The sequence below is a fragment of the Mus caroli genome, unplaced genomic scaffold (genome assembly GCF_978045245.1).
Source record: "Mus caroli unplaced genomic scaffold, Mus_caroli_1 scaffold_7, whole genome shotgun sequence".
In the NCBI taxonomy this organism is placed as follows: Eukaryota; Metazoa; Chordata; class Mammalia; order Rodentia; family Muridae; genus Mus; species Mus caroli.
The window spans coordinates 115,454,280-116,550,769 of NW_028227262.1; the positions used below are offsets into that span (position 1 = coordinate 115,454,280).

General features: G+C 40.9%; 2 protein-coding genes, 2 non-coding genes and 1 pseudogene across 5 annotated transcripts; 3 read left to right on the plus strand and 2 right to left on the minus strand.

The window, feature by feature from the left end:
- Nucleotides 1-597: 597 nt before the first annotated feature.
- On the minus strand, nucleotides 598-104,949 carry Lrguk (leucine rich repeats and guanylate kinase domain containing). Of its 2 annotated transcripts, XM_021165014.2 has the most exons (20): nucleotides 104,652-104,949; nucleotides 97,549-97,656; nucleotides 94,838-94,919; nucleotides 90,683-90,783; nucleotides 85,388-85,469; nucleotides 78,200-78,324; nucleotides 73,074-73,217; nucleotides 64,822-64,902; nucleotides 63,508-63,594; nucleotides 62,139-62,245; nucleotides 56,638-56,757; nucleotides 49,008-49,104; nucleotides 45,219-45,332; nucleotides 44,130-44,331; nucleotides 41,514-41,609; nucleotides 20,521-20,654; nucleotides 7,443-7,531; nucleotides 5,498-5,623; nucleotides 2,705-2,850; nucleotides 598-1,383 (listed from the first exon to the last, which is right to left on the minus strand). In XM_021165014.2, the coding sequence occupies exons 1-20, from the start codon at nucleotides 104,946-104,948 to the stop codon at nucleotides 1,256-1,258; spliced, it is 2,466 nt and encodes an 821-aa protein (XP_021020673.1). In that variant the 5' UTR covers nucleotide 104,949; the 3' UTR covers nucleotides 598-1,255. The 2 variants fall into 2 exon arrangements, with proteins under 2 accessions (XP_021020673.1, XP_085696876.1); XM_085840750.1 differs by lacking the exons at nucleotides 598-1,383; nucleotides 2,705-2,850; nucleotides 5,498-5,623; nucleotides 7,443-7,531; nucleotides 20,521-20,654 and adding an exon at nucleotides 31,692-35,334.
- Nucleotides 104,950-162,155: 57,206 nt separating this feature from the next.
- On the minus strand, nucleotides 162,156-897,334 carry Exoc4 (exocyst complex component 4). Its single transcript, XM_021164590.3, has 18 exons — nucleotides 897,173-897,334; nucleotides 879,588-879,777; nucleotides 868,969-869,163; nucleotides 850,561-850,745; nucleotides 842,117-842,226; nucleotides 802,541-802,784; nucleotides 787,482-787,656; nucleotides 704,831-704,976; nucleotides 701,623-701,711; nucleotides 570,839-570,935; nucleotides 386,916-387,135; nucleotides 331,644-331,780; nucleotides 302,432-302,587; nucleotides 276,710-276,888; nucleotides 227,001-227,142; nucleotides 219,430-219,608; nucleotides 214,956-215,115; nucleotides 162,156-163,812 (listed from the first exon to the last, which is right to left on the minus strand). Exons 1-18 carry the CDS (start codon nucleotides 897,256-897,258, stop codon nucleotides 163,575-163,577), a joined length of 2,928 nt encoding a protein of 975 aa, XP_021020249.1. The 5' UTR covers nucleotides 897,259-897,334; the 3' UTR covers nucleotides 162,156-163,574.
- Nucleotides 660,128-660,258, plus strand: LOC115031379 (small nucleolar RNA SNORA18). The gene has a single exon (XR_003837020.1). It is a non-coding gene; the product is annotated as a small nucleolar RNA SNORA18 (small nucleolar RNA).
- A 1,593-nt stretch (nucleotides 897,335-898,927) lies between the features above and the next one.
- On the plus strand, nucleotides 898,928-900,633 carry LOC110296539 (zinc finger protein 212 pseudogene; annotated as a pseudogene).
- A 170,402-nt stretch (nucleotides 900,634-1,071,035) lies between these two features.
- LOC115031350 (U6 spliceosomal RNA) lies at nucleotides 1,071,036-1,071,139 on the plus strand. The gene has a single exon (XR_003836991.1). It is a non-coding gene; the product is annotated as a U6 spliceosomal RNA (small nuclear RNA).
- The last annotated feature ends 25,351 nt before the right edge of the window (nucleotides 1,071,140-1,096,490 follow it).

The window sequence follows — 1,096,490 nt, forward strand, 5'->3', positions numbered from 1 at the left end:
CCCAGTAAAAAGGATTAGGTCCTCAGAAGAATACTCTTGAAGACTCTTATCTTGTTCCTGGGCCTTTCTTTCTTCTCTTTGCTTGCTGGTGGCCTTGAGGTGAACAGTGCCCCCTGTCCTTTGCCTCAAGCTCCTGCAGCCTTGAGATTCTGTCTTGCCCCAGGCTCCAAATAGTGGAGCCAGATAACCATGGTATGAAATGGAAACCAAAATGAACCCTTCCTCCTCTAGACTGTTTATCTCATATTTTGTCCAAGTGGGAGACAGATGACTAACACAGATTTTAATCTGCTCCAGTTTGGGAGCAAGGCAAGGAAAGGCACAATAGTTAAATAGTTATGGGTCATGTTAAAGCTGAGGCTCTGTTATGGAGAAGGTTATTGGCAGGGCTAATGTGTTAAGATGGGGTTGACATTAGATAATAAAAAATAGTCAACAAGAACAGTAGTATTATGCAGAGGGTCCCACTGGTCATCGATGCAAGGAGAAGAGGCTACTTACCAACCCAGAAGGATGGGTTTCAACCTTTTCGAAGTGAGGATAGCCTTATGGGCACATAGTAAATGGATCTCAGCCTTAAGTACACAGTAGTATTTCCTGTAAACACCATGGGGTAAGATCACAAGGATAATGAAAGCTGTTGCAAAATATTTCTAATAATAGGTATATAATTAGTCTGGAAAGGGCGAAAAGGAAATATATTTTTTTTATTCCTTAACGGTACTAAAGAGCTCCCCCAAATTATATTAATTCTCTTTGAGAGATGCAGTAGATATGATGTTGGTCACAAGTTAAATGGTGCTCTATCATGTTTTCATAATTAGAACAAAAACATTAATATTTTGGGTGAATCATCATAGTCCTGGAACTCTGAGCCATACAATCGTAGTTAGATAAAGCCAAAGGACCCATTGTACATAAAATGAAAAAATGTAGGGAGATTTTTGGTATCTGAGATCTCAGAACAGGAATCTCTGGGAAAATCAGTTGTGGGAAGAGAAAAACTCAAATAACATTTTTCAAAGCTAAGAATAACTAACATGCAAAACAAAAATCAATAAAAGATGCTCTTCAGAGAATCACAGTGTAAATTGATCAAGAGATTTAGAATCTTTCTTTGGTCATGAGTCGTGTGAATGAGAAACAGCTGAGACCCGTGGCCAGGCCAGGCGGAAGGACTGAACTCCTTCTGCGTGTTTAGATGAGATGGCAACAGCGCTGGTCTGTTCGCCAGATCCAAGATCCCAGTGCTGGTCTATCTGCGGCCGTGTGGGATCGGAGGAAGGGTGGGTTTGGTGTTGGAACCCGGGTCCATTATTGTAATCGCAGACAGTCTTTTGTGCTGGGCCACTTTTTCCTGCATAGATGATGCTACACGAAGAGCTATAAAACATCGAGAGAAAAGAAAGACGGTACATGCAGTTAGTCCCTTGGTACACAGGAATATAAGTTTAGAATTCCTGCAGCACAAAGCATCAGCGATCCTCAGATGAGGTGGAGGGCCAGCATCACATGCTCATGGTTGCACGGGATAGGCTTGTGCACACTTCCCCGGCGATCGTAAGTCTTTTGAGCAGGAGAAGGCAATACTGGGGGTGAAGTTAGGGCATCATGTATGTGAGGCAAGGGATCTACCATGGCTGGTTTTTAAAAAATTATTTACAATTTATCTTGAACTATTTCCTACTGACAAAACCAGGGAAAGGGGAGAGCCGTTCTGGACCCTCTGGTATCCCCACCAGACTCCAAGTGATCATTCCTGTGATTACACACATGGCTCTGGTTAAACTAAATGTATCACAAAACAAAACCAAAGTCATGGATTTGGGGAAGGGATAGGTAGGGAGATAGAAGTGAGAGGGAGATGAGAGATCAGTCAGCCTGTCTTTGCTTCCTGTAGGTACCACCACACAGTGCCCTCATGGCCAAGGCAAACTACGACCTCTAGCTTCTTTTGAGATGCTCTGGTCACTCTCACGAGCAGGGGTTCAGTCAGGGCCTTCTCTCTCTGCTCCCAGGCAGAACATTTCCTGGGCCTGCAAATGTTCCCTTTCTTCCCATCTTCCAAGTTCTGGAGAAGTCTGCCAACTTAAGCATCCTAAATCAATGACTCAGAAAGTGCCCCTATTCATCCTGATTTTGGGGCCTTCCCAGTTTTCCCTACAGCCCTTCAGTCTCCCCACAGTGCTCAAGGGTTTCACGCAGTGTTGCTCATGAACTTAGCCACACAGCGCTGGGGGAAAAGTGCACTGGTCATTCTGTCTTTACATGGGCATGCGCATTCACTCGGATGTAAAGGAGCAAAAAAAGAGAGTGAACGGGGAGACATCGCGCCAGCTCCTTCAACACAAAAACCTCATCAGAATTCCACCAACTGCAGGAAGAGACTGGGCAGCGATCTGAATCCCTCTGCTGCCCTTCCCTTTCACTGAGGGAGTCGGCACAGAGTTGTCCAGAGAACATGTGCCCCAGCCCAGACTCAGGTAACCAGAATTGTGGCTTCAATTCTAAGTTGCTAAGTGACCAAGGGTGATCTTCCAACCATTCTACACTTTTGTTTCTCACCTTTAACAGCGGGGCACAAAAGTTCACAGGGATCCTCTGCTTTGAAACAGTCGTTTACTTTCCAATCATTGTGAAGGATCACAACAGTTGGAAGAAAACTATGATAGTATGCAGAGCCCTAACATAGAACAGTACATACCTTTCAATGCCCCGTCGACTTCATCACTCCCTGCTGATCCTGGGCGCGATGAGACCCCACCCTCTGGAAGCTGAAAGGGAAGTTCTTTGGACCATGGACAAGTATGAAAGTATGTAGAATATCTCTTAGAAATATTGGAATCCTTGCTGTGGAAAAAAAATGAAGATGATTTTGAGGTTCAAAACTCCTACTGGCCATAAACTTTACCCCCAATGACTTTACAGGTTACCTTTATAGAGTAAAGTCAGTAGCTTGCTAACAAACCTCCACCTACCTGGCTCTAAACAGTATCTGCAGCACGTGACCCAGCTTAATGTGTGCTAAGGACTGTACATAACAGCAAAAACTTCTTATCTGTTGTACAAACATGACATAAGTGCAGATACATAAAACAAGGTGAGGAAGCACAGATCCTGTGTACAGGAGCTTAGAAATAAGCGTGTGTGTATGTGTGTGTGCATGTATGTGCAAGCACATGTGTGTGTATGCATGTTCATATAGGTATGGGGTTTAAAAATAAATTTTTTTCTTTATATAATATCTGATGTTGTCAGAGCAGCTTCAATAAACATTATCAATTCTGTAAATTATCTCCATTTCACAGTGAGGTAAGTGGCCCCATAGTAAGTACAGCTTTTCGGATTCTGATATAAGTATCTGTGCTGGTTATTTTGTTACAAGCTGGAGTTCCCCTGGGAGAAGGAGCCTCAGCGGCGGAATCGTCTCCATCAGATTGGCCTGGAGCACGTCTATGGGAGCATTTTCTTGATTAATGATTTATGTGGGAAGGCCCTGAGGGCAGCGCCATCCCTGGGCAGGTGGTCCTGGGCAGCCTGAGAAAGCCATGGGGAGCAAGCCATGGCCTCTGCATCAGCTCCTGGGTCCAGGTTCCTGCCCTGACTTCCTTCAGCCATTGACTGTTATCTGGATCTGTAGGCTGCAACAAGCCCTTTCCTTCCCAAGTGGCTTTTTGTCAGTGTGTTACCACAGTGACACAAAGGCAAACCAGGAGGTTCAAGCTGATTTCCAAACGTTGTGCATTTCCCCCCCAATAAAATCTAGGCCCTCTCATAGTCCACCCCTCTCCCTCCCCCCTCTCTCTCTCCTTTAAAATAATTAATATGAGGCTTTGCTAATTCACCAATACCTAAAACTGGTTTCCAATTACAAGCTAGGTCGAACACTGTTTCTCTTATGTATCCAATAGTCCTAAGCCTCTCCCCCCTACCCTTGTAAACAATGTATAACTTTTGCTCATGTATTCATTAAGGGCTTTAGTATTTTTCAAGATACTCTGTGTGAATTCTTTATTAACAGTAAATGTTCAGAAGTAATCAAAACATTTTTGCCTTTTCCTTTATATTTTTCAATGTCTTCAACAACATATTAGGAATATTCAAATTCATTTTTTTTCGTTGTATGTGAGGGAGAGCACGTGAGCAGGCACTCATGAGCCCTGGAGCATGCGTGGAAGCCAGCAGACAACTTGAAGGAGTCGTGCTTCACGTTCCACCTTTCTGTGAGTTCTGGGATCAAACTCAGGTCATCAGCCTAGCACAGCAAGTGGCTTGCCTCCCAGCCAACTTGCCAGCCCTAAGTGACATTTATATTTAAAAAAAAAAACCCTGTGATTATGTTTTTGTGTGTGCACGTGTGTGATATAGTGTACATGCATGTATGTGTATGTGCATGTGGAGGTCAGAGGTTGAGACGAACACTGCATGTCTTCTTCAAATTTAAATTCATTTATTTATTTACTTATCTACTTATTGATTTATTCAATTCTTATTTTTTGAGACAAGGTCTCTCACCAGACTTACTTATCAAGATGGCTTGGCCAGCAAGCCCCAGGGATCCTCTTGCCTGTGTCTTCTCAGTTGTAGGATTAAAGGTGTGTACTGCTGTGCCCAATTTTGGGTGCTGGGGATCCTAATTCCGGTCCCCAGGCTTGTGTGGCAAGCACTTTACCTTCTAAGCCACCTTCCCAGCTCACTCTAAATAAAATTTTAAGCAACCGGTTGTATGCAGCTTTTGTACTGCCTTTTGACATATTAGAACATTGAGACCTTGAAATGGCCTTTTAAATGCCAGCCATCAGTCAATAATCAGAGACGTTAGTTGCAAATTACAGGTACCAATCTGGCTCACGTCGATATTAAGGAAGATGATGTTGAAAAGCTACTGGATGCCTTCAGAATCAGTGGAAACCAAGAGAACTTCGTTAAATACTGGACCAGGAGTGGGGGTCGGGGGAGCTGGGGAGATGGCTCAGTGGTTAAGACCACTGACTGCTTGTCCAGAGGTTCTGAGTTCAATTCCCAGCAACCACAAGGTGGCTCACACCCATCTGAAATGGGATCTGATGCCCTTTTCTGGTGTGTCTGAAGAGATCGACAGTATATTCACATAAAATAAATAAATAAATCTTTAAACAACAACAACAAAAACCACCTGAAGGGGGACAAAGGCCAGGAGTCAAGGTCACAGCTGAGTCACAGCACAGGGAGACTGGAGGCCTATCACCCTCTGCTCTACCAGGAAGGATGCCTGCAGTACTGTCGAGTTCTTGTTTTATCTGCTGCTAGATGGAATACTGCCCCCTGCTCTGCTTTAGTGTGTCTGTCCCTCCCCCAGAATACAGAGAAGGTGTCACATGCTCTCTACAAAGCCTGCTCCTCACAGATCTTAGTGACAGGCGGGCCTCCTGCACAGTTTCAGAATTTCTCCAAAGCTTACAAGTGGAAACCATGATTTTAACAAACCTGTAGAAAATAACTGTTCAATCCAACTAACCTTGTTTCAGGGTATGGTCCAGAGGGGATTTTAAAGTGATCGTCAGAGAGCTCAAACGTTTTCTGTAGTTCATCTATTGTTGCAAAATACTGTTGGCCACTGACAGTAGGTATCGGTACTGGACCCCTGAAAACAGAAAGGATCCTATAGTGCGATCACATATACATACAGGCAAAATCTTAATACTGAGCACCGTTTCTACAGAACTACACAAGCTGAGAGAAATTACTCACTTCAGGACTTGCCTTGCATGGCGGCATTATTGCAACCTAACATTAAGAAGACACACACATGTACTGGAAACAGTCCTCCTCCACCTAGTCACTGATACTGAGAATCATGTATGTACTCCACTATAACCCTCATCCATTTAGATCTAACTATATAGCATTATGCTAATTGCTAGAAAAACTAAAAGGGGTATTTCCCTTTCTTGTTTCCAATCTAATTCTTTGAAATGGTCCATAAGTAAAACAGTTCTAAAAACTCTAATATTATCCTCTGAATTAAATACTAGCTATGGAACACTACTTCTCCTCTATTCAGATGTGTAGGATTTCTATGCCTGCTGCCTCAGATCACAGTGACCTGGGCACTCACTGCAGCCTTGCTAGTGATGCTGTGTGCACAGCAACCAACTCCACAGAAGTGCACAGAGGTCCACAGCATCCATCTGCCCCTGGCAGTCCATTTGGACCTCATACTTTCAACCCTCTGATCATGGGTTTGAAGAGGCAGGATATCTGTTGCTCAGCGCTCATACAGGACTTAGCTTCAGATGTAGTGGTGAACACCATCTTCTAGCTACCACCTGCCCCCCCCCCCCGCAGAACTTTGCATATACCATACAACCTCACATTTTGAATCAGACCACCTAAAGATAATGTCATGTGGAAAAAAGTAATTACACTTTCTTGGATGTGAGAGCAAATAGACAAAAATTTAATATCATTTATACTGACTAAAGATTCCCAACACATATCACAGACAGGAGAGGCAACACTGATGCAAAAAAACCAAAAAACCAAAAAACAAAAAACCTTCAAATGGCTTTTAAGATTCAGCTACCTAGGTATTTGCATTCATAACATTACTAAAAAGAATTTTTGAATGCTGTACTTGAGATTTGGTTATTGATCTTAGCAACTTTCTAAAACCTGGGACTTTCTCCATTACTCAAACATTCCATACTTGATTTCAGCCAAAAGGCCAGGACACGGTCATTACTCAAATATTCTAAAAGGTCACATAGAAAGGATGATTCAGAACACTGAAACCCATGACATTAATGAGAAAATAACAAGAAATATATAACCATCTCATGATCTGGTTATTTTGAGTTAAACTTAAAAAGGCTCAGTTGTGCCTTTTCATACATGGTAATTAATAAAACAGTAATTAATAAGAGCTGTTACAGCCAGTAATACCTATGATGCTCTCACTATGTGGTGGGCACTAAGTAAAACATTTTATACCCAGGACCAAAAGTTCATGGATTGATAGGGATGCCCTGGTCCTCATGCTTCTGGGACTTATAGCCTGGTGTGGAAGGGAAACACTGACCAAATGACTCCACAAATAATTCCCATTGTTTGGGCAGTGGTGACAGACAAGTACAGGGAACTCAACAGGCTGTGATTAACCTTCAGGCCAAGAACAGCCGTGGTCCAGGCCGATACTGATACTCAAACACCTACTAGAAAGGTCGTTTTCATTTCAGTCAGCAAACCCACCAATTTCTAGTAGCTGTAGGCCTGCGGTGCCTCTTGAAACAATATATAAATGAAGAGCTACAACTTCTAGACAGAGTTTGCTACTGGACCACAAGCATCCATTTGGGTGCAGAGATCTCTGCTTATATTGTTGATTATTTGGTCTATGCAGACCCCGGAACATCAATTCAAGATCTCCCAGGCAGGCATCAACCAGTGTAGTAAATCACTACCTTTGAAACAGGAGCGTGTGATCCCGGGGCGTCTTCCCCATGAGTGCCTGCCGGGCTGCCTCATGCTGTCTGTGGAGAGACTCTCTTTCCTAGGCAAGACACATGATCAGAAAATCAATGTGAAAAAGATGTCAGGTGATCAAAATAGCTATAATCATTTTCTCCTTACCTGAGGTTTCCAAGTACATGATGCGGAAAAGGGGGCAGGGCAGACAAACATAGAAAACAATTAGCAATTATTTAGTAGGAAGATTAAAAACAAATTTTACAAATAAGCCAAATACTTTGCAGACACTAAAATTTAATTCGGAATTTTTTACTTGACAAATAATAATGTCAAGATCTTTACTTTGTAATTTTACTTCTTATTTATTTATTCAGAGACAGGATTGATATCACGGATCAGCCTGATCTCAAACAACTCACTACATAGTCAAAGATGACCTTGAACTTCTGATCCTCCTGCCTTCTCTCAGTGCTGGGATTATAGCCATCATGCCCTGGTCCTGCAGTGCTAAGGATCAAAGCCAGGCTCTCTCTGCATGCTAGGCATTCTCTCTGCAACTGAGCCCCACCCAAGCCCAGAATATGATAGTTTTCAATAGTATTTCACGGTCGCATGTTTTATGCTGGTGTGAGACAAGGTCTCGCTATCTGGTCCTGGCTGGCCTGGAGCTCACTCTGTGGACCAGGTTTGCAGTGACCTCTGCTGCCTTTGCCTCCTAAGTACTATGAAAACAGACATATGCTATCATGCCAGGCCTTGGGTTTTATTTTAAATCATTCTTACGAGATTATAGACTTCTGAAGGGCACAGGGTAGAGTTGACTTTCATCTTCTCACATGAAGTAAATGATTGAACAAATATATTTAACCATAATTAAGTATGACCTGGAAACAGTGAAAATGAGAGGTTTTTTTCTTCTGCATTTCATCATCATTATCATTATAAATCCTTAAAAAACACTGGGTGGCAATATAGGAATATAAAAGACATTTTTTTTCCAAATAAAAGGGTTCATGATTTTGGCAAAAAGGGACATGGAAAAACATAGGGCTAAAAGGGAGGGGGTGGAGGAAAAAAGTGTACACACCATTTTACAAGTGCCACGGGTGTTTCTACTCAGACCTTCCAGTGGACTGCCGACCCGTTTAACAACTATACAGACACTGGGTCACCCCACTTTTAAGCTCCAGACATAAAATTCTTACTTACTAAAGAAGATTTAGCAAGTGCGCATTTGTTTTGCATAAAAGACTGTTATTTAAGAAGAGGCATATTCTAGCATGTACTTTAACGGCGAGTGCGTTTGAAGTACCCTAATCACCGTGTGCAGTAACTTCATCGTAAATAAGCCTAGGTGCTTTGATTTTCCGTTTCATGACCAGACTCCACTGTAGGTTATTTTCATGGAAAGCTGAAGAAGGAATGGTGGCAAATGGGCATGCCAGGGTACCGGCCACAGTCAGTTACAGTAAACCTTGGGAACTGGCCTGGTGTCGAGAGTTTTAACGTCAAGCATGCCAGGATACCAGCCAGTTAAAGTTACAGTAAGCCTTGGGAAGTGGCCTGGTGTCGAGTGTTTTAACGTCTTTGGGGAAACTTTTTTTTTAAGATTAAATGTTTTGAGACTGGCACTGATGTGCGTCTCATTGTGTTTATTACAAGCATGTGCCTGCAGGAGTGGCTCTGCTCTGTCCTAGTACTGTCATAACTGGCACACTCAGCATCTCAGACACCAGATATCTCGTGGGTCACTACATCACTACTGCATGCCTTGCACACAGCACAAGGCTGAACTCAATAATTATCTTTACTGTATAGCGGTGTGGATGATGCTTCCCTTTCTAAAATTATCTGGGGTGCAATTAACTGTCAACTGCTCCTATATTGAAAAAAAATTGAGGTTAAGTGTTTGAATTTAAAATTAATTTTAGCGCCCGATTCACGGGAGCTCTCATGAGCTCACTGGCCACAGGCTCTCGATGGACACTCTGTCTATCAAGATCATTTCCTCCTTCCTCTTTCTCTGGCCATGCGCTCTGGTCTCTTAGAGAGGCCAGGGGAGAAGAAGAAGATGTGTGTTGAGATCTGGAAGGAGCCTGTGATAAGATGAGAAAGGAAGACGTGCTATTCAAGCCTCACAGAGGAAAAGCTGTAAGTAACGCCACAGACGCATCTAATGGGTTCGAGTTGAAATAGAATACCAACACACTAGCCAACTCTGGGAATATTTTTTTAAAGAATTATTTATGTACTCTTTCTTTTAAAATTAATACTGTTATATATGTATATGTCAATGGAGGGGGCAGGGTGTGTTTCAGTGCATGTGTGCAGGTTGTAAGGCTTCGTGCATTGTTGCTTTTTCCATATTTTTCATTTAAAAGGGTTTTTTAAAAATATGATATATTTTGATCATATTCTTTTCCTTCCTTCAACTCCAAGTTCCTCCCACCTCCTTACCCACCTGACTTTATGGTTTTTATCTTTTCGTTCTCAAAATATCTCAAAAAATGAAATAAAAACAATAAGACAGAAAAATACAAAAGCTCAAAAGGAAACACATACAAAACATGGCATTCATGTTATGTTGGCCAATTACTCGTGGGCATGGGGCCTGCCCTGGAGTGTGCTTGATAGACCCAGCAATACTCTATTGGAGAAAATGTATTCTCAATCCCCCTTCCCAACAGCTGTCAGTTTCAAACAGCGGCTTGGTTAGAGGCGGGCCTATCTCTGCACTGTCTGTCTGTTTGAACCTGTGTGGGTCTTGTGTGCGCTATCACAGCGTCTGTGGGTTTGTATGTGCACCAGTCCTGTTGTGTCTGGAAGAAGCTGTTTCTTTTGGTCATCAACCACCCCTGGTTCACAATTGTCCAGCCTTTCTTCCGCACAGATCCCTGAGCCTTGAGGAGAAGAGCTGATGAAGACATCCCACTCAGGACCCAGTGCTCCAAAGTCTCTCGCTCTCTGCATGCTGTCAGTTGTGGGTCTCTGTGTTCCCAGATACTGCAAGAAGTTTCGCTGTCGAGAGCTGAGCAATGCACTGATCTGAGTCCCGGCCAAATGTCTGTCCTTCCATATTGCCAAGGGTTCCAGAGACTGAACGTAGGTCACTAGGCTTGTGTAGCAAATGCCTTTACCCACTGACCATCTTGCTGGATCCTTTTTGGTTATTATTCAATGCCATATGAATTCATTATGCTTTTGCCCTGAATCACACCATGCTCAAACATTTACTGCTGCAATTCCTCTTATATTCTTTTTATTATGATGATAACTTGATGCTTGATCTAAACTATGTCATAGCTGGGGAAGATAACTCCTCCTAATGGTGTATCGACAGGGCTGCATTTTTGTTTTCATTTTGAGGTGCTGGGGGTAGAATCTTGGGTGCACATGCTAGGCAGTGCTCAATCTCTGGGCTAACTGCTCCCCACTCCAAGGCTCAAAATAACTTTTGGATCTCCCACGGCCTGCACATAAAAACACATAGCAACCATAACTTCCTCCCTGCATGCATACAGGCAACTCTACACTCAGTGGGCCACACACACGGAGTACACGTGGAAGGAAGGGATGGGCTTGTTAGGAAAATGGAAGGCTTCAGTGGGAAGGGGAAAGGGATGAGAGGGGAGACATGGGGGATGGTGGAAACTGTTAAAATTCATATTCATGCATATATGAAACTGTCAAAGAATAAAAAACTAGGAGCTAAATAGCAAAATCAAAATCTCTACAAGAAAACCAGTAGCCAAAATACCCCCTCAAGCCCACGGCTGAAACCAAGATGGGCATCCTCAACCCTACCAGTGGGTGAGGATGGACCTCGGCCATAGCTGGAGGAACTGAAGGAACTAAACATTTGAAGCTGCCTCACTGGGGCTATTTGCTGAGGCCAGCTCCCACAGTTACTTATTCTTCTGTTGCTGTAATAGAACACCATTGCCAATGGAAGGGTTCATTCGGGCTTGTGGTTCCAGGGGCTCCATGAGGAGAACGGGGTGGGGGGAAGGAGAGAGGGAGGGAGGAAGGGAGGGAGGGAGGGAGGAAGGGAGGGAGGGAAAGGGAGAGAGGGAGAGGGAGAGAGGGGGAGGGGGAGGGGGAGAGGGGGAGGGAGGGAGAGAGAGAGAGAGAGAGAGAGAGAGAGAGAGAGAGAGAGACCCACAGAGGGATCCAATTGAGGCTCAAGCATTCAGATGCCAGCGGATACAGGGGACATCTCATGCCAACCACCACATGCACCAAGAGCAGCTAAGGAGAATGAAAGACAAATGTAATTGGGCAAACCCACAGAATGGTGTAAACTGAGGAGGAGCTCAGGTAGTGGCGACAGAAAGTACCCAGTTAAATTTCATATGCGGGTATCCTGAGAGGAAAAATAAAGGTGAGCCCCAGACCTCCAGACAAAGCTTTCATATAGAACAGATTAAAATCTGTAACCTGCTGTTTCAAAGTAAACACAAAGACGTAAGTAAAAGACACAAGGCATTAAAAAAAACAAATAAAATTATAATCAGATTGCCTACAAATGGAGTGGCAGAACTCAAAAATGAACTAGAGATATAAGGGGAAATATTACTACAGAAACAACTAAATCAGAAGAAATATAAGGATGAGAGAAAGAGAGGGAGAGAGAGAGAGAGAGAGAGAGAGAGAGAGAGAGAGAGAGGATATGAATTAAGATCTGGGAGAAAAGGACAGGTATTTCAGGAGTGGAGACTCCACATACAAATGCTAAGCACCCGTGACAGGGATAAGGAACAGTACACTCTGAAGACAGTGCCTACACGTGGAACAGACAGGCATTAGCTTATAAGAACTCAGAAAATATTTTTCAATAGCTTTTTCTGTACACAGAATACACTCATACAACAACTGGATGCTAAGCCATAGTCTAATGAATCTTAAGTATATATATATATTTTTAGAATTAATATAAAATACAGACCAACTATGTGTAGCTGTCACACAGCCTTAAACAACATGGTGGAACATGAGAATGAACGCCCCACCCCTAGATGAGAGGATACTGGCCACTGACAGCTGCTGGAGAGGAAGAGTCCGGTGGGTGGACCACACATCCACTGAAGACCACACATGCAAGAATTCATGGGCAACACAAACTGTACTTAATGGGGTTTGAAAAAAAATCAGCAGAGGACTCAGAATCAGTTAGGGAGGGAAGGGGGGATGCAGCAGGGAGGAGTCGTGGAGGGTGAATATGAACAAAATGGTTTCTATGACATTCTCAAAAAAAAAAAACAATTTAAAAAATGAGAGAAGAAAAGAAGACATTTAAAAAAAGCAAATTTCAGTTTTCAGAACGGGTTGATTGTATTAGTATTGTTATTCAGAGGCTGTTCTCATGATGTGGGATAGAGCAGAAGAGTAATTTAATGGGCTATCATAATCCTATCATCACCTAGGTCTCTGAGAAGCCTTTGGGAAGGATTCTCAGTGTGCAAGAAAGATAAAGGTGTAATAGAAAAAGCAAAACTCACGAGGCTCTGAATTTTAATTAGAAATATCAGGTTGAACTCATGGAATATTTTATCTAGCCAGGGAAAAGGACCAGAGGGCAGAGACTATAGATCAGTGGTAGAAACTTACCTAGCATGAGCACGGCCCTGGGTGTGGTCCCTAGTGTCTTTTCCTCTAAAGAGTCCCAGAAGTAATGGCCACCCCAATAGCGATGGGTGTCCCCGATGGCCACAATGTGTCATTGAACCTCTCACTTAAGGAAACCAAGCCTGCTTACTGTAAAAACAGCTCTAAGTTGTCTTTGCTACGTTTCTGTTACTGTGACAGAATTCCCAGACAAAAGCAAGTTAGGGAAGGAGAGGGTTTATTTGGGCTTGTGTGTCCAGAAGGACATAGTTCATCATAGCAGGGGAAGATAGGGCTTGAGGCAGAGAAGGCCTGGTGGCAGGAGTAGGGGCTGGCTGGTCACACCACATCCACACTCAGGAAGCAGAGAATGAAAGAAAGGGGGGCCAGGCTACATACCCCAAGGCCCACACCAGCAACCCACTGCCTTCAACAAGGCTTTACCTCCTAAAAGTTCCCCAGCTTTCCCAACAGTGTCAGTAGTTGGGGACCACGTGTTCACATAGCCCATGGGGGTCATTTGACATTCAACAACAGGTCTGTGCCAGGGAACATACAAGAGCACCAACCAGCTTGCTATGCCAAATGGCAAAGGCTCCATTTCAGGGAGGTCAACTAGAAAAGGTCACCACCGACCAAAGGCGAGATTATTTGGATGCTGTTAAAAGTGCAGAAAGTCAGTGCCTTTCAAATATGCTTAAATCAAAGTATGCTCTTTTACATTACTGTACACAGTTCACTATATATTTGACACTTTCCACATCTGGATTACCAGCTTAGGGCAGCTGTGAGTGACACTACTGTAAATACTCCGTACTCCTGGTGTGTACGCCTCTCCTTCCTATCGAGCGTATGTCAGGAATGTCTTAACTGAGGCATAGCGCACATGCATGTTCAATGTCAGTATGTCCACCTGCTGTCTACATACACTGTTTAACCTCCCATCCGTTGTCATATAAGAGTTTTCTCTGTCATGTGTTATAAGTCTGTTTTATAATTTAACACTTTTAGTTTATTCTTATAAGCATCTCAATATGGTTATAACCTGCATTGTCTTGTGGTTATATACACCTGTCATATAACATCACTGGTCACCTAGGTATTGTGTGTGTGTGTGTGTGTGTGTTTCCTATGGATTGTATGCTTTGCCCTTAGTAACCAGTAAGGGTTCTTTATGTATTGTGAATATAAATATTCTGTCACTTGTGCACCGTGAGTATCTTGGTGTGGTTTGTCTTTTTAAAGTTTAATGGCACTTTTATTAACAGAAGTTCTTAATTTAAATTTTATTACACTTGTTTATTTATTTAGTATGTATGCATACATGCCTCAGGGTATGTGCGGCACTCAGAGAAGAACTTTCAGGGGTCAGTTCTCTCCTTCTGCCATAGGGGTTCCAGGAATTGAACTCTGGTCCTCATGGTCAGAGCACAGCCATCTATCTCCCCTGCCCACAAGTTCTTAATTTTAGTGTAATTCGGTGTTTCCATATTTTTTTTGAGTTATCATTGTTTGTGTTTATAGTTAAGAAATTATTCATGGTGTCATGGTCATAAGAATCTCTCTTACATTATCTTTTAGAAGTATTGTTTTGCTTTTCACAGTTATATAGAGTGCGTAGGTTACATAGATTGCAAACCTCTGAGGTTTTGTGTGTGGTGTAGGACTGGTGGAAAATGTAATCCCTCATTTGTAAGCAGCTAATTCTATCAAAGCTCTCATCTTCTTCCTGCCACGCTCGTCACAGGTCAGTCCCATGCATGTACAGGTTTGTCTCTGAGATAGTGCTAGCATTTCCATACAAATATTAAAATCAATTTCACAAAGAGCTCTGGGTATTTTTGACTGGCTTGCATATCTGTAGATTTGAAGAGAGCTGACATGAGCATAGTGGTAATTCTTGTAATTCATAAATGCACTTAGTTTTTTTTTCTAAATAATATTTTTATATTTTCCTATGTAGAGACATTATACATCTTTTTATCAGATGTATTATTAACCTTTTTACTTTAAGACCCTCGTCAAAACATCTTAGGGAGCTATGAAGACGGCCCAGGGTGGGGTGGTTAGGAACAGTTGCTGCTGTCGTAGAAGCCCCAGGTTTGGTTCCCAGCCCCCACATGGCAGATCACTACCATCTGTAACCCAGCCCTCTTTTGGGCTTCACAGGCATTGCATACATGTGATGCACATGCACACATACAGGCATTGCATACATGTGACACACAGGCACACATGCAGGCAAATCACCTAAATACAAACTGGCTTTCTCTGAGTGGCCCTGGCTGTCCTGGAACTCACTCTGTAAACTAGGCTGGCCTCGAACTCAGAGATCCACCTGCCTCTGCCTCCTGAGTGCTGGGATTAAAGGCAGATGGTATTATACCATCTAAGAAATGTCTTTTTAAAGGATACTTAAAACTATTGCTATAATACTGAAGTTCCTTGTACTAAAAACCATACTTATTGAATGTCTGATGGCTTTGATGGCTGAACTCCACACTGTTTATTCTGGGGTTATTTGTTGCACTGGTTAGCAATGCCAATACAATGTTACACTATTTGTTGGTTAGATTATAACCTATGCTTCTCTTAATTCTCTTTTAGTAACTTTCCAGAGGCTGAACTATGTGTGCTTAAGCCACCACAGTCTGATGGGCTGGTGTTAGTCATTACATTCGCATTCTACCAGCCCTAAGACATCTTGTCTCCATTTAGACCCTTCTCCTGAATTATAGGTGGTCATGAGCCAGCATGTGGGCAATGGAATTGCTTGCTCTCTGTCAGAGCAGCAAGTGCTCTTACCCACTGAGCCATCTCTCCAGCCTCTTCCTGTAGAGCCTTCATGTCTTTCTTATTAGAACTGAGGTACAACACATAAAAAGTTTACTTAGATTTTTTATATTAAACATCTTAATTGTATGTGCATTTAAAGAAAGATTATTATTTCATAATATCAACATCTTTGGGTGGTTTTTTTTTGACATTTATTAGTTTGTGTGTATGTGTGGACCATGGCATACATGTAAAACGAAAACTGGCTCAAGTCAGTTCCTTCCAGCCTGTGGGCTCAACTCAGATGGCCAGGAGGTGACAAGTGCCTCTACTCAATGAGCCAATCTTTTTATATTCTTTTCTTTTTTTCTTCTTCTTCTTTCTCTTCTCTTCTCTTCTCTTCTCTTCTCTTCTCTTCTCTTCTCTTCTCTTCTCTTCTCTTCTCTTCTCTTTGAGACATGGTCTCTTTACATAGCCCTGGCTATCCTAAAACTTGATAAATAGACCAGGCTAGCCTCTAACTCACAAAAAATCCATCTGACTCTGTACCCCAAGTGCTAGGCTTAAAAGTATACCACTATGTCTAGCTTATTTTTATATTTTCTTTCTTCTCTTTTGAAACTAAGATAGTTTTGGTTAGAATGCAAAGAAATGGGTTTGGTGAGGACACATTCATATAACTGGCTCTTATTCTTCCCTTATAGCCCTCTCAGCTCTCTTTCCTTCTTTCCCCTTTTCTTTCCAAGACAGAAGGTCCACTACCTCTCCTGATCCTCCTTACTTTACTAGGCCTCCTCCTGCTCTCCTAGTCTCTCTGCTTTCATGCTACACACACACACACACACACACACACACACACACACACACACACACAGAGAGAGAGAGAGAGAGAGAGAGAGAGAGGCAGAGACAGAGAAAGACACCACAACTCAATAGATTCCACATATGAAATATTTAGTATTTGACTAAGTCTTGAGTCTTGATAGTTTTGTTCAACACAGTGATCTCCATTTCCATCTGTTTCCTATGAATGACATTATCTCATTCTTCTCTAGAGATGAATAAAATTTCATTGTGTACATGTACCGCATATTCTTTATCCATTCACTCATCTTTTGATAGACATCTAGCAAGGGTCCATGTTTTGGCTATTTTGAATTATGTGGCAATGAACACAGATGTGTAAAATAGCTCTGTGGTATGCTGCCTCAGAATCCATCAGGCACACAGCCAGGGGTGGAACAGTCGGGTCATATTGTAGTTCTATTTGGAGTTATGTTGCAAACATCCATATTGATTTCAACAGTGGCTCTCTTGGTTTACATTGTCATTAGCATATATCAGACCTGCCTGCCCCCTTCCTTGATAGAATTTATTATCACTTGTGTTCTTGATACTAGCCATTCTGATTTGGACAAGCGAGAATCTCAGAGTAGTTTTGATCTGCACTTCCTTAAACTGAGGATATAGAACACTTATTTTTTCTCTTCTTTTCTTTCTTTCTTTCTTTCTTTCTTTCTTTCTTTCTTTCTTTCCTTTCTTTCTTTCTTTCTTTCTTTCTTTCTTTCTTTCTTTTTTTTTGAGACAGGGTTTCTCTGACTAGCTTTGGCTATCCTGGAACTCACTCTGTAGACCAGGCTGGCCTCAAACTCAGAAATCCACCTTCCTCTGCTTCCTAAGTGCTGGGATTAAAGGCGTGTGCCACCACTGCCCAGCTTATTTTTTTTTTAAAAAAAACAACCCAGTCTCAAAAAACCAAAAAGGAGAGAAAGAAAGAATCAAAAGCCCATCTAGATTGCAAATGCTGTGTGAAGGTAGCATGGGGTTGCTGCCAGCTCTTGAGGGGATGCATGGTCAGTTCTTAGAAGACATCACTTGCTTTCTATGAAAAGTCCTTGTTATTAGGGACCTCCTCCTGGGTATAGGGAGGCAAAGGGGCTTTGCACACCATCGCCATAACTGATTGGTAAATGCCAACTCTAACATATGATACAATGAGCACTCCCCCCCCCATTACACACTGTGCTTAAGGGGGTGCCTTGAGGAGGCACAGGCAACTGGACCACAATACTCTTCTACAGCAGGTGACCATGGCAACTGCCCCTTCCCTCATCTGTCGCCACCAGGATCACCCCTTCTACTTACACATCACCTTTACTGTACCTTCCCTTTCTGGGATGACAATGGTTAATGGGGATGACTCACATTTGAGAGCTCTGAGTGGGGTTTTTATCTGTTTTTGTCACCGGTTCCTGGTACCTTGGTGGCCATGACCCGAGAAAAGCCATCTTAAAAGGCACGAAAGGCTTCTAACAGATGCTGTCTGACCCTACTTAAATAAACCTTGACTATGCAAACCATGAATGCCCACTCAAAGGCCAAGCATGTGCATCAGTGGTGTGTATTCTCAACTGTTTGAGTCAGGCTGTACTGCGGCACAGCCTCATGATGAAGTGGGGCAGAACTGTCTGTCAGGGCACATGTCAGCATGAATGAGTGAGGGTGTCCATGATGCTGGGGTGTGGAGCTTTCAACCCTGGATGCTGATGCTGCAGAGAGAGATTTGAGAGCTTATGTCTGAGCACCTCAGCTCTTAGAAACAACACAGCATACCTTTCAAGAAAGCCAGGGTGTCAAGGGCACACGAAGAAACTATGTACCGACAGGAAGGGCCCTGAATGTCCCAGAACCAGAATGACAGAGAGCAGTGGCTACTCCAGGTTAAGGCAGCCTTACCTGATCATTTCTCCCGGATGTTCCAGGGGATGGAGAGATCACAGGGCTACCTAAGACAGCCAGGAAAAAAAGAAGAGCAACCTGCCAGCCGGAAAGAATGTGGGGAAAGCCAGAACCAGCAGCTTGAAAAGAAATCCAGGAACTTACAAGAACATTTCCAAAGTTACCACGTGATCTGAAGACTGCAGGTCCTCCTGAAATCTCCCAGAATAGCCAGAAGCCTTTGGATTCTTAACTTAATCCAAAGATGGAGAGTGGCCTCCATTGCTAATGACTGATTTTTCATTTCTCGTAAGTCCTGGTGAGCAGGCATAATTCTAGACTTGACTGAGCCTGGCTAAGGTGTCAGTCAGGTTCACTATACTCTTGTCTTCAGCAGTGTGAACTGAAGAACTGGAGGGAAGTTTGTGGGAATGTGGGGGACTGCTTCTACGTGAGTGGGTGAGAGAGGCAGGCCTACCCTCAGAGTCAGTGCAAGAGGCCACACAGAGAAGCGAAGCAGAAACACTTGTTTCATTCACTCAGAACTCCCAGCAGCTGTCATGTCTTACAGGAGAAGGCTCTGGCACGCCCCTTTCCACCAGCACAAGGCCTGATCCACCGATACTTTTGACCACTGGCCTTAGTTCTGACTTTGGAAGGTGGTGTGGTAACTTGCTTTGAAAATAGCTTTACGTTTACAACCATCTTAGATTTTTCTATCACTGTGAAGAGACACTATGACCCCAGCAACTATTTTTATTTATTTATTTATTTATTTATTTATTTGCATGGTTTGTTTGTTTATGTGCACTGTCGTGTTTTGCTTGAATTACAGACAGTTGTGAGCTGCCATGTGCATGCTGGGAATTGAATCCAGGTCCTCTGGAAGAATAGCCAGTGCTCTTTACCACAGAGCCATCTCTCCAGCCCCGACCATAGCAACTCTTATTAAAGGAAAACATTTCATTGGGGCTGGCTTACAGTTTCAAAGGGTTAGCCCATTATAGTCAGGGTGAGAAGCATGACGTGTCCAGGCAGACGTGGTGCTGGAGAAGGAGCTGAGAGTTCTACATCTTGACCCACAGACAGCCAAGTAGTGACTGTGTGCCCCACTAGGCCTAGCTTGAGCATATGAGACCTCAAAGCCTACCTCCTCAGTGACACACTTCCTCCAATGAGGCCACACCTATTTCAACAAGGCCACACCTCCTTATAGTGCCACTCCCTATGGGCCAACCATTCCCACATATGAGTCTATGGGAGGCAGTCCTATTCAAACCACCACAGGTATATTCTGCAACTGTAATTTTTTTTTAAGTCTCTGCATTCCCAGATCATTACATAAAAAATTATTACTCATGAAAATGAGCACAACCTACTCTGAACACGGGCCCTATTGTGAATTAGACACTCCTACATGGGCCAATTTCCAGATGTTCCCAGAGCGCTGAGTTAGGACAACGTTACAGGCCTGCTTTATATAGCGCTGTCATAAAACACACTTCTGGAGTGGACTTGATTTTCCCCCAGATACTCATAGTCACCTCCCGCTCAGAGCCGCTCGCCCCTTGAAATATACATTTTACTGTGTTTGTTTTATTGTGGTGTTTTCTACTGCAAAACAGAAGAGCTGGACGCCAGCGTTTTTACTGGGAGCCTGAGAAAACGTTACTAGAAAACTTACATTGAAAATTCAATTTTAAACACAGGAACTATTCCTAGGGATGCGGTTGCAGCGGGAGAAAGAATCCTGTTTTCAGCTCACATAAGTAAGAGAATAATTTAGGAAAACGCAATAATCTCCGAATCCCCTCACCCCCATTTTTAAGACAGGGTCTCGCTATGTAATCCCGGCTGGTCTCAAACTCACAGCGTCCCACTTGTCTCTGCCTCCCGAGTGCTGGGATTAAAGGCGTGACCCTGAACCCCTTTACGGTTCTATAATCACATTTACCCCACCTGCCCTGCCCTTACCACTGGTGACTTTTTGGATGAAAGTTTGGCCCATAATTTGGTAAAGTAGTTTCTGTCTGTTGAATCCAAGAATTCAACCGTACTGGACTTCCTAGAATAGTCTTCGCATTTCAGGTAAGACGACGTCTTAGTATCTGGTGAGGAAAACATAAATTTGTGAACGAAACATCTGACAGAGTAAATTTCTTGATGTGACATGACAGCGATGTTTTATATTTTATTTCTTCAAACACAAGAAATTGTGTACTTAAAGTTTGTGCATTTCAACTTGGAAATAAATAAGATACATTTTACAGTAACGATAAAATTAATGCTGGCCTATAGCATCCAGAAGGCACAACCACTTGGAAGGTAACCAGTGCTCAGTCAGCACAGGTTTGAACCTTTCCTTTAGAAAACCCAGAGATGGTGGCGCAGTGGTGGCGCACGCCTTTAATCCCAGCACTTGGGAGGCAGAGACAGGACGATTTCTGAGTTCAAGTCCAGCCTGGTCTACAGAGTAAGTTCCAGGACAGTTCTACACAGAGAAACCCTGTCTCAAAAAAACAAAAACAAAAACAAAAACAACCCCCAAAAAACAGAGATATAGAATACACATTTCTAGTCACACTCATAAAGACAGGTGCTGAGTTTCAGTCCTTTGAGATGTATGGAAGCATCAAGCATTTTAGGAGCATTGCTTACAAAATGCTAAAATAAAGAACTCTGACATGTATCATTAGCTAATATGCTTAACTAAGAGATGTGGGAAACTCGCTGTACTAGCTGGTTTTGTGTGTCAACTTGACACAGCTGGAGTTATCACGGAGAAAGGAGCTTCAGTTGAGGAAATGCCTCCATGAGATCCAACTGTAAGGCATTTTCTCAATTAGTAATCAAGGGGGAAAGGCCCGTTGTGGGTGGGACCATCTCTGGGCTGGTAGTCTTGGTTCTATAAGAGAGCAGGCTGAGCAAGCCAGAGGAGGCAAGCCAGTAAAGAACATCCCTCCATGGTCTCTGCATCAGCTCCTGCTTTCTGACCTGCTTGAGTTCCAGTCCTGACTTCCTTTGGTGAGGAACAGCAGTATGGAAGTGTAAGCCGAATAAACCCTTTCCTCCCCAACTTGCTTCCCAACTTGCTTCTTGGTCATGATGTTTGTGCAGGAACAGAAACCCTGACTAAGACACTCGCCCTCACCCAAAGCCCACAGGAAACATCTGTGCTCAGCAGAAGCATGGTCTCTATCAGGGGAGAAACAGTTCTAGGTGAGGGTGAGAAGTCGGGGATGGGCAAATGGGCATAGATGCCAAGAAGTCAGAGGTACCGAGGGCTAAAGCTCACACCCCTGACCTAAGATGGAAGGCAGGTTCTCTGAACTGGGCAGACAAGGCCTGGGCTCTTTGGCATGGCGAGAAGCTGCAAAGAAGGTATCTGGAACTCAGCCCACAGATGGAGGAACTGTACACACAGAGATGCGACAGAGATGCGCCTGGCCAGAGGATAGAAATACCTGTAAAAACATGAGACCTCGAGGTTGGTTTTTAGAGTGATGGCTTACCACACACAGAGCCTTCGGGGTGACCCGCAGCTCTGAGCAGCTGGGCATGGTGGCATCCATCTACTTGTAAGGCCAGCTCTTGAGGCGAAGAGATAGGAGGGTCAAAGTTCAAGGTTATCCTTAGCAAAAAAGAGCACTTGAGGCCAGGCCAAACTATGTGAGATGCAGTCTCAAGGAAATTACTAGAGAAGGGGGGATGGGGCTGAGGTGGGAGAAGGGCAGGGAACTATCCTTTGTATGGCTGTGCTGTGTGCTGGGACTGAACACGAACTTGAACCCAATTGTGATCGCCTGAAACTAATAAAAGAAAGCGAATGCTACTTCTAAGTAATCCCGGCAGGAGTCTAGAATTCCGCATCCCAACACCTGTGAGAGCGGAGAGTGATTCTCTGGTGCAGTAGATGGTCCGGGCACAAAGCCCAGGAAATCTAGGGAAGGAGGAAACTCAAGAGGTACATTAAGGAAACCATACTTATCACAACAAAACGGATCAAAAGGAACGGCATGGGGAACAGTCTTCCCCGGGTCTTCTGGATAACAGTCACTCGATCCGTATCCCTGGGGCACTTACCGCGTGGTGTATGATGGAGACAGGAATAAATAGAAACTCCTTAACCTGTGGGGACTTTACTAAAGCTGCAGGCAGACAAATAACACAGTTTTAAAGGTTAGAGGATAAACACAATGAAGTCAGCTAAAGGGATAGAGACAGCATGGTGGTCAGAAGAAGTCCTCTGAGGAGGGTGGGGTGAGAAGGGAAGACTTATCCATTCTCTGTATGGAAGAGAGACTTCAGAAGTTTAAAGATCTAAAGGAAGAAAACATTCAAACACCTTGAGGGGTGCCTAATGAACACGAGGCAGTTTTATACAAAGAGCCAGAAGTAGGCTTGATAGATGCCCCAGTGTAGGGGAATCGAGGGCGGGGAGGTGGGAGTGGGTGGGTGGAGGAGCACCCTCATAGAAGCAGGGGAAGGGAGGATGTGATAGGGAGGAAAACCGGGAAAGGGGATAACATTTGAAATGTAAATAAAGAAAATATCCAATTAGGAAAAAAAATTAAATTGTAAAAAAAAAAAAAAGTATGGAGGTATCAGTGTTAAGAATTCTCTGCTTGGGTAACTGGATTTCTATGTGTGGAAGTGTGGGTTATTTCTGCAGCTGTATGTTTCTTGTGCTTTCTCTTTGTTTTCTGTTTGTTTTGTCTTATTCTGACTTGTTTTAATTTTATCTTATTTTATTTTTATTATTTTTTAGGTGCCCAATTGTTTTCTAATAAAAGAAAGAAAGGAAAGAAAGAAAGAAAGAAGAGAAAGAGAAAGAAAGAGAAAGCTAGAAGAAGGAAGAAAGAAAGAAAGAAAGGAAAGAAAGAAAGAGAGAAAGAAAGAAGAGAAAGAGAAAGAAAGAGAAAGCTAGAGGAAGAAACAAAGGAAGAAAGGGTACAGATTTGGGATTTGGGTGGGTGGGGAGGTGGGGAGGATCTGCAGAGGAAACATAATCAGACTATATTTTATGGAAAAAATCATTTCCAAGTAAAAATCAACCAGACTTCAGCACTAAGGTTGGAGAGATGCCTTAGTGTCTGCCACAGTGTATAAAACCTGAGCTTGGTTCCTTAGCGTCCACACAAGTCTGCTGTGCAGTGCATGTCTGTTACCTCAATGCTGGGTGTGTGGGCACATAGGCAGGAGGGTCCTTGGTGCTTGCTGGTCATCAGTCAACTCTGGGTTCTGTACTTAGGCGTATACACACACACACACACACACACACTCACATATATACTTCCCAGCTGCACTCTCCTCCTAAAATTCACTGTAGCTAAAAAAGATGGATAATGGAGGAGGTATGCCCATGTTTGTTTGCTTTCTCTCTCCTCTCCTCTTCTCTCTCTCTCTCTCTCTCTCTCTCTCTCTCTCTCCCCCCACTTGTCCTCTTGATTGGAATATGATGGGAAAGACCAGAAGATTCTAGCCAAATTGAGTAAAACTTGTGTAACTGCTCCATATTTTCATTATCTTTTCATTTGCTGACTAATAATAAGCTCATTGCCAGGAAGAGGTTACCTCTCCTGGAGCTGTTACCAGTAGGGTCCCATAGACCACCAAACCTTACAGGCTGCTCTTTCTCTTGGTTACTCCCTACACTTTAGCAGTAAGACCCTACTGTTGACCACCACAAGCTTAAGTCATAGAACATGAAGAAATGGAGCTGGTGGTGCTAACCTAGAAACTTCATTGCTCCTGGCTAGTTTTCACAGTGTTGGAACGTACTCTGCATACTACCAAAGGAGAAGCAGTCACCATTCGTACCCAGCTGTGAACCCTGAGAGGTTCGAGGATGAATGTTCTGGCAAGAGATGCCCCTGACACAATAGCGGCAGAAGCACCATGGAATAACCAACCACTCTCTGGTTGGATTTAAGGCCTGCTCCTTAACTTGGAACTCATACCTGGCACTGTCATCAGGAACTGTGGCTAGTCAGATTACAGGTCAGGGCAGAACCTACTACAGCAGTAAAGCTGAATCCAGGTGCTTTATCGTAGATCAGAACATCCCTCAAATCTCAGCAGAGAAGCTGCTTTTTGCAGTAGAAGGTGATTAACACAGAGACCCACCAACAGTCAAGATGCAGAGAATAAGCGACTGTGGAATCCTTTGTCCTCACTAGGGCATCTATGTCACACTCACTGTCCGCAAGGCTCAGGGATCATTGTGGAAGAGGGAAGTGTAAAGATCATAAGAGCAGTGGATGCCTAACACAAAAACAGTGTTTTCCAGACACACAAGGCAGCTGCACATATGAACTCACAGGATCTATGACGCAGTGCATAGCTCAAGGAATCCAGGAAGGATGGAGGTGGCCATGAGGTCCCACTATTGCCATGGGAGGATGCTGGGGCTGGGGAGGTTTGTTCTCTCCTAGGCGGTGTCCCCCAGGTTGCTTGATCAGCGGATGGCCACATGCATACAGGCAGCACAAATAGGACGTCGTGTGTTTAAAAACTGACCAGGACACAAGAGTTGGGTGGACATGGAAGAGGGTGTGGACTTGGGAGGAGTTAGGGGAAGGAGGGTGAATATCATCAAAGTTCAGTGTATGAGATTTTCAAAGATTTAATAAAAATATTTTTAAAAGATAAAAACTAAAGACCAATTTCATTGAAATAACTGCCATGGAGAAGATCATAAATCACATATATGGTGTACACTCCTCATTTCCTATCTACTGGATCTTTCTCACGGGACTGTATTATATATAAGCTAATTCAAAATTGTGTTTTCATGTGGGCTTCTTTTCCTCACTTTCTAAGACACGAGCCATCTGTCCCATCGTGTGACACAGCCACATTCACTCTGACTGTAGTGCAGCTGTCATTCTAACCACTTAATGTCTTACTAGCTGGCAACACAACATCTGAGGCACAGACAATGTGTTTATATTACTTAAACCACATTATAATGCCACAATTTTAGTGACTTGAACTCCAGTAAAGAAGAGTTTCATATCATTTAAAATATATTTTCTTAATACATCAGAAGACAAAAGATCTCCCTTCTTAGTAAAAAAAAAAAAAAAAAAAAAAAAAAAAAAAAAAAAAAAACGAGAGAATTACCCATGGTACAATGCCCTGCCTCAAACTTCCTGAGTGTCATCTTAAGTCAAAGTATCTAAATTTAGGTGTACCTTGAGGCAATGCTTAAAAAGCATGTAAACTACTTTATAGTCCACAAAAGACACAAGCCCTTCATTTATATAGGCCAGTTAAATTTATTTAATTGCCTACGGTGAAGCGTAAATGCGTTTAATGGAGCGTGGTGGATTTTAAAGTTGCTTTATGGATAGGATCATTACCAGATGCAGGGCAATGCAGAAAGATATGGAAATAACTGGAATGTAGTTCCACATTATCTAAAATGACTTACACCTTGTATTTAGACACATTCCTTTGAAGTTAAATGACTTAAATACTATTTGCACAATGCATCTTAAAGGAATAGGCACAGAATCCAATCTGATCATCACATACAGTAGAGACAAACTATCTAGGAACAAGTCATGTGCGTGCATGCTTACCAGTGCACCACACAGGCTACCTAGGGTAGTTCACACACAGGGCAGGAGAAACCAGCCTATGTTAAGGATGGGGTAGCACAGGCAATCACGCAGGTCAGTAAGGACAATTCAATTGCCTCGTGGCAACCAGACTGTGAATAATATGACCAGTGAACGCTGCAGCTTATTAACCAGTGTTTCTCTGGTAGTCAGACGACTTACACGAGGCTCATCATTCTTCCAAAGGAGACTCTGTGAATAGCTAAACAAAAGTCTGAAAAGGAATTGTACTTTAACTAGTTCTCTCTTCGAAAGGAACAGTTTCTGGAAATGGATGACTTGGGAAATAGGCTCCAGTTTTCAGAAAGAAAAAAAAAAAATTGCAGTACCCAACGACTTCAAAAGTATTCATTTTCTTCCTCCCACGCAAAGAAGGCTCTAAAAACATGCAGTTTTATTTTAACTAAGAGTAATTTACCCCTGCCACGATTAATACATACACACAAGTAAACTCCCACAACCCTTTACAAGAAATATGCATAGAAATATACATCATGAATATACAAGCATGAAAATGACTCACAACAAATTAAAACATAATAATGCGCTATAGAATGTAAAGTATTTATTTCTAATAGAACTGCTACACAATTTGTGTTGGGAAATGAAAAACATTGGGTTCATTAGGGAGTATTTCCACAAAACTGAAGGTACCAAAAGAAGCTATTTTTCCAAGGCAGAATTGCATCTCAAAAAACATCATGTCTATTTGTGTACTAAGAAAGGAATAATAAGAAGTAGAAAAATCATTTCATATAATGCCCATGATAATTTTCCATAGCAAAATAAGATTCTATGTACAAAGAAAGCAATCTCATAAATCCAAGGAAATAGAGTAATAATGTTCATGTTCCAATGGCAAAATGAATACATTTGCTAAAATATGCGAACAGTGAGGTGCTCTATTCTTCGGTGTCCAATCAAAGGGATAGCTAGCTATTTAAACAGAAACAGACTCCACACCAGGAAAAAGACGCATGAGAAAATATATTCATATACAGAGAAAATGAAGTTCAAAACCTTTTCTTTCTTCCAGACTTTATATTTTGTAATGTCTTCAATGGCGCTCAACCAACAAGCCAGCATTCAGATACTGCATTCAGAATGTTCCAATTAAAATGTACGATAATGACAGAACGTTTTACAAAATGAGTAAGTTTATCATAAAGTTGTTAGTGGATGCTTTGAAGGAAATAAACTATGGGGCGGCAGGGCAAATGTCAAGAGGGGAAGGTTGGTTTATACAATCTGTAGTATATGGGAAACTGGAGTCAGGGGGAGCTAGCAGTGACAGGCAGGAGGGGACAGAAATCCACAGGGAGCATTAATGCAGGCCTAAAGTTTCCTTTCCTTTGACCAATATATCTGAGTAAATATTTCTGATGCCCCACACTGCTGCATCTGAAAGTGAGTGCCTTGCTGCTAACCTCCCTTGACTTAAGGGACCCTCTTTCCTCAGCCTCTTAAGTAGCTGGGAGCCAGGGTCATACTGCTGCACCTGGCCCAACTCAGCCTTAGGAACAATTTTCTCTTAGGCACTATTTTATCGCTTGCTTTCCCCAGCAAAGGCTTTTCTGCCTTTCTCCACTTGGATGTTTAGCTTTGTTCTTGGAAACTGAGGGTTCGTAGATCCAGGAGTAAAAGCCACCACAAAGAGAAAACAAAACAGCTATTACCCAGACACGTAATGGTGATGAGGCAAGCATTTGCTCTCTATACAGTAAAATATATTTGATATCATCAACAAGGTAACAATAAAAAGAACAGATAGCATTTATTGAGCGTGTACTATAGGCCAGCTGTTATCCTAAGAGTTTGATGTGTATGCCACAAGGAGATTCACCATTGGCTCCAATTTGATGCCCCCACCCCTGTCTTCTGCAGTGGCAGGTTGCCTGTGAATGCCTACTGAGGAAGCCCTCTATCTTAGGAATATTATACTGAAGTATCATTTTTCTAATATCATTCTAGTTTTGTCTAAGCTCTTTAATTTAGACAAGGCTGAAGTCATGAAGGGATTTTCAGAGAAGATTGTTTCACTTAACAAACACTTCCACTTAAACAGGATACATTGTCCTGTTCTAATTCATGATCGAATGTAATATTCTTTTGCTGTTTATGTGTTAGTGCTAACGAACGCTCATCTCGGTACTAACCATGTAGCAGATGTTGTTCTGGGCACTTTCAGTACACTCCCTCCCTCACTCCTGACTGTATTGTATGTAGTGTGCCTCAAGTTTCCAGGGATGGTTTTGACATTCAGTGTCCTTTGTAATTGAGAGTTTCTAAGGTTACAATCATTAGCATCATTTTGATGCTCATGACCGATATCGCGTGTTGTCACCACAGTAGGCCTTAAGCCTAGCGGTCTGCATTAGCTATCAGCTAACATTAGCTACCAGCACACAGAAAGAGGGGCAGGCATTTGCTCTCTTCTCTGGATACTTAGTCAACACAAAACCATTATTTCAAACCCTACCACACACGTAGATTCATTTATGGATAAATTGTGCTGGATACCGTATCAACAGCTCAGTGACCTGAAGAGGAACTCAGAGGCTCCTTTACTGTAACAGTGTTGTTTATAGGGTTGTCATGGCGCTGAGGGCATGGGGACTGACTATTTAGTGGTAGCATTACCATTGATAACGAATGTTTTGAAGTGTTTTGTAAGCTTTATATAAGAGCTTATAGCTATGTATAGGAAGCTTGGATATATTCAGGCTGATGCCAACAATAACAAAAGGCGTAACTGCCAGAATGCCAGCTCCTGTTCCCCGAGAACTCAGTCTGAGGTGAGGTTAGACTATCCAGCCAACCTGAAGGGAGACAGAGAAAGCAGGAGACCTGGCAAGCAGGCCCTAGGAACTGGACTACAATGTGCAGACTACAATGTGAAATTGATTTAGTAGGCCACAACCTACTGCATTTAAAAATTTAAACTCAACACCATAGAAAATACAAGTCCATCGCCTATGAAGGGTGTCTTAGAATATTTTATTTCCTTTATGTAGTTGTGTTTACTGGGTTGTGATACTGTGAAATATACTTCTATCTATGGAACTTGCTCCAAAAACATTCTTTAGGCCAGGGAGCTAGTGGATACTAACAGCATTTCATTTTCTACTACAAAAACACTCTACTTAATGAAAAAGGCATCCTGATTTTTCATAACCAACAAGTAGACCAGTTGTTCTAAGTGGATCATAGATCATAAAGAAAAACAGGCTCCATCCATACTATAAAATCACCCAAGATAGAAGCTTTTTCGTAAGGTGATACATCTGACGCCCGGAGGAGGCCATTCTGTTTCTCTGCAGATCACCTTGGACTCTTAGAAAGTTCTTTATTATGTCAAATTGAAATAGACTAAATAGACATGGCAGAAAATTTAGAAAGTACCAAAAACATAAATGAGAGAAAAAAAATTGCCACAACTTAGTATTCTGGAACTAACACAAGCGCCAAGTTGACCGTACCTTCTTAACCCTCTTTCTCCCTCATATGTAATGAACACTGTTTTTCAAAAAAAAATATTTTACATGGTTATAATGGCAACATAAGGCAGATGTCTATGTTGTAAATGTATTTCAAAAATTCTATTACATAGAGTATTTCTAACCTTCATTGTAAAATTTGATATGAACATTCTCGTGTACTTTCCTTCATGGTAACCCTTGGATCTAAATGGTCAGACTAAAAGTGTGCAAACTGTAACTCTTTGACAGAGGGTGGAAAACTGTTCTTCAGAAAAGTATGCTCATCAACTTCCTCACCCGGACAGGCCTTAACCTGTTTTATATGTCCCAGCCTGCTATCTATCAAAAAAGTCTGTTCTGTTTTAACTTACAATGAGGCTACATTGTTACTGACATACTTATGGGACAACCTTTACTTCCTTCTTTTGTGAGCTATGATTGTGCCTTCTCTGTCTTGTGGGAGCTCAGCTCTTTCCATGTGTGCAGAAGGCTCTTATACCTGGTGGGAATGCCCTCATCCTTTGAGCACTAAATGCCAGACTTCCCTAAGAAGGTGTCATTATGAGTACAGTGACTTTTAAAGCCAACCCTGGCTTTTCTTTTCCTCTCTAAAGATCATTTTGTGACAAACCCAGGTGGAGGCGATGTGAACTTTGCAGGTTGGTGCAGATGGAGAAACGATCATTTTAAATATTTATTCTCTGCATTGAAAATTACATTTTTTCCTTGTAGCAAGGTAATCAATACTAGCCGCAAAAATCCCCGCAGTCTTTCCCACTCCTCTGAAAATGTCCAACAGCAGTGAGTCTGAGGCATACAACTTCAAACCACAGAAATAAAAGAAGCACAAAGAAAAAAAACAAACCCTTTCTTATTATTATGAATTCCAGGCCTAGAGCCCCCTTACAGCAGAGAGACACTTGCTTAGTGTGTCCACTCCAACATGAATGAAAAAGGCAGCCACAAGGGCCTCCAAACAGCAGCCAAAGAGGACACCTGATGTGATTCTGAAGCCTGCTAACCAGGTGAGGCTCTGGTTCCTTACAGCACCCCGAATGCCATATCCAGAAAATGAGTGGCGACCTGGGCATCGGGGCCCACCCCTTTAATCCCAACACTCAGGAAGCAGACACAGGTGGACCTCTCTGAGTTCAAAGTCCACCTGGTCTATATAGCAAGCTCTAGTCCAGGAAGGGCTACACTGTGACACCCTCTCAAAAACAAAAAAAGAAAGAAGGAAGGAAGGAAGGGAGAAAGAAAAGGAAGGAAGGAAGGAAGGAAGGAAGGAAGGAAGGAAGGAGGGAGGGAGGGAGGGAGGGAGGGAGGGAGGGAGGGAGGGAGGGAGGGAGGAAGAGAAATGGAGGCAACCCTTTGCTTGCTGTCTTTTATAATCCACCCCCTCTACAGCTAAGCTAAATGAGCATTTGGCCTTCCCTGACACCAGTGCCATCTTTCAGGCCCTTGCCTCGCCCTGTCCTGACTCCCACCATGATGTGCCAGTCATTCTGCCGCCAGGATTGTTTTTCTTAACTTTATCTCTGAAGTACAGATTGAAGCACCCAGCCCTCCCTTTGCTGCTACAAGATGTGGCTTCCCAAGCTCCTTCTCACAGCACGGGTTGGATAGGCCTACAGGTCACCTGGCGGCTGGGCCCTTAGGAGACACTAGCTGCCCCTGCCTGTGTATTTAGGCAACAGGAAGCATCCTCTACCCCATCTATGCGCAACCAATTCTACAGCCCTGCAGGTTTGGCTGAGGCATTGGCTTTTCCCTGGAGTGTTTCCTGGGACAGCTCTAGTAGGCTGCACTCCGTGGCCTTCTCAGAGAGCACTCTTACTACAATCTAGAAAAGCAGACCAACAGGTTTTCTTATCTGTGGGGTGCCACATAAATCTCAGCATGCTTTGGGGCTCCCAGGTACCCTAATTACATGAACCTAATTGAATGGACCTTTGTCAGACCCGTCAGCATCGTCTTACTCCACACCTAGCCACCATCACTATGTCTGGCTCAGAGAAAGTGCTCCACAAAGGCTTACTTGAGAATGACTTTACTTAATAAACATAAATTACTCTCAAAAATCATTCTATAGCTTTTTATGTTGGAGAAGGGAGATAAATCAGAAGATAACGTCTAATATTGTAGTTACAAGAACAGCCTTGTTCGCTGAGAGGCTCCGTTACATCCCTGATTTAAAAAATATCAATGTCCTCTATTGCACTTGACATAACATTTGCTAGTCATACAGGCTTGTGGACACATAGCTTTTATATTAAGACAAGACACAGGCTCTAGTCATTCTCTACATGATCAAATACGGGACAGCAAACATAGCTTCAGAACATTCCTGTATACATGGTTATCATTCAATGATTATCTTCTAACATTTTTTTTTAAAGAGTGGAATTGAGGGCTGATGTCTATCGGCAATTATCCTTCCTTCTGGAAATGTAAGTGTCCATCTAGAGCGGTGGACCCAGTGGGCTGTGGGTGGTGGTGGCCATGCCCAGGCCAGAGTTGTTGGTTGGAAATGAATGTTTGATCAAAGAGGCAATCGGTCTTTCCTTGGATTTTCTTTTAAATTTTAGGATTAAGGATGATTTAGATTAACGTCTTTATAACAAAGGTAAGAGATGCCACCGGATGTAATTGGAGAGTTGTTCGTGTTCATGTCCCTGCTATGTAGAGAGAATGGCTTTAAACCATCTGTAGTTTAAAGAACGAAGCCAACATGGAGAACAACAGAAATGAGAATTGATGTGGGTCCTAGGCTCTTGCTTGGTCCAGAAGATAACGAGACCCCTGGTGATGTTCAATAGCTGACCCCTTGTTTCTCTGAGAGCCCTGACCTACCTGTGTCCTTCTGGTAGTTTGGTTATATGAGATGTACACATACTTCCTGCTAATAGCTTTCCACAGGCTAGCCCTGGCTGCACCTTAGTCATTGACAGGAATATAAGAGAATAATATGGAGAGATAAATGAAAACTGATTCCCCTGAATTTTCTCCCCACAAATTTCTTGGGATTCAATCAGATGCTGTGGCATGAGGAAGGCATGAACCATGAGATTCCTATTTGAAGATAGAAGGAAGGTATTCATTTGGAAAAATGTAGAAACAAAAGGAAGTTTCATAACATAGACCAATGCTCAAACCTTCGGCTCGGCCAGTGTCTGGCTTGTAGAGATGCACTCTCACAAGTGAACTGCAGGTTGGCAATCCTTAAAAACAGCAAGGTTTCTTTTTGCAGAGTTCCTTTTGCTGCAGTCCCCCCCCCCCCCAATAATGTAAAAAGCACGAGGAAAATTTCTAATCTAGAAGTGAATTTTCCTAAGGAAGACGGCAATCTGCCCGGGTTCAGCCATGAAATCCCATTGACATTTGTAGTCGAACGCGAGGACCTCTTGATGACACCAGTCATCAAGTGTTCTAGACTAAATTGCTGGCAGCAACCAGCCAGCAGTCTTCCCCCAAGGCTGTCCCATGAGAAGCAGAATTACAACGACTTCTGGGACCCCGCCAAGCAAGGTGCTGACCAGTGGCTGCAGATGGAAGCCGTTGGACTTGCATCCACTGACAACACAGCTTCTCCGGAGCCAAGGCTCACACTTTGATACTCTGACTGCCCCTGGCTCGCAGTCTTCCTGTCCGGCTACCCTGATCCTCCTCTGACACCTGATTCTGGGGAGCAGTAGGACTTCTGTCCTGTGCTACACCTCCATTTTTTCGGGTTCGTTTTTCTTTGGATTGCTGCTTCGATACAAGTATGCTGTGCCTCTGGGCATAGCTCTGTCTGTTCTCCCTGGTGTCCCTATGGGCTTGTGTCTCTTTGACCCGCAGCTGGCTAGGGACCGCAATCTCCTCGCCTACGGGCTTCCCCGCAACCTCTCTCTTCTGAGACTTTTCCCCTTTTTGAGCCTGTTCCCTTTCCCCGGGATGCAGCACGGGAGCAGAACCCTCCTGCGCAGACTTGGCAGGGTCCTGCGGCGGCTGACCCTCTCCTGTTGGCTGATCCTCACCGAGGGCAGTTTCATTTCCTTCAGACATTTCTCCGCTAGGGGATGTGCGTGTGGACTGAGCCACGTCCTTAGGGGTGGGATTGGTCTGGGCCTTCTTTCTTGGCTTGCGTGCTTTGTGGTTTTTCTCCTGGTTCTGGGGGTCTGCTGGCACTGGTTCAGTGTGGCTCGGAGAAGACCTGAAGTCAAGAGGGTCTGATTCATTTCTTGGAGTTGGCTTGCCGTGGGATTCTAGCTGCGGGGCTGTCTGAGAGTTCCCATCTGGCATCTTTCTCTGCTGTGGCGACTCTTTAGCTGTCTCTCTTTGCATGAGGCTTTTTTTCCTCGTTCCTTTCTGCTTAGTGAGCCCCTGGCTGTGAGGTGTGGCCTGCAGATCTAGAACCTTCTTACTGGAGGCACGGCCTACTTTCGGAGTTTTCTTTTCCCTTGCGGGCTTCGAAGCAGGCCTTGGCTCGGTGTTCTGAGGAAGCTGGGGTTCCGTGGAGGGAGCAGGAATAGTTGGGAGCCGGACTGTGGGTGCCTCCTCTTCCTGGGATGGGTTGGGGGTGTGCTGCTGGGCTTGTTCCTGGACTGGGGGGCTAATAAGTGGGAGCTTCGCCTCACTGGCTTTTCCTACCTGGGCTTGCTGTGGGCTGTGGACTGTATGGGGGCTCGAGTTTCGGGGTGGTTTGGATTGGGGCGGGCTGATGGGAGGAAGCTTACTGGGGTCTCCATCCTGAGCTGGAAGAGATCTGGGAGAGGGATTCGGGGTCTGATCTGAGCTTGTCCCCAAAGCCTCTTCCCTGCTGGGAGAGAGAAGCTTGGGTGTGGGTCTCCGGCTCTGGAGAGGAGCCAAGGTCTGGGGCTGTGGCAATCTGGTAGGAGCCAGCCTGCTTTTCGGAAGCAAGGCTACTGGCTGTTCCCTGACTTTTGTGGTTGAGTCTTGGGGAGGTGGAATTTCTGGGTAAGGAGTACCGGCCCGCATAACTTCTGCTTTGGGGGTTCCCTCCTTCAGAGGTTGTTGAGATCCCCCAGTAGGCTTCTCTACTTCAGCATGGGAAGGATCTTCTGGAACACTGTGCGTGGAGCTCCTGGGTGCAGGGTTGGCTGACTCGGTTTCTTCATCCTGCACTCTCTGAGGACTGAGGGAAGCTGGGTCAGCTCGCTGTGCAGGTTCAGATAGGGCTGGGTTGCTAGGGGCTACTTTGGTCTCTCCGGATTCCTTATCCTGGTCTGGCTGAGGGCTGAGTGTGGGAGCAGGAGCAGGCTGCTGAGGCGGCTCTTGAGACACAACAGCGGAAGACTGGTCTGCTTTTAGCACGGGTGGCCCAGGCTCATCTTCGGGGCCATCCATCTCGGTGGTTATTTTTGGAGGAAGGTTGGCTGGCTGGCCATCCTCTCCCTTCACCTTTGGTGGTAAGTCCTGGGCCTGCTGAGGAATACCAAGTGTTGAAGAACTGACCTGCTGAGGTAGATTGGTCTCCTCCTCAGGGGGTTCGCCCTCCTCAGTTAACTCCTGGCTCTGTGGGAGAGTGGGGTCCTGATTTTCAGGGACCACTGCGTGAGTCTGCACTTCCAGGAAAGCCTCTGTTTTCTGGCCATCGGCTTGTAGTCTTGCCAAGCGCCTGGGGGAGGGGACCAGGTGTGCGGGGACCCCAGAGGCGGTCTTCTTGCTAGAGGGAGCTCCTGCTTTAATATAAAGAGAAGTTAGCTACAAAGGCTCTTTCCTGCTAGAAACTAACATCAAAAACCCTGTTTTCCTGTGGTGATGCACAGGGACCCTTAAAACAAGAAAACCACTCGTAGACCTTCCCCTTCTCCTTGGGGGAGACTAAGTAGCTACAACTTTCTAGGTCGATAGAAGTTAGGACAAATCTAGTGAATTGAGAAGAAATTTAAATGAATAAGCATCCAGATATTTGCTCAAAACCAATTGGATCTGTGGATGATAAAGAAAGTTTCTAAACAAATGAGATTGGTTTTGCTGTTCAATGGTTAAGACATAGTCCGAATGCTGCAAGGAGCCTTGCCTGTTTACTAATAATACCCTTGAGGCTCAGAGTTCAGCAGGAACTCAGTGAGGAAGGAGAGGAAGAAGGAAGACATGGGTTCGAGGGCATCCTAAGACACCAGGGTCTGCTCCTGGAGATGAAGGCTCCAACCCCACCCCCAGCCACAGATTTCCCTGGCTACAGAAACAGCTCCCAGAGGCCCTGGCAATGCTGATGCTGCAGAGAGGGACTGCTTCCTCCAATTCCACCTTCTCAGAGTGGCTCTGGTCTCCTGGATACAGTCATCTCATCATACATGACAGAAGCCTTGACGTATTCCTGGTGACCTAAATACCATCTAAACCCAGCCCAGACAGCATAGCTCTGAAGTGTGCATTAGTCAGAGCTAACACATCAGCCTGGAATAACCTTGAAGAATCACCTGGGCTCCATTTGGGAGAGACCTTGGTGACCCCAGAGTGGTCCGTCTCCAGCAGCCAATGTATCCCTGACCGTTGTCTCTCCTCCACTGAGGAAGGATGGGTTTGTGCCACTTTGGGTTCACAATGAGCCTTCCAGTCTGGTCCTCTTTTGTAACAAGTCAAGCTAGAAGCCCCCTCCCCCCAAGAATGGAAAGGGCAAGCGGGCAGACCGAAAAGCCTCCCTCCTGGTAGGACTCCTGATGATGCCCTCGGCTCATCATTTTCACCACTGAATTTATCACAGATATAAACTAAAACACAACTTTAGTGAAGAAACAAGGTTAGATTAAAAGATGAGGCTAACTCCAGTAGGTAAACTGGCAGAGAACAGGAAGTGGATCAGAGGTTACCGGGGCAAGGGGATTACTGCTGAATGAATATAGGGATGATGTTTCAGACAATGAAAAACTCTGAAAACAGGTGGCAGTGATGGCTACACAGCACTGGGGATGCAGTCGCTGGCACCGAATTCCACACCTAACATGATTGAAATGGAAAACGAGGGTTCGCACGATTGCTCGATCAGTGGTTAGAGCTCTTGCTGCTGAGTGAGTCCGAGCTCTGGAACCCACATGGGGGAAGGGACAATCAGTTCCCACAAGTTGTTGACTGATCGTCACAAGTGCATGTGTGTAAGTAAATGTAAAATTTGCTAAAAAAAAAAATGGCGAGTTATAGATGCTTACAGGATGCATGCAACACATGTATACAACTTTAAAAGAAAAGCATAAGAAGAATGGGACTCAGGGCTGAGGGAGCTCTCCTTTTAATCTTACAGTCGGGCAGACAGGGTTTTCTTTATCTACTTTGATGATTTAACAACTCATGAAATTTGGCTAAATGACCCCATGCCCTTTACTAGAAGATAACAGCACCACTTTATGGGCTGGCAAATTGGTCCATTTTCCCTTTATCATTAATCAGAATTAGGAAAACTATAATTTCATTCCATAACCTTGATGGCAAGACCACAGGCTGCTCATTAGTTCCACTTCCTCAAGGTCTCCCCGGAAGCAGTGACAAACTAAGACCCAGGCGCTGTACCAGTGGTTCTCAGCCTGTGGGTCACGACCCCTGTCAAATGACCCTTGTGCTGGAGACAACTAAGACCATCAGAAAGGACAGATATTTATGAATCATAACAGTAGCAAAATTACAGTTATGGGGAATCAATGAAACTAATTTTATGGTTGGGGTGACAACACGAGGATCTGTATTAAAGGGTCGCAGCATTAAAAGGGAGAGACAAGTTGCCAATCAATTGAGTTTATTCTTGTTTCATAGAAGCTATATTGTTAACTGCACGCTTTAAAAACAAGCATTTCCTACATTTCTATGGGAAAAGTAGGACCGTGTCATACTTAATTGGTATGCACTTAAAATTAACGGCACATCTAAGGAGCTTATCATCACGGTATAGCTACAGCTCTTTATGCATGCATAATTCACCTAGCCCATCTTGGCGAGGGTTCAGGTGTCCAGGGCTGGGTTGGTGGATGCTGACCTCAGGACACAGCTCCTAGCCTTCCCTTTCTCATTCTGTTTCAACCTTACTGTTACGTGGACATTATCATCGTGTTCCCAGTGACAAGCAGGCAACTTCTGATTACTAGGGATGAAGCTGTGTATCATTACTTCACATATTTGAGAACTGTCTTTAGGCTGCACTGACACAGGATTATCCTTTTTGGAAAGATGATGTTACTGAACATAAGATTTCTGTTTGTACTGGGGCTCAGCACATGGATTGTCTTAATCTAGCTGTGAAAAGACTTAGCTTTCCAAGCCAGACTTCAATAATGTGCCACAATGTTACATACGGTTTTCTTTTCCTTTCTTCCTTTTTTAAGAAAAAGATGATTTTACAAATTTATCTCTATTTGAAATAATGATTACTAGTTAAATTTAAGACAGAAAAGTGAGGCCTCAGATACCCAATCCAGATATATAATCCTTCAGACTAACCTCTCACAAAATTGTAAATACGTATTTTACTTTCTTTCCCTTAAAATCTTAATTATTTTTTAAATTTTCCTATACTAAGATGTTTAATTTCTAGATTATATATTATATATAAAGTATATTTACATCACAATATATATGCATATATCATATTCTATGATATATCATATATCTTCATATATATATATATATATATATATACAAATACATACATACACACACACACATATATATACACACACATATATATGTATATGTATATGTATATGTATATGTATATGTATATGTATATGTATGTATTAGAAATTAGGAACAAAATAACTCAGTTCTGAGCAGAGGGAAAGAGGCAAGGCTCCAGCTAGGCCCAGGATGCTACACCTGCTTGGGGCTGGCTCCTTCTCATGGGATCTACAGTTTCATGGGAAGGCAAATATGTCTGTGGCCTATGATGTTTACTTTGGCCAATTAGACCCAAAACCTAGACTTTCCTGGGAAGAGAGTTGTGATGGTTTGTATATGCTTGGCCTACGGAGTGGCACTATTAGAGGGTGTGGCCCTGTTGGAGTAGGTGTGTCACTGTGGGTGTGAGCTTGAAGACCCTCATCCTAGCTGCCTGGAAGTCAGTATTCTGCTAGCAGCCTTCAGATGAAGATGTAGAACTCTCAGCTCCTCCTGCACCATGCCTGCCTGGATGCTGCCATGCTAATGATAATGGGCTGAACCTCTGAACCTGTAAGCCAGCCCCAAGTAAATGTCCTTGTAAGAGTTGCCTTGGTCATGGTATCTGTTTATAGCAGTAGAACCTTAACTAAGATAAGGGTCTCAGTGAAAAATTGTATACATTGGTTTGACCTGAAGGCATGTCAGAGGGGAACTTTATGTTAATTATGTGAAAAACTCAGCTCAATGTGCGTGCATGGCCCGCCCCATTCCATAGGCAGGGGGTTCTGAGCTACACGAGAACAGAGAATTCAAGCTAAGCACTCACAAGCAAGCAAGCGTACATGCACTCATTTTTCTTGATTCCGAATGTGATGTGACCTGACTTTCGCACAGTGATGAGCTGTCACCTGAAAGCCTTTTTCTCCAAATTGCTTTTTGTCAGGGAATTTGACTACAGAAGCAGCAATGAAACAGACCAGGCCCCATTCACTTGCACTAACCCTACGACCAAGTGACCCTCACTCTTGGCAAGGATTTTACAGTCCTGCAATTCACAGATGCCACTGGCTTGACTCCTGGGGCCACCAGAGATGCCCTAAAAGCTTATTAATAAGGACTATATTCATTAGAATTTCAAATATACTCACTTGAATGTTGTCTGATCTCTACAATGCCACTCAAGTGGAAGTTTATCTTTAATTATCAACTGAAAAAAAAAAAAACTCCCTGTGCAAATTAACTGTAAACATGAGATAAGGTTTTGCCTTAAGAAAACACAGTCTTTTTCAGAATATTAAACCTTTTAGAAAAGTAAGGTTCTGTTGATGATATAGATCTGATGACTGACTGTATTCCATCCTGTCTATTTTCAAGCTAAAATTTCATTAGTCAATAACAAGATGCCACGGTTTCGATTAGTAAATGTTTCTGAGAAGTTATAACACTTTTATAAATTCTATAACTTATACCTTCATTAAATCAGATAGGCGTAACCTAATTATTCCAAATAAGTAAGATTTTGCTATACACTTTAAAGTGGCAGTCTACTTTCCTGTGCACACATTATTTTGCCTGTTAATTTGCTAGGTAGTCACTGCACGCTATAGTCGGGGTCCTGATCTCTGTAGGAATAGGAAGAGGAACAGAATACAGTGACGGAGCCTGCAGGCCACTGTGCCAAGTCTTGCTCATTGCTCCTCAGTTCAGCAGCACCACACAGAAACACACATCTCTCTGCTACCCAGGGGACTAATCACTGTTTATCCAAATCCACAAGAGACTGATGTAAAAGCCAGCACACCAATTTATTAATTTACAATGGGAGATGGGGCAGGTTCAGGGAGCAGGGCAGCGTGTTCTCACGTAAGATATAGCCCGCACAGGGGCCAGTTCCACCCAGGGGACCAAATTAAAGATTACAAGGTTGCTTGGATAGCAAGGAATTAAAGCACAGGGAGCCATATTTCCTCAAGAGAGAGCTCCATGGAGGTCACTAGCCTATTTGGACAGACCAAGCTTTCATCAAGTATCTTCTAGTTGGCATGTCCTAACCTCCATTCCTTTAACATATGAGATACATTTCTGCGTGGCAGAAATGGCATTCCTATCTGTGAGTAACTGGTACTGCACGGACCTCTGTCCAAAATATAAGGAGTACTTGACTTAGGAAGAGAGTACACAACTGCAAAGGGCCCAGTGGGCTTTAGTGCTTGAATTCTGTCAAGGTCATCGCCTGGCCTCCCTTTTCAGCCTGTACGAAAGCCATCAGGCAAGCAGAATCCTATTTGGACCACCAAGCTACAAGGCTTCTACAAAGCAGCAACCATCTTAGGTTAACATTTTGCAAATAATGTTAACAGTAGCGCTCCATTCCCCACAGCCTCTTGTCATTAGGCGTCTGTTTCCTGTCTGTTCCCTTGACTGCTCTAAATACCTCAAAGAGATGCATTTGTACAGGATCTAGTCTGCTCTGACCAGCTGGCTTTACTCACCACACTGTCTTCAAGGTTCATGTCCCACTGTGTGCCAAGACTTCCTTCCCTCTTAAGATGAGATAACATAAAAGAGTATACGTCCATCACTGGACCGCCATGGTGGCTTCAACTTTTGGCTAATGTGAATGGAACTGCTATGAACAGGGTGTCTTATTTCCTCGGGATCTCACTTTCAGTGGCTTAGGGTATTTATCCAGAAGTGAAACAGCTGGATCACACAAAAGTTGTCTTTTTTTTTTGAGGACTTTACATACCATTAATTTTTTGTAGCAGCCACATACCTTTTACATACCATTAAGCACAAGGTTCTAATTTCTCCAGATACTTTTTTAGTAAGTCGCCATCCAAGTAGGTGTGAGGCAAACTTGAGGGACAAGCAGCTCAAACACATCTCAAAATAGTCATGTCTTGAAATTTCTAGGCTTTGAATTCCTAGACTTCAAGTCAATGCCCTTGCACGTCCCTCAACATTTGCTGCTCAGGACTCATGAGGCAGGAGGGAAGTGTGGTATCTATTCTTCAGGACAAGAAACCGGAGCCCAAAACAGCCAAGCAGCTCGGCCAGTGAGTGGCAGGGCTAGCCCCTCCCCTGCCCCACCCCGATCAAGCATCATTAACAGACCCACAGGGGCTGATTCATATATCCCAAGAAAAAAAAAATGTAGGAATTAAACATTGTGAGCCAGCATTAGCCCAGCTAATGAGTAACCAAGAGGAACAAGGCTGCCTTATTTTCCATGGAAAATCAACTTGGTACAAAGGAGAGAGGTCAATACCTGCAGTTGGAGCCAAGGTCTTAGCAGCTGTCTCAGTCAACCCCAGGTATTCTCTAATGAGCTCGCTGAGCTTTTGGTAGGCAATGTCCAGGTCATCTACAGCAAACAACACAACATTTTAATGTGCTACAATCATGTCCAAACACTCAGTGTTCAATGGTGAGGGAACTGACTGGATCACTACATTTCATCCTATTGCTGTTGTGTTAGATAAAATTCTAAGATGACTCTCACATTTCCCTCTCCTATAACACCCCTCACCCCCTCAAGTGTGGGCAGAACCTATGGAGGTGAAGAGAAGTCATGCCCACGAATATTTTACATTATACACAGAAGGGATGAACGGTACAGTTAAGGTCACCAACAGCACAAGTGACTGTAAAGGGAGATTTCCCAGGTGGTTCACTCAGATCATAGCCAGGGAAGGATAGATTTGTCTAGTTGGTGACAGAATAAAAGTCAGACATTCAACCTGCTCTCTGCTGTCTAGAAGATGGCCAGCACCATATAGACAAGACTAAAGAATAACCTCAAGGAGTTATGCACAGCCTTCTAGAGGCAGCCAGCCAAGAAGTAGGAGCTCAGGCCCATACCTCAAGGAACTGCAGTCTGCCAACGAGAAGGTAATTGGGAGCTAAGTTTTTCCCCAGAGCCTTCAGATGAGATCTCAGCTCATCCAACACCTTAATCTTAGCACTTAACTGAGTCCTGTTATGCTGACCTAACAGGCTAAGCAGGCTCTGGGTTAGGCATTAACTGTGAGCATTTGTATGCAGCAGTATAAAACCAATATAGATAAGCAATACGTTAACACAATTTAGAGGCTTGAGAAAACGATTAAATGAACCATGTAAAATTGTCATTTGCATAATAGTGGGATACTAGCAATATCATATGGCTCAACGTAATGTCTCCCTTTCTACCCAGCATCTCACCAAAAGGCTATTAAGAGTTTATTTAATTTACTCATTTAAAATTCACTTATTTATTTTGAAAAAGAGTGTCACTGTGTAACTCTGGCTAGCCTTGAACTCTCTATATGTAGACCAGGTTTGGCCCAAAACTCAGAGATCTGCTTGTGGATGCCTCTAGGTAGAGGCAGCTGGATCTCTGAGTTTGAGGCCAGCCTGGTCTACAGAATGGGTTCCAGGATAGCCAGGGCTACCCAGAGAAACCGTATCTCAAAAAGCAGAAAAACAAAACAAAACAAAACAAAAGCCAGTCAGTTCTCTTCTTCCACCGTGCAACATGAGTCCGAGAGATTGAATCCAGGTCATCAGGCTTGGAAGTAAAGGCATCTTTACCCGCTGAGCCATCTTACCGCTCCAAGGTATCATCTCCTTATTATACAGAGTGCTTCCCGCTCTTTCATGGATATATGAAGTACTATAATTAAAAGCATACAGAAAGTTCCATTTTTTCAACAATTTCCCTATCTTTCTCTCTGGCTTCTGCTTCAAATTAGTAGCCATTTTTATCTTTAATTTTTTATTTGATATAATTTTAATTGACATAATTATTCCATATTTATTGAACACATTATGGTTTCAACACATAAATACAATGTATTTATGATCAAATTTGGATAACTACCACATCCTTCACGTCAAACATCTATTATTTCTTTGTGGTGATAAAATTTGAAAATATCTGGGTTAAAAAAAAAAAGACGTGCTTTATTCTAAGTTAGTTTTTAAAGGTGTTTTACCCAGATATTTTAAATTTTTCAATATTTTCAGTAGTCATGATTCTTTGTAAAGATAGGTTATGATAAAAATACCCGAGCTTCATGTGCCTTTAAAAGCTTAAATATGTTTTTCAAATGAGATATCTTTGTTATCACAATGTCCCCAGGGGAAGAAATCTGTGTCCCCATTTTATACAACTGAATTAGTCTCAACCTTATGGACTGATGAAGCTTAACTTCTGATGGGAAGAGTGGGAGCCTGGCTCTCACAGGTGCTTACCCACTTCTGCAGCTTTTTGCAGCTTGTAATTACAACAGGCTGTCAACCTGAGTACGTGTGGAATGGACTACAGACTAGAAATGGAGGGCACATCTGTGATCCAGACCTTGAAGCATAGTGGCCATGAAAAGCTTAGACCCAGACAAGGTAGTACACACCTTTAATCCCAAGAGACTGAGGTAAACAGATATCTGAGTTCAAGGCCAGCCTGGGACAAAGCAATTTCCAAATCCAGGGGTGGAGGTGCACACCTTTAATCTGGGCTACACCTTCTACTGGAGGCCTACATAAGGACCATGGAAGAAGGAAGGCTCTCTCTTCTGCACCTGCTTGCACTTACTTGCCAGCACATCTGTTGGAACCTACCTCCTGTGGATTCCAGCTTATACAGAAGAGCAGGGGAAACACCCAGCCTCGTGGGACTGAGCAACTACTAGATTCTTGGACTTCCCATTCACAGCTGCCCATTGTTGGGCTAATTGGAGTGCAGACTGTAAGTCATCACAATAAATTCCCTTAATATATAGAGACATTCCATAAGTTCTGTGACTCTAGAGAACCCTGACTAATATAGCACTGATTGTATACTTAAATAAATAAATAAATAAATAAATAAATAAAAACCAATAAAACTCCGGGCATTACTGACCTGCATTGATTACTGCATCAAAATATCCTGGATATTTCTGGTTAACTTTAACATAAAGGTCCACCCTGGAGACGGCAATTTCGATTTCTGCGCGACTGAACAATCCCTTTCTCCGCAAGTATCCCTCATATTTTTCCTTGTCCATAGGCACCACCAAGATATATCGAGGCTCAAAATAGGAATATTTCAAACTTCTTACACCCTGGGTGGTTAAAGGAGGTAAGTCAGAAACAGCTTACACTGTGGACATCACTGTGGGAACATGTGACAACTCAGGGCCACCACACAGCATCACACTCAAGAGCACATTTCTTCTGTACAATCAGGTGCTAGTTCCCTATAAATAGTCCAAGGCTGGCCTACTTTTCCCTCTTCGTTGAATATTAAATTGTCGTAGGAACTATTACAATTAATTCCACCTGGTTGTCCTCAAATGAATCCTTCTAATGAATATGGCTGTTAAAAAAAAAAAAAAGAAAGGAAAAAGAAAATTGCTGGGCATAAAATAGGGCAGCATTGCCATTTTATTATTGAGCAGTAATTTGATTCCATATTTCAACGGGCATCCTTGAAGCACTAGAAGACAGAGCTCTTCCCAGGGAAAAAGGGTTCCCATGGTGCTTTTCTTCCATTCATCACCTTGGTACCACAGGATAGATAGGTAGAGGTAGAGATATATAAAACTTAGCACCATGGTCAGAGTACTACAGTCACAGAGACAGTCCTTGAACTTAGCGGGGTTGGGGAAGGGGCTGCCAAATATGAGTGAGTGTTGTCTAAAACATGTCTTCTTTATGGAGGCTAGACCCTGCTACCACTGTGATTGGCTAAGTTCACGCATCTATGCCACCTGTCACTTCTCTGAGGAAATAAGAGGCAATACATCTTGAATGGGGCTGTGATCTAAATCTTGTCACTTACTTTTACGGGTCTTACCCCACAGTGACAATCAGCTTACCACTTGACATTTCTACAGCATTTCTCTTGTGCCCAGCAGTATGTTAGCCCGATATTGTAGCCCCAACTTCAGACATTCAACATACACACATACACACCACACATACTCACAGTTGAATGAAAAATACTTACTTCCAATTCCATATGTATGCAGCTTGCTAATCCATCTCTTGCAATACCTTCTATCGTGTCCCTATTTAATCCATAATTGTGATTGCCATAATTAAATGTTAAAATAAATTTCCCCTGGAATTAGAAAAAATACAAAAGTTTGCACATAACAGTTGCTGTAATGTAATGACTAAATGACTTAATGTCTTACTCTCATGTAAGTCTATAGAACTGAAAAGTTGTTAGGAAGTGCAGAAGAGCAACAGGGACATGGGGCAGTGGAACAGCTAAGCTCTGGCGGGTTCTTCAGGAGTCTACCTATGACAAGGTTTACTGAGACAGGCTACTGACAGGATGTGTGAGAGGGTTATGGGTGGAAGCTTCTGATAGATCAGACCATGGTGCTTGCTTACCTATTTCCTGACAAATTCCTACCACAAACCTTCTTCATGGAGGGAGTAAAACTAATGGCTCGCCCTCTCCCTTGTAGCTATGCCAGCATCCCAGGCCTCCAGACAAGGACCCCAATCCTCAATTCCTTGCATTTAAAGATAAGCCATGAGCAATGGGTAACCCTGAAGGCTGTTTAGATATCCTAAAAAGCTTGGCAAGAAGAAAAATAAGCCCAGCCTGGTTTTCCTTGTAAAGATGGCTTTTTATTGAAAGTACCCTAAATGTTAGTCAACAAAATTGTTGCCTGCACTATAGTCATTTAAATAGAAATACCACCCTCTCTGTATATCCTGGAGGCCCATTTCCTGTGTCAGCTGTATTCCTTACAAAAAGAAAAGAAAATGTAGGTTAAAAAACCACACCCTTCAAATGGTAACTTTTTCTTTGATGATATATTTATTAATCCATTAGGCCTACCCTAAACTTCGAAGCTGATAACAGTAGAAGTAATAAAAAACCTCGTTGACCTTGGTAAAATGCCTTCTGAAATGCATGACTTTAAAATAAATAATGTTCAGGGGTGCACCCAACCCCATCAAATGGTGGAAGCATCATTAAAAATAGCGAGCAGTTGGGGAGTCTAATGCTGCCATCATTAACAGCAGCAGCAGCCCCAGAGTCTCTTGCTACCCTCCTGGCTCCAGATGTTCTGCAGATATGTATAGATGACAGACTGGCTATCTGCCAGAGGAGAGAGTTTTGGCAGGAGACACAGAGTGCCTTTTGAGGTTGGGTGGGTTTCAGGGGACGATGTGTACTGGGGTTGGTGAGGAAAATCATTACAATCAAAGTTAAAAACCCACCAACGCATGTCCTTCATTTTTTATTCTTTCAACCTCATGATTTCCTTGTTCTTTGAAAAAAAAAAGTTGTGATTCTTTTCCATATGTATGTATGTATGCATTTAAATATGTACATCTATGAATGTAGCTATGGCTCACCTTTCATGCTTCGGTGTGTTTACCATGTGTGATGGTTAATTAAGTTCATGGGTCAACTTGGAGAGTGACTGGGGGTGAGGTTAACATTGAAACTGGTGAACTTGGAACAAGCAGACTGGTCTGGAGTGTGGGTGGGCTGCATCCAATCCCTTTAAGACTTGTATGGAACAGAAAGGTGAGCCTTGGACCTCACCTGTACTGCGGCATCTCCTAAGTCTCCAGCTTGCCCACCCACACAGAAGGTTCCGGCTTGCCAATCTCCACACGTGTGTGATACTCTAATAAGCCAATCTCTCTCTACATATATGTATATGTATAAATATGTGTCTTTGTGTGTGTGTGCACGCACATGTGTGACTAGATATGCATATAAATGTGTGTGTGTGTGTGTATAAAAGAGAGATTATACAAATACACACACACACACCCTATTTACTGCGTCTGTTTCTCTGGAAAGCTAATACTCTATCATGTGCTCTGTCTCCAAAATGTACACATATCTGAATTATTTTTCAGATAGATATTTGTTTACTTCTCCTGTGTATCTCATAAACATTTTCTGGAAACAGGCATGGTTGGAAGAGACCTTGCATCGTACATATAACATAAAAGAGACCCCACTCAACTGACTTGTTAAGCCTTGAGATGATGCAACTCCCCAGCTCTGGCCAGGCACACAGTGCATGTGGATTTCCTAGTAAGTAGCAATGGTCACACAATAGAAGCCTCCAGTGGTTGCATTTCCACCAGAGAAGGGGCGCCTTGACTAAGTGCAGCGCGTGTAGAAAGGGCTGATGTACTTCTGTGGACTGTGGACTGTGAACTGTGGACTGTGGGCTGTGGGCTGTGAACTGTGGGCTAAGGAATGAGGAATGATTTGCTGGTTATAGGAAAGTGTTGGTTGAAAAGACACATGACCATGGGAGAGCGTGGGGGTCCATATGCTTTCTCTGTCACAGTGGCTAGGTAGGCTTGCTCACAGTAGGCATCTGGGGGTGGACAGGCCACAGTGTCTGTTGAGAGAGTCAGGCTGTGTGGGCAGGTGGTGCGTGGAGGGGTGTTCTACGTGCACAAGGCTGACAGTGTGGGCATGGTTGGGGGGCTGACAGCGTATCATGGATTTATGACTCTCTTGGTTTAGCTCTCTCTACGAAACAGTGTCACACGCTAAAGAAAAGGAGATCAGGGTGAAACTCTGATGAGAATTACATTGGAGTAACATGTGTTGGCAGAGACAGGAAAAATGAGTGCTTCTCAAATACATGGGGATTTCTGTGGGGCATTAAACCGTAAAGCTAAATATAGCCTAGCAGTGCATCGATGTCCTAGACTGGGGACTGAAACAGACTAACTTGATTATAGACCTGATAAGCTATGGACATCGGGGAGCAGGTGGTGCGGGTGGAGAACAGAATAAACCAAACTCCCAGAGAGGGTGTCCCACTCTCACAGCAGAATTTAACTCCCATGGTGGGATCGAAGGAGATTTCATCCTAGGATTCTGAGGAAAAAAAAATGCTTCTTAGTACAGTGAAGACACGCCTCAAATCTCCTTTAAAGGCTGGTAGAAATACGAACTTCTAGAAGACTCTTAATAACTCAAGCAGACCTGTCAAACTACAGCCCCAAGAGAAGAGGCTTATGATGTCCAAGACATTCTTTTGACAAGGTTATGGGGAAAGCTGATGGGTGAATGGGACTTGCTCACGTGCTTTCTCTGTGAGTACACAATGAGCCCTAAGAACACATACCACAGTAGTCAGCTGGGCAAAACCAAGCTAATGTAATTGCATGGCCCAAGCTTAGTTAGCCATGACTGTGCACAATGGAGGTTTATGGCAGGCCCATTGTTTGGGGGTGAAGACAGAGAAAGAAGGGAAGGAGAAAAGAGAAAGAAGAGATACAGTACTCCTGGCTGAATGCTGACTGCTCACGGCACAAAGGAAGGACTGGTCCTTCACTGGTCCTCGGTGCTGCATTCGATGACAGGAAGGATTGTGGTGTAGGCAAAACTACGAGGTGTGGTGTAAGAGAAGCGCGAGAGATATGGTGATTGGAGATGCTCTTTCTGGGTAACAAAGTTGGGAGTGAGTATGCACTGCGTTAGCGTGTACTCACAACTGGGAAAACACATCCAAGTTGTGAGGAGTCCCTTCCAGGTGAAGGCAGAGAAGAAACAAGTGTTTAAGAAAATGTATTTGAAGCCAAAGGACTGTGTACCGCCTTCAGCAATGAGCACATCTCACACAGAACCAGATTTAGCAAGTGCAAAACATTTCATCTTTATCTTTACCATTTCAGAAACCACTGTTTCCTTAGACTCCTGGTAAAGAGCATCTATTTCTTACCTGATAAAAACGAACCAAAACCAAGACAAACAACAAAACAAAAACAGAAAAGCAGGGACCTGCCTTACCATGCTCAGCATTTCGTCAAAAACTTCTTGGGAAATGAAATGATAATCAACTCGATCCCCTTCACCAAAGTAAGGCGGTCTTGTGGTGTGACAGGCCCTGAAGTCATAGAAACAGAGAGCTCATGTGACAGGCCCCAAAGTCAGAAACAGAGAGCTCAGTCTATTTTCATGAACTTGAAAGTCACAATGGAAATGCTTTCATTGTGAAGAATGTTTTACAAATGAAATCGACCCCACCAATCATAAATCATAAAGTAATGCAATTGTGAAAACAGTGTGCCTTAGAAGTGTTAGACTATAGTTAATCACTATAATCTATGAGGATTATACAAATTTGGGTTCATCGATATCCAATTTTTACTTACATTATTTATTGCTTTCTGAATCGCCCCCCTTGCCACCACATAATGACAGTTGAAGAAGTATAGCATCGATTGCTTTCACATTCTCTCTGATCTATGAGCATTTTCTGTAGGCTCCTCTCCCCTCTCTCCACACACATGGCTGCTTCTTTGTCAGGACTGTGCTTAAGCGTCACCTTCCGAATGCTTCTCCTAACCTCCTCTGGTACAGTATACAGGTCTTTATGCTCCCACAATCGCAGCCTGCACCATCTGCATTCCCAACTGCTTGTGCAGGGCCCATCTCTTCCTCCACTTGAGGGCAGAGACACCTCATTCTTCCTGGATTGTGATTTTAGACTAGAATTATGCACAAGCCTCTGTGGGAACACACAGTTCTAGTGTTGAATGAATTCTTAACTACAGAAACCTTAGCTATCTACTGTCTTGAGACAGCATTGGCAACCACACATGTGCACGTGCGCAGGCACACACACACACAGACACACAGACAGATGCACACATACACACAGAGACAGACACACACACACACACAGAGACAGACACACAAAGAGACAGACACACATAGAGACAGACACACAGAGACAGACAGACAGACAGACAGACAGACAGACAGACAGACAGATACACACACACACACCCTTACTCTGAAATCTCCTTTGATAACTTTCCTGTCGTCCCAGCACACTATCTAGCTGGAAGACCTTTGCCCTCTAGTTTGTCCTTGCATTCCCAACACCTGGCACATTGTAGGCATTCACTATAATTACTGTAACATCAAGAGAAAATGAAAGGTGTGAGGTGCACAGCTGCGAAGCTCACCATTATAAAGGTGACTACAAAGGTGACCTGTCCAAGGTCACCCTGCAGGCTGGTGATGGCCCCAGAACCAGAACACAGAGTTCGCAACTCCCCAAGACTCTAGATCTCCTAGCCTTCTGCCTTCGAAGTAGTAAGTTCTGGGAATAAGACTGAAGTTTAGAGTATCTAACAGCTCTGAAATAGGAGAGGAGAATCAGTAGATGCTTGACATGCTGATTCATTTACAAAAGAGAAAGAAGAGACCACAGAGCAGGTATGGTTTCTTATTTTGCACAGCATTTAAAAGCAGAGTTAAACAGTCATACCAGGATGGCTCCAGTCAACTTCTGTGACAACACATTAATTAGGAAATACAAAACTGAGCCTCAAAAGCCTCCATGTTACAAGTCAGAACCAGAGATGGTTAAAATTCATATGGCTGCTCTCTTTCTATTATGATCAAGAATTAAACATACCAGGAAAATTTCAGGTCTCAATGTTACATTTACATGGTAGATGCCAAAAGAGAACATGTTAAAAACACAGTGACATTTGTTTTGTTGTTGGAATGCACTGGCATTTCTCTCTGTGCCTGGGCAGAGACCTGGGCCTCTCTCTCTATTGCTGTCCCTGACAGTCGGGAAGGATAAGTCTGTGGCCTGGCATCCCAGGCTGTGCACCCTCAGCAAAGTCTTTACAAGCTATGTTGAATTTACATTTCCCAACAAAGGGACTGAGTGGCAGGGAGCTGTGAAGGGTTTCTAAACAGAGACTACACAAAGAAGCAATTTCAAGCAAGTGGGCAGGTAAACAAAGGAATGGCTTCAGTGATGTGGAGACCAGGATGACAGAGGCTGAGGGACCTTCTATTAAGAAAGACCTGCGATGACCTGTGGGCTTTTCCATCTGTCATCCCGATTTTTACATACAGACACCTGCACTGTGTGTGTGTGTGTGTGTGCTGCCTGAATATGAACACCCTGAAAAGGAAAGACATCCCGATGTTTCACCAAGCTCACTTAGGAGCAGCAGCACCAACTTTAACCTAAGTGGATTTCTTTGGGCCACCCCGTCAGCATCTGTCCCCTCCTCCAAACATGTATTTCTATGACTTTATTATTTGCTAATTAGTTTACTAGTAATATCCTGGTTAAGTCATGGCTTCAGATGGGAGCCACACTCCCTGGTGGTTGCACTTTGCCACCAAAGGACTAGGCTGGAGACTAAGCACGGGCTGCATCTCCAGTTATAAAGGACGGAGGGGAACTTTGGCATTTTAGAGAGGGCTGTCATTGAAACAGCTAACAAGCCATGCCCATAGAAAGGACACTGTGGGAAGGAAGGACATCTGGATGGCTGTCCCTAATAACATTCTAAAGTAGCTAGGATAAGGCTAGGTAGGAAGAAAAGCTATCTAAGAAGAAAGAGTGAGCCACTGGTTGGGGAAGTAGACCGTCTCAGTGAGACTCGAAGCACAGATTTAAAACCTTGGTTCTGGAGACTTGAGTGCCTCAGGAAACAGTGACAGGACAGCAAGCCCCGTGCTAATTCAGGGAGCTTGGCTGTGAACGCATGACTCAGTACATGGTGATATGCTAGATTGTGATTTCTCTCAACATGTAGACACGAAAGCCCAGGCATTCCCACGCCTCTGAGTAGGCTAACGATGTGGTCTGCACACCCAGGGCAAATACACATCAGGAGATCAGCGGACACAGCGAAGGGATCATGAGCACAAGGGATTCCATGAAGCCACTACTGTGCTCACCTTCTGGTGAGTATACCCTACCTGGCTCGGGCCAGCATCACCTGCCTACTTTATCGAAACTGGTCTTCTTGTCTCCAATTTTCTTTTTCTTTTTTCTTTTTTTATTAAATATTTTCTTCATTTACATTTCAAATGCTATCCTGAAAGTCCCCTATACCCTCCCCCAACCCTGTTCCCCAACCCACCCACTCCTGCTTCTTGGCCCTGGCATTCCCCTGTACTGGGACATATAATCTTCACAAGACCAAGGACCTCTCCTCCCATTGATGGCCGATTAGGCCATCCTCTGCTATATATGCAACTAGAGACATGAGCTCTGGGGGTACTGGTTAGTTCATATTGTTGTTCCACCTATAGGGTTGCAGACCCCTTCAGCTCCTTGGCTACTTTCTCTAGCTCCTCCAATGGGGGCCCTGTGTTCCATCCAATACATGACTGTCAGCATTCACCTCTTTGTTTGCCAGGCCCCAGCATAGCCTCATGAGAGACAGCTATATCAGGGTCCTTTCAGCAAAATCTTGCTGGCATATGCAACATCCTGCTCCTGCTGAGACACTTGTAGTCATCTGCCTAGCCTTGCCTTTTGTCTGCATGCCTTCCCACTTTCAAGCTTAGCCTTCAGACTTGTTCTATGGTGTGTCCTCTCTCTTAGCAAAGTGTGTCTGTGCCTAAATAGGAGAGTGTTTCCATCAGGCCCTACAGCCCACTATGCTGTCGTGGGCTCTTACAGAACTCAGCCAAGTCTCTTGTTAGACAATATTTCCTACGTAAATCCCATCCAACACTTACTGTTTTATGAAGCCAGAAGGATGGGGCCCATATTTCCTCGTTTCAGTTTTATCATCGGTGCATGGACCGTTACGTATTACTGAATAAGTCAAGCAGACATGCTACAAGGCTATTACATTTGTAGAAAGGGACACATCAGAGAAAAATGACCTTAAGCTATCTCATGCAGCTAAACAGCATGTGGTCTTTTTACTTTAATGCTAAAAATAAAAGCACATTTAATAGTCAATATCACAGAAAACTAAGGAAGATAGAGATAATTATAAAACAGAGATGCAGGGAAGAACAGTTTTTCTTTCAGGATGCTTCAGATCACATGACTGGCCTTAAGACTGGACGATGGTCTTGGTGGGGCCTTCTTCATCCAACACATTTCTAGGTCATGGCTTGTATGGTAATAGCAGTACCTTTATATCTCTAGGCCACCAGTAACTAATACTGGTAAAGAAATGGCATCTGGCCTAGTTCTAAACCAAGAACAAACAGTAAAACCAAAGCCTAATACCACGGAAGAAAACCCCTGCCCTCCACTGTTGGTTATACAACAGAATCATGCTCTTTCTTCATGTATCTGTACATGCAAGTTGGCATGTGAGAATTTCCCTGATTGTCTTGATCATGGTGCATGTAATTTTAAGAAGAAAACCACCAAAGTAAAGAAAATAAATAAGAGAGAAGAAGAGACGAGTAAATAGCCGGGGAAATGTTGCAATAAGATTGTATTTGTGCCTGCTTTCATTTAATTAAAAATCTACAATCTACGTTGGATAAGAAACATTAAAAAGAAACTGTAAGTGAAAGTAATGGCTTGTCTCTGAAGATGTGCTTTGGTTCAGCTTCAGTTTTAATCACAAAGTAGCTTTGTAGAATGGCAGGCCTATCTTGGCTTTCTCAAGGGATGAAATCATTAGCTACCTAGTGCCCTTCTTTGTGACCCAAGGACATGGACTTTGACCCAGACCTTGGTGGTATTCTTAGAATGATCTGCCATGGGACGAGCCTGGCTCTCTACCTCCATGAAGATGCTGAGACCAGTAGGTGGACCAATTTCTGACTCTCCGAGGTGGGGGATGGGGGGGTGTTGGAGCAGTTGGTAGTACTGTGAGCAAAGTCAGCGGCAGCTCCAGCAGAACAGCCATGAAGCTCTTTCTGAGGGCTTTGCCACCTCACACCTGCACAAATGCTGCACAGTCCATGAGTTAAGGCGGCAGCTCGTTACCAGGTTATACACTGCACAAAGGAAATGACCTCAGGCGTCTGTTTCTCACTGTATCATCAGGGACCAGATCATGGGAGCAACTCAGTAAAGATTCACTGCATGAATGTATGTATGTATATATGTATGTATGTATGTATGTATGGATGGATGGATGAATCTATCCATCTGTCCATTTCTCCACAGAGCCATCGGGAAAGCCATCAATACTTCCAGTTGCTGTCATTTCAGCTAAATTTGCATACATAGCCATTAACCTAGCTGTCCATTTATTCAATTAGTTATTCACTTAATAAATATTTATTATATGTATATTAAGTACCTGGTCATATGTTAGACAGTTAGAACTCACTGGTAAACAAGGTTGAGGTGGCCACTCATCTACCTGGGCTTAGACACTAAGGAAAAAGACACTAAGTAAACCAATAGAGTCAGGATGGGTAAGCATTTGAATAAGGGACACATGGGATTGGGTGGAAATGAGTAATTGAGCCAGATAAGAACATCAGAGCAGACTGCATTAGAAATCTTGAGGGTAAATCAATAAACATTTCCAAAAACATATCAGACCAAACATGCTCTGGCAAGAGCAGTAATAAATAAAAAGGACCAGGCCACCAACTATTGCCAGATGCTGCCACAGACGTGACAGGGACAAGAGAAAGCCCTGGTTCCCTAGGTGGCTTTGGTTTGCTAAAAGGTTCCAAATGTATACCCTGGCACAATGGTCAGTGTGTACCCTTGACCTCTAGTTTGACCTTTCATTCACTGTGCTCAGCTTATCTTTGGAAGCAGGCTGGGTGTCCCCACTGAACATAATGGCCGCTAGCTAAGCTTTTAAGGCAAGTGCTAACTTTTAGCTTATTTTTGTAACGTTGTGGTATTTCTATTCTATAGCATTTATGTCTAGAAATGTCCAAATGTGTGCTGTAATTTTAAGTATCTCAGTAAATGGGCCTTTTAAGGATGGTATTTGCACTGCTTGAGCATGTACAGCTTCAGGAAGGGGCTGTTTCTGTAACGGCATTAGAGACTCACGTTTCTTACTAGCCTACATAGCTTTATAGTAACATCTTCAACTCACTGGCATTCACCATTAATTACAAGGTAAATCCTTTGCCACATATAAAGGCTAAAGAGGAAACAGGTCAGAAGATCACAGTTCAATTCTAAATATGATTTCCAGAAACTTCTAAAACTCTTGTAAGTCTAGTAGGCTGGTTTTTTTTCAGATGTCTCCTTTGGTTTTGTTTTGTTTTGTACCCCCACCACGTCCCCCACCGACCCCCACTCCCACCGACCCCCACCCCATCTTCTCCATTTGCTACAGGAAACCCTGAGCTTGTTGAGCCACCTGAGGGAAGGGACAGGAAGAGACAGGAAACACTTAGGTTGTCCCCTCTCTGCTGCTATGCACCTCTGGGGAGGAGGCAAGGAACTCCAGAGTGGCCAGCCTGTGTTCCAGGCCCAGCTGGGGGAAGGCTGTCCCTGGAAGACAGACCACCACGGAAGTGTGACCCACACTGTGACCTTGCAAGTACTGTATGTCAATTCCCTCCTAACTGAAACACTCCATTCCCAAGGGAAGCTCATTAAGACTCAGGGAGTCCTGACGGGGAGGTGCCTTCCGACTCAGGAAAAAAGTTCCAGAAAGTTCCAGACACAAGATTCATGAGCAGAGCTCCCATCAGCACGCCACCACCCCACCCACCCCTGCTCCCTGAGGCCTCTATTTCCCTGAGATTATATATGTAGTAAGAAATGCTGAGGGCCTGCAAGCGGAACTGTGGAACCGTGGAACCGTGGAACCGTGGAACCAGGATCGGGGAAGGTCCCAGCTTTTGTGAGTCATCTCCTTGCTGAGATGGGTTTTGGTGAGGCAACTGCCTTTGAGTTGTATAAGTAACCCCAATAAACTTACTGGTTCAATAAGTTGGTCTCTGGTGGAATTACCATTTTGGTCTGTCATAGATTCTCTACCTGGAAGGAGTGGACATTGGTCACCTCTCCCCAGAGAACAGTGGCGCACAACAGCAGGTCCATAGGATACCGCCTTCAAACCCCATTATGCTCAATCAGGAAGACCAGTACTTTCAGATCTTGGAGAATGATTTGAGTTGGCACTGCATTAGCTTAAGCATCTGAAGAACTCAAATAAAGCCCAGGGTAGATTACAGTAGAGTAAGTGGCAAAGAAGCTAACAGACCTTGTGTGGGAAAGGTATGCAAAGCAATGGGTGTGCCCTGCTTGCTTACTTGTTTGGCTGGTGGCTGGTCACCAACATATTTACTACTTATCTCATCGAAGACAAATCTTTTGTCTCGTTTGGCTAATTGCTAAGTTCTTCTGTAAATGGAATAAACTTCAATAAACATCTTTACTACATCAGTGAGGACAGCAGGAGAAGAAAGATTCCATAAGACCACGAAATCATCCCAATCCAACTGTAGAGATAAATGACCTTCAAGGGTACACGGTAGTTGGGACTTGTGAGAACTTGTCATCTACCTAACTTTCACTTTCTTTACTACTCCTAGTTTTTAAATATAACTTACAGAAATTGCTGCATCTATGTAAGAATTTGCTCAAAACAGAGAGATTTTGCAACATCTGAGAACTTGGTGGAAGGAAACGTTGATGTTCCCAACAAGGTGGACTATTCTCCCAGACTTACATGCCAACAGGCAAACTTACCCATATCTGAAGTAAGTACTAAACTGTCTGCAGAGGCGGTGGGCGAGCTCTCGTTTCCCGCAAGCTGCAGGCCCAGTTAGTATGAGCATGGGATAAGGGGCATCCAGACTCGGCAGGGTGCTGCAATGAGATCCAGCAGAGATGCCCTGTGTTAGCCATCTGCACGAGCTAAAGTTTCTGCATCACAGTCATAACTAATGAGCACTTGCTGAATGCTCATAATATACCCAAAATAATCTACCCGCAATAACATTTAGGGCTGGAGAGACAGACCAGTGGGTCATGTCATTTGCCGCTCTCTCGAGAAGACCCAGGCTTGGTTTCTAACAGCCATATCCAGCAGCTCACAGCCAACTATAACTCCAGTTCCACAAGAATCTGATGTCCTCTTCTGGCCTCCACAGGCACCTACGCACACTTGGTGCACACATATGTGCACTTGGGCACACACAGAGATATACAACATGAAATATAACCTTTGGGGGAAAAATAACACTCAAGGGATAGATACTAATGTAAAAATACAAATTTACCTCAATTTACCTTACCAAGCTTTTCTAGAGGAAAAACATGGAAGGACACATTAGGTCCTGATTGCTAATCGGTTCCTCCTGGAACTCATCAAGGAGCAAAGTGGGTGAATTCTGGGGGCAGTGTTTAGACTCCATGTCTGCTGCCCCGGAACACAGGCATGCCAAGCAGGCTTCAGAGTGAAGGATGTCACATGTGAGCAGTCACTGCACGCCAGGCCCTCCTCTCTGTGCTCTACACAGCCCTCATGGAATGACCACAAGAGCTAAGGAGGCTGTTTCTATCATTCCTCGTTTAACACCAGCTGGGGTAAAGAAAGGCAGGCTGACTTGCTCAAAGGAAAGGAAGGGCTGGAACATGACTCTAGACTGGAAAACTGAAGAAAGAATACAATTCTTCCAGGCCTAGTGGCACACTCCTTTAATCCAGCACAGATTCTGAGACAGAGAAAGGAAGATCTCTGTGCACTGAAGGCTAACTTGGTCTACATAGCAAAGTCCAGGCCAGTCAGAGTTGCATAAAGAGACCCCATGTTTAAAAAGAAAAATGATTTTTTTTTTTTTGAGATAGGGTTTCTCTGTATAGCCCTGGCTGTGCTGGAACTCACTCTGTAGACCAGGCTGGCCTCGAACTCAGAAATCCACCTGCCTCTGCCTCCCGAGTGCTGGGATTAAAGGTGTGCACCACCATGCCCGGCTATGAGCAGGGTTTCTAATCTCTATGGATATGGATAAAAATGGGGAAATCTTGGAGACAAATGCCCGTGGAAAACACACCTAACAGAAGTGTCTCTGGTACTGGAGCCTGTGCAGGACAAGGAAGCAGCCGGTGCCATCTAATGGATCTGAGGTCAGGAAAACCTCCAAACAGCCCTAAGTACTCACTGGAAACAACAGGCTCAAACTGACATGTGCAAACACCTGCTCATGGATATTCACAGTGTCATTATCCCAAACTGGAGTCAGCCCAAATAACCTTTCACATGTGAGTGGTTAAATTAATGCCCACAAACCTATGCCCTGGAATGCTACTTAGCAATGAAAAACGAATTCAACCACATGGACGAAATTCCAGGAAGGAATCCTGCATAGGGCGAGAGGGTGCCAGTTTGGGAAGGTTACTCTGTATGATCCACACACATCTTCTTGAAGTGACAATAAATACAATACAGTGAGAGTCGATCCCTAGATGGCAGAGATGAGAGATGAGGACAGGAGGGGAGGAAGTTCCAGCTATCTAAAGGCACCCAGGGGACACTTGTGACACTGCTAAGTCTTGAGAGTGGTGCTCAGGTGACTGACCTAATGAACCTGCATAGAACCAAGATGGAGCTGAACACACAGGAGCGCCTGAGGGGCTGCAGAAGCCTGAGGTCTCAGAGGCCCCCCTGTCAGTCTCCTAGTTTGGGCACCTGGCTAACACCTGTACAGGGAACCACCATTGCGGAATATGGGGGAAAGGCACAGAGTTCCCACAATTGCATGGGTATTACTGACTCCCTCAAAGTACATTTTCAAGAAAAAAAAAAAAAAGACAGTGACAAATATAGAAAATAGGCAAATGAACAAAACAACAACAAATCAACCACACAAAAACAATGTTAGACAAGTCAAAAAATAAATACAAATGAAAGCATACACTATATCCAAAGTAGCCCCCAAACAAAGCCAAAGCCTCTTTAAAAAAGGCCTAGTGCCAGAACATGCCAGGGACAAAGCATGCACAAGATGATTCTGGGAAGTTGGCCATACTACGGAGCAAGGAGCTGCCAGTGACTACCAGGCTGTTCACAGTTTGTCTTTATCTTAATCAGGCATCCTCACCCCAGTGACATCAGGTGAGGGGACACTGATTCTCTAACAATGCAGCATACAATTGACAGGGCCAGGTGCCAGCAGCGGCTGGTACCCTACTCCAGCTGCAGGGCCTGCTCTGTCCTGGCACAGTAGGAAAGGCAATGGTTGGGCTACACGGCAGCCATTGATGCAGAACTGTGAACGGTGCCCTATACTTCGCCATCCTGACCTGCATGGCCTCTGCCCTTGTTTGTCTGGCAGTCAGACATGACCATGAAATATAAGCTTCCCAAACACTGCTGTCTTATGTTCTTACATAAATACAACCTTAAACATCAAATAGCCACGTTACAAATCAGAGAGGAGACCTTCTTCCAAGTCCAATGCACTTTCCTGATGTACACAAAGGAAGAATAAGTCATCTCACCCAGAGGGCTCTCATAAACATGCAAACCTGTCAGTGTCGACATGATTACATTATATGTAATATCCATGTCCTGGATTGTGAAATAAAACATTCTACTCTCTGTGGGAAGCCGACCGTGAGGCACAGAAGCGAACACCACATGAAGAAGAAAAGTGCTTATATCCAAGAGTTTTACAAGTATTTTTAAAATGCCTCTGGGTATTGATAGAACGTCTATGTTATACTTATGGCATAAATGGCCATCTGCTCTGGCAGACTGTTCAAAAAGAAATGGAGAAACCGTGGTAAATCTGTCTTTGGATCTGGAGGTGAGAGACGGGAATCATGTGCACAGCCAGGCAAGGTGGCTCCTCCCTGCTGGGCTGACGGTGGCTCTGGAAGGGACCAGTCTGAGGTGAGCTGGGCTTCCTTCTAGGGACTCCCTAGAAGTCTGAATTCACAGGATGCTCTCTGGCAGGGGTATATAACATCTGCTCACCGTTAAGGAAGGGTTTACAATTGATGGTGTGATGGTTAGCTATGATGCTCAGCCTGTTTGGATTGAGAAAGCAAGCCTAGAATATCAGTGAAGCACACCTTTGGGTGCATCTTTGAGGATTTGTCCAGAGAAGATTAACTGAGGGAAATATGACCCATGCGCAACGTGAACGTGTATGGTACTGTATTAGTGACTTCTGAGGCTGTGATAAAATATCATGGCCAAAAGCAGCTAATAGAAGAATTTACAAGTTTGGAGCTGTGACGAAAGGATGGAGCATCTAAAGACTGCCATATCCAGGGATCCATCCCATAATCAGCTTCCAAATGCTGACACCATTGCATACACTAGCAAGATTTTGCTGAAAGGACCCAGATATAGCTGTCTCTTGTGAGACTATGCCGGGGCCTAGCAAACACAGAAGTGGATGCTCACAGTCAGCTATTGGATGGATCACAGGGCCCCCAATGGGGGAGCTAGAGAAAGTACCCAAGGAGCTAAAGGGATCTGCAACCCTATAGGTGGAACAATATTATGAACTAACCAGTACCCCGGAGCTCTTGACTCTAGCTGCATATGTATCAAAAGATGGCCTAGTCGGCCATCGCTGGAAAGAGAGGCCCATTGGACTTGCAAACTTTATATGCCCCAGTACAGGGGAACCCCAGGGCCAAAAAAGTGGGAGTGGGTGGGTAGGGGAGTGGGGGGGGTGTATTGGGGACTGTTTGGATAGCATTGGAAATGTAAATGAGGAAAATTCGTAATAAAAAAATTAAAAAAAGAAGAATTTACTTTAGTTTCAAGTTCTTCATCAAATACAAGAAAGGTAACAAATGTGTTTATAAATGATGAGAGGCTCTGCCAGTGCCTGACAATACAGAAGTGGATGCTCATAGCCATCCATTGGACTGAGCACAGGGTCCCCAATGGAGGAGCTATAAAGGACCTAAGGAGCTGAAGGGGTCTGCAGCCCCATAGGAGGAACAACAATATGAACTAACCAGTACCTCCAGAGCTTCCAGGGACTAAACCACCAACCAAAAAGTGCACAAGGAGGGACTCAAGGCTCCAACCACGTATGTAGCAGAGGATGGCTTTGTGGGACATCAATGAGAAGAGAAGCCCTTGGTCTTGTGAAGGCTCAATGCCCCCGTGTAGGGGAATGCCAGGACAGGGGAGCAGGAGTGGGTGGGTTAGTGAGCAGGGGGAGCGGGGATGGGATGGGGGGGGGTTCAGAGGGGAAATGAGGAAAGGGGATAACATTTGAAATATAAATAAAGAAAATATATAATAATAATAATTAATTCTGTTAATGAGATAAAGGCCTATGTTTCTATTCTATGGCAGAAAAATTAACACTTTTATTTTAGAATTCAAATTCACTGACATTTGGCTCAGGCTAGCTAGACACAAGGTGCCCATGATAGAGAAAAGAATCAGATCACCATTAGGTCACCAAAGGGAGAATGAACAGCACATTCAAGTACACGATAACAGGCCATGATTGATCACTTGGTCCCTTACCTCTGAGAGGACAATAAAGGGCTTTGGAAAAAAAATTGTGCTGGAGAGATGGCTCAGCGGTTAAGAGCACTGGCTGCTCTACCAGAGGTCCTGAGTTGATTCCCAGCAACCACAAGGTGGCTCACAACCATCTGTAATGGAATCCAATGTCCATTCTGGTGTGTCTAAAGACAGCTACAGTGTACTCATATAAATAAAAATAAATAAATCTTTAAAAATGGGCTGGAGAGATGGCTCAGCAGTTAAAAGCACTGACTACTCTTCCAGAGGTACTGAGTTCAAGTCCCAGCAACCACATAGTGGCTCACAACCATCTGTAATGGGATCTGATGCCCTCTTCTGGTATGCATGAAGACAGCTACAGTGTACTCATAAAATAAATAAACAATTTTTTTTAAAAGAATTGTATTATTTAATGTGCTCTGCCTGCATGTCATCTGGGTACTATGTGTGCACCTGGTGTTCATGGAGAACAGAAGAGAGAATGTCAGATTGCCTGGGACTGGAGTTGCAGTTATGAACTGACATGTAGGTGCTGGGATTGAACCCAGGTCCCATGGAAGAACACCCAGTGCTCTAAAATGCTGAGCTATCTCTCCAGCCCTGAGAAAGCAGCTGCCATGGGGACCAAGTGAGTCACAGAAGAGAGGATTAGAGAAAATGACAATACTGTCTTTTACTTACCTGCTCTCCCCCCCACCACCTCCCAACCCCCCAGTTCTATCTGTGCGGCCCTAATAAATACCTGTCCCAGATCCTCTGTGGCTGCGACATGCTGTTGACAACATGGGTCATGTGATCTTGGACAGCAACCACCTCAGGGGGAGGGTCATACTTATTCACTGCAAAAACCTTTTCCAGAATTAGAAAAGTAAAGAGAGACATGTTTGTTTCTCAAAAGAACAAGGATTGACTGCCCTTAGTGTAATTCCTAGATACACAATCAAACTGACAAGGTAAGTCACGTGGTCCCCAGCCTTGCACGCAGTCTCTTTGGTCAACTCTAACTTTCCTAAAATCCCAATAACGAAAGTTACTGTAAAAAGTTAAGGAGTCCCTTTTATCCTTTTTCTTTATATTCTTTGGTTTGGGATGAGCTAAAGAAAAAAGTCAAAACAAAATTTCTGAAGTGCTGGATTAATTTTAATATAATAAACAATCCAACTTGTAGTTCAAGAAGAAGGAAAACCAAGTTGCTGTGTAAGATTCTGGGTAGTTGACACCAGAGAGCCATTTCCTGATGTCCCCTTGTCCAGAACTGTTCCCACCCCTTCACATTCTCCCAGACTTGCACCCCCTTACCTTGGCTTTCTCTAGCCATGGATACAGGCCCTTTCCTTGGTGTAGAGGCCTCTCTGTCTTTACTACCCTCCTAAATACATTATCCCTTTACTTAATAGTGACCTTCATTCTGATTCTATTTACAAAATGTTAAAAGAGGCATGTACCCATGGCCCAGGGCGTGGAGACAAGGATGAGGAAGCATTGGGGACTATTTCTAGACTGGGCTGCAGAAACATTTATGGGATGGAATATGTGCCCACTGATATACATTCCTTTATTCCCGTCTCAAATTGGATCTGGTTTAGGAAACCCCTCCTAGGTATTGATTCCTGCCACAGCTGTGGGAGGGAGGGAAGGAGGGACTCAGGTGCTGGCCAGCATGCCATGGCTCATTCCTCTGGAGCTATGTGGATCTGATGGGTCCTCAGAAAGAGCAGCATTAAGGAAATCGCAATATTAGAAAAGTGATTTAAGCACCGTAGTGTGGCGCAATGTATTTCACTGTTAATTTCCAATCTGACATAGGTAGAATCTCAGACTCTGTGGTTATGTAGGGAAGCTATACATATTGCAAACCAGCCATGAGCAGCAGGAGGGGTACCTGGACTCCTCGATGCCAGACTTCCCGTTGTACCCATGGAACACCTGTAATTGCTCAGCTTAACAGAGGGTTCAGCTGGCAAATCCTAGGACAAGGAAGTTGATTCTAAATGAAGAATTAATTTGCATACTGCTCTGCTTCTCACTGATTGGTTACATGTCCTGCTGTAAGCACGTGACACTTTTGAATGTATCAACCAGAAAACACGTGAGGCAACATGGTTACCTACCTTTTCTTCTACCTTAATCTTCTGCTGGTCTAACTCTGTCAGTCGCAGCAGCATATATATCACGAAGGACCAGTACTCGGGCTTGATCTGTTTAAAACAAGAGGACTATTGAAGGGCCTTCCTCTTTCCCAGGTCAGCAAGTGCCAATCTTCTATTCTCGGGGGCCTCTCTCAACACTTGCTACCATGACCCTGCCTTCCAGACCCCAACACAGGGCTCAGCATTCTCACGTCCGTCAGGCCCCCTTCAATTAACAACCAAGCTACAGAATGTGTCCTGTAATTTATAAAGCTCTTCAAATGTGCGGATCTCACTAATCTCTGTGAGATACGCGGGGAAGGCAGGATTATCCTCTGGTGTCGAGGCTGAGCCCACAGACACAGGCAGCTCATCTAAGACGCCAAACCCTTCTCTACTAAAGCCAAGGAGTTTCATTACTGAAAATAATGACATTTGACGATTTCTTATGATTTCATTATGGGTTGATTATTTATTGTGTTCTTTTGTATTAGTTGGGATCACTCTGAACTTGTCTTACAGTAATAAAATGTCAATTGCTTAGGAACAGGTTCCTCCTTATTCCCTGACTGCTCTTAGGATGGCCTGACTTTAAAGCGGTAACTGAGGGGTTTATTTTGAATAAGATGCTTCTCTCCCTGAATAGCAAGCCTTGGGTGTAAGATGCCTTTCACAGACGGGAATGCATGAGAAGTAAATGTGTAACAGCATCTTCGATTAGGGTCCCAACACAGAGACACAGGACTAGATCACTCCGTGTTGTATGTGTGAGTGGACCGCCACACTGCACCCCAGAAACCTGTATGATTATTAAACACCAGTTGGAGCATTTTAAAGCTTCTCTTGCATACATCAAAGCGTGTTGTGAGAGTGTTTGTTTATAAATGAATTCATCTGCTTTCCCTGTTATAAAATAGGAACCACATTCTGTCTGGACCTCTGGGCTCTTTATTCTCCGATATAAAAGAATGCTGCTTTACAATTTTAATTACAATTCTCTGTTGTAATGTTTAGCTCCACCCACCATCTGTCTTAAAGGACCATGAACTAAGTGACTTTCAAATGTGGGCTTTAGGGGAACTGGGGCAGTTGACAGTTTATTGGCCATGAGAGACAATCTCACTTTTCCAAAACAAGTTGTTTGAAGTGGTAGCTGTCGTAATTGTTTTCGGAGGGGTGGGAAGTTGGGGGCTGTATTCACCTTCCTGATGCTCCCAATCAATGCTGAATCAAAATTCCAAGACTTGGCCCCTGTTCCTCTCCCCTCCCCTACCCCTGAGGGAAACAAACTCTCACCTGAATTGGATTCCTTAGCAGATTGAGAACTCGAAGGATAGGAAGATTTTCAATGTATTCTATTTCACTCAGCTCCTTAATCTATTTGATCAAAATAAATAAATAAATAAATAAATCCACTGTCAACAGCCAGTGAGCAGAAGACAATAGGCAACACAATATAAAAAGAGCCAATAAAATCAGCTCCTTTAAATGTAATTTATTTTAAACATGTCCTGTTGAATATCCAGCTTTTCAATGAGAATACCACAAGGCCATTGCAGAACACAGGAAAGCGCACATTAACTTCGGTAAGATAGTGTGTAAAGGAAGAGAAACAGCCAGACCCCCCTGTCCTAGCCCTCCAGGCTCTGGCTTCACTCCTCAGGGCCTCTCCTCCCCTGCTGTGTCTGTGGCTGGTTAGGCCTTCTGACAGCTAGGAGACATGCAACTCTATGCTCTCCCCATAAGAACTACTTTACAGTGGAAACTGTATGATTTGTTTGTTTGTTTGTTTGTTTGTTTGGAGGTCCCTATGCAACCCTAGCTGGCCTAGCTGGCCTTGAATTCACAAAGATACTCCTGGCTCTGCATCCCAAGTGCTGTAACTAAAGGTGTGTCCCATTGCCCGGGTTGTATGTTAAGAACTTCCAGGTTGAAAAAAAATGGAAATGATTCTACAGATGGACGTGTGCCTTGGTTTTGCCAGGGGGACAGCCTGGGTTACAGTGGTCCTGCACCCTCAACCATACTAAAGACACAAATAGGCTTACTTAAATTTTCTACAATAAACAATTACAATCTAATTTCAGATACAGAGAGTGAGTTTTGTGATAAATTAGTGTTTCTCACAGCATTCTGCATGCCTCATAAAAGTATTTTACCAATGGGTTCACAGATAATTTCTGAGTTGTCCAAATTCAAGTGACATCAAAATGCAAATTATCCCAAAACTAAGTCAGGGGTGGACACACACATGCCACTTTCAAAGGATGACATTTCCAATAACGTAATCAGAAAGGCAAACTCCAAAATTCCAGTGTCCCCCATCCCTAAATCAATCTAGCTAGAGTAGTGGCAAGCTGTCACACACATTTTGATGTATTAGGATGTAAAGGACTATCCTTTAGACCACCATTTCAGTTATAATACAAACTAAATTATAGATTAAGGATTCAAGATAGCTGTGTGCGGTGTCACATGACCTGCATCCCAGCCCTCAGAAGGCAGAGGTGGACAGATCTCTGTGGTTTCATGGCCAGCTTGGACTACACAGTGAGTGTCAGGCCAGAGTGCTGTAACTAACAAACAAAAGAACAGAAACAACCATGGAGGGAGGGGTCAGAGAGATGGGAGGGGGGATTAAGAACACTGGCTGCTCCTCCAGAAAACCAGGACTCTGTTCCCAGCACCCACATGACAGTCCCAGGAGACCTGGGACTCTTCTGGTCTCAGTGACACTGCCTGCATATAGTGCACATCCATTCATGTTTATCCACATGCTAAACAAATAAGTAAATACAAAAAAGAGGAGAGTGAGATATGAAAGTCTCCTACTCTTTTTGTTTGTTTGTTTGTTTTCGAGACAGGGTTTCTCTGTATGGCCCTGGCTGTCCTGGAACTCACTCTGTAGACCAGGCTGGCCTCGAACTCAGAAATCCGCCTGCCTCTGCCTCCCAAGTGCTGGGATTAAAGGCGTGCGCCACCATGCCTGGCTGATAATTTTTAAAAAGAAATAAAATTTTAAAAAATGTTTAACCTCATTGATAATCAAAGACATGTATATAAAACAGTATATAAGGCACCAGGTTTCACCACCAGATAGACAATTTTTAAATGATCCTGTTGACAAACGAACAGCCAGATATGCCTACAGTAAGTTATCCTAACTTCATAACTGCAGTGGGAAGAGAAAGCATGAACGTTCAAAACAGAAATCAACAAGCTTTATGACAGCCATTCCCAGAAATGGCATTTCCAGAAATCCATCATAAGGAAATAATAAAAAATGCATGTAACGATGGATTTATGTGTGAGCATATATACTTCAACATTATTTTAACAGCAAGTTGTAAACACAACAAATTTCAATAAGTAAATAATTCAATAAATCCTGACAGATCCATTAATAGATTATCTTATGCTATTAAATCAGCTTTTTGAAATGTTGGGACAATTTGTTTTCTATATGGGAATTCAATGTCTATTGCACACTGCACACACACACACACACACACACACATACACACACACACACCCTACTTACAAACTACATAATGAAAAAGAAAAATTCCAAAACTTGAAATTACAAGAAAACCCAAAAATGTAAGAATATTTTTAAAATTAAAATAAGGAAGATTTATTAAAACACAAAATTCAGAAAAGATAATAGATCACAGTTAAATATAACTCCCAAACTCCCCTCCATTCCCCAGACATAGCACCACACATACATGAGCCTTGGAAGGTCCATAACAACCCCAAAACTTATAGGCCAAGATAACAGGAGCCAATCCTTCTGGCTCTGAAGATGAGCCTACAATCTGGGGCTGGCTGGAGAGCCTGAGGTTCCTTCGAGGGCTCTAGAGGAGAACCCTTCCTTGTCTTTCCCAGCTTCTGGTAATGTCAGACAGCACTGACTTAGAGCAACAAAAGCCAGCCCGTGTCTGCTTTCTCCCCTCTGTCTCTTGTAAGAACACCCAGGCCTGAGAGATGGGTCATCAGTTAGGAGGAGCTAAGTTCCATTCCCAGCTTCCTACGTGGAAACTTGAAACCATCACAACTCCTACATGTACACAGACATACATGTACCCACAGACATAAAATAAACTGATAACTGAAAAACAAACAAACAAAAAACCACTGTCTTTCAGGCCTCCCTAACTCCTGATTCCAGGGTGACAATCTCATCTTGAAATCACTAACCACATCTGTAGAAACTCCTTTTCTAATCAAGGCCGAGGGGCTTGGCACATCCTTGGTGGGGGATGTCACAGTTTAACCCATTCTACCTTGAAGCATTAGCTTCCAGGGGAAGTTGTTCCACAACCACGTTTACCTGAGAGAGAGGGTGTCGTGCAGCTCCCTACACAGCAGCTACCCTGGAGTGGGATCCTGCATCTAAAACATTTAGGGACATCCTGCCCCACCTCCATGCTGATTATCACCCAGTCACCTGTCACCTGACAAAGACTTCAATCATTTGCAACATCTTGTCCTCATCCACTACCTCTATTCTGCCTCACTATTTCCTTCTCAGATGGCTCTCTGGAATCTTCCTTCTTCTTCACTGCCTCTGCCGTACAGAAGACCCTCACGGTCTCCATTAAAACAAGTATACTGATCTCCATGCCCCTTTTCCCTTTCTTCGCCCAGTAGGGAAACTTCTAAGCCTCCTTCTTATACATGGTCTTCCTAGAATTTTACCACACCTTAAACATCACCCATACCCTTCAGAGGTGAGGGGCTGAGGGCTCCTGAGAGTCATATTTTCATCCAACAACCTTCTTAAGTACCAACTACAAACCAGATATTGCAAAATTTGAACAAAATAAACTCCCCAAGGTCAACTATCACGCTAGCGCAGTGGTTCTCATGCTCCTGAACACTGCTACCCTTTACTGCAGTTCCTCATGTTGGGTGGACCCCAACCATAACATTACTTTCGTTGCTACTCTAGAATGGTAACTTTGCTACTGTTATAAATAGTAATGTAAATATATGTTTTCTGATGGCCCGAGGCCACCCCTGTGAGGGTCATTTGACCCCCAAAGAGGTTGCGATCCACAAGTTGAGAAACACTATTCTAGAGGGAAGGAAAATAACTCGTCACGATATAAAGTATAAAACATGACATGATGTAATCTTCAGCAATAATAACAATGAAAAGCCCTGTGGAGGTCCGGGAACACAGGAGGAGGTGCTGGAGAGGCTAGACATGGAGCCCATGAGGCAGACAGGAGGAAAATGACGGCACTTCTGCCCTCTAATCCCTAACCAGAAAGCATGTGGCCCATGCTTAGCCCGAAGTGAACTGGTCCCATCCCTAAGTAGTGTAGACCTGATGACCCTAACACATCTTCTGTCCTACACCGATGGGCTAATGATCTTAGTCAAGTCCTTGACTTCTCTAGCGGGCTCACTCCAACCCCATGAACTGGTTTAAGTGCAGGCAGGCCAAGTTTGCTGCTATGGAGTCCACATTAAGTAAGACTCATGACTAAAGGAAAAGTCACATTGGTCTTGACCTGAAATCTCAGAAAGTGCTGACGAGCCAACGAAGCAGCTTAGGAACAGGGCTGCAAGTGAACATCCATCGGCACTCAGCAGAGAACCCGGGATACTGCCACTATTTCTAGGACTGGATAGCAGCTCAGGCTACCTAGCCTGGGCTAACCTCCCCCTCGCTCATCCCCAATGGCAGGAGTAGAAGAGAGACTGACTGTAACAGTGATGTGACCATGACAGCATCTCTAATAGCCCAACCTTGGGCTGCCTCTGCTTCAGGGTTAGCCTCTGCATAACCCAGGACCCCACCCCCACCCCCAAGATCATGTACCCAGCCATTCCTCAAGCCTAATAAATGTAAATTCAGAGAGAGGGAGGTCAAGTTCACTCAGCACTCAGCTCCCCACGAATTCTTTTTGCTTATACACATGAACAAAAGTATGAAGCCAGGCTCCAGGGGAAGATCCTTTCACTGCTTGCCTGAGCCATTGAAAAGAGCATATCGCTCAACAGTGGCAAGCATGAAATCCTTCGTATCCGACCACACCCCATCTAAAGCGCTACAGAAGCAACACTTAGCTGTTGCCACCTCCGTCCGTATCACGGGAGAGTGTCCAGGGCTTACTTAGGACTGAAATTCTTTCTTTGCACCTGTCGTTTTACAAGCATTATATTGCTACTCCTTACAATCACTGGCAAGAAGTACTGATAATACATTCTGAGGTATGAGCCAGACAGAGTGGTGCACGCCTTTAATCCCAGAGGCAGGCAGATCTATGAATCTGAGGCCAGCTTGGTCTACAAAGTAAATTCCAGAATAGTCAGGGCTACACAGACAAACCCTGTCTCCAAAAAAACAACAGCACCTACCCCTAGCCCCACCACCAAGCACCAAGATTCAGAGTCACCTCTGACAAGAATAGCGCTTCTGGGAGGAAGTAGGGAGGTTGGAGAACTGAGAGTCTGGGTCAGTTTTTAAGTGCTAGCCACGGTTTGGGATGTCACAGGGACCACAGAGAGGAAGCTGGCAGAGGCCTCTCTAATCAGCAGACAGTAGACGCTGGTAAGGGCAGTCAGGCACATGCATACGCACAGGTGTACCACGGATGAAACTGCTACCAAGAACACAGTATTTCTAACATCAAATTTAATCATGGAGGAAGCAGCATACCTATGTTGTGTTCCCTGTACAAATACATTTTCCATCCCTCAATCAAAGAATTATCAGCTATCCCGGAGAAACCCCTTAGGGCTCTTCAGATGGTCCAAATGACATTTCAAAGGACTGTAGTACTCCCTAGCATGCTGGTGGGGGACCAGGGAATTATGTTACCATCAATGACTGATTTGCCAGAGGAGTCCTCTGTAAGGCATGTGGCCACTTTTTACAAAATAGAGTCGCTAACATTTGTGAACTCCTTCATTTGAACATATCTCCCCCTCCCCAACTTTTCCCTGTGTTCTGGCTAAATGAAGGGAGATGCACTCCCAACTATAACATGTTTGACTCATGTCAAAAGGCCAGTACAAAACAATGGGAGACAAGATAACTCTAATAATTTCATTTATAGCTTGTGTGCTAAAGTTAAATTTCAGATATTGTGATGGTTTGTATATGCTTGGCCCAGGGAGTGGCACTGTTGGGAGGTGTGACCTTGTTGTGAGTAAGTGTGCCACTCTGGGTGTGGGCTTTAATACCCTTATTTTAGCTGCCTGGAAATCAGTATTCTGCTAGCAGCCTTCAGATGAAGATGTAGAACTCTCAGCTCCTCCTGCACCATGTCTGCCTGGATGCAGCCATGCTCCTACCTTGATGATAATGGGCTGAACCTCTGAACCTGCAATCCAGCCCCAATTAAATATTGTCCTTTATAAGACTTGCCTTGGTCATGGTGTCTGCTCACAGCAGTACAACCTTAAGATAGTTATACCTAGTTTAATAATGTGTACTACTAAAGTTAGCATTTCCTGTTTCTTTTTTCTATTATTAACTCGAGACACTTTACTTTACGCCCATGGCTCACATCCAGGCCTCATGTTCTCAAGTATTACCCCACACCCATTTCGGAGGGAAGGGCCCTTGATTCTCATCTACTGTAACTGTTTTATACACCTTGCTGTTTCTTCTCTTGAATTCTGAGATGTACTGAGTTAGTATTTAATGAGCATATTCTACCTTCTCAGCATCCCCCATATAAATATGAAAACCATTTTAAGCACAAAATGTTTCCCTAGTCAATCTTCAAAGGCAACTTCAGAAAAAGAACAATAAAGGCCATTTGGAACAGAAATTATACTGACTTCCTACCACACAGATGCAAGGACCAAGGTCATTAATAGAATTAATTACCTTGTAAGAAGTCACTAGATCTACTCAGTAAACAGAGCAAGTGAGATGAAGATCAATATTAAAACTGTTTATTCTCGGACCTTAATAACTGACTTGTGTTGGGTTGTTTACAGCCTAAGGAATGATGTGAGCTTGCTGGGGGAAAGGTTAAGTTGCTGGGAACACAACTCAGTCATGGGCTCGTGGGCACCTGTGCGAGGCCCAGCACTGTGCAAGGAAAGAAGAATGGAAAGAAAGAGGGAAGAAAGAAGAACAGGAGGGAGGAAGGGAGGGAGGAAGAATTAGGTAAATTAATCTGAGATACAGCTCAGTGGTAGAGAAATCAAAGAGTTCTGGGTTCAGTCCCCAGTACCACCAAAACAGAGAGAGGGGATGAAGAAGGGAGGGGGGAAGGGAGGGGGAAGGGAGGGGGAAGGGAGGGGGGAAGGGAAGAATATGAATATATTTTGAATAGAAAAGGGTACATTAAGCCAGATATGCAAACAAGTTTATTCGCCAACCCATCAAAGAGACACTATTGCTACCAGCAGTTTATAAGGAATCACTTCTATGTCTCTTCTTTTTCTGGCTTAATTTTTATGGTTAAGCCTTTCCTGTGGTGTTTACATTTATTAAATTACAGATACGACTGTATATATTTAACAGATACAGCATGATACTTTCAAATATATGCACATTTTGTAAGGGCTAAAAATGTACTATTTTCTAAAGTGTATCATCTTTGTGGTAAGAACATTAAAAACCCATTCCCAGCACTTCTCAAGACCACTACTGCGAACTAGTGCTAGTGGCTCTTGTCTATAAATTCTAGCACCTTGGAGGTGGAGGCAGAAGGATCAATGGTTCAAAGCTGACTTTGGCTATATAGCAAGTTTGAGGCTGGCTTAAACTACCTCAGACCTTGTCTCAACATCCACAACTCTACAACCACCACCACCATCACCAAAAGAAAACCCAGTTAACCCCATTTAGTGGTATTAATAGATCTTTGACTGCATCCCTTTGCCTTGCCGCTAACTGAAGCTTTGTATTCTTTTTAGTGGTACCCCTCCCCCCACAAGCCTTCTCCACCAACAGTCATTTTCCTCTGAGTGTAGACAAGAGGAGACATTAGCCTGTGGATATTCTCTTTGCCTCTTCTTGCTTGGACATTTCAAATGTTCCTGATGCTCTTTTTCTACAGAGAATGTTGCACGATCATAACAACTTCAGAAAACTACACGTGCCCGATGACAGTTTGAACCTTTAAAACAATGTAAGTAAGAATCGTCAAGGGTTTAAAAATGGCTGAGTTTTTCAAAAAGTCATACTCTAAGAACTGTCCTCTGGAAACTTGCTAGAGCAGCATTCCTAAGAGGCCATTTCATGTAATGTCCTTGAAAAGCCAATGTGAATGGCTGGAGAGATGGCTCAGTGGTTAAGAGCACTGACTGCTCTTCCAGAGATCTTGAGTTCAATTCTCAGCAACCACATGGTGGCTGACAACCATTTGTAATGGGATCCGATGCCCTCTTCTGGTGTGGCTGACAACTACAGTGTACTCATATCTAAAATAGATAAATCTTAAAAAAAAAAAAAGCCAATGTGAAGACATTGGGCCAACTCTTTAATGTGCCAACTTCCTGAAGCCTCTGAAGCCACGCCCTGCCCTGCAGCCTTTAGCCGGCTTCCTGAAGCCACACCCTACATTACCAACCTTGTTATCCTCCAGGTTAATCACTTCCAGGAGGTCATGGTTCTCCAAGCCCTGGAGGCTGCTGATCTGATTGTGGGACAGGTCCAGGTTCTGCAAGGCTTTCAGCTCCTCCAAACCTGTGATGGTCTCAATCATGTTGTTACTCTAGAATGGATAAAATACAGTTTTTCATTGAAAGCAATGGCTAAGAAAACTTGTAGTGGCAAATGTTCACATTTGGACATGGTCCCCAATTCACTAAAAGTAAAGCCAAACCAACAAGCTGTTCTTGCCTCACCCCCATTTCCATCATTCACCTATCTAAATGTCTACATAGCTACCCAAGAAGAAAATCCTAGATTTTCTATCTAAAAGGCCAAGAGGTAGTCTTTTCATTTAGTATTTTAATATTTTCATCATCAGCATAAACTTTCAAGTCAGTAGGAAAGCCAGGCAATTAAGTGATACAAGCTTTAAAAATGCATGATATAACGACATTAGTGCTTTGACTTTTCAAATTACTTCATTTATTTTTAAGATTATCATTTATATCATTTCCCTTTCCTTTCTTTCCCCCAAACCTTCCCATATGCTCCTCTTTGCTCCTTTTTCAAGTCCATAGACTCCTTTTTTCCATTAATATTTACTACAAACATATTGCTTGGGAAGGGGATCTCAAGAAAAGATTGGTGAGATGGGTTGCCTGTGGGCATGGCTGAGATGGATTATATAGATTATGTTGATTGAAGTGGAAGCCGCATCCACTGTGGGCACCAGCATTCCCTAGGCAGAGGATCTTAGAGAGGGAGCTAAGTACTCACATACAGGCACCAATTCATTGCTCTCTGCTTCTGTGAATTCTGTGAATCCCACTAGACATGCTTCCTCAATCCCTGCTATGGTGGACTGTGACCCAGAACTGTGAGCTGAGGAAGCACTCTTAAGTTGCTTTGTCGAAGCTGTTTATCAGTGTTTATCACTAGGAAAGAGACTCAGACACACACCTGAAACCCGAACATCAGTTCAGCTTGACTGTGGTCTCTAAAGACAGGACACGGATCTGCTCACTCTTTTAGCACCATCACAGTAAGCCAATACTGTAACTCCACAGACACCTTGTCCACTGACACAGTCTAAAGTGACATCATCTCAAAGTCGGTGGTGATGGCTGTCTCGGTAGAGTCTGGCTATTTCTGCTCTTGCACAGTACCTCCTCTTTAACCTGCACTAGCCTACTATGGCCTCCCTTAACCAAAGGTGTAGGACAGAACTGTGTAGTCCTAATTCTAAGATATAACCAAGTCACTTCTGCTTTCAGGTCTGAGCAGCTTAGACACCATGTAAGAATGCCAGGATGGGAAAATACAGAGACTAAATTGTGAGAATCTAGTCATCATAGCAGATTCAATAATTCACATAAGAGCATTTCTCCGACAATGAGAATAGGAGGGTGTTTCCCATACTCAAATGGCTGTCCACTTCCTCAGTCTCCACACACCCAGAGCAATAGCAGTAATAAGAATAGTTTCCATTTTTGAATATTTTCAACATACTCATTATTTGGCTCCTTTGTTTTAAGGAACAGGAAAATGTCATAGTAAAATTTAACCTCTGGTTTGAGTCCAAAGTTGTCATAAAGAATAATTTCAAATTTTTGGTTAGTATTATGTTTTACCCACCCTTAAGACATTCAAAACCTTCAGGCCTGGTGTGGTGATGCAGAGGCAGGTGGATCTCTTAAGTTCATAAGGTCAATTTTTCAGCTAACATTATGTCTTACCTAGCCTTAAAACATTCTAAACTTTCTAGCTGAGTGAGGTGACACAGAGGCATGGGGATCTCTTTAAGTTCAAGGCCAGCCTGGTCTCCATAGCGAGTTCCAGAATATCCAGGACTACATAGAGAGACCGTGCCTCAAAAAACAAAAACAAAAACAGAATGAAACAAACAAAAACCATTCAATACTTTCAAGATTGACCTAAGAACTGAAAAATTAAATTAATGTATTCCCTTTAATCTGAATATTTTCACTGGTAAATGTTCCATGGCACATTGAATAGCAAGAGCTCATTTTCAGCCCATTCTTCATAAAATTTCATTTTAATAATGAGCCAGATTTGTGCTCACTGGTAACTTTATAGCCCTTAAAATATCATAATAGAATGTTAATAATCTTTAAAGGTAGGTTATAGCCTATGAGGGTTTATAATACTATTCTTTTTACCTCTATATGCTTGAAAAATGTAATAAAAAGAAAAAAAAAACCCATAACCTTATTTGCCAAAGTGAAATCAAATTTTCCTGTTTAAAGTTCAAAAAAGTTATAAAAAGTGAAAAGAGGAGAGAGACCACGCTGAGCTCACCATCATCGATTTAATGTATTGAAATGAGGGTTCAGCCTCCCATTCAAATACTGCCTGCATATCCAATCTATATACAATACACTTTCCCCCAAAGGACTCTGAAGCATTTTCTATGTGCAAGACAGATGTAATATTCTTCAGTGTCTCTGATGGCTTTCAAAGTGGTAGATGGTCTGAGCAGAGCGAGGCACAGAAAAGTTTAATTAGATAGCCTGTGGTCATAAAAGGGAAGAGACTGAGACAAGTTGAGAAGCACAGAATTGCTGGTTGAAAACCAGCTAGGAAGTGCCTTTGTCTAGCACTGAGAACCCAAAGGCTCACTCCTGGGTGTGGACATGAAGTTTCTGCGCAGTTCTTCCAGCCTCATAAGTGAATAGCAGAAAAAAAGAAAAGAAAAAAGAAAGAAAGAAAGAAACCCACCATTGTTAGAGAGAAGCTGTTTTGTTTGAAGTAAATTAAATTAGAAAATATTCCTCACTTACCAGTGTGTCAGGAAGACCCAACTGGCTTTTACTTTGACAAAGCGAAGTTTGCAGTACAGTGTCACTGTGTTCTGTGTTCTAATAAGGATGTAGTGGCCACTGGCACACTGTGCGGTTCCCCTGCCAGCTTTTACGGGTCCCAGAGAGGTAGAAGGGCAAATGTTTGTAGGTGAACTGCTCTTCTTGCTATGCTGCAAACTAAATTCCTGCCAATTGCTAAAGCACATTATGTTGTGATTCCATGAGTTAAAAATAAAGTCAAGAAAATCTCCTGAAGCAAATGTATATCATTTTAGGTTATACATTTTATTCAAATTTGGGAAAAAACAATTTTTCAATTCTCAGAATCTCAGTGAAAATAAGTAAGAGCATTTTCAGTGTTTTCTAGTCTATCCTGGGTGCTGGGTGCTGGGTGCAGGGACTAGAACAATCTATCTCACTTGTTGGCAGAAAACAAAAATGGTAAAAAGTGATAGTGTCAGTGAGAGGCCTGTGGTTATTGAAGAGCAGGAAAAAAAGGAATGCACTGTTTTAATAATAACTGTCCCCCACCCCCGTAAGCACTCATGTCTTTCCACTCTACTGCAGGTCGATGGGACTGTCAGTACAGACAAGACATGGAAAAGTCTGCAGTGGAGGCTCACAGCTGCAATCAAGTGCAATCAGGTGGCAGAGGCAAAAAGATCATCACAAGTTCAAGGCCAGCCTGGTCCTCATAGCAAGTTCCAACCAAAATGGTAAAATATAACACATATGTGCACACAAACACACACACACACACACACAGAGAGAGAGAGAGAGAGAGAGAGAGAGAGAGAGAGAGAGAGAGAGAGAGATGAGGAGGAGGAAGAGAAGATAAATTTCTGAGAAATTTCAAAATGGTGAGCAAAATAGCAATATACTAACAACTGCTCTTTGGATAGTTGAAATTTTCCAATGTGATTGACTTTATTTTATAACTGGAAGTTTTATATCTAATTTATTAGATTCTCCTTCACTGACATTTTGCTAGCATGCCTTAGCAGGCAGAAAACATAAAATCTCAGGTGAGCTATGAAACCTCTGTATACATGGTAGGAGAATGCCTGCCCTCTGCCCTCACTAAATTGTATGGCGGGCTAGAGGAGTCTTTACATAGCATTTTGAGCTTTAAGAGGAGCCAAGCATCAGTGATCTATGGTTAAGTAAAGAATTTCTATGTGTATGTAACCAATGTGCGCAAGAGGCTGGAGAGATGGCTCAGCAGTTAAGAGCACTAGCCACTTTTCCAGGTTCAATTCCCACTACCTGGTAGCTACACGGTAGCTCACAATTGTCTGTAACTCCAGTTTCAGGGGATTCTACATACTCTTCTTGCTTCCATGGGCACTAGGCATGAAAGCGGTACACAGATATTCACGCAGGCAAAACACTCATACACACAAAATAAAAAATAATTTTAAATTTAAAAAAATGTCCACATAACCCAATACATGAGTTCATGTTAAACACCCTCCTGTGAGAGAGACATGACATTACTAAGATGCAAGCCGTGATGAAAGGCTCCCTGCCTACCCTCTGGTGGGTATAATAAAGGCCAAGAGAACCTAAGGCTAAGAGGGAGGAGAAAAGAAAGAAAGAAGAATCCTGTATATAAACAACATCAGTCCCCTCTCTCAGATACTAGTAACCCATATCGTTAATTTATAACTATCATATGTATCTTTGAATCTTATTGGTGAACAGTCTCCATTTGCATTTGAGTTTTGGTCTCGGGGCGTGCCATAGGGCTGAAAAAGACACTTTCTTTGGGAAACGGTAATCAGATGGAATCTTTCTGACAGGAACTACGTTTTTATTCTCAGCACGACTTACAACTCCTAGAGCAGGGGACTAGCACGCATTTCTGTATGATGGGCTGCCTGAGTTCAAGTGTCTAGGAAGCATTTTGTGGTCCATTTGCATCCAGTAAAGGGTGAGCAATGAAACATATATTAAAAACTACTTGTAAAAATATACCTTCTTTCACAGCATAGAAAATCAACTATTTTTTTTTTTACCCTGGATACCAAATATGGAACTGGCTTTACTTGAACATGGACTATTGATGACATACATATACAGAAACACACAGACAAACGAAGCAAGAGAAGGAGAAGGGGAGGGGGTAGGAGGAGGGAGGGAGAAAAAAAGGGAGAGGGGCAGACATGCATGCACACCAGACACCATAAGGAGTAAAGAAAAGTTCCAAGCAGTCACAATTCAAACACTTCTTAAACAATATCCACCACTTCTACAAAGAATGATATCATGTTGGACTCACCAAAGAAAGCACTTTGATGGGTAATGTCCCTAAGCCTTTGATGGTAGTGATCTTGTTGCCAGCCAGACTAAGGTGGGTCAGGCTGATGCAGTTCTCTAGCCCAGTGATTTCTTCTATCTCGTTGTCTGTACGTGATGACTACGTTTAAGGAAAATGTTATTCAAAGTTTTTGGAAAGATCACACACACACACAAACACACACACACACACACACACAGAGTTTGGGCCAGGAAGTTGGCTGAGCAGGTAAAAATATGAGTATCCGGAGTTCAATCCCTAGGTCCAATATGGTAAAAGGAGAGAACCAATTCCTAAAAATGGTCCTTTGACATTTACACAAGCACCTTGGAAAACACACACACACACACACACACACACACACACACACACACATACACACACTAAATCAGGGTTAAATAATCACTAGAAAAATCAGACAAGAGTTTAAATAAGGGAATGTTATGTACCCCACATAGGATAAGCCCCAAATCTTGATGTATTTTTCATATAGACAAAATACCAATTCTATAAAATGATAAAGGAATAGTGGTGTGTCTCTATGTAACTCATTTAAACTACGGGAGGAAACAGCAGCTCAGAGCTGCCACCTGGGCTATGCATGCTGCCATGGGGCTCCTCTCAGGCAGGGATTTGGAAGACACGCTCATCTTACTGAGGCAATGGGAATGGGGCTTTATCACCTTGTAGGTGTCCTCTGGAGCAAATAGGAAGGCCAGTCACCACCCTCTCACAGAAGGGAGCAGTCCTTCCAATTCGTATTGGCTTCTCTTCTCTCATTCAAATACAGAAAGCTGGAAGTCTAACATCATTTGTGGTTTCTGTTCTCGCCGATCACATTTTAAGTTTATCTTGTGTCCAAAGCTGAGTTATGTACTCACTGATGAGCCACCGGGCTCCAATGGATAGTTTTAAACCCATGACCACACAGACAGCCCTTGTTAAATTCAGTGAGTCACAAAACAGAATGAAAATACATGAGTGAAGGAAAGGAGCCTGGTAAGACAGGGGTGGGGTGGAGATGAGAGTGGGTGGGGATAGAAACAGCCAGGACCCACTGTATACATGCAGGCTGTCAAAGAACAATTTTAATTGTTTTTAAAAGGGTGTGAATGAGGTATTCTTCCATTTAGAAGGCACTCATATCATCACTAAATTACAATCACATGGGGCCGTCCTCTAACTCTTAGCATGGAAATGGATAACTCAAGGCTAGGATCTAATCCAAAAAAGACCTGTACTAGGGAAAGAAATAAACAAGAAAACTGGACAAAGACATGTTACCAAATGTAGCAGAAATTTTTAGGTCTCCCTTATTGGTTCCAGATCTCACCCATGGGCAGAAACAGTTTTTGCAGTGTCCAATATGCCATCTCAAATCTCCTATGAGCAAGGTCTCTGCCAAAACCACCATGCAAACAGACACTCACAAACACTGTCTTTCAGATCCCATTTTCTTTGGGCTGGCTAAACAATGATTTTTGGAAATAGAATAAAGGCCAGTTCTTTGTGAATATGGACTCTCATGAAAGATGGACATGAAATATAGGAAATAAGAGATTAAATTATCTCCCACAGCTGTTTATGAAATATCTTTGCAGCGAGCAATTGTTGGCAACAAAAATTAAGCCACGGAAACTTCAAATAGCCATCTGCTCAGCATCAGGGAGAATGGAGTGTCTAAGCCTGATTCAGAACACTCGTGTCCTGGAAGCTTTGTTCCCACTGAGAGGAGGATGCTCCAAAACCCAGCAGAGTAACTGGATGCAGTGGGCAGGCAAGGGCAGGGAGCTCAAAGACAGGAATCCTAGCAGTGACAGTGATGCCAGGGATTCGAAGCTTGTTTCTGAGACCCCAGATGCAGCCTCAGCTCCCCTGGGACCTCCAGAAAGGAGGTGAAATGAGGGTACCTTACTGCAACCACAGCCCAGGCTCCAGCAGATTCCACTCAATGCTCAAGGTGTTTTGCAGAGCAAGGGATCTAACAAGCACTCCTGTTGAGATCAGTGCTCATGTCCTACCATTGCCTCCCACCTCCCATGCTTCACTTCCCCTTGACACAGAAGGGTGTCCAGGCACCCTAGGTTAGGCTCGCAAGTAAAGGGTATGCTGGCCCTGCATCTGCATGGATGCCACAGCCTTTCATTCAATCTACCACATAATGGAAAACTTGATGTGAAAACCATACAACTGCATCAAAGCATGCAGACTCTCCCCTTGTCATCATTCCCTAGCAATACGGCATAATGACGTTTGAGACAGCGTCTAACTCATTATACACAAGGATTTGAGCATCTGTGCCTTGGGCATCTGAGGAGTCCTGGAACACGCTCCCCAGGAATGGCCACACAGTCACCTGCTTCTTCCCCCTACTTATTCCAACAGTCACATTAAGTGTCACTGCGTGTGGTGATTCCAATCAGAACACGTGACTGGGTTGTGATGAGCTCTGAGTTCCCCGCTAGCCACTCCTTCACATCGCCCATCTTCCTTTCTTGCCCTTCCTCCTAGCATTATCTTTCCTGTTCTTTCTGGGGTCTTGGGAGTTGCTGATAAGAAGAAGTACAATCTGATAAGTCACTAAACTATTCTGATGAATTAGCTTACTGGATCAATCCTCTTAGGTGCATTATAATATTAAAAGAGGGCTATCAGGAGAAACACTCCAAGAACTCAAACTCATCACAGTTGCTTTCCAGTTCTGAAGTTTTGCCATTCTTGTGAATAAATCATTTACAGTGGAATTTTAGATTGTTCTGGAAACCAAGTGAAGGAGCCCTGTGGCGCTTAAGCATAGCCACGGCTGAGGTCTAGGGAACCCAACAATATATTTTTACATTTCGGCAATGCTGCCAGTAGTTCATAAATGCTTGACATGAATTATTCACTAGCTCAGCATTTGCTCTTATTCATTTGTCTACAATCATAAAATATGGTTTGGGTGCACAGAAAACCGTTACTGAGAAAAAAATGCCGAAATCCATCACCATTCTCTTAGTGGAGAGACCCGTGGTGAAGGCTTTAATCACAACCAATCCTGAGAGATCTCTGTCACCTTACCAGTGAAAAATGATTCTTGCCACCAGAGTGAATCTCGAGGAGGAAGGACATGTGCACATCACTTAGATGGTAGCATTAGAAAAGTCGTAAGTGCTCAGCGCACTGCAAAGTGAGCAAACCAAGAGGCTTCCCTCAGACGCGTAAACTCTCTCATCAGCTGCTTACCAGGTAGCTCCAGAAAGGTGCTGCCCACCCTGGGTCTCTGGCTCCTTTTCCATAAAATACATAAAATAATGATTAGTCTGGGTGACCTCGAAAATCCTGTCTAGATTTTAAATTCTACAACTCCTGTTTTTAACTTTCAACAACCAGTCAAGGCTTGTAAGGTAAAGAATAAACTACATCTTTACTTGATAGTAAGTACATTTACCTTGACTTGGTTTCTTGTAATTTAGGATGCTTGTCAATTAATTATCAATTATCTATACGGGGAAGGACAAAGTAATCTAATAATGATAAGCTGAGAATTTGACACCTTGTAGTTAACAATGTAGTTCAAGATATTAACACAAACTACCATAATCACTTTACATTACAAGCATAATTGGTTTAAATTATTTTCAAATGACTCAATTAAGACTTTCCAGGGTTTGGGGCTGGAGAGGTGGCTCATGGTTATGGATATGTACTGTTCTTGCACAGGACCTGAGTTTGGTTCCCAGCACCCACATTAGGCAGCTTATAACTCCAGTTCCAGGGTATCCTCTTCTGACCTCTGTGGACACTGAACACATGTGATGCACAAACAGAAAAGCAGGCGTTCACACACATCCATGCTCACGCACACACAAATAAAAAGAAATCCAGATTTTAATTCTTAGATAAAATGGACTGTTAAGCTTATTTTTACTTTTAAAAATATAAGGGGGCTGGGATTTTGGCTCTGTTGTAGAACAGTAGCCTAGCATATACAAGATCCTGAACCTGTCCTAAAGCGTGCATGTGCACACATACACACACACACACACACACACACACACACACACACACACACACCACCCATACCACACATCTTTCCTGTTTGATCTATGTATATTCCTCTCAAAAATGCTTACTATAGGGGCTGGAGAGATGGCTCAGCAGTTAAGAGCATTGACTGCTCTTCCAGAGGTCCTGAGTTCAATTACCAACAACCACATGGTGGCTCACAACCATCTGTAATGGGATCTGACACCCTCTTCTGGAGTGCCTGAAGACAGCAACAGTGTACTCACATGAAATAAATAAATCTTAAAAAAAAAACCAAAAACCAAAAAAAAACCCCAAAAAACAAAACAACCACTTACTATACTGAGTTGTCTTTTTCCACTTTGTACCTAGATTGTATTTACTTTTATTAAAATTCATCTCTAGGATAGAGAACTTGTTGCTCTTGCAGAGGACCCAGGCACCACAAGAAGGCCAACAAACATCTGTTACTTTAGTTCCAGGGGACATGCCACCCTCTTCTGACCTCCATAGGCACCATACAGGCACACACGGTGCACCTACATACAGGCAGGCAGAATATTCACAAACATAAAAGTAAAGTAAGGTCAAAAAGAGCTTTTAAATAGCCCTCTCTGCTGCAGCCCGCTGGTGCCCCTGCTCCGTCGCCGCCACCGCTGTAACATTCGCTATTACCTGACAGTAGCATGATTGATGGACAGTGTCTCTTCCTGATGGGCACTCGGTGTGTCTGCATTCTTGCTATTACAGCCAACACCACAGCAAGCAAGCGCTCTTCCGCAAGCCTCCACCAGGCACACTCATGATCAACTTCACACTGTCAGCAGCGCCAGGTTCTAGTGACTGCAGACTCACCTTCATAAGAAAACTCACAGCTGTTTTCTCCAAGAGGATGAGCTAGTTTCAAGAAGCACAGACAAGTTACAAAGGGGTTCTCTTGATCTCTGTGCTTCCCAGCAGCTGCCATTTTTAGATGAGTGTGCTTCGACTACCTTTGCAGAGAGCGCACACACACAGAGCATGCACACAGAGAGAACCCCATATTTCTAGTTTCCTGGGTTGGACTGGGAAAAGGCACTAGATTTGGGAGCTGCAAAGATGCCTAAAGGCACCTGTCACCATGTTTGATGACTTGAGTTGAGTTCCTGAGACCCACATGGTGGAGAGAGAGAACTCCCAAAAGTTGTCCTCCGACCTCCAGACAGACATTGTGCTGTGTGCACTCACAAACATGCGTGTACACAAAATAAGTTACAGAATGTAATAAAAAAATTAAAAGAGTGATAGATTTCATTAAAATTTACTTGAGTTTCTTCACAGGAAAAGCAAAACAATATATTTATGGAATTTATAGAATTTTTAATATTAAATATTTGTGTAATGGCTCAAGAAGAATGGGTTTTTTTTGTTGTTGTTTTGGTTTGGGTTGGGTTTTTTTGGCTATTTGTCTCTAGTTTTTCATACATGGTTTGCAAACATGTTACACTCTATCTGCCTATGTTCTGATTTCCATTCGTCTTGACTTAACAATTACTTCTCTTTGTTTGTCAATGGTGAGAGCAGACTGCTATGCCGAATGTCAACACTTAAAAGGGAAAGCTGGCTTCTTTCTTTACGATGTCACTATATTACTTGACATGTACAAAGTGCTAATGTTTTACTTTTGCACATGGAAAGCTAAATTTATTTTAAAAATTAAAACCCTCGTGGTAGGAATGTTTTGTGTCTACAGTGTGAGGGTTATTTTCTTTGGCAGTTCTGGGCTGCACACTGAAGCTATGGTTCCAGAGCGACCATTGTCCATGCCTGACTCTACGCTGCTCTCTGGGTACCCTGAGGCCTGGACAGGGCCTCCGAGTGCTGAGCCTCTTCTGACAGGCAAGGCCCGAGGGTACAGTCAGCTTCTTAGCTTTCATGTGTACTCACACTGTCTAGACACTTGGTTCAGAGAGGCCTTGGGCAGGGCCCAAGGATCTGGATTTCTAGACAGTTCCAGGCTATGCTATGCTGGTCCCTGTGGGCAGCACTCTTCTGTGGGGCCAGAGTGAGTGGATTTCTGGGCCAGGTGGCTTCTGAGTTCCCCTTCTCTGAACACTCAGTACACATGATGGTCAAGCATGAAGTCAGGGTTCCACAGGAAGGTGTGTGTGTGTGTGTGTGTGTGTGTGTCTGATTTGCCATGGAAACATTTTGTTTAAATTCTTATCTGGGTGTCTCCATTGGGCTGATCATGAGCACCACCTAACTGCTCACTCCCTGATTATTGACATCTGTCTTACAGTTCAAAAGGGAGTGTGGCTGTGTTCTAGCTCTCCCCCTGGAAGAAAGCCTTTCTCTACAAAATACATCTCCAAACGCTCCACTTCTGAAGTCTCAGACTTAACACAAACAGGCTGCTGCCTCATCCCTGGAATGAGACACTCAGGGGTAATCAACTCAGCCTCCATTCTGCCCCACCCCCACCCCGACCGCCCACAATTCTCAAGTGGAGAGGACGATACTTGCTGAGCAACAGAAGGCATTGCTCTCTTATTACCCAGAGAGCATCAGTCCCTGGTGTAAAGGAGACTCAAGCTCATTAGAGTCACAGATCTTCAGTTAACTCTTTAGGCGACACAAGCTGAAGTTGGCATTCTGTCTGCATGGGAGCCTGACTCGTGCAATGCATGCATGCATGATCCTGAAGGAACCTGCACATCAAAAACTCGACTTTTGTTTTGAGTTAAACATGTTTTAAATATACTCAAAGGGATGGAGGTATAGGTCTGTAGTAGAGCACTTAACCAAGCATGTCCCCAGTAGGAAGGTAGACAGACAGACAGGTAAAATACTAAGACACCTTGCTTTATTTAAAAGCAGAAGTATGAATTCCTCTGTAGAATGACTACTCATTTTCCTGATGATAAATCTAAGTTTTCAGACTCTGAATTTGTATAAAATAAGACAAAGGCTTAAGTAAGGCTGAAGAAACACGTTCCTTAGACAGAACTTTGTTTTAGTTGAAGAATCAAGAGCAATCTTTGTTCTATGACTGCCTATTCTTAGTTACGTGAGCCGCACTCTTCCGGGAATCACTTCTCTGGTGCCTTTCCACGTCGTTTGTGGCAGCCTCTTCAGTGGGGCCACTCACCATCGTCTCCCCTTCCCACAGTCAAAGGATACTGTCCAAAATTAGTTGAGTGAGAGTATGGTACGCTGACAGGTCATACATCTCGGAAATCAGGTTGGAGGAAAAATCCACCTTCTAGTGACAAAAAAAAAAAAGAGAAAGGAAGAAGGTTACATGTTGTCTCCCTTCAGGCTCACTACGGTGTTTAACAGCAGAAGAGAAGACATGCTTCTGGGCACAGACTTAGAATCGACTCCTGCAGGTGCACTAGAGTCAAACCCAGCAACCCCCTCTCTGTCTTGTGTTGTTGGTTTGCTTGTTTTTTCCCTCTGTCTTTTCTAACCTGGACCCTAACTGTCACCATCTTGAGAAGGAACTGAGGAGGAAAGTCTTCTTCGTGGCCCGGAGGATTGATCCACAATCTGATCCTCCCTCTCCCTCCCTCCTGTGGCCTCCAGGGTCTCACCCACCAATAGACCAGGCTGGCCTTGAACTCAGAGATCTGCCTGCCTCTGCCTCCAGTGCTGGGATCAAAGGCGTGAGCCGCCGTGCCCCACTCACTCTTTCCTTCTCAGCTGTACTTCAAGCTTCCTTGGTCTTCCTCCAGGATTTAGTTCAGCTTCACCCATAGCACCATGTCCCCAGTTTTCTCTAATACCCAGCAGACCACATTCACTTCCCGTCTGTGCATGCACATCTTCTTCTTCTGTCTGCCAGACACTGTCCCATGCCACCCCTGACTGTCGGGGCAGCAGTCCTTACAAGCTCTCGGGCTTCTGCTTAATATCCTTTTTCAAAATGAGTCGTTTAGACAGGCATTTGTCAGCAACATCCCTTGACCCTAGTCTAGAGTGAGATTAAAAACAAACTAACCAATTAAATAAATAGCCTTGCCTAATTTCATTTACTAGAAAAAAAAAACTTTAAAAAATAGCAAGAAAACTCAAGAATTTTGAAACAGTATATTGAACACTCCACGAGGATGTTACAGTCTCCTTCTGGAAGGTCATCAGGCGGATACTGAATAAACACGGCCCCTCTTGTGCGCTTTAAGTCAGTGAGTGCACTTCCCCCAGACTAAGACTATGGTTTCGTGGACTAAATCCTAGAAAGCCCTGTGAGGCAAGAACAGACCACTGGCCGGGACAGTTACAGCTCGAACGGGAAGGGAGGACTATACCGTCAGTGAGCCAGTGCTGCACAGCACCGGGAGGAGGAGAGTGTGACATCAACAGTTTTGGCGCCATGAATCCAAATGGAAACTTTGGCCTGCACACATGAGGGGTATGGGAAAGGCATTACGGTATGACATCAGCCAAGGTGGCATGGCAGAAACAGAGTTCAACATTCACCCTTTTTGCTTTTACGTAATAGTGATAGACTGGAAGTAAGGCCTTATATACAACAGGGGTCTCCATTCTTATGCCATAACACAGCATGCACACATGCCTGAGCCAAGGCTGTACGTCAACACGATGTCTTCTATGTATCTGTGATGTTAGGTTTTTGAGCAATTTCAAAAGGTTATTTTTTTCCTATGATTCCCATTGAAACCTACAGTTCATACAAGACACCCACCAAATCAAATGAACAGTTTCACCTGCTAAGATCAAGTATATGAAAAGTTATTTATTTTAACCACTGTGCCAGCTCTTCGGCCCTGAGATCAAAATGTTTCAAGTAACACAAACATGTAAGTACAAAGTTCTGCCCCTTACAAAGGAAATGCATGCTTTCTCTTGTTGGTGGCACAAGCTTCACCAGTATGACAGAGGAAAGAAGCCTATCTTCTCAAGTGTGTGAGGGAGTTGTTCTATTTCAGCTTGTTTTATAGAAAACGGTGGACCCTGGACTCTTAGTGGTTCTTCCGTCTCCCTCCACAGCTTAAGTAAGACTCTTAACCATTTTGTGCTTTGGTGTTTTCATCCACAGATAGGCCAGTATCAGCTGGCTCACAGCTTTGTTGGATTAAATAAGACAATGTATTGATGTCAGCAGAAAGCCTTAGCATGGGACTGCGCAGGCGCCCTAGCATTGGACAGACCTCATTGGAGGCAGTCTGGTACACAGCACGCACTTCTCTGGGAGACTGGATATAAATTCTCCAAGAAGTTAGACCCCTGAAGGTGGAACATGTGGTTTGTTTGGTTGACTTGCAAGGTCTTCTGGAGAGGGGGTGGGGGTGAGAAGAAACTCCTAGAATAACATCTGAGGGGAGGGTCAGGCTTCTCCTGTGACCTACTTCCCTGGGATGCAAAGCAAAAAGGGCAGCCGAGGAGACTGAGCTGTTTAACTCTGCAAATGCAGCTCTTGATATGCTCAGAGCCCCTGCTGAGTACAGACAGGCTTCTGAGGCGGCCTCTCTGGACAAAGGAATATTGCCCAGGAGAGGTGGGTGGCGGGAAGAGAGGGAGACAGAGAGTCTGTGTGTCTCTGTGTGTGTCTGTGTGTATTTGTGTCTATGTGTGTGTCTGTCTCTGTATGTGTTTGTGTGTCTGTTTGTGTCTGCCTCTGTGTGTGTGTGTTTGTGTGTCTATCTGTCTCTGTGAGTGTGTCTGTCTGTCTGTCTGTTTGTCTGTGTGTACATGTGTGTGAGAGTGTGCATGTGTGTTGATCAAAGCAGAATGACAGAATGACTGGAAACTACAGAAAAGACCACAGTGTTTTGACGTCAGTATGAAGAATGCCAAATTCTTGATTCCATATAGACTTTCATTTTGGTCCAGGCCTAAGTTAGAAGACTTTGGATCTAAGTTAACTAGGTTTATAAACAAAATAAATCTAAAATAAAAGGTAAGAGTTGTCCGTTCATTCCTTAAAATAATGTTTTTGTTAAATATTTGAGACTAACAAAAGGAAGCTTAGCCCATGTTCTTGGACAATGGTTCTCCAATTGGTTAGAATATTGGGCTCATCTGGGGGCCATTTATCAAGTCCAAAACCCCAGGCCTTTCCTTGAGCCTCCTAAATCAGATATTCTGGCAATGGGATCTAAGTTCCCCCAAGTGATCCCGGTGGTGAAAGGCCTAGAAACCAGCACCCTGTGACCCATGCACACAGCACGGCCCATGCACGCTGCAGCCACCCTGACAGCCAACTGGACCAGAAAGCTTAATCTCAGACACAGCTCCCACCAAACTGCCCAGTTAGAACCACAGGTGACCTGGGCAAACGGCTCTCCACACATAGCTAACTCTTTCCCAAACCACTATCCATACATGATTCACTCCTGCCTTCAAAGACCAAGCTCAAAAACAAGTACAGGAGACAAACATGGAGGTGGTGAGGAGGAGGCCCCCACCTCTCTCTGGGGCACTGCTCAGGTGGTCAGCTCTGTTAAGCTCTATTTAAAATCACAGGTGTGTAGATCGTAAGTTCATAAAATTCTTCTTGTAAGCATTCCTTCTGGTGGATGTTTTTCTGTAAGCAAGGTAAGAGGTAGGGGATAGGACAATCTGGCCCCCTAACTGACAGCTGTCAGACTCTCTTGTGATGCCCGGCCACCTTGACAAAAGAAACGTTAGGCAGCCAGCCAGCCAGCCTATCCTTATGCCAGCACCAGTCATTTTGAGCAACCCTTAGAAGCCTTACAAAAGGCACAGCTTCAGCCAGGGCTGCTTCGCTTTTACACCAGACTTGTTTGTTTGTTTGTTTGTTTGTTTGTTTGTTTGTTTTTGTCATCACAACTCAGGATGGCCTTGCCATCATCTCCACCTAGGTTCGAGGAGGCTCACTTCCCTGACAGCCTAGCTGGGAGACTGTTCTAACTGGTGGGGAAGTAGGGAGGCTGTTCACTGGTGCAAACACAACCCTTCATTTGCATGCAAGGTGAGCTGTGATTGGTCCAACACTCCTTCTCTGGCTCTAAGAGCCGGCTGTTCAGGTTCCAGGAGCAAGCTGGCTGAGAGACCCACTCCTGTGCTGGCTCCACTGGTTACATACAGCGGCAGGCCCAACCAAGGCTTCGATGAGGGGTGAGCCAGGGACGTGAAGAAGGAGGCAACAGAGACAGGGAGCAGCAATATTAGAAGAAGCATCAAAGCAATGGCAGCAACCGCTGTACAGCTAATGAGCCAAGTGACAAAAGGCAGGGCATCAGGCTGCTTGATCGCTGAAGAAGAGGCAGCATGGCCGGCTGAGAGAATGGTCAGAGCAGGAATAGGGTGACCAAAGAAACTAGGGGAGACAGGGAGCAGAGGCTGAAGCCGACAGAGACTGGAAGGCTAGAAGAGCCAGAGAATGGAAACAGCTGGCCACTGTCACTGAAGAGTTCCAGAGCCCTGTCAAGTCTTTAGGGTCCAGAGTCAGCTACCACATGCCCTGGAATTCTATCTAGCACTAGTCACTGTCAAAGGCTGAGAGAAACCCTGCTAACCAGGCCTTACTAGAAGCTGCGGTGTCAACTGCTGCCAAAGGCTCTCTATGGAGGTCTGACCTCCCAGGCTACACGGGAGCCTACACAAGGCTTGCAGGGGCTCTAACAGCACAGGGTGCTGCATGCTGCTGCTCCCACGTATGCTGTGCTGCAGGCTGCTGTCAAACACTAGGGAACAAAAGCAGCCAGACGCCAGCACTGAGAGAGCCTGCATTGCTGAACGTGATGGCTATCTGGGCTGAGCCAGCCGACTCGTAATAAAAGCATCTTTTCACTAAAAAGCCAAAGTTGGATAGGCAAGAGGACAGAGTGTGCACCCAGGAAAACATTATCACTTTTTCAGATAGACTCATGCTGCTGTAAGAAAAGAAACACAACAGCCATGGCTACTTAGAGCAAAGGTGCTGTGTGTGGTGGCTCATGCCTGAGCTCCCAGCTTCCGGGAGCCTGCGGCAGGAAGGGAAGAAGTTCGAGGCCAACTGGAACTGCACAACAAGACCTACGTCTCCAAACCAAAGAAATAATAATCAATTAAAATCCTATTTTTAACCTAAGAAAATAAAATGGGTGGGCAGTGGTGGTGAACACCTTTAGTCTCAGGCACTTGGAGGGCAGAGGCAGGCAGAGTTCTACAAGTTTGAGGCCAGCCTGGTCAACAGAGTGAGTTCCAGGGCAACCAGAGCTACACAGAGAACCCCTGTCTCGAAAATCCAAAAAGAAGAGAAGAGAAAAGACAAGACAAGACATATGTCCAAGAAAACAGAAGGAAGCTGCTCTTTGAACATAAGTTCTCAAGGATAAGTTGTTGGAGCATCTTTTGGCAAGGCCAGCTGTACAGACACTTGTCTGTGTTCCAATGCAGACACCCATACTCCTAGTCTGCATCTGCCCAGCTCTCTGTTAGCTCTCTCCACATTGTTCAAGTGCGGTGGCAACCACTTACCGGATGTGATTAGTGTACTGATAAGTGTACCTTGAGATTTTGGGGTGGTTTGAAATTGAAGAAGGCAGTCAGCTTGTTCTGAGAAGCATTTAGTTCTAGAAGATACGGCATGCAGCTCACACAAGACAAATCTGGGGGGCAAAAACGGCAAACCAATAAGATACTGGGAAAAGCCATTAAGCACGTTATATCAGAACACATATATTTTTCCCCAGACAGGATCTCACTCTGTAGCCCTGGCTGTCCTGGAACTCCCTGGAGACCAGGCTAACCTAGAACTTAGAGGAATCTGCCTGCCTCTGACTTCCAAGTGCTGGGATCAAAGGACTGCACTACCACACCTGGCCCATGTCGGAATAATTTTTAATTATGATGGGTACAAGCACATCTCTAATATTTCAGCTTAGTCAAATTAGTAAAATCAGGAATATGTGAAGTACTTTTTTTCCAAAGATATATTTATTTATTTTATGTATCTGAGAACACTGTAGCTGTCTTCAGACACACCAGAAGAGGGCATGAGAGCCCATTACAGATGGTTGTGAGCCACCATGTGGTTGCTGGGAATTGAACTCAGGACCTCTGGCAGAGCAGTCAGTGCTCTTAAGCGCTGAGTCATCTCTCCATCCTGTGAAGTACTTTTTAAAGTGTAGGGCAGACAAAAGCAGGCATGTCTGGGGTCTAGGGGAAGGCAGAGGGTAAATAAGAGGGAGAGGAACCACAGGACACACTTTGTTATGATGTCCTAACAGTATCCAACACAGTCTGAGCTGACTTAGAGAATCAGTGATTTCTCTTTCTCCTCTAGGCCCTACCCACTCCCTCCATCTCCTGTATCTCTAGGATACCTGAGTAGCCAGTGGCTGCGGCCCCTTGCATGACCCCGCTTATTTTTCCCACAATCTGCTAACCCCTGAGGGCTTCAAATATTACCAACCTTACAGGAAGGGATGAGAGACTGTAAAGCCTTAGATAATCCTCTTGATAATTAGCTCCTAAATGACTGAATTAGGTCTTTTCAGAAGATTGGAAATACCACAATTAGGGAAGTCTCAGTTGCAAATTCAATTTTGTTGTAGTTGGACTTAATCCTAAATCTCATTAATTATTCGAGGTGATTTAGATCATTGCTTGTTATTGTGCCTTGGCTCTGGATTGGTTCAAACTCGCATCTGAGCTCGGCATTTTATCCCAAGCAGATAGCCCCAAAACGTGATGCTAAGGAGAACTCTGCCCTAACGGAGTTCACATGTAATGGAATTACAGGCGAGCTGGGGCTGGGAGCCAGCATTTGCCACTCTTTGTTGCAGCCCAGTCATCCTGGGCACCAGAATGAAAGAATCCACACAGTAGACGTTCTAGCCTTGTCTGTACAAGAGACTCATTCTCCACCAGAAAGAGGTGTGGTGATAGCACCCTCTTTCTCTCTCAGTCTCTAGGAAACGACAAACCAAGGACAGTTGTGCCAACTGCAGGCAAAGCCAGGCCAAGTGGCACAGACACACGCAGAGAGGCGGGCATACCAGCTGTCTTGGGCAGGGTTGGCAGGCAGTGAGAGATGGCTCTGCCATCCTACATTTTGTGATGGTTTGAGTGGGAAATATTCCCCCCCACCCAGTCTTGGGTGTCTGAATGCTTGTTCTCCAGCTGGCGGCTGTCTGGGTAGGTTTGGGAGGTGGGGCTGGCTGTAGGAAGTGTGTCACTGGGGGCAGGCTTGGAGGTTTTAAAAGCCACGCACCATCCCCAGTCAACTCTGCTTCCTGCCTGAGGTTCCAGATGTGAGCTCTCCACTCTCAGCTCCCACTGCGGTTGCCATGCCTGCTGTATGATGTCTCTGTCACTATGGGCTCTAAACCTCTGGAACCTTAACATAAACTCTTTCTTCTGTAAGTTGCTTTGGTCATAGAATTTATCACCAAAACAGAAAGCCAGTTAATATGCCTGATCAAGAGTCTGGGAAGCCAGAAAATCTTACCAACTTCTACTTCACTTCTCTGGATCAAACAATACTGCAGGTGTGAGCACCTCTCAAAGAGGTAGGTAATTCGCTGGGTATTAACACTTTGTTAGGAGTCAACAGGCCAATCAAAGAAGGTTGCCTGTGAGACAAACCCTATGGGGAAGTCAGACGCTTAACAGTTTATACCGATCAGCCCATAAACCTATCAGCCCATAACCTGCCCATTTTGCAGCCAACTGCATGTCTGTTAAGAGTTGTCTCAATTCTATTAGTTTCCACCGAGCCTGAACTCCTGCTGGGGTTCATCCTTAATGCCAGTCTGTTTTAGAGTAGAAGCATCAGCTAATATTTGGACAGATACAACGAGATGGTAAATATATCTCATACTCTGTATGAGACACTCACACAGTCCCTCACTGTCACACATACAGACACTCATACACTGTGACAGAAACAGTCCCTGGCTTGCTAACTTCTATGTCGTCCCTCCTTGGTGCAGTAACCTCTTTGTCCACCAGATGGCAGAAGCACCTTGAGTCTACACCAAGGGTTCTAAACCAGCAGTATTGGCCTCACCCTCCCTTACTGCAAATGCAAATTCTCAACCCTTCCCCCCAATTCCACTGAGTCAGAAACTCCGCAGGTGGGGCTCAGCAACCTGTGTGCTAACAGCTCCCACTCTAGCACAAGTGAGTCTATTGAAAGTCGAAATGTGGTCTACCTCAGGATACTTGTAAGACTGACGTCAGTACCCCCCCCACACACACACACACATACACACACTCACACACACATACACACACACACACACACAAAACCATTCTGCAATCCCGACCCGTGACAGACTCTCAGACTCCCGATGAATTAATACAGTGGGTCATGGAGAACCAGAGGAGTGATCTTCACAGAGAGACATGTGCCATGAGCGTCAGGGCATGGAGCTAAGTCTCTGGCATTGAGCACGGTCGGAGCCTCCCCCAAGGCTGCAATTTCTTCAGTAAAGGTGGAAAAGCAACCTTGGACATGTGGGGTAGCAGAGCATCATCAACCTGGGAGGTGTCGGGTGGGCAGGGCACTGCTGCCAGTAACAGTTAAAATGCCTTCCTAATGGGTGGATCGTCTCATAGTCTGGTGGGATCTGCTTTGAAGTAACACGGAGGAAGAGGGACAGGGAGGGTCGAGCTTGTTACTCTGGAGCCTCAGTACTCATCCCAGACATTTCTTGGCTCATGAATTTGTTTGCAGTTTCCTAAAGTGAGTTTATTAAAACTTGAAAAACAACAAACCAGGCTTTTGAGCAGGGCTACCTGAAAGGGCGCAGTGCTTCCCAGCTCTCAGTGCCTGCACTTTGGTTATCAGAGTCAGCTGAGGGGGGCTGGGAAGTGCAATGGAGAGACCATCGTCAGTGCGTTATGGGTTTCTGCTAAGGCAGGTAAAAGACAAGACGCAAGCAGAAAGATGCTCAGTGGAGAAAGCGGGTCAGAAGTAAGTATTCCCTTGTATCTCTAGGAATCTAACGGGAAAAAAATGGGCACGGTTCCATCAAAGATCAGAAAATCAGAAACAAGAACCGGCTATGAAGAAAATCTGATAGTTACTGGACTACATTCCTTAAGTGTGAAGAAGGAAAGTCTACCGATAAATACATGGACCTGCAGACAGTGTGGTCAGGAAAGCTGGTGGAGCACATGGGGACCGGGAAGAATGACTCTGGGAAGCCCTGGTGTTTAGATATTAAAAATAGGAGGAGCTAGCTAGGATGGAACCGCAAAAGCAAGCCAAAGGCGGGTGGGGAAGGCTGATCCATCTGAGCTGATACAGCTGAAGGGTGTTGTCCATACCAGGAGGGCCTGGGAGAGAGGGGAGGGGAGGAGACTGTGGAAAAGGAAGGTATGGTCCCGATATGATCTATGAGAGATGAACAAAAACAAATAAATAAAGGCAGCATCAAACAGTCTGCAAGGCTGTCAATGACGCTGTGAGGCTCCGTGGATGGCTGCCACTGTTCAAAACACTCTTCTCTCCATTGGGGGCGGGGGGCATTGCCCTCACTCATTCCCTTCCTCCCTGCCTCCCTCCCTGGACAACAATGAATCGATATGTAAATTGATCTACAAATCACTTACATCAAATTCAGTATTATTAAACTACATTAAGTTCCATACGCAGCCTGTAGATTTCTGTACTAGCTCAGCAATCAGTCTCCTCAAGCGACAGTCACGTACCTTCGATTCTATTTCCCGAAAGATTCAACTTCTGCAGGTGGACATAGCCGCACAGAATGCTGATGTCGACCAACTCACAGTGCTGAGGGGAAGAAGAGGGAGAGGGGCTTAAATATGGCCACTTCTGTTTGTGTGAGCCTTCCTGCAACATCTAGAAACAACACTGGTGAAAAGAAAATCAGAATTTCTTTCAAAACTATAGAAGAGCCGGGTGATGGTGGCGCACGCCTTTAATCCCAGCACTCGGGAGGCAGAGGCAGGCGGATTTCTGAGTTCGAGGCCAGCCTGGTCTACAAAGTGAGTACACAGAGAAACCCTGTCTCGAAAAAAAAAACCAAAACAACACAAAAAAAAGTATAGAAGAGAGAAATGAAACCTAAGACCCACTATTAATGGGACTCCACAGCAGACTACAGATCCCGCCAAAAGAAAGTGTTCTTTCAGAAGAAACACTAGTCTGTCGGTGTAGCGGTACAGGCTTTTAATCAAGGCAGAGGCAGGTGAATCTCTGTGAGTCTGAAGCCAGCCAAGACTACCCAATAAGACCCTGACTCAAAAAGAAGAAGAAAAAATAATTTATCAGCATAAGAAATTAGTGTTATCAGCAAGAGCAAATCTGGTGAAAAGATAAACAGTTTGTGAGAACTGTTAGGCGGGGTTTGAAAGAAAAGTTATAGCAATAAAGACCACATTTTCATCCAGCCAGAGAAAAGCAAACGCTGGGAGTTTAAATGAAGTCTTAAGGGACATCACACGATGCAGAGAGAAGCACAGAGAGGCATGTGGCTAAGCCTAGAGTGACACAGCACCCTGGGGAGCCGCAGCATCTGACTCTGCGGAGTCTCTGTCCAAAATTCATACCAGAAAACGGTACTCAAAGAAAGTTCAGGTGGACTTAGGAGGGGAATCTGATCCCTTGGCATAGAGACTTAGACTAGTGGTACATGTCACTCTGTCTCAAGCTGTAAAAAACAAAAAAACAAAACAAAAAACAAAACAAATAAAAAACAAAAAAAAAATGACTCTAATAGAGAGTCATTTGAAAGCAGGTTCTCATGTGAGGAGTGATGGCTGCTTCAAGTGGCAAACCAGCATTGAGTACCCACTGTGTACATCACCATGGTAATGAGAAAACAGGGAAGGGTGGAGCTTTGCCATGCCTTTAAGAATGTAGGACTGTGGCAGGAGAGAAGATATGTATGCAAGTAATTAGAGGAGTCAAATAAATAACAATGCATTGTTGTTGTTGTTGTTGTTGTATTACCATGTATAGCATGAGTAAGATACTGAGCCAGAAAATGTACTCATTGAGACAGGGTTTTGAGGCCAAGTAACTCAACATGTAGTCTCTCAACAGTAAGGAGGGCAGGGGCAAAGTGAGTTAAGCTCCCTCCCTCTGGCTGAAATAAGATTCAAAGGGTTGCTTTTGTTAGCAGACCAACCTAAGGCATAGCTCTACATACATAAGTAGACTGACTATTGGTGGAAATGGCCCTTCACGGGGCTGTACTGGCTGCCAGAACGACAGCATCTCAATGGCTCACACAGTGCTGTGTGTACAGGGCACTCCCCAGACGTCACACCTGAGTGCCTGGGACACCCACAGAAGGTTAGACATTGCTAGGGATGGAGACCATGGCTGTCATTAGCTGACGGACATACTATGAAGCCAGCACCAGGGACCACACTTCATTAGTCCTTGGGTGTTTTATTAGTTCAAATCCAAGGCAGGACACGCTTTCCGTTGGGAACGAAGCGAACCAGAAAGCTATAGTAAAAGTTCGATGTGCTTTTCTTTAAGTACACGTAGAGTGCACAGTTGTGCAGGTATGGGTGCACTTGTGTATAAGAGGGGTGTGTGTGTGAGCAGGTAGCGGCCCATGCTCGATATCAGCTGTCTTCCTCCCTGGCATTTACTTTGTATGCTGACGCTGCCTCTCTGGCTAAATCTGGAGCTCAGGATTTTACCTTGACCAGGCTGACACACCAGCATGACCAAGATCCCAACTCCAGCCTTCACACTTGCAGCTCAAGCACTTTACCCATGAGCCATTGCACCAACCCCTTGACTTTTTTTTTTTTTTTTTTTCTAATGGAAGCAAAAAGAACTAAACTATTTTTCCAGGACTACGGGCAACAGCAGAGAAGCTGCAGTGTTGGCGGTCAGCTCTTGCAGCCCCTCACAGTCAAAGTGGAGCCAAGACCCTGCGCTACTCGCTGACTAGGGTTGAAATCTTGAAAATTGATGGGTAACAATAGATTTTTTTTTTTGCTTTGATGATAGGCATCTTTATGAAAATAAAAGACAGCTCAGAGCTACTTACTTCTTGACATACTTCAGGGAGAAATCAATAGTACTCGGTTCCCTGGGATTCAGACAGAGTTTAGCTCAGCTTTGGCCGATCAGAGCAAAAATTCTTACAGAGTTTTTGATTGGTTTTACACATCCAGATTCAAGTTCCCGAAGAAAGCATTGATTGCTATAATATAGGCTACTTAGGATGAAAGAGGGTGCCGAGGAGGATAAAAACAGAAGAATTAGAGGAGCTGACAGTTGGACAGCAAGGCTCCCTGAAGTCTGCCATTCATGGGCCCATCTCTCATTTCTGGCAGACATGAGGCCCTGAGATCTGCCACCACCACATGAATGCCAAAGAAGATGAATGTCATCTGCCCATGTCGCCAGCCTAAAGTGATCCTGTCACACTCACCGATAGATTCAGGTTGAGGTAAACCTGCTCCGTGCCACGGCCTGACCACCCCAATCCAGTGAGTGCCTCAGCCACGGCCTCCTCTCTCAGGATCCCGTCATACTCGTCCTGCGGAAAGAGAATGGTGGGCAAAGAACTTGCATTAGAAAGGCAACTGTCAGCCGGGCGTGGTGGCACACGCCTTTAATCCCAGCACTCGGGAGGCAGAGGCAGGCAGATTTCTGAGTTCGAGGCCAGCCTGGTCTACAAAGTGAGCTCCAGGACAGCCAGGGCTATACAGAGAAACCCTGTCTCGAAAAACAAAAAAACAAAAAAAACAAAAAAAAAAGAAAGGCAACTGTCTACCTCGTTCTACCCAGCTTCTGTGGGGGCGCACTTCCGAAGTCAACTTTGGCTGATAGCTTGCTTGTGATTAATCATGAATGAGCATGCTGGCATCTGTCTTTGTTTTTAATTAAGATGCACGTTATACCTTGACAAGTTCCTCCCCTTACACATACATCCTCGAGAGACTGTCCCTTCCTGAAGGGAAAGGCCTTAGTCAAACATAGATACCGGGAACCATAAAGTCACTGCATAAGCATTTGTGGTCACTGTTTATCTTCCTGGAATTGGCCATGCTTTCTGTTGCTCACCTTTAAGAGACACTGAGAGAATACACTCATTGCTGGCATGGTATTGGCCAGCAGCTCTCCCATCTCTATCTCCTGCTTCTTCTTTCTGCCTTTCCTATGATCATCCTCACTCCCCCAGTCATGGTTCCCACTGACTGACTGCCAGGCTCCAACAAGCTTCCAGAGAAAAGGCCGTGTGTGTGTGTGTGTGTGTGTGTGTGTGTGTGTGTGTGTGTGTGGTACACGCGCGAGTGCCCAACATGTACATACTGTATACAATTAAGTAAACGCTCATCAAAGCCATGCCTTGCCACCACCCGCCACCGGTTTGTCAGGTGCCACTTCCCTGTGGTGTCCAAGGCTGGGAGAGCACAGGGGCCACAGGGACATGAATGTTGGTGGCCCTGTGCAAGAGCTCTGCTCTCAACCTGCTAATCCTGCTGACAGCCCTGGGGCAGCACTCTTATCTCCAATTTAAGTAACTAAGGCTTAGAGGTTACCCCTGCTCAAAATGACATGGCAGTAGGTAACAGAGCTGGAATGAAATGTCAGTCTGTCAGTCTGTCTGTGATTCTGCACTAGGCTGCTTACCTACCCCTCAAAAGACAGTTGTATCAAACAAAGGCAATCATGTCTTGAAATCTGGTATTCTTGCTGAACAAACCAAGTCCTCACTTCCTGGTTGCTGATTCTGTAAGATTCACCTAATTTACAAGATGATTTAGTGGGTCACTTCCATGAGGAAGCTTGCCCTTGGTCTACAGTCAGTGGATGGGCAAGGCAGTTCTCCAGTGATGGCAGACAGGAGAGACAACACGCCGATCTATGTCTCCTACCCTGAACTCTACAATGGCCAGCACGGACACTGACATCAGCAAGATGACAGAAAACGGTCACCATGGCAGCCACGCTGACATAAAGTACTTAACCATGAAGAGCAAGCATATGAACTGTGATGGAAAACATCTGCTTGTTAGTTCTTTATTAACCCGGGAGCCAAGAATGCTGTTTGCTGTTGGTCCTGAGGACCTAAGTATACAGAGTCATGTTGGTATAAAAAGAGGATGTCCCCAGGGAATATTGCCTGCATGGAGATAGTGCATGTTTTTTGGAGTCAGGTGGGCTCAGTTTGAACCCCACAACCTGTCATGTGACTTGGGGAAGGGCAAAGCTTTCTCTGAACCTCATTTCTCCACCTATAAATAGAAAGTGTGTTTTTCTTTAAAGTCGTTCTAGACACACCATCCCTCCAAAGTAGGCTGCGTTTGGTGTATTGATTGTTTGATGCTGAAGGCACTTGAAAAACCAGCGAACGCCCGCCAAGGAGAGACTTTCTCTGAACTGCTTTTATCTACAGAAAGGCAGATCCTTCAAAAGGAACTCGATTGTTATAAATCCCCTCCCCGGGAGTTTCATCAGCTGGAGGAGACTGACCCTTATCACAGGAGCAAAGAGAGGCTGACGACACCACAGTGAGGCAGGCTGTGTCACCAGCTCTCAAATCTCCCAACTGTCCTAAGAGAGCCCGTGTGTCTTTCTATAAAAGCATTTGCCCCCTCCCCATCTCTTTAAGCGGCCCACATCCCCTCTCCCCTTCCCTTGTTAGCATGGTGTGCAGACCCTCAAATCTCACATCAAAATTGTTTCCAGATCGGCAGGATGACTGACTCAGTAGGTGGAAGCCCTTGCCTCTAAGCTTGAGGACCGGAACCCCATGGCAGCAAGAGAGAACAAATGCCTACGAGTTGCTGTCTGACCTCCACATGTGTGTCGCACACCTGAATAAATAATTATAATAGATTTCTTTGACACTTGTTGATTTTATATGTAGGAGTGTTTTGCCTGCAGGCTCCATAGGCATTTAGTGCCTGAGGAGGACAGAGAGGGTGTTAGAGCCCCTGGAATTGGAGTTATGGATGGTGGTGAGTCACCAGTTGCATTCTGGGAACCAGAGCAGGATCCTCTGCAAGAGCAACACGTGCTCTGAACTGCTGAGACACCTCTCCAGACTCTTCCATACTTCGTTTGTAGGATTTGTTTGCTTGTTTAATTTTATCTGTATGGGGGTTCTTGTTTGCATTTAAGTCTGTGTACCACATAACTTATCTGGTGCCTTTGGAAGTCAGAAAAGGGCTTTGGAGCCCCCTGGAAATGGATTAAGAAGATAAGATTAGAAGCCACAGTGTAAGTGTTAGAAATCAAACCTGGGTCCTCTGGAAGAACAGCCAGTGCTCTTAACCACTGAGCCATCTCTCCAGCCTTTCCCCTGGACTGGTTCTGGACATCTAGCTAACTATTCAGTGCTTGTTAAACTATTCGTTGTTAAACGGTGGTTATTAGAGGAGAATCTACAACGGCTCATTTACTAACCCAGCATAATCCTTGACAACGATCTATAAACATCTGTCCTTGAACCCACAGAGAAATGGAGTCTTCAGCCCTCAGCAAGGAAAACTTTGGTTTGCAACTGATGAGGGCCATTACAAAAACAAACAAACAAACAAACAACTGTAAGAGGAGGTTTTAAAAAAGTCTTTTCCTATGCTACCCCGATGCATGTAATATTAAAAACCACCATGCTCACACCCTTAGTCTGCGTTAACCTGCTCGTCCTCACTTTACCTCATAGTGACCTCATGGGTCCGGCTAGGAGAGCTAGGAGATTAGGAAGACCATCACTTCTCTTCTATTCCTTATTTTTAATATTTTAAGGAGAATTAAAGAGACAATGTATAGAAAGCCCTTGGCATGGTGTCTGGGACACATCGAATGTGTCAATAAAAGTTCTGTGTGCAAAAGTCCCATGCCTGCCATGCTGCTCACAGGTAGGAAAGACATTCATGCCTGTGTATGGAGTGTCTTGTAAAACCTAGGAGGGAGTGAGGTGGAGGGATCCTGCCTTCCTCCCAAACTTCCCACCTAGTGCTCCAGAGGTCACCTCACCTCACAGGACACCATTTCCTTACTGATTCAGGAAGGCCTGTTGGTCACCACAGCTGTGGACATCGAGTGGGTAAAACTACCAGGGTTCGTTCTCTCAGATTCCGAAGCCAAGGCTCCACACTCGAGGTTCCTGGAAGACGTAGCAGACCTTTTTGCCAATGGGCAAACAGTCTCTTCCCGTCTGACCTATTGGCAGAATAACCCACTTCCTTGTTCTGGAGATGTCCTTGCCCTGGCTGAGCGTGATCATACAGCTAGCATGTAGCTCTTCTTCTCCTACACCTCTGGATTGGTCCCTTCTCACACTCGTCTTCACCTGCACATCAGCGAAGAATCTGTTTTCCTATACTGCTGTCTCCTTCCCACCTCCCCTCCTCTCCCTGGCTTTTCCTTTCTTCCTTCCTGGCCTATTTCACAGACCTAGAGCTATGAAATCCACAGCTTCTGCCTCTGTGACCCCTCTTCCCTGATTTTCAGTCATATGATTCTTAAACCCAATTCCTTAATATATAGTAATGTCTGTCTCTGATTCCCTTTGCCATGACCCAGTATCCCCCACTGTCCTATCTCACAGTGACATCCCAGGTCTCTGACACTCAATTAGTGATTGTTTCATCTTAAGTGTTTTATCTTTATCCTACTTTATGTTCCAAGCACTCCCTTGGCCCAGAATCTCCCCGCTCCCCTAGAGATACTGCTAGAATACATAACACCCTATCACCTAAATTTACCTGGTCATCAGAGAACTGCTTACAGTATCGAGTGTCTGTGCACAGCCCAGAGCCTAGCCCTACCCCAGCTTCAGCTGCTTGTTCCGCTCTTATGTGTAACTCCTGAGTGCGGCTGATCCTGTCTCTGTATATGAAACTCCAGGTGCTGCTTGCTGTGACATACTCCTATGTCACTCTGAGAACATGGACCATGTGTGTCTTCAGTCACATCTCAGTCACAGTGTCGTCTTCTATTTTAACTGCTATCACTTACTTATTCCATCTGTAACTTCTGAGAGCCTACTCTATCCAGCAGATATTATACTGAAAACTTTACAGCAGTCTCTTACTAAATCTAGAGTCTGTAGCTATCCCAGTGAATAGGCACTGTGGCTCATGCTGAGTGACTGGTACTGGCAATGGGAAGTTTTCATGCACCAAATGTTGGGTCAAGACACGGTCAAAGAGTGTTTCCTACTAAGCAATCATTCGGTAAATGTTCGTTCAATAAGGCTAAAACCACTTATTTTTAAAAGCTACAGGTAGCAATTAGAAATGTCTGAGTTACTGTTTTTAGTATCAGGACTCTATTATGCTAAGTGTTTGGGATTTTTACTACACTTTCTATTTGTATGTGTATTGTGTACATGTACACACACCACAGCACACATGTGGACGTCATAGGACCACGTTGGAGAGTCAAGTCTCTTCTTCCACTATGTGGGTCAAGGGGATTGAACTCAGGTTATCAAGCTTGGCAGCGAGTGTCTTTACATGAAAAGCCATCTCACTGGCCTGATGCTAAGCATTTTACATATAGGATAGCATTTAGTTATCCTACGAGACAGAGGGGACTCTCAAGCCCATTATAAGCTAAATAACTTATTCAGAATCTTGGTACTAACCAAAGGCTAGCCCACGTCCCAGCCACAAGCCTTTCATCCCAAAGGCTGTGCTCCAAACAGCTAGTCTCAGCTGCTTCCCTTAAAGTCATCAGGGCTTCTGGAGTCTGAAGCAGGCTGCACTGATGAATATGGCACCACGTGATTACTTGGAATCAGGGTGAGAAACGGGAAATCAACCACACAACATGAACGTATAGTTCTTTACAACTTTTCAGTTCATTCCACATTTTAAAATGTCATACCGTGAAAAGTCAGTATCAGTATTTAGAATCTAACCGGAGGAAATAATAAACTTTTTCTCAACATAGTCTCCAAACCCGAAAGGATGGATGGACCCCTTCTAACGGCATCCTGAAGACAGATTAATGATGACGCTAATGAACTCATATCCAAGGAGCCTGTGCTAATTAGAATCATAAGTAATGCTGGTGGTTCATTTGTGAATTCCTCTGGGGTGGAAGATGGTAGAAACCACACAAACATTTTGAAAGAGCACAAACACAGCTACGGTTTGTCGTAGTCTCAGCTGAAGGTGGAAAATTAACCAACAAAGGGAGAATAAAATAAATGATGGCCTTTTTGGTTGTTTGTTATCATTATCTTCATCATCATCACCAGTATTACCATCATCATCATCATCATCATTGTTGTTGTCGTGTTTTAAGGCAAGGTCTCACTGTGTGGTTCTATCAGTGTTTCTAGCTGATCAGGAACTGGGTGTGTAGACCAGGCTAACCTCTAACTCACGACAATCACCCTATTTCTGCCTCTCAGTGCAGGGAGAGAATGGCAAGAACGCCATTGCCAGCACACTGCTATAGCCAACTTCAAGCAACGTTAGCATGCAACTAGCCCAGGAAGAAAGATGTGGACTAGGAAAAACAAAAAGAGGGATGAGGGGGAAAATAGGCCAAATATTCCAAGTTCAGGAAAGGGCATTAGAGACAAGAGCCCAGGGAAAGGAGGGCAGAAGTGGAGTAACGGGAGGTCAGAGGCAGGAAGGACAAGAAAGAAGGCAGACCAGGAGCCATGTTTGACAAGGGGGAGAAGGGTGGCTTGTGAAGAAGCTGAGCGAAAAGAAGGGGGAGCAGCGAAAAAAGGCAAGACGTGAAATCAAGAAAGATGTTGGTTCTGAGTAGCTATGACAGAGAGAAAAGCCTAACTGGGTATGAGAGGGAAACAGATCAACCTACGAGTTTGAAAAAGCACAATAAATAGAAGCCAATACTAGGCATAAGGGAATGCAAGGTGGAAGGAAGCGAAGGGAGATGAGGAAGGACAGTCGGTGTGTGGGAATACAGTCAAGTGTGGAAGGGAAGTGGAATCAGAAGATTAGGAAAATAGTTAAGAGCGTTGGGAACACTCCCCATAAGCCAAACTCTAAAGACTGGGGGTGAGCTAGCTCTCTCTGATCATGCTGTGGCTCCCTTCTTAACCAGAAAGAGTGGAAGTGCTTAAATAGGCACATAAATACCCCTAGCAGAAGTAACATATAAAACTTATATGTTATTTCATCTTCAGCAAAGCATTGGGATTTTTTTTTTTTTTTTACCACCCTGGAGGAAGGAAGAAGATGGATGGTCCGCATAAGTTTGTCAATAAGTAATTTTAAAAGCATTAAACCCATACTGGTACACTGATTTTTTTCCTCCCCATTATATCAGTGTGTAATCTGACAGATAAGAAACTAGGAAAAGAAACTAAATATTTGGAGGGTTTCACCCCCTTGCTCCAAGACAGGAGGTGAAGCACATGAGAAATGGGGGAATAGAAATAAGCAGCAAAGAAAAGCCCTTGCCCTCTGGCCAGAGGGGAGTGGGCTGAGCCCAGGACGGGAGGAAGGCAGAAGCAAGCTGCCGCTGAGGCAGCCAGGCTGAGCGGCTGGAGGATGCCTGAGACTGGGGTGCGGGTTGGGGAGGGGGGAGGCACACCTCCAAATTCTGCATTTCGGACTCCTCTGACTCTTCAGATTCTCCTTCCTCCTGTTGCTGCTCTTCTTGCTCCGCTTCTGTCTCATGAGAGCGGTGGATGAGCTGGTGGAGGAGGTAAGAGGAGGCGCTTCTGAAAGTCCCTTTTGACTTCAGACCCATGGGGAAAGAAGGCCAACGTCTCTGACGTTGTTTTTCTGTGAGCGACAGTATCGCCTGGGCCGCAATGCGAGAGGCGCCCAAACCCTGCCGGAAACGGGTGCCTTTCCATCTCGAGGGGTTTCGCTCGAAGGACGCCATCTTGTTTATACGCGTTGCCTAGGTGACTGACGTCATGGCCCGCGGCGCTGCAAGGAACTCTGGGGGCTGTAGTCCAAGCTTCCGTACTTGCACAGTCTGTCAAGGTCTCCATTGGCGTTCACTTTTGCAGCGCTCTGCTGCTTCTTTTATTTTCCTCTTTACCTTCAGTCGCTAGTTTTGTTCCTTTTTACATGTACTTTTAATCCCTTTTCTCCACCCACTTTCTTTGTCTTCTTGCTGCCGGTCCTTCTTTGAGCTTGTTCATCTCACATTTGATAACATTCACACAAGCATCTCCAGTCTGGCTTCATTCACACCATCGAACTTTGGAAGCATTTGACATTCCTAATTCTGTCGGTCGGAAAGCTAGTAAAGATGAAATTTAACACTATGCACAGCGCCGTGGGAGGAGATGAGGCCGTGACATAGATGATTGAGAAGACCTGACTCCTCTCCTTTTCCTTTCATTGTAGATAATGAAGAGAAACTACCAAAGGATTTTAAGAGCTCATTTGCAGTTAATTTACATACCTGTCCAACTCTGGGTCTGGTCCTTGGGAAGGAAAAATCTAGCAGTAGGATAGGAGGGGCAGATTGGGAAAGGAAAGGAAGGGAAAGGGAGGAGAGAGAAGGAAAATGAATCAAACAAACTGTAGTGTATCTGAACCCCTCTGAAGAGCTGTTAGTATTCCATCAATAATTATTGCATCTGTAATTATTTTCATCGTGCTGAATAGTTTTATCAAATGTTCTTCTTGAAGGATTAGAAAAAGCATGGCTCTCTGCTAGTGTGATTTTATGAAACCCAAATCCTATAGCCTTAAGCTCCACAAAATAGACACGCCATAGAAAAACAGAACGAGAACTGTAGCAACTATTATTGCCATAGCAATGACAACGGAGATCCTGACAGGAAAGTTGTCTTCATCCTCTGGCCTTACTGGGCCATTTCTCCATGCTTCAGTGACAGCCATTACAAATACAAAATGATCCTATCAATGGCTGTCAGGGGAAAAGGAGAAAAAATTCTTATGGACACCACCCATTGACTATTATCTTTCTCAGTGCTTGAGGGACCATTAAAACTGACATAAAGCTTTCAGAATTACCTTCCTTCATTATCTTGCAGCTCGTAACAGGAAAGGGCGCAATGAAAGTATCTCCCTGCTAGGTTTGCCTTGCCTCTTATTTCTTTTCCTAGTGGGTACCGATTCTGACAAGGGATTTCTCTCCAACCTCATTGCCTTAGGGTCTGGCTCCACCTAACTAAGAAGACTAGAGTGTTCACTCTGCTCTTGCAGAAATTATAAAAATGCAAACCCTATGTGTGTCTTCAATAACTTAATCAGCATTTGTAGCAGAGGGAACTTTGCTAACGGCAATCTACTGAGAAAAATGTTTGATGGTAGAGTTAGGATCTGTCAAAGAATAATTTCAAAACGTGAAAAACATGTTTGCCCTACAAAGACTAGAATGAAACAGGCTGGGAAGAGATTATTTGTTGGAGTTGGTCTCGTGAACTGTGCATTCAGAGGCTTGTTCTGTGTCCCAAGGTCACATTTCAGTCTAGACATGGGCATTGTATTCACCAATGTGCTATAAAGAATTCTCCCCAATCTCTGCTTGGACAATAAAAGGCTAGAGCCCAAGACTGGGAAGGAGGTAGAGGAAGGCAGAACTTGAGATGGAGTAGGGGGTCTTACTTAGGGACTACGAGGAGAAAGGAAAAGGTAAAGGAAGAAGGAGGACTCTATGAGGCAGGATGGCCCATGATCACGTGGCCAAGAGAAGCTCACCCTGAGGCCACACATGAAACAGAACAAGACTCAGTTGGCAAGCAGTGGGTATATTCATCTGGTTATTAATAGCCTCATTGGGTTGTCATAGTGTCGGAACCTGCCCAGTTTAGGTTTGTAGCTTGTTAATGAATTCTGATGTTTTTGTGTTGTTTACTCAGGAGCTAAATGGGAAGGAGTGTAGCAGAAACAATAAATGACATCAATAATTATTCAAGTCAATCAGAGTTAAAGATGGCAACCATATTCAGAATCCACAAGATAAGGAATTGTGACATGGGCTTGCTAAGTTAGAGACTGTCAGAACTAGCTTTGAGGTCCCAAAGACAGAGCCCACCCCTCCAAGCGTCTCAACAAGGCAAAATGTCACTCTTTTTCAGGAGGATGATTTAGAGAGAATGAAGGCACAGAGACAGGAACTCCACTTGATGATGGCAACTGTATTTTTCCACTGGCTGGAGTCTGATTTCAGGCTCTCAAGATTGGATAGTTTTTTAAAATCAAAGCTAGAGATATGAAGGTGAAAGGAAGTCAATGACTTTACTCTGAGAATGTAGCAGGGGCTTCGTATGAACAAAGGAGTTACTGGGTTGGTGCTATTAAAACATTTACGTAAAAGTCTTACTGGGTGGGAGAGATAAAAGATCTGAATTCCTTGTCCTAAACACAGGTTTTATAGTTGTATGGGAGCTGATAGAGAAGACTGGTATTTAATATTCCTTTCAGAGACAAAACTGGCTAATTGACTACAACATATTAAGACCTAACGATGGGCATATGATACTGATGTGTATTTGGTCTTTTCATCTCCATACCTACCTTTACTTTCACTTGATGGATGGGTCCACTGAAGGTCCAGGGAGGTCAACAATTGGCCTAAGGCAGGATGGGGGTCGGGAGCAGTGTGAGACACCTAATGTAGACTGAGCAGCACTGCCAAAGTTACAACTTTTTCAGCAAGTAAGAAAGAGAGAGAGAGAGAGAGAGAGAGAGAGGACTGAAGAAAGAGAGAGAGAGAAAGAAAGAAAATAGGAAGGAAAGGAAGAAAGAGAGGGAAAGAAAGAGAGAAAGAAAAGAAAGAAAGAAAGAAAGAAAGAAAGAAAGAAAGAAAGAAAGGAAGGAAGGAAGGAAGGAAGGAAGGAAGGAAGGAAGGAAGGGGAGAGAAAGAGAGGAGAGAGAGAGAGAGAGAGAGAGAGAGAGAGAGAGAGAGAACAAGATAAAACTTCACCAAAAGACTCATCATAAAAATATACTAGTTGGAGCCGGAGAGATGTCTCAGCGGGTAAGAGCACTGACTGTTCTTCCAGAAGTCCCAAGTTTAATTCCCAGCAACCACATGGTGGTTCACAACCATTTAATGGGATCTGATGCAGTCTTCTGGTGTGTCAGAAGACAGCTACAGTATACTCACATACATAAAATAAATAAAGCTTTACACAAACAAACATGCCAGTCAAGGTTCTTCAGTATGAACAATGAATCCACTCAAGACACTAGACTCAAAAAGTCTATCTGAGAACCAACGTTTTACACAGCGAATCAATGACCCTCCAGGCACAGTGACGTTCCTCAGACTGCCTGAGTTTGGAGTACTCAGTACTCAGCTTTGGTCTTGTTTTATCACTACTGTGCCTGCCAAGTTGGAAATATACTATGGTACCTTATTTTAGAATTCTGCACATCAAAATAGAAGGTTTTGTCTTTATAAAGGAAGTTGTTTTACCTGGGCTAGTTTTTGTCAACTTGGCACAAGCCTAGCCATTTCTGGGAAGAGAGAATCTTAACTGAGAAAACACTTCTGTAAAATTGGGCCCCAGGAAATCTCTGGGGTATTGTCTTGATTAATAGTTGATGTGGGAAGGTCCATCCATGGGGGATGGTGCCACCCCTGGGCAAGTGGTCCTGAGCTGCTTATGCAAGCTGAGCTAGCCAGTAAGCTCTATGGCTTCTGCTGCAGGTCCTGTCTCTTGGTTCCTTGCCTTGGGTACCTGCCCTGACTTCCCTCATAGATAGAGTGTGGCCTGAAAGTTGTAAGCTGAAAGAAACCCTTTTCTTCCCAACTTGCTTTTGGTTATGTTTCACCACACCAATAGCAGCCCTAAGGTACCAGGTAAAGAGAACGCTAAACAGAGGGTAGAATTTGAGGAAAGGGTATGCTTTGTTTCCAGTTAGTATAAAACACCAACAATTGCATCCATCTATCCATAGCTTCCTGTAGACCAGGACGGTAAAAGACTAGCATGCATGCGTATGTGCATGCGTGCATTCGTAGATGCCCAGGCCAGGGAAGTGGAGTGGCCTAGGCTAAGGCAGTCGGTTATGGCCTGCTATTTGCTAGAAAACAGAACAGTGGCACCGTAAGTCTTGTAACTTCCTCAAGGAGGCACTAGGGAAGGAAGCTATCGGCAGAGGATACGGTTTCCCTATGTTGGAGAGAGTTTACTGATAGTGGCCTTGGCTGCTTGTGGCTTTTCCTCAGTGCTTTTAAGTCTTCCCTCACTTCCTAAGTGCAGCTGCTATCTTCCTCTGTCCGGAGCCAGCTCTCTCCTTAAGACCTTACTTTGTTGAGAGTGGAGAGAAGGCAAGGTGAGTCCTCTGCTGCCTAGATTTAACAAGAGAACAGCCCAGGACTGTGGGCCTTGAGCAAGGAAGAGATATGTATCAACACGCTCTGCTCCCCCGCCTCCAGTTTGTATTGGAAAAAAATAGTTCTTCTTGAGTATGTTGAGATTGGAACACTTAACATATTTGAAGATGGTGTTATTGTGGTTTTAAAATTTTTTAAACATTTTTGAAATTTTATTTTGAAATTTTATACTCAAGTACTATATTTACATTATTTCTACCCCCCTCCAGTTCCTCCCATGGCCTTCCCACTTCTTTTCAAATTCATGACCTCCTCTTCTCTAATTATTTTATTGTTTTACATATGTACCTCTCTCTAGAAATGTGACAAGCAATGTGGATGGGGAAATCTCACAAGACCCACTCCTAGAAGAAGAGCTATAGGAGGGACAATGGCTGGTAAAAGATGGAGAATCAGGGACGAGGTCCCGTGATGGTTTGAATGAGAATGGTCCCCATAGGCTCCGACATTTGAATACTTGGTCCCCAGTTGGTGGTCCTGTTTTGGTAGGTTTAGGACGTATGACCTTGCTGGGGGAATTGAATCATTCAACATGGACTTTGAGGTTTCCACTGTTGCCTTTCTCAGTTTGCTTTCTCTGATTCTTGACAGTGGTTCAAGATGTGAGCTCTCCACTGTTCAATCACTAAGCCTGGTGCTGGCTGCTGTGTTTCCTGCAGTGATGGTGTTGGACGCTGAGCTTGGTCCTGTCATCTACATTGGACAACAGAACAGTAGTGAATGTAGCACCAGCAGAGATTTGAACATTCTTGCCCATAAGGCTTTTTCATTGCTATTGGAGATTCTGTGACTATCATGTGAAAAAAACTTGGGATAGTTCCTGTATAGCAAGAAACACTGGGCCCAATAGCCCCTGTGGTCACAGCTACTGGCCTTCCATCAGTGGATACACCAATTTGGGCAGAGTAGACCATCTGGTACCAAAAGACTTGTCAGCTGATTCAGATTTATGGATCAAAATGACCCAAAAGAACTTTCCAGACAATTCAGAGAATTGTGGTGAAGTACAAGTGGTTGTAAGCCACTGCCCTCTGGGGTTTTGAAAGGTAGCAGATAGGAGAAAGTACCCTATACAAACAGGGCTTCTCTGTCCCTTCCAACAGATTGAGCTTAAAATCCCGAGTCTCACCAGTGACTAACGCCATAGTAGCCTTTGATATTGCTAGCAATCAGGCATTTCCACTGGCCTGCCCTCAGGGACCTAGCAGCAGCAGCTTAGGTCATCAACTGCCCCCAGGGGCACCAGGTGTGCCAAGTGCGGAGCATGCAAGGCCCCAGCCACTTTCTCTCTCTTTTCCTGTCTTTCTCATTTTCTCTGTCCCTCTCTCTTCTTCCCCTCTCCCCCCACTCCAAGATGACCTTTTGTTCTACCCCCACCTCCAATAAACCTCTTGCACTAGATCTGTTGCATGGTGTGATTTCTTGGTGGCACACCTTGACACTGGCCACCAAAGGTATCCCCACTCCACTGCTTTAGCTTAGCAGGTAGTCTCACCTATTAAAATTACCAGAGCATCTCGAAATCTTGCCAGTATTTCAGGACCAAGTCATTCAAAGCATGAGCCTTGAGGAGGGCATTTAATATTCCCACCATAAGAAAGATGCAGATAGAACTAACAGCATTTTAGTTAATTATAACTAACTATAGGCACTATCTTCCTTACTTAATCAATCTTTGCTGATAGAGATTCCAAAACTGAAGCTATAGATCTCCCCAAGTGAATGAATTGGTGGATGAGGTTCTTCAGAAAAACAGAATGGGTAATAAGTTTGTCTCACTCACACACATACACACAAGACATAAATGTGTAAGTACGTTAATAGGCAAAATAAGAACATAGCTCATGCAGCTATGAAGCCTGCTTTGTTCACAACATAAAGGCAACACGCCAAAGGCCCGGGGGGCAGGTGGAATACTTGGGAGTACCTGAAAACCTGGGGACCAGGATTGCTGTTCTGTAAATTCAAGGACAGGGACAAATCAAGGTCCCAGCTCCAAGGTCCCAGCTCCAGTAGGCAGTAGGAGAAAGTCCTTCCTACCCAGGCCTTCTGACCCATTCAGGGTTGAGTGAGCCCTCGGGTTGAAGGAGGCTGTTTGAATCGCACAGCCCACCAATCTGTAAGTTCATCTCAGCCTGCAACACCCTCACAGGTAAACACAGAAAGTATTTAACCAGATAGCTGTGCACCCCATGGTCAAAAAACAACTATTCTAACAAGTAAGACTTGGGGTGATTCTAAGTAAATGACTGAATCTATAAAGGGAAGGACCCTGACGTCATTACTGCTGCTCTAGAGGCCCCCTTGCCTAGCAGCTATGCTCACGGGAGGGATGTGGGGAGTATGCTAACATTTCATGCACCGTGGTCTACACAACACTCCTGCCTTTTTTTAGGTCTATGAAGATGCAAACTGTTACAAATATCAAAAAAGCCAAGGACTGTCTCAGTGACTGTTGTCATCATTATGACCAAAGTATGTGAGAGAAACAACTTAGAGGAAGAATACTTTGGTGTGGGACTGTGTAAGTGGCCTTGTTCCCAGTTGAGCTAAGGCTCAAAATCCTAGTGATCCTGAAAGGACAGTAAGCATTTTGCCTGATTCTGAGCATCAGGCCCCTGTCACTAGTCACAGCCCTCCATAGATTTGTGGCCATTAGTCACGTAAAGGGCAATGCCCCAAGCCCCTCCACAGTTAGAGGACATGACCTGTGGTAACATAGGCTCAAAACAGATCTCCATTTTAATAAGGTACCTAAAGGCCTGAAGGGCTTAGACAATAAGTTTTCCTTCCCAGACAGTCCTCCCTGCAAAAGGTATTTAATCTCAGGCCCACCCTGAGAAGTAGGGTATGTTTTTACTCATCCACATTCCACTATGACAATAAATGCCTTAAAACCATGGACTGCCTCTTTTCACTGTTGGGAGCCATGGAGAAGGCCTTCACCTATAGAGCTGCCCATCTAATCTACTGTAGAAGGCCTCTCTGCACTCCCAGCCCTAGCCATCACCAAGCCAAAGACTCTCCCCAGTGGGACCAGCCAGAGCTCTCCCCTTTCCTCTGCTGTCCCAGACTAGATCCAGCCCCTGGGCCCTCACTCCATTCTCAGCTCTTCCAGTGCTCCCAGCAGTGCCTGGGTGCCCAAGAGCCTGAGAACCAGATGGCCCTGGCCTCATTGCAGGCCCAGGGACCCCCAAGCCAGCTCTGGCTGTCCTGCACCTCAGACTGTGCTTCCCCACCCCCACCCCACACCCATCCCCCAGGTGTCCCAGGGCTGCCCTACTGCCCAACACCCACCCAGTGTGGGTTAAGCACAGTCAGACTTGCTGTGTCCTGCCTCCCTGAGCAGCCAAGCCCTGTGGCAGAGCAGCCTTGGGCCCCATAACCCTACACTTTGGTTCATGCTTACAAGGGATTGAGTCCCTGGTTGGTTGGCCCATGCACATGGCAGCAGGAATGTTATAGTGGCAAGAGTATGTGGTAAGAGAGCTTGTAAGTTCATGGCCGAAGGAGGATAAAGGGGACAGGGACAACAGACCCCCCCAAAAACAAACAAACAAACAAACCCGTATCCCTAGTGATTTACTTTGTTCTGCTAAGACTCACCTATTGAAATTACTAAAGCATCCTAACTTGCCAGCATTTCAGGACCAAGCATTTAAAACATATGCCTTGGGGAGAATATAAGAATACATACACATAGGACTAATAATGATTTAAAAACTTTCTTTGTTAGGGTTTTACTGCTGTGAACAGACACCATTACCAAGACAACTTTTATAAGGACAACATTTAATTTGGGGCTGGCTTATAGGTTCAGTGGTTCAGTCCATTATCATCAATTAGGGAACATGGCAGCACCAAGAGAAGCATGGTGCAGGAGGAGCTGAGAGTTCTATATCTTCTTCATCTGAAGGTGGCTAGGAGAAGACTGGCTTCCAGGCAGGTAGGATGAGGGTCTTAAGCCCACACCCACAGTGACATACCTACACCAACAAGGCCATACCCTCTAATTGTGCCACTCCCTGGGCCAAGCATATACAAACCATCACAAAAACCAAGCTTAGACTGGAGTGCCGTTTAAGAGCGCTTACGGCTCTACCTGAGGATGTAGGCTTGTTTCTTGGAACCCATGCTGGAGAACTCACAATGCCTTTTAACTCCAGATCCAGGGAATTCAATGTCCTCTTCTGGCTTCCATAAGCACCTTCATGGAAAACTCTCAAACAGACAGGGCACATAAATAAAAATAAATCTTAAAAGACCCATGCTTGTGTGAAACAGTACAACAGACTCCAGTCAGCCTGGAGTCAGCCCTCTTCAAATTATAACACATCAGAATTTCGAAGAGAAAATAGGTGATGTGTGGAGAAACTTGACTGTGAGCTGAGCCATAGGGTCTTTGAGTCATAAGACATTCCGTTGCCAGCATACATTTCTAGGGAACAAAACCCACAACCATCAGAACGGGAAAGAGGCCCTGGCCTTGGCCCGTCACTGCCCTTAGATACCCAAGTGGGAAAAATTGTGTTTGAATTATTTATCTGATTTATAAAGAGATTTGCAGACACAAAAAGCTCTGCGTATGCATAATATTTTCGTTATAAATAACTAGAGGCTTAGGGTATTTTTCAAAGTTCATTAATTATTGACACTGCCTCCAGCAGCTCTCCTTGGCATGGTTTGATTTTTTTTGTTCCTGACCAAATAAAGGTACTCAAGAGTCCACCGTGACTGAACTTATCCAGGAAGTAATTTATGGCCTCTTCAAAATTCTGAATAAGAATTTTTGGAGAGAAATTGGATTTTGCCACCTTCTATACTGAGTAGCTCTTCACAGCATGCTTTTTTAAAACTGTGGGGTCTATCATTTGGGCATCTGTAAGTGTGCACTTCAGAGGCATCCACGCATTTGCTCTGATGTGCAACCATCAGGAGCCCCCCATCTCTTGAATTCTCTCACCTTCCCAAGTCTCAGCTCTGGACCAATTAAGTGGCATATTGCCTTCATCCTGCTTTCTGTCTCCAGGAATGTAGGTAATTTGATGGTTAATGTGATCAACTTGACAGGATCTAGACTCACTAATAAGGCAGTCCTCTGGGTGTGTGTGTCTCTGAGTGCTTATCCACCTGAGGACAGCGGAGGGGGGAAGACCCACATGTGACCCTTCTGTGGCTTGGGGGCCTGGACTGATAAGAAGGAGAAAGAGAACTAAGCTCAACCTTCCATCTCTGTTTCCTGGCTGTGTGTGGATGCGATGCAGTGTGAGCGGCTGAGAGCAGGGAGCAGAGAGCTCCCACTCTCACCTATAAGCACACGGCAGAGTGTGAGCTGGAAGTGGTGGGAGGCTTTTAATCTCAGAGCCCACCCCTGGTGCTATACTTCCTCCAGGAAGGCAGGAGTACTCAGCCTTCCCCAAAGAGAATCACCAAGTGGGGACTGAGTGTCCCATCCATGAGCCTTAAGGAAACATTGCTCATTCAAACTACCAGAAACTACTTCTGCATGCTGGAAAAACAGTAGAATACTAGAAACGTAGTACTTTGAATGTGGGTTTTGCCAAGATCTCTTCAAGATCCTACTTCCAATGCTTTGAAGCATAAACTCAGAAGTGTAATTGCTAATTACATGTGTGTATATGTATGTATATACATGTTACTTGTATACATAACTGGTTGAGAGATGACCACAATATAAAATTTCCGTAGTAGCTGTACTATTCTGCATCCCCAATCAAACAGCACAAGATTTCCAATTTTTAAAACTTATTTATTTTATGCATAAGAATGCTTTGCTCACATGTGTGTCTGCACACCACACGTGTGCCTAGAGTTCAGAAGAGGGCACCAGATTTCCTGGAACTTGAGTTGTGGATGGTTGTGAGCCATGGTGTGGATGCTGGGAATTGAACTTGGGTTTTCTGCAAGATCAGCAAGTGCTCTTAGTCACTGATCCATCTCTCCAGCACCCAGTTTTTCATTTTTTAAAACATCATCTCCAATATTTATTATTTTCTATTTTCCTGTAGCAATCCTAATGAGCTTGAGGTTGTATCATACTGTGACTTTGATCTAATATCCTTAATGACCACTGATACACAATAATTTTATGTGTTTATGGGCCACTTATATCTTTTTTTTGGCAAAGTGTCCACTCAAATCCTTTCCAGTTTTAAATCTGGCTTTTCTTGCAGTTGTCGGAGCTCTTTATCTACGTTGTGTTCTCACCCTGACCAGGTCTATGATTAGCAAGCACTTTCTTCTAGTCCATGGGCTTTGCTTTTAACACATTAGTAACATCCTTTGAGGTGGTCTGGTGTTTGTGGGGATGGTGGTATTTCCCTAGTCTACTTTATCTACTTTTACTTTGTTATCTGTGCTTTTAATGTCATATTTAAAAAGTACTTGCCAAGGTCCATGACATAAAGCTTTGCTGTCTTTATTTAAAATGTGTAGTTTCATACTTACATAACTGACAATTATGTCTAGCTTAGCTACAGAATTTGATAGTCCGTGTGAATATGCTATGAAATGCTCACCACGGTCAAGCTTATCAGCAATCCACAACCCCAACACGTTCCTTTTCTTTTTCTTCTTCCCTTCATCCCTCCCCTCCTGTCTCTGTCCTTGTCATTCCGTGTGTGTGAGTGTGTGTGTGTGTCTGTGACAACTAAGCTCTACCCTCTTAAATTACACATTTAAATCTGCAATACAGTTTTGTTAGCTATGGTTGCCACAATGCGTGTCAGCATGCTACAACTCATTCATCTGGCCTGAAACTGTACGCTATGACCTACATCTCTCTCTCTTGGCCTCTCCCAAAAGCCCCTGAAAGATACCATTTGCTCTGTTAGTTGAATTTGATTTCTTGAAAGTTGACCTAGGAGATCGTGCATTGTCGGCTTTCACTAGTTGGCCCAGTTTCTCCTGTGGTGTTGCAAATGGCAGGTTTCTCTGAGCGTTGGAATGTGTGTCCACATCACATTGTCTTTATCACTCTGCTGCATATGTTATCTTTACCACTAGTTCTCACAAGAGGCCATTCTGCTTGGCACCAGGCTGTACCAGTCTGCATTTTTACTCAAGAGTGAGCAAGAGTTCCCCGTGCTCCATAAGTCTGCCAGTGCTTGTTTCCTTGTGGCAGGTAATGGTGGGCACCTTTCTCTATGTCTGTTGGTCCACAGTTGGTGGAACTGTTGGGAAATGTAGGGACGATTTAAGAGTATGGTGTTGCTGCAGGGAATGTGTCATGGGAGAATGGGGGGAGAGGTTATACTCTTCTTTTGTCCCACTTTCAGCTCTCTCCCTATTTTCCTGGTGTGCGGAGGAAATGTGATCACCCATCTTCCTGCTTTGGCCAACTGCTACCATTCCTTGTCTACCATTTTAGCCTCACCTTTGAAACCTGAAGTCCAAATAAACTCTTCTTCCTATGAGGTGACTTTGGTCGTGGTGTCTTATCACAGCAGCAGGAACATAGCTAACAGCTCCCGTTAGGAGACACGTGGCTTGTGCATAGTCTCTCCCACTCACTCTCTCATCTCCTCTGATGTGTGAAAGCCTTTAGTTTTATGGCGTGTAACTTGTCTCTCTTTGCTTTTGCTGTCTGTTTTTTTTGTGTGTGTGTGTCAATTTGAAAAATCGTTGTCAAGAGCAGCTTCAGGCATACTGTCGCCTGTGTTTTCTTCTAATAGTTTTGTTTGTTTGTTTGTTTGTTTGTTTCAGGTCATATGTTTAAGTCTTCATCCACTATGAACTGATTTTTATATTGGGTGTAAGGTAGGGGTCCACTTTCATTCTCATGTGTGTGGTCATTCCAAAGCTGCCAGCATCACTTATTAAAACGATACAGAAACTTTTAAAACAATGTTTGTCAGCAACCTTGACCATGGCCTTTCCTCCTTAGGAGTCAAATTCTCTACAGAATTCTGAGTGAGCCTAATGTTTCCTGCTGGGTCCAGGTAGGAATGGTATTTGAAAGGAGCCAGTGGAAATAATTGGTCCAAAGAGATAGTCACCTTGGTACTTGGCATCCTGTTTTGAAGTTGCAGGTTTAGTGACTGTGTCTGAGGCCAGCAGTCACTTCTCTTTTTCCTTTTTCCCCCTATTCCTCCTTTTCCTCTTATTCTTCTACATCTGTTTATTTATTTACCACTTATCTATGCAAGCATGTGTGTGTGTGCACACATGTGTGTATGTGCCTGTGTGTTCATACAAGTGTCTGTGCATGTGCATGGACATCTGTGTGTGTGCCTGTGCATGTGCATCTGTGTGTGTGTGTGTGTGTGTGTGTGTGTGTGTGTGTGTGTGTGTGTGTGACAGTGTGGAGGTCAGAGGACAATCTGTGTGAGTCTGCTCTCTTGTTCTACACATGGGTCCTGAGGATCAAACGCAGAGCCCCGGGTGTGGTTGGTGCCTTCACCTGCTGAGCCATCCCAGCATCCCATTTTTCTTTCTTTACCCTTTCTTTACTTGTTCTCTCTCTCTCTCTCTCTCTCTCTCTCTCTCTCTCTCTCTCTCACACACACACACACACACACACACACACACACACACACACACACACTTTCATTTCTCTGCATGGGGGAGGAAGTACCAATGGAGAAGTGAAGGAACGGGAAACGCCAGTGCTTTCTTTTTCTTATTGTACTTTGCTCCTTGAGGCCATTTCCATGCAAGTGAGTATCTAATGTTTTTCCTCGTAAAGGCTAAGATTTCAGAGGGAAAACATAAAATGAAAGAGCAAGAGCCCTGGTGAGCTCTGGTTAAGGGACTTATTAAAAGCTGACTAGTAAGAATGTATACTATCAGAGACCTAATACAGCTGAAAACGGCACACCAGCTCCCCGGGAGGGACGCATCAGGCTAGAGTGTAGCTGCCAAGTACAGCACTTACCCAGCATGCCCTCAGTCTGGTTCAGGTTTTAGTCAGTGTTTATATACCACGTAGGCACAGAAAGATGTCTACAACTGGGGCATAAGAGGCAAACCTATAGCTGGATTACATTTTATGTCATATCAAAATGTGGGTGTTTCTGTGACTGCCATGAAGAGTAATGATCTGAGAGAGGCAAGAAGGTAATTCAGTTCCACACAGCTAAGTAGCCAGTGTTGGTTCAAACTTTGGGGGGGTCTGACCCCAAGTAGCTTGTCTTAGGCATATTTTAAGCACAGCACAATTTGGTGAAAATTTTCTTGGTGATAATTAACTCAATTCGGTGTGTACGACAAAACTTGAGATGTGACTACGTCAAAACTCTTTCTAAAGTACATGTGACATCTTCCATAAAGATGGGTTCTGTAGATTGACAAGCTCACAACAAAGGTCTAGGGAAGCGTAGGGGAGTGTGTGGATAACAGGTTATCCATCTCTCTGCTTGAGTTTAGTGTTTAATGTTCCTGATTCTCCCAGGCTTATCTGTGAGTACAAGAACCCCTGTACCTCCCCCATGGGAAATCACAGGGAAAGATGGCCTCCGTCTGGGACTGCCTGACTGTTTCCTTTAGTCTTACTCCTTTAGTCTTCTTCTCAAAGGGATGGGTCATCTCCTGGTTCATGTCTCTCCTATGCATGTGATCTGACTAACTGGGCAAACCCCACTCACACCTGAGCCTGCCTCAGTTATTGATCGGTGTGACAAAGTTAGTCTAACAAAACTTGAATTACATTATTGTATAGGTCACATTCAGAACCTTGTATCATAGGGGTGACTTCTGGTAACACAATTGTAGATGGAGTTGTGGCACCTGACACGCCTCACAGCTCCCCTCTTTGCTGATGCAGGCATCTGATGTATGTGGCTTCACCCTCATAGATAACCTCGCCATGGCCCAGCAGCAGCTATCAAAATGTGCACGGCTGAGTTCAGACCTCTGACTGTGTGTCAGTTCCATTTCCTGCTGGAGTCATCAGATGCCTGACAACAGCAGCTTCAGAGGGGAGGGGTGTTTCTCAGCTCATTGTCTGAGGGTTTCAGGCCATCATGGTAGGAAAGAACGGCAGTAGAAGATTCCATAGTGTGGGGACATGCAAGTCAGGCCTTACCCCTTCAGTAAGTCTTCTCTGGAAACTCCCTCACAGACATACACAAAGCTGTAGCTCCCTTTCAAACAAACACACATACAAATTGACCTTTATACCTTTAAAATGGTTTTTTTTTATGCAGGTGTTCTGCCTGCGTGTGTGTGTGTGACTGTGCCCCACATGGGTGCAGTTCCTGTAGAGGCCAGAAGAGGGATCAGATCTCCTGGAACTAGAGTTACAGATGTTTGTGAGCTACCATGTGGGTGCTTGGAACTGAACCCAGATCCCTCGGAAGAGCGACCCATGCTCTTAACCACTCAGCCATCTCTCCAGCCCTAAGATGTCACTCCTCAATGCACTAGGCATTTCTAATCCAATCAAGCTGACAGCCAGCATTCCATAGGTGGAAATAATCCACTGTGTGTGGAATTATTTTATAAGCCTAACTCTTCCAAAGTTACATGAGTGATCCCTAATCCTCTGACCTTTCAAAAACTATTCACTCTTAAAAAAAATCTAATGCATATGATCACAGTTTAGAATATAGAGATTATGGGAAGGGGGTACTGGGGAAGAGGCCCCATCCAATCAGAGGAGGAGAAGTGGAAGGGGGATGGGAGGAAGGATTGTGGGAGGGGGTGACTGGGAGAGGACAGTGATGAGGAGGATGTAAAGTGAATAAGGAAAACAAAATAAAATATAGAGATCATATTCCTGACCAATTGGCTCCTCCTTATTCAAATAATGATTTAAAGGAAAAGAGACGACATCTGAATTTGATTCACAGCTACCCACCCAACCATCCCTCAAAGAAGCCGCCACACCGCCTCAGATAAATCCTAAACGATATTTTATATTTTCATTATGCTTGTTTTTAAAAATGAAAGTAAAAAAGCCCAAGTATTTTTCACCGTGGCAATAAAGCACACGGGCAGAGAATTAGATGTCAAAGGCTGCAGGAGCAGCCACGTTATTTAGCTGATGAATTAATGGAGCCTCCTGGAGAAGAGGTAGGGTTTTAAGTTAAAGCTGCATAACAATTAGGTTTTAGTGTCATTAAAATTCCACTTTCAGCTGCTACTAATTTTCTTTTGACCACAAAAGACATTCGTTTCTCTGAGTACAGAGGGAAAGAGACCTATATTGTTTCACAACTGTACCCGCCCCAAAGACTGCTGTTACAGTGAAGAGGTTGTCATCTGCCTAGACAGGAAAAGACGTGTAGAAAGAGAAGACGGGGAAAGACAAGAATGTACTGTGACATTTGGAGTTGTCATCTGGGCAGCGTGAGCTAACCCAGCAATGCTGTTTCCAGGGCTAAGACAACAGCTATGAGGCAGCCAGAAGGATGCAGATGGGGAGAGGGGGGAGGAGGAAGGAGGGTGAATGCCAAGAGAGCCAGGCAGAGGGAGGTGTGTAGAGGCAAGAGGACAGCAAGGCAAAGGCCAGTCTGGGCTGCCTAGGATGCTCTGCCCCCAAAAGCAAACACACAACAAAATCAAACCAAAAGCACCACCAAAGGCCAGAGTTTGGACCTATTTCTCTGCCACTACAGACAGAGTGCTCTGGCCCCAGTATGAGCAGGGAATAAGTCAGATGTCATCAAGAGAAGGAACCCAAACTTTGAAAAGGAAGATTATCGATGTCACGTGACGCTGAAGTCATGTCCACGTGGCTCTGTGTGCGTGTTGCCTTTAAGGCATTGCTGACACATCACTTTGCATTGGGAACTTACTTGGGGATGATAGGTGTTCTAGTTAGCTATTCTATTGCTGCAATAAGCACCATGACCAAAAGCAATTTGGAGAGGAAAGAGTTTGTCTTAGCTTTATAGGTTACAGCCCATTATTGGGAGAAACCATAATAAGAGCTTGACACAAAAACCAAAGGAATGCTACTTCCTGGCTTCCTTTTAAGTTTACATTCGGCTCCCTTTCTTCTATACCTCAAGTCCACCTGCCTAGGAATGGTACCACCCACAGTGGGCTGGGCCTCCTACATCAGTCAAGAAATTGCCCACAGGGCAGAATGATGGAGATGTTTCTCCAACTGGGGGTACTTTTTCTCGGTTATGTCAAGTTGACAACCATAGTAAGTTTCAGAAATTAATACTTCTAAATAGTCAGTGTGCCTTGTTATAGTGTATACTTTAAGCTGAAGACTTTTGAGCAAACCACAGAGCCAGATGGTTGTTATAACTGCTGGTCCTTACCCACAGGCTTATCCCCTGAAGCAGCTCTTAGGACTTCGGATACGCCTCTTTTGATCTTCTCCGAAGCAGGTCATGAGACCCTAATCAGAGAGGTTCAGTATATCTCTTCATACTAGGAGGAAGGAGCATCAAACAAGATGCCAAGAAGGACCTGAATAGAGCTTGCCACCTCTCCCTTAGTTTGTTAGCACTGGGCATTACTCTTCCCCACAGCTTCACAGTCTTTATCAGACACAGAATATACTGTACTTGGCGTATGAGTTTGCTCTCAGTGTAACAAAATACTGGAGGAAAAACATACTTGTCTCAGTTTCACAAGGTCTTTATAGTTCATGGTTAACTAGATCCACTTCATAAAACCCGAGGTAAGACAGAAACATGTGCAGACCAGTTGCTACTGGGTATCTTCTACTGTTGTTCCCAACTTGTCTTGTGAGACAGACAAGTCTCTTTCACTGGACCCTTATTCTCCAGCTGAATAGACTGGCTGGCCAATGAGACCTATCTTTGAGCCCCAACAGTAGGCTTAGAGATACTTCTGAATTAGTCAAGGTTCTCTAGAGTCACAGAAATTATACAATGTCTCTATATACTAAGGGAATTTATTGTAAAGACTTAACAGTCTGTAGTCCAACTAACCTAACAACGGGCAGCTGTGGATGGGAAATCCAAGAATCTAGTAGTTGCTCAGTCCCACGAGACTGTTTCAGCTGCTCTTCTGTATAAGCTGGAATCCCGAGGAGGTAGTTTCCAACAGATGTGCTGGCAAGAAAGCACAAACAGGTGAAGGAGAGAGCCTTCCTTCTTCTATGGTCCTTATGTAGGCCTCCAGTAGAAGGTGTGGCCCAGATTAAAGGTGTATGCCACCATACCTGGATTTGGAACTTGCTTTGTCCCAGGCTGACCTTGAACTCAGAAATCTGTTTGCCTCAGTCTCCTGGGATTAAAGGCGTGTACTACTTTGCCTGAGTCTGAGCTTTTCATGGCCACTATGTATCAAGATCTGGATCAAAAAGTGTGTGTCATCTCATGTCAAGATCTGGGTCAGGAGCCTGTGTCTTCCAGCCTCAAGGTCTGTATTATAGTATATAGTCAAGATGGCAACCAGAAATAACCATCATAACCCACTCCTTGTCAACTTGACATAAATCATATCTCAGATCCAAATAAAACAATAACCAGGTCACAGATACTCCTAAAATGATAAAACTATCTCTTGTACAATCACAAATACATTGTCGATTTGAAAGAGGTCAATGTCAACTAAACATTCTTTTAGTATCTCAGTTTAAATACCAGTTGATATTCTCTTAATTGATGTTAAAGAAATTGGGGGGAAAAAAAGCACAAATATCTATACAAATGTGTTCTTAACAAAAATAAAACAGAAGCATTCATATCACTTATAATCCTCATCTCTGCATCTGGTCATGTGGCCCGAGATGACATTTATAACTACATTCCTCTACCACCAATTCTGTATTCCTTTGTCCTCTGCAATCTGCAAGCATCTTGGCTCTTTTCCTGGAGGGTTGTCCCATACCTTTACTCTGATTGGTCTGTGCCCTTTGTCATTCTGCTTGGATTAGGCTGTTGTAGTTCCCCATTGGCTTTAATTACCAGGACATGGTAGTACCAAGGGACACCCTAAGAATCTCCTACACTCCAGACATAATTCTTCTTACTTCCATTGTGGAGAGGCAATCCAATTTCTCCATGGTAATCTGGATCTATCACCCCTCCTAACACTGTTACTCCTTTTTTAGCCTGTTGGTTTAAGGGCATTAGAAGCCCAAAATGACCAGGGGGATGTCTGAGCTTTCAGTTCAATGGAATGTTGGTTGTCACTCCTGGTACGAGCACTCCTCCCTCTGGAACCAAAACTTCTAGGCCAGCAGAACTTAGGGTTGTGGGGACAGGAAGCAAAAACTTTCCTGGTGGGTCTCTAGGAGTGAAAACAAGTGGAACTATTCCCTTTTCCACCCATTGATTCCTGGACCCATGGATCCTTGGCTATAGGAGAAACTGTACCATATATTGGCCACTTATTCAAAACATATACTGCCTTCTGAAGAACTCTGCCCCACCCCTCCATGATGCTGCCATCTAATTGGCACTGTAACTATGTCATCAAAAGGCCATTCCTTCTTTCTATCAGGCCAGCTGCTTCAGGGTGATGGGGAACCTGATAAGACCAATGGATTCCATGATCGTGGGCCCACTGTGGCATTTCTCTGGGTATGAAATGACTTCCTTGGTCAGAAGCAATACTGTGCTGAATACCATGGTGGTATTGGTATGATGGTGGATAAGGCATTCTATAAGTCCACAGATGGTGGTTTTAGCAGAAGCATTACATGCAGGAAGGACAGATTTATAACCAGAAGAAGTATCTACTCCAGTAAGAACAAAACACTGTCCTTTCCACATAGGAAGTGGTCCAGTGTAGTCAACCTGCCACCAGGTTGCTGGCTGGTCACCTGGAGGAATGGTGCCATATCTGGTCTCTGCTGTAGCTGTAGCCAGGTCAGCCTTGGTGAGTGGAAGTCCATGGTGCGGAACCCAAGCATAACCCCCATCTCGGCCACCATGGCCACTTTGTTCATGTGCCCAGTGGGCAATGACAGGAATGGCTGTGGAAAGAGGCTGACTGTCCACAAGACGGATCATCTTATCTACTTTATTATTGAACTACACCTCGGCTGAAGTTACCTTTTGATGAACATTTACATGGGTCACAAATATCTTCACATCCTTTGGAAAGATCAATCCACATACTTCATCTCCAGATGTCTTTCTCACCAATTTTCCAATCATGATCTTTCCAAGTCCCTGACCATCCAGCCAAAACTCCATTAACCACCTAGCCTCCAAAACCCCTATTTTAACTGGAAGGCCACACAGTTTCTTAGGATCTCCTGGAATCAGCGTCAATTCAGAATGAGCACCCAATAGACCCCGGAAAGTTCCTTTCCTCTAGTGTACAGTTACCCTTGTAAAACCTCACCTTCAGGCTTTTGTTTTGGGAATGGTTGAGCTCAGAACCGTAGTTAAGACAATCACAGTTCTGATTCTATTGTCTGTCACTCAATTAAGATGCTCATCAGCCTTGCCCTCATGAGTACAGCTTCCTCGAGTGTACAGTTACCCACAGGTCCCTCTGGGGAAGAACTGGAGAAAGGCTAACAGCAAAACTTTTAGGTATCTTATCAAGGTTCTTCCTCACGGGAACCTGGCCATCCCTCACTTGAGGGATTCTGGGTCTGCAAACTGTGTCAGGTCTGGAAATTGACCCACTAGCTGAGATTGCCTTTTGCCACAATCCAATGTAGCCTCTTTGATTTGTTTGAGAATTTCTCTTCTTATACAGATCAAACAGATATGCAGTAGTCTTCCTATCTATTTCATGCCTAGAAACACCATGATTAATTAGCCAGTACCAAAGGTCCATACACGTCATGTCATCATAAAATTCACCTCTCCTGTGCTGACTATTACATTATGAATGTTGTTTTGTCTACACTGCCCATTATAATAACTATGATCACCTTGCCTCTGGGGATTCAATGTTTATCTTTTATATGGGTCCAAGGGATTCTAACTCAGGTCTTTGCTTGCATAGAACTTGCTATGTGAGCCAGGCTAGCCTCAAACTCATGTAGATCCACCAGCCTTTGCCTTCCGGGTACTGGGGTTAAAGGCTTAGATCAACATGCCCAGTTCTAAAAAATGCCTTATCGTGTTACCGTGTTGGTGTGGAGGTCAGAGGACAACTTGCAGGAATAAGTTCTATCCTCTCAACTTGTGGGTTCCTGGGGTAGAACACACTCAAGTTGTCAGGCTTAGCAGCAGGTCGTCTTACCTGCTTAGTGATCTCACTGCCCAGGTCTCCACTCTTGATGAAGGCTCCCACATCACATAGAATTTGCTTTGATCTTGCCAGTCTGTTTGGACACCAGCCAATGAGCAAAGAGATGAGTGTAGGAAAAGACATGTCTCTTACAGGGCGCGGGGACTTGGGTGTGCAGTACAACCATGATGTGACATCTTACCCTCTCCCCTCCCCCAACCCCTTCTCCCAAACAAGTGCTGAAATACGATCAGTGTCACCAGGACTATCCACCCACTTACTGCCTAATTACAGATAATAAAGACAGGGGCTGAATACAGTGTGTTATTAAGCAGGCCCATTGATTTATTAATGGAGGGCAGAGCTCATGAGCATTTTAATTGAGTGACAGACAATAGAATCAGAACTGTGATTGTCTCAGCTATAGTTCCAAAACCCAACCATCTCAAAAACAAAAGCCCTGAAGGTGAGGAGATTTTTGTAACACAAGGGGTGTGTGGAAATAGGAAATCCAGGGCAGGGCCGCCACTGCTAAAACTCAACAGTTGTTAGGGAACCAGGCGAAGCTTATCTAAGGAAGATAGAGAATGGAAGCAAGCTGAGTCTACACATTTTTGAACTGCTGCCCTAGAATAGAAGACCAGAAGCCTCACCTCACAGGAGTTAAAGAGAGGACTGTCAGCAGAGGCAGGGGTGGGGGTGACTCAGTCAGAACACTGCAGCCCCTTAAAAATGAAATATGGGTCACAGCCCAGCCCTCTCTAGCCTTCCTCATGGCTTCTTGGGGCAGCTCTGCTAACTTTGCAGCCAACCCTAAAAGTAGGGAGAAAAATGGATACCTGGTGAGTCCATCACAGCACTGAAAAGGGTCACATTTAGTTGGGAAATGTGTACCACCTCGCTCTGTAACTTTTATACTGAAAGGAAGCTTCCAGATTTGTGAAATTTCCCCTGGGAAGACAAAATCAATAAGGAGAGGTGCTTTAGGATAACCTATGGTCTTGCAAGAGGGACTAGACTGAATCTAGATGCTCTGTAGAGGTCACAGGTGAGGCCAGGCAATGTGCTGGATGCTGGGGGAGGAGCTACAGAATGCAGAGGGGGCCATGTCTAGCTAGATGGTAGTTTTTTAACTCAACAGTTCTCATATCTTAGCCCAGTGGGAATTTAGGGAAGCCCTGGGGTGAGAAAGAATATACCAGTGTTTCCTTTTTGGAGACTCTCATTTGCTCATCTGATTCCTCAAGCCTCTCTCCTGCAGTAGTTGTGGAAAAATGGTTTTTAATATGAACACGTCCTCTAGAAGGTTCATCCATTGAAGGCTTGGTCAACAGATAGTGGTGCTGTTCTGGGAAGTTGAAGAATCTTTAGAAGCCTAGCTAGAGAAACTTTGTCACTGGGAACATATGCTTGCTTGGTGGCTGTATCTTGTCTATTACATTTTTTTGTCCATCATCTATCTATCTATCTATCTATCTATCTATCTATCTATCTATCTGAATATCTAGGGGCTGGAAAGATGGCTCAGTGGTTAAGAGTGCCAACTGCTCTTCCAGAAGATCTGGCTTTAATTCCTAGCACCCCATGGTGGCTTACAGTCATATGTAACTCCAGTCTCAGTGGAGTCAATATTATTTCCTGGCTTCTACAGGCACCATATGTACATGAGGTGCACAGTCATACATGTAAGCAAAAAGCCCATGCATATAAATAAATCTATAGATAAATAAGTAAATCTTGATTGTTGTAGTAACACATGCCTCTAGTCCAAGCACTCAGAAGACAGAGGCAGGTGGATCTCTATAACTTCAAGGCTAGTCTGTTCTACAGAGTGTTTTCCAGGTAACTCAAAGGTATATAGTGAGTGAGACTCTATCTCAACAACAACAACAACAACAACAAGAACAAAACAAACAAATATAAATAAAAACAAAATACAACAAAGGAACTATCTCTATTTTCTACTTACTAAATAATAATTAATAATAATCAATCTAAAAATAAAATACAATAATTAATCTAAGTCCCTCCCCGTCCACCGTAGGATAATTACCTCCTGCCACCATGACCTTCTGCTTCTCCATGGGTCTAGGAACCATGAACTGAATTCTCAAAATGCGAGCCCAGATAACAACCTTCCTCCTGTGAGTTATGTCAGGTGTTTGTCACTGCCATGAAAAGTTTGCCCCTTTATAGAACTGTAAGTTAATTAGTTAAGTTGAACACAAATACCAGTTTGCAGTGAAACACACTCCCTAAAACAATACATCCCAAAGGGTTAAAATTTCACCAGGAACCCCACACTAGGGGAGGCAAAGGCCTTGAGGCCAGATGCTGAAAGAGCCTCAAAGGCCAAGAGTTACCTCACTCACATTATCATGAGAGACATCGTTCATTTCACCTTCTTATGAAAGTGTAACATTAGGAAAGGCGGAGAGAAATTAGGAGTCTTTCTCTTGCTGGTTTGGCCAAACTATAAACAAAAGCATTTTCCTTTATCAGTTTCTGTTCCTTAATTTCCTTTTTTTTTTTTTTTTTTGGTTTTTCGAGACAGGGTTTCTCTGTGTAGCCCTGGCTGTCCTGGCACTCACTTTGTAGACCAGGCTGGCCTCGAACTCAGAAATCCGCCTGCCTCTGCCTCCTGAGTGCTGGGATTAAAGGCGTGCGCCACCACGCCCGGCTTCCTTAATTTCCTTTGAAGGCAGTAGGTTCATGCTAACTACAGGGTACAGCCCTGGCTTCAAACGGATGGACTAAGGAACCTCTCAGGAAAGGACATCTGAGTTCTTTACACACTCTGTCTCCCGATAGCCATTGGCAGGAATTACTGTCCTCTTTTCACAGGTGACACGGAGTCGAGGAAGGTTTGGTGACTTCTTCCCAGCACATATACTACTTGGTGGTACAGCAAAAATTATAAACCTAAGTCTTCCAGGATCAAGGCCCATTGTCTTTCTGTCTGTTCAGAGCCTGCAAAAGCAGCTGACATTTCTTTGAGTTAAAAAAAAAGGCAGAGAAATGGTTAGCTTAACAAACAGAATTACATACTAGCCATAAGAAACCCATGTGAATGGTATGCACTCACTGATAAGTGGATATAGCCCAAAAGCTCAGAATACCCAAGATGCAACTCACAGACCACATGAAGCTCAAGAAGAAGGAAGACGTGTGGATGCTTCATTCTTTCTTAGAAGAGGGAACAAAATACTCAAAGGAGAAAATATGGAGACAAAGTGTGGAGCAGAGACTGAAGGAAAGGCCATCCAGAGACTGCCCCACCTGGGGATCCATCCAATATATAGACACCAAACACTATTGCAGATGCCAAGAAGTGCTTGCTGACAGGAACCTGATATAGCTGTCTCCTGAGAGGCTCTGTCAGTGCCTGACAAATACAGAGGTGGATGCTTGTAGCCAACCATTGGACTGAGCGCAGGGTTCCAGATGGAGGAGTTGGAAAAGGGACTGAAGGAGCTGAGGGGGTTTGCAGCCCCGTGGGGAGAGCAACAGTGTCAACCATCCAGACGCCCCCTCCCTGGAGTTCCCAGGGACTGGACCACCAACTAAAGAGTACACATGGAGGGACCCATGGTTCCGGCCGCATATGTAGCAGAGGATGGTCTTGTTGGTCATCAGTGGGAGCAGCGGCCCTTGGTCCTGTAGGGGTTTGATGCCCCAGTATAAGGGAATGCCAGGGTGGGAAGGTGGGAGTGGGTGGGTGGGTGGGTAGAGGAGCACCATCATAGAGGCAGGGAGAGGGGAGATGAAATAGGGGGTTTCCAAAGGGAAGATATGGGAAGGGGAAAACATTTGAAATGTAAAAAAAAAAAAAAATATCCAATGAAAGAAAAAAAACCGAAAAGAAACCCACGTGGAAGCACACCCCCACATTTGGTGACCTCATTTCTGTGCCCCTTCCCTTTCCCTATTTCTTTCTTCCCTCAAAAGCTCAGCTCCCTTTAGTATCCGTATTTTCAGTGGCCCCAGTCAGCTTTTGTCCTTTGACTGCTGTCAGTCAATCCAAGGGTCCGATAACTTACCAAGAGTCCAATTCCTGCTGGTGATTGGGTTAAGATGCTCCTGGGGCAGCAGCAGGGTCATCACTTAGATGCTGTCAAGGATCTAGGAACCACTGCTCTATTCTTTTTAAAGAAAGGTTCACAGGGAGAGATGGCTGGTGGCTCTTGCACGACACCTCTGCCTAGGCCTCTTGAGAGGCTTGCTAGCCTTTTGAGGTCTGAGACAGGTTGACACACATGGATGGTGCAGTGAACAACCTATCTGGACCAAGGATATGCTGTTGAGCTCTGTCATTTACAACCCTGGGGCTAGGTATCACTACCCTTCCCGCTATGCACACATCCATCCCCAGCCCTCTCTATGGTGTGTGCTTGTCTGGGTTCATGAGCCTATGTCTACATGCAGAGGTCAGAGGAGGCCATCAGGTATCTTGCTATGACTCTCTACCTTCTACCTTTGAGACAGGATCTCTCGCTGAGCCTGGATCTAGGTTGGGGACCAGTAGAGCCACTTGATTGACCTCTCTCCAACTCCACAGCACTGGGGTTACAGGGGCTCCTGCTATCACGCTCCCTCTTGGTGTAGGTGTTGGGATTTGAACTCAGGTCCCTGTGCTTGTGCATCAAGAATCTTTACCCTGTGGGGTTTGGTGGCTCATGCCTTTAATCCCAGCACTTGGGAGGCAGAGGCAGGCGGATTTCTGAGTTCGAGGTCAGCTTGGTCTACAGAGTGAGTTCCAGGACAGCCAAAGCTACACAGAGAAACCCTGTCTCGGAAAAAAAAAATCTTTACCCATGGAGCAATCTCTCTCACCCTAATTTGTTCTTAAAGCCCTTGGACCCTAAACTCTCCCCCTTCATCTCCTGTGGCTCTTCATTTTGTTTTCTCTGAGGCAGGGGGATAATAACTTGACCTCCCTCCTCCTGTGTTTTGTGGTTTAGAGAGTTTTGAGTTTTGTCAAGGAAACTCAGTAGAAACTATACTACAATTTCAGGACTGAGAGTTTTCACTGGTGTGTGTGTGCGTGTGTGTGTGTGTGTGTGTGTGTGTATACCTCAAAGGCACATTTTCTCCCTCTGGCTTAGGAATATAGCTTCTAAACTCCTCAAAATCACAAGCCTTCTCAGCCATAGGATGGATTTAGGGTCCATGGGAGGCAGCGTGGGATTCTGAAAACCTTTGTTCAGGCCAAGGGCAGCTTGGGCCTTTCATCATTTCCCTCGGTGGTAACTGCCTCTGGATGTTTTTAGTAGTTAAATGGTTACTTAAGCTATTTTGCCTCTCTTTTTTCCTACTCTGAGACAGTTAATCACTTCCTATTCATCTCGTTTGTAATCTAGAGAGCTTTCTCTGTGAAATGCAGAGTGATTTCTGAGAGCCACAGGAAACATTTCTCTCCCTCTTTCTTTGTGAGATCAAATAGGTATCTGCCAACAAAGGGCAGATTCTCAACAAAGTCCTGTGCTCAAGACTCTCCAGTGCAGAAAATGAGATAATGCTGGTCTTAAACATCTAGGGGTGTCTTCATGGGTCTGTGAACTGCACCCCACCCACCCATCTCCTCCCAGTTCGACCCCTTTTGGTGTCCTCTCCAACTTCTCTCAAGTACCAACATATTTCTCCATGGTCTGTTTTCTTTGTGGCGTTTGATCAGTTTACAAGGTACCCCAGATTCTTGTCAGTCAACTCACCAAAAGTTGTCAGTGCCTGCAATACTCAAGGGTGTGCGGTGTGATAAGGACCACACAAAATAGGAATGTTAGCATAAGTCATGCATTGTAAGGTAGGCTAGAGTGTGAACTGCATCATCAACCAGCCAAGGTAAGACAGCTTGGAACAGAAGAATGCAGAGTAGCAGCTGTCTCTGCTTCCCAGCCTACAGATGATGGCCAGCTTTCACATCGGCTCTCACATCGCCAGTACCTCTCCCCTCCTAGCCTTTCCTCCAGTTTCATGCTTTACCATGCCACAGGTCAAACTGAAAACCCCACACTCTACATGTTCATGCTTTACAGAACAACATTATTTAGCAACCCAACTGTCTTAATTACTTTTATACTGCTATGATTAAAACCACGTTGGCCTAGGTACCTATAGGAAAGAGGGTTTATTTGGGATTACAGTTTCAGAGTTCATCGCCATCATGGTGTGGAGCACAGCGGCAGGAAGGCACAGAGGCAGGTACAGTGCTGGAGGAGTGGCTGAGAGCTCATCTCTTAATCCACAAGCAGGAGGCAGAGAGAGCATGCTCAGAATGCCATGAATCTTTTGAAACCTCAAAGCCATCCCCAGTGACACACCCCCTCCAATAAGGCCACACCTCCTAATTCTTCCTAAATATTTCCACCAATTGGGCACCAAGCATCAAAGATATGACCCTATGGGGCCACTCTTATTCAGAGCAACATAGTACTGAGCAACATAGTACTGAGCAGCATAGTACTGAGCAACATAGTACTGAGCAGCATAGTACTGAGCAGCATAGTACTGAGCAACATAGTACTGAGCAGCATAGTACTGAGCAACATAGTACTGAGCAGCATAGTACTGAGCAGCATAGTACTGAGCAACATAGTACTGAGCAGCATAGTACTGAGCAACATAGTACTGAGCAGCATAGTACTGACTCTGCTTTGACTCTCTTGTCCTCTATTTTTGCCCCCCCCCTTAAAATCTGAATCATTCTGTTTTGTTTTGTTTTGTTTTGTTTTGTTTTGTTTGCAGTGACCTTGGAGCCCACAAATGGCAGGATAGATCAATGAACACCTCTATGACAAGAACCATGAAGAAGTCATGTAACAGTGCCCCTCACCGAACAGATCATGATGAGATTCACCATCCCCCCCAAATGAGTCACTCATGATGACTGCACCCTGGAGGAGCACCCATCTCGTGGGTACCAGAGTGCCCCTTCAGTGATGGCAATGAAAACAACTCCCTTGAAAGCAAACAAAAGTCCAAGGGCAAAATGCCCCACTTTCTTATAACCAGACCCGAGTGCTTAGAACCTGACCCAGTGACTTGTGGTAAACAATTAGACAATTAGAGTCTAATTCGTAATGACCCCTGGGGCCTCACCCCAAATGACCAGTTTCAGAAGACAAATGATATCATAAAGTTTACTACCCAACAAGATACCGTGCACCTCTTATCTAGTCAAGTATGACCCCTCACAATTGGCCTAGATGTAAATTAGCTGACATAAAAAGAACCAGGCCCCACTCTGGGGTGTGATTCTCTCTGTGAATTTGCTTACTATGCTCCTGCCCAGTGTCTATTCTTTATTAAACATTCCCTATCAATTCTGGCCTGGTAAACACGTTTACCCCTGTGCCCCGGGGCTCATCACTCCCTGTGTGATGATGCTCACAGGAATCCCTTACAGAAGCAGGATCGAGATACCTGCTGCATCAGCCTGACCCTCACCACTGCTCTGTCAGCTCTGCGGACCCCAGCTTCTTCCTTTCTTTCCCTTTTACACAACAGCTCAAAGTCCCCACCATCTCCTGACCCTTTGTCTGCCCCTCCAGACCAGTCATGTTCCAGAAGCCTTTCTCTAACTCAGGGCTTGTTCTTTGTTCTGTTTAGTTTATTTTGTTGGGAGCTTTTATTAGAAGTACAGTATCACCCATTTGGAAGGTGGGGCTGAATCCCTTAACTAGAGAGCCGATAAATACTCGGTGTACTGGAAGTTTGGGGCATGCTGTCTGTGTAACTATGAAGGGAGAATCAAGGTCCCATCTTTAGGTTCTTAGTTTCCTTAATAAAATAATTTAATTTAAAAATAAATAAATAAATAAGCCGGGTGTGGTGGTGCACGCCTTTAATCCCAGCACTTGGGAGGCAGAGGCAGGCGAATTTCTGAGTTCAAGGCCAACCTGGTCTACAGAGTGAGTTCCAGGACAACCAGGACTACAGAGAAACCCTGTCTTGAAAAAAAAACCAAAAAATAAAACAAAACAAAAAAAAAAAATTAAGGATGACTCAAAAGGAAGCTCCAGGAAACACACTTTTTGTAGCATTAAAAACAAACAAACAAACAAACAAACAAAAAGAGCCAGGGCAAGCTGTGATCTCAGCAGCTTCGTGACAGCATGGCGGTCATTCACACCATGGGCCAGCAGGTGCACGGCAGGAGGGAGCTTGAGAGAAAGAGGAAGGAAGCCCAAAGTACCAGAAAAATCAGACTTAGGCTCTGGCCAGCATCCGAAAGAAAGAAAAAGACAAAAAAGAAAAAAAAAAAGAAAGAAAAAGTTAAGCAAACCCAACAAAACCTCAAGGCAGCTCCCAGGTACCAGCCTGGGAGCAGGGAATTCTGGGAAGGAAAAGCACTCACCCTCATTAGCATGGCGTAAGTTTGTCTGCCCTCCAGGAGGAGAGGTGGAGGCCATTATTTTACCTAGGAGACCCCGCTTTCCCTCGGGGCCTTCCATGCTACTTAGCACAGGGCTAAAGGGCCACGAGGTGTAGTAGCTGGCTACTGGCCACTCACAACCCAAAATATGGTTAATAGGACTGACATACATTTTGGGGGTAAAATGCACTCTGGGTTTTGAAGACAATAGAATGAATGAATGAATGAATGGCTTCAGTAATTTAAAGCTTTTTGTTGAGACAATAAGACTTTGTATATATTAAGCTAAATAAGATTATAGTTCAACATAATTTCCATTTCTTTTTACCTTTTGAATGGGGCTATTAGAATACTTCAAGTTAGGCCTGGCTCCCATTTCTTTCCATCAGGTTGGTTGCCCTGATGCCCTGAGTGAGTGAGAGGTTTTGATGGCAGGGTGATCTTGTGGTATTTATTCACAGTTGTTTGGATTAACAGGCTTGAGTGACAAGGGGTCACATGGGATTCATGCGTACCTGGCTTTAGGAACACTTAAGCAGGGAGCCAGCTGTGGTGGCGTCTGAGTTAGTGGCAGGCGAAGGGTCCCTTCTTGGCTTCACTTAGCCAAGGCTTTTCCTATACTGCTTTAAAGAAGGGACTTGTGGAGCTAAAAGCACTCGATGTCTGCAGGAGACCGCAGCAGCTTCGTCCTTCTCCGGATGCATCAATTAAGACAGCTTTGATGATCCAGTCTCCTCTCTGGCCCAGAGTGCCCACTCACCAGCTAATTAACTCTCCAAAGAAAGCCATGAGCTGCAACCCAAAGCTTTCCAGTTTTGCTTCCACTAGGGGGATGGTGGCTTGGTGGGTCACCTGCTGAAGATTCCGCTTTTATTTTTTTGGTTCAGACTTTGCAAGACAAACAGCACCTTTTTTTTTTTCTTCTTTTCATGATTTCTCCCTTTCAAAGAGTGGGACAGCTCGTTAGAAGCCAGAGTTCCCTTTTGCCAGTGACTAGGCCTTTTCTTTGCTAACACTGAAGAGAGGAAAACAGGGTATCTTTAAGAGAAATGGGGGATTTTCCCCCTCCTTCCAGTTCCTGCCGACCCCTTTATCACCACCACCCTCAAACCCTGCCTCCCCTCAGAGAAGATCAGGCCTCCCAGAGACATCAACCACACAGGGCATAATCGTTATGCAATATAATGCAGGTGGGGAGTACCTGGTGGGCCCAGGCTAAGGTGCCCCCCTGAAAAACCAACATGCAGCAGATCTGCTATCAAGAGGGTTTATTTGGAAGAAGAGAGGGAGCCAAGGCCCGAAGAAGGGGTAGAGGCAGATAGAACAGTGTCATGAGGGCAGAGAGGGAGGAGACAGAGAACAGAAAAGGAGAGAAAGAGAAAGGGGGAGGGGGAGCTGGGATCACCTGGGGCTAGAGGGAGCACGGGGTCCGGAGAAGTCCTTTTATATGCTATGTGTGGCAGGTAATGGCAGCAGATGATGATGGAAGCCATTCCTAGATCCCTGGGAGGAGCCTAGTGGAATCGCCTGTAAGCCAACAAAAACAAGCTACAATAAGACCGGGCACATAGTGTCACACCAAGGTTGGAGAAGACAGCCCAGCAGGAGGAAACGACCCCCCTCAAGCTCCTCTCCTCCACTTTTAGGATTTCCATAAGAACACCAAGCTACTCACCCATAACATACGCAGAGGACCTAGGTCAGACCCAGGCAGGCTCCCTGGTCTCTGCAAGTTCCCATGAGTCCCGGTCCATTGACTCAGTGTACCCTGCTCTCCTGGTACATCTCTGACCCCTCTGGTTCCTCCAATCCTTTCTCCAGCTCCTCCACACGACTTTCTTGAGCTCCACCTAATGTTTGCCTATGGACTCTGTGTCCGCTCCCATCCATTGCTGGATGAAACCTCTCTGGTATCTTTCCATGCCGATTCTGATTCTGCTAGGCTGTGGTCCCAGCACTCTCTGCAGAGCAGGGCAATCTGGAGGTCTGATGGTTTTGTGGCTGGGTTGGTGTTCCAATCCCTCCACTTGAGACCATTGCCTGGTTACAGGAGATGGCTGGTTCCGGCACCGAGTGGCCTCTGGGTTCCTGTCCTAGGACTCTGAAGAATGAAATTCGTAGACACTGAAAAGTGGGTTCAGAGAGAAGTCTTGATAGAGATCAGTAACAGAAGATTAAGAAGAGCAAGAAAGCATCGAGCTCCCGTGTAGTCCAAATGGGGCCCTAGAATGGGATGCCGCTGAACTGCTAGGCTTTCCGTAGGGTCTGCACAAACCAGAGCGGCTTAAGTATAGGGGAATGAGCTCATCGGCCCAGTTGACCCAGGAGGTGTAGGTGCCTCCTCCCAGTTTTGGTCACAACTTCACATACAGCTTCCAGGCAGCGGGAAGGAGCAGTAAAGCAGCAAGACCTGGAATCAGAGGGCCTCCGGTGTAGCTGGCTTCCTGCCACGGCAGAGCCAGAGACATTTGGGTTTAAACCTTTCTGGCATCTCTTGCCTTCAACAAAAGGGGGCGGGGGGGAACCCTGTTTGCTTTTAGGGTCCCCTATCCTAAATCTATCTGGCCAGTTTCTGTCTCCGGTTCTCCTCCGCCACAGTATTTGAACTAATTGACAGAGCACGCAACCGAGTATCCCCTGTCATGCAGGGCAGCAGCGCATCTCCTCCCCCTTTCACCTTATGTCCCCAAGAGTGGGAACTGCTGTTTTCCATCCAGTTGCAAAATTTGCTTCTCTCTGAGGCCAATGATGCTATATTCTTGTCCAAGTTCAGCTGCTCGCTGGACTCCTCTGCTGGAGGCCTAACAGACACCCCAAAGTCAGAATAAGCAGAAGACATCCCCAAACTCCCCCATGTGCCCTCCTTCTCATTAAAGCTGACCAGGCACACGTGCTCCCAGTCTCCAAAGCTCCGAACACTGCATTAGACTTGGCTTCCCCTCTCCCTTGCATCCGGCTTGCAAACTTTGGCTGAGTCACACCAAGAGAAAATCTTGGTTATCCCAGATTCCATAGTCCAACATGAAAGCAGTTTCATAGTTTTATAGAATAAAGAAAGTCATAAACCACGGGAAGTTTAAGTTATGTTGGTGAGTACATTGGAGAGGCAGATACAGGAAGATGGGCGAGGCTTTGCTATAAGCCTGAGATGCTATCTGATGGTGGTCTTAGCTTTTGGGGTGGAAGCTAGTGGTCTGCTAAATCAATAGATTTCAAAATGTTTTTATGTATTAGACACAGAGATGGGGAAGGGGTGTGTCTTAGTTAGGGTTTTACTGCTATAAACAGACACCATGACCAAGGCAACTCTTATAAAGACAACATTTAATTGGGGCTGGCTTACAGGTTCAGAGGTTCAGTCCATTATCATCAAGGCAGGAGCATGGCAGGCATGGTACAGGAGCCCCTGAGAGTTCTACATTTTCATCTGCAGGCTGCTAGCAGAATAGTAGCTTTCAGGTAACTAGGAAGTTACCTGAAGTCCACACCTACAGTGACAACCTACTCCAACAAGGCCACACCTCCAAATAGTGCCACTCCTTGGGCCAAGTATATACAAACCATCACAGGTGCCACCACGTGGTTAGGGTTTGGACAGAAAGCAAAAGCATAAGAAAACAGTGTATTGAGGCGTGCTTTGCTCCCTCCCATTGTCTCAGCTCCAAGTCTCTCCTGGAAGGTCACCTAGCAAGCTGAAGGCTTTTTTCCTAGGTGATCAGTTCTTCCTGCTGCTTGCAGGGATTCAGTCATATCCTTTCTCAGCAGGATTTTCTGGGAGGTGGGGTTCTATATTTCTTGGGGGTCCATTTTTTTCAAATATCTGATAGCCAAAGAACATAAGTGTTTTATTAGGATATATTCACCTCTTCCAGACAGGTCTGTGACAGATGAACACTGCAGCCTCTCTGCCTTCCTTGTCTATAAGGAGGGGACATGAGAGAGCATCTTCCTGTGGGCATTCTAGTCAATGCCCTGTGTCCCCTGTGACACAGCTCTTGCCTTAAAAGGAATAGGAACTAAATATGAGTGGCTGCGGCCCAGGAAGAGTTAGGTCTCCCTCTAATGTCATGGATCAACATGGCAACAGTTCCATGCAGTTTTCATAAGATAAAGGGAGGCCATAAATCCAGGCATTTTCCAGAGACATTGCTCCAACTATTAGGTAGGTGGGGTATAGCAAAGCAGGAAGTTGGCTGCTAGGTTACCTACCTCAAATGCTGTCTGGAGACAGTCTTAGCCTTTGGGTTGGTGGAAGCTGGGAAGGATAAAGAAATGGAGAATTATGGGACATGGGAAAAGAAAAGGCTCCTCTTGCTAGGTGAGAAGTGAGAATTTCAGTATAATTAATATTTCTTGTGAGGATCAATAGTATACAGATAATTTCTTTGCTATATAGATATTCAGTGTTAAAATAGCAGTGACTTGGGCATAGGACCCGTGGGCAAGGCCTCGTGCTTTGCACAGACATTTTCTGAGAATCTTAAGACTATAAAGTTTGCATACATGGCCTCCCCTCCAGCATCTTGTGATCGAGAGCTCTGCATTGTCAATTGTAACCCTGTCAGGTGTCCTCAGAATCTAGCCTGTGATGTCATTTAGGCATCCTGACTTATAGCCTCCTTTTCTCTTATGAAAAAACCTCCTGGGAACTGTAGCCATGCTGGTATGTGGTATTAGAGGGGGGCCTAACTCTTCCTGGGCTGCTCCATCCCAGCTGCGGCTGACAGAGCTAGTGGTCTGCTGGCTTCAACCTTGGTCTAGGGGTACCCAGGCCACACTGTCCTGCAGCAGCCTCTTATCTTCAAATCTGCTGTACAAGAAATGACAGGCTCTTACCGCCTGTGGCTCTACAATACCTCCTTTCCCAAAGGAAATTTACCACGCATCCTAAAGTATCAGGGACTACAAGGGCACATTTGCATAACATACACATATTAAGTAAAGATCAAAGGCCTTGCCCCTCCCCCTCACTGCCTAGGAATAACAGACAACCTGACCACCATGGCATACTATGGGCTACTCACCAGCCTGTGGCGTAGGATCTCCGTTCTTTCTCTGACACCTACAATAGGGACCTCTGCCCACTTAGTCTCATGGGCCTGAACTCTCCTCAGAGTCTCTGTCATGCTGTCTTTTCATGTGTCCCTTCTGAGTCCGTAGATTTCTTAAACCCTTCCCTAAGAGTCAGACAGTGGCTTACAACAGTCATGTGTCACCTTGCAAGTCTGCATCAGGATGTCACAGGGCCAGGCTCTCTCTGAGTGGGCTAGCCAGGGATGTGTTTCAGTATTCTCTCCTAGCCTCTGCTAGCTCAGTGGTCTGGAGCAACATATTTCTAACCTTCATGTAGCATCTGTGTATGTGTGTGTGTGCATCTGTCTGTCTGTCTTCACATTTTCTCTTGTTGAAGAGGAAACAGGACATCTTTACCTCACACATTGCTAGTTCATGGCTAAGATTCCCAGAGGAAAACCAGGTTAAAAGGAAAAAACATACAAATGTACCCAACATTCAAACTATATAACGATAGGACCCATGGCTGAGAGCTCCTAGGCCCTCAGGAGAACCTACCACCACAATTTTGTCAAATGAATGTAGTATTTAGCTGCCTCCAAAGACGTATCTTTACCCGTAGATTAATTAGCACAGTCTGAGCCCTCACCAGAGAAGGATTTTTGGACATGGTTGGTGGTTAATGAAGAAACTCATGACTGGCATGAGTGCAAAGAATAAGTCTCTGTGGGTGACAGCTATACTCAATTCATCTACATCATGGATCCTTCCTTGGAGAGAGAGAGAGAGCGAGAGAGCGAGAGAGCGAGAGAGCGAGAGAGCGAGAGAGAGAGAGAGAGAGAGAGAGAGAGATTTGAAGTTGAGAGGGCAGCATTGGCAAGCCCGGAGGTAAGATTAGGAGGAATGAGGAGTAATATGATCACAAGACACATAGGCATGTATGAAATTCTCAAATAACTAGAAAGTAGATATGCAACAGACTAACATCACTTATATTTATGTCAGGAGTGCCTTCATAACTGTATGGGGAAATGTATGTATGCATACATGTGTGCATGTATGTATGTATGTATGTGTAAATGTTTGGGGGCCGTTGAGCAGAGCTAGGACTTGGGGACAAGAATAGCTGAGGGTAATGAGCTGGAGTGTGAGAGCTCAGAAAGGCCTGCTGGTATAGATTCTTCTAAGCATTCATACATGTACAAAATATCTTCCCTCCAGCATTAGGCAGGACACTTGTCTCATTAAAGTCTTCAAAGGAGAAGGTTAGAGAGTGACCTCCGGGTGTATGGCTTGCTTCAGAGCAAAGGGGGAAGTGCCAGTAAGAGTGGCTTTCCAGCTTCTGCTTCTTCCTCAGATGGCAGGACGCCATAGTTAGAAGCACACCCTCATTCACACTACTGCAATGTCCGATCTCCAATACTCCAAGGTATTCCTTAGTTTTTCACTGCTGTCACAAAGGGCAAAAGCAAGGTAAAGAAGGCTCATTGTGAAGTTAAGATCCATTTACCGCTGGAAAGGCGTGGCAGCAGGAGCAGGGGCGTGGCGGGAGCAGGGGGGCGTGGCAGGAGGAGCAGGAGGAACCTGGTCTCGCTGTGTATACAGTCAAGAAGCAGAGGGTGATGGATACTGTTTTGATCAGCTCTCTTTCTCCTTTTGGTTCAGTCCCAGACAGCAGTCCTCCCGTGGAAGACTGTGGCTCACACGTAGCGTGGGTCTTCCCTTCTCAATTAACCCAATCTAGAAAATCCATCACAGACTGCCCAGAGGAGTGTTTCCATGGTGATTGTCAGTCCCATCAGATGACCTTCCTAAATGATGTCCTGAGTACCAAGGGGTTATCATTTCCGTATGCAAATGTTAGGAGGTGCAGTTAAACCCACAGCACCGTGCTTTCGGCTAAGCCCAAATGCTGTGCACTTGTGGAAAATATCCCTGACCCTTTCCACCCCAAGCTTGAACATAATCTCTATAGCTCTTCGCACACCTGTGACCTCATAATGCCTCCACGCTTCATAACAGAAAACACTGAAACCAACACTTGCAAGCAGCTGCTTTTGCTAAACAGCATTGTCGCGGGATCAAAGCCCAGCGTGACATCTTTGCTTGTATTTTATGGCCAAAGGAACAGATAAATTGTGCTCCTTTATCTTTCCTCTAAGTAACCTTGAATTCCAGGAAAACCTTCCAGATCAACTTCCCTCCAACTCCACATGAGGACAATTATTGGAGAAAGCTAGACTGTACCCTCAGCAGTTAATAGTGCAAAGATTTAGTGGGCCACAGTTGGGGTAGCCACGCACTGGACTGCCGGGCAGGACAGAGGGGACTTGAAACAATGTCGGGTCAACGATGGGCAGGACAATGCCTTGACCAGGACGACTTGGTTATGCATTCCTCTTCCCAGAAGACATGGAGGGGTCACTGGAGTGCTGTAATTGGTTCTTTCCTCAATGTGCCCATATTGCTTCTTGTCTTCGTTCATCTCTTCACCTGACATAGTGAGACAAATGGCTAAGCTGGCTTTTAGTGGTGCCTTGGCGGCTGGTTCGGATATTTGTGATGCTTACGCCGTTTTCTGAAAGGATTGCTGACCTTCCCCAGGACAGGGAGCATCACTGCTTCAACATGAATTCTCCTTGCTTAGTCCTAAAACCTGCTGTGTGTGCATGGCCATTCTCTGCCATGCCTCTTGTCCCAAGAGCTAGAACTACGTTCTAAAGACAGCATGGTGGACCTTTTGATCTTTGACCGCTGAAGGCAGCACCTCCCATTACTCTGAAGAAGGGCTGGGCTTGTTCTAGCCACGCCCACCCCTGTCATCCCCCTTCCCCAACTACAGCAGTTAATCTGGTATTTAAGATGCAGCTCCCGATTTCTTTTCACAGCCCGCTCAGCTGCTTTGTGGTTTTGATTAGGAGATGGTGCAACCGCGTGCAAGAACTAGGTCGGGTCACACCATTTAATAAAGCTATCATGGCCAACGCGAGCGCGACACACAAAAGGAAGCGGGGGTGCACAGCTGTACTCTCTGTGGCACAGGAACCAGGCAGTGTGCACTTGGATAGGGACCTTTTTGATGTCACAGGGTGAGGGATTAAGTCATAATTATGTAGATCTAAATTGCCTTCCAGCGAGCCCACTGGCAGTTCTTCATTAACATCACAGCAGGTCTAATTCTAGTGCAGACTGATCATCCTTCAGCTGCCTGACACCCAGCCTGCAGAATACATTCAGAATTAAGCAGAGACCTGGGCTGTAAAGAACATCAGGTGCTGTCTTTTCACGTTTGCCTCAGTCGAATGTTGATGAATGTGTATGGACTCTCTAGCACGCCATAGTGGCTGGCCCCACGCGTCTGATTCCAGTCGTCACGGCATTGGAATCGGAGAAGCCAGTAGTTATTGAAGTGTTGAAGAAAACCGATCAATTGAATTTCATCGGTAGTCCAGATTTTATTGCTTAGAAACATTTATGACTGAGACGGCCAATTCATATCATCACTAAGCTAGACCTCAAATAACTTCCAGTGCCCATGAAATCTGTTATGAAGTATAATGTGGGGAAAGGGTACCTGGTGGGCCCATGCCAAGGTGTCTCCCTGAGAAATCACGCCATGCAACAGATCTGGGGGGGGGGAGTGGTTTATTTGGGGGAGGGGAGTGAGGACCTGGAGAAGGGGTAGAGACAGACGAGTAGACATGTAGACTGGCAGACAGACTGGAGCAGAGTCATGGTGGGGGAGGTGGGGAGAGAGAGAGAGAGGGAGAGAGAGAGAGAGAGAACACTGAGGTGACAAGCCATCCTTTTCTTTTACACAGGGCCCCACAGGTGATGGCAGTAGATGATGATGTAAGCAATTGCTAGGACCCTGGGAGGAGCCTAGTAATCTAACATCTTAATAGATCTCCCCACTAAGGCAGGATTGAGTGTGAGTGGGTGGGGTCTTATGGATCAAAAATGCTGATCTGGTAGCTCGGGTATTTCTGCCCCATATAGGTGTGGAAGATTCCCCAGTTGATTTACAAGAAACCTGGGGATTTAGTTGACTCTCATTTTGGCCACTCAGATGTTTGTGCGACAAGAGAATCTATGAGCCAAAAGCAACTCCTCCATCTTCCACTGGAATGACCCCAGGAGACTGCTTTTCTCTGCAAGGTAGTCCCTAAGAACAGCAGTGAGACTTGAAGTTTTCCAAGGTGGGCCCCAAATGCCTCGCACCCTCCTTCTAGGATCACCTGCAGGTGGCTGATTTTCCACCCACATTAAGGGATCTTCAGCTGATGTTAAATTGAGCAGCATTTAGCTCCCAACGGAAAGACTTGGAAAGACGCACTGAGGTGACAGAGATGGGGGAATGGGCTAAGCCAGCAGGCTGCTAACCAACATGGCTGGGAGATTTGTGAAGACTGTTTCCTCAGGTTCTGCAGCAGAGCCAGTCCCACTTCTCGAGAGACAGGGGCTGTGGCTTTCTTTCTCTCCTTGCGGTTTCATGATACTGAGTTTTAATTTGCTATAACTCTCTTGCTTGTATGTCCTCATTGACTGCTGTCTACAACTTTTTTTTTTTTAGTTTGTTAGTTGTGTTAAAGATTTATCTATTTATTCTATGCATATGAGTACATGGTAGCTGTCTTCAGACACACCAGAAGAGGACATGGAGACCCAGTCCAGATGGTTGGGAGCAGCCATTTGGTTGCTGGGAATTGAACTCAGCACCTCTGAGTGCTCTGAACCTCTGAGCCACCTCTCCAGGCCCTTGATTTGATCATCTTGAGACAAGTCTTACTGTCTATCTGTACTCGATTGATGCCCTTACCTCTGCCTCCTGAGTGATGGGGTCACCGGCACATACCACTGTACCTGGCTTACTTTTAATTTTTTAATCTTTATGCATCTACTTCATAACCCAGACTACTCTAGATCCTTTCTGGAAAACAGATGGAGGAGGTGGTCTCAAACTGTGAGTAAGTTTCAAAGCAGAGGGCATCTCTGTGGAAAAGTCCCTCTAGGCATCTGAGAGAAACCACATTCATTGTCTCCAGTCAGCTGTCATCTATCTTGGTTGAAATCTGCATGTGACAAGTGCCAGAGTGCTTTAGAATGGTAGCTATTCCACTGTGCTCAGCTCAGAGGATGTGAAAGTCTTCCTTGCATTAAAACACAATTAGCAGCGTGGTAATGTTTTCCTATTTAATTCTGTCCTTTGATTGTCTAGAGGGTTTTTCCCTCTTAGCTTGTATTAGTTATGATCTCTGCATAACAAATCATTCCAGCAGCTCTAGCTGCTTCAGAACCAACAAACACAACTTCTGTGAGCTAAATAGCATCCGAGGGCCAGGAGCTAAGTAAGCATAGACTGAGTGTGGGGTTCTGGCTCAGTGGCTCTGCCGAGGCTCTCTGGTGGGCTTGGCTCAGGCTGTGGGAAGGGGTCTTCTGCTCAGTTCTTTGCTGGTCCCTGGCAGGCAGGAGGCCAGCCCCTCATCCCAGTCCCTTCTCCTTCAGGCTTACTTGAATCTTAGGACTTGTGCTAGCTCTCTGCTACATTGTCAGAAATGCTGCATTTCAGAACAGAGCTGAAGGCTACGAGCAATGAGAGCAGAAAGAGGTTTAAACCCCATTTTGCTTTGTTTTGTTTTAAAAGTTGTACCCCCCCCTTTTAAAAAATGTATCTATTTATTTTATGTATATGACCACACTGTCCTTGACACACCAGAAGAGGGCATTAGTTCCAATTACAGATGGTTGTGAGCTACCATGTGGTTGCTGGGAATTCAACTCATGACCTTCGGAAGAGCCGCCAGTGCTCTTAACCGCTGAGCCATCTCTCCAGCCTGCAGAACAAGTTGTATCTTGTTACTGATAATCTCTATGTCACTCTTGTGCTTTCTTTTAATTCTGTAGATGTGGTTTCCTTGAACATTTTACATTAGTTGATTACACCTTAAAATCTTACTTTTATTATTGCATATGTATATAGACGTATATGATACATGTATATGTGAGGGAGTACGCATGAAGCTTTGGGGAGTCCATTCTCTCTGTCCACTGTGGGTTCCTAGGATCAAACTCAGGGCTCCAGGCTTGTACAGCACTTGTACCCACTGAGCCATCTCCCGAGCCTACTCTCCACACTTTAAGAGCATCTGTGAGGTGATAGGGTTTAGTGTGCATGATTGTACATTACCATGCCCAACCCATGGATTATTTCACTGCCCTAAGAGAAACCCACGCCCAGCCACTGAAAAACTGGATGGGGAAAATGATGTACCAGGATGTCTCATTGATGTTATTACTGTTTGTCAAGGAGCTCTTCCAGATACGTTCTGTCAACTAAGTATTCCTTGCCCCGACTTAAGTCTCTCCTCAGTTAGCCAAGTGTAGGGTGATTTCCTCAGGTTACTGAACCAACCAGTCTGGTGTCTTTTCCGAAGGCTTGCAGATTGGGTTACATTTTGAAGACCCCAGAACCTTGTAACTTGCTGCTTGTGTTCCGGGTCCCTCAGAGGTGAGGAGTTACGGTCGGATCTCCCCAGCACACCCAGTTCTGTACGTGTGCATGGCCTTCTTGATGGCCAGCGATGTGTTGGAGCTTTCCAAAGCTCCCTGTGGACATTTTCTTCCCAAGATCTTCTTTTTTAATGTTTGATCATGCTCCTGTTGGGCCCAACTGCTACTGCAGTTTCAGTCTCTGTTAAAACATTCTATTCACTCACTGTTTTTGACCCCAAAAGTTGAATGAGGTTAAATAACATCTTGTGAGTGGGGCTTTTGCTGGGAGCTGTAAGACAGGTCACCACAGTGACAGTTCTATAAGATGTGCATTTTGGGGAGCTTTTGCTCTCTCTCTCTCTCTCTCTGTGTGTGTGTGTGTGTGTGTGTTTCATCTGTGGGTGTACATATGAAAGCTAGACATCAATGCCAAGTATCGCCCTCCATCATTCTCTATCTCTTTAAAAATATTTTTATTGTTATGTGTGTAAGTACCTACGAACACAGACAAATTCATTGACATCCTCCTATGGAGAGGTGAGGTGTATCATTATCATATTATTTTTTAACCTTTAGAGTATAGCCGAAGTGATGCTATGCTAATTTAAGGGCTAATCTTCATAAGGTTTTATAAGGACTTCCATTTTGGTTTGGGTTTCTTAAGCATCCTGAGGTATCACCTAAGAAGTCCAATTCCTCCCTGGAATATGGATCATGGGACATGAGATGACATGGGATAACATACACAAATGTGCACACACACAAGAGAGAGAGAGAGAGAGAGAGAGAGAGAGAGAGAGAGAGAGAGAGAGAGAGAGAGACGTTACCTTGAGATTGGTACCCACCAAGGTGTTTCTGAGAAAAACCATCCTGGGTCCTTTAGAGTCAGTAAGTGACTCCAGTGTCACATGGGTCAGAAGGATCATCTAGCTGTGTCTCATTAAATCTCTGACTGTCAGAATCATGGGACATAATTGTTTTATGTCTTTAAAACACAATGTCGTGGGGAAAAGCCTTGAAGATATGGGCACAGGGGAAAAATTCTTGAATAGAACAGTAATGGCTTGTGCTGTAAGATCGAGAATTGGCAAGTGGGACCTCATGAAACTGCAAAGCTTCTGCAAGGCTAAAGACACCATCAATAAGACAAAAAAAACCACCAATAGATTGGGAAAGGATCTTCACCTATCCTAAATCAGATAAGGGACTAATATCCAATATGTATAAAGAACTCAAGAAGGTGGACTCCAGAAAGTCAAATAACCCCATTAAAAAATGGGGCTCAGAACTGAACAAAGAATTCTCACCTGAGGAATACCGAATGGCAGAGAAGCACCTGAAAAAAATGTTCAACATCCTTAATCATCAGGGAAATGCAAATCAAAACAACCCTGAGATTCCACCTCACACCAGTCAGAATGGCTAAGATCAAAAATTCAGGTGACAGCAGATGCTGGCGAGGATGTGGAGAAAGAGGAACACTCCTCCATTGTTGGTGGGATTGCAAGCTTGTACAACCACTCTGGAAATCAGTCTGGCGGTTCCTCAGAAAATTGGACATAGTACTACCGGAGGATCCAGCAATACCTCTCCTGGGCATATATCCAGAAGATGTCCCAACCGGTAAAAAGGACACATGCTCCACTATGTTCATAGCAGCCCTATTTATAATAGCCAGAAGCTGGAAAGAACCCAGATGTCCCTCAACAGAGGAATGGATACAGAAATTATGATACATTTACACAATGGAGTACTACTCAGCTATTAAAAAGAATGAATTTATGAAATTCCTAGCCAAATGGATGGACCTGGAGGGCATCATCTTGAGTGAGGTAACACAATCACAAAAGAACTCACATAATATGTATTCACTGATAAGTGGATATTAGCCCAAAACTTAGGATACCCAAGATATAAGATACAATTTATTAAACGCATGAAACTCAAGAAGAATGAAGACCAAAGTGTGGACACTGTGCCCCTTCTTAGAATTGGGAACAAAACACCCAGGGAAGGAGTTACAGAGACAAAATTTGTAGCTTTGATGAAAGGATGGACCATTTAGAGACTGCCGTATCCAAGGATCCTTCCCATAAGCAGCTTCTAAACGCTGACACCATTGCATACACTAGCAAGATTTTGCTGAAAGGACCCAAATATAGCTGTCTCTTGTGAGACGATGCCGGGGCCTAGCAAACACAGGAGTGGATGTTCACAGTCAGCTATTGGATGTATCACAGGGCTCCCTATGGAGAAGCTAGAGAAAGTACCCAAGGAGCTAAAGGGATCTGCAACCCTATTGTCGGAACAACATGATGTACTAACCAGAACCCCGGAGCTCTTGTCTCTAGCTGCATATGTATCGAAAGATGGCCTAGTCGGCCATCATTGGAAAGAGAGGCCCATTGGACTTGCAAACTTTATATGCTCCAATATAGGGGAATGCCAGGGCCAAAAGAATGGGAATGGGTGGGTAGGGAAGTGGGGGGCGCTATGGGGGACTTTTGGGATAGCATTGGAAATGTAACTGAGGAAAATATGTAATAAAAATATTAAAAATAAAAAAAAACACAATGTCTTGTGTTTTAAAGTATCCACAGTATACAGAGATACTGAGTGGAACAGGAAGCCAGTGATCTGTGAGTGCGCCTTAATGATGAGAAGGGCTCAGAGGCAGACCCTTTTCTCTGCAGCTATATCTAGATGGAATCTCTTAGAGTCATATAACTATAGGTATATTCATGGCCCTCTGGAGGACTAGCCTTGTACATCATAAAACCTCGCTGGGTGTGCAAGCTGATCACACCCAAGCAGGAACCTTTCTTGTCCTCTTGGTGGACAGCAAATCTTGTGTGTATGACAAGTCGATATCTAGAAGGTGAATCGCTGAGACATAGATGGGTAATAGTCTAAGCTTCATAATTGCACACTACCAAATTAGATGCCAGAAAGGTGCTAGCTATTCCAAACTCCTCCCACAGTCCAGAAGCCTGCTTCTTTCCTGTTCCCTCTGTAGCACAGGCCATCATCAGCGCAGCAGTAACTGATTTTACAGATTATATCATCTCCGCATGATGTCAGATTACCTATCTTTATGTCCACTGTGCCTGGGACAGTGTCTGGACAGAATTAGCAGCACAATAAATATTATTTGAAAGAACAGAGCCCATGAAACCCCGCTAACTCTATTCCTCAGCCCAGAGCCTTCTCTGGGTTCTCTGCATCTTCTGTTAGCTGCACGGCAAGTGCCTTGGATTTGTTCTCCACCCATCCTCTCACCTCCCACACTGCCTCTCTCCCCTGACACAGCCTCTCTCCTTCTTCATGGCTTCCTGTCTCATGAATGGCACTTCACATAGTTACTCTATCTGGAAACAAGGTGTGGTGGTCTGGATGAGAAATGTCTTTTTTAAATTATTATTATTGGATATTTTATTTATTTACATTTCAAGTGTTAGCCCCTTTCCCAATTTCCCCCTCAGAATTCCCCTATCTCATCCCCCCTCCTCCTGCTTCTATGAAGGTGTACCCACACCCACCCACTCCCTCCTCCCACCCTCGCATTCCCCTACACTGGGGCATCGAGCCTTCATGGGACTAAGGGCCTCTTCTCCCATTGTTGTCCGACAAGGCCACCCTCTGCTACATATGCTACATAAGCATATACATATGCATATGGGCCCCTCCAAGTGTACTCCTTGGTTGGTGATTTAGACCCTGGCAGGTCTGGTTAGTTGATATTGTTGTTCTTCCTATGGAGTTGCAAACCCCTTCAGCTATTTCAGTACTTTCTCAAACTCCTCCATTGGGGACCCTGTGCTCAGTCCAATGGTTGGCTGAGAGCATCCACCTCTGTATATGTCAGGCTCTGGCAGAGCCTCTCAGGAGACAGCCACATCAGGTTCCTTTCAGCATAGGCTTGTGTATTTGAACACTTGGTGGTGCTGTTTGGGGAGGTTATAGAACTTTTAGGGCATGGAGCCTTGTAGGAGAAAATACATCACTGGGGGGGGGGGGGCAGGTAGGCTCTGAGAATGTATAGCCTCTCCTCACTTGTAGCTGGCTCTCTTTGCTTTCTGTGTGTGGTAGGAGATTGCTCAGCTTCTTGCTCTAGCCACATGCTGCCATGCTCTCTCTGCCATGATAGACTGTTCCTCTCGAACTATCAATTCTTCCCCTGAGTCTCTCTTAGTCATGATATTCTCTCACAGCAATGGAAAAGCAGGCTAACACACCCGGGCAGCCTCCTTTGCTCCTTAGAGACACTCTCCTACGCACCTTCTCTTATCCAATGAGTGATTACGTCCTGTCTATTTAATTTCCTGTCCACCCATGGATAATGCTCAACATAGTTATTGGTCATCTACCGTGTGCCAGTGATTGAACTAAGATCTGTGGAATCAGAGAAGAAAAGAAAAGGCCCTACCCCCACAGGTAAGTTTTGGAGTGTCAGAGGGTGTTGACTTTTTGGCCAACCTGTGAAGATCTTGTCTGTTGAACCTGGAATCTGGGGACCTGAACGAATGGGCAAACTACAATCTGATGCTGTAGACAGCCTTACTTCAGTTTCAGTGTACTTTATACACAAATGTAATAAGAAAGCAATCACCCAAGTAAGGGTGTTTGAGTTCAGAAAAACACAATCAGAAAAGCAGGTAAATAAACACTAGTAAGCACGTACTAAATATTAACAGGACAGCCCCTTCCCAGAACTAACTTTCTTTCTTTCTCTCTTTCTCTCTTTCTCTCTTTCTTTCTTTCTTTCTTTCTTTCTTTCTTTCTTTCTTTCTTTCTTATTTATTTATTTTATGTATGTGAGTACACTGTATCTCTACAGATGGTTGAATTTTAGGACCGCTCACTCTGGTCAACTCCACTCGCTCAGTCCCTGCTCGCTCTGGCCCAAAGATTTATTTTTATTATTGTATATTATTAATGTAATGTATAATATTATTATATTGTAGTTGACTTCAGACACACCAGAGGAGGGCATCAGATCTCATTATGGGTGGTTGTGAGCCACCATGTGGTTGCTGGGAATTGAACTCAGGACCTTTGGAAGAGCAGTCAATGCTTTTACCCGCTGAGCCATCTCACCAGCCCCTTCCCAGAATGTTCTTAGGACAGACCAATTTGAACACAATTGCCTGGCATGTGCTATAAATTAAATCTGGGAAAGCATGAAAGCAAGGCAGAAGGCCTTATCAAGATTCAGGGCACACTGACCAGATTGGGTTCCATAGCTCTGTTCTGACATCCACCAAGAATAAACATGTCTTACAAACCGAATGTAAATGTTTGTCAAAGGTTTTATAAAATCATGTCCAAGAACAATCCAGAGAATAAAATGCACCTGAGGTAAAGGCCCTCTGCCTCTCCCCGCAGAGCCTCTCTCAGAGTTCCCCAAGGCACTGTTCACCAGGGGTCATTCTTCTGACTGTGTTCCGACAGATGGCGATGAAGTTGTGAAGAAAAAGTAAGGAGGAGAAAGATTTAAATGGGGTTTAAATAGGTATCCAAATAAGGACTCCTTTAGAGGTGAAACCCAAGCAGAGAACAAAGACAGTGAAAGACTCATCGTGCTTTGGAATGTTTCGTAAATGTGTCCACTTCTCTTCTCTTCTATGCCCCACCTGCCTTAACCCTATCATCCCTCTCGTCTTTCTTGGTACCCACTTGCATCTCATTATGCAGTCTCCTACCCAGGCCATATTTCTAAGTCAGAATCACATACTCTGCTCTTGCTTACGGTCACTTAGTGACTGCCCCACATTCCCCAGAGGACATGATTCAAATTCATTAATAATGACACCTACAGGCCCTTGTGTCTGTCTCCAACTTTATATCTTCCAAGTATCCAAGTACCCCAGCTGAGAACGCAACAATGACAAACCCCCAAGTTCAGAGTCTGGTTTCTCTCATTCCCCAAAGAAAACAAAGTGCCAGTGTTTGGTTTTGTTTTAATTTTATTTTAAGCTGTACTTTAGAGAACCTGGTATCCTTTAAAAGAGCCGTTCATTCAGAAAGGGCATGTCTGTGACAGGTTAAAGCATTCTAATCAGGAAGCCAAGAGCTAATCAGGCAGATGAGCGACGTTTGTATCCTAACAAAGTGGGGATGGCCATGCATTATTAATAAGCCGAGGGCTGGTGGCATGGCGTGTCTATTAATAGCACATGTTAGATGGACCCCAGGCGTGTCTTGATGAATGCAAAGCTCAGCACCTTCGGAAAGGGAACCTGTGTGTGGGAGAGGGGCTTGCACTGAAGTTAGCTGAACTGGTTCACAAGATCTCTTGGTCAGACTTCCAGATTTGACAGGGTAGGGATGTGTGCGTGTGGGAGCACAGTGGGTTGGAAGAGCATCAGGCCACTGAGACCAAGTGCAGCCTTGTTTCTGGAGAAACCTGCCTTTGTCTTTGTGTTGTGAGGCAGGCTGGGACTGCAGCCTAGATCCTACTTTGCAAATCTGAGCAATGGTTTCCAAGGACACGTGGAGGGATCAGTGTAAATGTGTGCAGGCTCATACCCAGGAAGGTAACAATTAGGAGATGTCCCATTTGGGGAACTAGAGGAACTATGGGGTAGGATACTAATGAGGGGCCCATCAGCCCAAGATGGCAGCTCACTGGGAGAAGGCCAGACTCCAGAGGGACTTCCAGCACTCTCTACTGGAGTAGACATGGACGGTTTCTCCAGGATCAACATTAGAACAGTATCAAGGAATCTAAGATTATAGGTGAGTATGAAGTGTGTTTTAAGGTACAAGGTTTTCCGGGCTTTTCCTTTTCTTAGTTTAGGAATGAAGTTAAAATAAATGAATTCACTGCTTGAAAGTGATGGTGTTATCCTGCAGGACAATCAGTCTAGAGCCTGATCTGACAAGAAGGGGGGTCTGAGCCTGCTGACAGATTACCTTTTTATTTGCTTTGGAGTTCCAGTAGTGTGATGGTCACAGAGTTGGGACAGCCTGGAGACTTCCCAAGCTTGCAGAGCTTGTTGAAAGGTGACCCGTGTACTTGCCGGCTAACATGTTGTCTGTGGATTGCTTGCTTTGTAGCTTACTAGCTGCTGGCAAAGTTGCAGAGAGGGGAGGGGAGGGGAGGAGAGAGAAGAGGAGAGGAGAGGAGAGCAGGGGAGAGGGATTTTTTCCCACTTATTCTCCAGGCAGAAGATTGGTGCTGATGCTGAGCTGCCTGAGGATGCTGCAATTCTATAGGACAGTCCTTCCTGAAGGCTTGGCTATGGAACAAATCAGACGCACATGTCCCCTCTGAACTCTGAGTGGGGTCCCGGACAGTGAGTGGCCATCTTGAGTGTCTGCTGCATCCAGAAACTACGGAAGTGGAAAATACCAGACCATCTTGACAGTTCTACAAGTGCAATCCCTAACATTGTCTATCACGCCGGCGCAGACACGTGTCTATTGTAGAATCACAAAGAAGCCAGCCACAGCCCTTTCAGTTCCAAAAGGCTGACCACCCGGAGCTTTCTTATAGCTGGCCGAGCTAGCAGCCCTTTGGCTCACACCTTCTCACTTCTGAGTGGTGAGCTAAGATGTGTTTAAATTGCAGTAACAATTACTCCCACCAGAACAGCAGAGAAGGAAGTCGCACGCAGCTGTTGGGGAGGTGGGTCGAAAACAGGAAGATGGCGTTTTCTCCCAGTACTTTCCTGGTTGATGAATGGGATCTGGGTTTCAGAGGATAAAAATCTCAATTCTGAGGAATTGGTATTGCATGGTGAGTAATGGAGACATGTAATACAAAAAGGGGGCTGGTTCCTCCAGATTAGAGTGTAGGGCAGAGACGTATGGCCTCCTGTTGGGGCCTTCAGGCTTCAGCTGCAATTACTTATTATAGATAGCAAGTTTTAAAAATTATATATTGGATTTTTTTTCTAGGATATTTCTTATGAATAATTCAAATACTGACCCCAGACCTGTGTATATGGACGTACAAACACTAAGGGAGCTAAAAATAAAACAAAGAAGCAGAGAAAGAAAAGACGTGTTAACGAGGCGATCCAGCATCGGTGTTCGTGATGGTTAACTGAAGGGCCCGGGTAGCTGATTATTAACATGGTCTCTGGGTCCATCTGGAGATGAGCAGTGACCAAATCACAGCACAGAGAAGATCTACCTTCCGGAGGGCACCACCCAATCTGTTGAACGGGGCTGTGAGGGTAAATTCTCTGTCTAATCTTCTCCTGCTCTTAGGCAATGAGCTCCTGGTTGTTGTTGTTGTTATTTACTCCATGGTGTAAGTCAGAGCCCACTACCCTTGCCTGGGCAGAGCAGCATTGATCCCGTAGTTCTCAGGTATTCACATTTAAGCCTGTTCTCACAAGAAAATTCCCATCTCTCCCTTTTCTCATTAAAAAAAAAAAAAAAAAAAAAAAAAGCATGATTTTTTTCTTTAGTATAGGCTGCTCTGGAAGATGTTCTGTAGCCCAGGCTAGACTTGAATTTGTGATTCGCCTTCTATCTCAGCCTTCTGAGGGCCAGGATTACAAGCATGAGCCACGATGCTTGTTTTGTGCCTTTCTCTGTTCTCAACTATTTGCCTTTCTGCTTCCCACCAGGCAGCAATGGGACAAGGTGACCTTTGCCAGATGTCAGTGACTTGGTTTTGACCTTTTCTGCTGCCCAAATTGTGAGAAGCACATTATTTTAAAGAAAAAAAAAGATCTTTTTATCTATTTTTTAAATGAATTTCACATCATTCACCCCAATCCCACTGATCTCCTCCCTATATATCTGTCTGTGTGTGTACGGATGCGCTCCAGTGCTGTGGTAATTGTTTGCTGAAAATAACTGACAGATTGAAAATAAACTTAAGCAGAACAAACACCATAAATATTGGGAGCAACATGTGGATATAGGTTGGCTAACATCTGGATGGCGCTTTTGACTGCTATCTGGGTTAATAATGTCATTCTCCTCCTTATAAAACCCTGTTTAATATCTTTAAAGAATTTCTTATTCGTTTCCACCACTGTGTTTTCTGTGCTGTTGAGAAAACACACAGCAAAGCCCTCTGTTAGGGACAGACCGCAGACACACATAACAGCCACAGAGGGGAGAGAAGAAACAGGGAGAGAAGTGGAGAATCCCAATATGGGTTCCATCGTTGTCTAATCTACTTACAAGGAAGACTCTTTTTTTTTATTCCTCGGTGTGACACTGTCTTGGACTTAGAATCAAAGGCGTAGCCTGTTCTTCTGACACATCTGAAGATTGCTTGGGGGTTGCTCTGGAAGTCCAGGCGCCCCTCACTTCCTGTGGGAAGTTAGCAAACATCTCTTCTCATGCAGAAAAGGGGAGGAGCGAACAGGGGAAGAGAGGGAGGGGCGAGCAGGGGAAGAGAGGGCAGGGCGAGCAGAGAGGGAAGGGCGGAGAGAGCTTTCCTTAATTTGGAGAACTTCTCTCAGCTCTTTATTTTTATGAAGGGTTTGGGCCAAGAGGAAGCGCCCTTAACTTTCCAGCAGCAGAAAGGGAAAAGATATCATCCGTGAAGGAGAGAAGGCAGAGCTGACCAGTGAGATGTGTTGATTCCCGAGGCTGAGGAAGCCGTGGAAGCCATGTTTTTCTGTCTGGGCCTGGTTCACAGTAGAGTCCGTGGGGGCTGGATACTGGGACCTGGAGGTTGCTGATGACATTAGGACACTAGAGAGGACCTCCAGCATCACAGGACAGGGGACAGATGAGGAGGCATTGATGACCTTGCCTTCATCCTTCTTCATCCTCCATCCCTCTTCTGCAACACGAGGAAGGAGAGCAAGCCTCCCAGGCCGCGGAGGATCCACGGAGACTTCGCTTGGATTTCTGCTGACAATGCTAAGTAGGAGCACAGAGCGTGGAGATAGATCTGATTTAGGGAAATTAAAAAAACCAAAGAATGTGACATTTTCCCCATCCCAATTTCACAGAGCAGTCTGAGAACTTGTTAACTATCCCGATCAGACTTTCCTCAGCATAGATGGGACAAGCAACCCAACCTCCATGCACAGGCAGGAGGCCATTCAGCCTGCCAAGGCCTGGTCCCTCCAGGGCAGTGAAGCCCAGAGAGTTAGAGATGCGCAGAAATACAATGGCAGGCAATGCTGTGCCAACTCTCACTAACCAAGGAGGAACAAACAAGGAAGGAGTCCCCTAAAGCACTTGTCCTGTCTGGAGGAAGGGTGGGTTGAACCAATCACATAACAAAGATTAGGACATTCTGTGGGTCTTCCAGTTGTCTGGCAGCTTCAGGCTTGGAGACACAACAGGGGTTTGAGAGCCCTCTGCCTTTTTAACTGGAAGTAGCTGTATTCTTAGCCAACTCTTCTCAGTTGTGTCCAAGGCTTCTCAAAGAAAATAATATGGTAGTAACAATATTCTCTCTCTCTCTCTCTCTCTCTCTCTCTCTCTCTCTCTCTCACACACACACACACACACAATATGTATCAATTACATGTCTGGCAGTGAACACTTCATATGCTTTGTACAGCATTGTTGACAATGAATGTTCCATCCTATATGTACCAGCTACATTCCAAAATATCATCTACCAAAGTTCAAGTTTTGGAAATAGGTTATTGGCTCACTTATCGAGCATAGGTGAGGGCTTCCTAACAGGAGTGTGGGTGATGCAAAATCAGCTGCGCCAAAGTCTCAGCCTAGCGTGAACGATGACTTCTCCACAGCTGCACAGGGCAATGCCTGCCCCTTCAGTTAACGCCCGTACACTGGGTACTACCACCTCCAGAGACCACTAGGCCACATGCAATTAGGGTGGAATTACACACAGCCCACAGAGGTATAGGAAGGAGTGGCTGGGTTCTCCTGGGATGGTCCAATGACAGTCCACCTTTCCTTTATGAGGGAACCTCAACTCAACAGACTTGATCTCAAGAGCCTCTTGCAAGTAATTGCAGCCGTTCTGATAAAGATGTCCCTGCTAAGCCTGAGGCTAGCACACTACAGCAGCCCTATAAAAATGGACAGAGCAACCCCCAAACGGTTGTTCCCACCCTTTTCTAACAGAGGCCCTGATGCCTCATAAACCTTAAATACATTTGCATGTTTCCATGTGTCTTTAGATACCCATGCCACAGTCAAGGAGTCCTTCATGGGCGGAAGGGAGTTGTTTATCTCCCCTGTACTGGCTAAGGTGACATTCTGACCCGTGATACACCAGCTTCTAGGACCACGGTCTCCGTCTCTGCTGCTTTCGCGGGGGGTGGGGGGAGTGTGAGTCATTTTCAACAGCCATTTCAGCCTCTGGTCCTTTGGAGTTTTGCATTTCTTAGAGTTTTATTTATTTATTTATTTATTTATTTATTTATTTATTTTGGGAGATAGACTGGGCCCATGTTGTTCACAGACAGCTAGGCCCAGAGAGAGGCAGAGATGGGGAGAGGGCTTCTCAAAGTAAGCCCAATAGTGCCTTACTCTGGGGACTATAGAGGCGATGGAGAGGATATAGGAGCCAGATTGCCAGAGAACATCACTGGAGCTCAGAGTGCTGAAGCATTCCTTCTTTGTCACAGTAGACCGAGTATTGCTGAGAATAGTGAAGGTGAGAGGGACTCCTGGTTTGAACCTTAGGGCCATGCAGAGCAAGGCCTGTTGGGTCTGAGGCACAGTCCTTATTCTAAGAAGCCTCTGTGTTCTCAGTGAAGTGGGCGTAATAGGATCTCTTGCAGGGTTATTGAAGAGATTCAGTGATCTAACACATATCAGACACATTGCATGTTCAAGAAATGGTTTCTCCCATAATGCACTAGCAATCAATCACAAAATAAAGCACTAACCAGAAGCCATCTAGAAATGGTTTCCTGATCTTTCACAGTAAATAAATCCTTTGGATAAACGCTTGCTTTTCCTGTGTGGCATCCTGGAACATCTACGCTTAGTCAGCAGGAGTCTGAGGCCACCTTTCTCTAAGGGATCTCGGATAATGAGAACAAATGCCCGGCCTCACCTTTTTTTTTTTTCTTCCAGTTGTTTATGCATACACAAGAGGTATATACATTTACAAATTCATATGTGGTTTTTACAGGTCATTGAATTCTTGGGATCCCAGGGACTCCTGCTCCGGGTGTGTGAACGGCCTGGCAGTGTTTTCCACCATAGCTGTGTCTTTGGCCAGGTATATCCATCCCAACACCACCTCAGGTCACATGCATTCCTTCCCCCTCACGCCTCATTCTACTCACAGAAGTCCTTTCTGCTCTTTGCATCTTAGTTCATTTTCAGAGCGACTTCTAGCTGAGCTCCAGTGACTCTCGCATCTCATTACACTCTTGGTAATTAGCTCCATCTCATTACCCCAGCCCGGCTGGAATAGGATTACTTGTTTCCAGGTGTAAACCTGTGCGGTGCATCTTTCTACACCTCTTCAAAATTCCAGGCAGGCCTTCTGCCGCAGCCCAAGCAGGACAACTACTTCCAGCTGCGCACAGTTCATTACTACGTCCGTGTCAGGAAAAGAACTCCGTGGTATTCCACATCTGGTCACATGCTTATTAATTATGTACTTCTTATAACAACTGTGTCTAATTAGGACAGAGTTGAGACCTCTGCGGAGCCTAGCGGTTCTTTATGTTTTCCTGTTCCTGGTACCTCATTACCCTCCCTCCAAATTATACCCAATTTGTTTTACATCCATGCCACATTAAGACAATTGCTCTCAGGTGTGTATTACAACACACACTCTGCTTTTCAACCCAAACTTTCTTGACCAGAACACTCCTTGTTTCCACAGCCTGTGGGTGGCTGGCCATTTTTTCGGTCTCTGCTCACATCTGCCCTAGATGGAGGGAATCCAGCATGGACTTGCTGGGTCCTGGGGCTAGACTCTGCTCTGCTTCATTCTTTGTTAGTCTATATTTGTGCCCTGGTCCAGAGGAGGTGGCCATTGCCATGTCTCAGAGCAAGAATCTTGACTGTAATAGCCCTGGTCCATTCAGAGAGCCTGTGAGGCAGGAATTCATTTGTTCCATCAGGAGCTGGTGAGGCATGAGCTGCCAGGCTGTGCTGGCAAGTGAAGGCACACAGGCAGTGGTCATTCTGGGCTTCTAAAACATGGCACAGCTCACCAGTGAGCAGCAGCAGGTTGAAGATCTCAGTCCTTAACCCTATACAATGGCTTTCTGAATGAAAGGTTAGAGACTTGAGGGGGATTGTGGACTGTGGCAAATGTAAGATCCCATTGTGCGTTTTAAGAAGCCGGTGAAAGCAGCAGGCCACACTGCAGAGATCCCGTGTCACCTGAGCTCTAACAGACAATCCTATCTTTCTGCCTGCCTGCCTGCCTGATTGCCTCAGTGCTAAGAATCATGGATACAACTTGACAGTAAGAGACATCAGAGGTTGGTTGACAAGACTTCTCTGTGTGGAGGCTTTCTTTTGCAAGCCATTTGAATTATATGCTAATGACTCTACGGCTCAGAAAACTTTCAGGCAAGAGGGCAGTCCTGGGGAGGGCCTGGGACTTCAGTGAGTGAAGTACTCCAGGGAAGGTCCTACCACGGAGTCTGATGTGGAACACTCCTGGGTAAAATTGTCTTTGAGAACTTGGCAACAATCCAAGGGCAAGAGGCTGTGTAAAAGATCCTTGTCAATCCTCAGGATGTCATCAGCTACAAGCTGGGTGATGAAATTAAAACGCCCTGTTGTGAGGCAGGAGTCAAAAGACAGTTCTACAGTGTGCTGGATGCCTTGGAAGAATCTGAATCCAACAGGTTAAGGGCGTGCTTAGCAGGTGAAGGACGCAGGAGAAAGCACAGCCAGAAGTCCAGAGAACAGGGCTTGTCCATACACGTCAGGACCAGCCTGTTAAATTGGTTCTTTTTCAAGGAATTTATTCTAAGCATGACAAGGTAGGAAGGGAGTCTTCTTGTGGTTTCTACGTTGGGCATAGAAAGCAAAGATTACCTATGGTGTGGGTTTGTGGTGAGGATGAAATGGGAAGACATGTCAGGTGCTACAGAGCAGAATTTCAGCTCTCCTTCATGGTTATGTTTATTGTCTGTCTCAGGACCGTTCCTAATCCAGGGGCTGTGACCAGCTAGGCTGTCGACAGAAGACAGAGAACTTCTCATGCAGGGGGCTGGTTCCAGGATCCTGTGGACATCAAAGATGATGGATATATATTCTGCATTCACTTAAAAAATTTTTTTAAGGATGTTATTTTATGTGTGTGTGTGTGTGTGTGTGTGTGTGTGTGTGTGTGTATGAGCTTGCAGAGGCCAGACAGGGTGTTGAATGCCTGGAGCTGGAGTGACAAGCACTAGTGGTGAGCTGCTTGCCTGCCACTCCAAAGCAGCAAGTCCTCTTAACCATTGAGCTCCACGCTTTGCATTCAAAAAGAAACATTTTCCTGTTTTGTTAAGGTGTATTATTCTGTCTGTCACTAACATTTATTTCTAAATATTTGTTGCACATATTAATTGTACATGGAGACTTTTCCATATACATGTATGTACACTGAACATATTTCCCACAGAACCCTTTACCCTCTGGTTAGTATCCTTTGTTCCTTAGGACAATTTTGTTTCTTCTCCCATGTCATATATACATACATGACTTTATATAGCTATATAAGATCTAGGAAGTGGGAGTGGGTAGGTTGGGGAGCAGGGGGAGGAGGGAAGGTATAGGGGATTTTCAGAGAGGAAACTAGGAAAGGGGATACCATTTGAAATGTAAATGAAGAAAACATCTAATTAAAAAAAAAAAAACACTACAGGCATGAACTCTTAACAATATGGCTGCCTGCAGGAGACCTGCTTAATGGTCACAGCAGTTGACATGCCAACAAAGTTTTGTCTGAGGCTGGCTCAAGTGTCTCCAGTCGCACCTGCTTTCCTGCAGATGACAGCTTTGTTCTTTGTAGGGAGAGGACATCCTCTCTTGTATTGACAGCAGTTCCTTTCCCCATTCCTTTCTTGTTGGATACCTGGGCTGGTTCCATACTTAGCTGTTGTGAACAGTTCTGCAGTAAACATGGCTGTACCGAGGGGTGTTGTGTGCTCCAGCCCTTCAGGTAGACGTGTGGGAGCGGTGTGGCTGCCTCAGGTGGTATGTCCATTTTCATTTTGAATTTCTAACATTTGTAACTTTTTGAGAATTTCATAAAGGAGCACACTGTATTTATAGCATCTCCAACCTTCCTCCTTCTAACTCCTCCCCTTCTGGAACTCAGAACCTGTGATTGCTACTGTTACATATACACCCCAATGAGTCTGTTTAGTTCTGCCTGTGTGTACATGTCTTTAGGGCTGACCACTTGTGACCAAATAACCTACAAAGGGGCTTGTTCCTGGAGACTGATTCTCCCTCTCTTAGTGGCCACTGATTGTATTTCTCATCAGGGCTAAGGCCTGTGAGTTTCTCTCATGCACATTGGCATTTGAACGGCTGTTGTAATTATGTAGTCTTTGCAGGCAGCCATAGTTTGAGTTCTTGGGCTTAGCATCCCTCTTATGTCTAGAAGACACTACCTTGCAGCTCCACTCTGGTCCTCTTACAGATTTCCTGCTGCCTCTTCTGTGATGTTCCCTAAGACTTAGGTGTAAGGGTTGTGATGTACGTAACCCAATTGGGACTGGACACGTGGTCACATGATCTACATTTTGACTAGTTCTGCGTCTATGTAGCAGCCTCTGTCTGCTCCAGAAAAGAAGGCTCTCGATGAAGGATGAGAGCTACATTTGGGAAAGCCTGTGGATACAGATACTGGAAAGGAGGTATTGGGCAAGGGACCAGGGACAGATATTTTGAGGAGCCTCATACCAATCTCAAAGTGGATAGACAGTTTACATCCCTACCAGCAGTATAAGGGTTTCCTTCAGTCCACATCCTCATCAACATTTGTGGATATTTGCTTAAGAAACACTTCTGTGCAATGTTTAGTTGAGTCTGTAGAAGAGGAGCCAATGGCCGGCTATGTGGACTAGCCATGGGTCCATCTCATTTGCCCACATGTAAGAGAAGATGGTGAGCTTTGCTTCCAGTGCCCTCTTGCTGGGGCTTACTAGTATTTTTCTTTACTCACAGCAATACTTCTTAGGGGGAGGTTGTCATGGTAGAATACAGCTCTTGTGGCTGTATGTATGGCTGGGCTGGCTCTCTGTACTTACTCTAGTTCTTTCCAGTAATGATTGTGAATGACACTGAATCCTTCTCACAAAACCTTACCAAAGTAGGGCCCTACCCTGTCCAAACCTGCAATGTCCCGACTGGTGGCAGGTTCTGAGGTGGCTATGCCATCCCTCGTTCCCACTCAGCCAACTACTAAATGTGTCATTGGCTTTGACCATTGGGCGAGTAGATTCCAGTGAATCACCAAAGGCTTGTGCTTGAATGCCTGGACAAAGGACCTGTGACCCTTTTCTGTGTAGAACTGGCGTTTCTGGTCTGTCACTGTTGTGGCAAAGCAGAGATCCACTCTTACACATGCTTGGAACCACCCTGACTACTCGGAACCGGTGGGGAGGAGAGGGAAACACAGACAGTGGCTTCTGGGAGACCGCAGCCATTACAGAGAAATTTGTAAACCAAAGCGGTCCCTCTTGGAAGACACTGGAAGGCTGTCCTGCAGCTTTGGGATGGTTCCCTGCCTCGATGCCCGGCTCTGGCTTCCAGCTCAGCTTTGGCCATGAACTTGTTGGCTTTCAAGTCCAGTTCCTAAATGGTAGACAGAAGGGTGTCCTCTGTCTATATATCTTGCCCAAGCGTAGCAACACTTGGTATGCATTAGGCTCTAGGAAATGTTTGCGGAATAAAGAACATGAGAAAAACAACATAAGATATTTAAGCATCTCAAAACAGTTTTTAATTTTGGTTATTCCCATCCAGTCCAAAGTTGTTAGAAACAAGTGTGAAAATTCCCTCCCTCGGGGTCTGACAGTGATCTTGAATGGCCAGTCCTCTGCCTCTTCTTCCCATGTGTGTTCAAGATGAATCCTTGTTGATAAACTGTTGCTTCCCATGACCTATGAACCTTGAGTATCGAGAGGACTTGGGGGCCTGGAGCACTGCAGGCACCCATATCAGGAAAGGGTAAGTCAGCTGGGTGTGGTGGTGCAGACCTTTAATCCCAAGGGGATCTCTGAGTTCAAGGTCAGGCCAGCCTGGTCTGTAGAGTGAGTTCAGGACAGAAATACTGCCTCGAAAAACCAAAAACCAACAAACAGATAAAAGAGGCTTCAGAGGCAGCTGAGTGGGGAAATGTTTCAGCCAAGCAGACCTGAGCTGCATTGCTTTATAGAAAATATTTGTACTGCTTTAGACCTCCCTCAATTTTTTAGTAGTTTCAATGTTTATTATAATAATTGATTTACTTTTTCATTGTCAAAATTACAATTTACCCTGGATGGTGTGTGAGATGGAAGTTCTCCAATAGTGAGTCACCTTTCTCCCTCCCTACTATTTTTAGCAATAGTTTTATGATGATTTTTTTTTTTTTTTTACTTTGTGTGTATGAGTATTTTTGCCTGCATGTATGTCTGTGCACCACATGCATGCAGTACTATGAGGGCCTCAGGTCAGATGAAGCTGAAGTTACAGAGGGTTATAAGCCTCCTCCGTGTGCGGGTGTTGAGACTTGAACCCTGGTCCTCTGGAAGGACAGTCAGTGCTCTTAACTGGTTTTAATACAGAAGGAATAAAACAAGAAGCTTGTAAAACCAACCAGCAGCCTGTGAACAATCCTGCTAGAGCGTGCAGTCTGTCCCAGGGTTGGGATAAAGCACTGCTATCTCCCAGGCTCACAGAGATCTGTTTTGGGCTGAGAAGCACTTACTTGATTTTGGCAATGGAGACAAAGCAATGTGCATATACTTACTACACTAAACTATAAACTGACAAGGCTAAGACCAGAGAAAGCCCACTGCTTATGCCACAGGCCTAATTTCAGGATGGTCCTAAAACTTAGGTGGCAGTCGGCTTTCCTTCATTCCTTTCTCAGAGTCCAGCAACTTGACATGGCCTCCTTCCTGTCCCACCTTCATCCCTTGAGAATAGACTAACGTGGTTGTTAAGCAACATTGTGTACTGCAAACTTTCTTAGCGTTCATGTGGAAAAGCAAAACTAAAGAGAAAATAATCCACTGCCTACCCACTAAGCCTCAGTGTAGACGGAGCACAGCCAGCTCAGGCCATGCTGAGCAGCTAGAGCCTGCGGCCGTGCACACTGGGAACCCCACCCACACCCAGTGAGGTGCACCCCATCACACAGTGGTTATTTTCTTGTCCTTGGTGGCTTGCTTGATGGCAGCCTGCTCACAGATGATCTCCTTGAGTCTCTGCAGCCTGGTGTTCTGGGTGGTCTGGTCCCCCACACCAGTCTGGCTTCGGTGCAGCAGGGTCAGGGCATGGATGTACTCTAGCTCTGTGTACTTCACACCCTGGTCCACCACCAGGTTCAGGAGCTCGTCGGCTGTGTTGTACAGCATCTCGTAGTACTGCCTGGGGGAGCAAGTCAGAGCAAGTTCAGTGCTTCCGCCATCGGTACCTGCTTATTCTGTTACTGGCGTGTTAGTATAGCTTACTTGCTTACTGATTACTCGGAAGGCAGGCTCTGTCCCACTCCACTCCTCACTTACACACTACCTTATTGTGGACTCTGGGAAACATGGCTTTCTTCTGGTAATGGGATAATAATGCTGCCTCCTTCTTAAGGTTACTGTAAGTTTTAGTTGATCCACATAAAGCACTTAGAATGTAGTATTTCATAAACATGAACTCTGACAACAGTTATGGCAATAGTAACCCAATGACAGTAATAATGGTATTAGGGCAGCTTATTAGTGTGCCCAGGTGTTCATAAAGGGACAGAAAAGGCATCCTAGAAGTAGGTCATCACCTTCCTTCCAGCTAAAAGCAAGCAGGAGGTGTGGGCAGCAAAGCAACCCTCTACATTTCAGTGGCTCGCTCAGGGACCCCTATTCCTGCACATAGGGTCTTGAGTTTGTTTCTTCTTCATCAGAAATATCTTGGGGAAAACAAAAAACAAAACAAAACAAAAAAAACTCCTCAAAACCTCATATCTTATAGGAGAAGGAAGCCATCTTTGAGTATGGTAATATATTTATTTTCTCTCTCCTCCACTCCATTCATTCATTTGTTCGTTCGTTCATTCATTCATTTATTCATTCACTTTAATCTGTATCGAAGTTCCTCCCTTACATGTCCCATCCCCTATCCCCTTCACCTCTGAGAAGGAGGAGGTCCCCCCTGGGTACCAACCTACCCTGGCACCTCAAGTCACTGTAGGACAAGGCACATCATCTCCCACTGAGGCCAGACAAGGCGGGTAGTTAGGGGAACAAGATCTACAGGCAAGCAACAGAGTCAGGGAGATCCTTGACTCCAATTGTTGGGGCGGGGGGGCACATGAAGACCAGGCTGCACATCTGCTACATATATGTGGAGGTAGGGGCAGGCTAGGTCTAGCCCTTGTATGCTCTTTGGTTGGTGGTTTAGTCTCTGGGAGCCCCCAAGGGTCCAGGTTACTTGTCCATGTTGGTCTTCCTATGGGGTTCCCATCCCCTCTGGGCTCCTCAATCTTTCTCTCAACTCTTCTGCAAGACTTCCTCAACTCCTTCTAATGTTTGGCTGTGGGTCTCTGCATCTGTTTTGGTCAGCTACTGGATGGAGTCTCTCAAAGGACAGTTATGCTAGGCTCCTGTCTGCAAGCATAACAGAGTGGTTCGTGCAGAACTACCTAGGGGTCAGGAGGAACATGGAGTCTGGGAGTCTTACACCCTGGACTATAAATGTCAGAGGTTTCAAGCCAGGGTCTTTGGGAGGAGAGTGACTACTAAACCACTCCCACAGCTAGGATGTTCAGGACCTAGAAGCAGAAGCTACTACAGAGGTGGTAAATGGCTTATGATACTTTTTACTGAGATTAAGCAAAACGAATTGGAGTTCTTTGCATTGTGATATTGATATTTTCATCATTTATCTTAAAAAGCAACACTGAACCCATCAACCCAGATGAAAGTGGATTTCTTTTGAGAAGTCTGATGAATTGTTTCCAGGGAGACAGGTTGGTTTTTCTACAGAGACTGCCATTCCTTGCTGGGAGTAAACAAGACAAAGATGCCTGGAACTCCAGCCCTGGACCTTCTGTGGTGATGAGTGACAGAGGGTGCAGAATTTAAGTACTTAATGTTTCAATATCTTCTGTGCATTGACAGCCTGTATAAACCCTCAAATGACATTCTGAAGGCAACAGGGAGACTAAAGGAGTTCTCAGGAGCCTCAGATGACAGTGCACCAGAATTGCAAAGCCGAGTTATTAAACAAAATTGACAGGTAACTGATGGCATATTTTCTATAGTTAGGGGGCAATTCCCCTATAACCATGATGATACATTAGATCATAAAGAAACATAAATATTTAAAGACAGAATGAAATGCATTTATCTCTGAGAAAGCTACCTTACCCGGTAGCGAGGCCTAATAAATGTGTAGAATGACTGACGTGGGGTGGGAAGGTGCTACAGATGCCCTAAGGAGAAAGAGGGAAAATGCCCCAAACTACGAAAGGAAAATGAGCCTCCATGATAAACACTGACAGATTGAAGTAAAATCACGGAATTCAACAGGAATAAATAATTGATGGGTACACACTGAGACTTCAGGAAAATAAAAGCATGGTTTTTATCATCAAGCATTAAAACAGCGGCCATAGCTTCCAGGGTACCCCAGCTTACAGCAGATGGCATTGTACGTGGCTGCCTGTGTTGCATTAGTGAACACACATGTGCTTTAGATGTTTTCCAGCTTGGGCCTTGTAGAGCGAGTCTCTTTATAAGGACCCCCTAACATTTAAAGGCTGGCTGCTAGCTGTGGACTGAGTAGCCTGTACTGAGGACAAAGGAGTTTGGTTTCATTTTAGAATGTGCTCTATGACCAAGTGTGCGCCTGCCCAGGGTTCCCCTTGCCCTCTGCTGTGAGTCTTTTGGTTGCATTTCCCAAAGTATCATGAGCAGACAGAGTGTCTTAGTGACCATCCTCATTCTGTAATTAAACATTATGACCAAAAGTGACTTGTGGAGGAAGACTTGATTTTAGCATATGGTTCTGGCATGAAGCCACACTACATTTTCAGTGCAAGCAGTCCGGCACATGTGTATATACAAATTGCTTGAACCTTTTGCTTTTAGTGTTAGGATCTTCTGACTTCTCTTTGAAAGCTTTTTGTACATTTTGCACACAAGGGGCAGGAAGAGCTGTAGTTGATACCTACCCCCTCTCAATCTGGCATGCTCAGTTCATGTCTCCACTGTGCCTGAGGTTACTGCAAATGGTGTTAGGTTTCCTGTAGGACAATCGATGGAAGAATGCCCCCCTAAAGCCATCTCTTCCACCCACAGCAATTTTTTCCTGGGCCTACAGCCCCTCATAGCAGGTCTGTGTGCAGGTGACATACAAGAAGGCCCGCTGGGGGCTGGCCTGAATCCATGGGTTCCATGGGTATACCTTTACCATCTACCTTGTTTTACTAGGTGGACTTCAGAGTCCAAGGTTCTAAATGGTTTTTAAATAGGTACCCTGGGTATCTGGGGGCATTAGTGCCAGTACCCCCAGTCCAAAATCCTTATAACATAGTATTACATAAAACTTATATAGTTCTCCTTTACATTTTAATCTTTTATTTTTTGAGACAGGCCTTCACTATGTAGCTCTCTCTGGCAGGCCTGGAACTCACTCTGTAAACCAGACTGGCCTTGAATTTACAGAGATCTGCCAGCTTCTGCCTCCCAAGAGCTGGGAATAAGGGCGTGTGCCACCATGCCTGGCTCTTCCATATATTTGAAAATCCTGTCTAGATTATGTAAAATATTCAGCACCATTCGAACACACTGTGTTGTGGGAATAATGATAATAACAAAGTCTGCACATATTTTTTTTTCCTGAATTCTTTGGCTCTTTGGTTAGCTAACACCATAGAAGGCAGAATCTATGGTAAGAATCTGTGCCTAGATATGGCTAATGTACGAAGCTATGAGCTCCTGCTGTGTTTTGGGACTGTATTTGCTGTAGTAATATTTAACAATATTAACTTGTAGATTCATCTGTATATTCAACCGTCTGAGATAGGTATCAAAATTCACACTGTACACAGAAGCAGCTCAGCTGTAGAACATGAGTGACTTGCCTTGGTTCTCAAACTAAAGGATTTCAAGACCTAAATGTCTTCCAAAGTCCAGGTAATAGAGGATGAAAGTGTAAAAGGCAAAGGTACTAACTGCAAATACTGTCTGGGTCCATTTGGCTGTGCTTTAGTGTAACTGAACAGAATTCTCAGACTAACTCACCCCAGCTCCATCTTCTGCTAAAGTGACAGCCTGCCCTGTGGTAGTTCACACTTTGTTTAGACAAACCTCACAGTTATGGCTGAATAGCTCCCCGTGGACCTGAAATTTAGGGCTCCAAACTTAAAGTTCAGCGCCTAACTTTTCCATTTTGTTACCTACTTTACTTTTCCCTGTCTGTCTGTCCAAGGTGGTAACGGATGAGGTAAGCGTTCTTTTTGAAAGTTGGTTGCCTCTCTGATTTATTACTTCCTTGAGGAGGGGGATAATCATGTGTTCTCTGTGTGGTGCTTTAGGAAGGGGAATTCTCACACACTGTTGGTGGGAATGGGAATTAGTACAGCCATTATAGAAGACAGTAGATATAGAGTAGATGTAGAGAGTCGAGACACACAGAACTCTCATATGACACAGCAGTCCCACTCCGGACTTCATATCCAAAGGGAAAAAGGTCATTAGGTCAAATAGATACTTGCACTTTCTTCTTTATTGCAGGAGTGTTCACAATAGCCAAGATATGGAATTAATTACAGTGCTTATCGCTGAAGGTCTGAAGAAGGAAACTATGGTGTGTGTACCTAACAGGCTGTTACACAGGAAGAATGGGGTCCTGATATGGAAAACTGACCTGAATCTAACAGTATTTGAGATGGCTCACTAGGTAGAAAGGTGCTTGCTTCCAACCATAGGGACTAGAGTTGAATTCCTGGAACTTATGTGGTAGAAAGAAAGAACTGGCTTTGACCACCACATGCTCACTGTGGCTATGTGTGTGCCTGCAGGTTGGATACTGCTTTTCTAAATATTTAGAATCAGAAATGTTTTGCTTCAGTTGATTTCATTTTGGGACGATATACGCATATAGTGAGATAGCTTGGCAACTGGACTTACGTCTAAATTAATGTTTCCTACACACCTGCTATGTGTGGCTTGGCCTGAGGTCTCTCCAAAAGTCCTTTGGTAAGAAGGCTTTGTCCTCAAGATGGCAGCACTGGGAGTGGTGGGCTCTTGTGTCAGGTTCTTGGGTCCCTGGGGGTGCAGCCCTCTGAAAGGGACTGCTGTTCTAGAAAGAGAGGCTACCATCATGATCTGGGGTAGCCCTTACCATTGATGAAAGTATGCAGGCACAGTGTATTTGAACTTGTAAAATGAAGCTCTTGTCCTCAAGAGTAATGTGCCTCAAGTATTTCATTATGGTAACAAACAGCTGGCTCTTACAACCCCTTATGCGGAAGGAAAGTTTGTGCAGTTTGACTGCAAGTCCTTGTATGGAGTCAGAGGAGGCATTTTCCACTTGTGGCATCGGGCTAGCACACACAAGATTTGGGAGGTTAGAACATTTTAGGTTTCAGATTTCAGATTAGGGTGGTTTAACCTACACCTGGATACTTCAAGCACTTTAATGAAGACCCAGTAGAAAAGGGCAACTACATGATCAGGTGAAACACTCAATTCTTGTCTTCTCCACCTCCTTAATGGTACATACAATAATAAACATGGAAATGGGAAGAAAGAGGAGAAAGGAACTGATTACGCCATAAACCAGTTAACCATCCCGTATATACCTGAGTTAACCATCCATCCCGTATATACTTGAGGGGCACCTACAGAGGGGAGACTCAGCTAAGGAAGGAGACAGCTAAGTCAGGATTCTGCATGTCTTGCATGCCATCGTAACTGGCCTTGTGCCTTTTGACAAATGCTGTCATTTCCCTGGTTGCTGGCTTCCTGTGATGGCCAGAGGGGTTCTACTAGAGGTGCTCTTTAGGCGCGGGGGTAGCTTTGGAGTTTTACCCTGGTACCAAGTCCCCTGACTGGTCCTTTCACATCATGGAGCTGCCATCGGGCTCGCTGATGCTAACTGTTGCCAAGCAATGTCAGGCAAGCGCGTTAGCAATTGATCTGCAGACACTATGAACAAGTATAATCTTAGCCCAGATACTTTCCAGACTGATAATAAAGCAGACGATAATCCTGTGTATCAGAGAATAAATTGGTGTATTAAAATATAATAAAATTGTCCTTCTTTGTCTTCTCCTTCAAAGAGCTTAGAGTTTATTACAAACATGATTGAAAATTTTAATTTGAAATGCAGCAAAGTTCTTTGCCTTTCAGGAATGAGAAAAGGCAGGAGAGACGCTAGCTAAGTTCCAGGCAGCCGATGGCAGGTTCAGATGAGCATTTTACGTTGGGATGGGTTTTAATACTTTTAGCAGATTACACTGGTTTCTGTCCTGGGCAGGCTGCTGCAGAATGGATTTTAGAAAAGATTTTGCCCATATTCTCCCCACTGATGACACAGATAATCATTCCATAGGTAGGCATGGTGTGGAATTTTGTGTTTTCAAGGCTTGCTTTGTCTTTTTGGTGGCTCAGTTACTTACCTTTCTTTCTTTCTTTCTTTCTTTCTTTCTTTCTTTCTTTCTTTCTTTCTTTCTTTCTTTCTTTCTTTTTTTTCCACCACATTCATCAATGTTGAAATGACTGAGGATTTAGCTCAGGGGTAGAGCACTTCCTGAAATGTGAGGCCTGAAGCCAGATCCCAAGGCACCCCAAAGTTGGGGGAGGAGGGCAGACAAGCAGTTACTTATCATCCTTATTCTGGAATGAGCACACTTTCACAATTCTGGGGTGTCGCTCCTGGAGACTTCAAAAGCCAAGCCAGCTGTGCTCCCCCCCAACCCCAGGATTGTATCTCTCTCCACACTTCTGCTGGGCAGCTGTAGCCAGAGTCTGGCTTCATTTCCCTTCAGAAAGTGCAGTTGCTTAAAACAAAGGAATTCCACTGATGCCAGTCCATCAGTCCTAACAGGGATGATTCCATCCCTGTCGCTGCTGAGATAACGCAGCGTACCTGTTACGGTCACTGAGAGTGGAGAGAATATCTCCCCATGCTCTTGGTAACTCTGTCCTCATTCCACTTTTGGAATACATTCTAAATTTAAAAATATCTAAGGTTGAAATTCCCACTCCAACAATTAAGGATTTATATGTCACTCTCTACTATATCAGATAATTTTTAAAATTAAGGTTTCTACAAGAGGACTAGAGGCCAATTTGTATTTTACATTCAGTACAATTAAAACTGTGTCTCTTTGGTCTAGTCCTGCCTTTGGTCGGAGCCTGTTTATATGAATAATTATTTACTACATTACAAAGTCAGCTCAAGTCCTTCTCCCATTCTGAAGGTTTTAATAAATATTGATCAGGACCATTTTTTGTTTGCACTTGCCAAAGCAATTCTGATGGATTCATCATCTGATGTTATCAAATAATGAAATATGAAAGAGTGAATAGAATTACCCTCTTGTTCTGTGATTTTTTATTTAGGCCTTCATTTTACTTTCATAATTGTGTTTGTCTCACACTTCTGTAAATGTTCTTTTGATTACCAAAAGGTGAGTCTGGGTTAAGAAGAGCTATTCGGTGCTGAATAGCAGTTTAGAGTCTTTTCAATTAAAATAGTTTATTGGATAGCACTTTGGAGAGTTTTCAATTTTAAAAAATAATTTATCTGATATCACAGGGTGAAAAAAGGCACATCGTATATTGCCCTCCGGCAGTAACAAAGCCTCAGATTGTTTACTAATTAGTAAGAAAATCTTAAATTATATATTATCTATATTTCACAGACTAGAAATCTGGAGGCAAGTGCTGGTGTAAGCTGAAAAATAATTCAGGCCCTGTGGCCCTTTCATCTTTAAGTAAAGGAAACAATAACTTTTCAATAGATAATGCCAAGTGCTGCTTCAAAGGGAGACTTGACCTTGTTAACAATGCTGAGCCATCCAGGAATACCACCGGTGACAACTCTGTGTGGAAGGCATGCTCCTTAGCCTCAAGGGGTTCTCGTATTTGCTCTTTAGAAATAACATCTCGTCTAGGCCTAGGTCAAAGGTGTCCATGGCAGAAGTCAAATGTTTATTTATTTATTTATTTATTTTGTTTTTTGAGATAGGGTCAAATGTTTAAATTTAAAGCCAAGCCAAGCCAGGATTTCTGTCTCCCCATTGGTCCAGGCCATTCTTCGTGTATTGACACTTAGGGAATGATAGAAGAGTAAGGGGGCCATGAACATAAGACAAAAACCAGGGCTTGGTGCTAAGAATGGCTAGTGTTGAGGATGGGATGAAAGAGTGAATGGGTTAACAAGGCATGGGTTCTGCACCTACCCACCCATCTGTCCATCCACTGACTTCTCTACTGTGGTGCTGGGAACTGAACCTAGAGCCTCACATGCATTCTGGGCAAGGACTGCACTGCTGGGCCGTGGATACCAACCTTGGCTTTTGCATTAATAATGTGAAGATTCTGTCTACCTGGAAATGTTTCAGAACAAAGATCTGTGGAATTGCATGGAATCGCTTGGCTTTGCTCCGAAACCACTCATTAGGACTTTGTGCTGAAGAGACCGAGGTGATGGCTTGATTATAGCAGCTGACAGTTATGGCAATTCCATTCCTCTACACAACTGTGGAGGCAGTCCGGTGAGGGTGAGGAGGTGGTTTATGGAAACCCATTCTCTCTCTGCTCCCCAGGCAGCATTTGTTGGACTCTCACGTGACACTCGCTCAGCCTTTTCTTCCTATTTTGAGATCTCAACACTTGTCAATATTGTTAGGGGACTTCTCCACTTAGTACGAACAAAGACCATATATTTCATGATTAAAAAGTAAAAGGCTGGCAGCTGGGTCTGATGGCACACACCTGTAATCGCCTGCTTTCGAGGTAGAAGCAGGAAGATCAGTAGTTCTGACATTCATGAGTCTATCTAAAACACACATGCACACACACACACACACACACACACACAGAGAGAGAGAGAGAGAGAGAGAGAGAGAGAGAGAGAGAGATGCTAGAGGAGACCCAGCTCCCTCTGAAATCCAGGATTATTTGAGAAGTGTAAGCATATGCAAGTCACCAGGTCCCAATAGCAAACACTTGAGGGTGTATTAACTAAATGCTTAGGTTATTTATGAAGGAGAGAAAACCTAAATAAACCAAAGCTACAAAATGGGCCACCTGAGATTCAAGGACATGTGACTCAGGATGGATGTCAATTAGGAAAGTAATGGAGTAAAGAGAACGGAGCTAATGGAAGTGTGTACAGTATCCAGCAGGGCTTAATTAAAGACTCAGGACTCTGACATACGTGATGGATAGCTGTGGGAACTGTGAATTTGGTGGGTGAAAAGACCACTGTGACTGATACATATTTGGCTGTCAGCAAACTGTTTGATATACTAAGTCTAAAAGTTGTAGCTAGCAAAATGCATTTATTCTGAATGGCTCCCCCTGACAGGACACAGGCAGAAAGCCCAACAAAGGGTAATGCTAAATGCAAGACAACAACCTCAGAGAAGGAAGCATCTATCGAATACTAAGGACACTGGCTTTACAACTGATCTCACTTAATGCCTTAATTAGTGTGCAGCAAGATAAGGGAGCAGTGGAAAGGGCAAATGTTAGTAAATTGGGAAGGGCTGTGAACAGCAATAAAGAAGGAGAAATAACATAATGGTCTCTAGAGAATTTAGAACGAATCATTACAAAAGGAAGTCCATCTTAGAAAGGCCCACATGGCCATGGCAGGAGGACTTTTAACCTCCCGCGCTCAAAGGTTGGGAGGAAGTGAGAGCAGCCCTGGAAACCTGTCTGGCCATGGCTGGTGGGGAGGCAGGGCTATAAACACAAGGATTCATTTTAGGGCAAAGAAGCAATGGCAATCTTTCCTTTGATGCACTTCATAGCTCTATTTCATTTTGTACCACAGCCAAGTAAAAAAAGCTCAGAAAGGAACATCAAATGGGAGCAAAGGGACAAAGGGTTGGGGAATCAATTAAAAGAGATTTAGTTCAGTTTCTGTTCAAATGTCAGCCTATGACTAAGCTAGGTCTCCTCTCTCGGGCCTCGTTCTCACCAACAGATATGTCAGTACACATCTTCACATCTTTTGGTGTATACATACAGAGAACTAGTAGCCTGGGTTTGTCTGACGTTGGACAGATACTGTGGGAACAGTTGTTAGTCTTTCGGATACTACTATTCTTCTTCTCAGGAGAGAACTAGTAACATGGACTGAGATGGTTAAGATCCCAAGCTGCACCATCAGGTTGTACAAGCATTTATATAGAAATATGAATACAGGATCCTCCAGCATTCCCCACTGGAGTACAAAGGAGGTTATAGAGAGGGTAGGAGGGGAAAAGAAGCTAGCCAGGAAGCTGGTGCCAGATGTGAGAGACCTGAGGGGCGTATAAAGAACAGTCCTAGAGAGGGGGAAGGGATGTGAGGAGACACATTTAAAGACTGAGTATCTTTTAGCTTGTCTACATTATTAAAATAGTTATGATCTACTAGTATCAGAACTTAATAAAAGAAGAGATTTCAGCATTCCTAAACAGAAAAGAAAAAGAATATCTTGCCACAAAAGGCTAAATACTTCCCCTTATGAGAAACTCACAAATTCACTACTTATCATTAGTTTCCTGACTTCTGTGGACACTGTCTAACTTCAGGTTACAACGCCCAGGTGGTTTGAGGCCAAGCCTGTGTAGTGATGATGGAGAATCTCAAGACAGAAGATTTTAGAAAGAAGTCAACCTGTCTCAGAGGCCTCTTCGGCTACAGCAAGGGTGGGACTCCTAAGAGAAAGCCTCAGACAGTTGATGACAGTTTCTCTCTGTCAATCAGACCATATCAACCTTCTGGAAGCTTCCTCACAGCTTTAAGTCCTTAAACTTAGAGCTCAACAAAATCAATCTCCAAGAAAGAGAAGGGTACTGGTACCTCAGCAGAGACTACTGTCATTAATATCCTTCATTACTGGGAACAATACATGCTTGACATGTCAGGACACAGTAAGCTGGTAGTAAGAACACAGGAGACAGAAGACTATCTTTTCTCATAGGTCCCTTCTATCCACCATCTCAACTGATCTTGCTAAAATGTGTGTGAGGGACAGTTGTCATTCACAGAGCATAAATGAGGTATTCTCTCTGACAACCATGTAAGGAAGCTTTAACCTGTACTTGGTGGACGTGGTGACTAGAGTGAAAAATGTCCCTCAGAGGCTCATGTATTTAAATTTCTCGTTCCCGGCTGTCGGTTGCTGTTGGGGGAGGTTAAGGGACTTTTAGGAAGTAGGGTATAGCTGGAGGATGTTCAGTGCTTGGCATGGGCTCTGAGAGTTTGAAGCCTTGTCCCACTTCCACTTTACTCCCTCTGCTCCTGGTGTGCTGCTGAATGGGATCAGTCTGCCACACTGTCCCTGGCATTATGGATGCTAAGCCCCTGGAACTGAAAGCCAGAATAAACACTTTCTTCCCTAAGTTGCTCTTGGTCACGGTATTTTTTTTATCAGAGCAGCAAAAAGTAACTGATACAGTGAATAAGTAATGGGACAGAGGTTAAAGTTCCAGTTAGCCAGAATCCAAAGTCTCCTGCACTGGCTAGTTTTATGTCAACTTGACACAAGCTAGTCATCAGTGAGGAAGGAGCCTCAGTTGAGAAAATGCCTCCCTAAGATTCAAGGTGTTTTCCTAATTAGTCAACGTGGGTGGTGTCATCCCTTGGGCTGGTGGTCCTGGGTTCTATAAGAAAGCAGGCTGAGCAAGCCATGAGGAGCAAGCCAGCAAGCAGCACTGCTTCATGGCCTGCTTGAGTTCCTGTCCTGACTTCCTTTAACGATAAATAATGTGGAAACATAAGCCAAATAATCCCCTTTCTCTCTAAGTTTCTGTGCTCATGGTGTTTTATTACAGCAATAGGAACTCTAACTCAGACACCTCCAGAGTTTCTGCTGAAGCTCTGGAAACTGAGGAAGCATTTCACAGCAAAGGTGGATGCTGGAGTTTTGGTGTAGAATTGGGAAATTTGAACCTGGATACAGTGTCTGGAGGGAAACAAAATATAGCACATAAGATTAACTAAAGGAAAATACATTTTAGGAGTCCTGGGTGGGCTGGGCTGTAACTCTTTGAGGAGTAGAATGACGATTTTTTTTAAAAGGCCTTTTTTTTTTAACAAAAAGACTAATACCAGGATTTTTCATAGACTCTCTTAAGTCTATATATAAAAGGGCCTTTGAAGATAGAACGTCTATATAGCATTTGCCCTCCTTCTATAGAAAGAGGCCAAATGTGAGGAAGTGTGAACAATCTGTATGCCTCTGTTTACCTGGTTAATGCTAGCCCTAGGATATACCCAGTATTTTTTTTTTCAAAGACTAAAAATAATTTAAAAATTAAACCTTAGTTTAAGAAATGACTTACTACTAGTGAAGAGCAATCAAGGCATGGAGTTTCATACAAGAAATAACATTTTTATTGGAGTTAAAAACTTACATGGTAGCAAGAGGTGAGGAGGCTTTAGAGAGGCCAGCACAGGGTTACAATGCTGTCTGCCTAGGTTCCCCTCTAGTGCTGGCACACATGATCCAGGAGGGAAGTTGATGGTTATCCTGCCTACCACAATATGATGTGAAGGGATCTCTGGTGTCTGGAAGGAAAGTGGGGGGCAAAAGCAAGGAGGCAACACCAAGGCTGGGCAGCTGCTCAGAGAATCAGAAAGGATGTAAGCCTGTGTGTGGAGAGCTGGGTGCAGCTTTATCTCCCCTGGGCACCAATGGCAATGAAAGGAGGGAACCCAGGGGCAAGGCCAGGACGGGCTTGCTGTGGGGCAGGCAGCAGGGCTTGACTGCTATGCCCTGTATGTGGATGCACACAGAACAAACAAAAGAGCACTGAGCAAAACAGAAATGCCTGGTTTGGGATGCCTAGGAAGGGCCAAAAAGAAGGCTTCTTGGGGTGATTTGGTGTTCAGTACTTTTATCCTGATGATGCTCACCAGGAGACATTCACATCCCAAGATATAATCAAGCTGTGTACTTCAGATGTGTGGGTTCTACTCATGTATGTTATATTACCATAAAAACACAGTACCAGGGACCTGGCTTAGTGGCAGAGCACCTGCTTAACATACTGGAGGCCAAGGGTTCACTCTTTAGCACCAGACAGCAACAACCAACCAAACAGACAAACTCCTCAACAACAAAAAACACAATTCAAAGCGTGGTTGAACACGCCTCTAATCTTAGCACATGGAAGCATTAGGAGCTGAAGGTCATCCTTGGCTACATTGCAAGTTCAAGGCCAACCTGGGTTATATCAGAAGGGCTTGCCTCAACGCCCCCCTCCCCCAAAACCCCACAATCAACCAAACACAAACACAAAAACAAACACAGGGCTTGGGGCATCACTCAGGTTAGAGTGCTTGCCTAGCACACTCGGCAGCCATCTATCTCCAAGTCTGCAAAATCTAAAATAAGAACAAAACCCACATTAGTCTCTTACTCCCTATGCTCTACCCCCTCAAATAAACAACAACAGAAAACAGAAAGAAAAGAGAAAGGTCAGGGGTTGGGGTGGGTCCCTGGATACATATTTTAACTGTCAGTTTCATACTGTAACTTTAAGAAATGCTAATGTTTTGAACTTTGAAAGTGCAATGCTAATTGAAAGAAGCTAGCTGTAAAAGACTACTTATTGCATAATTCCATTTATATGATATGTCCAGAGGAGACAGAAAGTAATTAGTGGTTGCCAGGGGTAGGGCTTGCAGAGGAATGAGGAGTGATTGCTAATGGATACAAGGTTTCTTTGTGGGGCAATGAAAATATTCTAAAATTAGCCAGTGATGATGGTTGTACAACTCTAGCTACACTAAAAACCAGTGAATTGCACACTTTAAAAGGGTTAATATTTATGGCATGTAAATTATTACTCAATAAAGCTATTACAAAAATGCAAATTTTATGAACTACAACCCTGACTTAAGTACACAGAAGACATTAGTCCACAGCCAATACTGCTGCGAGCATTTACCCATTAATCAGGACATTGGCTGCAGTTCAGAGCTTCCCTTTGGTAATTGCAGCTAAGATCTCCCAAACTGACAGATGTGGAAACACTTTTACTAAGTGCCCCTGAAATGCACGAAAGCCATTTCTCAGGACATCACACGTCCATAGGTTAAGTAACTGGTACCCTTTTGCACTGTTCTCAAGAAATACTGTTCTCAAGAAAACTTTATCGTAACAAATAATGGCTCACCCTTATTAGAAAAATGGGTGTGAATTGTGACAGTTCTCCATGTATAATTACAGAGTAATAGAAACATAATTGAGCCAAAGATTCACTAATGATTGTGTTAATGTTCATTATTAAGAAGGACATTAATTAAGGGGAGCAATTAGCATCTGACAGTTACTCCTGAGGTACTCTTTGCAGGCACACCTGACTTAGCAAAAGCTCATGTGGGCCAGCTACCTGCCTAAGGTCACCTGGTAAAAATGAGCACCGAGACTGCATCTTCTCTTTCACGACTGAATTTTGATAACAAAACAACATGCTAGCCCGACTACATAGAACATTCTACCTAAACTATTTGAGCTGGCTTACGAGGAACGGAAATCAAAAGAAAGGAGACAAAATCCTCACTTATAGCCAGGACTAACCGAGTCTTTATAGTTGCTTTGAGGCTATAGTAGGAGGAAGATGGAGGACAGGGCTCCTGAGGTCTCAGAGGTTATAGATTTAAAAAGTTAAAATGGTGTGTGCCTACATCTTTGTCTGTATGTATGCACTATGGACATGCCAGTGCTTGCAGAGGCCAAAAGAGGGCCCAGAACTGCCTGGAACTGAAATTATAGGTGGTTGTGAGCAGCTTGATGTGACAGGAAACTGAACCCAGGCCCCTGCAAGAGCAGTATGTGCTCTTAACTGCGGTATCCTCTCCAGTACTAAGGATACGGATTTTTAAAGAAAATAACTGCTGATCCCTAAAAGGAAAAGAAGTCAGAACCAAAGGTCAGAGCTGGGACTGTTTGTCTAATTTCCTTTATGCTTGCAGCCTTTATAGCCACAGTCTCAATTTGTAATGCTTTAAGAAAATATACAGAATGTTATCAGACGCTGTCGCCATCCATTGTGTAGTAGACTACATGTCATAGTCAATGACAGGAAGTATGTCACCTCTTTGTTATCTCTCTGTCAAACACACGTTGCTCACATGACCTCTATGTCAGAGAGGAAAGTTACAAGGAAAGAAGGTGGAGAGGAGGTCTCCAGAGCAAACACTCTTTTTAGCCTCTTTTCCACCCTGCTCCATCCTGTGGCAGGATGGGTTATTTAAAGTTTATCCATGGGTCAGAAATAGGATTCGACCTACTCTGCCTAGACTTCAAGTTGCTGGTTCCATGATGAGACCAGGCGCCATCGTTAGATCAGTATTTCACATCATCACTACAGGAGTCACCGAGAGGAGTGTGGGAAGGACACAACAAAAAAAACCTCTGCCTGTCCCTTTCAGTGACACAGCTCTGGCCTGTTTCCCAAATGCAACGCTCCCACTTCCTTCTCAACAAAAATGAAATTCCTACCTGGAGGAGAAGACCACTCAAGACCACAGCACCACTCACTACAGCTTTTAAAAGTTTTAAGTCAAAGAACACCAAAATGGAAGGTGATGCTGGGTGACACCCTACATCTCTTATGGGTCAGCAGCAGACAATTACACCTTGGATGTTTTAAAGTAAGTGTGTGAACGTACCCTCACTTCACACTGACGCTTCTGTTAGAAGCCTGCTTTCCTGGTGCTCACTTGTAATGTTTTTCAGAGAGAAACATTTCAGATGTGATGAAACAAACATTAGTTTGTGACCCAAATGTTTCTACAGAGCACATCTCAGGCTGGGTGTGTGTGAATGTTTGTAAACCATTTGGGCAGAAAAACTGTGTGTGTGTGTGTGGGGGGGCATGTGTTCAGAAACAGTCACTTGAGGGGAAAAACTCTCAGCAAGTGTAGCCAGGATGTCCTTAAGATCATGTCTGTCTGTTCTTTCACATTCCGTGTGGCAGTACAGACACTGGGGCATTCCCATGGTGTCTCTTCCAGTCCTTGTTTTACTACTAATTGGGAATTGTGATCTCGCTGTTCAATCCCATCGTACCTCAGTTTCCATTTATGGAAAACTAACTGAATTAGGCTACAACTGATGGCATCTCAAAACTGCTGTAAGCCATAGGAGGGGAGGAGAAGGAAGAAGGGACAACATTATTAATAGTATTTCCATGTTCCAGGAAGTGCAATTTATGCAGAGGGAGCGGGAGAGATGAGGCCCTGGGTCACACAGCTCATCAGCATGAGGTTGGACTTTATTTAAATCTGCATCCTGAACCCGAAGCCTGTACCCTTCCATTACACCACACTGGTTCACAGCAATTTATCTGCTTCCCTGCATTCCTCAGGGCCTCTGTACTAAATGACAGTGTGCAGGTTGCAGGCAGCCCCCATTTGTTATTTATTCTTTTACTTTATTTTTCTAGGATGCATTGTGTCACTCAGTTGGTACAGGAACGTGCGTGTGTGTGTGTGTGTGTGTGTGTGCACGCACACAGCTTTGACAAGAATACAGAGCACAGAGTGTGCTGGGAAATGTGGGTGAGGCAGCTTTATTTCAGTGTCTATTCAATTGGATGTAATGGCAGCTTCATTGTAATAAAAAGCTTTATTATGCTTTGTAATGAAGACACAAAGCACTTAGTGGAAATCACAGTCTTTTAAACTAATCTGCTTTCGACTCTATTGCAGAGATGCAGATACAGGGGAATTCAAAAGTGGTTTCTACAACATGACTCACCCAGAATAGCAGAATCAATAAGTGGGCATGCAAGATTTGCCAGGGTTTCTCATCTCGTTTCCAGGATTGGGCTGGGTGCTTACCTATTCTCCTTCCCTAGCGTGTTTGAGGCAGGTGCACTCTGATCTTTCTGTTTTAGTCTCTTTGTGAGTACTTCTCAGTAAATACCACCATAGACTCTGTGATCACAATGTGTTGCCCTATTCTGTCTATTAGTATATGTATACACACTTGTGTGCGCATATGCACTCTCAAACACACATGCTCATGCATGCCCACAGATTGCTGCCTCAAGGCAGCAAGGGGGATGAGGATTTTTAAAGCCTTTAAATAAAGACTGTAGCTGTTGTTGGACTATACACAGATACAGAGTAATTAAAAAGCTCTTCAAAGAATAGAATAAGTCCATTAAATCCAGTTAAATAATTTTTCAGAAATACCACCAGAGATACTTCTTGCTGTTTCCTCCCCTCACAATGACTAGAGGAGGAATATCTCATTTTCCAAATGGAACTTTATGGAGTTTTCAATAAGTCCCCTCAGCACTTATCTAAATCTTTAATTAGTTCTATAATATACTGATGATATCAAGCCTAATTAAATTTATATAGATAAGGCGCAATGAAATTCTACCAAGTGAGCTGGAAAGCATATATTAAACAGTAAATTTAATGGTTCAAGCTGATAACTACAATTTTATATCAAAAAATTAAATTCAATTTACATGTTATATTCAAATTGATTTTGAGTGTGCAAATTATTGGAAAAAAATCTCTGAAATATATCAGTAAAATTGCTAATCTAGCCTACTTAAATATCAGTTATTAATGCCTGCATTTGCAAATAAGCCACACGCATTTGCATTTTTACTGAGTATAATAAAAAATTATCTAAACCTTATGCTATTTTGTTAAAAATATTCAGTAAATTTTTTTTCTTTTTGACTCATGCATAAATTAAAGAGTTGGAAAATGACCACTGGGTCTAAAGAAGAGTCAGCAATTCAACACACAGCAAATAAAGATGACATATATCTTTGCCAACTAAAGCAGTTTATATTGTCCTTCATGGACAATCACAATGGCAAAATTCTCTCTTAGGACCAACTAGAGTAAAACCATCCACAAACATCTGATGACATAATCACAGGCAGAGGTAGACATATGCAAAGTGGGTATCATTCACTGTCAGGATGGGGAGGGGAAAGAAAACAGGTGCGTCTGCTTTCACAGAGGGTAATGGTACACAGCTCATTCCGTTGCCTTTAACAGGTCAGCAAAGAGTAGGCCTCCTGCAGTCTATGGCAAATAACTGCTCATTTCAAGAGCCAACCATATGGACCATGTAATTTTATCAATAATGGTATGATGCTTAGTCAGTTCCATATTGAATTGGCTGCATCTTAAAAGTACTAGCCTTACACATGGCTCATATCTTTTTCTTGGTTGACATATACAAACATTGACAATAATATGATTATAAGTACATTTCATTGCACTCAGAATCACTACCCTTTAGTAATAATGTGTGCGCTGATGACTTTGCCTTTGTTATTAGAACTTTCCCCAAGACATATATTTGTCATTGTAGATTCTAACTTATCTTTCAAATGATGATTGCTTTATTAAATACCTACCATAGGCCATACGGAAGCATTATATGGGAGATGCAAGTAATATGTTAATGACCTCAGAGAACAGAAAAATGAACTGGTCAACCATTTCATGGGAGAGTAAGGACTTTCAGATGTATTGGAGGATAGAAATTTAAGAATAAGTCATTCAACCAGGTAGAACAAAGGATGGAGGATGGACCATAAGTCACAGGAACAGGAGAGTCCAGGGCAGATATGAGAGAAGCCATCTGGTTAAGTGCAAAAAATATGGGCTAGTTACAGTATAAACATGTTACTCTAAGAACTGAGCCAAAAAGTTAGTTGAAGAGATGTGGGTATAATTATCCCAACTCATTCATAGGATGGCTGAGGGGAAGAGAATGGAAGTGTGAACCTCAGCTGAAAGATGTTTTACTCTGGATATGACGGAGCAGTGGAGGCATGGACAGTAACAGGACAGACATGAGAACTGCTTAGAGGAAGAGGAAGTGTAAGTCAGAAGACAGTCCATGGAGGTGTTAGTGACTCGTGTCATGTCAGGTGAAATTGAAAGATCAGGTTGCCAGGCTCAGTTCTGGCAGATTTTGAAGCTGCTATTACAGAGATGCAAAATCAGAGTGAATAAACCTTCAGTCTCTTAGTAAGAGCTGAAAACCTGGGTGAGGAGCAGCAAGGACTAAGTAAGGATGATGGAGGAGCAGCAGGAACTGGCAAGACTCCTCTCCTCAAAGCAGGGTACTGGCAAAGTTAGATATGGGGACTTGTTTAAGGAGAGAAGACCTTGGACTCCTTTGTCCTAAACCCTCCAGGGAGTGAGAGCCCTGGGGTTCTGCAGCTCCAGCTCACCTACGCTCCTTCTCGTGGGACAGCCAAGCAAAATGGCATGAAAGGCTGGAGAGGTGAGGTCAGCCAAATGGGGGGCTCTGATGGGGGAGCCCCAAGGCACACTACCAGGCTGGGGAAGGCCGCATTACTTTATCACGCTTGTGGCTACATTCTCTGATCCTAGCTGTTTGATTTCAAAGGTAAGAATGAGAATGAGCAGAGATGGCTGAAGAGAAGGGATTTAGGATCCTAAAGCATCATTTGAAAAATTTCTAAAAGCACAAATATCTTGTCAGAGAAGAAAAAAAATTCACACGTATATAAAGAGACTTTGATCTGCTCACCAGGTGTTTTACAGGCTCCTGAGGGCCTTCCATGCTCTCTAAGGATTGCATGTTTATGTGCGCATGCCTTCACACACTCTTTTCTATACAATGTGCACCATAGTGCATATAAGCTTATAACCCATCTTCCTATCTAACCTTTCTGTGTCTCTGGTTGTGTGTACATTCCTGAGTGCAGGTATGTGTGCAGGGATATACCTGTTTCTGTCTTCTTGACTACAATTATAAGCATGCTCTAACATGGCAGCATTTCTACATAGGCTTTAGGATTGAATTCAGGTCCCTATGCTTGAAAGGTAAGTACTTTATAATCAACTAAATGATCTCCCCAGATCCATCTTCTTGTTCATTACTTAGGCCTTATATTGTATAGTCTAACTTCTATTTCTGATTATGTGGGGTTTTGTCTAGACTAGAAGAAAACATAAGGGTGTAAAAATATAAAGGTGGGCAGTTCTTGCCCAGGAACATAAGGGGCGAACATGAGATACTGGATTTATAGTATACTTGCATGGATCTTCATACATGCCCAATGCTTTGAGCATGCTGGCTGCAATCATCTTGCTTCTCAGTGCCCTCATATGCAGACCCTCTCAAGCCCTAGGAAGACTTTGTTCAGTGAACAATGCACAGGTCATGGAAGAGCTCCTAGTTATGGTGGAGAAGCAGGCACAGATGGGTACCTGAATGCTATGAGGGTCTGTGGGGCATGGAGTACAGCAGAGAAACACAGGGCAGGAAGCAGAGGAAGCCTAGCATAGAGGTGAGTGTGAGCTATGAGACCAGGACCTGGAAAGAGATGTCAGATGAGGAGCTCAGAGAGAATAAAGTTAATGTGCTATCAATGATTTCTCATAGCTATTAACTTATCCACATAACAGGGTGGTACTTTAAGGCAATTTAAAGGATATAAAGCAAACCAGAGAGGCCAATAGCCCACCAATACCTGACTACATACAGGGGTTCTCAGAGAGAAGGAATATAAACAGAGGTTCCCAGAGATTGGTATAGCAGTTGGGGAAATATTTCTATTCTGTAGTGCTTAGCACATCCCAGAACTATTACAAGATTAAAACTTTTATTGTTCTTACTAGCTTTTTCATGCAAGAAGTCCCAGGCTCCAGCCCATCGGACTGCACGTTAAAGTCCCAAGTCTGCCCTGTGGAGGTTCAGCAGTCTGCCTAGTCCACCAATGCAGACAGCCCTCCTGTTCCCGGTGAGCGAATGCCTCTCCCGTCAGCACTGTGACTCCTTAGCTGAGCCTTGGGAGATGGGACCACTGTGTGGTGACAGCAGGCAGGTTAAAGGAGAGCCAATTGCACTGAATCCCACTCCCACCTGGACCTTGTGAAGGCAGACAGAGACTCTTCAGCCCCTTCTTACTTGATGTTCTAGGCACTTTGAGAAGAATTCCCTTGATTCAAATCAGCAGGTGAGTCAGGACACCCTGTACTGTTCTGCTGTGGCACTGTTCAACAGACTGAAGCCAGAGCTTCTCATCTGAACACAGGCAGTGAAGAAACCAGGAAGCTGAGTCTGGGGACCAGGAAAGCTCTGGAGGAGGGATGGGGACAGTCCACTTCTGAATTGTGCCCAAGTGTTGGTGGCAACATTCATAAAGCTGCAGGTACCAGGGCTGCAGCGCTGCTGCTCAGTCTCAGTCTCGGTGGGGTGAGAAAAAGGGCAGAAACCAGCACTAGGCACTCCTCTCAACCAACAGATGTGCTAAATAACTAAGATGCTCTGTACCTCTCTGCCAGGAGAAAATGCTAGAAAAATCAATGATTATTGAGTTATAATCTTATAACATATTTTATCCACCATCTTGCATCTTTTGATCATCTGATTTCTTTTTATAATTCAAAGTGTTTCAGTGAAGACATAAAGCTGCCCTGATCTCCTTCTGGGAGGAAGCCATTCCACTGTAGCATCTTCAGAGGGGCTCTGCAGGGTCCAGCTCAGGGCACACAGTGAGAGCAGCCTGTCCTTTGACTGAGACACATACTCAAAAGCATGGGTATCTTCTCCCTTTGGTCTTTATCCTTGCTGCTTTCATCTCTCTTCTTGTTGCTACATTCATGTTTCAATGAGAGTTAAATTCCGCTGCCTAGCCCCTAATTTGACTTACTTTCTGATAATATCAGTCTTCTATAAAATTACAAAAACTAGGGAGCCAAGGGCTAGTACCCCCCGCACATTACAATAGGAAGGAGACTGGAAAGCGAATCGCCTCCTCCTTGTATATATACTATTTTTTTAAATTTTTCTTTAAAAAAAAAAAAGATTGTATTTTGAGTCTTCTGCCTGCATGTATGTCTATATAGCATGCTTGTGCAGTTCTCACAGTTGCCAGAAGAGGGTGTCATATCCTCTGAAACTGGAGGTACAACCGGGTTAGCCACCATGTGGGTGCTGAGAATTGGAATCTGGGTCCTCTGGAAGACTGCCTAGGTTCTTAAACACGGAGTCATCTCTCCAGCCCACTGTACTGTTTTCTACTGCAGTTTTAAAGCTCAGGATTTGCCTAGAGTATAAACAAAGCACCTCCAAGCCATAGAGAAGGAAAAGAAGTAATAGATGCTTAACAAACTTCTGTTGGTTATGCAGCTACTAGCACATGCAGGGGCCTGGGTTCAAACACCAGGACGGTGTAAACAGCACACAATCTATTCCTGCAGCATCTATATAATATGCAAAAAAATGACAGATTACAGAATAAGATCCTTTAGCATATATGAATTATATACAAATAATTGCTCAAAGGAAAACATCTTTTGGAAGCTCTGAGGATGCTGAGTTGACACATTAACTTGTATTCCAAGGGAGAATTTCTGAGCAGAGACGCTGGCCAGTGGCCTCTTTATTCTGCATTAGTTCTGTAATTGAGTACAAGGATAACACTGACAACATTTTTTTCCCCAATGGATCTGCTGGCTCAAACACTAATCAGCTATGAGAGTGCATGAGATTAATAGACAACATATACAGACCTTACAGTCATGCTGAGGTAGACATCGCTGTTCCCAGGGACCTCCCACCAAATGCAGTCTGCTTCAGACTGCCTTTGAGAAGGCATCTTCCATTTGTGTGAGCAGATGGATTGGGGTGTACATGTGATACAATTTTGACCAGTATGAGCCACAAGATGTCAGCTGAGGAACTGCTAAAAAATGTTTCCTTCTTGGCCAAAATAAAACAGAAAAGGAACCATTCCTCTTGCATGAGATGTGTTTTGGGACACTTGAGTACTCAGTAGCTAACCTCAGACTGAAGAAGGAGCTGCTGGGATGAAGGCAACGTGCCCAGAAGGTGGAAGAGCAGGGAGATGCGTGAGCTTGATTCTTTAATGACATCAGCAGGAGAGTGAATTACCAGACCTCAGGCCAGCCTATCTTGGGGCTGCGAACTGTAGGAGAGGAAATATCTATTTTTGAAATACACGTTTTAGTCAGGTCGGTGGTATATGACAGTACTCAGGCCCTCGAGACTGAGGTAGGCTGAAACATCATCTGGAGAGTGAGGACAACATGGGCAGCACACTGAGCCCAGTTTCAAGTCAGGGTCTCTGCTACATGCAGTGACAGCATCCATATAGGGGCTGGAGTGATGTGGATGATCTAGATTGGATCCCAGCACCTATATGTAGCTTGCCACCATTTGTAATTTCACTCCCAGAGGATCTGATACTTTCTTCTGGCCTCTATGATCTCTCCACACAGTGCACAGACATCCATGCAGGCACATCATGCTCACATACGAGAAAAATAAAGCAGGAGAACAATGAAAAGAAAGCATCCTAACAGAGGAGGAAGATTTGGGTTGGCCATGACATCGAGCTCTTTCCGTATGTCATGGGTTAGTGTGAAGATGCTATTCTTGGACATTTAAATCATTTCACATTTAACTGCCCAGATGTTTTACCAGTCTTACCTGTCCCTGTTTAAGGCGAGGCCACCACTGACACAACCTTCTCCCTTGTTCTCCTGCCCATCCTCTTAGCCTCCTATGATGTTCACTCTTCACTTTCCTCTATCCTTTTTGCTGTGTGAAGGTGAACATTCCACATTGTCGTGGGAGCACAGCAGAGTCTGCTATGCCTTGTGTGCCTGAGGATTCATGAGAAACCAACAGACTAATGTCACCATGTACACAATTACTGGTTAGTGCTGGGAAGGCACAGGGTAAGGCCTTATTTGTTCATGGACAGAAACAATCCCTAAGCCCCTCAAAGGCAATTATTCCAAAAATTTGTTTTACACGAATGATTCATTTTTCCTTTGAACATTTCCAATCCTGTGTTCTTTTTCTTACACTACTTATATTTATCAAATCTTGCTTCCTTTTAGCCCCTTAGTAGCAGTATCTATTTTTGGGTGTCCCCACTACCCCAGACTTTCCCAAGGGAGCTGCATCCTTCTTTCCCAGCTGCAACGGGTTCATCTCTGAGCTGCCTCATGATCAACTGAGTCTCACTGCTATTTTCTTTCTTTCTCTCTCTTTCTTTCTTTCTTTCTTTCTTTCTTTCTTTCTTTCTTTCTTTCTTTCTTTCTCTCTCTCTCTCTCTCTCTCTCTCTCTCTCTCTCTCTCTCTCTCTCTCTCTCTCTTTCTCTCTCTTTCTTTCTTTCTTTCTTTCTTTCTTTCTTTTGCTCGAACATGCCTTTGATTGTTAGTTCCCTAGGAGAACATGATCAGTGCTCCCGTGCCTGGGAGGGCAATGGGAGTGGCGTGAAAGGTGCCCGCAGGTGGAGTTCTCTGGGGGAAACAGCTGGGATTCCAACTGTCTGGCCGCTGTTTTCTTCAATCTTGCATTAGAAGGTTATGTATTCTGGAGTGCTGATGCTCTCTATGTATTTCCTAACATGGAACCTTCACAGTAAACGTTGTAATCCTTGTGAGGGGAGGGAAGCAGTATCACGGTCTTTGTTTCCACTCTCACTGCTTTCCTTTCTGTCTTGTGTTGGTAAGCTTTGCACGTGCTCACATCTCCTCCAGGGCTCCAGGGCTCTGGGTTTCAGGAATCTGTCTCTGTCTCTGGTTCAGTGGAAACCCACTTCCTATTTGTTTTCACTTGTGATTCATTCCTGTCTGGCTGTGCAGTCTACCACAGTGTACCTGACATTAATGTGGACCTTGTAGGCATTGTTAAAAGTGTCATGTGAGACACTGTCATATAACACACATACTCCCCCCTCCCAAGATGGTGTCTCACTGCATAGCTCTGGCTGTCCCAGAATGTACTATGTAGACCAGGCTGGCCTTGAACTCACAGAGATCCACCTACCTCTGCCTCTTGAGTGCTAGGAGTAAAGGCATGTGTCAACACACCTGTTGTCACAGAGTTCCAAATTGGCAGTAATTTCCCAAATAGTGCACAAGGAGGACATATACTACTTGCGTGTGGGACCTAAGTGGCCACACTGGGAGGAGGAAGAGGCTATTGAAGCTATACAGAACAGCTTTTCATTCCAGAAACTAAAGAGACTGTTGGGCCCACTGTGGTAGTCTATGGTAAACTCTTAAACATGCAGGATTCTCTAAGTCCCTAGGTGCTGTCTCATTGACAGCTACCAGCTTGCACAGGTAGCAAGGTGACTGCCATAGTCCCCCCACCAAAAGGCTGGTGAGCTCAGGCTAGGTTGGTCTTAGCTGGCATCCTATCCTTTCTGGGAAAGTGATAATGAATTCTGCAAGGAGAGGGTGTTAGATGGCTCTGAGCCTGGCAGGGTGACAACATCTGCACCTTGATGTGGCATGGAGAGGTGCCAGTCAGTCCCATTAGCAGCAGGAAGACGGTGGCAGGGGCAACAGCTTGTATGTGATGGTGATGACAGCCACAAACAGTGAGACTGGGCTGGGAGCCTCAGACACTGAGACAGTCACTGGGCAGTGACAGCAGCTGTAGCCACAGGAGAAAGTGCTGACAGACACAGGCCACACATGCCTAATGCCTTAATGTAATAGAGCAAAATTGCTTTCTATACATAAGATATTGCTTTCTAGGTGATGTGGTTATAAAGAAAGACTTCAGCAAGTTCAAAGATGCTCTGTCAAGGAGCCGTTTCCTGATTTCAAAGGCAAAAGACCTTAGAAAGCCTTTGTTTCTATCTCTGTATCGCCAGTTCCCAACCTTACCTTTTAGAGAGTTAACTTTTTTTCTAGGAAAGTCAGTGTCTGTAGAGGATATGTTCTTTGTTGTTGTCAGGTGGCGATAAAGAGTCCTAGACCATATTCCCAGAATGCTGTGGTCTCTAGGGGATCACACACAGAGCATTCTATGCCACGCCTATAAACTCACTTGTTAAAATGACCATAGCTGAGAGATTCAGCAACAGATGGAAACGTACAACACAAAGCACTGCAAACAGGAAACAAAGGAATTCCATCACACTTCCTCAGCACCTTGAACTTGATGGATCTATTCATACAGGGGAGAATTCCTTCATCTGCAAATAGGATTTCCCGTTCTAGTCTGAGACAGTTTTCCAGCTTTGAGGAGCTGCCCATCAGACTTTGAACTAGGGACAGCCGCCCCACTCTCCCAAGTACAAAGCACTCTTCCTTTAGCTGTAAGTTGCTCCGTCCTAATTAGCTCTACAACAATAGTACCCACCTTACCAGGATTCCTGAAAAGATTCCCTCATTTCCAGACTCTGTCTGCCTTGCCTCAACAATGCAGGTTTGTGCTCCCCTCCCCCACTGTGCAGGGTGGGGGAGGGGCAGAATAGTTGCTAATCACTCTCAATTTCTGTTCCTTTTGTTTTCCCCAGGTAATCAGCTTTATTGAGATAAACTTTTCCTAACACACCACTCCCCATCTCAGGTATTCAATACACCAGGAGTTTCCATATTTAAAGTATGTGGACTTATCACCACAGTGAATTTTACATTTTTATTTTCTTAAAAAGAAATCCTGTATTCTTCACCACCCTGCCCCCAGTTCCCAACCAGCCCTATGCAAGCACTAGTTTACTTTCCGTCTCTTACACGGTGTTTTCTATTCTGGCCTTTTTATAATTGGAGACATGTAGTCTCTTTAAAAACTCATTTAGAATAATATTTCATAAATCCTTCATGTGCATACAGAATCTATTAGTGATTCAGTCTTATCACACCACAAATTGTGATGTATGGCTATGTCATATATGAAAGTCTACTTTTACCACAGATGGGCATATGGCTGGTTTTCACATTTGGCTACTGTGACGAGTGCGGTTCTCAGTGTACAGATGTTTCTGGTTACAGTTCTCTTGGGTACATACCTGAGAGTGAATTGTCTGAGCTGTACTTAATCTACTTTATTCTTACAATTCTAACTGTTCACATTACTGCTCACTGTGTGCTCACATTACTGTGGACAAGCAGGGGCCATACATCCATCTTTCTAACTCCAGGAATTAAGTGACTTTTATATACCATCAATAGACAGTTTTATGAAGGGAATGACTAACCCCTAGCTGATATGTCCTACCCACCCCAAACAAGCGAGTTCTCCGGGAACTGCTTCAGATGCTGAAGTCATGGCCTAAGCTGGTTTTACTTAGCTCTGTCTATTAGATTTGTGTTCAGAAGCTCCTAATGATAGATGGCTCCCAAGATGTAAACCTAGAGAACAGGCTAATTCAACAGGCTCTACCAGTGAGGGAGAGCCTACTGCATAGCCAGTGCAGGGGTACAAAGAACACACTTTATTTAATGAGGTTACATTATCTCTTCAGAGAAAATGAATGCCTTGATCTAGGCACAATGTCTTCCCCTTAGTGTAGTAACAAAACTATCAAGAGTATCCTGTGGTCATGAGGTTAGCTTCCTTTTAGTCCCTTCTGTGTTATCCAGAAGACTGCTGAAGGGGCCTCAGGAGCCTCTTTATATCTACACATTAGATTGGCTAACCCAGAATAATCTTTTATGGCAGTCAAAGGTGTCTAGTTTAGACCTGAGAGAAAGTAAGAGCTTGCAGATAAACCCTAGGACTTCTTTGGACTGATAGGAGATGCATGGATCCTCTCTTATCCTGGCATTTAGAATCTACATTATGATCATGTACTTGGGAATGCAAGATTAGAACCTTCTCCCTTGGGGAGAAATGATAACTGGAGACAGGAGACTGGTACCAGGTTATCACCGGATGAGTTAGGTGACAACACTCATGTGCTCATGGGCAACAACTTCAGAATCAAGTCACTTTCTACCTCTGCGCAGGATTTCACATTATTTTCCTGAAAAGAATTCTTTCCTATAATCTCCTATCCTCATATAACCCCAGTTCTTGTATTTGTTTTGACTTGTAGTTTGGTAGAATTTAGATGTAATTAATTGTGCTACAGTTTCAATGTTAATTTCCTTAGGGGGAAAAAAGATTCAAATTGATGTAGGCAGAACAGATATTTATAGCCGGGAGAGAGAACAGGGTCATATCAATATCAACTGTTAGCTAATAAAACTAACACTCTGCCTACATTTACTTAGTAACAAGGACAGGGGTATGTGTAGAGAGCAAATAGAAGTCACAATTATCACCATGCAGGAGTTTCTGGTTGTATAAAAGAAACTAACTAGTCTTGTACTAGGGAAGGGTCACATGATAGTGGTTACCACGTCATTCTTAGGAACCTGTGGTGTTTAATCTTCATTATCAACTTGATTGGATTTACTGAGTCATTGAGGAGACATACCTTGGGGTACGCCTCTGAGGGTATTCCTCCGAGGAGGAAAACTGTCTGTGAAGGCTGGACTGACTGACTAAGGCTTTCTCTGTGGAACCTGAGGTATAGAGAAGGAACACAGTTCTATCTCTAAAACTAGGAGTCCCAGGAGTGTTTAGGTGCTCTGTCTAAGATGCTCTTGGGAAACCAAGTGTTCCCCTTATGTAAAGTTGTTTGATTAGCTTCTCACTAACTTAGTTCCATTGTATGATAGTTTCTGCAGGGTTTGTCTTATTTCTGCCTTAGAAATAGTATATAGATGCTGGATAGACATGAGAAAGGGGAGTGTTTATTCACTGATGTTGGGAGTGCATGCTCTTTTTCTTTCTTCTTCCTCCTCTTCTTCCTCCTTGTCATCTTCTTCCTTCTTCTCCTCCTCCCTCTCCTCCTCTTCTTCTTTGAGACAGGGTTACTTTATATAGCCCTGGTTGTCCCAGAATTCACTCTGTAGACCAAGCTGGTCTCAAACTCAGAGATGTGCCTGCTTCTGCCTCCCTACTGCTGGGATTAAAGGCATGTTGCTACCACCACCACTTGGCTACTGTACTTTTTAAATAAGCTTGCTTGGTATAAGATATAGCTTATGCCAGACCTCATAATCCCAAAGTTATTTATATTCTATCTTTCTGATCTCCTGGTTCTCTCTCAGGACCCTGTCATTAATGAATGATCTGCTAGTCCAAGGCACCATCCTGAATATTGGCAGTACCAACCTATGTGCCAAGATCCAGGCTGAATAAGAGGGGAAAATGAACTAGCATCTGCACCAGTCTGCACTTCCAACATCAGTGAGTATACACTCCCCTCTCCCACATCTAGCCAGCATCTACTGTCATCTGTTTCTTTGATCTTGGTCATCCTATCCAGGGGAAGATGAAATTTCAAAGTAGTTTTTTTTTTTTAATTGGATATTTTCTTTTTTTTTTTTTTTTTTGTTTTGTTTTTCGAGACAGGGTTTCTCTGTGTAGCCCTGGCTGTCCTGGCACTCACTTTGTAGACCAGGCTGGCCTCGAACTCAGAAATCCGCCTGCCTCTGCCTCCCAAGGATATTTTCTTTATTTACATTTCAAATGTGATCACCTTTCCTAGTTTCCTCTCCGGAAAAACATTCTCCCCCTGTCCCCTCCCCCTGCTCACCAACCCACCCACTCCCTCTCCCTGGTCCTGGCATTCTCCCACACTGGGTCACCTGGGGATCCATCCCATTTATAATCACCAAACCCAGACACTGTTGTGGATGCCAACAAGTGGTTGCTGACAGGAGCCTGATATAGCTGTCTCCTGAGAGGCTCTGCCAGTGCCTCAAAATATAGAGGTGGATGCTCACAGCCATCCATTGGACTGGACATAGGATCCTCAATGAAGGAGCTAGAGAAAGGACACAAGGAGCTGAAGGAGTTTGCAGCCCCATAGGAGGAACAACAATATGAAATAACCAGTACCCCCAGAGCTCCCAGGGACTAAACCATCAACCAAAGAGCACACATGGTGGGACTCATGGCTCCAGCTGCATATGCAGCAGAGAATGGCCTAATTGGACATCAAAGTATTTTTAATTTACACTTTCCTGATGGCTAAACATGTTGAATATCATTTTAAATCTCCCTCAACCATTTGTCTTCCTTCTTTTGAGAACTCTATGTTTAGGTCTATGCCTTATTTGTAAATTGGGACTTTTGCTTTTTTGGTGTTTAGTTTTTTGAGTTCTTTGTATACTGTCGATACTAATCCTCTGTCAGATGTATGGCTGGCAAAGATTGTAGTTTGCTTGTTTCTTTGAAATATAGTGTACTTGGCTGTACAGCAGATATTTATTTAGTTTCATGTGGTCCCATTTGTCATTTGTTGGTCTTAAATGCCTATGCTAGCAGGGTCCTAAAAATCTTCATCATGCTTGTATGTTGAAGCATAATGTACTGGCTAGTTTTGTGTCAACTTGACACAGGCTGGCGTTATCACAGAGAAAGGAGCTTCATTTGGGGAAGTGCCTCCATGAGATCCTGCTGTAAGGTATTGTCTCAATTAGTGATCAAGGGGGGAGGTCCCCTTGTGGGTGGTGCCATCTCTGGGCTGGTAGTCTTGGTTCTATAAGAGAGCAGACTGAGCAAGCCAGGGGAAGCGAGCCAGTAAAGAACATCCCTCCATGGCCTCTGTATCAGCTCCTGCTTCCTGACCTGCTTGAGTTCCAGTCCTGACATCCTTTGGTGATCAAGAGCAATGTGGAAAGTGTAAGCTGAATAAACCCTTCCCTCCCCAACTTGCTTCTTGGTTGTGATGTTTATGCAGGAATAGAAACCCTGACTAAGACACATACACAGTCCCCACTTTCTTTCTCCTCCATCAGATTCCGGGTATCAGGTCTTTGATCCATTTGGAAGTGAGGTTTGTGCAGGCTGAGAGATCAGGATCTAGTTTCATTCTTCTACATGTAGCTATACAGTTTGACTAGCATCATTTGTTGAAGATGCTGTCTTTTCTCCTGTGTGTAATTTTGACTTCTTTGTCAAAAACCAGGTGGCCACAGGTGGTGGACTCATAACTGGGTCCTCAGTTCCAGTGTATTGAGTAATATGTCTGTTCTTTTGCCATCATTACACTGCTTTTACATTTACAGCTCCGTAGTAGAACTAAAAACCCTGGATGATGCTATCTCCAGCAGTTCTTTTGTTGTTCAAGGTTGCTTGGCTATCCTGTTTTTTTGTTTGTTTGTTTTTTGTTTTTTTGTTTTTCTAAATGGAATTTAAGATTATTTTTTTCAACTTAATGGTGGCAGTAACTCACACTAGAGTTCCCCTGCCACAACAAGACAAAAAAAAAAAAAAAAAAATCCTCACTGAAAAGGAACAAATTGAGGGGCTGGAATGATGGCTCAGCAGTTAGGAACACTGGGTTTTCTTCTGGGAAACCTGTGTTCAATTCTCAGAACCCACACGGCTGTTTGTAACCATCTGTAACTCCAGTATTAGGGGATCTGGCATCCTCTTCTGGTCTTTGGTCTTTTAGTCACTAATGCATGTGGTACACAAACATATCATGTAGGTAAAACACCTACCTACCTACCCATAAACATATATATTTATTTATTTAAAAAGAGACAAACATTTTCTAAACCACAAAAGCAGATTGTATAGAAGAAAAAGATACCCTAGTAGAAAGAGAAACAAAAACTTCTTGTATTGAAAAAAAATCAGTATAAAATAAATGCAGCAATACTTGGAAAACAAGATCTTTTGATGGAGAGGGAGAAAGAAAGGGGGGGGGTGAGCAGTGTTTACCATTTTACTTTCTTACCTCAGGAGAGGTGTTAAATTAATTCACATTCGTGGTAGCCTTCAGCTTCTCAGGAGGGCTATAACACAGGAAACTATTATTTCTGGTAATTTAAGTATATGTTGTTAGCCAAAGTGTCAGAGGACAAAATGAATACACATCTGAAAAGGCTCTCCTTTGACAGCAATCACCACTTTACATTTGTATAGGCCTCTCAAACCCTCAAACACTCACTTGTCACATTCAGGGTTAATTTTATGTTTCTTGGAGTGGACTGAGCCTGAAACAATACCATATAACATGCCATAATCGACCAACTCTTGATTTTTCTTACAGGTCTAGTGTTGGGAAGGCAGATAAAGAAATCCCCAAATTACACTTAGTAAATTCATTTTAATAGCATAAGGAGAAAGCTTTCCTCAAAATGCATAATATGCCACGATGGGCTTGTGTTGTGTGTGCGTATGTAACAGTCAGGGTCCCAGTTGTAGAGAAGAATTATTACTGAAACTGGGAAACTCACACTTTCAGCCTCTCCTCTGTCTATTTTATTCTCCCTCTTTTTGAATGTTAACTTTCAAAGTGCAGCTCAAGACAGGCTTCTTCAACATGTCCCTGAATTATTTCAGTCTACCCTGAATAAGGTCCTCGGCATCCTCTCTCTTTCCATAAAAATGCCTCTCTGTAATGTGATTGTTTTGAAGTGTCTGTCTACACTTCAGTGTTATTTCCTGATTAAACTGTATCCATGCAGCAAACTGCTCCTGGGGTTGCTTCATTTCTGCTTCCTGTGTACCCAGCATTGTCCCTTCTTGATTGGGTAACTGATGGGTAACTGACCTTATCTTTGGAGCAAGTTCTCTGAGGTCCAGGCTAGACTCATCAGATCTCCACATCAGAGGTGGACAGGAACTTGGACAGCCCCATCATAGTGCATACCTCTCCTGACTCTAGCCACTTGTTCACACATGGACATAGAGAGGGACAAGTCTCTCTGAGATTTGCTCTATTCGTCTAGGAGAGAAAAGGTAACGATTTGAAGTTCCAGCTATGCATATTCAATGCATTTCAGCTACGATTTTGCTACTACTGGGAGACAGGCTATGTGGTACAGCTAAGTCAATTCAAATGAATGCATGAGCTGCAGGGAGAAAAGGAGTCTGGCTGATCCAGTTAGAATCCTGGGATTAAAGCAAGTCTAAAACCAACTATCTCATGTAAGTCTCAGTTTCATGATTCAGTACATTTTTTCCCCTTTTGGTTTAAGGAACTTTGAATTAGGTTTCTATTCCATGAAACTGATAGAGTCTTGACAAAGACATTGGATAGGTCTAACTATATCAGGCTGAGCTAAGTGTATTTAACCTGGAGCTCATCCAAAGATAAACCCTAACAAGCCATGCCTCCTACCATTATGCCTGCATTTAATCCTCTGCTATGTCAAACCTGGCAAGCTCTGTGACTTGGAATGTTAGAAGTGATTCTGTGCAGGTCCTGTGTCCAAGCCTGATAAAGGCCTGATAAAGTAGCTTCTGTGTCATGCTTTCAGAGTCTCATGTTGTCATGAGTGTGATGCCCTAAGAGTGACATGTGATGTAATTGAGGAAAAAACGTAATAAAAAAAATATTAAAAAAAAAAAAGAGTGACATGTGAAAGTTACATTGAGAAGGGGGCATTGTGAGACAATGTAAAGGGATCATAGACCTAAGGATCCTGCACCCCTGCTGAGCCTGGTACTCTAGCTAGCCCCAGCAAGTCAGCATGCCTGGGAGGTAAGCCACCCCAGACATTTTAGCCTGGCTGACATCGACTACAGACCACAGAGAGACCAAGACTGTCTACAGAAGAAGCTCATGGTTGAACCTCGGGTGGCTGCTATTTCAAGAGAACGAAGATCAGTGGCTGTTTTAGGGTCTGGGTAATGGGGTGGTTTCTTATACAGATATAGACAGCAGGAATAAATGTGTAGATTAAATAAGTGGGTTTTGGTTGGGACTGAATTATGAGTATAATTCAGTCAGGTCTGTTCTTTAAAAAAAGAAAATTCTTGATAGTTACGTATAAGGGTATTATATAGTTGACCAAGATGAAGAAAAGGGATAGGATCAGAGCTTTAATAGCAATCCATGATATGGGAAGCCTGGGCATGTATATATGTGTGCCCCTGTCAGGAGTCCTCAGTTACAGAGAAGGGATTGTTGAAAGGACATTGGGCAACTCATACTTCCAAGAGAATAGAACCTAGGAAGTGAGCAAGAGCAAGTCATCCAGGCAGCAGCTAGAATCATGACTCAGTCGCCTAAAAATTCTTCAAAGTTGGTTCCATGGAGGCAGCGCTGCTGCTGGAAACACAGAATGCTATGTCTTCAGCAGCCAGAACTGGGTGTTGGCATCCCACATCAGGTCTAGCCTGGCCTCCACAAAGGGATTGATTTCTAGACTTTTTATGATGGAAGGCAAACCCCTTCTGAACCCAAGCACTAAGGAACTCTCTAAATAGATTTAGAAACTAGGTAGTCAAAATGACATCTGTCAATCATATGTAGCATTTTTCTTTTAAAAAAGACTTAGTTTTCTATTGATATAACAAAAAGACACAGCTCCTTGTGAGCTAAACATACTAGAGTCTGTGAGAATCTCAGCTGTCACCATTACCACCATATGCTAGGAGTTTACTGATTCTTTGGGAATTGCTCTTGGGTGTAGCCTCACTTTCTTCAGACTGCCTGGCCCAGTTTTCTCCCAGACTTGGACGCTGTCTGATGCTGCTGCAGTGCCAGGCTTTTAAGGGTATTATATAGTTGACCAAGATGAAGAAAAGGGATAGGATCAGAGCTTTAATAGCAATCCATGATATGGGAAGCCTGGACATGTATCTATGTGTGCCCCTGTCAGGAGTCCTCAGTTACAGAGAAGGGATTGTTTCACCTCTCCCTGTCTCATTCGATCCATCAGTGATGGTGATGGCCTCAAGACTGGCCTGTCTCATAATCTTTTGGATGTCTTTTGTTTACCCGTGAATGAGATATTTTTTCTCATTGCAGGGACAGGTCCATGACAAAGCAACTTAAAGAGGGGTTTATTTTTGTTCACAGTTTGAGGGTACATCCCATCACACTGGGGAAGGGATGGCGACAGAAGTGGGGGGCGGCTGGTTATACTGCCTTCACAGTAAAGGGGAGAGAACGTAAGTGCTGATGCTTATGGCTCTCCTGCTGTCCAGTCTGTACAATGGCGTTGCCTCTATCCACAGTGGGTCTTCCCACCTCAGGCAAGCTGCTTTTGAGATGACCTCGCAGACACTTCCAAAGCTCAGTACCCTCTCACCCACTACTTCTTGCCAGTTTCTCTCAGGGATGAGAAAAGGCTGCTACACTCCTCCCTTAAGCTCTAGCAATACCCCGTCACGTTTTAATAGAGTCGGTAAAAGCATCATGGCTATGGTATATCTTTTTGAAATAATGCTGGATGTCACTATAAGCCATATAACATGACCAAGCTGCAGAGAGACTTGTCACTGAATCATGCTCCTGCCATCTACCACTAGTGTAGATCCAGTGCTATTCTTTCAGAGACTTGATTTTCCCATTTGCAGGAAGAAAATGCTATGCCTTAAGCACACTAGGTTAGTGTGGGCTTCACTGAGATAATACATGTAACCACATAAGTAGGGTGCCTTACACAAAGAATGTGCTTAATTACTAGCACTAATAGTAGTGAAGTAACAAAATCAAATCAAATACTTGTTTTCAGCAATTTGTTGTTCCTATCCAGGCTTACAGAAAACTTGGGATGCTTTGACAGAGGTAGAGGCACTCCATGATGTAGAATGAAGGATGATAGAGTATGAAGGAAGGATGTAAGCAGATGCTGGGGTGTCACGCTAACACACCACTGAGAGAATACAGAAAATACTATTCAATGAATCAACTACCTCCATGTAGTGTGCCCTTCCTTGATGACAGAGAGGGTCTTCTACACTTGAAGGAAAACAACATATACTCTAATTGTCACTGCAGGGAAAGGCATCATAGTTCCAGTCAGCATGATTCTGTTTTCATGTTTCTGAACATAAACAATGACCCAAAGAAAGAGATTAGCATTAGAAAGGGAAGAAGATAAGCTTAAGGGCTTCACAGGGAACGGGCATGGTCTAGGAGACAAGGCAAACCTCTGAAGTGCCAACAGCAGGACAGATCGGACTGAGCAGGAAAGCATACTATGAAGGTTCATTGAGAAGATGTGAATATTTAGTTCTTACTTTTAGGGGTTGGCCACTTTAGCACAAGCCGACGGACGCCACCATGTGCTGATGCATTATGTTGGTTAGTGTGAACTCCCCAAGATGCATCTGCCTTGGGAGGACTCCTATTGATGGTTGGCAGGCAAAAGAAATCTTTCTCCTTGCCCAGGCGAGCAAACAGAGGGCCAGTATTTTCCAGGCTGCTCTGTATGGTCTTGCTGGAATAAAGGTGCCTGAAGGAAGAAGCTGCAGGTACTGCTGGGAAATGTATTATTTCTCATTCAAAGGGGGTGGGGAGGCTCAGGCTGTGGCTTAGATCCCAGCATTTCAGCCTGTGCTGCTGGTGAGAAGGAGCCTTAAACTCCTGAGACCCAAAACACACCTCTGCACAGTACACAGTAAATACTGGAGGCTCATTAGGGGACCTGGCCAATAGCTGCTGGCCAGTAGGTAAAGCTTTTAACTAAGGCAATCAGCTCCCCAGTAGACATATGCTTATCTTGCTGAAATGCTACTTATGTGTCATTACTATTTCCATACTTATGTCCCCGGAGAACTAAGAAACCAAGAAGTGGAAAAAAAGTTCAAATTTCCGAAAAAAAATTTTTTTTCCTCTACCCCATAATTAAAGTTAACAAAAGAAAACAGACAGACTGCCACATACACGGAGCAGAGGGAAGCTGAGGCTTCAAATGACTGATTTACCACAGCAAGTAATTACTTTATGTTTCTCACAAACATTTGAAACCTATTATTACTTTCACAGCGGCACACATCAACAGAAGACTGTCACCTAAGGGAGAAATGGGGAACTGGGCTGTAATTAATTTCTGGTCGAATATATCATGAAGCCTTTAATGTTGTCAATAAAAGGCTCTAGCCACTAAAAATCCCCAGCTTCCCTCCTCCTCAATCCCAATACTTCCAAAATATTTAATCAGCTTCTCTGTGGAATAGACAGACAGCCTAGAGGAGAATGAGATGCAGTGCTCAGGCCTGCTGAAAGTGTCGGCCATTGATCCCTCCTCCCAACCTCCCAACCTGGAGTATCGAGAGAGAGAGAGAGAGAGAGAGAGAGAGAGAGAGAGAGAGAGAGAGAAGTCAATCAGGGCGGGCCTCTCCTACCCCCACTTGGGTTTTTCTCATTCCACTCCATTTGCAGTAGAGGAAAATAGAAGGCACAGCTCTTTGGAGGAATCTGAACATGCAGATGCCAGGCAACAGAAATCATTACAGCAGCAACCGAAGCCTGTGTCTTTAAAGGTTAGAACACAAAGATTAAGAATGCCCCCCGGGAAAAAGTGCAATGGCTGATCTGAATAAAGCCTTTCCATCAACTGGCAATGCACAGCACAGCAGATGAAGAGCTCCGGTGGAGGTGACATTTATGTTTTTGAGTATCCACATGTTTATTTTGTCAATTACTGTTTGGAGTCTACTAAGACCTTTATAGGGCATGCACAGGCAGGAGCTAGCTTCTATCATCTGTCTTGCTCTTCTGCTAGTATTGTGAGTAAGTGCTACAGGCATGATTTTGACTATGATTAGAAAGAGCCCTATACAACTTGTTTCCTCATTCATTCATTCATTCATTCACTCAAACATGCATTATCTGAAATTATCTCAGAAATTATCTTAGAAATCTTTGGTTTCCTTATGGAAACAGATTAGCATGGACTGTTTTCCTTTCTTTTTCTTTTGAGCACTGCAGATGGAAATAGAACACCAGTCCTTTGGGTCCCATTTCTGGCATGACAGCATGTGGCTACTGATCTTCTAGTCAACTTCAGCCAAACGAGTGGAGTTCACTCGCTCGCTCACGTTTATACGAATTTTTTTATTGCATATTTTCTTTATTTACATTTCAAATGCTTTCCCCTTTCCATATCTCCCCTTCAGAAACTCCCTATCCCATCCCCTCCCCTACCTCTATGAGGGTGCTCCCCTACCCATCCACCCACTCCTGTCTTCCTACCCTAGCATTCCCCTACACCGGGGCATCGAACACCCAAGGGCCTCTCCTCCCACTGATGCCAACAAGGTCTTATAATGATTAAGGGCTAAATTTGCTGGTCATCTACTACACAAATGAAATATACACATCTTTTCTTGTGACAGAGTTATGTCCCAAGTCCACTGTTAGTTGTAAATACTGTACAATGCACATGCATTTACTCTATCTAACCAATGGCTTGTCAGAGCTCACTTAGCTTAGCCAGCCTTTACTGTGCTCAAAACATTTACATTCACCTCTAGCTGGGAAGAATCATGATACAACTCCTCTGTTCTACAGTAGTGCTATGCATCTCAGGCACATTACTGAGTATGTTACTCAAAGTGAAAAACTGTTGAATGTGAGAAGCCTTGGGTGCAATCCTGAGCACCAATCCCTGTCCTCCTAAATACCAGAAAAACTGAAATGTTGGCTAGACATCCAGTTAGCATTTTAGTCGTTTCGACTTCCTTCTTTGGCTACAGTAGTTGGAGAGGGGAAGGAATGAAGAGGGAGGGAGGAAGGGAGAGAGAAAGGGAAGGATAGAAGGAGAGAGAGGGAGAGGGTAGAGGGAGAGGAAAGGGGAGAGGGAAGGGGAGAGGGAGAGGGGAGAGTGGAGAGGGGAGAGGGGAGAGGGGAGAGGGGAGAGAGAGAGAACATGAGCAAGCCTTAAACAAGAACAGAGGGTAGCTCTGATAATAGGATACTGTATGGGTTTCAAAAGATGTGAGGTAAGGTCAGTATGTCTCCTAGATTCTCCATGAGCTGCCCACATGGGGATCTCCAGGGTGTCTGTCAAGCTGCACATATATGCCTAGGCAAACATCTAAGAATCATCTAAGAAACATCCCAATCATCTAAGAATTTTTAGGGATAGAGCTAAAAGACTTCCCTTGTAAGACATCACCCCAGAATATGTATATTCTCTCGCCTTTGGGAACCACTTGTTATGCTGCTTGTTGTCTTAGCAATGCATGCATAAGAATTTGGGAGCAAATTTTGTCAGGAGACTGGATGATCAATCACTGGCTCTAATCTGTGCTATGGCTCTGAGGCATGGTCTAGGGCTGTAAGCAAGTGCTACTCTATGACAGGCATTTGAAAAGGCAATATAAGAAGGTTGAGCAAAGCTAACCCTGTGAGGCCAGGGTAGTAAAATATTTTTCGGTGGAACTCTCTTTAAACTGTAATGGAAAGTTATTTAAAATTACCAGTAGGATCTGTAACTTGATTCTAAAAACTTGTCCGTATACCAACAGATAAATGTAACTCTCTCATCCCTCATCAAAAAGTTTCTTTTTGCAGCAGATAGAGACCATTATAGCAAGTCATAATTGGTCAAACTGCAAAGAGCAAATGGCTGGGGGGTGCTCAGCCCTAGTTGACACATCTACACTACAAGCCCAATACCCAAGGCTCAGGGGACATCAAGGAAGAAGGGGCAGAAAGATGTAAGGGCCAGAGGACCAGGATGTCTGCTGGGAGGCTGTCTTCTGTATAGGACAGAAAAGCTGCACCCTTAATATATGAACAATATGGAGCCTAAATAAGACCTGAACACCAGTTGATATGTGATGCAGACTGGGGAGACATGACAAGGACTCCACCCCTAGATCTTCAGGCAATTAGTGACTGCTGGGATGGGGAGAGTTAGCCTTCCACAGGAACCAGCCCCATAATTGGTTCTTTAACACCAAGTAGTCAGCTTTAAAAATATATACACATGAGCAACATCGAATGGATTCAGACGGTTAATATATGCTTCGCCCAGGGAGTGGAACTATTAGGAGGTGGAGCCTTGTTGGAGTAGGTGTGCCACTGTGGGAGTGGGCTCTAATGTCCTTGTCCTAGCTGCCTGGAAGCCAGTCTTCTGCTAGTTGCCTTCAGAACAAGAGGTAGAACTCTCAGCTTCTCTAGCCTTATGTCTGCCTGGATGCTGCCATGCTCCTGCCTTGATGATAATGGACTGAACCTCTCTGAACTTGTAAGCCATCCCCAATTAAATGTCATCCTTGTAAGAGGTCATGGTTTCTGTTCACAGCAGTAAAACTCTAACTAAGACAGTTACATTTATACACTTATATGCATATATACATACTACAGGAATAATTAATGAAAAAAAATCTAGCCTGCAGAAATCTACAGAAATAAGTGGGACAAATAAAACTAGAAAAAATAAAGGAAAAGAATATATTCATGTTTTAAGAACTTAATTGAAAATGATGCTATATAAAAGAGAGACCCTATATTTACCAAATGATAGCTTTATCTTCACATGTTGAAGTCCAGTGATCTATATGTGATCCTATATCACTTTATGAACTGGGAATTTATTTAACCTCTTAAATATTCTCCATTTTATTCACAACATGTGACTGTAACATTTACACACAATTTCAAAGAACCAACGTGGAGAAAGCATTTGCTACAGTGCATATATCAAGCTCAGCTATAAGCATGCTCATTTTTACCATAGTAGTGCATTTTCATTAGCATACATGGAGAATTTACACCAAATCTATTTTGGAGCTACCCGTGTTTTAGAGAAAACAATTTATTCCCACAGGACTATAAGGCTAGGTATAAAAATTATTTCTTGGCAAACTATTTGTATTTATTGATAGATGTTCTCTGAAACACATGTAAATTCGTGTATACTAAACATACTTTCAAGCCTAGACCATGTTTATAAATACTTTCAATTTATATAAGCCTATTACAAAGAGAAAATAAACTACATAATAAACTATAGACACCCAGAAATGAAACTAAATACAATCCTGGTGACTAGTTATAAGACATTTATGATTATGTGGGGAGGGAGAATGTGCTAATAAAAAATGAGAGTAATAAAACATTAAAATATAGGAAAATGTGAAAATTAAGCACATAAAACATCAATTTCAGAATATTGAAAATTAGAAAACTCTCGCTTACAAAGACACATTAGGGAAGACTTGAGAGCAAAGCCATTTTGCTCACCATGCCATGTGGCTTCCTTTCAGCATCTGGGTTTGGTCTTTTCAGATTAGGAAAGGGGAAAGCAATGCAGAGGAATGCAGAAGGTACTGTGTGTGTATGTGTGTGTGTGTGTGTGTATGTATGTGTGGTCAGGCTTGGGAAAATTTGTCCTTTATGTTGAGGAAGTCAGTCACATGAACCTGAGATGAGATAAACTTAACCATGTGGCAGGCCTCAGACTAGTTTAAACAGAATAGCTGAGTTATCAGCTAGCAGAAACAAGTCAAAGGGTCTAGGCATTTATTCATATATAAGAAGTCTCAGAGTCTTTATTTTGGGGAACTAGGGTGTGGGTGGGCTTTAGTACCACCTTGGGCCTCAGTCCTCAGGTGTCTCTAACTTCCTTTTGGACAGATGGAGCTTATTAAGTGAGGGGGACTGGACTTAGCTTCAGGAATTTACCTATCTCCTCTTCCCCAGTGCTGGGATTACAAGTGTGGGCTACCACACTCAGCTATTTTTATATGGGTTCTGGGGACTGAGCTCAGGTACTCCTGCTTCAGCCACTTATTGGATGAGCTGTCTCATTGGTCTGTGTTTCTGAATTTTAAACATGTTAGTTTCAACACTAAACTTTTATTTATAAAACAAGAAGGGGGTCAGCTTCCAGCTTCCAATTTTTCAGTAAGAATTCTACTAAAATCAATAAGTGATATTTCTTGGAATTTTTACATAGAACAATGTAACCCAGTCCTTTCAGGCAGAAGAACAGCCTCACACGGAAGGCTAACTTAATTTCTTAAGCACGAGACCAAAGAGGCACCGAAGGATACATAAATAGCAATCTGATGGGAGATCTTGGACAAGTTATTTCTCATTTCTATTCCTTGGGATCTTCATTGCATAATAGCATCTGCCATCTATGGTATTCTCTGAGCAATGCCAGTGCCAGCAAATAAGCAACAATGAACAGATCCACTGTCTGCCAGGAATTGGGAGGAACCCCAAGTTAGAAACTGACTGTATGCTATCACGACAAGAAGGAAATCTTATTTAACCAAGGCCTTCACACGTGAGGCATGTCTCGGAGAACTCAGACGTTAATTAGAGGCAGGCGTTTTTCTGGGGAGATTATGAGTTCTCATTGTTTTCAGGCGCTCTGGAGGCTATGCAGGCTGGTGAGGCATGCTCACCTGCATCCAAAAAGCCCCAATTAAACCATTAATTAGAGACCAATTAGTTTCTGCAATGTATGAGATCTACTCTAAGTATAATAAACTTAAGAGAGGCAAGACCAGAAGAAAATGGTATAGGAAGAAATGGGTAGCAAAGTCAAAAGAAGGTTAAATTCAAGAAAAGTAACATTATTTAAATAATGTTATAGACAGTCCTTAAGAAAACACTCTTAGATATCAAATTATACTCAGTTTTGTTTTATTACTGACTTTTATTAACAGTTATCTTTTTTTTTTTATATCAGGCAGTAAAAGCTATAAAACCCATCACTTGCCTGTTTTTCCTGGCTGCCAGGGTCAGAGCTAGCTTCATTATCACCGCTGAATTAAAGCTCCTGCTCAGAACTTTTAGAGGTCATCATTATTAAAAGAATGTTTGTCAGAAGACTGGCCTCATGTGACCACAAAGCCAAACAGAAACTGGTCAGATGAAGCCCTTTAAAGCGAAGCTTGCAAAAAAGGTTGGGATTGGAAGGGCAGACATGACTGATGGCAGGATAAAGCTGGTTTCAAAATGACTGGGGAAACAGATGCAAGGAATATTTTGTTTCTGGCTGAGCAAAGGAGTGGGTCTGCAAGGGGAAGCAGTCAGTGTTCAGCCCAGGCACTGAAGTCTTCAGGAGCAGAGCCCTTCAGATCACAGGTCTGTCCTGACAGCTGTGGGTGCTTCCAGTAGGTGGCAGCACGGCATCGCTAATCCTATAGCAAGCTATGCCCTGGTCACTCCAGACAGGAAAACTTAACCTTCTTGCAAAAAACCAAAACAATGTCCCTCTGCAATAAGCCTGTAGAAGATAAGTATACACAACAGCCCCCAAGGGAGGAACTCACATTCTCAGTCATGCCCGAGGGCATTCCTAGACTTAGCAAAGTACAAAGGTCAGGATGAAGCAGGGGTCCCACTTAGCACGTTTAGTTTCTGGGCTGGGCTCCTGGTTCCTCGAGGAAGAATCTGGGTAGGTGAGCTCACATGGGATGTGGATGACTTAAAAAGAGACATGGCTTTCATTCATCCTGAAGGAGGCTGATCTGTGCACTGACAGGGAAAGAAGCATTTCTACTCAGGTAGCAGCATGGCTGTGTGCTCCGCTGGCTTTATGCATCACCATCTTACTGCCCTTGGCCTATGGACCCTTCCTTTCCGGGGTTGGATGGCTCCATGCTGACGCTTCCCCAGGTCTATTTGTTTACTCCCACCCTTTCTGTTAAGCTTCCTGTTGTGTCTTAGACACATCTGCTCTGAAGTCCCACAGGCATCTTACACATACCCTCACACTGTAGCCCAGTCCTCCCCCTGTGCCCTACCTTACTTGCTGATGCTGTGCTCCAGGGTCATCCTTAACTCCCGTTCCTCTGCCTCTGACATTCAACCATTACTTAAGTTGAGCTGGTTTTTAAACTCCGTCTTACTTCCCATATCTGTTTTTATTCCTGCTAGCTCTGAGCAGAATCATGACCACACCTTCAGCAATCACGTTACAACTGAGAACATTTACAGCTGAGGTCCTACTCAGTTGGGACTACTGCAGTGCTTTAAAAAGAGCCCTTGCCTATGGAGGTCCCATTCTATTGTGGGTAGACAAGGTGAACAATCAGATATAAAACAGGTTAGGTATATGATAACAGGAGATAAATGAGGGCAAGGAAAATGATGAAGGGGATGTTTCGAGTTATAGGCAAGAAAGTGGCACCCATAGCTTACCACAGGGGCTCTCACTTCCCCCAGACCTCATCTTTCAGAGTCCCCCCCCTTTCTGCTTGAATGGCTCTTACCCCAACTCTGGATAAATCCACTTAGTATTTAAATTATGCATCACTTCCTTACAAATTCTTCCTTGATTGTTCACCTCTCAGGATGATTAGGGAAATGTGAAAATGCGTAGGATATTTCCTTGACAAAGTTCTCTATTAATGTGGTATAAAACTTGAGCTACTCATTTTCTATGACAAATCATTTGGGACTTTTAAAGCTTTAAAGCTCAACTAAAAAAAAACTTACTGCAATATAATTCAGCTACCATACAATTTCCATATTTGAAGTATAGAGTTCAAGATCATTTAATATATCCAGAGTTGTACAGCCATCTGCAAAATCTATTTTAGAACATGTTACTCCTTCCCAAAAGAAATCCTGAGTCCACATCTTCATTTCCTCACAAGCTCCAAACAGTAAGTAACTGCTAGCTCTGAAGATTTGCCAATTTTTGATATTTCCCACAGAGTCACATACAATGTAGCCATTCATGGCCAGCTTCTTTAATTTAGCCTCATGTGTAAAAAGGTTCATCATATATTAAATTTCATATTATGGCCACATAATATCTATTGTATGTATTCACATTTCATTCACCCATCAGTTAACACTGTTATAAAATTTGGGTAAAATTTTTTTTGAGTGCATGTATTTTTGATTTCTCTTGGGTAGAATCTCTGAGTCATATGATAAGTCTATTTTTAACTTTTTGAAGAAGGGATAAACTGTTCTTCAAGGCCACTGTACCTTCCATTTTCCCACTAGCACTAGTTCCTCTATATTCTTGTCAACACATGAAATTATTTTTATGTATATGGGCATTTGCTGGCATGTATGCCTGCACCTTGAGTGTGCATTGTTCATAGAGGCTAGAAGAGGGCACTGAGTTTCTTGGAACTGGAATTACACATGGTTGTGAGCCACCATGTGGGTGCTGGGAACCGAACCTGAGTCTTCCGGAGGAGCAGTCAGTGCCCTGAGCCAAAGAGCCAACTCTTTCCCTTCTTTATTGACTGTGCAGGCAGGCTTATCTCAGTGTGGTGTTGATCTTCATTTCTCTAATAACAGATTATGGTGAGCATCTTTTCATGCTCACCATAAATCATCCACATGCAGATCTTCATGGCATAAATGTCTTTGATAACATCTTAACAGACTATTTTTTTTTTTTTTTTTTTTTGGTTTTTCGAGACAGGGTTTCTCTGTATAGCCTGGGCTGTCCTGGAACTCACTTTGTAGACCAGGCTGGCCTCGAACTCAGAAATCCGCCTGCCTCTGCCTCCCGAGTGCTGGGATTAAAGGCGTGCGCCACCACGCCCAGCTCAGACTATTTTTAAAAAGAGGTTTTAGTCACACAAAGTTGAAAAAAGTAAGTTAGTATAAAGTTCTCAAGGAACTTATATTCATTATTCCTACTAAGATCTTATATTAGTATGGCACATTTATCACAACTAATGAACCAACATTAATATACCATCATTATCTACAACCCAACTTTATCCAGACTTCCTTCATTTTTACTGCACGCTCTTTCTATTTTGGGACCCCATCCAGGATAGGAGAGACAATTAGGTGTCATGTCTCCTGGCTGAGATAGCTTCACCAACTATCGTGTTTGGTTTGTTTTTAATGGCTTTTATACTACCGAGGAGTGCTGGTCAGGTATTTTATAACTATCCCTGCATAAAAATCTCTGATGTCTTTCTTGGAGAAAGAGCTCAGAGATAAAGAGACAATTTCATCATGTGGTATCAAAGCTCCACATTGTGAACATGTTCATGAGTGCTGATGTTGATCAATGAGATGCTGCCATTATGGCCCTTCCATATCATAGCACAGACATTCCGTCGTATTTCTATTTGCTCTAGTCACTTCTAAACCTACTATAAACCAAGAGAAACATGTTTAACATGAGGCTGGCTCCTATTTTAGACAAATTACATAGGAAAGATGGGGTACTATAAATCAAGGTCTAGGCCTCTGATCAAGTCTACCAGCAGCCAGTTAGTTCTCTGTACTGAGCTAGTGTAACCCAGGGCTGCATTTGACGCACAGACATCTCCAGGATATCTCTTTCCCTGCGTTATTTACCTTCCTTAGGGATGTTTGCTCACTCTCTCTGTTGGCACCTTTTCAGTACCCACCCCAGCACACAAACAGTGGGCCAGTCGAGGCGCATTTCTCAGACAGCATCTCTTTTTTTCTCTGCTTGTTTTCCCAGCCAGAACTCACTTCTCATTCTTTCTTCTGGATTCAAACCCCGTGTGTAAGCTGATGGTTCCCAAGCTCTTTTCTCTAGGCCAAACTCTTATACTCTAGGTTTTTTCTCAAGACCCTCCTCCATTCATTCAAGACCCGTCTCCATTCATATCCGTAAGAGGCATAACAAATATTGTATCACACTCAAACTCTTGGTATCTCCCACCCCCAAACTCATTTAGCTTTAGCCACAGTCTGGTTCAGTACATTAAAAACTCTGCTTTGAATTGCTCAGAAGGAAATGGTCACTGGTTCTCCTCATCCTCTTGACTATTACAATCTAGCCTAAGCTTCTTCTCATTTTCTCCAGTGCTGATTGGTCACCATGGTTCACTTGAAGGATGACTGTGGGTCTTTTCTGATGGATCCTTCTGTTTATATGCTGGCCTCCTCCCCAGGCCTCTGATTCTTCAGCAGACAGGAGGGTTCAGATTGTGGTACACTTCTCCCTTCGTGTTAGTGTCTCCTACTTCCTCCTAATGAAAGCTGGTGTCACTACAATGACCTTTGAGCTCTTAGCTTCTTTGCATACATTCATGATCCCACCTCTTCTTCTTGCTCTATCCATACTCACCTTTCTGCTTTCATCACCAAACACACTCCTCTCTCTGGGTCTTCATCCTGTGGGTTCCTTTGGTCTTTCTGGTATGGTCTTTTCCTAGATATACTAAAGGCTTGTTCCCACTCTTCCTATAGATCCCACCCTCTAAATATGATCATTTCATTAAGGACTCTCATGAAAGCTGAAATTAAACCCTGTACTCTCAATTTTCCTTTTTAAGCTTAGGTTTTTTTTTAATCATAGCATGTCTGAAAAACTGACATATTTTGCATTTTACTTACTAGTTTGTATTTTGCCTCTCAATATGAAAGTTCATATTTGCAAGTTCATCAGAACTGACATTCTCGCATCATCTAACATAGTTTATCTATCATAGTTTTACCTATCTATTCATTTGTATTTTACCTTATAACAATGCAAGTTCCTCCAGGGTAGGACCAAGAGAGAGGACATACTTCCAGAAAATAAGTGTTCACTGAATAAAGGAATAATAATGTAAAGAAATGTTCTGTTCTCCATCTTAGAAATGGTCTCCTTACCACCTCTGGAACTTCAGCTTTCATTTCCTTATCTTTGAAAGGTTTAAATGAAGACATTTGTCTAAAGAAATACAAAATGTGTGTGTGTGTGTGTGTGTGTGAGGGGGAGGGTAATGAGTCATGACTGCTAGTGAGGAAAGCAGAATGCAAAGCAGTATGGGAAAGAGAACAAGAGGAAGAGTAGACAGGCTTAGCAGCTACACCTTTAAGACAGTCGGATTCCAATGAGTTCGAGGGCAGCCTACTTTACATTGAAAGCTCTAGGTCAGTCAGTGCTGTATAGTGAGACCCTATCTCAAACAACAACAACAACAACAACCACCACCACAACAACAAAAACCCAAAAAAGCCTCCAATCCCCCAGTTCCCTCCCCAAAACCAAACCAACCAGCCAACCAAACAGACAAAAATCAAGGACAACAACAACAACAACAAAAAAACCCAACACAACCTAAATCCAAATTCAAACAAATATTCTATCCCCTGCGAAAAGGAAGATATGAGAAAGAGAAGAGGAACTGGGGAAACCACTCAGGGATGTTCTTTTTGAATCTACAGAGATTGGCAGATAATCCTGTCACACAGCTCATTACCCTTCTGCTGAGCTCTGCCCTCCTTCTGCTGAGCTCTGTGCATGGCATCCACAGTGGCCTTGGTGACTTATTTCTGTAAATGAACATGGCAGCTCAAGTTTAGATGAGCGGTGATAGATAACTACAGCCATGCACACTTAGAGACCCAGAAACTTTCCAGCTAATCTGCTATGATTTTCTTGGGCAGTGAATCTTTTTTGATTCTGAAAATTAAATGGTGGGATGAAGAGTCAAAACGACAGCAACATTGAAGTGATCCTCACCATGGAGGACAGAGCTCTCAGTGATTCTGGTAATGCTCAGGCTGTCTTGATTCTCTGCTCACCTAACCTACCCCAGTAGAGATTAAAGTACAGCGTGTATAAAGAGACAGACAACCTCGACATGGGCAGGAAAATCAACAGAAGCAGAACCACTCCACATCCCCTAATTCCTTAGTACAGAAAGGTGCTATAGTTTTGACCGGCCAGGAATGCATGGCCGTGAAAAAACCTACAGGTGTTGTACAACTTCTCGTTAAGTCAGTTTTCTGACACATGGCGACTGGTGATTAATTACTTGTTAGAAGACAACATTTCTATAGAGATTCACTGGAAATACAGGTGCCGTTGTCCATGCTTGATTAGACACTGCTTGAGGAATGCTGAGGTGCACTGCTGCAGTCTGTTAGTTCTGGCTGTTTTTGGTATTTATTTTACACAGCTTCAAATTTGGTAGAATTGATGAAGACTATTTCAGAACATTACGTCCTACCTCAAAGAGAAGGGGAAGATAAAGCTGAGAAATACAGCCACATGAGAACAAGAGCAAATGAGGAGGAAAGAGACCATGGCCTGATGGCCTACATTACAACTTTTGGTATCTTCTGCTTTACAACATTGAGAGACACTCTTGCTTCCTAGGAGGGCATAGAAAATTTACTATATTTGTTGATTAAAACTTTCAGGGAAGATCACCTAACTGTTTATTTTGCAAACTCTTCATCAGCTTTGGTTTGGCATCTACTCATTTTCTCACCACATCTAGTGATCATGTACTCTGTTCTAAGCACCAAGGAAGCAGTGAGAAGCTTCCCATTTAAGTAAGGAGAGATGGTGTCTGCTGCAGGATCCAGAGCACAGAATTTGCCCACCCTACATGTGCACACCAGCCTGCATAATCCATTATAGAACAGGGCTAACATTAGACACACCCTCCCTGGTAGTCACATTCACCTTTTACCACTCCTTGGATATAATTCAGAAACCCAACTGTGAAAGGCATGAGTGAGTTGCCATTCAATTATGTCCTGCAGAAACCCTTCACTGGAACATTGCCCACTGATGCCAATCTCAGTGCTACCCTGTCAGGGCTTCATGATGCAGACGCTGTTTTCTCAGTATTTGTTTGGGCCCCATACTGTCTGCCAAGGACTGTGTTAATTTACTTATTTCAACTAAATAAAAAAAATCATTTAAAAAAGGATGATTGAATTTAGGAATTATAGTCCTCAGAGAATTAGTAATGGCTCTTTGTATCCCTCAGGCCTCCATGTTCTTAACTTCCCCTTGTCAATGTTATTATGGATAGACTAATTCAATAATGAGATCATTTCCCATAAGAGCGGCCAAATAAATGCAGCATTCAGTCACACCTGGTTTCCCTAATCTGAACAAGAAAGGCTTTGCATCAAATTTATCATAAAACATGGAATTTAATGAACACACACACACACACACACCAACACCACTTTTCTGCAAACAGTAAAAAATATAGGAGAAGAGAGAGTGGCAGAGAAGCAAGTGGGTATCAACCCACTAGATTAGAAAAGGTAAAAAGGAATACATGCAGGCCACTTTCCAAGCAAAGACCCCAGCACAAGTGTCTTTGCCATAGTCAGTTACATGTGTCATTTTCTTAAATATTCAAAAAACTATTTCAATTTTTCCTGAACTTCTAGAGGAACTAAACAAGAACATTCTGGACTAAAAACAAGTGTTTTTCTAGTTAAAAAGCATTTGGAATTGAAGTTCAAGGTCCAGTTCCTCTAACTGTAAGTAACAGAGCAGGGGGGAAGGGTGGGAGGAGTTGCTACGAACTGCAATCCACATTCTACAAAACCGTTTAATAAAGCACCAAGGGTTTGATTATTTATCGTACAATGTGGAAACCAAATGGTGTAAAATAAAATTAACCCTACCATTTGAAAAAGTGCCTTAGAAGGAGACATTAAGGAACATTAAGAATTGTGATGAGCAACCTTGAGGAGAAAAGGGCAACGACTCTGCTCTCAGTGGGAAGAAAATTGGACAGGTTTTAACTGGGTCAGCGCAGAAAAGGTGTCCAAACAGGCTCATGTAAAGGCAAGTTCAGTACTTGCTTACCACGAGAAAAACAAAATGCAAACCACTGACATCCAAAGCGATTAGAAATAAATTTCTGTTAATTTATACCACAAATTTATTCACTTATTGAAAGTGAAATTTTCTAGGAATATTAGTGAGTATTTGAAAAAAAAAACGTGTTTTCAAAGATTACTACTATATGACAACATGAAATGAATATATTTTAAGTTACATTAACATAGCTTCAATTTTGTAAGAGGGGAAATCATATGCATATGTATGCTTGAAAAATCAAATGCATGTTACACATGTACTGAAAACCTGCGGTAGAGCATGCGGCATTCACTGTCTTTTGGCTAACGCAGGGCCTACTCGCTCATGCATCTTGTGAACTGTTACGAACAGTTCTCCTTTACTCAGCGGACAGTCACTGATGGTTTATAGAGTGAGGAACTTAAGTTTGAGGCCAGTGAGACAGCTCAGCAGGTAAAGATACTTGCCACCAGGACCTACGTGGTGGAAGGAGAGAACCATAAATTGTCCTCAGATCTATCTCCACACACACTCTCCAGCACTCACTCCCTCACCTTGCTCCTTCCTACCCCTGCCACAAAATAAATAAACGTAAAACAGAACAAAACACAGCTTAGGCTACACAGTGGGAAAACTAACTTCCTAAGGATCTGAACCTTTGAAGAACGTTGTATAGAGTTGCTGGGTTTGTCACTTAAAAATACTGCCTCCCTTTTGTCTTTCTTCATGTATGTGTGTGTGACAGGAATGCATGTGAGTGTGCTCGTTTGCATGTGTGTGCTCACATGTGGAGGCCTGAGGTTGATGGCAACCCTCCACCATCTGTCTTCTACCTTACTCACAGAGGCAGGTCTCTTAGTAAAGCCCAGGCCTTGGTCTGGGGAGTCTTAGCCTCTTCCTCCCAAGGTTAGTATCACAGGGGAGTCACCAAACCCACTCACATGCTATCTACACGGTTCCTGAGGGTTTGAGCTCTGCTCCTCTTGCTTGTACCACAAGTACTTTAACTGAACTATTTCTCCAGACATCATTCTCTCTTATTTAAAGATATGTTTTCAGCCGGGCGTGGTGGCGCACGCCTTTAATCCCAGCACTCGGGAGGCAGAGGCAGGCGGATTTCTGAGTTCGAGGCCAGCCTGGTCTACAAAGTGAGTTCCAGGACAGCCCGGGCTACACAGAGAAACCCTGTCTCGAAAAACCAAAAAAAAAAAAAAAAAAAAAAAAGATATGTTTTCTTGTTTTGTGTTTTGTCTTGTTTTGTTTTGCAAAGATAAGCTCATTATAGGCAATGAGCTTTTGGATAAGAAATCTAGCTCAATATTCATTCATACCTTGCAAAGTCCAAGTCTGCCTCCCGTGACATGGTGATGTTGGTCAAATTCTGCTGAAGAACAAAAATGTTCCTACACATTTTCTTGATGCCAGACTCACTGATGCGCCGGAAGTATTGGGCTCCATTAATGAGGATACAGGAGATGAGGTGTCCTAGACCTGAGGGGTGAGCACAGAGTAGTGAGGAGGGAAGAAGAGATATATTAATGGCATCTGGCTTAAACTAATACAGAGGATAAATCTTTTTCATCTTCTACAGGTTTAAATAACTCAAGAAAACATGTAACCCGTTTGCAATAGCTAATATAGCAAAAGCTTTAGAATATTTCTACACAGATTTAGAAGTTGCAAATGGGAAATTTTAATATAGTCAGTCAAATTTGGTATATTCACAACCCAGCACTGCTCTATTCACCAAAATCCTCCATCCACAGGCCTTCAAGAATAAGCCAGGGTAATATAAGCGATAAGCATGCAAACCAAGTCTTACTGTAATGTACAGGTATTTGGAGAAAAGAAAAGAACACATGCAGACACAGTGATCTGCTCTCTTCTATACATGAAACACAGGAGGGTACACATTTTGCTTTGAACATGATTGGAAGCCTACATATGTAAAATAAAGTCAGTCCTAAGTGAGGCATTATGAACAATAATGCTAATATTTAGCTTCCCATGTATTAGCCATCTTCCAATAACTTGTCAAAATAGCAAACAGAAAGGGAAAGAGGAGAACACTTGTTATATGTGCTCCAGGCCTTTCAGGAAACATGGAGTTGTTCGTTTGGCCACACACATGCAGATATACAAGCAGGACGATGCTGTAGATATCAAGGGAATGGACACTGTAAAAGGAATGTTCCATAAGTGTTTCCATGGCAATGTCTACATGACTGCAATCTCCAAGTATGCCATGCGCATTACTGCAAACAAGGAGGTTAAGGGCAGGATTCATGCCAAGAGACTTAATGTGTGGATTGAGCCCATGAAAGCGCTCTAAGAGCAGACACAGCTTCCTGAAACAGGCTAGGAAAATGATCAGAAGAAAAAGGAAGGCAAAGAGAAGGGCACTTGGGCTCAACCAAAGCCCCAATCTGCTCCACCCAGAGAAGCACACTTAGTGGTGCTTAATGGAAAGGAGTCTGAGCTGATGTGGGCCATTCCATTCAAATGATGGCCTAATGTGCAGAAAGAGATGAAGGACCTAGACTGCAAAAAACAACCAAATCAACAACCAAAACAATAACGCTAGTAATTAAACTTCAACACTGCTAACTAAAAAAAAAAAAAAATTATAATAATTGATAAAGTATGGGCTCCTGGCAACAATGCTACTAGATCTCAGCATTGACAATCGGGTGAATGCATAACAGAAAGAAACAAAAGTATTTAGGAAAAATAGAGTGTGAATTCACTGTTGAATTCAGGAAATATCTATGGAGATCTATTTGTGGGTCCTATGAATGATTTGTTCTTACAGTTGAAGAATTATCCCATTATCTTTTTTTGCATGCATGTATACACACACACACACACACACAGACACACACAGAGTCTCATATATTCCAGGCTGGCTTCAAACTGTGATCCTCCTGCCTCCACCTCTCAAATGCAGGAATTACAGCTTGTGCTTTCATGCTGAGTTTGTTTAATCTGGCGGGGCCTGACCTATGCTAGGTCTTTGTGCACACTTGACCAAATGCTCTATCAACTGAGCCAAATTTCCAGCCCTTAAGGACGGCCTTATAGTCTATGAAATTTGGTAGAGGGTGACCCGAGAACATCAATAAATGAGAAGGATTCCTATTGTCTTTTTGGTTGTGAATCTAGCCTTTAACTGCTGAGCCATCTTTTTAGTACCATGACTCCTTTTGGATATTTCTATTTTGGCTGAGAAATGATGGTTCAATACAACATAGTTATAGGTAACTATCTTTAAAAGGTGGATATAATTTTAAATGTTTATTCAGAATGTCCCATTTTCGCACAGCTGGCCTCCAGCAGGTTATTTTCCTCAGAACTCAAGAACTACCACAGATTGTCCACTCCATTCTTATTGTTATCTTCCTTTCCTAGAGTCTGAGTCTCTTAATGGCAATCAGAATCAGATCAGCAAACACTCAGGTTCAATAGCTTCCTTCTGGCTTCACTATGAGTTTCTCCTTGGCCAAGACATTCTCTCTCTTGCCTTAGCTATTCTCAACCAACATCCCTTCAAGACCACAGGCTTATGTTGTGGATTGGTTCTAACACAATTTGTGTTAATTTGGGTCTCAGAATCACACAAGAATTTACACATCTGCATGTGAAACATGGATGGCCTCTGCCCTCAGCTGGTTCTAATTGGTAAATAAAGTTGTCAGTGGCCAATGGCTGGACAGGGAGACAGAAGTGGGACTTTAGAGTTCCAGAGCAAGGAACCATGGGGGGAAGAAGGTTTTAGAAGTACCATGATGGGGAAGCAGGACCAGCAAGCCCGAGAGCTGCAGGAGAGAAACCAGACAATATGTAAGAATTTATGTAGATGGCCCCAGGGGCCACTTTCTCAGTTGGGTCTGGGGTAGCAGAGATGGAATATAGATTTTAGAAAGTAATAATTCAGGAATATTGGAGGGGAGAGTGTGCTAGCTGCAGAGAGGTTTGAAAATGTCCAGCCATTGCGCTGTTTAAGGCATATTAAAAATAAGGTTTTGTGGGGGGGTGGGTATGGGGGACTTTTGGGATAGCATTGAAAATGTAAACGAGGAAAATACCTAATAAAAAAATAAATTAAAAAAAAAATAAGGTTTTGTGTGTGTGTGTGTTTTATTCGTGAATCCACAACATCTGGCAGGTGGAGAGAAATGCACACGAAGCCGGGGAGTTTAGAGTGGATTAACTTAGTACCGCTATGTGCTTATTTATGCTGTTTACAGTGAAGAAAGAGATTTGGGCTCAAAGAAAAAGAGACACAATATGGACGTAAAATTTAAGGTAGAAAAATCTTTCTAGGTTACGGCATATCCTGCCATGGTATAATATGGTATGATAAATGATAATATGGTATAGTGATGGGGGTGTCTCATTTTTAAGACATAAAATATTAATAAATTAAAATATCATTAAGTAAATTCAAGTACATGAATAGGACCATTGTGGAGGTGCAGGGCTTGGAAAAGCCACATCAAGAACAAAAGGAAAGCTCTGTGGGATAAGAGAACAGTGGCGGAGTCTCTGAGAGACACAGAGGCTGGAAGCTGCAGACACGTGTAAAGGCAGTCTCCAGTCAGTGTCTCAAGGCTAGCCAATGGCACATATCGTAATTACTTGCCCTTTTGGGTAGAATCTCCTTCATAAAACGTTCCATTCTCACAGCTCCGTTTTAAAACTTTCATCATAGAAGAGGTTTTCACCTCTTCGGGGGCAAAGGTTGCAAAGCTGCTGTTGTGTGTTCATAAAGCTAGTAGTGGCCATGTACCAACATCTTGTCATCTGCAGCTTGTCACGATCTTTAGATAATGTCCTACTCTATGTGAAGACACTGACAACTTGTAATATCCAGGTCCATGCTTTGAGAAACAATCAAAAGGGCATATGATATAATTTTACCAGAGGATCTTTGTTAAGGGCCTGGTTCTTGTGGACGTTACTGGGAGGAGTGAGACCTTTAGGATTGAGGCCTAGTGGGGAGCACGGTGAGATACTGGTCTCTTTATTCACACAATGACCACAAGGTCAGCGGCTCTGCCGTTAATTAGCTCCTGGTCTCTGCCGTCTGGACTCCTCACCTCTCCCACCTCACCTAAAAGCAGTGGAGACCCTTGATCAAAAACGGGAAAATAAGCCTTTCTCTTCATAGCTTGGTTATTTTAGGTACTGGATTATAGAGAAAAGGTTTGTGGTAGAATTCAACATGAAGAACTATTTGGCTGGCACCATATTTTTTAAAAGTCTGAAGGCAAATATCGCTAGGTAATACTGCCTCCCACAGCACTGCTGATGGAGGCTGCTGAGGGAGGGCACTGAAGCAGCTGCTCTAAGTATCGGCAGAGCAAGGAGTCTGATCACTTCAGCGAGCAATGCATTCTGTCTGAGAAACCTCCCTGCTAGGGACGAGGCAACCAGACAAAGGCTGTTCGAGGTTCCCTACTCCCTGTCTGTGTAAGTACGGAGCTTTTCTTTTTCTCTCCTTCTTTTCTTTCTTTAAACAAGCTCCTCTCGAGTTAATTTGTGGTCCTCTCTGCACATGTTCCCAAGTCTCGGTGGCAGGTAGACATCAGCATTAGCTAATAAAAATCTCCCTATCAGCCAGGAGCAAGTGGCAGTCAGCATCTGTCTACCCATACAGAAAGCTAGGTGCAGCAGTTCTAATCCAAACACACCAGCAAACCGCTTTTCCTGACAAGTATTATTAACCATTTCTAATACAGACATTCATGAACACCTTGACCCTTCCTCCCTCCCAGGCTTCTAGACACAGAGGTCAGCTCTGACCTTCAAAGATGTACTGGAACTTATGTTGCTGGAGGCTGGCACTCATGGCCTCTTCCATGGCACTGATGTCTTTGTTGAGCTTGACCACTAGAGGGTCGTAATCCATACTCTCCACATTGGCAACGATGGCATAGTTCCCCTCCTTTGCCAGAGGGATGAGATAGTGGAAACAATGAACTCTGAAAGAGAGAGAGGAATGGGCAGAGTAATTAATATAAAATTTCCCCATGAGGTCATGGATCGGCCTGGGAAAGAGCACCGAAATATTTGAAGCAGCCACGGTTTTTTTACCTATCCCTCCCTCACATTGGTCTTTTCTTAACCAAGATGCCATCACAGCTATACACAGCTGAGTGATCGGAAGCAAGCAGGTGTCTGTGAGGTTTGCTCATTTAATACATATACTCTTGGTAAGAAATAGACAACTTCTGAACTTCTTTTCAATGGCGAGATTGTATGCATAGTGAAGAGCATCTTTTGAGAGATGTTGTTATGAAGACACAGAGAGGCTGAATTTCCATCCTTGATGGGAGACCACTGGTCTTGTTACCCAGTTTTGGTTCTTACTAGCTGTTTGACCTTAGGCAAGATAGTGGAATCTTTCTGTCTCAGTTTCCCTTGAAATAGGCATAATAGTAACTTCTGCCTCAAGGGGGCCATGCTAAGCATATCATATGGAGTCTGATGTGAAGGAAGCACACAGTAAGAACTGACAACTGTCACGAGTTTTACATTAATCATTGCCAGCTTATTATGCAATTGAGTCACTTACTGAACATGTATACATTTTCTAGGAACTACTCTAGTACCTGGAACTCTAAGACAGTTTTCAGCACTAAAGATGCCACAGCTTAATGGGGCAGAATAATAAGAATGCCTAAAAGAATAGTCTGAAGAGAAAGCTCAGTGGCTCCCACAAGGACCTGGGCTCAGTTTCCAGCACCTACATGCTGGCTCACAGCCATCTATAACTACAGTTCTTCATCTTTAACATGTCTGGATTTAGAATCACCTAGGAGATAAACCGATAGGTACAACTTTGAGGGTATTTTCAGAGACATTTAGTGAGAAGGAAAGAATATGGGTGGTACCATTCGATGTACTGGTAATTCAGGCCGAATAAAAAGGGAAGAAGAAGGAAGCCACCAGGTCCCACTCATGGTGCCTCTCACTATGTTTCCTGGATGTAGATGCAGTGTGATTAGCCACCTATTGCTCTTGCCACCTCGCCTTCCTGTCCTGATGGGCTGTATCCCTTCAAACTGTGAGCTGAAAGAATTAAATTTCCCCTTTAAGTTCCTCCTAGCTTTATGTAAATATAAATTTTCATTGCTCTTGACTAATTACTTAGAAGTATGCTTTGCTGAGTCAGAGGCTAAGGGAAGCTCGAGTTTTGGAAGAAATGAACCATGTGTTAATGAGCTTTATTGTTTTGCTCTCCTCCTCACATCATTCTAGTTACTCTGTATCGTAGCCAGCACCGTGTGCCAGTTCAAAAGTATTTGTTTTTGGTCATGTAGGTGCATTGTAGTATATCATAGTGGTTCCCCACCACCACCACCATTTTTCTAAACAGTAACAATGTTAGGCTGTTTTCATGTTGTGAACTGGAAGCCGTCTTGGCTCCCCTGACCAGCCAGCAAGATTCAAGGATCAAACTAGCTTTACCTGTTTCCCCAATGCTGGGGTTAGGTACTCATAGCCACATCTGACATTTTATGTTCCATGGGTTCGAGGGATTCAAACTCAGGTTGTTATGCTTATACAAGTGGTCTTACCACAGAGCAATCTGTCCATTCTCAGGCAATATCCTTAGAAAGTTCCATATGAGGAAATACAAATATAAATGACTATAGTTAAATTTCATTGATTTCAGATTATCCTCACAGCTGTTAATTAATAAGTAATGTCACCAACAAAAAGCCCAATCTGACATTCTTGAGTTAATTGGCAAAAAGAATAGTTTTGATCAAGATGCAACTAAAGGCTCAGGTCATAGCCCCTTTACAATGTGATCTTCCTGATGTAATTAATGAAAAATGACCCACTAGGGAGTAGGAATCTTGATTAGTGCAATTAATCTCTACCTTGCAGAAATTAAAAGGAAGTAGCATTAGTTGAAATATAAGCATCTTCACTCAAGTATCTTTAAAGTAGGCTTAAAGTCTTAGCAGCATAGCCACACTCAATAGGAAGTGTGTGCTAAAAGGCATGAATTTGAACATGGGACATTGGCTCTGAGCAAAAGTGAGAGGTTCCTTTTTGTTCCATGCAGATCACATGAGAGAGGAGTGACATGAGGTTAGAGACATGGGCTGTAGAATGTCATCCTAAGCTGTAGAGACCATGTCGTGGGGATTTTATGCCAGAATGTTTAGGGATCCTTAAGAGAACTTTACAGATTAAATAAAAATTTAAAAAAATGATGTGTGCGTCTCCATATGCACATGAATGCTTGTGCCTGAAGCAGATATGAAGAATCTGTAGGTGCCTGTATAGGTGCTGGGAACTGAACCTGGGTCCTCTGTGCCGACTAGTGATCATTAAGCCATTTCTCCATCCTAGAGAACTTTAAGCAGTATAATGATAAGATCAAAGACCACCTTTGGCACAAAGAGGAAGTAGCCTGCTGGTAGAACTCAGAGGCAAATCAAAAAAGAGTTGGGCTAGAAGATTCTGACGCTGCAGGTGAAATCTTTATGATGGTATTCTACAGCTGACAGCAGGGAGGAGATATGGCTACTGCTTAAGGTGCTATCTTCTTTTCCCCAAATGATCAGAAAAAAATGTCACCAGTGAATATCAAATTCAAATAAAGTTTTATTTTTCTCTGGGTTCTGGTGTGCTGTTGCTGACCTTCACCTGACTTTGGCATTAAGGTTTTCTGCAAACACCGCTGATTGCACAGCAGGATGGTTGATTTTCAGAAAGTGAACACTTAGGATCCCAACAGTGACAGGCAGTTGCTGTTGAACCCACTTAGAGCCCTCCTGATGGTAAGGGAAATCAGCTGATAAAGGTGACATCCTTGGTACTGTAGACTCAAATGGCAACTTAATTTTCTTTTTCTAAAGTTCAAATATGAAAAAAAAAGCTCTCAACAACTTTTAATGGTTGCCTTTCATCTCTTGAGGGGTGTTGTCATCTGCCTTCTGCCTCAAACTGTGGAAAGACACAGCTTGGTGGTTAAACGTGATCTACAGTGACATGGGGAAAATGTCAGATGTTCTTTGGATGGGTTTTTCAACACAGAACCTGTAAGACTCAAGAACTTTTTCTTCTCTTTTGCTTTGAACTTAAACAGTATTAAAGACTTATATGGGCTATGGATATAAAGCTATTTTGGGGAATAAGATAAAGTTTGGCATTTGAAGTTGTTCTGGGCCTTTGCTGGCACAATCCATTAATATATTTCACATGGCTTTCATTTTTAATTTGGTTCTTACTGCCGTGTTTTTATGGCTGAAAGTGCTAGAGAGAGTATCACTTTTCATCATGCCAGTTCCTGTCAGGAACCTTTAAGGGGTGGAGGCCTGCTGGAGGAAGTCAGTTACTGGAGTGGGCCTTGAGAGTGTGTAACCTCTCCCCTAATTTCTTTTCTCCGTTTCCTGTGTGTTGATAAAATGTGGTCTCTCTGCTTCTTGCTCCTGCTGCCATGCCTTATCTGCCATGACTGACTAGAACTGTAAGCTAAACTGAACTTTCTTTCTTTCTTAAGTTGCTTTTGGTCACGACATTTTATCGCAGCAACAGAGAAGTGATTAATACACGCTCTGTACTTGCAGATGCATCTGGCTGACTTACAAGTGGGCTATCATGTAAAACTGCAGTTCATAAAACAACTCATTTCCTTTCAAGAATACAGTCTTGTTTAGGAAAATAGGAAGAGCTTATTTTTATGAAGAAGTCATACAGATATCCTGACTGGTTCAGTTACGGGGCCATTTATAACAATGAATGAGACACACCTGAGGCATGAGCAGTCTCTTCTCCAGCCCTGCACTCTTGGTTCACACAATGTGATGATTAGCACAATATCTGTTCTGTTTCCTTTTATCCTCACCAGGGCTCCCCTCCCAGCACTGACAATGTTATAGGATAGAGAGAGTGTTGGCATTTATTGCCTCAGCCATATGTGGAGAAGTCAGTTATTTCTGTGATCCACACACAGCAAGAATGAGGACAGAATGGAGAAAGATTCATAGAAAACAAACGGAATGTTGGAACTGGGTTAAAACAAGAAATAAAAAAAAATTATAAAAAGTATGTTTAGTATTCTCAGAGCAAAGGAAAAATAATTCTGCATCTAGAGCATTAAACTTGAGGCTGAAACTATCCTTTCCCATTTTTAAATTAACACTGAAGGAGGCATGGAATTGAATATTACAATTGTGCGATTGCTTATCGAGTTGATGAGACACATTTGGCATTGTAAGAACAGTACTGGTAAGAAGCACAAACAACAAAAGGGACAGGACAGAGGTTAAGGATTTCAAAGATCTTACTCAGACGTGCTGAGAGCATCCCGCCTGGAATTAGCTACACCCAAGTCGGTGATTCTGAATGTAGAACATGTCCTGAGACTGCACAATCAATAGCATAAAATCCCAGGAGCTGGAAGAGTAATTAATTTGCTGTTCTCTTGTTTTGCTTTGCAACCCAGGGTAACAGTCGCCTCAGAATATTACTGGGTGTTTTTCTTTTTTTTCTTTCTTCTCTGTCCACTGAATTTATCTATTCATAGAAAATGCCTGCTTCATTTCATTATCGGCTTGAAAATAAATAGAAAACAAATCTAAAAATTATCGTAAAACAAATCAGAAAATACATAGCGAGATGCTTTATTTCAAGACAAGTTAATATAAGGAATAAATTCAGGAATAATGCTGAGCACAACAGATTCTAAGCCTGCAGGCTACTTCTTTTGTTCCACTCTCAGGGTGCTAACAAGCGACAGATAAGTAGTTCATTGTGGGGAAGGCAAAGAATGCCAAAAGCAAGTGGCATATAAGGAAGTGATATTAACATGCCTCAAAGCCATCCAAGTTTTAACTGAGCCTAAATATATTCCTCTTAACTGTAAACCAAACTTGTGTTTTTACTTTTAAAACATAGATGATAGAGAAACTTCAAATTAGAGAAAATATTTAATCAACTTTAATACTGTTCCAAAACCCACAGAGGAAAATGTACTACCAGGTCACAGCAGGCTCTCTGGCCCTGGGGTCTCAGAGGTGTGTATCCAGTGATCCAGTGGCTGGCACTGCTGCCGAGGTGTCAGATAAGCTTCTTAGAGTGAACACCTTGAGTTCTCCTATTCTGAAACGTCTAATCTGTACCCCTGACCTTTCTACTCCTTCAGTCTGTCCTGCTTCAGTTGATGATATCAGGCACTCACAGGGTGATGTGGCCACAGAGGTACAGTCCAGGCTGCCCTCAAACATGTAATGTTCCTGTCTTACCCTCTTCATTATCTGCCTACTGGTGTTCATATCTTTTACATCCACAAATCGCTCTGAACTGGTTGGTTTCTGTGAGTCTTTTTTTTTTTTTTCTTCTCATTGCCACCCATTCCTGAACCCAAGCCAATCTGTCCATAAGTTCTGCGATTTCTACTTTTAGCATATGTTCCAAGTTCTACATCTTTCCTGTTTCTACCTTGTCACTTTGATGCTCCTAACAGGCCTCAACTGGTAACCCTATTTTTTCTGTAGTCCCATTTCCATACAACATCCAGAACAGTCCTTTAAAAATATTAATTACTAGCACCCCCACCTATATGGGAGAAGCCTCTCCAATGGCTTCCTAATAGACCCAGAACACACTTGGAACTGTTCGTTCTCTTGGTCTTGAAGATCTCCAGTGCATCGGATATACGACTGCTCACAATTAGGCTCCAGATTGTCCTTTACAGTATTCTCTCCTCCCTCCACCTGCCCCGCTCATCTGGTTGCAGATGCGTTAGGCTCTTCTCAGTGCCTCCAACTTGCCTGGACTGTGTCTTAGGAGCTTTCTGAGTGCGGCTCCTCCCTGAAACTTTGTCTAGGTATTTGTTTGGATGGCTACTGTCACTTTACCACATGTCCTGTCTAAACAACTCACTTCCTAGTTAACTTTTATGCACTGTATTTACCAGTGTGCCTTTGCCACATGTAGCTACTGAGCATGTGGAATGTCCTCACCATGATGCACTCTAAGTAGAAAATGTGAAGATGCCAAGTCTTACCACAGAAAATGAAAAGTAACTCACTGTTTATGTGTTAACCTTGTGTCAACACTATACATATATATGCACACACATATATATGTATACATATATATATATGCACATATATATGTATATATATATATATATGCACGTATGTATGGATAAACAAAATATGCTTCATTTTGCCTCCTTCCTTCTACATTTTCAAATGTAGCTACTGTTTGTAAGTCCCTTACTGAAAATACTAGGGATCAAACATTTTTGAATTTTAGGATATATACACAGATTTATTGGCTGGGCATATGAAATGCTTAAGTTCAGAGAACAGTTTCAGGTCTGAATTTTCAATTAAGGATGCTTACCCTGTACGAGCTAATTTACATGAGCTACATGGCTTGCATTTGCAGTCCATGCTATAAAATTATTTACTTATTTAATTGATTTGTGTGAGCACACCATGAGCTAACTAGGGTGGAGGCCAGAGGACAATTGAGAGCCAGTCCTTTCTTCTCATCATGTGGTCTGAGGGTTACACTCAGGTCAGCACACTTGGAGACAGGTGGCTTAACCCTTTGAGCCATCACTGGCCTCTCATTGTTATTTATTGCCCTAGCTATGACTATCTGAAAGTATCTTTGCTGCCTTATCTGTGAGTGGCTGGCTGCATCATTAGGGGCACAGGGACCTGCAGCATTTTGCTCATAGCTGTGTCAGAGTGTTTCGAGCACAGCCTGGTACAGAGAAGACACCTATTAAAATGCTTAGCAAATGAGTAGACAGCTGAAGATGTGCAACTGCGCGGAGTGTCCTCCTGCTGCAGCAGAAGGAATGAGGCGAACTTAAAGCCCTTCTGTAGGGTCATTCTTTGCCTTAATCTCCTCAATTGGGTTTTAAGTCTGTTGAAGAGGGGCTTTGTGGTTCTTAGATAGAACATCTTTCTAACTTTCAAACTTTTGACTTAATACATGGCAGAAGTGGTACAAATTATTCAAGCTTTCCTTCATAACATCTGAGGTAGGAACTCCTATTCTCATTTTAAGAGGAAACTGAAGCTTTGTAAAAATGACCTGGTCGCTAGCCCTCAGATCATCCACATGGTTGGTGTGCATGCGCAAATCCAGGTTGCATCACAGGCCACACACTCTTGAGTCATTGCACTCATAGTCCAGCATACACTCACATCCTTTAAGAACACTGAATACTGCTAAACATCACGCTCAGGATAAGAACAGGACAATATTAATAGCAAAAACTAAAATTATGCTGGCACTTGATTCCCCGCCCCCCCCAGCCCCCGAGACAACATGTGAATTACGTCACAGAGGGTCATGACACCATCATTTTCTGTGCTTAGTTGGCCTACCTCACTTCCAGATGTAAGACGAGCAAGCAGCGGTCAGCCATGTCCTGGAAGGACTTGGCAAGCTCACTCAGCGTCTGCATGATCTGTTCAGACACTGGGGGAAGGTCCATGTTCACGTGGCTCTCTTGAGCAGGGGAAAGCACTGGAAGAAGAGAAGGCAAAAAACCATCATTTCATCAGATACCTACAGGTTTCCTGGAGTGTGGAGTACCTAGCCATCTTGCTGTTTTCACTACTGGGGCAGCATTAGAAGTTTAAGGCACGCTAGACTCTTGTGTCTACTTCTTTTGTTTTACTACTTCTTATTCTTCTTAGTGTGTTGCTATGTGTGAATATGAATGCATGCATGTTTCTGTGTGCTACAGCGTGTGTGATGGTCAGAGATAAACTTGGAAGGGTTCATTCTCTCTCTCTCTAACAACTTTTTAATTTAATTTTATTTGTAATTCATTTTTTCATTTTTTACACTCCATATTCCATTTCTCACCCCTCCCCATGCACCCTCCGACTGCTCCACATCCCACACCTCATTTTCTCCTTTCATTATGAGTTTTGGGGATCAAACTGAGGTTGTCAGGCCTACACAGAAAGTGCCACTCCCCACTGAGGCAGCTCACCAGTCCTGTCCTGTTCTTCCTTAGTCAGTTCCTTGCTTTAATCAATTTCCTGAAACAGGAGCAGCTTCAGAGCCTGTGGCCTGAACACGTAACGTGTGTCTCCTGTATATGTTTTAAGTTTCTCTTCAGCTTCTGGCTATTGCTTACATCTTTTTGATTTGCTGGTCAATAGGATTTCATACACATTGCCAAGGCTATTGTCATTGATTACCCTCTAGAGCTTGATCATTAAGATCCTACTGCTGAAGATACTACATATCTGAATTATAGGACATGGGAAAAAAATCAAGCTAATAATGATCTGGGTCTTCCCTATAGGATTCATAGTGTTGCAAGGTTCTATGGATGCTATGAGACAAGAAATGTCATCAACAGTCTCACCCAATGACCCTTGTAAGCTATAATGATGACTGGTCTGGCAAAGATATATACAACAGTATAATAATGGTAGGAATACCAGGGGAGTAACCAATTACTTTCTGCTTAGACTTAAAGCCCATCCTATGAGATGGTCTTCATTTCTAGTACCATCAACTGGGCCAAAAATTTATGACTGGCCAAGTCATAAGCCTACTACTATTATTCTGCTAAATCAACATAGTAACAAATGACTTTACGTTTTAATCTTTATACCCACATACTGATTCCCTGATCAACCCAAAAGAGAGAAGCTTCCTTTTACAGTAGACGGCGATTAATACAAAGAACCACAACTGGCCAATGTGCTGAGTCTGTGGAGTGCTCAGTACTAAATATCAGTATGGTTTTGCTTCTCTGTCTGAAAACTCTTCTCTCTGCCAGGGGGCTTGGATCTTCTGGAAGAAGGGTTCCTGGACTTGGAGCCTACAGGATCTGCTGAGACACCACTAACTCTGGAAACATAAGGTCAAGAACTGCCCATGCTGTGTCTTAATGGGACATCTATATCATATCCTTTCCTATTAAGGTTTGAAGATCATTGAGAAGGAAGGAGGGTAAGGAGGATTTAAGAGTCAGAGGAATTGGCTGTCTGCTGGACAAGGGAACAGTGTTTGCTGGACAAGGCAGCATAGCTGCGCACATGAACTCACAGTGGCTAGAACTGTATGCACAAGACTTGTACAGGTTTAAATCAGCCAAACTCTAAAATCGATGGGGGAGGCACGCATGAAGCTCCACCTGTATCTAAAGAACTGCTGGTATCTGATGGCTATTTGGGGGAGGGAAAGTCAGTTTTCTTAAGGTGTGTGGGCTCTGAGTAGTTACTCATCCTTCAGCAGATGGTCCTACACCTAGCACATACAGGAAGTACTAAATAGACTAAGGGTATTGAAACACTTAAAAAGAAAGGAGAGTGTACATGAAGTTGTATGAGGGGTAATGGTGGTGGGGATATGAGAAGAGATGGAGAATGGATTTTATCCAAACAAGTTGTGTGTGTGTGTGTGTGTGTGTGTGTGTGTACATGGATAGTAAATGAAATATCACAACATTTAAATAGATTCCTTAGGAAAATACTGAAACAGCTGAATAGGAGTTTTGCTTATTTAAGCTTCTCATGGTTTCTTGGAGATCATCAACAATAATTTAGTCATACTAGTCAAGACTTCTTTTTTAGCTCTTAGGACTCTCAACTGCCATACTTGCATCCTGTCTCTAGCATGTTGCAAGAACAAATTTCTTCAAATATCACTGCCTTAGTATCTTGTGTAAAATAGGAACAATTGTGTCATACAATGGTACATGGGTTGACATAGGAAAACTAAAATATTAGCACGTAAAGCTTTCTCAGTATTCATATAAACCAGAAATGTAAACAGCCATTACTCTCCTTTAGGGTTTTATTTGTCCAAGTTATATCTTAATAATTGCAACCAGAAATAATCCCATCTATCTCAAAGTTCCGTTTCCAGTCATCTATGTTTTGCCTCTTTGGCAGAGAAGCCTTTTCTCGGCTGGAGTACGTGGGTCCTTTGCAGAAAGGGCTGTATGGGCTTGGAGCCCAGCATAGGACCCACTGAGACTTTACTAACTTACTATATAGGGTAGAAATCAACATGGCCCAAGTAGTATGTATTGTGATTATTCTTTTCCTAGATTACCAAGCCCAAGAGAGGGCCAGAAGTGTGATCCAGGCATGTAAGTAACCTTTAAGGCTAAAGTTCCTTTGAGAACCAGACTCTAAGATTAAAACACCGCAGCACAGGCACAAACAAGCGAACGTGACTCAAGGGAACTGACCTGGAAGGAGGAGTAGACTATAGTGCTGTAGATTTAAAATTCTAATAATCCTTGCACTATCCTCGCTGTTCACTAACTCGCTCTGCTGGAGAGTGGACATAAAACACTGCATTTCCTCTCAAATGATAATATTATTCATGTTGTTTTATGGCAAGGCAACATCATTGCCATCATAATGTTTCATGTGGCAGGCTAGATGAAAGCAACTTTAAGTAACATTATTATAATATTTCAAAGCACTTTAGGGCTTTTAAGGCTCTGAATTCCTTTCTTTTGTGACACAAAGTCTGATCCATAGAACTATCTGTATTCATCAATGGGAAGAGGCAGAGATTACTCTGACACTGCACTCATGGTCTTAAGATCCAAAATATTATAACTGACCTAATGCTATCAAAAATATTTTGGGTAGCATCCATTAAAAAGCTAGAAATTCTCCATTTTTATTATACAAATAAATAATTTTACTATGTGAAAATTGACCACACACAAAATATGAAAAACAAACAAAAAAATGAATGCAGCAAAACCAATCCCCAAAATTGACTAGGTAAATGGCAGGCTCAGCTGCCAAGTGGAGTTTGCCGTGGCCACGACAGGAGCAGTGTGGAGCAATGGAAAACTGTGCATTCTGTCTACTCTAAGTTATAGCAAATCTACGACGTGATATTAAAGTAACATGATAACTTATGCCTAGAGCTTCCCTGAAATGCTGGCTTGTACATTCCTGGAGGCTTCCTGAAGTTTCCGAAGCTTTCTTAAGTAAGAAGGCATATATTGATCAAAGAAATGCTGAGCGTGGCAAAGACAGCATAGAAGAATTAACTGGCTCTTAAATGTCAGGTGACAGTGTTGATAGATTCTGTTTATCAGCAGGAAATGAGGTTATTGGACACCCACACCTCACACCACACCCCATACCTATACATACCATATTTACTCACTCACCCATCTCACACCTACATAACACACACATACCCCTCCCCACCACCCACATCCACCCACTTCTGCACATACCCTTCGGGAGACTAAGTGATTATGTATCTGTCGCAGAGGCTGCTCTTCATTCTGCCACAGCCCCATGTGTACTGAACTTTGAAAATGTTAGTAATTGATCACCTCTTTAGGACATGCGCTCTGAGCAGCTGTTCTAACCGTGGGAAAGGTTGACATCTGATCATTCATAATGTGACCACTATAGATGTAAGTATGGATCTCTTAAGATTCCTAGCTTACTCTGATGCGGAGGTAACTGGAGCTCTCTATCAATTCCATTGGTCTAACAGGAGGAAGTTGAGCCTTGTGCTCTCAAAAAGAAATAGCTTTTCTTTTGCAGAGACAATGGACAGGGCAGTCTCATCTCCAATCTTCACTCTAGTGAACGTATGAAATGTTCACTATCTGCAGCCCTGGGCTTGCAGAAGAAGTGGCCTTGTGTCCCAGTCTGGTAAATCTTCAAGCAGCATCCTATGGAGCCTCTCAGAGACTGCTGATTTTTGTGGTAAAAGAAGCAGGCTGAGGCTGGTACCACTCCTTTCTCCCCCCACTCTTCCTTTTCCTGATACAGGAAGGAAAGGTCAAGAATCAGGTAGGTTGTGTAAGAATGTGTTGAGTGCACTGACCAACTTTGTAGTGGTGAGGCCAAGAACAGACGGGATGAAGAGGAAGGAAGGTGAGAACTTTGCTAATTTGGCCTTAGTTGGCATTAGGGATAGTAGTCAGGTAATGAAATCTAGACAATCAGCAAAAGTCCAGCCTGGCCACGTTCGGATAAACACAGACCAAGGTATTCAGCATTCTGGATGAGGAGAAATTACTTCTAGAAACCAAATTTCTTTTAAACCAACACATATCTGGAGAAACTGATATAGCTGTGCCTAGTAGTAATGTAGTTTTTCCTGTCTGAAAACGCACAACCCGAGAGAAAGGTGGGAGTAGTTCTTGGTATGCTCTAATACATGTGTCTAGTCCCTGAAGAATACAGGACCAGAAAGCCTGTTTCAAACGTTTAAAACAACTTTTGACATTATAATGGAATCATTTCAATCTAGTCCTCCCTACTGTTGAGTTCCAAACCCCGAGGAGATGCCTAATTGACAAACGAAACCGAATGGTTGCCAGGTGCTGCCAGCATCCCTACTCCCTACCTATTACAGGCTGTTTCTGGCATACCCTGCCTTCTATCCCAAGGGCTGGGCATCCCTTCTCCCAGCTGTCCTTCCACACATAATCCAGCCTTTTTGGTTACTTGGTCTTTCTTATTTCTCATTTACTCTCCTGGCCTCTTGATCTAGCTCTACCTGCTCCCTCTTTGATGTGGCTCAGGGTCATGTCCATTCAGGACTCTCCAAGATATCCCTCTGTCTGGCTATGCTCTCCCATTTACCTATAATAAATGTTCTACTCAAGAAAAAAAATTCAGGTAGGTGCTGGCCTTACTGTTTAACTATCAGCCAGCCCCAGCACTGCTGACTTCCTGCTTTATCAGGAAAACAAAGGCCCTCTCAAAGCCCCAGAATGGGGAAAGAGTGATAGCTCAGTGGTAAGTGAGGTTTGGAGTCACAGCAGTTACAAGCTTCAGTTCTTTGGCCATCTCCTATGCTTGCTGGTTTGCCATACACCTGACACTCAGCCTCAACTCTGAAAGTGCTTCACTTTCCCCTTTGAAGACCCTCAGCATGGACCACAGAGCTGAGGCCTTGAGTTACCCTTTCGCCACAAGGTGCAATTCTCTTGACTCCTCTCCTTTGTTCTAACTGCCTTAAAGCTCTCCTTAGCCCTGGGCTAGTTTTATAACTCACTGACAGGAAAACAGAAACTGAAGAGCACATCATTGCCAAAAGGAAGTTTTTGAGTCTAATCTCAAAAAAGTTTTCCACAAGCTGATGGTAAAAGGCATATTGAGAAGTGGAGTCACATAAATTAGAAGCTTCACCCCCTAAAGTCTAGCATTCATGGTGCCGGAAGGAACCCTGTGTGATACTGAAAGACGTAAATCATCAATATCACCCAGTCATAAACCTGCAACCCACACCAGTGACCTGGCTGCAAGATGGACTGGTACAATAGCAACATAGGCATATTGGCAGCAATCAACCACTTTTTGATTGGATTTAAGGCCCACTGCCTGGATAGCATCCATACCCAAAACTGCTAACATGGCCAAGACCCTGAGATGATAGGTCCTGGGCGCGGAGGAAAACCTAACACGATCATTCTGCAAGTATAAATAGATAGATAGATAGATAGATAGATAGATAGATAGATAGATAGGTAGGTAGGTAGGTAGATAAGTAAATAAATGCATGCATGACTTCTAGGGACACGTTGCTCTCCCTGTAGACCAGTGCCTCGCTCAGCCTTCGGTAGCGAAGCCTCTCTTTGCTGTAAACGGGGACTAAGACAGACATTCATCTGACAGTGCTTAGAAGAGTGAGCAACTTTGGAGCACTCCGAGAGAGGACAGAATGCTGGGTGGGTGGGACATGAGGACGATCTGGGAGGAGATGGAAGAGAGAGAAAAGATGATCAAAAATATAGTGTATATATTTTTTAATTAAAATGCTTCCACACCACTTCTCCGTTCTTTGCCAGCCAGCTACCCTCTCTTAGTAACCTCCACACTCAGGCTACCCTCCTCCTCTAGCCCTTATTACTTTCCCTCATAAGATCTCAGATTCGTGCTGAGTGTTTGAGAGAGCTCTCAGCAATTGCTTTCTCTACAGTCCTGAGTCCTACTAATGCCATACTGTACCACAATCAGATTTCTACTTTCACTACATTATTAAAAATTATTCTGATGTCTATCTATAAAATTTGAATTTCCAAACCCACAGGATAGTTTCTGATGCTAATGCCATGTAAGGTTTCTGTGACATAGAGCACCACTGGCCATTTCCATCTGCTTTGGCTGGTATCACTTTATCACCTGAACACTCTTCATCCTCTGAAATGCCCATCTCTGCATCCTCCTCCTCCAGCCTTCTTATAACCAGGGTTGCCTGGGACCACTCTGCTTGGCCAGTTTCCCTTAGTTCCATGGAGTGCAGATGAGCTCAGACATTTCTGACACCTCTTGTATTGTTTATGAATTCATAAATTCATGGCTTTAAAACTTCATTTCATTAACTCTTTATATATAACCTTCCTGTCCCTGTACATCCCACAGATATCTCAAGACTAAACACACTATTGTTCCTTGTAAAATTTGTTTAAATTACCTTCTTACCAGAGAGATCTAAACTATATTATCTTTGACTTTTTCTTTTTCATTAAGGCTAATTTTTGCTTATACTAGTGAATATTTATTTTTCTAATATTTATTTCCTCTTTTCTACACAAGTGCTACTTCTTTGGTTTAGACTTCTTCTCATCTGTGGATCCTGTGACTGATGTCTCTGCTTCTTGCTTGACCTTTCAAATCTAACAAAACACAAGTCAGATAGAGCTAATAACCTGAACCGTAAGTACGGATCATCACAACATTTTCATTACAGCTCTTTCCAGTGCTAGGGGGTCCAAGCATGGGCTTTGTAGCCAGGCTTTCCAAGCCTGCTGTCTTTTTGGGGTGTCACAGAGCTGCTCACACCAGTCACATGCTCCACACTAAGCAGTGCCACCAACCTCGATGATTTACCTCTGTGAAACATTCTGGTTCTTCTCAAATGTGCACCATTTTCTCTTCTGTAATTCATCCCTTCCCTAAATCGTACTTTTTGACCTCCACACTTTAAAGCAAATCTCTTAATTCTATCATGAGGTTCTATCACTCAATACTTGTAGTGGTTTTTATACTTTTTAAATAATTACTCATCCATCCTAGGGCAGAGCTAGTGATTTGTCTATATTTATTTCTCCATCTAACTCTAATAGAGTAGTTATCAAATCCCATTCATGTGACTGTTAATACACTGATTGTTTATTATTAGCTTGTCTCTCAATCAGATCACCAAGTCCTTTAGGGCAAGCATCATATATTTTCCATAATCGGTCAGGAGAATAACCGGAGGCATTATATAAGTCAATAATGCCCTTTTAGTTAAATTGAACTAGTGATTTTAATTGACTAGCACAACACAACAAATAATGCATATAATAATTAACTGTAAAGATTGGGAAAAGAAAGAACAACTCACCATTCACTACTCTCTCTCAATTTTCTGGGTACAATATGGGACGAGAGAGGGGATGAGGAAGTCGCTTGTTATAGGTGGTTTTCTGGGCTGTTCAGGAATCTTACAGATATAAAGCTTACTGCAGTTCTAGTTAATTCCTACAGCTCATGAACTTTCCTTGCAAGCAGTGTTGGTTCTTATAGCCTTTTTATTTTTAGAACTAGTCAGTCCACCTTGCTACAACAGAGATTTGGGTCCCCTTTTTTTGGTTGACATAAAATCCTTGGCATGTCAAATACTCTGCATCTCTCCAGGAAAGCCAACACACTAACTGTCATGGAGAAGCAATCAGTCGAAAGCATTAGGATGTCTCGAGTGGCTCCACAGCCCAACATTAAGCAGACTGAAATCTGTTTAGGTCTTAAAAATTAGTTGAAATTGGACTCATTCACACCCAGAAGAGCATCTGTTCTCAAGGATGCAGCTGCTACACTTTCAATGGCAACTTACAGTGACTTCTTTAATTGATTCATATGAGGATGTCCTTGTACATCTGCAATATTATCTAAAATTGTTACAATATTAGCTTAGGCTGCTATCAGCTGTCAAGAAAGTGATAAACTGAAAAAGGAGAGATAGTTATCATGGCAGGAAAAGAAAGGTTAACCCCGTAAATTCAAATATTATAGAGGCTAGAAAAAGACTGAAGAGTGGTCTCAGGAGACTTCTCATTGGGAACATTTTAGCAGATCGAATTTTGGTAGAGTAATTATTTCTGAATCCTATTCTTATGTGTACAGAGATGACAGCCGCTACATAATGATCTCTGCTCTCACCTGAGATCAAATTACTTAATTTCCAATCTTCAGTTTTCCTATTTAGAAAATTGTGGCAATTAGATCTTCCTAGTTCTGAGAGTAATATGTTATTAGGCCTTGTAAATAATTTTGAGATCCTTTGATAGTGTTATCAGGCTGAACAGTTTGGAAAAATAAAAATAGGAATGATGACAAGGTGTGTGAGCTTACAGAGTTAGTGGGAAAGGTGATGGCAGTCCCTCCATCTAACTTCCGACCTGTCTTCAAACGCCTATGTCACGTGCTACCACTGAGCCAAGCACTGACCATAGATTTTAAACTGTCAACCATTCACAGCTCCAAGTTAGACTCCAATGCAGCTAGCTCTACCCCTGCTTTTATAATCTCTGTATCACTATCCATACTTTTTATCCAGACCCTTGAAATACTCGCTTATCTTCCTCTACTCCCATGCTTTGGGCACTGAAGGGATTTTATAACTGTTAAGCGATCTGCTTATTTACAAAGCTTCTTAGACTCTGAAACATACCAGGGATCTTCACTGAATCAGGTATCTCTTATTCTATTACCTTCAACTTCATTTTTTTTTAAAAAAATTGATTCTAATTATTCTAAATGGAAATTTCTCAGCAATATTTTTTATGCATGCGTTTACATGTGTATGCAGGTATGGAAGTTGGAGGATGACCTTGGGTGTCTTCTTCAGGAACACTGACTACCACGGGGCCTCTCATTGGCTGGGAGCTCACTGATTAAGCTAGACTGCTTGGCCAGTGAGCCCCAGGGCTCCTTCTGGTTCCTTCCCTGCAGAACTGGGTTGCCCAACATTTTCATGTTGTTTCTGGGGACTGAATTCTGTCTTTCGTGCTTGTGAGGTAAGCATTTTACAGACTACCGGTTACTCTTTTATAATATACACAATTTCCACATCTAGCTATACTTAGGGGTACTTTACTCATAGACCTCAGGTTCTGCCACCATCACTAATTCATTTATCTGCAATAATATAATCATTTACTTCTTTCTTTCTGTTTTTAAAATAGCGTCTTGTTAAGTACCACTAGGTGGCTGGCGTTCACTGTGTAGACCAGGCTGAGCTCACTGGGCAGTAGTAATCTCCCTGCCCTGTCTCCTGAGTGCCTGGATTACCGGCATGCCCCACAGTTCCTCACTCATTTTGTTCATTTATTTAGCTGTTCTTTCCTAAACTTCCAAATCATTTTCTTCCTAATGTTTTCTAGAATACCTTTTCTTCAAGGGTGCTTTTTGAGGCAGGGTCAAAGTCTCATCTTTGAACTTGGTCCTTGGTATAGAGCTGAAGATGGCCTTGAACTGATCTCCCTGCTTCCACATACTAGGTTAATAGACGTGCACCACCACACTAGGCTCTAATAACCGAGTTTTGAGTTCCTCTGTTAGGATTCTAAATAAGGCAGAGAGCTAAGACATATGTTGGTCCTCTTCATTTTATTTTCTGTACAAAAGACAAGGCTCGTTTTCTGCAATTAATAACGAGCAACTAGGTTTAAACTAGCAAAGTCAATTGATTCTGAAACCCATGTGGGAGCTGACGTGTTGTGTTCTTTAACCAGCAAAATTCTGACTTCAAAAGGATAAGAACATATCCCTGCTGCTCAGATTATCTTGCACACATGGACAAGCTTATCAGTAAGTTCTAGAAATACACTTCTCCTTTGAGACTGTTAGTCAATACGCAGGCCAACTTCTAGCCTTTTCATTGCTTTGAATATCAAATGTCTCCTACAGACTTCTGTTTGGAATGCTTGGTCTCCAGACAGTGGTGCTGTGTGGGGACTGAGGATCCTCTGTAACTATGAGTCCAAATAGATCTTCCCCCCAATAAGCTGCTTCTCTCGGGTATTTTATTACATCAACACAAAGGTCACTGCAGATGTGTGTTCTCTTTGGTCCACACTCATGGGAGAACTAGGGCATTCTTAACTGGGAGAAGAGATTCTTAAAACAAAAAAAGAAACAAAAACAAAAACAGAAACAAAAAAAATAGATTAAGACTGAAAAGAGGATATTAGCCCAGAAACTTAGAATACCCAAGATACAAGATAAACTTTGCAAAACACATGAAACTCAAGAAGAACGAAGACAAAAGTGTGGACACTTTGCTCCTTCTTTGAATTGGGAACAAGACACCCATGGAAGGAGTTAACCCAAGATACAAGATACAATTTGCAAAACACATGAAACTCAAGAAGAATGAAGACGAAAGTGTAGACACTTTGCTCCTTCTTAGAATTGGGAACAATCACCCATGGAAGGAGTTACAGAGACAAAGATTGGAGCTGAGATGAAAGGATGGACCATCTAGAGACTGCCATACCTGGGGATCCATCCCATAATCAGCCTCCAAACGCTGACACCATTGCACACACTAGCAAGATTTTGCTGAAAGGACCCTGATATAGCTGTCTCTTGTGAGACTATGCTGGGGCCTAGGAAACACATAAGTGGATGCTCCCAGTCAGCTATTGGATGGATTACAGGGCCTCCAATGGAGGAGCTAGAGAAAGTACCCAAGGAGCTAAAGGGATCTGCAACCCTATAGGTGGAACAACAATATGAACTAACCAGTTCCCCCGGAGCTCATGTCTCTAGCTGCATATGTATCAGAAGATGGCCTAGTCGGCCATCACTGGAAAGAGAGGCCCCTTGGTCTTGCAAACTTTATATGCCCCACTACAGGGGAACGCCAGGGCCAAGAAGTGGGAGTGGGAGGGGGGGAGGGGAGTGGGGGGGTACTTTTGGGGTAGCATTGGAAATGTAAATGAAGAAAATATCTAATTAAAAAAATAATGAAAAAAAAGAAATGTAAATAAAGAAAATAGCAAATAAAAAAAAAAAGATTGAAGAAAAATAGAAGTTCATTCCCAGGAAGGAAAAAAGAAACAAGGATGTGGGAGCCTGGGGGAAGGTTCATTCTTTTTCTGTTTTCCTATAATGCAGTCGCTCAGTTGATGACAGACTTGTGTTATAGAGAGGGACTCTGACTCCGAGTGGGCATAGGAGGCAGAGATCTTCCTTTCCTATGTCCTATTTGCTGTTTAAATAAGCAAGCCTACCTCTATTCTTAGACCAGGGACATGGTAACTTCTAAGTGCTTCTCGGAATGTTTCTTTTGAGAAGCCATGTATTACTTTATAGAAATAACTGTTGGGTGAAGAACATAGGCCTGTCCTACTCCCTGCGTAAGCTTAACATTTCAGATGTCCAAAATGTTTATTTGAGGACCTATTATTATAAACCCCTCCTAATATCAAAGACCAAAACCTTCAAACTCCAAAAAAAACCTCACAGTTTTAAGGATATAGAGTATGGTTTTCATCTGATACCGTACTCTTTTGCTAAAGGAATATAACTTATTCTTTCAAGTTTTATTGCTTCTAGAACAAAATTTTTGAAGATTTATCTTGTTTTATGTGTGTGAATGTTTTGCCTCACTTATGTGTGTACCACTCTGTGCCTGCAGAGGTCAGAGGAGGGCATCGGATCCCTCAGAACTGGAGTGAAGAAGACTTGTTAACCATCATGTGAGGACTCTGGGCTTAACTCAGGTCCTCTGCAGTAAAAGCATGTGGTCTTAGCCACTGAGCCATCTCTCCCAGAACAAACTACTACTACTACTTCTTCTTCTTCTTCTTCTTCTTCTTCTTCTTCTTCTTCTTCTTCTTCTTCTTCTTCTTCTTCTTCTTCTTCTTCTTCTTCTTCTTCTTCCTCCTTCCTCCTTCCTCCTTCCTCCTTCCTCCTTCTCCTTCTCCTTCTTCTTCTTCCTCAAACTCAGAAATCTGCCTGCCTCTGCCTCCCGAGTGCTGGGATTAAAGGCGTGTGCCACCACACCCGGCTCAGAACAAACTTCTTAACAACTGCATCTTAGTTTCCTTTTCTCACTGTGATAAAATATCTTACGGAAAGCTACTCAGAGTAGACACAGGGGTTTGTTGGCTCACAATTCCAGCCTTTCACTGCAGGGCAGTCAAGGCAACAGGAACTTGAAGCACAGCACATCCACAGGCAAGTGCAATGGATTACGCACGCACGCTGGTGTTCAGCTCCCCTTTGCTACTCTTGTGCAGTCAGGAAGCCTGCCTAGGTAGGGTATGGTGCTACCCACAATGAGTAGGTCTCCACAGGACAATTAATGCAATCAAGAGAATCCTACAAAGACTCCTTTGATTTGAGGTTGTGACAAACTGACGAATTAATACTAATCGTCACAAATTCTAAGCTTTCTTTTCCTTACAGACAGGACCTTGGCGGTTGCTGTGTGGACCACAGGAAGGAAAGCAGCATCTAGAACTTACCAGGAAGCTAGAGGTGTGCACTGGAGATCTCCCCTGTGTCTCTCCAGTGCACTTGACCTAGTTCATTTAGTACTTTGACTACCTGCAATATCCCTCGGAAAGAATTAGATATGCGACAACGTATCTTCTTGGCACAATTCACAGGATATAGCTCCTGCTTACATCCAGCAGAGCACCAACAATACTTGCTGAATTTAACCTTCAAGTTAAGGACAAACCAAAGAGTTTTATATCTACTAAAAACCAAACCAAACCAATCAACCAACCACCACCATCAACAATACCCCAAACCAAAACAAAACACCCACTACCAACAAAACCAAACCAAAACCAAACCAAAAAACAAAAAACAAAAAATTAAACTATCTTTACAATGCTTTTAACCTTACATCTTCCTAACATTTCATTGGTTTGGCTCATCGTTCTGTTTCAGGGAAGAAAACTGAAGTCCAGGAGTATGAACATCTGAATGAAGAACGAGCTACACACAAAGAACAAAGGGGGCCCACATGTGGCCTTCAGAAGAGTAAAACAAAAATAAGAGCCAAGTTAAAATGGATCGTTGTTCCCCTAGGCTACCATGGGATGAGGTCCACTTTGTGCCCACATTACACACTGCACACAGCAGGGCTCTGTGGAGAGGTGGTTGTATTCAATACTCATAAAATACTGCTTGATGGTTACAAGTCTGAACAAGCTCTAGGTCCTGGAGCAGTTAGCTTGAGGGTTCTATCTGCATACAGTGTAAACCAGTGTGGACACATGACGTTTGTAGCATGTGATTGATGGTGCAGACCTCAGCCTCTTTCGCCCTTGGGTAAAACATTAAGATTGATTTTCCCCCTTTATTCTATAAAGGGGAATAATAATCTTCCTGAAGGCTTGGCTGGAAAAAAAAAAAAAAGAAAAAAGAAAGAAAGAAAGAAACCAAGGAAACCTCATCATCTACTAGGAAGGCATGCGGTGTGGCCAATTTTGTTCCTTCCAGATATGAAATTGAACGGGATGGGCAGCCATAGACCAGCTCTGGTCCTGCCGAATGCACAACCGCAGAGCTGAGTTAAGTCCATGACTGCATAAAACCCCAAATCACCGAGGCCTTAAAATGTTAGGAGAAAAGACAGAGGTTTAAGTTTTAAGATATTTTTTGAGGCAAAGATATTAAATAGCAGAGAGAAAGATTTTTTCTTTATTTAAGGAGGGTTCCATTTTTGGAGATGGGGGATGAAAGAGTTTATTTCAGTTTACAACTCTCAAGTCAAACACCATCACTGAGGGAAGTCAGGACAGGAACCTGAAGGCAGGAGCTGATGCAGAGGCCATGGAAGGGTGCTGCTTACTGGCTTGTTTCTCTTGGCTTGCTCAGGACTTAGAACCAGGATTACCAGCACAGGGCTGACACATCTGCCGTGGGCTGGGCCTTCACATATTAATCATTAAGTAAGAAAATGCCCCACAAGTTGCTATGCTATTATTACATAGACATTTCCTCTATATTGGAATTATTCTCCTTTTCTCCTTTTGTTGAAATCTTTCTCACATTAATATACCCTGATTATTGTCTCCCTCCCTCTATTCCTCCTGGTTCTTTCCAACCCCGCCCCTCTTACCCAGACCTACCTACTTTCTGTCTCTCATTAGAAAACAGGCTTCTAAGTGATACTAAAATATATGATAAAACAACAATAACAAATATACCAGAATAGGACAAGACAAACAAACACACACATATATACATACAGACAGACAAACAAATGTAAAAGAGCCCAGGAAAAGGTCCATGAAACAAATACAGATACAGAGACCAACTCATTCCCATACTCAGGTATCCCACAAAAACACTATGTTTAGAAGCATCATATATACACAAAAGACTTGCTGGGCAAAGGGGGAGGGAGGGAGAGGGAGGGGAGGAGACAGGAAGAGTGGGAGGGAGGGAGGAAAACAGAGATGGAGGGAGAATGTGTACGTAAATATATCTCATTCATATATATTCACAACAACAAAAGCCTGACCTAGCATGACACGATGAGAAGACAGGATCCTCCAGCGCTGCTGTTGCGCTTGTTTTCTGTTGGCCATCAACTGCTGGGCATGCAGACTGAACTTAAGAGTACTTTGTTTCCCTAGTGAGACATACTTGGAGAAAACGAAATTTTCATTTGCAAGTGGTTTTCAACTGGAGATGGCTTCTGGATTAGGGTTGTGGGCCTTGTGTCCACTTCTTTTAGCTCTAGGACCCCATGTGGTACAGACCCATGCGGGCCCTGTGCATGCTGCCTCAGCCTCTGTGGGTTCATGTGTGTGTCAGGCCTGCTGTTTGTAGAAGGCCTTGTTTCTTGGTGTCCTCCATCCCTTCAGCTCTTTTTACATTCTTTCTGTCTCCTCTTCTACAGAGTTCCCTGAGCCCTGAAGAGAAAAATTTGATCAAGACATCCCATTTTGGGCTGGTGTTCCAAGGTCTGTCTGTCTGTCTTTCTGTCTTTCTGAATAATGTCTACTTTTGGTTCTCTGTATTTGTTTCTCTCTGCTGCAGGCAGAAGTGTCTCTGATTATGGCTGAACAAGGCACTGATATATGAGCATAGCAGAACTTCATTAGAAGTCATTTTATTGCTACTCTAAAAAATGTATATTTCTTTTTAAGGACAGGTCCCTGGGCCATCTAGTCTCAGATTCTTGGTCAGCCGAGCAGTGGGTATGTGAGTGGGGCCTTAAGCACATCACACATTGGTTGGTCACTCCAACAAGCTTTGTGCCACCATTGCACTAGCATACTTGCAGGCAGGGCACCACTGTATACCAAACGATAAAACATATTTCTTAAAGCTTATCACCTACAAATATTCCTAAGAGCCTTAGGGCATGATTAATTCACTGTACAAATGAGAACATTAGGCTCATTTGCAAGTGGCGAAACAGAAAACAACAGTATGTTTCCCTAATACACAGCCCAGCTGACAAACACCACAAATGGGAACAGAATGAAGTGAGAGGTTTCATAGCCAATGGTGGATCCTCCTCCCTGAACGCTTTACAGTTTGCCTTGTCCGTGGGATTCCTTCCAGGAGGCTGCACCACTCATAAATTGGGCTTGAAATAGGAAATACTCATTATTTTCATGATTGGCAGTAGGGAAAATCTCATTTTTATCTTTTTGTCCTCAGTTAATAATGTGGTTCCTGGAACAATAAGCACATTGAATGCACAATGTCCTCAGAAAGACCTGAGTTCAAATTCTCACTGTCTCATATTGTATTTGATCATCTTTTTCATAGGAGATTCTTCATCTGTAAGAAAAGGATTATCATTATCCTCACAGGATTCTGATGGTTAAATAAAATTCATAAAAGACTGGAACTGTTTAATGTACAGCACTTAGTCATGACCATTAGTATTCCTGTCACTAATACTACAGTTTTCTTAGTGAAGGCATGTTGGACTGATAGGTACTCTCCAGAGTTATGCACACACTGGAAGGAACATCCGGCCAGCTTGGCACTTTATGCTAAAATTGGAGATTGACTATGACTGCAGGGAACAGCTAGCAGAAGCCTAGAAACTTGGTCCTCAGATGCCTTCCTACCATTAGGATAATGTGCAGATGCCTGCTTTACTGAAGATAGAGTTGTCCCTGCCATCAGACACATAGATGTCACTGTGGCTAGCTATATACATGCCAGAGGCTTCTCTGCTGCACCAGAGGTCAGGAATGCAGAGAAAATTAACCTGCTGATACAGAGCAGAGCTTGCAGGCCTTAATCTTGCTGTTATCTCTCTTTAGTGAGGACAAGTGTGGCTACAACTTTAGCAAAGATTACAGCTGCATCCTTCCCTTCAACCTCCCATGTGTCAGATGTGCTAGCCATGCACATATGAAATAATGGCTTCTAAAAGTTAATACTGTATGAACACACTTCTGTCTTCATACATTAGTAACACATGGATATTGTTCACCTATTCATTCTCCTATCATCCCTAGAGTAATGCAGTCCCTGTACGTTTCCACAATCAATATTATTACAAGGTATTCTCAAGGGGCCAGAGGAGAATCCACTTAGTGCTTAAGTGATTGTTCTCCAGAAGGACCCAGGTTTAATGTCCAGCATCTATATGGTTGCTCACAACCATGCTCAACTCCAGTTCTAGGGGATATGATGCCCTCCGCTGGCCTCCACAGGCACTAGGCGTACAAGTAGTGCAGAAATATACACACAGGCAAAACACTCAAACTTATAAATCTTTTTCATTTGTTTTTTGTTTTGTTTTATTTCTGTTTTTTGAGACAGAGTTTCTCTGTGTAATACGAGTTATCCTGGAACTCACTCTGTAGACCAGACTGGCCTAGAACTCAGAGATTTACCTGCCTCGGCTTCCCAAGTGCTGGGATTAAACATGTGTACCACCACTGTTTGGCAAAAAGAAGTAAGTATTAAAAAAAGATATTATCTCAAATCTAAGTAATTTTGTCAACCAATATGAGTGGTTTTCCTTTTCCTTTGTTTCTGCTTCCTCTTCCTCCTCCTCCCTTTCTCCCTTCCTCCCTCTCTCCCTTTCCTCCCCCCTCTCTTTCTTCAGACAGGTTGTCTCTATGTAGCAGCCCTAGCTGTCTAGAGCTCACTATCTTGGCCAGGCAGATCTTGAATCCACAAAGACACTCGTGATTCTGCCTCCCGAGTACTGGGATTAAAGGCATGTACCACTATACTTTGTATATGTGAATGTTCTTATATTCAGCTATAAACAAAGTTTTGGGGGGGCAGTATTTTCTGGAGTGTCCCAGAAAGCACTGGTTAAATTCTGCAATGATCTTGGACAAAACAGTTAAGGTTGTGAATGCTGGTAATGGGTTTTTTCAGTCATTATAAAGATTCAGTGAGATTTAAAAACACAGAAGTGGGCTGGAGAGATGGCTCAGTGGTTAAGCACACTGACTACTCTACCAGAGGTCCTGAGTTCAATTCCCAGCAACCACATGGTGGCTTACAACCATCTGTAATGAAATCCGATGCCCTCTTCTGGTGTGTTTGAAGGCAGTGACAGTGTACTCACATGTATAAAATATAAAATAAATAATTCTTTTTAAAAAAACACAGAAGCACTTAAAACAATGAAAAGTGCACTAGTAAATGCTCAGAAAATATAAGTTATTGCTGTTAAGTCTCCTTCTAGGTACCCCAAGAGACAGAAACTCCTCGACTCATCTCTATTAAAGCCTCCGAGGGCTGGGGGTTTAGTTGTTCATAAGGGGGGGTCAGATAAAGGTGGTACAGAGATATCGTAAGGCATTGGTACTGGATAAAACCACGACATTTTCAAGTTAATTACAAAACTATGAGAACAGTGTAGAATTCTAGATGTGTTCAAGTCAACAAAGACACAGAGGGAGAAGGGGACTGCCAGGGGCAGAGCTGAGTCGTCTTTCCATCTATAAGAAGGGAGGGCAACGTCCCTGGAACTGCCAAGTCAGCAGGAGAGAAGGGATTCGCAGTAAGTATCGGGCTCATGGGTTGAGGGCAGGCAAGGAATGGCACTTGATGGCATCCTAGGAGGAGACAGATTACCTGCTTCTCATTTCATTTTGAAGAATAACAACCCCGAGGAAAGTAGTTCCCTACATAAAAGACAGAATGTCTGCCTTACTCATCAGGAGCCAGCAGGAGGTCATGTGGATATTTATATTATGAACCAGTATTTATTTCATGACCATGGTTACTTCTCTTCTGCTAGAATGACACTGAGGAGATGGGGCAAAGCATGGATGGACTCTGTGGTACAGGTAAGGGGGCACCACACGTGAATCTGAATAGCCATCATTGACATCTGGTCAATGTTAACCTTGAAATGGCAGAAATTGTGTTAGTTTTCAACCAAAGGGAGAGAAATTGGGTTGTAAGTTATCTAATATGCACATAAAGACAATGATAAGTCATGTATTCTTTTAAGGTTTAGAAAGAGCTAAATGAAGCTAATGTGGAGAGGCTTTTTTGTATACTCAGTCACAGGAGTCTTGCTCTCTGTGTATGTGTGTGTGCACACACGTGTGTGTGCATGCACCTGGAGGTCAAAAGTCAATGTCAAATGTCTCTTCTGATCACTTCTCCCTTTAACTTTTGACAGTCTCTCACTGAACCTGACACTCACCATTTGGCTAGCCAAGTTGGCCAGAGAGCTCCAGAGACCCACTTGTCTCTGCTGTACCTCTCTCCTCATCACACACGTGTCCAGCATTATTTGTTTTTATGTGGGTGCTGGGGAACCTAAAATCAGGTCCCCATGCTTGTGTGACAAGTACTTTAAGGACTGAGTTATCTTTCCAGCTCCAAGTCCAGCTATGATTTTAATTGTTTTGTTGGAAGCATGCCTCCCACCACATTACCCTAGACTGGAAGTGAAGTGGGGGAATCCCCTCGCATATTTGTCTGCTGACAACCTCGCATGTTCCCCAGCTGCTCCTGTGGAAGCATGGGGGCATTTTTCAACCTCTTGCCAGTAGGGCTTGGGATTTGGGTTCTGCCACTGAAACTGCTACCCAAAGATGCGTAAGGCATAAAGGAAAGGAAAGCTTCGCTCTCTCCTTGCAGGGCTATCAGGAGGTGCTTTGGCAGCTGGCAGAGAAGAAGCCTGCAGCAGCTCCCACTGTACACAGCTGCTTCCTCCATCTAGGTAGGAGGAACCCTGGGTTGCATTTCCTGATTTCCTGAAAGATGACATCTACTATCCTGGCTTTTTGCTTCCTTCCAACTGTTTTCTAAGCTCTCTCAGCACTTTTTAAAACATCTAATTTTTTTCTGGCTTGAAATAGCTAAACTGCTTTCTGTGTTTTTCACTGTGCCTTGATGAATGAAGATAACCTTCTACTTGTGAGATATTTATGAATGGCAAAATTTGGAACAGGAAAGAGTGGGATGAAGGGTCACTAAGAACTTCTGGTTTGGCAATGATAGTCAAGTACTTGCTGAGCACATACAAAGTCATGGGTTTTGTGTGCAGTATCACATAAGGAAGGCATGGTGGCATACACCTATAATTCCAGCACTTGGGACACTGGAGCGGGAAGATCAAAAGTTAAGGTTATCTTTGGCTACATGGTAAGTTTAAGGCCAGCTTGGGATATATGAAAACAAAAAAGTATTTCTAAGCCATGGACCTTGAAAAAGATGACTCTGGTCATAAGCAAGCAGGTTTCTACTGCACTTTCTGTGTTGTTATCCAAAGTGAGGGCGAAAGACGATCATTTAAGTTAGGCACAAGTGTCACAGGCTGATGGGGAGAGGCAGAACATAAATATTGGTTGGATATAAGGGATCTGTTTTCTTCTTTTCCTTTATTGTTTTAATTACACCATCTTCTTTTTGTACATTGTTTCACCTACATGAACCTTACCTTTTTGGTATCTATTTAACACTCACAAATTATGAGTTGTTCTTATTATCAATAATACTTTGTAGCGTTTCTTTGGAAAAGAGATTCAGCCTTCTTTACAGAAAAGTAAACTTCTGTTTTCTAGTTTTATAGAAGACTGTGCCCAAAGTTTCTCTACTATTCCCAAATATACACCAGTTGCAGATATAGCTTTGACAGACAGCTAGGTTGATACCATATGGGGACTGTGAATACTGACATCAGCACGGACGTGGACAGGTGCAGCTTTAATATGCTGACTTCCTTGCTTCTGGATCTGTGCCCAGAAGTGAGGTGCTGCATCAAATAAGTGAGCTATCTAGTTTTTAGATTTCGGAGGAAGCATTATACTAGCTGAACTGATGAAGACATATCTCTGTCTCTCCCATTCTCCACCCACTCAGGGTTTATTCAGTTATAAGACAAGATGTCCTATCCTCTGAGGCAAAACAAATGGAACTGAAGGATGTTATGTTAAGTGAAATAAGCCAGACACAGAAAGGTTTTCTCTCATACATGGAAACTAAAAAGGCCAATGTGAACATCAAATAGTAATTAGAGGTGGGAAGGGGGCTGAAGGGCTAGCGGGAGGCTGGACTGAGGCATCAAGTGCTCATGTCACAGGGAAGTGACAATGGTTCACTACGGTCTATTTTGTGTTTTATGAAGACCTGGAAGAGGCCAAAGAGAAGCACCAAATAGAAATAAAGGAGGTGGAACATGACCGTTGCCCTGGCTGGACCTATGTGCTCGCAGATGCCTGTTACAGTGTCTCACAGTACCCTACACATGCCTATGAGTACTCTATGCCAATCCCCAAAGATGCAGACCTCAACTAAACATACTTCAGGAATACCTTCATGGAGCTGCTTGTAATGGATCTGTAAAGGTTTCCATGCAACATTGAATGTCCTTGAGGACACAAGGGATGCTGCAACTTCTGGTCCATGGCTTATAAACCAACCTTACATACCTACTGGGTTAAACACTTGGCATTAAGGATGAATCACAGAGGCAGACAAGCTTAGCTGTGTTTACTCATCAGAAAACTCACCTTTAAACAATGAATACTAGGTGAGGTTCCCTTCCAAGACACTTGGAACCAGAAATGTTTTTTTTTTTTTTTTAATTTCAGATTTTTAAGGATCCTTGAACATTTGTTTAGATTTTACTGACTTGACAGCCTTCTGAAAAATTTGAAATGCTCCAAAACTATAGGCCTGGATTCAGCTCCTGTTCCTTCCTTGTTGTCCTTATAAGTCCCTGGTAAGTTCCACCTGGGTCTTCAGTGTTGTGGGCAGCTGTGACACTGCTCTCTCTTTCTGAAGCATGCTGGCTCCGTTTACCATCACCAGCTCTTCTGCATTTAGCATACCGAGTGCAGGGGTCATGATCTAACTGTACTCAAGGGAGTTCATAGTTTTCAGAATCTTTTTGTCATTGTGCTGAGAACAAGAATATCTGCTATAAGCTAGTAATGTGATATCTTTTACAAAATCTACAATTTTCAACTTTACCAAATTTCCTTAATACTCTTAAATCCATTTGAGGTCACTTTTAAAGAAGTAAGGTGACATTGAATACATCCCTCAGAAATGTTTCTCCTTTTCTACAGACGACAGAACAAAAGAAAAGTGGTTTTCTGTCTATTAGTAGCACATGCTGTGGCCTCACCATCTCCTGCTCCATGTCTGAAGGCAGCCACACACTGCAGCTTCCTGTCCTCAGCAGACAAGATGGCTGTTGGTTATTCTGAGCTTTTGCTTCCCTGGCACTGCACCTCTGGTTCACACTGTGTGTGCATGCTCTGCACTCATCTATGGGAACACATCTTTTTCTGTCAGGCTTTAATCAAAATTTTCTATTTGTTCCCATGAGAGCTTTTTCCTAGGTAATACCTACATGGTGTGTTATTTAACATATGGACTGCGAGGAACAAGAAATAGGACCGAATTCTGCTAGTAGCTCTCAATATTTCAATGGCTGTGTGCCCCAGCTAAATGATCTCACTCCTCAGTGCCACAATCCTCTGTATTTAAAAACAATGATAATTGCAGAATCTGGGCAATGAGTTCTTATGGAGATAACACATACAGGGTACGTCCATGTGCACAGATGGATATATTAGAACACTTTCTGTTGCTAGGAATATTTTTTAAAAAAAGTATGGCTATCCCATGCTATACTCAGCTACTCTCTGCCCTGGTGGTCTCGCCACCTCTAGGCCAGCCCCTGGCAGTGGTCTTCCCAGATCTGGTTCGCCTGCCTCAGAACTACTTCTTCCTTCTCAGCCATCTACCCCCTGCAGCTAGTGGTCACAAATTCCCTTAATCCAGGAAATCAAAACTCTAGAAGCTTATAATTAATCAGTCAGATTTATATATCAATACATTCTCAAATCACAAGATGCCCACACAATAATTTCATTCAATTGATAATGATACAAGCTGCCCACCTAGATTAGACAAGTTATCCCAATTATTCTATCCTTTTATGATATTCATAGCTACCTGTGGCTATTTAAAGCCATGGGGAATCTGGATCTTCTTCCTCTCCCTCCTTTCTCCCCCCCCCCCCACCTCCTTGTCCTCTCCCTGTCTCTGTCTCTGAAACTCTTAGCTCCGCCTCCCCTCTCCCTGTCCAATCACAGGCTTCTTGTTATATTAATATTTAAATTAATTGGGGGAAGATTCTGCTACAATTTTCTATCATAATGTATTAGCTATTGCCATTTGATCATTCCTAACTTGAATGTTTGAAATCTGAATTGCTAGACAGTTCTATACCTTTCCTAAGGTAAGTACAGTAACAACTCAGGGTGCCCTGTAAGTCCTGTAAAACATTACCTTCAAGCTATGTGTATATGGTGTACAGAAAATAATAAAATCTGTGCGTAGATTTGGGCGTCATTGTCTGGGTACTGTATATGCAAATATTGCAATAGCTGAAAAAAATCTGAAGAAAGCCAAAATTCCAAAATGATTCTGCTTTCAAGCACGTGTCTTCTAAAATTTACTTAGCATCTTCCCATCCCTCTCATCCTCCCTCTCCCTTCTTTTCCTCTTTTATGTGTTTGGGAATGAACCAGGGCCTCAAGCATGCTAGGCAAGCACCCGTCACTGAACTGGTACCTTGTGTCCTGCCATTGCTCAGTCCTTTATGCTTCAGATTTGACGTGGACTCACTCACCTCTCATCATGAATTAGAATTATTCCACACGAGCTATCGGGATTCATTCTATAGATCTCTTCTACCAACACCAAAATCTGTGGCGTTCTGTCCGTTAAATAAATTGGTGTTCTGTTTGTGCTGGGCTCATCCTTCCATACAGTTCATATCATTTCTACATTATCTACGTTTCTTGATACAATGTAAGTCCTCTGCAAAATAGTTACTATGCCTTATTTTTAAGGAAATAATGGCAATGAGAACTGTCTATACGTGTTCAGTGCAGCTTTGTTTTTTAAATTTTTCATTGATTCTTTGAGAATTTCACATCATGCACCACAACCCCACCCATCTCCCTGTCCCTCTGTTTTTTTCTTGAATGCTTTTGGTCTGAGATGGTTTGATATGCAAGGAAACGAAAGGCTAATTGTTTTGTTTTAGTAGCACAAAGCAGTGACAGTTTTCACTATTTTCTCCATTGATGCATCAGTTCTGGCTCTTTGTTTATATGATGCATCTGCAGTTCATTGTGTAGCAGTCTTACCTTTCCTTATGTCTTAAGTCTTCCAGGAGCCCGAGCCTGACCTTTGCTCACCTCTTTAGCCTCATTGTTTGTAAGTCCCCTATGTGAATACATGGAATACTCTGAACACGCTTTCTTCATAGCCTTCTCTTAATTTTACTTGATTTCTGCATTTTAATATAACTTTCTATTACCTCTTAATATGGCTAATTGCTATTTATATGTCAAGATGTAAATCAGAGGCCATCTTTTTCAGAAAGGCTTGCCTGACATGTACATTCCTCTAAAGAGCCATACTTCATATATCTCCATCAACATGGTGAGCTCACTTCGTATTTGGCAAACATTATAACACAACTACATTCCTGTTGTCTTTCCATGATTTACTAGCCATATGAGCAAAGACTGGGTCTACATCCTAGCACATGGGTAGTATTGCTGCTATAATTCACTAACACATACATTTCTACAAAAAGAATTCTCTTCCCTGATGGCTCCATAAGATAGTGCCTCACCACTTCTCCTGGGTGAGTTCCAGGGAACACACAATTTATGAGTCCTTATCTATGCGTGTGACCCTTGTGATTGTCAAGCTGACTGACTACATGTCCATCTCTTTGCTCAGCTGTGATGCCTACTGGAGAGCTAGACATGGAAATAGCTAGCACAGCCAGAAGAGCACAACAGAGGAGACAGGAACAGCCAAAGGAGGAAAGCCAAATTCCTCCCTCCAAGTAACACCTTACACCACAGAGCTACAAAAAAAAAACCCCAGCTATACAGGGAACATCTTCAAGTTTTTGCACTTTTAGTGTTTATCTAAGAGGTGCTTATTTAAGTATAAAAGTGTAGGCAGCATCTCTCTAAAATACAGACTACCACATTACATTTCCAAATGTGCTTATCTCTGGGAAACAACGATATCACCTCAAAAATAGAAATCATAAACACAGTTGATAGACCAAATGTCTACAGTGAGGAGTGCACAGAGCTTCCCTGGAAAGCACAGAGCCAGAGAAGGGAGAACACCAAGCCAGACAAGCTCTCATTTCCAGCACTGTGGCCGTCAGATCACAGGCACCTTTCCTGCTTTCAGGTTTATCATCTGTAATATGGAATTAAAAGAACTAGTTTTAAATTAGCTCAGCAGCTCTAGGAATCAGCCTGTGTATGACTACTATAATGTGCAAATGTGCAGGGCTAGGGAGGTTTGGCTAGGATGCACCAGGAAGTCAAGGAGAAAGAGGAGAGAATTAGAAATAGGCCTGTTACTTCATGGCTTCCTTGGCACCCCTGCATTGTTGGTTTTGAGGAAGGAAGCAGGAATGCCCAGTGAAGCTCAGAAAGTGATGCAAACTCATTTGAGATGAGATGTGATAAGCAGGCCTGCGCACAGTCCCATCAGCTCGGTAAACACCAAGCATGGAGCTAGTACAGACCGCCACCAGTGATAAAGGGCCAGCTAAACACTCGATTAGTTTTTCATTTTGTGAATTAATGTCCTTCATGGAGTGTGTACACTAACTGGTAATGAATTGTCTTCTTCCAGCTGCCCAGGGTACTCTTCACTGACTCTGCTAGGAGGCATAAATTTCACTTGGAAATTAGCACTTTTAAGGAGGTAATCATTCCTTTAAAAGAGGGTCATTTTCTGTTAGTCTCTGCAAACATCTTGCTTTAAGAAAATCTACTGTTTTCTTATAAACTATCTGTCTAGTCTATTTTATGAAAAGAAAAGAAAAAAAAAAGAAGCAAAATAATCCTTCATAGGAATCCATCCATCCATCCATCCATCCATCCATCCATCCATCCATCCATCCATCCATTCAAAGGTCCTAGGTAAAATGGAAATAGGAAAATTCACCCTTTTCAGGTGGTGGTGGCACTTGTCTTTAATTCCAGAACTTGGGAGGCGGGGGAAGGTAGATTTCTTGAGTTCTAGGCCCAGAGTGGGTTCAGGACAGCCTAGGCTACACAGAGAAACATTGAATAACAACCACCCACCACCACCACCACCACCACCACCACCACCACCACCACCACCACCAAACCAAACCAAATGAAACAACCCCAAGAAAATCCATCCTTAACCCCTAAAAACCCCTAACAAGTCAACTGGGTGTGGCAGTAAAAGCCCGTAATCCCCACACTCTGAGAAGAGGGAGGAGAATCTTATACTTTGAAAGCCAGCTCCATCTACAAAAAGGTTCTCAGGCAGCCAAGGCTACACAGCCAGACCCTTTCTTACAAAAGCAAACCATCAAAACCAAACCAACCGAACACCTCTGAAGGCCTATTTGTTATTTCCCCATAACAATAAAGGAAAGGCAGTCTCTTCCTGACTAAATTTACATATTACCTGCCATGGGGAGGAGGTGTCTCCATCTGCTGAGAGCCTCTCATGCCTTCTCTACCCTGAGAATTAGATGGATAAGCCCACGTCTATGACATGACAGTGTTTCAGTTTCTGGGGTCTAGCGCTCTTCCTGTATCTTAGAACTGTGCAGTTATGTTTCAATGCTCTTTTCAAACTTTAGCCAGCTTCCATTGGGCCCTTTATCTGGAAGTCATGCCTTATGATGAAGAAGCCGTCTGCTAATCATTTCAAGGTCTGCAGGGAAGACGGTTAGGAAACCAGACTCTTCTGATGGTGACCCTTTACTAAACCACTGGTGATCTTAAACCATAGAAGCACAGACACAAGAAGCTAAACTTAAAGACCAGGAGGAAAAAGGTGGTAGGTTCTTCAACTTTATCTGGCTTTAAAAAAAAAAAAAAAAAAAAAGGTAGTTGTAAGTTTACCCTAAAGACAGGGAGGCTGCTGGTCTCAGTTCTGACTGGTTCCTTTGCTGACTTTTTAAAGAGGGCTTGCGATTCATTTTCTTCCCCAAAGATTTATATATACCTATTTTCTTAAGAACTTCAAGTTCTTTCTCATATATTACCTCTTATTAGCCTTGCAGATTTTAATTAAAAAGATTTCACAGGGGCATACATACATAATAAAAACATTCTCATAAAATATATAAGACAAGTTCCTGTTTCTATACTTAACATTCTTAATATTCCTTCCTTCCATGTGAACTACCCTTTTATTCTTCTCTAGAATAGTCAGTATTTCCTAAGTTAGCTACTGAAAATAAAGAAAAAACAAACAAACCAAAAGCCTCGGCACTGATTACCTCCCACATACGTAGATAACTGCTCAGCTAGGCGGTAGACCCTGGCGTTGACAGGACTCTATTTCTGTGCCCCCATGAGTCCTTACACTGCAGCATCTCCATGAATCGCCCATGCTGTGCACAACTCTGGGCACAGAGCCGGCAGAATGACAAAGCCAAGAGAAAAGGAAGGGGCGGTGTATTTCGTGTTAGTGCCGATTTTATCTTCACCTGTCCATCCACGGGAGCTCTCAGGTCTGTCCTTTTTCCCCTGACACCATGACGCCATGCATTTAAGTAGAGGATTGTTCTTCCCACTCTGTGCTCATCCCATGGGTGCTGGTCCTCACATCTACCACGCTGTCACTTTGCCTTCACCGCTGGCCTTGCTTGTCAAAAACATCCTGGTGACGACATTTCTTTTGCCCTTGGACTCTCGCCAGTTTATAGAGAAGTTCAGTTCCTAAGGGTTCAAAATTCTGCTTTCCCTTGTGACACACACATGGTTTTTCCTTCACTATGTTACCACAGCTCTTAAGTGAAGCTGATGGCTTTGCTGTAGGTTGGTTAGCATTTCTTAGACATTCAGAATGTGCTCTGGGATATACGAATAGCACTCATCCTTTTTTCCCTTAATTCCTCAAGAGTTTCAAGTTTTTCCCTGCAGTTGCTCTCCCCTAACCCCTCACAAAAGGAAGGGCTCCACAATGACTTCCTGCCCTTGGGGAGTAAGAGGAGCCACAGATGCAGTGAGGGGTTGGCAGGGGCCATCTTGTCAACTGGAAGAGCTTTGCAAGGCAGCCATGCCCCCACCCTGCTGTGCATGCTCTGTGGGATCGGCCCCCTGCCGTGGCAGTGACTGCCACCCCTGTGCTGCAAAGGCATCCCTGTAGGCACAGCGTGTGAAAACATATTGAAATCCTCTTCTTAGCACAATGCATCTGTTCTAAGAGGCTGAATGGGAGACGCCAGGGGAACATTAACTCAGAATTTCCTAACTTGAGTGCAATTAAAATCTCAACCACAGTACAGAATTAATGTAGCCCTTTGAATTTTAAATACATATTATAATTAAATGACACCCATCTGTAGAATATGAGAGTGCATTTTTATTGAGGATTTCAAATGATATAATCTGTTTCTATGAAGCATAAATGGCTTGGTTCATGTTTCCAGAAGCCTCAAGAGCATTATATAGATGTGGTGTAAACTCGTGTGGTGACACTCACTTTTGCTCAGATGTAAATGTCTGACTTGTCGGTTACAAACTGTTTGTGTGAGATCAAGGGTGCCAGAAAATAAGAGCATGGTTTTTCAAATGTTCAGGCTGGGGTCTCCACAGATACCACTGGAGGGCTAACGGGAACAGAGGGTCACAGCAGCACCTGTCTGCTATGACTAGTGCCAGATTGGGACTGCGGTCCTCTCTGAATGAATTTAACCCAATCTATGCTGAAGTTTGCTACTGAGCCCAACTAACAGTCATGGGCTGCAAAGTTTGTTTTGACAAGAAGGAAAGCTTTAGGTACCTGTAACATTTCTCAGGAAACAGAGCTGCACTACCGAGGACAGGGTAAATATATGGCTATGCATTTAGAGTGGCCATTTATTGGTTCCTTGCTGTGATATTTCCACAGTTTGAAGAACACACAGCCAGAGATACACAGGATGCCTCTGGTTCTACTCTTGGCTGTGGCACCACCTAGCAGGGTGTCTTCAGGACATACAGTGAGATGAGAGGAAGAGTACAGTGCACTGGGCTTACCTGCTGTTTAGATCCTGCCCGTACCACTCTTGGCCTCCATTTCCTCCATGAGAAATGAGGGCACCCATCCCATCCCATGCAGGCTGCTGGAAAGTCTGAGCCAAGATGACATGGCCTGTCTCCCACTTGCTGCTGTTCAGGAAATGCCAGTCACAATGTAGTCCAAACCCTAGGCTGGGAGCAGGCTGTCCTAGGTTCCAGCTCTGGCTCTAGAACCTACTATCTCATCTCTTAGGAAAGTTGTTTTATCTTTGAACTTTACTTTTGGTTTCTGGAAAAATGGAGGTGAGAATACTCATAGCTGTGCTTCCACCTGCTCCTGTGACAAGTGTTTATGCTCTTAGCGTCTTATCTCTATGCTGCACTGGAGATCTGAGGCATGCCAGGGTTGTTATTCTCTTGAGCAGGTGCCAGAGGCCCTAGAGCAAATACACATCACTGCCTTGCCCCATCACACACCCTATGGCCTCTCCCTTCATCTTCAAAGCCAGCAGTGCAACCTCTTTCACAGTGTAGCCCACAACCCTACTCTCATCTCTCTCTATTTGTGAGGACGCTGGGTTCATGTGCATGGACTGGGATAATCTCCCTGTTTTAAGGTGAGCTCGTGAGTAATGCTAATTCCTCTCTGCCTCCCAGATTCCTAGCTTTTGGGTATTTGGGTACAGGCATCTTTGATGAGGCAATTGTTCCTTACTGTTTGGTGTACTGAGGCGGGGGGTGGGGGTGGGGGTGGGGGGTGGGGTGCAGATATCCAACCTTAGGTTCTTCCCAGATAGAACAATTCTCCTTTCAATACATCCACACATGGGATTCTGGCAGAACACTCCCGAGATATGCTAGGCTCTTCCTGGGCTAGTGGGATTTAGGCTCACCTCTCATTCTGAGGAGCTTTCTCTGTGAGGATTCTAGAATCTCTCTTTCCTAAAGCGCAACCTTGGGTTTACATGGAGTACCCATTTTCTGCAATTCTACATGAACTTATCTGTTATCTTCTCACATGCTGAACTGGTATGATTGGATATATAATTCTATATTGAGAATAATTTTTCTTATGCTCCCTAAAGGTATTTTTCTTCTATCCTCTGGCTTTCTGTGCTAATTTTATTATTGATTTTCTGTTTTGGGGTCTTTTCAGAAGGACTTATCTTTTGACAGTGTAGTACTTTCTCTTTATTTGAGGATTCTGCAACCTTGTGATGAACATGTTGGTGAGAACGTAGGTTTGTTTTTAATCTATTTAGTAGTTTAATGTGAGTTTTGTATTTTCCATTTTTGGAAGTCTCCATACATTTTTGAATGGCCTTCCTTCCTTCCTTCCTTCCTTCCATCCATCCATCTATCCTTCCCTCTTCCTCTTCTCTGTGGTCCTGTCACTCACTTGTCAAAGACTGTGCTGTTCTTCACGGTCCTTTGTCTCCTTTTTTTTCCCTGTTCTATTTTCTTAGATGTTTTATTAAGTTTTACTTTTTTTTTTAATCTTTCTAAGATTTTAATTTCACTTTCATCAAAGCTATTTTAAGGTTTCTTATGTTCTGGGTGTTTGCTATCATACTGGATGCTGATCTTGTCTCACAGATGTGATATTTTACTTACAGGTAACTAAACTTTTCTAAGCTCCTCACCTCACTTTCTGGAGAATCCCTGTCTCCTCTAGGGGACTATTTCTACTTGTTTTGGACTCCTTGCTTTATATTACACAGTCTTCATAAATAGCTACCGTCCCTGGTTGTGTGCCCATATCTTAGAGGGGCTAAGTAAAGTTCTATGTCTAGGGAGATAGAGCTGGTGGACTACAGTCATCCTTGTTGATGACTTGGCAGGCCTCTTTTTATTGTTAAAATCACCTTTTCAGGGGTGGTGAGATTTTTCAAGTGGGCAAGGGTACTTGCCACTAAACCATAATGACCTAGGTCAGAACCCACGTGGTAGAAGGACCTCCACATATGTGCCATGATACATGTATAGATGTGCACATGCAGACAAAAAAAAATCATACAATGTAAAAATAGTTTTAAAAATTAGTGCACAAAGTAACGGCTCAGATGGCACTTTCATACATGTATTTGTTTTTGTAGGGCCTCATCCTTCTGCCCACTCCTGCTGGTCCCCATCCTCCACTTGCTGAAGCTCCTCCCCATGTCACATGCATTCTGTTGCATCTTTCCCTCCTCCCTCAAGGCCTCTTTCCCTGTTCTTATGGCAGGCCTCCTTCACTGGACAACTTCTAACATTAGTGTCTTTGGCTGCTCTGCCCCTTTTGGGGGATGTTTAGATTCTCTTAGTCTCTTTCCTGAGGTTATATACTCTGATGCTAGGCCACAGGGAACAAAAGGGAACAGTCATCAGTATAAACTTTGCCTAATTTAGCTATGATATTACATTTTAGCCAATGAGTTTTTGGCTCTATCAGGTTTAGAGACTAAATCTTGAGGGTGCGTGTAGAGGCACATGTGGGCATGTTGTAGGAAAGAGGATTTATTTAGCCTGGCTTACACAATATACACTGCTTAGTGCAATGATGGCCATCTAAATGCTGAAGATGCAGAGAACATGGCAGCTGCTCAGATCACGATGCTGGATGCGTCAGCAGTCCTAATGTGGTGCTGGAGGGCTGGGGGCTCCTGAAGAGCCACTAGCATTTAGGCCCATGTTGGAAGGCTGAAGAAGGTGGGTTCTGATGCCAGTGAAAGACGTCATCATCTTCAGCAACAGGGTAGATGGACTCACTTTCTCCTCTAGAGAGTAGACATGCAGGAGTCTGATATGCTTTGAGCCAGTGTCACTCATTGAACCTGGAGCTTGCTCACTGCAAACACTGGCCAGCCAGCAAGCCTAAGGGATCCTTCTGTTTCTGCCTATACAGCACTAGGATCACAGGCTTGTACCACCATGTCTGGTTTTTTCCTTGGTTACTGAGAATTGAACTCAGGCCCTCATGTTTGCATAGCATTTTACTAACTGAATCACCCTACTGTACCTCCTGCTATTATATACAAATAATGGTACAACTAGGTGAAATGGGGGAAAATCTGAGGTATACATCTCTTAAAGACTTGCTCAAACAAGTCTTCTTGCTTTTAGCCTCCTCTTTATTTCTTCTTTCAATGTAATGAGCTTTGCCAATAGCCTGGATTTTTTATTTCTAAAGAGTTTATGGACTATTACAGATGTAATGTTCATTGAGTACACATTTGTGCCAAAGTTGGTGCTGAAGAAAAAACTGTATAAGGAAAGAGAAACCCAAGTGGAAGGTAGGAGGGAACATTGTCAATAAATAAAATCCACAAAGAAAAATAAGAAATATAGTCAAATATATTGCATCAAATGATAAAGATAAATGACTGAAGCATGGTGGGGATTTAAAGGTAATCATACTATTTATGATTGCCTATGTGAAGAGAAACTCTCCACAGAGATAAATGGATCCCTAGGAAAGGACCTTCCTATGCTATCATCGTTACTGTTAGTCTTAGTATGGGAAAAGAACAAAGTAATTGTAGAGTTTGGAAAAACCAGGAAAAGGTTCATTTGGGAAAACTCTGCAAACAGAAGCAAGGGAATGCACAGCAGGCTCTCCCTGGCAGCACTGAGTTCCATCTAAGAGACATTTGCAGACTACTTCTATCTTTCGTTTACATCATGAGCTGTTTGCTGCAGTTGGCGACATGCATACTGACTTTGTTAACATCGAGATCAACATCAATGCTAGTAAGTCACACGCAGCAGACTGAGGTTGGCCCTGACTGCTACCTGATGCCATTGGTTTGCAATTTAAGTGGATGTGAAGTGCTGGCGAGAAAAAGGAACAGTAGCCACAACGATCTGGTAACAGTGGCCTTTTTAGCAAAGCTCACATGTCTACTCCTACTCAGAAAGCAGAAAACCGAGTGGATTGCAATATGTAATTGGCCCTTAGTTAATCCTAGCTAAGTATCTACCTTTCACTATTCAATGCTTTCCAACTACACGGAGTAGATGCGCTTTTCAACCCTTCAGCAGTCCTGCTGAAGCTAGCCGATAAGACTTCTGCTGTTCCATGATGTGTGTGAAGCCTTAGTAGAGGGTTAGCATATACAGGAAACCACGGGCTAATCCATCATCCACGTAGAGGACACAAAAACCAGCTCATTAACATTTAGGAATCTTGACTTCCTAATCTCAAATCCGGAATATCCTGAACTCTTGGGACCCATATAAGAAAAATGGTAATTTAGTTTATGTTTTTCTACCAGGAATTAATTAAAGACTAAATAATATAGTTATTTAAAATTAAGGACTTGAAAGTTATTGTAGGTGTTTAAGTTAATACATATTTATTTGAAAATGTTTAATATGAATAGTGTTATTGGCCTGTTAGTGTTCAGGCCATCTGCCTCAATTTGTTCAGGGTCACTCAGATGTTTAACGGTATATGAAATTATCCTGCCTTTTAAAGTAAAATTATTTAAAAGAGGGCTAACTGGGAAAAAAAACCCTATGAACAATCCTTACACTAAGACATGCTTCACATTAACATCTAGTGGAAGGATGCATAAAAAACTTTGGCTTTAGGGAAATAGTGGAATGTTTAAAACACTTAATGTTCAAGTATATGAACACCATTGAGCAAACCACAGAGAAATACTAAAAAGAGGAGTAATTTTAATTATGCGTTTTACTCTCTATAGTCTTTACACTAGGAGAAAAAAAACCAAGTGTACTTGTATTATCAGTTCAAAAATGGAGTTTTTCTTTTAAATAAGGAAATGGGCAGAAAACATTCTCCGTGAGTCAAACTGACTACTATAAATAAGAAACATAGCTTTCCTCATTATATATTGGTGGAGTAGAACACGCATAGACCCAATTCTCAGTTTTCCTTCTAGGAAACAGTCTTTTCCTGTCCCTTAATTCTCCAGTGGCTGATGGCTGACACTGACTGACAAGATATGGCTGAAGACAGGTTGGACAAATTCTATAACATGGGCTTTGGTATCTAAGCTTCTACCTTTGCCTTTGTGGAGTTTCCCTGAGTGTTTCCTACTTTGCAGCAGCCAAAGATGAAAGACCACAGGAGAGGAGGGATCTGCTTTCCTGAGTGAGGTAGCCCCTAGCTGAACCTAGCTCTTTGAGGAGCTTTGGAGATAGAGTGGCCAGGCAGCATACTGAACTCTGGTAAATATTTACTTACAGATAAACAACAGAAAATTCGAATTCCCACACACTCCAGTGTCATTTTTTGCATGTTTTTGGCTATGCTATGCTTCATTCTCCAATGACTAAAGTGGGCAGAGAGCTTCCACGCAGGAAGGATGCTCGCTACCCTCTGCTTTCCTGTGGAAACATCTTTTCCTACCTCATGGCCTTCTATCCTCTTCTACTCACTGCAAGTTATCTTCTAACTATGCCATATTTTCTGAGACAATTCACAGAGCCAATGTGATAAACCAATTATCACTGTGACTACCAAACAATAAGGCCATCAGAAGCAAACGCAGTGTTGGGCGTGATGAAGCACACCTTTAACAGCTTCAATTCCAGCATTCAGGAGGCTGAGGCAGGAGGATCTCTGACCTAGTTAGTGAGCTCCAGGACAGCCAGTAGTGCTGTTCCTAGAGTCCTTCATAGCTGAGGGCCTTTCACTATATATCCTAATAGAAGTGATTTTGGAATTCAAATTACTAGTATGTATATATTTAGTCATTTATAATTTATGCATATTTATAATATCATGAATATAACCATTAATATAACCTAAAAAGAAATCAGTCTTAGACAAGTTAAAGATGGGACAAATGAAGTTCAAAAATATCTTTCCAATCATGAGAGCTTTAAATCACACTAGACAATAGCTCAAGGCATAAAAAAGTTAGGACAAGCAAGATTCAAATTGAGGATTTTAGATAAAAATCCATATTTCAAGTAACTTCTTTGACTCATTTAAGTTCTTGGCCAAATTTTAGATATTTGATTTGGCTGCCATTTTAGGTCAGACACACAACAAACTCACAAAAATACTTACTAGGGGTCAGGGTTGACATTTTCTCATGTTTTTTTTTTTTTTTGTTTTGTTTTGTTTTTTGTTTTTTGCTTGCTTGGATTTTTAACCAATGGTTTCCCTTTAAATAATTTTCTTGTGAAAGTGAGTTTAGTGAAAACTAGAGATCTAACATCTGCCAACACTCCTAAGGAAACACACAGAAAGACTGCTAGAGCCAGATCAGGGAGTTTGCAATGAGACGGTGTCTCCTAGTAATCTCAGAAGCTATATAATGTCCCATAGACATGAGCACCCAAACACTGAGATGAACAAAGATGACACCAATGAACCTGCCAAAGTGGATACAGAAAAGCCCACAAGGCCCCAACTCCGCACTAAGAACTAATGGCAACCGAGAAACACTGGAAGCAGGGAGGTGGCCTTCCACACCAAATGGATGCTCAGGGCCAAACAGCCAGCTCTGAAAACACATACGAGTCATATTCTAAGAGTTCAATAGGTTATACATCGAAAGATATATGTATATAATAATGTATATGTATATACAACAACAATTGGTGGAGCAGAGGCCATGAACTTGAAGGAGAGTACGTAGGGTGCATATACAGGAAGGTTTGGAGGGAGGAAGAGAAGGGGAAATGATATCATTGTATTATACTTTCAGCCAGCCAGCCAACCAACCAACCAGCCAATTAACCAAACAACAAAATATCGAATAGAAAATTGGGAAATCTAGTTCAGTAGATAGTTTTCTAAAATGCTGAAAAGGAAAACAACAACTACAATAATAGGCAAAGGATGTCAGCCTACCTCTGTGGAATCCTTAATTTTTTTTTTCCTCTCAAGACACTTTACTAATAGGACTTGATATATTGCCTGAATGAAGACCCTATGCCATTTCTAATACTAAAACCAATAATGCAATTGTTTAGTTTTAAAAAGCATATCTAGTCCAATGTGTTGCTTCACATATTCTTAGGGGGTGCACAGTCCAGACTGATAGTAGAACAGGAAGTTTAAAGTTTAATTGTAAGTATTGAATTTCTTAGGATTAAAAAAATAAGGCATTATTCAGAAGTTTTTATTTTATTTTTCATTATAATTAGAGATAAGAAATGACTATTAATTTGAAAGGGACAGATGAAAAATAAAATAAACCAGCCACAAAAATAAAATTTATATAATTCCACCTGTAGAGAGTAGCAAAATAGCGCCATTTCTAGAGATAGAAAGTAGAATGCTCGTTGCTTGGGGCAGGGGAAAAAAAGAAATAATTTAATAGATACCCAGGCTTTCCATCTTCAAAGGAGAGGAGAGTTCTGCAGCTAGATGGTGGTGATGTTTGTACAGCACTGTGCACAATTCGGGAATGTACTTAAAGCCCTCCAACTGCCCATTACAATGGCTGAAACAGTAACCAAGAAGAGAAAGTGCCTTTCCTAGGCAATGATCCTAAAAGAGGAGCAGAATCTGAACTCTTGCAACAATTCAAGTGTTTTAGGACCCCACGGGCAGCCGAGCAGGGGTCGGCAGGGAGCTCTGTCTATCACCTGCCACTCTTGTGAGCCAGGCCCAGTTGAAGTATGGGCATGTTTTAAGGACAGTGGTTATGTAAGCAGTGCAGGTAGACCCCGTGATGTTAAGGGCTCAGGAAAGAGATGAACTATTGTTTTCTTGTTATAATAACACCACAGCTTCTTCAGGCCCTTCTGGCCTGATAGACTGAAGTTAAAGTTTACAGAGAAGTTACTCACAAGAACTTGGGGCTTCACATCAGGCCCCAATTATTATAGTTACGAATAAATACAACCTTCCATGTGCCTGAGTTCCCAGGCCACATGGAATTTGGAAAGCTGTTAAAATTAAGAGCTCAAAAATCTAATTTCAGATGCAAAACATCACAGATCCCTTGACAGTGAAGTCAAGTTAGCAAGCAGACTGGCTGGGCCATCAATGGGGAGAATAAGAGACACAGAAACAGGACCCAGACTGGGGCACTTCTCATCAAGAGAAGTGGGCAAACACTGCAGTGCGGTGAGAGTGGGAAGGAAAATGATCTCAGAAGGAAAGGACTTCGCAGGAGGCAGGAGAACACAGACATCAGCGCTCACTGGAACAGGTGTTGTGCATACATTAGCTGACTTGATCCTCTGAGCAATCCTACCGGGCTTTAAAATAGAAATGACATGTTAGCAATGTTAAGGACTTTGCCCAGTTCATCTCTTGGGCTATGCTGGGACTGAAGTGCAAGTCAGGCAAGGAGGTAAAATTAGGTGTTGAGTCGGCTTGGCTTCCGTGTTCCACGGGTAAGGCTGGGTCAGTGGAGAGAAAATCAGAGCATGGTGCTGAAGAAAATTTTGTGCAAATGAGAGGAGGTGGTTCTGGCCAATAGTGACACTTGTGGCAGCCATCTGTCTGTGGGTGACCTATGCTCTGCTTTCCAGGGAGGCTGGCGCAGTGACATATGCAGAACTCTTGTGGGAGTGTTTCTCCACCACACTTTCAAGATTTCCGTGAAAATAAAAGGCTGTTGGACTGAGTTAATGCGTTAATTGGGCTTGCGGTGCCTTTAACCAAATGACACACAATGGTTGAGTTTTAGATGTACTGCCTTCCAGAGATAGACTTGAAGGAAGCCCTAAGCATCCTCCTGCCTCTGAAAACTGAGCAAATATTTTTCTCATAAAGCCAGTCCCCCAAAAGTTCTTATTATCAGAATATCAGGGGAGACTACAAAGTCATTTTTATTTTGTTCATAAAATGTATAAAACTTGAAATTAAAATGTGGGTTTTCTTTTTCCCATTTTTGAGATGATTTCACTGTACAGATATACCTGCCATCAAATTCAATTCTATTATTTCTCTAAATACATCTTGTAATGCATATGTCTTTAGCAGGCCCAGGAAACAGCTACCACTGGAGGAAGATGTGTCCACTTTGTTCTGCTTCACTGTTCTAGCAGGTTCTCACTAAAAAAAGAAGGGATTTGGCCTCCAATTAGAAAGAGCACAGGACAAAAGTCTGAATAAAAGACAAACACCTAAAAGTATGTGTTCTAGGTCTGGCTCAGAGTCAGGTGAAGTCTATGCTTGCTTTAAAAACAACCCTTTCAGAACCATAGGTGGTATAACTTCTTAGAATGAGGACAGTTAACAGTCTCAGTAATGAGAGCCACATGTAGAGGAGATGGTGTTTGAGCTGGCATCTCCTCCCAGGTGTCAGGCTAATGACTTTATCATCTTCCTTTCAGGAACTTTCTCATTTGGAGACCGTCTGTGTTTACAGAGAGATCTACTTACCCTGCTTATCACCACCACGCTGAGGCTCTATAATACAGAAATTCTGATAGTACCTCCTTTGCCTTGTCTGCTATGCACATCACACTGCAATACCCTTGTCTTTACCTACCACTCACTGTACGTTTGGGCAGCAAGGGAGGGACGTGGAGTCCAGAGAAGCACAGACTACGCACATGCTGGAAAATAAACGATAAAGAGAAGAGGGGGAAACCCCAACTGCAATTAAAATGCCACAGTCCTTCACTGCGTCCCAACGCCGGGTAATACAGACACTTCCAATAACTTTAATCTCTAAGTGGTGAGTGTTGGAAAAAAAGAAATCAAGTTTGCGTTTTTTTTTTTTCCTTTTTTTTTAAAGACAAGAGGAAAGAAAATGACTTGTCATATCTGGCTGGTTTAGAAATATAAAATCCAATTCTGAAGAAGCAGAGATAAGGAAAGTGCAGCGGAAGAGCCATCAGCTTAGCAAACACTAAATAATGAACAATGCAGAGACTGTCCGGAGTGATAAAATGCTCTATTAGAGGGACCGTTTTTAAATGAGTGATAATTGTGGCACAGCCACAGTGAAAGGTTATTGAATTTTTATCTGCAGAAGAAGCTTTTGACAGACTTGCCAGAAAAGTCACCTACAAATAGCACCTTCTTTAGATGAGTTTGTCCAAAGGGGCTTTCCGGCGTGTAGCATCTTTCTGACATTTGCAGGGTTTTGCTTTTCTCAAGGATCAGATCAGATAGTCTGGGTTTCTATGAAGCACGTGGGTTTTTCATAAGCCTTATAGAAAAGTTCCCATTATTATTCCTTTCATAAAAATTGAATTAAGTTGTTAGGTAAAAACTCAGTCAAATCTACTCAGAATTCAACAACCGGAGTTTAAAGATGTTAGTGCCCAGAACTCCCACTATGAATAAGCAACACAATGCCTTGGAGACTCACACCTGACATATTCGTTTTCCTCACATGAAAATAGAGGTCTTCTACACTTTTCTGAGTAATTTGTAATATAAATCATATTCATAGATTTAAGATAATAAAAGAAACTTTCCTTGAACACATGACAAAGAGTTTTTCAAAACAGGTCCTCTGGGGGCCACAGTGGGAGGGTGGGGGGCAGGGACAGCCAGTGGGGGAGGGGCAGACAGGGCCAGTCACAGTGTGTGGGGGTGGGGAATGCCAAGATTGCTTCCTCCCACACTTCCTTTCAGTATACCTGATGCAATCTGGGCACCCAGGGACTCAGCATAGTTTTTACCTTGTTGCTGTAACTATGGGGTACAGCTGAAGAATGTACCTGTTTGTGGTTCAGCCTAAGAATGTCTCTGCTTGTTTATGTGGGACAGGCCTTGGGCTCTGAGGTACCCATACCACAAGTGACTGCTGGATATCCTGATACACTCAGAAAACAGACTTACTCATCATTTTTTGTTTTTTGACCTTGGGCAAATGGCCAAATTCCTGTGCTCCATGATCATACTTTGTTAAACTAAGAGAATAAAGGCTATAGCCTTCAGTAAAAGCTGTCAACTATAGCTTGAGGCAGGAATGTGCAGTTAAGAATTAATGTCTATAAAGGTCCTTGAAACCATGAAGTGTGCTCTTACTGTGGAATGCCATCAATGTCATTATGCTGTCTTTTGGGCTGCTACATGTATACACATTCACACACACGCACACACACACACACACACACGCACACCCCTTTGGTAGTCTAAGAAAGGTCTGTGTCTACTACTGATGAATACAAAAACATTCTGAAGTATATCCTATTTAAATTTAAGGTATTTTTCTACATTCAATCCTACCCAGTGATGTAAATTTCTAGATGTAAGCAGCCAGTCCTTCCTCCCCTCCACTTCTTGAATTCCTTGTCAAGATTCATCTCTTTTCACTCACTACATTTCCTAACACAGCTGAACTTTGTATCAAAGGTGAAAAAAAATTAAAAGGCATAGTTTTCTCAATTGAGTTCATTAAGTCATGAATTCACACTGGTTCTTGGGCTTACCTCAAGTTTAAAAGCATCTAAGTCATTGACAGGAGCCAAGATTTACCAGTACACTATGTGCCTTCAGGTCCTGTCTGTTACTGTTCCTCACTGTAACATTTGGACCATTTGGCAGCCAAATTGATCCCTTTAGATTTAGTGTTTAAGCTGTGTGTGACAGTTGCCATCCCTCCTTACTATTCTGAGGGTTCGACCTCAGCCCCAGGGAATTCACACCCTCTCCTTAGGCCGGCCCTGAAATTTTAGCATGCCACTTTAGAACTTCTTTATTTTCCAACTTCTGCCTCCCATCTTTGCCAGAGATTTTCATTTATATTTATTCTTCCTGTTTCCATTTTATAGTTTTGTTTTGCAGACACAATCATTCAGCCGAAAGTTCCCAGCAACCACACTTAAGCATCCATGATATTATCATATTTTAATAAAATATTCCCCTTATGGATACAAATGTTGGCACTTTCAAAGAAATAGCCACATAATTCTTTATGGGCAGATACTTAGAAGTTCGTAATTACATCGGAACGCCCACAGCACTAGCCTCCTCTAGCTCTGCAATTGATAACTGCCTCCTTACAGAGTGGGAGGAAGCTCTGCTCCCCAATCAGGACTTGGCACAAGACAAAGAGCTTTACAAAACACCAGCAGACTAATGGCAGCGAACTGGCTTAGGTGTTCAGAACAAAGAACAGGACACATTCTAGACATTACCTTAAAAGAAGCCATGAGGGGAGAGGCAAAAGTAACCATAGTTTGGGAGCCACTCCTAGTAGGAATGTCTCAAAAGGAGAGTAGCTCTTATGCATCAGTGTTCAAAACAAAAAGGAACAAGGGAAAGCTCTAAGGGCCCCCCTGAAGCTTGGCATTAATCCACAGTCATAGCGCATATCAATGAGAAGCAGAAGGAAGCCCAGGCAGTTGGTTTTCCTCGTGACACCCAGGGAAAGGATTATCTCCATTCCTAATGTCAGTAGTCAGTGTCTTCAGAACCAAACATTCTGACCACAGCAGCTTCTATACTGTTCTTTTCTTGTTATAATCGTCAATGAGTTTATAAAAACCAACACCATACAATTAATGAGAAAAAAAAAGAGGACAAATTATCAGTTGGCACTTTTGTCTAAACAAAACATGATTAGTTGTGAAGTTGGTATAACATGGCAGTGAACTTGGATATTATTTTAATGAAAGAAAGGCTTATACAGAAGTATACTCAATGTTGATTAGAGAAGCCCCAAACAGACTCAGAGATGGTCAGTGGGTGGGAAACTTATGATGGAAATGTCACCAATGGTAATTTAATTTTCTTAGTAAACATCATGGGCATGAAATTAAACAATGACTTTGTATCACCCATAAAGGAAGAATGGAGACATGCTATGAGTTCATTTTAGGAAATGACAGCTACTGACACCTGACAGTGATGATGAGACTAGAAAACCTATGTACAGAAAGATGATTAGAGAAGCTAAGCACACAAGGGCTGGCTCAGACAGACTGAGGTGGGATGTCTGATAACAGTGCACAAATATTTGAAACTTGTAAATACTGAAGCAGGAAAGGAATCACCACACAGAGAGTTCTAATTAAAAAGAATCAGATGCAATTAGGACAAGGGGAATGCTGGCTTAATGGTTTAACAAAAGCAAAGCTGAAATGGAGCTATATCCCATGAGACACTTTTATTCTCATTTGTGCCGCAGCAGACGAGCTAAGAGGTTTGCATCTCATTTTTGTTTACCATCAAGGCACAAAAAGACCAGATAGTGAGTTTTTCCATGGAAAGATGCAAATCAACTTTAGAAAGCACTGTAACATATAGTGGGTAACATATGGACATGCCGTGGTATGCCACATAGCCATGTGGACATGCAGGTGTGGTTGGCTACCCACATCATTCTCTCTACGTTTTCACTGCTATAACTGGCTGGTACCTGATTCTATATTCACTTAATGGTTTTGGCAACTAGAGCCTTTTGTGTTAAGAAAAACCTTCCTGTTTTCATTTAGTACTTTCAGAAGTATAAAAAGAATAATTTTCAACCATTTTGGGCAACCGTCAGGCTAATAACTCCTGAGTCAAAGTGAGTCACTGTGCCGACTCTTGTTACACATGCAAGTACCTCATCTCAGTGGCCGGTGCTCCTGCCTACAACATGGGATTATGTCAACAACATACTTCTAAGAATAGAACCAGCAAGTCTCCTGTAGAATATTTCTTATATACATGGAACGATAGCAATGGAGGAAGAAATGCTTAAGGGCGCTAGGTCAGTGGTTCTCAACCTTGACTTTTGCTATTAAAAAGCCAATGCAATTCTAATATGAGCTGAGGTTGTTAGCTCCCTATGGACAGCTGTAGTTCTTAGATTCATTGGACTGGCTTGGGGTGCGGCACAATGCTCACGCATACCCTGCCCCTCGCACTGATTACCTCTGGAGTAGGGCCTAGCTCTCCTACTGATTATAGCTTATATATTGTCAAGTTTGAGAAGTGCTACCCAAAATATTTGCTTGGAAAGTAGATTTTAATTCAATGCTACACATTAATATCAGATGACAATGCATTAAAAATGGCTATTTTAGTGAAGAGACCCCAACATGGTTTTGTTTGAAATAATACAGTTGTATGAGTCCGTTAAATGCTGTTAATACTCATGACAGCTAAGTGGTAGTGATGGCCCAATAAAATACCCCAAGCACAAGATCAGTCCTCCCTTCCCCCATACGGAGCCTTTCTGAGCTGCCGGTCACAATCTGTATCGATAACATCATTATTTGAACTGGATAGCCAGTTATGAAAGTATTGAACTTGGCTAAACATTTGGCTCATAATAGGTACATTCATTATATGTCTATTTTAAAGATCACTAGAAAGATTAAATGGGCAAAGCCACTTTGTGGTGGGAAAGTAGAGAGTTGATCTGGAACCCTGAAGGAATTATCTAGGAAAGATTAAATGAATTGGAGGCATGGAAATTAAATTGAAAATGGTATCAATGATAAGTTATGGTGATAACATGAATGGTTCCTGGGAAGAGAATAGTATTATATCAGGTACTATTCCTTTCTAAAATCCATATGCCCAGACTGATCAAGAAGATAACAGATAGACCCACAGTGAAAGACATTCTGTAAGTACCCAGCCAGTATTACTCTCTCAATGTAGCAAGATCATCAAGAGCTGGAAAGTATGTATTTTAAGGCCTCTGATGTGATTAAAAGATAACATATGGAAAACAAAACAAAACAGGAAACGGGGTGGGGGGTAAGAGGGAGGTGATTAAAACGTACTACATAAGTGTGACATACTCAAACAATAATTGAAAGCAATTAAAAATCACAAGGGAAGTCTAGGAAACCATTAGTCTTCATGATGCAAGGAAACAGGATGGTTATGTGTACTGTGATATCCTAGGGAGGCTCCTAAGACAGAAAATGTGCACTAGACCAAACCAAAGAAAACTGAAAGTATTAGTTCACTGCTATACATCAGTATTGGCTCATTAGTCAAGATAAATAGTCTATCTCAATGGAGGATATTAACAAAGAGGGCATATGGAGATTCTCTATACTGTCTTTGAAACTTGATGTCTAAAAATATGAAACCTTATTTTTTAACTTTAATAAAGATGGACTTAGGAGCCTCATGATGGATCTACTGGCCTGACATGGTGTATGACTGTCTGGCCCCTTGACAACGGTGAAATAAATGTGAAGAATACAAAAGAGTCAGTAGAGCAACTTGGGTCTTAAGATAACCAAGAGGAAATAAGGGCCATTCTATAATGTCTGTCACCAACATAAAAAACCAAAGCAAACCAAACAAACCAACTGAATAGTGAAATAATTAGATTACAAGATAAGTTACCTGGGGTTGTACAAAAGTAAGAAATTAAGTTCCTCCAACAGTGGTACATCTTTGCCTGGCAATATGGGAGAAACAGGTGCCGCTAAGTATACCAGCACTATAGCACTGAACTGTGAGGTCAAGAAGCTGGTTCAATGGGAGAAAGGCCCATAAGCATCTTTGCAAAGAGTGGGTGGATTCCCATGAGAAATATGTCTGAGAAACTCTACTGCTGTTCCATCTTAGTCAATACATTAAAAACCTTCGTAGACTTAGGGTAGAGAGGCATGCTCAGGGCTTTCACAATAATGTTTCCTAAGTTACATGATCATTTACCTCTTCCCTTTAGCATCTATTAACAGCAACAGAAAAAGCTGTTTAGAAAATGCAGGGCCCCAAACATACATCTCTGTTGGGGAGTGTTACCAAGTTTCCAGACAACCATTTAGACATTTTGAGTATGTGGCAAGGACGGAGTATATGGAGTGCTACTGTTAGAAACATTCATTCATCAGTGGGTGGGATGACGAGCCACAGCCATGCTCAATAGAATGACCCCACGATTAAGTCAAGTGGTAGAAAGAGGAAATGACATAGTAACTTAATTTAAATAGTCATACAGGTAGTGGCTAGTGTGGCACAGTGAAGTATCTAGATATATTACATTGCATAACAAGACAGAATTTCTCAATTAGAGAATGTTTGTAACAAAATCAAAGGGTGACATATTAATAGTGATTACAACTCAGATGAACTACAAATGAGATATATACAGTAATTCCATGCACCCAATGCACAGATATTTTGTTGAGGCATGAGAATAAAATGGTGATCAAATCTAATCAACTGAAGATGACCTTGATCTTGTTGACTCTTCTGCCTCTACGTCTGGAATTTTCAGATTACAGGCCAGTGTTCGGCATGCTAGGCAAATGCTCCACTGAATGAATTACATTTCCAGTCCTTTAGATGCATTTTAAAGAGAAAAGATTGAGTACTGAAGCTTTGAATAGAATACAGGAATAAGGGACTAAACATATAGCCTTAATAGAAATGTTAAGTAAGTAGTGATTTTGCTTATGTAACACAATGCAGTAAAGAACTGAGGAAGTTCTAGAGCCTTAGTCCTAGAGATCTGAACAAAAGCCAAGATAGAATACAGGTCCCTGTGAGAAAGTAGCCCAAGTAGAACAGGCTCTGGAGTCTTCTTCAGCTCTTTGTAGTCTACATTTTAAAACCATCATATCCATCTGGAGAGTCAAGAAATAAACTCATGCATAAACAATTATCTGATTTTCAACAACAATGGTAGGCACACTGTAGAAAAGACAGACTTTTCAACAAACAGTGTGGGGAAAATGGACAGCCACACATTGAAGGTTGACACCAAATACTTATCTCCCATCCGTCTCCAAAGCAAAGTCTAAATAAGACTAAAGACTTAACTGAAAGGACTATATCAAACTTTCAGAAGAAAACAGAAGAAATGCTTCTGCAAAGCAAATAATCAAGAGTAAGTAGACAACCTATGAGATGACAAACAGCACAGCTAATAAGGGGTTAATAGACAGGATGCATAGGAAATGTAAAAGGTCAACAGAAAACGTGTATAATATACCTAAGTAGATATATCTTAAAAGAAAGCATAGCACTTCAATATCACAGGTCAAATCAAAACCACAATGAGATACCTCCTCAGCCTCAGAAAGGTGTTATCAAAAGCATGAAAGATAATGCTGTTAAAGAAAAGGAAAAGGGGAAGGAAGCCTTGTAAACTGTTGATGGGGTTGTACATTAATAAAATTGTTTTGAAAAACAGGATGGAAGATCTTCACGAAATTAAAACCAGAAGTAGCACATAACTTGGCAATCGCTCTCCTGGGCACAGGCCCAGATACAATGAAGTTACTAAGTTAAAGAGACATCTTCATACCCACCTTCACAGATTCATCCACCATCGACTGATGAATGGACAAGAAAACATCTCTCTGTTTCTCTCTCCCTCAACACCCTCTCCCCCAGAGACCGGGGGGGGGGGGGGGGAGGGGAAGGGAGCAGGGGAGAGACTATTTAGACATTTAAAAGAAAGGAATGAATGAAAGCTGGTCATTTGCAACACACACACACACACACACACACACACACACACACACACACAGAGCCAGAGGAGAAGGTAGAATCCCCTGGAGCTGGAGTTACTGTGAGCTGCTTGTTTGGAACCAGACTCAAGTCCTCTGTCAGAGTAGCGAGCTAGCTCTCTGAACTAGTGAGTTATTTTTATTCTACAACTGTTTTATTCTACAACTTAAGGGGAGCGGGTGTAGCGAGGATTGAGGGAGAGAATATATCCATAGGAGATGGACCCTGCCTATCAGCCCCTTATCACATGTGTTGTTTGCCACATTTCATAGGCTTGTCTGCTCAGGAGATGGAACAGCAACTACCTATGGAACGTAGAAGTTCAAAAGTGAAAGCAATGTTTTCTGCAGTCAGCATTTAGAAAAGGGGAGAAGACCCTTTTGGATGTAACAGAGATGGAGTGACAGGAAATAGAAAAAAAAATTAGCCTTGGGAATGCCACTCACTCTGATCTCCTGGATCATGTGTGACCAACCATACTGTGCCACCAATAGGTGATACTCTCCTCAGGAGGCCATGACATGTTTCAGGTGGATGAGGATCCTGCTGTCCTTGAGTAAAGAGATGCTTACTATGACAATGACTTTCTGCCACCTGTCTCTAGTCCATTACAGTTGTAAGTTTAATACAACCTGACATTTACCATAGCAAATAGTTACCAGGGTGTAGAACAAGAAATAAGCCTGAATCCTGCCCCCACCCCCACCATCTTGCTAGGTATCATCTTCACAGTATCTCTTGGTCTGGAAGTACTCAAGATGTTGTAATCTTTTGGTTCGCTTTTCAAGACAAAAATAAAGAGCTGTCCTTTATAACTGTAGGAGAGTCACACTGACATGGAACAATCAAAGTAGGCCATTAGCAGAATCTCCTTTGTTCAGATGGCAGACGTCAATGGGCATGTCTCTTGGAAGTCACAGAGCTGGCAAGCGGGGATGAACCGGGCTGACTGCTAACAAGATACACCAGGTTTACACCAGAAGTAGTGATTATAGTTCACTTGGGTTTGAACTGAGTTTTAAAACCATGACAGTTAGTTAAATCACTCACTGGGTGGAATAATCACCCTGAAAGGAGCTGAGAAGGTGCAACCTGTGTTATAAAATGGAACTGAGTACACGAGACACAGCAGTAATGGCTGCAGAGAAGATATCTTTGTCAGAATAACAGAGATGATTAAAGATGTGAATTAGACATCATCTCCACTGGGTACTCTCAGTGACATGAACACAACAGCTAAATTGAGCAATTACAAAGTTAAGTGTAACTCAGAGAGCATCTTCCCTCCTTTAGAAAACAGTTAATGCCAAGTTAGCTTAGCCTGTCTGAATCATGCAGTGACTAGCTTTAGAGGTTACAAATTGTTTTGTCTCATGAAACCCGTTGAGAATGGATGGACTATAAGTCCAATATGCTGTGCCACTCGAAATTTAAAAATGTATATAAAATGTTAGATATTACATATATAATGTGTATGTGTGTGTGTGTATATATATATATATGTATATATATATATGTATATGTATATATTTATAGCTATAGCTCCAGCTATAGCTCTGCCACAAAACAAACAGATCCCTTCTAAACATCACTGAGAAATATACCTGTATTCACAGGAGCCAAAAGAAACCAGGAAAAGCTGCACCTGGTCCCTATTCAGAGCAGTTTGCAGTTATTAAAGAGAAAATTAGCTCTCAATTTTCAGAGAGAGGAAGGACAGAATAGGTCTAGGAGAGAAAAGGTTGACTTCAGTGGCTGCTTGAGACAGAACTGTGATTATGGAACTGTAGAGCTGCAGTAGCCTTTCATAGACAGCTCTTGATGCAGACTGCTCAAATGTACCATGCCCAAACTACCCTAAACCGGTACAGTTTCTATCTGTGCAGACTTCTGAGAATTAACATGTGTAATTTTATAATTGGATGAAAATATTTTCCTTAAAGTGTAAGTGACTCTTTGACAGAGTTGCTAACCACACTCTTTGTCCCCACCCTCTTCTGCTCTGCATCAGCTGTGGAGAGGGAAAGTGCCCAGCACCAGAGGGCACAAGCAATGAGCCTTCCCGGGATCTCACAGACTCTGCCTGTGGGCCTGTGTTTCAAGGAACAATTTAGTGATTTTATCCATTCCTTTTCCACTTCTAGGCTGCAATTGTGATTACTGTAAAACAATAACTGCTGCAATTGTGATTACCGTAAAGCAATAACTTCTCAAAGGACACTGATAGTACGTCACTACTCGCAGCTCAGTCATGCTAAACATGGCCGTCCCTCCTGATGACCCTCCGACTGCTGGCCCTGACAGGATGATCTCACTGCTCTTTCCCAAGTTTGCTTTTCCTTATTCAGATTCAATCCCTCCACTCACACATCTAAACTTGCTTTCTTCTTTGTCCATCCTAGTTTTCCTCGGTCTCTGTTTTACATCGTGCGTACTCTTGAGCCGCTGCTTTCTAAGAAGCATGTATTAGTAGTGGCCACAGTGATGTCCTAGCACTTGCCCTTCCAGAGAGCCTGGGTTCTGTTTCCAGCACCTACATGGTAGCTCATAGCCACCTATAACTCCACTTCCAGGGGACCTTGTAATTTCTTTGGTCTCCACAGGTACTAGGCATACATATGGTAAACATACAAATGCAGGAAACACACACACACATAAAATAAATCTTCATAAAAGCATTTATTCTATAGTAATTAAAGTTTATGTGCCTTAAAGTTTTCTAATTATTTTTCTTTGAAGCATTGATCCTTGATATAAAAAGGATTCTCATTTTCATTTCATACCCTAATTCTCAGTATCTTAAAAATCTGTAACTGGTATTTCTCAGCACGCACTCTTTTTTTTTCTCCTGAACGATTGTGGTCCTTATTACTTCTGTTTTCTATTTCAAGCCCTTCTACTATTCTCTTTTTAGATACATTTTTATCAGCTTTCCTCTTGTTAGAGAAGGAACGCAGCCATGCACCCAGGCTCTTGGAGAAGTTGCTGGAAGGAAGACAAAGGGATTGCTTTCTGCTCTTGAGACCCAGTGTTTCCATAGTCCAGGGTGTAGTGTTTCTAGGATTGAATAAGGAGCCCTGTGACATGAGCCTTTTCTGGCTCCTCCTACCCCACAGAGGGAAGCTGAGATGAGTTCTTCCCCAGAATCTCAAAGGAAGAGAAGACGCAGTATGAACAGAATTCAAACATGGCTCTGACAGTCTGGGTCATGCTTCATCAGATGACAGGCAACACACTCCTATTCCAAATAAAAGCACTTGGACCAGCTCTGCTATCATCCTGCAGCTCCCCCCGGCCCCCAAGGCACTTACTCTGGGATGTAGAAAGGTTGGAGAAAGCTGACTTTGTTCGACCTGCCAGCCATTCCAGGCTTTCGTGCATGTTGGCCAAGGCTTTGAGGTCACTAACGTCACGGAGAATGTCTTGTGGAGGAATGAGTTTGTCACCAAGGTTTCCAATCAGGACTTCAGACTCCTTGCCAAAGGCTGCCCTGAAAAACAAACAAACCATGCCTCACTTATTGCTTGGTAAAGGATGGAGACAGGTTTCATGCACTTAGGTTAAAAAGAGTCTGAAGCAAATAAAATATAAGCATCAATGTATGCTTGGAGGAACAAGCATAGGGTCATGCAAAAGCAAGGTGTGGCTCCTTTAACTCACGGGGTTTCCCAAATGCTCTGGGGGTGAGGAAGTTACATGGCGCAATAAAGGACAGGTCAGGAAGGGACTCTCGAGACCACCTGGCTCAGACACAGCAGGGATGAAAATTTCATGATTTTTTTAAGGGAGAAGAGGAGAAGAGAGGAAGAGGGAGAGAAAGAGAGAAGAGGGACAGGCTGCTAATATGAGGAGAGCTCACTTGGAGTTAAGTTACACATGTGGATAAGCAGAGCTAACAGCAGAGGAGGCTGAAAGAGGTGCCTTGAGCCTTTTCTAAGTCCTAAGGCTTTAAAAACTCAAAGCATCTTAGTGAACAGATGTGGGGGCGATATTTGAACAGAAAAACACAATTTAAGCTTTGAGTAAGTAGTGAGTAGTAATATGAAATACAATAAAACAAATTCTTTCTTTTTTACATTTCATATGTTATCCGGTTTCACAGGCACTTAAGATCTAGTACCAGAGACAAACAGAACTTAAAATCCAGCCCCAGATCTAGCACCGAGACAGAAACCCTGTGGTGACTGAAGTGCTGCTAACGGTGTCTGACATTACTACATCATTTCAGCAGAAAGGATGCTCTTGAGGTAAGGGGCTGATTTGGGTATGCTGTGGTGAAAGGGACAACAGAGCACACTAAACCGTGCAGGGGAAACTTGAGCATGTTGACAGACACTACCTGTGGTCTGAGGAAAGGCACTTGAGGGTGACTGACCCTCCAAATGCCACATCTCTAACTAGCTTCCAAGTGATGCTTGGGTAAAAATTAGTGCCCAGGTTTCTAAGTTGAGAAAACCAGGTATGAAGCCTTAGTCTGTTGCTTGCTGAATATGTGATGCTGAAATTCCCCATGTGATACTTCTGGTAGTGATGGCACCGACCTTTTCTGCAGTAAAGTGAGGACCAGGTAAGGTAGTTTTGAAAACTTTTCACTGGGAAGATATCAATAATCATAAAAACACAGTCTCTATATGCCCATCCACCAGTTTTACCACCAGCAACTCACACTGAAATGTGTTTCTTGTCTTCACCCCCTGCCAGGGATATTTAAGCATATAACACAATGCCTGAATTGCTTAACAGAAACCATTAAGTTTTTAAAAATGCTTTTTATTAGATGTTTTCTTTATTTACATTTCAAATGTTATCCCCTTTCCTCATTTCCCCTCCACACCCCCCATCCCTTCCCCCCTCCCCCTGCTCAATAACCCACCCACTCCTGCTTCCCTGTCCTGGAAGTCCCCTACACTGGGGCACTGAGCCTTCACAAGACCAAAGGCCTCTCCTCTCATTGATGTCCCACAAGGCCATCCTCTGCTACATATGCAGCTGGAGTCATGAGTCCTTCCATGTGTACTTTGGTTGGTGGTTTAGTCCCTGGGAGCTCTGGGAAGTACTGGTTGGTTCACATTGTTGTTCCTCCTATGGGTCTGCAAACCCCTTCAACTCTTTGGGTCCTTTCTCTAGCTCCTCCATTGGAGACCCTGTGCTCAGGCCACTAGGTGGCTGTGAGCATCCACTTCTGTATTTGTCAGGCACTGGCAGAGCCTCTCAGGAGACAGCTGGAAACTATCAAGTTTTAGTTATTATTTTTCTTAGGGCTATTGGGAAGGCTAGTTATTTATAAATGACTCAAGGTATGTGCTGATAAGTGCACTAGATAAGAGTGAGCAGTGGGAGGTAAGTCCCAGGGATAGTATTGCAGATGGAACCTTCCAGCAATACAGTTAACTATAGAGGTGAATTCCTATGACAGAAAACCCTGGTCTCCTACCTAGTGCTCCTTATTCCAATTCTGCCTAGTAAAAGGCCCTTCATATTGTTGTGGGTGAAAATGTGCCCAATGTCAAAATGATAGAACAAACAAACAATCTCACCAAATCTCCCCATCCCTCTTGGAGATGTAGTTCTGAGTGCTATGTGATAGGAAATCAGAGCTGTGTAGGAGACAACTCTCTGAAGTGATCATTGTGGACAAAGACCACTTTTCTCTATCCCCTGTCTGGCATGCAGCCATAGCAGCTGAGATACAGTGGCTCTTCTGAGACAGCAGGAGACTCTGCGAGAGGAAGTCATTGCTAAGAATAATGGAGCCTAAAGATAGATGGTGCAAGCATATTTGTGACATCACAGGTGCCACACTGCAGCCCCAGACAATACACTTCTGGGCTTTGTGTCAGAGAAGAGAAAATGAAAGCCTTATTGTTTGAGCTGCTGCTATTTCTACTTTGCTAGTCGTTGCTAAACGCAATTTCTGACTGACCAGATCATCTAATTAGCATAAGTGAGGTCATCCTGAGAAAACTTCCTCTGAATTTGGCTGTCCTTAAAATCTAGTTACTGGGAAAAGCAAAATGAAGTCTCCTTCATGATGTGAGAACAGCAAACATCTATAATATCTTCCCTTGGGCTAGGCTGCAAATATCTACTTTTCTTAAAATGTCCTTATAAATCAACTTTTCCAGCCCCTTAATCACCTTTGATAGATATAACACATAGTATGTCTCCGAGCTGGGAGGCTACAAAGCAACAGGGGAAGCAAAGAGCTTTGAAAGCCAGGCTTGGAGCCATTTTTATGCATGCAGGTCTAACCCTGGGTGGAATGTGACAATCAAGACAAGTGTATTTATGCAGAAGTCTAATCCATGTGTGCAGGTCTGTGGGCCCCAGGCACTGCATGCTGGTCCTCTTCCCTCCGGATCAGTGACATTTGCTTAACCTCCTCAGACAGGAGAGCAATAGACTTAGAAAAATACAAACTGCCTCATGTTGAATACATAGTAGACATCTCATTTGACAGGAATCCATAATCACCCCCTAACAACCTGGAAGACGCATAGAGACCATGACATGGAGAATAACTGATTGACAGCTATAACCATTTCACACACAAAGTCATTCCTTTGAGGATTTGTGTATGTGTGAAAGAGCCTGTGGAAGAGTCTTATGTGTTAAAGTAACCTTAGCGAGATGCCTGGCTGCAGATTTATTTTTAAACTCTCTGATTTACTAAATTGAACCACATCAACACTATAGAGCCATTAGAAATTATTCAATAGAGAACTCTTAATACCACAGAAACTGTTTGGTGTGAATATTTTTAGTGATGATATGTAGTTGGCTCAAATAAACTATTATTACACTGTGTGCACAGTATATGATAGAAAGAGAATAATGCCATATATGGATCTAAAGAATATTGGGTATTTATTTGCCAAAAACTGTCAACTAAGGGACTTGAACATTCTTTTAAGATCTTGTGTATCTTCCTAACTTTCTTCAGCAAACAGGAGGAGACATTTAAGCAGGCTTGCTAGGAACCCTAGGAAGGGAGACAGGAGGACACAGAAATTATAGACACCAGAATGATACTAGGAGGAGTCTGGCTGGCTTGTGGCTGGCCTTGAAATGTGGAAAGTGTGCTAAAGATGCAGCCAATGTTTCTGTAAATATCTCACCACCATAATGATGGCTACTGACAACTGGATGAGAATAATTGCTTGAGCCAGAGCCAGAGAGCCAGAGAGCCAGAGAGCCAGAGAGCCAGAGAGCCAGAGAGCCAGAGAGCCAGAGAGCCAGAGAGCCAGAGAGCCAGAGAGCCAGAGAGCCAGAGAGCCAGAGAGCCAGAGAGCCAGAGAGCCAGAGAGCCAGAGAGCCAGAGAGCCAGAGAGCCAGAGAGCCAGAGAGCCAGAGAGCCAGAGAGCCAGAGAGCCAGAGAGCCAGAGAGCCAGAGAGCCAGAGAGCCAGAGAGCCAGAGAGCCAGAGAGCCAGAGAGCCAGAGAGCCAGAGAGCCAGAGAGCCAGAGAGCCAGAGAGCCAGAGAGCCAGAGAGCCAGAGAGCCAGAGAGCCAGAGAGCCAGAGAGCCAGAGAGCCAGAGAGCCAGAGAGCCAGAGAGCCAGAGAGCCAGAGAGCCAGAGAGCCAGAGAGCCAGAGAGCCAGAGAGCCAGAGAGCCAGAGAGCCAGAGAGCCAGAGAGCCAGAGAGCCAGAGAGCCAGAGAGCCAGAGAGCCAGAGAGCCAGAGAGCCAGAGAGCCAGAGAGCCAGAGAGCCAGAGAGCCAGAGAGCCAGAGAGCCAGAGAGCCAGAGAGCCAGAGAGCCAGAGAGCCAGAGAGCCAGAGAGCCAGAGAGCCAGAGAGCCAGAGAGCCAGAGAGCCAGAGAGCCAGAGAGCCAGAGAGCCAGAGAGCCAGAGAGCCAGAGAGCCAGAGAGCCAGAGAGCCAGAGAGCCAGAGAGCCAGAGAGCCAGAGAGCCAGAGAGCCAGAGAGCCAGAGAGCCAGAGAGCCAGAGAGCCAGAGAGCCAGAGAGCCAGAGAGCCAGAGAGCCAGAGAGCCAGAGAGCCAGAGAGCCAGAGAGCCAGAGAGCCAGAGAGCCAGAGAGCCAGAGAGCCAGAGAGCCAGAGAGCCAGAGAGCCAGAGAGCCAGAGAGCCAGAGAGCCAGAGAGCCAGAGAGCCAGAGAGCCAGAGAGCCAGAGAGCCAGAGAGCCAGAGAGCCAGAGAGCCAGAGAGCCAGAGAGCCAGAGAGCCAGAGAGCCAGAGAGCCAGAGAGCCAGAGAGCCAGAGAGCCAGAGAGCCAGAGAGCCAGAGAGCCAGAGAGCCAGAGAGCCAGAGAGCCAGAGAGCCAGAGAGCCAGAGAGCCAGAGAGCCAGAGAGCCAGAGAGCCAGAGAGCCAGAGAGCCAGAGAGCCAGAGAGCCAGAGAGCCAGAGAGCCAGAGAGCCAGAGAGCCAGAGAGCCAGAGAGCCAGAGAGCCAGAGAGCCAGAGAGCCAGAGAGCCAGAGAGCCAGAGAGCCAGAGAGCCAGAGAGCCAGAGAGCCAGAGAGCCAGAGAGCCAGAGAGCCAGAGAGCCAGAGAGCCAGAGAGCCAGAGAGCCAGAGAGCCAGAGAGCCAGAGAGCCAGAGAGCCAGAGAGCCAGAGAGCCAGAGAGCCAGAGAGCCAGAGAGCCAGAGAGCCAGAGAGCCAGAGAGCCAGAGAGCCAGAGAGCCAGAGAGCCAGAGAGCCAGAGCCAGAGCCAGAGCCAGAAAACAATAGTCATAACTCCTAAAGTCCTATGTTTTAAACTGATCCTTTGGGAAGAGCCCCTTCATAGCCAGATGGCCAACAAGCACACACAGTCTATGAAACTGAAGAAGTATGTTAAGCCTCTTAAGCTTGAATTTTACCACACTTAAAAAAAAAATCTCTAAAAACCTTGATCTGACAAGGATTCATTTAAGAGAATTTTGCCAAGAGTGTTAAATCTGTTTAACTTAATTTTACCACACAATTATAATCTTTAAAGAAGTCTATCTGACAAGAATTCATTTCAAAGAATTTTGCAAAGGATGCACAAAATTGTCTCCATTTAGAACTTAAATAATTCTGTTATCTACTGAAAGGAAGAGGAAAAAAATCTGCATTTTCAGCAGGCTATATTGAATTATGAAAGAAACATCATAAGTGGTTTCAAAAGTGATTGATTTGAAGATTTGAGCTATGTCAGACATGACACATACCCATTTCTGTCTCTTCCCTTGTGCTTGTTCCCTGCATCTTTCCCCACCATTTCCTAGTGCTGAGCCCAGCTTGGAGGTAACAGCCCCCAGATCGTGGAGCATGGTGCCTGGAGGGCAAGGATCACTGTGTCAAAGTAAGAACAGGGAGGTGCAAAGACCCACGCCAATGGCTATGTAGATAGACAGACTTTTCCTTCCTGAGCCTGACAGTGCCAGGTTCACATGAAATGGGCACATGGGATATGGGATTGCCTTCCTTGTCTGAAAGTTTTCTACCAGTCCCTCTGTTAGGTCTATTCAGGGTCTTATTCACAGCCACAATATCTTGTCAACAACAATGTTGTTGACCAAGGATGAAAACAGTGCATACCTGGCCTTCCCTTCTCCAGCCATAATTCAGAAGGTGCTGGCAAGTTATAATAGTGGGATGGCCTGGGCAGAACCCAGTTCTTGCCAGTCAGGAAACTACTTATAATATCGCTGTGCCAGAATACTTGACCCAAAGACCAATCATATTGCACCCCTTAATAATAAGGAAAGATGAGTCTGGGAATTCAGGATTAAAGATAGAGTCTCTTCTTTCATCAGTAATACTACTCATGGAATTTGTTCTTTCCCTGTCAGATTTGGGCTAAGTCAGCCTTGGTGGTGCCCAGGAAGGAGTACTTCTGCTGGAAGATACAACAGTGGCTGCATTTAGTTGGAAGGAGAACTTGTCATTGGGATGTTTTGAACTTCTCACATGACTGAACCAATGGCAGAGAAAGATTACTTGGATGCCTAGGAGTCACCTAATTTTCCAGGGAGAAAGTAAGTTGCCTCATTGCAATAGGATTAGCAGGATCATGTATGCTTTTAGTAATTTCATGTTCATAGTAACCAGTATGCTAAAGTCATGGTACACAGACAGAGGTAGGCTCATTAGGAATTCAGGTCTTTAAGGAACAAAGGCTAGAGAGAGACAGGAGAGAGCATTGGACAGCTGAGGCACTGGCAACAGGCAAGGGCAATATGGGGCAGGTGGCTGCAGTGCGTGCTTCTCACTCCTGTTATGGGAGCAGACAGACAACAGTGGCAAACTGGCATGCCAAGACAGGCAGCAACCAATGCTGGTTTGTGCTTTTACTTTATCTGCTATTTTATTATATCAAATAGATGAACAAGGTTTCCTGTTTCCTTACATCCTTGCTAAATTTGCTACTTCATGATTGTTTTTATTTCTTGTCGTTAAATAAAACCATCCTCACGCATGTATCAGAGCATGTAGAGGTCCCACAGTAGAATGCAGTGATTCAGGAGACTCTGAGTCTCTCCTGCAGGGTGGAATAGTAGAGAATAGCTTTATGCGATGAGTAATTATCTATACTGAGGAAGAGCATGGCTTTCTAAGATAAGAATGGCGAAGAATGAGTAACAGAGGGTAGATCTTTCTAGGATCTGTAATTCATTCCTGCCCTTCTTGTGGTTCTGACATATATTGGAAGAATGTAGCACAACCCTTGCTCAGTGTAAGACATCCAAGCTCTGAAACCAGAAGCCTTGGTGGAAAACTGAAAAGCAAAGAAAAGGAGAAGCAGTGCATTTGCCCTGCAGCAGTCAGTCCTGTCCCTTGTAGTCATGGTTGCCTCTTTTGTGTGGTTCTCTATACCTTACTGTACCCTAGCGTCCATGGTCTCTACTAACATGTGGCCTTTCTGGCATTTCAGCTATCAGGTGGTGTGGAGGCCCTATCATTACTGTGGTTAACATTAGCATCGTCTGTGTGCTACTCGGATCCTCATTAACCCTGGGGACCAATTCCTACACTATGTTCACTCTGAGATCACTACATGAAGTGGCCCGCCCAAGTTGCACTTTGATGTATGTAAGATTCAATACTGATACCCATATTAATTCTAATGCGAATTAGATTCTTTGACAATTTGATTGGGTGGTTCTATTGTATAGGTAAACAAAGTGAAACATGTTACTATAAACTATTAAAAATCACTGAGGAATTATCTGGAAGAGATTAAACTGATGAAAGTTATAGCAGGCCAGGTCACCTGCCTGGATTCCTAAAAATACTGACTGGTTCTTATAAGATATGACAATGACACTCGCATTTTCACACTTCTGCTCTTTACAACTGCTAAACCTTCAGCCTTCTCAAACTTCTAATTTGTCCTTGTCAAAAATGATAGGGGTAGAATATCACTGATGGTTCTTTAATCAGGTTTTCAAAATTTGTTTTTCTGAAATCATCTCAGTACAATTAGGGAAGACACTTGACATCAACCCATGGCTTCCGCATGCATATTTACCTGGTCTCTCTCTCTCTCTCTCTGTCTCTGTCTTACAGACACGCATCCGCATGCACGTACACAAGCACGCACTACTTTTGAATGGCTAGATGAGGCTACAGTGTACAGAGACTGATCTGGGACAGGGTGTTAGGTCCTCGGTGTATTCTTTGGAATTAAGTCATAGGTGGGTAAACACCAACAGCTTCTCTTTTCTTGCATTTTGTTAGAGACTAAGAAATAAATATTCATTTTATTTTATTTTTTTTTCAGTTAAAGAAATAACAGGGTTTGTTGGATTCTACTCATTTAGGAATAATAGCCAGCAGTCAGTTCACCAAGGTACAGTGAAGCAGGGTGGACAGGGATGCCCACTTGTTCCTCTGTGCTTTAGCTCGGAATGCTTACTGGGCACAGAGCACCAGGCATAGTGACTTATGATGTTCTTTACGTTAAATCCACACTTGCCTCCCTTTAAGTAACTAAGAATGTAGTTTCTATCTCTATGGATTTTCTCATTTTGGACATTCATGTATAATTTCTACCCATATCCAGGCTTACTATTTTCTTTCATTTTGCATATTTTTAGGATTCATCCATTTTGAAGGATGTAGCAGTACTTTGATATTTTCATATTTGCAAATAAGAATATACTACCTGATATATCAATTCATCTAGTCAGCATGTGAGTTTACGTGGTTGGTTTCCCACTTTAAGTAGTTATGATGATGCTGCTAAAAACATTTGTGAACACAACTTTTTTTCTCTTTCTTGCCCCTCTCCTCTCTCTTCCCTCTCCCTCCCCTTCTCCTTCTGTCTCTTTGACAGACTCCTGTTATGTAGCTGAGGCTGGCCTGCAACTCACAGTTCTCTTGCATTTGCCTCCTGAGTGCTGAAATTGGAGATGTGTGTTCTGACCTTTCCTCCCTGCCTTAGCACAGCTGATTTACTCAGGCCTTTGTGTTGTTAGGCAAGCATTCATTCTGCAGCCCTAGTTTACTCTTAGTTGATCCAAGGGCGCAATAGGTTTCCCAAGGAACTAGCTTTAGGATTCTCCTGCCTCAGCCTCCAGAGTAGCCGGGATTATAGGCTTGTGTCTACATGTGCAGCTATGACATTATCTTGTATACATTTTGTGTAGATCTATCTTCACTTGTCTTGGTGCATATACCTAAAAGTGGACTCACTGGACTGCATGACAATACAATCTTTAACCTCTGAGGGACTGCTTAAGGGTTCAAAATCCCATGTCCTTGTCAATAATTGCTATTATCTGGACTTTAAAAATACAGTAATGGTGTTTTGGAGCAGAAGTCTTAATTTGCATTTTCTTGATAGCTAATGATCTTTCTGTGTGTTTGTTAACCATCTGGGTTACCTTCTTTAGAGAGATATCTATCCTGATTTGTTATTACAGAGTTTTTACTTTTTAGCAAAATTTTACAGCAAATTTTCCTTCATGCTAGCCCCATCCTATACTGTATCACAGGTTCAAAGCTACCTCAATAGCCATGAGCATAGTCAGGGCTCAGAGTCTGCTATCTATATGAAAAGCAATACTCTGCAGCAAAGAAATGGCAATTATTGGCAGAGATAGGCTTGGGATAATTTGTGATGATTAAAGATTAATGGGATCATGTCAGAAGAAAACAACATTCTTCTTGTCTTTATTTTAGATGATCTGATATCCCTCTCCTCCAAAGAGTAAAAGCAATAATGACTTTGCTTTAGCCATAAATAGGAAATGGTATTGAATTAGCTCCCCTGTCATGGTACAACTACAAATGGAAGAAATAATTAAATGGCTGATCAGATGCTGAACAAGAGGCAACACAAACTGTGATTCTTGAGAGAAGGCAAAGAAGGAAGTAGCCATCTCAGCTTATCCAACTGGTGACATTACCTAGATGAAAGTGCAAGCAAATACACACACACAGACACACAGACACACATTTCTACTATACGTATGTGAGTATCCATATGAACATCTCTTAATTAATAAGTATAGAATATATCATCAAAGTAGGGAGGCATATAGATACACCCACTACAATAATACCTTGAAGAGTGATGCAGACAGAGGACATTCAGGGCCATTATGACAAGTATAGTAAATTAAAAGAATTGGGTTCATTTCAGAGTGAATCATTTGACCATAAGAGAACCACATTATGAACCAATAACAAAATATATCTAGTCTATTTCTGCATATTTGAAATTTATGGACCATGCTTCTAAGTAGTCTCAGCTCACGAAGGAAATCATCAGGGAAAGAGAAAATACTTTGAAACAAATGATAAGGAAAATGCAGTATGTCAACATTTGTGGGGCACAGCTAAAGCAGAACTTACAGAGAGGAATCTAAAACTGTAAATGCTCACACCAGAAAAGGAAGGAGGAGGAGAACGACAGGGTCAGTGCTGCCAGCTTTTACCCTTAGGTGCTTACAGTGCCATCCATACAAAGAGCAACGTAACCCAAAGTTAGCTGAAAGCAACAGTTAGAGAATGAAAAATCTAATCGGTAAAGCTAATGAAACAACAAAAAGGTTCTTTGTAAAAATGGATAAAACAACAACGACAAAACCTCAGCGCTTCATAAATTGATAAAATGGAGCTTGGTGATTATTTTCCACAGTGCAATCACATCCACTGCCTATGTATTTAAATAAAGTATTACTGGAACACAGCTACTTTCCTCATCTGTGTGTTGTGCACTATGGTTGTATCCATACTACAACAGCAGAGTAAAGCAGATGAGAATGAAACTACATGGCTCACAAAGCCAAAAATGCTAAGTATCTATGCCATTCTAGGAAGAGATGGACAGCTTTCACCCTAAATAAACTGATGGATAAAAAAGTCAGGGGGCACATACTACTAATATCAGAAATTAAATGGGGGACATTACCACAGATCCTACAGACATTAGAGGGATACATGGGAATATTTAAATCTGTCCCAAGACTTTGACTACAGTATCTTAGATCAAAGAAATGAATAAATTCCTTGAAATGTTTAATTTACGAAAGGGATTCAGAAATAATAGGATCTATAAATATACACATATGCATGCATATTGAAGAGGCCAAAATAACAACTAAAGGTTCTCAAAAGGGAAAAAGAACAGATGGCTTCATTATAGAATCTTATCAAGCATTAAAAAAAAAATAATACTAGTTTTATGCAAACTCTTACAGCAAATAAAAACAGGCAAGATGTTGACAAGAAAGTGAAGTAATGAGGGCTCTGGGCAATTTCATATAATATTAAATATGTACTGATCCCATGATCCAGCCACTCTTCTCCCATGTGATTATCCAAAAGAATAAAGGCACATGAAGAGAAAAAGATTTTTATAAGAATTAATGAGCAACATAGCATCATTAACAGAAGTTTTAAGGGACTAAGACTGGATACAATCAAATACTTGGTAATAGAAGTCTGTGGGAAAAAAACCCTCTAGTCTACTAATACAACAGAATACAAGTCAACCATAAATATAAAGTACTAATGAGAAAGACTGTTACTAGTCTAGAGGCAGAGAAACCTGAGAGAATGAAGCAGAATGATAAATGAGGCAGACTAAAGTGACATGCAATCGCCAATTTTATTCATAGCCTCAGACAATTATACTCTGAGGGATAAGAAAGGTCACATGAGTCAAGTTCTTATGAGTTAAAGCAGTATACAGTCCCAAGGACAAACCACACATGGCGAAAACATGTTTCCCCCATAGCAGGCACAACTGATTAACAACAGCAAGCAAGCATTAATGAGTAATCTGAAGTAAACTCCTATCTGCTCTACCTGGGAGGAGCATAGAAACACTTTCCAAGAACAAGTCCATGTTTTTAAGAAACCAGAGCTCGTGTCTATAGCTGCATATGTAGCAGAAGGTGGCCTAGTGGGCCATCAGTGGAAAGAGAGGCTCATTGGTCGTGCAAACTTTATATGCCTCAGTACAGGGGAATGCCAGGGCCAAGAAGTGGGAGTGGGTGGGTGGGGGAGTAGGTGGGGGACTTTTGGGATAGCATTGGAAATGTAAATGAAATAAATACCCAATTTTTTTAAAAAAAGAAAAGAAACTGAGATCAAAACTGTCTGGTTTACTGGGAGTGCTCTTATAAGCCTTCAGAACTCTCATCATACAACTCCATAACCGGACTGTGTTCTGACAAACAACGCCATGGAAGAAGCTAGTAAGAGGAGTGAAACAGAAGACAAATGAGTGTGCTCACTATGAGTCTATTAACATGAAATTCTAGAAATGAATCTAATTAGGCAAAACTAATCTATGGTGAAAGTATCAGAACTGTGGATGCTTCCAATGCGGAAAGGGGCAAAGAACCTTTCTTGGAGTAATGAATGAGTTTACATACTCGTTGGAGTACAGGTCGTGTGTGTGTGTGTGTGTGTGTGTGTGTGTGTGTGTGTGTGTATGAGAGAGAGAGAGAGAAAAAAAATTTGTCAAAGCTCATCAAAGGAACACTAAGATTAGATGTATTTCACTGTACATATTTCAGTAAAAACATAAGTGAGAAGACAGTCCTGGTAATAACATAATGAACTGAAAAGAATGCATGCCTACAGTGCAGTGTGTGAGTGAGAGAGAAAGAGGATGGGGAAAGAAAGGAAGGGCAGAAGAGAACATGTTCTTCACAGAAGAATCTTAGTGAGGTTTCACACAGAAGTTATTGATGGCTGTAGAAACTATTGGTGAATGTTTGTTGGGAAAGAGGAAAACCTAGAGCCTTAGGGTCTCATATAATTCATATGATTAATAACCACTGGAAGTAAGAGCACCTTTCCAAAGGTAAGACCTGCTAGTCATCTCCTTAACCAAACACTGTCACACAGCACAGCTGGGCTTCAGGCGTGGCGACACAGTGGGAAGCCTAAATGATCGTCTGAATTGTTCAGCAAAGCAACTGTTAGAAAAATAGGCCCTCCGGCCTGGATTCTCATTCAAGGAATCCACTGAAAGTACAAAAGGAGCTGGTAAGACTGTGGCAGGTTAATGGAAACTAAATGGGTGATTCTTGACTGGATTATGGATTTAAAATAATAGAGGTGACAGTTTTTGGAGGGTGAGTAGGGAAGTATAACTACAGACTAATGGTTCTCAAACTGTGGGTTGTGGTCTCTGTGGGGGTTATATGACGCCAATTCACAGGGGTCGCCTAAGAGCATCAGAAAACTCAGATATTTACATTATGATTCATAACAGTAGAAAAATTACAGTTATGATGTAGCGACAAAAATAATTTTTTGGTTGACGGTCACTACCATGAAGAAGGGTATTAAAGGGCCTCTGTATTAGAAAGGTGGAGAACCACTGATATAGACTATATGTATGAATGAATAATGACCATTCAAATATGATCCTATCCTAAGCTCAGAGATTAGGACTATGCTACTTCCAATGGAAGGTTTTTTGTTTTTTGTAAACGTAACATAAAAAAGAGTCATCTGGAAAGAAGGGATATGCATTGGAAAAAATGCTCCTAAGAGACTATAAGTCTGCAGGGAGAATTCCTTGATGAATGATTGCTGTGGGTGGTCCAGCCCACTGCGGATAGTGCGCTCCTGGGCAGGTGGTCCTGGGAGGTGTAAGAAAGCCTGCTGATGGGGTTATTTTTCAGAACTGAACAAAGAATTCTCACCTGAGGAATACCGAATGGCAGAGAAGCACCTGAAAAAATGTTCAACATCCTTAATCATCAGGGAAATGCAAATCAAAACAACCCTGAGATTCCACCTCACACCAGTCAGAATGGCTAAGATCAAAAATTCAGGTGACAGCAGATGCTGGCGAGGATGTGGAGAAAGAGGAACACTCCTCCATTGTTGGTGGGATTGCAAGCTTGTACAACCACTCTGGAAATCAGTCTGGCGGTTCCTCAGAAAATTGGACATAGTACTACCGGAGGATCCAGCAATACCTCTCCTGGGCATATATCCAGAAGATGTCCCAACCGGTAAAAAGGACACATGCTCCACTATGTTCATAGCAGCCCTATTTATAATAGCCAGAAGCTGGAAAGAACCCAGATGTCCCTCAACAGAGGAATGGATACAGAAATTATGGTACATTTACACAATGGAGTACTACTCAGCTATTAAAAAGAATGAATTTATGAAATTCCTAGCCAAATGGATGGACCTGGAGGGCATCATCTTGAGTGAAGTAACACAATCACAAAAGAACTCACACAATATGTATTCATTGATAAGTGGATATTAAACTTAGGATACCCAAGATATAAGATACAATTTGATAAACGCATGAAACTCAAGAAGAATGAAGACCAAAGTGTGGACACTGTGCACCTTCTTAGAATTGGGAACAAAACACCCAGGGAAGGAGTTACAGAGACAAAGTTCGTAGCTGTGATGAAAGGATGGACCATTTAGAGACTGCTGTATGCAGGGATCCGTCCCATAATCAGCTTCTAAACGCTGACACCATTGCATACACTAGCAAGATTTTGCTGAAAGGACCCAAATATAGCTGTCTCTTGTGAGACGATGCCGGGGCCTAGCAAACACAGGAGTGGATGTTCACAGTCAGCTATTGGATGTATCACAGGGCTCCCAATGGAGAAGCTAGAGAAAGTACCCAAGGAGCTAAAGGGATCTGCAACCCTATTGTTGGAACAACATGATGTACTAACCAGAACCCTGGAGCTCTTGTCTCTAGCTGCATATGTATCGAAAGATGGCCTAGTTGGCCATCAATGGAAAGAGAGGCCCATTGGACTTGCAAACTTTATATGCCCCAATATAGGGGAATGCCAGGGCCAAAAGAATGGGAATGGGTGGGTAGGGAAGTGGGGGGCGCTATGGGGGACTTTTGGGATAGCATTGGAAATGTAATTGAGGAAAATATGTAATAAAAATATTAAAAAAAAAAAAAAAAAAAAAAAAAGAAAGCCTGCTGAGCAAGCCTGGCTGATTTCACTAGCAAGCAGTGTTCATCCATGGCTTCTGCTTTAGTTCCTGCCCTGACTTTCCTCAGTGATGGACTTAATCTCATGGTATAAGATAAAACAGAGTCTTTCATCCAAATTGCCTTTGGTCATGGTGTTAGCCAACAAACAAGCAAACAAAACCAAACCAAAAGAGCAAACCAGGACAAAGCCGTTTACAGAGGAGATTAAGAAGGCTGGAGAGGCCGGGCGTGGTGGCGCACGCCTTTAATCCCAGCACTCGGGGAGGCAGAGGCAGGCGGATTTCTGAGTTCGAGGCCAGCCTGGTCTACAAAGTGAGTGCCAGGACAGCCAGGGCTACACAGAGAAACCCTGTCTCGAAAAACTTTAAAAAAAAAAAAAGAAGGCTGGAGAGGAGGAGGTGATTGTGGATTACGTGATACACAAGTCTAACTGCATGGTCCTCAGAGGAGAAGGACCTTTCCTGGCTGTGCTCTGGGAGAGAGATGCGTTTCTATAAGGTTTTTCCATTGATCTTTGGTTTAGTTGTCAAAGAGCAACAACAACAACAACAAAGCTGAAGAGCAAGGGGAACTTAAGAGGTAGACACAGAAGGCCATTGCTGTGGCTTTCAAAAGTGTTTCTTCCACCTCGCCCTAAAGAGCTCCTGGGTGCAGCAGTCTCACACTCCCTGGAAGAATCCCTTGCAGAGATCTACATTTCTAGCCAGAGTGTCCAACTTTTGGGAATGAAGGTTTTATACCAAGTACAATCAGTATATATGATGAGAAGTTCATGTTACAAATCTCAATGATTACTAGCATAAACAGCATTCTCATACACAGTTTTTACCCTTCTCCTTTTAGATCAAGAGATAAAACAACTCCCCACCCCCATGATGCTGTCATGGTAATTGTGGGAAATGCTTTGACAGGTTCAATCCATGATGACACGCATGCATATTTTCTTCCCTCAGGTTTTCTTTTCGCCCTTGTACAAACATGCTAGGATGGTTTATGTGTTGTGTTCTTACTAGATGAGTACAGAGAAACTACTGTACACAGCTGAGATTTTTCCAGAGGAAAAAAGGCCCGGGTTACTAAGCTGTGGGGTAAAGGTCCAGATACTACTGTGCCAAGGGCAGCCTGGCCACCATGTGGTCTCACTATCCTGAGGACACCAGCATCTTTTATGGAATGAGCTGGCAGCAAAATACTAAGTTCAAAGAGTTGGTTTCTAATTAGAGGCTGAGATCTTAATCACAGGTCAAGGTAGGTAACTTTTTGATAAGTTCAAGTGTATTATTATAGAAGATACATTAGGTTAAAAAATACCTTATTCCTATTTGACTCAGCCTTGTAGAATTTCTGTGCAAGGACTTCTGTAAAAGTTCTCTGTAATTAGTTTTATTTTAAGCTGCTATTTTGGGTCCCCAGCAGTGCAGCTTTTGTTCTTTGGCCTATATTACTAACAATATATACAATAAAGAGTTACTTTTAAATTTTCTGGTTACTTTTCAATTTTTCTTTTTGTCACAGGGTCTCACTATGTAACCCTGGCTGGCCAGGAATAGGTTATGCAGATAATGCTGACCTTAAACCCATGGCAGCCCTCAACATCCAAGTGCTGGGACTACAAAGGTGGGCCACCTGGCCAAATTTCCCATTGAAAAATGTCCAAGTGCGGTAGAGATGGTTATGTCAGCAGCTCTCTGTACTGCATCCTGGACGATCCCTCCACTTCCCATTCTTCAGAGCAAGCAATGGATGAAGACAGAAATCTGGGTTTTCAATAAACCTTCCTCTCACAACTGTTGTGTAGCCAGTTTGATGTGTGTCACTCAGCCAACACTGCAAAAGCAATGATCACAATAAGGACTGAAACCTACTCCAGGTAGGCTCTGTTTTTTGTAAAAGTGTTGAACTGGTGATTTCAATGGAATATAGGAACCATCAAAGAACCAACCATTTTTAAAAAATGAGGTAACTTTATAAAGAAGACCCTCTGATGCATAAAATAAAGTGGTGAATCTTTACAAATAAGATGTGCTATGCATATAAACACATTGAAGCTAGAGCCCTAAGCAGTACCAAAGAGTAGTAAGTTGTGCTCAACATTTGACAAAACAGCCACAATACATGAGGTTACTTTCTTCTGTAAGGTGTACTCTATTATAAACTACACATGGAAAACATAAACAATACTGAATTAGACTTTCTATGGTCTTTTGTAAATTTTTGAAAAAAATTATTATATATTGAAGAGATTAAGCACATTTATTATCTCATAATTGAGAGATAATTAAGAGCTCTATAATCTACGCTTGTAGCAAAACTTCCCACAGCACAGCACAGCACAGCACAGCACAGCACAGCACAGCACAGCACAGCACAGCACAGCAGAGCAGAGTATTATCAAGAATAGCTCCATACTGCACATCAGCACCCTGTTGCCTTTATCTGAGTACCTGATACCTAGCACTTTTAAGTGTGTGCATTTATTTTTTTCTTCTTCTTTTAAGACAGAGGTTCATGTGTCTCTTGTTAACCTCAAACTTACTCTGCAGCCAACTTTCCTGCCTCTGCCTCCTGAGTGATGAAATCACAAGCGTGCACCACCAAGCTCAGTTGTTCTGTGCATGCTATCAACTGAGCTATACCCCAGGCCCTTTAACTGTCCTTCCTCATGCCCCCTGCTCCTCTCTGGTGTGCTAGTTTAAATGAATAAATACATATACTCATAACCACTGTGGAAAAACCCCAAACACCCAGGCTATATGTTGTCAGTACATATGTTGGCTGACTCATGAATGGAAGGATTTGAGGACAGGGAAGAGTAGAACAGGACCACAGGCTCAGCTCAGGCCTAACTCCATGTTGTCTATATTTGTTTTTGGTACCAAGTGGCAGGATACATGGTTCTATCCTTTGGTAGACTTATAACTTTCATGAAGATGGACTCATGTCCCAGTAAGCAAACATCTAACTGTGAACAGTATATTACTTTAATGCACTGGCTCAACTTACAACACAAATGTAATTAATACTAGTGCATTCATGAGGTCTGTCATCTCGGAACAAGAATGATTTTAAACACTCTTTTCTAAGCCAAGCACTCCAATTGAGCCTGGTCTCGGTGTTTCCCTCCTGGATGGGAACCACGACACACAAGCAGTGGACTCCATCTTGCTTCTTTAGTTACAGAGAGTCACATGTCACATGGGTTTTCTGCCAGGAGATATTGTATATCACTCACTCATACTGATAGTATCAGTCTCCAAACAACAACATGCTGTAAGCTCCAGAACTTTGTCAGAACAGAATTAAAATAATCAATAATCACTTACTGTGAGTTGAGCATAATGTGCCATGGCTTTCAACTAGAAGAAATGAGTACAGGTTTGCACACAGATGCTGATGCAGCAGGGCATACCCTCCTCTGAGGATTACACTGTATTGACAGTTGTGATTTTTCCCCTCTGGTTGTCATTGATTGAAGCAAGGATAACTAAGGGTCCAGTACTCTGAGCAGCATTCATAGTAAAGGGAGAGAAAGGATGAGAGAGGTGGAGAAAGACTGGCTGAGTGAGACCACAGAGACCACAGTGCTACCATAAAACTTGGAGGGAAGTGAAGATGAAGGAAGATGAGGATGCAAATGTCAGAGTGAGGGCATTTGTGGAGAATCAGTGAACTGGCAGAAAATAGTAGCAGGGATTAAGGGTGTATGGGGAAAATATTTAAGCAGGTGAAAATTTTAACATAAAGTTATAGTTACCATGGCTATCATAATGTACACTTGTCTCACTCCTCCTCAGCTTCAGTTCTGTGTTCCAGAAAAACTCACATACAATGGTTTCAACATTAATTTTCCAATTCTTCAGTGATTATATTTGTTACTAAACAATCTGTTCAAACTGCTAATGGTGTATTGACTTTAGACATTAGAAAAGTTGACCTGGTTGGGTCCCAGTTACATCTTCCTCCCTCCCTTCTGTCTTTGAGTTTTGTTTTTTTGTGGATTTACATCATTGTTCCTTTGACAACACCACTCGCCACACTAGAAAGAATCTGCACACTGCTCACACTGGTAATATCTGCTCACCTCTGTCACGCCCTGACTGTCTGCTTATTCCTGGGACGATTAGAGGCCATGCCAAGAGGAAAAGCTGGGAATGACCAACAAGGAGGGTGGAAGAATATGACAGGCTGACAGCCTAGGAACTAGTAGTGAAAGACAAGCAGGCTAGTGGTCCTTCATCACCTGGCAGGGAAATTCAGCTTGCTGCAGGCTCCCTGCTCAGCCCTCGCCTGGCTCCCTTGCTCAGCCTCCAGTGCAGGCATCCTCCCCCCAGCCATGACCAAGACAGACTATATCAGAAGGGCAGCTTTTAAAATCTGTTATAAGACTTCAAATGAGAGAAAAAGAAATAGTGTTAAATTCACACCTAATGGAAATTATTAAAGATTTTCACCTGAAATTAGATAAACATACATTATATAAAATAATTAGTGCTTTAAAAATGAGATTATGATTCTCAACAATAGTCTAGAAAAGCTAGCATTTTAGAACCTATATGGGAAATTTTATTTTATTTTTCACTTATTGCCAGTTTTTTGCTAACAGGAGTTTTGATATAAGGAAAAGAGCTCTGAGTTCATCAAACACTGATGTTTGTAGCTTAATTTCTGGCGAATAGCCTGTCTCTCGTTTAATTTAGAGACTTAAATCCGCTTCTCACCCTGACTTATTTGACTGTGTCCCTATCTATCCATGACCTTCATCTTGTTTAATTGAGGGATAAAAAAAAAAAAATAGCAAAGCATTTTCTACTCTTGCACTTAATATATTCATGAGTCTGATTCATCTTTCCTTTCCTAATTGCATTTTAAAAGTCATATTAAGCATCTAGAGATAGGGAGATAAGTGTCTGCATTCTACAGAACGTTTGTTAGAGCTAGCTGAAGTCTTTCCCCACTCCTTTGCTCCTTCAGATTTATTAGAGGTCTCCACAGCAGCTGCAGTTCAGGAGACCTTTCAAAAGCTGTTGCTTACATTATGTTGGGGCCCTTTTAAGTTTCAAGTGCACCTTCTTGGAAGCTTGCTAATGCTCTATTTGATTCCTATTGTCTCTCTATATGAATATACTTCTAGCTTTGCTTCTTTTGTCATTGTCTACCCTGAGCCTTGTGAAGAAACCTATTAGGGCTAAGAAAGAACTGAAGAAAAACCAAAACAAAAGGGAACAAAGCAGACTAGTTAATGGCAGCCAGGGCTGAGGCCTCGAACCCAGGCCTGTGAACTCCCAGAGGAAAAGCACTTTCCCAGCTGGTGGCATCCCCAGCGTATACTGTGAGCTACCTACTTGAAGATGAGCTGACTTTTCATTCATTAACAGTTATTAAGGCTATACTGTGTGCTTTGAGGATTCCACAGAAGGAAGACAAAAAGTGCCAACCAACTCTCTGCTTTTGTTCTGTCTCTTTAAATTAAACAACAGTACAGACTTCAACCTGAATAAAAACTTAGAAATCATTATAGTCAACCACTGAGCACTGAAATAATATTTTCCTGCTATTTAATCACTGTGCCTCCAAAATTCATAGCACAATTAAAGAAATAAAAGCTGACAGTGAATGACCCAGTTATCTGATCCTGCAGAAGACGTGGAAGGTTAACATGGAGACCACTAGGTCACTGAAAGGACAAAAGCGATGGCTCTCTTTAAGTCTCTCTTTCCTCCTCAGAACTACACTATCTTCTACCTCAAGTGTAAGCAATTAATTTTTCTTTTTTACATTTTATCTTCTTTGCATCTTCCTTCTCTTACCAACAATGGTCATTTCTATTTTCGTTGCTTTGAACAAATTATTAAGAGGAAAATATAAGACACAGCTTAAAAAATTGTACTGGATTTAACACACCATTCCTTGCAGACCTATCTGGGTACATACTGTTTAAAAACTTGCTATTGAAATAAAGAGAACCCACAAAATGTAATACGTTAAAGAAGACACAATAATAAAAAAATAGAGTCAAAATGGCATCATGATGCATATCTGTGATATTTGCAAAAAAAAAAAAAAGCTCTATCAGTTGAGATTATGATAATCAATGAAAATGAGAGAGTAAATAAAAAGTTTCAAAACGTACATTCTTGAACCAATTTTAGCCTGGATGAGCACAGTGTGGTGGCTCTGGGGGACAGTCTATCTAGCTAGTCTACCCAGCTCTGTCACTTAATGGCTGTGTTAGGAAGAAGGCTCTTTCTCAGTGTCCTCATTGGTTGAGTGGGAATGATAACACTTGGAGACTCATGATGTTGTCATACACTGCCAGGCACTGGCAATCCTTACTGTTTTCATTATATTATTGGTCTAGAGAAGGACTGTATATAATCTATCATCAGTCTGCTATAATTCAAGACTAATCTGTTTGACCTTTATCCCTTGAGGACTCAGAGCCTGGTCTGCCACCCTAAAGCGTTCACAGCTGGCTCTAGAGGGAATGACTCTTGTTCTGTAAAACACAAGGGCATAAACGAAAGGAGCAGCAGGTCTTGGGGCTCTGCTCTTGCTCACTGCTGATCTCCCCAACTCCTAGACCATCTCTTTTACTTCCTTCAACACTCTCCTCCTCCTGTTAATTACACCCATCCAAAAGCAGACTCTTAATCAGGGGATAGACAGCTATTATCTCAAAGGATGTGTATACACACACACACACACACACACACACACACACACACACACCATGACAGGTGCAAAGACAATGGGCTTGAGAGACTGCTTTTAGCTCTTTTAGCTTCTTCCCCTCTCTCTATTAAAGCCCTAGCTTGACCTAGTTTTTTTTTTTTTCTCCATCTATTCAATGCTGAACTAGGAAATAATACATCTTTTTTTTTTTTTTCAGTTAAAAAACAAAAAGAGAAAAAGGCCTTATTTAATAATGAAGAGAGCATAGCCTTTACTCAATGCAAAGGGCACTGGATTCTATATTCATCTGTTCACCAAACAGTCTTCTGAGCTTTAAAAACTAATTATAGGAGGAGAGTAACTTTGCAATCTTTTTGTCTCATGCAGTGCTATATGGTACTCAATGTGCTAAATCCGGCCCTCTGTCAACTCTGGTTTGCTGGGGTATCAGTGAAAGGTCTCTCTTCTGCTTACATGGTTTCAACATCTAGTCTAGAAAAAGAATGGGACAGGTTAAAAGGAAAGAACTAGTTACAGAGTGAGTTCCAGGACAGCCAGGGCTGCACAGAGAAACCCTGTCTCAAAAGACAAAACCAAAACCAAAAAAAAAAAAAAAAAAAAAAGAATAATAATAAAAAAAGAACTAGTTACATCTAAGTAAAACACAACACCTTAAAGTGATTTCTCTCATAATGGGGTTAATACAATTTGCTTGTCAAACTGCTCACATGCAAAACCATGGACAAGTCTTTCAGGCATAAAATCCAATAAAACAAAGCAGACACTATGACCAAATTTATGGAAAACTAAACTATGATGCAGAATGGGCTCCTTTTAATGGTAGATCTTTGGAGTATACTAGAGAATTTGATATTTGATCTAATTATATGGATGTATATATTTCACTAGGACAAAATTGAGGAAACATTTGTATAATTTGATTTTCCTTCAAGTTTAATATGAGGACTAGTCTGATTGAATGATCAAAACAAGAGGAAAGAAAGCTAGATCCCTAATTCTAGCTGTTCTAAATCCAAGGTAGTGCCAGAGAGAGGGGGTGGGGCTCCCTTCCTGGAGCAGCACTCTCTCTTCTGGAATAGAACAGTTTCCATTTACACTGAGCTCCAGCAGGGAGAAGGAATCCAGCTGATATATTACAATGAAGTTCTTATGTAAAAATAAGCTGAGAAACAATCAGAAGACAGTCACTCATTTGAAGTAACCTAAAATATCGGTGCAGAAGAAGTTATCATCTAGAAATTGTAGTAATTCAACTACTGAGGCTGATAACACAGCTGACTGATATGCGTAGGAAGGAGGAATGTGCTTACTCAGACCACTTGAGACTGTGATAAAATGATGATTTGACAGTAATTCTCTGAAAGAACGCCTTGGGGCTTGCTTTCTGTATTAAGGTCAGTTGAGTATATCTACTTAAGCTCTAATCAATCCTTCAATCATTCATCCTCTCTTGTGGTGGGAGATATGAGGATATTTTGCATTGCTAAAGTCATGAGAACATAATTTCAGTGGAGGAAGGTTTAGGTTATAGGAGAATAAAATTAAAAATTAATTTTTTTAAAGATGCTGAGGAACCACTACATCCAAGTTTCCAAGGAACATTCCTGTGTGACTTTTGTGACTTAAGAACATGTGACTTAAGCACATGTTCTTACACACATGCCCTACTCATAAAATAAACAATAAACTGTACTTATTATTATAGACAATCTCTTCCATGAGAGGCGGCACTGAATGAGTAAACGGGCAACCTGTCAAGTGGGAGAAGAACTGTTTATCTATGACAAAGGAGTGACAATCTGGTACACTCCTACAGATCACTAGGAAACCCACCCTGAGACACACACACACACAATTAAAATTTAGCAACAGATTTGAAAAAAAGCATAAAGACCAATAAATATATTAAAATGCACAAGAAATTGCTCAGCATCATCTGAGGGAAATGCATACTAAGTGCAATTTACCTCAGCACACATACAGGAACAGCTGATTGACAGATGGAAGATATTCAGCCTTCAGTGTCACACAGGCCAACAGGAACTCTGAGAGTCCACTGTGAGGATGGAACTTCAGGCTTACTTTCTTTTTATATTTTTTAAAAGATATTTTAAGTTATGTGTATGTGTGTATTCTGTGTGTGGCTATATGTGGATGTAGCCGCCTGCAGAAGCCAGAAGAAGATGTCAAACCCTCTGGAACTGGAGTTACAGGCAGTGGGTACTAGGAACAAAATTTAGGTACTCTGCAAGATCAGCTTCTGTTCTTAATTGCTGGGCCATTGTTCATAGCTCCTTAGGAATACTTTAGAAAACTGATAAAATGAACAACTGAAATTTGCACACACTATTACCCAGAAATTTAAGTCCTAACATATGCCAAATAGACATGTACAAATACCTCACCCAACACTTAGTGTCCTACAACTTTTTAATTATAACTATGTAAGAGCTAAGATCAAGAAAAATTTATCTACTTTCAGAGAAAATAAGTCATGTAGGATGTGAACACAGTCAACTTTATGAATAGTGAATACTTAATATGTGTATGAGTTACTTTCTGTGATTAAAAAAATACCATGATTAAAAGCTATCCATGGAAGGAACAGTTTATTTTGGCTATGGTGCTAGAGGGAGAATCTAGAGGGAAGGGCAGTAGGGAACCATATGAAGCAGAGAGAGGGACCTGAAAGTGGGGCAGGGCTGTGAGCTCTTAAAGCCTGCTCCCAGGCTGTAAACCTCCCCAAAACAAGGCCACCAACTGGGGACCACATATTCCAATAGCTGAGTACCTAGGGCACATTCTCATTCTAAGCACCACATTAGCTAGAGTTTCAATCTACATTCTGTCAGAGATGAGCCTATTGTTTGATCTTAAGTTGAAAGTGAAGACAATGGCCATTATCTTAAAAATTATTTATTCTTATTTTTGGTCTTTCTCTCTCTCTCTCTCTCTCTCTCTCTCTCTCTCTCTCTCTCTCTCTCTCTCTCTCTCTCTCTCTCTCTCCCCTCTCTCTCTCTCTCCTCTCTCTCTCTCCCTCCCTCCCTCCCTTCCTTTTTCTTTCTTTCTTCTTCCCCCCTTTCCTCCTCCTTCAATTCCTCCTCTCTCTTTTTCCTTTTTGACTCTGGGTCATACGGTTAGACAAGCATGGAACTCACTATGCACTAAAAGGTAAAGAATTCTTGACCTCTTCCTCTATCTGCTGAGTACTGGATTTCAGTCATGTTTCACTAACCCAGCTCTTGGTCTTTGCTTTTTAAAAGTGCTCTTATTTTATTGTACCATCTATTTCTTCACTTGAATGAACAAAAGATAGTAAGAATGAGCCTAATTTTAATGTGATAAAATAGATTTTTTTTACTGGTCTAAAGTAACACAAGTGAAAATAGTTTACTGTTACAAGCCAAATGTAAAAAAAAAAAAAAGGCACCTTTATCAGATTCCATGGCTTAAATAAATACGCTGTACAAAGCCAAATGCTGAGTGATAAAGTTAATGCACAGACCTTACTTTTTTCAAAACAAGCAGGAAACAGTGGGACAATAGAGTCTGTGTGAATGAACGTGGAAGTTATAGACCATGCTTGGAGTGCTGTGACACAGACATACTCTGAGCAGGCCTTTATCTTACTATAGGTTTGTCAAGAACGGGGTCAGTACAGCTTTGCTGAATGAATGAATGAATGAATGAACAAATGATTGTATTGTACTGGTATAATTTGAGTCATTCTACCCCAACTTGTCAATGCTTCAGATTGGATTCACAAGCCTTTCTTGTTTACTTTTGAGCCCAAGGCACACTTGGATGGGAAAGGAGGTGGGCGTGTGTGTGTTGGACTTTTCAAGTACAAATATTGTCCTTTGATCTTTATATTCAACATTGCATTTGAGAAAGGCTTTGTTGAATATATGGGGTTTCCTCCCTCTGTCTGACAGAGATTAGGAAGTAGCCATTTACCTTATGAAGTCTTCTTCCTCCTCCCTCTTAGGCCTTAGCTGTTTGGGCTGAGCCATGTTAGTCCAGTTTGGCAGCGATTTCAAGAGTCTGCTGATATCATCATCCTTTGCCCAAGATGCACTGATGACAAGTTTCTCTTCTGACTGGACAATGGCCCTGAAAACGACCACAAAGAAATGGACATGTTAGCATCTCATACAGTGAGTGGTTTCATCTTTTGCTGCATAAGAAGTTATTATGCCCATCTCTCGTAACACAGTGCACTACCTTCATCGGAGTCGCAATGTGTATTCATAGGTCACATGGCTGAAACGCTACCTCTGATTTTATTCTCAGTTCCAACTTGTTGAACACATAAGCTGATTAGGTTATCACAATATTATCATTATACCATAAACTTATAATATTGATTGTCCACCTTATAACTGTTAATAGCTTATAGTGAACACAAATGTGTAGAAGTTTGGATTGAGCTTTTCAAGAAATGTTCAAACAGCAAAAGTAGAACAATAATATTTTTAAAATACTATTTGAATGGCACAAGAGTGGTAGCTAAAAGGTACCATAAATGTTACTATAGACTGTCCTCTGACCTTTTTAGTTTGTGCTACCATTAGTTCTATTTGAAGATTGCTTTTGTATGATGGACACTCCTCTATTCAAAGCTAACCATGATCATAAAGAAAGCTTGTATCCCAAATGTCAGTCAGGGAAAACCTTTGATTACAGCAAACTCCTCTGGGCTTTGGCTAGTGACCTGGAGTTGGCAGGCTTCTAGTCCTTTAATAGGGCCCATGGATTCACTATTAATGCTGCCCTTACCAGGATGTACCTGAAAAGCCACCTTAAATGTTCAATTTCAGCTTAATTAAAAAGCCCATTTTTCTACTCAACATTTCTGCCACCATAGCTGATTTTAAGGGTCTAAAAATTCTCATCAGCAGTATTTCCTGACAGAAGTGACATTTACTTATGGAAGGTTAATGAACTGGACCTTCTTCTTCTGATGACCAAGTCTCCAGTCTCTGGAGGCTTCTCATATCAGACAAGGATATATTCATGTGCTAAGAATTACACCATACATTTTCAAATAAATATAAATGGTACTTATAAGAAAAGTGCCTTGACTCAACAGATAGTTCACTATGCATAGACAAGAAAAGATGAAGCCTACAAATCTTCACTCATTGTAGCCTGACCACAGGTACCATGGTTTCATATTGCAACAATACTGCCCTGGTTCTTTTTTAAAAAGCTAGAATAGGAGAACTATGGGTGAAAGAATTTTTCTAGCTTGCTTTAAGCAAATACTGTCTGAGAGAAACTGTTCTGAGATATAAACTGAGGGCAGCAGGGTCTTCTTCCCTCTTCTTTCACACGACTGTCATGTGTGACCTTATGCGTGATGCTTCTATATTCCTTGCATTTTTTTCTTCAATCTGACTTTTATAATCTTATACTTGCAAATCTTATAGTAATGATACCACCTCGGACTTATACCATTCCATCGTAGACAAGCCCTCAATATTCTCTGACAATCTGAAAATGAGTCTCTGTTCAGCTCCGTCTCCCGACTTACCTTAGTGGCCACTTAAAACATTTATCTTGTAGATCTTTGTTGCTTACCTCTACATATCTGACAGAGCACATAGGGCACATATTACACACTTAAAAAATGATCTCTTCAGCAGGTATATCCAAATGTATAACATATAATATATAATATTTGAATATTATTCAAATTCATCTCTATTTGTTTCTAGTCATCCCTCCACTTAGTCTCCTGAGAATCCTACATTACTCCTGCCTTTTCTTTTTGTATTTCACATCTTTCTCTCCACAGTACATTTGCCTAGTTTCTGTTAGTTTTCTAAATAATGCATAAACAATTTTCTTCCCTGACCCAGAATTACTATCTTCTAAAGCTCTACTATCTTCTTTAGAAACATTCCAGCAAATGATGGCCCTGAGAGTCCGAGTTTCCTGGTTGCAATCGTGAATGGAACCATCCCTTGTGTAACTTATGTACAGAAGACGCCTCCACCTTTTGTTGCAGAGGCTGGTGTCATCTCTTCCTTTTTTGCCTCTCCCTGTGTTCTGACACCTTCTGGGTCCTTTCAGTGTCAGTCTTTACTTGTTTTTGTGGTTTTAATTACTTCTTGTTTTTGTTTTTGTTTTTCAAGACAGGGTTTCTCTGTATAGCCCTGGCTGTCCTGGAACTCACTTTGTAGACCAGGCTGGCCTCGAACTCAGAAATCCGCCTGCCTCTGCCTCCCAAGGGCTGGGATTAAAGGTGTGCGCCATCACGCCTGGCTAATTACTTCTTCATTCAGGGAATATAGAGAATTATCTTCTTTTTGAGTTTGATTACCAATTAGAAATACTTTTAAAGCTAAAGAAAACTCACTCCCATTTTGTATATGTTAGGAGCAGGAAAATGGCTTCCTATATCTACTCAATGTATGTCTGACAGGTAGTTAACATTTAGTCAGTCCTAAGCCACCTGAAGTAATGGTCCTCAAGCCAGCGTTCCAGTGATGCTGACCTGCTCTATGGGCCTGTCTTCATCTTAAGGCTCTCTCACTGTTCTGAAGCTTGTAAGATTTAATTTCCCTTTTCTTTTCTACATCTGCTCTTTCTTTTTACATCATGTCCTCCTGGTTCTACTCTTGTCGCCCAAACCCAGTTGGGAGCCCACCTGGACGGCTCCTCTCCTGTGCCCACACCTTACAAGCTGAGGCCCATTTGCCTGTGCATTTCACACTTGGGTAATCCGGTCTTCTGGCCAGACTGATGACTCCTCCACTCACATCTCTAGGGGAGCATCAGTTCTCACTCTTGTTTTAATGTTTGAAAGAATAACTAGAGAGCTCTTAGTGGACACTTTCACCAGCATTTCAAAGTAAAATGAAGCAAAAGGAATTCAGTCATTTCCCTTTCTCTCTTTCCCATTAGCCACCTGGCATCCCTGATTCTAGCCATCCTATAATTCAATTGTGAATATGGTCTTCTTAATCACCAACAGTGACCACATCCTGTCAATCCTGTCTCTTTAAGATCTTCTGAATAGTCATTTCCTTTCCAGATTCACTGCCATTAATTGGCATTTAAGCTAATCATTTCTCGTGTGGACTTGGCAGTGACTTGGTACCTGGGCTTCTTGCCTGGAGTTCTGAGACCATCAGTTGGGCTTATAATGCCAGAAAAGTCATCTCTGTAAACTAGGATACAATGAGGAAAGAATCCTTTCCTCAGAACTCTTTAATGACTCCTGTGTTTACAGAACAGAACCAGAGAGCAGTATGGGAACACCTACTTGTTCAGCAATGGCTCTTTTGTCCCTATTTGGTCATGATTCCAGGTCATTTTCCTATGGACGTTAGCTGCATATTTTATCCAGAAGGACAGTTCTAACATTTTAAAGTGGATATTAGGCTTCAAACCTAATAAATGGCTGAGGTACACATTTACTACACCAAAGCAGACACTGGTTCCCAGGTTCTCCCTGCATCCCTCAGTCCTTGTTACAGGGTCCTCCTGGCTGGCACACCCCACCTCTACCCTAACCTTCTCTAGCCCAGCATTCTGTGCTGTTCTTCCTTCCCTACATAATCCAGTCCTTTCGGTTACTGGCTCTCTTTGTATCTTTGGGCCTCCTGGCTGCTTCACTTGGATTCCCTGCTCTTACCTTGTCTCCCTGATCTCTGCTCACAAGGCACAGCTCAGTCTGGTCATGTCCACTCTGGACTCTGCAGATGCCCCCATCACTGCTTCTGGCTATGCTCTCCCACGTATCTATAATAGACTTTCTCCTCCACTATACCTAGAAGCAGTCGTGCTCTTTCCTCCCTCTTTGTTTCTTTCTTTCCACTCAGTGGAATATGTTGTTTTTCGTCTTTTCTTGCTTCCACATCCTACCTGTATGTTTTTACTCATCAAAGGTTACTTTAGTTCCTTCCTTGCTATTTATGGTGTGTGTTTGTGTGTGTATGCCCAACTCTCCCTATGATAGAGATTTCCAGCTTTTACTAGACACTAGAATCATTTAGGGGATCTCTTAAACAAAACAAAACAAAACAAATAAAAAGCTGGATGCACAGGCCACACCTAAGACTACACAAATCAGAACCTGGGTCAAGGAGTAGCATGAAGTATGTAATATGTAAATTTCTCAGTTGATCTAAACTATATGCCAGGGAATAAAGATCTCTTCTCACTGCTGTTTTGTTTGTTTTACCTACCCTCCCTCTTTCCTTCCATATCTCCCTCCCTTTGTATCTCCCTCTCTTTGTCTTTCTCTCTCTCTCTCTCCCCCTTTCTCCCCTCTCTTTCTTCCTTCCTTTCTTTTTCTTTCCTTCCTCCCTCCCTTCATATCTCCCTCCCTTTGTCTGTCTGTTTTTTCTTTCTTTCTTTCTTTCTTTCTTTCTTTCTTTCTTTCTTTCTTTCTTTCTTTCTTTCTTTCTTTCTCTCTCTCTCTCTCCCTTTCTCCCCCCCTTTCTTCCTTCCTTTCTTCTTTTCTTTTTCTTTCCTTCCTTCCTCCCTCCCTTCATATCTCCCTCCCTTTGTCTGTCTTTCCTTCCTTTCTTTCTTTCTTTCTTTCTTTCTTTCTTTCTTTCTTTCTTTCTCTCTCTCCCTTTCTCCCCCTCTTTCTTCCTTCCTTTCTTTTTCTTTCTTTCTTTCTTTCTTTCTTTCTTTCTTTCTTTCTTTCTTTCTTTCTTTCCTTCCTTCCTTCCTTCCTTCTTCCTTCCTCTCTCCCTTCATATCTCCCTCCCTTTGTCTGTCTTTCTTTTCTTTTCTCTCTTTCTTTCTTCTTTCTTTCTTTCCTTCCTTCCTTCTTTCCTTTCTTTTTCTTTCCTCCCTTCTTTTCTTCCTTCCTTCCTCCCTCCCTCCTTCCTTCCTCCCTCGTTTTCTTTTTTCTTTTAAACAAACGAGGAGCACGAACTAGATAGGTGCTCTGAGCACAGTTAAACTTCTTATCAGTTTTTGTTCTTAGTACTTAGCGTGAAACCTCGTATCTGGAAGGTATGAAGAAACTGAACAGGAAGTAAACGTAAGCCTTCTCGCACTAATCTATATTACCCACTAATCTGAGGTCATTTCAGTGGGCATCCTTCCCCTGACTTAACAACTCAGACCAGTTTTTATTTGGCCAAACCACAGAATTACTCTATGCCTCTCTAAATTCGTTACAGATCACAATTCCTGAATAACAAACACTCTTGTTTCCCTCTAAAAACTCAACTGAGGAAAAGTCCTCATACAGATAACAAGTGAAGCAAGGAACAATTGTTGACAAGCCTGGCCCTGCACGGCTCCTAGGTGGTCTTTTGTGTGGAAAGTTTCCTCAAGATCTTGCTTTCCATGTGAGCAGTTTGTTGACTATGACAGCACACAGTGAAAAGTTACAAAGGAACAACCTTTGCTTATAAGGCTTGCCTAGCAGGTAGTTAGTTAGCATTTCATTCTCTACAATGAGGTTGGCAGAGTATGGCCTGTGGATCCCACCTGCTCACCAGTTTGTCTTTTTATGTCCTAGAAGCCATCTAAAGTTAGCTGCTTTTAAATGGTTTCTAAAAAATTAAAGAACAATATTTTGTAATGTGGGCAAATTATATAAAGTAAATGTCAATGTCATACACAGAAGGAACCTTGGCCGAAGGGGTTAGAGCCCCGTTACAGGTCAATGATGCTTTGCATAGTTAGAAAGGTAAAGAAAAAAAAAAAAAAAAAAGAAGAGAAAAAAGAAAAGAAAAAAAGAAAGCTCAAACCAAACTCATTTTTCTACTTCTTAAATCTCGAGTCAAAGCTAGCCTGTCCCAGGGTTCAGGAAAGTGACTGAATCCATACTTGTGAGATAGTATTATACATTTTGGAGGGGTATGACTACAATATTCTATTTTACTTCATGGAACAAAAGAAACCTTATCTAAGGTGTTCACTGTTAAAGGTACCCAGACTATTTACTTAGGTCCCTTAAAAACACTACTATGCTTAAAAAGTTCAATATAATATTATTACCTGATTTTATTTTATTAAGAAATGGAACTGGTAGTTAATCAAACTGTTAATATACACTGCTCTCAATAGATAGTATATTAATTTATAGTGAAATAAAGATAAAGACAAAAATCGATTCTCAATACACTAACCTGAAATACTGACTTCCTGTAGGAAATAATTACCCTAAAGGAAAATTTTCATTCAAAGGCAGTCTTTAATTTTTCATTTTGTAATGAAACAGATCAAGTAGGTTATACAATTCCAGGACATATCTAAATACCTCCAAAAAAAAGGACCCCAACATCCCCAATATTAATTCTGTAAGAGAATGGGGTTAATCATTCCAGCCAGAAACATAATCTACCAATTAATTCACAGCTCAATGGGCAACAGACAGAGCCATCTGTTTAACTATTTGTACCCTTCCCAGAGGGAAGAGGAAAATAGGCGTGCCTCTTAAAACAGGTGATGGGTTGCCACGAGAAGAGTCTGCCCTCAAGACATGGCTGAGTGGATTTCATTCAGAAAACATCTGCTGATGTCAACTGGCTTCCTCACTGGAACAGTTGGGAAGTGCACGTGTGTACAGTCCCTAGACACAGCTGGGTGCTGAGGCTTTCCTTAGGTAAACAACCAGGGGCAGGTGGGGCTAATTGGATTCAACCGTCCTGTGACAGCTAGGGCAGGGTGCTTACTTTCCAGACTGAATCTTTCAGATACTTCAAAAGCTGGAAGCCAAGTTAGACAAATGAACCAAGGACAAAGCTGGATCAGAGAGAGCCGCGTGAATCCAGTTTATAGGCTAGGAATGATTGAGTGTGCATCACACCAAACTAAAGCACAACACACAACAAACAAGTAATAATGAGAGTGAGGGAGGCAGAAGACAGCCAAGCAAAAACAGCTCTAAAATACTGGTGTTTGATAGGTTCTGGGAGAGCGGAAGTCACTATCGGCAGGTGAACACACACTGCAGAGCCCACCATGCTCCAGTGGATAGCTCCGAATCTATGGTAGCACAAGCCTGGTTAAACTTAGTGGGCCACCAAACAAAACCAACAGACATGGATGTGAGCAAGGGCTTTTGGGTCGTGAGTGTTGGGGAGTAGATAGGGATGGGAGAAGGTGGAGGTTGAGTGTACATTACATATCGAATATCAAAGAATAAATACAATTAAGTGAAAGCAAGGGAGGAAACTGAAGAAAAGTAGATGGAAAAGAGAAAGATGAAAAGAAGGAAGATAATAATAATAAGAAGAAGATGGACCACAATCCTTTGGAAAAGACAGAAATCCATGTGGGCCTTTATAGGAGAGTGTGTCTCAGTTAGGGTTACTATTGCTGTGATGGAACACCATGGCCAAAAGCAACTTGGAGAGAAAAGGGTTTATTTCACTTACAGTTTCATAGAATAGTCCATTATCCAAAGGAGTGAGGGCAGGAACCTGAGACAGGAGATGATGCAGAAGCCATGGAAGGGTGCTTCCTGGCTTGCTCCCCATGGCTTGCTTAGCCTGCTTTCTTATAGAACCCAGGGTCACTGTCTAAAGGATGGCCCCACCCACAATTTTCTGGACCCTCTCCCCATCACTCATGGATTAAGAAAATGCCTACAGGTTATCTTATGTGGAAGCATTTTCTCAATTGAGGCTCCCTCATCTCTGATAACTCTAGCTTATGTCAAGTTGACATAAAACTAGCCAACATAGGGTGGACACTTCTTCCCAGAAGACAGCATTGCATACAGGCCATGGAAACAGATCTGAGTGTCTGCAGAGGTAGTAACTCTTGGAGATAATTTAATAACAATCTTCAAATAGGCAAGATTGCATGATACTGTTCATAACTGACATTTTAAGAAAAAGAATTACATTGTATCATAGGCAGCAGGGCAAAAATTAATGTGAAATGTGCCCCAACTGTCAATGTTCAGATTTTTTCCTTTGGCAAACAAATTTAAGTACATTTTATGTTTGAATATCCTTAATATGTTTATAGAAAAACAGACTAGGTAGCCCTTTTTAGACTTTCCATGTCTTCTTATTGCACTTCGTAAAATCCAAACCTCTGGTTTAAGATCCTTTATCAATCCTGGTTATACATTAAAATACCTGGAAAACTTTTAAGGATATCTATTAGGCTCAGTCAGAAGCTGGGCCCAGAATAGGCTCTAAAGTACTTATAGCATTGTACTGTGCAGCCAGAGAAGCCTGTAGGAGGAACTGAGCCAAGCAGGCTCAGTTGCAATGCTGGCACATGTACCACTCATATTTCCTCCCCAGCCAACCGAGATTCTGCCGGGATGGCTAGAGACCACTGATGCTGGATCAGGTGATGCAGCGAGCCAATGAGAAAGAGACAGCACCACATCTGGCTACTTGAGATACCAATGAGATGCTGGAAGCAGGGTATAAAGGTTTGCCCAGTTTCTGTAATAAATGAGTCTGTTTTGCTGCTTGCCTGACTCTGTGTCATTGACTCTGTGCCTTTGTATCTCCGCCCCCAAGGGTCTTGGTCCAGGTCATAGCCAAAGAAGCTCAGAACCCCTGCTCCCCAAACTGTTTCTTTATACTGGCTCTGTCTCTGCCTGGCATGTTCTTTCCACATCTCCCTCCCATCCTTCTCAATTGAGTCCAAGCATCACATACCCACTGAGGTCTTCTTGCTCCTTACCCAGAAAACATGTTTTTCAAAATCAGATCCTCCTATTAACAAAATCCACTTTTCTACTTTGTTACATGATCATTATCTGTCTCCTGCTATTAGAATAAAAAGCCTTGATTGCCTAACAGATTAATTTCTTAAAGTTTAGCCCTCAGTAAACCCATATACAATTTTTATATTATTGATTGACAAACTATAATTGTAAACACTCATAGAGTACTAAGTGATACTATGATTCATGAATATAGCATGAAACAAACTAACATATCCACCATCAAGGGCACATCATTTTTCTGAGGAGAACATTTGAGACTTAGTCTTTATATTTACTAGATTCCCCACAATGTGCAATACATTGCAACAAGGGTGGGGAAGCCGTACGTTTCATCTAATGGAGGCTTTGTACCCTTTACCATTATTACTGTAACATCTCCACCAACCACCTGGTGACCACCATTCCCCTCTCTTCTTGTAAACGTGAGGAAATGTCTCTGCATCTGGCTTACTGTACTTAAGTATAGTATTTGTCTATTCCATCTATGTTGTCATAAGTGACACATTTCTGTTTAAAACGCTCAATAGAAACCCCTTATGGATATGCAGCACATTTTCTTTTCTATTCATCTGTTGATGGACACTTGGATTGAGTCCATGCTTGGATATGTAAACAGTGTTGTAGTGAACAAGGGACTGCAGACATCTTTTTGACATACTAACTTTAACTAGGAAGTAAACACCCAGAAGTGGGGTTGCTAGACACAATTTTATTTGTAGTTTTTGATTTGCCCCATTTTGATTTTTCCACAAGACAATACGAGTTATACTTTCAGCAACAGGATATAGGTGACCTCTCCTTTCTACACACAAACTAGCAGCTAATTTCTGTCTTTTTGCAAACAGCCTTAATAATCACTGTGTGGAGATGTTCCATTATTTTTAAATTTGCACTTATTAAATAATTAGTGATTCTAACAAGATCTGTTGGCTATTTATACATCTTTTGAAAAATTTTGATTCAGCCCTCTTAGTAGTTTTTATTTTGTTTTGTTTTGTTGTAAGTGGTATAGGATTTGAGTCTAGGGTCTTTAACAAGCTAAATATACACTCAAAGTATACCCTCACACTCTTTATCTACTGTTAATATGATCTGTTGTTTAGTTATTGTTTTTGATTTTTAACAAAACAAACTATGGAGTTAAGTTTCCTACACAGTTTCCTACCAGCTAGTAATAAAATGTATGACTTGGAGATATTTTCTCCCAAGTGTAGGTCGGCTCCTCTTTCCTTTATTTCAGTGTGCAGAGCTTTCTGTAAATGTGTTCCCATTTGTCTATTTTTTTTTTTTTTTTGCTTTCATTTCTCCTACTTTGGAGTAGGAAAATCTAAAATATAATCTAAAAAAACCTCTTTGTTATAGCTACACCATGAAATTGTAGCACGTACTCTTTGTAGTTGTGTCTCACGTGAAGGATTTAACCACCTGCACGTCACTCTTGTATATGGTGTGAGATACCGCGCCTTCTCTGCTATGTACACTTTCCCCTACACCACTGCTGAAGGTAGATGTATTCTCCCAATATGAATTCTTGGCACTTCTGTCAAAACTCAATGAACTGTGTATGCATGAGTGCATTTCTGGGCTCTCAATTCTATTCTTCTGGTCAATGAGTCTGTTTTTATGTCAGAACTGTGGTGTTTTAATTACTAGCACTTTGTAGCTTAGATTGAAATCAGGTAGAGCAATGTTTCCAGTTTTGTTCTTTTAGCTCATGACTGTCTTGGCTATTTTTGGTTTTACTTTTGTGATTCCACATGAATTTGAGGTTTAAAAAATATTTCTACAAAAATATATAGTAAGGACTGGGACATATATATATATATATACACACACACATACAAAGATACATAATAGTATTCACATACGGCTGTGTATACCTCTAAGCACCAAGATAGGGGGACTGAAATAGGTGGATTCCAGGAACTTTCTGGCTAGCCAGGCAAGCCAAAATAGTGAGCTTCAGGTTCAATGAGAGACCCTGTCTCCAGGCAATAGGTGGAGAATACAGATGAAGACAAGGACATCCTATTCCACATTTATGAGTATTGCTGCATGAATTAATACACTAATTTACATATAGCAAACAATACAACGGGCACACACGCACGCGAACACACACCAATACTTGGATTTTGAAAGGCACTGCACTAAGTCTGTACGTTCCTTTGGGTAGTATGGCCATCTTGTTGTTTTCACAAAATGAATCCTTTCTGCCAACATGGGTTATTACACCAGTCACTTGTGCCTTCTTCCGCTTCTCCCATTCACAGTATCACATTTGTTCTGTTGAGTTCGTAGGTTTTGCATCTCCTTGGTTACATTTATTCCTAAGTGTTCTTTGTAGTCTTTGTAAAAGGTCTGTCCTCCCGCTTACTTTCATTATGTTCATTCTGAGCATACGGAAGCGTGACTGACTTCTGTTCTCTGCAGTCTTACTGGATTCTCTTAGTGGGCCTAGTAGTTTGTATTGGTAGGCTCTTCGGGTTCTATTGTCTGTCAGTGTTACTGACCATGTCATTAGTAAAATGCAACAATTTTACTTATTCCTATTTTTTCATTTGCTTATTTGCCCAGCTTCTCCTCCTGCCCAGATCTTTGAGGAAAGGATTTTAATTTTCACCACTGTGTGTAGTGTTAACTGTGGATTTACTGTATGTGGCTTTAACTGCGTTAGGATGTATTCCCTCTGCAGCACTGTTGTTGTATTTTCAAAAAGAAAGGACCTGAATTTTGTCAAACATTTTCTTTGCATCTAATGAGATGGCCACATGGCTTTTGTCCCCCACTCTGTTAATGTGATGTATCACATTTGCTGATTTGTGGATGCTGACTGATACGGCTCTGCATCCCAGGAGTAAACCCCACTCGATCATGGGGAGTGGTCCTTTTAATGTGCTGCTGAATTTGATTTGCTAGTACTTTGCTGAGAAATCCTGTATCTGTTTTTTTAAAAAGGGTGGCCTGTAGTTTTCTTATCATATGATGTCCTTGCCTAGCTTTGGTACTAGGGCCTCAGTAACTGCTGAATAAATAAAGTAACTGATTTAATGATGGAATGATATATTTGTGGTATAAACACCAGAGATACAACAGAAAGCATAAAAATACCTTTCCTGTGACATCAGCAAATATCAACAAGGCTACTAATGAATGTAGCAATAAGCAAATGTGCTAACACAGTAGTTATCACAGTATAGGCACTGTTCTAAGTTCTCTACACACATGCAAAACCTTTTTTTTTCTTGTGTGTGTATGTAGGTATGTGTGTGAGTGTGGTATGATATGTGTATGTATGTACGTGTGTGAATATAGTATATGTGTATACATGTGTGAGTGTGAATGTGTGTATATGTATGATATATGTGTGTGATGTGTCTGTGGTGTGTATATATATATATATGTATATATATATGGTGTATATGCTTGTGTGTATGTACTATACACACATATATGTGTATTTTTGTATGCATGTGAATGCATGTCTGTGTGTGGTCTGTGTATGCATTTATGTGTTAGTGTAGTATATGTCTGTGGAATGCATGACTGCAGTATGCATGTGTGACTGTGATATGCTTGTATGTATACATATGGTATATGTATGTATGTATGTATGTATGTATGTATGTATGTATGTGTGAGTATGGTGTGTGTGTGTGTGTAGTGTTTAGTGTGATGTATGATTAGTTTTGCTTGTGAGGGTGCATGCCCATGTGTGCACTCATGGAGACCTGCTCTATCACTTTTTACCAAATTCCTTAGACAAGGTTTCTTATTGAACCTGGGCCTAGGCCATTAGCAAGACCTAGAGGTCTTCCTGTCTGTGCTCCTGTCTTCCCCAATACTGGGGTTGCAGATGTATGTGTGGTCATGTCTGACTTTTTACTTGGGTTTTAGGTCTTCATGAAAGTCTTTATTCTAGGACATCAAACATTTCTGCTCACCAAGTTATCTCTCCAGCCACATTCATTATTAACACAACAATTCTGCATGGTCGATGGATTTGGTAGATGGAACACCTAGGCATGGACATTAGAGAACCTGCCCTGGGTCAGCTGACTGTCGGGACAGATCTAAGCTAGGCCTGCTGATGGTCTTCTGGAGACTCCTTAGAACAGTGTAGTTCCTCTAAGCCACCTGAAGCATTTCTAGGCTTCCCATTACTTTTTAAATTCCATTGCTTCTTATTTGGACTTAAGAGTCAGTCAGAGTTAGCTTCTAATGCATGCACTACAACTTCTACATTCTGTGCCCTTCGCCATGTTATTAACCTTTCTGAACCTCTGTTTTTTCATGGGTAAGGTGAGGAGAATCCAATTTAATAGAATCGTTGTGAGTGACTAGATAAGCTAATGACTTATAAAGTGCTCTGCACTGTGACTATGCACTTTATTTATTTCTACTCAGTCCAGGTTCTTATTACTGTGTATCAAGGTTACTGCAATAGGCTCCTATCTGATCATAGTAGGCTGAGCTAGGCAAGAGAAATGAGGTTTGCTGCTTCCCACCAAATCTATAGGACAAACGGTTAGGGGTCAAAAGATGCAGGCTAAGAGAGCAGCTGGCACGGTAAGTAAAGTGAAGGGGCTCATCTGATCCATAACCATGAGTGCCCGGGCTATGGAATATGTTGTGCTAGCTCCTGGAGATAATTATGTGCAAAAAGTCACAGTAACTTCCGTCTAGAAGCTGACAGTTCAGACAGTGAGTTCTAACTAGTAACATACATGACAACCACTTTTAAAAGTACAGTTGCTTAGTCGACCTAATTTGGGAAACCTAATGCCTTAATATTTCTGCTAATAACTTCAATGTGAATGTACAGTTGAAGAAGGTTATGAAAAGAAAAACAAACACATATCACTAAATGATCAAATAATACACGCAGTAATGTAAGCCACCGATGGATAACTCCAGAAGCATATTAAAAAGTCCAAAAGACTCATCCTTTCTATGAAGCAGATACTACAAATTTTATAACTTTCATTTGTATATATATTATAGTTAATAAAACTGTGTGTCATGGTTTAAATGATAATGGTCCCTGTAGACTCCTGTGTTTGAATGCTTTGTCATCAATTGGTGGAAGTGTTTGAAAAGGATCAAGAGGTGTGGCCTTGTTGCAGAGCTATGTTACTGGCGGTAGTTTTAAGATTCATGCCATCCCTGGTGTGCCCTCTCTGTCTCCTGCTTGCTGATTGGGACGTGAGATGCCAGCTATCTACTATCATGGACTCTAATGCTCTGAAACTGTAAGCACAATTAAATGCTGTCTTTTATAAGCCCCTTCCCCTTTTTTTGTTTTTTTTTTTCTGTTTGTTTGTTTGTTTGTTTGTTTGTTTTTGAGACAGAGTTTCTCTGTGTAGCCCTGGCTGTCCTCGAACTCTGAAATCCGCCTCCTGCCTCTGCCTCCTGAGTGCTGGGATTAAGGTGTGCACCACCACTGCCTAGCTTTGTCATAGCAACAGAAAAGTAACCAAAACCCTGAGTGCTAGTGCTGCGTGAGCCAAGCAGGTGGGCGAGAGTCTTCACAGGCAAGGAGGGTTAGAGCTGGGTGGACCTTTGCTGTGCCTCTGGCTCATGACTTTGTTTTGTTTTTGTTGTTGGTTATTTTTCATTTACATTTCATTAGGTTGGAAATGTTCAAGGTAAACTCAACTCTGTTCTTAACCCTACAGACTATGCAGGGGCACTGAAGTACTTCCTGAGTCTGAAGGCATCCATGAATGTTTATTTCTGCTAGTTAACACAATGGGTGTTATAACTGCACTTGGACCATGCTGTCCACCTCACCCCATCGGAGTCATATAGTACTCTTTGCCACTAACTGGGAAAGTGCCAAACTTCCCTTCCTTACCTATGCCCACATTCTGTCCTTGTTACTATTTGCTCGCTTTCCCGCATGCATCCATTCACCCTTCTGCTTTACTGCAATTCTCCCCATTCAGTTTAGCAAAGGCTTCCTCATTCATTCACCAAACATGCCAAGGGGGGGGGGCAGCAAGATGTTACCCCTGAGTGAGTCTCTGTCTTTTGTGAGAAACTTCACAAAAACTGTGAATTCTAAGCCTTAAATGAATCTTTGGGGACAGATGGAACTGCTGGTTGAATCTCAGGGCAAAGAGGACAAACATGGGGAGAGAAGCATTTGGCTTAGAGGTAGCACAGGAACAGACAGACTGCCTGATTAGGAACATGGTACATTTCAGAACTCACAACTGGGTTTACTTGAAGCTCCAAGGGGTATGACTAATTAAGGAAAACACTTCTAGTTCTTACTTCCCTTGTAGGGAACATCTGTATCCCAATCACGCGCTATGACATCATTCCAGAGCGGCCTTTCTCTTGAGCACTGTGCTCTCACAGGAGAGATGTCCCTGACCTTTCCTCAGATCTTTAAACCCACAGCTCTGCTCAGGTTCTCCTGAGAGACTGATTCTCAGCAGAGGGCATTGTGAGCTCACAGATTTGACAGCTTCCATGCAAGATCTGCCGAGAATCACGAGGGAGAAGTCGGACCGCAATGTTTCCCTACTTCCTCCCTCCTTCCCTCCCTAGTGTTATATCATTTTGGATCATTTGAATTGTACATGGCTTTCTATTTAAGTCAGTCATTTGCTGGCAGAAAAACTAGAACATTTCCTGTTTTTCCTCTCACTGTAATCAGGATTTGGTTGTCCAAATTAGGACTGCCCTAATTACTCCTCAGCAGGTGCCAATCCGGGGGAGGGCAACAGACTGGAAGAGAGGAAGTAAGGACACTGCATCTTCAGAGTCACGCAAGAAGAAAACACACGGTCCCTAAACCTGAGAAACCTGATGAAGTCACAGAAACACGCTCCTTGGGGTTGTGTGTGGAGAATGTACACACATGTCCATGTAAACCAAGTATTAAGATGGTTTTCTCCTTAGTTGGCTTCAAAGGTTTACAGATTTGCTTTTCCCAATCACAGATGAGTTTACATTAGACCCATAATTCAGGAGCTGTGTACATCATCCCAGACCATCATGCTTATGGGATAATCTGGGGAAACAAGAAGTGGACATCTTTGCCTCTGCCTCTTTCTCTGTCTCTCTCTGTCCCTCACTCCCCACCCCCCGTGTGTGTTTGTGTGTGTGTGTGTTTGTTTCCACAGGGTTCAGTCTTAGACAAAAGAATCAAGATCATTTTTAGAGTGTCACAGATCAAGAACCTAAAGCAATGGCTGTGTTCCAAAAGAAACAGGACATAGGCTTAGTAGGTAAGTGCGGCCAAGCCTGATGATCTGATGTCTTTTAGTTAGGGCTCCTATTGCTGCTATGAAACACCACGACCAAAAAACAATTTGGGGAGGAAAGGGTTTATCTGGCTTACACTTCCACATCATAACTGAAGAAAGTCAGGATAGGAACTCAAAAAGGGCTGGAACCTGGAGGAGAAGCTGATGCAGAGGCCATGGAGGAGTGTTACTTACTGGGTTGTTTCCCTTGGCTTGCTCAGCCTCCTTTATTACAGAATGCAAGGCCACCAGCCAAGGAGAGGCACCATAGTGGGCACCATACCCTGCCAACTACTAACTTAAAGAAATGTGCTACAGGCTTGCCTACATCCCCTTCTGATGGAAGCATTTTATTAATTGAGGTTCCCTACCTCAGATGACTTTAGCTTGACATAAAACTAGCCAAATTGGGAGTCCACAGGGTAGAAGGAAAGAACTGATCCCACAAGTTGTTGTCTGGCAATGATATGGGTACCATAATATGTGCACATGTGCATACCATCCCACACAGTTAATACATATAATAAATAGTAGAAGGTAAACACAGGTGTCTTGCGAAATATAAATGCAGAGGAATAATTGAATTCCTAGTCATAAGCATTTACAATGAACAAACTATTCTCATTTCCCCCTAAAACCAACTACTCTACCTGTGTGTAAGATCCCATCCTTACCTACCTCCTCCCCAACACAACTTCAGAGTCTCCCTTTGTTTCATATACCAATACTGATGATGGCGGTGAGTCCCTTCTGGTCCACGACAGCCCTCATCTGTCAGCATCTCTCTCTACCATATGGTTTTCACATATAGATCTGTATGTATTCTTCTTTGGAAACAACACACCAAGTATAACAAACCTCCATGTAACGGCGGTTCTCTAGCAACTACCATGTTCCTGTTGCCATCTATAGTGGCACTATCTTCAAATTAATGCTTATATTTATAATTTCTCTATCTATATTTTCCTTTCTCATACACGCCATTCTGGTTTGTACCCCAATGCCCCATTGTCTAAAAGACACCACTTAGTCCATGCTTGGAGCAGACCCAGCAGACACCTTTCACCCAGTTCATCTCTTTGCATCCTTTGGCTTGGTTTCCACATTACATTTTTGTTTTTTAAATTTTCCTGTTGCTTCTCAGTCCCTTTGACACTTACTCCTCATTTTGCAAACTTCTTTGGTTCAGAGTTTTGTCATCTGTACCATGGCTATCTATACTTTTCTCAAGGAGGCTTCACCAAGTACTGCAGCTTCAAATACTACTCATAAGTCTATCTCTAGGCCTGAGCTCTCTCCTTTCTTTCTTTCTTTTTTTTAAATTTTTTTTTTTTAAATTTTCTAGACAGGGTTTCTCTGTATAGCCCTGGCTGTCCTGGATCTCACTTTGTAGACCAGGCTGGCCTTGAACTCAGAAATCCACCTGCCTCTGCCTCCCAAGTGTTGGGATTAAAGGCGTTCACCACCACACCCAGCTCTCTCCTTTCAAATACTACTCATACCTGTCTGTCTCTAGGCCTGAGCTCTCTCCTTTTGCTGAGAATAACCAACTGCCACCTTCCTGTGCCCATGTGAATGTCTACTAGACACTTCGAATTTACATCCTTGTCTACTTGCTCCTGGATCTACAAAACTCTTTTCTTCCGTGAGACTTTATTCAGACTTTAAAAGTGAAAGGTGAGAGGTCTGTGATGGCAAGCAGAATACTATCCACGTTGGCTATGCATACATGGTTTTGGAAGGTGTTGAAAGCATCAAGAGGCTTAAGCTTTGCAGTGCACAGTGACACAAGCCTTTAATCTAGTACTTTGAAGACTGAAGCAGGAGGATCTTCCTAGGCTACACAGTAAGTTCCACACCTGACTCTACAACTAAAACTGAAACAAAACAAAACAAAACAAAACAAAACAAAACAAAACAAAACAAAAACAAACCCTAAAAGTACAAGGTCAGGGTGAGAAACACCTGAAAGAAAAATGTTTTTGAAAAAGCAGATGCTGACAGATGAGGGCTGTCATTGGCCAGGAGGGACTCACCGCTATCATCAGTATTACAGCCCAGTAGCTAGGTTGCATTTCATTCCGTGAGAAACTGGTGTAGACCTTACACACCCTGCCTTTTGTTTTGTTTTGTTTTGTTTTGTTTTTGTTTTTGTTTTAGGAAAGGGAAGTTAGGGCAGAGAGGCTGTGTGCTATCTGAGGTCATGCAAAGAGGAGGTACAAAGCTGGCATTCACACTGGCTGGAGGGCCTGCTCCTGAGCCACAGGCAGGCCCCCAGCTAGGTACACTGCATAACACACACACTCACCTGGCAAGGTTGGCACAGAGGCAGCCCCTACGTTTTCAACTTAAGCTGTTCACTGAATGCTTTCCTATAAAGAAACCAAGCTCAAGAGGCATGAGACTCTGAGGATAGCTTAGAATTTCTGATGACAGAATGAGGATGCAAAAATATCTCAATAGGCCCAGATGAGGAGTTAAAAATAACATCACATTCAATGGGTGGGTGTGAGATCTTGAATCTATGTTTAGAAAGTTACCATAGTTGAAAAGAGAAATATGCTTTCACCCTTGTTTCTTCTAAACCCTTTCCTGGCCCCACCAGCCAGCAGTGCCCTGGCTGCACAGATCTTACCTTTCCATTTTCCCACCTCATCCCTAAGAAGCATTCCCCTATCTTCCCCCACCCCTTCTCTCTCTCCAGTCCACCTAAAAGGCAGAAGAGCCTCCACAGAGCACCTCCATGCACCTGCTACTTTCACCATCCTTACTGCCTAACTTTAAAACAGGAACTCCAGAGGCCTGTCTCACCCACACTTAGTCCAGGGTCCCCAGTCTCATCCACACTCAATCCAGGGTCCCCAGTTTCACTCACACTCGTTCCAGGGTCCCCAGTCTCACTCACACTCATTCCAGGGTCCCCAGTCTCACCCACACTCATTTACTCGTTCTTCCCTTTCTAATCTCCTAACCTCTTGGATGTTGCCACAGTTCCATCCTACCCTGCTTAAGCGTCTATGTTTCAGCCATGTTCATTACTCTCCAAAGCAATTCACATCCTTCTGGAATCCTTGGCTGCCTTGATGAGTAATGTAATCCTGTGGAGTGGCCCTTCCACGCTTTAGTGTTTCCTCTCACAGCTCGATGCTGTGGGTGTATAGTTTCATTTCGTTGACACACAACTCTTTCTCTCCTTTCTGTGACTGCTTAACTCCTTCTACATGCACACACATAGACACACACACACATACACGAGAGAGAGAGAGAGAGAGAGAGAGAGAGAGAGAGAGAGAGAGAGAGAGAGAGAGAGAGAGAGAGAGAGAGTGTCTTGGTGGAGGCTCAGTGAAGCTCCATCCAATGCAATGACAGGACACAGAAATAACTGAGTCTAGCCTTGGCCACAAGGAGGCACGTGGCAGTGCTGTTTTATCATGCAGAGCATACCTCAGTGCAGTCTAGGCTTGGGGAAGTCAAGACAATAAGATGGACAATATCAGGCTAATGACAATGGGGAATAATGACTGGGATGATTTAGATCCAAAGTATGCCAGATACAGGAAATGTTCCACAATGAACCATAATGAACTGGAAATGAACAATAACTATCTTCACAAATATGCAAGATTTTTTTTTATAAAATAACTTTTCATAAATATAAAAGATTTTCATATAATAATTATCCTCATAAACATGTGAGATTTTCATATGCAAGGAATAAAAATGATTTCACTCTAATAAAAAGAAGTGGAATTTGAGTATGTGTTTTCAAAAGGAATTGTGGCAGCCTGGTCTCATAATGTTTCTCTGTTTCTTGGTTCAAGATGCAAATTGCTGGCTTCACTGGGCACTTCTGCTTTGATATAAAAGCCTTTATCAGAGGCTCACAGCAATGAGTCCATGTGATCTTGGACTAGCATCCCAGAAGTGAGCTAAAATAAACCTTTTCACCATGCAGGTTAATATAGTAATGCAAACCTGACTAATACATGCTGGCTTCCAATCACTTCACATGTTGAGAGGAAGTAATGAAGAGGGTGGCAAACTCTAGGAAATTAAAACTTTCCTGTCAAAATAACTAAAGCCACAAGACTATAAAGTACCTATCAGTAGAATTTAGATTCTAGAACCAATTACTTTATTAGGTTATTTATTATAGTGGAACTGTAAGTAATATTCATCAGCATTATTACTGGTGAGAAATTACTTTGTGGCAATAATTAGACATATGTTGTGATGGTTTGTATATCCTTGGACCAGGGAGTGGCACCATCTGAAGGTGTGGCCTTGATGGAATAGGTGTGACCTGGTTGGAATGGGTGTGTCACTGTGGGTGTGGGTATAAGATCCTCACCCTAGTTGCCTGGAAGTCAGTCTTCCACTAGCAGCCTTTGGATGAAGACATAGAACTCTCAGCTACTCCTGCGCCATGCCTGTCTGGATACTGCCATGCTCCCACCTTGATGATAATGGACTGAACCTCTGAACCTGTAAGCCAGCCCCAATTAAATGTTCTTTTTTTTTTTTTTTTTTTTTTATAAGACTTGCCTTGGTCATAGTGTCTGTTCACAGCAGTAAAACCCTAACTAATACAGAAGTTGGTACTCGGAGTGGGGTATTGCTGTGATAGGCCTGACCATGCTTTTATTTGAAAGAATGTGGATTTTGGGACTTTGGATTTGGAAAGCAGTGGAATGCTTTAAATGGGGCTTAATGGGTCATCCTAGTAGGAATATGGAAGACTTTGTTGCTGGGAGTAATTTGAACTGTGTTGACCTGGCCCAAGAGATTTCAAAGGAGAAGAATTTCAGAATGTGGCATAAAGATTGGTTTTGTGGTATTTTGGTGAAGAATGTGGCTACTTTTTGCCCTTGTCTGAAAAGTTTGCCTGAGGCTAAGGTGAAGAGACTTGGATTAATTGCATTGACAAAAGAAGTTTCAAAAAAGCCCAGCAGAGACTTTGTTCTCTGGTTAAGTCTTATGAAGAGAAGTTTGAACAAGCATAGCAAGCTTAGAAAGGAAAAATATAAAATATATGGTTTGAGTATTAAAGGAGTACCAGGAAGTGAAATGGAACAAAATCTTGTGTTCTAGGAGATAAAGATTAAGGGAGTGGGACCTTGGGGCAAGATCCTACCCAGCTAAATTAGATCCAGACATGGTGGTACAGACCTTTAATCCCATGAGACAAGCATGCTGATCTCTACATTCAAGGTCAATCTACAGAGAAAGAACCAGGATAGCCAAGCTTAGGCAGTGAAGGATTTAGAAAACATAAAGCTAGTGATAATGTAATAATACAAGGGGATCATGTTCTAGTTCCTATAAGCAGCAGAACTCGGCAGCTTCAGCCATGTACCTCTGGCTCTAGAGTTAAGAATGGAAGGAACTATGGGCCTTGAATTCCTGATCTTTCCAAGACTTTTATCATGAATGGGTGTTGGATCTTGTCAAATGCTTTTTCCGCATCTAACGAGATGACCATGTGGTTTTTGTCTTTGAGTTTGTTTATATACTGGATTACGTTGATGGATTTCCGTATATTGAACCATCCCTGCATCCCTGGGATGAAACCTACTTGGTCAGGATGGATGATTGTTTTGATGTGTTCTTGGATTCGGTTAGCAAGAACTTTATTGAGGATTTTTGCATCAATATTCATAAGGGATATTGGTCTGAAGTTTTCTATCTTTGTTGGGTCTTTTTGTGGTTTAGGTATCAGAGTAATTGTGGCTTCATAGAATGAGTTGGGTAGAGTACCTTCTGTTTCTATTTTGTGGAATAGTTTGTGAAGAACTGGGATTAGATCTTCTTTGAAGGTCTGATAGAACTCTGCACTAAACCCATCTGGTCCTGGGCTTTTTTTAGTTGGGAGACTATTAATGACTGCTTCTATTTCTTTGGGGGATATAGGGCTGTTTAGATCATTAACCTGATCTTGATTCAACTTTGGTACCTGGTATCTGTCTAGGAACTTGTCCATTTCATCCAGGTTCTCCAGTTTTGTTGAGTATAGCCTTTGGTAGAAGGATCTGATGGTGTTTTGGATGTCTTCAGGATCTGTTGTTATGTCTCCTTTTTCATTTCTGATTTTGTTAATTAGGATGCTTTCCCTGTGCCCTCTAGTGAGTCTGGCTAAGGATTTATCTATCTTGTTGATTTTCTCAAAGAACCAGCTCCTTGATTGGTTGATTCTTTGAATAGTTTTTCTTGTTTCCACTTGGTTGATTTCGCCCCTGAGTTTGATTATTTCCTGCCGTCTACTCCTCTTGGGTGAATTTGCTTCCTTTTGTTCTAGTGCTTTTAGGTGTGTTGTCAAGCTGCTAATGTGTGCTCTCTCTAGTTTCCTTTTGGAGGCACTCAGAGCTATGAGTTTTCCTCTTAGAAATGCTTTCATTGCGTCCCATAAGTTTGGGTATGTTGTGGCTTCATTTTCATTGAACTCTAAAAAGTCCTTAATTTCTTTCTTTATTCCTTCCTTGACCAAGTTATCATTGAGAAGAGTGTTGTTCAGTTTCCACGTGAAGGTTGGCTTTCTATTATTTATTTTGTTATTGAAGATCAGCCTTAGTCCATGGTGATCTGATAGGATGCATGGGACAATTTCAATATTTTTGTATCTGTTGAGGCCTGTTTTGTGACCAATTATGTGGTCAATTTTGGAGAAGGTACCATGAGGTGCTGAGAAGAAGGTATATCCTTTTGTTTTAGGATAGAATGTTCTGTAGATATCTGCCAGATCCATTTGATTCATAATTTCTCTTAGTTTCTCTGTGTCCCTGTTTAGTTTCTGTTTCCATGATCTGTCCATTGGTGAAAGTGGTGTGTTGAAGTCTCCCACTATTATTGTATGAGGTGCAATGTGTGCTTTGAGATTTACTAAAGTTTCTTTAATGAATGTGGCTGCCTTTGTATTTGGAGCATAGATATTCAGGATTGATAGTTCCTCTTGGAGGATTTTACCTTTGATGAGTATGAAGTTTCCCTCCCTGTCTTTTTTAATGACTTTGGGTTGGAAGTCAATCTTATCAGATATTAGAATGGCTACTCCAGCTTGTTTCTTCATGCCATTTGCTTGGAAAATTGTTTTCCAGCCTTTCATTCTGAGGTAGTGTCTATCCTTTTCTCTGAGATGAGTTTCCTGTAAGCAGCAAAATGTTGGGTCTTGTTTGTGTAGCCAGTTTGTACAGCAAACCAGTAGCCAACATCAAAGTAAATGGTGAGAAGCTTGAAGCAATACCTCTAAAATCAGGGACTAGACAAGGCTGTCCACTTTCTCCATACCTATTCAACATTGTACTTGAAGTCCTAACCAGAGCAATTGGACAACAAAAGGAGATCAAAGGGATACAAATTGGAAAAGATGAAGTCAAAATATCACTTTTTGCAGATGATATGATAGTATATATAAGTGACCCTAAAAATTCCACCAGAGAACTCCTAAGCCTGATAAACAGCTTCGGTGAAGTAGCTGGATATAAAATTAACTCAAACAAATCAATGGCCTTTCTCTACACAAAGAATAAACAGGCTGAGAAAGAAATTAGGGAAACAACACCCTTCTCAATAGTCACAAATAATATTAAATATCTTGGCGTGACTCTAACTAAGGAAGTGAAAGATCTGTATAATAAAAACTTCAAGTCTCTGAAGAAAGAAATTCTAGAAGATCTCAGAAGATGGAAAGATCTCCCATGCTCATGGATTGGCAGGATCAACATTGTAAAAATGGCTATCTTGCCAAAAGCAATCTACAGATTCAATGCAATCCCCATCAAAATTCCAAATCAATTCTTCAACGAATTAGAAAGTGCAATCTGCAAATTCATCTGGAATAACAAAAAACCTAGGATAGCAAAAACTCTTCTCAAGGATAAAAGAACCTCTGGTGGAATCACCATGCCGGACCTAAAGCTCTACTACAGAGCAATTGTGATCAAAACTGCATGGTACTGGTATAGTGACAGACAAATAGACCAATGGAATAGAATTGAAGACCCAGAAATGAACCCACACACCTACGGTCACTTGATCTTTGACAAGGGAGCTAAAAACATCCAGTGGAAGAAAGACAGCATTTTCAACAAATGGTGCTGGCACAACTGGTTGTTAACATGTAGAAGAATGCGAATCGATCCATTCCTATCTCCTTGTACTAAGATCAAGTCTAAGTGGATCAAGGAACTTCACATAAAACCAGAGACACTGAAACTTATAGAGGAGAAAGTGGGGAAAAGCCTTGAAGATATGGGCACAGGGGAAAAATTCCTGAATAGAACAGTAATGGCTTGTGCTGTAAGATCGAGAATTGACAAGTGGGACCTCATGAAACTACAAAGCTTCTGCAAGGCTAAAGACACCATCAATAAGACAAAAAAACCACCAACAGATTGGGAAAGGATCTTCACCTATCCTAAATCAGATAAGGGACTAATATCCAATATATATAAAGAACTCAAGAAGGTGGACTCCAGAAAGTCAAATAACCCCATTAAAAAATGGGGCTCAGAACTGAACAAAGAATTCTCACCTGAGGAATACCGAATAGCAGAGAAACACCTGAAAAAATGTTCAACATCCTTAATCATCAGGGAAATGCAAATCAAAACAACCCTGAGATTCCACCTCACACCAGTCAGAATGGCTAAGATCAAAAATTCAGGTGACAGCAGATGCTGGCGAGGATGTGGAGAAAGAGGAACACTCCTCCATTGTTGGTGGGATTGCAAGCTTGTACAACCACTCTGGAAATCAGTCTGGCGGTTCCTCAGAAAATTGGACATAGTACTACCGGAGGATCCAGCAATACCTCTCCTGGGCATATATCCAGAAGATGTCCCAACCGGTAAAAAGGACACATGTTCCACTATGTTCATAGCAGCCCTATTTATAATAGCCAGAAGCTGGAAAGAACCCAGATGTCCCTCAACAGAGGAATGGATACAGAAATTATGGTACATTTACACAATGGAGTACTACTCAGCTATTAAAAAGAATGAATTTATGAAATTCCTAGCCAAATGGATGGACCTGGAGGGCATCATCTTGAGTGAAATAACACAATCACAAAAGAACTCACACAATATGTATTCACTGATAAGTGGTTATTAGCCCAAAACTTAGGATACCCAAGATATAAGATACAATTTGCTAAACGCATGAAACTCAAGAAGAATGAAGACCAAAGTGTGGACACTGTGCACCTTTTTAGAATTGGGAACAAAACACCCAGGGAAGGAGTTACAGAGACAAAGTTCGTAGCTGTGATGAAAGGATGGACCATTTAGAGACTGCCGTATCCAGGGATCCATCCCATAATCAGCTTCTAAACGCTGACACCATTGCATACACTAGCAAGATTTTGCTGAAAGGACCCAAATATAGCTGTCTCTTGTGAGACGATGCCGGGGCCTAGCAAACACAGGAGTGGATGTTCACAGTCAGCTATTGGATGTATCACAGGGCTCCCAATGGAGAAGCTAGAGAAAGTACCCAAGGAGCTAAAGGGATCTGCAACCCTATTGTTGGAACAACATGATGAACTAACTAGTACCCCGGAGCTCTTGTCTCTAGCTGCATATGTATCGAAAGATGGCTTAGTCGGCCATCAATGGAAAGAGAGGCCCATTGGACTTGCAAACTTTATATGCCCCAATATAGGGGAATGCCAGGGCCAAAAGAATGGGAATGGGTGGGTAGGGAAGTGGGGGGCACTATGGGGGACTTTTGGGATAGCATTGGAAATGTAATTGAGGAAAATATGTAATAAAAATATTAAAAATCAAAAAAAAAAAAAGAATGGAAGGAACTACTGGGAAAATTGATGCTGGTTAGCTGGAGCTAAGGAATTAGCGGTGATTAAGAAGAGACCATTATCGTTGAGGTGAAATCTTCTGGAAATTGTTTTCTGGGAGCACAAAGAAGCTGTGTTCCAGAGATACCCAAGGTTGTACCTCATGCTGCGGCTGGACTTGATAATGTGTAAGAGTCACTCCGGTGGTACTGCTTGTGAATGAATGAAGGGATCATGGAGAGAAGCTGAGGCTTAGCACTGTGAAAGGCCAGGGAAGCCCATTGGAGAAGGTGAAGCTTCAGCTGTAGTTGATGGCCCAGGATTGAAGGCGTCATGCAAAGGATTTGAGGCTTGGCACCCTGAAGAGAGCCTATGAGAGGCTATTGGTGAAGCCTAGTTGGAGTGGAACACCCCAGTGTATTGGAGATGTCAGTACCATGGGATGATCACCAAGAACAGCAGCCATAATGGAGTGGATCAACCTGAGCATAGAGTGCTACAGAGGACAGAGATGGAGAAGTGGTGCTAGCCCTTAGGAGGAGTCCAAAAGATCAAGTGGAATCCCAGACACTGAAAGAAGAAGCTGTAACATTGAAATTGCCTTGGAGACTCAAAGATGTTAAAGATGCCAGAGCCATGGGATACATGCTGAGGAAAGCTGCTAACAGGGAGTGGAACCAGCCCAGGAGGAAGCAGTTTGTTGCAGTCAAAAAAGATGAAAAAGGAGTGGAAATCTGAAGACCACTTTGACATCAGCCATGGAGATGCAGAGTTTGGAGTTTGCCCAGCTGGTTTCCTGCCTTGCTTTGGGGATTACAGTTAATTAAGTTGAATGAATTTCAGAAGAGACATTGAACTTTGGACTTTTAACATTGTTGCAACTGCTATAGACTATGAGGACTTTGAAAGTTGCACTAAATGCATTTTGCATTATGCTATGTTTAAGTATGGCCCCCATAGACTCATGTTTTTGAACAAGTCTATGGGGACCAGGGAGTGGAATGTGATGGTTTGTATATCCTTGGACCAGGGAGTGGCACCATCTGAAGGTGTGGCCTTGATGGAATAGGTGTGACCTGGTTGGAATGGGTGTGTCACTGTGGGTGTGGGTATAAGATCCTCACCCTAGTTGCCTGGAAGTCAGTCTTCCACTAGCAGCCTTTGGATGAAGACATAGAACTCTCAGCTACTCCTGCGCCATGCCTGTCTGGATACTGCCATGCTCCCACCTTGATAATGGACTGAACCTCTGAACCTGTAAGCCAGCCCCAATTAAATGTTGTTTTTTTTTTTTTTTATAAGACTTGCCTTGGTCATAGTGTCTGTTCACAGCAGTAAAACCCTAACTAATACATATGTATATTTTAAAAAAATCTTTAAGTTTAATGGTGGTTCTACACAAACATAAACCACAATGTTATTAAAACATTATTTTAAAACTACTTCATTGCTTAAAATTGAAGCTTCAATGTTTAAAATGTTTTAAAATTTTCATTTGATAGGTGACACATTGGTACAACCATTTTGGAATTTATTTCCCCAGAAATAGAACACCCTTGGAGTGAGCCAGAAATTCCAATTTCAAACAAATACGTTAGGTCAGTGGCTTCAGCAATTTGTGTACCCACTAAAATAATTTGTAAAACTACAGCCTCCTCTCCACATATTAAAGCTGACATATAGTTGTTTTGATATGAATGTAAATACTTGTAAACATCAGGTCTTTTGGCATATCATAAACACATTTGTAAAAATCACTATTTTAAATGTTTCCAAAGACTGGGAACAGAAATATCACGTATTCTCTTTTAGATGTAGAATCTTTACAATTCAAATCCTGAGATGTAGAGGGTAAAAAGGTGGTTACTTAAGCTGTGTGTGTGTGTGCATGTGTGTGTGCGTGTGTGTGTGTGGCGCAATGGGGTTGGCAGGGGGAAAGGGGTGTTTGCTCTAGGACATAATATCCATTAAATTCAACATATTTTTAAAAATTGGCTGGGTGTGGTGGTTCATGTCTTTAATCCCTGCATTCTGACACAGAAGCAGGTGGATCTTAGAGTTGATACCAACCTGGTCTACAGAGTTGAGTTCCAGGACAGCAAGGGACACAGAGGGACCCTGCCTTGAAAAATCAAACCAAAGCAAACAAAGCCAACACATCCCTCCCACAATCTGCTTAGTAAAATTTAAATGTTCACATCACATTATAAATTATATGAGGTGACAGATATATCAATTAGTTGATTTAATCATTGCATACTTAAACATCTCATTGTTTTCTGAGTAGCTTCAATTACTACTTTTCAAGTAAAAATTAAAAAAAAAAAAGTAAAAATCCCAGGGATTTGAAATCTTCCATCAGATATTTATAAAGATACTAAAAGCTCCATTTATGGACTTTTTCATTTTTCTATTTTGAATACCACTTGTATTTTATTTCTTCACTAAGTTTTATTGTATGGAATACATTTTTATGCTTGAAACATTTGCTTACTAGGTTGTAATTTTTGGCAAAGCAAATTTGTTTAAAAATTAAAACTTACATTTTCTGTTACCACAGAATATATTTTAATATTTTGAATTACCATGATGTTTATTTGGTCTGTAACTGTATATAAAAATATAGTATATGATTTTAATCTAACATATTGATATTTTGAGGAAAACAAAAAGTAAATATTGTTGGGAGCACAACTCAATGGGATAAGGGCTTTTTAAATTTAACTGAGGCATGAGACAATGGATAAATAATACTTCCTGCTGGAATGAGGGAGGCTTGCATCATGGGAATGACATCACTCTTTCAGATTACTGTTTTTCTTTACTCCTGTAGAACTCTTAGGACATCTACATGCCAAATCTTGTCTTCCTAGGTAACACTATCTCTCACTATGTCCTACTTAGGTAACTCTTACTGTCTCCTCCCAGTGCCAGGCCACTGTGTTAGTGTGCCCTTCCTTTATTGCAATGCATTAATTATTTTCTACACTTCCATGAACATCCTTTGTCCAGCACATATGCCACCTTCTACAAACTCATTCCTGTCTGTAATCACTTTTCTCTGGGATTTCTCACAGATTATAACTATACATTGTACTGTCCCTCCCATCCTTAATTATATATCACATATAATTTAGTACTTTATTCTAATTCTCTTTTGTCTGCAATTGTTCCAAGTCTTGCCAACCAGGCCGTGATGTTCCTATTATTGGGTTTCCATGTGAAGTGCTATGATCTTGCCATGAGCTCCAGATGATCTGTTGAACCCAGAAAAAAGAAATCTGAGGCCTAACAGGTTTCAAGTTCATACCAGAGTTTTTCTCCCTTCAACTGATGCTAAAAGGATAGGTGTAACTGTCCTTTTCTGACAGTAGGCAGGCTTCAGATCATATCAGTAGGAATGCGTTTGTAAACACCCAGTCAGCATCCCCACTAGTGCCCTACCTGTAGGCTGTGGAGCACGTGTCCTTGTACTCCTGGAGCTTCACACACACCATGTTGAGGAACTGATCTGAATATGCACTCAAGTCATGCATAAGGTTCATGAGGTCTTGTACTGTCTTCTCCACGATGATTGTGCTCTGGAAAGCAATACAAAGGAGAAGACACAGAAAACATGAGATGTTTATTTAGAAATAATGTACAAGGACAACTGAAAGGATGTGATAGCACTTGACTTTTCTGAGGGTTTGTGGCATCTAAAAATATGGATTAAAATCAACAACCAAATAAATATATTACACAGAGCTAGTCTTTCAAAGATCTGAAAGGCATTTTCACAGAAATGACACAGGATAGGAATTTTTCAAAAGATTTTGTGGACTTCACGGCATCTACAGATATTTCTGTATCTGATTATTTTTTTATTCTTTTTTTTTTTAATGGTGCTGTGGATGGAAACCAGGATTTTGCACTCTTTCCCTGAGCAACATCCCCATTCCTTGCTGTTTTTGAGACTGAGTTTTGCTATGTAGCTCAGGTAGGCATTGAACTCATGAGACAGCCCAGAATGGCTTAAATTAATGACCCTCCTGCCTTCATTTCCCAAGTTCTGGGATTATAGGCTCCTGTTACCACTATTGGAACTTCTTTTTGGTTTTAAGAAAGAGTGTTCATAGTGAATAGAAGCCTTATTTACCATCTTTGAGATTTATTACTACTTGAGTACAGATCTCCTAAAGGCAGGGAAAAGAAAAAGGCTTCCATGGTTTATTTTAAATTTCAAAACCACCACTGAATTAAGAACAACAAGTAACATTTGGGTCATCTCTTACAGCCTGCAGGGCGTCTGCAGCATGTGTTGTATCATTTGAAATCACACAATACTCATGGTTATCATGAGTTTATAGGGGTCTTACAAGTACAGGACACAACACTGAGCACGTCACTTGCTTCAACTTAGTTAACCCTTTCAGCACTCCTGCAATTATTGTCAGTGAAGAGAGGAGTAAACAGGCTGAGAAAGAAGAGACAGGAAAGCAAGGGCCCAGGCTCTGCTCATTTTACCTCCTACTCTGCTTTAGCACTGGCCCTGAGTTTTGACCACATCCCATTATTTTCTGTGAGTTCACTGTGCTTCTCACTTATATCTATTACCATAACAACAAAAGGAGATAGCCAACTCCCAGAGAAAGGCTACTTTTGCTCACTTTGGAGGTTTCCATTCACAACTTCCTGGCTGGGTTGTTTTTAGCCTGTGCTAAGGTTGCACACGATGGTGGAATCACATGGTGAAACTAAACTGCTCAAGGCATGGCTGGAGCCTAAGAAAAGAGATTGCTGCTGGGCTCTACAGTCTCCTGCAAGGACATGCCCCCAGTGGACAGAAGACAGCCCATTCTACCTGACTCTTAAAGCTTCAGCAGCCTTCAATAGCTCTTTTCAGAGGAAGGCTCTTGAGGGCCAAATGATGGCACAGTTGTCAGCATAGGTGAAGAAGGGCACACATAGACTATGACTTTATTGAAACAAAGAACTTCCAAACTTAAAAATAATAAAACCATCTCAAGACTAGAGCACTATGCAGCAAGTTAGTGTTGCTTCTGAAAAGAGGAACATTCAATAACTTCTAAATCTTTGAGAAAAGACTCAGTTTTTTTTTAAACCATTATTTCATGACTCTTGCAACAAGAGCAGAATTACACACTGAAGTAAATATTAATCGCATGCCTACCAGCCTAGAATCCTTTGGTCAATAAAGAGTTTGCTATTTATTAGAATAAAATCACACAGGCTAAAGCAGAGTTAGCCATAAAAGTAAATATTAAAAAATACCTTTTACAGTCTCACAGTGACCTAGGAAAGAATCAAAGAAGCATTTTATTATGCTTAAAGATACACCATGGAGACAGGATTTTAGACAATTTTTCCCTGAAAATAAAAAGATCAGATCAAAGTAAATACATGGAGGATTAGCTTGACTTATGAGCTACAGTTGTATGCTTATTTGAGATGATTTGGTGGTAGAGGCTTCTCCCTCCTATGCCTGCCCCTCCCTCCCCTTCCCATTCCTACTGAAATAATTAGAAGGAGAGAAGAAAGGAACATTATATTATGTAAGGCAAACCTCACAGGAAACCAAATTACAGTCTCTATAGAATCCTCACAAGTTCAACTTCCTTTTCTGTATTGATTTTGAGATTAAAGCACTGCAGCTTCACCCTGATCTATAATCCCATTCCTCTGTATTTGTGTGTGACTGACAGGAATTGATTCTGCCCGGCTACATGTCCCCACGTTAAGCATCTAAAATCCTCATCCCAATTCAGAACACAAGATATGCTACAAAATGTGGACAGCAATTAATAAAGCAGAGAGGAGCTCAGCCACCCTCACAAAGCCTGCTGCAATTCTAAAGCAGTGTAAGACGAACACGAGGAGATTACTCTGATCATTAGGAGAAAGGGCCTGGCTCTGTCCTCAATTACACGATTGATAATCAGCTTCGGGGAGCTTGGGTAGCCCCTTCCTTTACTATGACTCAATTTAGTCCACTAATAACAAGGGTAATTTGACTGCTCCTTTATTGGCCCTCTGACTCACGTATTCAATCTGTGCATTGGTACTCTGACACTGGCTGAATTAGTAGTGTGTAGCTGTTCTCAGGCTTCTGCAGGTGTGTCTGGCCTTCACAACTAGATCATCAGCTTCTCAAAGCGCTGACATGCCCCTTTTCCTCTTATTCATCTCCCATCCTTCCTTTCACTTCCTCATCACGTGGCAGCATCTTCAGAACTAATAAAGGATGCTCACAGAGGAAATGTAAAATCTTCTCACTGAAAGTCACATAGGCAAGGGATGTGGGAAACAGGCACCTGCAGCTTGCAATCTCTTTGGGTGAGGGGGGTTTGTTCTCTATCTACTGCAGTGCGTTTGGGTAATAAGAATGGAACTGACAGTTTGGAGGGGAAAGGATGACTGAATAGTCTCTGGAGGTGGAGGTTTTGGAGGGGAGCAGGAAATACCAGCAGGGACTAACGAGAAAGGCACAATTTAATTCCAATGGCTGTGCTCGACATGGCCCCTATGTGATGCTATATGATTACATACAATTTCCAAGCTATTTGGTTGGTTTACCTTGTCACCGCAGCACTCTGGATAATCAATCACTACGTTCTCTTCAAGGAAAATGAAACTGCACTCTGCAAAATGATGGGAATTTTTATGGGGAAAAAGGTCTACCTTTTCCAAGAAGTTACAACAGTTTCCAAATCAGTGGTCCTGACAGATAAACGCTGGAAACATTAAATCTCAACAAGGCCAATCCTGGTTTTATTTGTTTGATTTTTGGTTCAAGCATCGTCACAGCTTTACTGGTGCAGTATTAATTTAGAAGACTGTGAGTGTGAGCATAAGGACTTCATAATAAGTAAAAGTGATTTTATTCATTATAATTGCTATTAAACACATTTAAAGGGATTTATATTTGTTTAGAAACAGCTAAGTTCACAGTTCTTCATTAGCAGGTAATGAAGTCTGGGCATGGCAAAAAACAAGGGGAAAAAAGATCCCCAGACAGCGAATGCAATGAGAAGCTGTTCTGAAACATCAACAGCTGGAGTTCTCACAGGGATACAAGAGTGCCCAACGTGCTGGGGCGGGGCTGGAGCGGGGCTGGGGCGGGGCTGGGGCGGAGTATGTATAAGAACTCTTGCCCCGCATGAAGGTGATCCTAGAGTGGATCCTAATCAATGCACAGACAAACAACCCTTATGAATGGAGAGTATTGTTGGTTTCGTTTGGTTTTGTTTGAGACCCAACCACTGTTTGCCAATATTGGGCTTCATAAAATAAATATAAACATTATATTATAGAAAGTTGGCTCCATACTCAAATGCTTTCGAAAATGATAAGATAAAGAAAACTGAAATTGTTTCTATACTGGGAGACTTGAAAGCCTTCATACATTAGTGCTACAGTGAATCTTTGGGAAAGGACTGTAGAGGCTATCTTTATTCTTATTAATGGACTTTTAAAAAGCCCTCAAAACATAGAAACATTTGGCATAGACCATCCCTTTACATTTGCTGAAAATGTATTTGTAAGGATATTTCCTACAGCAAGTAGGCCTCACGACATGCTTGGACATGCAGAGGAGAATTTTAGGGCTTCTTTTCCCATCTATGCATTTCTCTTCCTATAATACAAACCTGTTTAATTTTGGCTCCTCTACTGCCCTAGGCTTCTCTCCGGTTTCATGCACATCCTTTGCTTAACCATACTAGGTTACTATCTCACACTTGCATCCAGCTAACCCCCTGCCTCTATGCCTTCATGCCAGTAGATCTTTCTGTCTACAATGCTCTTCCTGTCATGAATCCCTTTCTTGATGCGTTAGCACATGTGTTACCCACTTTAAGTGTCTTCTTCTGTGGGTTCTGATAATCACTGGTTCCCTTGGCTATCTCATCCACTAGACTGTAATTTTAAAAAAATAAAGTCAATGACCATTCCCTCATATCACTAACACTGGGCCTGTATAGCTAACGCAATGTAGGTTATTTATAAATTGTATTCAGTGAAGTAATACATGGTACTTTCAGAAGGGGGGAGCAAAACCAAAATCAAACCCCCACATGAATAATCATTGATGAGATCAGCTAGAGTAGTAGCCTCCCTGAGGGAGGTAGACTCTGATAGGGAAACACAGGGTCCTTAGTAGCCTCCCTGAGGGAGGTAGACTCTGATAGGGAAACAAAGGGTCCTAAGGTGCCGGATAGGTTTGGAATGGGTAGCTACTGCATGACTAAAAGCATGAACAGTCTTCGAACTTAAGATGACTACTGTTTACGATGTGAAGCTTAACAGAATAGGAAACAGTTTTAAGTTACATTTGATCATGTCTCTCACTGCCTTCAAACTTTGTAGTGGCTAGGTTGGTGTTCTTCTAATAATGCAAAAGGCCCTTTAGATGGCTTCCATTTTTCATCTCTAGCTTCCTACCACCCCCACCCCAATCTGTAAGGTTAAGCTATGGTGGAATCCTTTCAATCACCCATAGCTATTTCAGGGTCTTATTATTGCCTAAAATGCTCTGTCCCCTGTCCCCTTTGTCTGGAAACCATTTTCTTATCTTTCCAAGCTGAGGGAAGACATTTTCCCTTCCCTGCTGGAAGATTCTTTCTTAGCCCACACTGAGAGGGGAGAGGGCTTCCTGCTAAAAACAGCGAGAACATCTTAAATTGGTTTTCTATAATATTTCCATGTTTTTAATTGTTCTCCCAATGGTCCATAAGATTTCTGAAGAGACAGGATATATATAGGACCTGACACACAAAAGGTGCTTAGTAAGCTCTGTAACTCCTGTCTATACAATGGTTTCCTTCAGTCCTTACTGAGGAAGGAGGATGACAAGTAGGTAATTGAAGATGTACTCTGAAGTTTGTTTCTCAATAAAAACATCTTATACCTACAGCAAAACCAGGAAATGACCAACAACAAAAAGCTGACCACTCAAAGAGGAATGATAAGTAAAGTCGTAATACAATGTGACGCTGCAGAGCAAGGCAAGGTAAAAGACCTATGGAGTAACAGACTAGTAGTACACTTGAACAGTCTCAGGGATCAAGAGCCTGGAGAAACTGTGGAATGGAAGTGGGCATTTACAGAAGTGTTTCACATCTGATTTGATGGGGAGAAGAAGCTCAGGATTAAAGGTCATCAGTAGCTACACTGTTAGGATGGAAGCCATTTGTGCTAGACGTGTGTGTGTGTGTGTGTGTGTGTGTGTGTGTGTGTGTGTGTGTGTGAAATCTGCTTGGTGGTGCATGGCAGATGGTAAACTTCAGATTTAAACTGTTCTATCCACTTACTGCATAAACAAACAGATACTCCTTCAGAAAGTTCTAAGATTGGTCCGCCCCTCGCAATGCCTTTCTCAGCATCCTGTTTTAATGGCCTTTGCGTTTTCTAAATGTGAGGGTACAACACAATTACTGAAACTATTACTGCTGGCCACCAGGTAAGAGCTGTCTAGAGAAGATCAAAGAAATTTAACTAATTCATTAAATAGAAAACTATCTTTTCTGTGTGTGACACTGGTCTAACTGAAGATTCAAGGACAAAAAAGGACAGGATTCCTGCCTACTAGCAATTATGGATGAATAAATAAGTTTATCTAAAATACAGCAGAGGCATAGAAAAAGTTAATGGTGCTGAGGCAGATGGTTGGACAGTGTTAAGAAAGAAGGATTTGCACCTGAATTGAGTGCCAAAATAAGAGTTTTTATAGGCTGAACAAGAGTGCTAGCAAAGACCTTGAGGCTAGTGAAACAGTGTGTATATGAACTAAAACTGGACTCAAGCAACTGAGTGGTCCTTTGTGATGGGGAGGAGGGAAGAGCGGAGAGTGGATGTGTCAGAAGAGCAGGCTGAGAGGCAGTCAGAAGCCAAATCTTTTATGAAGAATATGTGTATAGAGGACAGAACATTTTGAAAATCTCTTTTCCAAAAACAAGATGCAGCAAATGAATCCATTTTGATGTCACTAATGACCTGATACCTACTTTAAATGTAGATCTACAGTGTAGTCAAAGAGAAGCATTCTGAAGCTCCTTCTGCAGGCCAAAAAATTAAGCAGGATTTATAACTGCCTCAGAAAAAATGATATAAAAATTTGGAGAATCAGAAAATACTAGATTTCTTTAGAATTCATGTAAGTAATTACACAAGCTTATTTGCTCTTTAACACCTTGGAGAATGAGACTGAGATGGCTCAGCCTGATGACCTCAGTTTGATTCCTTCTTACCTTCTAAGGAGTCCTGTTCTGATTAATAACGTGCTCAGGGACTAGCTAGCTGGAGCTGGAGTTTCAAAACATAACTCCTTAATTATGGATGCTATTCCTTTTTTTTTTATTACAAACATTTCAAATGCTATCTCGAAAGTTCCCTATTACCGCCCCCCCCCCCTCCGCTCCCCTACCTACCCACTCCTGCTTCTTGGCCCTGGCATTCCCCTGTACTGGGGCATATAAAGTTTGCAATACCAAGAGGCCTCTCTTCCCAGTGGAAAGTGATGGCTGACTAGGACATCTTCTGCTACATATGCAGCTAGAGATACGAGCTCTGGGGGCACTGGCTAGTTCATAATGTTGTTCCACCTATAGGGTTGCAGACCCCTTCAGCACCTTGGGTGCTTTCTTTAGCTTCTCCATTGGGGGCCCTGTGTTCCATTTTATAGATGACTGTGAGCATCCACTTCTGTATTTGCCAGGTACTGGCATAGCCTCATATGAGACAGCTATAACAGGGTCTCTTCAACAAAATCTTTCTGGCATATGCTATACTGTCTGGGTTTGGTGGCTGATTATGGGATGGATCCCTGGGTGGGGTAGTCTCTGGATAGTCCAACAGATGCTATTCCTAACTTCTTGTTTGACTTTTAGTATTTCTAGAGTAGATGTTTCTCAAGTGCAACTGTTCTGGAGTATGGAAGTGCAATGCTATAAGTATGCTGTAATCACTGTAAATAAATTCATCTGAGATGAATAGAAGAGGCCATAGATTCAACTTTGAAAGCATATGGAAAACTGATCGTGATATTTGGAATAATTTAAATCTGTGCCATGACCTTGGCTTCATGATTAAAGTGAGAAGGCAGCATAGGAAAATGAAATACTATGTTTTACATTAGTAATTGTTTTTGAGAAAATAACAGCAGATCACATTTCATTATTCTCGTATATCAATATAATTTTATTTTGTTAGATGATATCTAGGGGAATAGTATAGAAGAAGCTGCTGACTGATCTTGATTTCTCAGTCATAAGAATCACAGTCACTATGAGATACCTATACAAGTAACACCCTGAGGCCTCTTGATTATTTACTTTACATGAACTCTTCCTCTTAGGAAACGACAACAGGTCAACCCTGGCCAGTGCTATTAGCTTAGACCTCCCATGCTACTGAAGTAGTTTATACTTAGAGAAGACCATCGACAAAATATCATTATAATAAAACATGTACTGTACCAGCATTTTCACGTCAAACAAAATAAAACACCAAAATAGCACCAACAAAAACCAGAGGTAAGGAAAAAGTGCTGAGGAAGCGGGTAAGCAAGAACACTGGACAGTAAACAACAAGGCGGGGTTACTCCAGCCCTCCCCCCACCCCCACTCCCCAGGAGACAGGAGAACCTGGAGGGTTTCCTCCAGTCATCAGTGTCCTTCACAGCTGGGTATAGCTAAACATTCTGCCCTAAGGGCTTACTATTCCACAGTCTACAGCGGAAACAAATACATTTTGGAAATCCCCTTGTTATTAGTTTCTTAACACAACAAATACTGGCTTTCTTAAAGCTAACTTATTCAAAAGGAAATAATAAAGCAGCTGACTTGCTGCAAGAGCAAAAAGACTTGAAAGGGAACCGTCCAGACACATCTGTAGAGAACAGAGATCCTGAAAGACAAATTCTGACCCTTAGAGCTCTTCAGTGCCAAGATGAGGATTCCTTTCTCTTAATATGGAAATAACTACACTGTAAATACAATTCATGTTAAGGTAAACGTAAGGGTTGTAAGATGGACAAACTATCTTTCACCATCCAGTACTCACTGATATGGCGTCGGTTACGTGGCAGGCACTATCACCACACTATGCTGTAGGATGTAGCAGTACCACAGTACACACACAGGCACACAGATTTCCTATCTTCTTGAGGTTTAACTTTTAAAGAAAAATTTGAAACAAACCATAAGATTATAGTGAACCCTACACACATTATATGCATTATCTTATTTAACTCATGGTAATCTTATTTAGGCACCAACGAGGTACATATTAACATTCTATTTTACAGATGGAAAAACTGAGGTGCTAGGTTCTACAAGGAACACAAACACACGAATACAAAGTAATAGTTCCATCTAATATTTGAGCTCAACCAGCCCATCTTCTAATCACTGTTTGTGTTGCTTCTACCGAACTGTAAATGATGGGCTAATGTCTTTGGTAGTCTATGGTGCAATGTTCAGCAAGGTCAAGATGACTGATGGATGCTTGCAGAAGGTTTATACAACATTTACAATTGTTATAGTGATGGATTTGGTGAGGCCAGGTTTTCAGCACGCTGTGAACACAGGGTGAGGAGAGGGAAGAGAGACAGTTCACTGGAATCGTGTCATGAAGGAAGGTGTGACATACGCAACTCAGTAGGTACACAGGATAGACAGGAAGGCTCATCAGTTGGATGTTCTGTTTGGCCAGCCTTCTGGAGGCATGGACCTTCAATGCCATTAGCCCAAGGTCTATTTATGGATACCTCAAGTCCTCTGTTAAGCCTTCTTTTCTCTTTTTATTTTTTCCCAAAGCATTTTAATTCACCAGGAATTGATACCTAAGATGAAAGGACAAGACTGGAAGGGCACAGGACTAAGATTTCTTCAAACTGGGTCTTAGCATAATTTCCCCTGTGCTGCTATCAGCATAACCACAACGTTTTCTAACACTACTCTTCCTGTTCCTGAGAACACCCAACACTGTAAATATCTCATGTAAGATCCTAACAGATTGTGAGAAAGTAGAACAGTCATTAGCTTCCCCATTTTATAGCAAGTCTAACACTCAAAGCAGTTTACAGTTAGAAGGTTTGCAGAGGATGCCAGAACATCAAGCTACCACCAAAGGTGCTGGGATATGCTTTTATTTCTTTACATTTCTTACATTCTCAAGCCACTGTGACTAAACTATGTCATGTAATCACTCGATCCTGTTCCTTAAGGTAGCAACATTATTCAAACATTTTATGTGACTTTTGTCCTTTTAAAGATTAAACATTCTCAACCATTTCTGTTAGGGCCAACTAACAGAACCAAGAATTTAGAGCAGATCTTTTACTGTTCTTGTGTTAGCAGAGGTAGGATGCTCAGCAGGAGGTTCCAGTGTCTTACAACAGGACACGATTCATTAGGGAAGAGTTGCAAATATATAAATCAACATGTCAGAGGAGGAAGACAGGGTGGCCCCAATGGGAGATGCATACAACATAGAAATTTGTTCCACTCTGTGCAGGCTCACCTGTCTTTGGTGGCTCACACCATATAATAATCAATTATGCTGACAAGCTTCTCTACAAATCATTTCAGCCTGGGTTACTTGGGTACCTCTGAGGTGAGCTCTGGAGTCCTCTGAGGAGGAGGAGGAATGCGAAGCTTGGCTTCCAGTAAAAATGGAACATATGGACCTGTTCAGGGCAGAGAGTATGTGAGCAAGTGTGCAATCATCCACACATGCAAGGGGAAATGCGTTCAAAAGAAGACTACAACCCAAATCTGCTCCATTCTAGGAGTGAGAACATCTGAGGAGGAATGACTTCTAATGTTGATTCTCATAAAAAAAAAAAAAAAAAAAATCTGGCAGTTGTAACCCAGCATTCTAGCTCATTCTAGGAACAAACTTAACTACTCTATGTGACCTTTCCATGTTGGACAAGCTGGAATGTGTTGCAGGCACCCCAAAACTGAAAGACTAGCCAACAGGAGAGCTGGGCTCCTAACATGATTTTTCTGTTGACAGACTTGGGAGAGTTGAGTGAGTCTTTGTCCCTTTCTTCATTTGCAAGGAATAGGATATTCTTCATGACATCTCCAGCCACCCATGGTAACAGAAACGTTGGTTTTTAGGTCACCTTCTAAGTTTTCGGCCCACATCAATCAGGCTTCTCTTTGTTAGGCTTTAGCTACTGGAGTGCATTATTTGTGAGGAAATGGACCAAAAATGAGCTTGGAAATCCCCATGATGCATTCCAATGAACTAAACTCCAGGGCATCCTGCCAAAGCTAGTGTGAAAAGAACAGTAATAGAACCACCTACACACTGCCCAGGGAGGCAGCTCTCCTACCATGCATAAGAATAGTAAGTGCTTAAAACCCAGAATATTGAGCCTTTGAAGTACTTCCTTCTTAGACAGTCTTCACATAGGAAACACCTACACCCTGGGAAAGACATAGCCAACACTTAGAATGTACAATGCTTTCTAGACAGTGGGATTTCACTAATTAGAAAAAAAGGTAGATAAACAGAGATCTAACCTTTTATCTTATTAAGTAAAGAGAAACTCCTTCATTCTTAAAACAAGATAAAAGATAAAAATCTGTAATATCACTGTTTTTAAAGGTGTGAATGTTTTAATGCCCCAAATAGGAAGAATAATGCCCGAGGAAGTAGATTAACACTCTCTCTCTCTCTCACCTTCACTCACTGATTTTTCTGTGGCTCACACTTGGATGGAAAGGCCTAATTAGTGACCTGGCCACCGGGCGCCATCATGGCTACAGAGGTAAGGTTCAGGCATCAGTAGCACTCTCTGCAGACACTGTGTCTCAGAGGACATGCGTCTAAGCACAAAGCTCAAATACTGGTTTTGAGTGTTTTTAACATGGACTTTTAAGCCACCATGATGCTAACCTAGGTTTCATGTTTCCACCACTCCTCACTAGACAGAACATGAGAAAGGAAACAGACTCAGTTCAAAAGTAGGAGATGTAAAATGCACAAAGACTCAGCTGTCATTATTTTGTCTTTGGTTTGCTAAGTACAAATATTTAAAAATACAACATTAGCACAAGATTCAAATGCATTAAATGAAATTGTTCAGCAGCCTTTTACTGTGGGGAACTTAGGAGGAGGCACTTTGAGAACATGCACATATAATTTGGAAAGAAAATTCTAATGATTCATAAAATTACCATGGTTCCCATGTAGCTGAGAACAATAGAACCCACAGCAAAATACAGACTGAGCATTCAAATCATTATAATGGCCTTTCATTTTTTCTTTTAAACTCCCTGCTCCTGTTATCACTTGAATTATTTTTTTAAATGAAAAGTAGAATGCCCTCGCAGCCCATTTTCTCCTCTTATTGTTTCTCTTTTCTCCTAAGAATGAGGTAAAATTAAGAGCCTGGATCACTGGAGATTTCCAGATGGGCAGACAAACGAGTGCTCTGGCCCCGGACTTCCTCTTTTCATAGACACAGACACCCATCCCGCACTCTGTCTCCATGGCATTTGTGCAAAGCACATTTGATTTAGAATAAGTACCTTAAATTTGTGACAACTGAATTTCTTCCTTTAGTAAAAACTAAAATTGATTTAATTGCTGAAATCAAAATGAGAATTTTCTAAGCATTTTGAGAAATGTTCCTTTAGGGATTAGAGTGTAGCTTAGAGCCTGCCTGCCTAGCACACATGAGGGTCTGAGTTCAACACTTAGATGTGGGGGTGGGGTGAGGGGGAGTCAAAGATAAAATAGTCTTTATTTCCCTAGTACAGATATTTGAAAGAAAATACTAAAGTTCATGTTATAGATTTTAATTTTTGTGATGTATTCTGAAGTATAACCCTTTTTCCTTCTTATCTGTCTCCATTCCCAGTGGCTACATTTTTTAAAAAGAATTTTATTTCTTTTTCCACTAGCCCCCAATAGTTCTTATTCTGTTACAACCTTAGGCAGTTTCTCTCTTCTTTGATTTACACACATTTCATAATACTGTCCTCGACTTTTACTACTCAGTAATCTGGTGGACAGGAGAACAACTGCCAAGTATTTATTCATGTTACTTGAGACAAAGTCTCATTACATAGACCAGCTGGCCTTGAACTCATAATTTCCTGTCCTGGTGCTGAAGCTGTATGTATGAGCCATTGCACCCAGCTAACAAGTACTTACTTCATTAAATAAATATGCACATATTGCTTACTGTAGCACTGAAAATTTTCTAGGTATTTCTAAACTTAACTTATCTCTCATAATAATCCTATGAAGTAAAGACACTCAATCTATATATGGATAATGAGACTAAGACTAAAAGGAGTCAGTAAGGAGCTAAAGATAACTAGTAGTGAAAGACCCACAACGTGAGGACTCCCCCACGTTCTGACTCAGGAGAGGCGATACCCCAAATCACACAAGAAACGGTCTTGCTGCAACTGCAAGAGGATTTTTATTCGAGAGCGTTCTCGGGCCCATGGTCATACACCACGCAGGGGTAGAGGACCATGGCGCACCGAGTAGCTGTATAAGGGGGTATTTAAAGGAAGAAACCACAACTCAAGGAAGTGGGGAGGGCGTTGTTGGAAAAATACCAAAGATACCAGTTAAGAGTCACAAGGAAGTGTAAAGTCACAAGAGTCACAGAGAATACCTGGTAATTGTTTTGGTTAACTCTCAGTTTCTAAGAGCCCCTAACAATAGCACATTTGCATGGCAGTTTCCGGCATTGGTCAGGGTGACTTTCTTTGAATGAACACTCTTTGAACCCAGGAAGCAGGTAGGTGGAGGAAGGAATGTAGCTATCAAGGTATGATTAGCATACCTTGGAGCAATGAGTCACAAAGGTTACATTCCCAAGCCTCGACCTAAAGGCCTAGAATTTTGTTACTTCTTCATTAGGTGTGGAGCCACATTAAAAGTCATTTAGTCTGTCTCCAACACCCTTGATCTTAACTACTGCAAGGCAAAGGCTTTGAAGCAGTTGGTAGTAATGGGAGGTAGATGCAGAGAAATAGATGGCTGATTCATTGGGGACAAAAAGGAAAGAGAGCCAGGTCAGAACATGAACATGAATTCAGAGCAAAAATCTGGGTCTAATGGTTACTAGAATCAAGCACCAAGGAAACTTATGGTAGATATAGCTGTCTTGGGTAGAGAATCTTGACATCTTGAAGAGAAATGGTAACTGGGGTGGCTCGAGTTCATGACAACTGGTAGGAACAGAGACAAGCATGGCTGGTTGTGTGCTGACAGCCATCTGATAGCTGGGTCTCCTAGAGTTGGAAGAGTCTTAACTTGTGTTCTCTGGCTTTGGTTATATAAGCAGTTCTAATATGGTGGATTTTAAACAGCCAATGTGACATCATTGAACTAAGACCTGGGAATAAAACAGTACCATGGGTAGTGATTGGGTGGGAGCCACAATAGATGCAGATAACTTCAAGAGCAGGGGTTAGTACAGTCTAATGGAGTAATTATATCTGATTAATTCACACTTATTATCATTGCTGTTGATGTCAGTGATTTTATTTTTCATTAATTGCTTTCTTTACTAATCAGCTCACAATATTTCTGAGAATATTAGACACAGATCTTGGTAGGGGAGGCTGGAGTATGACTAAAATACACCCTGTACTAGTTTCTTTCCTCATTGTTGTGGCCAAACAGCTGCCAAGAACCAACCTAAAGGAGGAGAGGCTGAATCTGGCTCATGGTTTGAAGGCGCATAGTTGACGTAGTGAGAAGAGCATACTGCTTGCTAACATCTCAATGGATCAGGAATTCCACAAAGAATAGAAATCCCCATATTCAAATGTCTTTCCCATTTTTTTCCCCTTTTTTTCTAGTCAAGGACCACAGCCCAGGGTGTGGCCCAGAGCTACACCTCACTAATGGTCTATTTTTCCTTTGTTACATTAACTAAATGTAAGCACATCATTTTCCCTTTCTCTTGCCTCTGGTAATCTCTGCTATACCCTTCCCTTAAGTTTTTTAGTCCAAACAAGTAAACAATGAGAATCAACCATCACCACCACAGAGAGCAGATTTGAGATACTTCATAAAGCATCATATTTATAGTGAGTCAAGATGATAAAACTACATAGAAGAAAAAATATGACTGGGAAATTTAGTGACGGTAATTTATGTAAAACATTGGACACAGCATTGAGAACACTTTCATGGCAAGCTCTGAGACAGATAAAGTAAACCACAGAAGCTATCTAGTGACAGTAGAAGTGGACAGTGTGCCGAATGTATTCAAGTTTCCCAAGTCAAGGCCGGGGTCCAGCACCAGCATGGTCAGGCAAGACTTTCACACTCCATGAATTTTCATAACCCCTATTTCATGAGGTCTGAGTATCACTTGAGTATAAAGAGATGCAGGGAGGTATATGTGAGAGGGGAAAATCTTAATGGAGAAAATTCTGCCTATTTTTTCTGTTGCTTAAGATTTTATTTGAAAATGAGTCCATTAAGGAAGATACATTAAAATATTTTTGACCTGCAGTTCTTTCTGTAGTTTTTACTGAGTCCAATGCAATGGGGAATTTATGTATAAAGCACTTATCAAATGTTGGACAGAAAGATTAGGGCAAGGTCCATAGCATTACTCTAAACTGCCAAATAACGAACTACTTGCTAATTAACACCTGGACATATGATTATAACTGGCAACTCTACATTGCAGAGTGCCTTAGGTGGAAAAGCTTGCCAGCTTCCAGATCCCAAGTGGCAAGCTGTGGCCTGCAGTGGCGTTGGTTAATCCAGTTCTCACCGTGGTAACTGCACAGCAGAGCCACAGCAGTGCCTCAGCTTGGCTTAGTGGGTGCCAGGAGAGATGGGGGCCCTTTCGGTTGCAGTGAGTGCAGAGCTTCTTTCCTCTGGTGCCCCCACACTGGAGAGTAGGCATTCTCTGTTATAACATTTTAGTTGAAGGAAGGGAGTCTACCTTGCTGCCATATTTCTTATGCTATAGCATGAGTACAAAGAAATGGAATAACTATGTCCAAAGAAAACCCTCTACTAAGCTCTTTTTCTAGAAGAAACATTTAGTACTTCTCAAGCATCTACTACCAGTGAAGCACTGTGTTGAGGAGATGGAAGAATAGAGAAACAAGAGGAGTGTGTGTGTGTGTGTGTGTGTGTGTGTGTGTGAGTGAAAGTGCATGTGTGTGTACACACATGTGAAGGCCAGAGGCTAAAAATGTTTACTCTTCTTCAATGCCCATGCTCCATGTGTTTTTTGGTTTGTTTGTTTAGTTTTTGTTTTTAAGACAGGTTTTCTCACTGAACCTGGAGCCTGCTGGTTAGGCTAGTCTGGCCGACTGGCAAGCACCTGAGACCTTTCTAGCTCTACTTTCCCAACACTGACATTACAGGTACATGTTACAATATCTGGATTTCTTTTATTTTGTTTTCAGAGAGGCAAAGTCAGGCCCTCTTGCTTGCAAGGAAAAGCATCTTACCAATGGGGCCATCTTTCCATGTAAGACTAGTTATTAACACCTTTATTTTTGTGATATTGAACCTAGGGCCTTAGTTATGTTAGGCAGGGGGTGTTTGAGCTACCTACCCTCCTTATCTGCTCATTTACCCACTTTCTTTCTTTCTAATTTTTTAGATGGGGTCTTGCAAGAAGCCCACGTTGTCCTATTACTTGTGATCCTTCTACCATAGGCCCCCAAATAAAAGGATTATTTTCCCACACCACTATACCTGTTTGGAGACTATCTTTTAATACTCTTATAACTCTTCTATAGCAGGAGGTAGAGTATATAGTTAGGTAAAGTAGGGCCATATACTCCTGGTCATTTGATCATCACATACTTCAACTAATGCTGAAGTCAGGGAGCTTCTGAATGGCTAAATTCAGTGTTCAAAGGAATGTAGCTGGCCAGCAGGGGAGTTTACAATGCTCCCCCGCCCCCCAAGGCTCTCCTATGCCAAACTTTGCTCTTTCTACCCACTGTATCTGAAATTACCAAATATCAGGCAAAAACCTTGACCTGAAGAGATGTGACAGTCTAGTTTTAGCCACCTAGAAGATGATAGGAAAGATGTAATTATATACACAATCCATCGAGCTTGGCATGCTTTAAACCAGTACTGCAGGCAAGTTGTCATCCTTGGTAAGTGGTTAGGGAACATCCTACAAAAGCTGAATTTCCCAAGTATGAGCAGGAAGGAAAATGGGGGCAAGTCTTGCATGCTCCTCTTTGGCAATAGGGTCTTCTGAGTCAGGGCATGGGTAGCAGGAAAGAGATGTGGAAAGAGAAATTAATTGCTGTCAGATAAAGAAGGAGTCTAAAGATACATATCAAATTTCTTCCCAAACACCACTAACATGACATTAAAAAAAATTATCTTTTTTCCCCCCCCAAGATACAACCAAGTAAGAACTGGAATGAGAAAACAAAGGCTATTGGATTTTGGAAACTGGAAAGCAGATTAGTAGGCATGTCCCTAACAGACCCAAGGAAATGGAATCCTGTAAGAGTGACCCCCAGCCTTCTATCTCCAGAAAACAGGGCAGAACACCTTTGTGGAGTCAGCTATAAAGGAGAGACCAAAGACATGTGTCTTGGTTAGGGCTTTCATTACTATGAACAGACACCATGATCAAGGCAACTCTTATAAAAGACAACATTTAATTGGGGCTGTCTTACAGATTCAGAGATTCAGTCTGTTATTATCATAGCAGCAGCTTGGCAACATCCAGGCAGGCATGGAATGGGAGAAGCTGAGGGTTCTATATCTTATTCTGAAGGTAACTAGGAGAAGTCTACTGTGTTCCAGGCAGCTAGGAGGAGGATCTCAAAGCCCACCCTCACTTCATCCAACAAGGCTACACCTAATAGTGACACTCCCTGGGCCAAGTAAATTCAAACCACCACTACATGCATATTGGATTAGATCTTTGCAGGTCTATGAACCTCAATTCCCAACTTACAAAGTACAGTCAGGAGGATATGGAAAAGCTAAGGAAATTATATTCTTACTCTGAAGTACAGAACCATCTTCTTTAATCAGCACTATATAGAAGCATTACTTCTCTAGTGTCCTTGGGCAATTTGGTTACTTAACTTACAGAAAACAAAATAAAACACCCTCAAATACATACAAATTTAAAAGAAAAAGCAGTAAGTAAAATGTTATGAACATCCCTTAGAAACATATAGTTATCTATAACGCGCGTGCGCGCGCGCGCACACACACACACACACACACACACACACACACACACACTGTAGGACACAAAGTACAATTTCCCCTTAATGAAATCCATCACGCATTGCTTGGCACTGTACTAAACCTTCTTGTTCTCATTTCATAACTCACTCATCTGTGAGGCACCAAGAACTTCTCTTAGGAAATGGAGGAGGCTTCCCACTGCTATGACACAGGCCACAAGATCTATGCAGTTATGTAAATATGGCAAGATAATATCCTGACAAATAACTCTGCCTTAACTGCTCCATGATGCCGCATGTGAGAGACACCTTCCTTACCCCTGAGAGGACTAAGGAAGGCCCTGGCTCTTCAGGAAAGGAAGAACAGCTCCTTCCTTTGCTGTGGAACCCAGGTCTCTGGGGGAGGGAGTGGAGCTGGTGCTGCCCTAAGCGTAAGGGAGGAGAGTGCTGTAAGCTTTGAAGAGGCTGAAAGGTAGGAACAGAAATATTACTGAACATTTACTAAGTGCTATCATTTCAGGAATAACAATAAAAAACATCATGATTGAATTTACAGAATTTAGAAGGTCCTGCTATTTAACTGTATAAAATAAGAAGCTGAGGTAAAGAAAGGTTAGGCAATGGGCCCTTGGTTACACAGCTGGAAAGTGGCAAGGCCAGAACTTGGACCCTGGTTGTTTGGATCCTACACCCACTGACATAGCCACTCAGAATGGACCTCTTGAGCCTGGGTATGCACGGACCCACAAGAGGACTCTTCCATGGTGCCTTCACAGTGCTGTGTATCATATATGAGGATGTGTGTGATTGCCTGGTGGTAACTGTACACTAAATGGTATGGTATCTCAAAACACTACACAACACTGAAGACAAGCTGTGGTTGAATTTGGCTGGCCCACTGGAGAAACTGCTGGGTAACCAGATCCAGATGTTTTCAAATCAACCAAGGGAACTTGCAAATGAACCTCTCAGCAAAACCTATGATGGACAGGGTGTGCTTTGGTAAAGAATCTGCACATTTCTCTTTTCATTAGACACTGCACGAGTATTGTAAAGCTCTAAAGCTAAGATTCAAATGTAAGTACTGAAGCGCTGGGTATATCAATTAGCTTGACACTGGCAATCATTTCTCAAAGTGTACAAATCATCAGGCTGCACACCTTAACTGTGTACCATTTGTATATAGCTCTTTATTTGTAAATTACTTTTACATAAAGATTAAGGGAGGGGTGAGCCTTCAACTCCCCAGAGGACACAAGCTCTTAAGTGTACAGATGAACAAAAGGGAGTTATATTTTGGAATGATAAAAGTGACAAAAATTAATAGGAGTGTACTAGCAGAGCTGAGAGTCAGTGGAGGAAGAGAGTGTTGTGTCTAGATTACCCAGCTGCCACTGTACGGCTAGCATGTCTGGGCACCCCTCACTAGTAACAAGACAGCCATCTCACCAGCATGACTTCCTCCCAGCATCATCTCTGTCGTCTGCCTCTTCCCACAGCTGTACACAATAGCATACTCCTGGTCATATTCCTAACTCATCTGCCCTTCATCTCTCATCACATCCGAACTTCTAGGTTTTGTTCATCCAAAGGCACAACCAATACTTTATACACACAGCAATCCTTCACCATTCAGTGACAAAGTAGGGGTGACTTTGGAAGAAAAAGGATTTTGCACCCATTTGAATGACTGCAAATTGTTATGCAAGTACTTTCATGAGTTTATACAAATATTACATCTTAAGTCTTTGAACAATGAAACCCAGTAGATTCTTACTGCTTTTAGTTCCTAAATTACAAATATACTGCTTCTTAAAATAATGTTCAGTCAGTGCTGGGCATTATCTCAGTGACAGAGCCCTTGACTAGCATTCACGGGGGAAAAAGTGAACCTGAAAGTCAGAAAGCAAACATTCTCTAGAATACAGAGATCTGATGAAGAATCTGTGGTAAAGTACAAGGGCTTCTCCAATAGGACGTCTCATGTGCAGTCACCAGCATGAGCATGCCGATGAAGAAGGATTCCTGGCACAGAGGCACTGTTCCTATCCCTGTGTTCAAGTTTAAGTTTCCTAGAAGAAAGCTTTGTGATATTCACTTCAGTATGTATCAATGCATCTATTACACTGGCCCGCATGGACTTAGCAACCAGTTATTGGAAATTATCACAGAAGTAGGAGGAAAAGAGGTTCTGATATTTCTTCAAATGCAATAGCTACCTCCATTAAGGATACAGCTCTCCAGGACACAGAATAGGGAGGGGACATAAGAATAACTGATAGGTACTACTACAAAAAAAAAGAAAGAAAAGAAAAGAAAAGAAAAGAAAAGAAAAGAAAAGAAAAGAAAAGAAAAGAAAAGGAGAAAACTTCACGCACTGGAGAGGACCTCCTACTCCACTGTCCAAGGTCATTGAGTATTTGAGGCCATGTGACCATGCTGCCCAGGCCTTAGATTTCTGACCTAAGACTCCGGGTCTCAGGGACCTGAACGTCTGGCCTAATTCCTGTGTTTTCACCTTATAACACGGAAATCATCTAGATCCAGAATGAGCATGAAAACATATGTCCTATATCTGGTACATATAACGACATGGTATTTTCTGTTTTCTAACGTGAGTGTATTATATCTTAATGAGATAAGAGAATGCTTGGAAGTGTAATATTTATATGCAACAGATTAATATTTGGGAAATTATTAAAAACTAATGCTTATTGGAAAAGTTTTGGGGTTAATAATGATGTAATGGTTCCTATCAAGTATCATAAATTAGTGAGAACCCTTAAAGACTTTCTGGTCCAGGAGAGGAAGTATAGAAGAGTAAAAACAACACAGAATCAGAGAAGAGATGGACACTAGATTCTGATCCACCACTCATTAGGTATGATATTTATATAAATTACATAGTTTCCTTCTATGTAAAACAGAAGAAACACCTTATCTTATGGGAGGTAATGGACAAAGTACACAAAGGCAAAAGTTGAAATGCCAACCTAATGAATATTCATTGAAATCATCAAATTATACATTGGAAATCAAATGACCTAATCTGATCAATTTTCTGAGCAAAAAACTACTTGGTCATGCGTCTTTGTACTAGTTCATCACAGCCACACAGTCACTAGAAATGACATCAGAGACATGGCTAGCAATCATCCAAGTATTAATAATTGCCATTATTAATGATGGTAATGAGAGTAAGTCCTCAACATGGGGAGAACATAGCCCAGAGTCAACATGGGAAAATTACATGTATTGATACTACTGATATTACTCTCACTAGACCTAAGGAGAGAAAATTAGCTTAAGGGCTACCTATTACCTTTTTAAGAAATTTGGTTGCTCATACAACTGTTTGGTCAATCTATTATGGCAAATTGTGGATTGTTTCAACTTCCAGTCACTAGCATAGTGTGGCAAAGCTGGGAGTTTATCCAAATAGCAAAGCTATTTCAGACTAGATGGCCTCCTCTAATACAGCCTTAATTTTCTTGGCAAAATGTTTAAATGAAATGAATATACAACTACAAAACAATTACCTGTGTTGCCAAACGACTCAGACTCATAGATCACTGAAGCTCCTGGGCGGCTTTCAGCCTGGTAACTGTTGCTTTAGATGTGAAATTTCAAATGCTTTGACTCATAGGTCTTTGCCCTGCTAAAATTTCTGCATCACCACATGTTAGTAAGATGCAGAATATTTCTAAAACCTTTGTTCAATGCTTGTTTCAGTTCTTAAAAAAGAAACATGTATAGGACTGGGAATGTTTTCCAGCGTTAAAGCACTTGCTTGGCTTGCATGAGGCAATTGGCTTAATCTCTGACACCACAGAAACACTCGTCTGTGTATGTACACACACACACACACACACACATTGAATCCACATGCATATTTACATAAATTTAAAGGGCAACCTTGACTTCTTGTACATATCCTTAAAAAGCTTAGAAACAAGCCATGCATGATTTTCACAGCTGGAAGCAATGAGTGAACTTAACTAAAGGGCATCCTTTCGCAGCAATTAGTATTTCTGTTAGTCAATCAATCAATGCAAGAAATAAAGTGCCCTGGGAATAAAGCCCTTCTTAATGAACTGTTTTTTTTTTTGTTTGTTTTGTTTTGTTTTTTTTAAAGAGAGAAGTAAAAGCCTGAACCACACCAGCCAGTGCTGGTATAGGCTTTGTGTTTACAGGACATTTACAAAGCTATACGCATAAACAACTGCAACCAAATACTTTGTCTTATGGACGGCAATCACCTGAAAATGAGCTTGACCTAGTACAGAACTGAAGAAGAATCCCTGACCCCCCAACCAGGCTCCTTTGCCTTTCTTTCCCTTGACATGAGTGGCCCCTGTCCTTTAAGTTGGTAGGCACTTAAAGAAGATCAAAAGTATCTACTCCAGGAGCTTCTGTTTACCCACACTTGAGAACTGCCAGTGTGGCTGGTGGCAGCTGATGGAGAAATACTGGTGATCGTGGAATTAGTGGAAGGGGATTCTCAGTACCGAGAGGTGAGGGATCTAAAAGCAGGGATGCGCAGAGTCTATGTGAACAGATGACAGTAGAATTTATCTGAGTTACTAAGAGCCCCCTAATTACATATTAATAACCTGCAAGCCAGCGAGTCCGGCTAGATCATGAAATGCTGCATCCTGACTTGAAAAGTTTCATATACTGTCAGGACACAGTGGTATACGATCTATAATGTCTGCAGTTGAGAAGCTGAGGATGAAAGATTGCAAGCTGCCAGTCCAAGCCTCAGCATGAGACTTTATCATAAAAACAAGAACAAATAAAGTATTTTGCATAGGGTATTGCCATTTTGTGGTTCTAAATTAAATAACGAATTATTATTATTATTATTTTTTGTCAGAAAACTGGGAGTCAGGAGAAAAGCAGCCACATCTACTTAGTACTTCCATGCCTTGGCTCTCCACACTGACTTTTTACCTAGTTAATTTTCACCAGTCATCAATACCTCTGTGATGTTATGTCCCTTGGTATGAAAGCCAAAACAGTGGGCACTGAGATATATGCCTACCAAATCTGCCCAAATATAGCCATCTGCACACCTCCTTCTTCCCTCTCACAAACTTCAAAATGAACTCATTGCAGAGTCACCAGAGTGAGTCAGTCTTCCATTGTGAAATAGCACTTTGTAGGACTGGGGAGTCCTGGCTCTTTCCCTTTCTTGGAACTTGTAGTCTGGAGCTCTCGCACACTGTTGGCGTGACTGTATTGAGTGTAGAGATGCTGTGGAAATGAAGCTTAGAATGAGACAGTGAGCTGTCCAACATTAACCAGTCTATGCAGCCAAATGTTCCACCAGCATAGCAACTCTGGGCATGATTTCTGACACACAGTCCACAGCGGAGAGTTGGGATCCTCTCAAGGACACATGGTCTTCTTCTCCTATAAGCTTTAAATGTTTCAGAAGACAAACCATTCCAATAGTGCTCTGTTGCTTCACAACTTTACCCCCACCCCCACCAATCAGCATTGTGCCTGAATATGGGAACGATGGCCAGATTCTGACCTTCTCAAAGGACAAATGGCAATGTCAGAATCTAACAGAGAAATTCCAGATTCATCATAAGGACTTTTCCAGTTTGCATTCTGGCTCTGCTAGAACACTAAACAACTATTTGCTGTATAGTTCTGTATTTTATAGCTTCCTGATATTGATCACTAATTGTACTTAAAAATGCCAGATTATTTTTTATCCAGCATCTTATTTTATTTTGTCACACTCTTATATATTTAAGACATGAAAAAAATGTCATTATTTTCCAACTCCTGAAAGCCAGAGACGAGACGAGCCTCCTCCATTAGGTCATTTGTCCTAGGAGTTTGCGATTTCACTTTCTTAAAAAGCCAACCAACTAACTACTTAAACTTTCCCAAGTGATCAAGGATGGCCTGAAAGAAGCTCACCAGCCCTCGCCTTCATTCCTGGGCTAATGACTCCAAGCCACTATCCTGTGAATAAAACCATTTAGGTCTCCTAACACCAGCTGCAAGTAGGAAATTAAAACAAATGGAAAGTCAGGCACTGCAGCAGTTCCAGTGTGGGTACCAGCATCCGAGAGAGGCTCATCCATTAACCAAACAGCAGCACTTTCAAGCCCAGTGGGGCCAGTGGCTCCCTGCTGAGAAACAGAAATTAACTTTGCAAGGAGATAATTCATCTTTATTTGGCTGTCATATTGAGAAAAGCTCTCTGGGTGAGATGGTAGGAAAAGAGGGAGCAAAGCCCCTGACTCCACAGCCTCATGTAAAACAAAAGCTCATCAGGAGCCAGGTGGAGCAGAAGACAGATGCTCTGGCATACAGCCTCTGGGACATGTGCTTCAAGGGTAGCAGGAGCTGTGGTGTCATTTGCCTTTTGTGGCTACACAGGGAAAAAATGACTCACAAGTAATAGCTTGTGACTTAACTCAGTTATGAAAGGAATCTTAAGTGGGGGAAAAAGTCACCCCACGGTGGAGTTCTGCAAAATTTGGACAAAGGAGAATCAGGTACCCAGAGGCTGCCAGGGATGGCAACAAAGATCTCTTGAAGTAGAAGGGTTTCATGATTGAAATGAATCCTAGGATTGGAGAACAAGCTAGAAGATGTTACTTCATGTTCAAAATAGATGAAGCACAGAAGATTCCTAAGACATTGTTTTGACCAGTTTGGAGATGACGTAACATATGGGTTTGGATAGAGAGAGTGAAAGCATCTGGGAACGGGTTGATACTACAGGTTGAGCATTGCCCAAGAACCAGCGTTGCCTAGGACCTCTCCATACCCTCAAGCAGCTCCACACACGCTGGATTAGAAAATGCACCCAGGTGCCCTCCTCAGAGCCAGTTGAAGCCCAAAAGGTGCAGAATGGGAGCAGCTTTGAGGATTTTCTGAATTGACCATTGTCTTCTAATTTGTAGTCATTTTTACAAACGTAAATGATATCCATGAAGTTATCAGTGGCAAAAAAATAATGACAGATGAAAAAAGGCAATCATTAATTGCACAGACGTCCTGAGGACCTAGACACATGTAGTATGTCACTAGACACATGTAGTATGTCACATGTAGTATGTCACTAGAAGCTGCTTATGAGGTGAGAAACAGTCTCCCTACAGCCATGGAATTTAGAGTAACTGTGAAGTAACAATTCAATTACAAAAGAGGTGATATCACACTGTCAGTAAATACACCAGAACTTAGTGTGCCTATGTGTTGTGCCAGTGTAATACTCCCTTGAAACTTGTTAAAACAGCATGCATACACTTTTTGTAATCACACCAATAATTTAAATATATATGTAAACAAACTTATACACACACATATATGTAAAATATAAATGTATATATATACACATATCTTTCATCTACACACTAATCCCCGTGCTAGTGCTCTAAGGGTCAGTGTAGTATTTTTCCATCTTAAAGATATGGAAATTAAGGTTCAAGGGAATTGAGCTTCCTGTGAAAGGTCACATATACAGGGGCAGTGCGCAGTTCTAGGAAACTGGTCCCACATCTAATTTAAAAGCCCAAGCTTCTTCAACTGCCTGAGTTAGTTTCTTAAAGCTAATATGCAGGTAAGATTTTACCTTACTCAATCTTTCTCAGAGTTCTTGATATAAAGATCTTAAGATTGCAGGTAAGCAAGCCCAGGCTCAGAGCTGAAGGAAAAGACCTGTTTATACGGTTAAAAGGGACAGTGCCAGTAGCTTGCTATTAGGAACCAGATTTAAACCAACAGTCTCCATTTCAGTCTACATAGGTAGATATAATAACCACGAACAATGATTACAGTTTGGTCATAATCTTTTTGTTTTTGACTTCAAAGCAGAGCTAACTACTTTGAGCAGCAGATGGAACACAGGGGCTGACTCAATGCCTATTCCCTTATCAATAATGCTTTGACCCCCATCCCAGAGAAAAGGGTACACACTATGCTTTTCAGGCTTGTTTGTCATCCACTAATATGTTGACACTGCTCGTACCCAAAGCTCGGGCATGCAGGGATGGGTGAACGAGTGCAGTATGACTCCTCGGGTGACAGTCACACATCTCCAGATAGAGTTGTGCAACAAGCTTGAGAATGGAAGGGAAGCATCGATCTCACCCGACCTGTAAGTGGAACACATGTGGTGGTCATGCCTGTAGAGTTTACTTTTAAATCTTATGAGAAGAAATCTTCTAGGGTATCTTGTTGCAGTGCAGAACAGCAGAAATTTGCAAGTGGAACTAAGTTCATTTTCTGGTTGAAACTACTGGGCTATTCCAGGAAGGTTGGTCGTTCAGAAGGCTTGACGGAGCACTATCAGGCAGACAATGTTCTGTGTCAAATGCCTAGGATAGAGCAGGCCACGCATAGGAACTGCCCGCTCTTCTCTGCTGGTAGGAACTATCTGGCAATGCCTTAATGACAGAAGAAGCCCGAACTATCTGAAAATCAGACAGCCCTGTGCTACTACTTCCGAACATATAAGAAAGACATGGTGTGGATCTGAGAAGCCTAAGTAGCAGGGTAATGGACTGCACAAATCTCTAGCTGAGGGTCTAGATCAGAAAGGCTTCTTCTTTCTTTAATTAATGCCAAAAGGCAAATTCTTCTTCTTCTTTTAATTGGTTTCTAGGGAGTAAAGGAAAGAAATAGTGGGGGGTGGGTAACACCTAAGCAGAAGAAATGGCTGTGAGGGACCATTTGAAGGTAGGGATGGGGTGGGAGTTTAGAGAGCTCCAAAGTTTAAAGTGCCTCAGGGTCCCATACAGCCTCTCAATTTTGCTGATGGCTGCACTTGTGTTTTAAAAATAAAATATCTGCTGAGTGGATTAAAAGAGGGAATTGAATTCCCGAGGCTCCGATTACCTTTCTTTCTGCCAGTTTTTATCAGCAATGATCAGTAAGAATGTCAGATGTGATGTAAACTCTCCTCTCACACTCCGTTTAGCTTCAGAGCATGTGAAATACAGGATCAGCCCCCTCCACACCCCTTTGTGTATGTGCCTTTAACAAGTGAGCCTAGTTGAAGAGAATGTAAGACAAATACTTAGGGGTCTAAAGACCAACTGGAAGGGGTAGGAATATGAGCAACAGACACAACGCTCTCCTCTGGACAGCTCTGCCCAGCATGAGTACCCAGAGTCTGCCTTCACAGTGTTACAATTGCTTCATCCTGTGAAACAGGAAGCTGGAGTAGCAGTTCACATGAGGACATTTCTTGGAGCCAATTAGGATGGAAGCTTTGGCACTGATTTTCTGATGAGGTAGTTGCCCCCTGTTCCTGGTTAAGGCTATTTCCTCCATGTACCCCATTTCCTTAAAAGTAAAACAACTTCTGGGAAGACAAATGGAAATAAACCCAACATCTTGAACCCACCAACCCCCGTGAACTGCTAGAAGCTTGTTCATGAGACATTACGGCAGACGGGCATGTCTGGAACCAATGGTTCAGCTCAAACTGACTAGCTGTGCCTCTGTTTAACCTAGCCAGAAGACGTGGCACTTGCCTGTCAAACAGATCACTGTGCCACTGGAGGTACAGAAGAACAACCAGGGGTAAGAGTCTGATAATGCCTGGAGACTGGCACACTGTAGGGGCTTGGGGTGGGGTCAGGCATACCTAAACCCAGTGTTGAGCAACTTAGCTATATTAGGGTAAAGTAAGGTTTTCTTTCTGTACAAAATAATGGTGGTTACAGGCAAAACAAGGGATGAAATCTTGAAAGTGAGAAGATGGGACAGAAAAACGGCACAGCCCAGCTAGCTAAACGAAGCAGGTGTTCCAGCTGGTGAGTAAGCACCCAGTTACTCTCAGAGTCAAGCTAATGGATGGTGTTGTTTTACAGCAGGCCAAAATGACCTTGCTGCCTAAGCCATGGCCAATTGTACTTTAACTCTTACTTTCCCACTGAAGGCCAGAACAGCTTTTGAACTTTAGGGGCAAAATGATCTATAATTGACTTTATCTAGCTTCTAGTAACTAAACCCATCTCATTTCCACCCAGAAAGCCTCCAAGGAATACCTAAGAAGAGAGATTGTCTATTGCTTATTGTTTAGTACATATTTGGTATCAGCCACTGGCAGAATGCTCAGTAAACTCATTATGAATGAATGAACTGAGGCAGGCCTGTATCCAAAAAGGCGGGAGATGCTGCCCTAAGAAGTGATACTTTCTAAGTGTTAGTTTTCTTTGTAGTCCAATTTTCTGACACAAGGGAGAATAGTGTACAGTTTCCAATGGGGGAAGGGCGCCTTCTAGAATTTACTAGTTATATTTCAGTCTCTTGAATTATGAAAATTTAGACAAGAAAATTTTATCTAAAAAACTACTTCATGACATTCTAGATGATATATTATTTTTCTTTCAGGATCTATAGACTGAAGAGTCTATATGGCTTTAATTATTTTGAAAAACAAAAAGACAAGTGACAATCCAGGATGTCAAGGGGGCAAAGGCTTCAATGGATTCTTTTAAACTTGAAAGATATTTCTAAGAGCTCAAGTCCATAGAAATGACAGGTACTGAAATTTTATTGATAATATTGAATAAGACATAAACTTAATCAATCAAGAAAACTGAGAATGTTTAACAACAGTAAGTGACAAAGTCAGGATTAAACATTATCCTGATACACATAAGCCCAAAATTACAAGATTAAGAGAAACAGATGGTCTTCACTTGGATCCAAAACTACTGAAAATTTCTAATCATTATTATTAGGAAAATAACAGTAAAACTATGACAAATATCAATAAGATTTAGAAATTTGACTGAGTTTTTTTTTATAAAAAAAATTTTGTAATAACCAAATAATTAGAGCTAGATTCCTAAAAGGATGGTGTTAACACGGTGACTCATGCGAAAGTCTAATTAAGTAGGATTAATTTTTGAAAACTTATTGTCAGTCTTGTGCTTAAAAAAAAAATCTTTCAACAGAGTCCACCATATTTAAACAACATAGCTAGCTGGGCCACAGTTGCCTTACACAAGCCTGCAGCCCTCGGCTGGCTTTCTTACTTTCCTTTCCTCTTCCTTTTACCTCCTATCCAGGCCCCTTTTCTGGTGACAAATCGTCCACCACTGAGCTGGCTCCTGGCCCCTTCCTCTGAGGAATGCACTTACCCTCTACAGCTTGCTTCAGGAAACCTTAGAATGGTACCCTGAGAGGTCTTCTCTCAGTACTGTCCCCATATAAGTCACCTATTCCCCACGACTAACCCCAATGTCTACCTTACAGTTTGGTGTATTCTCTGCAGCTAGAAGCATGAACCAAACAGAAACAGTGGTTCCAGAGTAAGAGGTTCAACATCTGTGCATGGGAAGGGGATCCCATGGCACTGAAGTCTATAGATCTCACTTGAGAGAGACACTGGGCACTATCCAGGAGAGAACAGTTAGGATCACAAGAATTCTAGGGACGTCTTTGGAGGAAGGACTGAATTAGTTACAACTAGTCCAAAGATGAAAAGAATAACAGAAAATCATAGTAACCTGGCTGAGAAGAAAGCCAACTTGCTTTGCAGCCATTTCCCATGGAGAAACAGGAAGGGACAGTGATCGCAGTGTTCTGGTTTTTACTTGTTTACTGGTTGGAGGAAAGAAGGCAAGTTCCCTGAAAAAGCTACCGGAAGCCATGTGAGATGGGTTCTGACACGTGTCCAGGACAGGGAGTGTAAGCAGGGAAGCTCTGCGCTCTCAGTCCCAAGCCCTCTATGATTTGTAAGTCAGCTCATAATGAGTGCACTATTCCCTACAGAACTCCTTGGAACATTTGGTCTACAGTCTCTTACAGAAGAATATTTCACTGGGGAAGTAGTATTTACTGTATCTCCTTCTGTTATGTGCTACTGCAAAAAGCTCATTTCATGTGGAAATAATGTCTTCCCAAACTTATTTTGACCTTGGAACTAGTTTTTACACAGAGCCTATTAACAACCTTAGGATGGGAGCTCACAAAACACGTTCTGTGCAAGGCTAGCCTATACTGTGAGAATAGTATTCTCTTTCCCTTAGAATGCCCTAAAGTGCAAAATATGCTAAGGATTCTATTTCTGCATTCTTGTCAGTGCCAAAGCTTGAGGCTGAAGGAATGAAAGAATACAGTATCCATAAAGGGTTTACATTTTCTGCAATTTCATCAAAACAAATAATCTATATATCACAGGGACTGGCAATGTTTTGTTGGGCTAAAAGAACAGAAGCAGCTCAAAAAATTGACATTATGCTGAAAAATAGTTCCTGAATATATTTATATTAAGAGTTATTTCTCTGAGCACTATACCCATGAATAACTCACATATACTTAGTTGCAAGATATTGAAAACATTAATATTTAATGCACTGAAGTGCTTCAGGACGAATAGTCATCGTATATAGTTAAAGGCAGCCAAAAGAAAAACAGTAAGGGAGGGGGGATTTTAGAGAAAGAAAACATTTCCTTTGGTTTTAGGTTGTATTAATTTGATAAGAATGAAATAAAATTGGGCTGATTTATTCAAGCAATAAATACTTAAATATCTGTGTTTGGCATCAGAGATGCAACACTGGGTGAACAGAGATAGTTCTCTACCTTCAGGAAGCACATGACCTGTGAAAGAAAGCAGACAAAGAACCCACTAAAGTAAATTTCACAATAAACAGTGATGTGTTGCGGATGTGTCTTGTCTGTTCCTATGGGTGCAATGTTATATTTTAAGGCTAAAGTGAGTCAGTTAGCAAATGCATTCATCATTAAAAATTATATAATGTAAGTGTACAATTAAATACATTTAATAAAAGTTACAGCACTCAAAAGCTACTACTTCCCAGTTAGTTGTTTTGTATTTTCCTGCTCTATATGTTCTGAGGATCATTTATGCCTATTGCATGTATATGAGGGAAGCTCCATATAATGCAGTGCTACTATGCGTTCCTAAGACAGCATATCATGTTAGCAGCATTAAATTGGCCACGTAGGAGAAGTTATACCATGGGTATTGGCAAACAGTAAACATCAAGGCTGATATCAGTCCCTCCTCATTCTTTCCTAGAAAACTGGTTGCTATATATTTACCAGGACATGAATGAATATGAAATACATTCCAATTTTGAGATTATGGCAAAGGAGACCTGCATTTATAATGCGGAAGCACCAAACACTGCTTGTATGAATTAATATTCTTGGCTTCAGAGAGGCTTTCTGATACCAAGAGCATATTTGCTTTAGTCTAAACACACTTAACAATGTGTACTGAGTGACCTACCATTAGGAAAGCTGTGAGACAGGCAGATTTGGATTAGGAATAGTCTCAGATTTCAGAAAATTTTACAATCTCATTGGGAAGCTAAGACTGCCAAGATAAGAAAAAAGTAAACTGAGCAAACTGTCACTCCTTAAAAGGCATTTTAGGAGCTGTTATTATTAGAATAAGAACAAGCATACTTCAGGTCCCATAGGAAAGCTGAGATGTGCTTAAGGGTAGGGCCTGACAGTTGAGGGACAGAATAGTGGGTATTTCAGGTAGGTGGGAAGAACTGCAGATGTGTAAGGGGTCAACAAGTCAACACGTACGCTTTAGGGACAGTGATGGGCAATCCGAAGCCTCCACTTTTAGAATGCTAGCACAAAACTGAGTGTACCAGATCCTTGGCAAGTTTAAACTCTTGGGAAGTCTTAGATTGAGGAGAACAGTAAGTGTTCACCAGCCAACCAGCCACCAGGGTCAATGTTAGGAACCCCTGCGCTCTTCCTGAAGATAGCAGACATACTCTCTGGCAGAAGAGGCCAGAGTGCTCCCCTTTGATAGGCAACACACTAAGGTTTCTAATCAGAAGCATATTCATACAGATCTTCCCAGGTGTAGCCTAATGTCCTGTGTGGGGCTCTCTCAGGGCTTGTGGGGGCCCTGCACCCAACCCACATGTTCCAAGATACTCTGGCATAATTGTGAGGAGTCAGAAGTGAATCATAAACTTTACAAATAAATAGGAAATTAATGAGGCTCACTTAAGATCAAGCTACAATAATTAAGCACTAACTTAATACTCAGATTCTCGCCACTGTATTTGTTGGTACGCTACGGCCCACCAGCAGATCAGGCTTGCTGCTTACTGTTGTCAACTTGGTTTAATTTACTAGAACACAGACGGACAAGTGGGCTTTAGTTACTTAGGCTGTATGCTCCTTTCTCGCTGTAAGAGCAAACCAGAGCACACAGATGCGTTCTATATTAGTCAGGGTTCTCTAGAGTCACAGAATTTATGGATAGTCTCTATATAGTAAAGGAATTTATTGATGACTTACAGTCTGTAGCCCAATTCCCAACAATGGTTCAGTAGTAGCTGTAAATGGAAGTCCAAGAATTTAGCAGTTACTCAGTCTCACACAGCAAGCAGGCAAAGGAGCAAGAGCTAGACTCCCTTCTTCCAATGTCCTTATATTGTCTCCAGCAGAAGGTGTAGCCCAGATTAAAGGTGTGTTCCACCCACCACACCTTTAATCCCAGATGAAAGGTGTAGCCCAGATTAAAGGTGTGTTCTAGCACACCTTTAATCCCAGATGACCTTGAACTCGGAGATTTAATCTTCTGGAATCCATAGCCATTATGCCTCAAGATCTCCATACCAAGATCCAGATCAGAAACTTCTATCTCCAAGCCTCCAGATAAGGGTCACTGGTGAGCCTTCTAATTCTGGATTGTAGTTCATTCCAAATATAGTCAAGTTGACAACCAAAAATAGCCACTACAATCCACTCCTTGTCAACTTGACACAAATAATATCTCATGTTCACATGAAACAATAACAAGGTTGTGAATATGCCTAACATGATATAACTATCCCTCGTACAATCGCAAACGCGCCAACTGCTGGTGGGGTTACAATCCTGACTAGTGCAATGTAAGTCAAAACTGCATTTTCTGTTTCACCTGAGGCCCGACCAAGCGTGGCAGCACTGCACTATGCACTCAGGTACTCTCCCTCACCACTGCATGGAAATCTGAGCTCTGCGATGGACTGTTCATGCCTGCCATAATGAGAATGTATATGCTAACCCAGGAAAGACCAGAATTCTTCCCACTAAATGTGCACTTATTTTTGCACCATCATAAATTCAAGAATTGCTTAATCAAAACATATGGAGTCTTCCTGCCTAGAATACAGGTGAGGTATCTGTTTACTGGCTGGTAGACATCTCAAGGGCATGGTGCCAAGCATGGGATGTATGCTATCAACACCGGGCTGAAATAAGGGTGGTAAAGGGCTGTGGCTAACAGGTACTTGGATGCCTTCAGATGAGCTTATGATTTCTACTGTTAGTATTTTCTGGTGGAACTGAGTTGATAGATAACACTAAAGATTTAAATGACTGAAAGCCCATGGTAACAAAGCAAGCAGCTGACAGGAATCGAAATAGATTTTAAGAAATTCCAGTCTCAGCTTGCTTCTTACAATGCCTTTGTCAAATTTTCTTTCACTTCATCTCCTATTTCTTTGCTTGATTAAAGACCAAATTTACAGACATAAATGTGATTTCACCTTTTTGGAGGTCTAAATGAAAGATTTCCTGTATGGGTATGTGCACAGGTCTGGTGTGCATAGATGCAGAATCAGGAGGAGATGTGTGTTATCAGAGAGTCGCTGCCAAGCTTAGTGATTTATTATAGAGAACCAAGGGTGGTCTTTTATAGTCTTTATTGTCTTGTCAGACAGAAGAGTTTCGCCAGTTAACCAGAAATGCTTCCCTCCCCAATCCTCCTAAAACGAGTCATCCATGATCTGGTACTACTGCAGCAGAGTCAGGTGACTGTCTTATGTTCACGACACGATTGTAAGATGAACCTGTTATTTGTTACTGTAATCAGATTTCCTTTAGCCCACTGTATGCCATGTGATGCATGGGGCTGGATTTAAATGAAGTTCCAAAGTGGGGGGGGGGGTCAGGAAGATAACACTGCCTCCACGAGGAGGAGGCCCATGACTAGGTGACGAGTGGCAGGAGCTATCAGCTGGAGAGTGACATCTATGAAGTCTTTTTGTCACTGAACTACATGCCAGTCTTTTTTATTTCTGAGAGAATTAGATCTCAGGCAGTTTGGTTGGGCTCAGTCTAACCCACAGATATCTTCATTTGGGAGGAAGATAGAGGTTGTATTTTGAATCTGGCTTTCTCTTTTCTAGCTGGCCCACACTGGAGGCTCATACATTGCAACTCCACAGAACCCCCCCAGTAGACCATTTGTTGTAAGACAGACTAGGAACAGGATGTTCATCAGCCATACAACTGTAGTTACTATGCTAAAAAAAGTCATAAAACATATGTCTACCTAGTTAGAGTCTGCCTTTATATTATCTCTCTAAATATATAACAAGATTTATTCATTTCAAACAGAGAAACCCACAGCAACAGAACTGAAATTCCTGTAATATAGAGGCTACACACACACACACACACACACACACACACTTCAATTGCAAATATCAAGATATAAGTTTGGGGAAATGGTTAATAAAAATGAAAGTGGTCTGAAAAAGCCATATGGAAACCTACTTATTTGTAAGCCAATTGAATAAAAAATGTTAAGGAGTCAGAAAGAAGATATTCAGGTTGCCATGGAGTTATTAAACAAAACTCTCATTGCCACATATGAGAAAATTCCTTATGAGTTGTTAGTACGGGAGGCCATAGAGGCTCTTTTCATTCCTCCTCCAATCCATCAGAACTGACTGATAGGAATACTTTTGTTGCAAGGTACAGAGAAATCAAACTGGGAATGATGTAGAGGCACTATCCTTCCTAGACTTCATAATGCTGTAAGGTGTGATGCACTCTGCCAAGGGAGAAGAGGAGTCAGTGATGTTTCCCAGTTGTAAATGCTACAACTACAATAATAACCTGCCAGTCAAGACAGGCATGCAAATATGCTGGTAACTGACCATTCTCTGATTGGACTTGAGGACTGCACCACAGGAGAAAACTCATGTCTGATACCATGAACTCAATCAAAACCCCAATGCACTGGGAAGTCTTAGGCCCCCGAAAGCGATTTATTACAGTTCTTCAGCTAAAGTTACATGGTTCCAGATTGCATTCCAAATATTTATATGCATAGACAAATTTTACACACAGTCAAAATCAGAGAAGTTTCTGTCTGTAGTCAATGGCAGTGAATGCAATTACCCATGGCTGCTCAGTGAGATGAGAATAAGTGCTAGTAGACCCCTTAGTTCTAAATAGGACACTTGTGCCACCCCTTCTAAGGCTAAGGGAACACTGTGGAAGAGGAGGTGGGAGAGGAGTGTGAGAGCCAGAAGATATGAAGAAGGACTGTGGGATGCTATCTTCTGAGCATTATATGGCCACTGTAATGATCTCATGGCAGATGCAGTTGTTTGTACTGGGAAGGCAGAATGGGCCAATGGAACTGGGGAGCACTCACAGGACCATAACTGGCTATTGGCTACTGGTAGATTCTGGGGGGCAGGATGTTATTGTCTTTACTTGTGTACCCACAGATGAGTCTATCAGGCTCCAAAGGGCAGTTCCAACACATGGTCACATGTTCCTATCTATTTGATAGAAACAAAATCTATTTCAAAGTAGAAATGGTTTTCATTTAAGGCAAACATTTTTTTTTTTTTTCTTAAAGGACCTGGCTCTGAAGTAGATTTTGTTTGGATGTGAAAGTTGAATTGAATCTAAGGAAAGACCAGTAGTGATGTGGGTGAAGGTATGAGGAAGAGATAAGTAGTAGGGACCCTATGTTCAAGGAAGTCAGAATGGAATTCTCAACTACAGTGAAGACGAAGGTCATCCAAGGTCAGAGTGTAGAAGGGCATACCTACTTTGAGGTAGTTCCTGAATGTGAGGAGGATATGAAGATGGGAAGATCATCAGTTTTCCTGGCCCCATGGTAGATCCTGGTGTTCTATTTCCAGCCAAGTTAGTGACTATGAGGTTCTAGTGCAGAACACTCTTATTATATGCAATGGACTGAATGCTTTTTTTTTTTTTTAATACTAGTTACTTTTCCTGTTGCTGTGATAAGATATTCTGATAAAAGCAACTTAAGGAAAAAGGGTCTATTCTGGCTTATAGTTTCAAGGGATTATTTCACTATGGTGAGAAATATAATTTAAGCTGGGAAGGCATAGGAGCAAGAGCAGTAAGCCCCAGTTCACACCACATCCACAGTCAGGGAACAGAGAGGAATCAAGATATGAAGCTGGACTAGAAAGTCTCAAGGTTTGACCCCAGTGACCACCTTCTACCAGTGAGGCTCAAGTTTCCATAACCTGCCCAAACAGTGCTGCTGCTGGGGACCAAGTGTCCAAACACAGGACTTCACTGGAGACATTTTACATCTAAATTACCAAACCTCCCACTCATATGCTGACATCCCAATCTCCAACGTGAAATTCTAACCCCAAAGCCTCCGGGAAGTGGTTAGGTCAGGACAGAGGATGATTTCTCTGTAACACAAACTCCTATGCAGAGCCGCCAGGCACTGGATTCTGTTATAGTATATTAAATAGACCATGATCAAGCCCACTCTTTCCACTTCTTATTTCAAAAATTTCTCTTATTTGAGAAAACTCTATTTCATCAAACCTACACACACACACACACACACACACACACACACACACACACACAGCTATGGTTTGGAAACATATTGAATGTGCTATCCAAAAATTTATGAAGCTTGGTCTCCAGTACAGTATTAGTGAAAGAAGGAGGAGCTGCAGAGGTAGGAGCCAGTGGGAGGTACTTGGGTTTGGAGGCATCTCTCCTGGAATAGATTAATGGAGTTCTGGTAGGACTCCAGTTAATTCCTGGAAGAACAGACTGATGTAAAATGCGGCAAACCCGACTCCCTGACTATCGTTTGTTCATCTTACTCTGTGACCACTTTAATACATGCTTTTGCTATTCTGATGGCACCTTCCATGAGGTCCTCATCAGAGGTCAAGCAGAGAGGGTTGTTCATTCTTCCATTTACAAACCCGAAAACTATGAGTGGAATACTATAAACTATTTTGTTACAGAAAATAGACTAATGTACATATATGCCAAATGTTTATCATATGAACACATATCTTGGTAAATAATCATAAAGGAGACATTGAATAGAAACCAAAACCTGAAAAAGACATAAAAAATTCTAGTGTCCTAAGTACTTCCATGCTGTATTCAAAACTGTCCCCTCCCCCTAAGGTAACCCCTGAAGTAACCTTGTTCTATCTTTTATAACATAAAATACACATCTTTAAACTCCATAGAATTACTTGACATATTATAACTGAAATCATATATTACCTATTCTTTGTGCCTTGCTTTAATGAATAGTAAGTATGACAGATGAGGGTGATGGTATATGCCTATAATCTCACTATTGTAGCTGAGGTAAAAAGATCATGAATTCTAAGCCAGCCTATATTAGTTCAACAGGAAACTGTCTTATAAACTAAGAACAAAAATACTTATTGAGTCAATCCCATAAACCAATATCACATGATTTGTTAATTCACTTTCATCACTGCATAGGAATCGCCTTTGGGTATAGGTGACAATGTATCTGTTGGCCTTGATGAGCTAGGTTACTATACCTTTGTCAAGGCCTCCTCTTCTACCAGCAGCAGGTTCCTACCTTTCGAGATTCATTTAATCTTGTCACTTTTATAACATCTTTTTTGAATGACCTACAAAGTAAACTTGATCACCCATACTCACAAGGTGCTTTGTTTGATTGCACATCATGGTGGACTAAAGGTGATTTGCAAGTATGACTTCTACTCCCTGATAACAAAGTTGAGGGAAGGATTTAGTCTTCATGTGTATTGCTCTAGTGTCTTACACTGACTGTACTGTGTTTTGAGTATGCAGATATGAAACACCTTGGCTAAAGTGCAGAGTTAGATAACTTCCAAATATGGTGGAAAGAAAGGGAGGGGACAGAGGGGAGAACATAGGGTGTAGATTTGATTAAAATACATTGTATACATATATGGAACAATCAAATTATAAGTAAAATACATTTAAAAAATCAATATTTCGGGCTGGAGAGATGGCTCAGTGGTTAAGAGCACTGACTGCTCTTTCGAAGGTCATGAGTTCAAATAACAGCAACCACATGGTGGCTCACAACCATCTGTAATGGGATCTGATGCCCTCTTCTGGTGTGTCTGAAGACAGCTACAGTGTGCTTATCTACAGTAATAAATAAATCTTTAAAAAAAAATCAAATATTTCTGAAGTTAAAAAAAACACTTAGAATGTCAAAGAAACAAAGTTCATGTGATTTACAGAAGCAAGCATATTGAAGAGGCAGATTTAGTCTATTGGTCTGAGGCTCAGAAATTTGAATTTTAACATTCACACAAAGCATTCATCACTATAGGATTTGGTTATTGGCCCACATGTTCCATGGCTGACATCCTAAAGCACTCCCAAATGGGTCCCAGTCTCTTCTCAACTCAATGACCATTTCCTATTATTGGTAGACAAACAGACCAATGCCTAATACGGCTGACAAGGAAAATGCAGGGAAAATGTACTAAGAGCCTGTGCTTTCACCAGAGCACAATCTTTAAAGCAGTAAGCTGCACGCACTGTCATTATCTCATTACAGTAATTTCAACACTTGCTCCTGTTAACTTATTAAAAAACATTTTACATCATTTTCTTCATTGCAGGCACAACAAACTATCTCATTACCTAATACGGATCATCGCCAAATGCTATGGCGAGGGGTGTGACGGAGGAACTGCACACAAGTAGAGGAAGTCGGGGCTTGGAGAGAGGCAAGCACAGAGCACAAAGATCTGTAGTGCCAAAAAAAACCAAAGGGTTTCCAAAATGTTGGCACTGCTGCTGCTCAAGAGGGACAAGCCATTATTCTTCTCACCATGTTCTAAGTCCTTTAGAAGACAGAGATGGTTAATTATAAATTCATCACCACCCATTCATTCTATACATGTGCCAAGCATTATAAAAATGCCCCAAGTGAGCACTTGGACAGAAACTTTTAAATTAAACCAACAAAAACAAATCATTTCCAACACACTGTCTAAAGCAGGGATTGGCAAAACACAACCCGCAGTCAAGTCCAGCTGCTGCATTTATTTTTCATAAATAAGGTTTTATTAGCTCACAGCTACATGTATTCATTTATACAGTCTGCGCTTGATTTTATACTATAAAGGCTCAGCTATTCAAACAGAGATGGAAAACCACAGGCTCATATTTACTGTCCAGCACTCTGTGGAGACACTGTCCTTAGCTCAGATCCAGTCTTGCTCCTGGAGCAGTAGACAAGGAACACTAACACTATCAGAGTGCTCGGTTCGACATGGAGAGCAGAGTGATTCACCCACATGGAATGGATCAAAATGAACACGTTAAGGAGATAACACCCTCTATGATGAACAAGATAATTAAAATATTCACAGTACTGGTCCAAAGAGTACAGTCCTGAAGATAAAGATAATTCTTCACCCACGGGAAAAGAGTGGGCTTGTGACCAGATGATATTTTATTGCTAGACAACAGAGAACAGGGTTCTTTGTAAAGAAAAATGGAGGCAGTGGCTAGCCAGAGGAACTACTCCTATTGCTATGTAAGGGGGAGAGAGAGTCCTTATGTTAGTCTTCGCCACCAGAGAAGATAGGACATGTGCAAACTGCATTAACTCAGACAGATTACTTTTTCCATAAAAGAACTATTACTATGGAAAGCTGATCTTGGCCCTATATCACTTTCCCAGTACAAAAACAAGTAACTAAGAAACAGATTTGATAATTTCAACCAAGTTCATTTGGTTGTCATATTCATTTCCTTCTTAAATACTGCATTTTCTCTGTAACAGGAAAATTGCTTCTCCAATAGGCAATGGGTTATGATTTGCTCCCTGAAAACAAACATGCTATAAAATCCATTTAAAATCTCTATTGTGTCATGTGCTATTTGTGTTTCATCTGTAACAGGCGATTAGCTGTCATTTGGGCCTTACTTTGGCCAATGCTATAAGGACCTGACAGAGATGAACATCATTTCTTCTTAAAGTTACAAAGTCTGCTCTGCCACTGTGTTTACATTTAACATCTTTAGTTTCTGCTTTTGAGTTGGTTAAGTCTGACCACATACAATTCAAATACTCACAAAGAGACATGAACAATAAATATGTCAAGGGAAAAAAAACAGCTTATGATCTTCCATTCTAACCAATGGACAGAAGGTTAGACTTGTGAAAGCATACACTAGAACCACAATTCTGACTGGAAAAATAGCTTTGCAAGCTAGTGAAATTGGCGCCATGCAATAATTTGACACACAGAGTTATTTCTACTCTGATAACAACTGGCACTTGCTCAGGCAATGCAATTTTCTGACCTCAAACTCATCCTGCTTTGGGCTATGGGACATAGTCTGTAGGAAGTATATTCTGGAAATAGGGGTCATTTGTCTGAGTGCTTTCCGACTGGACAGTCTTTGATTTCAGACATGGTGATCCACCTTCGGTCTTAGCAAATTTATACCTTTTATAGCGCTTTACTCTTCCAACCAAATCTGACAAAGAAGAATGATGGCCACCGCTTCATGATCTCCTGAGATGTCACAGGTGGGAGGGCACCTAGACCAGCACTTGTGTGAGGACAAGATGTTGAGGCACAGAGATGTCACGCACACTGCTTCATGCCATGCCACATGTGGGCAGCTGATCGCCAGGAAGCACATGCCCAGAGGACAAATGCCTTTCTATCTTCTCTATGGTTTGCATTTGCCAAGTCTTGGCACACAGTAGGCATTCACAAATTGTTTACTCAATGTACTGCAAATCTCTGAAATTCAGTCTAAAAGTTTCTTCTATTGTACTATGCCTGCTCATGTTTAACAATGAATTAATCTCTCTTTTATCTTTTAAAAGAATCAGAAGTCACATTTCAAATTATGCTTTTACACAGGTATAATTAAATCTTTAAAAGGTGGGATGGCAAAGAAATTAGAGGCTAGAGTGTAACAGACATTTTATAACCTGCAGATGCCAACAGCAGGCAGCTCCCACCCTACTCCGCCCCCTCCTCCCCCACAGTATAACGACAATTATATTTCAGGGTGAATAATATAATTATCTAAATGAAACCAGGAAGAAAAAACGCATACAACATAAAAGGATTAACTGCTAGAGGACTTGTGGTTGGGGGAGGCAGGAGGATGGACCCAGGCTGACAATTTCATAAAGTAGCCATCAATTATTTAAATCATTGTGACTTTTCAGACAGCATTCTGGACAGCAAGGAGAAAAAAAAAAAAAAACACTGCAGAAATTTGAAAACCACAAATTAGGAGAGGGATGCTTGTTATTTGGTTGTGGAGTGAAACGTGCTCTGCCTAGCGAAAGGATCAAAAGGCAAAGTCATTCTGTAAGAATGGTAGTTAAGGATGCCACTTCTCTGCAGTTCAAAAGAACAAAATACCGTTCTTACAGTAAAAGTCCAAGTGCGGGGGGAGGGGCTATGTGAGAGGAGGACTGGGAGGCGTGTGTGTGTGTGTGTGTGTGTGTGTGTGTGTGTGTGTGTGTGTGTGAGAGAGAGAGAGAGAGAGAGAGAGATCAGGATGTAAAATGGATAAACAAATTAATTAACTAATGGAGAAACAAAAAAGTCCAAGTACTATTAAACTCCACGGAAAGTAAATCACTCAACTAACCAAAGCAACATTTTAAACGAATACCACAAGCAGAATACAGAGAGCAAGCCAGAAGGAGGGGACCCAGAGCCTCTGTTATAGCCGTCATTTCTAGATGTCACTTGAGACAAGGCTCATATGTGGGGCCTGGCTCAAGGGATGCAGATGGATTATTTTCTAAGGCACATGCCAGCCTCAAAAGTTCTATTAAAGTCAAATCTTTATGTAAGCATACACCAAATTGTACTGGGAAAACTCATAATTCAAATTAATTATATAAAAACTATTTTAGACAATGTTATATATTATATACTTATAAAAGTAAATGACTTGTCTCATGTATATGCTTGAGGTCACAATAGTGCCTGTCTGATCTATTATATTTCTACCATAGAGGTAAGTCTGCCTGTGACTCTTAAGTCCAGGTCATAAAAGAAAGAAGAAACCGATCAAAATAGCCGCTCCCCTTTCTTTTTGCTATTGCTTGAAGCATCTGCATTTGCTAAGCTGCTATAGGGAAATTGATTGTTTCTTCACAGGCACAAGATCTGCTTTGGTTAATACTCATGAGGTAAATCTAGTCAATAGTTCCACGAGCCAATTAGCTTACTTTCCATCTAGATTTAACTAGTTGAGAAAAAAAGAAAAATAGCTCAAGTCAGTCACTTATAATGATTTTTAAGAAACAATCAGATTTTCTGCAGAAAAGTAGGCATTATAAATATATAACTAATCATTTAAATAATTTAAATGCATTTTAAGCAAATATATAAGCTTTATATTCACTCATACAAGATTAAAAAATAGCAACACAGTGACTGATTAAGACAATTCTCAACAACTAAACAATGGTTTTATAAATTACAACTTATTTTAAAAATTTTGCTCATGAAAAATAAAATCTTTAGCTTATTTACATGCTACATATCAAATCTTTGATATCTTCTGCTAGTGAATCTCTTGCTCGGTTGGTAAGGATGGCTTTCCTGTGCTCACTTTGCCCCCTACCATTATTGTCACTCGAATTGCCTTGGTCCTTTCAAAATGGTAGGCACGGGATACTATGCGTTTGTCATACATACAAAACTTTGCAACACAAAGATTAAATGCCAATGCATGTAATGGTTGCTTTTTAAACAGGATACCATGGGGACTCAGGATAGTGTATGAAGTATGACAAAACTGGGTTGGGGATGATAACGTGGTAGCAAAAGACCCTGACAGGCACTCAGGGTCTCAGACCAGCAGTCATGGTTTCACATCAATAGTGATGGGTCCCATCAGAAGATCTGAGATGTCCAAAACCACACAATTCTCATGAAGTCAGGAGAAACAACCAGCAAGCACACTTTGTAGGAGAGTCTACAAGATACTTCACCATCACCACGTGAAGTATACATACACCACTTCTGTGCATTTACATACTGTGCAATCAACATAGCACTGAGACACTTGTACATCAACAGTCACTGCAGTAACCGCTAAGTGATGGAACAAAGTAGGGGTCAGCAACAGAGGAATGGATTTATAAACGTGTGGTGTATATGCACAAAGGAATGTTTCCAGCCATAAAGATGAGTGCCATTGGTGGGGAAATGGATGCAACTGGAGATAATCACATTAGAGTGACATAAGCCAGTCTCAGAAAGTCAAGCATTGCATATATTCTCACTTGCAGCTCTTAGATTTTATACGCTATACATTATCATGTATGCACATAAGACGTGAAAGAAGTGTCCAAGGGAACAAAGGACACCATCAGGGGGACAAGAAAAGGCTGGGGAAGGAGGTTTCAGGGGGAACATGCTTAGTGTACTAATATATACTTACATAAAAATTGAAAAAAAAATAATAAAAAGAAATAAAACATCAAAAAATAAAAATTAAACTGCCATGGTTATGGACAGCAAGAAACCTCAGGAGACCTGCACTGTCCTTACATCTTTTCTGTGAGGAAAATTTCAGAAAGAAAATTTATTTTAAAATATAATGGTGTCTCACTTGAAAAATAATGTGAGTTTGCTTTTGTACATCTTTTGACAACACTGCTGGCAATTCCATTTATTCATTCAGTGTGACCCTACTATGTGCTAAAAATTTCTACTGGTCTATGGCAGAATTGGAAAGGATGAAAGAAAAGAGCAACTTTGGTTGGGAAATGGAAAGAAATTAGCACAGTTCAGCCCTTACTCTGTTCAGGTTGCTTGCCCTGGTACAGCTTTGAAAGCCATAGAAACACAGCAAACAAATTCACCAAAGCATTTCTGCAAGTACCTGATAGGCAACCTTGACCTTGAAATAGCCAAGAGGACAACCAATTCAGAAATGCCTCTTGGAATAAAAGGGGGAAAGCAATTAAGCTCTTATAGTGGAAATCAGGCAGAGAGAAGTGCTGGGTCCACCCAATGAGCGGAGGTAGGGAACGGCTCATTTAAGTGCAGTTATCTGAATTTGAATTTGTACATATTTGCAAGTGAATACCCACGGTATTCTGGACTCCACAGATAGGGCCATCCATCATGGGAATAGCTGTAACCATGAGGGGTAAAAGAAGATTGAGGTGGGGAAGAAAAAGAAAGAGAAACCAAATAGAAGCTGAGATGATTTTTTTCTTCTCAAAAGACTTTATTCCTAATATTCACAGTCTAAAAAGGACACAATGACGTAGATAACTTGTTAATGAGCTAGGTATGGGTTGTCTATTCCCCAGGGCAGGATTTCCAACTGACAGAGCTTGTGTGGGTCTAAAAAGAACGAATGAGAAATTGAATGAGAAATATACAGCTTAATCTTTTAGCAACTCGGATGTGCCCTGGCTGATGGTGGCTCCTGTGGGCAGAGGTGATGAGGAGCTCTGGCCTGTGAGGCCTTTGTGGCAAAGGAATGAAAACCTGTAATGTATATTCCAGGAAATCAGTTTGTTGAGTTTGTTTGGCCAATTACGGCAATCCATCAAAGGAGTAACCTCAAACACTAAGCCTGGGTTCACCTATCTTAGGCAGTTCTGAGGCCCTTGTTCCAAGCTTCAGTCTCGAGCAAACAAAACATTCACAGGAGACAGTCTAGCTCAGTGTGACGAGGTCCCTACTTCAGCTGCCTCTGTGATGCCAGGTCTCTGACTTAAAGTCACAGTCTTCTTCAAAGGGCTTGCCCTTGAGGATCTGCATTCCCTAAAGCCTTTCAGTTTCCCTGTCAAATGTCAACAGGAAGCTGGTCCCAAGATGGCCTCTGGGGTGCTGTGTCTAACCTTGTTTCTCATTCTCCTTCCACTTCTGCATAGTTACTTTATCCTTTCAGATCACTGAGAATCTTGTGTCCCCTTTTCAGGATACTTTCTCCTGTCTTCTCCATATACACACATCCAACAACAATGCAGAATCCTTCTTACCCAACATTTCTCTTGATTCTTAAGGCCCCCAGTGCCTCTCTTCACCCTGTGCAGTGCCTGGCTTCTAAACCATCACAACTGGTACTCCCTCTCCATCTGTCCCAAGACACTCAGAGATGAGACCATAAGTTTGGCACAGAGCAAGGATTTAATAAATATTGACATTTAGTTTCAATAGCCTTTTAACACAGGGGAATTACTCAACTGAATTCTGTCATTCTTGTCACAGGCAATGGACCAGATTTCCCCAGCCCACTGTAGATGCTCACACCAATATTATGTACAGACAAGTTGAGTAGGAACCTTGAAAAGCACGAAGAAGACCAGCTGCTTTCCTTGAACGGTTAATCTTTAAAGGGCCATTTAACTTTCAAGTGGAGATAGTCTTGTTTGTCTTCACTTTCTCACTAGAATGTCCCTAAGCCAGAGTGGCAACATACAGACAGGACAAACATTACTTAGGATAAGAACCTCGAAAATTCCCTAAGTACAGCAGTTCTCTGTCTCTACTCATCTGGCTGCTACCAGGAATCTTGCCAGATCAGCAATTCCCTCCTGAGAATGATAGCTATCATTTGCTTGGGCTGTTGAGCCAGCTTGCTTTCTTCCCAGTTTCTTTTTCTCAGATGCCCTTCCCCTTCTCTAACATTTAAGGAAAAGAAATAAATCTGAAGATGCCTTTGTTAGCACATAAAGTCAAATATATTTCAGGCAAAGGCAGCCGTAATTACTTCCCATGCAGGCCCTGTCATGATGAAAGCTGCTAGCTTGCTGCTTTGAATTTTATTATTTTATTTTTAAATGAGCCTATAACCTATGAGATGGGTCTCCTAAAATAAAAATTTGAAATAACTAAGGATCCCTATAAAATACATATAGGGGTAATTATACTTTTTTTTTTTGGTGAGACAAAAGGAAAAAACCCTAATAAATGTTTATTTCTAGCCTCTTTGCATTACTATCTATACTCTATAGAAATTAGTTTAAATATAACTATTATTTTTTCATTTTGCAGGAGGATTTCTAAAGACCCATTAACCAAAAACGTCACTAAAACAAACAAACAAGCAAACAAACAAACAAGCAATCCAGAATGTAATCTTTTATCCTTCAGAGATGAGACCAAACCTTTAAGACAGGCATACATAGTTGCTCACAGAGTGAGTGTGGTCTGCCTGTGTATAAAACCGTTTCTCACTCAAATCATAGCCACCTGAATTAATGCAGATGAAAACAAGTTCCTTTATCATATAATATTCATAAAGGGCCTACCTTCAAACTAATGTGAACTGGCCAATTTCATGTTTCATGACAATATTTAAAGGTACCTTTTAGACTGGTGCTTCCAACAAGTGAGGGCTTCAAAGAAAGCAGTGATGCTCTCACTCACTCTGGCACCCACACATTCCCATTTTTATTTTTTTATTTTTTTGGTTTTTCGAGACAGGGTTTCTCTGTATAGCCCTGGCTGTCCTGGAACTCACTTTGTAGACCAGGCTGGCCTCGAACTCAGAAATTCGCCTGCCTCTGCCTCCTGAGTGCTGGGATTAAAGGCGTGTGCCACCACACCCGGCTCCACATTCCCATTTTTAATGTTCTCTGAGTAACACCATGTCAACAGTCACGAGTTAGAGCTGCACTGATAGATTAGCTGAAGGGTAATTGGAATGTGCAGGCTCATGTATGCTATAAAACCAATATGGGAGAAGGATAATGGTAGAATTTTGGCTGTGGAGAATGTGGATGTTCAAGGGACTTGCTTTTAGCTTTTAGGTGCTTAAAATATTTTCATAAATTATTCAAAAATAGTTTATTGGTTCTCACGTTCTCAAGTTGATGGTTTAACAATGTATGAAACAGCGCTGGAGGTGCTAGTGATGTGTCTGAATGGAAACGCCCCAGCTGGCAGTACTGTTCCATGAGTTTAATGAAACCTTTCTGACATGGAGCCCTGCTGCTAGACGACATAGGGATACAGGGGCTAGATTTGAGGGTGACAGGCAGGCCCTGACTCTTGTCTTGTTTCGTGAATGCCAGCACTATGTGGGCAGCAGCCTATTTCTGCCTTCCTCACCATGATGGACTCTGAAGTCAGGAGCTAAAATATGTCCTTCTCACCTAAACGTCTTCCTCCTTCAGTTGATTAGTAACAGAGATGAGAAAAGCAACCAGCACAATAAATGACACTTTTCCTTTAATAGGGCCTATTTCTACAGGACCTGGCTAAGAACCAGTCTCCTCCATGCTTATCAGAATGAAGGGACTATGTAAGTGAAGCAATGATTGCTGTTGTGAAATGTCTCAGTATGTGGAGACTTCCTCAAGCCCTGTTGGACACATCATGCCCATGATACTTCCCTCCTTGTCTAATGGTAGCTTGGGCCAGTGTCCTTCTCATCCTGTAGATGAGGAGAGGGACCCCTGGGCAGGTGTCCCTGAAACTCTTTCTCATTGGTGACACCAGACTCATGCATTTTAGGCTGTCACCACCTTACCACAAGGAAACTTAATAATAATTACTTACAAAGAGAGACCTGAAGAATCAGCAGAAATGATATACAGGGACCTATCATGACTGCCCTCTGAAAGACCCACCAAGCAGCTCAAAGAGTCAGATGCTGCTGATATGTGCACCCAACCAATGGACAGAAGCAGCTGACCCCTGTTGAATTAGGGAAGGCTGAGAGAATTTGAGGAGAAGGGTGATCCTATAGGAGGACCAGCAGTCTTAATTAATCTGGAGCCCCAAGATCTTTCAAATACTGGACCACCAAACAGACAGCATATACCAGCTGATATGAGGCCCCCAACACACATACAGTAGAGGACTTCCGGGTCTGTGTTCATTCAGAGATGATGCACCTAACCCTCAAGAGACTGGAGGCCCCAGGGAGTTTAGAGGTCAGATGGGGTGGAGGGTGAGGGCATCCATGTGGAGACAGGGTGTGGTGGGGAGGAGGTGTGGGATGTGGAACAGTTGGAGGGTGGGAGGGGAGGGGCAGGGAATGGAATATGAAGTGTAAAAAATGAATTACAAATAAAATTAATTTTAAAAAGAGATATCTAAGCCAGCAATAGGGGTAACACTATACAAAAAGCATAACTGGATTAAAAATGAAATGGGAACCCAGGTAAAGGCAAGGAGATTGCAAGTCCCCATTAGTAAAAAAAGGTTTGAATTGCTCAGGTAAGTATGCTGGCAGCAAACAGGTGAGGTAACAATCCAAAGACAAGAACACAGGGACTCCTGGTACCCAGACTCTCTGGATAAAGTCAAAATCGCCACAAAAAGTTGCTTAATTGAGGCTTCTACTTGTTGTGAAAAGGCCAAGCATCACTGTTTGTGAATAAATAAATTATTGGGAATAAAACCCAAAGAAAACAAAAAGTGTAAGTGGTTTGTTTCTTTAGGTACAGATGCACACCAAAGAATGAGATTGGATTCCAAAATGCTTTGTGTTTTAAACCCTAGGTTTTTTTGTTTTTTTTGGTGAGGACATTAGAGCCATCTCTAAGAGCTTGGGGGTGGGGGACCAATTGATCAGGCCTCTTTTCAACTTAATGATTTTCATGATGACTTCCAGCAGACCTTAAATGGAGCTAATCTATTTACACTAATAAAGCTGCATCTCCTGTACCAGAGAGTGGAGTAGTGAACGGCAACACTGGCTGTGATCAAATGCCACTCCAAGGCAACATTCTTCATAGTAGTAACACGATCTCATCTGATGAAACAATATGCTGTTGCTGCTCTCCATAACTCCCTGGGAAAACAGAAACGGTTACTGGCAGCGTTCTGCTCTATCTGGGAAGGTAATACGTTTGGGCATCAGTGTAATTATCTCCAGCAAATAATTATACTGAAAGCAGCCGTATCTACCATGGCTTGACTGGGATTCCTGCACCTATCCACCTATCAGTAATGTTCACTTGTAACCCTGTAGCCTCCTACAATTCAGACCATCCTGGGTATTTGCTTTAACAGCAATACTTCCTCACTGATTCCCATGGCTAGGTAGAGGACTGAGTTGTGTACCTCTCAGCCCACATCTACACGGAACGTCATAACGTGACCTAACTTGAAAACAGGTTCTTTGCAGATGAAATTAAAACTTGGGATAGAAATATACAAGATTAGGATGGCCTTAAATCTACTGAAAGTGTCCTTATGGGAGTCAGACAAATGACAGGGACAGGGAAAGGTTATGCTAAGGAACTCTGGTTCAAGAAACCAGAGTTGTTTCTTGAACAAGAACAGCAATATCCTCCAGAAAGGGTCCCCTCTAGAGCCTTGGAAGAATTGCAGATTCTGATACCTATAACAGTGATGGAGTAAACTATTTAAAGTTTTCAAATATTTATTGATTTGTTTGTCTGTCTGTTTACTGTGTATTTGCACATGTACACACATATGTATAGTACAGTGCTTGTATAGAAGCCCAAGGACAACTTGCAGGAGTCACTTTTTCCCCTTGGGTTCTAGAGACTGAACTCTGGTGTCATCAGTTTTGGTAGCAAATACCCTTACTTTCCTAGCTATCTTGCTGGCCCCACAGAATTGGCTTCTTTTGTTTCAAGCCATTGTTGTGTTACCCTGCTTTTGTGGCCCTAGGAAACAAATCCACTGACTCTCAGAGCTATGAGCACCACATGCTGCTACTGATCTCCAGCCAGCAGAGGGGTTCCGGGAACAGGACACGGTGGAGCTACAGCAGCTGCTCTTGCCTGCTGTCAGGCTAGGGTATAGGGGCACTAGCAAAGTCACTGGGTGTGTGTTAGAGTGAATGCAGGTTGGTGGGAAAAGGAAAGCAGCCTGAAGATCCAGTGGGAGATAGCAGGATGTGAAAGAGCAGTGACAGAGGTCAGAAAGCCATAGAAGGGAGAGCTACGGAGCAGACAGGAACTGACTTAGAGTGCTCAGTGCTGAGACTAGTCTCATGTGGTATGAGGAAGGAGGTGGAGTATGTTTTACAGTCATTATCCCACTTAACCATTATTATGTTCCTAGGCCCCCAAAATTATAATTTCTATTTTCCAGGAAAGAAATAGGTATCGAGAGGCTAAATAATTTGGTCACAGTAAAGAAGCTATTAAGTGATATGGCTGGAATTCATTTGTATGCGATTTCAGAGCTTATGTATAAAGCTTGGTTCCCAATATAAAGTTGAGCACTCTATTACAGACTTGACTAGAGTAAATGCCTCAGCAATAACCAGGTTCTCCCTCTCAGGGAAATCACTGATTATAAGCAGCAGCAATCTTCAGAGAAGTGGTGCTGATCCTGGATGAATGCTGAGATCATCTGGGCATCTTGCAGGGAGTCCCTCACGCCTGGCCAACTGATGGCGTGTGGGCAGGGGTACTTTTAGGAATCTTCCTGGGTGACTTGGATGGGTCATGTTCCTGAGAATCACTGCTCTAAGCCAGCAGGTGGGAGTGGGAAGTGTGGCTGGCTGAGGAGGAGGTGAGAGTTTGCTGTTTGCAGGCAGACTGTAGCTATTTAACTTTTCAGAAGTGACTCTGGCAAATGCTGGGGCAGTGAGGAAAATATAATATGCTTTAAATGTTCAAGATGGCTTACTGTGTTACTCACACAGCTTATGTTTGTTCCTCCAGTGATAGGGAATTTGAGCCTGAGCCTCAGCTGGAGAAGCTGCTTCTGTCTCATATTGCCCTTCCTGAGTCAGAAAACGTGGGCTCCTGTCCTGGGAAAGCACGCTGTAAAATTTGGAAATGTGCTAGACTAGGAAAAAGCTTTTGCCACTGTGGGAAATAGTGGTTTGTTTTTTTTTTCAATGTCTGGGTCAGCATGAAACAATGTAGAATATTTCCTTAACATGACTATGGTTGCTCACCACATAAGCACACACAGCATTAGGTCTGGAAACACCTCACCCTAAGGCTGGGCATGGCGACACTGAAAGTTGCTTCTTCAACCTTAGATTATATTAAAGTCATGTGCAGGGCTACTTCAACCCTGGTATAAAGTTTGGGAGTCTGGTTCTCACAAGTTCCCAGGTGAGCTGCACGAGTCTAGGGCACTGATTTTCAAACACAAATACACAGACACTCAGATGGTGACATCATACAAGTGCAGTCTAAGTCAGAGGTCTGATGCCTACAGATAGCTCTTTAGCTACTAATAAAGGCAAAGATATAGCAGTGTGATGGGAGAGGAGATGTCTTTGGATCTCTGATCGGATGGTGCCCTCCCATTCAGCATTCATAGGTAAGAATAAGAAATATGAAATATTGTTACTGTCAGTTAAAAAACAAACAAGCAAACATCAAAGAACATCTACATTAGCAAACAACAATACATAAGAGAACTAAAATTGAACCAGAGTTTGACCTCTTCCCTCATGTCTATTCTATAGAATAGAAATCTCTGGATCACCTCAATGTCCTCAAATAAACGAGCCTCAAATTCCATGTCCAGCACGATGATCGTGAAGCCTCAAAACTATACAGCCATAATATGGCTTAGGAAAAATGAGGAATTTTCCCTACGAGACCTCCTTAGTTTAACTCCAATCAACAGGCTTAGCATTGCAAGAGTTGAGGCCATTTTTTGCAGGAAAAATAGTGTCAAACTCTTAGAAGGCTAGATGAGTCAAACCTAATCCTGCCCTTACATCGGAACATCAGAGCATTTTAATTTAGCAATATGTTGGTTTTGAAACTCAAGATTAGGGATTTTGTACCATTAAGGACATATGTCTTTGCAGTAATGAAAGCATTATTTACATCTACCCATTTGTTCATCCATTTATTAAATACTGAATTTGAGGACCAGCCAATGACCTGGATTTGATCTTCACAGCTCACATGTTGGAAGGAGAGAAGGAACTTGGCAAGTTGTCATCTGATCTCGACACATGCACCAAGGCCTGTGTGTCTACCACATGTGCAAATGCCATTTTTATAAATATTATTAAATATCCTAGTTATTCTAAGTCTATTCTGGAACCAGAAGAGAAGCAATGGTAACAACTATCCAAGCTCTCTGTCTGCTGTAAGTGCTTTAGAGCTAAGGCAGATGGTCCTTTCCTTCACTCTCTGGGAGGCAGTGTGGGACAGTAAAGGATTTGGAGCAATGTTCCTCTAACTATGGCAACAGCCCAGTATCCCCACAATCTGTTGTGAATATACACTTTCACAAGATACAATAAGAATGAGTTACTAGAAAAAGAAATTCAAAACCTAGAAATATATATGATATAAGTCCTAATTCATTAGATTCCCAGACAGTGTCAAAGGGCTAAGAACAATCAAAGTGTCTAAATGTTCATTCTCAAACCTGTGTCTGATGGCACAGAGATAGGTAGCTTGCAGACAACCATAGTCCTCAGACTATGATTTGGAAGCTGTTGTAGAACACAGGGCCCAGGACCACTCTTCCCTTTGCTAGCCAGAGGACTCGGGGTAGGTAATTTAATTCCATTGTTTCCCATGTCATTATCATAAGATCATCGAAGAAGTTCCTGCCATACAACCAAAGCACATATAAGCCAGTGAACAGAAAGCACTTGGTAGAGGGCTGGCTCCTAGTCAACACGGCTAATGTGCTGGCTGCAATGATGCGCGATATTACTTTTGTCATGCCTGCTCATCCTGCTGGGTTATGCCATTTGAGGGCCACATCTAGCACAATATTTCACCCCCAAAATGGAGCTTGATTCTTTCCTACTGACGTCCTTTCTTCCCTCCATGGAATGACCATGAAAAGTAAAGTCACCAGTGCCAGTGCATCTCAGCACCCCAGATGTGTCTCCTCATGAGATGGTGCCTGGGCTGCTCCGATGCCATGTTTCTCCTCCCAGAGGAGCACGCACTTCACTTGCCTGTCCACAAATGCATGAAAGCCGTGATGAGACTGCTGTCCATCCTTCTCCCGGGAAAACCCAACTGGGCTGATGACCAGTGACATGGAAGCTGCCTCAGGGGAAGACCACATGCTCTCCTCTGTGCTACGCCCCGAGAACAGCACCGCAGAGGGACTTCTTTACGCTTCATGTAACTGAGAACTTTGCCCACCTGTGTCTCTCATGTATTGCTCCTGACTCCCTTACTAATATGTCTCACACTCTTGGTTAGTATGTTTTAGACCTACTTAACACATTTTCCCATATTTAACTACACTTACATTTAATTAGAAATACAATTAACCAGTAGACATGAGGATACCCTTAAGAAACAAACATTTTAGTATGGGCAATCATGTTAGAAGAATTTTGCAATTGCTATAAAGAAAGAGAATTTTTCAGGATGGAAACCTCATTTTTCAGAGAACAGAAGACAGATTTAATAACCATTTCATCACTACTTTGCATCTCCAAAAATATGCAGTTTTGATGTACAAAAGGAGGTAAGACCATAACCATATACCAAAGGCAGTATCTTAGCTCTGAGTATGAACTTGGAGGTTAATAGCTAGAATGGCTTTGGTCTTAAGATTTCCTCACTTGTGTGAGAGGTCAGAAGGAAAACAGGTCAAGTAGAGTTCTGACCTCACTCAGACTGGAATAATTGGTTTTAAGGACAAAAGACACAGTTACTAATACAAAATGGTGGGTGACAAGTTTGACTATGATCTGACAGGTGCATCATGGACTTCCCGGAGGTGACATTTATCTGGCAGTGTACACAGCGCAGTATGTGGTTATGAGACTCAACATGCATTTGCTATTTAAGCTGAAAATGGCCATGTTTAATAAGGCGAGTCTTTAGTTCAAATGAAGGAACATTAACAAAGAACTAACTCACAGACGTATGGTCAGTGTTGAGACAAGGTGCTAGGGATGGTGAGGAATCAGAGACTAGTAATAGCAGAAGGCAAGGTGCGAGGAGGAGAAACTGTGCTCAGAGCCCAGACAGAGTTGAGCTACAGCTATTGATGAAGCTTCATCGCCCAAAGTACGAGAAAGGAGCTACTCAGCCTCCTTCTTCTCCAACCTTCTCTTTCCTGCTGCTGCTCCCTCCCAGTAGAACCCACTTGGTAAGATGGCCATAGTGGCACAGCCCATAAGGGTTGGCCTCAGCATACATGGGGAAAGGGGAGGGAAGAATTGGAACAAAGGACCTGGATAGGTAGCAGTTTGAGAAAAAAAACCTTCCAGTTGACATGAGACATTCATTGAGATTCATGTCTTATTAGTGGCACAGCAATCTAGAAGGGAGAGGGAACAGTGGACACACAGCTGTGACACCCCTCCCCCTCTCCGCACTCACCAAGAGCATGTCTAACATGACAGACAGTGCACACCAACAACTCCCCTTATCTATTATCACAGAATTTGATTATAATTAGACAACCCTTGAGAAAGTTCTAGCATGCCTCCTAATTCTAATGCACAGACTTTACCTAGCTAGGTAGCACAGCCAAAGAGACGACTGAAGCAAGTATGACCGCTCCGTGTATAGCATTGCTGAAGAGCGTAAACCTTCTTTACCCTGAGCTCCTCATATGGTGTAATTTATGGAACAATGTGTTTGTTCTCTGTTCTTTTCTTGAGACAAAGAGTCTCACTATGTAACCCTGGGCTGGTCTGAAACTCACTGTGTGGATCAGGATGGCCTCAAAATTACAGAGATTCACCTGCCTCTGCTGGAATCAATGGTGTGATTTACCACACCTTGATCACTGTTCTTTTTGAAGCAAGATTAATGTTACTGTCAAAATATATCCACAACTCAAACTCATGACTTGCTTTCATTTTCTATTTATTATCATTCCATAAACGAAATGTATATAAAATGTATACCACAGGCCTATGAAATAAAAATATCTATTGTCAGATAATTTTTATGGCCCAGACATCATATCTTTAAGTAAAATGTTCAGTATGAACAAAATTACTACTTGAATAAATGATCTGCATTTTAACACCAGCTTTATTGGTTTAAATTCTCTGAGCTAGTCTAGTTATTTACATGAACTACCTAAAAACACAGTTCAGAGAACTGACTTCCCACCTGTAAGTGGGGTTACATAGGGTACCTAATTTCATTCTTGCTAGTCTTACTCTGGGATGCATTCACCAGTGAAAAACCAATTCTTTCAAGGACAGATTCTAGATAAATAGTAAAAAGTTGTCTGAATGTCAGTGAGACTCAGTATGTCTGCTTAAGTTACTTCCTCTTATGTTGGCCCTGTTGGATATAGAACCAAATGGTAATTCTTCCTCTTTTCTAAAGTTATGACTCTTCCCAAGTCATAAATGGTGATGAAAGGACAGTAATTTTGGAGCTGGAGAAGATAGTTCAGTGATGAAGAACACTGGATGGTCTTCTAGGGGACCTAGGCTTGATCCTCAACACCCATTTCATATGGCTTACAATCATTTGTTTCAGGAGATTCAAGACCCTGTTGTGGCCTCTGCAGGCAAAAGGCACACACATGATACACAGAAGAACAGACATGCACAATACACTTTAAACAATTAGGAAAGAGCAGGTCTTCCTGACTACCTGTAGAAGAGGCCTCTGCACTCCCAGAACCTTCATGGTGTCTGCATTAGCTAGGATCTTCAAGGGGTCTGAGGTTTTGGTGACGCCTTCAATCTCCTTGTTGATCTCAGCCAGGACCTGATTAAGGAAGATGCTCTTGATATACTCGGTGAGAAACTCTCGAAGAGGACACTGTTTGGCAGGGCCAAGTCCCAGGGCATGCTCAATCTCCTGAATAAATCTGGAAGACAAACAGAGAAAAAAAGGTGTTTAAATAGATCAGAAAAACATAAATACGACATCGCACACATTAGTATCTTTGGGCTCAGGCTGTTTCCATGGAGACAGCAAGGACATCAATGCATCTCAATACAAGTTTCAATTTTTTAAAAGATAAGTTATTTTACTAATTAAATGAAAGAGAATGGAACAGAAAAGCATGATTTCTATGCGGGGTGTAGCAAAATACTTTGATTAATTCTCAAAAGAAATTAGACTATAGGAGTCAAAGGAAAAGTATGATGAGAAGAAAACAAAATTATAGGACAAATTAGAGGGCAGACTCACAAATAGTGCCCATTTCTCATTGAAATTGCTTATGTATAGTTTGTGAGAAATATGAGTCTCTTTCATTTACAATGATCCCGAGTTTGCAGGCTGAGAATGGGAAAGAATAGGAACTGGAAGACAAAGGAGAATTTCAACTTTATTTTTAATGTTTTATTTATTTTATTCAAAAATTTATGGTATATATATCAGAACATTAACAGTTGTTCTTAACTCACAGATGAATATATATTATTGTTTTCAATTTTCTGTAGAGGTAGCCTTGCTTTCAATGGTTTATTATATATAAATTTAATATATATGTAGTATATACATTTACTATAATAGTTCAGTTAAGTAATACCAGCCCCCAACAACATAGCTTAAATCTTATAGAACCACAATATAGTTAACATCATCTATTCAATGTAACTACATAAAGCCAAACTATGATGTTATCCTAACAGAATTCTGCTTATAAATAGCTGTTGTGCAGTGTGGCCAGTAAACAATCACTTCTTTCCATTCTACTGCAAATGGCCATTGTGGGCTGCCTATTTAGTTCATATACAGAACTAAAGCTTGTGGTTATGTTGTCTTCTTGTCACCAAGTAAAAAGGCCATATGGAATTTTATAAAAAGCAGATAGCCAAAATAATTGGGTAATACAGATAAAATTCAGGAAGAAAACTAAACGAGATGATACCAGAAGTGAAAAGAGAACTGGATATAAATAATGTTATAGAAGAAATACACAACCACACAGTTTTGACACTGCCAATCCAGAAACACATGTAACGAAAATAAAACTTCTCAATATAAACCCAGAAATTGGCTGTGATAGGAAAGAGGGCCAAGGATAAAGAGGGATGGTTCAGCAGACAGAGCAAGTACTGCTGGGAACTCCTGGAGGCAGTGATAGCAAGGGAAAGAGGTGGATAAGACGCTCACAGTTGACTAAAACAGAGAACCACAAACGTTTGCTAAGCACAGAAGAGATGCACATGCAGATGCACAAAGTGCATGATGCAGAGCCAGAAGCACCACTCAAGTCCATTTGGATATCTTAAAATCACTTTAAGTGTACTTCCAAGATGCCAGCTACTGAGCATAGTTTAGACTGTAGTTTTGTTGCTTTTAATTTCCACATACGTTTACAAGGGACAGTAAGAGTTTTTAATGTTCTGACAGAACTTTCTAGAAAACACAAACTAATTAAGAATAGCTTGCATTGTTTCCTTACATGGCCATTTTTACAGTTCCACAATGTTACACAAAGTACATTACACAATGTTACACAAAGAACAAAATGAATGTTCAGAAAGGAGAAGAAAAAGAAAGTCAAGACAAAAAAAAAAAGGAGCATATAACTGGTCAAACACATTTTCAACTTATATGAAAAATGCTGTCTAGAAACCCCCAAAGACCTTAAAGAGAAGTGGTCAGAAGGAGGACTCGAGCCTTGAGGGTGAGGAAGCAAAATTCACGAGGGAGGAAAAACCGCAACTTCATAATGACACAATCACAAGGAACTCCAGCATCCTGACTTTTGAGCCTATGTGACAGGCCACATCCCAGAGGTGAGAAAACACCATGTGTTGATGTGTGTGGGAGGGGAAGGAGGTGTCTTCCACTGGCACCGATGCAAGGGAAAGCAACCCAGAGCACATGGTTGCAGTATTACTGAAAACCACACGTGGATTTCCTTTCTACCCAGAAACACCACTCCTGGGAAATACTTCCAAAAGCTAAGGACAAAAAATCCCCTTAATGTTGATCAATTAGATGAAAATGAAAGAACAGACTAGTACATGCCAGAATGCTGTGTACCTGTGTCTGCTCTCCAAATGAAAAGGCTTTAAATATATGGATATGAAAATTCCCAGTCAGAATGGCTAAGATCAAAAACTCAGGTGACAGTAGAGGCTGGCGAGGATGTGGATTAAGAGGAACACTTCTCCATTGTTGTTGGGATTGCAAGCATGTACAAACACTCTGGAAATCAATTTGGCAGTTCCTCAGAAAATTGGACATAGTACTACCTGAGGACCCAGCTATACCTCTCCTGGGCATATATCCAGAAGATGCTCCAACATGTAATAAGGACACATGCCCCACTATGTTCATAGCAGCCTTATTTATAATAGCCAGAAGCTGGAAAGAACCCAGATGCCCCTCAACAGAAGAATGGATACAGAAAATGTGGTACATTTACACAATGGAGTACTACTCAGCTATTAAATCAATGAATTTATGAAATTCACAGCCAAATGGATGGGACAAGGAGATATCATCCTGAATGAGGTAACCCAATCACAAAAGAACACACATGGTATGCACTCACTGGTAAGTGGATATTAGCCCAGAAGCTCAGAATACCCAAGATACAATTTACAGACCACATGAAGCTCAAGAAGAAGGAAGACCAAAGTGTGGATACTTTGGTTCTTCTTAGAAAGGGGAACAAAATACACACAAGAGGAGATACAGAGACAAAATGTGGAGCAGAGACTGAAAGAAAGATCATCCAGAGACTGCCCCACTTGGGGATCCATCCCATGTATCATCACCAAACCCAGACACTGTTGTGGATGCCAACAAGTGCTTGCTGGCAGGAGCCTGACATAGCTGTCTCCTGAGAGGCTCTGTCAGTGCCTGACAAATATAGAGGTGGATGCTCCTAGCCAACCATTGGACTGAGCACAGGGTGTCCAATGGAGGAGTTAGAGAAAGAACTGAGGGGCTGGTGAGATGGCTCAGTGGGTAAGAGCACCCGACTGTTCTTCTGAAGGTCCAGAGTTCAAATCCCAGCAACCACATGGTGGCGCACAACCATCTGCAACGAGATCTGGCGCCCTCTTCTGGAGTGTCTGAAGACAGCTACAGTGTACTTACATATAATAAATAAATCTTAAAAAAAAAAAAAAAAAAAAAAAAGAAAGAACTGAAAGAGCTGAAGGGGTTTGTAGCCCCATAGGAGAAACAACAATATCAACCAACCAGTACCCCCAGAGCTACCCATGGCTCCAACAGCATATGTAGCAGAGAATGGTCTTATTAGACATTAATGGGAGGAGAGGTCCTTGGTCCTGGGAAGGCTTGATACCCCTATGTAAGGGAATGCCAGGGCGGGGAGGCAGGAGTGGGTGGGTGGGTGAACACCCTCATAGAAGCAGGGGGAGGATGGATGGGATAGTGGGTTTCCCGAGGGGGAAACCAGGAAAGGGGATAACATTTTAAATGTAAATAAAGAAAATATCCAATTAAAAAAAAAGAATGAAAAGGAAGTGAAGGTCAATGTCCATTTGATAGTATATAAGAACTTTACGCAAACTATATATTCTCATTTTATTATGGAGTATCGCCATGAGAACCCCAACAGGTGTCTCAAGGAGGTGGAATGAGTTGAAGTCTTACAAGTGGGAATGAAAATTTTCAATAGTTAGTCTTAAAAAATGTTTATTACAAACTGAAGGGTTAGCTAACTAGATTAAAATTGAATTAGAAAAAATTTAAATTGCCTACATATATCACAGACTAATCTTTGCAAATTACTTTCTAATTAGACCATATTTAAAGTTTAATTCCTTAAGTTTTGTTGCTAAGCCTATAACTGACTCAATAAATGCACTTACTACAGATAATCTTGCTATTGCATCGATTGTGCACCTCCCCTGCCCCATCCTCTGCCTCCACCTGCCTTTGTGTATGTGGAAGTAAATGGTAGTGAATATTTCAGGTTATTACAATGACAACAGAGACTCGAGGGATTCTGGAAAACAATGAGAAATTGAAAGAAGACTTATTTCAACAGAGACAGGGAAGAGAAAACCTCGTGAATCTTTAAAAGAAGGTGAGTAGAAGAAGGCCTGGGAGTGAGGGACAAAACCCGTTAGTTACAGCCACAATTTAAGCCATCCAAATTCCATATAGCCAGTCAATGTTTCTGACTCCATCGAACTTGCAGAGGAACCCTACCAAGGGCATTCTGGTCCTCTTGGGCCGGAGGAAACTGCTGTTGTTCCTCTATCTGCTACTGAACAGACGAGAAAGACTTTAGGGTCCCATTTGCTCCCATTAGAAGGACTAGAAGGAGTTTTCTTAACATAAGTACTGACATTTTCCTTTCAAAGTCTTTACCAACTGTACACACACGCTTTTAGCTAGTCAGGCCTGTTCTCAGAGTGAAAGAAATCTTAAATTAGCCACATTTTCTTTCTCTGGAGATGTGTTTGTCTTTGATGTCCTGAAACCATGAGATGGCCACCTCCAGCTCTGGTGGAGGGCCCCCATCCCTTTCAGTGAGCCATCTCTCTTGAATAGAAACCACTCATTCCCTACAGCATACACATCCATCTCCAGCGGCACCTCTAGGTTGATGTTGCCATTTTAACTTGAGGGAATTCACTCAACATGTTTCCAAATCTGCTCTCACAGCTTTGAGGGATCTGAGCAGAAAGCATGAAACATGGGAGAATTAAAAATTAAAGGCTGTTCTCAGACTCTTCTTTAGTAAGGAAATGGGAGGAATGGTGGTTATCAGTCAGGACAGTGGTGGGAATATGTTCATCAAAGGATACCAAGTTCAGTTAGACACAAGAAATAAACCCAGGAGATGTACTGTACAGATGGAGACAAAAGTTAATGCCTGGTATATATGGAAAGCACACAATACAATTTTAAGTATTTTTTACCACAAACAAAGTAAACATGTGAAGGGCAATCCTATATGTTTAGTTTGTGTTAGACATCTGTATCATGCTACATATCCCTTAATATGCATACTTTTTTAAACATTAAAATATGCAAATACATGAGTGACCTGTGCTTGCTTTGGCTAGAATGACAGAAAGAAAGACTGTTCCACCATGCAGCTAGTGCTGGGTAAGTGTGGCTGCGGCTCTAACAGTAGGTAGTGCTCCCCGTGTGCGAGTGTGAGGGTGGGGAGAGCTAGCAGGACACACTGATACTTAGAGGAAGGCTGAATCCTTTGCAAACAAACAAAGTACAGGATGACCAAAACTTCCATGTGGCCTGAAGCAAAGTATCAAGTGCTTCCTACAAGCCCACATGTGCACACAGCAGACTCTTGGAAGAAATATACTGAATAAGATACAGAGCAAAGAAACGCCATCTTTTGATCTCAAACCATAGTTCTTGAAACCAGGATGGAATCTGCCTGACAAACAGTGCCCTTCAGTCAAGAGTTCAGATTAGAGGATCCAGTGAACAATTAAGAAGAGGTGAATTCCACCCCTTACCCCCACCACGCCCCGGTCAATGGGGTCTTCTCTAAATCAGCTGTCACTCTGCCTCCCTCTTGGGCAATATGGCTGTTCACACTACTTTCCCCATGCCTTCCACAGAGTAGCATAAACTCGGTCTGTCACAGGAATGATCACATTATTAAATCAAACATCCGTTAAGGAACATTAGTCCAGATAACCCCACAATGGACACTTTCATTCTGTTTCTAGTGAGTTATTTTAACAAGTACAAATATCTTACATAGCTCCTGATTTTTTTTTTTTGTGGGCAACTTTATATTTTATTTCCTATTCCCCTGTCCCCAAATCCCCAAAACATTGTCTGTTTTTTTGTTTGTTTGTTTTCCCTACCAATAAGCATTTAAAAAAATGGTCTGTTGAACATGAAGCAAGAGCTAGAGAAGAATCATCAAAAGTCCCATTAAGACTCGTTACCTTTATGGGAGTAAAACAAACAAAAAACAAACAAACAAAACAAAACAAAACACTGAGTACTTTATGGTGTCAATAGAATCCCATTAGGAATGCAAAGACTTTATTTCAGAGTTTAGGTAGAACACAGACGGAACCCTGGGGAAGGGGTGTTATCTAATCTCTGGCAGTGCTGTCACATGGGGACTCCCAGACTTTCTCATGATGAGCATGTAAACACAAACTACAGGTGCATCTGTGCAGGGGAAAAGGAGACAATGAGAGTCAAAGGGAAGGCGCTGCATAATGCTGTGTGTGGAGTATCTAATTATAGGATTTTGAAAACTGTTCTCCAAATAAGCCTCCTGAACCAAAGGCTGTAAAACAGGAACAACATAAAGCAAAGGGTGAGTGTACATGACTAATTTTCACTGCAAGGTTAAAACTCGGATCTCCTTTCCTAAATTTAGTACTGGTAATTGTGTGTTTGTAAATATTAAACTGGATATTTTCCTTTTTTTTTCTTTATTTTTTTAAATTTTTTTATTTTTTTGGTTTTTCGAGACAGGGTTTCTTTGTATAGCCCTGGCTGTCCTGGAACTTACTTTGTAGACCAGGCTGGCCTCGAACTCAGAAATCCACCTGCCTCTGCTTCGTGAGTGTTGGGATTAAAGGCGTGCGCCACCACACCCGGCTAAACTGGATATTTTCATTTCATATTATTATTGAATGGAGGCTTTAAAAGTCTGTGCATACATGACACCTGCATTTTTAAAAAACTGATGTTTTCTTGCAGCAAGTTATTTGTTCTCTGGAATACAGAAATGAGCACCCTACTGCCTACATTTCATTCAATATTTTAAATATATATATTTTTTATTTTGATGTGGTTCCTATCTAGGAAATTTATAAACTAATTAAAAATATATTCAATAATCCCAAGCCCCTTGCTCTGCCTAGCCTCCTTATCACATATCCTATGTCATTGTAACGCATCACTTTTGCTTTCATTTCAACTAAAGAATTGGGCCGGGGACCAGCAAGACAAACTATCAAATACAGAGCATCTGCACCTCCTCTAGGCATGCAGCCCTTATTTACCTGAAAGAAGAGAGCTGCCTGAAGTAGACTTTTATTTTTTTTATTTTATTTTATTTTATTTTATTTCGAGACAGGGTTTCTTTGTGGAGCCCTGGCTGTCCTGGAACTCACTTTGCAGACCAGGCTGGCCTCAAACTCAGAAATCCACCTGCCTCTGCCTCCCAAGTGCTGGGATTAAAGGCGTGTGTCACCACAGCCCGGCTGAAGTAGACTTTTATTAGGACAAGGTCTAGTTAAAATCCCTACTATGGTTGATTTGTATGGAAAAGGAAAGCAACCTAGAACTCAAATAGAGTCAATGATTTTACTCCCAGACAGGAGCGCATCCTTGTACAAAGAGATGACAGCAGTTGTACAGAGAGGCAAGAATTGGGAATCTAATCCAACTAAGGCCATGAGAAACGCCCAAAACAACTTGATCTGCAAACAGAGAATCAACCCGGCACCTGTGGCTTAAGACATGTTTCATATGTACTTGATATTTCTCACATTAACATTTAAGACAGAACAAACTAGAAGAAAATTTGGGCAAAGAAGCGAAGAAGCCTCAGCAGAAATGGTTTGAGATATAGTCAACTTACTTGCATTATCTGAGTCAGAAAAGATCATTTAGGAATGATTTACAAAGGACTCATTCAGAAACAGCAGCACCAGCCATATTTAAGACCATAAATCAGTGGAACATGAAAACTGAAGAAAAATCCATAAAGGTTAATGCACATTGGAGCACATTTGCCTCTTAATTCATGGGAGTGAGCCACTGGCACATCGGGGAGAGACTCTCCCTCAACAGTCTGTAATTGTTCATGCTGAGTCTAACCACGATCTGTGCCTTTTGTATATAAAGATGTTCTGGGGGAAACGTACAAAATAAGCTCATCACTGCACAGCCCAATTGTGTGCCCGGCTCACGCCCCTAGGAGAGAATTTGCTGAACTAATGAAATCAGACGGGGTTTGGGTGCTCTGACTTGTAATGAGTGAGACTCATGCCTGGGCCTGAAGGAGAAACGAGGTAACTACCATTAAGTAGCAGGAGACAAGAGTATTACCTATGAAATTTGGACTCTCCAGGCTTACAAACAAATTTAACTTTCAAAAGTCTTGCTATGAGTGTATTGCAAATGACTTGAGACTGTGGTTAAGTGTTCCCTGCAGACTGAAAAGCACTTTAGGAGAAATGAAGTAAGCCTCTTTAAAATGACAGCTGTTAAAACTTTTATGCATATAATTTAGAAATTGAAATGAGACTTAAACTCTAACCCTTAAAATAAAACAATCTTTCTTTAACCCCTTAAGATGTAAATAAATAAGTCACTTATATGGACGTCTGAGCCAAGCCCAATGGCAAGATAATAATCTTTCCATTCTGATAGGGTTGGATTCTGTTTTATTGCTTCAACATATTTTACTTAAGTTAAATACATTCTCATGTTATTATATAAAGAAAAAAGCTGTCAAAAATTTCCAAGAAGAATTTAGCAGAAGCAGCCTGCACGTGACCTGGCAATGTGAGAACATCATAGTTAATGCACTCTTCTGGTGCTGGAGACCAGCGGCCTTCAGACACTAATATGAAATGCAGGGGAACATGGCCGACACTGGATCTGTTGCTACATCAGTGTTCATAACTGTTTACAGCCACAGCGCTCTTACCATATCTGTCTCAAAGAGATCCATAAATTTTCTCCATAAGGATTCTTCAATATGAATTTTAAAGGCACCCTAAGAGGACTGCACTATTGTGTCCATTTTCATAGGATGGCCCTGAGACGCCGCACAGAGGCAGTGCTGTGTGTAATCTCTGGGCTTTGTGTCACATGGGCCTTTAGATGCTGCAGAATGGAACACTTCTATATCTGCCAGTTGGAAGCAGAAAGGACAGCATCAAACTTGATACTTTCTCAAGATCTAATAGCTGGTAAGTAATAGGGCAAAATTTTGACCTTGGACAGCATGGCTCCAGAGACAGTGCTCGACTTAAGCCTGTTCTAACACATTCTTCTAATCCTCAGACATTCAGCTCTAGGGTCAAGACACCTGAGGTGGGCTATCCAAAGGCACAGGTTCAGACTGAAGTCTAAAGTATGTGATAGTGAGTAGATAGAAAAGAGTATATGATCTCGATAAGAACATTTTAAAATATCAAAAATAAATATTTACCTTAAAATATAGTAAATCTTATCTTCAGTTTAAACTGCAGGTTCCTGACCTGCATTCCCAATCACCTGCTAGGTACTTTCAATGGATCTCCTCCTGATAATTCAAATTATGTCTCATCTAGAAGAACTCTTTATTGCTGAGTTATGATTGTTTTTACAGTTCTCTCCTATGAGTTCCATATTTATACCACGATTATCACAATCACCCTGGATCAAGCTTAAAAATCACCTATCACTTTCTCCCAACTTTGCTATTTATGCAAGAAGCTTCCAGACTTAGAGACATTCTCTGTATGATGCTCACATATGGTCATCTGCTCACCTCTTTGCTTATCTGGGCAATATATCTGGAGTGTGTATCTTATGGTACCCATGGCCGCAAATGCTAAAGCAAACAGAGGGAACACTATATCCCCATAACACTCAGGGTGAGGAGCCCCTCACTCTACCAGTTACAACTTCCTGGAGGTACTATGGTACTTCATAGGTGTACATATATCTCCAGTGTATAATGCGTACAAAAAATAAGCCTAGTGCTTTTTCTCTCAGGACGTCCACGTAGTATTCTCATGGCATCCCGAATCTTCTAAGTTGTGGCAGAGCAGCTAGACTAGAGATTTGCAAAATTGTCCTTTTTTTCCCCCCACTGTAGCCTTTGGTTAAGGACTGATTCCAAGCGTAGAATGTCCCCTGACCTCTAAGTTACTTACTGGTCTTCAGTGGTAACTACTTTAGTTCAGTACGTCACAGCACTCCTCATTGTTCTACCTGTTTTTTCCCTCTGGTAACACAATCAAGCTCCTTCAGAGCAGGAACTATGTTTAATGTACCGTTGAATCATGTCCGAAGCATCCTAATTAATTCACTAGTGCCCAGTTAATAAATATTCTAACAAATAACAGTATTGAATTATTATTATAGCTTATTTAGTCTTGGTCATTAAGGGCTATGGCTTTTGACAGTGGTCACTATGCATGGGTTATTTAATGTTCTGTTGTATAAACATGGTTGGATAAACAAGATGAGCAGAGAACTGAGGTGGTGCAAGAAATACGGGAACATGTAAACTAGATGATGTGTGCATTGTGTTAAATGTATCAAAACGAGGCATTTTATCAGCATCTTAAAACTGAGCCTTGCTCTCCCATATGGAGCTCAGTGAGTTTGGCCTGATATGAAAAGTACTCAAGTATCAGTAACAGAAATCACTACTGGATATAATAATGGAAATTTGTCACGTAGCAAAAAGAGATGTGAGTACCTGTTGCGACAAGGCTGTTGCAAGTGTGAACTCACAGCTGTGACTGAATGCACAAGATGTGCATAAGATCAAACCACCCAAAATTCTATCATGGGGTGGGGGAGGGGCACATAAAGTTCTACCCTGGGCACCCCAAGAAGCTGGTAGTAATGGATACTGGTGTGGGGGGGGAGGATCTTTTTCTTTTTTCATCAGGGATGTGGCCAATGAAAGGTGCCAATCCAGTGGTTAGCTCTACATCCATGCTCACGCTGGCAGCACTAAGTGTCTACAGTGGGTAAAGAAAAGAGCACATGAAGTGGGGAAGGAAGAGTGGTGGTCGAGGCTGGGAGTAGGTGAAGGGAGGGAACGGGGGATTCCAGTTGATCAAAACACATTATACACATGATTAAATTCTCAAACAATTTAAGATTTAAAAAATATATGGCAGACAGACTAACTGGTTCTCTTTCAGGGTTCCTTAACAGAATGGGTTTTTATTATGTGTAGTAAATGAATGCCTTAGAAAGCCTAGCTTGAATGATCTCTAATGAGCCTATCTGGCAGCTAACCTTGTTCCATGGTCTTAGTTTGGATTATGGTTTACCCATTCTATGTTTACTCTTACTTGATTAATTGCCAATCTGAATGCACAGCAATCTAAGAAAAAAGTACCTACAAAATAATGTCATCCCCAGCAAACAATTATGAGATGAACCGCAGACACATAGTATTGATTGAATCCTGAGCCTTACACTCTTCTATCTTTATCTTGGTTTATTTGATTCAATACAACTCAACCATGATCATCTTCTCATCCCATAACATCACATGTGTTTTCTAGGACAATATATTTAATGAAAAATTAAATTATTAAATTATTTTATTTATTTACAATATAAATGTTGCCCCCTTCCAGGTTCCCCTTCTGTTCACCCCATCACCCTCTCCCCTTTGCCACGGAGAGGTTGCTCTGCAACCCACCCATCTCCCTCCCGCACTTCACTCCCCCCTCCCCCCCAGTATCCTCCCTTCCCTGGGCCATCAAGTTTCTACAGGATTAGGTACGTCCTCTCCCACTGTGGCCAGACAAGGCAGTCCTCTGCTACATATGTGCTGGGGGCCACAGACAAGCCTGTGTTTTCTTTTTGGTTGGTGGCTCAGTCTCTGTGAGCTCCCAGGGGTCCAGGTTAGATGATACTGTTAGTCTTCCTATGGGGTTGCCCTTCCCTTCAACTCCTTCAGTCCATCCCCTAACTCTTCCATAGGGGTCCCTGACCTCAGTCCAACAGTTGGTTGTTAAGTATCTGCATCTATCTCAGTCAGCTGCTGGTTCTCTCAGAGGACAGCCATGCTAGGTTACTGTCTGCAAGCACAATATGGCATCAGGAATAGTGTCAGAGTTTGGTGCCCACCCATGGGATAGATCCCAAGTTGGGCTTTGTTCACTGGATGGCCTTTCTCTGTTATATTTTTGTCTCTGCATTTCTTTTAGATAGGAATAATTCTGGGTCAAAAGTTTTGAAGGTAGGTGGGTGGCCCCATCCCTCCACTGGGGGCCTTGTCTACCTACTGGAGGTGGTCTCTTCAGGTTCCATCTTCCCACTGTTGGCCATTTCGGCTAAGGTTACCCCCACTGAAATCTGGATCACTTTGAACCACACACTATTCACTCAGCATTTTAATACAACAAAATGAGCCTGTATAATACTTATCTAGGATAAAAAGTGAGCTAAACCGAGTACTTTTTAGCTATTTTTGCCAATGTTCTATCACTATCCTTTCTCTTCCAGAGAGCTCATGCTTGACAGTTTCATTCATGCATCCATTATGAGCCAGGAACCAAAGACTTTTACTAACCCTAAAGGTCTGTTTCTTTCAAGTTTTCCTCAGTAAAGCTAAATAATATTTTAAAATTCTGTTCACAAAACCACAGTGTACAAAAGTGCAAATTACCACATTTGTATCCAGTCAGAAAGAGGAGTGTTTCCTGACTGCCTGAGAATCTGCAGGTAGATATGTATCAATAAACAGCACTTCCAATGGCAAAAAAATCTTATAAAAGAAATTTTATGGTAATGTTATCAATCCCCACAGAATTAACAACTGTCCCATATTATGGTGCTAACTACTAAAGCACAGAACAGATATCGCAGTGTCTATGATCACATGACTCTGCTCACTGCCTTACACTTTTAGGCTGCATATTGCTACTAACTGGAACTGAATATACAAGAGACAGCAAAGCCTATAGGAGTTGTTTGGACAGAAACTTTATATCTAAGTTACAGATATTTTGATCATATTAGATATTTTTGTCTGTCCTACTACATCCTCGGTGGTCTGATGCATAATTTTTTGTTGAAACAGAGGATAAGATTCATCCATAAAAGGCACCAAGTGTGATGATCCTGCAGCCCTGGAATTTATTTCTACAGCAAAGATCCAAGAACATGTACAACATGACACAAGCGATGCACAGAGGTCCGGAAAGTGTGAAGAGATGTGGACATCATGAAGGCTCCAGCTTTTTAAGGCCAAATCTGCACCTTTTGCCCAAGTTCAGTGTTAAATATTCCAGTGATAGAAGCAAACAAGGAATTAGAATATGTGGGTTTCTCTTTATCCTGGCCAACCATTCCCCCTATTAGCACAATTACTCTGCTAATGAGATTAAATTTGGTTTAACTAGAGGATTATTTTACTGCGGAACCCCCACGGACTCTGGTTCCCACAGGATCCATAGCTCTGCTGATGCACCCACCTAACATTCATTTAGTATTGAAAGCCAGGCGTAAGAACTGGGCCTGCACAGTAGCGAAGAAACACAAGGGCTTTTGTTTATATTGAAAAAGAGCCTCATTTAGTCAATCTGAATCTTCCTAATACCCAGTGAAATATTTATTAATGAGTATCAGCACAGCAAGCCAGGGAGTCTTATTTGCATTAATTTAAACCATAAATAATTGAAGGTAGATTTCATTCCTTAAGTCAGAGTTTCAGAAAAAATCCTCAGCATGCTGAATAAAGGAGGCCATTAGTGAGATGAAATGTATTAGAAGTTGGGGGTGGTAGGTGTTTTTGCCCAATCTTAGGCTGTGTGCATCATTTCTCAATTATACATAATTCATTATCCTGCTCTGTTCATCGCAGGACAGGAGTCACAATGAGACACTGGCAGCTTTTCCTCATTTCTCCAGGTCAGGGTTGTAAGGAACCTGTGGCAGGCAACGCCATTCATCAGGCTGTGAGATCTGCATGCACCTTTGTCTGCCTGTTCTCTGCTTGCTTTCTGTGAGGCATGACCAGATGCCACAATGCAGACAGGAAACCTGCTCCTGGAGAACTCAGCCTAAAGACATGTGGAATTGAAACAATTCAAATAAAATCACATTGAGGGATTGTAAACTATGGGGGGTGAAAGAGAGCAAGGAGACTTGAATGAGACAGGAAATACTGGCATGTATTGTAGCTACCAAGGACAAACTGCCATGTCCAATTTATGTATAATATACATTAAATACTCATATACTTTTATTTAACACATATGGCAGTATGCTAGATTCTGAGTTTTAAAAATTCTTACTGGGTGCTGTGATGAAGGAAAAATATCCCAACCTCATTTACCCACTGAGGAAAAAAACTAAGAATTATACAGGAGAGAGGCTCAGTGGTATGGACTGCTGTGTAATTCATGTGTTTATTCTACAACCGTCTGGACACTAGGTTCTTTGTGGGTTCAGTTTGCTTAGATGTTCTCCACTGGACCTAGCACTGTGCATCAGTAAACACTCACTGCAAGCCTTCTGCATCAGGTGAAGTGATGTCAGCTCTGAAAATGGCCATGGTGAAAGCAACTACTTAGGGTAGGCTTAGATAGACAAATGTGAAAATACATATTGTTGGTTGGTGTTTTTATCATGACAATGAGATCTACCTTCATTTTGTGCACGTTCTAATTCATTCATATTTCTAAGTTTATATATTCTGAAACCATTCAGAAATTAAAAAAAAATACTGCTGCTGAAATAGATTTGGGCTTCTTATTAGCTATGTTTGCAGTAATGTAGAAGTGGAGTAGGTTTATTGATTATTCATAAAGAGTAAATACAACATACCCACCCAACGACAGAACAGCAATGGGAAGAGGGAGTGAATGATGTCTTACTCGCAGCCAATGAGAAGAGGACCAATTTCCCCACCATTCCCATGCTCCACTCCTCTTGGGTATCTCAGGAATAAACAGCATTGTTAAGAAAGCAGTGGTGAGTGGAAGAAGACCTGCCTGTCTTCATGCCCCCCAGTCACCTTAGCCACTTGTCCATGTCATTTGCCCTCACCATGCTCAAGGGTCTACTATGTTTCCACGGAGGCTGTGATTCTGGTCAGTTGCCATGCAACAATCCTTTCACTTAGCTGGAAAAGGAAGGTTTAACCAACTCCAACCGTATGCTCTCACCATTCTCTTCCCATGACGATTTATGGACATTAAAATGCTAGAACGGAACAAGGGTAGAACATGATCTTAAAATGTTTATATGTTGCTCTTAGATGTGAGAAATTACGCATGACTAACACTTTGTACTGTTGTTATTAGAGAGCAGAAGATGCTTGCCTGCAATGTGCTTACACTGGAAACAGTTACCATGTGGCACACTCGTAGTAGTTAATTGGGTCAAGTAAACTTTAGAGCAATGATCAGGGGATTTTTATGAAATGGTTCCATGAATAAGCATCTTTTTGGCAAGTATATCTAAGATTGCTTGGATTTTGGAAACAATATAAAGAAAAGTTTATTATAGGATGCCCAAAAAGTCAGTGCAGGAATGCTAACGTGACTAACTCCCTACAGTCCTGTGAGGGAACAGAAGGGCTATTGCTGAAACAAAACAGGAACACCAATATTACTGGGATTGCAAATCTTTTATTAAGAATTACAAGGATGATAAAAAACAAACAAACACACAATCAATCAAAAACCCTCAGTGACTATTCTAGGTCTTCATATACAGAAGGACGAGGCTCTTTCCCTTTGACCAATTAACTCTCTGCAAGCTACAGCCACAAGTGGGGAGGGAAGAAGGGGGAGAGGGGATCCTGATCTGGTATTGGATGAGGGAAAAGAACTGAAGCCCTGAGGGCCAGCAGAAAGACTGTAAACAGGCAAACTTAGGAAATAGGAGATTGGGGGAACCCTTCAGAATGCACCAGAGACTGGGGAGAATTACAGCTATGGAAATGGAGAGGAGCCTGAGGAAAAGAAGGGCCAGTGACAGGCCCAAAGTAGTATCCAGCTCAAGGGGAAATCTCAAGGCCTGACACTATTACTGAGGCTATGGAGAGCTCACAAAAAGGGACCTAGCATGACTGCCCCCCAAAAGACCCAACAAGCAGCTCAAAGAGTCAGATGCAGTTATTTGCACCTAACCAAGGGTCAGAAGCAGCTGACCCCTGTTGTTGAATTAGGGAAGGCCGAAAGAAGCTGAGAAGTGCGAACCTGTAGGAGGACCAGCAGTCTCAATTCATCTGGATCCCTGAGATCTCTCAAATACTGAACCACCAAACAGACAGCATACACCAGCTGATATGAGGCCCCCAACACACATACAGTTGAGGACTGCCAGGTCTGTGTTCATTCAGAGATGATGCACCTAACACTCAAGAGAATGGAGGCCCCAGGGAGTTTAGCGGTCAGGTGGGGTGGGGGGAGTGCAGACGGGGGTGGGGAGGTGTGGGATGTGGAGCAGTTGGAGGGTACATGGGGGTGCAGGGAATGGAATATGGAGTGTGATAAATAAATGAATTTTTAAAAATGAAAAAGGAAACAGAATGGTGAGAAATCAGAACAGTGAGGGGTATTATACAGTATTTGTTTTCAAATATACGAGCAGTATGCAACTCTAAGTCTGATTTGAAAGAAGCTAAGGGGTGACATCTAAGCAATACAAATCATGTTGATATTTCAATTTTGTTTCAAAATCTTTGAGTCCCTTTCACTTTTGCCACCTAAAATAATGCTGCCAACAGCCTGCAATGCCACGCCAGGCTTTTATTTGGCAGGAATGGGTTCAGTACGAAGTGTAAACTTAAAGAGGAAGCAAAGAACATTAGATGGGTGGATGAAAAGGTGTAGCGTAAAAAGTCACTAGTTGACTCAGCACATTGTTAGTGTTTTCATCTGTTGCTTTGAACTCGTTTCATTTCAGTGGCTTCACTATTATCAGGGTAGCGAAATGCACCAGTTACCTCCACACAAGTTCTGTCTCTTACACTGTTGTCAGTTCTTCTGTAGGTGCTCTTTACCTGGATCTTTAACAATCTCATGCACAGTGGCTTCCGTTTCCAGTACACCGCCCTCTCCCATCCTGCCCCTGCCCACTCTCTATCTCTGGCTTTAATGGCCTCCACCCCACTGTCTCCCCACACTTGAGTAGAATGCTCCTTTGCTTGTCCTTTCATGAGGATCTGCATTTTTTTTTTCATCTTGGACTTTTTGTTAAAGGTTCTGTCCATTCAGAGCACATTTCATTTCAGTGATGTTTCAAAACACTTGCATTCAATGTATATGAAAACAATGCCATATGGACTGACCAGGGACAATGCAAGTGAGACAGTTAGCCTGTGATTTACTCAATGAGGATGTGCCCCAGGAGAGGCAGGGCAGGGGACACAAACATAGGTCCCTCAGTCAGAATCAGCTCCTGGCTGCCTTTCATACTGTTACCATCTAACTGCTCTGAGTATGAGTATGTGACCTAGTCTGTTAGAATATCCATTTATTTTACATAACATAATGCTTCTTTCACAAGGTGAACACTTCGTCTGGGGCTTAACTACAGGACAGGAAAGCTGGAGGAAACTCTACCTGCGCTGTGCTTACCATCGCTAGCAATTTTCATGGGTTATGACACAACATCTGATGTTCAGCCTAGGTACACGAGTGGATCTTAACATCCACAGATGAGTCTACCTGTCTCTAAATGCGCCGCTTCAGGCTTATTGTCTGCAGTCTCCATTAATCTCTGTCTCTCCCTAGCTTTCACAGACCAAGCAATGCAATTACGTATCTCTACCTCATCCCTCACTGTCCTCGGCTCTTTCTCATGTGATCATCTCTTTCTAGTGTATTGTCATTTCTCTGGATACAGGAATTGCATTTTTATTTTATTATTATTATTATTTTATATTTCCCAAGGTTCCTAACACAATTTGCCCTTAATATTAAGAACTCAGAGGTAATATCTTTTGGACAGTGTGGTATACAAAAGACTGTATAGGATTTAGGGTCAGACAGGCCCGAGGGCTTCAAATCTGCTGATAGTTAACTATGGAACTTCTCTGACCAGGCCCTTAATCTACAAGTGAGAAAATAATATGTGCCTTGAGGAATTATTGTAAGGTTGTCAGTGATGTATGCGTGGTGACACTGCCTTACATTTGTGCAATGTATATGTGTCTCACACAGTAATCATTACATTAAGTAAAATTATAAGAATTAATTTTGTTCATTTATAAATCTGCCAATTTTGTTAATAGTAGAGTGTTTATAATGAGAAAATGAAGCCTGTAAGTAGTTTGCCTCCTCAGGAAAGAATGTCTTCAAGAACAAGCAGTGACTCAGTTTCCAATGGTGGAACTCTGGAGTGTTCTGTTATGGACTGCGTGTGGCTTACAACAGCCTTGCATGTCCATCTGTACCCACTAACTTGCAATCAAGGAACACGGAGGACTACTACCAGGTAAAGTAAGCTGTTGGTAATGGACAAAACAGGGTACTTGCATCTGTTGGATGCTTTATCCAGACACAAGACTCACTATTAGCAGTCAGTTTCTTAAAAAGCTTAGAGAAGGGCTGACATAAAAATATCTCCCTAATTAACTGTCTCTTTCAGCTGCCTTCTTTTTCTCCACTGTAGTTGTCACAATCTGATATGACATATATGAGTTTGCTGTTTACTTTCTATTTGCCTCAGTGGAATGTAAACCCCCAGAAGGCAGCTCTTTGGCAGTATCTGGAACCTAGGAAAGTACCTGGTACACTACAGGAGCTCTTTAGAGGCTTGTTGAAAACACACCCACACCCACACCCACACCCACAATAAACAAGCTTATTGGACTCCTTTCTAGTTCTCTCCATGAGCTCCAAGGGCAAGAAACACTAGGATAGAACAAGGAGGGGTACAATGGTCCCTGACCTGTTTCTGAATTCATAAACCACATCTCTAGTACGTGGCTGTCAGATAGATCTAGCCACAGCTGCTTGAAGGAGAAAGCTCATAGCCAGCTACACTTCCAATGCCTTACATTTTGTTCACCTATGTGATCCCAAATCTTCAGTGATATCTGAAAACAAAGTAGAATATGTGAAAGGAAGAAAAGGTAGTTATGTAGCACGACTGTGCTCTCATCACCCGTCTTCAATGCCTCACTACAACCGTCTTGCAGTTATGTCTGCAAAGGAAGAAAGACATGTCTTGCACAAAATAGCTTCAATTTTTCCCCCTGAGTTATCTGCAGTAGCACATTCTAGCATGTTCAAATCCTGCAGCTCTCAATCTGTCCCTCTGCAAAAAGTAACATATGCTCACAATAAATCTTTAAAATGGCTCTATTAATAGAGTGGCTGGGGTGACAGCTTTATAAATGGGCCCCATCTTTATGCAAACTGTGTTTTATTAGATTGCATTATAATGATTTGTAATAATACAGAAATGAGTTCTGAGAACAGGAACTCCACTCGTTCCTAAGCTGGTCAGGGGTTTCAAAGCCCATGCATTCTGTGTGAAGGCCATGCATTCTGTGTGAGGGCCATGCATTCTGTGTGAGGGCCGTGCATTCTGTGTGAGGGCCATGCATTCTGTATGAGGGCCGTGCATTCTGTGTGAGGGCCGTGCATTCCAGGGGTAACAGACAACATCAGATTAGTTTTGTGACACTGGATGCTGCTTTATTCCCCCAATAAAAGAATAACATTCTAATAACTGGCTTTGTGTCTGTCAACCCAATTATGTCCTAGTTGGGATAGGCTGACACTTTATCAAAGCAGCAGACAGATGGCAGGGTCTTTCATTACTCTCTGACTGAATAATTAGCTTCCTAGGCACATAACCAGGGAAAGAGTACATGTATAAAGTCAGGTGACTCCCACATAAAACCAAAGGCATAGATCACTAAACATGATCTTGTTAACCCAGTGTTGGGACAGCACCACGCCTCCATAGGCAAAGCCATGCAGTTCATCCTTCTTCAGTCTACTGAGGCCCCCTGCAAACACCTTGGGTGGTGCCTCTCTGGTTCACTATAGTAGTTTTCTCAATTATTCTGATTGGTATGCAGTCCAGGAAAAACACAAAATTAGCTAGAGATTCTAGTGGCATCACTTTGGGAAAGTAAAACAATCCTCTCTTTAGATCTAATCTCATTAAGAAATGTAAAGAATAAAACATTTACTAAAATAAGCTGCCTATGGGAAAAGTCAAAATGGAATTTAACTGAAAACTCTGAAAGCTAGATGTTTGGATGTCTACTGTAAATTAAAACATAAGCAATATGAACTAACCAGTACCCCTTGAGCTCTTGTTTCTAGCTGCATATGTAGCAGAAGATGGTCTAATCGGCCATCAATGGGAGGAGAGGCCCTTGGTCTTGCAAAGATTATATGCCCCAGTACAGGGGAATGCCAGGGCCAGGAAGCAGGAGTGGGTGGTTTGGGGAGCAGGGCGGGGGGAGGGTATAAGGATAGCATTTGAAATGTAAATGAAGAAAATATCTAATAAAAATTGTTTAAATAAAAACATAATCATTATAATTTTTAATAAAGTTATCACATGATGTTTATAATTAGAAAAAGAAGGAACATATGTCTTCCATATTTGCTGTGTTATCTCCTATAACCATCAATACCAAGCAGGTGTTCCACAACTTACTTGTTAATAAACTCAAGAGTGCTTTTAAAAAGTTGTTTATAATAATGGTAAGAGTTAAAAGAGGGAATATATAGTGTAGTTGGACAAATTACTTTAAAAGCCAAGACAGTTAAGAGAGCCATATTTCTACTGTTCTCCCCTCCTTCCTTAGCTTTGTAATTGAGATTTCATTGTCGTGGTCAAGTTCTAGCTAACTATTTGGCATTTCATATCTTCCCAGGATATAACTTCTATAACAAAGCAAACAAATTAATATGGAGAATATATAATATCATAGATTATGACCTGGAAATCAGAAACCATTATGTTCCAACATGAGTGCACTGCTTATAACTGTGGCCCTGCGCCTCAGCTTACTCACAAGATGCTGTGAATTTAGCGTCACACTCCATGGTGCAATATGGGATGCTGGTGTAATCTGAACCTTTCCCCCCAGCTTTCCCAGGTGATGCCCTTGGGGCTGTAAAGAGAACTGAATCACCATTGCTCTCTTATTATGAATATTCATCCCCAAAGGCCAGAATCACTAATAAACTCTCAGCTGCAGGGAACAGGGGGTCAACACACTAAAACAGCACTAAAAGCAGGGAGCCATTAGTGTGCTGAACCACTAAAGCAGACAACTTTATAGCCCTTTAATGACAATTACATTTTCATGGCTGTGGTTAGAGGGAAAAGCAAACCCATTAACCATTGTTCTCTTTCTCTAAGTATCTTTATTCCTTAGTCAGTGAAGATAACAGTTTATTCAACAATGGTTATATATGAACTTATGTATGAAATACCTAATTTAAAAAAAATGGAGTTCTTTGAAACTGGCCCTTTCAATCTGACATTTAAGAAAGCACATACAGTGAATAGTTGAAACATTGCAAAACAGTGATTAGATTGGGAGCTGTACCCTCTGGGGTCAAAGAGTACAGAGACCGAAGAGACAATGAGTGAAAGCCCTCAGCTGAGACACACTCAGGCTATTATCAGCAGGCTGGGTAGTTTCCAAGGAACTGATAGACAGGAGGGAAGGGCACCTGGGCTGAAGGGACTGAGATCTAAAAGGTGATCTGAAGGAACCACCTTTCAGGTATTGACCGGAGAATGGCACAGCTTACTAAGTTCAAAATCAAGACAAATCATTTTGAGATTTCACAAAGAACAGAAATTCAGCAAATGTGTCAAAGCAGCAGGCTGTGTTCCTGGCTCAGAGGGGGCCAGGTACTGTGCTCCTGTGAGTGAGGTGGCCATGGAGCTGGGCTGCCATATGGGTGCACAACTATTTACCACTTAGACTGGGAAAGAGATGCTTAAGTTGTGATTGTATTGCGACAGCAAAGACGGAAAGTCCACATTATTTACTTAAGTCTCCTCAATGTATATGCTGTGATTTCTTTAAAGACATGTGTGTATATGTTTTTCATTTAGGGGTCAAAAATGTTAGAATACTCATGGAGAATTCAAAGTTGAGTGTTGAAATTATGAAGAAGAAGAAGGAGAAGGAGAAGGAGAAGGAGAAGGAGAAGGAGAAGGAGAAGGAGAAGAAGAAGAAGAAGAAGAAGGCAGATGCATGAGGAGAATATGGCTTCCCTTCACAGTTCCCAAGGCCTTTTCATCGGCTCCTCACCACAGGAGGAGAACATGGTGGGCAGCATCCCAAGTGCATATGGACCTGTCATTGTTGTGAGGCTCAAAGTTCTTGAGGAATCATGCATTTGAGACATACAGTTTAAAAGTTATATGAAATACCAGATAAATATAGTCAAGAGGAAAAGAGTACTAGAGTGTATCTGTTCTCCTCAGATCACTAGGATAAAGGCAACATGAAGAGAAAAAAATTAGGTGAAAATATTCCAGAGCGTCCTACACAGGCTCCTCTTTGGAGAGTTTAAGGCATTTTCACAAAGTGGTTACATTTGCTAATGTCCTTTCCTTGTAACTGCAGTGAAGAACAGTCCTAATGATGGTCTCAAGGCAAGAAGGGCACCTTGGGAAGATGACGTACCATCTGGTTCTCTACACTAGAGAGCCTGCAAATCCTCTCCAACAACCTACAGTTGACTGACTGCTCACTGCTACTATTTGATATCTCCTTTTGAAAAACTCTAAATGCACACTACTTTTATAGGCTTTTTCTAGAACATTAAAATCATCTCAGTTTTTACAGTTCCATTTTCATTTGGGGATAAAAATGCATATTTTACAATAGCTCCACTTACAGCTTCATCATAGCATGGTAATTTAGATTTTTGCTCTTTGTGAACAATTTTCTTCTACAGCAGCATTTTTATCTTCTGTATTTTCCAAAAAAATAAAGTGTCTCAGTTGTAAATAAGTAATCAGCTTCCATGGACAATGTGGAAATCACCTCTGGAACACTGTAAATGATCAAACACTATGGGTTGTTTAACTCTAATGGGCATAGTAAGTAGATGGAAAACGCCTTCAGTTCTGACAGAGCAGCCAAAGCCATGAGAGAAACAAAAGCAAGGGTGTCAGGGCCCTTAAATGGGGACCTTTTATCTAGGGTCTGCAACCTGCCTGATATGGTAGGTAAAACCTCCCGGGTTTGAGGACACAAGCATTTTCCAGGGTCCATGATGTTATCAGTCCTCAAACGTGGTTCTCACCATCACTGATGGTTTCCATTAGAGCATAAAATTCACTCAGAGTTCTATCCTCAAATGAAAAACAATACTGACTCACATCTTTATACCCACAGACATCAAACTAAGAAGAAACTGTACAAGCAAGTTTTACTTAGAGCTATGGATGCTTGATTTTTCAATTTTAAGTAAATATTTTTGTTTTAAAAATATTACACATCTTAGGGGCTGAGAAGATGGGTAAATTGCTTGCTGTACAGGGATGAAGACATGAGTTCAGATTCCCAGCTCCATGAAAAACAAAACAAACAGACAAACACTAGGCATCACTACCAAAGTAAAAAGGTAAACACCAACCCAGCCACAAACCATTCCCTGTACAATGATGACCTGCCTGCAAGAAGCGCTACTGTAATGTTACCGCAAAGCTTGTAACTAGCTAATATCTGATTGGACTGGAGCCCCACTCTAAGAGATGGAGCCCATTCCTGTGTGCGTGAACATGGGCCACTGTCTATATGTGTTTCTTGTGCATTTTGGTGGTGGGGGATCTTTTTTCTTTTTGTTTGTTTGTTTGTTTTGTCCTATTAAGGTTTGTTTTGTTTTTATCTTACTTTATTATTCTTCTTTAGATGCCTGTTTGTTTTCTAACCATAGATTGAAAGGATATATATTTGGATGGGAGGCAAGGTTGGGAGGATCTTGGAGGGGCTGATGGAGGGGAAACTGTCATCAGAAAAAATGTGTATGAAAAAGTATTTTCAATAAAAGGGAAGCAGAAGGAGGAGGAATAAAAAGCCTGGCACGGTAGCTTGTGCCAATAATCCCACAGCTAATGAGGCAATCAGGAGGATGTCTGAGATTTGCTGGTCAGTCAGTTTTGCCAAATTGGTGAGCTCCAGGTTCACTGAGAGATGGTGTTGGGAAAAAAAAAAATTGGTGTACGACAATGTATGCTGCAGTCCCAGTGCTGAGGAGTGGTAGATACAGACAGGAGGCCCTGCCATGCTTCTTGTCAGCTAGACTATCTGAGACTATGAGTCCCCTGTTTAGTGATAAAATTGTTTCAAAAAATATGGCAGTGATGGAGGAAAATACCCAAAGATGACCTTTGGTGTTTACATATGCACACATAGGTGACTGTATCTGCACACACATGGAACTCTGCCTCTCTATCTGTCTCTCTATCTGACACACAGACAGACAGAAACACACACACACACACATACATACACACACACAAGTTAGATGTTTCAAGAACTAGATGCAATTTTAAAAATATAGTTTTGGTGATAAGTCTATGGACCAAGTAGCTCTGGATTCAAATGTTGGTTTTAGTATTACTGCCTTCTTAAAGCAAAGCACTTATCTGGCATAGTTTGCAACTACCCAAAGTAATTGTTGAGCCTTTTTTTTTTTTTTTTTTTACTCTCATAGAGACTTTGTTTCAAAATACTTTGCATTTATTAAATAAATAATAAGTAATTACCAAAGAAAATTAATTCATTTATTAACTGCCAAAAGGCGTTCTAATTGTTTTATCCAGTACTCATTTATCCAGCCAACCAATCAACAGATACTAAGGTTCTAATCACACGTGACACTGTACTCATGAAACCTCAGGTACACAGATGGAACTGGACTGATACAGCGAGTACTAGGGACCATAAAGTAAATGCTTTTCTGAACGGATAGAACTTCAGCTAAAATATAAATTCAGGTCTTGGTATTTTACAACAGCATGTGAAGAACATTTATTTTTAACAACATATTGAAAATAATCTGTGAATTTTACCACCAACTTAGCAGACCTCTAGGTATTGGGCGTCCTCAGTGGGAAGCTGTTGAATGAGGTCAGCCGCTGGATTCCCATAGTCCTACTGGGTTACAAGGTGCAGGTCCCAGTGGAGAGGAGAAGACTCATAGGTCAACACAGTTCCTAAACATTCCACATTTCCCAATCTACATACATGTCTTCTTTCACTAAAACCAAATTATGTCTACTACTAAAGTGGATATTTAAACTGATAGTTCAATTGATGTAATGCACATCTCACTCTATGTTCAGAGAGTTGAGTTTAAATGCCTTCTTGATTACTAATTATTTTCTAAGTGAGTTTAATGCTTGTGAAAGCTATTGAGACTACATGCCTGAGAAAGAATGAATGCTTTCTGTTTATTTGACAAGCTAGTTCCCCAGTGTCCCTGGCAGCCTGCAGCTGACAATGCTACCTGTAAACCATAAGATGTATGATGTCTTTCTGTGGAGCTAAAGAACAATCCTGTCGTGTCATCCTCCCTTCAATTACCAGCTTGTTGTAAACCCCAAAGAGGAAGATGACCTAGCTTTGGGAACAGTGGGTGCAGTACAGACAGAATTTACCTAATGATTTACTTTCAACTTAATTCACGTGGCCATCCACAAAAGACACATTTCACAGCACAGGACTAACATTGAACTGTGGTAGAGGTGTACAGCTTCCAGTTTCTACCAGCTGTCTAAGTTCTGTCGTTCTGTCATTTTAGAACAATTTCAGGTGTTACAGGAATCACCCCAACAATTCCAGGAAATCGAATCAAGCTTTTGCATCATTTGCTCCATCCTTCTCAGTGCTTAGCAACATGTAAGTGCCCCAATGGGATGGGCAGAGACTCTCATTAGCAGCTTAAAGCTTTAGGACTATTAGGGAACCTCAGGTGAAGACATGTCTCAGACTTCTCCAATGAAAATCAATTCATTAAATTTGTTTCTTGTCTAAAATCTAATGCATGTTCTATCACTCCTAAAAGCCTGTTTCTCTTCCAGCTGTGGGAAGCAGAGTCCACTCAGCAACCTCTAGCTCACTGTGCACTTCAAAGTGAGTCAACCCTTTTCTGCTGGGAATATAAGGTTGTGTTAGTCATAAGTTGATTATTTACAGGGCTGGAGGCAGATTCGGACTCCCTCAGGAGCTGCCCAACACTAATGGCATCAGGTCTATTACATGGGACTAATATTTCAAGCTAATTATATGGTCCAATGGATGGAGCTCTCACTGTCCAAAGTAGTGTGTCCTTGAACAAGATGATCTATATGTTGAGCACACCAGGATTTCCAGAGAGTGAGAAGTGAAATCTCTAGATAATGTGTTTGTGATGGTTAAAACTCCCAGTTTACAGGCAAAAGCTAACACTATCTGTAGCAACATAGACTTTGAAACAATACCACTGACACTAAATAACATATTTTTGAAAGTGATACTTAGACTAAGTAGCACACCTGCAATTATCACACAGTTATTGTGGTGACATAATCTTCTAAACAAACACAGTAGCTTTGGTAGTTTGCTAACCTGATCAACTATACCTAAGTTACCAATGGATGGAGAACTCTTAAATCTGCCAGTTAGACCTTCCAGTAGAGTCCTACCATGCCTGGCTAAACTCCTATCTTGAAAGTATTAGGATGTATATAATTTAGAACTAATTAGGTTAGGAAAAGTATCTTAATAAGAACAGAGCCTCCATACTGCCCATAAGGAGATACACCAAAAGCAGTTATCTTTATGCCAAGAGGAACATTTGGCAGAACTAGATGGCACTCTCATCTCACACTTTAAACTCCAGAACTCTAGAAATGTAGTACAAGCCACTCAATACATGGTATTTTGCTTTAATAGTCTAAGATGACTAAGACAATAGTCTTAAGCCTTCATCTAGAAATCTACACCACCTATATGGTGAGCAATTAAATGAATTAACCCTTGAAAAGTACTCAGTGTAGTACCTGACCCAAATGCTCAATAAATGCTACTTATAATTACTGTTGCTAGTCATAAATCCTTCCTATTTTATGCATAAAGTTCTTTGCATCTATAGTATTATCACCTTGAATTTATTTACAATCTTGAAGTCTAACTGTATAATAGCTCCTTCTGTGTTTTTTTTTATATTATTAACTAATGCATAGAAATGCAGGACCTGATTTGACATCTTTAGTTTTCACAGTTTTATCTCAATACTCTAAGCAGAGTGGATTCTGAATACATATAAGTCAAGTAATACCATTTGAAGGGACTAAAAAAAAAAAAAAAAAAAAAAAAAAAGGGCCTAGCAGTCTCTTTTCTATCTTCTTGTATGACTGCAGGCACATGTAGTCAGGTACTTTCCCTTTTTTTCTTGCTGTAATTAAAATATAATGACATCATCTACCTTCTTCGTTTTTCTTCTACCAACCCTTCTCCTGAACCCACCCGGTTCTCTATCAATTCATGGCCTCTATTTCTTTAACTGTTGCTCTACACACACACACACACACACACACACTCCTAAATATATACATAAAAACATACAAAATTTAATGAAATATTAAATTACCCTTCCATGGACTGATAACATCATCACTGTTGGATGCTGTGTGGTCTTTTGTTGACTAGGGAAGAAGTTGCAAACAATGAAAGCCAGAAAAATGTATCCTGGTAGAGTCCAGAACTTATGAGTGGTCATTGGGTTTTTAGGACCAGTGTTCCACACTTCCCAGGTTCTGAAGATGTTATGAGAACTGTTGCTACATTTCTAGGACTTAGGCTATGCTACACAACTACCTTAATCTGGTCCATACTGTATGTAATTCTTGATGTGTCCTTACCTAAACCTAATCCAAAAACACATGAGCTTTTGAGGTGGCATCCTTAGTCTTCTTCTTAAAGAAGAACCCATAACCCCAGGGAAGGAGATTCTTTGAAGCCATTTATTGTAATGTGTGGCTACTCTGTAATGTGTAATTACTGTTGCTACACTGATTTGTAACCAGTATCTTAAGATAGTTGGCCAAAGTGATGTCTGTAACTTAGGAGTGGGTGATAACTAGGACTATTAGGCCACAGACTCTTATGAGGTTTCTAGCATTTTTATAGGTTTGTATTACAGTATCCTTCCAAAACTACCTTTCCCTCTTTAACATTACATTTCTTTTCCTACTTTCTTCTTCCTTCTTTTCCTTCCCTCTGTTCTGAGGACTCAACCTAGGGCCTCACCCATACTAGGCACAAGTCTATCTCTTGGCTACACACAAGACCCCCATGTCCTTTGCCTGCAGTGAAAACAACCCCTTTATGATTATATCTGGTATATAAGAAAGAAGTTGGGATATAAACTAAGACTCTGAAGATTTAAGTTTAACACAGGTTCCTATTTACAGTTCCACCTCTTCTTTTAAACCCTGAAACTAAAAGTCATGGCATTTAAAGTGCTAACAATGTAAGAATACAAGTAGTTCAAGAGAACATGAACAAGGGCTTTGGGAGGAAAGAGAATATGGAGTCATCTATATACAAGCCATGGCCCTTCCTGTCTAATCAGTCTATCCTTCTAAAAGGCTTGACAGATTAACTGTGAGATAGAAGGAATAGACGATTATGAGGTCATACGCTACAAATATTTTCTGGCATGCCTGGAATAGCACAGCTAAGAGCATAAGAAATAGCACTCAAGGAGTTCCGTGCATTTGAAAAGGCATAAGATGTTTTTTAATGGCTCTGTTTAAAAAGTTAGTCCAAGTGCAGCTGTGGATCATGAACAGCTTGTTCTGAACCACATGGCCTTCCAGGCTCACAGCCTTCCCACTGTGCTCCATGTTCAACTGGCTTGGAACAGCTTTCCTGAAGCAACTGTACAGCATACTAAACTTGGGATCTTTTAACACCCAGTCACACTTTTCTCTCTTTAATGGGATAATTTAGCCTTCCAACTTTCATAGCAGATGCATTAAAGACTCAGTGATGTCATTTAATTACAGACTCAGAACAAATCTGAAAGTGTCATTATGACCAGACTCTGCTGTCCGCTCCCGGGAGGAGACCACTAGCAATGCCACACGCAACAAGCATGGTCTATACAGAGGAAGAGGAAAAAGACTCAGGCCAAAGCTGATGTCCAATCTCCTGAATATTGATGTTTGGGATTCTCTACATGTCATGTCATTAATTGGAGATAAACGCAGAAAGGCAAAGACTAAGGGTCCAAATTAGAAAGCAAATAAATGATCAGGTCAGTATACACAATAAGTAATTTAAAGGTGTATTTTCTCAATTAGAATGATCAAATTAAGATACCAAAGGTGTATTTTTCTGTCCTTTTAATGGTCCCTTGAAGTCTTAGCCACTAGAGTTCAATACCTGCCATACGTTATCATTTCTTACACTTGACCTTTTACATAGTGAGAGATGATGATGAAGGAGAAAAGGGAACAAGGAGGAGGCTATGTGCTCATATTTTATTGATTGAAATTATTAATATGTAATTACCAAGAAAATCATAGAAAATGGAATAAAATCGCTTTTAACTGATTGGTTTCTATTATATAGAAACATGAAGACGGAGGTATGGAGAATTTATCACTTCATAGGTTGTCCAAAGGAAGCAAACCAAATCATATGACGAACTGAAAGTTCATGTACTACACGAAATTTTCCTTTCATGTCATCAAGTAAATATCTGAGAAATTAAACTACATAAAATGATCTATTAAAAACTGAAAGCATCTCAGCCTCATATCTATTAACTGATTTGGAGCATCTGTACTTCAGGTGTATTGCAATGAGAGAAGAAATAACAAAGCCAGCATTTTAAGTTTTCAAAGCCTGAACCTTCTTTCTTTCCAGATCATTTATAGTTTTTAAAGCAACCTACAAGCAATCATCCCTTCCACTGAACTGTTCAGTTCAGTAGATGGATGCTTCACTAGACTTTCTCAATGCATCAAGAGTTCAAGAACATAAAGATTGATGAACAATTTGGCATGATGAATGAGATGAACATTTTGGCTCCGTGTCACTAGGAATCATGTAATTTCTTTGTTCATAAGAGCAGTTAACTCCAAATTGGACATAGTACTACTGGAGGATCCTGCAATACCTCTCCTGGGCATATATCCAGAGGATGTTCCAACCGGTAATAAGGACACATGCTCCACTATGTTCATAGCAGCCTTATTTATAATAGCCAGAAGCTGGAAAGAACCCAGATGCCCCTCAACAGAGGAATGGATACAGAAAATGTGGTACATTTACACAATGGAGTACTACTCAGCTATTAAAAAGAATGAATTTATGAAATTCCTAGGCAAATACTGAGTGAGGTAACCCAATCACAAAGGAACTCACACAATATGCACTCACTGATAAGTGGATATTAGCCCAGAAACTTAGGATACCCAAGATATAAGATACAATTTGCTAAACGCATGAAACTCAAGAAGAATGAAGACCAAAGTGTGGACACTTTGTCCCTTCTTAGAATTGGGAACAAAACACCCATGGAAGGAGTTACAGAGACAAAGTTTGAAGCTGTGACGAAAGGATGGACCATCTAGAGACTGCCATATCTGGGGATCCATCCCATAATCAGCTTCCAAACACTGACACCATTGCATACACTAGCAAGATTTTGCTGAAAGGACCCAGATATAGCTGTCTCTTGTGAGACTATGCCGGGGCCTAGCAAACACAGGAGTGGATGCTCACAGTCAGCTATTGGATGTATCACAGGGCCCCCAATGGAGGAGCTAGAGAAAGTACCCAAGGAACTAAAGGGATCTGCAACCCTATAGGTGGAACAACATTATGAACTAACCAGCACCCTGGAGCTCTTGTCTCTAGCTGCATATGTATCAAAAGATGGCCTAGTCGGCCATCACTGGAAAGAGAGGCCCATTGGACTTGCAAATTTTATATGCCCCAGTACAGGGGAACGCCAGGGCCAAAAAGGGGGAGTGGGTGGGTAGAGGAGTGGGGGGGAGGGTATGGGGTACTTTTGGGATAGCATTGGAAATGTAAATGAGGAAAATACTTAATAAAAATATTAAAAAAAAGAGCAGTTAACTCCTACAGGAATCAAAAACAGTATGATGGCCAGGACCATGCCTCGTGATGATGATGCCACACACAGCCGTGCTTCAAATGTTTGTATGACATTCTTTGTGTGTTCATGAATATAATATTCTTTCAGAAATCAACTACAGTCAAATCCTAGTTTACCGATATGTCTAATCTTAGTAGTATCTAGTAGTCTATGTAGCAATGAGGCTTAGACAATGAAGACATAAATATTCTGAAATTTCCAACTATTAGGAAGTAGCTAAAAAGGTAAGATTTTCAAGATATGTAAAGGTTCATGTCCATGACAAAAGATGCATCACAGAAGGTCTTTAAACATTTATTGAGGGTCATTGGTGAGGCGACTCAGTGGTTAAAAGAACTGACTACTCTTTCATTATGTAGGAACATAAGGATGGAAGTATGAAGAATTTATCACATTCATACGATGTCCACAGAAAGCAAACTAAATCATATGAAAAACAACCAGATACTTCATGATTCCTAGCACCCACATGATGACTCACAATGTCCTAAAGGATCAAACACTCTCTTCTGGCTTCCATGGGCCATATGTATGTGTAGTATGTATGTATATATATATATATATATATATATATATATATATATATATCTCAGACATACATGTAGGTAAAACAGCCATACACGTTAAATAAATAAGTAAATAAATAAAGATGATTTGCTGAATGCTATGATATCAAGTACCATCAGAATGAATATGAGTTGTACTTCTAGTCTTCATAGAACCTCTATGACACTGATATCACTTTTCTATGTATGTGTTTGTGTGTTTATCTGTATGTACACTTACATTACTCCTGTTTTAGTCTTCTAAGTGTTGGGATTACAGACATGTACCACAAGGCCTAATCACATTATTCTCATGTTAAAGATGAAGTACAGTAATTTGCTGAAAGCCACTAGGGAATTAAAGGACACAACTTGAATTTAAACCCTGGTCTGTCTTGATATTTGAGTCTTTCCACTCTGGCATGATTCTCTCCCATGCCTCAGGCTTGTGACTAGGGTAGAATGCATTAGTGCCATGCCCTTTAAGCCAGGAAACAGGTCTCTAGAACCTTATTTTGTCCTGTATATTCCACAAAATGCAATCAGACTTTGATATCACTATAGTCTCCCTGCATGTTCAATTATAGTTATTTACTCTAGTCCTAGGAACATTTAATCTAAAGTAGCAGTCTTCCTTGGCATTCATTTAAAATATTTTAGGTCTATTATAATGTGACTTGCCCTAGGCTCTACTTCTGCTAAGGGTAATGCTGTGAAGAGGGCTCCCATGTTGGGATCATTTTTTCTGCCCTTATTTGAAACTTCTCCTCTGACAGCTTTCTCCCTGCCTGTGCCGAGTCTCATCTGCTCAGGCAGATTCTGCAGAAGAGGCTCCTTGTATAGTGAAATCAACATGCAGGGAGCATCAGATAATTTCTAATTGAATTTTGCATCACTTCCATTAATGTTAATGCCCTTAAGGCCCCAAGGATGGGTGTATGTGTGTGATCTGAAATAATCCAACAGTTTTACAAAACCAAGGAAGGATATTTGCTTATTTGTAAGCCCAGGGGCCCAAGCATCTAACTAATGCTTGCATACCCTCAGAGGTTACATTTATTTTAGGAAACCTAGATATGCAGAAACATTTTATTTCCTAATGTAGCATTTTGACAAATAACTAATAGTCAGGATTGATGAATTCCTCTGAGCTATGAAAGTTAACATGGTTTAAACAAAAGCTTAAGAGATACTGGTTTCAGTAAACACTACAATTCAGTTATGACACTTGGCAGCCTTCTCTTGCAGAGCCAACTTGGCTGTCTTCATCCCTAATACAAATAAGTAGAAAAACACCTCAAGAGCTAGGATGACAAAGGCACAGCTCTAATAGGAAACAGAAACCACAAGGTCATAATTAACATCAGCATAGGTTGCTGCTGACACAACAAGACTATCGTGCTGTCATTCATCACACAGCTTGTCGGGAAGGAAGCCTTGTTTGTGTTTGCAGCTGGTAGAACTAAAGATAAGTCAGACAACATGCCCGGGCATAAGGGCTGTGACCAAGCCAAGAGCACAGTTGGGAATTTCAGCTCAGGTTTCTACCTTTCCAGTCCAATGACCATGATGAATCAGGGATGAACCTCATGGAAATGCAGAAAATTCTCTACATATATACCAAGTACCCCAAAAGATATGAGTATGTGGGCTTTGAGGGCTGCTATCATCAAGGTTTAGCCTCGTTATTGAATGGGTCAGTGAACTTTTGAAAGAAGAGACTGCCTATCCTCCTTGCTATTCCAGTGCTTACATTCTGCAGACAAAGAAACAATCCTAGAGAAGGGAAATGACATCCTCAAGAAATGGAAGTTGTACATGTCAAACACAGACCCTATGCTCAAGTCTACCAACTCTTGCTGTATTGTTCGTAAGGGAGGAAAGGGTTTATTTAGCTTACATTTCCACATCATAGTCCATCACTGAAGGAAGGCAGGGCAAGAACCCAACAAGGCAGGAGCCTAGAGGCAGGATGCAGAGTGCATGGAGGGTGTTGTGTACTGGCTTGCTCCCCGTGGCTTGTCCAGCATGCTTTCTTATAGAGTCCAGGACCACCAGCTCAGGGATGACTCCACCTGCAATGGGCTGGGCTCTATAGACTTTCCTACAGCTCAGTCTTATAGAGGCCTCTTCTCAATTGGGGGTTCCCTCCTCTCAGATGACTCTAGCCTATGTCAAGATGTCATAAAATAAGCCAGCACAGTGACCTAGAAGCTTTTGGGGACTCTCAGACCTCCATGTCCCCTCACTCAGAGGATTGCTGTGATTACAGACATGCAGTATCTTGTCTGTCTTTTGTCTGGGTTCTGGGGATTTGAACTCAGGCCCTCATGCTTCTGTAACAAAAGCTCTTCACCCACTAAACCATAAATAGCCTCAGACTTGTGCTTTTAGATGATGTACTACGGAAAAAATCCTTAAAAATTGACATTAGTTTTTAGAATCAAAGCATGGTGGGAACATAGGAATTGTAATCTACTATTGTGAGAGTGGCTGATTCACTGGTTATGCATGGCCTCATGACTCTACAGTAATGAACGGTCATCTTTCCAGCTTTGTGAGCAGTCAATATGAAGCTCAGCTTAGAACAAGAGTTTTCTCTAGTACATTCAATTCTCATTTTCAATTTCAGCCAACAAAGGTTAATTCTCAATTTAAAAATATATCACCATGCTAATGTAAGCTGTTGTCATTGTGGATATTCCTGACAGATCACCAAATGAGAGAATCTGCTGTGGGGTGTAGATTGTTGGAGGTTTGTGACAGGCCATGATTTCTTAAATACTCCTCGTCAAGGACTGGGTATGGCATGTCTTGTAGAAACTGAGTCATTTCCACCCAATCTGGGATCTTATTATAGTAGAATTCTGGGAAAGAAAAGGAGACATGACACACAAGATTTATTTGTGCAAAACTCTTTTGATGGACTTCTGTTGAATCTGGGAGTGTTTTCAAGCCTTAGTGAAAAGGCTGTCTCTCTATTAATATGAAAAGCCAGCTAAAATATGTTTAGTGACAAATTCTCACTGTAACACATAGACGGGGCTGCTCATATTGTTCATGTTTCCCTTTCTAGATTTAGGAAAACAAAACAAAATTTTATTGGTGTGGCAATTCTGACAAATTATATGACAAATTATATGATCAAATTGTAATTAAAAGGTTCTTAGAAAGCAACTAAAGGAAGAAAGACTTATTTCAAATATGAAGAAAGTGGGATTTTAGAAAGCATATTAACTCTAAATGCTAAGATATTAGGCGATACTTTGATCAACAGAGATGAAAATACAGCTGGCTGTTAAGCACTGCTAGTGATTATTAGTTCTAACATTACCCTATCACTTAAGTGGCTGCTTTTCCTAGTTCCCCCTAAATATACCAATGTCTCCAGGGCAAACTATGAGGATGAGTCTCTGACCTGAATCTACAAGTCAGTACATAGACTTTCCTTAATGATCCAGAGGCTGAGGTAAGTTCTAAAAAGTTTAGAAGCTGTGGTTCCCAGGTATTAAACTGTTCTTTTGTCTCTTGTTTTCCTACTCTTTGAATATTATAGTACTACAAACCCACATTTTTCTTTAACCTAGCACTGAAGCACAAATAAAGAGTTAGTAGTATTGAGAAAGTCATTAAAAAGAAAAGAAACCCCGTTTTTATAGAGGAGGGCATAGTATTTAAACTTTTCACTGACAGAATGAAGAGGGCAGTAGGCATAACTGTGAGTATCTGAAAGCAAAGCCTGCGGCAGGCCTGGACAAGATTAGCTTCCCAATGCAGCTCCACAGTAAAAACAAACAAACAAAAACAAACAGAGATTCTAGGGGTCCTTTTGCATCCAAGGTTCTTAAGGATGAGTCAATTATACTCAAAGACAAATCAATAGACGGCCTGTTGCTTCAGCATCCCTCCAGTGTATCAAATCTTCTCAGTAGTAGACAGATCATAGAATGTTTGAAGGTTGCTTACTTGAAAATACAGAGGAAGCCAAATCCTATCATATCTATTAACGGATGGAGCCTGACCACAAAATCTTAATTAACACTGTAACAACTTACTTACGAATTACTGATGCAGCCCATATGAGGCTAAATCAGAAGGGAAAGGAATCTTGTTACCTTTTTAGTAGAATTAAATTAAAGGAGAGGAGGATCCCTAGCAGTAGACTAATCAGGGCTTAGATAACATAGTTATTGCTTGAGTAGTGTTTGTTCTGCTTTGTGACACCACAAAGTGGAAAACAGCTCAGAAGCTTGGCTATGCGGATGCTCCAAATGAACAATGGTGTGAAGAGTTAAGTCATTAGAGGACTGTGGTTGCACTCTGGAAGGAAGTGAGGACCACAGTGAGCCTTTATTTCTGGCCAAGTCCCACATAACATGGATATCACTATTAATAACAATAATAAGCTCATGAAAGACTTGGTTTCCTTTTGGATTCCTTCATGAAATAGCCACTAAGACACTAACCAACATAAAGTGGCATAGATTCCCATTTTTAATATTTTTGGACCTTTCCTTTGAACTAATTACACTTCAGTCTTGTCTAAAATTTAAGTATTTGGAGTAGCATAAGAGCTATGCTCATCAATCAAATACAGTTTGTTAACCTTTCATAATGACTTTTAATTATTAAATAGGTAAAAACTATTAGAGACCTAGCTTGCAAATATCGCTGATCTATAGGGATGGTGTAATTCCCAAGGAACAGACTACTACTTGGACTGGGTATAATACTAAAACAAACATTTTACCTGCCTATGGAAATAGTCTTATGTGTATCACATATCCATATGCATAATAAATTATATACATGCCAGAGACAGTTCAAGTAACTTCATATATATGAACAAGTTTAGTCTTTACAAAAGGTGACGCTACTGTTACTGAGTCATATTCTAGATCGGGAAAGTGAAGCCACAAAGCGATGAGACAACATTCCGGAGCTCACACAGTGCTGCACAGCACAGGTAATTGGCCATGACCTGAAACAACAGTCTGGTTCCAAGTCTGCATACCCAGCTCTATCTCAGACCCTATCTAAGGTCTGCAATCACATGCATTATCTATACTGGACAGTAGATTCTAACCACAATTCCAAGTAAGGCATCCATGATTACATCAGCAATTTTCTGTTTTTGTTTATTTGTGAGGTAGGATCTCAGTATGTAGCCCTGTCTGGCCTCAAACTCACAAATCCACCTGCCCCCTCAGTGCTGGGATTGAAGGCATATGCCACCATGCCTGGCTTCAGCCAGCACTCTTAATACTGCCTTGCCATTTTATTTAGAAGAAAAATATTGGTAGTGTGGAATCACTTTTTACCACCTGAGAAAGGACTGCCACAGGACCCTCAGCAGAAACTATATTTTACTGCCATATAATGTCTTTCCATCTGATCTAAATAGAGGAAGCAGCAAAAGGGTTTCTTTAAAATGTATTCTAATGAAATAAAGTTTAAATGATCCTGTTATTCACATACACTACAAGAACCATTCACATACACTACTCTATGGGTTTTAATTAGAGAGTCTGGTAAATACCAAGCTGAAAGAACCTTCCTTGATAAGGAACAAGAATTGTTGATGATCTTAATAAAACCATATAGAACTTACAATCCCATTTTACTAAATATTCAACTGCAACAAAAGATATTTAAAACAACATGTGAAACTACAAATGAAATCATTTTCTTGCTCCTGTATCTAAGAGATTTAAGATCCCCCCCCCCCGCTTTTTTTTTGATCATTTGCTTGTTTTATTTTTTTGTTTTTTTTTCTGTTGTAGTTACTTTCCAGATAGCTACAGGAGCTTTTTTGTTATAGGACAGTTTTGTTTCGTGTTTGTTATACCATAGTGCATCATAGGTAAGCATTTGATACAAAGCAATCAGCAGGGTGTGAGTGAAGTGGGGACAAGTTCGTGGCATCCAGCCTGCAATCAAGAAACATAAAAGCTGGAGTTTTTGAAGGACATCACTGAACACCCAAATCAACAGTTTTCTGAACTTCAGCCAAATTATTTGGCATATGAATAGGCTTGCTCCAAGCCAAATGTTAGCTCTTGAACATTTGATAACTCCTAAAAAATAATATGTTGATGATGTAAAAGGACACAAATTAAACATGAGTTGACTCTTTCATACACTAAAGGCTAATGAGAGTAATAAATGAATCATGTCTACATTCATAACGGACCCTGATTCATCATTCGAATTTTGAAGTCCTTCATTCACAAAAAGGTCAATTAGCCTTCTTTCATGGTCCCTTTTGCCACACAAAGGAATTGGGCTTGTGGGTAACATGTGCCAAATGTCTGAAACAAGAGACAAGATTTTCAATTAGCTCCTGAAAGAAGACTGAATAGTGAGTGAATACAGAACTGAAACTCATGTACAAATCGTGTTAGTGAAGCCAGCAGTGTGAGAAAATGAATGGAGGGGCAGTCTCTGAAGTACGTACTACCCTGCTGTTTAATCGAGCAACAACATAGAGACATCAAAACTTGTACTCTTCTTGTCAAATGGCAGATGTAGAAGAGATTCCTGTCCACCAGTAAAGAGACAATAGCAAAAAGAAACCAAACAATTCAGTTTCCTCATGCAGGTAACACATTCTTGAAGTAGGTACTGTAATTTGTTCCTTCCTTTGCCTGTTAGGTCAACTAGAAATAGAGGTGTACCTTGTTTTTATGGTCTGAGCGTGTTTTCTCTACAGATTACCTAAGGATATCCAAAGATATTAAGTCCTCTGAGACTAGAAGCCAAAATAATATAGACACAACTAAGAAATGATGATAACTTTTATGTTCCCTTAACACCAAGCCTAACTATGTCCTAGAAATATTTGTCTGAAGTTTTAAGAACATAAAACATCAATTGTTTTGTAGATGCCAGAATATTCAAAATGGCCAGCAGACAATGCTTTACAGGCGTTATAGAATCATGTCCATCTTGCTGTATGTGCACACAGGATGATCCACAAAGCAGAACAGAAGGAAAAAGTCAGTGGGATCAAGGAAACCTTGCAGGAGAAAAGAAGATTTCACATATATGCTTAGTCATATTGGTGCTTTATCCATGTGTTATGGTTTGGGTGAGAATCTCCTATATATGTGTTCAAGGCCTAGACTTCAGAGCGAGTGATGCTATTAGGAGCTTTAGGAGGTGAGGCCAATCTGGCAGGTGGTCTCTGGGGTCATGAGCTCAAAGGGGATTCTAGATTCCAATCTTTGCCATTATCTCTTTGTTTCTTGCTTATAATGTAGGTGCCTTCCTCCAATGAATACTCCTACCATGCTAGAGGCTCAAAACAAATGGTACAGCTAGAACTTGGAATGGAACCTCTAAAATGGAAAGTGTAAACAACTTTATTCTCTTTATCTGGTGTGAATATTTTATTACAATGGCACACAACAAACATAGCCTATTAGTTCACTTTCCTATTGTGATAAAGACCATGACCAAAAGAAATTTGAGGAGAAAAGGGTTTATCTTACGGGGGCAGGAACTGAAGCAGCTGTGATACTGGATATGGTTTCTGTGGGTCACAAAGCTTGTTTTTGTTTTTGTTTTGTTTTTTAAATAACCCTGATCCACTTGCTCAGGGGTAGTACTTCCCACTAGAGGCCTCTACCAACAGCTGACTGAGACAGATGCAGGCACAGCCAACCATTGGACTGAAGTCAGGGACCCCTGTGGAAGATTTAGGGGATGGATTGAGGAGCTGAAGGGGATGGCAACCCCATAGGAAGACCAACAGTGTCAACTAACCCAGACTTCTCAGCTCCCAGAGACTAAGCCATCAACCAAAGAGCATACATGAAACATGGGCCTACCTCCACCCCCACCCCTGCCTCCAGGCACACATGTAGCAGAGGACTGTCTTATCTGGCCTCAGTGGGAGATGATGTACCTAATCCTGTAGAGACTTGATTTCCCAGGGAAGGTTGAAGCCTGAGAAGGAGGTAAGGTGAGGTGGGGGAACACCCTCTTAGAGTCAAAGGGGAAGGGGAATGGGGAGGGAAGACAGGGAGGGAGGACAACATTTGGAATGTACATAAATAAAATGATGTTTTAAAAAGAAGAGCCCAATTTCCAATTAGAAAGGGAATGGAGCTTCTCTATGTGCCTGAGACATGCACATAGAAATGCTGATGGCATGATAAAGACAATGAGGGCACACCTTTGCTTGCAACCCTGGAGAAGACTGTATCTTCCCCACTCACATGCACTGTGGCTCTGGGAGGTGTATGTTTTTCCCATGTCCATTTTACAGACTAACTCAGCCTTAGAAAATTCCTGTGATTGGATCACAATCACCAGGATAATAAATCAAGAGTCAATGCTTCTCCGGGGGAAAAATAACAGCCTACAACTCAAGACACTAAATCCAGCTCACTGCAGTATCTTAGTCAATTACTTTTGGGTCTCAAATGTCTTTGTACAGGAAAAAAATTGGAATAGATAATCTCTATGAACCCTTAACATTTTGACCATCTAAGATTTTAAACTTCTATAAGCAAAGGTTTGTATCTCATGGCTTATTTTCCTTCAAATAACACTTTATTGTCTTGTTATAATGATGCTTGCAACAGAGGTCACGAACAACCTAGGATAACAACCACCACAGGGGCTACCCTAATTTAAGATTGTTCTCAACAGAAAAAAAAAAGTAACTTCAATTAATGCAATGAGAACTACTTTAATACAGAGAGGGGCTTGGTGGTTTGATTCAATACTGAAGTGCTCTGTGCTCTGCTGCCTAAGCTGCAATGACAGTGGTACCTTCCCAAAGACCAGGTGTTAGCAACCGCTGTGTGGGATGCTCCTAAACATTTCCAGTGCTGCTGTTACATCTTGGTCTGCAGAATGCTTGCCTGGCACAGCCTGAAATGCAGGGCACATACTAAATAGAAGACACGAATGTGCACCACGGCTGTATAATTGTTGAACTTGCGCCTCATATATTCATAGTTAATTTTGGCAACCGTTTTTTAGTTACGGGAAGGGGTAAGAAGGGGAGGGGGATGACTTCTCCTGTCCTTCAACTTCCCAGAAATGTATTAGAAATGACAGCCTATGATTGCTGCAGACAGTATCTAATTAACTGTCATTATAAAACACATGTCAGAGCCTGGGGCCTATGAGGGATCTGATGTCTAATTTCTTTCCAGAATAATAAGAGTCTCCTTTGAAACAAGCTGGTGAATGGATTTTGTTGTCTTATTAATCAAGTGATTTCCATCTGACCCTTTCTTTTCCTCCTATACCTCATTCTTTCCCACTGTATCCTCCCCACTAACAATCTGGGAACTCATTTTTTAAACAAGTGAAGGATTTAAAACAACTTCATGTCATCCTCTGCCTTGGCAATCTCAATAAAGAGTGACTGCAGAAATATGATATGGGAATGGAAGCTGTTTGTAAAAACTATTAACTCAATAATGAAACAATTATTCCTAAACAACCATGAAAATTACTTACAAGCCTTATTTTCTCTCATTTTGCCATACCACAAGATTGCAATTCTATTTTCATTCCTATTAATTAGAACAAAGAATTTAATCCTTTTCTCCTTCTATTATGCAAAAACAAGCATGGTTATTAGGAAGCTATCTAGTTTCCAATTAATTTTATTTAGGAATGAACTGCAGAGACAGAATCATTACTGATGTGCTCTAACTAGGGGGTTAAGATGGAATGGGGCTGAATCAACACAGAAAGTAAGCAATTTTCCCTACTTTATTTTTTCCATCCACAAGATTACTCATCAACATTCTGCAACCAAGCAAGCAACATCAGCAAACAGGGCCAAATGAAACAATACCAAAGAGTGTCAGCTGACAGACGTTATATGAGAAGCAAGAAATAGCACATTCATGGTAACTCCTATCTGTGCCATCCTTGAGTGGGTACAACGTCCATCTGTAACCATTTGTGAATTCTGGGGTTGGGAATCAGATTACCATTCTAATTAGTGTTACTGGTTAAAAGACCAAATTGGAGTTTTTATACTGGGGTACAGTTAGTGTGGATAGATGGAGTTAAACAAAACAGCATAGAAAAATCAGGGTATATTTTCACAGTTAGATATATGTCCAGTTTTGGTTATGAGCCCGTTTTTCTAACAAACTAAAGTAATGAGTAAGTATTCATTAAGTAAACAGAAGGCCCCTGAGAAAACAGAGCAAGTATAAAGTTGTCAGACAGACTCTCCTCAATAGACATATCTGTTTCCATCTTCCCTCCACAGGAGAAGTAAGGTGGGAATTGAGAGATCCCAGCACCAAGGGTCTAAAGAGAAACTTTCACCTGTGGACTAGTCATTTCTAATGGTTGCTGATGATTTGGCTTTACTGAGACATACTGGGGAATGTTGGAAGGTAGATCCACTGGGGATTATTGGGAAGAAAATCAAGTTGTTAAACTTTATCCAGAGGATGAAAACAATTATATTCTTAATTGTGCTATGATCTTCACTTCACAGTCAAAAACAGTCACTTGCTGCCACAGCCAATAAAACTGAGTATTTATATAGTGAATGTTTATATCTGCGTATCAAAATATTAGTAAGTGACTTCTATTTTGAAAATCAAAATCTTAGATTTTCCATAATACTTATCTAGTATCTTATTTGGTACTGAGAGATGATGTGAGGTTTAAAAAAGCCAACAGACTGTTTGCTAAATGAACAGTAAAATGGATAAACTTGTTTATCTGCACTCATATCTACACACCCTCTATGCAGCACTTATCATTAATAATTCTGCATTATGGCATAGTGCTAAATATGCTGCTGAAGATGTTTATCTAGTAAGGGGATAAAAGTATAACAAAAGAGGACACTAGCAACACAAGAAAGCCTGACTTCCACCTTGTAGACTTTCCTTTCTTTCTTTCTTTCTTTCTTTCTTTCTTTCTTTCTTTCTTTCTTTCTTTCTTTCTTTCTTTCTTTCTTTCTCCTTTCCTTTCCTTTCTCCTTTCCTTTCTCCTTTCCTTTCTCCTTTCCTTTCCTTTCCTTTCCTTTCCTTTCCTTTCCTTTCCTTTCCTTTCCTTTCCTTTCCTTTCCTTTCCTTTCCTTCCTTCCTTCCTTTTCTCTCTCTCTCTTCCTTCCTTCCTTTTTAATTGATTTTGGTTTCTCTCTCTCTCTCTCTCTCTCTCTCTCTCTCTCTCTCTCTCTGTGTGTGTGTGTGTATGTGTGTGTGTGTGTGTGCTGCAGGTACTACACCAATGGTGTTCAGAGCTGGAGTGTACTCCTCTGGAAGAGCAGCAAGTATCTAGTCCCTGTCTACTTTTCTCTGTCATCAAACTCTTCCTCCTTTCAGCCTTTTCTTGTTTCTACTGCCTTGGTTTGAACCATCACTTCTAACCATGCTTATAATATTATGGCTTCATACTGTACAGACAGAGAAATCTTTAAAGTAAAAAATGGGATGAGGGCGACTACTCTGCTCAAGGCCTTCCCAGTCCTCCTCAGCACCCAGCTAAAGAAAAACCTGGCCAGGGGCAATAAAGACCTCCATAATGAGGTGCAGAGTGGCCACATTTCCTTTGTGGCCTAAGTCAGTTTCTTCACAGTCATACATCCTGCTCCCTGACCTTAGCTCTGTCTAGACACTCAGCACCACTTTTGTGCCTTCTCTGCTGTGAGCCTTTCTGTCTCTGAGGGAAAGTGTGTCATTTCTTTCTCTGGGATGCTGCATCTGCTCAGTCTGCAGGGATACAATTCCTTTTCTAAAACTGCAAGGACCACACTGTTAACAATTCAAAGGTCAAATCTCTGAAAGGTTATGCAAGGGATTTGCTATATGTTCTCTAACTTGGTGAGATAATTTTGTGTAGTCACTTATAATCAAATTCATGCATGAATATTTTTAAAGGTTCGAATAAATGTCACATGTAGCTTTTTATTAGGTAGGCCAGGCATTATATTCATTATATCTACTTTTGCAAACACTAAAACACTCACCTCTTACAGATTTTTAGAATTGGAAATTGTGGGTAAGAGATCAGATATAATTTTTTTTTCTCCAGTTCTTGGGTTCAAACCCAGAACCTTGGATATATTGTACAAATGGTCTACATTTCAGTTTTACCTTAGGGCCTACAATTACCTTGCTTATGTTTTAGCAGCTATATGTAAGATTTAAAAAACATCTCAGTGTCTGCAACAATGTACAGCTATTATTAACAAAATCATGCTTGCGGAATAAACATTTATTAATTCTGTATTGCATATAGCTCACTTCCAATGTTTACAACATTATGTAGCAATGAACCAATAACTACTGTCACTAGCAGTCAGTTATAGCTTACAGTGAGAACTAGGCTACTTTCCAAGAATGCAGAAGGATCAAAGAGATGTTCAAAAGCATGTACTCTGGAGTCAGACAGACCTTGGTGGGGAGCCCCTCCCCTGTCAGTACAGGATAGTAAACACCATGTTTGATTTCCCAACTCTTAGTTTCTCCATAGATATACATTGAATGCTACCCTGGGGTAAGCATAAGTTAAATGAGAAAAATCATAGTGAGCAAAAATGATGGAAACAGGTAAAGGAGCAGTGAAGATGGCATCCCACACAGAACGTGACACTCGATGATTTCACTAATATGCCAAAGCAACGATTTATTCTTTCCTGATGTACAATTTGGTTATTTTATTAATGTTCGTCTTGGCAAAGGTGAGCATGTTTAAAATGCACACAATGAAGCTGGCAAAACAAAGGCCCTTGCAGTAACCCAAAGAAAAGCAATTCTGTGCTGGACAAAAAGGGGAGGTAAGCTAGAAGTGTGAGGCTCCCTGTAGTGACTGCTAATGAGTCTTCAAACATGGAAGCAGACACTGAACAAAAACTGCCTCCTTTGGATAGAAAACCTTCATGTTAAAGAGAATAAAAGAAAAGTTCAAAACTGCCTTAATCCTGTTATCATTGGTCTTGTTTAGGAAATAACACTGGCAGACTGCTTTAGAAATATTCTTCCTCGTTAGAAAATTAACCAAAAGTTTCTCTCTAGTAAGATTTTTGTTCCTTAAATGATAGCTCTTCGCAGTTGCTAATAAAGGAGATTATCAGAATAAATCAAGTGTCCCTCTATGAGCTACATGGCTCAAGGCATAGATGTGTGCAGACAGACCTGAAAATTGGAATAAAAACCAGACACAACCTGAGGACAAAGAGATTTGATGGATCAAATGCATGTCCTGCTCAATGTCTTAGAGAAAAATGGTGCATTAATAGGAAATAAAAGCCTCCATTTTATATGGCTGACAAGCTCAACTGCTTCCAAACACCAACATATGGCCACCTTTATAATGAAAGGTCAGCAGTTGTCAACATTAAAAAGGAAACCAGTATATTTTTGAACAACCAATACACCAAGCCTTTTAATGTGCATTTTCACACTGAGTTTCTCACAATTTTTTTGTGATAGTCACTAAATGTAGAAATGGAAGGTGATCTTCAGAAGGTCAGCAACTGGCTCGTGCATGTTCACACTGCCTTGAGTATGGCCACCCATTCTGTGATATATCTGATGACCACTCTAGGATGGCATTCTCTTTTCTGCTTATTCAATCTCTCTCTATATTTCCTCTGTAACACTTACTACAATACTGTCAAATTATCTCTTTACTTACCGACTCTGTCACTAGGCATCTGAGGCATCGGAGAAGGACTATGTTCTTTTTTTCCTTGCATATTAAAACTGCTAATTGTCAATCAAACAGCATCTATAACATTGAACTGGACATTTGTCCCAAATTCAGCATCAAATTTTAGGAGTTTAAATTGTGATTATATAGATATTAGATAACACTTTCCTATGAGGCTGGTATAATTTTTGGTTAATAAAGAGGGATTTCTTCTAGAAAACACTGTAGTACTACATTTTGCTAATTAAAGCTTGCTACCTAGATTTGGTTCTTAGGTTCCATGGTATAGCTACTATTGTAAATGAATAGATTCAGTAGTATGGTATAAACTCTAGGGATTCATCATTAAAGTGTATAGGTTGCCTATTTATAGTTGATATGGGTATGTATTCCAGGAGTACAATATTTCTATGTAGCATTTTTTCTTGATTAAAAGCTATAGTACCTCATCTTACAACTAAATTCCCATATTATCTGATAGCTGACTCATTTCATCCCATTTCATTTTCAGCTCCCTAGTTGTGCCTGTGCCACTTAAAAGTATTGAGGAGTGTTTGCTATTTCCTACCCAGTCTCTATGTCTTCTTTGTTAACCCTTGGTGAGCCCACCAAGGGTTCAATTAGTTGGATATTCCTTTCCATTCTCAGCAACCAAACCGCAAATTGTTAAAGCCATCATTAACAAAATCCCTCCCAGATTGGTCTATGGATGAAGATAACTCTATAGCCCTTATGCAGTTATATATCCTACCTAGCTAAGCAGATTCGCTTATAACCACTGATGCTTTTATTTTCAATCTAGAGTTCCTAAGTATCAGAGGTGGAAGAGTTTGTATATTTGACTATGAATGGTTGAAGTTTGAGGTGGAGGGCTACACCATCATTTATTATCATTTCAAGCACCTGCATCATACCTGACATATGGACATTCGTTGTGAATGAGTCAAAATTATTTCAGTAGCTTTAAATTATGGATCTCAGATGACATGATTTTTCAGATATGATTCGGAAGGGTACAAGTAGCTCTTATGTTTCAAGGACAGAAATTATATTTCTATGTTTCACATAAATCTCATATGGATTTATGTAACATTTCAAAAGAAAATATCTTCTACTGCTATAGAAGCTTGAAAGGCACTGATTTTGGCATCTCCTGCCTTATCTGTTAACAGATTTGTCTCTTGAAACAGACGGGAGGATATGACAACAGAAATTCAGCTGTATGTACACAGTAAGTTTAGAACATGACAAATGTCCCAACATCGTAAATATAATGGATAAGCATTGTGAGCTAGAGGCTTTATTTGTGTTATTCCATTTGACCATTTCTTTGTGTTTATGATGGCCATGCCTTATAAATAAGAATTCAGAAGCTTAAGGAATTAGCAATTTACTTCAAGAGGCATATTTGAAACTCAATTCTCCCTGGATCAAAGATCAAGATCTTCAGATAGCAAAAGAAATTCCTGGTATGAATTACAGAGAATAACTAGTAAGAATGACATACAAAAGTTTTCAGCTCTACTTAGAAAGACAAAGCTACTTTTAAATACATAGAAAACAAACCAACAATTCAAACAAACAAACGAAGATGACAATCAGGCCTGTGCCACAAAATGGAGTTAGTAAGGTGTGGTGCTTACACCCCAACACTCTAGGGAATAATCCAGGAAGGGCTTAAGTTGAAGCCAGCCTGGGCTACATATAGAGATTCTGTCATGAAAATAGGAAGGAAGGGAGGGAGAGAGGGAGACAGTTATGTGGATAAGAGTTTCCAGTTTCCCGGTGTGCAAGTCCCTGCTCTCCAACACATAATGTGTGATAAATGATGCAGGAATGAGGTTTCTATAGAGGCACAAAATTTCAAATCTGAGAATGGAAAGAGATCATGAAGATGGATAAAACTCAATTCCACTGGGAACTCACTTTTTAAAATTAATGAAGGACTTACAATCATGAGACAACCTACACACTAAGGATATAGGTGATTACAACCATGTGATTGGGGCGTGTGAATGTATTAAGGGTGAATAACACTTGCCAGTCTACAAAGTCATTCTAAAGTACTAACACTTTCCCATTTCTGCAGTAGGCAAGAAGAACATTTTGAAAGGCAGATAGATTCTCCTTAAAGGGTGACACTGTATCTTTCAGTAGATGAACCATGTATAGCATCATTTGAGGGTGTAATAACACTAAACATTTTACTCTAGAACTTTTAAGAGTCCCAATTACTACCTGATGTAGAAACAATTTTGTTGAATTTAAACAGTCCAAACTTCAGTGAGGTAGATAAATAATTTTCAACTACTGTTCTAATGAAATGTCACTACTATTATTTTAGGAAGCATATTAAATTAGAATTTAATTTAAATAGAAAGTGAGTTGCTTTCTTTTGAAGAATTACGCTATTGCCTGTGTTAAGCAAATAATAATTAACACGAGTACATACAGTTATAATTAGAAGGGAATTTAATTAAACAAATATGCCAACATAACCAGATGCATGACAAAGTAATTGTAATATGCCTTGCCAATGTATTCTTTCCCACTTTATAGTTCTTACATAGTAATTATAAAGCTATCTCTTCTCTCTCTCTCTCTCTCTCTCTCTCTCTCTCTCTCTCTCTAAATAAGCACAGATATTCTAAATGCAAGCCTTCTAGAAGCCAGACTCAAGTAAAGTAGGCAAGTAAATGACCTCTTCCTGATCAGGAGTGCCAGGGAAGCAACAGTTCTGTCAGTAAGAACTTGTCTCAGGGACAGAGACCTGCCCTGCAGAGAGCGCCATCTTGGCTCTGGGACTCCGCCGAACTTAGTCTACAGGTTAGAGTGAGGACCACAGAGGCAGACAGCTTCTGGGACAGGCGGGAGCCACAGAGCCGCTGAGGCAGCACCCTTTTGGGGCCGCAGACATCCGGCACCTTCCCAGTCGGAGGACAGTGACCTGCCCTGCAGGGAGCGCCATCTTGCTCCGGGACTCCGCCGAGCTTAGTCTCTACAGGTCAGAGTGGGGACCACGGGGGCAGACGGCTTCTGGGACAGGCAGGAGCCACAGAGCCGCTGAGGCAGCACCCTTTTGGGGCCGCAGACTTCCGGCACCCTCCCAGCCGGAGGACAGAGACCTGCCCTGCAGAGAGCGCCATCTTGGCTCCGGGACTCCGCCGAACTTAGTCTACAGGTTAGAGTGAGGACCACAGAGGCAGACAGCTTCTGGGACAGGCGGGAGCCACAGAGCCGCTGAGGCAGCACCCTTTTGGGGCCGCAGACATCCGGCACCCTCCCAGTCGGAGGACAGTGACCTGCCCTGCAGGGAGTGCCATCTTGGCTCCGGGACTCCGCCGAGCTTAGTCTCTACAGGTCAGAGTGGGGACCACGGGGGCAGATGGCTTCTGGGACAGGCAGGAGCCACAGAGCCGCTGAGGCAGCACCCTTTTGGGGCCGCAGACTTCCGGCACCCTCCCAGCCGGAGGACAGAGACCTGCCCTGCAGAGAGTGCCATCTTGGCTCCGGGACTCCGCCGAACTTAGTCTACAGGTTAGAGTGAGGACCACAGAGGCAGACAGCTTCTGGGACAGGCGGGAGCCACAGAGCCGCTGAGGCAGCACCCTTTTGGGGCCGCAGACATCCGGCACCCTCCCAGTCGGGGGACAGTGACCTGTCCTGCAGGGAACGCCATCTTGGCTCCGGGACTCCGCCGAGCTTAGTCTCTACAGGTCAGAGTGGGGACCACGGGGGCAGACGGCTTCTGGGACAGGCGGGAGCCACAGAGCTGCTGAGGCAGCACCCTTTAGGGGCTGCAGACATCCGGCACCCTCCCAGTCGGAGGACAGTGACCTGCCCTGCAGGGAGCGCCATCTTGGCTCCGGGACTCCGCCAAACTTAGTCTGTACAGGTCAGAGTGAGGACCACAGAGGCAGACAGCTTCTGGGACAGGCGGGAGCCACAGAACCGCTGAGGCAGCACCCTTTTGGGGCCGCAGACATCCGACACCCTCCCAGCCGGAGAACAGTGACCTGCCCTGCAGGGAGCGCCATCTTGGCTCTGGGACTCCGCCGAACTTAGTCTGTACAGGTCTGCTGACAGAGGATACTCAGAATCCCCAGAAGAACAACCTCTGAACAGAGACAACTATAACAACTCCAGAGATTACCAGATGGCGAGAGGTAAAGGTAAGAATCTTACTAACAGAAACCAAGACCACTCACCATCATCAGGACCCAGCACTCCCACTACGCCCAGTCCAGGGCACCCCAACACACCTGAAAAACTAGACCTGGATTTAAAAGCATATCTCATGATGATGGTAGAGGACATCAAGAAGGACTTTAAAGAACTACAGGAGAACATGGCTAAAGAGTTACAAGTCCTTAAAGAAAAACAGGAAAACACAACCAAAATGGTAGAAGTCCTTAAAGAGAAACAGGAAAAAACATCCAATCAGATGATGGAAATGAACAAAACCATACTAGACCTAAAAAGGGAAGTAGACACAATAAAGAAAACCCAAAATGAGGCAACACTGGAGATAGAAACCCTAGGAAAGAAATCTGGAACCATAGATGCAAGCATCAGCAACAGAATACAAGAGATGGAAGAGAGAATCTCAGGTGCAGAAGATTCCATAGAGAACATGGGCACAACAATCAAGGAAAATGGAAAATGCAAAAAGATCCTAACTCAAAACATCCAGGAAATACAGGACACAACGAGAAGACCAAACCTACGGATAATAGGAGTGGATGAGAATGAAGATTTTCAACTCAAAGGACCAGCAAACATCTTCAACAAAATTATAGAAGAAAACTTCCCAAATCTAAAGAAAGAGATGCCCATGAACATACAAGAAGCCTACAGAACTCCAAATAGGCTGGACCAGAAAAGAAATACCTCCCGACACATAATAATCAGAACAACAAATGCACTAAATAAAGATAGAATACTAAAAGCAGTAAGAGAAAAAGGCCAAGTAACATATAAAGGCAAGCCTATCAGAATTACACCAGATTTTTCACCAGAGACTATGAAAGCCAGAAGATCCTGGACAGATGTTATACAGACACTAAAAGAACACAAATTCCAGCCCAGGCTACTATACCCAGCCAAACTCTCAATTAACATAGATGGAGAAACCAAAGTATTCCACGACAAAACCAAATTCACACATTATCTCTCCACGAATCCAGCCCTTCAAAGGATAATAACAGAAAAAAATCAATACAAGGACAGGAACCACGCCCTAGAAACAACAAGAAGGTAATCCCTCAACAAACCTAAAAGAAGACAGCCACAAGAACAGAATGCCAACTTTAACAACAAAAATAACAGGAAACAACAATTACTTTTCCTTAATATCTCTTAATATCAATGGACTCAACTCCCCGATAAAAAGACATAGACTAACAAACTGGCTACACAAACAAGACCCAACATTTTGCTGCTTACAAGAAACTCATCTCAGAGAAAAAGATAGACACTACCTCAGAATGAAAGGCTGGAAAACAATTTTCCAAGCAAATGGTCTGAAGAAACAAGCTGGAGTAGCCATTCTAATATCAGATAAGATTGACTTCCAACCCAAAGTCATCAAAAAAGACAGGGAGGGGCACTTCATACTCATCAAAGGTAAAATCCTCCAAGAGGAACTATCAATCCTGAATATCTATGCTCCAAATACAAAGGCAGCCTCATTCATTAAAGAAACTTTAGTAAATCTCAAAGCACACATTGCACCTCATACAATAATAGTGGGAGACTTCAACACACCACTTTCACCAATGGACAGATCATGGAAACAGAAACTAAACAGGGACACAGTGAAACTAACAGAAGTTATGGATCAAATGGATCTGGCAGATATCTACAGAACATTTTACCCTAAAACAAAAGGATACACCTTCTTCTCAGCACCTCATGGTACCTTCTCCAAAATTGACCACGTAATTGGGCACAAAACAGGACTCAACAGATACAAAAACATTGAAATTGTCCCATGCATCCTATCAGATCACCATGGACTAAGGCTGATCTTCAATAACAAAATAAATAATAGAAAGCCAACCTTCACGTGGAAACTGAACAACACTCTTCTCAATGATAACTTGGTCAAGGAAGGAATAAAGAAAGAAATTAAGGACTTTTTAGAGTTCAATGAAAATGAAGCCACAACATACCCAAACTTATGGGACGCAATGAAAGCATTTCTAAGAGGAAAACTCATAGCGCTGAGTGCCTCCAAAAGGAAACTAGAAAGAACACACATTAGCAGCTTGAAAACACACCTAAAAGCACTAGAACAAAAGGAAGCAAATTCACCCAAGAGGAGTAGACGGCAGGAAATAATCAAACTCAGGGGTGAAATCAACCAAGTGGAAACAAGAAAAACTATTCAAAGAATCAACCAATCAAGGAGCTGGTTCTTTGAGAAAATCAACAAGATAGATAAACCCTTAGCCAGACTCACTAGAGGGCACAGGGAAAGCATCCTAATTAACAAAATCAGAAATGAAAAAGGAGACATAACAACAGATCCTGAAGACATCCAAAACACCATCAGATCCTTCTACCAAAGGCTATACTCAACAAAACTGGAGAACCTGGATGAAATGGAGAAGTTCCTAGACAGATACCAGGTACCAAAGTTGAATCAAGATCAGGTTAATGATCTAAACAGCCCTATATCCCCCAAAGAAATAGAAGCAGTCATTAATAGTCTCCCAACCAAAAAAAGCCCAGGACCAGATGGGTTCAGTGCAGAGTTCTATCAGACCTTCAAAGAAGATCTAATCCCAGTTCTTCACAAACTATTCCACAAAATAGAAACAGAAGGTACTCTACCCAACTCATTCTATGAAGCCACAATTACTCTGATACCTAAACCACAAAAAGACCCAACAAAGATAGAAAACTTCAGACCAATATCCCTTATGAATATTGATGCAAAAATCCTCAATAAAATTCTTGCTAACCGAATCCAAGAACACATCAAAACAATCATCCATCCTGACCAAGTAGGTTTCATCCCAGGGATGCAGGGATGGTTCAATATACGGAAATCCATCAACGTAATCCAGTATATAAACAAACTCAAAGACAAAAACCACATGGTCATCTCGTTAGATGCGGAAAAAGCATTTGACAAGATCCAACACCCATTCATGATAAAAGTCTTGGAAAGATCAGGAATTCAAGGCCCATACCTAAACATGATAAAAGCAATCTACAGCAAACCAGTAGCCAACATCAAAGTAAATGGTGAGAAGCTTGAAGCAATCCCTCTAAAATCAGGGACTAGACAAGGCTATCCACTTTCTCCATACCTATTCAACATTGTACTTGAAGTCCTAGCCAGAGCAATTCGACAACAAAAGGAGATCAAAGGGATACAAATTGGAAAAGATGAAGTCAAAATATCACTCTTTGCAGATGATATGATAGTATATATAAGTGACCCTAAAAATTCCACCAGAGAACTCCTAAGCCTGATAAACAGCTTCGGTGAAGTAGCTGGATATAAAATTAACTCAAACAAATCAATGGCCTTTCTCTACACAAAGAATAAACAGGCTGAGAAAGAAATTAGGGAAACAACACCCTTCTCAATAGTCACAAATAATATAAAATATCTTGGCGTGACTCTAACTAAGGAAGTGAAAGATCTGTATAATAAAAACTTCAAGTCTCTGAAGAAAGAAATTATAGAAGATCTCAGAAGATGGAAAGATCTCCCATGCTCATGGATTGGCAGGATCAACATTGTAAAAATGGCTATCTTGCCAAAAGCAATCTACAGATTCAATGCAATCCCCATCAAAATTCCAACTCAATTCTTCAACGAATTAGAAAGTGCAATCTGCAAATTCATCTGGAATAACAAAAAAGCTAGGATAGCAAAAACTCTTCTCAAGGATAAAAGAACCTCTGGTGGAATCACCATGCCGGACCTAAAGCTCTACTACAGAGCAATTGTGATAAAAACTGCATGGTACTGGTATAGTGACAGACAAATAGACCAATGGAATAGAATTGAAGACCCAGAAATGAACCCACACAGCTACGGTCACTTGATCTTCGACAAGGGAGCTAAAAACCTCCAGTGGAAGAAAGACAGCATTTTCAACAAATGGTGCTGGCACAACTGGTTGTTAACATGTAGAAGAATGCGAATCGATCCATTCCTATCTCCTTGTACTAAGGTCAAGTCTAAGTGGATCAAGGAACTTCACATAAAACCAGAGGCACTGAAACTTATAGAGAAGAAAGTGGGGAAAAGCCTTGAAGATATGGGCACAGGGGAAAAATTCCTGAATAGAACAGTAATGGCTTGTGCTGTAAGATCGAGAATTGACAAGTGGGACCTCATGAAACTACAAAGCTTCTGCAAGGCTAAAGACACCATCAATAAGACAAAAAAACCACCAACAGATTGGGAAAGGATCTTCACCTATCCTAAATCAGATAAGGGACTAATATCCAATATATATAAAGAACTCAAGAAGGTGGACTCCAGAAAGTCAAATAACCCCATTAAAAAATGGGGCTCAGAACTGAACAAAGAATTCTCGCCTGAGGAATACCGAATGGCAGAGAAATACCTGAAAAAATGTTCAACATCCTTAATCATCAGGGAAATGCAAATCAAAACAACCCTGAGATTCCACCTCACACCAGTCAGAATGGCTAAGATCAAAAATTCAGGTGACAGCAGTTGCTGGCGAGGATGTGGAAAAAGAGGAACACTCCTCCATTGTTGGTGGGATTGCAAGCTTGTACAACCACTCTGGAAATCAGTCTGGCGGTTCCTCAGAAAATTGGACATAGTACTACCGGAGGATCCAGCAATACCTCTCCTGGGCATATATCCAGAAGATGTCCAAACCGGTAAAAAGGACACATGTTCCACTATGTTCATAGCAGCCCTATTTATAATAGCCAGAAGCTGGAAAGAACCCAGATGTCCCTCAACAGAGGAATGGATACAGAAATTATGGTACATTTACACAATGGAGTACTACTCAGCTATTAAAAAGAATGAATTTATGAAATTCCTAGCCAAATGGATGGACCTGGAGGGCATCATCTTGAGTGAAGTAACACAATCACAAAAGAACTCACACAATATGTATTCACTGATAAGTGGATATTAGCCCAAAACTTAGGATACCCAAGATTTAAGATACAATTTGCTAAACGCATGAAACTCAAGAAGAATGAAGACCAAAGTGTGGACACTGTACACCTTCTCAGAATTGGGAACAAAACACCCAGGGAAGGAGTTACAGAGACAAAGTTCGTAGCGGTGATGAAAGGATGGACCATTTAGAGACTGCCATACCCAGGGATCCATCCCATAATCAACTTCTAAACGCTGACACCATTGCATACACTAGCAAGATTTTGCTGAAAGGACCCAAATATAGCTGTCTCTTGTGAGACGATGCTGGGGCCTAGCAAACACAGGAGTGGATGTTCACAGTCAGCTATTGGATGTATCACAGGGCTCCCAATGGAGAAGCTAGAGTAAGTACCCAAGGAGCTAAAGGGATCTGCAACCCTATTGTTGGAACAACATGATGTACTAACTAGAACCCCGGAGCTCTTGTCTCTAGCTGCATATGTATCGAAAGATTGCCTAGTCAGCCATCAATGGAAAGAGAGGCCCATTGGACTTGCAAACTTTATATGCCCCAATATAGGGGAATGCCAGGGCCAAAAGAATGGGAATGGGTGGGTAGGGAAGTGGGGGGCGCTATGGGGGACTTGTGGGATAGCATTGGAAATGTAATTGAGGAAAATATGTAATAAAAATATTAAAAAAAAAAAAAAAAAAAAAGAACTTGTCTCAAACTCTGAGGATCTGGTTGGTTGGTTTGTTTAGCCCCACCTGAATGTCACCAGCCTTCACCCTCACTCCAAGTATCTCTTATGCTGGAGAGATCTTGATTTTACTTAATCTCCTTGAAGAAATCTTTTTCTAGAAAGGAAAACAAATCATCCAGAAATAGTCGGTCACTTTGAGTCTTTAAAGAGTTAAGCTGTAAGCAGACTACCCAAAGGATCGAATGATGAATCACAGATAAGTGCAAATAATTCTCTAGCCAGGCATTATGGCACATGTGTGTAATAAAAGTTAAAAGTTGATGCAAGAAGATCACACATTTGATGATCCCTGGGCATAGGGATCCTTGACTCATTAAACCAGACTAAAATCAAACTATAACAACAACAAAAATATAAAATTAAAGATGTATTTGTGTTTAATATCAAGGAAAGAAAGATGGTGGGTTCATCTGAGAACTTCCTTATGGAAAATATTCTAATGTAAAAGAAGGAGACTAATATAGAGAAGATAAAAAATTTAATTTGCTCATCTCTAAAATATGACCAAATGTAAATTTTAACATCACAATGGCATGTGCCACACATAGATGTTAAAACACTATATTTCATTTATATCATCTATATATTAAAAAACTAAGATGTTTTCCCTGAGCAATCAACAAGGGATTTGTGCATTAAAACAAATCTGAATTTGTTTTCACAAATCTATCACTCTTGGAATCATTCCATTAACCTTGTGTTTCCAAAACATGAACAAGACACCAGAAAATGTGATATAATCTTACTTAAAATGCATCTATCTAGCTCTTTAAACTTTACAATATAGCACAGATTACAGCTAACCCAGCAGTATTCAATCAAAAGGCAGGAGGGCTATGACCATATGCATCAGAGACCAACTCCTTTTAAGTCAAAGCTCTGAAATCAAGAATATGCAGTTAACCTGTTGTTTTAGGTTTCTGTTGCTGTGATAAGACAGCAGGGTCAAGGCAACTTATAAATGACAGAATTTAACTGGGCCTATGTTTAGAGGGCTAGAATCTATGGTGGCAGCACAAAGGCATCACCACTGGAATAGAAGGGGAATTTACATCTTGATCCAGAAGCAGGAGGGAGGGGCTGGGAGTGTGAAGGTCTTTTGAAATCTCAAGTGCACCCTTTGGCATACCTCTTTCAACAAAGGCCACACTTCCTCATCCTTACTAAACAGTTCCATCAAGTGGGACCAAGTATTTAATCATATAAGCCTATTGGGCTACCCTCACTCAAACCACCACAAGTGTGAATGCTTCCTAAGCAACAAGATATACTCATTATTGCAAATAGCACAACCTGGATAGAAGCAAAATTCAACTTCCATGTAGGCTTACTGGTCTCATCTGAAATATCCCTCATATATCTACTTCAGCTGATGGCTAGACCTGTAGCTGCTGCTGAATGTGCATCTATATTCAGTTATGGCGAGATTGAGACCTGGGAAGTTTTCAGTGACCTATTTTGGATGATTTGGCTCATGAGGGGCCATGCCACAGCTTAAAAACTAGTCCTCTGATTTTGAATTTTCTGTTTCTTGCTACCTTCCTGATGTTACACAGAGGACAAATGGATGTATATATGAGTAATAGACATCAATATTCTCTAGATTACCATCAGCTCGATAAGTATTAAGAACATCCAGCCAGGTTAGCTAGTGCTAGAACACCTTACCTGTAAATCACTCTGCAGTTGAAATCACTAACTTTCTCAGAATTACAAGTATTACCTAAGTTGAAAATTAAAGGACCCCGCTGCATACAAAAAATATAAAGTGTATTTTCTGATTGTTTCACAGGAAATCAGCTAAATCATGACAATTTTCAGATGTGCTTCAAACCTACTTTCAATGCACATTTACTGCAGAAAAACATTACAGTCCTAGGCCAAACCCTGTCACCTCACACTAGATGACTCACAAACTAGAACCTTTATCAAGGGGTAAAATGGATTTTCTTTGACTTAGAGATGTTCAATGAAACATCATTGAGGCTTCCTGTACAGCAAGAGTGAGACTTCACATTCTGACTAGACAGGCATCACAGGTATCAGAAATACTTTATATTATGAAGTTTTATGGTAACTAATGGAAAACCTTACCAACCCTAGTCAAAACAATATTTTCACTTTTGTCTGATTTTTAGCAAACTATACAGATATGTGGGAGGGGTGACAGAAAATAAACATGAGTATTAAGGTAAACTGGCTGCCTTGGACCTTGTTAGTCTATTGCCTCCGACACCTTATTTAGTCTTCTCTGTAAGTCCTCAGTTACTGTTGAGTCAAGACTTCCACTGCTCACATCACATACAAAGGGAGAAGGCAGAGGGGAAGAAATTCTACTGAGAGAGAGAATCTTTTCTATGTTTTCACGTGTCAGTAGGACTTGGGAACTTAGAGATTCACAAGTCCAAGCTTCTAGGTGAGCACACTAAACTTCAGCCAGAGGGAATACAGACTTTGTAATCCAACAAACAATGATGTAAGGTATCCTTTCAAATGATAAATAGTACATTTTAATAAGTCTTAATATATATTAATAATACAAAGTAATATATGTTTATATGTAGTAATGGAATAACATTGAGAAATACAATTTTTTGTCAAAAATCAAGACAGTGTTTTAGTATATCTTAGAATATATTTCTGTGATTATAAATAGCTTCATATTACAACTATGATTATAATACAGATTATTCTCAAACTGTTCATTGTTTTTTTCATTATAGATATTTTCCAGTGTCATGAAAATCTTAGGTAAATATATTATAATTATTACATAATGCCACAATATGGATATATTATGGCTAACAGATATCTCCCTATTGCTACATATTTAGTTTGCTTCCAATTTTTCTGCTGTGTAAACAAACTGTGATGAACATATTTGTAGAAAAATATTTATGCAAGTATCATTGCATTGCCTACATATAAATATCTATATATGAAAATCACTGAATTGAAATATTTTCATATTCATTGGTTGTATTAGCCAATTTTGCTACCATTAAAGTACAAAGATTATGTCTTAGTCAGGATTTCTATTCCTGCACAAATATCATGACCAAGAAGCAAGTTGGGAGGAAAGGGTTATTTCAGTTTATACTTCCATACTGCTGTTCATCACCAAAGAAGTCAGACAGGAACTCACACAGGACAGGAACTTGGAGGCAGGAGCTGATGCAGAGGCCATGGAGGGATGTTACTTACCAGTTTGCTTCCCCTGGCTTGCTCAGCTTGCTTTCTTATAGACCTCAAGACTACAAGGGGCCCTCCCACCTTGATCACTAATTGAGAAAATACCCCACAGCTGGATCTCATGGAGGCATTTCCTCAACTGAAGCTCCTTTCTCTGTGATAACTCCAGCTTGTGTCAAGTTGACACACAAAACCAGCCAGTACAGACTACCTATGGGCTTACAATATGATAGAGGTGAGGGTATGGTTTCTTATTTAAATTTCAGTTCTTAATAACTCCTTCCATTCCTAAATTTCTTACATCTTTACAGACCACAGTGACATTTATAAGCATATCTGATCTCCTGTGACTTTTTAAAACTCTTTAGTGTATGGGCTTTATAGGTAAAATACACTTGTAAACTAAAAATTTTACATTGTTCAAAACTAAAATTCTAAGTAGAGTTTTAGGATTTATTAAGCATGTCAATAATGTGGTCAATTTCTGAAGGTATGCGATACAGTAGAATTTAGCTTATTTAAGACACATTACATACATTTATGGGAAAAGAGTAGAACACACAGCAATATTCTCAGTAGCATCATTGGCCACAATCAGAGCCCTAGGCTTATAAGAGTAAGTATATACGTAGTTAGGAAAGATTAAACTAAAGAGCTAAGCTCAGCAAATCTCATTTTTTTCCATTTTCTCATTCCTTTTTGGCACACTACTTCATCAGTGAAATCTCAAGTGAAGAAAGAGAAGAAATATTTTGATAGCAAAAACCTGACCCAAATTGACTATTTGCTCCACATGAGGGTAGGTTGGGGGTGGGGGTGGGGGAGTTGTCCAGGTGACAAGGTTTGCTTATAATTAGCTTTATTAGTAAGTTACCTAGGGACATGGTTAAAAATGAACAAAAATTAGCTATTAGAATAATCAACAAAGTCCACTGCACATTATCAAAACCAAACACTGGACGGGACACAAAAAGAGATGGAATGATAAGAAAAGCACTGTGCCTTTCCATCTTTTCAGGCAGCCTGAGCCTAGCATGAGTACTTTCACCTACACTAGACAAAATCCAATCCCTAAATCCATTTCCTCTTTCATAACTGGGGAAGGCTCTATGGTACCTTCCCAGTTCTAAATTCTATGGAGACAGTTAGAGAGCACTATTGACAGTGTCCTTTCCTTGTAATTCTAGCAAGAGTACGATGCTGTCAAGGGAGACTAGGCAAATCTTCCAAAGTAGGCTCTTAAGCACCCTTAAACTCTCACATATGCAAGAAAACACAGAGCTTTTTATGAGTTTCATGAGTCTGCTTCATATGCTTTAGAAGAAGTGTTATCCCAGCTAATTAAATCATTTCATCTGTGTGGCTTTATGCAATTGTTGGGATTTCTCCAAAAATGTTCCTTGGGGTACCTTCTGCTTACACTGTTTTGTTCTAAATTTCAGAAGTAAACATCAATAGAGGATGATAATCTCCCTTTAAGACTTCTTAATTAGAGAGGTTTGAAGCCCCAGTAGGTTTCTTGTTAATACTAAGTTCTTAGTGTAGCTGCTTGCTCACTTAGCATCAATAGACTGAACCCACACTGGCTTCTGAGGAGGGCAGTAAATCTGCCATTCTATTTGTACATTTATTTGTAAGGCTGGGTATTATAGGTTAGAGAATGATGGCAGAAAAACCTGATAGATGATGCATACTGGTTTATTTCGCTGGAAGTTTGTTATATCAGATGTTTCTTGAAGCAAGACCATTTTTCTCGAGGATGTTTCTGTTATACAGAATTTTCTACTCTCTTCATATAAAAGCCTCCTTTAAATCAGTCTGAGGACACTAAATATGTTGTACAATATTTACCCTCTTAGTTTTTAGGGAAGAACATTTTGTAAAATGGAGAAAGCTTTGTGAGATCTTGATCCTGGCTTTGTTAACAATGCACTTCCTAAGTGCAGTCCAGAATACTACAGGGTCGGGTAGAGCTGACTTGGGGCCCTGGAACAGAAGGTCAAAAGCACAGGGCCAGACAGTCAGGTTGTGCTCAGATTCTGAGACACACACTGGAGAGCCCTCAAATGACTGGTTAGCACACTCTCCCACCTGCTTCTTACTCTAGGAATGGACATTCTCAAATAGGAAAATAATACACCCATCCTTCCACATGTTAAAGAACATAACACATTATACTCAAACGTGGCCATTGTTTACAAAAACTGCAGCACGAACCATATTAATGAAAATAAGTCTTTTTAAAAATTAAGTATTTTCTTTATTTACATTTCAAATGTTATTCCTTCTCCTAGTTTCCCCTCCGAAACCCTCTATTCTCTCTCCCCTCCTGCTGCTCACCAACCCACCCACTCCTACTTCCTGGTCCTGGTAGTCCCCTAGACTGGGGCATAGAACCTTCACAGGACCAAGGGCTTCTCCTCCCAATGATGACCAACTAGGCCATCCTCTGCTACATATGCAGCTAGAGCCAGAGGCTCACCATGTGTTTTCTTTGCTTGGTGGTTTAGTTCCAGGGAGCTCTGGGGATACTGGTTAGTTCATATTGTTGTTCCTCCTATGGGGCTGCAAACCCCTTCAGCTCCTTGGGTACTTTCTCTAGCTCCTTCATTGGGGACCCTGTGTTCAGTCCAATGGATGGCTGTGAGCATCCACTTCTGTATTTGTCAGGCACTGGCAAAACCTCTCAGGAGACAGCTATATCAGGCTCCTGTCAGCAAGCTCTTGTTGGCATCCACAATAGTGTCTGGTTTTGGTGGTTAGCTATGGGATGGATTCCCCAGGTGGGGCAGTCTCTGTATAGTCATTCCTTCAGTCTCTGTTCCACACTTTGTCTCTGTAGCTCCTTCCATGGGTATTTTGTTCTCCATTCTAAGAAGAGTAGAAGTATCTACACTTTGGTCTCACTTCTTGAGTTTCATGTGTTTTGCAAATTGTATTTTGGGTATTCTGAGATTCTGGACTAAGATCCACTTATCAGTGAGTGCATACTATGTGTGTTCTTTTGTGATTGGGTTATCTCACTCAGGATGATATCCTCCAGATCCATCTATTTGTATAAGGATCTCCATCACTGGTGGGATTGCAAGCTGGTACAACCACTCTGGAAATCAGTTTGGTGGTTCCTCAGAAAAATTGGACATAGTACTACTGGAGGATCCAGCAATACCACTCCTGGGCATATACCCAAATGATGCTCCAACATGTAATAAGGACAAATGTTCCACAATGTTCATAGCAGCCTTATGTATAATATCCAGAAGCTGGAAAGAACCCGGATGTCCCTCAACAGAGGAATGGATACAGAAAATGTGGTACATTTACACAATAGTACATAGCTATTAAAAACAATGAATTTATGAAAATAAGACTTGAAAGGTTACTTTTTTCATTAAAGCGACTTTATTAGCTGCTTTTCATTTTGTTTTGACAAAATAGCCGGCAAGAGCACCTTAAGGAAATAAGGATTTATTTTGGCTCACAGTGTGGGGGCACAGCCCATTTAAGTGGATAAGGCATGGTCAGTAAGAGTGTGAATAGCCACTCACTTTTGAACTGCACTCAGGAAGCAGAAAGAAAGGGAAGCCTATGCTCTACTAGTCTCTCCCCTTTAATGCTGTCTGGGACACTGTCCTCTTGCCACATTGAGGGTTGGTCTTTCCAATATCAGTTAACCTAAACTAAAAAACCCCTCACAGAATGTGTTCCAGAGTGATTAAATCCTGTCACATTGACATCAGTGAACTAAATGAAGACAGGTCTTCTGAATGCCTTTGTTAGACAGGTATGTTTTGATACCCAAATGTGCTATGTCCACATCATGATTTACCATGGGTTCCATGAGAAGGCTCTTCCACAGAACTGTGCATCCAAACAGTGTTCTGAAAGCAGGCTTTACCCCCTGTTGGCTTTACTTGTAAAGCATTTTAACTGCCCCTGCTACTTTGTTGGTTACTCTGTGCTGACTTAAAGAGTCTAACCTGTGCTACAGTGCTTTTAATTTCTGCATCCATCTGCCTTGTGCTTTGTGCTAATGACTGCTAATCAACCAAAAAGACTAGTCTACCCCCTATCCCTTTCTTCTTCCTCTATATTCTTTCTTAAACCACAAACACACACACCACCACCACCACCACCACCACCAACCACCAAGGACAAATAAATCATTCTCCTTTCTTGCAAGTTCTCTCTGAGCATCAACTTACTAGGACTTCTGCAGTCTGCTGTAATGGAGATAAGGATTCAGTTACTAGGTGATTTCACTGTAAGCATGCGATGACAGCTTTACATCCAGTGTGGCAAACACAGGAGTGAGTGGCTATGGAGTCATATTACTGAGGTTTGAATTCTGACTCTGCCACTTACTCAATATGTAACTGAAAAAGTTAGGAATTCCTTTGCAGCCCAGAGCAGTTTGTGAAATGATAGTTCCTAAGTGTCTGGCATTTAAACTCCTCTAGACATGTTCCTGAGACATAGGAAATACTCAGTACCAACACAGTTGTCTTTATCACACATCATCATGACCTCATCTTTCATCAGTTTGCTGGATACATTTCAGTTTAAAAGATTTTTCAAAGAAAAATATCTTTGTCCATTACTTTACTTCACCTCTCTCTCTCTCTCTCTCTCTCTCTCTCTCTCTCTCTCTCTCTCTCTCTCTCTCTCCTATCTATCTATCTTAGATTGCAGTCATAGAGATCTGGGACGCATTCCCTTAAAAACCAGAACAAAACCAAGCACCTGTTTGTCTATGTACATATGGAAAGTCAACATGGGAAAGTCAGTGTCATAGAAAATTTACCGAAGATAGACAGTGGAGCAATGAGCATGTGTAGTGGTTTTTTGTTTTTGTTGTGGTTGTTCTCTGTTTTGTTTTGCTTTGTTTTTTCGAGACAGGGTTTCTCTGTATAGTCCTGGCTGTCCTGGAACTTACTCTGTAGACCAGGCTGGCTTTGAACTCAGAAATCCGCCTATCTCTGCCTCCGAAGTGCTGGGATTAAAGGCCTGTGCCGCCGCCACCACCACCACCACCAGGCAAGCATGTGTAGTCTTCTACATATGTTTTTATTAGTTGGCCCGAAAGGTGTGAGCTTGTCCACTTTCTCCTTCTATTTCTAGAAGCCTGGCTTTAGCACTTCTGATTAGCTGCAAGAGACATTATCTTTGGTGATATAGATCTTCTAAGGAAAACACCAAATGAGACTCAAATACTTTACATTTTAAAGTCAAGGCAGCATTTTAAGTAGCTTTTTAGTGTGTTTTACATATAGTTTTCAAAAAACTTCCCATTTTCTACTTTCTTGGTATTGCAATACTAGAGTAAAACTCGTATCAAACCTCATCTAAGAAATGCCTATAGCTTGATTTCCATGTCATTTCCATAATTTTTCTTTCCTATGTTTAGGGCAGGACTCTTGAACTGAAGACAGTAGTGAATTTAATATTCTTTGTGATTATGCACAGTGTATTTTTAAATAGACAGGATCCAAGCCTTTTCCTGCATCCTTAATGGCATGTATGAAACCAAAAGGTGAGAAACTGATCAATTCTTTAGAAATCCATTACATGCAGAGGGCATGGTCACTTTCATAGAGCTAAAAGGCCTTGAGAGATGATCATAATCAGCTTCTATGCCCTCACTCCATAGGTCAGGAAATGGAAATTCAGAATGGCTAAATGAATCTGAAATAATTTTTGTGAAAAATGTAACCTTTATCTTAATAAAATGTGGCAGTCTAGGTTTCCTTAAGCTATTTAAACACTCCCACCCTCTTCCTTAAATTATACACAGGTGAAAACACTTGAGAGTCATCAAGATAATGATTATAGTCTATTTTCTATAATTAGCAATATTTAAATGAAAAATATAATCATAAAATTATGTAGAAATATGAAAACAATGATATATAAAGGAAATAAGATAAAAATAGTACATGAAGCATTGTGAAAATATGTTTTAGTAAAAGATCAGGATAAAAATAAAAAATGTTTCCCCAGTCAAGATAAAATAGGTTCTTTTTGTGGGGGGGCAGTTTGTTGCTTTTTGAGACAGGGTTTCTCTGTGGAGTCCTGGCTGTCTTGTAACTCATTCTGTAGACCAGGATGGCCTCGAACTTAGAAATCCCAAGTGCTGGGATTAAAGGTGTGTGCCACCACTGCCCACTAGTTTTTTTTTTTTTTTAATTATTTTTAATCAAAGTTCACTATTTTACCAATGACTTAACAAGGGAGAGCCACCATGCAGAGTCTAGTAATACATAGTCTAGTACAAAGGGGATGATAGAAGCTGTGACTCAGAGAAGAGAGGGAGGGCACACTGTTCAGAGCACATATTCCTGCTGAAGTCAAGAAATGAGAAAAACCAAGACCATATAGGGCTGGGCTTGAGGCTCCTGCTGGAGATGCCATCACTGGGAAGGCAGAGGCAATCAGATCACGGAGGACTTAGAGCCAGTCAGGGCTGTACAGTAAGGATGTTGGGGAAAGTTGAAAACATGATGAGCATTTGAGCAAGAGGGTAAGAAGCCCATGGAGGCTGAAGACACAGTGATCAGAAGGAAGATAAGTACTGTTCCTGTTTGTGGATCTCACAGAACAGGTGCTGTTATTTCTCTATAATTCCTCTAAAAATTCTCAATAAATATCTTACAAACCACATCAAACAGAACCACTGTCCCCCTCAAGTCCTTATCGGCTCTGTTACAGACCCAGCTTACTAGTCATCAGACTGTTCAAGAGGCTGCACTCTTGAATGTGTCTGAGCTTGTCCACAAGTTTCAGCCTGGTGACCTTGTGTGGGTAAAGAGGACCCTGATCCAGGGCCTTAAGTCAACAGGGTAAGGCCCAAGCCCTGAGGCCCTCACCAACCCCCAAACAGTAAAGGCAGCCGGTGTAACCTATGGATACACCACTCTCAGCTACGGGAGGTTATAGAAGACAAAGACAGATGGGTCATCACAAGGTCTGCCAACCCCCTTGAAATAAGACTGACAGGCCCTACAGTTATGGCTGTCTAGTTTCATCTTCCTTGCCACCCCATGAGAAAGATCCCAAATCCCCAAGATCTAGGACCTTTGGTATAGAAATGAAAAAGACCAGGGCTGAGGCACTCACAGTCTATCCAATGAAACCCAACCTACCTTCTATAGATTTATGTAAAATATTACTTCCAGAGGCTACCAGGCCTTCTGGAAAATTGTTTCCTGAGGTTTTTCTATAAAGTTGAGGAGTATTTGGACCTCCTCTTTACGAGTGAGGAGATCTCTGTATGACAATGGGAGAGACTTGTTGCTTCTATGTCAAGAAGTCAGTGATAATTAAAGTTTTGCCATGGCTAGAGATAACTTTTATTAATAAAGAAGAGAAATTAAGAGTCTAACAGCTGGTACAAGTCTTTGTTCTTCTGGTCCCTTGGTTAACCACTTACTGTCAAAACTGGGTCAATCATCATTTTGCTTCTAGTCCTCCCTATAGGACCCTGCTTACGCAACTGCTTACCTAGCTTAGTAAAACATAAATTCTGTTAAACTACAAGTGCTAAGAGAACAATATACCACCCCCATTCCCAAGCCCCCAATTCCTACCCCACCCCACCCCATCCCCAGCTGAGTCCATGATTTGACTCTGTTGTGTTTTTTTTTCCTACCTCAACCTCAGTGACACATTTTCTTTAACAAGGACTAACCTACTCCAAGAAGACCACACCTCCTAATCCTTCTCCCTTAGTGCATTATCTGGGGAGTGAACATGCAAATCTGAGTCACCACAGAAAGCAACACAAGTTTTTGTCTGGCATACCTTAAGCTAAGTATCTCTGCTTTCCTCTTCCCATTTCAAGTTCAAATCAGATCAAATCTTTCTGATTAGGCTTTTCATGCAATGCTCTTTAACTTACTAAGTCCAAGGTACGCCTCTATATAAAACAGACCTTCAGGTTTAAGCTTTGACCTCCTGTCCCAGCATGATGTTCATGCTCTGCAATATGCTAAATATTCTGTAAGTGCCCTGAGCAACTTGTAATTCTGAAAACATGTATTTGAGTTTTCCATTCTTATGCTTTCTGAATCCTGAATCCTCAGCTGGAATGTACTTTCTTCACCTGGAGAAATTCTTGGCATTCTTACAGATTTAGCATCAGTGGGATACTATTCATGGAGATTTTCCTGGCTGTTCCTAGCAAGAGGTCTGTCAATGCCTGAACTGTAATTCTATAGCATTAAGTCTAACAGGCTGCATGGATCAGACAGCTACTAGCTCACTTCCAGAGGTTTTGTTTGTGGTTTAGATATAGCATAAGCTTAACGGTGAAGTTCTTTTTGTGCATCTCTTTTCTTGTCATCTTATCAAGTGCTGATCATGAATCATTTCTATATGCTAGTGACCATAGAAGCAAACAAGCACATCTGATTCTCTACCTCAGGAGCCACAGTAGGCTGGCAGAATGAAAGAACAAGCAACTACAATGAGAACTACAGTGTTGGTCCTAAAGAAGAATGATTATTCAGCTTCTTGATGCTCACATTCCCAGTACTCTATATTTATACGAAGAGACTGAATTTATTTATTTGATAAATAAAGCCTATTATAAAGAGATTAAGTTATTTGATTTTTGAAAGAGATGGGTAAAATAGTAGAGAAAACAGCCAGCCTATTCTACAGAAAAGAGATAAAAAGAACAGTGTACAACTGGCCAGACCAAATCTCAGAGAAATCATGACAAATTGACTGACTCATCACAGCAAGTGGAACAAACAAAACCTGGCATGAGATGTAGGCACCTGTGCAGGGTAAAAGGTGACAAGGACAAGTTGTTTTCAAAGGTTGAGAGGAATTGAGAAGTGGGACTCTGATAAAAGTATTTACATGACTTGTTAAGAGCAGCCAAGAATCCAAGACATCAGCCTTTGTTTATGTGCTAGTCCACTCGAGCAGTCCTACCTCTTACTAGTACAGAGACGGTGTGATGGCCTTTGTTTGATACTTGCGTTGCTCCCATGGCCTGCACTGCCTGTTTTAGGCCATTTGTCATTTGTAAGTACCTACTTACCTCATCTTTTTCTCAGTGGATTATGGGTTTCATGGTGGCACAGACCAGGCCTCTCATCACGATCCCTGGTGGGGCCGCTGTGTTTAACACTGAGTAAGTGTTCATCCCATGAAGGGAGGATGAGGAAAGGAAGGAGGCAAAGCCCCTGGAAGATGAGCTCCATGGCTCTCACTTTATGCTGAGAACACCACATCTCTGACGTTAGCAGCAAAAATAGTCGTGAGCAAAGCTGGTGGTGATACTTTACTGCACACGTTCTTTCCTTTAGACCACACCGCTTCCCTCCCAACGCAACTAAAATTAAATATGTAAGTGTTGAAGAAACACAAATGTTCCTCTCTTATAAGAAAGACTTATTGGTAAAAGAATTTAGGTGTTGGTCTTAAAATAAACTGCAAACTTCCCGGATGCAATGGTTACTTTAAGGGAAAGGAGCAGTATGGAAGAGGACAGTTACAAGGGCTCTCAGAACGAGTGGAAAATAACAACTATTATAGATTTGCTTGAAGAGACATGGAAAAAGCCCATATGGCCAGATCTGTACATGATCTGTGGTTTCGATGGAAGTGGAGAAGAACAGATGAGCCACAGACACCCAAGTCACAGCAGTGCTCCACACAGACTCAGCTGCTTCCTTGTAGCCTCCAACTTCTCCTTCCTGACTAAATTCAGCCAGAGCAACCCAGTTAAACTTGGGTGAAAAGGAAACCAAGCGGTTTGTGGGAGTCGTGGCACCTCATACATGCTGATGAGTTAAGTTTGGGTGGGAGCAATGTTAACAAGGAGATATCCAACTATTTTGGGCATTATGTATTCTCAGGTCCTTCTTTGCTAACCCATCCCACCCCAGATATTTTACTAATTGGAACTTCACATTTCAAGCAGAAGTCTTAAGCTGTAATTTGGTACATCTGCTTAGAAATGTGACTAGAATCTCAAAAGATTTCATTGTAACGTCGGAAATGGTGAACATCCGTGCAATTACAAATAACTACAAGAGAAATGCTAATAAATGTCACTTTGTCAGAAAAGAAGGCAGACAGACCACAACTTTATGGAAGCAATTAAAGGTGTCTTTGTGACCATGAAATATGCTGGGCTTCCAAATATTTTGAAAGCCTTTTATAAAATAAGACATCAAAAGATTCCATAAACCAATTCAAGAAATAAGTACTTTCTACCAAAATAAACTTGGACATGAATTACTACCAACTTCTGTGCAAATACTCTGATTTTTTTCTAGAAAAGTCTGTGTTCCCTCAAAGTGGGTCCTCTCAAATCTTGCCATTGCTAGCGTTCAAACAGCATTAGCCTTACGCTTCAGGCACTATCCTGACCATGTTTTTTGGGTTTTTTTTTGGGGGGGGGGGTTCGAGACAGGGTTTCAGGGTTTCTCTGTATAGCCCTGGCTGTCCTGGAACTCACTTTGTAGACCAGGCTGACCTTGAACTCAGAAATCTGCCTGCCTCTGCCTCCCGAGTGCTGGGATTAAAGGCGTGCGCAACCACCACCCGGCTCTGACCATGTTTTTTAAAGCTGGATCCCTCACAGCATTAAGGATTCTGATTGTTTGGCTTTATACTCACCGAATAAATAACTTTAATTCAAAACACTCCGATACTACGCAGTTTCAACCATTTTGCGTGCCAATATGAGTCACAAGCAGAACATCTGGTACTAAGCACTAGGTTTATATGCTGCCCCAAGCTCCTGTGTTGCTCCTCAGGGTGGCAGTGACATGAATCTGTGAACTTCTAACAGGTAGGTTCCAGTGCGAGGCCCTCAGGCAAGCAGTGGGGGTCACGGGTCCTCCCGAGAGTGATTCAAATGGTTCTTACATGGCTTTGTTCTCTGGAGAGAATGAGTATAAAACAAACAAGACTGGCTTCTTCATCGCTTTGAATTTTTGTGTGACATGGAATTTTCCATTCTTATGTGAGTCCCTGCTTTTGGAGTCCACCACTATTGGAAAGAACCAAGAAGGTTCTTGCCATATAGGGGTTACAGACATCACTTCCTAATGACTCCAGAATTGTGAACTAAGTGAATCTCTTTATAAAGGTAGTTGTTAGCATTCGGCCTAAACTCCACCCCACAGTTACCTGGCAACAGCCCAGTAGACCTCATCCACTATAAAAGGGGCTGCTTGCTCCCTCCTCCCTCCCCTTTCTCTCTCTCTTGCCTCTTGCTCCCTCTCTCTCTCTATTCCCTTCCCCTCTCCCTCCACATGGTCATGGCTGGCCTCAACTTCTCAACTCTCTCCCTCTCTCTGCCTTCCTCTGCCTCTACTACCCTCTTAACTCCCCTCCCCTTGCCTTGAATAAACTCTATCCTATACTATACTGTCTTGTGGCTGGTCCCTCAGGGGGAAGGGATGCCTTGAAATGGGCTCACTGAGACATCCCCTTCCCCCACACCTCACCACACCCCACAGAACAGATTCTTATACCTCTTTATCTTTTATAAACACATCAGTAGTTACCTCTGGTATTTTGTTACAGTGACAAATGCTGGGTAAAGTATCATTGAACAGTTTCTTGTACAAAAATTATTTAAAATCTTGTATAAAATTAACTCTATAAGGATAAGGTAAATAGGAAATGCTCATTGATTCTGTACTTAGATTTGTGTTCCATCTCTAATATATGTCAATAGATCTAAAAGCTTTGAATCAAAAGTCAATTCTTATCCCAAGCACTCTGGATAAGTGATGCCACAGCTATATATCCATTGTAGAAGGCAGCAAAGAATACTAGATTTACTAAGCTCTCATCCAGAAGAGATTAATTAAACCCAAAAGTAGTCCAACACCTCTAACAACCATGGATGGATTCAACACCTTGGAAAAGTGATTTAACTAAATAATTCTTAAACATATTGAGTTCTGAATATATTGAAATATAAAATTTCAATGATAATGTCTCACTATTAGTGCAAGAAAATTTGGAATCTTGTCCACCTGGGAAGGAGAAGTAGGAAGCAGGTGGCATTGAAAATGGGAAGGCATGGCACTGGATCCTCAAGTAATTTTAACAGACCAATGATTCTTTCCTGCTGATTACTAGAAAATCACATTAATTCTGTAGCTTTCCATCACTATGTACATATTTCTAAGAACTTCATTTTACTTTCAGGTGCTTATTTGCTTACTATTTATGACATCAAATTCATTGATAAAGAAAAGAACAGATCCGGCACCCTCCCAGTCGGAGGACAGTGACCTGCCCTGCAGGGAGCGCCATCTTGGCTCCGGGACTCCGCCGAACTTAGTCTACAGGTTAGAGTGAGGACCACAGACGCAGACAGCTTCTGGGACAGGCGGGAGCCACAGAGCCGCTGAGGCAGCACCCTTTTGGGGCCGCAGACATCCGGCACCCTCCCAGTCGGAGGACAGTGACCTGCCCTGCAAGGAGCGCCATCTTGGCTCCGGGACTCCGCCGAGCTTAGTCTGTACAGGTCAGAGTGGGGACCACAGAGGCAGACGGCTTCTGGGACAGGCGGGAGCCACAGAGCCGATGAGGCAGCACCCTTTTGGGGCCGCAGACTTCCGGCACCCTCCCAGCCGGAGGACAGAGACCTGCCCTGCAGAGAGCACCATCTTGGCTCCGGGACTCCGCCGAACTTAGTCTACAGGTTAGAGTGAGGACCACAGACGCAGACAGCTTCTGGGACAGGCGGGAGCCACAGAGCCGCTGAGGCAGCACCCTTTTGGGGCCGCAGACATCCGGCACCCTCCCAGTCGGAGGACAGTGACCTGCCCTGCAGGGAGCGCCATCTTGGCTCCGGGACTCCGCCGAGCTTAGTCTGTACAGGTCAGAGTGGGGACCACGGGGGCAGACGGCTTCTGGGACAGGCAGGAGCCACAGAGCTGCTGAGGCAGCACCCTTTAGGGGCCGCAGACATCCGGCACCCTCCCAGTCGGAGGACAGTGACCTGCCCTGCAGGGAGCGCCATCTTGGCTCCGGGACTCCACCGAACTTAGTCTGTACAGGTCAGAGTGAGGACCACAGAGGCAGACAGCTTCTGGGACAGGCGGGAGCCACAGAGCCGCTGAGGCAGCACCCTTTTGGGGCCGCAGACATCCGACACCCTCCCAGCCAGAGAACAGTGACCTGCCCTGCAGGGAGCGCCATCTTGGCTCCGGGACTCCTCCGAACTTAGTCTGTACAGGTTAGAGTGAGGACCACAGAGGCAGATAGCTTCTGGGACAGGCGGGAGCCACAGAGCTGCTGAGGCAGCACCCTTTTGGGGCCACAGACATCCAGCACCCTCCTAGCTGGAAGACAGTGGTCTGCCCTGCACAGGAGCCCTCTGCCTCAGGAGCAGGGAGCACATCTTGGATCCAGGACTCCACTGAACTTAGGAACTTAGTCTGCACAGCTGAGAGTGTGTACCACAGAAGCCTACAGCTTCTGTGACCTGCCAAAGCAACACAGCATCTGGGAAAGGTCCTGTTTTCCGCCTTCTTCTTCGGCCAGGAGGAGGTCCAAACCCCAGATATCTGTACACCTTCCCTTTAAGAGGAAAGCTTGTCAGCAGGGAGTGCTCTAACCACTGAAACTCAGAGGAGAGAGCCTGTCTCCCAGGTCTGCTGACAGAGGATACTCAGAATCCCCAGAAGAACAACCTCTGAACAGAGACAACTATAACAACTCCAGAGATTACCAGATGGCGAGAGGTAAAGGTAAGAATCTTACTAACAGAAACCAAGACCACTCACCATCATCAGGACCCAGCACTCCCACTTCGCCCAGTCCAGGGCACCCCAACACACCTGAAAAACTAGACCTGGATTTAAAAGCATATCTCATGATGATGGTAGAGGACATCAAGAAGGACTTTAAAGAACTACAGGAGAACATGGCTAAAGAGTTACAAGTCCTTAAAGAAAAACAGGAAAACACAACCAAAATGGTAGAAGTCCTTAAAGAGAAACAGGAAAACACATCCAATCAGATGATGGAAATGAACAAAACCATACTAGACCTAAAAAGGGAAGTAGACACAATAAAGAAAACCCAAAATGAGGCAACACTGGAGATAGAAACCCTAGGAAAGAAATCTGGAACCATAGATGCAAGCATCAGCAACAGAATACAAGAGATGGAAGAGAGAATCTCAGGTGCAGAAGATTCCATAGAGAACATGGGCACAACAATCAAGGAAAATGGAAAATGCAAAAAGATCCTAACTCAAAACATCCAGGAAATACAGGACACAATGAGAAGACCAAACCTACGGATAATAGGAGTGGATGAGAATGAAGATTTTCAACTCAAAGGACCAGCAAACATCTTCAACAAAATTATAGAAGAAAACTTCCCAAATCTAAAGAAAGAGATGCCCATGAACATACAAGAAGCCTACAGAACTCCAAATAGGCTGGACCAGAAAAGAAATACCTCCCGACACATAATAATCAGAACAACAAATGCACTAAATAAAGATAGAATACTAAAAGCAGTAAGAGAAAAAGGCCAAGTAACATATAAAGGCAAGCCTATCAGAATTACACCAGATTTTTCACCAGAGACTATGAAAGCCAGAAGATCCTGGACAGATGTTATACAGACACTAAAAGAACACAAATTCCAGCCCAGGCTACTATACCCAGCCAAACTCTCAATTAACATAGATGGAGAAACCAAAGTATTCCACGACAAAACCAAATTCACACATTATCTCTCCACGAATCCAGCCCTTCAAAGGATAATAACAGAAAAAAACCAATACAAGGACAGGAACCACGCCCTAGAAACAACAAGAAGGTAATCCCTCAACAAACCTAAAAGAAGACAGCCACAAGAACAGAAAGCCAACTTTAACAACAAAAATAACAGGAAACAACAATTACTTTTCCTTAATATCTCTTAATATCAATGGACTCAACTCCCCGATAAAAAGACATAGACTAACAAACTGGCTACACAAACAAGACCCAACATTTTGCTGCTTACAAGAAACTCATCTCAGAGAAAAAGATAGACACTACCTCAGAATGAAAGGCTGGAAAACAATTTTCCAAGCAAATGGTCTGAAGAAACAAGCTGGAGTAGCCATTCTAATATCAGATAAGATTGACTTCCAACCCAAAGTCATCAAAAAAGACAGGGAGGGGCACTTCATACTCATCAAAGGTAAAATCCTCCAAGAGGAACTATCAATCCTGAATATCTATGCTCCAAATACAAAGGCAGCCTCATTCATTAAAGAAACTTTAGTAAATCTCAAAGCACACATTGCACCTCATACAATAATAGTGGGAGACTTCAACACACCACTTTCACCAATGGACAGATCATGGAAACAGAAACTAAACAGGGACACAGTGAAACTAACAGAAGTTATGGATGAAATGGATCTGGCAGATATCTACAGAACATTTTACCCTAAAACAAAAGGATACACCTTCTTCTCAGCACCTCATGGTACCTTCTCCAAAATTGACCACGTAATTGGGCACAAAACAGGACTCAACAGATACAAAAACATTGAAATTGTCCCATGCATCCTATCAGATCACCATGGACTAAAGCTGATCTTCAATAACAAAATAAATAATAGAAAGCCAACCTTCACGTGGAAACTGAACAACACTCTTCTCAATGATACCTTGGTCAAGGAAGGAATAAAGAAAGAAATTAAGGACTTTTTAGAGTTCAATGAAAATGAAGCCACAACATACCCAAACTTATGGGACGCAATGAAAGCATTTCTAAGAGGAAAACTCATAGCTCTGAGTGCCTCCAAAAGGAAACTAGAGAGAGCACACATTAGCAGCTTGACAACACACCTAAAAGCACTAGAACAAAAGGAAGCAAATTCACCCAAGAGGAGTAGACGGCAGGAAATAATCAAACTCAGGGGTGAAATCAACCAAGTGGAAACAAGAAAAACTATTCAAAGAATCAACCAATCAAGGAGCTGGTTCTTTGAGAAAATCAACAAGATAGATAAACCCTTAGCCAGACTCACTAGAGGGCACAGGGAAAGCATCCTAATTAACAAAATCAGAAATGAAAAAGGAGACATAACAACAGATCCTGAAGACATCCAAAACACCATCAGATCCTTCTACCAAAGGCTATACTCAACAAAACTGGAGAACCTGGATGAAATGGAGAAGTTCCTAGACAGATACCAGGTACCAAAGTTGAATCAAGATCAGGTTAATGATCTAAACAGCCCTATATCCCCCAAAGAAATAGAAGCAGTCATTAATAGTCTCCCAACCAAAAAAAGCCCAGGACCAGATGGGTTTAGTGCAGAGTTCTATCAGACCTTCAAAGAAGATCTAATCCCAGTTCTTCACAAACTATTCCACAAAATAGAAACAGAAGGTACTCTACCCAACTCATTCTATGAAGCCACAATTACTCTGATACCTAAACCACAAAAAGACCCAACAAAGATAGAAAACTTCAGACCAATATCCCTTATGAATATTGATGCAAAAATCCTCAATAAAATTCTTGCTAACCGAATCCAAGAACACATCAAAACAATCATCCATCCTGACCAAGTAGGTTTCATCCCAGGGATGCAGGGATGGTTCAATATACGGAAATCCATCAACGTAATCCAGTATATAAACAAACTCAAAGACAAAAACCACATGGTCATCTCGTTAGATGCGGAAAAAGCATTTGACAAGATCCAACACCCATTCATGATAAAAGTCTTGGAAAGATCAGGAATTCAAGGCCCATACCTAAACATGATAAAAGCAATCTACAGCAAACCAGTAGCCAACATCAAAGTAAATGGTGAGAAGCTTGAAGCAATCCCTCTAAAATCAGGGACTAGACAAGGCTGTCCACTTTCTCCATACCTATTCAACATTGTACTTGAAGTCCTAGCCAGAGCAATTCGACAACAAAAGGAGATCAAAGGGATACAAATTGGAAAAGATGAAGTCAAAATATCACTCTTTGCAGATGATATGATAGTATATATAAGTGACCCTAAAAATTCCACCAGAGAACTCCTAAGCCTGATAAACAGCTTCGGTGAAGTAGTTGGATATAAAATTAACTCAAACAAATCAATGGCCTTTCTCTACACAAAGAATAAACAGGCTGAGAAAGAAATTAGGGAAACAACACCCTTCTCAATAGTCACAAATAATATAAAATATCTTGGCGTGTCTCTAACTAAGGAAGTGAAAGATCTGTATGATAAAAACTTCAAGTCTCTGAAGAAAGAAATTATAGAAGATCTCAGAAGATGGAAAGATCTCCCATGCTCATGGATTGGCAGGATCAACATTGTAAAAATGGCTATCTTGCCAAAAGCAATCTACAGATTCAATGCAATCCCCATCAAAATTCCAAATCAATTCTTCTACGAATTAGAAAGTGCAATCTGCAAATTCATCTGGAATAACAAAAAACCTAGGATAGCAAAAACTCTTCTCAAGGATAAAAGAACCTCTGGTGGAATCACCATGCCGGACCTAAAGCTCTACTACAGAGCAATTGTGATAAAAACTGCATGGTACTGGTATAGTGACAGACAAATAGACCAATGGAATAGAATTGAAGACCCAGAAATGAACCCACACACCTATGGTCACTTGATCTTCGACAAGGGAGCTAAAAACATCCAGTGGAAGAAAGACAGCATTTTCAACAAATGGTGCTGGCACAACTGGTTGTTAACATGTAGAAGAATGCGAATCGATCCATTCCTATCTCCTTGTACTAAGGTCAAGTCTAAGTGGATCAAGGAACTTCACATAAAACCAGAGACACTGAAACTTATAGAGGAGAAAGTGGGGAAAAGCCTTGAAGATATGGGCACAGGGGAAAAATTCCTGAATAGAACAGTAATGGCTTGTGCTGTAAGATCGAGAATTGACAAGTGGGACCTCATGAAACTACAAAGCTTCTGCAAGGCTAAAGACACCATCAATAAGACAAAAAAACCACCAACAGATTGGGAAAGGATCTTCACCTATCCTAAATCAGATAAGGGACTAATATCCAATATATATAAAGAACTCAAGAAGGTGGACTCCAGAAAGTCAAATAACCCCATTAAAAAATGGGGCTCAGAACTGAACAAAGAATTCTCACCTGAGGAATACCGAATGGCAGAGAAACACCTGAAAAAAATGTTCAACATCCTTAATCATCAGGGAAATGCAAATCAAAACAACCCTGAGATTCCACCTCACACCAGTCAGAATGGCTAAGATCAAAAATTCAGGTGACAGCAGTTGCTGGCGAGGATGTGGAGAAAGAGGAACACTCCTCCATTGTTGGTGGGATTGCAAGCTTGTACAACCACTCTGGAAATCAGTCTGGCGGTTCCTCAGAAAATTGGACATAGTACTACCAGAGGATCCAGCAATACCTCTCCTGGGCATATATCCAGAAGATGTCCCAACCGGTAAAAAGGACACATGTTCCACTATGTTCATAGCAGCCCTATTTATAATAGCCAGAAGCTGGAAAGAACCCAGATGTCCCTCAACAGAGGAATGGATACAGAAATTATGGTACATTTACACAATGGAGTACTACTCAGCTATTAAAAAGAATGAATTTATGAAATTCCTAGCCAAATGGATGGACCTGGAGGGCATCATCTTGAGTGAAGTAACACAATCACAAAAGAACTCACACAATATGTATTCACTGATAAGTGGATATTAGCCCAAAACTTAGGATACCCAAGATTTAAGATACAATTTGCTAAACGCATGAAACTCAAGAAGAATGAAGACCAAAGTGTGGACACTGTGCACCTTCTTAGAATTGGGAACAAAACACCCAGGGAAGGAGTTACAGAGACAAAGTTCGTAGCGGTGATGAAAGGATGGACCATTTAGAGACTGCCGTATCCAGGGATCCATCCCATAATCAACTTCTAAACGCTGACACCATTGCATACACTAGCAAGATTTTGCTGAAAGGACCCAAATATAACTGTCTCTTGTGAGACGATGCTGGGGCCTAGCAAACACAGGAGTGGATGTTCACAGTCAGCTATTGGATGTATCACAGGGCTCCCAATGGAGAAGCTAGAGAAAGTACCCAAGGAGCTAAAGGGATCTGCAACCCTATTGTTGGAACAACATGATGTACTAACCAGAACCCCGGAGCTCTTGTCTCTAGCTGCATATGTATCGAAAGATGGCCTAGTCAGCCATCAATGGAAAGAGAGGCCCATTGGACTCGCAAACTTTATATGCCCCAATATAGGGGAATGCCAGGGCCAAAAGAATGGGAATGGGTGGGTAGGGAAGTGGGGGGCGCTATGGGGGACTTTTGGGATAGCATTGGAAACGTAATTGAGGAAAATATGTAATAAAAATATTAAAAAAATAAATAAATAAATAAAAAAAATAAAATAAAAAAAAAAAAAGAAAAGAACAACATTGGAAGGCCAACAAAGAAGGAAAAGTACCTACCCCCAAGGTACTATAAAAGGAGAAGTGTAGCTTTGAAAAGAAATAAAACATAATTTCATGTCAAAATTGTAGCTTCTATTTAATCATGCTCAGTGTTTGACCAGGGTAGACTTACTTACAACACAGAATGAGACAATTATATCATAATTTCAGGGTCGGCCTGATTATTTATAAAGTTTTAAAACATAGTCACTATCCATCTGGGCATAAAACACAATTGCAACTACTAAGCAGTCCCCAGAGAAGAGAACTGTCCCTTTCTATCACCTGTCTGGTCTCAACTGGGAAAAAAAAAAATCTAAAAGTGAGGACAGGAACTCTAAGAAAAACCAAGGCATGGCACCAGGATCCCCTGAATGTACTTTCCAGCTAATGATGTTAAGTCTCTACAGCAGTGAACCATTTACATTGACCCCCAAACCGGAGGGCTTACCTAGGAGACTAGACGCCTGAGGCAACGCCTTCAGCCTGACTCCAGAACAGCCCTGTCATGTTACTGTTCAGATGTCTGGTAAGTAACTGAAGCCAAGGAACCTCAGGTAAATAAGGGAGGGCAGACTGGAGGAGATCTACACAAGAGCCTGTAGAGTTGCCTCTGACTGAGACTTGGCACCTTGGGGTTAGAGGTGATTTCTTGCTTTCCCGGGCTCCACGGTTTGATAGTGTGTCAGCTGTTTGTGTGTGCAATGTGGTTTGACTGAATACTTGTTTTTCTTCTGGGAGACTGGAGTAAAATGGGGGTGTTTATGACTAATCCACAAGTTCTTGACCTTTGACTCTGAGGCTCCCATTCATATTACTGGATGTTTGTTCATGGAGGAAATGTATGCACTGGGTGGCCCTCTCAAGAGAGAAAGAGAAAACATAAGGAGGCCTATGGGCTTCTCTAGATGCAACTCATCCCCATGACCTTCAGTTGTGCGACCTTATTACTACTATTCCTTAAGATATCTATTACTGTAATAAATCTCAGCCATAGACACATACCATGTTGAGTTCCATGTGCACTTCCAGTGAATGCCCAATGCAATGCTCAAATGCTTTCTGTGATGGATATTCTTGGTTGTCAACTTCATCACATCTCAAATCAATTAAAATGCAATGGGCTGGGCATACACTCATTGGTAGTTTCCCTGCCTGAAGTTTGTCCCATCTCTTCATATCTTCCTAGACTACTGACAAGTATTAACAAAAACCTGTCATAGTTTCTAGAATAGGGTATCTCCCTTTAAATCTGTGTAACTTTCAGTAATAGAGCTTTTGTTAGGATGTCATTGGTTTCATTATATAATCCACAGTGTTTACTATTTTAGTGGAAATTCAAAGCCAGGAGAACAGATTGATCAGAGTAAGAAGCATTTGGGAGTAATATAGGATCTGCAGTGCTTCCAGCAACACATGCCAGCGCTTCCCAGGTCTGCAACAGAGCTGGCTACAAGACGGAAGAGGGAAAGCACTTACTCACAGGAAGAGAAAATCTACTGCTCTCCATGTCTCAGACACTATAGGTTCTTCTGTAGGAGGCCAAGGAGTAAGTAGTTAATAAGGCATTCTAAATCAGAAAGAGACAATTTTCAATCAGAGTTTAGATGTTGCAATTATGTGGTAGTTGCTGATATGCAAGAAAATAATTAGTACCTTCCCTTACTGTTTTTTTTTTCCTGAATCATATAGATGTAAAACACTGCCTCAGAGTAGGAACAGTCATATAAGTCTGAGGGTGAGCGAGTACAGAGCTATAGAGGAGTCAAGTTTATGCTCAAATGACCTAAGAAGCTCAAATCACCCTTACTTTTGTCCACAGTAACCTATACATAAAAATATTACCAAAATACAGTACAATGTAGTATGTGAATTTCAGAGCCAGTTCATAAATTATTTTGCTTGATCTTCACAGAATACCAATTCCTGAGTATATCTCTGGTGTTTTTTTGAATTAAATGTAAAACATGAATCCTGCTGGATTCTTACACATTAAATGTGCTAAATGAGTTTCCTATATGAAAAATAAAGTACATCTGTTGATAGCCACCATCTTCACCCTGCTGTCAGAGCAGCACATTTCCTCCACTGGGCATGTAGTTGTCCTTATTCTGGACACTGCTTACAGGAATGACGGCTTTCAGCTGTGTTAACTGCAATATACTCTCATCTTATATGAACCTGACATAAGGGCTTTGGAGCAACAAGATGCCACAGAGAGATCCTGCGCATGCTTGTCCCTGGGCATTCCTCTCTGACTGATGCTGGAGGTACACGGTTAAAGCACACCTCAATCAGGATGCCTCCAGGGTAAACCTGCCCTTCTTCTCAATCTTTATCTTTTCTCAGTTTACCTTCTTTTTCTCATCTCCCTGGTGTTTGCTTTCTTCAAAGGGCTCCAGGAAGAGTCTCTTCAGAAAAAGAAAACCCTGTACTGACTTGTAAGCATGTGATAAAACTTCTTGCTGCCCGTATGGCAGTTGAATGAAGGACCATGTGGAAAGATGGATTCATCTCTAGGACTTTGAAATTTTCCAGCAACAGATGAAAAGGCTTCTGCATTCCATTTGAGTCCTCCCTGTGAGAGCTTGTGGGGTCGTTACAACTCTGTGGCACTCAGGTTTCCTCATAAAAACGAGCACTGAGTGACAGAGCTACCAGAGAACTGTGTGCACCTCCCAGAGTGCCGAGGCCATGCTTTACTGGAAAGCAGGTCTTCTGGCAGAGAATCAAGGATGTCCCTTCATGGCTGACAGACAGATAATGGAGTCTTTGATGAGATACTTTGTTGCTTAGTAAGCTGAAAACATACTAGTATGGAATGTGGAATTGGGAAAATTGATACTGAATGAATCACTAAAGGCACTTTTAGATTCATTAGCCAGGCTACACTTTTTGGAATAAAGTGCCAGAATAATACATTGTTACTTACTATGATGCTTGAAGGGAAAATTTAACTAAAAAATATCTAAAGCTTTCCATGTACCTTGGAACTTAGAATTCCTATAACCAAGAGAGAGGGCCTTTCATATACTAAACTACTGAGAAATTCACCTACCCATTTTACTAAATGGATTAAATACATACACACACACACACACACACACACACACACAAACCATACAACACAAAACCACATTATGTGTTAGGTCACATCAAGCAAATATATAGTGTAAGGAGCCCTTCTTGTTTGATGCCTGACCTTGAATTAAATGCAGTAGTTTGCCTTCAATAAGGCCAAAAGGTGCTTACAAAACAGCACTCCCCATTCCATCTATTCTGCTAACATCACTGGAAGACATAAAAAAGAAAGAAGTAAACATATTTATTTTTCAGAAAATACTTACTAAAAGGATATACAATGCTATTAGACAACATAAGGCCTTTCACATAAAAATGTGCTCCATACAAGAGACCACCAAAAACAAAGTAAGCAGACTAGTAAAATATTGTACATTGTGGTAAGTACCTCATATGAAGAAAAGACAGCAAGAAGATAGAATGGTTCTAAAACAAACCACCATATTATAGACACACTATTCAGGGCAATTAAGACATTTGAACTGTTTGTATACCCACAATCATATGTCACTGTATACATCTTTGTTTTGCATAAAGCTTTCTCATTCATATTTCTGTATCATTATATATGCCTCATAGAAATACATTTATTAATGCCTCTTATTCTTAAATAACAATTAAACAGTAAATTTGCATAACTCACTGACCGCAACAGAGGTCATTTAAAGGCATAGCTGAAATGTTTTAAGTTAGAAAGAAAGAAATGCAGCAGACCTGCAAGTCAAATCAGGCAGTTAAACCTGAGTCACAGTTACTACTATCTATTTACATCACCAGAAGGGTGATTGTACTCCAGTTATTTTGTATTCAGTACTCAAACTTTTATAGAAAATTAAAGACAAAGAATATGGAGGTATGATGGAAACAATGAATACAAGAGGAAAAGGGAGGGGTGTTGTTGAACCTTCCTTGAAATGAAATGACAGGAGAGAAAAATAACTTTCCATTGTTTTCCATAGAAGGCAGGAAGACAGCTCACAGGTAAAAGCAATTGTTACAGATGCCTGAGTTCCATTTCATGAAAAGCCACATGTTGTGGCTCACATATGTAATCCTAACCCCCATACTGGAGATGAATGGATGAGGCAGAGATGTCTAGAGACCCACAGGCCAGGAATTCACAGCACAGACAGACTCTGTACTATTGAGGTACAAAATGAAAGCCAACTTTCAAAAGTTTTCTTCTTTCATTATGTACCCTCACAACCAAAAAAAAAAAAATTACAAAGATAAATTTTCCTCAGAGCTCACACACACACCTGCAATAAGGAGGCTGAAGCAGGAGGATTGTAAGTTACAGGTCTAACATAGGAAGACTGTTTAAAAACCACACCCCAGAAGTGATCATAGCGAGGCCAGAGAAGGGCAGGAGAGTCTAAGGCTGTGATGGGGACTCCTCTGAGGGATGCAAAGGACCAGGAGCTGGAGCCAAGGAGGCTGAGGACAGTGATCAAAGCTGTTTGGTTTGTAATTTCCCCCGCCTCAACCAAAGGCTGTAGGGGAAGCAGGAGTCTTCTACAGAGCCCTGGCACAATTCTAAACAAATGTCAAAACTCACATCATGCATCATAACAGAGTCCCCTTGCTTCAAGTTCTCCAGGTGACAGAGTCACAGACACAAGCTCAAGTAGGAGAGGAGTGACAGAGGGGAATCAGTGCAACAGCTCTTGGCAAGCAAGCCTGGCTCTCTAGGCCTCTACTCCCCTTGCCACACCATAGCATCCCTATCCATAATAACATGTGAATTACCCGCCTGAAGAGCAGTTTCACACATCAACCCCTACGCCTTAAGAAAAAGTCTGAGGTAAAAAAGAGATGATATAAATCAGACTGCCCTGGACACAAACACAGGTATTATCACTCACTTCTGATCAACAAACATGGAGGGAGGGAGGAAGAAAGGGGCACGTGGGGAAGGTGATAAGAGCTCTATCTTTCTTTTTTTCTTTTGCCAGTGGGCTCTTCTATGCTTTAGACATAGCAGGTGCACAATAAATACTTCCATATCATATTCTTTTCATCTCAATATTTCCTGTGTATTTACCAAGATCTAATTCTCTTCTACATTTTTTTTTCCTGAAAGAAATATGCATGTGGCAGATGTTTAACAGCTATATATCAACAGTGAATGAAATGATGTAAGTACATAATTTGGTTATAAAGTTTATAAAGTGCTTTAAGCTGACAGAAATCGTGCATATGTAGACTGTAAATGGACATAAAACATAAACTATCTCTCTAACAAAACTGTCCTTTCTTTTTTTCCCTTCTAGATTCATCACTCTCAAAGGAGGGGCTCCCTTGCTATCTCCTCCCTATAAGGTAGTCGGCACCATGCAACAAGACGAAGGGTGTCTCTGTTTAGAGGACACAAATGCCCAGGCAGGTCAAAACGGAGACTTGGCTTCCTGTCCTAGCAAATACAGTTCATCCATAATGTGTTCATAAGTGGGTTGCCATCCATGACAACTGTACCCAGAGACCAATGCTCAACAGTGGCACACAACGGCTAGCAACTAGGAGATTTTGATTTAGTTCATAGTTTTGTAGAATGAAATTTCCAGAGTGATTGGGATGCTGCTTTCTGGGGGAAGTTTTCCTCCTACCTTCCCCTGGAGCTTGGGTATAGGACATGTCATGGTGCTTCTGAGTGGGCTCCTGCTAGTGGTGCAGAAGCTGGTGACAGAAACAGGTAGGGACAATGGCACAGCTGCTAATGGGGACATTTAAATCAGCTCCTATTCTTCCCCTGCCATCATGCAAAGCCCCTTTACTGCTCTAAAACAAATACAGCTTAATTCTATTTCCTGCCTGCCTTTGTATAATTCTGACATGTCCTCAGTCAAACACGACCCAGTCCTTCAATCAGGCCCTATTTTTCTAGAGATGAGGAAACAAGAGGAAGCGAAAGCAATTATTGAAAACTCATAAGCAGCAGCTTTAGCCTAATTACCTTGACTTTCCTTTTTAATTTTTCTATCGATTGTCTCCTGCTAATATGTGAGTATTGACTGAGCTGGTGGAGCCTGGAGCAGCCACGATAAGAGCAGATGCCACGGGGAAGCAGGATGTAATTAGGAGGCCCTGCACTCCTCTTTGGAATCACACTTGCACAGGCAAGGCTCTGGTTGGTCCCTCTTAAGCAGGGGAAGCAGCTTCCTTCAGCATGGCTGCTGTCTGCTGTGTCTTTGCCACCAGAGGGCAGCTGGGAAAAGGAAAAACTACTCCATGTTCTTTGTCCCTCTTTTGATTTTAAAATAATGTGTTTCCCATATTTCTCCACACATTATCTACCAAAACTCCCTGGTCTATATAACTCCAAGAAGATGAGGTGGCACTGTTTTGAGTGGCAAAAAGTATCCCCCCCCTTTGTTTTTTTCAAATGCTACTGGATCAAGTCTCATCTTAACCAAGGAACTCTGGGTGGTTTATCTGAATATTCATGTACCACTGACAGCCGCTCACAACTCTGGGCTTTTTTTTTTTTTTTTTTGGCTTGGAGAAAAACAAAAGTTTCTTGCTTTAGTGTATACAATTTGTTTTTAAATTATATCTGTAAGGTAGTGTAAACATGTTTTAAAATATATCTAAGTTTTCTTTGCAGTAATAATACTTTGTTTGTCTGTCATCTTAAATTGGTATCACAGTATGTGTGGCTCACTATGAGAAAACACAGTTTAATAAAGCTGTATGCTAGGTTTTATAGGTGTCAAGATGACCCCAGTGAACCAAGGTGTCATGTTTGGTCCTGTTTTATTTTATCTTCTTTAGAAACCCTGGGAAGCAACCAAGTAGTAACAATTAGCAATGCTTAATGGACTTCGAATACAGCTGTGAAAACTGTTAATTAAGCAAAATGTAAGCATGGGTGAAACTCTAAAGGAATGGAAAGAAAAATATGAATGAAAAAACACTAGGCAGAAACATGAAGAAAAGTGGAAGGCTAAAGACAGACACAGCATAGACAGAGCTGGGAAATGAGAGCCTTGAAATGTTAACACAGCCACAGGAATGACCAAGGTGCATCCATTATGAAGTGACAGTTATACACACAGTGTGGACATTTAGTAAATAATAAACTCATTTATATTAAAATAACCTCACAATACCTGAGGGAATCAATGTAGTTCCCAAGTCACAGGCATAAGGATATCACCCATCAGATCAGCAATCACAATTCACTAGACGGTACTGAGAAACAAACTCAGCCTACAGTGTGAATAACTGATTAGAACTGCATCAAATAATGCCATAGGTGTTCATGATACAGATTTCAAATTGGATTTATTGAAATGATGTTTGAAGTAGCTGGCATAATACTTAAGGTTCAGAAGCTGGAGAACATCCTAGGACTTTACATGACTAGATCTGGAAGTATAATATTGTGCTCTGCACAAGACTTGATTAGCATATTAGTGTTCCTTCTAAGTAGTCCAGGAAACTATTCTAGGATGGCACAAGGTCCCAGATGGCAGATGCAAAGGCAGGTATAATTTGGGCTTTCTTTTTTTTTTTTTTTTAAAGGATCTATTTATTTATTATATGTAAGTACACTGTTGCTGTCTTCAGACACTCCAGAGAGGGCATCAGATCTCATTACGGATGGTTGTGAGCCACCATGTGGTTGCTGGGATTTGAACTCAGGACCTTAGGAAGAGCAGTCAGTGCTCTTAACTGCTGAGCTATCTCTCCAGTCCATTGGGCTTTCTTTTTACAAAGGTCTAATGTAGAAAAACAAGTCACTATAATATGATGTGATATGAACCACAATTATATAAGAACAAGATGTAGAGACAGCTAAAGAAAGAAAGTCACGTTGGACGTGTCTTAATGAATAATTGAAAGGGCTGTCAGGAGAGAGGGAAAGTTGTAGCAGTGAGTACAGAGCCTGGGAAGTTTAGGTTAACTGAGTCCTCACAAAGGGAGAGAGAGAGACGAGCCAGTGCTGATAAGAGTAGACCTCTCATGGTTCCCAGTTGGGTAGGATTGCTTTCTTGCCTTGGCAACTTACATAGCACCTTCTGGTACTATGAGAGTCAGTCCTTAGGATGCAGGACTGTAGGTCAGTTCCAGCTCTATCTTTACCTGCCTATATCCCTACTATGTGGTATCTACAACAATAAGGACTTACTTTTAAGTCTTGGGAGACAACCAAGGGTTATGGCAATAGTCTGTATTAATGGGGTTTCACTTTAACTTTGTCGACCAACAACTGGCACTCACATTTTTCTTAGAGAGTCTATGGCTCTTGAGGGAGCATTATCACTCTATATCGTATGACTTCATTAAAAATGTATATTGTGTTTACTAACTTTTAAGTAAGCTTATGTATGTTTCCCTATGTATTTTTCAAACACACCTTAAATATTATCTATTCTTCCTTTCTCACTCTCTATTGATCCCCTCTTCTAGTCCAGTTAGGAGTAGCATTCTCCTCTGTTCCCATTTCTTTCCTTATAGCATGGGGAAGATTCCCCCAATGGTTTAATAGTGGTACAGTTATCTTGAAAGTAACCAACAGCTGTCTAATTGGTCTTAAAGCCTACTCAAGAGGAGTAAATTCTAATTCCTGGTACTATAAACTTAGCCAACCACTCATGGTTGGAGAGGTCAAAAAACCCTAGAGAAGAATCTACTATAGCCACTGTCCTAAATCAATAGAATGTATAATTGCATTCTAAATACTTAAAACAACAGGTGAGTGTTGTTTTCACCAAAGAGGCTTCTTTTTGCAGCACGTGCAAGCACTTGGTCAAAATGCAGAAAATAGTGGCTGTGAAGATAGGGTGTCCAGATCTAATTGATACATTTGCATTGCAACCCCCACACCTATGACTCAGGGAACATTACAGAATACAGGGCAGACAGATTGTAAGGACCAGAGGGCCATGACACCTGCTCCTAGATAGTGTCATCTAGATATGATGGAGGAGCTATACCCATGAAATCTCAACAATATGGTTACCTAAATAAGACTTGAATAAGGCCACCTCTAGGTGACAACAAGCCAACGAAGATTTCACAGGGTCAAACCCCTAAATATAGCGTTACAGGCAACAGCTGGCTGCTAAGGCAGTGAAAATCAGTCTTCCTCAGGGATAAGACCCCAATAGGTTATCTAATCCCATGTGGTCAGCACTAAACACATGCACATCCAAGCAAGCCTGAACTTGAGAGGGAGTTGAAGGTCATACAAGGATTTGAAGGGGTCAGAGGGAAGGGTGGAAATTGTGTAAATACAGCACTCATCTATGAAATTCTTAAAAAATAGAAAAGTAGAACAGGATAGACTTGTGTTCTGAAAGACAAGGGGCTGATGGGTATGTGTGTGGGGAAATACCAGAATAATTTAGCGTAAAGAAATGAAATAAAAAGTAGAAATCTATCTTCCAAAAATAAAAATATAACAACTTTTATTGACTTTCTAGTTGTAGTGCCATGGGAAGAGGTTTGAGTTTTTGTCAAATGACTTGGTTCAAGTAATAACCACTCATTAGTATGTATGTAACACGTGTCATAAGATTCACTGGAAATGCTAAGTAGGCAACAGAAAACACTGTAGCTGTTTCATTTAGAAATGATTTAATACAGGGAATATGCTACTCACAATAATATAGGAAGCATTGGTAGAACAGGGAGTAAGCTTGGTTTTCATGAAATAATTCCTAAATAAATGTGAACAGTGATCCATTACTGGGACAAACTATTACCCCTGATACAGTTAGCAGAGCAAGGAGTTAGGAGGGTGGCACGACTATAATGATTCCTTTTAAAACGATAACGAATGACTATGGCAAACCCCGTACCCTCACACTTACCAACGAATCAGCTGAAGCACAAAGACAGTCCTCACCCAGTACCCTCTCCCAAACCTCTCACGAGGGTATCTGCTAGGAGGAACCAAACTTATTCCCAAACACTATGGCAAGAAGATACTTGAACATGCCTACAAAGACACACGATAAGGATTTATAAAGCTTCCTCAGTACCCAGTCAGGTATGGACCACAGGCTGAGTGAACGTGAATGATTCCAAAGGTAGGGTCATTTCAGAATTACTTGCCTTGTGGCTAAAAATCTCAGGGTGTTTCCATTTTTCTGTTATCACCAGAGGTTTGTCCCACTTAGACTGCAAAATGGATGTCACAGTCCTACTCATCACATATAGAAATGACACCGTTGATGGGAACAAAATGGACTAATTCTTTTAATCAGACACAGAAGGCCAGTCTTGCAAGGGCCTTAGCAGTCTTTTCCTCACAGGTGCTGACCAAAGCTATATCAGTTTTTCATGGTTCTCACTATTACTGCCACAAGCTTAAGTGCTAACGCAAAGGTAAATTATGAGGAGCCCTGAGGGTTGAAAAAAACCGAGACCCTTCCCCAAGCATGTTGCCATGCCTGGAATATAGCCTCAACCATCTTACAAAGTGAGAGCTGGGAGGGAGTGTGGGCATGAAGGCAGACAGGAGCTGCAAGCAGGCAGGAGCTGCAGGCAGGCAGGAGCTGCAGGTAGGCAGGCAGGAGCTGCAGGCAGGCAGGAGCTGCAGGCAGACAGGCAGGAGCTGCAGGCAGGCAGGCAGGAGCTGCAGGCAGGCAAGCAGGCAGGAGCTGCAGGTAGGCAGGCAGGAGCTGCAGGTAGGCAGGCAGGAGCTGCAGGTAGGCAGGCAGGAGCTGCAGGCAGGCAGGCAGGAGCTGCAGGCAGGCAGGCAGGAGCTGCAGGCAGGCAGGCAGGAGCTGCAGGTAGGCAGGCAGGAGCTGCAGGCAGGTAGGCAGGAGCTGCAGGCAGGCAAGCAGGCAGGAGCTGCAGGCAGGCAGGAGGTGCATCTGTGCACCTTCAGTGTCTTCATTCCTTCAATCTTAACACAAAGGCATGTGCTTACTTACTAACTAACTAACAAGGTTATTGGTACTGAGATAACTAGTGTCTACAATCTGACAGGGACATTATTATATGACATAGGTAAAATCTCTGCAGATAAGGCAGATAAGAAGTTAAGGCAGGTATAGAGGAGAGTGAGGAAGGAGATTTGCTAAAGGTTTACTCAGAAAGGAAAATAATTGTCAGGGGAAAAGAGACTGGATCAAACCTGTTTTTCTCCTTTTGTTTTATATTGTTTATTTCAGGAAAGAAAGTTAAATCATATCTGCTGACAGACAGTAAACAAGTCTTGAAAGTCCCAGCAGGGCTGGAATATTTGCAGAGATTGTGTTTGTCAACAAAGACTCTCACAGTGGCACTGTTCTGATGACAGTGAATGACACTGATGATGTATGCTGGCCACTCTTCTTGCAGGTAAAAACGAATCAAGAATGTGAAGTTTAAGGGCCAAGGCCTGCTATTAATGCAGATGCTAATAACTACACAGACTCCTTTATAGCATGTATGGGTAAGTTTATGGTTCCAGAGTTTTCAAAGGGTCATAAGCCTACTTAACCACCTGCAGTGAAAAGAGACTGCATATCAATGCCCCCCTGTCAGAGTCTAACATTCTATCCTCAGAAGTAGTCACTTAACACAATTATAATGGTAGCAAGGATTATTACCTAATAATACACTTACAGTGTTTCCCCGCTTGCCAGAGATAATTCATTGGATCAGACTATATTATAATGTGAATTATTACTATAGAGTCAATATCATAAATTGATTATAAAACTTTTAAGAAATTTACATCTTCATGTATTTATTATCACCACTGCTTATTAGAATTCTTTACCCCTAAATACAATAAGCCATCCTAAAGAACCCTCAGCTATATAATTGTATTTATGACTATACACACACACACACACACACAGTTACAATTTGGGGGTTTCTGTGTTTTGAGGATGTTGAGCAAATTTGGCCTATAGAATATTAGCTTTTTGAAAAAACTTATATAGAAGGCTTTGTGATAGCTATTCCTGGTTGTCAACTTGACTACATCTGGAATAAACTACAATCCAGTAAAGGAGGGCACGTGTGTGGTACAGATCTTGAGACTGGAAGATACAGGCTTCTAATCTGGATCTTGACATGGAGATCTTGAGACATATTGGCCATGAAAAGTTTAGGCCCAGGCAAGGTATTACACACCTTTAATCTCAGGAGACTGAGGCAAGCAGATCTCTGAATTCAAGGTCAGCCTGGGACAAAGCAAGTTCCCAATCCAGGCGAGGTGGTGCCCACCTTTAATCCGGGCCACACCTTCTGCTGGAGACCTACACAAGAACATTGAAAGAAGGAGGCTTTACTCTTCTGCACCTGCTTGCACTTACTTGCCAGCACATCTGTTGGAACCTACCTCTTCCAGATTCCAGTTTCTACAGAAGAGCAGCTGAAACACATAGCCTCATGAAACTGAGCAACTAGGACTTCCCATCCACAGTTGCCCATCGTTGGGTTAGCTGGACTGCAGACTGTAAGTCATTCCAATAATATACAGAGACATTGCAAAAGTTCTGTGACTCTAGAGAACCCTGACTAATATAGCTTTGTTGTTATAGGAGCTTGTGATGTGCAGTTGGTCAGGATAAGGTACTTTCACTGCTTGCTCATGGGTTTAAAGTTAAGCGGATAGGAGCCTTCCCCATGTGTTAACGGTTAGAATGGCATAGGAGGGATACTGACATGGGACGGTGGCAGTGGGGCACTTCGATGCTGCCACCAGCTGTGTCGCAGCATCTTGGTCTATAGCTGTCACTCTTGTACCTGCGCTGACTTTCCAGGAAGGACTCCTCAGCCATACATGTATGTCTAGCTCTCTGATAGGGTTATCAGTTTCTGCTACACTCATAACAGCAGGGGTGGAGACAGTGAGGACAAACACAAATTCTTGCTCAGAGTCCCCAGATCATCTTGTTCTTACTAACTTGTATCACCTTTCCTTCCTGGTCTGACCTGCAAAGCCCAGGTTCCAGCATGCTTTGCGGCGAGCAAGCTTATAGAAACTGACCTGATTCTACAGCTGACTAAGATGAGGCTACCATGATAGACCTCACATTGTGTACACACATGCCCATGCATGATGACAGCTTTCATATACCAGGTAACATTATAAAGGAGCCACTAACAGGCTCGAATGCATTGATACCATTATTTAGAACTGCTGAGAAATACCATTTTTCTCAAGGTAGCAGTAGAATACTTTACATTTAATATTCAAGGAACACAGAAAAAAAGCAAAGTTGAAGAACTGAGAAAGCACAATCCTTGTGTTCAGCACAAGTCTTTGTTGCCCTGCAGGGAAAAGTACATTCTTTCACTAGAGTAGGTAAAGTAGGGGAGGGAGGCAGCAGAGGTGGGAGTGTCAGGTCTTAGACCATGGAAGGAATTTGCATTTATATTACACTTCACAGCTCATTTTACACTTTTGGATCTCAGTTCTCCTTCAATCTCCCTTGGACCAGTTAGTTTCCTTCTCTTCCACTGCTACAAACGATCAACGCAACCAACTATTATATTAAATGCTTTCTCTATAAAACCCAAAATGCATCTAGAGCATATTCACTTCTGTTACTGAAACCAGAACGATCCCCATGGCATGGAGGCAGAGTCAGGATATTGTCCCCAGAAGGGGATTTCCAGGCATGCTGGCTCACGTGGGCTCAGGCTCCTTACCCAACAACCAACAACCCTGAAAGCTGTCAACCCCATCTTCAAATGCGAAGAAGCTAATAGTTCAGAGAATCCCTAATCATTATTACTTTAACAAACATTTCAAACCATGTTCTCTAAAAATGATGAATATATAACTAAAAACAGAATCCAAACTCATCTCATCAAAAGACAGTACAAGAAGTACAGTATAGTCTCTGTCTAACCGCAATGATGGCTTACTCCAACGAATACCCTGTGGAAGGCAGCACAGAAAGAAAAAAGTTATCTGTTATCCAGACTCATACAAAGCTCATTCTCCTAAAGGGATTTTCTTCATCTCTGACAATGCTGTATTAAGTACTGCACCATTTCCAGCAATGCCTACCAGAAAGGTGATGGTTCTCTACACCTAACTTCTCAAGCCTTTTTGTGTCTGCTGGCATTATAAGTGAATCATTAACAGTCTCACATAGACTGGCACTGTTGTTTGCTACTGGTGAGAAATTTCATTTCTTTCAATGTAGCAGGAGGACAATTTGGAATTGAAAATTGAGGGACACTGATTGAAAGCAAGCAAAACAAAACAAAAACAAAACAAAACAAAAACTCCCAAAGCAAACAGCAACAAAAACCCAAGAGTAAATGAGTTCAACTCTCTGGGACATTTATTTTGTCACTAAAGTCAAATATTAGATATTCCAGAGTAGACAACAACAACAACAACAACACACACACACACACACACACACACTCACTCACAAAAAGAAAATACTACCCAGACCTCAAGCAAAGCTGTGACAGTGTCAGAATAACAGTCAGCCACAGCCATCTTTAATATGTACACACACAAGAGTTAAGTGAGATACAAGCAATTAGAAACCTCAAGCTAGTAGTTCCATGCTGAATCTAGAAGTACTAACACAAGAGGGGTTTATATAAGCTAGAATATGTATGGCAGAAACCTCCCTGTCTATGATCTTGAGAAAAAAAAATCGGTCATAAGACAAAGGGCTGTGGAACAACTGCTAACAGCCCCATTTAGGTGCAATATGGAGACTGTGGAAGAATTAAAGGTTTGAAGTGCAAATGCTGCAGGAGTCTTGAATTTATGCTAAATGTTTATATTTCATTATAGTCAATAAGGAGACTTGGAAGGTTTTAAAGGATAGGGGGAAGATTGGAGCTGTGCTGAAAACCAATACTACACTGTGTAGGATCTAGTAAGGACCAGCTAGGAACTTATTACAATTGCCCATACACACCCAGAAAAAGATTAATGACTGTGGAAATAGGAGAGGAATAGCAAATTAAGAAGTAATTTCTAAGATAGGATGTACAGGATGGAGGTAATAACTGGTGGTGAGAAAAAGGAAGATAAAGTTGAAGATAAGTATGACAGATACAGTATAGACCTCTGGAAAAGCAGAAGCTAATGGGGAAAATTCTGGCAAAATAACACTCTTCTTGATCTGGCTGTCAATGGCTCAGGAAGGAAGAGTGTCCACAGGGCAATTTGCAATGGTGATGGTGACTGTGGGACAGACATCAGATTGATAGAATCTAAACAAGAAAATATAATCAGTCTAGATTATATAAATGTGATGATCTGTTGTTATTTGGGCAGACACTCAGGGAGAGGGAAAGAAGGGAAGCCAAGGGAGGACAGAGAAAGCAGGCATTGAGAAAGGGAAAGAGGAAGATGCAATGGTTTCCACTGTGAGCACTTGTCTCCACATTCCATAAGAACCGGGATGGCACAAGGACACAAAACTGTGGGAAGGAGCAGCTGGCAGGTTACTGCAAGGATGGTGCAGAGGTTCTGCCCAGCTGCATGAGTTCAAAATGACCAACAGATGCTTATTGCTGAGCAATTAAATCAGAAACTACCATGATGGTTTCCAGGCATCCGTAGATTTCACAGCAACTTCTATTCAAATACAGCCAGGGCTAAAATTTGCACAGAAATGTTCCAGGACAGATTGGAGTCAGTGGGTAATAAAATGGCGAGAAGGAGCCCAGTCAACTTTTCAGATAAACTTGGTATAGAAAAGAAGGCAGTGTTTTAGTAGATTGTAGGTGAAGCGAAAGTTTGTTTAGGGTATGTAGAGAATGCGCAAGCTGATATGGAGAAAGAAGGTATGACATATAGAAAACAAATACATGCTCATACAGAGGGTTGGATTGAACAAAGGAAAGTAAGAGTGGGGTGCTGAAAGCTGGGGGAGAACACAAAATCAAAGTACAAATGGAAGCTTGCTTCACACAGAAGATGACTTAATCCTTAGAAAAACAAAGGGGAGAAGAGGGAGACAGAACCCCAAGTATAGAGCAGCAAGATCTTCCTCTCACATAGTGGATAAGAAAATGATAGAAACAAAACAAAACACTGCGGGCTCCAGGGATAAACAGAGTGATGTTATCTTCCTGTGTTGGGGATAAAAAGAAGAATATTACATAGGCAGAATGGCAAAGCAGGCTCAGTAACCTAGATCCTACAGACTAGATTGTGGAACACAACAGGATGGCTGAATACAGTAAGGGCTGTGGATGCAACACAGTTGAGAACCCTTATCTAATTATGACAGGACTTGATGGTCAACCCAGCAGAGTGGGAAAGGAGTATAGTGTCTCAAAACATAAGGGCCCAGGCACCTTCACTGCTGCATTTTTTTGTGGTTCACCATGTAATCGCTTAGCTTCCTTCTCCAGCCACCATGCCTGCTGCTGCTGGCTCCCATGTACTACCTGCCATTATGGACTGTAACCCCCTACAGAGGTAAGCCAAAAACTATCCCCAAACCACCCACCCACCCACCCACCCACCAACCGACCTCCAGCCACCCAATTAGCTCTCATCTAACTTAAGCAGGTTAATAAGCCTAATGGAACTGAGCATATTTCTTCATGAGAAAAGATCCGAAGGAACTTTTCATCCGAAGATGGAAAAACTTGAATAAGTTTGAGTCATCTGGTGGAGGTTTATAAAAAATGGCTTAAAGTCAGATGCCAACTGTTTAACAGAAAAGGAAATGGACTGATCAAAGCAAAATTTTATAGCATCCACACTGACTGAAGAACAATAAAATTTGATCAAAAGATTGAGGTAGGAATAGTTTTGAAATAGTTATCTAATACCAAACTAGAACCTTTAAGAAATACTGACAATGAAGTATGAATCATGGCTTGTTAATTCTCTAAAATTTCAAAGACCTGCATGAAACCATTACAGGAAAATGAGAATGTCAAGGAATCCCTGGGTTTTTCAAGACATACCAAAATGAAGAGAAACTGGGAAAAACCCTCTAAAAGTAATTTTCCAATAAATAGTCTAACAGAAATAATCAGAAATCATCTACAATTTCAACCTCATACGCACATTGAAAAAAGTGAAGAATTATCATGAGATAAGTGAACTTCAATGATTCCATTTATATTCTGCCAGATCCTGTTTAAATAAAATGGAAAACCAATTTATGAGCCATCACCATCTCCTGCTTAATGTAATAATGACTGCATGGGCTTAAAAGGCTTAATTTTAAAGTCTTTTTAGTACTTGGGATGTTCTCATCAATAGTTTGAGTTTTTCAGTGTCACCAATTTTCATCCTAGGCTGTTAACGGAAGCTGTCCTTGTGATACAATAAGGCTCTCCTGTGGACAACAAACAACTTACCTGTCCAAGTTTGATCTGCCGAAGGCACTATTGTCTAGTGCTTGGTAAATGGTTTGTATAAAAATCTATATATTGAGTTGTGCAGAAATGAAATAAAGTCCGAGCAGTGACAGAATGTCAATTATGAAGTTGGTAAAACAGCCCTGGTAAAAGTTGTTAACTTGGACACTTTTTTTTTTAATTCTAGGCATTATATTTAAATATCATAACAAGGAATGTCATTAAGAGGGGAACACTCTGAGAGCTGACATAAATAATATATCTATTAATATGTCTGTAAAACTCCTTTTTATCTACAGCATACATTGTTATAGTTAAGAACATAATTCCTGATTCTAAAACATTTACTGGGGTAAAAAGCAAAACAAAACAAAACAAAACAAACTTTTGATACATCCATTCTAAAGCCAACAGGACAAAGGCTTATAGAAACTTAACATGTAACTAGCAGGGTAAGTGCTTGAGCAAGGTATCATATCAAGGGCTTCTGCTAGATTCCATGCCAACTATCTGAACCAGGAAGCGCTCAGTATGACGAGACTTGTTACCATTGTCTTTATCTTTTCATTCTTGTTCTCTGTTATGTTGCAAGTTTTACAACTGGAGAAGCCAGTGTGATAGTTTTTCATCATACTCAGCAATATACAGGGAATGTGAAATTAATGATGATAGAAGGAGCTGAGAGTACTGGGCATCTTTCAATCTGTGTTCTCCATAAAAGACATAGAAGCTTTCGACTGGGATATAGAGAATTGCTGTTTAGGGGACGAAGTGTTTTGAAGTCCTAGGTGTGCTTGATGGTGATGGGAGCACATGATGTGACTCTGCTTCCTGTCATTGAATTGTAAGCACAGTTAGATGGTTAAATTACTAAGTTTGGTATTGTTCAATTTTATCACAATAATAAAAATCATTAAATGTTTTAAACACTAACAACCTCTGACTAGCATTGTACAATATTAACTCTGAACAACATTGTAACAAAAATGATAAAGTACCATAGAAAGATATCTAATGACCTTGGGGAACCATGTTAAATGTGCTGCTGTTCTCTGTAAATATGACTCATACTTAATCCAAAAACCCTACATATTTTTTCCCATCTGCACAACTAAATCCAGTTCATGAGGTGTATAAGGCCTTTTAAGTGATCATATGAAGACAAATCAAGTAGAGCAGATGGCAGGATATCTGAATATCTCTCATAACATTTCATAAAATGAATAAAACTCTTCATACTAGTGTCTATGAGCTAATCTACACAAAACTCGAGAGGAGCTGACTCAACAAAACAGATTTCTAAGGAGCTCAGTATTTCCAAAACACACCGCGTCTATGAGAACACACAGGGCTTGTATTTTTCTTTGCTGTACAATAAAACTAGTAAATAGCAGAGGAAAGGAGAGAGATAGAAGACAAATGTCTTTTTAAACTTTTCCAAACAAGAAGCAAAGGAACAACTTGGGATGTCCTCCTTCAGAAGTGGCTTGCTGCTCACCAAGCTGACTCTGATTACATCACAGCACTCTTTCTTTCACACCCTTGCTCAGCGAATACCTGATTCATCACTAAGGTCATGTTACCAGCCCATCATCAATTTGAAAGGAATAGCAGCAAAACAAGACATGTCACTAAGAGATAATCGCAGACACTTCATCCCAATACTCCTTCCTTGAGGATCCTCCAAGATGCTTCTATGACTTTCCAGAATATGTCCTGTTCAAGTAGAAAATATAATTCCTGTTTATTCAATGACATCCTGACCCTGTCACTATCCATGGTTATCCCTTTGACCTATGTTACTACAGAAGAAGCGGAGTCTCCTAGAGGCTGCCAGACTCAGAGGTTGTCTCTATTTGCCTCTGTTGTCATTCTTGCTTGTTTGTTTTTTAAAGAAACCTTGGGTTGTGATTGTAAGAACTGTGAATATTAGAAAAAAAGGAGATTAGGCCCATACTATTATTTGCTCCAAATCCTATAGCTTTTATTCCCTTCACCTCCATCAGGAAGAAAGCAATCCCAGCAGCCAGGACTTCCTTCTCGAAAGTGAAACGTTTCATTTGTAAAGGTCAACTACTTTATATACTGATTTGGGAGGCTTCTGAATTACTATTTAGTTAATCTTCTTCCTTGAACCAAGAGACTTAGAAATCTAGACTTAGCAAAGGAGCTTTCTTAGTGTACTATGGTGAGCCAGGAAGCATATTGTAGAAAAAAGCACACAACACTGACTATGACTGCTATTCTTTCTTTTATACTGGCATCTAAAACATGAGTATGGAGATTATAAAAAAAGTCTCATTAAAATAGAATTTCCAGGAAAAATCTGTATCTAACTGAAAATCATATATCAAAAAAGAAAAGCTTCAGAAGGTCTTGCTATCTTCCCCGGGACCTAAGATCTGATTCCATGACACCCTCTAGCCACAGGTGACACATACAACACTCTACATTGCCCCAGGACCCTTGTTTTCCATGCATTTCTTTTTCTAAATTGTACAAATATTGACTTGCAAGATTTGAATATTAGGCCACAATGATGAGACCAGGCCCATTGATTAGAGACAAATACGAGTTTTCCTTTAATCATTATATAATACACACTAGCATGGTTACTGTTTTCTCAAAATTAACAATGTTTAATAAAATAGTATAATTTTATATATAGTCAATAGATAGTAACCAAGTCATCCATTACCCATTCTCACATTTCTTCTTATAGCCTTACCCAAGTTTTTAGATCATTATCAAGTTTTTTATTCATTTTTAATATCTGTATTTTTCTTTCCTTAGTAAGGAGAACGAATGAAAGTAGAAAAATCATCAATACCAAGGATTATCTGAGAACCAAAAGCCTTACAATATAAAGCCATTCTCTTGTATCTCATGTGCTGTTTTGGTGGCGATGGTTTAGATTACCTCCATATGCACTGGAGCTGGAGGGGTAAGGTAAGATTGACCCACAGGAGACAAACCATTGTGCAATATATTAATGTTCCAGTGGCAGTTGTGCTGAAAGATGCACGTTAGGCTAGGTCAAATGAAAACAAAGGGAGACTAGGAAATAGCTATGTATTAAACGACTAGAAGATGTCAGTGGACCAAATAGAATACCTAAATGTGAAAAGAGCTCACTGATAAAGAAAATGTGGTAAATACTCCAAAGTTAGTTTATAGAACAGATCAACTGTATATCATGTCACTGGAGGATATAACATAAATTACAAATAGTGAGAAAGCAATAAAATAAGGGAAGTTATTGGTAAATATCAAGGTAAAGTAACAAGAAATCCAGCAATATCCCAAGTGAAGCCCAGAAAATCTAGTCTAACTCTAACAAAGAAAGGAATTCTTTGACTGATTCAATATGTTTAAAAAAGTCTGAGATGGTCTATAACTCATAGCTCTACCTAGAGTTATGAAATAAAAGGCTGTCTTCAGTAAACACCATGTGACAATATCAATGGAAAGACTCAATAAAAACCTTCCCAGTACATACTGTCACAGAAATATTCTCCTCAAGGCAAGTTCCCAGCAGTTACTTTCAGGAAAGAACAACTGTGCGTCTTTCTGCCTGAGGTTCACAATGCCATTAACAGAAATTTAGCACCCCATGTAACGTTCCCGGGCCAAGCTTCACAAAGCCATTAACAGGAGACTCAGCACCCCATGTAACTATCCCACCTGATGCACTGCTATCAAATTTTCACGTGGCGCTTTAAAGTCTAATGAAAAGTTATAAATATTGACTTTGGCTACAGTAACTTCTCATTCTATGAGTCTCTGTTGATCCAAAATAATATAGCACTTGGGGACAAAGGAAGAATCAGAAGATACCATGCTGTTACCAAGTGGCAATGACTTAAAGGGACTTCAGCAGAAAATGCAGAGCACAAAAGGATAAATCCACGTGCAGTTAAGGCGTAAGGTTGAGTAAGTGTTTCACTGTAAATAATTTAGGAAAACAGACCATGCAAAGATAAGTAAGCAGAATTGTCCTAGAAATAAAAGCACGGAGAAAAGCAATGATCTTTATGAGTCTTCCTTGTACTTATTTGGTGGTTAAATTGTTTACATTAAAAATTGCTTTAACCTGATCTACAGTATTCACAATAAATGAATAAATTTATTACAACTTTCTTATCTAATTTTCATGAAACCTTGATCATCTTCGAGGGAAGGTAAAGAAATAAGGCCTTCAAAAATTTTAATTACTCAGCAAAAATGCAAGCAACCACTAGCACACGGAAGAACAGGTATTTCAAAATGATTTGTTTTACCACCTTCAATGCTCGCAATCCCTGTTCTACTAACGTTATGCACATGTTCTTAGGGGTCTAAAATAACTTATGCATGAAATCAGCAACCTAGATAAAATGTAAAATGCCACTCATGGCAGTGGAGCCACACTAAGATTGCTAGCGTGGTTTAAAAGAAACTTCCAGAAAGAGGACAATGTGCCAAAAAGACAAGACATTTGAATAGGTCCAAAATAGATGACCAAGTTTCAATAGGGCCTGAAAGAGAAAAGACATTTTAAATAGAGTATTTGACACACAAAATGGTGGAGAAAAGCAGTAATCTTTATGAACAGAGAAATTCAGATGTAGGGCTGTTGGGCTCTATATGAGCTGTAGTTGGCTATACCCATATTAAAATATACCTGACTGGTCAAGGAGTTGGCCACAGGAAGGCGGCATTACCTATTCCTGAACAAAGCTGAAGTATTACAACTTAACGGAAGTGGGAAGAGACCAGAGTATACTCGGTGATACAGCGACCAAACACATGTGGCCCAACACTCACCATGTTCCACGTGGCATCTGCTAAGTACCAGTGAATCCCTTTCACTTGTCTCCGAGAACAACACTTTCTGCTGTTGTTCATCCTTCCCTAAGTCTTCTCACCTCCTTACCCTTATTTCACACAGAGATCTGCCACAGACCAGTATTCTTTTCAAACCGTCACTCCAGGAAACCTTGTTATCATTCACCACTACTATTACATTTGCTAACTACCAAATATGTACTATAGCCCACATGCTTCTTTTCAACTTCAAACTTCTTTTAGCTGTCCAAGTGATGTCTTTAAAAAAAAAAAGCAAGGCCAAATTAAGTTCTATTTTTCCTCCAAAATTTGCTATTGAGACTTTTCTCTCTTTGTAAACGGTAACTCCACTTTAGCAAATGCAGAGGCCGCAATGTCAAGTCATGTGCGTCTGCTTTTTCTTCTATACTCCTCGCAATCTGCCAATAAATTCTGTCAACTCCACTTGCAAGGATAGCCTATCCATCAGCATCTCAAGGAGACCAGGAGTCTGCAAGCTACAGCCTACACATCTACATATACTGGTCTGTTGAAAAGCAACCACCCTAGCTCTCTTACATATCGTCAGAATGCACATGAGAAGTGTTAGCAGAGGCTGCATGACAGAAAAAAATCTAAAATACTTTAATCTAACCTTTTGCAAAACAGTGTTCTCCCTGCCTTAGTGGGGCTGACTACAAGAATTATTTATTCCTGCCATGTCTCTGTCTCCTTACGTATGTTCTTCACAAAGCAGCTGCTGAAAATGTAAAACTATTGCCCAATATGCCATCCATTCCTAAGAGATGCTATTGAAATTGCATTGAGTTAAAGTCTTTAGTTCTTTAGGATCATTGATTACATTTCAAGTGCCCCATAACAGTATCCTGACTGACTTACTGGGCATTTTGACTTTAGAATATTTCTGTCATTGGAGAGAATCCTGTCATCTAGCACTGCTTTAAAACCTGGTAGGTTTCTACTTCTATAAACCCTCTAAAGGTTTCTATTTTTATTCAATGTCAAAATCTTAGTCATGGTCTACCAAACGCCACTTTCCATGTCCACCTCCAACTACTGCTTTGCCCCACCTCTCTTCATTTACTGGTCTGTTTTCACCAGTCACTCACAGGTTCTCAAAATGCCAGCCTGTGGTTCAAAATATATAAACAAAAATATATGAAGTGCCATTTTTTTTGTTCATTGGTGCACTTCATCTATATTAAGGACTCTTTATAAATATCTGTATTTTGTGATGTATTAGCAAAATGACAGATAATGGTATAGTTACTATATGTGTTTCTCCACAGAGTATAAGTTGTGAAAATGCAGAAATTTGTATGTGTTGTTCAATGGAAAACCCCCAAGACCAGGGCACTATTATATACTGCAGAGTTATTCATGAATGTTTACCAAATAAGAAAATGAATCAATTGATGGATATGAAACTTTCACATAGAAAATTGCAGAAGAATGAAGATGTAAGTTTTCCCTTGACCCATATGCCATTCATGGGTTGAAAGTTTTACCACTTCTTTTCAGCGAAGCTTGGACTGGCAGAAATCTCTTTTCGGCTAACTTTGGAGTTGGAAAGGTAACTACTCCACATCATCTCTATCTTGAGCTACCTGATAAGAAAGGATGCGAGTATTTTGAAATAACTGTTAGAAAATGAGACCTGACTTAGCAATTCAGTACCTAAACCTAATGGCAAAAGAGGAAACTCAGAACTCAATCCACTAGCCTATCTCAGTTATTAATCTATCATTGTTGATTCATATAACTTATATGTCTATCAATCTTGTCTAGGATTCATTCTCTTTACATAACCCGGGATTTCACTCAGTTTGAAGAAAGTTATCACAAGGAAAAACTATTTAGAAAATGAAGGTGATACTCCTGTGGAGTACAAGGGGGTGTAGCTATATTTTCTGATCTCTTCTAGAGGAGGACATATTACCACTGTTGTTTGGAATGATGTTACTTGGCTTCCCTAACCTATTCTATCTAAGAATTTAAAAAACAAAAATATATAAAGAAGAGTGAATGCAATGGTTCAAGGGCTTGCAGGAACTGACCCTGAACCAGCTGCTGCAGAACACACTTTGGTGTGACTCATAGGAGCTCTTCCTTCTTTTTTACCATCTACAAAACATAATTTTGCTAAGAACCTCAAAACAAAACTTAAGTGAGCAACACCACAGAACAAAATATTCATTCACTTTATGTCTAGAAAATCTGTGACATATGACTTCAAAAGCAGGTAAATAATTTATGATTAGTAACATAAATAGAAATGACATTTAACATAAAAAATACTCTTAGAGGAATTATAAAGCAAATCAGTGAGATGCCTACTGACTGAGAGAAGACTAGGAACACTTGTAAGAAGAAACGTAGGACCATTTCTGACTCACATAAATTTTTCTTTTCTGTCCCTGGAACTATCTATAACCACATGACAACAGCCCAGTCTGAAGAGCTAAATGCATGCATTAAGGACACAACTCAAGGATCGACTCATTGAGAAACACAACTCTTTAGGGGAGTTTGCACTGATAGTGCTATACACAACTTTGCATTTCAAATGGTGGTAAAAGTTTACATTGATTTTCAGAGGACACTTAAATATTTGGGTAAAAACTAATGTTAATCTTTAAAATGCCTAGGATCCAAGCTGAAGTGTTGAACAGTTATCTCCTCTGCTTGTTGTATCTTCTGTATGACACCAAAGACCTATGGTTCAACAGTTTCCAAACTAATTATAAAGAAGCCGTGTGGCCGTCACCAGAGGCTGGAAGTATCCTGATCCTTTCCTGCAGGAAGGATATATTGCTCTGCCCGCAGTGTGCAAAATCCTAACATTTTTCCCCAAGGGAGAAACAGAACTGCTTCTCCCCTTTAAAAAGCCTCCAGAATCTCCCCAGAAATCTAGAGAAATGCAAAGGTCACAAGGATAGACCCTTGGACAAAACAGCTGAATACACATGAGAAACTGGTTTAAACTCTACTCGCATGTCTCAAACTCGCCCTATCAATGGATTTCTAGTACTTCACTGCAATAAAAGAATGATTTGCTGTATTCTAGCCTGAATTAGATAGGTCTTATCAGGAAACAATGAACACATTTTTGTCTCTTCAACTTTAACCTCCTTTTTTATATCCCAGAACTTACATGCATTTGCAAACTGAATCCCATGTAGAAATTCCTGTATCTTAATTTAAAGTCATAGTGTTATAACTAAACTGACTTGGGGAATGTGAGAGTCTGAAGTTTTACCCTATCTGCAGGCAATGAAGAAAAGTTAGCATGCCACAGATTCACAGATGCTGGCAGAATTAGAGCAGCTAAGAAAGGAACCCAAAAAACCCCTCCTGGTATGAGACTAGGGACATTTCATCCCCTTGGCAGTCGTCACAGCCAGATTACTATTCCTGCTACATTCCCACCACGGTGCAGGATTAGCTTCTGCTGTGCACATACTAGCTTGTACTGGAAAAGGGGAGACAGATTTACCCCTACTCCCCTTTTAATCATGGATCATGGGTTTCAAAACTAAAATGGATAAATCTCTGCAGTAGAAGGAAAATAAAAATAATTTTTTGTAGATAAAATGTGATTTTTTTTTTTAAAAGCACTCTTCTTGTGAAAACAGTCCTCAACAATAGCGAGCTGATGAGTCCAGAAGAAAACCACGTGAAATGCTCCATGGTTTTCTTTTCTCTAAACTCCCAACCCTACAGATCTACCTGGCAGTTACCCCTTACTATAAGGTCATAGAAAGTCCTAATGCCTGTGATTGATTGTGAAAGTTCACACTATATCTGTGTTTTACATTTTTAAAAAACTTACAATCTGATCACATGTGATCAAATCTATCTTAAGGCATGCTAAGTAACACTATTAGGAAGAGAAATGTGACTCCTTTGCTTTCTCAACTTCTTTTTTCTGGCATCTAAATTTGCCTATGCATTAAAAGGGGTTCTCTATCATATTAATGGCTCCAATTATCAGTTTGATCCCCTATGGATCCCATGCAAGCTCAAAATAGATACTACTCCAAAAGCATGGCTGATGAAGCTTCAGGGTATTTTTCTTCATAACGAGCTCCTGTGAGTATGGAAAAGAGTATATTGCAAAGAGATACTACTGCTGTTTTTCTTAGTCTTAATGCAAGAAATGGAAATGAAGCTCTATCCTTTCCCATCTACACTGAGAAGCCATTCATTCAGTGACAGAGAGAATGAGTATTCTGAATTTCAAGTTCTCTTTCCCCCTTAATTAGGCACAGATAACACAAGAGCAGCTCCACCTGAAGCAAAACTTGTTATAGATCCAAACTTCCACCTTAGTACTATACTACTATCTATATAACTATAGAAAATGCTGAGGTTCTATTTTAAATCAAAATGTAATTCTTAAATTATCAAATTACACCTGGGCCCAAAATGGCAATACATTACTTTCATGGTAGAATGCTAAGTCTGCCAGAATATCCTGTCTAAAATCATGTATTATCCCTTGCTCAGAACATTTGTTTTCTACATCAACAAGTGGTCTGGTATTGTATTTACTAACAATGAGAATATTATTATTTGTAAAACCCAATAGTGAACTGAGATATGTATCCTCAACAATGTAGTAAAATATCATCCTGATTCTGACAGTCCTTTTACTTAGACTTTTAAGCAAAAAGTAAGTAGGAGAGGAATAGGAAACATACATTCCTGTTAATACTGTGAAATACTATCATAAAACCCAGTGTTTAACTGTATTCACTCATGTCTCTTAAGGAAAAAGTATTCTAAGACCGAGTAAGAGACTAGAGATTAAAAAAAGACAAACAAAACATCACCCCAATTGGTCCTCAGTCCATGGTAGTGATTGTGATAGACAGAGAAGACAATTAGTCACAATATTAGAGGGTGAAAATGTACTAATTGCCAGCTCCTTTATGTGCTGTCAATTCATCCATCTACCCCCGCATCCATTTGTGTACCCACATATCCATTGTTCAATGATGCACCCTGCTATCTATGCCCTTACCCTCGCTCCATGCATGCATGCATGCATACATCCATCCAACCATCATCCGTCCATCATTGACCTATCCATCCATTTTCTAAGGAGAAATCAGTTTCTAGGAAGTGCTATGCTTAGTAGGGTTGGAGAACAGAATGCTATACAAGACATTTCCAATATGTATGGAACGTTGGCACCCTACATTTAAAATAACCATTACAATTGAAAGAGGATGTGCTGTTCTAATTCAATTAAATCAGAAACCACTATCATCTACTTCAGAGAAATCTTGCTGTACATGTTTGTTCTTGTCAATGTGTCATATTAAAAATAATTTATATTGATTTCTTTGTTCTTACAATGCTAAGTCTCAAACCATAACTACAATGAAGGAGAAGAGCAGATGAGCAAGTTCTGATGAATTCTGTAACTGAGCCTGTAAATGAAGAGCCAAAGGCTAAAGACATGCACTCACTGGTAAGTGGATATTAGCCCAGAAACTTAGAATGCCCAAGATACAAATTGTAAAACACATGAAAATCAAGAAGAAGGAAGACCAACGTGTGGATACTTCATTTCTCCTTAGAATAGGGAACAAAATACTCATGGAAGGAGTTACAGAGACAAAGTTTGGAGCTGACATGGAAGGATGGACCATCCAGAGACCGCCCCACCCAGGGATCCATCCCATAATCAGCCACCAAACCCAGACACTATTGCATATGCTAGCAAGATTTTGCTGAAGGGACCCTGATATAGCTGTCTCTTGTGAGGCTATGCCAGTACCTGGCAAATACAGAAGTGGATGCTCACAGTCATCTATAGGATGGAACACAGGGCCCCCAATGGAGGAGCTAGAGAAAGTACCTAAGGAGCTGAAGGGGTCTGCAACCCTATAGGAGGAACAACAATATGAACTAACCAGTACCCCTAGAGCTCGTATCTCTAGCTGCATATGTAGCAGAAGATGGCCTGGTTGACCATCATTGGGAAGAGAGGCCCCTAGGTCTTGCAAACTTTATATGCCCCAGTTTAGGGGAACGCCAGGGCTAAGAAGTGGGAGTGGGTAGGTTGGGGAGCAGGGCAGGGCGAGGGTATATGGGACTTTTGGGATAACATTTAAAATGTAAATGAAAATATCTAATAAAAATTGTTAAAATAAAAGGCTAAAGACAGAATGAATGACATCCAAGGCCAGAACTTAAAGCTACAGTGTCTTGGAAGATAAACCACTTTTAGCCTAAAAGGTCTTGTTTTTAGTTTCTTTAGCTTTAAATCTATTTGGATTGCTTACCAACACATTAGTTTTAAAATGTCCAATACATATCATAGTTTGACATGAAAATCTTGAGGACTCTAAGTGGAGTGGAGGGTAAAAACCATAGTGCTACAATAAGGGTAATACAGTCATAGATTAAACCCAATTCTCCCCAGAATGCACCTTGCTCTGATGGGACTAGTCTGCTCACAGACATGGACATACATGTGCCCACATAAGTTTTCTCACAGTTGCCTTTCTTGGGAGAACTTTTTGTTTCAGCTAATATTCACTAAAACTTAATAATGTGCTAAATGCCTACATAACCATCAGTCATTACAATCCTACAGGGGACAAATCAGTATTACTTCAATTTCATTATTTCAGAGAAGTTAGGGGCCTAAGGTGACATAACTAGTGATGAGAAGGCCAGTATGTGAATTGAGTTGTATACTTCTGGGTTCCAAACTTTCAGCCACACTAGCACAAGAAGAAAGGGTACCTGCTAGTGACCCTAGAGCTCACTCAGTGTTTTCTAGATATATTGGCTTGGCCAAGAGAGCAACTTTCTTCCCCAGAAGTGATGAATTCTTCACAAAATTCTCACTGCCTGAAGGTACTTGGCAGCTGACATTCTCAGATACTTTTCGTAGGCAGCTGGTTCGCAGAGACATGATTCCTTCTCATTCTTGCCCCATGACTGGTTAGAACAGCAAAGGAATTTTTATCTACATGATGGATTTAGCAGAGTCCATGCTGAGTACACCTCTCTGTGTGCTGACATGGGAATTAGGGAAACAATGCTTTTCCTTTCCTTGCCAGCTTAGCCTTATGTTTTCCCCCTTACTCGCATAACCTGTTTCTTAATTCCTCCTAGATAAGATGGAACAATTGGTTTATTGCTATTATTTGGTGAGTGGAGACTTTGACGGCTACCAATGAATGAAGTTACTATTCATACCTATACTCCAGTGACATTTGGCCATGAGTCTTACCTCGTCATATAAATTTTTCTAAAGTTCCATTCTCTCTGCTAAGAAGCTCCTGATTCTCTTTAGTGATGTGGTTCCTGGTCTACCAATGAAGTAAATCACTAAGATATATTCTATTGTTTTGATAATTTATGTCTTCTCAGACATATATTCCAATTTCATTGAAATTGTCGTTTCCTCTAGGGGAATTACAAAACCATGCAAGAATCATATACAAAAAAGGCACTTGATATTCCCCACACCCCTGTGTCTGTATGACTACTCATTAGAAATTTATAAACAATATACCAAGAACTTTCTTGGGTTAAAAAATTCGTAAAATACAGCATTGCCACAGATGTTCCCGAACTCTCAAAAATAGGAATATAAAAACAATGTGTTCTAATAGATTATGCAGAAACACAGTGACATGGGTAAAAATAACAGGAGACTTCACAAGTAAGTGAGACACACTGAGACACACATATATACACAAAGAGACAGACAGAGGGAGACACAGATAGAGATAGGCACACAGGTGGGTAGGGAGAGGAGCAAGGAAAGGTGGGGGGAGAGGAGAGAAGAGAGGAGAGAGAGATGAAGAGAGAGACAGAGACAGAGAGAAAATGAATCAACATCTAATGTGGCCGTGATAAAGTGAATTAAAAACAGGTCCTCTCTACAACCAAGTGAAGAAAATCCCACATGCCCTTAGGTATTAAGTAATTTGTAGGAGCTAATCCTGGTCACTTGTAAACCTGCAAACTTCACCAAGATCCAAAGATTTCCTACTACTTATTAGCTGTGAAATACCGAGAAATTTTCCTGATTTCATTCTCGGTGTCTCTTTGGAAGCCACCTAAATGCATAAGAAGGAAGAGTGCCATTTTAAAAGTTCTAGCAATTCATCTTTGTCTGGATTCTTCCCATTTCACATTGCTTTGTTTTTCTGGTGTTATGTGCCAATTCTAAACTCATGGGCAACAGCAAAGAGAATGAAGTAGTTTTTAGTTTGACAATGAAACCAGTAATAAAGTTCATGTTTCAAATAACTTGTCTCTTGTATGAACTACGGTCAACTGAAGAAACACCTTTCTGGATTTTCTTTTTTTTTTTAAAGTCTACTAATAATGAGTCTTACAGACAAGAATCTTTAGAGAAAAGCTCTTCCATTTTGGATATTTTCAATTTTATGTCCCCTTTCAGAACATGAGATTGGTACTAAAGTCATTTTAAGTCTTTCATTCTATTAGGTGATGTCAAATATAAAAAGGATGTATTCTGCGAGCACGAGGGACTTTTCTAGATTAGTTGTAGTGTCCTTTGCATTCAAGTTGTTTTGTAAATCTGTATGTGTAAATCTGTATCTGTATCCTCTTGCATGGATGCTATTACAAGCTCCCGCATTAGGATTTTCAGATTGTTTCTCTTACAGTATTGAAAGCCCCGTGAATAAGAATCTCCTGTCAACTTTCCCACTACCTTCCATGGTGGGACAATATTACATTATATGAGTATACCATTAATTTATCCATGTATCTGTCAACAGATCTTTGAGCTAATTGTAGTTACTATGGACAGTGCTACTGGAAATCTGCGTGCAGATATCCTTTTTTGGATCCCGCATTCTGATTCTTTTTGGTCAATATATCTAGGAATAGAAGTGTACACTTGATACAGTAGAACTTACCATACATTTTTTGACTAAACCACCACATCATTGAATATATCCTCTAGAAAAATATTCAACATGTAGCAGGCTGCAACAAATGTCTTGAGTGGTAGCACTGTAAGAAATAGTCACTGAGAACTGAAAATATTCACTAAATTTCATTCGTACACAAGGTCTGTCTATGCAGTCCAGGTGGGTTCCAGCCTGCAGCACTTCCACCAGTCTCATGAGTGCTGATATTACTGGCTTTAATCTTTTTCAGAAACAGGTAATAATAATAAAAAAAATCTTGCTTTTGGCGAAATGTCTTAGGTGCACTCCTGAGGCAAAGCTAATTGCTTTGATGACTCAGCACTACCTATAAATGATTTTCCCATTGGAACAAGAATAATACATCTACCTGACAGAAACTTCCTGATAAATATGCTTTCTGAAGTCAGAATGCAAGTAAGTAAGAGAAGTCACCTTTGTGGTCTCATACTGGGAAAGAGGCAGGAGTACTGCCAAGAGTTCAAGGCCAGCCTGGACTACATGGCAAATTCTATGTCAGTCTGGGTTACATAAAACTCTGTCTCTAAAAAACAAAAACAAAACAACCAAGCAAACACACAAAAACTAACAGAGTAGGGTAGAGATAGAAGTTGAGGACAGATGGGGTCAAGAGAGACCAAGACAACAGGAGAAGAGAATGGCTGGAAGAGACTTGGAAAAGTAGAGTAAACAAGAGTGAGGGCAGTGAGCAGCAACTCCAACAAGATGGGAATAGAAATCATCCAATGGAGGAGCTAGAGAAAGTACCCAAAGAGCTGAAGATGTCTGCAACCCTATAGGTGGAACAACAATATGAACAAACCAGTACCCCCGAAGCTCGTGTCTCTAGCTGCATATGTATCAGAAGATGGCCTAGTCAGCCATCACTGGGAAGAGAGGCCCCTTGGTCTTGTAAACTTTATATGCCCCAGTACAGGGGAAAGCCAGGGCCAAGAAGTGGGAGTGGGCTGGTAGGGGAGCAGGGTGGGGGGCGGGGTTACAGGGAACTTTTGGGATAGCATTTGAAATGTAAATAAAGAAAATATCTAATATAAAAGAAAGTAAGGAAGGAAGGGAAGAAGGAAGGAAGGAAGGAAGGAAGGAAGGAAGGAAGAAAGAAAGAAAGAAAGAAAGAAAGAAAGAAAGAAAGAAAGAAAGAAAGAAAGAAAGAAAGAAAGAAAGAAAGAAATCAGCCAACAAGTCAACCTCAAGAAACTTGGAGCCAAAAGTAGGGAAGAGCTGGAATCAGACAGTACACCAGAAATGCTGGTATCATCCTAGCAGAAACTGGTATACACACAAAGGCCCCATACCAACAATCAAACAAAGTGCCTGACTAGAATATAGTGTGGTTGGTGAGAGAGCAATGGATTGGCATGGAGAAACTAAATTCTGGGATTTGGGGTGTATAGCTCAGTTAATAGAATGCTTGGCTATTGTGCAGAAAGTCCTGGTTTTCATCTCTAGCACTGAATAAAGCCAACTCCACCCAGCATTTTCCCAAGTGGAGGCAAGAGGATCAGGAGATTAATGTCATCTTTGATTATATTATATGTTCAAAACCACCCTGGGCTGTATGAAATCCTAGCTACAAACAAATGAACAAACAACAACAAAAAGGGATGGATAAATACTTACGTTTTCTAAGTAAATCCTCAGGAGTATATGCAATAAGCACAAAGGATAGGTAACTAGGAAAGTTCAAACATTAAGACAGTGATTCTCAACCTGTAGGCCATAACCCCGTTGATAAGCCTCTATCTCCAAAAATATTCAATTATAATTTCAAATACTAGCAAAATTATAGTTATGAAGTATAGCAAAAAGAATTTTATAGTTGGGTCATGAGAAATACTTTATAGGCATTAGAAAGGTTGAGAACCACCACATAAAGAGAAATATGTACTTTTAAGTAAATAGAAAATAAAACATGTAACTTCTCAAAGGAGTTCAGCTGGTCTTGACACCTTGCATCAGAGGTGTGAAGGTGCTCACCCACCCTCCATGTCCAAGGATCTGTGTACTCTGTCTGTGGAATCAAAGCAAGCCTGCCTACGCTTGCAGGTTTCCTCTTTCTATGCATTTCTCCCACAGCTCTTACTGAGGTGCTTCATACTTTAGTGTTGCCTGCTTATGTGTGGTTTGTTTGGGGGTTTTAATGTTTTGTTTGATTCGAATGTTTACTAGAAACTAAATTCAATGAAGGGTATATTATGTCAACCTCGCCACTAAGATTAACACAATGTCTCTAGCACAAGAAGCTCTCATTAAATAAATACTTCAGAGTGATGAAAGTAATGATGATAAAGGACCATGGGGGTGGGTGGGGGTGATAATGTATCCATCCCATTGGGAAGGTCACATCTGTTTGGAAGGAACACGGCATTTCCTGCCTCTGCCATTTACTTCTCTTTCAGTCAGTCAACTCTCTTTCAGTCAGTTAGAATTATGCACTCTCAACCCTACTTCTAGAATGATAGCACCATAAAAGAGAACAGCCGTGAAGGTCTACTACCTAGGAGTGCCTGTCTTTACTAATAATCCAAACCATTTCCTTCACTCCAAAGTAAAACCTTTAATCCATAGGCAATTACTCCCAATTCTCCCCTTCCCCTATCCTGTAGTGAACAACAATCTGTATTCTAATTCTGAGCATTATGTACTAGAATCATTTCATAGAAACTGAATTATACAACATACTAAGTATTAAGTCTGGCCTTTCTAACTTAGTCAAGAATAATGTTTTAGAAGTTTTGTAGTATATGTGAGCAGTTCATTCTCTTTCACGGTGGGATATTCCATTATATGTATGTACCATTAATTTATCCATATATGTGTTGATGGATCTTTGGTTACTTTTAGTCACTATGGATATTGTGTGGAGATATACTTGTTTGAATCTCCCATTCTGATTCTTTTTGGTAAATATACATAGGAATAGAAATGTAAAGTTCTATGCCAAGTCTATGTTTAAATTTTCACCACCAAACCATTCTGCATTTACATCAGATAACTGTAACGGCGACCATTTTCCACGCTTGGTCTTGGTCACTCTAGTGGATGCAGTGGGCATCTCAATGAGGTGCTTTACTGTGTTTTCAGGGTTTACTTTTCAATGACTCTGTTTTTTGCCGGGTACTTGTTAATAGTCTTGCCATTGATCATATCTGCTTTCCATTATACCTCAGGTTTAGGCTTTTGGAATACTTAGATATTGAGCAGAGAGACACACAGTCCAAAAGAGCATACAGTAGCAAACAGGGATGAGGGTTAAGATGTGAGATCTGTGGTTAGTTAACAGAAGCATAGGCAGTAGTTAGAGAAAATGACAACAGTAAGAGGCTCCCCTAAGGAACTGACTCCTCTCTCCAGCTAGCAGAGCTCTCAAACAATTGCTGCTATGAAAAGACTGAATGCTCAGGTATGGCCAAAAAAAAAAATTAACTTTCTCCCATTCTTTCCTAGATCAGCTCACTGCAGAACACCAGAGTAAGCATAGTTTTACATGTATGCGAGGCTATTATCATGGCACTAACTATAGGTAGATATACCCAGCTGACAGCATCTCAGTTCCTGCAAATGTAGGGGTCTTATCAGTACCCAGCTGAGTCTATTTTCCCTATAAATATCCCTGAATTGCTTAATACCATGTACTTTTATGACACACTCAAAAGTGATCATGTGTATCTTATCAGTGGGTTTCAGTTTGTGCATCCTTGTATAAAAATCCATGAAACTCTCTCTCTTTTGAGTTTCACTAAATCCATTTCTCTCTCATTTCAGTTTCAGCATTGCAGCCCAGCTCTACAGGTAGCAAATTGAAATGTTTAGTGGCCCATTGCAGACAGATTGAATCTGCAAAGAATACGGCAATAAGAAAGAAGAAAAGCATCAATATCATACGGCAAAGCTCTCACCAATGACAGCGCTGATGCAGGGTGAGTGATTGAGCATTTGTTAAACTTCTACCATTGTGAAAGTAACCTATTATTTTCCCAGTTGTATGCTGAAATACCTCAATCACTGACAGAACAAGTCAGTAAAAAATGATACAGTTTCTATTGCTCTTCTTCCATGCAGACGATGTGGCATGTGGTCCCCCATCCCCTGGATTCAGTTCTACCAGCAGTATGTTTAATTTATCCTTCCTCTGGTTCATTTTGTAAAATGTCTGATAATGCCTGTAACCGGTGCTGATTGCTTTTTCTTTTCCTTCTTTTTGTTTCACTAGCTGTTAAAGAAAGCCTCATAACATGACATGGTTTTCTGGTTCAAGAAAACTTCATAAAAATGCTAAGAAGGACATGGTGCCACGTGAAAGCAAAAGAAAGGGAAAAGGAAACTTGCAGTAGGTGTCTAGGAAGAACTTCCTGGTCTCTGCACATGTAAACAGCTTGGGGCTCTTGGCAAGGGTATACCCCAAAGCACTGCATATCTGCAATCAAACCCATGTTACCATGGTGTGAATCCCCTTCTGTAACGTGAGCCACAAACACTGCCTGATTCAGGGCTGTGAGTCAGAGGCAAGACCCTGAGAAAAGCCTGCAAGATCAGATGCAGAGGCAGATGAAGAGATGACCCATCTCTAAAAGCTGCACCATCCAGCGACGGAAGCCAGACCACACAGACTCCCAATTGCTCTGCACTAAAAGCCCAATTATGACCATGGCTATGTTATGAAATTCATATGTCTCCGTATGCCTGATTAAAAACTGCACAATATACATATGTGTGATAGGACAAACCTAAAAGTAAATGCTCTCCTCTGAGATAGCAGATGCTGGGAGGATATTGGTGACCCTTTATTATGGAGTAGCCACAGCTGAGGCAGGGCATACACAATGGCAGCAACACTGACAGTGACAACCACAGTCTAGATAATATGTGCAACACCAGCATCTTTCTTATTCATAAAAGTCACACCAATGCTTGGGCCTCAGAGACACTTCCTTGATATGGCACACATCTGACCTTGGCTTTGAGCCCCAGGTTCTCCCCCCCCCCCAGCCCCCCTCTCCCTACCTCTCTGTCCTCATTCTCTCTCTCCCTCTCCCTCTCTCTCTCTCTCTACACACACACACACACACACACACACACACACACACACACTTTCTACATACTCACATTCTCTCTCTCTCTCTCTCACTCAAACACACACAAAATCTTATCAACTGAATTCTCTTTCTATTCTTATTTTGCAGAGGAGTAAACTGAGACAATCAGAAGTAAGTTATTTTACTAAGTCTTCAGAGCCAGTAGGAAATTTGCCTACTGACTATAGGCTTTAAATATGTAAACTATATAGCACTCAAAGCAGCAATAGAAAATAGATTATGAGAGTGAAGATTTGTCATTGAAAATCTGAAAACAATGCTAAACTCACAAAAGGCAGAGACATCATATTATTATGTCTGAGTATTCCACTGTCTGTAGACCACATGAACACAAACATTAATTTGGTAAGAAATAAGGTAGCTAAAACCTTAACCTGTTGGGGCTGAGCCTGCTGACAGACCATCGCTGATCTTCGGCTTACAGAATGGTTCCCCACAGTTGATAAATAATGTGTACAACTGTTTTGATCCGGTCCTGATTCCCTTGTAAAAGAATCTTTTATTCCTTCTTGATGTCATCTCCTGTGTTTCACTTCTCCAGAAAATCTATACATTTCTACAGTACCTCTGCCAATGTCAGCCTTTGTAGACAGTGCCTGATTACAATCAGCCATCTTTTGCTCCTCCACAGATAGTACAATTAAAGAAGCAATTGCTTATCAGAGTCACCTTCCTGAAGAGGCATCCATGATGACACTTCCTGCTACTACTGAGGGAAGGAAGTTTTAAGCTCAGAGGACACACTAAGCATTTCAGTTCTAATTCCTTTTGAAAGCACCACCACGCCCAATGCTATAAATTGACTGCTCTAGAAAACAAACAAAAAACCCCAAACAAAAAACAAAGAACAAAAACCAAACCAACCAAACAAACCCAAGCATTTTCCAACCACACTGAATACTACTCATGGTAAAGTATTTTATAAAATAGTGGCCACAGACCTATGGGATCACATGGATGATCTGCCTTTTCGTGCTTTGTAATTGGCTATGTGACCTAAGCAACTTATCAAGACCCAGAATCTTCATGTATGGTATAGTTTTCCATATTTGCTGTGGTGCTACAGATGAACTCAGTGAATGCTAAGGATGCACACTGTGCCATTGCATTGAACCTCCACTCTAACTTCAATGTGACTTTCACATGGGGCATTCAAAACAAAGTCGTCTCCATCTGCCAGCTAGAGTGTTTGATTTTTCTAGACTTAATAGCACCAATGCAACAAGGGCTTTTTGGGATAAAAGCCTTGAAGTCTTCATTTATTTTAGTTTACAAAGAGAGTCAGTTATGTAGAACACCCCATATTTCCTCTTGGGCACATGTCCTTCCTTTTCACTGTCTTCTCTTTCCCTAAGTGCTTATATGCTATGCCACTGTGGAAAAATGCCAGTGCATCTATGTCTAGTAAGAAGCATGAGTTCAGAGCGTTGATTCAACTCCAGAACTATTCTGAACCTGATGGCTCATTATTTAACACATTGGGGACTTAAAAACAGTACTTTATAAATAATATAAAACACAAAGCATCAGAAAACCTGAGGTACAGATATCAGTATCTAAGATATATTCTACTATCACTATAAATAGGATTCCATATTGCAGAAACTCAAGTTTATCAGAAGCAAATACGGTACCATTAAATGGATTTCAGAAATGACCACTTGCAGGAATGGAAGTGTAGCTTGGTGGATGCACACTGCTAGTATATAGAGGCCTTGTGTTGGATTCAGAGCACCACAAATTTTTTAAAAATTAAGAAGTAAATTATACCCCAAAATCAATTTTAAAATAGGAAATATTGATTTCTCTGCTTCAATTTAATATCTTTTGTACTTGTACCAGGAGCACATGCACTAAAATTCAATCAAACAAATCAGATAAGACTAGTTAAACTCCTTCACAAAGACAATACAAAAACTGGTCAGTGTTCCATCCTTCACAAAGAGTCTGGGGCATGGCTCAGTCATATAGTGCTCACCCAGAATGCAAAGGGTTCCTGGTTCTATCTTCAGCCCTGGAAAACTAAGTAAGTGATGGCAGCAACTGACCCTACAAGGCCCCTGGAAGGCACGGCTTGAGAGCCAGTGAGATGGCTTGTGGGTAAGGGTGTTTATAGTCAAGGCTGATGACCAGAGTTTTATTCCCATAATCCTCATAGAAGGGGAGAATCCTTTCCCACAATCCATCCTCTGACTTCCATCAGGCTGTGCCATGGTACCCTCCCATGCCCCATCATAAAACAAGGAAAATAAAACTTTACATCATTTTCTCAACATATCACAACTATTTATTTATACTTTTTTAAGAGTAAAAAGCATCCATATAAATCCTTCAATGCTCCAATGTCCCTGGCAATTTACTATGTGCTCAATGAGTATCTTGGCCTCAAATTTACCATGAGCGGTACCTTTTTCTTTTTAAAGGAAAACAGAAAGAAAAATAATTAATGTAAACATAAATAAACACGGCACGAAGCCTGATGTATGGAATCAGCCTAGAAATGTTAGTCTGAGTGTTTGCTTCTTCCTCATCAATGCATCGGTTGAAGCCCTGATCCCAAATGTTACAGTATTATCAGTCCTATAGGTAGTCATAAAAGCGGCATTTCCATAGGAGACAACCAGGTAAGCACTTGCCTCTCATCTTTGTCATCTTTTCTATCTTCTCCTCTTCCTCTTCTTGCACCATGAACTAATACGAGGAAATACATGTGCAAGCCAGAATTTCACCATTACCTGACAATGCTGGTGCCAGGATCTGAGCCTTTGGGCCTCCAGTGATTTAAGAAACAGTTTCTGCAGTCACCCAATCTGATGTAGTTTGCAATGGCAGTCTGAGTTACAAAGACATCTTCATAATCTTAGTCACATTCATATTAATTGGGCAAATTAACTAATCGGAGATCATTCCTCTGAAGAGCTTAAGTCACAGCAATCCACCACAACCTATGCCCATTAGAGGGAAAAACTTGTGGGGCTAAGGCAGGCTTCTAACTTCAGCAGGCTTCTGTAACCTAGACAGGTGGGCCATTCTTTCCCAATATAAGAAGGAATCAGTAAGACCCAGACTTCCTCTTGCCCTTTTACATATTTTGAATGTCAAAACTATAGTTTCTGTTAACAAATTAAGAAGTTCTTTGGGTATATATCTTTGTGCTACTTATATGTATATAGCTAGCTGTCTTGTTTTTTCAATTTGGGTTTCAATTTTACTTTCTATAATAAAGCAATAATCATCAGAGAGGCTGTCAAATGACTTATGATTTAATCATGATATTATTCTGACAAATCTTCCGACTGTTCCCAATTGGATTAACAATTATCTACCTTGCCCTATCCAATAACAGTAGATAGGCATATATATATATATACATGTCTATATCTCCTTAGCAGTATGCAATGTCACTGGCAAATCTAATTTATATATCCCTATAAGGTCAAGGCAGACATATGATGTAACTACTTAACTGCTTGACTCTACTTAAATAACGTATTAGTATTGAAGCTAAGAAAATAAGGCAAACATATACTGGTTTTCACAATATACAGACTTGTACACATACACAGTAGCCCTAAAAGTGATATCAATTCAAACTATTGGAGGGAAAGTCCATGTACAAACTAGGAAAAGGCTAATTAAATCAGCTTAGATATAATTCAGATCATCCTGTCCCAGGTGTTGAACTATGCAATCTATGATTTTAACTACATCTATTTGAAGTCTCTAAAATCTAGGAGTACAATTTACTTTAAATTACTCAAGAGGAAATGAAAACTTGCAATAAAAATTCTAGGAATTTTTAACCTTTTGGTGGAATACCTACAAATTCAAGGTAATATTTATGGTTTCCTGATGTATATCTCTGTATTCTGATACTTTATTTTACCAGACAAGAAAGGTATGATTACCTTTTAAAATTTTCTTATCATGTATATGTATATATATATGTATATGTATATATGTATACCTGCTTCTCTCCCTGGTAGACACAGTACTGGAACTGGATTTATAGTGGTTTTGAATACCATATATGGGTGTCTAGATATGAACCTGTGCCCTTTGCAAGAGCGGCAAGTATTCCTAACTATTTTTCGAGTTCCTATCTCAAATAAAACATAACTTATTCAAAATGCCCTCTCATCATTAAACTTTAATTCAGGGAAGCTTAAGACTTGATCATATTCAATTTCTTAAATATGAACACTATTAAGTTAATATTTAATATCAGAGAAGGGCTTCTCTCCTCTTTAGCTGACACAACATATATGCCAAAGAAAGCTCTGTAATCTTTCTTGGAACAGATTTGATATTCATATCTCACTATGAAAAATAATTTTCACATCACCTTATTTCATGCAATAAAAACATAACTTCAGCAACACAAGTGAAGATAGACTGTCTGTTGCTACCCAAATGATCTGACATACATATTTGGAACAAGTCCTGTTAGTAAAGCAGATTTTAATGCAAAGCCATTACATCCCAAGGCTAAGTAACTGACTATGGGGCTCCCCAGATGCTCTTCTACTAATGGGCACAAATTCGTGAAATTTTAGAATTTGTCAAAACCTGTGGAGCAAATGAGACAAATTTGGAAAAAGAACTGACAAACAGTATCACTTCACTTTCTTTTGTTTTCAAGAAAGGTAAAGATGACTTTGACGTAATGAATTTGAGTCAACATCCTATAAAACAGACAATAAGTCCTCTCCAAATTTTGTGCTTATTAAAAGGTGGCACTCAGGGAAAAATTAGAATAAACTTAAAGAACAGTTTTGCTTACATATAACTGTGGAAAAATAATGTAAGCTATGCTAACCCCCCTGTCAGTGTGCATGTTACTATACTTTACTTAAGAAAAATCCTAGCGTTAAACCACAAAAAGACAACAGAGAAAACCTAACCATGGAACTTTTATGAGCCAATGTTTCCCCAAATCCATCTTCCCTCTCTAGGCCATGAGTCCGTTTCCATTCTGTAAGAATAACAACCTCCTGTGAAAGACAGTTTGGCAATGGTAGTTTATTGAAAAGTATACAGAATTGAAACAAATGACCATGTTGTCAGACAAAATGTAAGGAGCAATCTATATGGCTTCAGTAAGCTATTTACTTCCTCATACTTCAGCTTTCCAAGGGTCACAGTAAATCTATCACTCAACAATGTAAAGTGAAATAATTTGCTCTCTACCACAGGGGAAAATAATACATTTTATTCATTAAATCAAAATAAATATTTAGTGAATATGTCCAAACCTTACCCTCTAGTATCATAATCACCAGAGAAGTCTAAGAATTGTTTGCGATGTTCCCTGAAAAATTCTGATACACTTCATTCTAGGTCTGTTCTTCGCAGAGGTTTTGTCAAATAGCTAACAACTAAGGCACTGGTGCTCCACAGTTTAATAACCAACAAAACAATCGGAAATCGTGACAAGCACTACAATGGAACAGCGAGTCGTGTGGGATTACTGTGCGGTTCTGAAAGAGCTAATGGATCAGTGCATCGTAATATTCTGATGGCAACGGGAACAAAGTCCAAACTCTACAGAAGATAAAATGTAAATACAAATATCAATGTTCAGATTTTATAATTTATGTCATACCTTAAATGTTGCTGGTCAGTAAATGAATGCAGAGAGAGAGAGAGAGAGAGAGAGAGAGAGAGAGAGAGAGAGAGAGAGAGAAAGAGAAAGGGAAGGGGGAGGGGAAGAGATAGAGAGGGAGAACTGTGTCTATAATGTATATATTTAATGGCTTAAGGATCATTGAAAATAGCCTCTAAGCTGTAAATGGGGCACCTACATTAAACCCATCACCACAGAGACTCAGTGAACATTGCTGAAAAAGAGATGGAAGGAATGAAGCCTGAGAGGCGAGCTAGCATCAAAGCTATAAAATGCTGTGTTCTGGACATGACATGCTTTTTGCATACATCAATTTACAGTAGCTATGGTTACCAGTACATAACCTACAGAAGTTCAAGCCAGACAAAATCGTTGCACAAAGAGATAGATGATCTCCAGGCCACAGCCCTTACTGGGGAGCTATTGAGAATGGGTAGTTAATGTGTGAGGGAGAATCATTCTTTGTGGAGAATGTGACCACTCCTAAGTTTCCTATAATCCAGTGAATGGCTACACATGTGTGCGTGCGCATGCACACACACACACACACACACACACATACACACACACACACACACATAGAAGACATAAAATTGGGAGGGAGTATGTTAGTGGTCAAGTAATCTCTGATATATGGAATAAACTTACATGTCAATTTTCATGTAACAGAATTATTTTACACAATGCCTCAGAATAGCCACACTACATAAAATACATGAATGGAGATTTTAAAAATTATTGTATGATTTGATTCATGCAATTTCATTGTTAAGCGAAGCATAATATAGATGGCTCTAAGAATTCCATTTTCAACTTTTAAAATGCTGAGAGCACAACAGACATCACTTAATAATGCTTAAAGCAGAGTTGCTACCACTGCCACAATTATCAACACAGACTGATTCAAGATATTAATGGCTTAGTTTCACCAACTTGTTGGCAAACAGTTCATGATTTTATTATGACAACTTATCGTTGAATGATACCAAGCTTCTCCACACTGAGAGGCTAATTGGAAGGAATTCAACTCCTAAGAGCTTGAGATGGGAAAATGATGAGTCAGCACCCTCAGAGTCTACTCTTTCCCTAAAAAGAAAGGGCTAGGAACGATGCGCAGCAGTAAAGCACTTGGCTAGCAGGCATACTACCCTTGAATCTGTTGTAGCACTATGGAAAATGATGTCAAAAGCACTGATCCTATAACTGTTCCCTTTGCAAATATGGTTAGGTCAGAGGTGGACAGTCTAATTGTGATAAAAAGGAAACCACGCTTCTTTGGGAGAAAGGGGAAGATAATGACACAATACCAAAATATTCTGATTATTTAAAAAAATCAGTTATTTTCCACTCGTGGAACATTTATAATGGATGTTTGAATACATCTAGAATCAAATGCAAAGCCTGAGAATGACTCTGGGAACACCACCTTTATTTATTATTGTTATTGTTACTATTATTATTTTATTAATCATTTTATTTGTTTACATTTCAAATGATATCCCCCTCCCTGTGGTTACCCCTCCAGCAACCTCCCCCATCTCGCCCCCGCCCCCAACTCCCCTCTCCTTTTTCCCTAGGAGGGTGCTCCTCTGAAAATGGAACTGAGACTGAAGGAAAGGCCATTCAGTGTCACCTTTAATTTTGTGCTTCCACAGGTCCAGGAGAGGTGGCTACTTACATTCCTACAAGTTCACAGGAGGCTGGTCCAAGGTCACACTCTACACTCCCTGGCAAGCATCATCTCTGCAGCCCAGAAAAGTCTGCGCACACTTGGCATTTTCACTGAGCCTAGATCAAAGACAACCTTCTCCTAAGCCTTTCTAACTCATTTCGGTTTACAGAAAACCCCTCTTTTATCCTTCTCTATAAAGGAACAGAATGGACTTGACCTACAGTAAATGACCTACAATAAATGGCTTCTTTTCTGCCCTCAGTGCCTAGAACACAGATAACATCTTATCTATCACTTTTCATGATTAAAATTCACATGCCAATCAGGAGAATGAACAGACTCTAGCCACGGACTGCCCTATTTACATCTGGCCATGCGAGTTTCTGTGCATTAGGAATTGCTACCTAAATTCTCCGAATACTCATTTTCCTGCTTACAACCCCAGAGCATCAGCAAGGATGGCGTTACAGGACTGTGGTGTGAACTGAATACAACAATGCATTTAAAGCACTTGGCACAGCACTTATGTGGCACAGTCTGCAACTTTATTCACCGTAGTATTAAGAGACACTAGTGTCTCTAACAAGGAGAGGGAGAGAAAGATATTGTTGATAAAGACAATGAAAGAGCACACACCAGTTACCACATTGGGATAGTCTCAGTGCTCTGAACAAGGACTGCTAAACTTAGGACTAATAAGGCGTACTTATTCGTAACCATTTTAAAGGCATCACTTCCCAAACTCAATCGTACTTCATCTCTGTTGTGGAGAACCTGTCTTTACTATCCTCCTGAGTGGCCATATTCTTTATCCTTCCCCTCTTGACTTCCTGGCCCTCTATTGTATTTTCTCATTTTTCTTTCTTATTTGTTCACTACCTGTGAATCCCTATTATATTCAATCAGGACCTTTAATCATTGGTCATGTCTGCATAGGTGTTTGCCAGTGGATCAAGCTGCTGCTGCTTGCTAACCTGTGAATTCCACTATTCCACGTCCCACACACGTAGCATATTCCACATACACAGATACTCAGTAAATGCTTTCATTAGAATTTTGTTCATTCTGTTCTGTTGCATTGTTGGTGCATTGATAAGATGCTTGTCTGTGACTTTAATTTTTCTAAATCCCATTTTTAATGATAGTTTTTAAATGCTTTAACCTTCCTTGCAATCCAACACTCTCCAGAAGTAGTGGAAAAGAAAGTAGAGGGAAGGGGTAGTGGGGGTGGGTGGGAGTGGACCTGTTTAGGAAGGTTCTTTGGAGCAACTCCCATCTGTGTTTTCTGGAAATCACAGGTTAGCAGGCAGCAGCAGCTTGATCCACTGGCAAACACCTCATGAATGAGCAGTCCAGTTTGGTAGTCAAGATAACAACAGCGGTGATGGTGATAGGGCCTAGCAGAGATAGTCAGGTCTCAACCTTGGCTCCGGTCAGCAGCCGGGACCAGCAGGAACACTAGGAGAAGTTCTTGGCTGTGCTTCTTTCAGGGAAGTGAAGATCAGTGAAGATGTGAGACCCACAAGCATTGCATAGTTAGCTGTACCAGCAAGCCAAGCTCTGTCTCCATCACTCATTGGAGTTCTATTTATACCCTCCAAATATCATGTGTCCTCCACATGCCTTGCCTCAGCATGGGTCTTGCCTTAGCATGAACATCCAATCGGCCTGAGTCCTTGGAAGTGACAACAAACTGCAGCACAGCACCGGTTTTTTGGTGTGCTTCTCTTTATGGCATCCTGACAAATGCAGCTCAACTATGCAATGTAAGGAAAACCAATACATGTATGTCAGTAGCAGAGTATTTTCATGCCTTTTCATGTGCTAGCTTTAGCACAACATTTTTTCTCCTGTGTCTGCTTCAGCAAAATGTTCTTTCATGAGTCTGTCTTAGCCTTTCATACCTTTGTCTACTTTAAAGGGATGTTCCTTCATGTGTTTGCCCCAGTAAAACACCATCCAACTGACTTCCAAAGAACCCTTAAGTTTCCATGTCACTTATCACTACATTACAAAGTATCATTTCCATGACATCTCTAGAAGTTATTTACTTTCAGGAATGATTGAGAAAATAGCTTATTTTATATTATAGCTATAAGGTATTATAACAGCAATATCTATATCCATCTGTGCCTTTATCAGGAAGCTCAAGGACACTTTTCTGACTCATCTATAATGGTCACACTAACTTTACAGTTGGATGTTCTTTGAGTTAAAAAAATGATGCTGAAAATTGAACCGATGTCCTCTATGTGTGCTAAGTATATGCTCTACCAATGGCGCTTAGCTCATATCCTCATTTATCTTTTCCTTTAATTATATATTTCTCAAATATTAAGATAATTTAGTTACATCACTATGAACCATAATTTTTTTTTGTGGATGAAGAAACTATCAATGTGTTTCTACAAAATGTGTCACCATGTCATAAGAATCTCTTTGTGCTGAAGGCAAATAAAAATTAGCAGATACCAAAAGAGCCCTCCATACAAATAGTCCTCCACCCTCTTCCTATAGACCTGAAAGCATAGCATAAACTTGTCTTTGTGAGAGGGGAATGATCACTCTTGTACGATATTTCTTCTTATAAAGGGTCTTCTTATAATGGCCTTGAACTCACCATCTTTTTTAACTGCAGCCTCCAATATGCAGACGAATAGGTAGACATATGAATCTGGATAGAGAATCAAGCAACTCATCACCACTGGAATATAACTCAATGTCACAGCTCCTACCTTGCTGTCTGATTACATTATTTATCCCCCAGCCTCAATAATTTAACATTTGAGCTGCAGTTAGTGATAATCCTGACAGGATGATTGTTCTGGATCTCTCTTTCCACTGGCATTTCCTTTGAAGAATTTTCCCTTGAAGTATTTTCCATCTACTTTCCAGAAGGGTGGATACAGACCTCTAGGATGCTGACGTATGAGCTAAGCTTACTCTCTCACAAAGCCTTGCTGTAGCTCCACCCAAATAAAGTTCTCCTATGCTTTAATAAGTATCAACGAGAGTCCTAGCTTTAATAGTTCCTTCAATTTTCTCATTTTTGTACTAGTAAATGAGGCTAGGCCACAAGATATCTAGAGTTTTGCACTCTGTACGTGTAGAGAGGGGAGCTGGAGGAGAAACTCAATGACTATTAAAGCAGGAGGCTGAAAGTGGTCCAGCAGAGACCTCACCGTGGTCATGAACAATCACCTCTACAGAGACAACTGTGTTCCAAGAAATGCTGAGTGTTGGATGTTGGCTTAGAGACTGATGATAAACTTTAAGACTGTTTCCCTCCAAGCTACTTGACTTGTAGTAAGAATTTTTTGGAGGGAAAACAGCAAACAAGAAAGACTGGGTTGCAGATGGAAGAGGGTGACATAAAGTAGAAACAACAAAATACCTCTAAGGAAATGAGACCAGCATGTAACTGCTTCTCTTGTGAATAAGCACTGCTTGCTAATTTTAAACAGAATCCTCTGGTCTCAGGTATTCAGAGTGAATTCAAATATGAACACTTTCACAAAGAGGTAAAAAAGCAAATATCTCTTGTCAAAGAAAACAAGCCTTAGGCCATAGATAACAGAGCTAGGTTTCTGAACCAAAACAGATTGCATGTGAAAGCCATCTTTCTTTAAGACTGTATCTCGCTTTGTAGCTCAGGTTACCCTTCAACTTTCAATTTGTCTACCATTGACTCTGGAGCGTTGGAAATACAGGTGGGTATTTGGGGCAATATTGGTGTATTTGTATCAACATATACTGTGATAATTTTACTCTTCTAAGACAGACAAATTATATTTTTTCAACATTGTAAGATATTTACATCTTTGTAAACATATTTAGGCTATGTTCTAATTCCCGAGCATTCATACTTCTGACACCAGAAAATACTAATAAGTAAGATAACAGCGTTGCAGGATTTTCCCTGTCCAAATACATTAGGGCAGTGGGAGGCCTGTGATTGGACAGGAGAAGGGAGGCAGAATGAGGAGCTGAGGAGACAGAGAGAGAGGGGGGTGGGTCTGAGGAGGAGAGGGAGAACCAGAATGGAGGCTGATGTAGTGTTATCAAAAGGTTAAAATAATTGTGTTAAAGCTATATCATTATCATTTGGCTCTGAAATTATTGTATCGGCATCTTGTAATTGTGTTAATATTGATACATAAACCTGATTGGCTAATTAAGTGTTACGAATCTTCATTCTACTAGGTAATTAGATGTTGAGATGGCTAACCTGGGGTGCATAGGCATTGCTTGAAAGCTTGAGGAACTTGGAGCTCTGTCCGAGAGTTGGCCTGGTGGGAGCCATGTGGCCTAGCAGGGCTGGTGAGTTGGTGGGCCAAGAGACCAATCAACTGAGATCACTTGGTGCAGGGGCTAGCTCTAGATATTTCCCGCAACATAACAGGGTGCTATGTCTTTTCTGACCAATCCTAAAGGAACAAAGGTCATCATATAATATTGCCATTTCTAGTATTAAGTCAAATTACAAGCCCACTGGGACTTGAAGTAAAAGTCTTTGAAGTACTGTATTCCTATTGGCACCTTTCCAATTTGGCAGTTTCTTAGAAACTGTGAATAGTTCTACCTCAAGACCCAGGGCCTATACTCAAAATATGCCCCACTATACCACAGGGATGCTTGCTCAACTGTGTTCATAGCAGCTTTATTTGTAATAGCCAGAAACTGGAACAATGCAGATGTCCCTCAACCAGAGAATGAGAATGAAATGAAATCTGCAAATAGAGTGAGTGGGGAAGAGGGGAGGGGGAATCTTCAGGATGAGATAGAGACCTGGGATAAGTAGGGGGGGGTGCCCAAGAATCAATGGGGATGTCCTTAGCTGTAACACATATCACTAGTGATATGGAACCTGAAGAGGCCACCTCCTGTAGCCAGGCGAGAACCACAGAGGAGAGAGAGGGATACAAATCCATAAAACTTTCAACTCAAAACCTATTTTTTTTTTTTTATAAGAAAGGCAGGGACAGGGGATGGAGCCAAGACTGAGGGGATGGCCAAGCAATAACTGACCCAACTAGAGATCTGTCCTATAGGTAAGTACCAATCCCTGACACTATTAATGATCCTGTGTTATGCTTGCAGGCAGGTGTCTAGCAAGTCTGTCCTATGAAATCTCCACCCAGCAGCTAACTTAGAGGAATGCAGAGGCCCACAGCCAAACAGTGGATGGAGCTTGGGGATTACTATGGAAGAGTTGGGGGAAGGACTGAACACTCCAAAGATGATAGGAACTCTACAGGATGACCAATAGAGTCAACTAACCTGAACCCTTGGGGCCCTCAGACTGAATTACCAACCAAATGAAATACACAGGCTGGACCTAGGTTCCCCGCACATATGCAGCAAATACTGAAGAACTGGAATAGGGGCTATCCCCAAAGCTGTTGCCTGTCTATGGGATATGTTCTCCTAGATGGGCTGCTTTGTCTGGCCTCAGTGGAAGAGGATGGGGCTAACCCTGCAGACAGTAGATATGCCAGGGTGAAGGGCCTCCACTCTCTCAGAGGAGAAAGGGAGGGAGAAAGGGGGAGGGAAGGAGTTGTAGGTGGGGGTGACCAGGAACTGCTTTATTATATTCAACTTTTTTATTATATTCAAACTTTGTATAAATGTCAACGTAGTACACATATTACAAATAATTAAATTTGAGGACTGATTCAGACTGATAACCATACCTTCTAGTTAATCACTCCATTGATAGATACTATGAATAGCCTTCTATAATTGTAGCACATCAGAGTACATTGATAAAGGCTTCTGTTGATAACAGTTAAGGATGTTTCCACTGTTCAGTTATACGAGCTCAGGAAGGGTGGTTCTTTTCTAGTGTTTTTCTCTCTGCATTTAATATATGTGTTATCTTTGAACTGGCTGCTTCATAGATGTATATAGGTACATTACAATATGTCTTTATCTGCCCTTCCCTAGCTGGGATCTACTATGCTTCTGGGATCTAAAACTTTGTCATTCAATTATCAACATTTCTTAACTTCTATTTCACTAAGTGCTGAGTCTTTATTTTTTCTTTGACTTTCTTTTTATGTTCTTTTCTATGTATGCAAGAACTTGTCATCCAATATGTTCCATTTACTTCCTGCTGCATAAAATATCACCCCCAAACTGTTTGATGCAAAATAACAAGCTTTCTGTTTTAGGGATTTAGGCCTAGGGGCTAGAGAGATGGCTTAGGAGTTAAGAGCACTTCTATTCTCCTAGAAGTCCAGAGTTCCATTCCTAACACCCATATTAGGCAGCACACAACTGCAGGAGATACTACACCTTTTACTGGCCTTGTTGGGCACCCACATGCAGGTGCACATACAAACATGAATGCACACACACACACACACACACACACACACACACACACACACATACATACACACATATGCATTAAAATAAAATAAATCTTGTATCTTAAAAGAACCCAGGGACTTTCTACTCTACTGTTAATACAATGTCACTCTGAGTATTCAATTATAATGGCAAATATTTGAATAAGTAAACTGAAGCTATATAGCGTCTAATGACACCATCTTGGAAATTGCATATATACAGCATGAGACTGCTAAAGGTTTAGGGCATGTACTTTATCTAAAGAATAGAACACATTCAAAGAACTGTGGCCTATTTTAAGTTGACCAAAAAAATTCTGATGCTTATGTTTTTGTTTTTGTTTCTGTTTTGTTCACAGTAGACATTGAACTTTCCTCTTAATAAACATGGGTCCGGCTACTAAAATTCTACCCTGCAACAAAGGAATTTACATTTTAAATTTCCTTTATATTTCCAATCTTTTACATTTACAAATGGCATCTGAAGTATTTGATCTTCTGTGTTTAATTTGCTATTAACCTATAAGTTACTTTTAAATAATAATAATGACAATAATAATAATAATAAACCCTTAGTTTTCACTTCTAGGACACTTTCAATTCTTTTACATTCTTGTTTGGGTTTTTATAAGAATTTACTCTTTTTATCATGGCTTCATTGAAATTGTGTTTTGTAATTGTTAAGATACACCTGTTTCATATTATTAAATCAGTAATTCTTTTCTAAATTTACCAGAAATAAAAAACAAAACAAACAAACAAACAAACAAACAAAAATAAAAGCTACTTTTGTTTTCTTCTGAGTCTAGCAATGGTTATATATTACTTGTATATTTTTGGAGTTTGCAAATTAATGTTTTAGAAGATTTTATCCATGGGATGGGGAATGTCCTAAATTTCAGGAGTGTAACAGATTTCTCCCTCTCCTTCTCCTTCTCCTCCTCTCTCTCCCTTTATTTCTTAAACAGGTGGTGAGAATCATAGTTTTTTCTGTTATAGCGTCTCACTGAAGGTCATTGTTGCGCTGTATGTGAGCCTAGATCCTGTCTTGCATGGCCCCTGGCACTGTCTCCATTAGTCTGTAGCTGCTGAAGCCCAACCCTTGGGTTACTAAGATTGACAGATGCCCCATAGCAACTGCTGTATCAGTGTTTGCTCATTGCCCTTGTTTTTAGTTTTCTCAATGTTTTCATACTTGGGAAATTACTCTTATTCTCTAACAAGGTCAGCAATACATTTAAAAGGAAGTTTATTAAATTTTATACAGTGTTCCCACCTGCTCTGTATCACAAAATTTTCTAGACATTTTATCTCTCAACTTTATGAGAAACAAAAGTCTTCATTTTTGTTTTATGTGATTCTTCTTTTTTCTCCCATGTTCTTTGATCTAGAATCCACAAATCTGACAGACATTATTACAGGAAAAATGTTACATTACTAAGTTAAATAATAAAAAAACTGAAGGTAGAGGAGACCAGATAGGCTGCCCTTGGCCCTTCCCCACTCTGTTACTACAGGCCCTATTCTCTCAGGAGCCCCTAGTGCTGTAACTCCCTTTCCACACTGTCCAGGTCTCCTGTGGACCACACAGATCATCCCTTTCCACCTGCCTTTCCCTTTGTCCTTCATCAATATTACCCAGCCCCCAACTCAAGCAGACACCCTAGGCTCAACCACAGGCCATGCCTGCCAGAAGATCAAGTAGGCTACCCAGGAACCTTCCCTACTCTCTCTGTTACCACAGACACAATTCTCAGGGTTGGCCCTAGCCCTAGACAGAAAACCAGGGGTACAGGAACAGAGTCTCCTCTCCATGCCTCCTATTGATCGCTCAGATTATCTCCCCCTGGCTTCCCCTCCACTCATGGTCCAACATCCAGTAAGCATTACTCCTAAATATTCCAGCTAAGAAGGCCAGTAAAACAGGCAACACTCAGCTAACACATTCTCTGAAAACAGAATCCTCTGGTCTCAAATATTTAGAGTGAATACAAATATGAAAACTTTCACAAAGAGGTGAGAAAGCAAATAGCTCTCGTCAAAGAAAACAAGACTTAGGCCATAGATAACAGAGGTGCCTGAACCATAACAGACTGCATGGGAAAGCCATCATTCTTTAAGTAAAACAGGCCACACTCAGCTAACACATTCTCTGAAGACATCAAGAGGAAATAGAAACCAAGGAATAAAACTCCTACTAAACCAAGGTAAACCAAATCAGCACCTTGACCTATAATCACCTCCAAATCCAGACGCCTATATACCAGCATAAGAATACAATTAATAATAGCCAAGGCAATATGTCTCTACCAGAGCCCAATTATCCTACCAAGGTAGGTCCCGATATTCCAACATCACTGAAGCACAAGAAAAAGGCCTTGAGACCAACCATATGAATATGATGGAAGTTCTTAAAGAGGAAATAAAATAATCCCTTAAAGAAAGCCAAGAAAAAGTAAACAACCAAATAGTTAAAGAAAACACATAAAACTATCCAAGGCCTGAAAATGGTAATAGAAGCAATAGGAATTCATAAACTGAGGTAATCCTGAAAATGAAAAATATAGGAATGCAAACAAGACCAACAGAGGCAAGTTTCATCAACATAATACAAGAGATGGAAAAGAGCATCTTGGGCATTGAAGATACAATAGAAGAAATAGATACATCAGTCAAAGAAAATGTTGAATTTAAAAATATTCCTGACACAAAACGTCCAGGAAGTCCATATAAAATATAATATAAAAAAGATATTCTATGATGTAGTCAAATTTAAACAATATTTATCTCTAAATCCAGCCCTACAGAAGGCACTAGGAAAAAAAAAAGATCCAAACCAAGGAAGTTAAAAACACAGGAAATAAATAACCTCACATTAGCAAAACGTCCAGGAAGCTTTGATAATAAAATCAAAGCTAAGAATATTAGGAATAGAGGAAAAAGAAGAATACAAGCTTAAAGACCCAGAAAATATTTTCAACAAAATCACTGAAGGAAAATTTCATAACCTAAAGAAGGAGGTACCTATAAAGGTAACAAAACCATACAGAACACCAAATAGATTGGACCAGAAAAGAAAGTGCCCTCGCCACATAATAATCAAAACACTGAACATATTTACAACAAAGAAAGAATACTAAAACCTGCAAGAGAAAAAGACCACATAACATATAAAGGTAATTAGAATTACCCTTGACTTCCCAATGAAGACTATAAAGCCGGAAGACTCTTGGACAGATATCTTACAGACAATAAGAGACCACAAATGCCAGCTCAGATTATTATACCCAGCAAAACTTTCCATCACTAGACATGGAGAAAAAAAAGATATTCTATGATGTAGTCAAATTTAAACAATATTTATCTCTAAATCCAGCCATACAGAAGGCACTAGGAAAAAAAAAAAGATCCAAACTAAGGAAGTTAAAAACAAAGGAAATAAATAACCTCACATTAGCAAAACCAAAAGAAGGAAACACACACACACACACACACACACAGGCAGACACACACACACACACACATACACACACACACACACACACATACACACACCACTACCACCAAAATAACAGGAATTAAAAATCACTGTTCATTAATATCTTTCAATATCAATGGTCTCAATATTCCCATAAAAAGGCAAGACAAATGCATGGGCAAACAGGATCCAACCTTCTGCTGAAAAAAGGAACATACCTCAGTATCAAAACATTACCTCAGAGTTAAGGTCTGGAAAAAGATTCTTCAAGCAAACGGAGCTAAGAAGCAAGCTGGTCCTCAAGACCCAACTATACACACTCTTAGGCATATACTTAAAGAAAACTCCATTTTACCCAAGAACACTTGGTCAGCTAAGTTCATTGAGGCTATATTCATAGAAACCAGGAACTAGAAACAACTTAGATGCGCCTCAATTCAAGAGTGGGTAATGAAAGTGTGTTAGTCAGGAGTTAGAAAAACTACATCATGAATTTGCAGGGAAATGGATGCAACTAGGAAAGAATCATCCTCAGTGATTCAACTCAGACCTAAAAGGACAAATACTGTATGCGCTCACTTACAAGTGGACATTAGCTACTAAATAGATGACAATCAAACAACAGTCCAAAGACTCAGAGAGGTAGAGCTGTCTCTTGTGAGACTATGCCTGGGCCTAGCAAACACAGAAGTGGATGCTCACAGTCAGCTATTGGATGGATCACAGGGCCCCCAATGGAGGAGCTAGAGAAAGTAACCAAGGAGCTAAAGGGATCTGCAACCCTATAGGTGGAACAACAATATGAACTAACCAGTACCCAGGAGCTCTTGTCTCTAGCTGCATATGAATCAGAAGATGGCCTAGTCGGCCATCACTGGAAAGAGAGGCCCATTGTTCGTGCAAACTTTATATGCCTCAGTATAGGGGAAGGACAGGGCCAAGAAGTGGGAGTGGGTGGGTGGGGGAGTGGGTGGGGGAGCGTGTGGGGGACTTTTGTGATAGCATTGGAAATGTAAATGAAATAAATACCCAATTTAAAAAAAAAGAGGAGATTAGAAGAGGCATGCATGGATCTCACTGGAGTAGATTCTGCCAGTAGTCTAGGGGCAGAGGGGACAGGAGCAGGAGGGAGGAGAGGAATGAAGGGAGCCAGTACACGGAGAGAGATGGAATTAGGAGCTATTTGGGTGCAGTGTGGAAACCCAGTGCAATGGAAACTTCCTGGAATCTCTGAGGGTGATCCTAGTGATAACTCCTAGTAATGGAAAATATGGAGTCTGAACTGGTCATCTTTTGTACCCAGGCAAGGCTTTCAATGGTGGGACTAGGGCTCCATTTGGTTGAATTGTTGGTCAAAGTGGTCTAGTAGAGAATCTTAAACAACCTAGGCTGATATTAGGATAGAAGGTTGGTCCCTGAAAACTGACAGCTGTTCCCATTGGCAGGAATAACTTCCACACAACTCATTGAATGTAGATAGGTCAAGCTGATACAGGTTTGGAGCTTGTATTCCTATCACAGTCTAGTCTCTTTGGCACAGAAGGTACTCTTCCGGTTGTAGAAAGAGAAACTGGAAACCAACACAGCTACAAAACCCTCTACTTACAACCTGCCCTGCATGGAAGATGTGCTAGGGCAGTGGTGACATCTGTGGGATTGGACAACCAATGCTTGACTTAATTTGAGGACCATCACAGAAGGAGCCCATTGCCTTAAACTGCCTTGTTGGCCAGGAACTGGATAGCACATTGGGTAGAAATAAACAAGAATGGCAAACAGACAAACAAACAAACAAAAGAAGGAAAAAAATGATTCCCAATGATAATCTAATATAGTTATAGATCAGTGCTTCATACGGTTATGATCAGAGATGCTTCTTCTAGCAGTAGATTGTTTTCTAGGAATTGTATTTTTATCTAATCTTTTATCTTTAGATGTAATGAGAAAACATGTACAAACTTTTCCTATCTTATACATTATCAAATATATAACATAACTTACAGAAATGACAACTTTTTCAATACGGCAACAAGCAGATTGGGAAAAGATCTTTACCAATCCTATATGCAATAGAGGGTTAATATCCAATATATACAAAGAACTCAAGAAGTTAGACTCCAGAGAATCAAATAACTCTATTAAAAATGGGGTACAGAGCTAAACAAAGAATTCTCAACTTAGGAATACTGAAGGGCTGAGAAGCACCTAAAAAAATGTTCAACATCCTTAGTCATCAGGGAAATGCAAATCAAAACAACCCTGAGATTCCACATCATACCAGTCAGAATGGCTAAGATCAAAAACTGAGGTGACAGCAGATACTAGGGAGGCTGTGGAGAAAGAGGAACACTCCTCCATTGCTGGTGGGATTTCAAGCTGGTACAACCACTCTGGAAATCAGTTTGGCGGTTCCTCAGAAAACTGGACAGAGTACTACCTGAGGACCCAGTTTTACCATTCCTGGGCATATACACAGAAGATGCTCCAACATGTTAGGACACATGCTCCACTATGTTGATAGCAGTCTTATTTATAATAGCCAGAAGCTGGAGAGAACCCAGATGTCCCTCAACAGAGGAATGGATACAGAAAATGTGGTACATTTACACAGTGGAGTACTACTGAGTTATTAAAAACAATGAATTTATGAAATTCATAGGCAAATGGATATAACTAGAAAATATTATCCTGAGGGAGGCAACACAATCAAAAAAGAACACACATGGCATGCACTCAGTGATAAGTGGCTATTAGCCCAGAAGCTTGGAACACCCAAGATACAATTCACAAATCACATGAAACTCAAGACGAAGGAAGACCAAAGTGTGGATACTTCCATATTTCTTAGAAGGGGGAACAAAATACCCATGGAAGGAGTTACAGAGACAGAGTGTAGAGCAGAGACTGAAAGAATGACCATCCAGAGATTGCCCCACTTGGGGATCCATCACATATACTATCACCAAACCCAGACACTTTTGTAGATGCCAACAAGTGCTTGCTGACAGAAGCCTGTTATAGCTGACTCCAGAGAGGCTCCACCAGTGCCTGACAAATACAGAGGTGGATCCTTGCAGCCTACCATTGGACTAAGCACAAGGTCCCCAGTGACGGAGCAAGAGAAAGGACCTAAGGAGCTGAAGGGGTTTGCCGCCCCATAGGAGGAACAACAATATGAATTAACCAATATTTCCAGAGGTCCCAGGGACTAAATCATCAACCAAAGAGTTCACATGGTAGAACTTATGGGTCTAGCTGCATATGTAGCAGAGGATGGCCTAGTTGGTCATCAATGGGAAGAGTGGTCCTTGGTCCTGTGAAGGCTCTATGTCCCAGTGTAGGGGAATGCCAGGGCCAGCAAGTGGGTGTGGGTGGGTTGATGAGCCGGGGAGAGGGGAGGTGATAGGGTTTTTCAGAGGGGAAACCAGGAAAGCGGACAACATTTGAAATGTAAATAAAGAAAATATCTATTAAAAAAAAACATGGAAAAAAAAAAAAGAATGGATGAAACTCCTTTCTCTGCATTTTCTGAGTGTTCCAATATTACATAGAAGAGATAATATGCCACTTAGAGACCAAAAGGTATACTGAGTTAGGGCTTGCAAATGTAAATTTTGCTGAAATTATTTTCATAAAACTTTAAACTTAAGCAATATTAATGATCAGAGAAAGAATAACATCACAACATATTTTCATAAGACTCGAAAGCCACAGATATTAGTTATAATGGCTAAGATAATTTAATTATAAACCACTCATTCTATTACCAGACTCTTAAAAGTTATTTATTTTTACACACACACACACACTAAATGGGAGCCTTAAGCTATGACCTACCACTGCATATGAAATCAGTACACAGTGAGTTAAATTAACAAGTCCAATGTAGAATAAACCACAAACTTGATATTGATCAATTCTGCCTCAAGCACAGCAATCAAGGATTTCTATCTTTGAAAGTAAGCTTGTTGACCTGGAAGAATGAGAAACAACAGTCATAGTGATTTTACTCCTTCTAATCTGTCTGATAACACTAACAGAATGTGTCAGCTGGAATGAGGCATGTAATGTAAACACATAGGGAAAGATGGAGAAGCCAGGCCCAACAAAGAACAGCAGGAGCAATAATAAGCAAGGAGAGATGACATTCAAAAGAGTCAGTGCTCACAGCATTCAGATGGGAAATGAGGTCTTTTAGATGAACCCCCATTATTCACACCAAGTTGTTTATAGAAAAACACTGCACAGTGTTCTGCACAGGATATGAAATTCATGTTACCCTCTTGCCATGTATATACCAAATCCTTTCCTTCCAGAGCTTGAAAAATAACAATGTGCTCTGGGACCCAGCTGAGAACCTGAAACCTTATGTGGTTGTAAAAAGGTCTTAACAACTACTTGCTGATATATAACTCTCCAGCAATGATATTATTTCATATGTTCCTCTCATATAATATTCCACAAACCCCCTGAGTGCTACTATGGCAAGGCACCTGGTAAGGGAGTATTAGAAATTAAGGCAAAATGGTTGGTCTCTATAATGAATTAAGAATTAAGGATTTCTTTTTCAACAGAGAGGCTATAAACAGTTGCAAAGATCTAATAAATTAATATATGTAATATTCATAAGAAGTACTAAAAATATCAGTCTACAACATTTACATGGTTCCAGAATATGTACATTTTCATGTGTGCTAATAGCATTTATGCTTATCACTATACACACATTTGATTTTCTTACCTCAATATTACCATTTATGAAACTTGCACATTTACATATTTTAACAATCATTTTGATGGTTTCTTCATGGTGAATGGAATCAAAATGTTTTTAAAAGAATATCAAATTAAAAGCAATGTATAATACAACTGTCAGAAAAAAGTCTCTAAAGTAGCAACAAAGTAATCCAATATTATTCAGATTTTTCAGACTCTGTGCATGCATGTTGCATATGTGCATTGCTATGCTTATACATCTATTGAGACTCAAACCTACAGCCTCTGTCATACTAGTGCACATCCTCGACCACTGAGCTGCAGTGCCTTTTAGAACTGTGAGGATACAGGTTACATAATGTCCATAGTTACACACAAATGAATATAATACACAACATACTATTTCTTTTTGAAAGAAATTCATTTGTATGACATAGAGCTTTACTTTTAAAAAAGTTATTTTGAAATAACTGCACCATTACTAATATTGTGCAGAAATCCTTATAAATGCTTCCCCATTATTTAATCCTAATACAATTCCCAAGACTCAAATCAACACAAACATATCCTGGTTAACTAAACTACAGACTTTACTATCATGTCTACTGCTCAGTTCACTACTGTTTTCTTTCTGTTGCAGGACACAATCCTTGAGGCCACACTGAATTCAGATGCCGTGTCTCCTTCTTGGATACTTCAATTCATCTTAGAGGTGGGGGAACAAAACACCCATGGAAGGAGTTACAGAGACAAAGTGTGGAGTAGAGACTGAAGGAATGACCATCCAGAGACTGCCCCACCTGGCAGTCCCTGGTCCATCCTGATTCATCCCATAGACAATCACCAAACCCAGACACTGTTGTGGATGCCAACAAGTGCTTAATGACAAGAGCCTGATATAGCTGTCTCCTGAGAGACTCTGCCAGTGCATGACAAATACAAAAGTGGATGCTCACAGCCATTCATTGGACTGAGCAAATGCCCAATGAAGGAGAGAGAGAAAGGACCTAAGGAGCTGAAGGGGCTTGCAGCCCCATAGGGGGAACAACAATATGAACTAGCCAGTAGTCCCAGAGCCCCCAGGGACTAAACCACCAACCAAATATCACACATGGTGGGACTCATGGCTCCAGCTGCATGTATCAGAGGATGGCCTAGAAGGACATTAACGAGAGGAGAGGCCCTTGGTCCTGTTCTATGCCCTAGTGTGGGGGAATGCCAGGGCCAGGAAGCAGGAGTGGGTGAGTGGGTGGGTTGGTGAGCAGGGGGAGGGGGGAGGAGACAGGGGAAGGGTGTTTTTCAGAGGGGAAACCAGGAAAGGGGATAACATTTGAAATGTAAATAAAGAAAATATCCAATTAAAAAAAAAGAGAATATCCAAGAAATTATGAACTGTTTCAGTGGAAGAGAGTTAGGAAATTTTATAGAAAAACCTTCTTGATTCTGCTGCTTTCAGTAAGCCCAAGATACAATAATGGTGTAGGGATCTGGAATGTCCTAGGTGTCCAGCCCAACTCTAGAACAGGGGATTAGGGGATTAGGTTTTATTATGGCCATGTAAATGAAAGGAAGCTGACCCAATGAGTGAGAAGGCCACATTTTATTTAGCTCCCCCCCGCCCCCCCCCCCCCCCCCCCGTAAAGGTTGGTCTGGGATTCCTGGAGACTAGAGACTTCCTATTACAACAGCTATCAAGTAGCAGTGACTACAGGTATCCAACACTGAACCTGGCTCTAATATTTCTTGCCTTGTAAGGCTGTTTGTAAATTATAGAATGGTAATGTATAGGGCCAATGATAAATTCTTATTCTGCATGAATTAGTAACACAAATGCATGCTGATTTGACTGAACTGTTGATCAAGTACAAAAGAGAGAAACAGACTTTATTAGACACTGCTAAACAAGTGGTAATAAATAAAAGGTGATAAAAGAAAGACTGCCTTCCTTCAACCAATTAACTTGGATTCCTATATGAAATATAAGTCTTATGTTCATGGCCAGGAACTCGGTTATTAACTTTTTTTTTTTTTGCTCTAAGAATTGTCTTGTGCTCCATGATTGTAATATTTGACAATATGGTTTATATAAGGAAAATGGTGACTCATTAAATCAATATTACTCATTAAATCAATCAGTCAATAAATATTTTACAATAAAGAATCAACTGTTGCATCTAGCAGCTTACATTGCCTTTTAATTTTGTAACTGTATAAAGACCTTCAAAATCCTCTACATACATAGAAGACCGAGTTCCCATCAAACAACAGGAATGAAAGGTGAGGCCCACTAAACACATAAACATGATTTTTTTATGCCAAATTTGAATTATTAGGCAAGTAAATATCTGTTGTTTTCATAAACATCAATTTTTCTCACCATAGCTACAGAGAGAACATTTATTTTTAAATTAAAGCAAATTCATTCCCCTTGAAGCAAGTTTGCATCCCTGAAAAAGAATCTGACCTGCTTTATTTACATGAGAAACAGGACAGAAGAGACTGAAGGCACTCCACCACCTAATTTCTCTAAGCTACAGCCATTGATTCTTTGTAAATTTATTTATTCAAAACAACAGCACAAACAATTCTTTTTTCTTGGGTCAGCAACTTACTGAATTAACATCAATCATCAAAGGAGACAGGGCTGAAAGGGAGATGGAAGCCCATTTTCTCAGAGATTGATTTTTTTTTAAAGCCAAAACACACAGGCATAAGCAAGAGGCTATTTACCATCAAAAAGGTTCAACTTAAAAGTCACAGCCAAAAGTGCATAAGAACAGTGCTGCCTGGGTTCCCTGAAATCGTAAAAAAGAGTATGTGGTTGCTTATTTGTTTTAATTACTTGGTTTTTTTTTTTTTTTTTTTTAAGTGGTAAGCAAGCATTTGATTTCCATAAGAAGCCCACCCAGATAGCTACTACAAGGAAAGAAGTGGCTCAGTTGGGGAAGGAAGGGGATCAATGTTGGTGTTTATTAGAGCCATTTTCTAATGGCTCTCTCAACTCTCTTTACTTCCTTTGATGTATTTAAAGTGGGAAGGTTCATCAAAGGCGGCTGTGATCAGGGGCTTAACTGTATTTAAATAACTACCTGTGGGGTGTCTGAAAGGCGATTTGCTCTTTAGGCAATAGCAAAATCATTCTTTGAAAAACTCTGACTTGCTTTTTACTAGGAATTCAGCAGGAATCATTTTTTTTCTTACAAGGTGAGCAGTGAGTTCCTGTAGGAAAATGAAGTCAGAAGTGTCACTATTTCAGAGACTGCTCTAAGAACTGAATGAGCAGTTGGCTTATGTCCACTTTACAGCCTATGGTGTTGGGGAAACCTTTTCCTTCCTAGAGCTTTCCCAGAGATTTATGTAAGGTGAGGAAGGCATTAGACCAAGTGCTGGCTGTTAACACTCTTTATTTTAGGCATTTAAAAATTAACTGTATTGCTATTTTAAATTAGGACAAGATCATGAGATTTTTCTAATCTTACATAGAAGAGAAGGAAGAACCTCCCCAAAGAGGGGGGGACATATATGTGAGCTAGCTAGCAAGTAGGATATGTGTTAATACTATTTTCTCTCCATTTGAGGCAAAATTTATTTCAGTTCAGATTTTGATCAGAGCCATTAATCACTCTCTTGTCTAGAATGATGCAGGAACATCTGTTTGCTCTTCAGATGTAAAACAAAAATTTCTAGACTTTGATTCACATTAATGGGGATTATGTTGTAAAATAAACTTTATACCTTGCAAGAGAGAAAGTTTACAAACTTATCAAATAAAATTAATAAAAAGCTTTCAATCAATCTAAAGAATAACAAAAATACATATTTAATATAACATTTGCAAAGTTTAAACCCAGTATGAATTTTATTTCTACTTACCCTTGATGCTTTGATCATAATCAAATTAAAACGCTAATTTTGTACATCTATGCAATCCTCAATTTCTAGCTTGGAGGGTTTTTTGATTTGTCTTGCTGCTTGGCACAGGGCTGTGTAACCTACACTGGCCTCAGATGTATGGCAGATCCCTTGACTCAGCTTCCTGTGTGTGTAGATTGCAAGTATGGACACCCATGCCCAGTTTTAGTCAAAACTCCTTCAGCTTCCTAATGCTCTACAATGAACAAAAGAAAAATCTAGGTAGAAAAAGCCCGGCTCACACAATGCCTGCCAGGATCAAATTGATTATAAAGTTATAGTTATATTGATGTTATAGTTAGCCTGAAACCTGTACCATCCTATGTGGAAAATGTGAGATTTAAGTGAAGCTGAAAATACTCTTTAGGCCACCCCAGGCCAGGGTAAGAACTGGATGTCACACCCAGGCTCCACTCCTGCAAGTCTGAGTCAAAGCCACACTGAGTGCAATGACCCAAGGTCACCAAACCAAGGTCACCAGAGCACTAAAAGCAGGGGCAGAGAGACACTGCCCACAACTGGTTTGAAAAGGAAAACTTAGGTACTGTATTATCTTAAAAAAAAAAAAAAAAAAAAAACCAACCAAACAAAAAACCAAAAAAAAAAAAAAAAAAAAAACACCAACCAATCAACCAAACAAACAAAAAACAAGAGCAACAAAACAAAAACAAAAAAAAAAAATTTGGGGGAAAACTTACAATGCACAAGGCAATAAAGATGAAAAGGAATCAAACAAAAAGCTTTATAAAATTCTGAAAATCAAAGTGTTTAAAAACTTTCAAAATGGCTCATTTACAATGTGACAATTCATTTTCTTAGAACATTAGGAGTATAGGTAGAGTACATAGACTTTGCTTGCTTGTCTAAGACAATGAGTTTCTACAGAGGCAAGAGCTCCAATTGCCCAAGTATTATTATAAAACTGAAGTTTTATTAGTATGAAAACAAACAACTTTTCCACAAGAACATTTTCACTAGAGATGCAGCATGTCAGTTCCCCTTCTCCCCCTATAACCACTGTTAGGGAGGTTTCAAAACAAGCAGGAAATCATCAGGGAAGAACAGAGGTAGGAGTGATTAGGACCTGGATTGGTGACATAATGAGGAAATTTCATAAACACACACAATGTGGACATTTCATGATGACATACACACAGAGACAGACAGAGAGAGACAGAGAGTGAGGGGGGGAGAGAGGGAGAGAGAGACAGAGAGAGAGAGAGAGAGAGAGAGAGAGAGAGAGAGAGAAAGAATAAGATCAGGTGTGAATAAATTACGATCGCTACGGAAATTAAATAATTTCAAAATAAATAATAACCTTGAGAATTACTTTAATAATGGGGTCAGCATGAGGAAAACAGTTGGGAGTAAATTGCCTTAAATTATTTCCTCGTGAGTGAACACACAGGGTAATAAGCTGTGAATGGGGTGGGTAATTCCATCCTTACATTGTATTGGCCAGCAAAGTAGGAAATTAGAATTACGGAACCCTTCTTAAATTCTTATCAAAATGAGAGTTGAAATTAGTGACTGAGATACCTCCATGTTTTAGGACTGGAATTAGTTGTGGAATATGGCAGTCAATGCATGGAGCAGCACAGTCCACCAAATCAAGATAAGGCTAATGAAAGAAGGCTACTGTGTTTTCAATATATGGCTTTGTTAGGTAGGTAGAATCTTTCAATTTTATATAATATACGTGTATATATATATGTATATATGTATATATATATTACTAAGACATAGCTTATATATCATAAAATTATAAGTGTTTTTACACTTTGCTATTAACTTCAACAAATACAGGGAAAAATTGAGACACATTAAAAAACAAAGAGTGAAATGATTTCTGAGAACTAGTGGGTATGCCGCTGAACACATTATAAATAAAACAGTGACTGTAAAATAATTATACATGTCATATAAATCCCAATTCATTAGGTGATACTAAGCTAGTATGTGCTCTCACATAGAACTATCTCCCTAAGACAGAAATGTAAAATACACCAAATCCTTCCGCATACCGGCCAGAGTCCATTAGATCAGGTAGACTAGGAAACAGAGGATCCGAGAGCACTTGCTGGCTTGAGTAGCCACAGAGTTGAAAGAAAGTAGAAATAACATTTTTTTATATTTAACTTTGAAAATGCTTAGTGAGATTTAAGCCATCAGTGGGAACTTAAAGAATTTATCTGTAAAATTAAAGGATGCATTGGAAGGTGACTTATAGATGAGGAACAAGCCAAACTAAAAACCTAAAGCCATGCTTACCGTGCAGTGCAAACACACATAAAGTGAGGCTATGGGCTTTTATCTGGGCATGGATAACTGGGATGACAATCTTTTTCTCTTTCTGTTGTATGCATAAAACGCCATATGAGAAATTCTATCACAGCCTCTTTGTGGAGAGATCAGTTTGGCCTTGACAAAAAGGCACCACCACTGCCATCACTTCCTCCCACAGCCGCTACCACCACCACTCACCCTACTAACTGAATTACATTGGGGCTCTTTTTGTCATGATTAGCTTCCAATTTTCAGGTTCCTGGAGTAGTCACACTACCAAGCTGACAGTGTGATTTTTCCCCTAATGTTCCAGGTCAAAATAATTAATAATACATGTGCTGACAATGATGAACTACCAGGTAAGAAAGCCTGAAAGTGTTATGGGAAATTCAGAAGCTGAAGACATAACAATTAAAGATTATTTTACAAGGCAGATTTTATTTTGTCCAAAATAAGGATACACTTTGAGGTCCTAGCTCCCCAAGTTAAAGTCTGCTTTCTGAAGCTTTGCCTCAGTGGCCTTTCTTCCAGGCCTTCACCCTCACACTCATGACAGAACAGCCTAATTATGCTTGCCAAGGTCATCAAGCGTCCAGTGTGCTTGCTCTAAGTTAGAAAGTTGACTAAGTAGATTGTTTATCCACACAAGAGGCAAACAACTTAGTAAGTAGATGAGACCTCAGAATCATCCAGAATAAAGTCGGTTCTACTCTCATCATATATACATCTCATCTCCTGCTTATTCCTATAACAAACACTGCTTTGTAGAGTTTCTAGGTTGATGTAACATAAATGAGTGCTCAGTGTTGACTGTGTTTCCGCTAATAGAGTAGAGCCATTCTTGGTGCCACTCTGAGAGTCTAGTTTGTAGGTACTGTATGGGTGGATGGCTGACAGTCATTATGAAAACCCTAAATTAAATGGATAATGAAGGGATTTTGAAGCAATTTTGTTCCTGAAACAAAATACATAGGGCTATGGCTTTCCTGTGTGTAAAAAGCACTAACCTAACAGTCATCACAGAAATTTAAGGATTACACACTATTGAGAACATTATCTTATTTGTCTTGCCAATCTGAAGGTGATGTAACCTAAGATCCTGCTTCTGTGACTGAGTCTTCCCCATCTCAAAGTCTCATTACATGCAGATGCCAGTGCTAAGTGTGATATTAACCACTGTAATTCTGTCTTTATTAGATTCAGGTATATAAATGGCATCCCAGTGTGTGTGGTGAATTTTGATCATTATTTCTCCACTCAAATTGTGTTCAGCTTCCTGCTGAGAGGATGATCACTAAGTTTTACTATAAGCCCAAGGGACCCATTAATTATTATATTACATTTTATGGTGTGGAGTAAATAAATAACATTAAAGTGCTAAATTCATTCATAGGGAAGAGCTGTATTCATTCACTGGGTAAGTTCTTTAAATCAAGCCTCAGCTGCTAATAGGCTCTTCATAAAAATGCAGAAAACACCCATTGTAATATGGCAGCAATAAAGGAAGGCATCTGGGTTAACAGAGAGAAACATTAGAAGACACACATTCTCTGTGAGGCACATAAATGGCATGTAAGTGAATTACAAGGTTAAATACACAAAATTCATTTAATATTCAGTCATTTCCATGTAGCTCAGTCATAAAAATTCATCTTAAAGTAATATAATTATCCTTATAGAAAAACTCAAAATAAACTAAATGTATGAAGTGCGGCGAGCAGCCCTGACCCTTTCTAAGACTCGCCTTAATTACTGTACATATTGCCTTAATTGGCTTGTCTTATATTAAAAGCCCATTGGGCAGGGAATGTCTGTGCATTTATCTTTTGTATTATATATAATCCTTGCTCATTTCCATTTATAGTTTCTAGAGTTATAAGCAATTGCTTTTGTTAAAGCTTTAGACTGTCAGAGGTTTCCTAGCCAGCAGCCCACTGGGAATTTCTTTCCCCATGCTTCATGTGACTTTTAATCATTCAAGGCAAGGTACAGCTATGAGTTTTTTTTCCCCCCCCTTGGCAGATTTAAACTCTTGAGAGCTTAAGAGTGACACCAATTCTTTGACTCTCTTGTACTTCGCTACGGAAAGTTGCTATAGGTCTTTGGGGTCAGGCTCCATCCTACCCCACCACCTGCTCCTCTGCACATCTCTGTACCAACACACTGCACACTTGACTTTCAAACATAGCAATGAGAATACACTATGTCACCTACACTACACACTATTATAAAATAGCACAAAGAAGAAGAAAAAGGAAAATGAGTATTAAGTATGTCATAATGTTAAGTCAGAATCATACCAACATAAACTACCATTTTCTTCTGCTAATAGACAGAAACCTATGAAAAACTTCACAAATATTGTTAATATTCTACAACAAGCCACAAAAAGACAGTAAGGAGATTGCTACCATCTTGTTTCATTCATTGACTTATAAAAATACAAATTCTGATTAGCCCTGTAAGTGTTTCAAGTGTAAAAGTCAGTTGGCTTTCATAGAGCTAACAGGCTTCCTTCTGTGACAGATAACTCACAAATAGGTTTCAGTAAAAAAGCAAAGTCTACCTTCTTCTCGAGTTTCATGTGTTTCGTGAAGGGGTAACAAAACACCCATGGAAGGAGTCACAGAGACAAAGTGTGAAGCAGAGACTGAAGGAATGACCATCCAGAGACTGCCCCACCTGGGGATCCATCCCATAAACAACCACGAAACCCAGACACTATTGTGGATGCCAACAAGAGCTTGCTGACAGGAGCCTGATATAGCTGTCTCCTGAGAGGCTCTGCCAGTGCCTGATAAATACAGAAGTGGATGCTCACAGCCATCCATTAGACGGAGCACAGGGTCCCCAATCAAGGAGCTAGAGAAAGTACCCAAGAAGCTGAAGGGGTTTGCAGCCCCATAGGAGGACCATCAATATGAACTAACTAGTACCCCCAGAGCTCCTTGGGACTAAACCACCAATCAAAGAAAACACATGGAGGGACTTGTGGCTCTAGCTGCATATGTAGCAGAGGATGGCTTAGTTAGACATCAATGGGAGGAGAGGCCCTTGGTCCTGTTCAATGGACCAGGGGTTCAATGCCCCAGTATAGGGCTAGGGCCAGGAAGCAGGAGTGGGTGGGTTGGTGAGCAGGGGGAGGGGGGAGGGGATACGGGATTTTCAGAGGGGAAACTAGGAAAGGGGATAACATTTGAAATGTAAATAAAATAGCTAAAATAAATAAATAAATAATAAATAAATAAAATCAAAGTCTAAGGAAAAAAAAAAAAGAACTATAACCAGTGCATTAAAGTTAGCAAGGTAAAAGCATACTTGTCCCCCTGGTTTTGAGATTTCTCTCCTTGTAAATGTAATAACTCTGGTATCATGAGAAACAACCCATTGAATATAGAAATGAAGGTGGTACAGTACCTGGTGCGAGGAATGAAGCCTGAGATGGGGACTAGAGAGAAATAAGCATGTCATAGAGAGAAATTTGCAGGGGCGGAGGAACAAAGCAAGGACGCCTGCATACCGCCAAGTAAGGAGCGAGTCTAGGTACATTAAGGAATCATGGAGTTTTCAAAATAGAGAAACAAAAGGAGAAATGAACAGATATATTTTATATAAGATATATTATAGATTTATATATACAAATATAAAAAAGGAAAAAGACAGAAAATTGAATATGAAAATTCAACTAAAAGAGAAGTTGAAATGGGAAGAGATCAACCTTAGGCATCAGAAATTTAGGTTAAAATCTACCTCAGTCAGATACTTTCCAGAAACAAAAATACAGTAAAAGAGGGAGATCTGGGCTAGGCAGCCGTTTGATTCTTTTACCAAGTCACCTCACAGACAAAGACAGCTCATGTTGGCTTCATTTCACCAAGCTCTGCTTGGACTGCAGAGGTGGGACGGTGGTGGCCATGCTGTTGAAGGCTGACCAGCAGGAAGTACTACACACAGAGAGAACATGGCACCTTATGCCAGGGACTCATTTCCTGAAGATACTCTCATTTGATGACTGTCCTTCACTTTTGAAACAATTTAAACCCAAAACAAAACCAACCAAACAAAAACACTTGCTAGGATCTGGGATAAGCAGGGGTTATTAGGAGATAAATACTTATGTAACTCATTTAAGGAGGAATGTGCATTACACCCACAGTGCCCACTGTTCTGACTACCACTCAGTTCTATTGACCAGCCAGCCGTCCCCACCTTGTAGCCCCTCATCTTCCTAACTTCTACTACACTTGTAGAATTCGACCTCTTTCGATTTCTTTTCTTCTTTACCTAGTCTCCTTTCCAAATAAATTTATCTAGTTTGGAGGCTTTATAAACCACTGACATGTTGATGACTTTGAAATTAACATATGCAGCCAGCCATACAGACCACTAGCCATATTTAATTTCAAAAAATTAATTTACATTAACTACATTTAAATAAAAGCCATTCTCTAAGTTGCAACAACTAAATTTGTCATGCTCAGAAGTGAGTTAGGGCAAAGCTTGTCTAACTACTCAATGAGTCCAATGACTACAGAAGCCTCAGACTGACCTCAGGACTCCAGGTCTTCCTTAATCTTCATTACCCCCTTAGATTGTGTCTAGGCTCTTCCTGTTGATCAAGGAAGAGCTTACACGGACCTCTGGTTTTCTCATTGTCTTGTCAGGTCTACTGGCAAATCTTCATAATTTACCCAGAATATAGGAACCGACTGAGGCCACGGCCAGCCACATAGCATTACCACAGTGTCTTTCTCCTCTTTAACAATACTTTTACTTCCCTATGGTATATTTTTCATAAAGAGCCAAAGCAATCTTTGAAAAGGAGAAGAAAGAACTAGGACTGAGACATTCCTTTGCAATGTTCAAACCCCATCAAAAGCTTTCCAATTCTGGATAAAATACAAACACTCCCAGTAGCTACAGGATATTGCATAGCCAGCTTCTGACATCTCTTTGATGTCACCTATCACACACACTTCCTTCTCACTGATCTGGTCCCAGATCTTTAGAACTTCTCACCTCCTCCACCAAGAAGGCTTCCCTCATACACAGCCCAGGGCTTCTTTGCTGTGTTCATTCATGCATTTCCTTGAATATTGACCTGCTCTCAGCACCCTGCCTAAGGCAGCATCCTTCCTGCTCCTGCCTACCCTGTCTTCTTTCACAGAATTTGAAATCCAAGACATGTGGCATCTGTCCATTATATGCTTTTCCTATTAGACTTTATGCTTTTTATTGCTTGCTCATGATAATAGCTACATTAAGTATCTGCTAAATAAAACAGAAAATAATACCACTGTGGTAAATGCCTGGACAGAGGAATACAAAGGAATGTCCTCCAAGCCTTTAAAGTCTGAACACCAGCTAGAATTACCCTATCAGGCATATCCTATGCACAAACAGAAATGAAGGCAGACACAAACATTCAGGGGAAATTCTCATCACACAATTGTATACACTATGGAAGGGAAACAAAATAGGAGAATCTAAACAGGAAATTCTGGAAGCTCATGACCTTGGCATAGAGACAAAATAGGTTTACAGAGTGTCCTTCACAGTTCCACAAAAACCCTCCAGGCAGATCACTACTATAGTGTCACTGTCTTCTTGCTAACAACAAGCAAAGAAAGCATTGACACAGTGGAATTCCACTAAAACAAAGCAGGCATCGATTGGGCAGCTAGCACATGCCAGGACCTTGTACACATGCCACATGACTGAATGCCGAGAATACTGCAGTGAGTTGGCCGACAATACAGATGAGGAAAGAAACCATTGGAAGTAAGCACTTGCCCAGAGTCAGAATTTTAGCTTAAGTGGGAGACTTTGTAATATAGATCACACAGAGAGTAGGGGTAGCCACCACAGTTCCCAGACCCTGAACAAAGTCCCTTTATTTCACAAGAAAAAACAAATACCACGTCTGTTATGTATAGTGTTCACAACTACATCAATTGTAAATTTGTACTACCAGAGGTTGGAATAACTAATTCCTAAAAAAACCTAGAAAAATTTCACCAGAAACTTAAGTCTTAAAACAAATAAAAAAATCTTCATATAGAACCAGAGTGCAATGCCAAATTAGGGAGCTGTGAGTGGCAATATGGCTTAGTGGGCAAAAGAGCCTGCTTTGTGTGACTGATGATCTCAGTTTGCAAAGTTACCCTCAGAAAGTGTTTTCTCCTGACACCCTTTAGGAAGTTCTAAGTGCATCAATATGAACTAACCAGTAACCTCGGAGCTCCTTGAAGCTGTACCACCAGTCAAAGAAAACACATGGTGGAACTTGTGGCTCCAGCTATATTTGTAGTAGAGGATGGCCTAGTTGGTCATCAATGGGGTGACCTTGGTCCTGCGAAGGCTCTATGCCTTCATACACAGGAGAATATAGGAGAATTCCAGGACCAGGAATGGGAGTGGGTGGGTTCGGGAGCAGGGGGAGGAGGGAGGGGATAGGGGATTTTTAGATGGGAAACTAGGAAAGGGGATAACATTTGAAATGTAAATAAAGAAAATATCTAATAATAATTTAAAAAGGAAGTTCTAAGTGAATAGGGGATCTCCAGGCATTCTACCTAGAAGATTGAAGGATCTTGCTTTAAGCTATCCATCTTCCTCTTTAGATCCATCCTCTTGTGTTCAAAACAAACATAAACACATTTCTCTGGCAATAAAGCATGAAGATTTGCAAGACTCAGTGTAAGTAGAGGTATCTTCTTGTTTGTTAAACACAGCTTCTCACAGACTTTTCAGCTCAGTGTTTAAATATTGTTTAATTGCTTTCTAACTCCAATTTCCATGAAACTTTCCCCAAATTGTCACTAAGTTACAGGATTGAACTCATTAGAAAAGCAGTTTCCCTTAAGAAGAAGGAAGACCAAACTGTGGGTTCTTCATTCCTTCTTAGAATGGGGAACAAAATACCCATGGAAGGAGTTACAGAGACAAAATTCAGAGCTGAGACAGAAGGAAAGTCCATCCAGAGACTGCCCAACCTGGGGATCCATCCCATCTACAACCACCAAACTCAGACACTATTCTAAATGCCAGAAAGATTTTGCTGACAGGACCCTGACCTAGCTCTCTCTTGTGAGGTTTTGCAAATACCTGGCAAATACAGAAGTGGATGCTCACAGTCATCTATTGGATGGAACACAGGCCCCCAATGGAGGAGCTAGAGAAAGCACCCAAGGAGATAGCCCCCCCCCCCATGTCTCTAGCTGCAAGTGTAGCAGAGGATGGCCTAGTTGGCCATCAATGGGAGGAGAGGCCCTTGGTATTGTGAAGATCATATGCCCCAGTACAGAGGAATGCCAGGGCCAGGAAGCAGGAGTGGGTAGGTTGGGGAGCAGGGTTGTGGGAGGGTATAAGGGGCTTTGTGGATAGCATTTGAAATGTAAATGAAGAAAATACCTAATTAAAAATGCCTTAAAACAAAACAAAACAAAAAACAAAAAAAAAATTAGATTAAAACAAAAGAAGAAGAAGAAAATCAGTTACCCTTCTACTCTCAACTGAAATGCAGCAGACAGAGAGGCCACACACATGCACTCCATGATTTACCAGGCACTGTCATGCCCCTGTGCGTCTTGTCCTGTATTCAGACAGCTGCATCATCTTCATACGCTCCCCAGACAGGCCTAAGAAGCTCTTCTTCACCCACAGACCACAGCACCCCACCATTCCTGCTTTTGGCACTGTGCTCTGCAGCCAAGCACTTGGAGGGAGAAGGATGAGGGTGAAGAGTTTAAGAATCAGAGACAATATTGATGTTCTGCACAGAAGAATATCCTGGAATATTCACTCCTGCCCTCAGACCTGTTATGATCTCGTCTTGCCAAGTTCACTCTAGAAACATCCATCAAACTCAGGCCAAAGCTCTGCTTCTCACGGAAGTGACACTGGAGATTCTGTCGCATGTGCCCTTGCCCTCTTGGAAAGAACCTTCTACCACAGGTGTAGCTAACATCCCAGGGCACACAGAAGGCTGGGCTACATCTCTAAGGCCCCTCTATTTGCCAATATTCTGACACTGCATGGTTCTGACCTCAGCTTTCACTAGGAAGAAAAGTATTTCTAGAAGCTTAAGTCAAATTGTCCATCTACTCCTAGAACACAGGATTTCATTAGAATAGACTGAGGAAGCTTCAGTGAGGAACACTACTGAGGTTTGAATGAAATGAAATTATTTCCTTGAGAAAAATGCATTCTGAGTTCCAAAGAACTGACTTACAGATTACCTAGGTGTAGGAGCTATAATCTATCCACAATATGAAGCCACTTTGTTTTTTTGTTTTTTTGTTTTTCTTTTGGGTTTTTGTTTGTTTGTTTGTTTTTTCCTTGTCTTTTCGAGACAGGGTTTCTCTGTATAGTCCTGGATGTCCTAGAACTCACTTTGTAGACCAGGCTGGCCTCGAACTCAGAAATCCGCCTGCCTCTGCCTCCCGAGTGCTGGGATTAAAGGTGTGTGCCACCATGCCCAGCTGAAGCCACTTTGTAAGGATGGGTACCATTGTAGAAAAGCTTTCAAACATAGGCTGTTCAGTAAATGACAATTAACATGATAGAAAGATGTCACAGAATAATCTACAAGTAAGTAGATTAAGTACACATCTTTATTTCATGTGTTTTAGAGAAACAAGAGAAAAACAAGGCCTTATTTTAAATGCCTTATTTTAAACCCATAAATTTAAATTAAAAAAAATTCTTCTGACTGCATTTACTGTACTTCCCTGGACATTAAAAAACTATTTAGAAAACCCTACACTGGGCTCCATAGGTGTTACAGATCTCAGCCCAGAGCCATTTTGTATGTGTCAGGGAACATGGGAAGGGAGGCCCACTAGTGCTTCAAACACAAAATGGCTATTATGAAAACACACCATACCTTATGGTGATATGGAACCAGATAAACAATTATAAAGAAATAAAAGGAAAGCTGGCTGATCCTAATATCACTGTGAGATTTCAAAGGGCATTTGACTGTATGGGCTATGTCTATCCTGCTTGATTGTAAAGGCCATTTATATAGGAGATGTCCCAACCATCCTACTTGTCCTGAAGCAACAACCTTCTACGCAGGTATCAAATGAGAAAAAGTATGGTATAAAGGAAGAATCCAGAGTCTTGGGCTTTGTCGGGCTCTCCTAACTGGGTCTAGCTGCCAGAGTAAATCACAGGATTTCTTTCTTATGGTCCCACCCATAGAAATACATACCAGAGGCTGGCTGTGAAAGGGACAGTGGGCAGCTAGACTGTTTCTTCACAGACTGCTGCTCAAAGCATCTTGAAGGAGTGAGGAAATGCAACATTCACATTTACCAGCTGTTCCAGGGAAGTTGTACTGTTCACCCTCCCCTCCTCTCTAGGACTGAAGTGTTTATCATCAGTTCTCTAAGTGTGCACTGAAAAGCAGCAACCCAGAGGCTAGCAACACAATGGTGTATTAAAGGGTTAAAAAGTGCTTGTTTAGAACATTACATATATATTGATTAGAATATATACATTCTCTATATATTGTTTTATCTTTTTTCTTTTTCTGTTGTCACTGAAAAGTACCAACTGGAATAATTTCCAGGTTATGAGAACCACTTCTTACTTCACCTTTCTGATAATGACACAAAATTGACACATGACAGTATTTGTATTTTGTTAGTGTTGTTTAGATGGAGTAGCTGAACCTGAAAATGTGACCAATGTTTATATGATTAAGTCTGCACAGTAAATTCAAAAGGTCTAATATATGAAGAAAATGCCAAAGTATGTAAACTGTCCAAAACCAAAAACTAGTTCCCCATGAGGGCAAAAGAGTAAATTCATGGCATTATGTTTCATGGACTACTTTCTGCAAGCATAAAAAGGAAAGACGGAAACAAAATATATTGCACAATATATATGGACTCATAAAAATGTGCTCCATAGGGGCTCAATAAACATTAGCTAATATTTCCCAGTAGTTTCTGTAAGTTATTTATCTACCTGCTTAGGTTTCTAATGCCTCAATTTCCCTGTCTGTAAAATAAACAAATATTTACTATAAAATCAAATAGCAATCTACATTCACTGAGGAGTCGCCAAGCTTCATGAAAGTTTCAGATGCATCTAGAAAGAGGCGGATGATGGATGGGAGTGTCAATCCTCATCACCGTGCACCACAGCTATTGTGAGCAAGGCTACAAAGGGGGTCAGCTCCTGGCTCTTGTGTGCTGCGGCAGGAGAGTGCCCTCATAAAAATACAGAGTTCTCTACTTCCTGAGTATGGACAGAAAGATGAAAATTGCTAAGGCCACAAAACTGTATACATTTAAGCTCACCTGATTAGCATTAACAGAGATCTTTATGTATTGATCTCTGACAAATAGTTTCTTCTTTCAAGGTTATATGAAGCACTTTGCTCCAAGTGCCAAAATAGAACATGGTTTAAAAAAATGAGAAAGGAAGAAAAGGGAAAGTCATGGAGGGAGGGAAGGAAGAGAAATAGAATGAAGAAATCTTCAGGAGCCTTAAACCTACAACAGGGAACTGGGGCTGTCTTGGATTAGGATCTTCATTGTGTATCACGGGTTCCTAATCTATCATTTGAAAAGTTTCTTTCACTAGCATAGTAACAGTCACTTTTATAGCCCTCAGGACTGCATGGTTCCTAGAATGCACTAGGAACTGAGAAACACGAAGGAATGCATCGACCCCAATGGTTATCAAGTGCCAGCCAGACATCACAGCCAGAAGCTAACACTAATGGCTCCTGCTTTTTAGAAACTGATGTAACAAAAAAGATGGAATGCTTGCCTCATATTACCATAAGTCTTAAAAACAAGAGGAGAGAAAAGAGAAGCCAGCATCTAGACAGGATACAAAGTGACCACCAGATTAATCTATGGCAGTGCTATCAATCTGTATACCAGTCACCCCAATCCAACCTGGACAAAAATCATTGCTTCCAACATAATACACCAAAACAAATTTATAAATGTTAATAAAATTTTTCAAAGGTCAGGTCACTGCTTCCTGTAACAGATGTCGGGGGAACCTACTACATCTCAGTATCAGGTCACTGGCAGGACAGCTCTGACATTAAAGAACGGGGAAAATGGAATGTTTCTCTTTTAAAATGAGTTAACCAGCACATCTGCCTGTTTCCCCTTTGGCTGCCTGGTAGAGAGCAAGCGCTGTAACAGGGGACATTTATTGAAACATACCATTAAATCAATATGGCAGAGCATTCTACTTTATGCTGGGCTATAAAAGTCATGCATGTGGGAAACGGAAAGGAACACATAGTACTGGAAATAGGAATAAAAATGTTTTGCAAAAGTAAATGAATTCCTAGAATATAAAATTTAAGAGACTATTTAGCACAGCTGAGGACTTAAAATTGACTACGTAAGCCTTAGTTCTTAGGTAGATATTACAGGAACCCTTCTTATCCAAGGATAGAGCTGGAATATGACAAACAAAAGTGAGAGTTCTGGCAGGACTATCAGAAATTACTTTGGAAAAGGGCAATAAACTCAGATTTATGGAACTGCGTCATAGGAGGACTTTATATTCTCATAAATGGAAAGGCCATATTTCTGTCTGTAATCCAGGGAGATGGAGAGGGCAGAAGGAAATGTGTTGCCGAATGATGTTGCTGAAGAGTAAAATGTGCTGTGAGTATCTGAGAAGTAGACACTGAGCCCAGTGTGTGCAGGTCACAGCTGTGCTCGCCGATGAGCTTTTAGTCCACAGCCGCTTCTGACCACTTAGTAGCTCACAGGCAACTCTTGGAGAGCCCATGGTTTAGATGTACATACACGAATGCACACACGATATGAATTTATAGAATTTATAGAAGCACAAAGTACTTCTCAAAACCTTAAAAAACATTTAAGGTTATAGGTCAAAGGAATTTTAGAAATCAGCAGGTCTGATACTAATATTGGCACTGATAATTTAAATGTTATAGCAACTTATGAAATGCATGTGTGTATCTGTGATTCTCACAAGTTAATTTGTAATTTTAAAAAGTTAACAAATCAAGATCTGACCAAAAGTCAAATAGGACCGTGAAAGGCTTCTCACTGAAGAATAAGGGAAAGGGGGCTGGGGAGAGGGGAGATGGGTAACGAGGGACCTGCTCATGGGCTTGACTTCAAGTTCCCAGCACTCATGGCAAGGTCAGGGTTGAAAACTGAGGTCTGAAATCCTAGTGCAGCCCGTTGGGGAGTCTCAAGACCTTGCTGGATATTTGATCGAGTCAATTAGTATGCTAAGTAAATAAATAGCACATATATACATACATACATACATACATACATACATACATACATACATACATACATATATACAGTGGAGAGCAACAGAGTAAGACACTAGAACACCAATCTCTTGCTTATATATACACACCCTTGCCCAAGAATGAAGAAACTGCAAAAAATAAAATCTAGACTATTGAGATAATAGGGCCAGCAAGAAAATTCAGTTGTAAAAGAAGCTTGCTATCAAGCTTGCTACACTGAGTTAGATCCCTAGAAACCACGTGATAGGAAGCCAGAAGCAACTCTCTTAGGCTGTCTTCTGATTTTCACTTATGTGTCATTACAGGCATAATGTGCCCAAATAAATAAATATTACAAAAGTGAAAATGTTGATGATCACTACTATGAAAGTTAAGACAGCAAGCAAATGAAAACTCCATTTAACAATTTGAATGATAGTGCTCATTTAACAGGAAGAGAAAGAAGAAAAACGTAGGTTACTACTGAGAACAAAGCCACATTCCATTTGCAATCAGTAAAGCAGCAATCCCACCACCACTGCCATATCCTGGCATCTATGCAGCACCTTCAGCAAAGAATCTTCCTTGTACTATACAAAGTGACACCAGAAATCCGGAAACACCTGGAGGGGGTTTGCCCACAACTTTGGAATTGTTTTACTCTTACCTTCTTTCTTTACCAGATTCAAAAACAGAGGGAAATCTCCACCTTGCATGGTACCCAGCCTATAAATATCCATTTTGTCACAGGCCATTAGTGTCATCGTTGCAAGACCCAATGTAGTCGTCTGTTCCTTTTCGTGAACTAGGCCTAGATCTGTCTTCAGTGAATGCAGCAGAGGCCAAGGGAGACTATAAAGGGCTTCAGGTTGGTTTTATTTATTTATTTATTTATTTTGAGTTTATAGGATAATATCTTGAAGCCATTCTGTGCCAAAGAACTCTACACAGTTGGAGATGGTAATATATACATACTTCTTTCTCTTCTCCTGATCTGATAGGCAATTATTTTTCATGAAGATGAAGAATTGGGTATCAGAAGCATTCTGAGGTAGAAAATCTTTACTTAAGATCACAGTAAAGACATCAGCAGAAAATTTCCATTCACAGATTACATAGGCAACACTTGTTAGTGTGACTCAACAACTTGGGTGAGAAAGTCCATTCATTAAATGAAAATAGATGGCCTATTACATGTGAGGCATGATGCTGAGTTTTAATAGTGAGCAAAATCCTTAAAAATCCCCACCTTTATGGAACAAATCTGAATGGCACAGAGAAGATGAAGAGCACAGGCTGTAACAAGCAGAGTGGGAGGAAAGGCGGAGCATGCTAAAGGGTATCAATGGGACAGCCAGGATAACTTGCAAGGCAATATCAGAGAAAATCCACCAAGATACAAGGAGAGAAAGTTAGATGGTTTCCTGGTAGGACAAATGCATGCATGGACTTAAAAGCAACAGCTGGAACATCACTGACTCTCCAGAGGAGTGATCTCTAGACAGAAAGCTGAAAATATACTGGCAGAGCAGGAAACCACTTGAATAAATTTTACCAAGGATTCAACCACAAAATTCATACACTAGGATTGAAATTTATAACTGTTATTATGGCTGAAAAGGAAGTAGAGAATAAAGCAGAAGAGAAGAGCCTAATTCAATAATCCATCTTACGGTGGGCATGGTGGCGCACACCTTTAATCCCAGCACTCGGGAGGCAGAGGCAGGCGGATTTCTGAGTTCGAGACTGGCCTGATCTACAAAGTAAGTTCCAATACAGCCAGGGTTACACAGAGAAACCCTGTCTCAAAAAACCCAAAAGAAAAAAAAAAATCCAGTTTCCACCTGACTTGTAAATCCTGAGCAATGGTTAGCTTCTGGGTTCTATGTTGAAAGCCCACAGCATATATGCTCTGATGGGCTGCCTCTGATGTGCAATAACAGGCATGACATGTAGGCTTTGCTCAGAGCATCTGAAAGCCGTGCATCTTCACTGACTGAAATGTAGAGGAATGTGAAGTGGAAATTTCTGGTTTCTTTAACAACTCAGTTGTGTCACATGATGTTTCTGGAAGCTGTTTTGCTGAAAACAAACACTTGAGAGGGCATGTGATGTTTTGCTGAAAACAGACACTTGAGAAGCTGTGTGATGTTTGGAAGGAATATAAATACAACCCCACAAACAGAGAGGATGCTCTTGCATTGCTATACCATGTAACACTTTGCTTCCTTGTTGGTCTTCGCTGGTCTCACTTCTTCACTGGTCTTAACTTCATAGAGAGAAATGTACCAAAGACCTTCTTCTCTTGGTATTCCAGCGGCTTCTGGCTGCTTCTGCTGACTCATGCCAAATCAGTAGAGCCTTGATATTTCTGTTGGATTGAGCCCCCACTCTACTGAACTGGATTGTTGGTGGAATCACCCCAAGGACCTACTTTTAAACAGGTCTACAACCCCCTTTCCTATTAAGCTTCCTTCTCCACTACCTCTGGCCAGTGGGCTAGAAGGACGTGGAAGTGTTTGCTAAATAAAGTAGATTTTGAAGAATCTAAGCCTACAAGAATGAGTAAAGGATAGCAAGTGGTGAACATATGGAACTGAGTCTGGGATACATTAAAATCAAGACTCCTCGACGACAAACTAATGGAAATGGCAAAAGACCATCAAAGTAAAGAACTCAGGAAAGTGTTCCAAGCTGAGATGGCCTTCACAGCACTGAGACTGGAATAGGCTAAGGGCATAAATATGGGGAGAAAATGAGAAGGTAGTCAAGGATTGAATCAGGTGGCACATCATAAGGGGTCAGATAGATAAGGCTGAGAACTCAGAATGCACCAGGGAGGTGTGAGCAAAACCAAAATGATGGATTCCTCTGGTAGCTGAACTGGAAGAAGGCCTTTCAAAGATACAGCAGAGGAAAAAAAAAATCGCATCAAGTGCTAAATGTAGGTTTAGTAACATGCAAAGCAAAGTAAATGTGTTTGCCACAAACCATTGTGCTCTTCATTTCAATGGTGTGTGTGTGTGTGTGTGTGTGTGTGTGTATAAAGATCTTAACAGACTCACCCTCCCATGTAATATTTATGGAAGTTGAACAAGTCTGTGAAATGTTTTGAGTATCTAGCATGACAAATCATGTTTTCGAAATAATTCACTAATCAATCTCCCTTGTCACCCCCTGTCACTGCCTATCTACCTCTGTCACTGTTCGGCTATTCTCAGCAAGGTAGACACCACACTTCAGTGTTTTTTTTTTTTTTTTTTTTTTCCACGTTTGTACTCTGTGTGTTTGGGAGAAGCAGAGATAGAACAAAGGCAGGAGAAATGCCACACAGGTTCTAACTTACTAGGAAACAAATGTTCAGATCTATTATTCTAGGCTGAAACGGGCTCATAAATTAGCATTAAGTGATAACAGAGAGTAGTCGTGGACTAATCAAATCCAAAGCTTCAAAATGAATGGTAAACTCAGAATGATGCACCTCTCTCTTTATAATGACTCCTGTCAACGTCTCCAAAACTGCACGTCTCCAGATCCCTATTCGTCTCCTTGCTCTTGGACACTGCCTAGTTGTTATTATGCCCTTCTTCACACACTGAGTTCCCAGAACTACTTTCTTCAGATGCTGCATCGTCGTCTCAATATCATTTGGTTATGATCTGTGAATGAATTGATTCAAGAGTTTAAAGGAGTACTGTGCAGAGCACCACAGGAATATGAGTTCAAGTCCAGTCAGATGAGATGCTATCTCAAAAACTATGAATTAAAATGGTTTTTTAAAAAGATATCAGCTGGGTGTGGTGGTGCACGCCTTTAATCCCAGCACTTGGGAGGCAGAGGCAGGCGGATTTCTGAGTTCCAGGCCAGCCTGGTCTACAGAGTGAGTTCCAGGACAGCCAGGGCTACACAGAGAAACCCTGTCTCGAAGGAAAAAAAAAAAAAAGATATCACCTGACTATTTTAAATCAGGATCAACATAAAGGAAGGTACATATAAAGATGCAAACACTGTTAGCTGTTACTGTATTCCTCAAATATAAATTCCTAAAACCTTTATTTCAAGTTGAAATTCAAAATTCTCCAATTCCTGAAGAAGCTTGTGTAACAACACCCTGCTGAAAACCTGCTGGCCAGTGACCTGCTCCACCAGTGCAGCTCACACTTTACTTTCTGGGATGGCTTGTATTGTTGTTTCAAAATCTGTATTGAAAATTGTTTCAATCTGTTTCAAAATCGAGATTCTCATTTCTATAAAGATTATTTTATTTCACACATATACTGCCCCTCAACATGAACTCTTAATGAAATATTCAAGTGTATATATTGTATATTATACATTTCTTCAGTCTTTCATTGATTTTTTTTTATTTTGAGATGGTAGGGATGGAGCTCAGAGTCTTGCACAAGCTAGACAAGCACTCTACAGTTGAGCTATGTTCCCTGGGATGAACATAAGCCTGTCTTGTGTTTGTGTCACTTGAGGTGGGGGTCTTAGAACATTTGCCAAGCCTGTTCTCTTACTTAAGATCCTCCAAACTCATGTCCTAGCTAAGACAACACATGGTCGATATTACATCTGCAATTTTGCTATTTCTTTGTGAATTTACACTTTCTACATTCTTTGTGGCTGTAGATTTTTCATATCTGGACTGGGGATAGGTGTTTTGGAGTTAGTTCCTAAGATGTATAAAACACCTCCCATTTTTCTCAATGAAAGCTATAGTTGGCATGTGAAATGCCCCTACAAATGCCCATTATTAATGATGTAGTCTTTCTCATCTTTTTCTTGATTCTGTTGGGAGGGTGCTACATTCTGAATGTCAAATGTCTTTGACAGGCTCATGTATTAAAGCTTGTTCTGCAGCTGTTGGTACAGTTTCGAAAGGCTGTGAACCTTAGCAGGTAGAATCTAACCGGTGAAAGGAGATCACCAGTTAGGTGAGGGTTTGAAGACTATGCCTAGCCTCACTTCAGTCTCACGCAGTGGATCCTGACCCACTGTGATGATGCCCTCTAGACAAATGTTCCCACTAACATGAACTGAGCTTCTCTGATATGCCATTCCTGCCACCATGGTCTGAAACTATGAAACAAAGCAAATGTTTATTTTGGTCACAATGACAGGAATATAACCAACACATTAGGAAAGCTTTAAGGGGAGTCCAATAACCGGAAGTGATTTCACTAGAAGCAGCATCCCCTTGAAAGAAATACTGGAATCTTGGTCCTTCTATTCTCACTGTTGCTTCCCAGCTGTAATGAAATGAGGAGCTTCACTTCCTGCTAGTGTGCCTGTGACTATGAAATACCTTTCTACAGGGCACAGAGTAACCACGTTTCCATGAACCAAACCCTACAAAACTGTGAGCCAAGGTGAATATTCTTTCTTTTTAACATCACTAACAGGGGTGAAGACAACAATTAGAAGCTAAGAGTATGGAGTTTATGTGTTTGGGTTCTCCTCTCAATCTCTCCCTCCCTCACAGTGTGTGTGTGTGTGTGTGTGTGTGTGTGTGTGTGTGTGTGTGTGTGTGAGAGAGAGAGAGAGAGAGAGAGAGAGAGAGATAGAGAGAGAGAGAGTTTAACTTCCCTCTAAGACTAGTTCCACAAGCAGTCATTTCTAGAGCCCTTTTCTACAGATGCACGCCTGCTCTGCCAGCAAGAAGCAAGGGATTCAGAGAGGTCAACTGTCTGAAATATACCCTGAGGGAACTGACTGAGTATTCTAGCAAACAAACAAAACCCAAGGTAAGGCTAAAATGAACTCAAATATCCATTCCTCCACAGAGTGCTGTCATGTACAACTTTCAGCGAGTTGTATGATCTCAGACTCAAGTGATTATTCTGAAAACTGAAATAGGGCAGTTCCTGAAAAGGACCTGGAACAAAGTAAACGTTTACTAGTAAGTGGCAGGTCTCTTGCTCCAGGCTGAGTGAGCTTGTGGGATGGCAGCACATCCTTCCCTGTTCATCCTTTTCATCGTATTCTGCATTCAACTTAAAACATTTATTATATAGTCCTATAATAAAAGGGATGGTGAATACGACCAAAGTGAATGGCACACATGTATGAAGTGATTATAATATAACATCATTTTGTAGAATAAATATATGCTTGCTAATAACTTTTTAAGTATTTTTTTTAAAGCTGAGGGAAATCCCAAAGTGGACCCATAGGCTTAGTATTTTTACAATTTGTTTCACTGTTACACTTGCAAGGTTCTACTCTCAAGCACCTCTGACCTTCTGTTACCTAAGAAGTTCAGCCTTCAGTGTATGATTGAGTGACAAGAAAAGGTAAATGCATCAATATTTTATCTGAATTTACAAACTCACATTGTAGCACAATTATAGCAACCTTTGACCACATGCAGCCAATGCAGATTGGATGTGTATGTGGTCCATGTCATAGAAACTGTATCCTTTTCAGAGTCTCACAGAGATGCCACAAAACAACAGCAAATCTATCAAGGAATAGTTTCCATAATGGACATCTTCCCCAGCATCCTCTCCTGCTCTTATTCGTGCTAAAGTATTGCAGCACACAGGCAGGCAGCTCCCTAACTGTGCCTTGACATTCCAGGCACCCCACATGGGAGATGGCTAGTTCTCCATCTTCAAATTTGCTTGGAAAATACTCAGTAAAAAAAAAAAAAAAAAGAGTGGAAACAAATTAGTAATTCTGTCGTCTATTGATTAAGTCAGGGTCGTATTGGGTATGCTTTTGGGGGTAAAGGAAGCAATCAATTCAAGGCGCTACAACATTAGTGAAAACCTTCAGGGACTTTTCAGTCCTTTTTTCTACCTTGTTATTAACATTCAAGCTAGGAGCCCTGAATAGACTGCTTAAGGGCAATAACAAACCCTGAGAAAGGGACAGGAACTTGCATTAGTAACCACATCAGAGCAAAGTCAGTCGCTGGCAGGTGACAGCTCCTACTTTTTGAGTTCCAGAGAAATAAATGCTAGTGAGAAAAAAGTATATAGAGAGGAAGATAATTCATGTCCACGAAGGCCAGCAATGGAGGAGATCACTCATTTCCTTAGTAAGCACAACAAGTCTGTCTGCATTCACAGTTGCAGAACACTGGATAACTGAAGGGAGGAAATACTTTCTTTGTGTGGCACCACCATGGAGGCCAGTGAGAAGAGTGACACTAAGAGGCTGCTAACCTCAAGTGCACAGGAATCCCTGAGAATCTGTTCAAATGCTCATTCCCCATACCCTGCCCACTGATTCTCATTTGATAAAGGACAGATGCACAAACAAAAGGGCCAATAATTCATTTTATAAATAATTTCTCATATTGAGCTTGATACAAAGGTTCTTGGAAAAGTCTTTGACAAGTGCCATGAAATAAGAGTAATAGAATTTAACTGAATCAAATAATGTTTTCATTAAAAATAAGTTACAAATTCAAATAGCACCGTCATTCCCCTCCTAAGAGCAAAGTAGATGGGCAAGACCTTTGAGCATCTACCGAATATGCCTGCTTAGTGAATAAATGAGTATGCTTATGTTTTAGTGAACAAAGGAAGACAGCTGTTAGCAGAGGTACCAATTGCTGCTTCTGTGATCTCCAACAACTACGAAAAATGCTTCTAACTGTTACTATTTGAACTACCATCACACTCATTAGAAAGATGAAGGAACTGAGATTAGACAATGGGACATGTTACATAGACAGGAGCACGTGGAGCTAAGTCGTACATCATAGTGCATCACAGCCCATGGCCCTAGGAACTTGAGGTAGCTGGAAGCTAACGGACTGGGCTATTTATTCCTGACAGGACACCATAGATCTGCCCTAGCGGTAGCAGCCCTGTCTATGCCCTTTCTTTTCATTCACACTAACTCTAAAAAAAGGGTTACTCACATCCTCAGTGAATCACAGATGATTACACTTTTTATTCTATTTTCTTTTAGCTGAAAGTAAGCTAACCTGTCATTCTTTTCCTATGTAATTTATTTTGCCAAATTTTCACTCCTCTAATCTCTCCACATGACCTACATTTGAGGATAACTGTGTAATTTCCACCTTTATATGTGCCACTTCCTGACTAGAAAGGTGCCTTTGGAGCAAGCTGTGTTTCTTTCTGGTTTCAGTCCCATCTCTTTCAGGAACCATCTCAGGATGATCGTATGCAGCTCTCATTTTTACACTTCTGTAGTGTCTGATAGTTCTGAAGTAGTTCTAAAATGCTTATAGGCTGTCTTACTAACATGATAAATCTGTAAAAATTTGCAGAATACATAATAATCTCAAGATTTTGGTTCAACCTGGATATAGGCAGGTTATACTCTAACTGCTAAGGATAATACACTTTGGAGTGTTGGGGAATATAAGCCAGAGAGCAGCCTGGGGCAAGTGAAGACAGTGGTCTGACTTCTCATTAGAGTCCCCGTGTTCAGTCGAATGATTGGCTGGGAGCATCCACCTCTGTATTTGAGTGGGTGGGGGAGTGGGAGAACACCCTTATACAAGCAGGGGGAGGAAGAGGGGATCGAAGGTTTTCCAGAGGAGAAACCTAGAAAGGGGATAACATTTGGAATGTAAATAAATAAAATATCAAAAAAAAAAAAAGACAGTGGTCTGAACTCTTTATCTGGGTATAGCATACTTAAGTTTTCAATCTCAAAGAATTCTCAAAGGCCCTACATATTCATGGACCAAGAAGCCATTCATGGATCAAGAAGCCATTCATGGACCAAGAAGCCACTCATATGCTTCACAAACACTTGCATCCACCTCCCAAGTATGGGAGAAAGAAAAAAATTACTAATGGCAAGTGTGTCCACACTGGGAAAGCTGGTGTACCTCAGCTTCTCTGGGTCTCCAGACACACATTATTTGCCTCTCTTTCTCTGGCTTTCTTTTATCATGAGTCTATGCATGGATTTCCCTCATCTAAGTATGGACCTCCCTAATTTCAGCCTAGGAGATTCCTACTATAGAAGGGTTTCTCTGAAGGGCTGAGTTCGGGCACTATATTCTCCCATTCTTTGTGTGTGTTGCTGTCCTCTTACAATGCTTTGCCCTGCTCACTACTGTTAGCAGTAAGAGAGCTTGAAGTGCAATTCCTGTCTGATTCTCTCTGGCTAGCATAGAGCCTGGTATTTGATGGGTGCTCAGTAAATATTTGCTGTGTAACTCAACAAGAAAATAAGCCAGGGAAGTAAGTCTTTTCTCAGTGTGAGGTCCCACTGCAGTTCACAGGAGGGCCAATTCTGTGTGCTGCTTATCACCAACCAGTTTTCATGCAGCTGTGAAATCTTTTAAGAGTGAAAAATCATGATTGGATTTATTCTAAAAGCCTAGCAAGGTAGGAGGCCCATAAGTTCCAGGTTAGCCTTAAATTAAAGGAAAAATAATATTTGCAGATAGACAGTCTCTATATTTGGGCTCTAAATTGTTTCCACAGAGCCTCAATAGCCAAGTTGATTATCTCTTAGTGTTGAGTACATATGTAGTTAAGGCCAAATCCCCAATAATGTCTAACACAATAGTGTAGCTCTTACTAGTAGAAACTTAAGAGCACATTTCAAAAGTACTGGAGATAATGTCTGCTCATAATTGCAATTTATTCTGGAGTTTAATGATCCCCTTTAGTAAACTGTGAATATCATGCATACTCAATTATGTGTGTCGACAGGGTTGGGTTAGATTTACTAATACTGAAGCTCTGGCCATTTTAACGCCCTTGTCTAAAACAGGGTTCTGTGTTAAGATGTTGTTCTAGTTTTTAATTTTTTATGCCAGAAACAGACTCTAAAGCTTTATTGAGACTTTGTTATTAGGATTTTATTATTTTCAATAGTATAGAATGCCAGTTTCTCCTTGGGCTGTGCATTAATTATAAGGAGGAAAAATGTTACCCACAAATTTCCTTTGTAATTCATTATCATTAAACTAATAAAAAACCAAATGGGATGAGTAACTACCATTAGGCCTGTAGGATAACTTTCTCACTTAGTAGGAAAAATGCCATTTGCCCTTAGGAGACTGAAAACCAAGGGCAGGAGAGCCCATCCACTGCTTCTCCTGCCCCACCTGGAGCGCTGCACATCTTCCCAGGATGGGCTAAGTTACATGAATGAGCTCAGCCCAAACAGCCTTCTGGTGTCTGAAAAACTCTTCTAATTCTTATTTCAAGTCATGACTTATTTCTTAAACCTGAACACCAAGAATAAAATTCAGACAGCCATATAAAATTCTACCAAAATTACTACAAAGCTACAGAATATTAGTTTAAAACTTTTATGTGTGTTGTGTAAGTGTATATACATTAGTGTATATGCAGATGCACACAAAGAGCAGAGGTCGAGACTGGGTGTTGTCCATCATTTTCTATCTAATTTTTTGTGCCAGACTCTTTCACTACACATAGAGATCATTAATTCAGCTACACTGACTATCCAGTGAGATACAGACATTGGCCTGCCTCCACCCCTCAGCATTAAAATCACAAATGCACCTGTGGCTTTTATGTGTCTACAGGAGCACACACTTAATGACCAAGCCACGTTGTAAGCATCCGTTTTATTTTTTTAAATTGGTACTCACTTGCTGGTCCAAATCATTTAGATCAAGGCAGGCCTTACTCAGCAAGCTCGGCTTTATTATTTTGGAAAGATTCCTTGTTTGTTAAGACTGAACAAGTAGCTGCTTTGTTTTGTTTCCTTTCCTATTTTAATTCCATAGGGGTTTGCTGCTATGCTCACTTATAAATAACTTGACTAACAAAAATGTACCAATACTGGGTAATTTCATCAGTATTTTGCTGCTATTTCGTATACACTATTATTTTAATTAACAAAGGTCATTTATCATTCTACTAGATATTTTTCTTTATTTGAAAGTGTTACTATATATTGTTAGCATTTTAGAACTCAAAATAATAATTCACATTACTCAAATTACATATTAGAGATAATCTAAAGATATGATTCATTCTGTTATTCCCACAATATCTGATTTTCCTAATTTATTCCCATAAAAGAAAAGAAAGTATTATGTTCTGTGCACATCAAGGAAAAATTCTCCAATTATTTCCTTGTAACAAAAGCTTGAAATTCAGCCTTTAGGGATTCGTATGCAAGCAGCTTTTCTCTATTTCCTAATGTACCTTGTTAGAGCAATACATTCTACTATACTTCTCTGAAGGAGCTTCTAGAAACAGGGAGAGGACAGAAGAAGGGCTGAGCCCAGCAGTGTGGAGGTAAGAGGACAGGAGCAAAGTTTTCCTATCCTGAACTTCCCTTTGCCTTATCCATAAGCAAAGCCTAAATGGTAAGGCCCTACTAATCACACACACACACACACTCACACCCATCAAACACTTACTTTTAATTTACTTTTGGTTCAAGAACCTGTGCAAGTATTATTCGTAAGGTTTTCCTGGTCTCGAGAGCCACAGTAATTAGTGTAAGAATGTTGGCTCAGCTTTTCATGCCAATATAACATGGACATTATTCCTATTGTGAGAATGAAGAAACCTAGTGTTGGAGAAACATAGTGAGCAAAATTGGAATTAAAGCTAAGATTGGTGGCACTCCTAAATCTGACAGCTCACAGGATGCTAGGCAATTAGGATAATTAAGGGAATATATGAGCCTCCCCTTTATGCTCTAACACATATTCCTTTGTACAGGATTTTCATAAACTTTATTCACTTATTTATTCACAAACATCTAGAACCAGTGCTGTAATGGCAGGGACAATGCAGTGTGTCTCTGCATGTAACATCCCTAAGCGAAACTGTTCATTACAAATTATGCTACTGAATTCCAAGGAGGAGGAATACATGCCATCTGGGGGAAACCCATTTCGTCCCATACTATTTCCATTTCCCCAGTGTTATGTTGTCATCGTTGCTTGTTGTTCAAGACAGAGTCTCATGGGTCCTAGGCTGGCCTTGGTGTCACCATCTCTGAGAATGACCTTGGCACCCTCATCCTTCTGCCTCCACCTCCCAACTGCTAGGAGTAGAGGAGAAGCACCATTCCAGGCTTCCTGTCTGATCCTGTTAATTCTTAGAACTTTCCCTGGTCTGATTTGCCTGGGCTAAAAGAGCTTGATTCCTCGAACTGTGACTTCTGCCATCCAGGACTCTGTCCTTTTATCATGCTAGCAGAACAACAAACGGCTGTGGACATTCAGTATTTTTCAAATATCTCTGTTTTGTTCACTTCACTTTCACTCAACAGTCCAGAAGAAGGAAGTTGTTCAGGAATTGTCAACACAAAAAAGGGTTTATACAGCCAGGCTTACTTTCTCTCATCTGTCAAAAGGGAAAGAAACAGCAATACAGTGGAGACAGTGTAGCTATAAAGGCACACGCCTTAGATGATCTTTGGAGAATTTACAAGGAGTGAGGGGATGTTTGCAGAGAGAGAATATATTAGAGAAGATGTTAATGATATTACTCTGCAAGAGAGCATTGAAAGTTCTAGAAGGTAACTACCTTGTGGTGCTGGTACACCAGTGTATAATGATGCAAGCAGCACAGAACTCTGGTATCCTTTAAGAAAAGCATTTCTGAAGTACAATTCACAAAGGAAGGGCTATCTGGACATGAGCTATCTTCATCAATGACAGGAGAACATACAGAAAACTGTTTTTGTATTATGACAATTGGTCTTAGGAGAAAAAAAGTTCCTGACTGATGCTACTAGGCTTTCAGAGAATGTACAAATATAGTATCTACTCTAAAAACGCAAACACCGAAGCTCTGCCTTGGCCTTTTTGCCAGAAGACACACTAGGGTGAACTAATATGTGATAGAGAGCAGGAAAAGAAAGAAGAATGGAACAGTGTGTGTGTGCTAGGGAGAAAAGCAGAAGTGGAGGCACGATGAAGGTGAGAGGTGACACAGGTGAGGGATGTCTGAGCTCAGCACAGATCCCAGTGGGATCTGTGGTATGGTGTACAGCAGCCTGGAGCTTATACAGAGATGGACTCAGACCCCTTACCTGCTGCCAGACTGCAGGATCCCCCTGGCTATAGGCAATGATAGAGGACCAAAATAAAGAAAGTTTACTTTTGGATTGGCCCTCCTCAATGGACCACTATGGTCTGCAATGCCACAGAAAGCCATGGTGGTATCTGTGGTCTCCACTGCTGCTCTAGGCCAAGATGAAGCCTCAGATTCATGTGGCTTTGTGCAGTCGGGGACATCCTGACATGAGCAGCATGCGAAGCCACCTCAGACCATGTTGAGGCCCATGGCCCTGAGGGGTCATGAGTGGGTTGGTAGTCCTGATCTGAGCCAGGACCATTTTGATGTCTTTGACCTGTGTTACCACCAAAGCCTATGGGAATGTCCACAGTAGCTTGATGTTATCTGCTATCTGGTAATACCCATGGGCTTGGGAGAGTTTGGCCTACCCCTCCTCTCCAGTTACAGCTGATAGCTTCTAGTCTGGATGCAGCCAGAAAGAGACTTGTTGCCACTCCCCCACTAGGGGCCGGAGGACTGGCCACTATGAATGTGACCATGTCCAGTGAGTATAGACAACAGAAAATGGGCTTCCCCCCCTTTTCTCTCTCTTTTTTTCTTTTTTTTCTTTGTTGGAGGGAGAGTCATGAGGCACAGGAGGCGGATGAGGAAAGGCTGGGAGGGGCCTGTGATTGGGATGCATGATGTAAAATTCCCAAATCATCAATAACAAATTTTTAAATGTAAACATTATTGGCACTGCAAACGGTGTTTTGCTCCAGAAACAGAAATGAAGGGGTGGAGTGTGTGATACCCGACTGAAGTCTTCAGTGTTAGAAAAGGAACCGGACCTCACAGGTAGCTGGGATGGAAGGAGGCGGGGAAACACACACTACTCACACTTACTCCAGATTGTCTAGGCCTCTGACAACCACACTTACAAAACAATCAACTAGCACTGAAGAAAGGAGAATCGGGAGGAAAGCGGTGCTGCGAAAGCTTCTGGTTTGACTGGTGACTGTGTCAATAACTACAGAAAGAGAAATTCCACAGAACCGGAAGCTCCTGAGCATAGCCCACAGATACACAGAAAAATTAATACACCGGGTATAATTCTCATGCTCTCAAAAGGGAGAGAAATACTATTTCAAAATGATAAGAACAGGGAATGACTGAAGAGATAAAGGAGGAAAATGATTATAAACAGGGAGTTTTCACTATAAACAAAGTCTGAGCATGCCTACTGAAACCCAGGGAGAATACAGAGAGAATACTCACTCTCCCACCTTTCGCTCATCCTTGTCATAAAGGCATGAATTTGAAAACAGCAAAAGTAGATTAAGAGAAGCAAATGCAGAAACGAAACACCTCTGGCTTCTCTCCAATGAAACAGTTCATGGGTTTCTTTGTTCAGTATTCAGCTGCTCCTGAAGGGAAGTATTTGGTCAACCGTCTCATGGTTACTTTGGAAAAGAATAATTGAGATGAACAAAGAAATGATTTAAAAATATGCTATATTTCTAAATCACACTGATAATACCTTCTGAAATATTTCCAAATAAATATATTGATGTGTTCATTAATCTACAAAGACTACAGTATAGCAAGATGGTACTAACATTGTCTGGATGCAAGGCAGGACTGTCTTCCTTCCCTATACTATATAATATTAGAATGAGGAATATTCAGACACTGAGGACACGTGTGTTTAAAGCCAGTCTAGTGAATATTTAGAAATGATATTACACTTGTTATATGTTGAAGAAAAGAACTTTAAAAGACAGACGTCATTTGCAAACTAAAATAAAGCCATGAAACATATAGAATCTAATATTCTCTCGAAGACAAGGCTGAAGATGGAAACAGACCATCTGTCAATATAGGAGCTTTATTTCATTGTATCTCAAGAAACAAAGTCAATGAGACAAATCATTAAACTGTACTTTCTTTAATTTATTTTTTTTAAATACTATGGACTATGTAGCAATTTTTTAAAAAAAAGAATTATTTATTTATTATAGTAAGTACACTGTAGCTGTCTTCAGACACTCCAGAAATGGGCATCAGATCTCATTATGGATGGTTGCTCAGAGGCCCTGCTTGCTCCAGCCCAAGGATTTATTTATGTATTATATCTAAGTACATTGTAGCTGTCTTCAGACACTCTAGAAGAGGGCATCAGATCTCATTATGGATGGTTGTGAGCCACCATGTAGTTGCTGGGATTTGAACTCAGGACCTTTGAAAGAACAGTCAATGCTCTTAACTGCTGAGCCCTCTCCAGCCCGCTTTTAAAATTTTTATTTTTAAAGATTTTATTTTATTACTCTAAACTAATTTTATTATTCTTCAGTGTCTGCCTGCACATGTGACATCTATGTGTGTGTGTGTGTGCACATGAGTGCAGATACCCACAGAGGCCAGCCGTCTTGGATTCCCCTGGAGCTACAGTAACAGATGGATGTTAACCAGGTGACCTATGTGTTTTGAAGTAACCAGAGTCCTTGGGAAGAGCAGCTCGTAGTCTTAACCACTGAGCCGCCTTTCCAGCTCAAGTGCAGACTTTAAAAGATCCAGGAGTATCTTTCAGAGATAGAGATATCTGCAGTCTGTGTAGAGAAACTTCTTTTAAATACATTTTATTTTTAATTGGTTAGAAATTTTATCATAGATAAATTTATATAGGAAACATCTTCAGCATATAAAAACTCAAACTAACCAGTTAAGATTATAATGCTTCCTTCTAAAATGGTTCAAAACTTTGTAAATTTTCTTTTCTTTCAGAGTACAAATTAAGAGGCAGACACAATGAACACACTGGAGTGCCATGAACATAAGATCCGCAGACAGGGCCTTCACCTGGTCTGCAGTGTCTTCAAGACTCAGAGACGGGATGATATATAGTCGTATCATACATTTGTGAGCTATTTCCAAAATGCCACCGTACAATGATATTGTAGAGTAAAAGAGATCAGTCTGTTCTATCATCAGCAAGGACAGGATCCTGAGATTCCTCTTCACCTGGGGTGTTGAATAGTGAAGAATACAAAAGCAAATTATAAAAGTGAGCCCCAAGTTATGGATACTTTGTGAGTATTAAGCCCATGTTATATTATTGTAAAACCCTAGGTCTACAATGCTCGGAGACTACCAATTATTTTATGTGCAGTATAAATTCCAAAGTATTACTTATTTTCTTCCATATACTATAAAAAAGAATTAAGATGTATACTCATTAGTATATATAGCTACAAGTGAAAAAAACAATATTAATGTTGAAGAGAGTCAACGTTTGCATGGTTTCAAACACATGATGATGAAACAGATGTGAGCAACACACACAGACTCACCAGGCCTCAGAAATAACCTGACTCCTTGTGGTTTCGGGGATGGTTGTCCTGGAGTTTGCTGTGATAATGGCTATAAGCATTGTTGAGCCATTAAGGGCCAGGCCTGCTGTCTTAACGTGCTCCCTCAAGTAATTCCATCATGTTTGTTTGGGAGAGACTTTGTGCTATCTTAAAGACATTCAAACATCAGGGTCTCTTAGGATGTGTTAATATACATAAATTACAGAGGGGTGCTCTGATTGCATTATAAATGCGTCTATTTTTCCTTTCTTCTCTCTGCAGAGGACATACCACTGGCTAAGTTCCAAAAAAATGCAAACTTCATTGGAGCTGTGATTATTAATTACATATTAAAGTGTAACTGGTCTCCCTCTTGGTGGTTATTCATCATCCACCACATGAACGAGTATGTGAAATGTGAATAGCATAAAAAAATATTTCACTCAAGTCCCACTGAGTACAGAGTGGGTGTGTGTTGGTATAAAGAATCTAGAAGACTGGCAGGAAACAAGAGAAAAGACATTTTATCAATATCAAGACTACTTAGAAAAGCTTTTTTACTTTACTTTTTTAGAGAAGGTAGGAAAAACAAAGTATCAGATAATAACTAACATTTCAAAGATCGTTGTCCTGTAGCGCAAACTAAAAACGCCCTGCAGAAGCTCCAAAGGCTGTGACAAAATCCCATTGCCATTAATGCCTATAAGAGTTTTGCCTTCAGGAGGAGAACATATAGAGAAATGAAATTTTTGACAGCCTTGTGATGTTCAATAAGGTGGAAGTATATTTGCAAACCTGAATCCTGACTGACTTACTGTGGCACTTTTTCTGACAGACGATGTTAAACAAATGTCGCATAAAGGAGTTCCTCTGATATGTGTGCCTGGGTGTGGGAGAAGAATGGGAGGGGAAGCTTCATAAGCTGTCACGGGAAATTAACAGTCTACCTTAAGGAGTTTACACACTATCATCTTAAATCAAATGCAGGCAGCCTGTCAGCAAACAGAAAGCAGGAGGACAGCACAAGAAGTGCTCGCTGCCTCAGTCTCACCCTCAGATTTATTTCAAAGACCTGAGTGAGCATTTGTTTTCCTTGAGTAGCTCCACTAGGAAGTGCACTCATCACTGAGTCCTTGCTGCTTATCCATCAGAGCATCAAAAGCTACTGCAAGAAGAGATCTGGAATCAAATGTGTTTTGGAAGGCAATGGCTAGAGGCACATAGAGAGATTCATGACCCAGGACTTGTGTGGACCCCAGAAAAATACATTTCTACATCCATCTTACTCTGGATCGGACAGAGAAAATTACAGTGTTTCTCTTATAAAAAAATACATTGTTAAATAAACCAAAATTCATTCCGCTTCCCCAAGTATTTATTGAGAAACTATTATTGTTTCACATTATCAAAGATTTAGCTATGGCCTATGCATTAACACCTGGCTCTGAGTCCTGTTCCTGAGGGAGGAACATGAGACCATGAAGCTGTACAGACTGCTGGGTTAGGCCTATCAAGGGCACAGCAGGCAGGGAAAGGAAACAGTGAGAAGAGGAAAACAGGTATCATAAAGTTCTCCAGAGGAGATGCTGCTAAAGGGCAGACACAGATTTCCTAGGTAAAGGAAGAGGAAACCAAATGACTTGGAGAGGTAACATGCATCGTGGAACAGAGGGAGACACAGATGGCGGCTTATGAGCACCAGTAGAAAGGGAGGTTCCATCAACTGTAGGAAGTACAATGAAAAATGAGTATTAAAGACAGCCCTCTTGGGTTCCTGCCTTTGATATGACCTTTCCTATACTATATAAAAAGACAACAAGGACTTAGATGTAACAGCTATGCCCAAATGGAGGAGGGCCTGGAAACCTGAACAAAACCTGAGAAGCCAAGACTGTAAACTCCACATGATGGAAATTTTTTAAATTCAATCAAAGCTGACTGGTGTCCAGTCTCCAAAACTGTCTCCAATGCCAAGTTGGTACTGAAGCCACATCCATGAAATCGGGCCTCACAACACAACATTCTCATACTATATTTTAGGATTGCTATGATAACTCAACATTGCAATGTGCTGCGATATATTATGTAAATTGTTATTTAAATATTTGCTAATCTTTAATACTCTAAATATCTTATTGAAGGTTATTGTTATTCGTGTGCTGGAAACCATAGCCTTGGAAAGAAGCTTCCCCCTTTGTCTTGTTAACTCTGACTAAACATGTGTTAATTGCAATGATAAAAATACAGGAATGCATATCAAAGAGAAACAGGGATGTGGCTCAGTGCAGACATCTGGCCTCACATGTTAAGGTCCTAGTGTTTGGTCCCTACAATCAAAGAGAAAGGAGAAGTGGGAGGAGAGGAGAAAAATAACAGAAAATATAGGTTATCATCCCATAATTATTACCAAATGTAAATGGTATTTAAGAATTATGAATTCAAAAGGTATTTTATACCTTTTAAAGTTACATATTTAAGGGAAATTTTATCTGCTATACATTTTGACTTTTAATCATCATTTCATATACATGTTAAATGCATAGTTTTATGCTGACAGAAATATACCTGTCTACTTGTGAAGATTAATACTGATGGCCAACTAACAGAACAGAGACTCGCATAGGAGACAAGACTCAGGGCATTCTGGGAGATATTGCCTAGATTAGATCATCTCAGGGATGCCTGTGAGGAGCTTTTGAGGTTAGCTCAGCTGAGGTGGAGACTGATGATCTTACTGAGGGTTTATACACTGAACAGCAGCAGCAATGACAACAACAATAAAGTCAGGATCCTCTACTGAGGAATACAAAGGAGGAAGTGAGCTAAATTCTAGCATCCATTTCCCTTCCAACTGTCCCAAACTCCATCCTGCCATGGTGGAATATACTCTCAAAGTAGGAGCCCAAACAAGCCCATCCTTCCTTAAGTTAGCTTGTCAAATGTTCTTATGATAGTGACAGGAAAAGTAGCTAACTTGCTGTCTCAGCACGAATGGCAGCACAATGTCCTGTGATTTGTATCACAAATCCCTCAATAGAGACAGCCTTGTGTAAGTAAAGCTTAGAGCTACACGTGGCCTGGGATTTATCTAATTCTTTGTTCATTCTTCCTCCTCCATATGTTTACCAATTCAACTGCTGGTTTTGTTTCTTTGGCATAATCTCTGTTTTGCCCTCAAGCATTCTGTTTTTGGAAGGATTTCCATTCTGCAATAATAAAATTCAATATCTCATTAATCTTTATATCATCTGCATGTCAGTCATGATGATCAGCAGCTCCTCTGGCTTACACTATTTTTCTTACAGGTTCTAAGCTGATTCTCCTTCTCCCTGCCACATTTCCAACTTCATATCTGAATAGAACACAACTCTATTTTCATCGCTATTCTGCCTTCTTTCCAATATCATCAGAAATTACACATGTCCCCACTTTCACCTAATGAGAAGGTCAATCTCATATTCTAATGTCTCCACTGGTAATGGGATTGTCCCCTTAAAATAACAACTGTTTTGCCTTGAACCACCTCAAGACACTATGTAAGGGCTATAACCAAATATGGTCAACATGGTAACATCTACACGGACGAGGCCACAACTTGTGAAGATGAAGGTAAGCTGAAAACACAGGTAGAACAGGCAATGTACACGCTGATTCCTGAGGGATAAAGTTTCAACCACACAGGGTGAGATAGGTTAGAAGACTATTACGAGTGGGCAGATCATGGCATGAGAGTCCAAGAAAAAGAAATGGCTTGTGGGTCAAGACTGAGATATAGAATGAAAGTTTTACATATAAGGTGAGCGCCAGGTGTGATACCTTATTCCAAACAACTCAGAGTGCGTGGGTGGGGAATAATGAAGTCAGGAAGAAGCAGAAAGGCAGCACGAGCCCTCACAGAGCTGACTGAGCTGGATAAGAAAGTTCAGATTTGCCAGAATGGAAGTAGTCTGGAGCTGAGGACTAAAGTAATGCCAACAGAAAGGGGGATCCAAGCCACCCAAGTAGACGCAGAAAAAAAGTGGTGACAGTGGGTACAGCAGCCATTAGAAACAAGGGTCTCCTAGGTAACAAGCTTTGTATTTAAGAAAAAGGTGCCAATTTTGTTTGGTTTTGTTTTAATCTAGATCTTACCAAGTGATAAGGGCAAGCCTAAATAACTGGAGAAAAGGGCATTGTGTCTGCGCAGAAGTAAAAGGGTACTCAGGGCAAGTAAGTGCTAAAGGGGAAAAAATTCAGCAGCGATGGAAAGTTGGACTTCCTTGCTGTGGAGTTCCTTTTCTAGTCAAATCACCACAATACGAAAGAAAGAAAAATCTCTAAAGTTCCAGGGACAGTGCCTTAGAAACAGTGTCTTCTAGATAAATATTTGCAGGAGGTCTAAGAAGTGATAAATGAGTAAAACAACACAGATGAGAAACATTTTACACACACACACATACACATATGAAACATCTAACACACAAACACACACACACACACACACACACACACATGTCCTCAGATTCAATTAATTGTAAAATACACTCATCTACCATTGAAAGTCAGAGCTGAGCCTTGAAAAATCAACATGTCAGCCAGGAGTGGTGGTGCATGGCCTTAAAGAGTCACATTAAGGACATTGAGAAAGCAAGATTCTCAACTTGAGGACACCTTGTGCTACAAAGAAGATGTGGGAGGGCGAGAAGGATAAGGGAGGAATTTACATATTAAACAAATCATTTGCCAATGAAAATATAATAAACTGACACTTAGATGACAGCCAGAGAAAGATGTCAGTTCCTTTTTATTTCGAGAAACTGTCCTCTCACTTTTCCTAAAAGGGCTGAAATGAGAAAGAAATGGACTCACTCGATGCATGTCAGGGTTCCAAGGAACTTCTATCTAAGCTGTCCAGCAGGTTTCAGGTTTCTAATTGCATTCTGAAGAACAGGACCAAAGCTGCTCTTCTTACTCTTTTCTCGGCCATACTTATCTTACCCTTACCATGTAACATTTTCTCATTGTACTTCACACTGACACACAAGGGAACAATACAATGCAAAAGGAATCAGTGGTTTCCCAGATGCAAACAACCTGAGCCTGAGAGCTTTCTATGTCTGGGAAGGCACTGCAGCTCATAGCAATACTAGGAACACCAGGAGAGGCCCCAGGAGGCCACTGGACATGCTACAACCTAACATGTAGAAACAGCTACAATAAGCACAGCAAATTACTTAAGTAAACTTTGAAAACAATAAAATGTTTTTTCTTAAATATGCATAATTAAAGTGTAAGACTCCAAATTCATCCTGAAAGAAGCTTTTAATATCACAATTCATCCCCACTTCTGGCTGTTCTAATTACCTGTATGTAATTAACATTTTTGTTCTGTTCCAAATAGGTTGCTATTCCCCACTGTTGAGCAGAGAGCACTTGCTGTACGGTACCCACTCACCATGACCTTGCGCCGGCCTGCAGAAGGCCATGCTTGCTTCCTCTTCTCTGATGTTCCTCTAAGGGTTCATCACCCTTGCCCAGCTCCTCTCCTCCTCACTGCATTGAGTTTCTTGTTTGCCCCAAACTAGATTATTTACCCATGTTTGCTTAATAATATTGATTTAATATTACCAACTATCTTTCTTTGAAAACGTTAATTCTTAGTTCTGAATGATAAGTATATTTACAATGACAAAACATTCAAATAGCAATTCTTGAAAACTTAAAAGCTGAAGTTATCAAAGGGTTTTAGTAGTATATAGGAACCCTAATATCAAAGTCAGCAAAGTAGAAATAACTCAATGAGAAAGAGAGAAAGGAAGGGTGGTGGGGGTGGGGGAAGTACAGAGAAAAGGAGGAAAAGAGAGAGAGAAGAGATCTGAAGGCAACAGGGATAATAAAATCTTCAATATGAACAGAGACATTGCATAGCTTACACCTAAAGGAATATGTTATTAAGGAAAGAAATCGTATTTTTTCTAGCCATGCCCATATTATTTTGATTCTAAATTATATTATCAATTTATATTTCTAAATCAGATGTAAATGGGCCCATAGCTGGACATAAACATACTTCAATGATGCTGAGTAGGCATATTTTGGCTATTACAATCCAAAAGACAAATGTGTGTTCAGAATACATAAAAAGCAGTACAAAACTATGTAAATTCTTGCACTGAAAAGTTGTAATGCTGACTTTTCTATGGACACTATCAGTAATGTTAGTAGATAGAGATGGAATTGGTAAATAGAAAGTCTCAGCGCAGAGTGGTGATTTTAGGTCAATGAGTTGTAGATTCTATGTCTCAGGAGTTACCGAAAAAGGAATGTCACATGAACGTGTTGCCATGAAAAAATAAAACAGAATCCCATAATTAGCCTCCAAACAATGACACCATTGCATACACTAGCAAACGTTTGCTGAAAGGACCCTGATATAGCTGTCTCTTGTGAGACTAGGCCGGGGCCAAGCAAACACATAAGTGGATACTCACAGTCAGCTCTTGGATGAATCACAGTGCCCCCAATGGAGGAGCTAGAGAAAGTATCCAAGGAGCTATAGAGATCTACAACCCTGTAGGTGCAACAACATTATGAACTAACCAGTACCCCAGAGCTCTTGACTCTAGCTGCATATGTATCAAAAGATGGCCTAGTCAGCCATCACTGGAAAAAGAGGATTGGACATGCAAACTTTATATGCCCCAGTACAGGGGAACGCCAGGGCCAAAAAGTGGGAATGGGTGGGTAGGGGAGTGGTGGGGAGGGTATGTGGGACTTTTGGGATATCATTGGAAATGTAATTGAGGAAAATATGTAATAAAAAAATTATTAAAAAAAAAAGAACATCGGGAAACAAAAAGAGAAAGGGAGAATAAGGGAGGGTGTGGGTAAGACTAACTCTATTATGGGGAAGACAAGAGACAAGGTGACTTCTTGTACCACTGCAGATTTCAATATGACCTGAATGTCCCTCTTACTCCAATGTGGAGAAGACATTAGAAGTTCTTGTCCTGTCAGTGGCAATCAGTAGTGCTGACATGTTTGATTTAAACAACAACTAACAACAAAAACACATCAATGTGCGAAAAGAAATACAGGACTCCAGACCTGAGACACAGCACCGCGTGTCTGAGCGACAGTTCCAGAACCAAAGGCTATGCATCCACCACTTAAGCGTCTAGCTAACTCTGCTTGCACTCAGCTGCAGGCTAGGCATCTCCAGGGAAGATACTGCTTCCAAGAAAAGCTTTCCTATCTTTACAAGTTTCATTGCATATAGGCACATTTCTAACATTTAATCAAATCTTTAGTTCTTCACAAATCTTTCCAATTTTCTTAAGTGTCTGTTTATATTTTATAGAATTATCTGGGTTTTTCATGTAAACAGACTACCAAATCTTCTTTCAAACTAGATGAAAGGCAAATAGAAGTATAAGGCGAATGGCTCCTTGATTGATTCCATTTTCACTCACGTGTAGGGTTTGTGACCAAAGTATAGCAAGAATCACAAAACATGGTTTCAAAAGACAAAGATTAAAAGAAAAGCTCAGAAAAAAATAATTTTATCTCCAAATATTTGATAGCAGATTAAAGGCAGTTTACATCTTTAATATAAAATTGAAAGCATTTACTAACATGTGAGTTTCAGAAGCTACATAAACCACTGCACAGTGCATTTCAGGCCTTGTAGGAAATATTATTCATAATTCAGAAAAAGAGTTGTATTTCTCTAAAAGTATGACACAATGGCCACATTGCCTCCCATGTATGAATGGCGCATGGCTCACAATGTCATCTGATGGACTTTCTCAGTACAGAAATCACAGCACCTTTCAACATATCCACATAAGCTTTAGGTCATTAAGAACAAGCAGGTATCTAGATAAAGATACCACATACCTGGAATGCTCAGAATAACACACTTCCAAATATCACTGCAAACATCACACTGACATCGTGGAAACAATATTTCTACATTTCTCAAAGATAAACACATTGGCAAAAAATATAGAATAATTATTTAAATCCTTGATATTCATGTTTATTCTAAATATTCAAACTACATCTTCCTTTTAAAGCAAACCACATGAACATAGGACACCCACCTATCTAATATTAAGAAATGATGAAGGAGTTATTACACTTTCTGATTATTATGGGAAAATCCAACACAAGTTAAATGAGAACGATTTTAAAGCAAGCTTTGTATAGAAAGGTTTTGTAATCTTGGACATATTTCCAAAACAGACCCTTTTACATTAGACTAGGTTTAGACTAATATGCAATTTGCCAATAAATGAATTCTTCTGTGGTTATTCTCTAAATTTGGAAAGATTAACAACCAAATCCTACTACAAAACCCAAAATTAAACTATGACTTTTATAATGAAGCCTGCCAGTTTGTTCATGGCTTCAATAAAAAAAAAATTTATGAGTGTTTTTTTGAAGTACACTATATTAGAAATCACAGGTAGAATGAACACTTTAGGGTACCCTGATTTTTATCACATAGCATTTGTAAAATATCATTAGAAAATACCATCAAATTACCCAGTATACTTCCAGATATACCACTGTGAGGAGGCACATACCATTTTTGTTACAGTAAACTACACTAACCTATACCAACTATATATACTAAGCTATACTGACCTGGTGCTTAACAAGAGTTCTTCTGTACTTCAAATCCAGTAGAAGTCCAAATATAATAACGTTCCTTGAATGTCAGTATTATTTGGCTTCCTCTATACTTTCCAAGACTTTAGAAATTACAAATGTAGTTACACACACACACACACACAAGGATTTCTCTGTGTAACCCTCGCCGTCCAGGTCTCAAACTCAAGATATCCACCTGTTTCTGACTCCTGAGTGCTAGAATTACAGATGTGTGCCACTGCCTTAGCCCTATATTTCTGTTGTCTCTTATAATGTCCTCATTAATCAAGCAAAAGGAAGCCATTTCTAGTCTATCCACGATGAATACAAGTTCCTTCACGCCCTCCATCAGAGACAGGTGAGAGCATACCTTGGCCCCCAGCAAGCCCACTGTAGTCCTTGGAACACAGTCACCTTTCTCCTTTCATTTGCAGTCCTTCCACCCAAGGCTTCTTTCCTCAAATATTGAGGTCTGCTTCTCTTACTGCATCATCAGGTCCAATTAAGAGACATGCTCACACAAAGACCTTCTTAACTCAGATTCTCTAAAAGGCACCCAGCAAAAAAATTAATACACTGGACAAGTCATTTGACATTTTAATTTTTAATTTTAAACATCTAAGGCCTTTGGAATCCTGAAATATAAAAGCATTCCCCAGTCATAGAGTCATAAAAATTAACATGCAGAAATCAACATATGGACTAATCATCTCCTTGCTAATGTACAAAGAAAATTAAAATGCTCAGTAATTTAGTCAATAAAAATTTTGTTTCCATATGTTTTTCTCATTTAGATCAATAGGCAGAGGAACAGATGAGATGACCTCTTCTTAGTGTAAGCTGTCAGTGGGGTGGAACCACTCACAGTGTCTTGGTAGGATAAGGGCAAAGCAAACAAAAATATTCTATAGTCCGTATTTTTAAGATAATCCCAGCATTTGGGAGGCAGAGGCAGGTGGATTTCTGAGTTCGAGGCCAGCCTGTTCTACAGAGTGAGTTCCAGGACAGCCAGGGCTACACAGAGAAACCCTGTCTAGAAAAACCAAAAAAAACAAAAAACAAAAAACAAAAAAGAGATAAAAGGCTGACCAAAAGTAAACACTATGGAAATACTAAATAAAGCTAAAGGGCCAGCAGAGTTAATGGGTTGAACAGGTGGGAGCCAGTCCCCTTGCCTCTGTTTCCTAGAGTCGAGGCCACCATAGCTATGAGGAGACTGAAAATAAGACTATGGGGTTACTCGAAGGGAAGAGCTTGTGGGATAATTGTATGAGAGGGAATATATCAAACAGAATGACAGGAATCAACTCTGCAGTGTTCACATAAGGGCAGCTCAGTTTCCAATACGAACACAGTCACCTTCTAGGCACTAACGAGTGCACTGCCAGATAATCAGAAGTTACAAAAGTGCTGTCTCCATAAAGGAAGTGTCCCGGCCATATGCAACCTCTCAGGAAGACAGAGTGGTGGTCATGTTAGACAGAGTGGGCAGGTAGCAGAGGAAATGTGTCTCCATTCCAGTGAGGAAAGTATGGGGGCTCAGTGAAAGTCACAAGGAAGCTTATACAGTCGATTATCACAAATATTAGCTGTTACTAATTAATTCATTATAAATGTCATTGTGAGGAAAGGTACTTCTGAACCTCGTAATCATGATTTAAGACATAAACAAAAAACACTGTCATAATCAATCAGGAAAAGTTTGGGATGAGTCAGGAATAGAAGGATTTGATCTAGGTAGAAAACCTTTGCAGAAGAGCGGGAGGAAGACGGTGACTAATAGGCAACAGAATATGTCATTATAGGAATTGTCACACTGGGTCATGAGAGACCCTGCATATTTATCTTCCGTGACAGATATCAAAGATTCCACAGATTCACGTCCTTCTCAATAGCTGCTGCATCCAGACCTGTTAACCTCCGCCTCCTGGCAAGTTCCCCAGCAAGCACCTCAGAGACAAGAATGTGGTCTCATCTTGTTTCCTTAAGCCTTACACAAAAGCACTGGTGACAAAAACCAAAAGAAAAGAGCCAATGTACCCTGTTAGGGTTTTCATTTAAATTTTTAAGTCTCCTGCCACCTACATCTTTCCATTCTTCCATTCTGTCCATCTCATTTTGCTATATTGTCTCTTAGATAAGAACATATGGTGGAACAGTCTATTAACAAAACTACAAATAAAGAGTTAATGCATGATAAAAATTAATGTGCAGAAATACACTATTTATATACAGATTAATTCTCCTAATTATAAAAATTAAATTATAAACTTAAGAAGAAATAATGGACACTTCAAAGAGGTTGGAAAATAATAACTAAAATTAAAAGTACTAGAGGACTTAGCCATTTGAAGTTTTATAAACCTCTTATTAGATTTTCATATTGACTCACTCAATAGTGCCTTTAAGGAGCAAGTTTTAAAAGTGTGCCATGGGCTAGCATAAAGCCTGCAACTGTCACATGATTACAAAGAATTAATTCACCTGGCAAGCCACATAATATTCTTGTTACTTACATTAAGAGATATACAAAGAAAAAAATTAATGATGAATTATATCATGTGATAAACCTTCAGTTCCTGTCAACAATAACTTACAGCTCTGAATTAGAATACAGATGGAGTTGGTTAGAGAAGGGGGAGCCTGACACAGTAAAACAACTCTCAGGAAAGCAGCAGGACTGCTGGACTAAACACTGTTAGATAGACAGTGCATGAAGTTCCTCCCTCCACAGGCCTCCCTCCATATGCAGAATAAACAGAGACACAAGGGATTAATTTTCCCAAGCTATCACAAAATGGAGCAGCAAAGTACAGTGTTCAACTGAATTTAGAAGAGGCTCATAAAGATTCAGACACATTCCTAGATATAGCTGTCTCTTGTGAGGCTATGCCAGGGCCTAGCAAACACAGAAGTGGATGCTCACAGTCACCTATTGGATGGATCACAGGGCCCCCAATGGAGGAGCTAGAGAAAGTACCCAAGAAGCTAAAGGGGTCTGTAACCCTATAGGTGGAACAACAATATGAACTAACCAGTACCCCCAGAGCTCGTGTCTCTAGCTGCATATGTAGCAGAAGATGGCCTAGTCGGCCATCAGTGGAAAGAGAGGCCCATTGGTCATGCAAACTTTATTTGCCTCAGTACAGGGGAATGCCAGGGCCAAGAAGTGGGAGTGGGTGGGTGGGGGAGTGGGTGGGGGAGCGGGTGGGGGACTTTTGGGATAGCATTGGAAATGTAAATGAAATAAATACCTAATTAAAAAAAGTGATTGTAACTGCAGAACAAATGCTAAACTAATTAACAAAGTCATAGTATGTATGAACAATATTGTTAAATATGTAGGGTTAACATTATAATAGGGAACACATATATCAAAAACTAAATTTTCTTAATCCCATGATTCTTAAGCGAATTTACTTCCAGCAAGAGTTTTAGAAAGCTAACATATTATTCTGAGATATAACTTGTAAAGAATTCAAGTTTCTGTTCCTTTACATAAAATACAGCAAATATATAATGGTTATTCACAGAGAAAAGCAATATTATATTATGTATCTAAACCCAAAGTTCCATTTATAAATTGTGGTAAAAGATATAATATTAATTTCCTTTATTAACCATTTTTAAGTACACTATAAAATGATGTTGGCTACTATATGAACATTGAGTGCATCATCAATTTATACATTCATTATGAAAAACAGTGTAAAAGTCCCACAAAATTAAGAATAGAACTATTATATGATCCAGCAATTCCCATGCCATGATCACAGCCAAAGGTAAAGTGGAAACAACCAAAGAACCATTCCGCTGATGACTGGATAAGAGAAATGTGACTTATATACAATGGAATACAATTAAGCTACAAAAAACGAAATTCTGTCATTTGTGACAACATGGATCAAACTGTATGACCTCATTCTCGTGTGATCTAAAAGTCCATCGCATGCAAGGGAAGTGTGGAATGCAGGTTAGCAGACAGTAGGGTGAATGGGAAAGTTGGATGGGCAAACACTGAGCAAAGAGTAGCCACGGTGAGAGAGGCGGGGGAGAACGAACTGGTACTCAGCTGTGCAGCAGTGTTATTCTGCTCACCATCAAATCATATTCCAAGAAACAAAGCCATGTATTTTACTCTTAATATCATATAGGTCAATACACATCGCATCTGTTCAGGGATTTGCTGATTCTCAAGGAATAGTAAAGAAGTCATCAGTGTAAACGGATAAGACACACCCTGGGTCAGTAACTTCTTGTTCTCCTGAAGAACTACAGAGAAAATACCACAGGCTGTGGGCCACGGGTTATGCTGCGATGCTTCACCTCTGTGATAACAGTGGGCCTGGGCTTGCCAACCACTGAGATCCAAGAAAGCAGGAGAAGGAAGGGACAGGATGGGCAGGACTACAGAAGGAAGTAAAGAAAATCAAATCAGAGTGTCCAGTCCTCCTGAGAACACGGAGCTATAGGGCTGACATTAACTGGTCTATTGACCAACTTTCATTGTGAAACCTTACAAAATGGAACAAGTTTCTTTGTCCTAACGATTTGACTGAATGCTGGCTGAACTATCGGCACACAGGACATCAGCATAAATAATGGGGATATTGATCACAGATAAGTACATCACAGGGGCTGTCTTACCTCAGTAATGGATGGAATATGACGGTAATATTTCTGGCTCCAGGTTTGCAGACAAATTTTGTTCCTCCACCTTCAATTAAGTTGTCATCTGGACCTCCTTCAAGGAAAAGTGAAGACTGAGATTTAGCTAATTAGAAGTTTTATGAATGAGCAAACCAAGCTTATCTGGATGAGTGTTGTATAATCACAAGGGCTGCCTCAAAATTACCACAGTATTTAAACTTATTGCAAAAAGACATGATCCAGTCTTTCTCTTCAACAGTGTATGGATTAATTACCCAGCAAAAGCAAAAATAAAAGTCCAAGAAGAATTAATGGCTCAAGGTTATAGCATAGTTGAGGCTAAAACTTTTCTTTTACTTAGTGTCTTCTTTGGAGAGGAGGGCACATGGAGAAGGAAGAAGTTCATTTAAAGCATCCCAGATTATAAAACAGACATAAATCCTATTTGTTATATTGTTACCAAGTTAAAAAAAAAACCCTACTGACTGAAAGACACACTACTGCTTATGTAACACTGGGAGACAGAATCCTGGTTATTAAAACATACAACTTTGGGGCTGGAGACATGGCTCAGTGGTTGAGAGCTGCTCTTCCAGAGGTCCTGAGTTCAATACCCAGCAACCACATGGTGGCTCACAACCATCTGTAATGGGATCTGATGTCCTCTTCTGGCAGGAAGGTATACATATAGATAGAGCATATATATATATATATATATATATATATATATATAAAATAAATTTTTAAAAATCTTTGGCTATATAAATGAATGTTTTCAAAAATATCTCTAATACATTCAATAAGCAAATATTAGAAAACTAAATTTGGGAGAGAGAAAAAAAAAAAAGGTCAGTGTATGAAGGGGCTAGGTGCTCCTTCTAGAGGACCAGGAGGTAGCTCAAAACCATTTGCAACTCCAGGTACAGCTGATCTGATGTTCTCTTCTGGCATCCTAGAGCACCAGACCCACAAATAACCCACAGACAGACATACAGGTAGCACACACACACACACACACACACACACACAAACATTAGAAAGAAAATCACTAAGCTACTCATCAAACTATAAAATGCACACACACCAGCCCTCAGCCCTCAGAAGAGCTGGTTTGAAGCTAGCAGCAGGCATGGTTTCCATTAAGCGCTACCCTGAGTCACAGAGAAAATAACTGTCTTAAAGGAGTATACCACATTGCTAGCAGGATTTTATTTCAAGCTACTGACACATATTTCTGCAGAGTACAAAATTGCTGTTTTCTTGATGCTATCACAAGTCTTAAAGTAGATTTTGCAATGCCCACCTGGACTTACATTCCTTCCTCAAATGGCTCTTAATTGGCAATTAGCTGAAATATCAAAGGGTCACAGTGCAGGAAGTAATCCCCAAGCTCACATGCTGGGGCACTAATAGTTAACATCACTGTTTTGTTGAGAGAATTAGTTGCAGAGAGTTTAGAATATAGAAAGCTGGATATTACTTCAGAAATTGGAATATATGCTTCTACCAACACCACCCTAGTGGGGTTTGGGGTTTTTGTCTGTTTGTTGGTTGATTGTTGTTTTAAATGAAATTCAACTGCTACCATCACCAGCTTCTATCCATGTTATGCTACTCCAAGAGTGAATTCTTTTGATTGGCATAAATTGGGAAGGGGCAGGGCAGGGAGGGGGCTGGGGGTGGGAATCAGGGCATACAGAGCCTGGTAAGCCCCATATTCCTTGAAAAGCCACAATGTCTACAGGTGGTAAATGTAGTTTGGTTTATGTTGATATGGCTCTGGATGGAGTTCAAGGGCAGAATAATTACAGATCATGCGCAAGACCCATGGTTCAATATTAAATACAGGGAGGGGGCAGCAAAGTTTATCTATAAATGACGTGTCTTAGAAAGAAACAAAGGAAGGAAGGAAGGAGGAAGAAAGAGAGGGAGGAAGAAAGCAATGAATAACGTCGTCTAACTGCTTCTACTCATAGGTGAACAGACCTGTCTCCCATGTTGAGTCAGCAAGTCCATTTGCCTCTGAAGCTGGGCGTCTCCTTAGGGCTCATGATTTTCTTTTGTGTATAACTGGTACTCTACTCTTCTCTTACCTCATGTTTTTCTTCATAAGCTTCAGAATTCAGGCCTGCATGCATGTGTGCGACTGTACACACACACACACACACACACACACACACACACAGCATGTTATTGAAAGGTTTTCTTCAAAATATCTAAGTTCCCTACACTTATATATTTTTTCTCTTTACTTTAAAGCGTTTCTTGATCAGAATTCTTTGGATGCTATCAGATGAGGCTTTATTATCCATCTTGGTGGTCTCGGGCATCTAAGAGATTGATAGCCCACGTGGAGGCCAGCAGTCTACATCCGCGGCGTCAGCACTTCCTAGAGGCAGCAGCATTAGACAGGTACTGTTCGGATCAGTTGTTTCCCCAAACCATCACAGCGCACCTCTGAAGGTACAGCTCTTTCTTCAGAGTTATGCCCGGCTTCTTCACATTCTCAAACTCCGCATCACAACACAATATGAAGCAGGCCTATTGATATCTTGCTAAATGTTACAACTTAGATGACAACACCGAGACTAACACAAGGACTGGGGATGTAGCTCAGCTGTAGAGTTCGCTCTCTGCATCTCAAGGTCCTAGGTTCATGAATAGACAAGACCAAAGAAGATATGGAGATAAACAGAGAGTGCCTGGAATAGGCTCGCGGAAACACTACTCCTTTACCAGCCTCTCCCACAACAGAGCATTTGAGCAGTTACAGACAGAGAAAAGAAACTGGGAATAGATTTATCCTCTGAATCAACAATTTTCTTTCCAAGACCACAACACCTAACAGAATGGAGTAAGAGGAGATGTGTATGTGAGAAACAAGGTCATTTCTCTCCTGCACTCTAGCAACAACATAAACAAAACAAAATAAAAAAAAATGTTATATGAGATGGATATAAAAATAACACTCTGAAGGCAACAGAAGTCCAGAGTGAGTACTATCTCAAGGTGATATGAATTGAAGCAGGTACCTTTTAATGATTTCTAAAAATATCAAGTGCTACGATTTTAAGGGCTCCCAACTTTTAGACTAAGCAAGCTGCAGACTGCTAGTTCTTCATATACATTGCATACCTGGCATGCATGCCTAATCTGTGTGCCTTGGTCGTATTGGGCTCACTTCTGGACGGGCATTTCTTCTACCAATCCTTTAAGTACAATAAATATTTACTTTAAGTATCTAGCTTAAAGTAAATCTTGCCTTCCAAAGCCGACAACTCTATTAAAAGTAATTTGATATAAAAACAACCCACACAAACTTTAAATATGTTACTTTTATTATCACTACCTGATTTCATTGGTACTCACATAACTTATCTCTAGCTAAAGAGGTTAAGCAAGCATCCACACATTATATTGATGGAAAAAGAAATAGAAACCTACGTGGCCAAAATAATTTAAGATTAAATGAAACAACATTTGAGAAAATCTATTGTCAACTGTTGAAGCCCAGCAAATGTGAGTAACTCAATCTGCTCTCCTAAAGCCTTACAGGGAGTAGAAATATCTAATAAATGTGTGCTTATAGCAATGGATTAAGAAGTGGAGCCAATAAAAAAAAAAACAAAACAGTAGCAACAACGAAGACTGGAGGCAATAGGTAAGTCTGTGGAGAGAGAAAGCTGTGGCAACAAAGGGAGGAAGGCAGCATATGAAGTTCCCACCTTAGCCACAGTGCCCTGCTCAAAACTCCTGGGAGCTGAGGGAAAGGATGAGGGCCTCATGTAGTGTGCAGATGCAATTAAAAGTGAAAAAGACTCTGCTCTGTCTACTTAAGCCTTAACCAAAATTCTACCTACAGAGCCTTGTGTATTCTTCCAGCTCTTTGCTTATGTGCACCTTCACTGCATCTTTATCCTCTTTATAAAGCAAGTGTTTAAATCTAGGTTAGCAAGTGCTATGGAATAAATGCATCCCTGCCCCCCCCCCACACCCACCCACCATGTGTTGGACTCTTAACTTCCAGTTCACAGTATTGACGTCTAAGACTTTTGCCATGAGGATGCATGCTCATGAGTGATTCAAGCAAACTTCCAAGGACACGATGACTATAGAAACCTGAGTCCCTCTCTTCTCTCAACCTTTCTCTGTCTTCTATAATGGAATGATATGCAAAAAAGTTAGTTTTGCCTCTTAATTTCAACTGCTAGTCCTTCCAATCTAAACACCATTGAATTTGTCTTCACTACAGATAATTTAGTCTGTGATATTCTGTTGTAATAACACAAAATTGACAAAGGTATTGAATTACCAATTAAAGAAAATTAGAAACAGCATCCCAAAGAACTATTTTTGAAAATAAGCTACCAGAACGAAAAGAAAGGAAGCCTGAGTGTCTTTACCATCAAAATAGACTAGAAATGGATGCCTGGCCTTTCAGTATTCTGGGTGAGAAATAGAACTCACCTCTCCTCACATGCCCTCCCATTCAGCCAAGTAGCCTGGGAACTGCTGTCAAGACCATTAAGAAGCAAGCTGCTCAAGTTCTGTGACATGCGCTGACCAGGCAGGGGCAGCTCTCACCTTCATTCATTATGCCTGCAGTCTAATCTCAGCTGGGAAGTACGGGAATGGGCACCAGAGAAAACAGTGAATGATGATGGATGGTTGGAATGAAAAAGAAATTGACAGTAGGATTACAAGCAGGCTGTACAGCACAGGATGATGGAAGAATGCCCCAGTCATATTTCCTGGTTTTTACAATGAGGAGAATGGTGTGACAAGCTCTCCCAGGTAACTGGCAACAAACCCCAAAGCCAAGAACAATTGAGGGATGACAACATTTTAGCACTAACAGACTAGTCCATTCCTTTAGAACTCATTTGGAGGAAATTAGCTGCTAAATTTACCTATTCTTTGACTCTTTCAAGCTGAGATTTGTTGTCACGGACAATGAATACAGTCATCTTAATAACGCAGACAGAGAAAACCAATGCCTCAGAAAAAATGGAAAAAAATGTTGACCTTTGAAATGATGATGGTAAGATAGGAACACTCAGTAAATTTTAGTCAAATCACAGACCTTTTACTTAATATTAGTTTAAGTATGATAAGTTTATTAAAATAGACTGTGCCTAACCTAGCCCCTTTATAAAATAGGAATTATGGTCAATTCTTTCAAAGCTAATGTGTGAATGTCTAAATGAGAAACTGTACACAGAGACATTCAGCGCAGTGCTTGATATCCAGTACACACACCCAAGGATGTGCTTCCATATTACTCTGGCAACAGTAATGGTCAATATCATTAATGAGCACAACAAATGAATTTGTAACAAATAAATGTGTAATAACTTAATAAAACACTATTGTGAGTCAGTATCACTGCAGTGACAAATTGAGAAAATTGCTAGGAACACTCAGAGTGTGACAAGAGGAAATAAACTGTTCTTGACTCTTAATTTTTCAGCTAAAACAATCAATATCAAAATATAGATGCTGGTACTGTGAACAAATATCTTGTGCTGAGTTCTTAAATTAAAATAGAACAGAATGTAGTGGTGACTTCCATTAAGTTACAGAAAACAGCATGTCCCAAATGACATTCTGAATGTGTCCTGGGTACCAAATTGGGTTTCAACATTGCAAAGAATTACAGAGAGGATGGAGTGTTTTACAATGAATATCTGACTTTGGAAAAGACGTGCAGAATAACAAATATGGAATGCCTATTTGCATCAATAAAGAGCATGTTTAATTGGATTTAGGCGCCAGCTGAGTGGTTGGAGTTTCCTGAACTTGAGTGTCACGTGGGCAGAGGAGGCAGTCTTACAGACTAAGTTCTTCAGAATGGGTCTATTCTCACAGCTCAGACTGGTGATGCCATCACCCTGCAGCTTCTAAAGGGACCTGAACACAGCCTTGAGGTATGGTCCTGAAGCAAAGAGAAAGCAATAGCAGAATATTCTAATCCACAACTAATTTACTATTTCAGAAAAGCAAGCCAGGACTCTGGCTAAAGGGTGAGGTTTGAATAGATCTAGGAAGAAAAGCCAGTCCAAACACAAACAAACAAAAGAACAACAACATCAACAAAAACCACTTCTATGAGTATGCTTCCCCTCCCACCTCACAGCCCTGGCATTCCCCTACACTAGAGAATTGAGCCTTCACAGGACCAAGGGCCAGACAATGCCATCCTCTGCTACATATGCGGCTGGAGAAATGGGCCCCTCCATGTGTACTCTTTGGTTGGTGGTTTAGTCTCTGGGAGCTCTGAGAGGTCTGGTTGGTTGATATTGTTCTTCTTCCTATGGGAAATCCGTCTGGTGGTTCCTCAGAAAATTGGACATAGTACTACCTGAGGTTCAACTATAGTACTAATGGGCATATACCCAAAAGATGCTCCAACATATAACAAGGACACATGCTCCACTATGTCCATAACAGTGTTATTTATAAAAGCCATAAGCTAGAAAGAACCCAGATGTCCTTCAACAGAGGAATGGATACAGAAAATATGGTACATTTACGAGAAGGAGTACTATGTACATATTAAAAAAAAATGACTTCATGAAATTCTCAGGCAAATGAATGGAACTAGAAAATATCATCCTGAGTGAGGTAACCCAGTCACAAACATAGATATGTGATATGCACTCACTAATGAGTGGATATTAGCCCCAAAGCTTGGAATACCCAAAATAGAATTCACAGATCACATGAAGTTCAAGAAGAAGGAAGATCAATATTTGGATGATTCAGTCCTTCTTAGGAGGGGGAACAAAATACTTATGGGAGGTATTGGGAGGAATAGAGGAGGGAGAGGGGAAAAGAAGGGCAGGATCAGGTATAAGAGGAGACAGGGATGATATACAGAGGGTCAGGAAATTGAACAGAGGTGTGTAGCAAAGGGATTAACTGAAATGCCCAACAATGGGGAGGAGAACCCAAAGAGACCATATCCAGAGGTTAGGCATAGTCCCTGGTTGGGGACTCATTGCCAAATTCTTAACCCAGAACGGCTCCTGGGGATCCATCCCATATACAGCCGCCAAGCCCAAATACTATTGTGGATGCCAAGAAGTGCTTGCTGACAGGAGCCTGCTATAGCTGTCTCCTGAGAGGCTCTCCCAGAGCCTGACAAGTACAGAGGCAGATGCTTGCAACCAACCACTGGACTTAGCATTTGTTGAATGAACATATTCATTAACAAAATGAAGAAACTCTCTTCTCTGGAAGAAGTGAATTATGATTGTAAACTCCCTATGAAGAAACAAATGGTATATTTTTAGAAGAAATATGTTCAATCGGGAATCCAGGTTTTAAGAGTTAAATGAATTAAAATATTAATCGTAGACAACATTGTCCTAAATTAGCTACTTATTCCAGCCTAAGTTGAACAAACACCTTGCCAAGATTCTCATAATAGCTCACATACATTTATTCTTGGTTTCTTCCACTGCTGTGATCAAGGCTGCTACTGTTACCCTAGATATAAATAAAGAAGGCAAGGGGGATGGAAAAGAGATGCAGTCACTAAGTAGCTACCAGAAAAGGGATACTCAGACTTCTTACAAAAATTCCCTCTCTTGACTTTAATAATATCCCTGAAATACTATTACCAAGCACAACAATTAAGAAATGTAGGAATCTTTTGGGGAATCAAAAGTACAGGGCCTGCTCAAGGATGTATATGGTAGGCTCAGTATTCACACTTCAGTCTGATGCCTCCCAAGCATTTTAAACATATATAAATATTATCAACCTATTTAATAGCATCATTTTCTTTTCATAGGAACTCAGATGTTGAATAAGAAAATAGTGTTGCATAAAAATTCCAAAATAAACAACATTGTGTCCAACTTTATGATGAGATGATAGATACATTTATTAATTTTTCATAAAATCAAGACTAAACATATGTTGGCTATTCAGGTCAATATCTAAAAAGTCTTATTGATTAAAGATACAAATGAACTAAAAAAACATATTTTCTTTCTATAAAATGATCATGCAAGCAGTATATTTGGTAGAAGCACATTGCATTATCCAACTGATGTGAGAAATACCTTTTTCTTCTAACACAATCCCAACAGGAAAAACTCGATATGCTTTCTCATCTCTCCAGACTGCCAGCATGGAATATGATGAGCACTGCAGCTACTCACGTGGCTGGCAATGGCTCTCCAGGTTGCAAAGAGCAGAAGACAACAAGTGGCTGTGCCTTTTAAAGAGACAGGGTTTTTTCTATTTTTCTTTTTAAATAAAGAAACCCAATGTACCCTTCACAGGCTCTGATCAGGGCCACCACACCACACTTCTAGTTTCCTACATAAAACTCCCTCAGAATATCTTCTCTCTGGCTTCCTTACAACAGGCAAACAATATGAGTTGTTCCACCCCCATGATTTATCACCTCATGGATCTATCACCATTATTTTGTTCAACATCTGAGTCCCTGTGAAGAGAAAAATGATGTTAATTTTCATGGGGGTATCTACATGTTTAAAATACTTAAGAAGTGTCAGTTCCTTTTAAAACCAGAGGGAACGAGATGAAGCAGGAAAGATGCAGTCTGAAGAGTCGTACAGTTGCTGGGAAGAGGAGTGGCCCTGGCATGCAGGTTACCGGGAGCATTTCCTTCCCTGCCGCTCTTCTCCTTTCTCCTTCTGTCCTTCTTTCCTTCATTATCTCTCTATTTTGTGCTCAAGGTAACTTTTAAGAATCACCAGATGAATTTGGGGCTAATATTCAGGAAATACTCCCCAAGCCCAATGCTGTTCACTGTCCTAATCAGCCCTAACAATGTGGACACTTGATCTCTAGAAGCAAAATGAATAGCGTGGTGGGGTTACCACTGCAGTCAATAGAATGAAATGTGGGTGTCCTCCTTTACTCAAGAAGCCAATCTTCTCTCCTAGGCCTCAGCAGTCATTTCCGCACACATCACAAAATCTCCTGTGTAATACACAGTCACAACAGGTACTGAGAAATGAAACCTGCAATCCCCATTACAGAGGAAAACAAATATTTTGTATGTGTATAATGTTCTTCCTTTATCAAGAATAAGACTCGTATAATATAATCAAATGCATAAAACAAACAAACAAACAAAAAGCTATATTGAAATTTTTGTGTCTTGCTTTTATCACAAAGAACAACAGAGGAGTGACAAAGCAAAAGATTACAAGTTTATAAAAACTGAGGAAATTCATATTCAATTTCCCTTCAGAATTAAAGGATTAAGGTAAGCAGTGATGGATGAAAAACAAGAAAGACTGATGAAGACTTTCATAACAGCGCCTTTCTGCTTCCATGAACCCACAGGAGGGGGAGAAAGGGAAGGAGGGATGGAGGGATGGAGGGATGGAGGGAGGGAGGCAGAGAGAGAGAAACAGAGTGGGTGGGACAAATAGAAGGGAAAAGGAGCTTCAAATGTCCAGAGATCCTCCTGCCTCTGCCTCCAAAGTGCTAGGATTAAGGGCGTGTGCTACCACCACCTGGCTTCACACACTCACAATGAAAAACTGTAAGTCATTTTTGAAAAATGTGGTCCCCTAGAGCTCTTTCAGGGACAAAGTCATTAGGATCCAGCTGTGGTGGTACTGGAGATTTTAGAATAGAAAATGAGACGGCAAGTTCTACAAAGGGGTGAGCCACTTACCAAATGACCACTAGCCACTCTGTGTCTTTTTAAATGTCTGATCAATAAGTCACAAGGGAACTGCAATTGACCATCTTTGAGGAACACTTCTGTCTTAGTGTCATTATCCTCCAACTCACTTTATTTTAAGCTACATAGGAGATTGCATTGATCCATTTTCCTCCCATTCTTCCAACTAGTTTTAATGATCTTGAATATTTTACCTCAGTGCAGTGCCCACTTGGACACTACCAGGTCAGAGGTCGATGCCTGAAGCTAAATAACTCTGCTGCATATCACATGTTGGGCTTCATTTACAAAGTGTATTTCTAATGGTATAGCATATATTAGCACTGCATTGTTACTTATGACTAAATAATAGTCCGCTGTTCGTGCATGGCATATTTAATTGATTTCAATATTCATCAACTGATCACCGGGGATCTCCACTTTGAACCTATTACAAACAATGAAGATATGAACATCCATATACATATATCTGTGAGAAAGAATGTTTTTAATTCTTTTAATCAAAGGTTATGTTTAATCTTTAAAGAAATTTCCAGATTCTTTCCTATCAAACTGGTACCTTAATACAGAAATTTAGTGTTCTTTGTTGGCTTGGGGTTTTCTGTTTGTTAAGTTTTTGTTTATTTGTTCTATTTTGTTTTCTTTTTTCAAATAACCACTTGATTAACAGAAAGGACTATGCATATGGGGAAAAGAAATGAGAATAGTTGGTTAGAAAGCAAAAGAAATATCAGTAATTTATTCTCCTGTTGACTCCCTTCCCATCACAGCCAACTCCCCAGCCTCATGGACCCTCTCACCCTGGCTGTTTTCACTATTAGAGTTAGATAAAGACATGGTGGGGTTGCTGCATTCACTTCACAGTGGGGTGTGTGTGTGTGTGTGTGTGTGTGTATTTTCATGTTCATCTGTGTATGTGTATTTCCCCTATTTCAGAAGATATCACAAAGTACATTTGATGATACTGAGTCCAGCAGCATTTTTGAAATGCCAAATGTGAGAAACTCTGGGTGCTATCTATAGTGTCTTAATTAAGGAGAAACACTGTTTTGCCACGTATGACTAAAAGAGGGTTTCTCTCATTGATTGAAGTTTGGAATGTGGGGTATTTTACTGTGTGCTCAGGAATTTTGATTAAACTCAAACAAGATGTAAAAGACAGCAGAATTCGACGAGGGCCCTGATTTCATAGGCAAAGCTCACTGCCAATCTCCCGTGCATGTGTGGCCAACTAAAGACCACTAATGACAGCCACAGACTATACTGGATTTTTATGACAAGGAAAACAAACAAATAGAAAACAAAGGGTGACCATCAGGCTTGAACTGCATGAATTCCAGTTCCGATGGAAGATTTTGTGCTAGAAAATGCCTTCATTGGCTTAGTACTCAAAGAAACGCTTGAATCTTCTTACTCCCTAAGTTGGAAGGAAATTACTGTGAAGAAATCAACATGACAGGTGTGAAGAATAATGGCCTTAAATGACTGAGAGAAAAAGGACAGATAGTGAGCTCTTTCAACAAAAATTTAAGAATCAAAATACAGTTGCATAACAGCATTGTTAAGCTTCCTGACAAAGATAATCAGAACTGGCATCCACAGAGCAGAGCTCACTGGAAGCATCTGCATCCGAGCGAGCGACAGGTGGTTTTAAATAACAGTACCTGAAAACCCACAGTAACTACGTTTAATTAGCAAGTCAACTTTCCAGTCACTGTAGACAGCAAATTTCACAAATTTTCTGGAATTACAGTTTTGAACCTAGGGAGACAACTCAGTTGGTACAATGTTTGCTGTGTGAGTATGAGGACTCAGGATGTACAGAGAAAACAAAAACCAAGGATATCTTCTGGAATTCACACACACACACATTCATGTACCTCATATGTTCACCTGTACACAGATGAATATGAAAAGGCACACATACAAACAGCATACAGACACACACATAATGAATTAAAATAAAGTAAAATGAGACTTTTTCACAACTTGGAGTAAAGAGTAAATTCCGCCCACCCCGACACACACACACACACCTTTCTGTGTATAATTCTAATAGTGACAACTGCCCTGGAGGGAGGGTCAAAGTTTATGTAGTTGAAGGTTTGGGTCCTGTGCTCCAAAGTACAAGCTCTACTGTCCACTGAGGAAAATTTCCAATTTTATCTGAAACAGTTATCTGAAACATTGATATATTGATTCAGAATTTTTCCATGTGGCTAGTCATAATTATTACAAAGTTCATGGCAAAAGTTTTAATGTTCCACTTCTTATGTATGCTTCCGGGAGTCTGCTCTCTTACTTAACAAGAAATAGTAATGTGGGAGAAATTGTAGTTTGACAACAAAGCCATTCATGAAAAGAATGGAATGTGAAACATTTTCATATAAAACGGGATTAGTTAGATGAACCCAAATAGGCAAATAAACACTTTTAACAATACACACACAGATCAGGCCAGTGTAAGACAACTAAAAAAGAAAGAAGGTCAGGAAACCAAGGAAAAGGAGAGGTAAGAGGGTAGGCCGCAGTCTCCATGGCCCACGCCTGCCAGGGAGTGGTAGATCATCCTTTGAAATCACACCAGAGAAAGAAGAAACCTGCTCTTTGAAGTCTTTATGTTTTGTTTGTCTTTCACCTTAGTTGAATCTGGTTCATTTTCCCCAGTGTGCACGTCATGCATGTGATATCTAGAGGTTCCTATATCCCACAGAATTTTATCTGTACCAATTCTTCCAGGCCTGGTCAGAAAACTTTTACCAAAAACATTCAGGCCTGTCAGCTTCTCGACCAAAGAGAAAAGGTAACTTAAAATTCATTTTAAATTAAACATACATTTGGAAATGTTTGGAAACCACTCAGAGGATACACATAGGCACACATGTGCACAAGCGCAAGCTCGCACGCGCACACACACATGGGGTGGGGGTCACTTAAAGTTATAAACATTCTAGGGAATTTTTTCCTCTCCATCACCTCCATGATAATTTTCTCATAACCTCAAGAGAGGTGTAGAGACTGGGAGGGCCTGGAATCTAGAAAGAATCCACACTGTTCACAACGAGACTCCAAGGTGAGGACATCTTGGGCCTTTTTCTTGGTCTCTTGAGATTTGCAAGGTTAATGGGGTTGACAGACACCTTAAGGCTATGTCTTCATCTTCCCTCCAGGCCTCCCTCCCTTCCTCTAGCAGTTTCTCTCTTTGTCTCCCATACTGTCCTCCCAGGGGTGGTTCCAACAGGAGGACCACATCCAACACAACTTTCTCAAACTTCTCCAGGTTGCTCTGTTTTGTTTCCACTAATCCTTTCCTGTTAGCTCATAAAATGAATTTAATGTCTTTTTAAAGTTTTATCCTGGGCTGCTTTTTTCTGCCCTAGCACAAAGTTAATAGTGGAGGCCTGAATAAAAATGGCCCCTAAAGACACATGTATTTGAATGCTTGGTGTGGGGGAAGTTACAATACTGAGAAGGATTAGAAGGTGTGGCCTTGTTGGAATAAATTTGCCAATGATGGAATTAGGGGCTTTGAGTTTTTAAAATCCCAAGCCAAGCCCAGCAGCTTTCACTCTCTTCTTGCTGCCTGAAAATCTGGATTTAGAATTCTCAGCTACTTCCCCAACAACATGTCTCTCTGAGCACCATCATAGTCCCCACCATGATGACAATGCACAAAACCTCTAAAACCACAAGCAAGCCCCAAATGAAGGCTTCCCTTTATAAGAGTTGCTGTGCTCCTGATGTCTCTTCATAGCAACAGCACATTGACTACAACATTAATGAAGACAGTAGCCATACTGATGGAAATGTAAGTTACAAGAGAATCTGTCTATTCTATTCTAATCAATTCAAGTAAAATAATAAATTAGTAGATCAAAATAGAACATTGCCTTAAGTATTATCAGTTATTGGGATATGCTGAAATAAATGAACACATAATGAAATATAAGCTAACAGATTATAAAATAAGCCCTTACAGGAATAAAGTTTTCTTTTTAACTTTAATAACAAATAGCTCTGTGACAATAAGCAATCTGTTTACTGAGCCTGAATCTTCAATCTCTACAAAAAAATAAGAGGAATGAACCATGATGTGCTCTTTAAAACACTTCTAGCAGAATTATGATTTCCAAAATTATAAAATTTCCATTACAATTAGGTCTATTAACTGGTTTTTTCCTTCAAACTGCATAAAATAGTAAAGTGCAATTGTTGTCCAAAAGAAATTTATTTCAATTATTATAATCACTGAAGCATCATATGTAATGATTTTCTTGACAGTTTAAATGAGTACAATATGTGAATGTATGCTTTAGGATATTTGGGGTGCTAACAGGAAAAATGATCACTACCATTTAGAGCTGATACTTTTATGAGATTAATATATAATTATTAATTATGAATATACTTTATTTCTTTTATAAGAAGTATTGTAAGTTCCTGCCATAGTTGAGCACAAGAATTCTCCAACACAGTAAAACAAAATATGCAAAAATGCTGACTGGTTAGTGTACATTTATTCAAAAATATTTCTCAGTTATTCATTCTAAAATAAGTTTCAAGGTGTTGAAAAAAATCACTATAGCCAATGGCTTCAGAAGAAATATGATTAATAAGAAAATACAATTTCATTGCATTTATAATCAATAACAGTATCTTTGGGCCTAGGGTGTACCTGTGGAAAATTCAACATGGGATAAAGACAATTAAAGACATTAATAAGTTCATATTATGACTAGAATAGAGAGAAAAGCAGGGTAGAGGTTACAAAGCTATAATGAAACATGACAAACAGATGAAACAGGCTACAGAAGGGTCAGCCTACAAAAGAATAACAAAAGCCAAAGGGGGAATGCAAAGCTACAGTTGCTTCATAGAGAAAAAATATGACATTGCTCCCGCATAATACAGCCGACATTAACAGTACACGAGAAGAGACTGGCCAAATAGTACATAATATGGAATTTCAAATATTGGCATTCAGGAAATACCTCATTTGTCTGATCAAAAATAGTGACACAATCACAGAAGAAAGGACCTACTTATCAACATCTTCTAAATACATCACATAAAATTACAACCCCTTCCTGGAAAAGTACTTTTCTTTTGAATTTCTTTAAAGATTGGTTATTCTGCTTTTTAAATGCTATTTTTCAGAAATCTAAAAAACAGAAATAGCTTTTATTAAAACAGAATGCACAAAAGAACTACTTGTCGATTTAGGTCCAGGGGAAGCAGACACATAGAGGTTACCAAGAAAAGGGCTCTGAAGAACCACACAAAGGAAGTTCAGCCCAGAAGGTAATGGTCCATGGAATGCAGCTTCCGTGCAAACATTTTCAGCTTAACAGTCATGTACATGCCCAGAAATAGAGCCAAGGAAAGGTTGAAACTAAACACTACCATGAGATTATATTCCAAAGATTTATTAGGAATACCAACAATGTACCTATCACAGGGACCTGGGAATGGCAGGAATGTCCACTTTTGGTTGCTTCTGTATAAAACCTGGACATTATTTTCTGTTGTTCTTGATACATTATCTCACCAGATCCACCAGATACCTTACCAAACCATATTTCAAAACAAAGAACACTGGTGCTTCTCACCACCCTCAAGCCCAGCCACACCATCCGTGTTCCCTTTCCATGGAGGGGAAACACCGATGGTACTGTCACAATGCAGATCTCTGCAAATCACTCTCTTCTCCACGATGCTCCAAAGCTTTCCTTTCTTATTTGTAATAAAAGCCAAATTCCTTTTAATGATCTATAAAAAAATAGGTCCACTCCTCCCGGCCTTAAAATTTTCTAAACTCATTTCCCAGTCTTCTCCTGTCTCAGTCCGGTCCCATCACAATGACTCTGTGTCGTTTTACACATAGCATGGACCCATCGGTCTTAGAACCCTTAGAAGTATATTCCCTCTGTGCAATGGTGCTCTCCTCTGAACTGGCAAACTCACTATCTTACCTACTCCACATCTTCCCTCAATTATCTCCTACTCTAGTCCTTTCTGGACATATAGGACAAGAGAATGCAATACAGTTAACCTCAAATGAAAGTTAAATTCATTTTCTACTAAGCTCATATTTCCACATATCAATAAGTAAAGTTTCTAGAACTAAGTTCCAGAAACATAGCCATCATGATATAAGTCAGTGCAAGAGATGACATGGAAAACAACTCTACCAAAATGAAACATTCATACCATCTCATAACTCAAGGACAAACAAAACTGATGAAAGTAGACAACTATAGATGCCACTGATCATGATACTTAGTTTCCTCTTGTGTCATGAAAATTTTTTAAGAAAATGAATAATAAATTTGATCAATACTATAGGGGAAAGGAAAACATTCAGTATTTAACAATTATTAGAAAGCCTACTATATGCCAGGCACTAGGACAGGTACTAGGAAATAAAAAGATCATGAAGGTAAAACCTTTATTTGTAGTAATATTAGCGATGACTTATTTCTAGGCTAGAAGAGAAGCTTTCCCCACACCTTAGGAGTGGTATCTGGAGCTCTGAAGGATGGAAGGAGGTGGCTGCAGGACTGGGAAATGACACAGGGCATGGAGAATGTTCAGTGTGCAGTAAATGAGGAGGGAAGGAGGATGAAGAGAGCCAGGTCACAGAGGGCCTGCAGGCCATTCAAAGAACAACTTCTTTTTCATCCAAAACAACAGGAACAGCTACGACTGACTGGAACTATACTACCATGTCTGCAAATGCAGATTAACCTTGCCCAAGGCTCAGTTTGACTTACCCACACATAGGAATGTTTCATGTGCCTTCCTATCTGCTCTGAAGCACAGCCCCTACACTAGTAAGCCCACAAACCAGCCAGGAGGCTGCAGTTCTGCAGCAACCATGAAACAGAGTAAGGTAGGCAATCTTTTCACATGATAGACATGCCCAGAGCTGCATTTCAATGGCTAACCTCCATCACTACAAAGCTGCTGCTACCCTATCTGGCCCTCCCAATATTCTCAAAAGTCTTACACCTGATTTTCAGGGCAGCTTGTTGACAGTATTTAAAACCGCTCTCAGTTATACACTGGTTTTATCCTATGAATAATACTTTTTCACTGGAGTCTCAATCTAGATATTTCCTCACTCCCAAGGAGAAGGTAGTCTAAAAGCTTTATCATTTGAATGGTATTTTTAAAAATACCAGTCTTGCTATGGTAGCATCCATCCATTCCTTTGTACTGTAACACCCTACCATCCTTAGTTACCATCTATTACACTTGTTTCCCATTTACTGCTTTTTCCCACAAAAGCAGAATAGCTAGACTGTCACGTGACTTAAATTAGCACTTATGGTCTTAAATGGTCTTCTAAAAGTCTGGACAGTCTCTTATCCAACAGCCTCCTTTCTTTCCCTTCAGCCACTGAGTGAGCATCAGCTGCAGTGAGTGATGCTAAAGTCTCCACCTGTCTGCCCCTGATGAATCAGGCTGGTGGCAGTCTTCCATGTAGGTCAACAAGCAGTTAAAAAAAAAAAAAAGTTGGAGAGACTCAAGTCATAGGCTGCACACCTGAAATCTCTTCTGGGCAATATGCTTTAGGAAAAAAAATGGGCATTTTAAAGAAAACGGACATCAGTAAACAAGACGTCCTTTACATCCCCGTTTCTAGATAAACAGGCTTTATTGGAAGGCACTTGAACGTCAACACTTCAGACAGGGCTTCCCAATCAAAGCTGATGCTGAAGCTTCTTAGAAGATGTGAAAATATAGTGTGGAAAGAAAAATTCTGTCTCAAAATATCTAAGAGAAAAGAATTGATACATTAAAGTGACAGAAATGCAATTTCACTTAAAGATGCAAGCCTATAGAAACAAGACAGATTCAAAACATCAGCTCTTCTATTTCAAAAATCGTTGCCAATTCCTCATACAGCTAAAAATAAATTATTAGATAATCTTAAATTTTGAAAAAAAAGGAAAAACAATAAAATATGTGCAAAAAATAAAATATATTTGTAGCTACATGTATTCTCATGCAGAATCCAACATATAAGACACTGAGGGACCCTGCCTCTGATTGGTAAATAAAGATGCCAACAGCCAGTGGCTGAGCAGGGCGGACAAGAGCTGGACTTTTAGGATTCCTGGGCTAGGGGCAGACAAGAAAAGGAAAGGGGGAGATCCAGGAAAGGAGAAGGTGGGGAAAAGCAATGCAAGTCTGAGAAGGTGCTGGTCAGACAGCATAGCCACTATGTAGGCGCGGGGGCGGCTCCAAGAGGGCTGCCTGAGTAGGCCCAGGGCAGCAAAGATGAGATAGAGATTTTACTAAGGACTATTGTAGTGAGGTAGATTAGTCATGAGGAGGTAAGGAAGTGGCCCAGCCATATGAGTTTAAGGCATATAAACATAGTCTCTGTGTAGGTGTCTTTTATCTGGGAACACAGAACATTGGGGCAGTAGCAAGGAATCCCACGCCCCAGCTGGGATCAATTTGTGTAGATTACTTGGGTACTGCTACATGTCTTCTCTACATAAACAAACAAATAGGTGTGTTGTGGGATTGTGTGTGTGTGTGCATACATGCAGATAACTGTATCTCTAGTAATATATATATATATATATATATATATATATATATACATATCATTAGGTTGGAGTTCAACATTGTATTCTGTGCTGTCTATAGCATTTTGAATTCATATAATAGAGCAAGACAGTTCAGCCAATAAAAAGAAATGTTTGTTCAATTATATGAATTCAATAAGAGATATACAAGTAAGGAAATATTAAAGCCAAATATTTCATTTATTAATGAAAAGTCTGCCTGTAAAAGACTAGCTTGTAGATAATCCTTCAGACAGAGGCCCTCCTGCTGCCATGCCACACAGCAGTGTGGACAGAAGGATATGCTGTGGGACACACTGTGCCACACTGCAGCTTCCACAACCAGATGTTTTCTATGCTTTGTTTTCTTGGTTTGTTTTTTATTTTCTTTTGGGGGAGGGAAGTTGCAAGGGCAGAGGGCAGATGTGAGGGATGGGGAGCTGAGTGAGATGGACAATGGGAAACTCACAAAGAATCAATGAAAGGCTGGGAAAAAACCAAAACCTCAATAGCTCTGTTTCTTCCCCAGTCTGCTCTTGGAGCAGATAGTAAACTTTTCCTATCACTATAAACTTATCTATAAACAGGAAAATAATAATTTGCAATCATCAAGGAACGTTTAAATACATGAAAATCTTTTAATATTTTTATAAAGGACATGATCAAAGCTAGTTACAGCAAAATGGAAATAATTCTTGTGTATTTTGCCAATCTCTATTATAAAGAAGCTATGAGACGAATACTCAGAGTAAAGCAGGTTTAATTAATACAGGTTCATTCTACAATTGAAAAACTTCGTATGGAAACTGGGGAGTATTTAAGCTATATGCATGGAAATGTTGGGAACAGCATTGTTACTGCCTTCAGCTGTAAGAAATACTACCCTATGAAAACACATTGGGATTCTTTTCTATGGTCTTTTGAAAACCAGAATTAAGACAAATAAGTTTATATATTCAGTTACACCTAAGAGCAGAGGGTAATCCAGGTTAACAACCACAGAAATGCTATTTGAAGATATAGAAATGACAACTACCCTGATTTGATCACTACATCTGTGATACATGTACCAAATTATCATAAACATACTTAATATTTAATAGTAATTTAATATAAACATAATTAAAATATTCTGACAGACTTAAAATTTAAGACTGTCAAAATAAAAATTTTAAAGGCAGACTTGGCTATATAAAAGGAAAGCCTTGCTATGGCTTAGAAGGCTGGAGAACAGTAACAACTGACTTGGAAGACAGTTCCTTTATAACTGAGATCCCATTCTTCCTAAGAGAAGCTAGGAGCCCATTTGTCATGATCTCTAAGGACAGGCACAGCACTGGTCAAAGCAGATCAATTTCAACGGTGAGGTTCTAGAATTTCCTAAAGACGCCATTACACCCACATATAATTAGCAAATAAAATTATTATCAATGGTTCTGTTGTAGACTCTTTGAAAGCTATCACCATTATTTTGTCACAGTGAAAAATACTAAAAGAGAAATAAACTCACAACATATCTAATTATATGTAATTATGTCAAGAAAAAAAAAGCAATATTTCACACATTAAAGTACAGGTGATTATAAAGAAATTATAAAGGTGTTTTTAAAGGCCAAACAATAAAGGAAGGAAAATAGTATGTAAGGCTCTCTTGTAAATAAAGATTTTCATAGACCTTTACCACTAGTATGTTGCTTAATATTTAATAGCTTTTATACTAACAAAATTCATTTTTTGGCCACACATTTTTAATCAGTAAATCATAAATGAAGTCAAAATGTATCATTGTCCAACACTTCCATGATATTTAGGATAATACTAAGTAAGCATTAAAACTAAAGTTATCTAAATGTGTGGCCTTATTTTTAAAGATGCATATTTAGATAAAAAGAATAAAATGCCATAAAGTTTGGGAATTGATACAGTGGGAAATAGAGTAATTAGAACTTTTTGGTAAACAAATGTGGATGAATATATAAAAGTATAACAAACACAGATGTATCCACACATATGCACACACATGCATGCCTTCATGCAGTCACACACATGCACTTACCCAAACATGCACATATGAATGCAAACACATACACACTCGTGCATATTACTACTCAGACTCCTTTAATCCCAGCACTCAGGAAACACAGGCAGTGTTAACTATGAATTTCTTCCCAATATATACAAATAAGGCTTGTACAAATGCATAATTATGTTTACACAGATAATAGCTATTATTTTTCATAAAACCAAAAGGTTTTAATAAAGTCACATACATGTTGTAACATAGCATATTTAAATACTACACAAATATTAAAAAAATCAATATTCAACAAATGAAGGATGGTAAGAAAATTTAACTACATGGGCCCAAAGTAAAATGTTCTCCTAATCAAAAGTATTTATGTAAAGCCATTTATGACCCTGCAGAGACAAGGAGCAGCATTATGTGCAATATCCATTGTGCTTCTATGAGAGTAACACCCTTCAGGTAAACGCCTGACATTAAAGCTGGCAAATACCACATACCAAGTGAGCCATGATTCACGTGGAGCAGAAGGCCATGTTAGAAGGTCTGTGTCTGTGCTCTGAAGCATTAAGTGTAACAAGAGTAGCCTAGAGTTGGCAGGTGATAGTCTCAGAGGAACCTAAGTAATGGCCTCACCTGATTTCTGTGTGTGCATAGGAGCTCCCCAGATAAGAGCACGCTGAAGACAAAGCTTTGCAGTTGGTGGCAGCTACATACAGCCTATTATAATACAATCTATTATAAATGGAGAAAGATTTAAATTCCGGCCACGGGGGGGGGGGGGGGGGGGGGACACTGCCTGCCTTAGCTAGGCATTAAATCTCAGATTTTAATAGTTTATTTCCTCTTCATTTTCAGAGCTTTGCAGAGGAGTTGAATGTGTTCCCTTCCCCTTCCCCAGGGACTATGAAAATCCTTTAGAGGTCTACTTATCTCAGGTTTCTATAAAAGGCCTAAATTTCTAAGTGGTCAAGAATATATATACTCTGAAAATCTAAAGCATTTGAGATACAGCTCATTAGATCCATACCCCTTTTGTTTCAAGGAAAGTTTTCCCATAACCTTCTTCTTTCATTCAATAAAAGTCAGTCCTGATCTCAGAAACCTGTACAGATAAAACTAAACCCCACGCAGCAGCAGTCTAGAGACTCACAGGAAATACTAGCATAAGAGTCTGAATATCTTCAAGTGAAAGCATACGGTATCTATTAAAAAATTATTTACTGTTTATTTTCTTCATTTTCCCTGAGAAAAGTCAGGATGTGACGAGATGATTCTGCATTTAAGATCATTTGACCATTCCTGTAAGGTGCAAACTCTGTTCCCAGTACCTGGGCTGGGATCTCAACCCCGTAACCCCAGCTCCAGAGAGCCCAACGCCCTCTTCAGGCCTCCATGGGCAACACACACACACACACACAGACAAAGAAAGAGAAACAGAGAGAGACACAGAGGGAGAGACAGAGACAGAAAGACAGAGACAAAGAGAGAGACAGAGAGAGTGAGAGAGGAGAGGGAGAGGGAGGGAGACAGAGTCAGAGAGTGTATATATAGAAATACATATGCATAAACATAGTAAAAGTAAATATTGAAAATATTAACAAAGATACTTTGTAATTTCAAAAATCTAGTAAATAGTGGAATAAAATGACTTAATAAAATCAGTTTCACTTCCCAAATCTGCATCTGGCAAACAGTAAATACAATCATCAGAAAGGGCGGTTTGCTTTCCTTTCTATGAAATCTGTTTTATCCTGGAGTTATATGGGTGGTTTGCTTTCTACCAGCCATTGAACCTAAGAGAGAAGGTGTGGCCAGGCGCACGGGTTCTAATGTGCAGAATGTGGGAAGCTGACTGTGTACAGTTGATGCTTCTCATGAGAAGAGTGACTGGCATCTGACTTTCTGAAAGCACTGTGGAGAAGTATCAGCCTGAAGAAAGGCGCCCATGCTGCCCATGCTGGGCCTGTCTGTCTCTTCACTCAACGCAATCACATGGAAAAGCTGAAGCTCCTGCAAGCACACTATAGTCACTAACTGACTAAATCTCTAAGCTCAGTGCTAGGAGATGCTGACAGTGCTCAGACACTGTTATGAGGTCTGGGCAATTCTGACTCCAATACAGTCTCTTTTAAAATCCAATACCACAGAAATTGAAATAAGTTGTGGTTCAATATTTCAAAACCTAATTGATTGGTTGGTCCCTTTCTGTTCACCTCAGAAAGCCAGTATACCTTCCATGTTCACTGGCTGCCCCAAAGTCTGAAGATCAAGTTTTTCACTTTATCAATGGATCAGCTTGTCTGCAGAAAACAAACTCTCATGAAATCCTAGCATGAGAATGTTAAGTTCACATAGTAAGGTCTCTTTTCAACTACATAAAGCTCACAAAATTCATACTTTTTCCCCAAGACCAGGCCTGCATAGCAGAAGCTTAATTTGTGCATTTAAACCGGAACAAGGAAAGCAGACTCTCATGGGTGAATCAGGGCCCATTCTAGTGGCTTGTTAAATGTAAAGGACCATTCAGTGATGATGTCTGGAATGAAAGGATCTATAGTGACGAGGCTGGATGTGAGGTATGGGATGGAGAATGGCCACGGGACATGAAAATGTTGGATGAGCAGCCCTGCAGCTCAGATGTTTGGATACCTTCCTGTTTATAATATAGTTCCAGAGGTCAAATCCATGCTTCCCACAGAGTAGGATGCACACTGACACCAAGCTACTTAAACCGAGGATGACAATCGATAAACACTTCGTCACAGGGTGTACAAATAGGAACAAATAGAACCTTGAAGAGGTAGGAGCTAGCAAGAGGTCGTCCATAGATACCTGGAGATATGTTCTCAGGAAACATGAGACTTTGGCCTTTTTTCCCCCCTTTGAACATGAAGAGATCATTTTGTTCTATGATGTGCTTCCTAACATGAACATATATCACCCCTAACTCAAAGAATAAAAGCACTGGGCTCACCTAAGCATGTACTCAAATCAGTAAAAGAATGAGAAAAACAAAGCCGCCTTCTTCTTTGTAAGCAGATGACGTCAGGTATTTTGTTACAGTGGCAGAAAGCAAAACTACAAATAGGCAGTCCTGGGTTCTTTGTGGTGGCTGGCATGAATAAAGAAAAGGCGGATGAGATGAAACGGACCATAGAACAAATCTGTTGAAGATCTAAGCAATTAAGAAGCATTGGGAAGATAAGAAGCCAGCAAGCCTGGCTCTGGAACATTCCCCTTCATGACAGTGGTAGAGCAAGGAACGATTGTGATTATCACTCATCACCTCCCTCACTAAAGGAGTAGCACTGACTGACAAAGTTCACTGCCCCTCCTTAAAAGACTTCCCTCACTTAGCTTTCAGGACCTCACACTCTTTCAACCCCCCTAAGACGCAAACCTTTTCCAGAGCTCTTCCTTCCCCTAATTTTTCTGACCCTTTATCATTTAAGTGCTCCATGGTCAACCTTTTCACCCTTTCTCTGCTCCATCTATGCTCTACAGAAGACTTTGTTTAACCTTGGTGGCTTTAAATATCATCTATATGATAATGACTTTGCAATTTATATCTCGAGTACAGACCTCCTTGCTGAACTCCAGATTAGCATCTCCAAGTGCCTACTTAGAACTTTCCCCGGAATTCAGTGTCTACTAATGTAATTTCCTACATCAAAAACCAAATCCAAGCATACCCCTCTTTGTCTACTTCCTAGCAGTCACACTTACCTCTGGGGGTGAAAAAAACAAAGTTTTGATTCACATTACTGTAGGGCTGAATCTTTAAAGCATTATGCAAAGTGGCAAAAAAAAAAAAAAAAGACACAAAGGCCACATGGTATATGATCCCATTTATGCTTAATGTCCACATTAGGCAAATCCACAGAGACGGAAAATAGACTGGTTGTTCCCGAGGCTAAGGGAAGGAGGTATAGGAAGTCATTATTAATGGATGGGGTGCATCTTTTAAAAGGAACAACAAAGTCTAGAATTACACAGCAGGGATGGCTGTATGGCTCTAAAATATGATGAAGACAATCATTTGTAAATTTTGAATCAATAAATATTCCAAATAAAATAAAAACATTAAGATAAGAAGAACTTTTGTTGTTTGTTTCTGTATCTGAAGCATCTAACATAATTCCTGACAATTGTGGACATTCAGAAAATGCCTACTTGAGAGCTGACAAATCAATCCCCCAAACCCATACAGATGCATTTGCCTACTATTTTTCTGTTCTTTTCTTCATGTAGTAAATCTAATGATGTACGGACAAAATGCAGTGGTAAGACCAGAAGCCCATTGTTCATCTTATATTTTTGGTTGTGAGCCTAGTCTTTAACGGCTGAGCCATCTCTCCAGCCCCATTGTTCATCTTAAAAACAGTCCCAGATGTTAATGTAAACATGGGACTGGAGCTGGCTGAGAGCATTACAGAATTCAACTTTTTGATTCAGAGCTCTGACAAGGTAAAATACCTTCAATTATTTCAGAATTTGTGTATCACTGGAGTTAGTTTTTAAATTATCTTTTGTAAAGCACAAAAGGTATATTCTACATCATTCCAGATAGGCATTACAAACCTATTTTGTACATGGAACAGTGAAAGATAACCAACACCAAGGTATGGTGCAAAACTGAGAAGTTTATAACTCACAAGGTTAGAAAAGATATAATCATTGCATAAAAAAGTCCAAATCAAAAGGATTAGCAAGTTCAATAACAAAATTATGATGTTTTAATTCTGTAGCAATTGAGAAATACTCAAAAGAATACTTAAAAACTGGTAATTTTACTCAATATGGTATATATTATTATTAAATGGAGTATCTGTAGATATTCAATCATTAGGATTTCTTAAAAGGCAGTCATAACTCTGTAATAATTCTCAAAAACTAAAGAACATCCCCTCCAACACACACACACACACACACACACATATACACACCTATTTTACATTACAGAAAATGCAGGCAAAGGGACCATTCTAACACTGGGGTTTCCCTAGATGTTCACTGCCAAAGCACAGTCTATGCCTCTCTGGAAGAAAAGCCCAACTGAAACTAAAATGGATGAGTCCCTAGACTTTGCCCTGATCTATCGAATTCCTCAGCCTGTTCATCCATAATCTCTCTGAGATGAATTTCTCTCCCTTCTCATCATGGCAGCTTTGTTTCGTCTGAAATTCAATCACAGATGAATTAGGCTTTAGGAACCATTCCCACTCTAGCTCTGGAGTCACATCAGAAACCCTGGACCCTGTGTTAATTTTGTTACAGCTTTTAGTTCTCGCATTTCAATGCAAAATCACTTCCCCCTGGAGAATGCCACTGATATTGGCAAGAAAGCACAAGGGGCTGCCACACAACTCAATCCCAATAACAACCAGGAAACTCAAGCCTCGGCAGACATCAGTAATCACGGGAAAACAGCCAGAACTTTAATCACAATTCTTTCACAAACAGCCAGGGATTTCAAAATGCTGTTATTCCAGGATATGACCCTAATGCAGTGCTTAATCAAAGCCATTGCCAGTACAAGAACAACCTGCAGACTTTAATGAAAACCAATTTCATAAGAGTCAGTGTGTCAGCATCATGCTGCATCTAATTTAGAAGAGCTCCAAGAGCTGTACATACCATTTATATGTACACATATACACACTTTCAATAGCTACAAATTTGTTTATGATTCCAAATACCACCTCTGAATAGGAGAGTGTGAATGCATTCAGTTACACAGACACACAGATATCCATGTACACATAGATCACTCCCCATGTCTGGGCATGGCGTCACACTAACAACACTGTTTGTCAACAAGCATAATGGCAAATGTGAACCCATGAGCTAGTAGCCAGCTGTGTGGGCAGGTGCAGGATCTGCATCAAATTGCCCTGGGCCTCAGAGGATGGTGTGCAGACTTTCTTCTAAACTAAAATTTGGTTCAGACCATTTTCAGTGCCAAGTCTTGGCTGGCAATAGACATAAATCCCAGATGTTCATGAAACTAGGCAGCTTGACTTAACTCTGCCACTACTTCTATTTTTAGGCAGTGTCCTGGTAAAATACTGGACATGATGAGACCTTAAGACACAGAGGCTGCTTCAGTTGCTTGTTACAAGAGAACACAGTGTAGCAGTTCTGATCCTGGAGGAGGAGGATGATAGACCCCTTCACAGGCTCTCTAGTCACACAGCTTTTCTGTTCCCTCAACTAGAAAGAAACAAAGAAGAGAAGGTAGAGGGCAATGAGGGGAAAAAGAAAGAGGCTGTAGCAAGGGCTTTGGTTGATTTTTATAGATGTCTACATGGAAGACAGAAGTGCTCCATAGATCACCGTTTAGAGATTACAAACTATTAGATTGGAAAGAAAAGGATCATTTCACCTAATCTTTTCACTAAAAATTGGAAGTGGTCCTTTCTAACAGAAATGACACTAGCAATCACAAAACTCAGCACTTCAGTGAGTTTCAAAACAAGAAATAGAATCAATATACTTGTGACAGAACAATCTCAATCATAAAGGGGTTAGGGAAAACAGAAGAAGACAAAGAAACCAGTTTTCAACTCTTACTATCATCACTGTCACCAACATTATCATCACCACCACCACCACCATCGCCGTGGGTGGTTGGTTTGGTTTCATTTTTGAAATAGTGTTTCTCTGTATAGCTCTGACTGTCCTGGAATTTGTAGACCAGGTTGGCTTTGAATTCAGAGTGATCTGCCTGTCTCTGCGTCCAAGTGCTGGATTAAGGCATGTACCACCAGTGATCTGCATCATTTCATCAACCTTGAAAAGGTAAGATATAAACATAGCAAAGTATAACAATGAACTATGTATTTCTATATTTCTCATGCCAGAACAATCCTGAGGTGGTTATTCTCAGGATACATGGTTTATAGCAAATCTGGTTACTAACGTATACTGAGTTTAATTATGTATTTCCTGTCATAATAAATATGTTCTAAAGAAGCTATTCTTAGATTTCCAGAGTGAGCATTGTAATGTTAGGAAGCTAAGTAAACAGTGCTTAAAACAAGAACTCTACACTACAAAAAAGGGATAGCACTTTTCTGCCTGATAAAATATAAGGGAAATTCAACAAAAAAAAATTATAAAGCTCATTTTACTGTCTACCAGATGTATGCTTCTTTTTTTACTTTTTGTACCTTTGATTCTTAAATTGCAAATCTTAGACCATGAGAGATGTGAATGCAAAGGCAAATGCTAACATATTTTCTAAATCTATTTAATATTTACTTGCCTCTACTTAAACTCGAAAAATAGGAGCCACTCTCCTCCGTGAAGTCATTCCTGTGACTTCTACCTGGCACTCAGGAAAGTGGTAGACATTTCCGTTTTCATTTCATCACAAAAGGGAGTCCTTTACGATAAGGCAGGGATTCGATGTCCAAACTTCCTGTACAACCACAAGAACTGGGTAAGCAACTCTTGCCACTGCCTTCATACAGAAAACATGAAGCCCGAGTGGAGCAAGTGTACAAAGTTCAATCTGTGGCTAGAAATGGTAGGCACTTCATGGGCTATTTCAAGGTCACAAAAGCCCTGCACTTATAACTGTTCTATAATTTGCTTGTGTGCTGTTCAGGACGATAATGTCCACTTGACTATAAATTTGCACTATACAGAATAAAACCCATATCTCTTTCTCTTGCTCCCTCATCACATACACCAAAATAATGAAAGTTAAATATTTTGTGTGTTTTGAACACAGCATACTTTATACAATTTCAAGGAAAATATTTTGTTTCTGCCATTCTACCTTAGAATGAACCACTAATATCCAGAAAGTATACACTGTAGATGTGGAAGTTATGTCAGAAGGTCTAATATAGATTTATCATCAAAGACAGAGAAGAAGCATCATATTCACTGAGGTCATGACATGAAGATGAAACAACATAATCAGCTTTCAAACAGAATTAATTAAATTAATTAAGGCTAGCAAAGGTTGAGGAGAAATTGGAGAGAATATCTTGGCAAGGGAAGAGAAAAGGATCTTGAAACAGAAATGTGGAGGAAAATAGTATACAATAAGACAATATAGTAAGAACATAAAAGGCAGCTCTATTCATCTTTAAAATTTGCTGCCTGGCTGAGAGGCAGCTCTATTCGTCTTTTAAATTTGCTCCTCTGAGAGGTTCCACCCACCAGCTAACTCAGAGATATGCAGATACCCAGAGGTAAACAGTAGATGGAGCTTGGGGACTCTTATACAAGAACAGGAGGAAGGGCTGTACCCCAATGGGGATAGGAACTCCACAGGAAGAACAACAGAAACAACTAACCTGGACCCTTGGTGCTCTGAGAGACTGAACCCCCAAACAAAGAGCATACATGGGCTGAACCTAGGCCTTCCCCCGCCCACATATATGTACAGCTTGGTCTTCATGTGAGTCTGGAACAATTTGAGCGGGGACTACCCCAAAAGCTATTGCCTACACTAACCTAGCATAAATGTTCTGTGAAAGACTCCACCCAGCAGCCAATGGAAAGAGATGCAGGGACTCACACCCAAACATTAGATGGAGCTCAAGGCGTCTTACTGAGGAGTTGGGAGAAGAATTAAGGGACAAGAAGAGGTCAGGGACTCCACAGTAGGCCAATAGTGTCAACTAACCTGGATCCTTGGGGGCTCTCAGAGACTGAATCTCCAACCAAACAGCAAGTACGGGCTGGACCCAGGTCCCCTGCACATATGTAACAGATGAGCAGCTTGGACTTCATACAGGTCCCCCAACAACTGGAGCCCGGGCTGTCCCTGAGCCTACTGCCTGCTGGCCTGTGGACCCCATGTTCCTAAATGGACCACCTTGTCTGGCCTCAGTTGGAGAGGATGTGCCAAGACCTGCAGCAACTTGATGTGTATATGGGGAAGGGGGAGTGACACATAGAGAGGGGCTTCCACTTCTCAAAAAAGAAGAGGAAGATGGAATCAGGGAAGGACTTGCATGATAGGGTACTGGGAGGAGAGGAAGGGCTGATAGTCGGTTGTAAATAAATAAATAAATAGATTTCAAAATAGAGAAACTTTTGGTGCCTCAGAAACCAAAGATGCTAAGAAGTCAAGTCCTCTGTTAAAAAAAAAAATGAAGCTTTCCAAAGTACTGACTATTGGAAATATGATGTGAGTGCCACATATAATTTTCAATTTTCAGTAGCTGAATAGAAGCAGAAAATGAATTTTATTAGTGAGTATTGTCTTCAACCTATAATGAGCAAATCTACTATAGTTGAAGCTTAAAAATTGAGAGATTATACTTTTATAATGACTTTTAGAAACCAATTCCCACTTTATACTTAAAGCAAAAAATAGATTCAGATGTTAAATTTTCATCAGAAGTACTCATCTGTTTTTAAATTCCATAAAATTTAGTTTAAAAATTAGTCACATGCTAAATTTGTTCCAGAAATGATAAAAACTTTCCAGTGACTGAATCAGATATTTTAAACTGAGCAAAATTTCAAATTCTGTTAGTCAGTACATCAGCGACATTTTAAGTAGTCAATAACACTGTGTAACCCACGGCTATAATGCTAAGCAAACAGCCATGCACATTGAGTTCTGCAGTCTTGAAATATTGGACATTAATCTACTGAGAATACCACAGCTTTCAAAAGGTCAAGTTGAGGTAAATAAATTTCAAATATTAAGTAATTGGTCTTCTGTCTATTAAAAGAATTTGTAGATGACTAAATGGGGAAGGTGGAACAGAGATTATTACTTTGCTTGTTGCTTGAGTATCTTTGAATTACAACTGTATATATGGCTCTGCCCTGAAGTTAGATAGGGTTAGCTTTGGCCAATACCACATACACAACAATGTTATGTGCTTCCATTTTAAAATCTTCCTGAAAAAAATAACTGGTATATGACATTCCTGTTTTGTCCTTTCTGCAATTTGGTGGCTACAGTGACAATGGATCATCATTCTGTCACAGACTGGTCTTGGTGACAAGAATTTGAAGGAATGGACCACACAAGATGGTGGTATGACAAAGCCATCATACAATCACATCCAGTCTTTCATTTAGGGGGAGTAACACTGCAGGAGTGGCCATGCTTATTTATATCTTACAGCAAAACCTAATCCAACTGCTGAAGAAGAACTCTGAGGAGCTCAACTGACAGCACTATTCATTAACATTGATGCAGATGACTTATCTAGTACAGAAAAGAATCTCTCACATACAATATATAAGTGGAAAAATTGGACACCTTCTCATTATGTACCTTTTTACCTAAAGAACCATGGCTTTGTTCTGGAAAACACCATGAGTTATAAAGGAGAGTCTATAACTCTTCCCCTTGTTAAGGCTAGACTTAGACCAAATTTACAATTTAGGCTAATGAAATGTGGAAAAAGATCCAAGGATCTTGACTTTTAATGCTCAAGAACTCTCCAATGAATGTGACAATAATGAAATCTGTGATGTGTTACATGTTGAAAGCCATCAGGAAATTAAGGTGAAAATCATCATTGGTCTTGGAAAACAGATTGTTAACACTATACACATGCATGCACACAGACACACACTCAAATTCTCTCTCTCTCTCTCTCCACACACACATATACAAACACACACTATTATTACCACAACCACCACCACAAAGTAACAGGAATGAACAATCATTGGTCATTAATATCTCTCAATATCAATGGACTTAACTACCCAATAAAAAGACACAGGCTAATAGAATGGTTGCAAAAACAGGATCTATCTTTCTGATGCATAAAAGCATATCTCAACATCAAAGATGGATATGACTTCAGAGGGTTAGAAAAAGATTTTCTAAGCAAATGTACAATCTGGTATAGCCATCCTAATATCTAACAAAATATAATTTAAACCAAAATTAATTGAAAGAGATGGGGAAAGACACTTCATACTCATCAAAGGAAAAAAATCTAACAAGATGGCGTCTCAATTCTGAGTATCTATGCCACACACACAAGGGCACCCACATTTATCAAAGAAATATTACTAAAGCTCAAATCACACATTGAACCCCACACATTAATCAACACTTCACTCTCAGGGACAAAAGATCGAGTCAGAAACTAAACGGAGAAATAATGAAACTTACAAAGGCTATGAATCAAATGGATAAAATATATTATCTACAGAACATTTCACCCAAACACAAAAGAATATACATTTTAGCACCTCACAGAACCTTATCCAATATTGACCTTTTACTTTGTAAAACAGTGTCAATAGATACCAAAAAATAAAAAAGAAAAGAAAAAGAAATAATCTCCTGTATCTTATCAGTCCATCATATATTAAAAGTAGATTTCAACAAGAGCACAAACAACAGAATGCTTACAAACTCACTGTCTTATTTAGTTAGGGTCTTACTGGTGTAAAGAGACACGGTGACCAAAGCAACGCTTATCAAGGCAAACATATTGGGTTTAGTTTACATTTTCAGAGGTTAAGTCCATTATCATCATGGTGGGACACATGGCACTGTGTAGGCAGACATGGTACTGTAGGATCCAGGAGTTCTAAATCTTGACCTGAAGGCAGCTAAGAGGAGACTCTGATGTATTTCCTCCAGTAAGGCCATACCTCCTAACAGTTCCATTCCCTATGGCCAAGCACTCAAACGTATGAATCTATGAGGCCAAACCTATTCAAACTACCACATTCCACTCCCTGACCCCTACAGGATTCTAGCCATTCATAATGAAAAATCTATTTTCCCATAGTCTATCGCAGTCTTTAAACACTTAACAATGTTTAAAAGTACAAAGTTCAAAGTTTCTTCTGAGATATATGCACTCTCTTATCTGTAATTCCTATAAAATCAAAATTCAAAAGCAGATCACATACTTCCAAAATCATAAGATATATATTGCTATTTGAAACTGTCATAGTGAGAAAACACTGGACCAATGAAAAAAACAAAAAACCAGCTGGGCAAACACCAAACTCTGCATCTCGAGGCCTGATGTCCAAATTCTGTCAGCTTTCTTGAATGCAAAACAATTCTTTTCTTGTGGACTGGTTCCACTCCCTATTAGCAGCTCTTCTAGGCAAGTATCTTAAGGCTGTGGCATCTCTAACATTTTGGGCCTCCAAGGCAACTTCAGTTTTGCAGCTTCATGTTCCAATGTCTGGGCTCCACACATGATCTTGTGGGCTCCTGGAAAGGGCTTAGGTCACTTTACTACTTCTGCTCAGTAGCACTCTACAAGATAGCTTTGGTTGACTCTGCTCTACTGCTGTAGCTGTTCTTGGTAGTCATTCCATGGTACTGGCAATTCCAAAATGATAGGAGGTCTACTGCTGCAAGTGTGCTGAACTTTCCTCAATAGCCTTTCATATATTCTCTTCTTGGTGCTAAGCCTCAACTCACTGCATTATCCCTCCAGTCTTGGCTCATCAAATACAACTGAGACTGCACCTTCATCAATGGCCTAGCCTGGCCTCTTACATTGCTAAGCCTCAGCTGTTCTCCATGTCCCCTCTATGCCTTCAAAACCAGTTCCAGCTGGGTGATTCATATATGTTACAAAATCTAGCTGCCAGCACATATCTATCTCTGGAACACAGCTTCTTTGTGTGCTCATAAAACATTTTCTAGAAGAATTCACCACAGTGATCCTGGACTTTTCCTAACCACAGCTAGTTTCTTAGCTCCAGTTCATCAACAACAATTGTTCAAGTAATCCCCCTCTATTCTTGACTCTAAATCTAGAGCCACATGGCCAAGTTCTGCTCCTTGCTGGGGCTAGAATGTGATCCCCCCCCTTGTTTTATTAACATCACCAGTTTTCTGTTTTCCAACTTTTGCACTGTCTAAACTAAGCTGCCCTAGAACTTGCTCTGTAGACTAACCTTGAATGTAGAGAGGCCTTTGTTTCCTGAATTAAAGGTGTCAGCCACCATACCAGGACTTAAGCATCTCTAGGTCCTGTTCAATTGCAAGCGCATAAATAAGCTTAATGTCACTTAATATCCTTGAAGACAGGATTTAGCCCTTCCTGCTGCTCCTTTACACGTTGAACTTGTACACTTTGTATTTGTCCTTTCTAAGCTTGGTAGGCTTGGTCAGAATGCTCTTCGTAACAGTGAACCACAGAACAGGGTCTATCCTAGGGTGTTTTGAGACTTCTTTTGTCAATGCAATTAATCTAAATCTCTTTACCTTAGCCTCAGAGAACTCTTTGGAAGAGGGGAAAAACCAGCCACGGTCTTCTCCAAAATATCACAAGAATGATCTCTGCAACATACTAAAATCCTCTTATTCGGAAATCTCTTGAGCCAGGCCTCCACAGTTCAAATCACCCTTCACACCACTGTCTTCCATGCTCCTACTAGAATGATGCAGTAAGTCCCACTTAAAGCATTATACTGCTTTCCAAAGTCCTCAAATCCACATTCCTCCAGACAGAAGCACAGTTAGGTCCCTTACAGAAATACCAAACTCTTGGTACCAACTTCTGTCTTAGGGTACTATTGGTGTGAAGAGACACCATGACCAAGTAAAGTGTTATAAAGGCAAACATTTACTTGGGGCTGGATTATAGTTTCAATGGTTCAGTGCATTATCATCATGATGGGAAGCAGGGCAGTGTGCAGGCAGATTTGCTGCTGAAGGAGCCAAGAGTTCCACATCTTGATCTGAAGGCAGCCAGGAGGAGACTCTGATTGATGCAATACCTTCAAAAAGGCCACACCCACTCCAATAAGGCCATACCTAATAGTCCCTATGACCAAGCATTCAAACAGGTGAATCTATAAGGGCCAAACATATCCAAACCACTACAATGATGGAAACTGAACAACTCTCTACTGAATGACCACTGGACCAAAGCAGAAATAAAAAATAAAGAATTCCTAGAAATCAATGAAAATGAATGTACAACATACCCAAACTTAAGACACAGAATGGAAGTGGTGCTGAGAGTTTATAGCACTAAGTGCCTTCATAAAGAAAGTAGAAAGACTTTATACTAGGAATTTAACAACGCACCTGAAAGCTCTAGAACAAAAAGAAGCAAACACACCCAAGACGAGTAGATGACAGGAAATAATCAAATTCAGGGCTGAAACCAATAAAATAGAAACAAAGAGAACACAAGGAATGAATGAAACAAAGACTGGTTCTTTGAAAAATCAACAAGATATTTAAACACTATCCAAACTAATTACAAGCAGAGAGAGAATATCCAAATTAGCACAAGCAGAAACAAAAATGGGGATATAACAACAGACACATAGGAAATCCCAAAAATCATTAGGTCATATTTCATAAACTTGTACTCCACAAAATTGGAAAATCAAAAAGAAATGGACAAATCTCTTGATAGATACCATTTACCAAAGTTCAACCAAGATCAGATAAACAGTTTAAATATACCTATAAGCCCAAGAAAATAGAAGCAGTCATTAAAAATCTCCTACCCAAAGCACTTTCAGTGCCAGACAGTTCTACCACAAAATTCTACCAGACCTTCAAAGAAGAGCTAATATCAATACTCTTCAAGTTATTCCACAAAACAGAAACATAAGGAATATTGCAAAACTCATTTTATGAGGCCACAGTCACCTGATACCGATACCACACAAGAATTCAACAAAGAGAAAGAATTACAGACCAATTTCCCTCATACTAGGCTGCCTTGTTCAGCCTCAATCTAATGTTTCACGTCAGAAAATAGCCATTTCTCTCCAAGTGCTTCTCATAAAAATCATTATACATTTTATTTTTACAATAGAAAATAAAATACCCAAATACCATTTTCTATTGCAGCTAAAAGAGAAAAAAATCCAAAGTAGGCCAAGGATCCAACAAATGGATTATTTAAACTGTATGGGATAAGAAAGAACAGAGATAGACAGAAAACAAACAGAAGAAAATAATAGCACTGGGAGGCTTGTGAGGAGAACTGTGTGGCAATCACACTAGGGCAAAGTGAGGAGGTGGAGGCAGCAGGCAACACCAATGGAACTACATCTGGCATTCAGGGCAAAGACAAACAGACCATATCCAAAAGAGACCATGGGCCAGTCAGTCAGAATCCATGACTAGAAGGACAAACTGCTCCCTGTAACCTCTGAAATCATGCATCTATTTTTCTTAAAGCTGTTTTTCTCAACAATTTTGGCATCCTGATAAAAAGCTAAAAAGCACACCCTTCAACTGACTCATGTTTCTCATTTGTTCTTCCCACAACCCAATCTGCTTGCTCAATCCATGTCTATCAGATTCTATAAAAACAAATGTCGGGTCCACAAAAACAGAAAGCTCCCTGCCTGCGTGCTGCTTATCCCTCGTGTCTGAAATTCTGTCTAGCACATGGTGAGACTGTGAGAATAATTGCTGAAATGAAGGAGGTCAGGAGGGAAGGAAGGAAGGAAGGAAGGAAGGAAGGAAGGAAGGAAGGAAGGAAGGAAGGAAGGAAGGAAGGGCTCTTCAAATGCAGGAACCTTTTCTTTCTGTGTGCCATTTCTCATAAACAACTTGTTTTCTTCCATTGTACATTATACACAGTTTGCCAGCATTGTATATAATTTTGCCTAAAAGCCTAAGAGGACTCTCAGCATCTCCTCATTTGATTCAGGGAAGAAGCCTGTACTAAGGGAAGAAGCTTGGACCCATCTGGTTCTGCTTTAATGGTTCTGACTATTCATTCTAAAAGATTTCTTTGCACAGGCTGGGATAGTCTTGCCACAGTGGTTTATAGACAATCACTAAGTTAATGTACTACACCTATACTTTCTCCAAGGACATTATTTTTATGTAATGTACAGCTAGCAAATAAAAATTTAAAGCTATTAAATTTTACTATGTACTTATGTAACCAAATAAAACATAGATTCTGAAATTAGAATGTACATATTGTCATTTAAATACTTAATTAAAATGATGTACGAAACTTATCTGTTTTTATTTGCTTAATAAAATACTTGTGCAATACTTTTAAGAATATTTTCTTTTTCATTATGTTTGCTCAAAATATGATCTTAGACTAATTTAGAGTCCACTCAAAAGGCATTTTAGAAATGCAGCACACAAGTGTATAACAAGAATCCTCTCAGTGTGTGGGAGGCAGGGAAGGGAAGGAAATCTAGGAGCAGAAGAAATTTTGAAAGTTTGAGAGCTCCCACCATGAAGACCCAGCATGATCATTAACCAACAGAGCTGACAAGCTTCCTCAGCTCCTCTTTTCAGTGTGCTTCCCCCCAAACAAACCCATTCCCATTCACAATGGCGTGCACATTAGTGACGCAGGAAGGAAGATGGCCGGCAGCTTATAGACTTGTAGCTGGATTTTCCCAGGACCTGAAGGCTATGCCTTCTGGGTAAGGATGACAAGAATTCGTTTCAGATAGAAAACATTAGATGCTGAAGCGAATGAAGACCTGCCAGGGTCCACAAGCAGAACAATAAAGTTTCACTGTCACTCTTGCCTTAACAAATACCTTCCTGCCCATGTGTTTAGCTCTCCTGCGTTATTTGTAAAAATGAGACAAACATCGGGCCCACAGCTTACTATAGCTTTAAGTGATAACTGCTCACAGCATTTTTTTTTCCTCTTCCAGATTTTTATAACAAATGAGGATTGCAAGATTCACTGGGATGAAAACAAATACTTTCTCATTTTTAATACACATTTAAGTCTTAACATTATCTTAATTTAACGGCCACTCAGTGAATCTCCACATGGTCCTAGGTGTATTCATGAATGCACCACAGGGCTCACAGAAAATGTTTTACAAGTAGCCTTTGAATACTCAAGTCTAGACCTAGTGATTCTATCTTTGTTCCAAAAATATTTGTAGAAGAACATCAGTGTTATGAATAGGAAAAATTCAAGAGGTATCTGTTAACAGGCTCACAGTACACACTCAGGATTACAAATCCACCACTACAACCTACCTGTCTCTGTCTTATGGCTACAGCAAAGGACAGTCAAGTTGCCTAAACCAATTCTCAGACCTACATCCATTTAATCCCTGAAACACAATGGTCACACTTCATCATCCACTGAACGGTCCATTACATTTAGGTCCCTTATATGAGACCTGAATCATTTACTTTCCCAAAGAGGTGGTTAAATAGGACCATTAAATTTTTTCTATCAGCCACTTAGTAATAGAACAAAATTTTTACACAAACTTTCAGAGCTAAGGATGACAGTAAAGCTTCAGGGTGGCTGATGGAAACCTATGCATGTATTTAAAATTCAATGACATCAAAAAGACCTAAAAATGGTTAAGAAAGCTCTAGGTCTCCACTTTTTTCATTTTGTCATCTGATTTCATATGAATAAGTGGAGAATAAAGGACAGCACTATGTTAATATTGAACCAAGAGTCTGTAAATTATTACTCCTCCAACATAAAATCATAAGCAAGATCTTTATCCATTTGTACGATGCCATTTGAGATCTGTAAAGGATATGGCAGCAAAGGCCACAAAGGAAGGGAGGAGAAAAGGAAAGAGTTCACTTTGTCTACATGGTATTTAACTTTAGTTCTTCGAGTGAACATAGGACCTGAGTGTCATGAATCTAAATGCTGCGTCATGGCCCAGTTCCCAACGATTGGGCTATTACACTACAGGTGGATCTATTTATGTAAACAAACAAATGGCTTGTCCTTGGCAGAAGGCATCGCTTTCCAGTAGATAAAATACATAATTTCTCCTGGGGACGGATATAGGGCAAGCATACAGAGATGTAGGGCTAATGATGGCAAAAATGTCAAGAAATAGAAAATGTCAAATCCCCAAAGGAAAAACAAACACAAACTTTGGTTAGAGCTTTTTTTTTTTTTTTTTTTTCTTCCTTTTTTAGTGTGATGAAATTAGTTTACAGCATCCCCTAAGGGGGAAAAAACAAAAACAAAAACTGAGAACTAATCAGAATTTTGCATTTGGTGCAGGTTTTTATTTTTCCTTCAAAGTTCAAAATAACAGAAGCAGAAAGAACACAGCTTTCATGTCGTCCCTGCAGAAATCTTAACTCTTCTCAGGCACCTGAAGAGTAAGTGAGAACCTTGCATCCCAGCTCTTGTTTCTGACTTCAACTTCCTGGATGGTATGCTGGAATCTCAAAAAATCTTGGCCACAAATTTAACTGCTAATTATGTGCTCAACCCACCTGATTTTGTTGACAGACATAAAACATCGATGCAAAAATTTAACTTGGACAGTTCACTACATGACAGATACATGTTTAGTGTGGCATGCACACACCATATAAGAAGGGCAAATGATGTGAATGATGTTGGCTGATGGCACTGTCCTATAAAGGTGACACAAGTCCAGGGCTGGCTTCCTGGCACAGGAACACTTACTTGGCTGTCACTTAGTGCAGCATTTGCACCCTGAAACTCAAAGGCAGGGCCGTGATGACTCTAAGTCTCCACACGACAATAATAACATCTGATCCTGGCAACTTCCTCCAGACTTTCGGGTTTTCATTTTCACATCATGAAAGTCTGAGCAAATAAAAATTTGATGAAACAAGAACTAAATATTTAGCTTCCGAAGAATTCTACCAACTTCCTATTAAATGTGAAGACCTTGACCTTTCCATCATTACTATCTGTATATTTTGATACAGTATCAATTCTTGCCATTATGATATATTTATACTTCAATAAAAATGGAATGAGGACTACAGAGCCAATAAAAATTGTCCCTCAGATTAAAGAGCCCTTATGGAGCAAAAGGAAAGCCAGTGAAGCAGGTACAATGAAGAAAGCCCAGGGTGTCAGGGGGAAAGAGAGGACTTACTGTGGTACTGAGTCTCTTTAGAGAAAATGTATCAAAGACACTATCCCCATAGGATCTGCCTAAAACTCCCACCTCTCCCTTTGGAGGATTTATATCTCCTGTACCCCCTTTAATTCTTATGCATAGCACATACCAATATATGATACCATCATATCATCTTTTAAGCTGCTACTCCCGCATATGAGCTCGCACACAGGCTTCATGGTCACAGTGATCTTTGCATCTGTTTGCTTCCCTGATAAAAATGTTCAGAGTAGTGCCAAAGCAATGCCTGTTGAAGGAGCAAAATTAGCAAAGGAGAAATACATAGTTACATTGGCTAGAAAAAAATATAACACTGTGCTAAGCATGGTACTTTATTATTCTGGATAATACTCCTTTAAACTATAGGTAGCCTGTTTTAGAAATATTAAGATAGGAATCTGTCCAGGAGTGCAGGGGGTGAGGCATGAGAGTGGACTGAGTCCTCATGTGTCTTGGCTGCAGTCTGCTATGCTGACAAGGCGCCCTCACTCAGTGTGACGTGACTATATCAGTGCAGGAATCTGTCTGGTCAGAAGAACAAAGCATTGATATTCATAAAAGTTATCTCGGTTTCACTAAAAAAGTAGCTGTACAGGATTTGCCAGTTGTTCTAAATGTAATAATCACGGTGTTTCCAAAGAGTATCTTTGTTTGCATGCATCAGAAATGTGAAGACAATGGGAACATTATTAATCAAAGGCGGACATGAAAACATGAGAATTAAAATTACAAGAAGCTGGATCTGCAGGTGAGGGAGCCTATCTGAGACAACTCTCCTTCCACATGGTGGAAAGAGACCCTCCTCCTAGTAACTTGTCCTCTCACCTCCACATGTGCACATGAATCAATCAATACAATAATTTTCAACACAAGGAGGAAATACTGCAGAACAGAAGGAATCTAAAATTTATGATGAGGCTTATATTCAAAATTTACAGACACTGAAGCCTTGGATGCAGCATCTTCATAAGCTGGTAGTTTCAATTGATTTGTTTTGTTTTAACAGAACTTTTATTATATGAAAAGTTATTTGGAACTCTAATATATTTAATAAATAAAAGTATGAGAAAAATTTGAAAGTAAAATATGAATTGAAAAAACTCCATTAAGCCGGGCGTGGTGGCACACGCCTTTAATCCCAGCACTCGGGAGGCAGAGGCAGGCGGATTTCTGAGTTCGAGGCCAGCCTGGTCTACAAAGTGAGTTCCAGGACAGCCAGGGCTATACAGAGAAACCCTGTCTCGAAAAACCAAAAAAAAAAAAAAAAAAAAAAGGAAAAAACTCCATCATTTAAAATGCTTAAAATACAGTGACAGGCGTGGTTAAAACAAAGAAGAGCATATTTGGCAGCTACTGTAGGAGAAAAATGAACGAGTTTGTTGACCAACATGTCAAAGATACTGATAAAGAGAACCTCCCAGGCAGATCCCACTTCCTTGGAAAGAAGAAAAGGATGCAGAAGTTTGGAGACAATATGGTGTGACTTCAGATAAGTATGGCCTCTTCTTCATCCAACATGGCCAATATGCTCAGGTCCCTAATATTTCATTCTCAATAATTTGTGCTCAACATGCTTCCTGGAAATGACCTCAGCATCACGTTGTCAAGTGCATCTGAATCCTAATGATAATCCTATAATCCTATAACATCCTATAACCCACGCCCGGTCCAGATTGCTCCTACTAGCTCTAGGTTTTACCCCATTATCTCACAGCTCTCAAATACAAACGTTTTAATGTGAGTTCCTCTTTTTTGAAGCTTATCCTTCATGCTCCAAAGTAAGAACCTCTGCTACCCAGGCAGGGGTCCTCCTCTCCTCCCCTCTCCTCCCCTCTCCTCCCCTCCCCTACTGCCCCATCAACAGCTTCACAGGCCCAGACACCACACAATTCAGACACAAATTTTCATCACAGGTACAATAAGAATATCATCTGTGATCGTGTGTATATGCTTGGCCCAAGGAGTGGCACCTCACCCCCAACCCCAAGTGCAAGTAGGGTTGGGCAGCGGGCAGTCAAGGGCATAGGCAGCATCTGGTGCCCAACATGGTCTATGGTCCTCAGGGATTTTTTTTGGCTGCTTGTGAATCTCCTTTTCTGGGGACTTGGTTTTTTGCTGTTGCTGCAAGGACGGTGCTTGTGGTTTGACCTGATCTGCTCTTCTCCTTGCAGTGCTGCTGTTGTGCTCCCTTCGGTTACGTCTTTGCTAAGTTGGCCCCTCAGTGTTTTATGTTGTGAGTCTGGAGAAGTTGAGTGCATGGACCTCATTTCTGTCTTCTTTGTCTGTTTTGTTTGTTAATCCCAGGGACCATCATACTTTTACTTCTGGTCTCGGTTTGAGGGTGTGCATATAAACACCTTTTATGTTTTTATTGTCTGTGTCTGCTCATCTCTACAAGCTTCTCACTTTCAGCTTGGATTCACCCTGGTACCTGACATAGGAGCTGGGGTTCCAGGCAATAGTACTGGGGATTGGCTCCTGAATGCCTTTTCCATCCCCGGGACACCATGCAAGCACCCTTGAGCTACACCTGAGTGAGTGCCCTGTTTAGTAAGAGACTTTTGTCACCTCATCTGTCAGATCTGCCATATCTGTTCATCATTTGTTTCCCTCTGCTTTCAATGTTATGAATTCCCTCCCCAACTCCATCAAGTAACTGAGGTTAGGATACTAAAAAACCCTCTGTGGTGGTAATGGAGAAGATAGCAAACCTCAATATAACCAGGGTATCTGTGCTCTCCCTAGATGTTGGATTCCTGGGAAAAGTTTGGAACAATATTGAGATACTGTTTGACACCTCATGGTCAGCCACTTACACTATGAAGGGAGGAATGTCATACTAATAATTATTTGGCTTAAGTTTCTGGCACAGCATATCTCCAGGCAGTGCTCTGTGAATAAGGCGACCCGACCCTCCTGGTGCTGATGGCTCTCGAAACCCTCCCCCCACCCCATGAAGGGATCGAAGCCTGGATGGCAGAGGTGTGTTTCAGAAGTGCTGTTCTTTACAAACACTGGTAAAAAATATTTGACAAATTAGTCTTCTCATCTGTAAAATTAAAGTTCTTGTTGGATCATCTCAGACTTTTCAAACCACTTGAAATTTCCAGGCCACATTAACAAGTCAGCATTGCTGGTACAAACATTTTCTGATCTAACATCAAAAGCAACATTAAAATGCGAAACAGTCTTCATAACCTGGCATCTGCCTTAAAAGAGGAATTTAGAAATATACAATCAGAGCATGACCTGGAGGAGATTTAAGCCAGGAAATCCAGGAGGAGAGAGGCCTCAATTACATCCTTAGAGGTTTCTGGCTGGCTGTTCAGGGGTATTACTTCAATACAACTTGTGGGGGGAAATAGTACCACTAAGGTAAAAAGGCATGTGACTTATACAGTCCCTGACACAAGTCAACATTCTGCGCCATGCACTCATTTGAAGGAATCATGCTAAAGGAGGGGCCATAAGAGGGACCTACAGGTGGTGTAAAGGGGTATCTTGGAAGGAAGGTGGTAAAATATGGAACCTCTTCTGAGACCTAAGTCAGTGTAAGTAACAATTTGAGGGGGTCTATGAGGATTAACGAAGGATTTTCAATGTTGTTTTATACTGTAGAAATTATTCCAATTGCCATAAGAATTATATGTGAATTCTACACCTTAAAAAACTATGTACAAAAAGGCATTATAACAAGTGTTGGTGAGAATTTGGACAGGACAGAAGCCATATGTACCACTGGATGGAGAGTGAAAGAAAAAGTGCTGGTGAAAATTCTAAGGAAGTGTGCCCCACATCCCAATAATAAAATCTGATGCATCCCATGATGCCGAAAGACTACTACTCTGCGTGTACCCAGGGAAAAGGAAGAGTGTCAGACATGTATTCTCAATCGATATTCTCTCTCAGGAGAGCCAAAATCTGTAAAAACAACAACAACAGCAGCAACAATAAACCCCACAACAGATGACTATAAAGGTGGTACATATGCATGAGAGAATACTATGCAGCCTTGTAGGAAGTAAGCTCACATGTCCTACAACATGGAGGAACACTGAGGACTGTATGCTAAATAAAGCTGAAGAGACAAAGGGAGAACTTTGGGGAAATGGTTCCTTCCTAGGGAACTCAGAACATGAAAGCAGGTTTATATCCAAGACTCCCTATCAAGAGCAGGCTAGGCTTCTGACACTCCAATAAAAATAACAACCACAATAATGACTAAAATCATGATTTTACAACAAACACAGAAAAAAAGATTCTCCTTGAATCTACTAAGGTAAATACAAGAAAATAATGAAAATCCGTCTAGTATTTAAGAGATGAAATCCATAGAAAAGGGGAAAGATGAGAAGCCTACTTTTCTTCAATTCCTGGGTGACAATGCCAATATATATAAATATATTTTTATATTATGCTAGTTTGTAACACAAATATATTTTAACAAAGATAATAACAAGTTCGTGTGTGTTTGTGTATGTGGTTTGTGTGGTGAGAAAAATCTGCATCTACAAACAAATTGGGGGTATAAAATGAAGATCAATAATAGAATAACAACAACTAATGGCATTAAAAACTTTGCACTTAACAGCAGCTATAAGAAAAAAATTGATCAACATTCTACTGTCTGTGCCATAATAAGAAATATGTGCAGTAGGGGCAACTTCATCCACGGACCTGTCCCATGGCATGACAGCTCTGCTGTGCAGAGGTCCCACAGGAGATGCAGCAGCATTGCTCCAATGTTCCTGGTGCACTGGATCCTATGTTACTATCTAACTGCGAGTTGTTTGTTTCAGTCTCGTGTTTGTTTTACATGGAAGCCTCCTCAAGGGAATGCTGGACTCCACACAGAACTCTCCATCAGGAACTCTAGCTGGCTGTTTCAATAAGGTTTCCTCTGTCATTTCTCCTGGATATTATAAGCACCAGATTTGAAGTGGTTATGCTATCTGTTAATTAGCATCTGTTATCTTACTTCTGCTTGATACATATTTAATAAACTTATTTATTCAAGACTGAAGGTGCAGCTACTGAAACTTAAACCTTCAGTCAGAACAGGAAAGTCATCTATTCTATACTGGGTATGTATATCTTTCTTTCTGAATGTCTCCTTTTCTCCATAACCCTCATGTTTAAGGCTATAGTTATTAGCCCTAGTAGTACTGGAATTCTTTTCTACCTTGAAGCTATACACCTCTGTTTGGCCTGAGTATAGGTCCGAAACATTTTAGAAGAATTCCTGAGGATGCAGAAGGTAGCAGTGTGAGTTAGGTGGTTTTCTCCCAGTTGTGACAAAATAAAGCAGGCCTAGAACACAAATGTTGTTTGTTTTATTCATACGAAACATAGAAAGGAAAAATTCACAGAGGCAGAAACAATGGTGGTTGACAGGGCTACAATGATGAGTGAACATGGGTTAGGACTAAATGAGTTTGACTTTCCCAAGACATAAAGAATTCCAGAGACGGGATGGTGAGAGCTGAGCAGTACTGGCAATGCAGTTTAAAATACTCTACCATACAACTTAAAAAGAGAAAGATGCTACATTCCATATTATACATCTTTACAACAATTTAGAACATGTAAGATGGCCCTGGGGATGTGACTTAAGGGACCACTCAAGATGCCAATGCTCAGAAGTTGTTTCCCAGCAAAAAAGGAGAGGGGAGTTGAGGAGAGGAGACAAATAATGAAAGTGAACTACCTAATGGAGATGAAGACTACAATTGAAGAAAAGAATTTTAGAATACAATGACTTTCTATATTTTCCCATGCCTTATCTATACACAAAAAGAATCTTTTCTTTTCCATAAAAATGATGAATTGCATAAATAAACAAATCAATTATACATGTCAGGTACTATGTTTTCATTTCAGAGACAAAAAGCTAACAAAAAGCTAATATACTGTGTGCTGAAGTATCCCTTTACTGTTAATCAAGTTTAAATGAAAACTTAAACTGAAGTATCAGTATACCATTAATATTTTAATTGACCATGAATATGCATAGCCATTTAGTTCTTTAAAGAACAAGATAAGATAACTTAATTATTCTAATATGCAAATTCTAGTACTGACATGACATCTTACCTTCATCTACATTACAAAAACATTGATGAATTTTAGGCCTATTCATTATTAATAGAATCCTAGACTTTTTAAGGTTAACAAGAGCTATTGAACACAAGCAAGCATTTTCTCAGATGGGAGCAAATTAATTGTGGAATTGCTAAATCACTTTGCCCTAGATATCTCAAAAAGTTGCCTTTTGTTTTCCAGCCACTTAGACTCATTTCAACACTGCACACCTGTTCTGCACCATGAATCCAAGAGAAGAGTCAGAATATAGTGTTGGTAAACACTTGTTTATTTGCTTGTTCTTTCAAGGCCATGGAAAATTCCAGATGTAATTCAAGCAATGTTAAGAACTTTGACAGTCAGGCCAACAATTTTCTGGAAGTAACAGTGCATTACTTCAGTTTTTAATCACACATACATACATGCAACCAGGTGGATAGTTTCCTGAGGTGAAACAACTCTTTCCTATGCAATAGGACAACTAACCTACTAATTTTAAAGAGCTATCAAAAGTGCATAGCATGTCAATGTTGTATATACTTTATACTCAGTAAAAGGAAGTATAATTTCATGTTGTGAATGGTGATGAGAAATGCCATGGTAAAGACAAGGAGAAATATATTTTATTGATTAGAGACATAAAAATAATATACAAAGATCCAAGCCCCATATGCAAATGGAGAATGAGGACCTGACATATAATTGATCACTAATTAGCAACCTGAGAACTACAATCATGGTTTTGCAGCAAACACACAAAACAATTTTCCTTATATCTACTAAGGTAAATCTAAAGGGAAATAATAAAAACCACTAAAATATTTAAGAGATGAAACCTATAGAAAAAGGGAAAGATGAGACCAAAGGGCAATGCAAAATGAGAAGCCTGTCTTCAATTCTTGGGTGACAATAACATTATAGAAAATAAATAAATTTAGCAATGATAATAACATTTTTTTGTGTGTGTGTGTGTATGTCTCTCTCGCTCTCTCTTCTCTCTCCCTCCCCCCACCCCATGTGTGTGTGTCTGTGTGTGTGTGTTGGCAAAAATCTGCATCTACAAATTGGGTGCTACAAAATGAACACCCATAATGTTCTGAAAAATCTCTAATGTTTATCACATGATCTGCTTCTGAGGATGAACACTGACTTGTATTCAATTGTACAACTGGGCCGGTGTTCATTATGCAACAAGGGCTTTCCAAAAGGACAGATGGATCCATCTTGATTTCATTTCTGATTTTAACTTCTTTTTGTAAGTCATAAATACCGCATATGTAAAACTGAACTACCAGGTTAATTCACTCATTCAATAAATATTTATGGAACTTGTAAAATCTATGGCTTAAAGAATAAAGTAGAAGTCTATAATTCTATTATTAAAACCTGTATGAAAACATTGATAGTAGCAACTGAACTAGACTGAATATTTGTGAGTTTTCCCAGGAAATTCATCCAGATAGAGTCTGTGACAGGAGGCAGTACGACAGTAAAGACAATGAAGATGGAAAAGGAGGGTCTAGATCCTCTCCAGTGACTGAGTCCTGCTGGACCATGTAAGGGACTAAATGACATGGTTTCTGTCATTGGAACCAAGCCAGCAGGGTGTGGGCCTACATGAGTTTGATGGTTGCTGTGGGCAAAAAGTTTGTTTGTATAATAGTGTACATATTTTCACACTTCTCCTTCCAGGAATGTCCTCTCTGCCAAGGTTAATAATAACTCCATGATAATCAGAGACAGCATAAGTCTGAAAGGTGAGGGTGTACCTAATGTCACAGCAAAATGGTACAATGTTGTGACCTTCAGGACAGCCCTTAAGACTGAGAGAAGGAACTCTGAAAACATGAGTTAGAAGCATAATTTTTTAACTATGCAAAATAGAAGGATGCACTATGAATTGGATAAGGAGCCTTATAATCCAAAGGAACGCAGGCAGCTGTGCTATGAGCCAGCTTGTCAGAAAGATACTGAGGAAGGGGATGAAGACAATGAGGAAGTGGTGACAGCAGGGCAAGATCCCACCCAGATGAAGTTTTGTTTGTTTGCTTGTTTGTTTGTTTATGCTTACAATGGCAGGCAGATTCCTGAGTTCAAGGTCATCCTGGGACAGAAGGAGTTTAAGTCCAGGTCTAGGCACAGTAGGAATGGTAATTTCATAGCTGGTCCCATTCAGCTATCTTACTGTCTGTGCTTGGCGTCTCTTTCTAAGAATCAAAGGGTCGGGGTCATAGGATGCAGAGTCATGGAATAATCAAAAGGAAAGCTGGGGTAACGACTGAATGGATATGTAAATAAAAGACTGGGATTGTGATCTTCAAGAGAAGAACAATTCAGAGAGTTTTTAGAAAAAGCATCAGAAAACCCAGGGCGGGGGCGGGGGTAAGGAGGGGAAGGGAGAGGAAGAGAGAGAGAGAGAGAGAGAGAGAGAGAGAGAGAGAGAGAGAGAGAGAGAGAGAGAGAGAGAGAGAGAGAGAGCAATCTGAAAAGCAATCTCAAGCAAAACATAGGCCCTCAGCTTGGTCCTAGGATTTGACCTCCAGTAGTTGGTTTTCACCACTCCCAGACACCCCTTCCTGAGAACCCCTCTCCAAGTCAAGGCTGTTCATTGGCCAGGGAAGAGATCATCTAGCACCATTGCTGGTTTTGAACAAGGACAAAGAAGCCATGCAAGGTGACAGGTCTCTGTTTCTCTTCTCCAGGACACACCCCTCTGCAAGCTGAGGCTAGTCCTTCGCATCCAGTCCTTCAATTGACTTGTACAAACTGGCATAAATCCCTGACCCTTCTTGGCTCTCAGTTATTTCTCCCCTGGACTGGGTTAAATGTCATTCCGAGAGATCTTTTAATGCTATAATAATCACTGAGATACTTACCAGACGCATTTGTCCTAGTAGGGAGGGAAGGATGAAAATGACTATGAAGATCCAGGGAACATACAAAGTGACATTGTAGAGTTCTCCATAAAGAACAATGTTATTCAAGCAAAGGAGAAAGGGGCAGAGATAAATTTACTTTATCATTTATTTGCTAACACTAACATATCTAGTGATTACATGAAGTAGAAGGAATGCTTAAAGACAAGCAGAAATAACACGTTCTCTTATCCTAACCTATGTTACAGATGAGAAACAGAAGGCTTTAATAGGAGACTGTCCCACTCCATCACTTTTGTAGCATACTCCTTTTCAACTATAAGATACACTACCCCTGCAAGGGACTGTCTAAGGTTTCATGCCTGACATACAGAAGCCTTTTCTTCCTTGCACCCAGACGGAAAACACACATCCAACCCTGGCCATGGGTTCTCACACGTTCGCACAGGCAATAATAGACAAAGCAAAAGGAAACAATTGATTCAACCTTAGCATGTTTTTGAAAGCATAAATAAATGTCCACATTCATTATCACAAAAAGTGGGTGTTAGAAAGCAGAATGCTTGACAGGGACTGATATTGCCTGGCTTGGTGGTACTCGCAGGGGATCTCTGTGACCTCAAGGCCAGCAGGGCCAACAGTGAGTTCAAGACAGAGTTTGAGAGCATGTCTCAAAAAAAAAAAAAAAATTGGATATTTAGGCTAATGTTAAACTAATGTCAATTTTATCAGTAAAGAAGAGGAGCACCCCCTGGCAGTTCTATTCAGAACTGTGCAGAAAGTCATCTGACAGTCAAGACCTCAACGATACCTCTCCACCCATAGAGGCCCAGCCCTCTGTCACCATGTGCATGGTGAATCTTCACTGTGATGGAGTCAAGAATCCATTTGTTATTTCTAGTGTATATGTGTGTGCTCAGACTCTCTTGGCTTTACCGAGGTAGGACCTGATCCTCCCTTGGAAAACCAGCTTTGTGGATCTGCAATCATCTGGGATCTCCTACCTTTGTTCACTTTGATTTTGCTAGCAATAGAAGAAAATGCTTTAAACAATTCAAACTCAATGAACAGACACCTCTTAACAAATGGGTTAAGTGACAGTTTTAAGGTGTAGTAATGTTCACCATAATGGGAATGTGGCTGTGATGGAAACAACAGATTAAAATGAAATAGACAAGCTAGCCAATCACTGTCTTAAGGTGTGAGCTGCCAATTATCTCAACCAACACAGACCCTAATATTATCATTCCAGGCCATATGTGTAGTTCTTAGGCAAAAAATACATCTTTTAACAAGTCTGTAAGAATTGTTGGCACCCATTCATGGCAGCATGCACTAACATCTTGAGAATTTTCGTTATTTCAAAAAGGACACAGGGGTGGGGGTGGGGGTGGGGCGCACAAGAGGTTGGAGAGAACCCACCACAAACGTGAGATAGTTATGGGTCCAAAAATGATGAGAGAACCCAAGTGATTTTTTTTTTTTTTTTTTAGTTTGCTAATAGACAATAAGGAGAATGCTGGCAGTGCTCCCTGCTCACGAGCTGGAGGATGCGGAGGTCCAGAACACGTTCAATATTCACTGTGCCCATCTGTTCAGCAGCATAGTCGCCGAACAGAACAAGCAATTACCAAAGCCCCTCTCAGATATGATCTGTCAACCACATCTAGTCCTCCTGCCAAAAGAAATCAGAACTGAGGAATGCAAAAACAGACTAGCCTTATGGGACCAAGAGAAGTTCATTTGAGATAAACTTAAAAGTAAAGAACGGAAAACAGGGAGGGAGAATCAGGACTGCTATAAATATATACTAAAATATTTTTAATTGGAAACCATTCATAGCAAAGCAATATGAAAGGAGAAATGCTCTATTATGACTTACACCAGCTTTGCTATATTGTATTTATTACAAGGTTCATTTCAAGAAATAACCTGTTTACTCCTAGAATTAATATCTTTGGGCAAAGAACATATTGAATTTTGCCCTCTCTACAGGCATTCCATTACCGAATCCTACCACAAAAGCACAGGTTTTAAATCTAGGAGACTGTTTCAACTGAAAAGATAATCATTAAGTATTTTCTGAATCAGTACTGTCTATGTGATGGTCACAAACTGAGGAGGCATCATATGAACTCATAGTTACAAATAACAGACCAGTGTCTCTCAGGTTCTCTGTAGGGTTCACTATCACTTTCAATGTACAGTTAAGACCTTACACTCACTTTTGCTACCACAGTATGTTCCCTGAAGTGTACAGATGGATCAAAATTAGCCAACATAACCAGTAAGTCTGTAATACAATGAGTTGACAGTGATATGCACGTGGACAATGTAGTAGCAGTGAACCTAGGAACACGAAAAAAATAAAGGAAATAACAAAATACACACATATTGACTTTACTGGGTGAAGAGAAATCACTTTAAAATATTCTTAGCTAGGAAGTAAGGATATTTCTTTCCTTGTTAATAGGTGTGCACATAATAATTTGATTTTGTGGAGACTTTCTTCAATATAGATAACATACAGACTATTATAAATATATTCATATTAGGTAAATGAAATAAACAAACCATCCATTAAAAAATGCTATCATTTTAATTCTAATATCCTCTTCCAACAAGTGTTTGGATAACAGACATCGCCATTGAAAATAAAAGACAATTTTAATTCTTATGAGGCCCTCAACTTTTCACCATAGAGCATCCCTGTAAGGAACAATGCTGAGTGTATATAGGTGCAAAGGGTAAAGGGAGATTTACAGTGAGGAGGTAGGTGATGCTCAGAGAGGAGAGCAGCGAGCATGAGCAGCATGGCAAGGGAAAGGATGGTGGCAGTGACCTTACGAGAGCAAAGGGGGTGCTGACAATGAGCTCTGGCCTTCAGACATTCACTTCACTTGTGAAATGCGTAATAGTTGAAGACCAATGCAGTTATCACTGGCACATGAATGACTATTGACACAAAAGGACTCTCCACATATGTGCAAAAGCACCATGGTTATAATTTTTCCTTTGGGAATGACATCCATCTTAGAAGTAAAATCTATCTATTTAAAAGAAAGGATTACTGGGAATGACAATTACATGAACCATATGATCTAGCAAAGGACATATATTTAAATTATTTGTATGGCTTAGTAAGATTTATATAGATATACATATAAGGAATATGTTGATTACATACGAGTGAATGATTATCTGTGCATATAATAATAAAGGCACATATATACTGTATACACAACATGCACACAGAGTCCACTTATACAAACACTCATTTTTCTATTTAATCATACCAGATGATACTACTCAGTGGTAATGTATAAATATATAGAGATGCAAATATATATATATGTATACTTACATTATATATTGTTTATATATAGCAGTGATGTACAAATATATTATATGTAGTAAAAATAAATAAAATCTTCAATACTACTAGTTTGCACTTCCCACAAGAACATATAACACTGACCAATTATGCTCTTTACGAATGTATAGTTCAGGAAATATTATCAAACTTAAAGATTTCAGATTCATAATTACTGGAGCTGCCTTTGGAAATTCTACCTGCAAGTATATCAGTAGAGGTCTAGAAGCATGCCTTCCAGAGAGTGTGAAGAAGGCTAGATGTACTATCACAGATATACTAGTGGTACTGAGCTGACCATTCATCCCTCTTCTGAGTATCTCAACGATTTAAGGACATGCGACCAAATAACTCAGGATCCCATTTTTTTCTATCAATAATTAATTCACATCCATAAATCTAAGATTTGGCAACTTTCAAATGCAACTGAAAGAGGAAAGGTTTTGCTGATGCGATCACCAGGATCCAATAGGTAGTTACATACCCATGGTCTGAAATAGCCCTAGTTAAATTCAGTAAGTCACAAAGCAAATAAAAAAGACATGAATATGCAAAAGAGTCCAGTAAAGAGAAGAGGGCATTAAGTTTCACAAAATAAGGAGAGAAATAAGAGTCTAAGGATAATTTAAGTACAATCAATGGTGGAGTCTAAGGATGATCAAAATGAGCTACATTAATGTATGAAATTATTGATGAATAACTTTAATTAACTCCAAAAGAACCTAAAGGAGAGATATAGCCTGCAATTTGGAAGTTCTGCTTCCTAATCACAGGAAAGGCAGGGTAGAAGCATGGAGTAGCTGGTTCCTTTGCATTTACAGTGAGGGAGCAGAGGGATGAATGCTGGTGTTTATCTGTCTTTTTTACTTATTTTTTTCTAGCTGGGAGCCCAGCATGTGAGATGCTGATGTCCACATTCAGGGTTGGGCTTATGCCTCTCTGGAAATGCCCTCAAAGATGGACTCAGATATGTCTCCTAAGTGATTCCAGTCTAGTCTTGCTGACAATTGGAGACTAATCACCTTAGTCACTCTGTAAAGCTGAAGTCCCTCACAAATCTAAACATATATAAAGTTTTAAGTATGATAGCCATTCTAGATGTTTATAAGTTTTTATTTAGCTTATTATTCTGATAGCTTCAATGTCATCTTATGAACTAGATTCAAGACTTGATTGTTCATGTATTATCAAAGCTGAATATGGGCACACCCTTTGTTTGTCTTAGTTTCAACTATTTACATATCCTAATATTTTTATCATATGGATAAACATCAGAAGAAGACTAGCACTGCCAGCAAATGGAAGATATCTACAACAAAAGTCAGAAATAGTTTTAGAAAAATATTAATCCACTTTCCTATATACATGATGGGCCCTTGGACTTAAGAAATTAGAATTCACTTAAAAATATTTATGACTCCATTTCCTAAAACCATCCAGATAACATTATGCTTTTAATTCACTGCAACCTCAGTAACCACAACTTTGTATTTCAGTGATCCCAACACAAATCCCCAAAGATTCCTCAAATCAGTGAGATATCTACCCTAAATGTTTCTCTCTTATTTACCAAATTGATACTTGTGTATGTCAGAAGAAATTTCGCTCAACATTTTTGTTCTTCTATTTCTTGGTTTCATGGAGGCACATTCAAATGCAAGAAATCTTTCACATGCTCAGAGAAATTATCAATTTTTTCCTAAGTTCAAAGTGAAATGATTATCTAAGCAACTTAAATGTTTATTATTATTGATTTATTGCTATTTTTACATTGACTGAATTTGCAGCAGTTTTTATCTCTAAACTATTGATTCTTCAAGTCCATTTTCTGTCAGCAAAGTTCATATTGTAATGTACTTACTTGATTATTCACACCTATGATTCATATTTATTGTTCCAGTTGCTAAAAATTTGGAGAACAAATTTAGAATGCATTACAAATGATAATGATAGACATTTAAATAAGTTTATAAGATGCAGAGACAAACAAACAAAAAATGGTTACAGTGGCACACTTCTGAGTACCTTCAAGTACAAACATGGGTATTCATTTCATTGTCTGCTTTCCCTAATGCCTACTGTCACTTCAAGTCTCCATCATAACTCTAAGGTCTTGAATAAGATTCTCCCCTTCATTCTTGTTTCATACAATGACTCACTGACAAAGAAACTCCCATCTAGCTACATCTATTCCACAATTTATAATGACACTACTAAATGGACTCTTCTCTACCTTGCACTGTCAAATATGCCCAAATACTGCACAGGCATTTTCTGCAAGCATAAAATCGAACTCCAGCAGCACTTCCATTTGGTAAAGAAGCAATGAGGCTACTATTTGGTGTTTAATTTCATCTTGCTATTCTTTCATAAAAATCCCTTGTGAATGGAAAAAAAAAAAGCTATGCAATAAAGGTAATGAGGAGCTCAAAAACACAGATCTTAGTATAGACAGAGATTCAGGCCATTGGATGTGCAACAGAACAGACACAAAAGCAGCTGCGAAACTAGAGACTTGGGAAATGATAATGAAAACGAAGATTAAACCGCTAGCTGGTACACTGGAATGTTATTCATTTTTTTGAATGTTTAAACCATAAAAAAAATTCAACTTACTTTCAAACTCCAACTTATTTTCACCTCAGCTATTTCCTCTGGGTGTATTGTCTATACCTTGTTTGTTTGTTTGTTTGTTTGTCTTTACTGCATGCTAACTTAGGATTCCACTCACCAAGCTTTAATGTTCCAAGTGTAAGCTAGTCCTCACACAAGTACATTTCACCATTATCATGTGTGCATTTGCTCTGTCAGCTTTTCAGTCATCTAAGCCTTTTGGGTTCTAGTTGTGCTTTTGACTTTATTTATACATAACTGAAGACTGAGTCTCCAAACCAAGAAATGTTGGTTCATTCCTATTCTGTTATCCAGGGAGAACAAGTTAATTCGTCTATTTTCCTTAGTTTATTCTATATATTCATTTATTTAAAAATGAAACGAAAGCAGCCAGTCTTGCACACTTGGCTCACGTTAACAATTAGCGCACTCAGGACATACATTCTGCCCTCTGAGAACTCAGCCCCGCTTCCTTCTGTAGGATGCTGGATCAACCATGATCTACTTGCATATTTTTTTGTTGTTTTTTTGTTTTGGTTTGTTTTGGTTTGAGTTGTTTTGTTTTGTTTTGTTTTTTTGAGACAGGGTTTCTCCGTGTCGCCCTGGCTCTATAGACCAGGCTGGTCTCGAACTCAGAAATTCACCTGCCTCTGCCTCCCAAGTGCTGGGATTTAAAGGTGTGTGCCACCACTGCCTGGCTACTTGCATTATTTTAAGACAGATGGTCAATGTATAAATGAAAAATGGAGACACAGATATCAGCATGCTTTATTCTTTCCAAACTGACAAGAGAAAAGACAATTAAATTTCTTCAAAATAAAAATAAGAGAGGTTACAAAAAAGTATTTAAACATATGAACAGTTCAGTACCACAACAAAGGAAAATATAGATTTGAACTAATAAACATTCTTTTCAAAACAGAATTAGTGTAAGTTAAGTTTGATAAGAGTGTTTTTAAGAACACAAAAATGACAAAATTGCCATATGACTTCTAAATTGGAGTTGGAAGAGGGTATGCTGCTCTAGCAGAGAACTATAGTTTAATGTCAACATCTACACTGGATGGCTCAAAACCAGCTGCAGCTCCAACTGCAGGGTACTTAACATGTCTGGTCCTTATATGCAGGAGAACTCAGGTGTGTGTATAACCACATACAAATTAACACACATAGTCATTGTGATCTTGAGTAAACCCATCAAAACTGCAAATGCATACTAGGTAACCCAGCTCAAAAATTTATCTTATAATAAAATTTACATATGTGTGAAATGTCATCTTTAGCACCTACTCTGATAACAGAAGATGAGAAACAATGTAATTACAGATTAATAATATAAATAATGGTATATCAATATAATAAAACACCTTCTATCTATAAAAAAAGCAATAAAGGAAGCCTCAAAACATATTCAATAAAAGCAATCAATGTTCAGAAAGATATTTCTAATGTTTAATGTTGCTATAGTTTGAATATGAAATTCTGCCACACACACACATACCCTAACATTGATTACTGTGTTTCAACACTTAGTCCCTAACTGGTGGCAAATTTGCAGAAAATTAGGAAGTACAGCCTTGCTAAATGAAGGCTTTAAAGGTTTTAAATCCTGGCCCCCTTCTTGTTCACTCTAAACTACCTAGCTAGAGATGCAATAGGCCTCCTGTTCCTGCTATCATGCCTTCTCGGCAATGATGAAAAACGTCTTCTCTAGCTGTAAAACGGAAGCAACCTTCCTCACGTTAAAGTGCAACTTGTTGTGGATTTTTATCACAGCAGAGACAAAAGCAGCCAGGGAGATATATAAAAGGAAATATGCATATATTTGCTTAAATGTGCATAGAGTCTTACAAGGTATTAGAAACTAAGGTTAGCAGGTGCCTAAGAGAAAGATAACAGGGTATCTTGGAGAAAGATGTTTACCATATAAACTTCCACTTTTCTGAAGCATGTGAACATATTACATATTTAAATTGGCTTTGAAAAAGCCATACCAACAAGTTAAAAAAACAAAAAGTGGAGGGTGGGGGTTTAATCACTTTATTCCTGCAAAAGTACAGTAATGAATGCACAAGTATGTAAAAGAATCCTTTCATTTTCCTGTATATTTTCTATGATTCTAGGATTTCTAGGATTCCTCTGGTCTGTAATGTATGAAATTCTATGTTTTTACAGTAACGCTATACACTACAAACACAACCTTACAATGTCAGTTCACCCATGAGCACACAATCCTTTAAACTTAGTTCACTCACGTGTTTGCCAATAGCAGTCATCCTTAATTTAGTCTGCAAATTACAAGAAAGACACTATTTTTGTTGGCAAGGTTAAAACAGCAAACCAAAATGAGCCTCTGCTATTATGAAGCTAACAATGAAATAGACATCAGATCAAATAAACAAGCACACATGCTAATCTTCCACTGTACCATGATTTAGTGATACTTTCTGCCAAAACATAAATCCATCAGGTTTGGCTACCATGAATCAAGACATGAACAGGATTAAACCCTCAGCCTATTTTATGTGGCATTTAAATGTTTAATATATACTTAGCCATGTGCTGTGTGTACAATGTCTATGAGACTAAAAACTATTTTTGTGTTGTCTGTATATTTGGTCAAATGTTCTAGTATATCTATAAATATAACACATATAATTTAATTTCATATTAAAATTAAGTAGAGAGACACTGTAAGAAGCTGGGTTTTGACTTTGACCTGCAGCTAGATAGGTAGATGACATCAAAGAATTCTCTTGAAGCAGCTGCTCTTTCCCATTAAATTAAATCTGAAGGAGTCTCATATAGCAGCAAGAATAGAACACTTCTCATCACCTATACTTCTCTCTAGAATGACACACACACACACACACACCAAAAAATAACTCAGCAGGAAATTGTACCCAGACAATGTGGTAATGTCACAAAGTATTGTCTTCATGTGGAATTTAATTCCTAGCAATTTCATAGAAACAAATTTGTATTTTCGCCCATTTTGAGATTCATGTCAAATGTGTTTACAATCTTGTTTTATAAGGACTTCATCTATTTTGGGACCCGGTTAAATTTTTCCAACTAAATAATGCTATCTAATTTCATGAAGCATTTGAACAGGAGCAAAACCCAGATAACATCAGTATGTCCTGCTGGAGTTACTTGTAACTCTGCTACAGCTGAGGCACATTAAATCTGACGGTTAACAGGTGCTTGAAGAAAAAGATTTTGACAGATAGACACACTTTAGGTTCTTAAAAACAACTAGAATTTCTTAATTTGTCTTCACAAGCATCTGACCTAGACAGCAACTGAAAAAAAGGAAATTAAGTGACACGTGAAGACGGAAGAGAAGGAGAGGAATGAAGCTGGAGATCTCTGCCACTAGCAGCTGCAGGCCAATTACACTCAATGCCTTACAGATGTTCAAGAGAGAATCTAATTTGCCTAATTTTGATTCAGACTTTTAAGCATACACTTCTTGAGAGTTAATTGTTTCCATTGAGGATATTTCAATAATTAAAATATACTATCTTCCTTCCTTCTAACCTTCAGTCTCTTTTAACTTAATATGCCATTAAATGTGGCCATTAAAAATGACCGCTAATGCCAGGCTGTGACAATGTACAAGTCAAATAAAAAAATGAAATATAACATTATAAACATTAGCACACATTCTCCCAAATGCTGAGTACAGTGTTCCTGCTTGGCCTGAAATAACCATGTAAAATTTAAAATGACACAGAAATGCTCAACATCATTTCATTCTGTTTTCACAATTTCAGCGTCACCATAGTCTATCCCAGCAGCCCAGTGCATTACTAATGAGTCTTCCTATTATTAAAATTAATTAGAAAAGTAGTTGGTTTGGTCACAGGAGGAATAGCAATACAAAAAAAAAAAAAAAGATGACTTCAGGACTGGAAATTAAAAGCTCTTCTTAAGAGGAATGAAGAGACGTTAAGGATATTTTCCCATGGATTTCGTAAGTAACAAGGTCCCACAGTGATACATGAACCCCATAATGCACAAACTATATCATCAAAAACTACAAGGACTCATGCCCTCAATCCTTCTTTTAATTTGTTGCCTTAGTACAAAACAGGAATATTTCAGCTGTGCTTATCTGAGAATAATTGTCATTTTCCAGCTCTTCGCACATTTGTGAAAACAGTCAGAGTTAAGGTCCAGTGAATATTTTTTTCAGGGTAAAGTTCTTTCTTAGAAAAGAACTCCATTTGTCAAGGGCTATCCCCTAACTGTTGAAGAAATCCTTTCTTAGAAAAGAACTCCATTTGTCAAGGGCTATCCCTTAACTGTTGAAGAAATCCTAATGAAACTGAAAGGCCTGGAAGTGCCAGATTGATGAAATTCAGGAAGTCAGGAAAACCAAGGAACATAGCAATGCAGAGCTGAGGAATCGCTGCAGCCTCCAGAGTCTACTCCAAGGGCAGCCATGGCCAGAGTCCCATCTTCAGAGCTGAAAACAAGTGTTGGCATGAGTGGCCAAACCCAGGGCAGGATTAACTAAAGGTAGCTCAGAGTGAACCTTCAGAGGACTTCCATTGCTTCCTCACGGGAGACTCAAACAAAGAGCCAGCAACACAGTGAAAAGAGAAACGGCAAAGGCTACCATTTTACACAGTCTAGGGATGGTTATTTCATCATCAAAGCGACTTCCAGTTTCTGGGACCCTTTTCTGGGCTGAACTGCGTGGCTGGTAGGAAGAGAAAACAGAATCTCAGACATCTTTCCATGGGGATTAGGGGGAATGGAGGAAAAATAAAGGCACAGAGAAGCACTAATTATACTTTGCTTGAACAATTCATTTGCAAAGGCCACCACAACCCCATTTCCCACAGTGCGGACTAAACAGCTAGACACTTGATTGTCAACCTACAGGAGAAAGTGGTCATGTGAACAGCTGCAAACAGCTGCCTTGAGAAAAGTTTCCTTCTACCAACATGGGCAGAGCTGCATAGCCCATGCCTAACCTTTCTTCTCAGATGTGAATAGGACCTTTTCAGCAGGACCTATATTTTGATCACCAGAGAAAGTAAAAAAGCATTTACTGAATCCATTCAGATTTCTTCCATCGCCGAAACAATGCACTTCTTCAGTTATGAGTACTATAGTTCAAAGTGTTATCCGGCTCTGCTGCACACAAGTGCACATGCTGCAAAAATGCCACATTTCTGTATTCTTGATGATTCACACCCATGAATTACCACCACACAACAATGTGTCATCCATGAATAGCAAGCAGCACTACAGAAAACATTTGTTGTCTTCTTTAACTTAACTGTGTTTTCCGTATTTTCCATTAAGTTCTGTTTGATTAAGCAGAGATTAGTACAGGGTACACAACTAACAATAACATGGCCAGCTTATTATACATTAACACACTTAAAAAAAAAAACACACTATGATGCTACAAAATGAGTCTCAAAAGAGGAAAACCAATTTTCCACTTATAAAGCTATGAATTCAATCTATTCCCATAAAAAAAACATGGGATGTAAAATGGAACTTGACATGTTCATTCTAAATTTCATCTGGAAGAATAAATCCAAGGCAATAAGATTTTAAAAGAATAATAGTAATAAAAAAATAAAAAAGTTCTTGCACACAATTTTGCAAAGTCTCTGACACAACACAGACACACATACAAAGGAGGAATTTAAAACAAAAACAAAAGGAACTTGAATGGTAACTGGCCCAGTACCAAACTGAAAGAGACAAAGACAAACATAATTATTCATGCACTTAAGGCACAGGAAAGGCGAGTCATTTATCCAAAAAGTTCCCTGGTCAGGTCTGACTATGCTTTCCTAAAAGTGCCCTTCCAGGATACAGTGAAAGGGTACTGGCCCAACGCTGAGAATGCAAACTGGTGCTCCAGGGAGAGCCTCTGGCAGAACAGATGAAAGGTTCACAGTAGTCCAGAAAGGGACAGTCCAAAGTGAAGAGAAGGAAGCAAATGTGGGACGGAGGAGGAAAAGGAAGTAGAAACAGAAGACTCCACAGCACCCAAGCCCCTGTCTGTCTGCTGCTGAGGCCCAGCCACACTCCTGTCTTGTGATTCTGAGGAAAAGCTCACCCTCTGTTTTTAACCATAGGATCAGTAGGCTGGTTCATTTTCACATGAAATCAAGCAATACTATATGCACATTTGTGAGCTGTAGTCATGCGTGGTGGTAAGCGCTTATTATTGTTATTATTATTATTATTTCTTTATAGTCCAGCCATTACCTCCCTCCTGGTTCCCTCACCCCACTACACTTCCTCATCCCATTCCTCCTCTCCCCTGTTTCAAGATGCCCCCCCCCCACACACACACACAGACACACAGGCCTCCCCACTCCTTGGGGCTCAAGTCTCTTGAGGGTTAGCTGCACCTTCTCTCACTAAGGCAAGAACACGCAGTTCTCTACTATATGCATGTTGGGGGCCTCATTCATTTAAACAAAAGCAAGAACAGATTTAAGAACTCTTAATGCAGGGAGACTGGCCAGACCCCTGGATGTTAGGAATTTCTGCTGCCTAGGTTACCTAAAACTTGCCTCTCTTGCTGACCTCCCTCGCTGACATTACATTTCTCCTAAAATCAAATCCTTATCCTCTGCTCTTGAGCCTGCCCATCCCAAGTCCAATAGTCCAACATTTCTACTAACGCCAACAGGAAAATATTCCCATGGTATTTTATCTCCCTCATGCCCAGCACCATTCACGTTCCCAGAGTGGTTCATATCTATCATAACTCAGTTAGTATGTTTCTCTAATGAATGGATCCTGTCCTTACTGTGACACTTTACATTTGTTTCTTTAAAAGTCTGATATTCATGGTTTATTCAATGAAATACAGAGGTGTAACTGATGTTTTGCTCTCAGTAGTGTGGAAGTTATGAATTTAGAAAGTGACACAGGGAGAAGATGGAGGCAAGCAACAAAGGCAGGAACACTGGGATCAATCTAAAGAGAAAGGCAAAGGCAGGGAAAGAATCTGCTCTCGAAACAAGAACATTGGATATGGATAGAAATTCTATTTACGATAAGAATCAGGATCTGGAAACAGCCAAAAGGGACTATTTGTACTGAACTACAAGCCATTAACTTGAGCCAAGCTAACAGCAAATGACTGCGGTGGCAACTGTTGGCTGAAGATAATTAGTTTAGAACCTATTTTAACATGAATATTTTATCATGCAGCACAAAACTCGTTATGAAGAAGAATTACAGGGCCAGGACGTCTGGAAGCTCTGGAGAGGTGATCTGTCAGGTCCCAGTAAAGAGCTTGCTAGTAGAAAGCAGGTTTAGTGATTCAGCAAGACTGGATTTCATTAAAGGTTCAACAATCCATTTAGAACATATCTAGTGACAAGTTAAAGAGGACAGGTACAAAGCTACAATGAAACAACTTAACTATTGAACAACAACTGACAGAAAAGTGAAGTCAGGGAAAAGTTACCTAAAGTAATTACAATTGTCAAATAATGCACAACTCTTAAAAAAAATCAATACGCACATACCTTTCTCTCACAATAAGCTCAACTTTATGCATTTACTTATAAGGGGAAAATTCAAATTTTGGAAAATTCAAAAATATAATTTCTCATTACTAGGTATAGGTTAATTAGGAATTTGTGTATCAAATACAGTATATTGAGAAAGCTAATAAAATCGGTAAGACGCTCACTATCTCATGCAATCATAATTTCCCTATGAGAGGTATCATCACTACCGTTTTCTATACATAATAAACTGGTAAAAAATGTTAAAATAAGCATGTTTAAAATACAGTCCTAGAGTAGCAAAGAGAAAATGTAAACTCATGTACTAGGATTTTAAATCTATGCTGTTATAGTATCTATTTTTCAAATAAACAAGGTCTTCTAAATAAAACCTTAAGCTCATACAGAAAGAAGGCTAGGGCCTTTCAATTGTATTAAATGAATAAAACAAAAGCAAAGACATACAAGCATTACACAATAGAAGAAAGACAGCTGAAATTAGAATACAGTCCTCAGTTCTCTGAAGACCAGTCAGGAACTCTCTTCTCTGGTAAGACAGGAAGCATAGGTTAGTGCACCAGCGTTTCTTTAACTTCCCTATATTTAGCAGCCAACAATTTAATTATCACTAATTCAGCAATCCATTGAGATCCCTCAGTCTATGTAAGGCACAGTCAGGTCTAGTACAGTCCCTTAGGCTGGTGGGGACTCAATAAAAACTTGTTCATTATTATGTAGATAAATTACTTACTTAGGCTATTCTGTCCTATAGGAATTAATCCATACCCAAAGGGGAATTGGAGGCAAGATTCAATTTTTCCAACAATGTCTAATGTACTGGTATCACAAATATTTCTTCTCCAAAGCAATCTTGGAAGTTTTTCTAGACTTAATGATACACTGCTATAATAAGAGAAGCTAGCAAGAAAAAAAATCTTATGATCAATAACCCATCCTTTAAATCTACAAACATTTATTACTACATGTAATGTGCAAAGCACAGGGTTATACAAAATAAGAATGATGCAATTCTCTTGCTCCTCAGCACTGGTAAGATAGTAAAGCGTAAACAGAAGATTCTAATACAAAGTGTTAGTGCTTGCTACCCAAGGAGCTCCAGGAGCAGGAGAGGAGAGACATGAAGATTGGTAGTCAGGTGCATCAGCACTGGTGAAAATGGCGGGCGGAAGCTGACAGCAGTAGGAGTAGGAAAGAAGAGGTTCTAGTAATAGAAGTGAGGAAGTTCGTTACTTGAGGAAGAGATGACAAGGGCCACAAAACCTAAAACCTGAATTGAGGCCTGTGACTAGCAGTCAAGTGTCTGACTGGGATGGTTAATGCTGAGTGACAATTTGACTGGCTAGAGGAATGCCTAAGCCACTACTGCGGCACACTTCCATGTGTATCTGTGAAGACATCTGGAGAGAGCAGCCGGCGTCATGATATAGGATGAACAAGAAGAAAAAGAAGGAAGGAGGTGAGGCCTGGCACTCACTCTCTTGCTCTCTGGCCACTTGAGCTATGAACAGTCCTGAGCAGACATGTCTACTGTGTGCCTACTCCACACAGTAGACATGTGTAGACACGGTGATGGAATGAGTCTTCTCAAACCAAGGGCAAAACAACTCACACTTCTACTTGAGCTGCCTCTTGTTGGGTGTTGGGATACAGCAACCACAAAAGCAGCTAACACAGAATGGTTCTGCTAAACAGAAAAGATAATTTGGTTGGATTTCAAAGCACAGATCCAAAGGTAGGCACAGGCACTCTGCCAGTACTTGTATGAAGGCTGTCAGGTTCAAGTAAAACACCACCATTTTTATTTTAATTGATCAGTGCATTTTTGATTTGATAAAAAAGATATAGCAATTATAGTTTCAGTTCAGAGAGCTCAGAAAATTAGAATATAAAAACATAAGACATTTCTGTTGATGTGTGATAAGAGTGCTGTTATATAACAAACTGGTATTTCAAATTATACAACCAAGAAACATTTAAGAGAAAATATTAAATTATCAAATTAATGTGATAAAATTTAAAATATTTAATCTATAAATTATAATATAAGCAGATTTTACATTTTCAGAATAGGCCTAGTGAGATTTTCCATTTTCTATTTATATAATCAATAACGTAACATGAGGAAAAGTAGAGATTAATATAAGAAAAGATGATCATGTAAGTTGCTAAATTTATATCATAGTGTGAAGCTAAATTCTTCATTTTCAATATAGTTCAATACATTCCTCTAAATAGACAATTTCCTAAGGAATTTATATTATATTTGTCTAAAAATTTTAGTTTCTCTATTATAAAAATCAGGTGATTATAGGCCTACATAACATCTATTTACCAGGTAAAAATAAAATTGAACCATCACAGAGCACATGTGAAATGTGGAAACAGAAAGGACATGTGTGGAATGAATGGGGACGGGACACATGAGAGGTAACTACCCTCCATGAATAAGTGCTTCAGCAGCAAAATAAGACATAACAGGAATAAAACTGGATAACACCCCTGTCTCCTGGTCAGTACCTTCCCTCTCCTGGACAACACTTTCTATTCTTAGAGTCTATTATCTATTGTTATAAAAGAAAAAAAAATTCTATAAAAGAAAACAAAGGAACAGAGTCATACTCAAGTCTTGAAAGATAGAAGTATCAAATTTTATTGAATAGAGACAACAGGTCACATGAATGCAAGGACTATACATATTACAGCATACACCAAAGCACACCAATGGAAAGAATACAGAGGACAAACAGGTGATAGCTGAGGGAAGAGCGGTATGCAGAGGATAAGAGCTGCGGGGTAGACAGGTGGTACTACACTAGTCTGGAAATGCGGAAGAATGCTATGGCGGTGAAACTGGAGTAGGTTGGTGAGTGGGTGGGTGGGGGTGCACCTCACTGAAGCAAGATAGGGGAGGGATAGGATGTTTGCAGAAGGAAAACTGGAAAGGGGATAACATTTGAAATGTAAATAAATAAAATACCCAATTAAAAAAAAAAAGAAAAGAAAAGATGAGCTATGGTAGGAATACTCAACACATTCAGTAAAAGACATGAGGATTCATTTAGGATAATTCAGGCATAATTCAATCTGAGGGAGCAAGGTCTGAATTAGGGAAGTGAGAGTAATAAATAATATACACATATACTGTGACATGCTATCTTAATCCATCTAATAATGCTATGAGTACTCCATGTCAACTCTGTTGTTTGAGTCTTAACCATCTTCTAAATTAAGGCACAGAATAGGACAGAATCAATGCAGAGGATATTACAACTTGCGCAATGTTGTAGATCCACTAGCAAAAGACAAAAGTCATCACAGATCTTAGTACTGACACAGTCTTCAACTACACAAAACATGGGTGAATCTGATACACAGAATATACTTTTTACTTCTTTGTTTATTAATTCACAAACAATTAAAGTAAACATTTTATAAAATTCTGGGAAATAAGTACAATAATAATATGAATTAATACTAGGACATACTTCAGTTGTGAATACCTTTAAATATGATAAAAATAATTTCTTGTTATGAAGACACTACAGTGTTAACAGTGTGAAATACTCTGCCATGTGCTATAAACATAGCTGAAGATATATCCACACAGGCTGACTGTACCAACTATATATACATTACATGATTACTTCTGTCTGAGGAAGACATCACTCCCTGCTACACTCCTATTGTTCACTGATATAAAATGAAATATTTATGGAGTGGATCTGAAACTATATGTATATGTGTGTGTGTGTGCTTGTGTGTGTGTGTATGTATGTATGTATATATTTGCAACGTTAAAATAAGAGTAAACCTATCTACTTCTTCAATACTACCATTTCTTTATAGTACAATATTAAAAATGCTTTCTTGTACCTTTTCTAAAAAGTACACTACATTATTTATATTAATAACTATGTAATATAACATAAGAATTTACTTTATCCTATGTAATTATAATTCAATTTTCATTAACTTTTCCCCATTCCTCTTCTACCTTTATTCTAATCCCCAAAGAACCCCAGTAAAAAAGAGCCTGATGAACTGCCCATTCTGCCATTTACTCCACTGGGTGGATACCACTGAATATATGACCATCAATGTCATCTCAAGCACCAACAATCCAATAATTATGCCTCTATTTTCCCAGCAGGTTTAGTATCAGTTAAATACCTGAGTTAAAGGTCTCAAATGGGACTGTGAGATGGCAAAATGGGTAAAGGTGTTTGCAATCAAGCCTGAACACATGAATTTTTATGCCCAACACCCACATGGTAGAAAGAGAGAGAACCAACTCATGCAAAATGTGCTCTGTCTCCCATATATTTACTATGAATGGTACACACACACACAAACACATACACACACACACACACACACACATACACACATATATATATATATATACAGGGATAGACAAAGACAGAGAGACAGAGATGAGAGAATAAATAAATATAAAAGAGCTGTTCAATGGAAGCAAGAAGTACCCTTTTGTTTTTACATAACATCATTAACAAAAAGACATTGTTCATTGTTAATCATTTCTGTCCTGTCTATTAAAACAACTGCTTTGGAAAGAGACTAAAGCATTTCAAATGCAATAAAAAACAATACCAGCTGACACTTATACCAGCACCTCTGACTCAAGCTTAGAGACACATTTTTATGAGGATTGAACCCATGGTTCAATAGAACCTTGCTTTTTCTTTCCTATTTCTGAAATCAATGTTTCTTAATGATATAAAACATCTTCAATATCATGCAGTCACGATACAACCATTTTATTACTTTTTATATTCTATCAAAATGCCAAATGCCATTCACAATACCATTACTCGCAGACCATGAAAACATATTTAAATCCATTACTATTATTACTTTTTAAAATGTCCAAAATGATGCAACTCCATCTTCACAGAAAGACACAATAAAATAAAACAATTTTCCTCTCCATGCTGCAAGTAAGAAATGGATACACTGTTCCCTGCTGTTAATGGGGTGATAGAAGCAATATTGCTCTATGACTAATGCACTTGTTTAATGAATTAACTTTTTCTTGGTAATTACTGTATTAATAGTAACTCATCCGAAATTTTAGAATTTTAACACAGATACATTATTTTCACATCCAGGTTTAGTTTGCTTACCTCCTGGACAAATTTAAATGAATGAAAATCAGCAAGATTACAGGTGGCATAAACCCCAAAGAAACACCATATGGAGGGCCATATGCTCTGGCAGAACATCAGCATGTGACAGAATCCTGGAAGACAACTTCAGAGCAAAGCTCTGTGCTCTAGAACACATTTCAAGCCTCACACTAACATATCCTACAGCTACAACCAGACACATAAGTCAAAATGCATGGCAGCTACTTCTCCCTTTAAAAATAAAGAAAAAAGAAGAAGAAATATGTAAACAATTAATTTTTGAGACAACTAAATTTACCTAACATGATTTCTCTATATTCTAGGCCAGAAAAAAGTGAAGAAAGTTTTCAAGTACACATGACTGATGTACAAGAGCACCACTGATAACAGCTATGGAACTGTAGAGTGGGTAAGAGATATTCACCAAACAGAAAGAGTCATCTATAATAAATGGCAAAGAAATAGTTAAGAACCCTGGTTCTTATAAAGTTATCAGGAAGCAGCATACTGCTGACATCCTGTATAGTCAGAGATCAAGCAGAGAGACAGGATTAGGGAGAGGCAGATAAAGGAATAGATCACAAACATAGTAGGTTGGCACTAACTAGGCCTCTAAAGAATCCATAGGAAAGGCAGTTGGGGAGCAAGGCTCTGACTCTTCGAGAGGAAAGCTGCCATCCACAGACAAAATTTCATCTTCAGCTCCATGTTAAAGGCCTTTCACTGAGGGAATAGGACACACCCAATTGATATAGATTAATTTTTACGGAAGTCAACTGATGTTAAGTCTTAACAACATATATAAAATACCTTTGCAGCAATGTCTCAGCCAGTGCTTTATTGAATCGCAGGAGACTGTGGCCTGACAAGGTTAACACACCTGAAAGCCATACAGGGAATCCTGGGAAATCTGTTCCCATGCCTCCTTTACAGGGTTAGAGTATTATAAAGGGATTGCAGTTGCATCTCAATAAAGACGTTGTTTATGCTTGATTTTTAAGGTTTAATTTTGGGTTGATTTTTGTTATAATTTGCAGAAAACAATAAGAATAGGTAATTAAAGGGGAATTATAAAAAGCCTATACTAATAAGACTAATTCAGTAGGAATAAATAAAACAAAAGGTAATTCTCTCAAGGAAAGTCAAGATGCCATTACAGGTTAGATTTTATATGCTATATAAGATCTCAGAGGAAGAATGGATGATCTCATATTAGAGCTAGAATTAAAATATACTACTTAAATTCCTACAGGCAAATGAATTATTATTGTAAATAATTGTAATAAATGCATAAAAAGCAAGCAAAAGTGTGCCCTAGTGTTTGATAAGCATGATGAAAGAACTGATGATTCAGGAAGCCCCTGCTATGCTATGCATTCTGTTTGGTCAGGACATCCCAGCAGGTCACAAGTAGACAAGTGCTTACTTATTAAATATGAATTACTTAATACAAAACACCTCTTACCTAATAGTATAAGGTTTTTGGATACCTAATAAAACTGGCCTATAACAAATTAACTTTAATTCAAATAAAAACTGAATTAAGACATATTTTATAGAGTTTTGATTCATAAGCAATAAGCCAATTGAGAAACAGAATTTGTTGATTTCATGTTATTGTAAGAAAAAGTAAGCCGGGCGTGGTGGCGCACGCCTTTAATCCCAGCACTCGGGAGGCAGAGATAGGCGGATTTCTGAGTTCAAGGCCAGCCTGGTCTACAAAATGAGTTCCAGGACAGCCAGGGCTATACAGAGAAACCCTGTCTCAAAAAACCAACCAACCAACCAAACAAACAAACAAAAAAAAAAACAAAAAAAAAAAAGAAAAAGTAGAAAGCAAAAATATCTCAAAATTTAAAATATCAAAGAACAAAACGATGTGGAGAAGTGTGTTTTCTGAGAATGGGTCGTATGAAAGTCTGAAAGTCATGCTGGAAGGAAGAAAAGGTTACTCTGCTGTTCTGTAATAAAAACTCATGCCCAATCTATGTGTTCCAGACTTGAATAATGGTTCTGTGAAGTCACCTTGAGCTGTCCTTGGTTAAAATACATGTGTGAGTCAAAATGCAGAGATGATACACTCAGGAGAGTGAAAGCACAGAAGAGATTGGTTGTGGGGCAGATGCACCCGTGGAGAAATGTGCCCTGATGCAAAACATGTGCACTGTCCTCTGCGCTGGTCGACATCAGCAGTACTACAGAAATTTGGAAGCAGCAGCCACACTTCTTTCTGGTTTCACACATACTGTGAAATGGGGAAGACAATAGAAACTGAATCAGGAAGAAAAACCAAAAGCAACACAACACACACACTCACACAAACAGTCTAAAGCTACGGTTAAAAAAACATTAAAAGAAAATAAACTTCTGTGACAAGCAGAATAAACAGCCATGTAAAAACAGAAGGTTGACAACAATGTGAAGTTATGACTGAAGTCAGCTTGTCCAACCCCAGGTATTAACTTCAAAGGGACAATCTGAAACCTGGGAGAATGAAAGAGATGAAGGAAATGCTGAGTCTCAATAATTCCAGTACTTACATGGCAATAGAAACCAATGAAAATAGAGATTTTTTACTGTACATAAGTAACTCAAAAATTATCAAAAAGAATAAATTATAAACATGTTAGAAATATCAGGACCAGGGAATCAAGGAAGTTATGATGATCCAACAAAGTGAATGTTACAAACGCCTCTGAAATAGCATTAGAGAATATTAGTAGGAGAACAAGATGCTAACGATCCAACTCTACTCTGACACAGTAAACCATATTTAGAATACAGAATCCACTGAAGGAAAATCTGAAACAGTCAAGAGTAACAAATGGAATGTCAAGATCACCAGAAGCAGAGAACCATGGGAGATCCTGCACTGCTGCTTAAGGAAACAACTAATTCACTGGCAACACGTGGGCCATTCCCACTGATCAGCAATGAAGCATGGGAGCCTGAGACTAGAAACTGCCTGTGGTTTTCATGCAGGATCAGAATACAAAGGAGATGTGGAAGCAACAATACAGTCAGGAAAGCAATCTGGAAGAATGATGCAGACAAAACTCAAGCAATAACATAAAAAATAAAGTCAAATTCTATGCATTTGAGTTCCTTTAATACTGAAAACAGTTCATGAGTGAAAAAGAAAATATGACCTAGGCAATCTACAATGAACACAGAAAGAAGGACTGAGACTGTTACCACAGCAATATTTCAAGATAGCTGGTACTAGACATTTTAAAATATCAAATCTTGACAGTAAAGTGAGGAGGGGAGAATCTCTCCTGTATGAGAATTTGGAAAACCCAAAACCAAAACCAAACAAGCAAAAACACCCAAAATCCCCAACCTTTTTGTCACCATTGACAAACTTTCAAATACAACAAATATATTTTCCTTTACTTTCACAAATTCAAAATAAAACAGTGTTTGACCTGGTGGCACATGTTGGCAATGCCAGCACTGGGAAGCTGCAGGCGGGTTAGTCAGATGGTCAAGGCCAGACTCAGCTATCTAGCAAGTTCAAGGCCAGCCTCTGTTATAAAAGACTGTCTCTAAACAAAAATGAAAGATCTAGTTGCGTTCTCAATCAAGGAAACTAGGAATTGGAAGAAAAGCAGTCTACACATATAAAGTTTCCCCACAGAATCAATCCAGGATAGCAATACCCTGCTCCTTTAGAAACACAGCCTTAAAAGTTAGTGCTTTAATGCCCTCAATTTAGTTAAACCTCACTTAAAAAAATTAACAAAGTTATTAATGAGGCCCTTAATATCAAAATAAAGGACAAAAAAAATGACCAAGTTGGGATTCTGACATATCTCCTAAACTGCAGATGAAAAAGACATTAGACAGTGTGAAATAACCTAATTTAATTTGTCATAACAGTTGCAAAGTGGGTTCTAATGTCCTTGATTCTAACTGACAGAGAAAAGACAATTTCAAAATAAAGACATGAAAATCTCCGGGACAGGAAGGTAAATCAGCTTCCCACTGGGAACTAAATGAGTGGTGGAAGGTGCTCTAAAGTCGCTTCCTGTTGGGAGTGGACTCCATTTCAATGTAACAACTAAGCAACCACAAGGAAGGCAGATAAGACAATGAAAAGATTATCTTAAGATTTTAAATTGTATTTTAGATCTGAAACAGACATATCAAAGTACAAATATCTGGTAAAATTTACTTTGAACATATATTATGCATTCTACCTGGGTACAATTTTTAAAGTAAGGAGCATGCACAAATGACGAGGAATCTTTGTTTTGTTCAGGAACTAGATGCTGAGTTCTTAACACTCTGATTTTTCTCAAAGCACCATCATTTGGTTTGATAAAAACTAAGCCAAAAAAAAAAAAAAAGACACATACAATACTCATCAAAACGCAGCCCCTGGCCTTTGCTATTTAACTTTGTTCAGAAAGGTATATTTCAAAATTTTCTATGTAATGATATTGCACTGAGAAATAAGATAAACTTAATTTCATTTACAGTCTAACTAAAGACTTAGGGTCCATTTATCATTTTTAAAATGCTAGCCGGCAGATAAGATTAGTTTCTGTCACTCACAGCACTGTCAGGAGGACGCAAGACGATTGCAAAGTCGATTTTTATGGCCATATTTGAACTAATAATAAATGTTCCCATGGAGGCTTCAGTTTGAGGGTCTCAGAATTTGACTGATACAAAGGACAACTGACAACCACATTTCTAGCAGTAGGTTCAATTCATGATCTCACTCCACACTTTTCTAAAGAAGTAGGAGAAGCCACTAAAAGCATTAAGCCTAGACAAAGATGTACAAAAATAAAGCCTACAGGAACAGAGATTATTGTGGGTGGAGAAAAGACAGCATAAGGATAGCCAAGGAATGGTCACTAAATACAAATGTGAGCTTAGTGCCTGAAGGACTGAAAAGAGGGGATCTGTTTAAGAGAGCAACTCAAGCACCAACATTATGAAGGCACCCGGTCGAGCGAGAACAGGATTATGCCTAAGGCATAAGCATGAGACACTGAAGACAGAAAAGTACGCCGCCAAATCTCAGTACTGGAGAACACTGACTGAGAACAGCCTGAGGGGGGTGCACAGAGCTATTTTAACTCACATAGTAATCTAAGACTCGAAGAAAATTTCACATTAAGTGAGTTTGTTTTTTAAGTGGCATTGAGGGGAAATCCTAAACTATGAAGATTTAGTCAGGATTCTCAATTGACATATACAGTAATGTCTGAAGTGTAATGAAAACAATCTCTCATAATATTTCAAAATCAATATAAAAATATTCAATTTTTTACAATCCTATTCAGAAAACAAACTGCAAAGCCAACCATGAGTTCAACTAGAAAACTAAATTTTCATATTTCCCAACCCCCCCTCCTGCCCATCTGTTTTATTATATCATGAATAAAAACAAATCCAGAGTGGTCATTACCTTTCGATGGTCATTACTTTTCTTCTAGTGTAACCACTAGACAGCACTAATACAACGTTCAAGTTTTAATTTTGAATCCATCAAGGGGTTTGTTAAGAACATTTTTTTCCTAAAACTATAAAAGAAAATAAACTGGCCCTGACTATGAAATACAGAATTGAATGTCACCTATTCAATCTGCTTCAAATCGTTTCAACTCATTTGCTAGCACACTTAAATTGGCATTTTCCACAAATATTTTCCTTTTGTTGCTTTTCTTTATTTCTTTCTTTCCCTTCCTTCCTTTATTTCTTGTTTTGGTTTTATTTGGTTGTTATTTCTATGTTTGTTTTTATTTTGTTTTATTAAAACAACTGTAGTATACCACCTATACTGGTCTCAAATTTACAATCTTACTCTCTTAGAATCCTGAGTTTAGCAAGTACTGAGTCAAAAAAAATGATAAGATGCATTTAAATTGCATTTGTATAGAAAAACAAATGATCAATGAGTATTTTCTGTAAATACTCAATATCAAGAGTCACCACACAACTAAGTAAACCTCACTCTAGTTAGAGTGGCTGTCATCAACTGACACCAAATGGTAGCGGCAATGTGGGGTGAGAGGAAACTTCCTCACAGCCTGGAAGAGTATAAACTAGTACACACATTATGGAAATTAGTCTAGAAGCTTCTAAAAAAATGCAAATGTAACTTCCATACTGATCCTGGGCAAAGACTCCATATCCTACTATAGAGACACTGCACACTCATGTAAATCACTGTGAGTCAGAAGGAAATGAATCCTACCAGTCCATTAAATGAAAATGAATGTGAAACATAAACAAAATGGATTTTATCTAGTGGCAAAGAACAACAAAATTTTGAAAATTTCAGTACAATGGATGGAACTGAGCAGATGAAAATGTGCGATGAGAACAGAAAGAGACAGGGAATGAGCAGAAGAACACATGGGTCCTGAAAGAGGAAGAGGGACATCTGAGTGATGAGGAAACTTCAGGGAAGGAGGAAATTGGATAGATGAAGAAGAAGGAGAAGCTACTAAAACACACTATTCAAAGTGTGGACACTTTGCTCCTTCTTAGAATTGGGAACAAAACACCCATGGAAGGAGGTACAGAGACAAAGTTTGGAGCTGAGATGAAAGGATGCACCATCTAGAGACTGCCATATCTGGGGATCCATCCCATAATCAGCCTCCAAACGCTGACACCATTACATACACCAGCAAGATTTTGCTGAAAGGACCCAGATATAGCTGTCTCTTGTGAGACGATGCCAGGGCCTAGCAAACACAGAAGTGGATGCTCACAGTCAGCTATTGGATGAATCACAGGGCTCCCAATGGAGGAGCTAGAGAAAGAACCCAAGGAGCTAAAGGGACCTGCAACCCTATAGGTGGAACAACAATATGAACTAACCAGTACCCCGGAGCTCGTGTCTCTAGCTGCATATGTATCAGAAGATGGCCTAGTCGTCCATCAGTGGAAAGAGAGTCCCATTGGTCTTGCAAACTTTATATGCCTCAGTACAGGGGAACGCCAGGGCCAAGAAGTGGGAGTGGGTGGGTAGGGGAGTGAGGGGTGAGGGTCTGGGGGACTTTTGGGATAGCATTGGAAATGTAAATGAAGAAAATACCTAATTAAAAAAATAAATTAAAAAAGTGTCATAATCATACCCTTCTATGATGACTTTTAAGTTTTAAAAATAAAATACAATGCAAGCATACTGTATATTACAAAGAAAAAATTCATTCATACATTTCAGAAACTTGAATCTATTAAGGAGTAATGACCACCAACAAAAGGCCTTAAGTTTTCCTCCCAGAAGACTTCTGCATATATAACATAAAAATACTCCTCGTTCGAAATTACTCACACAGTGCCTGGGATAACTTGCCTTACACTACTGCCTAGGTCCCATATGCTCTAGTAAGATTCTTCCTTTAAAATTAGCAAGACCCATGCTTAAAAGCAAAAATTTATGTAAGTGCTTCATGATATATACCAATATTTCATAAAGCTTATGGTCAAAATCTTCCAAAGGTGTCAGGAATATCGAACACAATGGGCAGATAACAATGAAAAAGACCAAATGAAAATAAAACTTGTGACAGTTAATCTCAGTTATCAATGTGACTATATCGGAAATGAACTAAGAGGCAAGCTGCCAGGCACAGCTGTAATGGGCTTTCTTGGTCAGGTTATCTGAATGGAGAAGACACGCCCTAGACGTAGGCTGCACCACTCATGCACAGCTGAAGTAAAAGGAAGACCAAGAAAGAAGCTTCAATTTATGAGCTTGCTTTCACTCTCACTGGCAGGTTCACTCCATCTATCCTGCTGCTCCTGCTGCTGCTGCTCCTGCTGCTGCTGCTCCTGCTGCTGCTACTGCTGCTGCTGCTGCTGCTGCGTTCCTTCACCAATAGACTATGATTTCTTCAGGCTAACAACATGAACTGAAATCTACTGGATCTCTAGGAATCTTCCAGGCCTTTAATGACAGGTCAGAACTTCTGAGGCAACCAGACAAGTACAATACACAGCTAATGTGTTCTCCAGCCTCTACAGCGTAAGCTATTGCTGCAGACCACATCATGAAAAGTCTAACCAACAAATCCTCCTTTAAAATATATTTACTTGTTTGGGTCTGTTCCACTCAGGAGCACACAGATTCTCAGGTGCTGGGAGCTACTCTTTGTAGTGCAAAAATTCTCAAGTGGATTAGAAAAAGTAGAGGAAAATTTTTCAATACAAAAAAATAAATAGACTATAGTTAATTTAATTAAAACTAAGAATATTTGATAATAAATAAAAATGAATAAAAACATATCCAAGCTCAAAAACGTTTTCATGTAAATATAAGTATTCAGCAGATGGACAGCCATGTTGCTTAATACTATCTGTCCTAATAAGAAACCTTTCATGGTCTTAGAATTAACAAATATGATTTCTAATAATGTCAGAAAAAGAAAATTGCTAACAATTTCATTTCATTCTGCAATCTATCTCATATCAAAAGATTCCTAATTTCAAAACAAAATATTTTACAGGTATTTTAAAATCAGGATAAATACAAAATCAATAACTCTGTCTAGATAAAATACCTTTATTTTATTATGGAAAACTATTAGCTTTACAAGTGATACAGGTAAATTCTACCAGGTCAAGTTATTGTGTGACATGCAAGCTGATAACTACTGGCAGAAATCTTAAAAATAAACTCAAAACTCTTAAAAATATGCACACATATAATTAAAGAGCTATGCATTAGGAAATAAAGCACTGATTATATTTGTAAAGTTTAAAATGAATTTAAAAAGCAAGTCTAAAATTGGATATAAAAAGAGTCATGCATAGGAAACATATTAATATTCTCTTACTATTGCCCTTGGGTAATGATAACTATGAGGGGGTCAGCTGCGTTATAAGGCGGTGTATGTTTTCTTCTCTTGGATACTTACAAGGGAATGTTCTTAAGAAACTTCCATTATGGGGTTCGTGAACACCTGGAGCAGAAACACTATTTGATGGCTGGAATTTCAAGAAAAGATCCACTGAAAATGTTTACATAGTATGTGGTTTACCACAGATTATATAATGACAAAAAAGTAGCCATTTGGAATAAAATTGGAGTTCCTATAAGCAATTGCATTAGTGAGGCAGGTGCAACATAAATGATACCAAGTAATGGCAACAGTAATGACAAAAAATGCCTAATGTTTACCTGATACTTTCCTTCCAGAGTACTCAAAACTACCAACAGGAAATAGCTAGCCATCCTCCCAGATGTTCAAGGTTGCTAATGCAGATAGTATATACAAAGACACACACAGACACAAACACACACACACAGACACACATGCACACACGCACGCACCCCTGAACAGTCAAAGAATCACAGAACAAGAAGAGATTCCGTGAGATTTGTCTACTCCTAACACATTATCTGGACAACATCTCGGCTGTAAGACATTCCTCCATAGAATCATCTAGGATATAGTGCATCCCATTAGGTAAAATAAAATTAAAAGTTAATATTGTAAGTCTAGTGATCCATAAACATCATGGAGCAATAATCTTCTTTCTAAAGATTAATATGACAGCTAAGTTCATCATAAAACCTGTAGAACACATACACACAAGAGAGAGAGACAGAGAGTCTAAACTATTAAACCATCTAATATCATCTTGGTAGCTTTCACACAAACCACACATCTGCTTTTAGGTGGTTTCACTCTTGCCTGTCCTTTTTGTAACAGGCAATATTTCTTTTTCATGCTTGAGTCTAACAGGAACTAAGCCACACTGTCTTAACTAACAAAAAAGCATTGAGTTCTGGAATTCTGTTAAGTCAGTCTCCTCAAAAAGCTCTGGCTCCTGAATGCATAATTGAGGTGACTTATAACTGATGGACACAGTTGGTTCTGTAAAATGGAAAACTATAGCCTAAGCAGTTCATTGAGGGAAAAATGAGATACAGGAGAGATGACTGTGTCTGTAGAAGACAGAAGAACAAGCAAGCAAACAGCAACAAACTTCTTTCCTTATGAAAGTATTAGAGTGCCAAGGAGGACAAAATAAAAAGACTGACACTATGACCGTTGCCAGGCAACAGGGGACATTACTGTGGTCAGGTATTTTACTTTTATAATCAAGGGATGATAAAATGGGAGGGGCGGATGCATAAACCTAAATAATTCCTTCAACAGAGATAATGGAGGGCAATAGTCTGCCATATCCCATAGGTAAAAGGAAACAGTCAAAAGATGAGAAACATACGACAATGTCTCCAGAATAGAGTATGACAGATTAGCATCACTTTACAGTAAAAAGGACTGAAAACAGGAAATATAAGCAACTAACTAAAAGTAAAAATATGACCTTTTCTTCACAAAGGCATTATGTACCTCTAAACTAATGGTGTGTTACTAAGTGTATGGACTCACTCTTATGTAGCTATATGTTATAAATTCAATCACAAAAGTAAAGAAAAATGGGCTAAATCTAAAGGATTTTAAAGCTAGAGAAAACACTGTTCAGATATTGAAAAGGAAAAGCATTAAGTAGCAAACAGAAATACAGGAAAACAAAACAAAAAGTACCACACTGGTTCACCATTATGGTAAAATAGAGGCTCTTCCATGGAAAACAAAAGCCCATTCTGAAAATGCAAGGCAATTTCAAACACTCAGCATCTAGGGCAGGGGAAAGGTTTCTGCAATTTTCTAGCTCATACACCAAAGTAGAAAAGGAGCTGAGTTTACAGCCAACTTGCAGCTCATTAATTAAGTAAGCGTAGAACAGCTTCCCAATGTCTGAATCCACTCATCTACCAAAACAGAACAGAATACAAAGGGAACTCCCTCTATTTCCAGAAATAACTTAGATATGAAATAAGAAGAAAAGGGCAGCCCCCTAAATGTGGTAAAAGTATTTAATTTCCTGATACTTTATTCAGTGGCACAGCATGTCTCACTGTGAACACCCTGATAGCTGTTCTCTTGCTATCCTTTCTTCAGCATATGACAAAGCGAAGCAAACCAAATGAGAATTCTCTGTGAACTCATTCTCTGTGGGACAGGCCTGGCATCGCTACCACTAACTCCTGTTCCCCAACATGCGTAAGGGGATGTGCAAGTATCCATGTCACACAAGGAGATCAAACCAACAGTGGTACATTAGGATAGAAATTGTCTTTGGTTTTGGCTCTAAAACCCCTTACAGCACATGACTGACAGAACTGTACATGGAAAATAAAGCTGAACTTTATTTACACATGTGCCGTTCACACCAAACCAAACCTATTCCTGCAACAAGGATAAAGATCCTGACAGGCTACTTTAAAACAAACTCGCAAAGAGACAACGACCCAGGTGAAACAGGTACTATAATAAACAACATTTATGATGGGGCGGGGGGGGGGCAATGGAAATGATCATCAACACTTTGTTGAAAAGCAATACTGACAAACTGCTTATCTGAGAAAAATGACCAGGGCATTAAAAGTGAACTTCAAAGTATAGAATCACTAACCTTTAAGGCATGAACATAGAGAATATGAAACAAAGATAAATATCTAAAAAAAAAAACAAAAACAAATAAAAATGCCTTGGAAGCACCAATGCACTTAAAAGGAGAATTGTAATCCATCAAAAATATATCAACAGACATTCTAATACAGACAGGGGAGAGTTTCAGAAACAGCAGGCACACACAAAGAACTATAGGCAACTAAGGAATGAGAAACAGCTTTCCTGAGGGAAGAACACAAAGATTGGTCACCTAATACCAAAGGGTCAGCCCTGAACACATAAGCATACAAGAGACAACAGACAGACTGGGCAGGTTGTATTTAAGTATTTAGGCGCACATGCACGCACACACACACACACACACACACACACACACACACTAGCAATTAATTTTTAAAAAGGCCATGAATTGGACAGACTGTAAAAAAAGTTATGGGGGACTTTTGAGGGTGAAAAATAGAGAAGGGGGAAAGTGATGTAATTATAATCTCAAAAATATAAAAGCGTACCACAGAAAGAAATCAGGGTGGGCAGCTCTCTGAAGATGCTCTGTGCAGTCTTCCCCAACAGTACCATGACTAAAACCAGCCAGAATACCAACAAAACTGAGAGGTTATACTGTTTGGTTTTGCACATCAACATGACAAACTGGAGTCAAAAGTGAGGAAGGAGCCTCAGTTGAGACATGACATCAAGCTTTAAGGCATTTGCTCAACTAGTGGTCAATGGGGCAGGGCTCAGTCCATTGTGGGTGAGGCTATCCCAGGTTGGTGGTCCTGTTTTCTATAAGAAAGGAGACTGAGCAAGCCATGTGAAACAAGCCAGAAGGCAGCATCCCTCCATGGCTTCTGTGTCAGTTACTGTCTCAGGTTCCAGCCCTGCTTAAGTTCATGTCCTGACTTCCTCCTATGATGAACTAGAGGTGTAAGCCAAGTAAACCTTCCTCTCCAACCTGCTCTTTACTCTGCTGTTTCCTGGCAGCAATAGAAACCCTGACTAAGAGGGAGGTGCAGGAGAATTAAAGTCCAGGACTTAGTACCTAACACCCATATTCTTCCCACTACCTGGCTCTGATGGATCACACTTCTATTTCAGAGCAAAGCTTTCTTGACTCAGAACAGAAAGAGGAGGAGGTGGGGACAGATTAGCATATAAGGCAAGAGAAACAGTGTTACCGATGTATTACTCCAAGCCTTACAAGAAGAACAGTGAGAGGAACCAAAAATCTTGGAAGAAAAACAATGTTGATTCATACCTTCTACAAGCACAGAGAAGTATGGTAGAAATATTTGAACATGCACAACTAGATTTGGGAAAAGGAAGTGAGAACATATATGGAGAAGAGGTAAATATGATTCCAAATGGAAAATATATAAAATAAAAACTTAAAAGTCTAGGAGAGTGGGGCTAAAGAGTTATGGCTGGCTGCTCTTCTTCAGAACCCACTTAGAGGCACACAACCATCTGCAACCTACTCCCAAAGATCTGGGATCTGATGTTATCTTCTGGCCAATGGGGTCCCTACATGCACATGCTGCCAAGGCTTACAGACATATGAGCACATCTCCTCCACACACTCAAACATCTCCCTCAAGAAAAAATCTGTAAGAAAAGATATATTCTGGGTGCAGCAGGTAATGGCACTTGCCAAGCCTCACGTTCTGAGATTGATCTTGAAAACCTCCATAATACAAGGAAAAAACTGACTCCCACAGTAGTCCTTTGAAACTAACATCTGTGCATGCAAACAATCATACAGAAGCATTAGTATACATACATAGACATTCATACAAACAGTACATAGATGCATAAAAATTAAATAATAAATGAGTGCAAAAGAATTTTCAAATTATACTCCTATGACATAATGGATATTAATTTTTTAAATCCAATAAATTGGATTCCAGCAAAAGTTGCAGAATCTCAATGCCAAATGATACACTTGTTCTGAATGGAAATCCTACAGTTTCTTCAGAGAAGGAAGCTGTAAATTTTGGTGTCTTACAGTACACCCAAGTTCTCTTATCCTGAGATACGTTAGGAATCACACAGCCAGCTGTGGTCATTCTGATATGACTATAAACATCTATGCTAAGGAATCATTGTAGAAATGTAATTACAATTACCTAAACCATCCACAACTAGGTTCTAAAAAACTGTTTATCAGAGATGAAGGGCTACAAAGACATTTGACTCTGTAGTGACCGATCAATATATAACAGCTGAGTAAAACACACAAAAAGATTGATTCTAAAAATAATATAGAGTTGTTTATGTGCTCCAGGCAAGACAGTACATAATGGGTATAGACCTCTTAAAATTACATTACCTCTTAAAATACAGGCTCTTATGCACTTATTCACATATATCCATATACATGTCACTGAAAAACAAGTGCTACCATTTGGGATTTTGTCATCTCTAAATGAAAAAAAAAAAAAAACCTATCCTGTAATTCCCACATTTTTAAAAAGCATGTCTACAGATATAGGTATTATTAATCAAGTAGTTCTTTGGCCAGACAGTAGAATAAATAAGACCAAAGACAAACATGCTATGTGAATTGATAGAATTAAAATAGAAGAAAAGTCATATTCAAAGTCTATTTATTTTCTTCCTTTGTTTGATTGGGTCTGATTGACTTTGAACATTGCTGTAATACTGCTCCTGTGTGTGTATGTGTATGGGAGTATATATACATGTTAATATAATTCAATACTACTAGGTTAAACTGCAGAGGAAACATTTCTCAGCCCTTGATTAAGGTCTGCATTAAACCATCAGACCCCATCACAAGCCTTGCTGATGAGTAGTTATTTGGACACACACAGAGCTGTGATTTCCATCCACTTTGCTAATCAGCAAGTTCAGATTTGCTGCTAATGTGACAGTGATGAACAGGAATGATGCTAATGTGACATTGATGAGCACGGATGACAGCTCAGGCTGATTAAAATTAGCTTAGGTTCTCTGACCTAGGATAAAATGGAAGGGCTTTGTCAACAAATACAGCCAACACATATCTCCAAAACAAGAGTACAAACACCAAAATCACACGTTTCCTTGAAGACATGAATCTAACCAAATATACATTTCATTGTGACATGATTTAAATGCGTGTAGTCACTAATCAAATCTTGTACAAAATCAAAAATGGAAATAAAAGCATGAATACACAGAACCAAAGCCAATCCACTCATATGTCATGGTAAGATCATATATTTGTATGTGTATGCACAGGAAAACACACATACACAAAGAAATAAATGCAATTGTAGTTTTAATTTAAAAAGCATTTTTGAATTATTTTATTTTAATTATGCATATGTGGGTGGGGGTATATGTGCACGGGAATGCAGTTGCCAATGGAGTTCACAGGACCATGTTATACTCCCTCAAACTGGAGTTGCAAGCAATCATGAACCACCTCTCTTGGGTGCTACAAAACAAACCCTACAAAAACAGTATGCACTATTGATGACTGATTGAACCAGTGTCATTCATGACTGACTGAACTATTGCTCCAGATCCCCAGCCCTTTCCCTCAAAGCAAATCAAAAACAAACAAACAAAAACACCAAACAAACAAACAAAACCCTAAAGCAAGCAAGGTGTCTCAGTAAGGGTACTTGCCTTGCTGCCAAACTTAAGGTCCTTCCTTAGTTTGATCACCTACCTAGCTGGAAGACTGAACTAACTCTTACAGTTGACTGCAGATCTCTACAGGCATACTGTGGAATATATGCACTTACACACATATGCACATACACACTACAGAAAAACAACAACAAATGCAGCCGGGCGTGGTGGCACACAGCCTTTAATCCCAGCACTCTGGAGGCAGAAGCAGGCAGATTTCTGAGTTCGAGGCCAGCCTGGTCTACAAAGTGAGTTCCAGGACAGCCAAGGCTACACAGAGAAACCCTGTCTCGAAAAAACAACAACAACAACAACAACAACAACAACAAAAAAACCCAAAAACTAACAACAACAAAAAACCAAAACAATAAATGCAAACAACTAAACACAGCTCTCAGAACACTGACCCCACCTTCCCTTGCTTTCCTTTAATCACCTCCTCCTCCAGTGCCTCCAAGGCCTGCTCAGCAGCTCAGCAGCTCAGCAGCAGCTGGGCACAAGAATCCCTCAGAAGCTAGGACACATGAGAAAGCGTACTCTTATAGAAAATAATAGCACACTTCTGTTTTCTGCCATCAGGTAATATATCCACCAATGTTTGCAGTAGCAGAGTACGGCTTTAAAATCAGAAAAAAAAAAATTTATGAACACAAACAGAAAGTCCATAGTAAATAGTATAGACAAAGCTAGGCACTACTGTAGCTTTGTAAAAAGCAACAGAAAACCTACAGCAGGAAGTCGATCCTGACATAGAGGTGCGTAGAATTCCATTCTTAAAACATAAAAGTCCATGCAAACACATAATGAACAGACTCTCTGTTGACAGTACTGAAATACATTTTTTTTGTTTATTTTGTTTTTCGAGACAGGGTTTCTCTGTATAGCCCTGGCTGTCCTGGAACTCACTCTGTAGACCAGGCTGGCCTCGAACTCGGAAATCCACCTGCCTCTGCCTCCCAAGTGCTGGGATTAAAGGTGTGTGCCACCACTGCCCAGCTCAGAAATACATTCTTAAAGATAGCCTTCTTAAAACACTGAACTGTGCCAAAAGGGCATTTTTAAAAAGTGGACATTCAGGCTGGAGAGATGGCTCAGCAGTTAAGAGTTCAAATCCCAGCAACCACATGGTAGCTTATAACTGTCTGTAATGAGATCGGATGCCCTCTTCTGGTGTGTCTAAGACAGCAATGGTATACTTATATATAATAAATACACCTTACAGGTTAAAAAAAAAAGTGGACACTCAGAGCTACAATAGCTCAGAACCCAAGATCATGAGAGATTTCAAACACTCACACAGATGGGCCTTTATGTGAATAAAGTAAGTATTCACATATCAAAAATTAGCCTCAGTATTCTAGTACAGCTGAATTCAGATGCTGTGTGTTAGGAATGAAATTGATTGAAATACTCCCCTCTGCACACACTCAAGAGAAACAGATAAAACTTCTATGGCTCTAAGAATCTACAGATAAGCACAACACATTGTACATGCAGTTCTAAGAAGAGGTAACAGGAGATAAAAAGGACAAGATGCACTGCCCCGAGTGTCGGTAATCAGATACTGAAAGTCAATCAACACGTGCAAATCTTCAATTACTCCCACTGGCAATCACTGACAGGCCTGTTTCTGGGTCATGCTCCATCCATGTAATTTTCCTACTGAAATCTCATAAAAGAAACTACATTCAGAGATGATCTCTACCTTTTAACATTAATCGCATTCTTAGCAACCTGCCCTTACTCATGCCTAATATATCTAAATTATCCTTTATTAAATTCCTTCTTGAAGGTAAATTTTCTGAAATTATCTGAATTACCTTATTGCTGTTAAATAAGTCAATTATTGGAGTCTAGAAACAAATTCACATTAAATAAATAATTTTGGGTGCCCTCCCCCATTGTTAAGCTTCAAAGACTTCCAAATATAAGGTCAGATGTGGCCCATTTTTAACATGGTGAGTCACCCCCAATTCCTACTTTCTAGAGGAAGACAGTATTACTATCTTTTTCCTAAACTTCCGTTTTCATTTTGCTTCTCAAGTTTGTTTTCTGCCATGCAGTCACTACCACGGGATCATGTGACAGAAAGCACTCAACACTGAGGACAATTACTCAGCTATAAACCTAAGCAGCGCAACTCTGGGCACACTCTGTCCCAGCCCAGCACAGAGGGAAAGCCCCGGGCAGGAAGGCATTCCTGAGAGATTCCACTGAAGTAAGTGACCCTAGACCACGCCAGTCTCTGCTTACCCCTTTATTATTTTTACAAACTACTAAATTACGGAGGGTCACAGAGTGATACAGAAAGGAGAAGTTTCCAAAGATACTGGGTGCCCCCAAACTAGAAATAACTCACAATGTACTCTGATCCTAAGTGATTCAATAGCAACTTGCTTCTTTATAGAAGACACCATATTTCTAAGTCAGGCAGACCAGAAAGGGGCAGAAGGACTGAATCTCAACCACAACTAAAAAGGACTGCTCTCCGTAAGGACTACCAGACAGCTTTTAACATGTTTTTTAAAAGGCCTTTTTTCTTATAAACTTAGAGCTCCAAGTTTGTTATATTTGCTCTCAACCCTGATATTTCTCTAAATAAATGAATGATGCTGTCACATCTCCCAACAATTAGATATTTTTAAATTTCATTATAATATCCCAGTGTCTCCTTGTTCTATGTAACCTATTAGTCAGTATTCAAAAATAAACAATAAATTCTGTTACTACAACTATAGTTAAGAACTGAGTATATTATTTTATAGATATAAAGCATAAACATGAAATGTTCATTATGTAAAAATTAAATGTAAATGCATGATTATGTTCATTCTGAATGTTTAGATTCCAAAAACAATGGAGATAAATGGTTCAAGAAATACCTTATAAGTATATTTTTAATCAATTAAATAAGTTAAGAAATCATCTCACAAAAATTAACATCAGTGGCACACAACCGTAAACAGGGCATCAGAACCACCCCCTCTTCAGGTTTGCAAACCATATTGACAGTGTACAGAGAAGGCCAAAGGAAGAAGCGAGTGACGCGGCGCACTGGACCCTGGGCACCGCATGTCCACTGCATCTTGAACTTCACAGCAGCTGTAATTACCTGCACTAGATCCTGTCATGGAAATGGCAGAAGCTTACAAGGCTAAGACTCTTCCCTGAGTGTAGGTCTCCCTTCTCCCCTAGCAGGAAGGGAGCAGACTAGAGGAACAGGGTTTCAGATGGCCAGTGAATCTGAACATTAATAATGACACATTGGGACCAGCTTCAGAGAGACAGATCAGCTTTACTTGGGGTGAATCTGGGTTATACAGCTTTGGGATTTGGGGTAGGAATATCCAGGATGGGCAAAGGCTGAAGGCCAAGGCACTGGGATGCTTCATCAGCCTGGGGAGAAACACAGGGATCTCCAGTGCTTGCTGTTTGGGTTCTTATCAAGAGAAAGGATGCTGAACCTATACTCTAACCAAGGTTAGTTGACATTCCAAAGGTAGTGTTGTGTGGGGAGTTTTGAACTCCCTAGACAAGGTCAGAGAAGAAGCCAAAGGGAGTCCACCAGTTTAGGCTGAACTCAGAAGGTTATACAGACAGTGGTAGACTTTATCCTTAATTAGCAGGGCAACACCTGAGTATATAAATACAGCTAATGGTTGCTGGGGGAGGAAGAAATACTGTCTTCATTGATACAGTCACTAGTAAGGTACCAGGCTCCTATAAACAGCCTCTCATCCATATTCCTCTAATTAAACTCACTGGACAATCCAAAGAAAACAGAAGGAAAGGAGGAAACTATTCTATAAAGGACTGGTTGATAAGGAAAGGTAATCAGTGCAAATGGAACAAACACAGGCAATTGGGGAGAGAAATAAATATGAAATGTATTATATTCACATATGAAATTTGCCATGAGGCCCATTATATATAACTAACTGCTAGTTAAAATTTTAAAAGATACCACCAACAATATTTTACAAGGAATTATTAATGGTGTACATTTTTTAAAAGATTTATTTATTTATTATACATAAGTACACTGTAGCTGTGTTCAGACACTCCAGAAGAGGATGCCAGATCTTGTTATGGACGGTTGTGAGCCACCATGTGGTTGCAGGGATTTGAACTCAGGACCTTTGGAAGGTCAGTGCACTTAACTGCTGAGCCATCTCTCCAGTCCTAATGGTGGACATTATATTGCTATTTTAATTAAAAATATTTCCTCTCTTGAAACCTATAGTTTGTCTTTGGTAAAGAAACACACATACACACACACACACACACACACACACACACACACTTACACACACATATACACACACTTACACACACATATACACACACATACATATACACTCAGAAATATCTGTATGTATATGGACTACAAGAGGAGTTTATCGCTCCATTCATATATTCAGTGATGCTGTCACATACTATTTCTGTGTCTTGCTATCATGTCAGAAATGTCAAATGCCTTAAAATGCTTTAATAGTAAAAAAAAAAAAGGGGGGGGTGACCTTTCAGCCACACTCGGGGTCATGCAGATAACACTCCTTATCCAGAAAAGGTAACCAGAAAGATAATCTTTCTGGGCTTCAACTTTTCCTATGTGTTCCTCAGAACTAACAGTGTCTTCCATTTGTGCCTAATGAAAGATTCAGAAATCACAGAACTTTCTTGAATCAATAAACACTACAGAAAGTGCATTTTTTTTTAAAGTTTGGTGACAGTAAAGGAAATATCCCCAGCTATTGAATTGATTTCATTCTCTTTTTATAAACTGTTAGGACACGCCATCTCAGCTCTTAGAGCTCGTTCCTTATAAGCACGAAGCTGGGGCCTAGAGCCTGTGCATTAGAGTCAGATATCATCTCTAGCACAGCGGAGCTTGTGAGCCTCATAGCACTGAGGAAACTCTTCTGAACCCAACTGTCCTCATCTATTCCAACACTTCCAGAGGGATTCCATAAACAATGTGCATCCTCATCTATTCCAACACTTCCAGTGGGATTCCATAAACAATGTGCATCCTCATCTATTCTAACGCTTCCAGAGGGATTCCATAAACAATGTGCATAGGAGTCCAGGACAGATTGCATTTCCAACATCCATGAAAGCAGAGACTGGTACTTTCCTGTGCCCAACTAATTCCATAGGAAGCTCCACGTGGAATTTCCTGGACCTTCTTGTATAGCTCCTGTGTAAAACTGACAAAGCCTTCAAACACAGACATGATAGCCTAAATGGGAGTCTGAATCTCCAAAGAGGTAACACGGTTAGTATGACCTCTCTTTTTTAAAAATTCAGAATAATTAAACCATATAAACAGACAGTGATGCCACATCAAAATGAGCAGAGACATCTGCATTCACATAATCCACTAAGAGGCTGGATATATACTAGGCCATGCTGCTGCTGCTGAAAAGACAAAGCTTGAATCATGACCTACAATCTACTAACTGCATTTTGGATCTTTCGGATGCGTTGTGATCCGGCTGTAAGATAAGATTATAATTTAGCACGACCATCAAATGGAGGAATATGACTAATCCCCAGACATGACAATTTAAGTGCAAGCATGAGGAGCCACTTTCAGCAACAGCCCTCTTTGCAGCAGCATCTCAGAGACAGGGATTTACTCTAAAAACTCTGCTCGAGACTCTTCAAGCTACACAAACAAATGACAAGTTCTAATTACACTGGGGTTTTATTTATTTTTTAAATAAAAGGCACAGATAAGCCATAAACATAACAAAAAGCCAGAGGAGAAGGCAAGGAGGGTAAAAAGGGAACAGCTGGTATACACCATGCCCATCATTCAAAGAGGCAATGGGGCCCACAGCGTTTCTCAGTAAGTGCAGGCGAACACTAGGTGGTAAGAAATTGGATACTTCAGATCTGGGGAAGCAAGCCATGCTCAATACTCTTCAGGATGCAGGGGAGGCCTGGATAAGACCTCCTGTCTTAATGAGCCACACTCCATTCTCAGCTGTTCACAATGACAGAGTTCACTGCAGCAAAAAATATACAGACAAAAATCTCTGCAGACCTCAGAGTCAGAGGTGCAGGGCAAATGCTAACTCATACATCTGCTGAGGCTTGCATATCTGAAAAAAAATGGAATTTAAATACACACTTGTGCACACGGGATCTTTTTCTTCCATGTTTCATTCATGTTTTTCTCTATTCTTTTGTTCAGAAAAACACACTGACTCTGCCGGTTTTAGTTTGAAAATATTTTGTATCAAGTTTCAGGTTAGGGACTACTAATCTGACTCAGTAGGCGCCAACAGGCCTCGGACTCTCAGTGCTGCTGCTTTGAGGCTGCCTGACTACAAATATTAAATGGTCACCTACCTTTGAGTAAGGCTCAACACTTTGTCAACCCAATGCCACACCTACCTAGTCTGATGATATGGCTTATCTCAAAGTACAAATCTTACATCTTAAGTAAACTCCTAGCTGATATCAACTTGGAAGGAGAGAATCAATATTTAGAAATGCACTTAATATTCCAATGTACATTTTTACCCTTTCGGGACTTGTGTCAGATGTTTTTTTTTATTTCATCTTTTATTAGATATTTTCTTCATTTACATTTCAAATGCTATCCTGAAAGTCCCCTCTACCCTCCCCCCACCCTGCTCCCCCACCCACCCACTCCTACTTCTTGGCCCTGGCGTTCCCCTGTACTGGGACATATAAAGTTTGCTAGACCAAGGGGCCTCTCTTCCCAGTGATGGCCGACTAGGCCATCCTCTGCTACATATGCAGCTAGAGACATGAGCTCTGGGGGTACTGGTTAGTTCATATTGTTGTTCCACCTATAGGGTTGCAGACCCCTTCAGCTCCTTGGGTACTTTCTCTAGCTCCTCCATTGGGGCCCTGTGTTCCATCTTATGGATGACTGTGAGCATCCACTTCTCTGTTTGCCAGGCACTGGCATAGCCTCACAAGAGACAGGCTGAGAAGACAAATTTAGATTTTTAAGATTTGAGGGAGAGAGCATTCTCGTCTCATTCTCAGAACATTAAGCACTAAGATACAGAGTAAATGATCTGGCTAAGTCCACAGTCCATCCCTGATACTCGTAGCCTCTAGTAGTAAAATAAATGCAGCTATGCTCTATCTGTCTCACAGAGAATAGGTTGAATTATTCATAAAGAAATATAGACAACCAAAAGTACCAGAGTAACTACAGTTTTCTCTGTGAGTGAATCAATTTTAAGGAAAATTCTGTCGAAAATGGAAAGAATAAGGTCAGAAACAGGAAGTGAGAGGAAAAGAAGAGAGAAAGAAAGGGAGACTTTAGAAACAAGAAGAGTATGTAAGACAAAGATCAGTTTAATATTGGATTTGTTAGCTAACTGTGATAAAACAAAGACCAGAGATACATGTTATCACAGAGACAGCATTCCAGCATTTGCTTTTATAATAACAACACGATAGTAAAATAGTTTTTAAAATGCACTTAATTCTTTGAGGTCTATCCCGATGGGGCTTCCCTAGTAGCCAGCCATCCTTGGAAACGCCTCATACAGTAACTTGTGGTTTTACTTGACTCACAGGACTGACTGTTAGGTCTGTGGGAAGGAACTACAAGACAACTAACAAAGTATAAAAGTGATGTTTTAATTTTTTTTGTTTGTTTGTTTTTAACTTCAGGCACTGGCACTTCCTTCATAAAGATTAGAGTTGTGAGTGTGAGGAATGGATATGAGAAGACTCTAAAGAGATGTTTGGGTAACACAAGTGAACCCTAACCTAAAATGGTTTAAAGAGAACTTGAAGGGTCCCTAAAATAAATTGAAGAAATCCTCAAATCTTCTGGTGACCTGGATGGACAGCAAAGGAATCAAATCCCTCAAATAATTTATTTGACTTAATTTTTAAAAATAAATAATTATATACAGTAAAAAGAAAAAAATGCACTTAATTCATATAAATAAATTGAAAAGAATAGTAAGGATTTCTGATTAACTCACTTATGCTTTGATCTATTCACTCTCATTGAAATAAGAACTTCCTCCATGCCAGTGGTGGTGCACACCTTTAATTCCAACACTGAGGAGGCAGAGGCAGGCAGATCCTTGTGAGTTTTCTGCCTGGTCTACATACTGAGTAAGAGAAAAACTAAGACTATACAAAAGATGAGAGGGAGAGGGAGAGGGAGAGGGAGAGGGAGAGGGAGAGGGAGAGGGAGAGGGAGAGGGAGAGGGAGAGGGAGAGGGAGAGGGAGAGGGAGAGGGAGAGGGAGAGGGAGAGGGAGAGGGAGAGGGAGAGGGAGAGGGAGAGGGAGAGGGAGAAAGAGGGAGAAGAGAGGAAGGGGAGAGAAAGGGGAGGGAGGGAGGGAGGGAAAGAACCTTTAAACCTTTCAACAGGCTGGGTAACAATAATGTTCTGGCCTTGTGAGGGAAACATATGCCAGTTATTGGAATGAAAAAATAATACACTAATTATGTGCCACTTCTGTCAAAAATCAGACCTCTTCTGCCAATGTAGCCTTTCAGGAGTAACAGCAAAGTAACTTGTCTATCCCTGGAGGAACAGCTAAAAGGAAGTGTGATAGAGGCAGAGTTTCTTCTTTATAGAAAGAGAGCTTTTCAATCTGAAGTATAAGGCCAGAACTGAAATGTATGAGCACAAATATAAACTATTTAACTATGATCACAATCATAAACAATTATATTAGGATAACATAATTTCTCAGAAATAAAAAGAGAAATAATTTTATAACACAGTGCTGTAATTATATGATTATTAGACATATTATACTTTGTTACTTATCATTTGAATAAGGGTGGTTCTTTCTATATGATGCACTCCTTAATACACTTAAGAACGTTATTTTGAGGAGTACGCAGGGCTCCATGACTCATAATCCTGTTTTAGACAAAACTAGGATAGGAAGATTATAAAGGAATATCAGCGTTAAATGACTCTCCTCGAACCAAAGTACATAGAACTCAACATATTCAAAAGTTTACTGAGTGTGGTAGACTCTATTTTAACAGTTCAAGGTCATTATTTTATGAGGTTGTGAACTTTTAACTTTTTTCAGGTTTGATTTTCTTCCTCCTTTAAAAATTCTGTTGTGCTAGACTTCCAAGCAATCAGAACATGGGAACCCTATAGCACACTATATACATTAGCTGGAATTTAAACTGAAGATAAGTTAGGGGACTACCATAGAATTTTGTGTATTTAAAATGTTCTGTCGATAGGAAAAGCAACAAGAAAGGGGAGGGGAGGGGAGGGGAGGGGAGGGGAGGGGAGGGGAGGGGAGGGGAGGGGAGGGGAGGGGAGGGGAGGGGAGGGGAGGGGAGGGGAGGGGAGGGGAGGAGAGGGCAGGGCAGGGGAGGGGAGGGGAGAGGAGAGGAGGGGAGAGGAGAGGAGGGGAAAGGGAGGAAGACAGGGAGGAAGGAGGAAGGAAGGGAAGAACAAGCAAAAGAAAGCCATTCTTTCCCTCTTGAATACATTCCTCTGTGCTGCATGTCATTCTATTTTTTGAAAACTCTGCACATGGAATTATGATTTCCTTGAAAAAAAGAGAGTACCAACTATAATTGTGCCCAATGAGCCCCAAATATTAAACTTTCATTTTCAAATATGGCTTTCATCATTCCCTCCTACAATGTGGTATATATGATAATATATTATTTGTTATTCAGAAGAAGAAGAATTCCATACAAAATAAATGACTTCAATTGCCTTATAAATAAAACATGTATAAATGTCTTGGTAAAATAAATTAAAGGAGCATTTGTATTTGATCATTCCATCATATTACTGTCTTTGTCTACAAGCTGCAGAAGCTATTGTTGTGTTTCCTGAAATTCATTATAGGTAATGTTTATAATGGAGAAAAATTACTACAAAGTTATGGCTAAAACTCAAGCAAATAACACATATAAAGCACCCTGAAGAGAGTCAGTGCACACTGAAGACAGATACACTAATGCCTACACCTGGCAATGGAAGGCTTTGCTGCAGGACTTGGTTTAGATGAACTTTTGCTAGCTCCAGAAATTAAAAATTAGCACATTAGAGTGATTACAAGTCACTCTAATTTTTGAAATTGTAGTAAACTTTACTTTTACCTCATGAGATTTACTAATGGCAAAAGGGAACATTGGCCTTGAGGAAGCACATTTACTAACTTTTATTTAATCAATAAGGGTCATAAGATAAGATAATTATATCCAATTTTAATTAAATGGAACCTACTGCATTATTGTAACAAAGTTACAGAAATAGATATAGATGACTCAAAAGAGGAATATTTAACCAATCATAAGTACAATGGGTACACCCTGGAGGTGTTGTTCTAGGGTTATGTTTGTTTATCCCCAATATAGTTGAAATGCATTGGGGGTACACAGGAACTTCAAAATCTGTAGAAATACAGAAATAAATGCAAACAAATACTCTCAGAATTTGTAACCAGGAAATCTTTGAGGTTTGCAAAAATGAATACTTGAAAGGAGAAAATCATTAAAGAAAATGTTATTCTTTGTGGATGGAAGACAGATTTACAAACACAATTTTAATTGTTACATACACACACACACTCAAATCAAGCAAATTTTCAAGATTTCAAGACTTTCAACCAGTATTTACTTCCCATGGTAGGAAACAGCTTAAGAAGTTACTGTACAAATGAGTAGAGATGTGTACTCAACACAATAAAAGTCAAAAATTGGTTTATTTAAATGTTTTGAAAATGTGGAAACACTATCAGTTGCATTATCCAATTTCACACTGGCTCAGTTCACTACAGAGACTATGTAGCAAGCACTCAAAGCCCTGAGGAGTCACTATCCCACACAACACATCCTCATAACAGCAAGCAGCACATTCCCACCACACTAGTGTACTCTCAAATATACAACTGAATGACTTTTATGGCGAAATAGGACAAATAGTAAATCAAATTCAAAACCTTCACACTAGCTGAGATTGTTGGCAGGAAGGAGAGAGTATGTGAAAGGGAGAGAGGAGAAAGATTGGAAAGGTAGGAAGAAAGAAAAGGCAGGAGAGGAGGGAAAATGTAGGAGACATATAATGCAAATCAAGGTGGAGAAAATTTAAAATGGCAGCAAATGGTTTATTAACTTTAGTTTACACTGAAATTACTCATTATATACACTGCATATTGTGACTTCAACAGTCATTCATTTTTTAGGGAAGCATACAGATCAGATTTAGAAATATTTTTACAACAAAACATTTAATATGCACTATTATTTACCAGGCACTTTCCCCCATTTTTCCCCAATCTGTTTCTTCATCAACAAACTCATCAACTGAATTTCAGAACAGGAGAAAACAGGAGTCTCAGAATCTATGCACTCATATTTAAATATTTATCAGGTTCCTTGTATAAGCTAAACTGTTCTTAAAAAGACACAAATTTAAAAATTATAGCCACAAACGTGGTCTTACGTATGCATGGGCACACACAATCATACACACACAAACCCACATACACACACAAACCCACATACACACACACACATACACACTATATATCCCAAATGAAGTTAAAATTTAAAAATGAAAACGTGTTATAAATAATGTAGTAATTATGAGGCTATAACACATGTAAAGTTGGAACGGTTACATCTAAATCAATTGTAGGCCAAAGTGGGCACATGTGACCAATAAACAACCCACACTTCATTCTTCTTGAGTTTCGTGTGTTTTGCAAATTGTAACATATCTTGGGTATCTAAGTTTCTGGGCTAATATTCACTTATCAGTGAGTACATATCATTTGAGTTCTTTTGTGATTGGGTTACCTCACTCAGGATAATGCCCTCCAGGTCCAACCATTTGCCTAGGAATTTCATACATTCATTCTTTTTAATAGCTGAGTAGTACTCCATTGTGTAAATGTACCACATTTTTTGTATCCATTCCTCTGTTGAGGGGCATCTGGAGACTTTGCTCCTTCTTAGAATTGGGAACAAAACACCCATGGAAGGAGTTATAGAGACAAAGTTTAGAGCTGAGACAAAAGGATGGACCATCTAAAGACTGCCATATCCAGGGATCCATCCCATAATCAGCCTCCAAACGCTGACACCATTGCATACACTAGAAAGATTTTTCTGAAAGGATCCTGATATAGCTGTCTCTTGTGAGACTACGCCAGGGCCTAGCAAACACAGAAGTGGATGCTCACATTCAGCTATTGGATGGATCACAGGGCTCCCAATGGAGGAGCTAGAGAAAGTACCCAAGGAGCTAAAGGGATCTGCAACCCTATAGGTGGAACAACATTATGAACTAACCAGTACTCCGGAGCTCTTGTCTCTAGCTGCATATGTATCAAAAGATGGCCTAGTAGGCCATCACTGGAAAGAGAGGCCCATTGGACATGCAAACTTTATATGCCCCAGTACAGGGGAACGCCAGGGCCAAAAAAAAAACAAAAGTGGGAATGGGTGTGTAGGGAAGTGGGGGGAGGGTATGGGGGACTTTTGGGATAGCATTGGAAATGTAAATGAGGAAAATACCTAATAAAAAAAAACAACCCACACTATTGATTGTTCTCCCTAAATAGTTAGTAAAGTTGGAAATGTTGTTGAATACAACGATACAACTTACTAAACACAGTAATTGGGCTGGTTCCAACTTAGTGCCCTTGTTCCTCTGCACTACCATTCATGACACTAGAAGGTACCCTTCAGCCTACAGTGATGACCTGTCTCCAATATACCAGTAGTGCAACAGTGGCACAAAGCTTGTAGCAATAGCCAGAAAAAAGAAAAGGGAAACTATCTGATTGCATTTAAAGCTCCCTCAATGAGCAGTTATCTATCCCGACACTACCCTCGTGGCCAAGAATGTGACAATAGATAGGCCCGGGACTTAGAGAAAAACCAAATATCAGTCTTCTGCTAAAGGAACATAGCAATAAAATGGCCCCTGACCACATTCTACTACACTAATGATTGAGTGCCTTGCTCAGACTTCATCAGAGAAGCTTCCTCCTACGGTAGATGTGACAAATACAAAGGTCTACAACCACAGAACGTGTGGACAGGGAGAGATCTTGTGACTTTCAGTCCTATGCAGGATGTCTCCATCAAATCTCTGCCCTCAGGGATCAGGTAACACTGCAGAAAACATGATGGAAAGACTGTAAGAGAAGAACGGATGGTCAACACCAAAGACTCAAGGCTGCCTAAGCAAAGCCAGAGCAGCGCACACATGCACGCACAGACACTGTGGCAGTACACACACGGCCTGCACAGGTCTGTATCAGATGGAGGCTCAGCTCTCAGAGAGAAGTGGAGACACAAGCCCCCATCCCAAACTCAGAACCTATCTCCACTGGATAACCACTCACAAATGAAAAATGAATCTTCCCAAACAGAGCCTAACTGGGGATACAAATCGCTCCTAAGAGCATGTCCCATCCACAACAGAGAAGGGCTAAAACAAAACAAGTTTTAGCCTTCAAGTTTTGTCTCAGAAGTTTTTGTCAGGGCTTTTTTTTTTTTTTTTTTTTAACTATCTTCCAGGTCTAACCATGATTCCTCGTCTATGCTTCTTGTGCTTTACTATGATTTTCTGCCCCTTTTCCTTCTGTTCTGTAATATTCTAATTTGTGTGGTTTGGTTTTATCATACTGCACTTTATTGTTATTATTATTATTTATTATTAAAATGTCTGGTGGTGTTCTAAGGGGAGACAGAAAGGGTGAGGATCTTAGTGAGAGAGGAGGTGGGGAAACACAGGAGCCGTGGGACAAGAAACCATAATCAGAATATATTATATGAATAAACCTATTTTCAATAAAAAATAGAGAAAAAGTTTTATGGAAGCTCGTAATGAATAAATTTCGGGAGCCAAATTCATTACAATTTTTTTCAATTTAATTTTGACTATTAACTGGGAATGCTTGAATTAAAGGTTTGAGGTTTCTCAGAGATTTTTTCATTATGCTCAAGTACAAGAATTTGTATAGCAAACATCTGAGACATGTTTATGCTTACCTTCACATTTTGTAGTTTTATTTGCCCTTAATATTTTAACCATCTATAATTAATTTTGTTGCATAAAAGGGGGGAAACTTGGTAGATTTGAAAATTGGTTTTGCACTAATTCGAGTGTATCTGATTCCTCGGACACCATCCCTTCCTTTGCGTAGGGGCTTCAGAAACCGCGTCTGCTGCCAGTGGCTACAGATGTGGTGTCCTACAAATGCCCAACTTCTCCAAACTATGATTCTCAGGAATATCCTGAAACATCTTCTGTTTCTATGACAACATCTCATGAATACCCTTTCTGCTTGGCTATTTTTCTACTTTGATTACTTTTTTCAATAAATTTTCTCAAGGTTTCTAGATAATGAATACCTACCTACTCTATATGTTGGATTTATATCTTTGAGGTTGTGCTACTTAAATTCATGCCCTGATTTTTATTTATGATAAGTATTTCGTCTTGCTATCTCCATAAAACATTTAAATTACTACCTAATGTTCTCTACTGCCTCATGAAATTTCATTTAACCATCCTTCCTCTTTACTTTAACACTGAAGTAGATGCTACTCTTTCACTGCACTCTGTTAGTGCAGTGAAATTTTAGTTAGCAATGTGGCTAACTAAAAATGTGCAGACATGTTACAGTCCCTATCTGCAATTCTCTCGAGTTGCAATGAGTACAAATTTGCAGTGTTTTTTATTTTTTATTTTATATATTTCATACAATTTACTCAAGATGGAAACCTAAAAGGGAGATGATTCATAATTTAAATTTTTTGATTTGGTAATATAAGAAATGAAAGCCAAACTTATTACTTCACTTGTGAGACTTTATGATTCTACACTGCATCCCATCACACACACATACACACAGAGAGAGAAACAGAGACAGAGAGACAAGAGACAGAGACAGACAGACAGACAGAAAGACAAAGAGAATAAACATTTCCCTGACTTTCAATTCTTCAAATGTGAGTTATTAGCAAATGTGACTCAAAAATACTTGATGGGCACATAAGCACAGGAGACATGATGTTATGGGAAGAAGACCCAGCTATCCTCTTCAATAATGGCAGGCACTATAAATAAAGGTCCCAGTTATACCAGAGGACACAACCTTAGAACAACCAATCCCATCTGAGTGGTTCAAATCCTGAGAATGAACCAGTTAATAGAAAGATATGAACAATAATAAATATTTGATGTTTGATGATCTTTGGAGCAGCCTACTATATAGTAATATATACATCTCCATAGGAAAATACTAACTGCTACAATGATTTCAAACTGATTTAAAGGAAGATTCAAAGTTCTATTGGGGGGGGGGCATTGAGACAGGGTTTCTCTGTGTAGCGGTGGCTGTCCTGGAACTCACTTTGTAGACCAGGCTGGCCTCGAACTCAGAAATCCGCCTGCCTCTGCCTCCCAAGTGCTGGGATTCAAGGTGTGCTCCACCAACGCCCAGCAAGATTCAAAGTTCTAACACAGAGATTTGGATACAGTGACAAAATCTTCTTAAACGGGTAATATGATGTAGAATGCTCATTCTTGTTTTGTTTTCTGACCATAGCAGATAATTTGTAGCAGCAGGCATTGACCCTTGGCTTGATTTTTGATGTTGTTGTTCTTATTCTTCCTCTCAGATAAGAAGTTGAAACCTTCTTATCTGACATTCTCTGGAAATTCCATAGTGACTTCTGCTTCCCTATTCTACAGATTCTATTAAGCTCTATATGATGGCTACTCTTGGTTGCCAACTTGACTATATCTGGAATAAACTACAATCCAGAAATAAAGGGCATAGCTGTGACACTTTGGCTTGAATTGAAATGAGTGAATCCACTTCTAGTCTGGACTTAGGAGATGTAAAGACACAGCTTTAATCTAGATCTTTAGGAGGGAAGGTATTAATCTGTGTCACACTTTCTGCTGGAAGCTTACGTTAGGAAATAAAGGAAGATTTTGCACTTTTCTGCTTGCGTTCACTTTTCTACAACATCCATTCCTTCACTGTCACTAGAGAGCACTTCTTTAGGAGTTTAGAACACATTGAAGACCAGCTAAAGATTCTTGAACTTTCTGTTTAGTCAGTCAAGGTTGGGATAGCTGGAGTTCAGCATGGGAGTCATTGAAGTAAAAAATAGACATAAATAGTTAACTCTAGAGAACCCCATCTAATAGATCCCACCTCCCAACTAGTCAAACATACTATAACCTCTTAATGTACCAGAGGCTTAGAAAAACTGACTCTCCAAGTCATATGACTGGTAAGACAATGTTGAAGGCTCTTGCTTCAACATAACCTACTTTCTTCCCTCCCTTATCTACCCTAACCTCTGTCCTGACTCAGTCCTTGCGACTTCCCTGCCTTTGCTCCTTCCATTTCATAGCATCCATTAGAGACCTCATGCCTTTTGCACAGAACCTCAGAACCCAATAGATTTATCTGAGGCTGTGTTGATGAGTTACTGTCAAGGATCAGGATGGGTCACAGAAAGGTTGCTACTATTGCTTAGACCAAAAAGAAAAAGAAAAAAGAAAAGAAAAAGAAACAAACAAACAACAACAACAAAAACCAGAAATTAAAACTGACACTAAAGTACAGCTAAAAATCTATTGCAAAGATAATCTATTCTGAAAGGATTTTATTTGGTCAAAAGTGAGTATGCTTTGTAAATAACTAAAGCTATTCCTTACTTTTGATTCAAACTTTTGATTCAGAATTAGTCTGAAATCTCTGATGAATGAAAGCTTAGAAACTAGCCCTTCGCTCCTTATACTGAACATTCTTCATCTTCAGTTTTGTGATTCACGGATAAAACTCAAATGAAGGAGATATATACAAACTTGCAATTATAAATTGTTAACTAGTTACTATAGATACAGGTTTTATGTCATTGATGGGAATGTACCTTTTCAAATTGCTGTGGACCCAGGGACAAGGGTGTAATTCAGATGATCTGCTAATACACATGCATAATTCTATTAGATTCAATATAGTACAAGGGAATTGAATACTTTCTAGGTACTAAATTGTTGAAGAAGCAACAGTAGCTAGTCAGAGGTGGCAGGCATGCTTATCCTGGTTATCTCCGTCTTCCCTCATTTTACTCTAAGATTTATTATACAGTTCCTGAAGTATATTCCATGTATCAGGGGAACAGCTTCAGACAGAAGTTGGAAATGGTAATTCACAGATATACAAAGTAAAAGGATTCGGGCAATGCAGTCTACAGGTCTTTATTATAATGGCTTTACAGGTATATGCCGTTCTTGTAAAGATAAAGAATGATGCCTGTTTACAATCTGAATTTTATCGCTTTTCCTAGATAATAACCCAAAGTATATGCCTATCAAGTTGGGGGTGTAAATATAACTGTTATTTCCTCAGATGAAACAGTGAAATGAGAGTGGTACCCAAGCTGTATAAATACAGAACTAGGGCAGAGCCCAGTACATTTCCTTCTCTATTCTAATCATGCCTATGCCAGCAAGCTTCTAGCCTCCATGCAATCTAACCTTACAAGCTGACTGATTTAATTTGGTTTCTCTCAGCTTCTGACTAAATTGCTCTGCCTGCCCACATACTAACTTTGGCAATATGTTCTAATCTTTTGGCTCCTTCTCTTTCTCTGGCTCATTCTGTCTGTATCTGTGTTTCGTTTATTCTCTCTGTAACTTACCACTGTTAAATTCACAAAGACAGATACATATATATATCTGTGTGTGTGTGTATTGGAGAGAGAGAGAGAAAGACAGAGACAGATAGACAGAGACAGAGAGAGACATACCTCACCACCTACCAAACCACAAAATTTTTTCTCTCTCTGCTCTTAAGTAGGCTCTCTTCCTGTCTGTTCTCCTGTGAGTTGGGTGTATCCTATCTCAGACTCATTCTGTCAAATCTTTCTCTGGTTTGTCCCTTCATTAGATATCACTCTCAAACATAGGTGTTTCCTTCTACAAAATAAGCTTACCTTCACTGCTAAATTAAAGGTGTGAACTAAGGGCATGTCTGTACTCCATCCATATCATACTATAATCCATACCATATCTGTATCCCAGGCAGATCATATCTTTGGATGTAATCCCATGCCAGAGCAGCCATGTTGCTGGATTAAAATTCCTCTACATGGGGAATTCGGAAAACTTAAACATACTTACAATTGTAAAACTGATAAGATATCAAAAGCGGTGTGAAGGATGAAAGGAATCATCCACAGCCATAGACTTTTGCAAATAATTCAGGCTGATGAACGATTTTAGAAAGTATTCAGACTTTACCAAATTTAGGATTATCCGAAATTAAATCCTATTTAGAATTATCTTGTTAGTCCCTTCTAGAGATATACTTTTAAGGAATACCCACAAGCTCACCGTAAAATTTTTAAATAGAAGAAGTTGAAGTATGTAAAAATTCAAATACATAAAAATGAAGAACTTAATCCATATTATATGCAGCTTTGCTCATAGCATTTGCCTCTGAGACACACGTGCCGCACTTATACAATACTTACACTTTTCGCTGCATGTGCTTTAGACAGTAGTTTGTTGTTGCTGCTGTAAGAAAATGAGGGGTTGGAAAAAGAGTAGAAAGAGGAGAAGGGGGAAGTAGAGATACAGTCTCATGTACCGCAGACTGGCCCAGAACTCACTAGGTAGTAGAAACTGGCTTTCTAAGTTTTAAAACTAGACTCAGTTATCTCAAAAGATGCTTCGTAGTCTTATGTGGAGACACAGAATACAATGTTTTCAAGAGACCCCACATCACTGAGATTTATTCAAACTTTAAGAATGTATATGGGTACATCACAGTAACTACATTGATGTCAAGAACGTTCACCTAAAATATGAATCTATCAAATATCAATACCAAGAAATATATTTTCATAATGTATTTAGATATTCTAAAATATAATCTATCATTAACTACATATATAATACAATAAGCCAGTATCTTAGTTAGTGTTTTACTATGTGCATAGACACCTTGTCCAAGGCAAGTCTTATAAAGGAAAACATTTAATTAGAGCTGGCATACAGGCTCAAAGGTTCAATCCATTATCATTAAAGCCAGATCATAGCAGTGTGCAGAGGAGCTGAGAGTTCCACAACTTCATGTGTAGGCCACAAGGAGAAGACTGACTTCCAGGCAGCTAGGACGAGGGTCTTAAAGCCCATACCCACATTGACATACCTACTCCAAAAAGGCCACAACTCCTAATAATGCCACTCCCTGGCCAAGCATATACAAACCATCACAGCTAGTCACTATAGAAAAAAGTAATTTTGAAAATATTTCTTGAGTAAAAGCAAGAAACCTTTAATCCCAGCATTCAGGAGGCAGAGCGATGGATCTCTAAATGAGGCTAGCCTGGATGACAGAGTGAGTTCCTGGACAGCCAGAGTTACAAAGAGAGACCAGGTCTCAAACAATCAAACAAACAAAACAGACAAAAATAAATAAACAAAATATTTCTTGAGCATGTGCTCCATTGTAACATTTTAAAGACATGTAGGTAAAGTAGTTCTTTTCAATATATTTATCTATCCCATTGACGTTATAGAGAGGAGATAGTTTCTACTTCATGTGTTTAATGCTGCTGATGGGCATCAACTGGAAAAGGAATAAGAAAGAGACCTCAGAAATACTTAACACAATTAAACTGAATGAATCACAAAATCATAGCAATTAAAGTGCCCTCAGAGGAATGTGCAAAGTCATAGAAGCTACTAGTCACTTTTAACCCCTGCCCTTTCTTTTATATTATTTAAGGGAATCCAGCTACAGAACATCAAGCTTTTGTTATTTTGCCATAAAGCAGTTAGCGGTAACTCTGAAAACAATACTGTAGCTGCAGTGTTAGCAGTCAGAATGTAAGTGGGCTCTTTCACTCCTTTCCTAGGTGCTGATATTAGCAGGTCAAACTTTTGAGGCGCTCATAGGAGATACAGATGGTCACCGTGTTGCTTTAGGAAAGCTTCCATAGTTCTAGCTCATTTCCTACCAAGAAAGCACAACATTTCCACTCATCATTTTAAATAATGGCTACAAAAGGTTACAATTCTAATGCGGAATCTGGCAACCAACAACAGACTAGGAAACCACTAAAATAAACTGAAAATTTGCACATAAGACACTCAGGAAGGTGCAGTTATAAAAACTGGCAGATGAACACTTAAAGAAAATGAAAAATATGATTGCGAGCTCTGGAAAGTCGGAATGCACTCAGGTAAGTTATTTAAAAGCTGAAGTGGATGGCTCTGACACAGGAGTCTACCTGTCTACCCTTCCCCTTGAGCAATGCCTGACACTCCTGAGAACTGTATCTACTTTAGTCAAGTAGTGGCCATCTCTCAGTTTATTCTCTTTAGTTAGTCTTCAATATTTCTTTCCACTTATTCTTACTTAAAAAGCTTAACAACTCCACATCACCACAATAGACTGTTCACCTATTTCAAATACTGTGTGTTTCTCTCCCAACCTAGTATGTAAACTCTAGAGTCCTAACCTCAAAGGCCTATAAATGTACCACATGCTTACAAACATAAAAACATCAATTAGACTGATTATATGCTTAAGAAAATGAGTTTCTTCATCCTTACATTATCTTCACTAGAAGAGGACACCCTATCAATTCAAGGACTTCAATAGCAAGTTAAGACTAAAGAGAATTTCAGAAGTCCGTGGCAGAGAATCTTACCAAATAAATATCTGTATAATTAATGGCAAAATAGCTGGATCCCTTTTTACTAAATCATACACGCACACATCTCTATTATTATTAAATGCTAATTAAATGAACTTGAGAGGTTTAAAAGCATTCCTTTCTACGCACCATTAGCATGTTTTGAAATAGCCTTGGTCCACATCAACCATACATCACCATGTAGACCATACATACAGTACATCAGACAAAGCAGTGGGCTTTCAGGACAGCACCCAACACTATCACAGCATCACTGGAGAGTCCATATGTCTTACTCAGGGTTTCTATTCCTGCACAAACATCATGACCAAGAAGCAATTTGGGGAGGAAAGGGTTTATTCAGCTTACACTTCCATACTGCTGTTAATCACCAAAGGAAGTCAGGACTGGAACTCAAGCAGGTCAGAAAGCAGGAGCTGATGCAGAGGCCATGGAGGGATGTTCTTTACTGGCTTGCCTCCCCTGGCTTGCTCAGCCTGCTCTCTTATAGAACCAAGACTACCAGCCCAGAGATGGTCCCACCCACAAGGGGCCTTTCCCCCTTGATCACTAATTGAGAAAATGCCTTACAGTTGGATCTCATGAAGGCATTTCCTCAACTGAAGCTCCTTTCTCTGTGATAACTCCAGCTGTGTCAAGCTGACACACAAAACCAGCCAGTACACCATATAATGTGTTTATTACTAACTATATGTCTCTTAAATCAAATCAATTTTCTTAATTAATTAATAGACAAAGCCATGACAAACTGTAATTTTAAACAGCTTCATACTGAGGAAATATCTTTAGATTAGCCTGGCTTGCCTACTTTACTAAGTAACAAATTATTTTTATTTTAAAACTAATTCATATTTAATTATTACACAATTTTGGTTAAATTTTCCTGAACATTAATAAATGCTATTATTTCTACTTACCTTTAATATTAATATTGTTAATTTTTAAAATTATCTTATTTTACATTTGACTTAAGTTGTTTTAAAGTTTTCTTCTACAAGTAATAACACTCAGTATAGAAATCAAATAGGATACATATTTGGATGGTCGCTTGTGTGTAATCATACAAGCAAAAATAACGAAAGCATTTTGCAAGCCTAATGAAAGCAATATATTGGCCTCTCATCCACAAATCTGCAAATACTGCAGGGTATCTTGAGCTCCCGGAATGATACACATTAGTGTTTACCCCGGCACAGAAACACAAAGGTTAAGATTATCTAATTCATCTCTCTCTCTCTCTCTCTCTCTCTCTCTCTCTCTCTCTCTCTCTCTGTCTGTCTCTCTCTCTCAGTATTGGAAATATGTAGTCATTCTTCAACAAAGAAAATAGCTATAAATATAAAACAAAACACGTTTTAAAGAAATATTTTATTGAACACTACCAAGCATATTCATCAACATCTCCAATCATGAGCACTCAACCTGATAGTGATAAATCCAAAATTGTCTACTCTTTGACCTCTGACTGGCAGTTCTTCTTCCACAAGATTAAACAACAGCTAATTTTTATCTAGCCAGTCAGTGATAGATACTCTTCAAAAAAAAAAAAGAAAAGAAATGAGCAAGAATGAGACACAAAGCTGAGAATCAACAGTAAAATTGCAAAAAATTATATAACATGTCAACAAATCATGTTTCTAAACCAGAGGTGTTTCAGGAAGAAAATTGCAATAGTAGAAGTCTCTGATTGTATAAGAGCTCTGTGTCTGTCTCTTCTAGTCATGGTTAGCATGGTATGGAATATGCTTACCAAGCTGATTTTTAAAATAACTGCACAACATGACAATAGCTCCTTTTGTTTAAAAGGAGAAAACAAGGCTGGTATAACAACAGACCCACTAATGGTCAGCCCCATCCCCATTCAGACCAAAGAAGGCTTCTTTACCAGTGTTCTACCTGAGTCTATAATATCAATGGTGCCCGCAAATGACAAAGCAAGCAATCCATCAGAGCACACATAAGTGAACTAAATGGGCTGTAGTATTTAGAAACTATGCATAGAGTTTGAACGGCATGGTAACTATGAAAGACAGAGCAGTGAAGAGATGGTTGAGTACTGAAACAACAGATAAGGGTCTCTATGTTTCTGTGAGGAGCTCAAAACCCAATGATTAAAGAAAAATATGAGTTTTAACTACACACTGGGCTAAGACAAATGATACATTGTTCTTCTATTTCCAACTAAAATTAGAAGTCTAAATTAAGAAGACAAAAGGTGACAAATATTTTATAGAACAAATGAATTTCATTATGTTGCACCTCCCTAGTAAAAACCAATTATATTAATGATAGAATATGCCTTGGTTTACAGCAGGTCTGATACAGCCTTATTCTTTATCTCACTCAGACACCTGGCTTGACAAAGGTCACTTATCAATAAGTGGTAATCTGTGACTTGACATTACTCACTACTTAAACTATGCCTCACTTCAGAAGTGATTTGAAATAATTAAAAACACCAACAAAAATTGAATACATACTTAAATTAGCAAGCCATCATTTAGAAACTGTCATTTCCTAATAGAAGAAAAATGGCCTCACTCCAATGCATATAGACATTTTAGATACTGGTTCAGACATTGTATACCAAAAGAAACTTATTAAAGGGGGATTAAATAATAAATAATAATAAAGAGACAAAGCCCACTAGTTTACATCTATCAAGTCTCTGCACACACATTTATAACTGATACTCTGCACAACAAACAGGCCACTGAAGAACCAAGCCTGCAGCCCTTGCACTCTGAGATTTTCTTGTCTTTCTCCTCTTCTGAATTTTTTATTTCCTGAATAGCAATCTCAGAATCAAAATCAAAGAACTTTTTTTAAGATATAATTTCACACTCCCCCACTCTCGCTTTGCTGTCAAGTGTCTGACCCTGGTTTGATAATCTCATTTCCTGAGAATCAAAAAGCTGGAAATTTAAGCTTCCTAGAGTGCTAATTGCGGCCCTGCTCCACTGCTAATCAAAAAATTGGATGTTTTGCATGAAAATGCTTCTCTAATTAATTCTCAGTCATAAATCGCCCTGGTTTTAATAACCCCTCCTTGATTGGATAGCCTTTGAAGAGACAGTGCAGCTAATCCGCTAAACTAGAGAAACACATGCAGAGGAAATAATGAGTGGGCTTACAAGGTATGAACTAGACAATTGAATTAATACTGTCAAGCCAAAAAAGCCAGTATCCTTTCCAGAGCTTTCATGTCTCACCCTGTACCCAGTAAAACAAACCACAAAACTAGGAGTCATGAACAAAGGCAACTATGAAAGAGTTCATGTACCAAAGTCAAATCCTCTCTCCCTCCACAAGAGCGTTATTCCTACCATCTTAAGAAGAGGTTTCCCTGACACATTCCCCTAGAAAGCAGAGATCGAGCAGTGTCCACATGTCACACCATTTAATAAGACCAGGTTTGTGCTTCTCTTCTCTCTTTTCTGACTGACAATATATTATCATACATATCTCTAAGAGGTGCTGAACTGAATTTTCATTACCCAAAATGTCAAGACTCGTTTTTGTCATCAGAGAGCACAGCTGGTCGATACCAGCAGCCCCTTCATTAATTCAAATAGAGCAAGTCACCTATACATAACTTCATTTTGCATGGACTGAGGCTCATATTCTGCAAGTTTTAATTTACAGCTCGTGGGTGTAAGGTACCATGTACCTACACGGTGGCGCTCAAACATGAAGAATCTTAATTAGCCACACTTTACATGAGCCTGTGGTTACTGTAAACCATTGGCTAAAGGCTTAGATTTAGAGCAGGACTTCTTCAGAGCAAACTCACAGACTTTCAGATAATTATGACACCAGGTATATACATAGGAATAAATGTTTCAGTAAGCACTATTTTTAAAATATAAGTAAATTCACATATAGCTTTTCTAGGGGCTTATAATATAGATACATATAATTATCCTATATTTTTAAAACTTAATGAAGGTATATATGATGTATTCCAAAGGAAATTATATAAAATTAGGGGTTTAAACTAATTATATGAAATAAAATAGATGAGTAGCCAATTCTAATTTGGAAATAAAAGAATCAAATGGGCATCTCTATAGTCTCATACATCTCTAAAATGTTACGTTAAAAAGAGACACACTACCACAATGATACAACTAGATATTCACTTGGATGTCTCACATAGAGAAGACAGACAATATCAAACTTTGGCATACACTGCAGGCAGGAATATAAAATACACTCACTTTGGAAACCTACTTGGTTTCTTAAAAAGTTAAGCAAAAAGTAATGTCATGCTTGACCCTGCAATGCAACTTCTATATATTCCTAATGAATTTAAAAATGCTTGTCTCACACAAAAATGTGAACATGTTTGTGACATAGCATTCACAGGGTCAGAAACCTAGGGACAGAATCAATGCAAATCAACAACTGACAGGTTAAACACTATGTGACACATTCACACTACAGAGTACTACTCATCCATGAGAGGAAAATAACCCTGAATCAGCCAGTTATTCAAGGGAAGGTCAAATCACTAGGTAGGAAAGAAGGAAGGAAGGAAGGAAGGAAGGAAGGAAGGAAGGAAGGAAGGAAGGAAGGGAGGGAGGGAGGGAGGGAGGAAAGGAAGGAGGGAGGGAATGAGGGAGGGAGGGAGAGAGAGGGAGAGAGAGAGGGGGAGAAAGAGGGAGGGAGAGAGAGGGAGAGAGAGAGAGAGAGAGAGAGAGAGAGAGAGAGAGAGAGAGAGACCAGTCACAAAATCGTAGACTAGATGATTTCACTCCATCTAGAAATCTCATGCTAATCTCTGTGACATAAAGCATCTCAGCCTTACAAAAGGCTTGAGAAGAGAGAGAGGCAGACCCTGTAAGGGCACATGGAAACTTCTGAAAATATTCTGTCACTTGATGTTGAGATGGCTTGCACAGGTGCAGATCTCAACTCAAACTCAATAAATGCATATACATTAGCAAAACAGGGTAAAAAAAGCACAGGCATTTCAAATGCATGTTATTTTCCAGCTTTTGCACAAGGAAATTACAACCTAAGAACTTTGCAACTTACTGGTTTTGTGACTTTAACCTTTGTAATTATTTAACCTCTATAAGCTATGTTTTTTTTCTTAGCTCTAAAAATCAAATAATAAGGCTTAATTGAGAAAATAGTTATGAGAATAAAAATTATATATAAATATATCAAAAATCCCACCTCTGCCAGGCAGTGGTGGCACATGCCTTTAATCCCAACACTTGGGAGGCAGAGGCAGGTGGATTTCTGAGTTTGAGGCCAGGCTGATCTACAGAATGAGTTCCAGGATAGTCAGGGCTATACAGAGAAACCCTGTCTCGAAAATCAATCAATCAATCAATCAATCAATCAATAAATAAATAAATTTAAAAAATCCCCACCTCTAATTTTATTCTGTTCTCTCAAATAACATTAGGTTTCCTTATCTTGTTCAGTCACATAAGTTAATCTGATATATTCATGTAGTTTGACAAGTGTTTGTTGCAGGATTTTCCCTGTCTAATTACATTAGTACAGAGGAGGACTGTGATTGTACTTAAGGAAAAGGGAGGTAGAGATAAGACTTGCAGAGAGAGGAGGAGAAGGAAGATGGCTGCAGATGTGTACCACTTGGGGCTTACCAGCCACAAGTAATTATGATTTCCAAAGGTTAGAAATATTGGGATAAAGCTTATATCATTATCAACTGGGTCTGAAATTATTGTATTGGCATCTTGTAAATTGTGATAGTATTGATACATAAATCTGATTAGTTAATTAAGCATTAAGAGTCTTGATTCTACTGGGGAGCCATTTGGTTACTGGAGTGTGGGATTAATGGTTACAAAGGGTTATAGTAGAGAGGGAACTAGTGGCTCCTGGGACAAGTGAGCCAGATGCTTTGGGGGGTAACCACAGAGAGTTGGCAGGCCAGCAGGAGTGTGGAAGCCTGGTAGAGCACTGTGGAGAGTTGTTGGGTTCAATTTTTAATAGTTCTTGCAACAGATGGCGCCCACGTGTGGTGCCATTTTGTTGCAGTAATTCTCCAACACAAATATGCCCAGGCAAAGAAAACATAACACAATTAATATGAATACAAGCTGTATGCCTAGATTGGGCAGATCTACCACACACTACCATCTTCCCCATCTATGAGGCCCCTTATAACCTGTGGTTTCTCCAGGCCACGTGCTTCTGCTCCACCTTCCTTCCACCTCTTCCTTCTTAGTCCTCTCTCTCTCCCACTCCCCTTCTCTCAATCAACTTTCAGCTCCACCTTCCCTTTATCTGTTCAATCACTAGCTCTAGCATTTATTTTACAAATCAAGGTGGGAAGAAGGTTTACAGGAAATCACCTGAGTGCTGACTCATTCCCTGTTTGCAGTCCCTCACAGGAGAATGGAATAAGTATCAAATTACAAATAGCCCCAAAGCAAACCACAACAAGTATTATTAGCAAATTATGAAAAAAGACTGAAGATCCTGTCCAGTTTAGTCATTTAGTTAATGTGTAATGCTGAATTTCTCACATGTAGAAAGTCAAGTTATGAGAGGTGCTTCATATACTAGATATTCACCTGTACAAAGAACACAAGAACTTGGCCTCTAGCTGCATGGAATAAAAACAATAAACTGACACTTTAAACAAATAATTTCAAATAACTATTTGAAAGATGATTACTATAATTGAAGCTAATCTAGCATGAGAAAAGGAGTTTCTCCACTAAAATGTGAAGATAAAGAAAAGATAATCTATCTCAGATTTGGAAGGTCCCTGAGTGACAAATGGTAAATTAATCAAAATTAAAGATTCTTGGGTGCTGGAAAGATGGCTCTGTGGGTAAAGGCTCTTCAGTTTTACAGGGACTGAAATTCGGTATGCTGTAAGGAAACCAGGACCCACTTTCGTGTTCAGGACAGCCTATACCTCCAGCTAAAGGGGATCCTGCACCATCTTCTGGCCTCTCTAGCCACCAGGACTTGCACACAGTCACACCCAGACACATAATTAAAAAGAAATAGAAACAGGCAACAGCAACTACTTTCTAAGTCAGCACAGCCCTCACTCCTCAAAACGGCAGCTTTTTCCTGCAGCTCAGAGAGGCTACTGTAGTAGCCTCTACAACTGCAGAGATCTACAACTGGTCAACATGGAGAGAATAAATGAGCATGGAGGAACCCCAGCTGAGCAGAATTCAAGCCCTACTTCTAAGGCTCAGGGAATCAAAGAGAAGCAGGCTACAAAGACTATAAGAGTCAGAGGACCAGGATCATAGCTGCAAGGGTCTTTTAGGTATGACAGGAATGCTATACCCATAAACTCTCAACAATATGCCTCCTGCACCAGATCATACCTGTTCACACGCCAATGTAGATGGAGCAAATTTTCACAAGGTCCCAACCCCTGGTGACTAGGTGCTGAGAATACTGAGAATGAGAATCGGTATTCTCTAGGTGCAGGGCCCCTGATAGGTCTCCCAATCCTAACTGTTCAGCCCTAGACATACATAAATAAAGGCAATACTAACTAGACTCATTAAAGTGTCTGGGGGAGGGTGTGTATGTGGGGAGAAAGAGAGGAGAGAGAGAGAGAGAGAGAGAGAGAGAGAGAGAGAGAGAGAGAGAGGAGATTAACAATTTGAGATCATGAATTTGAGAAAGAATGATGCCACTGGCACAGGAATAGTTGAACGGTGTAATGAGGAAGTTATGGAAATAGCATAAATACAGTGTATTCATGGGTGAAAAGTCTAAGATGAATAGATTCCATTGGAAGCACTAAAAGATAATGTCCATAATCATTGGTCTAATTTCTAAGAGGCAGCAACATCCTCATGTAGGGTATTTCATTCTCTGGAATTTATATCTTAAATCCCATACTTATGAAGAAGGGAAAGAATTTTCTTTTTTATCTGACAAGTGAGAGCAGCCCTCAGATTAATATTCCTAGATGGATTTCCAAGTATTCAACATCATGGGACACTGAGAATTTCTGTATAGTAGCCTTTTGGATTCGTAGCTATTAACCTGTCTCCTATCACCACAAATATTATTCGAAGTGGACATGATTGTAACATCACAAGTGGGCTTGGCCAATGAAATATAAGTGCACTGGATCAGATGTGTCTAAACTTTCAATGAAAACAGCTGGTGGGTATTAAAATCGAATAGCACAGTATGCTAGGCAAATGAAGAAATTCAAACAAGTCTCACTCAACTATGATTATAGTAGCAGTATCCTGGATAGATTCTTTTATCAGAGGGTGAAGGTTATTCACTTAAAACACCTGTTTCCCAGTGATCTGAAGCTAGGAAGCAGCGTGTTACAAGACCAGGAATGGACAGAGAAAGCATAGGGAGTCCTCTCAGCTACCCAGAGGACTGCATCATCATTGCAAAGACCAGTTCAAAAACAGGAAGTCTCAAAATCGGGATTTGTAAAAGCACTAGGAGGCATCCTCAGCATCTGGTGATGGATTCAGGGGAGGCAAAAGGAAGAAGAGCCAAGATGTTCCTTCGGGTTGACATCCAGGCTCAACAGCCAGTGCAGAATGCTATTTAATGAGTAGACAAATTAAAGAGTAGGGTTGGGGCAGTGGCAACCAAGGAAGTCCATGAGTAATTATAATTAGACAAGTTCATTGTTAGGTACCGTGGTGATATGGATAGGAATGGCACCCAATGATTCATATATTTGCATGCTTGGCCATTGAGAGTGGAACTATGAGGAGGTGTGGCCATGTTGGAATGGATATGAACTTGCTGGAGTAAGTGTGTCACTGTAGAGGCACGCTTTGAGGTCTCCTATGCTCAGACTTCACTCAGTGTGGCACACAGTCTCCTGCTGCCTGAGGATCAAGATGCAGAACTCTCAGCTCAGACTCCAGCACCATGTCTGCCTACACAATGGAAGGCTTCCCACAATGATGATAATGGACTAATGATCAGAAACTGTAAGCCAACCCCAATAAAATGTTTTCCTTTGTAAATGTTGCTGTGGCCATGATGTCTCTTTCCAACAATAAATCCCTTACTAAGACTGATACGAAAGAGAAAGAAACACAATCTGTTTACCTTTTCTTGGACAGTTACAATGATTAGGTTTGACTTGTACATTTAAAAATTCTATAAATATTTTTCAAACGTTGTTATTTCACAGAAAACCTCTTACCCCGTATATTTTCCCTGTAGGTTCCCAAAGAAACAAAAGTCATAGAGAATTAGAAATACAGAGAGAAACTGCTAAGACTGAGAGCTAGAATCAATGTGGAATAGGAAAAGAAAAAACAGGTTCATATTTTCCTTCTTAAAGTAAGAGAAATCATTTATAAACATCCATTAACCTTGGAGTCCCAAAGGAAGAACTGTGTAGTATCAAGATTGGATTGTGCAATGGTTTCCTACAGAGAGATAACACAGTACTGTGAATCCAGAGTTTATTACAACATAATGCATTAATCCCACAATTTCTACAGGTTATAAACACTGTTGCAGACAAGCTGATTCTAGTATAGAGCCTCATATCTCAATGAAGGTTCAGGTTCACACTCTCATGAAAGAGCCCTCTCAGTAAATTGTTCCAGTTACGGGAGAATTCAGTTCCCGTGGTTCTGGACTGAGCAAAGCCATGTTTTCCCTGTGAATGTTACATGGTGGTCACCCTATCCCTGAAAATGTGAACCACTCTTTTTATTAAACTTTACTTCTAAAAGTCCTATGTATTGTTTCTTGTCCCCTTTACCAGCTTGCTTGCTTAATAAGGCTATGGCTGAATATGGACTTTATTGAAACACCAAAATGACAATATAGAAGAAGCCACTTTGCAAAGGAAGACTTGAATCCTTTTCTTGGCTGGGCTCCATCTAAGGAACAGAACTTGAATAGGAAAAGCCCAAGAAAAACAAATGAGGGAGGCAGAGACTATACAAGGCTATACTCCATGCACCAAGCATCTGAAGGCATGGAGGCTCTTTCCTTAGCCACCAGCCCTCTTCCATTCTTGAGTGGAATTCATTCCTTTCTTAATGTGCTAGCTCCATCTCTGTTCATGTGACCATGGCACAATCTTCTGTTTTATCGAGAGAATAGAGAATCTTGTGAATGATCCACATCTGCAGCTCAGCATTCCAAATCTTGCTCTCCTTGACTCTCTGGCAGTCTTATAGTTTCTCTTAATGTCACAACTAATATAAAGTCATGACTTTTCTTCCATCCCCCATCCTCCTAGAGGATGCTGCAAATTACAGCTTCTGTATATTGTTTTCTTCCTAAACAATAAAACTGAGCTGGAGTTTCCTTCAGAATCCTTTTAAAAATTAATTTATTAAGGATACTTAGAACCCAAAACAGGAACCTCAACTGTCCCTGATAACAAAACCAGTTAGAGACAATGAACATCCCTTTTAGTTAATTCTTAATAATATTTAAACCTCTTCCACTACTTTTATATAATGTCTGAAAATCATAGGACTGACCATTGATCACAGCTACAGATTCTTGCCAACACTGGGAAAGGAATTACACAAGGTTATAGATATGCCTACCAACTGTAGAGATACCTATGACAAATATGCATTAGAGGAATAATTCAAAATTGTATGTTGCTGAACAAGTAATGACCAAGAGAGATGAAAATAAATGCCATTGACTTCAACCTCAAAGTTACGGGGAAATTAATAAGTGATACCTATGAAGAAAGTGCTCTACTTGTCCAGTGCTAGGCCAAGCAGAGCTATACAGCATGACCCTGACTCAAATAAACATGGAAACAGACAAGCAGAAACAACAAACAGGGCTTCCTAAGAATGCTGGATGGAACCACTTCTACACAATCAGGACTTCCTGTAAGAACACTCATCTATTTACTATGGAAAGATATCCTGGAAATCAGTGAATTGATATGTAGTCTAAAAGGTAAATACATCCAGGAAGTTGTCAGAATGAGATGGGAAAGAATAATACAAGAGGGTGCTTAGATTCCTTAGAAGGAAATCCTGCCAGCAAGGGGGACGGATGCCCAGCACAACTAAAATCACCAGGCACTGAAAATATAGAATTGGAATTTCCATACAATGTCTGATAAATGTGTATTTATCAGACGTGTTAGTACTTTTTAAACCTAAACAACAGCTAACTCTAGATGCAGCAGTGCTACCCCTGAATGTACCCAAGAGAAATGAACACAAAGTACAAAGCTTTCCCTAGCAGAATAACCTGGAACTCCAAGTGGGAGTAATCAAAGTCTACAGAAATGAGAATGGGTTCTCCTGCAGTCACAGGAGGGAATGCTACAGAATAATAGAAAAACAGTGTATACAACAACAAATACATCCCACAGAGTTTTTGCTAAGTAAAAAGGGACAAACATTATTTCACTATAGGGGAAAAAAAGGCAAAATGAAGTGACAGCATTAGAAAATAAGGAATATGCCAACAGCAGGGATCGAACTGCCAAGAAGCAGGAGAAATCTCTATCACTGACGACTTCAAACATTTTACTACGAGTACTTTTCTGTAAAATGATAACAATATCAACAAAGAAAAGTTAAACAGAGGGCACTCAGAAAAGAGCATTTACCTAATAAATGGTATGCTTACTAGAGATAAAATACCTTTTGAATTATTACTTATAAAATATTTGCAGCAATTATTTAGCTCAAAGTATAAAACGGGGCAAATATAATTTGAGCCTACTCAAAAGCCTATTTAAAATATAGAAAACATAATCTACTTAAAATAAACTAAGACTTCCCCTTGGGTAATATATCTGCTTTTAAAAAGAAAATGTCCTAGAAATAAAAATGAAAAAACAAAACAAAAAAAAAAAACAAAAAAAGGATGTTGACTTACATGTGAGCAAGAGGAGATTTTAATTCCACAGATGTTATACCAAATTCATTTCCATTACAGACACTATATCTATTGAGTTTATCACATTAAATAGTTTAGACATGATTGAACTTATCCACAATTCAGATGTTAAACATCTGCTAAGACAATACATCTAATATTACAACTGTTAAGTGATTAACAAGAGGCCTAAGAAGGGGAGAATTACTGGTTCTCAATAAGAGTTCCGGGTCTACACAGTCTCCATAATCTAACTGAGTGATGGTTTGTCCCAATAATAACATTGTTTCTATCAGTCCTCCTTCAACAACCATGCTTGTAAGGAATGATGTCTATTCTGCTTGATTCCCAAGTAAAGTCCAACCTTCCATCTCACGTTAGCTATAAATACAACTGACTGTCTCAGTGATAACTTTAATGTACAACAATGCTCAGGTAGATAGATAGCTACTAAAGCATTATTTCTGGGAGTGTCTGTGAGAGTAGTTTTGTAAGAAATTACCATGTGAATCCCTGGACTAGGAAAAGAAAACCTTCCTAATCAAGGTATCATCAGATCCATGGAGGCCATGTCAGATCAGTGAGAAAAGGAGCCAAGGCAGCAAGCTCACTCTGGGATGACCATGCCTTCCTGCCCAGTCTCTGGCACTGCAGTTGTCTTCTTATAACCACAACCAGAAGCTAAGCTACTCCTCTATCACTCTAGTTCTGGGACCTACACCTTCGACTGGCATTTACATCACTACCCCATGTTTCTTAGGATTTCAGTTTAAAATGAAATTTCACCACTGTCCTTCTTTCTTGGATCTCCAGTTTACACTTCATGGGCTTCCTCTCCCTTCATGGTTAAATGAGTTCAATTCTTCTAACCTATACTTTTTATGTATCAAAGTCTCTATCTATCTATCTATCTATCTATCTATCTATCTATCTATCTATCTACACATCCATCTATCCATCATCCATCTATAGTCTTTTATGAGAAATTCTGATAAATATACATACATCTTTTCTGAAATTTTTATGTTCTTTTAAAACAATTTCAAATTGTTTCTTTTTAGCCCTGATTTGATTGTATTGAAAATGAAGCAACATAGAGAAGAGGTAATTTGAACATCAACCATGTAGCAAGCCTGATCCAGAACCATATTCTAGAAATTTGACTAGTCCTAAGATGCTTATTTGAGGAACAACAACAAATGATTTAGAGTCCAAAAACATTTAACTTTCCAGATGAACAAGGCTTTCAAGAATAATTTTATTTCTTTTCTCAACTGAAAAAATTGGTTAAGTAATGTGCACAAGATTTTAGAGAATTTGATCTGAAAAGATATTGGTAAATTGGATTTTAATACTAATAATACAGAATCCATCTAGGAACAAAAAATAAGGAACTTATCTGTTTCAGAGATTAGAATCGATCCTGCAATTAATAGGTCAATCAAAGCTTACAAAAAAGGGAAGATTGCTTACAATTTAAAAATTTTAAAAAAGGAAAAGGGTGAGATGACAGCCATCACTCCCTCACTTTGAACTTGGGAGTAAAAATGGTGTAGGTAATCACAAACTGCTAAAAGCAGTGTGAACATCTGAACAAGTTGGAGTAGTGACTAGATTAGATAGCTCTAAACAAACTGACAAACATTAGCTATCTTCATATTAATCTAACATCACATTGACAACTGCTCTCCTAGCCCAGCAAGCTCACTCAACAGCTAAGGGCACTTGCCAAACCTGACAACTGGAGCTCAATACAGCCCCCCTTCTCAGCCCACCAGGTATACACACCTACATGGTGGGAGGGGGGAACCAACTCCTGAAAGCTGTCTGCTCATTTGCACACATGTTGTGTCATATACACACACTGAGACACTTATGAACACGTATAGTTTCATACAGACAGACAAATACTCATACATCAATGCACATATATGCATATAATAGATAAATTATAGATATATGATCAATTGATAGACAGACAGACAGACAAATTTTAAGGAGAATTTCTCTCTTATTTGCATTAACTTCTTAAACAAATGACATCACATGTACCCAAGTCACCAGATTGCAAAACTGTTAATTAGCCAAAATGTGTCTCTCATGATCAAACACAACAAAGAATTCCATGTACAACTGATTGCATTTTCAAATCAGCCTCTGACCCTGTTCCCACTCGTCCTAGGAGGGCCAGCAGTCTTGTAGGAGCCCACCTTGTGATGTCACTGCTTTCACTGCACTCACATCCGTCTCCACACAGACATCGAGCACTTTTCTAGTGTGAAAAGCTGACTACCTCCTCCTCTTCCAGGGAGACCTCACAGATTATCATTCATAGGAGAAAATACAAGCTTTATGTTATAAAGTCTTTTAAGATCTACTCATTTTTTCCCATCCCTAGGTCCAATCTTTCTCATACACTCACTTTGACCAAAATAAAATGTTTATAACTACAGAGCAGTCCCATATCTGTGGACTCAGGTACAACCACTCCAGAGTGCAGCCAATTAACTACATTTGGTCAGTTAAACTGCCTTGGTCAGATGGTTAACTCATTTTTAACCTTAGAGGTACAGCCCCTTCCTCTGTAACGTCTTCTATGACTTTCCAAGAAAATATTGTCTTTTCTCCTTTGTACTACAAAGAAAGTTGTGTCACTTACTAGAACTTTGTCTTCTATCATACACGGGAGATGCACAAGGAGCCCTCCAGAAGTAGAGTCCTGAATAGAGCTGGTCTAGAAATGTTACTGCTATCTCATTACTGTGAATGTGGCAACGGATACAAACCCTAGAAATGGGCAGGTAAGTGTTTCTTGTATCATATTACAAATATGTAAGCAATCTAGAACTAAGAAATGTAAAACAACTGGTCCATGAAGTAAAAGTATGAGACATAGGTGCCCCTCCATTAAGCTATAACATTTCCCAAGCCACTCAAAGCACAGAGCTATACCAGCGTTCCACACATGAACATCACTAACCAACTGAACAGGGATATGTAAATTAGTTAACTGATGCAGAAACCAGACATTAATGTGCAAACAAACAGGGACTTCTTTGAGCTAAGTGGGCATGAATATGCAAATGAACTGGCTGCAATTCAGTAGATGTCATCACAATTCTAGGAATGAACATCCTATATTATGACTATTACAATATTCATGTAGCATTTCATATATTAGTATAATATGGCTTTTTGAGTTTAAATTTGTGGGGAAGCCAGAAGTAACTTGATATGTATTTTGATTCACACCACAATCACAAACTGGAAATCAGATTTGAACATGAAGAATTCTGAAAACTCTATGTAGTACCAAGCTGCCACCACCATTTTAACTAAACAGAACATTCTATTTTTAAATCAAGGTGCTTTAGAAATGAGATAGGCTGATCCTTCATGATATGGTCCCTCCAGATACGTCCTCCCCAGCCTCATCTAACATACACAAGTAGGTCACCCTATAATGGCTACATATAAAAATGCTACGTTTTCTATATGGGTCTTTATAAAGTTGTACAAATATGAAACTTCAACAATATTCAGAAAATTCAGTGCATGATAACATTTATCATTTGTTCACATGCTAAGGACCTTTATCTTGCTATCATCACTTCTACAGAACTGTGTGTTAATCTCATGGATGTTAGGATAAGCAGCAGCAACTACTTTGGTGTGCTCTGCATCATCTGTTTCCCAAAGTAACAACTTAGAGAGTAAGTATAAATCACTCTATACAAATGGAGCTCCCTAATTAATAAAAAAGAGTCTGCATCACATTCTGAAACTTGGGTTAAGAGGGGCAGCTTCCCCTCTAGCACCCTTTCATGGATTTATGCAAGTTCTGCTCAGCAATGGAAATGCCTGTCCCTTTTTATATGAGAAGCCTTCCAGATGGATGGGGGGGCTCTGCCTCTTCTAACATTTGCATATGCAAACATACAACTCCACCCTGAGTGTCACAATGCTGCTGTTACTTTTTGGCATGAGAACCTAGAGTCTAAGTAGGACTGGAAGTAATAATAAACAGAAAACTAGAGACTTAACACAGAGAACCTATCCTCTCTGGGGTAGCAGGGAACCCTCCAGCTGAGTACATCAGAGGTGTGGCACTGCAGGGAACAAGAGACCTGAGCTCCTTCTATTGCTTAGCTCTTAGTCCTTAGAGTACACTCATCTGCGTTATCTAAGACGCTCCTCACCACATTCCAATACAAGCCTGTCTTCACATACATGCTGGGCTGGAGGACGAGATGCTGCTTCTTCTCTTAAATGGGTGACCTGAAGTAACACACAATTCTTTCCTCATAACTTATGGCAAGAAATAAATCATATACCTGTGGCTAGATGTAGACAATATTTTAAGTTGTTATAGTCTATGTAGCCCCAAAATTATGTAAAATTCAGGGACTGTATGAGAACAGAACTGAGGTAAAACAGTGCTGGCTGTAAATGTCAGTCTGGGTTACAAACAGTCTGTTTCTTTTCTGTTACACACACAGGAGGATGGTTATAAAAAGCACAGTAGAATTATACAATAGCTGTTTATAAAACGGGCTATGTTGTGCCAGGAAAATGCTACTGATCCCCCCAAAACAGACAAAAGCCAATCTGATGCAACTCACAGCAGGGTCTATATTCTATTTGAGCTAGCTTGCATCCCTCCCCCCTCCCAACACACCACCATCAGGATGGTTTTGGGGGCGGGGGAGATCCCTGAATGTCTATCCAGGCAAGGCTTTATAGTAAGCAGCAAGCAGGTAATATCTGTGCAAACTAATTAGAAAGCTACTGCGGCCTTTAACACTGGTGCTGGGAACTTAACTTCTGTTCCCCTCTGCATTGGTAGTCATTAGGCAAGAGGTGGGCTTATAACCTGGGGTGCAGGTTTGTTGGGGGAATGACCAGGAGACACTGGTCTTGTTGGGGATTAGCCTAGAGGTTTTGTTGAGGGGGGGGCAACTTGGAAACTAATGCTACCAGCCTGTTAGTCTACCTGAGTTCAAAGTTAGGTCAGGTTCTCTAAAATGGAGTCTGAATTTAAAAGCTTTGGTATCTCAGTTTCACACATTATTGGATCCTGCCATTTAGTAAAGCACCTGGCACACGTAAACATATCACGAAGTTGTACAGGATCAATGAATACACAGGGAAAGAAAATATAAGAAGTAAACACATTCCAGCCAGTGACTCCAACTCAGCCTTGGGAACCACTGCACAGTGGAGCTTGAGGGAAAGCAACACAGGTGACACAAGAGGAAAGTACCTGACACAGACATTATCTTCTGGGGAGCTAGTTAAGTTAGCTAAGAGCTCAGGAGGAAGTCACAGATTTGGGGGTGGGAGGCTGAGGGGGAATCAGGTTTCAATGAGATGGTACAGGCCAAAAAATTCACCCTACTGTTAGGAAAGTCCAGATTTGATGATAGAAACATCAAATAAGATATATGATGTTATATTCTGGCCTTACAATACACCTTTTTAATTACTTGTTCATTCTGTACTTTATGTGAGAGTATAACATATAAAATAGTGCCTATGACATTTGCACCATTTTTAAGAAAGAATAAAAAAGACAACACAGGCATCACAGAGTCTATGGCTTCAGTGGGGAATATTTCTGAGTTTGTGTGTGATTCCTCAGCTTAGCTTCTGTACATTTTATTACTCAAAGATGGCCACCTAAGTAATATACTCTTCATTTCTCTCTGCCTCTGACAGCCATGTAAATTCATTTGTAGGTACTGTATTTGTGTGAAGACAAAGAGACCAACAGACAGAGAGAAACAAAGATGGGGGGAGGCAAGGGAGGGAGGAGGGAATGAGTTTCCTTGTGTCGTTGGGTATAACTGAGTCACTGTACAATAACTCATTCACTTTCACCACTGCACTGCACTCACTCTCTATAACCATCCTTCTGTTGATGAACATGAGAGCTGTTCCTAGGTTTGTGCTATTTGAACAGTACTGCTATGAAATGTCTTCTTAATACATTTTACATTTCATATCTGAGTTCTCAATCCATTACAATCTTACTTTTCTAAATGGTACAATGAGCAAATTCAATTTTATTTTCTTTTTCTATATGGATAATCAATTATCACACCACGTTTCTTGATTCATCTGCCTTTTATCAATCTGTAATGTCACCTCTCTGTTGTATTAAGTTTTAAGGTGTGTGGAGATTTATCTGCTTCTGAACATCTATAAAGGCTAACAATGGTTTTCCAGGCATCACAACAAAAAAGGGCAAAGGACAGGAGAGGTAAGAGCCTACACAGGTGGGCCAGTGAACCCAAGTCCTTCTCATCAAACTATGTCCACTTTAATTTATTCTCTCTTCTGAACTGTGAAATCAGACTTAAACAGGACAAGTGTTCTATACCTAAGAATAGTCCTGAAAAGCACTAACTAGTTGTCAGGAGCCATTTAGCCTGCTTCTAAGAAAGCCTGCCTGTCAGGCAGATTCAAGACAGGCCAGAGTCCACTGGCGGATTTCCTGACCTGCTGATGCATGGGATGATAAGAGAGGATACACTTGAAGCTCAAGGCAAGGGGCTTAATGTTCTGTTAATCTTGGAGGAAGGAACAGAGAGGCATTCAGATAGGGTATAGATGTCCAATATATGTCAGCCATTGTCTCTGCTAGCTCATGACTTTGTTTCCCTCAATACTGTAAAGTATATAAAGACTATGCAAATTAAACTTGAGGCTGCCACAGTATTCACTGGATAGCCCTCCCAATTACTACCTTTTGTCTCTGAGACTTCGTTTCCATCTTTCCTATAATCATCCACACTCCCTACTTAGAGGATTGTTCGACCTTGCACGAGCAGGATCGGTGGACTAGTGAGCTCTGAATCTCTGTTAAGACTAAACAGTACTATTTTGTTTTTTAGATTCGAACATAATTGATACTACCACCTGGATGTTAATATCAATTTCTTTTGAATTTTGTTAATAGGTTACATGAGGTAATTTCTCCCTTATAGAAACCTCATTTTGAAAATGTAAAATAGTCCTAAGTGTTGTGTCCTATGAGACAACTACTGACCATCCTCATGAAATCCTAATAAATACTGTCTTTATTATCTGCCATAATACTTATGGCCTTTTCTGTTTTCTAAAAATATCCAACTCAGTACAGGTTGCATAAAAGAAATGCAACCTGAAGAAAGAAGGGAGGGAACAGTGCACACCTCACAGCCAGTGCGGGCTAGAGAGACCCATGCACAACCTCAAATAACCCCTCAGAGAGGGAGATTGCTGTAGTTGAAGTAGAAAAGTAGATTGCTGTAGTTGCTTTCATCTTCTTTGAAAAAGCAATCATGCAAGACCACATTAGAATTTATTATTTCTCATATAATTGCTTTAAAAAAGAGAGCCATTAAAGTAGAGTATAAATGCACATATGGCTTTTAAACTTGGAAACATTAACATCTCTACTTTTCTTGTAATTCAACAAGTAAATGAATGCAATGGCGTGGTTTTAAAGCAAGGCTGTTAATAATGACCAAAGCTCTTAGAACCAGTGAGGACATCCACATCACTTTGTAATCACTGTTGCCAGATTTTGGGGCTACTTTGTGGGTTCTTCTTTTTCTCTCTCTCTTTTTTTTTTCCCTTCTCCACTTCGCTTCTTCCCCCAATACTAGGTGGAGAGAAAGAAGGACATGGGGGAGGGGAGACAGACAGACAGACAGATAGACATAAAGTCAGAGGTAGGAAAGGGGGCAACAATATCCTTAGAGTACTTCCTGCTGATAAGCTGCATCAGTTCCTTGGGACAAATTTGATCTTAGCCATCAGGGTATCTAACCTGTTCTTTCAATCTTTGTTTCTTCTCTGTGCATGATTACATAACAAAACAACAGCATCCCTCCACCAACCCTCCAACTAGCAGCCCACCAACCTCTAAGGGCCCTACCATTTATACACCCTCGGAAAACTCCCCAGAATTCCAAACATCACACAATCATAGAAACTATGTGCCACTGGCATATTCCCACCCCTGCTAAAGCACAGGGCGAATCATAGCTGCTGTGGACAATCTAAACAACCCCATATCCTAATCCTAGGATTGAAACCTAGAACGCCCGTGATGCATCCCCAAACCCAAAGAAGTGAAACAAGAAGGAAGGCCTGCTGGGCGTGGTGGCACACGCCTTTAATCCCAGCACTTGGGAGGCAGAGGCAGATGGATTTCTGAGTTCGAGGCCAGCCTGGTCTACAAAGTGAGTTTCAGGACAGCCATGGCTATACAGAGAAACCCTGTCTAAAAAAAAAAGGAAGAAGAAGAAGGAGGAGGAGGAGGAGGAGGAGGAAGGCCCAAGTGAGGATGTTTGAATCACACTTAAAAGAGGAAAATAGTCATAGGAGGCAGGGGGTAGGAGATAACTGGGTGGAAGAGGTGAGGGGAAGGGGAATGGGGGCAGGATCAAGTGTGAGAGTTGGAGGTGGGGGGAATCTATAGGAAGTCCCAAAGACCTGTGATGGGGGAGGACACCCAGGAGTCAATGTGGATAACCTTACCTAAGATGCTTAACAGTGCTGACAGGAACTGGAAGAAGCCACCTCCTGTAGCCAGGCAGGAACCCCAGCAGAAGGGGACACCAAGCCACCCACAAAACTTTAGACCGAAAATTTGTCCTGTCTAAAAGAAATGCAGTGACAAAGGTGAAGGAATGGCCAACAAATAGCCAGCCCAACTTGAAAACCATCCCATCGGCAAGTATCAATCCCTGACATTATTAATGATACTCTGTTATGCTTGCAGACAGGAACCTAGCATAACTGTCCTCTGAAAGACTCTACCCAGCAACAGACTGAAACAGATGCAGACACCCACAGCCAAACATTGAATGGAGGCCAGGGACTCTTAAAGGAAGAACTGAAGGACCTGAAGGGGATAGAAACCCCACAGGAAGATCAACAGAGTCAACTAACCTGCTCCTCTGGGAGCTCTCAGAGACTGAACCACTAGCCAAAAAAAACCCACACACCGGCTCTTATGGAATAGACATGCAGCTCAGTCTCCATGGCTGCCTTGTTTGGCCTCGGTGAGAGACAAGTGTGTCTAATCTGGCAAAGACTTGATGTAGCAAGGTGGGGGATACATAAGAGGCCACAGCCTCTCAGAGAAGGGAAGGCAGGAGGGACTCTGAGAAGGGGAATGGGGGGGATGGGCATGGGGAAGCATTTGGGATGTAAATAAATAAATAATATATTCTTACAACATTTCTGTGTTTTTAAGAAACCAAAATTCTCACTCAGCTGTCTTTTACCTTCTAGACACATATTTTCATGAATTCCAGCCTCTTTCACATGATTCAACTAACAGTGAACCCCATCCCCAACCAATCCTGTGAAAATAGGAAACCATATAAACCCAGCCTCTTTCAAGAAAAAACTATTGATTTTGTAAATTAAATTTAAAACTGGCAAACATTTTTAAATAAAATAAATTTCTCTATTACATAAAGAGGGTAACACATTAGGTAAACTTTATAAAACTTTGGAGTAAAAAGTTTTTATTTCCTAAATGATTTCATTAGTGCCTTAAGTCTGTCCATAACATGAGAAAAATCTGTTTATACCTTACTACTTTTTAGAAACAGATGAAGAAATTAACATTTATACAAACTCTATTATAAGTTCATTATTTGACAAATCTTACCATAAGTAAGTTAAGATCATTCTTTTTATAAGCAAGGATATAAAAACACAAAAGGGAATCCATTTTTACAGTAAGTATATTACCAGCTAAAACAGAAGAGATAATATAAAAGATTAAAGTTATTTAGAAATAATTATATGTAATTTTCATAAAAGGAACTTCTTTCATGTACTCTGCATATTGTTAGTTATTAACAAAGTCATTAAGTAAAAATTAAAAGACTTCAAAGAATTTTCTCATCAAATTTCAGGATATGAAGTTCTCCAAGTGCTTCTTGCATTTAAGAATGTAGAACAAATGTGTAGTGTGAGTGTAAAGTCACTGCACTAATACCACACCTCACTCCACCCCAACGCCCCTGAAAAGGTGCAGATAAAGGGTACCTGTGAGATGCTCCGCACTGCAGAGCAGTCTGCAGCTTTGGAGATTGCCATTATAAATCCTTTTCTGGAAAGGATCATAACCCCATGGCTAATATACATCAAATGTGGTCTTACGTGAAGACAAAGCACCTACAAGGACATTAATTACATACAGCGTCATTATATATTCACAACTCCAGTCATTGAGATCCCTCAGAAGGAAAATTCAGGAAGTCTGGGTCAGTCCAAGAGCCCAGTTTCCCCGGATATGGGTACGTCCATATTTACTATGTGAAGTTTAGCAAAGGCAGTTCTCCAGGAGTTGGAGCTTATAGTCTTCTAATGTCAGAGGTAGAGAAACGCCACTCATCCAAGTGATAAGAATAAAGCTAGCACTCCAAAGTAAGATCCCCGAGTTCATACAGAAAGCTAAGTAGCCCTAAGACAGGGGGAAAAACTGTAATCAAAGCAGAATATACTTTTCTGCCTGAATCAATAGCCATTAATAAACTCTACTCATGAGCCTTACTATCTTGAAAACAGAGGGAAGATGAATCACAGGATTCTGACTCTGGTTTATTAAGCCTATTATTAAAATTTATCAAATAGATCTACATATGCCTACAAACCAGAAAATAGGAAAAGACTCTCTTCACTGTAAAGTGTATATATCTGTAGACAGAATAGTAAGAGCATATACACACAAAAAAATGTGCATGCTTGTGTATGTTAAATACATGTTCCGTGTCACAAGTTCTCATCCTATATTTTAAAGAACCTAATTTATTCCAAACTTTATTCTGGATAACATTTTTATCTGGGCAACTCCACCTCAACAATAAATAGTATGATTTGTATTCTGGGTGGAAGGAGGTACAGATTCACAAGTTAACAAGTTAACAAGTAAGCAAGGCATGCCAAAGAAGAGTATTATGACAGAAATGTTTTAATGTTGTGTGAAACAATTACAGGATGAGGGGTGGGAGGTGGGAGGTCAGAAAACCTTAGTGCAATCTAGGCAGGAGACACGGACACAATGATCTACTGTTCCTAGGCACTCAGGAAGCTTTGTCTGGACTGATGGTCACTGAGCAGAGTGACAGAGTGAGCAGAGTAGAAACCCTAGGACCAAATGCGGAGAGAACATGCTCTAGAAAATCCCCATGAGAGCAGGGGGAGCCAATAAGCAAGGAGCAACGGAAAGGACAAGTGTGACAAATGCCCAAGAGCAGACACAGGAGTCTGCCATCATGGACGTCACTGTGACCTGGAGGTGACAGCTCAGTGGACTAGAGTTGAGAGCTCGAGTCACACAGCAGAAGAAACTTAATAGTCCTAACACCAACTTGAGCAGCCAGACTTTGAAAGCTTTGTTTGTTATGTCAGAAGACTGAGGCACAGTTCAAGTGAGTCAACTAAGAGCTGCTCGCCCGTGAGTAGCGGTATTTTGATTTTCTGAATCTCACGAGTAGATGTGTTCATCAATTATATTATTCCACACATTTACACATTAAAACAGACACACTACATGTAAGGTAAGCTAAATGTTCATTAAAACTAAGCTTCATCTCTACCTACAACAACGCTGTCTAAGCAGTACAGTGACGCAGTGGAGAGGCTCAGAACAACAGGAAGCCAGTGATGAACAGACGCATACACAGTTCCATTTCCACCTGTTGTCCCACACACTCTGAAGTAGCACCCCCACCCCCTCAGTCCCGACTGCCAACGGCAGGCTATATAATGAACCATCTGGATCAGAACAGTGAAAGCCAATTGAGATGGGCTGATAGTACCAAAGAAATCTCATTTTTAAATTCATTTTCCCCTAGTGCACTGGTAGATTAAGCAACATCTTTTAATTGCAGTATAAATCACATGCTGGCAAGAACTTAACTTTGTAAAACTTGAGCTTTTTAATGCCACTTTGATGGTCATTACGATGGATTTCTTTGCTGCACCCCAGCAACAAATCTCACAAGTAAATGTGCTTATCAATTATATTATTCCACGCATGTTGATAGTAGCCATTAAAAGGAACTCTAGTGTACTGACACCTTATGGGGGAATAGCTGACCCCATGAACCAAACCACTGGGAGGAGAAGCCTGTAGCCATGTGGCCTTAAAAGGAGACAGAAATCTTGGCCAGTCTCCCAGGATTTGGAAGAACTAATCAATTAGGCATTTTCAAGAGTGAGATGTGGTCCTTGGGACAGTTATATTAATAGGTAACTGAAAAGAAACTGCCATTTTAAAATAGAGAATAGGTATAGTTTCTCCTTTTGCCCCTCTGAAATGTTAAAAGCACTCATGAGAGAAACTTTTGCTCCTGAACCAAACACCCTCAAAGCTTCACACAAGCTGACCCACTGCCTCCCCAAGCACATGAGGTGCACATAATGTACTCGCTAACAACCATTTCTGTTTGTCACCAAAGACATTCCTGAAAGCACTCTGAATTCACTCAGTAGAACAGACTTCTGGTAGAGAGTGCAGTATTTCAGGGAACGTTTTGAGGGAAGAGAAAGTTAGATTATAGTGATTCTTCCATTTCCTATCTTGTAACATTTCTTTTTGTGCCCCACTTGTGTACAGCAGGTTCCGCCTGTGCTTGGTAACTCAAGAACAACGTTTCTACAAAATAATGGTTATGTGTAAGAAAACTATAAAGGACAAAATGCATGCATGGTCCTTCCTCCTTAAACTCAGAAATGCAAGTAAACCTGCCTAAAGATAAAGACAGTCAGCCTCTACACCTCCTATTGGGGCGCTTCCTCCTACTAAGGCAATCCCTATCCTATCTCAGACCTCAACTATCCTCACACATTCACTTACAGTGAGCCTGTTTAGGGCACATTTGCACTAACAAACACTGTAAACAAGCAAGAGAAATAAAGGCATGTTACGTGTTGTGCTTACTGCTTTGTCATAAACTCTGCCAGGTTAATGATGGTGCATGGTGCGCTATGGGACACACTCACAAAGAGAACAGGAAACACATGGCAGTAAAACACCAAACAGCAAGCCAAAACCCAAGAGTCTATATGTGTATGAAACAGAGTGGGGAGTGGAGAGGAAAGCAAGGGAGCTCACTAGAAGGAATAAGTAACAAACAAGTTTACCTTGGAAGTCAGGTTAGGCTTAGCATAAGAAAGGGGGCAGGAGAAAAAACAGAATCAATCTCTCTCTCTCTCTCTCTCTCTCTCTCTCTCTCTCTCTCTCTCTCTCTCTCTCTGTGTGTGTGTGTGTGTGTGTGTGTGTGTGTGTGTGTGTGTGTGTATGGGAGAGACAGAGACAGATACTGAAATGGAGAAAGAAGGAGACACAGAGAGAAAGAGATGGGGAGAGAAGCCGATCTGGAGTCACAGGACCAGAAAGAACACTACAGCATAGAAGGACAACACCCCATTAATGATGTCCTAAATATTGCCTTCTGCACTAATTAAAGCCAAATTCTCACAGCACCTTCACAGGATCACCATGAAGAAAAAAACAAAAGCAAGAGCAAAGAGAAAGAATAACTTACCCTGGCTGATCAGCTAGTGGTGAGAGCTAGATTTTGGAGCACTATAGGCTCAGAACTGGCTGCTAGCTATGTTGTCTCTCAAGAGATCATGGACCACAGAGAGGACCTGAAAAGTCCAATCCACAAGGCTCCACTACAGAGTTCTTACTATTTTTTTTTTTTTTTTTTTTTTGGTTTTTCGAGACAGGGTTTCTCTGTGTAGCACTGGCTGTCCTGGAACTCACTTTGTAGACCAGGCTGGCCTCGAACTCCTCAATCCGCCTGCCTCTGCCTCCTGAGTGCTGGGATTAAAGGCGTGAGCCACCACGCCTGGCTGAATTCTTACTATTCTTACTGTCTCCGAAACAGCATGTGGCACTAGTTGCTAATAACATGAACCTGCGTGACAGACAGGGACTCTGCTGCTGCACTGATTACATCTAAGAGCTGATTTACCTGGAAGTGCTAAGTGAGCATTTCTGTTATGGTGCACGATGATGTTGGAAGACACTGTGCTGAGGACAGAGATCCTACACACACTCTATAATTACTACTCAATTATAGAGTCAACCTATAACTGCCCTTTGAAATATTCATTCTTTTTTTTTTTAATAGAATGAAATGATCAGGAATTAACTTTAGGGGAGGATCTTGTAAGTGTTAAAAGGATTTAATATAAGGCAGATGCAGAAATATTATAGGGTCAAATTTAAAGCATTAAGTAAATACACACATACATACAAAACCATCAAACCAAGCCAAACAGGACAGTAGGAAAAATGCTCCACTAGCCCGCAAATACATGATATGTCCAAAAACTGCACCTTACACAAGATCCCAACCCTACGAACCCATGTCACTACTACTGTCACTCCATTCCACTCAAGGAGAGTCCTTCTCCTAGGAAGCAGCCACCTTCTAGAGCTGGGGTCAGCATTGTGTTCCACTCCATGCCTGACAGAAGGGGTCATTTCTACCATATACTCCTCCATGAAGCAGATCAGGATGCACAACACCTTAACAGCAAGTAAATAAATGTTGTGATGCCAATCTCATTCCAATGCTCACAGAATGTGTTGTGAGCCTTACATTTCTGGCTAGTAAGCTCTTTGAGACAACTACTGTAATGAGATATGTGAGAATAGAGCAAAGACTTTGGAAAAAACATTACATGTTAATAGGATGATAAAAAAAGGTGGAGATGGGATGACAGAGACAAAGTCTTAAAACCCAGAAAGGCTGTCTAGTTACTACATAGTGTTCTAAGAAAGAACTATGATGAGTCTGACCAACTAAGAGCCTCTGTAGGCCAGTCACAGCCGAATAATCAAAACGGCACAATGCATAAAGGACGGTAAAAGCGTTCATATCCATTTGTTCTTAAAGTCCTAAGTTCTAAAATTATCACTCTGTTCTCTGAACTCCTCTAGTAAGTCTATACATGTGATCTACCAAGTTATTAATATGAATGTCCCCATGCTGTTGTCGAAATATCTGTATACAGTATTTGCATGTTCATCCCCCATGGATAATAATACTCATGTATAGAATCTACACATAACTTACATTCACTTTTGCTACCTGAAATCATCTCTATCTTATGACTAATATAATACAAATACTATAGCAATAGTTGCCCTATTAAAGTATTTAGGCTATAACAGAAAGAGCCATACACGTGTTCAGCAGAGATGCAGCTTCATAAAGATTGTATGGATAGGTGGGCTGACTGTGCATATAGGCATGCACACATGTCTCACTTTGTTACCTGGAGCTTAAATTTCTATCTTAAATTTCTTTGTATTTGACTTCCATTTCTTCTGACACCTATAATGCTTAGGAAACCCTCACAAATCTTTCTTTATATTTTATAGTTTACCATGTCCAGTGTGGCAGTTTGAATAGAAATGGCCCCCACAGGCTCATATATTTGATACTTGAATTAGGTTATTAGGGAGTGGTACTACTTGACAGGAATTAGGAGGTGTAGCCTTGTGAAGTATGTGAAGTCTCAGAGGAGGACGTGGATCTCTGGGGAGTGGGCTTTGAGGTTTCATATGCTCAAGGCAGGCCTTCTGTCTGTCGGTCTGTCTGTCTCTCTCTCTCTCCCCCTTTCCTCCCTCTCTCCTTCAGTCCCTCCCTCTCTCTCTCTGCCTGTTGATACAGATATACAACTCTCAGCTCCTTCTCCAGCACCATGTCTATGAGTGCAGCTCCATACTTCCTGCCATGATGACAACAGACTAAAACCCTGAACCTGCAAGTTATCCCCAATTAAGTGTCCCCTTTCTAAGAGTTGCCTTGGTTGAGGTGAAGAAAGTCACAGTAGGAGAAACCCTAAGATAGTATCTATTTTTTGTTGTTGTTACGAAAGGTAATATTGTTGGCTCAAATCTTATTTTGTTATATTATAATTTATTTTCAAAGTATTTTCCTCTGCAAGTTAAACTTGCTGGTAACCACAAACGGGTTCCAAGCATCCATGTATCAATTGACAATGTTAAACCACATGATCCAGAATGTCTGTGCACTCTTCTCATCACAGAGGCTGAGCTTCCCCTTTCCAGAAGACTTTAAAACTAACAAACAAAGGACAACCATAATGGCCAACATAAGACTAGCATTGTATATAAATGTGCCTGGACTCAGGCTGTCTTCAATACATAGGCTTAGAATTTCCACCTCAATGGCAAGGCATTCTTTAGTCTTAGTATTAGTTTTAGAAGCTTGATAGCAGATTTTGGGGAATCATCAGATGATAATGGAAAAGGACTGCGAATTCACTAGAATTTGTTGTCTAAAAAGAACTTTGTGAATGTAGACCGTAAACTCACGTGCTATACACATTGCAGACTATCCTCCATGAACTGACTTTTCTAGAGAATCACTTACCCTGAAGTTCTCCACTCCGACTGTAGAGCTCTCTTCTTTGTTCTCGGAGATAGGCGCTCATGCTGATAGCATGGGAGGATGATTCAAACCTAAAATACAGCACAGAATACCACATGGTTAGCCCACATAGGTGCCATCCATCCATCTCTATGCTCCCAAAACATTCTAGTCTATTCTGGTCTGTATAACATTCCCTGGTGTGTAACAATTATGACATTTTGGCTATACATGAAAAGTTGCCCAAACCTTGCTTTATAAATAATATCCCTGCTAGCATTCCTCTGCAGGAGGTTTTGGATCTTTTCTTCATCACCTTTTTCACCTAAAAGAATTCTGACCTCCTCCACTTCCAGTTACCTTCAGATCATCATCACCATGGTTGTCCTCATCATCTTAGAGCGTGAGCACATCTACAGCAACAAGAGTATCCTACAAAGTCATTCCAATTATGCTATTACTCAAATCAAAACCCATCACTGCCTAACCACTGCCTCAGCAGACATAATGGTTCTTCAGAGCAGTTTTCTTCCTGAACTGATGAAGTAAAAGATTAATGCACAGAGGATACTAAAAAAGACCACTGATATCAAAGAAGTAAGGCATCACTGGTCTCTATCTAAATGTCTAAAATGATTTTTTCCAAATGGCTGCTAGGTTTTGCCTGCCCTATAGCACCATTTAAGTATTCTCCAGGAATTGTTTACAAAGGTCAGAAACATAGGAAACAGATTATGGTACAGAATGGGTCTCTAAAAGCTAAAACAAGGAACACAAAACAAATTAGTCATAAAAAATAGCGTACAGGTATAAATAAAACCAAGTAAAATTATGACTATATCAAGATTCCATTTCATAGCTCAGATTTTCAAAGCCAAGATAAGAAGCTGTAAAAGAAGGAATCCTTCTAAGAATTTTGCCTCTAAAGGGTCAACAGCATAGGGAGAAAGCAACAGAGTCGGTGGACTCAGTGACTGGCAACAACAAGAAAGGAGCATCATTTTCTTAATCGTGTCCCTTTTATCCAGTCCTTGACAGGAGGATGAATACCAAGATGAGTATCAGCCTATGAAGGAAATACTTCAGTTACTTGATCCGCTTTCCGCACCCTACCAAGAACTAAGAGGCACAAAGAGCCGGAAGCAAGGCAAAGTGTGCAGTACTTCAAAAGTGCCACCTGCCAGTCAAGTGCAGAAAAGAAGCCACTGACCTCCAAAAAGCATGCTGACAGCTATTGATCAGAGATAGCAAAGGAAAAAACAAACTCACAAGCTTAGAATAAGGAAGTAAATGTCTACAATAAGAGAGAACTTAAACACGATTAACCTTGGCGAAGGGCAATTAAAGAGGGTAATAAAGTCCTTCACAGATCTGCAAGAAACAGATTACAGTGCTCTGCAATCTGAGTCCTTTATGACTTGACAGGCTTGCTCTTCATGAATTCCCTTTATGCTTGCAACAAGTCATACACTGAGATAATTTTATAGCAGAAGAGGCACGAGAGGTTCTTTAGTCTCACCTCCTTATTTGATAGCCAAAGCCACTGAGGCAAGTGCAGACAAGAGACCCTCTCAGACCTGCATGGCTCACTAACAGAGAAACCAACTTAAAATGAGCAGATCTGTTTAACGTCCAAATCTGGGACAATAATGAGTTTTAGTTCTGCACAATAATAATAAATGTATAAGAAGTATTTAAAAATTTTAATTTCTACCAATTAGGGACTCACACACACACACACTCCCCATCCCTACCCCTATCCAGCAATTTAGCCAACACTGCTGGGGCAAAGACAGCCATGGCTGACAGCTAACATGTGAAAGCCCTGAAGGCACTGTTCTGCTGGAATTTAGAAAGTTATACTGCTTAGTCCTTGTTGTCAACATGACACAACCTGGAAAAAGAAAACATTAAGAAAGAACAGCATTACTTGACAAGATGTCCATATGTTTTAAATGCTAATTGGTGTAGAAAAGCTCAGCCCACAGTGGGTGTCACTATCCTTAGGCAAGTAGACCTGCACTGTATTAAAGGGCTAAGTGTAGCTTTCAAAGGAGGCAGAACTAGGGAGGGAAGGAAAGAGAGAAACTGAGTGAGAGGAGAAAGGGACAGCAGTATGCTCGCAAAACAGGAGTGAAAGCCTAAAGAGAGAACAGCACTGGCGTGTGTGTGTGTGTGTGTGTGTGTGTGTGTGTGTATGTGTGTGTGTGTGTGTGTGTGTACATACAAAAACATATATATGTTCTTGTGGCTTTTGAAGCTAAACTGCTGCATAAATATAATTTATAATCAAGTTTAAGGATGAAGCAAATTTCAAAAGTTTAAAAGCTGAGTAAAAATATGAAATAAAATATACCACGTACTTATTTCTTTTTTCCTTTTACAAATAAAATTGTATGATGGCTTCTGAAGATCATCCCTCAAATTGGGGATGAAACAGAATATGGGTATTGTTAAGCTCAAAGATCACAGACATAGGGACGCTCAGCAAGTAGAGTTTGTGTGTGCTTTCTCATGTACTCATGTGAGCGCCTCTGGGAAAAGAAAGTGTCTGCAGGCTACTGCGCTTTGTCACTGTGTTACGGCTCTTTACTCTAAACCAGCTGGAGACACGAACTAGACTTCAGGGTAAGCGGCTTCTCTCTCCATTTCTGTATTCTCACAACCACGTGCTGGCTCTGTCACATTACATAACTTACTTAATTTTCCTCACATGTCAGCGTTTCTTTATGAGTACTTTTGTTTTTATAGTACTTAGTAAGGAATAAAGGTTAGGTTCTGCTGCTTACAGTTGCTAAGATTTGGTTAATACCAAATTAAATTGCTTGATTGGAATCATTTTGATAAACTCCCCACATGCGAAGACTCGTACACAGGAAGTATCAATCAGCACCAGCCATCCGTATATTAATGTCAGACTTAACTTATGAACTAGTAACTGTCACCAAGAGATGCACATTCCAAGCACACAGCTTGGCAGAATTCACTAAGATGGTAATTACGAAAAAAGTAAAAACTTTTGGATTGTTTCTGTATTAAAAACAAAGGTTGTTTTTTGGCACTTGGTCCTTTTCAAGGATAACATATTTCATACAAATTGCTCTAGGCAGTTTCAGCTAGTAAATGTGTGGCTGTGGATGGTGGGGAAGGGCCCCGCCCTTTCAGAGCTGGCTCAGCACAGCATGCGAGCTCTCCACTCTGTGATACCTACTTAAAAAGAGAATTCTTTGGCCTCTGTGGTTTCTTCTTGGCAAAAAAGGCTGCGAACTCTCGTCCAGTACTGGCATAGCTTAGTTGGGCTGATGGCTCTGAGGCGGTTCGTGTGTTCTTCATATCCAAGTACTCAGTCAGCAGCATCTGTACAAGCACAATGAGGAGTAGAATTTAGTGTACATCATCCTAGACTTTCAGGATATATTAACCTAGATATTCATTCTTCTACTCAAAGATATAAGAAAAGCTTTATTACAGCCATAAAATCATATCCCTGTTAGCAATTCACAGGGAACCTGAGTTTATAGGCATTGGAATATGCCAGGTAGCATGCTGAGTGAATTCGTCAAAATCCATCTTTACTTAGCATGCAATCCTCATTATTCCAAAGTACCACAGCATTAGCAGCAATGGCCTAATATTTACTGAGCACTTCCTGTGCTCCAGGCAAGACCTTATCTGTTTAGATGTATTAGGGTGTGGGTTCAGACAGGTTCAGAAGTGAAGTAGTCCCTGGTGAATTAATGACAGGATCCATGCTGTGACCCTTCATTCATTCTGCTACCACTATATATAAGCATGACAGTAAGCCTATCAAGGAAGGCAAAGGAAGTGGGGCTGAGTAAGGTACTCCTGACCTGCAAAGTCTTAGTAAACTGCTAATTTCCTTGAAATGAGTGGAAAAAAAGAAAAAAGAAAGGAAAAAGCAACTGTTTTTGTGATGAACTACTTACACTACTTAAAAAAGATACTCCTTATAAGATCAGCTCACCACAGAGCCACAAGGAGTGAAGCCTGTGCTAGGATCAACTATAGTTACCAGAATTCTAAACACATCCATGAAAAAGGAGAAATCTGGAACTGAAAGCATAATAGTTCCTAAGAATACCTAATAACACTACTGCGGTTGAACTCATTCATATCATTTAAAAAGAAATTCGATTCTGTGAGTCAAGGAAATGCTTTTCAGAGAGACAAGGTCTCATCTGATTATGTACTCGCTCACTCACTGAACATTAAACTATTTTGAATGCCATAGTCATCGAAAGCCCTTCTGAAGCCTACGAACACTATTTAGTAAGTTTGAGGGTGATTAAGCCTCGGCCGCAAGCAAACATACTACTCAGTATTTAAACATCAGAAGTTTTTTTAAACATTAGCATTCTTCTGAGTCTCTAATCTATGAAGTTTGAATTTCTCACTATATTTTGTAGTTGAAGATGTAGAAATAATATTAGGTTTTAAAATTGCAAATGGCCCAATTTCAACCTGGGCTGAGTGACTCCAAATCCTGTACATAACCAGGATGTCAGGAAAAACCATAAAACACTGAGTGGGGAAATGCTTTACTTGTATGGGAGTGTTGGAGTGCTATCCACCAAGTGCATAAACCAATATAATAACCAATACCATCTGATAAGCATCACTCAGCCATCTAGTATGAGGGAGACACTGATTTGAGTCTCCATTTCCAGGTCAGCAGAGGAATTTCATCAAGCTGTGGACTGGAAGATGCTAGAAGGAAATTCAGCTATACCTGATCAACAGAATGCTAGGAAACTCAGAAATAATTCCAAAGCCATACAGCACAGAAAGACCTTCACTGATTCACAGCAGCACAACAGAGATCGGCTCCAGGTAAAACATAAGGTTACACTAAACCAAGCAACTGTAAGGCGTTGCTTGCTGTCACAGGACTGAATAGCTGGCCTTGCACAATAACTCACAGGCCAAGCAGGGCATGACTAACAAGCATTCCCAGACCCAGGTATCTTAAGATCAGTGTTCCCTGCCCCGCCTCAATAACGTCCCTGAATTATTGCCTTGCAGCTCGGTTTGCAGGGAGAATTTTCTCCACCAGTTTATCACTATCTTTAAACAGATTCCACTTCCATCTTCTCAACAAAATGTACCTTTGGTCATTGTGTGCTATCTGCAATCTTTAATTCCGTTTTGTCTTTAGGCTCCAAAGTTCTAATAGTAGCCTTCACATCTATTGTTTCTTTTGCCATGACTTGGTTTATTGCTGATGTCTCTTACAAATTATATTCTCCCGTGTGTAAGTGGATGCTTGACTTAACTTTACTCACATTTCAAAGGTAAAATCAGGTTTGCTAAAACTTAAATTCTTTTCAGATACAAGAAGCTAGTCCTTCAGTTGACATTTTATTTTTACACATTTTTCATTCTCACTTACCTACTAGCTTTAAATGTAGGACTGCTTTAATAATGTTTAATTATAATATAATTAAATCATTTTCAACCTTTCCTTTTCTCCCCCCTAACACTTACTAAGTGTCCCCTTGTTCTCTATATGAATTTGAATATGGTATAATGATAGACATTCCTGAATCCATAAACACAACTTTCCATATGACATAAGCTATATATGTGTGTATATGTGTGTATATACTTATACTTATTTATATGTGTGTGTATGTATATATATGATCTTGGGGCAAGTAATGGAACCTAACCAACTACCGAAGGCTAGTGAAGTAATGGATCTTGGATGAGAACCTACAACAACTAAACCAGTATAATCCCTAACAACATGCTAAATATTTATCCTTTTCCCACAATTAGTCTAGCTATAACCTCTCATCACAGAAATTTCTCTTTGAAACAAATAGATATCATTGGATCCCCTAACTGATCAAGTGTAGAGAACTAAAGATTGTGAGGTGCACAGTTCCAACTGATAAATCTATGAACACAATCCTTGCACCAAAGAACTGTCTTTTGATACATTCTTATGTGCCCTCATCGATTAATGACTCTGTTACCTCTTTATATGGACAGACATTCCTGTCCCCTAACAAATTAGCTCATCCATATAGTTTTCCTCAACGAATCTTGGCTTCCCTTACTATTCCAATACTTCCAAACATCAGTGACAGATCCATCTGGGTTCACAATATATTTCCTTTGAATTGTACTATATTCCCCCAGCAATGTGAACCCAATACTCCAGTCAGGTCTACCTACTGCAATTATTCCCTGGATATATATTTGCCTTATCATTTCTGGAATCCTAGAATAGATCACCCCTACCCCTAATAGATAAATCCTCCCAAGAGTAGTACCAGTATTTTCTCGTCAGCAACTCTTTTGGAGGACACACTCAAAGAAACATTTTCCACATTGGTAGGTAAGTAGTTACCAAAAATTCCCTAATACCGTTAGCCCTTAATTCATATGTTTCTTATAACATTATATTTATTTATTTATTTCTATTATAGAGCCATACAACAAACACAATTACCTATATATTAAGATATAAAACATGTGATAAGATCTTTAACACAGAGGCTGCTGTATGTAAATTGAAAATAGCCTCCAAAATAAAGTGAATCCAATATATAAATTAGTCATCAATATACAAATCTGTAAACCAACTAGAACCTAAAAGGGAAAGGTATAATCTAGACCATAGGCCAAATGGCTGTGGCACTAATTTGCTCCATTGTGTTTTCTAACCCCATTTCTGCGTAACTAAAAATACTTTCTTTCAAATCAAGTAACATTTTCCTTAGATAAAAAATTAGGACAGGTACAGTTTTAGATATCTCAAAAAAAGAAGAATTATGAATGATCCTATTCATAAACTGCTGAAAATGTGACTTAATTGGGTAAGTAAAGTCTTCTAAATGAAAATCTTGATACAACACATTGAGGACTCATGGCTCCAGTCACATAGGTAGCAGAGGATGGCTCTGTAGGGCACCAGTTGGAGGAGAGGCCCTTGGTCCTGTGAAGGCTCAATGCCCCAGTGTAGGGGAATGCCAAGGTGGGGAGGAGAGAATGGGTAGATGGGTGGGTGGGGGACACCCTCACAGAAGCATGGGGAGGGGGAGAAGATAGGGAGTTCTGAGGGGAAACCAGGAAAGGGGTTAACATTTGAAATGTAAATAAAGAAAATATCTAATATCTAAAATATCTAATTAAAAAAAAAAAAAAGAAAAGGAAAATCTTGATACAAACATCAGATGCCTGGCAATAAAATGTAACTAGCAGCATGGAGAACAGATCACTGGTAGACTGTGCTCAATTCCAAGCATCAAACTAAAATGAAATAAAGAAGTTATATAATTTCATGATTATTATATATCTTGGTAGACAATGCAGGGTATCTTTCAAACTGCACATACATATTTTAAGCACATATATGTATGTTCAAATTTTCATTTTATTAATTCCATAAAAAAATCAACTCTGGAACAAAGATAATTACATTTAACATAAAATTTATCCATCAAAGAAAATCTATACAAGATAATGTCACATTCCTGAGGCTCTGGATCCCTTCCTATTTCAGGTACTAATTTCCTTTATACTTCTAAATAGTGAAAAGGTTTTTTTATTGATTTAGACTTCAAAAACAAATGCCAAAGTTCACGAGTGTTTTACATTGAACTTGTAAGAAACGCAGAGACACAGTTGGAAAGAATGGTGAAATCTATGACACATCTTCAAACGAGACCACAATCCAACGTTAGGCTTGAGGACCTAGAGTGCTGAGTGGATCTCTTGACAAAGAAAGGATGTACACAGCATAAAAGAATATAGAAACTGAAATGAAGGCAGGCAGGCCTGCTACTGTACTCTTGGATAAGCAGTTGCCGCGGTGTAAGTTAGAAATTCCATGATGTAACAAAGTGACAACATTCTGAAATTTATAAATTCCTGAAACACTAGTAACATCATTCTGAGTGAACTCTTCACTCACCATTTAATCTTATTTATTTAACGTATTATCTATGGGAGGTTTGTAGTTATGCATACAGAGTTTTCGAAAACTCAATATGATATTTGTAGGTTTATTATTAACATGACTCCACATGTAAGAGGAAGATGCCTTTTCATGTATAAGGAAAAAGAGCTTTGAGATTTTGGCTTCTTGTGGTAGTGGCTTCTCCTTAGTCCTATAATAACAACTAGCTCTATCTATCTTGCCTCTAGCACTGTGATGAGTAGAACAGATAAGTATTTCTCATCAGGAGCCTCCCAGCCAAGTGTAAGGTATTTCCAAAAGAGGCTTGCTGGCCATTTGCCTATTGTTAGGTTAGTGGTAGAACTAACTTTTCCATATTCACATGGCAATGAAATGAAATATTCAAGAAAATGGCACTTTAAAAAAGGTTTTTGTTTATCTACCTCATAGTTTATACATATATTTACAGACTTGTTCATATATGTGTATATACATCCATATTGCCTAGATAGTACATTGTGATAAGAAATCTGAGTTAAACTTCTGTAGAGACATCCTGATCCTGCCTTCCAGAAGATTCCTGTCTGCCCTCACTATGGACACAACTGTCTCATTCCAGTTAAAACCTATGTGGCGAGTGGGGTTTCTTCAAGGCTTTTTTTCCTACGGGGGGGGGGGGGTTGTTTTCCATCTTTTGTGTTTTGTTTTGTCTGTTTCCTGTCCCCAGGCTTTTACAACCTTCTCTCTCAGTTCAAGCCAAGGCTTTTCTTTGTATCTCTGACACCTAATGTGGCATCAGAAGCAGTGCAGCTGCTTGCAGTAGGTTACCTAAATTGAAAGTAATCTAATCTAAAGGGCAGCTCCTCACTGATGTTCCACATTCACAGATGAGCTCCCCAGGGTAGAGCTACAGCACCCATGGTGAAACTTCAGGCTTTCTCAGGTACATTAATTTACTCACATCATGGGAGTAGCATTTATTAAATTTCTGCTCCAATGCGATAAGTGCTACCCTAATGACCCCAAAGAGTTAATGCATTTTGGAAAGGAGCCAAATTGCTCTCTGGAGACAGTTTATTCAATTAAGTGCCTAAGACCCAGCATTTTCAATTAGCAGTTTAGTTACTAAAGACTCCTTCATATTGGTTATCTGTAACATGTGACTATTGACACACATTAAAAATCGCTTATAATTCATTCAAAATGAGATCTCAGAAATAACAGGTACAGATCCAGATTCAATTAACATTTATTTGTATCTACAGAATGCTAGGAGGTATGCTAAGTATTGTCCTATAGGGGTTTGAGAGAAACACTGTTAAGACTGGGAGGTAATGACGTTTGAAAGCACTAAGAATATTGCACCTGGATACAGAGATAAATAAAGGAGTCCACAAAGAAAACCTCAGTTGGTTTAATCAGAATCAAGTCCCTGTGTACCCTGTCTGAGAACATATGCCTACTGTCCCTAACTGGGAAGGTCTTCCTGGATACCTAAGTTCCTCTGCTTCTGTAAGAGCAACCAGTTCCCAGCCTGTCCACAAAACCTTTTCTGTACCTTTAAGTACTTCCAAGATCACCAGCAGCCATCACAGCTGTTTCTCCAGACCTGGCAGTTAACCATCTACAGCTGGATATTTAGCCTTTACCTATCACTTAACCTCCTTATATAACTTGATAAGAAAGCACTTTCCTAAAACGCTGTATTATCACAATTTCATAAAATGCTCATATATCATTTTAAAATTCTTAGTAACTAAAATCCAATTAAAGTCACTCACTCTAGACTTCTTGTAGAATTACATTTTCAAGAAAAATTCTATCTCCAACATAAAATTTCACATCTATATTAGGTTTATGATTAGATATACTATTTGTAATAAGAAGTTACATGGTAATTCAAAATATGAAACTAAATTATTTCATTTATCTGTTAAAATGAGGTTGATAACAAATTAAAAGGTCAATCAAGTGAGCTCCATTGATTATTTAAATTAGTTTATAGTACAGATAGAAACTCTAGGGTCCAAAGATGGAGAACTGATAACTCTGGAATAAAATTTAATTATTTTAGATTCATTTTCTCATCTAACATTATTTTTAATACTTCATTATTTTATTCTGATCTCTTACTCAAAAACAATGTCTAATCATAAAAATTTCACAACACTGAAATATATGAAGGTGCAAGTATTCTTTAAGAGTAGATATGCGCATATCTGACCTCATTATTTTACTTATCTCTAAATACTAAAAAGCAGTGCACTGACATGCATAAAGTACCTTATTACTTACATGCATTCTGATCGTAAGTGAAATAAAAACAAATTGTGCTTCATAGACAATGTATGACCCAATATAACCCTTTCCTCTTTGAATTATTTACACCCATCAACATATATGTCAGCCTATAAATTATATTACATGCCCCTGTACCAATCAACTTTCCTCCCTCCTGTACCTGTAACTCAAGGGCAACAGCTGAAGTACCTGAGTTTTGAAAATAGTTGTATACCTGACTTACATTTCTAATAATTTCCCCAATGGTGAAAAGGTAGAAAGTCAATAATGAAGGATGATGAATGTGAACACACAAAACATGAGACTGCATGCCTGAAAACGGGACTGGAGAATAAAACATGGAGGAGGAGCTGTGCCTAGCGCTTGCACTGCTACAGAGCCTGCACCTCCGTCTAGTTAGCCTTGGCACCGTGCTCCCACTTTGTAATAAGCTCATGGTAGAAAGCAAGTCAGAGAGAAGGAAAAGATAGCAAACTATTTAAATAGCAACCATGTTAACGCAGAAGCAATACAGTACAATTCATGTACTTCATGTTCTCTGCTAATTGCTTAAGACATCCTGCTATAGAGAAGACAGCAACAGTAGCCAGATTCTAGTCTTCTTTAAATGCCAGCTCTTAATAGCAAACCCCCAAAAGGTCTTAATTGCATTTACCAGGAGCTCATGAACTTTAAAAGTTGTTAATCAGATTTCCATGTAAATGGAATAACGATTAAAGGTTAAGTACAGGTTTCTCAAATTTCAGAAGTTGAGAATATATTGCCCTTCGAAGGGGGGGGGGGGATATCAGCCCTGACAAGAACTAAACATCTTAATTAAACATGCAAAACCACCAAGCTTATTTTTGTATGAAGTTCTATTTCCAAATGTCAAAGTTAATCATGCACTTGACTAAAACGTGGAATATTCTCTCTGCCAGAGAAGAAACGCTGTAGTATTGTAGTCTTCTTTTCTGAGAAAACATCTGCAAGTCTCCAAAATTCCTCTGCTGTCTTCCTGCATGCTGTCTTCATCTATGCTAAGAATCACATGGAAACGCCATCTACAGAGAGATTTTAATTGCTCTCCATCTGAGGGGTAATCCAAAGCCACACGTTTTTCCTTCAGCTCCATATTTATGTGATTTGGAGAAACATAAGACACTTCCTCATAAATTCACTGCACCTGTGTCCCTGGAGTGACATGTTGACAAATGAACATGACATCTCCTCAAACTCCAAGAAGAATTTATGATTCCTAGAAAGAATATACTTGATCAATTATAGTGTCATCACAGTTGAAAGGAAAATCATGTCTTTGGAGTGCACATCAGACGGTTTCTGAGGGCCTATGTTCTGCAATAGGATGAAGGAGTACACACCCCAGGCGAATGCTCACACCAACTCTAATACGTCTTTCCATTCTCCAGCTGAATAGGAAACAGGTACAGAAACTGGTGATACAATAATAAGATGGAAAGATTATGTCCCAGGAAAAATAAATAAATAAATAAATAAAGGGCTCAAGCAATCAAAAAACATTTGCATTATACTATCTAGCCGTGAAAAATAAATAATCCAGGTAAACATTCATGAGGTAGGCACTTTGATTTGTCACTTACATGCAAAGGTGGAGTTGACTAAGATCTACAAAGTACTTATTATATTCTTCATCCTGGGATCTAAGATCTATGAACATGAAAGGCACATCTATGATTTAGTCCAAAATGACTATCCCCACCATTTAAAGGAGCCAGAGGAACTTCATTCACACAGTTGCTTAAGCTTTCTGACATATCCAACACAGATTCTAAACTATAGGTTCGAGTACACAGTTACAACTGGATCTACCAAAGTGGCTCATGGGAAGATCTCGTCCTGATACACCTCCATGAAAATGTGACCACGTGAATGGCAACTGTGAATCTGCACTTCAGAAAGGATCAGATTGTCAGACCTGAGAGTGGCATTCTTTCATTCCATGTAGATATAGTTATTGCCTAATTTGTTGGCTTTGGTATAACTACTGTTACTTCTGAGCCCATTAAACAATAATATCGAACTTTTCCAGGTCTATGTACCTCCGGTAGAATGTAGTAACCCATTTAAATATGATGATCCTACAATTCGGTTCTAATAACATACAATCAGAACAAAGACAATACAGAGCTGCAGGTGGCCTCGACTTCTGTTACATTTACTTTTCACTAGTAAAAATATCTTTGAATAAAGGATCATGGATGAAGACAGATGCTCTTCACTTGACTACAGAATGTGTAACTCAAGGACATTCTGGCTTAGACCAAGAGAGAAGAAAAAGACTAGCCACAAAATATACTTATTGCGATGTATGTTATCAGAGGGTAAATCTATTAAAATCAATAATTCTCAAATCAATTAATAAATAGTTTTGGCCTATTATTTGGGAGATGAGAGCCAAGCTAACAGCTAAACTGTTTTAGTTTGTATAAAATTTTGTTACTTTTAATGTTTAACACATTGCTACAACTACAGATAAATCATCTAACTGTTTAAGTTAAAATATCAATGATTTAAATCTGCAAGTGTGGATTTTGCATACCACACAGGCCGTTGTAAAGCTGACGTCAGCACTTATCTCTTCAGACAAATGCTAACTCACCCATAGCCAAGAGCAGCAGTGCACTTCTCCACCCACCACTTGAACATCCAGATTCTTGTTCTTGAATAGCTACAAAGTGCCCAGGACTCACTGCAATAAAAGAGGTTCTACAGGCCCAAAGTTACAAGTTAAGAGTAGGTTTTCTTACTATGTCACAGGTTACCATTAGAAATATGTTCTGTTGTAAATGGCGATATTATCATTCATAACCTTTAGCTTCACGATAAAAGGTGGGAAACAACCAAAAAGTAATGAATTTAAAATGTAAGAAAAATAAAATGGTTGTTTAAATGTGGAAAACAATTTTCAGTTTTAAACAACATTTCCTACTCTCTTAGAAACTGAATACTTGGAGACTTTGAGTGGTCACAAGTAAGTAACAGTAGCCTACGCTGGCTTCCTTTAAGACTGACATTTGAAAACAGTCTGGATGACAGAACTATGAACTTAATCATATATTATTTTGAAATGCCAATGTTGTTAAAAATGGTTAAGTTTGATCTCAGCCAGCAAGCTAGCTAAGAAAAAACCCCATGTCTTACACCTGTGCTTTATCACCAGTATTAACGAAGTTGTTCCATCAGAATGTCATGAATAAAGTACTTTAATAGGTGAAATCATCCTGATTTCAAAATAAATTTATATACCAAACACACAACTCTTCAACTGTATTAAAACTGTATACTACAATCACAATCTTCAACAGGGAGGTTATGATTGCTACCCAAGAGGTAACAGGGTAGTTTTAATAAAGACTATTCTCTTTGCAACATACTAAACAGCTTATAAATGTTTATTCACAGTTAATTTCCCAAGAAAATATTACTCAAATCCATACAATAGAAAAAAAATAAATGAATGTTTAAGAAAACTCGTTGGGTTCTTAATATGCAAATACCATAAAAGTCACCACTACTTTAAGGGGAAACATGAGGTCAACTCAATCAAAGAAAAAGGTTATGAAAATTTCAATAAAGATTTTGATTTTTGAAGAGTTTAAAATCTGTATACTACTAACCAAGAACAATTAAAAAGAGGAAGCTAGGCTTGGGTGTACATGACTATAAACAGGATCTTGAGTCTGAAGGAGAACGATTACACATTTGAAGCCAGCCTGACTACATAGCAAGTTTGAAGGCAGAGTAAACTATACAAAACAGACCTTACCAGGAAAGGAATTTCTATGTATATATAATTTAAACATGTATATACATATATGCATAACATTACAATTACCAAGTGATAGACTTATTTTGATCACATCACAGCCATGCAGACTAAATGCAACCTCTGCTAGTTAAGAGTAAGCATCAGTGCTCCATATTATCAATTATCTCCAAGAATTTTTCTATGCAAATTTCTACTATATGGTATTCCATATACAATCTTGTCAACCAATAATATTAAAATAACTGAGCCTTACTACAGGAAGTGGAAACATATGTTTGTTTTCACAGGAAATGATTTCTGTAACCTTCTTGCATCATTTATAATTCACAGTGATTTTTGTAGTCTCATGGTTGACTACATATATTTCTTAGTGATTTATGTTAGGCTTTTTTAAAGCCTTGTTCATATTTATGGCTTATTCTCCTTCCAGAAAAGGTAACAATCCTATCCATGTACATATGTCATGATAAGCTTACAGATTGACAGAGGATGGACACAGCAGACTTTACACATCGGAAAGACTGATGAACAACTGGTGATGGCATTATAAGATAATTGATTGGGGGGAAGGAGAAGAATAGAAATGGACCATAGAAGTGAACAACTAACCTCACATAGCAGAATTTTGAAAGGAATATTTCAAATGACCACATGTTGCTCATTTGCTGATAGTAAGTAAGCAGGAAGGTTACTAGTTCACACATGTAGCATTTGATTAGCTGTTCTGTCATTATTACTAAGAACATGTTTCCACAGGGTACATTCCTTACCATCAGCTACTGTCAATAAAACACAGCAAGGAAGAATCAAAGCAGCCTAGCTAAAGACCCCTTCTGGCCTTTGTGGACACAAGGAACACACATAGTGCAAACATACATGCTGGCAAAATACATACATACATACATACATACATACATACATACATACAATACATTAATGATAAATAATTTAAATCTAGGAATGACTTTTATAGAAAATGGATGAGCACTAGTAATTCTGAGCAGAAACAACAGGCAGAGAACTGAAAGTTGAGTGAGATATGGAGATGGCAGAGCATGGTATAGGTAGAAGATTCTTGCATTTCCTAGAAGCCTGGGCTATACCACTGCTCCAGTCTGGTCATCAGATTTCTCCTCAGATGTATTTACTGCTTTGTATTAGCAACACAGAACCATCCCCCTACTTCTATAGCCTAAAGTACAAGTTCTCTCACAACCTAAACTATCTAACAAAACCTCAGTCATCTTTTTAATGTGCACATGAGATATGTGCTGATAGTATTGCTGTGGGAACCATTTTTCTATCTCTTCCAATGATTTCGTTCTTTCTTGTAATGCCTCCTACACTTTTTTCATCAGAAAAGGTAGTCAGAGCATCAGGATGACAGCCACCAGCACCTCAGTTCCTCTCAGTGAGGAAGACAGAGGCAAAAATCATGTTAATAATGTGAGCACTACTAAGGAGTGATTTAAATCATAAGCTAAGCTGCATAGTTTTTATCCCAATCAAAAATGTTCATTAAGAAAGTAATAGCCGAAGAATACAACTCTCTATCCTTTACAGCATACTTTACAGCATACTGTCATTTCACTCAAAATAACTAACCTTTTTCTATTCATCAATGAATACACTGAAATCTCCAAGCTTCCTTACAATTCGTTTTCTGGTGGCAGTACTTAAACAAGCCTAGCAGCTGTAGAAAGAGCTCAGCAGGTGAGTGTGCTGGCTGCTATTCCAGAGGGTCCAGGTTTAATTCCCAGCACCCAGTTGGTGGCTCACAACATCAGACTCCAGCTCCACGAAATCTGATGGCTGCTTCTGGCCTTTGTGGGTACAAGGAACAAACATGGTAGAAACATGCATGCTGACAAAATACCCAGATACATACAATGTTTTAATTATAAATAATTCATGTCTAGGAATGCAGATATAGGAGATATACAAATAGAAAAGTGAAAATATTAAATATCCTGGACATATGAAATGCAGAAAATAATTTGGTTTTATAAACAACTTTTTGTATATTAATAAAAAAGGATTTATGAATTTTCTGACTTCAGAAATATGTTGGTCCAAGTTTACCACATATATTTAAAATTTAAAATCCCATTTGTAATTAAGAAAAAGAAGATAAAAGAAGATATTCTCCTATTTATAACTTAATAAGCAAACTACAAGCAAAAATAAAAAAATTTAAATGTTAAGATGTAATTTGATGAGTAGTACCCCACAATCTCACCCACATACCCATTAAAAAACTTATAAATGAACAAGACATAAAAACAACTCACAATGCCAAAATCTAGATCCAAACACAGCCACTGCCAGAATGTTTAATGAATTCCCACTAAGTTCAAGGCTGATGGGAGAGAGTTAAGCTTCACATAATGATTTAATGATGCTGCTCCAAGGAAACGCCACCTGCTTGTGGAGAAAAGGTGTGGAAAGAAAGCCTTACCCCTTCTTTTCCTACACTAAAAGGTGATGCTGAACTACATTCTGGACCACAGTGACACTGGTGTGAGAGGCTGCTGGCTCTTCTAGTTTACTTTCCTCATCCGTGTCCATTAGAACAGCCATTCAAAATAAAGCAGTTACTTGAAAGCAGAAGACAGGATACAATTACCTGTTGCAAAATATCATAGATTCAAAAAAAAAGCAATCATGAAAACTGATTTTTATTTGAATATTCATGGTTTTTCTGGATATGCATAAAAATGATTTTTAGGAGTAAAACTCAGGAAATTATTTATTTAATTATCACCCAGACATTTAGGCAACAGGCTAAGAAGAAATCCTCCTATTCCAACAGTAGCCAAACAGTAGGTCTGGATAGAGTTGTTCTGTGAGAGGGAATAAACAAGAAAAAAAGAAATGGGTTGGGGTGTGTAACTGCAACAAACTAGAAGCAAGAAGCTCTCCATAAATCCTGACAGCCAGGGCAGCACATAAAACAAATGGCCTCTTGCAACAGCAAAGGAAACCTTTCAAGGGAAAACTGGCTCAAAGAAAGTCATTGGTAAAAGATTAAAGGGAACCAGGGAAAGTTAAAAAGGGACTGCCAATAAAACAAAACAAAACAAAACAAAACTTCCCATTGTAACAGAAAAAAAGAAAAATCACAATAAAGGCACAGGGTTAGTAATAATTGATATCACATAAAATAGGAGGCATAAAAATTTTCAGACATGGGATAACACTGAAAAGAGTGAGAATGGACAATAAATAGGATTATGAGAACAGGATTTTAGCCTCAAAACTACAGAGAAAGACAAAGTGGAAGAGAGAGCAGGGATGGAAAGGGAGAGAGTATGAAAGAGAATGAAAATAGCTTCCTTATTTAGAGTGGAAATATTAAGAATAAAACAGAAAAGGGGGCTGAGACAGAGAAGGGAGAAGGGAAATGGGGGGAGGTGTCTCTAGAACAAGCCAGAGACATGAAACAGGAGGCTCCTGAGAGGATATGGAGTGACCATAGCTGAGATGCCTAGCGGCAGGGGAATATAATAGACAGTATGACATGTAAATAGTGATGACATGTTTTTGTTTGATTATGATGTTGGGCTAAAGAGCCAGGGAAACAGGATGGAAGGATTCCTCAGTTTACTGAGTGTGGTGAGGTGATCAAGAGGCAGTTTGGAGGGCTGCTATTTCTATTTATAATCTGAAGAAAAGAATCTAGAATAGAGAGATTTATCTATAATCCAGGATTGGGATCATTAAGAAAGTAAGTAAGAGAGAGAAGGAAGGAGAAGGATTTTGATAAGTAAGACCAGGTATTTGGGGAATTTGAAGATTTGCTGGACATTGGGGAAGGGGGGAAATGAAACTTGACTGAATAATCAATCAGGTTGTGTGACTGAAGGCTCTGTGTCACAATTTGTAAGAATAACATCAAAAAGACACAAATTTATGTAAATGCATTGGAATTTGAGCTAGTGGGAGTCTAGTGGAGGTTGATAATGTTAACCCAAAACATGCCATTGACCCAAAAGAAGTGTCTCCGTCTCTTTTTCAGTTTCTGTGATAAAACACTGATGAAAGCCAACTTGAGAAGAAAGGGTTTATTTCAGCTTACAGGTTACAGTTGTCGTGAAGGAAAGCAGGTCAAGAACAGGAAGCTGGAAATTAACCAGACTACAGAAGGACACTGATTACTGGTTAGTCTTCTTATACAAGCAAGGACCACTTTCCCAGAGATTGCACCACCCATAGTGAATTGGGCCCTCCCATATCAATCATGAAGAAATGCTCCACAGACATGCCCACCTACCATCTTGATGCAGGCAACTCCTTGAGGGTCCTTCTTCACAGGTGAATTTAGTTTACTAAATCAAACCAAGCAAACCCAAACCAATAGGCCAATGGTGGTAATGCTATCTCTGTGACACCAGGGACTGTGAAGGAAGTATTGAGAAGCAAGGGATAAGACTTAAGTCCATTTAGTTGGTATTGGCTTGACTTCATCAGTGCTGTAGCCTCAAATTTTCTTCTATAGTTTTGTATTTTCTTAGATCTCAGGCATACATGTAGCTGTGGAGTCTATTCCTAGCAAAGGCTATATATAGTATTAAATGCAAAGCTGTATTTTTCAGTTGAGGACTAAGGAGAACTTAGAGAGGCTCTGACCCATAGGCTAAATGAACAATAGATATAAGCCAGTTAATAAAGCTTTTATATGTAGTCTGAAACTTTTATATCTGTTTACTAGACACCAACTGAGTAGCCCTTGATGAAACCAGAAGCCAGGCCTAAAAGGCAAAATTTGTACACCAGCAGATATGAGGCCCCCAACAAACATACAATAGAGGACTTCCGGGTCTGTGTTCATTCAAAGATGATACACCTAACCTTCAAGAGACTAGAAGCCCCAGGGAGTTTAGAGGTCAGGTGGGGTGAGGGCTGGAGCATCCATATGGAGATGGGGTGAGGTGGGGTGGGGAGGAGGTGTGGGATGTGGAGCAGACAGAGGGTGGATGGGAGGATGGGGAATGGAATATGTATGGAGTGTAAAAAATATGTTAAAAATAAATTTAAAAAAAAGAAAAAAAAATCAAAAGTTAGAAGTAAGATATGTTCTATAACTAGATAACAGTACTCCTGAAAGCTATTGAACCAAATGCCAGGTGTGGGGTACCTGCTTATGTTATGAGTTGTTGGTCAGGGAGGCACCAGGTATTCCCCAAAACAATCATATTCTTGTTATATTTCTTGAATGTCCATCAGAATTAGTTGATGGCATGACACAGCCATCCCAACCATGATCTGATAGCATCTGTGGTTGCCTATAGTAAACGTGTATAAGAATGGCCCTATTGTCTGCCAGTCATGTATCAGACAGGGCACAGAAGGTGTTATGCCATTCTGTAAAACTGCTGATCACTGTTGGTTTCTGGAAGGGTTGCAGTTATTATCTTTACATGTAGAGCCTCTGCTGAGCTCACCCTGCTTCAGTGCCTAACTAACTACCAGTCCTAACTACTAGTGCCTAACTACCAGTCCTAACTACTAGTGCCTAACTACCAGTCCTAACTACTAGGCCTCATGGTTGGTCTGGGCTAAACTCAATGGGTCACAAAATAAAACACAGGAATGTAGAGAAGGTACCTGTGGGGATGAAAGAGTAGTTGAGAACGGCGTGTGGAGCGTGAGATGGTAAGAGAGATCTGATGGCATTATCTACCTGTGCAGATTCATCAAATAACAAATTTAGTAAGCGTAACAGCATTGTTCATCTTTATTAAGCAGACCTTTAGGGGTGTTAGTGCGACTTTGCATATGTATTTATTTCCATGTCCCCGAACCTTATGCGTACAGATTGACAAATTCCTTCTGCCAAACACTTGAGGGCTGAAAGACAGCATTTTTCACAGTCTTCAACTTTTGTCGTGGTAAGTTGGAATTCTATAAACTCATTATAGAATTTTACTCAACTGTGTACATACAGTTATAAGTTTCTGATCTTCAGGATTTATTGAGTCTGAGAAATCTCTCTTAGTAAATACTGTTTGAAAAGGGATGCTTAAACATGTGGAAAGTGCTTTCCAGTTAACACATCTGAGGTTCCAAAGCCCTGGGTGGATGCTGGACTTTTTCCTTTGCAGATGTGTTAGAGAAGTCTTGGGAGTACAAAGTGATGGTGTAGACAGTAAAGCTGTTAAGGCCATATTAAATTGTAAGGCTTTATTTCTGTCTACTAGATCTTTTCCATTACCTAACTGGGTTTTGGCCTTGGTTGTATATCAGAATCATCTTGGAAAGTTTATAAACATAAGGAAAAAAAAAAAAAAAAAAACCATGATCCTGCCTCAGTCTAGAAGCCTAGAAAATGCAATACTGTGTGGGGACACTGTCAGATTCTGTGCTGTACCATGCTACTTTTTCTGTAGTTTTCTCAATTCTGAGGAATTATTGTGCTGAGCAGGACACTGACTAATGACCTTAGTAAGGAGCAAGCACCTGACAGCCTTTTCTGGCAAAACGAGCACTTATTCAAAAGAATGAAACTTTACCATTTTCAGGAAAATAAATGGACCTGGATATCATGATGAGATAAGACAGAAAGACAGGCATCATGCATGTTCTCTCATGTGAAATCAATATCCCAACAATACATACTCATATGTGCATATATATGATAGAAAGTCAGATGAGGGACTACATGGCAGAAGAAGGGCACTAAGCTATGTACAATGAAAGCCTGAGAGAGAGTATGGGTAAAAACAAATCTTTGTTTTCTTTCATACATGGACTCTATATTTAAATATATGTGTGCATGTATGTATACATACATGTATATACACATGGCATGAAAGCAGAAGGGGGATGATTTAGAGGTAGGAGATGGACAAAGGTACACAGTGGACAGATCATTATGAACAGAGTAGATATACATATACACATATACATATATACATATGTACATATATACACACACACACACACACATATATATATATATATACATACACACATTTTATTTATATATATATACACACACACACATATGAAGTACTATAATGTTTTAACAAAAAGTTAAAATTTTAGGAAAAGAAGCACAGAAATGCCTTATTTATACATGTAATGGTTTCCTACTCTGGCTCTGTGCTGGAAGTCATGTTTCTTACCTGGCACCAGCATTGTGACTGCCTATCCCTGAGGCCAGGGAAACTAAACTAGCCTCTTCTTGCAACTCAGTACATGTATGACCAAAAATGGGAATAAAACTTGATAAGGGAATAGATCTGTTTAGCACACAGAACATGTTTTTCTTTCTCCACGCAAAATTTTATTTTGTAAAATGTTCTCTAAGGATTGATGATTATTTGAATTGTTCAGTATTTCTGGCCTGCATGCTATTGGCTAGTACTGTGTGTTCTGGCTTCTGACTGGATCAAGGTCTCATATATCTTTACAAGCTGTGAATTAAGATGGTGCTAATTACCTTTTTACCCAAATAGTGATTAGGTAAAGGTGCTTGTGTGTGTGTGTGTGTGTGTGTGTGTGTGTGTGTGTGTGTGTGTATGTATGTATGTCAGTGTTTGTCTATGTATTAAGTATGAAGCCTAGACTTAGCTTAGGTAAAGGGGTGTGTGTGCATGTGTGTGTGTGTGTTTGTGTATCTGTGTGTATGTGTGTGTCTGTGTCTTTGTGTATTAAGTATGACGCCTAAACTTATCTTCAATTCTTGATCCTCTTGCTTCAGCCTCTGGTGTGCTGGATTCATAGACATAAGTCAATATGCATAGGTGATAATATTCTTGAGTAGAAATTTATTTTAAAGTTGTAGAAGTCAAATAGTCAACTGCCAGTTCTGGCAATAGGAATTAGCCTTGGTTAAGTTTCTACTGTTGGGATAAACACCATAACAAATGGTGAGGCAAGAGAATCAAGAGTTTAAGATAAGTCTAGGCCTCACACTCTACATACACATAGAAAAAGACACAGATACACACACAGAGAGACACAGATACACACAGACATACATGCACACACACACACACACATACACATACACACACACACACACACACACACACACACACCACAGTCCACTACTGAGGAAAGTCAGGGCTAGGACTCAGGTCAGAAGACTGAAGGCGGGAATTGAAACAGAACAATGGAAGAGTGTTACTGACTGGCTCTTTCTGGCTTGCTCAATTTACTTTCTTATGCACTGCAGAAAAGGTACTGCCCATAGTGGGTTGGGCTCTTCCAAATCAATCTTTGGTTAAGAAAATGCTCCAAAGGCCTGCTCAAAGGACAATGTGTTTGGGACATTTTCTCAATTGATGTATGTACTCACTAATAAGTGGATATTAGCCACAAAAAAAAAAAAAAGTACAGAATACTCAAGATACCGTCCACAGAAGTCAAAAAGCTCAACTAGCTGAAGTGCCCAAGTGAGGACGCCTCAGTCCCACTTGGGAGAGAGAAGAAAGCAATCACAAGTGAGGAGGGAGGTGAGGTTATTGGGTGAGGGAAAAGGACTGAAGCCCTGAGGACCATCACAGGCAACCTCAGGAAATAGGAGGTTGGGGGGACCTCCAGAATGCACCAGAGACTTGGGAGTTGAGAGACGAGTGTTGACCCTTTTCCACTAGGCACCATTTTGTGCAACCAGAGACTTTTGTCTTCTCATCCCAGCTAGGATAAGCAGATCTTAGAGAGTAGGCAGGCTGCTTCCTTCATACATGCTAAGCAGGCCTGTCCAACAGAAGTTAGAGAATGTCAGAAAAGATCAAGAAGAAAAGTTCTCCATGTTTCCATCACTTAGGGGTAGCTGGTGTTTACATTTGAATGCATTTCCTTCTCTAAGTTTTTGCTTCATTAAAATTTCACATAATTGCCTATTTTGTGATGGCAAAATTCCATGTACTTATTTTAATAATTCACTATTATCTCATTGCAAATGTAGCTACATTCCTATTATAGATGTGCTTGGAAAATAGACATTTGAAATACATCCAGAACCCAATACTCCTGGGAAGTCTTTATCTTTTATTTAAATGTTTATTTACTTTAAAGGATTGGATTCCTCTCCTAATTATTTTGAAGCATTATTAATAAAGGTACAGTCACAGAACCTAGACCAGAGAAGAATTAATTAAAATCTAATGATTCAGATAATTTAGTATGAGATTTAAGGATGTGAAACAATTTCTCAAGTTCCCAAGGAAAATCCAGATAACTAAATTATAGCTTTTATTTTCTATCTTATACTTTTAGAGAAAGATAAAAATGCACCTTTCATTTATTAAGTCTAACTACTGTACAATATCTGTTCAAATAGTTGAGCCGCTGAGTGGTAAAGAAAATGGCACTGGTTTTGTCTTTGGTGTCCAACTGAAATGCACTGGTTGTGACTCAGCATGTGAGCTTCTAGGTAAGAAAAAGGTGCAGCTCAGGGGAATATTGCTGCGCCCCATTTTGTCCTATGTCTGTACAGCATGCATCACCACATTCAATCCAGTTTGCTTACTCACACTGGACCTGGCAAAAGTCATCAGTGGACTCCATGTCTTACAACTTCCTTATCCTTAAAGTTACAGTTTCTACTCCTCGTTGGAAGACTACCCTGGGGCATGTAGCCATAGTTCAACAGGTCTTCTGCATATTCCATCAGAATCAAGTAGGACCACACTCAGTTAAGATGAGTCACCCTTGATGTAGGGAGAACCTGGTCTAATGACTCCTGCTCTTTTATGGGAATGGGAATTTGATCACAGAGACAAGAAACACAGGAGAAGAATGCTATTTAACAGTAGAGGCAGAATGTGGAATAGTATTTCCATAGCAAAGAGATGGAAAGCTTTGCTGGCAACTTCCACAACAGAGAGACTCAAAGACCAGACGTCCCCAAGAGAGTCAGACAGCATGGAATAATTAAACAGCTTTTGTCCCAAAGAGACAGAAAACATAGCCCCACAGATACCTTGATTTCAGATGTCTGGCTTCTAGAATGGGCAGGATACACTTTTGTCTTAGGGCACTTAGTGAACTTTTTATGTGAATTGGAGGAGCCCAGACCAAACATGGGATTCTTGTTTTCTGAAGTCCCTAAAATGTGAGGGTGTATTCTGCTCCTAAGGCATACTCTTTTCCTTTAAAACCTCTATCAACACTGTTTCAGAGCTTCCAATCATTTAGTGCTATAGGAACTGTGCAGCTCTTCAGACTTTGATTCTTTTTATAAGGTCATTCATTATTCTGCTCCCCTCACCGCTTCTGGTGTGGGAGGTTGCTTTGCAACAACATGTTCCTACTAAAAGGTCCTTCATTGACCTGACTGCTCTAAATATCAAATATGGCAAGCTCTTCTTATTTCATCTTTTTTAAAATTCATTCATTCATTTATTTATTTATTCATTCATTCATTCATTTTACATCCTGATCACAGCCCTCTCCCTCCTCTCCTCTCAGTCGCACCCAACCCCCCTTTTTTCTCATTCCTCATCCCCCTCTTCCAAGAGAACCCCTTCCCCTCATATCTTGTACCAACCTGCCCAGGCACATCAAGTCTCATTATGTCAGAACTAAGGGAATTCTCCCCCACTGAGGCCAGACAAGGAAATCTAGCTGGGGGAAAGGGACCCAAAGGTAAGCAACAGAGCCTGAGTCAGAAACAGCCCACACTCTCATTGTTAGGGAAATCTACATGAAACCAAATTACACATCCACTACATGTGGGTACGGGGCCCAGGTCCAGTCCACTCATGCTCTTTGGTTGGTAGTTCAGTTTCTGTGAGCCCTCATGGGTCCTGGTTAATTAACTCTGTGGGTCTTCCTGTGGTGTCCTTTACCCCTCTGGCTCCTTCAATTCTTCCACCAATTCCTCCATAAGACTCCCTGAGCACTGCCTGATGTTTGGTTGTGGGTCTCTGCATCGGTTTTCATCAGCTGCTGGTTGAAGCCTCTCAGAGGTTAGTTATACTAGGTCTCTCTCCTATGGGATAGGTCTCAAGTTAGGCCAGTAATTGGTTGGCCATTCCCTCAATCTCTGCTCCATTTTTATCCTTGCATATCTTGTAGGCAGGACAAATTTCAGTTGAAGGTTTTGTGGGGGAGTTGGTGTCTCTCTCTCTACACTGAAAGTCCTCCTTGGCTACAGGAGGTGGACACTTCAAACCCTGGCTCTTTAAAGCACAACACCAAAGTGTTGCAACCTTAATACATCACAGTATGATATATTCCATGAAAAGTTCATGCAATGAATAAATTGCCCTGACATATTCTAATAAATACCCCTTTTCTTTCACTGTCCTTAAAACTACCCTTCATTTCATACTATTCTTTCCAAGAAAACCTTCTAAATTGGCTTTCAGTTTTATTACATTCCACTTCATTATGAAAACCATGTCTAGCACATCCCCCCTAAACTGTAATCTCCTATCAATTTTAAAGAAGTTTTAAAAACAACAGACATCAAAATAAATGCAAAAGAAACGCACAAAACAATGCTATGAATTTTAAAGACACACACGCAAACAAACAACTAACAACAAAATAACCTCCAATATTTCAAGAAGCCTTGTCATTGGTCAGAGCCTTATGGTCACATTCCTTTCCTTTCACACAGCTATATCTATGAATACCAAATGGAAGAGAACTTGGGCAACAGAAGACCCTTCTCTTCTAATATGCTCAAGGAATCCATCTGAGGAATAAGAGTCAGTGAGCAGTTGAATTGGCACTTGTATACACGGAGACATGCAGAAAGCATGTACAAAGACTTAGCAACATTAGTCAAGAAGAGCCCTATTCTTCTTCTTCAGGAGTCCTTGTTCTTTCAAATATAAAACTGAAAATAACCTTAGGTGGAACTTCTTGGTCCTCTATGTCTCAAATAGATTCATCATGAACACAGATAACCAAATGTAGCATGAGAGGTTAATTCCAAGGCTAAAAGTGCTTGAAGAAGGAAGTGGAAGCAAGAGCACTGGTGTGAGAGCTTCAGAAGGCAGAGCTGGTTGTTCTGCTTGCATTTGAGCTCTTGGCAAGCCATCCTCTCACCCATAAAACCCCATGGAAATATGAAGAGAAATAAAAGAACATCAAGTTCTCAGAAGCTATAGTCCACAAAACATTTAAAACAGAGGTAAAGTCACCCACTCTAGGCCTTGGTTTAGAAATAGTTGACATTCATGAACTGGTGTTAAGTAGTGTCAGCAATTGACTATGCCATGTGATCAGTAAACCTATTTTCTAAAATGTTTTTAAGTGAGAATAATTAAAAGGACACAGACACAATGAGGCTATAAATCACAAGAACTGTACTAACCCACATTTCATTTCTCAAAGATGTCAGAAGCCAGTGCTGGTTGAAGAGTTCCACTGAGTTACAGTCCCACTGTTACTGCTGGGAATCTTTACACACTCCATGACTGAGGAGCTGAGGGGAGGAGGAGGTCCAGGGAAAGTTTAGGAAGGGCTATTTGGGCAGAGAGAAAGATATTCTGTCTCGTGGAATCTTAGTTCCTTTTAACATTTAATAAATCATGACGAGCCTAGGAGGTGGCTCAGGGGGTAAAGTGCTTCCTGTTCAAGCACAGAAATCTGAGGTTTGGATCCTCACGGCCCACGTAAAAGCTGACATCACGGCATGTATCCCTAAACCCAGAATTATGGGGTGAGAGAGAGGTAAGTCATAGGAGTCTTCCTGGACAACCAGCATAACCAGTGAGTAAGTTTCACATTTCAATGAGAGACCCTGTCTCAAAACCCAACATGGAGAACAATTGGAGAACATAATCTATATAGTTCTCTGGCCACCAAACAAGCACAAATAGAACAGCATACAAACACGCACGCGTGTGCACACACATACGCACACACACACTGACTTATGATTACAAGACTGATGAGACAGACTTTTTTGGTCCCAGGTCTCATGGGTCAATAATCAGAAGGCAGCTCCCTGTGGTAATATATTCTCATAAACATAACACAAATCAATGCAATGGGTTTCAAAGATCGTACAATGCATATCATATCACATTTTAGCTTCCTTGAAGGTATAGGGAGTCTGATATATTAGAACTCATTAATTATGGTAGAATTTCTCTAAACTTAGCATTAAGGTTTTGGGGTCAGAAGTGGCTACTGAAGTTCATTGACTGAAAGCACCTTGTGTGATATAGCCAAATTATGGTCATCTGAGAAATGAAGCAGAAAGACAAAGAAGGGGAGTTAGAACCAAACACCAAAGTCCAGTCCTTGCTGTCGGCTATTATGGGCCATCCATACCATGGGGAAGAGAAAGAAAAGAAAAGAAAAGAAAAGAAAAGAAAAGAAAAGAAAAGAAAAGAAAAGAAAAGAAAAAAGAGAGAGAAGAGAAGAGAATAAAGTGCTTACTCAGTGGCTTAATACCAAGACATAAAAGAAATCTTTGAGTTGAAGATATGAAGAAACACCTCAATGTATGATGAAGTGTTGCAAGAAGACCTGGAACCTGAACACTTGGCACAAAGGGATATCCTATGTGTCTAACATGTTATCTTAGAGATAATCCTATAATTGAAAAAATTATAAGACAATATACAAGAAAGAATCTCAGGTTGTTGTGCTGAGGGCAAAGGAGGCCAGACCAAAAAAAAAAAGAAAAGAAAAGAAAAGAAAAAACCAGTAGGCATCGAGTTGAAATATACAATGGTGTGGTGTTATAACTGTCCAAATATCTTAACACTGAAGCTATCAAGGTTCATTGATACACCAAGTGAATGAGAATCTGAAGCCAAGACTCAAGAACCTGGACTTTGAACATTCTAGGTGATTCTCATGACGCTGTTAAAATTTGAAGGTTAATTTAAAACTAATGTAAAATCCATTTAAATATAAATGCACAAACATTAGAGAATAAAAACCTCTGATCTTTATCAGATCAAGAAACAAGAGGAATGAATGAAGGACTGATTCCATCACTGTGCAAGAGACCAGGAGTACCTTGTGAGACATCATTAGGATAATTAAATAATTAACACATGTAGAATTAAATTCCTCTTGGGGCAAATGATAATGAACAAGAAACACCTAATGTAGTTTCACAAATGACTCCTAGATATTACAAAGACAGATCTGAACTAAATATGGAGAAAAGTAAAAACGTACCTTCTGCTCGGCTAACACTTAGAAAAGAGAGTCAGAGGTAGCAAATTCATGCATGCTACTCAAGTAATGCAGACATGAGGAGACAAGCTTTTAAAATTATCAAGGAGTGGGGGAAAGACTAGGAAAAGAAAAACGCTGCTAAAAACAGAGTAGGGCACAGAATTAATGAAGACTAAACTAGCTCAGAAACTAATTCTTTTTAATTTGTCTTTGACAAGAAAAATGAAGAAGACATATTTGTATAATTAGAGAGAATGAAGACTTTGCAAAAATAGCGACTGACAAAAAGCAGATGTGGAACACTTGACAAAACTAAACTCACACCAATCAGAGGCCTGGCTGATAGGAAGCTGAGCCTCTCAAGGGAATTCAACTCACGCACTTGTGGACTCATTTAAACTCATTATGGAAATATCACAAGAAAAGGGAAAACAGAAAATCTGAGTGGCAGCGGGGTGGGGGAAGAAAGAAAGAAGAAAGAACCTATCAGTCTTAACTTGGGAAAATTAAACAAGGCAAATTTTAGATTTTTAGTAGTGAAATCGTTGACACTCCTACCCAGACTGTGAACTCCATGAGACTACAGGCATGCTTCTGACCCTCTTCAGAAGAGGACAGACCAGGCAATGCGTGACTGGAGAGAGAACATGGGTAAACACAGTGAGCTGAAATGGGAATGGCACTAAGAATCTCCATGTCTCCTCTGCAAAAAAGTGAGCAAAAGAATTTATAGTTTATTTGTTCTTTCTTAAATAACATAATGGCAAAGGGCAAAGTACTTAAACATCTGGTAAATAATTTAAAAGATAAATCATAATTAGAATAAAACCACATAAAGGCACTGGTAACAAAGAAAATATATGATATAATATATATAAATATGTTTATATTTATACATAATATGTAATAAATATACTACAAATAAATTGAAATATTTGTTTAAAAGGCCAAAAATGGTACAATGTAAAATGTAAGTTTGGACAACTATTTTCAGTATTTTGTTTAAAAATAAACTACTGAGTATTTAGAGAACATGCAAAGTTAAAGATATAGGCAGAAACTCTAAAAAGCATCTTTACCATGATCACTATTTGATCTAATAAGTGTCTCACATTTTAAAATAATCCATTCACAGTTAAAACACTCTAATGGATTTATCAATAATTCATCCTCAGTTTATAAGTAGCATAAATAGAAAAAGGTTATATTGTGGTATATTCTATCAGGGGTTAGCATTAAGCGAGCAAGGAAAGACCATAGCAGATCTGAAATAATTAAAAACATAAGCTGAAAGAACTAAATGTGGCATTTTGTACACGACAAATTAGTAAGTATAAGTGAGGGGAATCCCATTTCTTTTGAACAGTGCATTCCACATAATATGCATTAATACTATATACCACTCAAATTATACCAAAAGTTTCTGATTCTTATACAGGAAAGGGATATGACACATATAACATCATGTGTATCAATAACAGCAGCTCTGGCCTGGAAAAAACATCTGGAATCATATTCCAGGATCTTGTCAGTTAGAAGGCAGAGCTCAGGTGGACAGGTGGCTGAGTACAGACATGTCAGCTAAAACAGTAAGTGTGCATAGTGCAGGCCTAAGGCATCGTGAGTTAATTGACTGTAGTCAATTTCTATAAATGCTGAAGAAGAGGCACAAACATCTTTTAAAAACAACCAAGATACCTACTATAGTAGTATATACCTATAATCTCAATATCGGGGTGGTCGGCTGACATGGCAAGAGTCTGAACATAGGCAGACTATACTCTGTAGAAACACGCTGCCTCAAAAGTGAGAATAAAAACATTGAGTGACGCACGAGCAACAATCTCAAATCATTTCCCTAGAGTAATTCTATATTCTATGATCTCTAAAATGGGTACTAAAAAAATCAACAAGAAATAATGAAATGTAAAAATATTCTAATCAGATATCTAACTACAGAAGGGTTGGAGTACCTGCTTCAGTGTCAAAAGCATCACTGCTCACTGTGACAGTCCAGCCTGTCAACTTCATAGGATGTAAAGTCAGTAAGGAAAAAAGCTTTGAACTGCTTGTGAAGGATTTTCTAGACTAGGTCAATTGAGAATACCAACCCTAGCTGGGCGTGGTGGCGCACGCCTTTAATCCCAGCACTCGGGAGGCAGAGGCAGGCAGATTTCTGAGTTCGAGGCCAGCCTGGTCTACAGAGTGAGTTCCAGGACAGCCAGGACTATACAGAGAAACCGTGTCTCAAAAAATAGAGAGAGAGAGAACACCACCCCTAACTATGGATGGTACCATTCCATGTGCCAGAGTCCCGAAATGAATAGAAAGAAGAAGATAAGCTGAGTACCAGTATTCATCTCCCTTGTTTTCCTTTACAAAGATGCAATTATGAACAGGTGTCTCAAATTCCCGCTGTCAGGATAGACTGGATATCCTCAAACTGTGGGCCAAAATAAGCCCTTTCCACTTAACTTGGTTTTGTTAAGAGTATTTTACCAGAGCACAGGCAAAATACTAATCACGCTCATTTATTTACCCAGTCAACAAAATTGAGATCGCATTACAAAGAAACAACAGTATCTATCTATTTAATCTTGATAGCTCTGAAAATTAATAAAATAATGGAGTACTGTTCACGGAAATGGATATCCACAGAGTACATAAGACTGAACTGATTCAATAGAGGCAGAAAGGACTACACAGTAGAACTTAACAAGAAAGGGTTTACAATAAGTACTCCTGCTAGCAGCCTGACCATTCAGAATAACTGGAATCAAAAAACATCTCATGAGCAAATTTATATATGCTACACAGTCCATGGATAGTGACTCATGCACTTGATACTATGGAATGTTTTCTGTTCGCATATTCATTGGATGAGAACCACCTTGGTTCTCTCTCTTTGCAATTTACCTCACAGTAGTTGAGCAACTTAAAAACATAAAAAGCTCCTATGAGACAAATATAAGTAGCTAAATAGGATGATCTACAACCAAACTGCATAGGAGGGGGAAAGAAGACAGATGGCATGAAAAGCAGAAAAAGTCAGATTAAAAAAATAGAAGCCTGGGGGGTGGGTAGTTCTGAAATTATGCATGCCTCTCTGTAGCTGAAAGGAGCCTTGGGCCTACTATACATCACTCACAAAGGGAAATATGGGAAAGCTCAGCAGAAGCATCACTACCGAGTTCAAGACGGTGCCCATTCAATGACTAAGGTTTCTGGATTTTTTCATGGTGTTTCTGTGTACTGCGCATGTGTGTCATTGTGTGTCTGTATCTCTCTTGGCTTCTGGATTTTGTATTTCTATGTTTGTTTTTTATTTTAGTTTGATCGCCTTTTTAAAATTTGCTGGTTTTTTTTTTCTAAACAGAAAGAAAGAAGTTGTACATTTGGATGGGAAGACAGTGGGCAAAATCTGAGGAGATGGGAGAAGAAATCAGAATTTACTGTATGTCCAGGCAGTGATGGCACATGCCTTTAATCCCTCAGATGCAGAGACAGGTAGATCATTCTGATTTACAGACCAGCCAGATCTACAGAGCTAGGTCTAGGAGAGCCAGGGCCACAGAGGAAAACCCTGACTCAAAACACAAACAAACGAAAAAGAATATATTGTGCGGGGGGAAAAAAAGTTAAATAAAATAATAAATAATAAAATAGAAAACTCTGAAGGTTCTCGGTATATTGCAACAAAAAGACTGAACAAGATAAATGCACATGATACAATTTTCCATCAGAACTTGTGTTCTAATGTTTATGCTTAAAAGATAAAATTCTCTCTTGTGGAAATCTGAGATAAGCTGAAAATGTGAATCTAAAACAGTATTTTAATTGAAAAGAACTGGGCATTACCAATCATCTTTTAAAGAAAATACAACATAGGAATTTACTCAAAATAAGTCTCACACAAACAGAGACACAGAGACAGTGAGAGACAGAGAGAAAGACAGCATGACATAGCAGGATAATGATAAAGATTGATTACAATGGCAAAGAGCCAGATGGATCTGTCCATGATCTCACAAGAGACCTGGCACAGGAGGGAAGAAAAAATGGTTTTAACAAGTTGGATCTTTGAAGCAACATCAATGGTACGTTGTTTATCTGTTTTGTTTTGTTTGTTGTGGGTTTGTAAGTTGTTTTGTTTTGTTTTCTTTATTTTATTCTGTAGTGACTCTAAGTTAGTAAATGTTGCAGGTTGTTCCTCTGCCTCCCTAGTCTACCTAAACCACTCGCTAGCAAACGGCCCCTGCAGTCATTGTACAATCTAAAGCATTTGCAAAATGATTTGGGAGGGAAGCTTTGCAATTTGCAATTACAGAAGAGGAAATATACCATGAATGCCAGAGGGGGGAGCTCAGAGCAAAGGGAAAGATCACAAGGAAATGGGCAAGGAAGAGATAAGCTGAGAACAGGCCGAGCTTGCACAAAGTATCCTTTTCTTTTTCCAGTATTCTCTTCTGAAATATGTATTACAATACCCGCTGAACAATACCCCACCCCAGCTAAAAGAAAAGTAAACGGAAGTACTGCTGAGGGTAAGCAGTTTAAGTGATGGCCAGGTTTCTGAGTTCTTTGCTTTAGGGAAGTCTCTGGCACCCTGGCCTTTCCTTTCCAATCAGTTTTGATTGCAAATGAGACCACACAGTAGGATTGGCATCTAATGATGTTGAAGGCACAGTGAAAGAATTAGCCCAAGACAATCATTATTTTTAAAAAGGTGCTGGGCCTCCTCCAGCTTCCTTTATATGTTTACTTCTAAAAAACAAAATGGAATTTTAATAGGTTCTTCTCGTAATTGAGACTGTGTGGATTCACTTCCCTTGTTACCACTAAGAAAATATAACTATTTTATCCAAGGGGGAGGGAAACACTACCATAATCTCCTATAACAGTTGCCAATGACAGGCTTAGGGAATCCGCTAGTGAAGACCAAAACCCTCTTCCAAATCTATACAGTTCTCATCCCTTGTGAGCGATTTCCGTTCTCAGTAGGACCTATTCTGATGCTGGTTTTGTGATGCGTTGGTGCTTTGAAACAGTAAAGACCTTGATTTTACATGGAAAGACAATGCTCCAAAGTCAGGAGCCAAGGAACAGCCTTTACATCGCCATCTTCCTGTATCCCTTAGCTACAGCCACAGCATGAGTGAGAATAAACTTCCCTATGCTGGGCAGCACACAACAACAATCTGGTTGTCTAGAATTCAGCTGCAGGGCAGGCTCAGCTGTACTGGGTAAAAAGCTACAGATCCGCTCCAGCACTGGTCACTCATCTCCATCAACTATTTACGAGCATGCTCACTCAGGACAACTGATAGAAGTACAAAGCACAAGGCCAAAGCATAAACACACTTCTAGCTTCTGCTGCAGCAAATCTGTTAACATGTCTTTGGTCATGAAAAGGCACATGTCCAAACCCAAAGTAAGAAACAAGGACTCATAAGGCTCCACGGAAAATAAAAGAGAGATATGGACCTGAGTTAGAAACTAAGTATGTGCTGAATATACTACAGTCTCAGACACAGCACTACAGGGGTGTCTACTGGCTTACACCTCACAGCGTGCCACTAATGGCATTCTAAGGAATTCTATCTTCACTACACCAACAGGGATGGGGAAAAAGGTCCATATAAATGTGCCCATTATAACACCACTAGAAAATAGAAATTAAGTAAGAAAAATGATTGTAAATTATGATCATGTTAAAGTCATGAAAACAAAGGACAACTAATTACAAAATCAGAGTGATCAGAATAATTATATAACCTACTGTTTGGCTCTATGTACTTCCTAAACTGTCCGCTTTAAAACAGCTTAATATTTTATGCAATATAAGCTTTGCATAGGAATATCCACTAGGCAGAAGAATTACAAAGAGATGAGAAGAAACATTGTGTCAAGGGTTCCAATTTGGATAATGTAAGCAATAGTAGTGTCATTAGCAGAAACCAGAAGAGCACAGAAATCACTTAACAAGGAGATTTACGGCAGCTACAAATAAACATATAATATAAAGTTCAAATGCTCTGACTACTCACATTTAAGAGTTAACTTGTCAACCATATAACCAGTTATATACTCTTCAAAACAAATATAAATATATACACATATATAAACATATATATGTATATATATATATATATATATATGAAATCAAATGAGCCTTAGACCTCACAGTTCACTACCAACTACTAAATATCCACTATGTGTCCCATATATCATCTCACCAAATCTGCCAAAAAGTAGAAATAATTGTTACTCACATTGTACAAACAGGGGAGTGTGCCTTGATAAAGATCTAAGACTTAAACAAGGAAATACACGGGCAGAATTTGAATGTAAATCTATATAAAAGCCCATGGGAATCTGTTTTCATTATAACACCATGCTGTCTGTACAACGATGCCCCGTTTCACACAATAAGAAAAGCAAATAATTCTTTTATATTCTCCCAGTCAACCCACATACAACATGATGGAATAGATTAAGAATACAATTATGATATAAATAGATTTATGATCCTCTTTTGGATGTATCCCAAATGGAAAAAGTATAACCAGAATTTAGGTAACTTTAAAGACTGTTACTTTGATATCAGTATTACTGACTAGTTAAAAGTTACCCAAAAAATTGGGAATTCTACATACCTTCAAAATGAATTTTAACTAAAAAAACTGGAATGCCTATTTCTTTCCATATCTCATAAATCTTCATTAAAAGTAACTGAAATACATGTTCATTGTACGCCAAGGCTCCAAATTACTAGCACAGCTTTTACACAGTGAAATCTTAACTTCACTGAACATCCAGTCTATAATCCGATATATATCGTTCTAGCACAAACCTCCACTTAACATACAAATGTGGTTCAAAGACCACTTCTCCCACACAGGGTGATACTTGCACTGTGCTACAGTTAATTTACACATATGTTACTGTGGAAGAGAGAATGAGGGGGAGAGGCTGAAAAGATAGATTACTGCGTCCATGGGGTGATTAGGAACAAATACTAGTAAAGAACAAACTTGGATTAACCTGTCTTTCTTTCAGATCATTAGTTGAGAGGTTTTTTGGGGGTTTTTGTTGTTATTGTTGTTGTTGTTGTTTAAGAGAAGTGACTCAGAAGGGAAGGCACAAATTTATTGTGTTCTACAATCTAATAATCTTGGCAGCTCTGAAAGTTATCTATATATTGGTGGTTAAATGTAATTTATCTTTCTTAGATAAAATGCAGTTATTTAAATGTTTCTCGCTTTTTATGTTTCTGGACTCAGCAGCAAACATGTAAATGACTTCATGAGAACAAAACCACTCATTAAATGTCAATAAGGCCTCAAAACACAGCTAGAAAACAATCATGCAGCCTTGTACCAGGTCATCAAAGACCAAGGGGTCAGGAAGAACCTGGAGCTGACCCTGACTAAAGGCAAAGACAGGGGGAAGAGAATGGTGGACTGCGTGGCCCTTTAGCCTTTGTATGACTGTTAGGACGTCACCTCACTTCTCTAGGCATTATTTCCCTTTATGGAGGAGGTATGGCAGGGTAACTGGATTCACTAATTGAGAAACATGTACTAAGCACCTACTATTTACAACGCCGCACTAGACAGAGCAAATACAGCAAACAAAATGCACAAGACTATTACACTAGAAAGATGGACTCGTCACAACTCTTTAGCTCTAAAATCCCATGACTTTCCAGAGCTTCACATAATAATTCAATCTACCATGTATGAGGTCCAAAGAGACTGGTTTAAAAAATCATTTTTCTGTAATATGTCATTCCAATTTCAAATAATATGAACAAAATGGAAAGAATGTAAAATAGTAGGGCTAACTTAAGAAACAGGTAGTTTCTTAAAAAAGTTAAATACAAAGTTCCATGGGATGGCTCAGTAGATAAAGGCACTCACCAACAAAGCTGCCAACCTGACTTTGGCCCCATAACCCAGAGCTGAAGGAAGGAACCATTTCCTCCAAGTTGTCCTCTCACCTCATGTGCTATGGCACACATGTCATTTACTGTATACATACACTAAATAGGTAGGTAAGTATGTAAATAAAAGAATAAATTAATAAGTGAAGTCCCATCAATCCACCCACCCCACACAATATTATAGGCTGTAGCCAATGCTTTTGGTTATCCTTCACAATGTGGCAGTAAGCCCATACTGCTGAAAACACTGTTTGCTGGAGTCACAGAACGTGGGGAAATTCAAGCTGGTACTGACTGGGAAGCTTCACCCCCACTGGTGGAACTTCATAGTGCGAGAAGGTGCTGTGTACAGTACAAGAGGATAAAATGAATCAACAATCTTACCTAGCTGTGAGCCCTGTCACTACAATGACTGGCCTGACAGGACATGCCCACTGGTACAATAGTAGCCAGAATGCCACTGGAGTACTCTCCAAGAGCATGTGGCTAGCCGTGTCATAGTCCCTAGAGGGAAGCTACTACTATCACTCTGCTAAATGGATAGTGAGCCAGCTTCCGCTGACTTATTGTTAAACCCATAAATGGATGCAACCAACAGCCAGCTCTCCTCAGAGGAAGTTTCCCCCTGCAGCAGGTGGTAACGAACACGGAGCCCCACCGTGATCTAAGTGCAAAGAATGAGGAAATGTAAACTGCTCAATGCTGAGGGTGCGTCTAGATCACATGTGCTCGTCCTAACGCTCAGGGGTTGTGGCAGGAAAAGGCATGGAAGGCCCACAAGACCCATAATGTGGATGACTACAAGAAAATAGGAGCTTTCAAACACCACAGACAAGTTGCACAAGTGAATTCTCAGCAATTGAGCTAGCACAAACAAGACCTGAGCTGGCTCAGGCCAGACAATTCCAGCATGAAGAACCGAGGTAAGCATAAAGTCTCACCACCGACAACAAAATGCTGGCAGGTAATAGCTAATAAAAAGGCAGGTTTTTTTTTTTTTTTTAACAGTACATAACCAAATGGGTGATTACATTCCAGTGAAGTCCACATACACAAGAGTATATGTGCAGAACAAACTATAACTAACTGTTAAAAAAGGTATTAAATCAATTTGGATGGTTAAAGAATGGGGAGAGGTGAGTGGAGAGGTGAATAAAATTAAAATTCATTACATGGAATCTTCAAAGAATTAATAAAATTAAGAGTATAAAAACAATTGCATACACTAGCAAGAGTTTGCTGAAAGGACCCTGATATAGCTGTCTCTTGTGAGACTAGGCCCCAGCCTAGCAAACACATAAGTGGATGCTCACAGTCAGCTATTGGATGGATCACAGGGCTCCCAATGGAGGAGCTAGAGAAAGTATCCAAGGAGCTAAAGGGATCTGCAATCCTATAGGTGGAACAACATTATGAACTAACCAGTACCCCGGAGCTCTTGTCTCTAGCTGCATATGTATCAAAAGATGGCCAAGTCGGCCATCACTGGAAAGAGAGGCCCATTGGACTTGCAAACTTTATATGCCCCAGTACAGGGGAACGCCAAGGCCAAAAAGTGGGAATGGGTGGGTAGGGGAGTGATGGGGAGGGTATGGGGGACTTTTGGGATAGCATTGGAAATGTAATTGAGGAAGAAAAAAATATTTAAAAAAAGATTATTACAAATAAAAAAATTTTTAAAAAAGAATATAAAAATAGTAAGTATACTAGAACTGAGATAGGCTATTACACAAATGACCCTTGAAAACTTTACACTGTATAATAGACCAATACACAAAGGCAATGTAATGAACAATCTCATTTATAGACAGTATAGAGAAAAAATAGATATATGGAGTCAAAGGGAAGTTGGTGGTTACCAAAGGTTGAGAAAAAGGAAAAGGAGACACTGGTGATGGTGACTGACAGTTGATGACCAACTTCCTTTCTGAATGACAAACACATTCCAGTTTTAGAAAGTGTTGATAACTGAGAGAATATTAAAATATTAAAAGATACTAATACTATCTTCTAAAATGATATTTTACTGAAGGTAAATTGTATCTTAACTTTTTAAAATTTCAAATTATTTAAAATTATACAAAAATGTTGGTTCTAATACTCAATAAAATAAATTAACTAACAAAAGGAAGGGAATTTCATAAACAAATAGAAGGCTGATAATTTCCTAAAGAAATATTTTAAATAATGTTCAAGCCATTATTGCAAAGAAGTTTTATACTTGGTTCATTATTTTAGGTCCAAGGAAAACATCATTAAAATTGATTACCACACAACATGAAAAGCCATGTTTCTGTCAATTCTTTCCCTAATAGCCTAAGACTCCATTGTTTCAATACTATTGTACTTATTAAGTCATTATCCTACCCGCTTCTCCTTTATCCGTCTTTCCAACCCGACTATTAATAACCTTGATACTTATTCTGCAGTCATCTCTCCCTTGGTTAGTGCTCACCCTGATCCTTCAGCTTTCTGGGGCATCACACCTTCAGTTAAATTGAGATTCATTACACAAGTATTTAAGTTTTAGCTATCTCAAAATGTTCATACAGTAACGTGAAAGCAGGAGAGGAGAAAGGATGAACAAAAACGAAGGACTATATAATAATCACTGCAAGTAATCTTATCAAAATAACCTTGAGTCCAAGGACACTGTAGGAAACAAGGAAATATATTCAACAGTTGCAGTGGGTATTTGTGGAACAAACACCAAGTGGCATAGTCACAAAACATACTGTGGTGGTTTGAGCAAGAATGTTCCACAGGCTGATATACCTGAATGCTTAGTCACCAGGGACTGGAACTGTTTGAAACAATTAAAAGATTAGGAGGTGTGGCCTTGTTGGAATAAGTGTGGCCTTGTTAGAGAAAATATATCAATGAGAATGGGCTCTGAGGTTATCAAAAGCCTATGACAGGCCTGCCTGCCTCTCCCTCTCTGTCTCCATCTCGCTCTGTTTCTCTGTCTCTGTGTGTGTGTGTGTGTGTGTGTGTGTGTGTGTATGAGAGAGAGAGAGAGAGAGAGAGAGAGCACACGAGAGAGATGTATGAATCAAAATGTAGCTCTCAACCTGCACCACCGTGCCTGCCTTACTGCTCCCATGTCCCCATGCTCCCACTATGACGATAACAGACTAACCCTCTAAAACTGTGAGCAAGCCCACAATTAAATACTTTCTTTTATAACAGTTGTCATGGTCAAGATGTCTCTTCACAGCAATAGAACAGTGACTAGTACACAGATAAATACTGATACAGAAAAACTAAATAACTTGATAATTATGTTAAACAAGTTTTCAAGCCCCAATTACAAAATCAAAGTTTCCTGATTCATAAATCCTGTAAATTTCAGACCATCAAGTTTATGCATAACTCATCAAAGCTGCATAAACCACAAGGTTCTTGAAAGAAATGATGAGGGCTCACTTACTAAATATAATAAAACAGTGCACATAGCAGTCACTGATCTCTGAGGGACGCATTCAGAGGGACACATGTCAACTGGGGACTCATGCTTATGCCTGCTGAAACAACAGCACTTAGTTGTCCATAGAGAACAAGGTCAAGAGCGAAGGAAGCAAGGAATCGGTGGTAACAACTCTGTCTGAAAAGTCCACAAGGAAGACTCCCTTGGAGCTCAGCTTTGTTGGCCTTAACTAGAACTTAATCTACCACATAAGACAACAGAAAGCATGACTGCTCCTCACATCAGACCAAGGGGATAAAACAGGGAATTTTAAAATCAGGACATTCTCTAGGCTGAGGTTTAATAATCCATAGTCATACAAATCACTGTCAAGTGCAATCCAACACTTCTAAGGACTGCATTTTAAGCTTCCATTAGACTGGAGCACTTTTACGATGATCCTATCAGTCAGAAGTTGAGAAGTTAAATACCCTATTTCTCAGACTCTTGAAAGCATCACAGACTGAAAGCAAATAATGAAAACACTAGGTAGTTACATCTCCCATCTTTTTTCTATAATAAGAAAATAGATTCTCGCCTGAAAAATCTACCAGCTGACTTTTCTACTCCTCTTAACCAGAATTATTATGATTATAGCTAGAATAATTTCTCTATCTAGGAACTTCTATATGAAAGGAGCATAATTTCTCTACCTGGGAACTTATATAAGAGGAAGAACAATGGAACAGAAGTTACACTTGCCCTTTGAAAATACATTAAAGAAATATTTGACTGCCAGCATCCTGAATACTAAGTTCCACATGGCAATCAATGGAGAGGACTGGCAAAAAGATCTCAGGAGACAAGGTATGAAGGTCTATCTATGGCTAGACAGCTCAACTTTAAGGAAATCCCTATGTTTGAGAAAAGATGAAACAAACAAGTCCAAGATACAAATATCCTATTTTCCTACTAAATTCCAGGTTAAAATTCTGGCTACATCAAAATCAAACCCAAAGTCATTTCCATTCTACTTCTTGCTTTGTTGACAAAAGATGATTAATCATAGTGTCTGGTATTCCATAATGTTCGGCAAATTATTGTGTAAATGTCAGGGTTACTGATGAAATGCATAGAGGTGAGCTAAGTGCCTGAGACCTAGCAACATTCTGATCAATCAAAGAGTATATCACCCTATGGAGGAAGAGTGACAGGGAGTAAACACAGCTTACAAAGTTGTACATAAAAACAATTACTTCCCATCACAACTACAATGGTCCCTAGCCTTTGAAGTTTCTGGCATACAATACAAGTGAATGACCTGAATATTTTAAAGAAGAAAAAAAGAAATCTCTAACATAACATCCAATACCATATAGACACAACAAAAGAACTCCACGGCAGAGTGCAAAGCCACCTACCACTGACTCTGGGTAGGCAGGCACTCAGCAATAGTCGGGCCATCCCTGAAAACTGAGTGCATTAGCTCATCAGCCCTCATGGTAGCTGTGTATCTCATCTGTTTTTACCTTAAGAGAGAAAGCTAAGTGAGGCTCAGCAAGATGCTGACATGAGATGTTCATGCAAAAGTCAAAAGAAAACCTATGAGGATGAACTACTAAGTGAGACTCTTAGATAAAAAGAATCCATGGGTTACATAGTGGTAACGATGGTAACTGTGTGCTAAAGGCAGAAAAATTCCACAGCAGACATCCTTTCTTCACCATTCATAATCTTTACAATTGTTCTTGGCATGCCAAAGATGGAGGAACAGAATGAGTTTTCAATACATTTAGGAGTAAAAAAACAAAAAGAAAACAATAGTTATTATTTTCCACAGAAAAATTAGCACAGAACTGTGCCATGTAAGTAAACTTGCCATAAACATTTAACTAGATACTATTATTATCCCACACTTCACACGCAACAGTTATTTGCATGTAATTAATTTGCTTATTTCTCAGGCCTCAGACAATATAATATGCTTATCAGCTTGGTTTCTAAACAATAATTGTTTAACTATTCCTTTCATATTTATAAGAAAATATTTATCTTGTTCTATCCCTGACAGACTCAGAGCCATGTGCAGGCATAACTAGCGCTCTAACTGAGGGCTGAGTGACATAACCTCCAACTAGGGAGTGATGTCAGCATAACAAAGGTTAGCATGCAGCTTGCAAGGCTGAATTCTATGGACACTGCTTCTATCAAGGCAGGCATGAGGTGCCAGTGACATACCCAATGCCAAAGGCGTCTAGAACAAGAGAGACAAAGCCGGGGGAGGAGGGAGCTGACAATCCACCCCAGCTCCCAATATCTCCATCTTTTCTTCTGTAACTCTCTGCCATCTTCCCAAAGCCCCTGAAGCTTTCTTTAATGGCTACTTGACTCAATGTCTTCATTGAGCCCTCTGCATATACAGTCCCATAACTGATATACCTTACTCAACAGAACACCAGGACAATGTCTCCCCCTCCTGTGCTCAAGCTTTAAGAAAATACCATTTCTCCCTCTGTGGACAACTGACCCCACAGACTTGGATGGAATCCTTGCAAACTCCTTTAATGTCAGTGTGTTCACCATCCTAGGTATTACAAGCTGTCCTAGGTACTACATGAATCCTGGCAACCTTATGTGTCATGCATTGAAGCTTGGAAATGAAAGCCACAACAACTGACTCCCTTTCCTGTTCAGTCTTGGTCCAATTGAAATGTATTTTATTATTTTTGTTATTGTTATTGTTATCATCATCATATGACCATATCTTATACCGCAGAAATTTATGTCTAATCTAAATGACTCTGAAAGCCTACAAATAATGTTACTGAGAGCATGTCCAGCACGATTTCTCAGAAAAGTTGGGAGGAGAGACGAGTCTATGAATAAGTTATTCATTCACTCAACAATTGCTAAGTACCTCGCACAGCCACGGACGGCACTAGAAACAGGGCACAGAGTGATAATGCAATCCCATAGATACATCAATGAATTTATAACCTGAAATGGGCTGCCTTAAAAATGTTCATTCATGTTTCTGTTGATAACTTAGACCCAACAAACACCAAATATGCAGAAATACGTGAGGGGAAAGCTAGTACCTTCAGGTGGGGTGCGATACAATCCAACAGCTAAGCCAATATTAGTTTCACGATATTGTGAGGTTTTAAAAATTAATATCTAAAGGACAGCTACAAAACAAAATCATTTGGCCTATCTTTGGGTGACTCCTTCACTTCCTCAAATGAGACTGTTTCCCTGTGCTCATTACAAAATATAATATGTCCTATATTTTCTTAGCAGTAACACAGATCTTTACATATTTTTCCAAAAATTCTAACAATTGGATTTTTTCTATTATTAAAAAGAATGAGATTCCCAGGAAAAAAGTTTAATTGTTCCATAAGTCCTCGAGGGATTTTCTACCAATGCCCATTGCCATCAGCTCTCTGAGCGGTGACTGTCATTCTGAACTAGGTCATTGTGAAGACGTGAAGGAGCCCGTAGAACCAGTAACCTACATAACCTCCAGGTTTAAAAAAATGGGATTCTGGGATTAGTCCTCTCCAGTTAACCATATGTGGCTGGTTTCCATCTAAGCACCATTCCACTATTTCATGCACGGTATAGGAAACAGAACATACCTATGGGAGGACATCATTTTTATTATATAATGCAAGGACTGTTAGCATTCCTTATAGCCTCAGCCCAATAGTTACCTGGCAACAAAAGGGACTATTTAGTGCCTCTTTGCTCTCTCTGCCCCTTCTCTGTCTCTGATTCTCTTTTCTCCCTGCCTCCTTTCTTCCTCTTTCCCCTCTCCCCTCTCTCCACTTGTTACTAGCTGCCCTGCCCCTCTTTCTCCCTCTCTACTCCCTTCTCAACTCCCCTCACCATGCCCTAAATAAACTCTATTCTATACTATAGCCATCTTATGACTGGTATCTCAGGGGGAAGGGATGCCTCAATGTAGGCCCACCGAAGCACCCCTCCCGCTGCACCATACCAAGCTATACAAAAACATATAAGTGCCCTTTCTATACATGACACAAGACACAGAAACAGCACAAACTTCCTCTAAGGTTAAATGTGGACATAAGCATTCAGATCATGCACAGGTAAGGATCTCAAGATGACTTGCTGGCCAAGTTTATTTAAAAAAAAAAAAAAAACGAATCTCTGGCATTTTGTTTTAGGTTTTTTGGGTTTGTTGTTGTGTTGCTTGGTTTTGTTTTGTTTTGTTTCGTTTTTCAAGACAGGGTTTCTCTGTATAACAGGCCTAGCCCTAGCTGTCCTGGAACTTGCCTTGTAGACCAGGCCGGCTTCAAACTCACAGAGATCCACCTATCTGTGTCCTGAGTACTGGAATTAACAGTAAGTGCTATGACCATTCAGCTTGTTTGCTCGTTTCAAATTTACTTGTATTATTTCAATTCTCGGCAACCACTTAGGGTCCAACTGCCTGGCCTATTTGCAATGTCAGACGCAAAGGTACTAGGTTAAAAAACTTGTGAGGACCTAACAATAGTCAAGGACAAATGAAAGCAAAGGCCTGAATGAACGTGAATACCTCACAGATGGAACCACTGTGTGCAGACTTCCTCTCGCACCTGCTGCCCTCACATCAGAGGTAGGCATTCACCTGTACTATTCTCTGAACAAAGATAAAACAGCTCGGGGACGAGGATCAGACTTCTTCATCTCAGCACCTCGAAAGCATCCTGAAAAAATACTCACGGACTGTTCAATAAAGGAAAGATATAATTGCCCTTTAAAAAAAATAGTAGACATTAGAGGGTAAATAAATGGGTATTTAGGGATTTTAAAAGATGCAAAGTACCATATCCATTGATTTTCATTTCAGTTCTCCATTTGAAAGTAATAGAAACAACTTAAAATAGCTTAAACAATAAAAAAGGCCATTGTTCTACAGATACACAGCTGTACACTATACAAATCAAAGTCAGAACTGCAGCCAGAACTAGGAAGAGCAAGCAGGAAGTGGAAGCAGACAGGCCCCCAGGAGAAAGCACTCTCCTGGGCTCTCTCTCATCCTACACTTGTACTCATTCTCTCTTTCTGTCTCTGTGTCTTTTGTCTGTCTTTCTGTCCCTCTCAGTCTTTGTTACTCTCTCTATCTCTCACCCTCTCTCTCAGTGTGTGTATGCATGCTTCCTTCCTTCTGCAGATGTAAGACTCAGTCTACAATAAGCTTTCTCTGTTACATTCCATGGGATAAAGTTGTACCCTAGTGTACTTGGTTTTGAGGGATTCTTTAGTAATACAATCATCAAAGGTATATTTCATACACTAAATCCAAATTTCTAACCCAGTTTGAGAAAAGCATCTATCATTTCTTTCATGAACTATAGACAGAAAGATACTATCAAAAGCTGGATGTTATGGGACATGCCTATAGCCCAAACCTTGGAAGTGGGGCTAGGAGGACCAGGAGTTCAATGTCATCCTCATAGTGTGTTTGTGGCCTGCTTGGGTTATCATAATTTTGTTTTAAGAAAGAAAGAGAAAGAGGGGTCATGCCTACCTAGTTATAAGATAACAAAAGCCTACCATTGTAAATTAGGCATTTATAAAAGAAATCTACTACAATATTAAGGTTTTGCCCTCAACCATGAACTTTTTTTTGTTGTTTTTGCTTTGTTTTGTTTTTCGAGATGGGGTTTCTCTGAGTAGCCATGGCTGTCCTGGAACTCACTCTGCAGACCAGGCTGGCCTTGAACTCAGAAATCTGCCTATCTCTGCCTCCTAAATTCTGGGATTAAAGGCATGTGCCACCACTGCCCAGCAACCATGAACTTTTACATCCAAAGTCATTCAAGTCATACAACAACCCTATAAGGATACACATAAGATAACTGATGTTGAAAAGTTCCTCAGCTTTCCCAAAGGAGCTCTGCTCTCATAGCAGGCGGGGAGGGGGGGCCTATACAGCATACCACTTACCATCTACTTCCAACAGCAAAATGGAATATGAAATAGTGTTAAAGGAGGGGGAACAAAACATGTTTTTAAAGTCAGAGTTGAGAACTCATAGAGTTTCTCAGAAAAGTATCTTACAACAGCATAAAAGTCAAAATACATTGAATTGGGGGGTTCAGAGGTGAACATGATAAGATCCATGATGTGAGTAAGTGCTTTAAAAAAAAATTTATTTATTTATTTATTTATTTATTTAATGTATGTGAATATACTGTTGCTGTCTTCAGACTAACCAGAAGAGGGCACCAGACTCCATTACAAATGGTTGTGAGCCACCATGTGGTTACTGGGAATTGAACTCAGGACCTCTCACCAAGCCATCTCTCCAGCCCGTGGGTAAGTTCTTATAACCAGAATTTAATACACTGTCCATAAAACAAACTATACAGCCATTCCAATCCTCTCCCTCCATAACTCCTTTGGGACCTGCCATCTACAACAATACCAGTTAAACCAGAATATGGTTAAAATGTAGACTGTCTTTCGGGTTTGTTCTATTTTTATTTTATTCCCTTGAAATTTGCTTCACAGAGAAACAAACACAGTCAGGTAGTAAACATTTTCAATGTTGATTCCCCAGTTTAGTTATGAATTCCTTTTGCAATAACAAACAATGAAGAACATTTCAAATGTTCCATGTTGTGAGCCTTCTTTGCCATCCCTGACATCTTCCAGTCCTGCAAGGGGGGTCAGCAGAGGTGCACCAGCACCATCAGTCCAAAACCTCCAGTTTTCCTGGACCTCTCACTGGTGTAGCAACAAAGGGAAACCCCCCTGCTCTCTTCTTGCACCATCGGCTTCCACCTGTATTCACTCTACTCCACACCACCTCCTTCAGAGACTAATGTTGCTCAGAAGCAGCTGTCATTTCCACAGCTGTGCAATATTTCTGAAATTGATTTACAGGAAATTATATTGAGCCATTTTCTGACTTCTAAATACACAGATGACTTTTTCCTTAAGTTATAATATATCATCCATCTAATATGTTACCATAATTCTCCAACTACTTTTCCATTTTGAAATTCTAAAAGCATATTATATATAAGGTCTTTATCTAATCCTATATGCTACATTAGATTTTTACAACCAGGTGCACATACCTATGATCCTAGTTACACAGCAATAGGGAGCTACCCGAAGGTACTAGCTTGTGCTAGCTCAGCACAAGCAAAAAGAGTTCATTGCAAAATACCTGACCTATTATAAAAAATCTCTCTTCCTAAAGAATTAAGTAGGATTGTATTCATAATCAATATTATACACTACAATAATCCTAAAATTTACATAGGTATTGACAGAAAGCAGAAACAAAGGAAAATTAAAAATCCATAGAAGGGGAGCCAGAGGGTTCTCTGAAATAAGTCCTATAAATTGGAAAATGTTTAAACCTGAGAGTCTGTCATAGTCCATTTAAGACTGTGGCCTTGCCCTAAATCCGAGATATTCAATGTAATCACCCTTTTGTTCCTTAGGCAGATTTCATCAACCTAGACACATTTTAGACAGTCTGGTAGGTCCTGACACATTAGTTTTTATGATTACGCTTTTAATTCAACAATACCTTAGAAGTATAGGATGAAGGTAATTCTGAGAGCAAAAATTTAGTACTCTCTAAAACTAATGGACAACCAAGTAAACAATACTGTTTTGAATGAGAATAGCCCTGAAAGGTTCATGTATGTGAGTACATGGTCACAGTTGGTGAAATTTTGGAAAGAATTAGGAGGTGTTAGAGGAGTATGTCACTGGAATCTTTCAGGCTTCAAAAGCCCATACCATTCCCAGTTAGTATGAGAGATAGGCAGGCAGACAGTGGCTGGTTTGTGTCAGCTTGAAACAAGCTAAAGTCATCAGAGAGTAAGCAACTTCAGTTGAGGAAATATGTCCATGAGATCTAGCTATAAGGCATTTTCTCAATTAGTGATCAATTGGGGAGGGCTCAGCACATTGTGAACAGTACCATCTTTGGGCTGGTGGTCCTGGGTTCTATAAAGAAGTAGGCTGGTTAAGCCAAGGGAAACAAGCCAGTAAGCTGCACCCCTTCACACCCTCTGCATCGGGGCCTGCCTCAAGGATTCTACCCTATATGAGTTCATGTCCTGACTTCCTTCAATGAACACTGCTGTAGAAATGTATGATATATAGATGAGAGATAGATAGATAGATAGATAGAGACAGATAGACAGATACTTCTGCTTCATGCTTATGGATCACATGTAAGCTCTTAGGTACTACTCCAGTACCAAGCTTGCCTGCCTGCTGTCATACTCCCTGCCATGAGGGTCACAGACTTTCACTCTGAAACCTGTAAACAAACCCAAGTTAACTGCTTCCTTTTAGAAGATGCCTTGGTTGTTGTATCGCTTCACAGAAACTGAAAAATAAGACACTGAATAATATTATGAACCAAGCTATAGCTCTACTCCTTTCTCAAATAGATGAGGAAAGAGAAGCTATACTGATCAATACTAAATTCTCAGGCATTTATGTACAAAACCATATAAGATTACAGTCTATGAACTAAGTATTTTAAGTATTGATCCAAGAAAGAACAAAATATACAATGCTGCCCTTTATCTAAAATATCCTGATGTGTCTGGTGACATATTCTGCAAAGGAAGAGGAAAGCTTGTAAATTTTCCAGAAGGATAAAGTGGCAATGTAGGTGGACTGGATGAAAGTTACAGAAAAATTACAGTTCAGCAAGAATCACAGGGCCCCCAATGGGGGAGCTAGAGAAAGTACCCAAGGAGCTAAAGGGATCTGCAACCCTATAGGTGGAACAACAATATGAACTAACCAGTACCCCCAGACCTCGTGTCTCTAGCTGCATATGTATCAAAAGATGGCCTAGTCGGCCATCACTGGAAAGAGAGGCCCATTGGACATGCAAACTTTATATGCCCCAATACAGGGGAATGCCAGGGCCAAGAAGTGGGGGTGGGTGGGTAAGGGAGTGGGGGGGGGAGGGTATGGGGGACTTTTGGGATAGCATTGGAAATGTAAATGAAGAAAATATCTAATTAAAAAAAAAAACAGCAAACCTTCAAAAAATGAGAATTTTTTTTTTACTTTTTCAGAGTAGAAAATCCTCATCCTCAGTACTTACAAAATAAAATTCTTCTAATGATTAATGATTCAAAATTTTAATTCAAAAAAGGGGGGAAAGGATGAATGAATGTTTTGTTTCACACACTTCACTGCAAATGAATTTAGAATTCTTTTTATTTCAAAACACCAATTATATTAATTCACTCTTAATAAAATCTTATGTGAGTAAAAATACATGAAACCTAGTGATACTGATGAGGTGGGCTGGCTGAGAGTCAGACCAATACATGAGAGGTAGAACAGACAAGACCTGTTTGTTAACCTATGTGCGAAAAGATGGAAACGCACAGAGTCTAGTGTAAATCATCCCCTAATTCTCTAAAATGCTCGGCTCTTTTCTGGTTACAAATGATGTCTACACTACCTAGGCTCATCTAGTCACTGTAATTACTCCACTCTCATTACTAACTAGATGGCCTTTCCCCATCAATGCTCTGATTATAAGCCTTGGAACACCTTGAACACTAAAAAAGGCATTTAGATAGGTGGGCCTCCACATGCTAGCCTCTTCTTTGAGTACTTCCACTGACAAGAAGCCCCATCCCTCTCTGAAAAGAGTAGACCCCAGCATTAGAATCCTCTAGTTATTACTCAGCTCTTTAAACTAGGAAGGGATATAGCTATATTACTTGGGATTTTTAGCCAGTTTTTTCCTCTATGACAGCTATTAAAAACTATTAATCTACTTGAGAACTGTTCAAATCAATTAAAGAAACTAGAAATGAGTCCATCAAATCATTCCTTAGTGGCTCTGTGTTCCTTAGTGGCTCCTTCCTTAAGAGTATGGATTCTATATGCTCTTCTTCAATAACAACATCCAAAGTAAAAAATTCACCAAAGACCTCAACACCCTTGTCACCTAAATTAAGGAACCCTTGTATACTGCTGGACCATCAGCCTTTTATTTCTGCATTCATTCACCCACAGAATTTCCAAATGTTCGTTATCACCTTCCCTTTGATGCCACAACTGCTATTTGTATCATCAGCATGCTTCCTCTACCTCCTCCTTCCCTTCTTTGTTCTCACCCTCATTACAATATGAAGATCCTCAACACACGTCTCTTCAGTTCCCCTCTACTCCAACATCACCTTATAACCCTCCCTGCAAGAAAAGAGTCATCTTTCCTTCTTTCAAAACTGTAGAGTTGTCTGTTTTCTGCAATCCTTGAGTCTACTGAAATGCCTTCTAATTGACCGTTCTCATATACTTGTAGGAAGGGAACTATGAGGAAATGGCTGCGTTTATTGATGAGTTAGGTATTGTTGGGGACACGGAGCCTACTACTATACTTAATCTTTCCATGTTCTTTATGGTTTTCACCCTCACAAAGAACCTGCCTGCTGAACAGTTTCTTTTTTTAATTAAGAATATTATTTATGCATGAACTGTATGCAAAGTACTCACTTGCCAGTAGAAAAACGATGAATAACGCTATTTTTCCTCCATGCAAAGGATCATAAGAACTAGAAGGAGAAGCAGCCATGTATGGAAATTTTATGATGGTTTAAACAAAGAACACTCAAGAACATGAATAAGAAAGTCACTGCTCTAAGTTATAAATCACAGCTGGGTTGCTGGGGTGTTCCACTTTGAAATACAAATAGTATTTATGGATGATCGTCAAGTGCTGTAGCACACTGGATACACTAGGCAATGTTCTTGGGTCCATACCTCCTTTCAACCTAATGCACTATTTCTCTTTACCAGCTCACTGAAAACACTCTAAAAAAAAAAAAAAAAAAAAAAAAAAACACTTTGATTTCTTGCACAGGCCATCTATTTGATGCACATGTTCTACAATTTGAATTGGAACCTAACTTTAAAAATCAAACTTAGACGACTAACGATCCCTTTCTTATCAATACAGTTTAATTCTTACATATAATAGGAAAATAGCTTCTCCTCAACATTTCAACATTTGACATTGTTGAAAACTCTTATATTTTGTCTGCATTAATCATACTTCAACTAAATTTTTAACTTAATTTTATTTCCTGTCATCTCTCATCAAAATGAATGCCAGTACCAAGACATTACTATTATGTTTTCATTCTTCCTATGCTCATAATATAAACTTTAAATATTTGAGTAACTGACATCCTATGTATAAGTATGTTTTTAACATACATAAATAGGAAATGGTATACCAGCTATGTATCTAACATACAATTATAATAAATGCTAATATAACATATTATCTGGTTTATTTCATACATTTATGAGAAATGAAATAACAATATTCTATCGCTTATCATTTGGTATACTAATTACATACCCCAAAAAACACACCAATGCTTCTATACTTTAAAAATCTATAAAAAGTCAACAACCAACATCATTAGCCATAGTGGAATTGCTATGAAAACCACAGTAAAATAGTCCTCTATAGCCACTACAATGTTTATAATAAAAAAGACAATACCAAGTGTCAGACAGGACATAAAGAAATAAAAAGCTTTAAATGTTGCTGATGGGGCAGTAAAAGCATTTAGCCACTCACTCTAGAAGACAGCTTGTCGATTTCAGCATACACTATCAGCATCTTATAGGTATCTTATACATATGTGTATAGGTATGTATGTATATATATATATATGTGTGTGTGTGTGTGTGTGTGTGTGTGTGTGTGTGAATGGAACTTATACATACATACACACACATGTATGGGCCAAAGAAAAACAGAAACTTATGTCCAAATAAAACTTATACAAAAACATTCATAGAGGCATTATTATTCATAGTTAGTCAAAGAAAACAACTCAAAATTCACCACAGATTAATGAATAAATACAAAGTGGTAGATGTATCTAAAAGATACTCTCTACAAATATGGAAAAATAGCCCCTGGTGTATATACTGTACCACTAATGCACCCTGAAAGCATCCTGTGGCTAGAAGAAGGCCGTCACAAAGAGTGAATCACACCTGTCTTCAGTTAAAGGAAATGTCCAAAAGAGATAATTGTGGGACTGGAGCTCATTGGTACAGCACTTGCTTCAGATGCATAAGACCAGGAGTTCAATCCCTAACACATCAAAAAGTAACAATAGTCCTCGGACAGAGATACAATTTTGTGAAAAATAGTAAAAAGCCATTGGATTTTACTCTTTGAAGTAGCAAACTGTATAAGAACTACATTTCCAACCCTAGAGACTGCCATATCCAGGGATCCATCCCATAATCAGCTTCCAAACGCTGACACCATTGCATACACTAGCAAGATTTTGCTGAAAGGACCCAGATATAGCTGTCTCTTGTGAGACTATGCCAGGGCCTAGCAAACACAGGAGTGGATGCTCACAGTCAGCTATTGGATGGATCACAGGGCTCCCAATGGAGAAGCTAGAGAAAGTACCCAAGGAGCTAAAGGGATCTGCAACCCTATAGTTAGAACAACATGATGAACTAACCAGTACCCCGGAGCTCTTGTCTCTAGCTGCATATGTATCGAAAGATGGCCTAGTCGGCCATCACTGGAAAGAGAGGCACAATGGACTTGCAAACTTTATATGCCCCAATACAAGGGAATGCCAGGGCCAAAAGAATGGGAATGGGTGGGTAGAGAATTGGAGGGGGGGAGTATGGGGGACTTTTGGGATAGCATTGGAAATGTAATTGAGGAAAATATGTAATAAAAAAATATAAAAAAAAACTACATTTCAATACAACTTTATATCCAACATATTAGATTATGTCACATATACCATACATGCTTTTACAACTCTATTTATGTGGCATCATTTTTCTGAGACTTAACCATGTGGAAATTTTGTTTTTAATTTTTCCACTGTTTGGTTGAAAATTACATCCCCCTTGCCAATTCCTCAATTTCTTTTCTATACAAAAAAATGTTATACTAACCACCCTTACACATTTTCTTCTTGTTTCCACCAATGTGACAATTTTCTAGGCTAGCACATAAAAGAAAATAGCTCAGTTTATGAATCTGTGCATCTTCAACTTCACCAGAAAGTTCTAGAATGCTTGCTACAAAGGTTTTAGTAATTTATTCCCAACAGCAATATGCAAGAGTTCCTGTTTCTTCCTATCCTTGCCAACACTTGGTATTATCAAGCTTATTGGGCTATGCCAATCAATAGGTGTAAAATGGAATCTCACCGGGGTTTAGACTTTCATTTCCCTGTTACTGAGGATGAACAACTTTCATAATTGGCCATTCAATCTTCTTCCTATGTGAACTGCCTAGTCATATCCTTTACCTGTTTTATAAAGAGTACTCTGTCTTTCTGTCATTGATTTATATGACATCTTTCAAGATTTGGTTATTTATCTTCAGTTACTTACAAGAGATGCAAATATATACTGATAGTCTGTAGTCTGTCTTTTCCTTTTGTTTTTATTTTTAATTTTTAAGACTTTTTAAATAATGTATTAAAACATAAGTCTTTACTGTGAGGGTCTGTGAGTTTTGGATCTTGCTTATATGTTTTTCCCACTATCTTGTATAGCTATGGCCTTTCATAGTTGGACAGTATTAAAAAACACTGTCCTTTGAGCATGACATGTCCAATGCTCTCTTGAATTCTCACCAGTAACTATCCACACAAGACTTGTATGACACTAGACATACTAACGGTTGACAGAAGAGGAAGGGAGTTCACAAGGCCCTGTCCTTCACTAACAACACAGCCAGTTAAAGTTTGCTTCCAGAGACTAGGTAAAGCCGTTTTAAATTGTTAATGTTCGTATAAGTAACACCTCACCCATGCTAATGTGAGTCTAATTAAGCTCATTGTTTCTGCAAGCTAGATTTGAATAAACTTGTTTCTTTGGTCTGTCATTGGTGCCAAATCTGGCATGAATAGATATTTATTGGTCTCTTCAGGAAAAGTTCACACAACAGAATTTGTCTGAGATAACCTGCTTTTCTATTCCCTTGCTATTCAGTTAATGCAAACAAACCAAAACAGAGCAATGTGGTCCACTCTAGGTTTGGCAGTCTCTGAAGGGACTGACAGCTGAAGTCTTGGGCACCAAAAGGGATGATCTCCCATTTAAAACTCTTCAAAGATTCTACTACCCTTGCCAACCGTACCCAATATGTAGTAAGCAAAGACCCATCTTCCCAGGGAAAAGTCGTTTGGCTCCCTTATACAATACCCTAGAGCCAGCCAAGGTGGGAAAACTGAAAATCAAGCCTAAAGCTTACCAAACTCAATATCCCTCTTATGACACGTAAATGTGACTATATATTAGAAAGTTAAGATAAGGATGACTGTGGACAAAACATCTACAACTATTCCCAACAAGTCTTTTCCATATACACAGAGCACAACAAAACACCATTATTTGTTAGACTAAATTAGGAAGACTCCCTGATAACTCCTTTGATTTTAAGCACTCAGCAAATGACAAGGAATTGGTGTTTGAAATGATCAAATTACTAGTTTCAACATAATCTTCATTGGAGCTTATAAATCAGAAGAAAAATTCAATGAACTGTGCAAAAGGAAATCATTGGCATCAGCAGAAGGGAGCATTGTGAAAGGGGTCTTCAGTAGATGGAGCTCTCCCCTATGAATTGGTGCTGAATCTTTGAGTAAGAAAATGTGAAAAGCTAAAATGGGCACTTGCACAAAGGTTCTGCACAGAGACTCTGATTAAAATGCCAATCACCCTTCTCATAAGAGCACACACATTAACCTTCTTGTACTGGCCGCTCTTCAACCCTGAATAATGTTATTATTAAAGGTGTACAAGGCACCAGCAATATCTTCAAGACCCCTAAGAAGGAGACAGAGTCCTTGCCTAGTATTTCTTCATCAAGCCACCTTTTGCCAAAAGCAACAGCATAAACAATAAACTAACTGGCATCCAGCTTTCATGGGAAGAACGCTCAAAGTTTACCTCTCCCCTTAAATGTTGATGATTCAGGGAGTTAGACTAAATTAGAAACTTTCTGGTCACTGCTCCTTTTCCTTCCTTTTAAGAAAACGTGACACAGATATATTAAGGCCTAATCATGCTGTGTAGGACAAGATAACTTTGACCTCTTTCCTGTTCTTCCTTCCTCCACTACCAAGTTCTTGGATTATAGAAAACACACCATCACACCTAGCATACGATATACTTTTACAAGCCAATGCTAGCCAACAAAATATTTGCCAATTTTAAAGCAGAATTCTGAAGGGATTTGGTAGATATACACCAGAAATTCTGAACAATCTACACTCCTTTCCCAGGCTTGGAATAAGGCTGTCCACTACAAAACAAGATTAACTTTGGGGGGTGGGGAGTGGGGGGAACAACTTCTCAAGGTCATGCTCTTAAAACAAACTCGCCGACGTGAAATTATTACTGAAGGTCTCACTATATTTTAGACTTTTATTATTTTTAATTATGTGTAAGTACTATGTGTTAGTAACTATGTGGGAGTTACACACAACTGCAGGTGGCTTCAGAGACCAGGAAGCATCATATTATTTAGAGCTGGAGTTATGGGCCATTGTGAGCCTCCCGACACGGAGAGCAGGAACAGCCTCCACTATGTCTAACTGCTAAGCCATCTCTCCAGCCCCTGATGAATCATTTTAGGACTCAGGTTCCCACTGATTCTTTTCAAACACTAAGCTTAGAACTAAATTACACCATTAGAGATGAACAAATCTGTAACTCAAAAATCAAAAAAAAAAAAAAAAAACCAATCACTTTGATATACTTCATGATTTTTAAAGGGCAAAAGACAAGACACAGGAGTACACATGCACTCAAGTCTTTCGGCATCAACAACACTGCATGGGATTCACAGCATCCAGCACCATCTACTACCAGTCTTCCAAAAGGAGCTTGAAAATAACTTCTTCATAGTCTCATTATAGCTTGTAGCTGGAGCTGCCTTCCCTGGATGTTGACTCCTGAGATTCTGTTCAAAAGACTTTCTTGAGTGTTGAGATGAAATTGTTCTACTTTGGCTGATGATAAACCCTGAAGCATTACATGCACAGACACAAACGGTGACAAGATATGGATGGAATCCTGCAAGTGTAAGGATGAGCTAAGTATACTGACAAAGGTCAAGAAATGTACTTGCACAATGGCCAATTGCAATTTACTTAATGATAACAATTGTCAACTCTGCTACTGAGGACAAAGGAGAAAATGATATCAGAACACACTACATAGACAATGGTTTCGATATATGATCCAAAACTTAACAAATATCTTTATTTTATTATTATTATTATTATTATTATTATAGAATAAGAGTTTATTCAGGGCATGGGGAGAGGAGTTGAGAGGGTAGTAGAGATAGAAAGGCAGAGAGAGTAGAGGAGTAGAGGCCAGCCATGATCATGAGGAAAGAGGGGGGAGGGGAGTGAGGAGAGAGGGAGGAAGGAACAAGAGGACAGAGCAAGAGCAGGAAGGTAAGACAGCAAGAGCAAAAAATATCTTTCATAAACTATGAAAGGGTCTCCTTTGGAGTGAAAAATGAATACAGAAGATAAGAAGTTCAAAATTTCTTTACAAGACTAGGTATGAGATTACATGAATCTGTTTAGAACTTTTGGCTAAATGCATCAAGACAGAAAAACACATATCTCAATGACATCCAGCAATGATGTAGAATAAAAATTAATGTCAAAAAATAAACAAAGCCTACAATTTCATTTCTCAGACTCCCCTCTCAGAAGAAAACTTCGTGAGAACCTTCATGATGAGCCCTTCATGTGTCGTATCAGTCTGAATTATCTGAGCACGGCCTTCAAAGTATCACGGGGTAAGCTACTGACAAGAAGGAATCAAGAAAATAGATGGATCTTTTAAGTTCACTAACACCAGGCCTCTCTCTAAATAAGGCCTTATAATTTCCACTCCTTTACTTCAAATACAGTCCCCTTCATGGTCCTCCAAGGGTGACTGACTCAGAACTCTAAGAAAGAAATTATTTCCAACACTTCTCAAGCTATCCAGTAGGAACAATCTCCTGAATACCAGCTCCCTGGGGCAATTAAAACAGATAGGAAAGAAAGAAGGACTTAACTGAACAACCACAGCCTGCCAAATATCTGAATAAGGTCAATGGTTAAAATGCTCACAGCAAGACATTTAGGCAGGGTTCAGGATGAGGAGAGCAAAAAGCCAGTTCACTGCTCCGAGTCAGCGAACTCCAAAGGTACTGATGAAAATCCTCAGGAAACAAAAGCAAATCAACTAACTCCTCTGAAACAAAGAAACTCAGCCATTAGCACACATCTCTCCTCAATCATACTCCACATGACTGCTTTAAGATAGAGATAAAAATCACTTCTCAGCTACTGTGTAGGACAGATGTGGATCTCTCCTCCCACTTGTGTGGAGGAAACTCCAGTGAAGAAAATCAATTAGTAAGAGATGTGGCCTTGTTGGAAGAAGTGTGTCACTGTGGAGGCAGGCTTTGAGGGCTCCTCATGTGTACACTACACACAGTGCAGAAGAGACAAGTTCCTAGCTGCCTTTCGATCAAGATGTAGAATTCTCAGCTCCTTCTCCAGCACTGTGTCTGCCTACATGCTGCCATGATTCCCACCACAATGGTAACGGACTAACCCTTGGAAACGGTAAGCCAGGCCCAATTAAATGTGCTTTTATAAGAAAGAGAGAAACAGACAGAGACAGAGACAGAATGGATTAGACTAAAAGAGGAAACCTAGCATGCCTAAAACACCTAACATTTTAATGGGCCAAAAAATGTATTTTACTGGCAGAAAAACAAAGCCTCAAAAAATGTGGTATGAAAACTAAATTGTTATGTTACTGTATTGTTGCAAAACATTTACAAATTAGCAACTTCTTGGTACATTTTCTTATGAGCACTATGGAGGCACAGCCTATGTGTAAGAATGAGGATTTATCTATACAATAAACAACTGGAACCTTTATGTGATTTACATTACATTTCTCTGTTTTTATAACTCCAGACTCTTTCAACAAGAAAACTGTTAACACAAAGCAGTCCCAACACAGAATACTTGCAGAGATTCCAAATGGTCTTTTCATTATGGAAACAGGTAAATAGTAAAATATGTGGATATAATTGCAAAGAATAACTGATATGAGTTCAATTATCTTCAACTTGACCTAGTTGCCATAATCCACAGCTAGCCTCACTATACTACGAGAATATTCTGAATTTACACCTGGTAAAATGAAAAGAGCGTAATGTGAAGTTTATGAAATTTGATGTATGACTAATTTGAGTTCAAGTCCAAGCTCTGCCATTTAATAGTAAAATATACAAGAAGCCTGATTCGTATTCTTTCACATCTTAATTAAATATGGTTGCTAAACCTTAGGGTCACAATGCCTTTAACTTTTGTTTTTTAGAGAGTATGGATCAATTGAATTTGTTTTCCTATGTGAATCCACTTGAAGAAAAAAAGATTATTCTGATATTGGTTAAAATAGCACAAAAGTCCTTACTGGAGACCACTTCTGTATTGGGGAGAGACCAGGCCTAATTCCACATCTTGCACAGACAGCTGGGGATGGACAGTCAATGAGCGGCAAGAAAAGCATCCACAGTGGACATGTTGGTGCAGAGGGGCAACTTACTAAACTAACTTAGCATGATTCTTGCTAAGTTACACATTAAAGGTATCATATGCCAAGTGTGAAGCCATTCTCCCTAAGTTGCCAAAGCAATATTTTTGTCAAGTTCAGCAATAAGCAAGCCATGTGTGGAAGTCAGAGGAGCCTCTCTTTAATGAGTGCAAAGGTCAAGCCACACCCTGCACACAGTGACATAGTCTGCAAATTCTGGCGGCAATGCACTGTTGCCTCTCACTCTCAACCCAAGCTATGCACAAAGACATTCTAGACATACCAGCTATGCTTAAGTAGCATTTCACATCTGCCAGTCACACTTTGTTTTTTATCCACCAGTACTATCAATACAAATGATCAGCTCCCTAAATGAAGATTTTCTGTACAAGCAGACACAACCAAGTAAAGCGAACAATGAGAATTGCACTTTATCATCCTGGTTGTTCTCATAACAAATACTTCATGTTACACTATAAAAACGTAACAATAAAATTATAACAGGTGATGAGGAAGAACCTAAAAAAAAAATTAGTAACTTTTCTCTGAAGTTAAGTCAAAAATCACGATCCTAAGAAACATTAGGGTGCAGTAGCTGCTTCTCGTATCTGCAAAGACGGAGAGGCAGCAGGTAACGTAATGGACACAGTCCTTTCCTGAGTTCTCAGTGGTAGGCACTACTCTGGCTTTAGCCATTAAATGCTTCAAAGGAGTTTTCCAACTGTCTCTCAAAAATGCCATAGAGGTATTTCATACTCAACGCATGCAGACAGTACAAAGTGGTCTAAGAAAAATAGGAGAGATTTGGAATCAGAGTCTATTTGGGGCTCAAGTTCATTTTTCCCATAGTAAACTGTAATACAGATAATACCTGAAATGGTGAATTGACTATAAAATGCAAAGTAACATTTTAAAAAATTATAATACAAATACTTATGAGTGATATTTATGAATTTTACTATAATCTAAAACAGAAACCACAAAAGAGAAACGATTTTGAAATTCAGAATTTCCAAAGCTTTCTATCTCCACTCAAATATTTATTATTAATCTTATGATTACTATTCTAGATATTTTCCCTCCTCCTACATATTTAATATGGCTCATTGCCTGCATACTAAAACAAAATTACAAATTTTATTTTATTGACACTTGCTGTTTGTACATCATTAAAACGTGATTGCTAAATGTTGTATGAACCTAATATTAAGTTTTTATAGCCTCAGAAATGTTGCTGATACTTCTTTAAGCAAAGCTAAGTACCTAAGTTTTAACGCCTCCACCACACTCAATCTCTTGTATAGTCAATATATCTACATGCCATGCTCTACAAAAGCAGGCATGCCCAGGATATAGTCTTGCCCCAGAAGGTTTACTTTCTATCCAGAACAGAAAGAAAAACCACACAAGGTAAGAAGTTCTAGATTAAAATAAAAAAAAGTAAGGATATCTACAACAGGGGCACCAATCCTTTTCCAGCACTTTAGTAAATATAGGAAACTTGGTATCAAAGCTGAGAAATGACAAAATAAATGAGAACTGTCCAGAAAAAAATAGGATATGATTATTATGCCAAGACTGCTAACTTGGCAGGAGGCTAACTGTAAGCCTCTGACCATGTCTGAGAGATTTTTCTAGAGGAGGTTAACAGACTGAGAAAGACCTACTGTAGCACTGTTCCATAGGCTGGGATCTGCAAATGAATAAAAAGATCTGACTCTGGTCTTGACTCATGACACATGATCAATGAGTGGGCTCTTACTGTAATGCCTTCCCTACCATGAACGGATACATGTATGTCCTCAAACTGTAAGCCAAAACAAACCATTCTTTTCTTAAATTGCTTTGTATCAGGTATTTGGTCACAACAAGTTACTAATAAAAAGCATCATAGTAGAAGGTACAAAATTGTGGGGCCAGAAAGCCTTGTGACTTGGGGGCCCAGTCTGGAGCAAGAGTGAGGTTGGAATATATCTGAACCCTGAAAATCTCATCCTGAGACTGGCAGGAGTAGGGCTGCTTCCTCCTTGCTCTGGACCTACAGGCCCCAGAGCACCTAAGCCTTATGATCCGCACCTCCACCACCCTCGAGGTAGTCACGTAGCCTGGTGGTCAGATTACGGGTAAATCCCCTTCCTCCTTATAAGGACATGTCCAGCTAGCTACCTCGATTTCCTCTTCAAATGCAGCATTCCCAGCACGTCAGCACCAGTCAATAATGTACACTCACCCCCAAAACCCCTACCCACTCCTCAAGGTTTATATAGCCCTTGTTATGCCCAAAAAGGAGAGCTGTTTCACTGAAAACCATCTCCAGAGAAGGCTATTTCTCCCACACTCCTACCAACTGAAACCCTGCTAACCTACCTACTTCATTCCTCCCAGCCCAGCCTGGGACACAACAGTGCATGGATACCCCAAGGCAAGAAGCAGATGCCAGGCCAACACAAAATCTTGGGAGAATGAGATAACAGGATACATTGTCAGTCAGAGGAAATTAAGGAAGATGTGAGAAAAGTCTTTTTGCCTGTCAAGGACTGTAACTTGACCTGCAGTTTGAATGTTAAGAAAAGTTTTGTATTTTAAAAGATGGTCCTGCATGTGATGTGAAGAGTGAGGCAGAACAGGGTTACACCAATGATGGGATGATGCTATGATATGTGTAGAGAAAAGGTCCCGGGACTAAAGCTGTGGCCATGAAGGAGGGAGGGAGGGAAGGAGAGGGAGAAACAGAGGGCTAAGAGAGGGAGGGAGATAGGAAGGAAGGAAGGGAGGAAGGAAGGGAGGGAGGGAGGGAGGAAGGGAGGGAGGGGGAGGGAGGGAGGGAGGGAGGAAGGAAGGAAGGAAGGAAGGAAGGAAGGAAGGAAGGAAGGAAGGAAGGAAGGAAGGAAGCAAGGAAGCAAGGAAGCAAGGAAGCAAGGAAGCAAGGAAGCAAGGAAGCAAGCAAGGAAGAAGCCTTTAGATGTGTGAAGACATCTGTGATTGCTGAGCTGTGTATGTGTCATGGAGGGGTGGGGATACTCAAACTCCTGGGCTGCTCAACTTGAGACTGCACTTGATTTAGTACTCAGCACTAGTTCAGAAAGCAGATTATCATTCTAGTGTCAGATCAATACACTAACTACACTAACTCATCTTTCCAGCACTGACACTCAGCATTGACCACTCAAAATTTGCATATTGTGCCAAATATAACATCCAACTGATAGTTCTTTCTCAAATGCAATGAAAAAGAAATTAAGAGAGACACTAAAGAGGTAGGAATCTTGATGCCAAACAGGTCCCAGAACCTCCATGCTACAGAATAGAAAACTGCAGATAAGGAAGGGTTTGAACACTAGAAGAACTAAAGAAAGTTTGCAACTGCATCATTATCAATCTACACCAGAAGGAACACATGTGGGCTTCCCTGGTCAAGGAGCTCTTCCCTCAGGTGGTGCTTCTTCAGGTCCCACCACGGAATGGTTGATTAAGTCAGTCCATGGAGAAGTATAGCATTGATCCATGGGAAATCATTTAAAGGACACAAAGTGAGCAAGTAACCAGTAGCCCCAGAGCTCCCTGGGACTAACCCACCAACCAAAGAAAGCACATGGCGGGACTCATGGCTCCACTGCATATGGAGCAGAGGGTGGCCTAGTCAGTCATCAATGTCAGGAGAGGCCCTTGGTCCTGTGAAGGTTCTAAGCACCAGTATAGGGGACGGCCAGGGCCAGGAAGCGGGAGTGGGTGGGTTGGTGAGCAGCGGGTGGGGGGGAGGAATTGAGGGTTTTCAGATGGGAAACTAGGAAAGGGGATAACATCTGAAATGTAAATAAAGAAAAATATAATAAAAAACAAAAAAAATGAAGGAGGACCAAAAAAAGAAAAAACAGGGTTGGTATAATTAATTCATTAATTGACTAATTAATAATCAACTAAATAAATAAATCTCACAACCTGCAAAAAAAAGTTGAGATGCTACAATAAATTATAGGACGTTATCAATATTTGAACAGAAATGTGCACAGGGAGAGGAAATAACACTGCACACAATATGCACACTGCATTAAATGGAAATGCCTTAAATAAAACTGTTTAAATTGTAGGGAAACATGTTGCCAAAGTACTGGTATCACCCAAAAGTTTGTTAGAAATACAGTTCTCTTATCCTATCTGCTAAATACAGAACAAGAATTTACATTATAGACTTGGGGGAGTTTGAGAAGCACCAATTTAGATAACTTGTCAGTAACTTACTATCTATGGATGAAAGAAAAATACATACACCACATACAAGACAATACATGCAGGTACTAAGTGGCAACTGCTGTTCATCACAAAGGAATGCAGAGCCAAGCATAGGTAGAACATACACTTAATCCCAAACTAGGGAGGCAGAGGCAGATGGATCTCTGTGAGTTTGAGGTCAGCCTGATATACCTAGTGAATGCCAGGACAGTCAGGGCTATGTTGAGAGATTCTGTCTCCCAAAAAAGAAAAGAGGAAAATTAAAAAACAAAACAAGCAAAAAAAAACAAAAAACAAAAAACAAAAAAAAAACAAAAAACAAACAAACAAACAAACAAACAACAGTAAAGCGGGATCTTAGGTATAAGATAGAATAAAATAAATGTCTAAAACTATGGTTTGTTATTGCTTTAAATATTTTTACAAGAAAAAATGATTACCATTATATATTTATTGAGAAGCACAATTGATAGATTACATATATTAAACCATCTCTAGTTTCCTGTTTTCCTGGGGGAGCTTTGCAAAGCTCCTAATTATGTACTAGTCTGGAACAACTATTTCAGTAACTAACTTTCTGCTGACTCCCTTTGTCAGGTGAAAATGTGTCACCATGATTCTTAAAAGAAAACACAATTAATGTGTTTTGGATAGTAAATTGCCTTAAAAGGATAATTAATCTTCTAAGTGCAAAATAGCACATATATTAAAATAAGACGTTCAAAAATAGATTTAAAAAATGAAGAAGCTAAATTCAAAATCTGGACAAAGTTGACAAGAGTCATTGTACATAATACATGGTATCTTTATGTTAAATCTTCAATGAAAAAGATTCATGCTGATGTTTTATCATTTTTATTGTTGGAAAATAATAAATTATTGGAAAAACTAAAAAAGACTATCCATAACCTTCAAAAGGCTAAAATCACAGAGAAATTAAACATGGGACTGAATAGACGACTCACACCTAAACTGGAATCACTACTGGAGAAAGAGCAACTGTCCAGAAGATCTCTCTAGACTAACAATAATGAGAACACATGGACTGTGACATCAAAAAACAGTGTTGTGTATGAACAGTGATGGTGAGCAATTGCTAGCAACAGAACAGTGTGCTAATAAATAAAATGGCAAGTCTTCTAATGGAAAATAAAATGGTAAGACATTTCGATATGTTTTTTACTGCTTTATATATAACTTAATTAAAAGTTTACAGAGGGGGAGGAGATAGGGGATTTTTGGAGGAGAAACTAGGAAAGGGGACAACATTTGAAATGTAAACAAAGAAAATATCTAATTTTAAAAAGAGAGAGAGAGAGTTTACCAACTTGACACCAAAGAAAAATCTTGGCTACAGACAGTCCAGGAACTACTCTCAGGTCTCACACTTTAACCTACTTACAGCCTCCGAGTTTCATTACTCTGCTTCTATCCTTTAGTCCTCTACTTCCTTGTACACAATTCCCTTTCCAGAACTGACCTTCCCCTCTATCTGCTACGGCCTATCTCCTCATTCTTTCTAGTAAACCAGCAGGTAGCACGAAGCAAGAGAAGATACTTCAGAGAAGACACGGAGGAAAAGGGGGGCCTCTGGCCTCAGACACCGACACATCAGAAGAACCTTGGATAGATGCTATGGCCAAGAAAGATCAACACTGGGGGAAAGTAGCCAAAGGTGAGTTCCTCAAGGAGATCTGACTTTTGTGCTTAAAAAAAAAAAAAAGTCAGTGGGAGACTGAAACAGAGACAAAAAGAGTCAAAAAGAATCTATAAATTAAACTCAGTTACCTGACATTATTATAATGCTATAATAAAAAGTAAAAAACTTCCTAAGGACAAAAGCAAAGGAGAAAGCATCATAAAAACCTTCAGGGGATGGGCAGATGAAGCAGTTAATTGTGTTTACTGGTTTTACAAAGGACCAGAGATTGGTTCCCAACAAGCAACTCCCACGACAGGGAGAGCAAATGCCTCTGGCCTCAGACACCAACATTCAAGTGCACATACCCTGACACATAATTTAAAATAATACAAATAAATATTTTAAAAATAAAAACTCATCTTCAGTCAATAGGATACCTAAAATAGCTGCTCCTATACAAACACCAGGAAGTAAGTTATTAAATGGTTGTACCAAATGAACAAAAGTCACTAGGCAGAGCCAATCAAATGCAACATAAAACTGTATATATGCTAGGTTCTTAATAAAAACATGCCAATTGACTACTTATATTAGAACTTTGAATTATCAAAGGAGTATACATAGGTTAACCAAAACCATCAAAGTGTCTAGCCTCTGAACAGAGGTCCTCAATCTCATTGGTGGACTGGAATGACCCTTTCACAGGGGTCCTATATCAGGTATACTACACTTCAAATATTTATATTATAATTCGTAACAGTAGCAAATTAAAGTAATGAAGTAACAATGAATAATTGTGGGACCATGATAGAAGCCTATGGCAAACAGTTCTACATTCCAGTTTCCTCCAAACCATTGCATGAGCTAGCCCCCGTGGGGATGTAGGGTTGAGCATGAGCTAGCTCCCATGGGGATGTAGGGTTGAGGGTTACAACACGAAGAATAATAAAGGGTTACAGAATTAGGAAGGCTGAGAACCACTGCTAGGGGCCAGGTCTTCAAGTACCTGAAGATAAAACTCTTACGATGAAGCCTAAGCTCATCGTCCACCCAATAGCACTCCACACATTTGCTTGTTCTCATACTCATGCTTGCTCTCCTCCAGTTCCCACCTATGCTGAGTGTCTTCAGGGCCACTGATCTCTGTTCCACAAACCCACTTAAGAATCAACAAAAATACATATTAAGATAACAAGTACTGTTCCCAACAATGAAATTCTAAAAATAACTAGTATTTTCTGAAAAGCTTTAACTGACAATCAAGATCCTTAAAACTATAGCTTTCTCTTACCTCTCACACATCTGAATAGTAATGCTGGCCTTACATCAAACCTCTACTCTTGTTCCCTCACACCATCTCCAGCATAGAGGAAAGGGTGAGGAAGGGAGGTAAATCCATAAAGAGGGAGAAGGGCAAAGAGGAAGACAAGTGATCAGATCAAGGAAATAGTAAAAGTGATATATATCCTCAGAAAGAGGGAAATGCAGGAAAAGAAGGTGGAAGTATAAAATAATAATAAGGGTGTCTGAAAAAGCCATAATAAATCATATTATTGACTATTTATATAAAACAATCTATAAGATATATTATTCTGCATATAGGTATACATATACAGTTTAAATAAACTTTTCTTATCTGGCTGACAACAATCCCTCAAAGAGCCAAAGATCACCTAAAATAAAAACCCAAAGCCAGACATGAGACTCCCTCTTTTGCATTTCTGGTCAGGGCTGTCCAAGAGATTTCCAAAGCATACAGCTTATTGCTCTTTCCCTTGCTTGCCCTCAGAGGTAGCTGAAGACATGATGTTCAGCAGATGCAGGGCTCAGAGGACCAGAATGTCACCTTGCTGAGCTTTCCTGAAAACAGAAGCTGCCACACAAGCTTTCAAAGGAGGGAAACAAGCAACAGTCCTGCCAAGCCACGATGCCTATAAACCACAGCAGTGATTGCATGACACAAAACTCTAAGGAAGCACTAGGGCACAAAGACCTTGGAAGCAACCAACAGCTCACTAATTGGACTTAAGACACACACAAGAGGACAACCATGCAAGGCAGTGGAAACTACAGCAACTGTTCAGTGCTAGTGAAGTCACGGATCTGGAAAGAGAGCCAACAATCACCACTTTAATAAGTTAGCATAACCTCTAACAACAATCTAAACATTTGTGTGAGCAGTCTTCACCCCTCATCAAGGAAACTTCTCTTTGCAATGGACAGAGACTATTACACAGAACCCACAACCAATCAATTCAAAGTTGTGAAGCCTAGTCCCAGTAAATGCACCTATAAACGCCTGCTAAACCTAAGGCTCTGGGAATAGCATGGACAAGGGGGCAGAAAGATTATAAGAACCACATGATCAGGGGTTTTGCTGTGGGATTGTGACTGCTAATAATGTCAGAAGCTATACCCATAAAGTCTCAACAGCACAACTGCCTAAACAAAAACTGAGCAAATACAAAAACAATAGACATGCAGAGGAGACAGAGAAAAGCCCACAAGACCTCCTCAACCAGACATAAAGAGCTACAAGCAAGTCAGGAACAGTGAGAGCAGGAAAAACAGTTCTCTAGGGAAGAGCACACCAGTTCATCATTCAGTACCAATGTTCAGCTAAAAACATGCATTTAAGTAACATTACAGAGAATGAGCAGGATATATTTGGAATACCTATGTATGCATATATACATATATATGTCTGCAATAACAATTATTTTTAAAAAGAGGTCATGTACTTGAAAGAGACCAAAGGGGGTATAGGAAAAGGTTTGAAGGGAGAAAAGGGAAAGGGAAAGAAATGTAATTAAAATTAAAGTCATAAAAGAAAAAAAAAGAAAAAACAACCAGTCTCCCCTGCTCCACTACTCCAGTCAGCCCACTCCGTGCCTTTACTGTCTCTGTTCAGTCCTACTTTTCTAAGCTCTCCATCATCCATAGGTGGTCCAACTCTAATCCCCCATCCAGTGAAACACATCCAAAAGGAACCAACTTCTCTCCCATGATACATACCATATTTTTGTCTATAAACCACTACTGAGAAATAACTTGTGTTCATCTCTGATTGTCAACATTCAATGCTAGTTTAAAAAGTACTAAGGAGGGAACATGATCAGGTTGGGATTAGGGGACAGGACTGAAGCTCTGAGGCTTCAGAAAGAATGGAAACAGACAACCTCGGGAGGTAGGAAGTGGGTGGACCCTCTAGAATGTATCCGAGACCTGGGAGGTGAGAGACTCTTAGGACTCAAAGGGAAAAATCTTAGATGAAGCACTCTATAGTGTGGAGGGGAAACCTCTAGAGTCCACCTCCAGTGGAGGAACACAACATCAAGTGGGGAAGGGGTTGCCATCCCACAGTCAAAAGCTCTAACCCTGTTCCTGTCTGAAGGAACTACAGTGACAAAAATGGAGAACAGGTTGAGAGAAAGCCCAAATTGGGATCCAGCACAAGGGGAGGCTCAGGGCCCTGACACTCTTACTGATGCTGAGGTATGCTTGCAGACAGGAGCCTAGCATGGCTGCCCTCTGAGAGGACAAACAAGCAGCTGAAAAATTCAGATGCAGATACTAGCACCTAACCAATGAACAAAAGCCTGGGACCCCTGTGGTGTAATTGGGGAAAATCTGGAAGAAGATGAGGAGGGAGGCCCCATGAGAAGAACAGCATTCTCAACTGACCTGGACCCTCAAGACCTCTCAGACACTGAGCCACCAACCAGGCAGCATACACCAGCTGATGAGAAGCCCCTGACACACACACAGCTGACACACATATAGCAGAGGACTGCCTGGTCTTGCCTCAGTGAGAGAAGATGCACCTAACCCTCAAGAGACTTGAGGGCCAGGGAGTGGGGAGGCCTGGTGGGGCAGGGACATCCTCTTGGAGACTGGGGGTGAGGTATGAGATGAGGGATATTCAAGGAGGTGTGCAAACCGGAGCGGGGATGAAGTCTGGACTGTAAAAAAGATTAAAAAATAAAAATAAGTAAATTTAAAAGAAAAAATAAAATAAAATAAAAATTACTAAGATACCATTTCTGAAATGTATACAAATGACTACCATAAGAGAAGCAATGTCTGAGTATAAAAGCTTGCGATGACTATAGTCCTACTGTGTTCATTTCTGTATCTCTAGTATACCAAAAGGAATCTTGGACCTGCATAGCAATTACTGAGCAAAGACATTCAAGATGCTGGTATTATGTCGTCAAATGACATATGTGTTCATGCATTTGTAGGTTTAAATCATGAAGATATATAATTAGGACAGGCATCCATTTTTGTTAGACTAAAAAAGAAATAATGAATTATTAGACACTTGGGTGACTCTAGCAGCCTATTCTACCTTCAAGAGCACTTCTTTCTGTGGGTCTAAAGCTAGTAACTTCTCCACCCTTTTAACAAGGTGAAGCTAAACTGATAGAAAATATTAGCTATATGTTGAAAATAGCAGCATGTAAGGAATAATACAGCCTTAATTTAAAGAAAAGCTGGGAGGACAGGGCTGGCCATTTTCCATGAAAAAATGCACCTTGGAAATGTAGATAGTATACAAACTCTAAATGATGATGATAGTGGTGAGCTATCTATATATTAACCTTTATAAAATATAATTAAAATATAATAAGCACTTAAATATCACTTTGCATTCTCTAATCAGTCTCCAGAAGCTAATTAAATCATAAGGCATCCACCCAAATATATGTAAATATTTCCATTTGGAAATCAAATCACGGAGTTAGGGCTGCAGGAAAGAAACTAAAGGTGATCCAGGTTTGGTTTTTTTCATTTGGGTTTGGTTTGTCTTTGGTTTTTGTTCTTTCAAAATTGAGTCAAGAAGTAGAGTTTAATCAAGTATTCCAAGGATAACTGTCAGAGACCATCCCGTGAGAAAGTGATCCCTTCTCAAATCTCTTTAACAAATCAAATGGCCTTGTGCTAAGAGCTGGTTGCCACCCCCCTTCCTCCTTATTCCCTTCCTAACACCTAAGGCTGTAAAGTTGAATAAAAGTCCCCTCTTCCTTATCTCTTCCTGAGTTCCCATGACATCCAAGGACATGAGTTACGCCTGAGCCCAGCCTGACACCCAAGGCTGTCAAGGAGGATCTATGTTCCAGAGATAAGATGCAGAGTGCCTGCAAGTTTGGCGCCTGACCTCAGCCCCCATGTCAGCAGATGCCCACTTCTTTGTTCTTTGTATAATTCTCCCTCGACCCCTCCCATATTCTCCTCGATGTATGCTTTAAAAAGAAGGCACCTCAGCCTAATAAATGAGACCTTGATAGGTACAATTCTACTTGGTCTCCGCCTCTCTTTCTTTTCCTCCCATTTCCTTCCAGGTTCTCGGTCCCCCTCGCACCCATGAATAACTGAATCCCGCGGGACGGGATAGATAACACAAATTCAACTTTCTAGTTCTGATTACAGTTCTCTGTGTAAAACTGGCTTAATAAAGATTACCAAAGAGATTTTAAAAAAGAAAGTGTTAATAAAATAATCCTTTGCCCCTCCCCATGTATACTACCTAGAAGTGTAGTCTCAAATGAATAAAAGAAATTAAAAATAAAAAAAAAACTGAACAAAATATAAGAACATTTACTGTAAATATATAAATGTGCTAGGATCCCAGACTCAGAGCAGATACTTCTCAGGGGCACATCTCCTGCCTGACTTTCCATGGCCTTTGATTAAATATCTAGCACCACAAAGAAGGAAAGCAAAGATCCATAGGAAGCAAGATATCATTTAACAAGACAGAAGGAATAAAGTCTATAGCCATCCCACCATCACCATGCACAATCTCCTCTGTTTTTGCAAACTGAGTAGTATTTGACCTCTTTAGTGTATGGATGACAGAGCAAAGTAAATTACTATACAAAAAAAGGCTGGTGCAATGATATCTATACATCATATAGACTATAGGTCTATATGTGTACCTTACCACATATAGGTAAGAAAAAATGGCACCCAAGCTTATATATAAGTCTGAACATATACATAAACAATATTATTTCTTGAAAAGGAACAGATGACTGAGCCACTAGAAATTAATCTTTTTAATTACCTAATGAATTGAGATGAAGTCTCACCTTTTGCCCATATTACCAAGTTCATGGACGCCTCTAACTTCAGCCTGTTGAATACTATAAGTATATGCTACACATCTACCATGATACGTATGAAATGGAACTGAAACTATACAGTACAGTATTAGTACAAGTTTCTTTTTAAGGATAACTAATGATTCACTGTCCGATTAAGTCCTCACAGAAATGCAGACAGAATGAGCAGGAGGCCTTTCCCTTTTTAAATTGTGTGTGTGTGTGTGTGTGTGTGTGTGTGTGTGTGTGTGTTTCATATAAACAAGTTTCCTGTTGTTTTCATCTTTGCCTCTAGAGTTCCCAAGGAGCTAAACTGAATCTCAGTGGTTTCCGAGCTACCATCCTGGGGTTCCAAATACCTATTCCTTTAGATACTGTGCTCTGTTGGTGCTGTAACTGCATCCCAGCCACAGTAGATATAAAACCAAGAAAATGACAGAGAAGATGAAGATTTTCTCATGCTCTTCTAGCTGTCCATAGTGTTTACTTCCAAAGATCCCTGTCCCTCACAGCACTCCTAGCTTCATCACTCTGACCTGATGATGTTCTTAAATAAACTGCTCACACACTATTGAGATGCTTGTATATGGCTGGTAGAAAATTCATTGATGTGCTTAAATGAACTTATCCCTATTCAGGAAGTTTGCCCTTGATCACTGTGGTGGTTTGAATATGCTTGTTCCATGGAGTTGCACTATTAGATGTAGCCTTGTTGGTGGAAGTGTGTCACTGTTAGGGTGGACTTTGAGATGCTCCTCCTAGCTGGCTGGAAATCGGCCTTCTCCTGGCCTAAAGGAGAAACCTGTAAACCAGCCCCAGTTAAATGTTGTCCTTTATAAGAGTTGCCTTGGTCATGGTGTCTCTTCACAGCAATGGAAACCCTAGCTAAGACACCCATCTACAAGGAAAAGGAGGTTTCATCCTCTTCAACCAGTGCCAGGTAAGGAAGAAAGGTGAGTGTACTCTGCTTAACCACCAACAATGTAAACACCAGAGGCTGTTAGGTTAAACAGCCACAAAGGCTCACTTGTTTGAATACCTCATGTCCAGCTGCTGGCACTATCTGGGTAAGTTGTGAATTGGGGGGTGGGGGTCAGGTGTCATGGCTGGGGATGTGGGTCACATCTAGCAGGACTCTGGAGACTATACTCAAGAGTCACCTGCAACCATGCTCTCTATGTCCTGATCAACCAAGATGTGAATAAGCCATATTGCAAGCTCCTATGGTCACAAACCAGACCTTTGCCATCTGCCATGTCTTCTTATCACATTAGACTGTGCCGTCTGAAACCGTGAGCCAAAATAACTCCCCCTTCCCTCAAGTTACTTCTGTTAGGTTTTGGTCACAGCAACAAGAAACTCTCCATAGCAGAACAACCATGTCAAAATTACTAATAAACAAAGGCTAGCTAGGCAGCTTTAAACTGAGGCCTCAGAAATACGTGACCAGAATAAAGTGATTCAGTTCCTAGCAAGTTTCATTTCATACACCAACAATTTGTTTTTCAGTTCTCCCTGTCTCCACAGTACTCAGATTTAGAAAGAACACTTTCAGTAGAAGCTTTTTTATGCTACATCATTTGTAACATTTACTTGAAGCTTGAAATTAAAATTTCCTTCTCTTACCAATTTAGTCCCTTCCCATTTGGCAAACATCCTTTTGATTCCTGCATCTCTAATGGAGCTGAAAATTAATGTGACTTTTTGTTTAATTCGTTGACTATGCAAGAGAACCATCAATGATGTTAGCATAGATCTTTCCAGTTGGCCAAGAGTTACAATGAAATTCTTACATTTTCATAGTACCCGACCTCTCAGAGGACCACAAAACCCCTTTCAAAACATGCTAAGGAGTAAGACCTCCACACCACTCACCAGCAGCTATGCCTCCTGTGAAATGCATGTTCCGATTAATTAACACTTATTCCAGAGAACTGCAAAATAGAGTATCCAAAGGTTCTAAAGAAAGATTTAGCAAAAAGTAGGCAAATTCATCACTGCAAGAAACAGAATTAATTTAGCACAAATGAGTTTCACTTATGGCAAAATTTAAAGAAAAAAAATTTATAGTAAATGTAAGAAAATCAAAATTTTAAATGTCTTTTTCTAAAGAATAAAGGAAAATAGTGGATAGTTATTTTAGCCTAACTTACTACCAAATGTTTTACCATCTTTCCAAGTATGTTGTCACAATCATGATACAGTGATGCTTACCCATGACTGAACATCAGTTACATGGCAACAATCCCATGACAGGCTGAAGTCAGGCTGTCTGACCACTAGAACCTTCTTACAGGAACTAAACTGCAGTCTAGTCTGAGAGAAAGCAGGGAGAACACATCACACTTTCAGTTTTATAATTCTGGTGCTACATATATTTAAGTCTACAAAATTCATCACATTTTGAGCATTTCAAACTCAATTTCATCTTCGTTTGTGATACTATAACAAAACGCCATATACTCAGTAGCTTATAAACAAGAGAAATATAGTCCATCACGGTTCTGAAAGCTGGAAAATCCAAGATCAAAGGAGCAGCAAATTTATGTTGTGAAGGATGGCTTCCTGGGCCACAACAGCCACATTCTATCTTTGACACCATATGGCAGAGGAAGATCTCTGGGCCTGTGAAAGGGCACTGATTCCATCCTTGAAGACTCTACTCTCAAATACCTAGTTCCTTCACAAAAGCCTCCACCTCTCTATACTATCACATTAAAATCTAGAACTGATCATATGAGTATAAGAGAAATAAAAATACAGTTTGTCATAAATCTTAAACCGTCCAATCACAGATAAGTGCTGGGCCTCTGCTCCTCACTGTAAATAAGTCAGTATTTAGTAAGTACATACTGCATGGCACAACCTGAGTCAAGCTCACATGGGGAACATAATAAAGAAATTATATCCTCTTCTTTCAAATGACCAACTGGTTTATTAACAGCTAACCGGAATCCATGGTCCCAGCAAAGCAATGGTTTCATTTTAGTTCTCGAGGTCTCTTGTAACTCACAGCTGATTTTCATCTCCAGCTGACCAGACACCATAGTTTCTTCACACAAATGGCCCAGTAGACTCTTGCTTCTCTCTGAAACTTCACAAGCCAGGCAGGCCTCTATCATCTACACTGCTCTTAACATTCTTATCTTCCAGTCTCTTAGAGAATACTTCACCAAGCTCTGAACATGCAATGGCTTTTCTCTACCAAAGTTACAAAGTCCTTCGACAAGGCTCCCCAAACAAGACAGTCAGGCATCACGGCAATACCCCTTTTTCCTGGTATCAACTTGTCTCAGGGTTTCTATTGCTGCAAAGAAACACTAAGAGCAAAAGGCAGCTTGGGGAGGAAAGGGTTTATTCAGCCTACACTTCCCGATCACTATTCATCGCACAGCCTGTGTTCTTACAGAACACAGGACCACCAGCCCAGGGATGACCCTACCCACAATGGGTTGTCTTCTCCCCACCAACCACTAATTAAGAAAATACTTTACCGTCTTGCCTCAGCCTGATCTGATGGAGGCATTTTTTAAATTGAGGTTTCCTCCTCTCAAATGATTTTAGCCAGTGTCAAGTTGACATAAAGTCATCCAACATAATAAGCACTGAGAAATTAAAAGATGTAAAACTACCATGGTCTAGGAGAAGGATACAATCTTTAATCTGACTAAATTTGCTTAAAGGAAAGGAAACACAAGTATGTCAAATGAATACACTGCTAAAGGTAAAAGGTTCACACAGTGCCTGAAAGGAATTGAATGACTCGGGCAAAAACCAGAGGACTGGATCACAAGAGAAAAGATGCTCAAGGATGAGGGCAAAGACAGCAGGATACATTTATAGTACAAACAGAAGACAGAGCTGTATTTGGGTAATGGAAGGAAAGAATGATTTAATTTGAACACAGCTGTACTTCTTGGCAAGTGCAGGTATGCCTATCTGACAGCAAACTATGTAAACTGTGGAGATACGGAATGCTGAGCTAAGGAAACAAAGCATTCCACATAGATTGCAGAGTGTAAGCAGTGAAACTAAAATTCAGTTAGGAACTGACAGTCTCCTTCTTTAATAGACAATGCTACTACTACAGACAGTCTGGAATACACACCATCACCACATGGGAAGGAGTCCAGAAAAGTAGAATGACCATATTTCCACAGGACAGATTCTAGGGCACACAGTCTGCTAAATACCCTTTCTCCTGAAAGCAAGACCCTGGGGAAAGGGAAGAAAGTGAGAGTATCAATCCCCTCCCTCCCCTTTGGGTTCTCTGGATCCCAAAGCACCTTGGGGAATCTGGGGAGCAGTCCCCATTGGATTATAAACTATCTTTGAGAAAGACTCTGGTCTAATATTAGCACCCCATTCTATTAAACTTAGCTACCTTCAGTATGGACCAAGGACTGTGTCCAGATAGAGAGAGCGCTCCATAAAATCCAAGAAAAGTTGCCACGTCAACCCAATAGCAATGAAAGTTCATATTTTTAAGCCCATGTCAATATGGGGAACCATGTAGAATATACTTGTGTATAGAAAAATAGGATGTGAAATTCCTTTCTAAAGACACAAGGTAAAGTGATCAACAAGGAATCGGAGAAAAGGTAAGTAAAGGGGACCTGGGGAGCACTCAGCCTATTTCCCAACACACAATCAGTTCTCTCAAAATCAAAAGTCCAACGTAATCCAACTGCATTTCCATAGGAGGATATCCTATGGTCCGACAGTTTTGCTGCAGAAACACACCCTGACATTCCACTTATATTCTGCATTTCTTAATTTCTTTCTGCTGTACAGGCTTACCCAATTGTGGGAATTAAATGATTTCTCCATTTCATATCTGACTTTGTAAAGATTACAACATTATACTACATTATATTATTACATTATATTATTCAGTCCATATTGTTCATAAGTTTAATATCCTATTTAAATGTCACATCAAAATGCTAAGAGCTATATCACCTATTGTTTTGTGTCCCTATTATCATCCTATCCAACAAGGCCAATGCTGATAATCTCCCGACCAAAGCAGAGCTGACCATAAACTAGTCCCTTTTCATAATTTGTTGTCTCTAGAAGTATATATGTGATCTCTGTAAGTCACTATATTAAATATATTCCATCTAGTGAGGAGTCAAACTCTCGTTAGTGAACAGCTTTTTAGTGACACTATGCCACCAGTATCTCCCTATCAGTGAAAAGGTTAATGGATTTTAATAGCACACTCACTCCCAAATGTGCTACTTCCTGTAAAAGACAGAAAATGCATCCTATCTGAAGTCCTCGATTACTGCCAATGCTCTGTCTGGGACTCAGCTATTTGCCTTCTTCCAGGGACACACATGCACGCTCAATGCAGCTGCATGGAAGCCACCTCCGAGGACTGAAAGGAAGGAATGATCACGGCAGCTCAGTGGTGACATAGCAGCTGTTGGGTGCATCAGAGCCAGAAATAGTGCTGGCCTTTTTCACTGCCATATCACGCTGCTAGCACCTATCTAAGTGCTGCTGCTCACCACCCTGTGAGGCTCAGTACTTGGTGCTAAGCCTTCGTCATCTGCTCTGCTTCATTTCCTTCTGCTGCAGCCCACATCTAACCATAGAATCGTGGCCAAAGCATGGATTCTGTTGCTGTTCACTTTATATTTTCAAAACCATACAAAAATTTCAAGTAGCTAATATAAAAAGTTGTATTCTACTCTCTTACAAGCAATTTCTTGAAATAACAAACAAATAACTATGAAAAGCCCAGAATTAGATAAGAAAAAAGTTATACTACAAATGTCATAATACTTTCTAGATAATGTTAATGAGGATAGAAAGTGAAAATGGACTTGAACATAACTATAAAAAAGATAACCGTTTTTAAACTTTGAATTGTATGTGTAGGTTGGTGGCAAACATTTATTGCACCATCTTTCTACTACAGTCAAAGGCATCTGAAGACAGAGGAGTGGCTGGTGTGCACTGCTACCGCTCTAATGCAGCCGAACAGGTAGTTTGGAGGAATGTTTTCTTAGAATCCTTTTACTTAGTGCCAACATGTTTTATGATTCACAATTTCTAAATTCTGGTAGAACAAGAGAGGACATCAAGAAACCTGTCAACGGTTCCTCTGGGTAGGGAGGTCAGTCAGGTGAGAACATGAATTACAAGGCAAAAAGATAACACTAGGGAAGCCTATCCAGTCCCCCAGGCACAGTGTCTCATACAAATGCTGTCTTCTTAGCACTTCCAGGCTCACTTATGGACCGGGCACATACTTCTTCCAAAAGGCTTCAGTCTAGATACCCAAGGAAAACACCAGCTTCTGCAAGATGCCACCCTTGGCCTGACTGGCATTTACATCCATGTTCCACATCGGTCCCAAGGATACAAGCATGTAGCAGAAAAGAGAGGAAACTGCAGAAACTTCACAACAAGCTCCAGCCTCAGAGCCTGTACCTGCTATGACAACCACAGAAAGCTGAGTCTACAGACTACTCTAAGACTAGTCCTCGCTCATCCCTTCTGCTCCAACATTCCCATCTGTGTAATTTCTGCTATTATCCCCTGGCAGGCACCAAAATCTGACTCCCAACCCCAGCCTCCCATGGCCAATCAAGCTACATCACAGACCATATGAAGCTCAAGAAGAAAAAAAACCCAAGTGTGAATGCTTCAGTCCTTAGAAGGGGGTTCAAAATACCCATGGGAGGAGATACAGAGACAAAGTTTGGAGCAGAAACTAAAGGAAAGGCCATCTAGTGACTGTCCCACTTGGGGATCCATCCCATATACACCCCAAACTCAGACACAGTTGTGGATGCCAACAAGTGCTTGCTGACTAGAGCCTAATATAGCTGTCTCCTGAGAGGCTCTACCAGTACCTGACTAATACAGAAATGGATACTCACAGCCATCCATTGGACTGAGCACAAGGTCCCCAATGGAGGAGTTAGAGAAATGACCCAAGGAGTTGAAGAGGTTTTCAGCACCATAGGAAGAACAACTAACTATATGAACCAACCAATAACCCCCAGAGCTCCCTGGGAGTAAACCATCAACCAAAGAGTACACATGGAGGGACTCAAGGATCCAGCCACATGTGTAGCAGAGGATAGCCTTGTGGGACATCAATGACAGGAGAGGCCCTTGGCCTTATGAAGGCTCTATGCCCCAGTATGAGGGTATACCAGGACAGGGAAGCGAGAGTGGGTGGGTTAATAAGCAGAGGGAGGGGGAATGAGATGGGGAGGGGGGAGTTTGGAAGGGAAATGAGGAAAAGGGATAAAATTTGAAATGTAAAGAAAATGTCTAATGTAAATAAATTTAAAAAAAAAGAATTCTATAAGTTTATTTGTTAATACTTCAACTTAAACAAGTGCAAGCCACCATCTTTGTGATCCTAATTCTCAATCACTTGGGTTAAAATTTCCCCCAGACCCCAGGACCTTCCTGAGTTAGGGTTCATGTAAAGAGATTGTGGAAGGCCATTTGTTTTTCACATATTTCTCTAATCACTATCTCCTTTTACTGCCCTTTTAATACAGTCTCCTTTTACTACAGTCTTTTCAGGCAACACACTGACTGAACATAGCTTATGACTGATATTTCTCACCCATTTTCTTCTCCACTAATTTGGTGTGAATATTACTGCCAGATTAATCATCCAGAAAATATTATTTTGGCCATATTAGTACTTTAACAAAAAGAAGAGTCTCTATCACCATCGATGAGGTAATAGTGACACCTCAAATCTAATTAAATCTGATCGAGCCTTTATCTTCAAGTTATAAGGAAAAAAAAACAGTAAATGACACTAATCAATCAACAAAATCAGGCTACAGGAAGTGCTGCATACTGAATGATCAAGTTTCTCTGATAAATATCAGGGCGTGAATAATAAAACAGAAAAGAAGGAGAATGTATACACTCAAAGTCTTAAACTCAACAACCTACATACATTTCAACTGCATTTGGATCCTGAATCCACAAATGGAAAAGCATATAAATACCACATGTGAACAACAAAAAATGTAAACAATACTGAATATTTGATAAAGAAATTTTGGCTTTAGCTATGGTTACACTTTTATAAAAATAGTTATCATCTTTTGGAGATATATTGAAATAGAAACAAAGCAAAATTATCTTTAAGAGCCTTTCAAAAATAGGGGAAGAACATAAATAAGAAAGAAAGAAACAGTTTTGCCCAAAATCTGATACCTGTGAAGTTGGAGAATGGATGTTAGAAATCCATTACACTATGTCTGAACACGTATGAAATTTTTCATAATGTAGAAAAATAGAAAAAGGTCCCTTCCAGTAGGCACCAGCTCCAGGCCACCTGGGGCACGAACTCTGCAGACGGTTCCACGGCCCCCAGAGGACTGTCCATGCGATCTTAGGATCACTGGTGAGTGAAACACAATATCTGTTCCAAACCAATCATGACAGGCCTATACCAGCAGCAGGGTATAGGAAACCTGCCTGACCAGGGGCTCAGTCCCTTCAGGTTGGCACCAGCTCATGGCCACCTTGGGCATGAGCTCAACAGACAGTCCCACTGTCCCCAGGGGACTCTCCACACCGCAGGTGCTCTAGAACACCTAGGATCTTAGGATCACTGGTGAGTAGAACACAACATCTGTTCCAAATTCAGGTGACAGCAGATGCTGGCGAGGATGTGGAGAAAGAGGAACACTCCTCCATTGTTGGTGGGATTGCAAGCTTGTACAACCACTCTGGAAATCAGTCTGGCGGTTCCTCATAAAATTGGACATAGTACTACCGGAGGATCCAGCAATACCTCTCCTGGGCATATATCCAGATGTCCCAACCGGTAAGAAGGACATATGCTCCACTATGTTCATAGCAGCCTTATTTATAATAGCCAGAAGCTGGAAAGAACCCAGATGCCCCTCAACAGAGGAATGGATACAGAAAATGTGGTATTTTTACACAATGGAGTACTACTCAGTCAGTCATGCTTGGGGCAACAAAGCGTGAGGAGCATATATCAAGTAGGTGTACCAACAGGATCTTCATACAGTGTGGCTTTAATGCTTTATCCACTCAAAATCTCAGCTAAAAGTAGACAAGTGTGGTTTAGGCACAAAAGGCTGGAAGACCTGTTTTACCTGCCTGTCGTTCTACAGGTCAAGATGAAATCTAGCCAAAGTAGGTCTTTATGGTTATCTAGAAATTCATGAACAGACTTACAACCAAATCTACCAAATCCAGGTGTGCCCTGCCAAGCCTTTATTTTCTAAAGTATGACTCAGTATAATAACTATCTCCATTTTCCCGAGGTTCTATTGCACATTGAATACCCTAGTACTTTCCTCGGGTATTTGCCACATCTGTGCAAGACCCTAAGATATCTCCTTGGCTCTCGATCCTTTCTGCTATAAGAATTAGTAGTAAACCTGAAACATGTGCTATTCAAACTGACTGCAATTTAGAGGAAAATTTGTGAATTGTCTTTCAGATGTTAATTAAATTGTATGCCATTCAACTCACGGCAAAACAGAACAAAACTTTTAAAAAGAAAAACCATTCTGGAGAAGCAGTCTCTGGCTGACAGCTTGGCCACACTGTCTAAAATAGCAGTAAGCTAAAACTTTCAAGTCTGAGAAATGAGAAAACACTATTTCTGAATAATTCACTCATAAATATGTGGCTTAAGTACTTTGAAAGGCTAGCTCCACTTTAAGGATGGGAATCCTCACTTAGCTAAAATATTAAGTGCAACAAAACCTAAGAATAACTTAGTTCCACTCCTAGATTGAAAATAGAAACAGTATGTCTCCTTGAAAATCCCCTCTAGGTCATGATCAGGACCAATAATTTCATAGATTTTCTTCCCTGACAGCAAACTCCTAGCTCTCTCTCCATGAGGTTAATTTTATCACTATTTAAACATTAATGAAGCAGTTACCAAAGTAAAATGATGTTACATTCTCTAGAAAATGACATCAAGACACTAGAAAAGCAATGGCTTATTCCAGGAGTCACTATCAGTCGTAAACAGAGTCCTTGGGATCTACTGCTCAGACACGATTAAGTTCACCAAAGGACTGACTATCCATGTCAGCCAACAATGGTAAATGTTTTGAAACCAGATATTAAAACCTACATCTTTTCAGAATCATACAGCTAGGAAGATGAGGTTACTTAAAGTGACCCTCTTCTTTTCTCTATTATGCAGAAGTTGGTAAGAAATGGGGACTTTCATGTTTTTAGTGGACCCCAGACTTCCACACTTGAAAATGTGCAGCCATGGGTATGACAGGCATATCACCGAGTGGGTGACATTTTGGAAGGAGAGTTCTGCAGCTCAGAAGGGTAAAAACACGTATTTCTATTATCACAGTTTCAAAAGAGTACAAAGCCGAAAAAGGAGTGCAATGGTGTGTGGTCATGGGGCTGACACCTTGTTACTGTGATAGCTCTGGCCTTGTCTTTCTCACTGTCTGTCTCCAGACACAAACATGCTGAGACAAATGAGCTTCTAACTAAAGGACGGGGTCTGCAGGCAGGGGAAGCCCAGGTTCCAGAAGAAAGCAACTGCAGGTTTATTTTAAAGCTAAGAATCTTAATCATCTCCTCCTCCTCTTCTTCTTCTCCCTCCTCCTCCTCCTCATCCTTCTTTTTCTTCTTCCTCCTCCTCCTTCTCCAGGTTTTAATGTTTAAAAAAATCTTTAAATTTTTAGCAGCAAACATTTTCCATACCAAACAAAGCTGGAAATTAAACTCCAAACACGTATAACTCCATTCATCATGTTATCTTACTTTCATTCATGCTTAAATGCAGATGTCTGCTATTTTCAATTATTTCATGCTTCAAGGGTAATTTTTCACCTAAAGACCATTCTTCCAAGAAGCATATGAAAACTAAATTGGCTCTATGGATAAAACTCTACATGAAAACTAAATGAAACCCCTTCCTTGTCCTAAACCTGCCAGTGAGCAAGACATTTCCCAGACAGGGACTGTGACTGTGTTAGAGTGGGGAATGTGCAGGAACCTCGTGGATTCAATATTTCCTTTTGGAGTAAAAACACTGTTTGAAAGTTAGACTACAGCTATGGGTTTACAACTTCATAAAGATATTGTAAAAACTATTCTTTACAGTTGACCTTAGCGAACAGTCTGAGAAGCAGTAAAGCCTGTACCTTTAAACTTTGCAGCATATCAGTTGCAATCCATTGAAGCTGCTAAAATACATCCCTCTGTGATGTGAAATTACAAAATCCAAATCTCCATTTTAAACTTTGGAAGGAATAATTCACTTAATAACCCAGAAGTACCTACTGTAACAATTTATACATTCCAATATTAATGCCTCATTGAATTTAAGTTGCTTCGTTGTTACCATCATTTTTAAATGTTTTTTAATAAATAAATCTTGTTCCTTTTCTTTTTTTTTTTAAGATTTATTTATTATTATAAATAAGTACACTGTAGCTGTCTTCAGACACACCAGAAGAGGGCATCAGATTTCATTACGGATGGTTGTGAGCCACCATGTGGTTGCTGGGATTTGAACTCAGGACCTTCAGAAGAGCAGTCAGTGCTCTTACCCACTGAGCCTTCTCACCAGTCCCTTATCATCATTTTTAATATAAGTTTTGTTTTTAAAGGTGTAGGAGCTACACATATTTGATAAAGCCACTGCAAATAAAGGAAGACAGGATAGTTTGTTTGTCCTGCTCATAATTTCAATCAGCTCCTCATTATGGCAGAACTAGGATCATTTCATTGTTACTGGAAACTTAGAAATAGTCATTTAAGTTGTGCAAAGTCAGAACTCTTCTATTGCAGGAGCAGATGAATTACTGTCTTTGCATGTGTGGCAATGTCATATTTAAGTGTTCTATACTGAACAACTGATATAAATAAAAATAAATAGACACACTATCTACACTATTGGGTCATATTACAAAATACAATATATGCAATAGGTTACATAAATTGCTGCAAGTTTTTCAAAGAAGTGTGTTTGTGAGTGTTTCTCTCCCCGTCCCCCCTCCCCCTCTCTCTGTCTCCCTCTCTTCTGTGTGTGTGTGCTGTAAATGAGGGCCAGTATATAAAATAATGAAATGTTACCAAAGGCAAATTTCAACATAGAGGCGAATGGGTAGTCTTTTAGTATTCTTAAAAAGTTTCCTTCAAGTTTAAAAATATTTAAAAGTTCAAAACATAATAAAATAAAATACATCTATTAAGCCTGCATGCCTAGATATTGTTCTTGTTCACCTTTCATCCGATATGACCTCTGCCATATAAGTGAGGTGTTTAGTTATTTATATTTAATATAATTGTATACTTAGTATAAACCTTTTCATTTATTTCCTAGCCATATCATGTTGGCTTTGTTCTTTATCTTTTCCTTCTCCTTTGCTCCTTTTTCTTCCTTTCTTGACATCAATTTTCTTCCTTTCTTAGTTTTTCAGTGGTCAATTTTATCTTCTCTGGAAAGCTTTTTAGCTATTTATACATTCTATTGTTTTAGTGCACCAGTAATTAAATTTTGCATTCTGAAGTTATTATAGTTTATCCTAAACATTATATATCTTCACGCATGCTGTAAGAAACTTTTATCAATACAGATTTATTTACCAGAAAAATATTTCTAAAATTATTGCTATATATCTACAGAAGAGCAGTCAGTGCTCTTACCCACTGAGCCTTCTCACCAGTCCCTTATCATCATTTTTAATATAAGTTTTGTTTTTATGATTAATAGCTTTCCTTTAAACATAAAGAAAGTTCATCAAAAGATAAAAAAATTCAATAAATAAGGAAAATGATATTTCACTGTTACCCACATATTTTTTCCTGTAGTTACCATATGTTACCACTTTCCTTCAGCTTAAAAAGCTTTCTATATTTCTTAAGTACAAGTCTAAATACTTTTAACTTTAATTCATTTTAAAATGTCTGTTTTGATGTACTAACCAGAACCCTGGAGCTCTTGTCTCTAGCTGCATATGTATTGAAAGATGGCCTAGTCGGCCATCAATGGAAAGAGAGGCCCATTGGACTTGCAAACTTTATATGCCCCAATATAGGGGAATGCCAGGGCCAAAAGAATGGGAATGGGTGGGTAGGGAAGTGGGGGGCGCTATGGGGGACTTTTGGGATAGCATTGGAAATGTAATTGAGGAAAATATGTAATAAAAATATTAAAAATCAAAAAAAAATGTCTGTTTTACCTTTACCACAAAGGATAATTTCAATTGATTCAACATTCTATCTATTGATACAATAGTCTAGATTGACTTTTTCTCTGGCACCTTCAAGATAGCATTCACTGGTTTCTGGCTTATGCTGACACTGAAGTCAGTGGTTATTTTTATATGTCCCCCATAGTGGTATGTCCTTTTTCTTCTCAGGCTATTTTTTTAACATTTTTGTCCTTTGGTTTTCAGCAAACTGACATCTAGTATTGATTTTCTTTGTGTTAATCTTACTTGGAATTAGTGGGCTTCTTGATACATGGGTCTATATTTTCAAAAATTTTGGCCATTATTTCTTCTGGCAATGTTATGCCCTAATCTTCTCCCTCTACCACTGCAATCACATAATTGTTAGATGAAAGAAACTATATCAGGGAAACTAATGGCTTTACTCATTTTTTTGGTTTAGGTCTGATACCACTCTGTGTGGATGGGTTTTAATGATCTATGATCAGGTTCACTGATCCTCTCGAGAGTATAAAATTAACCATTTACTCCAACTGGTGATGTTGTCATTACAGATACAATTTTTTGTCCATTTTTATCCTGCATATGAGTCATGCAGTCACACTTTTGAATGGTATTATAACTGCTAGCTAGACATTGTGCATATGCATCATTGTTGGGAATCTGATTCTTTTATACTAGTTAAGAGAGAGTTTAGATGTTATCCAGTTACTTCATAAGGGGATCAACTCAGTTCAGGGGACTCTGGAGGTGTACTGTATGAATTAACCTTTGCTCTGTGACTAGAAGGGCTATGTATGTTCCTAAGGCATAAAGTCACATCTGAAACCACTGGCTACTTTGGCTTGTTCTCTCCTCATTCCCAAGCATTTGCATATACTTTCAGAATCTCCAATCATCAATCTCTACCATGGTGGTTGTTTCCTGCTAAGGCTTGTAGAACATGTTTGACCAAGGGATCAGCCAACTCTACACTAATTTTCTAGGGCTCCTTTTGCATGCAATTTCCTGCTCTCCAGAACTCTATTCTTCACAAATTTCATAAGCCTCTATATCCCTAAACTGTAATCCCTGATCCCTCTGAAAAGATAATCTTTTGGACTTCATTTCTCTATGGTGATAGCTTGAAAAATACCCATCAGAGGAAGCAAGAAAAATATGGAACTAATCTCACTTGCTCTCTGCTTTCTGTTATTTAACCTGAGTCGATTTGGATTTATAGTTCCTTACTACAAAAGGTAATTTCAACATAGCCAGAACTATAGGTCCAGAATTCCCTCAATATTTAAAATTGCTTTAACATGTTAATAACATGAAAAATACATTTCATTTCTAGGTGGCAAACATTTCTATAAGCAAACCAGCATGGAAAGTGTTAAACAAGCAGCTACAACCCATAGAGATATTTTCACCAATAAACAAACATTTTTCAAGCACCTATTTCAGGTACATAGTAATTGATATATTAGTAAAAAGAATCCAAAAAAAGTAGATTCAATCCATTTTAACTGAGCAAATGCACATCACCTCACTCCCAAAAATAAGTCTAGAAAATGAGTTACTAAGAATCAATCTTATTCAATCTACCAGGAGCGTGCATATATTCTCAAAAATGACTACAATTTGCATTCATGATTTATTTATCACTGCAAACATTCCTATTTTCTGTGCAAGTGATTTCATTCCAACATAGTTACATTTTTCAATTCTCCACATGTACTTACTCTTTTTAATACTAAGTTGATATTACCATTTCTATTTAGCTATGTCAAACTTATTTTGGCTAACTCTTAATTGCATTTCTAATTTTCATCTGGCCAAATCAAATCTATTTTGTCGGCAGAGAGAAAAATATAATGCAGTTTCTGAATGCCATGTCAGCAGTATCATATCAAACAGTCCTGCAATCCCTTTGGTCATCAGCAAATGAGAGTAATGCACTTCCAACCGTGGACTTATTTCCATCTCTCAGAATAAGCTCCTGACCTGTCAGTTAACCCAATGCCTGAAAAGGTGATTGTAAGAAAATAGTAAAATTAAGAACAGCCATGTTCATAAAATAGCTTTAAAACATTTTAATATTTATTATCTCTCCCCCACATATACCTGCTCTCTTTCTTTTAAAACAAGGTCTCATTTCATAGGCACAGTCAGCAATTAACTCTCTATAAATCCCAGAACGGCCCTCAAACTCATGATATTCCTATATTAACCATGCAAGTTTCTTATTAGCTAAACATATGACTAATTTCAATGAAGCAAAAAAAAAAAAACCAATGAATATAGAGTATATTCATAGAGTATATCTTTGAGTGCTACATATTGCGAATCAGCAATTATTCTTAGAGCCTGACACCCCCTGTAAAATAATAACAATAATAACAACAAAAGGTCATTAGAAGTCCTTTGAAAGATGGCAGAAATGACATCATCCCCTTTCTCTGAAAGCGTTACTTTCTTATCCAGTTTGTACTTCCTACGGTAATAACTGAGGCATCTGTTTTCTATTTCTCTACACTGTTGCCCCAGTCAAGATGGCAGCCTCTGTACAAAGGCCTTACCTGCAGCACATCCTGGATCTTCACCCACACATCTGCCATGTCATATAATTTGATCTCCTCCTGCTGTGTTAGCTGGGTCCCAACAGAGTCCTGAAGGTACCCCAGAACCACAGAGTGTGCAGTGGCTACAGCATTAAACTTATCAAACAACAGTTCCAGCAGTTCTAGAAGTAACCTGTGGAGAAACAGAACAAAACAGAACAAAACATTTACATAAATCCATACCATCACAGAGGAATGGTTTACACTGGCCTGCAAGAAAAAATTAACAGCTCTAGTGAGAAGCACAGCCCAAGGTAAGCAGACAAATTTCACATTCCAACAGATTTGATTTGGAACGGCTGCATGATCTAAGCAATCTTCTAAATGTATCTACTCAGATTACTGTCACCAAGTGATGATGACTTAAGAGTTTATAAATCCATTGTAAAATCCCTAAACTAGCAGCCTAATAACACAGCTCTTTTTAGCATATTTGAGAGTATAGAATTGTAACTATTCTCTTTTCATATAGGTAGTCTCCAATGAATTCTGGACAGTTTTTCAGACAGCAGTTCAGATGCCACACAGAATGTGATATTCAGTAGCAATAAATGCAGTGCTTTGGTAAGGACACTAATCCTGTTAGTCATGGGAAGCTGTGCTCTGCTATCATTCAAATGCATAGCCTAAGGTGTAGGGGGAAAAAATGGACACCTGCTAAGCAATCTGACTTTCACTACGGGGTGCAGCTTAGGCATTCACATTATCTCATTTATCAAAGTGAGATATGCTGGACACATATTATTACATCGATTCTATATACTCAAGGACATAAAATGAGGTTGCCAAGCAGCTGGTCTCAGAACAATAGTTGATTTCCAAGCTAGTGCATTTAGCCACCTACCTCTCACTACCATTCTAGAATACAGATGTGTATTTAAGAAAAAAGTACAGAGATTTTTGTCATGGATACAAAGTACTTCCTCTACCATTGAGCTTTATAGCTTTACTGATCACAAAGCCACAGAATGGCTTCCTCCTCTAACTTGGAGAGGAGTGCAACCGAGGTTTAAGGAACTTCCCACACGTGGCTTACATATGCACCCTGACAAGTATAGGTCACAGTTATCGTTTTGCAGGTGTTCTGCCTCCCCTCTCCACTATCATTTTTTCAAATTGGATTCTACATTATATATTGCTATACCCAACAATACTTAGAAGATGGTTAGGAAATATTTGCTGAACACATTTAATGACTAATCATGAATGAAGATTGAAAACCTTGGAATGTGAGCTTCAGTATATGTTTCTATGTTCCCAGATCCTGAACAAACTGATAAGCCAACTTGCAGAGTAGAAGAGCAGCACAAAGGTGCTTTACAGAGGTGTCAATTAACAAGACTTTATGGCCGTAAGTGGAGGCTGCAACTATAATCTCACAAAAACGCACAGCATGTTATCTATTCCTATGTCTTCTTTATTGCCCAATTGTTTTAATTAATGTGCCAATGTGACAGCCCATAACTATGCAATGATAAAACTCTAATATCTATTTGACATTGCAATTTCAATGAGAGAGAATCAATAGAATTTATGTAGTGCTCCCAGCCTGCAGTATACTTGCATAATCTAGGAATAACACATTGAGTAGGTAAACAGGAGCCATCGTACCTTTTGAAAGAAAACTCTATCTTCTCAATGTTAGCTCAGATTTATATCTACATGTGCCACATTTTTCTGTTTTAAAAAGCCATATATAACAGCGGAGAAAAGTTGGCTAAGTAAACATAACTGTTAAAAAACAGTTAATTCAGTATTAAGAAAATATTAGTATATGCTTGTAACTCAATCATACACAGTAAATAGTAGGGCAACCCAAGTTTCTACTTAAATTTGCTATTAAGGACAGTAGACTATGGCTCCAAAGAATGAGCCTGCAAACAATATGTAAAACAAGGAGCATTAAAGCAATGTATTAGCTTTCATTAACTGGTTCTTTTAACGCTCTTGATAATGAAATCTCAGGGTTGTTATATTTCTGTTATGGTTTGTCATGAAGGTAGTTATATGACCAAATGTCCTTTCTGACAAAATGAAACTTTAACGGCCTTACTGTACTTAGCATTGTTTGAAAACACATCAATTGATGACACTCGGAAGTCTAGAGGACACTGTGGTCCAGGAGCTTGCAGTTCCAACAGAACATGAAAAGGAAAGCAGTACAATGGTTGGCTCTATGACCACTGCCCTCCGCTGCTGTGCATCCTATCAGCCAGGTACCCGAAGAGCATAATTAGCAGGTGCAGGTCTCTCTCAGAAAAGACCCAGTGAAGCAACGAGATGGGATATAGATTCAGAGTTTCTATTTACATTGAGGAAATGGCATCCCTTAATAAAATAAAACCTGACACAGGGCCAGATTCAGCCACTCATGTAGGCTCAATGTCTCGAGGCAGGCCCTCTACTCCAGTACAATCATCAGAGCTACAAAGGATAGGGGAAAGTGCAGCATTCACTAGAAGGCTATGGGCCAGCCTTGTGACATTTCTACAGGCAGCTCTGCCTATGTGGAGCTAAGAATCCATTCAAGGCAGGAAAGCTCAGCCCTGCTTTACAACACAACCATAAATAGTAACAGACCTGCAGCTACAAGAGAAAAACTTACTTTTTCATATCATGAAGGATGAGAAAAGGTGATACAAAAAAATGAGAAATGAAAGCTATCAACCACAGCTTAATAGAGGATGTATACCTAGAATATCTATTAAAAAAAAAAAAAAAACTCCATGTGCCAGTGTCACTTGTAATTTTAAATAAAGAGTAAAAATTGAAATGCAAAAAGATGTAAATGCATACTGTTGTTGTGAAAAATACATGTTAATAGCAACTGAGCAACACAAAGATATGTAACATCATTAGTAATAAGTGAATTGAAATCAAAATCAAAATGAAAAAATATTTTTATCTACCGGAATAAAACAATAAAAAAGGCAAATATAAAGTATTGTAACTGTCGTACAAATTTCCTCAGATTATAAACTGTCACTTCCTCCATAGAACAAGCTCTCAAAGTTTCTCAAAACATTAAATACAGAGACTCCATACTTAGAATACCCATGTAATTGATCAGAAAACATAGGCACACAAAAGCTTGAATACAAATGTTCACAGTACCATTAGTGACAACAAGCAAAATAATCCAATGTTTGTTTACTAATAAGTGTAAGTATAATATAAATGTGTACTATATTGGATAGTACATAAAAAACAAAACAATCTATGAGACAGCAAGAACAAGCTGAAAATATTCTGGAAAAAAAGTTGAAGATGATTGCCTGTTTATATGAAACATCTCAAGGACAGAAAAAGTCATAGATACACTAGTGGTTTTTAGAACAGGAAGAAATCAACTCATAAAATGACAGATTTATAGCTGAAACCACAGCAATCAAAGCCTGTCATTATAATAAAAACATGTCACTAATCATTAACAGAATGCCTGATAGTAAATGTTACGTGTTGATTCATTTTGATTCACTTTCACAGGGTTCACCTAATAGTTGTTTGGACTCATGAGCTTAGGCAGCACTTGGAAGGGGAAAAGACCCATGGACAAAATACAATCCTAAAGACATGTACCCAGTGACTTGCAGCCTCCAGCTGGGCTCCACTTTCTGGCTGCATCACCTCCCAACAATGCCATCATATTATGAATTCATCAACAGATTAATCTATTGCTCGGGTCAGAACTCTTGAAATTTAATACCAGTATATCAAGAAGATAGTTTACTAATTGTCTAGGTATTTCTTAGTTTAACCAAAATTAATGACTGCATTTATTCAAGAAGTGAAATGTAAGGTTTCTGAATTACATTCCAAAATAGCTTAAGCTCTAACAGCAGCAGCTCTGTCTTAAGTAAAACAGATAATGAGTGTCTACAGTTCTACTGTGGTAAATAAGAAATACATAGAACAGTGAAGAATGGAATCTAAAAATTCAAAACAAAACTATACTGAAAACTTAGTCCTCTGAATTCTGACTGTGGAGAAAAATTAACTTTTTCTTTTGACTCTTTTGGACTTTTTATCCTTCTTTCATAAATAGCACAAAAGAAATAAAATGTTTCTAGTACTGAGGTTCCTCAAAAAAAACAAGTAACTAGCAACCATATGTTCCAGCTAGACTTAGAATATAGCGGGAGGGACAAACCACATTGGTGTAGTCACATTTCTTATGGCACCTTTCTTATATTCACAAGGGTAAGCTATACATGCCCATCAACAATTGAATAGACAAAGAAAATTTGATGTATATACACAATGAAAGCGGTTTTTATTTTTGTGTGCGTGCACACGCGTACATGAGGCATGATCTTGCCATATTAAGATCGTTCCCACCAGTTTTATGTTACTGGACTTTCACACCAAGTGACTGAATCCACTCAATTAAAGGACTGGCACCTACAATGATCCTTTTTCCAGCCGTAAAAAATGAATTATGCATTTTTTAGAAAAAAGAATGAAAACATTAAGTGAAACAAACCTGATTTAGAAAGACAACTATTATATATGTTCTCTCACATGAGGAATGCAGAATCTATTCTACACACACACACACACACACACACACACACATACACTTTTCCAAAAGTCTCCAACTGTAAAGTCATGGATTCCTACCTGATCTAGGAGCCTGAAGGGAGATACCTGAGGTATGAAGTCAGAACACAGAACAAGCCAAGGTGAATGAACAGTAATAAAGAAATCAAAGGGCTCCATAGCCTCTGTCTGGTATTCTGGCTTAAGCAGCACCAATGATGCTATTTTCTTTTGAAAGAGAAGAGAATGAAAAAGATGAAGAAGTGGAAGAGAAGTGGAGGTGGAGGAATTAAGTCAAAGTATAAATTTAGAAGGAAAACTGTTGGGAGAGATCTGGATATGCTAAGTTTAATGGGCCATGGCCTTAGGTACTTGATATGCAAGTCAGGAGCTCAGAAGACAAGCAGGTACTAGAAATGTGAAAAACATAAATATTTGAAAGGTGCCATGAGGCAGAAATACTTCGCAGAGTTTGGTATGCACGGGAGGGCCAGAGCCAAAACTCCTGGGAAAAAGCAGCATTGGAAAGGGTGATTATGGGCTGTTACACAGAGAAACCCTGTTTTAAAAAAAAAAAAATCACAAAGAAAGAGAGAGAGAGAAACAAAGGAAGGGAAGAAGGGAGGGCGGAAGGGAGGGAGGAAGGGAAGGAGGAAGGATGGAAGGGTGGAAGGGTGGGTGATGATTAGGAAGATGTCAGAGAAGGAGGCTAGAGCCATTTTTAGAAGGCAAAGGAGGAGAGAGTTATCAACAAAGTCAAGGGGTTCTGAGAGATCAGATACAGGAAAGAGAAATTTACAACCTACAGGTTACCCAGTCTGTCAGGGAAACGGGGAAGGTAAACTCAGGAGTAAATGGCTCATAACAAAGGCAGATCCCTTCCCTGCATGCAGCATGATATCCTACCAGCTATCTAGAGGACAGCCATGACTTCTCTCAGGTTCCTCAAACAAAATCCCCTACCTGCAAAGAGATTAAGGCAGCAGAATTTCATCTCTGGCACTTGGCGAAAAGAAGACATATAATAAAACCTAGTTCTCTTATTCCTCTGTTTACTGCAGACAAAATGATTATAAATGATGCCTGGCATTTACCCATTCATCTCTCTCTCTCTCTCTCTCTCTCTCTCTCTCTCTCTCTCTCTCTCTCTCTCTCTCTCTCTCTCTCTCTCAAAATGATTATAAATGATGCCTGGCATTTACCCATTCATCTCTCTCTCTCTCTCTCTCTCTCTCTCTCTCACACACACACACACACACACACACACATAAGCATAAACATACACTAAATAAGTGAATAAATAAAGCAAGCACATACAGCAAAACCCGCCCAACAAAACAAACAAACAGTGAAAGTGTAGCCTCCCAGGTAACAACACTGGGCTAGAAGTGACTGCAGAGCCCTACTTTATGCTTCTTTGTAGCCACACCTCCCTGTCAACACATGGCCCAAAGTCCAGGTTCTTTGGGAAAACCAGGAGAAAATGGTCAAATTTTGTGGCATCTGAAATCATAAGGAAAAGAATGACTAATGTAGGACTGGAATATTATCAAGTCTAGAATTCGAGATGCCAATCTGGGATCTTTCCTCAGTTTGCAGCAGGCAGCAAAGTTGTCCAGATGAATGAGAACCTTAAGTCTCCAGAACAGGAGTGAGAGGAGGCACATTACAGACAATGAGTGGTATAAAAACATGTGATCTATGATACAGCCTCCTAATTTAAGAAGCCCATAATAAAGTTTTCCACACAAAACTGTGTTCTCAAAAAGTATAACTTTATCAACCAAAACACAAGAACATAAGGAAGGACAGTTCTGTGAGCTGAAAGGTACATATATCCAATTACCTAGCAGGTTTTTTAAATGCCTTCTACATAAAGGTAAAACATTCGTTCTCCCAATGCTGCTCCTAACTTCCTACCTGAAGCTTCCCTGTGGTTCCCATCTTCAAGCGCCACTGTGCAAAAAGGCAGAGGGCTAAAAAAGAAACTGTCAGTCTTGCTCTAGAACACAAGAACCCATGGCACAAAGACACTCCATCAGGTTGCAAATAATGTTCAATACTTACGGTGAGATGAGGCTATCTGAGTCTAAATTTAACACCCTGGAAACCTCGAATTAGGCATTCGGCTGGGAAACCCAGGTGGACAGCCAAGAAGCTGCCTTGTGTGGTCATACAGGAGACATGAAAGCAGAAAATGGGTTCTGTTCTACTATTTGTTTGCTGAAATCTTAATATCAGGGTTCCGCATTTTCCCACTGACAAAGGCAATAACCACAGAGTATTTATCTCACGACTGTTATGCTCTAGACTCAGAGTTAATATTTTATATGAGCATTAAACAAATCAGCCATCAACTGTTTCATATCAAGATGGTCTTATCTTTGCTGGCCTGTATCTCACAGAAACATTTTCTTAATAAGCTCTGATGACCTAGCACTATCTTTCATTTTAAACAAGACATAGTCTCCAATTAATCTTCAAAGTTACCTAAAAGCTACTTTTAAAAGGCAGAGAGATGCTTTTTACAACTTATTACTTCATGTAAAAAGAATACTATTTGAAGAAAGCTAACTAACTCTCCATCTGCACTATGAAAGGAGAGGGGATAGCTATTACTGGTACACAGTGAATGAAGAGTAGCAATGAATGGCCCTGGCTCTGGTCAGTTCTTTTCTTTCCCTCTTCATCAAATAAGGCTTCTGAATTCAGGAGAGATGACCTTGAATGAACTTCTAATTCTGACATGCGGCAAGTTAGTAACCAAATTAAAAAACAAACTCAAGCCTTCTTCCTTGAATTAAAATATCAATACCACTCCCTTAAAGGCATCTTTCCCATCCCCAAAACAGTATTTCATCACAGTAGAACATTAAAAACAATTACCCATAAACTTACTTCTGTGTGATAACATACCTTAAGGTTTCAGGTTTTTTAGTACTTAGTTGTGTGTGACTCTTATTTCAGATGTGCAAAGCCACTTGAGGAATTTTTGAGGTAACTGGATTTGAGGCTCAAGTGAGCTAAGCAGGATCCACTTCTGAACTAGTCCAGTAATCTCTTAGAGGCCTACGATGGACCACAACGCAGGGGGCATACAGCAAGCAAATGAGTACGTCATGACAAACATTTACGCATTCCAAGGAAAACCAAACTCAGTTCCAGAAAAAGAGGTAGAAACCAGTGTATATAAACAACCCGTAGAAAAACTTACATGGTGAAAGAAGCCACTTCTAATATCAAATCTCCCACCAGCGAGTTTCTGAACTATCAGATTATTACAGATTTCATATTTCCTTGAACAAATCTTGGACTAATAATAATGTCCCTCCTGTGATGAAGACAGTTTTGAGACTACCTGAGTGACAGAGCAGATGGCAGCATGCTTTGCAAACATCAGTGCACATGCACAGAGTCTGATGGCTCTGTACCCAAACTCCAGATTACTTACTCCCACTTGCTAGTAAAATACGATTTCCTTTGCCACTTTATCACAGTTATTTGTTAGAAGAATTGGGTATGATCCTAAACCACAAACACAAAGTTACAAGTTCACCAACCTATAACAAGTGGGTAGGCTAAGAGCTAGAGGAACCATAAGTGAAGGGGTTTTGATCACATCTGGCACTGCTTCTACACATCACCAAGAGATATTTCTCACTTGATAACAGTGTCTGCCTGTCTGTCTGTCTGTAAGGTGACCTTGATGTAGCATGAGGGTGACATTGAACTAGTTACACTAATCCATGGAAGAGATTACAAACATTATTAACTTAACTGGTCCACTCTCTAATTTAAACCAGATACAGGAGAGCAGGTTAGTTATTAACTCTGTCAAAGGTAAAGCAAAGCTTTAAGAAATTTATTATTGAGCAGTACCTCCAGCCCATTCAATTATAAGCCCCTTTTCTAGAGACTATAGGCAAAAAGACAGCTCTTCAACTCCAGATTTACAAAATGACTGATATTACTAATTCATTTCATCTGTTACAGAGCTGTTAGTAATTCACTTAATTAAGTCTTACTAAAAGTAGAGAGAAGTAGGGTCGTCCATGGTAATGAATTAGCCACCTTAGTTAACAAGAAGCCCTACACGTAACACAATTATTTCCTTTCATTTGTTTAAAAAAAATACAGTTATGAGTTACACATGCTAGTTAAAGAATGGTGGAGCTTCTTCACTATTTCCCGGTTCCCTTCAATATTTAATAGCAAGGTGTATTTAAGGCATGTTCTCACTGATACGTGTAATCAAAAGTACAGATTCAATCAAATGGAATCATAATCACTGAAGTTAAATTTACTTGCTTCCCGCTTGCTTTGATTTGAATTAACTCTTCATCTAAATCGCACCGAGGCCCTTCCCGATTCCAAGCATGTCCAGGTGCTGCATGCAGTGCCTGCGAATGGCTACAAGAAGCCACAAGGACAGATGCCTGACCTTGCTTCAAAGCTGCTCTTAAATGACTTTTCTGTAAAAATAAAATGGCCAATGTCTACCAAGTCTTGCATTTTAGACACTCAGGAGGAGCGTAACTAATACCGAAAGAAGAGACGAAAGAAAATGCTCTTATTTAAAAAGGAAACACATGCAGGTCTAAAGAAAATCATGATAAATGTTTCATGTCTTTCTCTTTCTACAAATACTATAGTTGTACTATGAAGTTAACCTTGGTGGATAAACATTGGATGGAACACAGGACCCCCAATGGAGGAGCTAGAAAAGTACCCAAGGAGCTGAAGGGGTCTGCAACCCTATAGGTGGAACAACAATATGAACTATCCAGTACCCTCAGAGCTCGTGTCTCTAGCTGCATATGTAGCAGAAGATGGCCTAGTCGGCCATCATTGGGAAGAGAGGCCCCTTGGTCTTGCAAACTTTATATACTTCAGTACAGGAGAACACCAGGGCCAAGAAGTGGGAGTGGGTGGGTAGGGAAGGGGGGGGAGGGTATGGGGGACTTTTGGGATAGCATTTGAAACGTAAAATAAGAAAATACCTAATTAGAAAGAAATACCTTTTTATATCAGTAGATACTGCTACTGAATTCCAGACTTCAGATCTTAAAAATATTGTAAAGGTATACATTTTCAAACTTTATAAGAATAGTCCAACGCAGGCTGGTGAGATGGATGGTTCAGTGGGTAAGAGCACCAACTGCTCTTCCAAAGGTACTGAGTTCAAATCCCAGCAACCACATGGTGGCTCACAACCACCCATAATGAGATCTGATACCCTCCTCTGGTGCATTTGAAGACAGCTACAGTGAACTTATACTAATAAATAAATCTTTGGCTGGAACAAGTGGGGTTGGCCAGAGCAAGCAGAGGTCCTAAGTTCAATTCCCAACAATCACATGAAGGCTCACAACCATCTGTACAACTAAAGTGTGTACTCATATACATAAAATAAATAAATCTTTAAAAAAAAAAGTATAGTCCAATGCAGGTTTGAAAATGCTGTAGCCTTCACAGGCTGAGAGATAGGAGAGGTGGTGAGAAATGGGACAAATATTAACCTTGAAAAGAACCATGACTATAAAGTGGATAGTGATCAGTGTTAGAATTATTCACAAGCACAGAGATCATCCTGTCGATCGAGTACAGGACAGACACACAGCAGGCAGACATGAAAGGAGTGAACTGCACACTATGACACAGCACACTACATAGGATCTGATTCAGTCTATGTGGCCCTCCTTCAGAATCTTGTAAACAGAGTAGTCCCCACCTATTGGTGGTTTTCCTTCTGACATCAGTTACACATTGTCAACTGCAATCCTAAAATACTAAAATAGAATATCTGACAAATAACAAGAATTTTAAATCCATGTGTCAATTCTAAGTAGCAAGATCCCTGGTCTAGAATATCTATTCTGTTTAAAAAACTTAGTCACTTAGTAGGTGTGTGGCCTCTGTATATACACAGGGGAAAAACATCAAAAAACTGGAAATAACAAATAGTGAGTTACCCTTGCCCAGCCCCCTGCTGCAGGAAGTATCCTTTCTCTGACTGTGTTTTCTTCACTTTCTTAATTTAGCTTATTTTGAAGCATTACATCCAGTCATAACCCAGGCCGTCACAACAAGTTACTGTTATACAAACAAAAACTGTAGCCTCACTCATAACAAGAAAAACAAACCCAAACCACACTAGAAATATCAGTTTTTACCTCTCAGATTAGAAAATATAAAAGTATCTGATGATATAAAGTGTAGGCAAGGAAGTATAGCAACTCTAAAACATTATCCATAACATGAAAATGTGCATCTCTAAGAAAAGTATACTTGGCAGTACCCATCAATTTGAATCAGCCACCGGGGCCACTGTAAACTGTGAAAATGACAAGGCAAGGGCCCAGTACTTTTCCTTCCCACATTGAGATGTTGATGTCATGCTAACTGCATAACTAGAAAAACAACCTGATGCTATCAAATAAATGAGCTTAACAACTACAACTAGAATAAACAATAAACACTGCCTTACTTTACTTTCAGAAAACAGTGATACAAGCTATTTCCTAATAAGGGTCTAATAAGCACATGCTTGCACCATACCTTCTGCTTATCCACTAAACCTTATAGTTTTCAACGATATACTGATTTGAGGGAACCTTTCTTCCCCTTTAAACACCATGAGAGCAGTGGCATGTCTCTTGTTTGGCACTTTAGTTTAGTGTATGGTTCATAGCGGATACTCACTCTATGTAGGAGTCCTTCTTTCATTCAGCAATTGCTCTAAGTCAAATGGGAATAAAAAGGGCAACTTAGTTCTCTCTTCCTTCTGGATACAATCAAAAATAAACAAATAAAGGTCTACGAGGACTGCAAAATGGTTTCCTTAGAAGGAGAGAGTTCTCCCTGACAGCCATGGCTCCACCTCATTCAGTTCTTCCTGTCCTTTTCTAGGCCCAGTTTTCCAGTATAGCAGGGCTTTTGCCTTCAGATGCACAGACTAGAGTAGCTGTCTTCTCTATGCCAACTGCCACCCCTCCCCTGGTTCACGTCCTTATTCATGACAAGATTTAATACCAAAAGAATATTTTTTCCTTCAATGTTTCCTCTCTCTTTTGGTTTTTATGAACTATAGAATTTCTTCTGGCTTCTTTGACACAAAAATGATATATAAATCTCATTGGCTAGGTTATTGGAAATAATAAGACAGCAAAGATTGAAGAAACTGGTTCTAAGCTACAGAGGCTGCATTGGCCATCTGAAGTTGAAGACATGCCTTGCCTTTGCAGGGGTATTAGGAGGAACAATGGGTAGCAAATGGTTGTGCTAGGTTATCAAGGCACATATCACCTTGAATTAATGCTTACCATATTACTAATAGCAGCCTAACAACTACTGAGCATTTTCCTAAACTCATCAACACTAAAAGAACCAAAAAGATAAAATATTTCTCCTATGAATAGAAAACAGTTTGAGAAATAAACATATAAAATAAAAAAAAAAAATAGGCCCCAAAATGAGAATTGGTTTTGTTTTGTTTTAAGATGATGAAAGAAGGATTCTGGCTTTATATAAATTAAAGCAAGATGGAATTCAACAGCCTTATTCAATCTCCATTTCCGGCAAAATACCACACAACATTAACTCTCTTTGCATAAGACAAATGGAAAGAGGCTGCAATGCATCACAGCCACAATGTATTTAACAAGATGGAGATGAACAATGAAACTTCTAGGGAAACTTACAACACTGATGCCTTGCATTTGCATAAAAATGTCTTAGAATAAGTTATTTCTTTAGGGTTGGGCCAGAGAATGCGCACGTTAAGTTGGGAATGGATGGAGATTGTGCTTAAGGGAAGCAGGTTCTTCTATCACCTGCCATAGCAGCCTTGAGGTATAAAAGAACACTGATGGTGGCACTAATAATGTCACTGTGCTTTAACTCCCTCTTAAACAGATATTACTAATATCTCAGACACAGAGAAACCATGAATGCCTCAAGGAGTAATTTGATAATACCCTTTTTAAAGTTCCAAGCCTCTGGAAGCAACAATGCTAATCATCTCTGAATGACTGTGGTTAACTCAGGGGAATTAATTCTTGAGGAATACCAGAGGTCGGCTCAGAATTGTCATTCATTTGGAATCTGGGTCCAAGAATTTAGTGTTTGATCCAGTAATATGGTTTACCCCAAATTACTGTTTTCTCTGTAATATTTTATTTCATAATAAACAGTTTTGGCCAAAAAAAAAAAATGTAGACTTTAGCTTTTATAAAATGAGATTATGTCAAAGAGGAAAAGAAAAAAACAAATGCCAAAACATGAACCATTTGTTTGCTTAATAGCCCATCTACCGTGCCTACCAAACAAAAAAAAAAAGAAAATGAAAAGAAAAATCTTTAAAATACTAAATAAATAAGTAAACAAATACATAACGGAGGAGAAATAAACAAAGAAAGAAGGAGAAGAAAGGAAGGGAGGAAAAAGCCCCTCTACTGCTGACTCCTCCTCTCAGAAAGCTATTTAGAATTTCCTAAGGCAAGGAGCTGGCTTTCTGCTTCTACTGATATAATCTGCATTCGTGAATTCTGGAAACAGCTGAGGCAATACAAGAGGAAGAGGTCAAAATCCCATGAAAGACACAATGTTTTTAGGGCAACTATAATGAGAGCTGCAGGAAAGTTATTGATCTGTGCCCTTTGCTTTATTTCCAGTATATATTATAGTAATGTTATTTCCCTATGAAAGTTCAGTCTATCCATCTGGGCACTTGCAACAACAGAGCAAATAGCAAAGCAGAATTTTCGAGTATTCATTAGCAAAGAGTCAAAAGGTCTTTGCAGAAATCCAGGCACCAAGCAAAGAAAGCAGAAGCGTAAAGTTCAATTTTGACTTAGGCCCTAGCTTCTCAGAACCACATGAGTGAAATACATGAAGACTGGAGAAGACATCAATAACAAACATATGTGTTCGTATGCAGATGCATGTGTGTTACATTCTTACTAAAGCATTATAACCACTAACCTCATCTAAAGCAGATATCCCTCTACAATACCAGGAGCTGCAACACTCAGATCTCTACAAAACCCACACTCTTCAGCCATCTGCTTTGATGCATTCCATGATGACAGACAAGTAGATAATGGTTTGAGACTCTTCCTTCTTTGCTTTTCCTTTACCAATTATAGTACTTTTAAATTAAGTTCATGAGATAATTACTTTCGAAGAGTTCTTAAATCAATATTAGTGTTATCTAGATATATAAAAGGAATTCAGAAAATATGAATAGAATATATCAGATTTTAAAAAACATTAAAATAAATCTGAGAAAAATCTAGGCAGCATTAGTACTCTTTTTCCTTAATTCTGTTTAATGTCTGTTTTTAAAACGTGTGCATGTTAAGTAAAAACAGTAGAATCTCCATCGTAGCACATTAAGAAAAGTATCGCCCTTTATTTTATGCATTACCATCTCCCACGCACATCCACTCCAACAAAGGAGAAAATTACTTTTTTTCTCCTGTGACTTGTTCTTCTTTGAGACAGCGTCTCCCTATGTAACCTAGGCTGGCCATGAACTCCAGATGTCCTTGCCTCAGACTTCTGAGCACTGAGACTACAATTCACACCAGCACATCTGCCTGCCTTCTACTCTCTAGTGAAACTGAACCTTTCATTGATGTTTTTCTCCCATGCCATTCCAGTCTTACGTGCCTGGTGTGTGTTGGGGGACAAAGGCAAAACTGAAGGAGGCAAGATTGAAAGAAATCACTTTATAACCAATTGATTTTTATAATTAAGTCCTAATTTCAAATTCTATCATACAATACTGGACTACTGTTCCCTAAAATCTGATCGAACAAACATATTCTCCCAGTATAATAGCCACATCTTAGGATCATAACAGAATTGCCATGTTCTCCAGTGAACTAAAAATTTTGAAATTCAAATCCTACCTGCTGTTTTAAGGAAATGCAGAAATGTCTGATATTTTTGTATTCACAACTATCATCACCTGATGATGAGGAAAATGCAGGACAGTGGAAAGAGCACAGACTTTACAATCAAAATAGTCTCGTACTCAAATCCAAGACTCGTCAGCCAGCAAGCATGTGCTTGGCTAACCACTACCCCTGAGCCTCAGCTCCTCTAACTCTAAGATGCTGACACTCAGAAGTAGCTCACAAGTAATAGGAAAAGCTAAATGAAATAATATCCATAAATTATCTCAAAAACAGCTTGGCAACTGACAACTGCTTCATTCTTTCTTGCCATTGATTTATTAACATATGTGATAACACTCTCCGTAACAAACAGGTTTATATCTCTCATTCCTTGTCAGTGAATATGGACAATAAACCTAAAACTTCTCAGTAAATCAAGACAATGCCTGACCCGGGTAAGTATAGAATATAGTAACCTCAGTTCAAGAAGATGATCCCAACTGAACGTAAGTTATTTACTCTCCACCCTAGGAAGAATACAATAAAAACACAACTCCAGACTATACCCACACCTACCTTGGCTGGTTGTCAACAGTGAGGCTCTCTCCCCTCTGATAAGCACTGTCTGCTACCTGGGTGGTTGACCTCTTCACAATCTGCTTTAGCTCCTGCTCCAAACGCTCTTTAATGGCCTTAACTGTCTCAGGGATCTTCTTCAGTCTGGCCAGCCCCTGAATAAGAATTCCCATGAAAAGAGTGCTGTTCTCCTCTGGGTCGCACTCCAAGTCCTCCTTGACGTCTTGCAGGTTCATCTCCCTCACTGCAAAGGAAAACAACAGCTAAATATCAGATCCAGTTTCCATATTAATTCAACAGCACAGCAGATAATCACGGCTTTGATTATTCTGTTAAGGAATCGGGAAATTTTTATGTTAAATTAAGTTACAAAGTAATATGAAACAGCCCACAATTCAAACCAATTGGTAATGTTTTAGTAGGAAATGAAATCTACGAGCAATTCTATAGGAAGATGTAAATCTCCAGGCTTACACAGACTCCTCAGACCCAGTCTGTTGATAAATTAAGTCCATGGTACAAGCTGTATCTAAAGTACAATACACGGCATTTCGGGAGAACTTTAAAGACTCAAACCCAAGCCTCAACTTCCTACTCATTAGTTAGAAGTGATAAATGGTGAGAATAAAAGATGTTATAAATATACGTAGGGGCAAAAGAACATGACTACAACAAACAAAAAGAAATGAAAAGAAGTATATGTAAGACAACATAAATATATGAGAAGAGTTTGAGGGGAAAAAGGATAATGATGAGGTATTAAATGACCACAGAAGCCATCATACTTATCTTTAAACATATGTGTGACCTACAACATGGAATCTCAGCTACTGAGAGACTAAGAATTTAAAAGTAAGCCTGGATTAGATAGCAAATTCCAGACAGCCTAACATACATAATGAGACCTTGCTTATAAAAGTGAATAAGACACAAATAGAGTATAGGGGGGAGGGGAGAGTAGTTATTTTCTTTCACAGACATCTGTAATAATCAATGAAAACCTTCTTGTAAATTATATATGCTAAATATCCCTATAGACCTTTATTTCATAGCCTTTACCCAAACCATCTGGTCTTAAAAAGGAGGAAACAGTCTCAAACTACTAGTAGTTCTCGCCCCTGTGAGGAGTTGGGGAAAAGGACTAGGTGATGATCCGAAGATACTTATCCCTACTAAAAACTATATCATAAAAGTCATATAGGACAGGAAAAAAGGCTCAGCAATCATGAGGACTGGAGTCTGTGTTCCAGCATCCATATAACAACTAGATATCCCTGCAAATGCCTGTAAGCCCTAGATATCAAAGCAAGACAAAGCCACACAAGAAAGCCACAAACTAAACCAGTATTTATTATCAACAGTACTTCTCAACTACATATCTATATACCCATAAAGGTTCTTTATTCACAGCATTCATTACTATAATGGCAGCATTATCCACAGTCACCCCAGTTAGAATCACCCCAGTTGCTCACCAACACATAAACAGATAATGATCTATATAAACAATGGCATATTCCACTTTAAACAAAGGAAGCCCGACACACTGCAATATGAATAGCTCTGGAATACATCATGCTAAGTGAAATAAGACTGTCACAACAGACAGATAGTTTACCATTCCACTAATAATGGGGTACTTAAGAGTGGTTAAATTCCTAGAAACAGAGTAGAAGGTAGACTGTCAGAGGCAAGGAGAAGGAAGGAAAGCGTAGTTACTTTTTAATAGATACTGAATATGAGTTTTACAAGGTGAAAAGAATCATACAGAAGGATAAAGGTACTGTCTACACACACTATAAATAGACTTAATACTACTGATCTATATATTTTAAATGACTAAAAAGTCATCTTAATGATTCCTATATTTTAACATAAATTATACACTTAAATATGAACCAAAGTTATTCTAGTAGCAAGATATAATTACTCATACAAGCTCACTCTTATGAATAAATACTAAATATATTTTATCCATGATGTCTTATGAGGTTCACTAGGTGCCCAGAAAGTCAGAGAAACTATATGCATAGTACATTCCTTACAACAGAGTGTGTTTGATAATACAGTACTCAGTATACTGTTTAATACTAATGAAACTAGAAGTAGAACCCACAGGTTTAGCCTTGAAAGATGAAAATCTAAAGACAAGTTTTGAAAACATCACCAATACTTCCAAATGTAATGATATAAAAACATACATTTCAGTTCCTGGTTTTGTTTTATACATGAAGAAGTGGGATACCTCAGGCCACAGAAATATTCTATCTAGCAAATCCAATCCTGCAGCAAAGCTACGATAGTACTCAGCAGCAGGGAGCCACCTCAATTCAGCATGGAATGGAAGGAAATGAAGCTGAACTACAAGAAGAGCTTCAGGCAGGAAGAAAAGTAATGGAAATTTACCTGCTCAAAATGCTCTTTGTAAAAAGTGCACCTATGAGCCACAAACAGGACACATACAAAGTGCTACCTAAACATCACAGCTACAGCCTAGGGTGGCTGATGATGACATAAATGCAGTTTAAGACAATCTGGCCTGCAATGACACGGCGTATAGCTACTTATATGCACACTAATTGTAGAACTATCTCATTAAAAAACAACACAGAAACAAGATTTGAATAATGAAATGCCATGGCCACAAACAGAACATCTGTTTAAAGACTTAGCTTTCTGATATCTCCTGAACTCTCCTAGAACATAAACACTTACAGTATAATATTATCTGATTTATAGTATTTATTTCACTTACATCAGCTAAAATTAAAAGGCAATGTAAAAGGATAATATAATCAACCATGGCTAGCCTAATATTCACAAACATCTACAAGGTCAGATAGTATTAATGGGGAAAAATGTACAAAAATAATTTCACTGAAATCCAATAAAGCCTCACCCAACAATCAGAACAGACCTGGGCATTTTTCCAAACTCCTGAAGTCCACATGACTCCCAAGCACCTGATTTACCACACTGGATACCCAATTGTGGTATTAGACATTTACTAAGCTAAACATATTTTACTTTCAGCTCCAATTCTCCTACCTTTGAATTTCATTTTGTTAAAGATTCTAACCTGAAGATGAGTCAAATGTAGCTTGAAGACTCTTACTACCCGATAGGATCCTGCTACATACTAAAGAATGGGAATGACTCCTGCCGCATTATTTCTTCTGTAAGCCTGCTGTCTCCCGAATATTTACTATTATACACACCTCTTTGTTTATACAAACCTAAGTGGCTATGGATAGCGATAACTGAGGGCAAGCACAAAATCACAGAAGGAGGGGTCTACTTGACTAGACTGATGAACGAACTAAGGAGAAGATTTTTAAGAGCTTTTCAAGCTGGGCACTGGTGGCGCACGCCTTTAATCCCAGCACTTGGGAGGCAGAGGCAGGCGGATTTCTGAGTTCGAGGCCAGCCTGGTCTACACAGTGAGTTCCAGGTCAGCCAGGGGTACACAAAGAAACCTCAAAAAAACAAAGAAACAAAAAAAGAACTTTTCCAGCTCTAGAATTCCACGTTTACATTAACTATACATGGTTACATGGTTTAGAGCCATCTATCTGTATACCGTATTACAGACAGCATGTTTCAAAAAAGAAAACCACCACAGATGAGCTCTAAACACACCTGAAAGAATCACAGGTTAGAGACAACCCAGGGGCATACAGAAAGACACTACCACATAGAAACTGACGAAAGATAACAAGTAAACAAGGTGAAAAATATCTATTCATGATGCTAAATACTTTGTGTTTAATGACTCTGCACATGCATACAGAAAACAATCTAGACCATGAGTTCATAGATGTTTTCTTTCTTCAATACTTCTAAGATAAAATCAGCAATTTGCACCATGGCTTACCACAAACATCATAAAACTGCAGAAGGCAAGGCCCTTTAACTCACTGTTGAATATGCCATATCATACTACTTAGAAACTGCTGCTTGTACATGCTAATTGGGGCATGATACAATGGCAGTGTTTACTATAGAAACTCTTGAGAGATGTCATTCATTATACCATACAGTAAAAGATTTCAATCTATATAATTTGAATTACACATTATAAACAATATTAGCTCTATATAAGAACTGTCTGACAGTGCTGAGCAAAATTCAATATTAAAAGGAGCCTTTGTAACAACAATTAATAAAAATGAGGGGCAAGAATTTGAAACAGAGAGCCGGGCAGTGGTGGCGCACGCCTTTAATCCCAGTGCTTAGGAGGCAGAGGCAGGCGAATTTCTGAGTTCAAGGTCAGCCTGGTCTACAGACTGAGTCCCAGGACAGGCAGGGCTATACAGAGAAACCCTGTCTCAAAAAACCAAAAAAAAAAAAAAAAAAAAAGAATTTAAAACAGAGAAAGGAGGGTTGAGAAGCATAAGAGACAGAGAAAATGATTTAATTATATTATGATCTCAAAAAATAAGAGAGATAAGAAAAACTAAGGAGCCTTTTGAAAAAGTTGCCAAGCCTAATTAGACCACTAAACTATCAAACAAATTACCTGTCTACAAAGTTACACCACAGATGGGAACCTGGCAATACTGACAATATTTTTGAAAACTATAAAGAAAAAAAAAAGCCACTAAAGAGTAATTTGTATGCTTCAAAAATCACACTGTAATTCATATTCCTAAGATATCCAATTTGCTTATTAGATAATTACACATAAAATATAATGCCGTAAATTGAAAGGAAATAGTCTGCCTCAAAATAGTAGCATTACTGAAGACAGGAAATGCAAACAATGACTAGAGCCAGGGTGTAGAGCCAGAGATTTCATCACAGAAAGACAGAAGAAAGCTCGGATTGGCTCATCTGTGTTAATGGATACTTAGTGTGCTCCAGTGGCCTAAGATAGCCATTCACTATGGGTCCACAAGCCCAAAATCAAATTAAGCTCCTACCTTTGGCTAGAAGGCTACAGAACCTCCCTAAATTCTCTTCCTCCAATCTTATCTCTGTGGAACTTCTTAGTCAAATATATATCTTAGACACCACTCCATTTGCCAGTGAAAATTTACTTCTTACAGGTTTTGTTCTAATTAATGTACCCACTGGTGCAGGGGAGAACAGTAACCAGCACACTGGTTGCCTCTGGAGTACAGTCTTGATTAGGGTCTTTCAAATGTTAACTAACTACCCCTGGAGTGTAGAATCCTGATTAAGGTACTTCAAAAACGTTCGCTGAGAACCCCTAAGGTGAAGATTAAATTACCTTAAAGAAACCTACAGACAATAAATTACCCCACTCCAGAAAAGATGCTGCCTAAAAAGAGACTATGTAAGGTAGACAGAACACAGATCTCAACTCACTGAAGAGTTCCCCACCCTGCTGACCTGAAAGCATTGAGTGTACGCAGTCCTTTCATAAGAACTACTGTTGGTCGGGAAGGAAAGGTGGTAAGTGTGTTTAAAGCAATGGTAGGAAATATTTTTAAATGAATTGTTTACGTATTTGTATTATGTGCACTGTATTTTGCCTGCAGGTTTGAGAATGTTAGAATCCCCAGAACTGGAGTTACAGGCAGTTGTGAGCTGCTATGTGGGTGCTGGGAATTGAACCCAGGTCCTCTAGAAGAACAGCCAATGCTCTTAACCTCTGAGCCATCTCTGGAAGCATTTTTAAAACAAAATAAAACAAAAAATTATCTACTTGAAACCTGTTCTCATGGACAGAGCTTAATGCCTATTAACTCATTTAGAGGAGGGACCTACGAAAGTCCAGAAGTCACTGTTAAGGGGGCTGTTGACATAAAACTGGCATACAGGATAACAATACAAAAAACTGATAGCTCACAGTGATATACACTGAAATGTACTGGGTTGCAATCCACTGTCAGTATTCTTTACGCTCAGTTATTTGGGTAGACAGCAAGACACAGCAAAAGTGTGAGGGAACAAAGTCTTAGGATTTTAGGTCTGATTATCTCTACCCTTTCAAGCTAATGATCTCCATCAAGTCACTTAATCTTTCATGACCTCTATTCCTTCATCAGTAAAGTGAAAATTTTATTATCAATCTCACAGAGTTGTGTATAAATTTAATATTAAATGAAACAGTATACAAAAACTCAATAATAAAAATATTCAAAAAAATGTACATGGAAGACTTCCAGCTTTGTGAACTGTGAGACCACCAATGTAATAGCTTGGAAATACAAATTGCTCCACATTCAAAACAACCATAAATAAAAATAATAACATTTGTGCTCCAAGAAATTGGTGTCTCATACTCCACCCTGCCTTTATATTATCAAATGGAAGCCAGGGGCCGACTCTATAGAGTCCATCATCTTTCACTACCTTCCAACTACCAAAACAATTTTAAAAAAATAACATATCTGGACTTTGTTATACTAACAGAAGAGGGAGCCAATGAACGGAAAAGTCTTTAAAGTACTCTATACTGAGAGAGAGAGAGAGAGAGAGAGAGAGAGAGAGAGAGAGAGGAGAAAGAGTATGAACTGGCGTATCATAAGACATTCAGAAACCCCAGCAAACATGAATATACATAAATAAAAAAAGATACACAAGAAAACAAGAAGGCAAATCTTCAATGCAACTGATATACTCAAATAAAAATTAAAAGATATGAAAAGCTACCTTTTGCCAAAAACTAAAAATTTATATATAAACATGAAAAAAATATAGGGAGATATGAAAAGTGACCAAAGTCAGGGGGAAAAGTGAAAGAAAAAGACAATTATTGCAGATTTTTAAAAAAAAAAAAAAGTTTAAAATATCCATGAGAAAATTAAAAAGACATTTCATAAAAAATGATTCAGAAAATGTAGGGAAAAATAAGAGATTAAAAAGATAAAAGAGAAAGTAGATTTAAAAGAAAACAAGGAAGAAAAAATAACTAACCTTGGTGTGAGAAAGACAGAAACAAAAACTAAAACAAACTCATATAAAATTACAAACCAAGATTTTACCAGAAACTTTCTTTAATTTTTTTTTTAACTTACAAAAGAGGCCATAGGGTATCTGAGAAAATCTAACCAAAATAACCAACTCTAAAACATATCAAGGTGAAACTAATAAGTATCTCAAACTAAAAAGAAAATCTAGCAGATTATATCAGCATGGTCCTGTGGAACCAGGTACTCAGAAGGCTAAGGCAGGGGGTGACTTCAGCCCAGCTGCTCAAAGCAGGATTTTTTACCTATTAGGTTAAAACAGTGAAATGCATGGCAAATGTTATGTTAGGAAGGCTGCTGAGAAACAAGCCCCCCAACACACACACACACACACACACACACACAGAGAGGCAATGGGAAGCCAGCCTGGACTATTCTGCTAAAGGATGACTCTACACACCTCCTAAACTACAGACACATGTCCTCAGCTATTACTACACACGATAAGTTACTCTAAATAGATCAGAGCATTAAAGTGTAAGATCAAAGTGATACAACTCATGGGTGAAGACAGGACAAAGGCCTCAGAAATGTTTTTGACAAGCATTCCCTACATATGACACCATACACACATGTGAAAATGGGAGGACATATGGAACATGATCAAAATTTGAGCAAAGGTCTACAATGGACAACCAACATAATAAAAAAGGCAATCTATTCTCAAACACAAGAAAGTACTGGAAATTCATATCTCTAAAGAAGAGTTAATATCTAAAATAAGAAACACAATTTGATAATAAGAGAACAAATAACCCAATTACACAGTAGGCAAAGGACATGAGTAAACATTTTTCAAAGATGACAAACAAATAGGCAGCAAGCACATAAAAAGATGCTCAACATCACTAATCATTAGGGAAATGCAAATTAAAAACTACAATCAGATATAACCTCAGACCAATTAAGATGTCTTCTATCAGAAAGGGAAACAGAAAATGACAAGTGTGAAGAAACAGAGCCCATATGCACTGGTGATCAGAACAAACACGTGTAACTGCAGTGAAAACATGAGGCTCTTCTCAAAAGACAGAAACACAGACTCATCCTATGATCCAGCATCTCCACTTCTGGATACACATTCCAAAGACCTAATAGAACGATAAAGACAATGTTTACAGCACCACAGTGTTGCCATGCCATGACCTAGAAGCAACCCAAGTGTCCGTCAACATGGGAGTGGGCAAACACATTAGCAACTCAGCAATGCAAGTGTTCGGCCTTGAGGAGGAAGGACATTCTGACACATGTTACAATTTGGCTTAACCTTAACAGATTATGCTGAGCAAGACTTGCCGGTCACAAAGTACAAGCTCTGTGATTCCAATGATACGCAGTGTACAGAGTAGTCAAATTCCCAGAAGCACAATGCTAGCTGCCAGAAATGAAGGAGAGGGGGGAAGAGCAGCTGTTGCATACACTCAGGTACAGACACTCAGTTCTGAAAGATGAAAGCCACGCGGCACTGTACACACAGAACACACTGAACTTACAAAATGTGATGGTAGAGCATTCACAGGATTTTAAGCAGAAAAGAAGAGATGTAAAGCTTACAAAAGAAACGCCCTACACACAGGTTGGACTCCTGAGTTGACTTCCCTTTTAAGTTTTCTGGATAAAAGCTCTGTCAAGAGTATGACAACAGATACTCGAGTTTTCTTTGCACTCCTGCCAGAGGAATTTCCAAAAGATATGCTGAAGTGGAAATACCAAACTATAGAGAATATTCTACCTTTTGTAGAAGAAAGAAGGGTCATGAGAAAAGATATGTTTGCCTAATTGTTTGTTTAAAAAAAAAAGATAAAGGAGAAATGAAATTGGATTAACAAGAGAGGCATAAGAGGTGAGAGTGAGGACCACAGAGGCAGACAGCTTCTGAGACAGGTGAGAGCCACAGAGTCGCTGAGGCAGCACCCTTTTGGGGCTGCAGACATCCGGCACCCTCCGAGCCGGAGGACAGTGACCCGCCCTGCAGGGAGCGCCATCTTGGCTCCGGGGCTCCACCGAACTTAGTCTGCAGAGGTGAGAGTGAGGACCACAGAGGCAGACAGCTTCTGGGACAGGCGGGAGCCACAGAGCCGCTGAGGCAACACCCTTTTGGGGCCAGAGACATCCGGCACCCTCCCAGCTGGAAGACTGTAGTCTGCCCTGCACAGGAGCCCTCTGCCTCAGGAGCAGGGAGCACATCTTGGATCCAGGACTCCACTGAACTTAAGAATGTAGTCTACACAGCTGAGAGTGTGCACCACAGAAGCTGACAGCTTCTGTGACCTGCCAAAGCAACACAGCATCTGGGAAAGGTCCTGTTTTCGGCCTTCTTCTTCGGCCAGGAGGAGGTCCAAACGCCAGATATCTGTACACCTTCCCTTTAAGAGGAAAGCTTGTAGGCAGGGAGTGCTCTAACCACTGAAACTCAGAGGAGAGCCTGTCTCCCAGGTCTGCTGACAGACGATACTTAGAATCACCAGAAGAACAACCTCTGAACAGAGACAACTATAACAACTCCAGAGATTACCAGATGGCGAGAGGTAAATGTAAGAATCTTACTAACAGAAACCAAGACCACTCACCATCATCAGGACCCAGCACTCCCACTTCGCCCAGTCCAGGGCACCCCAACACACCTGAAAAGCTAGACCTGGATTTAAAAGCATATCTCATGATGATGATAGAGGACATCAAGAAGGACTTTAAAGAACTACAGGAGAACATGGCTAAAGAGTTACAAGTCCTTAAAGAAAAACAGGAAAACACAACCAAACTGGTAGAAGTCCTTAAAGAGAAACAGGAAAACACATCCAATCAGATGATGGAAATGAACAAAACCATACTAGACCTAAAAAGGGAAGTAGACACAATAAAGAAAACCCAAAATGAGGCAACACTGGAGATAGAAACCCTAGGAAAGAAATCTGGAACCATAGATACCAGCATCAGCAACAGAATACAAGAGATGGAAGAGAGAATCTCAGGTGCAGAAGATTCCATAGAGAACATCGGCACAACAATCAAGGAAAATGGAAAATGCAAAAAGATCCTAACTCAAAACATCCAGGAAATACAGGACACAATGAGAAGACCAAACCTACGGATAATAGGAGTGGATGAAAATGAAGATTTTCAACTCAAAGGACCAGCAAACATCTTCAACAAAATTATAGAAGAAAATTTCCCAAATCTAAAGAAAGAGATGCCCATGAACATACAAGAAGCCTACAGAACTCCAAATAGGCTGGACCAGAAAAGAAATACCTCCCGACACATAATAATCAGAACAACAAATGCACTAAATAAAGATAGAATACTAAAAGCAGTAAGAGAAAAAGGCCAAGTAACATATAAAGGCAAACCTATCAGAATTACACCAGATTTTTCACCAGAGACTATGAAAGCCAGAAGATCCTGGAAAGATGTTATACAGACACTAAAAGAACACAAATTCCAGCCCAGGCTACTATACCCAGCCAAACTCTCAATTAACATAGATGGAGAAACCAAAGTATTCCGCAACAAAACCAAATTCACACATTATCTCTCCACGAATCCAGCCCTTCAAAGGATAATAACAGGAAAAAACCAATACAAGGACGGGAACCACGCCCTAGAAACAACAAGAAGGTAATCCCTCAACAAACCTAAAAGAAGACAGCCACAAGAACAGAATGCCAACTTTAACAACAAAAATAACAGGAAACAACAATTACTTTTCCTTAATATCTCTTAATATCAATGGACTCAACTCCCCGATAAAAAGACATAGACGAACAAACTGGCTACACAAAAAAGACCCAACGTTTTGCTGCTTACAGGAAACTCATCTCAGGGAAAAAGATAGACACTACCTCAGAATGAAAGGCTGGAAAACAATTCTCCAAGCAAATGGTATGAAGAAACAAGCTGGAGTAGCCATTCTAATATCTGATAAGATTGACTTCCAACCCAAAATCATCAAAAAAGACAGGGAGGGGCACTTCATACTGATCAAAGGTAAAATCCTCCAAGAGGAACTATCAATCCTGAATATCTATGCTCCAAATACAAAGGCAGCCTCATTCATTAAAGAAACTTTAGTAAATCTCAAAGCACACATTGCACCTCATACAATAATAGTGGGAGACTTCAACACACCACTATCACCAATGGACAGATCATGGAAACAGAAACTAAACAGGGACACAGTGAAACTAACAGAAGTTATGGATGAAATGGATCTGGCAGATATCTACAGAACATTCTATCCTAAAACAAAAGGATATACCTTCTTCTCAGCACCTCATGGTACCTTCTCCAAAATTGACCACGTAATTGGGCACAAAACAGGTCTCAACAGATACAAAAATATTGAAATTGTCCCATGCATCCTATCAGATCACCATGGACTAAGGCTGATCTTCAATAACAAAATAAATAATAGAAAGCCAACCTTCACGTGGAAACTGAACAACACTCTTCTCAATGATACCTTGGTCAAGGAAGGAATAAAGAAAGAAATTAAGGACTTTTTAGAGTTCAATGAAAATGAAGCCACAACATACCCAAACTTATGGGACGCAATGAAAGCATTTCTAAGAGGAAAACTCATAGCTCTGAGTGCCTCCAAAAGGAAACTAGAGAGAGCACACATTAGCAGCTTGACAACACACCTAAAAGCACTAGAACAAAAGGAAGCAAATTCACCCAAGAGGAGTAGACGGCAGGAAATAATCAAACTCAGGGGCAAAATCAACCAAGTGGAAACAAGAAAAACTATTCAAAGAATCAACCAATCAAGGAGCTGGTTCTTTGAGAAAATCAACAGGATAGATAAACCCTTAGCCAGACTCACTAGAGGGCACAGGGAAAGCATCCTAATTAACAAAATCAGAAATGAAAAAGGAGACATAACAACAGATCCTGAAGACATCCAAAACACCATCAGATCCTTCTACCAAAGGATATACTCAACAAAACTGGAGAACCTGGATGAAATGGAGAAGTTCCTAGACAGATACCAGGTACCAAAGTTGAATCAAGATCAGGTTAATGATCTAAACAGCCCTATATCCCCCAGAGAAATAGAAGCAGTCATTAATAGTCTCCCAACTAAAAAAAGCCCAGGACCAGATGGGTTTAGTGCAGAGTTCTATCAGACCTTCAAAGAAGATCTAATCCCAGTTCTTCACAAACTATTCCACAAAATAGAAACAGAAGGTACTCTACCCAACTCATTCTATGAAGCCACAATTACTCTGATACCTAAACCACAAAAAGACCCAACAAAGATAGAAAACTTCAGACCAATATCCCTTATTAATATTGATGCAAAAATCCTCAATAAAGTTCTTGCTAACCGAATCCAAGAACACATCAAAACAATCATCCATCCTGACCAAGTAGGTTTCATCCCAGGGAATGCAGGGATGGTTCAATATACGGAAATCCATCAACGTAATCCAGTATATAAACAAACTCAAAGACAAAAACCACATGGTCATCCCGTTAGATGCGGAAAAAGCATTTGACAAGATCCAACACCCATTCATGATAAAAGTCTTGGAAAGATCAGGAATTCAAGGCCCATACCTAAACATGATAAAAGCAATCTACAGCAAACCAGTAGCCAACATCAAAGTAAATGGTCAGAAGCTTGAAGCAATCCCTCTAAAATCAGGGACTAGACAAGGCTGTCCACTTTCTCCATACCTATTCAACATTGTACTTGAAGTCCTAGCCAGAGCAATTCGACAACAAAAGGAGATCAAAGGGATACAAATTGGAAAAGATGAAGTCAAAATATCACTTTTTGCAGATGATATGATAGTATATATAAGTGACCCTAAAAATTCCACCAGAGAACTCCTAAACCTGATAAACAGCTTCGGTGAAGTAGCTGGATATAAAATTAACTCAAACAAATCAATGGCCTTTCTCTACACAAAGAATTAACAGGCTGAGAAAGAAATTAGGGAAACAACACCCTTCTCAATAGTCACAAATAATATAAAATATCTTGGCGTGACTCTAACTAAGGAAGTGAAAGATCTGTATAATAAAAACTTCAAGTCTCTGAAGAAAGAAATTATAGAAGATCTCAGAAGATGGAAAGATCTCCCATGCTCATGGATGGCAGGATCAACATTGTAAAAATGGCTATCTTGCCAAAAGCAATCTACAGATTCAATGCAATCCCCATCAAAATTCCAACTCAATTCTTCAACGAATTAGAAAGTGCAATCTGCAAATTCATCTGGAATAACAAAAAACCTAGGATAGCAAAAACTCTTGTCAAGGATAAAAGAACCTCTGGTGGAATCACCATGCCAGACCTAAAGCTTTACTACAGAGCAATTGTGATAAAAAACTGCATGGTACTGGTATAGTGACAGACAAATAGACCAATGGAATAGAATTGAAGACCCAGAAATGAACCCACACACCTACGGTCACTTGATCTTCGACAAGGGAGTTAAAACCATCCAGTGGAAGAAAGACAGCATTTTCAACAAATGGTGCTGGCACAAGTGGTTGTTATCATGTAGAAGAATGCGAATCGATCCATTCCTATCTCCTTGTACTAAGGTCAAGTCTAAGTGGATCAAGGAACTTCACATAAAACCAGAGACACTGAAACTTATAGAGGAGAAAGTGGGGAAAAGCCTTGAAGATATGGGCACAGGGGAAAAATTCTTGAATAGATCAGCAATGGCTTGTGCTGTAAGATCGAGAATTGACAAGTGGGACCTCATGAAACTACAAAGCTTCTGCAAGGCAAAAGACACCATCAATAAGACAAAAAAACCACCAACAGATTGGGAAAGGATCTTTACCTATCCTAAATCAGATAAGGGTCTAATATCCAATATATATAAGGAACTCAAGAAGGTGGACTCCAGAAAGTCAAATAACCCCATTAAAAAATGGGGCTCAGAACTGAACAAAGAATTCTCACCTGAGGAATACCGAATGGCCGAGAAGCACCTGAAAAAATGTTCAACATCCTTAATCATCAGGGAAATGCAAATCAAAACAACCCTGAGATTCCACCTCACACCAGTCAGAATGGCTAAGATCAAAAATTCAGGTGACAGCAGATGCTGGCGAGGGTGTGGAGAAAGAGGAACACTCCTCCATTGTTGGTGGGATTGCAAGCTTGTACAACCACTCTGGAAATCAGTCTGGCGGTTCCTCAGAAAATTGGACATAGTACTACCGGAGGATCCAGCAATACCTCTCCTGGGCATATATCCAGTAGATGTCCCAACCGGTAAAAAGGACACATGCTCCACTATGTTCATAGCAGCCCTATTTATAATAGCCAGAAGCTGGAAAGAACCCAGATGTCCCTCAACAGAGGAATGGATACAGAAATTATGGTACATTTACACAATGGAGTACTACTCAGCTATTAAAAAGAATGAATTTATGAAATTCCTAGCCAAATGGATGGACCTGGAGGGCATCATCTTGAGTGAGGTAACACAATCACAAAGGAACTCACACAATATGTATTCACTGATAAGTGGGTATTAGCCCAAAACTTAGGATATCCAAGATATAAGATACAATTTGCTAAACGCATGAAACTCAAGAAGAATGAAGACCAAAATGTGGACATTGTGCCCCTTTTTAGAATTGGGAACAAAACACCCATGGAAGGAGTTACAGAGACAAAGCTTGGAGCTGTGATGAAAGGATGGACCATCTAGAGACTGCCGTATCCAGGGATCCATCCCATAATCAGCTTCTAAACGCTGACACCATTGCATACACTAGCAAGATTTTGCTGAAAGGACCCAAAGATAGCTGTCTCTTGTGAGACTATGCCGGGGCCTAGCAAACACAGGAGTGGATGCTCACAGTCAGCTATTGGATGTATCACAGGGCTCCCAATGGAGAAGCTAGAGAAAGTACCCAAGGAGCTAAAGGGATCTGCAACCCTATAGTTGGAACAACATTATGACCTAACCAGTACCCCGGAGCTCTTGTCTCTAGCTGCATATGTATCGAAAGATGGCCTATTCGGCCATCACTGGAAAGAGAGGCCCATTGGACTTGCAAACTTTATATGCCCCAATATAGGGGAATGCCAGGGCCAAAAGAATGGGAATGGGTGGGTAGGGAAGTGGGGGGCGCTATGGGGGACTTTTGGGATAGCATCGGAAATGTAATTGAGGAAAATATGTAATAAAAAATATTAAAAATTAAAAAAAAAAAACAAAAAACAAAAAAAAAAAAAAACAAGAGAGGCATAAATGAAATGATAGTGATGTCTCGTGAAGAGACACCTACCCAAGTACAGTTGGGATGTTTTGTGTATAGCTCACATGATTATAAAATAAACCAAAGTATATGAGAGAAAACACTGATGTAAAGGAACTGTAGTGAAATAAAACGTAACTTCCGATGCTTGCAAACAAATGTGAGAGTTTGAATGAGGACAGTCCACATGGGGCAGAAGCTTGGCCAGGTGGTGGCACTGCTAAGTAGTTGTACCTGTGACCTTGCTGGAGGAAGTGTGTCACTGGAGACCTGCCATTTCGAGTTTGCTGTCTCTATTTCCTGTTTGGGGCTCAGGACCTAAGTTCTCCAAGCTCCCTTCACCATGACGACCTGCTGCCACACTTCCTCACTGTGATGGCGAGAGACTCTTGTACCTCTAGAGCTGAAGTCAAAGCCCTTCCCTCTCCAAGCTCCCTTTGTCTTTAGTGTTGATCACACCAATAGAAAAGTAATTCATACATACCCTACGCCATAGAGCAGGCAATACAAGAGACTCCTAATTATATACTGCTTTACCTACTTAGCAGTTCAACCAATGTCAGAGAAACTTCAAAAAGTCAATGAAAATTAACAACTAAGGGTGTGCAGAGAATGAGAGACTTTGAAGCACTCAATCCTAAACAAATGTCTTCATCAAGCGCTGCACCCCTGCCAAGGCTCAGGGATCTATGCAGAAGAGGAGGCAAAAAGATGAGCGCTTGAGGGGATGGATGACACCAAGTGAACAGTGTACTCCAGATAGAACAGAACTGATGCATACAGGAACTCACAGAGTCTGGCAGAATGCACAAGACCTGCACAAGTTCAAGCCAGACAGGATCCAGCAATAAGAGGGCAAGTGCACACAGGGTACCACTCCTAACCAAAATGCTACCTGCAATTTATACTCTAGCAAAAGGAAAAGTTTTTTCTAATGGAGCGTCACTGGGTACATCAACCACACTCCAGGACAAGCCCCAGAAAATAAACTCCATGATCTATCGTTCTTTCTTCCTTTTTTCCTTCCTTCCTTCCTTCCTTTCCTTCTTCGTCTTTCTTTTTCTTTTTCTTTTTTTTTTTTTTTTGGACTCCTTGTTTTGCTTTGTTGGGGGCATTTTTCCTGTTATTGGTGGTTGTCTTACAGGTTTTATGATTGTTTTGATTTTTACCTTCATTTTTGTGGGTTGCATTTGGCTTCTGGCTTTGTTTGGAGACCGAGGGGAAAAAAGAATGAACATAAAACTGAGCAGATAGGGAAGTGTGAGGAAATGGTATTAGTTGGAAGTGGGATGAACATGATCCAAATATATTCTATGGAAAACACTTTGCAAATAAGAAAATACATAAATAAATAAAAATTTAAAGTAATACATACTCTAAGCCATATAACATATAATAAAACCCCTTACATTAAAGTTAATAAATTTATTTTGCATACACCAGCAAGATTTTGCTGAAAGGTCCCTGATATAGCTGTCTCTCATGAGGCTATGCCAGTGCCTGGCAAACACAGAAGTGGATGCTCACAGCTATTGGATGGAACACAGGGCCTCCAATGGAGGAGCTAGAGAAAGTCCCCAAGGAGCTGAAGGGATCTGCAACCCTATAGGTAGAACAATAATATGAATTAACCAGTACCCTCAGAGCTCGTGTCTCTAGCTACATATGTAGCAGAAGATGGCCTAGTCGGCCATCATTGGGAAGAGAGGCCCCTTGGTCTTGCAAACTTTATATGCCCCAGTACAGAAGTGGGAGTGGGTGAGTAGCGGAGCAGGGTGGGGGGAGGGTATGCGGGACTTTCGGGATAGCATTTGAAATGTAAATGAAGAAAATACCTAATAAAAATTGAAAAATGTTTAAAAAATTATAATAAATTTATTTTCACTGTCATGAATTGAATTTCAAAGGAATTTTGAAATTAACTTATGCATAAATTATTATTTGAAAAATTAAAATGAAAAATAGGTACCTCACCATTGTAAATAAAAGAAAAGGAAAATTCAGAACTACAGTTGGTTTACTTCAATTGTAATTAAACTCATGTTTTAATATAAATGTATATACCCATACAGAGAAATAAATAGATACAGATCTATATATGTGTGTATATACATATATATTTACATATGAGCACATGTACATGTACATATGTAAATATAAACACACATATATATCCATTATAGATAGATATGCTTTCTACTTTCTACTTTTGTCATCTGAGAGGGAGTACAGCAATCACACACTAATAGAAACGTGTACAACTAGAGCACAGATCTCAATTTCAAAATTATTATTTCCAAAAAGAGGAACCACAGATCCTTAGAGAGACTGCTAACTGGCAGATGAGGACAGGGTAAATAGGGGGTAAACTCCACATGACTTGCACTACTGGAATGTAAGTAAGAATGAAACCCATGACGATGGCATTTACTTAAAGGTTGAGTGAGTGAGTGAGTGAATAAATAAATAAATGCAAGAGGACAGAACTTTATCACCACAGAATTCTAATTCTTCATGTACTATGAATAGAAAAAAAGAAAATACAGTTTTGCAAATTATCTTTTAGAAGTTCGCCACGAGGATTAGCTTGGAATAAATGGTATATATGAAACAATAAGGGAAAATGGACAATGGTAAAGTTAAAATATCTCTGTAGCATATATAGGAGTTACTATAAGTTAAGCTTAAAGTCTAAAAGATTTTTAAAATACAGTCTACATCCAAGTAAAAAATGAGTCACTAAAAGAGGGGTGTGAGGAGATGACTTATAGACATAGTTGAGCCAGTATGAATTTGGATCCCTATAATCTACACAAAAACCTTGAAGTACCCTCCCAGGTGCTTTAATCACAGCACTGGAATGGGGAAGAGGTGGGACAGACAGGACATTGCCTGGAACATCCTGTGCTGTGATAAACCTAGCTGAGATGGATGGATGGATGGATGGATAGATAGATGGCTTGACCCAGAAAGTGGCACTATTTGGAAGTGTGGCCTTGCTGGAGTAGTTGTAGCCTTATTGGAGTAGGTATGTCACCGTGGGCATGGATTTTAAGACCCTTGTCCTAGCTGCCTGTAAGCCAGTCTTCTTCTGGATGCAGTCAGATCAAGTTGTAGAACCCTCAGCATCCCCTGCACCATGCCTGCCTAGATGCTGCCATGCTTCTTGTATTGATGGTAATAGACTGAACCTCTGAACCTATAAGCCAGCCCCAGTTAACTGTTGTCCTTTATAAGAGTTGCCTTGGTCATGGTGTCTCTTCACAGCAATGGAAACCCTAGCTAAGACACCCATCTACAAGGAAAAGGAGGTTTCATCCTCTTCAACCAGTGCCAGGTAAGGAAGAAAGGTGAGTGTACTCTGCTTAACCACCAACAATGTAAACACCAGAGGCTGTTAGGTTAAACAGCCACAAAGGCTCACTTGTTTGAATACCTCATGTCCAGCTGCTGGCACTATCTAGGTTGGTTGTGAATTGGGGGGTGGGGGTCAGGTGTCATGGCTGGGGATGTGGGTCACATCTAACAGGACTCTGAAGACTATAGTCAAGAGTCACCTGCAACCATGCTCTCTATGTCCTGATCAACCAAGATGTGAATAAGCCATATTGCAAGCTCCTATGGTCACAAACCAGACCTTTGCCATCTGCCATGTCTTCTTATCACATTAGACTGTATCATCTGAAACTGTGATTGAATGGATGGACAAACAGGCAGTCAGAATAGTGATGAGCTCCACTTTTCATGAGAAACCTTGTCTCAAGGGCACAAAGTACAGACCAATAGAGGAGCACACTCAAAATCCTGGTCTCTGCCCACAGGTACAAGCATGCACACGTGCAAACACACATGGATAAACACACACATAGACTTAATAAAAAAAAGAGAAAGACTTTTTCCATCACTCAAAGTTCTATTTCCTGCCAAGTGAAATAAACAAAAGATTAAGAAAGACGTAAGACAAATAAGATTTCAATTTTAATAAACAGAGATAAACTATTTTTAGTTATAAAAACTATGATTGTTTACACTCAAAATTAAGGAAAACTCTACAAATTTATTCTTCAGATAACTATAGGACTTTTAAAATAATTCAGCAAATTGTAATAAACAAGATGAACATGAAAAGAATTTTTGACGTTGTATTGATTCTTTGTGAGTTTTATATCATGCATCCCAATCCCACTCATCTCCCTGCTCCTTCCTATCTGTCAATTGCCCTTGCAATGCCCTCTGAAAAGAAAATAGAAAACACAAATAATGAATGAATGAAGCATAGAAAACATCTTGTCTTGGAAGCTGCAGCTTTAGGCAAATGCTCCAGTAGTTCATAGATGAGGTACAAGTTGAGGTGCACCATCTCAGAGCCTCGGATCTGGGCCTGGGGAGTAGATGAGTTTATCACCCCACCAGCTCTTCCATACTCCTACCACCAGGGCGAGCTCTCCAGCTGCCCCAGCTAGCACACCCAATGCTGCAGGTGCTCATCCAATGCTCAGCTCTCAGGTCCTCGGCTGCTCACCCACACCCAGGCCACGAGAGCCAGCTGTACTATGTTGTACAGTGCTGGGGCAGGCTCAGTCCCTGAGTGCTGCAGCCTGCTAGGAGTTGGACCAGCTCCGCAGTTCTCACAACCTTAGAACCAGCTCTACAGACTGCCTGAAGTGGAACATGAAATTTTTCAAGCCTCCCGGGAATATAATAAAACAGAAAATTTAACAGAAAAAAAAAATCATTCAAAGCAATCAATAAAACAAAGAACTCCAGGAGCACCTAATAAAAGATGAACAAGACACTTAAGATCTATAAAATTAAATAACGTTGTCTCAAGTTTATGGATGGGAAGACGCATTTTCCCTAATCCTATAAATTAAATTAATTACTGGCCAAAATCCTAAAAGACTCTTAATAGAAACTTACATCTTGGTTCTAAAATGTAGGAAGAGGACAGGACCATAAAAAGCCATGCTATTTTTGAAGATGAGCAAGAAGTCAATAATTCCATTGCCAGCTATTAAAATAAACAAAACTACAACCATGAAAACAGTATGGCGTTAGTCCAGAGAGGTAATGGTATAATAGAACAAAAGACTGGCTCATTAAAAATCCTTGTGGCTCTTTACACTGTATACAATTTTTATATCTCCTGAAACTATAAGAAGAAGCCAACTTAAAACATTTTTCAGTCAATAAGCAAAGGATATATTATCACAAAATGCTAGAACAATTGGTTACTCATAAGAAAACAATAAAAAGTAGTTCCCAATGAAATACATTTTAAAGCATTCTGTCTTAGTCAGGGTTTCTATTCCTGCACAAACATCATGACCAAGAAGCAAGTTGGGGAGGAAAGGGTTTATTCAGCTTACACTTTCTTTTTTTTTTTTTTTTTTTTTGGTTTTTCGAGACAGGGTTTCTCTTTATAGCTCTGGCTGTCCTGGAGCTCACTTTGTAGACCAGGCTGGCCTCGAACTCAGAAATCCACCTGCCTCTGCCTCCCGAGTGCTGGGATTAAAGGCTTGCGCCACCACGCCCGGCTCAGCTTACACTTTCATACTGCTGTTCATCACCAAAGGAAGTCAGGACTGGAACTCAAGCAGGTCAGGAAGCAAGAGCTGATGCAGAGGCCATGGAGGGATGTTACTTACTGGCTTGCCTCCCCTGGCTTGCTCAGCCTTCTTTCTTATAAAACCCAAGATTACCAGCCAAGGGATGGTACCACTCACAAGGGGTCCTTACCCCTTGATCACTAATTGAGAAAATGCCTTACAGCTGGATCTCATGTAGGCATTTCCTCACCTGAAGCTCCTTTCTCTGTGATAACTCCAGCCTGTATCAAGTTGACACACAAAACCAGCAAGTACACATTCCAAATAGCTTCAAGTTTAAAAGGCAAGTCTACAAAATTATTAAGAAAACATTTGAAATCCTGACACCCTTATATGGACAAACTTATTTGTTCTTATATGAACAAAATTTTTAAGGCAAGAATACAAATTCCAAAAATAAATGAATAAGTAAATAGCAAATTTAGCAACTTTAAAATAAGATCATTAATTGTTATAATAAGAACATAAGGGGAAGTTGTAGCTACCAAGTGTGTGCAAGCAATCCACTCTCAGAAGGAGATGAGTTTACTCTCCTCTCCTTGCCCAGGAAACTAACCAAACACTGGCAGTGGGCAAAAAAGATTGAGGTGCCCCCAATTACAGAAAGATGCTCTCAACCCCATTAAAAACATACCTACCTACCAGCACCTACAAGATATGTGAAAATTAAAATCTAAAAAGAAGAAGCAAAGTGACCCTGGAGAAATCATCACTATGTAGAGCCATCTATCCACCTTGGTAAAGTCACCTTTCACAGCGACTGGAGCATGGCATGGTAAACACATGCCTATAATCCCATGTAGAAGCAGAATGATCAACACAAGTTCAAAGTCAGCCTGATCAACTAACAGAGACCAAAGTCAGCCAAGACTTCACAGGGAGACCTCATGTCAAAATAGTAAAGAAAGAAGAGGGAGAGAAGGAGACAGGGAGAAAGGAGAGAGGGAAAGAAATTCAAAAAATTTTTCATGAATTTTTCCACTTTACAAAAATGACAATTTTTGAGGAATATATGTTTAAGCTGAATGAATATATGTGTGTATATGTATATTCTGTATTAGTTAAAAACAATGTATATTTTTTAAATCTCCAACATTCCCATATTTATATAAGCAAATACACATACTGGAAGAGTGGAGTTTCCTTATCTTTGGGCATTATGCACATATGGAAAATAAAACCACATATGAAGTATATAACACCACTAGGTACTGGGTCCATCCATACCTGGAGTCACGGACCTGGGATTCTGACTACACCAATGACTAAAGGAGTCAGGCTCTCAGTTACACTAGAAGCTAAGAGATCAGTGATTGGGAAGGTCTACTTTTTAAAAATATTTATTATTATTATTATTATTAATACATGTGTGTGTGTGTGAGGTGTGTGTAACCGTGTGTGCTGCAGTGCATGTGTGAAGGCTAGAAAACATCTCTGTGGGGCTGGTTTTCTCCGTCTACCTTTACATGTGTCCCAGGGAATAAATTCAGGTTGCCAAACTTACATGGTAAGCATCTTTACCCACTTAGCCATCCTGCCAGTCTCTATTATAAGATTAACAGTGAAAAACATATTCTTTACCTATATATAATTAATGGATAAACTGTGACCTGTTAAATACAGAAATAATAAATAGTAGCCAAAATAATCAATCAGAGCTATACTGTTACATGACTTAAAAAATATAAATATTATATTGAATAGAAAAATCCAAGATAAAGGATGATATATCATTCTATACAACTTGTTCAGCCTAAAAAAGAATTGTACATCTTCTACCCATATAAATAATACAAATATATAAATATATAAACCATATAGATTCACATACATACAACATATACATGCATACACATAGTAAACATATAAAAACATGTAAGAAAAATAAAGAACAATTTCAAAACAAGAATCACATCTGTGGTAAAAGAGAAAGGTAACCAATTGAGGTAAAAATCTGTCATTCATAAACAAACAGTACTTTTCTATCTAACCAGTTTCAACCCCAGAGAGGAAAACAGCTGCTTTCCCACCCCTAGAATAAACTACAGAAAAGAACCTTGGGCATACAGGAAACTCTGTTCACACCAGCGAGAAGACTTTTGACTGCTGCCATGTCATTTTAATTTTATTTACTTTATTCTGGTGTCTGTGTACTTGGGTTGGCATTATGACCATTCTGCCTGTCGTAGTTAGGGTTTTACTGCTGAGAACAGACACCATGACCAAGGCAACTCTTGTAAGAACAACATTTAATTGAGGCTCTCTTACAGGTTTAGAGGTTTAGTCTATTATCAAGATGGGAGTGTGGCAGCATCCAGACAGGCACGGTGCAGAAGGAGCACAGTTCTACCTCTTCATCTGAAGGCAGCTAGAAGATGACTGGCTTCCAGGCAGCTAGGATGAGGGTCTAAAAGCCCAAGCCTACAGTGACACACTTTCTCCAACAAGGCAACACCTACTTCAACAAGGCCACACCTTCTGGACCAAGCAGATTCAAACCACCACGTGCCTTTCAGTACACTCCCCTTCCATTCCTGTTCTAATTGTTTCCATTTCCCTATCCTTCCTCTTCCCATTTCTTAATCATTAATACCTTGAGTTTTAATAATCTTTGAATTGGTAGTGTACCCTACTAGCATCCTAACGCATTACCATGCTAACCTTACTGAAAATATAGACGTACTTGACAGCTTTTTCCTACATTTTGATATTTGGTGTGTTGTCAAGTCACTATTTTTACTGTTATCTGATCATCTCAAAGAGAAGAATGACCAGCAGGACACTTATTTTACAAAGCAAATGAGAAAAAGGAAAAAACTGAAAAACACATCCATTCTAACACAGAATTACCAACATACACACAGAGAAAGCCAATGAGCCCTACAAACTTTCTTAAAAGACCCAGACTGAAAGTAATGACAATAATCAATATACCTAGCATGTGGACAGCCAAATCAAGTGGGTAGAGATATTTCTGTGTTGAACAAAGTAGTCAAACCAGTCATAAGACACAAAAGTCACTACATATCATTAAAGATAATAATCAATCAAGAAAAAGGACCATTAGGGTTCATGAGATTATTCATCAGGTAAAGGCACTTGCCACAAAGCCTGCTGATACAAACTATCTCAGAATACACTTTATGAAAGAACAGAACCAACTCTGACGTCCACACATGTGCCATGGTATTCACATGCTCACACTCAGGCAACATACATCCATAGAGGCAATATACATACATGCACACATACATACATACATCCATAGAGGCAATATACATACATGCACGCATACATATATACACAAATACATATGTTATTTAAAAGAAGATAAAACAATTATAAGTATGTAATCACCAAATGTTGGTGAACTTTATTTCACAAAACAAATACTGCTCATATACGGGAACAGATACGTCCTAATATACTAATAGCAGGGGCTTCAATACCAAAGTATAATGTTTGGGTAGAACATACAAAGACATTTCTGCCCTAAACAGCATCATAGATCAAATGCACTTAACAGATATCTACAGTTTTATTCCATCCAACAGCTAAGGAAAAATGGAAAACAGATTCTAGTCAGCAGTCTATAGAATGTTCTTCAGAATAGAACACAGTCAGATCCACAAAAACATTATTAACAAATACAGAATAAATTCTTGTATCTAGTAAGATCATACTGGAAAAACCTAGAAGCCAATAATAAGAGAAACGATTTAAACTATACATAGAGATTAATTAATACATTCTTGAATAATCATGAGATATTGAAGAAATCAAGAGAGAAAAATTTAAATTCCTAGAATCAACAGAAAACAAAACCACAACTTAGCAAATCCTTTGCAATACATTAAAAGCAGTTATAAGAGGATGGTTTATAGCTATGTGACCTTACATTAAAAAGTAAGAGAGACAACAAAGCAAATACCAAAAACACACCTTAAGGCTTTAGAAACAGGAGAATAAACCAAGCCTGAAATAGGTAGACAGAAAAAATAAAGAACAGGGCAAAAATTAATGACGTGGAGACTAAAGTATAAACATCAAGAAGCAATGAGACACAGTTAGTTATAGAAAAAAAGATTTTAAAAAAAATCTTTAGGAGCAAAACGGGACATTACCACAGATACCAATAAAATCCTGAAAAAACGATTATAGAATTCTTTGAAATCCTAAATTAAAAAAAAAAAGAAAATCTAGAAAAAAGTCTTCACATATATGACTTAAAAAATTAAGAAAAAGAAAAAAGAAAAAAAAAACAGGCTGATAACTAATAATAAGATTCAAGTAGTAAAGCCGGGCATGGTGGCACACACCTTTAATCCCAGCATTCAGGAGGCAGAGGCAGGCGGATTTCTGAGTTCGAGGCCAGCCTGGTCTACAGAGTGGGTTCCAGGACAGACAGGGCTATAGAGAAACCCTGTCTCGAAAAAAAAAAAAAAAAAAATTCAAGTAGCAAGAGTTTCCCAAGAAAAAATTCTGAATTCACTGCTCAAGGATGTTAAAGAACTACCACGAATGTCTTTCAAACTATTCCTTTACAAAAACAGGGAAGAAGAATACTCCTGAACTCATTCTACAATGTCAGAATTATGCTAATAATACCAGATGAAGAGAAAATAAAAATAAAGCAAATATAAGTTGATTTCTCAGATAACACAGACACAAAATTTATCAATAAAATTCTTGCAAATCAAAAACCAAGAGCACATTAAGAGGTATATATTATGACCAAGTTTGTTTTATGAAGAGATGGTTTTACCATATGCAAACCCATAAGGATAAACAGCACATAAAGGGGTCTAAGGACAGAAGTCACTGAATTATCTCAAAACATGCAGAAGAACCCTTTGGCAAAGTTCAACATTCCTCCATGAGAAAAGCCCTAAAGAAACTAGGAATGGTAAAAGCAAGAACTGGCTTATATTACACTGAATGAGACAAGGGTGTCCACATGTTCCTGCATATTCAAATCAAGGTTTGATTCCTTGGGCTAACTAAAAATGAAGGAACACAGATGGGCAAGCAAGAAGCAAAAGTACTCCTGTTTACAAACCTCACTATCCTACACTTAAGGAAAGTACCCTAACACTCCACAAGAAAATCTGTATCTGGTACTTTCAAAGTCACGGGACACAGAGTCACCACACAAAATTCAGTACCTCCTATATACACCAATACCAAATATACTAAAAAAGAAATCAAAGAAAGTTTACAATATTCAATACAAGTAGAAAGGAAATGTGAATAAATGTACCCAAGGAGGTAAAAGATTTCTACAATAAAGAACACTTTAAGAAATTGATGAGTACACTTGAAATGGAAAGACATCCGAAGCTCATGGATTAGTAGATTTATAACGTAAAGATGATGGTAGTAACAAGCGCAAGCTGCAGATTCAATACAACCACAATCCAATTCTAATTATACTCTTCACAGAAGGTGGAAAAACATTGAAAAACTCATACTGACGCACAAAAGAACCTCAAATAGACCAAAAAAAAAAAAAAAGCCTAAGCCTCAGGGGAGGGGTGACAGTGGGTGGGGATATCACAATACGTGACTTCAATATATACTACTGAGCAACAGTAGCAAAAACAGCATAACAGTGGCCCACACACATAATGAAACAGAATGGTGGGTCCAGGAATAAGCTCATGTGTCTACAGCCATCTGATTTACAAGGATGTAAAAAAAAAAAAAAGACCCTAGCCTAAATTACTCATCACCAAGTAGCCAAAATGTGGTCCATACATATGATGGAGTTGTACTGACCCCTAAAGACCAAGACAATGTCCTTTGAAAGGGAAAGGATGGAACAAAAGGTAATCGTATTACATAAAGAAAAAAAGTCCAAACTCAGAAAGACGATGGCACATGTGTTCTCTTCTACGTGCATTTTAAAATATAGCTATAAAACATGAAAGTGGAAGGGGAGGGAAACTCTGTCGGGAGGAGGGAAGGAGCAGAGAAGGGGAAAGAAGGTAGTGGGGAGTTGACCATGTTCAAACATATGTCATGATTTTATGAAAAGGTTAACATGAAAGCCATCATTTTACATAATGGATATTCCATAATTTACAAAACAGAAAGCAGGTGGAGAAGGAGGTAATTAACCTAGTGGGACATAGAGGCTAATGGGTACATTGATCTCGAAGATAGGAATCATGTAATCTCTTCTTAATTATAATATTTGTAGTAAATGTATTTAATTAAATAAAACATGGTCACTAATTTACCATTCTATCTGGCATCCTTTATATTTTCATACAAGTTATACTCATGACTAATCATAGAAGTCAATGCAGACATTTAATAAGAGTAATACAAAAGGAACGGAGGATAATCCTAAACAAAATCAGCCAGACCAAGAGAGACAGTGAAATATTTGATTGAAATGCCATTGAAGTCCCTAACCTAAGTGTCAGGTCCCATAGAAACTGGGGACAAATAGGTAACTATGACTCTCAGACTTTTCATGTTACCATTTTTGTAACTGGAGCAGTGTCACAGCTGTGGGGAGACTGCCTTGTTTCAAGTTTGTCTCCACTGGTTTCTAAGTTTTAGGTGCAAAGAGGAAGAGGAGAAAGAAGAGTGCATGCTGGCCTCTAGACTCACTAAGTACCAGGGGATCCTCTCAGTTCTCCTCACTCTACCCCCAAGCCTAAATCTCTATAGCCCCAGGGTTTCCCTTCCCTTCCCTTCCTCCAGCTTCACTTCCTGGCAGGTGGTTTCCTGGTTCTTCTCTTGGCTCCCTTCTTGGTCCTCTTGCCTCTCTTTCTGTCTCTCTCTGTCTCTGTCTCTCTCTGTCTCTCTGTGTGTCTCTCTCTCTGTCTCTCTCTCTCTTTCTCTGTCTCTCTCTCTCTCTGTGTCTCTCTGTCTCTGTCTCTCTCTCTCTCTCTCTCTCTCTCTCTCTCTCTCTCCTCATTCTCCCCCCTACCTCTCTCCCCTCATAGTCCAACTCAGTCTGGGGGTCATATTCACTCCCTCATATCTCCAATAAAAGCCTGCTCTTCACCCATACCCAGGAGCGCTCATTTCCTCATTTCATTCACTAAGGACAGAAGTAATTTGAAAAGTGTCCTGCTATTTTGGTAAACCAGAACTTCACTGTTTTATACATGTGAATTCTATAAGGAAGTAGTTCATGCCCTCTTATATTGGAACATACAACCCAACACTCCATACTGAAAGAATTCCTTAAATGTCAAATCTCCAATTATTAGAAATATTAAGTTCAAATAAGATTATATGAAGTAAAATTCGAATCAAGAAAACAGCAATGAGGAAAAAAAAAAAAAAAAAACATTTGCACTCTATTTTAGGTTTTATCGATTGGCCTATGCTACACCAAAAGGGAAAAAAGTAAAAAGTCCAGTTTTGCTATGGTCAAGATCACAGTAGCCCAGTGGGACATGAACAAAATGAATCAAGAAGCCACAATGAAATGCCTGTGTACCCTGGAGTGCTTCCCCAGTCAAAATGTTCCAAAGGCATTTTGCCAAATGGAAGGATATACTGGGAGTCCAAAAGCTTACACCAACATTTTTACTATAATTGCTGGCTTTTCCCCCAATCTTTCTAACTAATTCTTTAGACAAACTATTACATTGAAATAAGACATTAGTTTTCCCATACGTTACAAAATACTGTAATAACAAGACAGAGGACACGCATCCCTTACACAAGAGTGGAAACAGCATGTGGCCAAATTCCAACCATGACCTTCTTGGATGAACCCGGACCAAACATTTGATCTCTGGGCAATCACTTTCTATATTTGTAAAAAGATTTTTTAAAATAATAGCTGATTAATATTTTTATATATTAGCAGCATGAGATTTTCATTAAGAAAGGGGCAGGCTCATCTTTTCCCTTTATTCTACTAGCTTGTTTTGCTGATTAACACGAGCTCATATATTCTAGTTGCTTAACTCCATCAGATAAATAACCAATCTTAGGCATAGACCCTTCTTTCTTTCCGCTCTCCATTATCTACTCTGTTCTTTATTATGATATTTATAATCTGGTTAATATATAGTAGAAAAGCAATGCAAATTTCAATTATTTGGCTTTTGATATTACTTGCTTCTGTCAATTTTGCAATTAGGTAAGTACTTTACTTAGCTAGATAACACATACACACATGTAATTATATAACCTCACACTTAAATGCAATGGCTATAAAGATGACAATCATAATGGTAATAACAATAGCAGCTGCCCTAAAATGACCTCACAGAACTGTTTTATCCACTGAACAACAAAATGCCATTTGCAAACTTTCACTTACAAACTATGATAGAAAACTTCTCAGAGAAAAGTCACAATTGCATCTCTAAATAAGGCATCTGCAAAATGACTCGTTCAGAAGCAATCAGAATTCTCATTTAATTAATAATAACCTGAACATTCTCGGGAATCACCTCCAACCTTAATTTATGGCACCCCAATGGCAAATCCGCTCAGCCTGGGGATTCCCTACTGGAACTTCCTCTATAAAAGTGTCAATTCTAATGGATTACACCCTCAATCCTACTGTTTCACAAGATGAGAGGGGAGCTTTAAGAGCCTATGTTAAATTCCCTGCTGAAAATGTCTATTACTTTCTCAGCTGACTTGCAGGGTACTCCACAAATAGATGTAAAGACTTGCTGGTCAGTACCAAGAATCAGACAAATTTCTGCCCTTTATTATGGTATATTTCATCAGCTCCAAGCTTCTTATATGTACTTAGTAACATTTTATGTAGTCTCTCAATAATGTGTATCTTCTTTGCTTGTAAAATCTCTTTTAATAATGTGATTCAGATTAATAGAGGTCTAAGGACTAGAATGGCAATGACTTAAAAAGAATCGCCACATAATTTCAAAAACATCAAATTTTTCACACATTGGTTTCCAAAGATAACTTAGGAAAAAAATCAGTACAGTAAGCAAATGATGGATCCCCATATATCCATGCCTAAGTCCCCAAGCCTGTGAGTAGGTCATCCTACATGGCAAAGGAGACCCTACAGATGGATACCATTAAAGTCAAAGATTTTTTTAGCCTGAAGTACCCAGGTGGACTCAATCCTATCATAGGTGTCCTTAAAAAGGAAGAAAGAGATTTAAAAATGTGGGTCAGAAAAATGAAATAAAGGAATACCAACTCTGGTTTGGCCATGTAAAAGACAGCATGACATGGTTCTTGCCCCTGAAACAGAGCCAGCTGGGCCTCCACGGGTGTCATCTTTGCTGTGTGAGAAAAGCTTGTTTGTATAATAGTGTACATATTTTCATGTTCCTCCTTCCAGGGATGTCTTTTCTGCCAAGGTTAATCACTCCAAGATAATCAGAGACAGCATGAGTCTGGAAGGCAAGGGTGTACCTAATGTCACAGCAAAATGGTACAATGCTGTGACCTTCAGGACAGTCCTTAAGACTGAGAGAAAGAACTCTGAAAACATGAGTTTGAAACATATAAATTTGTCAGCTACGCAAAATAGAAGGATGCACTATGAATTGGATAAGGAGCTTCATAAACCAAAGGAACACAGGCAGCTGCGCTATGAGCCAGCTTGTCAGAAAGATACAGAGGAAGGGGATGAAGACAATGAGGAAGTGGTGATGGCAGGGCAAGATTCCACCCAGCTGAAGTTTTGTTTGTTTGCTTGTTTGTTTGTTTGTTTGTTTGTTTATGCTTAAAATGTCAGGCAGATTCCTGAGTTCAAGGTCAGCCTGGGACAGAAGGAGTTTAAGTCCAGGCCTAGGCACAGTAGGAATGGTAATTTCTTTTTTTTTTTTTTTCTGTCTCGTGATATTTTATTTTTTTTTTTGTTTTTTTTTTTACTGGGTTTTTTTGTTTTTGTTTTTTTTTAATTTTTAATATTTTTATTACATATTTTCCTCAATTACATTTCCAATGCTATCCCAAAAGTCCCCCATAGCACCCCCCCACTTCCCTACCCACCCATTCCCATTCTTTTGGCCCTGGCATTCCCCTATATTGGGGCATATAAAGTTTGCAAGTCCAATGGGCCTCTCTTTCCATTGATGGCCGACTAGGTCATCTTTCGATACATATGCAGCTAGAGACAAGAGCTCCGGGGTTCTGGTTAGTACATCATGTTGTTCCAACAATAGGGTTGCAGATCCCTTTAGCTCCTTGGGTACTTTCTCTAGCTTCTCCATTGGGAGCCCTGTGATACATCCAATAGCTGACTGTGAACATCCACTCCTGTGTTTGCTAGGCCCCGGCATAGTCTCACAAGAGACAGCTATCTTTGGGTCCTTTCAGCAAAATCTTGCTAGTGTATGCAATGGTGTCAGCTTTTAGAAGCTGATTATGGGATGGATCCCTGGATACGGCAGTCTCTAAATGGTCCATCCTTTCATCACAGCTACGAACTTTGTCTCTATAACTCCTTCCCTGGGTGTTTTGTTCCCAATTCTAAGAAGGTGCACAGTGTCCACACTTTGGTCTTCATTCTTCTTGAGTTTCATGCGTTTAGCAAATTGTATCTTATATCTTGGGTATCCTAAGTTTTGGGCTAATATCCACTTATCAGTGAATACATATTGTGTGAGTTCTTTTGTGATTGTGTTACTTCACTCAAGATGATGCCCTCCAGGTCCATCCATTTGGCTAGGAATTTCATAAATTCATTCTTTTTAATAGCTGAGTAGTACTCCATTGTGTAAATGTACCATAATTTCTGTATCCATTCCTCTGTTGAGGGACATCTGGGTTCTTTCCAGCTTCTGGCTATTATAAATAGGGCTGCTATGAACATAGTGGAGCATGTGTTCTTTTTACCGGTTGGGACATCTTCTGGATATATGCCCAGAAGAGGTATTGCTGGATCCTCCGGTAGTACTATGTCCAATTTTCTGAGGAACCGCCAGACTGATTTCCAGAGTGGTTGTACAAGCTTGCAATCCCACCAACAATGGAGGAGTGTTCCTCTTTCTCCACATCCTCGCCAGCATCTGCTGTCACCTGAATTTTTGATCTTAGCCATTCTGACTGGTGTGAGGTGGAATCTCAGGGTTGTTTTGATTTGCATTTCCCTGATGATTAAGGATGTTGAACATTTTTTCAGGTGCTTCTCTGCCATTCGGTATTCCTCAGGTGAGAATTCTTTGTTCAGTTCTGAGCCCCATTTTTAATGGGCTTATTTGACTTTCTGGAGTCCACCTTCTTGAGTTCTTTATATATATTGGATATTAGTCCCTTATCTGATTTAGGATAGGTGAAGATCCTTTCCCAATCTGTTGGTGGTTTTTTGTCTTATTGATGGTGTCTTTAGCCTTGCAGAAGCTTTGTAGTTTCATGAGGTCCCACTTGTCAATTCTCGATCTTACAGCACAAGCCATTACTGTTCTATTCAGGAATTTTTCCCCTGTGCCCATATCTTCAAGGCTTTTCCCCACTTTCTCCTCTATAAGTTTCAGTGTCTCTGATTTTATGTGAAGTTCCTTGATCCACTCAGACTTGACCTTAGTACAAGGAGATAGGAATGGATCGATTCGCATTCTTCTACATGTTAACAACCAGTTGTGCCAGCACCATTTGTTGAAAATGCTGTCTTTCTTCCACTGGATGGTTTTAGCTCCCTTGTCGAAGATCAAGTGACCGTAGGTGTGTGGGTTCATTTCTGGGTCTTCAATTCTATTCCATTGGTCTATTTGTCTGTCACTATACCAGTACCATGCAGTTATGATCACAATTGCTCTGTAGTAGAGCTTTAGGTCAGGCATGGTGATTCCAGCAGAGGTTCTTTTATCCTTGAGAAGAGTTTTTGCTATCCTAGGTTTTTTGTTATTCCAGATGAATTTGCAGATTGCACTTTCTAATTCGTTGAAGAATTGATTTGGAATTTTGATGGGGATTGCATTGAATCTGTAGATTGCTTTTGGCAAGATAGCCATTTTTACAATGTTGATCCTGCCAATCCATGAGCATGGGAGATCTTTCCATCTTCTGAGATCTTCTAGAATTTCTTTCTTCAGAGACTTGAAGTTTTTATTATACAGACCTTTCACTTCCTTAGTTAGAGTCACGCCAAGATATTTAATATTATTTGTGACTATTGAGAAGGGTGTTGTTTCCCTAATTTCTTTCTCAGCCTGTTAATTCTTTGTGTAGAGAAAGGCCATTGATTTGTTTGAGTTAATTTTATATCCAGCTACTTCACCGAAGCTGTTTATCAGGCTTAGGAGTTCTCTGGTGGAATTTTTAGGGTCACTTATATATACTATCATATCATCTGCAAAGAGTGATATTTTGACTTCATCTTTTCCAATTTGTATCCCTTTGATCTCCTTTTGTTGTCGAATTGCTCTGGCTAGGACTTCAAGTACAATGTTGAATAGGTATGGAGAAAGTGGACAGCCTTGTCTAGTCCCTGATTTTAGAGGGATTGCTTCAAGCTTCTGACCATTTACTTTGATGTTGGCTACTGGTTTGCTGTAGATTGCTTTTATCATGTTTAGGTATGGGCCTTGAATTCCTGATCTTTCCAAGACTTTTATCATGAATGGGTGTTGGATCTTGTCAAATGCTTTTTCCGCATCTAACGAGATGACCATGTGGTTTTTGTCTTTGAGTTTGTTTATATACTGGATTACGTTGATGGATTTCCGTATATTGAACCATCCCTGCATCCCTGGGATGAAACCTACTTGGTCAGGATGGATGATTGTTTTGATGTGTTCTTGGATTCGGTTAGCAAGAACTTTATTGAGGATTTTTTGCATCAATTTTCATAAGGGATATTGGTCTGAAGTTTTCTATCTTTGTTGGGTCTTTTTGTGGTTTAGGAATCAGAGTAATTGTGGCTTCATAGAATGAGTTGGGTAGAGTACCTTCTGTTTCTATTTTGTGGAATAGTTTGTGAAGAACTGGGATTAGATCTTCTTTGAAGGTCTGATAGAACTCTGCACTAAACCCATCTGGTCCTGGGCTTTTTTTAGTTGGGAGACTATTAATGACTGCATCTATTTCTTTGGGGGATATAGGGCTGTTTAGATCATTAACCTGATCTTGATTCAACTTTGGTACCTGGTATCTGTCTAGGAACTTCTCCATTTCATCCAGGTTCTCCAGTTTTGTTGAGTATATCCTTTGGTAGAAGGATCTGATGGTGTTTTGGATGTCTTCAGGATCTGTTGTTATGTCTCCTTTTTCATTTCTGATTTTGTTAATTAGGATGCTTTCCCTGTGCCCTCTAGTGAGTCTGGCTAAGGGTTTATCTATCTTGTTGATCTTCTCAAAGAACCAGCTCCTTGATTGGTTGATTCTTTGAATAGTTTTTGTTTCCACTTGGTTGATTTTGCCCCTGAGTTTGATTATTTCCTGCCGTCTGCTCCTCTTGGGTGAATTTGATTCCTTTTGTTCTAGTGCTTTTAGGTATGTTGTCAAGCTGCTAATGTGTGCTCTCTCTAGTTGCCTTTTGGAGGCACTCAGAGCTATGAGTTTTCCTCTTAGAAATGCTTTCATTGCGTCCCATAAGTTTGGGTATGTTGTGGCTTCATTTTCATTGAACTCTAAAAAGTCCTTAATTTCTTTCTTTATTCCTTCCTTGACCAAGGTATCATTGAGAAGAGTGTTGTTCAGTTTCCACGTGAAGGTTGGCTTTCTATTATTTATTTTGTTATTGAAGATCAGCTTTAGTCCATGGTGATCTGATAGGATGCATGGGACAATTTCAATATTTTTGTATCTGTTGAGGCCTGTTTTGTGACCAATTATGTGGTCAATTTTGGAGAAGGTACCATGAGGTGCTGAGAAGAAGGTATATCCTTTTGTTTTAGGATAGAATGTTCTGTAGATATCTGCCAGATCCATTTGATTCATAATTTCTCTTAGTTTCTCTGTGTCCCTGTTTAGTTTCTGTTTCCATGATCTGTCCATTGGTGAAAGTGGTGTGTTGAAGTCTCCCACTATTATTGTATGAGGTGCAATGTGTGCTTTGAGATTTACTAAAGTTTCTTTAATGAATGTGGCTGCCTTTGTATTTGGAGCATAGACATTCAGGATTGATAGTTCCTCTTGGAGGATTTTACCTTTGATGTGTATGAAGTGTCCCTCCCTGTCTTTTTTAATGACTTTGGGTTGGAAGTCAATCTTATCAGATATTAGAATGGCTACTCCAGCTTGTTTCTTCATACCATTTGCTTGGAAAATTGTTTTCCAGCCTTTCATTCTGAGGTAGTGTCTATCTTTTTCTCTGAGATGAGTTTCCTGTAAGCAGCAAAATGTTGGGTCTTGTTTGTGTAGCCAGTTTGTTAGTCTATGTCTTTTTATCGGGGAGTTGAGTCCATTGATATTAACAGATATTAAGGAAAAGTAATTGTTGTTTCCTGTTATTTTTGTTGTTAAAGTTGGCATTCTGTTCTTGTGGCTGTCTTCTTTTAGGTTGTTGAGGGATTACCTTCTTGTTGTTTCTAGGGCGTGGTTCCTGTCCTTGTATTGGTTTTTTTCTGTTATTATCCTTTGAAGGGCTGGATTCCTGGAGAGATAATGTGTGAATTTGGTTTTGTTGTGGAATACTTTGGTTTCTCCATCTATGTTAATTGAGAGTTTGGCTGGGTATAGTAGCCTGGGCTGCAATTTGTGTTCTTTTAGTGTCTGTATAACATCCGTCCAGGATCTTCTGGCTTTCATAGTCTCTGGTGAAAAATCTGGTGTAATTCTGATAGGCTTGCCTTTATATGTTACTTGGCCTTTTTCTCTTACTGCTTTTAGTATTCTATCTTTATTTAGAGCATTTGTTGTTCTGATTATTATGTGTCGGGAGGAAGTTCTTTTCTGGTCCAGTTTATTTGTAGTTCTGTAGGCTTCTTGTATGTTCATGGGCATCTCTTTCTTTAGATTTGGGAAGTTTTCTTCTATAATTTTGTTGAAGATGTTTGCTGGTCCTTTGAGTTGAAAATCTTCATTCTCATCCACTCCTATTTCCGTAGGTTTGGTCTTCTCATTGTGTCCTGTATTTCTTGGATGTTTTGAGTTAGGATCTTTTTGCATTTTACATTTTCCTTGATTGTTGTGCCGATGTTCTCTATGGAATCTTCTGCACCTGAGATTCTCTCTTCCATCTCTTGTATTCTGTTGCTGATGCTGGTATCTATGGTTCCAGATTTCTTTCCTAGGGTTTCTATCTCCAGTGTTGCCTCAGTTTGGGTTTTCTTTATTGTGTCTACTTCCCTTTTTAGGTCTAGTATGGTTTTGTTCATTTCCATCATCTGTTTGGATGTGTTTTCCTGTTTTTCTGTAAGGACTTCTACCTGTTTGATTAGGTTATCCTGTTTTTCTTTAAGGATTTGTAACTCTTTAGCAGTGTTCTCCTGCAATTCTTTAAGGGATTTTTGTGCTTCCTCTTTATTGTCTTCTACCTGTTTACCAGTGTTCCTTTGTATTTCTTTAAGTGTGTTATTAAAGTCCTTCTTGAAGTCCTCTACCATCATCAGGAGATATGCTTTTAGATCCGTGTCTAGCTTTTCCGGTGTGTTGGGGTGCCCTGGACTGGGCGAAGTGGGAGTACTGGGTTCTGATGATGGTGAGTGGTCTTGGTTTCTGTTAGTAAGATTATTACGTTTACCTTTCTCCATCTGGTAATCTCTGGGGTTAGTTGTTGTCGTTGTCACTGTTTAAAGATTGGAGCAGAAGCTGTGTTCCACTCACCAGCAGTCTCAAAATCCTGTGGCGGGGGTCGTGGGTAGCTGGCAGTACCCCGGTGCTGGTCCAGCCGGAAGAGGCCTGTGGTCCTACTCAGGCCGGTTTTCTGCTTCCCTAACTAATGCAGTCTCAGGTCCTGCGCACAATTGGATTGGAGCAGAAGCTGTGTTCCACTCACCAGAAGTCTTAAGATCCTGTGGCGGGTGTTGTGGGTAGCTGGCGAGTGTCAGCCGACCCTGCGCCCTAGCTACCCAGGTGCTTTTCTGACCGGAAGAGGCTTGTGGCCCTATGTAGGCCGGATTTCTCCCTCCCCAACCAAAGCAGTCTCAGGTCCCGTGTGATTGGACTGGAGCAGAAGCTGTGTTCCACTCACCAGCAGTCTCAAAATCCTGTGGCGGGGGTCGTGGGTAGCTGGCAGGTGTCAGCTGACCCTGCGCTCTAGCTACCCTGGTGCTGATCCGGCCAGATGAGGCCTGTGGCCCTACTCTGGCCGGTTTCTGCTTCCCTAACTAATGCAGTCTCAGTTCCCGCGCACAATTGGATTGGAGCAGAAGCTGTGTTCCACTCACCAGAAGTCTTAAGATCCTGTGGCGGGTGTTGTGGGTAGCTGGGGAGTGTCAGCCGACCCTGCATCCTTGCTACCCCGGTGCTTTTCTAGGAATGGTAATTTCATGGTTGGGTCCCACTCAGCTATCTGTACTTGGGGTCTCTTTCTAAGAATCAAAGGACTGGGGTCATAGGATGCAGAGTCATGGGATAATCAAAAGCGAACCTGAGGTAATGAATAAATGGATATGTAAATAAAAGATGTCACCTTCTATGGCTCACCACCTTATTTTTCTAAGGCAGGGTCTCTCACTAAACCTGGAGCTTGCTTTTTTAGGCTAAACATGCTAAGCAGTGGGCCCGGAAGCATCTCCAGGCCCCTTCCTCCCACTCTGGAGATACAGCAACAAGCTGCTGCTTTATATGGGTGTTCAGGAACCAACCTCAGATCTTCAAGCTTAGACAGTATGTACTTTACCTGCTGAACCATACCCTTAGCTCATGCTAGATTTCTAACCTACAAAACTGTAAAATAATCAATAAATTTATTTTAGGTAAGCCATGTTTGTGAACAGAAAATGAACACACAATGCAGTTTGTTTACTTGTAACAATAACAACAAACTGATTTGAAAAATATAGTCTAAAACTGAGGTCCAGCATGGAAATCCAGATGCTACTTAATCAGCTCAGTCAATTAAAGCCAATTATTAACTTTGCTGTACCTCAGTTTTCCTGTATGTAAATGATACATGTAAATGTAACTGGAAAGAGAGAGAGAAAGAAGAATTGTAAATATAAATGTAATAATTCACATATCAGCTATTCAAGCAAAGCACTTAAAACATTGCTTTGCACATAGCAGGCAATAAATGCTTCTTAGCCTATGCTGTTACTGACATGAATCAATATTATAACTTTACCTCCTTTCATAGGAAAGTCAGTATCAACAGTATCCAAAAAAGTCCAGGAAATAAACCCTTCTAAAGAGAAAGATTTGTACATATCTCTAAATGTAGCTTCCACTTAAGCTAGCATAAGATTCTTCCAGAGTTTCCAAATTAACACCATAGTCACTGTGGGAACATGAATTCCACTACATGACATTGTTAATTCCAGGACTAACAAAATAAAGCATTCATCAGAAAGTAACAGCTGCCTTACTAAACATAGTAGATGTGGCAAGCTATATTTGGAATTTTGTCAGTTTATTTGAAATGTATATAGCACATTACAATGTATAGAAATGTACAGTATTTCATTTACAAGGAATGATCTATAATTTCTATATAAACAATTAAAATTTTTATTTCACTTGGACAATGACTCAGCAACACTGGCATAAATTAATATAACTGGAATAGTTTACTTAAAAATCATAAAGACATAATAATTGGCAATTTCTAAAAACGGTAAGTAAAATAGGAACCAAAACTAGCTCTGCATATTTTATTTTATACTTCTGTACTCTACGATACCTCACAGAAGTATCAAAACCTCAAAAAAAGGCAACCCTATATCTGAAAGACAGACTGAGAACAAACCTCTATAAGGTGTAACAATAACAATTAATGTTAAAGATTTAGGAAAAGTTAGAAACTAAATGAACAAAGGAAAAGAGAAAATATAACATAATGTATATACTTCCCTACAGCTCATATAGCCCATTTGGTGATGTCTTCCCTGAGACTGTTCTACACTGAGCTTGACCTTTTTAGCCCCTGGAGGTAGTGTGTGTTTAACCCTGACCTTGTGCTCTCTCCGCAGCTCATTCTTTTACCATCTCTCAGACTTGCCACAAAGCCAGATGTTTGTGTAAGATGACACTAACACCAAGCACAGAAGCACACACCTAAATAAACAGCCATACTTGGGAAGCTAAGACAGAGGATTCTAAGTGTGAGTCCAGCCCTGACTACACAGAAATACCCTGCCTCACAAAAGACACAAGAACACAAAGAAAACATCACAAACAGCAGGAGGACGCAGCAGTGGATTGAAGTCTGCAGCCTATAGCCAAGGACAGAATGCTTGTGTGCAAGAAAGGAAACATCCTTGAAACTGTGTTCATGACAGTGGACAATTACCAAACTGTATTCTATCCCTGAAAAACACAACAAAAGCCAAATGCTTCCTTAGTCAAGCAAGGAGCCTGGTCACCTCTAATTAATGTTACTTCCCTTTGGCTCTTGTTAGTCACCTTGAACTCAAGTTCCAATAAAAGAAACTTGTCTGGCATGTTCATTATAAATGGCTTAGACTCATTTCTATTTTTTTGCCATCTGATATCAACAGGAGCAATAAGACTATAACCAAAAAGAAAAGCATACATTCTACAAAAGAGCATTCAAATGCAGCTCAGAAAACAGTACCACTGAAATAAAATGTATTCAAAGCTGGAATCTGCACACAGGCCAGTGAGCTCTGCCAGTTTTCAACCCCAATAATGCAGCAGGTCCACCCAGTGGTTTTATATCTATTTCCTGTGAAGGTCCCAAAGGGCATAGCACAGGCTACCATTAAGTCTTTGCCTGGCTTTCTAATATACTAAGACTGAGGCATATAATAAAATTAACTTACCACTTGAGCCTCCAGCAGCAGAATATTGAGTAGCATCAAGGAATTTGCGTGGAGTTGGGATGTTTGAAACATCAATCAGAGGACCAGGAGAGGCATCTTTGCCATGAGAACTGTGGGGAAAGCAAGAAGCAGTTACTACTTTCTCCAAAACCAACAAAATTCCTATTTAGTGGCCAGAACTCTACACTGTGACTTCAAACACCTCCCAAGTACATTGATAATGCAGTTGCCATAGCTGGAGGTTTAAAGACATCCTCCAAGAGTCCCAACTGTTTACCATCGTTATTATACGGATATTGTGGACTGTCTAAACGGTCATCACATAATAAAATTATGCCAAGCAACTATCTGAATGCCTTTGTTCCTAAGGTAAAGATTTCTTATATGTAAATAAAGTTGCAGTGACACTATGCATGACAACTGTGGGAAGGGTTAATAGTATTAAAGCCTCATTTAAATGTACGTTCTTCAAGATCCCGTTGTACTTATTTTTCAGGAGTTTACTCATTAACATTGTCTTTAAAATAGACTCATAACGTTTGACAAGTCAAGAATCACCATAAAGGCTGACTTTAATACTTCCTCAAAAAATTATTTAGCATTATTGTTTCAATAAAGCCTAGTCTCTAATTTGAAGCGAGTAAAATAAATAAGTTGCTTAGAGAGGATATAGAGTTTATAAACAGCAATTATATTTTCAAGATAAGTTCTTAATTTATAATTACCTAGGCAATGTCAAGGGAAGTACAGCTTAAGCTCTGGTCAAAGCAAACAATTCTCTAACCACACTGCCTGGACCGCAGAAGTTTCTCTGAGTCCACCCCAACAATACAAGCTACAGTTCTCACTTTCTTCCAGCCCAAAACACAGTAATAGTAACAGATCACTCACAAATTAATTCTTTCAAGGGAGAGAAGGCACAAGATAAGGGAAAAACCAAGCCCATGGAGACGTCAGACAAGATGGAGGGGACAGATTCAAGTGGGAACAACATTTAAACCAGCAGTTTTAAACTTTCCTAGAGCTAAGATCCTTTAATGCAGTTCTTCATGCTGTGGTGACCCCCAATCATAAAATGTTTTTGTTGCTACTTTATAACTGTAATTTTGCTACTGCTAAGAATCATAATGTAAACATGCAGGAGATCTACTATGCAACCCCTGTGAAAGGGTCATTCGACCTCCAAAGGGGTGGTGACCCACATACCACTAATCTAGACCCTCTTCCTTTGCAATATTCCCCCACTGTCTTCCCATGATGCTTCTGGAACCAAAGCACTATGTCTAAGGATTACATATATTCTCCTTTTCCTTCTCCTCCTCCTCCTCCTCCTCTTCCTCCTCCTCCTCCTCCCCCTTCTCCTCCCTTACAATGCTGGAAATCAAACCCCTGCTACATAAGAATATTACCTCTGAGCGTATTATACCCCTGTATTTCTAACTAAGGACAATATTATTCCAGAAACTTTTGGAAAAAACTTTGCTAAAGAGTAAGATTGTCTCTTATACTAATAGTACTTTTATTCCATGATAATGATGTATGAGCCATTAATTATCCCAGGAATTGCAGATGATATGGTAGTCAGTAACTTCTCCATTTTCATTGACTAAGGTGAATGGGGACTGTTACCCAGACAACTTCTGTGATGTATGAGTAGTTGGCACTGTGCTCAGTGTGACTGAGATAAAGCAAACATCACACATTCTAGTAGACACCATCACTCCCAAGTAATGTGAAGCTCAATTCAGGTACATAAGTGATAGGAAGTGAACTGGGATAGTTATTTCCAATTATGTCTTCTCTGTGGACACAAAACATCATGCTTATAATTACCTAAACCATCCTAAGTAAATCCAGCTGTCTATATGTTCAAAAAACTGTTGTTCATTTTTGCTGTTGTTGTTTTGAAATGGGGTCCTATGTAGTGAGAGTTTTGGTTTCTTTTAAAACCCAGTTATGTCATATGACTATGTTTTTATTTTAATCCCAGCTGTGGGACATGGGGCTGCTTCAGACTGTCCTCAGCATTGAACTAGGATTGTGCTTGTGGGGCAGGGGACTGATTTTGCCAGGTGTACATAGTTGAATTCTGGGGACTCAGGAAAGGGTATAGATGAGAGAACCCCAAGAGGGCCTGAGGCGGTGGCGGCTGCTGCTGCTGCTGCTGCTGCATTTGCTACGTTTGCTGTGTTTGCTGTTGTTGGGTTGCTGGAATTCTGGATATTCTAGACAGTGAAGACTGGACTTGCCCCAAGAATCTGACAACCCTAATCAGCGGGCAATAGCCTATAGGGGTCTACATCCTCCTTCTCTTCTAGCATTCTTTCCCTCCTACCTAGTGTTGAGGGATTGGAAGAATTAGGGTGCAATAAGGGTTAAAAGGAAGGTAGAGAAATAAGAACATCATAAAATAGCTTTAAAAAAAAAAAAGCAAAACAAAAACAAAAGAACAATGTGCCAACAGTCCTATTATGTAGCTAATTTCAAACTCGAGTGCCTGCCTTAGCTTCCAAAGGACTGAGTTACAGTCATGTACCACTATGTCTCTTTTAACTCTCAGTTTTAACTCTCTGCTACCTGCATGGTATTCCCAACAAGAGGCTGAGGTCTGCACACATCCCTAGTCCCGAGCTATGCAGTCCATAAAACCAGTATAACCACTGAGGATTACAATGCTGTTACCGAGCAATTTTGAAAAAGTTCATTTCCACTGTAAATGACGGGAAAATTACATACATAATTTATAAATATTTAAAGAACTAGAGGAGTTATTTGTATAGTAGAATAAATAAAAATATCAATGAGCAGGAAAAGAGACTTATGCATAGCTGGAATACTGCCTGCCACTTCTAAAAATAAACAAGTACAGGTTGTACCTGTATGTGAATGTTGGCATTAACACACTGAGTGTCTAACAACAGTGTCTGTGAATGACTGCTGGTATGTATGTACACACTGAGAAGTGTACTGCAGTGCCTGTGTGCAGACGCTGGTATACTCACACTGAGAGTGTACTGGAGTGTCTGTGTACAGAGGATGATGGTATACACACACTGAGAGTGTACTGGAGTGCCTGTGTACAGAGGATGATGGTATACACACACTGAGAGTGTACTGGAGTGCCTGTGTGCAGAGGATGGTATCTACATACTTCTACCCACACAGATGACAAGGGATTCACTTTAGACCACAATCTACAAGTATTTTCTCAGTATTAACCTAAAAATATGTTTCTGAAAAATACAGGGTAATAAATGGCTTGCTACTTAAAAAACATAGCTGTTGAACTTTATAACCAAAGCCAGAAGGACCTTCAAATGTCAACAAATTTTTAGAAAATCAATTTATTAAAAAACTCCATTTACACCTAATATTATTCTTTCCTCCCTTCCTCCATTTCTTTGTCTCCAACACACATACACAAACACACACACACACAAACACATACACAAACACACACACACTTTCCATTAGGCTTTATTTTTTTTCCTCTGTGAACACTAATTCAATGGCAAGTACCTCTGAAAATAATTTCTAGGGTTTCTCTTCGACTTCTTTTTTATCTTGTGTTTTTTAAGACAGCTCCAGCTCTCCTGGAACTCAATGTATAGACCAGGATAGCTTCAAAGAGACATCCATCTGCCTCTGTCTCCCAAGTGCTGAGGTTAAAGGTGTGTGCCACTGCTCCTGGCTTCTCTTGGATTTCTATGGAAGGACTTGGTTTCAAAAATGTCAGAGAAAGACTCCACACCTACTCATTTACCAACTAGAGTCTTGGAGCTCAACAGAGAGGTAGGTGCTATTACAGCCTAGCACATTAAATGGACCTTAGCTTTCATTTCAAAATAGAGAAAAGAAAAGGCCTCTTCTCACCATGCATCAGAGAGGAAATTGAAAAGATATTAATTAATTTCCTCATAGGTCTTTGACTCTGAGAGTTATTTTAGAAAACAAAATAAGTGAAAGACTCTGAAGTTCCTAATTAACAAGAATGCTCTGAATTGTTTTCTTTTAAGAGAAATATGAATAGCAGATATGTTTTAAATACTGATCATAACTTTTATTTTTACCCCACACAGAATCATCCAAAGCTGAGCTGAAAACAACACAGCAATTATTGATGCATATCAATGTGTACTGTGAGTGATCATAATCAATTATGAGTGATATGGGCTTGATTACATAAACAGCAACACTGTGCAAGATGACAGACCTATACTACACCATAATAACCAAAGCCAACTGCCACCATAATTTACCCAAATCCCACACCACTGTAATTTATCAAAGGACTTTCTGGCCACAAATTAACCACCCACCTTGCTAGGACCTTCTTCAATACATGTTTGATTCTCAAATCCATGAAAAAATGTTCTTTCATCTTTTTAAAAGACCAGTTAGTTAGAAGTTGGCTTGCAAAACATTTGTTTTTAATTACAGCCTATTTCTGCTCCTTAGATTTGTAATTGCTAATTTGGAACCCTTGGAATAGTGTGTGTGTGTGTGTGTGTGTGTGTGTGTGTGTATACACATACATACATACATACATACATACATACATATAGTTGAACCCATATATATATATATATACACACACATATATATGTATATGCATGTGTGTATACTCACATACATATATATATACTTGAACACATATATAAATATATATATATACATATATAGATAGACACACACATATATACATATAGAGATACGCATATATGTGTATATATACATTTATATGTGTGTGTCTATATATATGTGTGTGTGTCTATCTATATATGTATATATATATATATATATATATATATATATATATATATATATATATATGCATGCACGCATGTGTGTGTGTGTGTGTGTGTTCAACTATCACAAAATTCCCCGGTCCAGCTCATTTGGTAGATTTGATTGTCAAAGGCAGATGGAAGTGAGTTAAGCTTTATACTATAAAATTAATAACTAAGATAGTCACCTCTATAACAGAACACCTGTTATAACAGCTGTCGAAGATCAAAAATGTTCATAAAAGTTGGTTAAATCAGACTGAGCTGCAAAATATTCATCAGAAATGATATAATGAGATGGGAATCACTAACATAGTAATTCTGTATAGTTCCAAGACCAAGCTGAAAATACAGAAAGAAAAGGGAGTGATTTTGAAGTCAGAAAAACTGAGGAAAAAGTAGAGTCGTGTCTTCAAATGACAGACCAAAGGTGAAGAGAATATAAAATAAAGTGAAGCTGAGCTGTTTAAATTTAGAAAAAAAAAAAAAGAAAAATAGAAGTGAAAGATAAAACAAAAGCGTATATATAAATAGGTGAAATTGCAAAGGAAAAATAGAAAACAAGTAACACAAAGGAATCCAAAATATGCTTTTCACATTTGAACACAAAAATAGATACTGAACCCATAGGATCTGCAGTGTTCTCTACCAGTATAGCATGTCAGAGAAGGCACAAAAAAGAAAGGTCAAAGCAAGTACTGACTCAGGATACACGCAGGGTGAACGATCATTTCTGAGATGGTCCAGTAGAACATCTCAGAAATCTTACCTAATAAGCATATAGAGGTCTTTCTCTATATGCTAGAGGTCATTCATTTTATGCTGTTGTGTTACAACATATAATTCATTCAGCCATAGTCTTCGTGATAAGCATTAAAGCTGTATTGAGTTTTGTAAGGAGCAAGGAAGTTGGATTGGGGGATGCCCCTTTTTGTGCCCCATGGAGTCTGATCTTGAGACAGTTAACATAGCTAGGAGTTCAGGCATGCCGCACTACACCAATCTTAGTTACATGGATTTAACAATAACGTCACAGCAAACATCCTACTATATATATATTTTCATAAACTGGTAATATTTTAAATAGGATGTGAACTAAGAAATGGAATTTCATGGTTAAACTTTATTTCCTAAAAAGGCATATTGGTTATTCAACCAAACAAAAGAAACTATTCATTTCTCCTACTCTTACCAAGACAGCACGCTATGGATGTCTTTGGCTGTCTGATGATCAAAAGGCCATACTTGAGTTCTCAAGTCTGGGTTTCTCTAATCATGATATGTCTGTATCTATTTAAGGTTTGTTAAAAAAAAAACAAACAAACAAACAAAAAAAAATAACCAGTTGCATCATTTCTCTTTTATTATTCTGAGGAGTAGTTTCACACTTTAGAAAGTAAACTTTACTACATATTTTTAAGTCTATGTTTTAACTTTTGTTCCACTTTACTATAAATGTTTTCAGTTTTGAAATAGATAAATTATTTAACATTATTATTTATGAATTGTCTGATTGCTTAGAAAAGCCTGCTCCAAACATACACTTGTATGTTAATGCCTACTACGTTTTATCACATAATTTTTATACCTGGCTAGAACACTTTGTATATAAAAGAAAGGTATCTAAATTTATTTCTGTGAATCGTAAGCTTGGTTTCAGAACTCTACTTTGTCCCGGCAATGTCTCTATTTGCACTCTGTTGTGCTTTGAGTAGCACTGTAATATACATGACTGTCACATGAAGAACACCTCCCTCAGAACTTCCTTTCTTCATTTTCTTTACAATTGTTACATACGTTTTCTTCTTAGTAGACTTCAGATGTGACAGTATCAAACATATAACCGGGTTTAAATGGATCAGGTATCTGTGTGCTGTGAGACTGCCAGTCTTCCCATTTGTCCATTTCTTCAGAATCCACCTTTTACTATGTCTCCCTGCTCTCTCTCCCTCCCTCCCTCCCTCCCTCCTTCCCTCCCTCCCTCCTTCCTCCCTTCTTTTCTTCTTCTTCCTTCCCACCAGAGATCTTTATTTATTCCATTTTATTCTATGTATATGTAGAATGTACACATCCACGTATGCAAGGATGTGTGCACAGACACATGGAGACCAGAGGTTGATGTCAAATGTCTTCCTCAATTGCTTCTCTGCCCTCTATTATTTGAAATAGGATCTCTCATGGAACAGAAATATCACTGCTTTGGCTATGTTGACTAGCCAGCAAATTCCTGGTATGTTTGCCTCTGTCCCAAATGCTGGGGCTACAGACATGCACACCTAAGTCTGGTTTTTATAAGGATGCTGGAGATTTCAACTTGGGTCCTCTCACTCTTATAGCAAATGTTCTGAGTAACTAAGCTATCTTCCTAACTACAATTTTGTTGTTGTTTGTTTTGTTTTGTTTTTTCAGACAGTGATTTCACTCTTTAGCTAGTCTAGAATTTATTATATAACCAACCAGTCTGCAGCCCATTCAAAAATTTCAGTCCTTCATACATGGTATCAAAGTAGAAATGGTGATACTAAAATGGAAACGTTTCAGTGGACACAGAGATGGGGATGGAGATGAAGAGTGGGAGGAGAGGTAACAAATGAGGGATGTATGATAAAAGTCACAGAACTCTATTATTTTATAAGATAATTTTAAAATATAAGAAAAAACAGGAATGTCTACGAGCATTCTAATTACAATTTCTGAACCTCTGATTATTCTGTTCACACTGTCGCCAGAAGAATACACTACTAAAGAGGAAACTGACAGGAACTCATTCACATCTAGTCCTGAAGTAACTCTGGAGTACAAAACTCAGGAGCTCAATCTGTGGGCCTAGCAGTTTGTCTACTACCCATCTGCTAAACAGAAGTAGAACTTTCCCTTTCAATGTCCAGTCTCTGGTTACTCAGAAGCACCACCTAGCACAGGACACCACCCAGCGTGCACCACTTCCCGTGCTCGCCTAGTATACAGCTGGATAAGAAGGCATAAATGTGAATATTTCAGTAGACAGTGCATGACAGACCTTCTGAAAAGTTCTTACATTCTCTCTAGGAATATAAGAAGGACAGCCATTATGTGCAGCAATCACATAAATGCAATGATCGACTATCTTAAGATCTAGCCTGACTCCACTCCATATTTACACTAACTTAATGGTTTCCCTGAGCCCACCTGGACTGTAAGACATAGGGCTGTGCTACAAGTCAAGGATTCAAAGCCAAGTTCCTTCCTTAAACTTCTCTTGAGCTCCTCGAGAACAAATCAGCTAAAGCTGAGAAGACCCTACTAAATCTTCACCTTCAGTTCGTAGATCTCAGTGTTTCTAACATTGATGACTTCACAGTTTAACTGAAGTTCTTTCTCAATTCCTTCTGAGAGCACAAGAATGTCTCTGATCCATAAGTAACAACAGGCCCACAGGACATGTTCTTACATATCCTTATATAAGAGAACCAGAACAATAAACAATGAATGAATGAACAAACTGATGTTACCCTCTCTGAATATGGCATATTTTCTATTATAAAACCTTCTATGAGTTTGAAGACAGTATATTACAGGGTAAGGAAAATGAATCACAATATTCTGGAATTCAGAGAATGTTACTCCAAATAATGTTACTGCCACAAGACATTGTAGTAGATGGGCCCCTTAACCAACCTCATCTTCCCCTTTTCCTTGTTACGCTGTACAACCCGGCTAGTGGATTTGATATACAGATGGCGGTGCAGTTCCTCTATGAGAACCAAGTGCAGGTTCATCTTCTTGCTGTGAAGTTCCAGCCTGAGATCACTGAGCCCTTCCACCTGGAGCAGTGGACCCTCCAGGGACTCCACTGCTGACACCTAGAAGGGAAAAGAAAGCCAAATAAGTATAAGTAAAGAGTCTTGCAGCCCCATAAAGAGAAAGAGTGGGTTTTACAGTACCAGCTAAGAGGAGTAATGGGAAATGTGTGTGCAATATCAGACTACAGAGTATTGTGTGGAGTAACCTAGCAAGACCCTTAAGGATTACAACAAAAGAGAAAAAGAAAAGAAAATCTTGACAAAGGAATGCATAAGGCATGTGAAGCAACACAGCAAAGCCATAGGTACTGTTTACTCCCACACACTGCTTGTCCAAAACACATGTAAAATAACTTCATCCATTCATATTTTCACTAGAATCTCAATGCCTATGGCTGAGATCAACTTCTTCGGGGGTGGTATTTTCTTTTGTTTGGACTGCTTTTTTTTGGTTTTTTTGTTGTTGTTGTTCTTTGGTTGGTTGGTTGGTTTTTTTTGAGACAGGATCTAACTATGTGGCCCCAGGTAGCTTCAAACCCACACTCCTCTTGCCTCAGGCTTCCTAGCAATGAAACACCACACTGGCTTAAAACCAACTTCTTAATAAAAGTTTCTCCTTACAACTAAAATTAAAGCCAGGAATACTTTTTTAATAGCTTATTCTCATGGTGAGCATAAGCCAGACAGCTCTGTTAGCTGAGGTCACGCATGTGCCTATAAGGAACCAGGCTGTCTTCATGTTCTCATATGCACAAGCATGTGGAAGTAATGCACTTTTGCATGCATGCTACAGGTGGGAAGTAGCACTCATGACCTCTGAGGAGAACCTGATCCAATCTGATTGAAAAGGGGGGACAGAAATGGAGAACTGAAGGTACAGTACAAAGGAGATGCTCTGAGATGGCTGAGAGATTTCAAAGCAGGAAGGACTGAATGAAAGAAATCATAAAGGAATGCCTACAACAGAGAAAGGATGAAAGAGCCTCGGAATCTAAGCTGACTTTGAAAACCCAAGTGATAACTGCAGAGTGGGAAGGAGCGCGTGAGGTGTGATCGCCTTCTTTGTGTAAGTACAATTAATTCTCTATGTGATAATGATCTTTTATATCTGGAAAGGAAAAAAGTGAAGAGCATATTCTAAGTATTACTACTCAGGAGTCGGGGGGGGGGGGGTAAAGAGGGGAACTTGAGGCTACACAGTGGAGGGGAAAGATGAGAAAGAAGAAAAGGTAACCATAAGAAATCCTGATGAGAAATAAAGCTCACACGCTCTCTGGGGAATCCAGGTTTATGGCTATCGCCAGCTTAGGTTATGCTTCTTTCAGGTAGGGGTAGTTAAAGAAATAATAACACCATTTAGAACAGTGTGACCCCATTAAATCTGATTATAGAGACAAAATGACCCTCAACACTAAATCATTCATACAAAAGCAATAGTTAATGAAAGTCATGAAATGAGCCAGATGGTGGTAGCACACACCTTTAATCCCAGTACTTGTGAGGCAGAGACAAGCGGATCTCTATGAGTTGGAGGCCAGCCTAGTCTACAAACCAAGGTCCAGGACATCCAGTGCTACACAAAGAATCCCTGTCCCAAACAGGAAAGTCATGAAGTGCATGGGTAATAAGAAGTACTAATCACAGATCTATAGTGGTCTAAGAAGACACCTGAGAGCTTCTAGACAATGAATACAGAAAGCTCTGTGGCTGTCAAATACAAACCAGCCCAAAACGACTTAAAAATAATAATAATAAAGTGCAATGGCTCACCCATAAACACATCACTTGTTTTGTGATGTGCTGTAATCAAATGTCAGCAGCAAATAAGTTTCCTTAAGTTTAAAGCAGGAAAGAATCAAAGAGTGGAAGATTGACAAGCCCTGGGCCAGCTCTGCCCTCTGAAGCCTGCCCAGACATTCTCACACTGACTTGCAACTGCCCCTGCTATGACAGCCCCTGGGCCCTGGGCAACCTGCCAGTAATTCCAAATGGAAAGGCAGACTCTTAAAATGACCAAAGTGTCCCCAAGGGAGGAAAAGCAACAACAAATTCATTTATACTCACGCCCTAAAATGGATTTTAACTCAAGTCTCTAGTGAAGAAAAGAGGACGCATTAACCTTCAGTGACATCCAGGTCCAGAAAATAAAACATCATTTGGTAAACCACTGGCCCATCATGTAGCCTTACCCCTCAAGGTAATTAAATCCAACCAAAATAGTTAAGCTTAAAAACCACCCACTGCACAGCCACACTTGATTTGCTTGTAGGAATTCGCATGAAGAGATTTAATTCATACCCCAAACACAAACTCACATAACAATGTCAGCTTCCAAAGCCCTTCAATCAAAAAACAAAAACAAAAAAAATATTAAACTTCAGGTAAAAACAACACTATGCATGGCAAACAGTATTCACAGAAATTATTTTTAACAGTACCTACTTATTCAATACAGCACTTGAGCAAGTGTTCTTCAGGACCCCACTGTAGTCATTTAAACAAGTTTTCTGACTATGTTCCCTTGAAACCAAATATAATTTGTATACACATGAACATACACACACAAGGGTAGTCCTAGAACTTCAAACTTTACAAATCTCAACATAAAGAAGAACTGAGAACAGTGCCTGTGGTGATTTGAATAAGAATAGCTACACAGGCTCCCAGGCTTCAGTGTCAGAGTCCAGCCAGTGGAACTGCTTAGGAAGGGTTAGTGAGTGTGGCCCTCCTGGAGGACGGTGTCACTGGAAGTGCACTTTAAGGTTTCAAAGATCCATGCCAGGCTCTTTTTCATTCTCTCCCTACCTGCAACTTGTGAATCAGATACATGCTGTCATCTATGTCTGCAGTGCCATGCCTTCCTGCCAGTGGCCATGCATCCCGGTAAACTAGGATATTGTTGTGACGGGCCTGACCAAGCTGCTGTTTAGAATATGGAAGATTTGGGGACTTTGAATTAGGAAAAAAAAAAAATTAATGCTGTAAGCAGGGCTTAATGAACCACCCTAGCAGAAACATGGAAGACAGTAGTACTGAGAGCAATGTAGACTATGGAGGCCCAGCTCAAGAGGCCACTCTTGTGATATTTTGACAAAGAGCGTGGCTGCTTTTTGCCCTGTCCTTAAAATCTGCTGGAGACTAAACTGAAGAGTTTTAGATTGATTGCTTTGGCAGAAGAAATTTCAAGGTAGCATAGTATTGAGTGTGGCACATGGCTATTAGTGATCACTCTTAATACAAATACACAATGAAAAGTAGCAAGCGGGGCAAAGTGAAATATAAAATGTACAGTTTGAGGAGAAAGGGAGCAGCTGAAATGGAAGAGTGGTTTTTTAAAAAAAAAGCCTAATGCTAAATGAAACCGAGAATGATCTCAGGACAAGCCCAGACCTACTTAATCCTGAAAGCTATTGATCTCCTACGTCTAAGCAACAAGGAAAGTTTATTGCAAATGTTATTCAAAGAGGAGGCCAGGACTCCAGCCCCAGCAAGCAGAATTTGGCAGATTTGGTCAGGTGATTCTGGATTTAGAGTCAAGAGGATATAGGAAACAGGTTGTGTAATCTTCTACCAGTCAAGGAAAGCCACTAAGGCCAGACCTGTGACAAGGAATTCCTGCCTGAAGAAACTATTACTTGAAGCTGTGAAAGTGAAGTCTAGACTGCATAGGAGACCCAAGATGTTGGAGGTGCCAGAGCTATGAGGTAGCTGCCATGGAGAAATGCAACAGGAAGTGAAGCCAGCCCAGGAGAGAAACGTGTTATAACCAACAAAGCTGGAAGGAGTGGGAGACGGGAAAAGCCTCTAGGAATCTGGAGTTTGTTCTGCTGGATTTCAGTGTTGCTTTGGTCTAGCTCCCTACGTGCTCCCGTAGGAGCTCCTTTTCAGAATAGCAATGTGTATTATGTGCTATGATATGTTGGAAGGATGTAAGTTGCTTTTTTATTTTTATTTTCTAAGACTTGTTTATTTATGTATATGAGTGCTTTGTCTACATGTACACATGTACTTATGTCTGTATGCCAGAACAGGGAGTCAGATCCCATTACAGATGGTTGTGAGCTACCATATAGTTGCTGGGAATTGAACTCAAGACCTCTGGAAGAGCAGCCAAAGCTCTTAACAGCTGAGCTATCTCTCTAGCCACATGTTTTTATTCTCATAGGTGGTTACAGTAACCCCTTATGAGACTGCCTTGAGTTTCAGAGGAGATTGGGACATTGAACTTTTGAAACAATATTGAGACAGAAAGACTATGGAGACCTTTGAAGCTTAACTGAATTATTTTGCATGTGACTACAAGTCTATGAGTGCCAGGGAATAGAATCAGATGGTCTGAATGAGAATGGTTCCGTAGGTTCATACATTGAATGCTTGGTTCCCAGTTAGTGGAACTGTTGGGAGGATTACTAGATATGGCATGGTTGAAGAAAGTATGTCACTGGGGTGGGCATCAACGTTTCAAAAGCCCACGCCAGGCCCAGTTTTTCTCTTTTTGCCTGTAGCTTTCTTATCAGATTTGAACTCTCAGATACTGCTCCAGCACAATGCCTACCTGCCTGCGACCGTGCTCCCTGTCAGAATAATCATAAACTAACCCTCTGTACCTGTAAGCCAGCCCCCAGTTAAACAGTTCCTTTTATAAGTAGCCTTGGTCATGGTGTTTCATCACAACAATAGAAGAGTAACAGTCTCTGATGACTATAAAAAAACACAATCGTTTTATTCTGGAGGCTTCAAAGTCCATTCACAAAGTTAAAATCCCAGAAGTCAAGCAAGCTTTTGGGAATATAGAAAATGGCCATTGTATAAATTAGCTCACTGGGTAAATCAGACAATTTTCCCATCACACAGATGAAACACCTGAGTTTAACAACTTCCAGGAGGAAATTTTTATTTTCACTCATGGTTTCAGAGGTTTCAGTCCTTGAGGACAGAATCCTTTTGCTCTGGGCTTGGGGCAGCACCACACATATGGCAGAAGCATGAGAAAGAGAATACCTTCTCACCTCACAAAGCCAAGAAGCCAATACTAGGATCCAGGGCACCTCAGCCCAAAGATCTAATGTATTTCTACCAAGTCCCACCTCCTGAGCTTTCTATCACCCAGGAATGTGTCGCAGGCTGGTGGTCCTCAGGATATGGGCCTCTGAGGGATGGGTAGGCATGGATCACTCATCAAATAACACACCAATGAAGCAATAACAGGGTTTTGAGATACTGCTGGATTAGAGATGCAAGAAATCGGCTTGAGGAGGTCAGAATCATCAAAACTGAATTCATAAGTATGGCAATCAACACTGAATAATGTCACAAAACATATTAAAATTATAAAACTGGACAGACAGCATTCAGAATGTAGATAATTAGCAAATGTCTAAGCATCTCTTCACAGAACGGATCTTGTATATTCGTACCTGAAGTAGTAGACTTAATAAACTCCTAGGATTCTCCAACACACATCATTCCTTAAAGTTAGATTATTACATATTGAAAAGAATAAACTAAAAATATTTGAATTTTTCTCCCATGCATATTTTTTAAGTAAACTTCATAGTAAATAAAAAAGAAACTGCAAGCAGGTAACTTTAAATACTTCTTGGAGAATTTTGTACATTTTCACCCTCAATCTCTGAACTCATCCTAAATCCATCCCCCTTCCCATCCAACCCAACATGACATCCTTTCCATCCCCTCCCCACTATCAAGGTCACATATTATTCTCAAATATTCTTGGATGTGTGGCTACCAGTGGAGCATGATCAACTTATCAGTGGTTACACTCAAGAGAAAACTCACTCTTCTCTTAGCAGCTAAGATTTGCTAGGAGCTCTTTCATTAGAGGTAGAACTTCATGCCTATCTCAACTTTCATGCTGGAATTGAACCAGGTTTAGGATTGCAAAGAGCTGGTGCATGGTATCATAACCACCATGAGCAGATATGTGCAGCTACCCTGCTGGGGACATTTACCCAATCCAACAGGATGTCAGTTTCCTAGTCAACAAGGTTAGGAACTGGTCATAAAGATAACAAACTGGTTTAGAGTAAAAACCATATTTCCTTTAAAATTATGAAAATAAGCAACATTTTCAAAATGTTTTAAGAAATGACACTGAATAGGACAGCATGTCATTCAATATAGACTACTATCCATGTTTTAAAAAAAAAGAATTTAAAAAACATTTCTCTACAACACACAAACATAGGCCAAATGTACAATTACCAAACCAAAAGTTCAAAAGCTTTTATCTGGTGGCGACATCTATGGCTACAATAAATGAAACTATTTGCAATGAGGATGGAGTGGGCTACTGAAACATAGTTATGCCATCTCATGAAAATATGACTAGGAATACTTTAAATGCTAAACTCTCTTGTGCAAAACTGGTCTCTGGAGCAGTCCTAAATTCCTATACACTGTGACTTGAGCTAACTCAGATTGACTGCCTGATCAGTTAACTGCTAACTCTCAGTTTCTATAAACAAGGTTTGCTTGCTGTAGATGTTCATAGCTGCTTTTCCATATGCATCACAACTGTGGTTTTTGACCTTAAAAACTTGAATCAACTAGAGATCAAGGCTTTTTCCTGCTAATCTGCTTGAAACAATCATACTAGAAATTAATAAAGACTCCACTTAACTTCTTCAGACCTCTCTAGGGAGTTTTTCTCCTCAGATATCCATAATAAAGGACTGTCATGACCATTTGTTTCTTGCTACATTTTATTTCTCAACTTCATATTAATATCAAGAACTGGAGATTATTATTTCATAGTTAACTGGGCATCTTCAGCAACCTTTTAACCTTTAAGTAACAAACAAACAATCTAATTTTTATGTGTTGTCATGAATCTGTAGAAACATTTTAAGGAACACTTGGAAGTTGGCCATTCTGAGGAACTACTTCATTAAAGAAATGTTATTAAGAAAGTAATAGTTTCTTTTTAATTTGGTAGAGGAGATATTCACAGAGATAAATGATATTAGCAACTATCTCCAAAAGAAATTAAGACACAAGCCAAAAAAGAGGAGAAGCAGGAGGCTTCAACCTCCTTCTCCTAGATAGCCTCCTACTCCCAAGTATCTACCTGAAGAGAGAGTGAACAGTAGACTGGCAGAGACACCAACCTCCAGGCCTCCCTGTGGATCCACTCTCATTTAGATCTCTAAGCAAACATGAGATCAAGGTTTGCAAAATTTTAAATATTTATCAGACAGGAACTAAGGAAAGCAACTGAATGAAGCTTTAAAGGTAATCGGTTCAGGCATTGCTACTTTCATGAGTCATAATGATCACATGTTGGCTATTTATTTAGCTTGTTTCAACTTGTGAAAACTATCACAACAAAGAACAATCTTACAATCCCACAGAAAAAATGTGCAAACAAAGCAAAAGTCGCATGACAAAGCAATTGTTTTCCTAAAAGGGTTACCAGAACCCAACCCAGTTTAGCAAGCACACAAAGGGCTATCTATCTATCTATTATTCCTAAGTGCTCCCACTGGTGAGGACTGGGCTACATAAACTGAGGAGACAGGTTCATCTACAACAGAAAAGGAGACATTTCAGGAAATATGAGTCCTTGCCAGGGCTAACTACTTTTGATAAAATAAAAATTAAAAAGTTTCTCCCACAACTTAGTCACTTACTTTATATCAGACTCTAACAGAGTACAGAGGATAAAGTGGAGGGGTCCTCACTCATGGGGACAGAGAGAAAAAAAAGGATTACAAAGAGTCTCTTAAAACAGCAATCTTCAGCAGAAGCCATATCAACTTTACACAGAAAAGATACCATTGCTCAGCCGCCGGCCCAGCTACTATTTACAGACTTGAGCGGATACCTCCCAGATAGTGATCCTTTGGCCAAAGATAATAGTTTTGAAACAATTTTGAAAACCTTCCTAGTTTAACCTTGAAAAGGTCTAGTCCTTGAATGTACCTATGAGCTGTCATAGTACATGCAGCCAGGAATAAATATGCCCATTTATTCCTGAATAAAAATATTTTTTGAAAAGACATCCTATCTGTTATTATTTTAGGCTGATACACCTAACAGTTTGGGGAGCAGGACTGAAAGCTTTGCTATATCTGGGATATCAGAGCACTACTGTAAAATGCTGTGTCCTTTACAGAACTCTAAGAGTGTCCTCTTCCTAAAATCTGTACTAAGACCTTTCCTTAATGAATTCCCACTTTGCTAAATACACACACACACACACACTGCTACCCACAACTCTCTGTATTTAACTGCATCCGATGAATGAGACACAGTCTTACTACTAGACTCTAACACCCTAAGTAAGAGATATAAATAAAGTACATAGAGTAAGCCCTGCTCACAAGAATCCCCACTGCGGATGTAAAGTCAGTGGTGTCACTCACTCAGCTCAGTGATTACAAGAGCTAGACTACCCAGTGAAGAAAATGTTAGGAGTAAAGAGAGTTGGAGTATAGAAAGCAGAATAAAAGGAGTCCATCCAAGGCTCAGAGAAATAATGAGGTGTAGAGGAGGTTTAGGAATCCATAGGAAAGCAATTTCTGATGCAACCATCCCTGGAGAAACCAGACTTTATGGTTCTCTGTGGTTCTACACACCCAGTGTCTGGAAGCCTCAGGGCTATTGATAGTCAGCTACGTGAGACAGACTTCCCAAGATAGCTGCACCACAGAGCAAAGCCAAGTGCCTGGAGCAAGAACATCTTTCTCCTCAGAGTCCTCAGCCTGTGTGCTAATCGACAGTTATCAGATCAGACCATCAAAACTGTCCAGTCTGATAACACGGCATTGATCTGACCTATTCAGGGCCCTGTCTCCCGCAGGAAGGCCATCCCTACAATGCAGACTCAGCATGCTCACTCTCACCATTACAAACAGGATGCAGTCTAGCTCCACTCTCCTTTCATTATTGCCAGGGTTATTGCATGTTTTTATTTAATAAACCTTCATCAGCTCAAATGAAGGGTTGTTATTAGTTGAGCTAACAGCCAAATGATAATGCTCTGGAGAGATATCAGTGCTGGTTGGTGCATTAACAAAGAGAGAAGAAGGGCTGAGGTCAAGCACACCTCAAGTAAATGAGGTGATATTGGGTACTCAGGGCTTAATGCAATAGACTGCCTGAGAGATAATGGAATTTTCAGAATAAAGCAAATAACATGAAGTTATTGATAAGTGCTGATGGAAGGAGGGCCTGTAAGATAAAGTATCAGCAAATTTAAAAAAAAAAAAATCTGTGAACTTCTTTAGACTTTCAAATCTATCTCAGAAAACAAAATTCCGAGAGACCAAATGAGAATTGCAGCTTCAGCAAAGATTTCACCATATAAAACAGACTCTTATTAAGCTATTCTTGAACTTTCTTTTGACAATGCACTCCTAATTTTTCATTTCTTTTTTTTTTTTTTGTCCTCTCTACATTTGTATTCTACCACAAATAACTCATATTTTATTAAAGCTACAGTTTTTGGTTTTGGGGTTTTTTTTAAGGGGGGAGGATGTCTTGAAGTAGAGCCAACTAGATTTAAGATAGTCCATCAGCCAGACTTCAAAAAATGACATTAGCTGATAGATGAAATAGCTGATAGATGGGGTCTTTAAAGGTTAACTAGATGCCTATCTTGATTTTACAGATAAGAGGAGATACATAGATATATAAGACATACATCTATCCACATATAGATGTATGTCTTATATATCTTAAGCATGGCTTCTTTCATTTGTAACAATTTAGGAATATCAGCACATAATAAAGTCTAGGAATGTGTTGTGCTATCTTGACAGTCACACTGGCATGTGAACTACTACATCACAAATGACTTAAGTAAATTCCCTATATCTAATTCATTGCAAATGTCTTTGTATCACAAATCTTACTGTGATAAATAGCTATATCCACAAAAACATAGATGCAGGTACACAATAGTTGAAAAATGTTCATTAACATAAAATTCTACAAGTAGAATTCCAATCCCAGAGTTCTGAGACATAAAACCCAATTAAGAGTCTTGTTTATTCTTTAAAAAAAAAAAAAAAAAAAAGTTTGACTTTCCCAACTAAATTAAACCACATCTAACAGCAGATGACAAAGAAAAGGATGGTTGCTGAAAAGGGCGAGGGAAGCTCCTGTGTTGCCTTCAATTTTCAGTTCTCACAGAGCTCTCTGAAGAGGATTCAAACTGAGTTTCTCCACAAGCAGAAGAACACTAAGAAAGACATTCTCTTTTTACAAGTGTCCCAGTCACTACACTTACCCAGCATCTTATTTGTTATTCTGTGACAAGAAAAAGGTTTAGAAAACTCTCAATCGAGGTCTCAAAGGATCTCTTCAGATTCATATGTCATGTAGATAATTTCAGGAGTGTTCTGCATGTACCTCTAAGGCCACTGGAAATGCTGAGCAGCCTCACCAGCCCCTTATGAACATGCCTATAAACTGGTGTTTTTTTGTTTTGTTTTGTTTTGGGTTTTTTTTGAGACTGTCAAAAATGACCAAGGCCAGCAGTCCACAACCAGAGACTTCAACTTCATCAGTCTGGGTTCTAGACTTTACAATTTTTGAAAGATCCTCAATGAACAGTTTAGAAATCACTGCTCCAGATAAATTAAATAAAAATTGCTAAGTCGCATGAGGGGCTCACACGATGAAATAGAATTTCTATTGATTTTAAAAATAAAAGAGGTAAATGAAGAGCAGATTTGAAAGAAACAAAAGTGAAGGCATCTACCAAACTGCCTGACTTTTAAAAACCCTCCCTATCATAGCCAAATGTTGTTGTTCAAAAAGAGATTTGAACAACAAGAAAAATACATACTACAAAGTTTTGAGTTTTAATTCTGTAGGAAAAAAAAAACTGCAATTACCACAAATCTATACATTAATCTGGGACACAAAAGCCAATTCAGTCAATAACTTTGTTTTAGCTTTTCCTAACTCATCAGACAGATGTTTGAGGAAATGAAGGCTTTCAAAAATGGCTAAAAGCAGCCACAGAGGATTACCCCCAAATCCCAAGTCATCTTAGCCCTACCCCCACTCTCCCTAGTATCCCTTTTTTTCTGCATGCCCCCCCCCCCGCCCCATACTTATCACATGATGAACACTATTTCCTCTCTCTCACCCTGCTGGCACATGAGCTCTTAAGACCACCTTCACAACCAGGCCAACAACAGAAGTGATCAAAATTTGTATAACCACATTTTTTTTTTTTAATGGTCTAGGACCTGGAGAGATGGTTCAGCAGTTAAGAGCACTGGTTGCTCTTCCAGAGGACACAGGTAACTCCAGTTTTCGAGGATCTGTTGTCCTTTAATGGACTTCCTGAGGGCACCAGGCATGTAAAAGGGGCAAAGTCATACATGCAGGCAAATACCAATACATATAAAATATGTACCAATTAAAAAATTGAATAACTATAAATATTTAAAGAACTTATAATGTGCACTGTGGTTAATTTAAATCTTTCAATAAACCTCAGAGCCTTGACTCAAGCCTTCAGCAAAGATAAATGATTGGCCATACTGCTGCTAGGAGTCAAAGCAAAGATTCAAGTCTAGGTCTTACACAACTAAAACCCATACTGTTCCCAATATCATCAAACAGCTTCAAAAAATAATATGAACTGAAAATATGACAATATGTTTATTATAGGATTCTAGAAAACTATTCAATTAAATAGCTGCCTATGGTCTTATCCCAGATAGGGCCATATTTTCAAAGTATAAATAAAATACCCCCGCTACACAATGCTCAAAGAAAGGCGTTCTGCAATCCTCTGGGGAAAGGACAACTACATAAATATGTTATTATAATTATCATAATAATCCTCATCTGACTATATAGCTATGGATCCTTTTCATAAAGGCATATAAATAAAGACAAAATGATTAAAAAGACATTCAAAATCTCTACAATCTCAGGCAGGCTTAGAAATGGAAATTTATTTTAGTCACAAGTCTTATGTGACTGTCAGCTAAAGTGCTTCTAAACGACTTACACTGCCTTGGTTTCCACTGATTGAATGCAATTACGAATTGACTTCTACAGCTGATAAATCAGAACTTGTGTAAGTGGTTTTCAAAGCATTCCCTACAATTTTCATATGATGCAGACTTCTACACACAAATTCTCCCTGGGGAAAAAAAAAGTTCATAAAAATATTAACTCTCATGAAATACCTTCCTGGTTACTCACGCCACTGGGAAGAAGCTGCTATTCTTATATTAATAATTGTTTCCAGAATTAATCAGTCATTGTACATTAAAACCAGCAGCTGGAGTGTTTTGAGTGATAATGAAACCTGTAACAAGGCATCTTCAGCCGTCTTTTCAAGACAATAAGGGAATTAAAATTTCAATTTAAATGCAGAGGTTTGAAACACGCTTCACTGGCAAAATTACTTCAATTAATGTGAGTGGAATACAAAGCCCGACTGCAGAAATGTGATGCAGCAACCAGAAATTATGTCATTAGTGCACTTGCATCAACCCAGCACAATGCTGCAAAGGTCTAATTTAAACCATACATATCACAAAGCTACAGGCAACAATATTAATCAAGCCTCTGATTTCTGTGTGGCTTCTTGTTGGATCATTTTTAGCTTTTCATAAACCAACAGCAGCTGTTTACCTTAAAGAAGGAAACAAAAGGCTGGGCCCATTTGCAGACATTACCTGTCATGACAATTTAATTATTTTATGCAATATTCTGGTTATCATATCAAAAGAAGAAATAAAATTCCACCTAGAAGCCAAGCCTACAGCTACAAGACAGGTCAAATTTTGAATCAGGAGTAGCAGGAGATGGCAAGAGCCATGGGTCACCACTGATTTATTTACTCTGGGTTTATTAACCTACACTGTGGAGGGATCAAATTACTACATATCTATATCTGCACCTGCCTCAAAATGAAAATGCAAAATCTTCTGTCAAACAAATCCAAGGAAATCAGTGGGGCTTGAAAAACTGGATTGTTCTGTCTTTACTTTCCTCTGATGCATTTTAGTGAAGATTTCCATTTGGACCCTGGAGATTCCTTAAGTAGATTTTTCTTGTAACAGCATATAGCCATGGCAAGAGGAAATGTGATTGCATTTCCAATATGAAGTCAGTAAAAGAGTAGTCGCAGACCTTATACTATATTCTTATATTCCCAAAACTGTGGAAGAGGGTTTCCAACCTTTCGGGGACTGAACACACTCCTGTGTATTTGGATACACCAATCTCCTTAATCAAACACAATTACCTCTTCTATAAAATGGTGATACCAGAAACCCATCTATCCCAGCTCTAAGAGCGAACGGAGTTCATACATTTCCCATATTTACAATACCAGCACATAGTAGGTGTACAATATTAGCTTTGTTGAAATTGCTTTTGCTAATTTAAATATTATAAAACATTATAAATCAGAGTATTTTGTCAAAAAATAAATTCACCAAGCAGAAAAGAAAAGGCACAGCTCCTGGAAAAAAAATATCTTTAAGAAATATCATTTCCTCTATGTATTAAAGTCTTTCACATACTTACCTACCTAATTAATGATTTGTGAACTCTGACTCTATCAGCGTCACTGTTGTGGGAACAGGTAATATATAAACCCCACAATCAATGATCTACCATGTAAATAAAAGCAATTATATGATAATGAAATTCATGTAGCTTATGAAAGCATAAGGAAAAACAGTAGTATCTGAGATATTCGGAAAGTTGAGTAAATTTAAGCCAAGTCCAAGCAGATGGGATTGGTAATTACTCCTGGAAAATATATAGTCAATTAATAAAGAAAACCAAGCCAGTAAAATGGCTCAACAGATAAAGACATTTGTTGCACAATCTGACAACCTCCATTCCGTCCCTTGACTCATGTGACAAAGGCAGAGAAATGGTCCATAAAGGCTATCTTCTGACCCACAAAAATAGACAGAGACCTTTGTGGGAAAGTCCAGCTCATCAGGGTACAGAGAACAAGTGGAGCTGTCTGTGTGGAGCTCAGTCCCACCTGATCCATCTACAACACAACCTCTGCACCTAAGGCTCAGGGACTAAGAGTGTAAGGGGCAGAAAGACTGGAAGAGCCAAAGAAACAGGAAATTACTGTGAGAGTGCATCTCCTAGAAATATCAAAGAAGCTACACCAACATGGCTGCCTAACCCTGAACAAGGACACCACCAACACACATGCTAACACAAGGGGGAAGTCTCATGGGGCCCTCAACCCTAGGTAACCCTAGAAAAAGAATCACAGCACCTAAGGAATTCGGGAGCCGGAGAAATAATCCTCTCCAGGGAAAAGCCCCCAGTTTGGTCATCCACTACCAGGTGGTCAGCTGTGGAATCATAGACATACAAGTTACATTATAAAGACTGAGCAGGGCTGGTGAGATGGCTCAGTGGGTAAGAGCACCCGACTGCTCTTCCAAAGGTCCGGAGTTCAAATCCCAGCAACCACATGGTGGCTCACAACCATCCGTAACGAGATCTGACACCCTCTTCTGGTGTGTCTTAAGACGGCTACAGTGTACTCACATATAATAAATAAATAAATCTTAAAAAAAAAAAAAAAAGACTGAGCAGATTGTACTGCCATATTTAGGAATATATATACATACATATATTAGGAATATATATATATACATGGGAAGAGTTGAAAGGAGAAAAGGGAAGGGGCAAAACTGATATAATTATATTTTAATTTCAAAAAACAATATTTTAAAATGATAAATATTAAATAGAGAAATTAGTATATCTTTATACACAACAAATAACTAGACATTATTAAAAAGTCATTATTTTTAAGCCCTCAGAGCATAGGTTTACATTAAATGTAATGGAATATATGTAAAACTGCAAGGAATATATTTCTAAGCATTATCAAAGGCATAATTGAATAAGCAAGCATCACATCCACTAATATAAAGACAGGATTGCTAATACACAAACTGCCTTAAAGTCAAGGAAATTCTTTCATCTTTTTGTGTAAGCTGATAAACTGATACTAAACTTAGCATGGGAGAAGAGAGGGTTAAGAAGAGTGTAAGTAATTTTGAACACAATGACAGACTTTTTACGAAAACGCACAGACAAGACTAATTGAACAAAATAAAAACCTGGAGATACATACATGTGTGAAAATTTGGCATGTGACATATAGCTTTATAAATAAGAAAAAAGAGTCAATAAACACAGCCAACTGGCTACATGGAGTAAAAATATAATTAGATCCCTGGCTCACAGCATAAATAAAAATGGACTTTTGATGGGTTAAAGAAAAAAATAGGAAATTCTCTTAAAGGCAATAGGATGAACATTTTTACTTAAAATTATATTCCTTAAATAAAGTTGAAGTACTTTTTGCATTAAAAACTTCATAGTAGAAGATATCATGACCAAAGTAAAAAGATAAACACCAATTCAAAAACAATATTTATAACCCACATAGCAGACAAAAGATTAATATCCAGAATACAAAAACAGCTATAAATGGGGGAGGAGGGGAGAACAATGTGTATTGCACACTGGCCTTGTCTGAGAGGGGATGGTTCCGCTCCTCTAACACAAAACTTTTAGTTAGAATGGATAATCGCTATAACGAACTGCTTCAAAAAAGTCTTAGAGTTTTATTAGTTAGTAAGAGAGAAGATAAATAGTTTATTACCTTCTATAAAACTGGACAGATGAAGTCTATGGCGTATCCTCCTTGCCCTCTCCCACCAAAACACAACCAGCCAACTCTATCCTCACACATAGTTAAAACCAATTGTTCTGGTTTGCTTTCTGTTGCCATGACAAACACCACAACCAAAAACAACTTGGGAAGAAAAGGGTTCATTTTAGCTCACGGACTACAATTTTTTATCAAGGGAGGCCAAGGCAAGAACTACAGGCAGAAGCTTGAAGCAGAAACCAGTGGAGGAAGGCTACTCACTGGCTTGCTCCCTATGACTTGGGCAGCTACCTACCTTTCATACACACCCCAGACTCACCTTTCTAAGGAAATTAGGGCCCACAGTGGGATAGGCCCACCTACATCAAAAAACAATTAAGACTATGCCACACAGGCACAAATGTAGGCCAACCTGATCTTGGCCATTCTTCAGTTGAGGTTCTCTCTTACAAAGTAACTCCATGTTTGTGTCAAATTGACAGCTGAAGCTAACTATGACACCAGTCTAGAGGAGAACAATAGAGACATACAGAAACAACACAGAAGTGGCTTTCCAAGTATGCCTCTGTCCTGTTAACAGACGGTTTACATGAGTCCAGTTTATTTTAGCCCCCTCAAAGGCTACAGTTGCAACTTGAATGTTGCCCAAAGAGCCATGTGTTGAGGATGCAATCCCTCTGTGGCACCCTTGAGAGGCGGTGGAACCTTGAAGAGGTAGTGCCCTGTGAAACTTAGACCAAAGGATACGTGACTTTAAAGGACCCCAGGCTCTTCCTGATTCTCTTTTTGCTTCCTGGTCAACATGACGTGAGTAACCTCCTCTGCCACGTGTACCCACCTCAGTTTAGTGGCTTGTCCAAGCAACCATAAACTCTTAAAACTATAAATAAACATGGTCCTTCTCGTCAGCTGATTTATCTCAGGTGTTTGTTACACCAAGGAAAAATACTGTAGTTTCATTTCTATAACTTACAACAAAGAATTTGATGAAGTTATTTAATTAAATCCTGAACAAAAATTAGTCAACAAAAGGGCAATACTCATTTTTGAAAAGCCTTAAAATAAATAAATTAGCACAAAAGTAATAGGGTCATAAAATAACAATCTGAAATCCTCAAATGAACATAATTAACCTAAATAAATCCTAACAACCCATTTTAGTACATGCCATTTAATTAAAAGCAGACACAGACCAAAAAAACAGTGATTCAGTAAATCAAACTATATATGTGCCCAACAAACATATAAAACTTATCTATTCTATTTGCTAAATCTTGGTTATTTAGCAAAATTATTCATAAATCAACTAAAATAATTTCCCAGTCATTATGAGCTAAAACGTTACTCTGATAAGATGCTGGAAACAAGCTGGACCTGGTTGTGCAGGGCTGTGGCCTGACTGATCACAATGCTGAGGCAAGAAGACCACAAACCCAAGGCCCACCCAGGCTCCAGAATAAGTATGAGACTACCCTTGGCAAGTGTATAAGATCCTGTCTCAAAAGATTAGAATATAAAAGGTCTGAAGATATAGCTTAGTGATAGAGAGCAGAGTGCTTATCAATCATGATCAAGGCCCTACATTAAATGGCCAATAACAAAAACCAACAACACACACACACACACTCACACAAACCCTAATTCTACTACCTCAAGGCCACTCCTTCTACTGTAAAAAAATAATTATTCAGTTGACTTATGGGATAAAACACCAGGGCACTTCTCACACTTTGGTTACCAAATTCATTAAAACTCCTTATAGCAAACCTCCAGCAAGATTCTTCATTGTAGGGAAATGAATTATTTCATCAGTATCTCTACCAAGTCCCTCAGTGTTTTCACCAATATAATTTGAAAACAAAACAAAACAACAACAACAAAAAAAAAACGAACATAAAGAACTTGCCCCATTGTGGATAATAGAACAATTCAAATCCAACACAGCTGCTGCTGAAAGCATTTATAGACTTCTACACAGCTGAAAGTGGATATGGATATATGTAAATGGGCCAAAAAATAGCACAGCCCTCCAGGAAAGCTACCAGCCCTGGGAAGTCAGGACCAATAGGGAGCAAAGTCTGGCTTGACTTTCACCACAAATTGCATCCTCTAGTAACTTTCATTAATTCAAAAGGTATCAGAACTCCATGGACTGCGGAAGTACAGTTTAGGTCACAGAGCACTGCTGCTCTAAGATTAGTACTAAAGAAGTCATTTTCTTTCTTATCAGGTGAAAAGAACAAAGCAAAGCTATAATCCAAAACTGACATCCTAACCTTTGCCAACACATAACTTTACAAATCTTCCTATCTGTGTCACATAGACTTCATCCTCTAAAATGAGATTCGTGATCTTCCTCTAAAGCTAAAATGAATCTCTCGTTACCATTTCAACATGATTTCAGTACCGATTTCTTTCCCCTACATTTCTTGCCTTGGTTCAGAGGGCAGAAAATATATAAATAATAACCATCTAACATTTCAAACGCTACAGGAAGAGAACAAGCTAGGGTTCCCTACAAGGTTGCAAGTTCCAGGGCCATTTATACCATGTTATGTACAGAAAGAAGAGCACTTCCACACTGTGTGGGGGGAGCCTCTGCACAGGCTGCCTTACCAGCATGTCGGTGGCGCTGAGGTAGTGCTTGCTGGCCATGCACTGTTCCAGCTTTTGAGGCACTTGCTTGATGTTCTCAATTTCATCCAGTAGGTTCAGGACGTGCTTATGCTCGATTCCTTCAATCCACAGCTTACGAAGCTCATCCCGTTTGCAATGCAGCAGCATCTTGCAGGAAAGCAGATTCTCTTTGACCTACAATAAAACATATTTGATCTTCAGGCGGTTCAAAGTCTTGCCTAACCAGACAAGCTCCTAATTTCCTCCCACTTATTCCCCTTGGTTGGTTCCCTTGCAAAAGTCTAGTCCTGATTTTAGTATTGAGTCACTTGTGTGCTTCACTGCCTCTCTATATTTCTATTTTTCCTCCCATAAAAATGAGAAAACTACTCCCAGCATACCTTTGAGTGAATATAGAAATAATTCAATGGATATCAGGCACTCTGAAAATCTGGAGCACCATAGAAATGTGAACGATCAGTGTAAGAGGCCAGTGCTAACTTCCCTTCCCCAGTTTCCCTTGCAGCTGAAGGCCACTAGGCCCACACTTACAGCTCTAGAACGCCAGGAAAAGTTTACAACCCAGGATCTCGGTGCTCACCCCAGATGACCAGAAAAAAACTAGGCCCACAGTGAAACAGAAATAAGCACATAGATAATCTCAGAGAACATGACAGATTTTTTTTTTGCCTCCCCTTTTAAGCATCAGTTAGTAAATTTAATATTAAATAGACAATCTCCAGCATTCTGTACACCTGTGCATTCAAACTGCTGCACAAGCAAAATGTGATCAAATAAAGGTAGAGAAGTTTGGGGATAAAGGGAGTTGGGGGACAGACAGTAATGACATTCACATCATAAAGTAATTTTCTACCCTTAAAACCTTCAGTGTTTAAAACATGGGAAAGGAAGTTTTAAAGCATGCTAAGGTCTCAGTAGCTCCGCTGGCCAGGATGCTGTGACCGTGCTACCCCTTTCTCCCAAGCACTAGGATTCAAGCAGCTGCTGCTACATTTGGGTTTTTGTTGGGGGAGAAGGGAATTTTTAAATTCATTATCATAAAAACTCACATAAGTCATTCAAACATTGCTGACAATCCTAGCATATGCTTCTGTTTAGTTTGTCTCTATTTCCCCTAAGGTGACTGCACCGCCAGTGTAACACTGGTGCATTCTGACAACCACGTACACCTATATAATCCAAACTGTCAACAGTACGAGGCATGCCCATTACCCTAGAGTCTGCGTGTCAGTTCTTCTGAAAACCTGTATTCTTCTTCAATGAGAATATTTTGAGAGTGAACATACTATTGACACTGTGCTTCTGCTAGCTGTAAAATGAAATTTCAGTATTTATCTAACAAGCATGGAAAACGTGAAAAAGGTTGGGAAGTTTCTTGGGAAAACAACTATTCAATTTTTAGAATTTTATAATATCTAAATCAGTTTTCTATACAACTTTGATGTAAAGAAAGTAGTCATAAATAAGAACTTGTGATGTTCTTTGAGAAGCAGGTAGCATGACTCCATGGAAGGATTAAAGAAAATCTGACAAAGACTGTTCTAGCTTTCCCCATTGCTTCTTGCAATTCCACCATGGTAAAAGAAAAGAGAGTCTATAGACATTGACATCAAGAAAGAAAGAACAGAGGAGGAATAGCGAACAGAAGACCACACTACAATCCTAGAAGCCAGTCAGATAGATGGTGGATGGTGGAAGCTAGCAGACCGGGAAGGCTGAGGGCCACAGCCTGCAGTGGGTTTAGCTGCACTGAAGGGCAGCAGCAGAACATGGAAAGCATAAAGGAAGAACTCAGACTCCCACAGAGATAGCTTAAAGACCAGCATCCATCAAGCAACATGGGCAGGAGTCCTTCTGCCAGCACTAGCCAAAGCTGGACAATTAGAAAGGATGCAGGAAGTGAGGGAGACAACAGAATAAGAAGAGGTTGTGTCAGAGCAACCAAGAATTCCACAGCAGTCTGGCCTTCCTTGAGAATCTATCTTAGAGGAAGAAGGAAAAAAAAAAAGATGGACATAGGAGTGGGATGGGGACAGGAAAAGGGGATGAAAAATAAGAGATAGAAAATGAGGGATAGAGCAGCAGAGAGACAAACAGCAAAGACAATGGATGAAAATCTAAAAGCTTTTGAAAGAAAACAACAGGGCCTACACAAAAGTTGGTGAGTTAGACCCCAACTCAAGCTTCTAAGACAAAGGAACATTATCTCTTCACATTTCTGCGAGTGAATTATTTCCCAGAAAAGCTATCAATTAAGTATGAAGAAAAAGACATTTTCAGCCATGCAAGTGCTCACGAAGTAAACACTACGTGAACAGAATCAGCAAACATGTGAGAAATGCTGTGCCATCAATACAAGAACACAGATGAAATGTGTAAAGTTGGGACTCCTTCACAGAAGGCTACAGGGCTGTCCTCATCACCCTAGGGAGAGCAGTGGCAGCAAGAACTGCACAGAAGACAAAGCCACCAAAGGCTCAGATGTAAATGTTTACATAATTACAATAAGGTAGCACAAATAGCTTAACCAAAACAAGAATAGCTACCATTTTTAGAAAGAGGAAGGAGGAAAATGTGGTGGTCAGGAGAGAGAAATACTAAATCGCTCTCCCTATATAGCAGGAATGCATATGCTCGTCCCAGGGAGTGGCACTATTAAAAGGTTTGGCCTTTTTGGAGGAAGTGTGTCACTGTGGGGGTGAGCTTGGAGCTCTTCCTCCTAGCTGCCTGAGGATGCCCAGTCTTCCACTAGCAGCCTTCAGATGAAGATGTAGAACTCTCAGCTCTGCCTGCACCATGCCTGCCTGGATGCTGCCATGTTCCTGCCTTGATGATAATGGGCTGAACCTCTGAACCTGTAAGCCAGCCTCAATTAAATGGTGTCCTTTATAAGACTTGCCTTGGTCATGGTGTCTGCTCACAGCAATAAAACCCTAACTAAGACATCAACATACAGTTTCCAGCACAGGAAACTCAAGCACAGTACCAGACATGGAAATGTCCAGGAGGGAAAACTCAGCAATACAAGTTGGAACCTTTGCATGGCTAGACTTGGGACGGGGCAAGGATGATATGAGGAAAGCTTTGTTTGTAATTACTATGTCTGGATTTCTTTGACTTAAATATTTCTAAAGGGAGTTCAGAAATTCCTTTATAGTTTGTGATGGTTTGTATATTCTTGAACCAGGGAGTGGCACCATTTGGAGGTATGGCCTTGTTGGAATACGTGTGACCTGGTTGGAGTATGTGTGTCACTGTGGGTATGGGCCTAAGATCCTCACCCTACTTGCCTGGAAGTCAGTCTTCCACTAGCCACCTTTGGATGAAGACATAGAACGCTCAGCTCCTCCTTGCACCATGCCTGCCTGGATGCTGCCATGCTCCCACCTTGATGGTAATGGCCTGAACCTCTAAACCTGTAAGCCAGCCCCAATTATATGTTGCTTTTATAAGATTTGCCATGGTCATGGTGTCTGTTCACAGCAGTAAAACCCTAACTAAGACACAGTTCTTGATCTAAGTAGTTATTATTAAACTCACTCCATTTAAAAATATGTTAGAATTTGGTTTCTGATATTCTCTTATGAACTTAATTCTACAATTCTAGTTTTTCTCTCCATGTGTAATGGCTACCATGAAAGTGGGTAACAGAGTTTATGTCAGTACACAGAGTTGTGACAGAGTTGTATACAGCACGACAGGTAGGTGAGAACTGACTATAAGAAGCAGAAGGCCACATGTAGTAGTACACATTGTGTAACTTAATTTGCACTGGGAAAGCTGAGGCAGCAAGTGCCTAAGTTTGAGGCCAGTTTGAGCTACAACAGCCAAGTCTAAAGTTAGCCTGGGCTACATGGCAGGAGTGAATTCTCTGGCACAATAGTAACAAATTCAAATATATAAACACCAAATTCACTGACCTGTACTACCAAAATATATGCATAGTACTGCATGAAAAATATATCTCAATAAGATGAGGAATAAACCATTATAGGAAATAATATAAAGCCAGAATAGGGAGCAAGCTTTTAATCCCAGCATTCGGTAGGCAGATCTCTGTGAGTTCAAGGCCATCCTGATCTATATAGTAGGCTCTAGGACAGCCAAGGACTACATAGAGAAAACCTGTCTCAAGCAAGCAAACAAACAAACAAACAACAATAACTAATAATAATGATAATGATAAATTTAAAAAAGAATATGGAGGTTCCTGGTTAAAATAAGATAAGATAAAATAACAGTACTGTATGAACCAAGAATTCCAGTACTGGGCATTCAGGTAGTTTCCAACTCACAATATCAGCTTCACAATGACATAAAAGTGGAACATATTCAGCAGACACATTCCCTCAAATTGTGATCATTTCCCAGGTCAGCATTAGGTCATGTGACACTCTGTAACAACGCTGGGCAGCAGCTGTAAGCTACAGCTCCTGGAGAGCTACACAATCAAGATGGTAAACAAAGGACCTTCCACAGCACTATAGCCAAGCTGGGATGTTCAATAGACTAGATATATTAAATGTACTTTTTAGTTTGTGGCATTTTCATATTATGATGGGAGTGCTTAAATATAATCCAATCATAAATCAAGGAACATCTGTATATCTGAAGGAAATGAAATCAGTATGTCAAAGAGACATTTGCACTGCCATGTTCATACAGTGTTACAAAGACAATCAGATAGAATCAATGTTATCAGATAAAGATAACACTGCAAGAACGTGCAGCATTCATTCTTTAAAACTATGTGTGAGTTGTCTTCTAAAAGGAAATCCTGACATTTGCAACAACATTCAACTGTAAGACATCATGCTGAGGGAAGAAGCCCTGCATACAAATACCACACGAACTCACATGTGAAAATGTTTAAGTAAACTCAAAAGAGAATGACAGTTACCAAAGGATGAGACTGAAGAGACATTACCCATGGGATATAAATTCTTAGATAAGAATAAATTCAAGAGATCTATTATACAACATGCTGACTAATAGCAAGGTGAAAATTGCTAAGAGATACTATAAGTTGTCTTACTACAGAGAAATAGTATGTATGTGAGGAGATGTACATATTATTTGATTTCAACATTCAATAATGTGTTCATATTTCCAAATACCATGGTGCATTCATAAATGTATATAATTTTATGTGTTGATTAATAAATTTAAATTGTCTTTTTAAGTGTGGATGAAAAGTAGGGACTCTATCTGTCAAAAAGGTAGCAAACTCACATAAACATTCCTTTCTCAAATTCATGTTCTAATTTCACAAGTATGATGACAGCATTGTCACTGTTATGTCATGTTTAATATTAAAAGGCTGTATTACCTTGTTGCATTCATAAATCCATGGAGAGCCAAGTTGCTAAAACCATGCCATCACGCATGGAACTTGACATTTGCTTCAAATCGTGTGCTCAGCTGCACCAAGAACCTCGGGGTCAATATATAAAACTGTAAGTCACTCTAATTAGGGACCGGAAGAAGGAAATATAAGCAGGGCTCAAGAGGCAACTGAAAAGGGAAATGTGAGATGAGACAGGTGGCAGAGAGGTAACAATTTTTGTAACACAACCTTGGAACAAACAACAAATGAAGAAAACTAACTGGGACTTTAAAACCAATAAAAACCTGCCTTATCTTTTTTAAGAGGAATAGCAGAGATACACTTAGAGGCTAACATAGACCTGACCAGAGATAACACAGAAAGGCCATAATCTTCAATAATTCTGCTTAACAGAGGCAGAAAAGTGCTGATTTCAAATTGAGAAAAAAAGAGGGAAAAGCCTCTGTGTGCTAACACCATAACAAAACCACAACACATACGCAAGCAGCGTGATACACAAGCAGCGTGGGACACCTGTGGGCTGGAAAGAACACAAGATGGTCCCTGGAAGCGAGAAATGGTCACTAAAAACTCAACATCAATGCCACTTAGGTTTGCAAACAAACTACTGCTCTATCCCTTTTGTGGAAGTGGAAGTAAGTCGTATCTAAGCGCTGTCATGCACGCTTGCCTATGAGAAGGGCCCAACCGAGGTTTTTGTAGAGTTTATTAAAAGATCATAGAAAGAATGAACTTGAGAAACACCGATGTCTAAAAGCCCTTTGGAACTATAGGTCATATTTAAATTACTCCTCACATTTTTATTTCCTATGGTTCCCTTTAGTTCTTTTAACTTCCATTCTTAGGTTTTAAATTCTCTGAAAATTGTCCCTCAACTCATTCCAAGAGCAATACCTTTCTCTTCAGCTACTGGATGCAGACACAGATCAAGAAACCCTTGGACTTTAAGGAAGGAATGCCTCATGGTTCCTACAACTACAATAATGTAGCTAAGACTACTGTCCAGCATTTAAATTATACTTCTTATTGCTGGTCATTGTTTAGCCTGTCTATTTCTGAAAGAGGCTTTCTTCCCTTTCTCATACAAACAGGTAAGAATTTTCACTAATATTTAGGCTGTAAATAACATCTTACAAAAGTCACGCTCTTCTCCTATGACATTCTTTGTATTAATTAAGGCTATTCTTCATCCTGGGTCTACCTTTCAAAGTATACGCTTACATAAAAGTCAAAAGTCATTTTAGGTAAATGTTAAGTAATGAATGTTGCATTCCTGAATAATGAGGTCCCTAGCAACATCACTTGGATAATTATTCATAGTGATTTTTAGTTTTAGACAAGAAAAGCAGGTTTTTAGCATGGGATCTAATACCAAGAAAACAGCCAATAGCAGGTAAAATGTTAAGTGTTTGTATGCATACAAAGAGCCAAGTACATGCTCCACTGTGTCCACCCTTCTTCCATGATAACATGAAACTGACTACTTAATATGTTTGAAGAAATCTGCACTGAGCTCACCCCGTTGCCTCCTCATACTGTGGAGAACACTGCCAAGCAGGGCATGTACAGTACAAGTCTCGCATCTGTATCAAATAACTCCCATCAATGTCAATGCCACCATAACAGGCAACCATGAGATGGCAGAATCCATGCATTCTGAGGCATCTCATTTTAGGCAATTTTATAGTGTATTCAACAATAATAGGATCACTCAAAAGTTTTATTTTGCACATTACTTGATCTGATTGGTCATAGATGGCTTTTCATTCACAATAAATATTTTTTAATCTAGAAAAAAAAATTCTCAATGGACTTATTAGCAAATGTAAAATGTTCAAATCACTTGGGAAGAAAGTCAAACTCATCTTTCACCATGAATTTATTCCAAAGGACATAACTTTGGAATATATAACCTAAATGGGCATATGGAAGCAATGTCAAGATGGGAGGTGATGCATGGATACGAACACATCTTCATCTGACTTGTTCCACATTAAAGCATATTCCTACACTATCCAGTATAGCATGCCTTTAAATGTTAGCCATACTATGGTGTTCCTACATTCAAAAACTTACCACTTCTAAAGGCTACAGATAATAAATAGTACACATTGCAAAATAAACATATACATGGGCCAAGTGTCCATCAGTACATTGTGGCCAGCAGACCCTAAGGCGCCAGCTCCCTGTGCCACCTGTCACATGCCAGCTCTTTCACATCTCATGTCACATTCTCACCAGACTGGTCCTCCTGCTGCCTCAGGATCATTGCACCTGCTTTCGTCCTTCCTCAAAGTCCCCTTGCAGACTCTCTTTCTCATCCTTCTCAGATATTGGCCTTCCCTGACCAACTTATTTAAAAGATCAAATCCCACCAGGCAGTAGTGGAACACACCTTTAATCACAGCACTCAGGAGGCAGAAGCAGGTGGATCTCTGAGTCTGAGGCCAGCTTAGCCTACAGAGTGAGTTCCAAGCCAGTCAGGACTACACAAAAAAAAAAAAAAAAAAAAAAAAAAAAAAAAACCTGCTTCAAAAAATAAAATAAAATCCCTAGTCACTATTTCACTTTCTTTTCTTTTTGTTTTGTTTTGTGTTTGTTTGTTTTTTGTTTTTTGTTTTTTATTACCATGTGCTCTGTTTAGAATGTAAACTAAAACTTAAACTCTCTGGACAGAAATCTTCACTCCTGTACTTTAGAGCCTAGAACAACAATCTTGCATAGGGCAGACATGTAGATACTTTATTTGTCTCTACACACTATCCTCATGTAAGCTCTGTGAGCACAGGATGCCTGATGTATCACCAGCTCCTAAAACCAAACCAGGAGCATAGTTGGCACTCAAGAGATATTATGGGCTCAGTCTTCTTTACACTCCTTTGCTGGAGAACAGAAAGAAAACTGCACATCAGATCTGAGTATCATCAGCCTGCTATGTGGCCCTAGAATAACACAGCCTGACGATAGCTGACTTACCCACTGTTTCCCCTGAGACAAGCATATATCTGTACTTAGTATACAACCTGAAGTGCAAGCGACAAAACAAAAATAACACGGGAAAATAGTTTGGGAAACATTACTGCTTCTTTAATCATTAAAACACTCTTACTTTTATGATACAAAATTATCAAAATATGGAATACAAACAAGTTTTCCTTCATTTTTCAGCATTTTTCCTTGCTTCTTAATCCAATATTAAAGTGGGGTGGGTTTTTTTGCAGAGTTTTTATTCTGCACTTCTCATCCAAATCTGCACTACTTTCTAACACTGAATCAGGTGCCGTTTACTATCTTGCCAAACTAATAAAATAAAAGCTTCTCTTTGCTGTTGTTGTTGTTTTGTTTTGTTTTGTTTTGTTTTCTTCCCCTCAGACCTCAGACTTTAGTATACTGAAAGTAAGAATGGTACATTCGAGAAATCGAGTGTCACTTCTATAACAAATGCAAGATCCTCACGACCAACCCCTCATCTGCAGTACCAAGACCAAGCAGATGCATTCCATTGGCAGCAACAATGCTACTGTACGGATCTGCACGGTAGGAACAGAGCTGTAATCACTGTTGCAACCTCCCTGGACAAAGAGACATCCTTCCAGCCAACCAAACTAATCAGAAACACAAATACTAAGATGTCCCCACCCCTACTGCGATTAGCCTAGGCAAAGCCAGAAGGTCAGCAGTGCTAGACACTCATTTCCTAGTCTCTGTTAGTCAAAATGGACTAGAGTTTGCTTTAAATAAGAGCAGCTCAGCTACAGTCTCACCCAGTTTCACAGATAAACACATTGGGAGGAACCTACCACATCTAAAGGCAACAAATTATAGCATTGCTTTCAAAATTGGCCAATTATTTTTAAAACATAGAGATTGTTTCAGAAAAGGCCAAAGGCTTACTGGTTCCAGAGCTGGGCTCTAAGAGGCTGAACCTCGCATCCATACTATCTGAATATAATGTATGCACTGCTTACAGAATCACAGTAGAAGGCCTGGAGGACCAGAAAGGATGTAACAATGGCATACGCACAGCTGTTCCTGGGCAGGAACAAGCTAGGGGGTCCTCTATGTCTCACAGTCCAGATAGCAAGTCCCAAACCGCAGTCTGCACATGGCACAATCTCCCAGAGGTGAACGGGAGGGGGGGGGGCAATTTCCCTGTACTCCTCACTGCAATACTACACAAGCAGAGATTTCGCCCACTCGGTTTCCAGCATGTTGGGGTTCTGCAATGTCTCATCTTTGCTTTTTAAAAGTGAAAGGCACTGCTTGAAAAATTACTAGGAAAAAATAATGTGTCAATAAAGGCTTTAGAGTCAGGGAGTCCTTATTTCGCATTCTAAATCTGTCATGATAACAGATGCAACCTGTTTTGTAGTCCTTGGCTATGCATTGGGGGGAGGGGATCTGTATGAGCATGGGTGCACATATATGTGAAGTTGTGCATGCACAACAGATCGTGCCTGGCCCAAAAAAAGGCAGTGTTCAATACAGGTAGCAATTACTGTTACTTCTCAAAGAACAGTACAGAGCAGCATTAGAGGAGAGCTCTATAAATGCACTGCATTTATATAGGGCTCCGGAAATGGCTCAGTGGGCAGCACTTGCCGCAAAAGCATCATCAATGGAGCTCAGGTCCCCAGCCACATCAAAACTGGCCATGGCATCCCGTGCCAGTGACGGGTGGGAGGAAGACAGAGACGCGGAAAGCCCTGACGGTCACTGCATAGCCAGTCTAGCTGGATCAGGGAGCTTCAGATACAGTGGGATCGTGTCTCAGAACAATAAAGTGGAAAGTAATGATTACAGATACCCAATGCTGACGTCTGGCTTCCGTACACAGACAAGGAGATACAGATACACAGACACACAGACACAGGCACACACACGTGCATATCCACGTATGCACACCTGCACATATACACATACCATACCAAAAAAAAAAAAAAAAAAAAAAAAAACCATAGCCAAGAACTATAAAATAAGACATGATTGATGGTACACAGATTCTTTTTTTTTTTTTTTTAAGCAGTCAGTTCATCCCTTTGGCGAAATATAAAAGCACCTAACAGAAACGCACTTTGTCCTTTGGGCACTAAAGGCAGGGTACCCAGGAAACAATAGCTATTCAAAACTCCAGAAAATGTCTTCATGAATGGCAGTGGTCGAGGACCGTTAGGCACTACTCTGTGGTATAGCTCCAAACTACACCTGTAAGGGAAGGGGACCATGTCAGACAGGAAGAGAGAAGGCTCACCTGCTTGATTTTATTCCTCGAGTTAGTGATGCGCTCTGTGATACTCTGGTATGTGCGAATGGCTGTGGTCAATTCTGTGTAGTGCTGAACGATCAATTCATCCAGGTCACGGTCACACTTCTCATAGGCTTCTTCAAGGCGACCTTTCTCATTTTCTCGGTCTTCAACATCATCACTGGTAGACAGAGTCCTGTTGAGGACAGAATTTGTCAAGCTGTGTCAAACTTCAAAGCAACAATAAGAACAGTATAGAGTCAACACACTAGCACATTCATTCTACAAACTAGGAAATGAAGTGACTTAACAGAAAATACAAAATAACCTTCAAAGTTGATTCTAACACCACATCAGCACATGCACAGGCTGCCTAGCCACAGACTCCATCCTTCACCTAGTCTCTTGACCCCTGAAAGGATTTCAAACAGATAGCAGGTAGGCATGGATTCAGAGGAAAGCTGGGCAGCTCTTGGTTTGTATGAATCATAATAATTCTTACCAGCTCTGCCCTTCTTACAATGCTGGCTAACAAGACCTACAGAACATCTAGAGAAAGGTCCCTTTCCATGTCCAGGACACTGACACAAAGAGCTGGGATTCTTAAGCACTTCTGTTACCTGTGGAAACAAAAGGCATAGGAAATGCTTCTGCAGCTATGTCCATGGGCAACAAGAAGGAGCCATCCCTGAAGCTGCCCTCCCTTGGGGGAGATGATAAATTTAAATATTGTTTAAGTCACTTCTGGATAGCCTTCTTTCGAATGTGGTGAAGGGATAAAATTTCTCACAAGAAACCACTTTCTAGAGAGTTCACGTGAATGGCCTGAAATGCACAGAGCTCCCAGCAGCCTAGGAATAAGGTCATGTTAATTCTAAAATCTGTTACAACAGCAATAACCTAAGCAGCACTACAAGACACTGCCTGCATTCACTATTCTTCAAAGACGACCAACAAGATTGATAGGAATCAACAATAACCAGACAATGAGATAGGTACACTTATTAAAAATCTTTCAATAACTCAGTTTGATACATGGGCCACAGATCTTTGTTTCCTCCATTATCTTTCTTGGATAATTTTTTTTAATTTAGTATTATAATAAAGAAACCTTTCCCTCTTATCTGCTTACTGTGGTAATTTAGAGTTTCATTAAATTCCCTCAGATTTGTCACCTTATACATTCAGCCTAGTTTATTTCATTTATCTTTTTTAATTTAGGGAGGGGGATATTTTAGGCTCTCAATGATGGATGCAATCAATTATAAGTCCATCATTAGAACTGCTTTCAGAGATGGTCTGTCAGCAAATCAATCACATACCCACCTCCAAATACTTCCGAGCAAAACACCGTACAACAGTCTTCTCCAAGCTGTCACTCAGAGCAAGGGGTCTTAATTCATGAGCCACACAATATATAAAACTTCTTTTTCAATTTAGAGGGGAATTCAGGAGGCCTGTCTGTGGCTTCAATGTACTTTCTAAAATGAATTCTGTAAATGTGTTAGGGATGCCAAGAGATCAAGCGTTGCATGAAATGAAACAGTCCTGGGAGCTAAAAAGGGCAGTCCCAGACCAGACCCTATTTCCTCATCTATAAACTGCTGATCCTAAGCCTGGTGATTTCCAATGTTTTTGGATAAAAAAACACACAAGTATTTAACTACCAAAGTAAATCAACTTGATCTCAGGAGGAGAGCCAACAAAATCACCTCTGATATTTGGCTCACAGTACCTTAGCATGTCTCTCTGTTGTTTCTTATGATATATAACTTTGCTCTTTAAATCTGAAGTCTTCCAGTATGCTACTCTAAAGAACAATCAAGAAATGCCTTCAATTTATCAACTGTCCCATAGGTAAGAGTCTCTGGATGTTTTAACTCCATAGCTTCTGCAGAGCTACCCAGCATGAGCCTGCCATTTTCACAGTGCCTTCCACATTCTCTCTCCCATCACACACGCACTGCCATTTGTGGAAGGAAACATGCCAAACATCTCTCACACTATTTACCTTAACTAGTCAGAATTACCATTAAGGAAACTGTCAGGCCCAGGGAGGACACCTTCTCTGGCATGAGCTGTCACCGCAATGCATTACCAGATCATTAGGAGTTACTTACAAAAGAGAAAGGGTTACTAAAACGAAGATCAGGAGTAAATTGAGTCCACGGGGGATCATTTCTCCTATTTTCATTTCCAGAGGAAATATTTATATAAGAAATATCCTGTGCCAAGTTTAACTCACACTGAGAGATCATCCTTTCGATATAACCTGGGATGAATGGCAGTTTTGTTTTTAGTCAAACACTATTATAAAACTCACAAATTGTTACGGTGTCTTTTTTAGTGAAGAGAAGGCAGTAAGGATAATGAAAATAATAAAGACCTCCAAAATTTAGAGAGGCTTGCAGATGCCAGAATCCGGCTTTATTCAGCATTTTATCAAATGCTCACTCCTGCTGGACTGGAGTCTGTTATCTTCCAGTCTCCTTTTCTCACTAGAAGCAGTTGGGCTTTGAAGAGGCTAAACAACTCCCCCACCCCATGCAGTGAGAATAAAAGATCCTAGAAGAATCCAAACCCAAGTCTGTTTACAGGTTTGAACAACTGCAGAGTAACTAAAACCTGTCTCTGAATTCTAACTGCCTAGGCTGCCTCCTTAGTCCACCGTATTTACTACCCAGGGGACTTCAGTAACTGAATCTTATTTTGTTCATCTATAAAATAAAAAGAAGATACATTCCTTATAGGATGGAGGTGTTAAGCACAATCAAACAAGGCCTCAAATACCATTATCAGTCAACAAATGTTGTCCATAGTTATTAGCTATCATTGCTACAAGAATGGTTTCGGTTTGGAGGGGTGTTTATCTTTGTTTGTGTTTGTTGGTTGGTTGGTTTTGAGGAAGTTGTTTGTGGTTTTCATTTTCTAAGACAGTGGCTTGCTATGGAGCTGAGGCTGGCCTACCAATCACTGTACAGACCAAGCTGACCGCTACTATCCTCCTGCCTCTACCTCCCAAGTGTTGGCTTTACACACAAGCACCACCACACTGGACACTACAATGCAGTTTTAGTTTAAAAAAAAAAAAAATCTTCGTTCTGGTGGACAGTCCATGCTGATGAGCAAGATTTCACATCTCTACTTGTAAAATGTTAATACTAAGCCCAGAAAGGTATAGATGCCCCATGTCCAGCACATGGGGAAGAAAGTAAACAGAGCACAAACAGAAGCAATGCAATGGCCACTTGGTGAGCACGTCTGTGATTATCCCTAAGACAGTACGATGAGCTGAACAGAATCTGACCCTTTTTCTGAGACACCCCCACAGAGCTCAGAGAAGGGAATAATGTGCACATGGCACACATGCATGCAGCCTGCCCTCCATCTTCCATACATGTGAGCTGCTGTATTCCCTGCCTCACCTCCTGAGCTGAGAACTTACCCTAACTGTATGACAGCTCACCTGTAAGAAAGCAGGGGTTAGCTAAAGAAGAAAAGATGCACATGGGCCCTACTATAGTGTTTTCTCTGTTTTTTGTTGTTGTTGTTCTTGCTGCTGCTGCTGCTGCTGTTGTTGTTTTCCTTTTTAAGAAACACTGTTGGACCTGACAAAATGGTTAAGAAGAACAACAAAAAGACAGAAGCAAGGAACATGATATAAAGTTGACACTCCAAGATGCATTCAAATTACACAGCCACTCTTTAGCTTTCGCTCTGCCCTATTTCATGTAAACTGTGATTACGATTTACAAAGTGCTGCTGAGTGAACACTGGAACAGGAAACGCTAAACTAGACTGCAGTGAAGCTGGATGCAGAGACATTTCTGGATCACTAACAATTTTTCAAGACGACACCTCTGGTATTTTACATGATGAATTATATCTCTAACCATGACTAATTAATCCCCAGGAAGGAATGTGTTCACCTAACAAGCTAAAGGGTCCACCAAATGCTTCTAGCAGGAACAAGGATGGGAGATGGTTCCAGCAGACTCACGGGCCACCAGCTCCCAGTGACTCCCAGACAAAAATTACAACATGGGATAAAGATCTGGCGACTATAAAGTGGAATTTGTCAGTTTCTTTCCACATCTTTCTTCTTTCCTTGTATAACACCAGCTTCAGTCTTTCAGTTAGCCAGTCAAATGCTGTGACAGAAAAACACACACTCACCATCAGCAATTCCTTCTTGGAGCAATTTTGCTCTCTTTGGATTTAATAGAGTAATGGAGTCCAGACAGAAGCAAGCACATGAAAGCCAACGCCATGTTTTAAAAGATCAAAGGAAACACACACAGAAGGGAAAGTGCACCTATGAAGATCAGGTTACTCACCAGGACAACCCATCACTTACCAGAGCAAAGACTTCCAGCCAGAGACAGAGAAAAAGAAAACAGCCAAACCCAGACCACAACCAGGAATACAGCAAACATGTCACACCTTTTGAGGTCCTCAGCACACATGTCACACAGAGGCATTTGAGGTTTGCAGAAGGAGCAGTAGACAGCACTTGCCTAGCATGTGCAAGGGTCCTGGGTTCAGTACACAACACTGCATTTTTAAAAAGCTACTTTTTCTTTCCCTATTCCATTTACCTGTGCAAAATCTGAACATATTAGCTAGGTACAGTGACACAAAACTTTAATCCCAACAGAGGAATTAAAGGCAAAGGCATGTGGCTCTTTGTGTGGGAGTTCAACAGCAGACTAGACTACAGAGAGAGACTTGTCAAAAAAAAAAAAAAAAAGAGGAACATAAAGTTTATAAACTGGGCTAGGTATGGTAATCTCATCACTTAAGAAGGTAGAGGCAGGAAGATCAAGAGTTGAAGCCAGCCTTTGCTACAAAGTGAATCTGTGGTCAACCTAGGCTATATGAGACTGTCTCAAAACCAAAACAAGTCAAAAATCAAACAGTTGTTCTTAAAAGTAAAACCACAGACTCAAATAGGGCTTTGCAGTGGGGCAAGGCAGCATCACCCTATAATCCCAGACACTTAGAGGATAACACAAGAAGATCATGAGTTTGGGGTCAGCCTGGGCTACACAGTGACGCTCTGGCTTGGGAAAAGAAACTCTTAGCAAACAGTAACAAATAGAATTCTGAAACCCTGGTGAGTGCCTCAACCTCTCCTTGGATGTTTTTCCTCATAAAACAGGCAAGAGAGCAGAGCTGCTGCCTCTGCAGGATGTTTCAGGACGGAAGAAGTGTGGGAGAAAGGCGGGGTGCTCACTCACATTACACAAGCAAGAGAAATCAGCTGTGACCCCTGACACCGCCAGCCCGAAGCCCCCGAGCCTCCCCATCCCAGTTCCTGGGAATCTGTTAGGAACTCGGAGCAGATCTTTTCTCTGCATTCTCACAGTGCCTGGCACATTAAATGTTTAGTAAACGCTACATAATGAGCAACAGCAAGATGCAGAGTGGAAAAGGTCACGCAGGACAGCTCCCTGACTGAGACAACTGCAGTGGAATGGCCTCGCTGGAAGCCATACATGCTGATAAATCCCTGGGAAGGAAAGCAACGGTTACAGGTATGGTGGCCCCATCAATTCACTGATCCGTTCAACAGGGCTTACTAAGCAGGTCACCTACCAGGCAGACTAAATGGCTAGACATACAGCAGTAACTAACCAGTCCTCCCTCGGGAAGCTAGCACGTCAGCTTGGAGATGCAGGCCATAAAGTAAGCAAGTGCATCAGGCAGAAGCTGTAGTGCAGCAGAGATAAAAATGATGCCCCCCACACTGGCACCAGCAAGGGCACAAAAAGGTACTGCATGAATAGATCATCCTCTGTGAGTAAGCTGTTCTAGGGAGGGAAGGTGCCAGGCCATGAAGGAGAACAAATTCTAACTGCCATAGGGAGGAACCGACATGCGATCATAGTGGGTACCAACTGCCAGTGTGGAAGTGACAGGAGACGAGATCAGGAATCAGACCAGACACAGCTCTGTCTGCCTCTCTCTGGGTGGTCACTGAAGCCACTACCTTGGGGTGGTGATAACTAATCAGCCAGTAACCACATTTATAATAGTTTCATTTTAGGTTTTTGGTGGTGGTGGTAATGTTGTTTGGTTGGTTTTTTTTTTTTTTTTTTTTTTTTTTTGGTTTTCTGAGACAGGGTTTCTCTGTGTACCTCTGGCTGTCCTGGAACTCAGAAATCCACCTGCCTCTGCCTCCCAAGTGCTGGGATTAAAGGCATGCAAAACCACGCCCAGCTTCATTTTAATTATATCTCATCTCTTTCAAAAAAAAAAAGAATCAAAGATGTTCTCTCTAAGACTATAGTAAAATATACAGCTCATCATTATATAAATGTAAAATACGAGTAGGTCGCACGGCCACACAGAGTTCATAGTAAATGAGTTCCTAATCTAAATTTGAGTTTCCAAGCAGCCAAGGCAAAAAGTTCTATTTCTCACTTTCTAAAGACTCATTATGCAAGCTCATTTTTCATTTTACAATATAATGAAACACAGGCCTCAACAGTCTTCTTAAAATAAGGTAACAGATTTTATATTAATATCTCTTCAGGAGCACAATTAAAAACTAAATTCAGGCTTCCATATTCTGAAAGGCAATGGATATAATCCGAGTATACAGCTTTCCGATGACTTATCTTTTCCATTCTAATCTAGGGATAAAACTTAGAAAACATATAGTCTTGCGCGCATCCGACTCGACCAGCAAGAACGACACAGCACACAAGTAGGATCCTTCTGCAGCCAAGCTTTAATGCATCTTGAGAGGGAGAGCATAAGCTTACACACAGATGCGAAGACTCTGAGGAACCCAGCCCTGTGCCTTATATAGAATTTTTGTCCCGCCTCTGACGTGGCACATCCTCACAGGGCCATTTCCAAACGGACAAGATAACGTACTTAACGGATGTATGTCCTCGCGGACAGGGACTATCCAGAGACATGTGCAGTAAGCCTTTTTACTTGTTCAAACACCCAGCTCATGTGCCATCTTGTAATGGCGAATGTGGGAGCGGCTTTCCACAATATAGAACTAAGTAAGACAGACCATGTTCTCTTAGTTTTCTCCTCTCAGCAAATCTTTTGACAGCTCAAGCCACTGGCTAGCAGGTCTCTGCAAAGCACACAGCACACATGTCGGTATTAAGTGTTAATGTAATACTCTAACATTACAAGTCATCGTGGCAGGCCGTGCTGAATGCAGTGGCAATCACTCCTGCCTGAGCTTCCAGGTTACCTGTCCGCAGGTGACAGACTCTTATTCTGGAAGCTTTGAGCATTTTAACAAGGTGAGAAAGGGGCCTAGCTTTGTTATAAACTGATCTGTGTGCCCCACAAAAAGGCTTTTTTTTTCTTTTTATGATAACATGTTTAGAGATAGAAAAGAGAGGTGGTGATGAAGTCCAGCAAGTCAGGGAAACCTCACGGCTAGGAATGCTTTTCTCATAAGAAAAGCAAGAGACAGGAAGGAATCCTGTGCACACAACCAGAAGAAAGGCTCTCAGGGGGACAGAGCAAGGAGGTGGCCATTTATATGCCAAGAAGAGAGGTTTCACCAACAACCGATTCTGATGGTGCTTTGACCTTGGTCGTACAGCATACAAAAAGGTGAGGAAATACATTTCTATTGTTTAGCCATCCAGTCAGAGGTGTTTAGTGAGAGCTGCTGGAGCAGAAAGCTACACTTTCTCAGAAAGTGCAGGCAATGTTATCACAGTTAGTTAAATTCTCATTTGCCCTCTCTCTGTTTGCTGCTAGTTTATCTGGGGTTTGGAGGGTTGGGTTGGGTTGGGTTTCTTTAGGCAGAGAATTTGTGATCTCCTGCTCTAGCTGCCAAAATCCACAAACTGAAGATGTGCACCACCAGGCTCAAGTTGGTTGGTTAAACTCTCAAGGCGATGTCATCATCGATCAGCCTAAACAACACACATCCTTGACAAATCTGCATGAAGAACTGGATGCTGAATACAGCAGCAGATGGCTAAAACACTTGCTACAAGAGATAAAGTTACACATCTAAATCTTGGTGACCATTCAGAATGAACAGAACTGAGCCATATTCTCTAAAAGCTGATAATTGGCTTACCTGTCCACTAAGGCCCCGCTGACCTCTCTTCCAGAAGTAATACAAACTAAGAAAACAAATAATGAAAATCCCCTTATGCAACTAAGAAAAACTAATTACAAGTACACCTCCACATATGCAAAAATCACTCACCAGCAAACAAGAGAGCACCATGTCCAACAGGAGTCAAGTGTCCTAAGCTGCCCTCTTTCTCAGAAGTGCTCCGAGTGGGCCTAGGACACTAACCAGATGCTGCAAAGTTCCTGAGCTTCTTACCATCAAGAACCTCCACCCCACCACACAGATGCCTTCTCTCCAACACAAGAGTACAAAACAAGAACTGAACTTGAGGTGGACGAGATTCCAAGCCTGACTCCAGAAAGTGAAAACTGAGTGATTCATAACTGTCTTTTCAGAAGAAAATGTCTCTTTTTGTTAGTGGTCCCAACACAAGGGGGAAAATGTCCAGACCTGATGTGACTCTTCCAACATCAGTCATGCTTCCTTCCCACACTGCTGTTAAATCATCAGTTCTACCCAGCACTTGCTGGGTACTAGAGGCACATCTTCTTTCCAAGAAAGAACCCAGCCCACCTCATACACAGCTGAGAGCAAAATACACCTACATCCAGCAGGGAAACTAAAGACAACAGCTCTAGGCATGAGTAGAGAAAAACCCAAACCCATGAGGAAGAAAAGAGACTGAAGGATACAAACGCTCCTACACAGCTCAGACAGAGTTCCAAGCTGATTATGCGAAGCAGGACACACTGCTACACTTCATAGATGGCGAATCATCTATAACTGCTTCCAGGGTGTTATCCAAGTGAGAGGCCCTCGTCATGAATCTGAGACTGAATAAGGGATCCCACATTAAAGAAATGCTAGAGATGTGTATCACTACATAATCACACAAGACATATTTGACTCAAAGCAGAAGCAATCAACACCTCACTTTCAAATCGGATTTTATTCTATTCAATTATACATTGTGATGCCTTGTTTCTTAATTATGACTCATGAGAGCCTATGAAATACAGGATAATCCCATCCCAACTGATAGCAATTCACAATGACAAGTCCCTCTGAAAGAGTTCTCTCATGCATATGAGCATCCCTGAACAGTACAGAGAGACTTATGTAGCCTCAAGTGACAGTAAACAATGTCTGCTTTAAAGTCACTTGAAAACTCACTAGTGTCTGGCTGTAGACAGCACTTAGAGCCAATTACTACACCCAACGTATGTGTGTATAGTGCTTCAATAGTGCAATTAACTCAGTTATACAGAACAGTACTAGAGACCGAAAGCTATAAATTGCTTAGGCAACAAAAAGGCCATTATCTAAAATTAAGTAAAATCACTCGACTCAGGCATAAAACTCAGTTTACGGCTGACAAAGTCAACTTAAAAATCTATCACTTTCTCACTTCCTTGTAAAAGCAAGCATGCTCTGAAAGTATTGTCCACAAAGAGCCTCACTTCCTGGTGAGTCCCTCACAAGCAGATGTTTTACACTTCTGACATAATGGAAATTAGGAAATTAGGGGCAGGCTTCATAAATGCAAAGATCCATGAGGCTTTAGAATAAAGGTGTCATGGAGAAATGCCAAGATCTAAAACATTGGTTCCCACCCTTCCTAATGCTGCAACCCTTTATAGAGTTCTCACACTGCGGTGACCCACAACCATAAAATTATTTCACTGATACTTCATAACTGTAATTTTGTTACTGTAATGAATTGAAATGTAAATATCTACTATGAAGGATATCTGACATATGACCCCTGTCAAAGGGTCTTTTGACCCAGGCCATGGCCCACAGGCTGAGAACCACTGATCTAAAGACTATCATAGAGTATTTCTGTGATTAATCGATCTGCTAAGCAAACGCTCTACCTCCAGCCCCAACACATATATCTTATGGAAATTTTGTTACCATATTTTTAAATTGGTCAAAAGTTTCTGATGGCAAATTTTAAAATTAAAAGACTTGTCAAAAAATTTCACCTTCAAGAGATAATGCCATATTCCATCTGACTTCATCTAGCCCTGATTGGCTCCGATCCTCTTCCCCAACTACAGGAGCAGAATGACTTGTCTGGGTGAATATTTCATTATACAAATGATCATCTTAGCAGCAATGCTTTTTAAAACTTTAAAGGGGTATTTTGTTTAATGGTGTGTGTGTGTGTGTGTGTGTGTGTGTACATGTTCACATATGTGAGGGCAGTGCCTACTGTGCCAGAGGTATCTGATACCTGTGAAGCTAAAGTTACAGGGAGCTGCCCAATATGGACGCTAGGTCCTCTGCAAGAGCAGTAACTGCTAAGCCATCTCTCCACTTGAGTAATACGTTTAAAAAGAGAGAGAGACTCAGAGAGAAGAAAAAAAAATCATAGCCCAATTATTATCTCAACTTTTTTTTAAAGGTAATAATTTAGATTTGTTTCTTATATCTCATTTCCCCAATAAAGCACGTTTAAGGGATATTCAAACTTCATCATGCTTTTAAATCATCTGTATAGTTAGAAAAATGCAGATACGTGTCAGAAGGGTCAGGCAATGCCTGAGACAGTGAATTCCTAGTAAAGTCTCAAGGGTGCTTTTGGATATATGATAATGTGAATGACAATTCCTGGAAAGAAGCTGTGTCTACAAAGACTGACTGATTAAAACTACAGCAATAGAGACTGGAATGTTGTGGGTCCAGAGGCTAAATACCTTGTCCTGGATTAACTGTAGCCCCAAAACAGTCACACCTTGCCCATCTCTGTATATGAATCAACATCCTGTAACTTAACAGATAAAAGCCTTTGGAAATCTATTGACTTAGCAGACCAATAGCTTCCACCAACATAAAAAGCTAAGACCACCATTAGAGAGCATCTTAGGCCTGTAGGAGAATCTCCCCCATCTGCCTCTCTGATGTACCCACCAATGTATTTTAAGCTTCCCTTGATTTATGACTATAAATATAAAACTGCACCCACTTTGGAACATGGAATTTGGTATAGCCTTAATCTGTGTTCCTAGGCCACGGGTCCTCAAAATGACTCCAGAATAAACTATCTCTTATTCCCTTTAAGATGAGGGGTGTGTGTGTGTGTGTGTGTGTGTGTGTGTGTGTGTGAGAGCAGCACTGTTTTAAATGAAAAACAAACAGTATCTCTTGAATTCATAAATGATTTATGAATTTACTTTTTGAAAGGGCTTCTAGTAAGAGATACAACTCGGAAAAAAATTCTCATAAAAATCTTCAAACGCATAATTGTTTTTATCAACACTACCAAAAGTAACACAATAGCATTCTTTTATTACTTTGCATCAAATTGTGAGTTCTCAGTGGCTTCAAGGCTGAATCTCAAGCACATAAACGACGGGCTACTACTTACTATACGGATCAAGGTCCTAACTCATTTCCCAGCAAGCAGTAAAGCAGCTAACAAACTGTAAGCAGGCTCTGGGATGTTTCCAACACAAGGTAAAGTTCACCACTATAAACAGTTTCCAAAAATCTTACTAGTAATAAAAGACTCTAAAGCCTAAGCTGCCCAAAGTAAACCTACTGTGACCACATCAAACACCAGACCAACACTCCTGCAGGTGGCAAAAGAGCTATATCTTTAAAATAAAGAACTATAAGACATTTCAAGGCATGTCTCAGAGTCCTAATGAAAGAGCTCCAGGTTTAATGAGATTCAAAATAGGGGTTGGGAATTTAGCTCACTGGTAGAAACTTGCTTAGCAAGCACAGGGTCCTGGGTTCAGCCTCCAGCACCGAATTGGTTTGTGTGTTGTACAGTAGATTGGACCCGTGGCCTGAGGAATATCAGGCAAGTACTCTTAGATTTAGTAAAACTCAAATTTCTAACCAAAGACAGTACAAACACTAGAAATGAAGAATTAAGCATCTGAGTGCCTCTCTGTATCAAACTATACAAGGCACTTTTATATGCCTTGTCTCATTTCATGTTCCCCCAAACCACACCAGATCTTCACCATCCCATTTCATAAATGGGAAAGTAACACTGGGGTGGTAGGAGGCTGAGTAGTGATTTGAGATTAGAGGTTAGTACATTGTTCTTAGCTACCCTAAACCACATCCTCTCACTAAAGGATATGACCAGACTTATCTATAAAGGCATGGATTGGAAAACGTGATGGTACTGCCCAATAATAAAACTATATGCCTCAAAGCTTTCAAAAATTCCAACATGGGCTGGAGAGATGGCTCAGCTGTTAAAGGCTAGGCCCAAAAAACTCCAACATAAACAATGAGTCTTGAGGCTAGAAACCAAGACTTCGTTCTCCAAGATACTAACTCTGCATGTATAACCAGAAATTGGAGCATTTTTCTTCTCATTTCTGTAAATGCAATTATCAACTGTCCCAGGACCTCCTGAAAGTGTCTGTTCTGTTTCCAATCAGGTGCTCATGTATCCTGTATCCCACGTGCTACTATTACAGGTATGCTCCACCACACCAAGTTTATGCTGTGGATCAAACCCAGGGCTTTGTGCTAGGCAGGTAATCTACCAACTGGGTCTATCAACAGTCCTGACACTCTATTCTGATAGTGATCTGCAAATAGCAATGCATCATGGAGGGGAACAGGGCTGAGGGAAACAAAGAGTGAGAAACCTAAAGGCTACTCTGAGTTGGACTCAGATGAAGAGAGGAGACTAGAAATAGTATCTATGCCTGGCCAAGCTCCTCCTGCCACAAACTGTCACAAACCTCAAAGGTCCACATCACACATCCACATTCAAAGTCCACATCAAAGCCTGGTCCTCTCAACAAACCTTACTTTGAATTAACTATGGGCTGACCAAAATATCCTTTACAAAGGAAGGACGGAATTTAACAGGAGCATACAATAAAAGATTTTCTATGTTACTGAAATTCCAACTTCTGTGAAGACATAAAAGTTGATGAAAATGTGAGTTTCCAACTGCCTTCAAAGCTCCTTGGCATCTGCAACCAGGCTGTCTACAAAAGTTCTGCTCCAAGGTTTCAATAAGGTCTCTCTAAGTCCCAACCAGAGTTTGTCTCTCCAATTAATCTGGCTATTTACAGGCTGACATACAAAGAAGGGAGAGTCAATGCTTAATTGGAAAGCAAATCACCTAACAGTAAGTGGTAGACACATTACCCAATTAAAAACCTGACAAGAACTCACAAAAATAAAATAACATCTCCAAAATGCCATCTTGCTCCTTTCACAACTTCAACTTCACACCAAACAAAAGGATGAGGTAGAGTAATCAATAGGAAAGACGGTAGATATGGTGTGTGAAGAGTATGTGAGTGAGTGTGTGTGTGTGTGTGTGTGTGTGTGTGTGTAAAACATCCAAACAGGACTCTGTCTACCCAATTATTTCTGCTGTAAAGGGCCAGTGGTGACTTCAATCTATAGTTAGTAGCAGTCTCCAAAAGATCAAATCACAAGCACTATCTCTCCTCACCAAAACCCTTCCTCACAGACCTGAGGCGTAAACACAGACACAACAGTGAACCATTACACACCTGACTGGCCTGAAATATGTTTATTCAGGATTTTTTTTAAGTGGCTAAAATTTTAATTTACATATCTCAAAGATCCCTTTCCATCAAATATAAGAATGCAATTGTACTGTATTTCTATTTCTTTATTTTAAATTCTCAGTGACAGACTCTGATGCCAACAAAACCACTGTGTCATTATCTAGTTAGTACTCTAGGCAATGAGAACTGGCTATGGTGGGCCAAGCCTGAACTCCCAAAATCTGCATTAGGAGGTGGAACCAGGATAAGACATTCTAAATTATTGGTGCATAGATAGCAAGTTTGAGGACAGTGAGGGCTACATGTAAGCCTATCTCAAAAATCCACATACAAACAAAAGGAATAAGTGGCAATGAGACTGGGGCATTTCCTTTGTGTGTACTAGCTCAGTCCTTACACTAGACTGAAATTTATCCAGTACTATAAAGTGTCTACAACAATAAATGTTCTTCTCTTCAAACTATTAAAAATAACATTTTAGCCAAGTGTGGTGACTCACATCTTTACTCCCAGAACTTGGGAGGCAGAGCAAATACATGTCTGTGAGTTCAAGGCCAGCCTGGTGTACACAGCAAGTATAAGCCAGGTAAACCTATAGATCATATCTCAGATAGATAAATAGATAGATAGATAGATAGATAGATAGATAGATAGATAGATAGATAGATAGATAGAAGCAATATAAATTGTTACAACACTAAACCTAAGTCAATAGATTTCCAAAGGCTTTTATCTTTTAAGTTACAGGATGTTGATTCATATAGAAATAGTATTTTTATACATCTGAAAAAGAACTGAAGGAAATTTGTAAACATTCCAAAACACCAAAAAACCTGCTGCTGCTCAGTGATGTAAAGCCATAAAGGTGAGTCAATCAAACTGTACAAAAGACAGTGGAGTCTGTCACTAACCTTTTTTGTGACAAAATGACAGGTGTAAGGCAACAAGAAAGAGCTAGCAAGCACCAAGTACCCTTTCAGGACTACTCGGACTTTATAAACACAGCCCTAAAACGGGTTTTCCCAATAAAATGGGTTGCCAAAGCAACCGGAAAAGGTCTAGTCTCTTGAGAGAATCTGAGAAAAGTTAAAGACAGAGGAGATAACTCAAGTACATGGGAGGGCCTGAGAATAATGACTGTGCTGTGCAAGAGAAGCAGCATGAAGGGCAGGAGCTGAACAGATCCAAAGAGCAGAAACACAGTTACTAATGAGAAACACACAGGCCTACTCCTATCTGCTGGCCCTGACTCCCCCCACCCCAAATCCCACCGCTGCAGTTATACTACCCTTCTCCCCTCACCTGCTGCATGTGTAATTTAAATCACTGGATTAAGCACAAAAGAGAATCAGGAAGAAAATACCAAAAGAGATTGGCAACATCTTCCCTCAATCCAAAGCCAAACTTTTCGGTATAAAAAGAAATGCTGAGGTACAAACAGCAACACTTCAGCAGCAAAAACATCTAGTCTTGTGTTCGTGCATAATCAATCACGAAGCCCAATCTTTATTAAAGTTGCCTAGAATCATAAGTCTGGACATACCTCAACAGCATGGTTGTAAAAAACACAGTAAAGGGAACATGTCGTTCATGTGTCCTGACACGAGCTGGACTAGGAATTAAAATTAAAGCAGTACTTCACAACGAAAGTCAAAGTAAAAGATGTCTGGGCCAAAATCAAAGTGATAAAGTGAAGGTGATGCAGGCGAGCATGAGGGATGGATAACCAAAGAGAGCCAGATGTGGTGATGGACACCCGTGCTCCAGGACTTGGGAGATGGAAGCAAGAGTTCACGGTTACTCTTATCTACACAATGAGTCTGAAGCCAGACTGGGCTACATGTAACTTTGGTGCTTCTCAACCTGTGGTGTACGTCTTGACCCCTTTGGGGTCAAATATCAAGTATTCATTACAATTTATAACAGTAGCAAAATTACAGTTATGAAGTAGAAACAAAATAATTTTATGGTTGAGATCATCACAACATGAGGAAGTATATTAAAGGTGGAACCATTGCCGTACCTCAACACAAAACAATGAGGTACACCATCCAGCAGTGGTGATGCCCCCTGGAAATGGCAAGGAATTGGTCCTTACAGGTAAATGTACGACTCCACAGCAGAATCCACCAGAAAGCTTTTAAGTTATTTTTCAGGTTTTTTTTTTGTTTTTTTGTTTTTTTTTTTTTTAGGTTTTTCGAGACAGGGTTTCTCTGTATAGCCCTGGCTGTCCTGGCACTCACTTTGTAGACCAGGCTGGCCTCGAACTCAGAAATCCGCCTGCCTCTGCCTCCCGAGTGCTGGGATTAAAGGCGTGCGCCACCACGCCCGGCTCATTTTTCAGTTTTGAAGTGTCACATGTTGAGGGTAAATCTAACTGCCACTTAAGGAATCTGACATATAGCCTAAAGTTTCAGAAGCACACGGAAGAGGATGGGACATTTGTTTGCAGTTGTTACTCCCCCTAACTCACTCCACTTCCATGGAAGTGACCACTCCTTCCATGAATTCTGAATCTCGGTAACACTCCATCTTTCTCCAGGCCCATAATACTCTCCTCAAGAGGGATAATATATCTTGTCTTTGCATACATAACTCAGGTCACTCATTCCCTCATTCAACAAATATTTCCTAAGTACTAAATAAATGCCAGGCACCATACTACATACTTATCTACTGTATAAGAGAGTGTTGACTATCAGGCAGGAAAAAAAAAACAAGGTCAGAAAAGGATTCCAAACACTCATATTAGAATTGCAGAGAAAATGAAGGCGCACTACTACAAAGGCTCTGGCTGAGGTTTTAATATCGTGGGATAAATCTGAACAGTACATTGTTAAACTAAGAATGTGTGCCTGCAGTGTTTTCTCTTCAGGGCCTACAAAGTGTATCACTTTCACAGACAGTTCTAGCCTCTCATTTGCAAAATAGAATTGATAAGAACAGGCCATTCTCTTAAACTCTGCCAAGAACCCATACAAGGGTCTTTTTCAATCCATTAAATGGTAAACTTTTAAAACCTTTCAAAGCTTGATTTACCCATTCTCTCAAGGGCTTAACCTACCAGATTCTGGTGGATCCTAGGTTTTAAAAAGATCATCAGGATCATTACAGGAGCTCTCTTAACTCAAATCAAAGTGAAGGATAAGTCGAGGAAAGTGAGAAGCAAGGGGTATTTGTTTTAGGAAAATATATGGGATGAAATCCAAATGACAACAATGGATAAGTGTGTCATAATGCATTTTATTCAGGCTGATCTAAATTTGTTTAACATTTTAAACATTTAAAAATAAGAAGAAGAAGACTGGTAAATAGTCCACCACACCCTAATAGTTTAGGGAAAAAGTAATGAGGAGGGCAATTTAAAATTCTACTTTTGTATGGTTTTGAGTAAGAAACTGGAATAAGAAAGCGATAAGAAAGAAAGAAAAGAAAAGAGAAGAGAAGAAAAACAAGAAGGAAGGAAGGAAGGAAGGATCACTTTTCTATTCAATGCTAACAGCTCACGCAAAGCCTAGGATCTGAAGCTGTGGCTATTCACAGGTAGTGGAAAGTGCCCAAAGTTGGACACTCTGCAACTCCTAACAGGAAACTTGGGCCTGATCCCACGAGTCTAGGACACCCCCGGCCTTCAGGAGTGTGCACAGCACCAGGGTCAACCAGAACCTGTTGTAGGAATGAATGAGTACACCTGCGCTGGGCTTCTTCCCGAACCCAAGCGGGCCAGCTTTTAGGACCGGGGACAGAAGTAAAGGCCATGCCCCGAGGAGAAGACTGGGAAGGTGGGCTGTCCTCCCCTTAACCCCGGCCCCAGAGACACTGGGAGTCTCAGAGCACTGCCCGGCGGGGTCGGGCTATAGGCCCTGGGGAGGGGCGGGGGAGGCCAAAAGGAAGAGAAGGGCCGGCGGGCGGGGCCCAGCCGATGCCTCTCCCTTCCACCGCGGAGGTCGAGCCGCTGCCCTGACCTCACCCTGCCTGCCTCCTGCCTCCCTCACCTGATCACCGAGATGAGCAGCCCCGAGGGGTCTTTGCTTTTGCTGACTGTGCTCCTGTATTTCCCACCAGCTGCTTCTGCCGCCATCTTGGTACGGGACCGAGAACCAGGTGCTTGACAGAACCGGGAAAGTGTAAACTCCACGGCTGACCCGGAACATCCACCAATGGCAGAAGAGAAGGGCATAGGCGCGGAAGTGAAAAGTCCAATCCCTGGAGTTAGGAGGCGGGACTGAGGCTCAGCTGGAGGCTGAGTCTCCTGTCCTCTCTAAGCACTCTGGGATATGTAGTCCTTCTACCGGTCCCGGGCATGCCTGGACGATAAACCAAAGGCAACTTCATCAAGCCTCCTTACTGTCTCTTTAGATCTCTTCAGACAGACCTTAAGTTGTTTTTCAGTTTACTCCATTTTATAATTTTACACGCTTTAACTTAATGTATCTGATGATAAATTGCAGATTCTTCTATTTAAACAAAGGTCCCAAAAGAATGCTTGTGTGTGCAAAAATATTGACTTCAAATACTATCTTTAAATCAACCAAATGCAAAAATGTACAGGCACAGAGAATTTTCTTTGGTATTTTTCTGAGACTGAATGTTTCTATATTCGTCTTATGTACAAGTTCACTGTTGCGGTTGTAAGACCCCCTTTTCGGGGACCCCCACTCTAGTCTCGGGAGTGAAAGAGCACCCAAAGAAACATAAGGACGTTTAATTACGGAGCTCCGGACCGACATGCATCCCACACAGGAGATAACGGATGTCGGACACCAGGCTCGAAAGCTAGGGGGTTTTATGGGGTAAGGGGCTTAGGGGTATGGAATTCAGCATAGCGACACACTATTGGCTTATTCAAACATTAACAGAAAGATTACAGGGCATCAGGACTTTGTTCCTGTGGGCTGGGGGCTTATCTTATAGCAACCAGTTGATGTATGACTTTACCCGGTGTCAAGGGGCAGTAGACAGAGGGGAGGTTCCGGCCAAGTGGTGTTGACCCAGACAAGATAGCCCTGCTTGTACAATCAAGCTGTTCTTAGGAATGTCTTAACAACAGCCCTGTCTGTTCTGCTTTGTTCTCGGCCCCAGGCTGGGGGCTCATAGACAACTCTTTTACATGAATCACAAGATACAAAATCTCATTTTCTTTCACGGTTATGCCAAAACGCAGGCTGCAGGCTGTGAGGGAGAAAAGTATCTGTCTACCCCAGGGGCTGTCATTCATATATATGTGTGTGTGTGTGTGTGTGTGTGTGTGTATGTATGTATATATATATATATATGTGTGTGTGTGTGTGTGTGTGTGTGTGTGTATGTATATATATATATATATATATATATATATATATATATAGTTTCTCATGTTGTGGTGACTCCCAACTATAAAATTATTTCTTTGCAACTTCATAACTGTACCTTTGCTATTGTTGTGACTCGCAATGTAAATATTTGATATGCAGGATATCTGATATGCAGCCCCAAAGGAGCATCCCCACAGGTTGAGAACCACAGACCAATTTCAATGGATACAGGAAAATCTTTTATAGAAATTCAACCATACTTTTAAAATAAAAACACTCAAAAAAGTCCAAAAAAAGAGGAACCGCTGCAGTTATTGGGGGGGGGGGGACCTCTCATAGCACACCTTGTATCAGCACAGCAGCGGTGGCAGCTTCCAGAAGGGTCTGGGCGTCTGGTGGAGAGGCACAAGGTCCGAGCACTTTCCCTCCAGTCGGTGTTGTGGGGCAACTGAGACCATGGAGGAGTTGGAGGAGACTCCTCTCTGCTCTGCACAGGAGACACCTGCTCTGCACAGGAGGAAACGCTCCACACCGTTAGCTCCAGCCACACCACCTTCACAAACAACAGAGAAAAGCCCATACTTCCAGACCACAGAAATCTCACTTTGGACAGTGGTGGCTGCTATTCAAGCCGTGGAGAAGATGGAATCCCAGGCTGCCTGACTGCAGAGCCTGGAGTGACGTGCAGAGTCAGCAGAGAAGAAGCTGGCTGACTTCGAGCAGACAGCCAGAGAGTTCAGCAACCAGCCTGAGGACAAGTGGGCTGTGCTGGGGACCCTGCTGCAGGAGTACAGGCTGCTACCGCGGCGACTGGAAAATGTATTCGCCACAAGACCTTCTGGGTCCTTCAGTTGCCTCCCGGCAGCAAGGGGGAGACCCCAAAGGTGTCTGGGTCCCTTGAGAATGATGGGGTCTGTTTCTCAGAACAAGAGAGAACCTGAGCCGGGTGGTGGTGGCGCACGCCTTTAATCCCAACACTTGGGAGGCAGAGACAGGCGGATTTCTGAGTTCGTGGCCAGCCTGGTCTACAAGGTGAGTTCCAGGATAGCCAGGGCTATACAGAGAAACTCTGTCTCGAAATAAATAAATAAATAAATAAATAAATAAATAAATAAATAAATAAATTATTGCAAACAGGAAGTGGGAGAACCTGGAGGACTGGCAGAAGGAGCTCTACAAAAATGTATGGAAAGCAGCTATGAGACGCTGGTCTCTCTGAAGGTTCTTGGCCAGCCAGAGGAAGTGGAGTTGGGTGCAGAGATGGTGGGTGACTCAGTGGAAGAAGGTACCTACTTGGCAGATAGGGCCATGGTTAAACAGAAGATGCTGTACAAGCAGGAGGGCCCTGCAGGTCTTCCCAGCACGTTTTCCAGTGCAGCTGAACAGCAGGCTTTCTTTGGCGCGGAGCCGGCTGTGTTCTGGAATAGTCCAGGAGACTCTGCCCTCTTGGAATCAGGACCTGGGGACTCAACCCTGAGTCTGTTGAGAGCAGTAGAGACCCTGCCCCTGGTAGAAATCTGGACTGCCACGGAAAACAGAAGTCTCACAGACAGGTGCAATTGGGTCAGGAGTGTGGACAGGGTCTGAAGGTGAAGAGGGACACCAGCCCGAACAAATGTTCCGAGTGCCAGACCAGCTTTCACTACAAGCAGCAGCTGACTGCACATTTGCAGAGCCACACGGGCAGGGAATCTTACTCTGCCACAGAACCAGAGGAGAGCCTTAGACCCAGGCCCCGGCTGAAACCACAGGCCAAAAGGTCGAAGCTGCATCAGTGTAATGTGTGCCACAGGAGCTTCAGCTGCAAGGTCAGCCTGGTGACCCACCAGCGGTGCCATCAGCAGGCTGGTGCCATCAGCCCCAGCACCAGCCCACAAATCCAGGAGAGAGTCTCACCAAACAGTGTAGTTGCTTTGCCTGGCCACATCCCTTGGAGGAAAAGCCGGAGTTCTCTCATCTGTGAGTACTGTGGCATGAGTTTCAGCCATCCATCGGACTTGGCTCGGCACCAGCATATCCACACTGGTGAGCGACCCTACAGTTGCCCTGAATGTGAGAAGAGCTTTGTCCAGAAGCAGCACCTCCTGCAGCATCAGAAAACTCACCAGCGGGAGCGGGGTGGGCTGGCTTCAGAGTCTGCCAGACCCAACGGCCTGCTTTAAGGTTGCCAGCCCCTCACCTTCGCCCGGGAGGGCCAAGGTGTGTGTGTGGGGGAGGGGGGGGGGTTAGCATCAGTCCCTCAAAGACACACTACAAAGTCTGTCTGGCTCCTTCCTGAGAATTGCTCCTGCTTTGCCCTCCTTGGCTAAGCACAGAGGCTAATCTGAAGTGCAGGAGAGAAGGACCTGTGGCCCCAGCCTTTGCCATCTTGGCCTTGTTGCTGGGTTTATTGTTTCGTTAGTGCCTGCAGGTCTCTGGTTTTCTCTTTTCTGGTACACTGTCACACCACAGGGACTGGTGGCCAGTTCCAGGGACCACTCTAGCATTTCACATGTCTTCCCAGAGTTGTATGGGGCCATAGAGGTATGTGGTAAGTTCCAGGAAATTATTACCCTCAATTTCTCTTCCGTTTGTAGCTTCCTTGTTGATAACTAGTATAAATAATTTAAATGAACTGTTTAGCTTGTTCTAAAGACCCCCCCTTTTGGAGTTAGATTCTTGTTTTTCTTTGTATGTTTGTTTGTTTGTTTGTTTTTAAATATGGCTCAAAACTTGTTTTATAAATTTCAAGAGTTATAGAAGTTGTTCCTAACTTGGGAACTCAGCCTGCCCTCCAGCAGGGAATAGGTTATGGGGCTCATTTAGCCCACCCACCCTTAACATAGGCCAGAGAGCCAAGACACGTTGCTGGCTTCCCTCAGTGGGCTGCTGAGTCCACACAGGTGAGGCTAATTTCTCAGGTGGCCCAAGAGGAAGCCCCTGAAGCCCTGCTGAGAGTAAAGACTGGTTTGAAGAAGCTAAGAGTTCAGTCCTGGGACTTTGGTGTCTCAACATGCTTCCCCCCTCCCGGATATGTGTTTCTGCAGCCCTGGGCGTGGGATGGGGGTGAAAGACTGAGCTTTCACCAGGCATCACTTGAGGTTGTGCAGATTAGACTTTCCAGTGGCTGTACCAGGGATGACGGAGAAGAAGCACAGATGCTTGTCTCAGGAGTGTTAAGTACCTGCCCCACTGTCATTGGGGAGGGAGGTGAGAGTGGGTTCCTTGGTCATATGTGAATGTACTCTTGTCTGGAATAAATCTTGTTACTTGTATTTTAAAAGAAAAAGTCCAAAAAGAAGGAAAGTGCATGAATATAATGGAATTTTAAAAACAAATTAACAGTATATATAAAAATGAAAAATAAGTTTCTCATTAAGATTAGGAACAAGACAAGGTTGCCCATTTTCACTGTATCTACTCAGTGAAACTCTGAGAATCATAGCCAGAACAAGAAAAAAAAAAGAGAGAGAGAGAGAAAAGCATCTAGTTTCCAAAGGTAGGAACAAAACCATCTATATTTGTGAATAATATGATTTTATAGAATGTATTATAAAGAACATAAAACACTACTGGAGCTAGTATAAAAACTTCAGCAATGTCACAGGATACAAAGTGAACAACAACAATTTAGAGATATTCCTATACACTAAAAAAGAGCAATCTTAAAAATAAATTAACCTAGCCAGGCATGGTACCACACACCTTTAATCCCAGCACCTAGAAGGTAGTTGCTGGTATAGCTCTGTGAGTTTGAGGCCAGCCTGCTTTACACAGAGAGTTTCAGAACATCCAGGACTAAGCAGAAAGACCTTGGAAGGGGTTGGGGGGAGGAAAGAAGGAAAAACAGAAAAGGAAAAGGAAAGAAAAAAAACCAAATAACCCCAACTTAACAGAGGCAAAAATAATAAAACACAGGGATGAATTTAAACAGGAAAGTCACATATGTATATGTAAAAGACTACAAAATATTTCCGAAAAAGAACCAAAGGAATGAGGTACATGTAAAACTTCACAGATGAGAAACAGATGCAGCGAGAATGACAAACCTGCTCCGCAGTGGAATAGCTGGTTCTAAGATCCATGTGGGGTCAGAAATCCCTGAACAGTGTAAACTAGCTTGGAAGAGGGAAAAAAATGTGGAGGAGCGAGGAAATGCCTCAGTAAATAAGTGCTTACCACAAAGGTATAAGGATCAGAACACAGGCCAAACTCCAGCAATCGTGAAATAAACTGACAACTTCAGCATCAAGGAAGCAGAGATAGGAAGATCCTGCTGTTCACTGACGAGCCAAATTGGCAAGCCACAGGTGTTAAGTCCAGAAGCACCTCACAGGGGCCACCACTCACTTATGCAGGCAAGGGTACTTTTATTTCTCAAAAGGAAGAAGTCTGCATGCAGGGTCAGCCATGTGCAAAAATGGCTACCAGAGCCGGGCGTGGTGGCGCACGCTTTTAATCCCAGCACTCGGGAGGCAGACGCAGGCAGATTTCTGAGTTCGAGTCCAGCCTGGTCTACAAAGTGAATTCCAGAACAGCCAGGGCTATACAGAGAAACCCTGTCTCGAAAAACCAAAAAAAAAAAAAAAAGACTACCCCAGACAAAGGCGCACAGGCTTTTTTTATAGGGAACTAGGGGAATTTTAGTAAGGTTTAGGTAATCTAAATCTTCATTGGTGGGTGCTGGGGATGTTACATAGGTCGGTTTCTGACTGGTTTGTGTCCAGGTAGTCAGTGGACTGCATTCCTGTGTCATGAGCGTTTAGCAACAGGATGAGATACCCAAACCATGTAAGGCTGCCCGACACAGATGGCCCATCCTGAGATAAGATATTTGCCCATCTTGCGGTTATCTCCAGACTGTTCTTTGGATGGGAATTTCATGCCCTTGTTCCTGGAGCTGGTGAGGGTTTTATGGTCAGTTGCTGGAATGGATGACTCCCCTTTTGAAATCAGACCTGGTCCTAAAATGGAGTTTATGTGGTCCTCTCACCAGTTCAGTGAGAGCACCTGTCTCAAAAACAAACAAGGCAGATAACATCTAAGATAACCAAACATCTATGGTTGACCTCTGGGACTTCATACACACAAACACACACACAAAGGATAAATATAGAGGATTTGCATTTTCTGGTTTACACCCATACTGAAAAGCTAAAGTAATCAAAGGGAGAATTGCTAGCCTAATAAGAGCAAACACATAGATGGAATGCCACTGAGAATACAGAGAGAGCCCCCATGTGTCTGTGAGCTGTTGGCTCTTTTGGGTTTTTGCTTTGTTTTGTGGCTTTTTTTTTTTCTTTTCTTCTTTTTCTTTTTAAAGATTATCCATTATAGGGGCTGGAGAGATGGCTCAGCAGTCAAGAGCACTGATTGTTCTTCCAGAAGTCCTGAGTTCAACTCCCAGCTACCACATGGTGGCTCACAACCATCTATAATGGGAACCACTGCCCTCTTCTGGTGTGTCTGAACAGCTACAGTATTCAATTTTATCCATTTTAATTTTATTTATAAAAGTGTTTGCTTGCATTCACGGATATGCATACATGTATGTGCCCTGGTACTTATAGAAGCCGACCTGGAACTGGAGGTACAGATGGTTTTAAGGAGCCGTGGAGGAGCTAGGAAACAACCCTAGGTGCTCTGCAAAGCCAGCAAGCTCTCTTAACCACGGAGCCACCTATCCAGCCATGATCAGTTAGATTTTTGACAAGGGAGCCCATACCATTCAAAATGATATTTTGAATATTATATTTGAAATATTTGAAAACTTCAAATATGGAGGGAGAATAGTCTTTTCAACAAATGAAAATAAAGCACTAGATACAAACATGAAAAAATAAAGTGGACACCTACCTACCACACACCACACAAAAAAAAAACTTAAATTGTGTCAAAGTCCTAAACTTATTATTTAAAACTTTTGGAAGAAAATATAGAGATAAATTTTATGATCTTAGATTTAACTGGATTTTTTTACAAAAGTTAGAGCAACAAAAAGGAAAATGTATATTAAAAATAGGACTTTATTAGGGCAGGAGAGATGGCTCATTGATTAAGAGCACTGACTGCTCTTCTAGAGTTCCTGAGTTCAATTCCCAGCAACCACATGAGGGCTCACAACCATCTGTAATGGGGTCTGATGCCTTCTTCTGGTATGCATGAAGACAACTACAGTGTACTCATATAAATTAAATGAATCCTTTAAAAAAGGACTTTATTATCTATATATAATAAAAATATCAAAAATTTCAAAAAATAAGCTGCCACTTCACATTCACTGGGACAACTATATATTTGTCTTGCTTTAAATTTTTTTACATTAAGTTACATGCTTAGGTGGGGGAGCACATATGGAAGACAGAGACCCACATCCAGGAACCAGTTCTTACCTTTCACCCCAGCTGGCCTCTAACTCTCAGAGTTCCACCTGCCTGTGCCCCCCAAGTGCTGAGATTAAGGACATGTGCCACTCCACCCAGGTCAAAAAGGAAAAATAAATGCTGGCAAATACATAAAGAAACCAGAACAATGTGAGTATATGAAATGCTTCAGTCAGTGTGGAAATAGTTAGTGGTTTCTCTCACAAATAATACCCAAGAGAATTAAGTGTTCAAACATAGCACTACATAAGCATTCCTAGCATGTTCATCACAATAGTGATATATTTGGTATAGTATGAGGCATGTGATTGTGGTATAAACAAATAGAGACTACCCATACAATAGAATACTTAAGAGTCATAAAAAGGAGTGAAGTGTTGGTGCGTGCTACAACATTAATTGTCCTTGAAACACTGTGCCAAGTGAAAGAAGCCAGACACAAAGACTGAGGAGTCCATTTATATAAAATACCCAAAATGAGCAAATTCATAGAAACAAAAATCGAGTTAATAACTGTTCAGAGCTGAGGCAAGGGTGACTTCATGATACGAAAAAGTTTCTTTGGGAGAACATAAAATACTCTGATGATACACAGTTTCGGTGTTTACACTTGCACAACTTTTGAATCCATTAAGCCCACTTAAGACACATTTAAGATGATTTAAAAGTAGTTTATGCTGTATGTATTTTAAAGAATGCATTTGTGCTGTAGAACTTTCTAGATTCAACCCAAGGTCACAATTGACTCTACTTCCCTTTGAAAAGAGACTTAAGCTATTCTGTGCCTCAGTTTCCGTATTTTTTGGCAGGGTGTACGTGACTTCACTTTGAAGCACGCCTTCAAAGTGTTTAAAGTATGTCTCCAGTAGTAATGGATAAGTAATATGGATTATTTTTTCTTTTAGCTTTAAGCTTTCTCATAGTTCCTATAAATTTTAAATGGAAATAAACAAATGCATTTTATTTAAAAGCAAGAATTAGATGAGTGTCAAAATGATGGACTGCTTTTAGCACATACTGGAACTGTAATTAGGTGAAAATTGAATTATCACACACCAAATTAAACCCTCAAGAAAGTGTTCTAATTGTCCTGTTTCGTATCACACTTCAGGAAAACTTTACTCAATACACCTTTCATCTTCCGGTGACAAACATAGCCTTTGACATTGTTTCTATTCTCGGTTGCCTTGCAGAAAATCTCCAAGCTTGTACCAGAATGTGAAAAAAAAAAGTGTGTGTGTGTGTTTTTTAATTCTACAGGAGGGTTAGTAGATCTGCTCACTTATAGCTATCAGCTATTAAGATAGACTCCCAAATTCAACAGGCTTCTTAGAACTAAATAATATTTCTCAACATATCAGAGATTAATTATGGTTGATTCTGTGTAGGGGTGATGACATATAAATGGAGTAGGGGTATTTAGAAATGAACATAGTACAAAGAATTTATACTCTCTCTCTCTCTCTCTCCTGCAGATATTTCAATGAAAAAGAATCAATGAAGGCTGGGATGCCTGGCAAATTCCTCATGAGTAGTTAGGTTATAATTAAGTTTACTTTAAAAATAGAATGGAAGGGAAGGGCTAGAGAAATTTCTCAGTGCTTACAAGTGCATGCTGCTCTTACAAAGAATATGTGTTTGGTTTCCAGCACCCATGTAGGGCAGCCTACATCCACCTGTCACTCCAGTTTCAGGGCATCTGACACCCTCTTTCTGTTTCAATGGTACCTTAGGGGTTTAATCACTGTGATAAAACACCTTAACTAAAAGCACCTTGGGGAAGAGAGATTTTATTTGGTTTCCACATCACTCTTCCTCATCAAAGAAAGGACAAGAACTCAAACAGGGCAGGATCTGGAGGCAGGAGCTGATACAGGAAGGATGGAGGGATGTTACTGGCTTGCTTCCCATAGCTTGGCTCAGCCTGCTTTCTTATAGAACCCAAGACCACCACCCCAGGTATGAACTCACCCACAATGGACTGGGCATTCCCACATCAAACACTAATTATGAAAATGCCCTACAGGCTTGCCGACAGCTCAATTTTATAGAGGCATTTTCTCAATCGTGGGTCCCTCTTCTCAGACGACTATAGCCTGTGTCAAGTAGACATTAAAACTAGCAGCAAGGATGGGCACCTGCAGTTACATACACATTCTGGCACAGACACACACACACACACACACACACACACACACAATTTAAAATATTTTTAAAAATAAAATGAAGACTTAAATTCCAGAGAAGGAGAAGTAGGAGGGAAGAGGTAGAGGCAGGAGGCAGACACGCTAAGGCTCAAACTGAAACCGTGAATTATGTGTTCAAAGAGACAGACAATTGGTCTTGAACAAGCGGTTAGTGGCTATAGAGTGATGTCAGAAGATGAAAAGACACAGAGATGATTTTAGAAAAGACCTTGAAGCCCACAGCTAGACCCTGAATAAGTTTACACGGTGAGGTTCAGAAACAGTATATGTGCACATCTTGTTTTATGTTGTCTATTATTTTGCAAACCAGGGCAGACTGTTTTATTATTACATCTGTAATATACCCAGAGGCTCTTAAAACCATGGGAACATCCAATTAAATTAAAATGCTTTGACCTCTTTGGATGGGCAGCTCCGTATAAATCCAGGGTATTGATATTCTTATTATTGCGGATAAATGAAATGTGTGAATGAGGTCAGCTCAGCAGCAAAATGGCTTCCCTGAGATTCATAAAACCTGCCCAGATCTTGGTCTACAGAGCAGCATGCACTGGCACAGGAGATTGGAAAACAGGTGTCTCTTGATACCAGCTATGGGGACAGAACTCTAGAGAAAGAGCTATTTTATGCCTCCATCAGCATTGCCTGTGTACAGAGTAGAGTCAGCTGAGATATAAAAAAAAAAAAAAAACCCTGCACGTTAGGCATGGCTGAATAAGTCAAGGCGTAGGATCTAAATTATATTAAAAAGAAAAAGTCAATGATACTTTCCTCATGAAAAAAGCAACTGTCTTATTTTATTTAGGGTTTAAATTCTATACCAGCTTTTTCAATTACTGAGGCATAAATAAATCTTCCATAAGCGTAAGCTTAGTTGAAGATATATACATATTGTTGTGTATTTGGAGGAAAATTTTATAAGTAGATCACAATAGGCTATAATTCTTACCAGTAAATTGTATTGCTCATACTCAGTACCTGGTTCATTTTGGCCTCTGACAGAATCCCTGTTGATTTGGGTTTCTGGAAATTGGTCAAGAATAGTACGTCCACTTTGGTTTTGTTGGAGGAAGGGGGAAACAGCCATTGTTTCTCTGGAGCATGAGCCTGTCTTGAGGCTGGGACAGCAACATTCTCCCAGTTCTCATCCTTCAAGCAGTGCTAATGGGTTGGAGAAGAGGCTGCATGAGGAAAGCGAATGCAGTGTAAGTAAGAGAATCTGAATTCAGATCTCCTGCATCCATGTAAAGCCAGACTTAGTACCACACGTCTGTGGCCCCGGTGCACCAGTAAGGTGAGGGATAGAGACAGGTACATCCTGAACGCTCCCTGGTCAGCGAGGCTGGTGTGTGTACACAGTAGTTAACAACAGGTATAGGAGATGAATGACATGAGACTTGCCCTTCAACCTTTACCTGTGCAATAAGACATATGCATACCTGCAATCATGAAATACACATATACATGCCAACCATACACACGCACACACATATGCACACACAGAGAGAAGTACCAAACATATTACATGCTCCAGGTACTAGCTGGAGCCAAATACCTCTGGGTGCCCCCAAACCTCTTTCAAACAAAACTGTTTTCCTTTGTCTTCAATCTTCTCCATTTTCTCAACTGTATTTCATATTTTAGCAAAATGGTTTAAAAACTATCAAATGAGGAGGCTAGAAGTGAATTTTAATGTATAGTATGCATTTAACATGCAAAAGACCACAGGTTTAAACTCCAATACGACACTTTTTAAAAAGTAATTAATTTTTTTAAAGGGAAAGATCCATAGACTGAAATGGCAATCTATGGTATGGAAGAGAATTGTTTCAAATCTGTAGTTTATGAAGTTCTAAAATTCAGAAAATATAAAGCAGTATCACAGCTCAGTAACAAAAGTAGCGATCCGATTTTAAAACTGTTAGCAAAACTATGAAACTTCACTTTTCAAAGATAAAGGATGCTTGGTGTTATCATCCATCTGGTAAATGCACATCAAAAGAACAATGGATAGCATTTTTATTTTTATGTATTATTACTTTTATTGTGTGCATGTGTGTGTGTGTATTGTATGTATGTATGTGTGTGTGTGTGTATGTGTGAGTGTGTATATTGTATGTATGTGTGTGAGTGTGTGTGTATATTGTATGTATGTGTTTGAGTGTGTGTATTGTATGTGTGAGTGTGTGTGTGTGTGTGGTGTATGTGCTGTGTGAGTGTATGAGTGTGTATTGTCTGTATATGTGTGAGACAAAGTGCGCGTGTGTGTGTGTGTGTGTGAGAGAGAGAGAGAGAGAGAGAGAGATAGAGAGATGGTGGTGTGTGTGTGTGTGTGTGTGTGTGTGTGTGTGTGTGTGTGATATGGTGTGGCATGTATGTGTGTGTATACATAACCACAGCATGAGTGTGGAGGTCAGAGGACAGCCTTCAGGAATGAGTTCTCTCTTTCCACTTGCTCACAAGGCAAGGTCCCCCTTGTCTCTGTGGCACTGCACACTTCCGGATTATTCTCCCATCGCCCTCTGAAATGTTGAGATTACAGGCGTGAACTTACTGCATCTGGATTTTCATTTACGGATTCTGAGGACTGAGCATTGGTTACCAGGTTTGCACAGCAAGAGCTTTTACCTGATGAGCCTCTCACGGGCCCGAGATACCATTTAACACTGCCCAGGGGGCTATCAATGTTTAAAAAGAAAATAACCCTGGGCATACATGTGGGGAAATGGACCTGCAGCCAATCATGGGTGAGTATACAGAAGAGTGCAGCTCCTGTGGAAAACCGTTTGGTGACTTATCAAAAAATACATGCAAATTATTTTACAACTCAGCAACCCCACTGCTTAGTATCTAAGAATTTGAAACTGATGCTCAAAAAAATTTGCAAGTGAATGCTTATGCTAGCACTTATGACAAAAGCCGGAAGGTATAAACAACCCATCAATATATATATATATATATATGTAAACAGAACGTGGTATAGCCATACAATGGGATATAATTCTGTTCTGTAAAGGAATGAAGAGCAGATAAATACTACAGCATGGATGCATCTCGAAACCATTAAGGAAAGTGAAAGGTGTTAATGCAAGAGGCCACCTCTTATATGATCCTTTCATGTGAAATGCCATGAAGGGGCCAATTCATAGAGACAGAGAGTAGATCTGTGGTTGTCACAGATGAGGAGAAAGAGGGTATGGGAGTGATTGCTGAATAAAAATAAGGACATGACTGCTCCTAGGTATTGTTGAAGAAAAGGTTCTAATTGTAGATATGAAGGAGAAAATAGCCAGAACCATCTGGAAGCATCCAGTCTGAACATGGCCAACAGAATAGACAAGGCCATGAGAGGAGAGAGAGAAAGAGAGAAGCAAGAGAGGGGACCAGATCCTAATAATAAAGGACTTAGAGGCCAAGAGGCCAAAGAGAACATCTGGCCACAATATATGGGTTCTACAGGAATCAATCAGAAGCTAGGAGAAAGCATAATGGGGTTCTAGACTTAGCACAACTGACTCCATGATGGAAGTGCCATTCAGGCTGTAAAACTCAAAACTCAGCACACAGACAGCACTACCACCTGCCAAAACTAGAACAAAGGCCTAATTCATCAAAGTCCATATAGTTCTGGGAAAGTCTCAAAATGTACTAACCTTGCTGTTTGGTTTCTATAGTTCTGCTTCTGGCTAACTGTTCTTGCTAGCTGAAGTATGTCAAACCCCAAACATGGTGTTTGTGCTTAAGAGCTCACCCTGAGAAAGGTTCAGTGCTACACCGAGATCCCAAACACCCAATGGTTGGTTGGTCACTAGTTGGTTAATAAAGACTTTCAATTGGCTTAATCCCATGTTCCAACAGTTTCCGCTGGCAAATACCCCACGAAAAAGGGAAGAGTTGCTCAGGGGCAGGAGAGGTTTGGGGTGAAGGACAGGGATGAGAAGTGCTAGGAGGAACCAGGACTTTGTAACAGGTACTTGTAGAGAGATCCTCATAGCCAGAGAGCACTTTGGTATGTTAAAGTGGCACTACTGTCAGCCATTTGTCCTGAGTTTCTTTGAGACTTGACCATTGCTTTTAAAGTGCTGAAAGTCCTCTGAAACTGGTGTTCATGGTTGCATACTATTGTGAATGTTACCAAATCTCAGATTTTCAAATGTCTTGATGTTTACCTCAAAAACAAACCTTGTGTCCCCTCATGAAGAGCCATTAAGTCATAATTCAACTAGTCACAGGGTTCTACCCATATGATATACACAGTGCTTCTTCAAGGAATGTAAAGGACATTTTGAGACAAGAGTCTTACCATGTAGCTTGGGCTGGCCTTGAACTCTTGAACCTCTGTCTTAACCTCCCAAGTACTGGGCTTGTAGATATAAGACACCATACCCTGTACACACAGGGCTTCTTAAGTCCACGTTCTTTTCCACATCCCCACTCCCATATCCCTTACATGACCTGAAATGGGTCTTCACCATCTGTACTGGCTAGTTTTGTGTCAACTTGACACAGCTGGAGTTATCACAGAGAAAGAAGCTTCAGTTGAGGAAATGCCTCCATGAGATACAACTGTAAGGCATTTTCTCAGTTAGTGATCAAGGGGGAAAGGCCCCTTGTGGGTGGGACCATCTCTGGGCTGGTAGTCTTGGTTCTATAAGAGAGCAGGCTGAGCAAGCCAGAGAAAGCAAGCCAGTAAAGAACATCCCTCCATGGCCTCTGCATCAGCTCCTGCTTCCTGACCTGTTTGAGTTCCAGTCCTGACTTCCTTGGTGATAAACAGCAGCATGGAAGTGTAAGCCGAATAAACCCTTTCCTCCCCAACTTGCTTCTTGGTCATGATGTTTGTGCAGGAATAGAAACCCTGACTAAGACACCATCTGTGGTGTTTTGAATATGCTTGGCCCAGGAATTGGCACTGTTAGGTCCAGCATTGTTGGAGTAGGCATGGCCTTGTTGGAGGAAGTGCGTCACTGTGAGGGTGGGCTTTGAGACCCCCCTCCTACCTGCTTGGAAATCTGTCTTCTTCTGGATGTAGTCGGATCAAGATGTAGAACTCTCATCTTCTCCAGTGCCTTGTCTACCTGGATGCTGTCATGTTTCCTGCCATGATGATAATGGACTGAACCTCTGAACCTGTAAGCCATCGCCAATTAAATGTTTGCCTTTATAAGAGTTTCTGTGGTCATCGTGTCTCTTCGTAGCAATGGAAACCCTAAGACACCAGCAATGGAAACCCTAAGACACCATCTTTTCTAGACTCTTCTAATTGCTTCCTCCTTTTCTCTCTTACCAACTCCATTGCAATATACTCACCGCACTGCCTGAGTAACTCTGAAGTGTGAATCTTAGCATCTGCCCTTCCCTTAAGAACGCCAAGGACCACTTTGCCTACAGCACTGTATTCCAAACTGCTCACCAGAGAAACAGCTCCGAATTATTTGTCCAGCTTCCTTATTGATTACTTGTTATACCCAACTCTCTAAACAAATTCGGAAAGCTGCAGGTTTGCCTCTTCCTTTCCTCTTACACGCTGCTGCTCCCCCTAACATCTCTCTAAGCATGGAGTCTACAGTTGTTAAAACGTGCTCGCTTACTCTGCAGGGTTCTTGCGAGACTTCTAATTCGACTCCTTAACATTCCCTTTGCTCTTCAAGGGCAAAGGTCAGCCGCTCACCCAAGCACAGGGCCTCCCGGGCACAGGGCTCGGGACCTCACCTGGCACTGGATGCACCTCGCACCCTTGCTCTATTTTCCGTGAGTGCCGGTTATAACAAAATGACACGATTCATCTGATTGTTGGCGAGTGTGAATTTATTCCCTTTAGTCTTGTTCGTTTCTAAACGCGTGAAAACAACGTTGCTTTCATTTTCACGCCCAATGCTCTTCACAGAGCAAGGTTTCCAGCAAGTAAACTCAAGACCCCTTGAATCCAAGGCTCTTCCACCTTAATATACTACGGGGCTAAGACTGAGCACTTTCAAAAACACTTCCTTGTAAAGAAAAGTACACCAGAGACTCTGGCGAATGTCAGCACAGTCATCAAACTGATGATAAATGATTTAAACATAGCGTTTCCTTTAACAATTTTTTAAAACGACTATATCGTTTCAACAAATTAATTCAAACTTATGTTGCCTTTGGGAGCCATAACAAAAATATAAATTATTTTTGATTGATTTACTGATTATAACTCATTTTCGTACATAACGTTAGGAGGAACAATGAGACAGAATCAGGAATGATCTTTCATAGCTGAAATTTCTCGTTATTTTATAAAGCCTGTGTTATGTTTAAAGATCTCACATTTATGAACGTTCTGGTTTCGTTTCTATTGCTCTGATAAAACACCGTGACCAAAACCAAGTTAAGTAGAAAAGCCTTTATTTAACCTTATGACCTCTGGATTACCATGAAAGGAAGTCAAGGCAGGATCTCAAGACAAGAGCTGAAGCAAAGGCCATGGAGAAAGGCTACTTACTGGCTTGCTCCTCAGACTCCCATACAGCTACCTTCCTTTACCACCCAGGCCCACCTGCCCAGGGGAGGCACTGCCCACCCACAGTATACTCGGGTCCTTCCTCATCAAGCATCAATCAGGAAAATGTCCCCACTGACTTGCCTACAGGCTAATCTGATGGAGGCATTTTTTTCCCTTTAAATTGACATTCCCAAATGCCTTTAATTTGTGTCAAGCTGGCAAAAACCTGACCAGCACAATGAGTCAAACTGCAGACAACACAAAAAGTCATGGGCTTGGCCTATCGGTGTTCTACCTATGGTGTTTACGGTAGCGCAGAGTCGGTACTCAGATAACAGAAGCTTTGGAATTTTCTTTGATACTTACACTTGCCCTGATGCTTGTCAGTGATGCCGGGGTGCAGAGTGGAGGATCAGCATGGACAACACAGTGAAATAATGCAATCGGTGGCTCCAAGGTTTCAAACATCTTCAAGAAGTCAGACTCTTCAAGAAGTCGGATCTGCCTAAAATCAGGTTTCTTGTAACAGCTACAACCACAGGAGTACCAGGTAGCCTCAACTCTCCCCAAAGGAACTTTACCCTCCACAGAGATACTTTTCTTAGGTTTGATACTACTCTGTGGATATGCAGAGAGTGCAAACGCATCAAGGAGCCCAGCTCACAGGTGGAGTAAGTGTTCTGGGTGATCTGTTCTTGATTCGTGAAGTCCAGCATAACCCCTCCAGCACTGAGTACAAAGTCTTTAGATGTCCTTAGGACCCAGAATAAGCAAGGACCAAAGGGAATGAGAGAGATCAGGAGAGAATACAAAATAAAAACCAAGTAGATGCCTATGATACCAGCACTTGGGATGCTAAGATACAGGAATGGTAAGTTCGAGGCCAACCTGGGCTATACAGTGAGACCCTGGAAGTAGGGAGGATTACAAAGTAAAGAAAAGACAAAGAGTCAAAGCCAAGAAAATAATTATAGAGAGTCAGAGTGAGGGGTGTAGTCATACAGAAAAAGGGGAACAGTCCCCACTGTGTCCCCTCGCTGATCATGGAGCGGTTAGCTCCATGTGTTAAACTAAGTTTTTAATTTATGAAAGTAACATTTGTTACAGAAAAAGCAATAGGAAGCAACACAGTGACTAAAATAGTCCCTAATAATTCTATTATACACTATACAAACATGATCACCGTTAACATAATTGTTTTCCTAAGATTTCATTTAGATATGTATTATAACTTGTTACTTTCTACATTTTGAACAGTAAATAATAAAAATATGTCTCATTAAACGGTCTACTGATACTCTGATCTGTTTCAGAAACTAAATATAATAAATCTGGTAGAATTGTTTAAACAACAATCCTAATGTTGACCATGTGACTGTTTTGCTTGTGGGGTGGGCGGAGGGATGGAATTACAAGGGGCGGAGCTTATCAAGTTGAGTCCTATTTCACTACAGTTGCTGCTCCCATAGAGGAGGGAAGTTTGGTGCTCAGCACTCCAGTCCAGCAGCTCACGGCAACCTTTAAGTCCAGCTCCAGAAATCACAGTACCCTCTTCTGGCCTCTGTGGACATCCACACTCACGAGCACACACCCACACGCAGACAGACACACATGGACACATAATGAAAAACATAAAAGTGAATAAAATCAAACCTCAAAAATGTCTTCCAGTATTTCCCTGGCATTTCTGATGAAGCTCTTCAGAATTCATACACACAGTCTGACACTTTAAAACCGAGACCTTTCCAGATGTAATGAAATGATCGCCGAGTACCTCATTAATTTCTTTGATTACTATCATTTCTAGGAAGCAAACCTTCTTACCTATATGCACCGGGTAATAACCAAATAGCTGACACGTTTCTGCTTTTAGGTTTGGGAAATGTATGTGCTTAATTCCAAAACTGTTAAGTAGAAATAGTCAGTGCCACCTATAATCTACTCAGTGCTAATGTTTGTAAACTAATAAATATGGTTTTCCTGAGCATGAAAGCTGGATAAATATGCTCTTCTTTATAAAAATGGTACATTATATATATATATATATATATATATATATATATGTATATATATATTTCTTATATCAAGTAATATATGGACATGCCTCATGTTATGATAACTTAATATAATTTAAATTTTATTACTATTTATTTATGTATATATTTACTCATTTTGTGTTCATGTATGCATATACCACAAGGCACATGTGGATGTCACAAGACAACTTGTTGGTTCTTACCTTCTACGGCGTGGGTCCTAGAGTTTGAACTCAAGGCATCGGTGTTGGCAGCAGACAGTCTTACTTTCTGAGCCATCTCAGAAGCCCCAGGGTAATGTGATAGTTTAGTATGAATATAATGAAATACAGAATGTTGAGATTTTTAAGACTAACCAGACTTAATACCTGAAAAAGTAGATGTGACTAATCCTAAATCTATCAAATGGCTTCATAAAATATCAGAAGACCTGAAAGCTTAAGGAAAATCCCAGTTAGATGAGCAATTAAAGTGGATCTAAAGTCATAATGTGGAGTGTGATTTCATCCTTCTAATTCAGGGGACATACAAAGGTTAAGAATGATGGGACGCTGATGCTAACCAAGTATAACAGGCCTTGCAGCCTTACTCAGACATCATCTACAATGCTAAGGATTGTGATTTTAGCTGCTGCACTGTACCTGTGAGGTTGTGAGAAGGGCAGTGCATTGTGGGTGCTTCATGCAGTAACTATTATGAACCGTGGGCAGCATTTCAGTATCAACAACTGCTATGGCTAGGTTGACATGTAGCAACAAAATATGGCCCCCATCCTGATTCTAGCTCTACAAGGCCTAAGGATACGACCGAGGGATGATATCTGATAACCGTACTCAACTATGTTATAAGGATTTTCCTGTGGTTTACTTGCTTTGGTAGGAATTGAAAACAGGGCCATACACATGATACAGCTACTGGGGTGCAGCTAAGTATTTTTGCATAGACTCTCTTGACTCTCTCTAGACGGTCTTGGCTCTTTCTAGGTAGAAGTAATTAAACACACACACACAATATCTTTATTAAATCTTTGAGAATTTCAAAGGTTGTGCTTTGATCCTATGCACTTCCTGTTTCCCACTTGAACTCCTCATAGCTCTAACTCTCCATCCCTCCCAACTTTGTGTTCTTTTTTTTTGCATTTTTCATTCATTTATTTATTTATGCATTGACTTTATAGCCTGATCTCAGCCCCCTCTCCCTCCTTTCCTCCATTTCTCCCCCTCACACCCCTCTTCCTCCATTCCCCCTCCCCTTCTCCTTAGAGAATAGGAAATCCTGCATGGGTACCAACCCACCCTGGCACATCAAATCATAACAGGACTAAGAGCATCCTCTCCCACTGAGGGCAGACAAAGCAGCCCAGCTAGGGGAAAATGATCTAAAGGCAGGCAACAGAGACAGAGACAGTCCTCCTTCCCAATCCCGCTCCAATTGTTAGGGAACCCACATGAATACCAAGTTGCACATCTGCTGCATATGTGTCAGGAGGCTAGGTTCAGCCCATACCTGCTCTTTGGATGGTGTTTCAATCTTCTGTAAGGCAAAGGACACCATCAATAGGACAAAATGGCAGCCTACAGATGGGAAGAGATTTCCACCAACCCTATATCTGACAGAGGGCTATTATCCAAAAGAAATAAACAACTCAAGATATAAAGAACTCAATATATAAAGAACACCAACAAACCAAATAATCCAATTAAAAAATGAGGTACAGAGCTAAATAGAGACTTCTCAACAGAGGAATCTGAATGGCCAAGAAGCACTTAAAGAAATGTTCAACACCCTTAGTCATCAGGGAAATGCAAATCAAAAAGACTCTGAGATGTTTCAGAAATATTTAATCCCAATCCGGGTTTCTAGCCTGCCTTTAACCATTTAGTTTTCTGAGAAAAAACACATACAACCTTTATACTTACAATAAGGCTTAATCAGCACAAGAGCCAGGCAAATATCTATCCTCTATGCCATTATACCTATTTTCCAACCAATAATCACATTATATAATTTGCCATATTTTGTCTGGGCTGCTCTTAACTCCACTTAGCCAACCCATATGGCCAATATTTTATGACTCACCTAACTTGTGGTGGCTTTTTCTTCTAGTCTTCTCGCCCTCGTGGTTCTTCTCCAACCTGAAGCGGGAACCCTAAGCCCCGCCTATGTCTCCTCTGTCCAGCTATTGGTTGTCAGGATCTTTATTTACCAATCAGAAATAACTTGGGAGCAAGGTCCTATAGTGCCACTTGTGTCTACATGTGGACTGAGGGCCTGCACTTAGCGTTATAATACATAGCAACAGACCAAACCTCAACACTGAGATGCCATCTTGTTGTTCTCCTTTTTTTTTTTTTTTTTTTTTTTTTTTTTTTTAAATAACCCATCAGGTCTAATTTTCTTTGAACAAGGTAATAATGGGTGTGGTGCTACACAGTACTATTGTCATGTCCAGAAGACACAACACACTAAATGTACTCAGTAGGGTATGTTATTCTCTGTGTGTGTGTGTGTGTGTGTGTGTGTGTGTGTGTGTGTGCATGTGTAAAGATAAAAACCATGAATATGAGAAGAAGTGGGAGGGCCATGGAAGGAGTTGGAAGAGAAGTGGGAAAGGTGGAAATGTTGGTACATGCAGTATTTCTTCATGACATTCTCAAATAACAAAAATTTTAAAATAGTACCAGGTTCATCCCTAGGACCTCTGAATTCCCCAGACTCTACCATGAAGCATCGGGTAGGCACAGTAAATGAACTAATTTAACTGTCCACATTGGCTTTCAGTGACTTTGTGGCCATAAGAACAAAATGCAGTTCATTCCCTTGATGTCACCTTAGATTAAAAAAAAAAAAACATAAAACAAAAAAACAAAAAAACAATAATGATCGTTGAAAAGGGTGTTTGAAATGACTAGAAAATTTCGTTTCAATTTTACTTTACTTTTAATTTTACTGTATACAATTTTTTTGAGGCAGAACCTCACTACGTTGTCCAGAATAACTCCTGCCTGAGGTTCCGCAGTGTTGGGTTATAGGTGCATACCACCTTGTTGGCATAACCAGAGAAATTTAAATACAGACTGTACATTGTTATTTTTCTTAGATATAGCATAGTTTTGTGGTGATATAGGAAAAACATGTTTGTGGGCATGAAATGTGTGAAGTATTTACAGATAAAATGTCACAATTTCTGATGCTTATTTTTAAAACAGCTTGAAAACTAATACTCATAGAAATATATAAAGCAAATATAGCCAAATGTTAACAATCTCTGAGTCTTAGAGATTTTCACAATTCTATTCTTTCAGCTTCTACATCTCTGAACATTTTCAAAATAAGGTGTCAAGAAAGTTAGGTTTTTGTAAAATGTCTTTTTTGGTTGGGGGAGGTAGGTGACCATATAATGATGAGACAGACATTGAAAAAAATCAGAAAATGTAAAGGTAGGTATCTACCATGCAGAAACACACTAGCAAGTTGAGAATTGTTACAAGTGTGTGTGTGTGTGTGTGTGTGTGTGTGTGTATGAGAGAGAGAGAGAGAAAGAGAGAGAGAGAGAGAGAGAGAGAGAGAGAGAGAGAGAGAGAGAGAGAGATTTTTAGTCCTTAAAGGTGATACTTTGATAGCAAACACATCTGCTTTTGCAACAAGGTCATGAAATAGGGCAAAAACTATATCAGAACCACTTTCTACAGCATACAGGATTAGGTCCTGATGGTTAATATTATTGAATTGGTGGAATTTACAATCACCTAGGAAACAAACTTCCAAACATGTCCACAAGGAAGTTTCTACACTAAGTTTGGAGGTGCTAAGACCCACCCTGAATGGAGGTGGCACCATGCTACTAACAGAAGTAAATACATTTTATTCACACACTGAATAAAAATAAAACAAAATAGCGGCTGGAGAGATGACCTAGCCTTTAAGAGCACTGGCTGTTTTCTCAGAAGACCTGAGTTCAAGTCCCAGCACTGACATGTCAGCTAATAGCCATTTATTTAAATCCAGTCCCAGGGAGTCTGACTCCCTCTTCTGACCTCCATGGACACCAGGCACACAAGTGATACACAGACATACTTATAGGCAAAACCATCCATACACTTAAAAGAAAATATTTTTAATTACACTTAAGAGAATAAATAAAGAATAAATGTGGTGGTGCACACTTGTAATCGCAGCACTAAGGAGCCATAGGCCAGCCTAATCTACCTAGTGAGTTCCAGGTCAGCCAGAGCTACGTAGTGAGATACTGTCTCAACACTAAAATAAAAGAAACTCAGTAGCATTACCAGTCTCTGATCCCTGACCACAGATGCAATGTGACACCCAGTGCTGAGCTTTCTGCACTGTAATGGGCTGGACCCACACACACTGTGAGCTAGAATAAACCCTCCCTGAAGTTACCTTTGTCAGAGAAAGAAAATTAACAAATATAATGGTTTTTTTTTCCCCCAGGGGTTTTGAGAGAACACTTTATCAAATGTTTAATTAAACTACCTAGAGAAAAAGAGAATGCCTTTCTCCACAAAGCAAGCCTTGTTTACTTAAGTTCTGGACTAAGAGTGCTCCCTTTGTGATAAATTGTACTGAGAGATCCAGGCCCAACCAACCCCGGATCACTGTTAAGTCAAGATTCTCTGATCCTGAGCCCGTAGCAAAAGGCTGTGCCCTTTGCAGAACTGGATAACAATATGCTACTTCTCTCCAGTGTGGCAGAATCTGAGGGTTAAAAAGAGTCACGAAAGAAGAGTGGAAGCTGAGAGCCACCGGGGAAAGCAAACAATGTTAATGAAACAACCAGGAGGGGAAAATGGAGTTACCCAGAGAACAATTTCCTGACTCCAAGCATACTCTCTGTCTTTCCCTTTCCCCCCAACACACGTGCATGTGAACAGTTTTCACAAGGATCTTTGGCTGTGGAAATCCTGTCCTTCCCTATAATGTCGGGATTGTTCTGACCTCTCCTTCACAGGCTTCAGCCCCACCTCCGTACCCAGCCCCACCCCCCATCACTAAAATGAGCAAACAGAAGCGATGGCCTGCAGCACATTCTAAAAGGCCTTAGGCAGATCACACTGGTTTTGCATCGAATTTATTGCTGAGTTTCACTGGCTCCTCCTGATCGGCTTTATTGCTGATTTTAATCTTGTTTGTTTTAGGCTTCTGAGCCTTGGCTGCAAAAAATACCTAATATACTTTTTGTAGCAAGACACCGTATAAATAAGCCATATCACACTCCCATTATAAACACACTATATCATCCGTATTATGCAGCACCCATAGGTGGCCTGTATTTGTAACCATTCTCCCCAACTCTAAATTAATACAATGAATTTAAAAGCCCCTCCACCTCTCATCAGAGTAAATAATTGACTACTCCATTATAATAATAAAGCATTTCTCATTGTAAGTACTCCCTCCCAGAGACAGTCTATAGGCAATCGTGCTAAAGGGTGCTCTGAGTGCTGTTAATAATATTTGTTATTTGCCTTGCATCTTAAACTACTTTTATTCTACCAAGCCCTCCCAGGATTCTGTGCCAAATGGTCCATTTTTTTAGGTAGTAAAGTAGGCACAAGCAGGCAGCAGGACTCCATGCTTGGTATCACAGTGATTCTGGGAGAGTGTGCCAATAAAGTACACAGCAAACTCAGGCCTGGAGAGGGTGTTTCCATTTCTCGTGTTCCTGTTCTGCTCCATCTTCCTCTCCTGGAAGTGTGCCTGGGTCCAGGTGAGGTCTAAGAGCGGTACATCATGGGCTGTGCTTTGTGTATCTAAAAACCTCCCACTGCTCTGCCTGGGAGAGCGGAGATGCCAGACCAGAGACAGTGTGTAGGCTTCTTACCTGGTTCACCTGAAGCACAGGTGAAGAGCAGAAAAAGACAGCAGTGTCTCTTAAAATTTTTCCAAGACCAAAAGATAATGGGGACACACATACACACACAAACACACACACACACACACATTATCTTTTTTTTTTTTTTCAGATTTGCTGAAGCAACATGGAAATCTGCAGATTATGTACAATAAGGCAACTTTGGGGACTGAGGATGTGGTTCCGTGATAGTGTGCTTACCTAACGTGCATACAGCCTGTGTTTTATTTCCAGTACTGCAAACAATTAAACATTAAGTCCACATTTGATGCAAAGTGTCTCAGGTTTGACAGCTAGTATAAATAGACTAAATTAAGAACATGAGGCCTGGAAATGGGGTATAGTTTAGTGCGAGACATCCTGCCTTGCATGGGTTAGGCTCCGGGTACAAGTACCAGCAGCACCAGACAACCAAAAGTCCACAAAAATAACACAATGAACCCTAAAATCAGACCATCTTGAGGGGAATCTTGTGTCCTCCACACATTGGCTGCTGATGACACTGCATGAGTGACTTGATCTCTCTGTGCCTCAGTTTCTCCATTTGTCCAATGAAGATAGGGATAGAGCTACTTTGTGTATGAGGGTGTGTAATATAGGTATGAATGTGTGGGTGTGTGCGCACAAATGTGTGTGTGACTGTGAGAGTGAATCGAATGGGCGTATGTGTGGGTGTGAGTGGATATGGGGTATGACTGAGTGTGTGAGTGCAGATGTGGGAGTGGGAGTGTGGGTATAAATAGTATGTGAGTGGTTGTGAGTGTGTGTGTGGCTTGTGTTTGTATTGTGTGTGCATGGGCAGAAGTCAAAGGAAAACACATGTTGTCCTGCCCTATAACTCTGATTTACTTTCCTGAAACAGGGTGTCTCATTGAATCTGGAGCTAGGTGGCAGCCAGAAAACCTCAGCGGCAGTTCTGCCTCTTCCCACACCGCCTCAGTTCTAGGGTTACAGGTGCAGGAACTGCCACATGCAGCAGTTTATTGTGGGTGTTGGGAATTTGAGTTCAGAGATGCAGGAAGCACTCCAAGCCACTGAGCCACCTGACAGGATAGTAGTACCTTCGAGGGCCACTCTGCTTACCACAGTGTCAGACAGTGTAAACAGCTAGCCATGGAGGTCCTTAGAGGTCCCATATAGATCACTGCCATTCCGGGTTCAGAAGCAGAAGCCTGGGCGGGCAAGCCACTCTTCAGTGAGGTGGCTGACAATGAGCCTCTCTGGACAGTCACAGGAGTGAGAAATCAGTGTCACTTGTCACAAGTGTGCTGGTTGGGTTTTGTCAACTTGACACAAGCTATCAACATCTGGGAAGAAGGAACCTCAACTAAGAAAGGACCTCCATCAGGTTGGCCCGTAGACAATTCTGAGGGGACATTTTCTTATTGATTGATGTGGAAGGGCTCGGATTACTGTGGACAGTGCCACTCCTGAGCAGGTGATCTTGTGTTGTACAAGAAAGCAGGCTGGGCAAGCCTTGAGGAGGAAGCCAGTAAGCCATGCTTCCCCATGGTTTTTGCTTCAGCTCCTGTCTTGACTTTCTACCTTGGCTTCCTCCTCTCGATGATGGACTGTAAGATAAAATAAAGCCTCTCCTCTCTAAGTTGCCTTGTGTCTTGGTGTTTATCACAGCAAGAGAAAGCAGAGTATGATAGAAGTCTGAGAGTAAAAGTGCTGGCGAAGGGGCGGAGGATGATTCTTGATTAGTTGGGCTTGCAAACCTCCATGGAGCTTTGCTACAATTCAAGTCCAGTTCAGCAGAAGCTGTCCTTCTCAGGGCATTCCTGCTAAGGGAAGCTATTTCTAGGCTCTGGCCTGGGAACCATGGAATGCTATACCATAAGAATTCTTTGAGTGGTCTTCTAGCCACTCGCCCTCCATGCCACCACACACTCTACCACCACCAGCTCTATCCTGCCCTCATAGCTGAAAGGTTTTCCATAAGGAAAGGAGTAACTCCCCACACTATTATGGAGAATTTGATAGTCCCTAGCAGCTGATCTTCAGCCTGGATTCAGCCACAGTTGACCCCCAACATCATTTCCTTCCACTTCTAGCCCTTTCACACCAAGAGCAAAGTATGCTGTCTATTTAGAACAGGGGGAAGACTTTGCTTCTGGTGTGTATAGGAAGAAAGGAAAGTTCTGGGGACTGGGGGTAGGGTGCTACAGATCCCAAAAGATCTTCTCCCCAAATCCTTTCTGTAGCAGCAGCCACCATTTTTGCTAAACAAGAGAGGAGACTGAGATACTAGATGGGGCATTAGGAGATTAGTTTAACTCATTGGGTAATTAGCCATGTTTGAGACAACTCCTTAGCAGGAAAAAGGAAGCAGGAGCAAGCTTCTGAGATGTTAGCCATGTTCTCCAGAGCTGCTGGGAGCCATAGCTTATGGAGATCCAGGTAAGAGGGAGCTAAGGAGCTGTGTGTGTCTCCTTATGAGTAACTTCATTTAAGATGTTCACTGAAGAGTTAAAAAATATTGAATACATTTAACCTATATACTACTTGGAAATTCGAAGGAATTTTAGAGTTATAACCATAGGCTAAATAGAGAAGTCCATTTAAAAGTTATTCAGAAAGACCTGGGATGGTAGCTCACCGGCTTGGATGCTTTTCTGAAATGCATGAAACCCTGGGTTCCTCAGCATAGCACAAAGCCACACACTTGTAATCTAGCACTAGGGATATAGACATAGGAGGATTAGAAGTTCAAGGTCATCCTTGGCTATGCAGTGAGTTCAAGTCCAGCCTTGGATATATGATACTGTCTCAAAAATAAGCAAACTACGTCCAATATATACATTTATATAAAAGTATTACATTGCTGTGTGTCTGGCAGATAAGATAAGATTTACAAGTGGTAGCTTAAAACATAAAGAAAATATTATTTAAATATTATTCAGCTATAAAAATGAAGTACTGATTTGTGCTACAAAATAGATGGCCTTCTAGCACATCAGGATCCATACTATGAGACACAAAAGACAGTAGATGAGGCCATTCATGTGAAATATCAGACACAGGTAGGTTCACAGGATAGGGATTGGTCGGTGACTGGCAGAACAGGTGGGAATGGGGAGCAACAGCTCAGTGGGTAGTAGAAAGAGAGCCATGAAACATCAGGGGAGACACAAGGATGCCCACGTCAGAATACATCAACCACCCCTACACTGTCCACTTCAAAATCCTTTATTTCACATCAATTTCACGTTAATTAAAAACTTAAGGAAGGCTAGATTTAGAAAATCAAAATGTTAATACATTCCACAGCATGTTTAAAAACTTCTAAGTGTGTGTGTGCGCATCTGCACATGTGTGCACCCAAAATATATTCAGTAGCACACAAAGCCATCTCTCTTTCTTTTAGCTTTTAACATGGGCTATGGGAGATATTACCAGGGTCACGTTCACGGTTGGGTGTGGGAATGGGAGTTTTCTTTCACATGCTACATGAGATGGTTTACTGCCTCAACAAATCTAATTTCATAGTTCTCGTGAGAAGAAAGAGTATAAAATTCAGCCGATGCAAATGCAGCTGATGTGGTTTAGGCTCGTTTTTCTCTCCTGCGCTTTGCCAAACCTGAACCCGATCCATTTGATATGGCCTGTCTGAAATAATGTGTCGAGAAAGAGATTCTAAAAACATCCTTTGATAAATCTTCAAACGCAGAGAGTATGATTTACAGGGAGCCTCTGATAATGATGATGATGATGATGATGTCATTGGCTGGGAGGTGCCCTGAGGTCCTTCAGGAGACAGACATTGAATGCACTTTGAGATTTAAATGGAGATGTTTGCTACCCTAGCACAGGAAGTTATCTTAGTGATGGCAGGAGGGCCTGAGCATTTTGGGGAAGCAGAGGACAGATTCCAAAACTCACCTGCATGAAAACTCTTCCCAGTATCCGCAGAACTGGACTCTGCCACTTGGAGTATGGACTTGGAGTAGCTACTGCCATACACTGATAATCATTTGAAATGACTCTGCATGTCTGAGCTCAAGAAGACGATCACTCTCGAGGCAGTGGTGGTACACGCCTTTAATCCTAGCACTCAGGAGGCAGAGGCAGGCGAATTTCTGAGTTCGAGGCCAGCCTGGTCTACAGAGTGAGTTCCAGGATAGCCAGGGCTATGCAGAAAGACGATCACTCCGATACAGGCCAGCACAACAGCAGAAGATGAATTGCTTGGCTTCAGTTGAATTAAATTCACTATCAGAGCTTGATCTGAAGTATAATTAGGTTAGACTTGATAGATATAATAAATAAAACACAATGCACTCAATTAAACTGCAAATCCGAGCAATGAAGAAATTTCTAGTATAAATATGCCCTGTGTGTTGCTTGCGGGATACTGAGATTTTAAAAACTCTGAAGTCCAATTTTTATTGGCAATCCTTTACTTTCTTGAATAATCCTAAGTGTGTGTGTGTGAGTTGTGTATTGTGTGTATGTGTATATGTGTCTGTATATGTGTATATATCTGTGTGTATCTGGGTACATGTGTGTAGTGTGTGTGTATTGTATGTGTGATGTGTTTGTGGTGTATGTGTGTGTTTGTTCTGTGTGTGTGTGTTCATGTGCGTTGGAGAAAGAAACTGACCTGATGCTCAAAGAAAACATGGCTTCCCCTTTTTATATGGCCTACCACGCTAAGACAGCCTAGTGGCTCATCTATCCTTAGACAAACAAACAGGTGAAATAATTGTCTGAAATTTGGGGTTTCCTTTATCATGACTTTCTTCCCAGTCCTCCTATATTGCCTCTGTCTTTCCTGCTTTATAGCTCAGGGATTTCTAGTTAACCTCACCTGCCCCACTTCTGTGGTCATCTTTATGGTTTATGTCCTCTGGTGAACCTCTATCTCTCTGTGTGTTCTTATGGAGCCCCTGAGGTTTCATTTTGTTGAAGAGCTTTCTCAAAACAATTGGAAAGTAAATAAGGACTGTTAACCCACCACAGCCTAGATCAGGGGGAGGGAAGGAGGCAGCAAAAACATGAGGCAAGAGAAAAGAGGAGGGGAGCCATTTCACTTGCTGCTGTTTGTCATACATCACACAATTGAGACCTGCTGTGTCTGTGATATTTACTGTAGAAGCAAGCTTTGTGTAAATTGGGTGAGCCACTTGACCTCAATTTTTTTTTCAGGAGTAAATAAAAATAATCGCAACCTAAGGCTGCTGGTAAGTTCTGATGAAAAAAGGAGATGTGAAAATCCTTTATAAAATGATGAGCCATGATTATAAGAATTATTTTTCCTCTTGCAAGACCAACTGATACAGGCTTTGAGCTCTTTCAAAGAAACACTATCAATATATTCTCTTTACCACTGCCTTAACCTTGGCCACTAGTCAAAAAATGTTGAATGGTGATAAGAAAGTTTAATCGAGGCGTATCACATGCCACCTCCAGCATAAATCACCTGGACCCTTTGGTCCCCAGGGCCACTCTCCTTTAGAAATCAGGTGATGGTCAATGAAAAACAGTGGTGAGGTGTTTTTTTTTTTTTCTTTTTCTTTTCCTAAAGTTACCTCAAGTCTCTAAGACATTACAACATTTCAGATGTATGAAAAGAAGTACTCGGGACTTATACACCAGGAAACATCTATCAAAACACAAAAGAAGTGACAAATTACTTTATAATATGCAGAAAATATGCATTTGAATGATCACCGTGAGCGTGTGGGGAGGGGGATAGCACATTTCCAGGTGTCAAGCTGGAGATGGGTGACGACCTCATTCTTCTACTGAATCTTCCCAGACAAGGAACTTTCAGGGACTCAAAGATGATTGTTCTTTCTTTCTCTTCCTTGATTTTTGGACATTTTTTTTTCTTTTAAGAAAGCACCAAAAGCCTGACAGCTATATCCATCACCACGGAGGACCTCCTGCTGTGTTCTGCTTTGTTTTGTTTTTAAAGCATCCTTCTTGGTCTCTTATCCCTCTAGCTCCACAGAGAGAAAGTGGTGTCTCCTATCCATTTCTTTTTAATTTTTTTTTAAAATAACTCTTTTTTATTTGAAGATTTCACATCTATACGATGCATCATATCCACCCACCGCTACCTCCCTCCGATGAGCTCTAGTGCCTCACTCTCTGTCTCCCTCCCACTTCATGTCTGATTGTTTTCTTAGAGCCCTTGCATTCCAGTTTTGCAAACCCTAGATACACCAACTCTCTTATCTCTGATAAAAGAGAATATGCCTGTCAGGAACCCTTGTCGGAGGCCCCCGTGGCTGCTTGACTCCATGTGTCAGTGTGCTGGTTTGAATGAGAAATGTCCTCCACAGGCTCCTGTATTTGAATGCTTGGTTTGGTCCCCAGTTTGGGGGAGATTGTGGACATGGAGGCCTTGAGGAAATCCATCACTCGGGGTGGGGTTTGAGAGTTTATAACCTTGCTACCTTAAAATTTGCACCCGGCTTCCTGTGGGTGTGGTTGAGGTGTGATCTCTCAGCTTCCCACTCTTGCTGCCACATTTTTCCTGCCCTTATGGACACATCGCCCTCTGGAATCACAAGTCAAAATAAACTCTTTCTTAAGGTGTCTTTGGTCATATTATTTTATCACAGAAATAACAAGGTAACCATTCAGTCAGTATTGGTTGCCAGTGAAGGATTAGCTCATAGGTCGAACATGCAAAAAACCAGAGATTGTATAAAGTCTTCCATCCATATATGAGTATGATGGAGGAGATAGACGTTAGTGAGGGAGCTGGGAGAAGGAGGTCTTACGACAGCCCAGGAGTTAGTTCTTGTTTTTGTAGCTTGTCAGTCTATTGAAAACCATGACTCCAGTTTTCATTGTAAACCCTCAACTAAAAGACTCACAAGCAGTAGAATGATAGCTCATTGGTTAAGAGAACTGGATGTTCTTGCAGAGGACCTGGATTCAGTCCACAGCACCCACAAGGCAGCCTTCTACTGGCCTTCATGGACAGCAGACACATATGCAGTGTACAATGGCTCACAAGCCTTTGTAACTCCAGTTCCAGGAGACCTGATGCAGTGTCAGAAGTCAGAGACTTTCTCGAGGGTTTCACACACACATACACACACGAAGGCAAAATACTCATACATGTAAAAATAATGTAAACAGGGGGCTGGTGAGATGGCTCAATGGGTAGGAGCACCCGACTGCTCTTCCGAAGGTTCAGAGTTCGGATCCCGGCAGCCACATGGACCATCCGTAACAAGATCTGACTCCCTCTTCTGGATTGTCTGAGGACAGCTACAGTGTACTTACGTATAATAAATAAATGAATCTTAAAAAAAAAGTTATTTAAAAAATAATAATATAAACAAATCTAAAACTAAAAGTGTCTCAGCTGACAGGCAGTCGTTAGGTTGATTGTGGGACCTTGAGCAGTCTCAAAAAGAAGGTAACTGGAAGCAGCCAAGAAAATAAACTGACTCCAGGCTGTAGATCAGTACCTCCTGTTATGTGGAAAACCAAGTTTGCCAGGACTTGTGCCTCCACTATGTGTGGCTCTCTGGAAGAAGCAACCTAAAAGAGACATGAGTCCACTGTGATTTGGAATGGAAAAAAGTGTGGCCTTTACTTCATCAATATTCCACCTGCCTCATAAATATTCACTAAAGAAATACAGAACCCTTTTAGGGCAGCTCACTCCGGCCTGTGCTTTAGAGTGCTTCCTTGGCTTTGTTAAATAAACTTCGGCTTCAACTGACTGTGTATCTCAACACTCCTCTCACAACAAGAGCAAAAATAATAAAAAAGATCTGGTTCTATTAAAAATGAAAGCGCTAAGCTCTAATCGTTAGCATATGATTGACACTGACAGCTTGCCTTGGTTCATGACATTTGTTGGCAGCGGTATCCTAGGGAGAGAGGGATTCTACTCAAAGCCGGTGAGCTGGCTTTGACATTGACCGCAGTTCTCATTCACTCTATTGCATTGAGCTCTGACATGTTGCAATTTGCATGTAAACAGTTACATGGATTTACTGATTCCCTCATTTAATTTTAATCCACAAAAATGAAGTAAAGGCTTTAAAATATTCCTGCAGAGAGACCGTGAATTGATTTGAATTTTAATAATAATGCACAAAGAAGCAAGGAGATGGTGGGCCTGATCCCTTCCCTCCAGAATAAGTTCAGTGTCAAATTGTAGGTGAGGACAGTGGTGAGCTAACTAAGTATTCTCTTGCTTAAAGATATTTTGTTTCCAATGGCAAGAAAAATTATATAACTAAACGTAGTAGTATATACATATTTTAAAACTAACTACAATTATTTTTGCAACTGTAAGCAGAAACCCAACGAAACGCAACCGGGGGGGGGGGGGGAGAGGGAAGGGGGAGAGACCAATTCCAGAGGACAAAGGGTGTTTTTGGATTTTGTAGGTTTTCAGGGGTGTAGATGAGCTCCCTATCAAACAATGTGATCTATCTGGCCTAGCCTGTGTGCCAAGGCATTGGACAAAACTTAGGTTATAATTCACAGTTGTCTTGGCTTGCTCACGGCTACAAGGGGAAGGAGGTTGCAGAACTACAGCCTGCTTTATTGGACTTGCACTCTTTGCTGGTACTTCCCCATGCCCTCGGTAAAGATTTTCACCCTTCTATAATGCTGCTTGCACTTAAAACCTTCTCAAAGACTGCTTTTGACACACTCAAAGCACCAAAAGAATGTGCTGAACCAAGATCCAGGACTGTCTTTTCTTTCACTCTGCTTGCCACCCTCCAGGCCCCTTCTTAGTACAATTTTTGACACTGGCTCTAATTGGGTCGGTTGTCAAGTCTAGATAGTGGTAATGGTAGTAAGACAATTCCTGGGCTCCAGAACCTCTCTGTTTCTCTGTTCTTTCCCCCTCCTTTCCTTCCTCTCCCTCTCCTTCCACCTATACAAACTCACACACAAGCACAACAAAAGAAACTAGAGAGAATGATCAAAGATATATTCTGGGTCTATTATAAATAAGGTGTGACTGAAAAAGAAAAAAATCAATGATGATTTCTCTTAACTTTGAACCTGAACAATGGGGAAGTCGGCAGTGCTTTTGCTAATTCTAGGAAGGCTGAAGAGGCACACATTTGGGGGTAAAAACATCAAGAATTATGTCTTGAACACTTTATGTTTGAAATGTCAGTCATTCAAGTGAAGCGATTAAGAAGGCAGTTTAAGCTACAAATCCATACTTTCAGGAGTCTGGCTTGAGGTATACATTTAGGACTTAATAACATTAATTTAGGTGTCAAATGAGAGATAACATTTAAAGCCAGTGGTCCAAACTTTTAGTTTTAATATTGTTGTGGAAGAGATTTCTGCCCTGGTACCAGATATTTTCTGTTTCACAGTCCAGAACTACTCTTTCTGCCCAGCTTACTGCCTCCTGGAGAATGTGTCTTAGTCTGTGTTCTGTTACCATAACAACGGCTGATGCTTGGTAGATTACCAAATAAAGAGTTACCTTTGGTTGACAATTCTAGTGGCTGGAGGTCCATGTGTGTCCTGGCAAGGGTCCTCTGGTGATATCCTAACATGTTAGGGACTCAAAAAAGGGGGGGAGGGGATAAGCTAGTGCTTGTGTAGCCCAGCTTCATGACCATCTGCTCCCAAGTAACCCAGGCCAGTCATGTAAGAAACCTCAACCCACTCCTAAACAAACCCTAGGTAACCTCTGTAGCAGGTATTGACCTCACGATCCAATCATCTGCCAGTAGTCTCCATTTCTAAAGTTTCTACTACTCTCATACATATATTGGATTCAAGCTCCCAGAATATGAAATTCTGCAGCGCCAACCACATCTAAACCATAGAAAAATGTATGTACAGAGCCATCAGTGGGCTCCTTGGTCCCATGATGGTTGAGTCCCACTTGTGGTGGCACCAGCCTGATTCCCAGGATATGAGAGAGAAGCTGAATGGGGCAATCTATCACAGTTTCCTTCTGGAGCCATTGCAAGTTTCTGGTTCCCTCTCAAGATGGCTTTCTCTGCTCATCTATCCCAGATCCCAGGACCTCCTTTTTTTTCCTTTCTAGCTCATAGCACAGTGAATAACACCTTGCTGAAGCCTTGGCACTTCAGAAACATCCGTGGTTCCCTAGGTCCAGCTTCTAAGTAGCCAGTCTATTCAATGAATGTCCCCCAAAGCATCCTAAGTTAAAACACCTTTAGGAACAAGGGGGATGAGTGACAAATGAGTTGGTAAAGCTGACGAAAGCCAAGCATTGGAAGCACCGTATTCTCTGGAAGGCAGAGAAAGACACAAAGGATGAAAACAGGAAGATGACTTAACAGGTTTTGGTGACACCTGTTCCCACCCCTGTGTCAGATCCAGGCGCTCACTGTTGGCTGACCTTGGAATGCATGAGGTCTATTGTGTAGTGAAATCAAACCAGAGAGAGTTCTGACTGGAGTGTAATGGGGAGGCTCCAAGAAATACATTTCTGGGAAATTCAAATGGATCAATTTATTGACAAGTTTTGCTGTATGGAGAAGTATTTTCAATGGCATTTTCCAGTTCTCTGGGTGTTCAAATACGACTAGGAAAGGAAACTCTAGTGCACTGAAACTACAGGTAGAACAAAAATAACAATGATATATCTACTGGATCAGTAATGAACAGTGTTTGTGTCTATTTTTTTTTTTTAAAAGTTTGGCATAGTGCCGTCATGAAATGAGAGCACAATGAATTTGTGCCTCTGACTTGGGAGGTTCTGTGACTAGTGGGGAACCTACATCTATTGTTTTGCCAAGTGAGCGTGTTGAAAAACTACCTTCTAAATGTTTACACAGCAGGGCTGCTCTCAATCTTGGCCAGAGACAACTTTCTGTAGAGGGGATCAGTTAATGAAGAGACTTGTGGCTGGCTAACGTGCTGAGAGTAGGTGCTGAGTGCTTAGTAGGTGCTGAGAGTAGGTGCTGAGTGCTTAGTCCTAAGTGGGCCATCCATGCCCACTTCCATGTAAGGTTCGGAAAACATCGCAGAAGAAAAGGTGGAAAGAATACAAAAGCTGGAGGATTGGGAAGTGCCGTGAAACTGTGACATGGCCACTGCACACATGAACCCATGCAACCATGGTTACCTGCACAAGACATGTACAAGATCAAGCCAACCAGCGCCTTCAACACTCTAGCAGGCAGCGCTAGTTGGACTCAATTGATTAGCTCCCTCTCCTCCAACCAAAAGACAATGTGAAGCTTGGAAGGAGACTTACTTACTGGGGGGTGTTTGGAGGGGAGTGAAAGGAGGAAGTCAGGTGTGGGTACAGTCAAGACAGATTTTGTTATAACATGAAATTGTTAGAGGACAAATAAAAAATTAAAAATGAACATACCCTATGACCCACCAGTTCCATGTAAATATATCCTCTTTATCCAGTTCTAGTGGAACTTTGAGGGAGTTAGCCGATGCTTGTTTTCATACTGTGGGATGCTTGTAGTGTTCCCCATAGCTCCGTTGTTCATGCTAAATTTATGGCAGTCATCCTTTGGCACATTAAGGGTATATTTTTCTTTTCTATTTTAGCATGAGGGGTTTTTATATGTTAATCAGAAGCAAGGGTTGAATTTGAGCAGACTTTTAAAAGCATAAATCAATGTCAACTTCAATTTGTTCATTTGCTAATGCAGAGAATTACAAGACAAGGTCTCCAAGTGTTACTCCCTCCTACATTCTCAGGACTAAATCCTGTGTGTGGGTGTGGACATTTACTTGGTAATGTATCATTCAAGATCGTCATTTGCCTCCCTGGCCATGCGATTTTTCTTGTTCTGTGTCTGTGTAACAAGTTGTGAGGATTTCTGTCTTTCCTCTACTTCTGAAATAATTTATATGAAGTCAGAATTATCTGTTTCTTGAATGTTTGACAGAACATTACCTATAAATTGTCTGTGACTGTAGCTTTTAAACAATAGATATTTGATTGCCTGTTAAATTATTTTTATAGGTATTGAATTATTCAGTTTTTCACCTTTTCTCTCTACTCAAGTCAATAGGAAAGATTTATACTTTCTTGTAAAGTAATCAATTTAATCAATATTTTTTAAATATAATGCTATAAAATGTATATAATCTATTTTGATTTTGAACACCATTGCTAAACCTTTAGTTTGCCCACTGTATTTTTTAAAAGGTTACCCCTCCCTGTCTGTCCCCTCCCCTCCTGCCCCTCTTCCCCCAGCCATGGTCTTGCATATCCCAGAGCAACCTTGATCTCAATATGTAACCAAGGATAATCTTCAACTTCTTATTACCCTGACTCTTCCTTCTGAGTGTTGGTATTGCAGTGGGTGTCAACACACCTGATTTTTTTGGATTTGGGGAATTGAATCCAGGACTTCATGCCTTTCTAGACAAGCATTCTGCCAACCGAGCTGCATCCTTAGCTCCTATTTTTTTTCTCTTATAGGTTTATAAGAATTTCCAAGACTTTGTTTATTTAATGGCATTTGTGATTATTTTATTCTTTCAAAAATAATTTTTTTATTCTATTGATAAAGCCATATTTTATGCTTCACCAAATTTCTACATTTATTTTCCTAGTTTGTCTCCACTTTTTGTTCTATCCACAGTCTGAAGAATAACTAGTATGTTTATTTTTTAAGATCTGTGATTTTTTAAATTTATTGTTTTTATTTTATGTTTATAGGTATTCTTCTTGCATGCATGTCTGTGTATCACATGTGTACCTGGTGTCTAGGGCAGCCGGAAGAGATTGTCTGATCTCCTGAAAGTTACAGACAATTGTGAGCATCCACGTGAGGGTTGGGATGAACCTGGATCCTCTGAAAGAACAGCCAGAGCCCTTAAACACGGAGCCATCGCTCCAGCCCCTAGGCCATTCATGTTTAATCTTTTTTATTTTCTAGTAGATGTATTTAAGGCTATACATTCTCCTTTGCTATGCCTAACAGGTGTTGACTACTGAGATTATTTGTGGCCACTTTTCTTACCAATTAGTAATTTCAGTGTTGATGCATTTTTAAAGCCAAGAATCATTAAAGATTGTTTAATATTTAGGAGCTAATTATTGTATATTATTAATCATTCATTGATGATCATGTTAATGAATATAAATAAATTAATATTTAATATACATAAATACTTTAATTTTCTTCTTTCTGTGTTTATGTGCAATGTGTGCATGCATGCATGCATACATGCATGCATGTGTGTGAATGAAACTATACTCATGTATGGTATATGTGTGGAAGTCAGAAGACAACCTGATATGTCAGTCATCAGCAGTTGGCTGCTGCATGTGCCAGGCTAGCTGGTCCTCCTGCCTCCTGGGTGCTGCAATTGCACATGTGAACTCAAATAACAGGTCATTTCAAAGACTTATTTTTTTCTTCTTTTTTATTTACATTTTTCTTCTTTTTTTCTTTTTCATAATGATCATTGCTTTATTTTTTGCTTTTTAAAAACATATATAAGAAATTAATGTAATAAACCAAATACATGGATGAAAAATACAAGAACCTATGATCATCTCAATGGAAACAAAAAAAATAAATAAAAAGTCTTTGATAAGATTCAACATGCCTTCTTAATAAAAGCCCTGGAACAAGTAGGACTGTAGGGAACATATTCCAACATAATAAAGGTTATGTATGACAAATCCATGTTCAATATCATCCTAAATGAATAAAACCATTAATAAGCCCCATTATCATCAGGAGTGGGAGAGGACTGTCCACTATCCCTACTGCTCATTCATAATGTGATTGAAGCATTAGCTGGAGCAATAAGGCAAGAGAAGAGATACAAGTGGGAAAATAGTAAGTCAAATTATTTTCAACTGAAGATTATATAATCTTATACCCAATGTTCCCAAAATCTGACTAGAAAAATTGTAGAAATTATCAATAATTTCAGCAAAGTGTTATGATACATAATTGACTTACAAAATTTACCAGTCTTAATACATTCGAATAACAAGCATGCTGAGAAAGCCATCATGGGCTTTTCTCTTCCCAGTTTCTCAAATAAAATAAAATATTTAGAATATATATAACAAAAGAGGTTAAAAAAAAAAACCTTCTACAATGAAAACTTTAAATGTGTGCAGAAAGAGATTAAGAAACATACTAGAATTTGAAGACCTCCCAAGCATACAGCTTGGTAGAATTAACATTGTGAAAAAAAGACCTTCCTACCAAAACAATTTTCTGATTCAATGAAATCACAATCAGCATCCTCGTCTCATTCTTCACATAAATAGAAAGAAAAATTCTCAATTTGATATGGAACAACAAAAGACCCAGAATAGCCAATTAGTCCTAGATAAGTGTTTGTTTCTGCTCCTTCTAAGTGCTAAGTGCATCTGCCCAAGACCCAACTTTTATACATCTGTATTATTGATTTTTTTTAAGTCAGTCACACTTTAAATCCTCCATTGTACCCATCTGTCTCCTTCTTCCACAGTTAGGAATCTCAGAACTCTTAAATTCTTTGGATCTTAATGTATTCAACAGTAGAATGGGTATTGGTTGTATATGATTATCTTAGAAAGGGTGAAGGAGTCGGAGGAGAATCAAATGCAATCTTTATGAGTGCTTTGAAATTCTGGCATAATTTAATAACTATAAATTGTTATATGATGTTGCTATTTGGTTTTCTTCTCTAGATTTTCAGCATCTGGCAAAGAAGCTCCAATGTGTTTACTTCAGTCAGTTCCAAGGTAGAGGTAGATACCATAGCTATTCCAAATCAGTTTGGGAAGCATGGGTAACTTGAAGACTGCCCTCCCTCATTCCATCACAGGACTGCAAAAGTCTTAGAGGATATTATATACTCAGGTTTTCAAAATTACTTGAGACTGGGAATGTTTTGATAGAATCCGCTGCACCTGAATGATATCATGTCTTTTCCACTTGAACACCATTTTGTGGAGGGGTCATTTGACATACTAAGGTGAATAGTCTGGAATATTTGGTTCTGTTTTCATTTCTTCAGGTTGCCTATGTTACTGGTATTGTATTCATGTGAATCCCACCCTTCTTGGCTTCTTCTTAAACATATTTATTTGTTATAGCCATGCATCGCTTGCTAAATCGAGGTTTCTTTTCATATAAGTCATAGTTGTGTGTGTTATTTTAGTTGAAAGTCCATTTTGTTTGATATTTGAATGTCTACTCCAGCCTGTCTCTTGGGACCATTTGCTTGAAAAATTGCTTTTCAACCTTTTACTCTGAGGTAGTGTCTGTCTTTGTCACTGAGGTGCAGCAAAATTTCCTGTATGCAGCAAAATTCTGGGTCCTGTTTATGTATTCAGTCTGTTAGTTTATGTCTTTTTATTGGGGGAGTTGAGTCCATTGGTGTTAAGAGAAATTAAGGAAAAGTGATTGCTATTTCCTGTGTTTTGTTTTGTTTTGTTTTGTTTTGTTTTGTTTTGTTTTGTTTTGTTTTGTTAGAGGTAGAATTATGTTTGCAAGCCTATCTTCTTTTGGGTTTATTGAAAGATTACTTTCTTGTTCCTTCTAGGGTGCAGCTTCCCTCTTTGTGTTGGTGTTTTCCATCATTATCTATTATAGGGCTGCATTTATGGAAAGATATTGTGTAAATTTGATTTTGTCATGGAATATCTTGGTTTCTCCATCTATGGTAATTGAGAGTTTTGCTGGGCATAGTAGCCTGGGCTGGCTACTATTTGTGTTCTCTTAGCATCTGTATGACATCTGCCCAGGAACTTCTAGCTTTCATAGACTCTGGTGAGAAGCCTGGTGTAATTCTGATAAGCCTGCCTTTATATGTTATTGACTTTTTTCCATTACTGCTTTTAATATTCTTTCTTTGTTTAGTGCATTTGTTGGTTTGATTATTATGTGACAGGAGGAATTTCTTTCCTGGTCAAGTCTATTTGGAGTTCTGTAGGCTTCTTATATGTTCATGGGCACCTCTTTCTTTAGGCTAAGGAAGATTTCTTCTGTAATTTTGTTGAAGATATTTACTGGCCTTTTAAATTTGGTATCTTCGCTCTCTTCTATACCTACTATCCTTAGGTTTGGTCTTCTTATTGTGTCCTGGATTTTCTGTATGTTTTTGGGTTAGGAGCTTTTTGCCTTTTGCATTTCCTTTGACTTTTGTGTCAATGTTTTCTATGGTATCTTCTGCACCTGAGATTCTCTCTTCTGTCTCTTGTATTCTGTTGGTGATGCCTTTCCTAGATTTTCTAACTCCAGGGCTGTCTACTTTCATGATTTCTTTACTGTTTCTAGTTCCATTTTTAGATCTTGGATGGTTTTGTTCATTTCCTTCGCCTATTTGATTGTGTTTTCCTGTAATTCTTTAAAGGGTTTTGTGTTTTGTCTTTAAGGGCTTCTACCTGTTTACCTGTGTTCTCCTGTATTTCTTTAAGGGAGTTGTTTATAACCTTCTTAAAGTCCTCTATCACCATCATGAGAAGTGATTTTAGCTCTGAATCTTGCTTTTCCCGTATGTTGGTGTATCCAGGACTTGCTATGTTGGGAGAATTGGGTTCTGATGATGCCAAGTAACCGTGGTTTCTGTTGCTTATGTTCTTATGCTTGCTTCCCACCATCTTGTTATTGCTAGTGCTACCTGCCCTCATTATATCTGACTAGAGCCTGTCCTTCCTGTGATCCTGGTTGTGTCAGAACTCCTCAGAGTCCAGCTGTCTCTGTGATCTTGTGATTCTGGGATCCTGTGCTCCTGAGGACCTGGATGTGTCAGAGCTCCTGGGAGTAAAGCTGCCTCTTGGACCCTGAGATCCTGGTGTGACCAAGCTCCTGGGATCCTGGGCATGTTAAGAGTACCTGGGAGTGGAGCTTCCTCTGGGTGTTGTGGGACTGCATGCAGAGTTCGGGTCCAAGGTCTGCTCAGGGCACTGACCCAAACCGGAAGGAATCTGAGCCATTGGTCAGGTCCCACTGGTCCCAGTTACTCTTGGTGGTGTTGGGACAGATGTTGTGTCTTCCTCACCTCTGATACTATCTCAAAGATTTATTTTTAGTATTTTAAAATATGTCTATGTGTGCTTGTGTGGTTGAGGATGTGCAAATGTGTGCAGGTGCCCAAGGAGGCCAGAGGCATCAGATCCCCTTAGAGCTGAAGTTACAGGTAGGTGAGACATCATGTGGGTGCTAAGAACTAAATTGTGAACTTCTACAAGAGCAACATGTGCTCTTAACTGCTGAGCCATAGCTCCAGTCCATCGAGTAACAGATTTTTTAAAGTATGAATTATGGTGCTAAATATGATGAATTGTTACATTCATCGTATGTTATGTTCGTATGTTATAATTACCCCTTATGTTCCCGTGACACACAGCGTCTGTATTAACTACTGACTTCCCACTCTAATGTGAAAGTCATATAGGTTTAATGAGATTATTTATTATATTCTTACTATGAGATATTAAAAGCCTCATGTTCTCTTGTCTTCCATTTGCAAAACCACAATGGAAACATTGTCGTTCAAAGTTATTTTTCTTCCGTGACAAAATAGCCCACCTCCTTCTGGAGTGGAAATGGTCAGAAGGAGCTTGTCCATGCATCTGGGCACTGAGTTGGTTCAAAGACTCCCAGCCTCTCTTCCTCGAGTGAGGCCATGCTCTTCCTCTCGTGATTTTGTTAGGGTGAGCAGGTAACCCAGGTACTCCTTGGAGGCCACATGACCACGTGGAACACCTTGCTGATTATAGACAGATCAACTGTCATACCAGGAAATGGTATGACTGTTAGCTTGATAAAGAACAGACATTTAGCTTGATAAACAGATTATTGGGGGCAAAGTCAGTAAGAGCCCTGAGAGTGAAAGCAATGGATGTCACTGTTAAAATCTGAAGAGATAACCTTGTCCTGAATGTACTCCAGGATGGCCTTTAGGTAGCTCTTTAATGCCTACTTCACTGTCCTCTTGATAACATTATAACTGACACTTTCCTACAAGAAACGAGTAAAATTTGAGACATATGATAGGTGGGGATATAGAGGGCATGTCAGTGAAACTTCTATGCAGCCTACAGCTTTAGTAATATCAGTAGATGCAGGGATAATGCTTTGGTTGGCACTACAGCCATCATGCCACGGTTTCCTAGAGGGGCAATTCATAGATTTAGTGGTGAAAATGATGTCATCCATTAACTGTGATCATGAGTCCCTTCATGATGTGAAGACTAAGTTGGTGGTGCAGGAGTCATTGCTTCTTAGCAAGATACCATGTATCTCATAATACACATCTTTTATAGAAACATCAGCAAAAGGGACAGAGATGATGATCCTTCTGCCTTCAGCCTTCAAATGAGTTTCAGGCTTATCAAAGGCAGAGAAGACACCAATGTACTCCACACCATTCTCAACACAAGCATTATCCCTCTTGAAGTTAGCAGGATCAGCCTGATAGGATAGCCTCTACCTTGTCTGTGGTATAAAACATGCCATAATGGAATTGTACTAGAATATGCTAACCATGTAGCTGAAGCCAATGAAAGGGCCATTGGTTGTTGCTCTAGCTGAAGCCTTCCCTGATAACTAGGGACTTAGAAAGGAAGACCTGTTCACTTCAACCTTCACCATCATGTCTCAGAGATGCAGCTAGAAGGGAATAAGAAGATGCTACTGTCTGTCATATGGGGAGGAGTAAGGAGATCAAATCTTGTTCTTCTGTTTGAACATATAGCCAGGAGGCAAGTAACCTTCCATAGCTCAGAGTTTGTGGTAACTGGGGGATAGTAGTGCCCAGGTTATAGCCATTTTCATGATTCTGTGTAACCCACCAAACTACCCACAGAATGCACTCTACACAGCCAGGGCGAGACCACAAACCCTCAAACACCCAGTCCCAGTGTGGTCCACAGAGTCAGAGCTGGGCAAAGGTTATGAAACTGGTACATTATGTGCTGGCAATTAGAACAGCAGCCAGCAAGCAAGTCAAGCAGCAAGAGAGAACGTCAGACAACAGCTCTTCGGGCTCTTGCCCTCTCAAGGGCTTAAGGGGGTTTTTCATTCCTGGAACTGTGTACAAAACCCATGCCACTGCGTCTCAGATGTGCTCCACCTGCTTATCCTTGAACTTTAGATTGCATTAGCAGAGCTAACATTTGCTTCTTCAGAAAGAGGCTGAGCCTCTTTTCGACCCTTTTCCCTGGCCATTTGAGAAAGGTCTGGAAGTGAGGAGGATTCTTTTAATAAGTAGACACAGAGCCTCTTCTTGCCAGGAACGTGCTCATCCATCATTCATCTCACACTTTTTAAAAATGAGGATTCAAAGAGACTTTCTAGATTTGGTATGATTTCTTCAACCTAATACTTCTCCAAAATTCATAGTGTAAGGTTTAGACTTTCCTGGCTCACACAATGGGCAAGCCCAGCAGTGGTGTGATGGAGTGAGAGCCACTTACTTTATTAATGGGAATTTGGAAACATGGTGGAAGAATGAATTGGTTGGGAGCTTAGTCAGAAGGATTCAAATACTTTCCTTCTCCTTGCCTCAATTGTTGCGCCCACCTCGGCCGGCCGGCAAGGAAGACACAACACAGTCGGATTCTTCTCAACAGCCTTTATTGCAGGAACGCCTTGATGCTGTTACAGGGACCCTGGGTACACAGGGAGGTCTGCTTATACGCACCCTATCACAGGGAAAGGCTTCTTGTCCTCCTGGGATAGGTTGAACCGCTGTCACCTAATTAGCATGTACCCGCTTGGGAGGGGTTGGCGCCAGACTCGGTTTACGCCTGCGCAGTGGTGTTGTTTATGACAACGGCACTCGGGAAACCGGCGCCATCTTAGAGTTGGCTTCCTACACTCAGTGCTCCTTCAGCAACTTAGAATGATTAGCTCCCAGGTGTTGTCTATGGTTGTCTACAGTGCTCTTTCCCAGGTCGGGGCAGCGAGGAGTTGGAGGTGGATATTAATGTTCAAAGCTGAAGTAACATCTCCCTGGACCGCTACCCACTCCAAAATCACCTACACTCAAAACAGTCCCTCAGTCCTGAGTCAAGAAAAAAAAGGGAGTGGGAGTCTTTAAAAAAAAAAAATCTCTTTTAAATAATTTTTTTTGAGGTGATAAAATGTTACTCCAAATGTGGATTCTGCAGGTAATTTGCACATAATAGTTTTATTAGTACTCTTTTACAAGTTAAAAACTTTACAAACTACTCTCTCATGCAATCTTGCTCAGAAAGCAGTTTGCTTAAGAAAGCAGTTAATAAAAGTTGTAAGTTGCTGAGAAGTTACTGAGGAAAATCATTTACCTGCAAAATAAAATATTGATCAAATGGTTATGACTTGGAGTGAGCTCTCACATAAAAGAAAAACTAAAATGCAAAGATGTAAAGCCACCCGAGTGGAGAGAGGGCTAGAGATAGAATTAATTACCAGGAGGCTTTTTTTTTTCTTCTGAAGAGCTGAAGTGCTTTACTCGGACTCTCCCTCCTTCCCCTGCTGCGTGAAGAGAATCAATGATAACACCTGAAAGTTATACACACTTTACTCAGCAGAGGCTGGGGAAATGAGACCCCCTGAAAGGATCCCTTAGGTTAAAGTAAAAACAGCTTTTCACCCTAAGATTGCCCACACAGCCAAGCAAGGTCCCATTTAACATCCCTTGTTCCTCTTTTCTGTTTTTTCTTTTGTTTTTGTTTGCTTTTTTTTTTTGTTTGTCTGTTATTGTTTTGGTTTGGTTTCCTTTTCTTTTTTTAGCCAGGTATCAGATATCCCAGTCTTGGACTTCCTGTGTACAGGGGAGTGACATTGAACTTCTGATCTTTCTGCTGCCTCCTCCAGAGCACTGACTGGTGTTACAGGCATCCGCCATCACCTCTCGTTTCTTGTGATGCAGGACAACAGAACCCAGGGCTTCATGCAAGCAAAGTAAATACTTTAGAAATGGAGATACATCCTCTGCTTTATGTATTTAACTGACATTAAAATAGAGCTAAGGAAAAAAACCTGAAATATCTTAAAATCAAATGTAAAGATAATGCTTAGAACTCATATAAAATTAACAGAGTTTTATCACACACCAGGGGTTTAAAAGCTCCTGGCCATAGGTTAGTGTGTCTGAAGCACAGGGTACCAGAAACAGGAAATGTCAGCGCTCACAAAGCTCTCTTCTGTCATGAGACTCCAAGCTGCTTCCCAGCTATTGTTTTAGAAAGGTGGATTGGGGCACGCTATGGTTACTGCCTTCATTGCCTGCCTGTAAACCCACTCAGACTCCTCAAATACTAGATATCACTTTCTCAATCATCTTTCATTGCTTAGCTAAAGACAAGGTTTTTCCATGAAGGGTTCCAAGTTCCTAAAAGATGGTAGAACTCAGAAGTTGGACAGAGTGAGTCCTTTAATCTCTGCAAAGAGCTATTCACCTACTTGGACAAGGATAGAAACACGATGTGAACCTTGTGCTGTGTTAGTGATCTCAAGTTTGGTGGTTATTTACTACAGTTACCTCGGTGAAGACCATGCTTATAAAAATTGTAGCTGTGTCCTATTCTCATATGTATTGAATCAGGAAATCTTGAAGCAGGGTTCAGAATCTGAAACTCCAAATTCTCCAAATGATTCTGGGCTCACTGAAGCTTAGCATTTGATTTCATTAAAAGTGTCTTCATAGAAAATGAAAAATGTTCAAACATGTTAAGTCAAACTGTTTGAAAGGTTTTTTTTTTCAAGTTCATTTATTTTTTATTTAATTATTTGTTTTATTTTGGGAGATTATAATCACAGTTTCTGCCTTTGCTTTAATCTCTTCAAACCCTCTCATATCTCCTCCTTGCTCTCTTTCAAATTAATGGCCTCTTCTAAAGAGTTTTCAATAGAGCAATAAGGTTGAAACAATGTTGTTCTCAAATTCAGAGTCATAGTTCAAATCATTGTGGTTAAAGTATGTCCAGACCGTGTCCCAGTAGACAAGGATCAACAAGATGGTCCAGTTTCCTGCTTCCTCAGAACTTTCTGTGGGTACTCCTAATTAAAGCATGCAATATCTGGTGTTCTGAAAGGAAATATAAAAATATTTAACAGTGGTACTGTAGATTTAGGGAAAACATCTCAAAAGGAGCATAAAACACAACTAAAAAGCGATCTGTTGGAAGGGAAAAGGAGAACGACAGGGGCAAAACGTTGGTTCAAGTTGGTAAGTGGTGCTGATGAGAGCAAAAGGTGCAAGAGAAGGTGGGGCCAAAACATTGATGTGGATAGGAAGATGCTGTGGCTTAAGAAGTGAGCACAGCCCAGAAGGGGAGGGATGGGAATCAGTGTGAGAAGTCTGGTGGTGAGGGGATGTTGAAGAGGTTTAAAAAGGATGTGACTTCCTTGGAAAATTACTCCAGTTGCATTGCTGAAAGTATCCTGGCTGTGTTACAGAGAGAGGAAACCAGTAAATAGACTAGCTTTGCAGAAATCTCATGTTAAGTTAATTCATTCATTAATGTGTCCTTCTAGGAATTATTTATTTAGTTCCTCACAAAGGAGTTGGGATGAAATAATATCAGGGCTGTGAAGATCTCCTTCCTCATAAATGAGATAGAGACATAGAGATGATAGGTAGGTAGGTACATAGATAGATAGATAGACAGATAGACAGACAGACAGTAGACATAGTAAAGTTGGAGAATACTATCAGACATTGAGAAATGAGAAATCTAGGATTCCAGGATGATGCTCTGTTTTCTGGCATGCACAGTGGATGAATTTCTTTTAGATATCCAGAGATAGGAGCTGGAGAGATGGCTCAGCAGTTAAGAGCACTGTACGCTCTTGCAGAGAAGGGAGGTCCCATTCCCAGCACCCACATGGTGGCTCACAGCTGTCTGTAACTCCAGTTTCAGGGGACTAGACTCACTCTTCTGGCCTCCTTGAGCACCAGGCATGCACATGGCACATAGACATATTTGTAGGCAAAACACCTATACACATTAAAATAAATAAAATAATTAATTTTTAAAAACAAAAGGAGATAATAGGCCCAATATTGGTCTTGTGCTACCCAATTTCAAGATTTATTATAAAGACACAGCAATTAAAACAGCATAGCATTAGCACAAAGGTACAAACTAAATCAATGCAACAGAAGAAAAAGTCTAAAAATATCTGCATACATGTATGGTTCACTGAGTTTCCACAAAGATATAAAGACATTTAATTGAATAAATATAATTTTTCAACACGTGATTCAGGACTAATTGGATAATATATATGAAAGGGTTGATATATTACATAAAAATGAACTCAAAGTGGATTTTAGATTTGATTAGAAAACTCGAAAATGTAACAATAATTGAAGAAAGCCTAGAAGAAAGAGCAGTGACCTTAGAGAATTCTTAGATTCAGTACCATACAAAACAAACAAAACCACCCTACAGTCGGCAAAAGTAAAAGGTCAGGACTATACTCAATGGTAGAACACAACTAACATGATTTCAATTCTCAGCATTACAAACAAATAAGCTTTAAAAAACATCAGTAAATGGAAATAAAATGGTTAGATATATTGGGTTTCATAAAAAGAGAAGGTTGAGAGCTGTGGGTTCGGCTTAATGCATAAAGATGCTTGTAGCTAAGCCTGAAACGGGAGTTTGATCCCAGAACCTACATGGCTCCTAGAAAAGGCTGACTCCTTCATGTTGTCCTCTGACCTCTACATACATGCTTTATCCACACATGCACCTGTACACACACACACACACACACACACACACACACACACAAATGATTTAAAAAACATTTTAAAGGATTTCTTAAAACTCAATACTAAGAAAACAATTATATTTAAAATGATCAAAAAACTTGAAAAGTCACTTCACCAGAGAAGATACATAGATAACTAATCACATGAGGTCAGATATGTAGCGTTGATAATCATTAGGAGCCCACACGCGTACTGAAATGTGTATGGCTCCAAGTTCTACCACACAATTGCTGCAGAGAAAGTGAAACGCCTATGTGCTACTTACCCTTCCGGTGTGAACGCAAAGTGGTAATAATGCCTTTGGAAAAGGACTTAGCATTTCTTAAAAAGTTTATCATGCACTTACAATATGATCCATCTGTCAGCTGCTAGGCATTTAGTAAAGAAAAAAATGAAATGTATTTTTATGTATTATTTTTATATGCTTATACACTATTCTTGAAACAGTGTAGTGTTAGCATAAAGGTACAAAAGAAATCAGTGGAACAGAAGAGAGTTAAAAAATATCTGTATATATATGTCTATGTATATATATATGTGTATATATATATGTGTGTGTGTTCACTGAGTTCTCACAAATGTGTACAGCAAATACAAACACACACATACACACACACACACACACACACACACTCATATAAAACACACCCATTTGTAATAGTCCCAACCTGAATAGTAGTATAATAATGTTCATTTATCAAGGTAAAAGATTAAATAAAATTCTAGTGAGAGAAGGGAAACAATGTGTGTTGGGGTGCTGTGCAGGGGAGCAGCACTGCCTGTTGAGATCCACCAAGGGCAACAGGATTGGTTGGCTACCGTGCCTGATTCTGTACACTCTGTGTGTGTGTGTGTGTGTGTGTGTGTGTGTGTGTGTGTGTGTATGTAATAGCAATTCACTACAGTGGTTAAAGACTGCATGTACAGTGTGGTCCCTGAGAACACAAACTAAGGGAGATGACCCACACCCTGGCGCCAGGCTGATAGAACACCCCTGAGACAGCCCCTGTCTGGTGCCACGAGGCATGGGCGGGTCATAGAACTCCTGAGATGAACCCCAGACACTGAGAGCCCTGGGGTGCCACTAAGATGAGCAAGGAAGTGGTGGAGAGATGGAAGAGAAAGAGAAACAGAAGGATGTGGACACAATTAAGAGAAGTGAACTGGAGACTCAAGGGTAATGAGGAACAGCCTGGTGCCACCTAAGGCCATGGTGAGATCTTGGTCCATGCTGCTGCTAAGGGCCACATCTCTGTCTGTAGCCCTGTGTCCCGAGCTATCATTCTCGCCGGCAAGAACACACTCGGACAACTGGGTTCTTCTGTGGCAAGCTTTATTGCTTCTTAAGGAGGGAAGACCCAGACCCCGGAAAATGGTGCTGCTTATATAGCCCTCAGTGTGGCGCTTCAGCACCTGATGTGGCGTGTCAGCTCCTGATTTGTTGCTCGCCCATCACCTCATTACTATGCCCCGAGATCAGCAGTGACTAGGTGTGAGTTCACTCTCGCACTTGTGCACAAGGCTTGTTTACTAGTTAGGCACAGCGGAAGCCAGCGCCATCTTATAATGCCGATTGCTCACGGCACGGCTCTCCACAGCCCTGCAGCAGAGGGGCTATGTTATCACCAAAGGCTAGGCAATCTCCTTGGTCTGGGTGAATGCCTGGGGCCACATTGATATCTGAGGGCTGTACAGAGCTGGACCTACCCGGTGGCTGGGCATCCTGGGAGAGCTGGCCCCACCCCTCACCAGCTCTTGGGAGATAGGCCAGCACCACCCCTAGGAAGTACACTAGAGCTGACCCTGGTTGCTAGGGTTGTATATGAGCAGGCCTCAAAGGTGTGAGTGCAGGAGAGCTGGCCCACCACTTGTCTACCATACAGTGGCATGGGCAAGGGAGAGATACCCTCTTCCCACTTCCACCCTCATCACCTGTGGCAGGAAGGAGAGCTGGCCCTGAAGTCATGGGAGCAAGAGAGTTGTTCCTGACTCTCACCTGCTGCTGCACTCAAGAGAGTAGGCCCTGTACCTCACCTGGGCAGCATAATAAAGCTGACCCTCCTGGCATGAGTGTGGGCAAGCTGGCCTTGAGGGAAAGAAAGCAGACAAGTGGGCTCTGCCCATTGCCAGCTGTGGCATTGAGTAATCTACCTGAGGCAGCTCATCCTGGAGATGTGGGTGCGGGAGAGCCGCCAGGTTCACCAGCTCAGCTACCACCTAGGCCCAGATCCAGTGCTTTGAGTTGGCCTCAAACATCTGCCCCATCTATTAACAGCAGGAGCATGTGAAGGAACCAGCCCTACAGATCCAAAGCTACAGGATCTCCATGACACAGGATATCTGAGAGAAGTCCAGGTGAGGATCCAGTATTGATGGTGTAGCAGTTGCCAGAGGACTGGGATCAGACCAATGAGTCATTGCCACGAACATTTGCAAGCAAAGAAGTGTGGATAAAATGGTACACTGTGGAATACCACAGCTTCCATGAGTTTTTTTTTTTTCTTTTTTTCTTTTCTTTTGGGTGGGAGGTTGCAGCAGAGGAGGTGGGTATGAAGGGTTCGGGAAGATGAGATTGAAGTAGAAGATGTGAAATGCACAAAGAATCAATAAAAAGTTAAATAAATAAGTCAATTCTAGCATGACCATTCAAGGAATGCTCTGTGACAACAAAGAGAATATGCTGTGGATATATGCAATAATGGACTTCAAAATTAGTGTGCTAAGTGAAAGTCACCAAGAAGATACACCTGCTGATGAACTTATTGTTTAAATTCTTATGGACTGGAGAGGTGACTCTGTGGTTAAGAGTCGTTGATGCTCTTGCAGGAGACTAAAATGGGTGCTCCTAGCACCCATGTTTGTTAACTACCTGCCACCCCAGCTCTAGGAGATTTGGCGGCGGCTTCTAGCCTCTGCCAACACCCACATAGACACAAATGCACACACACAGACACACACATGTAAATAAATAAAATTTTAAAATAAATACATAACACTTAAAAATGTAGTTCTCTGTAGTTACAGGTAGCAGGTAGGTTGCTGCCTGGGAACTTGTGGGTGTAAATGCCTGGAAAGGGATTCAGGGAACCTTAGAGACTAAAGGGTATGCTCACTATCTGGAACATGGGGGTGTTTCCAAGCATGCTAACATCTGTTAACTTCTTCAGGCTATATATTTTATATATGTAATTTCTGTGTATCAATGCCTTCCATAAATCTATAATGACACCTTAAAAAGTAAGCCTATAATGTCCCTATCCATAAAAACGATGCCTCAGAGAACCGTAGATGAGAAAAAGCAACAGTCCGGACCAAACTTCTAGAAATGAGAACTGAATTTCTTGAAGCTAAAATTTAACTGAAATATTAGACTCATTGGATACATTTAGCATTAAATTGGACGCAGCTGAAGAGCGATTTCATAACCCAGAAGACAGATCAAAGAGACTGGTTCCCAGAAACGCCATTTCTCCAACAAGGTTGTTATGGTTGACCTCAGTGAGAGCAACTTCAGCAGAATGGGAAGAAGCCAGAGTCCGTTGTAGGGAAAAGTGAATGAGAAACAAGAGTGAAGATAACGCATTTAGACAATCTATCAAATGTTTGCCTGGGGAGTGAGGTTTAAAAATAGAGAGTGCATGAAGCAGAGAATCTTATTTCTGTTTTCTGAAAATGTCCATATCCACAGAAAAGTTAGATGATGGATCCCTAACGTGGCTTTCACCCAGTACTCTCACCACCTAGAGAGACACTTTCCCCAGAGCATCCAAAGCAGACCACTCAGGACCTCACACCTCAGCATATGAGCACGTCTCTCAAGGACAAGAGTGTCCTCCCCCCTCTCTCTTTGTCTCGATGTGTGTGCACACTTTTGTACATATGTGGGTGCATGTATGTGCATGTGTACACGTAGACCTGAAGACCAGAGGACAACCTTGTTATTGTTCAAGCACTATTGTCTTTTATTTTTCCCCCATGAGACGGTTCACTGGCCTAAAACTTGACAAATAGGATCAACTACCTGGCTCCAGAGACCCAGGAATCTACCTGACCCCCACCTCTCCAGTGCTAGGATTAAAGAAAGGTGTGTGACACTGTGCCAGGGATTGAACTTAGGTCCTCATGCTTGGCTGGCAAGCACTTTGCCCCAGTGACAAGAGCATCCTGTTTCTGATGTAAGGCAACCAATATGAATTCAATTAATTTCTCCAGATAGCATAACCATGTTTTATAACTACTTTTTCTTTGAGACAAGAGCCAATCAGGGTTGACACACTGTATTTGACAATTCGGAGTCTTTAGTTTTCACCAGTGCTCCCTTGTCTCTTGTGTGCATTAAATTCCCCAAAGAGTCTTAGATAGCCCTCCAGCAGATCACTCCATGGTCCGGGGGTTATGGGTCCGTTTTCACAGGTTAAACTCGAGACACCACAAATGTGTTTCTGCCAAGCTTTGATTATGCATTAAGAGGCACCAACTATCAGGCCATTCCTACTTGGACGGGAGCTAAACTGGACTACTGGATTATCACCGTGTCTGAGGAAGAGTAGAGAAATGTATCAAAGGAGTCAAATAGAGGAGGAAGATGATGCTGGCATAGTAAACAGAGGGAGACACCCAGGCAGGTGCGGAGAATAGACCCAGAACAAAGACAAGATTATCCAAGCCAGAAGGAAAGATAAATCTTGTGCTGGGTCAGAAGGGAAAAAGGAAACCCGTGGCAGATGTACAAAGAGAATAAATCTCATGCTGCTCTTCCATGAATAGAGGTCAGATGAACGGCCAGCACAAGGGAAAACTGTTGGTAGCCTGGGTCTAGAAGCAGAGACTGAATGGTGGATCAGTCAAGGTGCTACTGGGACAGGTGGGTGGTGAGGCAACAAGACAAGAGAGTTGAGGAGAGGGGCAGCAGTAGAGTTGGGGCTTAATCTGCTGGATGTGGGAAGCAGAACTTATGGGTGAAGGAGGAGAAGTTGCTGTGAAAAAGCAGCTCACAGATGCAGTGCAGAATAAGGCAAGAGAGGGCAAGAAATGTGAATGAAGAAGAAGAGCTTTTGGAAATGGAGGGACTGGGTGATGACTTGATCTAGGGATGTGACACTGGAAAGAGACAGCTGTGATGCAGAAAAGGCACTGACTGATGCTATGAGAACGATAAAGCCCATTATCCAGAGTGCTGTGTCCTCCGCACGTTCTGGGTGGGGTGGAGAATTCAGAAGAACACAGGCATCAGCTACCTGCTGATACCGGGGTCTCCTTCATACAAGTTTCTTTAGCATAAATAAAACAATAACCCTGGAGAGAGTTACTGTCCTCAACACACAATTGATCACCAAAGAGATTTAGCCTAAAATATTTGAATTGAAAGGCTGTGTGGTATTCAAGCCTTCTTTGTCTTTCTGGGGGTGCTTTTAGGATTTTCAAGAAAAAACTCATTTTTTTTCTTCTGGATGATCTTTTCTAATCCCTCACCTGGCATCTGTGTGTTGTCACAGGACTTGAGTTAGCTATGATTGGATAGTCTTGAAGAAACTGGATTAGATCTGTGAGGGGTTCTGGACTTCACTAGTTTTTTTTATTGTTGGCCTCTTGGGAAATTTGATGAAAATATGACTCCCTTTTCCAGGAGAATGAACATTTTCACAGCCCTACACATTGCTGTGTTCAATTTCAAGGCGCCTCGCAGACTGTCACTTAATATCCCCCGAATGTGATTACTGTGGATACCATTTCTGTACAATAATATTATGACTATATCACAAAGTCGCTTGGCTTGTTATCCAAACATTTCTTTAAAACTTTACTGTAATCGTTTTCCCCAAACTTGTCTCTGAGATCTCTTTTATATAATTAGTGAAGTCTGGAGCTGCCGTATGAAGTTCCCCTCTGAGGAGTGTGTGATTTGTCTCTTCGAGTCGGATCTGCCCCCATCACAGCCCCTGAGAGCCTTGTGCTGTTTACCCGACAGATTTTATTTAAAAAGGATCATCTATACGGCGGAGCAGCTGAGCCTGACATCCACTTTGTCAACTGGCAACAGCCCAGCTCTGCAGCTGAAGTGGGATAAGGGACATCAGAGACACTTGCTACCCAGCCTGCTCACCGCAGCCTGGGAATCACAAGTCAGAGAGAGGCACTTGGGCACAGAAGGCAGTGCAGAGACTGATGGGCTGAAGAGAGAATGTCTGCTGGGCACACCTGTGCTCATGGTCCCTAGAGCATCAGCAATGACAAGACCAGAAAGAAATCAGGGGGAGAAATGAGGAAAGAGAGTAAAGAAATACTACCCTTTCCTAAGCACAGCAAGTGAGCGAGCAGGTTGAAAACTGTATGTGGAGAACATTGCATTCTTTTCCCCCTTGGTCTTCAGCTAAAATTAATATCTGTTATAGTATTAATCGTGGCTGGAGAGATGGCTCAATGGTTAAAAGCACTGGCTGCTCCTGCAGAGGATCTGAGTTCAGTTCCCAACAACCACATGATGACTCACAAGTCTCTGTACTTTCAGTTCCAGGAGGTCCAAAGGATCCAATATCTTCTTCCCACTTCTTTGAGCATCAGACATGCATGTGATACACATACATACCTCCTCGCACAATGCTCCTGTGCATAAAACAAAATAAACAAATATTTCTTTATTAAAAACAAGAGCAACAAACAAAGACTATAGGGGAGCCAGGTCAGTAGTAAAGCACTTGCTGTGTAGGCATGAAGACTTGAGTTCACTTCCAAGAAATAGTGGGTTTCAGGGGAGCCAGGCATGGAGGTATGCCCTGGAATTCTAGGTAAGGGGTGTGGAGATAGCCAATCTCAGAAGTTCACCAACCACCTAGCCGACCTTACTTTTCAAGGTTCCAGTTAAGAAACTCTGACTCAGCAAACCAGGTAGATGGTCCCTGAGCATCGGCTCTCAAGGTCATTCTCTGCCCTCTACAGGTACACATGCACCCATACACACATGAGCCCGTGGACACATAAGCAGATACACACATATGTACACAAATGCACATGTGCACGCACACACACACCATCAGTGCTGGTAAGATGCCTCAGTGGGTAAAGGTGTTCCCTTCCAAGCCTATTGTGAGTTTGATCACCAGCCCTCACACGGTGTAAGGAGAGACACTCCTAAAGTTGTCCCTGACCTCCACAGTGCACGGCAACCCTTGGTTAAAATCCTAATAAATATCAGAAGTGAGTGGTTTACACAGATAGGACCACTTCCTGCTGCTTCTCTTCACAGCAGAAAAGCAAGCAGCCTTTGCCCTGTTCATTCTCCCATTTGTCTACTTCTGTCATCCTTCTCTTTGTCTGCAGCAGCTCTTCAGCTCCCCAACTCTAACCACACGCCAACAGATTCCTCAAAAGGCAATATAAAAATTATGTGTGCTTTACTTATTATTTTTGGTTTTTATCTATTGCCCCAGAGGATTTTAAATGATTTACAACAAAGACTGAAATACAGACAAAAATAGTAAGAAGATAGCTACAAAAATAAGAACCAGCCACTAGGTGGATTATAGCTTTGTCATGAAAACTTATGCTTAATAAAATTACTGCAATTGATTCCAACACATAGCTTCAAGCATCCTTGAAGCTGAGATAAAAAGCAGAGATAGCAGGACTATAATGGTTATTGTCTTCATTACCTGAGGAATTAATTATATCAACTTAAGGGATTTTTGTTGTTGTTGTTATTGGGTTCTAAAATGAGTTTATCTGTCATGGAGATACCCAGTTAATATGGAACATTTATATCTTCAGTTGATTTGAAATGCCTGGGGATGGTTTTACATGCAGCCTTCTGAGATATGAATACCAAAGGAGGGCGTGCCAAGCTGCAGTGTGTTATGGCTTCTTTGGGGGTAGTGTGAAGTGAGTTGTGTGTTTGCTTTTGACTTATGAGAATAGAATGTAGGCTAGAGAAATTCATCTTTAGCCATGCTTCTCTGAACATTCCTCTCATTCTTAATTGCCTCAGGTGAATAAGGACCAGACAATGAAAGGCAGGGAAGCTGAAAACTAAAGCTTAGATCTTCCACATTGCTGATGGGTGATGAACGGGTACCAGCAACTCTATGCTCTTGGCCCAGATGAGACCTTACCATAAACAGAAGGACTGTTTATATGCTTGCCTCAACAGATGTTTTTTCTCCATTTGAACCCTAGGCTGGTTTTGGGTCCAACCTTTTCATCAGAAAACAGCTCCAGCTAAATACAATATTGTAATCTTCAAATGAAATTTAAGAGTTGTGGGCTCTCTCACAGATGAGATAGAGTCAAAGAAGTCTTCTGTGACTCCTGCCCCTCCCCAAAAGTAACAACCTAGACAGGAAGACATCAAAGAAAACTCTTTAAAATTGTGATAAAGATTATGAAGTATAGCTCTCCACAACTGATTGTTTCTGGCAGGGTGGCAGTGGGGAATGACTGCTTTCTTTAAGGGGCTGGCCACTGGGAATTTGACTGTTCTCCAGGGTATATGGGTAACAAAGTGGACCCAATACAAATTGTGTTTTGTTTATTTGTTTGTTTGTTTCTTTCTTTCTTTCTTCTTTTTTTATTTGGGAGTAAGGTTCACAAAGGCTGGGGGTAAACCTGGGGAAACAGGGAAGTGAGTGTGATCAGGGTGCATTATGTGAAATTTCCAAAATATTATGTTGTGGAAAAAGTTGTGGGTTGGCGAGATGTCTCAGTGGGTAAAGGTACTTGCTACCAAGCACGACCACTTGTATTTGGTTTTTGATTGGTGTGGTTGAAGGAGCAAGTGGACTTCCCAAGGTTGCTCTCTGATCTCCATGTAAGTACGATGCGATGCACATGGAACAAACACACACACACATACACACACACACAATTTTATTTTTATTTTTTTAAAAAATGTTTTCTAGTTTTAAAGCCAGAGCTGAAGCAGATGCCCCTGGTGACTGTTTTGAATTTGGAACAGTTGATCCTAGGGTTTTCCTTTTGATAATAATCAATGGGGCTGTTTTCTTTATAGAATGTGACTACAAAGAACAAGACTTCCTCTATCAAAGAAAATGATGTTTATCTTTCTGTTCGCCATGGGAACAGAGATCCATCCAGCTTATATTAAAATATATTTGTACCGATATCTTTGGCATGAGTTCTGACGAATGAGAAAGGATTTTAAAATTGCCATGAAGAAGGAAGAGAACCTTTCATTTCTATTCTATGGATTCATTTCATGGTGCTAATAAAGTAAGGGTGACATCAAACTTCAACTCAGCAAAGACAAATGACAGCAAGGTACAAACAGTGAGAGTTTGTGCCCAGTTATTCCTCCTTTGGGTATTTGCTTATCTTGTAACAAAATAACTAGACAGAAAGGAGGTCAGGGAAAGAATGCAGTCTTGCTGTTCTTCAGTTTAGTTTTAGGATTTAGAAATTAAAACCAATCAATGGTGATACTGTCCTGTGATTTGAGTGCCGTAGGAGCGCCAGGACTGGAGGTCTGTACAGACTACAAGAAGAAATCTGAAGGTGTTTTGACCTGGGAATAGAGAGAGTCATGGGGTAAGTAGACGGAGGGAGGGAGGGATCAAGGGAGGAAGGGAAGAGAGAGAGAGAGAGAGAGAGAGAGAGAGAGAGAGAGAGAGAGAGAGAGAGAGAGAGACTCTATTTAAATAGGTCATCACTCTTTGAAATGTGTTAATGCAGATTAAATGATTTTCATACCAGTTCCAGGTTCAGCTAAAAGAAAGAACATTTTTCTGGGCCAGCAAGATGGCTCAGTGGACAAAGGTGCTTGCTGCCAAACTTGATTACCTAAGCTTTATTCCCAGAATCCACATCATCAAAGAAGAGAATTGACTTATAAATTGTCCTCTTATCTCCACATGTGCACAGTGGCATCCACCCCCTTCGGCCCCACACATAAATATACACTAAATCAATCAATCAATCAATCAATCAATCAATCAACAAATCAATCATCCAATCAGTCAATATAAGAAGAAAGTAATTCCTTAGCTAAAAAGCTCTGGGAACACTCATCCTGGCTCCTCGTGAGTCATGATATACATTAACAAAGGCAGAGGGATAGCATATTCAACTGGAGTTTTCTAAACTTATTTTGCTAGGGCATTCTTGTATTTCCTATGAAAAACATTTCCCAAGCAGCAGTATGTCAAGTGTTGGCCATTGCCTAAGCAAAGCACCACACCTGGTTCTATGTCACAGGCCGAAGACCTCATCATCACTAAACACCAGCTTCTGAGGGATTAAGATAAACACACCCAGCCTCTGGGGATTTCTCATCAGTACAGTTGGTTCCAGAAGAGTCTGGATTCCTTCTTTGTGTCTATAGGCCATATTCCTCCTGTATTCACAGTGGAAGTTAACCAGTTATTTCACAGAACTATCATCAAAAGGCACTTGCCGTTACTTAACGCTGTAAACCTGGGTTATAAATGTAGGTTTCCTTGCTCTACGATAAATGGAAACATTTTCCATAACTGTATCATTTTTCTTGTAAATGGCAACATTTGAAGTTATTATTCATCTATTTATATATGGTGGGTGTTTATAGAAAAACAGTAGTTAAGAAAAGACTATATTGATCCTCACACTTCCACTGAACAGGTTATCTATTTCATATCCCAGTTGGACTATAATTCAAGTCTTATTATCTGTTTTTCATGATCTGACAAGTGAGACAGACATTAGCAAACATGCATTATATGTAGAAGAGTATATATATATATATATATATATATATATATATATATGTGTGTGTGTGTGTGTGTGTGTGTGTGTGTGTGTGTGTATAATTCTAAATTTTCTAGCAGTAATGTTTTTAAAGAATGATGTAATTCAAATTAGTTATGTTATTGAATATCTAAAATATTCTCATGCCAGTGTGTAATCAATATTTTTAAGACTACTAATGGGATACTTTGCACTCTTCCTTTTGTAAGACATACCAGCCCCTACCATCTTCTGCCTGAACCCCCTGCCATCTTCCACCTGAACCGGCAGAGGCTGCCAAGAACCCCAGAGGACTCTCCATGCCAGAGGACTCTCCATGCCACAGGACCTTGGGATCACCTCGGGATCACAGGTGAGTGGAATGCAACATCAGCTCCAAAGAATGGAGGAGGGTCTTGTGCTAGCAGAAACAGGGACAAAGGAACCCTGTCCGACCAGAGGCTGGGATTCTTTCCGGTCGGGGCCAGCCCTGCCATCTTCTGCGTGAACCCAGCCGAGGGTGTCGAGGGCCCCAGAGGACTCTCCATGCTGCAGGACCCCTAGCACACCCAGGACCTCATGATCACTGGAGAGCACTGGGCAACAGAAGCAACAGAGTTTCTTGGACAGGGTTCCTTTGGGCCTTCATCCTCAGCCAGGAGGCAGAGCTGAGACCCAGACTCCTGGGCACCTTCCTTGCCAGAGGAGAGTCAGCCAACAGGGAGGGCTCTGACACCAGGACTCAGGAGGTGGATCAGAGCTCCAGATGTCTGGACACCTGCCCTGCAAGAGGAGAGCTTGCCTGCAGAGAGTGCTCTGACCACTAGGACTCAGGTGAGAGTTGGACTCCCAGGAGTGCTGACAGAGGCTAATAGAATCACAGGAGGATCCAGCTCCAGCCAGAGACAGCTTGAACATTAACACCAGAGATTACCAGATGGTGAAAGGCAAACATAAGAATCATACTAACAGAAACCAATAACACTGGGCATCATCAGAACCCAGTACCGCCACCACAGTGAGTCCAGGATACCCCAACACACCCGAAAAGCAAGACTTGGATTTAAAATCATATCTCATGATTGTGGTACAAGATTTTAAGAAGGGCATTAATAACTCACTTAAAGAAATACAGGAGAACACTGCTAAACAGGTAGAAGCCCTTAAAGAGGAAGCACAAAAATCCCTCCAGGAATTACAGGAAAACACTGCTAAACAGATAGAAGACCTTAAAGAAGAAACACAAAAATCCCTTAAAGAATTACAGGAAAACACAACCAAACAGGTGATGGAATTGAACAAAACCATCCAAGATCTAAAAATGGAAGTAGAAACAATGAAGAAAACCCAAAGGGAGACAACTCTGGAGCTAGAAACCCTAGGAAAGAAATCAGGAACCATAGATGTGAGCGTCAGCAACAGAATACAAGAGATGGAAGAGAGAATCTCAGGTGCAGAAGATTCCATAGGGAACATGGATACAACAATCAAAGAAAATGCAAAATGCAAAAAGATCCCAACTCAAAACATCCAGGAAATCCAGGACACAATGAGAAGACCAAACGTATGAATAATAGGAGTAGATGAGAATGAAGATTTTCAACTTAAAGGGCCAGCAAATATCTTCAACAAAATTATGGAAGAAAACTTCCCATACCTAAAGAAAGAGATGCCCATGAACATATAAGAAGCCTACAGAACTCCGAATAGCCTGGACCAGAAAAGAAATTCCTCCCAACACATAATAATCAGAACAACAAATGCACTAAATAAAGACAGAATATTAAAAGCAGTAAGGGAAAAAGGTCAAGTAACATATAAAGGCAGGCCTATTAGAATTACTCCAGACTTCTCACCAGAGACTATGAAAGCCAGAAGATCCTGGACAGATGTTATACAGACACTAAGAGAACAGAAATACCAGCCCAGGCTACTATAACCAGCAAAACTCTCAATTACCATAGATGGAGAAACCAAAGTATTCCATGACAAAACAAAATCCACACAATCTCTTTCCACGAATCCAGCCCTTCAAAGGATAATAAATGGAAAACACCAACACAAAGATGGAAACTACATACTAGAAAAAGCAAGAAAGTAATCCTTCAACAAAACTAAAAGAAGACAGTCACAAGAACAGCATCTCAACTTTAACAACAAAAATGACAGGAAGCAACAATTACTTTTCTTTAATTTCTCTTAACATCAATCAACTCAATTCCCCAATAAAAACACATAGACTTCTTGAGTTTCATGTGTTTTGCAAACTGTATCTTGTATCTTGGGTAGTCTAAGTTTCTGGGCTAATATCCACTTATCAGTGAGTACATATCATGTGAGTTCTTTTGTGATTGGGTTACCTCACTCAGGATGATACGCTCCAGGTCCATCCATTTGCCTAGGAATTTCATAAATTCAATCTTTTTAATAGCTGAGTAGTACTCCATTGTGTAAATGTACCACACTTTCTGTATCCATTCATCTGTTGAGGGACATCTGGGTTCTTTCCAGCTTCTGGCTATTATAAGTAAGGCTGCTATGAACATAGTGGAGCATGTGTCCTTTTTACCAGTTCGAAAATCCTCTGGATATATGCCCAGGAGAGATATTGTGGGATCCTTGGGAAGTACTATGTCCAATTTTCTAAGGAACCACCAGACTGATTTCCATAGTGGTTGTGCAAGCTTGTAATCCCATCAACAATGGAGGAGTGTTCCTCTTTCTCCACATCCTCGCCAGCATCTGCTGTCACCTGAATTTTTGATCTTAGCCATTCTGACTGGTGTGAGGTGGAATCTCAGGGTTGTTTGATTTGCATTTCCCTGATGATTAAGGATGCTGAACATTTTTCAGGTGCTTCTCAGCCATTCAATATTCTTCAGGTGAGAATTCTTTTTTTTAGCTCTGAGCCCCATTTTTAATGGGGTTATTTGATTTTCTGGAGTCCACCTTCTTAAAGTGTGGACACTTTGCCCCTTCTTAGAATTGGGAAGAAAACACCTTTGGAAGGAGTTACAGAGACAAAGTTTGGAGCTGAGACGAAAGGATGGACCATTTAGAGACTGGCACACCCGGGGATGCATCCCATAATCAGCCTCCAAACACTGACACCATTGCATGCGCCAGCGAGATTTTGCTGAGAGGACCCTGATATAGTTGTCTCTTGTGAGGTTTGCCGGTGCTTGACAAAAGCAGAAGTGGATGCTCACAGTCAGCTATTTGATGGAACACAGGGCTCCCAATGGAGGAACTAGAGAAAGTACCCAAGGAGCTAAAGGGGTCTGCAACCCTATAGGTGGAACAACAATATGAACTAGCCAGTACCCCCAGAGCTCATGTCTCTAGCTGTATATGTATCAGAAGATGGCCTAGTTGGCCATCATTGGGAAGAGAGGCCCCTTGGTCTTGCAAAATTTATATGCCTCAGTACAGGGGAACGCCAGAGCCAAAAAGGGAGTGTGTGGGTATGGGAGTAGGGGAAGAGGGTATGGGGGACTTTTGGGATAGCATTTGAAATGTAAATGAAGAAAATACCTAATAAATACTATTAGATATTAAAAAAAAGACATAGACTGGCTATACAAACAGGACCCAACATTTTGTTGCTTACAGGAAACCCACCTCAGGGAAAAAGACAGATATTACCTCAGAGTAAAAGGCTGGAAAACAATTTTCCAAGCAAAGAAACAAGCTGGAGAAACAAGCTGGAGTAGCCATTCTAATACCAAATAAAATTGACTTCCAACCCAAAGCTATCAAAAAGGACAAGAAGGGGCACTTCATACTCATCAAAGGTAAAATCTTCCAAGATGAACTCTCAATTTTGAATATCTATGCTCCAAATGCAAGGGCAGCCACATTCGTTAAATAAATTTTAGTAAAGCTCAAACCACACATTGCACCTCACAAAATAATAGTGGGAGACTTTAACACACCACTCTCACCAATGGACAGATCCTGGAAACAGAAACTAAACAGAGACACATGGTCACTAACAGATGTTATGAAACAAATGGATTTAACAGATACCTATAGAACATTTTATCCTAAAACAAAAGGATATACCTTCTTCTCAGCACCTCATGGTACCTCCTCCAAAATTGACCATATAATCGGTCACAGAACAGGACTCAACAGATACAAAAATATTGAAATTATCCCATGCATCCTATCAGATCACCACAGACTAAGGCTGATCTTCAATAACAGCATAAATAATAGAAAACCAACTTTCATGTGGAAACTGAACAACACTCTACTCAATGATACCTTGGTCAAGGAAGAAATAAAGAAAGAGATTAAAGGCTGTTTAAAGTTTAATGAAAATGAACCCACAACATACCCAAACTTATGGAACACAATGAAAATAATCCTAAGAGGAAAACTCATAGCCCTGAGTGCCTCCAAAAAGAAACTAGAGAGAGCATACACTAGCAGCCTGACAGCACACCTAGAAGCTCTAGAACGAAAGGAAACAAGTTCACCCAAGAGGAGTAGAGGGAAGGAAATAATCAAACTCAGGGGCAAAATCAACCAAATGGAAACAAAAAGAACTATTCAAAGAATCAACCAAACGAGGAGCTGGTTCTTTGAGAAAATCAACAAGTTAGATAAACCCTTAGCCAGAATAACTAGAGGGCACAGGGACAGTATCCTAATTAACAAATCAGAAATGAAAAAGGAGACATAACAACAGATCCTGAGGAAATCCAAAACATCATCAGATTCTACTACAACAGGCTATACTCAACAAAACTGGAAACCCTGGATGAAATGGACAACTTGCTAGACAGATACCAGGTACCAAAGTTAAATCAGGATTAGATTAAAAATCTTAACAGTCCCATTTCTCCTAAAGAAATAGAAGCAGTCATTAATAGTCTCCCAACCAAAAAAAAAAAAAAAAAAAAAAAAAAAAGCCCAGGACCAGATGGGTTTAGTGCAAAGTTCTCTCAGACTTTCAAAGAAGACCTAATTCCAACTCTCCTCAAACTATTCCACAAAATAGAAGCAGAAGGTACTGTACCCAATTCATTCTATGAAGCCACAATAACTCTAATATCTAAGCCACACAAAGATCCAACAAAGAAAGAGAACTTCAGACCAATTTCTCTTATGAATATGATACAAAAATACTCAATAAAATCCTTGCAAACCGAATCCAAGAACACATCAAAAGGATCATCCATCATGACCAAGTAGGCTTCAACCCAGGGATGCAGGGATGGTTTAATATATGGAAATCTATCAATGTAATCCACTATATAAACAAACTCAAAGACAAAAATCACATGATCATCTCATTAGATGCTGAGAAAGCATTTGACAAAATCCAACACCCTTTCATGATAAATGTCATGGAATGATCAAGAATTCAAGGCTCATACCTAAACATAATAAAAACAATCTATAGCAAACCAGTAGCCAACATCAAACTAAATGGAGAGAAACTCAAAGCAATCCCACTGAAATCAGGGACTAGACAAGGCTGCCAACTTTCTCCCTACCTATTCAATATAGTACTTGAAGTCCTAGCCAGAGCAATTGAACAACAAAAGGATATCAATGGGATACAAATTGGAAAGGAAGAAGTCAAAATATCACTATTTGCAGATGATATGATAGTATATATAAGTGACCCTAAAAATTCCACCAGGGAACTCCTAAACCTGATAAACAGCTTCAGTTCAGTAGCTGGATATAAAATTAACAAATCATGGCCTTTCTCTACACAAAGGATAAACAGGATGAGAAAGAATTTAGGGAAACAACACCCTTCACAATAGTCACAAAAAATATAAAATACTTTGGTGTGACTCTAACTAAGGAAGTGAAAGATCTGTATGACAAGAACTTCAAGTCTCTGAAGAAAGAAATCAAAGAAGATCTCAGAAATTGGAAAGATCTCCCATGCTCATGCATTGGCAGGATTAATATAGTCAAAATGGCTGTCCTGCCGAAAGCAATCTACAGATTCAATGCAATCCCCATCAAAATTCCAACTCAATTCTTCACTGAGTTAGAAAGGGTAATTTGCAAATTCATCTGGTATAACAAAAAACCTAGGATAGCAAAAACTATTCTCAACAATAAAAGAACCTCTGGTGGAATCACCATGCCTGACCTCAAGCTGTACTACAGAGTAATTGTGATAAAAACTACATGGTACTGGTACAGCGACAGACAGGTAGATCAATGGAATAGAATTGAAGACCCAGAAATGAACCCATACACCTATGGTCGGTCACTTGATCTTTGACAAGGGAGCTAAAACCATCCAGTGGAAAAAAAACAGCATTTTCAACAAATGGTGCTGGCACAACTGGTGGTTATCATGTAGAAGAATGTGAATTGATCCATTCTTATCTCCTTGTACAAAGCTCAAGTCTAAGTGGATCAAAGACCTCCACATAAAACCAGAGACACTGAAATTTATAGAGGAGAAAGTAGGGGAAAACCTCAAATATATGGGTACAGGGGGAAAATTCCTAGACAGAACAGCAATGGCTTGTGCTGTAAGATCAAGAATTGACAAATGGGACCTCATAAAACTGCAAAGATTCTGTAAGGCAAAAGATACTGTCAATAAGACAAGAAGGCCACCAACAGATTGGGAAAGGATTTTTACCAATCCTAAATCTGATAGGGGACTAGTATTCAATATATATAAAGAGCTCAAGAGGGTGGACTCCAGAAATTCAAATAACCCCATTAAAAATGGGGTACAGAGCTAAACAACGATTTCTCAACTGAGGAATACCAAAGGGCTGAGAAGCACTTGAAAAAATGTTCAGCAATTTTTATCATCAGGGAAATGCAAATCAAAACAACCCTGAAATTCCACCTCACACCAGTCAGAATGGCTAAGATCAAAAATTCGGGTGACAGCAGATGCTGGCGAGGATGTGGAGAAAGAGGAACACTCCTACATTGTTGGTGGGATTGCAAGCTTGTACAACCACTCTGGAAGTCAGTCTGGTGGTTCCTCAGAAAATTGAACATACTTCTACCAGAAGATCCAGCTATACCTCTCCTGGGCATGTATCCAGAAGATGTTCCAACAGGTAAGAAGGACACATGCTCCACTATGTTCATAGCAGCCTTATTTATAATAGCCAGAAGCTGGAAAGAACCCAGAAGCCCCTCAACAGAGGAATGGATCCAGAAAATGTGGTACATTTACACAATGGAGTACTACTCAGCTATTAAAAACAATGAATTTATGAAATTCTTGGGCAAATGGATGTATCTGAAGGATATCATCCTCAGTGAGGTGACCCAATCACAAAAGAAGTCATTAGATATGCACTCACCGAGAAGTGGATATTAGCCCAGAAACATAGAACACCCAAGATACAATCTGCAAAACACAAGAAAATCAAGAAGAGGGAAGACCCATGGGTGGATTCTTCGTTCCTCCTTAGAATAGGGAACAAAATACCCATTAAAGGAGTTACAGAGACAAAGTTTGGAGCTAAGATGAAAGGATGGGCCATCCAGAGACTACCCCACCTGGGGATCCATCCCATAATCAGCCACCAAACGCAGACACTATTGCATATGCCAGCAAGATTTTGCTGAAAGGACCCTGATATGGCTGTCTCGTGTGAGGCTATGCCAGTGCCTTGCAAATACAGAAGTGGATGCTCACAGTCATCTATTGGATGGAACACAGGGCCACCAATAGAGGAGCTAGAGAAAGTACTCAGGGAACTGAGGGGATCTGCAACCCTATAAGTGGAACAACAATATGAACTAACCAGTACCCCCAGAGCTCGTGTCTCTAGCTGCGTATGTAGCAGAAGATGGCCTAGTCAGCCATCATTGGGAAAAGAGGCCCCATTGGGAAAAGTCTTGCAAACTTTATATGTCCAAGTACAGGGGAACACGAGGGCCAAGAAGTGGGAGTGGGTGGGTAGGGGAGCAGAGCAGGGGGAGGGTATAGGGGACTTTTGGGATAGCATTTGAATTGTAAATGAAGAAAATATCTAATAAAAATTGAAAATAAAAGACATACCAAAAACCATTATAAATTCTATGCTTACAGTTTGGACCTGTTACATATCAAGTACTCAGAAGCTACATGTGAACACTGGCTCTCACATTGAACACAGTCTTAGCCCATATATACTCTTCTTTGGTAGTGTAGAAATGACTGTAAGAGGCTGTTCTGATTTCATGTCAGCAGCACACCTTGGGGATTGTGTAGACAGGTATCCTAGGACTCAGATCAGAATAAGTGATTGCAACTGGATGACAGGTGCCAATAGAGAGGATCGAGGAAGGGTCCTGGGACAAGAGGACTGCTTTTGTGAGTTGGTCCTCTCTCCTTCCACAGCAGTTCCTAGGGATCAGTTTCAGGCTTGGCACCAAGCAGGTTACCAACTGAACCATCTCACCAGTCCTTGTTTCCAGATGCTTGGTGTTTGTCAAAGTCCTTTGAACTGGTGAGAAATTTATTACAGCTACAATACAGAATGAATAGAAAAAAATAAAACATAAATGATATCTGCCAAAGCATGTTACTATCATTTTTTTGAGAATCTAAGAGCCATTTTAGTCCTCAGTTAGCAAGATTTGGGGCTTAATTGTGGCTAGTTTGGGAAACAGATGTGGGTCACGCCTATTGGAACGAGGAAGGTGACTACTTCATTTCTTATCAGAAAGAAGATAAAGAAGAGGCATTTGTAAGAACTATCATTCATCCTCTCCCCTTCCTTCCTGAGGGGATTGGGAAGAGGACATCAAGTCATATGATAGGTGAATCCCAGGCTACTAGGAAGTGTCTACCTCTGAGTTTATAGTCCTCTCATCCAGAGACTGCCCTCTAGTCCAAGGGCAGATACAGGATGGGCCATCAGGGTCCATGAGGAACAACATCTCAATAGAGGACACAACCTGGGTTGGTTGCATGGATATAGCATGAGCAGCTTGGGTATGACAACGGTACTGTTTGGAGCAGAGCCTGAGGGTTAAAACACCTTGCTTTTGTTTTGCTGTCATAAAATATCATGGCCAAGGCAACCTGTAAAAGAAATCATTACATTAGAGCTCACAGTTTTAAAGGGTTGGACTCCATGAACATGACAGCAAGCAGGCACGGCATTGGAGCAGTAGCTGAGAGCTCACATCATGAGGCAGAAGGAGCTCATTGGGGATGACATGGGCCATTCCCGTTTTGAAACCTCAAAACCCACACCCAATCCTTTCCAAAAAGTTCCACCAGGGACCAAGTGTTCAAAAGTAAGAGCCTGTTGGGGAGGGGGCATTCTCATTTTGACCACCATACCTTTCCATTACAGAGAGCCACTCTTGATGAAATGGCTGTAAACTGAGCCCATCAGAGGTTGGATAGGCAGTGTGGCTGTCTGTGCTTGACATTCCATTTGACCTCATGTTGGGATTGGAGACAGAGGGGTTAGGTCTATGAGCAGACTCAGGGTCATCAGGAGACCCACAGTGGCAGCATCACTGCCTGGCAGACTTCAGGACATCTGCTCAAGTGACTCTTAGATAGAAGTACTCTCTCCACAAATATTAAGCAACCACGGTAGCCATCTCTGATCACTACTTTGTACTCTGGGTGCGTTGCCTACACACACTCATTCTTGACGCAAGTGTAAGAGTGAAAACCCCCCCAAAGTATCACCGATGGGCTAAGCCCTCAATGCTGAGGTCAGAAACAAGAAAATGCTTACATGTTCTTTAATTCTGTGGCTCACCCTCAGATGTCCCATCTGCAGATGTAAAAGTCAGGGCACCTGCGGCTGCAAGACACTAAGTTGGTCTCTGAGGAAAGCGTGGGCAATTGATACAGACACAAGACAGTCCTGAAAGGGAACACAGGAAAAGGAACAAGAGAGGGACCCTGAGAGGCCTGGCTCTCTTTTAAATTCTCTTCTTACCTCTCTGTGTTCCCATTGTGTTCTTGAGAAGAATATTGATTAATCTTCATGTTTGTCTGTTTTATGAAATTCCTGATTTTTATTTCTAGTTTTTATATCATCTCAATCATTACCACTTCCGTCTCTTCTTTTTAAAGGTTTTCTTTTTCTTTTTGATTACGCATATATGCATGTGTTTATGAGGTGTGTATGAGTGCAGTACCTGCGGTGACCAGAAGAGGGCGATGGATTCCTTGGAGCTGGAGTTACAGGTGCTTGTAAGCTGCCTGACCTGGAAGCTGGGAAGCGAACCTGGGTACTCTGCAGGTGCAGCATGGGCTCCTAACTACTGAGCCATCTCTGCAGCTCCCATTTCAGTCCTCTTAAATTTGTAAAGATTTGTTGTGTGCTTGACATGTGATCTATTCTGGAATATGTTTCCTCTGTATTTGTTGGATCAAATACTTCATGCATATAAAAAGAAAACAAAGAAACACCTTCATCCTGGCTCCAGGGCGCTGGCATGCTGTAAAGTGTTTCTGTGGAAGGACTGCTGTCGGGTTGTCAACACTCGCCCTGGGAATTAAGCCTTTGGCAAACATTAACAGTCCAAGGCACTAGGGTTGACTTCTGCCAATAGATACATGGGAGACTTCTGCTATGGGGCAAATAGTGACAGGACACATATAAACAAAACAAAACAACAAAAAACCCACTGTGTGTGTATTTGCATCCTGAGTTTGTGGAGCAAACAATTTATAGTGTTGATGTAACAGTCTTATTTTCTGAAGCACTCAAGACAGAATTCAGTCTCCTTATGTTGCTACAGACTAGACACTCCGTGGCCTTGCTTTTATAAACAACTCCAATAAGATAGTCTTAGGACAAAAGATGGGGAAAGCCACACACCTTCTGGCTGCCACCCTTTGCAAATAGGAGTCCAGACAAGCATCACTGAGTTTGTCTGACATTTGCCAAATTCCTACATAAATAACCATTACCTGGGAAACTTGAACATCTGGGAAATAAATAAGATTTAATAGCTTCAGACGGATAAGGTGGTCTGATCTGGCTGACTTTGTTTTGAAATGAGATGAGGTTCCTGTCTAGGAGCTGCCAGGGTGTAAATATGTGCTAAACGTGGCACTGAAAGCCCGTTAGACACAGCTCGGGGCTTCGCAGAGGTGCGAGGGGAAAGACATTTGCTTGGTGCACAGCCGTAGAACATTTTAACACTCTGTCTTTGCAGATGAAATACCGCCATTCCGCGTGGTCTAAAGCCTCCCTGTGTTCTTCACTATTCAGTTCTGCTCAGAGAAAATGATGTGCGGTAATTTTAAGACAGACCCGTTGTTGGAAGAGGTCAGGCTGGAAAAATTAGCTGCTCAGTGTTGCCAACATTCTTATTAAGGAGACGAAGTGCTACACAGACAGAGCCAAAAGCATGCTTCAAGATGGACGGGAATGCTCAGAGCAGATTGGTAAAAAGACCCTGAAAGTGGTTTTCTGATTGCAAAATGACCATTATGAGCTTCCGTACTGCTGGACTGCTGGCATTTAGGATGATAAATCTCTCTCAATGGCAGCGTTGAGTTCAGACCGAGACATCTTGTGGAGTTAAGGGGGGTGCACGTGTGTTCATTTGCATGGAATCAAGAGAAAGAAGTAACTGGAGGAGGAGGGAGGGGAGATGGGGTTGGTATTGCTACTTTCAACTTCCCTGCAATGGACATAAATCCAGTAACGGTAACTTGCTGGCTCATGGCTTCCTGGGGGTTTTAATCCATCCTGCTAGGGCAGGCAGGGTGCAGTGAATCTGTCCTTGGAGGTGGGAGTATGAGGACATACCAATTCACTTGACAGGGACCAGGAAGAACGCACAGAAAGGAGGGACTGACCAAACTTCAAATACCTGCCCCTAGACACCTACTTCTGCCAGGCAGGTTCTACCTCCTAAGGGCTGCACAGCCTTCAGAATAGTGCTTAATACTGGCAACCAAATGTTCAAAGCATGAGTCTGTGAGGGACACTTCAGATTTGGACTGTAAGGATGGGATTGGTGATTAGAGGGCCTATTGCAGTGTAGGTTGTCCATCTTCTTCTGCGATGTTTTCAGGGCTTGCTGATAGTCATGGCTAGCAATTCACAGCAGCTTCCCACCATGTCTCTATAGAGCCCAATGAGGCTTGAGCTCTGAACCTGTTTCCAGTCCCCCACTAGGAAGTGATTTGCCTCACAAACAGAGACAGCAGCAGCCCCTGCTTTTTAATTCTCTGCTATCCCAAGATTTACCAGATAATGGCTGGGTTCCTCTAGGGGCCTGATATGGAGGTAGAGGCTGGGTAATACACCTTATGTTTCAAAGTCAAAGCTGTCAACAGCAGGACTCTCCTGACAAGATACAGAATACCATAGACTGAGTGGTGGATGCAGAAAGATTCATTCTAGTGAGAGATGTGGGATGCAGAAGAGAGAAACCTGGACATAATCCTCGGTGGGAGGATAACTTGGTGGGGCCAGACAAAAGCCTGTGTGCGTCAGCATGTTTAAACACTGGCTCCTGTGTTTCAGTGAAAGATGGATGCCATCTGTGTTTGGTTGGTTGATGGGCTGAGACCCATCAATTTCAATATCCCTAGATCACTGCAAAATCATTTAGAAGTGCCTCTGACTGATGGGCTATTCTTTTTCTCTTCCATCATCACAGCATGGAGACTCTGTGCTTGCCATAATTAACTAACTTAGCATTAATAGCAAACTTCAATGATGTATATCAGCCCTCAGACACACCAAGATGAAGGAGGGAAAGAGAACTAAACTTGTTTTTTCTTGCTTAACTCACAATCCCCTCAGGAAATCAGAAGCCAAGGAAACTTCCAGCAATGAAATTAAAAACTATTCCCTTAATGGAGTACTCCGAATAATAAGGAACAAGAGTGGCTGTGACTTCACTGTAAAGGACGTTTGATGTCGCTTCAGAATTGAAACTGTTAGCACACAATAGGCCTTCAATAAACTTTAATGAGAGAGGGAGGAGGGCAGAAAAGTGGGCGGCAAAGGGACAAGAGAAATGGCTGTCTCAAGTTACTGCTAGCTTTTGAGAAAGTCAGTATCATAGAATGCACACACACAGACACACACACATGCACACATAGACACACACAGACACATAAACACACACACACACAGATACACGCATGCACACACAGACTCACACACAGACACATACAGAGACACACACACACACATGAACACAACACACACACATGCACATACAGACTCACACATAGACACTCACATAGAGATACACACAGACATACACAGAGACAGTTTGTTTCTTCTTCCTTTCTTTCTTTCTCCCTCTTTCCCTCCTTCCCTCCTTCCCTCCCTCCCTCCCTCCTTTCTTTCATTCTTTTGTTCTTTTCATTCTTTCCTTCTTTCTTTCTCTCTCATGCCAAGAAGGCTACATCTACCAGCAAGCTGATACTATGTTAAACAAAAGCTTCTTTTCCAACATAAGAATTTATGATGTAACTATTTAGAAAATCTGCTTGCCAACCCAGAGGTTGGTTGGGCTCTGACCCAGCAACTGCACTACAGGTGAAGACCCAATGAAAATGTGTGTGTGTGTGTGTGTGTGTGTGTGTGTGTGTGTGTGTGTGTGTGTGATCAGACAAAGTAAGAATGTTCGTTGATAATAACCCAAAACTGAATAGAGAGTAAACACTCATCAGTGGTAGGACAGATAAATAAAAATTATGCTACACATACGCATGAGATTTGTGTGAGATGGAGACAATGAGAGAGCAATATAGAAGAACCTCACAACTAAGCGAATGAAAACTTGAATCTATACGAACCATACAACTCCATAGGTACAAAAACAAGCCAACCACCAAATGGGATTAAGAGCAAGAAGAGCTCCCTAGAGAGATAGGAACCATGAAGAGAGGGACACTGGGTGCTGGCCATGTCTTCCTTGATTTGGGCTCTGCTCACCTGAGCTGGACATTTATGATGCATCTTTTCATTTATTATACCATAAATCAAATGGCTAGAGGGAAGAGGAGGAAGAACCTGGTATCTGGTATCAGCACAGCACAGGCTCCGTCTTCCCACCACGAGTGCTGCGCATCCTTAGCTCTGTGGCCCTTAGCTTTTAAGTCTGTCCTTCCATATGACAATTGTTCTACATTGACATCTTCGGGGCAAGAAAAAAAAAAGCCACTTCACTTTTAACAGATTTTTTCCCCTCAAAATCCTCTCCCTTTCCTAGTGCAGCACTCACTCACTGTATTTTGATAGCCCCAACTGTTGCTACTCATAATTGGAGGAGAGCCATACCATATATGGAGAGCCAAGGAAGATGACTTCCGGGAACCTTTTGTAATTCAATAAGTGTCTGCTAATCAGGCCAAAGAGCACAGATTCTAAAGTCAGGATTCCTCCCACCTACTACCTGACTCCTCCCACCTACTACCTGACTCCTCCCACCTACTACCTGACTCCTCCCACCTACTACCTGACTCCTCCCACCGGCTGCAGTTATTTCTTCTCTCCTGTCCAAATGCAAGGGCAGAGCATAGGAGGCTATGTTCAAGACACACTTTTGAGGTTAACACAGCTGATTGCTGAATGATTTGAGCTGATGAACCAGGCTCACTCAAAGTGACAACTGAGAGTGGCATCTGAGTTTGAGGGTGACACATAATGATGGGGTACCTTCACCAGTTGTGATAACTTCTCTTTATTGAACAAGGAGTGAGATTCTGGGTGGCTCATCTTGCCAGGATCTGTGTATCTATGTTAGTCAGTCAGACTTCTGACCATAAAAACTAGTGCGGGGCTCAACTAAAGGCAGGGTTTTTTTTCTTTTGTTTTGATTTTAATCTGGATACTGTGTGAACTCCATTCCTAACCAGGTTAAATATTTCACATAAAACCTAGTGAACGAATGACAAGTGGCTTAATAAGCAGAAATGTTGTAGTGGGTGGGAAGAGTCAGGTAATAGGTGGCCTGAGTCGGGCAGTAGGTGGGAGGAGTCTGGCAGTGGGTAGGAGGGGCCTGGCAGTAGGTGGGCGGGGTCAGGTAGTAGGTGGGAGGAGTCGGGCATTGCAAATAACAGAAAGGTTTCAATCTTGGATTTGGGGACAGTAATTCAAACTGCTGAGCTGAGAAGCCAAGTAGAAATAATCTTTTCTATCAGAGCCAGACTGTCCACCAAGATGAACTCTTATTGCCTAAGCCAATCTATAACACATGGATTTTCCCTTTCATTCGATTCCCTTTCCCTCAGAGGCTTTAGCTTGCAAAGCTGGTGCCACGGTCCACTTTTTCGACATTTTATCTACGTGGTAATGAATGTATCAGGTACCTTTTCCAGGGCTGTAATAAAATACTCTGACAGAAGCCAACTAAAGGGAGAAAGGCTTTATTTACTGTTAGAGGGTGCAGTTCATCACGGTCAGGGAATCACGGTGACAGGAACCTGAGGCAGCTGCTGGTCACTCTGCATCCAAAGTTAGGAAGCAGGGAGTGATAGAGATACTGGTGCTCAGCACACGTTCTCCTTTTAATCCAGCCCAGAGTCATGGCCAGACAATGGAGCCACACAATGAATGCAGTGCTTCTCGTCATTGTTAACCTAACCCTGTGTCTAAGCACGAAAAGCCTGTCCCCTCTGTGATTCTAGTTTGTGCCAAGTTGACAGCCAATCCACGTTAACCATCAGAGTAACTTTCGCTTAGTGGATGGAGCAGTTATGGAGTGTGGACTCTCTTTGTCTTTGCTTTTTTGCTTCCTTTCCTTCTCTCATTATTCCATACAGTGGAATAATGTATAAAACTATTGGCTGTTGTCTGAACATCTAGCCTGGTTGGATGGATGAACAAATTCCTTCTTATGATATTAGAATGTGTGCATCCTAGACCATTTAAATGGAACATTTCCATGTTCCATACTTTCTTTTCTAATGGTTCATGGGGATACTATGGCTAAAGTCGTGGACTGTGGTGTAGCCGCATCCAGTTAATCTACTCAGTGTGATCCCGGTGGAGGCTGCACATTCCTTGCTACCCGCCCCAATGTTCTGGGTTCCCCAATAAAAGCACACATGGCCTTTATATTTTGATACACCTAAAACAGCTCAAAGGCTAGGCTACTTCCTAACCTCCACGTGGTTAATCCACCTTCCTCTGATATTCCCAAGTGTCTTACTCTCGGGACACTGCAAACAGGTTTTTGGGGAACATAATTAGCATGAGGATACTAGCAGCTACACTGTGGTCTCCGTGTCATAGGTGAGAAACCTCAGAAGCTGTGGGAGACTAGGCTGTTATGCAGCTTGAACCTTCCTATGCTACTTTAACTTTGATAAATCTGGCTCGTTAAATGACAACAGGGAATTTATTTTCATAATATTGAGCCATTTATGCTGAACAACCTAGTGAAGAGTTTAAGCAGCCCAGGACAGGGGAACCAGCGGAAGCATGTATACGTCTGTGTGTGTGTTTGCGTGTGTGCATGTGTTTGTGCACTTATTTTTTTTATTGTGATAAGTATACACTTTTAATAATTTAATAATAATATTAAATGTCAAATGTGGCCTGAGCTACATTCACAGTGCTCTGTTTACATCACCCCTGTCTTCTTGTACAGCTGTCCAGAGACCCTAACAGTAGTAAGCAGTGACTCTATGACCCTTTCTTTCCAGCTTCTGATAAGTCCCTTTCTGTCCTAGTGAATTTGTCTATTATAGATATTTTATGTAGTTGGAATTATCCTGTTTCTGCCTTTTGTATCTGGTTTATTTCACTTAGCATAATGTCTTCAAGACTTGCCCATGGTATATCCAATTGCCCAGATAGTGTATATCTGAAATTATTCCTTTTTATAATTGAATAATATTGCATTGTGTAGACACATTACAATTTGTCTATGCATCCATCTCTGGGTGGACAGTTGAGCCATTTTTAAAATTTTTTACTTATTTTATATGTGTGGGTGTTTTGCCTATATCTGTGTCTGTGTAGCATGACATTCCTGGGGTCAAAGAAGCTCAGAAGAGGGCATCAAATCCCCTGGAACTGGAGTTACAGATAGTTGTGAGCTGTCAGGTGGGTGCTGGGAATTGAACCCAGGTCGTCTGAAAGAATATCAAGTGCTTTTAATGAGCTATCTCTCCAGTCTGCTTTTGAACCGTTGTTACTTTGGGGCAGTTATGAATATTATCACCATGAATGTCAGTGTATCTGAATCTTTGACTGTTTTCAGTTTTCTGAGATATATGTCTAGCTGTAGAACTGTAGAGTCAGAGGGCAATGTTTTCAGGGTCCACTGAACCATTTCCCACACTACCTCACCACTTTACGGCTCCTCCAGCAACGTGGAAGGGATCCAGTTTCTCCGAGGACACGATCTTTTGAGCATTCACACTTCCTCACATTTTATGATTCTGAGAGGATATGACTGGCACATCTTGGGGGGGATGTATTAGTTCCTTTACATGGTGTTGTGACAAATAGCTGACATTGGTGGCTTTAAGGAAGGGCTTACATGACTCATTCTAAGTAAACAGCCCAGCTTGGAGGGAAACTCATGGCAACAGGCAGCTGGCCGTGATGTACATGCAATCAGAAAGCAATAGGAGGAATGTTCATATTCAGCCTGGGATCCAGCCCATCCCACGGATGTTGCTGTCAATGGTCAAGGACAGTCTTCTCTCTTCAGCGAAACCTTGCTGGTGTTTCATAGTCACACCCAGAAGTGTTGCTGTGCTGATTGTAAATCCAGTCAAATCAATAAAATGAGCTATTACAAGCAGGCTGCTCCAGGGGTTAGGGAATGTTAAGGGAATCTGTATCATGTGACACAGAGGGTGGGATGACATCCTATGGAAGCGAGACCATGTTAACTGAGCAGACAGTGCTGCAGGTTTGTAAATAGATGGTCCCTGTTCTCTGCCATGGGAATAATTGCATATAATGCAGTGTGCTTGTTAAGGTGATTATGATAACGCATGGAAAGTTCTTTGTAAGTACTTTACACTCCAAAAGTCAACAACTGCAGTAGCGACAGTGTCGAGCAGGCAAGCACAGCTATTCTCTGTCACATATCAAGGGCGCCTGGCTTTCTATTACAATGTGAACCTGTGTTGTAGATTTCTAAGTCTTGAATTTATCCAAAGCAATTTTTGAACCTATTTCTATTTTCAGTCTGTGTCGCCTTCAGGGGTGACATGTTTCATTTCTTTACTGCCTGCTTTCTCGAGTAGTAATTTGTTGTATTTGTCCTAAAACCACCCCTTTCCAGCCTGAGACAGCTTCTTGGTTCTACTTCAGCAACTTCGGAGACCTTCACCACAAGGCCCTGTTCACATTCCTGAATCTGAGTGAATGGAACATTTGTTCAGGCTCTGGGCTTTCTTCGGGGTTGCATTCCAAATCATGTATTTCCCTGTATCCGTGCGCCGGGTCTTTTAAGCTTTATGAAAGCGTCAGCGTCAAACGTCGACTTCACAGCTTCCCATGAGCTGCTGCCTGGTGTGACAATGCTGAGCTGTTGTGTGGCTGTTGGGGGACTGGCACGGTGCCACCACCAACTACAGACCTTATTCCCACAACCTTTCACCCATCACAGATGATACAAATGCCGGCCATCTCACTACTTGACTATGCCTCTGGAGTTGCTCTGATCCTGAGCCGGAATTAGGACGGCAAGTGTCTACGGGTTCATAATTTAGTTAACATGAATGTTCTGTGTGTGTCTGTGTTCGCATGTGCAAGTTGAGGCCAGAAGCTGGTGCTTCGCTAGCGTACCTTTCTCACTCCTTTATTCCTTTTGATAAAATTGTAATTAGGAACGTCTGAAGAGAAATTTTCCTCTCTATAAAACTGATTTAGGCTCTTCCTCAGGTTCTGCCATCTGAGATAATCATATTAGCCCAAACTCTGATGCTATTGTGATGTGATCCACACACGTGACAATTGAGTATCTTCTTCCTATAGAGTCAACTCCCAATTATCTGCACACATGCAGGGGTGCGGTGGTGCAGCTAATTCAAAACCGCAAATAATACAAATGCCATTTCTGCTTGGCTTGAGAATACATTATGTAAATGTGGGGGAGCAAATTTACCTTCTTTATTACATTTTGCTTGGGTTCATATTAAAAGCTTGTTTGCCTTCTTCTTGATAGTATATGTGTCTACAGGGAGAGAGGGACAAAGAATGGCACCCCTTGAGTTCAAGAGAATCAGAGTAATTTAGCATTCAAAGGAGCCTTGGGGGATCACCAGGCAAATCCCTCCTTCATTTTCTGAGAGGGGGTAACCAAGATAAGGAGAGGTTGTGTGACCTCTAGGAGAGCCAGGGTAAACATGAGACCAGTGAGATCAGATCCAGTCTCAGATCCCCCTTTGCCGAAGACAGAAAAACAGTGCTTAATTAGACGCCCAACCGAGCATGACAGCCTTGTCACGACAATCTCGCTATTTCCTCCACAGGGTGAAGCCACGTCCACTGAAACTTTGGAAGGCACAGAGCTTCCTAATCAGGCTGCTTCTTCAGGCTCCACATCCTCATGGACTGATTGATAAGCCCGTTTCTCCAAAGTGGTCCTGCTATTGGGTTTGAATTGCTTGTCATCTCCAAGAGCTCTCAAAGGTGTCCACCTGAGTTCTGTGCTTGGGGCCCAGGGAATGTTTAGAAGTCCATAAACACTGAGATTGGAAAGTCTGTGCCTTGAGGAGTGGGCTAGGAGGCACATGTAGGCACAATGCTTTGAGTCAGGTATACCAGCAGCATGTATACTATGGAGTAGCCTAGGCGAGTTTCATTGACCTTGAAGTAACAGCTAAAAAAGCGAAAATGGAGAGAAAGCTCACCTCCCTGGACAGTACGACAGTGAGGTTGGAAGGATGTCAGATGCGAGATCAGCAGGCCAAGTAACCACCAGTTCTGAGACTGGTGAGGAACTGGGTGGCTTCAGGGGACAGTATACTCAGTTGTTGTACTCTATCAACTTCTAGGCCAGACTTGGATGAGCCAAGGATCGTTAGCAGATAATGACTTTTTGTAGCATGAATCTGGCTAATCGTTCCTTGAGCTTTCTTGCGTGGGCAGGTGTCCCCAGTGTTCTGTACCATCCTGCAGCAATGCAATGGCAGTGTTAGACTACCAGAGGAACAAAGAAGGCACTGGAAGCTGAGACCGTAACTCAAAAATTGGGAAGCAGCTCTAGGAAGTCATTCGGGAAGGGTTTGCTCCAGGTGTGTGGATCTATTGATCCACTCACCTTCCCCGCATATTCTTATTTTTGTCAAAACGAAAGCAGGGATGGGTCTCCTCATTCACTTAACACAGTGTTTGTTTTTAGCTTAACCCCTGTTGCCTGCCTTCCTCTAAGTTGGTGCTCCTGACTCTGATAGTCTGGTTTAATCTCTTCTTGGTACAGGATAATGAATGATGGTCAACCTGCTGTTCTGGATGGTGTGGGACTCTGGTAATAGCTCTCTTTTCTTAGGAATGAAGACTTGTAATTATTCCTCCTTTTGTCCCTTTCCTTAATCCCATTTTGTGTCATTTCGTGCCTTACAAATCCTGTTTAGCCAGCAATACAGACTTCCTCCATTCTGCTACATGATTTCAACTCCTTCATTCATTGTGTGTGTGTGTTTGTGTGTGTGTGTGTGTGTGTGTGTGTATTTCCTAATTTGTCAGTGGTGACATTTGTATTCAGTTGCTCATTAGTGTTCTTGGTTTGGGGTGATCTCTATGAATAAAAAAAGGGTAGGAAAAAACCCTCCTCTCTGCTATCTTTGAGTTGGAAATCTCTGGTAGTACATTTGAGCTTGAATATTCTAAAATTACCCTCCATGAACTTTATACCATTTAATAAGTAACATTTTTTAGAGTATTCCTTATATCGTTGCCATATTGGTTTTGTTTTTGTCATTGAATGCTGTTTACACTTTATCTTTTGCTTTTGAGATTATGATATAATTACCCTATTTCCCTCTCCCATTTCCTCCCTTCAAACCCTACCATGTACCCCTCCTTACTCTCCTTCATACTCATGGCCTCTTTTTTCATTAACTGTTGTTACATGCATATATGTAAATATATGTAACATATATAACTTATAGATAACATACTGTTTTTTAAATCTTAATGAAAATGGAGATGGCACAATTTTAGCTATATCTTTTGCCAATGGCACTGAGATCTTATTGAATATAAATTTAGTCATTTACTTAACGTATGTCCTTGTATACAGCCATCTACAGACAGATGATTATAACTCCCATTTTGAAAATTACTTTGAAGGGCTCACCTTTCTGACACCATCAGCAGTACTGTATTTATACTGAGAGATTGCACACAGGTAGGCTTGTTCATTACAATAAAAGGCTCAGGGAAGTAGAAGAAGATCTCTGGGCCCTGTACCATTCTTCTCAGTTTACTTTTAAAGAATTTCCTTCCAGGAAACCAGCAGAGGTGACAGAAAGAGGGAGGAGACTCATCCTCCATTATGTTTTCTCCTCAGGTTCTTGACTTTTCAGTTCTCAGATTTACACAGCATGTGTCCTCTAAGCCATTAAAGGTGCTATATAATCTCTTTGACAGGGAAGATCTCATAAACATCATAACATCCCAGCTGTCAGACACCGCACTAAAAGAAAAAACTCACGACCCAGGAGTTAATCCAAATCTCTGGGTTGCAGTCACTGAAGGAAGGAGATGCTTAAAAGAGAACTTTCTGATTAAAGAGTTGTCTGTTCTTATTTTGAGATATGGGAATGGATTGGTCTTCCTGCTAAATGATCAATTCTCCTCCAGTGAGGATTCTCTTCTATCTGGAAGCACAGAGATAAAGTGCCAAGAATGTAAGGAACTTGCCACATTTCAGCAAACTGTATATCCTGAGTGATGGAAGTACTTTGCTCAAGTGTGTAAGCACCCTGCTTCTTTCCCAGGTATTAAGCTCTTATGGTAGCTTTTCTAACTAATTCATTGCTTCCTTGTATTAGTGGTGAAGCTGACCTGCAATCTCAATTTATAGAAGATGAATTGAGTAAATAAAGAAGAATCTTTTTAAAAATTATTTATTTTTTTATTTTTTGTACATTGGCATTTTGCCTGCATTTGTATCTGTGTGAAGGTATCAGAACCCCTGAAGCTGGAACTGGTGAGCTACCATGTGGTTTCTGGAAACAGAACCCCAGTCCTCTAGAAGAGCAGTCAGTGCTCTTAAATTCTGATCCATCTCTCTAACCACTGAAGAAGAATCTTCTTTGATTTCTTTTTTTTTTTCAAGCCCTAATAACTGTGATGGTCTTCTAAAGGCTATTCACACCAAAGCTTTAAATAGGCCTTTAATGTTCTAAAATGTTTAGAAAGCAAACATCGAGAGTGGCTTCCTTCAGAGTTGGACTTATGGTCCTGAGTCAACCTCTTTTCTCCTTGATATGAGATGAGAAGATAGAACTATCTTCTGCCAGATGGAGGATTGATAGGTTTACCCACGGGCAATTTCCATTTCTAAGCATAAATTTTAGGAATATTAATGACTGCCCAACATCTTTGGGCTTCAATACCCTAATGTATTTCTACCTACTTAAATGGCACCCAGTAATTTCATCAATAAGGATTTCTTCTGTTCTTGTCACTTGACAAGGAAACAATACCCTGACAGACAAAACCTACAATAGCTCCTATCAATCAAGAACCTTAGGAAATCAGGAATTACAATAAATAACTCTACATTAAATAACTCATGGTGTTAGTAATTATTTAAAAATACAGTCTGTAGAAAATAAGTGAATTTTTACTCATTAAATATGGAGAAGTCAATTTGATGCCTACATAGAGCCTTCAGCACTATGTACTAGCACATTTGGTGCAGGGAAGTACTCTGTATGCTACCAAAGGAAAAACAAAAACACAAACCCAGTTACAAAGCCTTTGATCAACAATGGTGTCCTGTCTGCAAGCTATGGTACTGAAACGGTGACACAAAGCTAGGGAGTAACCAAGCAATATCTGACTGAAGACCACTCCATGAGATTGAACCTGTCCCCAACACTGCTCAAGGAATCCAGATTTAGAGACTAGATATCCCCGGGACCTAAGGTTAAACCAAATACTATTCAAATACTATTGTTCTACCAAAAGCATAGCAATACAATGCCTCCTAATGACATTTTTGGTACTCATAGATCAGTGCCTTGCTCAGCCCTCATCAGAGAAGCTTCCTTCTGCAGCAGATGGGAACAAATACAGAGACCCACAGCCAGACAATATGTAGAGAATGAGAGACCTTGGAACAATCATCCCTAAATGGGACGTCTCCATCAAATCCTTCCTATCATAGCTCAGGAGGCAGACAGAATCTAAGAGTCAGAGGTGAAGGAAGCCCTCTCTCTAAATCAACATGATCAATGCAGATCGTAAACTCAGAGACTGAGGCAGCATGCATGGGGCCTGCTTGGATCTATACCAGATGGGATCCTAGGGCAAAAAGGAGAAGTGGACACATGTTCCCATCCCTAACTCAGAATTATCTCCAACTGATAACCATTTGCAAATGAAAATAATTTTCTCTAAGGGAGACTCACTGGGGAAGTTAAGTACTGTTAAAGGTAGGCTGCTTGTTCAGCAGTAGATGGACAACAACAAACAAACTCAAGGACATCTTTGGAGGTTCCTTGGCTCATAATGTTGTGTCAGAATTTTTTTTTAATTTTTAATATTTTTATTACATATTTTCCTCAGTTACATTTCCAATGCTATCCCAAAAGTCCCCCATAGCGCCCCCCACTTCCCTACCCACCCATTCCCATTCTTTTGGCCCTGGCATTCCCCTATATTGGGGCATATAAAGTTGGCAAGTCCAATGGGCCTCTCTTTCTAATGATGGCCGACTAGGCCATCTTTCGATACATATGCAGCTAGAGACAAGAGCTCCGGGGTTCTGGTTAGTACATCATGTTGTTCCAACAATAGGGTTGCAGATCCCTTTAGCTCCTTGGGTACTTTCTCTAGCTTCTCCATTGGGAGCCCTGTGATACATCCAATAGCTGACTGTGAACATCCACTCCTGTGTTTGCTAGGCCCCGGCATCGTCTCACAAGAGACAGCTATATTTGGGTCCTTTCAGCAAAATCTTGCTAGTGTATGCAATGGTGTCAGCGTTTAGAAGCTGCTTATGGGAAGGATCCCTGGATACAGCAGTCTCTAAATGGTCCATCCTTTCATCACAGCTACGAACTTTGTCTCTGTAACTCCTTCCCTGGGTGTTTTGTTCCCAATTCTAAGAAGGGGCACAGTCTCCACACTTTGGTCTTCATTCTTCTTGAGTTTCATGCGTTTAGTAAATTGTATCTTTTTTTGATTTTTAATATTTTTATTACATATTTTCCTCAGTTACATTTCCAATGCTATCCCAAAAGTCCCCCATAGCGCCCCCCACTTCCCTACCCACCCATTCCCATTCTTTTGGCCCTGGCATTCCCCTATATTGGGGCATATAAAGTTGGCAAGTCCAATGGGCCTCTCTTTCTAATGATGGCCGACTAGGCCATCTTTCGATACATATGCAGCTAGAGACAAGAGCTCCGGGGTTCTGGTTAGTACATCATGTTGTTCCAACAATAGGGTTGCAGATCCCTTTAGCTCCTTGGGTACTTTCTCTAGCTTCTCCATTGGGAGCCCTGTGATACATCCAATAGCTGACTGTGAACATCCACTCCAGTGTTTGCTAGGCCCCGGCATCGTCTCACAAGAGACAGCTATATTTGGGTCCTTTCAGCAAAATCTTGCTAGTGTATGCAATGGTGTCAGCGTTTAGAAGCTGCTTATGGGATGGATCCCTGGATACGGCAGTCTCTAAATGGTCCATCCTTTCATCACAGCTACGAACTTTGTCTCTGTAACTCCTTCCCTGGGTGTTTTGTTCCCAATTCTAAGAAGGGGCACAGTGTCCACACTTTGGTCTTCATTCTTCTTGACTTTCATGCGTTTAGCAAATTGTATCTTATATCTTGGGTATCCTAAGTTTTGGGCTAATATCCGCTTATCAGTGAATACATATTGTGTGAGTTCTTTTGTGATTGTGTTATTTCACTCAAGATGATGCCCTCCAGGTCCATCCATTTGGCTAGGAATTTCATAAATTCATTCTTTTTAATAGCTGAGTAGTACTCCATTGTGTAAATGTACCATAATTTCTGTATCCATTCCTCTGTTGAGGGACATCTGGGTTCTTTCCAGCTTCTGGCTATTATAAATAGGGCTGCTATGAACATAGTGGAGCATGTGTCCTTTTTACCAGTTGGGACATCTTCTGGATATATGCCCAGGAGAGGTATTGCTGGATCCTCCGGTAGTACTATGTCCAATTTTCTGAGGAACCGCCAGACTGATTTCCAGAGTGGTTGTACAAGCTTGCAATCCCACCAACAATGGAGGAGTGTTCCTCTTTCTCCACATCCTCGCCAGCATCTGCTGTCACCTGAATTTTTGATCTTAGCCATTCTGACTGGTGTGAGGTGGAATCTCAGGGTTGTTTTGATTTGCATTTCCCTGATGATTAAGGATGTTGAACATTTTTTCAGGTGCTTCTCTGCCATTCGGTATTCCTCAGGTGAGAATTCTTTGTTCAGTTCTGAGCCCCAATAATGGGGTTATTTGACTTTCCGGAGTCCACCTTCTTGAGTTCTTTATATATATTGGATATTAGTCCCTTATCTGATTTAGGATAGGTGAAGATCCTTTCCCAATCTGTTGGTGGTTTTTTTGTCTTATTGATGGTGTCTTTAGCCTTGCAGAAGCTTTGCAGTTTCATGAGGTCCCACTTGTCAATTCTCGATCTTACAGCACAAGCCATTACTGTTCTATTCAAGAATTTTTTCCCTGTGCCCATATCTTCAAGGCTTTTCCCCACTTTCTCCTCTATAAGTTTCAGTGTCTCTGGTTTTATGTGAAGTTCCTTGATCCACTTAGACTTGACCTTAGTACAAGGAGATAGGAATGGATCGATTCGCATTCTTCTACATGTTAACAACCAGTTGTGCCAGCACCATTTGTTGAAAATGCTGTCTTTCTTCCACTGGATGGTTTTAGCTCCCTTGTCGAAGATCAAGTGACCGTAGGTGTGTGGGTTCATTTCTGGGTCTTCAATTCTATTCCATTGGTCTATTTGTCTGTCACTATACCAGTACCATGCAGATTTTATCACAATTGCTCTGTAGTAGAGCTTTAGGTCCGGCATGGTGATTCCACCAGAGGTTCTTTTATCCTTGAGAAGAGTTTTTGCTATCCTAGGTTTTTTGTTATTCCAGATGAATTTGCAGATTGCACTTTCTAATTCGTTGAAGAATTGATTTGGAATTTTGATGGGGATTGCATTGAATCTGTAGATTGCTTTTGGCAAGATAGCCATTTTTACAATGTTGATCCTGCCAATCCATGAGCATGGGAGATCTTTCCATCTTCTGAGATCTTCTATAATTTCTTTCTTCAGAGACTTGAAGTTTTTATTATACAGATCTTTCACTTCCTTAGAGTCACTCCAAGATATTTAATATTATTTGTGACTATTGAGAAGGGTGTTGTTTCCCTAATTTCTTTCTCAGCCTGTTTATTCTTTGTGTAGAGAAAGGCCATTGATTTGTTTGAGTTAATTTTATATCCAGCTACTTCACCGAAGCTGTTTATCAGGCTTAGGAGTTCTCTGGTGGAAATTTTAGGGTCACTTATATATACTATCATATCATCTGCAAAAAGTGATATTTTGACTTCATCTTTTCCAATTTGTATCCCTTTGATCTCCTTTTGTTGTCGAATTGCTCTGGCTAGGACTTCAAGTACAATGTTGAATAGGTATGGAGAACGTGGACAGCCTTGTCTAGTCCCTGATTTTAGAGGGATTGCTTCAAGCTTCTCACCATTTACTTTGATGTTGGCTACTGGTTTGCTGTAGATTGCTTTTATAATGTTTAGGTATGGGCCTTGAATTCCTAATCTTTCCAAGACTTTTATCATGAATGGGTGTTGGATCTTGTCAAATGCTTTTTCTGCATCTAACGAGATGACCATATGGTTTTTGTCTTTGAGTTTGTTTATATACTGGATTACGTTGATGGATTTCCGTATATTGAACCATCCCTGCATCCCTGGGATGAAACCTACTTGGTCAGGATGGATGATTGTTTTGATGTGTTCTTGGATTCGGTTAGCAAGAACTTTATTGAGGATTTTTGCATCAATATTCATAAGGGATATTGGTCTGAAGTTTTCTACTTTGTTGGGTCCTTTTGTGGTTTAGGTATCAGAGTAATTGTGGCTTCATAGAATGAGTTGGGTAGAGTACCTTCTGTTTCTATTTTGTGGAATAGTTTGTGAAGAACTGAGATTAGATCTTCTTTGAAGGTCTGATAGAACTCTGCACTAAACCCATCTGGTCCTGGGCTTTTTTTAGTTGGGAGACTATTAATGACTGCTTCTATTTTTTGGGGGGATATAGGGCTGTTTAGATCATTAACCTGATCTTGATTCAACTTTGGTACCTGGTATCTGTCTAGGAACTTCTCCATTTCATCCAGGTTCTCCAGTTTTGTTGAGTATAGCCTTTGGTAGAAGGATCTGATGGTGTTTTGGATGTCTTCAGGATCTGTTGTTATGTCTCCTTTTTCATTTCTGATTTTGTTAATTAGGATGCTTTCCCTGTGCCCTCTAGTGAGTCTGGCTAAGGGTTTATCTATCTTGTTGATTTTCTCAAAGAACCAGCTCCTTGATTGGTTGATTCTTTGAATAGTTCTTCTTGTTTCCACTTGGTTGATTTCGCCCCTGAGTTTGATTATTTCCTGCCATCTACTCCTCTTGGGTGAATTTGCTTCCTTTTGTTTTAGTGCTTTTAGGTATGTTGTCAAGCTGCTAATGTGTGCTCTCTCTAGTTTCCTTTTGGAGGCACTCAGAGCTATGAGTTTTCCTCTTAGAAATGCTTTCATTGCGTCCCATAAGTTTGGGTATGCTGTGGCTTCATTTTCATTGAACTCTAAAAAGTCCTTAATTTCTTTCTTTATTCCTTCCTTGACCAAGGTATCATTGAGAAGAGTGTTGTTCAGTTTCCACGTGAAGGTTGGCTTTCTATTATTTATTTTGTTATTGAAGATCAGCCTTAGTCCATGGTGATCTGATAGGATGCATGGGACAATTTCAATATTTTTGTATCTGTTGAGGCCTGTTTTGTGACCAATTTGTGGTCACAATTATGTGGTCAATTTTGGAGAAGATACCATGAGGTGCTGAAAAGAAGGTATATCCTTTTGTTTTAGGATAGAATGTTCTGTAGATATCTGCCAGATCCATTTGATCCATAACTTCTGTTAGTTTCTCTGTGTCCCTGTTTAGTTTCTTTTTCCATGATCTGTCCATTGGTGAAAGTGGTGTGTTGAAGTCTCCCACTATTATTGTATGAGGTGCAATGTGTGCTTTGAGCTTTACTAAAGTTTCTTTAATGAATGTGGCTGCCTTTGTATTTGGAGCATAGATATTCAGGATTGATAGTTCCTCTTGGAGGATTTTACCTTTGATGAGTATGAAGTGTCCCTCCCTGTCTTTTTTAATGACTTTGGGTTGGAAGTCAATCTTATCAGATATTAGAATGGCTACTCCAGCTTGTTTCTTCATACCATTTGCTTGGAAAATTGTTTTCCAGCCTTTCATTCTGAGGTAGTGTCTATCTTTTTCTCTGAGATGAGTTTCCTGTAAGCAGCAAAATGTTGGGTCTTGTTTGTGTAGCCAGTTTGTTAGTCTATGTCTTTTTATCGGGGAGTTGAGTCCATTGATATTAACAGATATTAAGGAAAAGTAATTGTTGTTTCCTGTTATTTTTGTTGTTAAAGTTGGCATTCTGTTCTTGTGGCTGTCTTCTTTTAGGTTGTTGAGGGATTACCTTCTTGTTGTTTCTAGGGCGTGGTTCCTGTCCTTGTATTGGTTTTTTTCTGTTATTATCCTTTGAAGGGCTGGATTCGTGGAGAGATAATGTGTGAATTTGGTTTTGTAGTGGAATACTTTGGTTTCTCCATCTATGTTAATTGAGAGTTTGGCTGGGTATAGTAGCCTGGGCTGGAGTTTGTGTTCTTTTAGTGTCTGTATAACATCCGTCCAGGATCTTCTGGCTTTCATAGTCTCTGGTGAGAAATCTGGTGTAATTCTGATAGGCTTGCCTTTATATGTTACTTGGCCTTTTTCTCTTACTGCTTTTAGTATTCTGTCTTTATTTAGAGCATTTGTTGTTCTGATTATTATGTGTCGGGAGGTATTTCTTTTCTGGTCCAGTCTATTTGGAGTTCTGTAGGCTTCTTGTATGTTCATGGGAATCTCTTTCTTTAGATTTGGGAAGTTTTCTTCTATAATTTTGTTGAAGATGTTTGCTGGTCCTTTGAGTTGAAAATCTTCATTCTCATCCACTCCTATTATCCGTAGGTTAGGTCTTCTCATTGTGTCCTGTATTTCTTGGATGTTTTGAGTTAGGATCTTTTTGCATTTTCCATTTTCCTTGATTTTTTTGCCGATGTTCTCTATGGAATCTTCTGCACCTGAGATTCTCTCTTCCATCTCTTGTATTCTGTTGCTGATGCTCGTATCTATAGTTCCAGATTTCTTTCCTAGGGTTTCTCTCTCCAGTGTTGCCTCATTTTGGGTTTTCTTTATTGTGTCTACTTCCCTTTTTAGGTCTAGTATGGTTTTGTTCATTTCCATCATCTGTTTGGATGTGTTTTCCTGTTTTTCTGTAAGGACTTCTACCCGTTTGATTATGTTACCCTGTTTTTCTTTTAGGATTTGTAACTCTTTAGCAGTGTTCTCCTGCAATTCTTTAAGGGATTTTTGTGCTTCCTCTTTACTGTCTTCTACCTGTTTACCAGTATTCCTTTGTATTTCTTTAAGTGTGTTATTAAAGTCCTTCTTGAAGTCCTCTACCATCATCAGGAGATATGCTTTTATATCCGTGTCTAGCTTTTCCGGTGTGTTGGGGTGCCCTGGACTGGGCGAAGTGGGAGTGCTGGGTTCTGATGATGGTGAGTGGTCTTGGTTTCTGTTAGTAAGATTATTACGTTTACCTTTCGCCATCTGGCAATCTCTGGGGTTAGTTGTTGTCGTTGTCACTGTTTAAAGATTGGAGCAGAAGCTGTGTTCCACTCACCAGCAGTCTCAAAATCCTGTGGCGGGGGTCGTGGGTGGCTGGTGGGTGTCAGCCGACCCTGTGCTCTAGCTACCCCGGTGCTGTTTCGGCTGGAAGAGGCCTGTGGTCCTGCTCAGGCCGGTTTTCTGCTTCCCTAACTAATGCAGTCTCAGGTCACGTGCGCAATTGGATTGGAGCAGAAGCTGTGTTCCACTCACCAGAAGTCTTAAGATCCTGTGGCGGGTGTTGTGTGTAGCTGGCGAGAGTCAGCCGACCCTGCGCCCTACCTACCCGGGTGCTTTTCTGACCGGAGAGGCTTGTGGCCCTACTGAGGCCAGATTTCTACCTCCCCAACCAAAGCAGTCTCAGGTCCTGCATCGTCAGAATTTTTTTAATCATATATTTAATTTAGCTTAATCTATATATTTTTCTTCTCTTCTTACCCTACAGATTTGGATTATATATTATGGTTTCCAGCTTCGTGTTTTTATGGGATTTTGAAGTGCACAAACAAGTGGGTCTCTATGTGCAGATCTCTTTCTTAGGCCTTTTCTTGGGCTCTTTTCCTTTTGTTTGTTTGTCTTGTGCTATTCTGATGTATTAGTTTTTGTTTTATCGTATTTTATTAATATTCCTTAGAAGCCTGTTTTATTCTAAAAAGAGAAAGAAAGGGGGTGGACATGGATGAGAGGAGGTGTAGAGTAACTGGGAGGAGTAGAGGGGTGGGAATTGAAGTGGAAATTTCTGGGGTTTTTTTGAGACTCAGTTGTGTCATGTGATGTTTTTCTGGAAGCTGCCTTATGAGAGGATGTTTTGTTGAGGCATATACTTAAGAGGACATGAAATGTTTGGGAAGGGTAGAATTCAACAGACAGTGGATGATGTTCTTGCATTGGTTCACCTTGCAATTTTTTTATTGGGTATTTATTTCATTTACATTTCCAATGATGTCCCAAAAGTCCACCACATGCTCCCCCACAAACTACCACACCCACCCACTCCCACTTCTTGGCCCTGGCGTTCCCCTGTACTGAGGCATATAAAGTTTGCAAGACCAATGGGCCTCTCTTTCTACCGATGGCCGACTAGGCCATCTTCTGATTCATATGCAGCTAGAGACATGAGCTCGGCAGGAGAGGGGTACTGGTTAGTTCATATTGTTGTTCCACCTATAGTATTGCAGATCCCTTTAGCTCCTTGGGTACTTTCTCTAGCTCCTCCATTGGGGGCCCTGTGTTCCATCCAATAGCTGACTATGAGCATCCATTTCTGTGTTTGCTAGATCCCGGCATAGTCTCACAAGAGACAGCTATATCTGGGTCCTTTAAGCAAAATCTTGCTAGTGTGTGCAATGGTGTCAACGTTTGGAAGCTGATTATGGGATGGATCCCTGGATATGGCAGTCTCTAGATGGTCCATCCTTTCGTCTCAGCTCCAAACTTTGTCTCTGTAACTCCTTCCATGGGTGTTTTGTTCCCAATTTTCAGAAGGGGCAAAGTGTCCACACTTTGGTCTTCATTCTTCTTGAGATTCAACCTTGCAATGTCTTGCTGGTCTTCATTGACCTTCACTTGTCGTGACTTCACAGAAATGCATCCAAGAACTTCTCTGGTATTCTGGCTGCTTCTTTCTGTTTCCTTGGACTTGTGCCAATTCTGTGGCACCTCATAGTTCTTTCTAGATCTAGCCACTGCTACTGATTTGTGTTTGGTGTTTTGGATTGTACTGCTGGTATCCTCACAATGAAAATTGGGATCACCTCAAAGAATTATTTCTAAACAGGTCCCCATCCCCCTTATCTTATTATTCATCTTACTCCCCTATCTTTGGTCAGTGGGCTAGAAGGGAGGCTTAAGCGTTTAAGAACCCTTATTTAGGTAGGTTTCGAAAAATCTAACTCTACAGGAAAATGGTAGTCAGAATCTATTAAGTAAGAAAAATCTATTTTCAATAAAAGGGAAAAAGGAAGTGATTTTTTAATAAATTAGAGTTGAGAACTCATTTTCAAGCAAAGGTCTGGGTGGAGGTAACTTCAGATTTATTTTGAAGTTCACAGGGTTCAGCTGCTGGCAAAGTAGACAGGCGCATGCTTGTTTCTCTGGAGACAAAAGAAGTGGCCACTCAAGGATGTGCCAAAATCTCCTTGCCTGCCTGTTTCCATATGGGGCAGACTGAATCTCTGCATTTGATCTCCAATGAATTAAAATGTTTGTCTTCTTTGGGTCTTGGATTCTTCCTATTTTTCTTTTAGACTTAAACTGCCTGAAGTTTTAGGGTAAATTATTCTAAATCGAGTAGCTCTCTATTTCATACTTAAATAGATCAATTTGGCAGACTACTAGTAATCTATGGTTAGTAGCTATTCCTGGTCCATGAGACTAGCTATTGGTTAGATTTGATTTATCAGCTGTTTATGAAATGTTTGTGTACCCTGTCAAGAAAATGAAACTGTCAAAGCTTGCTATAAGTTATTTGAAGATGGGGTCTGTGTCTGTTTGTCTTAGTGCACTTTATGGCCTCCTGAGTTTTCCATATACTAAGGAGAGAACTTAGCAAGCAGGAATCCAGTGGCTATTGCTGATGCTTTTTCTGTGTACCGATTGTGTCTCTTGGCTTGGGTACCTTCTGATCTTACCAGACAAACTATCTGTAGGATGAAATTTAGATTAGTCTGTTAAGGATGGATTCCTATTGTGTCCAGACTCCCAGCTGGGAAAATTGCCTTTAGTTCAACGCGCATTTAACTACTTTTTCCCTCCATCTGACATGAATATGCAAAGACAAAAAGGCCACCAACCGATCCTAGCTTTGTGATTAGGTATTAACAGACAGTGTGGACAGACTGAAATCCTCAAAGATTCCCCGGATGTTATTGGCATGGTAGTGAGACAAGACTGAAGGATATATGATTATAACTAGCCCTTGGTGAATCCTTTCCACATCATTGGGAAGAAGTACAACAGCTCATAAAGAAGAGCGACTTCCCTATGTGCCAAAGGGCTTAACAACGAATTAAGGCCATCTCGGCTTTGTAGCTGAAGTAATAGAATAAAAGGGGATGCGTCTTCCTATATTAAACATATATATTCCTGAGTATTGTCTGCCAAAATGACTTGATGAATCCATGGAGTGAAATTCACTCAATTTTCACATGGGCACACTAAACAAAGCTGAAGGCGCTTCTACAACTGCTTTGAAGGGAATGGAAAATATCAGGATGAAAAAGTGCTCTCAACGTATGGTTATATCAGCCCTAAATTGTATCACAGCTGCTTCTGGCACCATTAGACAGAGCGCTGGGTAATTTATAGGAGTCATTTTTAACAATTTGATTGTTGGTATATATCTGCTGAATTGATTGGTTGCAGAGACAGATCCTTATTTTTATAATAGCAATAACCTCCTTTGCACATTACTGCTCAATTTATTCCTGATGCTACCATTACCAACCAGTAGTTATCAATTTATATTGGAAAAATATGTTCTTATTCCTTAATTATCTGTTTAATTGTAGGGAAACTAGTGTTCTATTGAGCTTTGATTTGCCAATAGTGGAGAGCCTGCCAGACTCAATGAGAATCTGGAAATTTGGCTTCTTTTGATGTGGTGGTTTGAATAAGAATGGCCCCCAGATGCTCATATATTTGAATGCTTAGTCACCACGGAGCAGAATTATTTGAAATGATTAGAAGGATCAGGCTGACCAGCACCGGGGTAGCTAGGGCACAGAGTCGGCTGACACCTGCCAGCTACCCAGGACACCCGGCACGGCGGGATCTTAAGACTTCTGGTGAGTGGAACACAGCCTCTGCTCCAATCCAATTGCACGGGACCTGAGACTGCATTAGTTAGGGAAGCAGAAAACCGGCCTGAGTAGGGGCACAAGCCCCTTCCGGTTCGACCAGCACCGGGGGTAGCTAGGGCGCAGAGTTGGCTGACACCCGCCAGCTACCCAGGACACCCGCCAGGGGACCTTAAGACTTCTGGTGAGTGGAACACAGCATCTGCTCCAATCTCTAAACAGAGACAACTATAACAACTAACTCCAGAGATTACCAGATGGCGAAAGGTAAACGTAATAATCTTACTAACAGAAACCAAGACCACTCACCATCATCAGAACCAAGCTATCCCACTTCGCCCATTCCAGGGCACCCCAACACACCAGAAAAGCTAGACCTGGGTATAAAAGCATATCTCATGATGATGGTAGAGGACATCAAGAAGGACTTTAATAACACACTTAAAGAAATACAGGAGAACACTGTTAAACAGGTAGAAGACATTAAAGAGGAAGCACAAAAATCCCTTAAAGAATTGCAGGAAAACCAGACCAAACAGGTGTTGGAATTGAATAAAACCATCCAAGACCTAAAAAGGGAAGTAGACACAATAAAGAAAACCCAAATTGAGGCAACGCTGGAGATAGAAACCCTAGGAAAGAAATCTGGAACCATAGATACGAGCATCAGCAACAGAATACAAGAGATGGAAGAGAGAATCTCAGGTGCAGAAGACTCCATAGAGAACATCGGCACAACAATCAAAGAAAATACAAAATCCAAAAAGATCCTAACTCAAAACATCCAGGAAATCCAGGACACAATGAGAAGACCACAGTCAGCTATTGAATGGATCACAGGGCCCCCAGTGGAGGAGCTAGAGAAAATACCCAAGGAGCTAAAGGGAACTGCAACCCTATAGGTGGACCAACATTATGAACTAACCAGTACCCTGGAGCTCTTGACTCTAGCTGCATATGTATCAAAAGATGGCCTAGTATGTCATCACTGGAAAGAGAGGCCCATAGGACTTGCAAACTTTATAGGCCCCAGTACAGGGGAATGCCAGGGCCAAGGTGTGGGAGTGGGTGGGTAGGGGAGTGGGGGGGGGGAGTGTATTGGGGACTTTTTGGATAGCATTGGAAATGTAAATGAGGAAAATACCTAATAAAAAAGATTAATTAAAAAAGATCTTATTCGTAATATAATAACAAGAGTGTTAACCAGAATTATTCAGAGAACCTTTGTATCAAGCCTTGGGAAGTCTTAATCATTGCAATTTCAAAACCTCTATAGCACTGACTGCTTTCAAAAGAAAGATGGAGAAATTTAAATGAATATTTTATCAAATATCGACTTTTACCACCTGCTAACAAAAAAGCCAATACTTCATGCTTAACATGTTTTGAAATAAAATATCAATACCTTATACTTTGTTAGAAAACCCAGTTGCTGTTTGTAGTAGTCTTTCTTTTTTTTTTTTTTTTTTTGGTATGAATACTTCAGAAAATTTCAAGAGATTCTTTACAATTTTACCTATTTTTTTAAAAAGGAAATGGTTGGTGCTAGAGAGATGGCTCAGCAGTTAAGAGCACTGACTGCTCTTCCAAAGATCTGGTGTTCAGTTCCCAGCGACAACATGGTGGCTCACAACCATCTGTAATGGGATCTGATGCCCTCTTCTGGTGTGTCTGAAGAGAGTTATAGTGTACTCATATACATAAAATAAATAAGTCTTAAAAAAGAAAAAAAAAAAGAAGGATCAGGACATGTGGCCTTATTGGAAGAAGTGTGTCTCTAGTAGTGGGCTTTGAGGTTTCAAATGCCCATGCCATGACCAGGGTCTCTCTTTGGCCAGGAGATCAGGATGTAGCTTTCAGCTACACCTCCAATGCTTGTCTTCATGCCACCATGCCTGCTTCCATGATGAAAAAAAAAAAAGACTAAATCTCTGAAACTGTAAGCAAGCCCTCAATTAAATGCTTCCTTTTATAAGCTTTTCTTAGTTATGGTGTCTCAGTAATAAAACAGTGCCTAAAACAGGTGAGCTCTGTGGTGCAACTTCATGAGATTGATCACTTTGACTCAGTGTACATGTGAAGGCACTCGTGGCCTGATGCAAGAACATAGTAGGCTCTTCCATATACCAACTCAAATCTATGAGAGCCTCAAATCTCTGTCCCTTCTGGTCTAATTTTGTCAACTCTAGTCATCAACAATAGTGATGATAATATCCTCCATCAACTCTCTGCTGGGCTCTATGGGACTGTCTTGAAAGTGACTGGTTAGGAGTTATTGTCTGATATCCAGGCCCAGTGGGCATCTACCACAATTACTTGGTTCCTGGGCACTATAACAAGGCTTTGGAAAGGGACATATGGATTCTAGTAAAAACAATACATTAGGACAAAATACTCTGGGGGCTGAAGAGATGACTCAGTGTTTAAGAGCAATTGTTGCTCTTACAGAGGATGTAGGTTATATTTCAAGCATCTACAATCATTTCTAACTTCAGTTCCAAGGGATCCAATACCTTCTGACCTCCATGGACACCAAACTAGTATTCGATGCACGAATGTACATGCAGGGAAAACATACAAAATAAGATGAATATATATGTGGCACCTATCCACAAAATATTGAGACTTGCATAGATCTTGTTTAAAAAAACAACTAAACAAACAAACAAACAAACAAACGAACACAGGCTTTCTGTGTATTTGCTCATTGTGGGAGTTCACAGTATATCTGTTATATCTGTTATGAGCCTTACTAGAGGAGGTTCCATCTTCCTGTCTGCCTTCTGGTTTCTTTCATATTCACATACACAGTTCTAAGCCTTGATCCTGACCCTCCTCTCTTGTCACAGACAGATCTGCCCCCCTTTGGGGACAGCTCCTTGTAGTAACTATGTTAGTGTCATTGCTGAACATGACGGCTTAGTTCTCTACATTTGGTTCTTTTCCTCTCCACCCAGACAGTATTGGTGGGTATACAGTTACGTACATGTAATGAGCATGCTCAAGAACAGAGTTTGTGCCGTTAAACACACATCCATGGTTAGCCACTCTCTTTATTGTCATTTTTTTCTTTATTACTACAAAACACACATAAAGTTGGGTTTACTGTTTTAGCCACTTTTAAATGTATGTGTCAGGATTAATAAGTACATGTAGGGACTTGAGTAGGACTGGTCCCCATAGACTCATATATTTAGATGCATGGTCATTAGGGAATGGCAAAACTTGAGAGGGATTAGGAGGTGTGGCCTTGTTGGAATAGGCATGGCCTTGCTGGAAAAGGTGTGGTCTTATTGGAGGAAGTGTGTCACTGAGGGTGGGCTTTAGGATTTCAAAAGCTCAAGCCAGGCCTAGTGTCATTCTCTTCCTGCTGCTTTCTGATCCAGATGTAAAACTCTGGTGCTACTTTTCCAGCACCATGTCTCCCCGCATGCCACCATGCTTCCCTCCATGGTGACAATGATCTAAACCTCTAAGACTAGCTCCAATGAAATGCTTTCCTTTATAAGAGTTGTCGTGCTCATGGCGTCTCTTCACAGTAATAGAAGATTGACTAAGACAGTATACCTCACCACTACCCTCATCTAGAACACTTTCATCTTCAAAAACGTAAGCTCTCTACCTAGTAAATCATACCCCCTCCCCATTACCCTTTACTTCAGCCTCTGAGAACTAAAATCCTACTCTCTGTGCCTCTGCATTTGACAGCTTTAGGTATCACATAAATTATGTAACATTTTCTCTTTTGTGTCTAGCTTATTTGAATTATCACAGTTTTAACAAGGTTCAAACATACTGTAGTGTAAGGTCAGAATTTCCTTTTTAAGGCTGACTAAAATCCCACTGTATGTATGTATCACATTTTGCTTGCCTAGTCATCTATTGATGGACAGTTGGATTCCTTCTCATTTTGGCTATTGTAAAAAAAAAAATGCCACTAACAATGTCTGTTGGAGTTACTGTATTTCAGCTCTTTTGGTCTTCACTCCCTCTTCAGAAGTGTTCATCATCTTCTTGACTATGTTATTCTATTTTAATCTTTTTCTTGTTGCTATAACCAAAACCTGACAAGAAACAACTCACAATAATTTATTTAGTCTCATAGTCTGAAGGTATGGTGCAACGCAGAGAGGAAATAAGGAATGGCTAGAGGTTATGGACACAGATGCATAAAGCTACTTGCTCACATTTGGACAGGTCAGAAAACAGAACAGAGGAAGCAGGAAGTTGGGCTGGGCTTGGCTATACTTCTGAAGGCCCATTCCTCAGTGACCCACTTCCTCTAGCTAGGCTACACCTAAAAGTTACATAACTTGCCCCCCAAAAAGTACCACTGGACAATTAAGATGTCCCAACAAGTGTGGGCCTCCAACCCTGTGACTGAGTTCAAACCCCAGCATCCTTCTGGGGAAGGAGAGTAGTGGCTCTTGGAAGAATGCTGTCAACTTGGGACTAAAAGTTCAGTACATGAAGCTGTGGGGAACATTTCCCACTCAAACTATAACAAATGAAGCCAAAGCTTCGCTATCTCCGCACCTCACAGTCCCCACCAGACTCACTGATGCTTCCACAGGACCTCCTTTGTTTACCTTACCCCTTCACTTCTGCATCTCTTTCTTCAAGTCATAAAATCAGCTTTATTTCTCAAGTTTCTTCCCTCCATCCTTTCCTCTTTCTTCCTTTATTGCAGTTCTGGGAATTGAACCCAGGGCTATACACATGTTAGGTAACTGTCCTGCCCCTGACCTACATCCCCATTCTGAATATTTGCCTGTGGTAGGAGAGAGACAGAACCCAATCCTAGAATCTTACAGGCAGGTTATTCCCACCATTTTTCAATAATGTCTGTAAACTTCAGCGGGCCCCAAGCCTTTCTCAGTTAAAACTAATAGATTACAATTTCTACATAGCAGTGCTACATTGTGAGCGCACAATAGCTATTGTATTAGTTACCCTCCTTGCTTCTACCAAAACCCGACCAAAGCACTTTAAGGAAGGAAGGCTTTGTTTCAGCTTACACCTAGTAAGAGAGCTCATGATGGCAGGAAAGTCTGCAGCAGAAGCATGAAGCTGCTGCTCACATGGAAAGCACAGTCAGGAAGGAGAAGAGACCAATGGATGCTGCTGTTCAGCTCACTACTCATTCCATCAAAATGTGCTACCTACACTTAGGGTGGCTCCTCATTCCATCAAAATGTTCGGGTGGCTCTTCCCACCTCAGTTAACCTATCCTAGATACAACCTCCTTCATGATTTGACATTCTGTCAAGTTGGCAATATGAACATGCTCGTCCACCCCTGACTTTGAGACACGAAGGCTGACCAAAAGCATGATGGTTAAAAGTCAAATCTAGAACTGTATACCATTAGCACTTTGGTCCAAGGACATCAGCTTTATCTCAAGTCAGATGAAAGTTCAGATAAAGAAATCCTTCTCTTCAGGAGGATTGTCTGCTGGGAACAGAACTCATTCTAGGAATTGTCACTTGACCTTTTGTAAGTTAGGGGTTTTTGTTGTTTTTCTTTTAATTGTTATTTTCCCCATGACTATCAATATATGTCTCCCATTTGGTGAAGGCTTACTTTATATAAAATACAATGTCAATAAGTATAAGCTTTGGAGCCAAACTGCCAATTTAAGACCAGGTTTACCTCTTACTAAGGTTTGAACCTCTTTATTCTTCAGTTTCCTCAACAAAGGAACAACACAGTGTGTGACAACATGCTTATAAGAATAAAATGGCTGACCATGAGCATTTAGAGGTGCATAGGCAGTGGGTAATAAATAAGTGCTGACTCATTATTATTTCATCACCTGGACCAGGAAACTAAGACTGAACAGCTTAAAAAACTTGTCTAAGGCTAGGTGTATTGATGCTGTATTATCTCTTAGAAAGCGTATAAATACCACATTGTCTGCATAAAAAGAAACTGACCAATCTGTATTTGGGCTTCTTATGTAAATATCTCTCTATCCCAAGATATATTTTGTCCTAACTAGACTACCACTAGGTTGCAAAGAGTAGATAACAAAGCTGAATACAATTTCTGCCTCTAATTTTTACTGACCTAAGGCAAGCAGATATCGAAATTGATAATATCTCCCATGTACAAACACACAGAAGGCGTGGGCATTCCTTATCTCCCTCTGTGCTAAATATCTATTCTCCACACTCCAGTCACTGGGAAGCAGACTATTAATCCTTTCTCCTATCTCCCCACCCTCATCACTCTCCACAAATTGGTACATGAGAGATAGTAAATGCGGATGGCAATCCACAGAGCCAGAAATGATCTCCACAGGTATGCTTGATGCAAGGAACTGCCCATTTCCCAAGGGGAAGGACTGAGAGGGCCTAGCCCAAGTGCATCTCAAAGTCACAGCAGCAACTGCATTCTTATAATATGGACCGTTTCCAAATGACCTTTAAGAGGCTTGTTTTATTTCTTAGGGCTTTACTCAAATGAAAGCAACATCACCTCCACCCCCCTCTTTTTTTTTGACACTTTGTAGCCCCGATTTGCCTGACACTGGTTATGCTGGTTATGTAGAAGAGGCAGACCTCAAACTCCCAGTTATCTGCCTGCCTCTGCCCCCATGAGCCTCAGATGACTGATGTAAACCAGGACGCTTGATCCCCACCTCTATCACACAGAACCAAGGCCATACTGGGGTTGACATTGGCTGGTAATGTTTGCAGTTAAGCATGGCCCATCTGATCACTGTGGAGGTAATAGGGACACTTCCTGAATGGATAGCATTTTACATTGAAGTATTATCCTGTTTAACTGTGGATGGGCCTCTCTAAACAATGTAAGCTCTTCTGTAAACAGCAATATCATGTGATGTGGGAGTTATGGGATATATGTGGACTTCTCAGGTGGTTATTGGTGGTGGGACGTGTGTCTAGATGTGCTATAAAAGTGTTTGTTTTTATGGAAAACAGGATATTATATATGAAGCGTCTTTTAATCAGCATCCTTTCTGAATCTGTAAGACAGGGTAAACGTGTGTATTGGGGATAGAATTGATGAACGTTTTCTAGAGAAGATGAGGGAGTAAGTACTTTAGGATTGATAGACAAATGGTGGCTGACAACAATACTTGATTCTACCATCAAGGAAGGAATGGATACACAGATTGTATATAAATGAGCTGATACGGCCATATGCTCATAAATCTTATTGAGAAAAATAGTTTATGGGATGGATTTCTCCATCAGAACAGGATTTGAAGGCACTATACTGGGTTCTGTGCTGGGCATTTTATATGTATTCTCCCAGCTGCTCAGATCACTGACTATCAAGACCATCTAAATAAGGTAAATGAGGTAAGCTATAGGCACTTCGATTTGTAGATTTTTTTTTTCAAGATAGGATCAAATTTTAAGTCACAGGTGGCTTAAAATTCGCTACCGAGTCAGGAGTAGCAAATAAAGCTGATTCCAGAGTTTCTGCAACAGCATTCAATGCGAGAAGACTAAAGCAAAAACATGATCAGAGTTTTAAGAGAATGTGTAAACCATGAACATGATGTCATCCAACAAGCCTTAGTGCAGAGCCATCCCAGAACATGGTGATGTCACAGAGCAGAGCCCCATAGGCACCACTGAGGAAACTGGCACAATTCCACACTCAGATGAAGCAAAAGAATCTAGGAATGGGCATCCTCAAATAAAGAACTCCAAATGAACATAAAACACACATGAGTATGGATTCTATACGATATCCAAAGCAACCACATTGTTATAAAAACTATCACTCAACTAACACAAATCAAGAGATAGAGGAAGAAAACTGGGTTGCAGTGTGGGACTTCCAGTGCCTAAAACAGAAGCTTAACAATTTTAACCATCTTAGTTTTAGAGAGCTCCTTAGGAACTGCTCCTACTGAAATGAAGAAATGCTCATTAAAATATCAGTGATGGCCAGGTTATGATGACCCATGCCTTTAATCCCAACCAGAGATCTCTAAGAATTCGTAACCAGCCTGGTCTACACAGTGAGTTCTAAGACAACCAGAGATACACAGTGAAACCCTGTCTCACAAAACAAAACAAAACAAAACAAAACAAAACACGAAAACCAAACCAAATGAAACAAACAACCTAAAAGCCAGAAAAAAGGTCAATAATGGTTTTGTTTTATGTCTTAAACAAAGCCAAGTTTAATTTTTAAATTTAAAAGAGCATTTATAGATTCCGAGGAGACTAGTCTGTGCAGGTGAGAGTGTGGACTACAGAAGCTAACAGTTTCTGGGACAGGCAGAAGCCACAGAGCTTTTGAGGCAGACCCAGTTTCAGGCTCCAGACATCCGGGCACCTTCCCTGCCAGAGGAGAGGTGTCTTCCCCACCCGGCAGGGCTTTGCCAAAGCACTTGGGAGAGCCATCTTGGTTCCTGGATCCCGCCGAGACTGGTCTGCGCAGGTGAGAGTGTGGACTACAGAAGCTACACAGATTCTGGGAAAAACCCTGTTTCAGGCCTTCATCTTCTGCCAGGAGGCAGGTCTAAACACCAGATATCTGTCCACCTTCCCTGCAAGAGGAGAGCTTGCCTGCAGAGTGTGCTCTAACCACTGAAACTCAGGAGAGAGCTAGTATCCCATGTCTGCTGATAGAGGCTAACAGAATCACGAGAGGAACAAGCTCTAACCAGAGACAACTATAACAACTAAATCCAGAGATTACCAGATGGTGAAAGGCAAATGTAAGAATCTTACTAACAGAAACTGAGACCACTTACCATGATAAAAACCCAGCACTCCCACATCAGCCAGTCCTGGGTACCCCAACACACCTGAAAAGCTAGACCCGGATTTAAAAGCATATCTCATGATGATGGTAGAGGATATCAAGAAGGACTTTAATAACTCACTTAAAGAAATACAGGAGAACACTGCTAAAGAGTTACAAGTCCTTAAAGAAAAACAGGAAAACACAGCCAAACAGGTAGAAGTCCTTAAAGAAAAACAGGAAAAGACATCCAAACAGGTGATGGAAATGAACAAAACCATACTAGACATAAAAGGGAAGTAGACACAATAAAGAAAACCCAAAGTGAGACAACGCTGGAGATAGAAACCCTAGGAAAGAAATCTGGAACCATAGAGGCAAGCATCAGCAATAGAATACAAGAGATGGAAGAGAGAATCTCAGGTGCAGAAGATTCCATAGAGAACATTGGCACAACAATCAAAGAAAATGCAAAATGCAAAAAGATCCTAACTCGAAACATCCAGGAAATCCAGGACACAATGAGAAAACCAAACCTTGGACAATAGGAGTAGATGAGAATGAAGATTTTCAGGCCGGGCGTGGTGGCGCACGCCTTTAATCCCAGCACTCGGGAGGCAGAGGCAGGCGGATTTCTGAGTTCGAGGCTAGCCTGGTCTACAAAGTGAGTTCCAGGACAGCCAGGGCTATACAGAGAAACCCTGTCTCAAAAAACCAAAAAAAAAAAAAAAAAAAAAAAAAAAAAAAAAAAGAGAATGAAGATTTTCAACTTAAAGACCCAGCAAATATCTTCAAGAAAATTATAGAAGAAACTTCCCAAACCTAAAGAAAGAGATGTCTGCGAACATACAAGAAGCCTACAGAACTCCAAATAGACTGGACCAGAAAAGAAATTCCTCCCAACACATAATAATCAGAACAACAAATGAACTAAATTGATGATTGCTTTAATGTGTTCTTGGATTCGGTTAGCGAGAATTTTATTGAGTATCTTTGCATTGATATTCATAAGGGAAATTAGTCTGAAGTTCTCTATCTTTATTGGGTCCTTCTGTGGTTTAGGTATCAGAGTAATTGTGGTTTCACAGAATGAATTGGGTAGAGTACCTTCTGTTTCTATTTTGTGGAATAGTTTGAGGAGAATTGGAATTAAATCTTCTTTGAAGGTCTGAGAGAACTCTGCACTAAACCCATCTGGTCCTGGGTTTTTTTTTTTTTTTTTGGTTGGGAGACTATTAACGAACGGATGCTTCTATTTCTTTAGGGGATATAGGACTGTTTAGATCATTAACCTGATCCTGATTTAACTTTGTTACGTCGTATCTGTCTAGAAATTTGTCCATTTCATCAAGGATTTCCAGTTTTGTTGAGTATAGCCTATTGTAGAAGGATCTGATGGTGTTTTGGATTTCTTCAGGATCTGTTGTTATGTCTACCTTTTCATTTCTGATTTTGTTAATTAGGATAGTGTCCCTGTGCCCTCTAGTGAATCTGGCTAAGGGTTTATCTATCTTGTTGATTTTCTCAAAGAACCAGCTCCTCGTTTAGTTGATTCTTTGAATAGTTCTTCTTGTTTCCACTTGGTTGATTTTGCCCCTGAGTTTGATTATTTGATATATCATGTAGAAGAATGTGAATTAATCCATTCCTATCTCCTTGTACTAAGGTCAAATCTAAGTGGATCAAGGAAGTCCACATAAAACCAGAGACACTGAAACTTATAGAGGAGAAAGTGGGGAAAAGCCTCAAAGATATGTGCCCAGGGGAAAAATTCCTGAATAGAACAGCAATGGCTTGTGCTGTAAGATTGAGAATCGAAAAATGGGACCTCATAAAATTGTAAACCTTCTGTAAGGCAAAAGACGCCATCAATAAGACAAAACAGCCACCAACAGATTGGGAAAGGATCTTTATCTATCCTAAATCAGATAAGGGACTAATATCCAATATATATAAAGAACTCAAGAAGGTGGACTCCAGAAAATCAAATAACCCTATTAAAAAATGGGGCTCAGAGCTAAACAGAGAATTCTCACCTGAGGAATACCAAATGGCTGAGAAGCACCTGAAAAACTGTTCAACGTCCTTTTTTAAAAATTTTTAATATTTTTATTACATATTTTCCTCAGTTACAATTCCAATGCTATCCCAAAAGTCCCCCATAGCGCCCCCCACTTCCCTACCCACCCATTCCCATTCTTTTGGCCCTGGCATTCCCCTACATTGGGGCATATAAAGTTTGCAAGTCCAATGGGCCTCTCTTTCCAGTGATGGCCGACTAGGCCATCTTTCGATACATATGCAGCTAGAGACAAGAGCTCTGGGGTTCTGGTTAGTACATCATGTTGTTCCAACAATAGGGCTGCGGATCCCTTTAGCTCCTTGGGTACTTTCTCTAGCCTCTCCATTGGGAGCCCTGTGATCCATCCAATAGCTGACTGTGAACATCCACTCCTGTGTTTGCTAGGCCCCGGCATTGTCTCACAAGAGACAGCTATATTTGGGTCCTTTCAGCAAAATCTTGCTAGTGTATGCAATGGTGTCAGCGTTTAGAAGCTGCTTATGGGATGGATCCCTGGATACGGCAGTCTCTAAATGGTCCATCCTTTCATCACAGCTACGAACTTTGTCTCTGTAACTCCTTCCCTGGGTGTTTTGTTCCCAATTCTAAGAAGGGGCACAGTGTCCACACTTTGGTCTTCATTCTTCTTGAGTTTCATGAGTTTAGCAAATTGTATCTTATATCTTGGGTATCCTAAGTTTTGGGCTAATATCCGCTTATCAGTGAATACATATTGTGTGAGTTCTTTTGTGATTGTGTTACTTCACTCAAGATGATGCCCTCCAGGTCCATCCATTTGGCTAGGAATTTCATAAATTCATTCTTTTTAATAGCTGAGTAGTACTCCATTGTGTAAATGTACCATAATTTCTGTATCCATTCCTCTGTTGAGGGACATCTGTGTTCTTTCCAGCTTCTGGCTATTATAAATAGGGCTGCTATGAACATAGTGGAGCATGTGTCCTTTTTACCAGTTGGGACATCTTCTGGATATATGCCCAGGAGAGGTATTGCTGGATCCTCCGGTAGTACTATGTCCAATTTTCTGAGGAACCGCCAGACTGATTTCCAGAGTGGTTGTACAAGCTTGCAATCCCACCAACAATGGAGGAGTGTTCCTCTTTCTCCACATCCTCGCCAGCATCTGCTGTCACCTGAATTTTTGATCTTAGCCATTCTGACTGGTGTGAGGTGGAATCTCAGGGTTGTTTTGATTTGCATTTCCCTGATGATTAAGGATGTTGAACATTTTTTCAGGTGCTTCTCTGCCATTCGGTATTCCTCAGGTGAGAATTCTTTGTTCAGTTCTGAGCCCCATTTTTTAATGGGGTTATTTGACTTTCTGGAGTCCACCTTCTTGAGTTCTTTATATATATTGGATATTAGTCCCTTATCTGATTTAGGATAGGTGAAGATCCTTTCCCAATCTGTTGGTGGTTTTTTTGTCTTATTGATGGTGTCTTTAGCCTTGCAGAAGCTTTGCAGTTTCATGAGGTCCCACTTGTCAATTCTCGATCTTACAGCACAAGCCATTACTGTTCTATTGAAGAATTTTTCCCCTGTGCCCATATCTTCAAGGCTTTTCCCCACTTTCTCCTCTATAAGTTTCAGTGTCTCTGGTTTTATGTGAAGTTCCTTGATCCACTCAGACTTGACCTTAGTACAAGGAGATAGGAATGGATCGATTCGCATTCTTCTACATGTTAACAACCAGTTGTGCCAGCACCATTTGTTGAAAATGCTGTCTTTCTTCCACTGGATGGTTTTAGCTCCCTTGTCGAAGATCAAGTGACCGTAGGTGTGTGGGTTCATTTCTGGGTCTTCAATTCTATTCCATTGGTCTATTTGTCTGTCACTATACCAGTACCATGCAGTTTTGATCACAATTGCTCTGTAGTAGAGCTTTAGGTTCGGCATGGTGATTCCACCAGAGGTTCTTTTATCCTTGAGAAGAGTTTTTGCTATCCTAGGTTTTTTGTTATTCCAGATGAATTTGCAGATTGCACTTTCTAATTCGTTGAAGAATTGAGTTGGAATTTTGATGGGGATTGCATTGAATCTGTAGATTGCTTTTGGCAAGATAGCCATTTTTACGATGTTGATCCTGCCAATCCATGAGCATGGGAGATCTTTCCATCTTCTGAGATCTTCTATAATTTCTTTCTTCAGAGACTTGAAGTTTTTATTATACAGATCTTTCACTTCCTTAGTTAGAGTCATGCCAAGATATTTTATATTATTTGTGACTATTGAGAAGGGTGTTGTTTCCATAATTTCTTTCTCAGCCTGTTTATTCTTTGTGTAGAGAAAGGCCATGATTTGTTTGAGTTAATTTTATATCCAGCTACTTCACCGAAGCTGTTTATCAGGCTTAGGAGTTCTCTGGTTGAAATTTTAGGGTCACTTATATATACTATCATATCATCTGCAAAAAGTGATATTTTGACTTCATCTTTTCCAATTTGTATCCCTTTGATCTCCTTTTGTTGTCGAATTGCTCTGGCTAGGACTTCAAGTACAATGTTGAATAGGTATGGAGAAAGTGGGCAGCCTTGTCTAGTCCCTGATTTTAGAGGGATTGCTTCGAGCTTCTCACCATTTACTTTGATGTTGGCTACTGGTTTGCTGTAGATTGCTTTTATCATGTTTAGGTATGGGCCTTGAATTCCTGATCTTTCCAAGACTTTTATCATGAATGGGTGTTGGATCTTGTCAAATGCTTTTTCTGCATCTAAGGAGATGACCATGTGGTTTTTGTCTTTGAGTTTGTTTATATACTGGATTACGTTGATGGATTTCCGTATATTGAACCATCCCTGCATCCCTGGGATGAAACCTACTTGGTCAGGATGGATGATTGTTTTGATGTGTTCTTGGATTCGGTTAGCAAGAACTTTATTGAGGATTTTTGCATCAATATTCATAAGGGATATTGGTCTGAAGTTTTCTATCTTTGTTGGGTCTTTTTGTGGTTTAGGTATCAGAGTAATTGTGGCTTCATAGAATGAGTTGGGTAGAGTACCTTCTGTTTCTATTTTGTGGAATAGTTTGTGAAGAACTGGGATTAGATCTTCTTTGAAGGTCTGATAGAACTCAACACTAAACCCATCTGGTCCTGGGCTTTTTTAGTTGGGAAACTATTAATGACTGCTTCTATTTCCTTGGGGGATATAGGGCTGTTTAGATCATTAACCTGATCTTGATTCAACTTTGGTACCTGGTATCTGTCTAGGAACTTCTCCATTTCATCCAGGTTCTCCAGTTTTGTTGAGTATAGCCTTTGGTAGAAGGATCTGATGGTGTTTTGGATGTCTTCAGGATCTGTTGTTATGTCTCCTTTTTCATTTCTGATTTTGTTAATTAGGATGCTTTCCCTGTGCCCTCTAGTGAGTCTGGCTAAGGGTTTATCTATCTTGTTGATTTTCTCAAAGAACCAGCTCCTTGATTGGTTGATTCTTTGAATAGTTCTTCTTGTTTCCACTTGGTTGATTTCACCCCTGAGTTTGATTATTTCCTGCCGTCTACTCCTCTTGGGTGAATTTGCTTCCTTTTGTTCTAGTGCTTTTAGGTGTGTTGTCAAGCTGCTAATGTGTGCTCTCTCTAGTTTCCTTTTGGAGGCACTCAGAGCTATGAGTTTTCCTCTTAGAAATGCTTTCATTGCGTCCCATAAGTTTGGGTATGTTGTGGCTTCATTTTCATTGAACTCTAAAAAGTCCTTAATTTCTTTCTTTATTCCTTCCTTGACCAAGGTATCATTGAGAAGAGTGTTGTTCAGTTTCCACGTGAAGGTTGGCTTTCTATTATTTATTTTGTTATTGAAGATCAGCTTTAGTCCATGGTGATCTGATAGGATGCATGGGACAATTTCAATATTTTTGTATCTGTTGAGGCCTGTTTTGTGACCAATTATGTGGTCAATTTTGGAGAAGGTGCCATGAGGTGCTGAGAAGAAGGTATACCCTTTTGTTTTAGGATAGAATGTTCTGTAGATATCTGCCAGATCCATTTGATTCATAATTTCTCTTAGTTTCTCTGTGTCCCTGTTTAGTTTCTGTTTCCACGATCTGTCCATTGGTGAAAGTGGTGTGTTGAAGTCTCCCACTATTATTGTATGAGGTGCAATGTGTGCTTTGAGCTTTACTAAAGTTTCTTTAATGAATGTGGCTGCCTTTGTATTTGGAGCATAGATATTCAGGATTGATAGTTCCTCTTGGAGGATTTTACCTTTGATGAGTATGAAGTGTCCCTCCCTGTCTTTTTTAATGACTTTGGGTTGGAAGTCAATCTTATCAGATATTAGAATGGCTACTCCAGCTTGTTTCTTCATACCATTTGCTTGGAAAATTGTTTTCCAGCCTTTCATTCTGAGGTAGTGTCTATCTTTTTCTCTGAGATGAGTTTCCTGTAAGCAGCAAAATGTTGGGTCTTGTTTGTGTAGCCAGTTTGTTAGTCTATGTCTTTTTATCGGGGAGTTGAGTCCATTGATATTAACAGATATTAAAGAAAAGTAATTGTTGTTTCCTGTTATTTTTGTTGTTAAAGTTGGCATTCTGTTCTTGTGGCTGTCTTCTTTTAGGTTTGTTGAGGGATTACCTTCTTGTTGTTTCTAGGGCGTGGTTCCTGTCCTTGTGTTGGTTTTTTTCTGTTATTATCCTTTGAAGGGCTGGATTCGTGGAGAGATAATGTGTGAATTTGGTTTTGTCGTGGAATACTTTGGTTTCTCCATCTATGTTAATTGAGAGTTTGGCTGGGTATAGTAGCCTGGGCTGGAGTTTGTGTTCTTTTAGTGTCTGTATAACATCCGTCCAGGATCTTCTGGCTTTCATAGTCTCTGGTGAGAATCTGGTGTAATTCTGATATGCTTGCCTTTATATGTTACTTGGCCTTTTTCTCTTACTGCTTTTAGTATTCTATCTTTATTTAGAGCATTTGTTGTTCTGATTATTATGTGTCGGGAGGTATTTCTTTTCTGGTCCAGTTTATTTGGAGTTCTGTAGGCTTCTTGTATGTTCATGGGCATCTCTTTCTTTAGATTTGGGAAGTTTTCTTCTATAATTTTGTTGAAGATGTTTGCTGGTCCTTTGAGTTGAAAATCTTCATTCTCATCCACTCCTATTATCCGTAGGTTAGGTCTTCTCATTGTGTCCTGTATTTCTTGGATGTTTTGAGTTAGGATCTTTTTGCATTTTACATTTTCCTTGATTGTTGTGCCGATGTTCTCTATGGAATCTTCTGCATCTGAGATTCTCTCTTCCATCTCTTGTATTCTGTTGCTGATGCTCGTATCTATAGTTCCAGATTTCTTTCCTAGGGTTTCTATCTCCAGTGTTGCCTCAGTTTGGGTTTTCTTTATTGTGTCTACTTCCCTTTTTAGGTCTAGTATGGTTTTGTTCATTTCCATCATCTGTTTGGATGTGTTTTCCTGTTTTTCATTAAGTACTTCTATCTGTTTGATTATGTTGTCCTGTTTTTCTTTAAGGATTTGTAACTCTTTAGCAGTGTTCTCCTGCAATTCTTTAAGGGATTTTTGTGCTTCCTCTTTACTGTCTTCTACCTGTGTACCAGTGTTCCTTTGTATTTCTTTAAGTGTGTTATTAAAGTCCTTCTTGAAGTCCTCTACCATCATCAGGAGATATGCTTTTATATCCGTGTCTAGCTTTTCCGGTGTGTTGGGGTGCCCTGGACTGGGCGAAGTGGGAGTGCTGGGTTCTGATGATGGTGAGTGGTCTTGGTTTCTGTTAGTAAGATTATTACGTTTACCTTTCGCCATCTGGTAATCTCTGGGGTTAGTTGTTGTCATTGTCACTGTTTAAAGATTGGAGCAGAAGCTGTGTTCCACTCACCAGCAGTCTCAAAATCCTGTGGCGGGGTCGTGGGTAGCTGGCGGGTGTCTGCCGACCCTGCGCTCTAGCTACCCAGGCGCTTTTCTGACGGGAGAGCCTGTTCAACATCCTTAATCATCAGTGAAATGCAAATCAAAACAACCCAGAGATTCCACCTCACATCAGTCAGAATGGCTAAGATCAAAAATTCAGGTGACAGCAGATGCTGGCGAGGATGTGGAGAAAGAGGAACACTCCTCCATTGTTTGTGGGATTGCAAGCTTGTACAACCACTCTGGAAATCAGTCTGGCGGTTCCTCAGAAAATTGGACATAGTACTACCGGAGGATCCAGCAATACCTCTCTTGGCCATATATCCAGAAGATGTTCCAACAAGTAAGAAGGACACATGCTCCACTATGTTCATAGCAGCCTTATTTATAATAGCCAGAAGCTGGAAAGAACCCAGATGCCCCTCAACAGAGGAATGGATCCAGAAAATGTGATACATACTACTCAGCTATTAAAAAGAATGTATTTATGAAATTCCTAGGCAAATGGATGGACCTGGATAGCATCATCCTGAGTGAGGTAACCCAATCACAAAAGAACTCACATGGTATGTACTCACTGATAAGTGGATATTAGCCATGAAACTTAATATACCCAAGATATAAGATACAATTTGCAAAACACATAAAATTCAAGAAGAATGAAGACCAAAGTGTGGACACTTTGTCCCTTCTTAGATTTGGGAACAAAACACCCATGGAAGGAGTTACAGAGACAAAGTTTGGAGCTGAGACTAAAGGATGGACCATCTAGAGATTGCCATACCCAGGGATCCATCCCATAATCAGTCTTCAAACGCTGACACCATTGCACACACTGGCAAGATTTTGCTGAAAGGATCCTGATATAGCTGTCTCTTGTGAGGGTATGCCGGGCCTAGCAAACACAGAAGTGAATGCTCACAGTCAGTTATTGGATGGATCACAGGGCCCCCAATGGAGGACCTAGAGAAAGTACCCAAGTAGCTAAAGGGGTCTGCAACCCTATAGGTGGAACAACAATATGAACTAGCCAGTACCCCCAGAGCTCGTGTCTCTAGCTGCATATGTATCAGAAGATGCCCTATTTGGCCATCAGTGGAAAGAGAGGCCCATTGGTCTTTCAAATTTTATATGCCTCAGTACAGGGGAAGGCCAGGGCCAAGAAGTGGGAGTGGAGGTGTAGGGGAGTCAGGCGGGACTTTTGGGATAGCAGTGGAAATGTAAATGTAGAAAATTCCTAGTTAAAATAAAATAAAATATTAAGAAAATAAAAGAAAGAGAGCATCTCAGGGAAGAAGGAGAAAGGAGAATGGAGAATGGAGGCAGACATGAACCAGCAAAAATAAAAAAAAAAAAAGCATTTATAGAGTGGATGCATTTAAAATTATGTTCCTATTTATCCTATAGGTTTACATTTTCATTTTCATTACATTTTTACTGTGTGTATGTGTGTTCGAGTGGGGTTATGTACTTGTTAGTGTGAGTGAGTACATGCATAGAGGTCAGAGGTCAGCATCAGGTGTTTTTCCTTAATTGCTGACTTTAACATATTAATTTTTTTTTAAAAATGCCTCAGCTAACAGTTTTTTCTTATGCTATTTTTAATAAGGGATTTCGGATGGCACAGAGTAGTCTGGCCATAGACAATAAAGGATTTCTGAATGGAGAAATTTGGGTTGTTTCTATATTCATTGTCTCTCACAAGCAAGTAATAGTTTGGTGGGGGTTTTTTGTTTATTTTGTTTTGTTAACAAGATAGAGTGATTTTTTTTTTAAAGAAAAGAGCTTTAAAAATAGCATGGCTAAATGTAGCTCTTCTTTGGTGACGACTCAGTTGATAACATACTCTAGTTCATTGATATATTCAAATAATTTTAAAGAAACCAATGTGGATTTGTAAAATTAAAATACATTGTTAGAGGATGATTGATAGAAAGAACAAGGCAAGACAATTACCAATGCAAGTACTGGAAAGATTTCAAATATAATTCATAGAAACATTAGCAATCTTGAATTCAAGCTTGACCTTGATGAAAATGACTTCAAGGGCATGGTAGAACAAGAGACCAGAATTAACTGAGCAGAGGGCACATGGGAAGCAATGAAGTCAAACCCTGAGTTTCAGCGGATTTTTCTGAAATTAGTAATTACTTCTCAGAATCCCACATCAGTAATTCCAGAACTCAGAAGCTGAATGGTGTGAATTTGGGGCTAGCCTAAGCTATACAGTGAGTTCAAAGCCAGTCCGGGTCTCAGAGTGAGACCTTGTCTCCAAAAACCCAAACAAAGGGTCACACCTTGCAGTAAATGCAATTTCTATTATTTTTATAAAGAAACTGAGATTCAGTTAAGAAATCATAGAACTGCTAATGGCAAAGCCAGGGTTTGAAAGCAAGTCTTTTTGGTCTCTAAGACTTTTCTCTCACAGCCATTGAGCATTGAGTGAAGTTTGGTTAGAAGAGGAGGAAGATGGATTGCTATAGAAACAGAGAAACAGAAGTGAGAGAGCCACTTTCTGTGGCTCATCTACCCATAGCCCTTCTTCTGAGGGCATTCTGCAATCACAGCATGAGTGAACATGGAACATTCTACATGGTCTTGCCATCTTAGCCATTGTGAATGGATGAGAGTGGACAACCAGAGGACAGCACGAATCAGACGCAAAGTGTATAGCCTACTAGTACTCTTTTCTCCTCCAAAACCTAGGATAATCAAAATGAGCTCAGATAGCCATAGTTGTCCAGAGCACATGGAGAGGCAGGGAGGAGTGTGGCTGAATGGACACTGAGTACAGAGGAAGCAAAGATGAAGGTGGGCAGCCATGTGGCCCCATAGAGAGAACGGGACACAGTGGGAGAGATGAGCTGATGTGACTCAGCAGAGTTCTGCCAGCCATAGCTGTACTTTTACAACTGTTTTAGTGTAGGCAAGTTTCTGTTACTGCTAGCAACATGGTGCTGAGAAGGAAGTTATGGATTTAGTCACACCGAGGAGGACTTGATGGATGTCTGAAAGCTAAAGGGTTACCTGATGTTGTACAGCACTGGGCTTGCTTATCTATCAGACACCAGATATGTCACTTGCCCGTTGGAGGACCCTGACACTGTTTAATAAAGTAATAGTCTCCAGGGCCAGTGAGATGGCTGAGTAAATGAACTTGCAGCATAAGTCTAGCCACCTGAGTTAGAGCCCTCAGAACCCACATAAAGGCAGGAGAGAATGGATCCATGATTCCTCTGTTCAGAGGTGTTCCTTGTTCTCTGATGGAAATAGGAGAAACTCGGAGTATGCCTTTGTCTCCCCTGCATCACACACACCTCCTGGGGCCAGGGCTGGAACCCAAGGCACTGTACATACTAGGCAAGTGCTTTTCTACTGAGTTACATCCCAGGCCCTTGATTTCTCCGGACAGGGTTTCACTGTGTGACTCAAGCTGGTCTTGATCTCACCACATATCCACAAATGGTCCTGAATTTCCTATCATCTTACTTCTACTTTTTAGGCACTAGAAAGAGAGAGGGAGGTTATGGGTTCTGGAAGCCTTCCACTCAGTAACCCCTTTCCTGACAAGGGACCAATCAGAGTTCTCAACCGACTTTGAAACTGATGTCTTGAGCCCTGCCCCAGAGTTTGTTGGCTGCTATGAGTTGTATATTGACTTGGGTTTAGAGAACATAAGGTTTCCTGTGACTGCCAATCTTGGAGGGAATGATTGGAGGAGGGGAGGATCAAATTCTGGAGTCAAACCTTTGTAGTAAAGAGTTGACTTAGGCCTTGGGTCAATCATTTGTTGTCACAGCTCTCTGGTGTTTCCAGTCTATAAATCTGTTAATGAGAGGAGTGATGATAATAAGATCCTAAGTTTAAACTCCTTGGCATTTATCTTAGTTAGGGTTTTATTCTTGTGAACAGACACCATGACCAAGGCAACTCTTATAAGGACAACATTTAATTGGGGCTAGCTTACAGGTTCAGAGGTTCAGTCCATTATCATCAAGGTGGGAGATGGCAGTGTCCAGGGAGACACACAACTGGGGGAGGTAAGAGTTCTTCATCTTGTTCTTGTAAACAGAAGACTGGCTTCGAGGCAACTAAGGGAAAGGTCTCAAAGCTTACCTCTACAGTGACACACTTTCTCCAACAAGGCCACACCTCCTAATAGTGCCACTCCCTGGGCCAAGCATATTCAAAACATCACTGCATTATCTTGAGTTTTGAGTTGAAACAAAGGATATACAGTCTTATACTTTATCATCTGTTCTCTCTCTCTCTCTCCCTCCCTCTCCCTCTCTCCCTCTCTCCCTCTCTCCCTCTCTCCCTCTCTCCCTCTCCCTCTCCCTCTCCCTCTCTCTCTCTCTCTCTCTCTCTCTCCCCTCCCTCTGTATGTGTGTGTGTGTGTGCCTGTATAAATGTGTATATAGAGATGGGTGTACATGGACATACATTCATGGAGAGGCCAGAGGTCAATGTGTAGTATCCTTTAAGACCTAATCCTTCTCTGGACCTGGAGCTCACTGATTTAACTAGAATGGCTGGCTAGAAAGTCCAGCAATCCTCCTGTCTCTGACTTCCCAGGTCTGGTATTATTTGTGTACACCACCATACCCAGCTTGTTACATGGGTTCTGAAGTTGAAACTTAGGTCCTTGTGCTTATGTGAGGAGCACATGACCTCCTGACTGAAACATCTCCCCAACCCTAATTGCTATAACATAGTCTGCTATCATGACCCATCCTGTGCTATGCTGGAGTGTGTGGTGGTTTGAATACAGATGATCCCTGTAAGTCCATAGGGAGTAGCACTATGTGGAGATGTGGCCTTGTTAGAGTAGGTATGGCTTTGTTGGAGGAAGGGTGTCACTAGGGCTTCGAGGGCACAGAGGATCAATCAGGCCTGTGGCTCACAGTTCTCTTTCTGGTGCCTGTGGATCAAGATGGAGAACTCCCAGCCCCTTCTCCAGAACCATATCTGTCTGCCCGCTTCCATGCTTCTCGACATGATGGTGATGGACTAAACCTCTGAAATGTAAGCTAGACCTAATTAAGTGTTTTCCTTCATAAGAGTTGCTGCGGTTATGCTATCTCTCAATAAAACTCTACCTAAGACATAGGGTGAAAAATATTGACTTGTTTTAGAGATGAGCAGCCACAATTGTGAAGGGAGAGAAACTTAAGAGATGCAGCCAGTGAATGAAGGGGTGGGGCTTGCAAAGCTAAGCTGGCTGCAGCCAATGTGCTTTAACGTGTTTGTTGCGTCTCTGCTTCAAACGTGTTTCCTCTTTGTCAACTAAACTAAGACGGAGGAACATCCTCATCCCAAAAATTTGGAATATTTTCCTTTGTCAGGTCCTTTCAAGAACACCATGGTGGTAGAGTTCTTTTTTCAAAAGACTTGTAATTCAATGCAGTGAGTGGACTTGGCTCTCAGATGGAGTGTGACACCAAGGCTCTCTCCGGTGCATTTTTGCCCTCAGCTAGCAGTTCCCGCACATGAGATCACAGTCTCTGAATACCAAGCATCCAGTGTCCAAGCTGATGTGTGCAACTTTGCTGGTGTAGATTTAAATGCTACGATGCGTTACAAAGTGCTATGTGTCACCCCATGTTGTATTTGCCTCTATCATGGTTTAGGCTGATGGACTGCAACATAACAGGATGTGGCAAGCTAGGAGATGTATAACATAGTGCTACGTGTCCTGCCTGCAAAGAGTGCTCTCAACGAGAACAGGATATCACTGCAGAACGCCCCACTCTCCACCAATCCCACATCTGCCAGAGGTCTCGAGAGCTAGCTCAGTTAGGTAATGGGCTCTCTCAACACTGTAGAAGCCACTGTTCAGTTCTGACTTACATTCTTTCAGCAACTGTTTTCAAAAACCCAATTCTATCAGTGATTGCTTTCAAAACACTGATGTGAAGGCCAACAGTGTGGCAGCTGCCAATGAATCCAGCTCAAATCGACCCAGCAGTGGTCGCTATTAGTCCCAATGTTATGGGTTCCTGAATGAAACACACACACACACACACACACACACACACGCACACGCACATGCAGAGAGAGAGAGGGAGAGAGAGAGAGAGAGAGAGAGAGAGAGAGAGAGAGAGAGAGAGAGAGAGAGAGAGAAAATGAGCCTTCTATTTTAATATATCTTAAACAGCTCACTGGCTGGGCTACTCCCAAACCTTAACATGCTAACACCTCTCCCCTCCGATATTTCCAACTCATCCCCTATTAAAACCTTCACTCCATCTTGGCTGTCTTAGAACCAAGGGTAGGGGGCCCTGCGGCTGCTCTTTCCTGGCTCTTACATGTTGGCTGTCTCTGTCCTGCACTTCTCTGGCCTGGTCTTTCTCCTTTCCTGGCATGGTAGTTCTAAATTCTTCTTGCTCCCTTGCTTCCCTTGTCTGCGAATCCTTAAGTCTCGCCTCTATCTCTCCAACCAGCCATTGATCACGGGCAACTTTATTTACCAATCAAAAATAGCTGAGGGCAGAGACCCTCCGTGTCTTACATGAAGATTCTTGTGCAATTTTGGGAACCCAATTAATATAATACAAGGGTTAAACCAAAGCCACAGCACATCAGCTTCAACCTAAAGTCATCTCAGGGACAAGATGGGCCTGGAATTTTGCGCCTGTGGTTAGAAGAGAGGTTGTTTGAGATCTGGGGGTTTTACTTGACTTCTGAAGGCTCTCATGAGGGCACTGTCCTACACAGCTGCTGCATATGCCTGCCAGGTTTTATTTCACTATGGCCAAGATGCCAAGGAACTTCCACAGGCTTTTAGCCCAGAAGGTACCTTCTTATAAAGGAGGAAAGGCCAGCACTCTTCGCCCCCCCCCCCCTCCCATGCCTGTAAAGTCCACATTCTGACAGCATCTAATTACTATGCAGGGCGATCTGATCCTGGTCCTTTGAAAAGACTGATAACCGGTTTCTTCCCAGGTTTCCTTGGTCAGGCCACTTCTTTCTTACTCACTGCCATTCTCTTGAGCATGCCACCTCCACTTGGTTCCCCTTCAGGAAAATGTGTACATAAAAAGAAGGAGATATGCAAACTTTCACACTGTCTAAATCTAGTCACCAAGGGAAAGACAAGAGTATGTATATCCATGACAGGAAAAGAAGGCTATGGGTTCTAATATGTAGAAGCTGTTGAATCACTAAATAAACGGTTGGCATTTATACAGTGGTGTCTTTAGCCAAGTATGGTCGTACATACTTGGAGTTCCAGTATTCAAGGATGGAGGCAAAAGGATCTAAGATTCATGGCCAGCCTGAACTACATAGGAGAAACCCTCTCACAAAAAGCCAAAGACTAAGGATATCGCTAAATAGCAGTTTGCTTAGCATGAGTAAGTACCTGGAACATACCCTTTAGCACACTGGGAAAAAATACTTTCTCAATTATAAAAGTAATGTTTACTAAAGAAAAAATGAAATTCTTAAAATAGAAAACTAGCCTAAGACTACTGGTAAACGAGAGCCACTGTGCGTTTTTCAACTTCTGTAGTAGCCATAGGTATGGATTGAATACTTTGAGATTGTGTATATGTGTAGACAAATCTGTGCCCTTCTCCTTTACATAATGTAATGTTGACATTTCTCAGTGAATTGCTTTGGATAAAGTATTTGCATAGGAATGACTGGTTCAGAGGGGAGTTTTAAAATCCTAATACTTACGGTCAAATCATAGAGATATTATCTCGCTTTGCAAACTTTTTGGGAACTCTCAGGCCAGTGCACATGATTCATTATCTTCCCTGAAAAGGACACAAGTTCATTAAAGGAACCAGCATGAAGGAACTGACAGCCATAGGGCTACTTTCATTTTTTTCACCAAGTCACCAGGATAATAAATTTTCACTTTCAATTGTTTCCAACTGTGTAAGATGAACTTGAAATTTTACAGATTCTTAACATCTTGTTGAAATGTTGCCAGGCACCCAGAGTAATTTCTCAGGCTTCTTCACACGTATTCTTCATTATCTTTGGACTTTCACCAAAGCAGGTTGTTTTGCTGCATTTTCTGTTATTACAACAAAATACTTGAGGCTGTAAGCTAAGTTACCTCATAGTAGCTGGTATCACATTGCAGGAGTATGTGGGAAGAAGAGATCATATCACTAGACAGGGAGTCAAAGAAGCTAGGAAGCAGCCCCGTTGCTGCTGCTGCTCCTCCTTCTTCCTTTTTCTTCCTTCTCTTCCTCCTCTCCCTCCTCCTCTTTCTCAATCCTCCCCTGAGAAGTAACTCAGTAATACTACAAGACTTAACTCAGTCCTTTCCAGGTCCATAGCTCTGATGTCCAAAGGGCCTTCTATAAGATGTCCCCTATTAAAGGTCCTACCACCTCAACATTGCTGCCTTCAGGACCAATCCTTCAGCACACAAATCCTTGGGCACCATCTTAGCTTTACTATTGCTGTGATAAAACACTGTGACCAAAACCAAGCTGGGGAGGAAAGGGTTTACACTTCTAGATTGCTATTCACCATCAAACAAAGTCAAGATAGGAACCCAAACAGGGCAGGAACCTGGAGGCAGGACCTGAAGCAAAGGCCATGAAAGGGTGCTGCTTACTGGATTGCTCCCTGTGGCTTTCTCAACCTGCTTTTTTATTGAATCCAGGACCACTACCCTAGGGATGGACACAACGACAATGGGCTGGTCCCTTCCCCATCAATAACAAATTAAGAAAATTCCCTACAGCTTGACTTTTGGAGCCATTTTTCCCAATTGAGGTTCCCTCTTTTCAAAAAACTCAAGTTCGTGTCAGGTTGACGTAAGACCATCGAGCACAGGGACAGACCACAAACAGCCACAACATGTGCTTCTCTTTGTGTGTCATGCACATTCTGTCTACTGGTCAGAAAAGAAGATCTCCATAAGCCTGAAGGAGCATCCCTGTGACCCAATTTACTAGAGAGGCTGGGATATGAGGAGCACAAGTTCAAAGCCAGCCTGGACAGCTTAGTGAGATCCCCACCTCAAAATACAAAGTAAAACAACTCTGGCAAGCAGGGCTGGGGCATCGCACAGTGGTAACACGCTTGTCTAGTAATCTGTGATGTCTTATGTTTAACTGCCAGCATCCTGAAAACCAAACCAAACCAGAGTTTCTAGTCTAGCACTGGGAAGGCAGAGACAGGCAAGTTCCCTGGCCAGTCACCCTAGCCCAATCAGTGAGGCTGAGGTCCCAGTGTGAGACACTATCTCCAATAACCAAGTGGACAGCAACTGAGAAACAGCACCAAAAGCTAACTTTTGACCTCCACATGCACACACAATTGCACACATCTTCATGCACTCACACACGACCTACACATGCGCGCGCGCACACACACACACACACACACACACACACACACACGGAGGGTGTCCCATGATCTGGAGCAGACATGAGAGGTGAGTGATGAAGAAAAATACTGCCTCCTTTTCCATTCACTAAATTCATCTTTAATTCCCCCAAAGTTTTTAAGGGGAGCTTAGGACTAAAATGTAAAGGTTTTCTGTAAACTTTCTCACCCAGTATCCATCAGCCACCTGTGGCTATTTAATCTTAAATTAATTGTGTGTGTGTGTGTTCCCATGCATATATATGTCCACTCGAGCCAGAGTAGGACATTAGTATTTCCTTATTGCTCTCTGCTTTGTTACCCCGAGATGAGGCTCTCTCATTGAAAAGGAAGTTTGCTTGCTACTTCAGCTAGGCTGGGTAACCAGTGGGCTTCCCGATTCTATCTCTGTCTCCCTGTGCTGGGGATCCAGGGACGTACAACCACACCCAGTATTTTATATGGGAGCTAGGGATTTAAAGTCAGGGCCCACGCTTCCAAAGCAAGTGCCTGAGTACTCACTGAGCCCTCTCCCAAGTCCCAGAGACAAAATACTATTAGAAACTCATTTCCACAGTCTCATTAGCACGATTTTAAATGCATAATGGCACATATGTCTGCATTGGAAACTGGTGTGTTGAAGAAGGTTCTGTACAGTCTTGCCTGAAGTTCTTTGGATGGAGAATAGTCACACCTTTGAGCTTCTGCAGCTTCTGCCAGAACTTAGTCAAAGGAGACACTTCCTAGATGGCTCTTGATTTCTTTTTTATGTGGGTTTTCATTCTATATCATAATGCATACATCTTTACTTTGATGTAAAAAAAAAATGGCTTTAATACAAAACGTTGAATAAAATAGACAAGCCGGGAAGTTGTTGTGTGGGTGCTGTGGCTTTTCACAGTGCAGCTGGGAGAATATGACTTTTAGAGCACTGGGAATATTGCTCACCTCTGACTGTCACCAGTGACAAGCTGTCCTGCCTTGCCACCACCTGTGGAGGCAAATGCCTTCTGGAAAGAACTGAGAGTGATGGGTGTGCCAGTTTCCTCCAGGACCTTCACTTGCACACTGGGGGGCTTATGAAGCATGGGAAACAGAGAGGGTTGGTTCATCGGATTTTGTCGGTTTTTTTTTGTCTATGCCATGGCACCATGTGTTAACTGAATTGAAGCAGATTCAATTTGTTAACCAGATAAGGCAGTGGTTTTCAACCTGTGGATCCCGACCCCTCTTGGGGTTGAATGACCCTTTCTGATGGTCACTGAAGACCATTAGAAAACAACAGATATCCACATTTCAATTCGTAATACTAGCAAAATTATGAAGTGGCAACAAAAATAACTTTATGGCTGGAGATCACCACAACATGACTGCACTACAATAAGACAGCCCATAATCAGATCCTGGGAGTCGCTGCTTCCCTGGGAGCTGTCCTTAAGCCCGGTGCTGAAATTTGGTTTCTCTCAGTCAGAAGTTTTCAAAGTCATTTGACAAACTTATGGCTGGGGGAGAAAAAAGACCTATGGGGCTAGAGGGCTCTTACGTTGGATGTTATAGCTTCTCTGCAGCACTAAAATGTTGGAAAGAATTAGATCAAATATCCGTGTAATCTCCTCCCATTTCAGAATGTAACGCAAAGGCATTTGCGTTTAAAATCCCTCATTCAGCATCGAGGTCGGTTTCTTCTTTGTACTCACAAGAAATAGGAGTGGTGAACTTCTGTTCTTGAACAAAGCATGAAAACCCCTCACAATTTGAAAGTCTTTATGAATGTAATCCACAGACTTTAGCCTACATCAAATTCACATTCTCCCCTCCCCCTCCGCACACACCTGCTTCTTTGACACTTTTTAAAAAAATACTCAAATCGCCCTTCCTTGCTAGTTTCGAGAACATTTCTAATTTACCCAGGCCCATCTGAGAGGAGATATACTGGACAAAGCAAGGTCCTAAGCAGTTTTACAGAGTTCCATGCGACTAAAACTGTATCGTGGCCATCTCATTTCAACTGGCCTGCTGGTTTCCTCCTAACCTGAGGCCCAACATCTGCTTCCTTCTTCCCTTCCCCAGTAATCGTGTCCCTCTATTAAGACTCCCTTGGCATTCAGCTGTTACAAATATATCATCTATAGGAATTGTTATTGCAAATATTTGTTTCAATTAATTAGCAATGGCCTTCCAATGAAGCCCGGCTGCATCTCTCTATTGTAACCATGTGGTAGCACTAGCCCTGGGGTGATACAGAGCCCAGCAACATTCCTTAATGATCCTCTTAATTACACAGTTGGGGTAACCATTCTGTCTAAAAAATCTGCTTCGTAATTACAAAATCACCAGCCCAGCCAGCCGTGTTGACCCATCAATCGCTTCCATTCCACTGTGTCCTGAAAATGTGTTCTGTCTTCTCTCCAAATGACAGGCGAACTTTGGAAGCTGGTGAGTGTGGGATGCAGCTGCTCTGGTTATGACAAGGTCTCGGCCTCTCTCTGCCTACGGCTGCTCAACTTCTGGCCTTCTTCCTCGGCTTCCTACCATCTTTTCCTCCACAATAGCCTCAGAAGCACAAGGGAGTTCCCTCTTTCAAATCCATCGACATAAAGCTTGTTTGTAGTAATTTAGCAAAGCCTGAAAAAGTAATTATGGTCCCTCAGGTTGACTGGCCCAGTTCCTTGGATGCAGAAGTCTGTTGTTGAAATTGCCACTCAACTTTTCCCCCTTTTGCTAGCCAGATTGGCTCCTCAGCTCCAAAGACAATATGTGCATTTTTGTTAGTGTGTGTATTACATCGAGAGTGATGATTTATGGGTAAAAAGGTCTCCACTATCATACATGGAGCCTTAGGATGCTAGTTTCCAGTGCAGTGAGTGGAAACTCAACACTTAAATGTTAGCAAATGATGCGGCTGCAAAGTCCCCCATTTCTCTGCTATATCACATACACATACCTCAAAGGCTGGTTAAGCTGTTGTGATTGTATGTCCCCATGAAGATCTTGGGACTCATGCTACATATGTTCAGTTTAAGTGTTGCTCAGTGAAGATCCTCTTTTATCTCACATAACCCTTGTTTATGAATGAGAACTCCAAGTACGTTGAGTGTTCTTTTTTACATATTCTTTCTATATTGTGAAAATATTACAGTTCCTGGTGTTTGTTGTGAACTCATGCCCCTCAAGCCCTGGATATAGTGGGTCCTGAGAACCTGTGTCATAGCCACTACCTTCTACTATGGAAATTTTTCCTTAGTAGTAAAAGAAATAGGTCGAGAGTCTTTGTGTGTGTGTGTGTGTGTGTGTGTGTGTGTGTGTGTGTGTGTGTGTGTGTTCTAAGTGGTTAGAATTAAGAAGGAGGTTTGGGGTACTAGGAACCCTCATTCATTGTTTGTGGGAATGCAAACTGGTTGAATCACTTTGGAATACAATTTGTCAGCCTCTTAGAAAGTCCAAACAGATTTTTATGCAACCTAGGAATCACATTGGTATTTATCCTGTTGATTTGAAACTTATGTTCACACAGAAACCTTCATATAGTGTTAGTGGCAGCTTTATAATAGTTGTCAAAACTGAATCAGCCAAGATGACCTTCAATAGGTGAATGGATAAACAAGCTAGGTTATGTCCATAGTCTGGAATATTATTCAGTGATTTAAAAAATTAGCTATCAAGCCATAACATATATGAGGCATTTTTAAGGGGCAATGAAAACCTTCTGTGCTTTCTGTGCTGTCCTTTGGGTGTTTGGGAGTGTCTCTTGAAGCCAACGTTGACGATTTTGAGTATGAGGAAGATGGGAAGAGTATGACGACAGTGACTTAGCTGAGTCTGAGGATGGTGTGGAAGATTCTGTTATGGACTCAGGAAGTGATGATGAGTAAGCTCTCAGTAAGTTCTCATCACTGAGGATGTTAACATTGAGGAGCTGGAAAGGCTGGGTAAGAGCCAAGGAGGAGATTTTGAAGGTTGAGACACTCATGAAAGAGACACTGAGAGTGAGATGATGATGAATTTGAGGGTTATGAAGACAAATCATATATTCATATTCTACCAAAAATAAAAACCTAGTAACAATTGCTGATATTCCTACACACCTGTAGAACAGTCAAAGGAGTTATTATCTAGAAATGTTGATGGTTACTTAGGGTTGCTACATTACAATAAAATGTGTTTCTATCTTTGGTCTAAGTCATCTAAGTTGCTTAGCTGCAGTAGCTAACCTGCCTGTCTTGAGTTCCTCTGAGGCCAGAAACTGTTTAGCACCTCATCATAAAATAGCAGGGCATAAGTGAAAAGATTTATTGCTGGTGTTCCTTTCTTTGATGAATCAGCCAGAAACCTCTCTGGATAAACTGGTTAACTCTTTGTGAACCACAGAGGAAGGAAAAGAAAATAATTAAGATGCTGTATACAGGCAAATTTGAAGACACATATACTTTAAAACATTTATATACGCACAAACACTGGGCCCAACTGTCTGTCACAATCAACTCCACAAGTATTCATGCATGCTTATACATATACACATATATCCTGCACACAAACATACACAAACAGACATACACATTTAGATGGATGAATGGATGGGTGGATGGTTGGATAGATGGGTGGATGGATGGATGAATGTGGATGAATCATGGAAGATTCTAAAAACAGTGGTGAACTCTGTAAATTAAGAGTAGAAATTATTATAGTGGAGAACGTTGGAAAATAATTTTATTCTTTTTTTATGGCAGTAGAAGAAATCCAGAGGATTGGAAGAACAGTCTGGGGGGGTTGTTCTTTAATGCCTGTATTGCTTGGCTATGACCAGTGATGACTGTTGTTATCTAAAGCCAGCATACTCCCTATGGGAGTTCTCTCTCTCTCTCTCTCTCTCTCTCTCTCTCTCTCTCTCTCTCTCTCTCTCTCACACACACACACACACACACACACATTCTCTTATTCTCCCTCCCTCCTTCCCTCTCTCCCTCTCTCTCATTCTCTTTCACTTACTCATTCTCTCTCCCCCTCCCTCCTTCCTTCTCTCTCATTCTCTCCCTCTCACATTCTCCCACTCATTCTCTCCCTCCCTTCCTCTCTTTCCCTAATCTCCCCCTCCCCCAGGCTTTTTATAACTATTCTCTGCTTTTGCTTCACAGGGCTTAGGTTGCTAACTGTCACTACCATGGGTACTTGGCTATCCCATCATGCTTTGCTGGTTTATTTTAACACTTTCCATACATGTGTGAGCAGAACTTTCATTAAAGTCATCCCAGCTTCCCCACTTGCTCATGCCTTCTATGTCAGCTCTGGTCCAATTCAGGACCTCAGGGTCTTTGTGATGATTATAATCTTTGTTATTGGATTTGGAATCACTGTTGAAACAACTTCTACCTGAGTCTATGAGAGTGATTCAAGAAGATTTAATTGAAGAAAGAAGTCTTACCCTGAATATGGGTGGTACCATCAATGGCCTGGGGTCCTAGACAAGATAAAAAGGAGAAATGAAGCCGAACACCAGTATTTAGCTCACTGCCTCTTGACAAAGATGCAGTTTGACAGCTGCCTCACAATTCTGCCGTAACCTCTTGCCTGAAGTGATGGGCTGTACTTCCAAACTGTTCAAGTGTTTTATCTCAGTAAGAAAAGTAACTAGGGTTCCAGGACTCCACGGACTCCGCGGAGGGCAGTCTGCACAAGTGAGAGTGTGGAATACAGAGGCCAGCAGTCTCTGGGACAGGCGAGAGCCACAGAGCCTCTGAGGTGGCGCCATTTTCGGCTCCAGACAACCAGCCACCTTCCTGGTCAGAGCACAGGTGTCCGCCTGGCCTGAGAGGCTTCTGCCTCAGGTTCCCCGGGAGCCAGCTTGGTTCCAGGACTCCGTGGAGGGCAGTCTGCACAGGCCAAAGCAACACAGCTTCTGGGAAAGATCCTGTTTTGGGCCTTCCTCTTCAGCCAGGAGGAGGTCCAAACACCAGATAACTGTGCACCTTCCCTGAGAGAGGAGACCTTGCCTGCAGAGACTGCTCTGACCACTGAAACTCAGGAGAGAGCTAGTCTCCCAGGTCTGCTCATAGAGGGTAACAAAGTCACCAGAGGAACAATCTCTAAACAGAGACAACTATAACAACTAACTCCAGAGATTACCAGATGGCGAAAGGTAAACTTAAGAATCTTACTAACAGAAACCAGGACCACTCACCATCATCAGAACCCAGGACTCCCACTTCGCCCAGTCCAGGGCACCCCAACACACCTGAAAAGCTAGACCTGGATTTAAAAGCATATCTCATGATGATAGTAGAGGACATCAAGAAGGACTTAAATAACTCACTTAAAGAAATACAGGAGAACACTGCTAAACAAGTAGAAGACATTAAAGAGGAAACACAAAAATCCCTTAAAGAATTGCAGGAAAATATAACCAAACAGGTAGAAGACATTAAAGAGGAAACACAAAAATTCCTTAAAGAATTGCAGGAAAACACAACCAAACAGGTGATGGAATTGAATAAAACCATCCAAGACCTAAAAAGGGAAGTAGACACAATAAAGAAAACCCAAAGTGAGGCAACGCTGGAGATAGAAACCCTAGAAAAGAAATCTGGAACCATAGATGCGAGCATCAGCAACAGAATACAAGAGATGGAAGAGAGAATCTCAGGTGCAGAAGATTCCATAGAGAACATCGGGACAACAATCAAAGAAAATGGAAAATGCAAAAAGATCCTAACTCAAAATATCCAGGAAATACAGGACACAATGAGAAGACCAAACCTACAGATAATAGGAGTGGATGAGAATGAAGATTTTCAACTCAAAGGACCAGCAAACATCTTCAACAAAATTATTGAAGAAAACTTCCCAAATCTAAAGAAAGAGATGCCCATGAACATACAAGAAGCCTACAGAACTCCAAATAGACTGGACCAGAAAAGAAATTCCTCCTGACACATAATAATCAGAACAACAAATGCACTAAATAAAGATAGAATACTAAAAGCAGTAAAGGAAAAAGGTCAAGTAACATATAAAGGCAAGCCTATCAGAATTACACCAGATTTTTCACCAGAGACTATGAAAGCCAGAAGATCTTCGACAGATATTATACAGACACTAAAAGAACACAAATTCCAGCCCAGGCTACTATACCCAGCCAAACTCTCAATTAACATAGATGGAGAAACCAAAGTATTCCATGACAAAACCAAATTCACACATTATCTCTCCACGAATCCAGCCCTTCAAAGGATAATAACAGAAAAAAAACCAATACAAGGACGGGAACCATGCCCTAGAAAGAACAAGAAGATAATCCCTCAACATACCTAAAAGAAGACAGCCACAAGAACAGAATGCCAACTTTAACAACAAAAATAACAGGAAGCAACAATTACTTTTCCTTAATATCTCTTAATATCAATGGACTCAACTCCCCAATAAAAAGACATAGACTAAGAAACTGGCTACACAAACAAGACCCAACATTTTGCTGCTTACAGGAAACTCATCTCAGAGAAAAAGATAGACACTACCTCAGAATGAAAGGCTGGAAAACAATTTTCCAAGCAAATGGTATGAAGAAACAAGCTGGAGTAGCCATTTTAATATATAACAAAATCGACTTCCAACCCAAAATAATCAAAAAAGACAAGGAGGGGCACTTCATACTCATCAAAGGTAAAATCCTCCAAGAGGAACTCTCAATTCTGAATATATATGCTCCAAATACAAGGGCAGCCACATTCATTAAAGAAACTTTAGTAAAGCTCAAAGCACACATTGCACCTCACACAATGATAGTGGGAGACTTCAACACACCACTTTCACCAATGGACAGATCATGGAAACAGAAACTAAACAGGGACACAGTGAAACTAACAGAAGTGATGAAACAAATGGACTTAACAGATATCTACAGAACATTTTATCCTAAAACAAAAGGATATACCTTCTTCTCAGCACCCCATGGTACCTTCTCCAAAATTGACCACATAATTGGTCACAAAACAGGACTCAACATATACAAAAATATTGAAATTGTCCCATGCATCCTATCAGATCACCATGGACTAAGGCTGATCTTCAACAACAAAATAACTAATAGAAAGCCAACATTCATGTGGAAACTGAACAACACTCTTCTCAATGATAACTTGGTCAAGGAAGGAATAAAGAAAGAAATTAAGGACTTTTTGGAGTTTAATGAAAATGAAGCCACAACATACCCAAACTTATGGGACACAATGAAAGCATTCCTAAGAGGAAAACTCATAGCTCTGAGTGCCTCCAAAAAGAAACTAGAGAGCGCACACATTAGAAGCTTGACAACACACCTAAAAGCTCTAGAACAAAAGGAAGCAAATTCACCCAAGAGGGTTAGAAGGCAGGAAATAATCAAACTCAGGGGCGAAATCAACCAAATAGAAACAAGAAGAACTATTCAAAGAATCAACCAATCAAGGAGCTGGTTCTTTGAGAAAATCAACAAGATAGATAAACCCTTAGCCAGACTCACTAGAGGGCACAGGGAAAGCATCCTAATTAACAAAATCAGAAATGAAAAGGGAAACATAACAGATCCTGAAGAAATCCAAAACACCATCAGATCCTTCTACAAAAGGCTATACTCAACAAAACTGGAAAACCTGGATGAAATGGACAAGTTTCTAGACAGATACCAGGTACCAAAGCTAAATCAAGATCAGGTTAATTATCTAAACAGTCCTATATCCCTTAAAGAAATAGAAGCAGTCATTAATAGTCTCCCAACCAAAAAAGGCCCAGGACCAGATGGGTTTAGTGCAGAGTTCTATCAGACCTTCAAAGAAGACCTAATTCCAGTTCTTCACAAACTATTCCACAAAACAGAAACGGAAGGTACTCTACCCAACTCATTCTATGAAGCCACAGTTATTCTGATACCTAAACCACAAAAAAAACCCAACAAAGATAGAGAACTTCAGACCAATTTCCCTTATGAATATCGATGCAAAAATCCTCAATAAAGTTCTTGCTAACAGAATCCAAGAACACATCAAAACAATCATCCATCCTGACCAAGTAGGTTTCATCCCAGGGATGCAAGGATGGTTCAATATATGGAAATCCATCAACGTAATCCAGTATATAAACAAACTCAAAGACAAAAACCACATGGTCATCTCGTTAGATGCTTAGAAAGCATTTGATGAAATCCAACACCCATTCATGATAAAAGTCTTGGAAAGATCAAGAATTCAAGGCCCATACCTAAACATGATAAAAGCAATCTACAGCAAACCAGTAGCCAACATCAAAGTAAATGGTGAGAAGCTGGAAGCAAACCCACTAAAATCAGGGACTAGACAAGGCTGTCCACTCTCTCCCTACCTATTCAACATTGTACTTGAAGTCCTAGCCAGAGCAATTCGACAATAAAAGGAGATCAAGGGGATACAAATAGGAAAGGAAGAAGTCAAAATATCACGTTTTGCAGATGATATGATAGTATATATAAGTGACCCTAAAAATTCCACTAGAGAACTCCTAAGTCTGATTAACAGCTTCAATGAAGTAGCTGGATATAAAATTAACTCAAACAAGTCAATGGCCTTTCTCTATACAAAGGATAAACAGGCTGAGAAAGAAATTAGGGAAACAACACCCTTCTCAATAGTCACAAATCATATAAAATACCTTGGCATGACTCTAACTAAGGAAGTGAAAGATCTGTATGATAAGAAATTAAAATCTCGGAAGAAAGAAATAAAAGAAGATCTCAGAAGATGGAAAGATCTCCCATGCTCATGGATTGGCAGGATCAACATCGTAAAAATGGCTATCTTGCCAAAAGCAATCTACAGATTCAATGCAATCCCCATCAAAATTCCAACTCAATTCTTCATCGAATTAGAAAGGGCTATTAGCAGATTCATCTGGAATAACAAAAAACCTAGGATAGCAATAACTCTTCTCAAGGATAAAAGAACCTCTGGTGGAATCACCATGCCTGACCTAAAGCTGTACTACAGAGCAATTGTGATAAAAAACTGCATGGTATTGGTATAGTGAAGGACAAGTAGACCAATGGAACAGAATTGAAGACCCAGAGATGAACCCACACACCTATGGTCACTTGATCTTTGACAAGGGGGCTAAAACCATCCAGTGGAAAAAAGACAGCATTTTCAACAAATGGTGCTGGCACAACTGGCGGTTATCATATAGAAAAATGCGAATTGATCCATTTCTATCTCCTTGTACTAAGGTCAAATCTAAGTGGATTAAGGAACTCCACATAAAACCAGAGACACTGAAACTTATAGAGGAGAAAGTAGGGAAAAGCCTCAAAGATATGGGTACAGGGGAAAAATTCCTGAATAGAACAGCAATGGCTTGTGCTGTAAGATCGAGAATCGATAAATGGGACCTCATAAAATTGCAAAGCTTCTGCAAGGCAAAAGACACCGTCAATAAGACAAAAAGGCCACCAAAAGATTGGGAAAGGATCTTTACCTATCCCAAATCGGATAGGGGACTAATATCCAATATATTAAGGAACTCAAGAAGGTGGACTCCAGAAAATCAAATAACCCCATTAAAAAATGGGGCTCAGAGCTGAACAAAGAATTCTCACCTGAGGAATACCGAATGGTAGAGAAGCACCTGAAAAAATGTTCAACATCCTTAATCATCAGGGAAATGCAAATCAAAACAACCCTGAGATTTCACTTCACTCCAGTCAGAATGGCTAAGATCAAAAATTCAGGTGACAGCAGATGCTGGCGAGGATGTGGAGAAAGAGGAACACTCCTCCATTGTTGGTGGGATTGCAAGCTTGTACAACCACTCTGGAAATCAGTCTGGCGGTTCCTCAGAAAATTGGACATAGTACTACTGAAGGATCCCGCAATACCTCTCCTGGGCATATATCCAGAAGATGTCCCAACCGGTAAGAAGGACACATGCTCCACTATGTTCATAGCAGCCTTATTTATAATAGCCAGAAGCTGGAAAGGACCCAGATGCCCCTCAACAGAGGAATGGATACAGAAAATGTGGTACATTTACACAATGGAGTACTACTCAGCTATTAAAAAGAATCAATTTATGAAATTCCTAGGCAAATGGATGGACCTGGAGGGCATCATCCTGAGTGAGGTAACACAATCACAAAGGAACTCGCACAATATGTACTCACTGATAAGTGGATATTAACCCAGAAACTTAGGATACCCAAGATATAAGATACAATTTGCTAAACGCATGAAATTCAAGAAGAACGAAGACCAAAGTGTGGACACTTTGCCCCTTCTTAGAAATGGGAACAAAACACCCATGGAAGGAGTTACAGTGACAAAATTTGGAACTGTGACGAAAGGATGGACTATCTAGTGATTGCCATATGTAGGGATCCATCCCATAATCAGCTTCCAAACGCTGACACCATTGCATACAGTAGCAAGATTTTGCTGAAAGGACTCTGATATAGCTGTCTCTTGTGAGACTATACCGGGGCCTAGCAAACACAGAAGTGGATGATCACAGTCAGCTATTGGATGGATCACACGGCCCCCAATGGAGGAGCTAGAAAAATTACCCAAGGAGCTAAAGGGATCTGCAACCCTATAGGTGGAACAACATGATGAACTAACCAGTACCCCGGAGCTCTTGTCTCTAGCTGCATATGTATCAAAAGATGGCGTAGTCGGCCATCACTGGAAAGAGAGGCCCATTGGACTTGCAAACTTTATATGCCCCAGTACAGGGGAACCCCAGGGCCGAAAAGCGGGAGTGGGTGGGTAGGGGATTGGGAGGGTGGCTATGGGGGACTTTTGGGATAGCATTGAAAATGTAAACGAGGAAAATACCTAATAAAAAAATAAATTATAAAAAAAAAAGTAACTAAAACAACCTTTAAAAAGTGGCAGCCAGCACTCACTTCTGCCTTTGCTCTGCCCCTACAGCTCTGAGTGCTCACTAACCTATAGGCTACCATGCCTGTGTAAGAGAGTCAAGAGAAGCTTGCCCCTCGGGGGCATTCTTGGAACCCACACTAACTGCCCCAGTTCTGTGGACTTGGCGGGAGCAGATGGAGAAGGAGGGCTACTGATCTCTCAGTGCAGGCTAATGATGGCCACCATTTGCACTCTTTGCCAGGATCTTGGTGTGAAAAAGAGGAGTCTTGATGCAGGCTTACCTCACCTCGCTCTGAAAGAATTGCTAGCAATAGCAAAAATAAAAGTAAAGCTAAATATGCAATAACACCATTTTATAATCTCTTCTCCCCATTATAGCAGTAATTCAATATCCACAGTGTTCCATGTTTCATAGTAAGCCCTTATTCCATGTGTTCCTTTTGTAATTAAAAGGCTATAAAAGACAACATTTTAGTGTTATACATGCTTATTATAAAAAAAATCTGAAAAGATATTTTAAAAATTAAAGGAGAAAATGAAAAGGACCCACAATTTTGCAACAGCAAGAAGGCATGCTGTAAGAGCCAGAACATCCTCACTTTAAATAGCAGCTCCATCGCTAGGAGTTCTAACCTTGCTCCAGTCCCAGCTAGAAAAAATAGGGATACCAATGCCCCTTCCCTTTTTTGGCAAGACTTAGAGATAACATGCAAACCCTTCAGCACGATGCCTCATACAGGGAATGTGTAACCAAGACAGGCCTGGATCTGAATCTCTGCTTTGTCAGTTGCAGGTTGGAAAAGACAGAAAAGTGTCTCCCTAACAAAACAGGTGCAGAAAGACCGTCAACCCTTTTCTAGGATGATGCTGCCAAGGTGATGGCAAAATAGCTCTTCATTACAATGACAAGCACACAACAGGCTCACGCTTTGAAGCCATGGCCTTCGTCTTTCTTATTGTTTTATATCTGGGTCATCAACAGTGGTCATCTGAGGCAAGGAGTCAACAGCAAAGTGACCCGATCTTCCATGACCTGATCTTCCATGGGAGGTGTTTATGTAGTCAGTGAGACTGCAGGGGTTAACTTTGTCTCATTCAGTGTCTCCAGGTGATGCCTTCAGAGAGGCGTTTGTTTAGCTGAAATCTGTTAAAATATAGCAGCAGTAGCTCAGGGGCTGTGGCCCTTCCCAACCCTAGCACTCTGGGACTGGGAAATCTTGCTGCCAATAAACAGCAGTTATGAGCTTAAATTGAAAAAAAAAAAAACAATTTGGAAGAATTGAGAGAGTAGAGGGAAAATGCGGGTACTCCTCACACAGGCGAGGGATGCTGAGACAGACAGACATCCCTCTCTTCCTTCTTGAGGCAGACTTCCTTCTCTCCCTTCTCCTCGCCATGTATGAAGGTTTGTCAGCTTTTCATTTGTTTTATTTATGTTTGCTTGGTTAAGAAAATGACCAAAAAATCATATCTTGTTCCTATGAACACTCTTCTAGGCACTTTACAAATACTGTATTTGTTAAAACAAGCATGTTTGCATGTACAGTCATCAGGGTATGTGTGGGCCAATGTGCATCAGGCCTTCTGCATGCAAAGGTTTATCCGAGCTTCTTATTTCCTCTCTATGTGCTCTGTAGTGTGTTCTATGACAGTGTTTCTGTAACTAAATGTGTGGCACTTACTCATTGGCTCTTTTAAGAAAACTGTATCACATCATGACACATACACATCCTGGCCTGCCTGGACTGGCATTCTGACAGGAAGAGTCCAACAGTCAATACTTTACATTATGATTATTCCAGGCTGCAGCATTCAGCATGAGTATTTCATCCGATGTTCTCTCTGAAAACAAATTTCCATGGTGGGAAGATGACAAAGGCCCAGTGGCTTGGTTCTGGGGTACCAGATTACCCACGGGTGCGACAGAAGACTCGGACAGGGAGCAGGTGCCTCAAAGGCTCCTTTCTTTCCATAGTCCTTCCCTATAGGAAGGACTATAGGCCATTGATGTGCGTGGGTCACACTTCTTTTCCCAAGTCACTACGCTTCCCTGGGAGCTCCCACAGGGGCACACATGTACCCATACAATCTTAATGCATGGATCAGAGCATCGCTGAGCCCAAAGGCCATGCTGTTACGGGGCTTTCTTATCCCTTCATCTCCTGCAGAGGCTGTTTCAGCATGCCATGGGGTATCAGGGGATGATAAATTTTCTTAGGAAAATCATATTAAAGTTCAATTTGTTAAACCAGTCTCCTGATCTTATCAGTGGTGGGCAGTTGTTCTAGCACCAGAACCAGGAAGTGATAAATCCTCTAGGCTGAGTCTGCAGATGGTTATCCTTTCAGTGTGTGTGAAATCAATGGGGAAGTCATCTAAGGGAATGTCCTCGAAGCTTATAGAACAGCAGCTAGGAATGTTGCTTGATCAGATTGTAACCATGCATTATTTTCCCCTGGAGTGTGTGTGTGTGTGTGTGTGTGTGTGAATGATTTCAATAACAACACTTTCAAGTTTCAGCTGGTTGGAACAATCCTCTTCTGGCAGAATCAGCAGAAATACCTGTTACCCATAATGCTGTTCTCCACACACAAATTCAGATGGCTAACCATTGCCAAATGTGTCCTGAAGAATTCTAGAATCCAGGCTGGGAAAAGGGCGGTTTTATGCTACTGGCCCTGAACTCAGACCCACAAATCAAGTGCTTATCAGAGAGCCTGGGGCACAGAGAGAGATACTTGAGCAGAGAGAGGGACACTACATGGAGGAAGAGCCTGTCTTCATGACACTTCGTGGAGAGATGATCATGAGGCTCAGTAGGTGAGTGCCTTTCTGGGAGAAAGTAGGGAGTGCCCTTTGCTCCTCTTGCTTAGCCACCTATTCTGTGCTAAGAATGCTCCGTGTGCTGGGCACCATGCCCAGCAATGACAGTGAGATGCTTGGAGAAAGCATTCTTTGTTTTGCAGAGCTCAAGATTTAGGTCAAGACCCAGCAATCTGCCCTGATTATTCCTTTATCTCTGAAACAGTTATTTAATCACTGAATTGGTGCAAAAGAGTATTCTGTGGTCCGTGAAAATGGGATGAATTTCAGAGTCCAATCCATTGTTAAAGCCTTGGTTGAACACAGCCTTAATCATACATTTCTATATCACCTATGTTTACTACAGTATACCATAGATGAGTCATGGCTGCAAAGCCTGACTAGTGACTGTCTAGCCCAAAAAAGAACAAGTTGGTCAATGATGATCTAAGGGTACAGATAGGGGGAGCTATTTAAAATGCTGGGCAGTAATAAGGCCAGCTCAGAGCATCCTCAATGTGGAGATGTAGACAACAGAGACATAAACCAGTCATTAGCAAATTCTACTGCTGTTACAAGGACGTTGAATGAGCCATGGGGGGATCTCTTGAAAGGAACTGAAGGTGGGGCTGGTAGTGTCTAATATTCTGTACGACCCAACAGACCCATCAAATGAGTGAGAGATGTGGAGAAGTGAAGGAGAAGAGACTGGGTGAGGTTTGAATTGCATTAAAAACAAAGCTGGAGATTAACTTGAGTCCAGGGAGTGATTGGGGGGGAGGGGCATCTGAGAAACCAGGAGTGGAAGGTAAGAGAGGAAAACCAATGAAGAGTTAAGGAATGTTTTAATGACTAGAGACTGCTGTGGGTGGCTGGTCCTTACTCCTTGAGCTTCTCTGAGAAAGAGTGAAGCAAGTCTTGGGGGTTGGGGCTGGTGAGATGGCTCAGTGGGTAAGAGCACCCGACTGCTCTTCCGAAGGTCCAGAGTTCAAATCCCAGCAACCACATGGTGGCTCACAACCATCCGCAACGAGATCTGGCGCCCTCTTCTGGAGTGTCTGAAGACAGCTACAGTGTACTTACATATAATAAATAAAATAAACCTTTAAAAAAAAAAAAAAGCCGGGCGTGGTGGCACACGCCTTTAATCCCAGCACTCGGGAGGCAGAGGCAGGCGAATTTCTGAGTTCGAGGCCAGCCTGGTCTACAAAGTGAGTTCCAGGACAGCCAGGGCTATAAAGAGAAACCCTGTCTCGAAAAACCAAAAAAAAAAAGTCTTGGGGGTTGCTCTCTGTTCCTGCTGAGGTCTTGACTTGCTTATGAATGGCTGAGCTCTTATTATGGTCTCTGTATTTCCAGGTCTCACCTGCAGGCGGCTTCCGAGTCCCTTCTGAGGGATGTTGAATAGAAGCCAGAGGAGTGTGTAGGGAACTGTCCACCGCTGCTGTGCTGAAATCCTGGTCCTAGAGGGGTAGCACGGTGCCTGCTATCCTCTGCTGAAGAGCAGTCAAAGCAGCTGAGCTAGGACCAAGTTAAGCTTTGGCCCAAGGCTGTGGTTCATTCTGCTGTACTGACATCTCCTGCTGCTGGCTGTTCAGATTCCTGCCGGCTGAACGTCCCCTGGGAGATCCTTGTGCTTCATGCTCTGGATGGAACACAGCCCTGTATTTGGAAAGCCTTGATACCAACTGGACTTAGCCTGCCTTGTCCTGGTTGACTTAGTAAGCCATATATATCTTTTCAGACTAGAAAACGCTGCTCCTTTTAACTCATACATTTGTGATAATAATTACCTTGCTTCAAGCTTTTAAGAAAATATTGTGTAGATATGATGGAGTTACTATTCTTTCTGTCATTTCTTCTCTCTAATGCAAAAGACTTTCCAAGTGTTAAATCACTGCCATGATGTTGCTTGATTATCCACCCCCCAGGCCTTGGCTTGCTTACAAATGGTGAGTGTACACTTAGCACTGCTTGGCAGTTAGAATGTGTCTCCTTGGATTCTATGGACTGACTTGGGTCCAGGATCTATGGCATCTTCCCACATCTTTGCTGGTCACTCCATGACCAGGAATTTTTTCTTGAAAATGAAATTGAATGAGGAAAGGAACATGAAGAGAAGAAGACGTGGTGGACAGGAAAAGAGGAGAGGGATAGAAACAGAAGTAAGAGATGGAGAGAGGAAGAGGAAAGGACCAGAGGAGGAGTAAAAAAGAAAGAGAGGAGAAGGGATGCAGGGGGGGGAGGGGAAGAGGAAGGAAGGAATGGGAAGAGGATAAGAACAGAAAAATATGAGAAATAAAGAAAGACGTGGAGAGGGATGAGAAGGCAGAGGATAAGAGATAGCAGTGGCAGTGTGGGACACTTCTGAGCCAGCCACATTGTTTCAAGACAGAGAAAGTTATTAACCTGCTTGTGTAGCAGATGGTAAGCATCTTCACGTTATACTCTCGTCTCTTTCCTGGGACCCTTAGAAAGGCCCTTATCATAGTTCCAAGTCGACAACTCTGATTGTATTTGGTACTTATGCAACATCTGGAGAGAAAAGAAGATTCTACTGCTTTTAAATATATGCCAGATATCTCACCCTGAGAGAAAACAGTTTTAATTGCAGGGAGAAATAAACATGGAAAGGAGGGAAAGAAGGGTATACTGGCTGGTTTTGTGTGTCAACTTGACACAGCTGAAGTTATCACAGAGAAAGGAGCTTCAGTTGAGGAAATGCCTCCATGAGATACAACTGTAAGGCATTTTCTCAATTAATCATCAAGGGGGAAAGGCCCCTTGTGGGTGGGACCATCTCTGGGCTGGTAGTCTTGGTTCTATAAGAGAGCAGGCTGAGCAAGCCAGGGGAAGCAAACCAGTAAAGAACATCCCTCCATGGCCTCTGCATCAGCTCCTGCTCCCTGACCTGCTTGAGTTCCAGTCCTGACTTCTTTCAGTGATGAACAGCAATGTGGAAATGTAAGCTGAATAAACCCTTTCCTCCCCAATTTGCTTCTTGGTCATGATGTTTGTGCAGGAATAGAAACCCTGAATAAGACAAATGGGGAAGAGAGAAGAGCAGTGAGCCATCTCAGGATGCTGTCCATACCCTGGGCCATCAAAGGTGAAGCAAATGCAGAGAGAAGCAAAAGCATCAGGGAACCACCGACATCTGGAATTCACTGCCCATCCCTCGCTTTGTTTAGGCTAGGTGAATATGTCATGGGAAGATTATTTTGCTCAAATACATCCTCACAACAGCAGAGTGAGGAGTCAGCTATTGGCCATTCTGCTTCTGAGGGATCAGGAGTGAGGTCCTTGGTGTACTCCCTCGGGAAGCTGGAGTGCATCCCTAAGTAGTGCAGCTTCTGCCTTGCCTTTTGCCACTCCATCCCTCTACCTCCAACGCCATCACTTTCTTTATGGATATTTTGGGTGTTTGTGCCGATTTTGTGCCATTTGAAGAAAAGATTTTTTTTTAAACAACCGAAACCCTCCAGTTTTGTAACAAGTCCCTTCATTTTCCTGCTTGTACTAGACATTGAAGGGCAGGTGAATTTGCTTTTCTTAGAGAAAAGCATAGATCCAAGGCAGTAGTTAAACCCGCAGTTGCAGATCTGACACTTGAAAGACTTCCCTGTCATTGCTGTGTTTGGAATCTGCAGTAAGCGATATGTCTTGTGTGCCAAGTGCTGCATCTTTCTTACATGATCTTCAGTTCTAAAAATCTGACAATCTAAAAAATAAAAGTGCCCTCCCCACCCCCATCACACAAGCCAGTTTGATATCCCTGTTTGTCCCCAACAGATAAAAAGGCTCTAAGACAGACAGATGCCAAGGGGCTTTTCTTGGGTTCTTATTAAAATCAACAGAAGAATCAGTGTTTGGGAGTGAGACTGTGAGCTTCTTTCTTACTTACTTGTGAATTAACTAAACTATACTTTCTTAAGCACATGGAATTTAAAAATATTTCAAGATATCACTAATTTCAGCTTCTCTTTCCCTTCAGAAAGGAAGCCTGTCTGTAACTTGCACTATAATTGGGGAGGGGGAGAGTTAATGCAAGAACTGATCAACCTCATCCTACCTGAGAAGATTTGCATATATCAGAAAGCTGGAGGGTCCCAAGCTATAACATGGTGGTAACAGATGTGAAGGTGCCTTCATTCTTCCTCCAGGTGCTTCAGGCCTGTGCTTTATCAGCTACAGATAGAGTGCTGTCAAAATGACCTGACTTAGAAACAAAGCCAAACTACATTTTCAAATTTCAGTGAAGACTCATACTATATGTAAATAAATTCAAAGTTAACAAAAAGGATTGAAAGGAGCTTGAATTCACTGGAACACATTTATCCAAAAAAAAAAAAAAAAAAAAAAAGATGTATTTGATGGTGGAGTTTGATTGGATTAGAAAGTGTCTAGGGTATTAATGAAACACACCTTTGAGTGAATCTGATTCTTTCTAATTAGACAGGATGAACTGAGGGTGAAAGACCTGAATGTTGGTAACCCCAAGTCTTGGACTGAATGAAAAAGGAGGAAGGAAAGAGTTAGATTTTTTTTTCTTAGTAGGATCATGGATCAAGCTGAAAGCTGCTCCTACTGCCATACCTTCTCTATCATAGGGGACTGTATTCCTCTGGACTGTGAGACAAAATCAACCCTTACTTCCTCTGGTTGTTTTTTGTCAGCTATTTGGCCACAGTGATGGTGTGTCAGGCACCAATACAGAAGGTGGGGTGATATCATCCACCCAGCACACCCTTTGGAGTATACCCTGATGGTGTGTGAGCAGCAGCTTAGCCATGAAAGTCAGTTTCACTTTCTCTGCCTCCCAATACCACACTCGCCAGCCTAAAATCTGGAATTTGAGGACTGTGGCAGGTTAGACTCCTGAGGAAGCCAGACGTTTTACTGGGGTTCTCTTAGAATAGACATAAGAGAAATGTAAGGAGTTTCTGAAGGTAGAATTTGGCAGCATTGGTCTGTGACCCAGATCAATGGCATCTTAGCTAATTCTATAGGGAGCTGTGAAGAACTCTCCCAATTGGGTGTTGTGACTCTAAACTCCCCATTAATCAATTGTTAGATGCAGACCAATTTGGGAAGGGAGTATGACCTTGGGCTGTATGACAATCTTTAGCAATTTCCCAAAGGAGGCTGGCAAGTTGCCTATGGCTCCCAGCAGCTGGGCAGCAATTCCTTCACTCTGGGTGACACATCACAGCATCCATCATCAGGACACAAAGATAGAAAGAAATAATTCCAACAAAGAAACAGGAGTCAGACAAAGACTGCCTAGTGCCTCCAGCCCCTCAAAACCATCTTTGGGCACTACACCTGCTATAAATAACCAATAAGCTGTGGAAGATGCAAAGGCATAAGCTGAGGTGTTGATGTACCAGTATTGTTTTTGATGGCTGCACGCTCCTGAGTCTAGTACAGAGGGCATGCTCACTCTCAACAGGGAGCCAGATAGAGCGTCAAGTGTTGATTTGACAAGGAGGGAACCTGACCCACGGTAATGTGTCCTCGTTGTTGCTAAGAAACCTGTGTTTGCAGAGCTCAGACTGGTTTAACTCAAAGTGCTCTGGAATATACTAAGTAACTGAGGGCAGATCCCCTAAGATTCCAACTATGTAACAAGAGCTGGGCCATGCTGGGGTATTGGTCCCCATGTCATTCTTACTGGTGAGAGCTGACTCCAACTGGGGTGTTAACCCCCATGCCATTCTTACAAAGATGAAGATTACTAAAAGTATTTGGGTGAACATCTCTGAAAGCCTTCCCCTCACAGTGACTGGAGCCTCAGGACCATGGTTGCTCATGAACAGAGACTGATCCTAGACATGGAAAACAGATCACAGAAAGGCATCCTTATTACACTCAGATTTACTTGAGGATCTGAAACTTCTGGTCTACATGAAGAGACTTCTCATAACGTGGGGGTTACAGCTGACAAAGGTTCAAATGTGGAGGACTGACCGGCCATTTTCAGCAACGATCATCTGAGCCATGAAGAATTGGAATTGGATATACCGACCCTGACAACACTCCTTATTGATTTGATTGTCTTTATCTTAGAAGGTTATCTCCTAAACCAGATCCGCGTTTACTCCCTCCCAATTAATTCTCTCAACAACAGACACTTTTGTGAGTCTGCTCTGGAATAAGCATTGCATTAGAAGATGCACCTAGTTACAAAGACAAACGTGGGAGACTTTCCCTTGCAAAAGTCTCAGTAGACTTTATGGTGGTGATTCCTAGACTTGACATGTCAAACTGCATGATTCAGAAGATAACTGATGAAGAATGCCAGCCAGCACTCCACATTTGGACCTCATTGTCAGCTGAGAGTTTAGAATGCCTTCAGGATATGCCCTCATTGTGATAACATTGTCTGGATTAAGTCTTTGTCACAGAAAACATCTCCTTTACTACCACAGAAACGGTTCCTCCTTCACTATGTTCCCATCATGCATTCCTGTGTGTGCAACAAATGAAGACATTGGATGGGACAACGATCGGAAATTCAAGTAAAAAAATCAAGTTGGTCCTGTGATGCTCTCAACCCAAACAGCTTCTTTTGATCACGTCCTCCAGATAATCATTAAGACCAACTTTAATAAAAGAGCTGTTAAGGACTTTAGGGATGCCAGACATGAGTTCTAATATCTAATTTAGTTTTTTTTTTCTATGACTTTGGGGATGGTATTTAGCTTAAAGCGCCTCAGGTTTTTTTGTTTTGTTCTGTTTTTTTCCTATGAAATAAATAAACTCATGCTCTCCCAACTCAAAGAATTCAAAGAGTTTTTGAATGAAATGCTATACTAAAAACATGGGCTTAGTGTTCACATAGCTCATGAAAAGTATAAGTTACAATAATTTTAAATCACATATCATCTCTCTTCTGAAATCTTAGAGAAGGCCTAATCCTGGATATCCAGTGCTGGAACTGGGACAGGACTTAGGAAACCTGGAGAAAGAGCACAGGAAGCTAGGGGTAACGTAGAAGAACAGATTGGGAGACAGGGTGTTGAGATTGTTCAGAACCTAATATGAGCAAAATATTTTTTCCTCATTTTCTTTCATGGTATTCCTTTCTAGGGTCTCTCTACTTTATTTCCACTGTGAATACTTGAGAGAAGTGCAGAGGGAATCAGCTGTCATGCCCTAGTCTCCCAGTCGCAGCAATGGCCCTTATTTTGCTAGCCATGTGAGACTAGCTTTGGTGCCTGCAGTGGTTAATATACCAGCTTGACAGTATCCAGAGTTACCTAGGAGACAAGCCTCTGCTCACATCTGAGAAGGAGTTTCTACATTGGGTTAATTGAGGTGGGAGGATCCATCCTGCATAGAGGTGGTGCTATTCCATGGGCTGGGGTCCCAGACTGAATGAAAAGAGGCAAGTTGAACATGAGCATCTGTCTTTCTCTGCTTCCTGAACATGGGTGTAATGAGGCAGCTGCCTCACGACTTCACTACCAGCACTTCCCCCACCACCATGGCTCTGTCTTCTCACTGTGAGCCATAATAAGTCCTCCCTTCCTTAGGTTACTTTTCTTCTGGTATTTTGTCACAGCAGGAGGAAAGTAACTAACACAGTGTCTTGACTTTCTGCTGTGTGGAAAGGTGTCTCTTAAGCTTACTCTCTTGGCTACAGGAGTGAGTAAAATATTAATGCCAGCCCCACAGAGCTATCACACCAGACGACTTTGTGAACCTTGGAGAGCATCCGTTATCTCATTGTTTCAAGTTTAAGAGATTTTTGACAACATTAAAATACTCCAATCTGGCAGCCTTCCTTCACACACTGGTCCACAAATCCTGCACAACCATACTATACTCCTTCCTCTAACTCCTGTCACATTCTGCCATATGAGACAATTCAAAATTAAAATGACAAATTAACTCTTAACTGCTAAATATTTAATGTCAAAAAAAAGCTGTTTAAAACTCATAAAAATCCAAGCAATAAATCTAAATACTAGACTGGGAAGTGTTATATTACCTTTGATTTCTTCTATTTATTTATTTTTTGGCAGTATCTTAGTCTTGTCTTTATATCAAGAGTTTTCCAATTGGAAAATACACAGCAAATTTAGTGCAATAATTTATGAGCATGTTCTTATATCCCCATCCATTTTTTCTCCATTGTTGTTTGTAACAACATCAATTTGTCACTATGCAAAGATAAGTGATTTTTAATTCTTTTCTTCTAGTGTTGGCCCTTGTCTAATGGAGTACACTTGTGTCCAAATCACATTTCTTCTATTATCTTTGAAAAAAAAAACCCTCTGGTTTGGTTTTTAAAAACTTAAGTGATAGTCTCCAAGAGCAGGCTGGAGACTAGTTTGAGACCAGGGATAGGCAATCTTCATTTCCTTCCTATACTGATAATTCTCTCTCCAAATCTAAGCTACTTTTATTTCTACTGAGATGAGTCATAATACTTTTCCACAAGTCAGTGATTGTTGCTCACGTTAGCATCACTTCCTGTGAGTTTCAACCCCTTTCCTCCTTGGGTACAGCCACACAGATTCAACTTTACAGATATTATTGTCTGAATAAGAAATATCCCCTGCAGACACAGGCATTCAGACACTTGGCCCATGGCCAGTGATACTGTTTGAGTAGGCTATGGAACCTGTTGGAGGTGGAGCCTCAGGAGAGAAAGTGGCTCACTGGAGATCAGATATTGAGGTTTATAACCTGGGCCTACTTCCTATCTGGTCTCTGGTCTCTGTTCCCTGAGGTACAAACAGGTGAAGCATTTCAGCCAGCCACATGGTGTGAGGCACCAAAGAGTTGCCTTCCCTTCTCTAACAACTACAATTTGATTGACTGTCAGACCCTAGCACTCCACCTCTGAAGGACTTTCGTGGGCCTCTCAGTTCTCAGGTCCCTGCTCCTTCAGAGCTTTCGACTCTTCTAAAAGGACCATGTTTTGCTCTCAAAGGGATTCTCATTAGAGAACCTTGAATGAGCTGCCAAGAGAAAACCAAGAAGACCTTAAGCACATGGGCAGACCTGAGTCTCCTCAGTGATGCCAAGTTACTCTCAGGAAAACTCCACTACCCTGGTCCAAGGAAGCTTTAACAGTGCCACAGGGAAACACAAATGGATGCTCAAGTACAACTAGCCCCATTGAAGAAGAGAGATCATCTAGGGGCTTAGCCTGAGGCTCTCTAGAGACAGATACCAGAATCCACTACCCAAAACATAGAGTCAATGCCAGCAAGAAAGTGTGTTTGCCACTAAGCACCATGACCTAATAGTAATCTCTAGTATTCATATGGTAGGAAATGATAGCAAATCAGATTCACACACACACACACGTGGAGAGAGAGAGAGAGAGAGAGAGAGAGAGAGAGAGAGAGAGAGAGAGAGAGAGAGAGAGAGAGAGAGCCTAAAATAAGATAGAAGTTGGAGCTTAAGCCACAGGTATTTATTTCCAACATCAGACTTCTCTGAGATCTATAAGGACTATGTTTAGTTGAGCTGAACCTAAACTTCACCTGGCTTCAAATAAGAGTCTGGGACTGGGCACAGCTAATGAAATCCATGCCCAGCTTTAGACCATGTGGAATATGACCTGCCTCATTGGTCATTCTCTAGGATACTCTTACTGGTCTTCCTCCCTATTACAGCTTTGGTCCCACATCCAGATCCATTAGGCAACCCAGGACAAAGTAACTGTCATATGTCACCTGTGATATATGCTATATACAGTTCTCCCCCACTGACGTTTCAGTCTGAAGGACAAGAAATAGGGTGTGTTGGTTTTTCTATCCCCCAAAGTCATCGGGATGATATAAACACAGTGGAAACCAAAAGGCATCTGTTAATTAATAGCATCATTCATATAAAGAGGACAGTTTGAAATTCCCCCAGAAGCACGACCATAGTATCATCTCCTTTCCATCACCTTGTGTCTGCATGTCTCTGCATGTCTGGGTTACCAAACCATTTCCATGCAAAACGTCACAGAACTATGGATTGTGAGTCTGTCATTTTTTTTCTTCCCTTTGAAAAAGCTATGCACTCAACAAGACTGCAAGTTTGTATCCATAAATTACTTCTAAACATTATCTCAAGGCTACCATAGGACTACCTGATACAATTGGCCTCTCCCACTATACAATAGCCTGCTGTGTGGAAAAAAATTATGGGAAATGAGGGCAGAACATTGTAAAGGTCCTTTATGTAGGATTATCTCAGGTCAGGATGTCTGTGGCTTCATTTGATCCCCTCAACCCCATTCTAGAGATAAGAAGCTAAGGTTCTGAGGGGCAAGGGACTAAGACAGGGCACGACCTTAGAAATAGAATTTGATTCCAGCCCAGCAACATATTGACTTCAGAGTCCACATCTTTTTCAGTTCATGTCCTTTAGAAGAAGTCTGCCTTTTAAGATAACTCAGAGAAATGACTGAAGGGCGAGGAGGCAGAGAGGCAAGCAGTACCCTATACTGTAGAACCTGCACACACCAAGGCTTGGTGATGAAGGAACAGAAACAGAGAGCTCTGTGTCTGGCTTTGATTTCTCCAGCAGAGGGCAGATCCCTATCTGTCCCATTAATAGCTGTCTTCTCCCTTGCTCGGCACAATGTCTAGCTCCTTATTTGTGCCTGTCTTTGCAAAAATATTATTCCTGGCCTATGTTGTTGAGTTTGGATATTTCTTGTTTGTTTTTTTGGTCTTGTTTTCTTTTTCTTTTCTTTTCTTTTCTTTCTTTTTTTTTTTTAACAGTTGAGTATCAGCAATAACCATCAACTGTACTTTTATTGATTTTTTTTTTTTTTAGCTATCCTGCTTGCTGAAAACTTTATAAATATGTAATCAGTAAATCTTGTCCAGGAGGCAATTGATCTGTGGCTTGAAACTACACTGTCCAATGTGATGGCCACTGGCTACATGTGACTATGTAAATATTGATTAAATACAGTGAGAACTTCAGTTCCTTCGTTACACTCATCCCACATTTGCAGGTTTCAACAGTCACACATGGCCGGCGGCTTCCTTTCTGGACAAAGTGCATGGAGTTTCTGTCCACCATCACAGGACATGCTATGAGGCAGCATTAACTTAGAGCATGGGCTTTGGTACCAGACAGACTGGGGATATGAGGAACGTAGCCATGAGCAAGTAACTAGTTACCATCTGCAATGTAGAAATAACAGTTCTTCCTGTCTTGGCTTCGGTTTCCCAGGAAGCAGAACTGGAAACAGAGGCTGTTTATTGAGGAGAACCATTGGGAAGAACAGCAGTAATGATGGGGTGTGTGAAGTAGGAGGAGGGGGAGACCACATGTGAGTATACTTCAGAGCTGCCTGATACTGCAATTGTCAGAAAAGCTGTACTGGTGCATCTCAGAATCTGTGCTCTGGGAGTATTGGGGAAGGGAAACATTCATTCTTCAGTGTCTACTTTCCTTTCCTTGCTTTCCTGGTGGGGAGTGATTCAGAGACTCCTTTCCAAAGGTCTCAGCTTTAATTGCCTGGCCTGGCAGGGATCATTCAACAAGCTCCCAATGGATCCCGTATGGTGCGCGCATGCGCCTCCCTACTCACTGTGTGCGCATGTTCCTCCCCAGTCACTGTTGTCAGAGCTCTTTGTGGTACTCAGGATCAATTACTTTTGGTAGTATAACTCACTTTAGTTCTTTGTCCTTCAGCGGGAGGATTCTAAAGGGATCAAATGATGGAGGTGGCTTCACGTTTTCAATGACTGGAGATTTTTCTGTTCGTTTAAGTACCCACAACCACCGTGAGTGCTAGCGGTTGGGGAAAGAGCCTGCATACCTTGTTGGATTCTATGTATAGGCTACATTTTGGGGGCAAAATATTACAACCCAGAAGATTATTGTGCCTGAGATGGACCTAAACTGGGAATAGTACTCCCCAAACACATGTTGTTAATCTGAACGCTATACATGGTTAAACTAGAGTAGGTTGTGGTCATTGTTCATTGTTAAATGAACATTACAATGTTTATTACATTACATTCATTACAATGGACATTACAGTCATTGCAATGGACCTGCCCTTGATGGTAGTGTTGTACTATGTACCATGCTAAGCAACTGGGCATCCAGCACCACGATAATGATGACTGTCAGAGGTACTATGTGATAGAAAGACAAACGTGTATCTTTAGTAAATACAAATTTTGTTAAGGGCAAATTTCTGCTTCCTACGACTGTGGTTCTCAACCTGTGAGTGGCAACCCCTTTGGAGGGGGCCCCATATTAGGTATCCTGCATATTAGATATTTATATTATAATTTGTGACAGTAGCAAAATGAAGTAATTTTATGGCTGAGGATCATGTCAACATGAGAAACAAACTATATTAAAGGGCCACAGCATTCGGATGGTTGAGAAGCATCGCACTAAAAGGATTTGACACAATTAACCCGCTGTTGAGTGTCTGCCAGGAGTACAGGCATACCAAGGATTCAAGGTCAGTCCTGGACATTGGTAAGTTAGGTGTTCACTGACGTCATTCACCTTTGATGAGAACACTCACAGATAGTCTCATCTTTTCTACTATGGCAACTGTTTACAAATTTATTATGCCACCCTCTGAAGGAGGTTATGAAGGAAGCAGCCTGACATCTATCCTGAGTCACCCTGTCCACCTACCTGCCTGGAAAGACATTCCTCTGTAAGAGATGCTCTCAGATGGGCACAGGTCTGAGAATCATGGATGGGCAAGTTAATTCTCACGTCTAGGCATCTGTCCTCAGGCCCTTCCACCAGAAGTCATTTTCTCATACCTTCTAGTCAGCACTTTCAAGCTGCTCACGGGCAGCCAAGACATTTTCTATCCCTCAGGACTCTGCTAGTGCATAGCTTACAACACCTTTCCTTCCACGGGAAACAGGACAAGTAAGTGGATTGTGGGAATTTTTTCTTACCCATATTGTCATTTGTAAAAATCTATTTTTTGACAAACACCAACATTAAATGCATTTTGTCTATGAAGAAGTTGTTTCTTTTAGCAGAGTGTAAGGTTCCCACCCCATAAAGATGCTGCTGTGAATAGAGGCAAGAAGAGGACTCAGCTGGAGTAGGTGACTCCGGGGCGGGGTCAACAGATCACACGTGTGCACGGTACACCTGCTCTCACAAGACCCCTTGCTCAATGCAACACTTAGGGGCTGATGCTGTGTGAACTAACATCATGGCCTGAAGGTTCTGGTTGCAGTAAGTACAGAATGGTAATTTGGGGTCTCATAGTCACTTCATGCCCCACGTGTTGTAACTGGGCTAGGACGTAGAGTAACATTACAGAGGGTATTTACCAAAAAGACAGTAATTCTCTGCTTTAGAGGTCATGGTCCTGCTCCATAAATCAACAACAATCCTCATGTCAGGGCTTGTCAGAAACTGCATTCTTTTTTTTTTAAGATTTATTTATTATTATATATAAGTACACTGTAGTTGTCTTCAGACATATCAGAAGAGGGCGTATCAGAAGATCTCATTATGGATCGTTGTGAGCTACTATATGGTTGCTGGGATTTGAACTCAGGACCTTCAGAAGAGCAGTCCGTGCTCTTAACAGGTGAGCCATCTCTCCAGCCCCAGAAACTTCATTCTTATCTTCCAGGAATCTCCTCAGGGAAATTGGGCCTGACAGGTCATTTGGTCCAACTAGAACCTAGGCTTGTTACTGACTTCCTTCTCTGTTTGGATCTAAATCCGTCAGCTTTCCATCACTACAAAAATAAAAATAATAATAAGCCAAGGTAATTAAGGTATAAAGAGAAAAGTGGTGTTCTACTTCAAAGTTTGGAGTCTTTGGTCTGACATGTAGCAAGGCAGTAAATATATCAGAGTGGAATAGTCTGGTGAAGCAAATTCCTCACTTCATGTCCAGGAAGTGAAAGAGAAATAGAAAAAAAGTTTGGGATCTCATACTCCTCTTCAAGATGTTCTCGTAGTGGCCCAGGGTTTTTCTATAAGGTCCCACTTCTTCTAAGTTCCAACACCTCCCACAAACTCCACACTTAGTACTAAGCCTTGGGAACATTCGAGATCCAAAATGTATATTAAGATTCCACTTGAAAGTGGAGACCTTTCTGGGCACAGGCTACACTGGATCGAGTGCATAGTGTGTTCCTTTCAACCAAAGATTCAGCAAGCACTGTGCCTTTATTACAGATGCTATGAGGGGTTAAAAAATTATATGGGTATGTTACAAGACAGTTCAGACTTTTCACCTTCTAAAACTTTCACCACCAAGTGCATACCCACAGAGACAAAGAGGAACACAGAGGTGTACTTGCCAATCCAACCTGTATGGGCAATGACCCAGTTCCTGTCACAAATAAAGCCCAAGAGTAAAAGGAAATTTCAAAAAGATGGAAGGAGAATTTGTAATTGAGAGGGGAAAATTATATTGTGTGTGCATATATGCATGTAAAATGTTTGCATACCTGCATGTGTGTGCATGTATGTGTGTGCATATGTTTGTGTATGTGTGTATGCATGAGTGAAAGATAGAGATAGAGAGAGAGAGAGAGAGAGAGAGAGAGAGAGAGAGAAGAGAGAGAGAGAGAGAAGAGTGTTTGAATAAGCCACATCACACATGTGGAAATTAGAGAACAACTTACAGGAACTTGTAGGAATTGATTCTCTTCTTCCACTATGTGCGCTCCATGAATCAAGCTCAGATCATCAGGCTCAATATCAAGTGTCTTTACCCACTGAGCTATCTTGATGCCACAAAGACTTTAAAGACAGATTGCAATGCATACGTTTTAGTCATACTTTCCAATGGCCTCCTTTAAAATGTTAACACATAAAACAACTGTAAATTTGAAAGATTGATTATGTGTTTTATTAACAAATGATGTAGTATTTTTAGATGTGATAATAATAAGACATGTCTCAAAAGGTTTTATCTTTTAAAGATTGTAGTAGTCTGAGTGAGAGTGGTCCCATAGACTCATATATTTGAATGTTTGGTTCCCAGTTGGTAGAACTATTGGGAAGGATTAGGAGGTGTGGCCTTGTAGGAGGAGGTGTGTCACTGGGGGTGGACTTTGAGGTAGCAAAAGATCATGCCATTTGCAGTATATGTGTGTGTTCCTCGCTGCCTCCAACCAGAGGATCAAACTGTAAGCTCTCAGTTCTTCCTACTGCCATGCATTTACTCTGCAGCCATAACTTCAGACTCCCTGAAGCCATAAGTCCTAAGTTAAACATTTTCTTTTATTGGCTGCATTGATCATGGTGTTTCATCACAGCAATGGACAAGTAAGAGACTAAGATAATGAAACACATATAATGTTTATTAATAAAAATACATGGTATCTGGGACTCATTTCAAAATGATATAGGAAAGGGAAGAAGTGAATTTCTGCTTGAAAACTATTGGCTGCGAGTTGATTACTGTAGAAACTAGGTAAAATATATGTGGCCCATTAATTATTATTATTTTGCCTGCTGCAAGTGTGTGTGTTTAAGATTTTTTACAATAAACAATTGTAGTTTATTAATTAAAAACTTTGTTAGTGCTTGTTCCCTGAGCCACTGTTAGGGTATCTCTCTAGAGACTGTCTCACTTGCAAGAACATGTACAATACTGACTGGCCTGCTTTAGTTTCTGCTGCTGTAACAAAGACCATAATCAAAAGCAACTTGAGGAGGAAAGGGATTGCTTCAGCTTACAATTGATGTCCACCATGGAGGGAAGCCAGGGCAGGAACTCAAGGCAGGAAGCTGGAGACAGGAAATGAATGAAGCAGAAGCCATGGAGGGGTGCTGCGGACCTCCTTATTCCTTGTGGCTTGTTCAGTCTGCTTTCTTACACAACAGGAACCACCTGCCCAGGTTGGCACTGCTACAGTAGGTCAGGTCCTCTTATCTCAGTCTTTAATCAAGAAAATGCCCCCAAAGACTTGCCTACATGCCAATCCTTCCAGATGATACCAGCTTGTGTCCATTTAAAAAAACACAACACAACAAAACAAAACAAAAAAAAAACCAAAAAAAAAAAATAACCAAAAAACCCAAAACCAGCAAGGACATTGAAAGTCCCATTCTCACCCAAGCCCATAGAATGACATCTTTAACATTATGCTGGAATAGCCACATGACCATGCGGCTTTGAGTCCAGGAACAGGGAAATTAATATACCCCTAGGGCAAGACAATGAAGAATCTCTGTCTGTCTCATGTCAAAGCAGGCTGATTCTGATCATCCCCACACTGTTCTGAAAGGAGAAGAAGACATTTGCCAGATCAATAGCCATGTACAAAGAGCTAGCGATGGTTATGATCGACTTCCATCAAGACAGGACAGCTGGCAAGGCAGCTGCTCTCTGGCTGCCACCTGAGTAAATTTATGACTGTCATGCACCGTGCTCTCTCCTGTTGCAGTTGTTATTGTTTACAGCAGCCAGACTGATGAACGGGATGGAATCATTATGGGGACTACAAACCCAGCATCATTTAAGCCTTTAATGGTAGCATTCATCTCTGCAGTCCCTTCTAATGCACAGTTACTCTACGATCTCCATCAGAAATATGAGGCGAGGGTAATGAAGAGAGCTTGTACCTCATTCTTCCATCACTGAATCTCTCTGCAGGTCAGAGAACCTGTGTGTGTTGATTCTCCCAAGCCTTGAATATTCCCACCCAAATGATGTATGTGAGAGATTTCTAGAACTACCTTCTTTCTATGGCTTCAAAAAAAAGATCAAAGGCACCAAATAAGAAGCAGGAACTAAAGACAGGCCTTGCTGGAGAGCATCTATATGCATCTGGCTAGGGTCTACAGGCCTGGACACTTCAGTACCTGCTAGATTAGCAAAGAGCTGAAACGGAGTGGATAGGAAGTAGTGTTTAGTGGCATACACCATGTCCAAATACTGTTTGAGGGATTAAATGTAAAAACCTTGCAAAAAGACATTATTATGTATTAAAAAGTGGTTAGCTACACTGTTGCTATTATTATTACCCCAAGGACTATATATATATTTTATTTAGGGGAAGATCAAGGTTCAGATAGCTTTAATTATTACACACCACCTCCCATCATCCCTGGAATCTTATTGCTCACTGGCCCCATAAGGCATGTAGGAATAATTAAAACAACAGTAGTAATTGCAGTTTTACCTCACTACCAGAATCTTGATTGATCATAGAAGTTATTTTTTTTTTTAGCTCATCCCTACCCCCATCACTAATTAAAATGTCCCTAGTCGTCATGTTGGATCCCTCTCATTTCTGACTTCTCTTTTCAGCAGCCCATTGTGACTGCATATGGCATCTAATTCTGAGCTCTTCCTAATTTTGAATCTTGGTGCATTACCAGAAATGATGACCAATCAAGTTCATGAGAAATAAGAAAAATAAAAAGTGGTCAACTGAAAAGGAAAGCAAATATGGAACGAGAAAAAATAAACACAGGAGGCTGGGAATTTAGTCCAGAGGTAGAACGCTTGCTTAGAATGTACAAGGCCCTGGGTTCAAGCCCAGTTCTGCAAAATAAATAAAATAAAGTTGGCACAGTAGATACAAATCTAAGGAACTGCTTAGTAAAAACGGACTCATTCTTTAAACTAAAACTTAAGGACTTTAAAACTAGATCTCAATGATCTGCATATATATTTACAAATGATGGTGTGTACGACTGTTCTAGAGGCAGGGGGACCTACAGGTATGGAGCCTAAAGATGAGGTGGACTAAAGTCTCATGCAATATCTAGAGTATGCCAGCTTTATCTAGAGTATCAGACAATTTATGCTCTGACACTTAAGAAGAATCACATGAGTCAACCATCACAAGAACAAACTGCACATGGCAAAGACACATCTTTCTGTAGAGGCATTTAAACAAACAATAGCCAGTTGTAATGAATAATCGGAAGTAAACTCCCACCTGTCCAATACATCTGGGAGGGGGCACAAAAGCACATCTCAAGAACAATCCCATGTCTTTGAAGAAACTGAGCTCCTACGACGCTTGTCTTGTTTTCTTGCAGCTTTCTCACACGAGCTCAGAATTCCCTCTGAGTGATTCCATTCATGGGCCATGTTCTGAGGGTGACCCTCGCCGATCTCTAGGGTCAATGGCCAGCTAGCTATCTAGTCCAGCCTAAATGGTATGGTCCAGGCCAATGATGGACTCTGTCTCAGGGGAGATAGATAATGCTCCTTAGGATGGCACCTGAGGGAGTCTCCTGGCCTCCACATGTATTCAAACATAGGCACATGTGCACCCACACACATCTGCAACACCCCCCCCCACGGGAACACACATGCACCATGTGCACGCTTTTAAAACTTTTTTATCGATTCTTTGTGAACTTTACATCATGCACCCCAATCCCACATATCTCTCCATTGCTTCATGTCTGCCCTATGCCCTTGCAACCTCCTCTCCAAAATAAAATAAAATAAGAATAAATAAAATCTTGCCGTGGGAGTTGTAGTTGCAGTGTGTCACAGAGTCTCGCACAGTATATTCTTTGTTTACACCTCTTTACTTGCAAATGCTTATTGCCATGAATCACTGGGTTTGTTTCCAGGCCTCTGGCTTCTGCTACACTATCTATGCTGGAGTCTCACAAGGACTCCTCTTAGATAGTTTACTGTTGTTCTGTGTCATGGAGATCCTGCAGCTTTGGATCTGCAGGCAGTGAGGGGTGGGGGTATGAGGTGGGTCTGGAGATCTCTCCTTCCCCCAAGCCACTCCACAGCAGGCAAGGGGTAAGGCCTAATCTCCCTCAAGGGCTGACTCACTCTCTCCCCTGCTGGCAGGGTCAGCTTTACTGTGCTGCCCTGGCCCTCAAATATCCACATGGTCTCTAGTGGCAGCCCAGACCATGGACATCCACTTGGCCTTTGGTGGTAATACAGACATCAACAGAGACCCCAGCTGAAGCAGGACTCCAGACCCAGACATGGCTGTGGTGACAGCCTAGGTTGGGACCTCACCATGGTCTCCTCTTATTTTCCTGTTCCTTGAAGTGGGAATTTCTGGTTTCATTGGAGACTCAGTTGTGTCCTGTGGTGTTTTTCTGGAAGTTGCCTGGTGAAAGGGCATGTGATGTTCTGCTGGAGCAGATGCTTAAGAGGCAGGTGATGTTTAAAAAGAGTGTAAGTGTATAACCCAACATACAGTGAACCACACTCTGGCATTCGTTCATCTTGCAACTCGTGGCTGGGTATCATTGGGCTTTGCTGATGCTGGCCTTCGCTGATGTCACCAATGCATTGGTTCACCTAACTTTCTTCACTGATCTTCACTTGTTGTGACTTTGTAGAGAGAAATCCACCAAAGAACTTCTGATGGTATTCTGGCTGCTTCTTGCCATTCCCACAGTATCTCAACTGATACTGACCAGTTGAGCCTCACAGTTTCTTCCGGATCTAGCTGCTGCTACTGATTCATGTTCGGTGTTTGCCAAATGGACTAGACTGCCACTGATGATTTGTGTTTGGTGTTTGCTAGTGGACTGGACAGTTATGAAGATTGGAATCGCCCCAAAGAACTATTTCTAAGCAGTCTACAATCCCTGTTTCCTATTAACCTTTCTTTCCCCCCTACCTCTGGTGGCTGGTGGGCTAGAAGGGAGGTTGAAGTGTTAAAGAATAATAATAAAAATAGGTTTTGAGAAATCTAAGCCTACAGTTCCTCACCACTGTTGAGTCTCTGCTTCCACCTTTTTTCACAATGTATGAAACCTTCAGCTTTGCTTTCACTTTCATCTCTCCACTGAGTACAACATCTTTTCCATCCCTCCATCACACAGCCATCCATTGTATGGTGCCTGGGACAGGTACATGGGTGTCTCTCTTCCAACCTCCCCTGCTGGGCACATTTCCCATATGCAATCAATGTTAACAGTATTAGTTAACTCACATAAAGTTAAACTAACTGCTCATAAGCTCTCTTGACTAACTTCACCGACACTGCAGCTTCCCACCCGATGACCCACATCTCCATATTTCATAAGAGAATGTTTTTGATCACTGATTCCATTTCTTTAAAGCTTCTAGGACCATCTCGATTTTTTAAAGCTTTTTTTTTAGTTAGATTTTCCAAAATACTATCTTATTAATTGCCATCTTTTTCCCCCACTTTTAAAAATTGAAGTCTAATTTACATAGCAAAAAATTCACCCTTTTGAAGTGTACAATTTAGCCGTTTTCAGTATATTCATAAGGTTGTTCATCCATCATCACTGTATAATTTCAGAACATTTCCATCAGTCTCTAAAGGAAAGCATACACCCATTAGCAGTCATTCTTATTCTCCTCCTGCCCACGGACTATGACAGTCATTAATTTGGTTGCTACCTCTATGAAGTCGCCTACTGTAGACATTTCATATAGATCGATTCGTGTGATATGTGGCCTTTTGTGCCTGACTAAGCATAATGTTTTCAAAGTTCGCCTGTTTGGCACATGCCAGCATTTCTTTCTTATGTCTAAATAGCCCATTTATTATTTATTTACTCGTGGGTTGGTGCTAGTCTTGGGCTGTACTGTATGAACATGTTAGGAAAAAGACAGACATGAACAGTAGAGCTGGGAGAAAGGTTATAAAGGACAACCAGAAGGCTTTGTTCCCCTTGGCATAGACCGGCAAGCTATTGTAAATCCCTGTCCCAGCTTTCATGATTGAGCCTCAGTGAAAACACAAAAGAAAAACAAAGTATCCTACAACCCTGGGATGGCAAATTGCCTTAATCAACCAAGAGCTTCACTTCATCAACTTCACAAAAGCTTCTTTAAATTCCACAGCATAGAACACACATGTGCTTTCTACCTGCCTCTTCCTTCAGGGATCCACCTTTATATGTTTGAGGCTGCTTGAAGTATTCACAGTTCACTGAAGTTCCTTCTACTAAAATATTCCGTTTCTTTTGAGCACTTTCTTTTGCTTTTAGCCTTTGAGTTCACTAATCTTTTCTTTCTGTGATGTCCAGTCTGTGTTAATCCATCTACTATGTCTTTTAATCTGACACACTGTAATTTTCCTACCAAGAAGTTCAATTTGTTTTTTTTTTAAGGTATCTTTTAAAAATCTCAACCTATATTTTAAAATATATGGAATAGGAGCTGGAGAAGTGGCTCAAGAAGCTAAGAGTGCTCGCTGCTCTTACAGAAGACTGGGGGTTGATTCCTAGCAACCACATTGAGTGGCTCCTAACACCCTGTAAATCCAAGGAATCTGATGCTCTCCTCTAGGCTCCACAGCTAACCACAAGCATGTGTGCATACATACAACACACACACACATACACACCTTTCTTAAAATTAAATATGTTAAATATATTCATACTTATATTAGCTGCTTTAATATCCTTGCTAATTTTATTATCTCAATCAATCATCAGTTTCAAGTTATAGATACTTTTGATCCTTATTCTATATTCACTTTCCTGTTTGTTTTCATACCTAGGAATTTTAAATTAGGTAGCAGATATTGTGAATTTTACCTTGCTGGCACACCAAATCATTTTGTATTGCTGCAAATATTTTTGAGATTTTCTTTTTATGAAGAAAAAAATTAAAATTGACCTTTCTGCTCTTGTTTTGTATTATTTATTCAATAGGATTAGAACAGTATTTAGTTGATCGCCAATGATAGCTCACTAGTGAAGCCAGCCCTTTCTAAGCTCTCTGTCCAGTTATCTCTAGTTGAGATTTATATTCTGACAGGGCAGGGGGAGGAGCTACATAGTCTCAATCCTGGGTGAGAGCCCCGTGCGGTCAGCTTGTCTTTCTCCAGTCTCAGATAGCTTCTGCAGATGCCTGTGCTGGTTGGTAGACTGCTGCATCGTCAAGTTGGTTCTAGAGAGCTCCAGAGCTGTTTTAGAACTGCCCTTCCCCCACTGCACCAGTTGTGCAGACTGGAGCCATCTTTATCTGCCCAGACTCTGAGCTCCCTTTTCTCCACCTGGAGCATCACTGACCTCAAGCAAACTGGGAACTCATGAGAGGCTAAGTTAGACAGTTGCACACCCCACCTCCTTGCTTCCTGATTGTCATAGGTAACCATTCTCTGTTGTCCATGGACATGAAAGCAGCTGTTTTGAACACTTTATAGTTGGCTGTCTATTTCAGAAGTCTTTGAATGGTCTATGATATTGTCCCTTGTTTAGAAGCAGAGTTCTACCCTTTTGCTTTTAAAAAAACATGTGTATTTGGCATCATTTATGTGTGATAATGAGCTTAATTAATTAATTTACTGTATATCAAACTATCATACTGTGTACATTATTTTTATTTATATATTTTTTTTCCTGAGACAATATCTTTCTATATTTCCTAAGCTGACTTCAAACCTGTGATCCTCCTTCCTCAGTCTCCTGGGATTACAGATGTATACTACTACACCCAAATTTCATTGTATACTTTGGACATACAACAACCTCTATGGAAATGTCCCTCCTGGAAAATTCCAGGTAGAAGAAATGTCTATGACAGACTTTCAGAGGTTAGACATGCCAACCTCTTAACTAATGAGACTTGCCTAGCCCAACTTGGGAACTACAGTGAAGGAAAGGAAGTTTACAGGATAATGTCACTCATGTACATTAGTACAAAAACCATAAACAAGACCTTGGTCAAGCCGACTCAATTATACAGATATGGACAATACACCATAACCAAGTTGGATGTGTCCTGCATTTTACTGCCAGGAAACTCTCTGCAATGAAGTTACCTTTAGATGTTTTTTATAGGTACTATTTCCTGCACATCTTGAATTCCATGAGCTAGGGAAATTTTTTGCCCTATGCCTCCATTTGGTTTCCACAGACAATGATGTAAATGCAAGCAATGAGTCTGGTTAGGGTTCACAGGGACATTGATAAGGAGAGAGACCATAAAATAAGATCAGGAAGGGATGCTTATGAGCCTAAAGCACACTATTATGAAAGTAGCCAGGTATGCTAGTGCACATTTGTAATTGTAGCACTCGGGAAGCTGAAGCAGGACCATTACTGTGCGATCAAGGCTAATTTGTGTGATAGTAAGACCCTATTGTAAACAAACAAATGTACAGACAAAATGTTATAAACAAACGTTTTAGGGAGACTAGATTGCTATTCTGTCATGAAACCCTTAGAGATAAAAACATATGACTCAATTTATTGAACCCAAAGGGAAGGTACCAGCTCCCATCCATTATTGATTGGGGTCTGCTCCTCTGGTTCCGGGATGAGGAGGTATTTGTTTCTAGTACTTTCTATCTGGAACTTGGGAACGAGAGAGCTCTTGAAGACAATAGAAGGTAAAGAGGAAGTTGGAAGAGGAATGTGTGGTCTCTGACAGGGGAAAGCTAAGAATCAAGGAGAGCACCATAGTGTGGTGATGAAAAATGCTATGGTCCTTTCAAAAGGAATCCCAGCTCTTCCTTCTATGCCCCTTTTGGATATCAGTAGAAGATGGGTCAATATCGGTCACAATATTCTTTGTAAGTCCCTCTGCTTGACCTGTACACATACATGACCCAGCACTGCAGTTAGAATCCAAGAGTGCTTTGCACTAATGAGTTGGAGAGCCTGAGTCCAACTCTTGAAACAGGTGGAGTAACAGTCTTAGATTCTATTATAAATCTCACCGTTCTTCATCTTTCCCTGTTTTCATCTTAGATAGCAGGCAAATCTCTAGGCTTTGAAAACAGAATCTAGGAAACATGTACATATGTATGTGTATATTACGAAGGTATGCTGGTAAATGAGGTGTTAATTATAGACTTGAGAGCAATAGTAGTTTAAATATCTTTGGAAACTACTAGAGAATTAGTGATATTTGAGGCATATGGCACAAGCTCTTGGTTATTTCTCAAAGGGTGGAACAATTTTAGTGAGAAAGGAAGTCTTCTAAATGCTGGAGTTGCTTATGATCTGTGCTCTGCAAACTTCCCATCTGTGCACGAGCTCTCTGCCCCTGGAAGCTTTAGTTCTACCCACAGTCCTCCCACCTACACGACTAAGTACTTCAGAAAAACTCCACCGAGTCCAAAACCAGAAAGATGGAGAGATCGTGTTCACAATCTGTTCAAGTACAACAGACGAGAACAGCCCAATCGTCCAGAAGTGTGGGGCAGAACCAAGGCTGCCATCTCTGACTATGATCGCATGGTCCGTATACAGATCTTAGTTCTCAGGGCTCAGCCATGGATTTTTTTTCCGTTGCAGTGTTTCTCAGATACAATCTTCTATTCTTTGTTCTTCCCTTTATTTATTTTAGACAATGTCCTCCTTCTGCCTTGTAAATTCTGAGATTATAGGCATGTACCAACATGACCAGGTTTATGTAGTATTTGGGATGGAAGTAGAGCATCTGTGAATGGGAAACAGATACTCACCCACTGAACTACATCCCTAGCCTCCCTTCCTGCTTGCTTAGATAAGTTTCCCAGGGCCTGTGTAAATTGGAGATGTTCTGAAGAACTTACCAGGCAATTCCACTGTCATGTGGGCAGTGTCAAATGTAGCTGTGCAGTCCTAGATGGTAGAGGCCATTCACTCAGTGTGCTCTCTCAACGCGATGAAGGGATATGGAAAACAGAAGGTGTATAAATAGCAGTATGGGAATGTCACAGACCAGTGATGTGGTCATTTATTAGCATGTCAAGCATTATGAATGTAACTGTCTCTATTAGTCTTCTGTGTGAATGGCAGTGTAGAAGGTTCACTTGGACCAGCCTCACCCTACACACATGAGCAGTGCACTGTGCTATAATGTTGCCATTAGTTTATAGGAATTTTCCAGACCTGGGAAGTCCTTGTGGGAATGCTAGGGGACATACATCTTTTTGTTGCTTGCACTATCATGGAGCACATGATTGTTTGGACTTCTGGAAGTTTCTCCTGCCTTGTGAATGTCTGTCTATCCTGTATTCTGTTACAGTCAGAATACAAAATATCACTTTACTATTTTCTTCTCTTGTACCATTACTGTGATTCTAAATTTTGATCCAAAGCTCAAAGCTGGCTTTTCAAAGTCTAGCCCTTCTCTATCTGTCTGGAATACTCTGTCCCTAAGCTCAACATGCATCTTATACCTTCCCCTAGCTTGTTTACTTTCTGTTGCCCAAAGTCACATGGCTTGTTTTGTTGTTGAAATTTTTTTTAACCTTTTAAAATTTTAATTAGGTATTTTCTTCTTTACATCTCCAATGCTATCCCAAAAATCCCTCATACCCTCCCCACCCCACTCCCCTACCCATCCACTCCCACTTCTTGGCCCTGGCCTTCCCCTGTACTGAGGCATATAAAGTTTGCAAGACCAATGGGCCTCTCTTTCCACTGATGGCCCACTAGGCCATCTTCTGATACATATGCAGCTAGAAACACGAGCTCCAGTGGGTACTGGTTAGTTCATATTGTTGTTCCACCTATAGGGTTGCAGACCCCTTTAGCTACTTGGGTACTTTCTCTAGCTCCTCCATTGGGGGCCCTGTGATCCATCCAATAGCTGACTGTGAGCATCCACTTCTGTGTTTGCTAGGCCCCGGCATAGCCTCACAAGTGACAGCTATATCAGGGTCCTTTCCGCAAAATCTTCCTAGTGTATGCAATGGTGTCAGCGTTTGGAGGTTGATTATGGGATGGATCCCCGGGTATGACAGTCTCTAGATGGTCCATCCTTTTGTCTCAGCTCCAAACTTTGTCTCTGTAACTCCTTCCATGGGTGTTTTGTTCCCAATTCTAAGAAGGGGCAAAGTGTCCACTCTTTGGTCTTCGTTCTTCTTGAGTTTCATGTGTTTTGCAAATTGTATCTTATATCTTGGGTGTTCTAAGTTTCTGGGCTAATATCCACTTATCAGTGAATACATATCATGTGAGTTCTTTTGTGATTGGGTTACCTCACTCAGGATGATGCCCTCCAGGTCCATCCATTTGCCTAGGAATTTCATAAATTCATTCTTTTTAATAGCTGAGTAGTACTCCATTGGGTAAATGTACCACATTTTCTGTATCCATTCCTCTGTTGAGGGGCATCTGGGTTCTTTGCAACTTCTAGCTATTATAAATAAGACTGCTATGAACATAGTGGAGCATGTATCCTTCTTACCAGTTGGAACATCTTCTGGATATATGCCCAGCATCAAACTCGTTCTGCCTGCTCTCTTCACGCCCACCCTGACCTATTCAAGGATTAATGAGACTAGATGTATAGAAAAATATAATCTCTTTCTGATACAGTCAGTCATCCTCACATATTAATATATCCCAAACCTCACTGATTATAACCCAGGGTTCCCTAGTCCTGCGTCCTCATTGTTAGAGAGGCAGAAAGGTAACCTGGTCTCAAATTTTAATCTGCAAGTTTCTTTCACCGGTCACTCAAGTCCCTCTTTTCCATTACTCTTAAGTTCCATTTTAATTTTTCTTATAATGTCCATCATATATGAAATTACCTTATTCGTCCATTATGACTGTCCATTCATCCCCTCTTTTCTGATAAATTGTACCAGGTCCTCTCTTGTCTAATACCGTAACCCCTCAGAGCCTTGCTAGCCCATGGCATTGATCAGAAAAGTATAGATGAAGAATGAATGATTGTTTCACAAAGCGTTCTTGCACAGGGTCAGCTCATGTGGATTTTTCACTCTCCTGGCTGATATCTCCCTATCACAACTTTGACTTCTAGTGATAATTATTTATTATACCAATGTTCCCAAACTGTCTCCACTTATACATGCATCTTATTTCTGCACCTACACACAGTTCTAGTGGGCGAAAGTCACAATTTAAATATGGAGATCTCTGGTTTTAGACAGAACTAGATTCAACTTCCACTTGGAAGCTAGGTGAATTTTAACAAGTTATTCTTTCTGAACTTCAAGAAAAAGGGGAAAGAAACAGTCTTTTCCTTAGAGAGTTGCTGGGAAGATGTAATGAGATATTTGTGTTAAGCGTTTGTTAAATGTCTTAGACATAATAAATCATTAAGCTAAGATACTTTTAATTTCAAAATAACTTTAGTAAGCATGGTGCATATTATATATAATATACATATTTTTAAAGATATATTTTATTTTAAATTAGGCATGTGTGTATATTATATATTTTGTACAGAGAGAGGTATATGTACATGAACACAAGTGCCTCCAGAGGCCAGAAAAGGATATCAGCTAGAGTTGCAGGAGATTGTGAGCCATCCAGTGAAGGTGTGGGACAAGAACTCAGGTCCTCTTCAAAAGCAGAATATAGACTTAACCACTGAGCAACCTCTCTGACCTACATACATTACTTAAATATATTTTAATGTATGTTATAAAATATATTATTCAACTATAATGTAGTTAACATTTTTATTAAGTTCATTGTGTATATATGTATATGTATGTATACACATGCCATATCACATGTGTGGAGGTAAGAGGACAACTTGCTGGAATCGATTCTCTTCTTCCACCCTTGGGGGTCCAGAGGATCAAACTAAGGTCATTAGATTTGGCAGCAAGTGCCTTTACTCTCTTAGCCATTCACTGACCTTATTATTATAGCTTTTGAAAAGAGCATAGCAGCCATATGTCCACCATTCAGAATTAACATCTTATCATCTTTTCATCTCCTACTGACAAATAGGACATAAAGCAAGGCAACATGGCTATGCTCTATGTGCTCAACACAAGTATGACTCGAGTGTTTATTTCCATACAGAAATCCTGCTTGAGGGTTACAGCTAGGCAATGTATTTTGACCATCTCTGCCATCTTCCACTCTATTCCTTCTTGGAAGGATAGTTGTTTTAGGAATATTAGCTGTGTTTAGCTGGAATGATAGTTTATTCACACTGCAGACATCCAACCAGAAGCTGATAAGATCCTGCCCGATGGCCAAAGCTGGGAGACAATCATGATGTTTCCAGAGCACACAGAAAAGATTTTTTTATCAAGTTTTTCAATGCAGTGACAAGACTGGAGATTCTTTTCCCATAAGATCTCAGAGAAATGGTATAACTCTGAGAGACATCAAACTTGAGTGGGGGACTCTATTCCATGTAGAGGGTATCCAGTTGGCTAAGGCTTCCAGGCTGAAAAGGCACGGTGTGGAGGGCACTGTTTGTCTGTACAATGTAAACTAAGTCAGACCAGAAGAGCCTGACACCCAGGCATCAGAATCCAGGAAACTGGGCTTGCCATCCATAGTAGTGATAGCTCTGAACATATCCAGGACAAAACAGGAGTCAGGAAAGCCAGAGCCCACATGTGGTGGCTATGACACAGCTATATAACATGTCACAAGGCCTTGTTTGGACTCAGATTTCTCAGTGTCAAATGACCAGACTGGAACATTGATCTCCCAGAGTCCAGTGTTTCTTCACTGAGGTCCTGCATCTGCATGGTTTAAAATTCCATCTGCCTCCATGCATAAACACAGTGTCGAGTAGCTTAGAACATGTGTTTCTTGACTCACAGTTTCTAAGGATGACAAACCCAGGCCATGCAATGGGTGTGCTGGCTTGGGTCTCAAGTGCTCTGGTCAAGTTGAGGTTATTATCATCTCAAGGTTAACACTGGTAGAATAATCTGCATCCAAGTTTAGTCCAGTAGCCATGGCAGCCCCAGGTCCTTGCTGGTCCTTGTCTGAAGATAGAAGGTTAGCTTGTTTCTAAATTGGCATATGAAACAACAGGTTTCACTACATTTTGCACATAGATGTCATTATGTTTTTCTCATACTCACCACCACAAAGCCTCTCTTATGCACCCTACCCAACTCCACTGATCCTTTTCCTCACTCCAAATATTCAGTCTTTTGCTGTCATCCTACACACACACACACATTTGGATTCTACATATGAAAGACATGATATCTGTCTCTCCCAGTTCCCCCATTTTTCTTGTGTCTCCCTCTTCCTTTGAACCTCTCTCTTTCCTCCTTCTCCTCCTCCTCTTCCTCCTCCTCCTCCTCCTTCCTCCTCTCTCTCTCTCTCTCTCTCTCTCTCTCTCTCTCTCTCTCTCTCTCTCTCTCTCTCTCTCTCTCTCTCCTTTTGTAGAAACATCAGTTCCTTGTCATCAGGACTTATCCATAGAAATGATCCCAGTAGGAAAACTGTCCAACTTCAGAGTAGAGAAGGAATGAAAGCAGATGGGGAAAGCAAAGGTGGGACAAGGAGAACAGTGGGGAAGGGACGGGAGAGAAGGGGTGGAGAGAGCAGGTAGTGGAGGAGAGAGAAGGAGAGGCAAGGGGAAGGGGGGGGAGGAAAGGGAAGAAGAGCCCAGGGTAGAAATCACAGCTTTTTCTCTAAGATAATCTTAGAGGCATTCCTTTGCTTTATTCTTAGAAATGAGTGAATGTATTGAACCCCCACTCTAGTAGAGGATATTATACTAGATGTTGCATTTCAAAATCCCCACCATGAAAACAGAAATGGAAGCAAAGCTGGATAGAGATATAGGACAGGAAGAGATTGCCTGGCCCAGCCCAGGATGGAGACACAGCTATGGTGGTCAATGCTTCCTAGTTTGCCAGAGACTCTTGTTTTCGACACTCAAATTCCTACTTGCCAAGAAGTGCCCATCTCTGGCACACTGGGATGGTTAGTTGATTACCATCTGGGTGTTCTGGCTGCAGCCATGTCTCTCCATCAAGAGCTCTGTCCATGCTGTGGGAGGCCCTGTTGAGGAAGAATTGTTTCCATCAGCAGAGCCTCAAACAAGGGACTCATGCCACCCAAGGATTGGGGTCTGTGCTGAGCTGGGTCACACATGACTTGCTGATGAGCAGTGTGTTCTTCACTTGGCAGCCTCTGCCCTCCCTGGGAAGACCATCTTACCGCATGAGCATACAGTTTATTATGTCACGCAGGGCATTGTTGCTAATGTCATTTTGGCTGGGCGGATGGATATTGGCATGTTGTCCTGCAGAGAGGGCACCATGCCATTGTGACAGATGGATTCATGTGTTGGCATGTTGTAGAATCAACAGGTCTAGCAAATATGAAAGCAACAGCCTAGAAAGGGATTTTGAAACCCACGCTGCATCCTAGGACATTTAGGGATCCTGTGCAGAGTGCTGAATGTTTGGAGTTTTGAGATGATTTTTTTTTTTTTGAAGGTGAGACCAAGTATCAACTTCTTTCTGAAAGGCTGCGCAAAAGAATTTGGCATCAAAGAAAAGTTCTACCACCATTGGGTTTTTTGTTTGTTTGTTTGTTTGTTTCTTTTTTCTGTATCTTAGAGGTAACAAATGCCCAGATATAAGTCCATCTTTTTGCTATCAGCACCATGTATCTCTGTGAATCTGAAAGAGGCAAGAACAACAACTCCCCCAGATCCAGTTCTCCCTGTTTTGTCTTCTTATGCACGCCCATGACTAAATCTTGTACCAAGCTAATAGAAAACTCATTGGATAAAATCTCCTTTAAGAAACATTTTTGATTTTTTAAAAAAAAAAACCTATTATATTATTACCTTTTTTTCTTTCACCTACAAGTCAGCCTAGTTCCACTGGAATGTAATTCAATTTACTATGGTGACTATGATTCCCCATGCTTTCCTGAAAAACCTTGAGGGGAAAAAAATACTCTCAGTGAAGAAAGTTTACACCAGAAATAGTAAAGGGATGCCTTCTTAGAAAGAATACAGGCATGGGGGGAGGGGAAAGTGGGCAAACAGCGCATGGATTGAGATGATGTGCCTCTGGTCCCTGATGTATGTCTTCCTGCTTCCAGAGACTGTTCGGAGGTTGATTTCACTAGAGTCACTATCTAGGGTGGGGTGGTAGCAGTGACAATGATTCCAAATAGAAAACACTGTAGGGCTGGGAAGGCTATCAGAACCTCCAGATGAAACAATGTGATTTCTTTGAGAGTAACAATTATCCTCTACTGCTTTCTCACCAATAATCCTACCCTGCAGAGGAGGCGACATTACTCCACATAGATCAGGAAGGAATGGATGGAGAGACGTTGTGGTAGTGTGAATGGGAATAGCCCCATAGACTCACATGTGTGAATGCTTGGCCCATAGGGAGTGTCACTATTAGAAGGTCTTGCTGGAGGAAGTGTGTCACTGTGAGGACAGGCTTTGAAGTCTCAGAAGCTTAACCCAGTTCTCTCCCCACTGCCCGAAGATCAAGATGTAGAACCCTCATCTCCTTCTCCAGCACCATGTCGGCCTGCATACTGCCATGTTTCCTGCTATGACAATAATGAACTAAACCCCTGAACTGTAAGCCAGCCCCCAAGTAACCAATTAAATGTTTTTATTTGTAAGAGTTGCTGTGGTCCCGCTGTCTCTTCACAACAATAGGAACCCAGCTAAGACAGATAATGACCATGTGAACACCTAGTCAGAATTTCTTTTTTCCTTTTTCTCTTTCCTTCCTTCCTTCCTTCCTTCCTTCCTTCCTTCCTTCCTTCCTTCCTTCCTTCCTTCCTTCCTTCCTTCCTCCCTCCCTCCCTCCCTTTCTTTCTTTCTCTCTCTCTTTCTTCCTTCCTTCCTTCCTTCCTTTCTTTCCTTCCTTCTCTCTCTCTCTCTCTCTCTCTCTCTCTCTCTCTCTCTCTCTCTCTCTCTCTCTCTTTCTTTCTTTCTTTCTTTCTGTTTTTGTATGTAGGTTTTTGGTGAAGCAGAGGGATTGGTTTTCAAGATAGAGTTTTTCTGTGTAGTCCTGGCTGTCCTGGAACTCTTTCTACAGATCAGACTGGCCTTGAACTCACAGAGGTCTGCTTGTTCTGCCTCCTGAGTAAAGGCATATACCACCACTACCTAGAAATTACTTGTTTTCTTTTAAGATGAGGTCTCACTACATAGACAAAGCTGGTATGGATCTCACAACACAGCCCCAGCTGTCCTTAACATATAAGGTTCCTGCTTTATTCACCTCTAAAGTATTGAAATTACAATTTCAACGTGCCCAACATTAGCCTGTATCTTAGCCCTTGGCCCAGAAGACTAGAGTAAAGTCTTGCTTGGCATACAGTGCTTCAGCACCTCCACCCACACACTTAACACTCATTTAAAAAAAAAACTTTCATTTCATGTGACAGTGGAGGAACATCTGCCGTTTTCAGTACTTTTCTCTCCTAAGGAAGATGGATGCCCAGGGAAGTTCTTTGTGATGATGTAAATTGAAGAAGCTTGGAAAAACACAAGGCAAACAGCTCTAGAGTGCATTCAACATGTCAAACAGGCCACTGCTTACTGAGAAGAAATTCCAGGGGCTCTTAACAAAATTTTGGTGACTTAACTGTTAGGTTAGTGTTTTTATCGGTCTCTCCATGGAAGTTGGTAAAGTATAAGCAACCAGTCCATGCTTTTAAGAGGTTATTTTAAGAGGTTATTTATGTGTGTGTGTGTGTGTATGTTTGTGTGTGTATGTGTAAATTGGTATACATTTCACAGCACATAGGAGAATGTCAAAGGACAGCTCTGTGGAGTTGGTTCTCTTTTCACCTTTATGTGAATTCTGAGGATTAAAGTCAGGCTGCCAAGCCTACATACAAGTTTCTTTACCCTCTCTGCTGACCCACATCACTGGCCCATTGGGCTTTGAGTTATTGATAGCTTGTTGTGTTATTTGTGATAAGGGATGTAATAAATCACTAATGTAACCTCAAAAAAGGCCCCGAGAGCAAGCAAAGGGACTCCCCACACAGAGGTAACGAACCTCTTCACCGTGGTACGAAGGTAAAGGTGCAACATGAGACATAGACATTTGAACATGAGACATAGAATGGACATGACAGCCACAGGGCACTCAAGAAACAGGGTCTGCCTTAGGTAGGGTTTCCATTGCTGTGAAGACACCATGACCAAGGTGTCTTTGCAACCCTTACAAAGGCAAACATTTCCAACTGTAAGGCTGGCTTACAGTTTCAGAGGGTTGTCCACTATCATTATAGAGGGAAGCATGGCCTCCTATACAAGCCCAAGACCCTATACATACACATTTAGGGTGGGCGTTTCTATCTTAATTAACATCCTCTCAATAATCCTCCACAGATAGGCCCAGAAATTTGTGTCTTAGGTAGTGCTAAGCTGTAGTTCTCAACCTTCCTAATGCTGCAACTGTTTAACACAGTTCTTCGTGTTGTGATGACCTCCCCCAACCATAAAATTACGTTGTTGCTACTTTATAATTGTAATTTTGATGCTGTTATGAATCATAACATAAATATTGGATATGCAGAAAATCTTATGTGTGACCCCTGTGAAAGGGTTCTTCAACCCCCAAAGGGGTCAATTGCTGGCAATTGACCAGTGTGCTATTCTGTGGGGGGATTCAGAGACCCATATGTTGAGACCTGCTGTTCTAGACTCTGTCCAGTTGATCATTAGCACCTAGATAGAACAGCATTGAAAAGTTTGTCTTTGTATAGCATCCCCTGGGTAAGCTCTGACAGAGAAGAGCCTATCAGACAGAAGCCTTTCCAGCATGAACAGTGGCATCACTGCCCCGGGATGAGAAGTTAGGTGGCCTCTCTACCCTTTCCCCCATGTTCTCTGTTCCTTTTCCTAGTGACATGCCTATTGTAGATCAGACACGATGGAAATCTCCCTCACCTTATCCAGTGACTTGTCAGGCCTTTATGGGCCCTGATATGTTATCTCTTGACCAGTACATGATAGGAAAACTTAAAGCTCAGTAGTGTTAACCTGTACTTCCAAGTCGATCACCTCTGACACATTCACAGGGGAAACATTACAGGAGCCTGGCTTGTGATACACACCTGTCATCTCAGCCCTTAGCATCCAGACACAGAGGGATCAGGAGGTCAAGGTCATCCTTAGCTACATAGTAATTTCAGTATCAGGCAGATCTGGGTGAGATTCTGTCTTTCAAAAAGTTTTTGTAACAGTGTCTTATGGAGAAATAACCTATTGTGTTGCTGGCAATTGACCAGTGTGCTATTCTGTGGGGGGATTCAGAGAGAGTTTGGCAGCAGCAAAGGACACACATTCAGAGTCAACGATCTGTTCTGTACCAGTTCTCCACTGCCGATAGCTTGGCCCTGAAGGGATGATGCCCAGAAGAGAGAAGAGGCAGGCTCAGCATTGGCTTGCTGCTGTTGTCTGTCCCCCACGGCCTGAGGCCAGCTCTGAGTACCAGAGGGAAATCGGACTCCCAAATGCCAGTGCAGCATCTGCGCTGAGTGCAGCCAAGCCCTGCACCCCTTCCCCCTGCTTTTTGACTCATTGCAGGAATCTCATTACAAGCTCATTTCATCTCTCCGGGGAATGAGCTGATGAAAGACACTGTTAAAATTGTGTTTCAGTGTCTTGAACCTATTTAAAGCACACTGCTGGGAGGTTATTATCATTTCTGTCATTAAAAGTGGAAACAATGCTAACAACACTCTCTCTCTCTCTCTCTTTTTTTTTATTGAGCACTCAAACCACAAACATCTTTTGAATAAGTGTGATGGATACAATGCATTGACTGGGCACTATGGGACCTTCACAGCAGCTCATGCGTTGTCCTCGTCTCAAGGAATGTACAGTATACTTGGAAACCCAGGCGGATTTTTAGCTAACTCTGGCAAAGCTGGATAGTTCCAAGGAGAGACACTGGGGATACAAAAGACCTAGAGTCTAACTATGTGCTTCCCACCTATTTGCTCTGTGTATTTGCGACAGGATGTGTAATCTCAATGTTCTCCCTGGCAGAGTGGAAGCTCGGTCCTCTTTTATCTATTCCACCAATATTGATCAAATATGTGTCAGGCCTGGGATAGCGGTTATAGGAAAAAAGTAATATACATTATAGCAGAAGTGGCAGTAAGTTAATACATAGTTACAGTCACATGCAGGTAATAAATATGGAAGAAATGTATTTGTCCAGGGTTTTCATGTATTCTCTACACACCTACTATGGGCAATGTAGTCTTAGTGAAGAAAATAGATGAAAACTGTCTACTTTGATGAAAGGAAAAGACAGAAATAAAGTTAAAACAAATGGGGAGGGGACATGGGGAGATGGCTTGGTGGGTAAAGTATACTTGCCACGTAAGCATGGAGACCTGTGTGGCTCTCCAGAACTCACGTAAAGTTGGATGTGACAGCATGTGTCTGTTATTCCAGCATTCCTGCTGGGATGGAAGGTGGAGACAGAATTCCAGCAAACTGGCGAGCCATGCAGCCTGGTGCATTCAGCAGAGATCAATGAGAAAACCTGTCTCAATCCAGGTAGAAGATGGTGATTGGTGGAGCCCAAGACTGTCCTTTGATCTCCACATGTGAACTGTGGCACAGATACACATGCTTACAGACATACACATACTCTCATGTGTGAACATATGCCCCTCATATACACATCATATACACAGAAAGTGATTTGTTGTTTGTTGTTGTTGTTTTGGTATTGATGCAGGGTCTTTATGTAGCTCTGGCTATCTTGGAACTCATTATGTAGACTAAGCTGGCCTTGAACTCACAGAGATCTGCCTGCCTTTGCTTCCCAAGGCACGTACCACAATACCTGGCTACAAAGTGATGTTTAAATAAATAAATAAATTAGTAAATGAATAAGGAATTAGGGAACCAACTCAGTTGGTACAGCGCTCGCCATGCAATCGTGGGCACCTGAGCTTGATGCCCAGCACCTGCTGAAGAAGCCAGCCTGAGGGCACATGAGTACACTCCCAGTTCCTAGAGGTAAAGACAAGGAAATTCCTGAGCTTGCAGGACAGTCACCTACACTAATTTCCAGTTTCAGGCCAGTGAGAGACCCTGTATCAAAAAATAGAGCTTACCTGCCATGTACAGGGCCTGGATTCAATCCCTCTCATAAGTGAACAAATAAATATGATGTGCATGTGAGAGAGGCTCTGAGCACAGGGCAGTACCATATAAAGGGAGCAGATACAGAAACAAGGAGAGAGGCAAGGAAAGACTGAAAGGAAACCAAGGTGTTGATTGCCATAAAATTGTCGAATTCTTTAAAAAACCCAATAATGTTATAGGAATATGCTTTTGTTTTAAACCCAGATGTGAGCTATGGACTGCTTCAGACTGAAGCAGCTGACTGTGATTTGTCCCATGCTCTGGCAGGGGTGTGATTCTGCCAGCTGAAGACAGTTTACCTTTGGAATTCTGGGGACTCGAGAGGATCTAAAAATGCCAGAGCCCCTTGAGGCTGTAGCAGCTACTGCTGTCCCTGCTGCTGCCTTGATTGCTGGATTGATTACTGTTTGTTGCTGGTTGCTGGCTGGAGATATCCTGATGACAAAGTTTGGACTTGCCCCAAGGAACTTGACACCCCTATTCAGCAGTAAGTAGTGTGAAGAGATCTATGTCCCCTTTCTCTTCTCACCTTTCTCACCTACCTAGTGTTGGGAGGTTGAAAGGCATTGTGGTGAAGCATGGTAGGTTAAAGAACCCAATAAAGCATCCAAAAAGTATGGTTACAGCTGATCCTGCAGACCGCAGGAGTCTTGGTTAGTTTTTCTCAACTTGACATAAGCCGGAGTCATTTGGGGACCTCCACTGAGAAAGAAATCCATCAAATGGCCTGTAGGCAAGTATGTAGAACATTTTCTTAATTAATGATTGATGTGGGAGGACCTAGTCCACTCTGGGCAGTGCTAGCCCTGGGCAGGTGGTCTGGGACGGGTATAAGAAAGCAGGCTGAGAGGAGCCTGTAAGAACAAGCCAGTGAGCAGCATTCCCAATGGCTTCTGCTTCACTTCTGGTCTCCAGGTCCCAGCTCTGACTTCAGTGATGATGAATAACTAACTGTTAAATTAAAAATAAACCCTTCCCTCCCAAAATTGCTTTTGTTCATGGTGTTTATCACAGCAACAGAAACCTAACTAAGCTGGCTGGGCAGAGCATTCCCAGAGTTCAACATGGCTCTGCAATGGTGAGGCTTGAAGAGTTAGAGGAATGTGGAGAAGGCCAGCATGGCTGGAGCAAAGTGGACAAAAGGCAGAGGAGTGGGTGAGGTGGGGGTGGGGGTATGTGTGGGGAGTGACAGATTGTGTTCTACTCTGTAGGATCCCAGAAGGGTACTCTCTCTTTGCTCTGTGTGAATTGGGAACCATGAAGAGTGCAAAGCAAGAGGGTGTGGTGGTCTGAATAGCTTTGGCCCCATTGATTTGTGTTTGAATGCTTGGCCTTAGGGAATGGCACAATAAAGAGATATAGCCTTATTGGAGAAAGTGTGGGCCTTGTTGGAGGAAGTGTGCTATTGTGTAGGTGGGCTTTGCAGTCTTCTATGCTCAGAGTCTTCCCAGTGTGGGATTTCAGTCTCCTCCTGGCTGCCTTCAGAAGACAGTTCCCTCCTGTAGTCTTCAGCTCAAGACGTAGAATTCTTGGCTCTTCCAGCACCATGCCTGCATGCATCATGCCATCATGATGATAATGGACTGAACCTCTGAAACTGTAAGCCAGCTCCAATTAAATTTTTTCCTTTATAAGAATTGGCTTGGCTATGGTGTTCCTTCACAGCATAGCAATGAAACCCTAACCAAGACAGAAGGTATGCTATAAGTCTACAGCCCCAGGAGACCATGAACTGAAGGCAGTGGGGTGTTTCAAACACTGTGGTCATGTTGCTGCTTTTCAAATTTAAGAGTGTTCCCTCTTGCAGTAATATAGAGAATGGACAGGCATCTGAAGACTGGGAGGATGAGAAGACTTCTCCCCACTCTGGGATGAATGGTGTCCCTCCTACACCATTTCTGACTACTGTACCACAGAACTCATCATGGATCAACAAGTGCCTTTGAAGAGGTGACTAATGTCCTTTTTTTTTAATTAGATAGTTTCTTCATTTACATTTCAAATGCTATCCCAAAAGTCCTCTATACCGTTCCCCCTACCCTGCTCCCCAACCCACCCACTCCCACTTCCTGGCCCTGGACTTGTGAGGCTATTCCAGTGCCTGGCAAATACAGAAGTGGATGTTCACAGTCATCTATTGGATGGAACACAGGGCCCCTAAAGAAGGAGCTAGAGAAAATACCCAAGGAGCTAAAGGGATCGGCAACCCTATCTATAGGAGGATCAACAATATGAACTAACTAGTACCCCCCTCCCCCCAGAACTGTGTCTCTAATATCAACAAGCCAAGAAAGAGGCCTTTGTGCAGCTATCCATGCTAATGGTCTTGGGTTTCTATGCCTCAAGGACTGTGAGAAAGTAAACTGCTGTTTACTCTACCCATCCTGTGGTACTTGGTTGTAGTGCCCCAAGTTGAGAGATAGGATAAAATAGGAGAAGCCCACCTGTCTTAGTTAGGGATTTACTGCTGTGAACAAACACTATGACCACAGCACAGCTTATAAGGACAACAGTTAATTGTAAGCTGCCTTACAGGTTCAGAGGTTCAGTCCAATACCATCAAGGTAGGAGCATGGCAGCAACCAGGCAGGCATGAAGCTGGAGGAGCTAAGAGTTCTACATCTTTATCAGAACACTGCTCGAAGATTGGCTTCCAGGCAGCTACAATGAGTGTCTTAAAACCCACACCCACCCACAGTGACAAACTTCCTCCAACAAGGCCACACCTACTCCAACAAGGTTACACCTACTCCAACGAGGTTACACCTCCTAATAGTACCTCTCCCTGGGCCAAGCATACTCAAACCATCACATCACCCCTATCGCTTTCTGATGGTTCACATCGTATTTTGATGTGGGAGAGGGTTAGTTAATTGAAAAATATTAATCTTTTCATTTCTTTTTGTGGTATATAAATTATCCTACTGTTGATAGAACTTACAAGGCACACATGTGGGTGCTATATGAACTTATTGGTGTTCTCTGGTTCCTGTGGATAGGGCAACATTGGGAGATCTGCCTCATTTTATTAGGGCTCCACTCGGAACATATTGCTACAAACTATTTCCTTGGAGTAGATAAATCTTAATCTTTTAAAATGTTTCTTGAAGGGCAATTTGAAAAAAAATTATCTAAATAGACTACTTGAAAAAATTTTCTAGATAGAGATAAGTGCAAATATTACGCTGTTAGGTTATTTGCTATAGTTCTTTTTTTAACAAGGGAAATTTAAAAATAATCTCTATGTCAAAAAATGAAGAACTCATTTTTCAAAATTAGAGTCCAGCCATGAAATGGAGCAGTGTGTGGCCACTAAAGATAATGTTTAGGGTTTTTTCTCCCCGCCCCCAACTGAAGGATAAATTCACATAATACAAATTAACTATTTTAAAATGTGCCACCTGATAGCATTTAGCACATTTATAATTTGTGCAAGTGACACTGCAATCTCTTCTGGACACAGTTTCATCTCTTTAAAATGACACTCATATCCATTAAACAGTTACTGCCTGTTCATCCCCTTCTTCAGGTCCTAATTGTCACCTGTTTGCTTTCTGTGTCAGTGAGCTTACTGCTCTAGATAACTCATAGAAACTGTGCAACATGCCAGCTTCTTTCAATTACCTTAGTGTTTTTAGGTATATTTATAGTGTGGCTTGTATCAGTCCACCTTTCCTTTGTATTGATAAGTAATATTCTAGTATCTATATACCACAATTTGTTTATCCCTCACCTTTGGATGGGCATTTGGGTTATCAGCCTCTTTTGATTAAACATTTTGCATATAAATATGCATTAACTTGTACCTAGGGGCCTCTTTTTCAGCTTGTATATATGTCTGTATGTCTGTATGTCTGTATGTCTGTATGTATGTATGTAGTATTTATGTACATAAGTACATGTGGTCTTGTTAGAACCTAGTGGGGAAACCCCCACCCAATTCCCGATTCGGAGTGCACCCAAAAAATCACGAAGGACCATTTTAATGTAAATACATGAGGACGTTTAATTATGGAGCTCCGGATCGACATGCATCCCACACAGGAGATAACGGATGTCAGCCACGAGGCTCAAAAGCTAGGGGGTTTTATGGGGTAAGGGGCTTAGGGGTGTGGAATTCAGCATAGCGACACACTATTGGCTTATTCAAACATCAGCAGAAAAATTACATGTACGTGCAGGGTGTCAGAGTTCTGTGAGTTGTTGACTCAGTTCAGATAGCCCTGTTATGTCCTCACATTCCCCTTTATCTTATGGTCAAGCTGTTCCCAGAAATGTTTTAACTACGGGGCATACCCAGGTTTGTTTTTCTTTATTCTCAGCCCCAGGCAGCCTCTAGGCTCACAAACAACCAGCAATTTCTGAGTACTTCATATGACTTACAGGTCTTGAAATTTCATCTTTCTTTCAGTCTCATAGTCCTGGGATTACAGGTGTTGGCCACCAAGCCACCATGCCCAGTTTATGGGTTACTGGAGTTTGAACCTAGAGCCTTTTGCATGCTAGAAAAGTCGTCTCCCAACTGAGTTAAATCCCCAGCCCACTACTCGCATTCCATACGAAGCTAATATCTTTGGTGTCCCTGTGCTTTTCCTTGGCTTTTCCTCCTGTCCCAAGCACATCTGTCTCCCCTTTTAGAGATTACTGTGAATAATCATGTCCTTTTCCTCAGCATCCACTAGCAGTTTTCAACTCCTCTTCTCAGTGTGCTGCTCAACAAAGGACCTTCTGACAGCACCCATAACCCTTACACACATTCTAGAAATGAAGGTGGCAGTGTGTGTGTGTGTGTGTGTGTGTAACATTTAGGAAAAAACCTTGGAAAAATATGGCCCCTATTAGTAGTAATTGTCTCTCAGCAGTGCTATTAGAGGTCATTGTAATTTTCCTACTTTTGCTTATTTGTGTTTTATTCAATAAACAGGTATTGATTTTGAAATGAGGAAATGTTATTTAAAAATAGATTACCATGTTGAAACATTGACTGGAAATAATCTCTTTCTTTAAAACCTACTAAAGGGCTCATTTCAGTAGCACAGACTGCAAAATTGGAGTGATACAAAAATTTGCATGGCCCTTGTGCAAAGATGAAATGCAAATTTGTGGACTATTCCATATTTTCAAGCATACTAAAATGATACAGATTAAATGAGTTTAAAGATAAACATTTAAAACGTGTAGGTCTGAAGAGATGGCTCTAGGATTAAGAGCGGGTACCGTTCTCTTCCGGAGAATCTGATTCAGTCCCCAGCATCTGCACTGACCTCTGTGAGCACTGCATTCATGTGAATACACTGCCCCCCCCACTCATACACAGAATTAAAAGTAAAAATAAATACTATAAAGGGAAACTTAGAAGATCAAAGGAATAGGAAATGAAACAAGAGTAAATGGATTTTAAAACGTGTTTATTAAGTGGCAGGAAGACAGAGATGTGGTATACAGTTAGCAGAGAAGACTACCCCAGTTTTTCCCAGGAGTGGAAGAGCTGCTCTACCTCAGGGAGCCTGGAAACCTCTGAATGAAAAATAATATTAATCCTAGGAGTCTTCATCTCACTCAGATTATAAATCAAGTAAGATAATAGGGTGAAGATATTTTCAGACATGCAGCCACTCTGGGAACAGACAGAGCTAGTGCAGAAAGACAATGGAGAACATGTGCTCGAAGAATAGGTACTAACTCAAAGGAAGAAGAGGAGGATCATGGGAAAAGTTGACTTCCCTCAAGGGAGCAGTGAAGGGAATTCCCAGTACCGGGAATGATGGGAGAATTTGTGCAGGACAGGAACCCAGGATGCAAAACTCCAAGAGAAACTGGTGATGAACTGTTTGAGATGTGAGGGCATAATGAACAAATCGGAGCCCACACTGTTCAACATTTGAAAGCTAGTGAGAAGTCCACACACAGGAGGTCATAGTGTGGGGATGGGCCGTTTAGGCTACCCCAGAGAGTAACCTAAAATGTAAAAAGAAGTTGTCCTTGCTAAAATCCCATGTCGCCCAAAGGAAGCACGGCTCTTCTTGGTACTTTCAAGAAATCAGGGGAAAGATAACAGTCCCACTTCCCAGGCAACAGGGCAGTTTCAACCAGCATGGTACCAACTGTTAATATATGCTCAGTCCTTACCTCTTAATCCTTACATAGCCCTGGAGCAGCTTGCTATTAACCAATCAGTTATTTTTCTAATTCTTTTCTCCCCCCCCTGTCAAGGAAAGTACGTTTGAGGTGATTGTCCACCTTTCAGCTCTGCATTTTGACTTTCTTCAGTCGAACCTCTTCTAAAACACTTAGTCTAGTCTATGGAGTGAGTATCTAAATTGAGATGAAAAGAAGGTCACTTAAGATGGCTAAGCTAAGCTGTTGTTTGCATGTCCTTTAACATTACTAATGAGAAGTTTCTAGAAAATGAGACAAATCGGCTTCACAGGCAGCAAGTATATCACAGTGATCTGTGAATTGCTTAATCCCAAAAGGATTTGAATTTGTATATGCATTCTCTATCTCTTTACCAAGCTCTTACATGGACCTGTAACTGTACTTGCAATGGTGGGCAGGACAGATCAGATCCTTTCTTCTATGGATTTGACATTCCAGATGTATACAGGAGGTGGAATGATCAAATTGGAAGAGTTTTTTTCGTGTTTTTATTTTTATAAGCTGAACCATCCAACTTTATGGGTGTCATGCTTTCTTTTGTGGCAGTATATAAAATAACATTTACTCTTAGTATTTTGATATTTTGTATGTATGGGTATTTTTCATACATGTGTATCTGTGTACCATGTTCATCCAGTGCTGTGGTGGCCAAAACAAGACATCTGATCCCCTAGAACTAGAGTTACAGATGGTTGTGAGCAGCCACATGGGTCCTGGGAACCAAACCTGGGTCTTCTGGAAGAGACACCAGTGCCTTTAACCACTAAGCTATATCCCTGTCCCCATAATTCTTACTCTTGGTGACAATCCTCAACTTGATAAACTATAGTGATTTATAAATCACAATAGTCATGGTAATATGAAAAGCAACAAGTGTTGACAAAAGTCCTGGTACAGAAATGGTGGGAGTGAGGGTGAATAACAGCAAAGAGTGAATAACAGGCTCTCTGCCATGGTTGGGTGCCAATAGATAGTGCAAACAATCTGAACTCTAGTCTGTATTACTCAAATCAATAAGATACATACAATGACAAGAGGGTATGGAGAAGGCTTTGGCAGGGGCTTGATGCTCATTAGATAAAAGCCTTTTATGCCTTCTTGCTTCTTAACTGTGAAAATGATGACGGCTTATCTTGGGTTATGTTTCCTAAAATCATAGGCCAAGGCAGGGTTTTCTCAAAGGAAGTCTCATCAGGAACAATCTCAAAAGGAGCAAGAAGAGTGGGATGAGGAGAGGGAGTTTGTCAGAACTGTGGCCTCGGATTAAGCCTGACTTGTCCCATTCATAGAGCAGTTCCGGGCCATGACTTACTCTGCAGAGTTGTTCGATTTTAGAGAGAACTATATGAGTCTATACCTGACTCCTGGCAGAATCTGACTTCCCAGGCATTGGAGGGTGAAGGTGCTGCCTCAGCCAAAGGCTGAACTCACCACCACTTGCAGCACTGTGGGAAAATGGGGACCTAACATCAAGAGCAGCTACTTACCATGCTGTAACTTGTCATGGTCAACGTGGTACTGGTCAGGGTTCTGCTGGTCACAAGCCAACAGCCACCCTGACCCATCGAAGGGACAAAACAGGCTAGGGAAGGGCTTCAGTGGCTCACATCATTAAAGATCAGACTTGGTTGTGTACAGGGGTCAGTGAACGTTACATGGGATTCACCTATCTTTCCTTCTCTGGTAAACTGATTTACTGTGCCAGTAACGATGACATCTTATTACCAAGAGGTTCCTCCTATTGATTTAGCAACCCGCATAGAAAGAGAAGGCTTTGTACGGCACAGACAGAAATGTCCCAGAGAAGTTGTAGGAGCACCTACATCACCTGCCTTTCCTTGACCCAACCCTTCCAGGCCTGGGAGACAACAGAAGTTCACCAGAGCTTCTGTCTGTGGTGTTGGGCATGGATATGTAACCCAGCTTACTATAAAGGGCTTCTTGTAGCAAAGAGGGATTCAACTAGCCCCAGAGAAGGGAAATTACTGAGCAAAAATCCCAGTGAGCATCCTCTACTACCATTTTCCTAATTCTCCTTATTCTCCCTGTGGCCAGACCTTTAATTATTAGAGAGGAGGGAACCCAACATCTTCATCCACTCCAGTAGGAATGATATCAAGTATCTTAACCTTGGCTGCCATTTTTATGAAGCCTAGGGAACTGATAGGAAGTGAGATTTGTAGTTCACTTAGTCGTCTCCATTCTGTTTTATGAAGAGGGAGTCTAAGGAGAGAAAAGGGCTAGATGAAGGGCAACATGGAAGTAAAAATCCTTTTGACCCAATGATAAGACAATAAATTCCTTAGCTGTGAAGTCCTAAATGGAGATGTGATGGGCCTTTTCAGTATTCTACTGCCCCGATTATTAATATTCACTGAGGGAGACTAGGGACTGGCTGAGGGAGACTGGGGGCTGACTGAGGGGAAACTGGGGGCTTGCTGAGGGAGACTGGGGGCTGTCTGAGGGAGACTGGGGCTGGCTGAGGAGACTAGGGGCTGGCTGAGGGAGACCGGGGCTGGCTGAGGGGAAACTGGGGGCTTGCTGAGGGAGACTGGGGGCTGGCTGAGGGAGACTGGGGGCTTTCTGAAGGAGACTGGGGGATGGCTGATGGAGACTGGGGCTGGCTGAGGGAGACTGGGGGCTGGCTGAGGGAGACTGGGAGCTGACTAAGGGGAAACTGGGGGCTTGCTGAAGGAGACTGGGGGATGGCTGAGGAGACTGGAGGCTGGCTGAGGGAGACTGGGGGCTGACTGAGGGGAAACTGGGGGCTTGTTGAGAGAGACTGGGGGCTGGCTGAGGGAGACTGGGGGCTGGCTGAGGGAGACTAGGGACTGGCTGAGGGAGACTGGGGGATGGCTGAGGGAGACTGGGGGCTGGCTGAGGGAGACTGGGGGTTGGCTGAGGGAGACTGGGGGCTGACTGAGGGGAAACTGGGGGCTTGTTGAGAGAGACTGGGGGATGGCTGAGGGAGACTGGGGGCTGGCTGAGGGAGACTGGGGGCTGACTGAGGGAGACTGGGAGCTGACTGAGGGGAAACTGGGGGCTTGCTGAAGGAGACTGGGGGCTGGCTGAGGGAGACTGGGGGCTGGCTGAGGGAGACTGGGGGCTGGCTGAGGGAGACTGGGGGCTGGCTGAGGGAGACTGGGGGCTGGCTGAGGGGAAACTGGGGGCTTGTTGAGAGAGACTGGGGGATGGCTGAGGGAGACTGGGGGCTGGCTGAGGGAGACTGGGGGCTGACTGAGGGAGACTGGGAGCTGACTGAGGGGAAACTGGGGGCTTGCTGAGGGAGACTGGGGACTGGCTGAGAGAGGCTGGGGGCTACCTGAAGAGGGCTGAGAACTGGGGCTGGCTGAGGGAGGCTAAGGGCTGGCTGGCTGAAATGCAGCTGTGTGATGCTCTCAATAGCTGCAGGTTAGTGAAACAGTCGTGTGTCTTTTCAAAAAAAAATTCAGCTTTAAACTATGCTTTCATCAGTTAGAAGGTGGCATCTCAGAAGTGAACACTCAAGTCACTTCTTCCACAATGGATTTTATTTTTTCAATTCAAGTTAATATTTCTTTGTTCAGAATCCTCAAGCTGCCTTTAGAAAATGAGTGTTGCGTCTTTGCAATAGAGTTAGGCTATGACTTAGAACTTGCACACCGTCTTGCTCTGACCTACCGTTCTCATCTCAGGCCTGGATATTGTGGGATGCTCAGATGGAAGGAAACAAAGTCTTTACAAAGTGCACCAGCGAAATAGTCAGCTCGGAGAGTCAAATGACAGGTCCGTTCTGAATGGGGAGGGGAGGCAGCTGCTCACCTAAGAAGACAGCCATGGAGGACCTAGGACCACGGAGGACCTAGGATCCACCAGAGCAGCAGTGTGGAGTATGGGCCCTTGTAATGGAATTTCCTGGGTTTTTACTTTGAAAGGTAGATGCCAAGCTGTAAGCAGGACCTTATTAATTACAACTCTGGGGGTAGGGCCAAGGAATACCTGACTGAGAAGAATTCCTGGTGATTGTGGTGCCCACACCTATTACAGAAAACCCCTAGACCAAGAGCTGTGTCTTTGGTATGTTACTCACATTTGTGACTTAAATTTTAGGCTACTTGGTAAAGCTCATCTTCTCTAAGGACAGATGAAGAAATTAGTACTCAGTTGTAATTTTATTCTTTATTACATGATGACATCGTACAGAGAGGGCCAGGAACCCTTAACCTGAGATTGGAGATGAGTGTTTTTAACAAGAGAATATATTATTTGATCAGAAAAAAGAAAAAAAACCCACAAGGTTGAATTTTTGAAGGATAAAAGAAGTGACATAATTGAGGAGAACTTTTTAAACAGTGAGTATATTTAGAGTATTACCAGAGTGTTTAAATTCTCTGCTGGCCCACACCCCAAAAATGTCTGTGCAACTCTGGTACCAATTTAGCTCCAACCCCCAAACTAAGCCACATCAAAGTACAAGTTCATCTTTCATTCTCTTCTAAGGTCCTAAGCTACTTGCTTATCACCTTAGCTAGTGGCCTACTCAAAAGAACCCATGGCTATCAGACAAGCCTGGGGAATGTTTGTCGTGCATTCTGTAGAAATATAGTCATACTTTCTCAATAAGCTATTCAGGATTCATTAGCTACTGGTGGTAGAGTTTTTATTTTTATTAAGATTTCTTTCTTTTCTTTTCTTTATTTTTCTTTTTTCTTTTCTTTTCTTTCTTTCTTCCCTTCTTTCTTTTGTGGCCGGGCAGTGGTGGCACACACCTTTAATTCTAGCGCTCAGGAGGCAGAGGCAGGCAGATCTCTGTGAGTTTGAGGCTAGCCTGGTCTACAGAGCAACTTCCAGGACAGTCAGGGCTACACAGAAAAACCCTGTCTTGAAAAACAAAACAGAATAAACAAAAGGATTTCTTTTTTAGTTTAATTTATCGTGTGAGTGTTTCACCTAAATGTATCACAGGTACTACGTGCATGCCTGGTGCCGACAGTGTTCTGTGAGATTCCCTAAAACTGAAATTATGAAGGGTTGTGAGCAACTTTTGAGGGTACTGGAAAATGAACCCATGTCTCTTGAAAGAGCAGTGAGTGCTCTTAACTTCTGAGCCATTGCTGCAGCCCCTGGATGATATAATTTAAAAAATGAGAGAGAGAGCAAAAAGTTTGTCCTACTCAAATGAAAACTTATCACTTGGATATTTTACATTCTTAGAAATCACAGTGCCTGATGCTGCTTAGAGTTGATATATTGTCCATAATTCTGAGACCTTGTAGGCCACAGATTACCTGGTACTGGGCATAAAAAAAGAAAGGAAAAAGTCTAAGTGGTATTTTCCCACTGTCCCTTCCCTCAAGCTCCCAGGGAGGGGCCAAGAAAGAGACCTGAGTTAAGCTGGGGAAGAGCGAGAGAGGCAGAGAGAGAGAGTGAGCAAGCAAGCAAGAGAGAAAGAGAGTAAGACAGAGACAGAAGAGAAGAGGGAACAAAAAATAGAGAAAGGAAGAAAGGAACAAAGTGAAGAAGGAAGGAAGGAAGGAAGGAAGGAAGGAAGGAAGGAAGGAAGGAAGGAAGGAAGGAAGGAAGGAAGGAAGGAAAGAGTGATTGGGGATATCCTTTAGTAGTAGAATGCTTAAATAACAGGCTTGATGCCCTGGGTTTGGTTCTAAGTGTGTGAGCTAGCTCTAACACACACACACACACACACACACACACACACACACACACACACACACACACAAACTTGTAAGAGGTAATACAGCTCTGACTGGCTGTCTTTCTCAAGATGTCAACTTTTGGAGTGAAGCCACCACGATGTGAGAAAGCCCAGGGCACACAGCCCAGCTTTGCTGTTGCCTGGTAGATTGGAAAGGGAGAGAGACTTCAGATGCCTCTCTGGCCTTGACAGAATCCTTGGTATGCTGAGTGGAACCAAGGAGAGCCATCATGGATATGGTCACCCAAATGGCAACTTGGGAGCTGAATGAGTGCTACGTTGTTCGAAGTTATGGAATTATAATTGTGTTGTATATACATTCAATAAGAAAGTATGTACAGCCCCAAACCAAAATCCCCACTTTATTACCTCATATGCCACCATCTCTTCAAAAATAACCAATTAAAGGAATGCATTGTTCCAGACATTTTTGGTATCTTTACACTGTATGTGTCAAGCCTTATATTTATGCCAATGCTTCTTATAAAACTATTGACTTGAGCAATGCACTGGTATGTCGTGTTTTCAATTCTGAGTGAGAAGTGTGATATTTTTTCCAGGCCACTGGGTGCCCTGTCTGGGAGAATGATCCTCCCAGGCACTGATAAACTGCTGCAACAAAGTTGCTCTGTGACTGCCTGACTTAAATACAGTATCCATTCTGCTCTGACTCGCTAGGGTGCAGCAGTGGTGGCTAGTCTTGGCTCCACTGGAGGCCAGACTCATCTGAAGTCTCAGTCATTTCCCCGGGCTGGGGGACAATGCTAGCTGGGGCTGTCCTCTCCATCAACTGCAGATGTCATTACTCTGTGCCCTGGGCATCCTCCTGGCACTGTGGCTGAATTCCAAAAGCCAGGAAGACTATGCTCCTCCCTCCCTCCCTCCCTCTCTCTTTCTCTCCCTCCCTCTCTCTCCCTTCACCCCTTCCTTTCTCTCCTTCCTTCTATCCCTCCATTCCCATTCCCTTTTTTCCTTCCTCCCTTCTTGGAATGCAAGGGATTAAACCTAGCTAGGACCCTGTCAGTCATGATTGTGCTACTGAGTCACATCCTCAGCCCTCTGGGTGGCTTTTCATGTCCCAGCCTCTCAGGAGTCACAAAGCCTCTCTCTCCTCTGGCACATTCTCTATAGCAAAGCTACAATAAAACTCTGCCACGTTCAAGGGAGAAGGCTTCTGTTCACTGACTTGGGTAAAGCTCATGAAGAAAGCATGGGGTAGAACTAACATATTAGGCTGTGGCTTCATTTTATTTTGTTTTGTTTGAAACAAATTCTTGCTATGTAGCTGAGGCTAGCTGCTAACTCTCAATCCTCCTGTCTCGACTCTCAAGTCCTGAGATTGCAGGTGGGTGCCAGCACAGCAGATTTCAGGCTTTTTATTTGTTTGTTTGGACACAGTCATGATGTAAAAGCAAGGCTGTGACTGGGTCCTAAATTGGTGGTTTAAATCTGGGTCCTAAATTGGTGGTTCCATAATCTGTGAGGAGACAGTGACTAAGAATATACTGGGCTAAGAGCATCTGGGATTACAGGGCAGAAGAGAGGACTGGGCAGGAAGTTTATCTCTGAGTTTTCCTTGCACTGTTCCCGGCTACCCTGGTATTTATCATTTTGTAGGAAGGCTACTGACTTTTGTCGGGGGCATCTTCTTGGTAACGGATCACTCTTTGTGAGCACACCAGCAGTGCTGTCAAGGAGACAGCACCAGTGGTGAGAGTGGTAAGGGTCATCACCCCCTGAGATTAACTATACATTTCTAATGTGTGCAGCTAAAGCATGTCTGCCTCCCAGAAGAGAAGCGGGCAGAACGGCGATCCATGGCATAGGGAACAGGAGCTGCGGCGGAGATAGATGAGCTTGTGCCTGTCCCTTTCTGTGCCTCGTGGTTTTGTGGCTCCCTGTCTCTGCTTCCAGCTTGCTGCCTAAAGTTTACTGACGGTTTCCTTCAGGGATCATTAAAAGTGATTTGTGAGCCGGCAAGGCTTCTATTTGCCATGCTCTGGTTTTGTTGCAGCGTGGAACGTGGGAAGGGCTGTCTGGAGTACGGCTTCTCAACCAGGAAACCTTCTATTGCCGGCAAGCAGGAGAGGCTGCCACAGTCCATCGATGATGGATGGTTCAGGGCCCGAGTGCGAAGATCTGGCTCTCTGGGAATCTCATAAGGTGGAAGTCATGGTCCACGAGGCAGATTCTTCCCTCCTCCTGCTCCAATGCAGAGGGCAGCGAGAACACAAGGATTTGAGCAGCCTACATTTAGAGCATGTTGTTTGTAGCAGGGTTGCCTTGGATGACCAAGCAGTGCATGAAACCTTTAGCCCAGTTTCTTTCTTATTTTTCCCCCCATTGTTGAAATAAACTTGTCTTGGTATCCTTGCAACCCTCCCTTTCCCCTTGGGAGGTGTTTCATTTACAAATAGATAGAGAACTTGGACTTTGCATCCGTATGGACTAACTTTCTATGCATGAAAACACACGTGGGGCACCAAACTACTGTCTCTTGAGACACCAGCCTCTCCTTGGACCAGCTCTCCACCCTGGATGTACACATCCAACTTACCAAGAAAGACCGTGTCCCTCTAATGTCCCTCTAATCGTCAACGGGTGGAATCTGGATGTCCACCGCCCAACCGCTTTCCCTCTCCCTCCCCCACAGCTGTCACAGTAAAATATGGTTGTTAACACTTCCTTAATCCTTGCAGAGGTGCTGGATTGGGGGAGGGGCTTTATTTTATTCCACAGGAATAAGTTCTGATGCTCTGTGCTGTCTAATCCACACACCAAACTGCTGTCTCACTCATAAGAGCATTCCAGTTCCAATCATGTGAAGCAGATGCCAGCTATATTGGCCTGATGGTCGGTTAGCTTCTCGGGATGATACTATCTAGTTATTCAAACATTCACCAAGCTATTGCTGTGGGAGGCATCGTATAGATGCAGCTCATGTCTATAGGGAGTAAGTACCCTTTAAGAAAAGAAGTGAAATCCCACAGTGTGGAAGGCCCTCCACTGACAGGACGTAAGGGAATAGTCAAGGACTCCTTGGGAAAGAAAGAGTTTTGCTTCAAGAAATCACCATTTGCTGGTGCAGGTCTATAATCCCAGTCATGGTCAAGGCAAGGCTGGTTGCAGAGTGAGCTCAAAGTCAGCTTGGATAACTTAGTGGGACCCTGTCTCAAATACTGCAAGTAAGAAAAAGGCTTGGGATTTGGTTTAATGGCAAAGCATTTACCTAGCATGTGTGAGACCCTGTGCTCAATCCTTAGTGCAGAACCAAAACCCAGCAGCAGGTCCCGTGGCAGAGGTCAAAGTTTAGGTTTCTGATTTGCCATCTGCCACAGTTACACAAGCCAAGTCCTGAAAATAAACATTTGTATCTGACCATAGTAGCAGACAAGACACATAACAATGCATGTGTATCATATCTATATGTAGATCTGTGCCTGTTTCTGTATCTGTATCTATATATTTATTTCTATATCACCCTCTTGTCTCTGTCTACTACCTCTGTGTTCCAGAAGAACTCCGGGGATGCCACTGGCACCTACTGAAGAGAGAACTGAAGCCATTGTAACTCACGGCCTCTGTGTAATATGCCTGGGTATGGTAATGGAGAGACGGGCAGAGCTTGCTGCTGAGCGCCCGGGCCTATGAGTAAGAAGAGAAATGGAGGGACCCTATTTTCATCATTTCATCTCCTATTAAACTCCCAAACGTCTCTTAACCGACCAGGAATACTCTTCTGATATCTTCGTAATAGTCAAGAGGTTATCCTTAGTTTTCAGTTTCTAGTAGACAGGCTAGGTCGTATCCCTTTCCTAAAGATGAGGAGATCTACAAATAGAGAAATTAAAACCAACTGCCAAGGTCTCAGTTTAGGTTCCACTTCACTGATAACAAAACTGAGAGTATAAATTGATGTCTGACTCCATCCCCTGCTAGTTCTTCATAACAAAGAGCACATTTCACTCACATTAACTTTTCTTCTGTTGTTATTTTTTAGACAGATTCTCATGTAGCCCAGGCTAGCCTTGAACTTACTCTACAGTTCATGAACTTCTGATCCTCCTGCCTATACCTCTTACATACTGTGATTGCAGATGTGTGTCACCACGCCTAGGCTAAAATGTTTGTATTTTACTGACAAAGGCTAGGGATCCAGTATAGGCTGAGTATAAAGTTGAATGAGATCCAGGCCCTGCCTTCAAGAAGTTCATAGTGTATGGAGTTGAGGGGGAGATGTGGGGAGGTGACCACTGAATGTGACCCTCTACTTTCTCGTCACTACTGGAAGGTGGGCAGTTCACGCTGGGCATTCTATAGATGTTACCTCTGCCTGCCTTGCCCTGCTTTCTCACATGTCATTGTTGACAAGAATCAGCTTGCTCCAAATGCAGTAGCTCTGTGTGTCAGGGGATCCTTGTCACCTCAGGGCTGCTGGTTGAACAGGCTGGGTGTAATCACAGGTAACAGCTTTCTTTGTATACATAGGCAGGCTGTTACCCCCCAAAAAGGGCTGGCTCCCCTGCCTTGGGGGGAAGAAAGTCCAGTAGAAATTTAACCTCAGGAGAAGGAAGGAACTTCAGATTCCTTCAGGGTCATGGTCTCCCTGTCAGGGCCATGTTTTCCTCCCTGCTTTGCCCTTCTCTGCAGGAGGGATGTTCAACAGATACAAGGAGGGGAAAAGATGGATTCTATAAGGCAATAAAATGATTGGAGCAAGTATTTAGAAAGACTTAAATTACATAACAATTACAACAATTAAGAACAAATTTGAAGGGTTACCAGTTAAAGTAGATATAAATTAGTTTAAAAGAAAAAGCCATAAAAATAAACCAAATCACAATTGATTGTTAGAAAATCAATTACATTAAGTATACATTTTGAAGATTAGTCAGTTAAAAAGTAGAGGCTAAATAATACTAAGTTTAAAAGTGATAATTAAAGTGTATTTTAGCAACAATGAAAAGTGTGAATTTACACATGAAGAAATCCAAGTAGTAATGTATGTAGAAAAAATGTTCAGTTTCACTAATAATGAGATGAATGCAAATTGATGAACTATTGATTTTTACTTATCAAGCTATAACACTTAGGAAATGATAGTCTCAAGCAACAATCACCTCGTGTCCCACATGTGGAATGTAGATTGCTTCAGCAAATAGGCAACACCCAAGAGACATCACAATATATAGTCTTTTCCCCTGAAATGTCATTCCTAGGGATTTATGCTTAAGAGATAGCTACAGATATGCACAGTGAGGTGCATGTAGAATTTTCATCCAGCCAGTGAGATGAGTCAGTAGGTAAGGCTCCTGCTGCCAAGCCCGAAGACCTGCGTGTTCCATCCCTGGAACTTAGAGTGGAAGGAGGGAACAGACTCCCACAAGTTGTCCTCTGACCTCACATGAACACTATGACATTTGTGCCACACCTCTCAACCAAGTGCATTCAAGTAAATGTAATAAAATTTTAATCAGACTATCATCAATAATCTATTTTTAAAAATTAGGGCTTAAATTTCTAAATTTCAGTAAAATTCTAAAATCCAGTAAGTAGGGCATTTGATAGGTGAATGAAAATTACACAAAAGATATCGTGTAATTGTATAGTTAAAAACTATTGTAAAACAGTATTTAATGATACAGAAATGAAGTTTAAAATAAGCAAAAGCTCAGAAGGTTAAATAGTAGTATATACTTTATGATCCCTTTTATCTTGAAGATTAAAAAGGATGTATTTTTACATTTCAAATATATTAGCAATAAATAGATATGGATAGTCAGTATCAGAGATAGTTTTTATTGTTAATGTTTTATTTATCTACATTTACTATAGCAAACACATGTTATTTTAATAAACAGAAGCTACTTATGAAAGACTAAGGAAAATAGGATAACAGTTTACAAATAATTCCAAATTAAGGAGTTAAAAATAGAATTGATGTAGGTAATATAAATATCTGAAATATAAACAAACAAAATAAAAATATGAGATTGGAAATACAATGGTGCATCTGAAATCCAGAAGAAATAAGCATGGCTAGAAAAACAAAGCCACTGCCACACTTCTTAGTAAACGCCAGATGTTACCTACATCAAACAAAATACTTAACATTCCTGCAGTAAACTATTCCCTCACTTAGATGTTTCTATGAATAATATGGAGGGGAAGGGAGCTAAGCCAAGGTTATCTTTGTTTTTAGCAGCCTCCACATTCAGAATCCATTCCTCTTTGAGAAGCCTCCTCCTTACAGGTCTTGAGAATAAATGATATGTTCTGCCATTTATCAGATGTCAGGAGGTAACACTGACAAACAGTTCCTCTGATTCCAACTCATTCTATGTAGCTTCTGTCTATGTTCAGGGTCCTAAGGTTCCCTCCCCCCCCCCTCATTCAGTTCCCACATCCTACCCTGGCATCCAGTGGGACCAGGCAAATAGAGGGACCCTGGCCTTGTACAGTGAATGACAATCCTGTGGTAAATGTCAGTAACTTGGCAAGCAGAAGGTAAAGTGGTTTATCCTACTTTGCTTTGTGTGGTAACTCACAGCAGAGAAGACACAGGTCTAGGATGGAGCTGTTTCAGTCTCCAGTTTATTGCTGTATTCTTTCCTTTTAGCTCTTCTTTTATGCAGACTTCTTAGGTGACCAAATGCCCAAGGCTATATACTCCTACTTGTGCAATGGGTATCTATCCCAGAAGCTTTCCCAAAAAGGCATATTGTACTCCTAGAACAACCAGGAGAGGTGTTCTATAGGTTTATGTCTTGAGCCCTATTCCCGTCCTTGGGTAGAGTTGAAGAGGGGGGAATCTCATATATATATAATTTTTAAAGTATGTTGCCAAGGACCAGCCTTGGCCTGGAGGCTTGGAGAGGGGTTCTGAGGAAGGTGTATTTGTTAGCAGTGGAAGAAATGACTTGAAGTCAATCATGGGTACAAGCTAACAGTTATCTCTGTGTTCTACTTTGAGCAGCTCTCTAGTCAGCTGTGTAGAGAACTCAGCTCTTGCAGACCAAAGCCCAATCTTTTATTTACATATCAATTCAATTGTTCACCAGGTTCCCTTTTAATTATTGTATGAATAAGCATTTTATGGCCTTAGCCCCTTGATTCCTAGAGACAGAAAGGATATTTTTTAACATAGCAAACGAGTTCAGAGACCTGTCTGCCATTGTAAGCACAAGCAATAAGCTAGCTGGGTGGGATCCCACTCTGAGATCATCATTCTCAACATGCCTGGAACTAAATTCTGTCTGTCCCTGGCTGACCTTGAACTCAGGAATCTGCTTGCCCTTGTATCTTTCTGACAAGCTGGCTCATTAATTAAGCTGCCTTTGCTTTTTAGGTCTGTGAAGTCTTTCATATGATTCATATTTCATCCTTATATTTTGCATAATTGACAAATTATACATTCTTGAACTCATGTTTTCAGAGTTCTTTCCCATAGCCTTAAGGGTTGTCTTGAAAGTCACAGCATTTGCCATTTTGCTGAGGACATCAGATATACCCTGGCCTCCCAGACACATGTTGTTTCTAATTATCATGGAGTTATTAACCTTGTCAGGGAGAACATTTCTCAAAGGAGAAACAGAAAGTAAATTAGGTGCATTATTATACAAATAAGCCTTACACCTAGCAAGCATCAGCAGTTGTGGAGATCCATGCCCCGCTGGCTCTGCTCCAGGATCAGGAACTATGTCACACAGTCCCTTCTGCAGCAGCAGTGCAACTCAGTATTGTGTGTGTGTATGTGGGGGGGGGGGTGCATACCCTGCCACTACATATATGCATGCTTGCCCATGCATGTGAGTGCAGATGCCCAGGGAAGCCAGCAGAGGACTATGGCTCTCTTAAGATGGAATTACACACTGTTGTGACCTGCTAATGCATTCTGGTACTAAGAAAAAAGCTTGGGCCCCTTGGAAGAGCCATAAGCACTATTAAACATTGGGTCTTCTCTTTATCTTCCCCCAAATATTTTTGATAACTGCTTCTTTGGATTCATAAATGTGAAACCTGAAAACATAAGGGTGACTCTATTTACTCTTGGATATCTAAGTGATTCTGGCACCATCACTGTTGAATAACCAGGCTGAAAAGGAAATGCAAGATCAGTTTTATAATGTTTGCCTTCTGTGGTGACTGAGCTATTCCCTCGCTCATCAATTTCAAATTGCCAAGTGCTGTTTCCAAGTCGTGTAAATCAGCTGAGTGCCACTGGGTGTGGGCGCTGCCTCCAGCATGCCTCTGCTTCAAGTTTCTCTGACATTTCCTTCACTTTGCGATGATTTGGGACACGTCTGTCCCGTGGATACTCTTTTCCATCTTCTGATTCTCTCTTTTCACAGGTGAATGACTATAATAGACCTGGAATGTTCTTGTTGATTATAAAGTACCATGAATCTCAACTTTCCAGTAGAGGATTCGATCATCCCCTAAGACATATTCTCCCAAGTAGATCTCTCTGTCTTGCTTTCCCTCTACCTCTAAATTAAAAAAAAAATCATTAATTAAAATATTGTTTACATCTTACTCATGGACAAGTGAATGAATCTTAAATATAGAGCTTAATAAATTTGTACAGATATGCACACGATGCAGGAGATTGACAGCTAGTGACTAGAACCTCTTTGACACTGCAGAAGCTTCTGTGGTGCTCCTGCTAGATCAGCTCCAATTACAAAGGTAAATACTTCTGGTGTCTTTTACTGGCAGAGGTGTGTGTGTGTGTGTGTGTGTGTGTGTGTGTGTGTGTGTGTGCCACGACACTTAAGTGGAAGTTGGAAGACAACTTGAGTGAATCTGTTTCTCTTACCATCGTGTATCTGGGTCGGTAGAATCAGACTCAGGTTGTCAGTCTTGCCAGCAAGCACTTTCATGGGCTAAGCCAGCTCACTGCCCTAATAAGCTATGCTTTCAATGTTCTTTCCACCTCCCCGTGTGGTTGTGATTGATCCCACACCTCTGTCATAGCGATCAAGCTCTTTGGCCCCTGAGTTCCACGTGTAGATTTTGCCCTGTTCTTAACATGTAAGCAGCATGTATTGTTTTGTATTTTCCTCTATTAGCTCAGCAGTATTCCTATGATAGTCACCTATGTTAAATTTAACAGTAGTTATGTGCTCGGTTTTGCTTTGTTTCCACTGTGGTAAAGCCTTTCCTTGTGCAAATAAACCACCACTGTGTCACTCTTAAATCAATGAGCCCTTGCATTGTTTCCTGCCTCGGGTTTGAGTGAATAATGGATAGTCCACTATGTCAGTATTTCTCAACCTGTGGATTTGAACCGCTTTGGGGGGAGTCAAATGACTCTTTCACAGGGGTTGCCTAAGACCATCCTTCATATCAAATAATTACATTAATTATTTATTAGTAGCAAAATCAGAGTTATGAATTAGCCATGAAAGTATTTTATGGCTTGGAGGGGAGGGGGGGGGTCACTACAACTTGAGGAACTGTATTAAAGCAGCTTTAGGAAGGTTCTGAACCACTGCTCTGTATATTTTTGGTAGAGTTAAGTTTTTGCATCTGAGAAATATATATGTATATATATCTATCTCCCTGAAAATGGGACTGCATGATGAATTGTGTGAAGCCTCTGGAATCCCCACGGGGGAGGGACCTGGCTTTATACTGGACCTGTCACCCTTGTAGCCAAGGCCTATATCAACACCTCACAACTGTCTACCATTGCCATCTCCTACAGACTTAGATTTTTAAAGACCTACTTTTAATAAGGATTCTCAAATACTTCAGCCCCTGCCTCTTCCAGTCTACCATCCAAGAGGGGAGAAAAGATGGGAAATAGGACAAAGGGATGTGGAACTATTTAGAAGTCGTTCTTTGGGGGTAATCCCAATCTCCATTTGTCAGGATACCAGCAGTCCAGTTCAGTAGTGTCATGATACCAAACACAAATCAGCAACAGAAACAGCCAGGCCTCTGCCAAATCGGCACAAGTCAGCGGGAGTGACCAGAGCCAGCCGTGATGCCAGGAGAAGTTCTCTTCTGTGCTTCTTTCAACGATGTGAAGATGAGCAAAGACACAGACCAGTGAAGCATTGCAAAGCTAGCTATGCAAGCGCCTCATCACTGTCCAATGAGTCCTTTTTATACACTCTCCAAACATCACAGGTCCTCCCTTGCATCTTGCCACAGCAAAACATCATGTGAGTGTGCATCACAGGGACATATCGAGAAACTTCCACTTCCATCTCCACTTATTAATCTCATCTGCCTTGGTTCCAGTGGCTGCTGCAGTGTCCTTTATCAGGTCTCAGGATCCCAGCAGGTGAGGCTCCTGAGGGCAGTTTCCATCAGCGAGGAATTGGAAGTGGTGGCAAAGTAGTAGACTGAATGAATGGCTCTGATGTCACCAGACATCATGGACTCCCTGAGCAACTCAGTTATTTTCTCTGGGTGTCAACTCTATCATCTGCAAAGTATAATGAAGACTGGGTACTGGGGAAACATCGTTCAGCAGTTATGAGTGCATATGGCTCTTGTGGAGGACCCAAGTTCAGTTCCCAGCTGTCCATGCTGGGCTGTTTACAACTGCCTAGAATTCCAGCACTAAAGTGTCTGACTCCTGGCTTCTGTGGCCACTTGAATTCATGTGCATACCCCCTCCACCTGTATATGATTAAAAGAAGCATTTTTTTTTTGGATATTTTTCGTTTGTTTGTTTATTTATTTAATTTTATTTGTAATTCATGTTTTACACTCCATATTCCGTTCCCTGCCCCTCCCCTCTCACACTCCAACTGCTCCACATCCCACACCTCCTCCCCACCACGCCCCATCTCCACATGGATTTCCCCACACACACACCCCATCTGACCTCTAAACTCCCTGGAGCCTCCAGTCTCTTGAAGGTTAGGTACATCATCTCTGAATGAACATAGACCTGGAAGTCCTCTACTGTATGTGTGTTGGGGGCCTCGTATCAGCTGGTGTATGCTGTCTGTTTGAATGACCTCTCGGGTCCAGATTTGTAAACTCCCCCAGCCTAAAACCTGCTTGCTCAGGGGTGGAGCTTGCCGCTAAATCGTTCTGCCACGCCCACTGTTGGAGCTTGCCGCTTTGCTGTTCTGAAGCCATCACGTGGTCACCCTGCTACTGGACCCCAAGATTATTTGGTGGGAATCAGGCCCCCTTCCCCTGCTTCATAACTGCGTGCAGAATAGTAAAATTGAGCTTTGATCAGGTTGACTGTCTTAGCTCCGTTTTTATCTCGTGCTGCCTACCCCTTCTTATCTTCCAGGTTTCTAAGATGCCTTTCCAGCCTAGAACCCAAACATGTGGTCGGCTGGCCGGACACAACACAGATTAATTAAGACTGTTGGTCCTCTGTCTTAGTCAGGGTTTCTATTCCTGCACAAACATCATGACCAAGAAGCAAGTTGGGGAGGAAAGGGTTTATTCAGCTTACAATTCTGTATTGCTGTTTATCACCAAGGAAGTCAGGACTGGAACTCAAACAGGTTAGGAAGCAGGACCTGATGCAGAGGCCTTGGAGGGATGTTCTTTACTGGCTTGCCTCCCCTGGCTTGCTCAGCCCGCTCTTATAGAACCCAAGACTACCAGCCCAGGGATGGTCCCACTCACAAGGGGCCTTTCCCCCTTGATCACTAATTGAGAAAATACCTTACAGTTGGATCTCATGGAGGCATTTCCTCAACTGAAGCTCCTTTCTCTGTGATAACTCTGGCTGTGTCAAGTTGACACAAAACTGGCCAGTACAGTCCTCCTACAGATCGCCTTTCTCCTCAAATTCTTGCAGCCTTCCCTAATTCAACAATAGGGGTCAGCTGCTTCTGTCCATTGGTTGGGTGCAAATATCTACATCGGACTCTTTCATCTGCTTGTTGGATCTTTCGGAGGGCAGTCATGATAGATCCCTTTTTGTGCACGCTCCATAGCCTCAGTAATAGTGTCAGGCCTTGGGACTTCCCCTTGACCTGGATCTCACTTTGGCCCTGTCACTGGACCTTCTTTTCCTCAGGCTCCTCTCCATTTTCATCCCTGTAATTCTTTCAGACAGAAACAACTATGGGTCAGAGTTGTGACTGTGGGATGGCAACCTCATCCCTCACTTGATGTCCTGCCTTTCTGCTGGAGGTGGGCTCTATAAGTTCCCTTTTCCTACTGTCTGGCATTTCAGCAAAGGTCCCTCCCTGTGAGTCCTGGGAGTCTCTCACCTCCCAGGTCTCTGGTGCACTCTGGGGGGGGGGTCCCCCAAGCTCCTATTTCCCAAGGTTGCTTGTTTGCATTCTTTCTGCAGGCCTTCAGGGCTTCAGTCCTTTTCCCTCACTCAATACCAGATCAATTCCCCCATCCCCATCTACTTTCCTTCCCAAGTCCCTCCCTCCCTCCCCACTTATGATTGCTTTCTTCTCATTTTTAAAAAAATGTAAAATTTGAAAAAGGAGATCAGATGGTTGTAAAGGCTATTTCCACTTCAAGTCTCATGAGTTTCATCATGAAAATACGCTGTCCAATTTCCTATTCTGGGCTAAGGGTTGGGATTCTATTCTTCTCTCCATTTGCTTGCCAAATTATAGCAGCTAGAGTAATGCAAAGAGTTTGCTTTGGGCTATGGAAGCAAAACTGAGGTTCACTGGCATTGCAAGATCAGCAACGTGCTCACCGTGGATGGTCTTGAGGTGGGACAGCAGCGAAACAAACATCCCGGGCTGGGTACCAGCATCTTAGTGTGCACTGCTGCTATTTCTACAGTATTAGCATCCGTAAACAGGCATTTCTCTGCCTGTCCAACCTCTCAGCAGAAGGGCCCAGATAACCTTGATGCATTTCAAGCATTTGTTATTTGGAAGTAAAGAGGCTAACAGCCTGCATTTTAGAAATCTCTCAAGTTCCATGACAGGTAGATATTGTTAAAGGGTTAGGAGAAGGTCCCTGTGCTCTCAAGTAAAAATGGCTTGAAAATTCATCAAGGCCAGAGGAGCCATTCAAGAGAGATGACAGATGGAATGTTTGTGCTTGTTTAAGGGATAGGGATGAGAGATGAGTCTCTTCTGACTTATGCTTAGCTCGTCAGAGATGATCACTCTAATCCTGTGCAAAGGAAATCAGAAGGCCTTGGGACCTCGGCAGAGCTCAAGTTTGAGAGAAATGGGAGTGAGGCAGGGGTTGTTTCTCACTGTCTGTGCTCACTTCTCCCCGTCAACCCCCTCCCTCCACGTCTTTACCCCAACAGTCAATATTCCAGCCACTATCATTTGATGAGCATACAGAGAAGAGAAAAGAAATGAGATGTCAGGGAAAACCTATAAAAATGAAAAAGACCACGTAGAGGAGTATCCAGGCAGTGACAGAAAGTGGCTGCTTAGAAACCGGCTATAAACTGTGTAAGGGTTTTGCTCTAGAATAAACTTTATGCCAGGCATACCAGGAAATCGCGGGGCATTGTCAGGAGTATGGCCCATGTGCAGAATTTATTTTAGCTATATACTGTTAAGTGGTGTCCATAAGCAGAATAGTCACCAGGGCTCACCCTATCGGGAGGCAAAGGCACAACATATACAGTCTATTGTGAGCCAGACATTAACAGTGCAGGTTCTGACTGCTGGAAGCTGGAGATGGACAGAGAGATTCTTGAGAAGTGAGAGATTTCTCTCTCATGATTTTGCGGAATATATGGGTAGCTCATTGAAGACTGTGGTCTGTGCTGTTACTGATACGTTATATGCCAAAAGCCGCATCTTTATCCTCCACTTGATAATGCCACTTACTTATTGCGACTTGCTTTATGCTATTTTGAGTTTGTAATCTCCTTAAATGTACTACTTAAAATTCTTATATTCCAAATATGTCACAGGAGCACATGTGCATTCACACACACACAAATGCTCACATGCAGGGAGAACGACTGTTTAGCATTTCTCTGTGTTCAAATGGTTTTCTGTATGATAATAGATGGGAGGAGTTTGCAAGCTGGGGCTCTGTGACAGCCTGTCAAACATGTCATCGTCCATAGTTTCAGCATGTGCTCATCTTGACTGAGTCCACCCATAGTAGCTCTTTCCAGTGATTTTAATTGGCTAGCTATAACTATGGCAACTATATGGCCTAGATTTTCTAGCATCATCCTGGTTTCAAGGACTGTGTTTAATTGTCTCTCTAAGTACATGACTAATGTCAGGGCAACTGTTTCAATTTCTAGCTCAGAAAGAAAGGTTGGTTTATCTACATTCAATTTCAGGCCGGACCATTGATTCCAAGTGCTCTGCTGTGGAGCTGCAGTGCTCCTTAAGAGCTATGAGAGGGCCCTTGTGGTGTGATGAAGAACACACTCATTAGCTCTGCTGGCCAGGGACCAGGACCTGGGCTGTCTACCTCCTCAGGCATTGTTCTTTCACCTTTGCCTCCGTGTCTCCCTTTACTCCTGGCCCAGTGATGAGGGACAGTCAAGGGACTTGTGAGGGAGCAGCTGAAGAGAAGATTTTGCTTTTAGCAATTTATGCTTGAAAGAAGGGGGTTGACAGGTCAGAGTGTATACTACAAGCTTTCTTTCCACCGGAAACATCGCGCATCCCAGTGGAATGGTTTAAAAGTCTAGGTGGCTGTTTTTCACCCCTACCTCCCTACTCCCAGGGGAAAGGGTGATGGGAAACAATCTCTTCCCACCCCCTTTAACCCTCCATCCTTCCTGGTTTCTTTCCCCTGCTTCTCTTTTCCTCTTTCTTTTCTTTCCTTCTCCTTCCTTTTCTCCCTCCCACCATTCTTCCTTTCCTCCCTCCTCTCTTCTCTTTCTTTCTGTGCCTCTTTTGCTCCTTTCCTCCCTCCATCCCTCCTTCCCTTTCCCCCTTCCTTTCTTCCTTCCCTCTTCTCTTCTTCCCCCTCCTTCCTTCCTGAGCCTCCCTTCCTCTTTTTTCTTTCTCCCCAGGGTTTGATATGGTACAAAAGTAAGAAATGACACCGAATGATGAGTTGGAACACTACATTTTTAGTGGCTGTATTAGTTAGGAGTCTCTAGAACAGTGGTTCTCAACTTTCCTAATGCTATGACTTTTTAATACAGTTCTTAATGTCATGATAACCCACAACCATACAATTGTTTTTATTGCTACTTTATAACTGTAATTTTGTTGCTATTATGAATTGTAATGTAAATATCTGATATGCAGGATATCTGATATGGAACTCCCAAAGGGGGGCCGTAACCTAGAGGTTGATAAGTGCTTTTCTAGAGGAATATAACCTATGACAAACCTACAACAAAGGCTATTTAATAGACACAGTGTGGTCTGGGTAGTCCAACAACAGCTGTCTGTATACAAAGAACTATGTAGCTTAGATGCTCAGCCACAAGGAAGTCTCCGCCATCCTAGCCTGACACTGCTCCTGGTTTTCAGTCCACAGTGGAAGGAAGAAGCTGGGCTCAAGTGTCAGCAAATATGGCCGCAGCAGTGCAGGCAACAGAATGGAAACACACGACAGCAAGGAGGAAAGGTAATCAGGAAGAAATCACTAGCTGCTCCCTCTGACCTCTTCATAGCTGGGCATCTTCTAGAAGGTGCCCCCCACACCAACACCAGAGGAGTGCTTTTGGCCTTACTTCCCCCAGAAATATTCTCACTGACCCACCCAGAACATGTTTCTTACTTGATTACAGATCCAATCAAGTTGATAACCAAGCTTAGTTATCTCAGTGGTTAAGATTTGTGAAGAACTAAGCTACCTGGGATCCTGCCTAGGCTAAGCTGTAACTCACGTCATGCTGGTCTCCCCATAGGCTTTTATTCCACTAATCAAAGATCCTCATTTATTAAAAACTATTTTTATTTATTCTTTGTTATTCTACAATGTATTTTGATCATAGCTATCTCCTACTCTCCACCTTTACCCTTCAGGTTTCACGTCCTATTTTAAAAATAACTCTTTTTGAAAACAATGTATAACTCACTGAGTCCAGTTAGGGCTGTCATCATGCACATAGCCATGAAGCTATCTAGTGGACTGTGGGCAATATACCTAGGGCCACTCAACCGAGGAAAAGGGACTCTACCTTCCCTTGAAACCATCACTTGCCAATAGCTCCTTCTCTTGGTCCTCATGAGCCCTTCATTACCCATGCTGGAATTTTGATTGATTTGATGTTGTTCAGGTAACCACAGTTGTAGTATGGTGGCAGTGGCATCAGCATCAGCATCAGCATCAGTATCAGCATCAGCATCAGCATCAGCATCAGCATCAGCAGCAGCAGCAGCAGCAGCAGCAGCAACAGCAATGGGAGAGGAAGAGAGAGAGGGGAGGAGAGGTGAGCCTGTATGGGTATGTACGGAGGCCAGCATTTGATATCATGATGTCTTCCTCAGCTTCTCTACTTTAGATTATGAGACAAGGTCTCTTCACTGACCTCATCCTTTGAGCTGAACTGGCAGACTGAGGAGCCCAAGGAACTGCACCACAGCGCTTCACCTGTCTCCTAGCTTCTTATGTGGGTGCTGGGGGATTTGAACTTGGGTCCTTATGGTTACAGCCAGCTCCTTGCTCAGCACACTCTTTTTGATGCTGAGACTAGAGCTTTGTCCATGCTAGCCAAATGCTCTGCCACTGATCTCTGTCTCAAGTCCCACCTTTTTATTAAAAACCTTTCCCATTTGACTTTATTGAATGCTAAATACATTTCTGTCCTTCTTTGTTAATGTGTAACTTACATGTCAAAAAAGATTACTTTAAGTGCACCAGTCAGTTTTAGTGTATTGGTAGGGCTGTAGAACCCTTACCATAAACTAATTTTAGCCTCTTTCTATCAATAGCTCTGCAATGAAACATTGTACCAATTATAACTCCATCTTCCACTCACCCTCCCAGGCCCCTAAACCCAGGCTACTTTTGTGTTCCATAGATTTTCTTATTCTGCACCCTTCACTTAAATGGGATCACATAACATGCAGTCTTTCCGTGTCTGGGGTTTTTCTTGGGAAGAGTTAAAATACATTTATTTATATCATGTATGTATTCTGTCTGTCTATCTGTCTGTCTGTGTTCCAAGTGTATGCCTGGTGCCTGCAGAGCTCAGAAGAGGGGTCTTGTCCTTGAGAACTGCAGTTCCTAGCAGTTATGAGCTGTCACATGGGTTCTGGGAACTGAACCTGAGCATCAAGGGCTCTTAACTACCGAGCCTTCCCTCCAGCCCCCTGTCACAGTGTTTCAAGTTATCACATAACACTGTGGTTCTTCCATATTGTAGCATATCCCAGCACTTTGTAGCTTTTTATTATTCAATACTATTCCATTATCTGGAAATGCTGAGTCATGTTTATCCATTTATCAAATTTGTGATGCTATTCCTGATGGACTGGATATCTTCATTTCATTTCTGGCTTGCTAGTTGTAGTGTATAGAGACACACAAGAAGTTCTTTGAGCTTATATTCTGAAACCTTGCTGAACTTTTTAAAAAAATTACTTTTTTTTTAGTAGATTCTTTGAGATGTTTTTCTATTTATAAGATCATGTCATGTGTGACGGAGGCAGTTTTACTTCTTTCTTTCTTTCTTTCTTTCCATCTGGATGTTTTTATTTTGCTTACAGTCCCCGTGTCACCTCTCTCTAGTCTGCCGTGATGATTCCGCGTTCAAACTCATTATCCAGGCTGCTCTGCTTTTCCTCTTGTACTGTGAATTTCACAGTGAAACTTGAGGACTCGATGCCAAAAATAGAGAAAAGGGAGAGAGAATCTAAGAGGTTCAAGTTTGAGTTTTGTTTTTTCATTTGAGCTAACCTATGTTTTTGGCTTGAGAATGCTGTCTTTGGAGTAGATGGCCATGAAGAAGCTATAGCCAGAGGGAAGGGGAGACCATCTGTTCTCAAGAGTTCAGGAAGAGATGGTAGGGACGATGGACCTGGAACTGGCCTGGGGAGAACCGTGTTGTCACTGTGGGTGCCCCCCAACATCCCCATAAGATGTATTAAATTTTTTTAAAAGAAGATCTATTTAGTGTTGCTTGAAACACACTAGGAGTTGGGAAGTATTCTGGATCCTTTGGTGAGGAGAGCACCCGGATGCTTCTGGTGCTCTGATGGAAGGCATCCATTGCCTTCTCAGCCTTGGCCTTCATCGTCTTTAACAAGTGTTATTTGTATCTCCTCACTCTCCGTATGGAAGCCTCTAATTTTGTAAATATAGACTGAGCAACTGCTCTATGAAGCACCCTTCAATACACGCCGTATATGGGGTAGGAAGTGAGGTGATTGTGTTTGTGGATGGGGAGGACACGCTGTAAGGAACGGTAGTCCCTGTGTATCTGGGTTCTCAACAGAAGCAAACTCAACTGTGATGTAATGGGAGGACACAGACAGGAGCAGGCAGTTTCAGAACTGCAGGGGAATATCATGTAATTTAGAGCACATGTGTTGAAAAGAATGACACAATGAGATGAAGGGCACTGCTACTATATGCTGGGATATAGCAGCGGGAGGGACATAGTGTCTTGTGCTACAGATTCTGACATGCTGACAAATAACTGAAGCTCAAAAATATTTCTTCAACATTGTAAATCCCTTTGGCCTAGGAGGATGCCATGGTATGCTGTATTTTCTGTCTTTTAATGTTGAAAAGGGCAAATGGAAAGAGGTATTTTTGTTCAGCT

Excerpts from the sequence above, each read along its gene's own strand:
- Exoc4 (XM_021164590.3), bottom strand. The coding sequence starts at position 897,258 with ATGGCGGCAGAAGCAGCTGGTGGGAAATACAGGAGCACAGTCAGCAAA. Across the intron at positions 879,778-897,172 it reads CTGCTCATCTCGGTGATCAG|GACTCTGTCTACCAGTGATG; the intron begins GTGAGGGAGGCA and ends TGTCCTCAACAG. Across the intron at positions 787,657-802,540 it reads ACTGTTGACAACCAGCCAAG|GTTACTTCTAGAACTGCTGG; the intron begins GTAGGTGTGGGT and ends GTTTCTCCACAG.
- Lrguk (XM_085840750.1), bottom strand. The coding sequence starts at position 104,948 with ATGGCGTCCTTCGAGCGAAACCCCTCGAGATGGAAAGGCACCCGTTTC. Across the intron at positions 49,105-56,637 it reads AGTACTTACTTCAGATATGG|GGCCTGTCACACCACAAGAC; the intron begins GTAAGTTTGCCT and ends CTATGACTTCAG. Across the intron at positions 45,333-49,007 it reads TTGACGAAATGCTGAGCATG|GGGAAATTTATTTTAACATT; the intron begins GTAAGGCAGGTC and ends TTCTAATTCCAG.